Source organism: Triturus cristatus, chromosome 2_2 (assembly GCF_964204655.1).
Source record: "Triturus cristatus chromosome 2_2, aTriCri1.1, whole genome shotgun sequence".
Classification (NCBI taxonomy): domain Eukaryota; kingdom Metazoa; phylum Chordata; class Amphibia; order Caudata; family Salamandridae; genus Triturus; species Triturus cristatus.
The window spans coordinates 550,153,066-551,306,498 of record NC_140582.1 but is presented as its reverse complement, the minus strand read 5'-3'; the positions used below and the strand labels follow the sequence as shown (position 1 = coordinate 551,306,498).

Sequence of the window (1,153,433 nt, the reverse complement as noted above, 5' to 3'; positions counted from 1 at the left end):
TCTGACTAGCGTGTTTGCACGTCAGTGCACTAGCACTACAAGGTACTCGCACTTAGCATCGCGCTATGCGCCTCAATACCGCGCTATCATATTTTAAGCTACCCTTATAACTATTTGTGTTTTTCTTAGTTGTATTTTGCCCTGATTTTAATAGGATTTATTATAACCCCCTCACCTGCACTCTAATCGATTCCTTCACCGCTGTTTTGGCGGGTCCGGTCTCTGGGGTGGGATTGGCTTTGGGCGCCATCTTGGAGTGGTGGTCACTTTGGGCGCCATCTTGGAGTGGTGGTCACTTTGGGCGCCATCTTGGAGTGGTGGTCACTCTGGGTGGGTGTTGCTGACGAGCGGTCTAGCGCTCCGGCTGAGTGGAGGGACGCCTATTTAAGGCGACCTGCCCTGTGGACTGCCCTGAGAAGGTACTCGCGCTTTGCATCGCGCTATTCTCCTCAATACCGCGCTATCATTTTTAAAGCTACCCTTATAACTATTTGTGTTTTTCTTAGTTGTATTTTGCCCTGATTTTAATAGGATTTATTGTAACCCCCTCACCTGCACTCTAATCGGTTCCTTCACCGCTGTTTTGGCGGGTCCGGTCTCTGGGGTGGGATTGGCTTTGGGTGCCATCTTGGAGTGGTGGTCACTTTGGGCGTCATCTTGGAGTGGTGGTCACTTTGGGCGCCATCTTGGAGTGGTGGTCACTTTGGGTGGGTGTTGCTGACGAGCGGTCTAGCGCTCCGGCTGAGTGGAGGGACACCTATTTAAGGCGACCTGCCCTGTGGACTGCCCTGAGAAGGTACTCGCGCTTTGCATCGCGCTATGCGCCTCAATACCGCGCTATCATTTTTAAAGCTACCCTTATAACTATTTGTGTTTTTCTTAGTTGTATTTTGCCCTGATTTTAATAGGATTTATTGTAACCCCCTCACCTGCACTCTAATCGGTTCCTTCACCGCTGTTTTGGCGGGTCCGGTCTCTGGGGTGGGATTGGCTTTGGGCGCCATCCTGGAGTGGTGGTCACTTTGGGCGCCATCTTGGAGTGGTGGTCACTTTGGGCGCCATCTTGGAGTGGTGGTCACTCTGGGTGGGTGTTGCTGACGAGCGGTCTAGCGCGCCGGCTGAGTGGAGGGACGCCTATTTAAGGCGACCTGCCCTGTGGACTGCCCTGAGAAGGTACTCGCGCTTTGCATCGCGCTATGCGCCTCAATACCGCGCTATCATTTTTAAAGCTACCCTTATAACTATTTGTGTTTTTCTTAGTTGTATTTTGCCCTGGTTTTAATAGGATTTATTGTAACCCCCTCACCTGCACTCTAATCGGTTCCTTCACCGCTGTTTTGGCGGGTACGGTCTCTGGGGTGGGATTGGCTTTGGGCACCATCCTGGAGTGGTGGTCACTTTGGGCGCCATCTTGGAGTGGTGGTCTCTTTGGGCGCCATCTTGGAGTGGTGGTCACTCTGGGTGGGTGTTGCTGACGAGCGGTCTAGCGCTCCGGCTGAGTGGAGGGACGCCTATTTAAAGCTCCCTCAAACGCGCAGCGGTTACGCGCAGTGGGCGTGCCTTCGCTGTGCCAGAGTCCTGCTCGTCTGCGCCCGTCCGCGCTAAGGAAGAGCGGCTCGTGGCAGAACTCTGGACCTGGCCATCATGACTATACCTTTGAGAACTTATAGTAGGGCCGATCTACTGGCCCTTCGGGACCGATGTACACGCTGCGAGTTTTCGCCTGTAGTCCCGATGTGTGGCCCATATCATTGTAGGTGTGGTGCTTGGTCATTGGCACCCCCCTCTCTTATACGCTCCTTGGGGCCTGTTATAAAGAGGATAGGACAACGGGACCTGAGTATCTGGAGCTTAAACGTCAGATCTGTGGTAAAGCACCATCAGGAGGTTTACGACCTTCTTATTGATGGTTCGCCGGTTGTGCTTTTTCTGACGGAAACGTGGCTCCAGGACTCTGACTCCTCGATAATTAACCTAGCCTTTCCCCCAGAGTATGCTATTTTCACTTTAAATCGGACAACTAGAGGTGGAGGTATTGCGATGGCCACCAAACGGTGTTACCCCTGCGAGTGGAAAGCCGCTGAACTTTTGGGGTGTGAGGGTGCCCTATTTAAAATAGCGTTTAGTCACCAGTTTACCTTCTCTGGGTAATTAATTTACCGGCCTCCGGGCTGTGACTCTGTTTTTAGGGCTGCTCTTCCTGAGTATATTAGCATAGAGGCACTAGGATGCGCAAATTTTAATGTTGTGGGAGATCTTAATCTCCATTTGGACTGCCCTTCTTTACCCTTTATTAGGAGCTTTCTGGCGGATCTTGAGGCCTTACAGCTCTCGCAGATGATTACTTTCCCCACACATAAAGGTGGGCATATTCTTGACCCGTTCTTCACAAATCTAGAAGGACTCAGAGTTCTTGGTTCCTCCCAGTTGGTCTGTACAGACCACCTTCTGGTGAAAACGGCATGCTCTTTGTCTGACTCTCCTTTTCTATCTCAGGATAGACTTGTTCTTAAACGACACTGGAACAAATTAAGACTGGAGGATTTTTACCATCAGCTCGAGAAGGTTCCTTTAGGTCCGCTCACCGAGGTCGATTGTGGATACGACTCCTTCTGTGAGTGGATATCTGGTGCCCTCGATTCTCTGATTCCTATGTGTTGGTCCAAGTGTCACCGGAGGGAGCCGAGCCCTTGGTATGACACTTCCTTGGCATCTCTTAAGAGGGCCTGTAGACAGGCCGAAAGATTATGGAGGAAGTCGTACGACCCAGATCTGAAAATATGTTATCTGGCCAAGGTCAAGATTTATCACAGGGCAGTGTGTCAAACTCGCGCTTCCTTTTATGCTCAACAGTTTCAGAACTCTGCCAATCCCTCGAAACTTATTTTTAAAGTATTAAAGGACTTGATGGCGAAGAGAGCAACTGCAGTGGAAATATGCTCGGACTCACATTGTGAGGGTTTGGCCTCTTTCTTCCATGAAAAAGTGCAAGCCATCTATCGCACTTTCCCAACGGGTTCCCTGATGCTAGAGCAGGTTGGTCGCACCTTAGGTGAGGGGGAATGCCTTTCCATCTTACCCCCCTTATCTCTGGAGGTGTTTGACTTTCTCAGAGCCAAAATCAAGTCTGGATCTCCGGCAGACCCGCTGAAACCGGCCCAACCCAAGACCCTGGCACCGGTTTGCCGTACCCCGGTGCTGTCCTTGATCAACCTGTCTCTCTCTTCTGGAGTGGTTCCCGTTAGATGGAAGCAGGCAGTAGTCACGCCAATTCTGAAGAAGGCGACCCTTAACCCCCTTAAACTTGAAAGCTACCGCCCTATCTCCCTTCTCCCTTGGGCCACGAAAATAGCGGAGGCCCATGTGAATGCCACTCTTACAGACCATCTTGGTAGGCTTAACATTCTCGACCCTACCCAGAACGGGTTCCGTGCGGATCATAGCACGGAGACGGCCCTTCTCTCGATGGTCGAGCATCTGCGTTCCGTGCTGGATTCTGGTCGGACGGCGGCACTGCTGTTATTAAATCTTAGTGCCGCCTTCGACACGGTCTCGCACGGGATTCTGATTCGGCGTCTTGAGGAGGTGGGCGTTTCTGGCTCCGCCTTGCACTGGTTTCGTTCCTTCCTTACGGATAGGTCATTCCAGGTGGCGATCCCGCCCGGTAAGTCGTCATCCTACCCGCTAGACCAGGGAGTCCCACAGGGGTCTTCACTGAGTCCCACCCTTTTCAATCTGTATGTGAGACTGCTGGCTGCGGTCGTCAAGCGGTGGGGCCTGACCATGGTCTCTTACGCAGAAGACACGCAGCTGGCGGTCACACTGAGTGGGGACTCAGACCTGGAGGCTCCCAGGTTCTGTGATGGTCTGCGGGAAGTGGCTAACTGGATGAATTCCAGCTGTCTCCAGTTAAACACAAAGAAGACGGAGATTATGGTGGTTGGTAAACAGGTGGCTTTGTGGGATGACAAATGGTGGCCTTCGGAGTTGGGTGTGACTCCCCTCCCAGCGGCAGAGATAAAAAACTTGGGGGTGTGGCTTGATCCTTCTCTGAGTTTCATCTGTCATACCAAGAAGGTGGCGGCTTCTTGCTATGGCATCATCAGAGGACTTCGACCCATCCTCAAATTCTTTGATGCACCCACAAGACAGCTGGTGGTCCAAGCATCAGTGCTGTCCAGGCTGGACTATGCCAGCTCCCTACTGGTGGGGATAAACCAGTCAGAATTTCTGCGGCTCCAGCGGGTTCAAAACGCTGCGGCCCGACTGGTGACAGGTCTGCCTAGGCGATGCTCGGTGTCCAATACTCTGCGTTCTCTCCACTGGCTCCCTGTGCAGCAGAGGATTAGATTTAAGGTTCTCTGCTTTGCATTTAAAATCCTAAAGGGTACTCCCCCTCAAATTTTGGAGAAATTGCTGATCCCCTATGTCCCCTCTCGCACTCTTAGATCGCTAGGCCAGAACTTAGCAGTGGTCCCGCGTTTTAAGTTGAGCAGAATTGGTGGCCGCTCCTTTCGAGTCCGGGCAGCGAGTTGGTGGAATTCTCTTCCTCCACAAATCCGGTCCATCGATGAGCTCCTTCAGTTTAGACGGGCTATCAAGACCTTTTTATTTGTTTAGCTTATCTGTTGTGTCTCGTCTCCTTTTGTGCGCTCTTAGTGCTGTGTTGTGTTCACCTTCTCAAAGCGCCAGGACGCCCCTTTGCTGGGGCAGCTGTGTGCGGTACAAATAAAAATAACATAACATAACATAACAAGACCCACAATTTACTCCAATTTACTCCAGTTCAGGGCTTCTTACCCTTAGCGTTCCTGTATACATTATGGATATCGCAGTTGCATGACAGGAGGATGGAGGTGCTCAAATTAAAATCTAGACAATGTAGTTGGTCCGTAGTGCCTACAAAATATCCAGAGTAGGAGGATTTAGAGCCTAGTTAAGTTGGGCTCTTGGTAAGCAAGCCCTTGAGGAACTCAGGTTATATTACACCTACCTCAGTCTGGCATACGGCAAATGTAAATTGCTGAGATATACTCCTATTAGCCTGGAAAATATATTTAATTACTACTGGCCTGCTTAGCATACCGAGGCGTTACCAGCCCGCAGCATTCCTGCATTGTTATTATTGTAGTTGTATCCATGCTTGAGTGATTTTAGTGCACGTTCTCATAGGAGGAATAGTGCTGCTCATTGAATATTATGTACAAATACTGACAGGGTGAGAGCCTGTATGTAACTGTGCACTGTTCACAAAGTGTCTAGTCTGACACTATACCATTTTTGAAATCATTGTATACTTTTAATTCGCAAAAAGAAAATCATCAAATTATCTGGAACATTTCACATTTTAGGTGCGAGACAACAGAAATGTGTTTACAATTTGTTTAAAAAAACAGTTCGTTCAATATTTACATGAAGAACGTGGTTTCATACAAAAATCATATGTAACATAAATTACATGTTATAAGCATATATTAATGCATCAAAATTTCATCACAACAACAGTGTCAATGCCCAATGCATTTCGGAACCAGCCGGTTCCTTCGTCAGGGGCCAATCTGAAAGATATAAGATAAACCATTTTCTAGTGAATGAAGTGTATTGTGGCTCAATCTCTACTAATCTGAAGATGTACAGACGTCACTCTGTGAGTTACCTGTTAGTGTTTTCAATTTGATATGCTCTGAAAAAAACAACATTGTGTAGGTGTCAGCAACAGCTAATGCAGAAGAATGTGAGAAAATAATGGCGATAAGTGTCTGAAGGACTCACGCTTACCTTGGTTAATGGAAACTCGTATTTCTGAAAAAATAATGAAATACCGGGTTGTGTTGAGCAAATGTGAGTAGCAAAACCTTAGCATAATGAGGCTAACGTGAACTTATAAAAAGTACGATAAGACGGGGTAGAACTCTTACCTCTAGAAGGAGGTACGTGTGATGCTAGGGAGAGAAGAAAGCAAAACGAAGTGTAAGTTACGACCGGGATAAAAATGAGGAAATGTCTACAGCGGAAATCCGTGAGAGAACCCTTACCTGAAAAGATGACCGAGGGGGAGAGAAACCGACAAGCTCCACACAGGATAAGCAAGTGAAAGAACACAAGCCGGGGGTACTATTTCAGGCGTGAAACCCGGAAGACAACCGGATAAACTAAACAGAAACAAGAGACTAAAGGAATCCGGATGCTATAGACGAACTAACAAAAGCGCCATTTTGGAATGGTGACATATCAACGTGCAGATAGATATGTAACTGTATAGAGTTTAAAGAATGTTATCATAAGAATAATAAGCAGCCTACCAAAATAGGAAAAAAAACAAAATATACGTAATGTCAGACGATTAGAAGGGGGAAAACGCTGTAGGTAAGGTAAACCGCATGCCCGAAAGCTGTAATTCATGTCGTAGAGGCTGAATAAAATAAAAGAAAATAAACTAATCTCAGCATGGGAGAGAAGAGATCGAGGAGCAAACTATGCGAAAAGAGATTGAATGAACCTCATCAGAGATCGGTGAGAGTCCATGTGGGCATGTGGGTATGTAGGTGCAAACCGATAAATAATGAGGATCAGAAAGATCAAATGGAGAACAGGAGACAATCCGTGCTATAAAGATAGTAAAGAAGATCTCTGGAAGAAACAGTAGTGTGCTAGTGAGCTGTGTGTGCATAACACAATGTGTTGCTCCAGTGGTGCTATAGTGCATGAGATCCCGTCTTTATCTCGGGAGGCCACATGGGGCTCGTGTGCATGGTAAATATGATTGGATTTAAATAAAACATGACTTATCAAGCCTGTCATTGAGACCTTTTGGTGTCATGGTGTCCAGAAGCTTAATCCAATAGACCTCCCTCTGCAGAAGTCTAAGGTGAGTATTAACTCCATGTTGTGGCTCAACGTGTTCAATGATTTGAAATCTGAGCTGGGATATTGAGTGATTTGCTTTGTGCCAATGGGTCGCCAGAGGTGAATTTTTGTTCATGGTTCTAATTCGACTTTTGTGCTCTGTAAGACGGACTTTCATTTTTCGCTCGGTTTTCCCAATATACAGTTTGCCACATGGGCATTTGATCCCATATATCACATTCGTGGTGTTGCAGTCACTAGTATGTCTAAGCAAAACATCCTTGCCCGTGGTTGGGTGTTTTAAGATGTTCCCTGGAATAATGTTATTACAATGTGAACAGTTTTGACATTTCAAGGTGCCTTTTTTGGTGGTTGTCATGTGTGATTTTTTCGTGGGAGCTATTAATTCCCGAAGGTTTTGACCCCTGGTGTAGGCATGCAGAGGCAATTCCCGAAAGATATTGTTGAAGTCAGTCTCATTAGCTAGTAGTTCCCATCGTTTATTGATGATTTTTTTAATGGCAATAGAGCTGGTGGAATATTTGGAGATGAACACTGAGTTTGATTTGTTGGGTTTCTTGATAGGTGTAAGATAAACTAAACAGAAACAAGAGACTAAAGGAAGCCGGATGCTATAGACGAACTAACAAAAGCGTTTCTGTTTAGTTTATCCGGTTGTCTTCCGGGTTTCACGCCTGAAATAGTACCCCCGGCTTGTGTTCTTTCACTTGCTTATCCTGTGTGGAGCTTGTCGGTTTCTCTCCCCCTCGGTCATCTTTTCAGGTAAGGGTTCTCTCACGGATTTCCGCTGTAGACATTTCCTCATTTTTATCCCGGTCGTAACTTACACTTCGTTTTGCTTTCTTCTCTCCCTAGCATCACACGTACCTCCTTCTAGAGGTAAGAGTTCTACCCCGTCTTATCGTACTTTTTATAAGTTCACGTTAGCCTCATTATGCTAAGGTTTTGCTACTCACATTTGCTCAACACAACCCGGCATTTCATTATTTTTTCAGAAATACGAGTTTCCATTAACCAAGGTAAGCGTGAGTCCTTCAGACACTTATCGCCATTATTTTCTCACATTCTTCTGCATTAGCTGTTGCTGACACCTACACAATGTTGTTTTTTTCAGAGCATATCAAATTGAAAACACTAACAGGTAACTCACAGAGTGACGTCTGTACATCTTCAGATTAGTAGAGATTGAGCCACAATACACTTCATTCACTAGAAAATGGTTTATCTTATATCTTTCAGATTGGCCCCTGACGAAGGAACCGGCTGGTTCCGAAATGCATTGGGCATTGACACTGTTGTTGTGATGAAATTTTGATGCATTAATATATGCTTATAACATGTAATTTATGTTACATATGATTTTTGTATGAAACCACAGTCTTCATGTAAATATTGAACGAACTGTTTTTTGAAACAAATTGTAAACACATTTCTGTTGTCTCGCACCTAAAATGTGAAATGTTCCAGATAATTTGATGATTTTCTTTTTGCAAATTAAAAGTATACAATGATTTCAAAAATGGTATAGTGTCAGACTAGACACTTTGTGAACAGTGCACAGTTACATACAGGCTCTCACCCTGTCAGTATTTGTACTTCTACGCAGTAGGAGAGGACAAACTCCTACATAACTGCAGCACCGCTGTTCTAAAACTTCCTCAGAATTTCGCTAAAAATTGGTGTACTACACGTACCGGAGTGCTCTCCCTTCCTAACCGTTTCTCACTAGTTTTTGTCCACCAAGGAGTAGCACCCACGCAAATAAAAATGTCGTTTGAATCCATAACGAACATTACGGACAACAGAGCAACCACTTTGGTCTACACCACAGATCAAGTCTCCGAAATTTATTCATTAATCCAGGAAGTAAAAAACATGGATACGCATAGCGGCTCGATCTCACAACAACTCAAACAGCTTGAATATTTAACCAGACGTCAACTCAATCAACAACTTCATGCCTCCACATTAGTACAGTACCACAAAGCCAAACGGATCCCCAGAGGATTACGACTTTCGATAAGACCGATGCTATTTCGCTTCCACCTCAATCCCACCTTCATGAACAAATGGTTTTCAATTCTCAATAAATGTTCCCTTGATCTCATTTTACTAATTATTGAGGAACTTTCTAAATCTATCAAGGATCTTGAACAATAAATTAACACACTTAAAGGAGAACTTCAGACAAGGTTAGAACACGACACATGGAGAATCAACCTTGAGGGTCTGAACATAAAACTTGATAAATACAGCAGAGAACTACAAGAGGGGAAACTAAGAAAATATAAAAGAGATACTATTGACTATAAATTAAACGAGGTTTATACTTGGGCCGAAATATATGCACGCAAAAGATTTGAACATCGCAAACCGAATACGCATTCATCAGAAGAGAGTTTGGTCTCAGATAAGGACATTTCATCATCTAGAACACCAGTCCAGCCCGGCACATCGGCTTCTAGTCAACAAATTCCTACCATGAATTCCACTGAACAGACTGACAAGACAAGATCGGTATCTTTTTTGTCACAGGCCCCGGACCAAGGCATACCACCAGCCTTACAACCAGAGAAACAAAGTGCAACAGACAGACCAGGCGAGGAAAGGGCAGGAAAATCGCTACGCAGCGGGAAGAACATTCCCTAATCATCAACATCTCATCGGTAAACATTACACCTCACCAAAAAGCAGTTTTAAACAGAGGTTTATCTTTTGTCCCTACAAACCATGCTAACCAATTGGAGATTGATGTTGCCCTATATAAGTTCATGCGGACATTACGCCTTCGACACTTTTTCTCCAACGTCGTGACCCAAGATGTAACTCCAGACAGCGGGACAGTCACGAAATTTAAACCTCGTAGTACCTTCCAAGCTCCAGTGTCCCATAAGATGTTGGACACATTCGAGATTATGGTCAAAAAGGACATACAAAACTTGAACCTTCGTTCAAACAAACACCAAAATCTGACGAAAAAAGAAAGAATCACTCTGAGAATTATTACAAACAACCCTGACATTACTATTCAACCTGCTGACAAGGGAGGAGCAATAGTCATAATGGATACAGGGTTCTACTGTCAACAAGTCAATAATCACGTGAATGACCAATCTATATACTTACCCCTACAAACAGACCCAACATCGCAACTTGAGATCATCTTGCAAGACATCTTGAAAAAAGCTTACGACTTGGGATGGATTGATGAATTGACTAAACAGTTCCTTACTACACCGGATCCTCGCAGACCCCATCTATATATGTTACCCAAAATACACAAGAATCTGCAGCAACCACCTTTCAGACCTATTGTTTCAGGATGTGGGTCCATCTTTGACACCATCGGTAAATATCTGGACCATTACCTTCAGAAGTTCGTGCAAAACTGGTGGTCATACACCAGAGATACCACGGATTTTCTTAAAAAACTTGAGTCAATTCAACCCAATATACAACCATCTTGGTTATTGTCCACCATAGATGTGGTGGCACTTTATACTTCGATTCCACACTCCACAGGTATGGAGGCAGTTGAATGGGCCATCCTACAACGTGAAGACATCGATACAGAAAAAGTCTTTATCTTACAACTATTACATTTTTGCCTTCACCACAGCTATTTCAAATGGAACGAAAAATTCTACGCCCAACTCTCGGGAACCTCTATGGGTTTTCCTGGGGCTCCATCGTACGCCAACATCTTCATGGCAATGTTTGAACAGGAACATATCATGGACATCCCCCAATGGTGGTCAAACATTTACACATATTGTCGCTATATCGACGACATTTTTTTGGTTTGGACCAACTCACAACAACTCCTTGAACAAATGATAACCTCTCTCAACTCACACAATCCCAGGATCCAATTCACTCATAAAATTGACAGACAGTCTATTCAATACCTCGATGTTACCATCAACAAAAATCCAGATGGACATGGATTGACGACAACAGTCTACACTAAACCTACGGATCGCAATAATGCACTACAATACTCCAGTTTCCATCCCAGTAATCTTATCAACAATCTACCTTACTCCCAGTTTATTAGGATCAAACGCATCTGTTCAGAAACACAGGACTGTACAGTAAAAATCAATGAATATAAAGGGAAATACCAGGAGCGCGGTTATCCCCTCGCAATTCTTGATTCATGCGCACAAAGAGCGATGACAAAATCCCGTGGAGAACTTCTTACACCTATCAAGAAACCCAACAAATCAAACTCAGTGTTCATCTCCAAATATTCCACCAGCTCTATTGCCATTAAAAAATCATCAATAAACGATGGGAACTACTAGCTAATGAGACTGACTTCAACAATATCTTTCGGGAATTGCCTCTGCATGCCTACACCAGGGGTCAAAACCTTCGGGAATTAATAGCTCCCACGAAAAAATCACACATGACAACCACCAAAAAAGGCACCTTGAAATGTCAAAACTGTTCACATTGTAATAACATTATTCCAGGGAACATCTTAAAACACCCAACCACGGGCAAGGATGTTTTGCTTAGACATACTAGTGACTGCAACACCACGAATGTGATATATGGGATCAAATGCCCATGTGGCAAACTGTATATTGGGAAAACCGAGCGAAAAATGAAAGTCCGTCTTACAGAGCACAAAAGTCGAATTAGAACCATGAACAAAAATTCACCTCTGGCGACCCATTGGCACGAAGCGAATCACTCAATATCCCAGCTCAGATTTCAAATCATTGAACACGTTGAGCCACAACATGGAGTTAATACTCACCTTAGACTTCTGCAGAGGGAGGTCTATTGGATCAAGCTTCTGGACACCATGACACCAAAAGGTCTCAATGACAGGCTTGATATGTCATGTTTTATTTAAATCCAATCATATTTACCATGCACACGAGCCCCATGTGGCCTCCCGAGATAAAGACGGGATCTCATGCACTATAGCACCACTGGAGCAACACATTGTGTTATGCACACACAGCTCACTAGCACACTACTGTTTCTTCCAGAGATCTTCTTTACTATCTTTATAGCACGGATTGTCTCCTGTTCTCCATTTGATCTTTCTGATCCTCATTATTTATCGGTTTGCACCTACATACCCACATGCCCACATGGACTCTCACCGATCTCTGATGAGGTTCATTCAATCTCTTTTCGCATAGTTTGCTCCTCGATCTCTTCTCTCCCATGCTGAGATTAGTTTATTTTCTTTTATTTTATTCAGCCTCTACGACATGAATTACAGCTTTCGGGCATGCTGTTTACCTTACCTACAGCGTTTTCCCCCTTCTAATCGTCTGACATTACGTATATTTTGTTTTTTTCCTATTTTGGTAGGCTGCTTATTATTCTTATGATAACATTCTTTAAACTCTATACAGTTACATATCTATCTGCACGTTGATATGTCACCATTCCAAAATGGCGCTTTTGTTAGTTCGTCTATAGCATCCGGCTTCCTTTAGTCTCTTGTTTCTGTTTAGTTTATCCGGTTGTCTTCCGGGTTTCACGCCTGAAATAGTACCCCCGGCTTGTGTTCTTTCACTTGCTTATCCTGTGTGGAGCTTGTCGGTTTCTCTCCCCCTCGGTCATCTTTTCAGGTAAGGGTTCTCTCACGGATTTCCGCTGTAGACATTTCCTCATTTTTATCCCGGTCGTAACTTACACTTCGTTTTGCTTTCTTCTCTCCCTAGCATCACACGTACCTCCTTCTAGAGGTAAGAGTTCTACCCCGTCTTATCGTACTTTTTATAAGTTCACGTTAGCCTCATTATGCTAAGGTTTTGCTACTCACATTTGCTCAACACAACCCGGTATTTCATTATTTTTTCAGAAATACGAGTTTCCATTAACCAAGGTAAGCGTGAGTCCTTCAGACACTTATCGCCATTATTTTCTCACATTCTTCTGCATTAGCTGTTGCTGACACCTACACAATGTTGTTTTTTTCAGAGCATATCAAATTGAAAACACTAACAGGTAACTCACAGAGTGACGTCTGTACATCTTCAGATTAGTAGAGATTGAGCCACAATACACTTCATTCACTAGAAAATGGTTTATCTTATATCTTTCAGATTGGCCCCTGACGAAGGAACCGGCTGGTTCCGAAATGCATTGGGCATTGACACTGTTGTTGTGATGAAATTTTGATGCATTAATATATGCTTATAACATGTAATTTATGTTACATATGATTTTTGTATGAAACCACGTTCTTCATGTAAATATTGAACGAACTGTTTTTTGAAACAAATTGTAAACACATTTCTGTTGTCTCGCACCTAAAATGTGAAATGTTCCAGATAATTTGATGATTTTCTTTTTGCGAATTAAAAGTATACAATGATTTCAAAAATGGTATAGTGTCAGACTAGACACTTTGTGAACAGTGCACAGTTACATACAGGCTCTCACCCTGTCAGTATTTGTACTTCTACGCAGTAGGAGAGGACAAACTCCTACATAACTGCAGCACCGCTGTTCTAAAACTTCCTCAGAATTTCGCTAAAAATTGGTGTACTACACGTACCGGAGTGCTCTCCCTTCCTAACCGTTCCTCATTGAATATTATGATCATTCCTATTATCTTATGAATTGTATATTAACTCTCAGGACTGACGCATTGTGCCTGTTTTCTATCTGTCCACCCTATAAACAACATGGTTTTATTTATTCACCTGCATAATATTACTGGTCAGTGGGCACAAAACCTGTATGGCATAGCCTTTTTAGGTCTCGCCTAGAGTAGACTGCGCACACGCGCAGTCTCGCTGGCGAGATGTAACGATTTCGGGTATTTTCTGTAAAGGGCATTAAGCTCCGCCCTTCTTTTCCATTTGCTGGCATCACCATTTATGCTAAACGGTGGCCAGCCATTGGAAAACAGCTGTTCCTGACGTTTTTCTTCGGCTTTTTGAGCCGTCCCACTTGGACGGGCTCGTCTGCCTTCCGGGCGCCTTTCCTTTTGTCCAAAAGGTTTCTTATCTTTATGGGGCCATTTGTTCAAAACACATGGCCTCATAAAGACAAGAGATGCGAGCGCTTGTTGTGTTTACTTATGTCCTGTATTTATTTCTATGATGCAGTTAAACTTCGGTGTCGCACAGTAAGATGCACAGTACGTCTGCCCCTGCCTCTGGTCACGGATTTGGGAAGCCGTGGTGAAGCTCCGCCTAACGACGCCTTTGATTGGCAACTTCTTAGCCAATCGGAGAGCTAGAACTGGTCGCCCTGCACAGGAGCAACAAGCGGCTACAGTGATCCTCCAGCCCGGCTGGGAAGCGAGTGAAGTTCTCAGGAGGTGCCTGGAAGTTCATAAGCGGCGACGTAGTTGTAACGCGGAATAGACAAGGACCAGGACGTAGGCATGGCCGAGTTGCGGCCCACTCCCGCTGCTGGGACCCCTTCGTTACCCTTCAACCCGCTGGTACCCCCTAGCCTCCAGGCCATCTACAGGGAGTGCCGCCGCCTGTACCCTGAGCATCCCAACCCGCTCCAGGTCACCGCCATCATCAAGTACTGGTGAGAAGAGAGAAAGAGGGCTGCACTACCCACAGATCAAGTTTTATCGAGGGGTATATGCCCGGGTGGGAGGGGGCACAGTGTGCTGGGAGGGTGAGTGTGAGTACACTGAAAGTACATGTAACAGGACGTACACATTGTGAGTGATGAGCAGTGTAAAGATGAAGATCTCGAGTGTATGGAGCCTTCCACACTGTTTCCCATATAGGTGTATTCAAGTATAAGGAGATGATATATACTTTTGGATGGGTATGCCCGTAACCCATTAAACAGCTCATTGAGTTTTGTAAGCATTGTGACTAATACTGTCCTGTTGCTTTTAAATGGCAAATGTGTGTATGTTATAAAATGTAATGTATGTCGTAATTAGTTGTTCACTGATATGTTGGTTTAAATGATGAATATATGCCCCTTTGTGTCATAATCCTTAATTTATTTCGTGCTAGCATCCTGTATTACGTATAGAGCGATGTGTTTGAGGGGTCCTTCTTTCCTGAGAGAGATGTCGGGTGAAATTATCAGATAACAAATATTTTCCAGACCGGAGTTTTCCTTTTACAAATTCTTGTCATCTGTTGTGTTTGTCCAGTAGGTTCAATTGATTTGATGCAAGACCACAGCTTTCAACATGTGATTACTTTACAGAAGTTTTGTTTAGAGGGCAACATTTGCTACATTTAATACCTGGGGTGGGATTAGTATGTTGTAACGAGAAGTAATGTTGCTTTTGGCACAAGGGGGATGATTGTCACATGTCAGGCCCCCCCTTTTGCTTTAAGAATCCCTTCTTCTACTTTCTTTCTTTTTCTTTGTTATTCTTTCTTCTTTACAGTTTTGCTAGAGTACATCTGTTGGATGTAATGGAGCTTTCTACCCAAATGTCCGATTAAACGGATTGTGCCTCTGTGAGTCCCTAAGTAAAAGGGCACTAGGCTAATAAAAGAAACCTGCACAAGACAAGATTTTACGTCCAATCCATGAAGGTTTACTTCAGTTTTTAGAATAAGTACAGAAAACGGAAAAGCAACTAGTAAATCAGTTTAAATTATCACCAATGTATATCACATGTCAATAGTCTAAGGGTAGTATCAGCAAGAGGTCTGACATGAATGTTTGCCTCCAAAGAATAAGCAAAAATCTCATGGAAATATTCTAAAGTCAAATCACAATCCGTCATAAGGACTGCTTAGTAAGCATTACAAAACAAATGAGATTGAACGTTGATCTTTAATAATCTGCTCTTAAAGATGCATGCATTTTGGGACAGGAATGTCACCCTGCAGGTTAAATAGGAGTGAACTCCTGCACGCATGAATGTGAAACCTGTATCCTGACTTCTTGTTTACCCTAGCATGTGCGCAGAGTGCTCAATCAATCAGGATTTGTATGGTGTGGCTAATCACCTGAGAAAGTATCTGGGCACTGGGAGTGATGCTGCAGGGGGGCTCAGTCGAACATCCAGGTCTTGGGTGCTTTTGTGAATTCCAGCAGAGAGGGTGTGGTCCGTAGGTGAAGAGGGATGTTGTTTCAGGACTTTACTGCGCGGTAGGAGAAGGAGCGTCCTCCACTGTTAATGTAAGAGGTGTGGGCAAGGCAGAGGGAGGTGAAGCGTAGGTGTCTGGAGGGAAGATGGAAGGTCAGTCGATGGTTGATGTACGCTGGTCCCTGGTTGTTGAGGGCTTTGAAGGTGTGGATCAGCATCTTGAACTGGCATCTCTAATGAATGGGGGGGCCAGTGGAGGCTCTTGAGGCGGGGTGATGTGGGTCTATTTAGAAAGGTCAGGGATTAGTCTAGCTGCTGAATTCTGCATGATCTAAAGGCTCTTCAGGAAGTGTGAGGTGATTCCATCGTAGAGTGTGTTGCTGTAGTCCAGCCTCCTGGTGACTAGGGCTTGAATGATGGTACGTCTGGTGTCGATGGGGATCCACTTAAAGATCTTGCAGAGGGTGAGGAAGCAAGCGTAAGAGACTGACTGCATTGGTCTGTTTTTTTCATGGTGACCTTGCTGCTCAGTATGATGCCAAGGTTGATCCTAGTTCAGGGAGTGCACCAGGGGTCGGCCCATGGAGAGGTTTTTCCGAAGATAAGCACCTCCTTCTTGTCTGTGTGGAGTTGTGGGCAGTTATTTCTCATCCAGTTGGCGATGTCTAGCATGCACCTGTGGAAGTTAGTCTGAGTGTCGAAGGGGTCTCCTGAACATGAGAGGATGAGTTGGGTATCGTCGGCATTGGATATGATGTTCAGTACGTGCAATTTTACAACTTTGGCTGAGTGAGTCATGTAGGTGTTGAACGGGTTAGGACTGAAGGACGAACCTTGAGGAATGCTGCAGATGTTGTTTTTGGGTTCCGAGGTGAAGGGTAGGAGATGTATTATCTGAGTTCTACCAGTGAGAAAAGAGGCGATCCACTTGAGGGCATCTCTTTGGATTCTGATGTGGTGAAGCCTTTTGATGAAGGTATGGTATGAAACTGTTGAATGCTGCTGAGAGGTTAATAAGGATCAGGGCGCCGTTCTTCCTTGCTCAAAGAGGGATCAGATGTTGGCTGTGGCTGCAACCGGAGCGGTTTCAAGGCTGTGGTTGGTGTGGAATCTGGATTGGAAGGTGTCCAGAAGGTTGTTGTTTTCCAGGTGTTCTGTGATTTGGCAGTTGATGGCCTTCTCAAGGACTTTGTTAGGGAAAGGGAGCAGAGAAATGGCCTGCAATTTTTGAGTTTGTTGGAGTCAGAGGACAGCGGAGACCCTTGCCTGTCCATGGTAATGTAAGAAACTGTTCCATGACCTGAAGGGGGCGAACCAAGCATGCCTTTGTGATTGGCATTAAACTACTGTCCATGCTCCAAGTGCATCACATAAACCAGTGGCATGGTAATTGTGTTTTGTGTATCATGTGACCAGTCCTTTATCTCTCTGTCAAGGAGAGGCAAGCCTACTGGCTCCTGACAGTTAAAGTTCTGCTTTATGAGTCACCTAGAATCATCTGCTGATCTATTGAGGACATATATGAGCATTCAGTGTGTAGCAAATGCATTTTGGCAGGACTCTGTGTGTTGTGAGAATCTGAGTACTTAGGGCCAGCGGGACTATTTGGGATGCCCCTGGTTTATCTTGGCACAATATGGAGGAGTACATGGCTTCCCCAGACAGTGGAAGTGTATTCCATGCTATGGCTGGAGTTAGAGATTCAGACACTGAAGTGAGGAGAATGGAGACAGGGTTACATTTCATAAATTCAGCAAGGACTTTTTTATTAAATGTCTGCTCATTAGTTCTTCCTGAGCACTGCTATTTGGAAGATGGGACTGCAGTCCCTGTTCATGAAAAGGACTTTTCTCAGTATTGCCTCCCCTTTTGCCTGTCTGATTACTGCTTCGGAAAGGTTTGATGATAGCCATTTGCAGATATTTCACACTCCATTATAGCCTTGTTTAGGATATTTCTACTTGGAGCGAGCCCTGTTTCTAACTTCAACTAGAGCCATTGTTTGAGCAAAGGCTGTATCTGAAGAACGACCAGAACATTTCATTTGAAGGAGAACCATCCCAAACCAGTTCAGAAACTATAGACAGTGGATCAATACACCCTGCCTAGAAATGTGTATAGAAGTAGTATCCCCACTTTGTTCTAGTGTCACGTTCTTCATGATCAAGGAAGGGAGTGCTCTACAGCATACTCAAAGGACTACAGTATGACCAGGGATGGTTTCTGCATGACACTGGAGAAGTGGATCTGTGTCGCTTCCGCAGGGGGCGGATTGACCCGTAAGGCTGCAATTTCCGATGACACATCAGCTCTAACAAATCAGAACAGAGGCTGCAAGTGCTTTCCATGGATACTAATCTGAACTTAGCAAACACAAGGAGATGATGGACGGAGCGCAGAAACTTTTCAGACACTCACCCCCAGTCACAGATCTGGGTTGAATCCATCATTTTTCTTAAGCTCACTTTGCCACCCCAGTTCAGATCCAGCCATATGCAAATCAGATTTTACCCTGTTCCTCATGGTAACAGTCCCCTAGCATGTGCGCAGAGTGCTCAATCAATCAGGATTTGTATGGTGTGGCTAATCACCTGAGAAAGTATCTGGGCACTGGGAGTGATGCTGCAGGGGGGCTCAGTCGAACATCCAGGTCTTGGGTGCTTTTGTGAATTCCAGCAGAGAGGGTGTGGTCCGTAGGTGAAGAGGGATGTTGTTTCAGGACTTTACTGCGCGGTAGGAGAAGGAGCGTCCTCCACTGTTAATGTAAGAGGTGTGGGCAAGGCAGAGGGAGGTGAAGCGTAGGTGTCTGGAGGGAAGATGGAAGGTCAGTCGATGGTTGATGTACGCTGGTCCCTGGTTGTTGAGGGCTTTGAAGGTGTGGATCAGCATCTTGAACTGGCATCTCTAATGAATGGGGGGGCCAGTGGAGGCTCTTGAGGCGGGGTGATGTGGGTCTATTTAGAAAGGTCAGGGATGAGTCTAGCTGCTGAATTCTGCATGATCTAAAGGCTCTTCAGGAAGTGTGAGGTGATTCCATCGTAGAGTGTGTTGCTGTAGTCCAGCCTCCTGGTGACTAGGGCTTGAATGATGGTACGTCTGGTGTCGATGGGGATCCACTTAAAGATCTTGCAGAGGGTGAGGAAGCAAGCGTAAGAGACTGACTGCATTGATCTGTTTTTTTCATGGTGACCTTGCTGCTCAGTATGATGCCAAGGTTGATCCTAGTTCAGGGAGTGCACCAGGGGTCGGCCCATGGAGAGGTTTTTCCGAAGATAAGCACCTCCTTCTTGTCTGTGTGGAGTTGTGGGCAGTTATTTCTCATCCAGTTGGCGATGTCTAGCATGCACCTGTGGAAGTTAGTCTGAGTGTCGAAGGGGTCTCCTGAACATGAGAGGATGAGTTGGGTATCGTCGGCATTGGATATGATGTTCAGTACGTGCAATTTTACAACTTTGGCTGAGTGAGTCATGTAGGTGTTGAACGGGTTAGGACTGAAGGACGAACCTTGAGGAATACTGCAGATGTTGTTTTTGGGTTCCGAGGTGAAGGGTAGGAGATGTATTATCTGAGTTCTACCAGTGAGAAAAGAGGCGATCCACTTGAGGGCATCTCTTTGGATTCTGATGTGGTGAAGCCTTTTGATGAAGGTATGGTATGAAACTGTTGAATGCTGCTGAGAGGTTAATAAGGATCAGGGCGCCGTTCTTCCTTGCTCAAAGAGGGATCAGATGTTGGCTGTGGCTGCAACCGGAGCGGTTTCAAGGCTGTGGTTGGTGTGGAATCTGGATTGGAAGGTGTCCAGAAGGTTGTTGTTTTCCAGGTGTTCTGTGATTTGGCAGTTGATGGCCTTCTCAAGGACTTTGTTAGGGAAAGGGAGCAGAGAAATGGCCTGCAATTTTTGAGTTTGTTGGAGTCAGAGGACAGCGGAGACCCTTGCCTGTCCATGGTAATGTAAGAAACTGTTCCATGACCTGAAGGGGGCGAACCAAGCATGCCTTTGTGATTGGCATTAAACTACTGTCCATGCTCCAAGTGCATCACATAAACCAGTGGCATGGTAATTGTGTTTTGTGTTTCATGTGACCAGTCCTTTATCTCTCTGTCAAGGAGAGGCAAGCCTACTGGCTCCTGACAGTTAAAGTTCTGCTTTATGAGTCACCTAGAATCATCTGCTGATCTATTGAGGACATATATGAGCATTCAGTGTGTAGCAAATGCATTTTTGCAGGACTCTGTGTGTTGTGAGAATCTGAGTACTTAGGGCCAGCGGGACTATTTGGGATGCCCCTGGTTTATCTTGGCACAATATGGAGGAGTACATGGCTTCCCCAGACAGTGGAAGTGTATTCCATGCTATGGCTGGAGTTAGAGATTCAGACACTGAAGTGAGGAGAATGGAGACAGGGTTACATTTTATAAATTCAGCAAGGACTTTTTTAGTAAATGTCTGCTCATTAGTTCTTCCTGAGCACTGCTATTTGGAAGATGGGACTGCAGTCCCTGTTCATGAAAAGGACTTTTCTCAGTATTGCCTCCCCTTTTGCCTGTCTGATTACTGCTTCGGAAAGGTTTGATGATAGCCATTTGCAGATATTTCACACTCCATTATAGCCTTGTTTAGGATATTTCTACTTGGAGCGAGCCCTGTTTCTAACTTCAACTAGAGCCATTGTTTGAGCAAAGGCTGTATCTGAAGAACGACCAGAACATTTCATTTGAAGGAGAACCATCCCAAACCAGTTCAGAAACTATAGACAGTGGATCAATACACCCTGCCTAGAAATGTGTATAGAAGTAGTATCCCCACTTTGTTCTAGTGTCACGTTCTTCATGATCAAGGAAGGGAGTGCTCTACAGCATACTCAAAGGACTACAGTATGACCAGGGATGGTTTCTGCATGACACTGGAGAAGTGGATCTGTGTCGCTTCCGCAGGGGGCGGATTGACCCGTAAGGCTGCAATTTCCGATGACACATCAGCTCTAACAAATCAGAACAGAGGCTGCAAGTGCTTTCCATGGATACTAATCTGAACTTAGCAAACACAAGGAGATGATGGACGGAGCGCAGAAACTTTTCAGACACTCACCCCCAGTCACAGATCTGGGTTGAATCCATCATTTTTCTTAAGCTCACTTTGCCACCCCAGTTCAGATCCAGCCATATGCAAATCAGATTTTACCCTGTTCCTCATGGTAACAGTCCAGTCCGAACTGCCAAGCCAGGTCTTCCCTGGACCAGAAACACGCCACCATTCCCCCTTTGCCTCTGGATTCAAGTTAGCTTGGCTGATAAGGGGTGTTACCCCAAAACCGGTCCCATGACCCTACTATAGGGAGGGCCGCATCACACCTCCACTCACATAAAACTCTCTGGTCCTCAAGAAGCACCAGGGACTTCTGTCTGAGACCAATAAGGGTGCAAAACATGTTGACCCAATAACTACAAAACATTTTCCACTCATATCCACATTTGAGTACCTAGGATCATTATAACCCACTAGTAGCACCAACCATCTGGTTTTTAATTTTGATAGAGCAATCCACCCATTAAAGTGACCTAGCATTGATACCATTTAGTCAATTTTAGATTCACTCACTTCCCCATGAACACTCCCTCACATGCATCATACGGCGAGAATATAAAAAAGATCTCCGCTAAAGTGACCCTTTGGGGGACCTGTAGGACATTGCAGCTCCGGCCTGATGAGGAGCAACTACCCTATGATGGAGCATGACATCTCTTGAGATGTGTGAGGGCAACAAGCAAGAGTCGCTGACTCTCCTATCTATATCCTAGATCATCCCCCTCCTTTTCCTTCAGAAACAGTGACCCCTCGATTTGGAGAAATAGTTGCTGCCCCAACATGATCAAAAAACTGGCCCAACCAGATTCTATCAATTGACATTTGATGGGATCTTATATTATACTCATCATAGGGACAGGCTGGTTTAGCATTCCACTTCTCTGGTTTAAAGAAAAAAATCCCCTTTTCCCATTTAGTGCCAGTGGAGTGACAAGTTATGGCAGTGTTCTCTTTAATATATATGTAGAAAACATCGGATGTGTATAGTAACCCATTGTAGTCTATATTTAATTTTATGTAAAATTTAGTGTCTGCTCAGGACCATTGTTTTCTACATATATAATTGATACCCGTGGTCCTTAGCCATTTTTCGGGTTCCCTTGTTTGTATAAAATAAGTGTTCTCTTTAAAGCAGACCCGCCTGTGATAACTTCTCTGATTAGGCTACCTTTCTGATTATACCAGACTATGAACTTACCAGCACTCTATCTGTGTCACATCTTTGAATACGCAAAGGCTGTGCATATGTTGAGGCTCTGTTAATGAGTGAGATCTGTTTAGGCCAGCTTTCTGATCATGTTGGGACACGAAATATGACACTACTTTCATTATGCAAGAATCTGATTATAGCAGAGCTCAGAACATATTTCGTTTCTTAGAAAGTGACTTGTGAATTGCACTTGGAAATGTACTTTTTATTTTAGAAGTTTTACTTTTAGGCATTCCTTTGACTTCACAAGTGTTACTGTAAATAAACAAAGATTATAGTTGCCGCCCGTAGCCTAGGTTGTTTACTGTGCATCAACGACACCTTTCACAGTCTAACTGTCTCCACTTGATCTCGTTGTGTAATTCTTGGGCAAATCACTTTGTCTTACTCTGCCTCCCTAGTTGCCATAATTGTGAGCATATACTTGGCACTACATAAGTGAGCATTTTACAATTAGATGACCTTTGGACAGTCAGTGTCAAAATGTTTTGGGTCCGATTCTCAAGGCTATTTAGGTGTTTGCACATGCTCAAATGTTGGTTTTGTGCTCAAAAGATGAAGGCTTTTTTGTATGACCAGACTACTCACATGGACTATAAAAAGGTTGGAGTTGGTAGTTCATAGCTAGAATGCCCTGAAAGTGTGTGCTTAATGACAGACTTGCATACTTGAGGATGGATATTCACCAGTTGCTCTCCGACCTGCCTTGGACAATGTCATTAGTTGACTGCTGACCATGGTAGTAGCAAAACGTTTTCCTGGGTCGGTGTAGAGAAGTGTTTCTCCATCGGAGAAAATATTTGACCCTGAAGAAAAATCTTTTAGCAAGTAAATTTGCTCTTAGTATGCATATTTTCACATGAGTAAACATAGGTTTGTATATTTGCTCATGCAAAAATGGAATTCAGTCCCCGTCCTGACCTATTCCCCCCTCGATATTCCTAAGAATCGGTGGGGGTCCCCCCCCTAGGGGAGCACATGCTGTTGTTTCCGACTGTGGGTTGCCTTGTGGACTTGCTTTTTGTTGTTATTTATATAAAAATGAAACCGTCGTATGGGGTCCGGATGGTGTGGCTGCCAACGCCTCTTTCAACTCCTGTGAATTCCCTTTTGCCGCAGCGTGCGTTCTATTGTCTGTATTACATGCTCCTTCTGTTTGCTAGCGGCCGGCCTGAAGGTTGTAGGCCCATCTTTGTATATTTTTTGGATTCTGTAATAAACGGTTTCAAAAAAAAAAAAAATGGAATTCAGAAATGATTGCTTGGAATTTGCCTGGAAAAATAAGTCTGCTGCATGTTTTCAGACCTACTGTGTATACACTGTTGAATTCTTGGCAGTTGTGAATCTGCACCCTGTGAATTTGAGTCAGTTGTAATTCCTGCAACATTAGGAGGTCCTAGACTTGCAGGTGCCCTTTTGTGATTTTGTTTATGAATATGGTTCCTAACTTATTATTTTTTATATGTTTATATGTTGCCGATAAATGGCTTTACACTTGTTGATTATTATTTTTTAAAATATTGGCAGGGATCATGAATCAAACTTGTTTTATTACAATGATGCTTTAGAGATACCGCAAATAATATTGCACTATAGTTTAGCAAAACTGTCCCCCTTTTTCAAGCTGGAAATACTTTTTAGGAAGATTTTATTTCACAAGTGAACAAATTGCACAACGGTTTAGCACAGGTATCTGCACCCATGATCCATTTTTTTCTCCAAGCTGGGAATAGTTTTGGGTATATTGTGATTGAATACAAACAACAAGTCTCTGTTATCCATGAGCATTCTCCGAGTATTATGAACAGCCACAAATAGCTATATTTTTCAAACATGTTTAAGCGTTTTTACATTATAACCACTTTCAGGAAAGCTAGTTGATCATTCAGTTCACTTTATTTCCTATGAATGCGTAGCCTAGCAGTATAAGGTTTGTGTTTATTCAATAATTTATACACGTATGAACATCTTGCAAATTGAGACACATCTTGCCTTAGAAACCGAATAACAATCCTCTTTCCCACACCATACTGTTGCACTACAAATTGGGAGCCAATGGGTTTGTTCTGTAGAGGGTTGGGAATACGTGTCCAGTGGTCAAAATAATGAGGATCAAAAAGTTTTGTTGTCCTTGACACAAAACCCCATGTCCTTGGCTTTGGATGTTGGGTATTTTCCTGCACCTGTAAAGTATGTAAAAGTAAGTTTATAGAGAGATTGTCTGCATACATTTCCTGCCTTTACTGTGTATAATTTGAGTGAAAATGATTGCACAAGTGTGTAATATTATCTGGCAGTGCATAGAAAAACTTTGCACTGGTGAAGGTGAGCTTAAATGAGTCCATCTTCTAAGGTATGCTGTTGCCAGATTTGATCGTTAAAGTTCGATGTGTGTTCACTGCTCTCTAAACCCAGAATGTATATTCTCAGTCCTTATTTAGCGGTCATCAGAAGGGGTCTTCTGCACCATGAAAGTTTTGTCTGTGTAATGACCATTTTTTAGCTTGTGTTGCTCTAGGCTTATCTCAAATCTGCCAATTGTAGTACTTTTTAAAAAATACCTTTTGGAAGTCTTTGGGCAGTCCCTTGTCTACGATTATCTGTTCTGCTCTTCTGGCTGTTTTGTTATGTAGGCCTGTTAGATTGCATTCAGTTGGCTCTTTGGAAGATTTTGATATTTGGCCTTTGAGCAACAGGGAGTGAGTGGCGCGGGGCTCATATTTTACAGTAAAAATGGTGAGAATGGATTGTGGAGAGGGTTATAGAGGCTACATACATGTGGAAGAGATGAGCCTTGAGAAGTTATTTTCAATATGGCAGTTGTTGAAGCTTCGGTTATTGCATTTCAGTCAAGGGGTGAAATTAAGATTACATGAAAAGGAGCCAGCTGTGAAGAAATAAGGGCGATGTTACTGAGTTGATGCCTCATAAAGAAATTTGAATTGGTTTGGGATGTTTGGTTTTACCGATAGGAGTTACTGGTTGCTGTATGGTTTTTTAAGTCTTACAGAAGTTTGAGATTTGTGAATTTATGGAAAAGAGATTCAAGTCGTGAGGCTGCTGAAATATTGGTTGCAGTGTTCATGGTGAGAGATGCTCAGGAAGAGCACGCGAGCAGATACAAAATCCCTGAACGATGGCAGTGTTGTGAAAAACTAAACTACGTGAACGGACAAGTCCTATATTTGTTGAGCAATATGATTGTTTTGATTGGAGCTCTTCCAACTTTTATATTTTTGATGGCAGTACGTGTCGTGTTTCTAAACTTGCAAACAAACTAGGTGTTCTTATTCGCATTAGGACCATCGTTTTTTGTTATATTCCCATTTACCAATACAATGCATTATAATATGTTAATCCAAAGAGATTTGTTTTGGCTCCAACACTGTGAATTCATTCTTGTAACGTAATAGATTTCAAAATCACAATGCTCAGTCTTTGAAAGTAACAGTGTAACATTTGATTTTCCCTTGTGGTTGTATGTGAACTTGCCAGTGACCTGCAGTAGACCGAAAGTTTTGGGGGATTGACAAGGTGGTCAATTTGTTGATTAAAATAAGGGGTGGCTGTTCCAGTTTTATTAGTTTCATTGAGGCGTGGTGTCCTCCTCGAAAAGTAATACTAAGGATGTGACTTGAATTTGCATTGCTATAGAGAAGTACGGGTTAAAGTTATTGGTTATTGTCAGTGTAGTGCAAGTTTATAACTTGAACCAAGTATTATAAAATGTATACCTAGTGAGCATTTAGTGATGGATCAGAACATGAACATTGTGATTTGCCACTACGCTGGTGCAGTAAAAGGTAAGTATAATTTAACAAGAAGACATGAATCTCCAGTCGTTCTCATTTTGAAGAGTTTTATTTATAGATTTGACAGCAAAGTGGTAATTAACACTTCTGTGAATTTAAATTGACAATTTCAATTAGAACCAGCATTGGCAAAGCCAAATGGTCCTGCCTTGGCACCTATTGGCTTTGCCAATGATTTTTAGAGAAGCTGTCCAGCGTCCCGATTCTGTGCATTATGGTTAAAGAAGAATTTTAAAAAAAGACTATAATGCAGCTGCCCGCGTCATTTTGTATGCGGTCGTGTACACAATGATGGCCATTTTTTCTTTTTATTTACTAATATGAGTTGGATCAGAAAAGAAAAAGGGAAAAAATGTATGTGTTTTTTTAATTTTTAAATGGATGGGGTGGAAGCAACACTGGGTGCTTAGGTGGGGCAGGCAAAACAGGGGCATAGTTGGGGGTAGCAGAGAAAATCAAATGGGTGAGAGGACAAGTGGAGGTGGTAGGGAGAAGAACACGGGTGAGAAACTAAAATGGATGTTAAATTCCTAAGGGCAAGCACATCAGAAGTGGGGACAGTCCTAGGGGTGAAAAAGAGTAACACGGAATGTAGTGGTGGAAAGAAAAGTACAGTAGGGAGACAGTGTGAAAACACATCCAATCTCATGGAGTGGTTAGGAAAAAAGAACAAGCATTACAAATGTAATAGGTCTTGGCTTTCATTAAGTCAAAGCCATTTTCTTTGCTATAATATACCATTAGCAAAGCAAATGACTTTAACTTAATCGAAGGCGAGACCTATTGCATTTTCAATGCTTGTTTATGTTATGGCTGAGGAGAGTTGTAAACAGCACTGATCTCTTTTACTATTTGCAAATTCGCTGCAAGTCCCTGTAATGTTATGAGCAGTCTAGTAGTTGGGTGGGCGGAGTCCTGGGGTGAGGGGAAGAGGAGGAGTGATCAAGGGAAGAGGCAGTTAGAGTAGGGACCTGAAATCATCAAGACGTAAAGTATAAAGCTCTGAAAAAGTATCCATCGTGTCTGTCCTCATTGCGTCCAAGACACGACAGCTGGCGACGAGGGTGGGATGAGCAGTCCGCTATCCCTGAACCCAGAAGGAACAGTGTTCGGTCCCCGGGCATCACGAAGAGGAGGTCGCAGTTGCGACACGTGACCCCCGACGAGACTGCCGTCTGCAGCACAAGACCAGCGGTAATTGTCTGCGCTCCGCGATGTACAGATAGCGTGGAGCCCTGTGGTGATAGCGTGGTCGAGCGCGGAAGAAGAGAATTTTAAAGTGAGCGCTGTTCGCGCCAAAATGCTAAAACGTGCCCCGATTGAACTGAGGGCTGTGTGAGGCTGAGAGAGGAATCGGGAGCCAAACCCCAATCCTGCAGTGCTGATCGGATGCCAGGAAAAGCTGGAAGAAAAGCGGAGACTGTGAAAGCGCTGTGAAGAGGAGCGCTGTCCTGCCGTAATTGAATCTCACCCCGATGCGTGAGGAACAGCACTTGCGCCCGAAGAAGAAGTCGGGAGTGGATCCCGAGCCTACCTGAATGGTGGAGTGGCGAGAATCCAAAGAAAAGACTGAGGGTGAGTCCTCGCCGAAGCCTTGAGTGTGGGAAAGTGTGGGAAAGAGTCGAGGACAGTCAAGCCTCGTGGGATCCAGTCGGGCGGCCATCTTAGAGTCAGGCACCCCCAGAAGGACATTCCTATGAAGTAAATGGGCGGCCATTTTAGAGTCAGGCACCAGTTAGCTTCAGGAGACAATTCTACGGAAAGAAGAGCACGTGCATAAATAGGGAAGCACAAGTCAAGATAAGAAGCGAGTAACAAGCATTGGCAAATGAAAGAGTGCCTCAGCGAACAAGCACAAGTAAGTGCAAGAAGAAAACAAGACAACAAATAAGTACACATAGGAGCAAGAAAGGAACAAGATGTCAAATCACGGCTCACCAGTACGAAGTGAGGCCAAACCCATCTTGATGCGAGTATCACATCTGCGCCCCCCAGAACCCTTGACGCTGTTGGCCGGAGGGAGTATGGATCCCAGATGGGAGGAATGGATTGAGGACTTCGAGGACTACATTAAGGGGTCCAAAGTAACAGAAAATGAAGACCAACTAATTGCACTGCGCAATCTCGTAGGAAAAGACATCAGTAAAATAATCAAAAAGCTCCCTGCGGCGGACACTGGGACTTACGCCAAAGTACGAGAGGCGTTAAACAATAAATTTCTGCACAAGAAAAACGTGGATTATGAAAGGTATATGTTCCAACTGGCTCATCAGGAGAAGGAAGAAATGATGAGCACATACATAACAAGGTTACGCCGTCTTTCACGCCACTGCAATTTCAACACATTTTCAACAGAGGACGCCATCCGCTTACGCATCATTGATGGCTGCCAGTCAGAGACACTCCGGAGGAAGCTGCTGAAGAGGAGTCACAATCTCGATGAAATCAAGGAGATGACGCGGGTGCATGATCAGGCAGAGGAACAGGCCAAGAAAATGGAGGCACGACGCAGTGAAAGGAGAGAGCAAGCCTACCGGGTACAAGCCAGGAGCTCTCGCCGATGGTCGAGAGAGCGACCGCGAAATTCCCGACCGCCTTCGCGCCATCAGTATGTGGTAAATATTTCTCCTTTACCGGGACTGAATTTGATACAGGAACATAATAAAATAGCTCAGTAAAATGAGAGGCAGAATCCGTGATATTAGAGTTTTCAGAATGGGCTTTATTCCAATAAGCGATTATAATCGGATGCTTCAAGTTCCATCACCACGGGAGTTCAGGAAGTGAAGTACATACTTTATTGACAAGCAGTAACTTTTATAATACATACATCATAATGAAGTGAATACAGTAGGCGTAACAATTGATAAGGACATTGACGTTTGGTGTGCGTTGCCGAAAATGGGTGTAATAATGAGTAAAAAGGAACATGATTGGCTATGATGTAATACATAGGTGGATCTATAAGATAATACTTGGCATTGATGCGCGCGCAGCAGTCTGACGTGTAATTGACGTGTAACTAGGGGGTGACGAGGACTTGACATTTAGCTCTACGTGTGGAGACAAGAAGTCTGGGGGGTCAAGTCAACCTAATCCCGAATCATATCTACATCCTATGTTTAAAGAACTATGTTATCCACAAAAGAAGGACTCTCGGACAGAATCTATTCTATACTGACTGTGCGTGCGTGTACAAGCGTCTAGGTGTCTACACTGAATGCGAGGGGGTAGGAATATTCCATGGTAACAGGGCTATGAATTACTCGCATGAGGACAGAGAAGATGGGCCTTTTTGCTTGGTAACTGGAAGAATGTTTACTTAAGCTACTAGGCAGGAATGCATCGGCTGAGGGGGAAGCAGATAATTCGAAGGTGAAATACAGTTCTTGGCAGAGAATAGGCTGATGTCAGGCTTCGTGAGCCGCGCAGAGAATGAGACAAAGTTCATGGTCACAGATGCAGGCTTGAACTGGAGTTTTCAGAGGCAGAAGGCAAAAGGAGTTCGATGACAGAATCAGGGCCTACTTGCCTGGACTGTAAAATGGCATAAGTGAACCATATAAAGCCGGTGGCCTTTCATATTTATAAATGGAATATCCAGCCCATTTATGGCGGATCTGACAGAGGACATGTTGACGGTGGACGCACATGTGTTTGCGTCATCATTACTGGAACTGGAGGGATCATACATGTACTTGCGACATGCACATAGAACCGTTGGGGTCCAAGATAGGGGACATAACTGACCAGAAAAATCCATATTTCCACATTCCCTCCTTGTCCCCTTCTTGCCCTTCAAGAGATATCAATCTTCATCAATCCATTGATCTGTTCATATAGCATCATTTGTTCTTCTTTCTTCTTCCGGAATCTTGAATGAAAATCTTGATGTGAAATGCACGATGTGGCACATAGACCACAAATTGCTGGTCCACATTGTAGACATAGACAGCAACTGAATAGTATGAGAAGGCCAATACCTAGGAAGGATAAAACTCTCCATCCCCAGGCTGATACCGTATTCCAAAACCAACTAGACCAAGTCCAAGTGCCTGGGTTCTGGTGTATCTGGCTTACTATCTTATGAAGGCGAGTGATGGCTTTATATACGGATGGCGAATTTTCTGGTATGAATACGCAGCAGCTTGATCCGATGACCCTACAAGCTCCGCCTCTATCAGCCAGGATGACGTCAAGGACAAGACGATTTTGAAGCACAACAATCCGCATAGCAGACTGTTCTTCTGTTAAATTGCCTAAGGCGGAAATAGTTTCATTCACTACTGCTTCAAGGGTTCTAGTTAATCTACGTATTAGCTTACTATTAGTAACAGTACCTATATAGGGAAAGATGCCTTTATTGAAATCTACATACTTGTCCCATGCCGTCTCAGTGTAATCGACAATGGGGAGATCTCTCCGCTCTCTGTTGTGTACTAAATGAATATTTCTGTAATAATCAGGAGGAGCTAGGAAAACAGGTGGCAAAAGGAATGCTATGTAACAGGTACCATCCCAATCTGGAGGTAGACGCATATATGCAGTCTGACCACATATAAAGTAGGAGTGGCGAGAAGCTCTGAATGAAGATTTGCCTTGATCACTGAATTCTACTGTAATAGTGCATTTACTATGGCCCATATGTATAGAACCAACCTTTCTTACACACAATTCACCTTTCGCTGGGAATACTGACATGGTGGGTAAGACTAGCTCAACTTCGGATACGACATTTAGAATCATGAGATTAGGTGTAAAATTACCTAATCCATATACTTCATTTTCTAGATCAGTTCCTGTTCTTTTGGGGCGACCCTCCTTGTCAGGGTAGCAGACTTTGAGTAAAACTAGGTTCAGGTTTCCCCATACCCAATTGTCTTGATAAACTGCGGAATTCGAATCTAGGGAATTAATCAAACTAAACCATGCTCCACAGGAGCCATTATGTGTAAATGGATGCGGAAAGAAAGGCAGGACTCCTTCATAATTCTGATAGGGAGGGAGTCGGCCACACACCCAACAATTGGTGGCGTTACTAGTCTGATGGGAATGATGTAACATACTAATGAAAGTGTTATTGCGCAGCGCAAGTCTATAAGACAATTCATGCGGAGGTAAGTCACTAAAAGAATGTTCAGCAGCAACATTATAAACATGTCTAGAAATAGGGTAATATATGTGCAACAACATACTTGTAATAATTATTAAAAGACTCAATAAAAACAAAATTAATAATGTCACTATGCAGTGGCTACGCAGTGATTTGCAATACGCCTGTCGTTTCAACATGTTTCCGGTATTTCCTCTACTTAGGTCCAGGGGATACATGTCAGAGACAATTCAACCGCTTCACCTTGGAGAGGACTTAAACAATCAAATTGCTCGACTTGGTGGGCCTAAGCTTTAGTTTGTAAAGTTCGCTTTCAGTTTTTTCCACCAAAGGAAGTTTTGAATCAGTCTGTGAGGGAGTGCAGGGCACAGTGTCTATATCCGAAGGTAGTCCATGAAATTTTTTTATGTGACTTGAATGAATCCAGCCCTTGCGGCCCTCGATCTTCACGGCTGTTCTTGTGGTCAACAGGACCAACTTGGGTGCTTTCCACCTGGGCTCCAGTTGAGTTTTTCTGTCGAAATTTCTCACAAAGACAAGATTACCCGGAACAACGTCATGGGGTTTCACCTCAGTGTTGTCGGGAAAGGCTGCAGCTACCTGTGAACGAGAAGATTGTAGTGCAGACATCAAGGAAGCCAAGTAATCTGTCAGCATATTACAGTCAATATCAGTTATTTTGCGTGGTATAGGCGTCCCCCACATATTCGGTGGTCTACCGAAGATCACCTCATACGGGGATAGCCCTGTTCTAGAGTGTGCTACCATTCTCATGTAAAAGAGTGCAACTGGTAATGCTACTATCCAGTCGACCCCTTTCTCTCTGCATATTTTGGACAGTCTGATTTTCAGTATCTGGTTATGTCTTTCTACGAGGCCTGCTGCCTCGGGATGTCGGACACAGTGGAATTTCCACTGATAACCTAACAGAAGTGAAACGTGTTTCATTAATTCGGATGAGAACGGCTGGCCGTTATCTGAGTAGACAACACGTGGTAGACCGTATCTTGGGAAGAATTCTCGAACCAACTGTTTGGCAGTAGTCGGAGCAGTGTAATCTGAAACCGGGTACGCCTCTGTCCAACGGGACAGAGCGCAGACAACTACGAGAACATATTTGAATCCTCGACATCGTTCCATCTGGATATAATCCATCTGTAGGACTTCAAAAGGGTGATCAGGAGGCTGAAATCCACCCTGTTCTACGGGAACACTTTTTCCTGGGTTGAACTGGCAACAGATCATACAGGTACGGACCTTTTGTTTGGCTGCTGCTCGTAAATGCTTATTAAACCAAATGTGTTGAATGCTATCTAGCATAGCTTTTTCTCCTAGATGTGCTGGACTATGTATAGTGTTAATTACGACTTGGACCATTGAATCAGGGAGGAACCATACAGACTTTTCCTTCATCATCCATCCTTGGTCCGTTTGGATCCCTCCTAATTCAGTCCATTTCTTTATTTCGTCTGGTGTAGCATGTGTCTGTATGTCAATTACGTCAAGAGTAGGATCTTTAACTGTCATACAATGTGTCGGTGTCGGGACTATTGTCTTTGTCATATCGGAGGTTTGAGTTTGAGCAGTCAGTTTAGCTGTTCTGTCGGCTAGATCATTGCCTTGGGAAATGGTATCAGTAGCTTTTGTATGGGCTTTACATTTCATAATTGATATTGCAGTGGGTAGATGTATTGCATCTAATAATGCATGAATGAGGGGACCGTGCTGAATGTGGGCACCGTGAGAAGTTAAATAACCTCTCTCTCGCCACAGCACGCCGAAGTCATGTACAACTCCGAATGCATAACGTGAATCAGTGTATATGTTGACTTTTTTATTCGTGGCTTGAATACAGGCTTGTGTCAGAGCGATGAGCTCTGCGGCTTGAGCTGACAAAGTATTTATACGATTAGTTTCAATGACTTCAGTGTCTGTTGTGACTGCATAAGCGGCTACTAACTCTCCTGTACTTGTTCTCATGCATGAACCATCGACATAAAATGTCAGGTCTGGATCTGACAATGGAACATCGGTCAAGTCTTGTCTGGGTTTTGTCGTTACAGTAATAACTTCAATACAGTCATGGGCTAGTGGGTCTGTTCCGATTACTGGCAAAAGTGTGGCAGGATTCAATGTGTTACAGCGTCTTATTTCTATATGTGGCTGAAACAATGTAAGTTCATACCCTGTAAGTCGTGCTACGGTCAAGTGTTGTGTTTGTGTTCTATTTACAAGAACCTCTACTGCGTGTGGTACTTGAACTGTTAATGGATGTCCTAATACTATGGCATCGCTTTGTCTGATTGCTAAAGCTGTTGCTGCCACTGATTTCAGACATGCAGGCAAAGCCTGAGCTACGGGATCTAATGTACTAGAAAAATAAGCACATGGTTTGTGTGCTCCTGCTTGTTCCTGTGTGAGTACTGACAAAGCAGTACCTTCGCGTTCTGTAACAAAGAGTGTAAACTGTTTTCTGTAACATGGTGTTGCTAGAACTGGTGCTTGACATAAAGCTTTCTTTAGGCTTTCAAAAGCTTGTGTATGTTCCTGAGTCCAAGGGAGAACAGTCGATGTGGCTGCCTCCTGGGTTGTCAACTGAATGAGTGGTTTTGCTAGGAATGCATACTGAGGGATCCACTGTCTACAATATGAAGTGAGGCCTATGAAAGCCCGCACCTCCTTTTGTGTCTTGGGTATTGGCATGTTAGCTATCAACTGAATGCGGTCGGGTGTAAGCTGCCTTCCCTCCTTGTCCAGCGAGTGTCCAAGATAAACAACTCGCTGGACACAGAATTGCAGCTTAGAAGGGGACACCTTGTGCCCTTTTTCGGCTAGAAATTGTAAAACTGTCAGTGATGCTTTCTCACATTCAGGTTCACTTCTTGCGGTGATCAGCAGATCATCGACGTATTGAAACAGAGCCGTGTTAACTGGCATGTGGATACTGTCAAGTTCTCGTTTCAATGCTTGGCTATAGATGCTGGGGCTTTCTGTAAATCCTTGAGGTGCGCGTGAGAATTTAAAGCTACGTCCATTTAAACTAAATCCGAACAAATATTGGCTTTCCGGATCTATTGGGACACTGAAAAAGGCATTCTTGAGATCGATTACAGTGAAGAATGTCGCTTCGGAATCAATAGCTGTCAGTAATGACGAGATATCTGGGACCACAGGGAATTGTGGCACAATGCATTTGTTTAACTCGCGCAGATCAATAACCAATCGATATACTGGCGGGGCCTTCGGATCTGTTCGTTTAAGAATCGGTATTATCGGTGAATTACATATATTGGAGTCTGTTTCCACAACTACTCCTTGGGCAATGAGCTCGTCAATGATTTGTAGTAAAGCCACTACAGCATCTGGTGGTAACTTGTATTGTCGCATTCGTGGTAGCACCACTCCTGCCTTTAGTGTGACTCGATATGGTGTAATATTCATGCAACCAACATCAGTAGGGCCTTGTGCCCATAGATGTGTAGGTAAAGTCTGTAGTCGGGGATCCATGTCTCTAGATACATAGTGACCTTTAAAATCACGTAAAAACAATCTTACTCCTTCCGGAGAACAACATATTATGGCTCCTAGAGCTTTTAACGTTTTTATTCCTAATAAATTTTCTGGACATGATTTAGTAAGCAGTAAATCTGTAGTTCGGGTCAGAGGTCCTATCGTAAGTGGAAGAGGCTGTGACACTTCATTAACAATAGGTTTGCCTGAAAAACCCAGGGAAATATTCTGTGAGCCTGAGAGGGGTGCCCCTGGAACTTCACTACGTTTTATAGTTGTTCGACTTGCCCCTGTATCGAGTAAAAATTTTCTATCTTGACCTAATAATTTACTATGTACATAAGGTCCTTCTTGATCTACAGGAATCTCGATAAGGGGTAAGTCAACTTCCCTCTCTAGGCTAGTTCATGCGTAACGCTGATACTCGGGATATTCATACTGTGCGGTCTGATACATTTGTCGTGTTGTTGTTTGTGTGGCAGCAACAGGCAATGGGGGTGCAGCTGGCACAAACTGTATTGGCTGTTGTGCGGCTGGCATTGCCTGGACATGCTGTATAGCTCCTTGTTCATTCTGGTCTTGTCTGAGTGGCCGTGATCTTTCTTGTGTTTTACCTATGGCGATATTATGTTTTAAAACTGGACAATCGTGTACGTAATGGCCTGGCTTTTTACAATAATTGCATGTCCCTTTTACAGGTCCTGCTGAATCGGAATGTGTCATACCCTTTTTATGTCCTTCAGCTGGAACTGTCTGGGAAACTAGCATTTTCATTTTTGTGTCTTTCATGCGTCTGTGTTCATGTTCTTGTTCCTCTTTAATTCTATTGTGGTGGTACTGTAACATTTGTAACATTTGTGTTGGAGTGTTACCTTGCCAGGTACTTTCGAATTTTAATACTCTATTCTTTACTGGAGGCAGAGCATTTTCTACTAATTTTGTTACAAACAGATGTGGGTATGATTCGCTACTTGCTTTTATGCCACTATTTATACCAAAACATTTTTCAAAACGGGCATAGTAATCACTAGTGTCTTCATCTTGCTTCTGTTTACAGGCTGAAATGGTACCCCAATCTTCCTTCTTCGTAGTTAATAAACGTGGCAGTACCTGTACTAGTAGTCCTGGTAATGCCTTAGTTTTGTCCCCTAGCCCCGAACCTGGACCTCGGGCCCTTTCTTCTGCTTCTAATGCTGACCATTCTATCTTTTGATCACCTACCTCCCACTCTTTTTCTTTGAGTTTCTCATAAATGCCAGCAGGCATCAACACCTTTAATATTGTCATAATGTCGGGGTAGGTATACTCTCCCATGAGTAACATGTCTTTAATTTCTCGGTGAAACCCCGCTGGGTCCTTGTCATGACTGGGTACTACTTTCTTCATTTCTAATAATTCTATTTTCGATATAGGCGTATATACAAATACGCGTTTAAACTCATTGTCCTCACCCTTTATTGGGTGCACTTCTCGTAAGGGATTCTGTCTATCTATGTGATACGTGGTTCTTTCCTTGACGGACAATGGAACATGTTCTGAACATACGAAAAGAATATACTGCTTTCTTGATTCTAGAATTTCTTTAATTAATTCAGTACCTGGACCTCTCCATTTATTCATAAGTAATTCAGTCAGTATGTCAGGCAAGGGACCAGGGTCCGAATGCTGACTCCGATACAGTATAATGAGTTGTTGGATCATATAAATCCCAGCTAACCTTTGTTCATCTGGGGTAAGATTCAAAAATGTGCGTACTACTGTATCATCACTGTATTTTTCGGGACTGTCCACCCAATGGACAGCTGCCCTGGCTAAATCTTGTTCATCCATAGAATCGAGGAAATGATAACCCCTTCGTTCTTGGAGTAGTTTGTCGGCGGTTTGGAACGAATGCTCGTTAGACCTTATATTAATTATAGGTATTTGAAAATTCCTGCTATGGTCTGGACACGTCGGATGCATTGGGTCAGTATGATATCTAGTCTGATTCCTATTACAAGATCTTCCTCTACCTACATAGGCTATGGTGTCTGGCTGTCCTGTGGGCAGTCCTGGCCCTTCTTCCTCGTTTTGTTCGAACTCGTCTGTCTCTAATCTCTCTTCGTGTAGGCGTTCTATTTCTTTACGGATCTTTCGGCACATGGCTATTATACAATTTTGTTTATCATGTCTCCCTTCTGATATATTCTGGCTCCATCTTGTAAGGATTCTCATGGCTTCCGGGTCTACCCCCGGTCGGTCTTGATTTCTGATCACACAGTTTATGAGGAAACGTAACAGTTCCCCCTGTATCTCTACTTTCTGGTATTCCATAGCTCTGTAAATACATTCTGGATCTCGCCCTGTTTGGACAAAATGATATATATTATCTAGATGCGCAGTCATTCCTGGTAACTTCGCTAAATACACTGCGGCTCGTCTGATACGCAATGATGCTAGGGTCATTTCGTCCTCTTTTCCAGGCACCGGGTCATATCTACAATCTATAAGAAGTTCCTTAAGCGCACGGGCACTAAGGAGTTTGGGCGTACGTGAATGCGCTGACTCTTGAAAAGTAAGCTTATTTATTCTGGGTGGCGTAGAAAAGACATTGGTAGCTCCTCCCGCGGCTCCATCTGGGGCGTCGGGTGTAAAAGGATTCGTTGAACGTGACACGGCAACTACAGGTGTGGACACAGCCCTAGAAGTAGCTGTAGGAGCGGATACAGAAACCGATGTGCTTGCCGGAACTTGTGACTCGATTTGTTGCTGTAGGGATACGGGTACTGGATCTTGGCGTTGAACCTCCCTGGTAGGCGGTCTACGTGGGGCGGAATTGACATACTCGGGAGCTGCGTCATCTAAATATGAGGAAAGAAAAACATCTTCTGCGGTTCTAGGGTGCCCCTTAGGATGTACCTTTATGGGGAACAATGGGGTTGGCAAGTCTTTTGACGTTTCCGGAGTAGCCTTAGGTAATCCTTCGGCCAGAAGGGGATACATACCATTCATAAGGGCATTTCTTTGTCTGTCTACTTGTTCTGATTTCACTCGGATACCTTCCTCAATTAATAGATTCTCTCGAACTTTATTGGAACTCTCTTTACTCTTCTCCTCCTGTCTACGTGCTTTTTCTGTTCGTCTATGTGATTCTTTACGCCATAATTCAACGGCGTCTTTCTGTGACTGTCTGACTTTCCTTTTCCATAACTCTTCCTCGACTTTCATGATGCACTCTGCATCCCAGGTCCCCGCTGTGGGCCACCTCTGACTTTCTGGTAATCCCTTGGTATAGTCTACCCATAGATCAAGAAATAATATGGCGTCTAATCCATGTTTATGATACATAAAGTGCCCTGGGGTGTCCCTAGGAGGAATAGGGACGGCTTCTTCGAGAACCCCTTTTCTGGTAGTGATCTGTCTTAATTTCGAAAAGAACGGCATATTGAGAACTGACCTTATACTTGATTTTGACCTGATACTTGAATTTGAACAGACTTAATACAATAAACACGATAATGAACAGTCATTCATACCACGATATACTTAAACACTTCAAACATTTAACATTAAACCTTTAACTGAAACAACAATGATGATCGTCTGCATGACTAATCACCAAGCTTAATTCTCGACAATAACTAGACAATAACTAGACACTTCGGAATACTTGATATACTGCTAAACAGTACAGATACACTGCTAAAACAGTGCAGACCGGATTTGTGTACCCAAACCCGTCTTGACCGGCACAACCTATGTGCACGTCAGAAATGCCTCCCCAGTAATGGTACTCACCGGGTAGCTTCGGAAACGGAAGGCCTCAGTAACTTGAACTTGACTCGGATTTGGACTGGACTCAACTCGACTCGTCGGACACTGGACTTGACGTCGGACTGGTGGGTCTCTGTATACCTCGGATCTTGCTCTCTCAGCTAGGCTCTGGTCGGGATACTTCGCACTTCTCACCGCCTCGTCTGGGTGTTGATTGCAGTCTCAGTCGCCCCCGCTTGACCGGAGGGAGATACAGGAAATCCTGCTGGTACGCGTTATTGTCCGTCCAGCTGTGGCAGGAGACCGGGCCTGCAACGCACCGCCGGCGCGTGAGATGAGAAAGAGTCCCTGTTCGGGCGCCATTATGTGGTAAATATTTCTCCTTTACCGGGACTGAATTTGATACAGGAACATAATAAAATAGCTCAGTAAAATGAGAGGCAGAATCCGTGATATTAGAGTTTTCAGAATGGGCTTTATTCCAATAAGCGATTATAATCGGATGCTTCAAGTTCCATCACCACGGGAGTTCAGGAAGTGAAGTACATACTTTATTGACAAGCAGTAACTTTTATAATACATACATCATAATGAAGTGAATACAGTAGGCGTAACAATTGATAAGGACATTGACGTTTGGTGTGCGTTGCCGAAAATGGGTGTAATAATGAGTAAAAAGGAACATGATTGGCTATGATGTAATACATAGGTGGATCTATAAGATAATACTTGGCATTGATGCGCGCGCAGCAGTCTGACGTGTAATTGACGTGTAACTAGGGGGTGACGAGGACTTGACATTTAGCTCTACGTGTGGAGACAAGAAGTCTGGGGGGTCAAGTCAACCTAATCCCGAATCATATCTACATCCTATGTTTAAAGAACTATGTTATCCACAAAAGAAGGACTCTCGGACAGAATCTATTCTATACTGACTGTGCGTGCGTGTACAAGCGTCTAGGTGTCTACACTGAATGCGAGGGGGTAGGAATATTCCATGGTAACAGGGCTATGAATTACTCGCATGAGGACAGAGAAGATGGGCCTTTTTGCTTGGTAACTGGAAGAATGTTTACTTAAGCTACTAGGCAGGAATGCATCGGCTGAGGGGGAAGCAGATAATTCGAAGGTGAAATACAGTTCTTGGCAGAGAATAGGCTGATGTCAGGCTTCGTGAGCCGCGCAGAGAATGAGACAAAGTTCATGGTCACAGATGCAGGCTTGAACTGGAGTTTTCAGAGGCAGAAGGCAAAAGGAGTTCGATGACAGAATCAGGGCCTACTTGCCTGGACTGTAAAATGGCATAAGTGAACCATATAAAGCCGGTGGCCTTTCATATTTATAAATGGAATATCCAGCCCATTTATGGCGGATCTGACAGAGGACATGTTGACGGTGGACGCACATGTGTTTGCGTCATCATTACTGGAACTGGAGGGATCATACATGTACTTGCGACATGCACATAGAACCGTTGGGGTCCAAGATAGGGGACATAACTGACCAGAAAAATCCATATTTCCACAAGTATTCCGAACGTCGGCGCACGAGTTAGGAAGGCGAGACAAGAAACAGGAACGTCCGAGGAAGTGTTACAGGTGTGGATATGATTTTCCACATACAGATGCGTGTCCAGCCATGGGCCAACAGTGCCGCAAGTGTGGTCGGAGCAACCATTTTGAAGTAATGTGTGGGGAATATCGTCGAGAGAAAAGGAAAGATCCACCCAGGTCGTCTCGAGTGGACACGCGGCGGCATCACGCGAGAGCGGTGCAAGGTCGCCCAAAGTCCTCGTCAGGATCTTCACACTCTAGCAGAGAGTCACAGAGATCTCGATGGTCGAGGAGGTCCCCCTCCAGAGAATCCAGATCAACATCTCATGAACCAGAATACACAGTTGAATACGCGAGTATGGTTGCTGACCCGGACCAACTCAAGAAGTATCCCCGATTGGACATCAGTGTAGGAGAGCATGCAACCAAATTTGTGTTGGACAGTGGGGCGTCACTGAACTACATTCCTGTGACCGAGTACAAAAAAATGAAACCTCCGCCACCACTAAGTCCCGCCTATGCTCGGGTATACACCTGGATGTCCAGGAAGCCACTTCCCTGTCTAGGGAAATTCTCAACAACACTGAGGCACAGAACGACTTCGGTACCCACTTTCATCCACGTCATCGAAGGCCCAGAGGCCGACTGCCTACTCAGTCTGCCGACTGCCGAGCGACTGCGATTAGTGGAAATCCTATATCGTGTCAGTGACGTTCCAGACATCATCCACAAGTTCCCGAAACTGTTCAGGGGCTTGGTAAAATGAATCGGTGTCAAATTCGCTTACACATCAACAAACAAATTCGGCCTGTGGCGCAGCATCCACGGCGAGTGCCGTTCCATCTCCAGCAAGCCGTGGAGGACGAACTTCAGGATCTGTTGGCAACTGACATCATCGAGAGAACGGAAGGTCCCACGCCATGGGTATCGCCAGTAGTCATTGTTCCGAAGAAGGGGACTCCTGGAAAGGTTTGGCTGTGTGTCGATATGCGGCTACCCAACACCGCCATTGAAAGAGAACGACACCCAGGACCCCATCTGAGCGATATGATCTCTGCTTTAAACGGTGCCCGAGTGTTCTCATAGCCGGACCTCAACAAAGGGTATCACCAGCTGGAGCTGCATGAGAGCCCCCGGTACATCACAACCTTTGCAACGCACCTGGGGCTCTACCGATACAAAAGACTGAGTTTTGGCATCTCCTCGGAGGCCGAGATCTTTCAGGAGGCCATACACCAGACTATCCACCACATCCCCAACACGCTGAACTATAGCGATGATATCCTCGTGTATGGGGCCAATGTTCAGGAACACGATACTTCCCTAGACCGAGTGTGCCATGCTTTTCTGGAGGCTAACCTAACTCTTAACAAGGACAAATGTGAATTCCACCAATCTACCCTCAAATTCTTCGGACACATATTTTCGGGAGCTGGAATGAAGCCTGACCCTGAAAAAGTGACCGCCCTAAATGACACCAAGAGCCCCCGAGACGTCAGTGACATTCGGTCATTTTTGGGAATGGCTAGCTACTGCTCTAGATATATCAAGGACTATGCCACCATTAGTCATCCGCTCAGAATCCTGACCAAGCAAGGACAGCCTTTTGTCTGGACTCCTGAGTGTGAGCAAGCTTTTCAGGCGATCAAACAAGCAGTGGAGGCTGCTGACAGTCTAGCATATTTCAGCCCTGACCGCAAGACAGAGATAACAGTGGATGCTAGCCCGGTGGGCTTAGGGGCTATTCTAGCTCAATACAACAATGACACGGATCAGAGACATATCGTAGCATATGCCAGTCGAAGCCTGTCTGACACCGAAAAGGCCTATTCCCAGCCAGAGAAAGAAAGCCTGGCAGTTGTGTGGGCCTGTGAACACTTTCATGTTTTCATATACGGCAAGCACTTCACCATGGTGACCGACCATCAGGCGCTTGTCACCATTTTTGGAAATCCCCGAGCCAAAATGCCACCTCGAATCGAACGCTGGGGCCTGCGCCTGCAAGAGTACACCTATACTATCGTCCACAAGCCGGGAAAGTCGCCCAAAGTCCTCGTCAGGATCTTCACACTCTAGCAGAGAGTCACAGAGATCTCGATGGTCGAGGAGGTCCCCCTCCAGAGAATCCAGATCAACATCTCATGAACCAGAATACACAGTTGAATACGCGAGTATGGTTGCTGACCCGGACCAACTCAAGAAGTATCCCCGATTGGACATCAGTGTAGGAGAGCATGCAACCAAATTTGTGTTGGACAGTGGGGCGTCACTGAACTACAGTCCTGTGACCGAGTACAAAAAAATGAAACCTCCGCCACCACTAAGTCCCGCCTATGTTCGGGTATACACCTGGATGTCCAGGAAGCCACTTCCCTGTCTAGGGAAATTCTCAACAACACTGAGGCACAGAACGACTTCGGTACCCGCTTTCATCCACGTCATCGAAGGCCCAGAGGCCGACTGCCTACTCAGTCTGCCGACTGCCGAGCGACTGCGATCAGTGGAAATCCTATATCGTGTCAGTGACGTTCCAGACATCATCCACAAGTTCCCGAAACTGTTCAGGGGGCTTGGTAAAATGAATCAGTGTCAAATTCGCTTACACATCAACGATCAAATTCGGCCTGTGGCGCAGCATCCACGGCGAGTGCCGTTCCATCTCCAGCAAGCCGTGGAGGACGAACTTCAGGATCTGTTGGCAACTGACATCATCGAGAGAACGGAAGGTCCCACGCCATGGGTATCGCCAGTAGTCATTGTTCCGAAGAAGGGGACTCCTGGAAAGGTTCGGCTGTGTGTCGATATGCGGCTACCCAACACCGCCATTGAAAGAGAACGACACCCAGGACCCCATCTGAGCGATATGATCTCTGCTTTAAACGGTGCCCGAGTGTTCTCAAAGCTGGACCTCAACAAAGGGTATCACCAGCTGGAGCTGCATGAGAGCTCCCGGTACATCACAACCTTTGCAACGCACCTGGGGCTCTACCGATACAAAAGACTGAGTTTTGGCATCTCCTCGGCGGCCGAGATCTTTCAGGAGGCCATTCACCAGACTATCCACCACATCCCCAACACGCTGAACTATAGCGATGATATCCTCGTGTATGGGGCCAATGTTCAGGAACACGATACTGCCCTAGACCGAGTGTGCCATGCTCTTCTGGAGGCTAACCTAACTCTTAACAAGGACAAATGTGAATTCCACCAATCTACCCTCAAATTCTTCGGACACATATTTTTCGGGAGCTGGAATGAAGCCTGACCCTGAAAAAGTGAAGAGTTAAGAACAATGGTTCAAGGATGGCCCAAAAGGGTCCAATAGAAAAGGTGACCCAGGCAGGGTCACTTGTTTTTTAAGATAAGTGAATTCAATTCCGTAGGGAGCAGGAGACAAAGTACGTAAAGGGTCATGTAGGTCAAAAGATAGCAGGTATTTATTTAAACAAAGTCAATTTTAGAATGCTCACAAAATAAGAAAAGCGTGGTGTGAAATAGTGATAGTAGTTTTAAAAAGACATCGCATTGACAACAATATAGTAGTTGAATTCCATAATTGATCTTTACAAGTTATAAGGAATTCATGTTGTGGGGTGGTCGACGGCGTTTCGAACCCAATTATTGGGGTTCATCTTCAGGACAGTGGTGAGCATGTATTTTGAAGTTAAACTGCCCGTAAAGTTCCTAGAGTCTCCAAAGTGGGAGGCAGGGGCTTCAAAGGTTAATTATTTGAAAACAAGCAGCTTGGCAGTACATAGATCCGCCTGGAGAATGTAATTTTCTTTAGAGGGGCGACAGGGCAGTGAATGGGAGCCTGAGGCCGAGCAGTCAGAGACGTCCTGCAGCTGTTGGGGCTGGCTGATGAATGCCACCTCGAATCGAACGCTGGGGCCTGCGCCTGCAAGAGTACACCTATACCATCGTCCACAAGCCGGGAAAGTCAGCCAACCCAGCTGACTACATGTCACAACACCCAAGAGCATCTCAAACATCTGGCTCGTCTGTCGCGGAGGAGTACATCCACTTTGTGGTGGACCAGGCTCGACCACCAGCAGTTCCTTTGGAGGCTATTCAACAGGCAACCCGGCAAGATGTGATGTTGCAGAGGGTGATACGCCGAGTGCAGATCAACAGGTGGAGACAGGAGGGTCCAGAGGAAGAGAGTGATCAGCAGGTACGCCAGGAAATGCAGGCGTTTAGGAATGTGAGCAAAGCGTTGTCCGTCACCGCAGATGGTCTGCTGTTAAGATATCAGAGGATTGTCATCCCCAGTCAATTACGGCAAGGCATCATCAACCTTGCTCATGAGGGCCACCGGGGAGTGGTCGCGACGAAAAGAGCTCTCAGAGAGCGTGTGTGGTTCCCACTCCTCGACCAACTGGTGGAACTCACTTCGCGGGACAGTCCCCAATGTCAACTAGTAAGCCACGGTGATCCTCCAGCCCCGCTGCAGATGACCCCGCTACCGCAGGGAGTGTGGCATGAACTAGCCATGGACTTTTACGGACCACTGCAATCCGGCAAATATGTCCTCGTGATTGTGGACGAATACTCCAGATTTCCCATTGCCCAGTTCGTGCCGTCCACCAGCGCCTGCACCACCATTGCAGTCTTGGATGAAGTATTTGCGGCCTGGGGTGTTCCCAAGAAACTAAAAACGGATGATGGTCCCCCATTCAACGGACATGAATTTAGTGACTTCGCGAAGCACATGAACTTCCAGCATCGCAAAATCACGCTCCTGTGGCCCCAAGCTAATGGCACTGTCGAGAGATTCATGGCCACGCTCAAAAAGACTTTCCAGCAAGCCACCATTGACAAGAGAGACTTGCAAACAGCTCTTAATGAAGTGCTAAGAGCCTATAGAACAACGCCAGACGCTACCACAGGCAAATGCCCGGCTACGCTCATGCTGGGGCGTCCCATTCGAACACGGATACCTACTTGGGAAGGTGCCCTAAGACCAGTATCACCAGTTCGAGTTCATCGAGAAGTAGTGGCTGCTGATCGCGCCGGAAAAGTGAGAATGAAATCTTATGCGGATGGTAGAAGAAGAGCCGGATCTCTTTCCTTTCATGAAGGGGACTGTGTTGTGGTTAAACAAGAACAAAACAAGAAAACTGATTGTCGATTCAGAGCGGAACCACTCACAATCACTCACCAGAAAGGCACCATGCTTACTGCTGAATCTGATAACAGACGTGTCACCCGAAATGTGTCTCACTTTCAAAAATGTACTCCCACCATGAGAGAGACACTCACACCGGGGCTTGCAGCTTCTGAGATCGAACGAAGTGAGAGACCCGGTCAGGTTCCCAGAGATCAGAAACGGGACACCCCTGTGAACGATGAAACTGTGTCGGAAGGCATGTACCTGCGACCAAGAAGAGACCTTTAACGGCCCAGACGGTTGATTGAAGCGCTATGAACAAAGCAAACAAGTTTTGTTAACAAAGGGGGAGATGTAATGTTATGAGCACTTTAGTAGTTGGGTGGGCGGAGTCCTGGGGTGAGGGGAAGAGGAGGAGTGATCAAGGGAAGAGGCAGTTAGAGTAGGGACCTGGAACCATCAAGACGTAAAGAATAATGCTCTGAATAAGTATCCATCGTGTCTGTCCTCATTGCGTCCAAGACACGACAGGCCCTATCCTTGTTACAGTAAACATGGATGAGACAAATTGCACATTTTGTATTTTAAAGTTTTTTAATATAGTCTATGATCTGAGTACATATTATATGGCTTACGTTTCTAATCTGAAAAAATGACTAAATTGAATTGATTTGAAAAAGTGATGCAACCTTCTATCGGAGATCATGCACCACTTAGGGGAAATTAAAGCAATTTTACAGTGGCTGCAGAGGGAGGGACGGGGTGTGGGTAGTTAACTTAGAAGGCATGTTGCTGCTCACACAAGGTCTTACGCTGCCTCTGTTAGTACCCTCTTCCAAAGTCTTAAAAAGGGGGAACCTATTTCGGAAAGTGACGTACAGGCGGTGCCAACCCAAGACAGCCTGCAGTCCCTTTGCTGTCTTTAAAGCACACGAGGATTGAGTCTGCATTGTCCCCAAAAAGGCATGCCATCTAATGGCATGTCCATGAGGGACTGTTGGACGTCACTCAATTCAAGTATGACACCAAAGCACCATGCTGGTCCCACTGCTCTACCCAAGCAGTCGGTAGTGTCCAGCCCCAATCAGATGGAGTACTTCACTGCATCCTGGCTATCTTGGAAATTGTGCCCAATGTCATATAGGACGGTTGGCAAGATATCCACCACCATGTCCCATAAAGCATGCAAGTATCTTCTCAGGAGGCAGCTAGTGTTTACTGATCTGAGAAAGAGGCTGGCTGAGGAGAAATACGTTTCGAGTATGTCTCCATGAGTACTAGACTCCATTTGGGTTTAACCTATTTGGGGAGGGCTGCACCAAAACACTCTCTGTAGTCGGGTGTTGGAGGAGTAAGGCAGCGTCCTCTGGAGCTGGCCTATGCTGCCTTGCAATGTACCTAATGACGGGGGCAAGATTCCGGCTTTGCCCAGGTGTGCAGCAGTGTAGCTGTCAGAGCTTCATTAAACAGCAGGAGAGTCTTCTGAGATGTTTGTTCTGGGTGAAGAACATCTGTGAGGACATTTGTCTTTGCTTCAGTAGTTAGTAGGGTAAGGTCTAGTACCTCTGTTGCTCTCTTTATAACTGTAGCAAAGGAGGAATATTCTTCTGTAGCCGGTGTCAACAGATATATCAAACCCCCTGGCATACTAGAGGTCAAAAAATGTTTTTCTTGTCGTAGATTTGACTTTTGTTATAATGATCATCAAGGTGTTGAATTTCTTATTGGTGTGGTAATGTCTCAGAATCAGAATCGGGATTTTATTGGGGTGGTTGTGATCTTAGTTGAGGCAGTGGTGGCTAGACCTCTAACTCCGAAAGGACAATAGGCTTCCCCTCCAGTGTTGACACGCTGGGTTGTAGCATCAGTCGCGGGGCCATAAATGTTATCAGGCTTGGCCACATGCCTGGAGTTGGGGCAGACTTGAAGACAGGGTCGAGTGGCACAGTCAAGGATGAATCCACCTGTGGTAGACCGACTGGTGGCCGCCTTGGATCCTTAGGGCCCAAAGGCATGCCACAAGGATTTGGTCGGGTACCTAACAATCTACCCATTGTCTCCAAGAATACATAGTTGTTGATGCATCGCTGATGACCCGGTGAATTCAGGGCGTTATCGGGATGAGAGACGGTTCTGATGACGGAGACCAAGTTTGCTGCTTGGAGGTACCCAGGGTGTCTTGTGACTCCTCGTGGTGGGAGTGGCAAGAAGACGGGGAGCCGTACCTTGACTTCTTTGGTTTCTCTGACTTTTTAGACTTTTTTAAACATTTTGACTTCAAAGATGAATGATCTCAAGAGCGGCCTCTGCAGCGAGAGTGCATCCACTTCCTCAACATTGAACGAGACAGGACCATGTCTATTTTTTAACTGTGTTTCACAACATAGAGTTTAGCTTTGTGCTCTTGTATGGCCTTTGAGTTCATCTTCACACACTTGTCGCATGGCATTGAATCATGTTTGGAGCCCAGACACCAGAGACAGACATTGTGGGGGTCCCTCATTGACATATGTTTGTGGCAATATTTGCACAGCTTAAAACCTGTAGTTTTAGGAGGGGACATGTTCCAGGTCCCAGGCCCAGTTCTGGGGTGCTGCTGCATCGCTATTGCTCCTGTCTTCACCTTGCCTTTTCCCCTGTTTTTTTAATGCCTTCTCCTTGCTTTTCCCTTGTTCACACTGTTTTCTCCTGCTTTTGCCCTCGTTTTTCCGTATGCCTTCTCCTTGCTTTTCCCTTGTTCACACTGCTGTCTCCTTGCTTCCCTCCCACCATTTTTGTGTGCCTTCTCCTTGCTTTTACCTCGTTTTCGCTGCTTTCGCCTCTCTTTTTCCCGTTTGTGTGGGCCTTCTTCCTGCTTTTTCCTCATTTTACCTGCTTTCTTCTTGCTTTTTCCCCTGTTCTTTGCATGCCTTTTCCTTACTTTTCCCTTGTTCTCACTGCTTTCTCCTGCTTTTTCCCCCCGTTTTTGTGTGCCTTCTCCTTGCTGTCCCCTCGTTTTCACTGCTTTCTCCTAGCTTTTCCCCTTTTTTGTGCAGTCTCTCCATGCAACTCTGGACCACCACCTCACTTCCGGAATTGGAAAGAGGCGTCAATATCTGGCTGTTCGAATGAGCCTTCGGGATCTGCAAGCACCTGGATACCCTGCCAAGTGATTTACCTCGCTTTACAAACCCTAATTGCACGTTGGAAAAATATTTTGTGAAAAAGTCTGTCAGACCTAACAGAGGGAGAGAGCTCCGTATCTGCGTCAGAAAGCACAGAATGAAAGGAACTGATGTCAGCGTACAAGGGTGTTTGCTCTGTAGGGGTCCTGATGTCACATCCGGGGCAGGACAGACCCGATGCAAAGCTGCACAAGGCCATCTACCGATGCGCAAGGCAATTGCTGAAAAAAAATCCAACTGCAGTCTGATGCCTGGGTCCGTCTGTTCACCAGGTGAGACATCTGTAACTAAAAGTATCCATCAGACTAGGCCATTTAGGGATTCTTTAATGACCCTACAGGAGAGTAGGTAGCTGGTCAAGCTGTAGCATCAAAATATAGACATGCCAACAGAAGCTTGATGAAATTATGGTGAAGATATGGTGGGAACATGCTACGGAGGCATACAGAAGAACAACTTCAGATGCAGAAACGCTTTCACTTTGCTTGATATGTTCTATGAATTTTGGTGGTCAAGGACAGACTCAGCTAGCTGTAGCAGATATGGGAACATGTTACGGAGCCATATGGATACATTTCTAGAGACGCACACCAGATGCAGAAACGCTTTAACTTTTCTTGATTTGTTTTATTTGTGGATGATGCTCTAGCCTGAGTAAGGATTTTTGTACAACTCTCAGGAATTTCTAATTTGTGAGCAGCCGGGGCATGAGGTACCCGATGCAAAGCCGCACAATGCCACTTACTGATGTGCGAGAAAATTTCTGGGAAAATGCTCCTGATCCGTTTTGGTGGCTGGGCATAGTCACAAGGTGAGAAATATGCTGTTAGAAGTATCTATCACACTAGCCCTTTTAGGAATTCTGGTCCTATGGAGTGTAGATAAGATGTGATCAAGCTGTAGCATCAAAATCTAGATATCATGACCGCGTTAAGGTGAAGGCCAGACTCAGCTAGCTGTAGAAAATATGGCAGTAGGTAACAAAGGTATACGAATGAACTTCAGCAGAAGCACACCGGATCAGAAACGCTTTTGGGATGAGAGCCAAAGCCGGTTTCCAGGACAGAGAGCAAGTTTGTGGCTTGAAGGCACCAAGGGCATCTCACAACTTCTCACAGTGGGAGTGACAAAACGAAGGTGAGCCGTGCCTTGAGTTCTTGTGTTGCTTTGACTTTTTAGACTGTACCTGAAGATCTTGACTTCAAAGATGGATGATCGAAAGAGTGACCTCCGGAGCGGGTGTGCGTTCTGTGCCCTGAACGTTGATGGAGACTGGACCTTCTTCCTTTTTAATGATGCTCTGTGACATAGTTTAGCTTCTCACTCTTAAATGGCTTTCGGGTTCATCTTTGCACAGGTATCTCATGATGTTGAATCATGTTTGAGGCCAAAACACAAGAGACAGACCTCATGGGGGCCCATCACCAGCATCTGTTTGTGCCAATCCTTAAACAGCTTAAAACCTGTAGTTTTTGGAGTGAACGTGTTCGTTGCACACTGGAAACAAAATTATGGAAAGAAAACTATCAGGGCAAATAGATTTTGAGGGAGCAACCTCCAGATCACTGTCAGAAAGCGCAGAAAGAAAGTAACTGACATACACTTGCAGTGTTGGCAGCTATGTATGGGCCCTATTGTGACATCGGGGCAGTGTGAACCTGATGAGGAGCTGCACCATGCCACTCACTGATCAGGGGGTAACACAGGCCCCCGCAGCCCCCGCGGTGCGGGGGGGGCCCTAGCTCCAGGGGGCCCCCTCGGCACAGCACTCTGGCTGGAGAGCTCCTGATTGAGCCCAGAGGCCCCCTCAATTTTCGTTAAGCCAGTGTTACCTATGTAGGAGGGAATTACTGAGAAAATTCTCCAGATCCAGTCTGGCACCTGGGCATATTCACAACATAAGGAATCTGCAGTTAGAAGTATACATCATAATAGGAATTCTTTTATGACCCTACTGAAGAGTAGGTAAGTGATCAAGCTGTAGCATAAAAATCTAAATATCACCTACAAATGCTTGATAGAGTTATGGTGAAGGCCAGAGTCAGGTAGCTGTAGAAGATATGGGAGAAAGATAGTGAGGCATATGGATGGACTGTTTCAGATGCACAGCAGATGCATAAACACTCTCACTTTTCTTGATCTGTTCTATTTGTGAATGATGCTTTAGCCTGAGCGAGGATTTTTCTACGGCTGTTCAGAAAATTTACTCTAGGATCCCATACTGCTCTAGAGCCATGCTGTCAAAGCTAGTGAACTCCAATCTAGATGAAGTACTTAACCTGTCTTGCTTGGCAGGAGGAATGCGATCTTTCGTAAGTGAATCAGAGGTGCTTGTGACATTTTCAGATGCTCCGCGTATCAGTACTTTCCCTACAAATCTAGGGGTATGAAAATGATAGTGCACTGGTCTTGTTTGACTTCAACTATCAATGGATTGGAGAGGAAATGGAAAGGTGTAAGCAAAGATTTGGCTACGAGTCATTGAAAATGCATTTCCCTCTCATTCCTGGCTGCCAGTGTCTGCTGGTGAAGTACTAGCATTGATTGTTTTTTTCTTGTCATGAATAGGTTGAGATTCCAATGTCCCCACTGCTGAAATATAGAGTAAAGAGCTTGCTGGTTGAGATCCCATTTGTGGCATTCTCCTCCTTTTCTGCTGAGTGAGTATACCCACTCCTCCATGATTCCAGGTAGAATGTCTACTTTAAGCGATATGTTACTGTGAGTTTCCCATATCCATAGCTGTTGAGCCTCCTGAGAGAGTACCGGTCCTAGGAAGCTTGTTTCCGGTCCAGGGAAGGCATGGCTTGGCAGTTCGGGCAGGACTGTTCCCATGAGGCACAGGGTCAGACTGATTTGCATATGGCCATGTCTGAACTGGGGTGGCAGAGTGGGCTAAAGAACGGTGATGGATCAAACCCAGATCTGTTGACTGGGTGTGAGTGTTTGATTGGTTCTGATGCTCCGTCCATCACCACCCCCTTTTGTACCCCTCCTGAGAGTGGCTGTGACTTGGTCACTTCCTGCTTGTTGATATAGAAGATTAACTGATGAATCCTCAGATAGAATGAGAAAAGTATTTTGTGAATCGCTATGAGCTAGAACACATTTGTGTGGACTAACATCTCTTTTTGGCTTCAAAAGCCAAATTTGCACAACTCCTACCAGTGCGCCCTACCCGACAACCTTCCATGGAGGTATCTTTGTTCATCAAATACAGCAAAGGAATGGAAGGTTACAACAGTACCAGGGTTGTGGCCACCCATTAACGGAGGGAAGACATTGCTCTGTCTGTTACCTTTACACGATCCTCAAGACTGTGTCCACTATGAGTCTCATGAAGAGGTCTCATGAGGAAGTGGCATTTGGTACCAGAGGAAAGCAATAGAATATAATTCTGATCATAGGTTCATTACAGTATGAAGTTTTTGAAACTGCTGTGCACTCATAATAAGGCAAGTGACCCGTTCTGTCGGATAGCTATATTTTTCCAACATGAGTATTTAAATAGGCTCCTAAGAATTCAATTCTAGTTGCTGGCGTCAAGGAGAACTTTGCCTATTGCTGGACAGACCTAGGGTATAAGTAGGGGGTTGTGGCCAGTAACATGGCCGAATAAGTCGTGCTTTTGCCGAGCTCCAGCAGAAAGCACCATCCGACACTGAATCCGGCAACCCGTAGGCCCAGAGAACACTTGCATTTATTCCCTGGGGGACGAGGAATGCTCCGGTGCTGCCGGAGGCCGATTTAGAGATCCCTACCGTTCGCTATCCCTCGAGCGCCGGACTGGATGGCTGGCCGGGACTGCGGCACAAGATGGTGCCCAGGAGGATCTGACTTGGTCCGGGCTCTCTCTAGCTTCGGAGCAGGGACAAGAAGCTGCAGCGACACGGGGACAGGTGTCGGGGGGTGCTTCGCCCTCCGTCCCCCTTCAAGACTGGTTACCACCCGTGCTGCGCAAGACGCCGGCGAGAGACACATCGCGGCCTGCGGTGCCCCTGGGAATCGGGCCCCCCTCCCCCACGAGGGGGTGCCAAAGGATTGCTGGAGGACTGGGCCGCACGGAGCCGAGGCAAGCTGCCCGCGGGCCCCTGGTTTTGTCCGCAGCAACGGCTGTGCTGAGGATCAAGGAGAGGCCTCAGGGGGACTGATATCAGGAGGTACATCGGCCTCCGTCCCCTTGTGAGCTTGATCACCGACCTACGCCCCTCCTCGTGACCGCTAACCCTGTGATCTAAGAAGAAGATACCGCAGCTGTGGGCCGCGCCGAGGCAGTGGGGAGCCCTGGGTGCTGGGGTACGGCGGCGCTGTGCCAGCGTGGGTGCCACGAAGCCCGAGATCTGGGGTGGACAGGGGATTGCTCCGGGAAGTACGTCGACCTTCGCATTCCCCTCCTCTTCCGAAGCAGCCATTGATAGATTGCCGGGGCCGATGAACGGACACCAGAAGACGTTGCCCCTGAAGTTCAGGGAATGCTCCTTAAGTGTGGGGCCCATACGAGGACCGATATCGGGAGGTGCATCGCCCTCCGCCCCCCCCTAGGGCCTGTTAGCGGCCTGCGATGAGGGAGGTGCCCACGAGAGATTCCCTGCCGCTGGAGGCGTCATCTGACTGGGCTGGGAGAGAACTGGAGGCTTGGGCCGCGGTGTGCGGTAAGGTCTAGTACCTCTGTTGCTCTCTTTATAACTGTAGCAAAGGAGGAATATTCTTCTGTAGCCGGTGTCAACAGATATATCAAACCCCCTGGCATACTAGAGGTCAAAAAATGTTTTTCTTGTCGTAGATTTGACTTTTGTTATAATGATCATCAAGGTGTTGAATTTCTTATTGGTGTGGTAATGTCTCAGAATCAGAATCGGGATTTTATTGGGGTGGTTGTGATCTTAGTTGAGGCAGTGGTGGCTAGACCTCTAACTCCGAAAGGACAACAGGCTTCCCCTCCAGTGTTGACACGCTGGGTTGTAGCATCAGTCGCGGGGCCATAAATGTTATCAGGCTTGGCCACATGCCTGGAGTTGGGGCAGACTTGAAGACAGGGTCGAGTGGCACAGTCAAGGATGAATCCACCTGTGGTAGACCGACTGGTGGCTGCCTTGGATCCTTAGGGCCCAAAGGCATGCCACAAGGATTTGGTCGGGTACCTAACAATCTACCCATTGTCTCCAAGAATACATAGTTGTTGATGCATCGCTGATGACCCGGTGAATTCAGGGCGTTATCGGGATGAGAGACGGTTCTGATGACGGAGACCAAGTTTGCTGCTTGGAGGTACCCAGGGTGTCTTGTGACTCCTCGTGGTGGGAGTGGCAAGAAGACGGGGAGCCGTACCTTGACTTCTTTGGTTTCTCTGACTTTTTAGACTTTTTTAAACATTTTGACTTCAAAGATGAATGATCTCAAGAGTGGCCTCTGCAGCGAGAGTGCATCCACTTCCTCAACATTGAACGAGACAGGACCATGTCTATATTTTAACTGTGTTTCACAACATAGAGTTTAGCTTTGTGCTCTTGTATGGCCTTTGAGTTCATCTTCACACACTTGTCGCATGGCATTGAATCATGTTTGGAGCCCAGACACCAGAGACAGACCTTGTGGGGGTCCCTCACTGACATACGTTTGTGGTAATATTTGCACAGCTTAAAACCTGAAGTTTTAGGAGGGGACATGTTCCAGGTCCCAGGCCCAGTTCTGGGGTGCTGCTGCATCGCTATTGCTCCTGTCTTCACCTTGCCTTTTCCCCTGTTTTTTTAATGCCTTCTCCTTGCTTTTCCCTTGTTCACACTGTTTTCTCCTGCTTTTGCCCTCGTTTTTCCGTATGCCTTCTCCTTGCTTTTCCCTTGTTCACACTGCTGTCTCCTTGCTTCCCTCCCCCCATTTTTGTGTGCCTTCTCCTTGCTTTTACCTCGTTTTCGCTGCTTTCTCCTCTCTTTTTCCCGTTTGTGTGGGCCTTCTTCCTGCTTTTTCCTCATTTTAACTGCTGTCTCCTTGCTTTTTCTGGTTTTTTGTGGGCCTTCTCTTTGGTTTTTCTTGGTTTTACCTGCTTTCTTCTTGCTTTTTCCCCTGTTCTTTGCATGCCTTTTCCTTACTTTTCCCTTGTTCTCACTGCTTTCTCCTGCTTTTTCCCCCCGTTTTTGTGTGCCTTCTCCTTGCTGTCCCCTCGTTTTCACTGCTTTCTCCTAGCTTTTCCCCTTTTTTGTGCAGTCTCTCCATGCAACTCTGGACCACCACCTCACTTCCGGAATTGGAAAGAGGCGTCAATATCTGGCTGTTCGAATGAGCCTTCGGGATCTGCAAGCACCTGGATACCCTGCCAAGTGATTTACCTCGCTTTACAAACCCTGATTGCACGTTGGAAAAATATTTTGTGAAAAAGTCTGTCAGACCTAACAGAGGGAGAGAGCTCCGTATCTGCGTCAGAAAGCACAGAATGAAAGGAACTGATGTCAGCGTACAAGGGTGTTTGCTCTGTAGGGGTCCTGATGTCACATCCGGGGCAGGACAGACCCGATGCAAAGCTGCACAAGGCCATCTACCGATGCGCAAGGCAATTGCTGAAAAAAAATCCAACTGCAGTCTGATGCCTGGGTCCGTCTGTTCACCAGGTGAGACATCTGTAACTAAAAGTATCCATCAGACTAGGCCATTTAGGGATTCTTTAATGACCCTACAGGAGAGTAGGTAGCTGGTCAAGCTGTAGCATCAAAATATAAACATGCCAACAGAAGTTTGATGAAATTATGGTGAAGATATGGTGGGAACATGCTACGGAGGCATACAGAAGAACAACTTCAGATGCAGAAACGCTTTCACTTTGCTTGATATGTTCTATGAATTATGGTGGTCGAGGACAGACTCAGCTAGCTGTAGCAGATATGGGAACATGTTACGGAGCCATATGGATACATTTCTACAGACGCACACCAGATGCAGAAACGCTTTAACTTTTCTTGATTTGTTTTATTTGTGGATGATGCTCTAGCCTGAGTAAGGATTTTTGTACAACTCTCAGGAATTTCTAATTTGTGAGCATCCGGGGCATGAGGTACCCGATGCAAAGCCGCACAATGCCACTTACTGATGTGCGAGAAAATTTCTGGGAAAATGCTCCTGATCCGTTTTGGTCACAAGGTGAGAAATATGCTGTTAGAAGTATCTATCACACTAGCCCTTTTAGGAATTCTGGTCCTATGGAGTGTAGATAAGATGTGATCAAGCTGTAGCATCAAAATCTAGATATCATGACCGCGTTAAGGTGAAGGCCAGACTCAGCTAGCTGTAGAAAATATGGCAGTAGGTAACAAAGGTATACGAATGAACTCCAGCAGAAGCACACCAGATCAGAAACGCTTTTGGGATGAGAGCCAAAGCCGGTTTCCAGGACAGAGAGCAAGTTTGTGCCTTGAAGGCACCAGGGGCATCTCACAACTTCTCACAGTGGGAGTGACAAAACGAAGGTGAGCCGTGCCTTGAGTTCTTGTGTTGCTTTGACTTTTTAGACTGTACCTGAAGATCTTGACTTCAAAGATGGATGATCGAAAGAGTGGCCTCCGGAGCGGGTGTGCGTTCTGTGCCCTGAACGTTGATGGAGACTGGACCTTCTTCCTTTTTAATGATGCTCTGTGACATAGTTTAGCTTCTCACTCTTAAATGGCTTTCGGGTTCATCTTTGCACAGGTATCTCATGATGTTGAATCATGTTTGAGGCCAAAACACAAGAGACAGACCTCATGGGGGCCCATCACCAGCATCTGTTTGTGCCAATCCTTAAACAGCTTAAAACCTGTAGTTTTTGGAGTGAACGTGTTCGTTGCACACTGGAAACAAAATTATGGAAAGAAAACTATCAGGGCAAATAGATTTTGAGGGAGCAACCTCCAGATCACTGTCAGAAAGCGCAGAAAGAAAGTAACTGACATACACTTGCAGTGTTGGCAGCTATGTATGGGCCCTATTGTGACATCGGGGCAGTGTGAACCTGATGAGGAGCTGCACCATGCCACTCACTGATCGGGGGTAACACAGGCCCCCGCGGTGCGGGGGGGACCCTAGCTCCAGGGGGCCCCCTCGGCACAGCACTCTGGCTGGAGAGCTCCTGATTGAGCCCAGAGGCCCCCTCAATTTTCGTTAAGCCAGTGTTACCTATGTAGGAGGGAATTACTGAGAAAATTCTCCAGATCCAGTCTGGCACCTGGGCATATTCACAACATAAGGAATCTGCAGTTAGAAGTATACATCATAATAGGAATTCTTTTATGACCCTACTGAAGAGTAGGTAAGTGATCAAGCTGTAGCATAAAAATCTAAATATCACCTACAAATGCTTGATAGAGTTATGGTGAAGGCCAGACTCAGGTAGCTGTAGAAGATATGGGAGAAAGATACTGAGGCATATGGATGGACTGTTTCAGATGCACAGCAGATGCATAAACACTTTCACTTTGCTTGATATGTTCTATTTGTGAATGATGCTTTAGCCTGAGCGAGGATTTTTCTACGGCTGTTCAGAAAATTTACTCTAGGAACCCATACTGCTCTAGAGCCATGCTGTCAAAGCTAGTGAACTCCAATCTAGATGAAGTACTTAACCTGTCTTACTTGGCAGGAGGAATGCGATCTTTCGTAAGTGAATCAGAGGTGCTTGTGACATTTTCAGATGCTCCGCGTATCCGTACTTTCCCTACAAATCTAGGGGTATGAAAATGATAGTGCACTGGTATTGTTTGACTTCAACTATCAATGGATTGGAGAGGAAATGGAAAGGTGTAAGCAAAGATTTGGCTACGAGTCATTGAAAATGCATTTCCCTCTCATTCCTGGCTGCCAGTGTCTGCTGGTGAAGTACTAGCATTGATTGTTTTTTCTTGTCATGAATAGGTTGAGATTCCAATGTCCCCACTGCTGAAATATAGAGTAAAGAGCTCGCTGGTTGAGATCCCATTTGTGGCATTCTCCTCCTTTTCTGCTGAGTGAGTATACCCACTCCTCCATGATTCCAGGTAGAATGTCTACTTTAAGCGATATGTTACTGTGAGTTTTCCATATCCATAGCTGTTGAGCCTCCTGAGAGAGTACCGGTCCTAGGAAGCTTGTTTCCGGTCCAGGGAAGGCATGGCTTGGCAGTTCGGGCAGGACTGTTCCCATGAGGCACAGGGTCAGACTGATTTGCATATGGCCATGTCTGAACTGGGGTGGCAGAGTGGGCTAAAGAACGGTGATGGATCAAACCCAGATCTGTTGACTGGGTGTGAGTGTTTGATTGGTTCTGATGCTCCGTCCATCACCACCCCCTTTTGTACCCCTCCTGAGAGTGCCTGTGACTTGGTCACTTCCTGCTTGTTGATATAGAAGATTAACTGATGAATCCTCAGATAGAATGAGAAACGTATTTTGTGAATCGCTCTGAGCTAGAACACATTTGTGTGGACTAACATCTCTTTTTGGCTTCAAAAGCCAAATTTGCACAACTCCTGCCAGTGCGCCCTACCCGACAACCTTCCATGGAGGTATCTTTGTTCATCAAATACAGCAAAGGAATGGAAGGTTACGACAGTACCAGGGTTGTGGCCACCCATTAACGGAGGGAAGACATTGCTCTGTCTGTTACCTTTACACGATCCTCAAGACTGTGTCCACTATGAGTCTCATGAAGAGGTCTCATGAGGAAGTGGCATTTGGTACCAGAGGAAATCAATAGAATATAATTCTGATCATAGGTTCATTACAGTATGAAGTTTTTGAAACTGCTGTGCACTCATAATAAGGCAAGTGACCCGTTCTGTCGGATAGCTATATTTTTCCAACATGAGTATTTAAATAGGCTCCTAAGAATTCAATTCTAGTTGCTGGCGTCAAGGAGAACTTTGCCTATTGATGGACAGACCTAGGGTATAAGTAGGGGGTTGTGGCCAGTAACATGGCCGAATAAGTCGTGCTTTTGCCGAGCTCCAGCAGAAAGCACCATCCGACACTGAATCCGGCAACCCGTAGGCCCAGAGAACACTTGCATTTATTCCCTGGGGGACGAGGAATGCTCCGGTGCTGCCAGAGGCCGATTTAGAGATCCCTACCGTTCGCTATCCCTCGAGCGCCGGACTGGATGGCTGGCTGGGACTGCGGCACAAGATGGTGCCCAGGAGGATCTGACTTGGTCCGGGCTCTCTCTAGCTTTGGAGCAGGTACAAGAAGCTGCAGCGACACGGGGACAGGTGTCGGGGGGTGCTACGCCCTCCGTCCCCCTTCAAGACTGGTTACCACCCGTGCAGCGCAAGACGCCGGCGAGAGACACATCGCGGCCTGCGGTGCCCCTGGGAATTGGGCCCCCCTCCCCCACGAGGGGGTGCCGAAGGATTGCTGGAGGACTGGGCCACGTGGAGCCGAGGCAAGCTGCCCGCGGGCCCCTGGTTTTGTCCACAGCAACGGCTGTGCTGAGGATCAAGGAGAGGCCTCAGGGGGACTGATATCGGGAGGTACATCGGCCTCCGTCCCCTTGTGAGCTTGATCACCGACCTATGCCCCTGCTCGTGGCCGCTAACCCTGTGATCTAAGAAGAAGATACCACAGCTGTGGGCCGCGCCGAGGCAGTGGGGAGCCCTGGGTGCTGGGGTACGGCGGCGCTGTGCCAGCGTGGGTGCCACGAAGCCCGAGATCTGGGGTGGACAGGGGATTGCTCAGGGAAGTACGTCGACCTTCGCATTCCCCTCCTCTTCCGAAGCAGCCATTGATAGATTGCCGGGGCCGATGAACGGACACCAGAAGACGTTGCCCCTGAAGTTCAGGGACTGCTCCTTAAGTGTGGGGCCCATACGAGGACCGATATCGGGAGGTGCATCGCCTTCCGCCCCCCCTTGGGCCTGTTAGCGGCCTGCGATGAGGGAGGTGCCCACGAGAGATTCCCTGCCGCTGGAGGCGTCATCTGACTGGGCTGGGAGAGAACTGGAGGCTTGGGCCGCGGTGTGCGGTGATCGGACACCCGCGAGCCCCAGATCGTGCCCGCTGACCCTGAGGGTCTAAAGTGTCAAGAATAAGATACTGCGGCGGAGGGTTGCGCCTGAACGGTGGAAAGCCCGAGGGGCTGGGGCACGGTGGCGCTGTGCCGGCGCAGAGGCCACGGGACCTGAGATTTTGAGCAGATTGGGGATTACTCCGGGAGGTACGTCGACCTCTGCATTTCCCCCCACCCTGGCCTGACTTGTCACCCCTGCTGCGGGTGGAAGCCGCACCGGGGTAGAGCGGTGACCGTGTGGCAGCCAATAGTGGAGAGAGGCAAGCGGGGCCTGGAGTGAACGTGAGTGGCGCCTGGGGGCAGACAGACCACGTCTGATGAGCCTCCCGCGGTGACCACCCTGGGGCGCTGACTCCTGTTGTTGAGGACTGGCCTGTAGGGCACCTGTGACATCGACATCTACAGAACGATGAGACTGTGGGGCCAGGGAGGGGCAGGTGACTTATGCAGAGTGACCCCGCCGACAAAGGAAGGGCGCCCCGCCGGGATCAGTATTAATCCGGGCCAGGATTGGCAGTAAGGACTAGGCACCAGATTGCCCGAGCCAGCAGGGCACATCGGCTGGGTCGACATCACCTGGGGGCAAGTGGAAGGCCCTGGAAGGAGTATATCATCCATAGGAGTCGCTCCGGCACCCCCCACGCTCCACATTATTGAACATGAGTAAAGATAAAGAGCTCAAACCCCCCGTGGCAGGGTAAGATGGACCGTTAAACTAAGGTAATTGCCCCCCATCCAGAGGAACGAACGGCCGCCCACTCAGATACAGACACTCTCCTCCAGGCGATCCACTCCTTGACGCTCTTGAGACAGGATCTACGGAACTTGGCGGCTAGGGTCACGGAGACAGAGACTAGGGTGGGAGAGGCGGAAGACACATTGCAAGATCTGTGGAAAGGCATGGCTGACTTGCAATCATCCCACAAAGATCTACAGTGGCGTGTGGACGATGCAGAAAACAGGACACGCCGCAATAACCTCCGCTTCCTGGGCTTTAGAGCGGGAATTGAGGGAACGAACATGCCAGAGTTCCTCCATGCCTCGCTCCTGTGCACCTTCCCAACCGACAAATTCTCTACATTCTTTGTCATAGAAAGAGCCCACAGGGCACTGATGGCCCGACCGCCTGTAGGTGCACAGCCACAGCCTGTCATAGCCCGCTTCTTAAACTTCCAAGACAAAGACATGATCCTTAGAGAAGCTAGGAAACTCTGGGAGATCCGGCATGAAAACACACGTATAATGATCTTCCCTGACTATAGTAGGGAGGTGCAGTAACAGCAATGCACCTTTGATTCAGTGAAGGCAAAACTGCGTGAGCATAAATTCAATATATGTTACTCTTCCCGGCAAAGTTGAAAGTGATGTTCATGGGAAGATCCCATTTCTTCCAGACACTGGAGGAGGCGTGGCACTGGCTAGAGGAGCGACCTGTACTAGACTGGCCGGAGATTTCACCACGTCGCAACCTGTCATCAGTGGGAGGGGTCGGGAGGTCCTCGAGCCCGCAAAGACCTTTGAGACCACGACAGGCTCGCAAGGACCGACTTCAGGAGGCAACCCCATATGCGCCAAGAGACCCCGGAGGCGCAGCAGCTGATCTCTGGACTCTCACCTTTCGACGGGCTCCCGCACTCTCCACCTCTCCGGTCACCCGACCTAATAAAAGAGGCTGAGAACATAGACACAACCTCCGCAGAGGAGGAGGACGAGGAACCTTCTCTACACCTGTTGGTGGCCGAAATAGTGGCAGTGGAAAAAGACGCAGTGCCGGATGCTCTGGCCTCCCAGGGAGACCTACAAGACTCGCATTCGTGAGCAGGGGCTTACGTGGTTGACCGTGGAAACAGACTGAAACCCCGGAGTAGCCATGTTAGCTACTCACCCCCATACCATCTTTGCTGCTCCTCCTGCTGAAACCTGCGGTGTAGTAAGAACTTCACCGGGACGCAGGCGAGTGACTTGGGGAGGTCTCAGATTTGGGCTCCTTGCGGCCCTTCTATCATTTTTCTCTTTTCTTGGTCTTTTTCTTTAGCTGTTAAGCTTCCTTCTTTCTCTTCTGCGCAGGGACTTCTTCTCTCTGGCCCTCTACAGCTAGCAAAGGTTTTTTTCCAGAGAACTTGGGGACCGCCACGAGTGTTGGAACTTGTGGCCTAAGTTGGGTTCGGGAGGGCGTCAGACCTCCACCATCCTGAGGCTCATACCTGAGCAACTGGCGGGGGATGCAACACCGGGGAGGAGGGAGGTGGGGTGGGGGATGGGAAGGGTGGGTTTGCAACAGTTTTTATGGTTTGGTTTATGTTCTTTGGGTGTTTTTCTTTGCATAGCAGTCAACCACACATCAGCGTGTGCAATTGCCCGCCCCCCTGCTTGGGGCATAACATGAACATACATGCTCATGGGTCCAAAAGTTGACTATAGGTGCTTGGAAACTACCAGGAGATTAACCCCTGTGCTGTACTTACCTGGAATGTGATCGGTTTGGGCGACAAAATTAAGAGAGGGTTGGTGGCTGCATACGTAAAGCGGGTTCGCCCAGACGTGGTCCTGTTACAGGAGACCTATCTTAAGGGCACCAAGTGTGGGTTACTAGCGAGGGGCGCATACATAGCTCTGGCGTATGCGGGGTACACCTCGGGCTCACAGGGAGTAGCCATTTTGATTAAGAAGTCGCCCCCCCCTTCAAGGTAACACGCACATGGATAGATCCTCAGGGAACATATGTGGGAGTGACAGGCAAGTGGGGGAGACGGAAGGTTACTATTGTGTCGGTTTATGCCCCCGAGGCTGCAAGCATGGACTCTTCACGGGGTGACTGATATCCTACTGGAGACACCTGGCACTCTACACATTATAGGGGGTGACTTTAATGATGTGATGTCTATTCCCAAGGATCGATCAGAGAACTGCACTGACCCACCCCCGACTACACAGCTAGCTAGATTGGCAGACACCCTTGGTTTGGTGGACGTATGGCAGTGACTGCATCCAGACACAAGACAGTACTCGTACTATTCTGGAGCGCACAGGGTTCACTCCCAACTTGATTACGTCTTTCTCCTGCGAGGAGCTTCTGGAACTGTTTGTGAGGTGGAGTACCTAGCTCGTGGAATTTCGGACCACTCACCCTTGCTGGTAAAGGGAGGAGGTAGGCCCCGGGTGGGACAAGGAAGCTGGAAGCTATCGGCCTAGGACCTACAAAATACAGAGGTGCTGCAGGGACTGCGGGCCGACACCAAAGTTTACTTTGCAGAAAATCAGGGATCAGTACAGTCAGGCGTTATATTGTGGAAGGCCTATAAAACGGTGCTCCTGGGCAAGGCCCATAATCGAATAGCATGGGAAAAGCGGAAAGCGCAGGAGGAGCTAACCACTCTAGAAACTCACATTTTAACGCTAGAACCACAAGTCCTCCGACGGCTGACAGATGCACAACAGCAATATAGGGCCCTGGCTACTGAGGAGGCTAAAACGCAGGCGCAGGCGACACTTCATAGATTATATGATGTAGGGGACAAATCCGGAAAGCTCTTGGCCTGGCTTAGCCGCAAGGAAGTAGAAGCTCGATGGGTGGAGAGAATAGTAGATCAGCAGGGGAAAATGCAGATGGGAGATGCCCAGATAGTACGGACTTTCGCCTCCTACTTTCAGAATTTTTATAAGGCCCGGGAACTGGGTACCCCGGCAGAGATACTAACATACATGGATACTATTCAGACCCCGAGCCTTGAGGATGTTGAGAGGGAGGGACTAGAATCGTACATATCGGTCGACGAACTTAAGGACGCAATAGCTAAATTGCACCCTGGCAAGTCCCCGGGTCCGAACGGACTTCTCGCGGAGTAATATAAGAAAGGAGCAAACCTCATGGCCGTACACCTCTTGGCATTGTTTAAAGACGCGAATACAGACGGAGTACTACCCTTAGATCTCAGGATGGCCACGATCATTCCAATATTTAACTTGGGGAAACCCCCTGAGGACTGCGCTTCATATCGCCCAATCTCTCTCCTCAATATAGAGGTCAAACTCCTGCCGACTGTATTGGCTCACCGACTTCGCCAGGTCATCACCGCCTTGGTGTACCGAGATCATACGGGCTTCCTGCCAAATAGGGCGACCAGACAGAACCTGCGACGAACCCACAATTGGCTCATGGCGGTACAGGATCGAGAAGATCCCCACATGTTTCTATCCTTAGACACGGAAAAAGCGTTTGACGCTGTGCACTGGCCCTTTTTAGAGGCTACATTAGTCAAGTTTGGGATTGGCCCCAAATTCCGTCAATGGATCGACCTTCTCTATGTAGACCCCTGAGCCCGAGTTAAAGTGAATGGAGTATTGTCTGACGACTTTGCCATCCGACGGGGAACCCGGCAGGGATACCCACTATCCCCCCTACTTTTCGCCCTCACAATAGAAATAGTGGCGTGTGAGATCCGACAGAAGGAGGAGATACGGGGGTTCCAAATTACGCCATCAGACACGGGGGAAGAAAAGTTCTCTCTATATGCAGATGATATTTTGTTATATGTTACCCAACCGGACGTCACAATCCCCACCATGTTCGAACTCATGGAAAAATATGGGTCCTTCTCGGGCTATGTCATAAATTGCCACAAGTCGGTTGTATACAGCCCAAAACCCCAGGAGGTCTGGCCATTTCTCCCTGGGGCCCTCCAGTTAGTGCAGACAGGTTTTACATATCTGGGGATTTACCTCACCCCAGATAGAAAGTTTTCCTATCAAAAAAACATCCAGCACGTCATAACGAATTTTGCAGCAGACGCACAGAGGTGGAAAACGCTCCCCATCACGATCCTGGGTCGGGCAGCACTGTTCAAAATGATCACCCTGCCCCGTTTCTTGTATGCCCTCCAAAATGAGTATTTCCCCCTCTCCAGGCAGACATTCCGGGTGTATGACATGGAACTACGCTCTCTGCTGTGGCTTGGGAAGCGTGCATGTATAGCCCTGCGTACGCTCCAGCGGAATCAATACATTGGAGGAATATCACTGCCAGACATTGAGGCCTATTATTGGGTGGAGCACATGACACCGGTGAATGAGTGGATCCACTCCCCGGTTGATCACCCCACATACAGGCTAGATAGGGACATAATGGCGCAGCGTTCATGCTTACACTTCCTCTACAGGGGGTGCGGTAGAGGTCGCCTACTCCCGGCCACACAAGTGATGCTGGAAGTCTGGGACAGGGCGACCAAGGTCATGGGATGGGCTCACAAATGGACGAAACAGACACCGCTCTGGCACTGCACCTGGTTGAAGGAATTACACAAACTGAGGGGCTTTGGGGGCTGGGATGCAATTGGCAATTCCAACATAGGCGATGTAGTGGCTAGAGGAGAACTCAAAACTTTTAAGGCACTAGCAAAGGAATTTGGTCTGCACGCCACCCACATTTTTAAATATGCGCAGCTGAGGCATGCCTGGGCAGCCGAGGACTCACTCTCCTCTCCCCTGCCGGACTACGCCCCACTGGAGAGACGCCTACTGCAGGAGCAGATATCCCGCAAGGCAGTCTCCCTGACATACAGGACCCTGAACAATAATATGCCTGACGGACTAGGGAAGTTAAGGGACACGTGGGAACAGAACCTGGGTGCCTTTGAAACAGTGGATTGGGAGGTGGCCCTGATCCACCTCAGAGAAGTGGCAATTAAATCCCCCGCCTCCGACTTTTCCAATATAAGATATTACACAGAGTGTACTACGATAGGGCCCGGCTTCATCATATGGGCCGGGCCAGTGAACCCCACTGCCTGAGAGCCTGAGATGTAGACAGCCACAGGGGGACTTTTACCATACTATCTGGGACTGCCCCATCATCCACACATACTGGGTATATGTCCTGGGAGAACTGAGTAAAGTACTGGGCGAAACACTACCACTAGAACCCAAATTTGTATTATTGGGTATACCCGGGGATGTCGATTTGGGCCCCCCTCAACTTATTTTCGCACAACTGGCATTGGTGGTAGCTAAACAAGATGTGGCCCGCACCTGGGGGGTGGACGCTGCCTCCTCAGTTGGGGGAATGTAAGAGGGGGATGGACCTGTACATGGCGGCAGAAAGAGTTACATACAGGGCGAGAGGGTGCCCACGGAGGTTTCGTAAGGTGTGGGGAAAATGGAGGACCTATTATGGAATGGATGGAGAGCTGGGAGCCGACTAGCCAATTACAACTTGCGGGCCAGACTGTACTTCCTATAGGGGGACCATTAGGCCTGTCTCTCAGGCAGATGAGGGACATGGGAAAGACTTTGAAGAGGGGGATACTGGTTAGGAAACTGCAGATTTGCTCATACCGAGAGGGGAAGAGGCGATGTATCGTAAGATGTGGTTCATATGTAATTGTTATCGCAAGACTGTGACCAAATGTGACATGCTTATTGCTTTGTTTTGGTTGAAAATGCACATAAAAATAGCTATAAAAAAAAAGATATGGGTATAAATAGTGGCTCATATCTCCTGAGCTAAGTTGTCACTGGTTCCAGACACTGTAAAAGGACACAGAATTGGTAGGGGCAACTTGGAGGAATTTCTGTCTTCAGAAGGGAAAAGTGCTGGTGTATATCTTCCATGGGTGATGTTACTGATTGTTTTTTGGATGAAAGTATGCCATTAGCTCATTGCATCTAGGACCTACTTGTTCCCAGTGATTGCGGAGCACACTTGAGGGAAGGCAGAAACTCTTTCTCCAAAACAAGAGGAAGGAGAGTAATTGATGGCCAGTGCTGGTCTGAAACTGATGTCTCCTTGTTCCTGATGTCTGCTTCTCTTCTTTGATGTAGATGAGCTAGATTGTTGTACCTTTGAGAATGATCTGACTTGTTGCGTTGGATAGTATGATCACCGATCATAAGAGTATTGTTGTGCCTGTTGTGGTTAACAAAACTGATTTGACTCATAGACATCCCTAATGATAGGTATCCTCAGATTCATGAGCTGAAAAGATATCTGTGAGCCTGAAGAGAACTCACTCGTCTTGCTGTGTCAGTCCCCACTTTCAAGTTCAAAGCATCATCCAACATAGCAGCCAATTAATGGTTCATTATTGAATGGCATGTCTAGAATGTGATTTTGCACTTCTGGGTGAAAAGTTGTTCATCTTATCCATCCTTGACATCTCAGCGCTGCAGCACCTGCCAGTTCATGAAATCCAAAGTTATAAATAGCTATAGCTCCACCCAAGGACTTGATAGCCATTTCTAGCACATCTGTAGTGGAACTGTAGTACTACTTTACACTTTTATTTAATTAATTAATTTATTTAAGAGTATTATATAGCACTGGCAAGACCCGAGGGTATCAGAGCGCTTTGTAGTGGTACATGTTCACACAAAACCCAGGTAGAATCAGTACAACTGATTTGAGTGCAATCAAGCGAGTGGTTGAGCACGAAGGGAGAGAAATAGCACAGATGAGGTATATAAAGAACAGGGGTTGGAGAGCCTGTCCCATTGGGATGATCTCCTAGTTAATATGTCTGTTGAGGAGAAGATCTTTTAGCTGTCTCTTAAAGTTCAGGAAGGAGGGGTTCACCCTAATGTATGTTGGTATTGAGTTCCAGATTTAAGGGGCTTTGCTCGAGAACAAGCATATCCGTGTTTTTGGTTCATGGACTTTGGGCAGAATGAGGAGTATGTTGTTTGAGCTTCTTAGGTTACTCGTCTGACTTGCCTTTTTAAGTTTTGAGGCAAGGTAAGCAGGATTCCCCATGTGGAGGGCTTTGTGAGTGAGACATCTTCAGAATCTTCATCCTTCAAAATGTTTACTTGCTCTGAGCTAGATAGGGATGGTACTTGGAACTCTGCCAACCACTCCCTTAAATCTGATACCATATAAAGATGTCCTTTTCAGAATAAAGATCCTCAAACATTTTATAGAGGCAATCCGATATCTCCTACAAGTCTTGTGACACAGTACCATTACAATCTACTATCAGACTTTCAGTATAGTTTTGTCCTCTGTCCACTCTTGCCTTTCAGGCAAGCAGCTTACCACTGCTTTCCTCATACTCAAAATTGCCAAAATTGCTAACAAGCCACCTTGTCCTCACTCTACTCGGGATAATGACATAATCTGCCTGTTTTCTAGTCAGCCTCTCTCTCACAACTTCTGCACCAGCTCCTGAAGGCAAAAAGAGCTCCCTCTCCATTGCACTTAGCTCCTCCTCAAAGCCCCTATCCTCTTCTTGCAATCTTCTCAGCCGAATGAAGCTTTGATTTCACAAACATCCATGGCGACTGCCTGCCATGAATCACAGACTATCCTCCAGGGGGCTGTCCCCAAATGAACACCAAAGTAACACCTGCTCCCCACTCAGAATGCCTGTATTGTTGTGTAGTTCTTATAAAAATATATAAGATCTGGGCGTGTGGACAACATAAACTGTAGGATTGGTGTCAGAATGATTCTATACACCCCCACCGGGTATATTGCCCTGTGTACCAGCTAGGTCATAGTGCCACTATCAACTCCTCCCACCAAGGAGGTAATAGTTCTTGGCAACTATCGAAAATTAAAACACTGATCCCTTAGGACCGTGGAAAAAGTGTACTACTTTTCGCTCAGTCACTCAGGCTCACTTAGTCTCAGAGAGATACACAGAATAAATGGTATGGACATTTTTCAATAAGCATTTATTAAACAGTCGTTATTCTAGTGCAAAATAGGTGTGCTGAAACTCCCACTAGACAGAAACAGATATAAATGATTACAAGCACTAAGAAAGAAAAAGGATGGTAGATTTCTACCATTTTGCTATAACCATGAATACAGGCAAGTAAATAAAATACATGACAATAAAATTTAAACTCCTACGATGCTACCCTAACTAGATGTACCTAAGTGTACCTAGCATGTATGTAGGTGTTAAGCCAAGAATCCCTCTAGGATAAAGTCAACCCCATTACCTGAAGTGAGAGACTGTGAGACCCCGTCTTGGTCTCGAGGTGGACACCCCCGCAAGGGATGTTAGACCACTGCAAGCCGGAGTATCTGCATGCAGGAACCTCAGCGTCTCGCATCAAAGTGTAGGCAGGGAAATCCTGATCTCCTCTGACTATCTCAGCAATATGTGATGTTTATATACCCAAAGGTATCCCCAGGGGTTCTACCTTGCTGTGTCATTGTCGGACTTAGGATGACGTCAGGAATTAACCTTGTACATACTTATTATCCAGAAGATGGTAGTCCTGCTGAGTTTCCAAGAACCCAAGAATCCTCATGCATAATGCATGAGGCTATAGTTCAGGGAAAACCCCACGTTCTGTAAGCAGTACCTTAACTAGGCAAAGGGTCAGTCCTAGCAGCCCGTAATGTATGTAATGTAGGGACGAATATAGGTGAAAGTTTAGGATGTTACCTGAGCCTATACTGGTATACCTATATGGAATATAACAGTATTACGTTCAAATCTGACGATCCACCTAGAGCTAATTTGCACTTTATAGAAACCAATCTCTAACAGGGCTGCTGCATGATCGGAATAATGAACTGGAACAGATTTTATCACTTTGATATTTGAAAATAGGAATTTATTGATTAAAAAGTAATCAATTCTACCAAAGCTCCAGTATTTGCTGCTGTAAAAAATATAGCCTCTCCTAGCCGCTGCCTTTTTCCGCCACACATCGCACAGTTTAAAATGTGTCGTAAGATTCTTCAAGACTTCCTCACCTTAGCATGTCCTGACACTTGTCTCCATGGTGATCTATCTAACACTTCATTCAGACATACATTAAAATCACCTCCAAGCACTATGGATGACAGAAAGCCCAACAAAAGTTCCTCCAAATCCCACAAAGGAATGACTTTATCACAATTTGGGCCATAATAGCGCCTGCAAGTAAACTTATTCTGCCCAAAGGTCATACAACATACAAACCACCTACCTGAGCTAACTGATTTGAAGTCCACTATGTTTACATCAGCATTTTACCTAATAATGAGCTCTACACTTTTAGAACTTGATGAACCCATGGTGAAACACTAAAGAGACATTTCCATTCACTTGCCAAAATGTGCGTTGAGTGCAATGCAATGATGTGAGTCTGACAGTCCTCCAAACATTGATAGATTAGACTCTGTTTTCTTCTACCTCAAAGGCCATTGGCCATGCTATAAGCCCTCTGCCTGCACACATTTTATCAAAGTCACCACAAACTAACCAGCCACATGGCAGTCTGTTCTGCTAATATACTGATATACTTGTCACGGCTGTCCTTACAAAAACCTAAGACTTCCATCGCTCCAACATTTCGAAAGTGGCAATGAAGATAATTTTCACCATTTAACCTTCTTTTGTCTTTTGCCCAATTTTTACCCTCTCCAACCCCCCTCCCTGGGGAACCCTCCCACTATAGATAACAGCATTCCACTATGCCATTTTCAAGTCTCATCTGGGGAGAGAAAAGACAAAACAAGTGTTTCAAAACCCCAAAGGTGCCTAACCCGCCTGAACTAGTCAGGGAAGGCTGCTACAGCGTGCAAACTGTAACGGAAATGGATACCAAAATCTAATACTAATACTGAATATAAAACAGGTGCGAAAGAAGGGACTCCAAAGGGGAGTACAGCAGGGATCTGGACAGGGAGAGTGCCAAGTTAAACCTTAGGGGGAGTCTACATCTTCTTTATGAGGTCTTCAGCCTGCTTAACACTCCTAACATTATTCATTTGGTTATCCCACATAACTTCAAGCATGGCCGGAAACCTAAGCTGGACCTTAGCACCCAGCCTCTCCATCTGCCCCATCTTCTGGCCCAGCTCCCACTGCCATTGCTCTGTGACCCAGCATATATCTGATGAAATGGTATATGTAAACCTGTCAGCTTCCAACTTTACTTGTTTTAATGCTGAGCCAAGATCTGTTCTTTTATGTTATAGGATAGGAAGTTGAGTAAGGTCTTCCTGGGCTTACTTCGACCCACTGATCATTTGAATGGGTCCCTATAGATCCTTTTTATCTCTCTCTCCAGATCCACCTCTAAATTACCTTTGAGGACCCCTTCCCTAAGGAGCTTTATCACTAAACCCTTAACATTTCTCGCCTCAACCATCTCAGGGACTGTGAAACTCCACCAATTATCTTTCCTCAAATGATTTTCAAGGCATTCCAGGTATTCCTGAAGAATTTAGCACTGTGGTTTGAGGGGTATTAAGCCATCTGAGTTTATCTGGACTTCTTGGCCCAACCTCTCACACTGACCTCCAGGACCTTGGTCCTCTCACATACTTCTAGCCTGACCTCAAGGGCATGACAGTCCCCTCTTATCTCTTTTTGATTTATTTACGAAGTAGCAAAGCCTTTCTGCATCTCGTGAGGCAAACCCAGCAAGACTTTTTCAAGCGTTGCTGGAGTAATTGGCCTTTCTGCTTGGGTCACCGAAGTCATCCTTAATGTCTTTGCTTCAGCCTGAGCCTGAGCTTGAGCAGGGACCTGGACCTCAGAGGGCATACCCTGCAGATCCGCTTGGTCCACCTCCTCATTTTCTTCCCAACTTGATACCTGATGCAAGTTAGCAGTTGAGATGGCAAACACCATACCATCTTGAGAGTCTCCCGGAGGAGGGGGATTGAAAGTGAGTACAATGTGCCTCTATTGATGTTCCCACAACTTCTTGCCCAAATTGGATTCTGGGGCCTTTGATACTAGAGACAACCCTCTGATTAGAGCGCCTTTATTTGTTCTTTTATTAGCCTCTTTTGATCTCCCTTTCTTCCTGCCATTATCTTCAAAAACGAGCAAACAGATAGAGTTATCTTTGGGCGTGCGAAATCTAAGTGTTGCTGTTGTTGACTCTAATCGTGCTTATTAACATAAGGTCTCCTAGACCCTCCTCTGACTTTCTCTTTCCCCCTGCTTCCTTCCTCAGAAGCAGTGCCCTTTGGAATGGACCATCTGCTGGCTGCCCCTGTGGCTGATTTTATGGGCCTAATCAGGTAGTAGGCAACCTTAACTACAGTTTCGTCCCACTGACTTGCTTATGGGCGATAACCCTCAAGTAATATGAGATCTTAACTAATACTCCCTCACGCCGCAACTCTCTCCTGTACTACCAGATATGGCATCCATCCACTCTGAGACCTTGCCTACCTGGAACACGCTGACCAGACTAGCCTAGCTGGTAATTCCTGCGTCCTGAGTCACAACACCCCCATCCTTATTGTAACGCAAAGGTCATGGGAGCTCAGCACAGCTCACTTCACTCTCCTTCACTGCAACAACACCAGCTTTCCCAGCAAGCCATCCACAGAAACTGGTGCAGTCTCTGCCTACTCTGACAACAGTGCACTCTATTGTCGGTGCAGCTCATCTGCTGTACACCCCCAGCGTGGTGAAGGTATCCCTGGGAGCATGTATCACCCTCTTCAGCCTACAGCTGCACCAAAACACTAAAAGAAGATTTTATGGGCTCCCACTGTACGCTGGATATCCCGGACCCATCGCAGCTCTTAATCTGCCATCAAAATCCTCGAGTAAGGCACTGATCTGTAAAGCCTCCCCAGCGTGAGCTCGTGACCGGCGTCTAAGCGGTCGCCATGTCCCCCCCCTGGTGGAGGAAATTATTTTGCTAATTAATAATAAATCCCGGAAAGGGAAGGCGATAGGCCCAGATTCCCTTCCCGGGGAGTTTTTTAAAGCAATTAAGGAAATAATAGTTCCAATATGGAAGGTTCTGTTTAACCTTTTAATAGCAGGCTCGCCAGAAATTCCCCCTTCGTGGAATGAGGCCTCAATTGTGCTACTTCTAAAACCACATAAAGATCCACATAAAGATCCTAGAAGAGCTGATTCATACAGGCCCATCTCATTTTTATTATAAGATCTATGCAGGCATCCTAGTAGGTCGGCTTTCCTGGGTTATCAATAAGGTAGTACATCCAGATCAGTAGGATTTTGTCCCAGATCGCCAGTTGTATGACTATACGAATCAACTGATATTGGCAGTAAATCTGGCAACTGCAAACTCAGATCCCCTGCCTATTTTTACTATGGATGCAGTTAGGGCATTTGATAGGGTCCGCTGGGCCAATCTATAGGAGGTGATGGTAGTCTACGGACTTCCCTCTGGCTTCGTGGATGCGGTTAAAGCCTTGCATTCAGCACCCGGATCAGAGATATTGGTGAATGGTGGCCTGACTAAGACAGTCGACATTTTGCAAGGGACATGACAGTGCTACCCATTATCCCTCTTCTTTTTTATATCTATATATATATATATATATATATATATATATATATATATATATATATATATATATTTATATAGATATATATATTTATATGTATATATATCTTGTAAACTCATCTCTGACTTCCAATCATGGAAAAGACGAAGCGAACCCAAAATTGCAGTGCTCTTTTCATTATTGTATGGGGAGGATATGGGAAATGAACCTTTTGAATATCAGGATCAGAAGATTAAGCTGGGTCTCTATGCAAACAAAAAAAGATTGTATATGAAAGACCCACAGAAGACTGGTGGTGCATGGAGGCTATAGCAGAAGCATTTGGGGCCCTCTCTGGTTACTCTATAAACAAGGAGAATACAGAGGTAATGTTGTGGAACCTTCCCAGCACTGGGGTGGGCTGCAAAAAGGAAATCAGATATCTGGGTATCACAGTTACACAGAATTTGGATATGGTACCAGACTGTAATGTGAAGCAGGTAAGAATGGAGATTGAGGTGTGACTGTTGAGTTGGGGGCACCTACCACTAACTCTTTATGGTAGGTGTAAATCTAGTGAAAATTATTACTCTCTAAATCGACCTTCTTGGCTGACAATATTTCCTTTTCTTTCCCTAAGTGCAGTCTGAATAAGATACACGGGCAGATAGGGAGCTTCTAAATGTCCTAGATTGAGCTTGAAAAAGCTGAAAAGAGGGCAGTCTAGCACTCCTGGATGTTTATCCATACTATCCCTCCTTTCAATTAAATAATTGCAGCATGTTATTAGGTTCCCCTACGGATTCTAGTAGAGGTAGAATATATGTGGGCCTGATGAACTTGATGGGGCAGGAAGGCTTTTTGCACACGTTTTGGGCCCAGAATTATTTTAAGAATGTTCAGCTGAAAGTGTTGTGGCCATTTTTGAAGTATCCATTATAAAGAATGGGGTATTCCCAAAAGGTCCCTGGACCTGGGTATCGGTTATTATAAAGAAACTATGATCCTGGACCAATTATTCAAGGAAGAGCTAGATTAACAGAATTAACAACTTATTTGAGTTTACATTAATCAGCTCCCAAACGTCTGTAAATCGTGAAAATAAATGTGCAGAAAAAACCACTAAGTATTATTTCAATATATTTATTTAGTAATTTAAAGGAACAATCATTAGAGGGCCAAGAAGGTAGGAAATTGTTGTAGGGAACATGTAAGAAGGAGTGCTCAAGTGTATATATAGGAGTTAAGAGAGATCAAAGTGTGTAGAAAAGTAAAGGGCATATATTTACAAGACTGTTACAAAACTGATAATCAATAAACAGTTAGATGCAACCTGGCCACATGCAAATTATTCATTTGAATTTGTAAGGAGAGTTTTCTTAAGGCTGTAAACAGGGGTAATGGGGAAGGGAAATTGGTCAATGTGCGGTATGGGGTAGCGTCGACGTTTCGATCCGGCTTATCTGCAAAAGATGGACTTTAATACCTCAGCTATGCGGATCTTCCTCAGGACAAGGGGACGGGTGAAGTTACCCTACAGAATAAAAACAAGGAACTTAGAATCGGGACCTAATAGGTTGCCCAGGCGTGGTGTCTGCACATCAAATGGCGGGAGTAATGTATTAAACCCACCTCATCACTCTTGCAATACTCAATTGGAGTCCAAAACCTGGTTACACCTATGCCTGCAATTCAATAATAATAACAGTTGTTGTCAAGGGTCCATAAGGATTGTACACTAAAGGTACACAAGGACTGTCTATAGCAACTCACCCGTAACGTGGCAAGTGCCAGCTAAGGACAATTCCCGTTATTCAGTAGATATAGACCATGGCGGTGGTGCCCAAACCATCCATGGAACGTAATATTCAGATCCGTATTCGTGGCAAAAGTTGGCTGAATGAATCAGGCAATCCAGGACACAGCGTGATTTTTACAACTAGAAAAAAGGAGGGAATTCTAATTAAAATGTTAACTAAGGAGCGCCAGGCGTTCCTAGGTGGTGGTCGGTTGTTAAAGAGAATTACCTGGAGACGATCTGATCGACGTCCTTACTCCATCAAGGTAGCAGCCAACAGAGCAGCAATCCGCAGGAGCATTTATACTGAAAGAAAGTGGGCGGTGGCCTTGAAAAGGGGCGGTGTCAACCACACACTAGTAAAAAGGGTCGAAAGACTCAATAAGTTCTCAGTTTCTACAGCATTACTGAAGGCCTCAAAGTGCTATGTCACAGTTCTAATATTTGTAAATACATACAATTGTTCAATGTATATTAAAACCGCCATTGTACAATTAAGCAACAAGCCAGCTCCTCTTTTGGTGGTGTCTTCAATGTAATTACAACACGCCTCAAGGTGCAATGTCACCATTCTAATATTCAAGATAGACTCAATCGTTCAATGGGTCTTCCTCAGGACAAGGGGACGGGTGAAGTTACCCTACAGAATAAAAACAAGGAACTTAGAATCGGGACCTAATAGGTTGCCCAGGCGTGGTGTCTGCACATCAAATGGCGGGAGTAATGTATTAAACCCACCTCATCACTCTTGCAATACTCAATTGGAGTCCAAAACCTGGTTACACCTATGCCTGCAATTCAATAATAATAACAGTTGTTGTCAAGGGTCCATAAGGATTGTACACTAAAGGTACACAAGGACTGTCTATAGCAACTCACCCGTAACGTGGCAAGTGCCAGCTAAGGACAATTCCCGTTATTCAGTAGATATAGACCATGGCGGTGGTGCCCAAACCATCCATGGAACGTAATATTCAGATCCGTATTCGTGGCAAAAGTTGGCTGAATGAATCAGGCAATCCAGGACACAGCGTGATTTTTACAACTAGAAAAAAGGAGGGAATTCTAATTAAAATGTTAACTAAGGAGCGCCAGGCGTTCCTAGGTGGTGGTCGGTTGTTAAAGAGAATTACCTGGAAGACGATCTGATCGACGTCCTTACTCCATCAAGGTAGCAGCCAACAGAGCAGCAATCCGCAGGAGCATTTATACTGAAAGAAAGTGGGCGGTGGCCTTGAAAAGGGGCGGTGTCAACCACACACTAGTAAAAAGGGTCGAAAGACTCAATAAGTTCTCAGTTTCTACAGCATTACTGAAGGCCTCAAAGTGCTATGTCACAGTTCTAATATTTGTAAATACATACAATTGTTCAATGTATATTAAAACCGCCATTGTACAATTAAGCAACAAGCCAGCTCCTCTTTTGGTGGTGTCTTCAATGTAATTACACCACGCCTCAAGGTGCAATGTCACCATTCTAATATTCAAGATAGACTCAATCGTTCAATGGGTATTTGAAACTGACAGTGTACAATTAAACACAAGCATTGAAAATGCAATAGGCCTCGCCTTTGATTAAGTTAAAGCCATTTGCTTTCCTAATGGTTTTGTATAGCAAAGCAAATGGCTTTAACTTAATGAAATGCGAGACCTGTTGCATTTTCAATGCTTGTTACCCAGTGTGCCCGACCCCATGCTGACTCCTTAACTGTCTGTGTGTGCCATTTGAAACAGGCTGTTCTGTTCCCATTGGAGTACGTCGAGGGGCAGGGTTTACACACAGGCATTCTGCCAAGCTTTGGCACAAAAAACGAACCCCGACTTCTTCACTGGGCCAACAGTGGCATCACATTATTTTCCAATACACCGGGTCCCTTTACCGGCAGATAAAAGTGATAAACGCCTATTAAGACACCTCGGCAGGTTGGTGCCCCGCTGCAGACATCTCTGTGTAAAGCTACCATGCCACCCCTTTGAGATTTGTCGAGGCTGTTGTGCCTGCTGAAGCGACCTTTCAGCAAACTTGTGAATTTCAGAGAGAGGAATCCACGCAGGCAGTCACAGCCTTTCATCCGCGCGAAGGCGTTAAAATGAGTGCCTCTCCCTTGGGAAATAATAATGAATGTATTTACGGTGCCGGCCTCAAGCGTTAAAAGATGTTAATAGGTAACTGATTTTTTAAAAGAACCCTCCCCCCCCCAAACGGAACAAGCATTGGCATAGCCAATAGGTCTCGCCTTTGGGACCTTATAAGTGTTTAGCCATGCAACAGTTGCATAACTAAATACTTATACTTATAAGGTCCCAAAAGCGAGACCTATTGGCTATGCCAAGCGGCCGTACGGCCGCAAAAGTGAAAGTAATTGCGGCCCACGCACATGTACTGTAGCTCTAGGCTGGCCTGGTAGCACTTTTTGGAGTCCTCTCAATAAGTCTCGCCAGACCAGCGCATTCGCTGGGTCAGGCGAGACCTAAAAAAGTGCAGTCTCACAATCCAGATTTAGGAATCAGTGTGTATAGACAATTAGCGGCCAGTGGTGAAGCTTGGATATATTCACAGACAAAGTACCAACCTAGTGGTACGCAATTATTCACATATGACATCACAATTGCACATCACATTGAACATAAATACAGACATTTAAAAATAGAAAACAAACAGTCAATTATCACATCTAAAGGCATAGGACGCCAATTTTCATTTTCATTGATAGATGTATTCCTTAAGCCTATCTCTGAGAACAACGGTACTTACCTAAGGGATACTATGCAAACAATTCAACTTGTGGAGGATCGCCCATTTGATATGAATTGCAACCTCCTGGTCACCATGGATATCCCTATACACGAACATTCCCCAGGGTGAGGCATTGAGAGTGATGAGAGAAGTTCTGAACAAACGTCCCAGGCCACACAGAGTCCCAACTGAATTTATCATCAAACTCCTTGATGTAGCCATGACTAAAAACTTCTTTAGCTTTCAGGGTGACTTCTACATACAAACGAAGGGAGTTGCTACGGGGGCAAGGTTCGCACCCAACCTAGCAATTATCTTCATGGATGTATATGAACACAACTACATCCTGAGCGAACAAAACCCCTACAGTCAGAGTGAATAGAGCTATGGCGTCTGTACATTGACGATGTACTACTGATCTGGCAAGGGAGTGAAAACCTACTTAAGGAATTTCACTCTTGGTTGAACAACTGCTCCAAGGATATAAATTCTCTTTAGACTATAGCAATTAAACACACTCAATATTTTGGATCTAGCTATAAAAGCAGAAGAAGGTAAACTTTATACCAGCCTTTACAGAAAGGCGAGTGAACGCAACACTCTCCTGCGGTACTCGAGTCACCATCCACGCAACCTTAGGGACAATCGGCCCTTTGGGCAATTCCTAAGGTTGCGGAGGAATTGCTCCAAAAAGGATGACTATTTCTTATAGTCAGCTGAACTTATGTCACATCTGACTGACAGAGGCTACCCGCTCAGACTATTAAAAAAGGCACAAAAACGTGCATGGTTCAACAATAGAGATTCCCTTCTGGAACCCAAAGAGAGAAGGGACTAATGATCAAGACAGGTTAGTTTGTGTGACTACATTCTGCACAAAGAGCAATACCATCAAGAAAATTATAAACAACTATCGGCACCTGGTGACAAATGAACTTGGTGGACTACCACCACCCATGCATGCGTTCCGCAAAGGCATGAATGTAAGGGAACATGTTGTGAAATCCCTATTACCCACAGAATTGAGAACTTCACAGATGACACTATGGAACATCCCGCCCGTGAAGGGACATTTTAAATGTGGTCAATGTAGAGCGTGTCCCATGGCCAATGAATTGAAAACTTTCACACACAACAACTACAAACACACACTTCAAGATCAGACTAACTATAACTCCAGCGGGGTAATATACGTAATTTCCTGTCCATGTGCTTTTGTTTATATAGTACAAACTATACAAAAAGTAATGTCCAGTATATGGTGCCAGGTACAGGGAGCACTCCTCGTGGAACATTTTGCATCATTTGGACACACACCGGAGAGCCTACGTTGGTGTGTAATAGAGAAGGTACACCGAAACCCCAGGGGAGGGGATTTTGGTAGAGTTTTGAGCCTACGCGAGTGTAGATGGATAGATCGCTTTGATACTGTAGCAAGAGGATTAAACGAATACGAGGAGATCACCAGACAGGTGTCCACACTCAGCAATGTTTGTTATCAATAGGCCCTGTATGCATAATCTCATGGCAATCTCCTGTGTAACACATATTGCTGTTTAACCCAATCCTGTTTGCTCCTACTGAAAATTGGCGTCCTATGCCTTTAGATGTGATCATTTACATATATCCAAGCTTCAGCACTGGTCGCTAATTGTCTATACACACTGATTCCTAAATCTGGATCATGAGACTGCACTTTTTGTTTAATTGTACACTGTCAGTTTCACATACTCATTGAATGATTTAGTCTATCTTAAATATTAGAATGGTGACATTGCACCTTGAGGCGTGTTGTAATTACATTGAAGACACCACCAAAAGAGGAGCTGGCTTGTTGCTTAATTGTACATTGGCGGTTTTAATATACATTGAACAATTGTATGTATTTACAAATATTAGAACTGTGACATCGCACTTTGAGGCCTTCAGTATTATATATTTTTCCCCATTTAAAAAAAATGTTGCTGTATTTTGGCTAATTTCTAAGTCCCCTCCAGGGGAATCCACAAACCCTGGGTACCTTTAAAATCCACATGATGTTGGAAAAAAGGGCGCAAATTTGGCATGGATATCTTATGTGGACAAAAAGGTACAGGGGCCTAAGAGCAAACTACCCCAAAAAGCCAAAAAATAGGCTTAGCACAGCGGGGGAAAGGCCTAGCAGCAAAGAGTTAAAATAGTAATGCAGGGTATCTAGTTTCTTCCCATAGGCAGTGTGCCCAGTAGACTGACTGTTTTAAGCATTTAACGTCTGTGTATTGCACTCTCACTCACACTCACATTTCATTACTTTCTCACATCTCATTACCTCTCGCACTCACATTTCATTACTTTCTCACATCTCATTACCTCTCGCACTCACGCCATCAGGACTCTGTCTAGTTTACAGGACTGTTAATAAATTAAAAAACTAAGAATGCTATATTCAAAGGTTTTAATGAAAGGGGGTCACTCACCTACTCATTACTGACTATGGAATTGTAGGGGTGGTCAACCCTGCCAACAGTATAGTACCTTGGGAAACCTTTACAAATGTGCATTACATCAGTTTAATTTGCAGCTATGCATTCTAAGGCAGTGGAAACTTGATTCTTTTAGCATGCTCACCACAATGTTTCTGCACTCTACCTTACATTTAGGTAATGACCTCTATTGTGTGGACATTTAGAGCTTTCATGTGTCCCTGTGGCAAAGGTCTCACTTTAAGTCAAGGCGAGGTGAAATTCAATTGGGTGGTACACATTCCATTCTATAACTACTTTGTAGGAGAAAACAATAGAGGGGTCTACCAACAAGATATTGTAACTGTGATTTTACTTCATTTATGGTTTCCACACCGTGTACTCTGGATAGGATTCAATAACTTTGTTTATAATGACCACACATGAAAAAACAGCATAGCTTAGATCATACATGCATATCAATTGATTTTAACATATTATTTGATAACATTTGTGCCAGCAGCCCCACTCAAGGCTCTTTGTTTCTTGTGATCCATAGGCTGCTTACCATCCTCAACTATGATAATAAATATCATTATAGACCCTGTCTATCTGCATGTGTATATGCAAACACACAACCACACACACACATTATCACTGAAAAAACAAAGGTTAAAGTGGAGCTATACGTAAGTCCAATGATCTTATATTAAACTGTTTTAATCATAGAAAGTCTGTGTAAGATTTTAACTTACGTGAAAAAGAAAACGAAAACATTCACTGAAAAAAGCAAAGGTTAAAGTGGAGATATCTGTAGGTATTTTAATAATAAAGGATATAACATTTAAAAATGATAAAAACACTAAAATTCACCAGTTACATGTAACTGACCTAAGGAGACAATGATACATACAGATACTTTTTACCTGCTGCCAGGCCACCACCCAAACCTCGTGGGCATCAATCCCCTGCCACACACTGCCTTTGTACTGGTATTGGCCGAGGGGCTTGACTTGTGGTCAGGCCTTACCTTCAAACCGCAGCAGACAGCCTACCCCCACTGGCAGATCCCCTTTCCCCTTGTGCACAGCCATGGGCGCCCTCTGGGTCTAACAGTACAGAGATAGCAAATGGAAAAAAAGTCCTCAGTATATTTTTTTATTTTCCAGTCCCGCAAGATTCAATTGGGATTCACAAAGGACAGCCAACCAGATCCCTCTATTTTTTTGTACCTTACTTTCTCAAATACTGCCATACACCAAATCACAAATAGCATAGTTTCTGGGTAAAGATGTAGGGCCCGACTAATAAAGGTAAAGGGAGACGAAAGTCTAACTTTACGACTTTTAGTATTTACACTACTCGTAAATGCCCTTTGTGAATACCAAAAGTCATAAAGTTCAACTTTTAGTATTCACAAAGGGCATTTACGAGTAGTAAATGCCCTTTGTGAATACCAAAAGTCGTAAAGTTAGATTTTCGCCTCACTTTACCTTTGTCAATCAGGCCCGTAGTTTTCTGCCAAATTTCGTGTAATGTCATTCAGCTGTTGTTTCTGTACCTTTGTCTAAAATTTGCATGGTGAACTTGCGTATTGAGACCCCCTCTTTTTTTGCGGGTCCTGATAGATCACCCAGAAAAAATCTAGAAAGGAGCTGAGGTGAAGTTAGGACCAAAACATTTTTTGTTTTGCTAATAACTTTGGGACCACTTGACGAATATTCACAACATTTTCAGAAAACATCCCCTTTGTGGTTCAGCTGCTATGTTGAAAGTTTCTGGATGAATCGTCAGGCAGGGGCTGAGAAAAAAAGGGGGTACCAAAATGATTTCCCTAATGTTATCACTTTGGTGATTTTTTTTTTTACATGATTACAGCCTGAACCGCTGAATAGAACTACACCAAATTTGGCAGAAAGCTAGATGTTGGTCCAGAAAGCGTGCTTTTTGTGATGTGGTATAAATTCGTTCAGTAGATTCAGAGATATTTAAGTTTAAAAAATATAGGTATCTGGGGATGCGAGTCCTTGCAGTGGACTCGCAAATCCTGCTGAATTTTGATTTGCTATCAACACTTCAACCAGGAAGTGTTGGCAGCCATCTTGGGACACAGCTTGAAGCCGAGTCCATCAAAAAAAGATTTAAAAAAAGAATAGGGGCCAGGGTAGGCATGTCCTGAGCCCATGGCCATGGTGCAGGGGTCTCCGAAAGACCCCGCCCCAGCTATAAAGCATAATAATTTTTAAACCTCAGAAAAATCCACGGGTGGATCCGCAAATTTTTCTGAGATTTAAAATTAAAACCTCAGTCTTCCACGGTTTAATTTATTTGGCCCCTGGGTGGGCCAGGTCCCGGGGGCATTAGGGACTGGAAAAGGAGGGGGCACATGGGTCATGCTCAGCAGCTCCCTCTCTGTCAAAGCAATGCAGGCTCCCGTGGGCCCCAACATTTCTAAGTGTGTGTCTAGGGTGGGACCAGGGCACCCACACTAAAGGCCAGGCACCAGGGGATGAGGTCCCAGGCCAATATCAGCCAGGGAGGGGGGGCATGGCCCCATTCCCTTTAATGTAAAATAAAAAGTTTAAAAAGAGGCCAGGCTCTGTGGGATGGGATCCCTGGGTCTGAAATCGTTCTGGGAGGGAGACCTATTTGCCCCCCTCCCTTTTGTTTAAAAATTAAAATTAAAAGGCTGGCCCCTGGGGATAAGGTCCCCAGGGCCAAAACTGGCCCAGGGAAGGGGACCCTTGCGGTACCCTCACCAAAAAAAAAAAACTGACTGTAGGTCGCCGGAGCCCCAGCCCGCTTTCTACACCACTCTGCAAACATGCCTCCTGGTGCACTGCTGGTTGGAGGATGAAGTCAGATTGCCTGCTGAGCATCCTTGGGGGCCAACAAACCCTCCTGTCACCTCCTGTAAGTTCCACACAGCACAACATGTGAGAGGACTTGAGGACATGCCCCCTTTCTCCACTACTCTGCAAACGTGCCTCCTGGGGCACTGCTGGTGAGGGGATGAAGTCCCCTTGGCTTCTGAGGGTCCTTGGGGACCAACTACACCTCCTGTTACCTCCAGTACGTTCCACAGAGCGTGATTGCACATTTCCATGACAAAGAGAGGCGCTGAAGCCAGATTCTGGAAACAAACGGTGAGTTTGTATTTCTTAAGAAGGCACACTTTCGTCCTCCTAACGCATTTCAGCATGTCCATTAAGCCTTGATCACAGGTGAGCAAATGACATGTGCAGTGATCCTGTGCTTTCAAGTCCAACCACACGTGAGGCAACTACCTCCTATGATGCCCAGCATGCACCTGGAATGAGATCACATATTTCCAAAACTACGCTCTACAGTTTTGGAAATATGTGATCTCATAAAAAGGCACAGTTTGTTTCCAGAATCTGGCTTCAGCGCCTCTCTTTGTCATGGAAATGTGTAACAGGATGCTCCGTCACTGTTAATCAGCTGAAGCCGCCCTGAAGGGTTGGGGGCTCCCGTCGATGGAGGTCTTTTGTTTGTATTTAATTGGGGAGCATGACCCACTTGCCCTCCGGCCAGTGAAAGGATCAAACCTAATACTTATGAAGCACGGAGGTGAGGAAGGGAAATGAGAAAGGAATTGTCCTTGTCTCTGTGATTCTGGACACTCTGCGTATGAATAGACATTTGAACAGTTTCCGGTAACACTTTTAGGAGCAAAGACTAAATTAATATGAAAATTGCATTGGGTTCAATTTCAAAACACGTGACGATGTTTGCTTTTATTTTTAGGCAACTGAGCACTGGAAAAATATTGTAATTGTGGAGCAATGACGCTATTACAGCATTACTTGTACTACGCTCTACAGTTTTGGAAATATGTGATCTCAGTCCAGGTGCATGCTGGGCATCGTAGGATGTAGTTGCATCACGTGTGGTTGGACTTAAAAGCACAGGATCACTGCACATGTCATTTGCTTACCTGTGATCAAGGCTTAATGGACAAGCTGAAACGCGTTAGGAGGACGAAAGTGTGCCTTCTTAAGAAATAAAAACGCACCGTTTGTTTCCAGAATCTGGCTTCAGCGCCTCTCTTTGTCATGGAAATGTGTAACAGGATGCTCCGTCCCTGTTAATCAGCTGAAGCCGCCCTGAAGGGTTGGGGGCTCCCGTCGATGGAGGTCTTTTGTTTGTATTTAATTGGGGAGCATGACCCACTTGCCCTCCGGCCAGTGAAAGGATCAAACCTAATACTTCTGAAGCACGGAGGTGAGGAAGGGAAATGGGAAAGGAATTGTCCTTGTCTCTGTGATTCTGGACACTCTGCGTTTGAATAGACATTTGAACAGTTTCCGGTAACACTTTTAGGAGCAAAGACTAAATTAATATGAAAATTGCATTGGGTTCAATTTCAAAACACGTGACGATGTTTGCTTTTATTTTTAGGCAACTGAGCACTGGAAAAATATTGTAATTGTGGAGCAATGACGCTATTACAGCATTACTTGTACTACGCTCTACAGTTTTGGAAATATGTGATCTCATTCCAGGTGCATGCTGGGCATCGTAGGATGTAGTTGCATCACGTGTGGTTGGACTTAAAAGCACAGGATCACTGAACATGTCATTTGCTCACCTGTGATCAAGGCTTAATGGACAAGCTGAAACGCGTTAGGAGGACGAAAGTGTGCCTTCTTAAGAAATAAAAACGCACCGTTTGTTTCCAGAACCTGGCTTCAGCGCCTCTCTTTGTTATTTATTTATATATATATATATATATATATATATATATATATATATATATATATATATATATATATATATATATATTATCTACTGGCGGTCGCCAGTAGATAGTTATAGTTACAACCTAGTTTCCATAGGAAATCTCAAAATTCTATTTTGAATAACTTTAGCGCCGGTTGACGAATCCTCGCGAAATTTTCAAAACTAATGGGGCGCTCCGTTCAGCTCCTACCCTGAAAGTCTCAGGGTGATTCGTCAAGCGGGGGCCGAGAAAAAGGGGGGGTCCCATGCATTTTTCCATAGGACCTTTAGTCGCAGCTACAGCCCGAACGGCTGAACAGAATTACGTGAAATTTGGCAGAGAGGTAGCCATAAGGTCAAGGAAGTGCCTTTTGCAGGTCTGGTGTAAATCTGTTCAGTATTTCCTGAGAAAATAGTATTTAAAAGCATATCAATATCTATACGCGCGCACACTGCCGTGCGCGAGCGCAATTCTGATTGGTTGTTAGATGTCGGTAAACATTCGAATCGGTCTAAACCAGGAAGTGTCGGCCGCCATTTTGTCTCTCGCAGTCTGAGGGGGTGAAAAAAAAAGGTGGAGAACGTGAAAAGGGGGCAGAGTGGACAGTTCCGGACCCCCTACCCTTGGTCATGGGGTCATAGAAGGACCCCCAAGGGCGAAAAAAAAATTTTTTTAAATTCGCGAGGTGCGCGCACTTTGCACGCGCGGCGAACCGTGGGTGCTCGGTGCGCGAAGCACACCGAGTGCCCACAGCGCGCGCACGTTGCGCGCACGGTGAAAAACCTGAAAAAAATAAATAAATAAATACATAAGTTAGCATTTAAAAAACCGTACAAATTCACTGAAAAAAACATAGGTTTCACACACGTTATAGTTACGAATTAGCATTTAAAAAATCTTGCAAATTCACTTAAAAAACCATAGGTTTCACACATGTTATAGTTAGCTGGACATTTCGCTCGTAAAAAACCAATGAAATTCCACCGTTATAGTTAGTGCAGGCAACTATAACTCACGCGACCGCAATCCTCTGCTGATGACGTCAGATATTACATCACTGATGACATATGTGTCTTTATGAAAAATAAATATTTGTAATATATGTATAGCTAAAGATTAATGGAAGAAGACATGGGTAAATAAGTGTCTAAATACAATGATGTAATATCTGACGTCATCAGCAGAGGATTGCGGTCGCGTGAGTTATAGTTGCCTGCACTAACTATAACGGGGGAATTTCATTGATTTTTTACGAGTGAAATGTCCAGCTAACTATAACATGTGTGAAACCTATGGTTTTTTAAGTGAATATATATATATATATATATATATTCAAACGCAAACCAGTCCTTAGAGAGGGGAGCTCCTTTTAGTCGGTGCATGCGGCGAAACAGGGACAAAGTCTCGCTTCCAATATTATCCGAAATAATGAACCACGCAGCACTCCTCTTGGCAGATGCAAATATTTATTTAGTCGTAACTCTCCAGAGTGGTTCATTATTGCGGGTAATATATATATATATATCTCAAAATCGAGTTACTCCTTTTGAAGAATGTAGCCCTTCGAGGGGTGGCGCGATGCCGGCGGAGTGAGCCGGTATTTCAATAAACAAAAACAAACGAAGTCCCAATCGCGCTATCAGAGCAAATCAAATCACCAAATACAAGTTTCATCAAAGAGGGGGTTTATTAATTCATAAACCCGCCGTGACGCGTTTCACCCTCAAGGGGATTGTTCACACAACGGGTACACAGTGTGTAAAGGCTTTACATACATTTCTTCATTAGTCATATGCAAAGAAAGCGGACTGTCGTCCTTCAATCAAAACCATTATACATAGACCAGAATGCACCACACGCGGCACAGAAGACGCACACATAACCATAGTGAGATTTGTTTAACAACATGGGATCTAACCCTACACACGTAGGAAGAGACATTGTGCAAACACGTGGCATCTTAACATGCACTGTGTAGACACATATGTGCCAGGATTGCGCGGTCATACAGATTTAGTTAATTTGCACTCTCCAATATGGCACTTGTATACTGCTTTGTATAATCGTTTTGATTGAAGGACGACAGTCCGCTTTCTTTGCACATGACTGAGAGCACGAGAGTGCGATTGGGACTTTGTTCGCTTTTGTTTTTATATATATATATATATATATAGATAGATAGATATATATAGATATAAATTCACTGAAAAAACCATAGATTTCAGGCACATTATAGTTAGGAATTAGCATTTAAAAAACCTTAGAAATTCACTGAAAAAAACATAGGTTTCAGGAGCGTTATAGTTAGCTGGACATTTCACTCATACAAAACCATTGAAATTCCCCCATTATAGTTAGTTCAGCTAACTATAACTCGCGCGCTCGCAATGCACTGCACTGCACTGCGTCACATATTACATCACTCATGACATGGTCAGTGACATCACTCACGACATCACTGATGACATCTCAAATTACATCACTGATGACATCATCCTTGTGATAGAGTTACATACCTCCTCTCACCCTAAAATAACCTTAGATACACACATTCAAAAATAGAAAGCAAAATTTAAAAAACAATGGACATACCATTACCAGTTACAACAAGCTATTCAGTAATTACAAGATCTACATCCACATCCACTCATTTACCAACAGTCCTATACAGTCACTCATATATGTATTCACTCATCATATGTACTCATACACCTATACATCCTGTTAAACACTGCCACTCATCCATAGAGTTACTCACACACATAGTCACTCATGCTAATAAAGAATCAAACATCCATTTACTTGCATATCCTGTTAAACACACACCACCACACTTACTTCTATAGAAACTTAGACATACTTACTCTTTTAAACAATCACTTATAGAAACACATACTTATTCATACAGGAACTCTTCCAATCTCTCACTCTCATATATACTCACTTATATACAACAATAGACCGCCCATGAAGAAGGGGAACAGCCCGAAACGCGTCGGCGGTGAATTTGAATGTGACCGCGAGTGTGGGATTCCAGCAACGATTGATGCGTGCCTCCACCCAAGGGGAAACTCTCTTTTTGCATCATAGTGACCGATGGCACCCTCACCGAACTTGTGGGTCTGTTGTCGCCATAGATCAAGAGCGGCAATCAGAATGACTGTTGCTGTTATTGTTTTTCCTGCACTTTTGTGAACACTCCAGTGATAGTTTTTGTTTTATTACAGATGGACGTTTGTGGCAGCACCTCATTTGAGGCTCAATTGTATGGAGGAACTACCAGTCCCATAATTCCAGTGATGACCTATTTCAGGATGAATAAAAAGAGATGAGGGAAAACATGTCTTTATAAGTAACTACATATATTTTAAACTAGTATATGTGAGTATTGTTGTAGATCTTGTAATTACTGAATAGGTTGTTGTAACTGGTAATGGTATGTCCATTGTTTTTTAAATTTTGCTTTCTATTTTTGAATGTGTGTATCTAAGGTTATTTTAGGGTGAGAGGAGGTCTGTAACTCTATCACAAGGATGATGTCATCAGTGATGTAATTTGAGATGTCATCAGTGATGTCATGAGTGATGTCACTGACCATGTCATGAGTGATGTAATATGTGACGCAGTGCAGTGCAGTGCATTGCAAGCGCGCGAGTTATAGTTAGCTGAACTAACTATAACGGGGGAATTTCAATGGTTTTGTACGAGTGAAATGTCCAGCTAACTATAACGCCCCTGAAACCTATGGTTTTTCAGTGAATTTCTAAGGTTTTTTAAATGCTAATTCCCAACTATAATGTGCCTGAAACCTATGGTTTTTTCAGTGAATTTCAATGGTTTTTTAAATACTAATTTGTAACTTTAACGTGACTGATACCTATGGTTTTTTGAGGTTTTTTAATGCTAGTTTCTAACTATGCCGACAGAGGTAGGACATGTGAAGACAGAAGAAAAAACGCACAGAGAGGAAAAAAACAGAAATGCAGAAAGAAGCAACAGAAGTCCTCAAAGACGAAGAAAAGTGCAGGAAGAAGGAAAACGTGCAGAAAGAACAAAGAGAGGAGCAGAAAGAATCCTTGTTGCAAAATCATCCCGTACCCTCAAATTACTGGTGGTAACGGAGTCTGACTAACCAGTCCTAGAGACAGTGCTATGTTAAAAGACACTTAGAATACAGTGAAAACGCCTACCTACACTAGGGAACACTATGCGTTGGAGTCCCCCTGGGATTAGCATGACCTCCTCTGTATATAAAAGGGCAGGGGGATTAAAACTACCTCTTAAAAGGTGCCACAGGGTGCGTTTGCACACTGGTGAAGGGAGGGGGCGCCTGAGATCACATGTGTGCAAACACGACCTGTGACGCATTTTAAGTTGGGGAATTAATTCCTCTTCAATCCTGAGGGTCCCTGGGGCCAACTAGCCCACCAGGTATGTCCAGTAAGTGCCCCAGAGTTGCATTGCAGACAGGTGTAAAATGGGGCATGGCCTCGGACCACCTCTCTGCAACGCAGCTCTGTGGTGCTTACTGGTAGCACCTGGTGGACTAGTTGGCCCCCAGGGGCACTCAGGATTGAAGAGGAATTATTTTCCCAACTTAAAACGCGCCACAGGGCGTGTTTTCACACGTCACCTCAGGCCCCATGCCCTCCCTTCACCACTATGTAAACACGCCCTGTGGCCATTTTAAGTTGGGAGATTAAGTTCCCTTGAAGCCTGAGGGTCCCTAGGGTCAAACTAGCCCACTAGGTACCTCCACTAAGCGCTGTTGCAGAGAGGTGTAACAAGGGACACAGCCTGGACCACCTCTCTGCAACGCAGCGCAATGGCGCTTACTGGAAGCACCTTGTGGGCTAGTTGGCCCCCAGGGGCTCTCAGGATTGAAGGGGAATTATTTCCCCAACTTAAAACACGCCAGAGGGCGTGTTTGCACACGTCACCTCAGGCCCCGTCCCCTCCCTTCACCACTGTGTAAACGCGCCCCGTGGCCGTTTTAATTTGGGAGATTAAGTCCCCTTGAATCCTGAAGGTCCCTAGGGTCAAACTAGCGCACTAGGTACCTCCAGTAAGCGCCACAGAGCTGAGTTGCAGAGAGGTGTAAAAAGGGGCATGGCCTCTGAACACCTTTCTGCAACGCAGCTCTCTGGCGCAAACTGGAGGTACCTGGAGCACTATTTGGCCCTCAGGGACCCTCACTATTGAAGGGGAATTAATTCCCCAACTTACAACTAGCCAGGGTGCACGTTTGCACAATAGTGAAGGAAGGGGGCGGGACCTGAGGTGACATGTCTGCAAACACGCCCTGTGGCGCGTTTTAAGTTGGGGAATTAATTCCTCTTCAATCCTGAGGGTCCGTGGGGGCCAACTAGTCCACCAGGTATCTCCAGTATGCGCCAGTGAGCTGCGTTGCAGAGGTGTTCAGAGGCCACGCCCTTTTTACAACACTCTGCAACGCAGCTCCGTTGCGCTTACTAGAGGTACCTTAAACTTAACTTAAAATGCGCCACAGGGTGTGTTTGCACACATGTCAACTCAGGCCCCGCCCCCTCCCTTCTCCACTGTGCAAACGTGCCCCATGGCGCGTTTTAAGTTGGGGGATTAACTCCCCTTGAATCTTGAGGGTCCCTGGGGTGCAACTAGCCCACCAGGTACCTCCATTAAGCGCCACATAGCTGCATTTCAGAGAGGTGTAAAAAGGGGCGTGGCCTCAGAACACCTCTCTGCAATGCAGCTCCCTGGCGCATACTGGAGGTTCCTGGTGGGCTAGTTGGCCCCCAGGGACACCCAGTATTCAAGGGGAATTAGTTCCCCAACTGCAAACACGCCAGGGGGCGTGTTTGCAGAGTGCTGCAAGGAGGGGGCGTGGCCTCTGGCGCGATGCCGGTCTTTTTTTCTTTTTTTTAAGAAGGGGGGCTTTGTGGCCCCCCTTCTTTTCCTAATACTATTGGCCCTGGGGACCCCATCACCCAGGGCCTGCCCCCACATTTTTTTTAAAACCCAAAAATTGGGAAGAGGGCCGCGTGGTCCCCCTCCCGAGGCCATAATCGGCCCCGGGGACCCCATCCCCCAGGGCCGGCCTTTGTTTTTTTTATTTAATTTTTTAATATTTCAGGAGGGGGCCGTGTGGCCCCCCTCTTAGGCCACCCCGGGGACCCCATCCCCTGGGGCTGGCCCTCTCCGTTGGGGACCGTGGGGGGGTCCCCAATCACCCCATGGTCCAGACGGCTTCCTGCGTCCTGTGAGAGGCGGCATTGCTTTTCCACATGGGGAGCTGCTAAGATGCAGCTCCCCATGTAGAAAAGCAATCTGCTTTGATATTTGGAAGAGAGAGCAGGTAGAGCAGGTTTCCTGCTCTCTCTTCCAAATACCAAAGCAGTTTGCTATGGCAGGGCGGGAGCAAACTGCAGTGTCCCGGAGGTGGGCACCCCGGGACACTGCAGGAGCCACACCCCAGGGCCATTACATGCTCCAGGAGGGGGGCCGCGCGACCCCTCTCCCAAGATTACCAAGCCCCGGGGAGGTGGTAGTCCCCGGGGCTGGGGGGTCCATCACGGACCCCCCCAATTTTATTATTTAGAGCCCCGGGGAGGTGGCGGTCCCCGGGCGTGTGCGGGGGCTCATGCCCCCCCACACAGGATATTTTAAAAATGTTTTTTTTAAAACACAAGCCCCAGGGGGTGGCGGTCTCCAGGGCTGCGGGGGGGCCGTGAGCCCCCCGCAAATATTTTCTTAAAGACCTGGGGGTGGTGGTCCCCGGGGCTTGGGGGGCCTTTGAGCCAGCCCACCCATGTTTTTTCTAAGCCCTGGGGGGTGGCGGTCCCCAGGGCTGGGGGGGCTGTGAGCCCCCCGCAAATACTCTCATGCAGTCACGGGGTGGTGTTCCCCAGGGCTTGGGGGGGCCTTTGAGCCCCCCACCCATTTATGTTTAAAGCCCTGGGGGGTGGCGATCCCTGGGGCTGGGGGGGCTGTGAGCCCCCCACACACATTGTTGGAAAGCCCCAGGCATAGAGGTCCCTCTGGGCCCCCCATTACATTAAAAATATTGCTCCCGGGACTTGGCCGCCCTGGGGGCTAAATACTAAAAAAAATTCCCCCGCAGCCGGATCCGCGTATCCCTCGCGGTTTTCCCATTTAAAAAAATAAAACAGCCTTGAGGGTCTGGGGGTTTCTACCCCACCCCCTTTTTGCGTTTTACGCACTTGTATGACTGATTTCTTGTGCCTCGGTTCTACCGAGGCACAAGATGGCTGCCAACACTTCCTGGTTTGGAATGTTGACAGCCAATTAGCATACAGCTCGTGATCGGGAGGGTGTGCGGATCCTCCGCGGCCATAGATATATATGCATTTTTACATTTGATTTTCTCAGCAACTACTGAACGGATTTACACCATTTAACAAAAAGGGTTCTTTCTGAACCAAGGACTACCTCTTTGCCAAATTTGGTGTAATTACGTTCAGCAGTTCAGTCTGTAGCCGTGTCTAAAGTTTCCTATGGAAAATTGCATGGGGAAAACATGTTTTGGGACCCCCCTTTTTTCTCAGCCCCCGCTTGCTGAATCACACCCAAACTTTCAGGATAGGAGCAGACCGGAGTGCTCCACGAGTTTTGAACATTTCACGAAGATTCATCAACCGGCGCCAAAGTTATTGCAAATAGAATGTTGTGGATTTCCTATGGAAAATAGGTCCTAACTATAACTACCTACCGGCAACTGCCAGTAGGTAATATATAGTTAGGACCGTGTTTCCATAGGAAATCCGCAACATTCTATTTGAAATAACTTTGGCGCCGGTTGACGAATCCTTGCGAAATTTTCAAAATAGGTGGGGAGCTCCGTTCCGCTCCTACCCTGAAAGTCTCGAGGGGATTCATCAAGCGGGGGCTGAGAAAAAAGGGGGGTCCCAAAACGCGTTTTCCCCATGCAATTTTCCATAGGGACCTTTAGTCCAAGGTACAGCCCGAACGGCTGAACAGAATTACTTGAAATTTGGCAGAGAGGTAGTCCTCAGCTCAGGGAAGTGCCTTTTGCAGGTCTGGTGTCAATCTGTTCAGTAGTTCCTGAGAAAATCAAATCAAAAGTAAAATCATATATATATGTGGGCGGAGCCTAACCACACATCTCATCCTGAGATCTGATTGGCTGTCAGCACTTCATCCAAGAAGTGTTGGCAGCCATCTTGGGACCAATATACATGATAGCACCTCATTAAAAAGCATTGCAGTTAATAGAAGGTTTTAAGACTTTAGTTACATTATAAATCATTTGTTGATGGTACCATACTCATTTTAGGAATTGTGGTATGTTCTAAGGTGATTTCACCATGTGAAAAAGCCTTCTGCTGGGATATCATGATTGAGAGAAAAATATTTTCTCATGCTTTTCCCACAGAGGTTTGGAAGGTGATCTATAAGCTAAACTGAGAACTTATTTTCTGTAAATTCACATTATCTTTCTCAGTCATGTGAGAATGAAGTCTGACATTCTCAGTAAAACATGTACATCCAACAAGGGCAGAGACTGTCAGTTGATTCCTTTGTGTTCTACTGCAGCTTTCCAGAGTGTTCCAAAGAACAACTAGAGCGCTAACAGTCCTACTTATGATAAACGTATGGCACACCTGAAGCCATCTTGCTTGGATTAAAGTGGTAACTCTTAAAACATTTAATTTAAAATAGAACAAAATGAGGGGGTTCATTTTTCCATAACAAGTATGATTAGTGCTGCAGAAAGAAAAACTAGTGCACATTTTGACTTCTGAAATCCTCTTTTATTTCATTAAAAAATTCTGACATGCAGACTGAAACATGCACTTTCAATACCAGCAGCAGTTTTCCCTGGTGAGCAGTAGCTTTACTACAGTGATCTAATGAGCAAAAAGAGTGCTAACATTCTGAATTTATGGCAAATGTGTGACACATCTGAATGCCTTCTTGATGGAATCAAAGTAAAAAGCTGAAAGTATTTCCTACTGAGGAGACTGCAGTAAATGAGGAAATTAGGAAACTTCATAACAAATAAGTCTCCCAAGATGGCCACCAGAGACAAAAGAGCCCAAATGTAGCCCAAATATCACCCAGATGTAGCCCAAGTATAGCCCAATGACAGAATGTCCCAGTGTTCTTAAAAACAACTAGAGCGCTTACTGTCTTCATTATGACAAAAGTATGGCACACCTGAAGCCATCTTGATTGGAATAAACTGGTAACACTTAAAACATTTAATTTAAAAAGGAACACAATGAGGGGGTTCATTTTGCCATAGAAATTATGATTAATGCTGAAGAAAGAAAATGAGGGCACATTTTGAGTGACTTCTCAAATCCTCTTCTATTTCATTAAAAAATTCTGACATGCAGACTGAAACATGCACTTTTAATACCAGGAGCAGACTTCCATGGTCAACAGTAGTTTTACTACAGTGATCTAATGAGCAACTAGAGTGCTAACTTTCAGAATTTATGGCAAATGTGTGACATATCTGAATACCTTCATGATGGAATCAAAGTAAAAAACTGAAAGCATTTCCTACTGAGGAGACTGCAGTACATGAGGAAATTTGGAAACTTCATAACAAATAAATCTCCCAAGATGGCCACCGGAGACAAAAGAGCCCAAATGTAGCCCAAAATCACCCAGATGTAGCCCAAATATAGCCCAATGACCGAAGTGTGCAAAACACTTATTATTTTGTGTTTTTGCAGTGTTACATAGTGCAGACTTGTCAGGTATTGGAGTGCTTTACATGAGCATTGGTTACATCACACAAGAACAAATTCATTTTGGTTGTAGACATGGGGAGACTAAGTGATTTGACCAGAATCACAGAATGTCGAGCTGAAGCAGAAACTCCAACCTGGTTCCCCAGTTCCAAAGTCTGCAGTTCTGGAAGTAACACCACATCCTCTCCCCTAAGTGCAACATTTAATCAAGTGGTCAACTGGATAAAAAAACATAAAGATAACAAATAATTTAAAAGTGCTTTGTCGCTATTTGAAAACTCAGAAAATATGTCCTTATTTTAGTCTTTTAGAGCACTAACCATAATTTTGATGCCAATAAGACCCTCTCATATATGTAATTTCTAAAGGAAATGCTCTAGGTATTACAGTTTTGATTACATCAAGATGACGTCAGGCGTTCCACACTTTTGTAATAAATATAGAATGTTAGCAATCTAGTTGTTCATTAGGATACTGTTGAGAGGCAGAGGCCAGGGGCACGGACTCTGAAAATTGAAGGCAGGTAGGAGGGTGCAAAGGCAACAATTTAACCACACTGAGCAGGCAGGAATGGCCGTGGCAGCACAACAGACTATGGAGGGCAGTGGAGAGGGGGGCAGGGGCAACAAACCAACAATACAGGACTTGCAAGAGAGGCTGTGGCAATGTAATAGACCATTGTGGGCAGAAGGAAGAGGCAATGGTAGTACAACCATACATGCCAACAGACCCGATTCAGCCAGGAAACGTCCAATGTTTTTAAGCTCAAATGGGCTTTATTTGATCTGTCTCCTGTCTACAATCTCCTCTTTTTCAATGTAACTCAAAGGGGACAATCAATACCCCAGTTTTTTTTCAAAATCTCCCTCTTACCAAGTTCAAAATGTTCGCAAGTATGGTACATTGGATCATGGAAGGAAATGGGGTAGGGACATGGACTTGGATAACAGAGGACAGGAGGGACATGGAGAGGTGCACCAAACTGACCCTGCAGGGCAGGCATCAGGGTTTGCAGCAGCACAATACACCACACAGGGCATGCGGGACGGGAGTGCAGCACAACAATCCATAGAAAGCAAGAGGGAGGGGACAGGACCATGCACATGGACAACAGAGAACAGAGGGGCAAGAGGCAATGGTAGCTAGCTGACCATAATGGACAGACAGGAGAGAAAGCTGCAGCATAACAGACCATAAAGGGCAGGAGGGACGGATCAGGGGCATTACAATGGAACAGACAAGCCAGGAGTGAGAGAGTAGGGGTCTGCACATGTAAACAGAGGGCTGGGGCAAGGGGGCAGGGCAGGAGCAGCAAGATAGCCATGGAGGTCAGGCAGGATGGGCCCTAGAAGCAAGACACACCATGAAGAGCAACAGTGAGACTGTGATGGCATACACACAGACCATGGAGGGAAGGTGGAAGGGGGTCAGGGGCAGCTAACTGACCACACAGGGAAGGTGGGAGGGGCCATGGCAGCACAGAAGACCATGCATGGCAAGTGGGAGGGTTAGTGGCAGCACAATGGCTATGATGGGCAAGAAGGAGGGTGCAGGGGCATGCACAAAGGACGATGGAGGATAGAAGGAAGGGTCAGGACCTGTGCACAGACAAGAAAGTTCAGGGGAAGGGGCCTCACAACAGACCGCACGGGGCAGGCAGGAGGAGCAGTTGCAGCACAACAGACCAGGGAGGGCAGAAGGGTGTGGCAGTACAATGGACCATGTAGGACAGGAGGAAGAGGATAGGGGCATGGCATGTGGACAGGCAGGGTGGAGGTGGCAGGGACAGGTTACAGTCATCTGACAATGCTAGGCAGGTGGGAGGGGAGTGGCAGCTCAACAGAACACTCAGAGTAGATAGGAGTGGCAGGTCCATGGAACATGGTGGGCAAAAAGGATGGAGCAGGGGCATGCACAAAGACATCGGAGGGCAGGGGGAAGGAGAATAGGGGCAGCAAGCTAAGCACAGAGTTTAAGCAGGAGGTCAATGATGGGGCATAGAATTGGGCAATGGAGGGCAGGAGGAGGGGACTGGTACATCATACTAAATTGAGGGCAGTGGCAGCACATCAGACCATGCATGGCAGGAGGGAGGAGGCTAGTCCATGGATTCACACAACAGAGGATAGGGAGGAGGGGGATGGGGCAGCAAGCTAACTGTTCAGAGAAGGCGGGTATTAGGAACTTTATTGTTTTTAAAACATGTGTCTGTGCGAACTACTTAAAATATGAACAAGTATGCAGCATAATCTCACTTTTATTCAGGAAGAAGAGGACGTTTGTGACTGTGACTCTGGGCTCACTTGGCAGAAAGAACCCCTGACCCTCCACCCCCTATCGCAAAATGTAATGCCCGTGAAAAGGGTAGGTGAACACAGTGTTATATAGAACATAGTCCTGAGAGCACGATTGAAAATGAAAACTAGATATAGTGTATGGTATAAACTATGCACCAAAAAGTGTGATATAAGATGAACCAGGCGTGAAATATAATATGCAATACATTGTGCGCAATGACAGATTCATTGGAGAGCGCGAGATAGCACAGGCACTAGCGCGTGCTATGCGATGTGCGCCTTGGAGTGTAATATGCACAGGGCAGTGTTGTGTAACCTAACTAGTCTCTAAAGTTGTAATATAAAATTTGTACTGGGGAATGTAACGTTGCATATGCACTGTGACAAAGATATGGATCCCAGATTGTAATAATGTATGGCATAGCACTGTGCGTTATAACATAGGCATCGAGGACGGCACGTTAGATGGGGCAATATAACCCGTGCGAAGACAAGTGTGGCATGACATATTCACGGGGTGGTGTTACAGTGCATATGGGCTAGAGAGTGTCATAGCATATGCACTAGCTGGTGGAATACAACACAGAGGTGTGTGGCACTCGGCAGGTAATGGTGGGTGTAACACAGCATTGGGCTCTGCCAGGAGCGCGCTGTGACTCTTAAGTGATGTTCGTCCCCTTTCCAGAGAGTAAAATAAAAAGTATTACACATCTGGCAGTGGATGTGTGTTTTATTAACCGTGAGGGGGGTTTCTTACATAGTTTTGGTCTAATTTTTGTCGAATCCCCTTTGAATGGCTTGGTGTGCATGTGTATTAAATGTGCCCGTCAATAGCTACCATGCATGTCAGAGCTTCACTAGTGGTGTAAATACATTCCACGTGGATTCATTGTATGCATAGTCGCCGTTTAATGAATATCACTCAAATCGTCATGGTGATAGGTACGTACGGTTTGTCCAGCATGTCCTAGGTGTGTCTATAAATATATATTTTTTAAAAATAATAAAAAACAGTGGCCGGCCCTGGGGATTGGGGTAAAAAAATATAATTAGGAGACAGGCCCTGGGGGATGGAGTCATCAGGGCCAATAAATTAGAATAAGAAGGGGAACCACACAGCCCCCCTTCTTAAAAAATTTAAATAAATAAAAGACTGGCATCGTGCCGGAGGCCAAGCCCCCTCCTTGCAGCACTCTGCAAACGCGCCCCCTGGCGAGTTGTAAGTTGGGGAATTAATTCCTCTTCAATACTGAGGGTCCCTGAGGGCCAACTAGCCCAACAGGCATCTCCAGTATGCGCCAGGGAGCTGCGCTGCAGACAGGTGTTCTGAGGCCAAGCCCCTTTTTACACCTCTCTGCAACGCAGCTCTGTGGCGCTTATTGGAGGTACCTAGTGGTCTAGTTTGACCCTAGGGACCCTTAGGATTCAAGGGGACTTAATCTCTCAACTTAGAACAGCCACAGGGCGCGTTTACACAGTGGTGAAGGGAGGGGACGGGGCCTGAGGTGACGTGTGCAAACACGCACTATGGCACGTTTTAAATTGGGGATATAATTTCCCTTCAATACTGAGGGCCCCTGGGGGCTAACTAGCCCACCAAGTGCTTCCAGTAAGCGCCACTGAGCTGCATTGCAGAGAGGTGGTCCAGGCTGTGCCACTTTTTACACCTCTCTGCAACGCAGCTCTGTGGCACTTACTGGAGGTACCTAGTGGGCTAGTTGGACCCTAGGGACCCTCAGGATTCAAATGAACTTAATCTCCCAACTAAAAACGGACACAGGGCGTGTTTACACAGTGGTGAAGGGAGTGGACGGGGCCTGAGTTAACGTGTGCAAAAACGCCCTGTGGCCTGTTTTAAGAGGTAGTTTTAATCCCCCTGCCCTATTATATACTAGGGGCTTACAGAGGAGGTCATGCTAATCACAGGGGTACCCCAACGCATAATGTTCCCTAGAGTATGTAGGTATTTTCACTGTATTCTAAGTGTCTTTAAACATAGCACTGGCTCTAGGACTGGTTAGTCAGACTCAGTTACCACCAGTATCCGTCTGAAAAAGTTGAGGGTACAGGATGATTTTGCAACAAGGATTCTTTCTGCTTTTCTTTTTGTTCTTTCTGCACGTTATCCTTCTTCCTGCACTTTTCTTCGTCTTTGAGGACTTCTGTTGCTTCTTTCTGCACTTCTTTTTTTTCTTTCTGTGCATTTTTTCTTCTTTCTTCACATGTCCTATCTCTGTAGGCATAGTTAGAAATTAGCATTTAAAAAACCTTTGAAATTCACAGAAAAAACCATAGGTTTCAGGCACGTTATAGTTAGGAATTAGTATTTAAAAAACCTCAGAAATTCACTGAAAAAACCATAGGTTTCAGGGGTGTTATAGTTAGCTGGACTTTTCACTTGTACAAAACCATTGAAATTCCCCCGTTATAGTTAGTTCAGCTAACTATAACTCGCGCGCCCGCAATGCACTGCTGATGACATTACATATTACATCACTCATGACATGGTCAGTGACTTCACTCATGACATCACTGATGACATCTCAAATGACATCACTGATGGTTCTGTAAGCAGCAACTATGAATCTGATGACAGCAGTACTAATAACCAACTGACAAAACTACCCACTAATTACACACCGTCAGAGGAATTGGGTTTTCTTATAGAGGACTGCCGTCAAACACTTCGTTCTTACAATCCAACGAAGAAAAACGGCGATGTAACAACAACCGCAGAAAACAAAGGTGGAAAATCCAGAGGCAGAGGGGGCAGAGACAAGAAGTGCCCCCAACAATGAATGAGACCGATACACCTGACAAAACAGTGATAAATGTATCTGACGTTGAACTCTCAATTGCTGAACTCCAGCTGCTTTCTTTGGGTCTATCATTCTGTCCTGGCAACAATTTCAAATATGCACAATCACGGGTGGATATATTCAAATTCATTCGAAATCTCAAACTCTTGAAACACTTTAAGTTAAACAAAACCAATGAAACAACAAATACCAACAAACCCACTATGATATCTGCTTATCCTTATGCTTTACTACTACTAAATTGAGAAAAATCCTAATTTTAAGACTTTCGGTATTCACAGAAGGCATTTAGGAGTCCTAAAGTTAGGAGTTCTAACTATACTACTACTAAACTGCGAAAAATCCTAATTTTAAGACTTTCGGTATTCACAGAAGGCATTTAGGAGTCCTAAAGTTAGGACTCCTAACTTCTGTGAATACCGAAATGAGTAAGTGCCTTCTGTGAATACCAAAATAAGTACGTTCCTTCTGTGAATACCAAAATGGTAGTAAGTTTAGGATTTTGTCTTAAGTTAGTTCTGTGAATCGGGCCCTGCATATTCACTCTTACAATGCAGTGGTTTGTTTATCTTTAACGGTTTGTCAGAAAAAGGTGAGGGTACCTGGGAAGTATGGACACCATGCCTGCAAGCCTTACATCTATGACATTTCTTAAAGCCTACACTGCCGCAAAGCCATCTCTCATTTTTTTGTGTTTCAGGGCTGGCTTTTGACCGCTAACGGTTCTCTCAAGATTTTGCTCTGCGAAATGCAATTAGGGGCCAGTCTTGTATACTGGACCCTATCACAGGATCACTCTGAAGAAGATGCCAGTGGTTTCTCAAAATCTGCCTGACTTATTGATGTTTGGTACTCCCTGCATTTAATGAACATTAAGCCCCAGAGAGTTTGTGGTTCCCGGGGCTGGGTGGATCTGAGAGGCCTCCCCATCAACTAAATAAAGAAAACCCAGGGAGGTGGAGGTCCCAGGGCATATTAGCATTCCGGAGGGGGGCCCGGGTGCCCCCCCCATGCTATCTGCATAATGGACCTGGCCCCCTCCCATCTTCTAATTTCTCCCAGGGAGGTGGCATTTCTGGAGCAATGGGGGGCCACGCTGCCCTTCACATTACTTTTTGTCAAAGCCCCAGGCAGGTGGTGGTCCCCAGGGCTGCCGGGGGGTCTGTGTGCCCAATCACATCAATTAGTGTTAAAGCCCCAGGGAGGTGAGAGCCCCCGGGGCTGCAGGGTGGTCCACAAGGTCCCTCCACATCAATTACCATTAAAGCCTCGGGGAGGTGGAGACTCCCGGGGGAGTCTGTGCGGCCTCCCCACATTTAGTAAACATTAGACCCCAGGGAGGTGGCAGTTCCGGGGGCTGGAGGGTTCCGAGAGGTCTCCCCATCAACAAAATAAAGAAAACCTGGGGAGGTGGAGGTCCTGTGGCAGGTTGTATGGTCCTCCCCGCATGTTTTTCGCAATGCAGCCCTGAGAAGGTGGTGGTCCCCGGGGCATATTAAAATGCAGGAGGGGGGCCCAAGTGCCCCCCCCCCTCTTTTATGTGCATAATGCCCATGGGGCCTGGCTCTCCCGGGGGCCAATATTGAACAAAGCGCAGGAGCCCACTTTTATTTTTATTTTTTTTATTTCGGCCGGATCTGCGGATCCCGCTGAAAATGAGAAAGAGAAAATGCTTATTTTGGCCCAGTGGGGTCCCTATTTTGGCCCTGAGGGGTCCCAGTGGGACGCCTACAGAGGCCAAAGGAGTGGTTCTGCCCTGCCCCTTTTCGGTTTTTTACATTTTTTTGAGGGACTCGGTTCAACTGAGTGCCTAAATGGCTGCCAACACTTCCTGGTTGAAGTGTTGGACCAACATTTAGCTTTCTGCCAAATTTGGTGTCATTCTGTTCAATGGTTCGAGCTGTAATTGTGTTAAAGAAATCTCCATAGGCATAACATGGGAAAAATAAGTTTTGGTACCCCCCTTTTATCTTGACGCATCACCCCAAAGCCTTCAACACGGCAGCTGAAACAAATAGGGGAAGCTTTGTGAAGATTTTGTGAAGATTTGTCAAGTGGCCCAAAGTTATTGGTGAAAAAAGAAAATGGTTATCTGGGTCCAACTTCATATTACTTGGAGTTTCCGGAACGCCTTTTAAGTGTTCAGATTGCATTTTACTATGCCAGACTCTTGTGGTTTTCCTTTTTGACTGTCCAGTTAGTTATTACTTCATTCAGCTTTGAAAAAGATGTCTAAGACAAAACACGTGTTGGCTAAACACACAAGTGCGAGCAATGATGGATCTCTGCACCTTCACCAATAAATTCAGACCTGCTGTGATAGCAGACAATCAAAAAACTTTTTGGAGTGCTCTGGTTATATTTTATACATTTGTGTTATTTGAAGGAGATCTCTTTTTCATGTATACTATGCGCTATCATGGTGGCTTAGCGTTTAACCTATAGAGCACACATGACAGTATCATCTCTACATACCCTGTATATTTGGAGGCGTGGAAGATTGTATACCACTGCTACCAATTCTTCTGTTGTAAGCAAAAATGAAAGCAGCTGGTGCGCTCTAGTTCTGCCTGCCTTCGCCTGCTTGCATAGTAATCAGTGCTCAGGGGGACAACGCAGCCCCCTGAGCACTGATTACACCAGGAAAGCTTTTGCTAGAAAGGAAAGAACCCCCCCTTTCTAAAGGTGCTTTTATCTAGTGGATGCCTGTTTGGGGATCGCAGCAGGAGGGCAATCCCTGAGCAGGTATCTACCAACTAAACACAGGTTTTTGGGTAAGCAGTCCCACAGGAATGGCAAATTGCTCCCCTACCAAGGACCTCACCGTCTTTCTTCCCCTCTAGTGCAGAAAGCACCTGTAAACATCAGGAACCATATTCTTTGTATAAAAAGAAGTAGGAGCTGCTCCCGATTGCCTTTGGGCTGCACCCCTCTGCCAGTAACCCATAAAGCTCTTTACCTTCCAGGGAGGTAGTATGGGGAGTTTTGTTTGAACTACATAGCAAGCGGATGGCTGACCCCTATTGAGCCACAACCCCTAAGCTCAGAAGCCCACAAAGTCTTTCTCCAACCCCCCAGTGATGAGAACAGATTCATTTATCACCAACTTGCTACCCAGAGAGTGGCAAACACTGCTAGAACCATTTAGTCTCTACAACCAACTATTGTTTTATGTGCTAGAACTGCAAACAGAAATGTTCTTCAACGATCTATCTATGCAGTTTGTTGCTGGCGGGAAACAGCCATCACATCACATGTGTTACAATGCATGCGATTACAACGCGGTTGTTACAACGGCTGCGTTGTTACATCGCAGTACCATTACAACGCAAGTCGATACAACGCCTTGCTCTAGGGGGTGCTCTAAACTAAGGAATAGTATAATTTACTATTCCAACACCTTCCCTACTGCTGCACACACTGCAGTTGGAATAGTAAATTATACTATTCCTAAGTCCAGCGCGTCCCCTAGAGCAAGTCGTTGTAACGACTTGCGTTATAATGGTACTGCGATGTAACAACGCAGTCGTTGTAATGACCGCGTTGTAAATGCATGCGATGTAAAAGGCTATATTCATTGCTGAGATGAAAAATTTTTTAGAGAAGTGGTCACTCATAGCCAATAGATGCTCCAGAGATCTTATGATACTCATCATTGAAACAGCAAGAGAAGTGGTTGAAAACCTATTTAAAGAAATAGCTGAAATGGAAGAACAACTAAAGAAAAATAATCCAGTGGAAGAAGCCAAAAAGAAACTGGAAGAAATCAATGGTGAGATGAACTCCTTCTGTGAATACCTTATAAAGAAAAAAACGGAGAAACTAAAGAAGGACATTAGATACTTTAGTGAGGAAAGAGTCTATCCTTATTTAACTCCTGGCTATTATAAAAACGAAGTTGACCAATTTTATTCTAATGACCGACAACATTGGTCCAAAAAAAGAGTGATTACATTCTCGGACACCTCAGGGTCAGACACTGATAGTGGCCCCAACACCTTTGGCAACTATGGACAAAGAAGGGCCAATTATCAAGGTCCCAGAAGAAATGCCCATTTTTTAGGCAACAGAGGTGGCCGAATGAGAACGCGCTACCGAAATACAGAAAGAGATACCTACCAACAATCAGAGAGTACTCCACAATTCCTTCAAACCCGAAGGAATCAGTACTGGAGGGAATAGCCAGCGTCTCTGAGAACAGAACCACTCCCGAGTTTACATGCAGTATTTCCCTAGCTCCCAGTACATCCAAGGAAAGTCCACAGATGGAGAACAAAGATGTCCTTATTAATGAAACTTTTAAGGATACTCAAATAATACCGGTCTTTAATCTCTCTAAAACTAACTTGGATGAGCCTGCCAAAGAACTTTTATCTCGAGGCCTTACCTTTGTCCCCACCACTTATCTTGACTGTTTCAAAATGATGACTGACATCCAATCATTTTTTCGCAAGATCCGCCTTAAAAGATTTTTTGAGGAAAGTCCTGCCCAAGTCAATGACAACGGAACCGGACTTAGACCTAAATCTACCTTTACACCCACCTTGGATCAAGTCGGTGCAGAAGTAGAGGTGTTTGAGAAAGTAGTGAGTTCCAAAATTCAAAAACTCCTCTCCTTTGTCCCTAAACCCAAGTACAACTTGAACTACTCTGAATATCAAGCTCTGAAACAACTGGCCAATAACCCTGAGCTAACCATTAAACCTGCCGATAAGGGAGGAGGTATAGTGGTACTAGATAGTTCGGCCTATGTACACCAAATTGAGACAATGCTTAATGTCCCTGAACATTATGCAAAACTTAGGTCATATCCGGAAGAAAGAATTAAAACTGATATCCTGGATATCACCCAAAGGGCACTTGATAGGGGTACTCTGTGCATTCAAGAATTCAACTATCTCAATACAGAACACCATCGAATTGTGGTAAATAATTTAATTACCGGGACTTAATTTGATACAGAAACATAATAAAATAGCTCAGTAAATAAGAGGCAGAATCCGTGGTATTAGAGGTTCGGAATGGGCTTTATTCCAATGGTCGATTATAATCGGTTGCTCCAGGTTCCATCACCACGAAGGTTCAGGAAGTGAAGTACATACATTATTGACAATCAATTACTTTTATACAATAGGCATTACAGTGAAGCAAATACAAGAGGCGTAACAATTGATAGCAAAGATAACATATTCGTGCGTGGCAAAAATAGGCGTAACTGGGAGTGATGAAAGAACGTCATCAGATGTGATGTCATAAGAGGGTGGTTACATGAAAGAATTTCGCAATGTCAGCAGAAATACTTGGCAGGAATGCGCGCGCAGCAGCATGACGTGTGATTGACGTGCAACTAGGGGGTGAAGGGGACTTGACATTTAGCTCTACATGTGGCGACAGAAGTCTGGAGGGTCAAGTCAACCTAATCCCAAATCATATCTAACATCCTATGTTTAAAGAACTAAGTTATCCAAAAGAGAGGTCTCTTCGAGTAGAATCTTATTCTATACTGACTATACTGACTGTTAGTGCGTGTACAAGCGTCTAAGTGTCTACACTAGATGCGAGGGCGGAAATCTTCCATAGTAACAGGGCTATGAATTACTTGCGTAAAGACAGAGAAGCCGGGCCTTTGCTCGGTGGCTGGAAGAATGTTTACTTAAACTACTAGACAGGAATGCATCGGGCAGGGAACGGAGCAGATAACTTCGAAGGTGAAATACAGTTTTTTGGCAGACAGCAGGCTGATGTCAGGCTTCGTGAGCCGCGCAGAGAATGAGACAAAGTTCATGGTCACAGATGCAGGCTCAGACTGGAGCTTTCAGAGGCAGAAGGCAAGAAGAGTTCGATGACAGAATCAGGGCCTACTTGCCTGAACTGTAAAATGGCATAAGTGAACCATATAAAGCCGGTGGCCTTTCATACTTAGGAATGGAATATCCGGCCTATTCATGGCGGATCTGACAGAGGACATGTTGGCGGTGGACGCACATGTGTTTGCGTCTTCATAACTGGAACTGGAGGGAGCATACATGTACTTGTGATTCATACATGGAACCGTTGGGGTCCAAGATAGGGGACATAACTGATCAGAAAAATCCATATTTCCACATTCCCTCCTTGTCCCCTACTTGCCCGTCAAGAGATATCAATCTTCATCAATCCATTGATCTGTTCATATAGCATCATTTGTTCTTCTTTTTTCTTCTGGGACGAATGAGTTCTTGGTAATGGGACACACGATGTGGCACACAGACCACAAATCGCTGGTCCACATTGTAGGCATAGACAGCAACTGAATAGTATGAGAAAGCCAATACCTAGGAAAGATAGGACCTTCCATCCAAAGGTAGATAATACACTCCAAAACCAACCGGACCAAGTCCAGGTGCCTGGATTCTGGTGTATCTGGCTTACAATCTTATGAAGGCGAGTTATGGCTTTATATACAGATGGCGAATTTTCTGGTATGAAAATGCAACAGCTTGATCCGATGACCCTACAAGCTCCGCCCCTATCGGCCAGGATGACGTCAAGGACAAGACGATTTTGAAGCACAACAATCCGCATAGCAGACTGCTCTTCTGTTAAATTGCCTAAGGCGGAAATAGTTTCGTTCACTACTGCTTCAAGGGTTCTGGTTAATCTACGTATCAGCTTACTATTAGTAACGGTACCTATATAGGGAAAGAGACCTTTATTGAAATCTGTGTATTTTTCCCATGCTGTTTCAGTATAATCGACTATCGGGAGATCTCTCCTTACTCTATTATATACTAAATGAGTATTTCTGTGATAATCAGGAGGAGCTAGAAAAACAGGCGGCAAAAGGAATCCAATATAGCAAGTACCATCCCAATCTAGAGGCAAACGTACATATGCCGTCTAAAAACATATGAAATAGGAATGGCGAGAAGCTCTAAATGTAGACTTGCCTTGATCACTAAATTCTACTACAGTGGTGCATCTACTATGGCCCATATGTATGGAACCATTTTTTCTTACACATAGTTCACCCTTTACTGGAAATATTGACATAGCGAGCAAAATTGGAGTAATTTCTGATTCGACATTTAGGATCATAAGATTAAGCGTAAAATTACCTAATCCATACACTTCATTTTCGAGATCAGTTCCTGTTCTCTGGGGAAGTCCCTCCTTGTTAGGATAGCAGACCTTAAGTAAAACTAAATTCAAATTTCCCCATACCCAGTTATCTTGATAAATTGCAGAATTCGAATCTAGGGAATTGATTAAGCTAAACCATGCTCCACAGGAGCCGTTGTGTGTGAACGGGTATGGAAAGAGAGGTAGAATTCCTTTATAATTCTGATAGGGAGGGAGTCGGCCACATATCCAACAATTTGTAGCATTACTAACCTGATGGGAATGATGTAACATACTGATAAACGTGTTATTGCGCAGCGCAAATCTATAAGACAACTCAAGCGGAGGTAATTCACTAAAAGAATGTTCGGCAGTAACATTGTAAACATGTCTAGAAATAGGATAATATATGTGCAACAATATACTTGCAGTAATTATTAAAAGACTTAAGAAAAACAAAATTATTAATGTCACTATGCAATGACTACGCAGTGATTTACAGTACGCCTGTCGTTTCAACATTTTTCGGGTGTTTTCTCTATTCAGGTCCAAGGGATACATGTCAGAGACAATTCAACCGCTTCACCTTGGAGAGGACTTAAACAATCAAATTGCTCGACTGATTGGGCCTGAGCTTTAGTTTATAATATTCGGAATTACTTTTTTCCACAAAAGGACGTTTTGAGTCAATGGGTGAAGACACACGAGGTGTGGTATTCACATCTGCTGGTAGTCCATGAAATTTCTTGATATGACTTGAATGAATCCAGCCTTTTCTGCCCTCGATCTTCACGGCTGTCCTTGTGGTGAGCAACACCAGCTGAGGCAACTTCCACCTAGGTTCCAGCTGAGTCTTTCGATCAAAGTTCCTCACGAGGACCAAGTCTCCCGGAACTACGTCATGGGGTTTCACCTCAGTGTTGTCAGGAAAAGCTGCAGCTACCTGTGAACGACAAGATTGTAGTGCAGACATCAAGGAAGCCAAGTAATCTGTCAGCATATTACAGTCAATATCAGTTATTTTGCGTGGTATAGGCGTCCCCCACATATTTGGTGGTCTGCCGAAGATCACTTCATACGGGGATAGCCCTGTTCGAGAGTGTGCTACCATTCTTGGTGGAGAAGTGTGGCTCACTGGTTAGAGTAGGCAGACCTGGAAGCAGAGGTCAGCCTGGGACCAGGGTTCAATTCCCGGCTCGGCTGGGTCTTGAGTCCATAAATTGTCCATGGACTCGATAATTCTCGCTCCAGTGCATACTTGATTCATGGGTTCACACTCTGCGACTCTGGGCAATAGCTTGCTTAATCTCCACAATGGCCCCTCGCGGCGGGATGCCTGGCTTTCACCTTGTGATATCTCACAGGGGAATACCAGGACGGGTTCCCTAAGCAAGCGCTTAGAGACCGGTTGGTGATTTGCGCTATATAAATATCTGCACATTTACATTTACATTTACATTCTTGTGTAAAAGAGTGCAACTGGTAATGCTACTACCCAGTCGACACCTTTCTCTCTGCATATTTTGGACAATCTTATTTTCAGAGTCTGATTATGTCTTTCTACGAGACCTGCTGCTTCGGGGTGTCGGACACAGTGGAATTTCCACTGATAGCCTAACAAAAGTGAAACGTGTTTCATTAATTCGGATGAGAACGGCTGGCCATTATCTGAGTGAACAACACGTGGTAAACCGTATCGTGGGAAGAATTCTCGAACCAACTGTTTGGCAGTAGTCGGGGCAGTGTAATCTGAAACCGGGTATGCCTCCGTCCAACGGGAAAGAGCACAAACAACTACGAGAACATATTTGAATCCTCGACATCGTTCCATCTGGATATAATCCATCTGGAGGACTTCAAAAGGGTGATCAGGAGGCTGAAATCCACCCTGTTCTACGGGAAAGCTTTTTCCTGGGTTGAACTGGCAACAGATCATACAGGTACGAACTTTTTGTTTGGCTGCAGCTCGTAAATGTTTATTGAACCAAATGTGTTGAATGCTGTCTAGCATAGCTTTTTCTCCTAGATGTGCTGGACTATGTACAGTGTTAATTATAACTTGGACCATTGAATCAGGAAGGAACCACACAGACTTTTCCTTCATCAACCATCCTTGATCCGTTTGGATCCCTCCTAATTCAGTCCATTTCTTTATTTCTTCTGGTGTAGCATGTGTCTGTATATCAATTACGTCAAGAGTAGGATCTTTAACCATCATACAATGTGTTGGCGTCGGGACTATTGTCTGTGTCATGTCGGATGTTTGAGTTTGAGCAGTCTGTTTAGCTGTTCTGTCAGCTAAATCATTGCCTTGAGAAATGATATCAGTAACTTTCGTATGAGCTTTACATTTCATAATTGATATTGCAGTGGGTAGATGTATTGCATCTAATAAAGCATGAATGAGGGGTCCGTGCTGAATGTGGGCACCGTGAGAAGTTAAATAACCTCTCTCTCGCCACAGCACGCCGAAGTCATGTACAACTCCGAATGCATAACGTGAATCAGTGTATATATTGACTTTTTTATTTGTGGCTTGAATACAGGCTTGTGTTAGAGCGACGAGCTCTGCTGCTTGAGCGGACAAGGTATTTATGCAATTTGTTTCAATGATTTCAGTGTCTGTTGTGACTGCATACGCGGCCACTAGTTCTCCTGTACCTTTTCTCATACATGACCCATCTACATACAACGTCAGGTCTGGGTCTGATAATGGGACATCGGTTAAATCTTGTCTGGGTTTCGTCGTGATTGTAATAACTTCAATACAGTCATGGGCTAGTGGGTCTGTTCCGATTACAGGTAAAAGTGTGGCAGGATTCAATGTGTTACAGCGTCTTATTTCTATATGTGGCTGAAACAGTGTTAGTTCGTACCCTGTAAGTCTTGCTATAGTCAAGTGTTGTGTTTGCGTTCGATTCACAAGAACCTCCACTGCATGTGGTACTTGTACTGTCAATGGATGTCCTAACACTATGGCATCGCTTTGTCTGATTGCTAAAGCTGTCGCTGCCACTGATTTCAGGCACGCAGGCAGAGCCTGAGCTACGGGATCTAATGTACTAGAAAAATAAGCACATGGTTTGTGTGCTCCTGCTTGTTCCTGTGTGAGTACTGACAAGGCAGTACCTTCGCGTTCTGTAACAAAGAGTGTAAACTGTTTACTGCAACATGGTGTTGCTAAAACAGGTGCTTGACATAAAGCTTTCTTTAAGCTTTCAAAAGCTTGTGTATGTTCCTGAGTCCAAGGGAGAACAGTCGATGTGGCTGCCTCCTGTGTTGTCAACTGAATGAGTGGTTTTGCTAGAAATGCATACTGAGGGATCCACTGCCTACAATATGAAGTGAGGCCTATAAAAGCCCGCACCTCCTTTTGTGTCTTGGGTATTGGCATGTTAGCTATTAATTGAATGCGGTCGGGTGTAAGCTGCCTTCCCTCCTTGGACAGCGAGTGTCCAAGATAAACAACTCGCTGGACACAGAATTGCAGCTTAGAAGGGGACACCTTGTGCCCCTTTTCGGCTAGAAATTGTAAAACTGTCAGTGATGCTTTCTCACATTCGAGTTCGCTTCTAGCGGTGATCAGCAGATCATCGACATATTGAAGCAGAGCAGTGTTAACTGGCATGCGGATACTGTCGAGTTCTCGTTTCAGTGCTTGGCTATAGATGCTGGGGCTTTCTGTAAATCCTTGAGGTGCGCGTGAGAATTTAAAGCTACGTCCATTTAAACTAAATCCGAACAAATATTGGCTTTCCGGATCTATTGGGACGCTGAAAAAAGCATTCTTGAGATCAATTACAGTAAAGAATGTTGCTTCGGAATCAATAGCTGTCAGTAATGATGAGATATCGGGGACCACAGGGAATTGTGGCACTATGCATTTGTTTAATTCGCGCAAATCAATAACCAATCGATATACTGGCGGGGCCTTCGGATCTGTTCGTTTAAGAATCGGAATTATCGGTGAATTACATACATTGGAGTCTGTTTCCACAACCACTCCTTGGGCAATGAGCTCGTCAATGATTTGTAGCAAAGCCACTACAGCATCTGGTGGTAACTTGTATTGTCGCATTCGTGGTAGCACCACTCCTGCCTTTAGTGTAACTCGATATGGTGTAATATTCATGCAACCAACATCAGTAGGGCCTTGTGCCCATAGATGTGTAGGTAAAGTCTGCAGTCGGGGATCCATGTCTCTAGACACATAATGACCTTTAAAATCACGTAAAAACAATCTTACTCCTTCCGGAGAACAACATATTATAGCTCCTAGAGCTTTCAGTGTTTTTATTCCTAACAGGTTTTCTGGACATGATTTAGTAAGCAATAAATCTGTAGTTCGGGTCAAAGGTCCTATCGTAAGTGGAAGAGGTTGTGACACTTCATTAACAATAGGTTTTCCTGAAAAACCAAGGGAAATATTCTGTGAGCCTGAGAGGGGTGCCCCTGGAACTTCACTACGTTTTATAGTTGTTCGACTTGCCCCTGTATCGAGTAAAAATTTTCTGTCTTGGCCTAATAATTCACTATGTACATAAGGTCCTTCTTGATCTACAGGAATCTCGATAAGGGGTAAGTCAACTTCCCTCTCTAGGCTTGTTCATGCGTATCGTTGATAATCAGGATAGTCATACTGTGCGGTCTGGTACAGTTGTCTTGTCGTCGTTTGTGTGGCAGCAACAGGCAGCGCTGGTGCAGCAGGCACAAACTGTATAGACTGTGGTGGAGCTGGCATGGACTGCGCATGCTGTGGGGCTCCTTGTTCATTCTGATCCTGTCTAGGTGGCCGTGGTCTTTCTTTTGTATTACCTATGGCGATATTATGTTTCAAAACTGGACAATCGTGTACGTAATGACCTGGCTTTTTACAATAGTTGCATATCCCTTTTATAGGTCCTGTTGAATCACCGGAATGTGTCGTACCCTTTTTATGTCCTTCAGCTGGAACTGTCTGGGAGACTAGCATTTTCATTTTCGTGTCTTTCATGCGTCTTTGTTCATGTTCTTGTTCCTCTCTAATTCTATTGTGATGGTACTGTAACATTTGTAACATTTGTGATGGAGTGTTACCTTGCCAGGTACTCTCGAATTTTAATACTCTGTTCTTTACTTGAGGCAAGGCATTTTCTACTAATTTTGTCACAAACAGATGTGGGTATGATTCACTACTTGCTTTTATGCCACTATTTATACCAAAACATTTTTCAAATCGGGCATAGAAATCACTAGTGTCTTCATCTTGCTTCTGTTTACAGGCTGAAATTGTACCCCAATCTTCCTTTTTCGTAGTCAATAAACGTGGCAGTACCTGTACTAGTAAACCTGGTAGTGCTTTAGTTTTGTCCCCAAGCCCCGAACCTGGACCTCGGGCCTTTTCTTCTGCTTCTAATGCTGACCATTCTATCTTTTGGTCGCCTACCTCCCACTCTTTTTCCTTGAGTTTTTCATAAATGCCAGCAGGCATCAATACCTTTAATATGGTCATAATGTCGGGATAGGTATACTCTCCCATGAGTAACATGTCTTTAATTTCTCGGTGGAAACCCGCTGGGTCTTTGTCATGACTGGGTACCACTTTCTTCATTTCCAATAATTCTATTTTTGATATGGGCGTATATACAAATACGCGTTTAAACTCATTGTCCTCGCCTTTTATTGGGTGCACTTCTCGTAAGGGATTCTGTCTGTCCATGTAATACGTGGTTCTTTCCTTGATGGGCAATGAGACATGTTCTGAGCATACAAAAAGAATGTACTGCTTTCTTGATTCTAGTATTTCTTTAATTAGCTTAGTACCTGAACCTCTCCATCTATTCGTGAGTAATTCAGTCAATATATCAGGTAAGGGACCAGGATCTGAATGTTGGCTTTTATATAGTATAAGAAGTTGTTGAATCATATAAATCCCAGCTAAACGCTGTTCATCTGGGGTGAGATTCAAAAATGTGTGTGCTACTGTATCATCACTATACTTCCCGGGACTGTCAACCCAATGGACAGCTGACCTGGCTAATTCTTGTTCATCCGTAGAATCGAGAAAATGATAACCCCTTCGTTCTCGGAGTAATTTGTCAGCTGCTTGGAATGAATGCTCGTTAGACCTTATATTTATTATTGGTGTTTGGAAATTCCTGTTATTATCTGGACATATCGGACGTATCGGGTCAATAAGACATCTAGTACTATTACAAGATCTTCCTCTACCTACATAGGCTATGGTGTCTGACTGTCCTGTGGGCAGTCCTAATCCTTCTTCCTCGCTTTGTTCGAACTGGTCTACCGCTAATCTTTCTTCGTGTAGGCGTTCTATTTCCTTACGGATCTTTCGGCACATGGCTATTATACAATTTTGCTTATCATGTCTCCCTTCTGATATATTCTGGCTCCATCTGGTAAGAATTTGCATTGCTTCCGGGTCTACCCCCGGTCGGTCTTGATTTCTGATCACACAATTTATAAGGAAACGTAACAGTTCCCCCTGTATCTCCACTTTCTGGTATTCCATAGCTCTGTTAATACATTCAGAATCTCGCCCTGTTTGGACAAAATGGTATATATTATCTAGATGCGCAGTCATTCCTGGTAACTTCCCTAAATACACCGCGGCTCGTCTGATACGTAATGATGCTAGGGTCATTTCGTCCTCTTTTCCGGGCACAGGGTCATATCTACAATCTATAAGAAGTTCCTTAAGCGTACGGGCATTTATGAGTTTGGGGGTACGTGAATGTGCAGATTCTTGAAAAGTAAGTTTATTTATTCTGGGTGGCGTAGAAAAAATGTTGGTAGCACCTCCCGTAGCCCCATCTGGGGTATCGGGCGTGAAAGGATTAGTTGAACGTGATACAGCAACTATAGGTGTGGATACAGCTATAGAAGTAGCTGTAGGAACAGATGCAGAAACAGATGTGCTTGCCGGAACTTGTGTCAGAACTTGTTGCTGTAGGGATACGGGTACTGGATCTTGGCGTTGAACCTCCCTGGCAGGCGGTCTATGTGGGGCGGGATTAGCATACTCGGGAGCTGCGTCATCTAAATATGAGGAAAGAAAAACATCTTCTGCGGTTCTAGGATGCCCCTTGGGATGTATCTTTATTGGAAATAATGGGGTTGGCAAGTCTTTTGGTATCCCCGGAGTAGCCTTAGGTAATCCTTCGGCCAGAAGGGGATACATACCCTTCATAAGGGCATGTCTTTGTCTGTCTCCTTGTTCTGATTTCACTCGTGCACCTTCTTCAATTAATAGATTTTCTCGGACTTCATTTGAATTCTCTTTACTCTTCTCTTCCTGTCTACGTGCTTTTTCTGTACGTCTATACGATTCTTTACGCCATAATTCAATGGCGTCTTTCTGTGATTGTCTAGCTTTCTTTTTCCATAATTCTTCCTCTACTTTCACGATGCACTCTGCATCCCAGGTCCCAGCCGCGGGCCACCTCTGACTTTCTGGTAATTCCTTAGTGTAGTCTACCCATAAATCAAGAAATAATATAGCGTCTAAGCCGTGTTTATGATACATGAAGTACCCTGGAGTGTCCCTAGGAGGAATAGGAACAGCTTCTTCGAGTACCCCTTTTCTAGTTGTGATCTGTCTTAATTTCGAAAAGAGCGGCATATTGAGAACTGATCTGATACTTGATCTTGAACAAACTTAATACAGTAATCACAATAATGAACAGTCATTCATACCACAATATGCAGAACGTACTAAAACATTTAACGTTTAACATTTAACTGAGCAACGATGATAATGACGATCTAAGGAAAACTTAATCACTAAACATAATACTCGACTTTAACTGGATTATTCTGAATTTATATACTTGATATACTAGATATACTGCTAAACAGTACAGATACACTGCTGAAACAGTGCAGACCGGATTTGTGTACCCAAACCCGTCTTGACCGGCACAACCTATGTGCACGTCAGAACGCCTCCCCAGTAATGGTACTCACCGGGTAGCTCGGAAACGGAAGGCCTCGGAAACTGAACTGAACTTGAACTTGAACCGGACTGGACTCGACTCGAACACTTCGGACACTGGACTCGACTTGGGACTTCGGAAACTGGTGGGCCTCTGTATACCTCGGATCTTGCTCTCTCAGCTAGGCTCTGGTCGGGATACTTCGCACTTCTCACCGCCTCGTCTGGGTGTTGATCGCAGCCTCAGTCGCCCCCGCTTGACCGGAGGGAGATACAGGAAATCCTGCTGGTACGCGTTATTGTCCGTCCAGCTGTGGCAGGAGACCGGGCCTGCAACGCACCGCCGGCGCGTGAGATGAGAAAGTGTCCCTATTCGGGCGCCATTCATGTGGTAAATAATTTAATTACCGGGACTTAATTTGATACAGAAACATAATAAAATAGCTCAGTAAATAAGAGGCAGAATCCGTGGTATTAGAGGTTCGGAATGGGCTTTATTCCAATGGTCGATTATAATCGGTTGCTCCAGGTTCCATCACCACGAAGGTTCAGGAAGTGAAGTACATACATTATTGACAATCAATTACTTTTATACAATAGGCATTACAGTGAAGCAAATACAAGAGGCGTAACAATTGATAGCAAAGATAACATATTCGTGCGTGGCAAAAATAGGCGTAACTGGGAGTGATGAAAGAACGTCATCAGATGTGATGTCATAAGAGGGTGGTTACATGAAAGAATTTCGCAATGTCAGCAGAAATACTTGGCAGGAATGCGCGCGCAGCAGCATGACGTGTGATTGACGTGCAACTAGGGGGTGAAGGGGACTTGACATTTAGCTCTACATGTGGCGACAGAAGTCTGGAGGGTCAAGTCAACCTAATCCCAAATCATATCTAACATCCTATGTTTAAAGAACTAAGTTATCCAAAAGAGAGGTCTCTTCGAGTAGAATCTTATTCTATACTGACTATACTGACTGTTAGTGCGTGTACAAGCGTCTAAGTGTCTACACTAGATGCGAGGGCGGAAATCTTCCATAGTAACAGGGCTATGAATTACTTGCGTAAAGACAGAGAAGCCGGGCCTTTGCTCGGTGGCTGGAAGAATGTTTACTTAAACTACTAGACAGGAATGCATCGGGCAGGGAACGGAGCAGATAACTTCGAAGGTGAAATACAGTTTTTTGGCAGACAGCAGGCTGATGTCAGGCTTCGTGAGCCGCGCAGAGAATGAGACAAAGTTCATGGTCACAGATGCAGGCTCAGACTGGAGCTTTCAGAGGCAGAAGGCAAGAAGAGTTCGATGACAGAATCAGGGCCTACTTGCCTGAACTGTAAAATGTCATAAGTGAACCATATAAAGCCGGTGGCCTTTCATACTTAGGAATGGAATATCCGGCCTATTCATGGCGGATCTGACAGAGGACATGTTGGCGGTGGACGCACATGTGTTTGCGTCTTCATAACTGGAACTGGAGGGAGCATACATGTACTTGTGATTCATACATGGAACCGTTGGGGTCCAAGATAGGGGACATAACTGATCAGAAAAATCCATATTTCCACAGAATACCCATTCTCTATGGGGTTCCCAAAATACACAAGAACCCTTTGTCTCCTCCCTTTAGACCAATAGTTTCCACTATAGGGTCTTTGACTGAGCCGTTGTCCAAATATGTGGACACTTTCCTTCAACCTTTGGCTTCCAATCTTCGGGGTTACATAAAAGATACAGGACACCTCATTAGTGAAATAGAGGGTACTCCATTTAACAGCCACACTGACTTTCTTGTATCTATGGATATCGAAGCGTTGTATACCAACATCCCGCAACTAGGAGCCCTAGAAGCAGTTAAACATTGTCTGGAGAATAATGAGAACCATGTAGATCGGTTATTTCTACTTGAATGTTTAGCCATAGTACTGAAGGAAAATTACTTTGAATTTAATGGACAAATTTTCAAGCAAATACTTGGAGTAAGCATGGGTGCTGCCTGTGCACCCAATGTAGCTAACATCTACATGGGAGAGTTTGAGAATAAGTTCATCTTTAATGAAATAGCTCCATTTAGCGAAAACATCACCAACTGGCATCGTTTCATCGATGACATCTTTTTCATCTGGAGGGGACCGGAAGAACAGCTCCATGAGTTTATGTTGTGGATTAATCTTTGCGATATCCACCTTAAATTTAGCCCAAACATAAGCAAATCCAAAATTGAATTCCTGGATATCTGGATACAAATCATGGATGAGAAAATAGAGGTTAGCCTCTATACCAAACCCACGGCCAAGAACACCTTACTCCAATATTCTAGTTACCACCCCCGCAGTCAGAAAGATAACATCCCCTTCAGCCAATTCCTACGGCTCCGTAGGAATTGTACCACCATATCAAACTACAATATACATGCTGAAGAGCTGAAATCCAAGTTTGCAAATAGAGGCTATCCCCCAAAACTAATAAAGGATGCCTATAAAAGAGCAAAATACTATGACAGAACAGTATTATTGCAGACAAAGGAAACGAAAATTGAGGAGAAATTGGTCTGTGTAACCACCCATTCCAACATTGACAATAAGATCAGACAGGTCATTAACAAAGAGTGGCATATTTTGAATTCAGATAGCTCCAAAAAAACTATACCTAAGCCCATCTTTGCGTTCAGACGCAATAAAAACCTAAGGAATTCTTTGGTCAAGTCTAAGATATCCTCTGTGAACACTTATGTACAGAAATCTATTACTGGAGCTAGACCCATAAGTGGAACACACAAATGTGGCAACTGCCATGCCTGCCAGTTTGCTATTGTTACTAGTGAATTGATTTGGAATAAACGTACTTTTTCATTTAAAGAAATGACCAACTGCCGCACTCGCAATATAGTCTACCTTATCCTTTGTCCTTGCAACAAAGGATATGTAGGCGAAACCAGCAGAGAATTTCGTGTACGTTTTAGTGAACACAAGTCAGCCATACACAATAAGCGAGAGGGGGCCCCCTTGGTGGCCCACTGGATTGACCAGCAACACACTATCTCTGACCTCAGGTGGCTAATCTTGGAACATATCCACCCATCGAATAAAATCAATGTGGATGCTACTAGACGTAAAAGAGAGGTCTTTTGGATTTATATTCTCCAAACTCAAGAAAAAGGCCTGAACGAATATCTGCCATGGGAAAATGCGATTATATGAGTCTCCTATTTCTGATCTCCTGCTGTTGCTTTTTGGCAGACCCATGTATGCAGTGTGTACCTTTTGATACATTTCGAGTTATTCATCTGTTATGAAGGAGCAGGGCTAGTAGACGGATATTCGCAGATTTTTCCTATTATTGTAGCAGTTGTCGCATGTTTCTATTTTTTCCACCAGTGAGGACATTCGATTCTGCAGTTCTGTCCATACATGTACCCTCCTTTGCACCTTCCAATCGGGTTTTCTCTATTTATGAGAATGATTGGTTATATATCTCTCTACATTAATTACCGATCAACGCCCTTCATGGAATTCTTGTCGATACTTTTGGGTCTATCTGTCAACTATATATAGACTCTCCATTAAACCGATTCTTAGTCCTGCGTCTATTTCCTTGTTCTCAATCGGCAGACTCCGTATATTAGTCCTTTGTTCATTATGCTGTCCCTCTACTTCCGGGTTGCCATATAAGGAAGACGCCAGAACACTCCGTGTTCTAGGCAGGCTATCGGGAGAAACAGGATCCTTCTTGCGCTTATCCGGGTAAGCATTACACTGACACCGTCGGATTACTATGGTACCCATTTTTCGAGTTAGACCCCCGGTATCACTCTTTACGCTTTATAGACCTTGGGTGTATTTATCTTTACAGATTGGATGTGAACTTCGTTCACCCATACCGTATCCCACCCGCTATCTATCACGCTCCTTAGGACTATAGCCTGCCAAAGTGTTTTACGGAAACTTGTAAGGTATTTATACATCTTTTCTATCTAGCCTCCTCAACTCGTGGAACTATACCTAGTTCTCCCTTGCTCCCCCTTAAACTCAGTGTTTATACACTTCTAGGTCCTGAGTAACTTGGAGGTCGCGCAGATGTTACTCATACCATACTCCTGGCGAAATTGAATGACTAACTGGAAATTTCTCTGATCTACTTTTTATATATATCCAGGCTTGGATATTATTTATGTGGATGACGATCTACGCTGTAGGTAAGCTGCCCAGTATAGTACCTACAATATCTACCTTACCCTGATAGAGTATTACTTCCATCGGTATTTCTTGGTTTAGTTTATATATTTCTACCTTTTCAGGTTACTTTTGAATGTGACCATTTCAATTTTACCTATCCAATCAACCCCGGATTTAATAGATGGCATTGTTGAAAGCATCGACCCAAACTGCCTTGTAAATTCTTGCTACCTCGGCAGAGTAAGTAAGTTAGTTAGTGCCGCATTAGCGCCTCTAGTATCATACGCTCGCTGTCATACCTTGCGCAAAGAAATACCAGTAGGCCATTGTCTCTCACACTACTAGATTGTAGAGATATATTTGCATTGACATGTCCTCTAAATTTTCACGCGCTGCTTGAGATATTGTTTGCTTCCATCCCCAATAGGTCCATCTAGGATATAGAATTTTTATACCTAGCACTACCTGTATTATTTCCGCTCTCTTAGTTTAAAAATTCTCCTTACCTGTACATATTAGTATTTACCAATCTTTCAAGAAGAGTTAACATGTGTCTGTCCTTTATGCCATTTCCCCAGTTCCCATGTATTAATTCAACACAAAGAACGAAGTTGCTGTCTTCCTTGTACCCTCTTACTATAAGAGAGCCGATGCAAGACAAGTATGTGCATATATTCTATGTTTATATCCTCTTATGTCTAATATTCAGGTGATGGGTTTTTGGAATCTTACTTCCCTCACTATTTTCTTCCATCTAAGGTGATTGGCTTTCATCACGGGCACACATGAGCCCTTAACGTTTCTATTTTCTTTAAAAGCTCCTCCCACCTTCTCAAAGAAATTAGCTAACTTAAAATCATGACAATATATTCATATAAGTTCTTTTTACCCACAGACCAACGGCTGTTATCATTGATTGTGTGACTATACCTTGCTAGGTTGGACACCTAACTAGGCCCAGAGGCCTTTTGTTGTTTGAAAGACCACCAAAGTACGCCCTGAAGAAGGAGCCCTCTAAAGCAACCCGTGTGCTCCGAAACGCGCGTAGGCGCTGGTCTCATGTGTATAATGCACAACTCATGGTTTTAACTGCTATTATATTGTCGTCTGTGTTAAAAGTGTCTGTTTGTGTTTTTTAGTTGTATTGGTCATAATGTTTCTGATTGTTTTTGAATTTATGTTACATATATGTCTTTTAGATGAATTGTCCGTAGATTGTTAAGGTTAGTCACAATTGTGTTTCTATATTATGATATTTGTTTATGTTGCCAAAAAGAATAATGAAAAAATGAAAAAATTTATCAAAATGAACAAATAAATGAAATAATTTTGTTTTGTACACCGTGGTCTGTGGTTGTTGTTAAAAATTGTGGACATATTGCCCTTTTGAAAGATAAGCGTAGGAAGTTTTGTGTTTCGTGTAGTATATTTATCCCTGTAACCTTCCACGCTCATGAACTTTATCAGGGTCCCTCTTCCGTAGTTCCTTCAGTTTTCCCAGCACTGTGCTGTGAGGGTTTGTTTTACCCTTCTGGTGGTTGGAGCCCATATTGCTTTATTTCTATTCTTTATTTTTCTTTTTATCATAGACTATTCTTTTCTCTGCACTTCACTTTGGTGGCTGTTTGTAACTAAACCCGCTGCAAATCGTATGTCTGGACATCTTTGTGGCAATTTACTGATCCTAACAGACACTGTTGACTCCTATTGAAAGTCTTACCCTATTCCATTCTCATTATGGATAAAATTAAAACCTTTGGGTTTACAGATGAGGACTTTTCTAAACTATTAGGTGCTGGTCCGGTTGCTGACAGACAATTTACTATTGGTAACAACATTAACGATGATTGGTTGAAATTACTTAATCTTAAAAAGAAAACCAGAAGGACTGAGTCCCATGCCGAATTCATGTTAGAGTATCTACGAGCAGGAGTCATCCCAAATGGACTCCGGGTTAAGAATATACCAGGCTTATTTGTAGAGATGAAAAAAATTTTAGAGAAGTGGTCACTCATAGCCAATAGATGCTCCAGAGATCTTATGATACTCATCATTGAAACAGCAAGAGAAGTGGTTGAAAACCTATTTAAAGAAATAGCTGAAATGGAAGAACAACTAAAGAAAAATAATCCAGTGGAAGAAGCCAAAAAGAAACTGGAAGAAATCAATGGTGAGATGAACTCCTTCTGTGAATACCTTATAAAGAAAAAAACGGAGAAACTAAAGAAGGACATTAGATACTTTAGTGAGGAAAGAGTCTATCCTTATTTAACTCCTGGCTATTATAAAAACGAAGTTGACCAATTTTATTCTAATGACCGACAACATTGGTCCAAAAAAAGAGTGATTACATTCTCGGACACCTCAGGGTCAGACACTGATAGTGGCCCCAACACCTTTGGCAACTATGGACAAAGAAGGGCCAATTATCAAGGTCCCAGAAGAAATGCCCATTTTTTAGGCAACAGAGGTGGCCGAATGAGAACGCGCTACCGAAATACAGAAAGAGATACCTACCAACAATCAGAGAGTACTCCACAATTCCTTCAAACCCGAAGGAATCAGTACTGGAGGGAATAGCCAGCGTCTCTGAGAACAGAACCACTCCCGAGTTTACATGCAGTATTTCCCTAGCTCCCAGTACATCCAAGGAAAGTCCACAGATGGAGAACAAAGATGTCCTTATTAATGAAACTTTTAAGGATACTCAAATAATACCGGTCTTTAATCTCTCTAAAACTAACTTGGATGAGCCTGCCAAAGAACTTTTATCTCGAGGCCTTACCTTTGTCCCCACCACTTATCTTGACTGTTTCAAAATGATGACTGACATCCAATCATTTTTTCGCAAGATCCGCCTTAAAAGATTTTTTGAGGAAAGTCCTGCCCAAGTCAATGACAACGGAACCGGACTTAGACCTAAATCTACCTTTACACCCACCTTGGATCAAGTCGGTGCAGAAGTAGAGGTGTTTGAGAAAGTAGTCAGTTCCAAAATTCAAAAACTCCTCTCCTTTGTCCCTAAACCCAAGTACAACTTGAACTACTCTGAATATCAAGCTCTGAAACAACTGGCCAATAACCCTGAGCTAACCATTAAACCTGCCGATAAGGGAGGAGGTATAGTGGTACTAGATAGTTCGGCCTATGTACACCAAATTGAGACAATGCTTAATGTCCCTGAACATTATGCAAAACTTAGGTCATATCCGGAAGAAAGAATTAAAACTGATATCCTGGATATCACCCAAAGGGCACTTGATAGGGGTACTCTGTGCATTCAAGAATTCAACTATCTCAATACAGAACACCATCGAATACCCATTCTCTATGGGGTTCCCAAAATACACAAGAACCCTTTGTCTCCTCCCTTTAGACCAATAGTTTCCACTATAGGGTCTTTGACTGAGCCGTTGTCCAAATATGTGGACACTTTCCTTCAACCTTTGGCTTCCAATCTTCGGGGTTACATAAAAGATACAGGACACCTCATTAGTGAAATAGAGGGTACTCCATTTAACAGCCACACTGACTTTCTTGTATCTATGGATATCGAAGCGTTGTATACCAACATCCCGCAACTAGGAGCCCTAGAAGCAGTTAAACATTGTCTGGAGAATAATGAGAACCATGTAGATCGGTTATTTCTACTTGAATGTTTAGCCATAGTACTGAAGGAAAATTACTTTGAATTTAATGGACAAATTTTCAAGCAAATACTTGGAGTAAGCATGGGTGCTGCCTGTGCACCCAATGTAGCTAACATCTACATGGGAGAGTTTGAGAATAAGTTCATCTTTAATGAAATAGCTCCATTTAGCGAAAACATCACCAACTGGCATCGTTTCATCGATGACATCTTTTTCATCTGGAGGGGACCGGAAGAACAGCTCCATGAGTTTATGTTGTGGATTAATCTTTGCGATATCCACCTTAAATTTAGCCCAAACATAAGCAAATCCAAAATTGAATTCCTGGATATCTGGATACAAATCATGGATGAGAAAATAGAGGTTAGCCTCTATACCAAACCCACGGCCAAGAACACCTTACTCCAATATTCTAGTTACCACCCCCGCAGTCAGAAAGATAACATCCCCTTCAGCCAATTCCTACGGCTCCGTAGGAATTGTACCACCATATCAAACTACAATATACATGCTGAAGAGCTGAAATCCAAGTTTGCAAATAGAGGCTATCCCCCAAAACTAATAAAGGATGCCTATAAAAGAGCAAAATACTATGACAGAACAGTATTATTGCAGACAAAGGAAACGAAAATTGAGGAGAAATTGGTCTGTGTAACCACCCATTCCAACATTGACAATAAGATCAGACAGGTCATTAACAAAGAGTGGCATATTTTGAATTCAGATAGCTCCAAAAAAACTATACCTAAGCCCATCTTTGCGTTCAGACGCAATAAAAACCTAAGGAATTCTTTGGTCAAGTCTAAGATATCCTCTGTGAACACTTATGTACAGAAATCTATTACTGGAGCTAGACCCATAAGTGGAACACACAAATGTGGCAACTGCCATGCCTGCCAGTTTGCTATTGTTACTAGTGAATTGATTTGGAATAAACGCACTTTTTCATTTAAAGAAATGACCAACTGCCGCACTCGCAATATAGTCTACCTTATCCTTTGTCCTTGCAACAAAGGATATGTAGGCGAAACCAGCAGAGAATTTCGTGTACGTTTTAGTGAACACAAGTCAGCCATACACAATAAGCGAGAGGGGGCCCCCTTGGTGGCCCACTGGATTGACCAGCAACACACTATCTCTGACCTCAGGTGGCTAATCTTGGAACATATCCACCCATCGAATAAAATCAATGTGGATGCTACTAGACGTAAAAGAGAGGTCTTTTGGATTTATATTCTCCAAACTCAAGAAAAAGGCCTGAACGAATATCTGCCATGGGAAAATGCGATTATATGAGTCTCCTATTTCTGATCTCCTGCTGTTGCTTTTTGGCAGACCCATGTATGCAGTGTGTACCTTTTGATACATTTCGAGTTATTCATCTGTTATGAAGGAGCAGGGCTAGTAGACGGATATTCGCAGATTTTTCCTATTATTGTAGCAGTTGTCGCATGTTTCTATTTTTTCCACCAGTGAGGACATTCGATTCTGCAGTTCTGTCCATACATGTACCCTCCGTTGCACCTTCCAATCGGGTTTTCTCTATTTATGAGAATGATTGGTTATATATCTCTCTACATTAATTACCGATCAACGCCCTTCATGGAATTCTTGTCGATACTTTTGGGTCTATCTGTCAACTATATATAGACTCTCCATTAAACCGATTCTTAGTCCTGCGTCTATTTCCTTGTTCTCAATCGGCAGACTCCGTATATTAGTCCTTTGTTCATTATGCTGTCCCTCTACTTCCGGGTTGCCATATAAGGAAGACGCCAGAACACTCCGTGTTCTAGGCAGGCTATCGGGAGAAACAGGATCCTTCTTGCGCTTATCCGGGTAAGCATTACACTGACACCGTCGGATTACTATGGTACCCATTTTTCGAGTTAGACCCCCGGTATCACTCTTTACGCTTTATAGACCTTGGGTGTATTTATCTTTACAGATTGGATGTGAACTTCGTTCACCCATACCGTATCCCACCCGCTATCTATCACGCTCCTTAGGACTATAGCCTGCCAAAGTGTTTTACGGAAACTTGTAAGGTATTTATACATCTTTTCTATCTAGCCTCCTCAACTCGTGGAACTATACCTAGTTCTCCCTTGCTCCCCCTTAAACTCAGTGTTTATACACTTCTAGGTCCTGAGTAACTTGGAGGTCGTGCAGATGTTACTCATACCATACTCCTGGCGAAATTGAATGACTAACTGGAAATTTCTCTGATCTACTTTTTATATATATCCAGGCTTGGATATTATTTATGTGGATGACGATCTACGCTGTAGGTAAGCTGCCCAGTATAGTACCTACAATATCTACCTTACCCTGATAGAGTATTACTTCCATCGGTATTTCTTGGTTTAGTTTATATATTTCTACCTTTTCAGGTTACTTTTGAATGTGACCATTTCAATTTTACCTATCCAATCAACCCCGGATTTAATAGATGGCATTGTTGAAAGCATCGACCCAAACTGCCTTGTAAATTCTTGCTACCTCGGCAGAGTAAGTAAGTTAGTTAGTGCCGCATTAGCGCCTCTAGTATCATACGCTCGCTGTCATACCTTGCGCAAAGAAATACCAGTAGGCCATTGTCTCTCACACTACTAGATTGTAGAGATATATTTGCATTGACATGTCCTCTAAATTTTCACGCGCTGCTTGAGATATTGTTTGCTTCCATCCCCAATAGGTCCATCTAGGATATAGAATTTTTATACCTAGCACTACCTGTATTATTTCCGCTCTCTTAGTTTAAAAATTCTCCTTACCTGTACATATTAGTATTTACCAATCTTTCAAGAAGAGTTAACATGTGTCTGTCCTTTATGCCATTTCCCCAGTTCCCATGTATTAATTCAACACAAAGAACGAAGTTGCTGTCTTCCTTGTACCCTCTTACTATAAGAGAGCCGATGCAAGACAAGTATGTGCATATATTCTATGTTTATATCCTCTTATGTCTAATATTCAGGTGATGGGTTTTTGGAATCTTACTTCCCTCACTATTTTCTTCCATCTAAGGTGATTGGCTTTCATCACGGGCACACATGAGCCCTTAACGTTTCTATTTTCTTTAAAAGCTCCTCCCACCTTCTCAAAGAAATTAGCTAACTTAAAATCATGACAATATATTCATATAAGTTCTTTTTACCCACAGACCAACGGCTGTTATCATTGATTGTGTGACTATACCTTGCTAGGTTGGACACCTAACTAGGCCCAGAGGCCTTTTGTTGTTTGAAAGACCACCAAAGTAAGCCCTGAAGAAGGAGCCCTCTAAAGCAACCCGTGTGCTCCGAAACACGCGTAGGCGCTGGTCTCATGTGTATAATGCACAACTCATGGTTTTAACTGCTATTATATTGTCGTCTGTGTTAAAAGTGTCTGTTTGTGTTTTTTAGTTGTATTGGTCATAATGTTTCTGATTGTTTTTGAATTTATGTTACATATATGTCTTTTAGATGAATTGTCCGTACATTGTTAAGGTTAGTCACAATTGTGTTTCTATATTATGATATTTGTTTATGTTGCCAAAAAGAATAATGAAAAAATGAAAAAATTTATCAAAATGAACAAATAAATGAAATAATTTTGTTTTGTACACCGTGGTCTGTGGTTGTTGTTAAAAATTGTGGACATATTGCCCTTTTGAAAGATAAGCGTAGGAAGTTTTGTGTTTCGTGTAGTATATTCATTGCTGACACATGATGGCTAATCTCATTGCCAATAATCTGGCCTCCTTTTAGCACCTTCCAATGGTTTGCTTTATGTTTCTCACATTTCGGGACTTTTTGTTTTTTGTAATGATAAATCTAATTTGTTGGTGGATTCCTGTTCCTCTGTCTTATTTAAATCGTAACACCTCCCTCGTGTTGGATCAAACTTTCTGGATTGCTTCATTCAAAATCTTATTGGGATAGCTCCTCTGTTTGAATTGGGCCAACATTAATCTCTCTTCCTTCTCATAGGGTTCCTGGTTACTACAGTTACTTTTTGCCCGAAGTAATTCTCTACGTGTAATGCTCCATTTCAGATTGCTCAGGTGTTGAGTCTTATAATACAGTATACTGTCACCTGCCTTGTCTTTCCTGATCTCAATGAGTATGTCCAAAAAATATATTACTTCTTATTTATGTAGGAAGTAAATTGTTGGCTCAGGTCATTGATCTGCAGCAGGGCAATACATTTCTCAGCCTCTTTTTTGTTACCATCCCATATGATAAAAAGGCCATCTATATAACTAGCCCACAATTATATGTTTGGTGAGCATGGTGACCCACCTGCTCCTCTCACCAGCCCATGAATAGACTCACATAGACGGGGATAAAGCAGGAGCCAATTGAGATCCCACATATATTTGGCTGAAGTAGCTGTCCTCTAAAATAAAAATATTAATCTCATTACATACCCTACTGCTGTACAAAAGCATAGTAGTATGATCATACATCACAGGCCTACTTCTCAAAAGGAGTTTGCAGGTCTATATGCCCTTTTCATGTCTGATACTGGTTTACAGTGCACTTTCATCCAGTGTCTACATTAGAAAAGTAAACTCCCAATCAATGCTGACAATTTTCTTTAAAAAACATGTCCCTGAATTATGAAGGTAAGCCTTTTACAAAAGGTAGCATGCAATGATTTCAATAGATGATCATATTCACCAGGAGTCCTCCGTTTGAGGCAACACTAGTTCTCCAGTGAGGTATAGTGGGGAGTATGCACACTTTTGGTAATAAAAGTAAGGAATGACAGATTTATCGGTTCTTACAAAAAAGTCTTCATCTTAGTCAAAAAGGCCCTTTTCTTTAGAATCCCACAAACACTTTTAATACAACACCATCATACCTCTGTATGTTGCTATATCAATCCCATCATAGCAACTAGATGACAGCACTTGGTTTGCTTGCTGGCTGAAATCTGATGTATCCAGTGTTACCACATTCACCCCTTTAGCTTCAAGGTAATAATGTTTTGCCTTTAAGCTCTGAATCAATTATGGTTTGTCATCATCTAGTCACTCTTGTGCAATTTTTGTGAATCCGTCATGATCAATTCCTGGAAGGTATCAATATTATCATGCTGCAGAGTGGAATTATATCTAGAGACACTATGGCCAGACTTTTCGATCTGTAGCCCCACCCTCAGCACATGCTATCAATATCTTCATTTTTATTACCCTCCAAACAATACATTGTGACCAAATTATCAATGTCACAAATGCACAAACTGATATTTATGGTTTTGTTACTTTGTTCCATGTTGATCTGTTGTTGGTGTGCAAATTTGCGGGCTTTAGTTTCTGAATAAACAAAAATAAAACAACCCTGCAACTTCAATACTCAAATTCAGCATCTGGGCAAAATGACAGGCCCAATTCCAATGCAGAATCTTCTGCATTCTTTATTATTTGTATATTCTCCTCATATTTGTTAAATCTTTCATATATTTCATCAATTTGTTAATTGCAGTTTTTTTTCATACCTTTCGGGTCATTCTTGATTTTATATGTTTCTTCATAGATTTGTTTTAAGTCCAATTTAGCATGTTTCACCAATAACATCAAAATAGATTTGCAAGTGCATAGCACTAACCATTCCTCGAGGAGTTTAGGCTCAGGATCCTTGTATGTTGGCATCGGAATAATTCCCATGCCCTCAGAACACTCTTCACCTTAGTCCAGTGGGGACACTTCTCACCATTTACTGATTTTCTTTTTGGACAGCTTCTCCAATACGACTAGTGTCTGTTTTACAGTTAAGTTCACATGCACAGTTGTCATTTTGCACCAACCCATCAAACCGTTGTCATGCTGCCTCCTTGTTCACCAGGTTAGCCATGGCTAACATTGTGAGCGCCACAATGGACGTGCTATGTATTTCATGCCACTGATTAGTGTGGTGCACTTGCACTTTGCTTATTAAGCTTCACTCTACTCTTTATAATGGAGGAGCCAGGAGCTTGTGACATATGCAATGGCCTTCGAGACAAGACCCATTACACTTGACCAGCCCCCTATTATCCCTAACAACAATCCAATTAGTTTTTTTGGGTGGCGGGAACAGTCTCTTCATATCAAGTACATGTTCTGCAGACATGCCCCGTTCTACCTCACAGCACTGGTGCCCTGCAACAGCTGCAAATCCTGTTATAAATCATAGTCGGTTTCCAAAAGGGCTCAAGCCGTCATTTCAGGAATGTAATATCCATTTAAGTTAAACTGGTGATTGGTTTCAACCATGAAGACTTTGTCACATTAGTGCATCGTCCCCATCACCCCACAAGGATAGACAAATGCATTCATTGACAGTAAATACAGACTCTCATCGAGTTGTAAAGTAATTCATTCAATTACATATATGCTCTCTGAATTTATTTAAACATAAATATTCTTATTACCTAACTCAACTAATTTAAGAAGTTATGAGATATCATTTGAAATTACAATGAACATGGAAGACATACTTCTCACAATGATGTAATACGCTATGCATGTTTCGAACAGAAATTAATCTTGTTACCTTCCATTATGACCGATATAATGTTACTGTTCCTATATTCATGTGATATACAATGCATAGAAAATCATTACCCTGTTTTAAATCAATTTGGCATCTGAAATCCATTACAATCAGATTATTTCATGTAGATTGGCTTAAGAAGTCTGTGTGATGATTGAGGGTTCCTGGTAAGTGCACTGTATTTAGAGCTAATCCTCTGGTCAAGACCCACACCCAAATCTTCTTATACTCCATCGAGAGTGGACCCAATCTAATGCCACACTGCTTGTGCAGGTTGTATGTGATTATCTCATTGGCTATTTAGGTAAGAATTGTGTTTGTCAGAGCAGGCAGGAAGTCCCAAGGAGGCAGATGTAGTGTTCTCAATTCTAAGTAACTGATGTAACACAAGGCCTCCTTCTTTAACCATAGGCCATGTTCTACCAGAGGTTTCAGATGTTCTCCCCATCCTGATAGTGAGTCATCTGTAACAATCAATTGCGCTAGGGGATTTTGCTAGAAAGTGGTTTCCATGATGCAAGTTCCTAGCTCTGCACCACAAGAAGGATTGTCTTGCTGATGTTGTGAGTTGCAGTTTGTCTTCCCCATTGTTAAGTTTCTGGAATCATTGATCTTCTAGGCATGTTAAAGTGGCATCATATGAAGTATTGCATTTGGGACGATGGAAATACAGGAAGCCATGAAACACTCTTCCCAGGGTGAATATCTAGTATGGATATGATATTATTTGCACTGTTGTTGATGTCAACCTCTGTAAACCAAGACAAACCTGCAGTGATTTTTTGCCACTGAAATTTTGCTGCACTTTGTTGGGACTGTGATCTTTCATATGCCAGTTGTTTATAGACAGACAAATATTCCTTAATGTCAAACGGCATGTAGATACTGCTTTGCATTCTGCAAAGGTGTGAGACACTGACTTCAGACCAGGCCGTACTGCAAACTGATAAGATGTTTCCCCAAAACAAATCTCAGGTCTTTGCTCTACGTTTTGTGGAAAAGAATGTGAAAATAAAATACACGTCTACTGCCCATATTCAGTTGCCTTGTTTATGGTGAGGGAAGATTTGTCAAGAGTTAGCATTCAAAGGTGTTCCTTTTTGATCTTACTTGGTGCTCCATAGATCTAATATTGGTCTGAATAATGTCTCCAGTCCTTTCTTTTGGGTCAGAAAGCATCTGGAATACATTTCTTTCCACTTTGAGGGAGGGATGAACTGGTTTTACTGTTTTCTGTATTAACAAGATGGATGTCTCTTTCTTTAAGTGGAGGAGAAGGAACTCTGATATCATCTTAGTGGAAACAGTGGTGGATTTTGCCATGAACCAAAGAAAGTAACCATGTTTGACAATATTTAGCACCTATATGCTGCCTGTGATTTTGGTCCCACTCTTCCTTGGGGAATGTTACCTCCTCTCCATACTCGAGTGGCGAACGAGGAGCAGGGGGTGTTGGTTAAAGCGCGGGAGACTTGAGATGTCACTGATGGATGTTTGAGAGATGATGCACAGAGGTGTAAGCAGTTGGAGTTTGCACTCTCTAACCTTTGACTCTTATTTATGGTATTGCTATATCTGGCTCACACGGGTGCCCACAGCAGCACCTCCAGGGTATCTGTCAGTGCTTACCCTTCCAGCCACCCAGCCGGCAGACTCCTGCTAGCCACATTTGCATTCCCTCTTGAGATCGCGCTAGTCAACAGCTGCCATGCACGATTCTAGCACAGGACTCACCTGGCGCTGATCCGGATGACAGCGCAGAGGATCTATTTAGCGAGACACTATTTTATTTCCCTTGCCTCTCCCGCCCCCGCTCCCCGCTCTCACTGATTTTATTTGTTGAGGTCTGGATCCTGACCTCATGGGCTTTGGAATAGCTGATCCGCCACTGCGGACGGCACTACATTTTCCAGTAGGCCTTGATCACGTGACCGGACGTAAGTGGCGAACATGTGCAGCGTATCATCCGGAATACGTATTTGAGACGCCAAGAAGAGCGGCTCACCACTCTCGCTAGGCATCTCATCCAGTAAGGGGACCAGAATTCACAAGTAAGTGTGCAGCTACTACTCCGGAGGACTGACCCGTCTCAGGACACCTCTCTTATGCTCTGCCCACCTTCCCTCACGCTCTACTGTGCCGAGGCACTACGAGCGCATCCCTGTGCTTCACTGCAAGGCTACACCAGTAGAGGCTTATTTTGTGTACAGTACACACCGCACCTCGGGAGCGGTGTTTGATGCTCAGGACACCCCTTTATGGCTAGCCCTCTATCTGTACATTTTTTTTCCCCACCGTAGATCATGCCTGTTCGTGCTGAGGCATCACAGGCGCTTCCCAGTGCGGGACCACGCACGCCACACCTTGAGTGGCTTCATTCTCTTTCTGGGCGCGCCTCCCCCCGTGAGCCATGCTTAGACGCTCAGGGCACCACGCACATGCACGCGGCCCCGCAGATCACGCTGACCCACGCTGAGGTACCATGAGCGCGTCCCATCACTTCAGTGGGAGTGCGACACACACATCACCTATATTTAGTCCCAGGGTGGTCTGATCAGGCAGTGTATAGTTTTCCACCACGGGCGTGGTCATTCTTGATTTCACACGGTGATCCCCTTAAGGAATTAGTGACATGTTGCTTCAGGTGGGGCATACTTGACCTATAGGGTCATATGTTAGCCATGCATACCACTGGGACTACAGTTCACCTGGGGACAGTGTCACATGTAAGGCAAAGCCCCACACACATTTCAGTGACCATATTCAGAATTCATGTATGTTATATGCATTTACAGCTGGGCACCAAGAGATGCTACATGAGCTTGGCGAGTGCACCTGAATTTTTTGCACATTAGGTAAGCATTATGTGTATGATTGAATGGAGCACGGGTGCTTTACGTAATGGATGATGAAGCCATGTTTCTTTAACATGCCCATTTCTCCTACAGTTTCACAACCCTGTCTGAAAGGAAGAGGGACGTTGGACAACGGGCCACACAGTTCCAGTGGTGGCTTATATTCTGCTATTATATTTCACTTTTAACCACTATCCGCAGTGACTGAATGTATAGGTCCTGACGAATGCCTGTTGGCAGAAACATGTTGACCTTACAAAACTAGGGTATATCTGTTGAAGCCCTAACTCCTCATTACATTTTAATTATGTCGCTGAGACCACATAATAAACTTTCAGTGGACCCAGACAGACATTTTTAAATCACACTTTTCACGCTCCTTTGCCCCTCACGCACCCATTTCTCTACGCTCATCATCTGAGAAAACACCTCTGCTCCTCCCCTCGGGGAGTCATAGCCCACACTACGATGTGAGGAGGGAACCCAAATGAGTAAGCATGTGCATTGGCACTAGCATTTTTTAATGCAATGGGCACTGTATCACACATTTTCTACCTACTGTGTCAATCATCTTGTTCCCTTTGTCAAGAGGCAAAGAGGTTTCTGAAGCCGAAGCGTGACTTCTTCTGATGGATGAAACTGAGTCTGGTTTCAGAAATGTCTTTGGAATATCTAGATCTTGATGAAGGGGCTTGCACTTCACTATTGCAGATGTTAAAAAAAATTCTGAAAGTGCCAAAAAGCCTGGAACCAATCGGAGAAGAGGTTTCGGTAAAGCTCTTGGTGAATGTGTCAGTGGAGCCTCAAGTGAAATATTCAGTTTAGTAAATGTACAACTTACAAGTATGTCATGAAACATTGCTATATCATCCAATGGTGATACTCTTGCTGGAGATGCAAAAGGGAATATTGAAGTATAAGAGGATGGCAAGTCTTTATCCTGCAAGGAATCTGGCGGAGAATTATGTCTTCTACACCTCTTGGGCATTTGTGGCATGCTCGAAAATTCTTTGGGAGAATTATGATCCTAAGTGGAGACATGTAGTCCTGAAAGCTGTCTAGGTGACACTGACATTCTGATGGATATGGATCAGGACACCATCTGTGGCAGACGAGTAAAGTCAAGAGGCTGAAATGGGCCATCGGCAGGAATTATGAATCTCTAAAGTTCCAAAGTTTGTATGGGTGATACCATTATATAATATAATCTAAGGGCCTGGTTTAGATCTGGTGGGCAGCCCATCATCTGTTAAGGTGGCATAGGTCATCTCCTTCGCTACCCTGGCTCTGACTGTCATCAGCCAAATTAGTAGATCACTGTTGGCTATGTGAGGTCTCTTCACAGAAGTCTATGTCACATTTGCTTCACTAAAGGTACTGAAAGGTTGGCATACATCTGCTGTCTTTGTGTTGATTGCACACCAAATATTTGATGGTCAGAAACAAACTCCCAAAGTCCATGTTTGTTTTTGAAACTCAAAAAACTAAAGTCTCTACACAGTGGCAATTTTTTCCAAGGTGTGAGGGTCATTATTATTTTTTCTGTTTGTGATGAACAGAAAAAAGGACATCAGACGGACCACTCTAAAGAGAACAGGTGTCTGAAACCCTTATTCCGACAGTCCCCACTCCGTCTGAAGGTTTCAGATTACAGAAACAGCAATGGCAGTCCTATCAGAAAACAGATAGCCCACCCAACTCATAGTTGAGAGGGTGGACTGAAGGTTTGGCAGACTGAATACTCCATCACATTTGTCATGGAGAACCCTGTCTGCCAAACCCTACATCTGGTCTTATTTCTATTTGTGCAAATTGGTGAAAATGTCGACATCAAACACCTCAATGTCGACCTAGATGATTTTGAACAGTAGTGCTGATGATGCATTATTGAAGTAAAAAATCGAGCCATTCAACAGTGAGCACTTCAATATTTATATGCTAGATGATGATGCCATGGTTTTCAAAAGCGAACATGCCCATCGCTTGTGAGACCGATGGCAAGGATGTCTCCTCTCACCTTTTTGTGTCTCTGGATCGCCCTTCCCTGGGTTTCTTAGAAAATTATGAAACATTGGCATTGTAACTGAAAGGATCCCGGAGGACTTTTCTGGTCTTTTCTTCTCCTCAGCCCTCAGGTCTTCGAACTTCTCTGTACTGAAAGGTACTTTGGATAATTTTAGGAAAATTCACACTCATTTATGGAATGAGAAGAGGGCAGACAAAACATACACATATTGTATGGGTCAGAGGCAGCTTTCTTCCTCCCACAAGGGACATTTCCGGAAGATAAAATGCATTCTGACTGAATATAATGCTTCAGAATTGCAAGAAAAAGGTTTCAAACTCTAGACAGTTGACAAAGATGTGGTGTAAAAACACCCAGTGGTTGATTCAGAATTTTGCGAGTGGACGGTACTCGATCAATTTGATTGAGGACATTACCCCCACCATTCTGAGGAACCTCTACCCTCCAAGTCAGAGTTGCCTCCTACCACTCCTTCCATTAGGTGGGCAAGCAACTACTATGCAGTCAGTGCTCAGACTGTGTCTAGAGCCCACTCACTCCAGAGATCCATGCCCCATTAGGTGGGCAAGTCCCTATTATGCAGTCTGCGATCAGTGAGCAGACTGTGTGTAGAGCTCTTTTTCTCAAGGAAACCAAGCCCCCTTTAGGTGGGCAAGCCACTACTATGCAAATCATGCACTTTTTCCATGGCTGTTCATTGAGAACCCACTCCCTTCAGACACCCAAGCCCAATTAGGTGGACGACCCACTACTACACAGAGGCTGTGCTCTCTTTGCAGCTCTTCATGAAGAGCTCACTACCTCCACATATCAGGTTTCCTTAAATAGCCAAGTGCCTATTACGTACAGTTAGGTGTGTTTGTAATAATTTACTTTACGTTAACAAAAAACCCTAGAAGTTCACTTTAAAAAAACACAAAGTTTAAAGTCATGTTTTAAATAGGGGTGGTACTAATAAGATACTTCACATAAAACAAAACCTAGAAATTCACAAAAACACTGCATAGTTCATACTATTTGAAATGGCATTTTGACATTACATAATCCTCCGTCATGCAAGCAAATGAAAAGCATGCACAGATGTATATTTAATATTAATACAGCAAAAATATTCTAAAATTCCAAGTTATATATATATTACCTACTGGCGGTCACCAGTAGGTAGTTATAGTTAGGACCTAGTTTCCATAGGATTTTTTTTTGTTGTTTTGCTAATTACTTGAGCGCTATTTGACAAATCTTCCCGAAATGTTAAAAACTAGTTTGCCAGTCACTTCAGCTGGAAAGTTCTGGAGTGATTCATGAAGCGGTGTTATGAAAGGCCTCTGCTAAGGCGGAGGAGCGTTGCCACACTGCTTTTCAGCAGTTTAAGGAAAAATAAAATTATATTAAATGAAAGTTAGTATTATTTTATTTTTCCCTGTTGCAGGCGTGGCAGCTTTACCAGGCGGGACGAGGCTGCTCTGCTGAAAAGAGCAGGGTAGGAGTGGTTTTCATTCCCTAAGTGCGTATGAATGTTTGGCCGGCTCGACAGGGCTGGCCAAACATTCATGCGCACTTAGCATGTTCTTCACCTAGGCTGCATTACAGCGTGGGTGGAGAACATGCCCAGGCTCCCTGCCCCCCTTTGAGCACCGAACCATGGCGTTCAGACCAATTACAAGGCTACATTGCAGCTTTGTCATTGGCTCAGGGGAGCCTCTACCTGGGTGCTTCCTGTTCTGTGCTCCGCCTAGAGGAGAGACAGAATGAGGGGGGCGCGGCAAGGAGGTAAGTTTAATTAAAAAATGTTATTTACCTCTCGTCCTCCCCACCCTTTCCCGCCTCCCTGCCCCGCCACCACAGATGTATGACGGCCTCCACTAAAAAAAAGGTGGGGTCCCAAAATGCATTTTTCTCATGCAGTTTCCCATAGGGATTTTAGACACAATGACAGCCTGAACCCCTGAACGGAATTACACCAAATTTGGCAGAAAGCTAGATCTTGCTCTTGAAAGACTGCTTTTTGTGATTTGGTGTAAACCTGTTCAGTAGTTTTGGATTTATTAAATAACAAATATTTATGTATATCTAAAGATGCGGATTCACCAAGGATCTCATAGGATCTGAAGATCCACGCATCAACAGCAATGCAGTGAGTGGCTGACTGCAACCGGAGAAAAAATTTGCAGCCACCATTTTGTGAATAGGGACACGGTTTGGGGGGGATAACGTTGAAATAGGATATCAAAAGTCAGGAAAGAGGTATCCTGACTCCATGGGACTGAAGGAGAGGACTGTGAGGGACCCCTCATGGTTAAGAAATGGTGGAAAAAATATTGCTTTGCATGCAGTTAAGTCCACAGGTCCACCTTGATGCTCAGCGCGGCCCCCATGTGAATTCATGGCAGACCCCAATTGAAAAAAAACACATACACCCACTCACAGACCCACTCACACACACTCACCCCCCCACAACCACTCCCACTCCCACATCCCTACACAAACCCATAGTCACTAAAGCACCCGCTCACAAACCCATACAGTCACTGATACATCCTGTCAGAGACGCAGAGAACCACTCACAGACCCACACATGCACTCTCACACCCACTCACACGCCCATACAGATACTCACACACCGCCCCGGTGTGAATCCGCACCAGATCTGCAGATCCAGACCCCAATTAAAAAACAAGTTACTTACCTGTACGCTTTGGTTCTCCAGTATTGATATCATATGCATAAGAAATGGGTTGTCTGTCTGCATTTATTTTTAAAAGTGGATAAATACAGAAAACTGGGCTTCTTTCAAGTGACTTTCTGAATTATAGCATAACAGCTGAGTAGATGTACAGCATGGGAATTTAAAAAACAGGATGAAATTTCTTTAAATAATGGCATATGTCAACATACATTTGTGGGATAAAGCTAATATTTACCTGTGGATGTATTGTTATGTAATATTTGGCAGATTAAATAGCTAAAACACGACAGACATCAAAGTATGACTGCATGTCTGAGTTAAATAAATATGGAAATGTACAGTTTTACAACTTCATTTATCTGCAAAACACTAAATAAATGTGGATAAATACAGAAACAATGCCAACAAATATGGATAAATACAGACGGAAATGTTAAACAAATAAATACTATAAAACTGGCAGCCCTAAATATAATCAGTAGGCATTAGTACTAAAACCACATTGAAAACATCCAAAGTTCAACCTATTAGAGCAGAAACCCTGAAGCACTTTTTCCCTGCAGGACCACCATACCTCAGATTTCGAGCATGAGTGTAATACAAGATAAACCTGAGACATTAAAAGGTCAGCCTTAATGGGGAAGAGGGAGGGTTGCATGTCAATCTATGAACAATATCAATACTGGAGAACCACAGTGTGCAGGTAGGTAATTTGTTTTTTTTCTCCGGTATTGAATCATTCATAGATGCACCTGCTTGAATCAGACTAGCAAGCAGTACCACGTGAACAATGGAGACGGGTAGGGCAGGACCATTAAACTCCAAAAAGTGCATCAAACACAGGGATATGAGAAGCATTACCTGACAAAGCCGCAATAAAGGTAGGAGAGAGTGAAAGAGAGAGAGACATCATACACGGTAAGGCAAATGAACAAGGTGCAAGTGATGCATAACTTATGAAAACAGGTGTCTCAGCGCAGCTTGTCCAACTACCACATCCACTTTTCTCCAGGAATCTAAGCAGTAGTTTTTCCTGAAGGTGTGGGCATTAACCCATGTAGCTGCTCTGCATAGAAAGTGCCTTAACCATCGCAGACAGTGGTCTTCCTGCCTTCTCATGGCAGACACCAAAACAGCAATACTTACGTGTGAAAGGACTTGTCCTTTCCTTGGGGAGGTGTCAGAAATCAGGAGCTGGTCCGATTTTTGCAATGTTTTGGTTCTCTTGAGGTAGAGAGCGTCTGACCTCGAGAGAATGCAAGGCTCTCTCCTCTGGCGAAAACGGTTTACTGAAGAATGTCGGTAGAATGATGGGCTCAATTAAGTGGAAGGATGTTTTCACTTTCGGGATGAATGTTGGGTTAGTGTGAAGGATGAGTATCTTCACGAAATTGTAGATAAGGTTCTTGAATTGTGAAGGCTTGGATCTCACGTACTCTTCTTGCAGAAGTGAGGGCCAAAAGAAAAGCTACTTTCCAAGAGAGAAGTTTCAAGTCAGCCTTGTGGATCGGTTCAAATGGAGTTCTCATGAGCTGAGATAAGGCTCTGTAAAGCTGCAAAACCACAGGAGGAGGCTTTATCAAAGGGTGGACCCAAAAAGGTCCTTCATGAACTCGTTAACCAGTCTACTGGACCATAAAGAAAGTTGTCCAGAATGCCTCCTGAATATGGAAATAGCCACCACATGTACTTTAATAGATGAGTGACTGAGTCCTGATTTTGCTAGCTGTAGCAGATAAGGGAGAATCTGCTGTGGAGTAGATGAAAGAGGATGGAGAGACTGAGAGCCACATCAGGAGCAAACCTCTTCTATTTTGCAAGCATTTCGTAGAATTGATTTGCAATCTTCAGAAAGCGTTAAGAGTCCCAAAATCATTGTCATGAGGAGCTAAGCTGACAAGTTGAAAGAATGAATCTGAGGATGTACAACATGCCCCTCATTCATCGACAGAAGATCCTCCGATTGTTCAAATGGGATTTGCGGACACTCTGATAGGTGAAGAAGCTTTGTTAACCAATACTGCTAGGCCACGCTGGGGCTATGAATATGAGACAAGTTTCCCTCTTCACCTCTCTCTTCATCTTGTGAATGACCTTGGGAATGTGCGGGAATGGATGGAACTCATACGCGGACATCCCTGGCCATGCTAAGCAGAATGCATTTCACCAAGAACCCATTTGAGGGTACCTGCTAGAGTATAAGTTGCATTTCTTGTTGTGATGAGTAGCGAAAAGATCCAGATTTGGAGAACCCCAATGCTAAAAATCTGCATTGGCAGATGTTGGTTGAGTCAATACATGAAGCTGTACGGGAAAGAATGAGAGACACTAGGATATAATTTCTTTGTTTATTCACAAAGACATTGCCAACTTCATCTGTGGTGTAAAATCGTGTCTTTGAAGATGTCCTGGCACTTGACCCACTGATTGTCCAGTTGTTCCTGCAATGGCCGCATCTGAAGACAACAGTTCGGAATCTATGGGATGCAGGATGACATCATCCCCAACATGGACCTACAGAAGTGGACCTTTTGTCCAATAGGGATTCTGTGAGAGATTTGAGACGATGAATCCTGTCCTTGGTGGGAAAAGTTTTTGACACTTTTGTATTTAGAATTGCTCCCAGTAACACATCTGATCTGGATGGAATTAGGGATGGTTTCTCTTTGTTCAGTTTGAGGCCTAGAGATTTCAAAAGCCGCAGATAGGCCTGAGTCGATTGCTTTGACAAGTGGAAAGTGGGACCTTTTATTACCCAATTGTCCAGGTATGGGAAATCCTGGATCCTGATCATCTGGGAAAAGCCGCCACTGGAACCAAGAATTCTGTGAAAACTCTGGGAGCCGACCTCAACCCGAAAGGAAGCACTTTGAATTGGAACCCTGCGACCTTGAACAGCAGAAACATTCTGTGCTTTAAGTGGATGGGAATATAGAAATACACATCCAGCAGACTCAGGGAGATCATGTAATCCCCTGTAACTCCTAGCTGCAGAATCTCATTCAGGGATAATATCCTAAAAGGCTGCTTCTTGATGAATTTGTTTAAGAACCTAGGATCCCATTACTTGCCTCTACTTTCCTGACTTCTTTTTGATGAGGAAGAACTTGGAATAAAATCCAGTGTTGTCTTGACATAGCAGGACCTTTTCAATCGCATCTTTGGAGAGAAGCAAACTAATTTACTCCTTTAGCACAGAAAGATGGCAAAGCCATGATCTGTGTGGAGTGAGATAGGAAGGCTTTGAACAAATGCCAGAGTATCACCATGCTGGATTACGTCTAACACCCATTTGTCGAAAGAGATGTTCTTCCACCGATTGTAAAATGTAGGAGGGATTGTTGAATTGCTGGTATGGGACTGTGGTGACTGGTGCCTGAGGTACGTCATTGGCTCCTGGAACCATCCTGTGACTTTCCTCCAGCCAAAGGACGCTGACACACTGACTGCTTAGAGTAGGAGTATCCTGTTTGCTCTGTAAGATTATTGGAAAGAGTAGGAAGCTCAAAAACCTTGTTGTGTGTAGGTTTGATACATACTTTGCTGGAATGGCACTCGAGAAGAAAATTGACCTCTGCTACTGCCACTGCCACGAAAAGACTGAAGCCACTGCTGTTGTAACGTACCCAGTGAACAAGTGGTTTTGTTGTCGATTTGCTGGACTGCAAGGCATTGTCTAAATGCTTTCCAAGTAAGTTTTCCCCATCAAAGACATGTCTAGGATTTTTGCCTGCACCTCTGGGTAAAACGATGTCACTTTCATCCACCTTTGGCGATGCAATACTGCTGCTCCAACCATCTGTCGAAAGGCCTTAGCAGAGATGTCCATGGCCGTGTCCAATTAGTTACTTACCTTCGGAAATGATATATCTGTAAGAAACATTAGTAGTGATAGATTCCTTACCTAAGAATATCCCCAGGCGTCAGACCGGATCCGGATAGTTTTCGTCAGCAGTACCCCTGCGTGTCGGTAGGTGGCGTTGTGCGGCTCCGTGTCCGTCGTCGGCGTCGTGGTCGCCGAGATGACTTCGCGGGCGCTACTTAGACGTCGCCCACGCGCACTGACGTCAGTTCTGTACACAAATTTCCTTGCCAGGAACGCAGAGCCATGCAAGATACTGACCACTGGTGCATTGAAACTAGGGCCCTGAAAGGGATGACCTTAACCCCAGAAATCAGTTCGTAGAACGGGGAGGATGGGTGGTGCGGTAAGGAATCTATCACTTTCTAATGTTTCTTATAGATATATCGTTACCGAAGTAACTTGTTCATCTGAAAGAAACACATTGTGATAGATTCCTTACCTAGAATAGATACCCCAGCAATACCAACTCCGGTGATGGGTCTGCGAACCAAGATCGCACCAGAAAGTCCCGGAGAACAGAACAGCCAAAGAAGCCATCTCTTCGGACTTGGCTGTCAAGGCAGTAATGCTTCGTAAACGTGTGCAACGCGGCCCACGTGGCTGCCCGACAAATGTCTTGCAGGGGGACAGCACGTCCTAGTGCAGGAGTGGCTGCAGTTGCTCTAGTGGAATGCAGCCCCACCGGAGGCTCCTTTTTAGCCAAAGAGTAACAGGCTTTGATGCACAAGACAACCCAGCGGGAGATAGTCCTCTTGTGCACCGCCCGACCTTTTTGATTCCATCGTAGCCAACAAAGAGTTGGTCATCCACCCGGAACTGTTGTATGCGGTTGAGATAGAATGAGAGTGCAAGTTTTGGGTCCAGACAGTGGAGCCTCTCTTCCTCTCTGGAAGGATGCGGAGGCGGAAAGAAGGTGGGCAAGGGACTGCCCAATGTGAAAGGTCGTAACAACTTTTGGCAAAAAGGAAGGACGGGGCCTGAGCACAACCTTGTCCAGATGGACCGACAGAAAGGGAGGCTTACAAGAAAGAGCCTGGAGCTCACTCACTCGCCTAGCGGAGGTGATGGCCACCAGGAAGGCAGTCTTCAAGGTCAAGAGCCGAAGAGGACAGTTGTGAAGGGGCTCAAAGGGAGCGCACATCAAGTATGTAAGAACCAGCTTCAAGTCCCACTGTGGCATCACAAAAGGGATAGGAGGAAAAAGGTGTGTATTGCCTTTACAACAGGGATCTTGAAAAGAGAGGGCTGATCAGGTAGCCTGAGAAAGGCCGGAATAGCAGAAAGGTAGCTCTTGATAGTGCCCAGAGCAGAGCCCACTGGGCCAAAGAAAGAAGGAACAAAAGAACCCCAGAAAGAGGGTCAGAAAGGGGATCCACAGCCTTTGCTGTGCACCATGCCACAAACTTGTTCCACCTGCAGGCGTATACCACCTTCGTGGAGGGACGCCTGGCTGCCAGAATGACATCACAAACTTCAGGAGGCAAGTCGAAAGGAATCAACTGCCGCCGCTCAAACTCCACGCAAAGAGGTGGAGGCTGGACAGGTTTGGGTGGAGCACCATCCCCTGCTGCTGCGACAGAAGATCCCCCCGAAGAGGCATTCAGATTAGGGAATCTATGCTCATATTGAGTAGCTTGGGATACCATACTCTTCGAGCCCATTCCGAGGCCACAAGAATGACTTGTGCCCGGTCGCGCCTGATCTTCTTTGGCACTCTGGGCAGAAGTGGTATAGGCGGAAAGACGTACAACAGACTCCAACTCCACTCGCGATGAAAAGCGTTGCAGAGCGAGTACCGCCTTGGAAATTCCAACACGCAGAATTGATGACATTGCACATTCTCTTCGGTGGCGAATAGATCTAACCAAGGCTCTCCCCATTGCTGAAAGAGACCTGGCACCACCTTAGAGTGAAGACACCATTCGTTATCCATCATGCACCTCTGGCGCATCCGCCCTGGCGTTCAGAGAACCTGCCAGGTGTTGAACCACCAGGAAAATGTCCTGATGTTCCAGCCATGTACAGAGGCGCAGAGCCTCCTCACAAAGGGTCCACGACCCTACCCCGCCTTCATTGTTGCAGTACCACATGGCGGTGGTGTTGTTTGTGAACACCTGCACTACTCTCCCCTTGACAGAGGGAAGGAACGCCTTCAGTGCAAGTCGGATTGCCCGAAGCTCCAGAAGGTTGATATGGAGCTTGGACTCCGCCGGAGACCAGAGGTCTCTGATCTCCGCCTCTCCCATGTGGCCGCCCCATCCCAGGAGGGACGCATCTGTCACCGCTGTGAACTCCGGTTGGGGAAGGGAGAGGAATCTGCCGTCGACCCAATGCCGGTTCGTGAGCCACCACTGCAACTGTCTTGCAGTGCCCTCCGAGATCTGGACGTAATTGGACAGGTTCCCCTGATGCTACGCCCACTGGATCTTCAGGTCCCACTGCAGAGCCCGCATATGCCATCTGGCATGATTGATCAGCAGGATGCAGGAGGCCATGAGGCCCAGCAGCCTCAGGGTCACCCTGACCGAAACCCGGGACAAGAGCTGAAAGATCGGGATCAGAGCCCGAATATCCCGGACTCGCTGTTCGGGAGGATAGACCTGAAACTGCGCCATGTCCAAAACCGCTCGGATGAAGAGGAGCTTCTGAGAGGGAATCAGGTGTGACTTTGGCACATTGATGGAGAACCCCAGCGAATGCAGGTCGGCTGTAGTCTGGAGGTGGGAGACGATTGTCCGGGGCGAGCCCGCCTTCAGTAACCAGTCGTCAAGATAGGGGAAGACTGAAACCCCTGATCTGCGCAGATGAGCTGCGACCACCGCCATCACTTTCGTGAACACCTGAGGGGCGCTGAAAGGGAGCACGGTGAACTGAAAGTGCTCGTGGCCTACCGTGAACCGCAGGTAACGGTGGTGGGCCCGCAGGACGGGGATGTGGAAATACGCATCCTGCAAGTCCAGCACTACCATCTAGTCTTCTGGATCGAGAGCAGACAAGACCTGAGCCAAAGTGAGCATCTTGAACTTCTCTTTGCAGAGGAAGCAATTGACGTTCTGGCGGTCTAGGATAGGACGCAGGCCCTTGTCCTTCTTTGGAACCACGTAGTAGTGGGAATAATAACCACGCCCTACTTCTAGCGTCGGAACGCGGTCGAAGGCCCCCTTGGCAAAGAGGGCTGCAACTTCCTTCTGAAGAAGCACCAAGTGATCCCCCGACATGCGGTGGTACTGAGGTGGCATGGCTGGAGGGATAGTCTTGAAGGGGAGGGAGTAGCCCCTTCGGACTATCTCTAAAACCCACCTGTCCGATGTGATGGTGTGCCAGTGGGGGAGGTGATGGCGAATCCTGCCGCCCAGTGGCATTTGATGGGCCTGAAAGCTCGGACTAGGAAGGTTTGGAGGGAGTAGTGGCCGGGGTGGAGGTGGACTGACCCGCTCGCTGGCCCCTTGGTCCGCCACGGCGGAACCCGCGTCCGAGCTGGGTTTTTTGTTGTGCAGGCTTGTGGCTCTGTTGCGAGCGCTGCGGGGTGCCCCTTCCGGTGCCACAAAAGGAGCGAAAAGCATACGGCGGAGGAGGGTGGACTGCGGAGAGTCCTAATGACTTGGCCGTAGCCCGGGAGTCCTTGAACCTCTCCAACGCGTGGTCTGCTTTATCGCCGAAGAGATGACGGCCATCAAATGGCATGTCCATAAGGGTTGATTGGACATCCCCGAAAATCCAGTTGTCCTCAACCAGGCGTGGTGTCTGATCGCCACCATCGTTGCAATCGATCTGCCCAGTGAGTAGGCGGTGTCTAGGTCACAACGAATCATGAACTTTGCTGCGTCTCTCCCCTCTGCAACAGCCTGGGAGAGAGTTTTCCGGGCCTTTTCCGGACATTAGGGCAGCACGTCTGCCACCTTATCCCACACACAGTGGGAATAACGGCCCAAGAGGCATGCGGTGTTCATAGACCGCAGCGCAGAACTGACGGAAGAAAAAAATATTTTTCGTAAACTGATCCAGTTTCTTGGATTCCCTATCCGGAGGTGTGGAAGGGAAGGCGGTTGGAGAAGCAGAGGCTTGGACAACCAAGCTCTCGGGGGTGGGGTGTCGGGAGAGGAAAATGGGGTCACCCGGATCCGGGAGATGGCGGCGGGCCACGTTCCTATCCACAGGAGCCCCTGTGGTGGGCCTGGACCAGGTGCCCGAAAGAACGTCGGAAAGTGCTTTGTTGAAGAGGAGCAACGGTTCCGCAGAAGTAGCTTCTGGCTGAAGCACTTCTGTCAGGAGGTTAGTCCTGATGGCCACCGTATGGAGCTCGAGGTGTAGGGCCATGGCCGCCCTACGTAACACCAGGGCATAACTAGCGCCCTCCTCCATAGCCACGGTAGGAGGAGACAGCATGACAAGGTCTGGAGAGGTATCCAGACCACTGGCTTCCCCCAACTCCTCTTCCCAGTCCTCTTCATACTCGCAGTCAGCTGCAAGAGGGTCCTCAGACCCCTTCCAGTCCTCCCCTTCTTCCTCAGGCCGTTCTACAGGCCGAAAATAAGGAATAGGGATAGAAATCTCCGAACAGCGTCGAGAACGGCATCGACTGATGCCGCGTCCCCTTTGGGGCTGAAACTGGGGCCAACATCGTCCCAAGGAGCGGGCGATGTCAGAAGTGGTGCCGGTGGGGTCGATGTCGGTGGAGGTGTTATTAGGTCAACCGGCGTCGACCGGGATCCAGGCCTGCATCCACGGGGGTCCTGCGGCGCCGAGGCCGGAGCCGACGGCAGTGCCGGCGCAGACGGCGGTGCCGAAGCTGCCGGCGATGGAACGCGAGGACCCCCAGTTGGGCCCGCGGGGCCAGAAGGGGCATCGGCAGGAGCCGACGGCCCAAAGATTCGAGCCATGGCCGACAGGAACTCTTGTATCTGGGCCAGAGTCACCGACAGACCCGGAAAGGGCGGGTATGCCGCCAGCGACACCACAGGCTCTGCCGGAGCCACGGGGGAGGCACCACCCGCACCCTCAGCCGTGTCGCACGACCGGCGAGGAGAAGTCGGAGAGCGATGGCGCTTCTTCGACTTCTTGTGCTTCGCCTTACCTGACCCAGAGTGTGAAGACTTTGAACCGGAGGACCGATGATGACTCCGCGCACGGTCCCTCGACCTCCCGCAGGACCCCGACCTGGAACGGCGTGAAGCCGACTGCCGGAACACAAGCAGCTTTTGGGACCACTCCCACAAAGACTTCGGCTCTATCGCCCGGCAGTCAGGGCACGACTTGGGGCCGTGGTTGCGCCCCAGGCAGAAAAGACACACTCGGTGCGGGTCCGTCCCCGACATCATGCGGTGACATTCCTCGCAGGACTTAAAACCGGGTATCCTAACTGCACCAGGAGATCGAAGACTCAATGAAAAAATTTAGACAAAAAGCCTCAAAAAGTTAGTCAAAAAATTACTAAGGGTACCTGCTTTTCCCGGATCTGCGCTTGCTGGCGGAAAAAAAAAAAGAACTGACGTCAGCGCGCGTGGGCGGCGTCTAAGTAGCACCCGCGGCGTCATCCCGGCGACCACGACGCCGGACACGGAGCTGCACGACGCCACCTACCGGTGTGCAGGGGTACTGCTGACGAAAACTTTCTGGATCCAGTCTGACGCCTGGGGATATTCTAAGGTAAGGAATCTATCACTATGTGTTCCTTTCAGATTATTATTTCAGAGGAAGCCTTGTCCTCTTCTATCAGATTTTCTTGGACTTGTTTTCTATTGTCCTCAGGGAGATAGTCTAATAATGCTGACATTTCAGACCACATCTGACGATTGTATCTCCCAAGGATGGCCAGCGTGTTAGAAGTAATCCCAGGTAGAACAGGCGTAGTGCCTCTACGCGGAGTTCCAAGGAGTTGGAAAAACACTCCCTGGAACTCTGCTCTGCTCCCTAGCCCCTCCCAAAGTAATTATAGAGTAAGAAAAAGGCACTTACCTGCCGTGGCTGCCCCCTCATCGCCATGGCGCACTCGCAAGACGTACAACGTAGGGGTTATCAGAGAAAAAGGACAATGGTCTATTTGTCTACTCATGTAACATACTCATTTTCACGAAACGTGATGTATGTATGCTTATATTCTTAAATGCCAATAAAAAGAATTTTCAAAAAAAAAAATCAGACAAAAAAGACCACGAGGACGGAGAGTGTCCATGGTGAGGAGGAGGTAGCCACGGCAGGTAAGTGCCTTTTTTCTTACTTTATAATTACTTTGGGAGGGTGGAGGGGCCAGCTAACTACGCTCTGCACAGAGTTGTAGTTTTGCCTAACCTCCACGTTCGCAACGTAACGCTGAGTATGCAAAACTACGTAAATTCCGCTGGCCATAGCCGCAAAGCTCTACCAATGTTGTCCAGTATGTAGCCTTCTCTGTCAGTAGGGGACGTGCAAGATGGAGATGGATTTTTAGCCCGTTGTTGGGCCGCCTGCATTATTACAGTTTGGACAAGGCTGACCTATAAGGCAAGTTGGTGAATTGTCAGGAGCCTGATATTTCTTGTCTAGCTTTGGCACGACCATATCTACTGAAGCAGTTGTTTTCAGCATTTTTAATCCCTCCTGCCAGATGAAGTCAATGATAGGGATAGATCCGATAGTACGCTGAGCAGCACCCTTAACTCGTAAAGAAAGGATTTGGTTTGCTTAGCCAGTAGAGGGAAATCAAGACACCTGGCCACCCTCTCCAAGATATCATGAAAACCACCAATCTCGGCGGTCGGCAAATCTGCCAGAGGTGGGGTTGGCGAAGCAGATAGTGGTGCTACATAGTCGTCCCAATCTGGGTGATCCTCTGCAAAGTCAAAGGGGTTTTCCCCTTCCTCCGACTGTTGGTCACAATCGCTATTGACCAATGAGTCTCTGATTGTAATAGGGGGTAACACCGGTCTTTCCCTTTATTGTAGTTTGATAGGGCTCTTCAGAAGAAGTACTTTCTCTGGGACATAGGGACCCCTTGTAGTTTGCTGCGCCCAATGCTGTTCCTCGTCAGGCTCGTCAAATGGGTAGTGTTCTTGAAAGATGTCATACTTCTGAGCCGATTCCTGGCCTCTGTCACAGAAAGAAAATTCACCCTTGAGGAATGTAGAAGGACCTTGGTCTAGAGCTTTATCCTCAGTCTCTTGACAGTTTCAGGGACCTAAATTTGATAGTGACTTTAAGAAAAAAAGTAACCAACTCTGTTATTGGATTTGGAATATTTTTTTTAAAAGTTATGTGGTAGGGATATGCTTGGAATTACAAAGTCAACCACACCTGCTATAGTTAGTGTAAAGTTAATATGCTGTTAAGAGAAAGTCTTGTAAGCTTTTGACCTACTGGTTGGTAGTGACTATTGTTAAACATGGCTAATATGGAAACGGAGCTAAAAGAGTGTGGTGGAAGGGAACAAAAGAGACTGCAGTGTGAAACTGAAAAGCAGACTGGTGTACAAAAAATGCCCCGTAGGGAGTGTATATCTTGTAATTGAAAATATTTTACAAAATAAAACATAAATGAAAAGCATTAACAGCAGATTGTTCAATGCTTTTAAGGGGTGTTTTGTGGATCTGCGGATCCACTGCAGACTTCACGAGGGGTCCGCACTGAGACCAGCAGTGGATCCGCGGAACTGCAAAAAACTTGCAAAATGTAGCTTCTTTATAGGAAACATGGAAAGGATTAAAAATAGTGACCAATTAGAAGTGGTATAACAAAAATAAAAGATGAAAGGAAGTCTGTGATTTGCTAAGTACATGAGAGTTTCAGTTTAGGTGGTGATTTTAAGGCTAGGCATAAACCAATGCGCATTTCCTCGTGCCTTTTTAGCACAGCTACCGTAGACAACTGCATCTATAATCAGAAAACTTTTGACGCCAGAGGCTTAGAGCTGCTGTCATATGTGGCATCTTACGACCTAGGTAATGTCATCGTCATTGATGCTGACAACTTAGATTCATTGTCAACATATAGGGGCCGGGGATGTGCATCTACAATTGATTATTTTGTTATATCTCCCAATCTGGAGGAATTGCTGCTCTCCAGCAAAGTTATTCCTTCAAATTACGGGATCACAAACAAATTGAGGTTGCATTCACAATGATCCTAAACCTCATTATAATAGAGAATGTGTGCAGCAGGTAATCTTGAATCCTCAACTGATGGCCTAAGATGCAAATGGAGAGCAATTGCACCCGCTCATTTATTCAAGAAAGTGGTCAAGGAGAATTTGGTCTTGGTAATGGCCTGCTTAACTGAACATGACACCACCTATCCAGCTGTCGTAGCATTTATTCAGCTCTGTTCCACTATTAGGAAAGAGCTATTGAGACCTTCACATCCAACAGCTAATAAGCCTAGATGGTTTAGGGCGATAAATATAAAACCCCCCTTTAGCGATTCTCAATTTGCGATTTTTAGCAAATCGCAAGTTGAGAATCGCAAAACGGGATGTAAATAAAAAATCGCAATAAATTAGAGATTCAATACAAATCGCTATTTCATTGCGACATTTCAAATAGCAATTCCTTATCCTAAAAAATCGCAATTTAGCGAAATTCGCAAATTAGAGAATCGGAAACTCAGGTGCAGCGTGATGACATCACAATCAGGAAGTGTGACTACCCATGCTGCACCTGAGTTTCTGAAGCACAGTGAGAGAGAAGGAGTGGAGGTGAGGGAACTCTGCAGTGCAAGAACCAATGGCAGACACTGGAGACATGGCCAGCCAGGACAAACAGCAGCAGGGGGAAACACAGAGGAAGAGAAAACATACGTTTTCTGAAACAGAACTGGAGGTCCTGATACATGAAATGGTGATAAACCACAAACTGCTCTTTGGCAAAAAGTCCCTGCGGGTGCCGGAGACACGCAAGCGGAGGATTTAGCCTGACATCCAGCGCAAAATCAATGCAGTTGGCGTCACCCACAGGAGCGTGGAAGATCTAAGAAAGCGCTGGTATGATATGCGCCAGCGCTCCAAGGAGAAGGTGGCTGCCAGGTTGGAGCTAGCAAAGAAGACTGGTGCTGGGACCTCTACCGCCACTGACTCCACACCACTTGAGGAACTGTTTGAGGGGACCCTGCTACCAGAGAGTGTTATGGGCGTGTCTGACCTGGACAGCTCCGACCCCCCGGCACCAAGACAAGGTAAGAAGCATGCCATCACACCCCTGATACCCCCCAAATACCCCCACACACCCAGTAGCGACCCAAGGGCAGAACAAAACTAAAACTCCAGTGCAGGTACACAAGCACACACAGCAATGCATTATGGGAGATGTAGTCACATGTACATTACAGTGGTGCATTTACACCCAGCCAGTCCCTAACAGCATATGCACATCAGGAAAGGCAAAATACAGACAGACAGGACCCATGTAATTCCAAACAGTGAAATTTAATGCATGACAAGTGCAAGTCAGGACAGAAAATTAATGTGTGCCTTTACGTCCACAGCACCATCAGAAACACAGGAAATAGTCAGAGGAGGAGAGGACGAATCCCCTAACCCAGCGGCACCAGGGCAAGAGGAGGAAACGGAGGAGGAGGACAACCCAGTAATCCCTCCAAAACGCCGCAGGTGGATTGTAGTGCCACCACTGACCCTATTGGAGGATGAAGGCCAGGACACCGATGGCGATGTCCAACCAGTCCCAGCACAGCCAGAGCCACAACACCATGCCTATCCGATCCCGCCAGTTCCATCAAGGCGCATCCACCAGTGCAGCGGCCCCAGGAGAGGACACAATCTTCGGTGGGCTGGAGGGGCACATGTTGGAGGTACAGCGCCTGCAGGCGAAAAACATAAAGTCATTACAGGGGGAGATCAGGGCTGGCTTCATGGGCATGACGGGTGCCCTGGAGCCATTTTGTGCGGAACTGAAGGCAGATCGTGCTGCTAGGCACAGGGAGATGCAGCGCCTAGATCTTTACACACGGGCAGTTAACCGGCTGTCCTCAGCAACAAATGTGCTGTCAAGGCGAAGCATATGTATGCAGCGTGAGGTGGCACACAACAGCCAGGACGTGGCAAGGGCCCTGGTACAGATCACATCTGCTGTGGATGAGCTGCGGGCAGCTCGCACTACTGGACCAGGTGTCCTCACTCCAACAGATGAGGAAGCACAATCAGGCAGGAGCAGCATCACCCCCCGCCCCCCCCCGGGATAGGAGCTGTAGTGGGCGTCACAGTAGGGCTACTGGGACATGTGAGGAGGGCACTGTGCACCCCCTCCCAGGGGCTCCGACACAACAGCGCCGCACTTGAGGTGCACTAACTTGGACCAGGAGATGGGTGCCTCAACCCAGTTTACATGGACACTTGCTTCTGATTGTACATCGCACTGTGATAATAACATGTGCTGTGCATTGGACAATACATTGTGTGGTATACAGGCTGTGTGCCGTCATTTATCCTGAAGTTAAGGAAATAAAACCCAGTCTTACAACTGAAATTTAGCATTGTGTCATATATTCTTACCTAGAAATAGTTGCGTGTAATCTCATCTCACCTCTGGCGCCCAGCAGCTGCACCAATTACACCAGCTGGCATGCGTTCTGGCGCTGGCCCCTTATCATCAGATGAATCCGATTCACTTAGCTCCACTGGGGTGCCTTTCCTGGTGGCGATGTTGTGCAGCATGGCACATGCTACCACTATCTTGCAACAGGTCTGGGGGCTGTATTGTAGTGTCCCTCCACTCTTATGTAGGCATCTGAATCTGCTCTTGAGTATCCCGAAGGTCCGCTCAATGGTACATCTGGTTGCTATGTGGGCACTGTTGTACCTCCGCTCCCCAGCGTTGGCAGGATTCTGGTAGGGAGTCACAATGAAATCACGGACCGCATCCGCACTGTCACCTGTGGGGTGGGAGGAATATGGTTAAACACTGTCCTGCCAATGCTATCCTTTACTAGTGTGTCCTTTGTACAAAAGCATTTACCTAGTAGGTATCCCTCACCAAACTCCCCACTTGTGAGTCGACGGTGTATCCAACTGTGGCAGAAGATGAAAGCATTGTGCGTGCTGCCTGGGTATTTTGAAACAATGTCGGTGACGATGTGCTTGGCATTACACACCACCTGTATGTTCAGGGAATGGTAGGATTTGCGATTCCTGAACACATACTCATTCTGTGAAGGGGGGATATGGCGACATGTGTCCCATCTATGCATCCAATAACGTGGGAAAATTGTGCTATTTGATATAACTCCTGCTTGGTCTGGTCTAGTGCCTGTGGTGTGCTGGGGAAGTGGATGTGGTGATGCAGGCTCTGTAGCATGGCATCAAGGAACGCGTGGAAAAAGCACGACAATGCACTCTGTGAGACCCCTCCTGCTGAGGCTATCACCCCCTGGAAGATACCTGATGCCAAGAGGTGCAGTGAGCACAGGACCTGGATGTGGGTGGGAATGGTGTGTGTCCTGTGTGTGGGGTGTTCAAGGATAGGTTTGAGCTCCTCAATTAAATCAAGGATGCTCTCTTCATCCAGCCTGTAGTTTGTATGGGTCTCCTCCTCAGTCCGCTGGAACAGGGTTATGCGCGCACGAAAGATCCTCTCCTGGCGTCTGAGTCGCAGCCTCCTGGCTACCACATACAGCCCAGCCATTGTGGAAAAATCTGTTGCATTGTGGGCCTCCTTAAATAGTTTGCACCTGGTTAGCACTTGCTCAGACTTGGTGGTAATTGCGATTCTCAAAATTGCGAATTTGGTGAAATCGCAAATTGCGATTTTTTCATACATTTCATTGCGATTTCTGAAAATGCGATTTTTCAAATTGCGATTTTCACAAAATGAAAATCGCAATTGTGGAATTCGCACTATTATTCGCAGATTTATTGGTTCGCAGTATGAGTACTCACTATTTTAGCGATTCCTTATTTTTGTGATGCGAGAATGTCTCATACATAGCGTTTAGCAAATTATAAAGTCACAAACGCTGTTTTTTGCGATTCGCAGCGTTTGCGAGTAAAATTGTGCTTCATACATGTGGCCCTTAGTCACAAGTGCTCTATTGCTGATCGTCAACTGCGTTTGGCCCTTATGGCCAACTCGAGGAATTCCCAAGAGGTGGATCGTTACGTAAAACATACATATATATTATCTACTGGCGGTCGCCAGTAGATAGTTATAGTTAGGACCGAGTTCCCATAGGAAATCTGAAAATTCTATTTTGAATAACTTTGGCGCCGGTTGACTTATCTTCGTGAGATTTTCAAAACTAATGGGGCGCTCCGCTCAGCTCCTACCCTGAAAGTCTCGGGGTGATTCGTCAAGCGGGGGCTGAGAAAAAAGGGGGTCCCAAAACGCGTGTTCCCCATGCATTTTCCCATAGGACCTTTAGTCGAAGGTACAGCCCGAACGGCTGAACAGAATTACTTGAAATTTGGCAAAGAGGTAGTCCTCAGGTCAGGCATGTGCCTTTTGCATATATGGTGTCAATCTGTTCAGTAGTTCCTGAGAAAATTGCAGTTAAAAGTACATAAATATCTATATGCACGCACCAAATGTGCGCTAGCGTAATTCTGATTGGTGGTTAGATGTCAGTCAACATTCGAATCGGTCGAAATCAGGAAGTATCGGATGCCATTTTGTGTGTGACAGTGAAAAAGAAAGGTGGAGAACGTGAAAAGGGGGCAGGGTAGAGAGTTCCTGACCCCCTAGCCTTTGTCAGGGGGTCCCTGAAGGACCCCGAAGGGTGAAAAAAACATTTGATTTTTTTTCAAAAAATCGCGGGGTGCGCGCACGCCCCAGCCGCCATTTTGAGTTTTAGAGGCAGAAGAGAGCTAAAAACACAAGTGGAGAACGTGAAAAGGGGGCAGGGTAGAGAGTCCCTGACCCCCTAGGCCTTCTCAGGGGGACCATGAAAGACCCCTAAGGTCCCAAAAAAAAAAAAAAATTCATAAATATTGCGCGGTGCGCGCACGGCGGCAGAAAAATTGATAAAAAAAATAGATTCAAAAATCAAGTTTAAGTGTTAAGATGTTGGTTGGCTCTAAAAAGAGCCGTTGTGTTCATTGAGTGTTTTTTTGTACCTACAAGTAAGTACCGATGCAGAGTCTAAAGTTCAAGAGGAAGACTCTGTTCTCTTCATCTGTGAAATGAACACCGTCTCCTCTATAAATGCCTTGCATGTTGTAACGCAAGTTGTTGTGGTATATAGAACCCATACCATAGTCTCTGAGGAAAGCAGAAACAGACTTATTGACGTGCTTTTTTGCTTTCTCAAACTGCGGACAATATTGGTTGGACCAGTTCCACTTTTGCCTTTGGCATATATTAGAATATACAAAGGTAGTTTGTGGAAAAAGTGACATCAATTGCACAAATGTGTCCTTAACAAGCATTTCCAGACCTACCCCAGTTAAAGTGCCTAGGTCATTTCCACCACAGTGCACAATTATAAGGTCAGGCTGTGGGAGATGTAGAAAGGATTTCACCAAAGGCATTAATTGGTGCCACTTTAACCCTCTCTGACCAATCCATTTAATGTCTACATTTGGCAAAGCAAGGTCTTTCACAATACCTCTTTTTTCTGCATACTTTTCACTCCAGTAGACATAGCTATGACCTACAATCCACACTGTGAACATCTTTCAAGGAGATCTGGATGCACTCAGAAGGTGTCTTTCAGTAGAATGGCAATATGAAAAGAAAGATAGTTGTAAAATGGAGGCTTACATACTTTTTTTTTATAAAAAGAACTCATTGGCTGTTTCAGACCATTCAACACTAAAAACTAGGCTGTATGTTTGCATTTTTAAAAGCATGTTTTGTATTGGTTCAGAAAAATGTGTTCCCACAGAAGATTACTTTGGATATGCTGTTAGGTTTGAAAAGTCAAGCACTCTTGCTCTTTGGATTAGAAACGTTGTGTGCTGAACTTCTGACCTCTCTGCTCACACCAGTGTTCCATGATCTGTTGCTATGGTAGCAGGCAGAAGTCATGTTGGGGGTAGGAATCATTTGGAAAGGGTTGAAATTTGCAACCAATAGAAATGTGTGTTTCCATTTAAAAAAAATGTGGGAAGCAATGTAATTTGAAGTTAACATGTATATGTGTGAAAAAAGAGGGACATGTTGTCATTTAGTGGTTTTGGTGAGAGGAGTACAGCTCAGAGATTCTGGCTCTGAAAATCTGCTGTGTGAGTGGCACATTTCTTTCTCAACTAACTACTTTTAAAGGTGAGTTATGAATTATGTGGTGTATTTTGATATAAATAATAGAAATGTGTTTCTTCTTTTAAAGTTGTGTTTTACATTTTATGTTTTGGAAGATATTTAACTGCCTTGAACTTGTAAGATATTATGGAGTATGTCTTCACCATAAGTTAAGGTGTACTGGTATCACCCAGGAATACTGTTTTGTGCCTAGAATCACATCATGAGTCTGTGTGCACACAGGAATTTTTGTCAGAGATTTAATTCGTGTTGCTCTTGTTCTGTAAGATTTGCACTCGTAGGAAAGGGGCAGCTTGTTTTCTTGAACTGTGATGGTTAGCATTCAGCACAAATCACTATCTCACAGATGAGAGGCAAAATGTAACACATTTGAAAACAACAGGGTAGATTTTCCTTCCACTCCTGCAATGGGTGAGGTAGTTCCTACATGTTCACAACTCCAATTAACCCTTACCACAGGTGATCTTACATACATCTCTGCAGTCTTCATGCAGTTGTGTAAGCGTCCATGCAGATCTCTCTTGCACCTGACAATACACAGTCTCCAGAAACACACTCTTAGCACACAGGCAGCTGTTTCTCCTGCACTCCCATGCTTACTATTCAGCACTGTGTGGTATTTCAGATAGCAGTGTGTAACGCTAACACATTCAACATCACCAAGGCTCATTTCCTTTGCTCTAGTCTAATCACTCACCCAGGTTCCACATGCTCATGGTCTCAAGTAGCTGTTAGGACATGTGCTCTTTTCTGGCTCTCTAAACTATAAGGAAAATGTGTCAGGCTGTTACAGTAATTATCACTTGCTCTACCACATTAGTAAATGTGCTTTGAAATTGCCAATCAAATATCGTTTTCTGCCTAGAATCACACCATGAGTCTGTGTGCACACAGGAATTGTTGTCAGAGATTTAATTTGTGTTGCTCTTGTTCTGTAAGACTTGCACTCGTAGGAAAGGGGCAGCTTGTTTTCTTGAACTGTGATGGTTAGCATTCAGCACAAATCACTATCTCACAGATGAGAGGTAAATGGTAACACATTTGAAAACAACAGGGTAGATTTTCCTTCCACTCCTGCAATGGGTGAGGTAGTTCCTACATGTTCAAAACTCCAATTAACCCTTACCACAGGTGATCTTACATACATCTCTGCAGTCTTCATGTAGTTGTGCAAGCGTCCATGCAGATCTCTCTTGCACCTGACAATACACAGTCTCCAGAAACACACTCTTAGCACACAGGCAGCTGCTTCTCCTGCATTCCCATGCTTACTATTCAGCACTGTGTGGTATTTCAGATAGCAGTGTGTAACGCTAACACATTCAACATCACCAAGGCTCATTTCCTTTGCTCTAGTCTAATCACTCACCCAGGTTCCACATGCTCATGGTCTCAAGTAGCTGTTAGGACATGTGCTCTTTTCTGCCTCTCTAAACTATAAGGACAATGTGTCAGGCTGTTACAGTAATTATAACTTGCTCTACCACAGTAGTAAATGTGCTTTGAAATTGCCAATCAAATATCGTTTTCTGCCTAGAATCACACCATGAGTCTGTGTGCACACAGGAATTGTTGTCAGAGATTTAATTCGTGTTGCTCTTGTTCTGTAAGACTTGCACTCGTAGGAAAGGGGCAGCTTGTTTTCTTGAACTGGGATGGTTAGCATTCAGCACAAATCACTATCTCACAGATGAGAGGCAAATACTAACACATTTGAAAACAACAGGGTAGATTTTCCTTCCACTCCTGCAATGGGTGAGGTAGTTTCTACATGTTCAAAACTCCAATTAACCCTTACCACAGGTGATCTTACATACATCTCTGCAGTCTTCATGCAGTTGTGTAAGCGTCCATGCAGATCTCTCTTGCACCAGACAATACACAGTCTCCAGAAACACACTATTAGCACACAGGCAGCTGCTTCTCCTGCATTCCCATGCTTACTATTCAGCACTGTGTGGTATTTCAGATAGCAGTGTGTAACGCTAACACATTCAACATCACCAAGGCTCATTTCCTTTGCTCTAGTCTAATCACTCACCCAGGTTCCACATGCTCATGGTCTCAAGTAGCTGTTAGGACATGTGCTCTTTTCTGCCTCTCTAAACTATAAGGAAAATGTGTCAGGCTGTTACAGTAATTATCACTTGCTCTACCACAGTAGTAAATGTGCTTTGAAATTGCCAATCAAATATCGTTTTCTGCCTAGAATCACACCATGAGTCTGTCTGCACACAGGAATTGTTGTCAGGGATTTAATTTGTGTTGCTCTTGTTCTGTAAGACTTGCACTCGTAGGAAAGGGGCAGCTCATATGATTGGATTTGAAAAGCTCAAAAAAAATATAGCAATATATTTAAATTACATAAAGGTATTTTTTTTTTAGTTTCCTTTAGGTATTGCTGAACAACACTGAAATAAATTAAACATGCCTATAAAATCAAGAAAGAGAAAAGAACAGCAAAAATATCTATATTTGAAGACAACTGGACAACAGAAATTAGTGGAAGAACCTCGTGTTGGAAAAAAGAAAAAGTCTTCTGGTAAGCAGACTAAGGATTTTTTTTAAAATATCCTCAAACATAGAAAAAATGTAGAAAGTATATCCACTGCAAATAGTGATTCAAGAAGAAAACAACAAGACAATAGAAAGAAAATACTAAATGCTAATGTACAATCAGAAGCAAGAAAGAATGAATTAAAAAGAAAAAAAGAATTTCAAAACATTCGTAAAGAAATGTTTCAGAGAAGAGTGGTGTTCAATTTGCTAAAGGATGTGAAAAAATATAGGAAGAAAGCAATATTTTATAAGAAAAAGAAACATATTGAATCAATTGTTGCAAAGGCTTTGGAATTAAAAAGAAAACTATTCATTTTAATTTTGAACAGGATCCGTACATTAGATAAAATAGTCAATGTAATGAAGTCAAAAAGCAAAAGGAAAAGAGTAGTGAAAAAAATAACTTTTGTAATGTGTTCTTAGGAGAATGGAAGCATTGTTCAAGTACTGAACCATTTTTTAATGAAGAGAGTTATCTTCAAAGTAATAGTTTGCTGCATGCAGTTGACACCAGTGGCCGAAGTTATGAAGTTAAAGATGGTTGTGTAATGGAAAAGGAGAAAATGGTTCCAAGAAATGAGGAAGAAGTGTTAGCTGATGAGGTTATGGGGAAACGTCCTAAAGCCCCAGTGTACACTTGGAATTGTAGTAGTATTTGTACTGTACGACAAGAATCTATTGATAAATTACGTGACTTTCTAAGACAATATAGTAAAAAAAGTGTTAAACAGAAGATTAAGGTGCTTCAAAGACTAGATCCAGAGTGAGAAAGAATACTGGTTTGCAAGGACATTCTCTGGCTTGTCTTTCTAGGAAAGTTTGTCAAAGTGTTTTTCACCATTTTAGGATGCTGGCAGTACATCATACTGAAATGAGAAAGTTTGTGAGAAGATTGTATTTTGCTAAAAGTCCAGCACTAAAGTTAAATGAGTTGAATAGTGCTCTGTTGCGTGGATCTGTATCAGATGTAGAGAAGGGATGATATTCAGTTTTGTTACTTTGGTCCAGAACAAGAAAGTGCAGGAAATGACACAGTTATTGAGGAAAATGTGGAAGAGAAAGTAGAACCCACTGTTAGTAAAATTTTTGAAGATCAAATGACAAAATTTACTGTCATCTCTAATGAAAGACCAAATATTACTTATATTTGTTGCCGGAGAAGCCATTATAAAACTCAAACAAGGAATGTTGATCTCTATAAAAAAAGTGAAAAAGAAAATAATTATGAGTGGAAGGATTTTGCTACATATTTGTTTCTGGAAAATTGTTTTGATTTGGGTGAAGATCAGCGTATTTGTAAATACTGTTATAACAAGTTAGAAGAAAATAAAATGCCAGCTAGAGCTGTACATAATAATTTAGAATTGGTTGATATTCCTGCAGAACTTAGTGATTTAAATACGTATGAGTCTATACTCATTCAATGTGTCCATCCGTTTCAGACTATAGTTCGTATGGAGCCCAAAACGGGTAAATTACCTCCTTCAGATTTACAAAGAGGTTTAAAAGGAAGAGTTGTCTATTTGCCATTAGATTTGAAAAAAATATTGAAACAATTGATGCAGATAGTTTGGAAACTGAACCATTAGTTATTCTGGTTAATGGTGTACCTACAAAGAATAAGACAATTTGGCAGGAGCTAGTAGATGTACGAAAAGTACAAAGAGCAAATTTATATTTGAAAAGAAATAATAAGTACTATGAATCAATTTATATGGATGAAGATGAAGAGGTTCTACTAGCAGACACAGGAATACCAACTGGGCAAATTGAAAAAGTGGATAAGTCGAAAGAAGAAGAAATTTATGAACATTTCAGCATACATCCTCTTCATTCTAAAGAAGTTATGGTAAACACTATTGATCTGTTTCAGATGAAAAAAGCAAAAGGAACTCCTGTGAATGTATGGGAGGAGAGCTTGGAAGCTCGTTGTTTTCCCCAGCTGTTTCCTACAGGAAAAGGTGGACGATATGATGAACGTCCAGTACAGATTCCTGCTTCTGAGTATCGGACTACAAGATTATGTGCAGAAGATCCAAGATTTCGTCAAAGTATTCCATATTTGTTCCATCTTTTATTTGAAAGTGACTTGTCTGCACTATCTTATGCAGTAAATCACATTTTAAAAACTGGAGTACATCTACATAATGTGTCTGCAAAGGATTTTATGAACAAAGTGCAACAGCGAGATGACCATTTGGAATCTCAATTGATTAATCTGATGGCTTGTCAGCGTGGAATTAATGAATATTGGTACCGACGCCATGGAGAATTGAAATGTATGTTACGGAATTTAGGAACTCCTACATGGTTCCTTACCCTAAGCTGTGCTGAGTACGCTTGGGATGATTTACTGGATTTTCTTCGAGAGGCAAATTCAAATATTGAAAACATCCAATACAAGACAGCAGGAGAATTGTGCTCATTGGATCCGGTTAATGTTTGCAGATAGTTCAATCATAGATTAGAGGCTATGATGTCCTTCATCTGCAATAAAAAAATTCCACCTCTTGGAGAAGTTGTGGATTTCTTTTGGAGAAAAGAGTACCAAGCAAGAGGTGCTCCTCATATTCATCTGCTGTTGTGGATCAAGGATGCCCCAAAACTTGGAACAGATTCTGATGATGCAGTTTTATCTTTCATTGAAGAATATGCAACATGTGCTATACCTAAAAGCACAGAAGAAAAAATCTTAAAAGAGCAAGTTTTACGTTTCCAAAGTCATCGGTGTGGAAAATACTGTCGATTTGGATTTCCACAACCTGTTCTTTCAAAAGGAAGAGTAAACAGTTTTATGTCAGCTGTGCGACATACCATTACAAGAAAATCTCCAAAAAATACCTACAAGCTAAGAAGAAAAGAAGAGTCAAAATATATAAATGGCTACAACCCAGTCATTTTATCCATGTGGAATGCTAACATGGATATTCAGTATGTAGCTGACAATTCTATTGCTGTTGCTCGGTATGTCACATCTTACATCACTAAATCTGAGAAAACGGAATTGAAAGAAATGTGGGAAGAGATTTCTCACGAGGAAACTGTCAGTAAAAAGCTATACAGTTTCAGTTTAAAGATGTTATCGCATCGAGAAATTGGGTCATACGAATGCTCAGATAGGTTATCATCTGCAAGTCTGTACTCCAAATCCAGAAGAATAATTTGGGTAAGTTTAGGCCTTGCAGGAATGCGAAATCGGGTACTGAAATCTATTCGAGAAATTGAATATTTAGCAGAGAACGAACCAGAAAGTACAGACATTTTGAAAACAAATATGTTGGACACATATTACCCAAACAGAAGTCATCATCTTGAGAACATGTGTCTCTATGAAGTGCTGCAGAACTACATTTTTACACGGAATGCCACAGAAGACATCAACAATGGAAAATATAAAGTCATTGGTGAGGAAGGATGTTTGGTGAAACAAACAAAAGGAAGTTTGATTAATCACAGGAAGCTGAGTTGCGACACTACTGACAAAAAGGAATTTTACTACTTAGCACTTTTACAGCTGTTTAAACCATGGCGTTCAGAGGATGAATTACTTGGAGATTTTCAGAGCTATGAAGATTCCTTTAATGCATGTAAAGATAGCATAGAATGCAGTACTTTCACAAATTATGTACAAATGTTAAATGAAGAAATTGAACAAGAAGCTACAATTGCAGCTGAAGTAGCTAGAGACAGTTCTCAAGACAGTCAAAGTTCTGGTAGGCTCAGTCAAGATCCCCTAGGACAACCAATCGTAGAATATGAAGCTGCAATAGCAATGACTGAAGTGGAAACAGCTATGAATCAAGCTCAGAAAGATTTAATAGACTTACCAAATTTGGAACAACAACTGAATGATGAACAACAACAAATTTATGAAGAAGTCACAAAACAAATTGATCATGGATTACTACATGAAAATAAAGAGTGCTCATGCACATAATTTGAACCAATCAGAATGTATGTGAGTGGACAAGCTGGAACTGGAAAAAGTTTCTTAATTAAAGTAATTAGAAGCTACCTACAGAAAAAAACGGATTCAACTTTGTCTTGTGTTGTTACTGCTCCAACTGGGTTAGCAGCATATAACATAAAAGGAATTACCTTACATCGTTTGCTAATGTTACCAGTAGAGCATGAGAACAAAATAGAATACCACAAGCTAACAGGAGAAGCATGTTTTTTTTTTTTTTTTTTTTTTTTTTTGAAAACCTTTATTTCAAAATTCAGGACACAGCTATTCAGCCGACAGCCCGGAGGTTCGGCAGCATTGAGAGTTGGATACAGTGGTGTGTCCCCAATACAGTTCAAAGAGTAATGCAAAGGTCCAATTTTAAGTAAATACAGAAAAAACTCACAACAAACCCCAGCAAGGCAAGGACATTGAAAGCCCATGGCGAAAGCCCCCAGGGGAGGCAGGACCCCACTCGTCTACTAGTTACAAAACTGTGTACGGAGGAAGAAGGGGGACAGCAGAGGCCCAAAACTGTTCCTAGAACCCAACTGTGCTGGAAAGTAGGTCAGGGGGAAAGCTGTTCCTCGGGAGGTTCCAGATCCGGGGCAAGACATATTCCCCCCCTGTATTGGTTCCACCGCCCCCAGATGGCATGCCACTTCCGGGGGCGACCTCTAGAGCAGTAGACTGTCTTCTCCCTAAACATGCTCCAGTCCACGTTCTCCTTCCACGCGGTCAGTGTAGGGGGTCCCGAGGAGCCCCACAATCGCGCGATATCCCTTTTAGCTACCATGTTACCCAGAGTCACCCATTGGGTCTGCGCCTCATCGAGGTCAGTGGGCCCCCAGACGTTCAGGAGGCAACACCGCGCCTCCGGCTGTACCGCAGTGCCCGTCACCTCCCCCATAACTGCATGGACTCTCCTCCAGAACTCCACAATGGCACTACATTCCCAAATGATGTGCAGGAAAGTACCCACCATACCACATCCCCTTCTGCACAGGCCGTCCTCCGAGAATCCCATGTGGACCAGCCTTGGCCCCGTCACGTACACCCGGTGCAGTATTTTAAGCTGCACCAGCCTCAGACGCGACGGGATCGCAACCTCCTTAGGAGAAGAAACCGCTGACTGCCAGTCCTCATTATCCAACTCAAGGCCATCCCTAGTCCACTGTTCTCTCAGCCCCAAAAGCATGTCTGCCCGGACGTTAATCAACTTCTTATATATAAGCGAGATCGTGCTCTCGGGCATATGACCATCAAGGACTCGGTCCTCAAGGGGAGAGGACTCCGGCACCTTCTCACCCTCCACGAGGACTGATCGGAGGGCGTGACGCAGCTGGATATACCTGAAATACTCTGAGGGCCCTAGCTCATACTCAGTCTGCAACTCCTCGAAGGACTTCACCCTCCCCTTATGCAGCACATCTCCCACCTTGGATATACCTATCAGGTCCCACTTATCAAAGCCCTTCGTATGCCAGAGTCTTCCCAATCTCTCCGATTCAAACAATGGGGTAGCGAGGGTGAGCCTACCCTTCCAGCCCAACGAATCAGTCGCCATCTTCCATACACGCACCGCCACACCTGTGGGCCCCGTAAGGGACGAGTCTAAGGACCGCGAATACAACGCCCTGTAGTAGTTGCCGCCACGCAGCAGCCACCTATCCATGGCATACCCAGGGCTGAGGGCAGGGCCATAAAGCCCATGGTTGATTGCGCTCAGCTGCGTGGCCCAGTAGTACCGTCGGATGTCTGGGAGCGCGATGCCCCCATCGTACCATGGGAGCGTCAACTTTGAAATAGCTATTCGCGGCCGCCCATCCCACAGCAACGTCCGTTGGAGGCCTTCGACCTCCCGAAAGTATTTGGCCGGTACCCAGTCCAAGGTGTTCTGGAGGGCGTAAAGGAAGCGGGGAAGAGACATCATTTTGAACAGGGCCGCACGCCCAACAAGGGAGAGCGGCAGCCTCCGCCAACCTTCAACATCTCGCCTCAAGCGCGCCAAGGGGGGGAGCAGATTCCTCTCATAGCGCACAGCAGGATCCATGGATATAAAAATCCCCAAATACACGAAACCCTGCTGGGCAACCTGTATCGAACATGTTCTAGGGATCGGTGGGACCTCGCCACTAAGAACGTACAAGTACGATTTGCCCCAATTAATCACAAGCCCCGAGTTCCTACCGAACGATGCGAGTACGTCACAGACCACTATAAGTGACTTCTTAGGTGAGGCAAGATACAGCAGGATATCATCGGCATAAAGCGAAATACGGTCCTCGTGATCAGGCGACCACCGAAGGCCCCGTATATCGGGGTGCCAACGTATCCACGCAGCCAACGGTTCAAGGGCGAGGGCGAACAACAGAGGCGACAGGGGACAACCCTGTCGAGTACCCCTACCAAGCTGAAACGGAGTAGATGCCCGACCATTCACCACAACATTCGCTAGTGGCCCCTCGTACAGCAACCGAACCCAACTCACAAAACCGCGACCGAAACCAAACTTGGCCAGCACGGCCCATAAGTATGCCCACTCCACCGTGTCAAAGGCCATCGTGGCATCAAGAGATGCCACAATAGCCGGTTCACGCAGCGTGCCCGCCCTGGCGATGACGCCATGAAGACGCCTAAGGTTTAATGCTGTGTTTCGGTGCGGGATGAAGCCAGATTGATCCGGGTGTACCAAATCGCCAAGTACCCTAATCAAACGGGTAGCCAGGAGTTTGGCCAGAATTTTCGGCTCAGCGTTGAGGAGTGAAATGGGCCGATAGGAAGCGCACCTATCTCGGGGTTTACCCTCTTTATGTATGACCACGATCGACGCCAGCCGCTGATCCAACGGAAGGATCCCATCCCCCCGCGCCTCCAAAAACATGGCGCGCAGGTGAGGGGCGACCCTATCCGGGAACAGTTTGTACAGGTCGATCGGCAGTCCATTCGGTCCAGAGGCCTTACCCGAGTTTAAAGCGCGAACCGCCCCCGCCACCTCGTCAACCGTGATGTCACCATCCAAATCGTCCCTATCTATGTCAGAGAGGCAGGGCAACTCGATATCACGGAGGAGATCAGACGAGTCCTCGGGCGGCCTGTCCGACACCGAGGAATAAACCCTACGAAAATACTCCGCGAAACACTTCACAATCCCCTCAGGTTCCACAATCGCCTCTCCCCGCTCTCCCGTCAACTCTGGCACCACTCTATTGACCCGTTCTTTCCTGTCCAACCACGCCAGGAGTTTCCCTGCCTTATCACCAACGTCATACAGGCGGCCCTGTTGTTCCCTACTGAGGGTCTTAGCGGCGTTCGTCACCAGGTCCCTATACTCCGCCTGCTTCAAGCAAAGCTCATGCAGTGAGGACTCTGTAACCTCCTCCTCCATAGCCCCCTCAAGGGCCGCGATCTCCTCCTCCACTTGCCGCACCTCGCCATCCCTCCGATTCTTGGCAGCCACCACCAGGGAGAGGGCTTCCCCCCGAAGGACGGTCTTAAAAGCTTCCCACAGCGACACCGCCGAGTCCACGGTTCCCAGATTGTCCTTAAAGTAATTATCTACCTTCTTTACCAGGGCGCTGCGCATCTTGGGGTCTCGGAAATACCATGGGTTGATGGGGGCCACCCTCCCTCCTCCCTCCCGACCTAGATCCAGCCGGATCCACACTGGCGAATGGTCAGAGATACCGCGTGCCATGTGCCTCGCCTCGGATATCAACGAGGCATGTGCGGCCAGAGTGAGCAGGTAGTCAATCCTGGAGAGGCTACCATGCGCCCCGGAGTGAAACGTGTATTGACTCTGTGTGGGGTGCCGGAGCCTCCAGCAGTCTATCAGACCAAACGTATCCAGGAAGTCTGGAAGCCATTTCTGACCCCCCCTGTGTCCCTGGGCGGGTATCTATCCAACAGTCCGGAGCCCACAGCGTTGAAATCCCCTCCCACCACCAGCATTCCCCCCGGGAGAGTCAGCAAAGCCCTGCCCAGTTCAGCAAATGTGGAGGCCTGCAGGGCCGGCGGGACATAAACCGAAACCAAAACCAAAGTCCTTCCTTCCCACCGCCCCGCCACCGCCACAAACCTCCCCCTATCATCAACAATGGTGGAGTCAGGAGGAGGAGCCTAGCGCGCATCCAAGATGGTCGCGTGAGCACAGGGCTCCCCGGACCCTCTCTGCTCCTCGGAATCTATCCTGAGAATATCCTGACGTGGCTTATGGAATCTGGGAGATAAAGACCAGCTGAGCATATATCTCTTTTCAAAACTCAAATCGGACCTGGGAATCCTGAGTTGTCGCCGTCGGAACTTTTGGGACCCACCCGACGGAGGTGACCGGGGTGAAGGTGACCCGAGGGGCCGGGCTGCAATTGAACAACAGCGGCTTCAGCGCGGTGCCAGTTGCCGATCCACCACTTTCGGTTTCGGTTTTGCACTTCAGGAGACCGGCAGGGGGGTGCGCTCGGGGTGGCGAGGTGCTTCCTGGGCCTCTGAATGAGGTTTTCTTTCACCTGCTACTAGAGTGTCTATCGCCTCGGACCCCCTATACAGACATTTTGTGGTCTTCTTGCTGGTGCCCTTACACCTCTTGATTGGGTGTCCCCTTGAGTGACCGTGTTCACATGGGGGGCAAAGGGGGTCCCGAGGGCCGCAAGACCAAGGCTTCCCTCCGCGGGGGAGCAGTCCAGAGCAATAACATGGACCGATACACCCAGGGCAGGGGGCCCTCTGGCGCTGCTGGCCCCCCCTCGGATACTGCGGAGGGAGGCGCGACCGTCTCTACGGAACTATCCCTGCAGGACATTATGGGCGCCATTGAGGGCATTAGGGAAACCATCGCGACGCAATATGAGGCCCTGGCCCGTAAGATTGACACTGTCGCGATTGATGTCACCCTGATCCGGGCCGACCTCTCCAAAACTAACGAGAGGGTCCAGGCTCTCGACACACGGACCTCCACCCTCGGTGCGGAGGTGTCGGATCTGCGGGCCGCGCTTGGAGACATCAGGGTGGTCAACGATCATATGGCCCGGCGGCTTGAGGACTTCGAGGGACGGCCCGACGCAACAACATCCGCGTCATAGGTGTACCGGAGTCCTCTGACGGCCGCCCGGTTGACCTCGTGGTCGAGGAACTTATCCTGAAACAGTTGTCCCCGGCTGGCCTAAGTAAGTTCTTTGCCGTGGAGCGGGCCCATCGAGTTCCGGGCGGTCGGCCACGGCCGGGGGCCCCCCCGAGGCCTATCGTGGCCAAACTGTTCTACTACAGGGACCGCGACGCTATTCTGCAGGCCTCACGGACCCACGGCCCGGTTCGTCATGAGAACTCGACCATCAATTTTTATCCGGACTTCACGCAACTGGTCCAGAAACAACGGATGGGATTCCAAGGGGTGAAGCGTCGTCTCCGCGAGCTGGGCCTAAAGTATTCGATGCTCTACCCTGCAAAACTCCGAGTGGAACATGGGGATCGGACAGCCTTTTTTGACTCTCCCGTGGCTGCAAGTGACTGGCTGGACTCTCTGCCGGATGGAGGTGGCCGTCCCGGACCCTCTGCGGGCACCGCGGGTGACGGGTCCCCTTTAGAATGACTTTTGGTCCTTGACTTTGCCGTTTTGCACTGTACAGTCGGGTCTTATTTCACTTGCATATTGTGTTTAACCAGGACCAGTGAGGGGGGCGGGCGGGGACGGGTCCCTTACCTCCTCTGGGGTCTTTTCGTAGAATGGGGTTAGAGGGGCGACAGGCACACTGCAAGTTGGGGGGGTTTTTTGGCCCGCAGGGGTGCAGGGTGGGGGGAGTTGGTCCGGGGTGGGGTTGGGGGGGAGGTGGGGTTGTTTTGCTGTGTGTTTTTTGTTTACAGGGCGAGGTACTGATTTTTGTCCACATTTGGGAACTGTGCTGCAGGCTGGGGGACCCTTGATCTATTGGGGGGGATGGGGGGGGACGGGTTGAGGCTTATGTCATGGAACGTCAATGGGTTGGGGGACCGTATCAAGCGGGGTGTAGTACTGCAATATTTGCGTCGTTTGACTCCTGATGTGGTGTTTCTCCAGGAGACGCATCTGGTTGGTAATGTTTGTCATGCAATGAACAGGGGGGGATACCGCCTCGTGGCCCATTCTGGTTTCACAACTGGTTCCAGGGGGGTGGGCATTCTCCTGCGAACCTCACTTCCGGTGGAGATCACTAAGATAGTCTCGGATGACAGAGGGCGCTATGTGTGCTTGACTGGGAGGTGGGAGGGGCAGCCCCTTGCCCTGGTTTCAGTTTACGTCCCCCCGGGCCTCCAGAACTCCACCTTCACTGACTTGGGTCGAATGCTGCTTGACCTTCCGGACAGCCTCCTGCTCATGGGCGGGGACTTTAATTCTGTGGTTTCGGGTGAACTGGATCGTCACCCACCAAGGACCCTCCCCGCTGCCCAGGCATGGCTGGGTGGGATGCTGGATACCTTCGGCCTGGTGGATAGTTGGAGATTAATGCATCCGACCCAATGTCAATTCACCTTTCACTCGGGGGCGCATGGGAGTCTCTCTAGGTTAGACTACTTCCTTATGCCCGCGGCGCAGACTGGTCGGATTCGTGAGGTCAGGCACCTGGCGCGGGGTATCTCCGACCATTCTCCGCTGTGGCTTCTTTTCGACACCGGGCCGCGGTCTGCAGGGCGGATCGCTCCCATTAACCCATGGTACCTGCGAGACCCTACGACTCGTGACAGCCTGGTCAAGGCTATGGACCAATACTTCCTGGATAACGAGGGGTCGGTGTCGTCTGCAATGTCCCTGTGGGAAGCCTTTAAAACCGTGATCCGCGGACACGCTCTTTCCCAGATAGTGGTGGCTAAGAGGGTCAAGAGTGAGGCAGTGGTGAGGCTGGAGACTGACATCGTGGGGCTGGAGTCGGCCTTGGAGGCGAATGTCACTCCGGACGGGCTTCATGCCCTCAGCCTGAAACAGTTTGAGTATAGGTCCCTGGTCACTGACGCGGCCAAAACTATGTATAGGGAGCAGCAGGGTCGACTGTACGATGCCGGGGACAAGGCGGGAAAGTTGATCGCGTGGCTGGACAGGAAGGAGAGAGTGAATCGTGTGGTCCCGGAGTTGCGTGCTGCGGATGGTGTGTGTGTGACGGAGCCTGACGAGATTGTGGAATGTTTTGCCGACCACCTCCGGGCTGTGTACTCCCCAGTGACTGACAGGGATGAGGACGACTCTCGCCTTCTTTTGAGGGATATCGCCTTGCCCGGCCTGTCCGTTGAAGACCGTGAGCGGCTGGACGCCCCCTTGTCGGCGGATGAAATAGCGACCGCGATCCGCTCCCTTCGCTCGGGCAAGGCTATGGGTCCCAACGGTCTGCCCATTGAGCTATATAAATTGCGCCCTGACAAGCTTGCGCCCTTCCTCAGTCGCATGTTCCGTGAGTCTCTGGCGGCGGGTTCCCTCCCGGCCGACCAGCGTTTGGCCACGATAGTCGTTATCCCCAAGGAGGACAAGCCGCGAGACCGCTGTACTTCTTACCGGCCTATTTCACTGCTAAATGCGGAGCCTAAGGTCCTGGCGAAAGTCCTTGCCAATCGTCTGTTGAGCGTCGTGTGCGATCTTATTCATCCGGACCAATGCGGATTCATCCCGCATCGTAACACCGCTCTTAACTTGCGGCGTCTTCACGGCGCCCTTGCCAGGGCGGAGCTCCTCTCCGAACCGGCCGTGCTGGTTTCTCTGGATGCCACGATGGCTTTTGACACCATCGAGTGGCCATTCCTCTGGGCTGTCTTGGCTAAGTTTGGCTTTGGGGAAGGATTTATTGGCTGGGTGAAGCTTCTTTACACGGGACCCATGGCTCAGGTGGTGGTGAATGGGCGGGTCTCTCGGCCCTTTGCCCTCGGCAGGGGCACGAGGCAGGGATGCCCGTTGTCCCCTTTGCTCTTTGCTCTCGCCCTGGAGCCACTCGCGGCTTGGCTCCGCTGGGAGCCCTCGCTTAGAGGGATCCGGTGGGCCCCGGGCTTTGAGGATCGGGTTTCGCTGTATGCGGACGATATTCTCCTATATCTCACCTCACCGCGGCAGTCGCTCAACGTCCTCTTTGACGTTTTGACTTCCTTTGGGAATAATTCGGGTCTCACGATCAATTGGTCTAAATCCTGCGTCTATCCGATCTCCGGTGGTCCTCCTCTCCTGCCGCCTCGGCTTCCGATCCAGGTATCTCTGAGCGGCTTTAAGTACCTGGGGATATACGTTTCGCTGGACCCGGTGGCTCGCTATGAGCAGAATCTCCTGCGTCCGCTTCGGCGATTGCGGGAGGACACGGCCCGGTGGTGCAGGCTGCCCCTGTCCCCGCTGGGTCGGGCCGCGCTGTTCAAAATGATGTCCCTTCCCAGGTTCCTCTATGCACTCCAGAATTCCTTCGACGTCATCCCAGTGGCCTACTTTCGGGAGGTGGAGAGCCTGCAGAGGAGATTGGTGTGGGACGGGCGGGCGCGTATTGCTCTTGCTAAGCTTACTCTCCCCTGGTACGACGGGGGCATCGCGCTTCCCGACATTCGCAGGTATTATTGGGCCGCGCAGCTTTCGGCCATCAACCATGCCACGTATGCGCCTGGCCTGAATCCGGCGTATGAGATGGACAAGTTCCTGCTTCCCGGCGGGGACTATAACAGGGCGCTTTACTCCCGCTCGGCTGGCCGGACCCTTACGGGTCCTACTAAGATTGCGGTGCGGACCTGGAGGGCTGCCACTGCGGCCACGGGCTGGAGTGAGCGACTGACATGTGCTACTCCTTTGTTTGCCTCCGATCGCCTGGGGAGCCTCTGGACTACGAAGGGGTTTGACCAGTGGGATACGATTGGTATCAGCAAAGTGGGAGACCTGTGGCATAAGGGCGCGGTTAAGACTTTCGCGGCTCTTCAGGCCGAATATGAGCTTACGGACAGGGAGTTCTTCCGCTATGCCCAAGTTCGACACGCCCTGCTTTCAGTCTTTGGAGAGGGGACCAAGATCCCGGTTTCTTCGCCCCTCGAGGACCGCATACTTGACGGACATGTCCCTGACAGTACTATTTCTTTAATTTATAAGAAACTGATTAATCATCGGGCTGACCTCTTGGTGCGCCTTCGGGAGGCTTGGACGGGGGATGGGGTGGAATTGGACGACGAGGACTGGCAGTCTGCACTGTCGTCCCCCAAGGAGGTCGCCATTCCGGCCCGTCTCCGGTTGGTACAGCTTAAGATTCTTCACCGGGTGTATGTGACGGGTCCTCGCTTAGTCTCGATGGGATATTCCGATGATGGGCTCTGTAAGCGGGGTTGTGGGCTCAGCGCCACCTTTCTCCATATCCTGTGGGAGTGCCGCGAGGTGGCGGACTACTGGCGCCGGGTACATACGGTTATGGGACAGGTCACTGGGGTTGTGCTGCTGCCGGAGGTGCGTCGCTGTGTCCTGAATGTGTGGGAGCCCAATGATTATAGCGCAGCTCAGACTCGGTGGGCGGCCCTGGGGAACATGATTGCCAAGAGAGATATAGCGCAGCTTTGGGGTGCCCAGCGGCCGCCCACCGTGTCAGTATGGAAGGAGAATATGGACTGGTGTATGTTCAGGGAGAAGACTGTGTATGTTGCCCGTGGTAAGCCGGGGGCATGGGGCAGAATCTGGGGGCAATGGAATGCATATCGCGGGGGTATCTGTACGCCCCCCCTGGTGGACACCGATACCGCCATGTCCCCCTGACCCTTGACGGTTCCGGGCACCTTTTGGAATGACTACATATGGACGTTCGTTTCCCTTGGCCCCCCCCCCCCCCGTCCCCAGCCTCCCGGTACTCCTTCCTTTCGCGTGCTGCTTAATGGTCTGAACTGGAGTTCCCCGGAGGAAGCCTGACCTGCACTGTTTGTCTTTATGCCTCGCCTTTTGTTTTTCTTTTAGTTTTTTGTGTTTGTTGGACTTAAGTCTCCTGTTCCTTTAGAACTATCCGGAGTCACTACGGGGCCGAGCCCCGGGAACCGACTGCAGCTTTGATAAATGTATATTTTATTCTGTACTTAGCGGCCGGCCCTGGTGGTTGTAGGCCCGTGCTTGTAATCGAATTATTGTTCAATAAAAACTTTAAAAAAAAAAAAAAAAAAAAAAAAAAACAATGGTGGAGTCCACCTCAAAAGGCAACGATGCTCTAACGAGGATGCCCACACCCCTAGACCCAGAAGAGAATCCCGAGTGTGCAATGAATTTATACCCCTTCCTATTCAGGGCATAGCACGTATTACCTATGAGATGCGTCTCCTGCAGCAGGACAACATCTGGCATTGAGCGTTTCAAAAATTGCAAAACAATCCCCCTCTTGATGCGATCCCCCAAACCATTAACATTCCAGCTTATAACACTTAAGCCCCTACCCCCCATCCTCAAACGGAAAGAGGCCCACCCCACACCCGAGGAGCCACCATGGAACAGCCCTGAGGATAATCATCATACCGTGCAGAAATAAACCCCCCAACAACAAACTCAAAATCCCCAAAACTCCCCCCACCCTGCACCCCTGCTGCAGCTTACAAAGCCCCCCCAACTTGCAGTGTGCCTGTCGCCCTACAAAAACAAAAAATCTACAAAAAGTACCCTAAGGGAGGAAAAGAGCACCCCTCGTCCTCCCGCAACCCTCCACAGTTACTGCACTCCGTTCAAATCTTCAAGTATGGTCAAATCAAGTCAGGCCGGCTCTGAAATATCAGCCCTGTCCATCCCGGCCACTGTCTCCATGCTCGGCTGTGTCGTCCCCCGTCCGTCGCCGGGGCAAAGCGTCCAGCCATTCGTCGGCCATAACAGGAGAGTCAAAAAAGAATGTCCGATCTTCATGCACCACCCGTAGTCTGGCAGGGAAAAGCATGGCATACTTCAGATCCAGTTCCCGAAGTCTCCGCTTCACCCCCAGGAAGCTCTGTCTCTGTCTCTGCACCTGCTGGGTGAAGTCCGGATAAAAATTCACCGACGCATTCTGGAAGGGGACTGGGCCTGTCACCCTCGAAGCTTGCAGGATAGCGTCCCGATCTCGAAAATGAAAGAGCCGGGCGACAATCGGCCGCGGCGGGGCACCCGCCTTGGGCCGCCCGCCCGGCACCCTATGGGCCCTTTCCACCGCAAAAAACTTTCCAAGGCCCTTAGGCTTCAGATGATTGAGGACCACATCCTCCACCAGCAGGTCCGCCGAGGCCTCATCCGAGGACTCCGGGACCCCGATGACGCGCACGTTGTTGCGCCTGGCCCGGCTCTCGAAGTCCTCCAGCCGGCGGGCGGCGAGGTCACTCTCGGCCCTCAACTTCCGAACCTCGGTCTGCAGATCCGCTACATCATCAGTGAGGCCCGTGGTCTTGTGGTCCAGGTTCTTAACGTGTTCGTTCGTCTTGCCCAGGTCCGAGCGGATCAGATTGACATCTACCAGGATGGCATCCACCTTATGCGCCAGGACCTCGAACTGTCTCCCCATCGAGGACTGCATCCCGTCGAGCGCGCCCATGACATCCTGGAGGGAGAGCTCCGGTGTCCCAGGCGAGTCCTCCTTCTGGGCATCCGGCGCCTGGCTCGATCCACTCGGCGATGCTTTCAGGAGGGCGTAGCGGTCCATACTGTTGACTTGGGAATACGTTCCCCGCCTGGTGGACTTAGTCTTCAGCCGATCCCCTTCTGCTTTGCCCGACATAATGGACTCCAGGCAGTTAAGACTGTTCCCTCTCAGAGAGAGGAATAAGGAGTGAGCAGGTCCGCCTTGTGCCGCCAGAGTAGCCCGCCGAGCGTCCCTGGGGTAATAAAGCCACCCAGAGCTCTACAGTGTCCGGGCAGACAAAGGGAACGAAACCGAAAGTGAAAGAGCGAGGACCTCCGTCTGACAGTTCACACCTCGCCAGGCCGTTGTTGATCAACTAGGAGTCGGGCATCCTGCCAACTCTAGCCCCTGGCATCCCCGGGAGTTAGGCCACAATCTTCCGCCAGTCGTAAGTCCGGTTCCCGATGGGCGATCCGACCGTGGGTAGCATCAATGCCTCCCTGACAACTCAGCAACACGGTGCCATGCATACCATCAGGATTAGAGACAGGATAGTCGACGGAGGGCGCGAGGGTCTCGGGAGCTCTAAGCTCACGCGGCCATCTTGGTCAAGCGCTAGGCTCCTCCCCCCAGGAGAAGCATGTTTTGAAGTTTCAAGAGTGTTGAAGAAAATGAAAGTTCTCATTATTGATGAGGTAAGCATGGTATCAAACTTAATGCTTGCCTTTGTGCATTTAAGAATGCAGCAAATTCTAAAGACAGACTATGACGTGTTATTTGGAGGAAAACATGTTATAGTTTTTAGGGATCTACTGCAGCTCACTCCAGTTAAAGGACAACCAGTATTTAATACTCTTGCACATGAAGACACGAAAAAGTCATTAGGAAGTATAGGTAATGTGAATATTTGGTCATACTTTGAGTACAAAGAACTCATTACCAAGCAAATGATGATGATTATGCAAGTATTCTCAAAGATATCAGAATTGGACTACTCACAGAACATGGCAGAAAAGCTTTACAGAGTCGATTGCTATGTAATTTGTTTTCAACAGAACAAATAGTTCCAGAGAAAATATACAAGAAAATTGCAGAAAAAAATACTGTAATCTGCTTCATGCCAACACTACATGAATGCTCTATATTCAATGAAGAACTTTTGAAATTGGAAAATGAAGAGATTATGAAAATGGAAGTCGTGGATAAAATACAGCATGAAGGAATAACTATTATATTGACAGGCAAATTGAAAACTAAATTGGATTCTCTAGAGAAAAACATATCGAAAACAGCTGGTTTAGAAAAGAATCTTTATGTATGTATGAACTGTCGAGTAATTTTAAGGCGTAATTTGAATGTAGAAAAAGGTTTAGTGAATGGAGCTATGGGTAAAGTTGTGGTTTTTGTTAATTACCAGAAAAAAGATGGAATTGAATTTTTAAAAATAACAATTGATCAGATTGAAGAGGTTAAAGACATTAGTCGTTGCTCAGTTCGTTTTTTGCTTGTGAAAGACTTATATGTACGTAGGAAGCAGTTTCCGTTTTCTCTAGCATATGCTGTAACTATTCACAAATCTCAAGGATTAACTGTAGATAGTGCTTTTGTAAACATTGGATCTAGTGTGTTTAAAGATGGTATGGCATATGTTGCTTTGTCACGAGTGAAAAAATTATCTGGTTTATTCATGATAGACTTTGATGACTCAAAAGTTAGTGCTGATGCAAATTGTGTAAAGGAGTATAATAGATTAAGAAGAAGCTATGCTCCTCATTTAGGTCAGTATCCTGTGTTTGAAAAAGGTGTTGTTTGTCGGAAAAGGAGAATTGAGAATATCTGTAATGAGGATGTACAGAAGAGAAAACAAAAGGAGAGTGATGTGATTGCAAGCAAAAAGAAAAAGGACAATGTTGAAGAGGTTGTTGGTTGTCTTTTTGAAAATAGCTCTGGTGTCAACTGCTACGCTAATGTAGTGCTGAATGTTGTATTTTATCTTGTAAGTTTGCAAGAGCAGATAATACTAAATCATGAAAAAAGATTCTGTTCTCTGCTGAGTTTCCTTTATGAGAAGTTGAGTAATGATAAAACTAAAATAGAAAGTGCTTCTGATGTTAGAAATCTTTTAGATGTATGTTCTGGATGTACACAGTTTACACAAAATGTCCTGCAAGATGCACAGGAATTCTTAATGTATATGCTTATGGCACTGGAAGATGAAGGGGTAGAAATAGAAAATATGTTTGGTCTCTCTTATAAATGGGAACATTGTTGTGAAAACTGTATGAACACATGCAGCACTAATGTTGATTTTGAAAGGTTCATACATTTAACATTACCAGAGAGTAAATCAGTGACTTTTAGTAAATTAGTTAAAGATGCAAATCACAACATGGAATGTTCTCAATGTAAATCAGAAATGTTATCAACGTTATTTTTAAAGAAATATGGACAGTATATAATTTTAATGATGCAACGTTGTAGAGCTGATGGAACAAAATTGGACACTTTAATAAAGAAGTTTGTAGGAAATCAATTATCAATATCAGGAAAGATTTTTGTTGCAGTTGCAATAATTTTCCATGATGGACCTTCTATAACTTCTGGTCATTACACAGTTTATCTAAAATGTGAAAAAGGCTGGACACTGTGTAATGATTCTCAATTGATTTTCATGCAACGTTTGCCTGCAGAATTACCAAATTCCTACTTAATTTTTCTAAAATCAAAATTTTAGATACAAATTGCAGCATCTGAAGAAACCATTATTTCGATTTTATAGGATTACCATTGGATATTTCACCTAAAAATTACCATTTGGCCTCATGGAAAGGTAAATGTTTCTATTGTGGACTTCTTTGACAGATATTATTTTGGTGTATGTGCTTAAGCAACAAGATTTACAGACGTTATTTATTGCAAATATTTATTGTTCTTAGAAGATATTTTTAATATATATGTTACATTTCTATCAAGGTATGTTTTACTGAGGATAGATTCAGGGCTTTTTTAAACAATCTTTCAGATAGTTTATTTTTTTGCCCGCTGTTAAGTGATGAATACAATTGATATCACTATTTTCAGTGAAATTCAATATATTCTGAAAACAGCAAAAAAAGGGCAAAAAATAACTTTGTTAAACATGAAAATATGTGTACTGTATTCTAAAATGTATTGTTAAATATTACTACTTTTTTCTTTTTTTTCAGATCGAGAAAGAAAATTTAGGAAATGTAATCCATTTTTCTTGTAATTAAAAAAACCCATTTATTTCTAATTAAGTTATTTTGTTGGTCAGGTAGGTTTAAAATATCTGTTTTTCTCACCCCTTCACTTTCATGCTCCCTTTTCTTCACTTCTCCACACTCTGCTTTTCTCATTCTCCTTCCCTCTCTCTTCTTCCTTTACTGCTCTTTCGTAACTCCCTCACTCCTTCTCTACTACTCCCCTAGGTTTACTGCCTCCATCACTATTTTTTCAACCATGTTTCTCTCCCTGTCTCCATATGTCTCAGTCATTCTAACTGCCTTACTCCTTCTCAGTTCCTTGCTCTCTGTCTCTCTCCCTTTGTCTGTCTTACCCTTAATATCCTTAACATCTCTGTTTCTACCACTCCTTCTCTCTCCATCACTCATTTTCCATCTATGTTAATTTTTTAACCTTCTCCGTCATTCTCCTTCCCTCACCTTCCCTAACTGTCACTATCCTTTACTCATAGTCACTCCTATTCTACTACTTCACTTCCCCCTGTCTGTATCTCACACCCCTTCATCTTTTTGCATTCTTTGCTTCACTCTCCCTCACTCTCCTTTGCTCATTGAAATCCTGACTCCCTTTCTCTCACTCCAGTTTCTTAAATCCCTCCATCCCCTCACTCCCCATCTCTCACTTTCCCTTACCCCCTTTTCTAATCCTCATACCCCTGATCTCACCATCACTCCACTTCTCTTACTTTCAATCCCTTTACCCTGCTGTACTTCATCCGCTTCATCTGTTACTCCCTTTTCCTATCTCTGTCCCTTACTCCCCTTTTCTCACTCCCCCTCCATCACTCTCCATTACTCACTGCCATTCCCTTACTCATTCACTCTTCTTACCTGTATCCTCTACCCTTAGTCCTTTTGTTGCAGTCAGTCTTTCACTTCCCTTTCATGACTGATCATACTTTCCTTTTCTCACTCATTCTGTCTGTCCTTTCCTCCTCTTCACTCAGTCATTTCATTCATTTCAATCATTCATGTATACACTACACATTCATTCAATAAAATTACAACACAGTATATTAGGAATATAGCTCTTCTTGGAGAAGTGAAGTGAGTTCTGAAAAGAACAGTTTTTTTGTCTTTTTTGTTTTGTATTTTTTTTTTAGTTTTTGAACAATTTTGTATTTTTTTTGATTTTTTTAGAGCACCAAAAAAAACTGGTAATGAAAAACTGTTCAACAGGAACAAAAACAATAAATGAAAAAAATTATGGGCTGGAGCATGTGTGCTGCTGTATTCTGTTTTCAATCAAGTTAATACTGCTCTCACCGTAGCAAAGAACAGCATTGCACACATTACAATGTATGTGCACCTTCTGGAAAAGTGGGCGGATGTCCAGTGGCCTGGTACACGGTGAATCTGCGGCCGCAGATGATGTGCTCGGCTGAGCAGGTGGAGGGTTGTCCTTTAGGGCTCTAGTTGTCTCTCGAGCATAAGGTACAGGATGCACTGTCTTGAAGTGACTCAGCATTGAATAAATACTAAATGAGTATTTCTTGCTGGGATCTCCTCTGGATAAGACAGTTCCACAAAACGTGCATGTCACCTTCGGAGCATTCACCTTCTTTTGGCCCTCTGGAAAGGTGAAGAATTTCCAGATGAAAGAGTCTTTTTGTTTCGTCTTCCTTGGTGGTACCACAAAGGTCTCCTCCTCACTCCCTGAAGTAGACTGCTGTTCTGCCATTTTCCAGTAAAAGTCTACTAGAGTAGCTGTTCAGCTCCTTGTCCCAGGAAATAAGAAGAAATAGTGAGGGGAGTGGGAGTGGTGTTTGAAGATTCTGGAACAGAAACTACTATGAACCAATGAAAAGTGTTGTTTCGTAATCACATGACTTGCCGTGCGCGCACGGTGCGCGCACGTTGCTCGCACACATGCGCGCACGGTGCACGCACGGATCAGAAATGAATTACTTTTAACCCGATTTCTAAAACATGAAAAGGAGGCAGGGAAGACACTCCCTGACCCCCTAGACCTTCTCAGGGGGTCCCTAAAGGACCTCGTAAATAAAAAAAAACCTTTCCTTTAATAAAAAAATTGCCGGTGCGCGCACCGTGAAAACCACTTAAAAAAAACATTTTAAACTGTTTATAGAAGATATTAACTATGCTGTTCAACTTTATCCAAATTTAAAAAAAAAGAGCTGAGCCATTCCATATTACAGGATACAGTCAATCTATAGCTATATACATAGGTACTTTATTGTAAAATAAATATATAAAAAATATAATAATACATACATCAATTAGCATTTAAAAAACCTTACACATTCACTAAAAAACCCATAGGTTTCACACACGTTATAGTTAGAAATTAGCATTTAAAAAACCTTGCAAAGTCACTTAAAAAACCATAGGTTTCACACACGTTATAGTTAGGAATTAGCATTTAAAAAACCTTGCAAATTCACTGAAAAAAACATAGGTTTCACACATGTTATAGTTAGCTGGACATTTCACTCGTACAAAACCATTGAAATTCCCCCGTTATAGTTAGTTCAGCTAACCAGTGACATCACTCATGACATCACTGATGATATCTCAAATGACATCACTGATGACATCATCCTTGTGTAAGAGTGGCAGACCTCCTCTTATCCTAATATAAACTTTGATACACACATTGAAAAATACAAACTAAAGTTTTGAAAACTATAGAGATACCAATATCAGTTAGAACAACCTATTCAGTAATTCCAAAATCTACATACGCATCCACTCATTCATCAACACTTCTATATAGTCACTCATACATGTACTCAGTCATCATATGTACTCATACACCTATACATCCTGTTACACACCTACACTCATACATAGTTACTCACACACATACTCACACATGCAAATAAACATCCATTTACTTGCATATACAGCTATACACACACCACTACACTTACTTCTACAGAAACGTACACATACTTACTCTCTTAAACAATCACTTATAGAAACACATACTTATTTATACAGGAACTCTTCCAATCTCTCACTCTCATATATCCTCACTTATATACATCAATACTCACACATACTAGTTTAAAACATATGTACTTACTCATAAAGACACTATTGAGACAGTCATTTACTCTCTTACTCATCCATACACACACTCATCCACCCATACTGTCCTGCTCACATACTGTCTTCAAAACACATACAAACAGTGAGTCACTCATTCATGCATCTATACGCTAAGTAACATCCCCCACTGAACCATACAGACACTCATACTGATACTCTCAAAACGAACTAATAACCCATATACAAACTCATATAGCTACTCACCAACCCATGCAGCCACTTATACACAAAGTGAGACACTGATACAGATATTTAAATATTTAAACATTACTCACTAATACTTGTATTCACTAAGATACTGTTACTAAGTCAGTTATACAATTAATTTTACAAAAAAAACCCATCCATTTAGACACTTATTTACCCATTTATTCTTCCATTAACCCTTAGATATACATATATAAAAAATATTTATTTTTCAGAAAGACACATATTCACTGGATGATGTCACCAGTGATGTCATCAGTGATGTCATTTGAGATGTCATCAGTGATGTCATGAGTGATGTCACTGACCATGTCATGAGTGATGTAATATGTGACGTCATCAGCAGTGGATTTCGGTCGCGCGAGTTATAGTTAGCTGAACTAACTATAACGGGGGAATTTCAATGGTTTTGTACGAGTGAAATGTCCAGCTAACTATAACGTGTGTGAAACCTATGGTTTTTTCAGTGAATATATATACATATATATACAAACCACCACAGCAAGAAAGAAGGCAGTATTGGACCAACAATGGAGTTTACTAGCTTCAATGGCAAATAAAAAGAATAGTGAACTTTTTTGGTCAGCAGTAAAAGATAGGCAGTAACTCCAATTTGTTGCAACATTTCTAGCGAGGCTTGGGAATTGGATTTTACAAACATTTATGCTCCCATTTCTGCCGAAAGTGAATTCCCTGTCACTCCCACTCATGTGGTAGTGCCCGTGACTTTGGGTGAAGTTGAAGATGTGATAAATCAGAGTAATGGGGGAAAGGCCCGGATGGGGTACCAATAGATCTTTTTAAGCATAACCCTGAGTTCTGGGCTCCATTATTATTTAATGTTTTTAGGAGTCTGACCCATTCCCCTTTACCAAGTACCTAGTTAACTTCTATCATTGTCCCAATATTTAAAAAGGGCGACTGATAGCAGCCCATTTGTTATAGGCCATTTCTCTAATAGACACTACTTTGAAAAATTTGTGAAGAGTCCTATATAATCAGATAAAGCAATGGGCAGAAGAAAAATCCATCTTATAACCTTGCCAGTGTGGTTTTAGTTCTAAGGTAGGCAAAATTGAGCAGTACCTTAACCTTAATCTGCTCATTGGGAAATATACTAGAGCTCAAACCTCCCCATAATATCTGGTATTTATGGATTTGATCTTCGCATTTGATTGCGTTAATCGCTCAAAGCTGTGGTCAAATCTTTTAGCCTATGGGATGGATGAAGCACTGGTGCACATTTGAGCTTATTTGCACAGGGACATGAAGGCTAGAATTAGAATACATAGTCAGAGGGAGGGGTCTAGAGATGTAGGTATTTTACGGGGCATGAGACAAGCATGTGTCTTAGCTCCACTTTTATTCATTTTATATATATTAACCCTTTTTTTTGTACCATTACCCCTGATGTCCCAAACGTGAAGGGCACTCCATTATCATCTTTGTTGTACGTAGACGATGCCGTGCTGATTGCTCGTACTCCCAGGGATCAGCGCCTGTTGGTCCAAGGTTTTGTAAATTTTATAGCCATGTTAGATTTCCGCACTAATTTTGCCAAATCTTATATTATGGACTGTGGCCCGAGAAAGCACAATTTTGCTTTCCTCTCTGCGGGTGAATTTAGTTTAAAATGCACTAGTACTTTTTCGTATTTGGGCCTAATGTTTTCCGACAATGGGTCCTGGATGGCGCATACCACAACCCAGGAGGGATGGTGTTCTCTTACCACTTCTGCAGATTTTTAAAATGCAATGGTTGCATATAGGGCTGATGTCTGGGGTATTATCAAATGTAATACCATTCAGGCGATTATCAAATGTAATACTTTTGAGGCAGGAGAAAATAGAATTTGCCGAACTTGGGGGCACCCATCTCCACTTACTAATGTTATCTGTCACAGTGAATAGAATAGAATATATCTTTTATTGAAGATCACATCAGTACTTGCCCCTCTACATTATGGTTAGCAGTTTGGAGAAACAAGGAGGCAAGTCTTAAGAGATATTATTTTAGATTGCCTCACCTGCCATAAAGGCAAGCGCATTCCTTGGTTGGCAGCGGTGGAATCCCACTTGTATAATGTTGGCTACTAGTATCTCTTTGCGAGTCCTGGGGGTTGCCAAGCCATCAGTAAAAGGCAATTGCAGTTAGCCGTTTAAACTTTTTCAGGACGAATGATTCACTTCGGAGACTAAGAAGCTGACTGTGGCGGCTTACAGGAATATCGGAACAGACAGATTGATTGCAAGGTATTTGATTAAACCACTGGGCCTTTGGGAGCGCAGCCTATTATTTCGCTATAGGACTGGTAATGTTAAATATCTCTAATACTTCCCTTTAGGCTTCTAGGTGACATTATTTACCTTTCCCGTGCAATGGGAGTTCTGGTCAAACCATGCTGCACTTTTTTGTGGCTTCTATTCTCTGTATAGAAAGCATATTTTGCTCCCCCTAATCAAGAGGCATAATCATACTGATTTTAGGGTATCATCTAGCATGCTGCTTCAACTTAATGATGATGAGTCTATTTTTCATATAGCTGCTTTCTTGAAAACTGCTGTCCGAGCTTGCCTTTTGATGAATACTGTCTAGATTTGTACGTATACTTAAACAGCTTTGTCCCTTGTATGGATGTCATGTTTTGGTTGTTAAGTTTTTGATCTTATACTTGTATTTTTATGAAACAAATGTTTTAATTATTTTTGTATTTTTGCACATTGCATGTGCTTTTTATTGGGTTTCTATGGACTTTTGTTGATACTTTTGTGCCCAAATAGAAATTGAATTAAAATATAGGAGTATGAGTGAAAGCACAGTGGGAAAAGTAGCCATTATTGGTACTTTTGTACCACAAGTAGAGGAGGATTGCCATATTTCTGACTTTAGATTTGAAGTGGAAAACAGATCTAAAATAAAAGTTGAACAGCGAAGAGATTTTACAGGTATGTTAATTAGGTTGTACTATAAAAAAGTATATTAAAAAAAAAACTATGAGTGTATATTAGCTGAAAGAAAATGTGTAGCTTCTAGACACTACCAGAAAAGGCAAAATAAGAGGTTAGATGAGAACATTAACTAAAAATATAGTAAGCAGCAAAGGACGAAGAGGAATAGCTATACTGAAAATATAGTTATTTTATTAAGCCAACATGAATTAATGTGTTTGAAATTAGATGTGGGTGGCTGCTTATAGTATGTATTTTAATAGTGTCATCACTCTAACTATATCATCCTAGTAACGTTTGTTTTTTTCAGTGAATCTCTAGGTTTTTTTTTAAACGTAAAGTAATATTTAGTTACCATACAATAATCCTTCAGCCGTGTGCAGCAGGGGGTTGGCCGCAGGGACTGGTCTGCCTTTGGCTGTGTGGGGAATGGTTGGCCACAGGGCCTGGCTGTGGCCAACCCCCCAAAGGCAGCCAACCCGTGAGGAGGCGATGCAGCCCCCCTCCCTGGGCTGATTTCAGCCCCGGGGACACCATTTCCCAGGACTCAGCACATTTTGTGTGGGAGGGGGGCAAGTGTCCCAATCTCTGGCCGATTTTGACCCTGCGGATCCCATCCCTGGCATATTTTTTTTTAGGCGAGGATAGTAAACAGCCCCCCTCCCTGGGCCGATTTTGGCCCTGGGGATCCCATATCCTAGGGCTCCACTATATTGTAAACAGGGAGGGAGCATGCAGCCCCCCCTCCTCTGGCCGATTTTTGCCCTGTGTAACCCTTTCCCCAGGGGCCTAGCACCTTTTGTGAATGAGGAGGAGAGTATGCAGCCCCTCTCCCCGGGTTGATTTCAGTCAGAGGGACCCCATCCCCCAGGACCAGGCCAATGAGTAAAGGGAGCATGTAGCTCTCCTACACAGTCCAATACCGCTTCTGGGAACCCCATCACTGGGGGCCCAAGGAATGATTGAAAGTGGAGATGGATGCACCAGTGATTAAAGGGGGACACAGTCCACTGCCCCGGGGCAATTTTGGCTCCAGGGACCCCATCTCTCATTGCCCGGCCATATTGCAAACAGGGAGGTGGGCACGGAGCCTCCTCACTGGTCCAAAGTACCCTCTTCCCCGGGCCCGGCCAACTAAGGGGAAGTGTCCTGGTGCCCATCCAGGGCACCCGCCATATCCTTGGTGTGGGCCACAGAGGCATCCCCAAGGCCCCTGCCGCCCCAGATAGCTCCCCACATCCAGCAAGAGCCGGCATTGCTCCCACCTGCAGGGAGCAGCTAAAAATGAACAATTGTCAGATATGTCTCCCTGCAAGCAGGGAAACAGATCTGAGGTCCGCTCCCAGCTGGCTGAAGCATTTTTAAAGCTCCTGCAAACTGGGAACTGACTTTGTGTTTGCTCTTGCTTGGCGGGAGCTTCGAAAGTTGGTTTCGGCAGGGAAACTGCTATGTCCCGGGGGTGGGTACCCTGAAACATAGCAGGAGCCAGCCCTGGGAGATAGGGTTCCCACAGCCATTAATTACACCAGGAAGGGGGGCCCCATTGCCTCCCCATCTTTGCATTTGCGATGGGCCCTGGGGGATGGGGTTCCCGGGGCCGAAATCAGCCTGGGAGGGGAGCTCACAGCCTTTCCCCTTTCTACTATTCAGCCGAGTCTCGGGAGAAGGTCGCTAATTTCTCAAATACATTTTACAACAGATTAGTGGATCCTCCGCGAACATATAGGTTTGTGCCAAATTTTGTGTAATTCCGTTCAGCGGTTTGGGCTCCAGGCATGTTCAGAATCCCTTTGAGGAAGTTGCATGGGAAAAATGTGTTTTGCGATTCCCCTTTTTTCTTGGTCCCCGCTTGCCGAATCACCCCGAAACTTTCCAAACAGCAACTGAAGTGAGTGGCACTGAAAATGTTGTGAAGAATGTAAACAAATGTGTGGTATCTTCCAGTGTAGGGGAGCTTATCTCTCCTTTCCCTTCACCCTTCTCTCCTCTCTATTCTGTTTGGTCCCTTCGCCCCATTGTCTGGGGGCCCGTGAATCCCCTGGAATGTTGGGGAGATAAGATTCGATGTGAAGCGCTCAGGCTCTGAGAGAGGAGGGAGACGAGCTGTCGGTGAGGCGTTATTATCTTGTAATAATAAACCCTGGCTTTATTCTACACTCGTTCCTGTGTCGGCTTCTTATTTTACTACACTAGTGACAGAAGTCGAGATGAGATCCGGCTAGGTTTCAGCTCAATACGGAAAACCAGCCTCAACATGCACGTAAAGGGAATTGGTCACCTCGGTTCATCCACAAGGAATGTACTGGGAGTTCATCTGATTGAATGATAAGGCAATCATATTGAAGTATGACTTCAATCATCTTTTTCATTTTAATGCCTTGTGGAGATGCAGGAGTTTACCAGAATTTGCACTCCAGTGTGACTGTTGAATTCCACAGTTTGCCCTCAGGCTTATGACCTTCAAAAGTTTTACTATTGTTCTTTGTCTGCTTTCAGCGCTTACATTTTGAGAGCCTCTCAGTAAAAGCATATTTAAATCTCTGCCAAGCTTGAGGTTTACAGCGTCTTTTTTTAGGCTCATTTTCAGCTGTCAAGTTGTGGAAAGAGTACTTTTAAAATTAGCCTACCGTGTTAGTTGAACTGGACGAGTGCGTCTCTCCACCTATTTCCAGCTTCTCTGGCCAGCTGTTTTTTTCCTTTAATTCAAGGTTAACAGGAACAGGAAGGAAAGTGAGGAGACAAATCTTCGAGAGAGAGATGATTCCTAGGAACTGTATTCCGGCTCATCATTCCACAACGCCATCTGGTGGATAATTTAATTTAGTCATAAATGACTGTCTACAATTTGTTTTTGTTCTCCTCTTCTCATTTTTAATTAACACATGTTCTCCTTACCATACACCAAAGTTGTTTTAAGTTTACTTAGTGCTTAGAGTCTGTTCTCCTTTTTGAAAGGGCTTTTTACGCAAAGAGTTTCTCACTTATTTTGAGCAGTAGTTGTACGGGAGGAGAATTTTCAGGTGGGGAACCTGTTGGAAATTCAATATTATACTAGAGATTTCAATGTGCAGAATGTAACACTGCAACCATTTTTAATGTCAACTACAGGTGATCCACCATTAAAGTGGAATAAATGGAAAAAGGTATTTCAAAACGATGTCATTATATGTGAACCAAACCTGAGGTTAGAGAGGAAAGTAGCATTATTGCAGCACTATCTGGGTGCGGAAGGACAGGAAATACTGGAACACTTACCAGAATTAGAAGCTAATGAAGCTAGAGGGCTGAATGAGTATGAAATTAGTTTGAAGACACTAGATAATCACTTTTTACCAAAGATCAGCACCATAATGGAACACTATCAATTTTGGATTAAGAGGCCAGAAGGGGGAAACAGTGGAATAGTTTGTGTCAGACGTGAGGAAACTGCCAGCAGTTGTAAATTTGGAGGTGCGTGTGAGGAGCGCATTAGAGATTAATTCTTGTTAACATGTAAAATGGAGAATACAGGAAGAGTTGTGGTTGAAGGACGATCCGCCTCTGGGGTAAACGTTGATTGTGGCGAAACAGGCTGAACTCATGATGCATTGCATACGAGAGCTAAAACAAGATGGAGAAGGGAAGACTGGAGTGAGCGAGATTACAAAAGAACTAAGTGAAGTCATGGTAGTCAAAGGATTAAAAAAAGAAGTGAAGGAAAATAAGAGTGTAGGAGGGTTTAAAGGTCATTGTTATAGATGTGGTAGGGCGAAATATCTAGCCAACAACAAAGACTGTCCAGCATTGAGAGCAATGTGCAACAGATGCGGGAAGAAAGGCCACTTCTGGTTATTTTGTAAGAGTGGCACAAATTACTGCAGTAATATAAACTACAACAGGAATAGCAAGAGTGATGCACACACCACGTGACAAAATTGTTCTACAGGTAGATGGAGGGGTGTTGGGTAACCCAAAGGATGTCACTGATACTGAGGCGTAGAATGTTGAAGCGATGTTTGACTTGTGCTCCAACTTGACTATAATTTCTAAGAATGTGTTTGACATGAAATTTGGAAAAAGGAGGAAATTGCACAAAATGAATGTTAAACCTGGGGGTTATGGGGCCAACCTATTTACATGTTGGGATACTTTTGGGGAACAGTAGCTCACAAGGGCAGATACACAGTCACGAAAATGTATGTTTCTCTCAAGGGGAACAACTTGGGATGACTAGCACAAAAGGACCTGGGTATATACCTCGACCCCAATACAGATCCTCAGATTCTAGTTCAAAGTGTGGATCAAACCGTAACTACTATTGAAAAAGAGTTCCCTGAAGTATTCACTGGTGAACTGGGATGTTTAAAGTGTTATGAGCACAGACTAAAGCTAAAAGAAAACTCAACACCAGTAGCAGCCAAATTAAGGAATTTGCCATTATGTATATAGGCGGCAGAAAGAGAGTAACTGGAAAAGTTATGTAGTGTAGGTGTCACTAAACCGGTCAAGGCCACTGAGTGGTTAGCCCCTATTGTTGTAGCTAAAAAGGTTGATGGATCAATTCGATTGAGCATAGATCTGAGGGCACTCAACAAAGAGGTGGTAGTAGACAAATATTCCTTGCCAAATATCATATACATGATGAGTAGGGTGGCGGGTGCAAGTTTTTTTTCAACCTTGGATCTGGTATCTGCATATTATCAAGTCAAGCTTCATCAGGACTCTCAGGATCTGATGGCATTTATCACGCACATGGGGGCATGCAGGTTCATACGCATGCCATTCTGGCTTGTCTCTGCAGCTGCGAACGGTCATGAAAAATATGCTTCAAGGCATAGCAGGTGTATTATGCTACCAAGATGATGTTTTATTATTTGGGGTTGATCATGTCCAACACAATCAAAGATTAAGACAGGTCTTGCAGAGATTTCGGGAGCAGGGCCTGACGGTAAGGCGTGAGAAGTGTAAGTTAGGTGGTTCTGAAATAGAGTTTTTAGTACACAGGATGGTATCTTGCAGAAAACTGAACTTCAGAACACAATAGTGAACATGACACCCCCTACAAACAAGGAAGAGATAAAGTTCTTTATTGGAATGCTTGAGTTCTTTAGCAATTTTTTTTATAATCTTGCTAGTAGAACACGTCACATTTGCTCCTTACTAAAGAATGGGGTACAATGTGCATGGTCGGAAGACTGTCAAAAAAAATTTGCTGATGCCAAGTCAGCATTAGCAAGAGTACCCAATTTGAAGGCTTTCATTCCAGGCAGAAATACTTCTGATAACCACGGATGCTAGCTCAAAAGACTTAGGAGCAGTCTTAACACAAGAGGTAGAGAAAGGCGTAGAGACCATTGCATTCGCCTCTCGCTCATTACGGCATGCTGAATTAAATTACTCAGTGATAGAGAAAAAGGAGGCACCGGCGGCACACAGGGCAATCAGTTAGTTCAGAAATATTGTGTTGGGAACAAGATTTGGGTTGAAGAAAGACCACAAGCCACTTATTGAAGTTTTCACTAAGAGAGGACTGGATTCAATCTCCAGTAGGATCAGGAGGTAGGTGGAGCCTGCAGGACTATACGTTTGGGGTGGAGTATGTGACGGGAGTAAGAAACTATGCTGCATTGTCTTTCACACGTTGTAGGGGGCCAAGGGAGGAGGAACATTTTAGAAACTTACAGTTGGAAGAGAAGGCAGAATTGCAAGATGAGAGTGTCTGTGCCATACCACAAGGAGCAGTTTAGAAAACACAATGGAAGGAAGAATTAAGAAATCGTTCTCTTTTGCAGAGGGTTTGTAGTAAAACACAGGAGGGTTGGACAAGCCAAGACAGTCATGGGGAAATACTTAAGCCATATTGGATGGTGCGAAGGGAATTGTTAGAAGTGGATGGGTGTCTTTTTCGAGGCACGAAACTTATCCCCCCTAAAGCCATAAGAGACAGGTTCCTTGGCTCATTAAGGACATCTCGGGATCACAAAGATCAAGCAGAAACTACGTTTGGACTTTTGGTGGCCCAGAATAGTCTTGGACATTGAGAGAAAAAAACAGGAGTGCATACCCTGCTCCACTAGTGACAAAATACAGCACAAACCGCCCATGCACTGTAGATCACCACCAGAGAGTCCATGGGTGGATTTCACCTTAGATATTGTAGGTACTCTTACAGGAGAAAAAGAGTTTCCATACATAATAGTGCTAGTGGATCTTTTCTCACATTGGACGGAACTAAAGTTTGTCTTGGATATCAGCACCAAGACGGTAATCAATTTCATTCTAGAGGTGTTTATTAGAGAGGGGTTGCCCTGCTCTATTCATACAGATAATGGGGTACAGTTCTGCTCCCAAGGAATCTATACTTTTTAAACTTAAACATCTTTAAAACTACAGAACGGATTTACACCAAATCACAAAAAGCACGCTTTCTGGACCAACATCGAGCTTTTTGCCATATTTGGTGTAATTCCAATCAGTGGTTCGGTCTGTAGTCGTGTTAAAAAAATGAAAAATACCCATAGACATAACATGGGGAAAACACATTTTTGGGACCCTCTTTTTTCTTGGCCCCCGCTTGACGGATCACCCTGGAGCTTTCAACATAGCAGCTGAACCAACAAGCATTGGAAATGCAATAGGTCTCGTCTTTGTTTAAGTTAAAGCCATTTGCTTTGCTAATTGTATTGTATTATAGCTATGTATTATTGAGTGTATGCTCCAAAAAGTACTAACTTGTACGTGTTAATTTATAACTTCTATAAGTAGATATTACCCCAAGCGTTAACACAACATGTACGTCCTCACAGAAATATAATCCCATTATAAAGTAAACAAGTTCATCCCAAATTTAAAAAAACCTACCTTTTGTGCCTATACATCCGTTGCCATGCTAACGTTGCGGACTGCCGAAAAAAAGCTTAAAACACTATGCACACATTCGAAATTCAAAAGCATAACCTGTATGCGTCCCAAACTAAAGACAATTACAATACCGATTACGGTGCTGACTATGGCTAGTTGGGCAGAGTTCGTGCTAAACCAGTTTCAAGGCACTGTGGCCTTTCGGACTCCGTCCATACTGCACCCATCTGGGTCCATGGATGGAATGCCTCGTGCAGCTGCTCTGCATAAGCCATAGTACACAAGTTTACTGTCTGTGGCATAGACTATATATATTACACTAATGGGGAGCCTATGGTGCAGGTACTGGCTGCAGCTGATCGGGCACTAATGCGGGGCGTGCGGTGCCGGTTGAGGCCGGAGTGGGTCAGTCAGGCAAAGACCATCCGAAGTAAGTGTGGGTCTGAAGCTGTGACACTAGTGCTACATGCAGGTGATCGGCCCCAGCCCAAACTGCACCAGTGTTGGCTGTGTATTGCCAGGCCACACACTGCACAACTGTGGGGGGTTTGTGGTGCGTTCCACTGCACACTGAAACCTGCACCAAAAAGAGCTCTCTGCAGCCGGTGCTGGGTGCGGCTGGTCGATGTGAGCTCACACTGCAGCAGCACACAGGCCAGCTGCCACTGAGCCCAAGCTGCGTGCCGTGGAGCAGGCTGTGCCCGTACCCCAGCAGGATAGGCCATCTGCCAGCATGCCGCTGCTAGTGCCTGCTGCATGTAGTGTAGCTCAGCCCCTACTGCAGCCACGTGGGTCAAGGTACTATCATTCGCTTGCTGCTCACTGCCACATGTGGGCCGCCCTACGGTTTTGCAGAGCCAGTTGGATTGGCAGCAAAAAAAAAAGCACGGGAGAGGTTTTAAAGGGAGCGAGCGATATTCAGCTACTTCGATGAGCTTTGAGGAAAGACTGACTATTCACTGATAACACGACGTTTAACCAACCAATATTCGTGTAAAACCCATTTTGCCTGCAATTCTGACGAGATACTGGTGAAATCTTCCAATACGTCACATTAGGGCCATGTGAGGCCGGACAAATAGGTGTCACAACACTAGACAAAAGAAGCTGGCATAACAATGACTCTGCGTCGCTAAGAGAGAGTCTCGACTTCCTACAGGCTGGGGTTCACAATTACCCTAGCCAACAAGCGCAGCCAAAGCGGACGTCGCTGAAAGCGGCGCCATACAAACAAGCGCAGCCAAAGCGGACGGCGCTCGAAATGAAAACAAAATAGTGCTTACTGTCTTTTAAATGACAGCATGTAAAGCCGCCAGTAAAAAATCCAGTCTGGGTGGGCGGGGCCAAAAGAGGACAGGGCGGCAACCAGAAGGGACTAAAGAGCCTCCGATACAATCATCACACTCCATTCAACATAATCCATGATGCAAAATGACGCACAACAATGAAAACTACGGGCGGAGTAGAAACACCACTTCGGAAAGTATATTGAGTTCAAGAAGCCCTCGCAGAGCGAGCAGCGCATGCGCGCTGCAACGCCAGGTGAGACCTAAAAAGGGGACGTTTTAGAAAATTTCAGGAAGATTCGTCAAGCGGCACCAAAGTTATTCGCAAAACAAAAAACACTTTTCCGATGGAAACTTTGGTTCTAACTATAACTACCTACTGGTGACTGCCAGTAGTTAATATATATTTTGAGGCCGAGGGCACGGCAATGCAAAACGAGACAGGGCAAGAGGAAAAGGAAAGGGCAAAGCTACAATAGAACCTCAGGACTAACATCCCTGAGTGGAATGGAAGGGGATGCAAAGAACACTGTTATTAACATCTTTGGTGTTCTCCTTACATTGGGCCAACTGAAGATCTTGAATTATGGCCTAAGCTTTTGCCCCTAGGTAGGACCTGACTTTGTCAATCTCAGGATAGAGGGCTACAAATTTGTCAGAAAGCTGAAATTGTGTAAGCATTTTGCCTTGAAGAACCGCGGAAACACAACCAGTATGAGTGACCCTGACCCCAATACTGCACATTTCTTCATTGGTGACATCCCAGAGATACTAGAAATCAAGTTTGGATATGGAAGGAGATATCGGTGGACCCATATCAGCATCCAATGAAACATATCCCACTACTTGAACGAATGGGGTTCTCAACATGTCATACCATCGATGGTGGGTTGAAACCGGGGAGCAGATTTATGCCACAATTGCCAACTGTTGACTTGGTGGATGTATTTCATGAATTAATAACAGATGACATCAATAAACTGCACGTAGAAAAAGAACACAACAACATCACAGCACAGGATTGGTGTGAGCTAAATGCGCTCACGAATAATAGATTATCCTGAAATCCTCAGACAAAGGCGGCAACGTCATTGTCTTAATATCAGCCAGTAGACCAGATAAATTAATAGGCAACTAAAGGTTAGAGAACACTATTTGGAACTAAAAAGCAATCCCATCTGTGATCACCAAAGGAAATATCATGCCATGCTCAAGGGATGGACTGATCTAGGACTGTTTTCAACTGAAGAATATCTGTATTTAAAGAACGATTATCCCAAAACACCGGTCATCTACTGTCTCTTCTAGGTGCACAAAATTCTTCGAAACCCCCCAGGGTTTAGTATGACGGCGTCTTTATTAGAGGACAGCTTCAGATTTTTAGATCTTTTTTCATGTCACTACGTCATGAGTCTTGCATTGAATATACAGGATATGAATGATATACATCAATCTCCCACGATTATGGCATTGAGGCTTGCCGTTACTTTTTAAGATCAAGATCCCTGGTACTTGCTCAACATACAACGATGCTCCTCAGGATACAACTTTTTTGTCTCACTGACATCCTTCTCTACGAAAGATATATCTCCAAAAGCAAGGCACAGCCATGGGGGCAGCATTTGCCTCTACATATGCCAACATCTATATGGGCTGATGGGAGAAAGAGGTGGCGTGGGCTTACTGTGATGCGCACCACACTAATTAGATCGTAATGTAGGTGCGCTTTATAGATGATTTGTTCATCTGGTGGGATGGAGATGAGACATCGCTGAGTGAGTACACTGCAAGTTTGAACACCAATCCCAATAATATACAGCTGACTGTAAAATAGAGCTTGTGTGAAATTGAGTCTCTGGATGCAAAGTTGCAAGTAGCAGGTGATTCCATTCAAACCACTGTTTTCCAAAAGTAAACTGCCTGTAATTTGAGTTTTCATGTCAACAGTGGTCATCCTCACTCATTGAAATGGAGCATACCCTATAGTGAGCTATTAAGGGCTTGTAGAATAAGTTTAACTAATGACTTAATGGAAGCAGAAGACAGGTCTATGATTGCAAGGTTCTCTGAGAGAGATGTACCTTAGATAGAAATGAGACTGTAGAGACAACTGTTTACACATAGCACTAGCAATTTAATTTGGACATGAAAGATGTCCTTGAGAAATTGCCTATATATATATATACACATTTGCACTTTATATGCACAAAGCCAGAAATGGGATTGTAGAGATAATCACCTATAAACAGCATCTGCACTTTAATCCGGATAGGATACAAGATTTTAAAACGCTGTTTACAAATATGCATTTTCACTTTAGGTGTACTCAGGAAGTGGTGAAGGTATAGATATACCTTTTTACTATTAGCACTTGCACTTTAAGTGGGAAATGTTTGACACCTGTGAGAAATTGATTACAAATATGCATTTGCACTTTAGGTGGATGGTTCAATATTAATTGTATACAACAATAAAGAATGTTAGGTATCAAGCTGATCCTATGCAGAAACTAATGTATATTGTTTGCACTGGCACCTTATTAGGAGACAACAATAGATGTGAGACACATGGACAATTAACTATTTAGAAGTAAGTGCAAGGTTTTGAAAATTGCATGCACTTCATTAGTCTGAGCAAGGTGCTCTATATGTATGTAACAGCACAGCAAATTAGGCATTTTAGCAGAAGTGCACAACACAAAAGTTGGTAAGTTGTGCTGATATGAAGGTACTAAAATAAATATGCATTCGTTTTTTATTGTGATTATCAGCCTTTATAAACTCAAATCCAACTTTAATGTGAAGATATGTACAGAAAAGTGATGATAAGCTATGCAAAAATTATCTCTGGAAATGTGTTTTGAATCCGCAGAACGTGGACTGAAAATGGAATGTACTGCTATCATACTTGGAGATATGTGGCAATTTGTACCTCCAACATGGCTGCCACCTTGAGACATAATTGAGAGGCAGGCAGTCCAGATGCTGTCAACAGGAAATGAGTTAGGATCATGTGATAGTCTTTTAAACACAGTTGTTGTGGGTCATGGGGTTGCCCGGTTGATGTCCTGTGTTGGGTGTTGCTATGAGTTGAAAAATATAAATTTGTTTAACATCTGGATATTGTGGTCACCTTCGTTGGATTTACGGGAAGAGTGTGGCTGGATCGTCAGAAGATGATGGTTGCTGTGGAATAATATATTTACACACACATATATAGTATGTGGGCGGTCTTGCCGGCTGCCAGCACGGCTTCAACATTTCCCCCCAAGAAATGTCTCGCCCAGGAGTCTGACGCCCTGTGGTGACCAGGCATTGCAGAAGCCTACACCAATGCAGTGAGGTTTTATCCGGCATATTTGCAACTTTTCATGCATCGTTCCCCTTCGACCTGGAGTTTTGTGCCTGGTTCATTGTTCACGCCGCCTTGCATTTTAAGACATTGAGACTGTTTCACCCTTAAATAGACTATTCCTTATGGCCCTTACATTATTGGATTTTATTCGGCTTGTTTTTGGGTCCCAGCCATCTGTCTTTAAAGATTCTGACTCCTTATAATGACTATTTGTTTTCCATATTGCCATCTTGCATGCGATCGCCCAGTTGCATTATGGGAGGGGTAGTTCGGCTTTGGACTTGTGCACGTTTTGGGAAACAGGCATTTATGCCTTATATGGCTATAATTGTGTACAGTTTGTTCCCATAGCATGGAAGTCTACATTTTGTCCAAGCACTCTTTCTTTACATTCCTGGAGGCCGCAATGGAGTTCTCTGCATTTCCAGTATGGCTTTGCTTTACATATTTCCAGCAGCAGGCGTCAGAGTTGAATTACCAGATGACTGTTCAATATCGGAATAATATACATTGGATCAGAACTGTTATGGGGTGTAACTATTCAAATCCAAGGATATGCAGCAGCGTGTTTTAATTGAGAAAAGTACTGTTAGATACACAGGTGACACACTAAAGAGCGATTGGTGTCTCATGTTCGTTTTATGCAATTTTCCCACCCAGGCGGACTTAAGTACTTGATATTTTACCCACACCATGAGTTGCAGATTAAGTATGTGCTTTGTGCAACGGTTATTTTACTACATATATTTTAACACTTACGTTTCAGTATATTTGTTTAAAACTGCAGAGGGTTCTAGTTTATCCATATCTTTATTAGTATGTTTTCTATGTTCATCAATGCCTTGTGTGGGTGTAACTATATAATGCAAAGGTGTAACGGCACCAATCAGATTGACAAAGGCTTCATAGAAGCCGAAACGCGCCTGTCTTGTGTCTCGGGGTCGAGGTTGACCTGTTTTAATAAAAAGAAGCCGTATACCGACAGCCTGATGTCAATGCCTTCTTCTGTTGGAGTAGGTGGTTTGTATATATATATATATATATATATATATATATATATATACACCCTTTAGCAAAACTCATTTTTAACTTAGCATTTTAGAATGATAGTTATTAATATAAATATAATACAGTGCAATACATGTATTTTAAAACATTAATTTGTTTTAGATTTTTTAAATGTTACATGCTTTAAATGGACCTAACATACTTTCACACACACACAAATACAAAAACACACACACCTATACAAAACTTCAGGTTAATTACTTTTAAACATTTTTAAAATAGTTACCTGCGAAGTTAAGTACTCAAGATGTAAAGGTAGTAAAACCTAAAAGGCTCCTGATGTACTTACCACAATGTGATGACTCCGGATGTAAAAAAGCAGAAGTAAAAGTAAACCTCACAAATTATATTTCCATTGCAACACAGACTAAAATAATGAATCACTTACCTTATCTATAATTCTTATAACCTCTGGCACACACAATTTCACATTGTACTGCTTACACACGACTCGATCTTATTCTGTGGCCTGCTCAATACTAAATTGGCTTCAAAAGTGGGCTTTGCAACTTACTCTGAACTACACTGTGCAGTAAAAACACCACTTTATAAGGCACTGCAAGAAGTCAAATAAAGTTCAAATAAAAGCCAGCATGTGTTGCATGCACAACTCAGCAAATCCATGGCCATTTAACTTTCACCCATATCCATTACAACGACTGTTCTAGTCAGCAAAATATGATTTCACTTGCATTCTTATCCATTTCAAGGTTTGTTCTATGAACTTGAAAGTGATTCATGGGGCAGAGCTTGGCTTCCGACAACGCTGAAGCCATAGCCCAGTACCATCCTGGGGGACAATGCCACTCTGCACCACTTCTCACCCCACCTCTGGGGGGCGAGTCCTGCTATAGATACTGCCGGGCTGACCTTGGGATGCGGGCCTGGAAGCTGGCCTGATCGTGGCCGCTTTGCCCTGATGTAGGGACCCTCCAGGCTCCCCCCCGTCCTGCCTGAGCTAATCTGGGATGATTGGCGCCAGAGGCACTCCCCCTTGGCCACCTATTCTCATCACGGGGCACCCAGCTCTAACGGTAGGGTTAGCAGGGGCCTGTACGGCCTGAATGGTGAGCGCAACATCGGCCCTCCCTCATGCATGGCACAAGCATGCCTATGTTTATGCTAGGCAGCACACACGGCTTTGGTGTTAGGAGAGAGAAAAAGCGCAACATATCTTGGTAGATTTAGCGCATTTCTACTGTCTCCATTTCATGTAAAGCAGTAGCTTTGCCTGAGGCCCTGCATTGCATGAAACATTGGTATATATGCCATTATGTGCTATTTCAGTAATGACTATATTCAATTCAGTATAGGTCATTCAACAAGAATATGCATTATTCAAATCATGCATCAAGTGGCTATTTATTCTGCTGTGTATCATGTATGTTTTGAAACACTTTAATATTTTATTTGGTGTGTTACATTAATTTTGCTACATGCTATGATGTCAAATGTATACAGCTGTAATTTTGACATTAACTGCTTTCCCCAGTTCAATCCTATGAAGTCATTGTTGCTTAGTTTTTAGTGTGTAAATCTTACCTACGCTGCATACACATACACATTCTAACCTCTTCTTTGTGCAATTTGCTACCTAGTAATACCCGGGCTTCTCAACACAAGCTCTTATTCAGGGAAGACCTGAAGAACTTGCTGCTTTCTAACTGCTATTACCAATCTGAGTCATTTATGTACTAACAATGCTCAGAGGTCATTAATTGTATAACTGAGTTAAAATCACATCCCCAAGTATTACCATTTCAAACCACAAACCAGACAATATATATAATGCCACCATGTATCACACAGTATTGGCATCCACCACAAAAGCACATGCTGAATAAACATTATCACAAAGAAATGTTTTAAATAAAACATCAACCCTTACAAAAAGAGTAGGTTTTTAGCTTGTGATTGAAGTCTGTGTTTTAATCAATTGAAAAGATAATGCATGCTTAATACACAGCTGTTGACACGTTTGCAGCTTCCTAAAGTTTATCAATATATTTTATAATTTTTCTTAACACGCTTCCCTGCTTGGTGTGTTCAGAGCAGTGCAGTGATTCACTTTATAATCATCACTTTCCAGCACCCTGTTACCCTACAATCTTTACCCCTAGACCTCCATGGGGAACTGGGTCACAGGGCAGATATTTTCCCAAAGTAAGCATCTCTTAAACAATAAACACACTGAACAAAAAAATAACATTCTTTAATAGGCAGACCAAATTTAATGACAGCTTTTGAATCCAAGCAGAGTTATTGAACAACACATGATTTCAACAATAAAAACACATCGCAACTTTCCCTATTGTAATACATCTACATATTGTTAATGTAACAAACACTAAATACGTTTAACAGATTAAACTGTGAATAAATGACCAAAAATAAGACATTTTAGTGACTATTTGTAAACTCCATCACATAAATGAACAAAAATAAAGGTAAATAAGCGTGTTCGCCGTCACTTGTCAACAAATATTATTACAGCGCTAGTTTGAAACGTTATGTCTGAAGTACAGCAAAATACTTAAAACAAATAAACCTCCACCACTTGTTTCATAATACATAGAAAGCTAATTTTGCAAACATAACATTTCCTGATAGTAGAAGAAAATAGATATCAATGGTAGTAGATGTTTCGGTTTAAGAAGAAGTAATAGGAAATCAATGGATCTCAATGTTCCCACTCAATTTGATAAAATACATTTTGGTTAAGACAAGAATGAATTGTAGCTACTGCCATTAGCAATGCCAATAGAAAACATATAATGCCTGTTCAACTTTATTATGTGGCAAATTCAGCAAACGCAAGCTTCTTAATAACATGACAATGTCACCATTTACAATAAATATATTTTTTCTTCAAGATCTGCACATTCCATCAAAAAGGTAAAATAAATTACATTTGTGTTATCATTTATAAAGAAACATCAACAGCACTACGTCATTATTATCCAAATCCAACTTTATAGTCAGAAGAAAGAGGCCTGATTGGAAATATATAAGCACTGTCCAAAATGGATGACATTAAACAGAGGTATTGTTGGTGACAAGGGATAAGAGAAAGGTCTTTTTGAGTATGGAAGATCACTTGTTGTCCCAGACTGCTGGCCTGTAGTAACACAAGAAATTATATCCACTGAGTAGTAATCTGAAAGAAAAATGTGTTAGTAAAGCAATTTAACAAAAACCATGCAAGGTCATACATTTATCTTCATTTACACAATATGCAAAAAATATGATATGAAAAAGAATGCTCGTATTTAAAAGTTAACCATTAAAGTGGTTCTTTTAATTGTATACAGTACACAGCCAGTACACAGGAGTTCAGGCCATCAGAATGCAAAATACAGACCACTTTAGGTAGTAAAAAAGGCTTGTAAAAAAGTGCAATACAACATTGTCAAGGCCCAATCTTACACCATGCCTGCTCCTTGGCAGAGTCCCATTCCAGGCTCTTTAAAGAGGATGAATTGGAGACATGTAATGACAATATATCACCTGCAGGAAAGAAGACTTTGGAATACTAGAGAAAAAATGGTGATTCGAATGCACTTAATTACATGCACACATTGAAATTCTCCTGTATTGATATCTTCCACAGATTCACATGGTTGAATCTTCCTCGTCGGTAAGATGGGATTCCCACCATTATTATAATAAGTACTTGAAAGCAAAGCATTCAATAGTAAAGCATAAAAAGTGACATTGGTCATTCGATTAGTCTTTTAATTCACACAGAATTTCATCTGAGCCATCTGGTGACCCTTCCTATGTGTTTGAGGATCTGTTATCTCTAGTGTAAACAGTGCTGGATTACCCTAGATGTGAAGAAATATATAAAATTCAACATGGTCAGGACTAAGGGGGCCACTTAAGAGTTTCAGTGGGCGCGGATCACTGCCATACATTGGCAGTGGTTCTGCTCCCAACTCCCCAACGTGTAGTTCCTATTTACAAGTTAGAGGGAACAGCAGGGTGCTTTGCCATCAGAAACCCTTGACCTTTCGGCCTGTCTGTTTCTTAGCTTTCAGGTCATAGTGATGGATGCCCCACTCTTTTAGTGTGCAGGGAATGTTGTTCATTTTCTCTTCCACGGTCGTCAATGACAGACCCGGGCAGGGAAACCTCAGAATGGCCCCTGCTTGCAAGGAGAAAACTCCTTGCATATCAGAGCGATAGCATTTTTGTTTTAATGACCCAAAGTCAGCTTTTGGAGATTGTTTCAGTAAAACAAAAAGAGTCAAGTGAGCAACAAACACTCAGGCCCATTTACATACTTCGCCTTCAGTTCATCCGTCAAAGTGGTTGATGCACTGAAGACGATGAAGTGAAGACGGAATCTCATAATATGGCAAGTGGTCCTCCACCAGTTGAGCAGAGGTCTGGCCTATTTTATATACCAATTTTGAAGAAATTTAATGACAGGTATGTAACCTTTCCTATCCCCAGATAACTAGTTTGGAGATTCTTGACTCCCATTTGATGGCAAGCTTCTGTTTGACCCTTGTACTCTCAATATTTTGGCCAATTTCCAAAAAGTAACAATTATGGTACATGTTTCTAAAAGACTTTCCCTTGTGGGTTGGGCTCTGGTACATCCCACCCTTACTGGGTTGTACAGTAAAGTCTTTATTGGATTCTCTTGTAGATATTTGAAGCACCAGTCTGTGTCTTTTTCACAATCTGTTTCTGAGCATATTTTCCTGTCTGTAGTTGTTCTGAAATTCCTAGCTTGTTGCTGCACTAAATATTCTGTTCCTGTAACATAAGTTTATTTAGGATCCCAGTTTTTGGTATGAGACCCATTTGTGGACTTCCAATGAGTTATGTTACACTATATTTCCTCTTACTTGGTATCATTATGAGAGCCTTGGTTCAAGCAATTATGAATTGTGATGGCAACTAATTCGACTACTGTCCTGTAACGACTGTTCCTCATGGGCTTGGTATTATCGTAGCAGCTTTATTCCTTTTGGAGTTTCTGCCCTTCAATGGCTTAGAGGTGCCCCCTTTGCCTACAGTGCTGTCAACATGTATCTTCTCCAGTATTGAATCTTTCGTAGATTCACATACTTGAATCGTCCCTGTCATCAAGGTGGGAGTCCCACAGTAATTATAATAAATAGTGTAAAGTAAAACATTGAATAGTAAAACTTACATAAGTGACAATGGTAACCTTTTCAGATCATTTTAATAAGAACCAGACTCCAGCCAATCAGAGAGCAGCTCCTGGATCACTTTTTCCCTCAAGGACCACCGTACCTCAGATTTCTCAGCACTAGTGTAAAAGTAAAACAAATGAGGTAGCCAATGAGGTGAGCTACTTTAATGGGGAGTATGGAGGGTTGAATGAGAATTTATGAAAGATATCAATACTGGAGTGTCAAGAGGGTACAGGTAAGTAACTTATTCTTTCTCCAGTATTGAATATTTCACAGATACACATGAGTGAATCCAAAGAGCAAGCAGTGAAATATTAGACAGCATATGCTACAATGTGCTGGTGGGAAGTGCATAATCATAAACAAAATTAATATTAGATACATAAAGGATAACTCACCTCATTAGAATAGATGGAGAAGAAAAAACTAGTTACTTACCTGTACAATATGGTTCTCCAGTATTATCTTTCATAGATTCCCATGCTTGTATCTTCCCCGTCGTCATGGTGGGAGTCTCACGGTAACAGAATGACCATAGCAGTACTAGAAAAAACTGCATAGCAAAATCCCATAGGGAATCATATTATTTGGTAACCAAACCTCATCATTATTTGGTCCAAAACTCAGCCAATCAGCTGCCAGCCCTGACATCACACTCCCCAGCAGAGCCATCCTACCTCAGATTTCCAGCCCCAAGTGAGAGACAAGGATATATCTAGAGATAAACAGGTTCTACCTGAGAAATGGGGAGGCGGGCGGGCCGCATGTGAATCTATGAAAGATAATACCGGGAGAACCATAGTGTACAGATAAGTAACAATTTTTTTCTCCAGTATTCAATCTTTCATAGATTCACATGCTTGTATCAGAATAGCGAGCAGTACTTATACCAAACTGCGTTTCCAGGATAGAACCCCAAATAGTCTGTGGGCTCTGCTCTTCTGTCTAGAATATTAACATTCATAAAAGTATTCAAAACACTCAAGAAAATAAATAGTTAGGTAGACTTAGATACATTTGCAATATGTATACCAGAACATATATATATATATATATATATATATATATATACATCTTGATAAATACCTTATTGAAATAGATGACGTAGAACTGCCTGTCCCACTGCTGCATCCTCTAGTGTCTAGTGAAGGTGTGCACATTTTTCCACGTCGCTGCTCTGCAAATGTCCGGCAAAGACACTCCTGCAAACAGAGCCGTAGAAGTTGCCATCTTTCTCGTAGAATGCGCGTGCACCTTGGATTGTAGAGGTTTTCCAGCTTTGATATGACACAAGGAAATGGCCGAAGTTATCCACCTTGAAATACTAGATTTGGAGAGCACTAAACCTTTCCTGGGACCAGAGAAAGCTACAAAAAGTTGGTTTGTTTTTCTGAAAGATTTTGTTTTATCAATGTAGAATTTTAAACACCGTTTAATGTCTAAAGAGTGTAGGGCTCTTTCCACAGATGACGAAGGATCTTTAAAGAATGTAGGTAACACTACAGGCTCATTCAGATGAAAATTGGATGGGACCGTAGGAATTAACTTTGGATTCGTTCTAAGGATAACTCTATCCCGTCGGAATTGGAGAAAAGGTTCTGCAATTGAGAAGGCTTGAATTTCGCTGACCCTTCTTGCCGACGTGAGAGCTAATTGTAAAGCCACTTTCCATTAAATGAACTGTAAATCCTCCTTATGTACTGGTTCAAACGGCGGTTTCATGAGCTGCGTAAGAACCATATTAAGCTGCCAAGAGACTATTGGGCGTTGCACCGGGGGAAACATCCTGAAGAGTCCTTTTGAGAAATTCTTTTATCTCTCTTTGAGACCAAAGAGATGGACGGTCAGGATCTCTCGTATACCTTGAGATAGCGGCCAAATGCACTTTTATAGACATATGTGAAAGTCCAGATTTAGCCAAATTTAAAAGATATGGAAGAATTTGCTCTGAGGAGATGTGAAAAGGATGTAGATTTTTAGATGTGCACCATTGACAAAATCTCTTCAATTTAGCCGAATATGTTTTCTTTGTAGAGATTGCCCGAGATCGTGACAGAATATCTTGGCATTCTTGAGAAACATTCAAAGATTGGAATTCATGTTCGTGAGGTTCCATGCTGACAAGTTCAGCGATTTCAAATTTGGATGGAGAATTTGACCGTTGTTCACAGTGATCAGATTCTGCACTAATGGAAACTGTATCCTGGGTGCCACTGATAAATTCAGAAGTTCGGAGAACCAAGCTTGTCTCTGCCATGCCGGGACTACAAGAATCAAATGGCATGGTTCTGATTTCATCTTTCGCAACACTTTCGATATCAGAGGAAAAGGAGGGAATGCATACGCGAACATCCCTGTCCAGCGCATCTGAAGAGCATTGTCCCACGAACCTTTTTGTGAAAACCTGCTTGCAAAGTGTTTGCCTTTTGAGTTGTGGTGATTCGCGAACAGATCCAGCGATGGGGTGCCCCATAGATGAAATACTCTGAGAAGCTAGCTTTGGTCCAATTCCCACTCGTGAGAAACACTGGACGATCTGCTCAGAACATCTGCTCTTGTGTTGTCCACTCCTGGAACGTGCTGGACTCTGTTGTGAAGCAGAAGCCACCTCAAAATTTCCTGCGCTTGTTTAGACAGGAGTTTTGATTTTGTACCCCCTTGTTTTAGAAGGTAAAACATCGATGTTGTGATGTCTGTTTTGACAAGTACTGTTGAATCGCAAATTCTGGGGAGAAACACCTGTATGTAATCCCAAGAAGATAGCTTTTAGCTCCTGGAAGATGTGAAGTTGAGCTTTGCGGTTTGACCAGTGACCCTGAATTTCGAGGTCTTGAAGATGCACTCCCCAACCTTGTAGCGATGCATCTGTCATCATAACATAACTGTGATTCTGCGGTTCGAAAAGCAGATCTTCTGTCAAATGTTCTCTGATCTTCCACCATGACAGAGCCTTTTGGATCTGAGGAGTGATAACTATCTGATCTTCGGAGGACAATTGAGATTGAATCCATTGTTTGTCTAGGAGCTCTTGAAGAGGCCTCATGTGAAGTCTGCAATTGGGATGTAAGGGGATACAGGAAGACATCATCCCCAGCAATGATTTGCAGATTCTCACTGAGACGCAGCCACGGCCCGTATATGGGGCGTGTTAGCGGGGCGGTGACGTGGGGCGGAGGAGGGGCATGGTGGGGGGTTGCAAAATGCAGCATATGGCCGATTTCAGGTAAGGTATGAAAAAATAAAATAAAACGAATTTCCTTGCGCGCACTGCATCGCCAAATGCGATGCAGCGCGCTCAGCGAAAATCGTTTTTTTCCCGTAATTTTTTACCTGAAATCGGCCAAATGCTGTATTTTGCAACCCCCCACATTGCCCCTCCTCTGCCCCACGTCACCGCCCCGCTAACACACCCTATACGGGCCGTGGCTGCTGATACACACTTTTTTATTTGCATATGTGATGCCAGGCTTATGATTTTCTGAATACACTACTCTGAGGGATAAGCTTTTGCTTCCTTTGTGTGAAGCATAGCTCCCAGAAATTGAAGGGACTGAGATGGCATCTAAAAGGTCCAGGGATGCCAAATAATCTCCCTTGCACAGAAGTAGGAGTATTTCCTGCAGGGATAACATTCAAAAAGATTTATTTTTGATGAATTTGTTCAAACCTCTCAGGTCCATTACCTGCCTCCATTTCAATGTGTCTTTTTTCTTTATTAAAAAGAAATGCGAATACAAGCCTTTCCCTCGTTGAAGACGCGGAACCTCTTCTATTGCTTCTTTTTGTAAAAGGGATCAAATTTCCGCCTTGAGGGCTGATAGGTGTTCTTGCTTCCTGTGAATAGGAGGGTGATTTGGAGGCTTCTGTATGAATTCCAGGGTATGGCCTTGTTGAATCACATCTAATACCCATCTGTCTGTTGTTAGCGACAGCCAAGCCTGATAAAAGTGAGAGGTAATGATCCTTGACGTCTGAACATGTGGCGGGCGCTTTGACAGAGTCACTGTCGTCTATTAGATTGTTGCGATTTACCTCTCGCAGAAGACTTCCCTCTGGACTGCTGCCGATATGGGGTGTTTGAGGATCGAAATTGTTGGTTATTTGAAAATTGGTGATAGCCCTGCTGACTGTATGGCTGGTATCTGTTGGATTGGTATGAAGATCTTTGATTATATTGTCCTCTAGTTCCTCTCTTCCGAAAGGACTGGAACCTGCCCTGCTGAAGAGACCCCAACGCTCGCGCAGTGTCTGTGTCAGCTTTGATACTTTGGAGGGCATCATCTATATGTTTTCCAAAGAGATTCTCTCCGTCAAACGGCATGTCCACTAGTTTTGCTTGGACTTCCGGTCTAAAAGAAGTGGCTTTAAGCCATCCTTGCTTTCGGAGGGCCACTGCACCCGCCATTTGCCTGAATGCTACCGAAGACAAATCCATTGCAATATCTATCGATTCAGATGCCGCCCTAGCCCCATCTTGTAAAATGGCGGCCGCATCTTCCTTCTTATCCTCTGGTAGATGGGCCAACAAAGGTGCTATATTTGACCACATCTGCCTATTATATCTACTGATAAGACCTAAAGCATTTGCAGCTTTAATGGAGGCTGTTGCCATCACAGCAAAGCGCTTCCCCGCACCATCCATTTGCCTTCCTTCCTTATCCGGAGGAGCTGCAGAAGTGCAAACTGGGTTTTTGGAGTGTCTTTGAGCGGCTTGCATCACTACAGACTCCGGCCGCGGATGTCCTAATAAACAAGCAGGAGAAGATTCTAGAGCTCGTTATTTTTTCTCTATTCTGGGTACCGAGGCAGCAACTGAAGCCGGATTCTTCATTATTTTTAATCCCTCATCCCAAATGTGATCAATAATTGGAATCGATCTAATGGATTTCGGTGATTCCTCTTTAAAACCGTAGATAAAACACTCAGCTTCTTGTACCGGAAGTGGAAGTTCAAATCTTCTTGAGGCTTTTTCCATAATGTCATGGAAACCTCCAATATCTTGTGGCGGAGAATTTGCCGGCGATGGTGATGGAGACGACGTAGTAGGTAGAATGTACTGATCCCATTCTATCCCAACCGGATTGTCCTGAAGAAGTTCCCCTTCTTCTGGTTGATCTGCATCACTCTCCTCAAAATCATCCCTAATTGTAACAATAGGAGGAGATTGAACTTTTTGTGTTGAAAAATTGGGAGGAGGTTGAGGTGGTTGAATTTGAGTCGGAGCAGATGAAGACTTCGAGGTTTCGGTGTTAGCCTCAGGAAAACGTTGATAATTGTCGTTGATCATGAGACGTAAGTCAGTCACTGGAGAAATTGGCATTAAGATAGTTTCTTCTCTCACATCAGGTTGTGCTTCTTCCTCATCCTCATAATCATATGACTGCTGAAAAGACTCATATCTTTTTGACTCATGCACTGGACGATCTTGGAAAGAGAATACTTCCTGAACCTCTTGATAGTCTTCATCATCCGTTTCTTGACTCTTTATCTGAAGTTGACAAGGACTATATGCTACTCCTGATGACTCTTCATCTTCTGACTGCAATTCTAGCAGATTAGATGGAGGAAGCGGAGAAATCTTTGTCCAGCCGGTAAAATCTGAAGATTTCTTCATCGTCGACGGTGGAATAGACTTTAATGATATCGTTGTCTTTGCTTTGGGAGATTTAAAAGATGTCGTCGACGGAGCTCCCGTCGATGGAGTTCTCGTCGACGAGGAAATACGTATTATCGTCGACGAGGTGGTCGTCGACGAAGTCATCGTCGACGGAGTCGTCGTCGAGGTCACTGACGATGGAGTCGTCGACGAGGTCGTAACCGGCCTTTCTTCAACGACGATGTCTTAGTCGTCGCCGTCAGCGCAGCTATTGTCGTCGAGATTGTAGTCGTCGACGTTTTCATTGAAATCCGTGCCGGCGACACCCCAGTCTTCGTCGACGGAGCTAAAGATACCTCTCTAGACTCTGAGGATTTTTTCAGAGAAGTATGAGGAAGAGAAGACGAAGAAGCCTCTTTGTCTTTGGTTTTCTGCTTTTAAGCTCTACTTTCTCCTCAGAAGCAGAAGAATTCCTCTTTTCCAGATGACTGAGAATTAATTTCCTCTTCAGAGTCAGAATCTGAAGTGACCTTCTTTTTTTGAAGTCACAACAGTAAACGTGCCTCCCTGTCTCGCAGAGTTTTTGCAGAAAAGGTTCTGCAATGCTTGCAGTCCTTAGGCACATGTTTAGGATGAAGACAGTACAAGCAGTCCTTGTGGGGGTCTTCAGAATACAGTCTAGGTTTCCCACAGGATCTGCAGGGCCTGAAGAGCCTCTTTTTAGAGCTTTCAGCCATAGTAGGTAAAATGGGATTTTGCTATGCAGTTTTTTCTAGTACTGCTATGGTCATTCGGTTACCGTGAGACATCCACCATGACGACGGGGAAGATACAAGCATGTGAATCTATGAAAGATTGAATACTGGAGAACCTCCTGACCCACTGTTGCATCCTCCTTAGTTATGGCATCTACACAGTAGGGCCTAGAGAGCGTATGCGTCTGTTTTTGCATGTAGAAGCCCTGCATTTGTCACATTCCTTGCGGAATGTAAGCTAATTTTGGCTGTCAAAGGTCTTCAAACTTTCTCGTGGCATAAAGCTATAGCTGCTAAAACCAAATGGGCTATTCTACTTTTTTTATAGGGCTTGTCCTTTTGGGGCAAGTGCTATATGGACTTGCTCAGATTTTTTTAATGGTTTATTTTTCTCAATGTAGAATCTTAGGCATCTTTTAAAGTCTAAGGTATGAGGAGCTCTTTCTGCCACATTAGTATGGTTTCTGAAGTATGTTTTCAAAATTATTGGTTTATTATGATAAAAGGCAGATTGGCATTTAGGGATAAGGTTAGGATTTGTTCTTAAAATTACTCTGCATATAGGGCTGTTTAATAGTGATGGGCTAGATCTTGATGACCCTCAAGAGAGAGGTTTGGGCCAGTTATAAAGCCATTTTTCAAGAAAGATGTTTCAAATCAGCCTATGGAATGACTTATTTATTGGGCTAAGCTGTGTTCAGTTGCCAATATGTGACTCTTTTAATTGAAGGAAAAGCTCTGAATAATCCGCTTAAAAATGCCTTGATCAATCTTTTATAACATAGTGACTTTTGGCTTATAGAGCTCCAAAGTCTTGGAATTGCTGAAAGGTGGACCTGACTGACTTATGTTAAAAGACAGAATATGCCAGTTTCAGTTGATACAGTAGAATCTGTTCAGTAGACGAGAAAGGATGACTGTTGTTATGAGAACATTATACGTAAAAGCGGGTCCACTTTGCTTTTTATGTTTTGTTAGTAGATTTGGTTTTAGCCTTAGCTAAACTGTCTCCGAATTCCTGAGGAATATTTGAGAGATGAAATTCACTGAACTCAGGAGCCAAGCCGATAAATTAGGAGACTCCTGTGTTAGAAAAACAACTTGACCCTTGTTCATTGTGAGCTTTTCTGGCACTGGTCTGAGAGAAATATGATGTTGGTCCGACATGAGAAAAAAGTTCTGGGTACTGAACTCCCTCAATCATGCTGGGCCACAAGGATGATTTGATGCTGTTCCCTTTTCATCTTTTTCGCCTTACACTAGAGAAAACAGATCCTCAAACACATAGGAAGGGTCACCAGATGGCTCAGAATAAATTGTGTGTGAATTAAAAGACGAATCAACAGATGGTTTGCAGTTTGATGTTCTTTATTTGAGAAAGTTAGCTTTACAAGATTTATTTTGCTTCAGTAGCTAGCAAAAGCACTGTTTTCCACATTATATACTTGATATCATCCAAACAGATTAAAGAGATGACCCCTCAATTTAAGCAAAGTTGTTTTAAGCTATTAATGAGCTACCACGAAACAGGTTCAGGATCTGGAGGAAAAGGTGTACTATGAGATAAAAAGGATGTAGAAACCTGGTGTTTACTGTATCGAGAGCTATAAAATGCACTCAAACGGAAGAATTTATAAGGCCTGAATGAGAAAAATTCAATATGTGGCTGAGAGATAATGGGATACAAGACCTTAATCTTGCACCTGTGACTAAAATTATTGTTTGCACATATTTTCCCGGGGGAACTCACCCTGTGAAGGATTTCCCTGCTATGTTTTGAGATGTTGAGTCTGCACATTCAAAGTAATCATAAACCATAACTTGGGGTTCAACAATGATGAATCAGGGTCCTCTATTTGTTACTCTTTCTTTCTCTACATTGCTCAGTGGGCTTTGAATTGCACAGACCGTCTGAACCTCAAGCTAAAAGGTCAGAGTACAGATTCTATCTCAGCCAAGCATGGGCTTCGAAAATCAACTTTCATGTGTCTAATATCTTGAAGAACAATTTAGGCATTAGGGAAACGAGAGGAAAGGCTTAAAAGTATTTTCTTAAGCATATTTCCAAAACACTGCTTTGTGGGTTTTAGTTGATTTGTTACTGAAGAAATGGCATGTGTCTGTTGTGTATAAAAATGAACAGGTCCAGGGTAGGGGTGGGTGGTAAACCCTGCTCCGCCGGCAGAGCTTTGTTACTCTGCACTCTACTTGGAATGTGGAGGTCAGAAAAAACTCTGCCAACGGAGGGAGTTTAAGGGCATGCTCGCCCCTATTCTCAGCAATCCCGCTGTGGGGGACTTATTTGTGGCAACAATAGGGGGTCTTGGCCCCTTATGGCCCTCAGCAGCCAAGGGGACTTTATTAGGGGTGGCCGAGCAATGCTCTGCCTGCTAACAGAACTCTGCGGCATTTGGAGGAATTTTTTGGCAGCTCGGTGGAATTCTGCAGAGTGAAACTCTGCGAGGTACCCTCAGGCCTAGTTCAGGGATGAAACTAGTTCTTTTGAAACAAATGTGCAACAGCTTTAGGCCCTTTATTAACTGGCAGGTTCTTTTGTCTCTGGGAGAGTGTCTGGCAGGTTATTTCCTGAGAGGTCAATGGATCTGGATATACCAGACAAAATTGCACCAAAGTGTATAACCTAGACCTTGACAGGAAGTACATGCCTTTGTGCCCCTCATTTTATGACAGAAAACATGGATGTCACATTGTGTGTGTGAATCTTTAGTGCGGAATGCCTTATTTAATTGAAAACCTTATTGAAATGTTGCGCAGAACTGCTTATCCCACTACTGAATTGGGTTCTGAATTCACATTCAGGTGGTAATGTCTGATGAAGGTATTCCTGGTTTTCCACATGGCTTCAAGGCAAATGTCTTGTAAAGATGATTCAGCATAGAGTGCAGTTGTTGTTGTCATGCTTCGCCTTGTTATAAGATTATGTGATGCAGGCAGACCAACAAAGAGCAATGTATTGTTTGAACAATGGGTGGCCTCTTCCTCACACATGATTGAACTGAAGAACACAAGCCCTCGATTTTGTCAATTTACAACAATATGCACATAAAGTGTAAGGATGTCGCAGCAGAAGTGGATGGATTGAGGAACAAACATCACAGTATAACAGGTTAATTCAAGTGAAAGTCTGTAGAGACTTTAGCATGAATCTTCGGTTGGTACGTAAAATGCCTTTGCCTTTGGTGAAGCAAAGTTATGACCCAGTTATGGTGAACGTCTGTTATTCTACAACTCTCCCTGCTGAGGTGAGGGCAGGAAGAGTTGTTTTCCAATAGAGGAATTTCAGAACTGCTCTATGGAATAGTTTGAAAAGAGGCAGCATGAGTTGGTTCAATTAAGTGTCTAGCTCCCAGGGAACTGATGGATGCTTCACTGGAGGAAAGGCCCTAAGGAGTCCTTTCGTAAATGGTTTTATAACTCTCTGTTAGAAAAAAAAGATAAGAAAGGGGCCTCTGTCCTACAGAATCTGGAAACTGTGTACAAATGAACCTGGATGGATGAATATTTCAGACCAATTTTGGCTAGCTCTAGCAAATATGGTAGCACCTGATAGGACTCCATACTAGTTGGGTTAAAGCTGTTATCTTTGCGCCATCTGAGGAATATTGGCCACTTAGCATTGTAAGTCTTATTTGTGGATGGTGTGCATGTCTGTGCTAAGATGGCTCTGCAACCTGAAGGAATATCCAGTTGGCCATAATCTAAGTCACTGTGCTAACACAAAAAAAGGTCAGGCTGGGCCAATCGGAATCAGGGAACAAAGATCTATGTGAAGAAGTATCACCATGTCATCAAAAAGACATTGCCTGTGGACTCTGGCAGTTGCAACCTGCTGGCGTAATACTGGCTTTTCTTGCACTTCAAAGCGCTGCTGGATGGCCCCACTTTCAAATAAAGTATTCTGCTTGGCCTTGGTGGGAAAACTAATTGTGGCAATCTGACAAAACAAGAATGAGTGCATCTGCTTGATCGTTCTGGCACCCTGGTAGACATTCCACTGCAATGTCTACCTCACTGATGATGGTCATGTCCCACTGCATCAGTGCCTCTTCCAAAAAGGTAACGAACCACGTTCCTCATTCCTTCGCGATGTATCACATCAAGGCAATGTTTTTTGTCCGCATCAACGGTATGTTTTACTAGCCTCAGAAATTATGCTTGGGGGCCCAATCTGATGGCCTGTAATTCCAGGATGTTTATGTGGAGTTTATTCTCTGCCTCTGATCAAATGTCTCTAGTGGACAGTTCTTGCGGGTGGGCCACCCATCCTTCCAGCAGCAAATCTGTTTTCATGGTTATTCTGTGCAGTGCTTTGTAGTCATCAAAGAGAGATCAACTACCCTATCTTTCTCTGTATACGTTGATCACAAAATGCTCTCTACACCTACTCCTCCCTGCAAGGCACGTCGCAATGTGAGTTCACAGAAGCACGTTCTTGCCTCCGTCCCGGCTTGTTACTCGCACTCGCTCTTGCTTGTCTTGTGAAAGACTTAGATCTCCGCCCAGCAGAGGGTTGGGGTGAGGGTCTAGACACTGGGTGCACTTGTTGCTTGTTCTCATTGAACTTACCTTGCCCTTGTTTGCCACCTTCTGTTGAAGTATAGCTTCTCTCTCTCACCAGTACCCTTGATACCCCTATCGGGCTTGCCACTAGAGGCCTGTGAAAGCCCTTGGTCTCCCCCAGCGGAGAGGGTGGGGGGAGGTGAAGATTTAGGCACGGGCCACAGTGGATGGACAAGGAGAGTGCCGACTGATGGGAAAGCAGTGCCTGGTGTGGCTTGGCTGGAAGTCGAGCCAGGAGCCAAGTGGAGTTATTGATTTCTTGGAAGTGCCAAGATGCCAAGCTGTTGGGACATTGTTTGGTTGAATGGTTGCCACTGCAACTGTTGCACCAGCAGCAGAGAATCCAACAGTTGGATAAGTTACTTACCTGTATTCCTAGTTCTCTTCCAGGGGTATACTCCTCAAAGTCATAAGCACTGAATAATCCCCGTCCAAGTGCGGGACCCCGGAGCATAAACAAAAACACATATATATGTGTATGTTTCGGTAAAAAAGTACAGATGTACCTCCAAACATAGACATATACATGTATACAAAACATGCAGCCCAATATAATTCAAATAGGCTAAAATGCCAAAATTACATGGGTTTTTCAGAAAAAGAAAATAATTTCCCATATAAACACTGCAACAGAGAACATACACTGTAATAGTGTTCCAACACAGCCCTTTATTTTCAGAGAAAAGGGCAAGTAATAGCAGGCAATTAGCTCATAGGCTGCATAGAAGACTAAAACATCGCAGTATCAAAAAACTGGCACCCTGCCTTTAAGGAGTCCAAACAACCTGGCCATCGTGCCTTTAAGACCTCCAGGAGGCCCCTGCTCCCATCATGCACCACAAGTGACAGTTAGGTCAGTTCTTTTTTTACGGTGTACAAACATAAAGGAATCATGGCACAAGATGCAGAAATAATACTATACAGTTAATACTCGTCTGGGGAGGTGGGAGGGTTGCTTATGACTTTGATGAGTATACCCCTGGAAGAGAACTAGGATTACAGGTAAGTAACTTATCCTTCTCTTCCAGGGGATTCTCATCAATAGTCATAAGCACTGAATAGAATAGCAAGCCCATACCCACTTTCCCGTGGACGAGGAACAGTATGAACACAGCACAAATAACATTTCAAGGATGACCAAACACATTTCTTAATGAGGCTTGCCCAAACTGGGCATCCGCCTGTGTGTCGGAGTCTAGACAGTAATGGCGAGTGAAAGTGTGTCCTGATCACCATGTAGCTGCTTTACAAATCCCTGCAATACGTACATTCCTAAGGAGAGCTGTGGTTGATGCTTTCCCCCTGGTAGAATTGGCCTTTGGTTTTCCCGGGAGGGCTATGTTAGCTAGTTGATAGGACAACGATAGATAGGATACTATCCACCTAGAGATAGAGCTTTTGGAGGCTGCAGAACCTGTGTTAATGGAACCATAATGTATTAACAGATGATCTGATTTTCTCAGGGTCTTTGGTTTGTCTAAACAGAACTTCAAAACCCTCTTGAGGTCCAGAGAATGAAGGGACCTTTCCAGGGGATTTGAAGGATTCGGAAAGACTGTGGGAGGTGTGATTGTCTGAATAATGTGAAAATCCAAGATCACTTTAGGTAAAAAACTCAGCTGTGTTCTTAAAAACCACTCTGTTTGCATGAAAGACAATGTAGGGCTCTTTACAACACAACGCCTGGATCTCACTCACTCTGAGAGCCGAAGTGATAGCCACTAAAAAAAGCGGCCTTCCATGTCAAATGTTGTAAAGAAGCTCTGTGGATAGGCTCAAAAGGAGCGCCCATCAGTTTTGTTAGAACAATGTTGCGCACCCAAGGTGGAGAAGGAGCCCTGATTGGTGGATAAACCCTTCTTAATCCCTCAAGAAAATCTTTGACCACAGGAATTTTGAAAAAGAAAGCCTGAGTTGGGGACATTCTATATGCTGTGATAGCTGCAAGATGGACTTTAATAGAGGAAAATTGAAGACCAGATTTTGCCACATGCACTAAGTAAGGTAAAATCACCTGTTCCTGACCCCAGACGAGATCCTGTCCATTGTTCATGCACCATAAGTAAAAACGCTTCCACTTAAAAGCGTATGATTTTCTGGTGGAAGGTCTCTTGGCTTCTTTTAGAATGTTCATACATTCCGAAGACAAGTCTAGATGTCCGTATTGGAGGACTTCAGGAGCCATGCCATCAATCGTAGGGATGAGAGATTGGGATGAAACACCTTCCCTCCGTTCCTGGATAGCAAGCCTGGATGGCGTGGTAACCTCTTGTGTGAGACTTTCAATAGCTGAGGAAGATCCGGGTACCACCACTGATGGGGCTATCAGAAACATTCTGGTATTGGCCCTGTAGAACTTGTTGATCACTGTGGGAATCAACGGAATTGGCTGAAAGGTCTACAGTAATTCCTGAGACCATTTTATCAAAAGGGCATTCCCCCGAGAGCCTGGTTGGTGAAACCTGGATGCGAAGACGGGGCAATTTGCGTTTACCGCGTCTGCAAACAGGTCGATGTCTGGTACTCCCCAATCTCGAAAAATGCTTAGTGACTTTGTCGTTGAGAATCCAGTTGTGAGCTTCGACTAAGTCCCTGCTTAGGGCGTCTGTCTGGAGGTTGAGAGTTCCCGGGAGATGAATTGCCACAATGGTTAAATCTCTTGCTAGAAGCCATTTCCAGATGGTCTCAGACTCTAGAGAGAGAGGTCTTGATCGGGTACCCCCCTTCTTTTTCAAATAATGCATAGTTGTGGTATTGTCCGTTTGAATCAGAAGGGAACGAGACTGGAACGAGGGGTACAGTGATTTGAGAGATAGGTGTACGGCCCTCAGCTCTAAGAGGTTGATATGATAACTTTGTTCTGTCTCCGACCAGAGACCTTGAACTTGAAGGGGACACATGTGAGCACCACATCCTTGGAGTGAAGCTTCCGTGTGTATCGTCTGGGTAGGAGGGTCTAGGTGAAAAGAAACTCCCTTCATTAGATGGGATCGCTTCATCCACCATCTGATGGAATTCTTGTCCAACTTTGAAAGAAGCACATGGTCCTCCCAGCGCCCCAATATCTGCATCCACTGGTCCTCCAGAGATTGCTGCAGAGGACGCATGTTTAACCTGGCGTTTGGTACGATGAAGATGCATGATGCCATTGACCCCAGTAGCGATGACACCTGTCTGACTGTGGGACGTTACGTGTGAAGAAGATTGTGACATTTCTCGTGGATTGAGAATAAACTCTCCTCCGAAGGACACATGCTTGCTTTTGCGGTATCCAGTTAGGCACCCAGGTTGTGAATCCTCTGTGTCGGGTTGAAGACCGATTTTTTGTAGTTGAGATGAAGACCCAACCTGTTCAGTAGTTGCAGACAGTACGAGAGATGACTCTGATGCAGAGCAGGTGACGAGCTCTTCAGAAGCCAGTCGTCTAGGTAAGGATATACGAATATCCTTTGCTTGCAAAGAAAAGCTGCCACCACAGCCATGCATTTCGAAAACATTCGGGGAGCTGACTTGAGCCCGAACGGGAGAACCTTGAATTGGAAATGCTGGAATGACACTTGAAACCTTCAAAATTTGCGACGTTTCTTGGAAATTGGAACATGGAATTATGCGTCCTGTAGATATATAGAACACCCCCCTTGATGAAGTTGAGGGAAGATTTGGTGTAGCGCCAACATCCGAAACATTTTGCGGATGAAATGGTTTAACAGTCTCAAGTTGAGTATTGGTCTGTATTCTCTGGTAGGACCTCTTTTCTGCACCAGAAAATAGCGAGAATAAATCCCTTGCTTTCTTTGAGGAACAGGGACCATTTCTATGGCATCTTTTTGTAGAAGAATGTTCACCTCCGTTTGCAACAAGTGATGGTCTTGGAGACATTTTTCTCACAGAGGAATTGATGGAGGTGGGGATTTGAATCTGAGTAAATAGCCATTCTGCACAATATTCAGAACCCACTTGTCCTTTGTTAGTTTCATCCACTCCTCCAGATGTAACAACACTTCCCCCCACCGGAGTGGTTAACGGGCATGGAGGAAGCCATCCCTCATTGTTTTGCCGGTTGTTTAGGCGCAGTATACTGCTGTCTTTTAGTTCCTCTTCCTCGTCCAGGCCTTTGCGTGGTCCAGTGAGGGGTTTGAGCCCTCTGCTGGAAGGAACGTTGGTCATAGGGACGGAGCCTTAGACGAAATTCTTTACGCTTCTCCAAGCCAACAGCTTTTAAAGTGTCCAATTCTGTTTTCATCTTGGACATTTCGTCGTCGCATGGGAACCGAATAGAGAAGAATCATTGAAGGGAAGGTTTATGATCTTTCTCTGTGCATCCGGTTTCAGCCCCATGAGTCGAAGGCAGGCTGAGTGCATCGAGCAAATACCGTGGGAATAGCCGGGGGCAGCCAAATCTGATGTGTCGTCAGCTGCACTGATAACCTGGTTTGCCACCAAACCGCCTTCCTGTAGGATTTCTTGGAAAACCTGTTGATCCTCTTTCGGTAGCTTTTCTATAAATCTTGCCAGAGTACCAGAGTGACCTATCATACCGACCCAGCAGGGCAGAAGCACCAGCCACTCTCATCACCGATGCAGACGTATTGCACATTCTTCTACTTAGTGAGCCCATATTCTTACTGTCCTCCGGAGGGACATTGGAGGAGGATTTAGCTAAATGTGCCTTTCTCGCTGCCACCACAATGACCGAGCCTGGAGGTGGGTCCACACGAAGAAAGAATGGATCCTGATCAGGGGCCTTCTATTTTTTAGAGATATGCGTGGGAGCTGAGCCCACCGTGGCTGGAGTCAGGAAGGTCTGCATTGCTGACTCTAGCAGATCTGGAACCAAAGGCAGCAGGGGTCTTGCGGAAGACTTATTGTGAAGGGTCTCAAATATGATGGAAGTCGAAACTGGTGATGCAGACATATTGATATTTAGCTTACTGGCACCCCTGCAGAGAACCTCACTGAAAGTTCCAATATCATCAATCGGGGAAACCCTGGATGGCGGTGTCGTAGACAAAGCCTGTGAATAATCCCTAAAGGACGATCTGGTTGACATGGTAGATGATGGTGACCTCCATCTCCTTTTAGGGGTAGGAGAATGGCGAGATCTTGAACGCCCTCCTGATCTTGAGCTCAGTGCTGATGGGGACCTAGATATTTACGGAGACCTGTGTGGAGAGGGCCTTGAGGAGTCAGTAGGAGGAGGTCCCACAGAGACTCTGGATGGAGAGACAGTTCTGGAGAACTCCGAGCCCTGAACTCTGGGTGGAACCTTCCAGTGTTGTATGCTTTCTATCCATCTTGGAGACATGTTAATAGGAGGAGTTTTTTCTCTAGGAGCCGGAGAACCCTATGGGATAATCTGAATAATGTTAATGCCCGGGAAAGAGGAATCTTCCCTCAACGTCGAACGTATGGTTCTCGACATCGACCTTCTCTTTCCAGGTACGTATCCTGAAGGGATGGTGCGGTCTTTCTCCCTTGAAGTCGAGCGATGCCTCGGCGACGACACGGAATGGGCCACCACTGACGTCGACCACTGCTGTGGAGACACACTTGAGGATTCGTGTCTTTGGCAAAGCCCTCTACGTCGGTTTCATTGATATCGAATGTGAAGGAGTTCTCGTCACTACCGTCTGTAGGTATGCGGCGTCTTCGACATTGACTTCCTCGGCGGTGATCGTGCCCTCGACATCAACCGTCTGCGGGTCCGTGAGGGTTTCCTCCTCGTCAATCCTCTCGACGCCGACCTTCATGAAGGAGGCGGAGATCTCGACGCCGACTGGTGTCATGACGTCGACTAAGATCTTTCATGTTCAACATACTTCGGGCCCGAAGTAGTATGCCTCGACGCCGATTCTTGCCATTTCGACGGCGATCTGTCCATCGATGTCGTTGAGTGCCATATATGTCTTTCTGACGTCGATTTCGGCAGGGAGCCATCCGGAATCTGCTTCCTTTTGGAAGCTGGGGAAGCAGATCGACACAGTTTCTTCTGTTTTTCTTGAGAGGAGGGCTTGTTGGAGGCTGGATTACTCTCAAGGCCACTTTTAGTATATCCTTTTCCTCTCTCCATTGAGGCATGAAGCTTGATCTTCTCTCTGTTACGCAGAGTTCTCTTTGAAAATTGCTGGCAGTAGTAGCACTTTTCTGGGTTGTGTGAAGATGGCAAACACACAATACACACAGAGTGAGGGTCAGATTCAGCCATTTTCTTCCACACAGGAAGAGCATTTATTAAATAATGCTAGCATTTCTGAAAAATAATAGTTGTTAAATTGTCAGAAAAAGATTAATAAATAATACCAGCAGTATACAATGTCGCATAGAGTTGAAAGACACCAATTTCTGACTAGAAATAGCCAAATACTGACAAGCTCAAACTCCAGGATCCTCACAGAAGGAGCCGGAAAAAATAACTGACCTAACTGTCACCTGTGGTGCATGATGGGAGCAGGGGGCTCCTGGAGGTCTTAAAGACACGGGGCCCAATTCACAGAACTAACTTAAGACAAAATCCTAAACTTACTACCATTTTAGTATTCACAGAAGGCATTTACAAATTTTGGTATTCACAGAAGGCACTTACTCATCAATAAGTAAGTGCCTTCTATGAATACCAAAATTAGTAAATGGTAGTAAGGTTAGGATTTTGTCTTAAGTTAGTTCTGTGAATCGGGCCCAAGGTGTCCAGGTTGTTGGAATCCTTAAAGGCAGGGTGCCAGTTTTTTGATACTGTGCTGTTTTTTATTCTATGAAGCCTATGAGCTAATTGCCTGCTATTAGTTGCCCTTTTCTCTGAAAATAAAGGGCTGTGTTGGAACACTATTACAGTGTATGTTCTCTGTTGCAGTGTTTATATGGGAGATTATTTTCTCTTTCTGAAAAACCCATGTAATTTTGGCATATTAGCCTATTTGAACTATATGAGGCTTCGTGTTTTTATTTATGTATACATGTATATGTTTATGTTTGGAGGTATTCTGTACTTTTTTACCGAAACATACACATATATATATATGTATTTTTGTATATGCTCTGGGGTCCCGCACGTGGGTGGGGATTATTCAGTGCTTATGACTATTGACGAGTATCACCTGGAAGAGAACCTAACGGACCCTTCCCAACGAAGTTTGCAGAGACCTGCTAGAGCTGCAAAAACGAGTAAAAGCAAAAGTGCATTGAAGGGAGGTAAATTGATTTGGTAGCATGGTACAAACTGAGCTGCCTCTTAATTGTTTAAACAAGTTGTTCAAATTGCACCCTCGTGATTCTGAAGTGTTATATGTTTTTTATTACATGTGTGCTTGGCTGTTAAATTGCTAAATTGTTAAATATACTGTAATCTACTGGAGTTCTTCACAGCTCAAAATTCTGATGTTCCTTAAGTGTGCTAGTTTAGCATCATTGGCATTCTAATATGGATTCCCATAACAGGATGTTTAAGAGGATGATGATGTTCAAACTCCACGCCCAAACATGAATTCTACAAAGGTTAATGAGCATCTATAACCTTCTCATAAGCTACCAAAAGTACTCAATGCACTTAAGAGTATTAAAAATGAAAAAAAGAAATGCCCATGAACCCTCAGAGAGTACGTCTATAATTTTTATAGGACCAGCAGCAAAACCAAAAATGTATCAACATAATCTTTAAAGATAATTATCAATTTTTCATCTGTTGAAGAAAAAGCTAAGATACTTAAAGACAGTTTATAGCTAGTTGCAGATGTCCAAAAGCAGTCACAATTCTTTAGCAAATTTTGCCTAATGCCAGAGAGGGTGTCCACAGGAGCCAACATTAAGATAATACTAAATGCCAGATACACTGGGCCTGATTCACAAAGGTAAACTTTCACTTTTGTGTAAGTTTACGATTGTTTGGTATTCACAAAGGGATTTATGAGTAGTATCTGCAGTCTCCACACATAAAAAGATAAGACTGTCCTATCTTTTTATGTACCGAGACTCCACACGCGTAAAGATACTACTATTAAATCCCTTTGTGAATATCAAACAATCATAAAATTACACAGAAGTGTAAATTACCTTTGTGAATGAGGCCCTATGACAACAAAGAAGCAAATTAACAGTCATGTGAGTGTTTTAGTCAATGTGCAAGCAGTGGAAGCAGGCACATTGCACTGGCAGCTATAAATAACAACGAGACTAGTGTTTCTCCTTTAGCTAGTTCTTCTTTAAGAAGCACTGGCAAAGTCAATAGGTCTCACCTATGCAAAGAGCTATTGGCTTTGCCAATGTGTTTAGACTGGTGTGGAGTGAAGGGGTGTAGAAGGGAGCAGTGAAGAGGGGCACAGAGTGGAAGCGCGTATATTGGCGGGTCGTACAGTGGAGTAGAGTGGAGTGGCATACAGTGTTGTGTAGTGGGGTGGCACAGAGGAGAGTGGAGTAGAATGGAGTGGTGTAGAGTGGAGCAAAGTGGCATGGAATGGCATACAGGGAGTTGCGTATAGTGGAGTAGAGTGTTGTAGATTGGAGTGGCACAGAGTGGAGTAGATTGGAGAGTCGTAGAGAGAAAAGCCGTAGAATAAAGTGCCGGAGAGTGGAGTGTCGTAGAGTGGAGTGCCATAAAGCGGCCTAGAGGGGAGTGGCATAAAGTGTCATAGACTGAAGTGGCATAGAGTAGTGTGTGGCAGAGTGGAGTGGCAAAGAGTGGAGTAGTGTAGAGTGGAGTGGCATGAAGTGGAATGGTGTAGAGCGGAGTGGCATAGAGTGGAGTGGCGTAGAGTAGAGGGGCATAGAATGTCGTGGTTTGTCGGGCGTAGAGTGGTGTAGAGTGGAGTGAGTAGACTGGAGTATGCATGGTGTAGTAGAGCACTGCCTTTACAGACAACACATTTTCAATTGAAATGACCATTACATTTGCACAGAAATACAGTTTTACTGATAAAACTATACATTGCAAAAATAATGTGTGGAAATGGCATCACCTAGTGTATTGATTTGTTTTGAATTATTAAAATATTTGTTTCCAGCTCACTTTAGAATTACAAAAAAATGTGCTTCATTTGTGCTTTCTAATTCTGATATATTCTGAATTATGTGCACAGTTCACTTAGATTTTGTTGTATTCTAGAAAATAGCCCTCCCTTTCACACTACCAAATTGTCAGATAAACCAGCTCCCTCTGAAGTCAGAAAAAGAAAAGTAAACACCAAGCTTCCTCTGAAAACAGAGCCTGACATTTGACCTGTCTTTGAATGCACAGAAAATGTGACAAGATAAGAACAAAATGTTTAGGCCTGTTCACAGAAAGTGAGCACTTGTGGAAGACTATAGTAAACAGGCTAAGCTCCACAGGCAGGTCTAACTCAAGCTGGACAGCCTAAAACAAATAAAGGCAGCAAACAAAAAGCAAGCAACTCTGAGTTACAAAACACAAAGCTAATGAAGGCAATGTCCAGGGAGAGGGAGGTGATGGTGTCCCACATTTCCATGGCGTGTTTGCGAAGGGAGCGCGTATTGAGCAGGATATGTTGGAGTAAGTCTTGGTTGTTCGTATTGCTCTGTGTGGAAGCGGCACAGAGTCTGGTGTGGGCAGGTGGTCCTGTGTTGCATGAGAAAAAGCAGTGGTGGCATATAAAGGGTCCTTTGGTTGATCGTGTGGAGGATGTAAAGCAGTTGCCATTGCAATGTCTAGGTTTAGGGCCAGGAGCTCCTCGGTGGTGTAGCTGCGACTGGTGGCAGGACCAGGGGTCCTGGTGCTGGGCACTGACGAGCTTGCCTTTTGCGCGCCAGCGGGGCACATGCTGGGCATGGCTGCGCAGTGGCCTCCTCGACCTCTGTGCGGCATTTGACACCGACTCACACCACACCCTCATCAACAGACTCCACAGCACAGGCATTAAGTAGAAAACCTTCAAATGGATCGCCTCTTTCCTGACAGGACGCACACAGCATCCGACTGCCTCCCTTCATCTCTGCCCCTCAGGAATGTCATCTGGGGCATCCCCCACGGATCATCACTAAATCTCACCCTCTTCAACATCTACATGACCCCCCTCACAGATGTCGTCAGATTCCACAGACTCAACAAAATCTCTTATGCAGATGACAATTAACTGATCCTCTTGCTATCTGAAGACCCCTGCAATGCCAGAACCAACTGCTGCAGCGCAATGACCAACATAGTCAAATTTGATTAGAGACAACTGACTCAAACTTAACTCGGACAAAACAGAAGTTCTGACCTTCGGGAAGAATACCTGTGCATGGGACTACACCTGGTGGCCAGCAGAACTCGGACCAACACCCACACCGACAGACCATGCGCGCAACCTGGGCATTATCATTAACAGGCAACTGAGCATGAACACCAAGTCAACGCAGCTGCCTCCTCCTGTTTCCGCGCCCACCACAGAATCTTCTGGTGGATCCCACTCAATACCAGAAACACCGCCACTCATCACCAGCCGCCTCGACTACGGCAACTACCTCTACACTGGAATTTCCACCCATCTGTTCAGAAGACTTTAGACCATGCAGAACACAGCAGCTAGGCTCCTCCTGGAGTTTCCCCAATGGACCCATATCACCCCTCCCACCTCAGAAACCTCTACTGGCTCCCCATCCAGAAGTGGTGCCAGTTCAAGTTCCTCTTGCATGCCTACAAAGCCCTACACAACCAGGAACCATCCTACATCAACCACTGACTGAACTTGCATCAGCCCACAAGACACCTATGCCCCACTTCACTCGTCTTCACAACGGGGGCGCTAATTCTTCTACACCATCGCCAAGACTTGGAATGACCTACCCATCACCTCCAAACAGCACCGACTCTGGAAGTCTTCAGGAAGAGAGTCAAGACCTGGCTTTTCAACTGAGCTTCAGCATCCTCAGCACCCAGATAACCTGAGGGGTGACAGCGCAGCGTTTAATAAAAACTGACTGATTGTTAAAGCCAATGATAATCAACGGGCGACATGCTTTCCCAGGGAAGATTTCAGAATGTCCCCAAGAAGTCTTAAGCTCTCTCTTGCAGGCTTCAACATAATTAATCACTATCTCCGTCCATCCAATAACCGGGGCACATTATAATTAAACTACCAATGAACCTCCAGCAGACAAGATGTATGATCCTTTTCGAGCTAGTAAGTCAGCCAGGAAAGAAAGTCTGCAGCCACTTATTGAATAACCCAATTTTTTGAGAGACAATTAATCCATGCACAATTCCCTCAATATAGTAGACAAGGATATAGTAATCTCAAATGCTTTTATGGTCTATACTATTATGGTTCGAGAAATCACTCAGAGGCTCTGAAAACATCTCAGGTTTAATTACCACAATTTTGCAGGTATCGACAAATTCTGGGCAAAGGTATATTCCTGCAATCTAAATCAATCACTTAATCCCCTGAGTTCTAATATCAGGGTTGATATATTGTTAACCGATGAAGATGGGGGTAATATACACCAACTAATGAGGTGACTCAAGATAAACTGTGTTTGGACTTCAAAGCCCCAGCAAGGAGTGTAATAAGGATCACTGTTAAGGCTAATACATCATGTGTACAAGACAGACTAGGCACTGGCAAAGTAAATACTTCTAGCATTGGCTGACAGCCTTGTGGCAATTCTTGTTTTCTTAAGGTTTTTGCAAAACTTTATTGCTTGGGGACATGTCAATCCCTCATCAATCTTAAAAACAAAATAAGTAGTACAGAAAGACACAAAGAAAAAAAGGAAGCAAGAAAAGAGAAAGAAAAAAGAAAAGAAAGAAAGAAGAAAGGAAGGCAGATAAGAAAGAAAGAAGGCAGGCAAGAAAGAATGTCAGACAGAAAGAAAGAGAAAGAAAGGAAGATGGAAGTAAAGTGAAAGAAAGAAAGAGAAGAAGAGAGAAGACAAGAAAAACAGAAGGTAAGAAAGAAAAGAGGCAGAAAGAAAGAAGGAACAAGCATTAAAAATGCAATAGGTCTCGCCTTTGATTAAGTTAAAGCCATTTGCTTTGCTATAGAATACTATTAACAAAGCAAATGGCTTTAACTTAATCAAAGGCGATACATATTGCATTTTCAATGCTTGTTGTTCTTGTCGTTCTAATTCCTCCGGTGCTCAAGTAAAGTGTGCTGCACTTAGAGTGTCACGCATATGCAATAAAATATCACACAAAAACCGTTCATTTAAGTGATACACATGCAGACATGCCAACCCTCCCGATTCAGGCGGGAGACTACCGATTTCAAGGCTAGTCTCCCGCCTCCCGATTCAAGCATCCAGAAACCCGATTCCTCGGGGTTTCAGCTGACAGGGCTTGGTATTGTGTAACGTGCTAATTCTTCCATCAATAGTCAGAGTGGCGATGTGGGAGCTCTAGAAGGGGTGAAAAACCAACAAAGCCTCTTTAACAAGCGAATGGTCTTTAAAAGACCTGTGAAGTACTCGGGAGCGCTGTGTGTGTGCCCGGGAAGCTGTTTTAGCCCGGGCTGCCACACAGGGGGAGGGGGCGTGTTGGTGTATGCACTGCCAGCAACCTGCCAGGCCAGTGCACAACACTTGCATCACCCTCTCTCTGCCTGCCATTTGCGCTCCATGAAGAAAAATACGTGCATTTGCGTTTCAAATGTCCGATCCTGCAGCAGCACACTTCCAAAGCCCATACATGACAGTAACCCGATTCCAGGCACCATTCTTCCGATTTTTTCTTTGCTCTTCTGAAATGTTGGCATGTATGCACATGGGCAGACTGAAAACTCGACAGATAGCACATCATTGCGCACTGCCTCACCTCTTTTCCTGGTGCCCCCATTATCTGTCGTCCCTCTTCCACACTTCTCTTCTCCGCTCGCAATTTCTGGGCCAGTCCCCATGCCCCCGAAACCTCAGTTAGAGCCTCTTCTTGGCCAGCTACAGTGCCTCTCCGGTTCCTACGATTCAAAGCTCGTGCTACTCCTCTGATGGGTGCAGCCATCTTTCATTGACCCCTGACCTTCTGTAGGATATAGGTGGGCGTTAAGGCCATCTTGTATTGGGAACTATGTCCATTCAACAGAGTCTCTGCCGTAACACCATAAACGTTAAACGGAGACTGAAAGACCCTGCTTCAGATTGTCGGCCATTTTTAATTGGGTGAATTCTCATTTTGTTTAAACTGATGGAAAACTTCAAGAGGACTTACTCACCGCTAGGTTGCCATTTTGGGTCTGGAAGCAGATTTATTTTAGTGGTATGCATCAAAGCAGGTAAGATCCTAATGTGGTAAATAGGCCGGTGGCTCCCCGCTACAAACGAAATAACGGCCTGTGCTCACCTCGTGATAACCGTTTCTGCCCAACAGTAAACAGGGCAGGGGCGCTGAGATAATCACTCTCTGCCGCATTGAGCCCTAAATAATGCCAAGCTGGATTCTCCCCGTTTGAAATCTAAAGCCTCCTGGTAAATCTCGTGCTCTAGCAACTCTTCTGGCGCCCAAACAACTTTACCCGGTACGCCAAAGCATTAACCCATGGCTACACTGTGCTCCCGTGACCTACGTTGTTAACCGGAACCTTGCTGTTGTGCTTACCTTCACCACATGATGTCCGGAGACATTGTCTACAACCGTTTTGGGGGCACCAGCGCCCGCACCGACCTACAATGCAGCAGCTGGCCATCCTAAGGTAATGCCGCCATCTTCTACTGAGCACGGCTGTACTCACTGCAGGCGCTGGTAAGTTCCAAGTCGTGAGATCATGAGCCTTCCGTCCATTCATCCTCCCAGATCACATGAAAGGGCCATCCTTCAGGTTCCTCGCCGACACGCATCTCTCCTGAGCTCACCTTCATGCTGCTGCCCGCTACTATTGCTGGCTCTCCTCCTGCCCGCTCTTGCACCCGGACTGGCCTGCGAGCCGTCCCAGTTGGACTGACTCGCATGACTGGTTTCTTATCTTTTGAGGCCATGTGTTTGGCCCCATAAAGATAAGAAAACCTTTTACGCCAGCAGTAAGTTGGGGCAGCCAGTCCAACTGGGATGGCTCTAAAAGCGAAAAGTGTACGTCACGAAACGCTCCTTTCCAATGGCTGGCCACCGTTTACCATAAACGGTGACGCCAGCCAATGGAAAGGAAGGGCGGGGCTTAAAACCCACTAGAGAAATCTAACCTGAAACATTAAATCTCGCCAGCGAGATTGCGCGTGTCTGCGCAGCCTACTCTAGCCGAGACCTAAAAAGGGAAGACAAAAGGGAAGAAGGAAAAAGGTGGAAAAGAAAGAAAAAAAGAATTAAAGAAGCCAAGAATGAAAGAGGGAAAGAGAAAGAAAAAAGAAAGGAAGGAAGGAAAGAAAGAAAGAAAGACAGAAATCAAGGAAGAAAAGAAGGCTGGGAGAAAAGAACGTAGGAAAGAAAGAAGGAGAGAAAGGAAGAATAAAAACATACAAACTCAACGCAGAACAGTTTCAAATGGACACAATATGGTATGCTGTAAAATAGCAGCAGTCAATAAAGCAAAACACTCTATAAGAAATTTACAACAGCATTGACAGGAGATGGAATATGATAAAGATGCAATGTGCATCGGAAACACCCTGCTATCACATCAGACTCTAAACAAGCATTTGCAAAGACAACAGGTCTCATCTATGCGAGACCTATTGTTTTTTTTCAATTTCTTTAGCTATGTTGTACAACAGCACAGCTGCTGTGTGGGATGGCTAAAAGTATTTTTTTTAAGTGCTATGACGTGGTCAATGCTAGCAAATTTATATCATTTTTATTTCACTTTCCACCATGCTGTACAGCCGCCATGCAGCAGCACAACATGACAAAGCCAAACTGCTTCACTATTGGCTTTCAGTGTTTTTATCCATTCTGTACAGCTACGTGGCGGACTAAAGTTTAAAAAAGCTCTTTGATGCAGCCAGAGTTGACTGTTTCATTAACTTTTTTTTTCACTGTTGGCTGTGCTGCACAGCCTATAAATGGCAAGAGTCTGAGGAATATTAAGATGTGAATGTAAGGCTATTCCAGACTGAAAGGGAGCGTGATAAATCCACAGTTTAATGGGTAGGTTTGTATCACTGGATATGGATGTGAGTGGAAGGGGTATTCTGTCACCCAGATCAGGGAAAAGAAATGGCTTGACCGGTATGGGTTAGAATGCAAACTGCTAATGTTACATTAACAACTTGTTGGGATTGGGAGAGCTTCAGTACTAAAGACTGTAAAAATGTATAGTTTGCTTCTTTGGTGCATATGACAGCTCACTGTATGGCACAGTACAGTACACAGAACTGTCTCAGACATTTCATCCTTCTCTAAGCTGTCTCATAAAATGAGTTGGAGTGGAGACCTGCATGCGGCCAGTGAGGTCAGGTGGTGCTGGTCCTTGCCCAGAAACTAATAATAAAAGCAGATTTGTATTTTATTTTACGTCGAAGCCTTGCATACCAGAGGCCTGCAGGGCCTTAAACATTTTCATACCAGTTTCCTGCACAAGCAGTCCTTGTATGAGCACCAATTGACCGAAGACCTGCCCAACTATTCAGACAGCAACGAGAACACCTCATGGTTCGCCATCTCAGTAGCACAGCCATAGGCTATTTAGGCTTATTTTTTAAAACACTGCAACCACGCGCTATAGTGCATAGTCAAAGGTGAATGGGTACTTAGTTCAAGCTTCACACAAGGGACAGGAAACGATGCAGTTAGTGACCTGCTGCATGTACTGCCAAATTAAAAGGTAGCAAAGAAGAGAGATAATGATGCCAACAAATTGTAAATAAGGGATGGTCTAAAAGTTTTTTTTAAAGAACAATAGACTCCCAAGCGACAGCGCATGAGCACTTTCTGCAGGCGAGACCTAACAAAAAGCAACACTAATGTAATTGTAAAGTAAAAACAAAAACACTGGCACTAAAGGGAACTATTTTGTATTCTGACGCACAGTCACTCAATCTGAAGTTAACCAGTGACTTACGTAGGCTGACCCACTGACCCATTCTATATGCTGTAGTGGGAGGAAGCAAACTCTGAATGACACAATAACAAACCAACGGACGTAGAGAGGTGGCTAAAAGTCCTTATATGTAAGTATATAATACATATTGAAGTCAAAGGATCTTGGCTGATACCAGACCTAAAAATAGAGACCACCAGTGTAAAAAAGTTATCATGTGATAATAAACCATGTAAACATGACTTTAAAGATAGTGATGAGAGAAGACCACCTGGAAAGATACTGAAAAGTTAGAACAAGTGTACAATGGAGAACGATCTTGTGTACTCCCTGAAAAACAAACTGCCAGTTTAACACCTAAATTCCAGTCGATAATAGCCACAGTGCATCAAAAAGAGACTGATGTATAAATACAACATATAAACCTCTCTATCAATTATTCTTATGCAAAGAACCAGCTACTTCTGATAATAGCAAGGAAACTGACTCCCACTGCCAATGGGAGTGCAGAAGAGAAATAAAAGGAGGAGTGTTCTTAGGCAGTCAAAGAAAAAAGCTTGTAAAAATAAGATACCATTTCAAGTGACAGTACCACCACCACCTAAGACAATCATTTGTTGGTGTAACCGATTCAGCAATTTTATCTACCACCATAGTAAAAACTGAAGACAAAAACAACTTGATCCAAGTAGGAAATCCGAATACTGTTCTTAATAAGTTGACACTTTCTTGCGGGAGACTGCTAACACACAAACAGGAGCCCATAATAAGGGACCAGATATAGCAAATGAATCTGCACGATTGGACACACTGCTTTTTGGGCTGTGGACTAATTCTGATATCCTCCTTTATGTAGCCCAATGAACAAGTCATGCATACGGATCATATTTTATGCACTACCACCCCCAAGGTTAATACCCTTACATGAACTATAATGTGCCAATCCCTTATCCTGCTCCAAATGTAAGAAAAAGACACCAACAAAGGCGGAACTTTGATCAATTAGTATCCCCAAACTTATCATGGTCAATGTGGACTAACTTTGTGTTATGGCTGCCCACAGTCCCCAAAAACAACCCTGGGAAACAAAATATACAGCAAGAGACAGCCTATGCAATGTCTTAAGGAGAAAACATAATGAAGGTTTATTTAAGACGCCTATAAATATCAGAGAAGAAGCTAGGAACATGACTGTAACAAAGAGGGAAAGTACAAGACCAGTGGAAATATGGCCACTAAGCAGTGAACCCACAATGGAAAATGAGGACGAAAAAGTGGGGACATGGCTACCTTAAATCTTAAAGAGTGCAAAAGGAAACAGACCAAGCGTGCTGTAATGGTCTTTTTAGACTCACAAGAACCCTGTCTCCTGACATCCTTCGAGAGTACAAGTATTAAGTCTGTGAAAGAAGTATCTGTCAATCAGACGGCAATGCTCTCCTGGGACACTGCTGGATTAAAAACCAAGATTGATGATCCCGATTGTCAATCTTTTGTCAAGTTATATGATAGATGCTGTTTTCGTGGGTTGAACCGTGAATGGATACATATTACCTCTAGCAAATGTTTCTGAATTTAGTTGTAGCTAATAAACTCTCAAAACAAAGACCTACGGAGAAGGGACGGTGGTAGCAACATGGGTCTCTATAAAACTTTGCTCCCAAGTACAGCAGCTGCCTATCCCACATGCTCCATTAAATATTTTACATACAAAATTGACAAGTACACATCTGGCCCAAGAAACTAGATATTCTGAACATCTAGATTTCACCAGGCCACAACTTGGAAGGTGTGTAAAAGAAAATGAAATGTACAGCAAGTCCACTAGGACAAAACACACTATAAGTGGTGATTGAAACACCCCACCTCCAATAGTGGTCCGGGAACATGTTAGTATTGAAAACAAAGAAAATAAGTCACTGACCTGTAACTTTAGTTCTCCAGTTCTCCATGCATTCACATGCTTGAATCATTCCCCCCTGTCGACATGAGAGTCCCTGGTATATCAAAACAGCAATATAAATTTAGCATAAACTAGAAAAACAGGCCTAGGCCCATTTCAGTTTTGTAACATATCCATCTCTTTTTGTAAAAGAGACCAAAAGAAGGCTTTAGTCAATCAGAACACCCCATCTTCTAGACCCCCTCCTGGGAGAACCTCAGACCTTCAGATTTTCACAGCACTAGTGCCATAAACCTAACCATAAAGGTCTCAAAAGGTGAGCATCTCAGGGTAGGAGGGTGAATCGCATGTGACTCTATGAAGGATTCCAATACTGGAGAACTGAAGTTACAGGTAAGTAACTTATTTTCTTACTCCAGTATGGAGATTTCATAGATTCACATGGTTTAAACAGAGTAGTTAGCAGTTATCAGCACATTTGTGTTATAATGGTCTTTGCATAAAATATATGCTATGAAGAATAAAAGAAAAAGGCAGATTTTTTAGTGTTAAAATCTTAATTCATGCCTAAACAAAGCATTTAACGATGGTCACCGAAATGCAGATAAATAAATATATAAATACATATTTATAAATAAATATAAAATTACTATATAATCAAAATACACACGTAGTGGAGATGAGAAAGGAAAAATAGAGTATGAAAAATAATATAAAAGAATGTGCGAGGTTTCTAGAAAGTACAGGAAGAAGGGATGAGAAAGAAAGCTCACAGTCATTGAAATAGGTTTCTCAGGACCGCCTGGCCCCCTGCAGTGTCACTGTGCACCGAAAAATCCAAGCAGTAGTGCTTGGTAAAGGTGTGGATGCTCTTGGTAAAGGTGTGGATGCTCTTCCAGGTCGCCGCCCTGCAGATCTCCTCAGTTGGTACCCCAGCAAACAGGGTTGTCGAGGCAGAGACTGCTCTAGTAGAATGTGAACAGACTCTACCCTGGAGGGGCTTTGCAGCTGCCTGATGACAGTCTTGGTTGGCACTAGAAATCCAATGTGCAATGCCTCGTTTGGAGAGGGGATAGCCATCACGAGAAGCACTATAGGCAGCTGGGATGACTTTCGGAAGGCTTTAGTTCTGTGGAGATAGAATTTAAACAGCAATGAATATCTAGAGAATGAAGGGCTCTCTCCGCTGGCATTATAGGTTACGGGAGCAAGGTTTTTAGAACCAGCAGTTTGTTTAAATGAAAATCCGATGGAACTTTAGGGATGACCTTGGGGCAGGCACATAACATCCCTCTGTCATCTTTGAATTGAAGAAACGGCTCCTGGATAGTGACAGCCTGCATTTCACCAGCCCTTATAGCAGAAGTCAAAGCCAGAAGTAGCACCACTTTCCATGACAGAAATGTAATCTCCGCCTTGTGGATAGGTTCGAAGGGATGCTTCATGAATTGAGACAGGATCACATTAAGGTGCCAAAGTAGTGGAGGTGGCTTGACCGGAGGAAAAACCCTAAAAGGTTTGATGATTCACACTGATCATAAAGAGGGGCCTGAAGAGGTTCTCCTAAAACGTGAAATAGCCCCAAGATGACCGTTAATAGATACATGACCTAGACCAGCTTTCACCAATGAAAGAATGTAAGGAAGAATCTCATGAGCCGAAGAAGAGAAAAGATGAACTCCCGATTCCTGACACCAGAGAGAAAACCTCTTCCATGTCATCTGATATGTTTTGTTAGTGCTCTGTGCCCGGGTATGAGAAAGAATGTTTTTACACTCTGTGGACAGATTCAGATGATTGAACTCTCTGTGTTCAGGAGCCATGATGCTAATCAACGCGATTTGGGATCCGGATGTAGCACTTGAACCCAAGGCATCGTCAGTAGCGATGAGAAATGATCCAAGATAATCTGCTGCCTCTCTGAGAGAAGGAGTTCCGTGTACCAATATTGGCCAAGATGGGGCTAGGAGGATCTGCTTTCATCTCCATGAGAAGCCTTGGTAGAAGGGGAATTGGAAGAAAAGCGTAGGCAAAGGCGCCTGACCATGTCAAAGAAAATGCATTCACCCATGGTCCCGGATGGTGATGTCAACTAGCAAAGTACCAGCATTTCCAGTTTTCGTCATCGCAAATAGGTCTATGGATGGCTTGCCCCAGAGCCAAAAAATGTTGTCCAGTGTTTTCTGGTGCAGTTCCCATTCGTGACATGCAGACTAGAGCCTGCTGAGAATATCCACTGTCGCGTTGAGATTTCCTGGAAGACGTTCTGCTCTTAGCGAAACCCCATTCTGGATCACCCACTCCCAGATGCATTGAGCTTCCAGCATTAACAGAGGTGACCTTGTGCCCCCTTGCTTGTTGACATAATGCTTCGCTGTTGTATTGTCCGTCCTGAAGAGAACTGATGAGCTTCTTATCCTTGGAAGGAATGCTTGCAGTGCCAAACCAATTGCTCTTATCTCCATTAAATTTATGTGGAGAAGGTGATGATGCTACTGCCAACGCCCACTGATTTGAAGGTCTTGCAGGAACGCTCCCCATCCCTCCAGAGATACATCTGTGGTTATTACTCGCAGAGCAAGTAATGCCAGAAAAGACAGACATTTTGAAATGTTTTTCTGTTGGGTCCACCAAGATATGGCTTGGAGCATAAGCGGAGTTACCTCGAAAAAACCATTCACCAGGTGCCATTGTAAGTCTAGTTGTTCCTGACGGAACGAATCCGCAAATGCCAGAATGGAATCAGGGGAATGCAGGATGACTGACCCCAGGAGAGAATTGTGACGGCGAACTGAAAGAAACTGAAAGGAAGAGTTGAGCCATAGACATCAGTTTGGTTTGTCTTTCTAGCGATGGGAAGGCTTTGTTCAGAGACGTGTCCAATATGGGCGTAGGTTTAATATCTCCTTTAAGGTACGCCCTACACTTTTGAACAGACCTGTGCAAGCTGTTGTGGAAGCCCGAGCTGCAAGGGACAGAGCTTCTATCAACCAATCATCCAAATAAGGAAACACCTGGTGATGTTGCCTTCTGATGAAAGTCGCCACTGGGATCAGACACTTTGTAAATATCCTTGGCGCCGATCTTAGGCCGAATGGCAGAACCTTGAATTGAAAGTGGCTCCTGGATACAGAAAAGCGAAGATACTTCCGGTGCGATGGGTGAATGGGAATATGGAAATAAGCATTGTGTATCTCTAGAGTGGCCATGAAATCGCCTGAATTTAGAAGCAGTAGTATGTCTTGCAAAGAGACCACACGGAAGGACTGCTTCTTGAGATAGGTGTTGAGAGTCCTCAAGTCTAGGTTGGGCCGCCACTTTTTGAAAGCCTTCCTTACCAAAAAGAAACAGGAGTAGAACCCTTTCCATCTCTGGGATGTCAGAACTGGTTCTATATTCTCCTTTTGGAGCATCAATCAGGGTTCTAGGCGGAGGAGGCGTAGATGCTTTGTCGCTTGTAAGCGAGGCGGAGTGGATGGTGGAATTTGAATAAACTCTAAGGTATGGCCAAGCTGAACAATGTTGAGCACCCATTGATCCGTTGTTATCTTTCGCCAGGTTTGGGTGTATAAAGAGATTCTTCCCCCACGGGCCCCTGAACGTGGGAAGAGAAGAGAGACAGAGCCTGAAAGTTTTCATTGTCGACAAGTGCGATCCTTCCCATGCAGTCTTGCTCTTGCTTAGGGTGCTCATCTGGAATAAGATGTAGACTGAGATTGCCGCTGAGTGTATTTCGGCCGATAAGGTTGTGTAGAGGAGGTGTATGAAGGATACCTGTATTGTCCGTATCCACCTCTACATGAGGGCAAACCTCTTCCCCGAACTCCTCGAAAAGTAATCTTATGGTACTGGAGAGTCCCCAAAGACTTTGCCACTTCAGTGTCCTTCTTTATATCCTGGATAGCCTTATTGATGAGCTCACCAAAAGGGCCTTTCCATCAAAGGGAAGATCCAATATTTTATACTGAACCTCCGGCTGAAAAGATGTTGCTCTGAGCCATCCTTGTCAGCGTAAGATTGCTGATCCTGCCAGAGACCAAAAAGGCATTGTAGCGATGTCCATCACGCAGTCTATAACCTCCGAGAAAGCCTTCCTACCCTCCTGGAGGATTATTTTGCTGTCTGACTTACTTCCATCAGGGAGTTGGTCGATGTAAGGGGCTAGGTCACACCACATCTGGCGATCATAGCAACCTAAGATCGCTAGAGCATTAGCTGCCCTGACCATCAGTCCTGACATCAGAGAATTGTTTGCCTGCGTCTGTCTTCCTTGTCCAGAGGTGTTCTGACTGGAGCAGCCAGGCTCTTGGATTTCCTTTGAGTCGCTTGGGATATTACTGAGTCTGGCTTTGGGTGACCCACTAGGCAAGCCAGACTATCTTCTGGGGCTTTATACTTCTTCTCCAATCTAGGAAGAACAGGAATCACTCAGGCTGGGGTATTGATACCTTTAAGCCCCTCCTTTCATATGTAATCAACAATGGAGATGGCTCACACTGATTTCCTAAAAGGTTATTTGAAGTCATAAAGAAAGCACTCCGTTTGCCAAGTTGGCATTGGCAAATCAAATCTTTTGGTTTCTGTCATAAGATTATGAAAACCAATGATATCTTCAGGTGGAGAATCTATAGGAACAGGTGAGGGTGAAAATGGTGTGGGAATAATATAGTCGTCCTATTCCCTGAGTGGATCTGGAAGTTCACCATCAAACACTTAGAGAATTAGGGTCAAAGGGATATTTTAACGACCTGCCCTAGTTCTTTTCCACAACTGAGATAAGGACCCTCTTTTTATCACCTTCCGTTTTTCAGAGCGGGGCCTCATATTCCTGAGAAAGGTTCCAGGTGAGGTGAGGTCCAGTCCCCGATCATGACGGGTAAGCAGAATATGCATATATGCTCACTGGCATTACCAGACAATTAGCTGGAAAGTCAAGTATGACAAAGAATGTAGAGGCCTGTCGGTCCTTGTATAAGTGAACTAATTAGGAGTATTGGTGATTTTTGTTTTGTTTCATTCAAGTGCCATCTGCATCCCTTGAAGCGGAGGATCTGAATAAGTAAGGTTGTATTGATTCCAACATTTTTTGCGATAACACTTATTTATACATTTTGCTTTTGACATTTTAGAGGATTTTTGTTGGTGTGGCGATGCAGTAGCAAATTTTTGACAAACGTAGGTCCTGAAGAAAGCCTTGGGCATTTTTACCCACATGGCTGAAACATGTCGACCTTAATAGCTAGCAGTTATTTGGTATCACTGCTGTTTGCACTGTTTTGTAATGAGAGTGTGAGGGGATTTTTGGAATAAAATTTGTTTTTCTCCAAACAACTCTATTTTAAATATTGCACTCACTATTTTCTGCATTGCACAAGTTCTTCGTGATCACTAATTATAGAAACAAACGCTCTTCTTCTTCACTGTGTCTGGCTCTCCCTTGTCGACCCAAGTGAGAGAGTGTTTCCCAAGAAGATAGTCTCTATGATCAAGAGGCATATCATTCAATTGGGTGGATGACCAGATGATAATACTGATCACGGAGAGAATTGATGGGAATCCAAGCTCTGCTCAAGGGTTCTTTGTTTTTCACAATACTCCTATTCTTTCACTTTTCTTCTATCTTCTTTTTTGCATTTGGTGGCATTGTTGCGAGACCCCCAGTTCCTTATGTTATTGATATGGATCTGGAAGTTCCCTCTACTCCTGGTTGTCAGCAGACGTGACAGGATGCTGGTCAGAGGGTGGTGTTGATCGTAGAGCAGTCTCTGTGTGTAACGTTATCACCAATTGAGGGGTGGAAGGCCCTGAATTTTGTTTAGGAGGCAACACAGTTCTGGAACAGTAGTGTGGTAAATAATTTAATTACCGGGACTTAATTTGATACAGAAACATAATAAAAATAGCTCAGTAAATAAGAGGCAGAATCCGTGGTATTAGAGGTTCGGAATGGGCTTTATTCCAATGGACGATTCGAATCGGTTGCTCCAAGTTCCATCACCACGAAGGTTCAGGAAGTGAAGTACATACTTTATTGATAATTAATCACTTTTATACAATAGGCATTACAGTGAAGCAAATGCAAGAGGCGTAACAATTGATAGTGTAGATAAGAGATACATACGTAGCAAAAAATAGGCGTAACTGGGTGTGACTAAAGAACGTCATCAGGTGTGATGTCATAATAGGGTGGTTCCATGAAAGAATTTCGCAATGTCAGCAGAAATACTTGGCAGAAATGCGCGCGCAGCAGCATGACGTGTGATTGACGTGCAACTAGGGGGTGAAGGGGACTTGACATTTAGCTCTACATGTGGCGACAGAAGTCTGGAGGGTCAAGTCAACCTAATCCCAAATCATATCTAACATCCTATGTTTAAAGAACTATGTTATCCAAAAGAGAGGTCTCTTAGAGTAGAATCTTATTCTATACTGCCTATACTGACTGTTAGTGCGTGTACAAGCGTCTAAGTGTCTACACTAGATGCGAGGGCAGAAATCTTCCATAATAATAGGGCTATGAATTACTTGCATAAAGACAGAGAAGCCGGGCCTTTGCTCGGTAGCTGGAAGAATGTTTACTTAAACTACTAGACAGGAATGCATTGGGCAGGGAGCGGAGCAGATAATTTCGAAGGTGAAATACAGTTTTTGGCAGGCAACAGGCTGATGTCAGACTTCGTGAGCCGCGCAGGGAATGAGACAAAGTTCATGGTCACAGATGCAGGCTCAGACTGGAGCTTTCAGAGGCAGAAGGCAAGAAAAGCTTGATGACAGAATCAGGGCCTACTTGCCTGGACTGTAAAATGGCATAAGTGAACCATATAAAGCCGGTGGCCTTTCATACTTAGGAATGGAATATCCGGCCTATTCATGGCGGATCTGAAAGGGGACATGTTGACGGTGGACGCACATGTGTTTGCGTCTTCATAACTGGAACTGGAGGGAACATACATGTACTTGTGATTCATACATGAAACCGTTGGGGTCCAAGATAGGGGACATAACTGATCAGAAAAATCCATATTTCCACAGTAGAAGGAGCTGGAAATCTTTTCTTATAGTCCAAAAGCATAAATAGTAGATCAAAAAGCAACAAGGATGGCATACTAACCATCTCTTCCTGCTACTGTTGGTGGTAGTCTTGAGGAGGCACATAATAGTGTTCCTCCGCATAGCCCTCTTCAAAATCGTCCTCCTGGCATTTTCCGTGCAACTCCGATGGACTGTGGGCATATCTAAAGGGGCCATCCTCATCCTCCGAGTCCTCTTCCTCCAGGAGATGTGAAGGAATCAACGGGGCCACCATACTAGGTGATGTGATTTCTGGAGTTAAGTGTTTGATTCTTGATTTCTCTGAAGGAAATTTGTTCCCCTGTCGATGATGATGTCGGTGGAACCACTGTTGCTATCAACAAGGGCGAAGGCAAACTATACATCATCGCAGTTGATGCCCTAGATGGCGGTGTAGCTGTCGCAGAGCCTGCCGTTGTCACTGCCATCGCTGTTGTAACCGCCAACGTGAAAGATGTTGGTCGTACAGTAACCAGTGATGCTTGCAGAGTCTTCAATGACGATCCTGTCGTCGATGCCATCGTTGGAGGATATATCAACAATGACTGTCCCTTAACTGCAGATTCCTAGAAAGCATTGCTCCGCGTCGACGATGATCTCTTCGTTGACATGTCGTTGACGATGATGATTTTGTGGACGGTTTCACCTCAGGAGGAACAGAAGAAGGCTTCTTGAAGGTTTTCCTGCCCTCAGGAGGTATTGAAAGTGGCACAGAACTCGCCTTTTTAACCCTGCTGTCCCCGGTCAGATGTCCTTTCCTGTCCTTTTCACCTCAGTGAGGAGATTTTGTAGAACTAAGCCTGTAAGATCCATGGGTGGTCTTTATTCAGGCTTTACGAGGGCGCTCACCGGATGAGTTAGGTACAGATCTTTCCATTTTGTGAGACCTTTTGGACGACGAGGAAGAAGAGGCCTTATCACAATCCTCACTAGATATAGGCTCCTTTCTTGATTTCAGCTTTTGGAGCCAAATGAGAAGTCGCCCCTCACGATCCCTCAGCGTTTTGGAGGAGAAGGTACAACATACCTTACAATCCTTGACCTTGTGGTCAGGGTACAGGCAGTAGATACAGTCCACATGAAGTATTTTCTTAGAGCAGGTGGCACAGGGTCTATAAAGACCCTTCTTTTCCTTTTACGACATCAGGAACGTAGATTAAATAAGCCCAATAGAGTTCTGATGAAAAAGTTGGGAAAAACCTCGCAAGAGAGTAGATGTAGGAAAAAACTGAGCAGAGCTCAGTGGAGACTCCCTGGCACAACGTGCAGTAGAAAATCTTAAGGTCCGAGGTTCTCTCATGAGGAATCTAAAAGGTGGGTGGTCCTGATTGGCTAAAGCCTTCTTTTGGTCTCTTTTACAAATAGAGATGGATATGTTACACAACTGAAATGGGCCTAGGACTGTTTTCTAGTTTATGCTAAATTTGCATTGCTATTTTGATATATCAAGGACTCGAATCTCGACGGCGGGGAATGATTCAAGCATGTGAATCTATGTAAGTTTCGATACTGGAGTAAATGGTTCTACGAAGAATGAAGAAAAAGGAAGTGAAGGTTGCCAATTGCTTTACCTATGAGACCTCTAGCGATACTATTTTAAGGAACAGAGGAAAAGTTACAAGGCACTGCTTAAAAGAAAAAAAAGAGTAAAAGCCAAGAACTTCTTTGGATTGAGTCAAGATCTGCCACTAATGAAAGAAATTCAAAAAGATTTCAAGACCTTGTCTCTAATTGCTACTATGGCAGAGTAAACAATCAGGATTCTTTCATCATTGCTGATATACGGTGAGGACATTTAATTAAACTTTATCAGCGGGGACGCAGCAAGGCTAATAAGTTCTTAGACACTCATTTTTCATTCCATCGCGAGACCAGTGCCGTAAATATCTACTCTTATAATTTTACACCCTTAGACAGACAGCGCATACTATTCCAGAAGGTGAATAAGGCTCCTGGTCATGACATTAAAGCAGCTGATATGTTTGTGCTGATCCCAAGTGATAGGGGCTCATTCTAACAAAGGTTTATAATCCAGTATTGGTGTCTAATTCTATACCATTATCATGGCATAGAGCAATTTTAGTCCACCTATGCAAAAAGGGAAGTAGAGGGGACCCAGCCAATCATAGACCAAGGCAGCATTAGACAGAGTTGGTAAAATATTTGCCAAAGTATTGCTTAACCGGGTGCAGGGCTGGGTTGAAAAATAATCTATTCTTACAGATGCACAAGCAAGTTTTCACTGGGGACTGTGGACGCGGAAATCCTAATGTACATGACCGGCATAAAATACACAAATAATGAATGAAGTTACTCTATATCTGACATTCATAGATGTAAAATCTTAATTGGACTTGGTCAGCAGATCAAATTTGTGGCACACATTAAACCACCTAAGACTGGATAAGGCATTGCTGTTGGTGGTGAAATGTTTCCACACATAAATGCTCACGTCTGTTATGATGCATTTGGGGAGTGCAGCAACATCTTCTGTATCCCTTGAGATGTGCACCAAGAGTGTGGTTTACCTCTACACTTTTTTAGTCTATTCTTAAATACTGTTGACAACTACGTAGGTAAATTTAATTCCGATGAGTCTAAGTTATGCAATAAGAAATTACCTGCACCTCTATTTGCAGATGATGCTGTTATGCCACCTTTGACTCAAAATGGCATATATAAGTGTCAGAAATGGGTGTCTCTAGTTGACAGTCGCTTGCACCCTGTCAAAGAAGGGACCCTTTTTCTAGTCGGGGTAAGGGAGTTACACACCCAAGATAACTCCTGCTCACCCCCTTGGTAGCCTCGCACGAACAGCCAGGCTTATCTCAAAGGCAAAGTGTAAAGCATCTGTACATACACACACAGTAATCCAGTGATGCGTTGGGTCCTTACTGCCAGGGGAGGTGATACATCCATTACTTACTGCAGCACAGGGGAGGTGATGCATTGATTCCTTTCTACAAGGGGAGTTGATGCGTTGATCTACGGACACACAGCCTCGGTTCCTTACTGCTGGGCCACGTCGACTTGGCGCATAGGTGTGATACATCAAAAATCGGGATGAGCTGGGTTGATACTGTGAAAGAGGCGCTGCGTTAATTTTCAAGCTGCACATCAGGGCCTGAATCGGAGTGGGTGCCGTGGACGTCGGAGACACGGTGCTCAGGACTCCAGAAGTGGCAATCTTTTAGCTGCACATCAGGTGCTGCGTCGATTTTTCAGCCACAACGGAGCAATGCGTTGCTTTCTCAGCCGCACAGCAGTGATGCGTCAGGAAAAACAGGTGCTGAAATTCAATGTGTGGATTTTCAGGCTTCTGTGCAGCAACAGCCGCCTCCAAGGGCCCAGAACTAGAATTGGCACCACTTGGCAGGTCAGAACTGCAACAAGAGGAGTTCAGAGGCTGCAGATGAAGTATTTGATGGCCCTGAGACTTCCTAATAGGAGGCAAGCACACACAAGACCTTGGAGAACCTTGGCAAGCAGGATGTAGAAAGCAATGTTCAATCCTTTCACTGCCCAAGACAGAAGCAGCAAGCCAACACAGCAAAGCACATAGCAAAGTGATAGTCCCTCCTGACAGCTTCTCCAGCTCTTCTTCGTGGCATTATGTCCTCTTAGTCCAGAAGTGTTATGAAGTTATGGTGTCATATTTCCACTACTTATTTGATTTGTTCAGCATTCCAGTCATCATCTGTTCTTTTTTGCAGTTGTTGCCTTAAGTGGGAAGAGTATGACCAAACGTGGGTCCTGTGCTCGCTACGCCACCATATTCAAGCTAGCCTGGTTGATGAGGTGTAATACCCCAAAACTTGTCCAGGATGCTTGTTTCTGGTCCACACTGGACCTGACCTGGCAATTCAAACTGGACTGTTCCCATGAGGAGCAGGGTCAAGACTGATTTGTATATGGCTGGGTCTAAACTAAAATGGTGTGGCATGTAAATTAACGACTGATCTAACCCAGATCTGTGACTGTGGATGAATGTTTGATTTGTTCAGCACTACGTCCATCATCCGTTCTTTTTGCACTTGTCGCACTAAGTGGAAAGGGTATGCTCAGACATGGGTCCCATGCTCGCTACGCCACCAGATTAAAGTTTACCTGGCTGATACCCCGAAACCCATCCCAGGATGCTTGTTTCTGGTTCAGGGAGGAACTGGATTGGCAGTTCGGGCTGGACTGTTCCCATGGGAAGCAGGGTCAAAACTTATTTGCATTTCGCTGGGTCTAAACTGGAATGGAGTGGCATGCAAAAAAATTATGGATTTATCCCAGATCTGTGACTGGGGTTGAATGTTTGATTTGTTCAGCATTCTGTCCACCATCTGTTCTTTTTGCAATTGTTGCCCTAAGTGGGACGGGTATGCCCAGACTTGGATCCCATGCTCGCTACGCCACCAGATTCAAGCTAGCTTGGATGATGAGGGGTGATACCCTAAAACTAGTCCTAGAATGCTTGTTTCTGGTCCAGGGATGACCTGGCCTGGCAGTTCTGGCTCGACTGTTGCCATAAGGAGCAGGGTCAAAACTGATTTGCATTTAGCTGGGTCTAAACTGGAATAGATTGGCAGGCAAAAAAAATGATGGATTTATCCCAGATCTGTGACTGAGGTGAATGTTTGATTTGTTCAGCATTCCATTCGTCATCTTTTCTGTTTGCAATTGCCGCCCTAAGTGGGAAGGGTATGCCCTGACGTGAGTACTGCGCTCGCTAGTCCACCATATTCAAGTTAGCCTGGCTGATGAGGGGTGATACACTGAAACCAAACCCAGAATGCTTGTTTCTGGTCCAGGGAGGACCTGACCTGGAAGCTCTGGCCTGACAGTTCCCATGGGGAGCAGGGTCAAGAGTTATTTGCATTTGGGTGGGTCCAAACTGGAATGGCGCGCAAAACACAATGAGTTTAACCCAGGTCTGTGACTGGGAGGAGAATATTTGATTTGTTCAGCATTCCGTCCATCAACATTTTGCAATTGCTGCCCTAAGTGGCAAGGATATGCCCAGACGTGGGTTCCGTGCTTGCTAAGCCGCCAATTTCAAGCTAGCCTGGATGATATGAGGTGATACCCCAAAATTAGTCCTAGGTTGCTTGTTTCTGTTCCACAGAGGACCTGACCTGGCAGTTCAGACTGGACTGCTCCCAAAGGGAGCAGGGTCAAGACTGATTTGCATATGGCTGGGTCTAAACTGGAATGGTGTGGCGTGCAAAAAAATATGTATTGAACCCAGATATGTGACTGGGCGTGAATGTTTGATTTGTTCAATAATCCGTTCATCATCTGTTCTTTTTGCACCTTCTAAAATGGCATTTCTAAAATAGTAATGTAAAATCCAGCATTCCAACTAAAAAGGATTTCTCCTTTCTGCTCCAAAGATGCGAAACATGATGTAGCCACTCCTTTCTAATCAGGAATTACAGCTTAAACGTGTTTTAAGGAATTCCCAACCCTAGCCTAAGAGAGGAGTAGGCCTCATAGTAGTGAAACACTTATTTAGCTGTATGTCACTATAAGGACATCTAAATCTCACAAGTACATGTCCTACCTTTTACTTACACAGCACCCTGCCCTTAGGGCTACCTAGGGCCTACCTTAGTCACCCACCTATGTGTAATAAAATGGGGGTTTAAGGATTGGCACGTGATTTTGAATGCCAAGTCGAAGTGGCAGTAAACTGCACACACATTCCTTGCAATGGTAGGCCTGAGAGAGGTTTGGAAGGGTACTTGTGTTGGTGGAACAACCAGTGTTGGAGGCCCAATGGTAGCATTTACATTACAGGCCCTGAATATATGGTACACCACTTTACAAGGGACTCCTGAGTAAACTAAATATACTAATCACGTATATACCAATTTTTCATGTTTAGGGGAGAAACACATGCACTTTAACACTGGTCAGCAGTGGTAAAGTACTCAGGGTCCTGAGACCAACACAAAAATACAGTAAAATGAGGAGTTAGCAGGCAAAATGTTGGGAGAAGACCACCCTAAGGATGACAGGTCCAACAATAGAATAGAAGGGGGAGGGAGGGAACTTGAAAAAGTGAATAACCATTCTGAAAAATGTTTGAAACTCATTTGTCTGTTGTTATAAGAAGTCACTCTAACTGACTGACTATAGTGCCCCCCAGTGCAGTGCTTAACAGAGAAGTGGGAACATAAAGAAATGTTTGTAAAAGGCTAACCTGGGGCTGCAGGTTGTTGTTACTGGCCTCCTCTACTCCGGGTGGGCTTAGAAGGGTAGTAAGGGTGCCTCTGGTGTTGTTAGTGATGTGACCAATGAGGTGTTTGATTCCTCTGGGTGAAGTATCATTTATCATAGGGTCTGTATCTTGTTCTGCAGTCCTTCATCTTCTCTAAGTCTACAGCTTTTAATGTGTCCATGTTAGCCTTCATATGAGATATATTATCGTCTGCATGAGAACCAACAAGAGTATTTTCTGAAATTGAAGGTTCAAAATTAATTGTTGTGCTTTTGGATTGAGTCCAACTAGGGTGAGCCACACACTAACTCAAATGTATCTGAAGCTGCACCACTGATTTGGTTGGAGACAAGCATGCCCTCATTAATGTCCTCTATCAAGTCTTGTCTAACCTCATTATGGAGCTTGTCACTAAATGTTTGGAGAGAAACCCAGACATTTGCATTGTATCTCCCCATAAGAGTTGCACGCAATGTCAGAGGCTAAAGTAGTAGGAGTGAGCATTAAAATGTTCAATATTGTTGTTCCTCTACCATGTCATTTAAGATTGTAAGGTCATAATCCGGTGAGAATGTTGCTGGAGGCGTGTCAGGTTAGGTGAGTAGTCTCTTATAGACTAATGGGTGCTGGTTGTCCAGGATGGATATTGCCTTCTGTGGTGAGAGTGTGATCTCCTACTTGATCTTCTACTGGAAGGCTGTACCGCGTATGAGACGATGACCGCCCTCTAGATGTTTTTCGAGATCTACCTCTTGATCTTTTGGATGCAGGATGGCGCCTTCATGGATTCCTAGGTCTTCTATGAGAAGTCAGCAAATGTGGGAGGTTGTGGCAGTAATATTCGAGGCAGAGGAAATGATTGCAGAAGCGTATTGGTTTGAGTGCCTGGTGAGAAACGCTGGGATCTCGAACCCTTAGGCGATGAAGTGCTTAACAGAAGCATTTCAAGGGCCAAGCCTGGAAGGTGAATATGTTCTTGAGTACTCTGAATCACATGCATTCTTCTTTTTTTTCTCATTTGCAGGTCGTGAAGCTACTGCTCTGAAACTTTTGTGGACGTTGATATGCATACGGTTCTTAATGCCGAGCAAGGCTTTGATGGAGTGAGAGTAGTCTTCGACGTTGACAGAGGCTTTGGTGGGGCTTTCGAAGTTGACTGTGATTTCACCATCGAGGGATGCTTTGAGATTGTGGATCTTTTGACATCAAGTGATGTCTCGATGACTTCTTCGAAGGCTTACCTAACGACAGCGAGTAAGTTGCTAAGTTACCTGTTTTCAACGTCATGGTCTTTGATTTCGATCAGGAGCGTCAGCTCTTCCTCTGATGTCTCCTCTCCATGGATCTACCCCTGGGGAGCCTTGGGAGCAGGATGAGGGTGCTTTGCGGGAACAATTACCTTACCCGAAGCCTCTAGACAACCCAGGAGCTGTTTCTTGCCTCCTTCCCTGGAGTCCATGCAGCCTGATCTTCTCCCTGTCCTTAAATGTTCTTCTGGAGTACTTCTAACATTGGCTGCAGCTATCTAGACAATGGTTTTCTGGAAGACAGACAATGCAGACTGAGGGAAGGTCTGACTAGCCATTCTTTTTTCCTTAAGAAGGGCACGCTGCTAAATATTAAGGCATTTTGACGAGAAAATAAATTAATTTGTCAGAAAACGGTTTAAATATTCTCTAAGTCTTAAAAAACATTGAGTTAATATAAGACGCAAAGGTTTTGTAATGCTTTTTAATGATTTTAGAACCGGAGCTCAGTGCCCCAGTGTTCCCAAAAGCCATAAAAATAATCTGTCACCTGTGAGGCATGATGGGATCTTGGTGTATTGTGAGGCCCTTGAAAGCACACAGCCAGTTTATCTTTCCTATACTCTGCATTGCAGCTTATTGGCTAACATTGTCCTTCATTCCCTTTTCTTGTGAAAAAAGGATTGTGAATGATTTTCTATGGTCACTTTTTCTTTTTAGTGACTAGCTTATATAATTGTCTTCTTTCAAAAAAAGAAAAGTATATAAAACAATGTATATATATATATATATGTATAAGAAGAAAATTAACAATACTCTGTGAGGCACTGACACTTGCAATGATCAATTTGCACAAAGAACTAGCACTTTGAGGTTGTATACAGGATTACGGAACAAGACCATCTTTTATTTCCTGTGTTTTTTATAAAATGAAGGAATATTTAGAATATGGTACATGTATATAAATGTGTTTTGAGGTGGATGATGACAAGTAAAAAGTGGTAGACACTAATAACTGTAATCTCATGATATAAACTGGACTAGAAATGCAAGTGGTGAAATACCTCTGTAAAATATATATATGTCCAGAAAGATGAAAATGAAATGTAATAGCAACACATGTGAATATAATAGATTTTGTACTGTTATTACTTTAAGGTAGTTGATATTAATTGGAAATTTCCTAAGAATATATCATTTACCGATGCATGTACTATGTCCATCTAAAGATGGCCGCCACTCTTGACTAAAAGGAGTGTGTGGGCATATGTATGGAAACATTGTTGTTACTCTTTGATAGAGTATTTTAAGCAAAAGTGATGGCGTTTTTAACATCGTGAACAAGGCAGCTGAGACTGCCGAAAGGCGTAGATGTTTTTCATCTAAATAAAAATCCAAATGATTTAATATATATGATTATCAATAAATCCGATAAGGGTGGCAACGTAATTCTATGGCCCAAAGACTTGTACATGCAGGAAGCCCATAGACACCTTGTTGATAACACTTGCTAAAGGCTAGCCAACATGAAGGAAGTGACAGCCAGTGGCAAAGAGCTTAAGAAAAGTTTGAACAATTACAGGATGCAGTGCATCCTCAGTTAAGGTGAGTTCATGTTCCTCAATAATGAATTCCCAGTCCTGCCTGTGCTTTACTTTCTACCTAAAGTCCACAAAGGCACACCCCCAGTACCAGGACGCCCCATCATCTCGGCAAGAAAAAGCCAGTGTGAAAATATCTCCAAATATGTGGACTACTTCCTTCAAGAACTTGTCACAGGTCTACCAACATATTTGAGAGACACTAGTGACTTCCTCCTTAAAATCAAAGATGTTCCCTGGTCTAATGACTGTATTCTGCTGTCACTTGATATCACATCTTTATACACCAGCATATGTCACCATGATGGTCTAGCTGCAAGTCAACACTTTCTGGCTAAAAGACACATTACTTGCTATAAGCACAATTAATTTATTATGTATCTTACTGAATGGTGCCTGCAACATAATTTCTTCATATTTGACTACAAGGTTTACCAACAGCTTAGGGACGTTGCCATGGGGGCCTGCTTCTCTCCAAGCTTCGCATGTTTGCATGTAGGCTGGTGGGAGGAGCGGGTGCTCATGGCAAAGCATGCTGACATTTGGTCTAACAACATCATGTGTTGGCTCCACTACATAGACGATGTCTTCGTGATCTGGAGGGGCACACGTGCCAGAGAGTTCATTTCTGAAATCAACTGTAACAATTTGAATCTGGAGTTCAATGCCAAAATGAGTTGCAATTCTGTTGATTTTCTTGAAGTGAAGCTATATGTAGCAAACAATATATTGAACTCCACTCTCCATAGAAAATCAACTGCGGGTAACTCCACTCTACACGCTTCCAGTTTCCACCCCAGGCACCTTATAGCCAGCATTCCCTACGGTGAAATGCTTTGCCTTTGCAGGATCTGCTGCTCTAGTACTGACCTGTGTCAGAGTGAGGCACACAGAAGATTTAAAGCGCGTGTGTACACCGACAGTGTTATCAGCTCTGCCACCACTAAGGCCAACTCCTTTCCCAGGGATACGCTGTTGCATGGTAGGCCCGCCACCTCCCCAGATAACACTGACGCACAGGCCGATGCATCCACCAAGGGTACTGTCAATACTCGCTTGATCATGACACACAACACTGAGGAGCGCACTATGAGGGCAATCGTTAACAGACACTGGGGGATCATCAAGTCTGATCTCACCCTGGGACCAATGGTAGCTCCATGCCCAGACATTACATACAGGAGAGCTTGCTCTATGCATGATGCACTTGTTAAAAGCAGCCCCGAAATCACTATGCAAACTAACTGGTTATCCAATATCAGGGGGTTCTTTAAGTGTAGCAGCAGTAGGGCGTGTAAATTCGGCATGAATGTGAGTCAGATCATGGTGCAATTCTCCCCTGCACCAATAACCATCAAGCATAGATTGACGTGTAGAACTGAATACGCAGTCTACGTCCTTGATGCAAGTGTGGTCTCAAGTGTGTGGGAAGTACCAAGCAACAGTGACCCCACATACCCAGTCGGGCGACACTTTAAAGAAGTCCACGACAACAACCTAGACCACTTCAAATACTTTGTGGTGGATTGCGTACCGCCACCTACCCAGGGTGGTAACAGAGAAAGACCCCTGCGGCAATTAGAATCAAGATACATTCTGGAGCTCAATACTAAGATCCCTGCTGGGCTCAACATGAGTGAGGACCTTCACAATTTCTTATAAAAGCGCTGTTGGGGCACCCCACTTGTGTATTTTCCCTACTGATATCCCAGTGTGCATATTTATATATTGATATATTTTTGTGTTTGACCTCCATTACTTAGGCTGTGTCATGTGCATTACGATTGATGTTTTTCGATGTACACCATAGCCACCTCCCAATTACCTGTTTGGTTGTCTCACTGGTTCTGTGTTTTTATGTCACTCTTGCACTTGCTCCTCATATGTGTTTTAACTGAGCTCCTAGGAGCTGTAATGTAACCAGACTTCCTGTCCCAAACATGAGCCATGATCTATGCACATAAAGCACTTCAGCGTTCTCACCAAACTTTCTGGCCCACTTTCCCTCTCTCCCTACTTGTATATACACAGTAGTAACTTTCAGGACACACCATGTTTGCGACTGATTCTGTGCATTTTCTGCTATAGCCAGCTGTTTTTAAATTTCTTTTAACTCACTTCGACATGGCACACGCAGCAGACATTACTCTATTTACGCCTTTTTATTCTGCTAGTATCCCTTGGTTAATTACCGGCTCAAATTCAGTCATTGATGGGCCTAGGAATGGCATGCCCTCTCCCCGCGCAGACACTTGTCTCTCATTTCGGCTGTTGTAGATGCGTCCCAGACTCTCTTCTCACGGTTCTCCTCTATGCCCACGCAATACCAGCGTTTAATGTTTTGCATGTTTGACCGTATGCATCTTTGGTCTCCTTTCTCTCTCGCGCCAGTAGGACTCCCTTTTTCACTTTTAGGCGCCCAGGGTTTCCGTCATGTCTTTCACTGCAGTGACATGATCGCTCTGTGATTCTATTAATATATATATATGTATCAAATTGGATTCATGGCAGAACTATCTAAGCTATTACCACAAGTCTATTGCCTATGTCTATTGTTGTTTATTTCACAGCTGTTTGCTTGGCATCGGCCAATGAAACAGTTCTTTTACAGCACATCATAATATCCACTTACAAGCTGTCAATCATAGTAAAGTTACTATCACCTATATAAATTGTGTAGCTTATGGCAGCACGTTCTGTGATCAAGACCGCAAGCCTGCGGTCGAATCGTGTCATCTTGGCATGTTCATGTGAATAAACATCTTCATGTTTGCAACTTCAAAGGAGTCTGTGCACGTGTTTGACCTGGCGTGGTTTTTTTTCGGGATCCTGGTTTTATATATATATATGTGTTTGATGGGTCCTGCGCATGTCTGCCCAGTACCAACCTCGGAAGGTGGAAGCAATCGGATTCAAGCAGGAAGTCTCTTTTGTGGAGGTATCCGATCTCCGATTCCTGCCGCCGGTGTAAAAGAAACTGACCCTGATCTGGTAGCAAGAAAAAGCACCAACTGGGAAGCCGCTTCTGTGGCGTGTCCTGTACCAGAGACAAGCGGCGGCTTGCAGCATACCAGGGAAACGCGCCCGGCGAAGGCATTGAATGTCAGCGACTCCAGGAACTGGCAAGGGGTCCTGTCCACAGCGTAGAATTCACTAGGCGATCAGGGCGGCAGGTTGTTTGTCCTTGGTTCGGCGAACCTGCACTGTTTTTGGGACATTGAGACATTGTAACAGTGTATAAACGTTTCCGAAGAGAAGCACAGCACTACGATTTGACCTGAGAGCGCGAACAGGCAGGAAACACAATACGATGTGTGAGGCCATTCGGAAGCCACTGGGTGTCGCCAGAGACCTGTTCAATGAAGAGGAAGACCTGAGGGGTACTAATACCACAACTGAAACGGCAGGCAACCGCAATGCCAGCAGAGCCTTAAAACAAACACTAGGGACATATGAAGAGCTGTGCAAAAAAGAAATAAACCGCAGTTGGGAAGTAATCTCACTTGACAACGATATAGAAGTGGGAAGAGTCCCCAGGAGGCTGGGCATTTTGATTAAACCGACATACCAGGACCCGCATCCAAAACTTGGAGGAGTGGTCATCGCTGATGGCGTCTACATGTGATTGGTCTGCTTTCAAAGTATGCGGCCATGGAGTTGGAGCAGGTGATGGAAGAAATTAAAAGCATGAAGGAAACACTGGACAAACATCCCCAGCAGGGGGAAGTACAGAACTTTTTTCGAGAAATGGACGGGAGGCATTCAAAGTACGAGGAAGAGATTAAAACCAAAAAGAAGTGGAAATTCACACTGGACAAAATTGACTAGGCGTCAGGTCGTATCCTGACTTTCGGCAGAAGGTTTGATGTTGGAGGAAAGGAGTTAAGGCGCACATATGCTATCAGACAACAGGAGGCAGCAACATATGAATGCAGCTCTGACACTTCTGATCTTGACGAAAGACAAATTGCATCGGGAAGTGGCAAGATTCCTTTTACAACACTGGAGGAATATCGTATTTATGACAGAACTAGGGACCAAGACGAACACCCCCAAAAGACAAAGAAAAAGAAGGAAACAGCGTAAAAGGATAACAAGGAGGGGCCGAGGAGGAAAAAGAAACAGAGAAGCAGCCTGGGAAAGGCGTTCGGCAGATTAAGAGAAACAAATGATGAGTGAGCCGCCTTTAACGGTTATCAATCTATCTCTCTTTTTGCCCTTCCAATGACTTTGATTACTTCCGCACACACATAGACATGTTTCTGTTTGCCAGGAAACTAAAATTGCTCAAAATTCATACTCTGAAAGGGCCAAGGGTTTTACCAGAGGTGTCCATGATGGGGTACAACTCCGCCGACCCCAACACGCCCTCCAAGCTCCTATCCATTGGAGATATTGCTGGTTTAGCTTCTCTTAGGGAGTTGGAATTAGGCAATAGGGATTGGTCCACTGAGAAGGAACTATTGAATCTCCTGGATCTGTAGACTGGCAAGAGAAGCCAAAGCAATTTAAAACAAAAAAAGAGGTTTAATCCCAACACCCCACACAACAACATTGACTCCTTCCACAAAGCTGTGGTACGTGACATTTGCAGATTGGGAGTGAGCAACACGAATCGTGCAGCCATCATTTTAACTAAAGGCCAACAAACAGCACTGATATCCATGAAACAAGCAAGTTCCTTTGTTATTAAACCTTCAGATACAGGGGGTAATGTAGTACTATGGGACATCAAGAAGTATATGGCTGAAGCCAAGAGACAGCTTGACTTTTCCGGCAGCTATACCAAGACTAATATTGGGCAATATGTCGCCACTATTGATTGCTTTCATGATATGCTCTCCAAATGGCACACTTTGGGGCTTTTAAATCAAGAGGAACCTTTATTTTTAACAGTCAAGAAACCAGTTAAGCCCTGCTTTTATATGCTGCTAAAAGTCCATTAGCACAGCACCAACCCACCAGGGAGGCCAATCATCTCAGCTAATGATAGTATCTTGGAGAATGCTTCGATTTATCTTGACCGTTTTTTATTCCCCTATGTCTGCAGCTTACCCTCCTACTGCCGCGACAGTATGGATTTTATATCCAAGGTCTCGGGCATAGCATGGCAGTCCGACTACATCTTCTGTACGTTGGATGTGGTCTCATTATACACCTGCATCTAACATGATCTGGGGATTCAGGCTTGCAAACATTTCTTTAGGGACAGACCCATCGCCACGTATGAGCACACTAACATTCTGCATGAGATGCTCCAGTTTTGCCTGAAAAATAACTATTTCCTGTTCGGCAAGCAATGGTATAGACAACTCATTGGGACTGCCATGGGCAGGTGCCTTGCGCCAAGCTACGCCTGCATGTTCATGGGGGTGGGAATCGGAATGTGTTTGGCCTTTAACAAATACACTAAGCATCTTTGGACCAGATACATCGATGATATTTTTTTCATCTGGGATGGTCCCCAACCCATCTTAGATGAGTTTCTGGATATCATATCTATCAATGGCCTCCAGTATGTGCCACAGGGCTGCGTTGCAGAGAGGTGGTTCGAGGCCCAGCCCCTTTTTACACCTCTCTGCAACGCAGCTGTGTGGTGCTTACTGGCGGTACCTGGTGAGCTAGTTCGACCCCAGGGCCCCCCAGGATTCAAGGGGACTTAATCCCCCAACTTAAAACGCTGCACGGGCGCGTTTGCACAGTGGTGAAGGGAGGGGGCGGGGCCTCCGGCGATTTGCCAGTTCCTTTTTTTCCCTTTTTATTAGTTCCCCTTGAACCCTGGGAGACCCTGGGGGCTATCTAGCCCACCAGGTACCTCCAGTATGGGGCACAGCGCTGCATTGCAGAGAGGTGGTCTGAGGCCACGCCCCTTTTTACACCTCTCTGTGACGCTTACTGGAGGTTCATGGTGGGCTAGTTGGCCGCCAGGGACCCTCAGGATTCAAGAGGACTTAATCCCCCAACTTAAAACACGCCACAGGGCACGTTTGCACGCATGTCACATCAGGCCCCGCTCCCTCCCTGCACCAATGTGCAAACGGGCCCTCTGGCATTGTAAGTTGGGGATTAAGTCCCCTTAAATCCTGAGGGTCCCTTGGGTCCAACTAGCCCACCAGGTACCTTAAGTAAGCGCCCATGAGGTGTGTTGCAGAGAGGTGTAAAAAGGGGCGTGGCCTCAGGACACCTCTCTGCAATGCAGCTCTGTGCCGCTTCTTGGAGGTACCAGGTGGGCTAGTTGGCCCCCAGGGACCCTCAGGATTCAAGGGGACTTAATCCCTAAACTTACAATGTGCTAGGGGGCACATTTGCACAGTGGTGCAGGGAGGGGACGGGGCCTTATGTAACAAGTTAGCAATCTTGCTGTGTGGGACTTACTGGTGGTAATAAAAGGGATAGTTGGCCCCCAAGGTTCACGTTGGGGGCTAACTACTCCTCCTGTTACCTCCAGTTAATATCACACAATGGGATTGCTAAGAGGTGTTTCGTAGGCCACGCTCACCTTTCTCCACCACTCTGGAAACACGACTGGTATGTTATAGTTAGAAATTAGCATTTAAAAAACCTTTGCAATTCACTGAAAAAACCATAGGTTTCAGGGACGTTATAGTTAAAAATTAGCATTTAAAAAAACATTGAAATTCACTGAAAAAACCATAGGTTTCAGGCACGTTATAGTTAGAAATTAGCATTTTAAAAAACCTTAGAAATTCACAAAAAAAAACATAGGTTTCAGGTACGTTATAGTTAATTGGACATTTCTCTCGTACAAAACCATAGAAATTGCCCCATTATAGCTAGTTCAGCTAACTATAACTCGCGCACCTGCAATGCACTTCTGATGACGTCACATATTACATCATTCATGACATATATAGGGGCAGAAGAATCGTATTTTGTTTTTGGCGGCATCTGAGGAGAAATTTTGACGGTACGCATCATGCCATATTGCCAGAATGAAATAAAGAGCTGCTATGCCAAAGGACCCGCGTGTGCTCTGCTTTCTGCTTCAAGCAAGGGTGTGTGTTTTATATATATATATATATATATATATATATTCACTTAAAAAACCATAGGTTTCACACATGTTATAGTTAGGTGGACATTTCACTCGTAAAAAAACAATGAAATTCCCCCGTTATAGTTAGTTGAGATAACTATAACTCGCGCGCCCCCAATCCTCTGCTCATGACGTCACATATTACATCACTCATGACATGGTCAGTGGCATCACTATTGACATCACTGATGACATCATACTTGTGATAGAGTGGCGGTCGCGCGAGTTATAGTTATCTCAACTAACTATAACATGTGTGAAACCTATGGTTTTTAAGCGAATTTGCAATGTTTTTTAAATGCTAATTCCTAACTATAACGTGTGTGAAACCTATGGTTTTTTCAGTGAATTTGTACGGTTTTTTAAATGCTACGTTATGTATTTATTATTATATTTTTTATATATTTATTTTACAATAAACTACGTATTAAAATTGTTAAAATTTTTTTTATGGTTTTTCACCGTGCGCGCACAGTGGGCGCACCCCGCGATTTAAACATTTTTTTTAAATGTTTTTTTCTGCCTTCGGGGTCCTTCAGGGACCCCCTGACAAAGGCTAGGGGGTCAGGAACTCTCTACCCGGCCCCCTTTTCACGTTCGCCACCTTCCTTTTTCACTCTCGCACTCAAAACAAACAAAATGGCGGCCAACACTTCCTGATTTCGACCGATTCGAACGTTGACTGACATGTAACCACCAATCAGAATTACGCACGGTCCTAACTATAACTATCTACTGGCAACCGCCAGTAGATAATATATATGTTATCTACTGGCGGTCGCCAGTAGATAGTTATAGTTAGGACCGTGTTTCCATAGGAAATCTCAAAATTCTATTTTGAATAACTTTGGCGCCGGTTGACGAATCTTCGCGAAATTTTCTAAACTAATGGGGCGCTCCGCTCAGCTCCTACCATGAAATTCTCGGGGGGATTCGTCAAGCGGCGGCCGAGAAAAAAGGGGGGTCCCAAAACGCGTTTTCCCCATGAATTTTCCCATAGGACCTTTAGTCGAAGGTACAGCCCGAACGGCTGAACAGAATTACTTGAAATTTGGCAGAGAGGTAGTCCTCAGGTCAGGGAAGTGCCTTTTGCATATATGGAGTCAATCTGTTCAGTAGTTCCAGAGAAAATTGCAGTAAAAAGCACATACATATCTATAGCCGCGCACCGTGCGTGCACCGTGTGCGCACCGTGCGCGCACCCTAACGTGCGCAAGCGTAATTCTGATTGGTTGTTACATGTCAGTCAACGTTCGAATCGGTCGAAATCAGGAAGTGTTGGCCGCCATTTTGTTTGTTTTCAGTGCGAGAGTGGAAAAGGAAGGTGGCAAACGTGAAAAGGGGGCAGGGTAGAGAGTTCCTGACCCCCTAGCCTTTGTCAGGGGGTCCCTGAAGGACCCCGAAGGCAGAAAAAAACATTTCAATTTATTTTTTTTTTAAATCGCGGGGGTGCGCGCATTAAAAAAACAAAAAAACATAGGTTTCACACACGTTATAGTTAGGAATTAGCATTTAAAAAACCTTGCAAATTCACTTAAAAAACCATAGGTTTCACACATGTTATAGTTAGGTGGATATTTCACTCGTAAAAAACCAATGAAATTCCCCCGTTATAGTTACTTCAGATAACTATAACTTGCGCGACCGCCACTCTATCACAAGGATGATGTCATCAGTGATGCCACTGACCATGTCATGAGTGATGTAATATGTGACGTCATGAGCAGAGGATTGCGGGCGCGCGAGTTATAGTTATCTGAAGTAACTATAACGGGGGAATTTCATTGGTTTTTTACGAGTGAAATATCCACCTAACTATAACATGTGTGAAACCTCTGGTTTTTTAAGTGAATATATATATATATATATCAATAGCCTCACTTTACCACCTGATGTTATTTTAATAACTATGGACATCACAGCGCTATATACTAGCATAGCCCATGACGATGGATTGCGGGTTGTAGAATACTTTCTGGGTGAAAGGAGTATGGAATTTTACAAGCATAATACCATGTTAGTTAATATGATTCGTATCTGCTTAAGTAACAACATGTTCCTATTCAATAATGAGACATTTCAACAACTGAGAGGTGTGGCTATGGGGGCATGCTTCTCTCCCAGCTATGCATGTTTACATGTAGGCTGGTGGGAGAGGCATGTCCTCATGGTCCGCCATGCGGAGCTATGGTCCACCAAGGTTATATCATGGTGGTGGTATATAGACGACATTTTCATCATCTGGAAGGGAACTGAACAAGAGGCGTTGGGTTTTGTGAATGATATAAATGACAATGATTTAAATTTGGAATTTTCTGCTGATATTAGCACCAATGTTGTAAACTTTCTAGATGTAACGGTCAATTTTAAAGATGGTAAATTGGAAACAAGTCTTTATTGCAAGAGTACATCAGGGAACACGGTGTTACACGCAGAAAGTTTCTATCCGAAACACACTATCAATAGTATTCCTTATGGGGAATTTTTACGTATCCACAGAGCGTGCAGTACTATAGCAGCACGTGATGAGCATCAGTTGGATGCCAAAAATAGGCTATTAGCGCGTGGATATGATGAAAAAAGATTAAATAGAGCTATGACTAAAGCTAACCTAAGGAATAGATGTGATCTATTGATATCTAAAAACACTACAAATCAGGAAACCTTGACGCTTACTGATAATATCCCTGACAACGAGTCTAATGAAAGTGAAATGAGACTTATCACTACCTATAGCAGGCAGGCTAAAACTTTTAAGAACATCATTTGTAAGGAATGGCCCATAGTGTTGACAGATCCTACCCTAAAGGCAGTGCTTCCCAAAACCCCAACTATTACATACAGGCGAGCATTTTCTATGCGGGACGAACTGGTTTCCAGTAGTCCGGAAACATCTATCAGTGGCACTTGGCTAGCCCCTGTGAAAGGATTCTTTAAATGCTCTTCCTGTAGAGCGTGCAAATTTGGCATAAATACTAACCAGTTTTAGCGACAGCCCTAGATATCTCAAGGGACACTACACATGTCGCACTGATCATGTAGTATATGTACTGAAATGCACATGTGAACTCAAGTATGTGGGTAGTACAAAACTGCAAGCACATATTAGGATTTTACAGCACTTAAGGGCCATAGTTAACTCAGATCCAACTTACCCGGTAGCGAGGCATTTTAAAACTTGCCACAATAACAATCTGAGCTGCCTGAGCTATTATATTATAGACTCAGTACCGAAATTGAAGAGAGGAGGTAACCGGGAAAAAGCTCTGAGGCAACTGGAATGTAAATATATAGTGGAGTTGGACACACGTATTCCAGGAGGGTTGAACAATATTGAAGATCTACATCACTTTTTATAATTGCCTGAGGCAGTCACAATGTATGTAATTACTTTAGGCATTGTGGAATAAGTACGTACATTAGGTATCATTTCCAACATATTAGAGCATAGGAAGCTAGGTTTATGTTTGAACATCTTCGTCTTTCAGGAACTATATGATATTTTTATGGAGGTCTCTTACATTCCTCTACATCATACTGTATTATATATATATAAGGGTGATTCAGTCACTTGGCTACCTCTGGGCTAATACTCACACAAATATGATTGTTGCACTTAGTCTTTTTTAGCATTTGTGTCATCGAAGTAAGATACCCAGTACATTTTTTAGACATGAATTGGCTGTAGATATATTGTTTACATGTATTTAGATATGTTCTACTTGATTTCCGGACCATTGTTTTAAGATGTTGAATTGGTCTCTTTTTAATGTTTTGCAAGTCTTGCACATTATTTTGTAGGTTTACACATTTTGCTGTATTTGCACAGAAATCTAAAGAAATTTGCTGGATTTGCACATATTTTTGCAAGTTTGCACATTTTTCTGTATTTGTACAGATAACTGATTTTTGCTATATTTGCACAGGATAGGCGTTATTTGCACATAATGGGTGAGGTGAGTTCTCTTATGATTAACTTCTACCCATGGCAATTGCTGTAATTTAATGCAGTGCAGGCAAATTACCCAGATCGCAGCTAAGGACAGAGTGTAGCGCGATACGGTTGACAACCTGGGTTTGAGAAAAACCAATGAATTGTTCAATTTGGACTGGATCTAGCTAACAAGCAAATGTATGCCTTAATAGCTATTATATTTTTATGAACATTGCATTTATGTGTTTAACCCCTTCAGCGCGGCGCGGATTTCCGCGCCACGCTGAAGGTTCCGTGCGCGGGCGGGGCCATGACGGAACGGTTCCGTCATAAGCACAGCCCAACCGACGTGCATGACGGAACCGTTCCGTCATGCGCGTCGAACGGGTTAAATTGATTCCTGTGTGTTTACACAATTGACAAATGCAGCAGAGAGAAAGTATTTTGTTTATGTCTACACGTAGCTGGGGGCGTAGGCACCTTTTAAAAGTCACGTTCAGTTCATGCTAATCATGTGATCAATACATCATTGGAACTCTCCCCCGTGAGGGCTGTCTTCTGTGAATGGGTACGATTACCGACTGGCAGTTTGGAGCTGATTTTGAAGCCGGGAGCACCCCCGCCGTGACTAGCACCGTTCATGTGTGCGTTGGGCTGGTGCAACCAGGGAGCGAAAATATATATATATATAGATATATATATATATATATATATATATATATATATATATATAGATATGTATATATCGAATCCTCCTTCCGAAGTACCAGCCGGTACTGCCAAAAGACACGGACGAACAAATGCTGGTTCAAATTTCACGTGCTCGGTTTATTATTACATAGACAAAGTTTGGTTCAGACGCGTTTCGACCGACACAGCGGTCTTGATCACATGATTAGCATGAACTGAACGTGACTTTTAAAAGGTGCCTACGCCCCCAGCTACGTGTAGACATAAACAAAATACTTTCTCTCTGCTGCATTTGTCAATTGTGTAAACACACAGGAATCAATATATATATATATATATATATATATATATATATATATATATATATATATATATATATATATATATATATATATATTTTCGCTCCCTGGTTGCACCAGCCCAACGCACACATGAACGGTGCTAGTCACGGCGGGGGTGCTCCCGGCTTCAAAATCAGCTCCAAACTGCCAGTCGGTAATCGTACCCATTCACAGAAGACAGCCCTCACGGGGGAGAGTTCCAATGATGTATTTATTTCGGGAACTCTGGGCGCACAACAGACGCGTTTCGGCAGGTCGCCTTTCTCGATGTTTAGCACGAAACGCCGATATCGCCATTGCCTTAAATTCATTATTCACGCTGACAAATTGCAATCAACACAGTGAAAGGACTACTCCGGCAGATCCCCACAATCTGGGTACTAAAATTCCGCCATCTTTGAATATTCAAAGTAGTGACACATCACCGTAAATCGTATATAACGAACTATGTTACAAAATGCATAGATAAATACAATTCATAAATGTCATAACCCATAATTGAGCCCTGGATGGGCATAATTTCATTCGCAAAAATAAAGCGCAAATAAAACCTCTCCGAATTCGTAATGCAATGAACAGGGGCAACTGGACTTCATAAACAACGCAATATATAAATCAGAACAATATTCATGATAATTCGATGGATGAAATCATTACCCCAAACACAGAAAATCAGATAAGCATATACATCAAAAAATGTGTGTATGTGTAATAGACTCATTAGTCACCCAGGTGTACAGCTAATTCTTCACTACTATTTAGACCTTGCGGATTCTTATACTGTAGATCGATTATGTAACGTGACTCAAGACGTCTAAGTCTTTGAATCCTATCACCCCCTCTTGGATTGATGGGTACATGATCCAAACAGAAGTATGACAGTAGGTCTCGATCCCGTTTATGACATTGGTTAAAATGTCGTGCAACCGGGTAGGACATATCCACATTGGAAATGGCCCGCATATGCTCAAGGATCCGAATCTTGGCAGGGTGTATGGTACTCCCGATGTATCGGAGTCCACATGGACATGTCAGACAGTATACTGTGTATGGAGTGGTGCATGTAAGAAATTTGGTAATTTTCCTCGGTGCTGTAAGGCCTGGGATATTATATGACAAGACCCTTTTGCTTTTCTTACAGGCCTTGCATTTACCGCAAGGATAAAATCCATTTAGTACCCCAAAAGGTGATTTTTGAGTCCACAGTATTGTGATAACTGTGTACCAAGGTGTCCCGAAGGGATCTAGCCTTCTTGAATGTGACCAAAGGGTTAGAAGGTAAATCACTACCTATGATGGTATCTGATAGGAGAGTCGACCAGTTCTTTTTCAAAATACGTTTAAGATGACCCGCATCTTTAGAGAATGTGGTAATCATCCTAAATTTTCCTTTGTTATCCTCTTCCCTGGGCTTACTGTGATCACTCAAGAGGTCACTTCTGTTCATGCCTTTGACCTTATTCATAGCTTTAGTCAGTACTTCCTCACTATAGCCTCTTTGTCTAAAACGGCCAATACTTTCTTTGGCTGATAGTTCGAAATCAAGGTCTCTGGTGTTATTTCTCCTTATGCGTAATAGTTCTCCATAAGGAATGCTGTCAATCAGTTTTTTAGGATGGCTACTTGAGGAATGTAAGATGGCATTCCCAGCAGTGGGTTTACGATACAATTTTGTATGCAATTTGCCATCTACTACAAACACACTAAGGTCTAAATAGTGAACTGATTCTGTACTGACTTCCCCTGTGAATTTTAAATTGACATTATTAGCATTCAGAATTTGTATATACTCAAGTGCTAATCGGGGGAACCCTTGAAAAATACAAAAAGGTCATGCCGTGGTGGCATATGGACCGGGCGAAAGATCAGACTTCCGGGTAAGGTGCCGGTGGCACAACGGATCTTATCTGTGGACACTCCATTATCGCAAGAACTAGGGGGAGTAGGGGCGAGTAACTATTGTGACTGTGTTTACAGTATAAAATTCATACAACATGTTCTGTGAAACGGAGCGCCGGGAAGCGGCACAAAATATGTTTCGCAAACGCAATGGAAACAGTACACGCGAGAGCAATGAAGGGTCAGCATTAACGAATCTAACCACCAAATTCACCGCTCTGGAGAGATTATATGAGCGGGAGATTAGAAAATGGTGGGAGGCCACCTCATTACAGAGTTATATCGAGGTCAATCGAGTGCCACGAGGCCTACGAATTTATACTGTCCCCGCGTATGAAAATCCCGATCCTCGCTTACTGGACGAGTGGGCAGAGCATACGGCCTTGTCCTGTAAGGGGATGCTGGTCATACTCGTGAGATTTGCATGGAGTGATCGAGATAAAGCATTGCTAACGATCAAGGAATTAGAGGATGAATTATTAAAAGAACCAGATCAGACTAAGGTGGAAGAGACAAGAGAATCAATGAAGAAACGGTTGAAAATTTACGAACAAAAATCAAGAAACGCAAAGAAGAGAAATTTGATCGCGATGAGCGCGACTATAATCTTGGACGAATATTGACCTTTGCCCATAAATATGATAACTCAAGAAAGGAACTAAAGAAAAAACCGATACAGTTACCAACAGACTCTCGTGATACCACTGAATCAGATATCACAGGGGGTGAGACATCGGGCGAAGATACAGAGAGAGGCCATGGTGTTGAAGTTACCCCTTTTCACGAAGAGTTCAAATTGATCCGCAAGCAACAGCAAAAGGGGGGCAGAGGCAAACCCCCGGAATCCTCGGCAAGAGGAAGAGGAAGACGAGGCGGGGGGGGGGGCGGGGGCCGCAAGAAACGACCACTCGCCACCGGTAACTCGCAGCAAGAAGAGCTTCAACAAGCGGAGGTAGATGAAAACAATCTTACGATCATCAACTTGACACCTAAAATCCTCACAGAAACTGAAATATCGGTTTTGAAACTAGGACTTTCTTTCTGTCCCCAACGTAAAATGGAATTTGCACAAACCAGGATTGATTTGTTTAAGTTCATTCGTAAGTTGAAACTACATAAATATTTCAAGTTGAAACCAACTACGAAAAAGAGTCAATCCATACTTATTGGTGAAACAGAGAAATCTGTTGGGAACCTAACAGGTATTGACCTTGGGATATTACGAACTATGGACAGTCTACTAGAAGCGAATGTGGAGGCTGGCGAGACGACCATCAGCCAAACTCAACTACTGGCGGATCTTGATGTCCCACAGATAGGTGGCAGCAGCCCATTCAAACCAACTTCTGTCTTTCTCCCACAAATGCCCACGGATGCGGTGGACATATTTTCAGATCAGGTCATGAAGGATCTAATGCGCCTTCGTAGTGAAGGAAAATATCGTAGGGGCAATAATAATTTCTCTAGAAAACAACAATTGGCACTTGAAAATCTGTGCAAGGACGACACACTGGTTTGCAAACCTTCGGACAAAGGAGGGAATATTGTTCTGTTGACTCAAGAGCAATATCATCAGGAGGTTTGCCGTCAACTAACTGACACTTCCTACTATGAGAAAACCAATGTGGAACTTTACAATCATGGTATCACAGATTACCATCTCATGATATCTACATGGTATAGGAAGAATTTACTGGACGTGGAAGAACATCTATTTTTGAGATGTTTGAATCCAACGATTCCGACCTTTTACTATCTACCAAAGGTCCATAAGGACATAACAAACCCTCCTGGAAGGCCGGTAGTGGCATCTATGGGCAGTCTAACTGAACACCTGTCCATATACATTGATCACTTTTTATTCCAACAGGTGGTACAATTGAAATCGTATCTGAGGGATACGAAAGATTTTCTTGTGCATATTGAAAAAGTGAAATGGGAAGAAGGTTTTTGTCTAATGGTATTGGATATTGCCAGTCTCTATACCTGTATAGCACATACTGATGGGCTGAGAGCAGTAAAATATTTCCTAGCCAATCGCCCACTATGTTTTACAGATCATAATGCCATGATTGTAGAGTTCATTGATTTTTGCTTGACTCATAACACATTTATTTATCAAAGACAGCTATATAGACAGGTCTCCGGGACGGCGATGGGCACCTGCTTCGCCCCCAGCTACGCGAATCTTTTCGTAGGCTGGTGGGAGGAGCAGGTGGCCTGGGCCGAACCCAACAACATTTGGACAGACAGAGTAGTGGTATGGCATCGATATATCGATGACCTTTTTGTAATTTTCAAGGGTTCCCCCGAATTAGCACTCGAGTATATACAAATTCTGAATGCTAATAATGTCAATTTAAAATTCACAGGGGAAGTCAGTACAGAATCAGTTCACTATTTAGACCTTAGTGTGTTTGTAGTAGATGGCAAATTGCATACAAAATTGTATCGTAAACCCACTGCTGGGAATGCCATCTTACATTCCTCAAGTAGCCATCCTAAAAAACTGATTAACAGCATTCCTTATGGAGAACTATTACGCATAAGGAGAAATAACACCAGAGACCTTGATTTCGAACTATCAGCCAAAGAAAGTATTGGCCGTTTTAGACAAAGAGGCTATAGTGAGGAAGTACTGACTAAAGCTATGAATAAGGTCAAAGGCATGAACAGAAGTGACCTCTTGAGTGATCACAGTAAGCCCAGGGAAGAGGATAACAAAGGAAAATTTAGGATGATTACCACATTCTCTAAAGATGCGGGTCATCTTAAACGTATTTTGAAAAAGAACTGGTCGACTCTCCTATCAGATACCATCATAGGTAGTGATTTACCTTCTAACCCTTTGGTCACATTCAAGAAGGCTAGATCCCTTCGGGACACCTTGGTACACAGTTATCACAATACTGTGGACTCAAAATCACCTTTTGGGGTACTAAATGGATTTTATCCTTGCGGTAAATGCAAGGCCTGTAAGAAAAGCAAAAGGGTCTTGTCATATAATATCCCAGGCCTTACAGCACCGAGGAAAATTACCAAATTTCTTACATGCACCACTCCATACACAGTATACTGTCTGACATGTCCATGTGGACTCCGATACATCGGGAGTACCATACACCCTGCCAAGATTCGGATCCTTGAGCATATGCGGGCCATTTCCAATGTGGATATGTCCTACCCGGTTGCACGACATTTTAACCAATGTCATAAACGGGATCGAGACCTACTGTCATACTTCTGTTTGGATCATGTACCCATCAATCCAAGAGGGGGTGATAGGATTCAAAGACTTAGACGTCTTAAGTCACGTTACATAATCGATCTACAGTGTAAGAATCCGCAAGGTCTAAATAGTAGTGAAGAATTAGCTGTACACCTGGGTGACTAATGAGTCTATTACACATACACACATTTTTTGATGTATATGCTTATCTGATTTTCTGTGTTTGGGGTAATGATTTCATCCATCGAATTATCATGAATATTGTACTGATTTATATATTGCGTTGTTTATGAAGTCCAGTTGCCGCTGTTCATTGAATTACGAATTCGGAGAGGTTTTATTTGCGCTTTATTTTTGCGAATGAAATTATGCCCATCCAGGGCTCAATTATGGGTTATGACATTTATGAATTGTATTTATCTATGCATTTTGTAACATAGTTCGTTATATACGATTTACGGTGATGTGTCACTACTTTAAATATTCAAAGATGGCGGAATTTTAGTACCCAGATTGTGGGGATCTGCCGGAGTAGTCCTTTCACTGTGTTGATTGCAATTTGTCAGCGTGAATAATGAATTTAAGGCAATGGCGATATCGGCGTTTCGTGCTAAACATCGAGAAAGGCGACCTGCCGAAACGCGTCTGTTGTGCGCCCAGAGTTCCCGAAATAAATACATCATTGGAACTCTCCCCCGTGAGTGCTGTCTTCTGTGAATGGGTACGATTACTGACTGGCAGTTTGGAGCTGATATATATATATATATATATCCCACAAAAACAAAACAAAAAAACAAAGGTTAAAGTAAAGTTATAGTTTAGGTGTAATGTTAAGTGACAATGTAATGTTTTAACTTCTAAAAACCACAGAAATTCACCAATTATAGAAATCTCAAGTAAATGTGACTCGTGTCCTAAGGTAACTGTATCTGTGCTCCCTCCATGCACAGTTTTCTTATTCAATAATTTCATTGCAAATGTTGCAGCGATAATATCAAGGATGTCATAGAAGACGCCATGAGTGATTTAATAGGTAGGGTAATTAGCAGTGGATGGTAAAGGCGCGAGTTGTAGTTACCTCAAGACATGAGGTAGAGTTACTTGACATAACTAAAACTATGACTGGGGAATTTCTGTGGTTTTCAGAGATGAAAATTTTGCCTAACTATAACGTTACTTTAACCTTTGCTTTTTTCAGAGAATTACGGAGGTTTCTTTAATGTAAAGTAATATTTTATTACCATACATAAACCCAACCTCTGTAGCGCACTGCCATAGTGGCAATGCCCTGGAGCCAACTCCCGCATGTAGCTAACCCCACGCTACACGCGGCCTTTGGCCCCAAGGCAGCCAACCACACAATGCGCAGGCCTTTGGCTGTGCGCAGCGAAGGGTGGACTACTGGGCCTTGCCTGTGGCTAGTTCCAGTGACCAACTTCACACATGCAGCCAACCCCAAGGTAAGCAGGGAGCTAGCCACAAGGCCTGGCCGCCGCCTCCTAGTAGCCTTAATAGGCCATGGGGACCACATCCCAGGCTGTTAAAGGGAAACTATAAGATTAACAAGTAGTAAAATGTAAGCTCCTATTCTATGGGAAGTGGGCCAGAGAGCAGGCCATTCAGCCGTACCAGGACGGTTGGCATCTTATATAACTGTCTGAATCAGCTGATGAAACTATGTGGCAAGTCAGTTCCAGTCAGGGCAGCAAACAGGAACTCCCACTCCAGTAAGCTGAAAGCCTTCCTGGTGTCCAGAAAAAACGTCACAGTATTGAGCTCTGGGCTCAATTGGCGTATTAGGGCAAACAGGATCGAAGAATGTGAATTGGTCTGGGATAAAGCCTACTTGGTTCAGGAGGACAAGATCTGGCAACAAAAGCAGTAGCCGGTTCAACAGCACTTTTACAACAACTTTGGCAAACACATTGAGGAGGGACAGCAATCGGAATGAGTCACATTGAGTGGGAGGGTTTCAGGAGCGCTATCCAAGTGGCCTTCATAATTGAGGGAGGGATAATTCCCTCCGCCAGAGCCTCATTGTACATCTGTAGAAGCCACGGGGCCAGCAACTGTGAATATGCCTTGTGAAATTCTGAAAAGAAATCCATTGTTCCAAGAAGCTTTACAGATGGGGAGTCCGTAAATCACAGGTGATCTCATCAACAGCAACAGGTGAGTCTAGGATCTGCTGTCGGAAGCCCGCCAGACAAGCCAGGGAAATGCAGTCTATGTATGCGGAATGATCTGTAGAGGTTCCAGCCTACAGGGACGTGTACAATCTAGAATAATAGTTATAAATCCTCCCAACACATCTTCTGTCTCATACGCAGTATTACTACTATCTCCCTCCAGGTAACCAAATTCTAGGATGCCCGTGGACAGTGAAATAATGTGGCCCGTATTTTACTTGGTCTTTCCGCCTCAGCATAGACACTTGCTTTGTCATGTTAGTGTAGGCGTATCAATTTCTGCTCTGATACTTCAGAGAACCACACCAGTTTGGCTTGCAGATCTGCTTGCATGTCAGAAGTGTAATTGTGCAGGTAGTGCTGCTCGAGCGATTTAAGTTCAGATCTAATGTGTCGAGCCTCCCACAGAGGTCTACGGACACCATCTTGTTTGGTGATGCAGATTCTGCGGGTATAATGTTTAAGGGTCTTCCAGGCGATGCCTGTTGGTAATACAGAGGAGTCAGTGGTCTGAAAGTAGTTTATCATGTTAATCTTCATTTCTTCTTAACCATGGTATCTAAGAGGGACAAAGGAGGTAATTACCAATTGAAGGTGAGATGCATGGGTGCTGGAATCTCAATCACCAGCTTTACTGGAGAGTGGGAGATGCTCAATGAACCTTGACAAGGCACACATCGTTTGTGCTAATCCAGTAATTGAGCTGTGCCCAAAAACTATGCACAGTAGACACATAAACCCTCTTTGGTGGAGAGATCTCTCCCTACCGCCATGCATCATCTAGTCCATTAGCCAATATCATATAAGACAGCGCAAGTGTGGCTACATGTGCGTGAGACAAGCTGCTCTGAAACAGTCCATGTGTTTATTAAGGACTACATTAAAATCCCTGCCCCTAATTATTGCTTGTATAGCACATCTGTGCCATCTCTGTCTAAATTCAGGGTTGTCTGTGCTATGGCTATATGCATTGATTAGTATGACACATATACCATTAACAACTATCTGGACCAAGTTATACTGGCCCTGTTGGTCATATACTTCCTTGAGCAGTTGAAAGGGGATACCACACTTAACCAGCAGTGCTTTACCTCTGACATAGGAGAACATATGTGGCTATAGCTATATAAGTGTACATTTTGCTGCCAGATGGGAGCCAGCATTAGCACTAAGGTGTACTTCCTGGAGATAGTCTATGTCAATAATATATCTGTCTAACTATGCAAGTATTTGCCTGGTCTTGGGTGTGGGTAGGTGTTGTGTTCTTATTTCTCAGAGATATAATATATTAGATCCGCCTGGACCAACATATAGACTGGAGTGTTTATGTGTTATTAGCCCTGTGGAAACCTGTCCTTTTGGTGCAATGCCATGGTGTAGTGAGCCCTGCATGCTGCCACCGCTTCCGTTACCAAAATCCTACTCACTCACACTAGCAACCACAACCTGCCAGCAACTGACATCCTCATGCATAACAAGCATATCAAAGATTCTCAAGGGGATTACCCCAAGAGAAAGTCCAGATTGCTGGCCAACCAACACCTCCTTTATCGGGTGTTTGCTGAGTAGCTATAACATGATGGGCATTGGGTGAGCTGCCGGAATCACTCTATGTATATTGTCAAAGCCTGCCCTTTCTTTGCCCCACCAGGGGGGTTTGTATCATGGTTCAACCTGCTGCAGATCTGGAGCGGCCCATCAGTTTATCGACAAACTCTTTATAGACTTTGGGTGGGTACACCATTAATGAGTTGCGGTAAGTCCAAACTTCCATCAACGCAGGCGTAACTGCCTGCCGCCTAGGGACCACCCAGACAGCTGTCTGGTTGCCACCTGCACTGTTGGCAGATATTGGTCAGATGCCACTCGGTGGCTCCCTGCATCACAGCTTTACTCAACCTTGCTTAGGCCCTCAAACACAGTGCGTGAGCCACTAGTCAAGTTAGCTCAATATCAGGCCTCGAAAAATCTACTCATCCACTTGCAATGGCAAGGCAGACTTTATCAGGTTGAGCTACCTTTAGCACCTTCTGGTCCATTCTGGCGGAACAGGTGTTCTATTCATTCATAAATGTAAAGGAGCAATAAAGATGCCTTTAAATCTTGTTTTATCTTGATAAATTTGTTGTCTCTTCAAGGAAAGAGGTCAAATGTCAGTTTGTCTTTTTACTTATTGCTGCTTGGAAAATGGGGTTTATTTTTCTTTCTCTAACTACAGTTAGAGAATTTTTGGCAAGTGAGCTGTCTGACAATCACTGCAAAAGAAAAGGCTGTAAGATGCCAGTTTTCTTTTCAACACAACATTTACATAGTTTTTAAATGAATAGTACAAATATTTCAAAATATCAATAGTATACACAAAAGCACTTTTTTCTGGTAATTTGGAAATGTGACGCAAACAAAGATTTAAATAAGATCAACACAAATCAGAACCCTTCACTTGCTGATGTGCACATGACAAATATTTATAGAAACTCAATTTACCAAAATGATTGTTTGCACACTATATAGTTTTATCAGTAAAACAGCATGTCAGTGGGAAACTTTGAGGTCTATTCAATGTAAAATCTGATGGTTGCAAATGACAGTTTGATACCACTTCATGCTTTAAATATGTTGCTATTAAAAGTGATAGATTTTAGACTTAATTTGAGAAACATGCCTGCACCTGCCATGATGATGATGCTGTTAATGAACTAAGAGGGAAGTCGTGGGTCATGCACATCCTATATGTAGCTAGTTTTGTATTATATATGGAGCAAAGGTTTAGTCTATTAAATCAAACAAAAACGTTTTTTGTACAATAGAGATGCTGTATTCGCATTTTTGTAGGTGGTCTCATATGTAACAATGAAGAAAATGGCGGCTCATTGAATGGTGACCTGTTGCAGTTTATGCTTGAGAGGCAAATACTTCTACTCTCTACTCTTTTTCTGAATGGCAAAGGTAAAAAATGGAAAGAATGAAATGACTACCTTTGTGGGTCAGTGTCTGTTTCTCTTGCGTCTCCCACAATGCCACATCCCGGTCCCTGAAGTGGAAAGATCATGCAATGATTGGGCTGAAGAATGCGAACTGCCCCAAATCTCTGATGGGCACTCCCTGTTAAGGTGGGAGCTGACAGGCTGGCGAGGCTAACAGCAATAGGGCTATGTACGCTTCACCTGATTGCTAGGGCTCTTTGTTGCAGCAGGCCATGCGGCAGAGGCTGGAGAGTCTGGCACTTCTCCACAGTGTAGGGCTCGACAGGCCCCAAGCCCCAGAGATGCAGGACAGCTTGTGTAAATTCCCCCAATTCTTGCCAGTTACTCTCTGGACATACTACAAAGGTGGTGTCACAGCAGATCAACTGCGGAAGGCCACGGCCATCCTGGCCAAGACCTCGATTTGAGCCCAATCTCTTTTATGGGAGCCCCCCTCACCTTGCACTGGGGAAGTAATTCATTATAGTTTCTCCAAAATCCACTTTATAAGCAGGAACATAAGCTAGTATCCCCAATGCATGTGCTCTACACATTCGCTTGGTGAAGGGCTTGCTTTTTTAAATGTCTCTGACCTTTGCGGCAAATTTGGCTGCAAAAATTGAGTGATGCAAACCTTCAAGTTTGCCGTTGTAACCTGATTACAAACTAAGATCAATGCAGACATTTTAGTGGCAACACAAGCAATACTGAGAGGTGAAAAGCCTTCTGATTATTTCCCTTCAAAGTATTCTTATAGTATCACTAAAGACAATGGGCCGATTCGCAAACGTTTTCTGAGACAAAATCGTAACTTTACGACTTTCGGTATTCACAAAGGGCACTTAGGAGTAGTAAAGTTAGGATTTTGGCTCAGTTAAACTGTAGACCAAAACTTAAGTTTAACAGAGCCAAAACCCTAACTTTACTACTCCTAAATGCCTTTTGTGAATACCGAAAGTAGTAATAGAATTTTGTCTCAGATTACTTTTGTGAATGAGGCCCGATATTCCTATGGTTTTATACCAGGGATTGGGGATAGACATGAACCTAATGAGTGAGCTAGACTGGATTTGGTCAGGGAATCTGTAATATAGGACTCACCTTGGCCTAAAACAAACCTTCCTTTTTTTTTTTTTTTGTATTCCTCATATACCAATATGAGCATTCTAGATGGAGAATCCCGCCCACTCTCCTCTTCCCATGATGTTCCGACTCTGTTGTTTGGACCTGAGGAGAGATGGAAGGGAAAAATCCGTCTAGTAGCAACTGTTTTCTTACTCCACTCCATTCCATTCAATCTACATGACCCTTCAAATGTTTGGAGACAAAGAACCAACAGTGCCCAGGTGAAATCATTGGAATACTCTCATCTGTTCCGCCATGCCACAAGGGCCGCCCAGATCCGATCATAGCTTGTACTATCACAGGCCATATCAGATTCACTTATGTATATGAGATGTTTCAGACATTCTGAGAAATTAGGGGCATTCTCATTTTTCCAGACCCTACATATTTCTCGCCTTGCCAGGATGATAACATAAAAAAAAAATTTGGACGCCATATTGTTAAGATGGAGATCTATAGTTAATACAAACAAAATCATCCCGGTAGTAACCACTAATTGTGTATCTAGTACCTCAGCCAGAAAATCTTGTATTTTAAACCAATAATTTTTTAACATTGGGCATTCTACAAACATGTGCAGATCATCGTCGGCCAGCAATTTGCATCTCGGACAATGGTATTCTAGACTTGTGATTTTTACTAATTTTTTGGGTGATATATACACTCTGTACATTGTGAAGAGGTGATTTCTTTTGAGAGGGTCAGACTTAACCACTGTATGGAGCATAGTAAAGGAGTCCGCCCACAGTTCCTTTAAATTGTAAAGTCTGGATCAAAAACATTACCCCACAGCCTTTGGAGTTCAGATTCTGTCACTCCCTCTACCTCAATCAAGGCCCAATACCAAAATGATAGCTCTTTTTTCCATCTGCCCTTTCTACTTACTAGATCGAACTTCGGATTGGAAATATTAAGATCCCATCTAGTAAGTGTTCCACCAGTCAGACTAGAAAGGGATTCCCAATCTAAAAGTGCTGAATCCTTTTGCAAATCGCTCCAATGTATTAATCCTGCTAATTTAAGGGGGCGTGAAAGCTGATCCTTAAGGCAATCTGTTGTCCCCGGGGAATCCCATATAGGGGCCTTGGGGGCATAGTAGGGAATTTCCAGCATTTTCCTAATATACATCCAATTTTTCAGGGCCGTGCCTAAAATTTTTAATCTCACCCTTTTGTAGTACTTAGAATCACCGTATTTAAACAAAAAGTATTCCTGCCCTTGTGGGATACCATGGAGAAGTGCCTGGAACAGTAGACCTAAGGAGGATGCGTCCGTCTTATCTGCCAAGAGTCTAAAGTTTTTGAAATAGAAGGAGTGGCAATATATAAATGAGGCCGGTAAAGCTAACCCTCCAATTTTCAGATTTCTCCTCATTTTCTTCCAGGAAATTCTCGATGTCTTTGTATCCCATATAAAAGAACTAATTTTCCCCTGAACTTTGGCTATATCAGATGGACTGAACATTAGTAGAATAGAATTAAATAAGAAAGTAATTTTAGGTAGAATAATCATCTTAATTAAATTCACTCTCCCAAAGATGTTCAACGGGAGGCCTGACCAGCGTTGCAGAAGGCTACACACATCCTTATAGACTCTATTTAGGTTTACTTTGGGTATCTCTGAGATATCCTGAGCCAAATGTATTCCAAGGTACCTCATGCGTAATTTTACCCCCGGAGCTGCCACCTCCTGATTCCATTGCATGATCTCAGTTTTTTCCTTATTTATCTTGTAACCTGATATTTTCCCAAAAGACTCTGCCTGATCGAATAACCTGGGAATAGCTTCTTCTGGATTAGAGGTGAACATCAGCATATAAAGCAAATTTTAAAGTAAGATCTGCTATGTTGAAGGATTTAATGACAGGGTCTGATCTTAACTGGCAAACCAAAGGTTCAATATATAAATTGAACAATAGCGGGGAAAGAGGACACCCCTGCCTTGTTCCACGCGAAATATGGACCCAGTCTGTAAGGAGGCCATTTATCAGAATTTTTGCCCTAGGAGTGGAATAAAGTAATCTAATTGATGTTATAAAATTTTCTGGGATTCGAAAACCAGACAGTGCCAACCATAGATATATCCAATTGACTTGGTGGAAGGCCTTAGCTGCATCAATGGCTACAATAGTCAAAGGAAGTTTTTTATCGATAGCAACATCTATGGCAGCAATAACCTGAAAAGTTAATTCATTTAACTGCCTACCTGGAATAAAGCCTCTCTGGTCTCTGTGTACTATAGATTTTATAACTTTTGCCAATCTCGCCGCCAGAACTCCAGCAAAGATATTGTAGTCTGTGTTCAGCAGTGAGATTGGCCTATAAGACTCGATTGTTACGGGGTCCTTATCCGGTTTCAGGATCAGGGTAACTGTGGCTTCTGACCAAGTTTGTGGAGTTGTCTCGCCTGACATGTGTATCTTATTAAACAAAGTCGTAAGAACGGGAGCAACTTTATCTAGGCCGATTTGGTAGATCTCTGCAGGGAATCCATCTGGACCAGCTGTCTTCCCTTTTGCCATTTTTTTATCTGGTTATGGACTTCGCCCTCTTGTATTTCTGAGCTCAGGTAGTCTCTATCTGCCTCTGACAGCTGTGGTAGTTCGAGCTGCTTTAACCATTCTTCTGCGCCTTGAATTGGAGGACCTATCTCTTCTGCATAGAGATCCTGCATGAATCGTTTTGCCTCCCCAGAGATCAGGGCATTGTCATGGGAAATGGCACCTGTGTCACGTTTAGTTAAACCCTTGATCAGATTTCTGGCCCTATCAGACCTAAACTTCCAGGCAAGTAGTCGTCTACATTTCTCCCCGTAGGAAAAGTTTTGCAGTTTACTTGCATCCCATCTATCTTTGACTATTTTATCAATATTGGCCTGATATTCGACTCTCAAGGAATCCAGCTCATTCTGTATAGTGGCTAGATTAGCCTGCTGATCTAACGAGGCCTTCTGCAGCTGTTGTTCTTTCTGTTTTATTTTAGTGAGGCGTTCTTCTTCCTCTCTTCTTCTCGCTTTATTTCTCCTGATCATTAAAGAGGTTAAATGCCCTCTCAGACAGGCCTTAAAGGCCTCCCATACCCTTTGATCCGTCACAGTACCACTATTTATCCTGAAGAACTCAGCTACCTCAACCTCTAGGTCCACTTTCACTTCCTCTTTTAAGAGTATTGATCTATCCAGAGTCCACCTTCTTGATTGATCACCTTGCTTAAACTTGATCTTTAATTCCACTATAGAATGGTCCGAAAGTATGGCTGGGATATAGGATACGGTTTCCACCCCAGGAAGTTGTGTTTGGTCTAAAAGAAAAAAGTCTATTCTGGAATGATGTCTATATCTGCGACTATAGAAAGAATAATCTCTGCCGCTGCCATTTCTAACCCTCCAGATGTCAAGCAAGTTAAAATCTTTCATGATATTTTTTAGCTCAATTTGTGATTTACGTGGAGGGATAAATTTGGCCCTGGAAGTACGATCCAAAGTTTCATTAAAGGTCAAGTTGAAGTCCCCTCCTATAATAATAGGTGTTTCCTAGTTCATGAGACTCATTTTTAGACTAAATAAAGCCCCTGGAGAGTCTAGATTAGGCCCGTAGTAAACTGCGCATGTAAATCGCGAGCTGTCTACCGCTAAGGATACAGTCAGCCATCTACCTGAACAATCAGTCTCAAACTTCTCTACCCCAAAACTGCTATTAGCACGGACTATAATTGCCACTCCCCTGGTATTTCCTCTCTGATTGGAGCAGAGGAGGTCCTGAATCCACCTTTGATTCCTGAGTGCTCTCTTACATTCTTGTGGCTCCAAATGGGTTTCTTCGAGGAGACAGATGTCAGCCTTTGATTTATTTAGAAATTCGCAAATTCTAAAGAGTTTCCTACTTTCCCTTAATCCATTGACATTCCAGCTTACAATTTTTATTTTATTAGCTGTACCTGTCATAAAGGAGGATATTCTCAGATAGGAAGCTCGAAGATACCCCAGATCTTTTTTCTACAAAGGAGTTGCGTCATGTTTTTCTCAGCCTTTATGTTACATGAGGAATATTTTTTTTCTTTATTATCTGCACCCCCCCCCCCGCCCTTGAGGAACCCACCCTTACAAGCCTTGGCGATCATGTCGCCCCTTGGGAGCCCTTCCCCCCGACTTGGGATTTGCCTCTGTGTCATGAGTGAATACAATGAAGCGTAGTACTAATTGAACCGCCTACTACCCTTTTTTTTTATGTTTATTTATTTAACTTTTTTTTCTCCTTTTATTCTCTTTTCTTTCCTCCTCTCTTTCCCTTCCCTCTCTCCTTTCCTCCCTTTCTTCCCCCTTTATTTTCCCCCTCTTTCCTTTTCCTAACCTCTAACTACCCTATGTGTTCTATGTGTATTCTATATCCATGGTTAATCTATGACTTCCTATCATGCTGACTACCCCCAATTTTATCTCACTTTCTCCTCTTTCTCTTTTTAAAGAAACAATGGCCAGTAATGAAATAGGTACAGAAAAGGTACAAGATAACCAATATGCAATTCTAGCGTTGGGTCTCCTTCATACTGATTAAGAAAGTATCAACCTCCTGAGGCGAGATAAAATTATATGTTCTGTTTCTCCAAACCACCCTCAATGATGCAGGGAATTTCATTAATACCTGAGCCCCTTGACTTCTTAAATCTGCCTTTCGAGACCCCAACTCCCACTGCCTTTGTGCTGTAACTCTACCTACATCAGAGCGTATGAGGTACTTAGTGGAATCTATCTGCAGAGAAGGATCTACAAGGGCCCTACCCAGTATCAGCTCCTTTATAGCATAGGTATGGAAATTAACCAATATCTTTCTAGGAGCTTTTCTATCAGGGTGCTGTCTAAACGGGTCCCTGTGAGCCCGCTGTATTTCGCTCTCTATATCTATATCTGGTTTGTCTTTTAACACTCCCTCTCTCAGTAATCTACATACCAGGGATTTTACATCTCCATTTTCAGCCCCTTCAGGTATTTTTAAGAATTTTAGATTGTTCCTCCTAGCATGGATCGCTAATCTTTCCATGTCCATTTGAAGTGACCTGTTCTGTTATTTTAGCTCCAATATATCTTTTGATTGGACCTGGGAGACTTGGGCAAGGGCAGCAACTTCCCCTTCCAAGGCCTCTGTTCGTGAACATATATCGTCTTGTTTGTTCTCCAAACTGGTGCACTTCTCATTGATCTCCTTCTGGTTGCTCTCCGAGATTTCAAATTTGGGCAGTAATTTCGAAAGAAGATCTTCACGTAGAGATTGGAGGAGTAACTCAAGCTGGGACTGGTTAGTTTCCTTTTCCTTGTCTTGAGTCTCCCGAGAGACTGATGGAGAATTATCGGAGATGGAACCGGCTTCTAGCATTGGGCTATGCTCCAGCGATATCCGACGTATTGAGCCCTCCTCTTCCACTATCGTAGACTCAGGTTCCTCTGCACATAAGCCTGTTTCTGGCTCAGAGAGCAGTGGGGAATACCTATTGTCAAATATAACCGGAGCCTGAGAGGTTGTGGGGGGGAAAACCTGCTTGCCCGCCTTAGCCACCTTATCTACACTGGCGACATGGGTAGGAGTGATATTAAGGGGGATCTTTTGGGCAGTCATTTTTTCCATTATTTTGAAATAAGACTTCAGTGAGGGAGTGGGCTTAGCTGTGTTTAGGCAGATTTTAGATTTCTTCGCCTCCTCTATCTTGCTTCTCTCTCTCTTCTCTCTCTTTTTCTGCCGTGGAGTTAGGGGGTTAGGCCCCCCCTACCCCACCAGAGGGAGGAAAGAACTGCTCCTTCTCAGGCTGAGAGCGGAGGAGGTATCTATTCCTCGCTACTGGGGGAGCGGTTCGGGCTTGGGCTTGAGATGTCTGTCTCCTACCTACCCTGCCTTCTTTCCTCCCAGTCTCTTCTGTTTTTCTTCCCTGGTGGGTTTCCTGTTCTGCAGGGCACTCTTCAGAGAGGGTTATTTGGGACTGCTCTATCTCAAAGTCCATCCCTCTGCCACTCTCGCCCCCCTCACATCCAAACCTTACAGTAACCTCGAACCGCCCTACGGGTGACCCTCCACTGGGCACACTAATTTCAAAGATGCTACCACCGCTGACACCCGCGGCACCAGCTAAGCAATAAACATCTCTCCCCCAAGCGCCCGGCACCAACCTTGTGTTCGTAGTCAGCGTTCTAAACCGGCTTGCGGCGCAATGCAGAGGTCGAAAGTTGACCCTTGCCACGACCATACGAGTTCTGCGCCAGAACCTTGCTCTTCGTCCACTGTGGGCGCCGGCTCCTAGACCCGCTCCAAGCCCATCCTCCTTTACCGACGTCGGCGTCAGCGTCTCTGCGCCCATCAGCCGCCCCCCCTTCGATCTTCCCCGGGTCTCGCAGGCAGGAATTGCCGAGAAGGAGAGTGGAAAGAAAAAGGAAATATGGGGTAAATTTTCTTATGCTTTTTTTCGCGGCTCAGATTCTCTGCATTCTCACCGCTTCATAACGATTGTGCACCTCAAGGCAAACTCCGACAACAGGGCATCATCCAGTCAGGAACGGAGCTCCCGCAGCCGGCGTCAGCCCGCCGCCTAAAACAAACCTTCCTCATGTATTTGTCAGTGGGTTGCGTGGGTTAACGTCTATTGGGTTCCCTGCCCCATGGTATGTTGACTAATTCTGTGCTGCCAGAGGATCTAGAGAATCCAGTTCTAGGTCTGTATTCTGGAGACATTCTAGAAAACAAATCAAGTTGATTGACTCATTTGAGAACTATTGCAAGAAGAAATATCTCACCATCAATACTGCTCAGACCAAGCTAATGGTAATGAAAATTTTAGAAGACAACCTCCATTTAATGGCTAATGGCTCACACATCAAGAAAAGCCCATAACTGTAATTAGGTTGACAACTAAAGCTGTACTGGAATTCAAATAAGGCTGGAAGCCAATCCATTAGCATTAAGGGTTGCACTAAGACATGAGATCTGCAAATAATCGAAAATGGTTTCTTAAAATCCTAACTTAAGATATGCACTTTATTTACTCTCGATATGGAGACAGGTGTTAAAGCCATGTCTGAAATTATTGCATTATGTCCTGTGTTGTAATGGTTATGACTGAATAGAAATAATTGTTGGTCAACAAATTTAAAATCTATAATGGAGGTGTTTGCCCATAGAAGTGGTACTAACTATTCCTGGGCAGCATATGACAGAAATATTATTAAAGATGTGGGGCTCGGACATTTTTGGAATGCTCCCACTTCGATCTGTTTTAACTACAATCTCTAGGCAAGCTTTACTAACTAGTTATCTCTCAATAAAGCAACAAGCTGGATTCTAGTAATATCTTGATTGTATACAGCCAGAGGCATGCAACACTTACATTTAAGTTCAGAATAGATACTCTTCCAACTGCAGTCTACTTGGTAAAATGGAGAAAGTCTGCTGCAAGCAGTAACCTCTGCAGTTGAGGTTTTGGGAGACGAGTCACAACGTGTCAGTTTATGTTTTTTTGCACAAAGATGCTAGTGGCAGATCGCAAATGGCTTGTTCCAATATTTAAATCCTCCAATATAACATCATGCTTAGATGGACTAACCTTTTGCTACACAACAGATGATCCTATTATACATTTTTCTGGGGCTCATTACATCTGGTCTGCATAGATCATTTTGTGAGTAAGCTAATGTGGATGCCATCTATTGCAACTGGTATATGTACCACATGAGATAATTTGTGTATTACTTATCAGCTGTGATTGTTTTACACTATGGACCCCAATTTTAATGCTTTTATTTAGTACATGAATTTTAGTAGTCTGCAATTAATGCTATTTCAGTCATTGCTAATCATCCATTGTTATGGCTTATGCTGAAAACAATAAAGTATAAACTATGGATTATCCTGTTTGTCGAAGGCTAAAAACTAAGACCTGCTTTGAGGTTTGATACAAACCTCCACCACAGCATGGCATGTTTGAGCCATCTGGAGAGTATCACTGTGTCGCTCCAAGATACAGTTGCCTGATTCCACTAATGATCCCCTTTCTTTGAATAGGTCTCTAGCAAAGACTACTGAAAAAACTCAGGCCGATGCAGGATGACATGAGATTTAGGAGGGATCTGTATATCCTGATAGATGCTGTTTATTTTAAGCAAAATGTCTTTGCTCTGGCCTGGAGTTGTGTTACTCTTTCTTCAGAAAATGCAATCTTATCACAGGGTAGGTGGATGATTTCTTGGTGTTCAAGTTGAGTCCTAGTTCCCAGAACAGACTTAAGCAGGCCACTGTGAAAGCATGAGCCTCTGCACTTGACGGAGCCTTGACAAGCCTGTTGTCCAAGTAGAGATATGGCTGGTCTATATTGTCTTTGGCGGAAGGCAAGGCACTTTGCAAAGTCTGAAGCCCAGACTTCATTCCAAGTGGATGCAACCTGAATTCATAATGCTGTCCCACCACTAAAAATCAGAGGTAATCTCTGTGATTTGGATATATCAGAGGTGGAAAAAAGCATCACGAATATCCAGGTAGGAGAAGCATTCCCCTTCCTGAAGCATTAGAGAGATGTCCTGGAGGGTTACCATTCAGAATGATTGTTTTTTCAGGAATGTTTTCAGTTTTCACGGATGCAATACTGTCCTCCACTGGCATAATTTTTTCTTAATCAGAAAGAATCTGAAGTAGAATCCTTGATTCATTTGGTTCTGTGGGGCCTTTTATTTGGCTCCTTTTAAGAGGATATCTTGCTGTAGCCCCCACAATGGGAAAATTATGTTCTTTTCTGGGAGAAAGGGTGGGTATTTTGTTTAATAAATGCCAGGATATGGCCAGAATGCACTATTTTTAGTTGCTATTTCCCAAGAGGGAGCAGAAGCAGAGATTCTTCCCCCACCAGAGGCAGTAGCATAGGAGGGGGAAAGGGGCTGGTGAAAGTTACGTTTGATTCTGATGTCCTGGGAACGTAGATGAGATTCTCTCTTTATCTTTGCTGACATTCTGCCATAACCTTGTTACTGACCTCTCCCTGAGGAGTAACCTTAATCAGAGCGTTGGGAAAGAGAAGTTGCTACAGCAGACTTGGGATCTCAGTGAGCCATGAAAAAGAGTGGAAGTGGAACATCTGAACTGCAAACCTTATTTGGACAGCGTGTCGTGTCCGCATCTGTCTTGATTTAATACAGGGTGTCATCTACATGCCTTCCAAATAATGCTTGACTACCGAAAGGCATATGCAAAACGTTTGTCTGGACTTAAGAGTGGAAGCGCGTTGACTGAAGCCATCCCTATATGAGCAGACTGCTGCCCCTGCCAGCTGTCAAAGCCTGCGTTGGAAACATCATCACAGCATCAGTAATAGTGTCCGATGAATATGCTCTTTCCTTCATTATGGTCCTAGCCTCTTCTCTTCTGGTCTCTGGGATAAGGTTGTTAAAGATAAAATGCTGTGCTATATCTTGTGATCAAATAATCCCAGGATGGCCAAGGCATTAGCAGTTTATATGGATGTCTCAGCTATACAGCTGACATCTGAGACTGCCATCCCTGTCTAGAGGTGGAAAAATTGGGCTAACAGGGCCTTTTGATCTAAGGTGGGCCGCTGCTACAATGATGGTTTTGGGCTGGTCAAGTATTGTGGTGCCTTCTTTTCCAAGGGGGGTAGGACTGCCTGACCTGTAGCTTGTGTATGCATTGGCTTCAGAGGCCCAAAACTGCCAAATTCCAGGTTTGTTATAGATCTGCTGATTGTTTTCTGAGGTTGTTGCTTGAAGCCATGTAGAAAACTTTGTTACTCAATGCAAGCTTACCTCATTACTGGAGAATCAGTTTGGCCTTGAAAGCTGACATGACCCATGCAATTACTTTATTGTTGCATCAGTAATCGCACCCCATCCAGGTGACTGGGTCCATTACTATTTCACAAATTCCTCTGGACCGCAACAGGGTACAAATCCTTGCTCTAGCAACTATTGCAACACAGTATGCTAGTGTCTTTAACAATCCTGACATGAAATTCTCAATGATGCGCGCTAGATTTTGCTCAATATACTATTGAGAGATAAGCCTTCACTGCATTCCAAGCCCCCAAATGCACACCCTGTGCTCCTCTCCTAAGGTTCGGGGGCCTTCTTTGATGAACAGTAATCATAGCAGAACTCGAACATCCACCTCCATTGTGATGTTTTGTAAAATCCATACACAGAAGTGTTGTCAATTGTGCCCGTCGAGACAACTATTCTTCCTAAAGCACTAACTGGGATCAAAAACACATCCCGAAAAGAGGAAGCGCAGATGCCGGAAATCACGCTTAAATCCATCATAAAAGAACTCTGCAATTGTTTAGGCAATGACCAACTTGGATTTTGCAGACTCATCTATGCAGACGGTCCCGTTCACCGTTACCGTGGCAGTCGGACTTTGTCCGCCCTCCATCGTAATGGGGCCCTAAATATCTAATGATTTTGTCTCATGCTGCCCCACACAAATGAACAGATAAATGTCCACCTCTCCTTGTGACGAGGCAACAAATCCACACAACATCTTTGCTCACTCCATCCTTTCTACGGACATTTAGCTCTAACTGAGCCAAATCGAGTACTGCTTCGGGATGTAGGAGTACAGCTCCACTACATGGGTGGGACTGCGCCACACCATCTTTTCTCTAATGCTTTGCCCTGTGCTTTCACCCACTTCCCATGACAAATACCATTTTCAACTGTTCCAAAATACACTTTGATTCTCCCTGCACACTATGGCTGGAGTCTCTGTTATTGCCTGTTGCAACCTGTCCCCATAGGAGAGTAATGGAGGTGGATCATCAAGTATCTCCTCATATATATAGATAAACACCCAAAAACTACTTGAGGATGGTGAAGTCAAACCGTCCTCTTGTGGTTTTTGACTTGTTAAAGCAGAAGGTCTTCAAAAGATTTTGAGAGGTCTTCTCACCCTTAACCTATCAAGCCATGCATCATCATTTGACGACCTCTCACACTGGAATAGGAGCAATGCCACCCCACCGGACTCAACCGAGGGAAACTATTTTATACCCTGGAAGTTGTTATGAATCTATTTTCAGGCCAATTTCTTGGGTCCTGTTTTTTTTGGCAAGAAGAAATATATAACATATACATTTAGGTATATTCAAACATTTTCTTTACTGGCAAGTACCTCTGGAAAGATTAGAAAACATTAAATGTTGGTCATAAGGTGAAATATAATGAATCACTAGACCTGAAAAAATCCTGTAATTACCAACATGTTTCGACTACTCTATCATCCTATCAAGGTCTCAAGTCTTCTTCAGGGTAAATGAATTACAAGCTATGCTGTCCAGTCAAACAATGCAGATAAGGTAAATATTAAAACAGTCCCTCAATCAAAAAAAGAGAAACCAAAGAGAAAGGTACATAAGGAACAAGGGTAAATATGTGTTTCCAGCTTCCTTACTCTAACCCAGAAAGGTGTTTGACATATATGTTTTCTAAAAACATCCTAGTGCACCATTTTATCATAAACAAAGGGGAAAGAACGAACTAAAACGGCAAAATAACCACTCAATACCGGGTAGGTTATCAACATCTCACTATTCACAGGACCATTAGAGATTGCAACTGAAATAACCCTATTGAACCATCACTAACAGCATATATATATTTCGACAAACAAGAGAAAAGAAAGTTCCTCCTGAGATCGAGCCCATGGGCAGGTGGTGTGCAGAGCTGGAGGAACCGGAGAAGTAAATCCATAAAGAAATCCAGTAATGCGCACAATCGGAATGATGTTTTGCACGTGCAAAAACGTTATTACTCAGTTGCTACGCGTTTCGACAGTAACACTTTCTTGATCACACACCAAGTGCTTGCATGAGAGTGCATTACATAGATTAAGGTAACACAAAGAAAGGACTTCAGGCCCACCATGATCCAACATAGTTGTAAAAAGGTAGTGCAAGACTGGCGGCCATCTTGTAATGTGTACATTACGTAAAACAAACTGTATGAAAATAGTACTCTAGCTCCTCAAAGTCGGTAGCACAATATACGCATACAAAATTCTGGCCAAAATGGATTACAAAGTCAGAACAAAGATAGCCTGAGCTTCAGAAATACTGCTATTGGTGAACTCTCCGTAGTGTCGAAGACAGGCCCTAAACTAATGAGGTGTCAAGGTGGTGCCCTTAGTAAAGTAATGGACCAATGTCCGCCAAAAGGGCAGTGTTCGCGACACGTGTACAGACATATGTCCGTCATGCATGACCATCCGTGACGATGTCAGTCCAACGATGTTCATATATCAGTGAGGTGGGAAATCCCACAGCGTGCACAGCAATGAATACTAGTAGGGCAACGTAATCCTGTACCTAAGACATCAGACCGAGTACCCTGTAGCCCGAAAGGTACCCCCCATCGCGCAATGTAAACGGATGGCGGCCATCCCTCCGCCATCCTAATAGACCACTAAGTGTAAGCTGGAAAAACAATGTCACTCGTGTGACACACCTGAAAAGGGATACTTTATCTGAGGCGGGGGAGGGTTAGCAGGTTTCAATGACTTAATAATGTGACGTCATGTAATGCAAGGTTTTTTCTGTTGCATGCCAGCGATCGTGTTACTCAAAGTTAGAAAGCCACTACGGAATTCTAATTTGAGGCCCCAGGAGGGTTTCCTAACGTTGAGGCCCTACCAGTACCCAGGTGTTGCCAGTCATAATGAGAATGTGCCAATGTAAAACACTCTGTCACTGTGAGCCCCCTAAGCGGGTACACACCTGTAAACGGATACTTCATTTGAGGTGGGGGAGGGTGGCAGGTATTGTTTTTGAATAATGGCCGTAATGTACTGCATGTTTTGACACTATTACGTGCCAGCATTAGTTTACACAGGATTGGAAAGCCACCAGGGAATACTACTTAGAGGCCTCAGGAGGGGTTTGTAACGTTGTGGGCCTTCATGTACCCAGGTGCCGCCACTACTAATGAGTACGTGCAGATGTGAAACACTCAGTACCTGCGAAGCGCCTACGCGGGTAACAGAGCTGAGGAAACATGCTTCGGTCCATGGATTTGTTAATCATCACTTAGTTGGAAGGATTCCGTGTTGATGACACCTAGCGGAGCCCCCTCCACTGCTGTACAGTGGGAAGCGGGATATGCTAACAGACTGTTAAAGTATCTCCAAGTTACCAAGGGCACGTTGGAACTGATGCCTTTCCCTTGCAACAGTTCCCGAAAGAACTACAATGCTAAAGATGGTGGTAGGAAAGCAATTGGAGAATACCAATCTCCATTGCCCTGCTGGAGCCAAACCCTGGACCTTAGGGGAGAAGTATTTTAGTGGTGAGTGAATACTAAAAACGGTGCCTAACCTAGATAAAATTATATCATATTTGACCAAGTTACAGTACATCATGTGAGTTCTAAATTTGCAATCCTCACCAAGTCCACTTATGAACAGCCCTATTTGTTGGATAATGTGATAGAACACTCTCATCGCAATTTCATTTTCAAATTGAAGTGCATATCAGTTTTTTCTTGGGGTTCATACCTAGGTTGTCGGTTTTACCTTTTCTGGTAAAAAGCATATGGTACCCCTACTAAAGTTTACTAATGAGGTCATCATCATCCAAAGTAGGAGTTTGCTAACTGTCAAAAAAATGAAACAAAGGAAGTAACACCCAGTGATATCATATCACTAGTGTGTCTGGCATTATAAACACATACACCACAGTGTAACCAGCCAATTACTTCTTTTCATGATGGAACTGCGTACTCATTCAAGGGATAGCACTATGGCTAAAGTTGTTTCCATTGTACTTCGTCATGAAGGTCCATATTTGAAGTGCTCAATTAAGAAACCCACATTTGTCCTGCTACAGTTTTTTATTGTTGATATCCTTTGATGAAAAGATTGTTCCCTCAAAGTTGTTTTCAGAGTGATTCTTCTCCACAAAGTGTCTCATCAATCTCGCTGTAGGTTTTTTAGCACCTAAAGGTGATACTATGTTCATTATTCCACACTTTTGCATTCCATGTGGTCATACCATGAATTTTTTACCGCAGGTGCATTTGAGAAGATATATGACATTTGTAGAGTCACAATTTGAAAAATCCTTTTGCACCCATTGAGTCCTAAGGCCCAGGTCCAGTTGGTTAGTTCTTTTTGTGAGTGCACACACTTGACAGTGTCTGCAAGGAGTATGGCTAGAGAAAGCCAGTAAGTTCCACGATGTTCACAGATGGCTTTGTGCCATCTGTGGTTTAGGACGGGTGTGAACCAGTTTATCCTTGGTTTAATTTTCTATTCTGAACAAAAATATAGGTTTTTCGAAGTCTAGCGAACTTGATGTCAAAATGTTCCAATGTTTCTTTATGATTTTCGAAACTGTATTTGATCGTAGTCCAAAGGTAGTCACACAAATCAAACGATCTGGAGTAGCTCTTGGAGAAGCTTTGAGTAGGACTTCCCTCAGGGAGTTTGATGCTCTCTTGCAAGTCCAATTATCACCTGTTTAGGATAGTTCTTCGCGCTCAACTTATTGGTGAGACGTTGTGCGAGTTTGTGAAAATCCATCTTATTGGTGCAATTTCACCTCAATCTCAGTCAGGAATTGTCCTATGGGGAGATTGTCCCGTAGTGATGTGGGATGGTGGGGTTATCAAAGTCGAGTCCACCTTTTGTAGCAGGTGGTCAAGCACTCATAGTGACTCCTCCTGTGGAATACTCATATAAACAGCTTCAACATCTAGCATCATAAGTAATTGGTCCTCTTTATTGAACTGGATTTGGCTCAAAACCTTGAGCATGTATTTGGTGTTGTGTGTAAAAGATGGCATTCTTTTCACTAACGGTCACAGGAAATGGTCCACAAATTTTAACAGGGGTTCCAATGCTGAACCTATGTCTGCAAAGTAGGGCGATCTGGTGGAGGTGTCTTGCCTTTATGTATTTTTGGCAAAATATAGAAGTATGGCACAGTTGGTCTTGCTTCTTCCAAGAAATCGGCTTCCGGATCCAATCTTATTCTTTAGCTTGCTTCACCATACTCTTGTATATCCTCCACAAGATCGTTTGTGAGATCTTTGTCAGTTTCTTGTAGTTTCTACCATCACTGAGTAACTTTCGACAGAAAAAAGGTTTTTAACCATATGATGTGAAAAACCTCAGCAATTTCTTTTCTCACGGTGACAATTTCATGCCTTTGAGCTGTAACAAATCTATAATTTTTGCTAAGGACTTTGAATTGTAACTCAGTCAGATTTATCTTGCTCAGATTGACCACTACACTCTGTCCCTGCTTGTCCCTGGTTGTGGGGATTGGGCCCTCTGATCCCGTTGTTCCTCTCCTACCCCAGTGTGAGAGGTTGTCAAATAATGATGCATTCCTTAATACATTAAGAGTGAGACCATCTCTCAAAAATCTTTTGATGATCCTCTGCTTTAACAAGTCAAAACCTGCAAAAGGACAGCTTGACCACCATTCTCTTTTTTTTTACAACCATGTTTTATTGATTTTCAAAGACATCAGCCACAGTCATGAATCTTACGCATTTCCAATCTATTACATAGGACATGTCATTAGCAATCCTTATATATTTATTTAATATTAACCCCCAACAGAACTTTCCCCCCTCCCTTCTTGAGTTGCGCTTATACTTGCATAGTCTGATCCCTGAGTATTCGTGGGTTCCTAGATGCCGATAGTTTTCTTAGCCTCTTACTACACTTGTCAGCCTTATTCTTGATGCTCTTGTCTATCCTGTTCCTCCTTGGGGATTCCCGGTGGTGGGGAGCCGGCCTCATCATTGTCTTGTCCATCCCCTGCTAGTTCACTTACTAGATTCTCCCAAGCTCTGGCCCTATCTATCTTACCTAGCCCTTGGTTAGCCTCCCTAAGTAGTAGTCTACCTTCCGACCCCAATCACTTCTCCAGCTCCCTTTTCCAGGAAGGAATTCTAGGCCCCACAGTGCCTTCCAGTTAATGGCTATCTCTCTTTTGGCCAAAACATAGGCCAGGTCCTGAAATTTCCCAGTTGTTTTTTTTGGGCCGTGTGTGGGAACCACCCTAAGAGGAAATGTTCTGGGGTGTGTGAGAGTTCCTTATCTATGAGGTCCCCCACCACTTGTCTAATCTCCTTCCAGAAGGTTTTTAACGTGGGGCAGTTCCAGAACATGTGGAGGATATGTGCCTCTCTGTCGCCGCATCTCGGACATGCTGCAGTGTCTATGCCTAAGTATCATTTAATGCAGGAGGGTGTCAGATACACCCTATGCAGAGTGTAGAAATTAATCAATTTGAATCGCGCGTTCCTGGACACTTTCGGGGTCCGCTCTAGAATCTTGTCCCATTCTACCTCTGGGAATAGTTTGCCCAGATCTTCCTCCCATTGTAATCGCAAGCGTGCTAGGGGCTTCTGCATATCTTGCCTCATTGCCTTATAAAGGCAGGAGACTGTCTTGATTATTCCTGCTGAGTGCTACATACCTACATCCTGCCAGCGCTCACGGTTCCGTACCGCCTCCACCCCAGTGTTGTCTAATCCTGCTGGTGAGGGCCCCATGCCTAAGGAAGTGGCCTCCCAGCAGATCATATGCAGCCTGGAGATCTTCAAACTGGAGTAGATCTGAATCCTGATAGAGATCCCCTATCTTTGTTAGCCCTGCCGCTTCCCAATCTTCTAACCCCGCCCAAAGAGCTTCTTGTGGCAACCATTGCAGCACTGTGATCGGTATGTCTGGAGAGTAGGGAATCACGACCCCCACCCGTCTCAGGTATTGAGTCCAGCAACGTACCACCACTCTAGTTTCCATGGTATCGTCAGACGCGTTCCGTCGGGCCCTTAGGAAAATCTCTGCTAGGATTGCAGTGTCCGTGACTCGCCACCAACCATTGGATCATCCAGTTCAACTGGGCGGCAATGTAATACCCCTCAAAATCTGGGACCGCCAGTCCCCTTTCTGCTGTCGGGTGCAGCAATGAAGTCAGCGCTACTCTTCTGCGCCCTGATCCCCAGATAAATGACATGACTAAAGAGTCAAGATTTTTTAACATTGCTCTCGGGATCCACACCGGTAGGGTTCCGAAGTAGTACAGAAGGCATCGAGCGCCACCACCTTCAGGACTGCCACCTGCTATGCCAGTGACAGCGGCAGTGTGCTCCAGAATTCCATTGCCGACTTCCCTCTAGTAACTCCGGCCGTTCATGATATATTTCAAATCCCAAGTATTGCAGGCAGCTGGGCTCCCATTTCAGGAGACCAAGATCAAGCGTCGGGAGCCCATTAGGTATCATTGGGTGCAGGCTAGACTTCCTCCAGTTAACCTTAAAGCCAGAGATGGCACCGAACTGGGCTATCATTCTCTGCGCCCCTCTCAGCTCGCCCTCCCTATCACAGAGGAACAGTAGGAGGTCATCCGCGTATAACGCAACAGAATGCTACACCTCCCACACTCTTAAACCATCGTAATCCTGTCCGCTTCGAATCCAGCACGCCACCGGCTCCATGGCCAGTGCAAACAGGAGTGGGGGTAGGAGGCACCCCTGTCTCATACGCCTCTGCCTGGGAGAAAGGGTTCGTCCACTGCGCACTCGGGCTGTGGGCGTAGTATACAGTAACCGTACCCATGCTATGAAACCTCCTCCCAATCCCATCTTAGACAAGACCTCATAGAAGTAAGGCCACTCCAGGCTATCAAAGGCCTTTTCAATATCCACCGCCTCGTGCTTATCATACATAGTGGAATCCATAACGGCCAAAAGTAACCTAATATTTAAGGCCTGTTCTGAACAGGGCTAAACCCCGCTTGGTCCCCATCATGCCCCACAGGTGTCAGTTAGGTCAGGTCATTTTCATGGAAATCAGAGGATCCTGGGTTAATATTGATGAAAGTTGTTGTACTTCTTGACCGGGAATGTAGGGGGATTGCTTATGACTTTGATGAGAATTTCCCTTGAAGAGAACTAGGATCACAAGTGAGTAATGTTTCCTTTTCTCCCAGGAGATCCTCATAAATAGCCATAAGCACTGACTGGAACAGCAAGCCTATACCATAAATAAGCAGCAAGAAATAGAAACAGCTCTCGCAATCACCAGAAAAGGGTCCTCAAAGAAGCCTATTTTCCTTTCATACTTGAGTTTTCGCTCTGATGTCCAAATCCAAACAGTAGTTTCTAGTGAAAATATGAACAGACCTCCAATTAGCGGCCTTACAGATGCCCGTAAAATGTCTGTGCAAACCTGTGGTAATTTTAGATGGCCATATTGCCGGAATTCAGGTGCCAAGCAGCTAAGTTCAGTAATGGAAGTTTAGGGTGCAGGATCTGGCTTCCATGCTTGTACAGGAGATCCTGTCTGCATGGCAGTCTCTTGAGTGGACGCTTGGTTAGGTAAAGGAGATCTGCAAGCCACCACTGACGAAGCCATTCTGGTGCTATCATTATAGTTCTGGTCTTGGACTGGTAAAAATTGATCAGAACTGTCAGTATGAAGGGGAGTTCAGGAAACTATGAGAAAGTGACCTCTTTCTGCATGGTTGCCCCCACTTTTTGCTGAACTGCTGTTTAGTGTGCCCTGGGCTCCTGCCAATCAGGTACCCAGGGTGTCCTTTCCCTAAAACTGCACTGAAAACCAAACCCAATTGGCACTCTCTGGCCACAGGTCAGCCCCTGGTAAATGGTACCACAGGTTCCCAGGGCCTTGTGACCGGGGAAGGCTTCTAAGGGCTGCAGCACTTATTGTGTCACCCTTAGAGGCCCTGTACCTTTACACTCACACACTGCCTTTGCATGCTGCGTGTTTTGGTGCAGAACAAAGTGAAGAGTCGACATGGCCCACATCCCTGTGTGCCATGCCTACAACCCACTGCCCTGAAACAGATCAGCCACCCCTGTAGCTACATGCACTATACCAGTGGTGAGGGTACAGGTGCATGAGCCCTGTACCCCTGCAGTGTCTAAGCCAATTCTTAGACATTGTAAGGGCAGTAATGCCATTAAGAGTATATGCTGCTGGGAGTTTGTCAGTTCGAACTCCACAGTATCATAATGGCTTAACTGAAAACTGAGAAGTTTGGTATCAAGCTTTTCAGCACATTGGATCCACTCTGATGCCAGTGTGGGATTGAAATTGACCTAACACTACTGTCCAGGCTGAGTGGCTGGTCCCCAGCTGCCACCACCAGACATGTTTCTGGACCCCTAGTCGAGAGCCTGCTTCACTCGAGGTCTGAAGCAATGCACATCCTGGGACGAGATGCCAAGTAACCTTCCCCAGGATGGGCAGGGTCCACGAAGGTAAAGCTTCAAAAGCTTGTCGCCTTTGTGAGCTTCCTCAGGCCTTTTGCTGCTTCCAGCAACTTCTCCCCACAGGTTCTGACCCCCACTTTGGGTGGGAAAATCAAGTGAGGAAGGGAGGTGTGCCCACCTCTGCCAACCCCACCCCTCAGGTGGGAGAGGAGAGGTGAAGCACAACTCTCAGGGCGCCACCTTGCAGATGGGGGACCCAGTCAACCAGAGTGAGGCATATGCCCACCTCCCACTGGAGGGTGGCATAATAGGGGGTGCACCCACACCCAGGAAGGGACCCATTGGTCCCAACCTTTTACTTACCTGTAACACCCCTGGGCACCCCTGAATCTTGCCTCCTCAGACAAGAAATGAATAAAAGAAAACGAAGGACTGAACAGCCGTGCCGAAGCTAAGAGGACGATGCCCACTGACTTGGCCCCAGCCCCTACCGGCCTGTCCCCACCTTGAACCTGCAGAAGTAAAACTCCGGAGTGTCCTGCAGCCAGCAACCTCAAAAACCCAGAGGACCTGCGCTGCCTTTCAAAGAAAAGACTTTGTCTCCCGTGAACACCATATTTGTTCACCCACTGACTCCAGCTCCGGAAAAATCTGCGAGTCTGCACCACTTTGCACCCGTCGCCAATGGCCCAACAGCACTAAGAGTTCTCCCTGGCTATCCTGACCTGAGAGCCAGTGATCCCTGACCTGCCACAAGCCTCCAGCCGAAGCCTGCAGGCTATATCCGGAGACTCCCCCTAACCGCGACCAGGAGCTGGTAAGATGATCCGAACCTAAAAGACACCCTTACACCCGACTCCCCACGGCCTGGGTCGCCTAACCAACGGTGTCTATCCAACCCCCAGTATACCAACTTACCTCTCCAAGTAGTGGTCGCACCCAGAAGACCTTCGTCCCCAAGCCTGCAGTGTGTTTGCAAACCAGAAAACCCCCATTGAAAGTGACAGGGCACCCAATTTCAAAACCACGCCCTGCACTCGGCCGCCCTTGTGCCGCTGAGGGTGTACCTTTGGTGCTAACTTGAACCCCCATTAGCCCTGAGCTAAAGTCCAGGAGCTTTGTTACCACAACCCAGTGGCATGCTCATAAGCAGCCACCAACCGGAGGCCCCCTGTCCCCCATTGGATAACATTGGGCCTCAGCACTTTGCACCCAGCCGCCCTAGTGTCGCTGAGGGTGCTTTGAGAGTGCATCCTTGACCCTGGGAGACCCCTGAGTCTAACCCCAGAAAACCAACTCCCACAACAAAGTACTTACCTGTTAAACGATAACTCTATTTCCTCCCATAGGATAACATTGACTGTTTTCTATGAAAAAGTTTCTAAGTGTGGAGTTGGAAAATCTATAAAAGTCTGAAGAACTGTGTACAAATAACCAAAACGCATTTACTTACCTGTTTACAGGAAATGTCCCAGTGCAATATCCACATATACTACACTGTGTAGGAAAAGTAATCTGCAAAGTAATATACATGACGTGCTATTGAAAAGTTATTATAAAGTGTACAATATTTCAAGGTATTGCATTTCCGGTAATTCTACTGTAACCAAACCAAAGTATGTATACAACTGCAATTTAAACTGTATTTTTACTGCAAAGTATAAATCACTTACCTGTGCCAGGCTTGCTTGATTCGGGATAAATAAATATAACTAAATAATATTTTTATACAAAGCAAATTGGTCTGAGTTCAGTCTTTGAGTGTGTGCAATCATTTGCTGATTGAGTGTGTACAACAAATGGTTAACACTACCCTCTGATGAAGCCTTACTGCTCACCCACACTACCACAAACAGAGAGTAAGGGGCTACTTTTACCTCTGCCTACCTTTGGGGTTCTACTGGACTCTGTGCACACTATACCTCATTTTGGTATAGTATATACAGAGCCAGCTTCCTACAGAAACCTATAAGTATAAGTATAAAAGAAGCTTATAAAGTGCTCGAATACCAAACGGCGTCTTGGCGCTGGCGTGTGTATGATCAGCCACAAGGACAGGTTAGTGATGGATCTGAAATAAACAATACTTCAGGGTCTTCCTAAAAAGTGCATGGCTCGGTTGAAGTCGCATCTCCACGGGTAACTGATTCCATAACTTAGCTGCACAGGTGGCAAAGGAACGGCCACCCCATCTAGCTAATCTGAATCTGGAAGTGCAGATAAGGCCTAGATTAGCCGACCGCAGTGCACGGGGAGGAATATAATGCCTAAACCTGTCTATTCCATCGTTAGCACCCCCGACAAAGCGGGCCCGGTGGACCAGACAGAGAGCCTTGAACTCAATTCTCTGCTGCACCGGAAGCCAATGGAGAGATTTTCTGCCCCTAGAGGTAGGACACCCCCTGGGCAGATTCAAAATCACGGACCGCGGCATTCTGCAGAGACTGGATCTTACCGACCTGGATTTTGTCAATACCCAAAAACATGGCATTGCAATAGTCCAGTCTGGACATGAATAAAGCGGCCATCACCGTTTTCTGTAGCGTCCGAGGAATGTATGGGAAGATTTTCCGCAGAGTTTTTAACAAGAGGAAACATGAGGAAGTTAGACTATTGACCTGGGCTGACATATTCAGCTTGTCGTCAAAAATCACTCCCAGGTTCCTCACCTTAGAGACCGGAAGGGGACATTGCCCGGCCTCCGGTGGCCACCATAATGTGTTCCAAACTGAAGGACCTCTACCAAACTCCATCACTTCAGTTTTTTCAGTATTGATTTTTTTAAAAACTCAAACGCATCCATTCCATCACATCTGTAAGACAAGCATGGAAATTGGCTGCTATTTGATCAGGATTGTCCGCAACCGATATCACTAATTGTGAGTCATCCGCGTAGGACACTAACATAAAACCATGCTTCCTGACCAATCTAGCCAGTGGCCTAACATAGATATTGAAAAGAGTCGGGGAAAGAGCAGAACCTTGTGGGACCCCACAGTGTAGGGCGAAGTTAGCTGAGTGTAACCCGGCCCAGTTTAAGCTTTGCCTTCGGTTGTCCAGAAAAGAAGATAGTAAGGCCAAGGCCCGTTCCGCGATCTCTACATCCTTTAGGCGCTGCAACAATACCGCATGATTTACGGTATCAAAAGCAGCAGACAGATCCAGGAGGACAAGGATGGCCCTCCCTCCTCCATCAACTGCAGCTCGAATACCCTCTGCTGTCGTTATAAGGGCAGATTCTGTGGAGTGTTTAGACCGAAAATTATGCTGAGACCTGTCCAGCAGGGCATTCTTATCCAGATAATCAGTCAAACTCCGGTTTATGGCCTTCTCGGTGACCTTAGCCATCAGAGGTAGGCCAGAGATAGGACGATAATTTTTTAACTCAGATGGCTCCAAAGAGGCTTTTTTAAGAAGGGGTTTGACACTTGCCGTTTTCCAGGTGGCTGGATAGGATCCTGCAGCTAGTACCTGATTAATCAGGGACGTGAGACTAGGTGCAATCCTATCAGCCACCAGGTGCATAATGTACGGGGGCAGGGGTCTGAAACTGCACCCGACTTTATAGAACATAACAGCGCCAACATCTCCTCTGTAGATAGGGGATCAATGGCGGTCATGCTGCTCGTTGGTATCTCCTGCTTACAGTGCAGAGTATTTGGTCCTACTGAGTTTAACAATTCGTCATAAATTGTGGACACCTCGTTTTGGAAAAAAACGCCCAACTAGGTACGTTTTACTCTTTGTCTGACCATAATTGTTGGGTCCTTAAATGGTCATGTGCGCCTCCCATCCTTGGAGAGATGTGTCTGTGAATGGAGTTTGTTGTGCGAGAGCCTTATGGAATGAGGCCCCTTTCATTTGATTCTTCGGTCTTGTCCCCCATGCAAGGGAGTTAACAGCCAACTGTGAAAGAATCAGTTTATTTTCCAAGCTGTCTAAGAACAGGTTCCACTGGTCCTCTAGGCGTTGCTGCAAAGGCTTTATGTGAGCCTGGCTTGAGGAACCAGATAAATGCAAGAGGCCATTGATCCCAGCAGGGATATTTGTAGTGCCATTGGATGAGGAGTTCACAATAGATTGTGACATTTCAGTTGGATTGACGATAGTCTCTCCTCTAAAGGATACACTTCTACAGAATGGGTATCTATGATAGATCCAAGGTAGTGAATTCTCTGTGCTGGATGAATTGTGGACTTCCTTAGGTTTAACAAAAGATCCAATTCGGCCAAAGTGTTGAGGCATAATTGAAAATGCTTCGATGTCTCCTTGGAAGATGCTCCTTTTATTAAACAGCAATCTAGGTAAATGTAGACAAAGCTCTTTTTCATCCTTAGGTGTACTGCAATGACAGCCATTCATTATACAATTGTTCGAAGAACTGAGTAAGTCTGAATGGTAGAACTTCGTACCGAAAATGTCTTGTTCCTACAATAAATCTAAGGAACTTTCGATGCTTTGCTATTATCAGAATGCGAAAGCAGGCATCTTGAAGATCTATTGCACACATCCGCTCTCCTTGGTGTAGCTGAGGGTAGATCTTGTGTAATGAAAGCATCCTGAATTTTTCTTTTCTTATGTACTTGTTCAGTACTCTGAGGTCGAGAGTGGGTCTGAATTCTTCTTTTGGTCTTTTTTTTCCAAACCAGCAAGTACTGAGAATAAATTCCCGATCTTTTTTGATAAACAGAAACTTCTTCCGCTGCATTTTTATGCAGTAAGATATTGACTTCATTTTACAATAGGCCTTGTTGAGAGGCCAATGTTTTGGCTGGAGGTACAGATGGTGGAGGGGACTTGAAATAAGAGAATAAAAAAAAAATATTCAAGAACCATTTGTCTCCAGTTATAAGAAGCCACACTGTAAAGCGTGCTACAATGCTTCCCCAAACCAGAGGAGTGATTAACAGTGCTGGGGAAGAAGAGATCCATTGTTGCGTGGGAGGGTTTCCAGAGTTTGTTGGTCGCGGATGTTATACTCCTCACCATTTAGAGTTCTTACATTAGTGGTAAGATTGCCTTTGATGCTGTTATTGCGTTGCTGGTGATGAGCCCAATGAAGGGTTTTAACACTCAGAGGCTAGTAACATCTGTCATAGGGCCTGTATCTCCTTCGAATCACTGACATAATATTGACGACCACAATATCGACATGCAAAAATATCGGCACAAAATTATAGATAACACTATTATCAACTAACAATACTTATTTAAAAAATAACCCCAAATATCAAAACAATATTATCGTCAATAAAAATATTGTAAACAACATTGTGGAAAACACAAATATTGTTAAATAAATTATCGACATTGCGTTAAAAAACATACAAAATGTCCTAAATATCGAATCCTAAAATATAGTCAGCAATTTTATCGAATCTATACAAATATCGACTTTTTAAAAATTACTAAAATGAAGATATCTTGACCCCAAAATGTGTTTTCACAATATAAACACTCACTACGCACATTATAACTAATATATAATCTTATTATAATATATAAAAACATAAAATAATAACAAATCACACTAATAACTATTGAATAAAATATTATTAAACATCACACATACAAAATGTAACATTACAAGCAATGTAAAACCTACATAAGCAAAGAAATATGTTTGAAAAAAAAATAATTAGCACTAACAACTTCCTTATTAGCATTTCCCATATATAGAAAACAACTGCCAGAAACTAAAAAAGAATTAACACCAACGAATGAAAACCTCACACCAATAAAATACACCAATGAAATTAACCGAGCAATTAAACACTATATAAACAACGAAATTTTACATTTAATATAAACTACAACTCTACAGAAAAAAGAAGAGGAGACTGCCGGATTACTTCCAGAGCGCAGATTTACATTTCAGAAAGAAGCTTTGCAACAGCAACAGTAAGTAAAACTCCAGTTACAATAGAACACTACTTATAGGGCCCGATTCACAGAATTAACTTAAGACAAAATCCTAAACTTACTACTTTTGGTATTCACAGAATGCACTTACTACTTTTGGTATTCACAGAATGCACTTACTACTTTTGGTATTCACAGAATGGATTTACGACTACTAACTTTACGTCCGCACTCGGGCCGGAAATTCCGGCCCGGAGGCGGGGTTGTTAAAAAAGTGTCGATGCAGCGTTTCAGTGATTTCTTTATATTTAGCACCTTCTTCAGGACTAACAACATACAACATAAATCTGTGTGGCAAAGAAATTCTTATATTAGTAACCATTCGATAAAGAATTTATAAAACAGTTGCTAATTTGTCTTGCTTCGTTCTCTGGGTTTAATAGGTTTCTGAGGTCAACATATCTACAGTTAAATTTTTCAACATATATTCTTCGTGTATCAATGACTGCTTTAACTCTAATGGGAAACATCAGTTTATTATCTTTCCTTGTTTGTTAGACTTCTAATATTTATGCATAAATCTTCTAATTTTTATGCATAGGCTTGTGTCCAAGCAAATTTAGAGGGCATAACTATTCGCTTATCACTGTTTTAGACTCATTAACAGAACCTCTTAGCAAATACGTAGATAGATTCCTGCAAACTATGGTGACACAACAAAAAGCCTACATAAAGGACACAACGGTTATGATTAAGAAAGTTGAGAACCTAGCATTCAATTGTGAGACACAGTGGTTGGTTACTATGGATATAGAGGCCTTTTATACCGAATGTGGTGTACCCACTATACCTATGTTCAATATTGAACAATGCCCAGTTATAAACCACAAGCGATAACCTTTTAAAGATGGCCGCCGAATTTATTATGTTATTATGACATTTATCAATACTACAAGAAAAAATTCCAATCCTGTACATAATAGAATTTGGAGTTAACAACGTCACTTGATATTTATAAAAACTTCCTTAAAGTAAAGAATAATATATATGTCTACGATAGTAAACACCCAACATGACGCGACCATATATATCGCTACTAACGAGATGGATACCATCTTAAGATGGCCGCCATCCTTTATATAACGGCGACAAAAATTAAACATATGAAATCACACGAGCGAACTAGAAATCAAATCGTAAGAACAATACATTCCTTTTTAAAAAATTATGGGCATAAAGTCGCAAAGGAAGGGATATACAACTTGACTGATTAGATCAGTGACGTAAGGACCGGGTAGACTACAGGATATAAATAGCCCGATGCCCCGGAAGTTCATTACAAGAATATTTCCGGAGATTCGTTTGGAGCAGGGAGGCTGCAGAAACCATATCGGGTAAGTCCACGATAATCTAGTCGATACTAACGAGTAATTGTTCACGGTAGTTTTATGAGTTATACCGCTAGTATAAATACAGCCATGCAAAAGGAATGTCCGAGGGAACGCATTACATCTTGAGTAAAAAACAGGGTAGCTGCTTGAACTAGATTATATGTAGATAGAGGTCTGCAAGCGGCAGCTTTAAGAGCTACAGTATGTTTTTAACCACTAGATGACGGTAGCTTTAGAAGACATACCGCGTGTAAAGACTGCTCGGTGAACAATAAAGTTTCCGGATGTTTAACAACATCCGGAATAAACCGGCAATTAGATTAGGGATAAGAACGAGGGAAAGAAATGAAGTTTTTTTAAATACCCCGTTACCAGAGGGAACATATAGCGAAAGGAATAAACGGACATCTACAACTAAAACATGCTCCAATGAATTTCTAATATAGCCTATAAGGTCAAACAGTAAAGCATAGATGAGGTATCAGGTCTACAGAGACTAATAGAGATGTATAATTAATTTCACAGACAGTATCAAAACGAAATTATCGTCACTTCAAGCGCAAATTGAGAAAGCGCACACAGACAAGAATTCAAACAAGAACCGAGTAGGAATCTTGAAAGAAGAACCGACTCTGGGCTATCTGATCGGTATCCATGGAACTAATGGTAAGGAGTGATAATTCTGGAGAACTGTATAGTAGGCTTACAATATAAGGAAATCCATCTAGCCTCTCCCCGTTTTTTCTGTAATAAACACAGGAACAAAAAATGAAGAGATAAAGGTTAATATATTCAAAAATACAAAACCCATGAACCGAGAGGAAATTAAACGGTGGCTCCTACGAATCCAAACAGAAATCACAGAAATATAAGGTATGAATTCCTACTATATTAAGGAATATCTTATTACTTCTGACCAGAATCTATTAGTAACTAAGCAAATTTTGTATCAATAATAGAGAAAGATATATACAGCGGTGGCGGAGTACAAAGATAATATGGACACGCTACCTCAAATAAGAAAGAAGATCCACAAACAGAGAGGTATGGCGTTTTTTATACAAAACAGTGATAAGCGAATAGTTATGCCCTCTAAATTTGCTTGGACACAAGCCTATGCATAAAAATTAGAAGATTTATGCATAAATATTAGAAGTCTAACAAACAAGGACAGATAATAAACTGATGTTTCCCATTAGAGTTAAAGCAGTCATTGATACACGAAGAATATATGTTGAAAAATTTAACTGTAGATATGTTGACCTCAGAAACCTATTAAACCCAGAGAACGAAGCAAGACAAATTAGCAACTGTTTTATAAATTCTTTATCGAATGGTTACTAATATAAGAATTTCTTTGCCACACAGATTTATGTTGTATGTTGTTAGTCCTGAAGAAGGTGCTAAATATAAAGAAATCACCGAAACGCTGCGTCGACACTTTTTTAACAACCCCACAGACAAGAATAAAAGAACTGTATAACTGTATAGATTTTAATTTTGTGCATTGCATTTGTTTTATTGTTTTTAAACATGTGTATTGACTATATCAAGTAGAAGTACAGTCTGTTTATGTCTAACAAATGATGAAAGGTCAATGAAATTTAGATTGTAACCGATTAAAGGAGGGAGAGGAAGACATCTTCCTAAACATAAAGTGGCCAAAAGTATAAATTGTTATCATCGATTTTGTCAATAAATTTTTAATACCTTTTATAGATTTGGGCTTTTTGCTTGCTTGTTCTCTAACGATATGATTTGAACCAGAGGGTAATACTAGAATCTAAATACAAACTGTACTCTAGGAGCATATTGCTTCCTCCTATATGCTAAAAACCGATAGGGACTTTATTGTTTTTGAATAGTGTCTATTCTTACCCTGTCCCTTTGCTCTGCAATAGGGTAACTCCCCCTTTTTTTGAAAACTTGTGCACAGCTTGTTAGCTGGGAAGACCAATCTTTATCTTTCAATCAAAACCTGACCCAAATAATAGGGTAAGACGAGCATAATTGATTATGGATGCTCTAAAGACATATGGGTTTTCGGAAGAACAATTTAATAAGATTATAGGGGGTACATCAAAAAGTTTTAATACTATTTCCCCCAATAATATCAATGAGGAACAATGGAAAGAACTGTGGAATAACAAAAAGAAGACTATTAGGCAGGGTGTGGTGGTGGAACCTGTGGAGTGGTGGCCTGGGGGATGGAGGACGGAGACTTTGTCGTGGAGCTGCGGGGTGGGGGTGGGGTCTTGCTCTTCCGGCTCCGGGGGGGACTTATGGGTGGGGGCCTCAGTCTGACTGCGCCTGGGGGAGGGTGTCCGGGTGTGAGGGGCACTCCCCTCTGTGTGTGGGGACTTTCTCTTCTCCTTGTAAGCTGGATCTGCTGGGTCGGTGGGGAAGAGGCCAAGGTCACAGAGGAAGAGCTTCTGGGGAGGTGGGGTTGCAGGTGAGGCAAGAGAAGGGAGCTGGGAAGGAGAGGTATCTGAGGACTGTGGAGTGATTGTGGATGACTGTGAGTGTGTTTACAAACCATCCCCTGTGAGTGTGGTATCAGTCCCCTGAGGTAGCTTGTGTGCACGTCTAGCCCTTGGTTTGGGTGTTTGTGTGCTGCCTGTTTCAGTGGGTTTGGGTGAATGTGCTGGTGCGTGTGTTCTTGGGACAGGTAGGGTGCTAGAAATTATGGGTGGGGCAGGGGTAGGAGGGGTGCGGGACTGTTGGAGGAGGGACATTGCTGCCGTCAGGGAGGAGGCTACGGACTGATTAGTCCTCTGTAGGGCAGACATGCCCGATGAAATGCCCTCCATGAACGACACCAGTTGTGTCAACAGACTGGTGTGTGCCTGGAGGACACAGCATTGATGTCTGCCCTACATGGATCTGTCGAAGCAAGTCCACAGCCACCACACTCAGGGCAGCAGGGGACACAGGGGCAGGGGGTGCGGTGCCTGGCACAAAGGAGACATGCTCCCAAACACGGGAGCCTCCAAGGACCTCTGGGATGGGAGCCGATGGGAGGGTGGTGATGGTGGTGGTGGTGGGGACAGCCTCACTAGCTGGGGTTTGGTGGGTGCTGACACCCGCCTCCACAAGGGAGTCTTCCTCCGAGCTGCTGTGGCCCTCAGCTGGGGTGGATGGTGCTGAGGACTCCTCGGTGTGGCTCCACTCGCCCTCCGTGTCACTGGGTCCCACCGACTCCTCGCCTTCTGTCCCAGTCAGGCTCTGTGGCTCCTCCTGGTCCGTAAGCTGTCCCCTCCTGTGGCCGTGGATGTATCTGGATAGAATTAGGAAACAAAGAACAACATCAGTCACCTGCACTGACCGCACACACCACAGTGAGTACAGCACATCACAGGGCAAGCCCTGGCATCATCAGCTGAACAATGCTCAAAGTGCTCACACTGTTTAGAATAATCCAATTGTCAGTCTCACCATAAACCATGGCACCCATATCCCTCCTGGACTTGCGCTCATATGTCTGTTGCATGTTGGATGCAAATACCCCAATATGCAGAGATGCACCACCTACACATTTGTTGGACATGCAAGTGAACATGTAGGAGTATGTCACTATACACACATCACATCTCTTGCCACTGACTCAGTACAGGTGTCAGGATGAAGGGATGGCCAGAGTCTCATTTCACATGCTTGTGATGCACACCAGCAACATACACTATGATGTTCTCATGTCCTGATAGTCAATGCCACAATGGGGTGCATGGAGCACATTTGAGCCCAATACAGGATCACTCATAGCAAGTTAAATGCCATGGCACTGGCATGCCTGGAAAGTCAGTCATCACTGTCTCCTGTTACAGGGGCAGGGCATCCAGACAACAACAGTATGCACTGTGTCACAATCATAGGTCATGGTTAAAGCAAACTCTGCAGCTGACAAGTGCACTTGTCCATCCCCTGCAAACAACATATCCCGGACCCAGATGACCCCACATCATACAAAACACACAACTCCCTGTCCCTGAGTACATCACAGTCTGCTGTGCATGAAACACAGCTGCCTGAAGTTCACAGTTGCATACACCATTGTGCACTGTCAAGTGATCACAAACCTATATGTCACACAGGTCTTGTCTCTCATAGTCACATCTCAGATGTCCTGTTGACCCTCAAACTCATTAACACCCCAGTTGTCCGGAAAAGGAAGCCACACCACAATGACACAGAGGCAGACGCATGTCACTAAGCACAACCTGTAAGTTGATACACAGGAGTGGGATTACTGAGTGTTTCTAAATGCCCTTGAGTAGGCATGACTGCCCAGGTCTATGTGAAACAGTGTATAGCCCTGGATAGTAGTCAGGTGGCTAAGCAAGTGTGACACACTTGATATACATACTCCTGAGGCCCACAAATTGGAGTCCCCTGCTGCAGGGGTGTGTTTGAAATACCCCAGGCACATGTGGCGAGTCAGACCAGCAATTGGAACACATATCAAGGGCACACACAGATCACATGTCAGATCTCAGGCATTGTATAAACAATTGACCCACCCATGAAACCAATAACAGAGTCACGGTAACAGATGCTGTCCGGAACCTGATGAACGGGTAAAAGGCACCTTCAAGGGATTTATTTGGAATACTCTGTTCTATTGCTTTTGATATATATTTTTAACTGCAAGAATTATTGATAAACTCGCCCAGAGAGATATTATTTAAATGTATTTTATCTAAGATATATGTTTGTTCCTTGTGAGGACATAAGAACCAATCACAAAACAATAAATATTCAAAACACGGGTATATATAGAAAAAGGTTTTATCTTTTGAAATTTATCAAGGGTACTACACAGTTATACAAACAATGTAACAAGAGAAAAATAAATACAATTGTATAATCCTTCAATGTCACTATTGTAAACACTGCTCTAGTCCATGAGACCATCTTCAGGACTATCACAAATTTAACAGTTGACCCCTGAATGGTGTTTCCAAAGATTCTAGAATTATAGAATACTTGGACTTGGACTTTGGACGGTGTAATTAAATTTCCAGTCCCCAGCAGCTTCTCAATTGAAGAAGTTTATTCTGTTAAGTTTCAATTGAGAAGCTGCTGGGGACTGGAAATTTAATTACACCGTCCAAAAAGCACCAGAGTTCACTTACCTGTATCTTTTAACGATTATTCACCTTAAACAAAAGCTACAGAACGACGATCGATTTGACATACACGTGTCAATTGTATTCTATAATTCTTGAATCTTTGGAAACACCATTCAGGGGTCAACTGTTAAATTTGTGATAGTCCTGATGATGGTCTCATGGACAAATGCATAGAGACTGAAACGTCAACATTCACACTCTCTTCTGGAAAATAATGTACAATGAGAAGAAGTGTTTACAATAGTGACATTGAAGGATTATACAATTGTATTTATTTTCCTCTTGTTACATTGTTTGTATAACTGTGTAGTACCCTTGATAAATTTCAAAAGATAAAACCTTTTTACATATATACCCATGTTTTTAATATTTATTGTTTTGTGATTGGTTCATTGGTTCTTATGTCCTCACAAGGAACAAACATATTTCTTAGATAAAATACATTTGAATATTATCTCTCTGGCGAGTTTATCAATAATTCTTGCAGTTAAAAATGTATATCAAAAGCAATAGAACAGAGTATTCCAAATAAATCCCTTGAAGGCGCCTTTTACCCGTTCATTTGATTTGCCCAAGCCCTCAAGGGCAGATTGGGTTTCCCATTATATTCAATTGTCCGGAACCTGAAGCATAGCTGACTGCAGGGACACCGTCCCCTAGTGACACAAGCCACAGACTGTAGGGTCCACACCTGTGGATCAGATGAGGAGGGTGCATCACACAATTGAGGGACATGAGTCCTGGACTACAAGACCGACGTAATGTGGAAGTGTGACTAGGCCTAAAGACTGCAAATAGCATGTCAGACATAGTACACAGATTAGGCATGGACTTACTCCCTCCTTGCTGCTGTCTGGCCTTCAGCTGCCCATCCAGGTCCGGGAAGACCACCGCCAGAATCCTGAGCATGTGGGGGGGTCAGTGTCCGGTGCCCGCCCCTCCTGTGAGGGGGCGACAGCTTCAGCTGGACCCATGCGATCCTCCGGGTCTAGCCCCGAAGGTCCTACCACCTCTTCTGGCAGTTGCGGATCCGGCGCTTGTAGACCCCCACCGATCGAACTGCCCGGGCGATGGTCAGCCATATCTCCTACTTCTGGTGGGCATCAACCTGTGAGGATGACAAAGTTAAAAGTCCATTAACACACATGCCTCATTTTTGTGCTGCACACAGTTGGATATACATGTCGTCATCGTAATGGAAAATGAGTTACACAGGTAGTGCACCCATGGAAAAGGATAAATGCCCTGAATGTCTGACATGTTAACAATGCCCGGGAAGTTTAAGCTTGCACAAATGCACTTTAGCTGCAGAACACCTGTTCATTACATGTACCTACACACTTTGGGGGATGAAAGTACTCAGTGACTACGCTTGCCACTGGTGTACACACTGCTAGTACTGCTAGTCAGACAACATGCACAATTATGAAGGCAGTGGACTGCACACTCACCTGCTCCCCTGGTTTCCCATTCAGCTTGCTGTACTGTGGAAGGCGCCCGTCCAGCAGGGCCTGGTTCTCCTCCTCAGTGAAGGCTGGAGCCCTCTCCAGAGTACGTGCCATAGCAGTAGCCAGAGGATGCAGAGACAGCAGCAGTGGTAGCAGAGATGTGGTCCAGTAGCATCTAGTGCAGGCAAGTGAGCTCCCTGGGGGCCAGCCAGCCTTATATCTGTGCTGCAGAGGCAGAATCTGTGCCATGTGTCCCAAGTGATAGGTCCAACACGGTTGCATTCTAAGAACCTGGCCAATCCATGGAAATGTACAACTCGTATACGTCTTCCGCATCGTTCAAATCTTCACCTTCATAAAACCCTAGGAATTGCAACATTGTTGTAGGCATCCAACTGAATTTCCAGCGCACAACTCGTACAAGTTTTGAATCTGCATCCGTCTCCATGACAGTCCAGAGCCAATGGGTGCGCACGGCTCGGTCAACTGACTGTACAATGCGTAGCTTGAAAATACACACGCACCAGTCTCCATACGATTCAATGGCCAAGGCGTACGCACGGCTCGGTCCATGCCTGCACGACACGTATGCATGATAGTCACCTGCATCGGTCCTCATTGAAATCAATGTCTAAGCGTACGCACGGCTAGGTCCTGAACTGTGCAATACGTACGCATGATAGTCACCCGCATCGTTCCTCATTGAAGTCAATGTCTAAGCGTACGCATGGCTCGGTCCTGAACTGTGCAATGCGTATGCATGATAGTCACCCGCATCGGTCCTCAGTGAAGTCAATGTTGAAGCATACGCACGGCTCGGTCCTGAACTGTGCAATGCGTATGCATGATAGTCACCCGCATCGGTTCTCATTGAAGTCAATGGCTAAGCGTACGCACGGCTCGGTTCTGAACTGTGCAATGCGTCTCTGTAGAAGTCACCTGCGCCAGTTGACTTTGGTGTGACTTTTTGACGGCTTCCACACATAATTACTTGCCAGGGATTTAGGTGCACACCTACCACACTAAAGCATGTGCCACACTGTGTCCCATCCCATGGCATGGCAACATTTGGTTTGTTGTGTGGCACTTTTGTGCAGCCACTCCCAGGCTGTGCACGTGTTCATGGGGACAGAATCCTTTGTGTGTTGTGCACATTACCACTGTGATGTGCAACTGTACAGTTATGGGCATGAGTCATGGACACAGTTGTAGGTTGGATATGTTTAGGACATGTCACATAAACCCTGAGTCCTGGGGGTGACGGTATGTACGTCACAGTGAGACCTATAGCCCCAATTCTGATGTACACCCACAGTCTGTGTGCATGTTGAGTCTCAGATGTGGCTGATCAAATGTGCCCAAAGGGAGACAGTCTCCACATACATGTGGTTTGTGCATCAACATTGATGTTGTGTGATTGTCTACGAGACGTACATGTAGGGCCTGCAGAGACAACAGTGGCCACTACCTGTGGGACTCACAGTTGTCTTGTGGCGTGTACATGATACGCCATGTCATGCCAGTGTCCATGTGGCAATACAGGGACACTGGGTATCTGCATGTCAAAGATCTGTGATGCCTGGGAGACATCAGGCCTCGCTTGTCACTATGGTGTGTGTTTGTAACGTGACTGCAGTACATAGGTATTGTGACACAGCCCAATGATTGGCCATTGCACTACATGGGACTTATGTAGACATGTGGACTTGAGATGTGAGGTGATGGGCATGTTGGTGACATATGTGTCCATTCCCAACAGCACACACCTCAGTACATTGTGTATTGTCATGATGTATCATGTGATATTTTGCTTGGTCATAGCCACATGTGTGGACGAATCGACAATCTTCCTTTGTTCATCTCTGTACTGTAGGGCACCAGCTGTCCATAGACCGTTCCCAGACCTTGAAACCATGCAGGAACGCGATTGCATCCGACGGTACCGCTTCACCAGGCCATAGATTGAGGAGTTGGAGGAGCAGTTGGCGCCACATCTGCTACCTTGCCGGACATACCCTACAGCACTGACCCCAGAGGTGAAGGTGATGGTAGCCCTGCACTTCTTTGCTACTAGTACCTTCCAGTACACTGTGGCTACTGCTGGTGGTATGCCGCAAACTATGTTCAGTAGTGTGCTACGCGATGTCTTGGAAGGGATGTTGCATTTCCTTGACCTTTACATCAAGTTTCCTAGCCCAGGTCGACTCACTGAAATAAAAGATGCTTTTTATACACTGGGGAGGATGCCAAACATCATCGGATCTATTGATGGTACACATGTGGCCCTGGTACGACCACAGGCACATGAGCAGGCATACCGGAACACAAAACATTGCCACTCCATCAATGCTCTGGTGGTATGTCTTGCACGTTTCCCTGGTTCTGCGCACACATCATGAGGAGTAGTTGCATTGCAACGCTGATGTCACAGATGCCGAAACAGCGTGCCTGGCTTGTCGGTGCGTACTGACTGTTTACCATTGTGTGTGTTTGGCAATGTTGTATTCCTCCCTCTTTCAAAACTCAGCTAATTATTCAATTGTTTGTATGTAGGTGACTCCGGATACCCCAACATGCTGTGGTTGCTGACAACCCTTAGGAACCCTGTGACACCAGCCGAGATGTGCAACAATGAGGCACATGGTCGGAGCAGGAGGGTGATTGAGCGGACATTTGGTTTCCTGAAAAGCCGCTTCCACTGCCTGGATAAGCCCGGAGGGGCCCTCCCATATGACCCTGCAAAGGTGTGCAAAATTATCCTTGTATGCTGCATGCTACACAATATGGCAGTCCGGAACAAGTTGCCTCTCATCCAGGATGACGATGACCTACCTCCGCCACATGTGGAGGATTCAGGCCTGGGCCACGATGCCAGTGCTGATGATGATGAGGGTCACGTCCGCACATAGCTCATCAACAACTTCTTCATCTGAATGTGAGTTTACAGGGTTGTTATGTCAATGTATTGAGTTAGCCTCAAATGTGTTGGGGCTGCTCTGTTGCTGTTTGAGTGTGTCTGTGTGCCACTTGACTGGATGTGTGCAGTGATGTGTCCTTTCAGGTGGTCTGTACTCCACAATAGTGTCGAACTGCTAACTTGTTTCTGTGTAGGTTTATTTTGACATGTTTTATGCATGTGTATTGCATTTCTCTCCTGTTCTGCTGTGCTTTTGACTGTGTCTTGTGTCTGTCCTTCCCAGGGTACTTTGCCTGTTGTTTGGTCAACACTGACCCCCAACACCCAGAATCCAACACCAGTGTGGAAGTTGTCAATTCCCATCAAGTGATGTGCCACACACCCCTGGACTTCAATTCACCGACACTTTGTGACCGTGTGTCCACTGTAACGTACAATTACCTTGCAACTATTGTGGAATAAACATGTTGATAACGTGTAATGAACCTGTGCTACGCTTTGTTAGGTGCGTTGTCTGTCTTCCCACATCTGACTGACATTTGCTTACCTCACCTGTGGGATTTTTACCACTGACTGTGGATAGGTGTGGTGTCTGTGCATACCAATGTATTTCAGGTCAACATCATTGTGTGGGATGAGTTACATGGACATGGTGAGTATGTGTTGTGGTGCCATAGTGGTGTGTCTCTCTCACATGTGTCACATCACCATGACTCACATAACGGTGATCACATTGTTGTAGTATTTGGCATGAACTGTGTTGTTTAGCAGATCAACATCTCCATGACACATGACAAGTTGGAATCACAACAGAGGCAAGTATAGTGTACTGGTGAGTTTATTTACAAACATGTGTGAGGATAGTGCACAGGATGGTGGGTGCTGTACATTGGGGTTTGAATCCAAAGTTCACAGTAGAGTTGGAAGTGTTGGCAGCTGAAATGTCCAGAGTAAAGTCCACAGTCATCTGCTACATTGGACCAACATGAACCCTCCATGTCATGTAGGCGAGTTGTGTTAGATACGACAAGGTGAACGGGTTGCGCACAAAGAACATTGTCCAGAACAGGTTTAGAGGCCCTGGGGGATGTGCAGGGACAACTGCGTCTCACTTGTCCTTCTTCGGACGACCCCTCTTCTTCTTCGGGGGGGATCCTCAGGTGCAGGCGTCTGCGGTGCAGAGGACTCTCCGCCAGAGTCATCCTCCCTCCCTGTGGCAATGGCAGATGGTGCGGCAACAGATGTTGTGGCCACACAGGGAGGTGTGGACATGTTGGTGCTTTTCTGGTAGAGGCATTGGAGTATGTCCCGATGCACGGCAGTAAGTGCATCCCACTTTGCCTCCATGCGGGCATGATGGGCAGCCTGCTCCTGTTGAATGTCCTTGTGGATCCCCACTACCTGGCCGAATCCTCCGGTGCTATCCTGGTACGCATCTATGATGCGTGCCAGTTGGGGGTCATCATGCCGTCCAGACCCCTCTGCCAGGCGCGCCCTCTGTCTACCACCCCCCCAGCACCCCTATCCACACGGGCAGGACCTGCGGCGGCACGCACAGGTAACACTGGGCCCCCTTGGGTGTTGTTGCTGGTGGTGTTGTCCGTAGCTTCCTGGGGATCCAGTGTCCCTGTGCTGTCGGTACTCTGTGCACTTGGTCTGTCTGTGTTGGCGGGGGTGCCCTGTCTGTTGCCAGATGCTGGAGGCGTGGGTACAGGGGGTGCAGATGTTGGTACTGCTGGTGCTGCATGATGACTCACACCGGAGGTGCCAGGTTGTTCGTCGCCATCCGAAGAGGACAGAGACGGATCCACACCAAAGATCTGAGGGTCCACCAGAGTTTGGGACGGGGACTCCTCTTCATTTGCTGCTGTGTCCCCAGCACCACCTGTGTTTGGAAGAGACACACAATGTAAGTTATGTTTCTACAGGCATCAATGGTTCACATACATGACATTTTTTAATGTACGTCAGGATGCGTGCCTGTACACTGCTTTGTCCAAGGTTGTCACGGACAGAGATTGATATTGTTGTGGCACATTGCCCTGCCAAAATGAAACATTTCAATGTGCATGTCAAATTGTGTGCATGCCCAGCTCATGTATAGATTTGTCTGTACATGGCCATTACTACTCAAGGGCCATCACATTACTGACAAAGGTGTGTCATCCCTGTACACATTTGAGCTTTAAGAAGGACAAACGTGCAATTCCACTGAGGAGATGTTATAAGATTGGGGCATGTGTGGTAGCAGATTTTGCTAGTCTTTGTGTGTCAAATTGGTGTATTGGTATGACATGGTCACAGTCCGGTATGCCTGTGATCTCTTTGGAGAAAGTGTTTTTTTACAGTGTTCCTAGTTCCCATCTCATTTCATACAATTGATGATGTCACCATCGTTAATGAGTCGTGCTGAGTTTTGTACGTGCATATGTGATTTGACTTGTCAATGTTCTCCATGGTGACATGGATTGGGCAAGGTAGCACTCTGGCTTTTCAATGCTCATGGCAGTGAGAGCCGGTGGTGTGTGTGCTGCAGTTTGGCTGCTGTGAGTAGCATGTCTCCTCGAATGCAGTCCAGGTTAGACCTTGTGTCTACAGTGTCTATGTCAGTGAGTGGTGTGTTTTGTGAAGAATGCATATGTTGCAGCACGTTGTATGAGTGGAATGTAGCTCACAACAGCACCAAGTGTGAATGAGACCATGCTATGGTGTTGGTTATATTGGTGTGTCCATTCCATTCACTGTCAGATGTCTCCTGTCAATGATGTATATGTGAGTTCCTGTGTGTTTTGTGCAATGTACTATATATGGTTCTCCACACTTGTCATCTGCCAGACACACCTCCGCAGCCAGGCCAGGGGGCACCCCTGGACACTGCATCCCCAGACAGTGAGTTTGAACATATGGTTGCAATGGCTGCGTGTGCGACCGTGTTTGGTTTGGCCATTGCATATGAGTGATTTTCAACCACATCATTTATCAGGCCCACGTGTCAGACATCTTGCTCGGGCATCATCTTTGTGAGTGACTGGTACCATGTGTGCAATGTGTTTTAGCATAGAAGGTGTGTGTATGGCCAGCATCAGTGTTATTTGTTTTCAAGTCAGGACCTCCTTCTCACCCAGGCTAGTTATCCCATCATGAAGAGTGCCACCACTGCAGTGGGTGCAGGTTAACTTTCAGGATGTCAGTCAGTGCAGTCCTGGTGTTTGTTGTTGCCCAGTTCCCAGCATGGCCTTGTGATCCCCACAACAGAGCCCAGTGTCAGACATCTTGTCAGTCCCTTCCCACTCCCTGTGAGGTGAGCATGGTTCAGTGTGAGCTTGCTGGGCCCATGTGGGTGGGTGTGGAATGTCTGTGACTGCAACTCCCATTATGCTCTTGGCTACACCCCCCTTCCCAGCATGCCCATACTTCCTTCCTCTTGAATCTGCTTCCCTGTGAGGGGCTGTGACAGCAATGGCAAGATGGCTGACTGTGAAATCCTGGTGTTTGTTTGACTACAAGTCCAAAGAGAGCCCCTGTGCTTCACACAGCAGCACCTAGTATGGTGTATCTGTTGCTGATATTTCACTGAGGTGTGGGTCAATGCATTCTACCCGGTGAGTTGTGTGGAGTTTGTGTTGAGGGGTGTGTGTGTCTCCACATGCTGGTAAGTATGGTCAGAGCTGTCAGTCCTCCTTCCCACCCGGCCAGACATCCCACCATGAAACGTGCTTCCAGTGCTTCCATTGGAGGACGTTCAAGTTGTCTTTCAGGATGTCAGTCAGTGGTGTCCTGCTTTTGATTTGCACACAACCCCTACCAGGGCCTTGTAATCCCCACAGCAGGACACAGTGTCAGGCATCTTGTCAGTCATTTTCCACTCCCTGTGATGTGGGTATGTTTCAGAGAGGTCTTGATGGGCTAATTTGGAGGGGGAGCATTATCTGTGACTACAAACCCCATCATGCTTTTGGATGCACTCACTTCACCTGCATACCCAATATTCCTTCCTGTCAGTCAGCTGCACTGTGAGGTAGTGTGTCTGATTGATTGATTGATTGATTGGGGTACTTATAGAGCGCAACTATCACCCTACGGGCATCTTGGCGCTTGCATTGGGAACCCGTCCTGGTTTTTCCCTGTAAGATAACCCGTACTGGGCATCCCCAAGGTGAAAGCCAGGCATCCCGCCGCGGGGGGCCGTTGTGGAGATTAAGCAGGCTTGTTGCCCAGAGCTGCATAGTGTAAACTCGTGCTTAGAGTGGGCACCGAAGCGAGAATTATCGAGTCCGTGGACAATTGGGTTCTGGACCCTGCCGCGTCGGGAATCGAACCCAGGTCCCGGGCCTGATCTCTGCAGTAGTGTGTCTGTGTTGGCAAACTGTCTGACAGTGTTTATTTGGCTTTGTGCCACTGCCTTGCTCTATTTGTTGGTAGGTTTGTACATGTCATGATACAGTTCCAAGTCACTATGAGATAGCAGGTATTGTGTTTGTCTGACTAGCATACACATCTTGGGATGATTATCTAATGGTTACTGTGGCTTTGCTAACGGTGCATAGTTTCACTGTCCCCTTGCCACACAATATTGAGTATGTTGGTTGTGTACTCACCAGGCTCTGGTATGTCTGCTAGACCATGGACGCTCTCTGGTGATAGGATGTCCCGCACCTTCTCCTCCCAGGCCCTGAAGTAGACTGGTTTGGCAGGAGAGCCACCGCCAGTGCAATGACTCAAGGCGTGAGCTTTCTCGATGAGTTTCTTGACCCTCCTGCGCACGTCATACCATCTGTTCTGGATATCGTCCTTTGTGTGCCTTGTTGGTGCTTGTGCGTTCACCTTGTCCACAATACTCGCACACATCTTGGTTTTCTCTGACATGGGGGTCCTTTGGACCAATGTACCAAACAAATGTGGCTCTACTCTGATGATCTCGTCTACCAGCACTTCTAACTCATCATCTGTGAACTTTGGATTCTTCTTTGGGGGCATGGTGATGGGTGATGTGTGTGTGAGGGTGGGTGAGTGTCGGTTTTGCTTGCTGTATGTGTGGGTGCTTTTGGTGAGGAGCTAATGGTGTGAAAGTTGTGTGATGGGTGAGTTGTGAGTGCGTCTGTGGTTGCTGTGTGATGGGGTTTTCTGCTGGCTGTTGTATTCAATTTGCAAAGGATCATGGTAGTGATTGGAGTCCTGTATATAAGTGCAGTTGTGGGTGTGTCTTTGTTCCAAGTTTTTTTTGTGATATTTATTGACTTTGTCATTGCTTGTTTGGTCCTTTTTTTGTATTTTTTCCTTTGGGTTTTCTAGGCAGGAAGGAGACGTTCTTCTGACCGAGACGGACACTGATGTTGGCTCGTGCGGGCTTCTCCGGCTCTTTCACACTGACTTTCTTCTTGGTTTCATACGTGTCGGTCGCGGAGATCTCTATTGCGTCAGGTCCCTGTGTTTTCTGTGCGTGTCAGTCATGCGGCTTGGGCTCCGTGCGAGTCGGTCTGGTTTTACACGCATTGCATCGTACTGTGCGGATTGGACATCGCGGGTACGTGTCGGTCGGGTTCATCCTGGTGCGTGTCGGTCGGTGCTAATCGCGTCCGTTTTCCGGGCAAATCAGTGTTTTCCCTACAGCTCGGTCGTACGGCTTGTATTCCGTACGTGTCAGTTGTAATTCACATGCGTTGCATTGTACTGCTCGGGTCATACGGCACCGGTGCGTGTCGGTCGGTCTCCGTTCCGGGTCCGTGTCGGTCGGTACGTTTTGCGGCCGGAATCGGCCCCAAAATAGAACAAAAATATTAACATTATATTTCTTCTTACTAACAGAAACATATTCAAAATACAAAAATAGAAGTTTGAAAACTAAACAATACTTCACTGAGATCAACAGCAACACTGTAGTATTTGCAACGAAATATATATATGTATTTACCTAAAAAGTGTGTACTGTATTATTTCAATTAATTTTTATAAATATTTTCCTTAGAACTAAAAAGACCACCATAACTGAAGGCGCACAATTTATTACGTCACAAAAAGGGAAAATGTTATTGTGTTATATGGGTTATGTATACACACAAGAAAAACAAAGTAGTTTAACCCCTTGTATGCCCATGACGAGCTGGACTCGTCATGGAGCACAGTCGCGATGTGCCCATGACGAGTAAAGCCCACTAGACACCAGGGAAGTTGCGTAAAAAAATAAATAGGGGTGGGGGCTGCCCAAAACGGGCAGGCCCATGCCCCCCCCTCCAATTACTACAGTCTTTCTGCCCCCCCCCCCGGGGGGCAGATGGGGCATTGGCCCCTAATCTGCCCCTCCGGGGGGGCAGAAAGCCCACTAAACACCAGGGATTAGTTTTTAGTTTTATTTTTAGGGTGGGGGCTGCCCGCAACGGGCAAGCCAATGCCCCCACCCACCACCATTACAGCCTGTCTGCCCCCCCTGGAGGGCAGATGGGGCATCGGTCCCCAATCTGCCCCCCTGGGGGGGCAAAAAGCCCACTAGACACCAGGGAATTGTTAAAAAAAAAAGAATAGGGGTGGGGGCTGCCCAAAACGGGCAGGCCCATACCCCCACCCCACCCCACCCCCCAATTATTACAGTCTTTCTGCCCCCCCCCCGGGGGGCAGATGGGGCATTTGCCCCTAATCTGCCCCTTCGGGGGGGGCAGAAAGCCCACTAAACACCAGGGACTTTTTGGCGCAATTGTTTTTAGGGACTGGGCTGCCCGAAACGGGCATGCCAATGCCCCCACTCTCCCCCCCCACAAAAATGTCAGTCTTTCTGCCCCCCAGGAGGCAGATGGGAGCTGTAGCCCCCAATCTGGCCCCCACTGGGGGCGCAGAATGCCGACTAGAAACCATGGATTTTTTTGTTTTATTAGTGTAGGGGTAGGGGCTCCCCAAAATGGGCATGACAATACCCCACCCCACTCCTAGAGAAATTCCAGTCTTTCTGCCCCCCCGGGAGGGCAGATGGTGGCAGTGGCCCCTGATCTGCCCCCTGGGGGGGCAGAAAGCCCAGTAGGCGCAAGCGAGTATGCAGGCTTTTTTTATGCGTGGGGGCTACCCAAAATGGTCATACCAATGCCCCCACCCCCACAAAAAATAGCCACAGTCTTTCTGCCCCCTTTAGGGGCATATCAGGATGAAACCCCCTTCCCCGATTCCCCCCCAGGGCGGCAGAAAGCCCACTGGGCTCCGATTTTCTTTTTTAGCAATGTGCATACCTGTGGATTTTGGGCCCTAGCGCAGTCGGCACGTAGGCAAACCTAGCAAAACTGTACATTATTTAAAACTAGACACCGAGGTGAATCCTGGATGGGGTGACTTCACTGGCTCTCACCAGGTTCTGTTACCCAGAATCCATTGCAAACCTAAAAATGTGTTCAAAATAACACTTTTTCCTCACATTTCTTTGTCGGAAAGTTCTGGAATCTGCGTGGGTCCACAAAATTCCACCCACCCTGCGTTCCCCAAAGTCTTCAGAGAAAAATGGTACCTCACTTGCGTGGGTAGGCATAGTGCCCGCGTCAGGCAAGGGCCCAAAACCTATTGAGGAGACATCAAAATTACCTATCACAAAACAACCTGGTTTTGCAAAGGGGGTCCTATGAGTTTTTGGCCCCGGGATTGGTGGCCACCTAGGGAAACCTACGAAACCCACACATTTCTGAAAACTAGACACCCGGGGGATTCCAGGGAGGTATGGTTTGCGTGGATCCCCCAACGTTTCCTTACCCAGAATGCCCTGCAAACCTCAAATTTGGCTAAAAAAATAACCTTTTTCACACATTTTTGTGTGGGAAAGTTGTGGCATCACCGGGCTGACACAAATGTCCTACCACCCAGCGTTCCCCCGGGTCTCCCGATAAAAACGGTGCCTCACTCGTGTGGGAGGCCCAAGTACCCGTGACAGGCAAGGTCCCAAAACGTAGTGCGCCTCAACAGGCAAGGGTCCTAAACGTAGTGCGCCTCCTACTACATTTTGGGACCTTGCCTGTCGCGGGTACTTGGGCTTCCCACACGAGTGAGGCACCGTTTTTATCGGGAGACCCGGGGGAACGCTGGGTGGTAGGACATTTGTGTCAGCCCGGTGATGCCACAACGTTCCCACACAAAAATGTGTGAAAAAGGTGATTTTTTCAGCTAAATTTGAGGTTTGCAGGGCATTCTGGGTAAGGAAACGTTGGGGGATCCACGCAAGCCATACCTCCCTGGAATCCCCCGGGTGTCTAGTTTTCAGAAATGTTTGGGTTTGGTAGGTTCCCCTAGGTGGCCGCTGAGCACCGGGCCAAAAACCCAGGTGACCCCCCTTGCAAAACCAGGTCGTTTTGAGGTAGGCAATTTTCATGTCGCCTCAATATGTTTTGGGGCCTTGCCTGTTGCGGGTACTTGGGCCTCCCACACGAGTGAGGCACCGTTTTTATCGGGAGACCCGGGGGAACGCTGGGTGGTAGGAAATTTGTGTCAGCCCGGTGATGCCTCAACTTTCCCACACAAAAATGTGTGAAAAAGGTGATTTTTTCAGCAAAATTTGAGGTTTGCAGGGCAATCTGGGTAAGGAAACGTTGGGGGATCCACGCAAGCCATACCTCCCTGGAATCCCCCGGGTGTCTAGTTTTCAGAAATGTGTGGGTTTGGTAGGTTCCCCTAGGTGGCTGCTGAGCACCGGGCCAAAAACCCAGGTGACCCCCCTTGCAAAACCAGGTCGTTTTGAGGTAGGCAATTTTCATGTCGCCTCAATACGTTTTGGGGCCTTGCCTGTCGCGGGTACTTGGGCCTCCCACACGAGTAAGGCACCGTTTTTATCGGGAGAACCGGGGGAACGCTGGGTGGTTGGAAATTTGTGTCAGCCCGGTGATGCCTCAACTTTCCCACACAAAAATGTGTGAAAAAGGTGATGTTTTCAGCTAAATTTGAGGTTTGCAGGGCATTCTGGGTAAGGAAACGTTGGGGGATCCACGCAAGCCATACCTCCCTGGAATCCCCCGGGTGTCTAGTTTTCAGAAATGTTTGGGTTTGGTAGGTTCCCCTAGGTGGCCGCTGAGCACCGGGCCAAAAACCCAGGTGACCCCCCTTGCAAAACCAGGTCGTTTTGAGGTAGGCAATTTTCATGTCGCCTCAATATGTTTTGGGGCCTTGCCTGTTGCGGGTACTTGGGCCTCCCACACGAGTGAGGCACCGTTTTTATCGGGAGACCCGGGGGAACGCTGGGTGGTAGGAAATTTGTGTCAGCCCGGTGATGCCTCAACTTTCCCACACAAAAATGTGTGAAAAAGGTGATTTTTTCAGCAAAATTTGAGGTTTGCAGGGCAATCTGGGTAAGGAAACGTTGGGGGATCCACGCAAGCCATACCTCCCTGGAATCCCCCGGGTGTCTAGTTTTCAGAAATGTGTGGGTTTGGTAGGTTCCCCTAGGTGGCTGCTGAGCACCGGGCCAAAAACCCAGGTGACCCCCCTTGCAAAACCAGGTCGTTTTGAGGTAGGCAATTTTCATGTCGCCTCAATACGTTTTGGGGCCTTGCCTGTCGCGGGTACTTGGGCCTCCCACACGAGTAAGGCACCGTTTTTATCGGGAGAACCGGGGGAACGCTGGGTGGTTGGAAATTTGTGTCAGCCCGGTGATGCCTCAACTTTCCCACACAAAAATGTGTGAAAAAGGTGATGTTTTCAGCTAAATTTGAGGTTTGCAGGGCATTCTGGGTAAGGAAACGTTGGGGGATTCACGCAAGCCATACCTCCCTGCAATCCCCCGGGTGTCTAGTTTTCAGAAATGTTTGGGTTTGGTAGGTTCCCCTAGGTGGCCGCTGAGCACCGGGCCAAAAACCCAGGTGACCCCCCTTGCAAAACCAGGTCGTTTTGAGGTAGGCAATTTTCATGTCGCCTCAATACGTTTTGGGGCCTTGCCTGTTGCGGGTACTTGGGCCTCCCACACGAGTGAGGCACCGTTTTTATCGGGAGACCCGGGGGAACGCTGGGTGGTTGTAAATTTGTGTCAGCCGGGTGATGCCTCAACTTTCCCACACAAAAATGTGTGAAAAAGGTGATGTTTTCAGCTAAATTTGAGGTTTGCAGGGCATTCTGGGTAAGGAAACGTTAGGGGATCCACGCAAGCCATACCTCCCTGGAATCCCCCGGGTGTCTAGTTTTCAGAAATGTGTGGGTTTGGTAGGTTCCCCTAGGTGGCCGCTGAGCACCGGGCCAAAAACCCAGGTGACCCCCCTTTCAAAACCAGGTCGTTTTGAGGTAGGCAATTTTCATGTCGCCTCAATACGTTTTGGGGCCTTGCCTGTCGCGGGTACTTGGGCCTCCCACACGAGTGAGGCACCGTTTTTATCGGGAGACCCGGGGGAACGCTGGGTGGTAGGAAATTTGTGGAAGCCCGGTGATGCCTCAACTTTCCCACACAAAAATGTGTGAAAAAGGTGATGTTTTCAGCTAAATTTGAGGTTTGCAGGGCATTCTGGGTAAGGAAACGTTGGGGGATCCACGCAAGCCATACCTCCTTGGAATCCCCCGGGTGTCTAGTTTTCAGAAATGTGTGAGTTTGGTAGGTTCCCCTAGGTGGCCGCTGAGCACCGGGGCAAAAACCCACGTGACCCCCCTTGCAAAACCAGGTCGTTTTGAGGTAGGCAATTTTCATGTCGCCTCAATACGTTTTGGGGCCTTGCCTGTCGCGGGTACTTGGGCCTCCCACACGAGTGAGGCACCGTTTTTATCGGGAGACCCGGGGGAACGCTGGGTGGTAGGAAATTTGTGTCAGCCCGGTGATGCCACTACTTTCCCACACAAAAATGTGTGAAAAAGGTGATTTTTTCAGCTAAATTTGAGGTTTGCAAGGCATTCTGGGTAAGGAAACGTTGGGGGATCCACGTAAGCCATACCTCCCTGGAATCCCCCGGGTGCCTAGTTTTCAGAAATGTGTGGGTTTGCTAGGTTTCCCAAGGTGCCCGCAGAGCTAGGGTTCAAAAACTACAGCTAGACATTTTGCCAAAAAAGGGTCATTTTTCACTGCGAAATTGAGGTGTGACCACGTTGCGTTTTGCGCCGTTTCCTGTCGCGGGCACTAGGCCGACCCACATAAGTGAGGTACCGTTTTTCTCGTACGACTTTGGGGAACGCGGGGTGGGTGGAAATTTGTGGATCCACACAGATTCCGGAACTTTCCACCACAGAAATGTGTGGAAAATGTGTTATTTTTGTCAATTTTTTAGGTTTGCAAGGGATTCTGGGTAACAGACCCTGGTGGGAGGCCGTCAAGTCACCTCATCCTGGATTCCCCTGGGTGTCTAGTTTTCAAAAATGTATAGGTTTGCTAGGTTTCCCAAGGTGCCCGCAGAGCTAGGGTTCAAAAACCACAGCTAGACATTTTGCCAAAAAAGGGTCATTTTTCACTGTGAAATTGAGGTGTGACCACGTTGCGTTTTGCGCCGTTTCCTGTTGCGGGCACTAGGCCGACCCACACAAGTGAGGTACCGTTTTTCTCATAAGACTTTGGGGAACTCGGGGTGGGTGGAAATTTGTGGATCCACGCAGATTCCAGAACTTTCCACCACAGAAATGTGGGGAAAATGTGTTTTGTGTGTCAATTTTTTAGGTTTGCAAGGGATTCTGGGTAACAGACCCTGGTGGGAGGCCGTCAAGTCACCCCATCCTGGATTCCCCTGGGTGTCTAGTTTTCAAAAATATATAGGTTTGCTAGGTTTCCCAAGGTGCCCGCAGAGCTAGGGTTCAAAAACTACAGCTAGTCATTTTGCCAAAAAAGGGTCATTTTTCACTGCGAAATTGAGGTGTGACCACGTTGCGTTTTGCGCCGTTTCCTGTCGCGGGCACTAGGCCGACCCACACAAGTGAGGTACAATTTTTATCGGGAGACTTAGGGGTAATTCAGTTTTTTAAAGGAACTGTTATTATCTATTGACTTTCGATGCATTTCTGCATTCCAAATAAAAGATATTGTGTAAAGAAGAAGTCATTCTAAAAAATGACTGATAATTCCCATGCTAGTATGAGTATTCCCAACTTCAGAAATGTGCAAATATCTACTGTTTCTAAACTATATATTTTGTTCCCATTTCAGAAATACATAGGTGTCTTTCATACCGATTTTTCCATGTACACATTTTTACAGAATAATTACTATATAACCGGTACATAATAAAAAACCATTGCAAGTTGCTGCTCAGTTTTTGGCTCTGGGTTCGTCGGGTTCTTGGTGAACCTACAAGTCCTATATATCTCCACAACCAGTAATGTCCAGCGGATGTAATGGTATATTGCTTTCAAAGAGCTGTCATAATTAGAAGAAGTTACAGGTGAAAACATTGACACGAAAGGCTTTTTTTTTTCAACTAATTTTCAATTTATCCTATATTTAACTGTTAGTTTCTATAAAAAAACCTTGATGGATCTACACAAATGACCCCTTGCTGAATTCAGAATTTTGTCTTCTTCTCGAAAATGTATAGCTTTCCAGGATCCATTATTGCTTTTGTACCCATTTCTGCCATTAACTAGAAGGAGGTCAAAAGCACAAAAAATAGCAAAATTAGGCTATGTCCCAGAAAAATGCCAAAGCTGTGTAAAAAATGTTGTAGCATTGTGTATATAGTATTACAAATAGCGCGAGCCCCAAGTAATTCCACGCTCACAAGCTCAGTGCATCCAACATTCATTTAAAAGTAAAGGAGGCATTTCTAATTTCCATGTTATGCCCCAGGTAGCTATGTCTACAGTCATTCCAGCGTGTCCAATTATCGCCCCAACACATGTGAAAGGTCGACATTGCACAGGGCATTAATAAAAGCACTCAGCCACTGATACATTTCTCTCACCGCAACCGCTATCTGGAAGGGCCGTATCTCATCCCCGCTTCACTTTTTTGTTGTGAGGCGGCTACTGATATTCTCAAACTAGGGCCCCGCCCCTCTGTTTCCACCTCACATCTCGGAGTGCAAGCTCTCAACACTTTAGGTCTTTAACCCTGCCACGGCGGCCATCTTAGAATGTCTACAAGTTTCAATGTGCCATCATTAACTCCAGATCTTAAAACACTCAATGGAAGCAGGAAGACGGTAATATCAGTGTATGTGGTCCCGCAGTGTTTCGAGTTTGACACGGGTAGTGCGCTAGCTCTTCACATACCCACAATGTACCCCCTCAATCACTCCAGTCAAGCAACCCTCAATCGATTACCCGCCACGGCGGCCATCTTAAAGTGTGTAATCATTCATTATCAAATCGGGGTGTCAGAGCACCAGAGATAGAGACATCTCTGAACACATTCGATCAGGCGACTGTAGGGTGGGGATATTGTGAATTAGTCCACCCGTCTTTACAACTAATCTGGCGGGGTACCTACAACCTGGGCTTTCCTGCAGTAGAACCCAAACAGTTCTTCGCATTACTATCAAGGGTTCTATTGTCTACTGACTTTGTTCCACTCTATGTGGTCGTTTAGCCCCACTTGGTCCACTTTCTCAGAACTAGGCTGCTAGGACTTGCTCAATACAATCATTGCTGGCCACTACCTTCTCCAGGACCACCCATTTTAAGGCCTGTACATCATGTTTAGATTCGTGAAAATGTTGTACCAGGCGTTTGTTTCCCAGCTTTGATAGTGCTTAGGTGTTCTTGGATCCGAATTTTTATTTTCCTTGTCGTTAGGCCCACATACTGTAACCCACACTGACATGTGAGTCTGTAGATGACGTTTGTGGTGTTACAGTTTGAAAATGTATTCAAATGCCAAATTTTGCCGCTGTTGAGAATTACAGACTTAGTTTTATCCGTCAGGTTACAAACCAAACAACTGCCACAAGGGTAGTGTCCGGCCGGTACCGAGGAACTCCTTTGTGTCACCTGAGATCGTGAGTGTACCAATTTAGCTTTTAAGTTGGTAGCCCGCTTGAACGCAAATCTGGGTTGGGGCATTTTGAAATCAGCGGTGGACAACAATGGCCAATGTCTCCTAATCAACTGTCTTATCTTGGTTGCAATAGTGCAGCTATAAAAATCGGGGAAAGAGTATTCAATACAACCCCGTGCGGTATAGTGGAGGCAGGTACGAATGCCCTCCGCCTCTACATGGTAAATACCCCCATCTGTAATAAGAAATTGATGTGTAAAATGTGCGACTACGAACACATTTGGTTGGTGTGTGTCAATTGATAATGGAACAGAAATTGGCTATTCTGTTTTGTTTTCTCTGTTTTTAACAGCCCTCCCGCAACATAAAAGCATACGTCCAGTGAGGTGCTTGATTGAAACCCTTGTCCTGATGAATTTGCCAGAACAAAGTTAAGTGGCAATGAAACATGTTGGCCTTCTTTACAAAGGTTAGCAACATCGAGTGCTTTTAGTTTGAGTAGACTCACCGGTCTGAATAAAGAGGGTTATTGCAAGTGAGTCTCTAACTCAATTTTAAATATTGCTTGGGACATTTGGTTCTTCGCAATACACGGGTTTCCTTTCTCTGATGGGAACAGTAAATATTTCTCTTTCTTGATCTGTTCCCTCTTTTTCTTTACTGGACTCTAATTTCTTGACTCTTGTGAGTGGGCAACCGATGATGAGAAAACGTGGGCATACTGGCGAGAACCGGCTGGTAGCCTCCCTGGTGTTGCGTACGTGAGGTGCCCACTCACTTTCACCTTCATTTTTTCTTGAGTATTCTTTACTTTTCTCTGTGGAGGTGTTGGATAACGGTGGGCTGTTATTTTGGTTGATTTTGAAATTTGAGGGGATTAGGACTACATTTATCTGGATGCAATACCAGTAGCAGAAGAGAAATAACTATTTCCATGAGCTGTGTAGGTCCTAAAGTAATAATAAAAATGATATCCCCTCCCAGTGCTAAGCCTTGTTTGGTTTAATGCTGAATACAGCACCGCCCGCAACAATGTTAAATTTACAGGATGCGACCGCCATGGTGGCGGTCGCATCCTAATTGGCAAAGCGGGACCGCCGCACCACTGGTGGCCGGTCCCAGCACCACTAGGGTGTCAGGCAGACTGGAGTCCGCCCGCCATCCTATTAGACCCCTTAGAATTGAACAATCTGTGACTCAAATAGGCCCTAATCTCACAAAGCAAACCAAAAAATGTTACGAATTCCTACAAAGTCAGGTAACACTATACCCAACCACAAGAGGCCTAGAATACCTATCACTAATAGCTAAAACAATTCTTTAAATAATTATTCTAAAATAATTTAAAATAGCTTTCTTACAAAACACAAATTGTAACCGTACATATAATTTTTCTTAAGTTTGTAAAATATAAATAATTTGTCATATATATTTAATGTAATTATATAAATATATATTGACATCTTAATTACATTTGAACAAAAATAACACATATATAAAATATTAGACTCAACATACCCTCCCACAATTATAAAATTGATTACTTACGGTTTCTGTAGCTGAAGAAAACGTAATCCAAACATCGTTAATCCATCCAGGTATCTCTCAATCCAACTGAATAATAAAAAAATGTAAAAATACAACTGTTCCAGTGTCGATAAATCCAACGTGTTTAAACCATAACAAACACCGAAAATATTTCTTTAAAAAAAAAAAAAGCTCCTGGAAAACCCCAAAAAATAAGAAAGTGTTAAATAAATATTAGTATTGAATACTAATACACACTTCTTAGTGAAAAAAAAACCGCTATCCGGTCCAAAACGCGATTCCGAAAAACGAAACCTGTATACATAGAAATAAACATACCCCCCCACACAAACATACACATACACTATAATAAATACATTTCTATACATATCTTACCCTCTCTACACTAGGCCTCAAACACAAACTCTCAACATCTCGCTAAAACATAACTAACAACAAAAACACACCAAAAACACAACCACCTAACTACACATACTACCTACGACCTAAAGACATGCAAATACAAGCAAAAAATTAATTTAAATATAGAAAATTAAATTCTTTTTAAAATGTACAAGTGTTATTCTTTTTCTATTCAGTTATTGTCATTAAATATTGTCCTTAAATTCATCCGGATCAAAGCGGCTTCATCCCCCACCGTAATACCGCTCTTAATCTGCGGCGTCTGCACGGTGTCCTAGCTAGGGCGAAATACTTTTCGGAACCAGCCGTATTGGTCTCATTGGACGCCACCATGGCTTTTGATACCATCGAGTGGCCTTTCCTCTGGGCGGTCTTGGAGAAGTTTGGCTTTGGGGAGGGATTTCGGAGCTGGGTGAGGCTTCTTTATGCCGGACCAGTGGCTCAGGTGGTTGTCAATGGGCGGGCTTCCAGGCCCTTTGCTCTCGGGAGGGGCACTAGGCAGGGGTGCCCGTTGTCCCCTCTGCTTTTTGCTCTGGCCTTGGAGCCGCTCGCCGCCTGGCTCCGCTGGGAGCCCTCTATTAGGGGGATCCGGTGGGCTCCGGGCTTCGAGGATCGGGTCTCGCTGTACGCGGATGATATCCTTCTGTACCTCACCTCGCCGCGACAGTCACTCAATGTTCTCTTTGATGTCCTCACCTCCTTTGGGAAAAACTCGGGCTTGACAATTAACTGGTCCAAATCTTGTGTGTACCCTCTCTCCGGTGGCCCTCCCGTCTTGCCGCCTCTACTTCCTGTCCAAATGTCCTCATCCGGCTTTAAGTACCTGGGGGTGTATGTTTCGTTGGACCCGGCGGTCCGCTATGAGCAGAACCTCCTGTCTCCACTCCGACGTTTGAGGGTGGATGTGGCGCGTTGGTGTAGGTTGCCCCTGTCTCCGCTTGGTTGCGCGGCCCTGTTCAAAATGATGTCCCTTCCCAGATTTCTATACGCACTACAGAACTCATTTGATGTCATCCCGGTGGCCTACTTTCGGGAGGTGGAGAGCTTGCAGAGGAGACTGGTCTGGGACGGGCGGGCGCGTATCGCTCTGGCAAAGCTTACTCTCCCCTGGTACGACGGGGGCATCGCGCTTCCTGACATTAGACGGTATTACTGGGCCTCTCAACTGTCGGCAATTAACCATGCCACGTATGCTCCTGGTCTGAACCCGGCGTATGAGATGGATAAATTCCTGCTTCCCGGCGGTAATTACAACAGAGCGCTTTATTCCCGATCTGCTGGTGGTACCCTCACGGGCCCTACCAAGATTGCGGTAAGGGTGTGGAAGGCGGCGAATGTGGCGATGGGGTGGGGTGAGCGTTTAACGTGTGCTACTCCCCTGTTTGCCTCAGACCGCCTGGGGAGCCTCAGGACTACGAAAGGTTTTGAGCACTGGGACACGATCGGTATTAGCAGAGTGGGGGATATGTGGGTCAAGGGCGCGGTCAAGACCTTCGCGGCGCTCCGAAGCGAGTATGATCTTAGTGAGAGGGAGTTTTTTCGCTACGCCCAGGTTCGGCATGCCCTGCTCTCGGTCTTTGGGGAAGGGTCCACGGTCCCTGTTTCTTCGCCCCTCGAGGACCGCGTACTCGATGGTCACGTTCCCGATAGTACTATCTCCTTGATATATAAAAAGTTGATAAACAACCGGGCTGACCTCTTGGTGCGTCTACGGGAGACGTGGACGGGGGATGGAGTTGAGTTGGACGACGAGGACTGGCAGTCCGCGCTGTCATCTCCTAAGGAGGTGGCCATCCCGGCCCGTCTCCGGTTGGTCCAGCTTAAGATCCTCCATCGCGTTTACGTTACGGGCCCCCGTTTGGTCTCAATGGGGTTTTCTGAGGACGGGCTCTGTAAGCGTGGCTGTGGGCACAGTGCCACCTTTCTTCACATCCTGTGGGAGTGCCGCGAGGTGGTGGAATACTGGCGTCAGGTGCATGAGGTTATGGGGAGAGTCACCGGGGTCGCGCTGTTGCCGGAGGTGCGTCGTTGTGTTTTGAATGTGTGGGAGCCCAATGACTATAATGCTGCCCAGACGCGGTGGGGTTCCCTGGGGAACATGATAGCAAAGAGGGACATAGCGCAGCTTTGGGGTTCGCAGCGGGCCCCCACCGTGTCTGTCTGGAAGGAGAACATGGACTGGTGCATGTTTAGGGAAAAGACTGTTTATGTGGCTCGTGGTAAGCCCGGGGCTTGGAACAGAATCTGGGGGCAGTGGAATGTGTATCGGGGAAGTATTTGTGCTCCCCCCCTGATGGAAACGTCTGATGTAGCCATGTCCCCCTGATCCTTGATGGTTCCTTACTTATCTGGCACATGAGTATAGATTTGTATTCCCGTCTCTCCCCCCCCCACCCTACCTCCTGGTTTCCCTGTTTTTTGACTGCCATCGGGTGGTCGGATACGGACGTGCCCCTGCTGTGGCCTGACGCCCATCTTATGTTTTCTGCCTCGCCCTTGTTTTAAGTTGTTATTTATGTTAAAAGGGTGTATCCTGATTTCCTCTATGTGCAGTATGCTCTTCTGTATTATGCGGGTCCCCGGTGGGCCAGTCATTTTTATTGCACTGTGTGATCTCTCACCTACTAGCGGCCGGCCCTGGTGGTTGTAGGCCCGTGATTGTAATTTTCTTTCTGCACAATAAAATTTAAAAAAAAAAAAAAAAAAAAAAGAATGCTGGAACAGTCTGGGCTGAAGTACGTCTTTATTGTACAAAGGTAATTAATGCTCCTATGTGAAGCAGTGGATTTACATAATTATACTGTACTGGTGTGGGTCAATAGGATGTGTAGGAATCAGGCTGAGTCTGAAGGGGGGGGGGGGTATAGAGATTAGTTTAGTTTTTATCAATGGGAGAGACACGGTTCCCTGGAATTGTTTCTCTGGTCAGATATATAACACTGCATGGTCAATTGAGATGTGATCATATTGAACAACATCTGAAAAGCAGTGTAGTGAAGGGGCTACCTTATCTTGTTCTATGACAACTGCTGATTTGTTACATACTTGGGGCAATACTTCTCTATTTGCTTGCAATCATGTTTCTTGTGGGATTTTATATGATGACATGTACAATTACCAGCTAATGTCTCCTGGTTTACTTTTCAATGTAAAATCAATAAAGTATGTTAAAAAAAAAAAAAAAAAAAATATTGTCCTTAAATGTATAATATTTTAATGCAATGCATATATTTTCTAACTAATTTATATCATATCAATATATGTTTATAATAATTTTACTTAGTATTAATTCAGGAAAGGTGCTGGACAGTAAACCTATATAATTTACTATTCCCACTCCAGTTAGTATCAAGTCAGGGAAGGTGCAGGACAGTAAACTTATATAATGTACTATTCCTGCTCCAGTTAGTATTAAGTCAGAGAAGGTGCTGGGCAGTAAACCTATATAATTTACTATTCCCACTCCAGTAAGTATTCATTCTGGGAAGATGCTGGACACTAAAGATATATAATTTACTATTCCCACTCCAGTTAGTGTTAATTAAGGGAATGTGCTGGACACTAAAGATATATAATTTACTATTCCTACTCCAGTTAGTATTAAGTCAGAGAAGGTGCTGGGCATTAACGATATATGAATTACTATTCCCACTCCAGTCAGTATTAATTCAGGGAAGGTGCCAGACAATAAACGTATATAATTTACTATTCCCACTCCAGTTAGTATTCAGTATGGGAAGGTGCAGGACAGTAAACCTATATAATTTACTATTCCCACTCCAGTTACTATTAAGGGGTCGATTCCGATTTCGGCCGCAAAACGTACCGACAGACACGGACCCGGACCCGAGACCGACCGACACGGACCAGCGCCGTACGACCCGTGCAGTACGATGCAATGCATGTGAATTACAACCGACATGTACGGAATACAAGCCGTACGACCGAGTCATAGGGAAAACAGTGATTCGGCCGGAAAACCGACACGAGTTGCACCGACCGACACGTACCGTACCCGCGATGTCCGATCCGCGCAGTACGATGCAATGTGTATAAACCCAGACCGACTCGCACGGAGGCCAAGCCGCATGACCGACACGCACAGAAAACAGGGAGCCCAAGCAATAGAGATCTCCGCAGCCCACTTGTATGAAACACAGAAGAAAGTCAGCGTGAACGAGGCGGAGAACCCTGCACGAGCCAACATCAGTCTCGGTCAGAAGAACGTCTCCTTCATGCCCAGAAAACCCAAAGGAAAAAAGACAAAAAAAGGACCATCCTTCATGCCTAGAAAACCCAAAGGAAAAAAGACAAAAAAAGGACCAAACAAGCAATGACAAAGCCAATAAATATAAAAAAAAAACCTGGGAAAAAGACACACCCACAACTCCACCTATATAAAGGACATCAATCACTATCATGATCCTTTGCAAATAGGAGACAACAGAAGCAGCAAACACCATCACACAGCAACCACAGACACACTCACAACTCACCCATCACACAACTCACACACCATTAGCACCTCACCAAAAGCACCCACACATACAGCTAGCCAAACTAACACTAACCCACCCTCACTTGCACCCTCACACACACATCACTCACCACCATCACCAATCACCATGCCCCCAAAGAAGAATCCAAAGTTCACAGATGATGAGTTAGAGGTGCTGGTAGACGAGATCATCAGAGTAGAGCCACATTTGTTTGGTACATTGGTCCACAGGACCCCCATGTCAGAGAAAACCAAGATGTGGGCGAGTATCGTGGACAAGGTGAACGCACAAGCACCAACAAGGCGCACAAAGGACGATATCCAGAACAGGTGGTATGACGTGCGCAGGAGGGTCAAGAAACTCATCGAGAAAGATCACACCATGAGTCAGTGCACTGGCGGTGGTCCTCCTGTCAAACCAGTCTACTTTAGGACCTGGGAGGAGAAGGTGCGGGACATCCTACCACCAGAGAGCGTCCATGGTCTAGCAGACATATCAGAGCCTGGTGAGTAAACAACCAACATACTCAATATTGTGTGGCAAGGGGCCAGTGAAACCATGCACCGTTAGCAAAGCCACAGTAACCAATAATCATCCCAAGATGTGTATGCTAGTCAGACAAACACAATACCTGCTATCTCATAGTGACTTGGAACTGTATCATGACATGTACAAACCTACCAACAAATAGAGCAAGGCAGTGGCACAAAGCCAAATAAACACTGTCAGACAGTTTGCCAACACAGACACACTACCTCACAGTGCAGCTGACTGACAGGAAGGAATATTAGGTATGCAGGTGAAGTGAGTGTATCCAAAAGCATGATGGGGTTTGTAGTCACAGATAATGCTCCCCCTTCAAATTGGCCCATCAAGACCTCTCTGAAACATGCCCACATCACAGGGAGTGGAAAATAACTGACAAGATGTCTGACACTGTGTCCTGCTGTGGGGAGCACAAGACCCTGGTAGGGGTTGTGCGCAAATCAGAAGCAGGACACCACTGACTGACATCCTGAAAGACAACTTGAACGCCGTCCAATGGAAGCACGTTTCATAGTGGGATGTCTGGCCGGGTGGGAAGGAGGACTGACAGCTCTGACCATACTTACCAGCATGTGGAGACACACACACCCCTCAACACAAACTCCACACAACTCACCGGGTAGAATGCATTGACCCACACCTCAGTGAAATATCAGCAAAAGATACACCATACTGGGTGCCACTGTGTGAAGCACAGGGGCTCTCTTTGGACTTGTAGCCAAACAAACACCAGGATTTCATAGTCAGCCATCTTGCCATTGCTGTCACACACCCTCAAAGGGAAGCATAGTCAAGAGGAAGGAAGAATGGGCACGCTGGGAAGGGGGGTGTAGCCAAGAGCATGATGGGAATTGCAGTCACAGACAATCCCCAGCCACCCACGTGGCCCAGCAAGCTCACACTGAACCATGCACGCCTCACAGGGAGTGGAAAGGGACTGACAGGATGTCTGACACTGGGCTCTGTTGTGGGGAGCACAAGGCCATGCTGGGAACTGGGCACCAACAAACACCAGGACTTCACAGTCAGCCATCTTGCCATTGCTGTAATATCCCCTCACAGGGAAGCAGAGTCAAGAGGAAGTAAGTATGGGCATGCTGGGAAGGGGGGTGTAGCCAAGAGCATGATGGGAGTTGTAGTCACAGACAATCCCCAGCCACCCACATGGCCCAGCAAGCTCACACTGAACCATGCTCGCCTCACAGGGAGTGGGAAGGGACTGACAGGATGTCTGATACTGGGCTCTGTTGTGGGGAGCATAAGGCCATGCTGGGAACTGGGCACCAACTAACACCAGGACTTCACAGTCAGCCATCTTGCCATTGCTATAATACCCCCTCACCGGGAAACAGAGTCAAGAAGAAAGAAGTATGGGCATGCTGGGAAAGGGGGTGTAGCCAAGAGCATGATGGGAGTTGCAGTCACAGACAATCCCCAGCCACCCACATGGCCCAGCAAGCTCGACATGCACACTGAAATGTTTCATTTTGGCTGGGCAATGTGCAACAACAATATCAATCTCTGTCCGTGACAACCCGGAACAAAGCAGTGTACAGGCAGGCATCCATTCGTACAGTAGAAAATGTCATGTTTGTGAACCATTGATGCCTGTAGAAACCTAACTTACATTGTGTGTCTCTTCCAAACACAGGTGGTGCTGGGGACACAGCACCAAATGAAGAGGATTCTCAGTCCCAGACTCTGGTGGACACTGAGCTCTCTGGTTTGAATCTGTCTCTGTCCTCTTCAGATGACGATGAATAACCTGGCACCTCCGGTGTGAGTCATCATGCAGCACCAGCAGGACCAACATCTGCACCCCCTGTACCCACGCCTCCAGCATCTGGAAACAGACATGCCACCCCCGCCAACACGGACAGACCAAGGCCACAGAACACCGACATCACAGGGATACAGGCCCCCCCGGAAGCTACAGCCAACACCACCAGGCAACACCACCCAAGGGGTCCCAGTGTCACCTGTGCGTGCCGCCGCTGGTCCTGCCCGTGTGGATAGGGGTGCAGGGAGGAGTAAGAGGCAGAGGGCGCGCCTTGCAGAGGGGTCTGGACTGCATGATGACCCCCCACTGGCACGCATCATAGATGCGTACCAGGATAGCACTGGAGGATTTGGCCAGGTAGTGGGGATCCTCAAGGACATACAACAGGAGCAGGCTGCCCACCATGCCCGCATGGAGGCAAAGTGGGATGCACTTACTGCGGTGCATCGGGACATACTCCAATGCCTCCGCCAGATCAGCACAAACATGTCCACACCTCCCTGTGTGGGCACAACATCTGTGGCCACACCATCTGCCTGTGCCACAGGGAGGGAGGAAGACTCTGGCGGAGAGTCCCCTGCACCTGAGGATCCCCCCCCCCCCCCCCCCCCAAGAAGAAGAGACGGTCGTCCGAAGAAGGACATGTGAGACGCAGATGTCCCTGCACATCCCCCAGGACATCTAAACCTGTTCTGGATAATGTTCTTTGTGCGCAACCCGTTCACCTTGTCCGATCGGACACAACTCGCCTACATGACATGGAGGGTTCATGTTGGTCCAATGTAGCAGATGACTTTGGACTTTACTCTGGACATTTCATCTACCAACACTTTCAACTCTACTGTGAACTTTGGATTCAAAACCCAATGTACAGCACCCACCATCCTGTGCACTATCCTCACACATGTTCGTAAATAAACTCACCAGTACACCTTGCTTGCCTCTGTTGTGATTCCAACTTGTCATGTGTCATGGAGATGTTGATCTGCTAAACAACACAGTGCATGCCAAATACTACAACAATGTGACCACCGTTATGTGAGTCATGGTGCTGTGACACATGTGAGGGAGACACACCACTATGGCACCACAACACATACTCACTATGGCCATGTTACTCATCCCACACAATGATGTTGACCTGAAACACATTGATATGCACAGATACAACACCTATCCACAGTCAGTGGTAACAAGTCCACAGGTGAGGTAAGCAAATGTCGCTCAGATGTGGGAAGACAGACAACACACCTAACAAAGCATTGCACAGGTTCATTACACATCAGCAACATGTTTATTCTAAAATAGTTGCAAGGCAATTGTACGTTACGGTGGACACACGGTCACAGAGTGTCTGAGAATTGAAGTCCAGGGGTGTGTGGCACATCACTTGATGGGAATTGACTACTCCCACACTGGTGTCGGATTCTGGGTGTTGGGGGTCAGTGTTGACCAAACAACAGGCAAAGTACCCTGGGAAGGACAGACACCAGACACAGTCAAAAGCACAGCAGACCAGGAGAGAAATGCAATACACATGCACAAAACATGTCACAAGAAACCTACACAGAAACAAGTTAGCAGTACTACATTATTGTGGAGTACAGACCACCTGAATGGACACATCACTACACGCATCCAGTCAAGTGGCTAACAGACACACTCAGACAGCAACAGAGCAGCAACAACACATTTCAGGCTAACTCCATTTATTGACATAACAACCCTGTAAACTCACATTCAGGTGAAGAAGTTGTGGATGAGCTGTGTGCGGACGTCACCCTCATCATCATCATCACTGGCATCGTGTCCAAGGCCGGGATCCTCCACAGGTGGCGGAGGTCGGTCATCGTCACCCTGGATGAGAGGCACCTTCTTCCGCACTGCCATGTTGTGTAGCATGCAGCATACAAGGATAATTTTGCACACATTTGCAGGGTCATATGGGAGGGCCCCCCCAGTCTTGTCCAGGCAGCGGAAGCAGCTTTTCAGGAGACCAAATGTCTGCTCAATCACCCTCCCTGCTCCGACCATGTGCCTCATTGTAGCGCATCTCGGCTGGTGTCACTGGGTTCCTGAGGGGTGTCAGCAACGACGGAATGTTGGGGTAGCCGGAGTCACCTACACACAAACAATTGAACAATTAGCAGAGTTTTGTAGGAGGGCGGAATACAACATTGCCAAACACACACAATGGTAAACAGTCAGTGCACACCGACAAGCCAGGCACGCTGGTCTGGCATCTGTGACATCAGCGTTGCAATGCGACTACTCAGGGAAATGTGCACACACATGTGTGATACACATGTCTGCAAGACATACCACCAGAGCATTGATGGAGTGGAAATGTTTCCTGTTCCGGTATGCCTGCTCATGTGCCAGTGGTGGTATCAGGGCGACATGTGTACCATCAATCGATCCGATGACGTTCGGCATCCTCCCCAGTGTATAAAAGGCGTCCTTTATATCAGGGAGTTGAGCTGGGCTAGGGAACTTGATGTACAGGTCAACGAAATGCAACATCCCCTCCAAGACATCGCGTAGCACACGACTAAACATAGTTTGCGACATACCACCAGCAGTAGCCACAGTGTACTGGAAGGTACCAGTAGCAAAGAAGTGCAGGGCTGCCATCACCTTCACCTCTGGGGTCAGTGTTGTAGGGTATGTTCGGCCAGGTAGCAGATGTGGCGCCAACGGCTCCGCCAACTCCTCAATCAGTGGCCTGGTGAAGCGGTACCGTCGGATGCAGTCGCGTTCCTGCATGCTTTTAAGGTCTGGGAACGGTCTATGGACAGCTGGTGCCCTGCAGGACAGAGATGCACCAAGGAAGATTGTCAGTTCATCCACCCATGTGGCCATGACCAAGCAAGATATCACATGATACATCATGACAATACACAATGTGCTGTTGGGCATGGACACATATGTCACCTACATGGACATCACCTCACATCTCAAGTCCACATGTCCACATAAGTCCCATGTAGTGCAATGGCCAATCATTGGGCTGTGTCACCCTACCTATGTACTGCTGTGACGTTACAAACTCACACCACAGTGACAAGTGAGGCCTGATGTCTCCCAGGCATCACAGATCTTTGCCATGCAGATACCCACATCGACACTGGCATGAGATGGCGTATCATGTACATGCCACAAGGCAACCGTGAGTCCCACAGGTAGTGGCCACTGTTGTCTCTGCAGGCCCTACATGTACGTCTCTTAGACACACACACAACATCAAGGTTGCTGCACAAACCACATGGATGTGGAGACTGTCTCCCATTGGGCACATTTGATCAGCCACACCTGAGACACAACATGCACATAGACTGTGGGTGTATATCAGAATTGTGGCTACAGGTCTCACTGTGATTTACATGCCATCACCCCCAGGACTCAGGGTGTATGTGACAAGTCCAAAACATATCCAACCTGCAACTGTGTCCATGACTCATGCCCATAATTGTACAGTTGCACACCACTGTGGTAATGTGCACAACACACAAAGGATTCTGCTCCCATGAACACGTGCACAGCCTGGGAGTGGTTGAACAAAAGTGTCACCCAACAAACCAAATGTTGCCCCCCAACACACAGGGAATGCAGCCTTACATGCCATGGGACACTGTGTGGCCAATGCTGTTGTGTGGTAGGTGTGCACATGAGTCCCTGTCAAGTAATTGTGTGTTGAAGCCATCAAATAGTCACACCAATGAGGTCCGACGCGGGTGACAATGCGTACGCATTGCACGGTTCATGACCGAGCCGTTCGTACATTTTGCCATTGACTGCAATGAGGTCCGACGTGGGTGACAATGCGTACGCATTGCACGGCTCATGACCGAGCCGTGCGTACGCTTTACCATTGACTGCAATGAGGCATGGTCCGAGAGAGGCGTAGCCTTGGCCATTGAATCGTATGGAGACGGGTGCATGTGTATTTTCAAACTACGCGTTGTACAGTCAGTTGACCGAACCGGTCGCACCCATTGGTGTCATGGAGATGGATGCAGATTCAAAACTTGTACGAGTTGTGCGCTGGAAATTCAGTTGGATGCCTACAACAATGTTGCAATTCCTAGGGTTTTATGAAGGTGAAGATTTGAACGATGTGGAAGACGTGTACGGGTCGTACATATCCATGGATTGGCCAGATTCATAGAATGCAACCGTGTTGGACCTATCACTGGGGACACATGGCACAGAGTCTGCCTCTGCAGCACAGATATAAGGCTGCTTGTCCCCCAGGGAGCTCACTTGCCTGCACTACATGCTACTGGACCACATCCCTGCTACCACTGCTGCTGTCTCTGCATCCTCTGGATACTGCTAGGGCACGTACTCTGGAGAGGGCCCCAACCTTCACTGAGGTGGAGAACCAGGCCCTGTTGGACGGGCTACTTCCACAGTACAGCAAGCTGTATGGGAAACCAAGGGAGCAGGTGAGTGTGCTTTCCACTGCCTTCCTAATTATGCATGTTGCCTGACTAGCAGTACTAGCAGTGTGTACACCAGTGGCAAGCATACTCACTGAGTACTTGCATCCCCCAAGGTGTGTAGGTACATGTAATAAACAGGTGTTCTGCAGCTAAAGTGCATTTGTGCAAGCTTAAACTTCCCAGGCATTGTTAATATGTCAGACATGCAGGGCATTTGTCCTTTTCCATGGGTGCACTACCTGTGTCACTCATTTTCCTTTGTGACACAGGTACACACAGGACACAGGTAGCGAACTTTGTCCTGTGCCAAAAACAATGAACTACATCTACCACGATGCTTAGAGGTAATGACGCTGCGATGTGAAGTCAGTGTGCTCCAACGCCCTTTTTCATAATTTAAAGGGCTCCCTCGAGCCGCTTGAGCTGATGAGCTTGGGAGCGCCTGCATGCCCAGAGTGGAATTGTGCCTGAGAAAATTAAGCGGCAGCATGTCCAGCAACCTACCATTTTTTCCCTACTGATGACGGAGAAATCCAGAAACACGTGTCTAGGGATACGCTTTGAAAATTATGGTATTGAGCCAAGAAACTTTTCGAACTTTGTCCTGTGCCCAAAACAATTAACTACATCTACCACGATGCTTAGAGGTAATGACGATGCGATGTGAAGTCAGTGTGCTCCCACCCCCTTTTTCATAATTTAAAAGGGTCCCTCGAGCCGCTTGAGCTGACGAGCTTGGGAGCGCCTGCATGCCCAGAGTGGAATTGTGCCTGAGAAAATTAAGCGGCAGCATGTCCAGCAACCTACTATTTTTTCCCTACTGATGACGGAGAAATCCAGAAACACGTGTCTAGGGATACGCTTTGAAAATTATGGTATTGAGCCAAGAAACTTTTCGAACTTTGTCCTGTGCCAAAAACAATGAACTACATCTACCACGATGCTTAGAGGTGATGACGCTGCGATGTGAAGTCAGTGTGCTCCCACCCCCTTTTTCATAATTTAAAAGGCTCCCTCGAGCCGCTTGAGCTGACGAGCTTGGGAGCGCCTGCATGCCCAGAGTGGAATTGTGCCTGAGAAAATTAAGCGGCAGCATGTCCAGCAACCTACTATTTTTTCCCTACTGATGACGGAGAAATCCAGAAACACGTGTCTAGGGATACGCTTTGAAAATTATGGTATTGAGCCAAGAAACTTTTCGAACTTTGTCCTGTGCCAAAAACAATGAACTACATCTACCACGATGCTTAGAGGTAATGACGCTGATATGTGAAGTCAGTGTGCTCCCACCCCCTTTTTTATAATTTAAAAGGCTCCCTCGAGCCGCTTGAGCTGACGAGCTTGGGAGCGCCTGCATGCCCAGAGTGGAATTGTGCCTGAGAAAATTAAGCGGCAGCATGTCCAGCAACCTACTATTTTTTCCCTACTGATGACGGAGAAATCCAGAAACACGTGTCTAGGGATACGCTTTGAAAATTATGGTATTGAGCCAAGAAATTTTTCGAACTTTGTCCTGTGCCAAAAACAATGAACTACATCTACCACGATGCTTAGAGGTAATGACGCTGCGATGTGAAGTCAGTGTGCTCCCACCCCCTTTTTCATGACTCGCCACATGTGGCTGGGGTATTTCAAACAAAACCATGCAGCAGGGGACTCCAATTTGTGTGCCTCTGGAGTATGTATATCAAGTGTGTCACACTTGCTTAGCCACCTGACTACTGTCCAGGGCTAAACACGGTTTCATGTGGACCTGGGAAGTCATGCCTACTCAAGGGCATTTTGAAACACTATGTAATCCCACTCCTGTGTATCAACTTACAGGTTGTGCTTAGTAACATGTGCATTCAGGTGTCTGCCTCTGTGTCATTGTGGTGTGGCTTCCTGTTACATACAACTGGGGTGTTCATGAGTTTGAGGGTCAGCAGGACATCTGAGATGTGACTATGAGAGACAAGACCAGTGTGACATATAGGTGTGTGATCATTTGACAGTGCACAATGATGTATGCAGCTGTGCACTTCAGGCAGCTGGGTTACATGCACAGCAGACTGTGATGTGCTAATGTACAGGGAGTTGTGTTCGCAGAGACTCATATGTCTGATTTGTATGATGTGGGGTCTTCTGGATCCGGGATATGTTGTTTGCAGGGGATGGGCAAGTGCACTTGTCAGCTGCAGAGTTTGCTTTACCCCTGAGCTATGAATGTGACACAGTGCATACTGTTGTTGTCTGGATGCCCTGCCCCTGTGACAGGAGACAGTGTTGACTGACTTTCCAGGCATGCCAGTGCCATGGCATTTAACTTGCGATGAGTGATCCTGCATTGTGTTCAAGTGTGCTCCATGCACCCCATTGTGGCATTGACTATCAGGTCATGAGAACATCATGTTGCTGGCATGCATCACAAGCATGTGAAATGAGTCTCTGCCCATCCCTTTATCCAGACACCTATGCTGAGTCGGTGGCAAGAGATGTGCTGTGTGTATAGTGACATACTCCTACATGATCACTTGTATGTCCAACAAATGTGTGGGTGGTGCATGTCGGCACATTGGGGTATTAGCATCCAACATGCAACAGACATATGGGTGCAAGTCCAAGAGTGATATGAGTGCCATGGGTGATGGTGAGATTGACAATTGGCTTATTCTAAACAGTGTGACCACTTTGAGCAGTGTTCAGCTGATGATGCCAGGGCTTTCCCTGTGATGTGATGTACTCACTGTGGTGTGTGCAGTCAGTGCAGGTGAATTATGTTGTTCTCTTTTTTCCTATTTCTATGCACTCTTTCCTACTCCCTGCTGACGAGAGGCAACAACCTCGAAACACGTGTCCAGGGATGGCATACGCTATTCACACTTGCACTCACGACACGAGCATAGGTGTACTCGCCGACGCTGACTACAGGGACCACAGTTCTTTGGGGTAACACGCAGGTAGGTCAGCAGTGTGCGACCACTTTGGATTTAGTTATTTAGTGGCTCCTTGAGCCGGGAGAGCCGACGGGCTCTAGGTTACGCACCTGCGTTGCTACGAGAGGTACATACCTGATAATGATTTTAGCAGCCTACACAGCAACCCTGCACTCTTTCCTACTCCCTGCTGACGAGAGGCAACAACCTCGAAACACGTGTCCAGGGATGGCATACGCTATTCACACTTGCACTCACGACACGAGCATAGGTGTACTCGCCGACGCTGACTACAGGGACCACAGTTCTTTGGGGTAACACGCAGGTAGGTCAGCAGTGTGCGACCATTTTGGATTTAGTTATTTAGTGGCTCCTTGAGCCGGGAGAGCCGACGGGCTCTAGGTTACGCACCTGCGTTGCTACGAGAGGTACATACCTGATAATGATTTTAGCAGCCTACACAGCAACCCTGCACTCTTTCCTACTCCCTGCTGACGAGAGACAACAACCTCGAAACACGTGTCCAGGGATGGCATACGCTATTCACACTTGCACTCACGACACGAGCATAGGTGTACTCGCCGACGCTGACTACAGGGACCACAGTTCTTTGGGGTAACACGCAGGTAGGTCAGCAGAGTGTGACCATTTTGGATTTAGTTATTTAGTGGCTCCTTGAGCCGGGAGAGCCGACGGGCTCTAGGTTACGCACCTGCGTTGCTACGAGAGGTACATACCTGATAATGATTTTAGCAGCCTACACAGCAACCCTGCACTCTTTCCTACTCCCTGCTGACGAGAGGCAACAACCTCGAAACACGTGTCCAGGGATGGCATACGCTATTCACACTTGCACTCACGACACGAGCATAGGTGTACTCGCCGACGCTGACTACAGGGACCACAGTTCTTTGGGGTGACACGCAGGTAGGTCAGCAGTGTGCGACCATTTTGGATTTAGTTATTTAGTGGCTCCTTGAGCCGGGAGAGCCGACGGGCTCTAGGTTACGCACCTGCGTTGCTACGAGAGGTACATACCTGATAATGATTTTAGCAGCCTACACAGCAACCCTGCACTCTTTCCTACTCCCTGCTGACGAGAGGCAACAACCTCGAAACACGTGTCCATGGATGGCATACGCTATTCACACTTGCACTCACGACACTAGCATAGGTGTACTCGCCGACGCTGACTACGGGGACCACAGTTCTTTGGGGTAACACGCAGGTAGGTCAGCAGTGTGCGACCATTTTGGATTTAGTTATTTAGTGGCTCCTTGAGCCGGGAGAGCCGACGGGCTCTAGGTTACGCACCTGCGTTGCTACGAGAGGTACATACCTGATAATGATTTTAGCAGCCTACACAGCAACCCTGCACTCTTTCCTACTCCCTGCTGACGAGAGGCAACAACCTCGAAACACGTGTCCAGGGATGGCATACGCTATTCACACTTGCACGCACGACACTAGCATAGGTGTACTCGCCGACGCTGACTACGGGGACCACAGTTCTTTGGGGTAACACGCAGGTAGGTCAGCAGTGTGCGACCATTTTGGATTTAGTTATTTAGTGGCTCCTTGAGCCGGGAGAGCCGACGGGCTCTAGGTTACGCACCTGCGTTGCTACGAGAGGTACATACCTGATAATGATTTTAGCAGCCTACACAGCAACCCTGCCCTCTTTCCTACTCCCTGCTGACGAGAGGCAACAACCTCGAAACACGTGTCCAGGGATGGCATACGCTATTCAGACTTGCACTCACGACACGAGCATAGGTGTACTCGCCGACGCTGACTACAGGGACCACAGTTCTTTGGGGTAACACGCAGGTAGGTCAGCAGTGTGCGACCATTTTGGATTTAGTTATTTAGTGGCTCCTTGAGCCGGGAGAGCCGACGGGCTCTAGGTTACGCACCTGCGTTGCTACGAGAGGTACATACCTGATAATGATTTTAGCAGCCTACACAGCAACCCTGCACTCTTTCCTACTCCCTGCTGACGAGAGGCAACAACCTCGAAACACGTGTCCAGGGATGGCATACGCTATTCACACTTGCACTCACGACACGAGCATAGGTGTACTCGCCGACGCTGACTACAGGGACCACAGTTCTTTGGGGTAACACGCAGGTAGGTCAGCAGTGTGCGACCATTTTGGATTTAGTTATTTAGTGGCTCCTTGAGCCGGGAGAGCCGACGGGCTCTAGGTTACACACCTGCGTTGCTACGAGAGGTACATACCTGATAATGATTTTAGCAGCCTACACAGCAACCCTGCACTCTTTCCTACTCCCTGCTGACGAGAGGCAACAACCTCGAAACACGTGTCCAGGGATGGCATACGCTATTCACACTTGCACTCACGACACGAGCATAGGTGTACTCGCCGACGCTGACTACAGGGACCACAGTTCTTTGGGGTAACACGCAGGTAGGTCAGCAGTGTGCGACCATTTTGGATTTAGTTATTTAGTGGCTCCTTGAGCCGGGAGAGCCGACGGGCTCTAGGTTACGCACCTGCGTTGCTACGAGAGGTACATACCTGATAATGATTTTAGCAGCCTACACAGCAACCCTGCACTCTTTCCTACTCCCTGCTGACGAGAGGCAACAACCTCGAAACACGTGTCCAGGGATGGCATACGCTATTCACACTTGCACTCACGACACGAGCAGAGGTGTACTCGCCGACGCTGACTACAGGGACCACAGTTCTTTGGGGTAACACGCAGGTAGGTCAGCAGTGTGCGACCATTTTGGATTTAGTTATTTAGTGGCTCCTTGAGCCGGGAGAGCCGACGGGCTCTAGGTTACGCACCTGCGTTGCTACGAGAGGTACATACCTGATAATGATTTTAGCAGCCTACACAGCAACCCTGCACTCTTTCCTACTCCATGCTGACGAGAGGCAACAACCTCGAAACACGTGTCCAGGGATGGCATACGCTATTCACACTTCCACTCACGACACGAGCAGAGGTGTACTCGCCGACGCTGACTACAGGGACCACAGTTCTTTGGGGTAACACGCAGGTAGGTCAGCAGTGTGCGACCATTTTGGATTTAGTTATTTAGTGGCTCCTTGAGCCGGGAGAGCCGACGGGCTCTAGGTTACGCACCTGCGTTGCTACAAGAGGTACATACCTGATAATGATTTTAGCAGCCTACACAGCAACCCTGAACTCGTTCCTACTCCCTGCTGACGAGAGGCAACAACCTCGAAACACGTGTCCAGGGATGGCATACGCTATTCACACTTGCACTCACGACACGAGCATAGGTGTACTCGCCGACGCTGACTACAGGGACCACAGTTCTTTGGGGTAACACGCAGGTAGGTCAGCAGTGTGCGACCATTTTGGATTTAGTTATTTAGTGGCTCCTTGAGCCGGGAGAGCCGACGGGCTCTAGGTTACGCACCTGCGTTGCTACGAGAGGTACATACCTGATAATGATTTTAGCAGCCTACACAGCAACCCTGCACTCTTTCCTACTCCCTGCTGACGAGAGGCAACAACCTCGAAACACGTGTCCAGGGATGGCATACGCTATTCACACTTGCACTCACGACACGAGCATAGATGTACTCGCCGACGCTGACTACAGGGACCACAGTTCTTTGGGGTAACACGCAGGTAGGTCAGCAGTGTGCGACCATTTTGGATTTAGTTATTTAGTGGCTCCTTGAGCCGGGAGAGCCGACGGGCTCTAGATTATGCACCTGCGTTGCTACGAGAGGTACATACCTGATAATGATTTTAGCAGCCTACACAGCAACCCTGCACTCTTTCCTACTCCCTGCTGACGAGAGGCAACAACCTCGAAACACGTGTCCAGGGATGGCATACGCTATTCACACTTGCACTCACGACACGAGCATAGGTGTACTCGCCGACGCTGACTACAGGGACCACAGTTCTTTGGGGTAACACGCAGGTAGGTCAGCAGTGTGCGACCATTTTGGATTTAGTTATTTAGTGGCTCCTTGAGCCGGGAGAGCCGACGGGCTCTAGGTTACGCACCTGCGTTGCTACGAGAGGTACATACCTGATAATGATTTTAGCAGCCTACACAGCAACCCTGCACTCTTTCCTACTCCCTGCTGACGAGAGGCAACAACCTCGAAACACGTGTCCAGGGATGGCATATGCTATTCACACTTGCACTCACGACACGAGCATAGGTGTACTCGCCGACGCTGACTACAGGGACCACAGTTCTTTGGGGTAACACGCAGGTAGGTCAGCAGTGTGCGACCATTTTGGATTTAGTTTTCTATCCAGATACATCCACGGCCACAGGAGGGGACAGCTCCACAGACCAGGAGGAACCACAAAGCCTGACTGGGACAGAATGCGAGGAGTTGGGGGGACCCAGTGGCATGGAGGGCGAGTGGAGCCACACCGAGGAGTCCTCAGCACAATCCACCCAGCTGAGGGCCACAGCAGCTCGGAGGATAACTTCCTTGTGGAGGCGGGTGTCAGCAGCCACCAAACCCCAGCTAGTGAGGCTGTCCCCGCCACCGCCCCCACCACCACCATCCCATCGGCTCCCATCCCAGAGGTCCGTGGAGGCTCCCGTGTTCGGGAGCATGTCTCTTTTGTGCCAGGCACCGCATCCATTGCCCCTGTGTCCCCTGCTGTCCTGAGTGAGGAGTCAGTGGACTTGCTTAGACAGATCCATGTAGGGCAGACATCAATGCTGAGTGTCCTCCATGCACACACCAGTCTGTTGACACAACTAGTGTCGTTCATGGAGGGCATTTCTGCCCTACAGAGGACCAATCAGTCCGTAGCCTCCTCCCTGACGGCAGCAGTGTCCCTCCTCCAACAGTCCCGCACCCCTCCTACCCCTGCACCACCCACAATTCCTAGCACCCTACCTGTCCCAAGCACACATACACATTCACATTCTCACAAACCCACAGACACGGGCAGCACACAAACACCCAAACCAAGGTCTAGACGTGCACACAAGCAAGCGCAGGGGACTGATACCACACTCACAGGGGATGGTTTGCAGACACACACACAGTCATCCACAACCACTCCGCAGTCCTCTGATACCTCTCCCTCCCAGCCCCCTTCCCTTGCCTCACCTGCAACCCCATCTCCACCGAAGCTCTTCCTCTGTGACCTTGGCCTCTTCCCCACCGACCCAGCTGATCCATCTTACAAGGGGAAGAGGAAGTCCCCACACACAGAGGGGAGTGCCCCTCACACCCGGACACCCTCCCCCAGGCGCAGTCAGACTGAAGCCCCCACCCGCAAGTCCCCCTGGAGTCGGAAGAGCAAGACCCCACCCCCGCCACGCAGCTTCACGGCGAAGTCTCCGTCCCCCAGGCCACCACTCCAGAGGTTTCCCCGCCACACCCTGCCCCAGGTTCCCCCACCCACAGATACACCATCCCCAAAATGCTGAGGCCCTCCCCCCTACCACTTGCTCTTCCACCCCCGGTCAGACAGTTAGTGCCACTGATGTGGGGACCGTGCCCCCCCGTCCTGCCGACCTCACCTGAACCCCATTCCGCTCACATTGAGTTAGGCACTGCAGTGGAGACCACGACCACCCCGTCTGACTTGGGCACTGCAGTGGGAACCCAGTCCACTTTATCTGATCTGCCCCCTCTAGTTGTGCCGGCACCCACCCCATCTGACTTGTGCCCCACAGTTGTGACTGCACCCACTACTTCAGTCAGCTCCACTGCAGTTGCCAGTGACTCTCCTGCATCCACCACCCCTTCACTGCCTCCTTCTGCTGCGCCCTGATCTTGGCCCTGTGGTGCCTGGCCTGCCCCCATGTATGCCCCTTCGAGGGGATGTCCCCTGTCCTTAACAGTGCAGGCAAGCAACCTGTGACAGTTGTCACTCAAGTTCACTACTTGTCATTTGATAATGGACTGGCCATTGGCCTTTGTTTTGAACGGACTTTTAAATTTTCATCTGCTGAATAAAGCTTTTTTCTTTATCCGTGTGAATTTGATTTAGCTGTACATTATGTTGAAGATGTTCAGCATGAACTTGCAGTTGTAATGCTGTATTTCAAATGTTGAATACTGAGGTGTTGATGTGAGGTACTCCATGTGGTCCATGAAATATGTATCCTATTCTGATCATTATCCATATCATTCTTTGCAGCTAAATGGGTGTGTCATGATTAACAATTAGTGGACACTCTGTAAACATTTCATTTGCATGGTCACATCTGTGGCTTGCACACATGCACATATGTTGTTCTTCCCATTGTCCAATTTGTCTATTTTCCTGACTGTTGGCGCATCTCCACTGGACATGTAAGTGTGAGCATCATTGGTGTAGGAGCAACTGGGTCCTCTGTGCAACTTGATGGACATATGTATTGAGTATGGACAGATGACTTAAGGGAGACTCCCGTACCCAGGCTGTTGTGACCAGAGCCTTCACTGTGTGGTAACTGATGGCTGACTGACCAAGAATTCTGCTGACATGACTGAGACCTGCTGGGGCTATGTTTGGCACAGCTGAGCTTCCACAGGAGTTGAGTCCCCTCAAGTAAGGGTGTTGTTCCGTGACATTGCCAGGGCCCATGTTGTGTGTTGTGTGGGCATGTGTGTGTGTGTCCACATCCCTTTTCATACACAGGCAGTGTTCCCTTGATATGTTCCTGTTGTTGATGCTTGCTGAGTGGTACTGTGTGCATTCCACAACTTTGCCATGGGCTACCAGATGTGTGGGTGCATGACACTACTGTTAATTGGTGTTTCATCATTGGGATGTCAGTTCTGAGTGGTGATGATGTTGTCAGACGCAGATGGGACACAGTCAGGGGTCCCCAAGGCACTTGTTTGTTCGCAATATCATGTAGTTGTCCCTAGGTGGTACCTTTCAGTGATTGAGACATGTGTATGTGTGTGTGACTGATCCCACTTGTCTGGTTCAGGGCTTCAATGTTTGCAGGTGTCAGCATGTGTGCCTTGTGGGTCTGCTTGGCTTCTGCACTATCCTGGGACTGTGGCAGGTATTTCGCAGGTTACGTGAGCTTTGACGTCATGGCCATGTACCGCATACTGTGCAGTATGTCTGTCATTCACCAGGGTTGTAAACTGTCCTTGTGTGATGAGTCTGTGCACCTTAGTTCCTCCCAACATTACTGTGTTTGTCATGGGTGCATGTGCAATGTCACCTGTCCATGTGGGCTTCACAGATGCACATTGGTGCAGTTCAGGGTGTGTGGTGTTGAGGATGGACCTCTAGCTCCCGTTTGTCCATGGATGACGGGCCATGCTGAGTGATTTGTGTTTGTGTAGGGGCGATGTACGTTTGTGGCACAGGACAAATGTCTGGGTTTCACAGTTTGTACGACATCTACCTTTGTCATCACAGTGGAGGTGTCATGCATGCTTGTGTCACCCCAATGTCTGGTCCCTGGGGGTAGTGCTGTTGTGTGTCAGTCTCTTGCTGTGTTAGTTGCTGTTCATTCCAGATTGTATCACATGTGTCTGTTGTGCTCCTTCTCATCTCACAATGCCTGATTGCCCACTAAGGGGGGGGGGCCCATTGATGGATTACTTTTGTATGGCACTGTGTCCACATCTGTCTCACTGTGGTTCAGCCCCCCTCATGTGTTGTGTAGTTGCCTGGGGATACTGAGACACACACACACACATACATCTTGTGTCAGATGTGCAGTGTGAGGTTGCCTGTTTGTGTTTGTGTATCTGCACCAGTGCATTGTTAATGCTGTTGTGGGCCATTGTCTGGATGTTGTTTTAGTGATTTACCCTGCTGTCCCTGCGAGTCATATCACATCATTGTGCACATTCATCCTGGTTGTTAGGTGCCATTGCTGACATGGAATGGGAGTTTGTGACCTGACACCTACAGTCTACACAGGTTGTTTTGATGTGTGTGTCTATTTTCAAGATGTGTGTATGCTTTGTGATGGTCACTTCTGCTTTTGTGTCAATGTACACTGTATGCATTGTCAGCCCCCATGGGTGGCGCTTGTCTGCACATGGCCAAGAGTATGTTAGGTTATCACAGCACTGTTAGCCTCACCACATCTCTGTGGGTATGGAACACAACCACTACTTTGGCCCAAAAGTTTTTCATGTGTTGGGACCAGAAATCATACATGCTGTTTGGCATTTGCAGCTTTGTCCCTGATGACACTTACCTTTTGGTTACTGTGATGAGGGGGGTTTTGGACCCCATCACCACAATGCTCAACATCTGCTGCAGTTTGGAAGCACACACTTAACGTTTGTTCTACACAGTGAGGGGGTGTTATTTTTACATTGCCACAGTGCTAGTGATGCTTGCCTTGTGTAGGCCAGACTCAGTTTTTGGTTACACATGTGAAGGTAGTTATATTGTAAGTTTGAAGTCATGATCACTGTTGTGGGCATTTGTCACAGACTGCACACTGTTGTCATGATGTTAGGGGGGATGTATTTTGCTGACTTACCTAATGTTGGTGTATGATGGATGTGTGGCGCATCACACATCCTATGAGTGGGGGAGGCATTAGTGATGCACAACATAGTCCTTATGGGTGGGGGTGGCAGTAGTGATGGGCAACATAAGCCCTATGGGTGGGGGTGGCAGTAGTGATGGGCAACATAGTCCCTATGGGTGGGGGTGGCAGTAGTGATGGGCAACATAGTCCCTATGGGTGGGGGTGGCAGTAGTGATGGGCAACATAAGCCCAATGGGTGGGGGTGGCAGTAGTGTTGGGCAAAATGTCCACTATGGGTGGAGGTGGCAGTAGTGATGGGCAACAGGTCCACTATGAGTGGGGGTGGCAGTAGTGATGGGCAACATAGTCCCTATGGGTGGGGGTGGCAGTAGTGATGGGCAACATACGCCCTATGGGTGGGGGTGGTAGTAGTGCTGGGCAACAGGTCCACTATGAGTGGGGGTGGCAGGAGTGATGGCCAACATAGTCCCTATGGGTGGGGGTGGCAGGAGTGATGGGCAACATAAGCCCTATGTGTGGGGGTGGCAGTAGTGCTGGGCAACAGGTCCCCTATGGGTGGGGGTGGAAGGAGTGATGGGCAACAGGTCCCCTATGGGTGGGGGTGGCAGGAGTGATGGGCAACATAAGCCCTATGGGTGGGGGTGGCAGTAGTGCTGGGCAACAGGTCCACTATGTGTGGGAATGGCAGTAGTGATGAGCAACATAAGCACTATGGGTGGTGGTGGTAGTGGTGCTTGTCCGGCCGGAAACTGCTATGGATACTGCTTCCGGGCGACTCGGTTGGGAGTTAGGAGTAACGGCTCGGGCGGAGAATGAAGCTTGAATCACAGCCTGCATGTCGGTCGGATTGTTGGCAGTTATGCGCATCGTACTTCATCAACATGATGGACCGGGTACGGGTCGGTCGCAAGGTAAGGCTACGAACAGCTCTCGGAGAGCTGTCCGACCCAGATCGGAATCGACCACTAAGTCAGGGAAGGTGCTGGACACTAAAGATATATAATTTACTATTCCCACTCCAGTTAATATTAATTCAGGGAAGGTGCTGGACACAAAAGATATATAATGTACTATTCCCACTCCAGTTAATATTAATTCAGGGAAGGTGCTGGACAATAAAGATATATAATTTACTATTCCCACTCCAGTTAATATTAATTCAGGGAAGGTGCTGGACACTAAATAAATATAATTTACTATTCCCACTCCAGTTAGTATTAAGGGGCCCATTAGCATGGGGGACAGATCGCCACCGCCCAATCGGCGGTGGCGATCCGCCCGCCAAAACACCCCGCCAGACGGCCTTTTCCCCCTCACTACATTAGCATGTCATGTCATGATTGCCTACTGGGCGGAAAAGGCCTGCAATATAGTGATACATATTATGACGTTGGCGGTTTGATGCCTTTCCATGGCGGAGACTCTGCCATGGAAAGGCATGCGGTGTTTACTTTGGGGGTGGGGGGATGCACATTGGCATACACAAGATGGCAGGCACCGCGCGGTACCTGTCACGTTGTGCATGCCAATGCACAAGATGCATTTACTACATTGTGGCGGGTGCTGCTCACAGCACCGCCCGCCACAATGTTGTATATGCTGGATGCGACTGCCACGGTGGCGTCGCATCCTAATTGGTGGTGCGGGACCGCCGCACCACTGGTGGCCATTCCCAGCACCGCTAGGGTGGCGGTCAAACTGTAGTTCGCCTGCCATGCCAATGGACCCCTAAGTCAGGGAAGGTGCTGGACACTAAAGATATATAATTTACTATTCCCACTCAAGTTAGTATTAATTCAGGGAAGGTGCTGGACACTAAAGATATATAATTTACAATTCCCACTCCAGTTAGTATTAATTCAGGAAATGTGCTGGACACTAAACTTATATAATTTACTATTACCACTCCAGTTTGTATTAAATCAGGGAAGATGCTGGACAGTAAAGATATATAATTTAATATTCCCACTGCAGTTATTAATAATTCAGGTAAGGTGTTTGAAGTTTAAACTTTATATTATATAAATTACATAAAAAATATTTTTTTTACATAGTATTAAACTGAATTACATAGACAAAATATAATGCATTAATACAGATTTAAATTAATTTTTTTAATCAATAGTTATAACATTATTATTACTTAAGCATTTTAAAATATTAACATTTTCAAATAAATTTACAATAAATGTATAATAATTTCTATTAATAAATATAATATTTTTTTAAAAAAAAATTTGTTTAACTTTTTTCTTAAATATTTTTTTTAATGAAATCAAATATATTTTTACATTATATATGTGGTGCCTGCCACATAGTGCATGTTAATGAGGGTGCCCCCCATGTGCACCCCCCAAAACCCTGGGGGCCTGCAATGGGCCCCCAACAGAAGGAACCGCATGCATTTCCATGGCGGCAACGCCGCCATGGAAATACGAATCACCGCCTGCATCACAATATGGATGGCGGTGTCTTGCGGACACCGCCACCATACTGTGCCCGTTTTCCGCCCGGTCGACCGGCGGAAAAGAGGCGGACGGTCGGGGGGACAATCAGACATGGATGATGGGCGGATTGCCCCCACCTGGCCGATGGTGGCTCACGCCGGACCGGCGGGGGCAATCCGCCCGCCATCCTAATGTGCCCCTATATTTAATTTTTTTAATTTATATTACAAAAAATATTTTTTTAATTTTTACATTTAAATCCCCACCATTAACCCCTAAAAAAAATTTGAATGCAAAAAATATATTTTTACATTAAATTAAAATTTTAAATTTCCAATATTAATTTCTAAAATGTTTTAAAACACTCCCTGCCCATATCCCCTAAAAACCCAATATCCCACTCCTAAAACAACATTTCATAATTTTTATAATTGTAATTTACATTTTTTTCAATTATTTTTTAAACACTCCCCTCCTTATCCCCTAAAAACCCAACATCCTGCGCCCTAAACAACATTTCAATTTTTCAATTTTGTAAATTTTTTTTTAAAATTTTACAATATTTTTTTTAAATCACTCCCCACCCTTATCCCCGAAAAATCCAACATCCCGCTCCTAAAACAACATTTCAATTGTTCAATTTTAAATTTCTTTACAATTTAAAAATTTTTAAAAAACAATTTTTAAAACACTCCCCACCCTTATCCCCTAATAACCCCAACATCCTGCTCCTAAAATGTATAATAATTTTATTTTTTTACAATTTACTACAACTATTATTACATAAAAAACAACAATATTTTTATATTAAATAATACTATGACGATATTTAAAAAAAAACGATATTTTCTACATTCTATATTATTTTTTCTCAATATTTTAAACAACACTAACAAATGATATTTTTTCATTACGATATTTTGGAATCGATATTTCATACTTCAATATTTAAAAAAAATAATATATATATATATATATATATTTATAACATCGATATACATAACATCAATATTTTTGTATTATCGATATAATAAATTCGATATTATTGTATATCGATATTAAAAATTCGATATTGTGACCAGTTACCATCTCCTTCAATATTGTTTCCTCTTTTCAAAGCCCATAGCTTTCAATGTTTATAACTCGGTTTTCATATCTGACAATATGCCATCCGTATCTGATCCAAAGAGTGCATTCTGTAAGAATGGTAAGTTCAAGATTCTTTGTTACACTTCAGGTTTAAGAACTGTCAGCCTAAGCCATGAGCGTCTTCTAGCGCAAATACCGTGGCAGTAGTTATGGGCAGCCAGATCTGATCTATTGTTTGAGACAAGCATGCCCTTATTGAAGACCACTTCAAGGTCTTGTTTGTCCTCTTTAGGAAGGCTGTGATGAAACCTTGAAGAGAGTCCCAGAGAGATTGATCATATCTCATCAAAGAGCATTAGCACTGGCAGCTTTTATGGTGGAAGCTGATGTTCCACACATTTTTCTCTCCCTAGAGAACCTATTGGCTTACTTTCTAGTGTGTTGCTTCCTTGCTGAAGCAACAATTATTGAATCCAGTGGAGGGCCAGATCTAATCAACAGATAGTCCTCGTTAGGTGGTTTATGTTTCTTCGAGAGCTTCGATGGAGCAGATGTTATTGCCTCAGGTGCTAGAAATAACTGCACTGCTGGCTCAAGAAGATTAGGAGCTAGAAGGAGGAGAGGTCTTGACGAAGTCCTATGATGCAACGATTCAAAGATGACCAATGCTGATATAGTAAGGTCCTAAACCCATGACAAAGTTGCTGTAGATATGTTTGCCTGAGTTGAACAGCAATCTCTGATGGGTGATATTTATTAAAATGTCCAAGATAGAAGTTAGAAAGTGGGGTTGTTCTGCTAAACCTTCTCTGAGCTCTAGATCTTGAACGATGTTTGGTCTATTTTTCCAACCTATGTGTTGAAAAATGAAAACATGTATTTGTTCATTCCTGTGGCCTTGACGGAACTGAAGTAGATTGTGATGGGGAGATTCTAGCTGAAAGCCTAGGGGATGTTACCAGACCTTGTGAGAATCTGGGTGGTGTCACTCCCCCTGGTGATGGTGTAGCAGACAATACCATTTCAGGAGTGTGATAAGGTGAGCACGTTCAGGAATACCAGACCCTGGAGGGCCAAGTAGTTGCTTTTTCTCAAGTTCTTGTAGACAATCTCAGTGAAAGATGGCGATGGAGATCTTGTTCTGGTTGTCGAAATGGGTTTCGAAGATGTTTATGTCAGCAAAAGTGGTGTGTTTGACATTTACAGCTGTGACTTCAATGGCAGTGGCTTTAACAGAGGCGGCTTTGATGCCAAAGGCAGTGACTTCAACATCGATGGATGTTTTAACGGCGACTACAGGGGTTCTGTCTTGTCGTTGAGTGGTGTCTCGACATTATACCCGATGACACTGAACATGTAGTTAGATTGTCAGTCTCTCACGTCATGTTCTTTAACGTAAGGCTTCTTGATGTCAATCAGGAGTGATGCCTTGTCTTCTGATGTCTTAAATTTTTTCCTTTGACCTACTGGGGGAGTCCTTGAAGCAGGAAAAAGCACTCAGGGAGAAGACGGATAAGGTACTTACCTGTAATCCTAGTTCTCTTCCAGGGGTATCCTCATCAAAGTCATAAGCACTGAACATTCCCGCCCATGTGCGGGAACCCCGGAAATAATCAAAATTATATATGAAAAACATATATATATACAGCTCTATATATATTCAAACCACAAAGTTTGCCTGCAGTGAGGAGCCCACACCGGTAAGTTCCATAGCCAACTTCTTTAATGAAGAAACTGCATAACAGACAGCAAAGCTCCTTCGCCTTATTCCAGTCCTGCCCGACGCGTTTCGTGCGTGAGCACTTCCTCATGGGCTGCGGGCTTTCAATTAGGTACAAGTCACGGCTGTATTCTCAGCATACTTTTAAAGTCAAAAATCTCCGCCCATGTGGGCGTTGCCATCCTGTGGCCTGATGGTAAATGTAGTGCTGTAGATTTTCCTCGAGTGAGTCTCCGTGCAAGGACCCTTAATTTTCAACAGTATTTCCACATGCAGTCTTGTGGTAGTCCTAAATGGCCATACTGGAGGACCTCAGGAGTCAAGCTGCCAAGTTCAGTGTGGGAAGGTTGGGGTGATGAATCCTTCCGTTCATCTTGGACAGCAGGTCCGGCCTGCTTGGCAGCCTCCTGTGAGGGTATTCTGACAGGTGAAGAAGGTCCGGGTACCACTATTGTCTCGGCCAGTCCGGGGCAATCAGGATAATTCTTGTGTGCGAACGGGACAGTTTGGTCGCCACCTTCGGGATGAGAGGAAGGGGTGGAAAGGCGTACACAAATGCCCCATACCAGTTGATCAAAAGGGCATTCCCCTTTGACCCTGGCTGGTAGAACCGCGAGGCAAAGTCTTGGCATTTCGTATTTCCGTCGTCCGCAAAGAGGTCGATGCTGGGACAACCCCAAGCCTGGAAAATGCCTTTGACGACCTCGTCGTTGAGTACCCAGTCTTGTCTGTCTTCGAAGTGTTGACTGAGGGCATCTGCTCTCGCGTTCTGTTCTCCCGGAAGGTGTACAGCTGTGATTGATAGGTTCCGTGCCAGGAGCCAATGCCAGAGAGCTTGAGCTTCCAGAGACAATGTGCGTGAGCGAGTTCCCCCCTGTTTGTTCAGGTAGTACATGGTGGTGGTATTGTCCGTTTGTACTAAGATTGAACTTGCCTGAATCGAAGGGAGGAAAGCCTTGAGTGCCAGGTGAACTGCTCTCAGTTCCAGCATGTTTATGTGATATGAGCGCTCTTTTGATGACCATGGACCTGGCGTCTGGAGAGACCCCATGTGGGCTCCCCTGCCCTGGAGGGAGGCGTCCGTGATCAGTGTTTGTGAGGGAGGTGATTGATGAAAAGGTATCCCTACTTGCATATTCTCCTTCTTCATCCACCATGGGATGGATGGTCTTGCTGCGTTTGAAAGACTTATTTTGTCATCCCTGAGCGCTGTTTGCTGATCCCACTTGTCCTCCAGATCCTGCTGTAGAGGACACATTTGCAGCCTGGCATTGGGGACCAGGAAGATGCAGGATTCCATCGACACTAACAGGGAGGCAATCCGACGAACTGACAGCATTCTGTTGTCCAGAACAAGTTTGCATTTCTGTATGATGGAAAACTGTTTCTCATCCGAAGGAAACACTTTTCCTACCTCGGAGCCTACCAGAGCTCCTAGATAATGGATTCTCTGTGTGGGTTGTTGCGTCGATTTGTCGAAGTTCACATGAAGGCCCACCCGGTGACAAAGCTCTAGGCAGTGCAGGAAATGACTCCTCACGCTGTGGGGGGAGGGACCTGTTGTATTCCACTTTAGGTGTCCGTATAAAGGTTTTCATGATACATGTCCTTATAGAGGCACAATTCGCATTGCCCTTATATAGGCATAAGATCCCAGTCCTTATTTGGGCAATAACCATGCTATCCAAATACAGGCATGGTCACCTACATCCGTCCACCCCAACGTCACAATGAGTTCTTAGAAACCAGACCCTGAAGCTCATGGGAGTTCCCCTAGCACAGGATTATTGATTTCTCCAAGAACTCATTTATTATGCATGAACCGCTATTGCTTAAGGGTTACCAGGTATAAATATACCTTCCCAAGCAAGTAGGAGGAGACCTCGACTTTAGAGGAGCCCGTGTCCCGGCCTGATGCACTGACAAGACGCTGACATCCCTGCTCGCAGAGAATACAGATTCCAGTGTTCTGACTCCCTTCGCGGGGTGTTAGAGTTCGAGACCCAGAAAGAGATTCCCACCTCTCTCATTCTCAAAGTATGGAGGTGACTAGAACCTAGAGGGACTTTTGACATAACAGACTTGGCATACTAAACTTAGCATACCATACTATAGCCTACCATACTATAGAATACATCACCTACTTCTTACCTTATACTACACTTAGGTTAGGTACACTGGGGTAAAATTAGTTAGAGAAGCATTTTTAGCTTATGTTATGTATGTATATGAATATGTGTGTCATAACTAAAAGATAATGCTAGCGCAGTATTTCTTTCTACTGCTTACGCTGTATATAACATATCTTGCATACTGTCTTACGATTGTAACAGCTCTTATCTCTTACACGAGAAACAAGACTGTTCAATAAATCCTTTTATTGAAACGCCCGTCTATTCTTTCTGTGTAACTCTGAAGAAACTAAGCATGCACGATTATCTGAGTGAAACTGTTATCTGTTGTTTCCACGATTCTGAGAGTGTTCTCATTCTAAAGGGAAACAAAGTTGTCATGTTTATACAGTTGCCAGAAACTACTCCCTTCTTGCTTACAAGGAGTTTCTAGTGGCCTCTGAGTTAGCTGGTACAAAATAATTAAGTTTAATATACTCGATAGGGGCATACTGACCTCAGTCCTATGCCAAATCTATAGGGTATATTATTCCAATGCGCAGAGCCTATTAGGGAAATAGGAACTACACTACATGGCGCCCAATGTTTGGTAAAGCACTCATTTAACGTTAGATACTGAGTAACTCAGTCGTGCTTTACTCACATACTCCATAAGACGTCTGGAGTGGGTAGGGTTAAGTATCCACCAAAGCTGAATAGGACAACAATCCTATATATTAGCTGTATGGTTTGTTCAACGTTGAAGGATACAGTGTTCCAAAATATTGTGCACCTTATCTTTGTTTCCTTGAAACTTGTTCTAACCGAGAACGGTGTAGCTGCGGCTGACCCAGTCGTAACAGCTTTTAATTTTTCAGGTTTAAATGAAACCGATGAGGGTGTTATAAACATCCCTCCAAACTTAAGGAGAGCCATCACTCTAAAACGTATAAAACACGGCCTAACACCAAGAGGTGGTAGAGCAGTTTTCGCAATAGAGGCACCCAAATCCTTTCAGACAGAGTTATTCTATTCATTGATTGTATTCCCAGAATAAACTCCAGTAATAAAAGTGTTTCACTTCTTTAAGAAGATGAACCACCTGAGGAATATATTCCTTTCGAGGATATTGAAATTCCACTCACATACCAGGAGCATAATCTCTGGTTTAAAGTCGCCCTAAAACATCACAAAAACATTACCAGGCTCGGTCCACAAGCTAGACCAGGAGCAACATGGCCGATTCTAGCAGGCTACACACCTCATCCTGACATCGAAGAAATGCCAGACGAAGAATTACTTACTCAACTACAGGAGTTAATAAAAATTTACAGACAATTAGTCCAATATGTCATGCGGACTTTCACAGTCCAACCACCAATAACCATTTCAAATCAAACCCCTCAACAAGGGTATACATTAAAAATTACTCCACAGACTTTAAACGCAGTCATGGGTAAAATGCCTACAAAACGTGAACAAATTCCATTCTAGATAGCTCAAAAAATTACTCAAATCGAAGCAGTATTTCCAAATACTAGCCCTTATGAAAAACACAGAATCCTAACAATCTGTTTACCAAGGGGGATCACACAACAACTGGAAGACTGCACCACTTGGGGAACAGTCTTTGCTGCCATCTATACTAAAACACATGGTGTTCCCTCAATTGCAGTAATACCAGATGTCCTGAAACAAATTCAAAACGCATACAGGGTAGAGCCTGCTCTGAATTTAGGTATGAAATTACTAGAAAACTTCAACCAGGTCTCAACAATAATATTATCTAATATTAAAGGAGAGGCAGCATCAGTGGCCAACGCTTAAGGGAATTTGATGTAACAGAACATCAACATGAACTACCCAGAATAATAGAAAAATCTTATGCAGAATTAGGCAGAGACAGTTTGGGTGGAAAACCTTTGAAGCCAAACTGTCTGAAGGTCCAGAGAAGGACTCTATTAATCAAAATCCAACATCTACTAAAAAGAAGTTGGAAACTAATAAATAAAATTCAAAAGAGACACGTTCTCAATCCCGAGGTAGGTCTCCTCAAAGGGAGCCCTCTGAAAGGAGGTATAACCTCAGGAATAGGGATACTTTAAGAAAACCTGACAGGTATCAAGATACTGATACACTTTCTTCTCGTACCTTTCAGATATCGAGACAGATATCAGAAAGAAGAGGACGGTCAGATCACAAAGAAGAACGCGTGAAGTCCAAAGACGATCAACACGTTCAGAAAAATCAATCAAAACCTCAATTCACAAAAAAAGAAGGTAGCAGGTCTGAAGATCAGACATGCTGAAAATACTGACAACACAGCTCAAGAACAGAGAATGGGCTCAGACAATGCTGGACAGTGCAGCAGAAGTAACAATAGCTCGCCAGAACCTGAAGGATCTTCTGGAGATAGTGGACTTGAATGAGTACATCACAGTAGAGACTGTGGACACCAGGGTTAGTACTCTACAAAAGTTATATGAAATAACACTCCGAATGGAGGGAGGCATACCAAGAAAAGTGAAAGCACTCTTTTGGGAGAAACTTTCAAGGGGTTATGATATACTTCTAGCAGAACAGGACTGGCCACCAACTTTTGTCAGGGAGTGCCCACATGGCGAGGACATCATTAAGCCAGCCTTCTCCAACCATATTCCAATTCACATAAAATATACATATGCCAGGAAATGAGCAGCAGCCCAGGACCCAGCATTATACAAAAATCATGTAGGATGGGATGAGGACTCACCTCACCACAAAATACAGCTAAAAAATCAACCTACTGCACAAAGGCAGTACCCAATAAAGCAAGAAGCTAAAAAACAGGTCAGGGAGATCTTAGATCAACTTGAATACCAAGGGGTGATTGAAACATGCACCTCCTCAATGAACAATCCTTTGTTTCCTGCATCCAAACCAGACAATACATATTGTCTAGTTATGGATTACAGACACTTGAACACTTGTTCCAAAACATTTGCAGTGCAAAATACACATAGTACAGCATTAATGAATAACATTGTGCGTAAAAAATACAAAACCATATTGGACATTTCAAATGGTTTCTTTTGTCAAAACATAGCACCTGAAAACAGGTACTTAACAGCTTTCTCAATAATGGGGACCCAGAGTCAATTTTGTCGACTCCCACAAGGGTTCAAAAATAGCCCAGGGTTATTCTCAGCAAGGGTGACAGAGTTACTACAGATTTATGATAACGAGGCATTGTCGTATGTCGATGACATCTATCTGACAGACGATGACCTAGATAGGCACTTGAACAGGATGAATTCCATTATACTGGGCTTCGCCTCTGAGGGCTATAAATTCAACTTTAAAAAATCCAGAATTGCCCATGTCAATGTCCTTTTTCTAGGATATGAGCTTTCAAGTGAAGGCTAAAGCCTGGCAGCTAACTTTTTAGAAAAGTGTGCGCTGCTCCAACCTCCAAAAACACAGAAAAATGTACAATCCATCTTGGGTTTCTTAAATTTTGGAAGAACTTACATTCTAAAATACGCAGAAAGGGTTAAACCTCTCTACGAATTAATAAAACCTGATTTTTCAACAAACCATTGGACACAGGAACACACAGACATCCTGCGTTCACTCCAAGCTAACATGTTAGCAACAAATCACTTACAAACATGCGTAAATAAACGCAATTTAGTGATCCGAATAATTTCGGGTCAATGCGGATTCACCTATTTAACATTTAATGAGGGTGAATAAGTACCAATGGCATACAAATCACATTTGTATACACAAGCAGAAATGTGCTTCACTTCAACAGAAAAGATACTGACAGCAGTTCAAACCGCTTTAGCAAAAGAAAGAGCACTAGCACAAAAACGAGCATCCTAGATGGATACAATGGGTTAATTCTCTTGCTGCAACAGATGTTGAATATGTTTTTGATCCTGATTTAAAAACACAAGCGTTCCTGCAATATGAACATGAATGTACTCTGCCCACTGAAATTCTGCCTTTCGATCAGTACGAAGTTATAATTTATACTGACGGACTAGCACAACCCACTACAGGGAGTAAGCAAGCTTACAGTGCAGCATGCACAATCGTTAAAGGTCGCATGCGAGATGGTATCTTCCGACCAATGGTCACTAAAACTCAATCTCTAGGAGATTCTACAGCTCAGCGAGCTGAACTACAAGCATTCAAACTGGCACTTGAAAGTACAGATCGCGAATTCCCCACACTTATAGTGTGCAATTCTTTTCACTGTGTCCAGTCATATAATGAATATTTACAGAACTGGTTTCAAAATGAATTCAAAGATGCAAAAGGTGGCACAATAAAGCATAAAATGCTTTGGGAACAAGTAGTTCAGTTGAGAAACGAACTACCAAAAGTTCACGTGATACACACGCTGAGCCATCAACGTGATGGCGTTCACGTTGCAGAGAATTCATTGGCTGATGAAGCCGCAAAGTGGGCTGTTCAAACGGCTTCCGAAGCTGCGATCACTCGTTCAAAAACGAGAATAGACAGTGAGATGTTGTTAGCTGTCAATGCTTCAAGCAAAGGCAGTGGCGCAGCGTTATCAAATAAATTTCCACTCAAGTACTCTTATGTAATTGATGCGAACAACATTCCTTTTGCTCGAATCCCTGGAGTGGGGGATAGGGTAATTCCAAACATGGAACGTAGAATAGGACTGATCCTAGCAACACATGAAGGGATAGCCTCTGCCCATGCAGGTGTTTCTGCAATAGTATCTTTACAAAAGCAAAGATATTGGTGGCCTGGCATTAGGAAACAGACCAAAAACTATGTTTTGGAATGTGAAATATGCCAACAGATGAAAGTCTCCACAGTGAAACGTCCTGCACAGACACCCCTGTTAATTTCAGACAAACCATTAGCTTGTGTTTACCTGGACCACTGCGGTACCTTGCAAAGGGACGGTAACTATAAATATATAATGGTCGCAGTTGATTCGGGCTCAAAGTTCCTATGGATGTGGCATCAGTGCTCAGTTGGCGGTCGAACTGTTATAAAAGATTTGCGAGTCTTTATCGGCACATACGCAATTGGCACATTACATTCTGACCAGAGCCCTGCGTTTAGCTCTCGGGCTTACAAAGAAGCCATGGCCAGTTTGGGCGTAGCATTGCAGTACTCCTCCCTGTTTCATCCTGAGGGAAATTCTGTTGTGGAAAGGAAAAACTGGGACATAAAGCAGTCTATAACAACTAGAGTATTAGGTTCGGGTGATGGGTGGGTCAAACATCTTTATGGGGTCCAACGCTCATTAAATAATTTGCCAAGAAGTTCTCTAGGGGGGGTTACTCCATTTGAGGTCCTATTTGGGACAAGAATGTGGGTTCCTGATCTCGAATGTAAAGGCACAGTGGTGGAAAATAAACACGTTTGATATCAAAGATCGTTTGGCTGTTTTACAGGATCTAAATGAACTAAGATCGAAACAAAGCAACGTGTTCCTGAAACCAACCACCGCTGGGGAATAACCGGCAGTACCAGCAACGCCTGTCTGGATCCCAGAAGGTGGGGATCTAGTCAGAGAGAAGATTGCGAACAAGAAGGAATTTGGTCCTTCTTACAGACAACCAGTACCTGTCCTAGCCGTCCACGGAACAAGAACAGTACTTCTGCCGCCCCTTGCTGGAAAAAAGGAGAAAAGATTTGTGTCAATCGACCTCATCCAACCACACTATGTGGCCGATACAAAATAGTAGGCCTTATGGACTCCAACCTAGCAGCAGACGACCTCCTCTCGCTACTATCCAAGAGGTTCAGACTGAAAGACTCATAACCATTAAGAATTCAGCAGTAAGAGATGAAGGACCAAATAACAATGCTATGGAACTCTTCCCTCTTGAAACTCAAGTAACAGTTTGTCCAGATACACCTGTCTACACAAACGTAACAAGTGATCAACTGGTTCCAGCGATTTCAACAAATCCTGATGCAATTCCAATAATTGACCGAACTGCTTCTGGCTGCTTTATTAACTTTGATACGTTTTCTGAGGATCCAAGTGGGCCTGAAACTACGCCAGCCCTAAAAACTTTCAAACAACAAGTCCAAGATTTTTTTCAATTTCTGAAAGAGACTTATCTGGTTTCACCATGGATTGAACTATGGATTATTTCTGAAATATTTTTCTTTCTGCTTTGGCTAGCTTTGATAATGACTCTTAGCGTGCTTATGAATGGCAGATACATTTGTATGGACGCTGAAAGTAAAAATGTGAACTTACTTTTAAAGCCACACAAATCTTCCCATTGTGAAGCAAGAGATTTGTCAGCAGTGAACATCACCACTGTTCCTATACAGGATGGTATAGTTTGGGACAAAATCGAGTTCGACATATTCAGCCCCACGGAACTGCTGAACATTCCACTTTTATTTAAAATGTTATTAAGTGACTTTATTACCTCCAGTACCTATTCTGATGATTGGGACTTTGAGACTGTAAATAACATGATGTCTGATCTAGAAAGGTCTGCTGCGTTCTCTAACAATGAAAACTTAGAGGGATCATCAGACTATGAACAGCTTTTTTGTTACAACCACTATGGTCATCATTTCTTGCATAGATCTGCAACACCTAGAAATGTATTTATGTTTAACCAATGGGAACATTGTCCTACACCACCACAGGGTAGTTCAAAAACGTTTGCAAAGAAGTTTCCATATTTTTCAGGGTACAATACATCTGATCCAGAAACATTTTTCTATAGAAATGTAAACACAACAGGACAGAAAAATATGTTAACTAATACAAAACAGATTTATTCTGCAGCCTTAATTGCCCAACGGTCTAGACAAGGATTTGACTTTTGGAAAGACAAAATCGACACAAAATCTGTCTGGGGTTCTAAAGACTGGCAAGTGCAGGGGATAGAAGCTTTGTTTAGAGCCTGTATCATCCCACAGCAAATAATGTTTTTGAATGTTTTGGCTTGGATTAGCCAAGATCAAAGACATAAACACCAACAAGTAATAGCACTACACATGGAGTGGTCACAGTAGACACAATACTACAAACCAACAGATCAGATCCTGATTGGGAAAAATGGTAGCTCTGGCCCACAGACGCAAATATCTGTCAAGAAAGACTCCTGAATAGAATACAGGGCTTTACTATCCATAGGCCAGACCCACGTTATGTTCAACAACAGCATACGGGGGTAGTAACAACATACAGTGTAGGAAAATTGTACCTCGACTGGTTACAAAAATCTACACTCGAGGATGTGAAACAACACTTATCTTTACTTAACCCCTTCGCTGCCAGGCCTTTTCCCCTCCTGTGCCACGCCCTTTTTGGCTATTTGGGGTAGTGCGCGCTTAGACCCCTGTAACTTTTTGACCACATAAGGTATCAACGCCAAATTTGCGTCCTTTTCTTCCAACATCATGGGATTCTAAAGGTTCTCAGGGTTTGTGGATTCTCCCAGAGGGGTCACAGAAATGAGCCAAAATACAGCAAAATTTTGTTTTTTTTTCGGAAATATTGGGAAAACAGGCTCCAAATGAAAGCATCTGGGTTTTTCCCTACAAATGTTATCAAAAAAGGGTTTGTGGGGTTGAAATCACCATTTTCGCAGCTTTTCGGGAATACCAGACTTTTGTCAGAAACCCAACATTTTTTACACAGTTTTGGCATTTTTCTGGGACATAGCCTAATTTTGCTATTTTTTGTGCTTTTGACCTCCTTCCAGTTAATGGCAGAAATGGGTACAAAAGCAATAATGGATCCTGGAAAGCTATACATTTCCGAGAAGAAGACAAAATTCTGAATTCAGCAAGGGGTCATTTGTGTAGATCCATCAAGGTTTTTTTTATAGAAAATAACAGTTAAATGTAGGATAAATTGAAAATTGTTGAAAAAAAAGCCTTTTGTGTCAACGTTTTCACCTGTAACTTCTTCTAATTATGACAGCTCTTTGAAAGCAATATACCATTACATCCGCTGGACATTACTGGTTGTGGGGATATATAGGACTTGTAGGTTCACCAAGAACCCGACGAACCCAGAGCCAAAAACTGAGCAGCAACTTGCAATGGTTTTTTATTATGTACCGGGTATATAGTAATTATTCTGTAAAAATGTGTACATGGAAAAATCGGTATGAAAGACACCTATGTATTTCTGAAATGGGAACAAAATATAGAGTTTAGAAACAGTAGATATTTGCACATTTCTGAAATTGGGAATACTCATACTAGCATGAGAATTATCAGTCATTTTTTAGAATGACTTCTTTTTTACACAATATCTTTTATTTGGAAGGCAGAAATGAATCGAAAGTCAATAGATAATAACAGTTCCTTTACAGAACTGAATTACCCTAAGTCTCCCGATAAAAAGGGTACCTCACTTGTGTGGGTAGGCATAGTGCCCGCGACAGGAAACGGCGCAAAACGCAACGTGGTCACAACTCAATATCGCAGTGAAAATTTACCCTTCTTTGGCAAAGTGCCTAGCTCTAGTTTTTAAACCCTAGCTCTGCGGGCACCTTGGGGAACCTAGCAAACCTATACATTTTTGAAAACTAGACACCCAGGGGAATCCAGGATGGGGTGACTTGACTGCCTCCCACCAGGGTCTGTTACCCAGAATCCCTTGCAAACCTAAAAAATTGTCAAAAAAAACACATTTTCCACACATTTCTGTGGTGGAAAGTTCGGGAATCTGCGTGGATCCACAAATTTCCACCCAACTTGCGTTCCCCAGTCTTACGAGAAAAACGGTACCTCACTTGTGTGGGTCGGCCTAGTGCCCGCGACAGGAAACGGCGGAAAACGCAACGTGGTCACAATTCAATATCGCAGTGAAAATTTACCCTTTTTTGGCAAAGTGCCTAGCTCTAGTTTTTGAACCCTGCTCTACGGGCACCTTGGGAAACCTAGCAAACCTATACATTTTTTAAAACTAGACACCCAGGGGAATCCAGGATGGGGTGACTTGACGGCCTCCCACCAGGGTCTGTTACCCAGAATCCCTTGCAAACCTAAAAAATTGACAAAAAAAACACATTTTCCACACATTTCTGTGGTGGAAAGTTCCGGAATCTGCGTGGATCCACAAATTTACACCCACCCCGCGTTCCCCAAAGTTTTACGAGAAAAACGGTACCTTACTTGTGTGGGTCGGCCTAGTGCCCGCAACAGGCAAGGGCCCACAACGTATTGAGGCGACATGAAAATTGCCTACCTCAAAACGACCTGGTTTTGCAAGGGGGGTCACCTGGGTTTTTGGCCCGGTGCTCAGCGGCTACCTAGGGGAACCTACCAAACCCACACATTTCTGAAAACTAGACACCCGGGGGATTCCAGGGAGGTATGGCTTGCGTGGATCCCCCAACGTTTCCTTACCCAGAATGCCCTGCAAACCTCATATTTAGCTGAAAACATCACCTTTTTCACACATTTTTGTGTGGGAAAGTTGAGGCATCACCGGGCTGACACAAATTTCCTACCACCCAGCGTTCCCCCGGGTCTCCCGATAAAAACGGTGCCTCACTCGTGTGGGAGGCCCACGTACCCGCGACAGGCAAGGCCCCAAAACGTATTGAGGCGACATGAAAATTGCCTACCTCAAAACGACCTGGTTTTGCAAGGGGGGTCACCTGGGTTTTTGGCCCGGTGCTCAGCGGCCACATAGGGGAACCTACCAAACCCACACATTTCTGAAAACTAGACACCCGGGGGATTCCAGGGAGGTATGGCTTGCGTGGATCCCCCAACGTTTCCTTACCCAGAATGCCCTGCAAACCTCAAATTTAGCTGAAAACATCACCTTTTTCAAACATTTTTGTGTGGGAAAGTTGAGGCATCACCGGGCTGACACAAATTTCCTACCACCCAGCGTTCCCCCGGGTCTCCCGATAAAAACGGTGCCTCACTCGTGTGGGAGCCCCAAGTACCCGCGACAGGCAAGGGCCCAAAACGTATTGAGGCGACATGAAAATTGCCTACCTCAAAACGACCTGGTTTTGCAAGGGGGGTCACCTGGGTTTTTGGCCCGGTGCTCAGCGGCCACCTAGGGGAACCTACCAAACCCACACATTTCTGAAAACTAGACACCCGAGGGATTCCAGGGAGGTATGGCTTGCGTGGATCCCCCAACATTTCCTTACCCAGAATGCCCTGCAAACCTCAAATTTAGCTGAAAACATCACCTTTTTCACACATTTGTGTGTGGGAAAGTTGAGGCATCACCGTGCTGACACAAATTTCCTACCACCCAGCGTTCCCCCGGGTCTCCCGATAAAAACGGTGCCTCACTCGTGCGGGAGGCCCAAGTACCCGCGACAGGCAAAGCCCCAAAACGTATTGAGGCGACATGAATATTGCCTACCTCAAAACGACCTGGTTTCGCAAAGGGGTTCACCTGGGTTTTTGGCCCGGTGCTCAGCGGCCACCTAGGGGAACCTACCAAACCCACACATTTCTGAAAACTAGACACCCGGGGGATTCCAGGGAGGTATGGCTTGCGTGGATCTCCCCCAACGTTTCCTTACCCAGGGGGAACGCTGGGTGTAGGAAATTTGTGTCAGCCCGGTGATGCCTCAACTTTCCCACACAAAAATGTGTGAAAAAGGTGATTTTTTCAGCTAAATTTAAGGTTTGCAGGGCATTCTGGGTAAGGAAACGTTGGGGGATCCACACAAGCCATACCTCCCTGGAATCCCCCGGGTGTCTAGTTTTCAGAAATGTGTGGGTTTGGTAGGTTCCCCTAGGTGGCCGCCGAGCACCGGGCCAAAAACCCAGGTGACCCCCCTTGCAAAACCAGGTCGTTTTGAGGTAGGCAATTTTCATGTCGCCTCAATACGTTTTGGGGCCTTGCCTGTCGCGGGTACTTGGGCCTCCCACACGAGTGAGGCACCGTTTTTATCGGAAGTCCCGGGGGAACGCTGGGTGTAGGAAATTTGTGTCAGCCCGGTGATGCCTCAACTTTCCCACATAAAAATGTGTTATTTTGAACATATTTTTAGGTTTGCAATGGAGCCAGTGAAGTCACCCCATCCAGGATTCCCCTCGGTGTCTAGTTTTAAAGAATGTACAGTTTTGCTAGGTTTGCCTACGTGCCAACTGCGCTAGGGCCCAAAATCCACAGGTATGCACATTGCTAAAAAAAAAAATCAGAGCCCAGTGGGCTTTCTGCCGCCCTGGGGGGGAATCTGGGAAGGGGGTTTCATCCTGATATGCCCCTAAAGGGGCAGAAAGACTGTGGCTATTTTTTGTGGGGGTGGGGGCATTGGTATGACCATTTTGGGTAGCCCCCACCCCCACGCATAAAAAAAGCCTGCATACTCGCTGGCGCCTACTGGGCTTTCTGCCCCCCCCAGGGAGCAGATCAGGGGCCACTGCCACCTCTGGGGGTGGGGTGGGGTATTGTCATGCCCATTTTGGGGAGCCCCTACCCCTACACTAATAAAACAAAAAAATCCATTGTTTCTAGTAGGCATTCAGCGCCCCCATGGGGGGCCAGATTGGGGGCTACAGCTCCCATCTGCCTCCTGGGGGGCAGAAAGACTGACATTTTTGTGGGGGGGGGGGAGTGGGGGCATTGGCGTGCCCGCTTTGGGCAGCCCACACCCTAAAAACAATTGCGCCAAAAAAATCCCTGGTGTTTAGTGGGCTTTCTGTTCCCCCCCGAAGGGGCAGATTAGGGGCCAATGCCCCATCTGCCCCCCGGGGGGGGGGAAGAAAGACTGTAATAATTGGGGGGTGGGGTGGGGGTATGGGCCTGCCCGTTTTGGGCAGCCCCCACCCCTATTTTTTTTTTTAACAATTCCCTGGTGTCTAGTGGGCTTTTTGCCCCCCCCCCCGGGGGGGCAGATTGGGGGCCGATGCCCCATCTGCCCCCCGGGGGGGGCAGAAAGGCTGTAATGGTGGTGGGTGGGGGCATTGGCTTGCCCGTTGCGGGCAGCCCCCACCCTAAAAATAAAACTAAAAACTAATCCCTGGTGTTTAGTGGGCCAATGCCCCATCTGCCCCCTGGGGGATGGGGGGGGGGGCAGAAAGACTGTAGTAATTGGGGGTGGGGGGGGTGGGGGCATGGGCCTGCCCGCTTTGGGCAGCCCCCACCCCTATTTATTTTTTTACACAACTTCCCTGGTGTCTAGTGAGCTTGGGGGGCAAAAAGACTAAAATGCCCAAAAATACACAGGGGGGAGCAAAGGCCCTTGCCCAAGGGGCCGCTCCCCCCTCCCTGGTGTCTAGTGGGTGGATCCCTGCTTGGGGATCGCCCTCCTGTGGCGATCCCCAAGCAGGGATCCACTGGGGAGGGGTACCATTGGAAAGGGGAGATTCTCCCCTTTCCAACGATACCTCTCCCGTCTTTGTACGTGCTCAGGGGGCTGAGAAAGCCCCATGAGCACGTACAAAGTGAAACCTGAAATGAGCCTCTTGGCTCATTTCAGTTTCACTTTCACTGTAATGACGTCGGCGCGGCGTGCGCGCCGATCGTCATTGCAGTGAAAGGGGGGGGGAGGGGCCTCGGGTGCTGGGGAAGCTCTTCCCCAGCTCCCAAGGCTATTTGTGCAAAAAGGGAATCCCTCTGGTGCCCGCACCAGAGGGATTCCCTAGGGTATGCCTCATGACGAGCTGGACTCGTCATGGGCACAGCGCGACTATGCTCCATGACGAGTCCAGCTCGTCATGGGCATACAAGGGGTTAAAGAAGACGCAGACCTTAGGGATTTCTTGCTAGGACTGAGAAAACCGCGTCAAAAACGTTTCATATATGCCGGCATTTATGCTGCTTATAATGAAATATAGAAGGTTTCACAGGCAGAGGCCACAGAAAGAATAAGTGAACTTGATCATATTAACTTAGAGAAATCTCTCACTGTGGTCGACAATGGGTTAACAATTTTGTCATCCAGAATATATTCAATGAACAATATTGTATCCTCTGCTATTGACATACTGGAACAAGATTTAGCCATGTCACAACAAGGCTAATCTAAATTACCTTCTAATATGTTATTAGGCTGAACGCTGCAATCATTGCGTGCAGGTTATGTGCCTTGGCGTTTTATCAACACGTCATCTCTGTTTTCTGAATACAATCTCACAGATAAACAGATCGAACTAGCATAAAGGGGAGCAAAGTATACAGTGCTGAGCATTGAAAAACTGGAAAAATTACCATTTACGGTACCAGACAAACCAGCTACAGAATGGCTTATCCATGGCAAAATAACTCTGCCTGTCACTACTTTTCATTTTCAGTATTGCCTCAACCAAATGCAAGCAGGCAAATATGAAAGGTTGGGTAAAGAATACATTAAGAAATCCTGGGTTTTACCTAACGAATACAGATGTTGGAGTGGGGATCGTGAAGTGTTTCTAAGCGGTACACACTGTGAAAATGCACTGAGCGGATCTCTCATTTGTCAGGACATTTCTTTACACGGGGCTTGTAATGGTTCTGTGGCAAACTTGCCCTGCCACCTGAAGGGTACACCAGCTGCTGTGATTAATCCAACTTTAGGCCAACTTTCTAACAGGAGTTACCTCGTGTTAAATGATCAAAGTTGCTGTGGCATGTTGCCAGGAATCCCATATCTGGTCACGGTTAGCTCCAGGGTTACTTGTTGTATGCAAGTATTGTTCCCCCAAATAGACACAGAGGGAGTAGCCTCTATGGCCTTCACTGAATGTTACTTTTATACGTTTTGATACTTTAAGCAGAACGAAAGCCATGCTTTTGCAAAATACCGTGCCTTTGACCTCGGCCAAAGAAACCTATGATCTACAAATTGCAAGGACTTTGGCTGAGATACAGGCTCTCATAAGTACAAACTGCCCTATACATTTCCTAAAAATGATGGGACGTATCTTAAACATGTCAGATACGAGCGGGGTTGTACATGTATTTAAGAACATATTTTCAGGACTGTGAACACCTTTTCAGGCAGTCCTCGGAATCATTCCAAACTTAATGCATTCGGTGTTTGGTGGTCTGCCATTAGTTCTAGCACTCATTGCAGGAATCCTGTTTCTATTCCTACTGCTACGCTATGGCAAGCCTATCCACCGCCGTCACTCCCAGCAACTTGGACAAAGCTCTCTTAGAACGGAAGTGCCGTGAGTGCATAGTGCAACTTTTGGGCATACCTAGTCTACGGGAACTTAATACAACATGGTTTCTGTCATTTAGACCAATCTGGCAAAATTGCTTCTTACCTGTTCTACGCTGCCTGCTTTGCGGTGAAGAATGTGTTCTAGACATATGTCTAACACTCCCATCAGTCATGCCAACGGATATCGATACTCTGCTGGACCCGATAACGGCCCATGCTCTGTGTTGTCCCCAGAGGCTACCAATACTGATGACGACATTTGTTGAGATCTAACAGATGCTTCCTGCTGCTGCTGAGGTACGAGATGGACCAACAGGAACACAGGTAACAACGGACGCAAACATTGATGCGGCATCCCATGCTGAAGGGGATGCTTCAAATCTCTGTGCAGTTAACCTTCTAAACGATGTGTTCCAACTGTCACCGACATCGGTAGACGATCTTTTGTCTACAAGAGTTGATGATTTCATGTTTTCTCCAGACCCATACACTGACTTTGATTCGACTCACAGTGTACTGAGTAAGCAATGAATTTAGCCTCCATATTTTCATAACAGAACAGAACTTGGAACTCTTCCTAAAATTTACTTTTTTCTAAATTTGAAAATACATGGCAAATCAATCTGCTTACAGTATAACTATTCATATAGAACAGAATTCTTTGAACACTTCCAGGGACACATTGTCACCTTATTTACCACAATTTCATTTGGAACCATATTATAAAATGGCTTTGATTTTTTGAATACTTGATCATTTCATCATATGTATATATTTCTATTAATTCCTATTGCATTTATTTCCGATATATGCTTAGAATAAAAAACTGCTTTAAAATGTACAGAACCTTTGCATTACATGTTTAGCTACAGTTTTTTTAAACTTCTTTTAGTATGCTTCTACAAATGTTTTAGCAACATGTGGTACTCAGTTTAATGTTTAGCATTTTTATGTTTAGCATTTAGTATTATCGTTCATTCGAAAGTGGAGTGGGTGTTGTATTCGACTGAGGGCATCTGCTCTTGCGTTCTGTTCTCCTGGAAGGTGTACCGCTGTGATTGATAGGTTTCGTGCCAGGAGCCAATACCAGAGAGCTTGAGCTTCCAGAGACAATGTGCGTAAGCGAGTTTCCCCCTGTTTGTTCAGGTAGTACATGGTGGTGGTATTGTCCGTTTGTACTAAGATTGAACTTGCCTTGGGTGACCCTAGGCAATATGGTGGCTAAGCGAGATATAGCACGACTGTGGGGCTCTCAGAGCCCGCCTACCCTGGATGCATGGAGGGACAACATGGACTGGAGCATGTTTCGGGAGAAAACGGTGTATAGTGCTCGGGGGAGGCCTAGGAAATGGCATAAGATATGGGGAAGTTGGAACCGGTATAGGGGGGACATATGTCTGCCTCCTGCCACTGAACCATCAGAGGAGCAACTTTCCCCCTAGCCTCACTTCCAACTTGGGTTCTTATGATACAACTCTGCTAGAATGTTAGCGCCTCTGCTTCTCCCTCATCCTCCCGATCGGTGGCTTTGACTTGATGTTGGAAATGGGGCCACGCCCCTGTCGGGAACTGGCACGAACTTCTGGTGTATACTGCCTTGCTTGTTGTGTTCATTGTAGGTAGTTTTCAAAACGAAACCTTTGTCTTTATCCTGTATTGGAGCTATAGACGACTATATGTGTTGATTGATTAGCTGCCGAACCTCCGGGATGTCGGCTGAATAGCTGTGTTTCTGACTTATACGAATAAAGGTTTTTTTAAAAAAACTTGCCTGAATCGAAGGGAGTAAAGCCTTGAGGGCCAGGTGAACTGCTCTCAGTTCCAGCATGTTTATGTGATATGAGCGCTCTTTTGATGACCATGGACCTGGCGTCTGGAGAGACCCCATGTGGGCTCCCCTGCCCTGGAGGGAGGCGTCCGTGATCAGTGTTTGAGAGGGAGGTGACTGATGAAAAGGTATCCCTACTTGCATATTATCCTTCTTCATCGACCATGCGATGGATGCTCTTGCTGCGTTTGAAAGACTTATTTTGTCATCCCAGCGCGCTGTTTGCTGATCCCACTTGTCCTCCAGATCTTGCTGTAAAGGACGCATTCGCAGCCTGGAATTGGGGACCAGGAAGATGCAGGAAGGCATCGACCCTAACAGGGAGGCAATCCGACGAACTGACAGCATTCTGTTGTCCAGAACAAGTTTGCATTTCTGAATGATGGAAAACTGTCTCTCCTCCGAAGGAAACAATTTTCCTATCTTGGAGTCTACCAGAGCTCCTAGATAATGGATTCTCTGTGTGGGTTGTTGCGTCGATTGTCGAAGTTCACATGAAGGCCCATCCGGTGACAAAGCTCTAGGCATTGCAGGAAATGACTCCTCACGCTGTGGGGGGAGGGACCTGTTGTATTCCACTTTATGTGTCCGTATATAGGTTTTCATGATACATGGCCCTGTATAGGAACAATTCGCATTGCCCTTATATAGGCATAAGATCCCAGTCCTTATTTAGGCAATAACCATGCTATCCAAATATAGACATGGTCACCTACATCTGTCCAACCCAACGTCACAACGTGACAACGAGTTCTTAGAAACCAGACCGTTAAGCTCTTGGGAGTTCCCCTAGCACAGGATTACTGATTTCTCCAAGAACTCATTTATTATGCATGAACCGCTATTCCTTAAGGGTTCATTCCTGACGTCTTCCTCTGCCCGACTTTATGTCAATGCTAACAATCCAAGGCACCTACCAGGTATAAATATACCTTCCCTTGCCCAAGCAAGTAGGAGGAGACCTCGACTTTAGAGGAGCCTGTGTCCCGGCCTAACGCACTGACAAGACGCTGTCATCCCTGCTCGCAGAGAATCCAGCTTCCAGTGTTCTGACTCCCTTCGCGGGGTGTTAGAGGGACTCTTGGCATAACAGACTTGGCATACTAAACTTAGCATACCATAATATAGCCTACCATACTATAGAATACATCACCTACTTATTACCTTGTACTACACTTAGGTTAGGTACACTGGGGTAGAACTAGTTAGAGAAGCATCTCATGAGTACTCACATTTTTAGCTTATGGTATTTATGTATATGAATATATGTGTCATAACGAGAAGATAATGCTAACGCAGTATTATTTCGTTCTACTGCTTACGCTGTACATAATATATCTCGCATACTGTCTTACGATTGTAACAGCTCATATCTCTTACACGAGAAACAAGACTGTTCAATAAATCCTTTTATTGAAAAACCTGTCTATTCTTTCAGTGTAACGCTGAAGAAACTAGGCATGCACAATTATCTGAGTGAAACTGTTATCTGTTGTTTCCACGATTCTGAGAGTGTTCCGATTCTAAAGGGAAACAAAGTTGTCATGTTTATGCGGTTGCCAGAAACTACTCCCTTCTTGTTTACAAGGAGTTTCTAGTGGCCTCTGAGTTAGCTGGTACAAAATAATTAAGTTTAATATACTCGCTAGGGGCATACTGACCTCAGTCCTATGCCAAATCTATAGGGTGTATTATTATAATGCGCAGAGCCTATTAGGGAAATAGGAACTACACTACAGACCCTTCAACAGCCAGTCGTCCAGGTACGGGTACACGAAGATCCCTATGCGGCGTAGTGCGGCTGCCACCACTGCCATGCACTTTGTGAATACTCGGGGAGCTGACTTCAACCCGAAAGGTAGTACTTTGAACTGGTAGTGTGAAGATCCTACCAGGAATCTCAGATATTGTCTGTGATGTTCACTGACCGGAACGTGAAAGTAGGCATCTTGTAGATCCAGCGAACACATCCAATCTCACTGTCTGAGATGTGGATATATCTGATGGAGAGACAACATGCGAAACTTCTTCCTGATTCACTTGTTGAGCTTTTGGAGATCCAGAATGGGTCTGTATTCTGCTTTTAGACCCTTCTTCTTAACTAAGAAGTATCTTGAGTAGACCCCTCTCCCTCTTTGAGATACTGGCATCTTCTTGATGGATGATTTCTGCAGAAGGGTGGCAACTTCGTTCTGCAGTACCTTCATCTGATGGCCCGATGATGGAACCGGAGGGATTGAGGAAGGGTGGCGTCGAAAACGTAGACAGTTCCCATTCTGCAGTGTAGCTAACACCCACTGGTCCTTTGTGATAGCTCGCCACTCTTCGAGATGATTTGCATTACTTCCCCCCACTGGAGTGATGAACGGCGACGGGGGAAGTGGGCACTCCTTGTTTGTTCTGTGTCTTTTTTTTTGTACATATTATATAGCGCGAATTCGACCCGAAGGTATTGAAGCGCTTTACATGAGCATCGTATTTACATTACACATTCAGGCACGGAAGATTAAGTGATTTACCCAGAATCACAGGATGTGGACGCGACCCCGAGGCTCGAACCCTAGTTTCCAGCACCAAAGTCGGCAGTCTAGCTGGCGGACCACATCCTCTCCTCTTGGTGGAGGTGTTAGACTGACAATGGTTTCCTCTTCCTCTGAAGGAACGCCTGCCTTGGTATTGGGACCTTTCTTGTACCTGCTGATCCTGGTTTTTCTGCAAATGACGGGTTTGAACCCTCTGTTGGGAGGATCGACGACTGTAAGGCCTGAATCGTCTGCGGAACTCTTTCTTCTTCTCTAGACCCACAGCTTTTAGTGTGTCTAGCTCCGTCTTCATCCGGGACATTTCTTCATCCGTGTGTGCACCGAATAAAGATGAGCCGGAGAAGGGAAGATTGAGGATCCCAGACTGTGCTTCTGGTTTGAGCGCTGAGTCGGAGCCAGGAGGTTCTTCTTGCGCATATCCCATGCTATTAAATCAGCCAAAAAAGATGATTTTGGTAACAGAATAGCTATGGCGAAGCAAAATCAAAAAGAGATATTTGCAATCGTAAAATCCTTTACTGACCCCAAAGCCTTACATTCAGAAATTCCTCCCTCTCAAACTCTCTGCAATGATTTTGCAACATATTTTGAGGACAAGGCAAGATCAAAAATATCAAAAGGATTTTGGAACTTTAAGTTTACAAGAATCTGTCAATGAACATGATTCGACTTTAGGCATGATAGGCCCGTCCTCCACGCTTTTCAAACTGTCACTGTCTCACATACACACGCAGCTATCTTCGCGTGTAAAGCTGGATCGCCATTGGATGCGTGCCCCATGAAAATACTACATCATATCATCGATGTTAGATTTATGAGACTCTACTTGGCACAGGTAGGTACTTGTGACAAGCAGGGACCCTCTCCCTTAGTCAGGATAAGGGGATTACCCTCCTAAAATAACCCCTGCTCACCCTCTAGGTAGCTTGGCGCGAGCAGACAAGACTTATCTCAGAGCGTTATAGGTTAAGCATTTTTGACCATATACAGTAACTCAGTGACAACACCACAAATGGACACCACACTAGATATATATCAAAAATAGTGATCTTTTATGTAAAGACTTAGCACAAGTCCAAATAACGACAAAAATGACATACACAGTTCAAGAATATGTTTTCAAAAAGAGTTCTTAGTTTAGCGACAAAATCAATCACCTTAGCGTCACTTTTAGCCAACAGTACCTGGTGATGCAATAAAAGTTCTTGGCGGCGCTCAGGCGTCGAAATACTAGCAACGGCGTCAGTCCTGAGACCCTGGGGAGACGATGCAACAACCCTGCGGCATGCAGCAGGCGTGGGCAAAAAATCCGATCTGTGTGGAGAGTGAGGCAACACTTGTATGGATTTCAAGGCGTAGCTTTCCCGGTAGAAATGTACTCGTTAAGGCACGATGCAACAAAATTCAGCCCGCTAACGAGCGGGGCGGCAATTTCACCAGCGATGATCTTGGTCGGCTCTGCGACGAAATTCGCAGCAATAAAATTTGGCACGCTAATGAGCGGTGCGATGATATTGGCTGGCTCTGCGACGATTTCACCCAGCGGCGGCAGGCTCTGCGACGATGTTCGCAGTGATAGAATTCTGCCCGCTAACGAGCGGAGCGGGGATCATGGCTGGCTCTGCGACAATGTCCGCAGCGATCAAATTCGGCCCGCTAACGAGCGGGGCGACGATTTCACCAGCGATGATCTGGCTCAGCGGCAGCAGGCTCTGCGACGATGTTCGCAGCGATAAAATTCTGCACGCGAACGAGCGGTGCGAAGGAAATTTACTCGCTTAGCTGGCTGTGCGTGAAAAAGTGGAGATCCTTGGCGTCTTTCTTCTTGGTCAGCTTCCCAACAGCAGGCACAACTTCCAGAGGCCCCACAATTGGATCCAGCACTCTAGGAAGTGCAGGACTCACACAGCAGTGTTCAGGGGGAAGCTGGGGGTGAAGTCCTTTTGTTCCTGGGACTTTTTAACAGGAGGCCAGCTCTACTCAGGCCCTTGGAGATCTTTTAAGCACAAGTTGAAGCAAAGTATTTTGTAGTCTTTCTCCTCTCCTTCAGGAGCAAGGCAACCACTGCAGGCCAATCCCCCAGGTCAGGGACAGTACTCCTCCTTACAGCTTTCCCAGTTCCTTCTCCTCAGACAGAGGTTTCTTCTTGTCAAGCAGGATCTAATTTCTTGGGAGGAGGGTCCCAATACTTATACCCCTAATTCCTTTGTTCCTCCGGGGTAGAGGGGCCTTTGCCCAGCCAGAACCAGTTCCTGAGCACTTTGTTGACATGTCTCTGACTTTCCATTCAGGGTGCAGGGCAGAGACATCAGACGCTCCACAGGAGGTGGAGCCAGCATTGTGGTGGCAGATGACAGCCCTATTCAGAGTCCAGGTGCACTCCTCCCACCCATCTCGATGTAAATCACTCTATTCACCACCAGGCTACCTAGCCCTGCCCTCTGGAATCCCCCAGCCCTGTCACTCACAGAAACCAGACAGCAGATACACATCATAGCAGAGGCGGGCTGAAATGGTTAGGCAAGCAAATACCAGCTTTCTAAAAGTGGTATTTGCAAACACAGAATATTAAAATTAACTTTACTAAAATATGTATTTTATTATTCTGAGTTCAGGCATACTAAACTCGAATTTCTACCATGTTCCCTGGGTCTGTTAGGGTCATAGAATGTAACAATTCTAACAGCCCATTCTGGCCTATGGGAACAGGTAGCCTTGCAATAGTGAAAAACGAAAATGGCTGTAATTCACTATTAGGACATGCCACACACATCAGGGCTTGTCCTACCTTATGCTCACATGAAGTAAAGGGAAGGTTTAGGGACTGGCAAGTGGGACACTTGCCCAGTCAGCATGACAGTACCAGACTGCACGCAGGTTCTGCAATGGCAGACCTTAGACACATTTTACAAAGCTGCTTCTGTGGTTGGCACAACCAGTGCTGCAAGCCCACTAGCAGCATTTGGATTTACAAGCCCTGGGCACTCCTGGTGCACTTTACTGGGTTCTGACAGTAAACCAAATAGGTCAATCATGGAATCCAACCAACACATACATTTTATACAGGGAGCACTGGCACTGTGGCACTGGTTGGCAGTGGCACAGTTCTATGAGCAGCTAACACCAGCAAAACACATGAGGCACAGCAACAAAAAGTGGAAGGGAGACTCACGCCAAGGTGCCAGGTCTAACACGTGTCCCCTCCAGCTGAAATGTGGGGAGAACTACCCTACCCCAGGGAGTTCCTCATCACTAAGACGGAAAAATCTGGACAGACCGTCAGCATTGGCGTGATCTGTACCAGGGCGGTGTTCCACCGTGAAATCCATACCCTGTAGGAAAATGGAACACCTCAACAGCTTTGGATTCTCACCCCTCATCTGCATCAACCATCTGAGGGGCCAGTGGTCTGTCTGAGCCCGGAAGTGAGTCCCAAACAGGTAGGGTCTTAGCTTCTTCAGTGCCAAGACCACAGCAAATGCCTCACACTCAATTGCACTCAACCTCTGTTCCCGTGGAAGTAACCTCCTACTGATGAAGGCTATAGGTTGGTCAAAGCCCTCCTCAGTAATCTGTGAGAGAACAGCTCCTCCACCATGCTCTGAAGCGTCTGTTTGCACAATGAACTGTTTGGAGAAGTTGGGGGCCAGGAGCACGGGCGCCGTGCACATGGCAGTTTTCAGGGCCTCAAAAGCTTTCTGATAGGTGTTAGTCCAAATCAGTTTCCTGGGCTGCTTCTTGGAAGTCAGCTCTGTCAAGGGTGCAACAATGTTGCCATATCCCTTGACAAACCTCCTGTAGTACCCTGTGAGTCCTAAAAAAGTTCTCACCTCTGTCTGGGTTTTGGGGGGTCCCCAAGCCAGGATGGTTTCAATCTTGGGTTGAAGGGGCGCCACCAGGCCGCTCCCAACTTGGTGTCCCAAGTACACCACTTGCTTGCCTTGATCGTGAGGCCTGCCTTTCGCAGTGCCAACAACACTTCCCAGAGGTGTTGCAGATGTTCTTCCCAGGTGACACTGAACACTACAATGTCATCCAGGTAGGCGGCACTGAACTCATCCAGCCCAACCAACACCTGGTTGAACAACCTCTGAAAGGTGGCAGGGGCATTCTTCATCCCAAAGGGCATAATCCGGAACTGGAAATGCCCATCTGGTGTGGAGAATGCTGACCTCTCTTTGGCCCTATCAGTCAAGGCGATCTGCCAGTACCCAGACGTCAAGTCAAACGTGCTGAGGTACCGTGCAGCCCCTAACCGATCAATGAGCTCATCAGCTCTGGGGATGGGGTGCGCGTCAGTCTTTGTGACTGAATTAAGTCCTCTGTAGTCCACACAGAACCGGAGTTCGGGTGTGGCACCCGGCGCTGCAGCCTTCGGGACCAAGACCACTGGGCTGGCCCAAGGACTGCTGGAGGACTCAATCACCCCTAGTGCAAGCATCTTTGAGACTTCCTCTTTGATGCAAGCCCTGACCCTGTCAGTTACTCTGTAAGCCTTGTGCTTCACAGGTAAGCTGTCTCTTGTATCCACATCATGGACGCACCAATCTGTGATACTAGGAACCAGGGAGAACAGATCAGAAAACTGTCCCAGCAACTGGCGGCAGTCATTCTGTTGCTATGGGGTCAGGGTGGAAGAGAGGTTAACTCCATCCACTGACCCATCTTGCTCAGTGCCTGCCAGGAGGTCAGGAAGAGGCTCAGTCTCCTCCTCCATTCCAGCATCTGTTGCCAAGAGCATGCCCACTTCAGACCTCTCCAAGTGGGGCTTATGGCGGTTGACACGCAGGACCCTCAAGGGGTTCCTGGGGGACCGCAAGTCCACCAAATAGGTAACAGGACTCTTGCGCTCCACAACCTCAAAGGGGCCGGTCCACTTATCCTGGAGCGCACAAGGCTCCACTGGCGCCAAGACCCACACCTTCTGTCCAGGCTGAAGCTCTACCAGAGTGGCATTCTGGTCGTACCACCGCTTCATCTCCTCCTGGCTGGCTTCCAGATTTGCCTCAGCAAGTTGCCTGAAACGCCTAGTCTGGTTCCTGAAGGCCAGCATGTAGCTATATACATTCTGGAGAGGTTTCCTGGGAGATTACTCCCAGCCTTCTTTGACCAGACTTAGAGGTCCTCTCACTTGGTGGCCATACAGGAGCTCAAAGGGGCTGAACCCTAGAGACTTCTGCGGCACCTCGCGGTAAGCAAAGAGAAGGCATGGTAAGAGGACGTCCCACTTACACCTCATGGGTTCTTCCAGACCCATTATCATGCCTTTGAGGGTACGGTTGAATCTCTCAACCAACCCATTTCCTTGGGGGTGGTAAGGTGTGGTAAACTTGTAGGTTACACCACACTCTTGCCAAAGGGATTTCATATACTTGGATATGAAATTAGTACCCCGGTCAGACACCACCTCTAGAGGGAATCCCACTCGGGAGAAAATTCCCATCAGTGCACGTCCCACCATGGGGGCCGTCACTGTCCTCAGAGGGATGGCTTCTGGGTACCAGGGTGGCATGGTCCACCAGGACCAGGATAAACCTGTTGCCCATGGCTGTCCTGGGGTCCAGGGGCCCCACAATGTCAATCCCACTCGTTGGAATGGGGTACTGACCACAGGGAATGGCTGGAGAGGAGCCTTCTGCTTCCTCCCACTCTTTCCACTTGCCTGGCAAGTCTGACAGGTCCTGCAATGAGCGTCTGAGCTCTTGCACATTTGGGCCAATAAAAGTGGGTGACAAGCCTTTCAAAGGTCTTGTCCTGCCCCGAATGTCCTGCCAATGGCACATCGTGAGCCAGCCCCAGTAGGAAGGCTCTGAAGCTCTGGGGTACCACCAGCGCACGGGCTGACCCAGGCTCAGCAACCTTAGGCTCTGAATATAGGAGGTCATTCTCCCAGTAAATGAAATGTGTTCCAGACTGATCACCGTTGGCCTGGTCTACAGCCTGCTGCCGCAGACCCACGAGAGAAGGACATTCTTTCTGCCCTCTGCAGAATTCCTCCCCGGAGGGGCCTCCTTCCTGCTGCCAATGGGTCAGCTCAGGCAGGTCCCCCAATTCAGCTATCTGTTCCCTTGTAGGCTCCAGGGCATCCCCCTCAAGGTCTGCTTCCTCCTGGACCATGGGAACGACAGGGGCCGGTTTCCTGCGCCCCCTGCCTCTTCTCTCTAAGGCCGGTCCCTGGGCCTACCTCTCAGGCTCCAGGACCTCTTGAGCACCCATACTGGCTGCCATTGACCGGGTGGTCACGCACGCCCAGTCAGGCAGGCCCACCATCCTCAGGTGAGCACTCTTCTCCACCTTTTCCCAAGGGGAGCTCTCCAAATCGTTCCCCAACAAACAGTCAACAGGCATGGCGGTTCTCACAGCTACTTGAAGAGTACCAGATACCCCCCCCACTCAAAGGGAACCTGAGCCATTGGACACTGACTCTCAGTGTTGTCGGCGTTCACAACTCAGCAAAATGCATGTGGGACAACCTGCTCTTGAGACATCAGGTGACACTTGAAAGCTGTCACACTTGCTCATTTATCTCTAAGAGCCCCCACACCTTGGCCATTGATGGTCACCCACAGCCCATATTTCTTAGTGTTATTGGTCAGTTGGTTCTCAGGGACCACCTCACGGTCTCCTAAAGAGACAAGGGACATTTCTGCGGGACCCCACCCACCTTGGACTTCCCTCTCCTCCCCTAAGGCTACATTAGCCATCTGCCGGGGTGGAGCACCAATGGGTGCTGGTTTACCTAACAGGGGACACTTGGAATCAAGGGCAAAATGACCCAGGTTACTACACTTGTAACACCTTGGGGGCCCTCTTTGAACAGGGGGACCTGTTGGGGCCCCGGTCGGCTTCGGAGGTGGGGGAGGCTGGGAACCTTTCTCTTGGTTCCCTTGGGGATTACTTTGGGGCCTTCTTGGGAACTTCCTCTGTTTACCTTTGTCCCCCCCCACTCTTCTGCTGGGGACCCTGCCCACCTTTGGCGGAGTCTACCACGTGACCCTTGTGGACCCTGGTACTGACCCAGCGGTCTGCCTCCTCAGCAAGCTTCCTAGGGTTAGTCAGCCTACTATCAATCAGGTGCTGGCGTAGCTCAGGAAAACAGTTACTAGACAAGTGCTCCCATGCAATCAAATCAAAGAGACCTTGAAAATCATTAACTTTGCTACCCTTCACCAAACCATCCAGTGCTCTGCACAAAAAAGTTACATACTCAACATACGTACTTCCAGGAATCTTTGTGCAACCCCTGAACCTTTGTCTATACAACTCAGGAGTTAACCCATATCTGGTCATCAAAGCATCCTTCACGTGTGGATAAGAATTATGAACATCTGAGAGCAAATCCAGCAGTATGTCCCGCCCCTCACTCAGGAACCGTCCCCACAATTCCGCTCCCCAATCTTTCTCAGGGACCCGGTGGGAAGACATGGCTACCTCATAGGCCTTGAACCACTGCCCTATGTCATCATTTTTAAAAAATTCTTTCACCACTTCTTTTGGTATGTACACCCTTGATTCTACCTGCACTGGCGATGTGCTGCCACCAGAGGGAGTAAGCTCCAAACTTTTAGCCTTCAGCTCCATCTCCATCAACTTCATTTCATGTTCCATTTGGATTCTTCTCTCTTCCAGAGCCAGCTTTTTGCTTTCCAGCTCCAGCTGCCCATTCAATTTAAGTTTTACCATCTCCATTTCATGTGCTCGGGTTTCTTTCCTGTCTGCCAACTCCTCTGGCGACAGGACTCTGCCAAACCGACTGAGGCTTTCTGCTGGTTCGATTTCCACCACATCCTCAGGTGCCCTTGACTCAATCCAGGCCCTCAGCGCCTTGTGGTATTGGGACTTGTTTCTACATCCAGACTGGGAAACTGCGAACTTTTTGCAGAAGCCCTTCAGCTGGGCTAATGTGTAGTCCTCCAGTCTCTCCTCTTCCCATTCTACTCCTTCAATGTCAGAGACTACAGATGCTGCCCTCTCCCCATTGACTGAACCAGGCATGACTTTCAAAAATGGAGATTCCTTGGCAAACAAAAATCAAAAAGTATGTGGCTGCGTTATGGTCTGAACTCACTAAGTAGTGTTCACCAATCACTGTACATGAATCACAAATGCAAATTCAGGATCCTCACCGCTGACCACCAATGTTAGATTTGGGAGTCTCTGGTAGGTACTTGTGACAAGCAGGGACCCTCTCCTCTATTCAGGATAAGGGGATTATCATCTTAAAATAACCCCTGCTCACCCTCTAGGTAGCATGGCGCGAGCAGACAAGATTTAGCTCAGAGCGTTATAGGTTAAGCATTTGTGACCATATAGAGTAACTCAGTGACAACACCACAAATGGACACCACACTAGATTTATATAAAAAATAGTGATCTTTTATGTAAAGACTTAGCACAAGACCAAATAACGAAAAAATTACATACACAGTTCAAGAATATGGTTTCAAAAAGAGTTCTTAGTTTAGCGACAAAATCATTCACCCTAGCGTCAATTTTAGCCAACAGTACCTGGTGATGCGATAAAAGTTCTTGGCGGCACTCAGGCGTCGAAAAACAAGCAACGGCGTCAGTCCTGAGACCCTGGGGAGGCGATGCGACAACCCTGCGGCGTGCAGCAGGCGTGGGCGACGAATCCGGTCTGTATGGAGAGTGAGGCGATACTTGTATGGATTTCAAGGCGTAGCTTTTCCGGTAGAAATTTACTAGCTACGGCACGATGCGAAAAAATTCGGCCCGCTAACGAGCGGGGCGGCAATTTCACCAGCGATGATCTTGGTTGGCTCTGCGACGATATTAGCAGCGATAAAATTTGGCACGCTAACGAGCGGTGCGATGATCTTGGCTGGCTCTGCGACGATTTCACCCAGCGGCGGCAGGCTCTGCGACGATGTTCTGCCCGCTAACGAGCGGAGCGGGGATCTTGGCTGGCTCTGCGACGATGTCCTCAGCGATCAAATTCGTTTTCACCAGCGATGATCTGGCTCAGCGGCAGCAGGCTCTGCGACGATGTTCGCAGCGATAAAATTCTGCACGCTAACGAGCAGTGCGACGGAAATTTTCTCGCTAAGCCGGCTGTGCATGAAAAAGTGGAGATACTTGGCTTCTTTCTTCTTGGTCAGCTTCCCAACAGCAGGCACAACTTCCAGAGGCCCCACAATTGGATCCAGCACTCTAGGAAGGGCAGAACTCACACAGCAGAGTTCAGGGGGAAGCTGGGGGTGAAGTCCTTTTGTTCCTGGGACTTCTTAACAGGAGGCCAGCTCTACTCAGGCCCTTGGAGATCTTTTAAGCACAAGTTGAAGCAAAGTATTTTTGTAGTCTTTCTCCTCTCCTACAGCAGCAACGCAACCACTGCAGGCCAATCCCCCAGGTCATGGACAGTACTCCTCCTTACAGCTTTCCCAGTTCCTTCTCCTCAGGCAGAGGTTTCTTCTTGTCAAGTAGGATCTAATTTCTTGGGAGCAGGGTACCAATACTTATACCCCTAATTCCTTTGTTCCTCTGGGGTAGAGGGACCTTTGCCCAGCCAGAACCAGTTCCTGAGTACTCTGTTGACATGTCTCTGACTTTCCATTCAGGGTGCAGGGCAGAGATATCAGACACTCCACAGGAGGGGGAGCCAGCATTGTGGTGGCAGAGCACAGCCCTATTCAGAGTCCAGGTGCACTCCTCCCACCCATCTCGATGTAAATCACTCTATTCACCACCAGGCTACCTAGCCCTGCCCTCTGGAATCCCCCAGCCCTGTCACTCACAGAAACCAGACAGCAGATACACATCATAGCAGAGGCGGGCTGAAATGGTTAGGCAAGCAAATACCAGCTTTCTAAAAGTGGTATTTGCAAACACAGAATATTAAAATTAACTTTACTAAAATATGTATTTTATTATTCTGAGTTCAGGCATACTAAACTCGAATTTCTACCATGTTCCCTGGGTCTGTTAGGATCATAGAATGTAACAATTCTAACAGCCCATTCTGGCCTATGGGAACAGGTAGCCTTGCAATAGTGAAAAACGAAAATGGCTGTAATTCACTATTAGGACATGCCACACACATCAGGGCTTGTCCTAACTTATGCTTACAATGCACCCTGCCCTTGGGCCTACCATAGGGGTGACTCACATGAAGTAAAGGGAAGGTTTAGGGACTGGCAAGTGGGTGCACTTGCCCAGTCAGCATGACAGTACCAGACTGCACGCAGGTTCTGCAATGGCAGACCTTAGACACATTTTACAACGCTGCTTCTGTGGGTGGCACAACCAGTGCTGCAAGCCCACTAGCAGCATTTGGAGTTACAAGCCCTGGGCACTCCTGGTGCACTTTACTGGGTTCTGACAGTAAACCAAATAGGTCAATCATGGAATCCAACCAACACATACATTTTATACAGGGAGCACTGGCACTGTGGCACTGGTTGGCAGTGGCACAGTTCTATGAGCAGCTAACACCAGCAAAACACATGAGGCACAGCAACAAAAAGTGGAAGGGAGACTCACGCCAAGGTGCCAGGTCTAACACGTGTCCCCTCCAGCTGAAATGTGGGGAGAACTACCCTACCCCAGGGAGTTCCTCATCACTAAGACGGAAAAATCTGGACAGACCGTCAGCATTGGCGTGATCTGTACCAGGGCGGTGTTCCACCGTGAAATCCATACCCTGTAGGAAAATGGACCACCTCAACAGCTTTGGATTCTCACCCCTCATCTGCATCAACCATCTGAGGGGCCAGTGGTCTGTCTGAGCCCGGAAGTGAGTCCCAAACAGGTAGGGTCTTAGCTTCTTCAGTGCCAAGACCACAGCAAATGCCTCACACTCAATTGCACTCAACCTCTGTTCCCGTGGAAGTAACCTCCTACTGATGAAGGCTATAGGTTGGTCAAAGCCCTCCTCAGTAATCTGTGAGAGAACAGCTCCTCCACCATGCTCTGAAGCGTCTGTTTGCACAATGAACTGTTTGGAGAAGTTGGGGGCCAGGAGCACGGGCGCCGTGCACATGGCAGTTTTCAGGGCCTCAAAAGCTTTCTGATAGGTGTTAGTCCAAATCAGTTTCCTGGGCTGCTTCTTGGAAGTCAGCTCTGTCAAGGGTGCAACAATGTTGCCATATCCCTTGACAAACCTCCTGTAGTACCCTGTGAGTCCTAAAAAAGTTCTCACCTCTGTCTGGGTTTTGGGGGGTCCCCAAGCCAGGATGGTTTCAATCTTGGGTTGAAGGGGCGCCACCAGGCCGCTCCCAACTTGGTGTCCCAAGTACACCACTTGCTTGCCTTGATCGTGAGGCCTGCCTTTCGCAGTGCCAACAACACTTCCCAGAGGTGTTGCAGATGTTCTTCCCAGGTGACACTGAACACTACAATGTCATCCAGGTAGGCGGCACTGAACTCATCCAGCCCAACCAACACCTGGTTGAACAACCTCTGAAAGGTGGCAGGGGCATTCTTCATCCCAAAGGGCATAATCCGGAACTGGAAATGCCCATCTGGTGTGGAGAATGCTGACCTCTCTTTGGCCCTATCAGTCAAGGCGATCTGCCAGTACCCAGACGTCAAGTCAAACGTGCTGAGGTACCGTGCAGCCCCTAACCGATCAATGAGCTCATCAGCTCTGGGGATGGGGTGCGCGTCAGTCTTTGTGACTGAATTAAGTCCTCTGTAGTCCACACAGAACCGGAGTTCGGGTGTGGCACCCGGCGCTGCAGCCTTCGGGACCAAGACCACTGGGCTGGCCCAAGGACTGCTGGAGGACTCAATCACCCCTAGTGCAAGCATCTTTGAGACTTCCTCTTTGATGCAAGCCCTGACCCTGTCAGTTACTCTGTAAGCCTTGTGCTTCACAGGTAAGCTGTCTCTTGTATCCACATCATGGACGCACCAATCTGTGATACTAGGAACCAGGGAGAACAGATCAGAAAACTGTCCCAGCAACTGGCGGCAGTCATTCTGTTGCTATGGGGTCAGGGTGGAAGAGAGGTTAACTCCATCCACTGACCCATCTTGCTCAGTGCCTGCCAGGAGGTCAGGAAGAGGCTCAGTCTCCTCCTCCATTCCAGCATCTGTTGCCAAGAGCATGCCCACTTCAGACCTCTCCAAGTGGGGCTTATGGCGGTTGACACGCAGGACCCTCAAGGGGTTCCTGGGGGACCGCAAGTCCACCAAATAGGTAACAGGACTCTTGCGCTCCACAACCTCAAAGGGGCCGGTCCACTTATCCTGGAGCGCACAAGGCTCCACTGGCGCCAAGACCCACACCTTCTGTCCAGGCTGAAGCTCTACCAGAGTGGCATTCTGGTCGTACCACCGCTTCATCTCCTCCTGGCTGGCTTCCAGATTTGCCTCAGCAAGTTGCCTGAAACGCCTAGTCTGGTTCCTGAAGGCCAGCATGTAGCTATATACATTCTGGAGAGGTTTCCTGGGAGATTACTCCCAGCCTTCTTTGACCAGACTTAGAGGTCCTCTCACTTGGTGGCCATACAGGAGCTCAAAGGGGCTGAACCCTAGAGACTTCTGCGGCACCTCGCGGTAAGCAAAGAGAAGGCATGGTAAGAGGACGTCCCACTTACACCTCATGGGTTCTTCCAGACCCATTATCATGCCTTTGAGGGTACGGTTGAATCTCTCAACCAACCCATTTCCTTGGGGGTGGTAAGGTGTGGTAAACTTGTAGGTTACACCACACTCTTGCCAAAGGGATTTCATATACTTGGATATGAAATTAGTACCCCGGTCAGACACCACCTCTAGAGGGAATCCCACTCGGGAGAAAATTCCCATCAGTGCACGTCCCACCATGGGGGCCGTCACTGTCCTCAGAGGGATGGCTTCTGGGTACCAGGGTGGCATGGTCCACCAGGACCAGGATAAACCTGTTGCCCATGGCTGTCCTGGGGTCCAGGGGCCCCACAATGTCAATCCCACTCGTTGGAATGGGGTACTGACCACAGGGAATGGCTGGAGAGGAGCCTTCTGCTTCCTCCCACTCTTTCCACTTGCCTGGCAAGTCTGACAGGTCCTGCAATGAGCGTCTGAGCTCTTGCGCATTTGGGCCAATAAAAGTGGGTGACAAGCCTTTCAAAGGTCTTGTCCTGCCCCAAATGTCCTGCCAATGGCACATCGTGAGCCAGCCCCAGTAGGAAGGCTCTGAAGCTCTGGGGTACCACCAGCGCACGGGCTGACCCAGGCTCAGCAACCTTAGGCTCTGAATATAGGAGGTCATTCTCCCAGTAAATGAAATGTGTTCCAGACTGATCACCGTTGGCCTGGTCTACAGCCTGCTGCCGCAGACCCACGAGAGAAGGACATTCTTTCTGCCCTCTGCAGAATTCCTCCCCGGAGGGGCCTCCTTCCTGCTGCCAATGGGTCAGCTCAGGCAGGTCCCCCAATTCAGCTATCTGTTCCCTTGTAGGCTCCAGGGCATCCCCCTCAAGGTCTGCTTCCTCCTGGACCATGGGAACGACAGGGGCCGGTTTCCTGCGCCCCCTGCCTCTTCTCTCTAAGGCCGGTCCCTGGGCCTACCTCTCAGGCTCCAGGACCTCTTGAGCACCCATACTGGCTGCCATTGACCGGGTGGTCACGCACGCCCAGTCAGGCAGGCCCACCATCCTCAGGTGAGCACTCTTCTCCACCTTTTCCCAAGGGGAGCTCTCCAAATCGTTCCCCAACAAACAGTCAACAGGCATGGCGGTTCTCACAGCTACTTGAAGAGTACCAGATACCCCCCCCACTCAAAGGGAACCTGAGCCATTGGACACTGACTCTCAGTGTTGTCGGCGTTCACAACTCAGCAAAATGCATGTGGGACAACCTGCTCTTGAGACATCAGGTGACACTTGAAAGCTGTCACACTGGCTCCTTTATCTCTAAGAGCCCCCACACCTTGGCCATTGATGGTCACCCACAGCCCATATTTCTTAGTGTTATTGGTCAGTTGGTTCTCAGGGACCACCTCACGGTCTCCTAAAGAGACAAGGGACATTTCTGCGGGACCCCACCCACCTTGGACTTCCCTCTCCTCCCCTAAGGCTACATTAGCCATCTGCCGGGGTGGAGCACCAATGGGTGCTGGTTTACCTAACAGGGGACACTTGGAATCAAGGGCAAAATGACCCAGGTTACTACACTTGTAACACCTTGGGGGCCCTCTTTGAACAGGGGGACCTGTTGGGGCCCCGGTCGGCTTCGGAGGTGGGGGAGGCTGGGAACCTTTCTCTTGGTTCCCTTGGGGATTACTTTGGGGCCTTCTTGGGAACTTCCTCTGTTTACCTTTGTCCCCCCCCACTCTTCTGCTGGGGACCCTGCCCACCTTTGGCGGAGTCTACCACGTGACCCTTGTGGACCCTGGTACTGACCCAGCGGTCTGCCTCCTCAGCAAGCTTCCTAGGGTTAGTCAGCCTACTATCAATCAGGTGCTGGCGTAGCTCAGGAAAACAGTTACTAGACAAGTGCTCCCATGCAATCAAATCAAAGAGACCTTGAAAATCATTAACTTTGCTACCCTTCACCAAACCATCCAGTGCTCTGCACAAAAAAGTTACATACTCAACATACGTACTTCCAGGAATCTTTGTGCAACCCCTGAACCTTTGTCTATACAACTCAGGAGTTAACCCATATCTGGTCATCAAAGCATCCTTCACGTGTGGATAAGAATTATGAACATCTGAGAGCAAATCCAGCAGTATGTCCCGCCCCTCACTCAGGAACCGTCCCCACAATTCCGCTCCCCAATCTTTCTCAGGGACCCGGTGGGAAGACATGGCTACCTCATAGGCCTTGAACCACTGCCCTATGTCATCATTTTTAAAAAATTCTTTCACCACTTCTTTTGGTATGTACACCCTTGATTCTACCTGCACTGGCGATGTGCTGCCACCAGAGGGAGTAAGCTCCAAACTTTTAGCCTTCAGCTCCATCTCCATCAACTTCATTTCATGTTCCATTTGGATTCTTCTCTCTTCCAGAGCCAGCTTTTTGCTTTCCAGCTCCAGCTGCCCATTCAATTTAAGTTTTACCATCTCCATTTCATGTGCTCGGGTTTCTTTCCTGTCTGCCAACTCCTCTGGCGACAGGACTCTGCCAAACCGACTGAGGCTTTCTGCTGGTTCGATTTCCACCACATCCTCAGGTGCCCTTGACTCAATCCAGGCCCTCAGCGCCTTGTGGTATTGGGACTTGTTTCTACATCCAGACTGGGAAACTGCGAACTTTTTGCAGAAGCCCTTCAGCTGGGCTAATGTGTAGTCCTCCAGTCTCTCCTCTTCCCATTCTACTCCTTCAATGTCAGAGACTACAGATGCTGCCCTCTCCCCATTGACTGAACCAGGCATGACTTTCAAAAATGGAGATTCCTTGGCAAACAAAAATCAAAAAGTATGTGGCTGCGTTATGGTCTGAACTCACTAAGTAGTGTTCACCAATCACTGTACATGAATCACAAATGCAAATTCAGGATCCTCACCGCTGACCACCAATGTTAGATTTGGGAGTCTCTGGTAGGTACTTGTGACAAGCAGGGACCCTCTCCTCTATTCAGGATAAGGGGATTATCATCTTAAAATAACCCCTGCTCACCCTCTAGGTAGCATGGCGCGAGCAGACAAGATTTAGCTCAGAGCGTTATAGGTTAAGCATTTGTGACCATATAGAGTAACTCAGTGACAACACCACAAATGGACACCACACTAGATTTATATAAAAAATAGTGATCTTTTATGTAAAGACTTAGCACAAGACCAAATAACGAAAAAATTACATACACAGTTCAAGAATATGGTTTCAAAAAGAGTTCTTAGTTTAGCGACAAAATCATTCACCCTAGCGTCAATTTTAGCCAACAGTACCTGGTGATGCGATAAAAGTTCTTGGCGGCACTCAGGCGTCGAAAAACAAGCAACGGCGTCAGTCCTGAGACCCTGGGGAGGCGATGCGACAACCCTGCGGCGTGCAGCAGGCGTGGGCGACGAATCCGGTCTGTATGGAGAGTGAGGCGATACTTGTATGGATTTCAAGGCGTAGCTTTTCCGGTAGAAATTTACTAGCTACGGCACGATGCGAAAAAATTCGGCCCGCTAACGAGCGGGGCGGCAATTTCACCAGCGATGATCTTGGTTGGCTCTGCGACGATATTAGCAGCGATAAAATTTGGCACGCTAACGAGCGGTGCGATGATCTTGGCTGGCTCTGCGACGATTTCACCCAGCGGCGGCAGGCTCTGCGACGATGTTCTGCCCGCTAACGAGCGGAGCGGGGATCTTGGCTGGCTCTGCGACGATGTCCTCAGCGATCAAATTCGTTTTCACCAGCGATGATCTGGCTCAGCGGCAGCAGGCTCTGCGACGATGTTCGCAGCGATAAAATTCTGCACGCTAACGAGCAGTGCGACGGAAATTTTCTCGCTAAGCCGGCTGTGCATGAAAAAGTGGAGATACTTGGCTTCTTTCTTCTTGGTCAGCTTCCCAACAGCAGGCACAACTTCCAGAGGCCCCACAATTGGATCCAGCACTCTAGGAAGGGCAGAACTCACACAGCAGAGTTCAGGGGGAAGCTGGGGGTGAAGTCCTTTTGTTCCTGGGACTTCTTAACAGGAGGCCAGCTCTACTCAGGCCCTTGGAGATCTTTTAAGCACAAGTTGAAGCAAAGTATTTTTGTAGTCTTTCTCCTCTCCTACAGCAGCAACGCAACCACTGCAGGCCAATCCCCCAGGTCATGGACAGTACTCCTCCTTACAGCTTTCCCAGTTCCTTCTCCTCAGGCAGAGGTTTCTTCTTGTCAAGTAGGATCTAATTTCTTGGGAGCAGGGTACCAATACTTATACCCCTAATTCCTTTGTTCCTCTGGGGTAGAGGGACCTTTGCCCAGCCAGAACCAGTTCCTGAGTACTCTGTTGACATGTCTCTGACTTTCCATTCAGGGTGCAGGGCAGAGATATCAGACACTCCACAGGAGGGGGAGCCAGCATTGTGGTGGCAGAGCACAGCCCTATTCAGAGTCCAGGTGCACTCCTCCCACCCATCTCGATGTAAATCACTCTATTCACCACCAGGCTACCTAGCCCTGCCCTCTGGAATCCCCCAGCCCTGTCACTCACAGAAACCAGACAGCAGATACACATCATAGCAGAGGCGGGCTGAAATGGTTAGGCAAGCAAATACCAGCTTTCTAAAAGTGGTATTTGCAAACACAGAATATTAAAATTAACTTTACTAAAATATGTATTTTATTATTCTGAGTTCAGGCATACTAAACTCGAATTTCTACCATGTTCCCTGGGTCTGTTAGGATCATAGAATGTAACAATTCTAACAGCCCATTCTGGCCTATGGGAACAGGTAGCCTTGCAATAGTGAAAAACGAAAATGGCTGTAATTCACTATTAGGACATGCCACACACATCAGGGCTTGTCCTAACTTATGCTTACAATGCACCCTGCCCTTGGGCCTACCATAGGGGTGACTCACATGAAGTAAAGGGAAGGTTTAGGGACTGGCAAGTGGGTGCACTTGCCCAGTCAGCATGACAGTACCAGACTGCACGCAGGTTCTGCAATGGCAGACCTTAGACACATTTTACAACGCTGCTTCTGTGGGTGGCACAACCAGTGCTGCAAGCCCACTAGCAGCATTTGGAGTTACAAGCCCTGGGCACTCCTGGTGCACTTTACTGGGGTCTGACAGTAAACCAAATAGGCCAATCATGGAATCCAACCAACATATACATTTTATACAGGGTGCACTGGCACTGTGGCACTGGTTGGCAGTGGCACAGTGCTCTGAGCAGCTAACACCAGCAAAACACATGAGGCACAGCAACAAAAAGTGGAAGGGAGACTCACGCCAAGGTGCCAGGTCTAACAATGCATATAGTAAATCCTGTGATTAATGACATTGTGAATTCCTCTCTTGCTTTGACATGGTGCCCGATGAGTGGAAACGTGCCATAGTGAAGCCACTAAAGAAAAAACAAAATATGGACCCTTCCAACCTTTCCAATCTTAGGCCTATATCCCTACTGCCCATTTTGGGTAAAAATACTGAAAGAATGGTCTATAAGGAACTCTCTAATTTCTTTGAAGCATCAGAGATTTTCCACCTTCGACAATACGGCTTTCGCCCGAAACATTCTACAGAATCTGCACTACTAGAGATATCAGACACTCTGAAATTATCACAGATAATGGCAGGAAGGCAGTGATAATCCTTCTTGATTTGTCTGCCGCCTTTGATACCATCTCTCATTACATACTCTTGGCCAGACTAAAATCTTGCGGCATTTCTGACACTGCACTGGCCTGGATCAAGTCCTTCCTAACCAACCGGAGGCAAGCAGTCTCTCTTGGCCCCTTCCTTTCTTCAGAACGCACCATCACGGCAGGAGTCCCACAGGGCTCTTCACTTAGCCCACTTTTATTTAATATATACATGGCTCCGGTTATTTCTCTTATTTCATCTTATGGGATTGAAGCAACAGCTTATGCTGACGATACACAGCTGATCCTGTCCCTTGATAAAAACTCCAAGGAAGCAGAAGAAATCTTCAAATCCTGTCTTACGGAGGTCATCAAATGGATGAAAAACAATCACCTCCGATATAATACAGATAAGACAGAAATCCTGCCGATAGGAAAAGATAATCCCTTTTAACCCAAGACTTGGTGGCCGGAGGATGCAGCAGGCCCCCCATCCACTGTGGAGGTGTCCAACAATCTAGGAGTGTGGTTTGACTCCTCTCTTTCCTTCAAACCCCATGCACTTAAGGTGGCGCGGACATGCTTCGGCCTAATTAAAACCATGACATTTTTTTTTTATCTGATTCCGCTTTCAGCGAGTAAAACAGTGGCGGTGGCGCTAATTATTTCGCACCTAGACTACTGAAATAGCCTCCTGGTAGGAGTTAATAAATCAACCCTGAAGAGGCTACAGGTAGTGCAGCACGCAGCAGCCAGATTGGTTTTAAAACTTCCCCGTAGGGCCTCAGCCTCAGCAGCGCTGAAAACTCTTCACTGGCTCCCGCCTCACAAGAGAATTTTATTCGAACTCCTTGTCACTACCTTCAGAGCTACCCGCCGACTGGGGCCAGTATATCTCTCTACAAGATTCACAACATATACTACAACAAGGACACTTAGATCTTCGTTTGCAAACCTACTCAAACCACCTGGTTTTAAACTTAAAACGCGGGGAGGGAAATCTGCAACCGTGCTAGGTGCAAAGGCCTGGAATCTTATGCCAAACAAATTGAGATCGATAGAACCTGAAATGCAGTGTAGGATTAAGACCTGGATTTATGGAGCATCTGACGAACTTTGCCTAGCCCTCATATGGGTCTCCACTCTCCATTGCTAAGTTTCTTATCTGTATAGCGCCAGGAGGCTCCTTTCGGAGTGACAGTTTGCGCTTTATAAATATCACATTTCATTTCATAGGCATGAGCCGAAAGAGTAGCTCCATCAGCTGTGGTGCTGATAACTTGGTTCGCTACCAAGCTGCTTCATGCAAGATCTCTTCGAAGTCCTTGCGATCTTCTTGTTGTAACTTTCTCCGTGAATCTTTGCAGAGAGTCCCACAAAGACCTGTCATACCGACCCAAGAGAGCAGATGTACTCGATACCTTGATCATAGAGGCTGATGTGCCACATACCTTCCTTCTCCACGAATCCTGTAGAGGAGGAAGCAACAGCATGAGTCTTTTTTGCCGCAGCTATTATAACAGAATCCGTTGGGGGGTCAGATTTAAGGAAAAGCGGGTCCATTTACCTATAGTATTCACAATGACTGAGACTGAGCTAAGATGGCCGCCCGTTTTTGGACTCAGTGGTCCTTCTTTGTATTACCATCACGAATCACACGTGATACTTACCTCCGCGCACACTGACTACATGACATCAGACAAGGACAAATATGAACGCCGTATTTTCACAGGACTGTATTACTAATTACATTGGGAATATATGAGTTTACACTTGACTCGACCAACAGTCTTAGATGGCCACTTTCCATCCATTTCGCACTATAACATAGACTAGGCCAATCAAATTGAGAATGTATGAGTTTTCACTTGACTCGATCAACAGTTTTAGATGGCTACTATCTATCCATTCCGCACCATAACGAAGACTAGGCCAAGATGGCCGCCGTTATTCACAAAGGTTGCCCTTCTTTGAATTACTGCCATGTATAACATGTGACGCATAGCCCCACCCACCCCATCCCCATTGGAACCGGCACGGTATAACTTGGGACCAGTTTTGACAGCCCATTCCACCCGATTCCGGCGGTGAGGGTAGGTGAGCTTGCATCCAATCTCTGGATTTCCGGTAAGTGTCAACGGGACTCGTCCGCCAGCCCACAGTGTTTGGTGCTATTTTACATTGGCCTTGGGGGGGCTGAGATTTCTAGGTGCTCTCCATGACCGTTGGTGCGCTGACATTTTAGGCAGCACCCGAGGTTTGACTACTCACCGAGCGCCTTGTTGGTTTTGTGTCCCTTGTGAGCTTGCCTATGTGCAGGACACACTGAGGGGGTATTGGCGATCCACCTCGTTATCTCCTCTCCTCCTCCATGTTATAACACTGTTCTCATGTGAGCACCTACGGATGGATACTGATTCATTCACTTACCGATCCCCATTTATCTTTGTTTATATTTTTTTATTTTCTTTCAACAGGACACTAACTGTTGGTGCCCCTTTTATTCCGCCGGAAATTGATGAGGCCATACTATTTAGGCCCTTAGGTGAGCATTTCCACAACAATATGCTTCACTGCTGCTTTGCTCATGTTTTTATGTTGTAATTGGTTTTAAAACACTTAGTGCTTGGTCCTTCCACTATATACAGCACCTAGACACTATAACTGCATGAGACATCAGTTGTATATTCACACCTTCTAATATGTTGTGTGCTATTGTCACTAAGGCGTATAAGGCACATTATGAATGTCGAGTGAACGTACAGCTATTATAATATCTGTCCTTTTCCTGATCTAGGTTCCGTGACATCAGTGGGACATTGCCCACTGTATTACGATGTGGGAGGTAGGTTTTCCCCTTTCATTGTGTGTAGATAGCATTTGATACCCTGGTCCTGATGAATTGCCCATGATCTTACTGACAACAGAGGCAAGAAACAAATGAGAGTAGGACGTGGGCACTACTGGGCCCCTCAACCCCACTGCACCAAACGGCAGGGACAAAAGATCTCCGACAAAGAGCCCCATTTATGGGAGCCTGTCAGGCATTGCAGCGCCGGCCCGACGAGGAGCAAGCCCAGATGATGAAGCATGACACCTAGCTTGATGGGTGTGTGCGGGCTCCAGTTCCGAAGAGGGATCACCCCTTCTCACTTTGAATAATAGGATTTACTTATTGAACCTACATATCGAACCTAGTACTCGCTGAACTTATATGTCTCCTTATAGGAACTGCATACCCATCTTTATACACATTGCCCTGGGCACGTATGCTGGACCTGAAAAAAGCCCTATTGTCCCTCCTCTTGTTGTTACATAGTGATTGCAGGAGTCAGGAAGGTGATCTTCTGGAAGATATACTATATAGACCTTGTGGGGATCTGTCTGTGCCTTTTTCTTCCACAAGAAAGACACTTCACAAAAAGTAAAGATATATTTTACTGGAAAAATAAATTTTTCCTGTCTCTAATTCCAACTCTTTCAAACGACAAAGAGTGAAACCCTAAATATGAAGTTTTGGAAAGATTTCAAAAAGTTTGTAAAAGATTTTCTATTGTCGCTTTTCTATCAGTCACTCATTTTTATATAATTGGCATCTTTTTTTACATGATAATTAAATGAAATTTGGTCATATTTAGCCTTTTTTAGGTAGCAAACATATTGGTAGTCTATTTTTGTACAAACTTTAATATACATTCATGTATAATTTTAAAAGTGCTCCGGACTCCCAACACATGGGCAGAACTAGTCAGTGCTTATGTCTATTAATGGGGATCCCCTGGAAGAGAAACGTTTTAAAGCAGCCTTGTGAATTACCTCTTCTGCGCAGGAGCTGGTACATCAATCAAATGTTACACATAAACACACTGAAACACGGAGATGTCACACTTAAGGAATCAGAAAACTCGGCATCTATGATACTATTCCCCCATCATGAACTCCAATGCTGCGTGGAGTAAAAGCCCGGGTGAACATGAGCAATTTGATCAATTATGTCAAAAGAAAGAAGATTCTGCATTACCTTAATACAAAAGCTTCTGATGCTGCTCTCCCGCTGAGTCCTTAAAACTGAAGAGGGACTGTGGTGGTGGTGGGGGTGGATATGTGGTTAGCAGCAGGCATAAAGTAGACTCACAAATTCTCCACTCCAGTGCAACTGCGTGTTCAAAGCAAAGTGGGGTTGCCCTTCTTAAAGGGAAATCATTACTCCCATTGTTCCTCAGGAAATGGCTGAACCCCAAGACCCAATATGTAGTCATAAAAATATGCCCACTGTACTCCTAAATCCTGTCATCTATGCACATAATGTTCAGAAACTACCGGTTGTCTGTAAAGTATCTAGGATGTTTGCTGAATTTCAATCACCTAGAGAACTGGCTGAAAGAGACTGGAATGTGGCACCTGATCCCTTGTTAGACAAATGTGGTGTACTTGACAGGCATAATGGCACCAATACGCCGATGAACCAATTACAGACCATAACCTAACTGAAATGTGGTATCTATTGCCTTCAGATGCAGTTTAGGGTCCGCAGTAGTCACTACTTTCTGATCAGAGGTGCTCTGTTTCCCTGCAGCCGGAGGACTGGACATCATCATCCTACCAATCAAACAAACAGCTAGCGGGAGGATACAGCGGTCCCTTTAACTGGCAATGCCCTGAGGAGGAGGTCCCTCCCCCTCCCAGTGATGTTGTCCCGCCCGGACCAATAAGAGACTGGAGTTCCCCACCGATGATGTGTGGCGACACCGGAGAGGAGAGAGCAGAAGTTGGAGAAGACGCCAGGAATGAGGAGAAGGTTCGTGCGAGGAGAGAAGACTGGAGCCGTGCTGTCAGGACATTGGATGCCCCGGGAGACTGCATCTCAGACTGGGGAAGTAAACAGCCGTGATTGAGAGCCTTCAGCAACCAGGGTTCATACACCGAGATAGATGCTTCCGCCAGGGAAAAAGGATGACATGAGGCCATGTCAAAGCCAATAGTAAGAATTTCATAAAAGCTGAAGCAAGGCAAAGTCAGAAAAACAAGATGACATGAGGCCATGTCAAAGCCAATAGTAAGCACTTCATACAACACCGAGCACATGTGTGCATCACTGTCCACAACACTGCACTTCGATACCAAAGAATACATTCCACACCTCTCTCTCCCTTTCCTGCTTTCAAATGCACATCCCACGAGCTCTGCTCTTGGCAAGGTTTTTCTACTCCGTTACAGCTCCCACTGAAAGACAGCAAGATTACAAGAAAGAAGAGCAGCAGGCATATGCAGGACCGTCGTACATCCAGTCTAGGATGAAATAACACACTAAAGTCAGTTAAAATAATGATAGTCAAAGGTCATCACGGTCTCAAACCACAAGAGTGCCTCTAGCACTACACTGATCTACACAAAGTGAAGGTACCTTTGTTGGGGCATGATCTCCAGGCTACATTCACAAATTACTTACCTTACAAGAGAGAACTGCAACACAGATCTGGCAATTTGGGAATTAATGGGGTCTTCAGAAACTAGGCCTAGCGCAGGTACGGATTAAGCCCACACCGCAGCCCAGTGGATATTGAATTGAATACACCTGAACATTGCTAAATAGCGGTCTTTGCCCTGGTGCCCTCAGGAGGCTTGTCTTTGGTAAGAATGTAGTAGATTTTGATGCGCAGCACAATCCAATGCAAGACTTTCTGCTTCTGAATCCCCAGCCCTTTTTGGAAAAGTCCTAGCCCGAAAAACAATCCTCATCAATCTGGTACTTGCGGGTCCTGTCAAAACCCACATATAGGGCCCTGTGATGCTTCAATGTGGTACTGTTTCTCCCCTTTGAATGGGATGTGGAGGTGGGTAGAAGTTTAAAAAAGTAATGTACTGACCAGCATGAAATGGAGTAACCATCTTTGGCAGGAAGGTAGCCTTATTCTGAAGAACCAGTTATTTTGGGAAGAATATGTAAAAAGATTATAAACTGAAAAGGTCTGCAGCTTCCTAACACATTGATCCAAGGTTGTGGCAATCAAGAACACAGGCTTCAAGGTAAGCAATTGCAATGGACAACTGTGCAGAAGCTCAAATGATGAACCCAGCAGGAATATAAGAACCAGGTTAAGATTCCGCTAAGGCATGAGAAAGGGAAAACAAACGGGTCAAGCCATTCGAAAAGCGTATAATTAGTATGATTATAGGAGAACTGAATAACAACAGTTGAACCGCCAAGCAAAGAATAGCTTAAAGATGACCTTTAACACTACCCACAGCCAAGTCTTTCTCGGAGAGTGTTAGAAATGGGATCTCTGGTTGGCTAGGGCTTGCGCCAAAGCCAGGCAGAAACCACCACTCTAGTCAGGGCTGGGGAGCTACATGCCAAAGATAACCCCTGCTCACCCCCTTGGTAGCTTGGCACGAGCAGTCAGGCTTATACCGGAGGCGATGTGTAAAGCGTTTGCGCGCGCACCCAGCAACAACACCCAAGGCCCACCACAAAAGAAACTCCACACAAGGTATTATATAAAAATAGCCTTTGTATTATACCAAAACACATTAGATAAAAACACACACTCTACAATGTGCCAACAGGCACGGGCAGAATTTACAAGGGATTATATGTACAGGGGACAGGGCCACATGGACCACTGTCAGGAATTAGCACTTTTAGAACTTAGCACTTAGACATAGGATATAAAATTACTGTAGCACAAAATAACACCTGTAGCACACAACCAGTAACTACTGGTAACAGGTAAGTACCACCTACGCAACCCTAACCACCTTAGGAGAATGTCACGCAGGGAACCAGGACCTCACTAGCACCACCTGTACTAGGGAGAATAACCACCGAAGTATCACAATACCTGTAGGGGTATAAGCACATTACACATGACGCATAAAAACACATTCAGAGGTGTAAACACAAGGCACATGACGCATAAAAACACATTCAGAGGTGCAGGTTTAGGAACAATAGCGCAAAAACTCACATTAGCCACACCTGTGGCAGTCCCTAGGCCAACTGGCCTTGTCGGGGCTAGGACGCCCTGTGTCCCAATGTCAGGGCAAGGTTGCGCAGGCTGCGCAAGCCAAAGCGTGGAGGGGCACAACCTAAACGGTGCAGCTGCCCACTAAGTGCTGGGCAGCTGTAGAAAGGAACTTGGCACCGGCGTGCCTCTGGAGCCCTCTCTGGGCTCTGGAATGCAAATATGCCCTGTGGGCTCTAAACAAACAATGTGCCCCGTCGTTGGAGCCCTCTACTCGGGGCTCTGCACAACACTGCGGCCCGCGTTGGAGCCTTTGGGGCTCTAAAACAAATGTGCCCCCCAAAAGCGTGGGAGCCCCGTGGGCTCTGGATCAAACAATGTCCCCGTTAGAGCGCACTAGCGCTCTGAGCAAACAATGCTGGCCCTAACACAGTACATATCCTTCCCGCCCAGCCGCCTCACTCACTGGCTCGTAGCTGGGGGGAAGGTTCCTTGTGGCGAGGGCGAAGGCAGTCTTGCTCCTGCGGTGCGGGTAGGACGGTGCCCCTCAGCGAGGAGCCCTCTTCACCGGAGCTCGTCGGGGAAGGCTCTCTCTTCGGCCGGCAGCACTTCTGGGTCGCGGGAGCGCGGGGTAGGCAACCGCCCGCTCCCGCTTGCACCTCCTTTCGGCGGCGTTCCTCTTTCCGGCGCGGGGCTTCCCTCGACCTAACGGGAGCCCCGCGTCAGTCAGTACGGACTTCCGCCTTTAGTGCAGGAGCGCGGGGTAGGCTCCCGTCCGCTTCCTGCTTTCAGTCACGCCCACGTCCCAACACCCGGTGCCTGACTTCCTGGGGCCTCCGGCGGTGACTCTAAACTTCGGCAATAAGAGGGCTAGGCTCCCTCGTTATAGTGGATGTACGGCGGGGTGGGCACCCGCCGTGAAATAAACAAATAAGCGGGGTGGGCACCTGCCAACGAGCACACAATGCGGGGTGGGCACACGCTTCAACTCTCGGCAACACGAGGGGGATCCCTACGCCGGGGATTCCCTCGTTAAGGAAGAACAGTTCGGTGCTGCAGAGGCGTCACAGAAGCGCTCTTCAAGCGCTGGGGTCCAAATAAAGCGCTCCTAGCGCTATAAGGCAAATAAAAGCGCTCCCAGGCGCTTAGGGATACAAATAAAAACAAGGTCCAGCAAAGTTTCCCTCGGTATCCAGGAAGGTAGGCAGGGGGGCAAGGCTGGGCCAGGGGCCAGCTCACTGGGCCCTCCAGGCAGGAAGGCAGTCCTAAGTGGCGGTTCCTCCTGGCCTCCAGCAGCAGCAGCCCCCTCAGATAGGATCCTGGAAGAGAACAAATTGTAAGGGGACACAGCCCCTTCTTATACACCTTTTCCCTTTGTTGTTGCTCAGGGTGAGGGGAAAAACCAGTCGCAGCTGGTTGGGGAGCACCCTTGATGTGCTCAGCCCCTCACTCTATTCACTGGCAGGGCTAGGGTCATCAGTCGCACCACAGGGGGCGGAGCCAGCATTGTGTAGGGAAAGCCCTGCCCTATTCAGGACCAAGGTGCACTCCTCCCCAGCCATCAGCATGCTAATCTCATACTCACCACTGGGGCAGACCCACCCAGACTCCTGGAGCCAGGCTCACCAGCCAGCTCCAGCCAATCACACGCCAGACACATTTTACACTAATATGCCAACTCCTAGAAGTGGCACTTCCGCACATGACATAATCACGCATTATACATCATTGCGAAGCATTCGATCACACGAGTCCGCACATACCAAACTCGAGCGTGCACACCCCACGCATCAGGAACTACCAGGGACACATACATTCCCCATGCATTCCTATGGGAGGGCAGGCCTATCTCACCACATGCACTCAGAGTACGCACGCACTTTACTCTGGGACACAGGGAAAGTGCGCAGAAACCAAAAATCACTACCACCAGGTCACCAGTAAAAGCAAAAAGTTCAGGGGTGAACCTGCCAGAAGGGCCAAGTCCAACAGAGAGGAAACAGCAAAGGGCAACACATTGAAGAAACCCGCTTTGACACAATTAAATTGCTCCTCCATGAACCATGCAACAAAAAAAACAATATACAGTATAAACAGATGTGATACAGGGGTGATGAGGTGACAAGATGATGCCCATCACCGAGCAGGCAGGTCAAAGGAGCTCAGATTGATGCGCTTGATCTCCAGGTACGAAGGTGGTGCCTCTCAAGGTTTGTTGCAGAATCTGCTCTCCTATTGTGAAAGGATTTACACCCTGAGCAAAAGCAGAAGAGGAGGACACAGGTACTGGTCGAGCAAATTTGAGTACTGCACACTGTATGGCCAGTCCAGTGCAATCAAGTTAATTTGCACTAGGTTCTGGCACAGCTCCCCGAGACCTGAGGAATCAATGGGATGAGAGTGACTGCATAGTGAAGATAGAAGCTCCACTCCAGCTGGACTGCATCACCTTGAGCTTTCTGCAAAAGAAACTGCAGAGCGCAGAACTGCAGACAGTCTGTGTTCTTGAGAGTAGCAGAGATGGCCCTCTAGAGGGCTATTTCCATAGACAATGATGGACTGAAATACCACCAGCTGAAGATATCACTTGTGATCAACAAGATAGTGCCAACTGAGATCGTTGGCCTCCAAGGCTGGGTCCAGCCAGACATCATGAGTCTGAACCTAAGACCACAGTCGCTGCACTTCCAGGAACAGGATACATAAGCATACACCACCTTGTTTTTTAATGTACAACACTGCAGCTGTGTTTTCTGTCACAACCTGATGTCAATAGAAGACAGAAATGCCTTGATGGGCAGGCATTCTAGGGTGTCTTGGGAACTTCCCCTCCTACTCTGCGTCGTTCCTCAAAACAATGTTCTGTTTCCTGCTTCAAGAGTCCTCAAACAACTGGGAGAGTGTCTATATTATTTCTATTATTTTTTGCCTCCTTCAATCTGTCTCTTCTGTTTCTCTTATTCCTATTCCTATGCTCTTTCTGTTTCTTTTACTTCTGTTTACAAGGGACCTCTTATAGTGGTGACAAAGCAGGAGCAGGATTACAGTTAAGTGTCCTTTACCAGCCCTAGAATTTTATTGCACAATTAATTAAAATTATTGCAATCATGAATACTGAAATACAGAATAAAGTGCATAAGCTTCAATTTAAAAATGTTTTGGCATTCGCATTAAAAAGATAATGGTTGAATGAGCTTTTCGGAGGCCAAAATGTCTTTTGCAGCCATCAGACATTTCATAAAGCATGCCGACAACTGTGCTGAGTCACCCTTCAAACATTCCTACAGGACGTCCTGGCATGTCCAAATGTTTAAAATGCGCCAGATGGGTCGAAGCCAATAGGTTCTCAAAGGGCACTGTGGCTCGCAGATACATAATATATGAGTTAACGTTTCTTCTTCTGCTGTTAAAGCCCAGCTTCCGTGCTTAAGGTTTTTTAAGCTTGTTGCATCATTGAGCTCTGACATTATTTTTGCCTGTTTTATTAAGAGTTTTGCTGCTGCTGTTACGGGTATGGGGGCGGCAAATATTTCACAGGCTTCCAGTGTTTCAACAGAGTGTGTAAGAAAAATGTGCCAGGTTGACCCGGGTTTATTTTTCATTAGCCAGATGTGATTTTTTAATGAGTTTTCCCGTGCTTGTTTGGCCTTTAGACAGAATGCTATGAATCGTTCTTTAAGTATCAACTTTTGAGACGTCAAGTTGAATTCCTTACGGATTTGCAAATGCGAAGTGGAAGAGGGCAAAAGAAAAACTTTACGAAAGCAGGCAGATTGAGCTCTATCCAGCCGCAATGACATCTTATCTTTAAAGACAATAACGCCATGGGAAATGGACTGTAGGAATTTTACCCCCATTGCTTGGATTAAAGGGGTGAGGTCAAGTGAGCACATAGATTTCCTTGCGCTGCAGAATCCAAGGATTGTGCCAGGTCGTGCATTGCTGTGATGTGTGTGGACTGCCTTCCTTTATGGTCGATCCATACACCAAGGTACTTATAAGTCGAGACTGTCTCGATGGATTTACCGTCGACTTGCCATAAACCTCTTCTCTTCGTTTGGAGATTATTATCATCTTTCTTTTTCTCGTGTTTATTTTCAATTTGTTTGCTTTGCAGTATGACGACAATGCAGTTAGAAGTCGCTGTAGACCAAGCCCTAAGTCTGACTAACTCCTGTGTTCTTTGCCTATTGTTAACGTTGGGAGAACATGGTTTTCGCAGTGGAAAAGCTACAGCTTTCTCCATCATTGGGGAATCCACTGTACTGACTGGATGACAGTGGACCACCACCTTCACTACTGTCTCCCTTGTTCTAAGTCTATGTGCCAACCATGGGTGAAGTGAACAAAAATCCAAAAATATTATCCAGGCACTGGGAAAACCCCCAGCATGCCAGGGACATTATTTTTCTCTATAAGACAGAATCCAAATTTAGGGGTTCCCCACAAATTCTCCCGCTGTTAAATCAAGCAGGGAATCCATTTTGGCAAGGGCCCCATGAATGCCAATAGTTGAATGACCCCTTAGGAGGCAAAGTGAAATCACAGATCTTCTGGAGGGTATGCTAAATATGGAATATTCTTGGACAGCTGAATTTCTTTAACCAGAGGATGTGACTTAATGGCTAGATCGGTCAACCTCGAAGCTGGACAACTAGGTTTGAGTCCCGGCAGGAATGCTCAACATCTTGTGATTCTCGGCAAATCACTTAATCTCCCTGTATAAATAAATGTGTCTGTCTACAAAGCAAACTGGTGCTCATGCAAAGCACTCTGATACCTTTGGATGAAGTTTGCACTATATAAAACTCTCAAAAAATAAAATAAAATACTATCCTCATGATGGGGGTAATTCAGCTAGTGGATTCTTCTCCTTATGTGGCATTTCCTCCAGATAGAAAAATGAAGTCAATACAAAGGAAAGTACATACTGCACTTAGATATCTTTCCCATTCTTAACTAGTGGGTAGGATGTACAGCAAATTGTCAATAGGAAAGGGGGCTAGTGAAAGGAGGAGAACTTGTGAAGGGGTGTATCTGATCTACCTACACAGCGACTTGGGAGTTTTCTGTAATGTGTTGCTGGCTGGAACTCTTAGCAGTCTTTGAAAAGTAGAACAGCATGTCCCCACCATATTACGTTCACAACAGGGATGAATTGATTGGGTTAGGCTTTAATAGATCATCACTGGTGCTGACCTTAGTGTTCCACCATATGGAGTTTCAGGAAGCCTCTGTGGAGCGTGTTATTGAGTGTCACAAACTCTGCACAACTCCTATAGTCTCAGAAACATCTGGAACTGACAGCACATCACAGTCTTTTCTGTCATAAAGCGATCATCTGTCTAGGAAATTTACATCACCCTCTCTGAAGAAGAGAAGCTATTTGTTTGCCCGGAGTCCGGAATTACTGCTATGAACTGAATCATTTGGAGGTAAACAAGATGGATTTGATTTAGATCACTAAGAAGTTGTTGCATTTTGTTTCCAATGGATACTAATTAAGTTATTATGTGTGTTTCACTACTGGCAACACAGTTTTTTGCAAGGGGTCCCAATCCTTCCCAAAATACCCACTTTACCTTGCTCTCTGTTCTACCTTTCATAAACATCACTCTCCTACCTTCTTTATCTTCCCAGCAAGAACACAGAGAAGTGTCAGGAAGTAGTTCTTGACACGTTCAGCTCACTCAAAGGGCTGAGGTACAGAAAATGTTAAAACAGTCCCCAGTTCTAATATGTGTCTTTCTTCTCATTCGTTCTTCACACAGGCACATACACTGGCATGATGGGTAAGTTACTTACCTGTAATCCTAGTTCTCTTCCAGGGGTATCCTCATCAAAGTCATAAGCACTGAATATTCCCGCCCATGTGCGGGGACCCCGCAAATAAAATCATATATGTAAAAAACATACATATATACAGCTCTGTATATGTATAAACATATAATATTTTTTCCCAAGCAAATGCAGCCCCTAAAAAAGAAGGCTAGGCAATGTATAAATACACATCCAATAATACATATAGGTATAATAAAACACCTAAATCTCTTTTTTTAATGAGGTACACACTCATGAGAAAGCAAAAAAGAGAAAACTGTGGGAAACACAGATCTACAACACATTGCTAGCCTGCAGGCTGCATTGCAATACAATACCATAGAGACTGAAAAGCCCTGTATAGGTAAAAACTGGCACTGTGCCTTTAAGGCAGCCCTGGCTTCCATATCCCATCATGCCTCAGGGGTGACAGTTAGGTCAGTTGTTCTTTGCGGGACCGTAGTCCTAAACACAAAGATATATCCTTTCCATAATGAATAATACACTTCTTCTCATTTGCCTGGGGAGGTGGGTGGGTTGCTTATGACTTTGATGAGGATACCCCTGGAAGAGAACTAGGATTACAGGTAAGTAACTTACCCTTCTCTTCCAGGGGATCTTCATCAATAGTCATAAGCACTGAATAGAGTAGCAAGCTCACCTTCCACCTGCAGGCAAATGAAAAAAAAGATTGTACCACACATGGAATAAGAAGATCATGAAACTGATTATGTATGGAACAGATTCCTCAAGGAGGCTTGTCCTACTTGAGTGTCTGCTCTGGTGTCCGAATCCAGACAATAGTGTCTGGTAAAGGTGTGGACAGATCTCCAAGTGGCTGCCTTGCAGATCTCGGAGAGTGGGACATTATTGAGAAAAGCAGCGGTAGCCGCTTTTCCTCTTGTAGAGTGCGCTCTAGGGCGCGCCCCCAATGGTTTCTGAGCCAGTTGGTAGGCCAATGTAATACTTGAAACAATCCACCTAGCAATGGAACGTTTGGAAGCAGCAAAGCCCATACGGACAACCCCGTAGTTCACAAACAGTTGATCAGATTTCCTAACATTCTTAGTCCTATCTAGATAGAATTTTAGGACCCTTTTGACATCTAAAGAATGCAACGCCCTCTCTGCCGGAGAGGAGGGGTTGGGAAAAAAGGTTGGCAAGGAGATGGCTTGATTTACATGAAAGTCCGATACCACCTTAGGCAGGAATGAAGGATGAGTCCTCATCACTACCCTATTGAGATGAAACGTAGTGTAGGGTTCTTTAGAACAGAGGGCCTGTATCTCACTGACCCTCCGTGCTGAAGTGATGGCTATTAAAAAGGCTGTCTTCCATGTGAGGTGCTGTAGGCTAGCCTTATGAATAGGCTCAAAGGGAGAACCCATGAGCCTTGATAGAACCAAGTTTAGCTCCCAAGAAGGAGAGGGAGGTCTAACAGGGGGATAGACTTTCTTGAGACCTTGCAAGAAATCCTTCACCACCTGTAACTTAAAAAATGACTGCTGCGATGGCGAACGCCTGTATGCTGTTATGGCTGCTAGGTGAACCTTTATGGATGAAAATTTCAACCCTGCCCTCGCTAAATGAAGAAGATAGGGCAAAATTACATCCTCCTGGCATTTTGTTGGATCATAATGATGCTGAACACACCAAATGTAAAATCTTTTCCACTTACAAAAGTAGGAATGTCTTGTCGAAGGCCTCCTGGCTTCCTTAAGTATGGACATACACTCTTGAGGGAGGTTCAGATGTCCATACTGGAGGACTTCAGGAGCCATGCTGTTAAGCTCTGCGAGGGAAGGCTGGGATGGTAAATCTTCCCCGGCATCTTGGATAACAAGTCCGGCCTGCACGGCAGCCGTTTGTGGGGGCGGATCGACATGTGCAGGAGATCCGTGTACCACCACTGCCTCGGCCAGTCCGGTGCTATGAGGATCATCTTGGCAGATGAATTCTGCAGCTTGGTCACCACCTTGGGGATTAGTGGGAGAGGCGGAAAAGCGTACACAAATGTCATTGACCAATTGATCAAAAGGGCATTCCCTAGGGATCCTGGTCGATGGAATCTTGAGGCGAAGCCTCGGCATTTTGTGTTGTGCTCGTCCGCGAAGAGGTCCACTTGCGGACGCCCCCATTCCCCGAAGATGTCTTCTAACACCTCGTCGTTTATTACCCAGTCCTCTGGTTCTTGAAAATGACGACTGAGCAAGTCCGCTTGCACGTTGAGTTCTCCTGGTAGATGCACCGCTTTCAATGAGATGTTCCTTGCTAGGATCCAGTGCCACAGGGACTGAGCTTCCAGCGAGAGCGTCCTGGATCGAGTACCCCCCTGCTTGTTCAGGTAGTACATTGTGGTGGTATTGTCCGTCTGTACTAGAATGGTACTCGTCGTGATCGCAGGCAGGAACGCTTTGAGGGCTAGGTGGACTGCCCTGAGCTCCAGCATGTTGATGTGGTACAACTGCTCGCTAATGGACCACCGTCCCTGAGTTTGCAGAGACCCGAAATGCGCACCCCAGCCTTGAAGGGATGCGTCCGTGATTAAGGTCTGAGTTGGGGGTTCTTGATGGAAGGGGATCCCCACTTGTAGATTCAGTGGCTTCAGCCACCACTTGACTGACTGCCTGGCCGCTGAGGAAAGGCAAACTTTTTCTTCCCACAGGGAGTTCCTTTGATCCCATTTGTCCTCGAGATCTTGCTGTAGAGGACGCATCCTTAGCCTGGCATTGGGCACTAGGAAAATGCAGGATGCCATGGCCCCTAGCAGAGATGAGATTTGTCTTGCCGACGACAGATTGTTGGATAGAATCTGCCTGCCTTTGAGGATAATAGATGACTGTCTTTCCTCCGAAGGAAACACTTTTCCTACTACGGAGTCTATAGTTGCACCCAGGTAGTCGATCCTCTGTGTTGGTGAAAAATTGGACTTTTTGGCATTCACTCTGAGACCCAACTTGCGACATAAGTTCAGGCAAAGCGACAGCTGCGATCGAACACTCTGAGGCGATGGACCCTTTATTAGCCAGTCGTCTAGGTAGGGGTAGACGAAGACTCCTGCCCGCCTCAGAGCAGCCGCTACTACTGCCACGCATTTTGTGAATACTCGAGGAGCTGACTTCAGGCCAAATGGAAGAACCTTGAACTGATAGTGAGAGTTCCCCACCGCAAACCTGAGAAATTTCCGATGATTCCGTTGGATGGGAATATGGAAATATGCGTCCTGAAGGTCCAGCGAACACATCCAATCGCCCAACCGGAGATGAGGATATATTTGGTGGAGCGCCAGCATGCGAAATTTTTCCTTTCTTATGTGTTTGTTCAGTATCCGTAGGTCCAAAATGGGTCTGAACTCTACCTTCGCACTCCTTTTTTGAATCAGAAAGTATCTGGAGTAAACTCCCTTTCCTCTTTGGTGTTTGGGTACTTTTTCTATTGCAGATTTGAGCAGAAGAGTCGCCACCTCTTCTCTGAGCTGCGTTAGATGCTGGGCCGAATGAACAGGAGGAATCGATGGAGGGTGGCTTCGGAAACGAAGCGAGTACCCATGCCGCAGTATATTCAGAACCCACTTGTCCTTTGTGATGGATTGCCACTCTGGAAGATGATGCACAACACTTCCTCCCACCGGAGCGGTGGACAGCATCGGAGGAAGCGGTTCCTCATTGCTTCCCTGGAGCCTTGTTTCCAGCGTTTGACTGCCTGTTGTTACCGCGTCCCCTGGATGGTCTGCGGGACTGGTACTGCTGCTTCTTTTGACCTTGCTGGTCCTGGTTCTTCTGCCACTGAGGGGTTTGAACCCTCTGCTGGTAGTTACGCCTGTCATTTCCCCTGCGGCGTCGAAACTCTTTCCTCTTTTCAAGCCCCACGGCTTTCATGGTCTCCAGTTCTGCTTTCATACGGGCCATTTCTTCGTCCGCATGAGACCCAAAAAGTGAATTGCCCGAGAAAGGCAGATTTAGTATTCTCGCCTGCGCTTCCGGCTTCAAGGCCGTCAATCTGAGCCAAGATGATCTTCTGGCTGTGATTCCATGGGCATATGAATGTGCTGCTAGTGTTGCCCCATCTGCCGCTGCACTTATGACCTGGTTAGAAACCAGACTCCCCTCGTGCAAAATTTCTTCAAAGTCCCGTCTATCCTCTGATGGAACTTTTTCAATGAACCTCTGGAGAGAGTCCCACAAAGATCTATCATAGCGCCCCAGAAGCGCTGAGGCGCTGGCCACCTTTAGGCTAGAAGATGCCGAACCGCAAACTCTCCTCCCCCAAGAGTCTTGCGTCTTACTGTCTTTATCTGGGGCACCGTTGAAGACCCCCCTACTGCATGCGTCTTTCTGGCAGCAGCGGTGATGACAGAGTCCGGTGGAGGATCTGATCTTAGGAACAGAGGATCTTCTGGAGCCGGACGGTACTTCTTTAGAATCCGCGCCGGTGCAGATTTGGTGGTCGCTGGCGTGAGAAAAATATCCATTACTGGTTGCAGCAAACCAGGGACTAACGGCAACAGTGGACGTGACACTGCTCGTTCATGAAGAGTTTCAAAGATTATGGAGGAGGTGATCTCCTGAACCGGCATAGGGATATTTAATTTTGTAGCTCCTCTACACAACACTTCCTGAAAAGTAGAGATATCATCCACCGGAGATACCCTGGAGGGTGGTGTCTCCAAGAGTGTCGGCGAATAATCCCTTCTGGATGATCTAGATGACGGGGAGGAAGAAGGGGTCCTACGGCGCCTTTTCTCCGATCTGGTCGACTCTCTCCTGTGGGAGGAGGATCTGGATCGCCTCCTTGGTGTTCGAGAGCGACGTCGAGAATCTCTTCCCCGAGAACGTGATCTGACCGGTCTCGCTGGGAAGTCCATGTCTCTTAACCTTGTTAGTGAGGCCTTGACTGCGTGAGACATAGCCGAGTCCTGAGGTATCTCTCTTGCGGGACTTTGAGGTACAGCATGTCCCTCTTCCAGCGGACTAATTTCTCTTGCAGGCACTGGAGATTGATTCACAATTTCCGGTGACTCGGACCTTGAACTCGAGCCCTCTGATCCTGAAGGCGAGATAGATATAAGACGTGGTGAATCATGTTCCGAAGTTGTATATACCAGTCTATGAGGAGATTTGAGCCTTGAAACTGGCCGGATCGTAAGGCGAACATGCGACACCTCCTGAGTACCCTCTGCAGAGGAGCGCCTCGAATGCGATAGGCCTATCACCGGAGACCTGGGACTTGACTCCTCGAGGATCAATGGAGATTTTTCTTGCCTCGACGTCGAGAACCTTATCGTCGACGGAGGACTTGGTCTGAACGGAGGTCTAGACCCCGACGGGGAATCTCGCCTCGACGTTATGGACTTCTCCAAAGCCTTGGAGACCTGCAAGGACGGAGGCACCTGCCTCGACGTCGACTCCGACGGAGGCACCTGCCTCGACGTCGACTCCGACGAAGGCTCCTGCCTCGACGTCGGTCTTGACGGAGGCGCCTGCCTCGACGTCGAATGCTCCGACGACGAATGCCTCGACGTCGCCATTCTCTTCGCCGACGATCGATCTTTCCTCGACGGCGAACTTGGTCTTGACGGTGATCTTGGTCTCGACGTCGACGTAGACTTCGGAGTCGAACGCCTACGAACCTCTTGTGACGTCGACTGATCTCTCACATTCCTCGACGCCGAATGATGTCCTTCCTTCGACGTCGAACGATGTCTCTGTTTCGACGTCGATCGATCTTCCCTTGACGTCGAAAAATGCCTTTTAGACGTCGACCAGTTACGCCGATCCTTCGACGCCGATTTCTTTGACGTCGAAGTCGTTGACGACGAACGCATCCGCTTAGCCGCTGTATCTAAAGTCGACGACGATTTTCTTTTTGCAGCATGACTACCCCTGGACTCCTCACCTCTCAGCGACGATTCCGCCGCTGGAGTCTTCGACGCCGAGCCCGACGCCGATGGGGAGCAAACAGGGACCAGCTGCCTCGACGTCGACCGTTCTGACAAGCCGTAGAGTCTAATCCTCTCTCTCTCCTTTAAAGTCCTTTTAGAAAAGTCTTTACAATGATGACATGTTGCTGGAGAGTGAGAATCCGGCAGGCAGACAATACACACGTCATGTGTGTCTGAAGAGGCCTTCTTTTTTCCACAAGATAGACATGGGATAAATAAAGAAGGCATTTTTCTGACAAAAATAGCAGAAAAGCAGTCAGAAAAATACAGGATACTGACTTCTTCCCAGATATTAATAAGAGGAAGTCCAAAAAATCACTATAATGCAAATAATTTTTGACTAAAAAGTCAAAAAGAAGAGAGCTGAATTCCAGGGTCCTGACTGAAGGAGCCGGAAAGAACAACTGACCTAACTGTCACCCCTGAGGCATGATGGGATATGGAAGCCAGGGCTGCCTTAAAGGCACGGTGCCAGTTTTTACCTATACAGGGCTTTTCAGTCTCTATGGTATTGTATTGCAATGCAGCCTGCAGGCTAGCAATGTGTTGTAGATCTGTGTTTCCCACAGTTTTCTCTTTTTTGCTTTCTCATGAGTGTTTATCTCATTAAAAAAAAAAAAAAAAGAGATTTAGGTGTTTTATTATACCTATATGTATTATTGGATTTGTATTTATACATTGCCTAGCCTTCTTTTTTAGGGGCTGCATTTGCTTGGGAAAAAATAATATATGTTTATACATATACAGAGCTGTATATATGTATGTTTTTTACATATATGATTTTATTATTTCCGGGGTCCCTGCACATGGGCGGGAATATTCAGTGCTTATGACTATTGATGAGGATCCCCTGGAAGAGAACTATACTTCCTAAGAGCGATGGCAAGGAAACTAGTGTTTAGTTAAAGGGGCTAAAATCCTACATAAACCTGACTTTTTGATATGGTGGAAGAGTGAATATTCTATGACTTTTTCTACTGAATCATTTAGCGCTGCTTCAAAGGTGGCTACAAGCCCTGACAGGAATGATTTTGTTTTTTTTAAGATGTTTCTAATGATTTTAAACTTCAAATAATCACATATAGTGTTATGCATACATTTCAATTTGATTATAGCAGTTACCTACAGCATAACAGTGCACAGTGAATCAGTAAATCACTACAAGTGAGTGTCCATCATTTCTCAACATTTCCATCTCCACGGTTGGGGAGATACATCATTCCCCTCTATGCGTATTCCACCTGCTGCATTTTTTATCCATTTCTTAGGACATCCCCTAGATTAGTACACTTCTTTTTCTGCAATCATACACGTATCCATTTCAGCTGCCTAAACCTTAATCGATGGTCTTTCCGCTGCCCCCCACTTCATTGCAATTGCTCTTTAACTAAAGTGTAACCCAGGGTGGCTAGTTGCTGTTCCACTTCTGTAAGATCGGTAGCCTACCAAATGTTAAGAAGCCCCTTTGGCAATGTTTGAGTTATTTGTTTTCCTAGTACGTCCTGCATTTGCGTTGTTGCCCTGTCCCACATGAGTCATATTTGTGGACAGTCCCATATAGTGTGATAGAAGGCTGCCTCTTGGTGACATCCGCGCAAACAGTGCGTGTCCTGTCTTGTTCCCATTTTGGATAAAGTAACCCCGGTAGGGTACGTTCTATATAGGATTTTTAATTCGATCAGTCGGAAATGAAGAGTATTAGCCGCTTCCCTTGGGGACATCAGTGATGTTTGCCAGTCATCATCTTCAATGTGTCCAATATCAGCTTGCCATTTATCTCGGAGAGTTCGAAAGGGATCTGGCAGGTTTTTGCGATATCTTAGCAATATGGTTTTGTCTGGGATGGGCTCAGAAAGCAACCGGTCTTCCAAGGGGGATGATTCTGGCAAATTTCCTATGTCTGTAAGTGCCACTGTAAGTGCATGGCGGATCTGCAGATAGCGAAAAATCTCTCCTTGCGCCAATTCACATTTCTCTTGTAGTTCACTGAATGTAAGGATTTTGTCCTTCTTGACTAGATGTCCTACAGTGGACAGTCAAATTGTGTCGCACTTATCAAATCCTAATTGATGACACAGTAGCCCTATTTTTTGAGAGGACCACTGGGGTGTGGACTGAGTCAGCACTCCGGTCCAACCCAGACATTTAGTCGCCTGATGCCAAATTTCCATGACAGGAATGTTTTGACTTTGTGGTTGTTACTTTACGTCCGCACTCGGGCCGGAAATTCCGGCCCGGAGGTGGAGATTTTGGCCATGGCTAAATCTCCGCCACTGGCCGGAATCCCCACCTCCGGGCCGAAAGCTCTGCCTCCGGCCCGGAAGCCCCGCATCCGGCCCGGAAGCTCCGCCTCCGAGTGCAGACATAAAGTTAGTAGTCGTAAATCCATTCTGTGAATACCAAAAGTAGTAAGTGCATTCTGTGAATACCAAAAGTAGTAAGTGCATTCTGTGAATACCAAAAGTAGTAAGTTTAGGATTTTGTCTTAAGTTAATTCTGTGAATCGGGCCCCCTGTGATCACAAGATCCAGGCACAGATATTACTCTTACAGAGCCCAGGCACACAAACCCTAGTCACAGAGCCAAGGCAGCATCTTGTGCTCAGGGGACTCAAACACAAAAAATCTGGGACACATCATTTGCTCACAGGGCATAGGTACACACCCTGTATTTACAGTGCCCATGCACACAGCCTACACACACAGGGTATAGACAAACACTCCACATTCACGGCACTTTGTCTTAGGGAAGCTCACATTGCTCCTGCCCATGCTATACCTCATTTGTGTGCTATATATGTTTGATATAAACCGTTTAAATATACAAAAGATAAAGAGATGGGACTGTCCATGTGTGTTGCTTTGCAAGATGTGAATAAGAGTGAGCCATCCGAAAAACACAAAAACAGGGTTTTATTGTTCCCAAATAGTTCCAAACTGTGTAACACCATCAATCAGTCCTCGACGTTTAGCAAGCACCATCTTGGATTTCTGCCTTATTAAGCTCATACTTCAAATAAGAAAAGCAAAACTACATGTTCAGGAAGGTGAAGCAATGATAGGTAAAACTCAATAACTAGCTGATGAGCTAAAGATTTTGGGCCCGATTCACAGAACTAACTTAAGACAAAATCCTAAACTTACTACCATTTTGGTATTCACAGAAGGCACTTACTCATTTTGGTATTCACAGAAGGCACTTACTCATTTCGGTATTCACAGAAGTTAGGAGTCCTAACTTTAGGACTCCTAAATGCCTTCTGTGAATACCGAAAGTCTTAAAATTAGGATTTTTCTCAGTTTAGTAGTAGTATAGTTAGGACTCCTAACTTTAGGACTCCTAAATGCCTTCTGTGAATACCGAAAGTCTTAAAATTAGGATTTTTCTCAATTTAGTAGTCCTAAGTTTAGGACTCCTAAGTTTAGGACTCCTAAATGCCTTCTGTGAATACCGAAAGCCTTGAAATTAGGATTTCTCTCAGTTTAGGAGTCCTAAGGTTAGGACTCCTAACTTTACAACTACTAAACTGAGAAAAATCCTAATTTTAAGGCTTTCGGTATTCACAGAAGGCATTTAGGAGTCCTAAAGTTAGGAGTCCTAACTTCTGTGAATACCGAAATGAGTAAGTGCCTTCTGTGAATACCAAAATGAGTAAGTGCCTTCTGTGAATACCAAAATGGTAGTAAGTTTAGGATTTTGTCTTAAGGTAGTTCTGTGAATCGGGCCCTCACTGTTTGCCATTGAATATGAAACTAGAAATCATCATTTTTTAAATAGACAAAACCACCCTGTAAAAGGAAAAGAACAATAAAAAAGTTTGTTTTTGAATTTCTGCCCTTTTTTGGGGGCAATGAAAGATTAATCAGCCAAGTGAGGTGGGAGAGTTAAGTGTAGATGCATGTGTTGTACGAATGGGCTAACATTTATGCTCATCAAAAATGGGGCATTCTAAAAAATTCTGCATTACCTGTTAATACTGCCCATCTTTTGGAAACAAAGCTGGAGTGAGCTGAGCATAATTTAGACAAGGGACTTGTTTGGTACCTTCTTCCTAAAGGGCACACTACAGTGTGCATCCTTTCTAATGGTAAGCGTGTGGCCATGCTGAAGCTCAGTTTTCAGCCCTGCTGCTGATCTTGCCCTACTTGGCTGTCTCAAATCATCCAAAGGTTTCCTGCACCACTGACTGCCATCCAAAGTATGAACATTGTCACCAAATCTTTAGCTCCCCTACCCCCCAATTTATGTTTCAAAAGACAAGATACTGCAAGACAAATGATGTACAGTACCCTATGCATAACAATTGTAAGTTTGGCCTCTTAAATTCACATTTGGATTACCTGAAAACATTAACATGGCTGTCCCTTGGGTGACCGCCAAACTTTCCTAGATCATAGCAATGGTCTAACCACATACTCCCATATTTATTGTACTTTGGGACACTATTCTTGGACTGGTTTTGAGTCTGGCATACAGACGTCCATCAGGATGGGGGACGTAATGTCCTTATAGACCATGACTGATGGAAACTCAAGTTTAGGCCCAGAGTAGATTCCCTGTCAGATGTTTAGACAAAACTGCTACCAGAGTGGTCAGGCCATGCAAGGACTCTCTTAGGCATGGAAAAGCTGGGTGGTCACCAAGGGCCACAACAATCTGCAGGCACATTGAGGGGCATCCATGGTGCCACAAAGCATGCCATGTTTTCCATTGAATGAGTAAGGGCTGGCATTAATGATTTAAGAAACAACAGCTGAGCTAAGGGCGGCTAAAGCTTTCTATCATCCACGCAACAAGGGACCCTGCTGTTGGAAAGATCACAGTCCATTGACTCTAAAGACAGCATGCATACCATCATTTCGGTGGGCAGGGTACTCAAATCTGTTTGTGATGGAGTACCCCTCCATGAAAAACAAAGGTCCTGAGTTAGAGTTCTGCAGAATGGTTACTCTGTCACAACATGACGCATATCCTGTCCACTTTATTACAAATGCCATAGGACATAATGTACTTCTAATAAGGTGGACGGAATATCTGTCACAATGTGATAGAGTAACCCTTCCACCAAACATGAAACCAGGCACAGAGTATTGTACTTAATGGCACTGCAGAAGGACTGATGTCTTTCACCAAAAGATAAATATTATTGGGTAATACTACTATATCAGAACAATGTATATTGAGTAAACTTCACATAACATCTCAAAATGTTTAATAACAAATTGTGAAGCTTGCCATTACACGTTTATTAACAGAATACATTTTTTGTTTCTTTATCTTTGTCTGTGTATATCAGCCCCCATCAGAAGAAAAACTAGCATGCTACTGCAAATAGAGTGGTCCAACAGAGTTCAAAGGGTGGCACAGCATCCACTGTCGAAAATATTGGATTGACCCTCAGCGGTGGACCTGCCTTATCACTTTGAATCACCTGGTAAAATCCTCCGAGCAGTAAAATCAGGTGAGACAAAGGCTGCACCCCATGAAGTGGTGCATCCTGGCAGAGGCCCATCCTGACTTGGATGGGGAGCTGAAGGCCATTGAGCAACGATAAAGAGGTACATTTCATCAGCTTAGTAATACTAATGTTGCACATAAATCTTTTTTGTGGCTTGAGGCCGGAATACTACACCACAAATGTGACAGGTATGTGTACAACTGGATATAAAATATTTATAAGTCAGCAAATGGTATATCCGTCACATTAGTTACCGAGTAACCGGGACACCGACTAGTAGAGGAGACCCTAATTGTCTCCACAATGGTTTCTGTGTCAATACAAATAATGCTTTCCTGTTTTTCCACCTCTAGTTGTGCATGTTAACATGTTACAATGTTAACAAACAAATGTATGCATAGGCTAACTAACAAGCCTGACCTTAAAAACAAAAATGTTTTGTTAGATAGCTTTCGGGTTGGGATTTGAAAGATATGTTTGCTGAATTACCAGAATCATAGTTAATAATGCAGTTGTAACATGGAAGATGAGATATCTGCACTATTAGCGACAGAACATTGCATCCACCATACATGAAACTAGGCTTTTAATTAAATGTCTCATGAGGCTCAAACTCCTGTGGAGCACGTAAAGCGTGTTGGGCATGCTCCGATCTCTAATAAACAGGATATGTAGGCACTACTGTGTCTTAATAAAACTACTTTGTGACATGCATAGTATCCCTTGGCTATTATTTAAAAGGACATGGTAGCGGAAATCCAGGTCCTGGGCATGTGTGTGACCAGACTACTGTTGTGGTGACAGGCTAGGCGTCCACCCACGCACAGGTTTTGAATGAGGTTAGGTCCCTATAGTGCTGTCTAACTGACGTCAAATAGGACAGCCGGACCTTCAAAGCAGCAGATGGTTGAACAGACAGTTTTTGACTGCTCGGCCACATCTGACAAACTCCTAATCTGGCACAAGGTATTGGTTGACTGCTAGTGGATCTGAAGTTTCTGTTTTCAAGAGAGCCAAGTGGCCTCAGGAATTACCCAATTCAGAGAACACAGACTGATAATTAGTAATGTGATTAGTGGTATCATATAATGCACTTTAGGTAGTGTAATCAATTAAAGCAAATATTCAGAACTAAAGATGAGTTAATCAAGCTATTTTGTTTCACCTCTTAAATTACCTCGACTAAACTCAAAATGAATGAACCTAAAGCTAAAAAGGCATACATTTGATTATAATAATATGAAATGAACACAGAACCTATCAATAACCACATAAAAAAGCTTGAAATAAAAGGTTTTCCAGTATGTTGTTGTACACTGCTCAGTGGATCAAATACAAGGTGGTATGACTAAAGGTATTTCAGGGAAGCAGATATTCAAAACTGTGCACAAAAGTGAAGCAGCTAAATATACAATGTGAAAAAATATATCACTTTAGAAGAAATGGGTCCAGTCAGTACCATCACTCATCCCATCCGGGCTTGAAGACTGTAAAATCAAGATCCATCTTGCCTCTTTCTGCTGATGAAACCTTATTCCGGTCACCATTCCTTGGTAATGCCATAACATTGTCAATTCCTAAAAATGTGCAAAACAGTAAGATTATTATTCGAATCGATAGTGCAATCCTTAACAAGTGCAGAGGAAAGACTGTGTTTCTTAGGGTTAACAGATGCTCAAAAGAGCAAGTCACTTACCAAGTAGAGACAGATCTTCCCCAATAAAAACATTCTCCTTAGATTCACATTTAGCTCTGCTACGCTGAATTGTCATGCCTACACACTCTCAACCAATGACTCCTGTAACATCTGCATGACACCTACTTTTAAGCATTTCTGACTGAAAAATATACACCAACTCCTCCTTCGATATGGATGATCAACAGATCCTTCTCAAAACATGTACACCCTGCTCAAAAGGACATCTCGGGAACAGTGGTCAACTTACTTACCACCAACAATGATTCTGATTTTAAGTTCCGCAAGGCAGATGAAGGTTAAGTCCATCAGGATGGTGGAAGATTTACCTCTGCTACCCATAGGGACTTGCATCTGCCATATTTGGAGGGGTCAACAAGGCTTTGCATGTCTTAAATTGCTGTGGAAACTGCTTGACAAGGGTCAAAGTACTTACAGAGAGCTTTGCAGGTTTTCAATTGCTGTGGAAACTGCTTGACAAAGGTCAAAGAACCTAAGGAATGCTTTGCTTTCCTTAAGTCGTCCCAATAGAGTCTGCCTCCTCACCAAAAAAAGAGTGACCAATCAAAGGGCATTAAGACAATCCTGTGGAGTGCATCTGGGTGTACTGATGAAGACAAACCTGCTGCCAGCTATCCTCCCCTGGCAATCACGAGAACCAAGACCAGCATTGATAACATATTGGCATGCGTCCTGGCCATCATTAATTATTTGAGCCAAAGACACTCAAAGGTCTTATGGGACTGCCTGCAAGATATCACAGCCCATGTCACAGAGCATATCCATAACAACCCAGTAAGCAGGAATGGGGATTTATCTGCAAGGGAGGCAAAGCAATGTCTGTTAACACCCACTTTAAACTGATACAATATAATTATGGACATGTGAAGTATTTAACCTCACTTAAACTAGCTAAAATATATCCCAGGCGTAGTTCAGGATGCCCTGGTTGTCACACTGAAGAAAGCAGACTTTATCCATGTTACCTGGGCCTGCCGTATTATGCAAAATGAATGGAGGGAGGTAATGAGTATACATTGGGGGGCACTAATAAGGTGATACCACCCAATATGAGCTATTGCTTGTTGGGAATACTCCATCAGAAGAAAAAGCGGTGGTTTTGCAGTAAGTTTGTGCTGTTGGGACTTGTCCGGGCTAAGAGATGATTTGCTATCCACAAGCTAAATACAAGACCCCTGAAGCTTTGTAGTTGGGTTACAAACATGGTGGAATGGGCAATAGCCGAACAGGTAGATATTCTCACTGAAAGGCAACTGCAGATAGACAACACCACAAGAAGGAAAGGGGACATCAGTACACTGGCCTCACTGATGTATCGGTAGGAAGTGGTTTGCTGCTGTTGTTGTTTTTTTTGTTTTGCTACAGCTCCACATGGATGGCACGGTAGAGGGACCTTCCAGCTGCACTGCTCGAGGACGAAGTATAGATGAATTTCTATGGTTTGTAATGGGAGGGGGGATGATTGGGAGAACAAGGCAGACCAATGTGAGGATATTAGCAATGTTCAGAGTAAAGGTTTTCAATTAATAACGGATGGATATATGCTGGTGAAAGTTACTTTAGATAACTCGCTGAATATAAGCGCAATTGCCAGAAGGATGCTAGACATGTGATATCTGTACAATCTACTTGTTTGAAACTATTAAACACACTAAAAAAACACAACAACCCAGTAAGCAAACAGTATTAACCGACAACAATGCGAGACTGGTGAAGGAAAACATGCTTGACAAAAGCCTCAATTCACTTTGATTCCCTACCGAAAGACTTGTGGTGAATAAATTGGTATTCATTCTTCTGGTTAAGGCTTGTACCACAAGGTTCTCTGGGTGTTTGGTAGAAAAATCCGGATCGCCTGAGCCGGTCTGTGACGCCTGGCCACCAGCTTTTTTACCAGTGGGCAGAAACAGAGCTTTGACCAAGTAGCCATTAATGTATCAGTAAAGGCCTTGCTAAAACGAACCAAGCACTCAACCGCAACCAGACTGGGTGCCCTTGCAGTTCCTTGAACCCCAAATGTGCATCAGATATAACCAGAAGCATACCAAAAAATCTACAGCATGGCATCTTTGAAGGTTCACTCTAATATGGTGTCATTGATGGCCTGGGAATATCAGGAAACTAGGGAACACCAGGATCAGCTGAGGCATCAGCTCCATTACCGAAGACCTCAAAGGTAAATGACTCACATCATGATGCCCTCATGTCTTCTCCTTGGGTTCTGAGAGGCAGGACGAGGTCAAGTCCCACTTTCCTTTTTTAATGTTTGTGCTTTGATTCTGAATTTCTGGAGGACTTTTGAGCACGACACGTACCATTCATGAGAATGGCCTTGGGAGCAGGACCAAGTCTGCCCTGCGACATGGAGCAGGAGCGTAACTTAGGCAAAGGTCGCAACTTCTTCCTTTGTTCGGTGATGTACATCTTCACCTTCTGTGCCCAGATGGCCTTCAGGTGCATGATGGCACATTTAATACACTACGCTGAGTTGCAGTTCAAGCCCAGAAACCAGAGACACCCTTTGTGCAGGTCTGACCGTCATGTGTTTCCAGCAGTTGCGTCATGGTTTGAAACCTGTAGTTTTGGATGGGGATATTGTTCCTTAGCACACTGGAATGTTTTTTAGAAGTCACAGGAAGGCCAGCAAAATTGGGAATGGGGCTCTAAATCTGTGTAGGAAGGCAAAGGAACAAACAACATTGACAGCAGCGTGCAGGGGTGGCACTCTATATGTTGAACTACTCCAAGTTAATATCATTCATGTACATAATAAGTAATAATTCATAGAATATCTACTGTTCAAATTACCAATTATTGAACATGCAGACAGAATCCATTTCGTTTACATTGCTGGTTCCTTAAACCATGTATTGTTTATGCTTAACATCTATTGTTAAAGGCTACCAAATATAACTTTCAAACAGAAAACTGATTCACTTCAAGTGTTCATGTCAACATATAAGTCAATACATTATGCCACATTGTCAATACCAATACGAGCCTCATTCACATTCTAGCTACGAAAAAGTCCAAACCACCTGTCGCTTACTTTTCAGGTACTTTTGTGATCTTGTACTCATTTGTTTACCCTTCTAGTGGTCATGCCCACGTAATGTCTATTACAGGGACAAGTAATCGGATGTATAAAAACGTTATTTACCTGTACCTGCAGTTCTCATAGCATTAATATCTTTCACACATTTGCATGTTTAAATCATTCCCAGTTCTCACAGTGGTATTCCCAAGATAACTTTACAATAGTAGTACAAGGCACAAACAACCTGAAAGACTTTAGAACAATGCCCCTGTGTTAGCACATCCTCCTCACTAGAAAAGACTCCAACCTTAGCGAATGAGGTGAGAATGCCATCAACCTCTCCCCTCCTAGAGGCCACCTCACCTCAGATTTCTAACACAAGTATGAAGAATGTAACTAAGAACAAAGTAAAAGAGGGGAGCATCTATTTGGTGGGTGTGCACCATGTGAATCTATGAAGGATACAAACACTGGAGAACTGCAGTAACGAACAAGTTACTTACCTTCGGTAACGCTTTTTCTGGTGGATACAATATCTGCCTGTGGATTCCTCACCTTGTCAATATCCCCTGCGCCAGCAACATTCGGAAACTTTTGTAGCAGTCCACGCCGATGGGGTCGAAGATGACGTCACAGAGACACGGCTCCGCTCGCGACTCCGCTGACGTCACCGGCTCCATAAGAAGACCTCGTCGGCGTGATGACGTCAGTTCCGCCCCTTTTTTCCGTGCCTTCGAGGCACACGGACGGACTGACAGCAATATATATACACAGTATACACAGTACACAATATGCATATCAACACACTCAGTGTGGAAAATAAATAACAAAGCACAAGAAATAACATAATGCTTTTGACAGTGATAAACACATTTGAAACCCATCAATAGAATTACAGGCATAGAAATACCGGTATAGAATGATGGACAACGGGGAGGCGGGTGGGTCAGTGAGGAATCCACAGGCAGATAGTGTATCCACCAGAAAAAGCGTTACCGAAGGTAAGTAACTTGTTCTTCTGATGGATACATCTGCCAGTGGATTCCTCACCTTGTGAATAGATTCCACAGCAGTCCCCACTCCCGGAGGAGGGTGTCCACCCTTCTATACCAGAAAATCCTGAAGAACGGAACGAGCAAAGTGTCCGTCCCTCCTCACCTCGGTGTCCAAGCAATAATGCTTTGCGAAGGTGTGGAGGGAGGCCCAAGTTGCCGCCCTACAAATGTCCTCCACAGGAACACCCCTAGATAAGGCAGATGTAGAAGACTTTGCCCTGGTAGAATGAGCCCTCAAACCCTCCGGAGGCTCCTTACCAGCTAGGGAGTAGCAGATCTTGATGCATAGTACAATCCATCTGGAAAGGGTGCGCTTGCACAACCCTTTCTGCAGCCAGCAAAGCCCACAAACAGCTGGTCATCAATCCTGTAGTCTTTTGTCCTGTCCAGGTAAAAGCTCACCGCCCTCTTAGGGTCCAAGCGGTGAAGCCTCTCCTCCTCCTTGGAAGGGTGTGGGGGAGGATAAAAGGAAGGAAGGGTAATGGACTGCCCCAGATGGAAGGGAGTTACCACCTTAGGCAACAACGCAGCCCTGGTCCTGAGTACCATTCGTTTAGCATGAATGGTCAAGAATGGGGGCTTCGAACTTAGAGCTTGAAGCTCACTTACCCTCCTTGCCGAGGTAATTGCAACGAGGAATACCGTCTTAAAAGACAAGAGCCTCAGGGGACACTTGTGTAAGGGCTCGAAGGGAGAACCCATGAGATAGGTTAAGACAAGGTTTAAGTCCCATTGAGGCACAATAAATGGAGTAGGAGGAAATTTGTTTGTAAGGCCCTTTATAAAACGAAGAACAATAGGAGACTTAAACAGCGACGGCTGATCCGGCAAACAAAGGAAAGCCGATAGAACCGATAAATATCCTTTCACAGTAGCCACAGCAAAGCCTTGCTGGGCAAGAGAAAGAGCAAACTGTAGAATATTAGACAGACGAGCCTTTAAGGGATCAATGGACCTCTCTCCACACCAGAGAACAAATTTAGACCCCCTATATGAATAAATAGATTTGGTGGAGTGTCGCCTGGCCGATAAAATAACATCCACCACATCCGGCGGGAGAGAGAAAGAACTCAGGTTGCCCCGTTCAATCTCCAGGCATGAAGGTGTAAGCTCTGGAGGTGGGGGTGTAAAACCTGCCCCTCCGACTGCGAGAGGAGGTCTGCCCTCAGAGGGAGACGGAGCGGAGGGCACGAGGAGAGGTGGAGAAGATCTGTGTACCACACCCTTCTTGGCCAATCCGGGGCGATCAATATGACTTGGGCCCAGTCTTGGCGAATCTTCCTCAGAACCCGAGGAATCAAGGGTATGGGAGGAAACGCGTAAAGGAGTCGCGAGCCCCAACTCAGCTGAAACGCGTCCCCCAACGCTCCCTGCATTGGATACTGGAGACTGCAGAACAACGGACAGTGCGCGTTCTCGCGAGTGGCAAACAGGTCCACCTGAGGGGTTCCCCACGTCCGAAAGACGTGACGAACCACCTCCGGATGGAGCCTCCACTCGTGGTCGGCGGAGAACTGCCGACTGAGACTGTCCGCACGCACGTTCAGAACTCCGGCCAGATGATTTGCCATCAGACAAATCTGATGGTCCTGAGCCCAGGACCATAGACGCAGGGCCTCCCTGCAAAGACAAAGAGACCCCACTCCTCCCTGTTTGTTTATATACCACATCGCGGTAGTGTTGTCCGTCAGGACTTGAACAGACTGAACGCGAAGGGAAGGGAGGAAGGCCTTGAGCGCCAAGCGTATCGCCCGCAATTCCAGAAGGTTGATGTGAAGCAACCTTTCCTCTGGAGACCAAAGACCCTTGATCTCCAGATCCCCCAGATGAGCACCCCACCCTAAGGTGGATACATCCGTTATCACTGTGGCCACCGATGGAGGTAAATGAAAGGGCTTTCCTTGGGACAGATTGCCCTCCACACTCCACCATGATAGATCCGCTGCAGCTTCTCCGGAGATCCTCACAGACTCCCTGAGATCTCTCTTACGCTGATACCACTGCTTGCGGAGCCACCACTGGAGCGCCCTCATGCGCCAGCGTGCATGGCTGACCAACAGAATGCAGGAAGCGAACAGACCGAGCAGGCGAAGGACCTTCAGAACTGGAACAACCGCTCCGTTGTAAAATAAAGGAATCATTTCCTGTATTTCGAGAATCCTTTGAGGAGGAGGGAATGCCCGACACACAGTAGTGTCCAGTACCGCACCTATGAACAGGTTGCGCTGAGAGGGCACCAGGTGAGATTTGGGCACATTGATCGAAAAACCCAATCTGTACAACAGCCGAGTTGTATCCTGCAGATGACACAGCACCTTCTTCGACGACTCCGCCTTGATCAGCCAGTCGTCCAAATAAGGGAAAACTGAAATCCCCGACCTTCTGAGATGGGCTGCTACCACTGCCATCACCTTTGTGAAGACTCGAGGTGCCGAAGTAAGACCAAACGGGAGGATCGCAAACTGATAATGTTGCGACCCTACCGTAAACTGGAGGTACTTCCTGTGCGACTTCAGAATGGGGATGCGGAAATACGCATCCTGCAAGTCGAGCGACACCATCCAATCCTCCTGATTCAGCGCCTGCAGAACCTGCGCAAGAGTGAGCATCTTGAACTTCTCCTGTTTCAGGTAAAAGTTCAAGATTCTGAGGTCCAATATTGGACGCAATCTGCCGTCCTTTTTCGGAATCAGAAAATACCGGGAGTAGCATCCCCGACCCCTCTCCTGCTCCGGAACCATCTCTATTGCACCTTTTTGAAACAACTTCAGGACTTCCTCCTGCAGGAGAAGACGGTGGTCCTCCGAGCAAGCTCCCTGGCAAGGAGGGTAATTTGGAGGGAACTCCAGAAAGGGAAGGGCGTACCCATTTTCTACAAGATCTAGAACCCAGAGATCCGTAGTTACAGACTCCCAATCTTGTAGAAAATGGGTAAGCCGGCCCCCCACAGGACCAGCATGATCCGGAATGTCGGATCTAGGGCTGCTTTGCGGTGGTGGGAGGGGCTGAGGAAGAGGAAGAGGAGGAGGAGAGTTGACGGCCACGTGAGCGACCCCTGATCCTTCCTCTGTATCCCCTGGACGAAGAACCTTGCTGTTGCTGCTGCTGCTGGGTTGGTCTATAAGTGCGAAAAGTCGCCCTTCCAAAACCTCTATACCTTTTGAAAGCTCCTCTCGGCTGGGATTGACGGCCCAACGACCTAGCCGTAGCCTTACTTTCTTTAAAGCGTTCGAGAGCAGCATCTGCCTTCTTCCCGAACAAACCTGACCCATCAAAAGGTAAGTCCAATAAAGTCGACTGCACATCAGAAGAGAATTCAGAAGACTTCAGCCACGCACCCCTCCTGGTGGCAACCGAAGACCCCATGACTCTGGCAAATGAGTCAGCTGTGTCCAGACCACTTTGGATAACTTGGCGAGCAGCCGCCTGGGCATCAGATAACACCTAATTGAAGCCGGCCCTATCCTCTTCTGACAGCTTCGGTGCCAACTTCTTTGCCGAGTCCATAAGCGCGTGTATATAACGCCCCAACAAACACGTTGCATTTGATGACTTTAGAGCCATACTGGCCGATGAAAAAACCTTTTTGGCCAATTGGTCCACCTTCTTGGCCTCCCTGTCTCCTGGAACCTGAGGAAATGCCCCTTTTGATCGCCCCGAACAAGCCGCCTGAACCACCAGGCTCTCAGGCGAAGGGTGCGAAGTTAAAAATTCAGGATCCCCTGGAGCCACTATATATCTCCTTGCGACTGCCCCGGAGACTGCAGGAGCAGAAAAAGGTTTGCGCCATACCTCTAGCACAGGTTCCATAATAGCTTTGTTAAAAGGCAACAAAGGCTCCGAGACAGCAGCAGGTGAATGCAACACCTCAGTAAGAATATTAGATTTACATTCCGTAGTCGGCAATTGGAGATCCAACAATTCCGCAGCTTTTCTAATCACCGCATGATATGGTGCGGCTTCTTTAGAGGGCTCATCCGATGGTGGAGTGATCTCCCACTCTGGAGACAATTCCAGTCCACTTGCCTCCTTTAATTCATCAAACACATCGTCAGAGTCAGCCAACTCACCCTCTTCAGCCTCTTCCACCAGAAAGCGTCTTTCATCCACCACTCTCTGTGGGGAACAACCTTTACAACGCAACTTTTACAACGCACTACACTTACAACGCATTTTTTACAACGCACAATCCATTACAACGCATGACATTACAACGCATGACACCACAACGCATTTTTAAAAACTACCTTTACAACGCATTCCATTACAACGCATACTACCATTACAACGCATACCATTACAACGCATAATATAGTAATTTTTACCCCTATACTATCCAACACTTACCATACTGTTGCACCCCCTGGAGTTAGAATAGTAATTTTTACCCCTATACTATCCAACACTTACTCTACTGTTGCACCCCCTGGAGTTAGAATAGTAATTTTTACCCCTATACTATCCAACACTTACCCTACTGTTGCACCCCCTGGAGTTAGAATAGTAATTTTTACCCCTATACAATCCAACACTTACCCTACTGTTGCACCCCCTGGAGTTAGAATAGTAATTTTTACCCCTATACTATCCAACACTTACTCTACTGTTGCACCCCCTGGAGTTAGAATAGTAATTTTTACCCCTATACTATCCAACACTTACCCTACTGTTGCACCCCCTGGAGTTAGAATAGTAATTTTTACCCCTATACTATCCAACACTTACCCTACTGTTGCACCCCCTGGAGTTAGAATAGTAATTTTTACCCCTATACTATCCAACACTTACCCTACTGTTGCACCCCCTGGAGTTAGAATAGTAATTTTTACCCCTATACTATCCAACACTTTCCCTACTGTTGCACCCCCTGGAGTTAGAATAGTAATTTTTAACCCTATATTATCCAACACTTACCCTACTGTTGCACCCCCTGGAGTTAGAATAGTAATTTTTACCCCTATACTATCTAATACTTACCTTAAATGCAATTTAATATTATGCGTTGTAATGGTATGCGTTGTAAAGGTAGTATGCGTTGTAATGGAAATGCGTTGTAAAGGTAGTTTTTAAAAATGCGTTGTAGTGTCCTGCGTTGTAATGTCATGCGTTGTAATGGATTGTGCGTTGTAAAAAATGCGTTGTAAGTGCATGCGTTGTAAAAGTGTGCGTTGTAACGACATACATCCATCTCTGTGCTTCCCTTCTTGAACGAATCCGAACCTGCGGCGTCGGCGGCGCCGTGATCGAATCCGACGGCGCTGGCAGTGGCGTCGAACGCGGATCAGCCGGAGCAGCCGGCGTCGAACGAAGTCGAGCCGGCGCCGGTGAAGAGGGAAGCGGTGTCGATGTCCTCGGCGCCGGTAGCTGCCAAGACGGCGTCGCTGGATAGAAGGGCATAAACGGAGCTTGAGGGTAAACCTGCGGCACTCCCAAATTGTAAGCCATTGGACCCATCGGACCCATAGGTGCACCAGGGGCATACATGGCCCTTGAAAATACCCCGTACATTACATTCAGATAATGCGTAGGGTCTTGACCTGGACCAGGAAAAGCAGGATACTGGTCAGGTAACACCGGACTCGGGCCTGCCGGCGCCGACGGTGGAACAAGCGGCGTCACTGTCTCACCCGGAGCCTGACGATCATCATCCGGGACCGGAGACGGAGCCGGAGGACTTGCTGGAGCCGGAGATGGAACCGGCGTCGGGGATGACACCAGCACCGGATATTCAGCCGGAGCCGGCGAAGCCACTGGAGAAGGAGCCGGAGGTGAAGCCGGGACCGGAGAAGGAGACACCGACTCTCTCCGACGTCGAGCAGGCGACTTCGACTTCGGAGCCGAACCTTTATCTGAATGATGACGCGAGGAATGCCTCCTCTTCTTCTTATGCTTCTTACTCTTTGAAGCATGCCCCGAAGTCGACTTGGACGCCGACCTCGACCTCGATCTGGATCCAGACCTCCTTCTTCCTCTTTTCTCCTTCTTCTTCATTCTGGTGATGAAGAGCTTCGCCTCTCTTTCTTTAAGCGCCTTCGAGCTCATCTTTCTACAACTCGAGCAGCCTTCCACATCGTGGTCTGAAGACAAACACCAAACACAATTGTCGTGCGGGTCGGTGATAGACATGTGCTTGCCACATTCACGACAAGGCTTGAACCCAGACTTTCTCGTCGACATTTTTCAAAGAGGAACAGAGAAAATCAGAATAAACACAAAGTAACAAGTGAAGCTACTAGCAACGATTCCCGAAATCCGTTGGCGTCGTCGGCGCGGAAAAAAGGGAACTGACTTCATCACGCCGACGAGGTCTTCTTATGGAGCCGGTGACGTCAGCGGAGTCGCGAGCGGAGCCGTGTCTCTGTGACGTCATCTTGGACCCCATCGGCGTGCACTGCTACAAAAGTTTCCGAATGTTGCTGGCGCAGGGGATATTCCCAAGGTGAGGAATCCACTGGCAGATGTATCCATCAGAAATGTAACTTTTTAACTTTTTTCTACTCCAACATTGAATCTTTCATAGATTCACTTTTTGAAACAGATTAACAAGTAGTATTGACAATTTATATATATATGATTACAAGGCGGAAGGTGGGATGAGATAAATAGGCTCACCTTTTTTAAGGAGATAGCACAGAAAAGCTTGTTCCATCGCTGTGTCTGTCTGCTACCAGTTCCCAACAAAAGTGATTTGTGAAGTTATGTCTGTTCCCCCATGCTGCTGCACAGCAGATATCACCCAGGCACCACAGCATTGTGTACTGATTAAATTGTTGTGCGTCTTGTAGAGGGGGGCATGACTGTCCTTATCAGCGGTCTTTCCGCTCCCACACGGCAGAATGCGATTGTTGCAGCCACCAATCTGAAAATTCCCTGTTTTGAGACTGGGAACCCTTTACAAGGATTTGAAAAGAAAGCTAGAAATTAATTTGAGTTTCTAAACTGTTTTGTTCCATCTGGATAGAACATGGAGCTCTCTTTACATCAAGTGAAAGTAAAGCCCTCTCTGCTGCATTAGAGTGGTTTTGGGAAAAGGCTTTTAAAACTATAGGTTCATAGAGAAAAACTTATATGAGAAAGTTTGATATACATTTTGGGCTAGTCCTTAATACAACTTTATTGTTGGTAAACCGCAGGTCAAGTTCAGTAGTTGTAAATGTTTTAATCTCACATACTTTCCTTGTGGAAGTTGCAGCCAATACGGTACTCTTTTCCAAGTCAGATACTGTATGTGCACCTTGTGAATTGTTTGGGATAACACTGCGCTCAGTTCTCATTTTGTTAGAGAAGTTTATGATGGTGAAAAGACTCAAAAAGAACTTACAGGAATTCATTAATAATTCTCTGCAACCCTGAAGATAGTTCTTTTGGATATCATCTGTATCTTGATATGGCTGCAAGGTGGACTTTATTTAATGCATGTTTCCACCCAGACCGAGCAAGCACTAACACACAGGATAAAATCTTATGGGCTTGGATAAAAAAATTTAAGTAATTGTTTTCAACAGCACCAGACACAGAATCCCTTTCATTTGGAGTCATAGGCTTTGTTGCAGGGAATGCTCTGGCTTGCCCTAAAATATTTCTTCAATCCTTCAGGATGTCAACGTTGTGAAATAAATTCACAAAATTCAGGAGCCAGGCCAACATTCTAGGATAGCTCTCAAGGGAGTGTGACTTAAATCTTGAGGGCCCTGCGCCTTCTCTTTGAAATCAGAGTGGCGAGATGAGATTGAGTCCACTACCATATGGTATCTATTTCTCCTTACATGGATATGGGAGATGAACTGCTCAGGGTCCCACAATTAGATTTTTCATCTATAGCATCCAAATACCAGAGATTTATTTTCACTAGATTAAGCCATTTTTACCACCTACTATCCTTCCCTCTATGTAATAACTGGCCTATACATATGTCTTCTTGCCCCTGCAATACCATATCTAAGCAGAGTACCCTACTTCTGCTGTTGTTATGTTGATTTTGTTCACTTCCACATTCACACTTTATCAAACAACTTGTGAGGAAAAAAGGCATTAGAAAATTATGTACCTGCACTGCACTTTTTGTGAAGGCTAGAGACAGCGCCTGCCTGTCTTTCTGTCTATACTTTCATACATGACGTAATCAGCATCAGAAGGCATATCATTCCCAGTATTGAGTTAGATTCATGATCGCTTTTAATGTTTTTCAAAATGTATTCTAACTGTATATTGCATTATTACATTGCATTAGATGAATTCCTAAGTGTTGGCTAGAGTATGTACATTAATTAGTGATGGCGTTTGCATTGCTTTTTTAATGAACTTTTATGATTTTAAATGAAACCGAATAAAGTATGAACTGACTGACTGAGTCTACTTTGCTTTCTTATGCTTGGACTCACCCCAAGATTTGAAGTGAGTTGTGTGAAAGTCACAGTCACAGCTCTGTGACCAGGCCCATGACTTGGGTAGGGAATGGGGGATACGTGAAGACTGCAACTTCTTTTTATATTCGTTAACATGCAACTTGAATCATCTACAGGTGCATAATAGTGCATTTACCACACAACTTCAAGTCGTGTGTTAATATTGATAAATGCGATGTCGATGTACACCTTGCTATATGTACGTATAATAACAAACACGCATCTCTCTTATTGAATTCGCCCGATATGACCTCCCCCTCAACCCTGAGCCAGAAATAAGTGGTCAGACAGGCCCTGCGACCTAGGCCTAAAGCAACTGATTGACAGATCACAGATGAGAGGGACATGTAACCTTAGAAGAGCAAGCAAACAGAAAAACTCAGATTGACCCCACAGATAGGCAGTATACCACGATGATCTCAGGAGATTGGCCCCAATAAAACCAGTTTGACCAGAGTGGTGCGCATTCCCGAAAACACCTTCAAGTCTGATGCTACACTAAGTTAGGAGTACACAGATAATCAGAACACCGCATACACACTACACACAGTGATCACGTGCTCCCCATGCAGGACATCTGGACATTTATCCACTGGCCCTGCATTGTGTCCAGACAAAGTCGAGGGACACCTGCGACTCTTATCAAATGACCTGATTAATGACCCCGTGATAAGGCCCAGATTCCTGTCTCCAAAAGAATGTATAAATCGTTTTATGGTGCTTCATGTACTGTATAAAATGACGGCCAAAACCAATGTGCTTTGAGACAGTCTTCAGACCCTGACTCTGTTTGCCTGTTCTACAGGTCGCTTCGTTTAATTAAACAAACTGTTCCTGTTTTGCCAAACGCCTCTTGTCTTTCTTTTTTTCCAAGGTAAACCCACCATCGAGCAACATTTTGGCGAGCCAGCCAGGAAAGATATGTTCTTCAAGCCCAACTGCAGACAAAGGAACAGGACTCCACCCATATGGATTCACATCTGAGCAACAAGAACGGTGAGCAGAAGCCACAGTTTGTTGGTGGTTCTGCTCAATACGTGGAGCGGAGGTCAGTCCTGAAGCAGCCGTCAGGGGGTAAGAGACTACTTCTGATCTTAAGTCCCAAAATCTGGCGCATGGCAAACTGGGGAAGGTGAAGGTTGTTTTGACCCTTGGACCACTGGGTGTGACACAGAAAGTACACTTGTGTCTGGGTTAGATAAAGGGACCGCTGGGCAAGACTCAGAAGGTACGCTTGTCTCTTGGTGTGGTACAGGGACCACTGAGCGAGACACAGAGGGTATGCTTGATCCCTTGGTGAGATACAGGGGTGGGGCCGCTGGGCGTGACCGACAGGCTCTGGGTGTGATATAGAGCCAGCATCTTGATCTTATTATTTAGTCTAAAGCAGTTTTCTTAGTGATGTTGGTTACTTATTGCTGGTAGTATCTGAAAGAAGTGAGAGGTGTTATTCACTTGGAACACTGGGTGTGACACAGCATGACCCTTGGATGGACGTACGGATGGGGTCGGACGCTGCGACAACACCGACCTGGACATGCGTGCCGAAAGGAGTTTCATCCGGCGCTCCCATCGGGACTTTGCCTTCATTTGCTGACACGCCTCGCAGTCTGTGGAGTCGTGGTGCTCCCCCAAACAACACATACAGATGAGGTGAGGATCCGTCGCCGACATCAGGCACGCGCAAGACGAACATGTCTTGAAGCTCGAAGGCATTCGCACACTGAACCCAGATAAAACGCTAAGCGCAAAAAGAAGGCATGAAACAGGCCAGGACACGATCCAGGTCTGCGTTGTACGTGGAAAAGAACAAAACTGACGTCAGCGCGCCGGGGTGGGGCTTATGTGGCCTCGCTGACGTCACGCCCACGGAGGACTTCAGGGCGGAGTTGCGAGGTGCCACCCCCCGGCGTGCAGAGATGCAGGGCAAGAACGTTTTCCGGGTCCAGTCTCACTCCTGGGGATAATTCTACGTTAAGGAATCTGCGGCTAGTAGTCTCTATCAAATATAGGGTGCCGTTCGGATGACAGGGGAAAATGTGGACCTTAGAGAGTAAGGTGCGGCTTGTGCTTGCTAAGGAGGGCTAGGAGTTGTCGAGTTGCTCCTTCTCCACATAAATTGTTGCTATCTTTGTCCCCAACCCGATATTGACAGAATAACGGGCTTACTTAGTTCCGTGCACTGCGCAGAGCCTCCCCATAGCAACGGGCAGCATGCACTAGGTGCAGGCTAAGATCTTTTGGGCAAAGTCATCATTTTTTCTTCTCTGTTGTTTTTCTATTTTACTTCTATTTTTAAAGTAATTTTCAATTGATGCAGTTTTTGATGTTGTGGTAGTGATAGATTAATGCAACTGTGTTTTATGTTGAATGTTATGCCCTGGTAATGGTTCTATTCCACTGCAAAATTCATAATGTTTTGAGTTAGCCAATGCACTTTCTTACATGATTTTATTTTTCATGTGTCGTTTTATATACTAAGTTTGTTTGATGCTTTTTTGTCCTAAGCTGAGCTCATAGTAAAGTAGTTGTTGCCTGCATAATTTCTTGCACATATTTCTCCCCAAAATCAGAGTAGAGCTTAGGATTTTCTAAAAGCCTTGAGATGTTAGAAGTGTACTAGTCCCTTAAAAGGTTCTTAACCCATCATGAAGTTGCCTTTAAACCACAGGCAAACTAATTTCCACAGGCTAAAAAACGAGACAGATTTTGCTCTGAATGGCACGTAGACACCAACACACATGCGTTCCTCTGGCCATAGGAGAGAACCTTCGACACCAACATCAGAGAACACAGAAGAACACACATTCAGACTAAGTATGTAGGGCAGAAAAAGGCTAGAAGAGAGGCACTGTTAGAACTATGGGCCATCTTCGAGGTGGCCCTGATGTTCAATCCTGTTCCAGAATCCGCAAACAAGGCGTTCGCACCTCACCCACCATACACAGGTACAGAGGTGCTCTTTCTAATGCCTGCAATCCCTGCCGTTCCTGCACTAGGTTACACCAATCGTCCAGTTGAAGGGCCGAAGGGCTCTCACTGGGAAGCGATCCCTAGATGTAAGGCAGGTAGGGTGCAGGATCGGCAAACCCAGACAATTCAGGCCTCAACCGAGTTCGGTGGCAGGATTCCCCAAAGTTCAACCGCCCAGGACGCTGGGAGCCTGTGCTCCAGTGCGTCCGGAAGAACGCTCTCAGGTAACTGGGAGGTTCATTGCATATCTGGAGAGTGACACCACTAGTGGGGGGGAAGAAAGAGTTCCCAGCCCTCCGGAGTCAAGAAGGGAGAACAGAACCACGTACCCTCCCCCAGAGAGCGGAACTAGGTCCTGGGCCCCACACGGAGAGGAGCCCGAGGTAGGACCTGAAGGGAGGCCCTTAGCAGGAAGAGGAACACCACCAGATTGTCAACGTCAGAAAGGGGCCGACCAAGATATAAGAGATCAGGCTAGCCTGGCCCAAACTCAATCAAGACAAAGGAGAAGCAAAATGGCACCTCTGTGAGCGCACGAGGAGTGCAGCAATGAGGACGACTGCCGCTCACTGCGAACACAACGGTAAAACAAGCTGACCTTAGAAAGACAGTGTTGAGAGAAGAAGGCGAGGACTCTGCGCAACCATTCTGCTACATGCTGGCCCGCTGGACCGAAAAGGCTGACCAGTATGAAAGAGGGATCCTTCAAACCAGAGGGCATGACCATTGCGGAAGACTGCTTCAGGAATGCAGGAGGAGATCCCAGTAGAAATTCCCCTACATGCAGAAATGCCTGAGAAGATGGGAGCGCTACGTTGGTTGGAGAAAAGCCGGCGGCACGGCTCCAATCCAAAATAGGCCTGTTGTTACAGAAAGGCTAGTCAGGGACCATCTATGTGCATGGTCTCAGAAGGGCTCAGGACTAAACTGCCCCTATTGATGGATGGGGCGGGAAAATGGATCTCCTGTTTTGAGAAAAACACATTGTGGGTAAACCTAGCAATTGGCGATGTCAATAGCCTGCTCAGCAGCCTCTTCAGGGAACGGACCAACACAGTGTTTTTCTGAGCTCCCATCCCGAAAGTCACATTGACTAACTGAGCATGACGCATCCCATTCAATTAAATTAGCCACCAGATCTGGACAGCCTTGAGGGAAATGTTCCCAAACAGCCCAGACATAGGAGAACTGATGGCAGAGAGCATGAAAACTGGGGAAACCGTGACTGACTTTCTAGACAGATTGAGGTTATGGTGTGGCCAAGGAACAGGACAATTGAATGTTGAGACTGGTCAGCGCACTCAAGCTTATAAACAAAAAGCATCAAATGTTGAGACAAAAGAATTCAGTCATTTAAACTTGTTGTACAAAATATGGCGTGCAAACCAGATAAAAGGTAGCCAACCTATGATACAAAAGAAGAGACAGGTGGACTACCACCCGTATTCTGGATGCACAGCACTCAGCAATATTATTTTTATAAACATACACATTACTTGAGTGAAATAGAATCCAAATGCATCAGAACTCGTGCTAGTTAACAATGTTCATATTGTTTTGATTATTGAATAATGAAATTCATAGAAAGATTGTTCACACATGACAATTAGACTTGTTTACATGAAAAAGACCATTACTTCAGCAATTTTGCATATTTCATGAAAACATCAGCAACAAACATAAATAACGAAAATTATTGTCAGTGTTACAAATCCTGCCCAATGCATTTCGGGATTACCAAGAATCCCTTCTTCAGGGACGTCTGCAGAAAAAATGAGAAAAACAGCAATTTATGTTGACATGCTGTAATCTAATGAACTCAATGTAACAAGACAGATGCAACGTACATTGCCAAAGTGGTTAAATCATTCCTGTACATGTGTAACTCAGACAATTATCTATCTAAGTGAAGAGAAAAATAGAAGAATCAGTGCGAAAAAACTTGTAACTAACCAAGTGTGTGAGTAAGACAGGCAAAAGAAATGATAAGCATGCTAAATAGACAAGAACTGTTGCCCCAAACCAGAACGAGAAAGTAAGGTGACCTACAAATGCTGGTGCTGAGGGTGCTGAGGGTGCAGCACTTACTTGTAAACCAAGATCCTTAATAGTGTTACTGATGGAAGATTTATTCAACAAAAAGCCTTATCAGCTGTGATTCTGTGAACATTAAAGAAAACTGAGATTATAATGTGACTACTGCGAAAAGGAAAGAAAAACGAACACTGTGCACTCAGTATACTCACATTGAATTGCGACGAAATATGCATCGTCGTCAACAAAAACTGCCAAAACAAACGAAGGCATTATGAAGACTAAGGTAAGTTGAAGTACTCTCAATAGAGAGAAACAAGTATCTCGTAAGTACCTGAATGAAATAAACAACCGCTTGTGAGAGGCTTAATGTCACGGTGAAGTTGAGAACGGACGAATTGTATGAACACACTCGAACAAAGGTGTGTTATAAAAACACACAAACCTACGAGAAAAAAGAAAACAAACACCGCGCTGGTAAGTAGAGCGTCGGTGGACCTACTTGCAAAACCTATTTAAACCCAATTGCTGCGCAAAATAAATTGTAGACCTACTTACCACTTCTACTTGAAGAAGTGATTGACGCCGTTGCCGGTGAGAACACGGTCTCTGCGAAAGTGTGCTGACAAGAAGCTGAAGGAACACCGGTGGTTAATAAACGCTGCCTGCTCCGTATGACGCGCGACCACGTTATGAAAAGCGCTCAACAGAAAAGTGGGACTGAATAGAAAACAAAGTGTAAGCGCCATCTTGAATGAAGACTACAATTCAAGCTCAAGGGTGCATGCTCCAACACAAATAAAAATAAAAATAAACCTGTGTGTCTGATTCCGTTTACAAGCCTCTGTGAAGCACTGAAATAGGAAACTGAAAATGATAAACAACGCTGTAACTGCCACTACGTACCAGTGCAATATTTAAATAAAATAACAGTACACTGCCAATCCATAGATGCCATGAATGTATGTGTCCTTGCCAACAAACTCAATCACAACGACACTGTTTAATGAGTAACTGACCTATGAGAAACGATTGCTATTGACACAAAATTAAAAGACATTAACGCAGTTTGATGGATACCCTACCTGTGAGCAACCAATACTCCTAATACGAATGGAAAAAAATGGAAAGGAAAAAAAGACTTAAAACACAAATACTGTTGAGCAAAACATAGAACTCGCTCGAACTCTATCAGAAATGCAAAGAAAGCAATGAACAATACCTGTTGAATTGTTGAAAAATAAATGCTACTGATAAAACCAAAGACTGTGACTGGAATGAGTTGAATGAGAAATGTAGGCGTGAAGTAAATAATTGTCTGAGAACAAACATGCTTACAATCTAGATGGATTACAGTAAACATTGCATTTCAAGTTCGTCATTAAGCCCCGCGGGCAATAAAGTGTGAAGGTATTTAGTCCACCAACCCTCTCTTTGGGCTAATATTTTGGTAGTGTCCATTCCGGGTTGTTTTGTAATTATTTCGAGTATCATGAATTTAAGCTGAGCAATGGAATGTTGATGTTGTAACCAGTGCGTCACGAGGTGTGATTTGAAACTTTTTGTACGAATAGAGCTTTTATGTTCTGAAATTCTAATCTTGAGTTTACGTGATGTTTTACCAACATACAGTAATCCACATGGACATTTGATGGTATAAATTACATTACTGCTGTTGCAATCTCCGTTGTATTTAAGTGAAACTGCTTTGCCTGAGTGAGGGTGGTTAATTATATTGCCTGATATTACATTGTGGCAATTGACGCAATTGAAACATATACGTATACCAGTGAATTGTTGATTAACTGTGTGGGTTTGTTTCAATAAGTCCTTGATGTTTTCACTACGTGTATACGCAAAGAGCGGTTCCTGAGCGAATATGCCATTGAAATCAGGTTCATGTTGTAAAAGTTCCCACCTAGATTTTATAATTTTTCTGATATTCACCGAGGTGGTAGAAAATTTAGAGACAATGTAGGTAAATTACATTTACCGATTCTTAAATACCGATTCGGTAATTATGAATCGGTAAATGTAATGTAGGTAAATAATTACCGATTCGGTATATGTCGGTATTTTAGAATCGGTATTTACCGATTCGGTAATGGCAACTGGCTTCCCATTCATTCCTATGGGCCTGGAGGCCCATATGAATGAATGGGAAGCCAGTTGCCATTACCGAATCGGTAAATACCGAATCGGTAATGGGGGAGGCATCATCATGGGTGGCAGGGTGTCACATTGACACCCTGTTGCACCCCTGATTCGTCCATGTGTGCACATGTGGCGCACATACATGCCCTAAGGGCATGTATGTCTGCCACATTGCACACTTCAAATGGTAAAAAAATGCTTTTTTACAGGTATTCGTCATTTACCATCAACTTTTAGTTGGTGGTAAATAACGAATCCCCACACCAACGACACACTCCCCCTACATATCATTTCAGGATTCGGTATTTACCGAATCGGTAAAATTACCGATTCGGTAATTTTACCGATTTGGTAAATTACCGAATCCTGAAATATGCCCCCTACATACCAAAAGCCTAAATACTGGTCGGTAACGGGATATTTACCGAAAATCAGCCGTTACCGACCGGTATTAGGCTTCCTACATATGGCCCAAAGACTTGGCGGTTTTGACTGGTTTTCAGTTGAGGGGAAAGTAATACTGTGCGCACTATTTTGCTTGTTTTTGCCAAAGCTAAATCTAACACTTGTTCCGGATATCCACGCTCCCTGAATTTGTCACACTGCTCAGATAAAGCTTTTTTTAGCTGATGTTGATCTGATACTATCCTTTTAGTCCATAACAACTGGAAGTAAGGCAAATTTCGTAACAGTGATGGCGAATGAAAACTAGAATACAGCAATAAGTTGTTCCTGTCAGTAGGTTTGGAGTACACAGAAGTCACTAAAGAATGGTTGGTTTTAGTTATAAGTACATCTAAAAATGACAGAGACTCTTCACTGATGTTATGTGTGAACTTGATGCGAGCATTTCTAGTGTTCAATTCACTAATACATGTTTCCAGTGATAGCTGTGAACTTTTCCAGATAAGAAAAATATCGTCAATGAATCTGACATAAAATGCCAAGTTCATGCTCCACTGGTTGTTAGCGAAAATGTAATCCTGCTCAAACTTGGACATGAACATATTAGCATAGACCGGAGCCTCGGAAAAACCCATGGAGGGACCGCTTATTTGTAAATAAAAGTCTTCTTGCCACTGAAAATAACTGTGCTGCAAACAGAATGTAAATAGTTCTAAGATGAACACTTTGTCAACACCAATTTCAGGTAGTTGCAATCAGGCCCATTCACATGCCTCTATGCCTTCTTTCAACGGTATGGATGTATATAGCAATGTAACGTCTATAGTACAAAGTAGCCATGAGGGAGAAAATTGATCAATGATATTGTTCAGAAGATTTAAAAAATGAGTAGTATCCTTGACATAACTCCTCCATGTCTGGACAAATTTCTGTAAAAAATGATCTCTGAATTGACCTAGTGGGGTGAAGATAGAATCACAACCCAAAACTATTGGCCGGAAAGGGGGGTCTTGCAAATTTTTATGAACTTTAGGCAGCATGTATAGTTTGGGTCTTCTAGGATGAGACACCATTAAAAAACTGCAAATTTTGGAAGTAATCCATGCCATTTCTTCAGCATGTTCCAAAATCTGCTGAAGTGTTTCTGTTATCATGGAAGTTGGATCCTGGTCTAATTTGATGTACATGGTAGTGTCTTGTAAATATGAGAACACTTTCTGTTCATAAAGAAATCTGTCCATGATAACAAGGGCACCACCCTTGTCTGCTAATTGAAATGTGAGTCTGTCATCACTGGCAAGTTGCCTAATAATTGCAGCCTCATACTTTTTAAAATTGGTGTGAGTGGATGTATGTAATTTGAGTTTTGACAAATCATTGCGAATCAATGTTTCAAAAATATCTAAAGTTTTGTGTGAGACTGGTGGCATGAACGCGCTTTTTGGTTTGAAACTGCTCAATTCAGACTGGGAATCACTGTGTGTTGAAACTTCTGCTTCTTGGCCGGGGACCACGTTGGAAAAAAAATGTTTTAACCGCAAATTCCTCATGAATTTAAAGATAGCAATTTCCAACTCGAAGGCATTAGTGTGATACACTGGTACAAAAGATGTACCCTTATTGAGAACCTGTTGTTGAGCTAAAGACAATGTTACTGATGAAATATTGATTACAAGACCCTGCCCTTGCTTCTCAAACTGCGGGCTTCTGATTCTTTTTCTTTTGCTCCGCCTGATTGTTTAGGTTCTGGTGGTCGGCCTGAAGTTGGGCCGCTGGCTAAAAAAAGTTGAGATTGAGACTGTGGAACTGTAGCTGTTGACACTGACTGCTAGGTGGAACTAGCTGGTTCTGATTGAGTTGTAAGTGGCACACGAGCCGGATTTAATTTACGGTCAGAAACTACTGACTCTTGAGATGAGGTATTTAGTTTTTGATAGGGTCGCCTGCGAGCATAGACCTCTACCCATGTGTACACTTCATTAAGCTTGTAATCTATGGTGTCACGACAAAATCTGCGAAGTTTTCTTTCCTGAATCTCCTTGCCATATATTTCAAGTTTGTTATTAAGATCGTCTAGGGTAAGTTTCCAATAGTCAGACTCACAACGAATTGACAAGTCTGAATTAATGGCGTCTATTTCTTCCTCTAGTTCCCTGATGGTGCGCGACAGTTCTTCTATCAATAAAAGAATCAGATCAAGTGAGCATTTATTTAAAACTGCGTGCCTTTCTCCATAAATGCTTTATCGAATTGGAATTTATACAAAAGAGGTTTGATGGGTAAACGTAAACCACGTGGAATACGTTGAACCTTATGATATTGAATTAAAGTTGAAGCATGTAGCCGTTGGCTTAAAGCCCTGCGTGCTATAAATTCAAGTTGACGAATCTGTTGTGAAATTGAACCACTCTGGGCATTGAAGGATGGTGCATCTTTAATTAGACCATATATATCATTAACTTGGGTGGATGAATATGTGAGGGTGTCTGCTCTGTTATCAGTGAGATTTGAAATCCTTTCAAAAGACATCTTTAAACATAGAAACAAGGGGTGCTGCTGGCTACGAAGTAGGCTATGCAAGACAATTAAATGTTGAGACTAGACAGCGCACTCAAGCTTATAAACAAAAAGCATCAAATGTTGAGACAAAAGAATTCAGTCATTTAAACTTGTTGTACAAAATATGGCGTGCAAACTAGATAAAAGGTAGCCAACCTAGGATACAAAAGAAGAGACAGGTGGACTACCCCCCGTATTCTGGATGCACAGCACTCAGCAATATTATTTTTATAAACATACACATTACTTGAGTGAAATAGAAACCAAAAGCATCAGAACTCGTGCTAGTTAACAATGTTTATATTGTTTTGATTATTGAATCATTAAGAAATAATGAAATTCATAGAAAGATTGTTCACACATGACAATTAGACTTGTGTGCATGAAAAAGAACATAACTTCAGCAATTTTACGTATTTCATGAAAACATCAGCAACAAACATAAATAACGAAAATTATTGTCATTGTTACAAATCCTGCCCAATGCATTTCGGGATTACCAAGAATCCCTTCTTCAGGGGCGTCTGCAGAAAAAATGAGAAAAACAACAACTTATGTTGACACGCTGTAATCTAATGAACTCAATGTAACAAGGCAGATGCAACATACATTGCCAAAGTGGTTAAATCATTCCTGTACATGTGTAACTCAGACAATTATCTATCCAAGTGAAGAGAAAAATAGAAGAATCAGTGGGAAAAAACTTGTAACTAACCAAGTGTGTGAGTAAGACAGGCAAAAGAAATGATAAGCATGCTAAATAGACAAGAACTGTTGCCCCAAACCAGAATGAGAAAGTAAGGTGACCTACAAATGTTACTAGGTGCTGAGGGTGCAGCACTTACTTGTAAACCAAGTTCTTCAACAGTGTTACTGATGTAAGATTTATTCAACAACAAAAAGCCTTATCGGCTGTGATTCTGTGAACATTAAAGAAAACTGAGATTATAACGTGACTACTGCGAAAAGGAAAGAAAAACGAACACTGTGTACTCAGTATAGTCACATTGAATTGCGACAAAACATGTATCGTCGTCAACAAAAACTGCGAAACAAACGAAGGCATTATGAAGACTAAGGTAAGGTGAAGTACTCTCAATAGAGAGAAACAAGTATCTCTTAAGTACCTGAATGAAATAAACAACCGCTTGTGAGATGCTTAATGTCACGGTGAAGTTGAGAACGGACGAATTGTATGGACACACTCGAACAAACGTGTGTTATAAAAACACACGAACCTACGAGAAAAAAGAAAACAAACACCGCACTGGTAAGTAGCGCGTTGGTGGACCTACTTGCAAAACCTATTTGAACCCAATTGCTGCGCAAAAGAAATTGTGGACCTACTTACCACTTCTACTTGAAGAAGTGATTGACGCCGTTGCCGGTGAGAACACGGTCTCTGCGAAAGTGTGCTGACAAGAAGCTGAAGGAACACCGGTGGTTAATAAACGCTGCCTGCTCTGTATGATGCGCGACCACGTTATGAAAAGCGCTCAACAGAGAAGAGGGACTGAATAGAAAACAAAGTATAAGCGCCATCTTGAATGAAGAATACAATTCATGCTCAAGGGTGCATGCTCCAACACAAATAAAAATAAAAATAAACCTGTGTGTCTGATTCCGTTTACAAGCCCCTGTGAAGGAACAGGACAGCCATGGACTGATACAGGCCCCCAGGTTGCATTCTTCTACAACATCCTCAAAAAACGGACATCCACCAAGATACAGAGTGGGCTGGACAACATAGTAGGATTAGACACCAAAACTTAGCGGGAAATAGAGGCACAAATATTACATTACCACAGAAAGAAACAGGAAAAGGCCAGGGAAAACAGGAGCAAGGCGAAAGAGACACTGCTAAGCTGGTCCAAAATAAGTTAAAAATGACCGCTCTCAAGGGTGCCGCGTTAGGCGCAAAACTACAAATAGCACCAGTCTCGAAAGGAGCTCTGCCGCGGAAACCCCATAGGGTTATCACCCAGCCCTAGCGGAGGGCCGCGAGGCTGGCAGTAGCCTGACCACAGAGAGTGCTACTTCTGTCAACGAATGGGCCACATGGCCAACCGATGCTGCCCGAAAGCTTATTATAAGCAAAGATCGATAGGCCTGGGCCAGACTCCGCAAAATCCACATCCAGGCCCAGATTAACCCGAGTGAGCAGCACATTCAACCACAAGGAAATCAGTCAGTAAACACACTACTGCAAAAAGGACCGAGTGGTTGGCCAAACACATGGCAACAGCAGTAGGCAGGGAACCCAACCCACCGGGCCACAACCACAGCAGGGAGGGGTGACTGTCTGGGGAGGCAATGCCTTCACGCAATCGCCCAAAACAAATACACAGCAAATACAGACACCCAATATGACCCATCCACTTCATACCCATTTCAGGAGAATCACGACAACAATAAAGACTAGTATCACAGCAGCAGGAGAAAAACTCAGGGTTGTCGTATGGTCATCCGATCAGACATCGTCACTAAAATCTGCCATTTTGGGTGCCCGCAGGAGCTTAGTCCCCACTCTGCTGCTAGTCCCCCAGGGCAGGGTTGGCTGGCCACGCTCGGGGGTGGGGGTCAGTCTGACGAGGGAGCAGGACGGACCCCGACAAATGCATAAAAGTAGGCACCCAGGTCCCTCCATCCAAGTCGGATGGAACGGGCTCCTATCACATGATCAAAAGTACCTCATTTAGGCCTCCAGCTAGTGGAGGCCCACTTTCAGTTCCAAAACGAGGCGACAGTCCAAGTGCCAGAAGCCAGGCTTTCCCGCTCAGGCAGATTGTTGAGCTGCCCCATAGAACTCTGTAGTCTACGCACAAAGAAGCAACAATTTGACACCTAATTAGTAGGGAATGCACCAGGGCAATCAGCCATCTCAGTTTGTTACTTACATCACAACAAGTCCCATCTGTGCACCTGACAACCATCGAAAGCAAGGTATTTGCGCTTCCTCTCCCCTAATGCTTCCAAATATCCAGGGTCTGCTAATCGACAAATGTTCCTCCAAAACAGAAGGAGTAGAGTGTCACCGGGCAAGAAGTCCCTGATTCCCACCGAGGGCGGTAGACCCAAAGCATCCGGGATCCAGGGGAGAGGGGTGCCGGGAGGGAGAGGGGTCCTGTTGATGCCCATCGCAGCCCCCGCACAAGGTGCATGGAAAGCTTCACCATCGCACACTGTGGTTCCAATAAAATACACAGGGCCACACAAACATCGTCCGAGGGAGCAATAGCCCTGATCCCATTCATTGCCACATTCAAATCACTCTGGGGTCACAGAGCAACTTCTTAACCCCATCGGCATGTTACAATAAGACATACACTACATGAGACCTTAGGAAGGGGCCACATGACCTGCAGGAAGCCAACCAAAAGTAACCCAAAACCGAAAGCTTTCAGAAAAATGGTGTAGTCCAAACATCCATTCACTCATTGCACAGCACGTGCAGGGACCATCACGTGACCATACATGTGTCATCAGGACATGCTCCAATTACACACAACCCCCAAATTATGACACCCCCTTCCCTTCCAAAGCACATCATGCATGTGTAGGTCAAAAGGTACCATCCACATAAATAGAAATACTCACAAATGTTAGAGAAAGTAGAGTAATAAAGGGCAGACAATGCCCATAAAACTATAGGAAAAAAGAGTCATTCACACACCTACAAAGCCCACTAAAACCCTCACCTCTGTCATGGCGAATGGGGAGGACCAAATGACCCACAAAAATAAAACTCAGGTGCTCCATGACTAAATGTTCACTGTCTCCTATAATGACTCCCCAACTGCGGCCACTTTCCAGTACCCCACTAAAATATTTGCACAAAATGGAAAAACTGAATATTCTCCCAACAAAACAGGCACTTCCAAGACCAAATAACGATGTATGTTGTTCTAAAAGCTAGCCTATAACCCACAGCTCTTATCCAACAGGTCCGCAATAGAGCCTTACAGGCACCACCTTTCCTGTGGGCCGCCATCTCTTCAGTAGCAACATCATAAAAACCCAACAAGGCCTGCGGGTTCAAGCCAAAAAGACCACAGACTACTTTTTACGGACATTTTTTACAAATAGACTCTTTACACTGTAACAAGCAAAGACACCCCCAGGACATCAGAAAGCTGCAGACAAGCCCTTCAGACACAACTCCAAGACCGGCAATGTTCTAAAAGTGATGTATTATTTGCACCTTTGTACACCAGCTGCTTAGTATGGGCGTGGTCACATCCATTCATATAGAGAAATCTGCCTAGTCACATGGTGCCTACCTCAACATTTCTACAGTACTTGCGTTGGGACCTCTCCCACCTCACTTACACTAAATCAAACACTAGCAAAGAATGTCTACATATAGTGAAGCAGGGTGGTGGGTAAAAAGGATCAGGGGCTCCCTCTCTTTCTTTTTTTGAGTCATCCACTCCTCCTCCTGGGGATAAGCTTTTGAGTACCATACCAAAGTACTCACTTAAAGGGTATAGGGGCAGAGGGGTATGGGTGGGTCAACCCTTTTGGCGCGTGACGAGTAGGGCTTTTAAAGGGGGGGCTGTGTGTTTCACTTTGGTGTATTGGTCAGGGGGTTAAAATAGAAAAATTGCAGTTAGTAAAAATATTGTTTACTGTTTCTGAAAACATTTTGAAATCATTAAGGTAAAAAAATATTTTGAATTTAATTTTTGGGGCACAACTAAAAATCCATATGACTACACAAAAAATAATTAGACTGGCTTCATGCAAAATCAATGGGGCTAACAACCAGGATAAATTGAAAGCTACGGTTAGTCTCTGCACAAATTCAGATTATTTTACTTCAGGAGACACATTTAAGAGGAGATACATTCTCCTGTAAGCTTACGAGCTATATTTCCCAGGCTTTTTTTGCTTCTGCAGGGGCAGCTGTCAGGGGGGAAGAAATCTTCTTTACACATCACTGTGCTGGAGAAATTTTACATATTCAAAAAGATCCTAACACTAGATGGATTATTGTGAGCAGGAAGATGAGTAATTAAATCTTCCAGATAGTTAGTTTTTATGGTCCATTTGTCGATGAAACAATTGCACTGGAGGGCCTCCAAGACGCTCTTTCTCAACTTCCATGCCATATTATTATAGGGGTCGATTTCAGCTTAATTAAGGCTCAAAATAAACCTAAAATAGCTAGATGTGTCGCCACTCTTATACAGGAATTTGCTCTTTTAGATCCCTGGCGAATCCAGCATCCTCAGGCACGTGAATATACTTGTTTTTCAAAAGGTATAACTCCACTTTGAGAATTGATTTTTGTTTTATCTCACATTACTGAAAATGAGGTTAGAGCTTTGTTCTTGCAAATCCATTTTCAGATCACTCTGTTCCGGTAATAGAAATTAAGGTTAACTTAGTTAGATGTGAGCATCCTCACTGGACTTTAGAAAATACTCTTTTAACCAAGAAAGAATGGGTCACGAGTATGCAAATAAAAATTAAGGAGTTTCTAGAGAAAAACACAGGGTCTGCTCCCCTTATCTTTGTTTGGAAACATTGTAAAGCCTATGCTAAAGCAACAATTAAAACTATCTTCTATGAAAATAGAAACCAAGTAGTAGACCAAATGGCAGATATTGGAACAGTTTTTCTTTCACATTATAGGAAAATGAAGAAAAATGAAGTCATGTTCATCCTCAACACCTTCCTCCTCCATAGAAGAGTATCTTTATCCTATACAATTACCTAAAATTAACGATTTTTAGCAAACACGTATAATAGCTCCAATTACATTTGAAGAAGTTCAGGAGGCGATCAGGGGTCCGCTAATGGAAAGCATGCGGCTGTGATGGTTTTCCATCTGAATTCTTTAAGATCTTTCTGCCCCAATTAACCCCTTCGATGCTCATGACGGAACGGTTCCGTCATGAGCATCGGTTAAGCTGTGCTCATGACGGAACCGTTCCGTCATGACCACGCCCGCGCTAGAACCCTTCAGCACCGCGGGGGAATCCGCGCAGCGCTGAAGGGGTTTACAGAAATTTTAGTTGAACTTTTCAATACAATTTTAAAAAGAAACTACCTTCTGAAATCGTTTTCCGAGGCAGTTATTATAAGTCATCAAAAAAGGAAAACCACCTAACAATCCCGGTTTCGTATCGTCTGATCAACTTAATAAACACTGATTATAAATTGTTTACCAAAATAATGGCACTAAGAATGACTACTGCTGCCCAATCGGTGGTCCATAAAGATCAGTCAGGGTTTTTTCCTGGTAGAATGCTGGCAAGCAATACCAACTTTCTGGTCCAGGCAATCGATTATTATACACAAAAAGACATAGAGGCTACAATAATTATGATAGATGCTGAAAAAGCTTTTGATTTAGTTGCTTGGGAAATCTTGTTTGCAATTTTAGGAAAATTTTATTTCCCCTTAGAGCTCGTAAAACTATTAAATAATCTCTATAATAACACCGAAGCAAAGATTATAATAAACTCTCAAACTGTGGGAACATTAAAAATCAAACAAGGTACTCGGCAAGGGTGCCCAATGTCTCCAGTGCTCTTTGCGCTGTTTATAGAGCCTCTAGCGTCTTTACTACGGCTGGACCAGCAAATCAGACCACGCTTCAAAACTAAAACTTTTTGCAGATTACCTAATTCTTTACCTGTCTGCGGAGCAACATAACATTTTGAAAGCCTTTAAAAAAATGTAATTGTTCTCCGACCTGGGTGGATATAAAATCAATCATTCCAAATCTGAAATTTTGCTCTTTAACTGCTCTGACAAGGTTCTTCCATTAGAAATGCGGAATCAGGTTCGGTCTTCCGGTACAATTAGATATTTAGGGATACATGTCTTTCAGGATCCTTCCCAGCTATATCAGCTTAATTATGAAAGCCAGAAATCTTTTAAAACGGTGGCAGAACTTACCACTCTCATTGATAGTGACAATTGCGGTTGTCAAAATAATGATTCTCCCTTTGTTCCTTCTTGTTTTTTCAAATCTAATAATTAAATTCCCTCAAAAACAATTTTCATGAGGTAGATCAAATAGTTCGAGATTTTGTCTGGTCTGGTAGGAAACCTCGTACGAAATTAGAGACTCTACAATTACCAATTGTAGAGGGTGGACTTGCACTACCTCATTTAAAAAATATTATCAAGCGGCATTTTTTGATTGGTGTATAAGGTCACTTACCAGACGTGATCTGGACTGCAATTTTTATCTGGAGCAAATGGTCTGGGAATCTGGTTCCCACCCCGTTCCTTTTATTAAAATTCCAAGGCTTCCAAAGCGAAGTAGATATAAGATACTCCAAATCATTTCTGATAGGTTTCTTCAGTTCACGCAGAAATATTGGTTTACCGCTTTCCATCCAGAAATGCTAATCTCTCAAAGTAGAGTAATAGGTCTTCAAATAAGTTTAAGAAACATACCAGCCTGGAAGAGATTAGGAGTAATTAGTTTTAAGGATCTCTTTGTAGGAGATCAAATTAAATCTTGGAATCAAATTAAACAATCCCATCCAGGACTTCCACCTTCACAAATGTTTTCATTATTCAGTTTAGGAATTTTTTAGGAAGCTTTCAACCTTTCACAGATCCTCAAGCAGTTCTGATAAGTTTTAATTTTTATGTAAAAGAAACCCAAGGGATAGGCAATTGGCACACAATTTTACTTAGCTACATTCAGACTAAAACCGCGCCGAAAGCTTTACTAATGATCCAAAACTCCAATGGTTGTAGGCTGGATATGCAAACATGGAGAGCTTATAACACCTGGGCTCATAAAGCTATAAGGGGTGCTAATTGTAAGAGTATGGCTTTTCTTTCCAAATGGAACCTTTACTATACTCATTTTAAACTGTCTAAAATGTATTCTTCTATTTCAGGAGCATGTTTTAGATGGACACATCCTATTGGGGACTGGCTCCATATTTGTTTTGCATGTCCAGTTCTAGTAAAATTTTGGAACCAGATGTATCAGTAGCTTAGTAACAAGCTTGAAATAAATCTAGTGCCCAAACCAAGTAATGTTCTTTTAGGAATGACTAATACACTAGCTTTACCAATACGACAACAACAGCATGTTTTTATTGCATAATTTGTTGCCTAGGTTACTGATCTTGCAAAGGGATCTCTGACATATTATCGACAGACACATTATCGAACTACACAAATATCGCATCAAATATATCGACATCAAAAATATCGACATTGTATACTTATTTAAAAAACTACACTAATATCGACACTACAATATCGTAATACAATTATATCGATCACACAAAAATCGCACACATAAATATGGCAATACTAAATATCGACATGAGTAAATAAATATGACACATGTCACAAATATCGATAACCAAAATATAGACATCAATAATATCGTTTTTTTTAAATATATCGACAATTCTAATACTAATAAAACCAATACTTTAAACAACATAAAGACAATATTTTCCGAAAACATACATTTTCAAATGAGATTCTACTTAAACATAAACATAACATTTATAACGATCTCAATATTTAACAACATAATAAAAAAACACTGAAATAATTATCACATTGGCATTTCGAACACATTTAAAGAAAATTACAACACATTATAAACAATCTTTTTATATATAATTATTTAAAACTCTCCTCCTTTAAAACTAAATATACTCTTACTTAGCATTTTCCATACAAGGAAACCAATTAACTAAAAAAAATTCAAACCATCCAATAGAAAGGCCACATACAGAAAACAACCAATAACATTCAAGAAACAATTTAAAACCACTATATAAACCAATTAAAACAAGTCTTCTACTGTGCCTTAAACCAAAGCATTGAACGAAGAAGAAACTCTGCTAAACAGAAGAAACCTACATCCTACTACTATTCTAAAAACGTAAGTAAATATTCTTTTCTAACTAAACTGCCAAATTAAACTAAAACACTAATTTATCTTTACTCAAATAAATAACTAACTGATATATTCCATCTCTTTATGTTTCCACTACAGATATTACTCCAAACAGCTAAAGAAAATATTGAAGATTGCCAGAAAAGACTCACTAAAAAGTAAGTATACTATCAAAATACTTTATAAAATATTAATTAAATCCTACTCAAACCCCAAAACATCCTAAACCCCTAAACAAATCCATGTTCTCTTTTTTAAGTTTTAAAAAACCTGTATAAATTAACACCTATAGTCTATACCACTGGGCATGAGGGAAGGCTCTGTTTGCTTAGGGAGAGGTTGGGCTACTGCATCTTATTTATTAGGGAGGAGGGGCACATAGTAAGAGGGGTAGGGGACGGGGGTACATTGACATGTGGTGGGGGAGGGGGGGGGGTAGAGAACTGGGTGGGAAGGTTGTTCCTTCTCCTGAATAATTGGTCTTGATGATAAATGTGTGATACTTCCGGGACAGGTGAAGGCGGGGGAATGTTTGTTACGTTGTTGATTTGTAAAACAATAAAATACGTTTCAACAAAAAAAATATAGTCTATACCAAACAGCAATACCACCCCACTTAAAAAACTAAACCAACCAAAACAATATATGTTCTTTAACTTTCAGAGACTACATCAACTAAACAGCATTTTGTCTACAAACAACATCTTCATTCAAATACAACCAAAAAAACTTGGTAAGTATATATAAAAAAGTAGTTTGTTTCCTATTTTTATAGAAATATATAAAGTACTATTGCATATATTTTCATATACATTTTTTCCAGATTTCTAACACATCACGATGACAGAAGAAGCCCAATTTATAACTTCGCAGAAAGGAAAATTCCTATTGTGTTACATGGGTTACACATACACCCAAGAAAAGCAGACGGACCGAAAAGTGAACTGGAAGTGTTCTAAATATTATTCGAACAAATGCTACGGACGAGCAACAACAAGAGAAACAACTGTACTATATACAAGAGAGCATAACCATCCACCCAATCTCTCTGAAATAGAAGTCAGATCAACCCTCAAAAATATCAAAGAATTAAGCACTGGTTCACAAACTGCTACAAGTGTAATCCTAAAAGAACTATTACCTAGAGTGCCCAAAGAAGCAAGAGGCCAATTACCATCAATTGCTTCTATAAAAAGAACTATTGCTAGGACCAAAAAAGCAACCACGACAACTATACCATCCCCTAAAACTTTTCAAGATATCATCATTCCACCAGAATTAACTATCACCCACAATAATGAACCTTTTATTTTTTTTGATAACAAAAGCACAGAAAAAAGAATCATAATGTTTGCTACTGCAAACAATATAACTAAACTCCAACAATGCCAAACATGGATGATGGATGGCACCTTTACAATATGCCCAAAACCATTCTACCAGCTTTACACAATACACGGTCAATATCACAACACTTCCATACCTTTAATTTATGCACTATTACCTAACAAACAAAACACAACATATAATGAAATGCTAGGAAAACTAAAACAAGAATCAAATGATTTTTACCCTCAAAGAATTATCATAGACTTTGAGCAAGCCATGATAAATTGCATTTTAAAACTGTACCCCCAATGTATATGGAGACATTTACAAAAATCTTCACTAAGTGTAGAATATGCCACTAACATAAGTTTTGCACATCAAATAAAAACTCTAACAGCCCTAGCTTATGTACCAACCACAGATGTTGCAGAACATTACAATCTTTTATTAGAAAGTCCATTCTACAAACAAAATGAAGTAAAGTTATCTCCCCTATTAGATTATTTTGAAGATACCTGGGTGGGGAGACTACACAGATCAGGCCATAGACGTCAGCCCAAGTTCCAAATACCTTGGTGGAATGTATATGTAAGTACACTCAACCAACAAGCCAAAACTAACAACGCCATCGAGGGCTGGCATAATGCATTCCTAACTTCTACTGGGAGAACAACTCCAACACTACAAAAACTACTAATTGCCATACAAAAGGAACAAAGTTTCCAAGAATTAAGAATGCAACAATCTGTCCTACAATTAAAACCAAAACAATCTAGACAAACTACTCAAATGTATAATTACCTACAACAACAGGTACAGCTATACCCATCCACAAGAGGACTTGAGTACTTAAATATAATAGCTCAAACTCTCTTCTAAACCCTTTCCTAAATATTAACCCACAATTCTACTAAAACAACTATCACAACATAAATAAACCACTTTATTATATCACATATTTAATTATGTGGTCTAAAATATATAAATCAATTATATCGACATATATTTAGACAACATAATTAAACAAACCAAGTACACAACAACAATATTAAATATATAAGGTTTGGCCACCAACAATTAAAATATTTAAATGAACTTACCTGTGTAGTTGCTCCAATGGGATAATAACATTCCTTCCAAATAAATCCAGGTAGTTCAAAATCCATAGGTATCAAAAAAAAATCCAAATAAAATGTAAAAATACAACTGTTTATCGAAAACAACGTCTACGCAAAAAAACGACTATCCATTAACCATAAAAATCCCGAAAAATATTAAAAAGGTAAATAACCGCTCCTGGAAACCCGAACAATAAAGGAAGTGTAAAATAAAGATTAGTAAACACAACTAATACACACTTCCTTAAAAAAAACATAAGGGTGCCGATCACGATCCGGCAAAAAATTCCCCCGTGCGACTCGTATCGGGTCTTTTTACCGTACGAATCGTACAAATGCCGTACGAACTGGCAATCACGATTCGCATGGTAAAAAGTCCATACGACCCGCACCGGGAATCATTCCCCACACGTCCTCGGGTCGGAAAATGTGTCCGACACGTCCTCGGACGATTTACCTTACAAACGTAAAAATCCAAGTCCGACCGAGGAATCACGATCCATCCCGTGCGTCCGAGCCTACAACCGTATGGAAAAAACACTGTCCGCACCGAACACCAATAGCAACCATGGAGACATGTGCCCGCATACGCGCCCAACACTCCCCCCAGCCCCCGTACGTCCGACACGTACCCCCCGTATATGTATACCCCCACCCGTCTATGTACACCCCAGTACGTTCCAGTCGTACCCCCACCCCAGTACGTGTCGTACCACCGTCAATGTAAACCCCCCCACCCCTGTACGTGTCGTACCACCGTCTATGTACACCCCAGTACGTTCCAGTTGCACCCCCACCCCAGTACGTGTCGTACCCCCCGTGTACCTACACCCCAGTACGTTCGAGCCACACCCCCACCCCAGTACGTGTCACAGCCCCGTCTACCTACACCCCAGTACGTTCCAGTCGTACCCCCACCCCAGTACGTGTCGTACCACCGTCAATGTACACCCCCCCACCCCTGTACGTGTCGTACCACCGTCAATGTACACCCCCCCACCCCTGTACGTGTCGTACCACCGTCCATGTACACCCCAGTACGTTCCAGTCGTACCCCCACCCCAGTACGTGTCGTACCACCGTCAATGTACACCCCCCCACCCCTGTACGTGTCGTACCACCGTCAATGTACACCCCCCACCCCTGTACGTGTCGTACCACCGTCCATGTAAACCCCCCCACCCCTGTACGTGTCGTACCACCGTCAATGTAAACCCCCCCACCCCTGTACATGTCGTACCACCGTCAATGTACACCCCCCCACCCCTGTACGTGTCGTACCACCGTCAATGTACACCCCCCCACCCCTGTACGTGTCGTACCACCGTCAATGTACACCCCCCCACCCCTGTACGTGTCGTACCACCGTCCATGTACACCCCAGTACGTTCCAGTCGTACCCCCACCCCAGTACGTGTCGTACCACCGTCAATGTACACCCCCCCACCCCTGTACGTGTCGTACCACCGTCAATGTACACCCCCCCACCCCTGTACGTGTCGTACCACCGTCCATGTACACCCCAGTACGTTCCAGTCGTACCCCCACCCCAGTACGTGTCGTACCACCGTCAATGTACACCCCCCCACCCCTGTACGTGTCGTACCACCGTCCATGTACACCCCAGTACGTTCCAGTCGTACCCCCACCCCAGTACGTGTCGTACCACCGTCAATGTACACCCCCCCACCCCTGTACGTGTCGTACCACCGTCAATGTACACCCCCCCACCCCTGTACGTGTCGTACCACCGTCAATGTAAACCCCCCCACCCCTGTACGTGTCGTACCACCGTCTATGTAAACCCCCCCACCCCTGTATGTGTCGTACCACCGTCAATGTACACCCCCCCACCCCTGTACGTGTCGTACCACCGTCAATGTACACCCCCCCACCCCTGTACGTGTCGTACCACCGTCCATGTACACCCCAGTACGTTCCAGTCGTACCCCCACCCCAGTACGTGTCGTACCACCGTCAATGTACACCCCCCCACCCCTGTACGTGTCGTACCACCGTCAATGTACACCCCCCCACCCCTGTACGTGTCGTACCACCGTCAATGTAAACCCCCCCACCCCTGTACGTGTCGTACCACCGTCTATGTAAACCCCCCCACCCCTGTATGTGTCGTACCACCGTCAATGTACACCCCCCCACCCCTGTACGTGTCGTACCACCGTCAATGTACACCCCCCCACCCCTGTACGTGTCGTACCACCGTCCATGTACACCCCAGTACGTTCCAGTCGTACCCCCACCCCAGTACGTGTCGTACCACCGTCAATGTACACCCCCCCACCCCTGTACGTGTCGTACCACCGTCTATGTACACCCCCCCACCCCTGTACGTGTCGTACCACCGTCAATGTACACCCCCCCACCCCTGTACGTGTCGTACCACCGTCCATGTACACCCCAGTACGTTCCAGTCGTACCCCCACCCCAGTACGTGTCGTACCACCGTCAATGTACACCCCCCCACCCCTGTACGTGTCGTACCACCGTCTATGTACACCCCCCCACCCCTGTACGTGTCGTACCACCGTCAATGTACACCCCCCCACCCCTGTACGTGTCGTACCACCGTCCATGTACACCCCAGTACGTTCCCTGCTGGTCACTGGCTGACCAATGTTGACAAAGACTGTGGCATGGACTCTGAGGATTTCCAATGGCAAGGACACCAACTCCCCTACTGAACTTTGGATTCCCTAATCCCGGAAAGGCCCTCACTTGGCCCCCCCCCCCCAATAATAAATCACACTATTAAGAGTAGATGCCTGCTGGTAGCATTATTACCTAACATGTGTCTTGTACAGTCTAAACATGCCTGAGTCATCTGTTCACTTCAACCATCCACACCCTGGGGCCTGAGTCTGGCACAGGACACATGGGTCACAGTTTTCTAGGCAAGACAGACATGGAGCACCATACACACCCGTGATGGTCAGAACCAGCTGAGGGGGTGGCCGAACAACCGTGCTGACAGACACATTGAGTACAGCAACAGTCATGCGCAGAGGTCAGGGATCCTGGCCCGTGTCCTGGGGGGCACCCAGGTACGTGTAGACAGGTGGCAGAACCATGTCCTGCAAGCTTGAGTCCGGTGGATGCAGAGAATGGGGTCATGGATAACGTTGGATGCATGGGGATGGCACATGTCACAATACCCACACAGTCATGGACATCATGCCCATTACACAGTCTCAGCACACACACACAGCTTGCATCTTGCCACTCGACACATTGACACATAGCCACAATCAGGGAATACCATGCCAGACATGCAGGATGCACCGTGCCAACACACCAGCATTGACTGAGAAGAGGCACCTTGGAGGCATAGGGACACCTTTAATAGTCATGTGTTTGGGATTGCAGAGGCAACTTGAAGTACACATGAACACATCATGTGGAGTAACATGTGGCTCCAACACTGGCACCCCCCTTCTGCAGCACAAATGCGTGATAGCCATGGAACTGGCACACAAGTGTCGGATAATAGCTAAATACCCACAGCTGCTCACGGAGAGCCTGCCATACACCATACATCCGCTGATGTGGAAGTCCCACGCCATGTCAAGACAATGTTAACCGGATGTGTCCGAGGGCAGTGTCACACACATTGATGCCTTCATCACAATCCACCATCCCATCACTGATGACTGACAACCAGGCAGCCCATCTATTCAGGTGTACCCAGCTGCATGTCGTGTCCCATGGGGATGCCACATGTCTGCAGAGGACCCAAACCCCGACCGGGGCAGTGTGCACACATCGTGAACAACTGCCACACCCAATACACCCCAGATGCATCCCTTACCCCATGGAGACTTCCAAACGTGTCCGTGCCTGTAACGCTGAGTCAGCCCACGATGCCATGTCCATGAGGAATAGCAGTGCCACAACAATGCAACCAGCAAACGGCATGCGCAGGTACCTGGGGAAGAGAGACACACAAGAAGTCAGCCACAAGAAGCACAGCCACTTGCATGTGCATGTACTCGACACATGTATGTATGACAACATGCTATGTCACAATTATGTCTGGGGAAATACTACCATCACTGCCACCATCACTCCAGTGACACACCCACACACACCTCTGACCCACGTGCCATACATGCAGGTGGAGACACACATCACAACGCATGCCACACGGGGACCAATGCGTGCACACTCAGACCCTGGTACTCACCACTAAGCAAAGAAGTCGCGTATGAGCCGAGTCCGGATGTCCTCTTGCGGCTCCACATCCTCCACATCACTAGCCCCATTGCCAAGCCCTTCGTCCTCCACGGGTGGATGGTCCTCGTCATCTTGATCCAGGATGAGGGGCACAGCTCTTTCAACTGCCATGTTGTGCAGCATGCAGCAGACCATGAAGATCTTGCAGACCTTCGCCGGGGCATATGGGAGTGCGCCGCCGGTCTTGTGGAGGCACCGGAATCGGCTCTTCAGCATGCCAAACGTCCTCTCTATCACTCGCCTTGTCCGGCCATGGGCGGTGTTGTAGCGGAGCTGGGCCGGCGTGATGGGGTTGCGGAGAGGTGTCAGCAGCCAAGGCATGTTGGGATAGCCAGCGTCCCCTAAATGGAAAGCACATGGATATCGTTAGAACAGGCGAAGCGGTAGTGCTGCTCGGCCAAACAGAATACAGGACAGACAGACTGTACCCACCAACAACACATGCACGTTCGTTGCGCAGCTGCATCATCATATCAGGCATCCCGCTACGCCTCATGATGTAGGCATCGTGTGCTGATCCTGGAAAACGAGCACAGACATGTGAAATCACCATGTTGGACAGACACACCACAAGGGCATTGATGGAGTGGTAGTGCTTCCGATTGCGGTACGCCACCTCCCGTGCGTGTGGTGGTACCAAACCTACATGTGTCCCATCTATGGACCCAATGACATGGGGCATCCCTCCCAGGGCATAGAATCCACGCTTGACCTCAGTCATCTGTTCAGGGGTTGGGAACTTGATGAAGTCATCCAGGTGAATCAACATGGCCTCCAAGAAATCATGCAGCACACCGCTGAACATGCTCTGGGACATGCCACCAACATGAGCTATGGTATATTGGAAGGTACCCGTGGCAAGGAAATGTAGGGCAGCCATTACCTTCAGCTGGGGTGTCAGTGCCGTAGGATACCTGTGCTGCGGTTGCAGGTGTGGTGCCAGTCTCGCCGTCAGCTCCAGAATCAACGGTTGGGTGAAGCGGTAGAGCCGGATCCTGTCATTCTCCTGCATGGTGGCCAAGTCTGGAATTCTTCGGGCAACAGGAGGCGCTCTGCAGTAATTTGGAAGTGACAAGGAAGAGTGAGTGCACTACGAGAACAACGCATGTCTACTGAGCACATGTAAATCTGCCAATACACACATGCCACATAGGGAGTCAGGCATGTGCTACATGCCCAGGACACGTATGGATGCAAGGTGACACTCCTTCCAAGACCCAGCCACACACGGTGATTGAGAACCTCCCCATGCCACGCCATGGGAATAGCTGTGTCCCAGTGCAAGTGAACAGCCCGACGCAAGACAGAAGTGACATACACCCACACATCAGCAGAAGTAGGATGCCGATTGTAGAGACTGGTAGCGGAACACCGGAGCCACAGGTCACATGACATTACACTAGGCCTGCCCACACACCTTGCCATGAAGGTGCACATGTCATGACTCACCACACATTCCTTGTGAGGATGCTGACATGGCCTTGTCACGCTACTCCGTGTCCCATGCATACATGTGCACCTCACATCAGATACCACATGTGGCATGGTGTGCGGAACAGTGTGCAATGATAATCTACACACAGACACATGTTGGTTGCTGCAACGGCTGCAGCTTTTGAGGGTGCTACAACATCAACCTGATGTAAATCCCGGACACATAAATGACATAGTCACATTGTGCACTGTGGGTAGTGACAAGTCAGGTTTCATGACCCCTGTACCGGCCATCATGGGACACTTCCGTGTGTTGGTGTCCGTGCCATGCCAGTGACGCTCACCCCAAGTGCGCAGTACGACATGCACACATGTCAAAGGAGTCAAGGGCATGCCTGGCACACATTGCACCCTCACACAGTACACCTGTACACATCTCATCATACATCTGGTGCCTTCTCCACTCAGGAGGCATGTTCCACATCACAGCCTGTCACACCTGTGCCCCACACATGTAGTAATGCACAGACGATGCCTTGATGTCCATTCCTGGACAAGTATGTCCATCCATGGACAAGTATGTCCGCCCTATTCCTACCTGTGTGTCGACTATCACCACAGTGATGTGTACAAACCGGCGTACTGCTGCTAAGAGGGCCTGTGTATGTTCCCCAATCACTGTGGGAGTGCTGCCGTATGTGTACCCATCGTGATGGCGAGTGTACAGGCATTTGTACGGTCCGTACCACAACGAGTACGCATACGCGTGCAGACCCATAGTGATAGTGAGCGTACATGCGAGTGTACGGCCCTCTCACTATGGGTCTGCACGCGTATGCGTACTCGTTGTGGTACGGACCGTACAAATGCCTGTACGCTCACTATCACTATGGTTCTGCACGCGTATGCGTACACGTAGTGGTACGGACCGTACACTCGCATCTACGCTCACTATCACTATGGGTCTGCACGCGTATGCGTACACGTAGTGGTACGGACCGTACACTCGCATGTACGCTCACTATCACTACGGGTACACAGACCCATAGTGATAGTGAGCGTACAGGCATTTGTACGGTCCGTACCACAACGAGTACGCATACGCGTGCAGACCCATAGTGATAGTGAGCGTACAGGCATTTGTACGGTCCGTACCACAACGAGTACGCATACGCGTGCAGACCCATAGTGATAGTGAGCGTACAGGCATTTGTACGGTCCGTACCACAACGAGTACGCATACGCGTGCAGACCCATAGTGATAGTGAGCGTACATGCGTGTGTACGGTCCGTACCACTACGTGTACGCATACGCGTGCAGACCCATAGTGATAGTGAGCGTACATGCGTGTGTACGGTCCGTACCACTACGTGTACGCATACGCGTGCAGACCCATAGTGATTTTGAACGTAGGCATGCATGTACGGGCCGTTGCCATGCTTTTGGGGTGCCCTAGGGCCCGGAAACGCACCGTACCTGTGTGTGATTCTCCTAATTACATAGGGGACAAGTATTAAGGCCTACATGCATGCTGGTTGTCATGGCGACCAGGTTCAAATTTCGATTTTGTTCTGGAAGGTGCACAGCAGAAGTCAGTTGGAATTCTTCTACTTTGTTGCAATGTGTTTGTGGGGCTGACATCATGCAGGAGAATGAAACCGATAGAGAACCCACAGACTGCTAGGTTTGAAGGGATTGGTGGAAACATAGGATGCAAATGTGAGTGACCAATCACTCTGTACTCCTGTGCATGAGACTGGGCAGAAGGCCACATATAAGGCAGCCAGGTCCCATGAGGGATTACTTGCCTGCACATCTTTGCATTTGTCGACCAAGCTGCTGCTACTGATTCCCTGGAAACATGTCAAGGGCTGTGGAGAGGACACAGCCATTCACCCTGGAGGAGAACATGGCTCTGCTGGATGTGATCCTCCCACAGTACCCCATGCTGTATGGGCGACCAGGGTATCAGGTGAGTGCATAGGCCACTGCCACAGACTGTCCCTATGTTGTGACTGTGTCTTCAGGCATTGTGACCCGGTGTGACACACATGCCATGTACTGTCGGGGGGGTACCAGGGGGGGGGTGCCTGATGTCTCCCAGCAGTGCCCTGAGACAGGAGGGGTGTGTGCAGAGTCCTCCCAGCAGTGCCCTGAGAAAGGAGGTGTGTGTGCAGAGTCCACCCAGCAGTGCCCTGAGACAGGAGGGGTGGGGGCCTATAACTCACAGCAGTGCCCTGAGACAGGAGGGGTGGGTGTGGAGTCCTTCCAGCAGTGCCCTGAGACAGGAGGGGTGTGTGCAGAGTCCTCCCAGCAGTGCCCTGAGACAGGAGGTGTGTGTGCAGAGTCCACCCAGCAGTGCCCTGAGACAGGAGGGGTGGGGGCCTATACCTCACAGCAGTGCCCTGAGACAGGAGGGGTGGGTGTGGAGTCCTTCCAGCAGTGCCCTGAGACAGGAGGGGTGGGTATGGAGTCCTCCCAGCAGTGCCCTGAGACAGGAGGGGTGGGGACCTATCACTAACAGCAGTGCCCTGAGACAGGAGGGGTGGGTGTGGAGTCCTCCCAGCAGTGCCCTGAGACAGGAGGGGTGGGTGTGATGCACAGTGTGAGCCTTGATCATTGATTGTGACATTGCCATCATTCCACCTGAGTACCCACTATGGCACGTACTGCCTTTTCCCTCACCAGAGGATGATGTCCCTATGACAGAGGTGCAATGCGTTGGCTGCATTACATGCCATGTAGTAACCAGCTATTATGTTCACATATGTCTCTCTGTGACATGTGGCTGGTGTATTGATGTGGTGTCACTTGTACTTCCTCACAGGTAGGCGCCTCTGCCAAGGAGCAGATCTGGCTGACCGCCGTCAGTGCCGTGAGGCGTGTGGATGGTCGGAGGCGGAGCCTGTCCCAGGTGAGGAAACGCTGGCAGGATATCCGGTGCTGGACGCGGAGGATTGCACGGCTCCTGCTGGGGGACTCACCTGAGAGCCACAAGAACCGCGGCCGCCGCCGTCTGACCCACCTCCACAGGCGTGTGCTGCCGGTGGTCTTTCCAGACCTGGAGAGGCGCTTACAGGCGATGCAGCAGGCGGAAGGGGGTAGGTACATGTGCGTTTGTTGTGTGTCACCGGCATTTGTAAGGGCACAGTGGCATTAATTCACTGGCAGGGTTTAAAGGTGCTGTGCCCATCCAGTTTGCCCAAGTGTAGCGCTGCGCCCCTGCCACCCTTCCCCTCCTTGCAATGTGTTCCCTGGTCTGTGTGTAGTCACTCCTTCACAAGGTAATGTAGGCTGGCGCTTTGTCCACGAGAACAATGACTGTAGCATCATGGGTGGTAGTGGTGGGTAACAGGTTGTGGGACCTTGCCTGTGAACTGTCAAGTTCACTGCATGTGGGTTCCATGTCAGTTGGCACTGATGCTGGCTCCAGACATGGGAGTTGGTCTCTCATGTGTCATGCCTTACAGCGCGCATGTCCTATGTAGTGGCCTGTGACATGATGTGCATGAGTGTGCGCTACGCATAGTGCAGGGATGGTGACGTGTGTAGCAGTCATTCCCATTCAGCCATTCAGTAGCATGTAGTTGCGTGCCCAATACTGTCCCCTGGGGCACCTTATCCTCAGTGTTGTTTGTGTCATCATCAACGTGGACACTCTCACTGTCTACAGCGTAGGTTGTGCTCTGTGCCATTGTCCCCTGTCACCATGTATATAGACGTGCTATTATGTACAGGTGTCCACTGTGCAGCCTGACCTGATTGTCCCTCTTCATACTCACAGTTGCCAGTGCCTGTGTGTCTTGTTATACTCATCTGAGGATGGGCACTGGTACCTCATTATTTGTACAGGCGCACCTTTGCTGATTTGCGTCCAATCTTGCCTTTTGCCTGCCACTGTGTTTATCACCCAGACTATGAGATGTTGGTGCCACCTGTGTCTCAGCAATTAGCATCGTGTGGGGGTTGCTTGGGGCGGGCAATGCCTATGTGTCAAATCCTGATTCCTAATTGCTGGGTCTGGACAGTGTGTGATGTTACTGGACACACACGCAAGGTGCAGTGACCGAGTTATGTTGGGCATGTTTGCAGCATTACCTATGCAGCATGTGTCTCAAGTTCATGGATATTGTCCCTGGTCATAGGTATTTTCACAAACGCTGTGTGGTGCAGAGGCAGTGCAGGATTGTCCCCAGGGCCTGGGTGCTATGTCAGACTCCGTTTCCTGTCATCAGCTATTGTCTCATGCTCTCCATGGTATTTCAGTGGCATGGTGGCTCAACCAACTGTGTTTCATGCCCTACATCGGTACCTTGTTTTGCAGATGTTAGGGATCTGCCTCTTCAGGCTATGCAATGTTGACTATGTAGATTGGACTCATGTGACAGATGTGTACAGGTGTCTGATTAATTTCTGTCTCTCCACCCTGCCCACAGCATCGTCGGGGGACACAGAGGGAGACATGGACACGGACCAGGCGGAGGGACCGAGCACCAGTGGCAGCCGTGACATCGGGGCTGGCACATCGAGTGGGACAGAGGCGGAGGATAGTGTGGCCGAGGACCTGTCGACTGGCACATCAGACTACGAAGCTGACAGGTCCGAGGAGGATGTCTCAGGGTTGGCGGAGGCTGCACCAGCAGCTGACAGTGGAACAACACCTGCCACCGCCCCCTCAGTTCCCACCAACCGCCTCCCACTTGCTCGTGTCCCTTCCCAGCGTGCCCGGTCACCGCATGTCTCCTTCCTGCCAGGCACCGCACCCCCTGCCCCTGTCTCCACTGCTGCCGCCAATGCTGAGTCTATGGACATCCAGCGGCAAATGCAGGTTGGTCAGGCTGCGATCCTGAATGTCCTCCATTCCCACGGGAAAACCCTCACCAACATCGAGGCATTCTTGGAGGGCATTCATTCTTTGCAGGCTGACCAACGCAACTTGCTGAGGTCCCTAGACTCCACACTGACTGCAGCAGTGGGTCTCCTGCAGCGCGACCTCCCCCCACCTACCCCTGCCCCATCCACACTTCCCACTTCCATGCCTGTCCCACGTACACCCAGACGTCGGCATGCACCCACCACAACAGACACAGGCACCACACCAGCAGGGAAGGTCCACCGCACTCCTCCTGACACGCACACACAGGGTGAGATAGGCACACCCACTGGGTCGGGGGGCAAACGTGTGACACGCAGCCAGAGTGGGAGTCCGCATTCCACACAATCCACTCCCTCCAAATCCCCTCCCCTCAGCTCTCCTGGCCACATCTCCCCCAAGGACTCCTTCATGGCCGCTCTGTCCCTGAGCCCCACAGTTACGCCACCACGCAAGCGGTCAAGGAAGTCCTCGGTCAGGGTGGTTGAGTCTCCCCCCCTGTCTCCACCCTCCCCCGGTGGCGCTGCAACCCATCCCTCTGAACCCCCCCCCTCCTTGGGGCCTGAGGTCACTTCGGGTGCAGGGGACTCCCTGGAGGACCTTGCTAAGGTGTGTAGTGCCATCCTGGCCTCCGCCTTTGGCCATGACACACCCCCTGTGGTTGAGTCCTCCATCCCTGCACCCACAACGCCGCCCCTTTGCCCTGATGTCCCTGCGGTGCCTGTTGCTTCCCCCCCCCTGATGCCCTCACCAGTATGGAAGACGATGGCATTTGACTGTGCAGGCAAGGTAGGGGACACACATCCCACTGTGTCCCCCATGCAGCTGGGAATAATTGACTGCCCTATGGCCTTTGTTGACTTTGAACTGCCGTTGATCCACGGACATTGTGCTCATGCTGATTAAAGCTTTATTTTTTTTTTCATTATCACACTCCTGCTATGGTGGTATTGGTGTTGGTGGGGCTGCTACATTGTTTTGGGTGGTGTTTAAGGCTTTGGGTGTGTGGGATTTGTAGTAGTGTTCTGCTCTTTGGGGCCACCCTAGGATCTGTGTGCCATCACAAGGTGTTGGCTAACTTCCTTAGGTCATGTCAGCAGTTACTGCATGGTTCAATTGTCCCAGGGTGTATTCCTTCCTCTGTGTACCCAGTTTCTTCCCTGCAGGGTGTTCCCAATGTTTAGCGCAGAGCTGTGTCTACATGAGCTGTGTGTGTGACGGAGCCCTTCTACTTTGGCCATGCATGCATGGCCATGTCTCCACCTGCAACAATCGTGGCATCCTTGGTGATCACTGTACTTGTGTGTGGAGTCAGTTGACATGAGTTCATGGGGACATGTTCCCTTGTAGGCAGTATGGATGTGGGTAATTGTGGCATCACACACATGTGTTACACCCCTCCTGGGTGTGGACACTGCTGGGAGGACTCTGCACCCACCCCTCCTGGGTCTGGACACTGCTGGGAGGACTCTGCACCCACCCCTCCTGTGTCAGGGCACTGCTGGGAGGACTCTGCACCCACCCCTCCTGTCTCAGGGCACTGCTGGGAGGACTCCACACCCACCCCTCCTGTCTCAGGGCACTGCTGGGAGGACTCTGCACACACCCCTCCTGTCTCTGGGCACTGCTGGGAGTGATGGGCACCCACCCCTCCTGTCTCAGGGCACTGCTGGGTGGAGTCTGCACACACACCTCCGATTTCTGGATATGTGCGCTTGGCACATACACGGTGGGGTTACGCACACTGCATTAGAGGTGAGGGTACGAGTCTACTGACACTGGTGTGGTGGGGGTACGCTCCGTACGTCCGCGGGTGGGGGTACGGGTCGTACTTACACTGTTGGGCTGGGGGTACGCTCCGTGCGTCCGCGGGTGGGGGTACGGGTCGTACTTACACTGTTGGGCTGGGGGTACGCTCCGTGCGTCCGCGGGTGGGGGTACGGGTCGTACTTACACTGTTGGGCTGGGGGTACGCTCCGTACGTCCGCGGGTGGGGGTACGGGTCGTACTTACACTGTTGGGCTGGGGGTACGCTCCGTGCGTCCGCGGGTGGGGGTACGGGTCGTACTTACACTGTTGGGCTGGGGGTACGCTCCGTACGTCCGCGGGTGGGGGTACGGGTCGTACTTACACTGTTGGGCTGGGGGTACGCTCCGTGCGTCCGCGGGTGGGGGTACGGGTCGTACTTACACTGTTGGGCTGGGGGTACGCTCCGTGCGTCCGCGGGTGGGGGTACGGGTCGTACTTACACTGTTGGGCTGGGGGTACGCTCCGTGCGTCCGCGGGTGGGGGTACGGGTCGTACTTACACTGTTGGGCTGGGGGTACGCTCCGTACGTCCGCGGGTGGGGGTACGGGTCGTACTTACACTGTTGGGCTGGGGGTACGCTCCGTGCGTCCGCGGGTGGGGGTACGGGTCGTACTTACACTGTTGGGCTGGGGGTACGCTCCGTACGTCCGCGGGTGGGGGTACGGGTCGTACTTACACTGTTGGGCTGGGGGTACGCTCCGTGCGTCCGCGGGTGGGGGTACGGGTCGTACTTACACTGTTGGGCTGGGGGTACGCTCCGTGCGTCCGCGGGTGGGGGTACGGGTCGTACTTACACTGTTGGGCTGGGGGTACGCTCCGTGCGTCCGCGGGTGGGGGTACGGGTCGTACTTACACTGTTGGGCTGGGGGTACGCTCCGTACGTCCGCGGGTGGGGGTACGGGTCGTACTTACACTGTTGGGCTGGGGGTACGCTCCGTGCGTCCGCGGGTGGGGGTACGGGTCGTACTTACACTGTTGGGCTGGGGGTACGCTCCGTACGTCCGCGGGTGGGGGTACGGGTCGTACTTGCACTGTTGGGCTGGGGGGTACGCTCCTTGCATACGGGGTGGGGGTAGGGTCCGTACATATCCGTCCCCATGCTATGTGATGTTTGTGCGGCCCGTACCCAGGCCTTTGCCACGTGGGTGCGATCCGTCCCGCCATTGTTGGGGTGACGTGTGTGGGCGTGGTCCGACTCGTACCCACGCTCTTCAGGCGTGGGTACGGGACGTACCTGTCTGGTTGTGTTGCCGGTTCGCGTGGTGACGGACTTCCGTTGTGGCGGTCGCTGGCTTATCAGGACACGCCCCCACCCCCTCGTGGTGACCAGGGCATGGGAGTCAGGTATGTCCAGGCCATGTGTAGTGTGTCACTCATGTGGTTGTTTTGTGGCCTGCCCTGGTCGTGCCACCCCCACCCCACCCCACTTTCCCCCCTCCCTTAGTTATTCTGACCTTCTGCGGCGTCTGCGTCGTAACCTGTAGAGGAGGTGTACTGCTATGAGGGCAGGGATGACTCGTAGGTTCGGGTCCATGTCTGTCCGTCGCGTACTGGTACTCCTTGCTCGCGTCGTCCTGTCGCGTACGGGTCCTCCTTGATCGCGTCGTCCTGTCGCGTACGGGTCCTCCTTGGTGGCGTCGTCCTGTGTGTCCGTCACGTACTGGTCCTCCTTGTTCGCGTCGCCGTCTGTCCGTCGCGTACTGGTGGTCCTTGTTCGCGTCGTCCTGATTTCCCGGCAGTTTTTGGCTGCCGCAAAATATTCACCGTGCGGGGTGACGTCGGTGCGAATCGTGATTCCTGGGTCGTGAATGGCTGGCTGCGTGCGTCCCGACGTCAGGTCGGCGCTTTCCCGGATCGCATTGGTAGGTGTTTTTTGTTCGGTCGGTCTTTTTTACGATTCGTACGGTAATGGTGTACCCGTGCGAATCGTAATTCCATGTTTGTATATTTTGACGACCGGGTACGCGTCGGACGGAGAATATGCTCCGTCCGACGGTTCGTACCCGGTTTTTGCCGGATCGTGATCGGCACCAAGGTGTTTGAAACCGACGAAAATATCTTCTCCGTAAAACCTACAAAAGAGAAACAAACATTCCCACCCACACACAAACACACATAAGGCACCTAAAAACATCACTACAAACATTATTCAAACACTATAAAACTTTAACACACCGAAATAACAAAACACTAACAAAGCCACAAACAGGGAACACAACGTAAATTATAAAACCGTATACAAATTATTACTAACACCCTAACTTCTAAAACATCAATCCATACACACTTATTACAACATTACTACTTCCACAAAACACTTAAAACTATTTAATAATAAAGAAAATAACTCTTACCTTCTCAAACGCGAAACAGCTCCCGACCGCGACCTGGATTCGACCAAAATAACCCAAAACAACAGCGAGCGGTTACAAAATAAAAGACCCAAACAAACATAACAACTAAAAAAATACCAATAAATGCCCTAACTATTTATTTAACATTACACATTACTTTAAAAATTAGTAAAACATTAGAATAAAATACTCAAAAAGAATACCTATTTTTTTTATCTATGTGAAAATTATTTAACGTATAAAAATAAATATAATAAATAAAATATATTTATTAATATAATAATAAAACTGTATATATTACCAAAATAAATTGATGAACATGATATAATTAATATATTGTATCTACAACATACCAAAAATAAAAATAAAAATACATATTCTAAAATGTAAACAATTTCAATATTAATTATCTAATATAAATATTAATAATTAAAATATATTTATCATATATTTCAAAACATACAATTTCTTATAAATTCAAATAAAGTCTAAAAATATTGAGAGTACACAATATATTATAAATTTAAAAATATTAAACAGCTATAAAAATCAAATGTTTTTATTTTTAATTATTTTGTATGTTCATATATTCATGTCCAAAATATACATTAAACAAATATATATCCATTATAAAAAAATTATGACAATAATACAAATGTTAAATATTAATTATTTTATTACATGTTTATTTCAATGATTTAATTATTAGAATATGCGTAATAATAAACAATATTTTCTCTCTAATGAATATACATTCCAACAACTATAAAACATCTTATTTTCCTTTCTACTATTTTATAAAAAAATTGGGAATTTGCATTCTGATATAACTTCTATCTTTTATCCAACCAAAACTAAAATCTACAGATTTTTTGTAAATTAAAACAAATTAATTTAACTGTTCCTATTCAACTCTATATTTAATTCTAATATTTGCTATTTACCAAACTTAATTAACATACTACTCCCACTACAGACTGAACTTAATTAATTTACTATTCTCACTCCAACCTATATTAAATTATAGTAGGTGCTGGGCACTGAACTAAATTAATTTACTATTCCCACTCCAGTCTATATTTAATTAAGATAAGTGCTGGACACTGAACTTAATTAATTTACTATTCTCACTCCAACCTATATTAAATTAGAGTAGCTGCTGGACACTGAACTTAATTAATTTACTATTCCCACTCCAGTCTATATTAAATTAAGATAAGTGCTGGACACTGAACTTAATAAATTTACTATTCTCACTCCAACCTATATTTAATTAGAGTATGTGCTGGACCCTGAACTGAATTAATTTACTATTCCCACTCCAGTCTATATTTAATTAAGATAAGTGCTGGACACTGAACTTAATTAATTTACTATTCTCACTCCAACCTATATTACATTAGAGTAGGTGCTGGACACTGAACTTAATTAATTAACTATTCCCACTCCAGTCTATATTTAATTAAGATAATTGCTGGACACTGAACTTAATTAATTTACTATTCTCACTCCAACCTATATTTAATTAGAGTATGTGCTGGACACTGAACTTAATTAATTTACTATTCCCACTCCAATCTATATTTAATTAAGATAAGTGCTGGACACTGAACTTAATTAATTTACTATTCTCACTCCAATTTATATTTAATTAGGGTAGTTGCTGGACACTGAACTTAATTAATTTACTATTCCCACTCCAGTCTATATTTAATTAAAATAAGTGCAGGACACTGAACATAATTAATTAACTATTCTCACTCCAACCTATATTAAATTAGAGTAGGTGCTGGACACTTAACTTAATAAATTTACTATTCTCACTCCAACCTATATAAAATTAGAATAGCTGCTAGACACTGAACTTAATTAATTTACTATTCCCACTCCAGTCTATATTTAATTAAGATAAGTGCTGGACACTGAACTTAATTAATTTACTATTCTCACTCCAACCTATATAAAATTAGGGTAGCTGCTGGACACTGAACTAAATTTATTTACTATTCCCACTCCAGTCTATATTTAATTAAGATAAGTGCTGGACACTGAACTTAATTAATTTACTATTCTCATTCCAACCTATATTTAATTAGAGTATGTGCTGGACACTGAACTTAATTAATTTACTATTCCCACTCCAATATATATTTAATTAAGATAAGTGCTGGACACTGAACTTAATTAATTTACTATTCTCACTCCAATTTATATTTAATTAGGGTAGTTGCTAGACACTGAACTTAATTAATTTACTATTCCCACTCCAGTCTATATTTAATTAAAATAAGTGCAGGACACTGAACATAATTAATTAACTATTCTCACTCCAACCTATCTATATTAAATTAGAGTAGGTGCTGGACACTTAACTTAATACATTTACTATTCTCACTCCAACCTATATAAAATTAGAATATCTGCTAGACACTGAACTTAATTGATTTACTATTCCCACTCCAGCCTATATTTAATTAAGATAAGTGCTGGACACTAAACTTAATTAATTTACTATTCTCACTCCAACCTATATTACATTAGAGTAGGTGCTGGACACTGAACTTAATTAATTAACTATTCCCACTCCAGTCTATATTTAATTAAGATAAGTGCTGGACACTGAACTTAATTAATTTACTATTCTCACTCCAACCTATATTTAATTAGAGTATGTGCTGGACACAGAACTTAATTAATTTACTATTCCCACTCCAATCTATATTTAATTAAGATAAGTGCTGGACACTGAACTTAATTAATTTACTATTCTCACTCCAATCTATATTTAATTAGGGTAGATGCTGGACACTGAACTTAATTAATTTACTATTCCCACTCTAGTCTATATTTAATTAAGATAAGTGCTGGACACTGAACTTAATTAATTTACTATTCTCACTCCAACCTATATTAAATTAGGGTAGGTGCTGGACACTGAACTACATTAATTTACTATTCCCACTCCAGTCTATATTAAATTAAAATAAGTGCTGGACACTGAACTTAATTAATTTCCTATTCTCACTCCAACCTATATTTAATTATAGTATGTGCTGGACACTGAACTGAATTAATTTACTATTCCCACTCCAGTCTATATTTAATTAAGTTAAGTGCTGCACACTGAACTTAATTAATTTACTATTCTCACTCCAAACTATATTAAATTACAGTAGGTGCTGGACAATGAACGTAATTAATTTACTATTCCCACTCCAGTCTATATTTAATTAAGATAAGTGCTGGACACTGAACTTAATTAATTTACTATTGTGACTCAAATCTATATTTAATTATGTGATTTGTAAAATTCTAAATTATATTTAAATTTTCTAAATAATTATTTTTTTAAATTAAAAAATATATAAACATTTGTAATTAACTTCCCACCCTTATCCCCAATAACCCAACATCCCGCTCCTTAAATTATTTGTAAAATTCTAAATTTAATTTACAATTTCTAAATAATTTTTATAAAAAATTAACAAATATATAAACATTTTTAAAACACTTCCCACCCTTATCCCCTATAAACCAACATCCCGCTCCTAAAATTATTTGTAAAATTCGAAATTTAATTTACAATTTCTAAATACATTTTTTTAAAAATTAAACAATATATAAACATTTTTAAAACACTTCCCACCCTTATCCCCTATAAACCAACATCCCGCTCCTAAAAATATTTGTAAAATTCGAAATTTAATTTACAATTTCTAAATAAATTTTTTAAAAAATTAAACAATATATAAACATTTTTAAAACACTTCCCACCCTTATCCCCTATAAACCAACATCCCGCTCCTAAAAATATTTGTAAAATTCTAAATTTAATTTACAATTTCTAAATAATTTTTTTTTTAAATTAACAAATATATAAACATTTTTAAAACAGTTCCCACCCTTATCCCCTATAAACCAACATCCCGCTCCTAAAATTATTTGTAAAATTCTAAATTTAATTTACAATTTCTAAATTTTTTTTTTTTAAATTAAACAATATATAAACATTTTTAAAACACTTCCCACCCTTATCCCCTATAAACCAACATCCCGCTCCTAAAATTATTTGTAAAATTCTAAATTTAATTTACAATTTCTAAATTTTTTTTTTTTTAAATTAAACAATATATAAACATTTTTAAAACACTTCCCACCCTTATCCCCTATAAACCAACATCCCGCTCCTAAAATTAAATATACATTTCAAATTTTAAATAAAATTTACTAATTACATTTTACAATATATTAAAAAAATAATTTAACTTTTTTAAAACACTCCCCACCCTTATCCCTTATAACCCAACATCCCGCCCCTAAAACAATATAAATATTTCTCATATTATATACATTTTAACTATTTATACAAACAACTTCAAAATATTTACTAAACACACAATAACGATATTTTCACATGTCGATATTATTACTAACGATATTACTTACATCGACATATAAGTAAAAAAAAAAAACGATATTTTTCACATCGATATTATCTATTTCGATATTTTGTACATTCGATATTTTTGACTCGATATTTATGTCCCTCGATATTAAAAAGTCGATATATAGACTGCTCACCCTTGCAAAGATGGAAGGAGGCTGACCCTCCAACATTTTCACAATGGCTGGCTAAGATGTCTCGTATCAAGTAGAAAGAAAAGCTATATTCGCAAAGAATAGGAGCCTTAAGGAAATGTTATGAAATATGGGGTGGGAACTAGGTCTATGCACACCCTTATACACGCAAAGTCAGCTTTCATATACATAAGTATAGATTTTTATGTATGTTAATTAACAAGCATTGATCATGTGCATTAATGCTAATTTTATTTGAATGATTTGTTTATTAATGTTTGTATTTACTAGCTGCAAATGAAGAAATTTAAAAACAAAAAAATCAAACACTAGCATTCCACAGCACACACTTACACAACACATAGGTGCCAATTACGATCCGGTAAAAAAAATTCCCGTACGACTCGTATCCGGTCTTTTTACCGTACGAATCGTACAAGTGCCGTACAAACTGGCAATCACGATTCGCATGGTAAAAAGACCATACGAACCGCCTTGGGAATTATTCCCCACATGTCCTCGGGTCGGAAAATGTGTCCGATACTTCCTCGGACGATTTACCGTACAAAGGTGAAAAGCGAAGTCCGACCGGGGAATCACGATCCGTCCCGGGCGTCCGAATGTACAACCGTATGGTTAAAAGACCGTCCGCACCGAACTCCTATAGCAAACAATGCAGACGTCCAAACAGGTGCCCTGTACGCGCCGAACCCCCCCCTGGCCCCCGTACCTTCGAGTCGACCCCCCCCCCAGCCCCCGTATGTATGCGCCGAACCCCCCCCCGGCCCCCGTACGTTCGAGTCGACCCCCCCGGCCCCCGCATGTACGCGCCGTACCCCCCAGCCCCCGTGTTTATGTACACCCGAGTACGTGTCGAACCCCCCCGTGTATGTACACCCGAGTACGTGTCGAACCCCCCGTGTATGTACACCCGAGTACGTGTCGAACCCCCGTGTATGTACACCCGAGTACGTGTCGAACCCCCCGTGTATTTTCACCCGAGTACGTGTCGAACCCCCCCCCGTGTATGTACACCCGAGTACGTGTCGAACCCCCCCGTGTATGTACACCCGTGTACGTTCGAGTCGTACCCCCACCCGTGTATACACGGGTATGCCTCTATTTGCAAAGATGGTGTTAGGTCTGGCCGAGTACACTAATCCCTGTCTGGTTTTTCTAATCCCCGTCTCAACTATCTGTTGGTTCACACTATTCTTTTCTGACTTTATCTTATTTTTTATTATTATTTTTTTTGTCCTCATTTGCCGTATCCCACATTCTCTGCGTACACCGACCACCTAGCGTGCCCTCCGGTAGAAGACATGATTAATTCCTCAACCGAGCCTAAGCACGATGACATAATGGTGGATGATGATCAGCCAGAAAAAGAGACACATCCCGACTGGATTTAAATAGGATCTAAATGGAGAAAAAAACGAAGGTTAGAGACCCTAGATCCTTGGAGTTTATTTCGGCATAATCATTGGACCCGGAGAAAGAAAAAAAAAAAAAAAAAAACCCCGGCGCCCTATCTACGATGAATCAAAAAGACCCAAAATGCTCGATTGCCTTTGTTACCTGGCCTGGCTAAGTCCACCCTTGATGTCTCAATCAAGGACGTCAGCCAGCCAGCATGCTGAGGCACAGATGAGTCAACCCACACTTTACAAATCTGTCATCTGGCCAGAAGTATTGCGTAGAATAAAAGAGTCTGGCCTGGCCCGTAATATTGGAGTCTAAGCCAAAAACTATTAATGGCAAGGTAAGAATCAGGTTGGCCTCTAGAATGGAATTCAGCGATGTTATTACTTCATCCCAGAACCGGGCGATAGAGGGGCAATCTTTGAACATATGAATATCCGATGCATTGGGAAGATTGCATTTATTGCACTTTTTATTTTGCTGGTACTTTGACAACCTTAACGGGGAGAGGTAGGCCCGATGTACTGTGAAAAGATGGTTCCGTCTAAACCATGCAGGTTTCACAATTTTATATAGTATAGAAAAAGATTTAATCCAGTCCTCTTTGCAGTTATAGTCCAGATCTTCTCCCCAAAGTTCTCCAGGGAGGGTGAATTCGCCATCGATATCGTCGAGCAAACTCCAGTACCACAAAGCAACTTCTTTACCCCCCCTTTGCCGCTCTACCAGTAGTTGTTCCAAGTTACTAACAATCCCCAAAGGAGCCCCTTTTTCGCCAAGAGCCCTGGCCCAGCTTACAAGTTGTATATACTTAAATCTTGCCAATCCTGATCCGACCTTACCCTGCAAATCGTCCCAAGATATAATGTCACCTTCTAACAGAAGTTCCCCCCACCTTACAATTCCTGCTTCCCTCAAAGGTGTGGCCAATTGGTCTTTCAGCCAGGCCGGTAGACCTGGGGAGTCCCAAATTGGTGCGTAGTTGGAATAATAAGAGAGCCCCAGGTTCTTCCTGACCGATGCCCAGGCCTTGGCCAAAGATTTTAAGATTTTTAATTTCACCTTTTTGAAGAATGTTTGGTCTCCATATTTGAACAAAAATCCATCTAATGGTAGGTCCGCACCAACTAGCATTGCGTTGTACATTAACCCCAATGAAATATTAGATGGAGACTTTAAAAGCATCCTTGAATATGAAAACATGAAGGCCCATGCGTAATATTCTAGGTCAGGGAGTGCCAACCCCCCCTTCTCTCTTCTCCTCCTCAACTTTTTCCATGCAAGCCTAGTGAGTCTATAGTTCCAAATAAAAGAATTTATCTCTTTCTGACATCTATTCAAAATTTTAGAGTCAAAAACCAAAGGGATAGTATTAAAGAGGAATATGTATTTGGGCAGAATAGACATTTTGACGAGGTTTACCCTCCCAATGATAGAAAGTTGGAGATGGGCCCATGACTTTAAGAGCTTCCGACAATCCTTAAATACCCGGTCTATGTTGCTTTGTGCAATATTTTCGATATCTTGTGTTATCCAAATACCAAGGTATCTCATAGAGGAAGTCGTCTTCAGATGTTCACTAGCGATGTTCCATGCCATAATTTCTGTTTTTCCAGGATTGATTTCATACCCAGAAAAACGGCCAAATTCCTCAGCCCTTTTAATAACCGTTGGGAATGCTAGACCCGGGTCAGATGTTTAAATAAGAATATCATCTGCGTACAAAGCAACCCTCCTCTCCCACCCCTCGAATCTAAATGATGGGATATTCTCGTCAGTTCTCAGCACCTGCGCAAAAGGTTCTATATACAAATCGAAGAGTAAGGGAGAGAGAGGGCAACCCTGCCTAGTTCCTCTCATGATAGTAAAAGGCTCTGTCAAGACTCCATTAATTAATAATCTAGCTGATGGTGCTCCGTACAACAGAGAGATAGTACGGCAAAAATGATAACCAAAATTAAATTTCTTCAGAACCGCATTCAGGTAGCTCCAATTAACCCTGTCAAACGCTTTAGTAGCATCCAACGTAAGGGTTGCCAAGGGGATGGAGAAAGCGGTAGCGATATCAATTGCGCCAACCAGCTCCCTTGTCAATTCAGCCAATTGTCGCCCCTTAATGAATCCCTTCTGATCTTGGTGTATAACAGATCCAATTACACTCCCTAATCTTGCTGACAAGATGGTTGCAAAGATTTTGTAATCACTATTGAGGAGTGAGATTGGCCGATATGAACCACACTTACACGGATTTTTACCTGGCTTAAGTATCAGCACAATGATTGCCTCGTTCCATGACTTAGGAGGAGTCTTGCCCTTGATCAAGATCTCATTAAAAAGGACCGTAAGCGTTGAAACCAAGGTTGGTAAAAGCACCCGGAAAATCTCACCAGGTAAGCCATCGGGACCTACTGCCTTCCCCTTTTTAAGTAAATCTATTGCTGTGATGACTTCAGCCTCTGAGATTTCCTTCTCCAAGTATTTGCTTTGAGTCTCGGTGAAATTTGGCAGAGGTATTTTCCCCAGCCAAAGATCTCTTGCAACTTGGTCCTCAACGATGTCCTCTTTATAAATATCTCTAAAAAATTTCAGGAAAGCATTGCCTATATCAAAATTAGAGGATCTAGGGTCTGTTTCGCCTTCCACTTTTATCTCTCTAATATAGTTTTTAGCCTGATCTGCTTTCACTTTCCAGGCCAGCAACTTTCCTGCAACTTCCCCTAACTCAAACTGGGCAAGTTTGCTCACCTCCCACCTCCTTGTAACTCTCTCTTGAAGGATAGATTCCATCTGACTTTTAAGATCCATAAGCATATCTTGCTCAGCAACTGAGCCCATAGAGAGGCCGAGATTTTGTTCTATTACCTTCATCTCAGATTCTAAAGCTGTAAGCTTCTCCCTATATATCTTACGCCTATAAGAGGCTCTGTTAGTAATGACGCCTCTAAGAAATGCTTTCAGGAGGAGGAGCCTAGCGCGCATCCAAGATGGTCGCGTGAGCACAGGGCTCCCCGGACCCTTGCTGCTCCTCGGAATTTATCCTGAGAATATCCTGATGTGGTTTATGGAATCTGGCAGATGACGACCGGCTGAGCACGTATCTCTTTTCAGAACTCGAATCGGACCTGGGAATCCTGAGTTGTCGTTGTTCGAACTTTTGGGACCCACCCGACGGAGGTGCCCGGGGCGAAGGTGAACCGTGGAGCCGTGTCGTAATTGAACAACAGCGGCTGCAGTGCGGTGCCAGTGGCCGCTCTACCACTTTCGGTTTCACTTTCGGACTTCAGGGGGCTGGCCGGCGAACGCACTTGCTGTGGCGGGGTGTTTCCTTGGCCTCTGCGCGAGGCTTTGTCTCCACCTGCCACTAGTGTGCCCATCGCCTTGGGTCCCCCCGCACCGCTATATTGTGGTCTCTGGTGAGGCGCTGGTCTGCGGTGCCGGTGCCCCTACGACCCTTGATCGGCGGTCCCCTTCGGTGTCCGTGACCACATGGGGGGCAAGGGGGGCCCCGAGGGGCGTAAGACTAAGGCCTCCCTCCGCGGGGGACCGGTCCAGGTCAACAACATGGACCGCTACACTCTGGGCAGAGGGTCCCCTGGAGCGACCGGCCCCCCCCCGGACGCCGCCGGTGGTGGCACGACCGTCTCTCCGGAGCTTTCCCTGCAGGACATCATGGGCGCCATTGATGGCATCAGGGAAACCATCGCCACGCAATACGAGGCCCTGGCCCGTAAAATCGACACGGTGGCAATCGATGTCACCTTAATTCGGGCAGATCTCTCCAAAACTAACGAGAGGGTTCAGGCTCTCGATGCGCGGACCTCCACCCTTGGTGCGGATGTGTCGGACCTGCAGGCCGCGCTTGGTGACATCAAGGTGGTCAACGATCAGATGGCCCGGCGGCTGGAGGACTTCGAGGGACGGGCCCGACGCAACAACATCCGTGTCATAGGCGTACCGGAGTCCTCCGACAGCCGCCCGGTTGACCTCCTGGTCGAAGAACTCATCCTCCAACAGTTGGCCCCTGCAGGCCTAAGTAAGTTCTTTGCCGTGGAGCGGGCCCATCGAGTTCCGGGCGGTCGGCCACGGCCGGGGGCCCCCCCGAGGCCTATCGTGGCCAAACTGTTCCACTATAGAGATCGAGATGCTATTCTGCAGGCCTCACGGGTCCACGGCCCGGTTCGTCATGAGAACTCATCCATTAACTTTTATCCGGACTTTACCCAACTTGTCCAGAAACAGCGGATGGGATTCCAGGGGGTGAAGCGTCGTCTCCGTGAACTGGGCCTAAAGTACTCTATGCTCTACCCTGCAAAACTCCGAGTGGAACATGAGGATCGGACTGCCTTTTTTGACTCTCCTGTGGCCGTGAGTGACTGGCTGGACTCGCTGCCGGACAAAGGTGGCCGTCCCGGGCCCTCTGCAGGCGCCGAAGGTGGCGGGTCCCCTTTGGAGTGACTTTTGGTCCTTGATTTTGCCATTTTGCACTGTTCAGCTGGGTTTTATTTCTTTTGTTCATTTTGTCTCACTAGGACCTGTGTGGGGGCGGGCGGGGACGGGTCCCTTTCCTCCTCCGGGGTCTTTTCGTAGAATGGGGTTAGTAGGGCGACAGGCACACTGCAAGTTGGGGGGGTTTTTTGGCCCGCAGGGGTGCAGGGTGGGGGGAGTTGGATTTGGGGGGGGGGTTGGGGGGAAGGAGGGGTTGTTTTGCTGTGAGTTTTCTGTTTGCATGGCGAGGTATTGATTTTTGTCCAGATTCGGGAACTGTGCTACTGACTGGGGGGCCTTTGATCTATTGGAGGGGATGGGGGGGGGGGGGGGTTGAGGCTGATGTCATGGAACGTCAATGGGTTGGGGGACCGTATCAAACGGGGTGTAGTACTGCAGTATTTGCGTCGTCTGACTCCTGATGTGGTGTTTATCCAGGAGACACATCTGGTTGGTAATGTTTGTCATGCAATGAACAGGGGGGGATACCGCCTCGTGGCCCATTCTGGTTTCACAACTGGCTCCAGGGGGGTGGGCATTCTCCTGCGATCCTCACTTCCGTTGGATATCACTAGGGTAGTCTCGGATGACAGAGGGCGCTATGTGTGTCTGACTGGGAGGTGGGAGGGGCAGCCCCTTTCCCTGGTCTCAGTTTACGTCCCCCCGGGCCTCCAGAACTCCACCTTCGCGGACTTGGGTCGAATGCTGCTAGAACTTCCGGATAGTCTTTTGCTTATGGGCGGGGACTTTAATTCGGTGGTTTCGGGTGACCTGGATCGTCACCCACCCAGGGCCCTCCCCGCTGCCCAGGCATGGCTTGGTGGACTGTTGGAGACCTTCGGCCTGGTAGATAGTTGGAGATTAATGCATCCGACCCAATGTCAGTACACCTTTCACTCTGGGGCGCATGGGAGTCTTTCTAGGTTAGACTACTTCCTTATGCCCGCGGCGCAGACTGGTCGGATTCGAGAGGTTAGGCACCTGGCGCGGGGTATCTCCGATCATTCCCCGCTGTGGCTGCTCTTTGACACCGAGTCGCGGTATGCAGGGCGGATTGCTCCCATTAACCCGTGGTACCTGCGAGACCCTACGACTCGCGACAGCCTGGTTAAGGCTATGGACCAATACTTCCTTGAAAACGAGGGGTCGGTGTCGTCCGCAATGTCCCTGTGGGAAGCCTTTAAAACCGTAATCCGCGGACACGCCCTCTCCCAGATAGTGGTGGCTAAGAAGCTCAAGAGTGAGGCAGTGGTGAAGTTGGAGACTGACATCTCGGGGCTGGAGTCGGCCTTGGAGACGGGTGTCACTCCGGACGGGCTCCATGCCCTCAGCCTGAAACAGTTTGAATACAGGTCTCTTGTCACTGACGCTGCCAAAACGATGTACAGGGAGCAGCAGGGACGATTGTATGATGCCGGGGACAAGGCGGGAAAGTTGATTGCGTGGCTGGATAAGAAGGAGAGAGTGAATCGTGTGGTCCCGGAGCTGCGTGTCTCGGATGGAGTGTGTGTGACTGAGCCTGGTGAGATTGTGGAATGTTTCGCTGACCACCTCCGGGCCGTGTACTCCCCGGTGACTGATAGGGATGAAGAAGACTCTTGCCTTCTGCTGAGGGATATTGCTTTGCCCTGCCTGTCCGTCGAAGACCGTGAGCAGCTGGACGCCCCCTTGTCTGTAGATGAAATAGCAACTGCGATTCGGTCCCTTCGTTCGGGCAAGGCGATGAGTCCCAACGGTCTGCCTATTGAATTATACAAGTTGCGCCCGGATAAACTCGCGCCCTTCCTCCGTCGTATGTTTCAGGAGTCCCTTGAGGCGGGTTCCCTTCCTGACGACCAGCGTCTGGCTACGATAGTCGTGATTCCCAAGGACGGTAAGCCACGTGACCGCTGTGCCTCCTACAGGCCTATTTCACTGCTAAACGCAGAGCCTAAAATCCTGGCTAAAGTCCTTGCCAATCGTTTGTTGAGCGTCATCTGCGACCTGATTCATCCTGATCAATGCGGCTTCATCCCTCATCGTAACACCGCTCTTAACTTGCGGCGTCTTCACGGCGCCCTCGCCAGGGCGGAGTACCTCTCCGAACCAGCCGTGCTGGTTTCTTTAGACGCCACGATGGCCTTTGACACCATCGAGTGGCCATTCCTCTGGGCTGTCTTGACCAAATTCGGCTTTGGGGAGGGATTTCTTGGTTGGGTGAAGCTTCTTTACACGGGACCCATGGCTCAGGTGGTGGTTAATGGGCGGGTCTCTCGGCCCTTCGCTCTCGGTAGGGGTACGAGGCAGGGGTGCCCGTTGTCCCCTCTGCTCTTTGCTCTTGCCCTGGAGCCGCTCGCTGCCTGGCTCCGCTGGGAGCCCTCGATCAGAGGGATCCGGTGGGCCCCGGGCTTCGAGGATCGGGTCTCGTTGTACGCGGACGACATTCTCCTGTATCTCACCTCGCCGCGGCAGTCGCTTAATGTTCTCTTTGATGTTCTGACTTCCTATGGGAGAAATTCGGGTCTAACGATCAACTGGTCTAAATCCTGTGTCTATCCTATCTCCGGTGACCCTCCTCTCTTGCCGCCTCGGCTTCCGATCCAATTATCTCTGTCCGGCTTTAAATACCTGGGGATATACGTCTCGTTGGACCCGGTGGCTCGCTATGAACAGAATCTCCTGCTTCCACTTCGGCGTTTGAGGGAGGACACGGCTCGGTGGTGTAAGCTGCCCTTGTCCCCGCTGGGTCGGGCAGCACTGTTTAAAATGATGTCCCTTCCCAGGTTCCTCTATGCACTTCAGAACTCCTTCGATGTCATTCCTGTGTCCTACTTTCGGGAGGTGGAGAGCCTGCAGAGGAGACTAGTGTGGGACGGACGGGCGCGTATCGCTCTGGCAAAGCTTACTCTCCCCTGGTACGACGGGGGCATTGCGCTTCCCGACATTCGCAGGTATTATTGGGCCTCACAGCTATCGGCCATTAACCATGCCACGTATGCGCCTGGCTTGAATCCGGCGTATGAGATGGATAAATTCCTGCTTCCCGGCGGAAACTATAACAGGGCACTTTACTCCAGCTCGGCTGGACGGACCCTTACGGGCCCTACTAAGATTGCGGTACGGATCTGGAAGGCGGCCAATGTAGCCATGGGCTGGAGTGAGCGATTAACATGTGCTACTCCTCTGTTTGCCTCCGACCGACTGGGAAGCCTCTGGACAACGAAGGGGTTTGAACGTTGGGACACGATTGGTATTAGTAGAGTGGGAGACTTATGGATTAAGGGTGCGGTTAAAACATTCGCGGCGCTCCAGAGCGAATACGAACTTACGGAAAGGGAGTTCTTCCGCTACGCCCAGGTTCGGCATGCCCTGCTCTCTGTTTTTGGGGAGGGGACCAAGATCCCGGCTTCATCGCCCCTCGAGGACCGCATACTCGATGGTCATGTCCCCGACAGTACTATCTCTTTAATTTATAAAAAACTTATCAATAATCGGGCTGACCTCTTGGTGCGCCTTCGGGAGGCGTGGACGGGGGATGGGGTGGAACTGGACGACGAGGACTGGCAGTCCGCACTGTCGTCCCCCAAGGAAGTGGCCATTCCAGCCCGTCTCCGCCTGGTCCAGCTTAAGATTCTCCACCGGGTGTATGTGACGGGTCCCCGTTTGGTCTCGATGGGATTTTCTGAAGACGGGCTCTGTAAGCGGGGATGTGGGCTCAGTGCCACCTTTCTCCATATCCTTTGGGAGTGCCGCGAGGTGGCGGAATACTGGCGCCGTGTTCATGTGGTCATGGGACAAGTAACCGGGGTTGCGCTGCTGCCGGAGGTGCGTCGCTGTGTCCTGAATGTGTGGGAGCCCAATGATTATAACGCGGCTCAGACTCGGTGGGCGGCCCTGGGGAACATGATTGCCAAGAGAGATATAGCGCAGCTTTGGGGTTCCCAGCGGCCTCCCACCGTGTCCGTATGGAAGGAGAACATGGACTGGTGCATGTTCAGGGAGAAGACTGTGTATGTGGCTCGTGGTAAACCGGGGGCATGGGGTAGAATCTGGGGGCAATGGAACGCGTATCGTGGGCGTATCTGTACTCCCCCCCCTAGTGGACACCGATATTGCTTTGTCCCCCTGACCCTTGATGGTTCCTTGCGACTTCTGGAACAACCGAATATAGACGTTCCTCTCCCGTGACCCCCCCCTGACATATCAGTACTCCTTCCTCTTGATAGCTATTTGAAGGTCTGACGTAGAGTCCCCCGGACGTAGCCTGACCCACACTTTTTGCCCTTATACCTCGCCTTTTGTTTTTAGTTGTTATTTATGTTAAACCTATGTATCCTGCTTCCTTAGGACTATCCGGAGCCATGTACGGGGCTGGGCCCCGGGAGTCGACTACTGCCTTAACAACTGTGTGATCCTTTCTGCATCTAGCGGCCGGCCCTGGTGGTTGTAGGCCCATGCTTGTAATTGATTCATTGTTTAATAAAATTTTCAAAAAAAAAAAAAAAAGAAATGCTTTCAGTGCCTCCCACACCGTAGTTATTACAGCAGACTCCAGATTTATCTCCAAAAAAATGTTACTTTCATCTGCTAAATGCTTGATTTCATCATCATCTAATAATATCGTACGGTCGAAGGACCACGTAGCATATCTAGGCTGCTGATCGCCTCTTAAAGAAAATGGAAGAGCCGAATGATCAGACAGGTGAGACGGGAGATAATCAATTGAAATCAACGAATCATTAAGAGAAAAACTAAATAATGCGTAGTCTATCCTGGATTTATGCTTATATTTAAAGTTCCGAAAGGAGACCCCCAGTTTGTTCCCCGATCGCCCTCTCCAAATATCAGCTATCCCCAACTGTATCATAATTGAGATCAATGTTTGTCTAGAGTTAGACAAAACTTGAGCTCTGGAGCTGCTTGATTTATCTAGTTTGGTGTTAATGACGATATTGAAATCTCCCATCCATATTATGGGGTCCTGATATGTAACCAGATGATTTCTTATACAATCTAGATAATAGGGATCATCTTGATTGGGCCCATAATATCCTACTAGTATGTAAACCTGCCCATGTACCAAGATTCGAGCTATAATCCACCTACCACTTTGGTCTTCTTTATGACCCAAAATTTGCACTTTCACTGATTTTTTAAAGATGATAATAATCCCTCGTATGTTTGCATTATGATCCGTGGATATAAATTTATCGATCCATCTCTGTTTTCCCAAAATTTCTGAGGCTTCAGTCCTAAGAAGATGTGATTCCTGAATGACAATAATCTGCGTGGGGGAATCTCTCAAATACTGGAAAATACGATCTCTTCTGCTCCTCACGCGCAGACCATTAACATTCCAGGATAAATACTGTAGAACAGTCATAACCACTAGTAACTACCCACAACCACCCAAGCACTCTAACCATCCCTTCCATGTCACTTGCTGTGCACGATTGAGGATTATTTGAGATTTCAGCCAAATTTGGGGACATCTTAGTCTTAAAAAGAAATGACGAATGAGGATTTTTAATTTGCTCCCATCACCAACCCCCCCTTCCCACCACCCCCCCCTGGAAAACCCTCCCTTACTTTCTCTGACCTGTTGAACTGTCAGATTTATCTTATTGTCTGGCCTTCACTGTCCTCTGCTAGCATTCTCTCGTTTCACAACTGTCCTCCAACACACACAAACGTATCTCGCCACCTGCAAGTTAGTTACGAATCCGTTAATGAATTAGTTTAAGGGAGGGGTGACAAACAAAGTTGGAGGAGAGGTTTCTTCGAGTCATTTGACACTTTGTTTTCAAACCTTTCCTATTGGTTCTGTCCGGTTTTTCAACTTTTCTTATTGGCTCTATCTTGTATAATCTGGGTGTGTATTTGGTTAATGTATATGTTACTTATATGGTATAAAAGATTGTGTGCCATGGAGTGAAGTGGCAGTCTCCTAAGAACCTACCTTGTGTACTTCTGGGATAACTGTACTAGCTGCAGCTAATAAATCTGATCTTCTAACGCCTAACAGAGTGTCCCGTGTCTCTGTGTAGCTGAGCAGGAGAACCCAGGAGATTAAGGCGTACCCTGCGCCGCCAGGCCCAAAAGGTTCTGGTTCTTCAACTGGCGCCCAACGTGGGGCGGCTTCAGTGGTACCGGTTCTGCCTGAAGGTCGCGAGGAACCCCGCAAGAAAATTCCGGAGGATTCGCGAGCCACGTCAAGCGACCCCTGTATGTCGAAAGTGGTCCGAAGGTCTTTTGCAGCGCGGTTACTCCTTCCTGACGGCTACTGACGACTGCTGCCCTGACTGCCGCCCTGCCTTGGCCCTTCCTTTGGTGATGTATGGTAAGGCGAGACGATAGACGGGCCTCTGTTGGCGTGAGAAGACATCCTTAGTTAAGTATTTGGTGGGTAGCTCCCACAATTTTGTTTCTTAGTTGTTCCCTCTTGGTCCTTAGATTCGACTATTGCAATAGCCGAAGCCGAGGGGTAAGTGCATTTGTGCTGCGTAAACTGAGTTTTACCCCCTTGAAGTTTGTGAACAGTCCGGTGATATCACGAGATGCCTGGTCTGACTAAGTTTGGAAAACTTTGTTGCTTTGGATGTAATAGGGATTCCCGGCTTCAGGACTCTTGTCCGATTACTTCGGTTGGAACTCCCACATATGAGCTCTATTCAAAACATGGTATTAGCCCCATTGCCTTTAACGAGGCATGGACCCGATACACGAAGAAAGATGGTGTTCTAAAATGGCCAGAAAATGGTAGCTTTGAGCCTGAAGTGCTAGATAATTTAGAAGCAGTTCTATTCAAAAGAAAAGCCCGGCCGGCAATGTTTGACTCTTTGCGCCTTTGGCGTAAGGAAGCCAAACAGAAAGAAATTAAGCAAGCAAAACGAGATAGAAGAGCACAGGGTATGACAATTATACAGGCTGTCCAACAATTTAAGGATGATGAAATTGATAATGCAACTGAAATTTCAGAGAGACAGCATCGTATGGCGATAGATAAATGCTATCCGGTGTTGCCTGTTTCCCCTTCCGAAAATAAGAAAGATTTAGAAGACGATCCCCTAATGTCTCACTTATTGAGATTGCCTCTGCCCTATGCACAAGGTGCCAATGCACCCCAGTTTTTACAGCCTGTTCAGCCACCAGCGATACCTCCGCCTGTTCCGGCTCTTCCGCATTTGCCTCCTCCAGCATTACCGCCTTTGCCAGTTTTACCATTAGCTTCAACTTCTTTGCCCTCATCTCCTGATCTTCGATCTCCTTTGCCTTCTGCACCTCCTGCAATTATCGGTTCTCCGTCTGTTAGTTCACCTAATACTTTGTCTCCAATTCTCATGTCCAATTCTCCGTCCATGTGTAAGCGACTTACGGACACTGTCACTGGTATTCTATCTCCTTTCTTTGAAGCTTTAAATGTGTCTCCGGCTTTTGCTCGAAGACAATCTTGTAGTCAGTTCCCAGATTCTGAAGAACGAGAGAGATTGGAATCTCTCGCATATAGATGGATCAAAAAGGGTCCCCAATACAGTGTACTTGATATCATGCCTACCTTCTCACAATGGAATGCACCCACAAAAAGATATGTTTTCGATGTAATGTGTGATACTCTCATTAAAGAATGGGAGGATGTGAATTTAAATTCGGTTCCTCAGGGTCTGTCAGATGTTCAGGCTGACTTTGATAAAGGACTTATAGTGGGTTCCAAAGTTGAAAATGCTGTAAAGACACTTATTTCCTTTAGAAACTTATTAACCTCTCAGACTTTCCTTGATTCCGATCCATCGGTTAGGCTGACACTGAAAAATTATCCCATGAGAGAGGTTCCTCCAGTATGGAAGGAAGAGGTTGCAGCAGCAGGTGCTAATCCAGCTATTCCCGCTCATTTTCAGCGTATATGGGTACATGTCCCCTGGAAGAGATCTGAAGTTTTGGCCCTTAAACAGACTCTACCGGATCCTCGCAAAAATCCTGCGGGTTATTATAAAGAATTATCACAGACAGATGACGCTTGCATCATGAATTTAGCTGATATCGACATGTTGATGGGAAATGTAGTCCCACAGACAATATGGGCTAAGATTCATAAAGAGAATCACGCACAGGAATTAAGTGCTAATTGGGATGTTATAATTGCCACAGATAGAGACCAAGTGGGTGGTGCAAAGCCTGATGCTTTGATTTCAGAACTCCCTGGTAGGATTATTACATTAATGAAAACGATGATGCCTGCATTGAGAGTTAATTGGGATAAACTAGCGGCATGCAAACAAAAGAAAGATGAAAGTGTCTCTGATTTCTTTACTCGTTTCGAGGAGACATTTATTGATCACAGTGGTCAAGATATGGCTACAGAGGGCGGACAGCGATTATTTGTGGACAAATTCGTATTTAATTTGCTTCCCGAGCTGTCACACAAATTGAAAGATTCTGAAAGTTCATGGGCTGTCTCTTCTACTGCCCAGATATTGGCTACTGCACAATATTACGAAAACAGAGATAAAGAAGAAAAAGAAAAGCAAGAGAAAAAGACGAAAGAATTAAAAACGAAGGTTCTCTTGCAACAAGCTTATCCTCCTCGTCATGCTCAGCCTCAATTTCAACAGCCTCCGCAGTTTCAGAGGTTGTATCAAAAACCTGAGCCATACATTCCACGACCTTTGTTAGGACCAGATCAATGTGCCTATTGTAAAGAAGAAGGTCATTTTAAGAATAGTTGTCCGGTTTTATTGCAGCGCAATGGAGCATTATCTGCTCCACGAGGTCGTGCTGGCCTCCAGTCAGCAAACAGAGGTAGAGGTCGAGGTGTGTTGACTCAAGAACAGCGTGCCCTTCCTTCTCCCAATTCTATGAACTACTTTGATCAGCAAAATGTTAGGTCTACTCAGTACTACAATGAAGATCATTATATTGGAAGCGGAATTGAAAGTCTTCATGCTAACTAGGACAGCCATGGACAAAGTAAGGGAGTTGTGTCGATTCCAGTAGACCAGAGTGGACCTTATGTTAACGTCACTACAATGGGTGTTTTAGAGCCATTTCTTCTAGATACTGGGGCGATGAGAAGTTCTATCATTTATTCTAAACTCCCTGGGTCACCTTTGTCTGGCTTAACGAACATATCTGTAGGATTTTCTGGCGCCCCTGTTCGCAATCCGGTTTCTTACCCTTTGCCTATTTCAATTGGCCCTTATGATTTGGAAGCTCCACTTCTTTTGACGAATGGTTGCGGTGAGAATCTGTTGGGTTTGGACCTATTGAAAAGAATGCATGCTACAATATATTGTTCTCCTTCTGGTGTACATCTTACTTTAGGACAGAAACTGATTTCTCCAATGTATTTGTCCAAAGATCAGTTTCCACCTGAATTGCTTTCTCTTCCAGCAACGCTTTGGGCCACGGGTCCGAATGATGTGGGCTGTCTTGAAATTCCACCTTATGTTGTCACTCTCAAGCCTAATGTTTAATTGCCGCGTATTCCACAGTATAGAATTTCCACTGAAGGTGAAAAAGCGCTTTTGGAAATCATTCATGATTTGATTCAGAAGGGTGTGGTTGAGGAAACGAGAGGAAACACATGTAATAGTCCTATTCTTCCTGTTCTTAAACGCACTGATCCTTCTCAGCCACCTGTATATCGTTTCGTAATTGATCTTCGGGAGGTAAACAAAATTGTTGTACCACAATTTCCTGTTGTTCCAGATATCACTGCTCTGTTGACAATAATACCTTCCACAGCGACTTGGTTCTCTGTTATTGATCTAAAGAATGCTTTCTTTAGTATTCCTATTGCAGAAGAGAGTAGGGTCATTTTTGGCTTCTCTCTTGGAGGCCGAAGCTTCCGGTTTACACGCGCACCTCAGGGCTATTGTGAAAGTCCCTCCATTTACAGCCAAGCTTTAAAATGTCATCTTGATACTTTTCATTTGCCGTCTGGTGCTGCTCTTATACAATACATGGATGACTTGTTAATCGCTGCTGATTCCGAAAATATTTGTAAAAATGTGACTGTTGCATTGTTACGCCATTTGTTTAATCTGAATCATAAGGTTTCACCTTCCAAACTACAATGGTGCCGATTAGGATCCTGGAAAAAATTTCCCCAACCGAATTGAATCTGGACTTTTTTCCGTACAAATGGTAAAAGCGCCGTACAAACTGCCAATTACGATTCGTATGGGAAAAAGTCCATACAAATCGCATTGGGAAAATTCCCCCACACGTCCTCGGGTCGGGAAAAGTCTCCGACACGTCCCCGGACATTTTTACGTACAAATGGGAAAACTGAAGTCCCAATGCGCAATTACGATCCGTCCCATCCGTCCGATTGTACAACTGTATGGAAAAAAGACCGTCCGGAGCGAACTCTCATAGCAACCATGGAGATGTCCAAACAAGTGCCTGGTACGCGCCGTACCCCCCCCCCCCCCCCCGCCCCCGTATGTTCGCGCCGTACCCCCAGCCCCCCCCGCGGATGGGCGCGCCGTACCCCCAGCCCCCTGTATGTACGGAGCGTACCCCCCAGCCCCCGTATGTACGGAGCGTACCCCCACCCCCATATGTACGGTGCGGACCCCCAGCGCGGCGCGTAGCGCTGGGGGTCCGCACCGTACATATGGGGGTGGGGGTACGCTCCGTACATACGGGGGGCTGGGGGGTACGCTCCGTACATAGGCTGGGGGGTATGGGGGTACGCTCCGTACATACGGGGGGCTGGGGGGTACGCTCCGTACATATGGGGGTGGGGGTACGCTCCGTACATACGGGGGGCTGGGGGGTACGCTCCGTACATACGGGGGGCTGGGGGGTACGGGGGTACGCTCCGTACATACGGGGGGCTGGGGGGTACGCTCCGTACATATGGGGCTGGGGGGTACGCTCCGTACATATGGGGTGGGGGTACGCTCCGTACATACGGGGGGCTGGGGTGTACGCTCCGTACATATGGGGCTGGGGGGTACGCTCCGTACATACGGGGGGCTGGGAGGTACGGGGGTACGCTCCGTACATACGGGGGGCTGGGGGGTACGCTCCGTACATATGGGGGTGGGGGTACGCTCCGTACATACGGGGGGCTGGGGGGGGGGTACGGCACGTACCGGGCCCCCTAATCAGCTCGCATCGCTGCGTACTTAGCTTTTCCGGCACTTTTTAGGTGCCGTAAAAATTTTCCCATCCGGACTGCAGTCGGTGCGAATCGTAATTGCTGGTACGTAAAAACATGCCTAACTCCGTCCGGACGTCACGTCCGCGGTGTCCCAGATCACATTTGTATGTATTTTTCTGTCGGTTGGTCTTTTTTCCGAATCGTACGGGAATGGTGTTTCCGAACGAATCGTAATTGCATGTTTGTAAAGTTTTACAACCCGGTACGAGTCGGACGGAGAAAAAGCTCCGACCCACGGTTTGTACCGGGTTTTTCCAGGATCGTAATCGGCCCCAATATGTCCGTCGAGAGGTTACCTGCTTGGGTCATCTCCTATCAAAAGAGGGACGACGATTAACACCAGAACGAATTCAGGCGATTACGCAAATGTCAGTGCCATCCACACAAAGGGAGGTACGTGCCTTTCTGGGTATTACTTCTTACTGTAGGCAGTGGATCCCTAACTTCTCTCTGTTGGCCAAGCCTCTGTTCGCACTCACTTTGAAAGATACGCCTCAGCCCCTTCCTTGGACTGACGAGTGCCAAAGGAGTTTTACTGATCTACGTACTGCTCTGTGTTCTGCTCCTGTATTGGGTACTCCTGATTACAGTAAACCTTTCACTCTCTATGTTCATGAGAGAGAGGGTTGTGCGTTGTCAGTTTTAACACAGCAATTTGGAGACAAACAGCGGCCATGTGCCTATTTTTCGGCTACATTAGACCCAGTAGCTAAAGCACTGCCTAGTTGTCTCAAAGCGACTGCAGCAGCAGCAATTTCTATTCGACAGTCCGCTGGAGTAGTGTTGGATAACACTCTCATTGTCATGGTGCCGCATGCAGTGGATACCTTACTAAACAGAACGAAAATGCAGCATCTTACGAGTGCTTGTCTAACTGGATACGAGCTGACGCTTTTGTCTAGTCACATACACATCAAACTATGTAATACCTTAAATCCAGCTACTCTGTTGCCCCTTCCAGATGAGAAAAGTGTTGAGGAGCAACATGATTGTTTCTTTCGTACTGAGGAAGAGACAAAAGGAAGAATTGACTTGAAAGACACACAACTAGAGAATCCGGATGAAACTCTATGGGTAGATGGTCCTTGCTTTAAAATGCCTAATGGAGATACAGTTTCAGCCTATGCTGTAACTACTTTACATACAGTTGTGGAAACCGCACGTATCAGACACAGTTCAGCTCAAGCAGCAGAACTGATAGCTTTAACAAGAGCATGTATATTGTCAAAAGGGGAAAAGAGTGAACGTGTACACCGACAGTCAATATGCCTTTGGTGTAGCGTTCAATTTTGGGCGTCTTTGGAAGAAAAGGGGATTCCTCACTTCACATGACACTAAAATACAACATGGTCAGTTGATGACTGATCTTTTTGAGTCACTTGCCTTGCCCACCCAAATAGCAATTGTGAAGTGTAGTGCGCACAAGAAGATTACAGATGATGTTGGCCGAGGAAATGCGTTTGCAGATGAAGTAGCGAAAAAGACAGCGAGAGACGCTACAAGTCGAATATATGTGGCGGGTCCTGCGAATTGGGTCAGAGAGAGAGGAATGTATGAGAATACAGTAGAAAGTGTAAAATCGATTCAGAAAGAGGCTACAAAGAAGGAATTAAGTAGGTGGAAAGAAAGTACGGGAATGTTAGATGAGATGGGTTGTTGGGTAGAATTATCTGAACACCAACGTTGGCTGTTACCAGATGCCTATGTACTCCCAGTGGTTACTATGGCTCATGGTCCAGCCCACTTAAGTGCGAAAGGTATATGCAAGCTTCTGGCTCCAGTGTGGCAAAATGAAGGAATCCCAAAATGCGCAGACAATGTAGTGAAACATTGTATTGTTTGTTTAATGTACAATCCGGGAAAGGGAACCCCAACTCCAGCAGGTCACTTTGCTCCTCCGACATATCCTTTTGAGGTGTTGCAGATCGATTACATTCACATGGAACGATGCAACAACCTCAAATACGTTCTGGTGGTAGTATGCGCCTTTTCAAGATGGATAGAAGCATATCCTTTAAAAGACAACACAGACTTATCCACAGCTAAAGCTTTACTAAAAGAATTTTTCCCCAGGTTTGGTTTGCCGCGCATTGTCTGGAGTGACAATGGGAGCGAATTTGTGGGCCAAGTCATGCAAAAAGTTTGTGCGGGTCTTGGTATCAAGCAAAAGTTCCATGCGGCAAATCTTCCACAGTCAGCGGGTTTAGTAGAATGCTACAACGGTACACTGAAGTTAAAACTAGCGAAAATTCAGGCTAGTACAGGACTCAATTGGCCCGATGCTTTACCATTGGCTCTGCTGTCCACCAGAACTGCAGTACACTCTCGTTTGGGATCATGGTCAAAAGGCATAGTCAGAGGGTTTAAACTTTAATAGAACACATGTTTCAAAATTGTAAATCATGTCATATTCCTAGTGTAGTGCTCAAACAAGGGGAATATCAATAGTTACAATATCCATAATGTTATCCCTAGTGGCATTCTTATTCTCCCTATGCAGATCAAACGAGAAGAGTAAGGCTAAAAGTGTACCCAAAGATGGCGACCTAAGTTGCACCTTACCGCTATGGTTTCTTTACGTCACTTCCGTGATCACGGAACAGGTACACAGGTGTTTTGAGTTCTAATTAACGGGTGATACTATTTAAACATGGAAGCCATACTGCTTTCGTTTACGGATTCCCGACAGGGGTGGTCTCCGTTACTTGAACGAGGAAGATGCGGAATCGGGTAGGCTTTGGATCAGGTTTTTCCCACATGATTTGGTGTGCTGTAGCCAGGATTTTCTTGAAAGTTTAATTTTTTCTATGTTGGGTGTTGCTATAGGGTGTGCTAATGGAACCCTATTATATTTTAAGATTGCTATTTTTATTTTTAAATTTCTTAGACTATGCGGCTGATTAGGTGTATTGTCATTTAACTTGTCTGACAGGATTAATATCATTGGGATAGGTGTATTCGTATGCAATAATGGAATACTCACGTTCTGATCGGTGGTATATTTTCACCCTTTGTCTTTTCTCTTACGCTTCTTGAACGAGGGAAATGCGGAATTGAGTTGTTCTGGTTTTAAAACCTCCTAGACTTTGCAGCCGATTAGGTATATTATCACCTAACCTATCTGACAGGATTAACATCATTGATATATGTGCATTAAATGCAGGTTCTAAGGGAATTGGAATTGGCCTTTGTGGCTCTTTTCCCTTATCCATATACAATTATGGAGCATTCTCGGTTTGATTGGTGTCATGTTCTCACCCTTCTCCTTTTCCCTTATATGTTGTTTTTTTATTTATTTCAGCATTTTACTTTTTCTCCTTTATGGCATAACGTATTTGATTATATTTCAATGATTTAATTATAGGCATCCTAAGGACTGCTTTCTCTGTCCGTATTATTGGACGGGTCTCTGTATGTACCATACTGGAATCTTGTGACATTACTGAAGCTATGTAACGGACCTTCTTTTTTCTTCTACTCAACACATTTACCTTGTGAATGTAAGTACAAAACATCGTCTTGAAGAAACGCTTACTGTGTTCTGCTATTGAAGCCCTTTATCTCACACTCCCACTTTTATTAATTAATAATTGGGAGAAAGATACTAGTAGATTTCCCATGGATGCATGGATGTTATATTAAATGATTACCTCGACAGATGATTTAGTCATACACATTTTAAATACTTTTTTATACTTTCCTCTATTGTTTTGATCTCTCTAGGGTGTATGAATGATGTTCTGGAAATCATTACCACTTCAAATATATATTGGTGTATTACAGTTCACGGTGGGTACACTTTTAGCCTTACTCTTCTCGTTTGATCTGCATAGGGAGAATAAGAATGCCACTGGGGATAACATTATGGATATTGTAACTATTGATATTCCCCTTGTTTGAGCACTACACTAGGAATATGACATGATTTACAATTTGGAAACGTGTTCTATTAAAGTTTAAACCCTCTGACTATGCCTTATGACCATGATCATACACTCTAATTGGGTTCTCTTCCTGTGGAGGTCATGGACAATGTTTTAACAAATAATACGGCCCTTTAATATGAGTGGAGGCTATTTATCAAATTTCACATTGGGATTACTTTCCTATGTGTTTCCTATGTGTTAAATGATTGAGCCATTTTGATACGCCTAGTTGACTTGTAATTCTAACTAGTAAATGTGCATATAATAGGTGTCAATTACATGCATAAAAACTTTTTCTTGTAAATAATTCTAGATGATCACTGATATAAATGTTTCTGTAGTTAGTTTGTATTTGTCCTGAAATTGTTCAGTGGTGTCTTTTGTAAATCTCTAGGAGATTTGAATTATTGTTAAATCGCTTTATTCTTATATGTATTTGGGTTATGCTATTTAATATTTTAGAATGCTGTCTGTCAAAATGTCGTTATATGTGTTATTTATATGTACTGTCTTATGAACTTTTGCAGCCCTGAAGAAGTCCCAAGTTGGACGAAACGCGTCGGCTGCTTTGGCTGCTTTTCATTGTATATATAACAAATGAATAATAAAGAAGAATTTTTGTAAAGAAAAGACATCGAGGATATGGACTAATTTCAAAATATACTTTGTCTTTTTGAGGTGGTGCACCTTTTGCTGTTTGTGTATGTATGCTCCAGAGGCTGGAACAGCATTGTGCTGACGGGTGCTAATCAAGAGTGCACACTTAGGGTGAATTTGAAATATCACCAACTAATATGATGGGGTAATAAGAAATCCGGTGCTGTCTTAGAGGGATACCGTTAGCCTTGTTCCTTAATGTTTAAACCTCACCCCAGTAAGCACGGATTTTAGCCCTTTTAAATTTTTTAGGGAATACTAGATCGATTTAGAATATACTAGATTCTAAAATCGCAGTTTTCAGGATGGAGATGGCTCAATTCAAGGATAGAAGACATGAGTTAGCACAGGACCTCTTTGCGAATAGTTCAAGGGCGACATGCTTGGTAACAGCAACCCCCAATTCTGAGGGGCTCAAAAGTAAGTTCCAAAAATTTGAGAGACTTAAAAAAGTTGAAATGGCACGATGGTGGGATGGAACTACCCTCGAAAAATATATGGAGAATGACAAGATCCCTAGAGGACTGAGAATCCTCATTTTTCCCACGTTTGAGAACCTAGAAATCGATGACCTTAAGGATTGGGAGAAGAATTTACATGATGCTTCGTTTGTGATGATGAGAATTCTCGTCAAAAATGCTGAGGGAAAAGGGAAAAAGTTACAGCAGGAAATCAATGACTTAGAGGCGGATATAGCATCAATTGATTTGAAGGAGGCAATCAGAAAAAACTATGAGATTCTTGATAAAATTCTTGACGATCACCAAATCTACCTTAAAGAGAAGAAGGTAAAGAAAATACGTAGGGATGATAAAGATTACAGGGATGGCAGGGTATATACATTTGCCCGCAAATATGATAACATCAAGGTTACGGGTGACGGAAAGAGACAACGTGAGGACACAATGGGATCATCACTTGCGGACAGTGTGTCCTCAGTTTCCTCCTCCGTCAGCTCTGTACCCCCGGAAGATATAACTCCCAAACCGGTGAATAATACCCAATCTTCATCTTTTTTATTGGAAATGGAGAAAGTAAGAGTAGGTGGAAGAACGGAACCAAAGGACCAAAGACAAGAAGGGGTGGTAGGAGATGGCAGGAACAGCGAGAAAAACAAAAACACGCTAAACGAGGTCTCAGACAGAACAACCAGATCCAGGAAGGGAGGGAACAGGAATTAAATAACAGGGAGGTGAATACGATTGAGGAATTGAAAATTGTTAATTTATCCCAAAAGGACCTGTCTGATTGTGAAATTTCTGTCCTTAGTAAGGGCTTGGGTTTTTGCCCAACTCAATCAGGCAATGATGTTGATATTTTTGTTGACCTTCACAATGTGGCAGGGTTGGATGGGGATGAAGGAAGATGGCGCTCAGACGTGTGCACTGTGAGTTTCCACTTAGAAAGAGTAGGTGTGGTGCTGTCAGGTCAGGGGTACCAACCCAAGGAATCGCCTGCAATTAAGTGGGACAAACCCACTCAAGAGAACAAAAGACAAAGTCCTGCGCACACAATCAGGATAAAGCTTAATAGTAGCATCTGTCAGAGGAATGAGCAAGAATCAGAATCTGAAGGATTTGAAGAGAGAATGTCGACATCAGCAGAATTTTGAGAAAAGTATTCTTTATGTATGTCAATGTCTGACCAATGCATAGCACACAAATACTCAGCCGACACGTGTTTCGTCACACTATGTAAAGATGTGACTCTTCAGGGCTGATGCTGTAGATGAGCGTGGACCTCGGATGTGGGAATCATTCCCACATCCTGGAATCGGTGGATCCACAACCCGCGATCCACAAGCGCACCCGGGTGTACAGCCAATCACCCAAGTGGCTGGTACACATCGCCGCCTACCTCACCACTTCGGGTGTCCGGTCCTTTCGTACCGCACCCTCACCTTGCCATTTTTTACATTCCGAGGTCCACGCTCATCTACAGCATCAGCCCTGAAGAGTCACATCTTTACATAGTGTGACGAAACACGTGTCGGCTGAGTATTTGTGTGCTATGCATTGGTCAGACATTGACATACATAAAGAATACTTTTCTCAAAATTCTGCTGATGTCGACATTCTCTTTTCAAATCCTTCAGATTCTGATTCTTGCTCATTCCTCTGACAGATGCTACTATTAAGCTTTAACCTGATTGTGTGCGCAGGACTTTGTCTTTTATTTTTGTTGACCTGTTTAGATTTGTGCGGCAAATAAAATTGAAAGATCATTTCTCACGTGTTTTTCCTGTTTGTACTGATAAACAACCTGACCGTGCCCGTCCACAACAAACTGTCTCAGAATTTAACGCTTTTAAATCTATGTTATCCATAGAATTAGAGACTGAAATGGACACACACTCTCTACGTATGGAATTGGATATCGTGGAGGATTTAGATATAAGTAGTGGCTTGAAAGTAAAATCTAAATTCATTCCAACAGGGACGCACCCAAATATTGATCTTTTTTGGGAGAAGGTGAGCCAAGACTTTTACAAACTACAAGCATCACACACTAGAACCCGTAACACGACATTTAACCTCTCTGTGGCCGAAAATCGGGCCCTGAGTGAGTTAAGATCAAATCCCACATTGGTTATCCGTGAGGCGGATAAAGGGGGAAATGTTGTTGTTATGGACAAAGTGGATTATATGGGGAAAATAGAAAGACAATTAGCTGATACTACCTGCTATATTAAATTGACCAACAATCCCATTAAACCACTTTGTAAATTCATTAATGGTAAACTGATAGAATGGCGGGAAATTGGACTTTTGGATAGTAAAGAATACGATTATTTGTCCATTAGGGAACCTACCTTCCCGTGTATTTACATCTTACCCAAAGTTCTTAAGGGAGGCCGTTTTCCACCTGGCCGACCTATTATCTCTGGCATTAACTTCCCCACAGAGAGATTATCAGAATACGTGGATGGCTTTTTACAGCCATTGGTACAGAATTTGCCCGCGTATGTGAGGGAGAGTAAGGACATCCTATCAAAACTTGAAGGCTTAGAATGGTCGGAAACGATGGTATTCACTACCCTTGATGTGACTAGTCTCTATACCAGCATCAAAAAGGAGTTTGGTGTTAGGGCAATGGAATTTTTATTGGGACAAAGTTCGGCTGACCATTTGTCCTATAATGAGATGTTAATGGAGATGATGGACATAATATTGTCAAAAAATTATTTCCTCCATGATAATGAATGGTTCCAACAGATACAAGGCACGGTGATGGGCTCCAGGTTTGCGCCCGCCTACGCCGGCCTATTTATGGGCTGGTTTGAGCGGGTGCATGCCTGGGGCCGACACGCCTCTGCATGGATGGAGCATATACTGTTCTGGGGCAGGTACATCGATGATGTTATCATTATCTGGAATGGACCTGTCCCGGAGTTGCTGAGTTACCATCATTTTCTTAATGACAATCCGTATAATATGGGATTCACGATAAACTGGAGAAGGGAGACGATTGACTTCCTGGATATTCAGTTTTTTGTACAGGATAACTTAGTACAGAGTATAGTCCATCGGAAAAGTACTACCCGTAACAGTGTTCTGCACTATGATAGTGGCCATCCCCGACATGTAGTTAATAACATCCCCTTTGGGGAGATGGTAAGAATGAGAAGGATTTGCAGCACTCAGGAGGGTTTTTCCCAAAATGTGATGGAAACTAAAAAGAGATTCATTGCTAGGGGCTACCCATTGCCCCTGATGAATAAAATTGAGAGGAGGGCCTTGAATGTGAAAAGAGAAAGCACATTGGAGGAGAGAATACCACGAATCAGGAGAAAACAACGTCCTGTTACTGCCTTTGTGACAAGCTTTAATAAGGATAGTGGCAGGATTTTCAATGTCCTAAGAAAACATTGGAGATTACTTGGTGAAGTACCAGGTCTAAAGGATGAAATAACTAGGACACCTAAGGTCAACTATAGACGTGGTCAAAATTTGAAGAATATGTTGTGTCCTAGTTTTGTGACATATCCAAAAGTCACTAATTGGATGACGGAGGGACAGGGTGGCTTTTTTACATGTATGAAATGCAGTGTATGCAAAATGGGGAGAAACAGGACACGCACGTTCCAATTTAATACTGGGAAGACACACAAGATCAAACACATTATTACATGCAAAACTAAGTTTGTCACATACATATTGGGCTGCCCGTGTAATATTATATATGTGGGCAGTACCAAAAGGGAACTCAAGGTTAGAATACAAGAACATCTGAGAGCAGCTGAGAATGGGGACCCTAAATATCCCCTTGCAACACATATCCAGATTAAACAACATAAACCAAATGACTTGTGGTTTTTTGGGATAGATCACATACCAATATCACCTCGAGGGGGAAATAGAGAACTGGAACTGAGAAGAAATGAGGCTAGCTGGATATGTAGACTTCGATGTGTTGAAATGGGACACAATATTGAATCCGAAATGCATTACTTTCTTTAAAAACAGAAATATAATGATGCTTTATATATGGTGATTCAGGAATATTATATCCATCCTAAAAATTCCTGTACTTAATTGTCACCCTGCCCATAGCTTGGGCCAACAATTGACATATTTGTATTGATAACCATTTCATACATCCATACAGTGATGCTTTATATAAATGAAGAACGTTCCTTATTTAGTTACCTTTCCTCCAATATCCCTAACTCTTAAGTGGCATTCTTAAATCTATGAATCTCACCTCAATTATCACCGAACATCTATAATATTCAAATGGGGGATACAAATATAGAATGCTCATTTATCTTCGAGGTTTTTAATTTTCAAGTGGCATTCTGAAAACTATGAATCCCACCCTGTTTGTGAAAACAGATTAGCTCAATTCATTTTATGAACCATCCCTTGAGGAATATGCTCAGACGTTTGGAAATGGCCGACGACTTGTGTACGTAGCTCTATTGTAGAATTACGATTTACATTACCATCTTAAGATGGCTGCCATCCATGTTACTTCCCCTCCTTCATTGGTTCCTGAATAAAGAGAATGCTCCCATAATGTGACTTGCACCCGGCCGTCTACTAATCACATGATCTGTTTTTGACAACGACTTCCCATACTTCTTTACTGGTATTGATTTATTTATTTGGAAAATACTATTGGGTAATTCCTTATTACTGCTCTTTCTCTATGTTATACGAATTGTATTTATATTATCTTATGACGTTTTACATTAAAAACCTTCAGGCACCCCTTGTTTGAGTACTATATTAGGAGTATGATATGATTTTCAATTTGGAAACATGCGATTTCAGCTACCAATTGATATATGGTTTTTTTACCCTTAAAAGATGGCGACCTACTTTATGTTATCTCTGTTTGACTGACCCGTTCCTATGTTATACGTATTGTATTTACATATTTCTATGACGCTCATTGACGTGCAACATAAAAACCCCCATGGAATTGCATGTTAAATCATAAATATGATTTTACATGCCAATTGATTTATGGTTTTTTCACCCTTCAAAGATGGCGACCTAAGTTGCACCTTACCGCTATGGTTTCTTTACGTCACCGATCACGGAACAGGTACACAGGTGATTTGAGTTCTAATTAACGGGTGATACTATTTAAACATGGAAGCCATACTGCTTTCGTTTACGGATTCCCGACAGGGGTGGTCTCCGTTACTTGAACGAGGAAGATGCGGAATCGGGTAGGCTTTGGATCAGGTTTTTCCCACATGATTTGGTGTGCTGTAGCCAGGATTTTCTTGAAAGTTTAATTTTTTCTATGTTGGGTGTTGCTATAGGGTGTGCTAATGGAACCCTATTATATGTTAAGATTGCTATTTTTATTTTTATATTTAAATTCCTTAGACTATGCGGCTGATTAGGTGTATTGTCATTTAACTTGTCTGACAGGATTAATATCATTGGGATAGGTGTATTCGTATGCAATAATGGAATACTCACGTTCTGATCGGTGGTATATTTTCACCCTTTGTCTTTTCTCTTACGCTACTTGAATGAGGGAAATGCGGAATTGAGTTGTTCTGGTTTTAAAACCTCCTAGACTATGCGGCCGATTAGGTATATTATCACCTAACCTATCTGACAGGATTAACATCATTGATATATGTGCATTAAATGCAGGTTCTAAGGGAATTGGAATTGGCCTTTGTGGCTCTTTTCCCTTATCCATATACAATTATGGAGCATTCTCGGTTTGATTGGTGTCATGTTCTCACCCTTCTCCTTTTCCCTTATATGTTGTTTTTTTATTTATTTCAGCATTTTACATTTTCTCCTTTGTGGCATAACGTATTTGATTATATTTCAATGATTTAATTATAGGCATCCTAAGGACTGCTTTCTCTGTCCATATCATTGGACGGGTCTCTGTATGTACCATAATGGAATCTTGTGACATTACTGAAGCTATTTAACGGACCTTCTTTTTTCTTCTACTCGACACATTTACCTTGTGAATGTAAGTACAAAACATCGTCTTGAAGAAACGCTTACTGTGTTCTGCTATTGAAGCCCTTTATCTCACACTCCCACTTTTATTAATTTATAATTGGGAGAAAGATACTAGTAGATTTTCCGTGGATGCATGGATGTTATATTAAATGATTACCTCGACAGATGATTTAGTCATACACATTTTAAATACTTTTTTATACTTTCCTCTATTTTTTTGATCTCTCTAGGGTTTATGAATGATGTTCTGGAAATCATTACCACTTCAAATATATATTGGTGTATCACAGTTCACGGTGGGTACACTTTTAGCCTTACTCTTCTCGTTTGATCTGCATAGGGAGAATAAGAATGCCACTAGGGATAACATTATTCATATTGTAACTATTGATATTCCCCTTGTTTGAGCACTACACTAGGAATATGACATGATTTACAATTTGGAAACATGTGTTCTATTAAAGTTTAAACCCTCTGACTATGCCTTATGACCATGATCATACACTCTAATTGGGTTCTCTTCCTGTGGAGGTCATGGACAATGTTTTAACAAATAATACGGCCCTTTAATATGAGAGGAGGCTATTTATCAAATTTCACATTGGGATTACTTTCCTATGTGTTTCCTATGTGTTAAATGATTGAGCCATTTTGATACGCCTAGTTGACTTGTAATTCTAATTAGTAAATGTGCATATAATAGGTGTCAATTACATGCATAAAAACTTTTTCTTGTAAATATTTCTAGATGATCACTGATATAAATGTTTCTGTAGTTAGTTTGTATTTGTCCTGAAATTGTTCAGTGGTGTCTTTTGTAAATCTCTAGGAGATTTGAATTATTGTTAAATCGCTTTATTCTTATATGTATTTGGATTATGCTATTTAATATTTTAGAATGCTGTCTGTCAAAATGTCGTTATATGTGTTATTTATATGTACTGTCTTATGAACTTTTGCAGCCCTGAAGAAGTCCCAAGTTGGACGAAACGCGTCGGCTGCTTTGGCTGCTTTTCATTGTATATATAAAAAATGAATAATAAAGAAGAATTTTTGTAAAGAAAAGACATCGAGGATATGGACTAATTTCAAAATATACTTTGTCTTTTTGAGGTGGTGCACCTTTTGCTGTTTGTGTATGTATGCTCCAGAGGCTGGAACAGCATTGTGCTGACGGGTGCTAATCAAGAGTGCACACTTAGGGTGAATTTGAAATATCACCAACTAATGTGATGGGGTAATAAGAAATCCGGTGCTGTCTTAGAGGGATACCGTTAGCCTTGTTCCTTAGTGTTTACACTCTCGTTTGGGACTTAGCCCTTACGAAGTGGTTTTTGGACGCCCGGCTAATGTATGGGGAGTCCCTCACCCTAAGAAATACTCAGACTTGCCATATCCAATGTTGATTGACTACTTGCATGATCTTACGACTAAATTGCGTGTTCTCCATCAACAGGTTCAGAGTGCTTTACCAGAGGCTTCCACAGATCCAGGTCATTCCATCCGACCAGGTGACTGGGTCTGCACCAAGAATTTCCAAAGGACGAGAAATTTGAAGCCCAGGTGGAGGGAGCCTCGTTTGGTGCTTTTGACAACGAGAACAGCAGTCAAAGTCGAAGAAAAGAAAAATTGGATTCACGGCGTGCATTGCAAGAAAGTGCCTTTGCCTTTACCTTACCATCTATGGGTGCGTAGGGGCATTGGTGACTCTGAGAGTGAGAAGGTTCCACGATTCGTGCCCTTTAGTGATGCACGCCTGAATGGGACACTGTCTGAGAAAGAGGACGACGACATTCTGCAGGAAGCGATAATACCACATCGTCGCTTGGATACGACAACTCCACGAATATTGTTCCGAGACCAGACTGTACCAAATAAAGAACATTATAATTTGAGACCTAGACCAAAGAACACTTAAGATTTTTTTTTCTTTCTTGTGTAGTATTCTGTCCCAGTTGCAGGGTCACGGTAGGAGTCTTGATTGTGACCTGAGTAGTGGCAATAGGCCTGAAGGACTTGCAGTGTTATAGGACGGCAGATAATCATAATTGAGTGATCGAGGAAGATTGCCGTGAGCATCCATTAGAAAGATGGAAACTACGCTAGGCAAAAGAGAGAGAAGGGATGAAATGAAGAAAGAATCCTGTAAATTAATGTATAGTCGTTTCCATATAACATTATGTATTATTATATTATTGTGTATCCTTTTGGCGTTTATAGGTTGGATTATTTATGCTCTGCAGCAAAAAGTTGTCTCTCCTTCTTCCTCTTCGTCTTCTTCTACTGTCTCTCCACATCTATTTCATACCCTTCCTCAACATGAACTCATTAGAAGAACTGAATATTATAACAATTCCTTTGTCCAGTTATTACATCAACATCAATTAGTGGTCAATACGACTGATTGTTGGGTGTGTGGACTTATGCCACATACCACAGAGAAAGGAATGCCATATTTAGTACTTCCGTTTTCTTATGAGGGTTCTGCTTGGGCTTATTTTGTCATTTTCTCCAATGCCTACCTAAGCAAGTTCAAATCCGTTAGTTCATATATTGGTGGTCCGGATTTTAGTCATAGCTCATTAATTAAGGGAATGGTAGCTATGGCTAAAATCATGGAAATTAGTAAGATTTCCATTGACGAAAATAAAGCGTATACAAACTGGAACGTCACCCAATATGTAACTAGCCTTAGTGATAAGGTCAAACAAAGAAAATCTCCATCAATTTGGACTATTCCTCATCAGGGAAATTTCTGTCTGCAAATAAATGGTCAGTCTTCTGACACCATGCAAAGAAACAACTGTTCCCACACATACGTTTACTCCTCTCAGAACTCGCCTCCTCTAGTGCCATCCCAAGGCACGTATTTTATCTGCCACAATAGGGCTTACACGTGGTTGCCAACGAGTTTTTCTGGTACCTGCTATATGGACTGTTACCGGGACTCATTGACCCCCCCACCCCCCTCCCCTTCCTCAGGACACACACCAACGAACAGCCCCACCAGGTCCGCCGGTTGCCCCAACCCTGCTGGTTCCGGCATAGACCCAGGAGAGCAGTGAGTACTGGGTCTTGGGTGGACGAGTAATCACTGCAGCCACTACGTACACCTGTGAGGGTCCCGGTGGGTTCTTGTTTGTGCCCCTGTGCGACCAGCTGCCCACACAGTCTTTGATAGATGTTCCTGTGCTGGCCCTACTACCCCCTGCGGTGAATGCACGCGGTTAATGGTGAGATACAGAGGAGAAGACTCAGCAGCGCAATTAACAGGGACTTACCGAAGTGACAAGGCACTGACACGCCATGTACATCTCTCTTAACTTCATCATGGCTACATTGAAAGACAAGAGAGAGCACTCTGTTAACATCATGCTCACCTGCTCCACTCCAGCTGCCTCTAAGGAGCCCACATCAGAATCGCAATAGCTAGTTCCGATTAATTCAAGGGAGGAGATGGGCCAGGACCAGGCACTAGTGACCTGGCCCTTTCCAGCTTTCCTGTTTGATTCCCTCAAGGCAGACTAGACCTCAAGAGGGATCCCTCCAAAGAAATGAGGGAAGTTTAGTAAGACCTGAGGTCTACGGGGGAGAGGGTATCCTCGATGGAGGATAACGAAATGGCCAGGGGTTAAGAGGTTAGGATGCCGAGGCAGGAGGTTCTTTGCATGCATAAACGACAGGCAGACCTTCAGGCCCACGCAGTTCTGTCCCAGCACCCACCCACGGGAGAAGCGCTGATGGTGCTTGGTTGGCGTTGTGCGTAGACTGACAGTGCACATGAACTGGCGCTTGGCAGCCGGTGTGTGTAGACTTGACTGGTGGTGTGCGTTGACTGATTAAGTGTTAGTGGCTGGTAGCCAGTATGTGTATTGGCTTGCTTGAGGTGTGTTTGTCAGTTGTCTGATGTTTGGGTGCTTGGTGTTGTGATTGGTGTGTTAGTACTGTTGGCGTATGAAGGTGATGGACCCTTGAATGGCGATGTTTGTAAATTTAAGTGTTGTATTATGTTGGCCCGCAGCTGGCAGTGTGAATGGTTTTCTGTGTCTAGCGCATGAAAGGCGTGTGGATTGACTTTAAAGCGGATAGGGCCTTGAGGCAGCTTTACAGTTCACAAGCTGAAAGTTAGTGGCTCTTTGATATGATGGTGAAATAATGACAATGACTTTTGTGGATTCTATTTCCTAAACTCACTGTTGAATAAAGTTTTTTTAAGAACCATTGACTTACCCGTGTGTCAAATCCAACCACTATGCCAGTGATTGATAGTGGATGGGTGTGCAATAATGTTTTGGTATTTGTTTGCTTTTTACCGTCAATGCATACTGTCTCTGTAGTAAACACCTTCTGCCCTCACATTTTTAGGGAAACTGGTTTAATTATACAGAAGCCCTAGTAAATCTGATTAATTGACAAAAACATATTGTTTCCTCACATTTCTGTGTGGGAAAGTTGTGGGATTAATGGGCCGGCACAAATTTCCTAGCACCCAGAGTTCCCCCAGGTCTCCAGATAAAAATTATACCTCACTTGTGTGGTTGGGCCATCTGCCCGCAACAGGGAAGAGCCCAAAACGTATTGTTGAGGCATTCAAATTATTTATGGCAAAGCAAATTGATTTTCAAGGGGGTGACCTGCGTTTTTGGTCGTGGGCTCAGCGCCATCTAGGGAAACCTACCAAACCTAGACATTTCTGAAAACCACCCACCTGACGGAGTACAGGGAGGTGTGGCCTACATGGATCCCCGAATTTTTTCTCACACGGAATCCCCTTGAAACCTTGTCAAGAATTCCTGTCATGCGAGGGGAGGAAAACGGTAACCAGCGAAAACGGACTACATCTCCCAGGATGCTTAGCGGTTGAGAGGTTATGTAAACAGGAGAGCTGTTACATAACTCAAGGAAAACACGCCCTTATGTAAACAGGAGAGCTGTTACATAACTCAAGGAAAACACGCCCTTATGTAAACAGGAGAGCTGTTACATAACTCAAGGAAAACACGCCCTATAAAGGGAGGAACCGGGAGGTACAACGCTGTCGGATATTGTGTTTACACCGACGTACCTGCTTAGTGAAGAGCAGTGTTCTGGAGTGGTGCTCCAGTAAGGCAAGAACGGAGGTAGGTCGAGTCGTTACTCCCTGGGCCGTGTCTTGCCCCATCGTCACCTGTGAAGGACCCGGAAGCTCTACCGGATAACCATTGAGCTTCGCCTTTTGACTCGGCTGAGTCAAAGCGCAGTGGCGCTTTTGCTGGTTGGAGTCGTAACTCCCAGCCCGACCAGAGATACAGGGACTGCCAGCTGTAACGCACACCAGGAGGTGTTTGCCGCGTTACAGACTCGGAAGTCCACGGGATCGATCGAGCGGCTGCTCTCGGTTCAGTCTTCGTTGCTTGTGATTGGGGTATCGGTGACGCATCACCAGGAGGTGACTCCGCGTCCCGGTGCAGTCTGAGGAAGAGGTTGAGCGGCTGCTCCCTTCAGGTAGAGACCCCGGCTGGGTGTTCCCTGACTCCTCGATTCTCCCCAACACTCTTCGTGCCCCTCACAGCCTACCGATTGGCATTGTCGGCCATTTCATTTCTGCCCTCTGTTGGCATACGCCGGGATCGGCGTATATGCAGAGGACGGTTAGGACCATCCGTGCTGTGGGCTGGTAACGTACTTAGCCTGGAGGATTCCAGTGACTATAACCTTTGTTTATTCCTTGTATTATTTTTGCCTTCATTAAAATAACTAAACCTTCACAAGTGGTTGCGTTCTCATTATCGTGTCTGTTAAACGATCCTGAGACGTTCAGGGCGTTACAAAATATCCGACCTTAATAACACTAACTGTCTCCCGGTCGATAACAGACATGGCAACACTTGATGATGTGCTGGCTGCTTTAGCGACCGTGCAACTTGAATTGGCTACCTCCAGGCAAGAAACGGCCGATGTAAAAGCCAGACTGGATGCTATCCAATTGGACTCGCTCACGCCCAGCACCTCCCTCACGAACCAGACCCCTGCGGTAGTAGTGGAAATGCCGGTAGCCGTCCCCTTGGCAACACCAGAGAGGTACAGTGGGGATCCTAACACAGTGCAGGTATTCCTCACACAAGTGGCGTTACATTTATCGTGCAAACCAAGGGCGTTTCCCACGAGTCAGGCTCGTGTGGCTTTCCTTATATCCTATTTGGCTGGAAACGCGGCACAATGGGCCGTACCTCTGGTGAGCAGGGACGACCCCATCTTATGTGATTGGGGTGCTTTTCGCGAGGAATTCCTGAAGGTCTTCGACAGAAGGGCTGACTCGTACACGGCGGACCGTGAAATGCTTGAGTTGAGACAGGGATCCAACGACCTGGTGCAGTATCTCAACGCGTTCCGAAGGCTGGTTGCGGAAACCAAGTGGCCTGTTGCTAAACAGACGGCGCTCTTCCATCACGGGCTGTGCGATGAGCTCAAGGACGCCGTGGCTCATATTGACCCACAACCCAAGACATGTGAGGGCCTTATCAACCTGGTATTACGGCTGGAACATAGGCTAAGTGAAAGAAAGGGGGATCATGGGAGAAAAGGAAAATCCCTTCCATCCTATGTGACAGTGGGAAGTCCTGAAACTGCCACCGCATCCAAGGGAGAACCCATGGACATCGGCGCAATACGAGCGAGCCTCACAGCCACAGAGAAAGAGTCACGCCGTAAACAAGGATTGTGCCTATATTGTGGCAAAAAAGGCCACTACGTACGTGAATGCCCTGCCAAACCGAAGACGTCACGTTATCGGGCCAACCGGTCGGTAACAGCCGTGGTGGACGTACCGGCGGAAAACGAGAGGACTCCCAGACCAAAGAAGGGGCATCTCGGAGTCACTCATCCATCCCTTCACTTTCCAACTCGGTCACTAAGGGACAACGACACCTGTTTCTCACGGTGCACGTGGGAGTGCATGACCAGTGGATACCCGTTGTGGCCATGGTGGATTCAGGGGCCACTGGCATGTTTATGGACCACAACGAGGCATGCAGGCTAGGGCTAGTGCTTCTTCCCAAAGCTGTACCCGAAGACGTCTATGCTGTAGACGGAAGGCGATTGGTGACGGGGCCCATCGGGCAGCACACGGGGGTCCTTCCGATGAGATGTGGGAGGAACCATTTGGAACAAATCGATTTTAACATCATCCGAGCGCCCCAATATGGCGTCATATTGGGATTGCCGTGGCTACAGAAACACAACCCCTCTGTGGATTGGCAAACACATCGCATCGAACTGACGTCACCGTATTGCATCCTGCATTGTGGAATAAGAACGGAATCCCTTGACGCAGATGAGAGCGGGAGTCAGACGGTGGCTACAGCGGCAGAAAAAGATGTGGCTCTCCCCCAGGCTTATCACAGTTTTGAGGATGTATTTGATGAGGTGAAGGCGGAAGTGCTACCACCACATAGACAGTTTGACTGCCAGATCGACCTGGTGCCAGGGGCCAGCGTTCCCAGCGGCAGGCTGTATGCCCTGACGGAGCCTGAAAACGTGCATCTCCGGGGGTACCTGGATAAACTCCTCAAGCTAGGATTCATCCGCCCGTCCAAGTCTCCGGCCGCCTCGCCACTCTTCTTCATCCCGAAGGCTAATGGGGAGCTGAGAGCCTGTGTGGACTTTAGGGCATTGAATGCGATAACCGTAAAGAATCGGTACCCCTTGCCTCTCATCAGTGTACTTCTGGAACAGGTCAAGAAAGCTCGTATCTACACCAAGTTGGATTTGAAAGGGGCATACCATCTGGTGCGCATGAGGGACGGAGACGAGTGGAAGACCGCCTTTAAGACCAGGTTCGGCCTTTTTGAGTACCTCGTCATGCCGTTCGGTCTGTGCAACGCCCCGGCAGCCTTTCAGTACTTTTTGAATGAGGTATTCAGAGAGGAGTTGGATATCTACGTGGTCGTATATATCGACGACATCCTCATCTATTCGTCCAGTGTGGAGGAGCACGTACACCACGTCAAAGCTGTGCTCCAAAAGCTGAGGGAAAACATGCTGTTTTGTAAACTCAGCAAGTGTGACTTCCACGTCACATCCGTGGAATTCCTCGGAGTGATGCTGAGTCCAGAGGGACAGGAGATGGCAGAACGAAAGATCAAGGCGGTGAAAGAATGGCCGGTGCCCCAAAGCGTGAATGACGTCCAAAGTTTCATTGGCTTCGCCAACTTTTACAGGCGGTTTATAGATGGATTTTCAGGATTGGTGGCCCCAATCACACAGCTACTGAGGAAGTCCAAGGAGTTTGTCTGGTCCCCTGAAGCGAACACAGCCTTTGAGGCCCTGAAAAGCGCCTTTGGTAAGGCGCCGGTGTTGGCTCACCCCGATCCGGATCTCCCCTACGTGGTGGAAGCGGACGCATCGGATGTGGCGCTGGGGGCTATCTTGTCCCAACGCAACCACGACACAGGGGTGCTTCATCCCGTTGCGTACATGTCCCGCAAACTCAACGACGCCGAACGCAACTACCATATTGCGGGGAAGGAGCTTCTCGCAATCAAGGACGCCTTCACCGAATGGAGGCATTGGTTGATGGGGGCAAGACATGTGGTATCGGTGTACACGGACCATCGGAACCTACAGTTCATGACAGCCACAAGACACCTTTCTCCCAGACAGCTGCGGTGGATGATCTTCTTTGCGGGGTTCAACTTCCGCATCACATATCGGCCGGGGACGGAAAACCGGAAGGCGGACGCCCTGTCCCGTCAATCTGCAGTTAAGGAACCATTGCCTGCGACCGAGCATTCCATCATTTCCCCGAGGATGGTATTGGGGGTTATCCAACCGGATACTTTCCTGAGGGGAATAAAGAGAGGGATCAGGTCATTCGCATGGCGGAGGTGGCTCCTCAGTCACAGAGAATGGCAGCTGAAGGACGGGATACCCCTGAAGGGCAGGTGCCTATTGATACCCACGCCTAGGCTAAGGAAACAAGCATTCATCTGGTGCCATGACTCTCCATGCGCAGGTCATTTGGGCTTTGAAAAAACGGTGGCTAGCATGGGACGGCATTTCTGGTGGCCAACCATGAGAGTGGATGTCAGGAGGTGGGGACAGGAGTGTCCTACGTGTGCTACCATGAAGGCCGACCATGGCCGAACCCAAGGGCTCTTACATCCACTTCCGACCCCGGATAGACCATGGGATAGCATATCACTGGACTTCGTGGTGGGCCTACCGGTAGACCAGGGGATGACGGCAATACTGGTGGTGGTGGATTACTTGACGAAAATGGGGCACTTCATCCCCTGCAAGAGAGTCCCTACGGCCGGAGAATTGGCGTCACTACTCCTAAAGAATGTGGTACGACTGCATGGATTACCTGGGGTGATCGTGTCGGACCGGGGGTCGCAGTTTACTGCGCAATTCTGGAAGACTTGGTGCACTGCGCTGCATGTTAAAACTGCCCTGTCCACCAGCTACCACCCTCAAACGGACGGCCAAACCGAGCGCCTGAACCAAACGCTCAAACAGTATCTGCGATGTTTTGTGGACCAGGGCAGGGAAGAATGGGTCGACTTGCTATGGGTTGCAGAGATAGCCTATAACAACGCCACTCACAGCTCCACACAGTCATCTCCGTTCTATAGCAACTATGGCCAACATCCCAGGTTCTTGCCATTTCTACATCCGTTCAGAGAGGACAGGATTCCCGCCACAGCGGACAGGGTGGCACACATAAAAGACACGTTGATGCGCTCAAGGGCTGTCCTAATAGAGGCCAAGAGAAGATACAAGGCTGCGGCAGACAGGAAGAGAAGGCCCGGGCCACTGTACCGCACTGGAGACTACGTCTGGATATCCACAAGAAACATGAGGTTTCGAAAGAACAGTGTGTTCCATCCCAAATACATGGGCCCCTATCGAATTACCAAGTGTATGGGTCCCGTGAACGTGAAGGTGTGCTTGCCCCAGTCATTGCGGATACACCCTGTCTTTCATGTATCATTGCTCAAACCAGCACCCTCCAAGCCGTCTGGGACACCTAGGCCGGTATGCGTGGAGTCGGAGGTGGAGTATGAAGTGTCGGGCATACGGGCGTCCAAATGGCGCAGGGGGAAGCTGTGGTACTTGGTTGCGTGGAAAGGCTATGGCCCGGAGGAGCAGTCATGGGAACCGGCTGAAGGGGTTCATGCTCCGCGCTTGGTCTCCTTGTTCCATAGGCGTTTTCCTGCCAGCGCTGGACCCGTGGGGAGCCGCTGAGAGGGAGGATGTACTGTCAAGAATTCCTGTCATGCGAGGGGAGGAAAACGGTAACCAGCGAAAACGGACTACATCTCCCAGGATGCTTAGCGGTTGAGAGGTTATGTAAACAGGAGAGCTGTTACATAACTCAAGGAAAACACGCCCTTATGTAAACAGGAGAGCTGTTACATAACTCAAGGAAAACACGCCCTTATGTAAACAGGAGAGCTGTTACATAACTCAAGGAAAACACGCCCTTATGTAAACAGGAGAGCTGTTACATAACTCAAGGAAAACACGCCCTATAAAGGGAGGAACCGGGAGGTACAACGCTGTCGGATATTGTGTTTACACCGACGTACCTGCTTAGTGAAGAGCAGTGTTCTGGAGTGGTGCTCCAGTAAGGCAAGAACGGAGGTAGGTCGAGTCGTTACTCCCTGGGCCGTGTCTTGCCCCATCGTCACCTGTGAAGGACCCGGAAGCTCTACCGGATAACCATTGAGCTTCGCCTTTTGACTCGGCTGAGTCAAAGCGCAGTGGCGCTTTTGCTGGTTGGAGTCGTAACTCCCAGCCCGACCAGAGATACAGGGACTGCCAGCTGTAACGCACACCAGGAGGTGTTTGCCGCGTTACAGACTCGGAAGTCCACGGGATCGATCGAGCGGCTGCTCTCGGTTCAGTCTTCGTTGCTTGTGATTGGGGTATCGGTGACGCATCACCAGGAGGTGACTCCGCGTCCCGGTGCAGTCTGAGGAAGAGGTTGAGCGGCTGCTCCCTTCAGGTAGAGACCCCGGCTGGGTGTTCCCTGACTCCTCGATTCTCCCCAACACTCTTCGTGCCCCTCACAGCCTACCGATTGGCATTGTCGGCCATTTCATTTCTGCCCTCTGTTGGCATACGCCGGGATCGGCGTATATGCAGAGGACGGTTAGGACCATCCGTGCTGTGGGCTGGTAACGTACTTAGCCTGGAGGATTCCAGTGACTATAACCTTTGTTTATTCCTTGTATTATTTTTGCCTTCATTAAAATAACTAAACCTTCACAAGTGGTTGCGTTCTCATTATCGTGTCTGTTAAACGATCCTGAGACGTTCAGGGCGTTACAAACCTAAAACTTAGATAAACAAATCACATATTTGTCATACTTTTGTGTGGGAAAATTGTGAAATCACTGGGCCGGCACACATTTCCTACCACCCAGTGTTCCCCCAGGTCTTCCGATAAAAATGCTACTTCACTTGTAAGAGTGGGCCAAGTGCACAGGACAGGGAATGACCCAAAACATATTGTGGAGGTATCAAAATTATCGATGACAAAACAGCCTGTTTTTTTAAGGGCCTCACCTTCTGTTTTTAATCCCGGGCTTGGCGGCCATCTAGGGAAACCTACCAAATCCAGACATTTCTGAAAACTAGAGCCACGTGGGAGTCCAGGGAGGTGTAGCTGATTGATAATTTTGATGCCTTCACAATACGTGTTGGGCACTGTTGCGGGCACTTGGCCCACCCACTCACACAAGTGAGGTAGCATTTTTGTCAGAAGACCAAAGAGAATGCTGGGTGGTAGGAAATGTATGCCGGACCGGTGATCTCTGCATGGTAGGAAATTTGTGCCAGCCCATTAATTTCCACAACTTTCCCACATAGAAATGTGAGCAAAACATTTTTGTGTAGCTAAATTTGAAGTTTGCAGGGGATTCTGGGTAAGAAAACGTTGGAGGATGCACTCAAGATACACCTCCCTGGACTCCCCTGGGTGTCTAGTTTTCAGAAAGGTCTGTGTTTGGTACGTTTCTCTAGATGGCCGCTGAGCCCAGGACCAAAAACGCAGGCTACCCCCTTGCAAAACCAGGTCTTTTTTCTTTAGATAGTTTTTTGATCTCCCCGCAATAAGTTATGAGCCGTTTCCTGTCGTGGGCACCAGGCCTAACCACACATGTGAGTTACCATTTTTATCAGAAGACTTAGGGGAACACAGAATAGTAGAACAAGTGTTATTACCAATTGTCTTTCTCTGCAATTGCGCCATCCAAATGTAAGACAGTGTGTAAGAAAGAAGTAATTTTGAGAAATGCCTTCAAAATCACATGCTAGTATGGGTACCCACAAATTCAAAGATGTGCAAATAACCACTGCACCTAAACTCCATATCTGGTGCCATACCAGAAATACATAGGTTTCCTTGATACCTGTTTTTCACTCGTTATATTTTGCCAAAGGAATTGCCCGGTTCACAATAAAAAAACATTGCAAGGTGCAGCTTGGTTACTGGCTCTGCGTACCTCGGGTTCTTGGTGAACCTACAAGCCCTATATATCCCTGCAACCAGAAGAGTCTAGCGGACGTAACGGTATATTGTTTTTGAAAATCTGCCATAGTTAGAAGAAGTTACAGGTGAAAACTAATTTACAAATGGCTTTTTTTTCAACTCAATTCCAATATTTTTTTGATTTCAACTGTTACTTTTTATAGGAAAACCTTGAAGGATCTACACAAATGACCCCTTCCTGAATTCTGTCTAGTTTTCAGAAATGTGTAGCTTTCCAGGATCCACTATGGGTTTCATACCCATTTCCACCACTAACTGGCAGGTTAAAAGCACAAAAAATAGAAAACATGGTCTATCTCCCAGTAAAATGTCAAAACTGTACTGAAAAATGTGATTTTATGATTCAAGTCTGCCTGTTCCTGAAAGCTGAAAAGATGGTGTTTTCGCACTGCAACCCTTTGTTGATGCCATTTGCAGGGAAAAAATAGATGCTTTCTTTTACAGCACTTTTTTCCCATTTTGTCCGAAACCCCCTAAATTGAGCTGAAGTTCGCCAAATTTCTCGGTCCTCTCCAGCAAAATTCACAAACCCTGAGAACCTTTGGAATCAAAGGGATGTTAGGAAAAAAACGGCACGATCACGATCCGGTAAAAAATTACCCCGTGCGACTCGTATCCGGTCTTTTTACCGTACGAATCGTACAAGTGCCGTACGAACTGGCAATCACGATTCGCATGGTAAAAAGTCCATACGAACCGCATTGGGAATCATTCCCCACACGTCCTCGGGTCGGAAAATGTGTCCGACACGTCCTCGGACGATTTACCGTACAAACGTGAAAAGTCAAGTCCGACCGAGGAATCACGATCCATCCCGTGCGTCCGAGGTTACAACCGTATGGAAAAAACACCGTCCGCACCGAACACCTATAGCAACCATGGAGACATGTGCCCGCATACGCGCCCAACACTCCCCCCAGCCCCCGTACGTCCGACACGTACCCCCCGTGTATGTACACCCCCACCCGTCTATGTACACCCCAGTACGTTCGAGTCGTACCCCCACCCCAGTACGTGTCGTACCACCGTCAATGTACACCCCCCCACCCCTGTACGTGTCGTACCACCGTCAATGTACACCCCTGTACGTTCGAGTCGTACCCCCACCCCTGTACGTGTCGTACCACCGTCCATGTACCCCCCCCACCCCTGTACGTGTCGTACCACCGTCAATGTACACCCCCCACCCCTGTACGTGTCGTACCACCGTCTATGTACACCCCCCCACCCCTGTACGTGTCGTACCACCGTCAATGTACACCCCCCCACCCCTGTACGTGTCGTACCACCGTCTATGTACCCCCCCCACCCCTGTACGTGTCGTACCACCGTCAATGTACACCCCCCACCCCTGTACGTGTCGTACCACCGTCTCTGTACCCCCCCACCCCTGTACGTGTCGTACCACCGTCAATGTACACCCCCCCACCCCTGTACGTGTCGTACCACCGTCTATGTACCCCCCCACCCCTGTACGTGTCGTACCACCGTCAATGTACACCCCTGTACGTTCGAGTCCTACCCCCACCCCTGTACGTGTCGCACCACCGTGTACCCAGTACGTTCCAGTCGTACCCCCACCCCTGTACGTGTCATACCCCCGTGTACCTACACCCCAGTACATTCGAGTCCTACCCCCACCCCTGTACGTTCGAGTCGTCCCCCACCCCCGTACGTGTCGCACCACCGTCCATGTACCCCCCCCACCCCTGTACGTGTCGTACCACCGTCAATGTACACCCCCCCACCCCTGTACGTGTCGTACCACCGTCTATGTACACCCCCCCACCCCTGTACGTGTCGTACCACCGTCAATGTACACCCCCCCACCCCTGTACGTGTCGTACCACCGTCTATGTACCCCCCACCCCTGTACGTGTCGTACCACCGTCAATGTACACCCCCCCACCCATGTACGTGTCGTACCACCGTCTATGTACCCCCCCCACCCCTGTACGTGTCGTACCACCGTCAATGTACACCCCTGTACGTTCGAGTCCTACCCCCACCCCTGTACGTGTCGCACCACCGTGTACCCAGTACGTTCCAGTCGTACCCCCACCCCTGTACGTGTCATACCCCCGTGTACCTACACCCCAGTACGTTCGAGTCCTACCCCCACCCCTGTACGTTCGAGTCGTACCCCCACCCCCGTACGTGTCGCACCACTGTCCATGTACCCCCCCCACCCCTGTACGTGTCGTACCACCGTCAATGTACACCCCCCCACCCCTGTACGTGTCGTACCACCGTCAATGTACACCCCTGTACGTTCGAGTCCTACCCCCACCCCTGTACGTGTCGCACCACCGTGTACCCAGTACGTTCCAGTCGTACCCCCACCCCTGTACGTGTCATACCCCCGTGTACCTACACCCCAGTACGTTCGAGTCCTACCCCCACCCCTGTACGTTCGAGTCGTACCCCCACCCCCGTACGTGTCGCACCACCGTCCATGTACCCCCCCCACCCCTGTACGTGTCGTACCACCGTCAATGTACACCCCCCCACCCCTGTACGTGTCGTACCACCGTCTATGTACACCCCAGTAGTTCCTGGCGCACCCCCAACACAACCTCCTAAGTACGGAGCGCACCCCATGCCCCAACATCACAACCGCATGTACGAGTCGTACAAAGCCACACACAAGGACATCACCGTACAACCAAATGGCCCATGTACACACCGTACACACGCTCAAAACGCACGTACACAACCAGGACAAAACAAAACAACACAAGAATACACCATTCGAAAGGCACAAAGCCACTAAACATGGCCAACAACCACTAAAATAACACAATCACTGACCTGCAACTGCCAAAAACAGAGGCCCAATACACCACCACTCCTTATAACACACCCACCCAAACTTCAAACACTGCCACACCCACCCATGGACCAATAAAAAGGGCCCACACACACAAACCATGAGCCTTTGCAACAGACTCACTGCTGCCAGACACCACAGAACCAGACTACAAGCTACACCACACCTTCCACTTGCACACCTTCACACGACCACCCTCACAAACACCCTCTCATCACATTCACACACACACACAACCATCCACACCCCCCCCAACATCCACACACCCCCCACACCCACACCATCCCCACCCACACCCCTCACCATGCCCACTACCCAGAATCCAAAGTTCAGTCACCGAGAGTTGGAGGTCCTTGTTGATCAAATCCTCAGAGTCGAGCCACAGATCTTTGGAACATTGGTCAGAAGAACCAGCCTGGCAGCCAAAACAGCCATGTGGCAGACCATCGTCGATGCTGTGAATGCTGTTGCGGACACCAGGAGGACCAAGCAGGAATGCCAGAACAGGTGGTACGATCTGCGGAGGAGGGTCAGAGCCAAGAGGCAGGAGGAACACGACCAGGCCAACGCCACCGGAGGAGGGCCCTCCCGCAGACCCGTACAGTACCATCCCTGGGAGGAGAGGGTGATGGCCATACTGCCGGTGGAGGCAGTCAAAGGATTAGAAGGACTCCGAGACCCGGGTGAGTACACAAACAACGCACCTCACATGGGGGAACTGCAACCACAACCAAAATCACTAACAGGCACGCAACCACCACAAGCCATCGCATGACTCAACCACACTCCATGAGCAGGCACATGCCACTGCTGCCACCATGCCCCATGCACCCAGCTGGACAATGTCAAGTCACAGGCCACAGAAGACAACAACACATGACACGGTAACCCGGATGGCGGGAGGCTGGGCACCAAAAATCACATAGTGCGACTCCAAAGCAGACAACAATGCCCTCTGCCCATATGGCCTAGGTCACAGCCAGACAAACAGTGTGTCCCAACACAGGAATGACTTGCCAGCAAATGCCGGACGCCTTGCATCAACACATGGGGGTGAAGGCACTGGTTTGCACATGACGGCAGCTAATGAACAGCCAACATTGTGAAAGAGTGGCAGCACACACCACCACAGCAGCAGCGCACAGACACACATCACACCAAATGGGTGCCTGGAGATCAGAAACAAACTCACATCAACAAGCCAAGGGCCACTCAAAGATCTGCTAACAGTGTGTGCCCAGGAAGCTGGGCCGAGGTGACAGAGGGTGACACACGGAGGGAGGGAGAGGGGGACACAGAGGGAGGGAGAGGGGGACAGAGAGGGAGGGAGAGGGGGACAGATATGGAGGGAGAGGGGGACAGAGATGGAGGGAGACGGACAGAGGGAGGAGGCTGACACACGGAGGGAGGGAGAGGGGGACACAGAGGGAGGGAGAGGGGGACAGAGAGGGACAGTTATGGAGGGAGAGGGGGACAGAGATGGAGGGAGACGGACAGAGGGAGGAGGCTGACACACGGAGGGAGGGAGAGGGGGACACAGAGGGAGGGAGAGGGGGACAGAGAGGGAGGGAGAGGGGGACAGATATGGAGGGAGAGGGGGACAGAGATGGAGGGAGACGGACAGAGGGAGGAGGCTGACACACGGAGGGAGGGAGAGGGGGACACAGAGGGAGGGAGAGGGGGACAGAGAGGGAGGGAGAGGGGGACAGATATGGAGGGAGAGGGGGACAGAGATGGAGGGAGACGGACAGAGGGAGGAGGCTGACACACGGAGGGAGGGAGAGGGGGACACAGAGGGAGGGAGAGGGGGACTGAGAGGGAGGGAGAGGGGGACAGAGATGGAGTGAGACACAGGGAGAGCAAATCAGCCGTGTGGCGTGTGCGAATGGCTGCTCGTCAGCAGGTAGACTGCGTGCATGTAGACAAGGGTGGCCAGTGCCAGAACTCCCCCTCTTCACCATGCCAAAACGCAGGGCCATGTCACAACCTGTACACGAGCACAAGGACAGCTACCTGGATCATATAAGTGTGTGGATCCACTCCATGTGCACATGTACGGTGCTACAAGGAAGGCGCAAATGCATGGCTCGCCACACCTGCACACTCCACTGCTGACTGCAGTCACACTTGACGCAGCAAGTAAGACTGTGCCACACATAGTTAAAGGGGCCAAAGTGGTGGCCAAGGGACACACCCATGCACAAGTGCACTGTGAGTGGAATGCAAGACAGATCCTAATTCCAAGAGGAAATGTGTCAACTTTGAAAATGATGAAACATGGATGTTGCATGGACCAAAATTAACATTGTCTCTCTCACACACAGGTCAACGTCGTGGTGCACCCCCCAACACTGGGGGGGAACACTCACAGGACCTGGATCTGCAGGAGCCCGATCCCACTGGCAGCGACCACTCTCACCACTCTGCGGACGACCCCGACCGACCTGGCCCCTCTGGTGTCCAACCACCTGCAGCACCTGCGTCAGGTACAACTGTGCCAACCACCACCCTCACTCCTGCCACATCCCAGGAGACACCCAGGATCCCTGCCCCAACACCACAATGCAGCCAGGCTCGCCAGGAGGGACACGGTGTCCCGGGCACCCAGGAGGAGGCAGGCGACAACGCCAATGCCACCCCTCAGGGGTCCCGGAGACCCCATGTGCCCACAAGGGCAGGCCAGGCGCAAGTGGGCAGGGGTGGTGGGAGTGGAGGACGGCGGAGGCGCGAGCCTGACCAGTTGGCTGGGGATCCGGCATTGTCCCATGTCCGTAACATCCTGGACACATACCGGGAGGACACCACGGGCATGGCCCAGGTTGTGTCCGTCCTCGAGGGGATCAAGGCACAGCAGGCCCAGCAACATGCCTGTCTACTGGAACACCAACGGAGGATGGAGGACAGACAGGCTGAGCAAGTGACGGCATTCGAGGGGATTCACGCTACACTCCGTCGGATGGCCGACATCATGGCCGACCCTCCCTGTGCCAGAAGGCGGAGAACATCACCACCCACAGGGAGGGTCCAGGAGGAGGAGGAGGAAACATCCGACGGAGCATCCCAGACGTCGTCACGGGCTGCTGCTGAGGTTCCCCGCAGGAGGCCGGGTCGTCCACGGAAAGGACCGTGAGGGTCGGCGCTACATCACCATCTCCCAGGACACCTGGCCTGGCACCTGGCCCACTGGAGCAACAGCATCACAGCATGAAGAGACATTCTCTGCCACATGGCCCTGCTGGTCACTGGCTGACCAATGTTGACAAAGACTGTGGCATAGACTCTGAGGATTTCCAATGGCAAGGACACCAACTCCCCTATTCCCTAATCCCGGAAAGCCCCTCACTTTGTCCCCCCCCCCCCCCCAATAATAAATCACACTATTAAGAGTAGATGCCTGCTGGTAGCATTATTACCTAACATGTGTGTTGTAAAGTCTAAACATGCCTGAGTCATCTTTTCTCTTCAACCATCCACACCCTGGGGCCTGAGTCTGGCACAGGACACATGGGTCACAGTTTATTAGGCAAGACAGACATGGAGCACCATACACACCCGTGATGGGCACAACCAGCTGAGGGGGTGGCCGAACAACCGTGCTGACACACACATTGAGTACACCAACAGTCATGCGCACAGGTCAGGGATCCAGTCCAGTGTCCTGGGGGGCACCCAGGTATGTCTAGACAGGTGGCAGAACCATGTCCTGCAAGCTTGAGTCCGGTGGATGCAGAGAATGGGGGCCTGGCCAACGTTGGATGCATGGGGATGGCACATGTCACAATACCCACGCAGTCATGGACATCATGCCCAATACACAGTCTCAGGCCACACACACAGCGTGCATCTTGCCACTCGACACATTGACACATAGCCACAATCAGGGAATACCATGCCAGACATGCAGGATGCACCGTGCCAACACACCAACATTGACTGAGAAGAGGCACCTTGGAGGCATAGGGACACCTTTATTAGTCATGTATTCGGGTTTGCAGAGCCAACTCGAAGTACAGATGAACACATCATGTGGAGTGACATGTGGGTCCAACACTGGCACCCCCCTTCTGCAGCACAAATGCGTGATAGCCATGGTACTGGCACACAAGCGTCGGCTAACAGCTAAATACCCACAGCTGCACACGGAGAGCCTGCCATACACCATAGATCCGCTGATGTGGAAGTCCCACGCCATGTCAAGCCAATGCTAACCGTATGTGTCCGAGGGCAGTGTCACACACATTGATGCCATCATCACAATCCACTATCCCATCACTGATGACTGTCAACCAGGCAGACCATCTATTCAGGTGTACCCAGCTGCATGTCGTGTCCCATGGGGATGCGACATGTCTGCAGAGGAACCAAACCCCGACAGGGGCAGTGTGCACACATCGTGAACAACTGCCACACCCAATACACCCCAGATGCATCCCTTACCCCATGGAGACTTCCAAACGTGTCCGTGCCTGTAACGCTGAGTCAGCCCACGATGCCATGTCCATGAGGAATAGCAGTGCCACAACAATGCTACCAGCAGAAGGCATGCGCAGGTACCTGGGGAAGAGAGACACACAAGAAGTCAGCCACAAAAAGCACAGCCACTTGCATGTGCATTTACTCGACACATGTATGGATGACAACATGCTAGGTCACAATTATGACTGGGGAAATACTACCATCACTGCCACCATCACTCCAGTGACACACCCACACACACCTCTGACTCACGTGCCATACATGCAGGTGGAGACACACATCACAACACATGCCACACGGGGACCAAGGCGTGCACACTCAGACACTGGTACTCACCACTAAGCAAAGAAGTCGCGTATGAGCCGAGTCCGGATGTCCTCTTGCGGCTCCACATCCTCCACATCACTAGCCCCATTGCCAAGCCCTTCGTCCTCCACGGGTGGATGGTCCTCGTCATGTTGATTCAGGATGAGTGGCACAGCTCTTTCAACTGCCATGTTGTGCAGCATGCAGCAGACCATGAAGATCTTGCAAACCTTCACCGGGGCATATGGGAGTGCGCCGCCGGTCTTGTGGAGGCACCGGAATCGGCTCTTCAGCATGCCAAACGTCCTCTCTATCACTCGCCTTGTCCGGCCATGGGCGGTGTTGTAGCGGAGCTGGGCCGGCGTGATGGGGTTGCGGAGAGGTGTGAGCAGCCAAGGCATGTTGGGATAGCCAGCGTCCCCTACATGGAAAGCACATGGATATCGTTAGAACTGGCGAAGCGGTCGTGCTGGTCGGCTATACAGAATACAGGACAGACAGACTGTACCCACCAACAACACATGCCCGTTCGTTGCGCAGCTGCATCATCATATCAGGCATCCCGCTACGCCTCATGATGTAGGCATCGTGTGCTGATCCTGGGAAACGAGCACAGACATGTGAAATCACCATGTTGGACAGACACACCACAAGGGCATTGATGGAGTGGTAGTGCTTCCGATTGCGGTACGCCACCTCCCGTGCGTGTGGTGGTACCAAACCTACATGTGTCCCATCTATGGACCCAATGACATGGGGCATCCCTCCCAGGGCATAGAATCCACGCTTGACCTCAGTCATCTGTTCAGGGGTTGGGAACTTAATGAAGTCATCCAGGTGAATCAACATGGCCTCCAAGAAATCATGCAGCACACCACTGAACATGCTCTGGGACATGCCACCAACATGAGCTATGGTATTTTGGAAGGTACCCGTGGCAAGAAAATGTAGGGCAGCCATTACCTTCAGCTGTGGTGTCAGTGCCGTAGGATACCTGTGCTGCGGTTGCAGGTGTGGTGCCAGTCTCGCCGTCAGCTCCAGAATCAACGGTTGGGTGAAGCGGTAGAGCCGGATCCTGTCATTCTCCTGCATGGCAGCCAAGTCTGGAATTATTCGGGCAAGAGGCGGCGCTCTGCAGTAATTTGGAAGTGACAAGGAAGAGTGAGTGCACTTCGACAACAACTCATGTCTACTGAGCACATGTAAATCTGGCAAAACACACATGCCACATAGGGAGTCAGGTATGTGCTACATGCCCAGGACACGTATGGCTGCCAGGTGACCCTCCTACCAAGACCCAGCTACACACAGAGATTGAGAACCTCCCCATGCCACGCCATGGGAATAGCTGTGTCCCAGTGCAATTGAACAGCCAGACGCAAGACAGGAGTGACATACGCCCACACATCAGCAGCAGTAGGATGCCGATTGCAGAGACTGGTAGCGAAACACTGGAGCCACAGGTCACATGACATAACACTAGTCCAGCCCACACACCTTGCCATGAAGGTGCACATGTCATGACTCACCACACATTCCTTGTGAGGATGCTGACATGGCCTTGTCACGCTACTCCGTGTCCCATGCATACATGTGCACCTCACATCCGATAACACATGTGGCATGGTGTGCGGAACAGTGTGCAATGACAATCTACACACAGACACATGTTGGTTGCTGCAACGGCTGCAGCTTTTGAGGGTGCTACAACATCAACCTGATGAAAATCCCGGACACATAAATGACATAGTCACATTGTGCACTGTGGGTAGTGACAAGTCATGTGTCATGACCCCTGTACCGGGCATCATGGGACACTTCCGTGTGTTGGTGTCCGTGCCATGCCAGTGACGCTCACCCCAAGTGCGCAGTACGACATGCACACATGTCAAAGGAGTCAAGGGCATGCCTGGCACACATTGCACCGTCACACAGTACACCTATACACATCTCATCATACATCTGGTGCCTTCTCCACTCAGGAGTCATGTTCCACATCACAGCCTGTCACACCTGTGCCCCACACATGTAGTAATGCACAGACGATGCCTTGATGTCCATTCCTGGACAAGTATGTCCATCCATGGACAAGTATGTCCATCCATGGACAAGTATGTCCGCCCTATTCCTACCTGTGTGTCGCCTATCACCACTGTGATGTGTAAAAACCGCCGTACTGCTGCTAAGAGGGCCTGTGTATGTTCCCAAATCACTGTGGGAGTGCTGCCGTATGTGTACCCATCGTGATGGCGAGCGTACAGGCATTTGTACGGTCCGTACCACTACGGGTACGCATACGCGTGCAGGCCCATAGTGATAGTGAGCGTAGATGCGTGTGTACGGCCCTATCACTATGGGTCTGCACGCGTATGCGTACCCGTAGTGGTACGGACCGTACATATGCCTGTACGCTCACTATCACTATGGGTCTGCACGCGTATGCGTACCCGTAGTGGTACGGACCGTACAAATGCCTGTACGCTCACTATCACTATGGGTCTGCACGCGTATGCGTACCCGTAGTGGTACGGACCGTACAAATGCCTGTACGCTCACTATCACTATGGGTCTGCACGCGTATGCGTACCCGTAGTGGTACGGACCGTACAAATGCCTGTACGCTCACTATCACTATGGGTCTGCACGCGTATGCGTACCCGTAGTGGTACGGACCGTACACACGCATCTACGCTCACTATCACTATGGGTCTGCACGCGTATGCGTACTCGTAGTGATAGTGAGCGTACATGCGAGTGTACGGCCCGTACCACTACGAGTACGCATACGCGTGCAGACCCATAGTGATAGTGAGCGTACATGCGAGTGTACGGCCCGTACCACTACGAGTACGCATACGCGTGCAGACCCATAGTGATAGTGAGCGTACATGCGAGTGTACGGCCCGTACCACTACGAGTACGCATACGCGTGCAGACCCATAGTGATAGTGAGCGTACATGCGAGTGTACGGCCCGTACCACTACGAGTACGCATACGCGTGCAGACCCATAGTGATTGTGAACGTAGGCATGCATGTACGGGCCGTTGCCATGCATTTGGGGTGCCCTAGGGCCCCGAAACGCACCGTACCTGTGTGTGATGCTCCAAATTACATAGGGGACAAGTATTAAGGCCTACATGCATGCTGGTTGTCATGGAGACCAAGTTCAAATTTCGAAATTGTTCTGGAAGGTGCACAGCAGAAGTCAGTTGGAATTCTTCTACTTTGTTGCAATGTGTTTGTAGGGCTGACATCATGCAGGAGAATGAAACCGATAGAGAACCCACAGACTGCTAGGTTTGAAGGGATTGGTGGAAACATAGGATGCAAATGTGAGTGACCAATCACTCTGTACTCCTGTGCATGAGACTGGGCAGAAGGGCACATATAAGGCAGCCAGGTCCCAAGAGGGAGTACTTGCCTGCACATCTTTGCATTCGTCGACCCAGCTGCTGCAACTGATTCCCTGGAACCATGTCAAGGGCTGTGGAGAGGACACAGCCATTCACCCTGGAGGAGAACATGGCTCTGCTGGATGTGATCCTCCCACAGTACTCCATGCTGTACGGCCGACCAGGGTATCAGGTGAGTGCATAGGCCACTGCCACAGACTCTCCCTATGTTGTGACTGTGACTTCAGGCATTGTGTCCTGGTGTGACACACATGCCATGTACTGTCGGGGGGGTACCAGGGGGGGGGGGGTGCCTGATGTCTCCCAGCAGTGCCCTGAGACAGGAGGGGTGGGGCCCTATCACTCACAGCAGTGCCCTGAGACAGGAGGGGTGGGGGCCTATCACTGACAGCAGTGCCCTGAGACAGGAGGGGTGGGTGTGGAGTCCTCCCAGCAGTGCCCTGAGACAGGAGGGGTGGGGCCCTATCACTAACAGCAGTGCCCTGAGACAGGAGGGGTGGGGGCCTATCACTAACAGCAGTGCCCTGAGACAGGAGGGGTGGGTGTGGAGTCCTTCCAGCAGTGCCCTGAGACAGGAGGGGTGGGTGTGATGCACAGTGTGAGCCTTGATCATTGATTGTGACATTGCCATCATTCCACCTGTGTACCCACTATGGCACGTACTGCTTTTTCCCTCACCAGGGCATGATGTCCCTATGACAAAGGTGCAATGCGTTGACTGCATGACATGCCTTGTTGTATCCAGCTAATTTGTACTCATATGTCTCTCTGTGACATGTGGCTGGTGTATTGATGTGGTGTCACTTGTTCTTCCTCACAGGTAGGCGCCACTGCCAAGGAGCAGATCTGGCTGACCGCCGTCAGTGCCGTGAGGGGTGTGGATGGTCGGAGGCGGAGCCTGTCCCAGGTGAGGAAACGCTGGCAGGATATCCGGTGCTGGACGCGGAGGATTGCACGGCTCCTGCTGGGGGACTCATTTGAGAGCCACAAGAACCGCGGCCGCCGCCGTCTGAACCACCTCCACAGGCGTGTGCTGCCGGTGGTCTTTCCAGACCTGGAGAGGCGCCTACAGGCGAAGCAGCAGCCGGAAGGGGGTAGGTACATGTGTGTTTGTTGTGTGTCACCGGCATTTGGAAGGGCACAGTAGCATGAATTCACTGGCAGGGTTTAAAGGTGCTGTGCAGATCCTGTTTGCCCCAGTATAGCGCTGCGCCCCTGCCACCCTTCCCCTCCTTGCAATGTGTTCCCTGGTCTGTGTGTAGTCACTCCTTCACAAGGTAATGTAGGCTGGCGCTTTGTCCACGAGAACAATGACTGTAGCATCATGTCTGGGGGTGGTGTGTAACAGGTTGTGGGACCTTGCCTGTGCACTGTCAAGTTCACTGCATGTGGGTTCCATGTCAGTTGGCACTGATGCTGACTCCAGACATGGGAGTTGGTCTCTCATGTGTCATGCCTTACAGCGCGCATGTCCTATGTAGTGGCCTGTGACATGATGTGCATGAGTGTGCGATACGCATAGTGCAGGGATGGTGACGTGTGTTGCAGTCATTACCATTCAGTAGCATGTAGTTGCGTGCCCACTACTGTCCCCTGGGGCACCTTTTCCTCAGTGTTGTATGTGTCATCATAAACGTGGACACTCTCACTGTCTACAGCGTAGGTTGTGCTCTGTGCCATTGTCCCCTGTCACCATGTATATAGACGTGCTATTATGTACAGGTGTCCACTGTGCAGCCTGACCTGATTGTCCTTCTTCATACTCACAGTTGCCAGTGCCTGTGTGTCTTGTTATACTCATCTGAGGATGGGCACTGGTACCTCATTATTTGTACAGGCGCACCTTGGCTGTTTGGCGTCCAATCTTGCTTTTTGCCTGCCCCTGTGTTTATCACCCAGACTATGAGATGTTGGTGCCACCTGTGTCTCAACAATTTGCCTCGTGTAGGGGTTTGTTGGGGCGGGCAATGCCTATGTGTCAAATCCGGATTTCTACTTGCTGGGTCTGGGCAGTGTGTGATGTTTCTGGACACACACGCAAGGTGCAGTGACCGAGTCATGTTGGGCATGTTTGCAGCATTACCTATGCCGCATGTGTCTCAAGTTCATGGATATGGTCCCTGGTCATCGGTATTTTCGCCAACGCTGTGTGGTGCAGATGCATGCTGGATTGTCCCCAGGGCCTGGGTGCTATGTCAGACTCCGTTTCCTGTCTTTAGCTATTGTCTCATGCTCTCCATGGTATTTCAGTGGCATGGTGGCTCAACCAACTGTGTGTTTCATGCCCTACATCGGTACCTTGTTTTGAAGATGTTAGGGATCTTCCTTTTCAGGCTATGCAATGTTACCTATGTCGATTGGACTCATGTGACTGATGTGTACAGCTGTCTGATTAATTTATGTCTCTCCACCCTGCCCACAGCATCGTCGGGGGACACAGAGGGAGACATGGACACAGGCAAGGCGGAGGGACCGAGCACCAGTGCCAGCCGTGACATCGGGGCTGGTACATCGAGTGGGACAGAGGTGGAGGATAGTGCTGCCGAGGACCTGTCGACTGGCACGTCAGAATACGAAGCTGACAGGTCCGAGGAGGAGTTCTCCGAGTGGGCGGTGGCTGCACCAGCAGCTGACAGCGGAACAACACCTTGCACCGCCCCCTCAGTTCCCATCAGCCGCCTCCCACTTGCTCGTGTCCCTTCCCAGCGTGCCCGGTCACCGCATGTCTCCTTCCGGCCAGGCACCGCACCCCCTGCCCCTGTCTCCACTGCTGCCGCCAATGCTGAGTCTGTGAACATCCAGCGGCAACTGCAGGTTGGTCAGGCTGCGATCCTTAATGTCCTCCATGCCCACGGGAAAACCCTCACCAACATCGAGGCATTCTTGGAGGGCATTCATTCTTCGCAGGCTGACCAACGCAACTTGCTGAGGTCCATAGACTCCACACTGACTGCAGCAGTGGGTCTCCTGCAGCGCGACCTCCCCCCACCTACCCCTGCCCCATCCACACTTCCCACTTCCATGCCTGTCCCACGTACACCCAGACGTCGGCATGCACCCACCACAACAGACACAGGCACCACACCAGCAGGGAAGGTCCACCGCACTCCTCCTGACACGCACACACAAGGTGAGGTAGGCACACCCACTGGGTCGGGGGGCAAACGTGTGACACGCAGCCAGAGTGGGAGTCCGCATTCCACACAATCCACTCCCTCCAAATCCCCTCCCCTCAGCTCTCCTGGCCACATCTCCCCCAAGGACTCCTTCATGGCCGCTCTGTCCCTGAGCCCCACAGTTCCACCACCACGCAAGCGGTCAAGGAAGTCCTCGGTCAGGGTGGTTGAGTCTCCCCCCCTGTCTCCACCCTCCCCCGGTGGCGCTGCAACCCATCCCTCTGACCCCCCCCCCCTCCTTGGGGCCTGAGGTCACTTCGGGTGCAGGGGAGTCCCTGGAGGACCTTGCTAAGGTGTGTAGTGCCATCCTGGCCTCCGCCTTTGGCCATGACACACCCCCTGTGGTTGAGTCCTCCATCCCTGCACCCACAACGCCGCCCCTTTGCCCTGATGTCCCTGCGGTGCCTGTTGCTTCCCCCCCCCCCTGATGCCCTCACCAGTATGGAAGACGATGCCATTTGACTGTGCAGGCAAGGTAGGGGACACACATCCCACTGTGTCCCCCATCCAGCTGGGAATCATTGACTGCCCTATGGGCTTTGTTAAAATTGAACTGCCTGCGATCCACGGACATTGTGCTCATGCTGAATAAAGCTTAATTTTGTTTTCATTTTCACACTACTGCTATGGTGGTATTGGTGTTGGTGGGGCTGCTACATGGTTTTGGGTGGTGTTTAAGGCTTTGGGTGTGTGGGATTTGTAGTAGTGTTCTGCTCATTGGGGGGACCCTGGGATCTGTGTGCCATCACAAGGTGTTGGCTAACTTCCTTAGGTCATGTCAGCAGTTACTGCATGGTGCAATTGTTCCAGGGTGTATTCCTTCCTCTGTGTACCCAGATTTCTTCCCTGCAGGGTGTTCCCAATGTTTAGCGCAGAGCAGTGTCTACATGAGCTGTGTGTGTGACGGAGCCCTTCTACTTTGGCCATGCATGCATGGCCATGTCTCCACCTGCAACAATCGTGGCATCCTTGGTGATCACTGTACTTGTGTGTGGAGTCTGTTGACATGAGTTCATGGGGACATGTTCCCTTGTAGGCAGTATGGATGTGGGTAATTCCGGCCTCACACACATGTGTTACACCCCTCCTGTCTCTGGGCACTGCTGGGGAGGACTCTGCACCCACCCCTCCTGTGTCTGGGCACTGCTGGGAGTACTCTGCACCCACCCCTCCTGTCTCTGGGCACTGCTGGGGAGGACTCTGCACCCACCCCTCCTGTCTCTGGGCACTGCTGGGAGGACTCTGCACCCACCCCTCCTGTCTCAGGGCACTGCTGGGTGGACTCTGCACACACACCTCCTGTCTCTGGGCACTGCTGGGTGGACTCTGCACACACACCTCCTGTCTCTGGGCACTGCTGGGTGGACTCTGCACACAACCCTCCTGTGTCTGGGCACTGCTGGGAGTGATAGGCACCCACCCCTCCTGTCTCAGGGCACTGCTGGGAGGACTCTGCACACACCCCTCCTGTCTCAGGGCACTGCTGGGAGTGATAGGCCCCCACCCCTCCTGTCTCAGGGCACTACTGTGAGTGATAGGGCCCCACCCCTCCTGTCTCAGGGCACTGCTGGGAGGACTCCACACCCACCCCTCCTGTCTCAGGGCACTGCTGTTAGTGATAGGCCCCCACCCCTCCTGTCTCAGGGCACTGCTGTGAGTGATAGGGCCCCACCCCTCCTGTCTCTGGGCACTGCTGGGAGGACTCTGCACACACCCCTCCTGTCTCTGGGCACTGCTGGGAGGACTCTGCACACACCCCTCCTGTCTCAGGGCACTGCTGGGAGTGATAGGCCCCCACCCCTCCTGTCTCATGGCACTGCTGGGAGTGATAGGCCCCCACCCCTCCTGTCTCAGGGCACTGCTGGGAGGACTCTGCACACACCCCTCCTGTCTCAGGGCACTGCTGGGAGTGATAGGCCCCACCACTCCTGTCTCAGGGCACTGCTGGGTGGACTCTGCACACACACCTCCTATTTCTGGATATGTACGCTTGGAACATACACGGTGTGGGTGCGCTCCATGCATTCGAGGTGAGGGTACGGGTCTAGTTACACTGGTGTGGTGGGGGTACGGTCCGTGAGTCCGCGGTTGGGGGTACGGGTCGCACTTACACTGTTGGGGTGGGGGGTACGCTCCTTGCATACGCGGGTGAGGGTACGGGTCGTACTTACACTGTTGGGGTGGGGGGTACGCTCCTTGCATACGCGGGTGAGGGTACAGGTCGTACTTACACTGTTGGGGTGGGGGTACGGTCCGTGAGTCCGCGGGTGGGGGTACGGGTCGTACTTACACTGTTGGGGTGGGGGGTACGCTCCTTGCATACGCGGGTGAGGGTACGGGTCGTACTTACACTGTTGGGGTGGGGGTACGGTCCGTGAGTCCGCGGGTGGGGGTACGGGTCGTACTTACACTGTTGGGGTGGGGGGTACGCTCCTTGCATACGCGGGTGAGGGTACGGGTCGTACTTACACTGTTGGGGTGGGGGTACAGTCCGTGAGTCCGCGGGTGAGGGTACGGGTCGTACTTACACTGTTGGGGTGGGGGGTACGCTCCTTGTATACGCGGGTGGGGGTACGGGTCGTACTTACACTGTTGGGGTGGGGGGTACGCTCCTTGCATACGCGGGTGGGGGTACGGGTCGTACTTACACTGTTGGGGTGGGGGGTACGCTCCTTGCATACGCGGGTGGGGGTACGGGTCGTACTTACACTGTTGGGGTGGGGGGTACGCTCCTTGCATACGCGGGTGAGGGTACGGGTCGTACTTACACTGTTGGGTTGGGGGTACGGTCCGTGAGTCCGCGGGTGGGGGTACGGGTCGTACTTACACTGTTGGGGTGGGGGGTACGCTCCTTGCATACGCGGGTGGGGGTACGGGTCGTACTTACACTGTTGGGGTGGGGGGTACGCTCCTTGCATACGCGGGTGGGGGTACGGGTCGTACTTACACTGTTGGGGTGGGGGTACGCTCCATGCATACGGGGTGGGGGTAGGGTCCGTACATATCCGTCCCCACGCTATGTGATGCTTGTGCGGGCCGTACCCAGGCCTTTGCCACGTGGGTACGATCCGTCCCGCCATTGTTGGGGTGACGTGTGTGTGGGCGTGGTACGACTCGTACCCACGCTCTTCAGGCGTGGGTACGGGACGTACCTGTCTGGTTGTGTTGCCGGTTCGCGTGGTGACGGACTTCCGTTGTGGCGGTCGCTGGCTTATCAGGACACGCCCCCACCCCCTCGTGGTGACCAGGGCATGGGAGTCAGGTATGTCCAGGCCATGTGTGGTGTGTGACTTATGTGGTTGTTTTGTGGCCTGCCCTGGTCGTGCCACCCCCACCCCACCCCACTTTCCCCCCTCCCTTAGTTATTCTGACCTTCTGCGGCGTCTGCGTCGTAACCTGTAGAGGAGGTGTACTGCTATGAGGGCAGGGATGACTCGTAGGTTGGGTCCATGTCTGTCCGTCGCGTACTGGTACTCCTTGATCGCGTCGTCCTGTCGCGTACGGGTCCTCCTTGATCGCGTCGTCCTGTCGCGTACGGGTCCTCCTTGGTCGCGTCGTCCTGTGTGTCCGTCACGTACTGGTCCTCCTAGTTCGCGTCGTCGTCTGTCCGTCTCGTACTGGTGGTCCTTGTTCGCGTCGTCCTGATTTCCCGGCAGTTTTTGGCTGCCGCAAAATATTCACCGTGCGGGGTGACGTCGGTGCGAATCGTGATTCCTGGGTCGTGAATGGCTGGCTGCGAGCGTCCCGACGTCAGGTCGGCGCTTTCCCGGATCGCATTGGTAGGTGTTTTTTTGTTCGGTCGGGCTTTTTTACGATTCGTACGGTAATGGTGTACCCGTGCGAATCGTAATTCCTTGTTTGTAAAAATTGACGACCGGGTACGCGTCGGGCGGAGATTATGCTCCGTCCGACGGTTCGTACCCGGTTTTTGCCGGATCGTGATCGGCACCCTAGCGTAGATACCTTATGTGAACAAAATGTTATGGGGGCCGAATCGTGAACTAAGGGGTCAAAGGCCTCATGTAAAGTCTGGCATGTGGAATCAGAAAAATGCCAAAAGCCATCAACCTCAGTAGAGATTAAATCTGTCATGACGCTGGATGAAGAGTGTGCAAGGGATTGTGATACTTCAGACGGATTGATAATAACCTCTCTTCTCCGAAGGATACACTTTTGTGGACTGTGCATCTTGTATCGCTCCAGAGTATTGTACTTGTTTGCACTGGATATGTCTTAGAATTCCAGAGGCTCACCTGAAGACCCAACTTGGTAAATGATTGGAGGCATATTTGATCTAATGATGTGCCATTTATTAACAGTCATTTAGGCAAGGACAGACAAAGATTTCTTGTTTCCTTAGATGAGATGCGTTGACGGCCATACATTTTGTTAATGTTGGAGGGGCTGATTTTAGTCTGAAAGGTAAGATTTTGCCTTGAAAATGTTTGGAGCCTACTATAAATCAGAGAAACTTTCAATGCTTTGTTAGTATTGGAATGTGGAAGAAAGCATCTTCAAGGCTATTGCACACACCCAGTCTCCTTGATGTAGTTGAGGATAGATATGGTTTAATGCCAACATCCTGATTTTTTCTTTCTTTATGTTAGAAAAGGTAGACGGCCGGGAGGGCCGGCCGGGGTCAGGGGGAGAGGTCTCCGGGGAGAGCCGTCTCCAGCGATCGTACAGACAAGTAACTTCCCCCCCCCCACAGACAGGAATCACACACGGATAAGGTTCAGTGTTCTTTATAGGTACTTAGTTATGATACGGTAGAATGGTACAAGGAGGTCTGGACGCCGGGGTCCCCTCGATTAGAGTCTCGTAAGGTAGGGAAGGGGGTAGCGGGTCAGTCTATTTACCAATCAGGTAGTTCGGATGAGATGATGATGAGCTCACAATCCTCGAGCTTGGTGTTTAGGTGGCACGGTCCGCGGCAGTGCCAGCAGGTCCCGGTAAGGATGGTTGATACAACGGGCCGCGGCAGCGCCAGCAGGTCCCCGGAAGATGTACGGTCCGCGGCAGCGCCAGCAGGTCCCGGTGAGGATGGTCGTTACAACGGGCCGCGGCAGCGCCAGCAGGTCCCAGGAAGATGACGGTCCGCGGCAGCGCCAGCAGGTCCCGGAGAGGATGGTCGTTACAACGGGCCGCGGCAGCGCCAGCAGGTCCCAGGAAGATGAAGGTAGCAGGAGGCCGCGGCAGCGCCAGCGGGCAGGACGATGGTTCACAAGAGCGGGCTACGGCAGCGCCAGTAGACCGTCAGGGTTGAGTTCACTCGGTGTCTCTCGACTCCAGGATACAACTGCCTTCCTGCTCCGGAGCTGTCTTAGTTATAGGGCTGGTGCCCTTTGATGTCCGTACTCTCGCACTTGGAGGTCGGAGGGCCCGGGATGAAGGTGTCCAGACACCCAGCGGGGGGTGGAGCCAGCGCCTGGGGGCTGCTGGAGGCGATCGGCACCTGGCGGGGGAAGAGCTCTTGACGCTTCGGTCTCCCATTGACCTGCCAAGTGGTCCGCTCACCTCCTGGGTGGATGGTGGTGCCGGGATGTCGGGGCCGGCCAGGCCCGGGGTTAGGGTCGAGGGGAGGCCACGCGGCCGCGTGGTGCAGGGCCCAAGATGGCGGCTTGACCCGGCCGGGGAAGCCGGTGGGGCTGGACCCCGTGATGAGTAGGGGTCCGAGGGCAGAGGGTCCGTCGGGAGACGGAGTACAGGGCTTGTCACGGGGGTATGCCGGGTGGCCCGGAGCTCGGGCCCTGTCGTGCGGGGGGGGAGCAAGCCCTCTGGGTGGCCTGTCCAACATGCGTCCCCCCCAGCTGAAGGCGGGGAGAGTCACCCATCTCCTTGGGGACTCTCTTCGTCGAGGCGGAAAAAGCGGGACAGGCCGTCCGCGTTGGCGTGGTCTTGGCCTGGCCGGTGCTCCACAGTGAAGTCCATGCCCTGCAGGGAAATGGACCAGCGCAAGAGTTTTGGGTTCTCCCCCCGCATCTGCATCAGCCATTGCAGGGGTCGATGGTCGGTTTGTACCCGGAAGTGGGTACCGAAGAGATAGGGTCGGAGCTTTTTGAGGGCCCACACTACTGCAAATGCCTCCCTCTCGATTGTGCTCCAACGCTGTTCTCGGGCCAGGAGACGTCGACTGATGAAGGCCACCGGCTGGTCATGACCTTCGGGGTTCAGCTGAGAGAGGACGGCCCCGATGCCGTGGTCGGAGGCGTCGGTCTGCACTACAAATTCCCGACTGTAATCGGGGGCCTGGAGCACCGGGGCGGTGCACAGGGCGGCCTTCAGCTCCTCGAAGGCCGCTTGACAATCAGGAGTCCAGTGGACCCGCTTCGGTTGATTCTTGGATGTGAGACCCGTGAGGGGCCCCACGATGCTGCCGTAGTCCTTCACGAACCGCCGGTAGTAGCCGGTGAGCCCCAAGAAGGCTCGGACCTCGGTCTGGGTGACGGGGGGCTGCCAGGACTGGATGGCAGCAATCTTAAGTTGTAGTGGGGCCACCAGCCCGCTTCCCACTTGGTGCCCAAGGTAGGTCACAGACCCTTGGCCAATTTGGCACTTGCCGGCTTTAATGGTGAGGCCGGCCCGCTGGAGGGCTTGGAGGACCTCTTGGAGGTGACGGAGGTGGTCGGACCAGTGGCGGCTGTATACAGCGATATCGTCCAGGTAGGCAGCGCTGAATTCTTCGAGCCCTGCCAAGACCTGGTTCACAAGACGTTGGAATGTGGCGGGGGCATTCTTCATGCCAAAGGGCATGACCTTAAATTGATAGTGGCCATCGGGGGTGGAGAAGGCTGACCGTTCCTGAGCCCTGGGTGTGAGGCCGATCTGCCAGTAGCCCGCCGTTAGGTCGAAGATACTAAGGTAGCGGGCGGCCCCCAGCCGGTCGATCAGCTCGTCTGCTCGGGGGATGGGATGAGCGTCGGTCCGGGTGACAGCGTTCAAGCCCCGGTAGTCGACGCAGAATCTCAGTTCAGGGGCGGTGCCGGGGGCAGCGGCCTTGGGAACTAATACAACCGGACTGGCCCAGGGACTGTCCGAGGGCTCGATGACCCCGATCGTGAGCATCTTGGCCACTTCCTCCTGTATGCAGGCCCGTACCCGATCTGGTACGCGGTAGGCCCGGTGCCGGACAGGGGGACTGTCCCCGGTGTCTACGTCGTGCAAACACCACGGGGTGACCCCGGGGGTGAGGGAGAACAGGGCAGCGAACTGCAGCAGGAGGTCCTGGCAGTCCTGGCGTTGCTCCGAAGTGAGGGCGTCGGAGAGCCGGACCCCATCCACGGAGCCGTCCTTCTCCTGAGTCTTTAAGAGATCCGGGAGGGGCTCGGAGTCTTCTTCTGTACCACTGTCGGTCGCCATCAGGAGGCTTAGTTCGGAGCGCACAAAGTGTGGTTTGAGCCGGTTGGTGTGGAGGACCCGCAGGGGGTTCCGGGTGGACCCCATGTCGATGAGGTAAGTGACGGGGCTTTTACGCTCGACCACTTTGAAGGGCCCCGTCCACTTGTCTTGCAGGGCACATGGTTCGGTGGGGGACATCACCCATACTTGCCGCCCAGGCTCGAACTCAACGGAGGAGGCATTGTGATCATACCACCTTTTCATGTCCTCCTGACTGGCCTCGAGGTTCGCCTTGGCCATCTCCCTGAAGCGCCGGGTCTGGTTTCGTAGGGCCAGGATGTATTTGAAGACGTCGGGAGGGGTCGTTAAGGGGGCCATCTCCCAACCTTCCTTGACTAGGCTGAGGGGCCCTCGCACAGGGTGCCCGTACAAGAGTTCGAAAGGGCTAAAGCCGAGGGACTTCTGGGGGACTTCTCGGTAGGCGAAGAGGAGGCATGGGAGCAGCACATCCCACTGGCGACGGAGAGGCTCTTCCAATCCCCCAATCATCCCCTTGAGAGTGCGGTTAAAACGCTCCACTAGTCCGTTCCCTTGGGGGTGATAGGGGGTCGTGAATCTGTAGGTGACACCGCATTGTTGCCAGAGGGACTTCATGTATTTAGATATGAAATTCGTACCTCGGTCGCTGACGACTTCTCGGGGGAAGCCTACCCTGGAGAAGATCCCCATCAGGGCCCGGCCAACCACCGGGGCTGTCACTGTCCATAGGGGCACCGCCTCGGGGTAGCGGGTGGCATGGTCCACTAGTACCAAGATGAACCTGTGTCCTTGTGCCGTGCGGGGGTCCAGAGGCCCCACAATGTCTATCCCCACCCTCTCGAACGGGGTGGTGACCACCGGGAAGGGTTGCAGAGGGGCCTTCAGCTTCCGACCACTCTTCCCGCTGGCTTGGCACGTGGGGCAAGATCGGCAGTGGTTCAGGACGTCATTCCTCATTTTTGGCCAGAAAAAGTGGGTCACCAGGCGACTGTATGTTTTGTCCTGGCCCAGGTGTCCAGCCAGGGGGACATCGTGGGCCAGGTTGAGCAGAAAGTCTCGGAAGCGGAGCGGTACCACCAGAACTCGCCCGGCCCCCAGCTCGGCGATTCTTTGCTCGCTGTAGAGCAGGTCGTTGTCCCAGTAGACCCAGTGGGTTCCGGTGGTGTCCCCTGCGTTTTGGGTATCGGCTTGTTGGCGGAGTCCCTCGAGGGAGGGACAGGTCTTTTGTTCCTGGCGGAACTGTTCTTGGGTGGGCCCCCCCTCTTGACGCCACTGAGCCAGATCCGGAAGGTCCTGGTGTTGTGCGTCTGCTTCGATAGTCGGGTCCGGGAGGTCGGCCTCGCTGTTGTCCTCGACGGGGGCAACCGAGGGCGGAGGTGCCGGCCATTCGGTTTCTTCTGATCGGGGGGTGGCCCGGGCGGCCATGGATCGGGTGGTTATGCAGGCCCAGTCCGGGAGGCCCAGCATCCCCAGGTGCTCTCTTTTCTCGACGGTGGCCCACGGGGAACTCTCGAGGTCATTCCCCAGGAGGCAGTCCACGGGGGCATCGTCCCGGACCGTCACCTTCAGTAGGCCGGAGACCCCTCCCCATTCAAACGGGACGCAGGCCATCTTACACATGCTTTCAGAGTTATCTGCCGAGCGGACGGGGCAGAGAATGTTCGGCAGGATCTGCTCGGGCTTCACCAGATGACAGCGGACGGCCGTCACGCTGGCGCCGGTGTCACGCAAGGCCTCGGCTCTCTGTCCATTAATGGTCACCCACTGACCGTATTTTCTGGTGTTGGCGGGTAGGGGAGCCCGCGGAACCATGTCTCTTCCCCCTAGGCATGCCAGGACCATGGCGGCCGGTTCCCACCCTTGCTGGGCCGGCTCGTACTCTTCGGGTCCCTCCGAGGATTGCTCTTCCCCTAGGGCAGCGGCCGCTACCTGGCGGGGCTTGGGTGTTTGATTTAGCAGGCAGTTCGGGTCATTGGCGTAGTGGCCTAGTCGCTGGCACCGGTGGCACGTGACGTTGGCTCGGTACCCAGGCCGCAACGGGGGGTTGCCCCGGCCGGCCGGAGGCGGGGTGCTGGCCACGGGTGTTGTTGGTAAGGCGTCTCTCCCTCGCCCCTGGCCCCCTCCTCCTCCCCGAGGACGGTGCTGGCCTTGGTTGCCTCTGTTCTGGTCGTGGGGCCCTCTCCGGCCCACTCGGGTGCTTTCCCACCGGTCAGCTTCGGCGGCGAGCTGCCGGGGGTCGGTCAGCTTACTGTCGAGTAGGTGCTGCCGGAGCTCGACGAAACAGTTGTTTGACAGGTGCTCCCATACCATAAGGTTGAAGAGTTGTTCGTAAGTGGTGACCTGACTTCCCTTGATCCACCCTTCGAATGCCCGGCTGAAATAGTTCACGTATTCTACCCACGTTGTACCTGGGATCCGGGTGCAATCTCTGAACCTCTGGCGGTACATCTCGGGCGTGAGGCCGTAGCGGGTGAGGAGGGCAGCCTTCATGTGGTCGTAGGACGACATTTGGTGATCGGGGAGCTGCAGCAGGGCATCGCGACCCTCGTTGATAAATCTCCCCCAAAGTCCGGCTCCCCAATCACTCCGGTCGATTCGGTGGGAGGTCATTGCGATCTCATAGGCTTTAAACCACTGTTGTATGTCGTCTTCTCGGACATATTCGCGGACAACATCCTTGGGGATGTGAACTTTTTTCTCACTTGGCCCCGGGGTGTGTGGTCGCTCAGGCACCCCCAGTTCCTTATTCTGTTTGCGCAGTTCTATTTCCGCTAGTCGGCGCTCATGCTCGAGTGTTATTTTTTTCTCTTCCAGCTCTCTCTGTCTCTGCTTTTCTTCTCGTTCCTCTCGAAGCCGCATATGCTCGAGGTTAAGTTTCTGTTCAGCTAACTTGAGTTCCCCATCCATCTTGAGTCGTGCCATCTCCAACTCGTGTAATCTGACTCTGTCTCTTTCTCGGATCTCCTCTTGCGGAAGGCCCGTTCCCCGCTCCTCGGGAGCCGTGGCGTTCCCCTCTGGTGTGATGCTGGTTTGGTCTGGGGTGACGCTGCTTTGGTCGGGGGGTCCTGTGACCCCCGTTTCTGTCCATGACTCCAGAGCGCGCTTTAGATCATCCTTGGTACTCAGGCCGGTGGTAGCAATGCCAAGTTCTATGCAAAATTGTCTCAGTTCGCGGTGGTTGTATTCTTCTAATTTCTCCATTTGGAACTTCTCGGTGGAGCTGCTATCTTTGGTCGACATCGTGTTTTTGTCGTGGGGTGAGCTACTCTCTGTACGCTTACGCGTTGATTCGGATCGCGCCGCTGGCCACCAATGTTAGAAAAGGTAGACGGCCGGGAGGGCCGGCCAGGGTCAGGGGGAGAGGTCTCCGGGGAGAGCCGTCTCCAGCGATCGTACAGACAAGTAACTTCCCCCCCCCACAGACAGGAATCACACACGGATAAGGTTCAGTGTTCTTTATAGGTACTTAGTTATGATACGGTAGAATGGTACAAGGAGGTCTGGACGCCGGGGTCCCCTCGATTAGAGTCTCGTAAGGTAGGGAAGGGGGTAGCGGGTCAGTCTATTTACCAATCAGGTAGTTCGGATGAGATGATGATGAGCTCACAATCCTCGAGCTTGGTGTTTAGGTGGCACGGTCCGCGGCAGTGCCAGCAGGTCCCGGTAAGGATGGTTGATACAACGGGCCGCGGCAGCGCCAGCAGGTCCCCGGAAGATGTACGGTCCGCGGCAGCGCCAGCAGGTCCCGGTGAGGATGGTCGTTACAACGGGCCGCGGCAGCGCCAGCAGGTCCCAGGAAGATGACGGTCCGCGGCAGCGCCAGCAGGTCCCGGAGAGGATGGTCGTTACAACGGGCCGCGGCAGCGCCAGCAGGTCCCAGGAAGATGAAGGTAGCAGGAGGCCGCGGCAGCGCCAGCGGGCAGGACGATGGTTCACAAGAGCGGGCTACGGCAGCGCCAGTAGACCGTCAGGGTTGAGTTCACTCGGTGTCTCTCGACTCCAGGATACAACTGCCTTCCTGCTCCGGAGCTGTCTTAGTTATAGGGCTGGTGCCCTTTGATGTCCGGACCCTCGCACTTGGAGGTCGGAGGGCCCGGGATGAAGGTGTCCAGACACCCAGCGGGGGGTGGAGCCAGCGCCTGGGGGCTGCTGGAGGCGATCGGCACCTGGCGGGGGAAGAGCTCTTGACGCTTCGGTCTCCCATTGACCTGCCAAGTGGTCCGCTCACCTCCTGGGTGGATGGTGGTGCCGGGATGTCGGGGCCGGCCAGGCCCGGGGTTAGGGTCGAGGGGAGGCCACGCGGCCGCGTGGTGCAGGGCCCAAGATGGCGGCTTGACCCGGCCGGGGAAGCCGGTGGGGCTGGACCCCGTGATGAGTAGGGGTCCGAGGGCAGAGGGTCCGTCGGGAGACGGAGTACAGGGCTTGTCACGGGGGTATGCCGGGTGGCCCGGAGCTCGGGCCCTGTCGTGCGGGGGGGGAGCAAGCCCTCTGGGTGGCCTGTCCAACACTTTATGTATTTTTTTAAGACTCGAAGATCGAGATTGGGTCTAAACTCTTTCAGTCTATAATTCGAACCATGAAGTATGGCGAGTAAGTTCCAAAAAAATCCTCTTAGGTGATGAGAAACCTCCTCTACAGCTTTTCTGCAACAGACTGTCTATTTCCTTCTGCATCAGATCTTTCTGACAAGCTAATGTTCCTGCTGGTGAAAAAGAAGGAGGAGGGGACTTGAAACAAACAGAGTAACTATTCTGAACAATATCCAAGAACCATTTGTTTGTTGTTATGAAACACCACTCTTCCAGATGCATCACAATAGTTCTCCACCGAGGAGTGACTGACGGAGAAGGGGGAAGTAGTGAATCACTCATTGGCCAGAGGCTTTTCTGCATTCATAGATTGTTGTGTTGACTCCCCCTGCCTCTGGAGGATTTTACGAGGGTGATATGGCTGTCTCTGTAGATGCTGTTAGTGGTTGGACCAGTGAGTGGTTTGAACCCTCTGAAGAAAATATCTTGTCACAGGGCCTGTACCTCCTACAGTATTCTTCTAGACAAACAGCATTCAAAGGGTCTATTTCGGTCTTCATGCAAGGCATGTTGTCGTCTGCATCAGATCCAAAGAGAGTGTTCGCCGGAAATTGGAAAATTCAGCATACGATGTTGAGCTTCTGGATTGAGTCCAGTCAGCCTGAACCAAGAATTTCTTCTTACACAAATTCCATGAGAATAGCCATGAGCAGTTAAGTCTCATGTGTCAGCTGCTGAACATATTATTTGGTTTGGTACCAGGCTGTCCTCATTAGGCTTTACTTGGATGTCTTGTTTGTCTTCTTAGGGGAGTTTTTCCATAAGTCTTTGTTGGAATCCCACAGAGACCTATTATATCTTCCTATCAGGGAGCCAGCACTGGCATTCACTATAGATGTCGATGTTTCACACATCTTTTTCCTCAGCAAATCTATTTGCTAGTCTCTTAATCCAGTGGTAAAGACGAAGGAGCAATAGCATGAGACTTCCTTGCTGTGGCTACAATCAACAAATCTGAGAGAGGGCCTGTCCGAAGGTGGCCTGGTCAAGTGGTTTATATTTTTTGAGAAATCTAGATGGAACAGACTTCTCTGATGCAAGCATGAGGAATGGCTGAATCGCAGGCTCCAACAGACCAAAGACTAGAAAAGTAAAGATACCGGTGTTGCTCTGTGATGTAAGATTTCAAATATAACACAGGCTGATGTAGTAGGACTATGCATGATGATGTTTAACTTTGTTGCTCCTCTTACCAACACAGCATTGAATGTTAGTAGATCATCTACTGGAGAGACTCTTGTCTTATTTGACCCCGCTGGCCAACATCTTCAGAGCTCATGTTCTCAACTTAATATCTTACGCAGATGAAACTTAACTCATCCTCTCACTAACTGATGACCCTACCACACCCTCCGACCACGCCAGAAACCTTGGAATCATTATTGACAGCACGCTCACCTTAAAATCACAGATCAAAGTTGTCTCCTCCACCTGTTCCCTCACTCTGCGCATACCATGTAAGATCTTCAAGTGGCTACCCCTGCACATGAGACGCACCGTGACACAGGCCCTTATCACCAGCCGACTGGACTAAGGCAAAGATTTCTGTGTAGGAATCACTGCACACCTCCTACAGAAACTTAAAACCATTCAGGACGCTGCAGCCAGACTCATCCATCACCCCGCCCTCAGACAACTCCAGTGGCTCCTTGTACAAAAGAGATGCTAATTAAAGCTGCTGACCCACAACACAAGGCCCTACACAACCAAGGACCCACCTACATCAACCACAGCTAGAATTTCCACCAGCCATCGAGAAGATTACGCTCCACCTCCCTTTCACTTGCTTACTTTCCGAAGTCCGTAGGGCCCTCATGACCTGGCTGTTCGAATGAGCTCCCAGGACCTGCAAGCACCTGGATACCCTTTCGGTTGATTAGCTGCACTTTATAAATCCTGATTGATTGATTTATTGATTGGAGATATATCTGACAGAGTAGAAAAATAATCTCTAACCAATGAGCTAGTAGTGGCAGTCCAGGTTGGAAATTGCTTTCTGTGTCGAGACTGTGATCTCTTAGTTTATCTTCTGAAATATCTGGATGTTGCCCTGTTTTTAGAAATTCTCATCTATATCTGGAAAGATGGTGCCTTTTTGGACTTGTAGGTCTTTGTGGAGATCTAGGTGGAGAAGTACTCAGTTGTGGGCTACAGAGGGGTCTTACTGAAGCAGAAGGAGGCATCTATAGGGCACTGTATTAGGTGGAGTGAGTGGAGAGAAATTAACAGATGTTGATCCTGCGATGGTGTGCTTGAAAGCTGGCTCTCAGGTGTGCCCCACAATGGAGAATTAATGGTATAGGAATAATCTGAAGCTGATGTTTGCGGCACACTCTTTTGTAGTAAACTTTGAAGTCACTGTAGTGAAATGTTTAAGGTAGTTTGAGATCTAGCTCTAGATGTGGAGCGAGGTCTAAATTATGTGGTTGATGGAGGCTTTAGTAATGACGGCGTTGAAATATGCTTCAAATTCGAAATGTGCTTTGATGGTAAATGTTGTGATTCTTTCAACGTCGTTGTTGTCTTCGGAGGCAACATTCACTTTGATGGCGAGCTTCCATAGACTTTTGACAGTGACTTTGACATCAATTGGTGTCTCGATGATATATTCAACAGCATACCTGTCGACTGTGAACACATGGGTAGCTTTTCCCCGTCTCAAAGTCAAACAAGGGTGTAGGAAAGTAGGATCTTTCTGGCATTGATACCCCCACTTTTTGCCTGGTGTCAGTGTGTTTTGACTGTCGCTCACTGGGGTCCTGCTGATCAGGACCAATTTTTAGGGGGAACTAATTATAAGATATGCAGTGGACACTGGCAAGTCGAAGTGTCCAATTACCTAATGGCTGCCCGAACCATGTCATGTTTGGTACCAAACATGTTGGAATAATGCAACTACACCAATACCAGTGTTAGTTGCATGATCCAATGTACTGTGGGGCTCCTTAGAGGACCCTCCAAAACCTACCAGTGGCTGTGCGCTCTTCTCTAAATTATTTCTGGTAAGTACTTGGTACCTCCAACCACTGGCATACTGGGGTACCATTATAAGTCCCTGGTATATGGGACTGAAGTACCCAGAGCATTGGTACACCAGGGCACTCCTATGGGCTGCAACATATATTATGCCACGCATTGGAGCCCATGCAAACCGTGTCTGCACAACCACCATTGCAGTCTGTGAGAAATGTTGTCTGCACCTTTCACTTTGGAAATAAGGTTTCCCTTATATCCCGGACACTGCATTTTTAACCTACAAGTCACCCTTAAGTTAGGCCCTTCAGTCCAAGGGCAGGGTGCATTGTTCTAAGTGTGTAGGTACACCTGCACAAGTAGAGGTACCCCTATAAACCCTGGACTCTATTCTCTGGGCTTTGTAAGTGTGGGACAGCCATTATGTTATGTTATTTTATTATATCTTATAAAGCGCACGATTACCTTTCGGTATCCTGGCGCTGAGCACTTCCAACGTAACAATAACAGGGAACTAGAACTGGGGGAAAAAACAAGTCTTGAGATGTTTTCTAAAAAAGCAAAACTCAGAGGAGCTCCTTAGCATAAAAGGGAGTTCATTCCAGATCTTGGAAGCACTATATACAAAACTTCTGCCTCCCCAATTGGCTTTTTTAAACTGGGGTGTTTGTACTAGTTTGGCCTCAGTGGATCTAAGAGTTCTACTAGGAACGTACCAAAAGAACTTTTGTCTTAAAAACTCCGGACCAATCCCGTTCAAAGCCCTAAACACTATGCACGCAGCCTTGAAGCGTGCTCTCAGACGAATAGGGAGCCAGTGCAGCTTCTGTAATTCGCCCTTGACTGACACAGTCCTGGGAGTCCGAGTCAGCAGTCTGTTGGCAGCGTTTTGAATAACCTGCAGACAATTTAGATGTTGTATCTGCATATTAACATACAGACTATTACAATAATCAAGACGTGATAGTATAAGTGCCGTCACCACAGTTCTGAGGCATCCCTCCGAAATATATGGTCTGATTTTCCTGATCATTCTGAGGACCAAGGAGCATCCCGACGTCACCTTGCTCACCTGGTCCCCCAACATAAGTTTGTCATCCACCATCACACCCAAGTTTTTAACTTTTCTGCAGGGTGTGGGACATAGACCAAGCATGTCTGGCCACCAGTCGGGTGTCCACATCAGAGGGTTATTGCCAAATCTCATAACCTCTGTTTTGGCTGAGTTTAATTTGAGGCAGTTTGCCGACATCCACCTAGAAATGGATCTCATACAGTCCGAAAAGCGAACCCCTGTTTCCTTTTCAGTTCCCTCCATCACAGACAGCACAATTTGAGTGTCGTCAGCGTAGGAGGTAAGCTGAAACCCAAAGGATCTGATGATACCCGCCAGGGGTGCCACATAGATATTAAATAATGTAGGGCTGAGGGAGGAGCCCTGCGGCACCCCGCATGATAGGGAAAAGGGTTCGGAGATATCTCCATTGAGTTCGACAGTTTGGGATCTGTCCTTCAGAAAAGAGTGCAGCAGATTCCATGCCTGACCACCTATCCCGATCTCAGAGAGCCTATTCATCAATACCTTATGGTGAACGGTATCAAAGGCCGCAGACAGAACTAATAGAATCAGCATCGCACTTCCTCCTTTGTCCATCACCTCTCTGATCTCCTCTGTGGATTTGAGAAGAGCCAGCTCCGTGCTGTGATGAGCTCTAAAACCAAACTGAGAATGGTCCAGGGAGTTTTTGACCTGAAGGAAATCGCTAAGTTGCCTATTCATGGCTTTTTCTACCATTTTGGCAGGGAGGGGAAGTCTGGAGATAGGGCGATAGTTGGTTGGATCCTTAGGATCCAAGGACTGTTTTTTTAGAAGTGGAAGTACTGACGCTCTTTTCCAGGAGCTGGGAAAAGTTCCAGTACGAAACATATCATTAAACAGGGGAGTTAAAGCACTGCAGATAGTATCCGCGATCTGCTTGATAATCCAAGTGGGACAAGGATCAGAAGGAGCGCCTGATTTGATATTCGTCATAAGTGTGTTAGTGTTCTCAGAATTCAAAGGCGAGAAGTGATCAAAGGTGCTATCTGAAGGGTAAGAGATTTTGGAACTTGGGTTGTAGTTAGTTTTGTCTATCTGTTCTGAGAGTGAAAGAAAAATATTTTCAACTTTTGACTGGAAAAAAGTAGCTATTGTCTTGCAAAAATCTGGGGCAACGGGAACATTAGGCGTCCTGGGGTTGGACAATCTGATTACTGTTTTGAAAAGTTCTTTAGTGTCTGATTTAGCTTTTGTGATTTGCGAAGAAAAATATTCCTTCTTGGCTAACAGGAGGGGTTGTTTGTAGCTGGAAATGGTAAGTTTGTATTCTGATCTGTCGTCCGAATCATAGTTCTTCCGCCATATTTTTTCGGCCCGTTTGCAAAGTAATTTTTTGTCCCTAAGTTCACCAGAATACCAAGGGGCAGTAGGTAGTGCCCTTTTAGGTACCCATTTTTAGGGGGAACTAATTATAAGATATGCAGTGGACACTGGCAAGTCGAGGTGTTCAATTACCTAATGGCTGCCCGAACCATGTCATGTTTGGTACCAAACATGTTGGAATAATGCAACTACAACAATACCAGTGTTAGTTGCATGATCCAATGTACTGTGGGGCTCCTTAGAGGACCCCCCAAAACCTACCTGTGTAGCCTTACAGAGTCTGCCTGCCAGCCCATGTTGCTGCCGATCCTAGACAGTGTTCTGCCTCCCTGCTGAGGAGCTTAACTTGGGCAGGGGAAGCTGAACAAAGGATTTCCTGCAAAGGAGAGGTGCGACCACCTCTCCTTTAGAACAAGGTAGAACAGGGTGCTTCCGAGCACCACCAGACTGCATTGAAGGGCACATTTGGTGCCCTCCGTGCATAAACCAGTTTTGCCCAGTTCAGGAGCCCTTGGCTCCCGTTCTGGCATGAAACCACACAAAGGACAGGGGGGTGTCCACTCCCTGTCTAGCCCCTCCCTAGGGAAGTGCTCCTCCAGGTGGCCACTTGATTCTGCCATGATGAATTTAGGCCCCTTGGGGCATCTAACTAGCTAGGACAGCTGAGTGGTGTCCCAGACCCCCTCTGATAGATGGGTAACCAGAGAAGAGGGCCTTCCCTTTTTCAGGGTTACTTAAGGGCTCCCCTGAGGATGGGGTCCTTAGATTCGTCCTGACAACAACTTCAAGATCTAACTGCCTGTTATCTGAAGACTGTCCAAAGTCTCTTCTGTTAGTGGACAATGTAACTTAGCTGTTCTTTAAGCCAGGACCAAAGATAAGACTGCTTTTGGTGAGAAGATTCCAGCTGCATCTTCGCCCCTGTGTATCATCAAATTCTGCAACTCTGTGGCCGTGCATCCTCTGAGTGACTAAGGACTCAGCCTGCATCCCCGCCAGAAGGACTCTCACTGCAGTGAAGGAGTCAATTTCCTGCCACCTCTACGTCAACGACCGGTTTGCTGATCTTGTTGTCCCATGGACATCGCCTGACTCTGCAACAGAGGTAGTGGTTTGTTGATTCTCCAGAGGCCTGACCAGTCTTCCCTGCAACTTGGGCGACTGTAATCCCTCTCCAGCCGGCGTGAACCGCCTCCCTGTGCACTGCGTCTGTTTGCCGTTACCAAGCATTGTTGGCTCTCCTCACGAAATATCTTTAAGCTCCTAGAGGCCCCAGCCTCCAGCACTGCACAGCACCAAGGATGAGTTCCTTTCTGCATTCTTTGCATCATGGGCCTTTATCTCCTGTGTGCTGTTGGGGCTTCCCTGTGACTCCCTGTGCCTGTTGCCAGAGGATCTACAGGGGGCTTCACTGAATCCTGCTGGCTCCCCTGCGTGCTGAAGATTGGCCCTGACTTACCCTTGCTGGGTTAGTCCCACAGACATTACGGGTTTGCAACACAGAAACTACTCCTGTGAACTGTTGTTTGCGTTTTCCAAGGTCTGATTGGCGAGGGACAGTTCGTGGACGGCTCATGTGCTCCTGCATCGTCGCCTGGGCTCCACAGCTGCTGCTACAACCTCACCGTGCTAAAGCAAGAACCTCCAGCCAGGGCTGGTATTGTGCTCCTGTTCCTCCTGGTCACCTCTGGGTGGTTCGGACTCTGTTGCCTCTGCTTTGAGGTTCTTCTAGCCTGGATTCCACGTCCTGGTTCTACCGACCTGGTCCACAAGAGGCTGTAGCTGCTGATCCCACGCCACGCCCACAAAGACACACACAGCCCTCATGACGGGCTATTTAGGCAATTGCACAGCACGTCTGCACAGCCAGTGATTCAAGGTTCGTTCGCTCACACTTTTATTTTCCTTGAATGCACCACAGTGCTTCTTTTGGAGGTGCCTGGCTCCCTGTGTGAGGCCACCATATTTGAATCTGTTTGTGAGTTCGTTCACCTGTTTGCTTAAAATTTTACTTACGTTACCAGTATCCTCCAAACCCGGGGGAGCCTGCAGCTGGAGGGTGGGATTGCTGCACCCTTGTTAAGTTTTATTTCACCAACTGTTTTACTTCGATCTCGCTGGCAAGCGATGGACCGAAGCCACGCCCACAAAGACACGCCCCGTCCTCATTATGGGCTATATAGGCAATTGGCAAGCCCGTTTGCGCCCGGACAGCGCCCAGGGCCCTTCCCCCTGTTAGCACCCCAATCAAGGCCCTGCAAGGTCTACACAAGAAGGGAGATGCTCGCCTTAAATCCCGATAAGCATGGTAAGTGTACTACCTTGGATAAATCTATTAGCTGCCAGGACTGTAAACTTAGATGCCTTAACCACATGATAGGTCACGTCGACCACACCAGTATTGATGGATGGAAGGAAATCATTCTCAAGTGGCAATCCAAATACAGAGAATGTCAAATGTGCTCTTATTTACTGCGAGGTTGCTTGTTAAACACGCTTTTGAGGTCTCAGAGCTTATTGACAGCCTGCAGCTTGATCTGATCTTCATTACGGAGACATGGGCAGACCAAACGTCGGGTCCAAATATGGTAACAGCTACACCAAAGGGGTCTGCCATTTTAAGACAGGATAGGCAATTAAAAAGAGGTGGCGGCTTGACGGTGATTTACCGCACATCATTCAGTCTCATTTTCTCCCCTCGATAGTAATTCATGCGAGGCACTGAGTTTTGGCGTAGAAATCACTAAGACTCGTTATTTTAACGTTCTTCTAATCTACCGCCCCACTGCTCCCAGATCAAATTTTAATAATGAAATTAGTGTATTTTTAGAGTCCTTCTCTTTGAAGTCAGATTTTACAGTATTAGGGGATTTGAATTTCTATCTTGAGAATGAATTAGACAGGGACACAGCAGCATTGATGGATAATATGGCTAGCTTCAAACTAACCCAGAAAATAATAGTGCCTACCCATTAACGCAGGGCACACCTTGGATGGTAATATTAGGAATTACGCCCATGTGGACTAAACAGATAACAAAGCTCAGATTTGCTCTGATCATAAAGATATCAGCTTTGAACTAGGGCCTATGACAATTGTCTCTGCTGCAAACTTGAATGGTAAATTGCCATCTATGGCATAAAATTACCGCGGTAGCTCTAAATGATTCCTTAGCCAGAACAGTGCCGGAAAGTTCCAATGATCCAGAATCATTATCAGCTGTATATGAAAACTGGATACAGTCAGCTATGAATATTCTAGATCCCATTAAAAATAAAAGCAAAACAAAAATTTATAAATTCTCTGTGCCTTGGTTTAATGATACCCTAAGAGACGCTAAACAAAGCTGCCAGACAAGAACGAGTCAGGAGGAAGGACTATATGGAAGAGGAAAAAATTAAGTACAGGAAGTGTATTATAGATTACAAAAAACAAATAGAGAAAGAAAAAGCATCTTTTTACACCAAACAAAATGAGTCCTCTAAAAACTCTATTAAGGAACTTTTCCAGAATGTGACTAAATTGACTTCTACTCCAATGCCAGATTCAGTGGTAGGAAGCCACGAACTCTCTGAATCCCTGCCTTCCATCCTCCAGAATAAAGTCAGGGAAATCTTCGATAAATTTGACGCTAATGCTTAGATACAAGCATGGCCATCAGAGGACGGTCAATCGCCTGTTTTGGGCACTTGTCCATCGAGAAGATCGGCCACATGATTGCCTCGACAAAATCCGGGTCCCCATCATATCATTGTCCACCGCACATTATGCATCTTGCTCCAGACACTATTGCAATTTTTTTGACTAATGTTATTAGCTCTATGTTTACCACAGGGGTGTTCCAAAAATCATGGAAAAAGGCTATGGTTCTCCCCTTACAAAAAAAGCTAATTTGGACCCAAATGATCTCTTGAATTATCGACCAATATCTAGGCTCCCCTTTCCAGCCAAGGTGGCTGAGAAAACTATGAATATTCAACTAACTGCTTATATAGAGACTAACCATCACCTTGATAAAACACGGTTTGGATTTAGAAGTAGTTATAGTACTGAATCCGCACTTATTGTCGCTACAGAAGAGATTTGATCCTCTCTTGATTCTGGGGGCAGAGCAGTTCTGATCTTATTGGACCTGTCCGCAGGGTTCGACAAGGTCACTCATAGCTGTCTGATGGATCGGTTACAAGCTGTTGGGGTAAAAGACAGGGCTTTTGCCCTTATTTATTCTTTTTTGAGTGATAGATCCCAATCTGTAGCTTTTAAAGGTTTCATATTACTGCCCTTCACGCTGCCATGTGGGGTCCCTCAGGGCTCATCTTTGAGCCCGACCCTGTTTAATGTTACTGCTTCTTCCCTGGCCATATTAATACGATCGTTTGGTTTCTCACTGGTTCCTTACACAGATGACACCCAGATTATAGTGTCAGTTACCAATGACATCCAAACCAAGGCTGAGAAATTCAACAACTGTTTGAGGGAGGTCAGTGACTAGATGAGCAAGAACTGCCTAAAGTTAAATTCTACCAAAACAGAGGGAACAATGCTTCGTTTTGGTCTCCCATCTGGTGGCCATAAGCCTAAGCCGAAAAGTAAGGTGAGAAATTTAGGTGTGATGATAGACGACAAATTACTTTTCAAAGAACAAGTTAATTGTGTGGTCTCAACCTCCTTTTATATTTTAAAAACAATCAAGAAGCTTGTTCATCTGTACTCCTTCGATCTGTTTAAAACGGTGGTTGCAGCGTTAGTACTGGCCCGATTAGATTATTGTAATGGTCTCCTGCAAGGCCTCCAAAAACGGTTCTTGAAAAAACTACAGACAGTGCAAAACACAGCAGCAAGGATACTTTTCAACACCTCTAGGCTAGAATCTGCGTCTCCAGCCATAAAGAAACTACATTGGCTTCCTATAGAAAAGCGTATTACTTTTAAAGCACTGTGTCTTGTGCAAATCTATTACTGAGCTCTTAGCTTGTAGGAAGATGTTAAAAACCTGGCTTTTCACCAACTAAACCACTTATCACTTGGATCACAGCCAGCACCAAGATGCCTCTGGGTATATGCTGCGCTTTATAAATACATTCAATATCAATATCTTCAAAGAACCTCCACTGGTGTCAACAGGTGGTTCCGACACCACTTCATCCCTATGCACCTGGGGTCCCTGGTGTAGGTATCCTGGTTCCTGGGGTATCCACGAGTGGGGTGGCTCTCCAGCCTTCCTTGATCCTTCGGGGTCCTTTGGGAAGGGTCCTAGAACTGTAAAATTCCAACCAGGACTTACCCGGTGTTGTCCTATGGACGTCTGACCCAGTGTAACCACTTTGCACCAGGGCACTGGCTACTTACCTTGGGTGGTTCTGTGTTTCCCTTGGGGCCGTCCATCCTTGGGTACTAGTCCCGTTTTGGTACTTACTTCATATTCCGCTATTATAGTACATGCCCACCCCCCCCCCCCCCCCCCACAAGTTGGACCCTATGTGTTTTCCTTTGCTACTTGCCTTCTTCTAAAGTTTCTATTGTGTGTAATTGATATCTCCAAGCAGGAAAGTGTTTACTGTCTGCTAAAAAATAAGTATTTTTATACCCACCTAGTGAGGTTCTTTCTTGTGTGAAAAGCTTACTGACTGACTATAGTGGTAAATACACTTGCTTTACACACCTCATGAATAAGCCTTAGCTGCTTGCCACAGCTACCCATTGAGTTATCTGGTTTTCAGGGACCTAAACACTATTACGGAGGGTTGCCTGGACTCAGTGCACAGTGCCTCACCATAGGTGGACACTATATACTGAGCCAGCCTCCTATACGCAGCATCTCCTCTTCTTTGGATGGTGTTCCTCCCTGGAGAGCTCCCTCTATAGGAGTCCTTGGAGCGGGAAGTGGGTACTAAGTAAGAAGGATTAACTTCCCCAAAGATTCTTTCATGACGCAGCTGCTATTTCTTGCCTCCTTTCCAGGAGGCCATGCAGCCTGATCTTCTCTCTGTCATTGAGGGTCCTTCTGCAGAATTTTTGACAGTGGGTATAGGTCTCTGGATAATGGCTGTCCAGAAGGGAAACAATGCAGACAGAGTGTGGATCTGTCTGGGTCCCCCACCCCCCATGCCTCCATCCACAAGAAGAGCATTTCACAAAAACTGACATTATTTTGACAAGAAAATATTTGATTTTCTGTCAAGAAAATGTATAACTATATTAGCTCCATGCCCCAGGATCCTGCCCACAGTAGCAGTAAAAAAGGGACTGATGCAACTGTCATGTGTGGGGCATGATGGGATGCAGGTTGTTTTGTGAGGTTCTTAAAGGCACAATACCAGTTTTTCTCTTCTATACTATACATTGCAGGCTATTAGCTAACAATGCCACACGTTCCCTTTCCTTTTAAAAAATGATTATGAAAGTCTTTCTATGGTCACTTTTCTACCAGTGACTAAGTTCATGTAACTGACTCCTTTTTTTGAATGAAAATTAAATGAAATTTGACAATTTGTAGCCTTTATTTAGGCTGTAAACATATATGTACTCTACTGTTGTACTTACATATACATATATGTATAATTTTTAAAGTGGTCCGGGATCTCCGCACTTAAGTGGGACTATTTTTAGCCTTTATTTAGGCTGTCAACATATATGTATAGTGCTCTGGGATCCTCGCACGTAAGTTGGACTATTTAGTACTTATGACTAGTGATGAGGATCCCCTAGAAGAGAAAGAGTGTTACCTTAGGTAGGTAACTTGTTCTTCTGATGGACATTTCTAACTGCAGACTCCTTATCTTCAGAACAGACACCACAGCAGTGAGTCTCAAAGGTGTAGAGTAAAAGAAGTAAACTCAGATCAGGAATACTTGCAAAAATGAGGGGGCAAAATTGTCCCTTGTAGGAGTCAGGAGTATTTCATGAACATGTGGACCGACGCCCAGATCGAAGCCTGGGAGTATTTCACGAACATGTGGACCGACGCCCATATTGAAGCTTGGTAGATGTCCTGAATCGACACCACCCTTTTTCAGTGCTGTAGTAGCGGCCTTAGCCCTCATAAATTGAGCCTTCAGGTGTTGCTTCATGCCAGCACCGTAGAAACCCATAGCAGCTGATCATTTCATGATGTTCCTGTGCGCGGTCAATGTAGAAACTAAAATCCCTTTCAGGGCTCAGTTAATGGAGCCTCTCCTCCTCTTTCAAAGGGTGAGGTCTTGGAAAAAATACTGGCAGAGTGAGATAGGCCAATGTGAAAAGGTGTCATAACTTTGGGTAAGAAGGTCACTCTGGGCCTTAGCAATAATTTATCTCAGGATATAGTGATTCACAACTGCTGCACTGAGAGTACCTGCAGTTCACTCTTGCAGGTCAAGGAGGTTATAAGGAAACTGTTTGAAGAGACAGTAGTCGTGGTGAGCAGCTGTGCATTACAAACATTTTCTGGGGAAACGCACAAGTAAGACCTTTAATAAAAAGCATGAGAACGTGTGATTTAAATATAAAGGGCCCGATTCACAGAACTAACTTAAGACAAAATCCTAAACTTACTACCATTTTGGTATTCACAGAAGGCACTTACTCATTTTGGTATTCACAGAAGGCACTTACTCATTTCGGTATTCACAGAAGTTAGGAGTCCTAACTTTAGGACTCCTAAATGCCTTCTGTGAATACCGAAAGTCTTAAAATTAGGATTTTTCTCAGTTTAGTAGTAGTATAGTTAGGACTCCTGACTTTAGGACTCCTAAATGCCTTCTGTGAATACCGAAAGTCTTAAAATTAGGATTTTTCTCAATTCAGTAGTCCTTACTACTAAATTGAGAAAAATCCTAATTTTAAGACTTTCGGTATTCACAGAAGGCATTTAGGAGTCCTAAAGTCAGGAGTCCTAACTATACTACTACTAAACTGAGAAAAATCCTAATTTTAAGACTTTCGGTATTCACAGAAGGCATTTAGGAGTCCTAAAGTTAGGACTCCTAACTTCTGTGAATACCGAAAGGAGTAAGTGCCTTCTGTGAATACCAAAATGAGTAAGTGCCTTCTGTGAATACCAAAATGGTAGTAAGTTTAGGATTTTGTCTTAAGTTAGTTCTGTGAATCGGGCCCAAAGAGCTTATCAGGTAAACACAAAAAGGCAGGCAGTGCTGACAGACAAACAGACACCCCTACACCACCGCGATCCTGTCCGGTGTGCTACAAGACACTTCGCGACGCTCCGCCCCCTAAGACAGCATTTTTAAATTCTAAAACAGGCTCCCCGATTAACCACCCTGATATTACTATTAAAGCCGCCCTACTAAATTGCAGATCCCTCCCTAGGCATGCGGATGATATCTGGCTGCTACTAGAGGACTCCGATTGGGACGCCCTATTTCTTACAGAAACATGGCTGTCTGTGGATAGTGTAGCTTCTATCTCACTGGCTGTCCCACCAGGCTACAAAATGAGTGTCTCAAACAGAGAAAATGATAAAAAGGGCGGTGGGGTAGCGATTATTTTTAAAGAAAAATATACACTGTCATCCTCAACGCCTACCTCCATCCCAGGCATTGAGGGGCTTCATTTCTGCTTTCAAATTAACCCCCATTTGTCCCTAGCCGGCCTGATTATCTATCGGCCTCCGGATTGCCATACCAACTATACCGCCGAACTGATGGACCTTATAGTCCAAAGCTCAATAGTTCACCCCCATTTTATTGCTGTTGGCGATTTTAATGTTCACATTGACAGTCCAGACTGCCCCCTAGCCACCCAACTTATTTCTACACTGGAAGCGGCGAACCTATTCCAAATTATCTCGGAACCAACGCACAAGGCAGGCCACACGTTGGACCTGATATTCTCCAATATCCCAGACTGTTCAGCTAAAACCGCACAACCATTGCTTTGGACGGATCACTTTTTAATCCCTTTCTCTTTCTCCCTCCCCTCCCACCACCAGACAAAAGGGAGACGATCCTATGTTCGCAGAAACTGGGCTAATATATCAGCAGAGACTCTCTGCCCTGCTCTTTCAGCTACTACTCCAACTCTGTCATTAGATGTGAACACGGACGCTGTGGCTCTAAATCTTTGGATAGGTAATACGTTGGATACCATCGCGCCTGCAAAAATCGCTACATCACGCAGAGAATCCCCTTCGGCCCCATGGTTCTCGACTGAGCTATTGGCTGAAAAAAGTTATTGCAAAAAACTAGAGCGTCTCTGGCGGATAAACTATTCCATATCAGCAAAAATTTGCTACAAAGAAGCCTTGCGTGTTTTCCACAAATCCATAAAAAAAGCTAAACAATTGTTCTATGTGTCCTCCATTCAGCAAGCTGAGCAATCTAGCAAAGAAGTTTTTAAAATTGTTCAATCCTTTTTTAAACCTCGGGCAATTGAAACTGAAGTGATTCCGTCGGAGAAACTCTGCGAGGACATCTCGGTCTTTTTTGATAAAAAGATCGAGAAAGTCTACGACACCTTCACCAGTCCCGAGCCCACAATCATGTCCGACACAAATGATAATGTGGCATCCCGCCCCGCCTTGGCTCAATTTCATCCTATTTCCCTCGCCGAGGCCAAAAGGGAACTACAAAAATGTAAATCAGGGGCTCCTGATGACCCATGCCCGCCCAAGCTCTGGAAAATGATGTCGGACTCAATTACCACCTCACTGTTACATATCTGGAACACATCCATTGCAACAGGTCTATTCCCCGATTGCTGGAAACATGCCACACTCCTGCCTCTAAAAAAGAAACCAAATGGTGCCCCGGATGATCTTGGCAATCTCCGGCCAATCTCCCTGTTGGCAGCCCCCGGCAAAATGCTTGAAAAACTGATACAACGCCAACTAAACAGGTTCATAGAAGAAAGAGACATACTGCATGAAACCCAGTCAGGTTTCAGGGCGGGCTTTAGCACCGAGACCGCTCTGATAGAAGTGGCTGAGTCGATCAGGTGGTCTTTAGATTCAGGAGCATCGGCTATGTTGGTGCTCCTGGATCTATCTGCCGCTTTTGACACTGTGGATCACGGGAGGCTACTGCTAAGGCTAAAAAATTCAGGCCTGGAAGATAAGGCTCTGGGCTGGCTACAATCTTATCTCACTGATCGCACCCAGAAAGTAGCCTTGGGCCCCCTTTCTTCTAAACCCAAACCCCTCTGGTGTGGTGTCCCTCAGGGCTCGGCCCTCAGTCCATTACTTTTTAATATTTATCTGGCTCCACTCTTTTCTCTTATTGCTAAATGGGGCGTCAAGGCGATTTCATACGCCGATGACACACAACTAATTTTCCCCTTCTCGGATGTTTCAGAGGCAGCCTTCAGCAATATGAAGGGATGCTTGCGAGATGTTGCCAATTGGATGAATACAAACAAACTCAAACTGAATGCGAGTAAGACGGAGGTCATCTTCTTTGGCAAACATACTCGGCCCCCCCCTAGCCTGTGGTGGCCCTCCGAAATGGGTTTCCCTCCTCTACCCAGCACCAATGCGAAAAATCTGGGAGTAAGATGGGATGAGAGTCTTTCCTTCTCTCCACACATACAGCAGGTCTCTGCGTGCTGTCTCCATAAACTAAGAAACCTACGCAAATTTCTGTCCCTTCTGCCTGAAGACTGTCGCAAGACGGTGGTCCATGCTACAGTCACTTCCAGACTGGATTACGCAAACGGCCTCTACCTTGGCCTACCCAAATATCTGGTGCAACGATTGCAGATCGTGCAGAACGCGGCTGCGAGACTGCTAAAAAACATCCCTTTTAAACAGCATGTCTCTCCGCACTTGCGCGATCTGCATTGGCTCCCTGTAGCCTGCAGAATCAAGTTTAAAGCTCTAACTCTGGCGTTTAGAGCCCAAAAGGGGACCTGTCCTAACTATTTAAAGCTTAGACTCCCCAGATACTATCAGGAGAGATGTTTGCGCTCTAATTCACGACACCAGCTTTCTATCCCCCGCGCCAGGAGAGCCAGACTCGGAGGCAGATCCTTCTCTGCCTGCACGGCGACACTCTGGAATGCTCTACCGGCCAACATCCAATTGGCTCCAACGGAAGCCAGTTTTAAGAGGCAGCTAAAGACTTGGCTCTTTTTCCCAGAATAACTAAACACTCCCTCCCCTTTTCTCCGCCCATCTTTTGCCTGGAAAAAAATGATTACTCAGCGCCGGGACACCTCCTTGCGAGGTAGCTGTTCGCGCTATATAAATATCGGTATTATTATTATTATTATTATCAACTGCAAGGCCTTTCTGGGTTAACGACAGGGGCGGCCTTAGGCATGTGCAAGCTGTGCACCTGCACAGGGCCACCAAACCCCAGGGGCCACCACGAGGAATCGGATACAATACATATTCGTGGTGGCCCCTGGCAGGGATTTGGCGCATGAACGACTGAGGCGTGCTAAATCCAATGTGATGCACGCTGAATGGTTGTACTTATACGCTTTTCCTTTCTAACCCAGTCTCGTCTTTGTGTGGGGTCGGCCTTGTTTCGGGATCTTCTGGTAGGTCTTGTGCTTGTTTAGAACTTTTTTTCCAGGAGAATCGAGCTTGTTTTAATAGTCCAGATCTGGCACCTCCGGACGCTCGCATGCGCGCGCATGCGCAGTGCCCGCGAGTCCTGCAGCGAAGGGGTTACAGAAGCACCACGCATCACTGGCGGCAGGAGGGGTGGCAGCACCCGTGCCCAGCGAGCAGCACCGAGACCGGCCGAGGCCATGCACCGGCGCGCCTAGAGACCCTGGGCAAGAAAGGCCGCCTTGCAGAGGATAGCATGCCAGTGTGCAACCTTTGGTGCCAGCTGCGAGGTGAGCAGCCCGAGGGTCAGGGCATGGTGAGGGGGAGTGAGGAGGTCAGCGTGTGCCACTGCAGAGTGAACCCGAGGGAAGGTGAGCCATTGGACAAGGGTGTGGGGAGCTCTGGGGAGGAGGGCAGATCAGGCGTAGGAATGTATCCCAGGCCGTGGGGGTGAGGAGCCGGGGGCGTGGGGAAGGTTGGGTGAGGATGTTATTGTAGATGGTGTGTGCTTTGGGTCTGGGTGGAGGTAAGCCATGTGAGGTGGCGAGCTGGAGGTATTCTGGTGGTCATGGGAAGGGAGGGCATGATGAATCGTGAGAGAGAGCCTCTCTCTCACGATTCATCTCTGAGAGGGCGCGGGTCGGAGAGGTGGTCACCGTGCACCAGGTGTAGGGAGTGGTACAGATCGGCGCTGTATGTTAAGGGAAGAGTGAGTCAGGAGTGCAGGGGCGGTGTTTACTTGTGGCTGAGGGGAGGCATGGTGACTTTTGGAGGTGTAACTTGGGAGGCACGGTCGTATTGGGGGGAAGAGGAGAGCAGGGTACGAGGTGTTAGACGTATTGTTAAGGATCCATTAAAATGATTACAATTACTTATCAACAATCATGAAAACAGAGTATGAAGCTGATACTTGTGATCTAATGAGTGGATCTGCCTGCACAAATCTTTTAAAACATAGAGTGTTCGAATGTACTTGGCATTTGGTTATGTCTGTTTATATGGTGTTGAGGCAGACATGAAATGCAAGCACCTATGGATGGACGCCTGGAATAGGATGGCAGTGCCTACCCATGTTAACTCAATCTAATGCCCTTTTGCAGAGACCTTGGAAGGAGACTGGCTTCTTGATCATTTCTTTAATTACATTCCAGTGCTTGTCATGTGACTAGCAGAGAAAACTAGTTTAACAAGTCCTCAGTTTGCAATTTGTGAAGCAGCCTTCTCTGTCCATACTAGGGGCATAGTTACCATTGGTTCAGCAAGTACAGTGGTACTGAGACCCAAAACCCTCAGGGGCCCATTGAACCCTGATAATTGCTATATTTTACTTCCTGAGCAGCAGCCAAAGGGGCCATTTTCCTTGCTTATGCCACGGCCCATGGGGTCGTTGGTACGCTGTGCTAGTGATTCGTACGTCTGCTTGAAAGTTGTCTCCTGACTGGATGTTCCTTGCACATTAATTTTGCTTCAGTGAACCTCTAGTGCCTTTTCATAGCCTTAGGACTCACTGTAATTAATCCTTGTTTAATAGGTGCTCTGAAAGCGAGCAGAACTGGTTGCTGGAATATGGCACTATACAAGAAACCTTAATTAAATATATTGTATTTTGTCTTTTGACAATGTGGTAAAGTGGACGAGTCTTTGGTTACCTGTAGGCTGTCTTCAGGATCAGTTAGTGACGTACTGAGACAGGTCTCTGTGTGCCATGATTTCAATGTAGCTTACTCTCTTCCTGCTAAGGTCACTTCCCAAATAGATCATGAACTATTCTCCAGGCTCTACTGTTCTCAGTGGACTGAGAAAACAGACCTTGTATGCCAAGTCACATGATCTACCCTATAGTTTTATAACACTCTTCAAATAAACCTTCCATATGTGGCTAGTCCTCATAATGTGTCATACATGTAGTGGGAAGGGTAATTACTATCAATCAGTCAGGGTTTGTAAAGCTCAGCTGCTTCACACATAAGGGTCTCGAGGCGGTGTGGGATTCATACTGCTGGATCATGCTGCTTGTTGGTTGAACAGCGAGGTCTTGTGGTCCTTCCTGAACTGCTGGAGCGATGGTGAGGCTCTGAGGTGCAGGGGGAGGGTTTTCAGGTCTTCACTGCCAGGTGGGAGAAGTAGCGGCCTCCACTGTTTTATCAGCGGCTGCATTGGGTGGCTGCTAGGGAGATGGTTTTGGAACATATTTTCATGGTAGGTTGGTGGAAATTCACTTGTTCATTAAGGTATGCTGGTCCTTCATTGTGTAGTCCAGGGAAGACATGGCTTGGCAGTTCGGGCTGGACTGTTCCCATGAGGCACAGGGTCAAGGCTGATTTGCATATGGCCATGTCTGAACTGGGGTGGTGTGGTGAGCAAAAAAACAATGGATTTAGGCCCAGATCTCTGTACTGGGGTGAATGTATGACATTGTTCTGCATTCTGTCCATCAACTGTTGTTTTTGCAAGAAAATAAAATTGACACATCAAAATCTTTCAGCAGCCGCCACTGCTGATTGTCTTCTTTCTTTCTCTACCCACTGCTAGCCTCGCCCGCTGCATTGCAAGCAAAATGAAGAGAATTCGAGTACACAAATCTGGTTATTCGAAACGAAAGAGAATGGTGGCTCAGCAGGCTTTCGTAGTGTCACAGGAAGGAGCAATCCTGAACTTTATCACCCAAGGGAAACCTAAAGATGGAGAATCCTCAGGCCAGAGTACTGCTGATGCACTAGGTAAAACAGGCGCTGACGACCATAAAGAAGAACAAAAAAATGATGATATTCATGAGCAGAATGATACTCATGAGCAGACCAATGAAAATGAACAAGGTGACTCTGAAATTGATACAAACATGCAGCAATTACCAACTCAGGATGAGGATTATTACAAAAGACCCTCAGACAGAGAAACTGAAACATCATTCATCGGTCTATCAACATCTGGCATTCTGAAGGAGGTTCAGAGTTTACAGACGGATGATGCTGGTATTGAAAAGAAAGCCAAAGAGCAAGACCATGTTACAGACCCGTGTTCTGAATATGATTTATGTGATTGGAGGGATCCTACTTTGTGGCCGAACTCTCTTACGGATGCGCAACATGTTTTTCTTGTTGAAAGGGGTCCCTCCAGAGACCCAGATTCTAAAACAAAGTATCCAAGTGATGAGCACTCAAAAAGTAAACGTTGTTTTTCTGTTACCATGTTACTGGTCCTCTAACGCCTTTTCTGGACGTTTTATTAAAACACCTTCCTGAGCTCTGCCCCGCCCGGACCCCCTCTTCCGGGGCCCCCTACCTGCGCTCCCTGCACAGGGCCACCATGAGCCTAGAGCCGCCCCTGTTAACGATAATGAATCCAAAAGTTTGACCTGCAGAGGGTTGGTATGATGAGTACCCCACTAGGCAATACATTTCTTCCAGCACCTAGAAAAGAATGAATTTGTCGAAGGGAATAAGTCTGCCAGGATCATATTGATTGCTGCGGCCAGCAGACTGAATACATTTAACTGCTGCCACTAATTTTCCATGCATGGAGGTTTACATTGCGGGGACTCAGTGCAGGACCATCCATTGTTGCTGAGAAAGGAGTCATTCTGAAGTGGCATCTGGATTAAAGGGCAAATGTTCATGCTCAGGAGCTCTAGGTAACTTACTCTCCTAGCCCGGTCTAGAGTTTTAAAAATGACGAAGGTCCAGGTAAGTTCCAACTTTCATCAGGACTCGACAGATGAGAGGTAGTGGCTGGAATGTGTACAGCTATTAGAGTGGGTCTCCCAGTGACTTTCCTGGAGGAAACTCTAGTGCACAGTAGTTCTGACACCTAACATTCTCAACTGTGGCTAACAGATCTTACCAGGGCAAACCATATTGATTGAAGTTGTCCCTTGCCACTTCAGGAATGAGATGCTACTCTAAAATCAGAAGCCTGTATCTGTTCAGCTCATCTGCTCTGGCATTCTACTAGATAGTAGGCTACCAGAAAGATGTTCTGCTGGTCTAACCGCCTCCAGAGACCTACTGCCTCCTCGCACAAGATGCAGAACCCCACTTAGACCTACTTGTTGCAGTACGAAATGGCGGTTGTGTTGTCCGTGAGGACGTTTACCAGCCTCCCCTTGATAGATGGAAGCAAGGCTTTCAGGGCCAGATGGAGCACCCGAAGCTCCATGAGAGGGATATGGAACTGGCTCTTCACTAAAGACCAGAGACCTATGACCTCCATCACCCTCAGGTGACCTCACCCTGAAATCAGCATTGATGCATCTGCATCAGAGAGGCAACCCTGATGTTAGAGGCAATGGCATCTGAGCTTCTACCTCTGGACTTGCATATGCCATCTAGCATTCAAATAAGGAGGATGCATAATGCTAGCAATTTAATGCTTCGGATTTACTGTGGAGGTGGAAAGGCCTTAAATGTCACTATGTTTAGGAGAACTTCAATAAAGGAAATCCTCTACATGGGATCCACGTGAGACTTCCACCCATTAATGGAAATCCCCAAAGATGTCAGGAGTTTGACTGTTGTCTGGAGCCGGTCTACGACTGACTGTGACAACCCTATCTTGAGAAGCCTGTTATTGAGGTACACAAATATATACGTCCCCTACCTCAATAAGTGGAATGTGACTACAGCCACCACGTTTGCGGGCAATTCAGGTGCTGTGGTAAGGCCGAAAGGGATCACAGACAATTGGAAGTGTTGCAGCCCCACTGTGTACTGCATATGAAACCTGTGGAACTACCAGATGGGCATATGGAAATACACATCCTGTAAGTCCAGGGACACTATAAAGTCTCCTAGGTCCATAGCAGAAAGAATCTGAGAATGAGAATTTGAATCTGTATTTCTGCATAAAAGTACTCAGTGGGTGGAGGACCAATATAGGTATAGGAAAGTAGTGCAGATACCACCCTTCTCTTCTAGCTGAAGCCGGCATCCACTTGATGACACCCTGGACCGACAAAAGGTCGATTTCTAGCAGAAAGCCCATGGAACGGTTCATTGACAGTTACTCTGTTGTGGGAGAAAAACGGAGTTGGTACAAAAGAAATGGCAGGGCATAGCTCCTTTGAATGGTTTGCAAGACCCATCTGTCTGATGTGATATTTGTCCAGCTACAGAAGAAACATATCTTGCTGCCTACTGGCTGATTAAAGGCCTGTGAAGAAAAGTTATAGCAGTTTGGCAGTCGATGAAGCAGAGGAGGAAGCTGTCTCTGTTAGCGTGATTTGCTTCTGACACCACAACAAAATGGCTGGGTCTGCTGCATAGGTTGGAGGACTGATGTTGTCTGTAAGCAAGCCTCCTGGAATAATCCCCTAAACTTCCTGTACTGTTGGTGGACTGCTGGACAGGAGACAAGAGTCCCAAAGATTGTGCTCTTCCTCAACTGTCCTTATATTTTTGGAGATCCAAATCAGCCTTCTCTCTAAACAATCTAGAGTCATGAAAGGGCATGTCCATCATAGGCGATTGGCTCTCTACTTGAAAACCCATATGATTTTAATCAAGCCTGCCTTCAAGCTATAACTGGTGCCAATAGCTCTGCCATCACAGTCTATGGTGTCCAACCAAGCATGTAAGGCATAATTCACCCCATCATGTCTATCTTGTATCGTATGAGCCAGCTAGGCACTCAGGTCTTCCGGGATTGCTGGCAAGGTCTTGCTGGCTATGTCCTATAAAGCATGTGTGTACCTGCTCAGAATGCACACTGTGTTCAAGAACCTTAAGGCTAAAGTAGCCAAAGAGAACATTCTCTTTATAAAAGCATCATTAAGTTTCGACTCTCTATCCGGAGGATTGAGTGGAAAGGCATTAGAAATTACTTTACATGTCGAAGCCAGGATGTCAGACATAGGATGGTGTGCTAAAACTCCTGGATCACCAGGGGCCCGTGTATGTCACTTGGACACAGGTTGACTGACTGGGGGCCCGCACATGACTCAGACCAGGTGGCCACAGGGGTGCCTGTTAGGGCTCAGAAGAGTTAGAACTTGGTTGAAGGACTAACAAGGTTAGCTTAGTTTCAGCAGTAGACCGCTGTAAATCTAGAGCTTCTGCTGCCCTTACCACTACCACTGCAAAATATGCATTTCTCTCAGTTGCTGGCCCATGTGGCAAGTCCAGCTCAGTCTCTAGCTCACTGACATTTTGTAAATCCAGGTATAAATGGTTATCAGTACGAGGGGAAAGTAACTTGTCTGCCTCCTCATCATCAGTTTGTGGGAAATATTCGTCTGCACACCCTGAACAAGGTCGGGTCAAAATAAGACATCTACCTGTAAAAGTACTGGTATTAGCTCAGAGGATAAGGATTAGAGTCTGGTTGCAAGCTGATTGGTTACGCTTTAGTAATAGACTGTAGTCGGATTAAGATCCGGCGCATGTAGAGCATGCACTGGCAAGGCACACACAGGACTTGCATGTACCCAAGGGGCAGTATGAGAGTGTCAATCAGCATTGGACCGGGACCAGGAACAGGTCTCATGATGTCAGTTGATGCTGAGGGAGGGCCCACTGGTGGAAGTCCAACTGAAGCCCCTTGCAGCTTCGTGGTGCCCAAAGGCATTCAAGAGGAAGCAAGGAGTGTATGAAAGAGCTGCAGCATGGCCATTTTGAAGGCCACTATTTGCTGCAGGGTCAATAATCGTTACAACAAACAAATGATGGACGGAATGCTGACAATGCAGACATTCTCCCCCAGTCAAGAGATCTGGGTTAAATCCATCGTTCTTTTGCCCACTACGCCACCCCAGTTCAGACATGGCCATATGCAAATCAGTCTTGACCCTGTGCCTCATGGGAACAGTCCAGCCCGAACTGCCAAGCCATGTCTTCCCTGGACCGGAATCAAGCATCCTAGGACCGGTTTCTGGCTATCAGCCGTCATCAGCCAGGATAGCTTGACTCCAGTGGCGTAGTGAGCACGGGTCCCACGTCTGGGAATACCCATCCCACTTAGGGCGAAAAGCGTTACAACAAACAAATGATGGACGGAATGCTGACAATGCAGACATTCTCCCCCAGTCAAGAGATCTGGGTTAAATCCATCGTTCTTTTGCCCACTACGCCACCCCAGTTCAGACATGGCCATATGCAAATCAGTCTTGACCCTGTGCCTCATGGGAACAGTCCAGCCCGAACTGCCAAGCCATGTCTTCCCTGGACCGGAATCAAGCATCCTAGGACCGGTTTCTGGCTATCAGCCGTCATCAGCCAGGATAGCTTGACTCCAGTGGCGTAGTGAGCACGGGTCCCACGTCTGGGAATACCCATCCCACTTAGGGCGAAAAGCGTTACAACAAACAAATGATGGACGGAATGCTGACAATGCAGACATTCTCCCCCAGTCAAGAGATCTGGGTTAAATCCATCGTTCTTTTGCCCACTACGCCACCCCAGTTCAGACATGGCCATATGCAAATCAGTCTTGACCCTGTGCCTCATGGGAACAGTCCAGCCCGAACTGCCAAGCCATGTCTTCCCTGGACCGGAATCAAGCATCCTAGGACCGGTTTCTGGCTATCAGCCGTCATCAGCCAGGATAGCTTGACTCCAGTGGCGTAGTGAGCACGGGTCCCACGTCTGGGAATACCCATCCCACTTAGGGCGAAAAGCGTTACAACAAACAAATGATGGACGGAATGCTGACAATGCAGACATTCTCCCCCAGTCAAGAGATCTGGGTTAAATCCATCGTTCTTTTGCCCACTACGCCACCCCAGTTCAGACATGGCCATATGCAAATCAGTCTTGACCCTGTGCCTCATGGGAACAGTCCAGCCCGAACTGCCAAGCCATGTCTTCCCTGGACCGGAATCAAGCATCCTAGGACCGGTTTCTGGCTATCAGCCGTCATCAGCCAGGATAGCTTGACTCCAGTGGCGTAGTGAGCACGGGTCCCACGTCTGGGAATACCCATCCCACTTAGGGCGAAAAGCGTTACAACAAACAAATGATGGACGGAATGCTGACAATGCAGACATTCTCCCCCAGTCAAGAGATCTGGGTTAAATCCATCGTTCTTTTGCCCACTACGCCACCCCAGTTCAGACATGGCCATATGCAAATCAGTCTTGACCCTGTGCCTCATGGGAACAGTCCAGCCCGAACTGCCAAGCCATGTCTTTCCTGGACCGGAATCAAGCATCCTAGGACCGGTTTCTGGCTATCAGCCGTCATCAGCCAGGATAGCTTGACTCCAGTGGCGTAGTTAGCACGGGTCCCACGTCTGGGAATACCCATCCCACTTAGGGCGAAAAGCGTTACAACAAACAAATGATGGACGGAATGCTTCCAATGCAGACATTCTCCCCCAGTCAAGAGATCTGGGTTAAATCCATCGTTCTTTTGCCCACTACGCCACCCCAGTTCAGACATGGCCATATGCAAATCAGTCTTGACCCTGTGCCTCATGGGAACAGTCCAGCCCGAACTGCCAAGCCATGTCTTCCCTGGACCGGAATCAAGCATCCTAGGACCGGTTTCTGGCTATCAGCCGTCATCAGCCAGGATAGCTTGACTCCAGTGGCGTAGTGAGCACGGGTCCCACGTCTGGGAATACCCATCCCGCTTAGGGCGAAAAGCGTTACAACAAACAAATGATGGACGGAATGCTGACAATGCAGACATTCTCCCCCAGTCAAGAGATCTGGGTTAAATCCATCGTTCTTTTGCCCACTACGCCACCCCAGTTCAGACATGGCCATATGCAAATCAGTCTTGACCCTGTGCCTCATGGGAAGAGTCCAGCCCGAACTGCCAAGCCATGTCTTCCCTGGACCGGAATCAAGCATCCTAGGACCGGTTTCTGGCTATCAGCCGTCATCAGCCAGGATAGCTTGACTCCAGTGGCGTAGTGAGCACGGGTCCCACGTCTGGGAATACCCATCCCACTTAGGGCGAAAAGCGTTACAACAAACAAATGATGGACGGAATGCTGACAATGCAGACATTCTCCCCCAGTCAAGAGATCTGGGTTAAATCCATCGTTCTTTTGCCCACTACGCCACCCCAGTTCAGACATGGCCATATGCAAATCAGTCTTGACCCTGTGCCTCATGGGAACAGTCCAGCCCGAACTGCCAAGCCATGTCTTCCCTGGACCGGAATCAAGCATCCTAGGACCGGTTTCTGGCTATCAGCCGTCATCAGCCAGGATAGCTTGACTCCAGTGGCGTAGTGAGCACGGGTCCCACGTCTGGGAATACCCATCCCACTTAGGGCGAAAAGCGTTACAACAAACAAATGATGGACGGAATGCTGACAATGCAGACATTCTCCCCCAGTCAAGAGATCTGGGTTAAATCCATCGTTCTTTTGCCCACTACGCCACCCCAGTTCAGACATGGCCATATGCAAATCAGTCTTGACCCTGTGCCTCATGGGACCAGTCCAGCCCGAACTGCCAAGCCATGTCTTCCCTGGACCGGAATCAAGCATCCTAGGACCGGTTTCTGGCTATCAGCCGTCATCAGCCAGGATAGCTTGACTCCAGTGGCGTAGTGAGCACGGGTCCCACGTCTGGGAATACCCATCCCACTTAGGGCGAAAAGCGTTACAACAAACAAATGATGGACGGAATGCTGACAATGCAGACATTCTCCCCCAGTCAAGAGATCTGGGTTAAATCCATCGTTCTTTTGCCCACTACGCCACCCCAGTTCAGACATGGCCATATGCAAATCAGTCTTGACCCTGTGCCTCATGGGAACAGTCCAGCCCGAACTGCCAAGCCATGTCTTCCCTGGACCGGAATCAAGCGTCCTAGGACCGGTTTCTGGCTATCAGCCGTCATCAGCCAGGATAGCTTGACTCCAGTGGCGTAGTGAGCACGGGTCCCACGTCTGGGAATACCTTTCCCACTTAGGGCGAAAAGCGTTACAACAAACAAATGATGGACGGAATGCTGACAATGCAGGGTCAATAATAGCCTCAGGAATTTGGGGTGTGCCTAGACCAGTTGTGGGTCCAAATCTGAGATAGCAAAGACTTGTGTGGTCCGATCTTGTGATTGACGCTGTTGTACCTTCTTATCTGATTTCGAGCTGCGGGGTGGAGTCGAGTTCTGCTCAGCTTTCTTGTGCTTATAGACCATCTTCAAGTTTGACTTACTGGAAGAATATGAGAGGGGACAGGACTTCACTTGGGACCGGCCCCTTGAACATGATTTTGAGTGGCCTGCAACTTTGAGCCGAATGGTACTTATATTTCAACTGTGACGTAAGGTTTTGCCTCCCACTCCCAGATCACCTTTGTGTGCCTTAGAGCACTTTTATTACACAACTTCAAGCCATGACCGGAGCCAAAGCACCCATTTTCAGGGGAGACAACATCCATGGTACAATGAAGTAAATTCTGAACTTGTCAGAAGCCCGTAAAGTTTGGGAGTGAAGCTCTGGATCTGTGTTGCAGCATGTAGAAAGAGAGTAACATGTCATCAAGCAGAGGAGGCGCTTAAATGTAGGTCCTCTGCCATTTATGGAACCACTTGCGTCCCCTATTGGCGCATGAAAGCACTGATACAAAGTTCTCTGTATTCAATCAGGCACCGGGCTAATTTCTAAAGGTGAGGGATCTGCGGTTATAAGCATCCATCAGAAGTAGATTTCGGCAACAGCCAGGGCACAATTATTGCATGTGGTAGATCTGTACCTGCATTCTTTATTCATGCAGATTTACAAACAGAATGTAACGTCGATATTGTTTCATTCGTATGGGTTGGTGTAATGAGGAATGTGGACCAGCAGTGTCTTCACCGGATCAACATATCTTTCATCTATTCTCCTTATGGGGAACAGTGTGACCAGCCTGCAGTATCACTAGTTCCCTGTAAAGTGAGTTAGTAAAGACACTTTAGCAGAGCCTTCACATATTAGAAAGTGAAAAACAATGTCTGCTGTGGGTTGGAAACAATAACATTTACTTATAAACATACTATGAATTCCGCGTAGAATTAAATACACAAACATTTGACACAGATTTCATTTCTGTTTGCCGTTTTTAGATGAGGGTGAGAAAGAGAAAAGCTCTCCTATTTTAATCTAAAAGCAGAGCCTTTCAAATCTGAGGCCCATATATGGTCTTTGTTTCTTCAGAATTACATGTTGACATAGTGTAAACTGCATACTCCCCTGCATGGCAAGGACTTGGTGTTCTTACATTAGGAGACACAAATTCTTCTGTTGCTGGGCTTAACTTTAATTGGTGTATTGCTTCGGTCTTCATTCTGCAGATGTTTTTTAATAGCACTGTTACCCTGCCTCAGACTGAAGCTTCTCAATTTTTTGTGCGTTATGCTCATCTTTCTGATGCAGGTGGGAGGAGACCTAGGAACTGAGATGAGAGGAGTGGGAAAAAACCCTCTATAAGATAATTGATTAGGAATTTTGCTTGCAAGGAGCTACTGATCAGTTTTGCTGAAGACTCCCATTTGGTGGACAGTAGGAGAGAGGGATGGGACTGCAGACTCTGTTGTGCAAGTAAACCATTTGAAGAGATCTGCCTTTTTTTTCTTTTCTCTGATACTCCTTCAGTTTGGTTGATGTCAGCCAGGTACAGAAACCTTCTGCCTTGTGGAATTACTTTGCTGCGAGAAGCAGTCTGGGGAGCAGCTTTGTAGGACATTTGAAAGGAGAATCACATCAAACTGGCTCTACAGGTGCAGACAGTGAATACAAATCCCCTTTCTGATTTTGGTGTATAAATATAAGACCCCCCCCCCCTGAAATTGTTGCTCTAGTTTCAAGCCCTCAATGGCTAAGGAAAGAAGTGCTCTGCAGAGAACTCAGCGGACATATGTGCAATCAGCACCGGTGTCTGCCTAACAGCCAGTTTTCCAGAGGTGAGGTGACATCCTGTGAGTCTAGATCTCTTTCTGATAAAGTATTGTTCCTGTTCTAACTATTCTGAACTGCAGAGAAGCATGCCTGCCTACCTACAGAGAGCAGCAGGGAAGGGGCCTGCCAATCCTGCAGAATTGAGGTGCTGGGTGTCCCAGGAGTCTGTTGTGCACCTAGATGAGAGGACAGAGAAGAATGATCTGCTGGTCTGCACAGTTGGCAGCCCCATAGTCTCTTTGCACTGGTTGGGCCCACAAGCCTGTCTCCACAATTACTGAGGCCTGGTTAGTGCTATGACTGTGTCTCATTTGGCTTGTGTGAAGCTGCAACTCCCAGGTGAAAATTCGGCCCCAGTGTTGTGAATGGCTTGTGCGTAATCGCGACTGCCCGGAGCGAGCAGCCCATGCAGGGGCTGCAACTACCCATCATATGCAGGGTTGCATTTGTTGAAGTTGTGACCAGCCAGAAGAGACAGCACCTTCTGGCCCAATAGGAGCCCCAATAAGGTGGCTCTGGCAGGGGCCTGTTATTAAGACGCCAACTTAAAAGATACTGACAGTGAGTCGATCCATGACCACGTTAAGACAGGAATGCTACCTATGCTTCTGCTAGGCCCACTATCGAGTGCATGGTCAGCAAATGAAGAGGGAAACCCAGGAGAGCTGCAAGCTGGCATGCAACCTATCCCACAATAGGGTGTGAGCATGGCTGAGAGCTGGGCAACACAGCAGATCTAGCATAACTATTCTACTGTTGAGTGGTAAGACTGTAAACTGTGAAAAACTGAGAAGACATGTTTAGGATTGACAGAGATTGCACTGGAGTTTTATTCACACTACTACATTATACCCCATGATGGGAGGGCACCCACATTAACTAGACCCTGTAGGTAAGGGGGAACCTGGATGTGGTGGAAGGTATTGAAATAGAAGGGAGAGGCACAGCACTCCCGGAATAGTGCCTAGAGTCACTAATTTGCATCCGAATTGAGTTCTGTGCAATACTACCTTCTTGAGTGCATTAATTATAAATATTCACTATGTTGGACATTCTCTTATTGAGTTGTTATATAACTGTTGAACTCTGAGTGCAAGAACATCTACACTACCTCCATGAGAAGCATGTGACTGTTCGCAATCGCTATCACTGAGAGTCACTTCTGAAACGGGTTGTATTTTGTCCAGTTTGCACAGCCATACTAGGATGGACCAAGGTACATCAGAGGCAAACACCCTTAACCCACAAGATGGAGGCCTAGTAGCCCCTACTTGCCCCAGACTCCCTATTCCCTCCCTACAAAATGGGATCTGACAATTAGCAGTAAGTGTTGCGAGATCTTGCAATAAACAGTTCCAACTTTCAGCAAAAAAAACAATGAGTCCAGCTTGTGCACATTAGTACCTGCACTGTACCGCGGCCAATACAGGGTTAGCAGGTGTATAGCTTGACACCTTACCTTTCGAATAGCACAAGGATTTATGTTTGGATAGAGGCTAGAAGGCTCCCAGGAACAAAGACAGGGAGGCCATTGTGTGTTTTATAAGGATTAGTTAGAGAAACTGGGCGGGAGGGAAAAAAGGATAAGTTACTTACCTGTAATCCTAGTTCTGTTTCAGGGGTATACTCATCAAAGTCATAAGCACTGAATAGTCCTGACCACGTGCGGGGACCGCGAGGCAATAACAAATTATATGTGTGTGTGTGTGTATATATATATATATTCACAGAAAAAACCATAGGTTTCAGGCACGTTATAGTTAGGAATTAGCATTTAAAAAACCTCAGAAATTCACTGAAAAAACCATAGGTTTCAGGGGTGTTATAGTTAGCTGGACTTTTCACTTGTACAAAACCATTGAAATTCCCCCGTTATAGTTAGTTCAGCTAACTATAACTCGCGCGCCCGCAATGCACTGCTGATGACGTCACATATTACATCACTCATGACATGGTCAGTGACATCACTCATGACATCACTGATGACATCTCAAATGACATCACTGATGACATCACTGATGACATCATCCAGTGAATGTGTGTTTTTCTGAAAATTAAATATGTTTTATATATGTATATCTCAAGGTCGATGGAAGAATAAATGGGTATATAAGTGTCTAAATGGTTTATTTGTTTTTGAAAAATTAATTGTGTAACTGACTGATTAAGTGTATCATAGTGAATACATGGCTTAGTGAGTAATGTTTAAATATGTAAATATCTGTATCAGTCTCTCACTTTGTGTATAAGTGGCTGCATGGGTTGGTGAGTAGCTACATGGGTGTCTATATAGGTTATTAGTTGTTTTTTTGATTATCAGTCTGAGTGTCTGCATGATTCGGTGGGGGGTGTTACGTAGTGCATAGGTGCATGAATGAGTGACTCACTGTTTGTATGTGTTGAAGACAGCATGTGTGCAGGACTGTATGGGTGGATGAGTGTGTGTATGGGTGTGTTAGTGAGTAAATGACTGTCTCAATAGTGTCTTTATGAGTAACTACATATGTTTTAAACTAGTATATGTGACTATTGGTGTATATAAGTGAGTATATGTGAGAGTGAGAGATTGAAAGAGTTCCTGTATGAATAAGTATGTGTTTCTATAAGTGATTGTTTAAAAGACTAAGTATGTGTAAGTTTCCGTAGAAGTAAGTGTGGTGGTGTGTGTATAACTGTATATGCAAGTAAATGTATGTTTGATTCTTTATTAGCATGAGTGACTATGTGTGTGAGTAACTCTATGGATGAGTGGCATTGTGTAACAAGATGTATAGGTGTATGAGTACATAGGATGAGTGAGTACATGTATGAGTGACTGAATAGGACTGTTGGTGAATGAGTGGATGTGTATGTGGATCTTAGAATTACTGAAGAGGTTGTTGTAACTGGTATTGGTATGTCCATTGTTTTGAAAATGTTAGTCTCTATTTTTGAATGTGTGTATCAAAGGTTATATTAGGGTGAGAGGAGGTCTGTCACTCTAGCACAAGGATGATGTCATCAGTGATGTCATTTGAGATGTCATCAGTGATGTCATGAGTGATGTCACTGACCATGTCATGAGTGATGTAATATGTGACGTCATCAGCAGTGCATTGCGGGCGCGCGAGTTATAGTTAGCTGAACTAACTATAACGGGGGAATTTCAATGGTTTTGTACAAGTGAAAAGTCCAGCTAACTACAACACCCCTGAAACCTATGGTTTTTTCAGTGAATTTCTGAGGTTTTTTAAATGCTAATTCCTAACTATAACGTGCCTGAAACCTATGGTTTTTTCTGTGAATTTCAAAGGTTTTTTAAATGCTAATTTCTAACTATGCCTACAGAGATAGGACATGTGAAGAAAGAAGAAAAAATGGACAGAAAGAAAAAAAAGAAGTGCAGAAAAAAGCAACAGAAGTCCTCAAAGACGAAGAAAAGTGCAGGAAGAAGGATAATGTGCAGAAAGAACAAAAAGAAGAGCAGAAAGAAGCCTTGTTGCAAAATCATCCTGTACCCTCAACTTTTTCAGACGGATACTGGTGGTAACTGAGTCTGACTAACCAGTCCTAGAGCCAGTGCTATGTTAAAAGACACTTAGAATACAGTGAAAACACCTACATACACTAGGGAACATTATGCGTTGGGGTACCCCTGTGATTAGCATGACCTCCTCTGTAAGCCCCTAGTATATAATAGGGCAGGGGGATTAAAACTACCTCTTAAAACAGGCCACAGGGCGTTTTTGCACACGTTAACTTAGGCCCCGTCCCCTCCCTTCACCACTGTGTAAACACGCCCTGTGTCCGTTTTTAGTTGGGAGATTAAGTTCATTTGAATCCTGAGGGTCCCTAGGGTCCAACTAGCCCACTAGGTACCTCCAGTAAGTGCCACAGAGCTGCGTTGCAGAGAGGTGTAAAAAGTGGCACGGCCTGGACCACCAGTCTGCAATGCAGCTCAGTGGGGCTTACTGGAAGCACTTGGTGGGCTACTTAGCCCCCAGGTGCCCTCAGTATTGAAGGGAAATTACATCCCCAATTTAAAACGTGCCATAGTGCGTGTTTGCACACGTCACCTCAGGCCCCGTCCCCTCCCTTCACCACTGTGTAAACGCGCCCTGTGGCTGTTCTAAGTTGAGAGATTAAGTCCCCTTGAATCCTAAGGGTCCCTAGGGTCAAACTAGACCACTAGGTACCTTCAGTAAGCGACACAAAGCAGCGTTGCAGAGAGGTGTAAAAAGGGGCTTGGCCTCAGAACACCTGTCTGCAGCGCAGCTCCCTGGCGCATACTGGAGATGCCCGTTGGGCTAGTTGGCCCTGAGGGACCCTCAGTATTGACGAGGAATTAATTCCCCAACTTACAACTCGCCAGGGGGCGCGTTTGCAGAGTGCTGCAAGGAGGGGGCGTGGCCTCCGGCACGATGCCAGTCTTTTATTTATTTTAATTTTTTAAGAAGGGGGGCTGTGTGGTTCCCCTTCTCATTCTAATTTATTGGCCCTGATGACCCCATCCCCCAGGGCCTGTCTCCTAATTATATTTTTTTGACCCCAATCCCCAGGGCCGGCCACTGTTTTTTATTATTTTTAAAAAATATATATTTAAAGACACACCTAGGACATGCTGGACAAACCGTACGTACCTATCACCATGACGATTTGCGTGATATTCATTAAAAGGCGACTATGCATACAATGAATCCACGTGGAATGTATTTACACCACTAGTGAAGCTCTGACATGTCTGATGCCCTACCGTGCTTAATCCCGGTAGACACCCTTGTCGTTTATTTATACAAACATGGGTAGCTAATGACGGGCACATTTAATACACATGTACACCAAGCCATTCAAAGGGGATTCGACAAAAATTCAACCAAAACTATGCAAGAAACCCCCCTCACAGTTAATAAAACACACATCCACTGCCAGATGTGTAATACTTTTTATTTTACTCTCTGGAAAGGGGACGAACATCACTTGAGAGTCACAGCGCGCTCCTGGCAGAGCCCAATGCTGTGTTACACCCATCATTGCCTGCTGAGTGCCACACACCACTGTGTTGTATTCCACTAGGTAGTGCATATGCTATGACACTCTCTAGCCCATGTGCACTGTAACACCACCCCGTGAATATGTCATGCCACACTTGTCTTCGCACAGGTTATATTGCCCCATCTAACGTGCCTTCCTCGATGCCTATGTTAAAACGCACAGTGCTATGCCATACATATTACAATCTGGGATCCATATCTTTGTCACAGTGCATATGCAACGTTACACTCCCCAGCACATATTTTATATTACAACTTTAGAGACTAGTTAGGTTACACAACACTGCCCTTTCCATATTACACTCCAAGGCGCATATCGCATAGCACGCGCTAGAGCCTGTGCTATCTCGCGCTCTCCAATGAATCTGTCATTGCGCACAATGTATTGCATATTATATTGCACGCCCAGTTCATCTTATATCACACTTTTTGGTGCATAGTTTATACCATACACTATATCTAGTTTTCATTTTCAATCGTGCTCTCAGGACTATGTTCTATATAACACTGTGTTCACCTACCCTTTTCACGGGCATTACATTTTGCGATAGGGGGTGGAGGGTCAGGGGGTGTTTCTGCCAAGTGAGCCCAGAGTCACAGTCACAAACGTCCTCTTCTTCCTGAATAAAAGTGAGATTATGCTGCATACTTGTTCATATTTTAAGTAGTTTGCACAGACACACGTTTTAAAAACAATAAAGTTCCTAATACCCGCCTTCTCTGAACAGTTAGCTTGCTGCCCCATCCCCCTCCTCCCTATCCTCTGTTGTGTGAATCCATGGACTAGCCTCCTCCCTCCTGCCATGCATGGTCTGATGTGCTGCCACTGCCCTCAATTTAGTATGATGTACCAGTCCACTCCTCCTTCCCTCCATTGCCCAATTCTATACCCCATCATTGACCTCCTGCTTAAACTCTGTGCTTAGCTTGCTGCCCCTATTCTCCTTCCCCCTGCCCTCCGATGTCTTTGTGCATGCCCCTGTTCCATCCTTTTTGCCCACCATGTTCCATGGACCTGCCACTCCTATCTACTCTGAGTGTTCTGTTGAGCTGCCACTCCCCTCCCACCTGCCTAGCATTGTCAGATGACTGTAACCTGTCCCTGCCACCTCCACCCTGCCTGTCCACATGACATGCCCCTATCCTCTTCCTCCTGTCCTACATGGTCCATTGTACTGCCACACCCTTCTGCCCTCCCTGGTCTGTTGTGCTGCAACTGCTCCTCCTGCCTGCCCCGTGCGGTCTGTTGTGAGGCCCCTTCCCCTGAACTTTCTTGTCTGTGCACAGGTCCTGACCCTCCCTTCTATCCTCCATCGTCCTTTGTGCATGCCCCTGCACCCTCCTTCTTGCCCATCATAGCCATTGTGCTGCCACTAACCCTCCCACTTGCCATGCATGGTCTTCTGTGCTGCCATGGCCCCTCCCACCTTCCCTGTGTGGTCAGTTAGCTGCCCCTGACCCACTCCCACCTTCCCTCCATGGTCTGTGTGTATGCCATCACAGTCTCACTGTTGCTCTTCATGGTGTGTCTTGCTTCTAGTGCCCATCCTGCCTGACCTCCATGGCTATCTTGCTGCTCCTGCCCTGCCCCCTTGCCCCCAGCCCTCTGTTTACATGTGCAGACCCCTACTCCCTCCCTCCTGGCTTGTCTGTTCCATTGTAATGCTCCTGATCCGTCCCTCCTGCCCTTTATGGTCTGTTATGCTGCAGCTTTCTCTCCTGGCTGTCCATTATGGTCAGCTAGCTACCATTGCCTCTTGCCCCTCTGTTCTCTGTTGTCCATGTGCATGGTCCTGTCCCCTCCCTCTTGCTTTCTATGGATTGTTGTGCTGCACTCCTGTCCCACATGCCCTGTGTGGTGGATTGTGCTGCTGCAAACCCTGATGCCTGCCCTGCAGGGTCAGTTTGGTGCACCTCTCCATGTCCCTCCTGTCCTCTGTTATCCAAGTCCATGTCCCTACCCCATTTCCTTCCATGATCCAATGTACCATACTTGCGAACATTTTGAACTTGGTAAGAGGGAGATTTTGAAAAAAAACTGGGGTATTGATTTTCCCCTTTGAGTTACATTGAAAAAGAGGAGATTGTAGACAGGAAACAGATCAAATAAAGCCCATTTGAGCTTAAAAACATTGGACGTTTCCTGGCTGAATCGGGTCTGTTGGCATGTATGGTTGTACTACCATTGCCTCTTCCTTCTGCCCACAATGGTCTATTACATTGCCACAGCCTCTCTTGCAAGTCCTGTATTGTTGGTTTGTTGCCCCTGCCCCCCTTTCCACTGCCCTCCATAGTCTGTTGTGCTGCCACGGCCCTTCCTGCCTGCTCAGTGTGGTTAAATTGTTGCCTTTGCACCCTCCTACCTGCCTTCAATTTTCAGAGTCCGTGCCCCTGGCCTCTGCCTCTCAACAGTATCCTAATGAACAACTAGATTGCTAACATTCTATATTTATTACAAAAGTGTGGAACGCCTGACGTCATCTTGATGTAATCAAAACTGTAATACCTAGAGCATTTCCTTTAGAAATTACATATATGAGAGGGTCTTATTGGCATCAAAATTATGGTTAGTGCTCTAAAAGACTAAAATAAGGACATATTTTCTTAGTTTTCAAATAGCGACAAAGCACTTTTAAATTATTTGTTATCTTTATGTTTTTTTATCCCGTTGACCACTTGATTAAATGTTGCACTTAGGGGAGAGGATGTGGTGTTACTTCCAGAACTGCAGACTTTGCAACTGGGGAACCAGGTTGGAGTTTCTGCTTCAGCTCGACATTCTGTGATTCTGGTCAAATCACTTAGTCTCCCCATGTCTACAACCAAAATGAATTTGTTTTTGTGTGATGTAACCAATGCTCATGTAAAGCACTCCAATACCTGACAAGTCTGCACTATATAACACTGCAAAAACACAAACTAATAAGTGTTTTGCACACTTCTGTCATTGGGCTATATTTGGGCTACATCTGGATGATTTTGGGCTACATTTGGGCTCTTTTGTCTCCGGTGGCCATCTTGGGAGATTTATTTGTTATGAAGTTTCCTAATTTCCTCATGTACTGCAGTCTCCTCAGTAGGAAATGCTTTCAGTTTTTTACTTTGATTCCATCATGAAGATATTCAGATATGTCACACATTTGCCATAAATTCTGAATGTTAGCCCTCTAGTTGCTCATTAGATCACTGTAGTAAAACTACTGTTCACCATGGAAGTCTGCTCCTGGTATTAAAAGTGCATGTTTCAGTCTGCATGTCAGAATTTTTTAATGAAATAGAAGAGGATTTGAGAAGTCACTCAAAATGTGCCCTCATTTTCTTTCTTCAGCATTAATCATCATTTCTATGGCAAAATGAACCCCCTCATTGTGTTCCTTTTTAAATTAAATGTTTTAAGTGTTACCAGTTTATTCCAATCAAGATGGCTTCAGGTGTGCCATACTTTTGTCATAATGAAGACAGTAAGCGCTCTAGTTGTTTTTAAGAACATTCTGGGACATTCTGTCATTGGGCTATACTTGGGCTACATCTGGGTGATATTTGGGCTACATTTGGGCTCTTTTGTCTCTGGTGGCCATCTTGGGAGACTTATTTGTTATGAAGTTTCCTAATTTCCTCATTTACTGCAGTCTCCTCAGTAGGAAATACTTTCAGTTTTTTACTTTGATTCCATCAAGAAGGCATTCAGATGTGTCACACATTTGCCATAAATTCAGAATGTTAGCACTCTTTTTGCTCATTAGATCACTGTAGTAAAGCTACTGTTCACCAGGGAAAACTGCTGCTGGTATTGAAAGTGCATGTTTCAGTCTGCATGTCAGAATTTTTTAATGAAATAGAAGAGGATTTGAGAAGTCACTCAAAATGTGCCCTAATTTTTCTTTCTGCAGCACTAATCATACTTTTTATGGAAAAATGAACCCCCTCATTTTGTTCCTTTTTAAATTAAATGTTTTAAGAGTTACCACTTTAATCCAAGCAAGATGGCTTCAGGTGTGCCATACGTTTATCATAAGTAGGACTGTTAGCGCTCTAGTTGTTCTTTGGAACACTCTGGGAAGCTGCAGTAGAACACAAAGGAATCAACTGACAGTCTCTGCCCTTGTTGGATGTACATGTTTTACTGAGAATGTCAGACTTCATTCTCACATGACTGAGAAAGATAATGTGAATTTACAGAAAATAAGCTCTCAGTTTAGCTTATAGATCACCTTCCAAACCTATGTGGGAAAAGCATGAGAAAATATTTTTCTCTCAATCATGATATCCCAGCAGAAGGCTTTTTCACATGGTGAAATCACCTTAGAACATACCACAATTCCTAAAATGAGTATGGTACCATCAACAAATGATTTATAATGTAACTAAAGTCTTAAAACCTTCTATTAACTGCAATGCTTTTTTAATGAGGTGCTATCATGTATATTGGTCCCAAGATGGCTGCCAACACTTCTTGGATGAAGTGCTGACAGCCAATCAGATCTCAGGATGAGATGTGTGGTTAGGCTCCGCCCACATATATATATGATTTTACTTTTGATTTTCTCAGGAACTACTGAACAGATTGACACCAGACCTGCAAAAGGCACTTCCCTGACCTGAGGACTACCTCTCTGCCAAATTTCAAGTAATTCTGTTCAGCCGTTCAGGCTGTACCTTGGACTAAAGGTCCCTATGGAAAATTGCATGGGGAAAACGCGTTTTGGGACCCCCCTTTTTTCTCAGCCCCCACTTGACGAATCCCCCCGAGACTTTCAGGGTAGGAGCGGAGCGGAGCGCCCCACCTATTTCGAAAATTTCGCGAGGATTCATCAACCGGCGCCAGTTATTCCAAATAGAATGTTGCGGATTTCCTATGGAAACACGGTCCTAACTATAACTATCTACTGGCGAGAAGTCTCGGGGTGATTCGTCAAGCGGGGGCCGAGCAAAAAGGGGGGGGGGGGGGGGTCCCAAAACGCGTTTTCCCCATGGATTTTTCCATAGGGACTTTAGTCGCAGCTACAGCCCGAACGGCTGAACAGAATTACGTGAAATTTGGCAGTGAGGTAGCCATAAGGTCCATGAAGTGCCTTTTGCAGGTTTGGTGTAAATCTGTTCAGTATTTCCAGAGAAAATAGCATTTAAATCAATATATATATCTGTACGCGCGCAGCGTGCGCGCTGGGTGCGCGCACCTTGCCGTGCGCGAGCGCATTTCTGATTGGTTGTTAGATCTTAGTAAACATTCGAATCGGTCGAAACCAGGAAGTGTCGGCCGCTATTTTGTCTCTCGCACTCTGAGGGGGTGAAAAACAAATGTGGAGAACGTGAAAAGGGGGCAGGGTGGACAGTTCCTGACCCCCTAGCCGTGGTCAGGGGGTCCCAGAAGGCCCCCCCAAGGGCCAAAAAACAATTTATTTTTTTTTCGAAAAATCGCCGAGTGCGTGCACCCTGCGCGCACCACCCAAACGGAAAAAATTCTGCGAAGTTCGCGCAGCGTGCGCGGACTCCGCGATTTAGCGAAAAAAAAAAATGTATTTGGCCCTTGGGGGCGAAGCACTCCGTGCGCGCACGGCACGAACTTTGTAAAGTGGCCGGGCGGTGCGCGAAGCGCACCGTGTGCCCACCGCGCGCGCACGGTCCGCGAAGCGCTCCGCGCGCGCACGGCACGAACTGCGTAAAGTGGGCGCGCGCCATGAAAAAGTTTTGTTTAAAAAAATATATTAATAAATACATAACTTAGCATTTAAAAAACCGTACAAATTCACTGAAAAAAACATTGGTTTCACACACGTTATAGTTAGGAATTAGCATTTAAAAAACCTTGCAAATTCACTTAAAAAACCATAGGTTTCACACATGTTATAGTTAGCTGGGCATTTCCCTCGTAAAAAACCAATGAAATTCCCCCGTTATAGTTAGTGCAGGCAACTATAACTCACGCGACCGCAATCCTCCGCTGATGACGTCAGATATTACATCACTGATGACATATGTGTCTTTCTGAAAAAAAAAATTTAATATATGTATAGCTAAAGATGAATGGAAGAAGACATCGGTAAATAAGTGTCTAAATACAGTGATGTAATATCTGACGTCATCAGCAGAGGATTGCGGTCGGGGGAGTTATAGTTGCCTGCACTAACTATAACGGGGGAATTTCATTGGTTTTTTACGAGGGAAATGCCCAGCTAACTATAACATGTGTGAAACCTATGGTTTTTTAAGTGAATTTGCAAGGTTTTTTAAATGCTAATTCCTAACTATAACGTGTGTGAAACCTATGGTTTTTTCAGTGAATATATATATATATATATTTATATCGTACAATCCAGTTCAAGACAGTGATTGAAAAGGCGCTGACTCCGTGGGTTATGACATCAAAGAAAATCTTTATTCTTCTCAAAAGGCTAGACGCGTTTCGACGGTCTTGCCGCCTTGGTCACTAACACAGGTATGTAGCCATTGCCGTAATTTAAATGCACTTCCAAACGCTACCATTGTTGTCATGGCTACCAATTCACTTTTCATTGACATAGAAAGGGTCACATTACAAAGACAAAATCTAAACGAGCAAACAAATATTATTTTTAAATTTGCAATTTGTACATATAAGTAAATGACAAATAAATGATGCCATGAATCATACTTAATGTGTAATTAAGGATCACAGAAAAACCCGTTGTATACGGACCCTGTTATTGATGTGTCAAAGGACTAACAATACTACCCCAGTGGGTAAATTCTGTAAGCATAGAGAAAAGTTTGGAAAGTGAGAATACCTAGTGGCTGTACCTGTGAACTGTCGGAGTGGGTGAAAAATGGTTTAGGAATCTCTAATTTATTCTTGAAATAAAATTTCCTCATTGCAAATGGACGCTTAAGGCTTCATCAGCGTTCAGTCCGTTCGGAATTTTGCTGTCCAGCATAATTATATATCTGGATTCAAGTTTACGCAAAGACAGTTGTCTGTTACCTCCCCTGTTGTTTTTGGGGACACTGTCTATTACAAAAAAGGAAAGATCCTCACTTCTACCACTGTGGATAGAGTTTATATGTCTCGCAACTGGGTACGTAGGAACATCATTGTTTATGGCACGGAGGTGTTGCAAGATCCTAATATGTACCGGGTGAATGGTACTACCCACGTATAGTTTACTGTAAGTGCACCGTAGGACATAAACAGCATAATCCGTTTTACACGAATAATTACTACGGATCTCAAAGGGGGTGTTTCTGAATGGTATTGAAAGGCTACGGACATTGGTACCATATTTACATGCCTTGCATTTTGCACATTTAAAAAATCCCTTTTGCGGTTTAAGCCACTCAGTTCTAACATTCAACGTGGGTGAATTGCATACTAGTTCTTGGCGCATGGATTTAGTGCGTCTGTATGTAATTAGAGGAGGTTTCTTGCATATCTCCCCTATTACCGGGTCACTACGTACCAACGGCCAGTGCCTCATTAATATTCTGCACAAATTACTGTGGTAGAGGTTGTATCCCGTGATTAATCTGGGTGGTGTGTTTGTCTCTGTATTTGCAGTCAAATGTGATGTTTTGATCTTACTGTGTAGCAGTTCTGCTCTCTTAATTCCTACACATTTACTTTCTGCCTTAAGCAAAATTTGTTCATTGTACCCTCCGTTTGTGAGTCTGTGAAAAAGGCCATTTTTGGCCTCATTGAAACTATTGACTGTACTACAGTTGCGCTTCATCCTTAAGCATTCATCATATGGAATGCTATCAATCAGTTTGTTTCGGTGAAAGCTACTCGCATGAAGGATGGTGTTCCCAGATGTAATTTTTCTGAAAGTCCTAGTTTCTATTCTTCCATTTTCGATGTGCAATTCTAAGTCTAAGAATTGAATTACCTCTCTACTAGTGGTACCCGTAAACTTGAGGTTCAAACTGTTGTCATTAATGTCACTAACAAATTTTGTGGCTGTTTCATCAGTACCTTGCCATAGAATGAAAACATCGTCTATTTATATATATATATCTATATACACAAATCCCAACGTACAAAAATGGTTCCTGTTGATATATCTATCAATGAGGTTAATACTTTGATTGGCCTAATAGAATTGGAATGTGATAATCTGACTCCATGTCTATAGATGCTTTCTAGTTGGGGTATAAAGTCAATTAGACTTGTCCAAATGACTTTAAACCAAAATTTACCTTTAACCCCACGAGTCCCCCTTGTGGCATTGATATTTTTGAAACTTTGGTTACTAATGATTTGAAATTGCTAGCCAGGAAAAATAACTGGCACCATAATAACTTGAGCAAAGATGAGAGATTGGCTGTAAAAGTGTTACAATCTGATCAAAGTATAGTCATCTGCCAGTTGGACAAGTACAGGAAGGTACTCAACAACTTGAGAGCTTTGCGTGTTACGAAAAGATCCTTAAAGATGACATAGAGAATGCTAATGGTGTTTAGCATGGTATGTTGAAAGCATGGCATAACCAGGGAATTTTGGAATGGGATAAGTTTTCCTATCTTTTGAATCGCTCTCCTAAGATACCTATCTTATACTTACTTCCCAAATTACATAAGGATCCACTTAGACCACCGGGGAGGCCTATTGTGTCATCTATGGATTCATTATTGGAGAAAACATCTAAATATATTGATTATGTCCTACGACCCTATGTAGAGACACTCCTGTCCTATATTCAGGACAGTAAAGATTTCCTTAATAAAATCAGGGACCTGGTTTGGCAAGAGTAAATCTTACTGTTAACAATGGATGTTTGCAGCCTGTACACATCAATCAGGCATGTTGATGGTGTCCAGGCATGCAAACATTTTTTTAAATCACGCTCTCTCTCTTTCTTGCAACATAATGAAATGATTTTGTTGATGATCAAGTTTTGTCTGGAAAATAATTTTGTCATCGTTAATGAGAACTTCTATAGACAGAAACAAGGGACTGCAATGGGCATGAGCTTTGCTCCCAGTTACGCCAACAGGTGCCCAAAGCCTACAAACAATATAACGACCACATTATATTGTGGTTACGTTATATTGATGACCTTTTTAATATTTGGCGAGGCAGTCAGGAACAAGCTAGTGACCTTGTCTCCTTTCTTTTTTTTTTTTAAAACAGTTTTTATTAAAAACAAAGCTGCAGCAATAATGACATTACATAAACATCTCAGCTGGAGATACAAGCATTTTAGCATTACGATGTGACTTGCAATCCATCGGGAGCACCTAAAAGTATGCAGAGGAAAAGGCTGAACAATAAAAGGAGGGTTACACTTACACCTTCGGGTCTGGGAACCACTTACACACAATTATCTCGGTGGCTTGGATTCTCAGGACATCATGTCTGCACTTGCCTCCTCCAGTATTGCAAGTCTCTCCCATCTAAGTTCCACCGTGGGCGAAATACAAATGTCCCCCCTGTATTTATTCCAGCGTCCCCACGTTTGATCCCATTTCCGCGGGCAACCTCTACTCTTATATACAGTTTTCTCCGCTACCATAGCGTGGTTGATGTCCTTAGCCCAATCCCGTAAATGGGGCACAGTGTCTATCCCCCACGTCTGGGCAATATTTTGTTTCGCTATGCTCCAACCCATGGTGGCCCACGATTGTTCAGCTTGGGTGAGGTCAGTTGCCTCCCAGATGTTGAGGAGGCACAATATGGAGATGGGTGTATGGGTTTGTAACAGGACCTTGACAGTTGTCCGGTAACTTCTGTCCAGTATTGGTGTATATTGGAGCATTCCCACAGGATATGTATGAATGTCCCAGTTTGATTGCAGTTTCTAAGACAGAGTGCATATGGTCTCCTACCTAGTTTAAATAATAATTTAACATCAAAGTACACCCAATGGAGAATCTTAAGCTGGACTAGACTGAGTCGCATCGGGATCGCCACCTCTCCGGGGGAAGCAAGTGACTCCACCCAGTCGTCATCAGCCACTGCCCCCAGATCTACCTCCCAACTAGCACGCCGCCTAAGCAGTGGGTCGGATCGGTTGTTGATCAATTTCTTTTACGTGAGGGAGATGGCTTTACGGTCCATTGGATCCAGAAGTAATCGATCCTCGAGAGGGGAGGAGTCTGGAAGTGGGGTGTCTTTAGGGAGGGCACAGTCTACGGCATGGCTGATTTGGAGATAGCGAAAGTTCTCTGACGACGCCAGCTGATATTTTAGTTGAAGATCCGCGAAGGATGCTTTCTTGCCCTTGATCCACATATCCCCCACAGTGGAAATTCCAATCGTGTCCCACTTGTCAAACCCTGCACTGGCACTCAGACGTCCCAGGATATCGTGAGGCGCCTTCGCCATCCCAACCGCTGCTGGACATCATGCCATACTTCAACAGTTCGGGCCGTGGGGCCAGTCAACGGTAGTTTCTTGTGGTTTGTGTATAACACTCTGGAGTAGCCTCACTTCCCCATTAACCACAGGTCGGTGCGGAAACTGGGGTCGTCGTGGGGCCCAAACACCCATTTATTGATGGTGATTAATTGCGACGCCTGGTAATAGAGACGCATGTCCGGCAGCCCGATACCCCCATCGTACCAGTCCATAGTGAGCTTACTTATAGCTATCTGAGGCGGCCTATTTTCCCACAGTAGGTCTCTAACTGCTGCCTCAATCTGAAAAAAATAGGTTTCAGGGACCGGTATGGGAGAATTCTGCAGGGCGTAAAGAAAACGTGGCAGAGCAAGCATATTAAATAAAGACGCACGTCCCAGAATGGTAAGGGGTAATGCTTTCCAGTGAATAACATCAGATTTAAACCTCTGTAACGGTCCTAGTAGATTCTTTTTATAGAACACTGCTGCGTCAATCGTTATAAAGATGCCAAGGTACCGGAAACCCCGGGTCGCTACTGGAATGGTATCTCCGCGAGGACTTTGCGGAGGGTCACCCCAGAGGGAGTACATCTGAGATTTGAATCAGTTTATCTGCTAACCAGAATGGGCCCCAAATATGTGAAAAATATGGAGAACACAGCAGAGTTAGCGCGCCGGTGAGGCAAGATAAAGTAGAATGTCATCTGCATATAAAGATATGCGGTCCTCATGTTCGTCCGTCCATTTAAGGCCTCTAATACCGGGGCCCCCCCTGATCCATACAGATAAAGGTTCAAGGACCAGGGCAAAGAGGAGCTGCGACAATGGCCAGCCCTGTCTCGTACCCCGACAAAGGGGAAAAGAGTCTGAGCGATGGTTGTTCACTGAGACGTGGGCAGTGGGAAGCGTATATAAAAGTCTGATCCACCCAATAAGCTTGGACCCGATCCCTATGCAAGTCAAAACCGCAAACAAGTAGTCCCATGCCACGGAGTCAAATGCCATTTTTGCATCAAGCGCGAGCAAGATCACATCTTCCTCTATTGTCTCAACCCTGCCCAGTGCACCGTGGACTCGACGTAAATCACGCTCCATGTTCCGACCCGGCATAAATCCCGATTGGTCCGGGTGAATCAAGTCAGCGAGTAAAAGGGAGCAGACGGTTAGCTAACAGCTTGGCCAAGATTTTGGCCTCCACAGTTATCAGAGAGATGGGTCGGTACGATGTGCACTCGTCCGCTGGTTTTCCAAGCTTGTGAATGACCACAATGGTGGCCGCGCAGATATCCGTCGGTAGGAGGCCAATCTCATAACATTCATTTTATAGATTCAATAAGTGGGGGGTGAGCGTCAAAGCCATGGGCTTCAGCAGTTCAATCGGATGCCCATAAGGGCCAATCGCCTTCCCTGCACGGATGTCTTGAATAGCTTTCTGGACCTCCTCGGCCAAGATATCAGCATCTAAAACCTCTCTATCCTGTTTGGAAATACTTGTTATCTCAATAGTAGCTAGGAGATCTGTCGCCCATTTGTCTAATTTCTTAACAGAAATGAAGTAAATCTCAGATTTGAATGGAACATAAGCAAAACTTGTATTGAATTTTTGGATCTGCAGATAGAGGTGGTGAATGGTCAAGTTATATCTAGACTTTTTCGTAGGAAAACTGCAGGGAACACCCTCCTGCATGCAGAGAGTGGACACTCTAGGGTATTGATCCAAAGTATACCATATGGTGAGTTCCTCCGGGCTCGGAGGTACTGTAGTTCTGACATTGATTTTGTAAAGGAATGTGAATGCATGACTACTAGATTTCTCAATAGAGGCTATACAGCTAGGTCTGTCAGGGTTGCACAAAAGAAAGCCGCTAATCTTGAAAGTAATGAGCTGTTAGCTCCCAAAAATAATGCTAGTAAGGGAAATGATAACATCATAAGATATGTTACCACTTATAACTCTGGCTCACATGAACTAAAGAAATGTCTTAAAAAACAGTGGAAAATTCTGAAAACCGAATTCACTTTGGAAGGAGTGCTGAAAGATTCTCCTAATATTTCATTTAGGAAAGCTAACTCTCTCAAAGATAAACTTTGCAGTAATGAAATTACACTGATAAGGCCTATTAGTCTGATATCCAAGGTTGTTTTACCTGCATGTCATGCAAAGCATGCAAATTTAGTTCCAATGTCAAAAAGTTTCTGTACCCAATAACGAATACAGAAAGACTTATAGACAAACATTTGACTTGTAACTCTGACCACAGTGTGTACGTATTGAAATGTCCGTGTTCTAAACAGTATGTAGGAAGCACTATGTTTCCTGCAAAGAAACGGGTATGCGAGCAATTTAAAATAAAGATAAGGGGTACCCAGTGGCACGCGACTTTGAAGACTCGCATAAAAGTAATCGCAATTTATTGCGTTTCTTTGTCATTGACCAAGTGCCTGCTAACATTTGGGGAGGTGATAGGATCTGTCGGCTTCGCCAGTGAGAATCAAAGTATATCTTGGAGCTAGACACCAAAATTCCACGAGGTTTGAATTCTAAGGAGGTATTGTATTGGTTTCTGGGTGACTGATATTTACTGGCGTACTGTGAAGTAACAGGAATTGTTTTACTTTACAGAGGAACTAATTTTAGATCCCCCTCTCTTTTGTTGGACTCTTTCAGTATTTTTGTCCATTTGTTATTTGACCTCTAGAAAACTGCTGCTAATTGCCATCTGTATCCGATAACATTTTAAAGTATTTTAACTGCACTGTTTGATTAATCATTATTGTACTGTTCACTTTGTCTATGCGCAACACCTTAGTAAGGAAAAGGCAATGGCAATGCCATTTGAATTCCTGTCTTTATAGGTGGTGAGACAATATTAACATGCGAACAGTATGAAGATATTCCTGTTTTATAACCAAATTGAGAAATTGAACATTAAACTAGAACTGTCAAACGTTTATGCATGGTAATAGTATGAGTGTTAATAGCAAGGATATATTTTTAGCAGCTGTATGTAATCAGCCAATATGCCCATTTGGGTGGTATAAAGCTATTGTTCGCCTTGTGGTTTTGACTTTTGTTTTGATGACCTGTGGATTAACCCACTTGGGATTAATCTATTTGCCATTCTTCTTCATGTTGTTTATACACCACATTGGAGTTAAACACGTCTCTCACTCTACACTTATCATGGTTTTTAGTACGGTAACAGACAAAGTACTATTGAGAGGTTCTGATATTTATTAAAAATTAATACTGTTTAATATTCGGCCACTTGGCTGCTCAGTTCTGTATTTAGTCTCACATCGCCTAATAGGTACTACACTCATGACAGGTCAGCAACTGTAGTATAAGCGGCATTACATAGAATTTGGAAATGATGTCACCAATTGCAAAAACTGTATGAATTTTCTTATTGTTTATGCGCAGTAGAAAATGTTTTATGTTTGTTTAATTATGTGAAATCATTTATGTGTTTAGATTGATTACTCTTATTCACAGCATTGGTACTTTGGGAGATGGGAACATGAGGCTATAGCACTTGAGTTTTGCCAATATTGTTTGAAAACATACTACAAAATGACCGACCTCTAACGAACATTGATGTTGCGCTTTCACTTGTTGTCCACTGTTTATGTTGACTATTAACTCAAGATGTACGTGAATTGGTGTGTATTTATATACAGAATAAAAGTAATGAATTTACCCGTGAGCAAGGGGTGTTGAAGCCGAAACGCGTTGGGTTTTTTCCGGCTTGGTACCGTAAATAAAAAACCATGCCCAAGCACTTTTGAATCTGTGCTTAATTATCAATGGAATGAGTGCCCGTGTACATTTTTGTACGTGGTGATTTGTAAATCGAGACAGGGCTGCCTTGGACCCTGGCGTGCGCCGCTGCATCAGTGTCCCAGCTAACCCGAGGAGGTGGAAAGGATATATATATATATATATATATATATATATATATATATATATATATATATATATATATATATATATATATATATATATATATATATTCACTGAAAAAACCATAGGTTTCACACATGTTATAGTTAGCGGAAATTTTACTGATAAAAAACCAATGAAATTCCCCCGTTATAGTTAGTGCAGGCAACTATAACTCACGCGACCGCAATCCTCTGCTGATGCTAATACTGTATTTAGACACTTATTTGCCCATGTCTTCTTCCATACATTTTTAGCTATACATATATTACAAATATTTTTTTTTCATAAAGACACATATGTCATCAGCAGAAGATTGCGGTCGCGTGAGTTATAGTTGCCTGCACTAACTATAACGGGGGAATTTCATTGGTTTTTTATCAGTAAAATTTCCGCTAACTATAACATGTGTGAAACCTATGGTTTTTTCAGTGAATTTGCAAGGTTTTTTAAATGCTAATTCCTAACTATAACGTGTGTGAAACCTATGGTTTTTTCAGTGAATTTATACGGTTTTTTAAATGCTAAGTTACTTTACGCCATTCATGGCGTGCGCGCCCACTTAACGCAGTTCGTAACGTGCGCGCACGGTGCGCTTCGCGCACCGTGCGCGCACAGTGAGCACGCGGTGCGCTTCGCGCACCCACTTTACGCAGTTAGTGCCGTGCACGCACGGTGGGCACGCGGTGCGATGACAAAGCAAGAAAGCACGTCAACAAATCTGTTTCTGCTTTCCTCCGTGACTATGGTATGGGTGCCATTTACCACAACAACTTGCGTTATGACATGCAAGACATTTATAGAGGAGATGGTGTGCACTTCAATGATGAAGGGAACAGAGTCCTTAGACTCTGCATCGGTACTTACTTGTAGGTACCACTAAAAAATCATTTCATAAACACAACGGCTCTTTTTAGAGCCCCCTAATATCTAAACACTTAAATCTGAATTTCATTTTTTTTTTTTTCTACCGTACGCTTACCGTACGCGTACCCCGTGATTTTTTTTAAAATCAATAAATGTTTTCTTTGTACTTTACAGTCCTTCTTTGACCCCCTCACAAATGTAAGGGGGTCTGTAACTCTCCTCATTGCCCCCTTTTCTTGTTTTCACTCTTTTTTTTCTGAGTGAAACACACAAAATGGCGGCCGCCGCTTCCTGGTTTCGGCCGATTCGAATGTTTACTAAGATCTAACAGCCAATCAGAATCGCGCTCGCGCACGCCACCGTACGCGTACCGTAAGCTTACCGTAAGCGTACGGTAAGCGTACCGTAAGCGGGCTCAGATATATATATTGATTTAAAGGCTATTTTCTCAGAATCTACTGAACAGATTTACACCAAACCTACAAAAGGCACTTCCTTGACCTAGGGACTACCTCTCTGCCAAATTTCTAGTAATTCTGTTCAGCCGTTCGGGCTGTAGCTCGTTCTAAAGGTCCTATGGAAAAATGCATGGGAAAAACGCGTTTTGGGACCCCCCTTTTATCTCAGCCCCCGCTTGACGTATCCCCCCGAGACTTTCAGGGTAGGAGCGGAGCGTAGCGCCCCACCTATTTTGAGAAATTCGCGAGGATTCATCGACCGGCGCCAAAGTTATTCAAAATAGAATGTTGCGGATTTCCTATGGAAAAGGGGTCCTAACTATAACTACCTACTGGCGACCGCCAGTAGGTAATATATATATATATATATATATATATATATATATATATATATATATATATATATATATATATATATATATATATATATATATACACACACACACACACACTCATTTAAAGGTAATATGCATATGTATACATATGCAGCCTAAAAAACATATTGCTAGGCTCAAATATGCCCAAAATTGCATTGTAAATTTGTTTGCATTTTAAATAATAAAGAAACATACACCATGATATTTTCATGATACAGAGAAGAAAACTGCTTTCAGTTTGCTTGGAAATCATAGCCTTTATTTTCAAAGGTAAAAAGGCAAGATCATAGAGGCAGATTAGCCTAGAAAGGCTGCATATAGAACAGTTGGAAAAAACTGGTGCCGTGCCTTTAAGACCTCCAGGCTACCATCATGCCCCACAGGTGACAGTTAGGTCAGTTCTTTTGGAAGGCGTATAACAGTGTAAGCACAGCGTGGGTAACAGATACATATTTATGGACCTGGTATTCTTCCAGGGAGGAGGGAGCGTTGCTTATGATTTTGATGAGTATACCCCTGGAAGAGAACTAGGATTACAGGTAAGTAACTTATCCTTCTCTTCCAGTGGATACTCATCATTAGTCATAAGCACTGAATAGTGTAGCAAGCCCATCCCCATACCCTGCGGACAAGTACCAGCCTATCATAACCTGTTAACAAAACATATATTACCCAAACAAGTTTCTCAAGGATGCTTGTCCAAACCGAACATCTGCTTGAGTGTCAGAATCAAGGCAGTAATGGCGTGCGAAAGTGTGAACCGAACGCCTTGTGGCTGCTTTACATATTTCCTGAATAGGTACATTACTAAGCATCACCCCTTGTAGAATGAGCTCTCGGCTTGCCAGGGAGCTGCTTGTGTGCCAGCTGATAGGATAACATGATACATGACACTATCCATCTAGCAATGGACCTTTTAGAGGCAGGAAAACCAGTGTTCAATGTACCATAATTAACAAAAAGCCGGTCCGCCCTTCGTACACTCTTTGTTTTATCTAGATACAATTTTAAAACTCTTTTCAGATCTAGAGAGTGCAAAGCTCTCTCAGCAGGAGTGACAGGGTTCGCAAAGAAAATAGGAAGAGTGATTGACGGCTTGATTTCATACTCCGAGGCTACCATAGGAAGGATCCTTGGGAGAGTTTTTTTTACCAACACTCTGTTCGCATGGAAAACAAGATAAGGCTCTGAAGAGCACAAGGCTTGTATCTTGCTCACCCTGCGAGCAGATGTGATTGCCACGAGAAATGCAGTCTTCCACGAAAGCTGTTGAAGAGAGGCTTTGTGGATAGGTTTGAATGTGGGACCCACTAACTAAGAGAGGACCACATTAAGCTCCCAGGAAGGAAATGGAGACCTAACGGCTGGGTAGACCTTTTTTAGACCCTCCAGGAAGCCCTTAACAACTGGCATCTGAAAGAAAGAGGCCTGAGTGGGGGACTTTCTATATGCTGTAATCGCTGCCAGGTGAACCTTTATGGAGTAATATTGCAAACCTGCTTTGGCCAAATACAGTAAGTAGGCTAACAGTACCTGTTCCTGACCTCGAATAGGGTCATGACCCTCAGCTGTATACCACATGATAAAGCGCTTCCACTTAAAAGTGTAAGACTTTTTCATAGAAGCTCTCCGTGCCACCTTCAAGATCTGCATGCAGTCTTGATGGAGACCTAAATGTCCATATTGGAGGAACTCAGGAGCATGCTCCTAACCTCAGGGACGGCAGGTTGGGATGGAACACCTTGCCGCCCGCCTTGGTCAGCTGATCCGGATGACATGGTAACCTCCTGTGTGGTACTTTGGACAGATGAAGACGGTCCGGGTACCACCACTGGCGAGGCCACTCTGGAGCAAACAGGATCATCTCTGTCTTGGATTCGTACAGTTTCCTGATCACCAGGGGAATGAGGGGGACTGGTGGAAAAGCGTAGAGTAATGTCTCTGACCAGTCTATGAACTATTCCCCTCGGAGCCTGGTTGCGGGTATCTGGAGACAAAGATGCTGCATTTTGCGTTTTCTGCGTCCACAAAGAGATCTATGTCTGGTGTTCCCCAGCCGCGAAAAATGTCTTACGCAACTTGTTTTAGCACCCAATTGTGTGCTTCTGCGAAATACCTGCTTAGGTCATCCGCTTGGACATTGAGGACGCCTGGTAGGTGAATGGCGGAAATCTTCATGTCTCATGCTAGATGCCACTTCCAAATCGCTTGGGCTTCCAGAGAAAGGAGCCTGGACCTGGTGCCCCCCCCTGCTTGTTCAGGTAATACATTGTTGTTGTATTGTCCGTCTGAACAAGCAAAGCTGTCCACTTGATGGAAGGAAAGAACGCCTTAAGAGCCAGATGCACCGCTCTGAGCTCCAGCATGTTTATGTGGTATAGCTGTTCTCTTTCTGACCACATTCCTTGTATCTGTAGGGACCCCATGTGAGCGCCCCATCCTTGATGGGACATGTCCGTCACCAGAGTCTGCCTGGGAAGCTCCTCGTGAAAGGGGACTCCTATCAGAAGATGAGGCCGCCGCATCAAACATCTGATGGAGAGCCGGACAGATAGAGGCAGGGTTACAGTGTCCTCCCAGCGATTGGAGATTTGAGACCATTGATCCTCTAGAGTTTGATGCAGAGGTCTCATGTGAAGTCTGGCATTTGGGACCAGAAAAATGCACGAGGCCATCAAACCCAGTAGAGATGAAACCTGCCTGGCCATGGGATGAGTTATCTTCAGGAGGGTCTGACATTGTGGAGAATGGATTATAGTCTCTCCGACGAAGGATACGCTCTTGCGTTTACTGTATCCAGAGTTGCGCCCAGGTAATGTATCCTCTGAGTTGGATTGAGGATGGATCTTTTTTAATTGATGTGCAGACCTAACTGATGCAGTAGCTGAGTGCAACAAGTGAGGTGTTTCTGCAGAGGAGTCGGAGACGCACTCTTGAGAAGCCAATCGTCTAGGTAAGGGTAGACAAAGATTTGTTTCCTCCTCAAAAACACAGCTACTACTGCCATGCACTTTGAGAATGTGCGAGGGGCCGACTTCAGCCCGAAAGGCAGGACCGTAAACTGGAAAAGGTCTGACTGAATCTGAAATCTTAGAAACTTCCGATTCCTTCGAGAGATTGGGATGTGGAAATAGGCATCTTGAAGATCTATAGAACACATCCAATCCCCTTGATGTAAGTGCGGAATTATTTGATGTAACGCCAGCATTCTGAACCTCTCTCTCAGAATGAACTTCTTGAGAAGCCTGAGATCTAGTATAGGCCTGAACTCCTTGTTTGGACCTTTCTTTGGGGCCAAGAAGTATCAGGAATAGAGTCCCTGTCGACGTTGGTGCCATGGGACATCTTTGATGGCCTCCTTTAGGAGTAGAGCGGATATCTCTTCTCTCAAAAGATTTATGCGATGGATGACAGTTTTTCGAGGAGGAATAGAAGGTGGAGGGGACTTGAACCTGATGGAGTACCCATTCCTCACAATATTAAGCACCCACTTGTCTAGTGTGATTTTGGTCCACTCTTCCAAATAAAAACGGATACTTCCCCCACCGCAGTGGGTAACGGAGCAGGGGAAGCAAGCACTCACTGCTTCTGTAGCTGCTTGGCAGCAGGTGTGGACTGTCTGGAGATTCCTCCTCCTCCTCTACCGGGGCGATGCTGATTTGAATGGGATCTTCCCTGATGTTGCTGGGAAGACCACTGAGGGGTTTGAACCCTCTGGTGGTATTGTAGTCGGTCATAGGGACGATAGCGTTGTCTGAAGTCTTTCCTCTTTTCCAGACCAACTGCCTTCACGGTGTCTAGTTCGGTCTTCATTCTAGACATATCGTCATCAGCATGAGCGCCGAACAGCGATGTCCCATTGAAGGGGAGATTGAGGATTCGATGTGGGACCTCTGGCTTCAAACCCGTCAGTCTCAGCCAGGAAGAGCGACGGGCACAGATCCCATGTGAATATCCATGGGCAGCGAGATCAGAGGCATCCGTTGCCGCACTGATGACCTGAATGGCCACCAGACCCCCCTCCTGGAGGATCTCCTGGAAGTCCTGCCTGTCTTCCTTCGGTAGCTTCTCTGTGAAGCCTGAGCGAGAGTACCATAGAGAACGGTCATATCGACCCAGTAATGCTGAGGCGCTGGCCACTTTCATATAGGATGCTGATGTATTACACATTCACTTGCTGATGGAGTCCATGGCCTTACTGTCTTTGTCTGGAGGTACTGCAGATGGTGGTTCTTCCGTGCTGCTGACATGATGACCGAGTCAGGAGGAGGGTCAGCTCTCAGAAAGAATGGATCCTGCTCAGGAGCCTTGTACTTTTTGGTGGTCCGCGACGGAGCTGCTCCCACAGACGCTGGAGTCAGGAACTTCTGAAGAGCAGGCCCTAGCAGACCCGGGACCAGGGGAAGCAGAGGCCTAGATTAAGACCTGTGGTGAAGGGTCTCGAAGATGACCGATGTGGAAGGGACAGAGACAGGCATCTCGATATTAAGTTTTGCAGCCCCCCTACACAAGACCTCGTTGAAGGTCACAATGTCATCAATGGGCAATACCCTACTCGGTGGTGAAGAAGAGAGAGTTGGAGAGTTGTCTGCTTTTGAAGGTCTGAAGTCTGAGGACCACGAAGAACATCTGTGCCTTCGCCTTCTAGGACAGCGGTGGCGAGTTCTTGAAGATTGACTTCTAGGAGATCTTGATCTACACCTTCTCAAAGCTGGCGAACTTTGAGGGGTGGTACGCCGCTCGCGTCCCACAGACGAGTAAACAGATTGTATGATCGGAGACCTGGACCTGCTAGGTTAGGTATGCCCAGACGTGGGTTCTGGGCTCACTGTGCCACTGGAATCAAGCTATCCTGGCTGAAGAGGGATGAAACCCCGAAACCGGCCCTAGGATGCTTATTTCCGGTCCAGGGAGGACCTGGCTTGGCAGTTCGGGCTCGACTGTTCCCATGAGGCACAGGGTCAAGACTGATTTGCATATGGCCCGCTCTAAACTGGGGTGGCATGGTGAGCAAAAGAATGATGGATTTAACCCAGATCTCTTGACTGGGGGTGAATGTTTTGATTTGTTCTGCATTCCGTCCATCAATTGTGTGTCTTTTGCTTTCTCGCCCTAAGTGCGCCAGGTATGCCCAGACGTGGGTCCTGGGCTCACTGTGCCACTGGAATCAAGCTATCCTGGCTGAAGAGGGATGAAACCCCGAAACCGGTCCTAGGATGCTTGTTTACGGTCCAGGGAGGACCTGGCTCGGCATTTCGGGCTGGACTGTTCCCATGAGGCACAGGGTCAAGACTGATTTGCATATGGCCAGGTCTAAACTGGGGAGGCATGGTGAGCAAAAGAATGATGGATTTAACCCAGATCTCTTGACTGGGGGTGAATGTTTTGATTTGTTCTGCATTCAGTCCATCAATTGTGTGTCTTTTGCTTTCTCGCCCTATGTGCGCCAGGTATGCCCAGACGTGGGTCCTGGGCTCACTGTGCCACTGGAATCAAGCTATCCTGGCTGAAGAGGGATGAAACCCCGAAACCGGTCCTAGGATACTTGTTTCCGGTCCAGGGAGGACCTGGCTCGGCAGTTCGGCCTGGACTGTTCCCATGAGGCACAGGGTCAAGACTGATTTGCATATGGCCAGGTCTAAACTGGGGTGGCATGGTGAGCAAAAGAATGATGGATTTAACCCAGATCTCTTGACTGGGGGTGAATGTTTAGATTTGTTCTGCATTCCGTCGATCAATTGTGTGTCTTTTGCTTTCTCGCCCTAAGTGCGCCAGGTATGCCCAGACTTGGGTCCTGGGCTCACTGTGCCACTGGAATCAAGCTATCCTGGCTGAAGAGGGATGAAACCCTGAAACCGGTCCTAGGATGCTTGTTTCCGGTCCAGGGAGGACCTGGCTCGGCAGTTCGGGCTGGACTGTTCCCATGAGGCACAGGGTCAAGACTGATTTGCTTATGGCCAGGTCTAAACTGGGGTGGCATGGTGGGCAAAAGAATGATGGATTTAACCCAGATCTCTTGACTGGGGGTGAATGTTTTGATTTGTTCTGCATTCCGTCCATCAATTGTGTGTCTTTTGCTTTCTCGCCCTAAGTGCGCCAGGTATGCCCAGACGTGGGTCCTGGGCTCACTGTGCCACTGGAATCAAGCTATCCTGGCTGAAGAGGGATGAAACCCCGAAACCGGTCCTAGGATGCTTGTTTCCGGTCCAGGGAGGACCTGGCTCGGCAGTTTGGGTTGGACTGTTCCCATGAGGCACAGGATCAAGACTGATTTGCATATGGCCAGGTCTAAACTGGGGTGGCATGGTGAGCAAAAGAATGATGGATTTAACCCAGATCTCTTGACTGGGGGTGAATGTTTTGATTTGTTCTGCATTCCGTCCATCAATTGTGTGTCTTTTGCTTTCTCGCCCTAAGTGCGCCAGGTATGGAAGCATGCGGTAGTAATGCCCATTTTGAAAAAACCATCTCTCGACCCTACAAAATCGGAGAACTACCGCCCGATTTCACTTCTCCCGTGGCCAGCCAAACTCGCGGAGGCGCATGTCAACACCGCCCTCTCTGGTCATCTGTTGCGTGCCAACATTCTGGACGACACCCAGAATGGTTTTCGGGCTGGCCACAGTACGGAGACAGCACTGTTATCTATGGTCGAGCACCTTCGGGTAGTTCTGGATGCAGGTCAAACGGCGGCGCTTGTTTTGTTAGACCTAAGCGCCGCCTTTGACACGGTCTCCCATGACATTCTCCTGCAACGTCTTGAGGAGATAGGGGTTATCGGCACTGCACACCAGTGGTTCCGTTCGTTTCTCAGGGATCGTTCCTTCTGTGTGGCGTCCCCGCCCTACCAGTCCAAATGCCATCCTCTGTCTCTTGGGGTCCCACAGGGTTCCTCACTGAGCCCCACGTTGTTTAACATCTACGTGAGGCCGCTGGCTGAGGTTGTGAAGCTCTGTGGTATGACCATGGTGTCGTACGCAGATGACACCCAGCTAGCGGTCACGATCAGCGGGGACTCTGGGGTGGATGCCCCAAGATTCAGAGAAGGACTCAGGGCGGTGGCTGGTTGGATGACGTCCAACTGTCTCCAACTAAACGCCAAAAAAACGGAGGTGATGATCTTTGGGAAGCGGACGGACCTATGGGGAGATACTTGGTGGCCCTCTGAGCTGGGGCCGACCCCCACTCCGGTTGCGGAGATCAAAAATCTTGGTGTTTGGCTGGACCCTTCCCTCAACTTTGTTGGCCACACCAAAAGGACGGCGGCTTGCTGCTTCGGCATCCTGCGCAATTTGCGCCCTGCCCTTAAATACTTCGATGCCGCAACTCGTCAATTGGTGGTGCAAGCAACGGTTTTGGCACGGTTGGACTATGCCAGCTCCCTTTTTATAGGATTAAACCAGGCTGAGTTAACCCGACTTCAAAGAGTGCAGAACGCTGCGGCCAGAGCGATCATAGGTCTTCCTAGGTTTTGCTCGGCCGGTCAATCTTTGCGAGCCTTGCATTGGTTACCCGTTAGGCAGCGGATCCACTTTAAAGTTTTGTGCCTCTCCTTCAAAATTCTGAAGGGCCTATCACCTCCCTTACTGCACCAACTCTTGTGCCCTTACATCCCGGGCCGCACTCTGCGCTCGCTAGACCAAGAATTAGCGGTAGCCCCTCGGTTCAAACTCAGTCGGGTGGGGGGTCGCTCTTTTAAGGTGCGGGCAGCCGCACTCTGGAACGCTCTCCCTTTGAAACTCCGGACCTTTGGTGACCTGCTCTCCTTCCGCAAGGCCGCTAAAACTCATTTATTTTCTGAGCTTTGTTAAATCCTTCACTCCCCAATTTCTTAATAATCATTTCTGTTCCCCAGTTGTGTTGTGTTCGCCACCTTGTCGGTGCGCCGGGACGCTCCTTCGCTGGAGCAGCCGTGCGCAATACAAATAGCACTAACATAACATAACATAACGTATGCCCAGACGTGGGTCCTGGGCTCACTGTGCCACTGGAATCAAGCTATCCTGGCTGAAGAGGGATGAAACCCCGAAACATGTCCTAGGATGCTTGTTTCCGGTCCAGGGAGGACCTGGCTCGGCAGTTCGGGCTGGACTGTTCCCATGAGGCACAGGGTCAAGACTGATTTGCATATGGCCAGGTCTAAACTGGGGTGGCATGGTGAGCAAAAGAATGATGGATTTAACCCAGATCTCTTGATTGGGGGTGAATGTTTTGATTTGTTCTGCATTCCGTCCATCAATTGTGTGTCTTAGGATTATGATCTCGGAGGGATGTTAGTTGGAGGGGCTGTAGCTGTTGGCGAGGTTTCAGGAGTGACTTGCACTATCCGGAGTTCCTGGGAAGAAGAAACACTCCTGGAGGTTACCACCTGGACATCACTCGGTGTCGATTTGTCCCTCGACGTCACTCTAGGTCTCTTGGCAGGAGGGGACCTGTGACTGGACTGCGACATTCCTCGACGTCGATCTGGACTGCGATGTTCTCCGCGGTGACCGTCTAGGCCCCGAGGGTGATCCGCGTGGTCTCGACCTCGACCTCCTCGGCGATCGATGCTTCGACGTCGACCTCCTTGGTGACGGATGCCTCGACGTCGACCTTCTCAGTGACAAATGCTTCGACGCCGAGTGGCTCAGCGGCGACTTCCTCGTCGGCAACGTCAACCTCCTCAACGGCGATTGCCTGCTATGACGCTCAGTTGGAGAATGACTGCGCCTTACCAGCGTCGAGCCCCTCGGTGCCCAGCTCGAAGTCGATGCTTGTGCCACTTTCGACATCGGCAGTGTCTTCGATGTCGTCACAGGTCCTCTCGGAGGCCGGCTGTTCTGTCGACGTTGATATGTCGACATCGAACGACTGCCACCCACTATCGTAGGCGAGCCAGAACTGGACCGATTATGAGATGGTGTGAACGTGGGCCTGTGATGAGACTTCATACCTGAAGTCGTTCGCTTTTCCGGCGAATGGGTCCTCAAAGTCGACTTCGACGCTGAAGGGGAGCACAAGGGTACTTTCGACATCGATCTGTCCCCCGAAGGTGTATGAGACCGGTGTATTCTCTTCTCACCCTTGTCTTTGCGCTCAAACCTTTTTTGAGAGGAGGGCTTCCTCGAGAGATGTTCTTCTCGGCCACTTTCTGATTCCTTTCCTCTCTCCTGCATAGCATGCATTTTGATTTTCTCCCTTTCTCTAAGAGTTCTTCTAGTATTATTTTCGCAGTGGTAGCACTCATCTGGTCTGTGAGAAGAAGGTAGACAAGCAATACAGACCGAGTGCGGATCTGATTTAGCCATCTTTTTTCCACAGGCCGGGCACTTATTATATAAGGCCGGCATTTTGACAGGAAAAAATTGACCAAATTCAGAAAAACAGAAGGATTTAGTATCCCAAGTACTAAGGACATCGAGTGAAAGTCAAAAATTCACTTTAGATCAACAGTTAGTGAGAAAAATCCACTAACTGACAAGCTCAATGCTCCAGGATCCTCACAGAAGGAGCTGGAAAAAAGAACTGACCTAACTGTCACCTGTGGGGCATGATGGCAGCCTGGAGGTTTCTGAAGGTCTTTAAGGCAAGGCGCCAATTTTTTCCAACTGTTCTATATGCAGCCTCTCTAGGCTAATCTGCCTCTATGATCTTGCCTTTTCACCTTTGAAAATAAAGGCTATGATTTCAAAGCAAACTGAAAGCAGTTTTCTTCTCTGTATCATTAAAATATCATGATGTATGTTTTTTTATTATTTCAAATGTAAACAAATTTACAATGCAATTTTGGGCATATTTGAGCCTAGTAATATGTTTTTTAGGCTGCATATGTATGTATATGCATATTACCTTTATATGAATGGTCGCCAGTAGATAGTTATAGGTAGGACCTAGTTTCCATAGGAAAAGCGTTTTTTGTTTCCCCAATAACTTTGGCGCCGGATAACGAATCTTTGTGAAATTTTTCAAACTTGTGGGGCATTCCGGTCAGCTCCTATCCTTAAAGTTTCGGGGTGATTCGCCAAGCGAGAAAAAAGGGGAGTCCCAATACGTCTTTTCTCCATGTTAATTCCCATAGGAAACTTTAGACACAGCTACACCTCTAACTGCTGAATGGAATTACACCAAATTTGGCAAAAAGGTAGCCCTTGTTTCTGAAAGAGACCTTTTTTTTAAATGGAGTACATCCGTTCAGTAGTTCCTGAGAAATTAAAAAAATAGAGGTCGGAAAATCAATTTCCTATAGGAAACTTTAGACACAGTTACAGCTAAAACTGCTGAACGCAATTACACCAAATTTGGCAAAAAAAGTAGCCCTTGGTTCAGAAAGAGACCTTTTTTTAAATGGTGTAAATCCGTTCAGTAGTTTTTGAGATATTAAAGGAAAAATGTGCTTATATATCTGGGCGGGACCTAACAACAAAAGCTTGGCTCTAATTGGCTGACAACACTTCAATCCAGTAAGTGTTGGCAGCCATCTTGGTGCAATGCTTTTAGGTCTTGCCTAGCCACGCAGCGCATGCGCTGAACACTTGGCGAGATCTATTGTTGTCGATCTACCCAAACACCACTGCCCTAACCTAAACCCTAAAACACAACCCCCAGCACGACCCCCTACACTACACAAACACCACTGCACTACCCTAAACCGTAAAACACTACTCCCAGCACGACCCCCTACACTACCCAAAAACCACTGCACTACCCTAAACCCTAGAACCCGACCCCCTACACTACACAAACACCACTGCACTACCCTAAACCCTAAAACACTACCCCAGCACGACTCCCTACACTACACAAATACCACTGCACAACCCTAAACCCTAAAACACTACCCCCAGCACGACCAGCTACACTACACAAACACCTCTGCACTGCCCTAAAACACTACCCCCTGAACGACCCCCTACACTACCCAAACATCACTGCACTGCCCTAAACCCTAACAACACTACCCCCAGCACGACTCCCTATACTACCCAAACACCACTGCACTACACTAAACCCTAAATCTACCCCCAGCATGACCTCCCACACTACACAAACACCACTGCACTACCCTAAACCCTAAAACACTACCCCAGTACGTCCCCCTACACTACCCAAACACCACTGCACTACCCTAATCCCTAAAATACTAACCCCAGCATGACCCCCTACACTTCCCAAACACCACTGCACTACCCTAAACCCTAAAACACTACCCCAGCACGTCCCCCTACACTACCCAAACACCACTGCACTACCCTAATCCCTAAAATACTAACCCCAGCATGACCCCCTACACTTCCCAAACACCACTGCACTATCCTATACCCTAAAACATGACCCCTACACTACCCAAACACAACTGTACTACCCTAAACCCTAACACACTACCCACAGCATGACCCCCTACACTGCACAACCACTGCACTACCCTAAACCACTACCCCCTACACTACACAAACACCACTGCACTACCCTAAACCCTAAAACACTACACCCAGCATGACCCCCTACACTAAACAAACACCACTGCTCTACCCTAAACCCTAAAACACTACCCCCAGCATGACCTCCTTCACTACCCAAACACCAATGCCCTATCCAAAACCCTAAAACACTACCCCCAGCATGACCCCCTACACTATACAAACACCACTGCACTACTCTATACCCTAAAACACTACCCCCAGCATGACCCCCTCACAACACAAACAGCACTGCACAAAACTAAACCCTAAATCTACCCCCACCACGACCCCCTACACTACCCAAACACCACTGCACAACCCTAAACCCTAAAACACTACCCCCAGCGCTACCCCCTACACTACACAAACACCACTGCACTACCCTAAACCCTAAAACACTACCCCAGCACTACCACCAACACTACCCAAACACCACTGCACTACCATAATCCCTAAAACACTACCCCCGGAACAACCCCCTACACTATACAAACACCACTGCACTACCCTAAAACACTACCCCCAGCATGACTCCTTACACTACCCAAACACCACTGCACAACCCTAAACCCTAAATCTACCCCCACCATGACCCCCTACACTACCCAAACACCACTGCACTACCCTAAACCCTAAACCACTACCCCCAGCATGACCCCCTACACTACCCAAACACCACTGCACTACCCTAAACCCTAAAACAATACCCCCAGCACTACCCCCTACACTACACAAACACCACTGCACTACCCTAAACCCTAAAACACTACCCCAGCACTACCACCTACACTACCCAAACACCACTGCACTACCACAATCCCTAAAACACAACCCCCGGCACAACCCCCTACACTATACAAACACCACTGCACTACCCTAAAACACTACCCCCAGCACGACTCCTTACACTACCCAAACACCACTGCACTGCCCGAAACCCTAAATCTACCCCCACCATGACCCCCTACACTACCCAAACACCACTGCACTACCCTAAACCCTAAAACACTACCCCCAGCATGACCCCCTACACTACCCAAACACCACTGCACTACCCTAAACCCTAAAACACTACCCCCAGCACTATCCCCTACACTACACAAACACCACTGCACTACCCTAAACCCTAAAACACTACCCCAGCACTACCACCTACACTACCCAAACACCACTGCACTATCATAATCCCTAAAACACTACCCCCGGCACAACCCCCTACACTATACAAACACCACTGCAGTACCCTAAAACACTACCCCCAGCACGACTCCTTACAATACCCAAACACCCCTGCACTTCCCTAAACCCTAAATCTACCAGAGCACGACCACCTACACTACCCAAACACCACTGCACTACCCTAAACCCTAAAACACTACCCCTAGCACAAGCCCCTACACTACACAAACACCACTGCACTACCCTAAACCCTAAAACACTACCCCCAGCATGACCCCCTACACTACCCAAACACCACTGCACTACCCTAAACCCTAAAACACTACCCCAGCATGACCCCCTACACTACCCATACACCACTGCACTACCCTAAACCCTAAAACAATACCCCCAGCACAACCCCCTACACTACTGCACTACCCTAAACCCTAAAACACTACCCCAGCATGACCCCCTACACTACCTAAACACCAACGTATTACCCTAAACCCTAAAACACTACCCCCAGCATGACCCCCTACACTACCCAAACACCACTGCACTACCCTAAACCCTAGAAAAGAAATCCCATGCCCAATCCCCCTTACCTCTCACTCCTCGTGGTTCCTCTGTCCTCGTGGTTCCTGCTTCACGTCGTCTCTGAGGAGCGGTGCACGTCGTTGTGAGGAAACGGAACAGTCTCTGTTTCCTTACAACGACGTGGATCGTCTACATGTTTTTTAGAACGCATGGTCATTTACCATACGTACCTTTACAACGAAATTTGTTGTAAAGGCAAGCATGGTAAATGACCATGAGTTCTAAAAAAAATGTGTAGTAATGACTTTGCGATGTACAACGCATGCGTGGTAATGCATGCGTTGGGAAAATAGGTCCTAACTATAACTACCGCCAGTAGGTAATATATATGTGTGTGTGTGTGTGTGTGTGTATATATATATATATATATATATATATATATATATATATATATATATATATATATATATATATATATATATATATATATATGTAGGATTGAGGTACATTAGACTTACACATTTTCATTTAAAAAACCTCAGTGATCGTCATCAGTAATGTCATTTGACATGTCATCAGTGATATCATCAGTGATGTCACTGACCATGTCATGAATGATGTAATATGTAACGTCATCAGCAGTGCATTGCGGGGGGCGCGAGTTATAGTTAGCTGAACTAACTATAACGCCAGAATTTCTATGGTTTTATACAAGTGAAATGTCCAACTAACTATAACGTTCCTGAAACCTATGTTTTTTTCAGTGAATTTCTATGGTTTTTTAAATGCTAATTTCTAACTCTAACGTGCCTGAAACCTATGGTTTTTTCAGTGAATTTCTATGGTTTTTTAAATGCAAATTTCTAACTATAACGTGCCTGAAGAACAAGTTACTTACCTTCGGTAACGCTTTTTCTGGTGGATACAGTATCTGCCTGTGGATTCCTCACCTAGTGAATATCCCCTGCGCCAGCATTCCACAGTACATTTTTCCCCAGCTCTCTACGCCGACGTGGACGTCATAATACCTCGGCTCCGCTCGCGATTCCGCATGACGTCACCGGAGCCACAAGAGAGCCACGTCGGCGTGATGACGTCAGTTCCACCCATTTTTTCCGTGCCTCTGAGGCAAACAGGTGGACCAACAACAGATTCGAAGCATACACAGTATACAACTGTGAGAAGTTGGCCTGATATATGATGTCACTAATTCTAGTGTACACCTTGTATCAGTCCAAACAACCCTTATGGTGATTGGTTGTAAAGTCAACCTTATAGACCAGCTATCCTAGTGGTAGCATGGACAAGAGCAGTCTTAGGCTAAACTCTGAATGGCATGTGAAGCAAGCTGTGATACCATTTGTAACCCCTTGAATACCAAATGAAAGGACACCACAACAGATATATATAAAGTGTATTTATTCTAGTCAAACCCTCAGCACTCTTTATGAGATTCGAGGTAAGTACAACACAGTCTTATTCAAGCATACATTAAGTCACACAGGTAAGTAATACAGTTAGGCCCTAGGGGCCACGCAAACCATATACTAAGTTAGTGGTATAAGGACCACTGTCACGGAAATAGGATAGGCCTAGGCCTAGGGAATCGCTGGGGCTACACTACCCTACCAACAGTGAGGAAGTGGGAGGCCCACGGGATTCAGGTGCAGAGTGGAAACACTCACGCGTAATGCGTATAATCGATAGAAATAGTACAGTTTAGAATTAATAAGATTTAGGACACTTCTGGAGTAGCTAGGAAGTCGAGACTTGAGAACTAGACACTAGGATAGTCAATACCCTGATGAGCACCGGAGTACCCAAGTTACCTAGCCCACGGGCTGCGGGTGCATAGGTGTGAACTTGCGTCGGGTTTCGTCGTCGACTCCTATGGATGCCTGAAGGAAAGATGCTGACAGGCAGTCAGTGAAGAGTGTCCGGTGGATCCCAAGGCCGGGATCAAGAAGGAAGGATACCTGCAAGAAGAAGGGACAGAGTCTGGGTCACTAGCCAGTGACCACGTGGAACCAGGAAGGAACCAGGCGATGTCGGGAGATTGCAGGTGAAGAGGTGAAGCTTGTCGCAGCAGCCACGGGTACTAGGAGACGTCGAGGACGACCAGGACCAGGAGGCGAGCTGTCCTAAGAAGGCTCGTGCTGTCGACGGCGTCGAAGTCGAACTAGGACTCACCAAGCCTTGGCAAGCGGAACCCACCTTGCTTCTGGTGCAGACCAGGAAGGTCTAGGGTGCTTCTCTTTTACAGAGGAGCAGTAGCCAGTCTGGAGGAGTCAAACCAGCAGTGGAAACTTGAAGGTGTGTCGTCGCAAAGGTTGCTAGCCAACGGGCAAGCAACCGGACAGACGCGGCAAGCAGGAAAATGCAGAAGGGCCCCACGCAGGACTCGTGGAGTGTGGGGGGCTGATCTTCGGTGCAGATGGTGCTTGGTGTTGGGGCTTCTCAATCCCCGGTGCACAACTTCGAGGGTGCCTCAGAAGCTGCGCTGGAAGATACTCGCCACTTTTCCCAGGTAGCCGGTCCCACGTCTCTCGTCGCCTCCACGGATCTCAGCTCGGCTGTGGATGTGGATCAGGGTCGGAGAAGTCTGTAAGTCAAGGCCCTGGTTGGGCTCTGCAGTCGGTCCCTCGTAGAACTTTAGCAAAGTAAAGGGTATGTCTCTTGATGGTGCCTGTTCGCACACGGTGGCCACTCCTTGGCCACAAGGGAGATTCTTCAGTCTTCTTCTTTCGTCGAATGTCGAAGGTCCAGAGTTTCTGTTTAAGTTGCAGGTTCAGGATAATCTAATCTTCTGGGGCCCAGTTACCACACTTATACTAATCTGGGGAGCTGGGTTGCCTGCTAGGTCACGCCTTATGGGTGGGACCTGGGAGGGGGTAGATACACCCCCTTCCCTTTGTCCATTTTCGCGCCAGGACTGGGGCTGGCGTGCCCCAGCACCGGTTTGAACTGGACTATGCATGGGACACCTTGTGTGCCCTAGGCAGTGTCTAGTTTCTTTAATCCCTCCCTGCCCCAATACACTAAGGCCTGTCTGGGGTGGTGCTTGCACCAGCCCAGGTAGGAAACCTATTGTCCAGGCCTCCCTGGCTGGGAGGGCTCCCAGCAGCAGGAGGTCAGACTTGTGTCTGTGGCAGCAGCATCCATTTTGTGATGCTGAGGCTTTGGTGAGAGTTAAACAGCAAAGTAGGATTTTAACATGTCTCTCCCTCTAGAAGGGAGGCATAATATCCTCATCACCAGAAATGGTATGGGGGTATTATTCCTAAGTGTTAGACACCTTACACGACATGTTTTGATAAAGCCAAACCATAGTTACCAAGTATATGGTAGGCTATATCATAGAACAGCTATAAGGACATGGTTCCAAAAGCTGCAGACAGGCTCAGCTCATGCTAGAGCACCATCTCACATGTTACCAAGCACTCTGCCTCCAGGATTGTTAAGGCCTGCCATAGGAGTGGCTGATAGGTACACATGTGTCTATATATAAGGTAGGTATAGGAATACTACACCTAAGCAAGGGGTGATTACACGACCTTGCCCCAGCTGATCAGCCAGTTGTGTCTGATTGGAAGGCCAGACCAGGGGTGGCATAATACATGCTGCAGCCCCTGGGAGGCCTAGGGTACACCTATGCCCTGGGTACCTAGGGTACACTGTACAGGGTCCAATAAGGTGATCCTTACCAATTGGGTATGTACCTAGGGTACATGGAGTCCATTTTAAAGAGAGAGCAGACAGCCTGAGACCCTGAATGGCAGGATCTCAGGCCAACTAAGTCGAAAAACCAGCTAGACACTAGGCAAAAAGTTGGGGGTAACCATAGTCAAATATCCACCTTCCTACAACAACATTCGATCACATATACATAGTACATATACAAAAGGAAAGCTAAAGAACATAAGCAATTCCTACCAATGTACCAGATAGAAAGAATCTACAAAGTATAACAACAACTCAAGCAAGACATCCTTTAAGGTATACAAAGGTGGACAAAGGGGAGGCGGGTGGGCCAGTGAGGAATCCACAGGCAGATACTGTATCCACCAGAAAAAGCATTACCGAAGGTAAGTAACTTGTTCTTCTGATGGATACATCTGCCAGTGGATTCCTCACCTTGTGAATAGATTCCCACAGCAGTCCCACTCCCGGAAGAGGGTGTCCACCTTCTTATACCAAAAAGTCTTGCAAGACAGAGCGCGCAAAGTGTCCCTCCCTCCTCATCTCAGAGTCTAAGCAATAATGCTTTGCGAAAGTATGGAGGGAGGCCCAAGTCGCGGCTTTACAAATGTCTGCCACAGGAACACCCCTGGCCAAAGCAGAAGTAGAAGACAGCTCGAGTAGAATGAGCTCTAATCCCCTCAAGAGGAACCTTACCAGCAAGGGCGTAGCAGATCTTGATGGCTAGGATGATCCACCTGGACAGAGTGCGCTTGTGCACAGCTTTTCCTTTAGATTGTCCAACATAGCCCACAAAGAGCTGATCGTCCAAACGAAAGTCTTTCGTTCTGTCCAAGTAAAAGCTCACAGCTCTTTTTGGGTCCAGTCGATGAAGTCTCTCCTCCTCCTTGGAAGGATGAGGAGGCGGACAAAACACAGGGTATAACAGACTGCCCCAGATGAAAGGGAGTAACTACCTTAGGAAGGAAAGCAGCCCTGGTCCTAAGAACCATCCTCTCAGCATGTAAGGTTAAAAACGGGGGTTTAGAACTAAGAGCTTGAAGCTCAATCACCCTCCTTGCCAAGGTTATGGCTACAAGAAAGACCATCTTATAAGACAATAGCCTTAAAGGACAACTATGAAGGGGCTCGAAAGATTAAGGTCCCACTGTGGCATTACAAAAGGAGTAGGTGGAAACCTATTAGTCAGACCTTTGATAAATCTTAATACAATAGGAGATTTAAATAATGACCCCTGATCTGGAAGACACAGAAAAGCCGATAAGGCCGATAGATAGCCCTTGAACGTGGCCACAGCACAGCCCTGCAGAGCCAAGGAAAGAGCAAACTGAAGCACATTAGAAAGATGGGCTTTTAAAGGATCAACGGATCTCTCGCCACACCATTTAACAAACTTAGACCACCGATACGAGTAAATGGACTTGGTGGAGTGTCGCCTGGCCGATAAAATAACATCCACCACATCAGGCGGGAGAGAGAAGGAACTCAGGTTGCCCCGTTCAATCTCCAGGCATGAAGGTGCAGGCTCTGGAGGTGGGGGTGTAGAACCTGCCCCTCCGATTGCATGAGGAGATCTGCCCTGAGAGGAGACGGAGCGGAGGGTGCGATGAGAGGTGAAGTAGATCTGTGTACCACACCCTTCTTGGCCAATCCGGAGCGACCAAAATAACTTGGGGCCGGTCTTGGCGAATCTTCCTCAGAACCCGAAGAATCATGGGTATTCTTTAAAGGAATTGTGAGCTCCAATTCAACTGAAACGTGTCCCCCAACGCCCCCTGCAATGGAAACTGGAGACTGCAGAATGACGGACAATGCGCTTTCTCGCGGGTGGCGAATAGGTCTATCCGAGGAGTCCCCCACGTCCGAAAATCGTGACGAACCACCTCCGGATGGAGCCTCCACTCGTGGTCGGTCGAGAACTGCCGACTGAGACTGTCCGCACGTACTCTCAGCACCCCGGCCAGATGATTCGCCATCAAGCACATCTGATGATCCTGAGCCCTGGACCAGAGCCTTAACGCCTCCCTGCAGAGACGATACGACCCTACTCTTCCCTGCTTGTTGACATACCACATCGCGGTAGTGTTGTCCGTCAGGACTTGAACCGACTGACCGCGAAGGGAAGGGAGAAAGGCCTTGAGCACCAAACGTATAGCCCGTAATTCCAGAAGGTTGATGTGAAGCAACCTTTCCTCTGGAGACCAAAGACCCTTGATCTCCAGATCCCCCAGATGAGCACCCCACCTCAGGGTGGAGGCATCCGTTATCACTGTGGCCACCGATGGAGGAAGATGAAAGGGCTTTCCTTGAGACAGATTGCCCTTCACGCTCCACCAAGACAGATCCGCTGCAGCTTCTCTCGAGATCCTCACAGACTCCCTGAGATCTCCGTTGTGCTGATACCACTGCCTGCGGAGGCACCACTGGAGTGCCCTAATGTGCCAGCGTGAATGGTTGACCAACAGAATGCAGGAGGCGAACAGACCGAGCAGTCGAAGGACCTTCAGAACTGGAACAGCCGCTCCACTGTGGAATAAAGGAATCATCTCCTGAATGTCGAGAATTCTTTGAGGAGGAGGAAATGCTCGACACACAGTAGTGTCCAGTACCACCCCTATGAACAGGTTGCGTTGAGAGGGCACCAGGTGAGATTTGAGCACATAGATTGAAAAACCCAAGTCGAATAACAGCTGAGATGTTACCTGCAGATGATGTAGCACCATCTCTGGGGACTCTGCTTTCAGAAGCCAGTCGTCCAGGTAGGGAAATACTGGAATCCCCGACCTCCTGAGATGAGCAGCCACCACTGCCATCACCTTCGTGAAGACTCGAGGTGCGGTAGTAAGACCAAACGGGAGGACCGCAAACTGGCAGTGTTGCGACCCAACCGTAAAACGGAGATACTTCCTGTGCGACTTCAGGATTGGGACGTGGAAATATGCATCCTGCAAGTCGATCGACACCATCCAGTCTCCTTGCTGCAAGGCTTGAAGAACCTGTGCAAGGGTCAGCATCTTGAATTTCTCCTGTTTCAGGTACAAATTCAAGACTCTGAGGTCCAGGATCGGACGCAATCTGCCGTCCTTCTTGGGAATCAGGAAATACCGGGAGTAGCATCCCTGACCCCTTTCCTGCTCCGGAACCACCTCTATTGCACCTTTTTGTAGTAAAGCAAGGATCTCCTTCTGCAGAAGAAGCAGATGGTCTTCCGAGCAGAAACCCTGGCAAGGAGGGTAAGGGGGAGGAAACTCCCAAAAGGGAAGGGCGTACCCATTCTCCACGAGGTTTAAAACCCAAAGGTCGGTCGTGACAGATTTCCAACCTCACAAAAAGTGGGACACCCGACCCCCCACCGGTCTCACATGATCTAGGGTGGGGGATCTAGGGCTGCTTCCCTGAAGCCTGATTGGGAGCAGAGGAGGCTGAAGATGAAGATGGGTTGCGGCCAGAACCTCTCCTACCCCTTTGTTTTCCTCTATACGACCTACAGAGGGGATTCTGCTGCTGCTGTTGTTGCTGCTGCTGAGGTTGCCGGAAGGAACGAAATGAGGACCTCCCAAATCCTCTAAATTTCCTGAGTCCAAATCCCTTAGCAGGAGTCTGTAAACCCAAAGACTTCGCAGTAACCCTGCTATCTTTAAACCTTTGCAAGGCGAAATCAGCCTTCTCGCCAAACAGCTTCTCCCCGTCAAAAGGCAAGTCGACCGGGGTGGCCTGAACATCCGCTGAAAAGCCGGAAGAACGAAGCCAAACTTGCCTCCTAGTGGCTATCGAAGACCCCATTATTCTAGCCACAGAATCAGCAGAGTCTAGGCCCGACTGAATAACCTGCCCTGCAGCAGCCTGAGTGTCCGTGACAACCTCCATAAAAGAGGATTTCTCTTCTTCTGGCAGCTTAGGAGCTAATAATTTCATAGAGTCCATCAGCGCATGAACATAACGCCCCAATAAACAAGTGGCATTGGTTGATTTAAGCTCCATGCTTCCTGAAGAAAAGACCTTTTTGGCTGTCTGATCAGTCTTTTTAGAATCCCTATCCGCAGGTGTTTTAGGGCAGGCGCCTGAAGAATGCTTCGAGCATGAAGCTTGCACCACAAGGCTTTCTGGAGAAGGGTGGGAAGAAAGAAAGCTTGGATTCCCCGGAGCCACCCTATACCTCCTTGCCACTTGCCTGGAGACTGCAGGCAAAGAAAGTGGCTTGCGTCAAACGTCCATCACAGGCTCTAAAATAGCCTCATTAAAGAGCAACAAGGGCTCAACAATCGAAGATGGTGAATGCAGGACTTCAGTTAGGAGGTTCGGCTTATACTCTGCAGAGGGCAACTGTAAGTCCAGCAACTCTGCAGCCTTCTTGATGACTGAATGATAAGGGGCCACTTCTTGTGGTGGTGAAGACCTAGTAGAAGAATGCTCCCACTCTGGAGTAGTATCAAGATCACTAGAATCCTGAATGCCTTCAAAGTCATCAGAGGATCCATCAACCTCACCTTCTTCCACTTCCTCCGTATAACGCTCCTCTTCCAAAACCCTCTGGGCCTCTCTTCTAGAACAGATCCGAGGAATCGGCGTCGCCGTACGCAGAGTCGGAGGAACCGAACGTGGAGTCGGAGGAACCGAACGTGGAGTCGGCGGAGCCGCAGTCGGCGGCGCCGGGCGTGGAGCCGAAGGAGTCGGCAACGGTGTTGAGGAAGGCTCCGAAGAAGGCCTATCCAGACGAAGCCGGGATGGATCACCAGACGGCGCCGGAAACTGCCACGAAGGAGCCATCGGCAAAAAGGGCATAAAGGGAGCCTGAGCATAATGCTGCGGCACTCCCAAAGTGTATGCGATAGGACCCACGGGACCAGATGGTGCGCCGGATGGGAAGGCAGCCCTTTGAAAAATCCCATACATCGCATTGAGGAAATGCGTTGAATCTGCACCCGGAGTCAGGAACTGCGGATATAGGATTGGCCCTGGATCCGGTCGAGGAGTACCAGGCACCGGAGCCGAAGTGTCCTCAACTGGCACCGCAGGCTCAGCTGGTCCTGGAGAAGGCTCTTCCTCCTGATCCGGTTAGGCGTCAGAAGCTGGAGACTTCACTGGCGCCGGTGACTGCGCCGGGGACTGCACCGGGGACCGCGCCGGAGTCCGCTTCGGCGAAGGTGACCTCTCTGGAGACATTCGAGAAGGAGATGGAGATATAACATCCTTGCTTCGACGCCGAGGCGACGGCGACCTCGAAGCCTTACTCCTCGAAGACCGGCGCCGACAGCTATGTTTCCTCTTCTTATGATGTTTCTTTGAATTCGAAGAGTGCGAAGTCGACGACTCCGGCCTCGATTTCTCCTTCTTCCTACCTCTTCTTTCCTTCTTCGCCTTGGCCATGAAGAGTTTCGCCTCCCTCTCCTTCAGGGCCTTGGGGTTCATCTTTCTGCAGCTGGAGGAGTCATCCACATCATGGTCCGACGAAAGGCACCATAAACAATCCTCATGGGGGTCAGTCATGGACATGTGGCCCCCACATTCCCTACAAGGTTTAAAACCCGACTTCCTTGTCGCAGACATCACTTCTACAAAAACAGTAACCCACTACAAGACTACAAAGTAGCAGGAGAGTGCTGGAAAACCGTTACGCGTCGACGGCGCGGGAAAAAGGAACTGACGTCATCATGCCGACGTGTTTCTCTTGTGGCTCCGGTGACGTCATGCGGAGTCGCGAGCGGAGCCAAGGTATTATGACGTCCACGTCGGCGTAGAGAGCTGGGGAAAAAAGTTCAGTGGAATGCTGGCACAGGGGATATTCACAAGGTGAGGAATCCACTGGCAGATGTATCCATCAGAAACCTATGGTTATTTAAGTGAATATATATAGGTATATGCATATAATTTGTTATTGCTCCTGGGTCCCCGCATGTGGGCGGGACTATTCAGTGCTTATGACTATTGATGAGTATCCTCTGGAAGAGAACTGTGAAAGATTGAGGGTAAGGTACTATGACAGGATCCCAGGGAGGGAATTCTATAGCATCAGGCTCTTTCAGCCCACAGGTTTTCCCATTCACATCTGTATATTTTCCTAAATTTGTTTGCCAATTTTTCTCCAAAGCAGTCACTGCCACCAAGTTCAAGGGTAACGTTTTCATCGACTCCAGAGTTATTCCCTTAGGTGGTCAAGTCTAGGTGAAACCCTGAACTTGCAGTTGGCCCTTCAGAAGGGGAAGAATGAGAAAGAGGAGAAGGCCAGAGAGTTTGAGAAGGAGCTGTTAAGATAAGCTCACTAGTAACAAGAAGAAATTCAGAAAGCGAGGCAAGAAGAATGGACTCATGAATAGAGAAAAAAGGAAAATGAGAAGCAGGAAAGACAGGAAAAGGAGCGAGTACTGGAGCGATAGAGGAACGATCTGGAGAGAGAAGCTCAGCTTGGCAGCAGAGACAGCTACATCAGTGAAAGCAATTTCACCACCGGTGTACCTACAGAGATACCAGAACATTTTGAGGGCATTTATGTGGATGGCAAAGACATTTTGGAATGTCCGGTAAGTTTGAGCTTGCTTGGGGAACGCAGGTGTTAGAATGATGTCTCTTGCCAATAGAAGGCACAGAAAACATTAGAAGTATGTGTGATGTTGCGCTGATGAACTGCTATGAGTGAATAAATGAAGGAAGGCAATCAGACATTTTAGCTGATGCCTGCTCAGTAGCTTCAGAGGCTTAAAGAAAGCAAGACAGTGGATTGTGTACTATTTGAAATATGGATTAATAGTGTGCTGCATAACTGGAATGCGCGACTGAGAGGGATTGAGAACAAGAATGCTAATGCCCTTAACCAGTTGATTGTGAAAGAGCAAATCCTTTTTGAGTTGCTCTACCTCCAAGTCAAAGGGAAAGAGGAACTCTCTGCAGATAGCTTCCAAACCAGAAGGTAAAGGCCTATGACAATTCCCAAATGTGGTTCAAAACCAGAAGGTAAGGGCCAATGCCAATTCCCAAGTGTCCAAGGGAATCTATAAGCATGAAGTAAACTGAAACAGACGATCTGCGGGCAGGAAGTTTTTTCCAAGCCCGCAGTGAACAGTGTTCATAAGTGTCACAACCAGGGACATTACACAAGAGACAGTCAGGTGAAAGGCCATGTAGCCGCTGCAGTCATGATAGTCATAATAGAGACTATGGGCCCGTTTCACAAAGGTAAACTTAAATGATTGGTCAGAACTTAGAACAAATGTTTAAATCTACAACTTTGGGAATTCACACTGAGTACTATCTTTATGTCCGCACTCGAGGCAGAGATCTGGCCCGAGTGCGGATATAAATATAGTACTTGGAAATGCCCTTTGTGAATACCCAGTCGTATACTTATACGTTTGGCATAAGTTGAGACCAAGCATCTAAGTTTACCTTTGTGAAACAGGTCCTATGGGTGTAGGTAACAAAGAGGGTTCTGTTGCGCTCCACCCAATAGCAATTAGCAGTTGAGCAAGGGACACAGATGCCTTTAAGGATATACATCCAAATGCAATAGGATTGAAGATTGTGTTGAAAAGTTCAATGAGAGAAGGATTCCTGCTACGACAGATACAGGTGCAGATGCTTACAGGACTATGACAAAAAGGGGAAGCATCTCAAACCCTAGGAGACATGGCGTGCCCGATTGTCCAAGTTGAGGTAGAGATCAGTGACAAGTTGGCCAGATTTGATGTAGGGGTGGGAGAGAAACAAAGTGCTAGATGTCTCTTGAGCAATATCCTGATTGCCCTACGTTTAGTACCAGGACCAGAAGCTTACATGGCTTGGACCAAGTCAGCTGTGAAGCCAGAGCATAAGCTGCACATCAGTTCAGGAGGAGAATAGGACCATCCCAGATTTGGCTAGACAAGGATCGATCAATCAATCAGGGAATTGTAAGCACACTACTCACCCGTGAGGGTCTCAAGGCGCAGGTGAAAGTAAGAAGCACTAGGGCAGATGCAGGGAAGGCACAGGCTGTGGCATTTTTTGCCCCTCCTCCAGAAGGAGAGGAGGACTGAACAGCTTCGTTCAGTCGGAAAGCCAGGTAAGATAGTAAGAAGAACTGTGGTAGACGCAGGGAAGGCAAAGGCTGTGGCATCTATCGCCCCTCCTCCAGAAGGAGAGGAGGATGAAATACTCAATGTAGACCAGGCGTTGGAGTCATTAAAAGATCCTTACAAAGTTCATTTGAGACAACAACCTAATATGATTTAAAAATGAATGTCACTTTATAACGGTTTTCCAAACATAAACAACGCACCCCAATGTTAGGTCTTAAAAATCTTTTAAAACCCGATAAATAAAGTCTAGTAAGCCAATATATTTAATCAATCAAACATTAGATTTTCTGAGCACCTCGTCACCCATGAGGGTATCCAGTCACTGGCACAGTCTAGTTGATCAACTGAATAGCCAGGTCTTCAGGGAGTTTCAGAACTTTGAAAGAGATGGGGAGGTCCGTATATTAAAGGGTAGCTCGTTCCATGCTAGGTAGTGGAAGAAGCGAGCGCCTTATCTGTTACATCAGATGAGAGGGGGTGAGGGTTGGAGAAAGGGACGCGGAGCTGATGTGTCTGGTGGGCTGAAGGAAGTTCAGGTGGTGGATCAAGTAGGCGGGTCCGCAGTTGTGTAGGGCCTTGTAGGCATGAGTCAGGATCTTGAACTGGCATCTTTTCTGTACAGGGAGCCAGTGGAGTTCCATGAGGTAGGGGGTGATGTGGTTTCATCTAGGAAGATTCAGGACGAGTCTGGCAGGGCTTCTGTATAGTCTGTAGTAATCAGAGGATGCGAGCTGCAATACCTCCATAGAGCACGTTGCCATAATCCAGTCGGCTGGAGATGAGGGCCTGGATGATGGTGAGTCTTGAGTTTTGGGGTAGCCATTCAAATATGTTACGAAGCATGTGGAGAATGAAGAAGCAGGAGGAGGTGACAGAGTTCACCTGAGTTATCATGGTTAGCTAGTTGTCGTCAAGATGGTCGTAGAGATGGAAGTTGAGATAACTGAGGAAAATGTCGTTGTTGGAGTCTATGGCGAGAGGGGTGATGATGTCGGCGATGAAGTTGCAGAAGGCTGAACATGGTCCTGAAGGATGGTAGGCGAGGGCATCCTTGATGGTAGTTTTGCTATCTGTTTGAAGTTGGAAGTTGAGGTGTTCCATGACTGGGGTGATGTAATTTGCGGTGGTGCATTGAATGGATTCATTGTGTATGATGGTGATATCTGCTTCAGGCTTGTTGATGTGGTTGTGGTGGGTGATCTTGTATCCTTCGGGTATTGTGGTGGCGATGTCGGGCATGGAAGTGGGTTTCTGCCAGGTCTCAGTGAGGAAGAGGATGTCGGGTGTAAGGGTGGAGAGAGGTTTCAAGTCTTGGTGGTGTGCTTGCATAGTGAGTGTGTTGTCAAAGGCGCATGTGAGTTGGTGTTTTCTGTGGTGTGTTTGCGATGGAGCTGGTCGTTTGACTTGTGTATGTGCTGTGAAAGGTGAAGTGGTAGTCGGTGCAGGTTAAAAGTCCTATTTGGGAGCCTAGGTCAGCGCAGTGGCAGGGTTGCGACGTCTGAGGCCGAGAGTGTAGAGCTCGGCGATGGTGTATATGCCGGGGAAGAAAGGCCAGGAGTCACGGACATGGGCGTGGTCCTGCGTGGACAGGCTTGCCCTTGTGTGTCCGCTGCACGATCGCGCTGCGCTCTGAAGTGCTTCATTTTGTAAAATAATAAGTGCCAGGGCCCTGACCAGGAGGTCAATGTTTGCACCACGCGTAGCCCCTGTCATCGCGGCCAAAACAACTACTAACCATCTCTCTCACCAGCAAGTGCGACATTTCAGACTATTCCAGGTCTCCAAAGCTAAAGGAATGGCTGGGGAGGCAGGTATTAGTAATTGTTAATGTATATTGTATTTATAAACAACCGTTGTTCTAACCATCTCTAAATTAGATGAGCAGAGCCACCATGTGGCAGACTGTCATCAGTGGGCTGTCTACCAAATAAAGACAACTGCAAATTATGTGCTTTAATTACTCATTATAGAAACTACATCGTTTGCAACATATGCAATTCTGGAACTAACGCACTCAGACCGTATTTCCGGGAGGCGAGTTTAACAACAAGGAATCTTTACCTCATAAACTTGTTTGTGACCTTATGTTTCACATACATCTCCACGTAAGGCTGAACTGCCGGAGACATATAAGTTTGCAAGAGTTATGAGCCATGTGATAGCTTTCTGAGGTCAATCATATTTCTATTATAGGAATCCACAAAAGTTGTCATCCTGGCAATAGTCTCGAAAGCATCATATTGTAGCGAGGTGGTGCAAGGTTTCTTTCAGCAGTGGGGAGAGCCTTGGTTAGATCTGTTCACCACCTACGAGAAGGCGCAATGTCAGAAGTTCTGTAAACTGGTGATTCCAAGGTGACTCTCGCTCGGAGATGCTTTTTGTCTCGAGGGGAGCTTAGGCCTACTGTACGCCTTTCCACCCATGCCACTCCTTCTCAGGATTAGGAACGACCGAGCCCAAGTTATACTTGTGGCTCCAGACTGGGGTCAGAGAGTCTGGAGCCCAAGCTGTTCAGTATGGTAACGGTCCTCCATCGGTCTGCTCCTTCGGGAGGATCTTCTGTAGCACCTGGGGAGGGTTCTCCACCTGAACCTGTCAAGGCTTCACCTTCTTGCATGAAGATTGAGCGGCAACAGAGCACAGCTTTTGACCTGTCTCCCGAAGTCTGTAACATTATCTTGGCAGCCAGGCGTCCCTCCAAGATGGCATCCGCCTGCCGTTGGAGAAAATGTGTGGCATGGTGTACAGAAAAACAAATCAATCCTTTTTCTGCCCGCCTTTCTCAAGTTTTCCTTTTCCTCCTTTCTCTTGCCGAGCACTCTGAAGGGCTATCTCTCTGCTATTTCAGCTTTTCTGCAGTTGCCATCCCTCTTCAAATCCCCAATTGTAAATAGGTTTCTGAAAGGTTTACAACATTTGTTCCCACCTTCTCCCTTTATTATGCCACAGTGAGACCTCAAGCTCGTCCTCACTTTCCTCATGTACGCTCCCTTTGAGCCCCTGCACAATTGTCTACTCAGGCTTCTTACCATAATGACGGCCTTTCTCGTGGCTATTACATCTACTTAGACCAACTGGTGATCAGTACCAGAGCTTCCTTTCTACCACAAGTAATCACTCCTTTCACTTAGGCCAATCCATCACTTTGCCTACTATTTATGCTCTGCCACATCCATCCAAGTAAAAGGAACAACTTCAACGACTGGTCCAATAAAGAACATTGTTGTTCCACCTTGACTGCACATGAGAGTTATGGGTAGACAACGGACTTTTCATGGGGTATGTGGGACCAAAGAGAGGACGGGTCGCACAGAAGAGGACAATTTCACGATGGGATCATGTTCTGTATCAAACTCTGCTATGCACTGTTTGGGAAGCAACATTCTGAGGATGTGCATGCTCATATCACCAGAGCTAACACTGCAACCGGTACGTTAGCATGCGGAGTTCCAGTCCTGTATATATGTGTATTTACACATTTTTACAGGATAAGCTTCCAGCCTGTGATGATATTCTTTTGATAATTACAACAATTTGTCAGCTCAGAGGAGCCAACATTACATCGGGACTCTATTTATCTCTTTAAGCTATTCAGCATGTGATCTCCACTTGAGTCTCATCTTTTTCAGATTGCTTTCAATATGCACAATTTCTTTCTGCGCACTTGGGTGTCTATTATTCAACAAGAGGGTTTTGGTATTTTCTTCTTTATCATGTGCAACTGTATGTGGTACACAACTGATGGATGACTGTTGCATCATTTGGTTTTATTATTTTGTATATAGGTATATCAAGCATAGGCAGTGGGCACTAAAATCTAGGTCTGTTGTTTTTTGTTTTTTCAGTATTTACTGTGACGGAACCCTGACAAAGCCTTCGCCGAAACACACGCAGTACCAACATACAGCCAGTAGTTTTTACTGTACCATGACATTGTGACTATATAACACATCAGTAATGGATGTCAAATTTGTTTAATATGTACTAAAAGTTACAAATGAATTATCAAAACAATGTCAGGATCAATATATGCAATCTGTACTCACTAAAATGTTGTAACAGCAGGTATAACATTTGATGTATATTTGTGTACATCTCTGACATAAGTCATTTTTTTTGTAAAAATATGTATTATCGAATAATGTTCTCTCTTTTCTATGAAAAAAATATAAAGACAAAAATATATTTAATAAATAAAAGTAATAATATCAAGATGACTGTATGCTAATTCACTTGGTGGTCATCATTTCGTCTAGCCTAGTCTCTCCTTTTTCATTGCTATCTGCCAGGCTGCAACATGAGCTTCCCTGCACACGTTTGCAAAGTACCACTGCCTTGACAGTCAGGTCAGGTCCGTAGTCAGGTCCGTAGAGATGGGCATTTTGCCCATTTGGTGCTGCAGGACTACCTTATGTGCAATTGGTCTGCAGACCCACCTCAAAGGAGGTATTGATTGGGTATCTAATCTAAGGTAAGGAATCTGCTGATTTCTAAGAACAGGGCTTTCCCCTTTCAGGTTCCCAGCATTCCATTCCAGTGGTCAGTGTACTTTGTGGTGCTGCACTTCTGGCATGGAAAGTCACAAAAAGTAACTGTCGTCAGAGACCTGGGGTGGTACACAGGCATTGCGCGCATCACTTCCAGCGCGGATGACGGCGCCACGCAGAGCCAAACGACACTATCAACACGCACGGAGGGGTACCGGTCAAGAAAAATTTCCAGATCCAGTCTGATGCCTGGGTATGATCCTAAGGTAAGGAATCAGCGGTTAGATAGAGTCTCTACCAGATAAGGCATTACCAAGTTAAGTAACTTGTTCATTAACCTTGTTCTTTTTCATTTTCAATCATAAAGTCACTCAGCCCAAAAAGACATAGCTAGGCAGGTGCCCTCTCTTGACATACAGAAGAAACAGCTATGCCATCTTACCTTCCATGTTTATTTTCAAGCATCGCTAGGCAGCCAAACTGTTGTATTTTCTGAAATGAGTTAACCCCTTCGGTGCTCATGACGGAATGGTTCCGTCATGACCCACGGTTGAGCTGTGCTCATGACGGAACCATTCCGTCATGACCACGCCCGCGCAAGATTCCGCCAGCACAGCGGCGGAATCTGCGCAGCATCGAAGGGGTTAAACAGTAGCATCAAACTACTGTTGCCAAACAGTGAGTGAAGGAACCACATAAAAGGACCCTAAAACAATTATGTATATCAAAACTAAGTGCTTTCCAAACAGCTCTATCCAGCAACAAATGATGATGTGATGCTATGATTCTCCAGCAGCTTAACATGATGGTTAAAGAAATTGCAAGATACCATTCATCTGTATTTTTGGAGGCCACATTTAGAACAATTAGTATGAGAATATGTTCAACAATTCTCAGGGTGTGCTCAAGCGAAGGCCTCCCACAATCCTTAAATCGGATTGCTTTAGCCCTTACCATCTCCTATTCATCCATGTGTCATGATTGCAATTGATGTTTTTGTAAGAATACGTCATACCAATGGTCACACTAAACTGTGGATAGTGGTGGACTAAGGTGGGATATTTCATCCCTGTCAAAAAGTTACTCACTGCTATACAGTTAGAAGGAATGTTCACATTTCCACATCTTGCATGTGCATGGGCCTCCAGACACCATCATCACAGACAGAGAAGAACAAGTTACTTACCTTTGGTAACAATATATCTGTAAGAGGCATAGATTAGTTATAGATTCCTTGCCTTAGAATTACCCCCAGGCGTCACACTGGATCCAGATAATTTTTCGTAAGCAGTACCCCTGCGCTTCGAAAGGTGGCGTTGGTCGGCTCCGCGTTCGTCATTGGCATCATGGCCGCCAGGATGACGTAGCGGTAGCTACTTAGACGCTGCCCTTGCACGCTCAAGTCAGTTCTTTACACGACATTCCACGCCAGAAGCTCAGGGCCACGCAAGACACTGACCACTGGTGCACAAAACTATGGCCCTGAAAGGGATTCCCTGACCCTAGAAGTCAGTTCGCAGAACGTGGAGGATGGGTGGGGTAGTAAGGAATCTATAACTATTCTGTCTCTTACAGATATATCGTTACCGAAGGTAAGTAACTTGTTCATCTGAAAGAGACAATTAGTTATAGATTCCTTACCTTAGAATAGATACCCCAGCAATACCAACCCCCTCAGGTGGGTCTGCAAACCAAGTTCACACCAGAAAGTCCTGGAGAACAGAACGGTCAAAGAAGCCGTCTCTCAGGACTTGGCTGTCGAGGCAGTAGTGTTTAGTGAACGTGTGCAGAGATGCCCACATAGCTGCCTGACAGATGTCATTGAGTGGGACTCCCCGTCCCAATGCAGTGGTAGCTGCTGTCGCCCTGGTAGAATCGGTGCACAGTCCCACTGGAGGCCCCTTCTTTGCCAAGGAGTAGCAAGCTTTGATGGACAAAACGATCCACCGGGAGATGGTCCGTTTGTGCACGGCCCGATCTTTTTTGGCGCTCACGCAGCCAACAAAGAGCTGGTCATCCACCCGGAATTGCTTTGTGCGATTCCAATAAAATGAAAGCGCACGTTTTGGATCCATACGGCGGAGCCTCTCTTCCTTTTTAGAAGTATGCGGAGGCGGAAAGAAGGTGGGCAAAGTGATGGTTTGACCAATGTGGCAAGAAGTAACCACATTGGGAAGAAAGGAACGATGGTTCAGAGGACAACCGTATCCAGATGAACACCCAGAAAACGAGGCTTTGAAGAAAGACCTTGTAGCTCACTCACCCTGCGAGCAGAGGTGATGGCAACCAGAAAAGCAGTCTTTAGAGTAAGAAGTGTAAGAGGACAGTTATGAAGCGGCTCAAAGGAAGGGCACATAAGGTAAGTAAGAACCAAGTTCAAGTCTCACTGAGGCATTACGAAAGGAACAGGAGGAAAAAGATGAGTAATGCCCTTAAGGAAGCGATTTACAACAGGGGTCTTGAAAAGAGAAGGCTGATCAGGAAGCCTAAGAAAGGCTGTAATGGCCGAGAGATAGCCCTTAAGAGTGCCCAGAGCGGAGGCATGGCTACGCTGCATAGCGCGATGGCCGCTTGATAGGGTAGCTCCGTCTTACCTCTCCCATCCCCGCTAATCAGTCACACAGCTCCGGTACCCATGGTTAACGATCGATGGCAGAGTGTCTGCTGACTCCGCCGAGACATAAATCGCTGCCCAAGACAGAGTTCTCGCCAACGACAATCTGTGGCCTGGATGGAGGGTGCACCTGGGTGGTGTAGTGCCCACAGCTGCCGCCGACGTAACGGCGCACGGCCGGAAGCATTAGGCGCACAACCAGGAGTTGAACCGGAGCCGTTGATGGCCTTGTTGCGGTGACTGCAGAGGCGGAAACAGTGAGGAGTGGCAGAAAGACCCCACAGGGGTGTGCCCGGCACGCAGCAGAGAGAGGACCGGCGAGAGGAAGCTGCACACATCAAACACCCCGACACCGGGCGCTGAGCCGCGACCCCCAGGAACGACCAGACCGCCCCGCATACACTACCCGAAGGACTCGCCCGGTTCCAGGTGGTAGAGCGCCGCAATGGGTGGAGCCCCCCCCTCCCCAGAGCGACGCAGTCACCATCTCCGCTACCGAGGTGAGGAGGCGGATCACCTCTGGGCATGGGCTCCGTCGGGCCTGCATCGACCTGCATCGGGAGGGTCCTGTTCCCCTTGTGAACCCTCTGGTCGATCGTCCACTCGGCGATCACTCTCTCTTCCCCCCCCACACGCCCTCCACCTAAGAGATACCGTTTCTCTCACAGCCCCAGCAACCTTTAAGGCCTTCATACAGCGGCCCGGACACAGCCTGCCTGGAGCATACTGACTGCACCTGGGGGATATAAACTCTTTGACGCAAGTCCTGAGAAGGGATCCGCCTCGGCGTCGCCGATTGCACCTTGTATAGGGGGGGGCCCGCAGGTGCACACCACCCAGATCCCTGTCATTAAAACTTTTGGCAATAAAGGTTGGGCTGCCTCCTGGCCGCCGCGAGTGGGTAATGAATTCTGAAGGTCTGCAAAAGACGGCGCAACCTAGCGTAGGAAAGGCACGAATGTCTGGGACAAAAGGGTCCAAGGTGGTCCAACAAAGCTTTGCGATTCCAAACACAACGCCTCAGGACCCGTCAGCAAGAGACAGGATGGTGGGTGGAGCGGAGGAGAGTCCCTCCGAGCTGACACTTAAGGATGTCATGGAGGACATTTCAGGGGTCCGGTCCTCTCTGGAGCAAAGGATGGGCACGATCTCCGCAGAGGTGACACTCATCAGGGCGGACCTCCATAAAATTAGTGAAAAGGTCAAACAACTGGAGGTCACAACGGGGAGCCTGGTGGAGAACACTTCACAACTTCAGAGTGAAGTCCAAGAGCTTCATAACTTCAGGAAATTGGCAGAAAGTAAGCTGGACGACTACGAAGGCCGAACACGCCGCAACAACGTAAGACTCCTGGGGGTGCTGGAACGGGCGGAGGGACAAACTACGGACCTTTTCGTAGAAGACCTTATCCTTAAACAGCTGCAGCCTAAGTGTCTGTCTAACTTCTTTGTGATCGAGAGGGCACATAGAGTCCCTGGGGGGGTACCCGAAGCCCGGGGCTCCCCCACGACCGCTGCTCGCGCGGGTACTGAACTTCTGAGATAGAGACGTGATTCTGCAAAACGCCAGAGTGGGCCCGCCACTCCAACTTGAGAATGCTGAAATTTCCTTTTTCCCAAATTTTACACAGACAGTTCAGAAGCAGCGTAGATCCTTCCTAGCCGTTAAAATGTTTCTACGCGATAATGGAGTTTTTTCCAGCACGGCTCCGGGTGGAGAATGAGGGGAGGGCCTGGTTTTTTGACACTCCGGAGGCTGCGGCGGAATGGCTGGACGGCTGGCGGGAAACTAGAGATCATAACCCCGCTGAGTCAACAGGAAGCCCCTATCGGCGAGAAAATGTGGCCCCCCTGCCGAGACGCAGTGAGGCCCACCTGCCTGGCGATCGTTTGGTAGGACTCAGAGACTGCTGCAGGTACCGGAGCACGAATACAACTGCTGGCTTACTGGGCCTACAAATGACTGTTGAGGACACAACTCTTGAGACATGGTACATATGTAAGGGACTGTAAATGATTGCCTGCACGGGGGAGGAGGGGAGGGTGGGACACCTATCTTAACCCAGCAGTCCTACTTTTAGTTCACGTTTGGGCGACAGGCACTCTGCATGGTTGCGTTTATGGGCTGTTTATTGCCCAGAGTGCAGGGGAGCAGGGAAAGGGGTTGTTGGGATGGGGTTTTGAAGGTTTGTTCTGTTTTTGTCGAATCAGCACACAAAGATGTAGTAACGTGGGAGGAACCATTAACTCACTTAATCGACTATGGGAGAGCACGGAGGTAGCAGCATTAAACAATTGAGCTGGAATGTTAACAGGTTGGGGGACAAGGTCAAACGATGTGTGATTTTGCAATATATCGGAAGACACGCTCCGGATGTGGTCCTCCTCCAGGAAACACACTTGATTGGGAACACCTGCACGGCACTGAGTAGGTGGGGGTACAAATTGATTGCACACACAGGATTCACTACTGGCTCACGGGGAGTGGGGATCATGACACAAAACTCCTTTCCTTTGCGGTCCATTCTACATGGTCAGATGACCTGGGGAGGTATATTGGCATCACGGGGCAGTGGGAGGGACGCACACTCACTTGTATGTCCTTTTAATTGCCACCGGGTTTACAGAGCCGCACGTTCAGGGACCTGTGGAGCATACTGCTCTCTCTCCAGAGGGATTACTGATGATAGGAGAGGACTTTAATGTAGTAGTCTCCGGGACACAAGACCGGCATCACCCCCGAGATAGTGGGGCATCGACCAGATGGCTGCCTGATTTCCTGGAGGCTCTGGGCCTCGCGGACGCCTAGAGGACATACCACCCGGACACTATCCGGCACACGTTTTATTCTGGGGCACACAATAGCCTTTCTCGCATAGACTACCTAATTGTCCCCGCCTCCCAGGTCACACACATCCAAGAGGTTAGGCACATGGCGAGAGGCATCTCTGATCAATCCCCGATATGCGCTCATCTGGCAATGGGGCGGGGTGGGACGGGCAAAGTGGCCCCTATTAATCCATGACATCTTCGCGACCCGAAAGTACGTAAGGCCCTGCTTCAGGCTATAAACCTATACTTTCAGGAAAATTAGGGCACAGTGGACTCCTCCCTAACATTATAGGAAGCCTTCAAAGTTGTCATACAGGGACAGGCGCTCTCCCTGATAGCTGGCGCTCGAAAGGAGAAAATGAAAGAACTAGTTGAGGTTTAAGAGGCGGTTCTCAAATTGGAAGTGGAATTAGGAGAGGAAGTCACGCAAGAAAAGCTCCACCTGTTCCAACTCAAAAGGGACGAATATAATGCCATAGCAACAGACAGGGCTAAATCCATGGGGAGAGAGACGGCGGGTAGGGTGTACGACCTGGGAGATAAGGCCTGGAAACTCATAGCGTGGCTGGACAAAAAAGAACTAACGTCCCGACTGGTGCCAGAGCTGATAAGACGGAGACGGGCAATCCATAACAGATCCCCAAGCTATTGTTGACACATTTGCAAACTACTTTAGTGACATCAATCGCACACACATTTCCTATACTGAAGCAGACTTGCACTCCCTACTTAGAGACATTGCCCTTCCGGTCCTGTCGGATCCGGACAGAGACTTCCTAGACAGTTACTTTACAAATGACGAAATCGCGTTGGCTGTTTGATGCCTCCGGTCGGGCAAGGCGCTAGGCCATAATTGCCTACCAATCGAGCTTTATAAACTAGCCCCGGACAAGCTAGCCCCATACCTGCCAACCATGTTCGCAGACAGTAAGAAGCAGGGAAAGCTTCCTCTGGATCAGAGGGTGGTCACACTCATCACCATACATAAAGAGGGTAAGCCCAAGACAAATTGTGCCTCTTACAGGCCTATCTCCCTCCATGATGCAGAACCCAAAATTCTTGCTTAGCTCCTGGCTCACCGCCTAGTCAAAGTGATCAGTGGCATCGTACACCCCGACCAGTCGGGCTTCATGCCTCAGCGTAATACAGCATTGAATCTCCGGAGGGTACATGGGGTAATGGGACGATTGGTGACGATACAAGAGCCGGCGGTCATAGTTTCCCTAGATGAATCAATGGCATTGGTTTCAGACCCAAATTCATTGTCTGGGTTAGGCTTTTATACTCCGAGCCCCTGGCACAAGTCATAGTGAACAACAAGAAGTCAGAGGTGTTTGAACCAGGTCAAGGGACCCGCCAGGGTTGCCCGCTGTCCCCCCTCCTAGTCGCTCTTGCATTGGTTTTACACTCCATCTATCGGCGTCCCAGACCTGTACCGGAATTCTCCTCTATAGACCCCCTGGACCCATCGGGTCCTTTTTCGAGGACCTACAGTCGGCCTTATCAGTACCTTGCATGCGTTCTGCGCACTTATTAGGCGACTTAAATTTGCACATGGACTGTCTAACCGATGCTGAAGCTACCAAACTCCGTGATATCACGGCGATGTTAGGGCTAGCCCCTTTTATCCACAGCCCCACTCACGTGAAAGGCCACACATTAGATGTGATCTTTTCCTCCAAGCCTATTGAGGTGTCCCCTCCACTCCCGGTCCTCTGGTCAGATCATTATCTGATAAACTTTGCCTTAGTGTTTGAATCTAAGCTTAGCCAAAGGGCTCGGAAGGAAGGGTCCCGGCAATCTAGAGCCTACCACCTAGTGACAGCAGATATGCTCTCCGATGCTCTCTGCCAATACCCGTGTCAACTGACAGGGGTTCTGGAAACCGACCTAATCCTGGTCCAGAACTGGATGCAGGCAAGATTCGAGGAGCTGGCCCCATTGAAGCCTGCTAGAACAGCACCTCATCTTAATTCTGCTCCTTGGTTCTCTTCCACTTTACGTACAATGCGACAAGACTGCAAAAAGTTGGAAAGGCGGTGGCGGCGCAAGTACGATCTTGTGGAGCTAACGAAATACCGCGACGCGATAAAGTCTTACTATAAACAGATTGCCGCAGCCAAAAAGAACTATCTTGAGCAGAGAATTGACAAAGCCGATAATACGAGCCGGGAACTCTTTAGGATTGTGAAGGAGTTTGTCAACCCTGTAGTAGGGACCCCGGTCCATTCACACACGGAAGAATGGATCAAACAGCTCGCCGACTTTTTTGTGACTAAAATCTTAAAGATTCAGGACACTTTTCCATCTGTGGATTCCCGAACGGCTGACGCTGTGTTAGGGGATAAGTCGACCTATTTAGCTCCCTCACAGGCTGAATCTGGGCCTTTACTATCTGTCTTTCCCCAGCTGTCCTGTGAGACATCGCTTGAGCTGTTATCCCGGCTGCAATCTGGCTCGCCTCTGGATGCTTGTCCGGCGAAATGCTTGGGCAAGGTGGCCTCAGCGTTGAACAGCTTGCTGAACCCCCTGCTTAATCTATCATTGAGTTCAGGGGTGGTTCCACGACAATGGAAACACGCACTCATTCTGCCGCTGGTTAAGAAGCCTCTGCTCGACCCCCTGCAATGCGCTAACTATAGACCAATCTCCCTCCTCCCTGCTCTGGCGAAGGTGTTGGAGAAACATGTTCAGCATACTCTGACCACCTTTATTGAGAACAACAAACTGCTGCATGACTCCCAGTCCGGCTTTCGTGCGAATTACAGCACGGAGACTGCTCTGGTAGAGGTTACCGACGCCATCAGGGAGACGCTCGATCATGGGGGAAAGGCTATGCTAGTCATGTTGGACCTATCGGCGGCGTTCGACACCGTCCCACACGCAGGTCTCCTCTCAAGACTCAGGGAGATTGGTCTGCGAGGGACGGTGCTGGACTGGTTTCAATCCTTTCTTGCCGACCGCCGACAGGTGATCTGGGCTCCGCCGTTCTCGGCCGAAATGCTTTCGCTGGAGGTGGGGGTGCCTCAAGGTTCCATCCTGAGCCCCACCATTTTCAACATATACATGGCCCCTCTAGCGGAGGTAGCGGAGGCGTTTGGGGCCCGGGTCATCTCATACGCTGATGACACCCAGCTCTTGTTCACCTGCAGGAAGGGAGAGGCCTTTAACGGCGGCAGAATCAAGGACTGTCTGAGCGCAGTCTTTGCGTGGTTTCAGCGGCACAGCCTGAAATGCAACTCAGACAAATCTGAGCTGCTCTTTTTCGGCTGTGCCCCTGATCCGGGCTGGAAGACATGGTGGCCCCAGGACATGTTCCCCCCAGAGAAACCATCTTCTCAGGTAAAAAATCTCGGAGTGGTGTTTGACGATGATCTATCCTTCCGTCCACACATCCTGGGATTAGCAGGGAAATGTTTCAGCATCCTCAAGATGCTTAGGAAATTTCTTCCTCTGCTCTCACTGCAGTACCGTAGGAATGTAGTCCAGGCGCTTGTGGGCTCCCGCCTGGACTATGCTAATGCACTCTTTGCAGGCCTACCTAAGTATCTGTTATCCAGACTGCAGATTGTCCAGAATTCGGCGGCCAGAGCCATCTCTGGGCTGCCCAGGAGAGCTAGCGCCTCTGCGCTCCTGACTAGGCTGCACTGGCTGCCAATTTCGGGGAGAATCAGATTTAAGCTCCTCACTCTGGCATTTAAAGCCCTCCATGCGATTGGCCCTAACTATCTGAGGAAGCGTATTGCTTTCTATGTGCCGCGGAGGTTGCTGAGGTCGGCGGACCTGGCTAAAATGGAGGTGCCTGTGGTCAAACGTGTTCGGATGGGAGGTCGTTCCTTCCAATACGTGACAGCCTGCTTGTGGAACGAGCTCCCACTTTCCCTTCGGAAAGCGAACAACCTCCTGGCTTTCAGGAAGGAGTTGAAGACTCTGCTCTTTACCAAGTAATCCGCTGTGACTGTAGTAGGTTTGCCTTTGGTTTCCTGTTTCTCTGGGCCTCTTTGCTAAAGCGCCGGGACACCCTTTTGGGGTAGCCGTGCACTCAAAAAGTTCGGCTTAACATTAACAACATTAACATTAACATTGGAGCCACTTGCGGCTTGGTTCCGGAGAGACCCAGTCATACGAGGCTTACGCTGGGCGGAATTATGGGAGAACCGAATTTCGCTATATGCGGATGATATCCTTCTATTTCTTGACTCCCCCCGAGTATCATTGATAGCGGTGTTTGACATATTCGCAAGCTTTGGTAGATTCTCAGGGTATTCCATAAATTGGGGTAAGAATTTTTATGCTGGGCCAAAGAAAGGAGGAACAAGAGAACCTCAGAAAGAGGGGCAGAAAGGGGATCCACAGCCTTTGTTGTGCACCATGCCACAAATTTGTCCCATCTGCAGGTGTATACCGTTTTGGTGGAGGGACGCCTGGCTGCCAAGATAACATCACAGACTTCGGGAGGAAGGTCAAAGGCTGTCAACTGTTGCTGCTCAATCTCCACACAAAAGGTGGAGGCTGGGCAGATTCGGGTGGAGGACCGTCCTCTGTTGCTGTGACAGAAGATCCTCCCGACGAGGCAGTCGGATCGGAGGTTTGATGGCCATGTGTAACAGCTCGAGATACCAGACTCTTCGTGCTCAATCCGGAGCCACAAGGATGACTTGGGCCCGGTCGCGCTGCATCTTCCTCAGCACTCTGGGCAGAAGTGGTATAGGCAGAAAGGCGTAAAGAAGGCCGGAACTCCACTCGCAATGAAACGTGCCGCCTAGCGAGTGCCGCCTTGGAAATTCCAACCCGCAGAATTGCGAACATTGACCATTCTCTCCGGTGGCGAACAGATCTAACCAAGGCTCTCCCAACTGCTGAAAGAGACCTTGCGCCACCTCCGAGTGAAAACGCCATTCGTGATCCATCATGCACCTGCAGCTGAGTTCGTCTGCACTGGCGTTGAGTGAAACTGCCAAGTGTTGAACCACCAGGGATATGCCCTGCGGAGGGCCTCTTGACATAGGGTCCACAACCCCACCCGCCCTGTTTGTTGCAGTACAACATGGCGGTGGTGTTGTCTGTGAACACCTGCACTACTCCTCCTTTGGCAGAAGGAAGGAATGCCTTCAGTGCAAGACGGATCGCCCAAACCTCCAGAACGCTGATGTGGAGCCCGGACTCCGACGGAGACCAGAGGCCTCTGATCTCCGCCTCTCCCATGTGGCCGCCCCACCCTAGAAGTGATGCATCCGTCACCACCATGTACTCCGGTTGCGGAAGGGAGAAGGATCTGCCGTTGACCCAATCCTGGTTGTTAGCCACCACTGCAATTGACGTGCAGTGCCCTCCGAGATCTGAAAGCAATCGGACAGTTTCCCCTGATGCTGTGCACACTGGGACTTCAGGTCCCATTGTAGAGCCTGCATATGCCACCTGGCATGATCTACCAGCAGAATACAGGAGGCCATGAGGCCCAGCAGCCTTAGGGTCATTCTGACCGAAACCTGGGAGAAAGGCTGAAAGATCGGAATCATAGCCCGAATAGCCTGTACTCGCTGCTTGGAAGGATAAACAACTGCGTCGTGTCCAGAACCGCTCCAATGAAAAGGAGCTTCTGAGAGGGAATCAGGTGTGACTTTGGCACATTCAAAGTGAACCCCAGCGAGTGCAGAAGGTCCGCTGTAATCGGGAGGTGGGAGACGACAGCCTGGGGCGAGCGCGCCTTCAATAGCCAGTCGTCGAGATAGGGGAAGACTGGAACCCCTGATCTGCGCAGATTAGCTGCGACCACCGCCAACACTTTCGTGAACACCCGAGGGAGGCTGGTAAGGCCAAAGGGTAGCCCGGTGAACTGAAAGTGCTCGTGGCCTACCGTAAACCACAGGTAACGCCGGTGGGCCGGCAGGACAGGGATGTGAAGAACAAGTTACTCACCTTTGGTAACGCTTTTTCTGGTGGATACAGTATCTGCTAGTGGATTCCTCACCTTATGAATATCCCCTGCGCCAGCATTCGGCGGAAACTTTTTCCTAGCTCTCCATGCCGTTGAGGTTGTCACAATGCTATGGCTCCACACGCGGCACCGCATGACGTCACTGGAGCCATAAGAGAGCCACGTCGGCATGATGACGTCAGTTCCACCCATTTTTCCCATGCCTTCGAGGCGAACGGGCAAACCGACCATAGAGACAATGCATACATAGTACACAGTATTCACACAAATACACACAGTGTAAAGTGAAAAAGGAAAGCATAAGAAAGCAAGCATATCCTATAAGCCTACACAAAGGCAAACAGAGGCAATACAAAATGACAATATGAAACAACCATATTAACCAATACCTCTCTTAAGGTATAAAAGGGTGGACAACGCGGAGGCGGGTGGCTCAGTGAGGAATCCACAGGCAGATACTGTATCCACCAGAAAAAGCGTTATCAAAGGTAAGTAACTTGTTCTTCTGATGGATACATCTGCCTGTGGATTCCTCACCTTATGAATAGAATCCCACAGCAGTCCAACCCCCGGGGGAGAGTGTCCACCCTTCTATACAAAAAAGTCTTGCAAAACAGAGCTCGCAAAATGGCCGTCCCTCCTCACCTAAGCAGTAATGCTTCGCGAAAGTGTGGAGGGAGGCCCAAGTTGCGGCCTTACAGATGTCCAACACAGGAACACCTCTGGACAAGGCAGAAGTAGATGATTTAGCCCTGGTGGAATGAGCTCTAATGCCTTCAGGAGGCTCCTTACCAGCCAGAGCGTAGCAGATCTTGATGCACAAGATGATCCACCTGAATAGCGTGCGCTTGTGCACCGCCTTGCCCTTCATGCATCCAACGTAGCCCACAAAGAGCTGATCGTCCGATCACAGGTTCTTCGATCTATCCAGTTAGAAACTAACCGCCCTCTTAGGGTCCAAGCGGTGAAGCCTCTCCTCCTCCTTGGAAGGGGAGGATAGAAAGTAGGGAGGGTAATAGACTGCCCTAGATGGAAGGGAGTTACCACCTTAGGCAGAAAAGCAGCCCTGGTCCTGAGAACCATCCTTTCAGCATGAATATTCAGAAACGGAGGCTTTGAACTCAAAGCCTGAAGCTCACTCACCCTCCTGGCTGAGGTTATAGCCACAAGGAAGACCGTTTTGAATGACAGCAGTCTCAAAGGACAACTATGCATAGGTTCAAATGGGGAACCCATTAAGAAAGTTAAAACTAGATTTAAATCCTACTGGGGCATAATGAAGGGAGTAGGCAGAAACATAATATTAAGGCCCTTAATAAACCTTAAAACAATCAGAGATTTAAAAAGAGACGGCTGATCAGGCATACAAAGAAATGCAGATAAAGCCGACAAATAACCTAAAACAGTGGCCACAACACAACCCTGCTGGGCCAAATGCGGCGAAAAACAAAGAACATCAGAAAGATGAGCTTTTAAGGGATCAATAGACCTCTCTCCACACCATTTAACAAATCTTGACCACCTGTAGGAGTAAATGGACTTGGTGGAGTGTAGCCTGGCCGATAAAATAACATCCACCACGTCAGGCAGGAGAGAGAAAGAATTCAGGTTGACCCGTTTAATCTCCAGGCATGAAGGTGCAGGCTCTGGAGGTGGGCGTGTAGAACCTGCCCCTGCGACTGCGAGTGGAGGTCTACCCTCAGAGGGAGAAGGAGCGGAGGGTGCAACGAGAGGTAAAGAAGGTTCGCGTACCACACCCTTCTTAGCCAATCCGGGGCGATCAAAATAACTTGGGCCCGGTCTTGGCGAATCTTCCTCAGAACCTGAGGAATCAAGGGTATGGGAGGAAAGGCATAAAGGCGTTGTGAGCTCCAACTCAACTGAAACACGTCCCTCAACGCCCCCTGCATCGGAAACTGGAGACTGCAGAATGACGGGCAGTGCGCGTTCTCTAGGATGGTAAACAGGTCTACCCGAGGAGTCCCCCACGTCCGGAAGATGTGTCGAACTACCTCCGGAAGAAGCCTCCACTTGTGGCCAGTGGAGAACTGCCGATTGAGACCGTCCGCACGCACGTTCAGCACCCCAGCCAGATTATTTGCCATCCAGCAAATCCAATGGTCCTGAGCCCAGGACCAAAGCCACAACGCCTCCCTGCAGAGACAGTACGACCCTACTCCTCCCTGTCTATTGACGTACCACATTGCGGCAGTGTTGTCCGTCAGGACTTGAACCGACTGACGGCGAAGGGAAGGGAGAAAGGCCTTGAGCGCCAAACGTATCGCCCGCAATTACAGAAGATTGATATGAAGCAATCTTTCCTCTGGAGACCAAAGACCCTTGATCTCCAGATCCCCCAGATGAGCACCCCACCCTGGGGTAGAGGCATCCATTATCACTGTGGCCACCGATGGAGGAAGATGAAAGGGCTTTCCTTGAGACAGATTGCCCTGCACGCTCCACCAAGACAGATCCGCTGCAGCTTCTCTATAGATCCTGACTGACTTTCTGAGATCTCCGCTGTGCTGATACCACTGCCTGCGGAGTCACCACTAGAGTGCCCTCATGTGCAAGCGTGCATGGTTGACCAACAGAATGCAGGAAGCGAACAGACCAAGCAGGTGAAGGAACTTCAGAACTGGAACAACCGCTCCATTGTGAAACAAAGGGATCATTTCCTGAATGTCGAGAATCCTTTGCAGAGGAGGAAAAGCTCGACACACAGTGGTATCCAGTACTGCCCCTATGAACAGGTTGCGCTGAGAGGGCACTAGGTGAGATTAGGGCACATTTATCGAAAAACCCAATTTGAAAAACAGCTGAGTTGTTACCTGCAGATGACGATGCACCATCTCTGGCGACTCTGCCTTCAGAAGCCAGTCGTCCAGGTAGGGGAAAACCGGGATCCCCGACCTCCTGAGATGGGCAGCCACCAACGCCATCACCTTGGTGAAGACTCGAGGTGCAGTAGTAAGACCAAACGGAAGGACCGCAAACTGTTAATGTTGCGAACCAACCGTAAACCGGAGATACTTCCTGTGCGACTTCAGGATTGGGATGTGAAAATACGCATCCTGCAAATCGATGGACACCATCCAGTCCTCTTGCTGCAGCGCCTGAAGAACCTGCGCTAGGGTAAGCATCTTGAACCTCTCCTGCTTGAGAAACAGATTCAAGATTCTGAGATCCAGGATGGGTCATAACCTGCCATCCTTCTTGGGAATCAGGAAATACCGGGAGTAGCATCCCTGACCCCTTTCGTGCTCCTGAACCACCTCTATCGCACCTTTTTGTAACAGGACAAGAACCTCCTCCTGAAGAAGAAGTAAATGATCCTCCGTGCAAAACCCTTGGCAAGGGGGATACGGAGGAGGGAATTCCCTGAAGGGAAGGGTGTACCCGTTTTCTACCAGATCTAAAACCCAAAGGTCTGAAGTGACCAATTTCCAATCCTGTAGAAAATGGGTAAGCCAGCCCCCCACAGGACCTGCATGATCCAGGATGGCGGATCTAGGGCTGCTTTCCTGCATTACCAGGAGGGGTTGGGGAGGTAGAGGAGGAGGAGGAGGAGGAAGAAGGCTGACGACCCGCTCCACGAAGGCGACCTCTGCCTTTACCCCTGTAGGACTTGTACAAGGGGTTTTGTTGCTGTTGCTGCTGCTGTGGCTGACGGAAACCACGAAAGGAAGACTTTCCAAAGCCACAGTATCTTCTATAGCCATAACCCTTTGCCTGAGACTGTAGACCCAAAGATTTTGCTGTGGCCTTGCTGTCTTTGAACCTTTGCAGAGCAGAATCAGCTATTTCTCCAAAAAGCCTAGATCCGTCAAAAGGAAGATCGAGAAGGGCAGCCTGTACATCAGGAGGAAATCCAGAAGACCTTCGCCATGCATGCCTTCTCGTAGCAATGGATGAGCCCATCACCCTGGCAACCGAATCTGCCGTGTCCAGGCCAGACTGGATGACTTGGCAAGCCGCAGCCAGTGAGTCTGCCAGTACCTCACTGAAATTTCCCCGATCTTCCTCAGTTAATTTTGGAAGAAGCTGTTTGGCAGAATCCAGTAGGGCATGAATGTATCTACCCAACAAACAGATAGCGTTGGTGGACTTCAAAGCCATACTCGCTGAAGAGAAGACCTTCTCTGCAGATTGTTCCAGTTTCTTGGAATCCTTGTCAGCAGGAGCCTTCGGAAAGGCACCCGTGGACTGCTTAGAGCATGATGCCTGCACCACCAAACTCTCAGGCGAAGGATGAGACGAAAGGAACACAGGATCCCCTGTAGCAGGCCTGTACCTTCTGGACACCGACGTTGAAACTGCAGGAGCAGAAAGAGGATTGCGCCACACCTCAAGGATTGGCTCAGTTAAGGCATCATTGAACGGCAAGAGTGGTTCAACCACAGAGGACGGAGAATGAAGCATGTCTGTGAGCAAATTAGGACTCAGCCATATGGACCTGCAGATCAAAGAGGTCTGCAGCCTTGCTTATCACAGTATGGAAGCTTTCTGTGAAGCAAAGTCCCACTCCGGAAGGTGTCAAGTCCACTTGCCTCACATAGACTCTCGAACATATCCTCAGACTTATACATTTCACCTTCCTCCATTTCTTCAGCCTGGTACTGTTCCTCCTCTATCAACCTCTGCGCTTCTGTCCTCGAGCGCATCTTCGGTTGAGGCGTCGGCGGCGCCACACGCGGCGTCAATGGTTCCGGGAGCAGCGTCGAAGGAGGATCCGCAGCAGCAACTGGCGCCGAACGAATTCGAGAAGAAGGTTCGCCGGATGGAGCCGGGGACAGCAAATATGGCGACGACATCCTCGGATCCGGATACTGCCAGGACGGCATCGTTGGCATGAATGGCACGATGGGTGCCTGAGGATATTGGTGAGGCACACCTAATTTAAATGCCTGAGGACCCACGGGACCAGAAGGTGCACTAGAAGGGTATGAGGCCCTGGCAAATACGCCATACATCGCTTTAAAAAGATGCGAGTGATCCGAACCCGGCGCCGAAAATTGAGGATACTGAGCCAGTTCGAGATCCAATCGAGGCACCTCCGGAGTCAGAACCACTGGGGCCACAGGCGGAGCCACATGAGCTGAAGGAGCCTCAGCATCAGCCGGATTCGACAAACCTTCCGGAGTCGGAGAAAATCTCGGCGTCGGTGACTGCGCCAGAGTCCCCTTGTACGAAGGAGAATGGGTCGGAGTCTCTTGAGGAGACACTGAGGGTGAAGGAGAGACGAAGCCCTTAACATGACGTCGAGGAGCCGGAGAAGGAGACCTCGAAACCACAGCCTTCGACTATCGGCGCCGAGATCCATGCCTCTTCTTCTTGTGCTTCCTCTTCGAGTCATGTGACGTCAACGACCTCGACTTCGAACATTGTCGACCCCTTTTTTATTTTCTCACTTTAGCCATGTACAGTTTGGCTTCCCATTCCTTCAAGGCCTTCGGGTTAATTTTTCTACAGCAAGAACAGCCCTCGACGTCGTGATCTGATGATAAGCACCAAAGACGGTCCTCATGGGGGTCAGTGATCGACATATGACCCCCGCACTCTTTACAGGGCTTGAAACCCAACTTCCTCAGATCAGACATGGCTAAACCACTGAAGGAAATAAGCCAAAATACAAAGTATCTACAGAAATTATGGAGAGTCTGAGAAAAAACGTTAGCGTCGACAGCGCAGAAAAAAGGAACTGACGTTATCACGCCGACGAGGCCCTCTTATGGCTCCAGTGACGTCATGCAGAGCCGTGTGCGGAGCCATAGCATTGTAACGACCTCGTCGGCGTGGAGAGCTAGGAAAAAGTTTCCGCGGAATGCTGGTGCAGGGGATATTCATAAGGTGAGGAATCCACAGGCAGATGTATCCATCAGAAAGTTAGTGTCCTGCAAGTCCAACGCTACCATCCAGTCTCCAGGGTCGAGGGCAGACAGGACCTGAGCTAGCATCAACATTTTGAACTTCTCCTTCCGGAGGAAGTGGTTGACATTCCTGAGATCCAAGATACGACGCAGGCCTTTGTCCTTCATGGGCACCAGAAAGTAGTGGGAATAGCAACCACGACCTACTTCTGTTGAAGGAACTCGCTTGATGGCTCCCTTTGCCAACAGAGCCGAAACTTCCTGTTGGAGAAGGGCCAGATGATCCTCCGACATGGGATGGTGCTGAGGTGGAATGGATGGAGGGGTAGTCTTGAAGGGGAGGGAGAAGCCCCTTCGGACTACCTGCAAAACCCACCTGTCCAACATGATGGTGCACCAGTGGGGCAGTTGATTGCGAATCCTGCAGCCCACTGGTGATTGGTGGCCCTGAACCGCCGGACTAGGAGATTTTGGAGGCTGCTGCAGTGGGGGCTGTGGTGGACTGGCAGGCGCGCTGGCCCCCAGACCCATGGCGGTGGTTCCCACGTCCCCGGTAGCGCTGGGGCTGAACAGCTTGAGCCGGCCTGTGGCAGGGCACCCCTTCCGTAGCCACAAAAGGGATAAAAAGCAGACTGCACAGGGTGGGTGATGGAGAGGCCCAAGGACTTGGCCGTAGCCCGAGAGTCCTCAAAGCGCCCCAGTGCGATGTCTGCCTTGTCGCCGAACAGGCGACGGCCATCAAAGGGCATGTCCATAAGAGTAGATTGGACATCCCCTGAAAAAAACTGTTGACCTCAGCCAGGCGTAGCGTCGAAGGGCTACCAACGTGGTGTCCAGTCCACAGCGAATGGTAAACTTTGCATCCCTGACATGCAACAGCAGTCGAAGACTCAAAAACGACGTTAACAAAAGTCGGCAAAAAGTCAGTCAAACAGTGACTGGAGATACCGCTCTCTCCGGATCTGCGCTAGCTGGCGTGGAAAAAGAAAGAACTGACGTCAGCGCGCGAGGTCGGCGTCTGAGTAGCTACAGCGACGTCATCCCGGCGACCTCGACGAACGCGGAGCAGACCGACGCCACCTTTTGACGCGCAGGGGTACTGCTGATGAAAAATTCTCTGGATCTAGTCTGACGCCTGGGGGTAATTCTAAGGTAAGGAATCTATAACTAATTGTCTCTTTCAGATGCACATTTCACAACTCTTGCCTGGAAGGAACTTTTGAAAGGAGGAGACATCAAGTGTGTCAAATCCATGAGTTACCTTACAGATGTAAATACAGTATGCCTGAACAATACCTATGATTTGTCTTTATGAACCATCAGAATGCTTGCCAAAAATAAATCATCATTCACTGCAAAGTCACCTTTTATTGCACAAATGGTTTTCAGCTTCACAAGTGTCCGGTCAGAATAACAACATGTGTCATCACTTCAACTACGAGCCTCCAGCAACATATCCAGACCACACAAGAAGCAGTGTGGAAGCGAAAGCTAAATATAAACATTTTGTAGATGATCACAGAAGTGCAGCACTGGGATTCCAAAAAATAGATATGATGTGGATGTCCACTAAACATCTGATAGTTCTTGTGCAAAGTTCACACCATGTTTTTTAAGGCTTAGTGTAGTCGGCCATATTTTCATTTCATTTCAAGCTGAAAACAGCACTTCTAGCATGCTCCCCCTAGTGCGGATAGAAGATATGAGGTGCGAAACTATTGTTGACTCCGGGAAACTCAGGGGTCAGTCAACGTATTTCCACTAAATGAAAGGGGTAGGTTATTTCCAGATGTTTTTGTGAACCTGCAGATTTTGTTCGCATACCCATCTGGAGCAGAGGTTTCACACTTAAACCCTGTCTAGCAGCTTGTTCCTGGGGCATGAATTCTTTGGGGGTGATAGTGTTAGAATTTGCACACTACCTAGACATCGGTGTTTGTATGGCTGGAAAAGCATGAAGACTGTTAAGCCTTGGGCAATAAAGACTGGCCACACTGGGGCACCTAATTACTTCCAGGGCAGACGCAGCTGAGCTACTACTTACGGTCGTTCATTGCAGGATGGAGAGACAACATGCCATTTACGCCAGATTTTGAGTCCCACACCTTATTTTCTTCCACTGCGTGTCCCTGGGATTAAGGTGATTCCTTGTTGTTTCTCCTATTGATGCTTTACTGTACTCCTCGGTACTTTTGGTATCCTATTTACTGCTTGCCTCCTTATTTTGTGACCAGCCTATCTTCTAGCATCCTGGATTACTCACTTGTTATCATTATCCGTCATGAGCTCATCTCTGTCCCATCTGCCATTTATTGCCTCATAACAGGGTTGAACTTTTTAAAGTTATTTACTTTAAAGATGGTCCTGAGCGCCATGAAGACCAATGACTATAGATGGTTGTTAAAAACCCACCCTGAGGCCAAATCCAGTCCTGTATTCCTCTCCAATTTATTGCCCTGTTTAGATGATTTAGGAGAAAGTACAAAATAATTACGAGCAATCGCTCCAACGTGAAAATCAGCTGAAAGAAAGGTTTTTCAGAGGATCAACAAGATGTTCATGGGACCATTGGCTCAGACCCTGGAATAAGCCATGATCTCAGCAAAATGTCATGGGGTAAAAATCCCAAACTTGCGGAACAGAGCAAATGTTTTAGTATGGTTTACTGAGCTTTGGCTAAGACTTTCTCATCAGTCATTTGATTTGTCAGTGTCAACTATGTTTATTCAAGGAAAGGTTCATTTATGGTGTACAATCACAACAGTAGCTCTAACACGTCGCCTGGTGGGGATGGCACTGCTTGTGCTTATTTTGTTGGGCACCACAAAATCAGGCAGGGAAGTTTATGAAGACTCTGATGGACTGCGAATAGGTTCACTGGGCGAGGTAGAGAGGATGTACTTATATCCACATATTAGAGTATGCATGCATGAGTAAACCGACTTTCAGAATAAGTGGAAATTAGTTTAATCAGTTTAGTAGAGGTGGCTGCTGTCACCAGTAATTTTATACATGGAACCCATTGTGACCGATAAATTGCTGAACATTAATACGTTACTTACTGCTGGCAACTAGGTGTTGCTGGTTTGAGCACCTAAAAAAAAGTGGCAAAGGATGCAAAATTGTAACCTTTTCCATCACTATAAGGTCTGCCCCTTGGAATCCAATGCAAATTGGGCACTTACTAATTACTGCATGCTGAGGTAATAATAAAACTAGTGCTCAATTTGTACTCTTATTTTGTGCATGAGTTGTAATACAACAAAAGGTGGTGAGCTATAATGCAGAATAGGAAAAGGGAAAAAGTTATGTATTTGTAACTTTTAAGTATGTTAAATATATTCTTCTAATTTCTGTGTTAAGGATTACATTTTGTATTTTAAAATATGGACAGTTGGGCTGTGATTTACACCTTTTTTAGCTTTATTCAACTTCAGGACCAGTCACAAGCCAGTTTTAAATTTGATGTGCACTTCTATTTGTAAATTGTAATTCAATAAATAATGCCAAATGATAAAACAAAATGTAACTGGATCATCACAGCACATGTGTTTGCCCACCAAGTAATGGGAGCCAAACCTCTCTGCTTCAGCAAACCTGGCATATTGGAAGGGGAGAGGCACACATGTAAAGTGGTTCTTGTGCCAGTCCTGAAATAGTGCATCTAGTTATTACAGAGATTAGACCAATTATAAACGTATATGTATTATTCTCAAACATGTCTAAGGGACATTAGTTTTGTACTTGCAGTTTCATCTGTAGCTACAAGAAACCATGAACAGCACCAATGTTTCTGAGACTTGAGGGTATATGGCCAAATTATGATTTTAGCTTAGAATATTGTGCTGCTTATAGGTGGTAACAGGTAATGGAAGCCCTCTTTGATGTTTCCTTAGAAAAGAAGCCAAACGTTCATCTTTGATGTTTCCTTGGAAAAGACGCCAAATGTTTTCTTGTTGATGTTTAAGAGACATAAACTGAAAATAAATTAAAAGTGGAGATCCAGTGAACGATGCAACACAGGGACTCGAAGTTTTTCTCTGGAGCCAGTGATGATGGCCAACTTTGACCCTCTGAGGGACAGAGGTCTTGCTTGGAATGATAATGGCAGGCTTCACTGGATCTTTTAATAGTCTGCGGCTAGGTAACTCTCATCATGAGTTCGTTTCTGTAAGAGACATATGTAGTTATAGATTTCTTACCTTCAGAATTACCCCCAGGCGTCAGACTGGATCCAGAGAATTTTTTTGTAGCAGTACCCTTGCATCTCGTTAGGTGGCGTTGGTCGACTCCGTGTCCGTCGTCGGCATTGTGGTTGTTGGGATGACGTTGCGGTGTCTACTTAGACATAGCACCCGCGCGCAGACAGTTCTGACACGACTTTCCATGCCAGAAGTGCAGACCCATGCAAGACACTGACCACTGGTGCACATAACTAGGGCCCTAGAAGGGAGTCCCTATCCCTAGAAGTCAGTTTGCAGAACAGGGAGGATGGGTGGGGCGGTAAAGAATCTATAACTACATATGTCTCTTACAGATACATTGTTACGGAAGGTAAGCAACTTGTTCATCTGAAAGAGACTGTAGTTATAAATTCCCTACCTTTAGAATAGATACCCCAGCAATGCCAACCTCGGAGGTGGGTCTGCGAACTAAGTTCACACCAGGAAGTCCTGGAGAACAGAACGGCCTAAAAAACTATCTCTCCAGACTTGGCTATACAGGCGGTAATGTTTTGTGAACGTGTGCAGGGATGCCCACGTGGCTGCCTGGCAGATATCAATCAGCGGAACTCCACGCCCCAAAGCAGTAGTGGCGGCCATCGCCCTGGTAGAGTGGGCGCGTAGTCCTACTGGAGCTTCCTTTTTTGCCAAAGAATAGCAGATTTTGATGAATAGCCAACCAATCGAGAGATGGTACATTTGTTAGATCAAGATCCCACTCAACAGATGGCTATTACTTTAGATACCATACTTGATCAAGCTACTGAGATGTGTTGGATCACTCAGAACACTAAAAATTATTTGACAGTCACCAACCCCAAGAGACCTGGACTACACATGTTACCTAAAATTCATAAAAATTTACAAAATCCACCTTTAAGACCGATCGTTACAGGGTGTGGGACGATCTTTGAACCTATAGGACAATATATAGACCATTTCCTGCAGACTTTTGTTCAGAACTGGTTATCCTATGTAAAAGACACCACACATTTTTTACAAAAACTTCGTTCGGTCATACTGGATAAAGAGATTCTTCTATGTACCTTGGATGTAAAAACACTGTATACTTCCATCCCCCATAGGGGTGATATGGAGGCCGTTGAATGGGCCCTCTTAAGACAATCCAAAATAGGAGCCGATAAAGTGTTTGTTCTTGAGATGTTACACTTCTGTCTCCATCACAGCTATTTTAAATGAAACAACAAATACTACCTGCAATTAAAAGGTACTTCGATGGGCTTTGCTGGGGCCCCAGCATATGCTAATACCTATATGGCCATGTTGGAGGACAGGTTCATACATTCTGACAAAGAATGGACAGAAATCAAAATTGCACAATTAAATCGGTATGATGAACACATAGAATTCACGAGTACGATTGATAAGAAATCATTACCATATCTGGATGTTTTGGTTACAGTTGGCGAAAAAAACATACTCACGGAGGTGTACCACAAACCCACTGACAAGAATAATGCCTTACTATTTAATAGTTTTCACTCCCAGAACCTCATTCATAATCTTCCATACTCTCAGTTTCTCAGAGCTAAGAGGATTTGTTCAGAAGAGAGTTCAATTAAAAAAAACGTCAATATTCTCAAAGAAAGATATTTGTCTAAGGGTTATGCCGAAAATATTTTAAATCAAGCCATTTCTAAGATGACAACTAAATCCCGGGACACGCTCCTAGAACATTGACCAAACAAGTTTTTGTTTCGACATTTTCTACCTGTTCAAGTCAATTAAAAAGGATCATAAATAAAAGATGGGTAATAATAGAACATGAAAGCGACTTCAAAGATCTATTTGTGAATAAACCTATTTTCGCATATAGGAGATCTACAAACCCGAAAGAAATGCTCAAATACCAGCCTACAGCATCTACAAAGAGTTCAAAGGAATGCGAAGATGCCAAATTTGTATACATTGTAATAATGTCAAAAATGGAAATACCATACAACATCCTCATACCGGAGAAACCATTAAAGTCAGTCTTAATGCAGATTGTAATAAAAAAAATATAATCTACGGTATTAAATGTCTGTGTGGATCATTATACACAGGGAAAACGGAGCGTAAAATAAAAACACGTATTTCAGAACACAAAAGTACTATCCGCATTAAGAACACCAAAAGTAGTTTAGCAGTACACTGGATGAAATTTCGACACACAATAGCCCAGTTAAAATTCCAGGTAATAGAAAGGATCGAGCCCACACCAGGTAGAGATCTCACAAAAACTTTACTCCAAAGAGAGATATTTTGGATTAGAAGACTAGAAACCCAGGATCCTAAAGGGATCAATGATAAAGTAGACCTAGGCTGCTTTTTGTAATGAACTACATGTTCAAGTAGTGAGGTGTTCAACTAAATTAGAAACTTGAGTTTACTAATAACAGCACAGATTTTCATGGTTCACTATGTTATCATAGAATGGAGTATTGTGCACAATATCATTTGTTTAGACAAATTCTTATGTTTTAATTCTTCATTTCATTGTTTCTGGTATCCAGCACTAGCGCTTTCACGTGTCTACTTATTATTTTTTTCACTTCACTTTTTCACCTTATTGTCACCATAATCTAGCATAAACGCTATTGGTTCGTGTGGTTTTCGTGGAAAGAGAAATCTTTTTGATATTAATCATCTCCAATGTAAGAGAAACTTAAGGATTTTCATTTAGAAAAGGGTTTTCATTTAGATTACAGTTCATTTTAGCTAACATGTTCATCTTGTAGCTTCGTATCGCACCATTTCAATATGGTCCCCAAAAGCACCACTTTCAGTAGTGCATTTTCTTTCTTTTTGTATACCGCGTTTTAATTTTTATGTAAAGGGTAGCTGTTTAGTAATCCTTATTGTTAGAGAAATCTAAGGGTTTTTGTTTTAGGCTACGGCTATTTTGGGAAGAAGTTTTACAACTTCGCACTGTACCAATTCAACATGGCCCCCATAACTATCGTAAGTAGTCCTTCTTTGCTTGCATACCGCGATTACGTTCTTAAGATGCCTTCTCGGCGTATTGTGGACAAAACTTCTTCGAAACCGTGCCAGGTCGGGCTGAGATGCTACGGACCATATCAGTAGAAATATTTTCTAAAGTAACTGACGGTAAAAAAGAATCGGGTCTCGGACTCATGGTCTTGTTTTAGGTTTAGCGTTAAGGTAGTGCATGGCGTCCTTTTGTTTATTTCAGGATTTTAAGTTGAGGCGATTGAGCTACGTTCATTTAGCAAGCCGGCTTTTATACAAGAAGTTCGGTGAGATGAGTTTTCGTTTATTTGTATTTCAATAGGGTGATACTTGGCTCTTCTTGAGTAGTGTGAAGTCTTCACGGAGATTATGATCACTGGGTGTCAGTGAGTAAATGGTGTTGGTTTACCTATTACTATCTTCATGGTCACGATTAGTTTCTCGCTCTCATTTCTCTTTTGTTACATTGTCAATTGAAAAAACAGTTCATAACCCAGCAAATTATTTTTCTGATAAAAGAAGCACTGTGTTGTCATGTATTATCTGTAGGTTTATTAATAATAAGAATTGTAATGTATACTTTTTTGTTCCCCTGCGCATTAACATTGAAACAATATATTAAAACACTTTATTGCTTGTATGATTTAAAGACTGTAGCCCCTGAGGAAGTGCCGAAGGGGACAGAAATGCATTGGGCATGCTATTACAAGTGCAGTTCAAGAAATGGATTTCATGGACATTATGTATTGATGCAAAGATATTGTGCCTCAAGAAAGCATCCATGGTTACAACGGATTAAAAACTACAATATGAAGCAATCATCGAACACTGCTTGTGTTGTATTAAGTCTAATGTTATGAAGATTTTGATTTATATGTGTGTCACTCAGTAATGCACTTATATTTTTGGTTAAAAATGATATAGCAATAGCTACAAGGATATAGTGCGCAGAGGTCAAGTTGAAATACTTGGAAGTATCTTTTGTCGATGAATGACTTGTTTAGGCAGCACGTCAGCCTCTGCAGCACGCCATAGTTAAAAGATAAAAAAGCAGACAAGAGTTTGCTTAGGAGTGCTTCTCTCTCAACCAATTACATTTGTGCACGGCCCAGCCTTTCTTGGCGCCCACATAACCCACGAAGAGTTGCTCGTCCAAATGGAAATCTTTAGTGCGGTCAAGATAGAAGGACATCGCATGTTTTGGGTCAAGACAGTGGAGTCCCTCCTCCTCTTTGGAAGGGTGTGGAGGCGGAAAGAAGATGTCAATGTGATGGTCTGACCTATGTGGAAAGAGGTAACCACTTTGGGCAGAAAAGAAGGCCTAGTGCGAAGGACCACTTTGTTCAGATGAAAAGCAAGAAAAGGAGGCTTGAAGGACAGAGCCTGAAGCTCACTCACCCCGTGGGTAGAGGTGATGGCGAGCAGGAAAGCAGTAGTTAAAGTAAGAAGATGAAGAGGACATTTATGTAGTGGCTCGAAGGGAGAACACATAAGATAAGTAAGGACACAAGTCAAGTCCCATTGGGGCATTACGATAGGAGAAGGAGGAAAGAGACGAGTAATGCCCTTCAGGAATCTATTTACAATAGGGAACTTGAAAAGAGAAGGCTGATCAGAAAGGCGAAGAAATGTCTGAAAGATAGCCTTTAAGGGTACCCACAGCAGAGCCCTGCTGGGCAAAGATAGAATGAAGAGGAGAACCTCTGAAAGAGGGGCAGAAAGGAGATCCACAGCCTTTGGCACGCACCATGCCACAAATTTGTTCCATCAACAGGCGTATACCGTTTTAGTTGAGGGACGCCTGGCTGCCAAGATGACTTTACAGACTTCAGGAGGAAGGTCGAAAGCTGTCAACTCTAGCCGCTCAATCTCCATGCAAGGAGGTGGAGGCTGGACAGGTTCGGGTCGAGGACCGTCCCCTGCTACTGCGAGAGAAGATCCTCCCGAAGAGGCAGTCTGATTGGAGGATTGATGGCGATCCTCAAGAGCTCAGGGTACCAGACACTTCGTGCCCAGTCCAGGGCCACAAGATTGACTTGGGCCTGGTCGCGCTTGATCTTCTTCAGAACTCTGGGTAGACATGGTACAGGTGGGAAGGCGTACAGAAGGCCGCAACTCCACTCGCGACGAAAAGCGTCGCCTAGCGAGTGCCGCCTTGAAAAGTCCAACCCGCAGAACTGCTCACATTGCTCGTTCTTTTTGCTGGCGAGCAGATCTAACCGAGGCTCTCCCCACTGCTGAAAGAGACCTTGCACCGCCCACAAGTGAAGACGCCATTTGTGATCCATCATGTACTGGCAGCTGAGTTGGTCTGCCCTGGTGTTCAAGGAACCTGCCAGGTGTTGGACCACCAGGGATATCTCCTGATGTTCCAGCCATTCCCAAAGGTGAAGCGCCTCTTGACATAGGGTCCACGACCCCCCCCCCCCCCTCCGTGAACAGCTGCACTACTCCTTATTTGGTGGAAGGAAGGAATGCCTTTAGTGCAAGACGAATCGCCCTTAGCTCTAGAAGGATGATGTGGAGCTTGGATTCCGCCGGAGACCAGAGACCCCTGATCTCCGCCTCTCCCATGTGGCCGTCCAATCCCAGGAGTGACACGTCTGTCACCAGTGTGAACTCTGGTTGGGGATGAGAGGGCTCTGCCGCTGACCCAATCCTGGTTTGTGAGCCACCACTGCAGCTGACGTGCAGTCCCCTCCGAGATCGGGACAAAATCAGGAAGATTCCCCATATGCTGGGCCCACTGGAACTTCAGGTCCCAGTGCAGAGCCTGTATGTGCCATCTGGCATGATCCACCATCAGGATGCAGGAGGCCCTGAGGCCCAGCAGCCTCAGGGTCATTCTCACCGAATATCGGGATAGAGGCTGAAACATCGGTATCATGGCCCGAATATCTCGCTGCTTGGGAGGATAAGTGTGAAACTGCGCTGTATCCAGAAATGCTCCAATGAAAAGGAGGTTCTGAGAGGGAATCAGGTGCGACTTTGGCACGTTGATAGTGAACCCCAGAGAATGCAGGAGGTCCGCCGCAGTCTGGAGGTGGGAGACGACAGCCTGGGGCGAGCCCGCCTTTAACAGCCAGTCGTCGAGACAGGGGAGGACTGGAACCCCTGATCTGTGCAGATGAGCTGCGACCACACCCATCACTTTCATGAACACCCGAGGGGCACTGGTAAGGCCAAGGGGAGCACGGTAAATTGAAAATGGGCGTGGCCTTCCTTGAACCACAGGTAACGCCTGTGGCCTGCAGGATGGGGATGTGGAAATAGGCGTCCTGCAAGTCCATCGCTACCATCCAGTCTCCGGGATCGAGGGCACAGAGGGCCTGATCCAACGTGAGCATTTTGAACTTCTCCTTCCAGAGGAAGCGGTTGAGGGCCCTGAGGTCTAAGATAGGACGCAGGCCTTTGTCCTTCTTTGGTACCAGAAAGTAGTGGGAATTGCAACCATGACCTACTTCTGGCACATTTGATTGCTCCCTTGGCCAAGAGAGCCATAACTTCCTGGAGGAGAAGGGCCAAGTGATCCTCCGACATGCAATGGAGTACTGGTGGCATGGAGGGAGGGGTAGTCTCGAAGGGGAGGGAGTAGCACTTTCGGACTATCTGCAAAACCCACCTGTCCGACATAATGTTGTGCCAGTGGGGGAGGTTATGGCGAATCCTGGCGCCCACTGGCCTATGGTGGCCTTGAAAAGTCGGATTAGGAAGGTTTGGAGGCTGCTGCAGGGAGGGTATGGGTGGACTGGCCCGCCCGCTGGAGCCCAGACCCACGTCACTGGGTCCCACGTCCGCAGCCACATATAGACTGGGTAGCTTGTGTGGCCCTGTGGCTTGATTGAGTCCACCTTGTCACCAAACAGGGGACGGCCATCAAAGGGCTTGTCCAAAAGGGTGGATTTGACATCCCTCGAAAAACCTGACATCCTCAACCAGGCATAAAGCCTCAGGGCAACTGACGTGGGAACCGTTCTACCCCGAGAGTTGGCGGTATCCAGCCCACAACTGATGGTGAACTTAGCTGTGTCTCGTCCCTCGACAACTGCACGTGTGAGCACGGCCCGGGCCTCCTCCGGGCACTGTGGCAGCACTTTCACAACCGTATCCAACACCATATGGGTATAATGGCCCAAGAGGCATATGGCGTTCACCAACTGCAACCCTAAGCTGGCGGAAGAAAGCATCTTCTTCCCAAAGTGGTCCAGCTTCTTGGATTTCCTATATAGGGGAGCAGTAGGGAATGCGCCTTTAGAGGACGAGGCTCGGACCACCAAGCTCTCGGGGGTTAAATGTTGGGAGAGGAAAAGTGGGCCAGGGAGTAGCATCGGGCAACTATCCTGTCCACAGGAGCCCCTGTGCTGGGCTTGGACCAAGTGCCCAGAAGGACGTCTGTGAGGGCTTCATTAAAATTCAACAGGGGCTCCAAAGAGGCCGCTGCCAGCTGAAGCACCTCCAAGACCTCAGTCACTCCACACGACACCACTGCGTAGGAAGCTCCCTCCTCCGTAGCCACGGTGGGGGGGAGAGCATGTCAAGGGATGGGGAGGTATCCCAACCACTGACATCACCCAACTCTTCTTGCCAGTACGACTCTTCAAGCTGGTCAGCTAAAGGGTCAATGGACCCCTCCCAGTCCTCCTCACCCTCCTCTGGCTGCTACTCAGGGTGATAAAGAACGCCAGGGATGAGCAGCGGTACAAAAGTTACCTCCGGCATCAGTACGGACGTCGGGCAACTTCGATCCGGCACTGGGTCCAAGTGGGGGGTGAGACGGGGGTCGATGCCGGTTGGGGGCTCAGCTGGCGTCGGGGGCGTCGTCACTGAAATCGGCACCATGGAAGGTACAGTGAGGGCGACCGGCACCGATCTGGATCCACACCTGGATCCTCGGGCACCCTCCGGTGCCAGGTCCGGAGCCACGGGCGTCAAAGGCCCAGGGCCCCCAGCCGAGTCCGTGGGGCCCAGAGGTGCGCCTGCGGAGTCGGGCTGCCCAAAAATGCTGTGAAGTGCTTCGTAAAAAGCTCGAAGCTGGGCTGGGGCCGCTCCGGGAAAGGGAGGGAAGCGTGGATCTGTCCCGTGGGGGACTCTGAAGATGGAGCAGGAGAGCGACGACGCTCTGGATCCCGCGTTGCGTTGGCCGACTGACAGGGAGAAGGTGAAGAACGACGATGCTTTTTCGCCTTCTTGTTATGCTTCGACTTACCCGATGAGTGTGAAGATGTCAAAGACGAGTGCTGGTGGCTCTGCAACCGGTCCCGAGACCTTCCTCTCAACCGGGATCGCGAACGACATGGAGCGGACTGCTGAACCTCCAAGAGCTTTCAGGACCGCTCTAGCAAAAACTTCGGATTCATCGCCCGGCAGTCGGAGCATGACTTCAGGTTGTGGTCGTGCTCCAGGCACCAGGGGCACCAGAGGCACACGAGGTGTGGATCAGCTTGTGACAGGAGTCACAAAGCTTGAAGCCGATCCGACGATGGGACATCCCTCGTGCATCAGGAGTCAAAGACTCAAAAAAGCTGTCAACAGAAGTCGAAAAAGTGTAGTCAAAAAATGATTAAGGGGCACTCTCTCTCCAAAATCAGCGCTGGCTGGCCCGGAAAAAGAAAGAACTGACGTCATCACGCAGGGGCAGCCTCTAAGTAGACACCGCAACGTCATCCCGGCGACCAAGACAACAGACGCGGAGTCGACGGGCGCCACCTACCGACGCGCTGGGGTACAGCTACGAACAAATTCTCTGTACCCAGTCTGATGCCTGGGGGTAATTCTAAAGGTAAGAAATCTATAACTACAGTCTCTTTCAGATTCTGCTGTTGACAGACAGGTGCCCTGTAAGACAGCTAAAGCCATGGGACCTGTGAAGTGTGGCAGGGAGGAAATTCTGTTGACAGATTGTGGCGGGGATGGTGAAGTGGCCCCAGGCGAAGATAGGAACCAGAAGCCTAGACAAAGAAAAGGCTCTGCGAGAAGCAGCAGGAAAATGGAGCTGAAAGAATGCAATCCCAATATAAAGATCAGAAGAAAAAATCCTGGTGGCTACAGCTTGCCACAAGGAAAGGAAGGATACCTTCCAAATCGAACTTCACCCTATGGGACTGGAGAAAACCTTGCCCGCTGTTCTGTTTCCCAGGGGGTAAGGGACTCGAGCGCATAGCACACCACCAAAATTGCTCACAATACCCCTGTGAATGGCCAAGCCCCAACGGATCAACACATTTTTCCTTAATAAACTTTTTAAGAGGAGGAAGCATGTGTGGGTCCACATCCTGAGATCTGTCTGTGGTGACCCCATCTCCCCAGGACAAGAGCAATGCAGGAGTGCCGTCATGCTCTATGGATGGTGTGTGCCACCACCCCTCCTGTGGCTGGAGGGAGCAGGGAGTACACAATTGACATCTCCCCAACTGCAGAATGGAGCCAGCTCCCACGTGCTGCAAGAGGAGTGCAGTCCTGAGTAGGGCCAAGGCACCCAAAACTAAAATAAGATGGAAAAGCACAAAGTAAAAGAAACCCTCCATTAGATAACCATCACTAGGGCCAAGGAGGTGACATCTGCTAATTATGTTGCCTTGTGGTGCCAAAGACTAGGTAACCAATGGCTTCAAAATGTGTTTAGGGTGCCGCAGTCCCTCCAAAAGTTGTGCCCATAGGTCACCTTAAGTCTCCCAGGTGCTGTTATATTAATGCCTGTGGAAATGTTTTCAATGTTTTTTTCGGAGGGTGGCAATCCCTGTTATTTGGTCCTACAGTTATAGTAGCAGCACAGTAAAAAAACAGAAGACACATAATATTATTGACAATGATGTGATTTTCAATGAAAGGTTATATAGTTTATTAAATACTATTAAATGCTGGTACCATTCCCATTGATGTTGATGGTGTTGCATTTCTTGTTTCTAATATGCTTTTTCCTTTTTATTATTGCCACCCTGACAAAGCCAGTAGTCCTGCCATTTTGATAATGTGAAAATGACTCCACTTTATATTGTGTTTAATATAGGATGGAATATTGAGATTATAGAGTTCGGCACTTGCTCGGGGTTGGAACTGTTTAGAAGATGTCATCAAAGGTATTTCCATCCACCTAAATGTACATATTAGTAAATTAATCTGTTTTATTTAGTGTTGTCTTTTTGTAAGAAACAACACTGGTTGGACAATGATTTATTGAGTTTGTTGTTGTGTACCAGTGAGCTGAGGGTTCTAGGCCACACCAGCTCCCTGAATAGGCCTTGGAATACTCTGCTTCGCTACCTTGAGAGAGTCAAGCGCTACAATGGGTTCTTGGTTTCCAGTAAATGGGGAGTTATAGACTTATTACTTGGGAAAACAGCTAAAAACCCAGTTTCATACAACATCTTTGATCACATCATCTAAGGATTGAGACAGTGTCCCACCGGATTTATGGACTTAAAGTATTTCGACAACCTACACATATGCTCAATTTTCTTTCACCAATCAAGTGATTATGGACATATCTTTTTGCCACATGCTGGACACATTGTGTATCCATCAACTCATTGACATTTGGTGGATATTATCCTTTTTAGGGGCCGATTCCGATCTGGGTCGGAAAGCTCTCCGACCGAGCCAGATCCGGAGTGTTTTCCGACCGAGCCGCAGTCCTGCAGTCCGAACGAGCGAGTACGATGCGGCCGTATGCTGCCGGACTCGGTTCGGTCGGACTCCCATAGAAGTCAATGGGAGCCGGTCGTACAACGCGTACATGGGCTCCCATTGACTGAATGGGTACGTCTCTCACAAGGGCACCCCCTACAGTGGGTACGCGTCGGTGCCATCCGCACGGTACATGCCTGTATTGGGGGGACCATTGGGTCTTCCCCTGTGTCCGAGTCGTAGGGCTGCGGGTGACAGGGGGTCCGACGCGGACCCCCAAAGGCAACTTCCCTGACGTTTTGCGAGCCGGACACTCCGGCTCGCACCGGCTGTCCGACGCGTGCATCGTACTGGCTCGGTCATAAATCGCATCCATTGCACGCCACGGTTAGCTTACGGCTGAGACGTACGGAGCAGTTTGGACCCGAAAATGACTCAGTCGGTGAATTTCACGTAGCTCGCATCGTACTTGCTCGCTAGTACAGCTGTACGAGTCGGGTGGAAAACACGCGTATGGCTCGTTGTTTTTCCGGCTGGATCGCGTTCGGTGCCCTTCCGACCCGGATCGGAATCGGCCCCTAAGTGATATACACACTCCTAACAAACAAACTCCCCTCATAGTAGGAACGTACACTTTTAAAACATAAAAACCCTCCAAAAAAGAGTGTGTTCTCTATTCACCCTAAGAGGATCACCCTCTTAAACATTTCAAATGAGCTCCAAGTTTATGTGAAGGGGCTGACAGTTATGTATCAGCCACTGATAAGACACCTTGAGCCAGGCCAAATGGAGAACCCTCCATAGTTTAGTAAAGCAAACTACACACATTCCTGAGATCAGCACAATTGCTTGAAACCCTAGAGCCATGCTTAAAACCACAATGTGACTTAAACCATCTTCAAGTGGGTCACCCCTACACTATACATTATTCAATGCTCTGCAATGCCTTACATTCTTAAGTGAAGCTCTGGAAATAAACAATAAACATCCACAGCTTATAAAAGTTCTAGAAAATGTCTATAGCATGTATGTGTGTGTATATATATATATATATATATATATATATATATATATATATATATATATATATATGTGTGTGTGAGCAAGGCCTTCTCAGGCCGACACCCATCATGGAGGTGGTATAAGGGCTCCAATAAATCCTTCATTTGCACCAGAAAATGGGTTTGCATTCGTTTGTTCCCCAGGAGAGAGCGGATGTATCACAAGCGAAGTATGGAGTGATATAATATATATATAATATATATATATATATATATATAATATATGTATATATATTATATATATATATATATATATATATATATTATATATATATATATTATATATATATATATATAATATATATATAATATATATATATCTCCATATCGCAAACCTAGCCAAAAGGCAGTGCAGTGGTGTAGATCTTTAAAAACAAGCATAAGGTCAATGAGTAATAGGAGAGGATGCTAAGTTGTGGACGATTAATGTATTGTGATGTAGAGATATTTAAAGAGGTGAGTCAAATTAGAGCATTGTTGTGGTAGTTCTGGTACATTCTGGGATGTTATTTCAGATCCAGGGGGCATAGATGGAAATGTCTTTTGTCTTGTTTTTCTTTTTTTACATTTCTTGGTCTAGGGTCTCATGGTGTCCTTATTGCAGGTACGTAGAGAACCACCAGAGATGGCGAGCTTGTCTGCAAGATAAGCGGGCATGCTGGTCCAGATGGTTTTTTAAATTTTGCAGCTGGCTATGAAGAAGGAGTGGGTCTGCAAGGGCAGCCAATGGACATGTTACATTAGGATGGATTGGTGTGTTCAAATTTCTTTAGGCCTTGATTGAAACATGCTGCGCCGTGTAGGATGCCCATTGTGAGTGACACTGGAGCGTCTGGGAAACCATGGAGAAGTACTAGAGCTTGAAGAGATCTGAACTAGCTTTCTGGACAAAAAGAGTCAACTTTCTCTTCAGGATACCAGGCCGTGTTTGTTTGTTAATGTGCTTCTTGTGGGTAAGGCTGGTATCCAAGGTGAATCCAAGTGACTTGGCATTTAGTGACAGTTAGGGTTTGAAGCTGTCAATGCTCAGATCAATGACCCAGGTTGTACTGTTTTTGTTGTTGTTGTTCTTGAAAAATAAACAAATTCTGTCTTGGTTGGATTGAGCTTCAGGGAGGGGCTGGAGATACGTGTATGGACGACGCAAACAGTGTTTGTGGCATTGGTTGATTGAAGTATAACAACTTTTTACCATGGGCTAGTGTATAGACATCCACTGGGGAATGATCTATTGTTAAAATAAGCTTTTCCAACACGCTTGAGTTTTAAGCCAGAACCTACCTTGAAACATGTCTCTGCAGCCCACATCATGTCTGTTCAACCTTTACGTTGTTTAACATAGAGTACTGCTTGCACCTGAAGATTTATTGGTTGGTGAATCTTGCACATATAACTTTCACCATACATAGCCATACTTGCCTCCAGGGCATACCTTATTTCCATTCTATGCACACATGTGCACAGTAAGAAACAAGTTACTTACCGGTAAAAATAGTTCACCAGTATTGGAAGCTTTCATAGATTCACATGCTTGAATCATTAACCGTCGTCATGATGGGAGTCACCGGTATTTAAGATAGTAGTATTAGTAGACTTAGTAGAAGTAATAGTACACTGATATATACTAGAAAGCCCTACGCCTCTCAATTTATTAGACTATCATGGTCATTACTAAAAAAAGAACCAAAGTTCTGCCTCAACCAATCAGCATCAATCACCCTCTAGTTCCCTCCAGAGAGAATTCCCTCCAGAGAGAAGGCCAGCACCACAGATTTTCGAGCACAAGTGCTAACACAATTTTGGGGAGGAGGGTGGGTCGCTTCATTCATCATTAATACAAAACAAAATTCTTGTAAACTGCAGCATAGTAAACAGTTAGGCATGTGGAAATGTGATACAGAAGAAGAGGTAGGAGGGTAGACAGGGGTGGCTCACCTTAGTGAAACATATGACAGAGTACTGCTTGGCTCACTGCTGTGTCATTTAGTATTGCTGAATCCAGGCTGTAGCGTCAGGTGAATATGTGTCTACTCTTCCACGTTGCAGCCCGGCAAATCTCTGGAAACGACACACCTGCAAATAAAGCTGCAGACGTCGACATCACCCTCGTGGAATGGGCTCGGACCCTTTCAGACAGAGGTCTTCCTGCTTTGTGATGACAAAATGTATGGCATTTGCAATCCATCTATACTCTGTTTGGAGAGTGGGAAACCTTGTAATTGAGATGACTTGCGGAAAGGTTGTGTGTTATGTAGATAAAATATTAAGCAACGCCTGACAACCAGTGAATGCAGAGTCCTCTCTGCCGATGTCGTTGGATTCGGGAAGAAAGTTTTTAGTACCACCAGTTCGTTTAGGTGGAAGTTAGAGGGAACCTTGGGGATGAACTTCAGATTTGTGTGTAGCAGAACCCCATCCGTTTTGAATTATAAAAAAGGGTCCTCTATTACAAAGGCCTGAATCACACTGACTCTTCTGGCAGATGTCAAGGCCAGGAGTAAAGCCAATTTACAAGACAGGAACTTTATATCTGCTTTGTGAATTGGTTCGAATGGGATTTCATTAACTGCAAGAGGACAGTGTTCAACTACCATGTTGGAAACATTCGAAACAGTCCTTTTAAGAAATTCTCCTATAAATCTGGAGGACCACAGAGGTGAAGAAGAAGGTGATCTTCTATTTCGGAAAATGGCCTCTAAATGAACCTTTATCGAACTATGAGCCAAGCCCGATTTTGCTAGTTGTAAGAGGTAAGGTAAGACTTGTTCCGGAGAGGAGGATAGTGGGTGTATGCTCTCTTGATGACACCAGATGCAGAAGTGCTTCCATTTGAGGTGGTAAGTCTTGTTGGTACTCTCCGCCACGCCTTGGCTAGTACATCTCTAAACTCACTAGAAATGTTCATGTGTTGGAACTCACTTGTATTCAAGAGTCATGCCGACAAATGTAAGTTCTTGAGATCTGGGTGAAGGATCTGGCCCTGATTCATGGTCAGGGGATTGGGGAATGCTGGAACTTGAAGGTGTGGAACCTGCGAAAGAAGAAGCAGTTCTGTATACTAGTGCTGACATGGCCACGCCCAAGCGATAAGTGTCAGCTTGCATGGTTCGGTTCTTGTCTTCCTCAGAACTCTTAGAAGAAGAATGGGAGGAAAGTTGTAGGCAAAGATGCCGGACCATGCAATCGAAAAGGCATTCCCCCATGACCCCTGTTGAGGATGCCAACTTGCGTAGTACCGGCATCTGCGGTTGTAGTGAGTTGCGAACAGATTCAAGTCTGGTCTGCCCCAGATCTGAAATATGTCCTGCAGAGTTTGGTAGTGAATCTCCCATTCGTGACATAATGTTGTCAACCTGCTTAAGAGTGTCTGCAATCGTGTTCTGACGTCCCGGGACATGCTCTGCTCGTAAGCAGATTCTGTGAGCTATGGACTTTTCCCACAAGACCTAAGCCTCACTGGAGAGATGGCAAGACTTTGTGCTGCCTTGCTTGTTTATATAGTGCATCGTAGTGGTATTGTCCATTTGTACTAACACAGATGAGTTGCGATTTCTGGGAAGAAATGCCTATAAGGCTAAATGCACCGCTTTCAGTTCCAGCACTTTTCTGTGGGATTAAGTTTGAGTTTGATTCCACTTGCCGCTTACTTGGAGTTCTTGGAGATAAGCTCCCCATCCGTCTAAGGACGCATCCATCGTAACCAGTGCACAGACATAATATCGAGTTTTTATTTTGGGAGTACAAAAATATTGTGTTGGAAATATCAAAGGAACAGAATATAGACACCAAGAATATTGCTGACCAGAATATCGACATGAAGGTAAGAAATATCATTTTTGTTAATATCAGTACTATCATTTGTAAATATATCGTTGTTAATAATATCGATATATATATTAGTGTGATGTATTTTAGTATGTATTTTAAATGTATGTGTTCTATATTTTTTGTTAAGTATTGTATTTTAAAAAAATATATGTATTCCATTTTTAGAAGTTATTAATTGTTTTTAAAGTACATTTTGCATTTTAGTTCCGTAGCGGGTTGTGGGTTTATAGGGGAATAGGGTGGGAAGTAATTTAATTCTAGCAAATTTAATAATCATTTTTATAAAACTATAATTATTTTTAATTAATTTTTGCGTTTTAGTTCTGCAGCGGGTTGTGGGTTTATAGGGGAATAGGGTGGGATGTAATTTAATTATAATAAAATAATTATTCATTTTTATGTATTGTTATTGATCATTAATTTATTGTTAATTCATGATTAATTGGAAACTAATCTTAGTTAATTGATAATTATATTAATTGTGTTAATTTCTTTTAGGAGCGGGTTGTGGGTTTATAGTGAAATAGGGTGGGAAGTAATTTAATTTTAATAAAGTAAATATTATTTTTTATTTATTGGCATTGATAAATAATGTATTTAAATTAATTATTAATTGTTAATTTATCTTTATTAGTTGATTAAATGTTAATAATATTAATAGTGTTAATTTTTTTAGGAGCGGGTTGTGGGTTTCTAGGGGAATAGGGTGGGAAGTAATTGAATTTTAATAAAGTAATTATTAATTTGTATTTATTGGTATAGATAATGAATTTATTGTTAATTATCTATTAATTGGTAATTAATGTTTATTAATTGATACATATATTAATTGTGTTATTTTTTTAGGAGCAGGGTGTGGGTTTATACCGGAATAGAGTGGGAAGTAATTTAATTATAATGAAGTAATTATTAATTTTCTTTTTGTTATTATTTATACGTAATTTATTTTTAATTAATTATTAATTGATTATTTAGTTAAAACATTATTTAATTGATAAGTATGCTAATTTTAACCCTCTACTATCCAACACTTTCCCTAGAGTGACACTCGCTGGAGTGAAAAAACTAATTTTTACCCTTACGCTAGCCAACACTTTCCCTACTGTTGCACTCTCTGGAGTGGGAATATTTATTTTTATCCCTACGCTATCCAACACTTTCCCTACTGTTGCACACTCTGGAGTGGGAATAGTTATTTTTACTCCTACGCTATCCAACACTTTCCCTACTGTTGCACTCACTGGAGTGGGAATAGTAATTTCTACCCCTTCGCTATCCAACACTTTCCCTGCTGTTGCATTCTCTGGAGTGGGAATAGTAATTTTTACCCCTACGCTAGCCAACACTTTCACTGCTGTTGCACTCTCTGGAGTGGGAATAGTAATTTTTACCCCTTCGCTAGCCAACACTTTCCCTACTGTTGCACACACTGGAGTGGGAATAGTAACTTTTACCCCTTCGCTACAACACTTTCCCTGTAGAACATTGCGGAGAACATGGTGCCTGCTAGCTGAGTAGTGCGTGCGCCTGGAAAAACTCACCCCTATCCCTTGTGGAATATCGAATAATGTTACCTGTCATGGACTGAGACTCTTTCAGAGAGTCTTCGGGAAGCTATTTCGGCCATTTCTCTTCAGCTACGGTGAATCCGTGAGCCGGGAGGCTGAATGTGTATTGAATCCCCCAGCGTTTTTCGCCCGCTCCACCTTCCACGTTGGTACGGAGCCGCCCTGGAGTTGAGGCGAGGTCGCAGAACGGCAGCCCGCAGATTCCTCTGGGTCGGCAGCCGCAGCGCCAGCATCAGCCGGTTCTTCGAGACGGCGGCTGATGGTGGTGCCGGGGAGGTAATCAGATCTGCCCCGGAGGAATCTTCAGATCTGCGTGTTTCCTTCTTCTGTTACCTCGAGGAAGACTTCAGACGGTAAGAGAGTTGTGCCTTCCACGCAAGGCGAAGAATCCCTGGTCTCCTCTAACATATCCAGGAGAAAACACGAGCACCCAGGATGTAAAGCATTGCCTTATAACTTAGAGAGCTGGGTGACAGCCGAGATTAAACGAGGAGGAAAAAAAGGTAGGAAACGAGGGGAGAGCGCGCCTGGCCATAGAAAAGCGAATACTAAGGAGAAGGAAAGGGGAATAATAGAGTCACAGCTAGAAGAGGGCCGGGTCTTGGAAGACGCCAGTGATAGGAGCATCACTATCCCCAACGAAGGTACAGCCTTTCAAAATTATCAGGTTAAGGAAAGGAGCATAAAAGGAGGGAGGAATAAAAGTGTTTCCTTACATAATAAAGTAACAGTTACCCCCTCATTGCGGTCCTTTTTCCGGGTACAACCTGAGGTCCTTACCATCTCAATACAAGGGGAGGATTCCAGGGGTGACTCTGATACTTACTCCATTAGCTCTGCGGCTGGTGTCTGTCAAGACAATATGGATCCTAAGGGGACCCCTCTCAGTCAGAGTGTTATACCTACAGCAGTCTCTGAAATTCTGCCTGACCAGCTGTTGGGAGACGAGGTAAAGTCAGCTGCTCGGAATCAAGCGGATGCCGTTAGTCACCCCTCAGTCGTTTCGATGGAAGCCCTGTTTGCCTCATTAAAAGAGGACATAACAAAAGGCTTTGCAGTATAAGCAACTAATCAAAGTGAGATAAGGAGCTCATGTGAGATCCTAGAGAGGAAGGTCGAGCTCTTAAATTCCAGGACTGCGTCCCTAGAGGGCTCTGTGGAGGAACTCAAGACTAATCTGGGGACAGCAGAGACAAAAATTCAAGACCTTAAAAGAGGTGAAGCTGCTCTTTGCGATAGAATGGAGACGCTCGAAAATAATTCTCGTAGAAATAACCTACGGGTTATGAATGTTCCAGAAGTAAAAGAAGGGGCGGATCTCAAGACTTTTATGATTTTGTTGCTCAAGGAGGCCCTATCACTCGAAGAGTTAACAGAGCTCTTAGAAAGAGACATTCAAAGAATTCACAGGGATCCATTTCGTCACAACCCTAAAAGGGCAAAGCCTAGCAAAATCCTTATCTATTTTCTCACCTATTCGGTAAAAGAAAAAAACCTGAATTTGGCTCTAAAAGCAAAGACGCTAAAGAGTAGGGACTTCTCCTTTGAAGTTCGTTCGGCTCTTTCTAAAGCTACACTAGAAAGGCAGTGGGAACTTGGCAGGAGAATGGACAATTTTAAGAAGATCGGTGCAGTAGTAAAACTTAAATTCCCGGCCTTCCTAAAAGTCATGTACAGCAACAAGATGCACAACATCAGATCAGCCCAAGAGGCAGACAAACTGCTTGATACAATTAGCAAGGAGGTCCCATAAGCCCCTAGAGGTAGGCCTTTTTCTTTGCTCTGATAGAGGGTCAGGTTAGAGGAGCTTAGTGCCTGGGTGAATAGAGCTTTTTTTCCCTCCATTTTTGTCTATTCTCACTCCCTGATGTGGCAGATGGCTGGGGAATATTTGGTATAACAAGGTCAGAGAGGAAGAAATAAGAACATAGTTTATAGTACCTGTCTAGTTTTCCTTCTTTACGTAAAAAAGAGGGGGGAAGGAGAAGAAGGGGAAGGAAAAAAAGAAAAAAATACAAGAAAAGGAAAGAAACAAAGAAAAAAAGGGAAGTACTCTTTCTCTCTATGGGTAGGGTAACACACAGTCACAATAGAAATGGGGGGGGAGAAGTACACGGACGCTACACCTGGACAACACCGGTCCAGACAAATGGGAGAGGGTTCTCCAAGGGGGGGGGGGGGCGGGGGGGGGGGGGGGATGGGAGGGGGGAAGTGGAGCACAGGGGGATAAAAAATAAAATAACCTAATTCGTCTCAATGCCGCCAGACTCAGAAATCTTAGCAAGGGTGGATCCAGTTAGAAAACAAAGAGTTGGAAGTTGCCTCTGTTCCTGCTCAGTAAGGGCTGGATATGCTAATGTTAAAATAACATGACAATACTCCAGATATTGTCCTGGAATGACAATGGCCTGCGCGTGAGGGCATGAAGAGCTAGAATCCTACAGTATCTGAGAGATTCCCCAGCGCAGGTCATTGTCATTCAGGAGACCCACCTTCTCAAGACAGAGACAAAAGAAATACTTAAAACTAAGAAATGGGTGGATTCTTTTATATGCACCGACCAGACGGCTAAAATTAGAGGAGTGCTGAATTTTTTCAAAAAGCAAGCTAAAGCTCAGATCCTCCAACATAGGGAAGATCCAAGTGGTAGGTGGCTGATATTCAAGATCACCTTAATGGGTATCATTTTTACTTTAATTGGATAATATGGTCCTAACCAGGACGATCCCTCTTGTCTCAAATCTATTTGTTCACATCTCCTGGATTTTCCAGAACCAGTGATATGGGCAGGAGATTTTAATATCGTCCTTGACCCTAAACTGGATAAATCCCCAAATAGTAGAGCAGTAGTCCCCTCAAGATCCATGACGTCTCTCCTGACATTGATGGCTCAATTGGGACTCTGTGACATATGGAGGGAGAGATCAGGTGAGCAACTAGGAGTATCATTTAGAAATTTTAAATATAAACACAAGTCAAGAATTGACTATATTCTGCTCAGCTATAACTTAAGGGATAGAGTCAAAGATATAAACTACCTGCCATCACATCTTTCGGACCACTCAGAAATTTTATTAGCCATTGATTGTATACAGCCACAGTATATAAGAGCATGGTCACTTGATCGATCATTACTACTTGAAAAGGAAGAGACAGCTTTCCTTTCTAGCGAAACGAAACAATTCTTAAGAGAACAACTTAGTTACAGCCAACATAACTAAAGTCTGGGACACTCACAAAGCTTTCCTGAGGGCGATTATTACCAATAGATCAAGCTATAGAAGAAAAAACTATAGGGAAGTGACTTCAGCTTTGGAGGCTGAAATGAGGGCAGTCGAATAAAAAATGAATAGCCAGGCCGGCATCGGCTTGAATGAAGATCTGGATAAATTTAATCAACTAAAGGAACAGTTGGAGAGCACCCTTCAAAGGAGGCTTATGCGTAGATGGGAGGCAAGTAAGATCGCCCATTTTGAGTATGGTGAAGGGGCAGGAAAGTTACTTGCTTGGAAAATCAAAGCAGACCAGCTCCGAAACCATATAAAATAAATATTTGTGGATAATGATGCACCCTCCTTATCCTCGGATAAAGAAATTGGTGTGGCTTTCTGGGAATATTTCCAAGATATATATTCATGAGACATGTATATAGAGCAAAAGTAAAGCTGTGGTTGGATGGGACTACATTACCTTCTATTAGTTCCAAGCTACAGACAGACTTGGAGCGTGCCATTACAGAAGAGGAGGTGAGGAAGGTGATGGCTGGATGTAAAAGAGGGAAAGCTGCCGGGCCTGACGGGCTACCAGCCGAATTATATCGATCTTTGGGGGAGGCTATATTCCCAATTCTAACTCAACTGTATAACAAGATATTATATGAGGGAATTAGCCCCCCTCATTCTTGGGATGATGCTACTGTAGTCCTGATTTTGAAACCCGACAAAAATCCAGCCAGCTGCGGTTCATATCGACCGGTATCGCTCTTAAACATAGATTATAAAATCTTCTCTTCTATTCTAGCAACCAGGCTGGGGATGGTGGCAAATGACATCCTTCACCCAGATCAAAAAGGGTTCGTGAAAGGGAGACAATTAGCAGACTTCACATACGATCTGGTCGGTGCAATTGATATTGCTTCCAATTATTCACTTCCTCTAGCAGCCCTAACTCTGGATGCCACCAAGGCTTTCGGCAGGGTGAACTGGGGTTACCTGCCGGAAGTCATGGCAAGATTTAACTTGGGAGACAAGTTTTACCGCACCATTCAGCTGCTATACCAAGCACCGTCAGCCAGGTTGCTGGTCAACGGTAGTCTGACGGAGGCATTCAAGATAACTAGGGGAACTCGACAGGGCTGCCCCCTCTCTCCCCTGCTCTTTGATATGTATATAGAGCCTTTTGCGCAGAGACTCAGAATAACCCCAACATCATCTCCTTTAAATATGGGGACTGGGAGAGGAGGGTGGCCTTGTATGCGGATGACATTCTGATACTTTCATCAGAGCTGGACACATCCTTTCCGGCAGTCATAAGACTGGCAGAGGAATTTGGACAGGTTTCTTGGTACGAAGTAAATGCTGGGAAAACTGAGATCATGACCTGGAATATTAGGGAAACTCAATACCAGGTTTGTCCCAGCATGCGGTACTTGGAGGTCAGAATTGTTCAAGATATAGATAAAATTGCAGAAATAAATCTAGCGTGAGTCCTTAGGGAATGTCAGAAACAGATGAAGTCATGGGCCCATCTCCCTTTATCCATCTTGGGGAGGGTAAATTTGGTCAAAATGACGATTCTACCTAAGATCACGTTTCTCTTTAATACAACCCTTTGCACTTTGACAAACGCTCAATAGATACATTTCAGCAGGAAGTGAACTCCTTTATCTGGAGATATAGAACGACCAGAATAGCCTGGAAAAAACTAAGGCGAAGGAGAGAGAAAGGAGGCCTTGCGCTACCCGACCTACAGTACTATGCCTGGGCTTTTCAGCTCTCACACTCCCGAATATTATTAAAAATGCCTGTTAGCACGGGGGAGGAGACATGTTTCGGGCCATGTTAAGAGGCGCTTGTTTACCGGAAGAAGGCTTCATGTTCAAATTTGGGGACCAAAAATTCTTTAAAAAGGTCAAACTCAAGGTCCTCCAGGCATTCGCTAAAATATGAGCCAGATTAAAAACTCTGGTGGATCTTAATTACTTTTCAAACCTAGCGCCACTTTGGATGCTGGATTAAAAGTATGGGGAGATTTGATCAGTGAGGATACACTTATCTCATGGGAAGATCTAAGAAAGAGAGTAGGTACTGGTCTCTCAAGATTTAAGTATATCCAGCTACAAAGCTGGGTACAATCCCAGTTAAAACAGAAAAAAACAATTGGTGGGGGTAACAGTCTGGAGCAACAGTTAGTCGAGAGGCCAGTAGGGGAGAAGGAGGTCTCACTATGGTATTGGGCTATAGAAGAGGCAGTGGATGGTGAATTTAAGCTTGCAAATGAGTTTGGAGCGAGCAAATTCCAAATGCTCAGTGTGACTTCATATGGCAGGATTCGTTTAGAACTCTCTTTAGTTTAGTTAAACCTGCTTGGCTAAAGAGGAATCACCTGTTCACTGCCCATAGAGCATACCTATCTCCCTTCAGACTATCTACATTTTTGACTGGGACTCAAGTCATATGTAAAAAGTGTGGGCTGGCCGAAGCATCAGATATACACATGTTTAAGTATTGCCCTCCATCGTCTTTTTTTGGGAAGAAGTGTGGAAAATGTTGGAGAGTATCTTGAGAGTACCAATCTATAAAGATCTGATCCTGATAATCTTCGGCCTTAATAGCCACATTGTAGGCCCAGCCAGATCTTTTCTATTTTATTCAATACTACTGGCCAGGAGACAAATTTGCAAGCAGTGGGTAGATCCAGCCCCCCCAAGCATTCAGACTGGCTGACTTCACTATATGAAGTATCCAAGATGGACTTGTCTAGAGTTTGCAGTAAGAAAAAAATTGCATACTGGGACCTGCTACTTCAATGGAAGTAAGCTAAGAATGAATTTATTTTTATTTATTTTTGCCGGGTCCTATGATTATGCCTTTTTGATACTCCTTGGACCATGTCGCGCCTCTCCAGGCTATCGAAAGTGTCCATCAGGTTCTTAAGGACCTAGTTGGAGTGAACCCCATCCCCTTCTTGCGGGGAAAGAACTTTACAGCCTGATAATGTACCCTTACAGGCTGAAGGCATCAAAAGATTCCATCCAAAAAGCCAAAGCTATCCCAGGCCGTTGAGTAAGGGTACGAACAAGCGGTTGGTTTAAGGTGGTTGAAGGCGAATGAGGAAAAAAAAAAAAAGAATTTGAGGGAAAAAAAACAAAAAAAACAACAACACTTTCCCTGCTGTTGCACTCACTGGAGTGGGAATAGTAATTTTTACCCCTACGCTATCCAACACTTTCCCTACTGTTGCACTCACTGGAGTGGGAAAAGTAATTTTTACCCCTACGCTATCCAACACTTTCCCTACTGTTGCACTCTCTGGAGTAGGAATAGTAGTTCTATCCCCTCCGCTATCCAATATTTTCTCTACTGTTTTTGTTAATATAGTGTATAATGTATTTTAAAAAGATTAAAAATATTCAACTTTTTAAATTTGTTATATATATTTTTTATGTTTTTATTTATAATATTGGTGTATGTGCATATATCTATATATATATGTATTTATAACTTTTAATATTTTTTTAAAGAATGTATAAGTTATGAATATAATTATTTATAACTATTATTAAGTAAGTATATATATTATATTTTATACATATATATGTTTCATTTATTTTTACATTATATATATATTAGTTATAATTTTAAACATTTAAAAATAATTTTAACAATGTTTCTTTTATATATGTATTATTTACTTTATTTTACATTCTTTTTTAAACATTAAAAAAAACGATATTTTTAACAAAGATGTTTTTGACACCGATATTTTTGGGGGGCTATTTTTGTACTTACCTTTATGTAGATAGGACTCCGATATTCTGGACATCGATATTTTTGTGTCAATATTTTTGTACCTCGATATTCTGTCTGTCGATATTCTGTCAGTGATCCATCGTAACCACTAGTGGAGCAGCTACTTGTTGCAAGAAAAGCCCCACTGTCAGATTGTTCTTGTCTATTCACCACCCCAGGGCTGACAATTACGTTGAATTACGCTGACAATGTCGTCGAATGATCCTCTTGATTGGACCCACTGCTTGTCCAGCTCTTCTTGAATTGGGTGCATCTTGAGACGGCAGAAAGGAACCAGTGGTAAAGTCGGATCCGAAAGAGACTTTTTTCTTCTGATGGAATTTGCCAGATTGAGAAGTTGCTGTCGACATTTTTTCTGCAGGACTCGCCTTTAAGGAGACTGTGTCTAAATAAGCTCCTAGGAAGACAATTTTTTGAGACGGAATTCGATTGGATTTTTGTAGGTTGATCATAAGACCCAATCTCTTGAAGAGAGTAGTGCATGCTTTTGTGGACTTTATTGCTGCTGTCTCGGACGGAGCCTTGATCAGCCAGTCGTCCAGATATGGAAAGACTTGATCTTGCTGTTGTCTGAGGAACACTGCGACTGGAGCCAGGTACTTGGTAAAAATACTGGGAGATGAATTTTAGGCCAAAGGAAGTACTCTGAATTGGTAGTGGCATCCGGCTACCACAAATCAGAGATATTTTCTGTGTTTTGGATAAATAGGGATGTGAAAACAGGCATCTTGGAGGTCTAAAGTTGTCATAAAATCTCGTTGATTTAGGAGCTTCAGCACTTCCTGCAGTGTTATCATACGGAACGATTGCTTCCTCAAGTATAGAGTTAGGCTTCGGAAGTCCAAAATCGGTCTCATTTGCTTTAACTTCTTTCTGACCAAGAAGAAATAGGAATAGAAACCTGTGCCCCTGCTGGATAATGGGACCTTTTCTATTGCTCCTTTTAGAAGCATGTTTCTGACCTCCTTCTGAAGTGTGTTGAGCTGCATGTGGGCGGAAGCTTGAAGGGGTTGTAGGTGGTTTCTGGATAAATTCTAGTGTGTGTCCGAATTGTACTAGGCGAAGGACCCACTGGTCCGTAGTGATGGACTGCCATTGGTGAAGGTAATGGGAGATATTGCCTGCTAGGCGGGTAGGATGAGTTGGACATAAATGTGAGGAAGGAAGAGATGGAGCCAGAGCTTGTGATATATCATTGCCGACAGCTAGTATCCTTGCCAGCTCGTGGCATTTTTCCCCTATTTGGTCTGATGTAGGATGATTGAGGTGGCTGCCTCTGTTGGTTCTGAGGCCGGTATGATTGAGATGTCAAAGAATATGCTGGGTAGCGGTATTGCTGATATCCCCCTCTATAGGATGCCTGTCCTCTTCACCTAGAACCTCGAAAAGGAACTTTTCTGAATTGCAGCGTACCCAATGACTTGGCAGTATCTGTGTCTGCCTTGATAGTTTTGAGGGCCTTTTCTACATGACTACCGAAAAGAGCTTCCCCATCATATGGAAGGTCCAGTATTTTATTTTGAACCTCTGGACGGAATGAGGTGGCTTTGAGCCATCCCTGTCTGCGCAACACTGCAGCACCAGCCAGTTGCCTAAATCCTGTCACAGCGACATCCACAGCTGGATCAAATATCTCATTGGATGCCCTCTCTCCTTGATGCATAATCTTTTTTGCTTCTTCCTTCACATCTTCTGGCAGCTGGCCGATATATGAAGCAATGGTCGACCACATAGCGCCCTAGAACCGTCACCGAATTTGCAGCCTTAACCGTTAATGCAGCCATCACTGAGAACCTTTTGCCAAAGGAATCCAGACGTGTGCCTTCTCTGTCCGGGGATGCAGATAAAGGCACCGCAGGATTTTTGGAGCGTCTTTGGATGGCCTGCATTACCACCAAGTCTGGTTTTGGGTGACCATGAGGCACTCTGGGGCGTCATCACTGGTTTTATACTTTTTATCAAGACGTGGCAGTACTGCTGGCACCGAAGATGGGTTTTTCATGATCCCAATACCTTCATCCCAGATATAATCTATTATGGGAAAAGCTCTGACTGATTTTTGAAAAGGTTCTTTAAAATCGTATAAAAAGCAGTCAGCTTGTTTGGATGGCTTAGGTATAGCTAATCTTTTCACGGCATGCTCCAACAAGTAGTCGAATCCCCCAATATCCTCTGGTGGGGAATCTACCGGAGGGGTGTTGGTGAGGCAGGCGATGACATTCTGTAATCCTCCCATTCTGAGGCCGTGTCATGCAATTCCCCCTCCTCGTCTGAAGAGGCTGGTTCCTGGAGAGGAACAGTTTGTGGAGTACTCGAGTCTTACAGGTTAAGTCATCTGAGATGGCGAAGGTCTATTGGCTGGCCCTGATGGTGGAAAGCGTTGCCTGTAATCTTGTAGCATGAACTGCAAATCAGATAACCATGTAGAGGGCATCATAACCATTTCTTCATGAGGCTGGTGTCCTTGTGCAGGCTGCTTAAAATAGGCTCGGTCATAATATTGTTGATCATGCTCCTCCTCATCATATGTCTGACACTTAAAGTATAATTTCAAGAGGCTATAAGTGTCGCCAAATGGGCCACTATCTTGTTCGGAATCTTCATCATCCCTTTCCAATAGATGAGTTGGTAATAGAGGTGTAACTCTACTGGGCGAAGTGTGCTCTGGTGTAATTTCCACTTCCTTTTTTTTTTTTTTTTTTTCTTGCAAGCAAAACAGAAAAAAAAAATCATAGCAGATCATTATTGACAATTAGCGGCAAATTTTAACAGAGCATTTCACCGAAAGAGAACATATATGAAAACAAAATCATCCTATCCAATCCATAGTAGGGGCCCAGATTTTCTGGCCAATCTCGCGCCTTCTTCGACCTTTTAGTCTGTATACTGCTGATTCCATATTATATATGGCCAGTAATCGGACCCTCCAGTTTGTGAATGTGGGTGGGTCAGGGCAGATCCATTAAGAAGTAATACCCACTCTGAATACAGACATAGCAATAAGCAAAAAACATACTTCAGCTTTACTCCGTCCTGCCGAACTTTGCATCTGATCGACCCCCAGGATCACTAATATGGATGTTATAGTCAGGGGTTTACCGGTAATCTGGACAAGAAAGGATTCAACATCTTGAATATATTGGGCCAGTTTAGTGCATGAATAGAACATGTGGATCGTGTCAGCAGCAAAGGAACCACATCTGCCACATTCCCCCGATTGCTAGACCATTTAGAGATTTTCCCGGGAGTGTAATATAGGTCAAATATTGACATGTAGTGTTGGGCCCTAAGACTACCAGTTATTAAAGTCTGGCTAGCTAGGTCAAGAGAAATTGCCAGATCTGTACCTTCTTGTCCAAATTTCCTGTCCCACTTGTCACTCCCGAAATTCCTATACTTATTTAGGACCATCCCAATCTAGTTCCCAGGGCAATTCATTTCTAGTGCAAAAAGGGCTTGTCTAAGATTTTTTTGGGGCTATCACAAAGCCAGAAGGGCCTCCAAATGGCTGGGGCTTACCTTCTTTAATGTTATATAACTGGTCCGCACTTTTACAGCAAATGGGACCATTAATATCAGGGGGTAAGGCAATGGTGCCTGAATTTGCTAGACCAACAATTTTTGAAATGTTACTTGGGGAGGATGATTGTAATTGTTAGTAAGAAAAATTGAACCAAGTTTCTATAAGAAAACTAAATTTCAAGTTATGCAATCAATGTATTCTGTTTGGAAAAAGGTTCGACGACGGTCTGGCATACCTAATATTAATGCACATACCCTCCTTCTGTCATACGGTCTACTGCCCTCAATCTTTCTGGACTCAATCACTTTTGGGTGGGCTAATCTAGGGATTAATGTACTGGGCGATCTCTTCTCTGAGGGTCAATGTGTCTCTTTCTCTGATCTTCAAAACAAATATGAGCTCCCTACTAGGCATTTCTTTAAGTTCCTACAAATCAGGAGCTATCTGTTGAAGATAGCAACCTTAGGAGTTGTAAAGTTCGAGAAAATTTCTCTTGTAGGGCTTATAGAGAAAAGATCAAGGATTGGGCTGATCTATCAAACACTTATCTCTGACCTGCCTGACGATCTGAGTACCCAAAATGGTAATTTCCACTTCCTGTGTCTTTTCCGGTGATTTTGTCTTCATAGATACAATTATCGTTGATGACAGCGTCGACGATGATGTCTTCGGTTCCAAAGTTTCCGCCTCAGTCGTCGACGACGATGACTTCATGCTTTATCGACGGTCATGACTTCGACAACAGTTGTGGTTTAGTCGACGGTAAAGATCTCGTTGACGCCGGTAATTGCTCCTTTGTCGGAAGCTTCTTAGACAATAACATCGTCGACGGTGGCATGCTCAATGACGATTACTGCCTCAACGACTGCTGTAGCTTTGTCAACGTCTCTATTGGCGACGACGACTTCGTCAATGGTATTTTACTCAACGGTGCCAACATCGGTTTCGTCACCGACGAGTGTTTCATAGACTATGTCTTCTCCTCAGTTATCAAGGAATGGTCGACGAAATTGGACCCTGCGTCGACGATGTCAAGTACGTAGTTGACGATAAGAGAGCCATAGAACAAGTTGTCGACGTGCCCGCAATGCAGACTCTCTTCGACAAAATGGTTGAAACACACTCCTTCAGAAGAGAACTCACTGAAGGTTTATCAGAAGAGGGTCTCTTGGATGTCAATTTAAGTTGGGCTGGAGGTGTATCTGGCTCAGAAACAGTCTTAGGTATCTGCTTTTTTGCGTGAAAGCCCTACTCAGAGGAAGATTCGTTACTTCTAGGCGTATTTCTTGACTGGGTCCTTATCTGACTGAGAAGAATCCCTGGCTTTTTTTGAAGAGATTTTAGAAGTTTTAGAGAAGGTTGACTGCTCACTTTCTGAATCTGATACAGGATCAGACCTAGTTTTAAATTTTCAAAGCCAGATTAAAAGACATCCTTCTCGATCCCTCAGGGTTTTGTTTGGAAATGTATGACACATTTCGCAGTCTGTATCCTTATGAGAAGGGTACAAACAATTAATGCAGTCTTTATGAAGGTCCTTTACATAAAGTCTTTACTTCAAACAAGTGGCACGTTCTCTAAAGAGAGCCTTCTTAGCCTTATCAGCCATAGTTCAGTCAGATTTAGAACCAACAAATAAGCAAATCCACTCTATTAATATCAATATAATGAAATTAAAATACTTTCCTGACAGGAAATCCTGAAAATGTCATTTAGAAGAGAAAACTGAGCAGAGCTCAGAGGAGACTCCCTTAGCACAACATGCGGTAGAAAACCTGAGGTGCTGACCTTCTCTCTGGAGGGTTCTATAGGGTGATTTATGATGATTGGTTAAGGCAGAACTTTTGTTCTTTTTTAATAATGACCATGATAGGCTAATACACAGAGAGGCCTAGGCCTTTCTAGTCCATACCTATCAGTGTCTATTACTCATACTAAGTCTACTAATACTACTAATTTAAATACCGGGGACTCCCATGATGACAACGGGGAATGATTCAAGCATGTGAATCTATGAAAGTTCCAATACTGGAGTAATTATATGCTGTATATGACTATAGGCTCTCTACTAACAACTTTCTTTTTTAATGATGGAAGGGTTGATGGAGTAATGTGAACTGCAGTGTCATGGATGATTTCATCAGGAATGTCATCACTGATGTAATTTAATATGTCATCAGTTGGTGTGATTAAACATGTCATCATGGGTGAAAAGCAGGGCAAGACAGGGGAACAAGCTATAGTTAGTTCACTAAACTATAACTGGTGAATGTCAGAGTTTTTGGTTTTTAAATTAAATTTGTATCAGATTTCAGTACCTAACAATAAAGTCACTTTGATCTTTTTATGTAGTAAATTTCAGTTTTTTTTAAAAGTATGTTAAGCTCCTATTACCATACTTAACTTTAATCTTTGTTTTTTACCACATTCTAGGTTGAGCATGCCCCCAATCTCCCACAGAGGGCCAGCGCCAGCCAAAGGTTGTGCCAGCAGGGGAGGCTTGGTGAGATGGTCTGTTTTTTGTGGTAGTGATTAATCTTCTGCAGAGTTTATTACTGCTTTCAGGAGAGTTAAGACTTGCTTTTTGAAGTCCGGTGAGAGAGGCAGTTCACTAGTCCAATATGCGGTTAACTAGGGAGTGAACAAGAGTCTGCCTATCATGTTATGTAATTAACTGCTTCAGGTTATGAATGGTTTGGAATTATTATTGATCATTGTCACCAATGCTGTTAATGTGTCCTTGTAGTGAGCGTTTGCTGCCAATCACAAAGTCCATGGGCTTGGCTTTGTATACAATAATTTTTTGAGTCATAATGGACTGAAGTACAGTACGATATTTTAGGCAGCAGTAAAGTCATTAGGTGAAAAGAGAAGGAACATAGTATTACCGGCACTGAGCTTTTCAAAGTGTCTGCATAGCAATGACAGTAATTAAAGGCTTTTCTTTAAGTTTACAGCATCTTGTTCAGCGCCAATTTATAGATACATTTGAGTCTTATCAGTATGCTGATGGATGTTCAGGCCCAGTTATTACATTTCTTTCATGAAGGGTTCAACATACAGGTTGCAGAGTGTAGGGGTCAATAAGGACCCTTGAGGAACTCCATGAAGTGAAGGAAATAAATCTAGATCAGAGAAGTTCCCCATTCGTTTAAAGATACTAAAATTCAATACTGTCGTCTTTTGGAAGAATCACTAAGGTTGAGAAGCACTATGGCAACACCACTGCCCTTTTGTATAGTAAACTTAATGTATCACTTATGGTTGAAGGAGCGATCTCAGAACCCTGACAGGTTTGCAGCAAGTAACTTGTTCCGAATACAAATTTCTTGTTGCATGTTGACCACAATCTCTAAAACTTTACCTAGACAAGGTAGATTCTATTACCATCCTGGTGCTCTTATAGGTTTGCAGAAAGCTTTCTATTTTTAAACATTTAATAGAGTGTTAAATACAACATCCAGAACCAAGGTACATATATATCTCCGGAACAAACAGGCTACTTACCTTCAGTAAAGCTCTTTCTAGCAGACTCTATCTAACCACAGATTCATAACTTTTTGAATATTCCCTAGACATCCGACTGGATCCGGAAACGTTTGAGCAATGCGTCTGTGTGCCTGTAGGTGGCATTTACAGCTCCACACTGGCAATGTTTCACTCTGGAAATTACATGCAGGGCCAAAGTAGGTATCACTCCCATATGCTGACATCAGTTCCTTTCAAGGTTGTCCGTGCCCCCAGACACAGAGCCCTAAGAGCAAACTGGCTTGAGTAGTGTGAGAATTCCTAGACTCAGGGTCTTGATAATGACAAGAGTCCAATACACAGAACGGGGAAGAGGGGAGGGTCTGTGAGGAATCTGCAGTCTCTACCAGAAAGGGTGTCATCAGAGGTATGTAACTTCTGATAGAGACTTATAACTGCAGATTCTTCACCTTCTGAATAGACACCAAAGCAGTTCTATTTGGAGTTGGGTATATGAATGGACTCAAACCAAAAAGCCTGTAGGACCGAGCGGCTAGTAACGCTCCGTGAACGTATAGAGTGACGCCTATGTAATTGCCCAGCCGCTAGCCAGGACAGGACCTCCAGGTGCTAATTCCGTGGTAGTAGCATTGGCCCAGGTGGAATGAGCTTGCAGTCCTCCAGAGGGGGCTTTTTGGCATGATCTAGTGGGAGTTTGTCCTTTCTGCACTGCTTTGCCTTTTACCTATCCTGCGATCCCCACAAAGAGGTGATAGTCCACCCGGTGTTCTCTGGTACAATCAATATAAAAGCTCATTGCTCATTTGGGGACCAAGCTATGGAGTCTCACCTTCTCCTTAGAGGGGTGAGGAGGAAAAAAAGAATGTTGGTAGGGTGATATGTTGACCGACTTGGAAAAATGTCACAATATTTGGCAAGAATGATGATCATGTCCTCAGAGCCAGCTTGTCTGGGAAGAAGGTATACAGTGGTGCCACAAAGAGGACTTTAAGTTCGCTCACTCGTCAAGTCAATGTTATGGCGAAGAGGAACACTGTCTGGAAAGTAAAAAACAGCAAAGGACAGTTGTGAAGCAGCTCAAACGGCGTGCACATCAAATATGTGAGGACCAAGTTAGGGTCGAAGTGTGGTATGACAAAGGGAGAGGGGGGAAGACAGATTTCGTAGACCTTTAAAAAATGCATCAAAGCAGGTTATCTGAATGAGAACAAGTCTGGCGACCTGAAAAAGGCCAGAAGAGCAGAAAGGTACTCTTTAACTATACTTAGAGAAGAGCCTTGCCTGGTCACGGAGAAAGATAACAACAAAAAGTCAGATAACTTTATCTGGAGGGGGTCAATCTGTAATGTGCAGCACCATGTCACAAATTTGTCCCAACAACACGCATATACTGTCTTTGTCAAGGGACGCCTTGCTTCCAAGATGATATCAACCACCTCTGGGGGTAGGTCGAAGGTATTCAGCTGTCACTGTTCAATCTCCAAGCATGTTGCTGGAGACTGTGAAGGCCAGGGTGCAAAGCCCTGCCCCGTTGCTGCAACAGAAAAGATTATCATGTCCAGGAGTTTTGGATGCAATACTCTCTGTGCCCTATTAAAGGCTAAAGGATGACTTGGGCTCGGTCAACCCAGATCTTCTTCAGAATTTGAGTCAGAAGATGTACTGGACGGAAAGCTTACAGGAATCCAGAGTCCCATCCTAAGTGGAGCGCGACTTCTAGCGAGGGATGTCTTGGAAACTTCAATGTGCAGAACTGTTGACTCTAAGCATGCTCAAGCATAACAAACAGATCGACCCAAAAAATTCTCCATTTGTGGGGCAGATCTAGTGCCACCACCAGGTTGTAACTGCCACTCGTGCTACACTAGGTGTCAATGGCTGAGCTCATCTGCACTAACATTTAAAGATCCTGCCAGGTGGTTCATCACCAGGGAAATTCCTGATGGTCTGGCCATTTCAAGTGGTGCAATGCCTCCTGGGCCAGGGTCCATGACCCCACCATGCTATGTTTGCTGCAATACAACATGGCAGTTGTGCTGTCCTTAATTACCTGTACCAGCTTACACTTAATGGATGGAAGGAATGCTTTCAACGCCAAGAGGATTGACCTCAGCTCCAAAAAGATAATATGGAGTTGGGTCTCTGCCAGAGAACACAGGCCTCTGATCTCGAACCTCTCATAGGTGGATGCCACAACCCAGAAGTAAGGCATTGGTCACCACTGGCAGCTCTAGGTGGGGTATGGAGAGGGGTGATGCCACTGACCCAATTGCGGTCAATTAACAGATGCGTTTCAGTCTCCTCTGAAATCCAAACATAGACGTGGAGGTCGCCTTGATGTTGGGCTCACTGAGAAGTCAGATGTCAACTGCACAGCCTGCATACACAACCTGGCGTGCTATACCAGCAGGATGCACAAGGCTACCAGTCCAAGAAGTCTCGGAATAGACTTCGCTGAAATCCAGGGCTGAGACTGAAATATCTGGATCACAGCCGGAATGTCCTAGACTTTCCTTTCCAGGGGAAAGGCACGAAACCAAACAGTGTCCAGAAGGGCTCCAATGAAGGGGAGCGTCTGAGAAGGAAAGATCTCCAGATACAACAGGAGGTTTGCAGGAGTCTGGTGGTGTTTGGAGCAGGTTGACAAGTGCCTGGGGTGCAGTTCCTGACCAGGGGGTCTGTGGGTGCCATGGGCTAGGCCGCGATTCTGCTGGGCTCTTGGCCCACGTAAGCCCAAGAGGTGTGCTGCGGCCATGCTCTTTGTACCACTCCAGAGCACAAACTGCTTCGTCCCCTAAAAGGCGAGTTTGGTATAAAAGCATGTCTATAAGGGACGACTGAAAACCGCTTAAAAAACCTGTTGACTGCAAGCTGGCAAGGCGTTCAATGGCTAAACTAGTGTCAGTGGCTCACCTGATAGAATTCGTAGTATACAGGTCCCAACAAATCATGAATTTGGCAGCATCACAGCTCTTCTGTATGGCTTGCTTAGAACAGATCGAAGATCTTCAAGGACACTCTGGAGGACTTGTGCAACCACATTCCTAAGAGCATGGGAATAGCAGCTCAGCAGGTGACTGCCATTGACTGAGCTGAGGGCCAAAGTATTGGAAGGAAATATCTTCTTCCCAAAGGCCTCCACTCTCTTGGACTCCCTATCTGGGTTTGTCTGCCCAACAATCTCTCAGGATGGGGATTTCTGAGGCAAAAATACAGGGTTTACACAGGCAAGTTGGTGGTGCCTTGCAATACGACGACTGACAGGATGGTAAGAGCAGGGTTTGATCCAGGCCCCCAGGAGGGTATCAGTGAATTCCTTGTGAAAAGGTAGTAGGCGCCGTGGGTAAACCCAGCAGTGGAATACCAGAAGGAGGGCTTCTCAGTTCCTTGGGGCCCTCAAGCGCAAGAGAGGGAGCCAGAGGGGATCCGAAGAGTCAGAACATGACCATGTCGAACTTATGGATCTGCCTTGGTCGCACAGATGGCCCCAGACACCTGGGTTGTGTTGGAAAAAGTTGCAGAATGGGCTCCGACATCAACGAGAGCAAGATCGACAGGCACAAGGAAGATTTTTTTCTATGTTTTTTTCTTCAACTTACCCGTCGATTTGGAGTGTGACGACTATCAACTTCAGGATTGACTCTTATGACTTCTGAAATGGGAACGGGACTGAGAAGGACCCTTGGACATAGACTGATCTCGATGTGGAGTCTCTGGGTGACGTAGAAGTTCTCCCTGCAGTCCCATAGGGCCTTCAGGTTCATCAATGTGCAGTCACTCCATGCCTTAAAATTGTCACTGGACCCATGGCACCACAGACAAACCTGATGTAGATCTGTCACAGACATTTGCTTATGACAGTCCTTATAAGGTTTACAACCTGTTATTTTGGAAAGTACAATTTCCTGTGCACTCTATGAACTTTTGAGGTAAATAGGTCTTGAAAGAGATAAGAGGTAGCTCTGGATCCCCAGAAAAAAAGAAACTCAAGTGAGTGCATGTAAGTGGGTACTATATTGTGCCTGCACGTCATTTCTGGAGTGGAACGGGGTCAGTGCGCAACTGCAAGCAGCCACCTACTGGTGCGCAAAGGTGCTGTTCAAACATTTCCGGACCCAGTATGATGCCTGAGGAATATGCAAAAGGACAGGAATCCGCAGTTAGTCTCTATCAGAAACAATAGCCATTACATCAAAACTGATATTAAACGAATTAGGAGAAAGGAGAGTCACGTAGGACATCACGTCTAATGTAAACACCAGAGAAAAGAAGGATTAAGATACAAATAGCTATGTGTTAACTGTATAGGGGCCCTGATTAGCCAAAAGGAGATAGGCAGTAAAGTATATTAACTGAAATTGTAAATAAGTTCCACCAAGTTCATTCATATAAAACATATCATATAGCTAGCATGAGTATCCTCTAACTGTGACTCTTATACAGCCCATAGCGTTACGCCTCTTAGCTGTGCTCGACGCAGAACACAAAAACACCTTTGAGGGAGTACTACATGTTAAAGAAACTCAGTAATAAGATGGCAGGCTCAGATTGGATGCCTTGAGGAGCCTTCTCTAGAAGCCTATGATGAATAGCCTGACAGAAACCGAAAAAAGGGACAAGGTTCAGGACAAGTGTAAGAAGCTTTTCCAGAATGCTAATGTCTAGGACAACTTTCAGGAACAGACGGACCTATCTTACAAAGGAGTGCTGGGGTAAAATAGGCCTGGTGTATGAATGTGAATCCAGTTATTTATACTTAAGAGTTAAGCGAGGCATTTTTAGTTTGAAGACATGCCTGTTGTGTATCAGTAAGTGTGTCTTCAAAGAGCCAGATGTGCAAAGCATTTTTGAGGTTGCAAATGGCCTGATTTGTGATGGGGCATGTTTAGGGCGTTCCTTCCAAATACTGATTTGCAATAGTATTAATGTTTTGCGACCTAATTACGGCTGCGAAACATTTTTTACCAACTACAGAAAGGTAGTGGTAAACATTTGCAAATGTTCCCTTTGAGAATGTTTTAAAAAAAAACTTTTTAAGACAACGGACCCCAGCCTACTCTTAAAAAATGAAACTTAAACATGTCATTTTATATTTCTTCAATTGACCTTCAAGGCTGTCTTTTAAAGAAGAAAAGATTGGTTTATTTAAAAGCAATCACAGACATGGTGGTCTGAAGAACCCAGCAGGCCAAAATGCCACCTACTTATATAAATATTCACGAGGTAGGTAAATTTACGACCCATAAGGAATCGCCATTTCAAAAATAAAAAATTCATACATTAGGAATAGTGATTCACAGAAAATCGCAATTAGGATATCGCTATTCCTAATGTAGTGCATTTGGCCCAAAGCCTTCCTCCCACTTAGCCCATGAGGCTCTGCAGAACATTTTTAGGTCTCGCCTAGAGCGGAGCGCGTAAGCGCTTCTCTAGGAGAGGGCTCTTGGAAGCACTTCAGACTTCCAAGAGCCTTCTCCGTGTGAGTCTGCCTCCTTCCACACATCCCACTGGCCTTTGCGTGAGGCTTTCAATAATTAAAAGCACACAAATGGCCAAAGACAGGTGCATGTCCCACCTTTCCTCAAAACTTTAACTCCCATGGCCTAGGGGTCTCGGGAGCGTGCAGGGTGCCATCTGTTCGGCATCAGGTTTCCAGTTAACTTTCACTTTTGCAGCGGTGGGCATGATGGCAGCTGCATTCCGGGCTTGTTATTGTGTATTTCCTCCCCCTCTCAATCAGTCAGCTGGCTTCAGCCTGCCTCTCGGCAAAGCCAGGCAGATGGAGAGAGAGGGCTGTGTTGCAGGCTGCCTCAGAGCAGGGGCACGCAGGCTTATTTTACCTTTTTATTAACTTTTATATTTTACCTTGTTTCCAGATGCAGCTTTAATGCACAACGTTGCAGTCTAGATTTAATACGGACCTAAGGGTTTTTCCAGGCCTACTAACCATTGTTCAGTGATTTAACACTTTGTAACCAGTTGGTGCTTTCATATTATTGTTATTTTTTTGAGCAATAATCATAATTTAACACAAATAAAGTGTTGCAAGTACGCTCAAGACAGTAAGAATCATAAACTGTTATTTTGAAGCTCGTGCATTTCTAGAGCGGCACTCGCTAGAGATGCCCGTTCGTTTCGCTGTCTGTTGTTTCAGGTGACAGAAGAGTAGACGCGACTGCTACATATTCAGAAGACAATGCCCTGCCCAGACTTCCCAGTTCTACTTAGATGTGATTGGAATTGCTAATAAATGTCATGCACTAGGATACTTTGTGTAGGGATTCTGCCCTTACTTGCTCTGATAGAAAATTAGACCCGTTCTTCGTTTAGGCTGTACTTTGGTACTGTTCATTTACTTCGCCATACCTGCCAAACGTGCTCTCGCCTGTTTAACTCTTTTTGATTATTGGATAACTCTTTTTGATTAATGGATGAGCGATAGCTAGACATCGATGCACATTTAGTTTACATTTTACATCGCGCACATTCAGCGTAACATACTGTATGAATACTGCACATTTCCTATTGGAAAAGTTAGCACCATTGTTAAAGTTCATATTTTAAGTTACGCATATCTCGTGGAAAGATATTTAAACGTGTTTAACATGCTGAAGAGCATTAGCACTTGAACATCTAAATTGTTTAGACCTACACAGGTTTGACTTCTGTTAATTTTCCACGAAACAAGGTAGTTTATTTGTGTGGCTTGACTGCACAGTTGTATGTGAAATACGGTTTCCATTGCTTTAAAGTATATATAACCGTGGGCAGTGACTTCTCTCAGAGAAGTATTACTTTCTCACCCCATACAGTCTACAGTTAGTGTATTAATCTCTCTCCCAAGGAAGTCTTGGATTGTAATGCACAAGGGATTATTTTACGTCTCAAAAGTACATCGATTAATCACACATTACATTATTTTTCTCACAGATTAACTGTATACTTACAGAAAGTGTTTTTTGTTTTTCACTGCAGAAGGCTTTTTAATCTTTTAGTGAAAACTCGATGCAAGCTAGTCCAATTGGTTATACTAATGCTTGCTTATTCAAGGAAAAGAGGTGGGCATACAGATCACATAAGCAGGATTTATTCCTTTCTTTCAAGACAAATCATTTTCGTCTTCCGTTAGTCTGTTGCTGTGTGTTTACACACCAGCCTACACTAATTTACACACCAGCCTACACTAAAACAAATCAAAGGCAAATTAGCAATGTGCCTTATGTCCTAAATTTATAAATGGTAAGTGGAAACGTGTTTCTTGCTCATTGCCACATAATTACACTACTCAATGCAACATAAATACACTCCATATAATAACATTCAGTACCACATAATTACACGTCACATAATTACACTCTTTAATGCCACATAAATACACTCCACATAATACCACTGTCCCAAATAATTACGCTCCACATAATACCACTCTGTGCCACATAATTACACGCAACATGATTACACTCTACTCAATGCAACATAAATACACTCCACACAATACCACTCAGTACCACATAATTATGCTACATAATTATACTGCACTCAATGCAACATACACTCCAAATACTACCACTCAGTGCCACATACTTACACGCCACTTAATTACACTCTACTGAATGCAACATACTCAACATAATACCACTCAGTGCCACATAATTACACTCTACTCAATGCAACATAAATACACTCCACATAATACCACTCATTACCACATAATTACTGTGAGAAGTTGGCCTGATGTATGATGTCACTAGTTCTAGTGTACACCTTATATCAGTCCAAATACCCTTATGGTGATTGGTTGTAAAGTCAACCTTATAGACCAGCTATCCTAGTGGTAGCATGGACAAGAGCAGTCTTAGGCTAAACTCTGAATGGCATGTGAAGCCAGCTGTGATACCATATATAATCCCTTGAATACCAAAGAACAAGTTACTTACCTTCGGTAACGCTTTTTCTGGTGGATACAGTATCTGCCTGTGGATTCCTCACCTTGTGAATATCCCCTGCGCCAGCATTCCACGGAACTTTTCTTCCCCAGCATTCCACGTCGACGTGGGCGACGTCACAATACATCGGCTCCGCACGCGACTCCGTACGACGTCATCGGAGTCATAAGAAGCCCACGTCGGCGTGATGACGTCAGTTCCACCCATTTTTTCCGTGCCTTCGAGGCGAACAGGTGAACCAACGACAACTCCAAGTATACACAGTATACAGAATACCAATACATATACATAGCATACAAAAACAAAGGAATGCTAATCAAACAAGCATTTCCTACCAATGTACAAGAGAATATACAAACATTTCAAACAAGACCTATTCCATGGTATACAAAGGTGGACAACGGGGAGGCGGGTGGGTCAGTGAGGAATCCACAGGCAGATACTGTATCCACCAGAAAAAGCGTTACCGAAGGTAAGTAACTTGTTCTTCTGATGGATACATCTGCCAGTGGATTCCTCACCTTGTGAATAGATTCCCACAGCAGTCCCCACTCCCGGAGGAGGGTGTCCACCTTTCTATACCAGAAAGTCTTGCAAGACAGAACGCGCAAAGTGGCCCTCCCTCCTCATCTCAGAGTCCAAGCAATAATGCTTTGCGAAAGTATGGAGGGAGGCCCAAGTCGCGGCCTTACAAATATCTGCCACAGGAACACCCCGGGCCAGAGCAGATGTTGAAGACTTAGCTCTAGTAGAGTGAGCACGAATACCCTCAGGAGGAGTCTTACCAGCCAAGGCGTAGCAGATCTTGATGGTCAGTATAATCCATCTTGACAGCGTGCGCTTGTGCACCGCTTTACCTTTAGAACGACCAACGTAGCCAATAAAAAGCTGGTCATCAATACGAAAGTCCTTGGTCCTGTCCAAATAAAAACTCATAGCCCTCTTCGGGTCAAGGCGATGGAGTCTTTCTTCTTCTTTGGAAGGATGAGGGGGTGGATAAAAAACAGGGAGGGTAATAGACTGCCCCAAATGGAAAGGAGTAACAACTTTTGGCAGGAAAGCAGCCCTGGTCCTGAGAACCATCCTTTCAGCATGTAAGGTAAGAAAAGGAGGTTTGGAACTAAGAGCTTGAAGCTCACTCACCCTCCTTGCCGAGGTTATGGCTACAAGAAAAACCACCTTAAAGGACAACAGCCTCAAAGGACAATTATGAAGAGGCTCAAATGGGGACCCCATTAAAAAGGTTAAGACAAGATTAAGGTCCCACTGAGGCATTACAAATGGAGTAGGAGGAAACATGTTTGTAAGGCCCTTGATGAACCTCAGAACAACCGGAGATTTAAACAACGAAGGTTGATCTGGAAGGCACAGAAATGCCGATAAGGCCGAAAGGTAGCCCTTGACCGTGGCCACAGCACAGCCCTGCTGAGCCAAGGAAAGAGCAAACTGAAGCACATCAGAAAGATGAGCCTTTAAAGGGTCAATGGATCTCTCTCCACACCACTTTACAAACTTAGACCACCTGTAGGAGTATATGGACTTGGTGGAGTGTCGCCTGGCCGATAAAATAACGTCCACCACATCAGGTGGGAGAGAGAAGGAACTCAGGTTGCCCCGTTCAATCTCCAGGCATGAAGGTGTAAGCTCTGGAGGTGGGGGTGTAGAACCTGCCCCTCCGACTGCGAGAGGAGGTCTGCCCTCAAAGGGAGACGGAGCGGAGGGCACGAGGAGAGGTGGAGAAGATCTGTGTACCACACCCTTCTTGGCCAATCCGGGGCGACCAAAATGACTTGGGCCCGGTCTTGGCGAATCTTCCTCAGAACCCGAGGAATCAAGGGTATGGGAGGAAACGCGTAAAGGAGTCGTGAGCCCCAACTCAACTGAAACGCGTCCCCCAACGCCCCCTGCATCGGATATTGGAGACTGCAGAATGACGGGCAGTGCGCGTTCTCTCGGGTGGCAAACAGGTCCACCCGAGGTGTCCCCCACGTCCGAAAGACGCGACGAACCACCTCCGGATGGAGCCTCCACTCGTGGTCGGCGGAAAACTGCCGACTGAGACTGTCCGCACGCACGTTCAGCACCCCGGCCAGATGATTTGCCATCAGACAAATCTGATGGACCTGAGCCCAGGACCATAGTCGTAAGGCCTCTCTGCAGAGACAAAGAGACCCTACCCCTCCCTGTTTGTTTATATACCACATCGCGGTCGTGTTGTCCGTCAGGACTTGAACTGACTGACCGCGAAGGGAAGGGAGGAAGGCCTTGAGTGCCAAACGAATCGCCCGCAATTCCAGAAGGTTGATATGAAACAACCTCTCCTCTGGAGACCAAAGACCCTTGATCTCCAGATCCCCCAGATGAGCTCCCCACCCTAGGGTGGAGGCATCCGTTATCACTGTGGCCACCGATGGAGGTAGATGGAAAGGCTTTCCCTGGGACAGATTGCCCTCCACGCTCCACCAAGACAGATCCGCTGCAGCTTCTCCGGAGATCTTGATCGACTCCCCGAGATCCCCGTTGTGCTGATACCACTGCTTGCGGAGGCACCACTGGAGCGCCCTCATGTGCCAGCGTGCATGGTTGACCAACAGAATGCAGGAAGCGAACAGACCGAGCAGGCGAAGGACCTTCAGAACTGGAACAACCGCTCCACTGTGGAATAAAGGGACCATCTCCTAAATGTCGAGAATCCTTTGAGGAGGAGGGAATGCTCGACACACAGTAGTGTCCAGTACTGCCCCTATAAACAGGTTGCGTTGAGAGGGCACCAGGTGAGATTTGGGCACATTGATTGAAAAACCCAAGTCGAACAACAGCTGAGCTGTCACCTGCAGATGACGCTGCACCATCTCCGGGGACTCTGCCTTCAGAAGCCAGTCGTCCAGGTAGGGAAAAACCGGAATCCCCGACCTTCTGAGATGAGCAGCCACCACTGCCATCACCTTTGTGAAGACTCGAGGTGCAGTAGTAAGACCAAACGGGAGGACCGCAAACTGATAATGTTCATTTTGTAATCACTCTACCTGCCAAGGAAGGATCACGGAACGCTGCCCTCGGAGGGCGCATTGCGATTTGTTCTGATTACGAAGGGTCGTGCCGCTGGTGGGAGCTTCCCCGCATTCGGCGGACAGCCTGCACGCTCCCAGCGTGCACTAGTCTCCAGGGCTACCTGTTGGCTTCACCGGGGGACTGCGAGGACCAGCAGCACCTACATCCAACAGCTGGTGCCTCTTCCCCCGGAGGCCACGCCCCCCTCAGACGCCTACTTACTTTTCGCGACACCCGCTTCGCGGGTGCCGCTCATTTTGTAATCACTCTACCTGCCAAGGAAGGATCACGGAACGCTGCCCTCGGAGGGCGCATTGCGATTTGTTCTGATTACGAAGGGTCGTGCCGCTGGTGGGAGCTTCCCCGCATTCGGCGGACAGCCTGCACGCTCCCAGCGTGCACTAGTCTCCAGGGCTACCTGTTGGCTTCACCGGGGGACTGCGAGGACCAGCAGCACCTACATCCAACAGCTGGTGCCTCTTCCCCCGGAGGCCACGCCCCCCTCAGACGCCTACTTACTTTTCGCGACACCCGCTTCGCGGGTGCCGCTCATTTTGTAATCACTCTACCTGCCAAGGAAGGATCACGGAACGCTGCCCTCGGAGGGCGCATTGCGATTTGTTCTGATTACGAAGGGTCGTGCCGCTGGTGGGAGCTTCCCCGCATTCGGCGGACAGCCTGCACGCTCCCAGCGTGCACTAGTCTCCAGGGCTACCTGTTGGCTTCACCGGGGGACTGCGAGGACCAGCAGCACCTACATCCAACAGCTGGTGCCTCTTCCCCCGGAGGCCACGCCCCCCTCAGACGCCTACTTACTTTTCGCGACACCCGCTTCGCGGGTGCCGCTCATTTTGTAATCACTCTACCTGCCAAGGAAGGATCACGGAACGCTGCCCTCGGAGGGCGCATTGCGATTTGTTCTGATTACGAAGGGTCGTGCCGCTGGTGGGAGCTTCCCCGCATTCGGCGGACAGCCTGCACGCTCCCAGCGTGCACTAGTCTCCAGGGCTACCTGTTGGCTTCACCGGGGGACTGCGAGGACCAGCAGCACCTACATCCAACAGCTGGTGCCTCTTCCCCCGGAGGCTACGCCCCCTAATTGTCTTATTATAAACTGACCAGCCCCAAACGCAACGCGGGACGCGCGCGGGGATAAGCGCGGGCGAAGCCCGGGCCAAGGGCGGGCCCGTTTAAGCCCGTTCAAGACCGGGCAGGACTGGACTGGGCCACCCCATTTGCAGTTCGTGTTTTAATATCCTGCCATTTTCATTACACATTAACTTTTTACTATTGGCTTGAGAATATTCATTGTTCCTCACTATCGTAATAATTTTCTCGGTACAATGTCCCCGAGAACCACTAGGAACACAGTTAAAAAGCAGGCTCAATCCGCTGGCGAGGTCATTGGCCCAATTGATCAATTTATAACTAAAGCCAACGATGCTATTGAGCAGGGCATTATCTTACTGGATCGGAGGATTTCACAGGACCTGATGATTGCCAGACGCTCTTCGATGGGCCTACTGGCTACTGCAAAATCCCCCTTACGTCCTGTTGATCTACCTCCTCCAGTGACAGTGCATGCAGAAACGCACACTGTTCCTTGCACAGTGGACCTTTCTGCATCTTTGGACTTGTCTGATTCCCATCTATTCCTGGAAAAATCTCCTGCTATTTTTGTTACTCAACTAGATAACACCCCCTCTTCCTCAACGGCTAGGGGTATACGAGAAGGAGCTATCCCTAAAAAACCAAAGAGGAAGACAACCACTAAACTCCCCCATTCCACCATTCCTCCTGTCACAACCATCCCTGCAACTCTTCTTGCCTCTAATTTTCCCCCGCAAAGCCCTAACCTTTCATCCCTCCATCATTCTCCTTCACTGTCAAATGTTCAAACAGTGGATTCTATTCCTGCTGATCTGAACATCAGCTGCACCAGCTCAAGTAGCAATTACAGCGGAGGAGATATGGTGAATGGTAATCTTACAATCAATGCACGTACCAACGACAGCCTACTGCTCACCAGAATTGGCGATTTATTTAAATTTCACTTGGAACCCATAGAAAAGGCCTTACACATGGTTCAGTCTCAACTTACCCAACTGTCCCTTGCACTATCCCAAAGTACAGGAAACAAGAAGGATCCTAATATGGCGAAAGGCAGGCCCATTACTTCAAAAACTCCAAACGCCAAAGCGCTAAAACCTGGAACCTTCGCGCAGAACCCCAATTCTAATAAACAAAAAGTCCCTGAGAAGCCTACTCAAAATTATTCCCTAGTATCTACAAACAAGCCGCAACCACCTCCTAAATCCTCTAATCCTCTACCACCCCGCCCCGTAACCAATCCTAAACCAACAGCACTTTCCCTACCAAACCCTCCTTCTTCCCTTCTCACCTCTACTGCCCCCACTTCCGCTCCTGTCCAATCCAATAATGCTACTGGATTCAACACCATTCCCAATAATCGTAAGAGAAGGATTCCCCCTATCCATCTCCCACCTGAGGCCTCTCCATATGTAGTAATAATGACTGGGGTTCCGGAACTCCCCCCAAACCAAGATGAACCGGTTTGGTCCCTAAAAAATAAAGTAATCTTCTGGTTGTCCAACAATAGACCGCTTCCAATCTTTATGGACAACAGAGTTACTACAGTGCGTAGAGTGCCTTGGTTAGGCAACCTACCAAAAAACACACAGGGCGACTGTATTATAGTAAATTTTGAAGATCCAAATACAGTCGAGAATATTTGCTCCTGGGGTGATCAAATCTCTACTGAAGGGATAGCTACCCATAATTTGTCGTATTTCTATCCCCCTAATACACGACGTAACGCAGGTCCTCCGTGGTCCTGGACGAGGGTAGGAAACTGGGGCGGAATCAGAGACCGAAACCAGTGGTCGGGGTATGGCTTTAGCAACCCACCACCAGGCCACTTTAGCAATTGGAGAGGTCCACTACTATCCAATCGATATGATTGCCTGGATATGGTGGACTGACTACCATCTCCACCCATGACAGACAGCAGTTACAACAGCGTCTTTCCTAACCCAAAAGACCCCTGTAAGAGCATTTGGGCGGTTGGCTCCTTCTCGTCATCTTTGTATGGTACCCAGTTTGAGTCTTCCCCTCCCCAGTACACCCTGACCCAACAGCAGTCATCTTCTCCTCACCAGGTCGCGTGTTACACCATGTCAGCTACCCCCGCAGACCCGTTCCCCAATCTACAATCTACTACTCCCCAACCCAGTGAGCCTAAACCCAACCCTCCTCTTTCTGCTATAACCACTCAGTCTCCGTTCCAACTCCCAGATTCCTCTGCTGAACCTCAGCCTCCAAATTCTACCTTTTCATCAACCCAGGACCTTCCAATTTTATTCTGGAACGTAGCTGGCTTAAGATCGAAAATCCATCTTCAGTCTTGGGTGGAAGTAACTAACAAATTTAAGTTAATCTGCCTAGAAGAAACTTGGGCAATTGACCCTATTCATATTCAGGGTTTTAAAACATTTCACCTCCCTTCCTTACCGTCCACTCATGGTAGATCCAAGGGCGGCTTAGCCATCTATGTTTCCAACTTAATTCCCTTTACGATCACGGAAGTTCCGTTAGTCTCGTCAATTTTTCAAATCCTTAAAATAGTTCCAGACAATAACTCCTGTTATTATCTCATCAATATGTATAATAACTCTTCACCCAGCGACTGTGTAAAATCTCTGTCGGAAATTACCCTGTATTTACAAGACCAAAAAGCTATGAGTCAAGAGTTAAATTGTCATATTGTGTGGGGTGGGGATTTTAATGTGTATTTGTGTAACAATCATAGCAAAGGTATTTGTGGGCTTTTAGACGAGCATGATGTCCCCCTGGCCCACTTCACCCACAGTACAGTGGGTCACGCACTAAATACCTGTATTTTCGCACTAGAACTTGAATTCGCGAACATTTTAGTATGTCCTGCTGTAGAGTTCAAGACGACTTTTCATGGTAGAGGTGCTACTACAACCATCGATTTTATTTTATGCTCTCAATCTCTAAACAACCGATTGAAGCAATTTACAACTGGCACAGACCCCTCAAGCGACCACTACTCAAATAGCATAACCATAGCATTAAATACTCCATCCTCAGCCTGCCCAAAAACAAGCCTCTTAGCGCAGCACTCTCTGGAGATGAATAAAATTAACGGTTACACTGTTAAGTGGACGATGACCAACCCAACAGAGATCACTAGTAAGATTATCCAAAAAACCCTTCCTTTAATCCACCACTGTCTGGAGATGTCATCTTCCCCCCAGCTGATTCTCTCCAGCTTTATCAAGATATTAGAAGTCATCAGACAAGAGCTTACCCGTCCCCATAGGACTCACGACAATGCTAAGGACTCAAGAGGGTGGTTTGATTCTCGTTGCCGTAAAGCGCAGCGTGCACTGAAAAATGCTCTACACAATCAGATTAGGGACCAGCCACAAATCGCCTCCTTAAGGAAAAACTACAAGATGGCACAGCAATCCCGTAAACGGGAAATAAAAAATAATCTCTGGGCCCAACTACACCAGAGCACTCTAACCAAGGACTCCACCATGTTTTGGAGAACAGTTAAGGCCCCTTTCCTAGCTGATGAAACTGCGATACAACATCTAGATGTGGCAGTACCCGCCGATAAATGGGTAGCACACTATTCGCAGATCTTCGGGGACAACCCCTTGACAACCGAGGCTCCCAGACCAGAGGCGGAAGCTTCCACTAGCAATAACATCTTCCCTATTGACCTCCACTTCGATCTAGAGGAGATAATCACAGCACTGACTGCCTCAAAGACCGGTAAGGCGCCCGGTCCAGACGGGGTCCCCCTAGACATATTTGTGAGCAACATAGATCTTTGGTCTCCAATTGTCACACAGGTCATGTCTGCGGTTACCCAGATCGGCCTTATTGACTCTTGGTCTACTTCTGTGCTCCTGCCCATTTTTAAAAAGGGAGATCGGGACAACCCAGCCTGTTATAGGCCCATCTCCCTTTTGGATTCCCTAGGCAAGGTTGCTGGCAGACTAATTCTGGAGCGATTAAGGGACTGGGCCACAGAGAATAAGATCTTAACTGACTTACAGTTTGGGTTCCAGGAGGGCCTGGGCACTGTGGAACAGGCCTTAAATCTGACTTTACTCATAGGCAAATACGCTGGGGCCAAAGGCGGTAAACTTCATCTAGTCTATGTGGACTTGAGTTCCGCATTTGATTGCGTAATTCATTCCAAGCTATGGGCGATCCTGAAAAATCTGGGCATAGATCTTGCACTGCTGAATTTTCTCCGAGAGCTATACTCGGATGCAAAAGCTTGTGTGAGATACGGTATCAAAGGGGAGCTTACTGAATCCTTTAACATCGAAAAAGGCGTAAGGCAGGGATGCGTCCTTGCTCCATTCCTATTTAGCATCTATACTAATGGACTGGAGCAAGCGATGTTAGCTGATAGCAAAGATCTCCCCTGCATAAGCTCCCGCCCTATCCCTGCATTACTGTATGCAGACGATTCAGTTATCCTAGCAAGGACACCTAATCAACTTCAGATCCAACTAGAAAAATACTGCGAATTTATGTCTTCTCTTGGTCTCAAAGTCAATAAGTCCAAGACTTTCGTTATGAATATCGGGAAGAGAGCCCAAAAATGTAAATCTCTCTTTATTGAGAAGACCAGATTAGAAACTGCCATTACCTACCCCTATCTAGGTATCCTTATTGATAACCACCTGTCCTGGAAACCTGCCATATCCAGCAAAAAACTGCAGTTTCAACGCACAACATCCGCACTGACTTCGTTCTCTAGGAAACTGGGTAAGCCCGCTCCTACTGTGCTTTTGAAGATCTACCAAGCTAAATGCATGAGTGTGGCTACATACGGCGCCGGAGTCTGGGGCTATGTGTCCGCAGACGAGCTACAAATTATAGAAAATTACTTTCTGAAATACATATTAGCCCTCCCCCGTAGTGCTCCTACTTTCGGCACCCATGTGGAACTCGGTTGGGAGTATCTGACTGACATCATTAGTTACCAGCAGATTCTACTATGGCACCGTATATGGACTCAGGAGCAATGCCATCTAACTAGGTCACTAATATCTGACTGTCTCACTTTGTCCCACTGGAAAAAGATTCCTTGGCTCTTATATGTTTCAAAATTTTTGACAGATTTGAATCACCCTGCTTATTTCACTGACCCTGAATCTCTATTGGGTATATCCAGAAAATCTTTGAAAAAGCTATGTGCTGACCACTTAAGCGATCTTCGTTTGAGTTCTGAACTTGTCAAAAAGTCAAATGTTCATTTAACGATGGTCCAATCTTCTTATGGCATTCAACCTTATTTGTCATTTTTTCTGTCAAATTATGAGAGGTATGTTTTAACCAGATTTCGGTTTGATGTATTTTTTCGCCTTGTCTCACTGCCTGTGCCCTTAGACTGGTCACGGGAACTAACAAACTGTCCCTGTGACGGTCTTACTCGCCAGTCAACCCTGCACGTAACCTTTTTCTGCGGTTTCTATAAATCTCTGCGGAAACGATGGCTGGTTCCATTGCTCCGACACTTAGGACTGAGAAGATGCAGACCGGCCCTTTTGGCACTTCAATACTTAGACACCCCGTACGTTGCCAAAACCGTAGCCTGCTTTCTCAAAGCCTGCTTGAAAACTCATTCTCAACTATTGGCAACTGTTTCCTAAGATTTTACTGACTATTGTGCTATTATTCTTGTATATAGAGTGTTAGTGTTTACTTTTAAAATGTCTGCCTTCCTTAACAGTCAATGAGCAAACCGAATTTTTGCTGACTACTGTGTTATTATTCTTGTATTTAGAGTGTTAGTGTTTACATGTAAAATGCCTGCCTTTCTTAGCAGTCAATGAGCAAACTGAATTTTTATAATGTTGTAATGTTTTAAATGTACTTTTTATGATTGTAAATTAAATCGAAATAAAGTTAAAAGTAAAAGTAAAGATAATGTTGCGACCCAACCGTAAAACGGAGATACTTCCTGTGCGACTTCAGGATTGGGACATGGAAGTACGCGTCCTGCAAGTCGAGCGACACCATCCAGTCTCCTTGCTGCAACGCTTGAAGAACCTGCGCAAGGGTCAGCATCTTGAACTTCTCCTGTTTCAGGTAAAAATTCAAGATTCTGAGGTCCAGAATCGGACGCAATCTGCCGTCCTTCTTGGGGATCAGGAAATACCGGGAGTAGCATCCCTGACCTCTTTCCTGCTCCGGAACCACCTCTATTGCGCCCTTCTGAAACAAGGCTTGAACTTCTTTCTGCAGGAGAAGCAGGTGGTCCTCCGAGCAATAACCTTGGCAAGGAGGGTAAGGGGGAGGAAACTCCCGAAAGGGAAGGGCGTACCCAGTCTCTACGAGGTTCAAAACCCAAAGGTCGATTGTAACAGATTTCCAACCCCGTAGAAAGTAGGACACCCGACCCCCCCACAGGCCTTACATGATCCAGGATGGGGGATCTAGGGCTGCTTCCCTGAAGCCTCATTTGGAGCAGAGGAGGAGGAGAAAGAAGAGGGGTTACGACCAGAACCTCTCCGACCCCTTTGCTTCCCTCTATAGGAGCGATAGAGGGGATTCTGCTGCTGTTGTTGCTGCTGCTGTTGTGGCTGTCGGAAGGAGCGAAAGGATGATCTTCCGAATCCCCTAGCCTTACGGAAAGTTGAACCTCTAGCAGGAACCTGCAGACCCAAGGACTTCGCCGTCAACCTACTGTCCTTAAAACGTTGAAGGGCAGAATCTGCCTTCTCCCCAAACAACTTTTGTCCATCAAAGGGCAGATCCACCAGCGTGGCCTGGACATCTGCAGAAAACCCTGAGGAACGGAGCCAAGCCTGTCTCCTTGCGGCAATGGACGACCCCATAATCCTCGCCACAGAGTCCGCCGTATCCAGCCCAGACTGGATCACCTGCCTGGCAGCTGCCTGAGTGTCCGCCACAACCTCCATGAAGGACGACTTATCCCCCTCAGGTAACTTAGGGGCCAAAGTTTTTATAGAGTCCATCAGGGAATGAACATAACGCCCCAACAAGCATGTGGCATTTGATGACTTCAACGCCATACTTCCTGAGGAGAAAGTCTTTTTGGCCGCCTGATCAACTTTCTTTGACTCCCTATCAGCAGGAGATTGGGGGAAAGCACCCGAAGCATGTTTAGAACATGAAGCCTGCACCACTAGGCTCTCCGGAGAAGGATGCGTGGATAAAAAATCCGGGTCTCCTGGCGCAACCCTGTATCTCCTTGCCACCTGCCTGCAAACTGCCGGAGCTGATAGAGGCTTCTTCCACACCTCCAACACTGGTTCCAAGAGAGCCTCATTGAAAGGTAACAAAGGCTCCGAAGCCGACGTCGGAGAGTGCAACACCTCTGTAAGCAGATTGGACTTGTATTCCACAGAGGGCAGCTGCAGATCTAACAACTCCGCGGCCTTCTTGATCACAACATGGTAGGGCGCCAATTCCTGTGGTGGAGAAGACCTTGCAGAAGCATGCTCCCACTCCGGGGTGGTATCCAAACCACTTGCCACCTCTATACCTCCAAACTCATCCGAAGAAGAGTCGACTTCACCTTCTTCCACCTCAGCCCGATATCTATCCTCCTCCAAAACCCTTTGGGCCTCCCGCCTCGATCGGATCCGGGGAGCTGGCGTCGACGACGTCGTGCGCGGCGTCGGTGGAGCCAAAGGCACAGGCGTCGGAGGCGCCACAGGTGGAGTCGGCGGCGCCGGATGCGGCGTCGATGGAGTCGGCCTCGGCGTCAGAGAAGGCTCCGAAGATTGATGATCCATCCGAGGTCGAGCCGGATTCCCAACCGGCGCCGGAAACTGCCAAGAAGGCGCCATCGGCATAAAAGGCAGAAAAGGAGCCTGAGCGTATTGCTGCGGCACTCCCAGAGAAAACGCCATCGGACCCACGGGACCTGCTGGTGCTCCGGATGGGAAGGATGCTCTCTGAAAAATGCCATACATGGCATTCAGAAATCCCGAAGGATCCGTACCTGGAGCCGGGAATTGGGGATAAGGAACTGCCCCTGTATCCTCCTGTGGAGTCACAGGCGTCGGCTCCTCAGAATCCTCCACCGGAGCCGCGGAGTCACCAGGCACCGGAACAGACTCTTCCTGCTCCTGCTCCACATCAGATTCCACCCGACCCGGAGTCGAAGCCTTGGACGGCGCCGGCGACGGCGTCGGGGAACGAGCTGGAGTCCGCTTCGGAGAGGGAGACTTCGAAGACTTATCAGGAGAAGGCGAAGGAGACAAGACCTTGCTCTGACGTCGACGAGGCGAAGCCGACCTCGACCTCTTAGACTTCGAGGACCGACGCCGAGAAGAATGCTTCCTCTTCTTATGGTGCTTCTTCGACTTCGACGACCTCGAAGTCGAAGACTCCCGCCTGGACTTCTCCTTTTTCCTCCCTCTCTTCTCCTCACCGATCTTCTTCATGAAGAGTTTGGTCTTCCTCTCCTTCAGCGCTTTAGGATTCATGCTCCTACAGCACCCGCACTCATCCACGTCATGATCAGAGGAGAGACACCATAAACAGTTCTGATGCGGATCCGTCATGGACATCAGGCCTCCGCACTCCCTACAGGGCTTAAAGCCCGACTTCCTCGTCGAAGACATACCGATTTTAACAAAAATACACCACTAGATTACAAAGTATCTAGAGAGCACTGGGAAAAAACCGTTGCGCGTCGACGGCGCGGAAAAAAGGGAACTGACGTCATCACGCCGACGTGGGCTTCTTATGGCTCCGATGACGTCGTACGGAGTCGCGTGCGGAGCCGATGTATTGTGACGTCGCCCACGTCGACGTGGAATGCTGGGGAAGAAAAGTTCCGTGGAATGCTGGCGCAGGGGATATTCACAAGGTGAGGAATCCACTGGCAGATGTATCCATCAGAATGAAAGGACACCACAACAGATATATATATAAAATAAAGTGTATTTATTCTAGTCAAACCCTCAGCACTCTTTATGAGATTAGAGGTAAGTACAACACAGTCTTATTTAAGCATACATTAAGTCACACAGGTAAGTAATACAGTTAGGCCCTAGGGGCCACGCAAACCATATACTAAGTAAGTGGTATAAGAACCACTGTCACGGAAATAGAATAGGCCTAGGCCTAGGGAATCGCTGGGGCTACACTACACTAGCCTTAGTTAGGAAGTGGGAGGCCCACGGGATTCGTGTGCAGAGTGGAAACACTCACGCGTAATGCGTAAAAGTCAATAGCAATAGTACAGTTTAGAAAACGGTAGATTTAGGACACTTCCGGAGTAGCTAGGAAGTTGAGACTTGAAAACTAGACACTAGGATAGTCACTATCCTGATGAGCACCGGAGTACCCAAGTTACCTAGCCCACAGGCTGCGGGTGCATAGGGGTGAAGATGCGTCGTTTTCGTCGTCGACTCCTATGGATGCCTGAAGAAAGATGCTGACAGGCAGTCAGTGAAGAGTGTCCGGTGGATCCCAAGGCTGGGATCAAGAAGAGAGGAAACCTGCAAGCAGAAGGGACAGAGTCAAGGTCACTAGCCAGTGACCACGTGGAACCAGGAAGGAACCAGGTGATGTCGTGAAGATTGCAGGTGAAGGTGAAGCTTGTCGCTGCAGCCAAGAGGACCAGGAAGCGTCGAGGACGACCAGGACCAGGAGGCGAGCTGTCCCACGAAGGCTCTTGCTGTCGGCGGCGTCGAAGTTGGACTAGGACTCACCAAGCCTTGGCAAGCGGAACCCACGAAGAACGGAGGACTTGCTTCTGGTGCAGACCAGGAAGGTCTGGGGTGCTTCTTCTTTGCAGAGAAGCGGGAGCCAGCCTGGAGGAGCCAAACCAGCGCAGAAGATTTCAGGGTGCGTCGTCACAAAGGCCACTAGCCAGCGGGCAAGCAACCGGACAGACGCGGCAAGCAGGAAAATGCAGAAGGGCCCCACGCAGGACTCGTGGAGTGTGGGGGGCTGATCTTCGGTGCAGATGGTGCTTGGGGTTGGGGCTTCTCAATCCCCGGTGCACAACTTCGAGGGTACCTCAGAAGCTGCGCTTTAAGTTACTAGCCACTTTTTCCAGGTAGCCGGTCCCACGTCGCTCGTCGCCTCCACGGATCTCAGCTTTGCTGTGGATGTGGATCAGGGTCGGAGAAGTCTGGAAGTCAAGGCTCTGGTCGGGCTCTGCAGTCGGTTCCTCGTAGAACGTGGGCAAAGCAAAGGGTAGTCTCTTGATGGTGCCTGTTTGCACAGGGTAGCCACTCCTTGGCTACAAGGGAGATTCTTCAGTCTTCTTCTTTCGTCGAATGTCGAAGGTCCAGAGTTTCTGTTCAAGTTTGCAGGTTCAGGATAATCTAAAGTCTTGAGGCCCAACTCCCACTCTTATACTAATCTGGGGGGCTGGGATACCTGCTAGGTCACGCCTTATGGGTGGGACCTGGGAGGGGGTGGTTACACCCACTTCCCTTTGTCCAGTTTCGCGCCAGAGCTGGGGCTGGAGTGCCCCAGCGCCGGTTTGAACTGGACTATGCAAGGAACACCTTGTGTGCCCCAGGCATGTCTCATTCCTTTCAGCCCACCCTGCCCCAATACACTAAAGGCTGTCTGGGGAGGTGCTAGCACCTCCCCAAGCAGGAAACCTATTGTCCAGGCCTCCCTGGCTGGGATCACTCCCAGCTGCAGGAGGTCAGACTTGTGTCGTGGCAGCAGCATCCATTTTGTGATGCTGAGGCTTTGGTTAGAGTTAAACAGCAAAGTAGGATTTTAACATGTCTCTCCCTCTAGAAGGGGGGAATAATACCCTCATCACCAGAAATGGTATGGGGGTATTATTCCAAAGTGTTAGACACCTTACACGACATGTTTTGATAAAGCCAAACCATAGTTACCATAACCGTTTAAGATTATAAGGCACTTTAAGAGTATATGGTAGGCTATATCATAGAACAGCTATAAGGACATGGTTCCGAAAGCTGCAGACAGGCTCAGCTCATGCTAGAGCACCATCTCACATGTTACCAAGCACTCTGCCTCCAGGATTGTTAAGGCCTGCCATAGGAGTGACTGATAGGTACACATGTGTCTATATATAAGGGTAGATATAGGCATACTATATCTAAGCAAGGGGTGATTACACTACCTTGCCCCAGCTGAGTGATCAGCCAGTTGTGTCTGATTGGAAGGCCAGACCAGGGGTGGCATAATACATGCTGCAGCCCCTGGGAGGCCTAGGGTACACCTATGCCCTGTGTACCTAGGGTACACTGTACAGGGTCCAATAAGGTGATCCTTACCAATTGGTTATGTACCTAGGGTACATGGAGTCCATTTTAAAGAGAGAGCAGACAGCCTGAGACCCTGAATGGCAGGATCTCAGGCCAACTAAGTCGAAAAACCAGCTAGACACTAGGCAAAAAGTTGGGGGTAACCATAGTCAGATATCCACCTTCCTACAATTACACGTCACAAAATTACACTCCATTCAATGCAACATAAATACACTCCACATAATAACATTGTGCCACATAATTACACACCACATAATTACTCTACTCAATGCAACATAAATACACTCTACATAATAACACTGTGCCACATAATTACACACCACATAATTACTTTACTCAATGCAACATAAATACACCCCACAAAATACCACTCAGTGTGACATAGTTACATGCCACAAAATGACACTCTACTCAATGCAACATAAAAACACCCCACATACCATATACTTACAAGCCACATAATTACACTCCACTCAATGCAATATAAATACACTCCACATAATACCACTCAGTACCACATAATTACACGTCACATAATTGCACTATTCAATGCCACATAAATACACTACCCATACCACTGTGCCACATAATTACATGCCACATAATTACACTCTACTTAATGCAACATAAATACACTGCACAAAATACTACTCAGTGCGACATAATTACACACCACATAATTATACTCTACTCAATGCACTATAAATACACTCCACATACCACTCAGTACCACATAATTACACGCCACATAATTACACTCTACTCAATGCAACATAAATACACTCCACATAATACCGCTCAGTGCCATATAATAACACACCACATAATTGCACTCTACTCAATGCAACATAAATACACTCCACATAAATGCACTCTTTGCCACATACCACCAATCAACATAAATGCACTCCACACCATGACACAATTTCACTAGGCATAATTTCACTCAACACCACAGTTCCAGGCCACACAATTCAACTCCACACATTTCCAATACGCACCACATAATTATACACCAAACAACATATTTCAACTCCACATTCCACAACGTACCTCCAATCCACACCATATAGTGGTACCACCTGAGAACCAAACATCACTCACCACCACCATTTTGCATCAGCGCACCACCTAAGCATCACCTAAACATCAACTAAGCATCACGTCAGTCTGCCCTCGAAATCTGGCATCTGTTGATTCTCCCCTAGTGTCAGTACGCTGCTTGTGTTCTAATTAAATTACTGTTTTCCAACCTCCACTCCCCCGTTATTTATGTCCCGCTCCCACAAAGCAAAAAAAAAGTATAACAAACAAGCATGAGAACAGGCAGGAAGAATTTGCCAGCAGTGCAACTACAAAAAAACTAGAAGACATTTTTTCTGTTAAAATCTTTTTTTAATCAGGTTGTTCAGTTGTATATAATGTCGTCTTGGTTTGTATAAAGGTAACAAAAATGCTTAACACTTTTTATTATAACTTTTCAACATGATACACAGCAGCCACAATGCCCTACAACATAGCCAAACGTTCTGGCTAAACACATAAGGTCTGAAAGGCGAGACCTATTGGCTATGCCAATGCTTGTTTGAATATGGATTCAACTTTTTTTATTTTTTTATTTAGAAAGTAAAGGAATATTTCCACTTCTAAGTACCAGTGGATGAATTTGGTAACTGTGAAGAGAAATGGTTTTGGCAAAGGTTTTGGTTCAGGAGACTTGAATGAGGTCTTTTGTTTTTTCCAGGATATTTGTTGAGACAGGTTCAAATGATTCTTAAATAGTCCTGTATTTCGGGGGCGTGGCTTGGAGAGTCAAGATGGCTGACGTACTCTAAGAGTGCTTGGGACCCCTCCGTCATACGCTCAGCCATCCGCCTATATCCCTGCCGCTAACTGTGATCCGCTACCTGGTGATGCCTGCTGGACTAGCCCCAACTGTCCTGCAGGGCTGTACTGTCGCTGGAGGGGGGAGAAAACTGACCTGGTGAGACGGAGCGGACAGCCTTCGCATGATGGCGACGGGGCATGCGGTATAACCCCTCGAGAGTAGTGAGCGGGGATGGGTGTCCCTGCCGCCGGATTTGGTGCAAGTCCCCTTGGTGCTGTGGCTCGCCACCGACGGATCAGAGGCGGGTGCGGAGCCGCGGCCGCCACAGAGGGGAGCAGGGCCCATCACGGCGCTCTTGCCAAGTGACGCTGTGAGGCTGCTGGCGCTGAGCTTGGCCCCGCCCGCATCCAGGCCGGGGACCGTTGACCTACTGTTGCAGGGCTAGGAGGCGGCCTGACATGCGGCTTCTCCGAAGTGCACTTTCCCCATGCTGTCCTACTGCCTTCTGCACCTTACTCAGGGTAATCCCTAACGGAGCCAGCTTCCGACTCCTGGAGCGTTGTGTGCCATGTTGGCGGTGGAGGGAAGCCCGATCCTGTGGAGATGATCCTGAGTCTTGCTGCGGCTGGCTCCCCACAGTGGTAGGTGCTGCGCGTGCCGACCTGAGCTCGGCGCTGCGGTTGCACCCAACGGCCTGACCCTGCCTGTACCCTGGTGCATGTGGGAATGGCAGTCCCGAGAGTGAGTGCCCTGCTGTCTGCTGCGGGCGAGCCTGCTGGCCAAGTGTTTGTGACGGTCTGCTGGATCGCTGGGAGAGGCCGACTCAACCCCCCCTCTTAGGACCGGGAGGGCGCCGTTGTGGCCGGCTTCTCCTTCATTGATGACCCGGAAAGCTGTCAAGGGATCCCGGGCCTGCTTTCATGGGTTCTGCCTGGTTGACTGCGGTTCCCCTTCCAGTGGCGCCCCTCTGGGCCTCCTTGACTCCCCGTGGCCAAAGACATCCGCCCAGGGCCTCCTCCCGCGTTGCGCCCAGTCATTCCGGTGCTAGGCAGTGGAGGCAGCACCGAAAGGAGGTCAATTCAGCCTAAAGCCAACTGTAGCCTGCCGAAGCCCCCGGTGGGTGCCTTGAGTGGCGATGCGGGCGTGAAGACCTGGCATGTGCAGTTTCCCAGAAAGCAGTGACACTGAGACGCCATCGCAGCGGGGTGGTGGGGTCTGATCCGGCTACACTGATCGAGGAGCTCCAGAAGAGGGGCTCCCCTACCATCCCCACCGTCTGCTCCCACGTGGGCCCTCCTGGACATTGGCAACTCTGACTGTCGCCCGACCTGGGGGGGACACCATTTACCCACGACAAATCTCTGTGTTGCTGCACTCTGTCTAACAGCTGAGGAGCTCAGGTGTCCAGGACCCCGGGAGGCCCCCCTGGGACATCGCCAGAAAACTCGCTGCCCACTGGGTGGGGGCCCCGCTCCCCCGCCTTGACTTTGGTGCTCGAGTGCCCACCGCCCCGAGCAGCCGTTGCCCCCTTCCCGACGCCAGGATGGGGAAAGACTGCGTCTCTAAGACATCCGCTACACAGACTCAAACCAAAATGGATCGAAACACTACAACTGATTGGAGCCCGGTGGGGGGAGGCCCCTCCCTCCTGGGGGGAGAACTATCGACCATCATACAGGCCAGTGGTGCTTCCCAGGCCTCAGTGGAGAAGAAGATCGGCTAGGTCCGGGTGGATATGGCCCTCATTCGCCAGGATTTGCGCAACGCCACAGCAAGGATTTCTGAAGCGGAATCCCACATCTCCACGGTAGAGGACGAAATTGGTCAGCTGAAGGAGCAGGCAGCCCACCTGCAGACACGCACCAATGAGCTAAGCCGTAGGGCCAAAGATGCAGAGAAGCTATCGCGTCGGAACAATTTGAGCCTGCTGGGATTCCCGGTGGGAGCTGAGCAGGGTCATGCGGACACCTTCGTGCAGGCCTGGCTGAAGTCTTGGATGCCCACGGATGCTCTTTCCACATGGTTTGCGATGGAGTGCAGCCATCGTTCCCTGGCCCTTAAGCCACCTCCTGGTGCCTCACACTGCCCAATCATCGTGAGGCTCCTAAACTTTAGGGACAGAGACACCATCCTGAACGCTGCCCGGGTTCAAGGTCCGCTGAATTTCCAGAACCACACCATAATGCTCTTTCAGGACTACATAAGAGAGGTCCAGGCCCAACGTCGCGCCTACCCAAAGGTCAAGCAAAAACTCTGTGGCCTGGTCCAGCGATATGGGCTCCTCTTCCCAGCTCGGCTGCAGGTCGTCTTCCAGGGCACGATGCTCTTCTTCGACACCCCACAGTCTGCATGGACCTGGCTGACTGAGGAGCAGCCCCTGCGGGTCCGCTCTGCATCCTTATCTGAACCGTCTGGTTCTCAGAAGACTGGCCCGCCCCCTCCTAAGTAACAAAGGAGGCGCACGCGGTCCCGCAGGGGTCGGGGTGGAAAGGCTTCCGCGTCACCTGGCCCGGGGATTCGGGGGCCCAATACCAATGCAGCTCCTTCAACCCCCCGTGTCCAGAGCCGAGAAAGCTCTGCAGATGAACTACATAGTGGCCCAGACCCATTCAGTGCTCTGAATCCCGCGGCTTCAGACTCCGATCTTTCCAGAAGTCCTGTGATCTAGGGACCCAGTGGGGGCTGCAGGTGCATGAACCACAGTGATCCTGACTGCTCTGGGAGGGAAGTTATACCCCATGTACAATGCAAATTCAGAGACATGCCAATTACACTATCATATCCGCTAGTGTGGAGGGGTCCACCACTATCACGTAGTGCCCGGCTAAGCATTTCAGTTTAGCTCATTGTTATTTTTAACTTCTTTTCTCTTTTTCAGGGAGACAGATGCTTCGGTTCCGGAAGTACATGGGGGGACCGTTGTCCTCAGAGTTGTTCTAGGTCTGACCCCGTTATGGTCACCTTTCTCTGTTGCCTACAGCACCTTGACATTTGTCACTGTACAGATAGTGCAGAACAGTATAACACACAGCTCGAGCCACGCATGCACGTCCACGTGGAAGTGTATCGACCCCCTTGGGACCCAGAGCCCTTTGGCCCACTCCTTTTATACTCCACTCATGACCCAGATGCCCGCGAAAGGTAGGTCCCTCCACGTTCTGTCCTGGAACGTGAACGGACTACTTGATCGCATCAAGCGTACGGCGGTCCTTAAGTACGCCCAACGCCATGCGCCTGATATACTCCTGCTTCAGGAAACCCACATCTTGGGAGCTCACTGTCCCTTTCTTGCACCGTATGGGTTCAACAGAGTGTGGCATTCTGGCTTTGAACGGGGCTCACGAGGGGCTGCAATCCTATTACGCCGAGGGCTCCCCTTTACCCCATATCATATCGCGACAGACCCGCAGGGTAGGTATGTGACTGTGTCTGGGAAACTTGAAGGGAGTGCCCTGAACCTAGCTTCCATATGTCTCACCTGCAACACTTACCTCTACCCTCCAGCGCCACACTGATATAATCTCCTCCGTGCCCCGGGGCCAGACTACAATCGGGGGCGACTTCAATGCAGTTAAGCAGCCAACACTTGACGCGACTGCAATAGAAATGATGGCAGTGGTAACTACAGCAACAGTCAGCTCCTCTGTTGAGTTTAACAAGTGTTTGGAATAGCTTGTCTTATTGCGTGCTCAATGTTACGACACTGTGCCATCCACTGTGCCCCTCTGTGCAGAATCAAAGCCTCTAAGCACATACAATCTATTACAATAAGCAACAGAGCACAGCACCAAAAATCATTTCCTTTCTGGTGAAATCAGGTCGGACTTATGTGTTAATGTCCAATATACAACATAACATGTTCAAAACGAAATAGCAAGAATTTGTGCAGCAGATATTTGTGAGAAGAAGTTGACACGACGTTGTTGAAACTCCACAACCGACACGTGTTTCGTCGCAAAAGCAACTTTTTCAAGGCTGTTAAGAAAACAAATATATCTGTCTGTCTAGATTGTATATACAAGGATTTTAAGAGGAAAAAATCTCTAAAACTCAATCATTTATGGAATGACTCAAAGGACTAAACCAGTAATATATCTCCAACCATTCTGATAAAGGAGTGCCATCACCCAAAGGAAAAGAGTCGTGCTCTACACAGGTAAGGGTTCAGGGAAAAAAAAAAAAAGAATTATTTATAGGCTCATGTGAGCATGCACACACAATGTGATAACGAAGAATACATAATCACAGAAAGGATCCTTCACCGTGCTTGTCTCCAAAAAGAACAAAACGAAAACCCACACACCATGTGTTAACGGAAAGCCAGTATATAATAGGTATAAACAAGAGACCACCTAAATATCTGTACCTTAATAAGATAGGACCGTATGAATAAATGTATTCTCAAAAGGTCATAAAACGTTCTTTATCTTTGTCACAGCTAAGTCACAGAATCTGACAAGTAGAAAGAATACAACAGTAAACTTCTTAAAACAAGGCAAGATGCACAAACTGAGGAGCCAATTGAATTAGCAGCAACCTGATGTTTAGCAAAGTCTAGTCTTGGTTAGGCTTTATTTATTTAGCTCAAAACAGCATACCTTAAAAAGTATTAGATAGTCGGGATCTCCAAGGCTGCTCTCAACAAAGTTCTCTCTTTGTTAATTCATTCATGAGAGGCGTGGCTAGAGAAAATCGGTGAAACACGGTAATCAAAGAAAGTTTGTTCAATACATATAAAAAACCCACGTGTCTAAACACAACCAAAACGTCAGGAAACAACGCAATTAGATGGAGCCCATTGTCAAAAAGTAATGTACAGAGCTAATCTTTATATCTATACGCTTAATGTGTCAAGAACCACAGCAGTCCCAGGGTATAGCCACCTATCCGATATACCCATATATACTACAGAGTTATACTAAATCCTAATATTAGCATCAGTATTAGAGCATCTCACTTTTTAATATTTCCGAAAGACGTCGACACGATATCCGAAGTCCTATGTAGTTCATCACAAACTGTTATCCGAAATTCCTAAGTATGGAACATTAAATCCATTGCCCCATGCCTATAAGGAAACAAGTCATGCACATTACAACCGGTAAGCCTTTACTCATACTATACGTGATGAGTCTAACCGCGATAATCCTTTAAGCCAGAACTCCACACTCCTCAAGTAATACGATCACTTAGCAAAATGCTCTAACTCTCATAAGAGCACAATACCCTTCCCGAACCATTACAGTAACACTTAGGCTATTTCCCGAGTTGTGGAGTTCTTACTCACCCGATTTAGGTGCCACGCTGATCCCGACGTGTTCCTGGACGGTAAAGCCGTCCATCGAAATGCCTGTACTTATACGTAAGCAACGTTACCAATCAACGCAGCTTATCGGCGTACCGACGCATGTGTAGCGTCATTGTGTCTGCGCCCTATGCGTGCGGCCATCTTAGTAGTTTTAATACCGAACTATCATTTGTGCAAATTGACCGAGTGAAAAAAACAGAAAGAATCTAGCTAATTAAACTACTGATTTGTCATATCGCCAATGTCAATAAACAGTGAGATAAACTCGCACTAGCAAACAAAAGCCCGCACCCAAGCACCAATTACTAGGTAACACATGAAACGTGTCAAGAATGAGGGAAGCAGGCACAGAACATTCCAATTGTGCTTCAAAAGAAAACACAGAGAAGCCACAGCAATCCTAGTCTAATATATACATGGTCGGCATTCCCTGATATGCAGTGCTCGAGATGGTATAGGTCAGCATGTAACCAAGCTTAGTCTATGCTCTATGTTATCGCAAATATTTCTTGTTTAGAGAAATGAAATTAATTAAGAACACAACATATAAATGTGGAAAATAGTAGTGCCCCAGTGATTAGGATAGGTGTATAGAATGTATTACCATCACCAATTCACATCCAAAAAGAGGTTGATCTAGCTTTAGCAAAAAACCTGGTCCTAGTATATACTAAAAACTGGAAGCTTTATGTTATTTAAGAAAACGAATAAAGCAGTACACTAACAGTGGCTACCAAGGTACAGGCTTAAGTCCTACTATAATGATCTGAAACTCATAGTTAGAAATTAGACAGACATCAGTATAAACAGCTGAATGTCATGATTACAATATCAAATGTTAGTTAGATAACAGTAATCTTGCATAGTCACACAAATAGTACAAATCTAGTCCTGGTCAAAGAATGTAACAATAGTGAGAACAGTGATTGACATATACACGGTAACCCACATTACTTGTAACAAACAGTAGTAAATCGTTAACCCAAACAAGTATATGTGAATAATTACTGAACCATATATCACATACCACAGTATCCTAATACATAGTTCATATACAATCATCTGGTAACCCTTGAATGACAGTAGTTGAAACTCTGAACATTCTAATCTCTGAGGAACACATACATCTCTCTATCTGTGTTTAATCCCTGGTCAAAAGATCTCAGTTTACAAATCCAAGAGGTTTCTAGTTTGCGTAGTTGTTGCACTTTGTCTCCCCCTCTAGGATTGTCCGAGACAGTTTCTAACCCATGGAATCGTACATTAGGCAGTTCAGCTGGGCCATGCATTGTATTAAAATGCACCGCTAGTGGGTAGCTCTTTATTGCCATTTCTGATCGCCCGGAGATGTTCGTGTATCCTTTCTTTTACAGGTCGTATTGTACTGTCCACGTAAATGCTTTTCAAACACAGATGATACAGTAAACCATGAATTTTGTATTACAATTCATGAAAGTATTGATCCTGTGTTTTATTGGTGTATTATATTGAAAGTTATTGATTTTATCCAGAGTGTGGAGGCAAACGGAACAGTGTCCACATTTGTGAAAACCGGATGGAGGTGTACCTAGCCAGGTAACACCCTTCTTTTTCTGCTTGGGACAGTAGAAGCTAGGGCTTAAGATGTTTCTCAATGGCTGCCCTTGTTTGTAAATAATACTGGGCCTCTAAGTAGTTACCTTGTTTATATCTGAATCCAACCTCAATACATGCCAATGTTTACGTATGATCTTGTAAAACTGATTGCTGGTTGAGTTATATGAGGTAATTAGAGACATCCTCTCTTTGAATTTATCTTTAGATTTTACCTTTCGTTTATGGGCCAAAAGGTGGCTTTTGTTAAGACCCAGTGCCCTTCTTCCTGCTTTTTCTAGTACCTTCCCATCGTAGCCTCTAAGCTTGAATCTATTGATAGCCTCATGTAGTTATTTTTTGTATACTGTATCCTCACTACAATTTAGTCTCAGGCGTGTAAACTCCCCAAAGGGTATTGAATTAACTTGCGATTTTGGATGCGACGTACCCGCATGTAAAAAGGAGTTACACTCCGTTGGTTGTCTATATAGAGCAGAGAGGATAGAGCTACCTTTTGTGTACAGCCTGAAGTCAAGGAAGCTAATCTCCTCTTTGTGTAGATGGTACGTAAACTGAATATTGAATGTGTTCGAATTCACAAAAGATCAAAACTCATGTAGAGAAGAGGTATCCCCTGGCCAAATTAACAGGACGTCGTCAATGTAACGACCCGAATAAATTACATAGTTCATCAGTATGGACGGGCATTTGGACCTGATGGAAAACTTTTCCATCCATCCTACAAACAGATTACCGAAAGAAGGAGAACATTTTGATCCCATGGCCACCCCTCGATGTTGTCTAAACCATGTTCCGTTATGAAGGAAAACATTATTTTCTAGTACTAGGGTGATCATGTCTAATAATATTGCCATATGCTCCCAAAGAGCCGCATCTCTCTTTGCCAGAAAGTATTTTATTGCCTCCATACCCAAGGTCATGGGAATAGATGTATAAAGGGAGCATATATCTAAAGTTACAAACCAACAATCTTTAGTCCAATTAAAATCACTAAGCTAATTTAGCAGATCTTTAGTAACCAGAATGAACGATGGTAGGTTTCTGACAAAGGGTTGTAAAAACGGATCTATGTACTCTATGTACTCAGATATGTGTTCTGTAGCAGACCCAATCCCCAAAATTATCGGTCTCCCTGGTGGAAAGTTGCCTGGCTTGTGAATTTTTGGTAGTGTATATATACACACGGTGCCACCGGGTTAGGAATGTAAAGATAGTTAAACTCCTATTCATTTATCAAGCCAAGTTCCCTCCATTGTTTAAGTTTACTTTCTAATAAGGAGGTGATGGACTTCATTGGGTTAGAAGTAAGGGCGATGTAGGCATTGGTGTCAGATAACTGTCTATCAATCTCTGCGAGATAGTCTGGGGTATTCATCAGGACTAAGTTGCCCCCCTTCACTGCTTCCTTCAGAATCACTCCTGGAAGTTGTACAAGATTACGCAAGCCATGTCTTTCCCCACTTGTAAGGTTATCATTTGTTACTCGTTTTTTGAAGTCAAATGCATCTTCCCATACATAAAGATCAGTTGTCACTAATCTGAGGAAAGTCTCCATCATATTGTCACTACCAATACTAGGTTGAAAAATTGATTTGGGCTTAAAACCACTGTCTATACTTAAATCTGAAGGGATATCTAATTCTACCAACAGTTCTAGTATGGTAGGTGTAGTTACTTCGTCTTCATTGATAGATATTAGCGTTTGTATGTCCAAAATGTCCTGAGTGGTCCTTTCACTTGAGGTACTATGTATGTTTGGACAAGCAGTTCTCACTTTGGGATTTAAAGCAAAGAATTTTTAATTCGCACAAACTTAAAAACATCTATGTGCATTTGATTAAAATCTGGTTTAGCAGCCGGACAAAAACTCAGGCCCTTTGACAGAAGTTTTATTTCATTTGCACTCAACACATGATTACAATACCAATTTTGAGCTAAATAAATAAGGCCTAACCAAGACTAGACTTTGCTAAACATCAGGTTGCTGCTAATTCAATTGGCTCCTCAGTTTGTGCATCTTGCCTTGTTTTAAGAAGTTTACTCTTGTATTCTTTCTACTTGTCAGATTTTGTGACTTAGCTGTGACAAAGATAAAGAACGTCCCATGACCTTTTGAGAATACATTTATTCATACGGTCCTATCTTATTAAGGTGCAGATATTTAGGTAATCTCTTGTTTATTTCTATTCTATACTGGCTTTCCGTTAACATATGGTGTGTGGATTTTCGTTTTGTTCTTTTTGGAGACAAGCACGGTGAAGGATCCTTTCTGTGATTATGTATTCTTCGTTATCACATTGTGTGTGCATGCTCTCATGAGCCTATAAATAATTCTTTGTTTTTTCTGCCTGAACCCTTACCCGTGTAGAGCATGTCTCTTTTCCTTTGGGTGATGGCACTACTGTATCAGAATGGTTGGAGATATATTACTGGTTTAGTCCTTTGAGTCATTCCAGAAATGATTGAGTTTTAGAGATTTTTCCCTCTTAAAATCCATGTATATACAATCTAGACAGACAGATATATTTGTTTTCTTAACAGCCTTGAAAAAGTTGCTTTTTGCAACGAAACACGTGTCGGCTGTGGAGTTTCAACAATGTCGTGTCAACTTCATCTCAGAAATATCTGCTGCACAAATTCTTGCTATTTCGTTTTGAACATGTTATGTTGTATATGGGACATTAAAACATAAGTCCGACTTGATTTGACCATAAAGGAAATGATTTTTGGTGCTGTGCTCTGTTGCTTATTGTAATAACTTGACGTGACTGGTTCGCCTTCTCCGACAAGACTTGCCCACGCTAAGAAGTTAACTGACTGGTCAGCCGCCCTAGGTTTATGCGATGTCTGGGGGGTGTGGAATCCTCGAGGTACTCAGTACACCCATACCTCAGCAGCCCACCACACTCTCTCTCTTATTGACCTGCTCCTTCTGCCTGCCCTCGATTGTCACACGGTTTCCAATATTTCCATCCTCCCTTGGGGTATCTCGGATCACTCAGCCCTGTCTCTTCACCTGGGCGGAACGTCAGACAAGCCTCGGATGGTATGGAGAATGAACGCTTGGTTTTTACAAGACAAAGAGGTCAAGAAAGAGATAGAGGTGGAACTACATTACTATTTCCTTACTAACCAGTTCCATCCCCGAGTACACTCTGAGAGGCCAGTAAAGCCACTATCCGGGGAGTGGCCAGAGGCCAGGTGCACACAAAGCGGGCAGCGCGGAACGATCGCCTGACCCTGTCTGAGGCTTAAGCAACACGGTTGGTAACAGCCCTTTCTGGGGCCCCTGATGCTCATCAGGACAGACAGCTTGCGGCTATTCAAGAGGAAATCAGGCAGATCTCCCTTGACTCGGCCATGATGCTATGGCATTCCTCCGTGGCCCAAGTATACGGATGGGGCAATAAATATGGGAAGTTGCTGCATAACTAGATTCTCTACCCTCTAGCTAACAGGATAATGCCTTAAGTCCGGGACGCCTCGGGTAACAGTCAAAACACATTTCCCGCAATCGCACAGGCGTTTGCTGATTATTACGCTCAGTTATACTCTGCTTGTGAACCAGAGGCTACTCTCTCGGACATGCTAGACCAGGCGAAGACCCAACTCTCTTGCCTCACTGAGGCGGAAACGGCGGAGCTAGACCTCCCCTTCACCCCAGAGGAGATACACTGTGCCACTTCCCTCCTGAAGTTCGGGAAAATGCCAGGGCCAGATGGCTTTACACATGAATACTATGCGGCTTACCTGTTTGTTCCTCATCTCATAGAACTCCAGCATGTCGCCGAAGTGGGCTTCTTTCCCCCCCGAGACCGATGTGGCAAGTATGTTCGTAATCCCCAAGACCCAGCCGCCCTCTTTCGTTTGCGCGGACTACAGCCCGATCTCTCTAATCAATGCTGAAATGAAAATATACATCACAGTCTTAGCCCAGCGTCTCCGCCCCCTTTTACACAAGCTGGTCCACCCGGGCCAGTGTGGCTTCATGCCAACGCGTGGCACCAAACATTGCCTGAGGCGCCTCAACCTTGCCTTAGCCCATCGCCAGCTTCTAACACCGTACCTGACGCTCCTACTTGTCGATTTCGAAAAAGCTTTTGATACAGTGGACTGCGGGTACCTGAATAACGTCCTTCAGATGATGGGCTTTGGCTATCAATTCTGAGGCCTTGTCCAAGTCCTTTACTCCAATCTCAGAGCCAGAGTACTTACTAACGGAGTCCTCTCGAAGGCATTCCCAATCCAGAGAGGCACGCGACAGGGGTGCCCCCTCTCACCCCGGCGATGGAACACCTGGCCTGCCTCATTCGGAACGACCACCAGGTCCAGGGATGGGCTTGGGGAAGCCACCATGTTGACAATATTGCCCTATATGCGGACAATGTCCTGCTCTTCCTGGCAGACCCAGCCTGCTCTGGTCCTAGATGCCTCCTGATACTCCAAGCCTTCGAAAATGTCTCAGGCCTTCGACTCATCCTGGCTAAATCCACCCTTGTCCATCTTCATCCCTCTGGGCTGGGGTCTTCAATCTGTGGGGCGCGACCCCCAGGGAGGGCGTGGAGTCCTAGAAAGGGGGTTGCGCATTCCTTTCACACTTTTGTCTGGAACTGCCTGAAGCTGCAATTCAAAACGTTCGCTCTTCGTTTTGGATTCCGAATAGTGGCATCTGCAGGCGCTCTCTGATTGGAGGACATCGTGAAAGCATACAGCGTCATCGGTGATTGTCCTCCAATCAGAGAAATTGCAGATTTAACATTAGGAAATGCCGGGAACTGGGGCCATAAGTATGCTCTGGCGAAGCGTCTGGAGTGCTTCAATGTTTGTTGTTGCTGCTGCCTTGCACTCCTGCTGCATTTCCTGGACTTCCTCGTTGTCCTTGCTGCTGCTGTGTTTTTCCAGCAGCTGGTGTCCTTTTCGTGCTTCTTCTTCGTGGCTGCCTTTGAAATATGATCCCGTGGCTGTTTCCTGCGGCAACCTGAACTTCGTGTTCGATAATAGGATTTTCTTTAGAGAACAATGTTTCGCTTTCACATTTATTTGATTTGGAGGCACTAACAAACAGGCTTTATATGGCACGTACACTACCAGTAGTTACAGAAAAACCTTGAAAAATACATAACTAATGAGAGCAGATGTTTTAGTGAGATCGGGTGCCTCACAAGCAAGCAACGCTGCCAGTGTTTTTAGATCACATTTCGTGTCCTTTGCTATTAAATAGTTTCTCTCTCCCCTAAATGAAGTCCATTCTTACTTTCTCTCCCCGTTCTTGTTTCCATCTAATATCTTTCTTCATTACTCCTTGTATTTCAATTTTTTCTAGTATTAACCGCAAAGATATTTTAGGCCCAAGTGTTTATATGAATGAAAGAGTGGGAGGAAGAGAAACAGAGAGAAAGAGAGAGCGAGACTGAAGGTGAGAGGAAACAGGGAGGTTAATCAAGACAATGAAAGACAAAACCAGGGATTGAGAGAGGATACAGGAGGCGTGATAAGGACATGGATAGAGAGGGATAGCGGAAGAGAAACGTGAGCAGTGGGCGAAGGTGCAGAGTGCATGAGGTGGAGGATAGGTGGCAGGCATGTTTGTAGAATGGCAGGGAAGGACGCAGTGTGAGATAGAATAGCTTGGGGGGGGTGGAGGAGAAAATGGTCCAGTGAAAAGGCCAAGGTCGAGAATAATGGGGTACATTTGGAGGGAAGGTTGGGACAAAGAGGAGGAAATGGGCAGAAAAGTCAAATAAGGAATTGCCATTTCTCTGCATGCACTGGAAACTCTGAAAACCTATTCTCCTCTTCTGTATTTGGTCCTGTACAAAATGTATTTAAAAGGCCACCTTCCAAATGTAACAAAGAAAGCCATTATCTTCTCTTTCACAAAATGAATCCATGTGCTGACTCTCAAATAATGAAAAAGTGGAGAGAGTGCGTAGATTATTTCACACAGGTATCCCTGAATTATTTCTTTCTGAGTACCTCTAGAGCAGGGGTCTTCAATCTATGGGGCACAACCCCCAGGGGGGGCGTGGAGTCCTAGAAAGGGGGTCGCGCATTCCCATCGCACTTTTGCCTGGAACTGCCTGAAGCTGCTATCCCAAACGTTTGGTCTTCGCTTTGGATTCCGAATAGTGGCATCTTCAGGCACTCTCGGATTGGAGGACATCGTGAAAGCGTACAGCGTCATCGGTGATTGTCCTCCAATCAGAGAAATTGCAGATTTAACATCAGGAAATGCCGGGAACTGGGGCCATAACTATGCTCTGGCGAAGAGTCTGGAGTGCTTCAATGTTTTTGTTGTTGCTGCTGCCTTGCACTCCTGCTGCATTTCCTGGACTTCCTCGTTGTCCTTGCTGCTGCTGTGTTTTTCCAGCAGCTGGTGTCCTTTTCGTGCTTCTTCTTCGTGGCTGCCTTTGAAAAACGATCCCGTGGCTGTTTCCTGGTTTCCGCTGCAACCGGAACTTCGTGGAAATTGTAAGTAGGCTGTCTCTGCCCCACCTCCTCCACCATGCCTGGCTTTTTACCCCTCAGACCCACACACAAGCATACACGCACGCACACACACACATTCTTAACTCCAAAAATTCACGCCCACCCTTTCCCCACTGCTGTCTTTTGGATTACTCTGCTAAAGTAAGTCACACAACAATAACACGAGGTTGGAATAGTAAACGCAGGCTGGAGAGCATTTCTCATAGGTACAGCCAGGCACGTGCTGACATGCCTTGGCTGTGCTTTCAGATCTTTTATACTTTGCTTGATATCACCAAAAACTCTGCACTGTGTTTTATGACTATTTAAACATTCTCTAAATATGTTGTTAGTACATGAGCTGATACTGTGTTTCTGTGTTAAAGTACAATTTTCAAACATTCCCATTCTCTTCCATACTCTGCTTGAAACCTCCTCTCTCCTCCCACACATCTTTATCTTTAATTCTCATTTCTTTTCTTTCACTTTTGTCCTGCTGCTGAAGTCACCCATATAATGTTGTCAAATGTGCAGCTTCCACCATAGAAAGCCCAGGTGGTCCCTTCGCTGTATTTCTGTTTGGAAGATTGTCCATGGCAGGGGTGTGGGGGGTGTATTACACCCTCACCTCCTTGTCAAACTTCCTGTCTCTCTTCCTATCTCCTCTCCCTTAAAATCCTTCAGGTGGCTTCTTCACGTCCGTTTTTGTTTTCTCTACACCTGTCCTCCCACTCCCCCCTGCTGCCATCATTTCCAGGGCAGGCATGGCTCTCTGTTTCGCTATATAAGTGCATTTCCCACCATCAGGATCATGTGGGTCCTGTCCCCTCATCTCTCCAGTGGTCAAGACCTAGCTCTGTCTTAGACAAGGTCTATCCTTCTGTTCTGAGTAAGGAGTGTCTCTCCCACACTGGGGCTTTCTCAGGTGGGTTCTGCCCTCTACCTCCTCCAGTGGCTCTGCCAGGGCTTAACTCTCTATTCCACAAGGTCTCCCTCTGGTGCCTTCCACAGTTGGGGTCTCTCGGTGGGTCCTGTCCTCTCATCCTCCATCTGGCATGGCAAGGCCTTGCGCTTTGTGCCACAAGGTCTTCCTCTGTTGTGAGTAAGGAGTGTCTCTCCCACACTGGGGCTCTCTTGGGTGAGTGCTGCCCTCTCACCCCTCCAGTGGGACTGCCATGCCCTGGCTCTGTTCTACAAGGTCTCCCTTCCATTATTATCCAACATATTAACCAGGGAAACTATGTTTTGACATTAATGGTTTTCTGGAGAACAGGTGGAATGAACAATTTTTTAATTTGCCTCAAACTTCCTGTAGAACCTGGTCTCTCTGTAGAGAGGAACACTCTTTCCTGTTCTGCCTGTTTATTTGAACAAAGTATTGCTTTCTGGGAATTTTAGACCTCCAATGTTTAAGATCAGTTGGATTGCTGCACCTGATAACAATAATTTGTAAAAATGAAAGCCTGAGAGTGGATGCATGAACCCTCTTTTACTAATGTTTTGTAAGGGCGCTTGCACTCTGAAAGGCTACACAAAAGTTAGTGTCAATCTACTTACTTTTTAAAGGCCTATATAATTTATTGCATTGTGTTATGCACCCGCCAATGCATACTTTAGTAAATAAATGCCATGGTGTTTGGCCTTCATTCTGAGATCTAGATCCATAGTGACCTGGTAGCATAGTGTAATTTAGCATCCCTATGCCAACTAGGGTTCTTTGCGGCGCTCTAAGGCTGGCTTCAGAGCCTGGCCTCTCGGTAAAGAGGGATGCAATGTGGTTCCCTGGAAAAGGTAAGTAAGGTGTGACCCTGAAGAGGCAGGACAGGGTGGTCTGCTCCATAGCACCCCCTGGTAGTATGGAGGTTGTCCATGAGGAATAAGTAGCTGGTGGTTTGCGTCCCAATTTTATTGATGGGGCAGAATGAAACCTGGGGAGGGCAAGAAGCAGTGGCAGTTGGCATGGACCCTGAGAAACAGAGATGGGTAGGTGAGTCTATCCTAGATACTGCATTGTCTGTGGTTGACTTCTGGGCTGTGGCCCAGGTCCTGATCTCTGAGGGTAGCAACCCTGAGACAGAGAAAGTAAGGAGTAGGAGGCAGGTTTCACCTGCAGCAGTGAGGCTAAAGGAGGGTAGTAGGAGAGTGGGCCCTGCTTAAAAAGAATTGCTGAGAAACATTTTCTACTCAAACCAGTCTCTTGCTGTCTGTATTTATTCATATTTTTTTATCCATATTTATTTTGTTTTGTGAATAGATGATCTGATAATTCGTATATTTCCACATTTACTTAACAGATAGATGTGCACTCATGCTTTGAAGCCTGTCGCGTTTTTGCAAATTACACTGCCAAAATAATATAATACACGCATCAAACAATTGGCATGATAGCACAAATACCTGTTGAGAAATGCAACAATTAATTTAATCAAATCTCAGTGAGCTTTATAACTCCCTATGCTGGCAATATGTACAGCTACTGGCCTGAAAGTCAATAAACTCAGCATAGAGTCACCCAAAAGAAGCCAATTATCTGCATTTTTCCACTTTTAAAAGTAGATACAGACAGGATATACAATGTTTTCTGTCTGTAGTTATCTGTAAAAACAGAAAACAGGGAGCACCAATTACGAGGAGTACTAAGTTCTCATCATCATCAAAATCTTTATTTCGGTCACTATGGACCATAAAAGAATACGACATGAATACAATTGTAATTGTGACATAAAAGAGTAAAATTAGATGATAGAAAGAACCATAAAACATTCAAATAAAAAGCATTTTTCACTTAACATGTAGTATTATTAGACATAATAAGTCGGTTACGGATAAACCACATTGCTGTTAAAAATTTAGCGACTGCAAAAACAGTTGGGGCGGATAAATCTGACTTTTAAATTCTATATGCAGGGTAATATTTCCTAAAGCCTAAGTTTCTAAGGAGTGGGACAAGCCAATATTTACGGGGTGTGTTATATGCTGGGCAAAAAAAAAAAAATATGTAGTTAATTTTCTCGCAAGAGTGGGCATGCTTGACAGTTCACTTTGGAGTGAGTTTTAGACCAGTGTTCAGTATGTGCCCTCAAGGGAAGAGTTCCATAACACCACTGCATATACAACTTCCTTGTTATTGGTGGGCCTACATCATCAAAGACTAGTTCCAAATAATAATGATCTTTAATATCAAGGAAGTGTTTAGATAAGGATTCCTGGCGTAGCGACTCAGTTATAACCCGCAGCTTGTGCTCGTAGTATAGCTTTGCTAAGGATCTGCGAGAGATCCTGGTACAAGCATTTTCCGGGTTAAACCACAAATCCGGTCTACCCATCATTTCAAAAGTGTGCTTGATGTATTTGAGCCAAGGTATTTGTATCAATTTAGTAAGATGCAACATTTCTGCACGTTCGGCTCTATAACTAGATAGCTCCAGCGAGCTCCATATTCTGCGCCAAAAGGTCAGAGGCTTAAGTCCCAGCTCCTCAGTAATTGGTCTTAGGCCAAGGTCAAATCTTAACGGGAGAAGTGGGGTACTAGATGGTAGTACAGCCAATTGTCTGATGAAATTATTCTCAGTTATCTGTAGTTTCTGGCTCACTATATGCCTTCATATCTCGCCCCCGTATATTACTGCCCCTCTTGCCTGGGTTTTGTAAATGTGGAGGGGTGGGCCAAAGGGTTTGTAAGACGACCCGGATATCATCCTGCATATACCGCCCGTTAGCTGGGCGAGTTTCAAGTTCGCCTTGGTTATGTGCGAATCCCAGGTCATAGATTGATTAAGGGTCACCCCCAAGTATTCAAAAGTGGAAACCCGATCTAATCTGACCGGCCCTATCATGGGGTTTGGACGGGATGAGAGGGGTGGATTGAAAACCATGAACTTGGTCTTAGTCGCATTGATTTCCAGTCCACGCCCCTCACAAAAGTTCGTAAACCCGTCCAACACCCGTTGTAGGCCCATAGGGGATTTGGAGAGCAGCAGGGTGTCATCAGCAAACATAATTGCAGGCACCCTGCTGCCATTCAACTTCGGAGCATCAGTATTACTTAACCCTGTCAAAAAATCTATGACCCCGTCCACGAAGAGGCAGAACAGGGTCGGTGCGAGCACACAACCCTGTCTGACCCCCGTGTCTACGGGGAAGCCTTCAGAAAGGGCTCCCCCTCTGCTGCACCGGACCTTGGCAAAATTGCCCTGGTGCAGTCTCATCAGCATTGATAGGATATCAGCCGGGACGCCTAGATCATTTAATACTATCCATAGTTTGTCCTTTGGTACCAGGTCGAATGCCGCTCGTCGAAGACCGTATACAAAGTACCGCCCTCAATTAGGGCGGTCTTCCAATATAAAAGGTTGAAGCGGAAGATCTGATCTATAGTTGACACACCCTCTCTGAACCCGGCTTGGTACGGGCTCAGTATCTCCCGCTCTGCAATCCAAGCCTGAAGGCGATTTAATAACAGTCTACCAAAGAGTTTTTGAGGAACGTCGATTAGACTGATAGGTCTATAATTGGAAGGGAGCAGTGGAGATCCCTTTTTAAATATTGGGACGATCTCTGCGCCCAACCATGTATTTGGGACCTCCATACCACCCAGAATAGAATTAAATAGGGTCAATAGGTATGGAGCCCAAACAAAAGGTTCCTGTTTAAATAGGTCACCAGGCATACCATCCAAACCGGGTGCCTTACCTGATGCCAGCCTGCCTATTGCCTCTTGGACCTCAGTTAGTGTGAATGGAGGCCCTTTTAATTCGTTTCTGACAAGAATGGTTGGGTTACTAAGTTCTAGAAATGTTTGTAAGGAGGGGGTCCTCATGTCTGAAAATTTTTGACAGGGGGGTCTCGGCATCCAAAAGTTTGAAGACCTCTGCTCTAGGGAGTGTTTCCATTGGCAATCGACCATCCCCATCAGAAGACAATCGTTCAAATATCTAGGGATTTGGATGGCTCTGCTCTCGGAGCTGGAGTGGGCCTTAAATATCACCCCATTGGTCAAGAAAGCTAAGGATGACCTCAAACGCTGGCAAACTCTACCACTCAACCCACTTGGGAGAGTGGCATTGTTCAAAATGATGATCCTCCCCCGCTTCTTATATATCATTCAAAATACCACCTTCCATTTTCTGTGCAGCTGGTTTAGGGAGTTGGATGGGGTGATCAAGAGGTTTCTATAGGGAGGGGGGGAGACCACGTGTCGCTCTCGCCCGAGGCAGGATCCCACCCTTTGACGGAGGCATGGGTATGACCGATCTCCACCTATACTACCACCAGGCTCCTAGTCATTCACGACTGGTTCACCGGGGACTGGTCTGACCCGGCCTACAAAACGGAGCTCAGGGATCTGGACTACCCTCAAATCCAATCATACTTATATGGGGCCCCAATACCCAAAGCAACACCACTGATAACCAGAGCGGTCCTGGTGGCCTGGCGCACAGCAAGGCTTATGGTTAAGGGAAGTGACAACCCTCGCGGGCTTCCGACAATGGGACCATATAGGGATATCTCTACTACGAGAAGTTTGGGTGGAGGATCACATTAGGGCATTCCCCGACTTACAGAAACGCTACACCCTCCACACCTCTCAATTTTATAAGTATTTGCAACTCCGCCATGCCCTCGACGCTCACATCTCAGCGGGCACGTCACTCCCTGAATTAAGCCAGTTGGAAGTGAAAATCATGGTGGGGAATTTGGGGAGGGTAGGGGAGGGGTTTGGGTGTCTCAGATATACTGCACCTTGGTCAACAACGGCCCAACGACTCTTGACCCGCTCCCTGCCCGCTGGGAGGGATGGCTAGGTCCCCTGGAAGAGGAGGATTGGTGTGACGCCCTTATTGCCCCCAAAACTACTATGACCTCTGCCAAACTCTGCCTCATTCAGCTCTACTACCAGCATACAGTTTATCTCACCCCGGCACGCCTGCATAAAGCAGGATTGCGTCCCTCCCTAGATTGTACACGCTGTGGCCAAGCACCGGCAGATTTTTATCAAGTGGTTTGGTCATGCCCCAACCTTGCCCCGTACTGGTCAGCGATAGAGTTCAAACTCATACAGATCCTGGGCTGGCAGGTCCCCCACAACCCCTTACTTCTTATTCTTGGGGTGATGGACGGCCTGGATGGCTCGAGAGCGGACAAAATATTTCTTGGGACGACAGTTGCGGTGGCCAAGCGAACTGTTGCAGCGGCCTGGCCACAGGTCAAGCTCCCAAGCATAGCAAAATGGCGCCCGGGGGTGGATTGGTGTGCCGCTCAGGAAGAACCCTTATTTGAGGCCCGTGGATGCCCAGCCAAATTCAACAGGGTCTGGGGCAAATGACTAAGGGCCATATGTAGGTAAAACGTGTTTTGCGATTCTCTATTTGCAATTTTTAGGGAATCGCAATTAGAGAATTGCAAAACGGAATGTAGGTAGGATTAGCAAAATATTTTGCGATTCCCACCTATTCCTTATTTTCGAATCCCAAATAGAGGTTCGCAAATAAGGAATACCTTGCCATTCATTCCTATGGGCTAGAAGGCCCATAGGAATGAATAGGAAGACATTCTCAATTTGCGATTCTCAATTAGAGAATCGCAAATTGAGAATGCAATTTCAAGGTTGCAAGGGTGTCAATAGGACACCCTTTTGAACCCCTGAAATAAACATGTGTGCACATGTGGCGCACATATATGCGCTAAGGGCATGTATGTGCGCCACATGGCACTTTGAAAAATGCAAAAAAGTGCATTTTTCAAAGAAATCGCAAATTACCAACAACCTGAGGTTGGTGGTAATATGCGATTCCTTAAGCCAAAATCGCACAACTTGGGTGCTTCCTACATTGCATTTAAGGAATCGCAATTTGGGATTCCTTAAATGCATTAGCAAAATAAGGAATCGCAAATTTTGCGATTCCTTATTTTGCGTGTGGGTTTTTGTGTGCTACATAGCACACTGCCCAAATTGCGATCGCAAACGCCGAAATTCGGCGAATTTCAGCATTTGCGATCGCAATTTGGCTTCCTACATATGGCCCCTTATCAATTGGACTAAATGTATCACCCTTGCACTTCTGTATATGTGTAAAATGCTCTCCTGTCTTGGTGGCTCGCTCATCCATTGATATATCTGTATTCCAAACTACCTTCTGCGGAATTTACTTATATCACCTTGAAATGTCTTGTGCTGATTTTCCGTTTGTCTTTAAAACAATAAAAAGGTATTATAAATAATGAAGAGTCCTGTATTTCAATTGAATTTTTGACTGGGTGGCATTAATCTTAGCTATTGTTTACTTTTCTGTATCTTTGTCATTTTTGCTTTTAATTGTATCTGCAATGGAAGGTTCTGTTGGTTTAATGATTTTGTTTGCCATAGTTTTTCTTGCCTATTTTTCACTTATTTCAATTACTTTTTGAAAGAAAGAGGTCTAGCTTGATTTACGTTGTCTCCAAACCCATTTTACGTCTGAGTTAACAGAGCAGCTGTCCCCAGACATAATGTGATCAAACTAAATAAAGAACTTTGAGGAGTACTACAGAAAGGAGCTTTGACTTCGCCCCCAGATTAGTAGCCAGGGGTACATGTTTTAATTGGGCAGATGCTGTGTGCTTCACTGAAAAGCGTATTTCCCCTTCAGGCAGCCATGATTATTTTATTTAAGCAGATAGCTAAGCTTGTACTTTGCGGGGCATGCAGCTAGCATTCTAATACTATTAAAGTGTCTTAGATAACTAGATAATGGATTGTGTTTGTATTTCCCTAGCAGCAGCACAAATAAGAGGGCAGTCATGAGGAATTTACTGGAGTCCAGCACCTTACCCATCTATCATTAACTTTATAGTTCAGAGTGCAATATTGGGTTTGAGAGCAATATGGTATGCCCAGGGCTAAATTAATCTACAAGGACTTCTAGGTCTGGCTTCACAGAGCAGTCGTCGTCTAACGTTACAGGAACAAAAAGAGCTTTCAGACTACTGCTGAGAGAGGCCCTTAGGCACCACCCACATGTTGGCTTCCTTGACTACAGGATCTGACTAGGCCGAATTTCTGTACTTCCATAAAAAATACTTTGTTTGCATTTTTGGCTTGTGGAACAACCTATAGTTGATACAACAAGACTGAGTTTGGTCTGGTGGTGAGCCAGTAATCAAGGCTCTAGGCATGATCTGGGTATTATGAAATGTTATGAGAAAGGAACTAGACCTGACATATTTATTGTGAAAAGCATATATTGAAGTCAATAAGCATTTAAGTCTGGATTGCTATTACTCTATAGTAAAGTCTACGGATAGGTATATTGTTACATGGAATCTCACAATTACAATAGTAGGCAAGGGTTTTGCGGCTGGTTACCACTTGTGACAAACCAATAATTAAGAAAGCTTGCTCTGTGAGAATCTTTATTAGGAGGGCTTAAAAGAGGTAGCATTTGTGTGTGCCTAAAAGTTGCCCTGTCGGAAAAGCTTACACTCAAAACTGTAGGCCTGAGTTGAGTACAGTGACAAGCTATAGGCCTAATTGTTGCACTGGGAAAAGTTATATCCGATGTCATATGTCTGGTCAGCTTATTATAAAACATTATGACAAAGGCAGCTGGTCTAGCTTATTTGCTGAGAATATCATTTGCTGAAGGCAGTAAACCTTTAATGGTTCTTATCACATTGCGTAGCTGGTTATAGATAGGTATTTTGTTACATGTAATATCACAGAATACTTTATTGGGCAAGGGATTTGGCATTGGCCACCCACTGAAATAAACCTTGGGGGTTTTCACTGTGATGATTCTGATTAGGCGCTATTGAGATGGGTTGTATGTTGTTGTGCAAGCTACATTTTGTTCATATTTGTAATTTTATAACTGTATGCATGATGGTTTCTTATAAGAACTTGAAAGGCCAGTAGTTGGGTAAGGTGCAAAGCTAATGGTAAAGCGTACATGCTTTACTGTAAAAATCATGCCAGATTTCATAGGGTTGATTTGTTTATTATGAAACATTATGACAAAGCCAGCAGGCCTAACCTAATTATTGTTGAAAGTATGTGTTAAAGACCCTAGGGGGCCGATTCACAAAGGTAATCTGAGACAACAGTTTAACTTTACGACTTTTGGTATTCACAGAAGTCATTTACGAGTCGTATCTTTACGTCCTCAGTCAGGCCGGAATTTCCACACCCGGACGGTACTCTCCGCACCCGGACCGTACTCTCCGTGTAATCAATGGTCTGGAATGCAATTTTTAACAAAAATGAACATTAGGAATGTGTGATAAATGGTAGAGGAGGTTATGAAAAACAGTTTGGACCGGGAAAAGGGTATGGCCAGACACTACATCATAACCCAGAAAAGTGTGCTCCTTTGTATCATGGTACAATTAGCGCTCTCCGCAGTGTTAATTGCGGTGTCAACACTACAGTCAATACTAAGGGCGCTCCCTTTAATGTTGACGGTAGTGTTGACACTAGAGTCAACATTCAGGGAAGTGCAAATTGTGAACTGCATGTACCATGAGGCAAAGGAGAAACATTTTCTGAGATATAATGTAGTGTCTGGCCATACCCTTTTCCCTTCCCAAACTGTTTTTCATGACCTCCTCTACCATTTATCACACATTCCTAATGTTCCTTTGGCTTGTGGGAACCCTTAAGCTTAGTGCAGGATGTCTAAATAGGTTATGGTGACAATCCAATGTTAACAGCTGGAGGCCTAATAGGTTCACTAGACAAAAATGTTTCAGATACCATAGGTCTGATCTGTTTGTTATGAAATGTTATGATAAATGAAGTAGGCCTGATAAATTGATTGTGAAAAGCATATGTTAAAGTCATAAGGCACTTACAGATGGATTATTTCTCTGTATTAAAGCGTGCAGATAGGCGTTTTGGTACATGATATAGGGAAAGATTTTGATATCGGTTACTGCCTCTGACAAACCCTAGGTGTAGAAGATTCTGCACTGTTATCTAGCTAGAATCTCGTTAGTTGTATGCCAAGTTCTTGTAATAAAAAAAGAATGAAATAATATAAACTGAAGGACTTTGGACCACCTGTTCTGCCATTGAACTGTCTGACTTTCATTTACACTCGCCTTCCATCATGACAGTGTACTGCATGGGCTAATGGTCCATTTAACATCAGTCACTGGTTCACTTCCCCTTGGACATCCACCTAATGAGAGCACTTCAATGTCATCAGGGGTGGATGGCCAGTCCTTTTATTTTCAATTTTCACCTTTTATAGGTCCCATGTCATTTTTTGCTTCACTTCTTATTTTAATGTTTCTTAAGAGAATACTACAGTGCTCAAGGCAGCTAACAGGTCAGTTACGTGCCACTCTTTTAATCTGCAGTGAGCCACATCCCATGTTGCCACTTCCTTTAAACCAGGAGACCATTATGGAATGCTGTTGTCCACTGTGTATCATTTATTGTCATTCCAAGATGGCCAACGTGTTGATTCTAAAAGCGATGGCCATGCCGGAAATTTCGAACAACAACAGACAATACCTCTGCAAGACAGACATCCGCTATGTTTAGTTTTATTATTGAAGCATATCCTTGCTGTGTTTAGATGGCAAAATGTTTTCTGTTTTCTATTTGCATTCTTTTAATTTATCTTGCATATGTTGTAGAGTTTGTATGTGTTTCATTTTGGTTGACGTAGAGGGTTAACGCAAGAATGAGTTAGTGGATATATGAATGGATGTATGAGTGCAAAGATGAGGCATAAAGTACATGTGATGGCTTATTGAGTTCCAAACCCATCAATGACATGAAGGGCACTTTTACTGATAAGTCACACCTACTGGCATTGCCAATGCTTGATTATTTTTTTCACCACCATCATCTCTTCCTTGAAGTGGTAAAAGGATCATGCTGCTGACTTTTTTTTTACATATAGGGCAATTGGTGATAGTTCATCACGAGCTGCATCATCTCTTCATAGAAGTGGTAAAAGGATCATACTGCTGACTTTTTATTTTATACCTAGGACAATTGGTGCAAGTTCATCACGAGCTGCAGTGTGATGCTGTGGTCTGTTCGTCAATGGTCCGTCCACCTCTTTATTATCCTGCTGAGACTAAAATATTTACGATTTCCTTGTCTAGTGTCTTTTGGTCAATGTTCCTTATGTTTCTTGTTATAGGGCACATGGCTTGCGTTTTAAGGCAGAATAAGATAATGGGATTGCAAATGGGGTCTATAGATCGCCAAAACAGTCTACCAACATAGGCTTTGGTGGTAATGAAAAATGTCCTAGCTATCCTAAAAGAAAGTTTAATTTCTATTAAGAACATGGAGAAGAGGATTTTGCTTAACTTTCTTCACTTTTATTCACAGGCAGCCTTTAACATGATGGGATTTCAAAAATACAACCTAATTTCCCATAAGTCCTTGAGAAAGGAAGAAAAACAGTCCATCGAATCATGGATCTGCACTTCCATATAATAATCCCTGGAAACTCTCTATACTCCTTTTTCTTCCTGCGAATGCAGCTGTCTCTTCCGAATTTTACTTTTGCTTATTGCTTTCCTCTTCTGAGAAAGAAATAATAGAGTAAGATGTCTGTTTTTAATTAATCAGGATTCAATTCTTAATCAGCAGAGTGGAAATATCAACTAAAACATGTCTAACAAGATAAACAATAACAAAACATCATGTGCATGAATTACATACATTTAGATGACCCCAACATACTAAAAGTCTCATATTTCATCGGGTGGGACTGCTAACCATGTTAGAAGAGTGGGTGGGCTAATCCTCGCCTCCGTGTCCTTAATAGAATTGAAACTCTCCATTACGATAGCACGGACATTTTTCATTCTATGTCAGAACTCAGAGGCGAGGATTAGGCTAGTTTAAAGCTTTTCCACCACTAGAGTTGTCAGATTTGAGACTGGTTTAATGTAAAATCTCTTGTAAATTGAGTCTGATGACCAGTCTGCTGCATTGAGGATATCCTCTAGTCTAGTTCCCAATGAAAAGGCTTCTCACCGAGAGAGCCCCAAACTGTGAGATTTTAATACCAGCCTCTAGCATTGTCCATTTGACCCATCTGGCAATAGTAAGGGAAGAAACTGCTTTACGAGATTTAGTGAGAGCGATCAACAATTGTCTTTCTCCGTGAGGACGAAGGCCTTCTGTCATAGCCTTATACACCTTTATAGTATTAACAATGCATAGTTTTGGAACATCTGGAAATGCTGGATATGACACAATCTACTTACTCCTTCGAGCAATATGAATAGTCACCTCTTCTAGGGAGAATACTCTACCTGTTATATCCAACTCTCGTATATCCAAAACCCTTCAACAGGAAATCAAGCGTAATAAGGTGGCTAACTTTGCTGACAGTTGTTTCCTCGACAGGTACTTATTCGAAGGCCATGATTTGAGGTGATCCAGAACCTTACTTAAGTCCCATAAGGTGGAATATCCAGGCTCAAGAGGGACCGATAACCAAAAACCCCTCAGGAGCTTGTAGACCAAAGGGTACTCCCCAACTGGATGACCATCTACTGGCAAATGGCCTGCTGAAATAGCCAATCGAAATCCATTTATTGACCTGTAGGCCAAACCTTCTGAGGACAGAGCTGACAGGATATTCAAGATATGGACAACGTCCATTCTGAAGGGATCCACTTGGCAATGGAAATACCAACCGGACCATCAAGACCAGGCAGAACAGAAGCTTTTATTAGTGCCATCTGCCTAGGCTTTGGCGAGTAAAGGCAGCTTCTCGTGAAATGTGTGGGACTTTCCAGAATTGCTGGTACTCCTCCAGGCCACGAGACAAATGAGCCAGCTGGGACCAGGTGAAGAGGGTTGCCCTGCAGATCCCAGATGAGATCCGGAAACCGTGCAGAGGGATTGGAAAATCCTAAGAAAGTTTCATCAGAGCTGAAAACCAGACTTGAGACCTTCAGACCCGGGTGATCACCACCAGATTCGCCCGTTGTCTTCAAACTCGTGTGGATAACCTCATTATCATCGCAAACTGTGGAAACGCATACCCAGTCTCCGTGCGTCCGTTGACACCACATTGGGATCCGGTCTACAACTGCAATATCTGTCCAGTTGGAAATCCAGCCGAGAGGCAAACAAATCTATGGAGAAGGGACCAGTTAGCACAGGCTGTCATCATTTTAATGCCGTGACTGCTAGTTTTCCACTTGACTCGACCTCCCTGGGAGGTGTTCTGCTAACACTGAGATCTAATGGCTAGACAGTATTTCCACAATGATTGAGCCAGGTCCAACAGAGTTTTCAACCTCGTTCCCCCAGATGGTTGATGTAGCGCACTGCAACCATATTGTCCATTTTGAGAAGGCCAGAACATTGAACCTTATCCTTGGTCCTGCATTTGACTGCAAAAGAACCTGCCATTAATTCCAGGCGGTTTAAGAAGAGGGTTTGTTCTGCGGAAGACCATTTTTCACCGGTGGCACATTCTCCACAGTGAGAACACATTGGTAAACATAAGACCCCATTGAAGATGGGGAGTCTTCCAATGCTGAAGTGTCTGATAGTGGAGGGAGCTTGGGAAGATGGTCTGCATGGAAAATGAGGGAAGTCTCACAATTCGTGCTAACTGACATAGCGATATCTGTAGTCTGGACAGCGTTTTCCTAGTTTGTATTTTATCTTGGTCAATTTTCAAGATGGGAGACTGAGGGTAGCCTTCACAAAGTCTATTATGAACCCCAGGAATTGCAAAGATTGAGATGGGGAGAGTGAGGATTTCCTCTCCTTAACCACGAATCTAAGAGATTCCAGTAGGTCGATAGTCATCAGCAAATGTTCAGTCGGGAGTACCCGGCATTGGCTCATGATCAGGATGTCATCCAGGTAGATGATCAATCGCACTCCACGAGTTCTCAAGTATTCAAACACCGGTTTCAATACCTTGGTGAAACACCATGGAGTGGAAGATAGGCTGCACTGTGCACCAGAGCCTGGCAATCAGAAGCGGCCGCGTAAGAGCAAGAGCATTCCCGTAGCCACTCTGTGGAGAGAAAACCGTTTAATTGTACATAAAGGCGATTTGAAAAACACACTGGCGTGAAACTCAGCGGCTTCCTATGTTCCTCGCTCAATATCGCCGCAAGTAGTAGCATGCTAAAGAAGAAATACTATAGAATGTCAAAGGCACTTATCTGTAAGCTGCCAGAGCAGCGAAGAAAGAGGGGGATAGAGGGTCTTCAGGGATTAATTTATGGAAGTGCAGCGCCCTGATTGGATGGACTGTTTTTCTTCTTTTCCTAAGGACTTGTGAGAAATGTTGTTTTACTTTTGAAATCCTATGACGTTAAAGGCTGCAGGGGAATAAAAGTGAAGAAAGTTAAGCCTAATCCTCGCCTCCGGATCCTAACACTGAATCTAAATTTTCTTAGTGATGATCAAGTCTATGGTGGACCGTTTGTTATGTGTAGTGCACACTGAGTATTGGGTGACATTTTCTACAGGTAAAGCTGTCAGTGATTTAGCGGAGGCAATCAACTTCTCTTTTTTGGTGAGAAGAAACAGTGGTTTGATTTCATAATGATTCAAATTCATAAACGTAGTAGTGCAGCCTTTTGTCCTTTCTTCATGTATGTGAAAAAGCTGCCTACTGGCTCTGTCGATACTGACCCTTGAAGACATTTCCTGCTGGTCTCACCGCTTTTACATGATGATCAGTGTAAAAACACAATTGATAATTTTACACATAAGTGAATCTTCAAAATATATTAAATAAATCATTGCCCACTGGAATTTAAGGCACAACTGAACCTGACTAATGAATGATGTTAATTTGAACCTACAAAGGATTTCCTGTGTGGCTGCTGTGATTGTTTTACAATGTGTACCAAATTATTAAAAAATACATTGGATACTAGACAGTGATGAGGAATAAAGATTCAGCTGCACAGGCCTAATCATGCTGGTTATTTTACTTACAAAATAATATGGCTGTGCAGTATGCTTTTATGGAGACCCCAACACATTAAACAATTTGTGGAACAGGGATTTGCATTTAGGAACATACAAAGGGATGTAGTCTAGGCTATACATGTATTCTTTAAGAAAAAAAGGTTGCATCTAAAAGGTCAAGAAAGTGCACTTACCTAAATGCAGCAGTGTAAATTGGGCAGCCAACTCCTTTGCGTCTTCCAACGTCGTACACAGTTTGTCTGGCATGAAATAACTGTGTGTGCTATTTGCAATGGCTGGAACAACCACTTTAAAGACAAGAAGTATTTTTCCATCTTGGCTCGTAGTTGAATACAAATAATATTCAGGAGGTGTCCAGTTGTTCTTATTACAATAATAGTCTAAATGCATTACTGCAGAATGAAAATGATTAGATTTCAATGAATACATATTAATTGGAGTTAGTTTTGTGCCTGGAAAAAAAGGATACGTGCATCTTTCTAATTCACACGAGGCTGGGCTATGCTGACCATTAAGTCGAGCTGGAAGACTTGGAGATCGACCGAGTGATTTTTGGTTTAAATCTTCTTTATTGGCAAAAGCTAAAATATTTTCCGAATTAGGGCTAAATTGACCATTCAAGTGTTGTCTCCAGCTACCTTCCTTTGTTACTGGTTTTGCCAAGGTCACTTCTATGCTTGCTCCATCAATGCATTTCCCGTTCATTACTGACATTGCAGAAACGGCATCTTCTCTGTTGAAAAAGTGCACAAATGCATAATCTCTAAGCTTTTTGACACGTTCAACGGCTCCAGCTTTAAATTTATTAAATTCAGCTTTTATTGTTTCTTCTGTAGTTGAAATCATCAAATTTCTCACATACAATACTTTAACTCGTTGCATTGTTTCTTCATCAACCTCTTTTTCGGGGTCAGCCCAATCAACTTGAATAGTGTGGCCCCAAAGCTGGAATGTACCTAGAACAAAAAGGATAAAAAGTCGCTTTTGTTAGTGACTCTGTTAATGTTAGTTCGAAATCTCTTTCCCATAATCAACAAGTGAGAACCTAGTCAGCAAGTGATGCAAATGCAAACTGCCTCATTCCCATATCCCAGTCCAATACCAGGTCGGTGTGGAGGAGGTTGCAGTCTGGGGTGTTACAGCGCTAGTAACTGGGGCGAGGTAGCAAGTGAGCCCGGTGTAATGTACATGGTAGGGGGCAATAGCAGCTGTGGAGAACATTCTTGTTTAAAAAAGTTAACATTGGTTCTGTAATCCACCTATTGTGGGATTCCAATCCAGTTCGCATCTAGATATTAGGGCCATCATGTTTTATTTGAAAAGGTAAGGATAACAGGTGATGGAACAAGGCATTGTATAAACTTGAAACTAAAAGGGATTAGAATTAAAATAGCTACAATGAAACTGGATTAGGAAGCAAGGGGCCTTGCGCTCCTAGATCTGGAACTTTATTATATAAAGAGCCAATTTAAGAAAGCAACTAAATGGTGTATGAGAACACAACTGGGAGAAAAGCTAATTGGAGGGTTCCTACTAGCATGAACCCCTCACAATACTCCTTATGAGAGGAGGGCGTATACCATTTTAGCACAAATATTTAGTACATCAATTTGGAATCATCTGGGGAGCAGCAGTAAAATGAATACTCCTACGCTGAAACGATGGCAAGGTGGCTGTAACAACCTGGGAGACTTATTCCCAAGCAACACATTTATCACTTTCACTGAGGGACTAGAGGTCTTCAGGGTAAGATCTACCTAATTCATCCAATATGCCACACTGGCAGGGAATTCCAGAGAAATTGGGACAGAGTTCCTCAGAACTCTTCAAGTGTTCCAGACCCAAGAGGCTATATTAAACCAGGGATAAGAACATAGACGAACAAGTTACTTACCTTCGGTAACGATATATCTGTAAGAAACATTAGTTAGTTAGATTCCTCCCCTTAGAATATCCCCAGACGTCAGGCTGGATCCGGAAACATTTTTCGTCAGCAATACCCTTGCGCGTCGCTAGGCGTCGTCTGTGGCTCCGCGTCTGTCGTCGCGTGCTGACGTCAGTTCTTGTACATAGCTTTCCGCGCCAGGAACGCAGAGCCATGCAAGAGACCGACACTGGTGCCAAAAAATTCTAGGGTCCTGAAAGGAATTACTTCAACCCTAGATATCGGTTCGCAGAACGGGGAGGATGGGTGGGTCGGTGAGGAATCTAACTAACTAATGTTTCTTACAGATATATCGTTACCGAAGGTAAGTAACTTGTTCATCTGAAAGAAACACGTTAGTTAGATTCCTCACCTTAGAATAGATACCCCAGCAATACCAACCTCGGTGGTGGGTCTGCGAACCAAGATCACACCAGAAAGTCCTGGAGAACAGAACGGCCAAAGAAGCCGTCTCTCCGGACTTGGCTGTCCAGGCAATAATGTTTAGCAAACGTGTGCAGCGAAGCCCACGTTGCTGCCTGACAGATGTCCTGCAAGGGGACTCCCCGGCCCAAGGTAGTTGTCGCCGCTGTGCCCCTATTAGAATTGGCCCTCAGCCCTACAGGAGGTCCCTTTTTAGCTAAGGAGTAACAAGCTTTAATACACAAACCGACCCACCGAGAGATGGTTCGCTTGTGCACCGCCCGCCCCTTCTTAGCGCCCACGTAGCCAACAAAGAGTTGGTCGGCCACCCGGAACTGCTTGGTGCGGTCCAAATAAAAGGACAGCGCCCGTTTTGGGTCCAGACGGTGGAGACTCTCTTCCTCTTTCAAAGGATGCGAAGGCGGAAAGAAGGTGGGCAGGGTAACAGACTGCCCGATGTGAAAGGCAGTCACCACCTTAGGAAGAAAGGAAGGACGAGTCCTGAGAACAACTTTGTCCGGATGGACAGAAAGGAAAGGAGGCTTAGAAGAGAGAGCCTGGAGCTCACTCACCCGTCTAGCCGAGGTGATGGCTACCAGGAAAGCAGTCTTAAGCGTCAATAGACGAAGGGGACAATTATGAAGGGGCTCAAAGGGAGCGCACATCAGATATGTCAATACAAGAGGCATTACGAAAGGGACAGGAGGAAACATGTGAGTAATGCCCTTATAGAAGCGAGAAACAACAGGGGATGTGAAAAGAGAAGGCTGATCAGGGAGCCATAGTAAAGCAGAGATAGCAGAAAGATAACCTTTTAGAGTGCCCAGAGCAGAGCCCTGCTGGGCCAGGGAAAGAAGAAAGAGGAGAACCTCATAAAGAGGGGCGGAAAGGGGATCCACAGCCTTTGCTGTGCACCATGCCACAAATTTGTTCCACCTGCAGGCGTATACCGATTTTGTGGAGGGACGCCTGGCTGCCAGAATAACATCACAGACTTCAGGAGGCAAGTCAAATGGCATCAACTGTCGCCGCTCAATCTCCACGCATGGAGGTGGAGACTGGACAGGTTCGGGTGGAGGACAGTCCCCTGCTGCTGCGACAGAAGATCCTCCTGAAGAGGCAGTCGTACCGGGGGATCGATCAACAGACTGAGTACCTCGGGATACCAGTATCTTCGTGCCCAATCCGGAGCCACCAAGATGACTTCGGCCCGGTCGCGCCTGATCTTCTTCAGCACTCTGGGCAGAAGTGGTATAGGCGGAAAGGTGTACAACAGACTGCAACTCCACTCGCGACGAAAGGTGTCCCCGAGCGAGTGCCGCCTTGGAAACTCTGCTGACATTGCACATTCTCTTCGGTGGCGAATAGATCTAACCAAGGCCCTCCCCACTGCTGAAAGAGGCCTTGTGCCACATCCGAGTTGAGACGCCATTCGTGAGCCATCATGCACCAGCGGCTGAGTTTGTCTTGTCTGGCGTTCAGAGAGCCCGCCAGTTGTTGAACCACCAGGGTGATGCCCTGATGTTCCAGCCATGTCCAGAGGCACAGAGCCTCCTGACAAAGGGTCCACGACCCCACCCCGCCTTGTTTGTTGCAATACCACATGGCGGTGGTGTTGTCCGTGAACACCTGCACTACACTTCCCCGGACAGAGGGAAGGAATGCCTTCAGTGCAAGTCAGATCGCTCGCAGCTCCAAAAGGTTGATATGGAGCCGAGACTCCGCCGGAGACCAGAGTCCTCTGATCTCCGCCTCTCTCATGTGGCCCCCCCATCCCAGGAGGGACGCACAGTCACCACTATATGCTCCAGTTGGGGTAGGGAGAGGGATCTGCCACTGACCCAATCGCGGTCCGTGAGCCACCACTGCAACTGACTTGCAGTGCCCTCCGAGATCAAGACATGGTCGGACAGGTTACCCCGATGCTGGGCCCACTGAAACTTCAGGTCCCACTGCAGAGCCCGCATCCGCCACCGGGCGTGATGTACCAGCAGGATTCAGGAGGCCATCAGACCCAGAAGCCGCAGCACCAACCTGACCGAAACCCGGGATAGAGGCCGGAAGATGGAAATCAGAGCCTGAATATCCCGGACCCGCTGTTCCAGAGGACAGGCCCGGGACTGCGCCGAGTCCAGAACCGCTCCGATGAAGAGGAGCTTCTGGGAGGGACTCAGATGCGACTTCGGCACATTGATGGAGAACCCCAGCAAATGCAGGAGGTCGGCCGTAGTCTGGAGGTGGGAGACGACTGCCTGGGGCGAGCCCGTCTTCAACAACCAGTCGTCGAGATAGGGGAAGACTGGAACCCCCAATCTGCGCAGATGAACTGCGACCACCGCCATCACTTTCGTGAACACCCGAGGGGCACTGGTGAGGCCGAAGGGGAGCACGGTAAACTGAAAATGCTCCTGGCCCACCGTGAGCCGCAGATAACGCCGGTGGGCCGGCAGGACGGGGATGTGGAAATAAGCGTCCTGCAAGTCCAACGCTACCATCCAGTCTCCAGGGTCTAGGGCAGCCAGAACCTGAGCTAAGGTGAGCATCTTGAACCTCTCCTTCCGGAGGAAGGCGTTGACGCTCCTGAGGTCCAAGATAGGGCGTAGGCCCCCTTTGCCCTTCTTGGGAACCAGAAAGTAGTGGGAATAACAACCACAACCTACTTCTGGGCCAGGAACGCGCTCGATGGCCCCTTTGGCCAAGAGGGCCGTAACTTCCTCCTGTAGAAGATTCAAGTGATCCCCTAACATGTGGTGGTACTGCCTTGGCATGGCTGGAGGGGTCGCCTCGAAGGAGAGGGAGTAGCCCCTTCGGACGATTTGCAGCACCCACCTGTCCGACGTGATGGAACGCCAGTGGAGCAGGTGATGGCGAACTCTGCCTCCCACTGGCGTGGAATGGGCCTGAAAGCACGGACTAGGAGGGCTTTGAGGCAGATGCTGCTGGGGTAGATGTGGATGGACCGGCACGTTGTCCCCCTGTACTGCCTCGGCGGAATCCACGTCCGCGTGGAGGTTGGTTCTGCGGCCTGTGGCTAGGCGGACGTGAGGGGCGCCCCTTCCTTGGCCACAAAAGGGACGAAAAGCGGAAGCTTGAGGGCGCGGGCCGAGAGGCCCAAGGACTTGGCCATAGCCCGGGAGTCCTTAAAGCGCTCCAGCGCACTATCCGCTTTGTCGCCAAAAAGGTGACTGCCATCGAAGGGCATGTCCATGTGGGTGCTCTGGACATCCCCAGAAAAACTCGTGGGCAGCACGTCCTCCACCGTATCCCACAGGGAGTGGGAGTAACGGTCCAAGAGACAAGCGGTGTTAATAGACCGCAATCCCAAACTAAGGGAGGAGAACAGCTTCTTACCAAACTGGTCTAGTCTCTTGGATTCCCGATCCGGGGGAGCGGACGGGAAGGAGGTCTGGGAAGTAGAGGCCTGGATAACCAGGCTCTCAGGCGTGAGGTGCATAGACAGAAAACTGGGGTCTCCCGGAGCAGGGCGGTGGCGCTGGGCCACATTCCGGTCCACAGGAGGTACTGTGGAGGGCTTGGACCAGGTGCCCTTCAGAACGTCCACTAGTGCTTCATTAAACTGCAGCAGAGGCTCCGAGGAGCTTGCTGACGGTTGAAGCACTTCTGTGAGGAGGTTAGTCCTCACGGCCACAGCAGGTAGCTCTAGCCCAAGGGCTTTGGCAGCCTTGCGCAGCACCACAGAAAATGCAGCACCCTCCTCCGAAGCCACTGTCAGAGGAGAGATGAAGCCAGTGTCATGGGAGGTGTCAAGACCACTGACATCCCCCAGTTCGTCTGCCCAGTCCTGTGATAACTGGCCCTGCCGGGTCAGAGGGTCATCAGACCCCTCCCAGTCGTCACTGTCATCCGATTCCTGGTAGACAGGTGGAATGATAGGAGCCGGGCGGAAGATGAAATTGCCACCCATGGGCGTCGCATGCGGCGCCGAACGGCGCCGCTCCGACGCCGTGCCCGGACCGGCACTGAACCGGGAAACGGCGTTGTCCGAAGGCTGGGGCGGGGGTTGGCACCGGAGTCGGCGGCGGCGGCGGAGGGGTCGTGAGGTCGACCGGCCGGGGCCGGAGCCGCCGGCTCGCTAGACCTCCCAGTCGAGCCCGCGGGTCCCGAAGGCACGCCGGCAGTCGTCGACGGTGGAGCCAGGCCTCTCATGGCCGAGAGGAAGGCACTGATCTCCGCCGGAGTCGCGTCAGTCCCAGGGACCGGCGGGTATGGGGACGGACGTGACTCCTGCGGCTCCGATGGAGCCGCGTGGGTTGTACCACCCGAACCCTCAGCCGAGTCGCGCGACCGGCAAGGGGAGCCCGCAGAGCGATGTCGCCTCTTGGACTTCTTACTATGCTTCGATTTACCCGAAGACTTGGAACCGGACGAGTGGTGATGGCTGCGACCAGTCCCTCGACCTCCGCCTCTACCAGGACCGCGAACGGCACGGAGCCGACTGCCGGAGCTCGAGGAGCTTGCGGGACCGCTCTCGCCTAGCCTTCGAAGTCAAGGCCCGGCAGTCGAGGCACGACTCGGCATCGTGGTCGGCCCCAAGGCAGTAAAGGCACCGGCGGTGGTGGTCCGTAACCGACATCAGTCGGTGACAGCAGTCAAAAGGTTTAAAACCAGGCATCCTACCGGCACCAGAGTCGAGTCGACGAGAATAGACCAAAGAGTCCAAAAAGTTTAGTCAGAAAATGACTAAAAGGGTATGCTCTTCCCGGATCGGCGCTGTCTGGCACGGAAAAAAGAAGAACTGATGTCAGCGCGCGAGGGCGGCGTCTAAGTACTCCGACGACGTCATCCCGGCGCACAACGCCGACGACGGACGCGGAGCCGCAGACGACGCCTAGCGATGCGCAAGGGTATTGCAGACAAAAAATCTTTCTGGATCCAGCCTGACGCCTGGGGATATTCTAAGGTGAGGAATCTTACTAACGTGATTCTGTCAGATAGGTTCAATTAATTCAAAGAGCACTAAAAGCAGACAAAAAACACAAATACCCCTGAGGGTGAAATAACACTGGAAAAGTGCTTCAAATTAATTCATCATCTAATTAAAATGAGAAAAAAACATGCTCACAGTCGAAAGAGGTCTCAAACAATGCCAGACTTAAATTAGTGCACTTTCACTTCCTGCAAAACATTTATATGGATCCATTTCCCATAAAGGTCATCACCCTGTTCCAGATGTGGCGCAATAGAAGACATATTCATGCACAATTTGGTAATGCAGAGAATTAAATAACGACTGAGGGCTGCGACAAAGTTATGCTCTGAAACAGCCCTGCAAATAGGGAGCTCCCCTAAACAATGCTTTCTAAATATAGTCCCTAAGTCGGAAAAACATACTATAAGACACAAGTCTGCAGAACCAGGATTAGTAGTTTCTAATGGAGAGCCATAGTACACCACTGGCTACAACCCGCAGGTCCAACAGTAAAATTGGGGGAGAAAGGGTGTGGTTTCAGGATATCGAGGAGGAAATATCGGCACCAAAATATTCACAGGTATATCTGACTCTACATATATGTACCTTGACGCTATATATATATATATATATATATATATATATATATATATCACTTAAAAAACCTTAGGTTTCACACATGTTATAGTTAGCTGTACATTTCACTCGTAAAAAACCAATGAAATTCCACGTTATAGTTAGATCAGGTAACTATAACTTGCGCGCCCACAATAAACTGCTGATGACGTCACATATTACATCACTCATGACATGGTCAGTGACATCACTCATCACATCAATGATGACATCTGAAATGACACATTGTGGATTGCGGTCGCGCAAGTTATAGTTACCTGATCTAACTATAACATGGAATTTCATTGTTTTTTTACGAGTGACATGTACAGCTAACTATAACATGTGTGAAACCTATGGTTTTTTAAGTGAATTTGCAAGGTTTTTTAAATGCTAATTCCTAACTATAACGTGTGTGAAACCTATGGTTTTTTCAGTGAATTTGTACGGTTTTTTAAATGCTAAGTTATGTATTTATTTTTTTTTTTTTTTTCTGATTTTTCACCGTGTGCACACCCTGCGCGCACGGTGCGCTTCGCACACCGTGCGCGCGCTGTGGGCACTCGGTGCGCTTCGCGCACCGAGCACCCACGTTGCGCAGTTCATACCGTGCGCGCCTCGCCTTTTATTACACAGTAACAATTTTTTTTTCTCCCTTGCGGGTCCTTCAATTTATTTAATAAATGTGATTGTTATTTCGTTTTTTTTTTTTTTTTGCCGTGCGCGTACGGTAAGCTTACCGTACGCGCACTCCGCGATTTTTTTTAAAAATTATTAAATGTATTTTTCGTACTTTTTGGTCCTTCGTGGACCCACTGACAAACGCTAGGGGGTCTGCAACTCTCTTCGTTGCCCCCTTTTCACGTTATCCACCTTTGTTTTTCAGTGCGAGAGACAGAAAATGGCGGCCGACACTTTCTGATTTCGACCGATTCGAATGTTTACAGTCATGTAACCACCAATCAGAATTGAGCTCGCGCACGGCACCGTACGCGAACTGTAAGCTTACCGTAAGCGCACGGAGCGAGCTTACAGATATATATATTGATTTAAATGCTATTTTCTCAGGACCTACTGAACAGATTTACACCAGACCTGCAAAAGGCACATCTCTGACCTGAGGACTACCTCTCTGCCAAATTTCAAGTAATTCTGTTCAGCCGTTCGGGCTGTAGCTCGGACTAAAGGTCCTATGGGAAAATGCATGGGGAAAACGCGTTTTGGGACCCCCCTTTTTTCTCAGCCCCCGCTTGACGAATCCCCCCGAGACTTTCAGGGTAGGAGCGGAGCGCCCCACCTATTTTGAAAATTTCGCGAGGATTCGTCAACCGGCGCCAAAGTTATTCCAAATAGAATGTTGCGGATTTCCTATGGAAACACGGTCCTAACTATAACTATCTACTGGCGACCGCCAGTAGATTATATATATATATATATATATATATATATATATATATATATATATATATATATATATATATATATATATATATATATATATATATATATATATATATATATATATATATATATATATATATATATATATATATATATATATATATATATATTTTCACTGGCAAGACCATAGGTTTCAGGCACGTTATAGTTAGGAATTAGCAGTTAATAAACCTTAGAAATTCACTGAAAAAACCCTAGGTTTCAGGGGCGTTATAGTTAGCTGGACTTTTCACTCGTACAAAACCATTGAAATTCCCCCGTTATAGTTAGTTCAGCTAACCATAACTCGCGCGCCCGCAATGCACTGCTGATGACGTCACATATTACATCACTCATGACATGGTCAGTGACATCACTCATGACATCACTGATGACATCTCAAATGACATCACTGATGACATCACTGATGACAACATCCAGTGTGTTTTTCGGAAAATTACTTATGTTTTATATATGTATATCTCAAGGTCGATGGAAGAATGAATATGCTACTTACCAGTATGCATCTGTTCTTGGCATGTAGGGCTGCTGACATTCATATCTGTGCATAGATCGCCGCCTAGTGTTGGGTCCGGATGTTTGCACGTTGTTGTCCTGGAAGAGTCTTCGAAGTATCCTTGGATAGGTGACTCCTCCCTTGGACTACAGTGCGCATGGGCATCCTCTCCATCCTCAGATTGTTTTTCGCCATTGTGGCAGTGATGGAGTAGATACAGAAAGTGATGACCATGCTATACAGTAATTCTGAGAGCTGCAGCTGCTACAGGCGCCGGGGAGGAGGGAGGGCGATATGAATGTCAGCAGCCCTACATGCCAAGAACAGATGCATACTGGTAAGTAGCATATTCAGTTCGAGGCATGTGGGCTGCTGAATTCATATCTGTGCATAGAATACATAGCAGTGCCCTCTATTAGCGGCGGCTACCAGTGCCAGCTGCAGCGGTCTGAAAAAGTGTTTTGAGAACAGCCTGTCCTACAGCTGCCTGCTGTTTTGACTGCACGTCTACACAATAGTGTTTTGTAAATGTGTGTGTAGTGGACCATGTGGCTGCTCTGCATATATCATGCAGGGGAATATTTCCTAGAAAAGCCATGGAAGCCCCCAACTTGCGTGTTGAGTGGGCTCGTGGTAGAATAGTTAATGTGCGTTTTGCCTTTTGATAACAGATTTGAATACACTTAACTATCCATCTGGCTATCCCTGCTTTGGAGATGGCGTTACCTTTGTGGTGTGGGGCAAAGGCAACGAACAGTTGTTTTGTCTTCCTGAAGGGTTTAGTCCTGTCGATGTAGTACATGAGGGCCCTCCGTACATCTAGTGTATGTAGTGCCCTTTCTGCGACAGTTTGTGGGTTTTGGAAGAAAACGGGCAGTTCAATAGTTTGATTCATGTGGAACTGCGATATTACTTTGGGCATGAATTTGGGGTTGGTACGTAGTACGACCCTGTTGGCGTGAACTTGTATAAATGGCTCTTGAACTGTTAGTGCCTGGAGTTCACTAACTCTTCTTAAGGAAGTGATCGCTACCAGGAAGGCTACTTTCCAGGTAAGGAATTGAATCTCGCATGAGTGTAGAGGTTCAAAGGGTGGACCCATCAGGCGTGTGAGGACCAAGTTGAGATCCACATTGGAGCCGGTGGGTGGCTTGGTGGAATGACTCGTTTGAGTCCCTCCAAGAATGCTTTGATGGCAGGCACTCTGAATAGTGAGAGGTGCTGCCTGGTCTGCAGATAGGCTGATATTGCGGTCAAATGGACACGTATAGAGGTGTACGCCAGATTGCATCGGTATAGGTGTAAGAGGTAACAGATGATGTTTTGGATGGATGCGTCCAGCGGGTTAATGTCATTATTACCGCAATAAATGACGAACCTTTTCCATTTGGCTGCATAGCAAGCCCTTGTAGTGGGTCTCCTGGCCTCCTTGATGATGTCCATACAGTCAGGTGGCAGGTTGAGATAGCCAAACTCTAGGACTTCAGGAGCCAGATCGCCAGGTTCAGCTGTTGCGGATCTGGGTGCTGAATCTCTCCATGGTTCTGCGTCAAATGCGCGGGTTTGATCCGCAGCCTTTGATGCGGCACCACGGAAAGTTCGAGGAAGGTGGTGTACCACGGCTGGCGTGCCCACGTGGGAGCAACTAGGACGAGTGTCAGGGAGTGTTGTCTGAGTTTGCGGGCCACCAGCGGTATTAACGGCGCTGGGGGAAAAGCGTACGCAAATCTGCCGGACCAGTTCATCCATATCGCATTGCCCTGCGACTGCGGATGTGGGAACCTGGCGGCGAAGCTTTGGCATTTTGCGTTTTCGCTTGTCGCGAATAGGTCTATCTCCGGATGACCCCACTGCTGGAAGTACGGTTGGAGTACTGATGGGTGTAACTCCCACTCGTGCATCTGGTGGCTGTGTCTGCTGAGCAGATCCGCCATCTGGTTGTCCTTGCCAGGGAGGTGTTCCGCCATGAGGAACATGTTCCTCTGAATGGCCCACTTCCACATGCTCTGAGCCAGATGAGACAACTGTGGAGAGTGTGTTCCTCCCTGCTTCTGTATGTAGTACATTGCGGTCATGTTGTCCGTCCGGATCAACACGACCTGGTTGCATAGATGTACTTTGAATGCCTTCATGGCCAGGAAGATTGCCATCAGTTCCAGAAGGTTGATGTGCATCTTCTTTTGTTGTGTCGTCCATAGTCCCTGCACTGTGTAGTGGAGTACATGAGCTCCTCATCCCTGGAGAGACGCGTCCGCTGTCAGTACTATCTGTGGGACAGGCTCTTGGAATGGTCGGCCCTTGCAAAGGTTTTGTGGATTCCACCAATGCAGAGAGTTGTATGCCCGACCGCTCACCAACACTAGGTCTTTCAACTGTCCTTGAGCCTGATTCCACTGACGTGCTAGGCACTCCTGAAGCGGGCGCATATGTAATCTCGCGTGCGGGACTATGAAGATGCAGGAGGCCATCATGCCTATTAACTGCATAAACACTCTCGCTGGAAGTGAGTGATTGGGTTTGAACTTGGAGATCAGCAGTTGTATGCTGTTGATCCTCACTAAATTTGGCTGAGCTGTGGCCGCCTGAGTGTCTATAGTCGCACCTAGGTACTGTTGTACGTGTGCGGGCTGGAGATGGGACTTTGGGTAATTTAGTGAGAATCCCAGACTGTGAAGAAGGTGAATGGTGCGGGACATGTGGCTGGCACATTGCTGGGCTGACTTCGCTTGAACGAGCCAGTCGTCTAGGTAGGGGTAGACGTGTATATGCTGCCTCCGTAGATGTGCTGCCACCGTAGCTAGGCACTTCGTGAAAACCCTGGGCGCTGTTGTCACGCCGAAGGGAAGGACTTTGAATTGATAGTGCTGCCCCTGAACAGTGAACCTGAGGTATTTTTTGTGTGAGGGGTGGATGGGTATGTGGAAATACGCATCCTTGAGGTCCAGTGTGGCTAGGAAGTCTCCCTGCTTGAGAAGCGGAAGGACTTGCTGTAGAGTGAGCATGTGAAAGTGCTCTGAAAGAATGTACTGGTTCAGGGGTCTCAGGTCTAATATGGGTCTGAGTGACCCGTCCTTTTTTGGAATTAGGAAGTAGAGGGAGTACACCCCCGTACCCTGCTCGTGGATGGGTACGACCTCTATAGCGCCTTTTAGAAGCATACTTTGCACCTCTTTTTGTAAGAGCGTTAAGTGCTCTGAGGGCATAGGACGGTTTCTTGGTGGTATTGTGGGTGGAGTGGAGGTTAACTCCAGACAGTAACCGTATTTTACAATATCTTTGACCCACCTGTCCGTGGTGATGGAGTTCCACGTGGACAGGAACCTTTGTAGCCTTCCCCCGACAGGTGTTATGTGGTCGGGAGGAAGGGAGAGGGCGTCACTGCTTGTTCTTGGGGGAGGACCTGGTGTTGCCGTAGCCGCGTCCTCTGCCCTTTGTACTGGAGCCACGATATCCACCCCGGGTGTTTTTATCGTAGGTGGTCTGTGTATTGCCTTTGTTATATGTTTGTTGTGACCCCTGTCCTCTACCTGCTCCCTTGTTTCCGGGGCGACGAAAGGAGCCGCTCCGAAAGGACTGAGTTTGGAGAGCGCCCATGGACTTTGCAGTGTCCGTGTCCTTTTTTATCTTCTCAAGGGTGGTGTCAACCTCTGGCCCGAATAAATAGTCGGGGTTGACAGGCTGGTTGAGTATATTGTTTTGTACCTCAGGCTTGAATCCTGAGATTCGTAACCAGGCATGTCGTCGCAGCATGACGCTTGTGTTTATGGCTCTGGCAGCCGTGTCTGCAGCATCTAGTGCACACTTGATGGAAGCATTCGTGAGTAGCTGTCCTTCTCTGATGAGCATTTCTGCGCCTTCCTTGAACTGGTCAGGGAGATGTTGGAATAGTTGCTCCAGTGTGTCATAGTGCGTTCTATCATAGCGCGCAAGGAGCGCTTGAGTGTTGGCTATGCGCCATATGTTGGCAGCTTGTGCGGCAACTCGCTTGCCAGAGGTCTCTAACACCTTGGACTCTTTGTCCGGGGGAGGGGCGTCACCTGTCGTTTGCGAGTGTGCCCTCTTGCGAGCATTCGCTACGACAATGGAGTCTAGTGGTAATTGGCCTCTGATGTAAGTAGGGTCCCCAGGTGCTGATCGGTATTTCTTATCAATCCTGGGGTTTATCACTCGTGCCCTGGTGGGTTCCTTGAAAATGTCCTTGGCTGGTTTGAGGACTCCTTTCAACATAGGCAGAGTCTTTACATGCCGTTCTGAGGATGCGAAAGTGTCCATAAGAAAGTCATCTTCGACGGTGTCAGAGTGAAGCTGCACCCCATGGTTATTGGCAGCACGTTCAATAAGAGCGTTGAAGGCTGCAGTGTCCTCTGTGGGAGATGTTTTTGCCCCATAGAGTTGTGGGTCCTGTGCATCGAGAGGTGCACCTGGGTCTACAGGGTCGCCCCAAGTGTGATCAGGGTCCTGCTGGTCATCAGGGTCTGTGTCTCCATGGTAGGGGACTTGGTCATCCATGTAGTCCTCCAACGCATCCGTGTCGGAACGTGTGGGGGAGAATAGTTGTGGATCCTGGTAGGATGAGTGGAAAGGTTCATAAAGGAGAGGTTCTGATTCTACAGGTAGCTTCCTTTTTAGTGGGATCCTGAAAGGGTCCAACGGTGGTTCCGAAGTTATCCTTCGCTCGTGGAGAATCATCCTGCCAGTGTTGGCGTCGATGACACGTGACGGAGACGTCTCAGCAGGTGTAATCGTAGTCTGGGTGACCCGTGTCCTGAGTTGGAACATTTTCGGGATTGTTGACGGAGGCAAGCCAAAGGTAATGTTGGCTGGCACCGAAGAGGCTGCTGGAGCTTCGATCGGACCGGAACCCGACGGGTCCTGGAGGGCAGCCTTGGTTTTGGTGCTTTGTGTCGCACCAGGTCGTCCTTGGAGCGCCTTTGAGGCTTTGGCACCGACCAGGTTCGTAGAGGCGGCCGTGGACTTTTTCGGCGCCGGTGGTTCATCGAGTCGAGGTGCGGAGATGACCGTCGACGTCTTCGATGCGTGAGGCTTTGGTGTCGTCGAGGGAGCGATGCGAGACGCAGCAGGCGGTGCAGCCCTCGGTGTCAGTGGCGTCGGTGCCGGGAGCCGAGCAGGTTTGTCGGCGCCGAAGGCCTTTTTCCGTTTGTCGACTCCGACGTCGCCCGCTTCAAGTTCGGCACCGAAGTCTCTCTTGGTGCGGTCGGTGTCGACGCGTCGCGCTGGCGTCGAAGGCCTCGATCCGACCAGCGCCACTTTCGGTTTCGGTTTCGTTGGAACCGGAGCAGCTTTCGGTTTCGGTTTTATGGAAGGGAAACCAGCTGGTTTAAGCGGTAATGGCTGCCGCTGAATTTCCGAGGCCGGGCCCGAGGGCGGGGCCGAAGAACTGCGGGATGGGTCTCGGGTAAGGCCCGAAGGCGATCCCTCGACCGGAGCCATAGGCCATGGAACGGGGCCTTCTTCGGTCTGAACAGGTAGGCCTTGTTCATCATTGGAGCTACTCTCTTCGGCCCCTAAGGCCTCCTCGTCGTCTCCTACCTCGGTGTCGTCTTCACCTCTGTGGAAGAGTGATTCGTCGACTTCGTCCGATCCGGATCCGTGTTCGGAAACGGGACTGGAGGGTAAGACTTCCAATTCTTCTACGTCTTCGGTTTCGTTGAAGATGTCTGCTGGGGCCGGTGCCGCGTGCTGCGCCTCGAGTCTCGCCGCTCGTCGATTCCGTAGAGTCTTTTTTGAACGGAACCGGGCACAGGCCATGCATGTCGATTCGTCGTGGTCCGGCGAAAGGCATTTGTTGCACACCGGATGAACGTCGATGTGTGGGTACTTCGCATTGCATACCGGACACCTCTTGAATGGCGTCCTCGATTCCATCGTCTAAGTAGTCGATGAACAGGTAAATGCGAAAAAAGTCGGTGCTGAAAGTTAGTAAACTAACAAGGTTGTATCGAAAACCGATCGATAAACAGTACCGACGCGAACTAAAGGCCTTTTGGCCTCGACAAAATATTTTCCTAACTTGAGCTAAGATAGCACATCCGAACCCAATGGCGGAAAAAAACAATCTGAGGATGGAGAGGATGCCCATGCGCACTGTAGTCCAGGGGAGGAGTCACCTATCCAAGGATACTTCGAAGACTCTTCCAGGACAACAACGTGCAAACATCCGGACCCAACACTAGGCGGCGATCTATGCACAGATATGAATTCAGCAGCCCACATGCCTCGAACTAAATGGGTATATAAGTGTCTAAATGGATGATTTCTTTTTGAAAAATTGATTGTATAACTGACTGATTAAGTGTATCTTAGTGAATACATGGCTTAGTGAGTAATGTTTAAAAATGTAAATATCTGTATCAGTCTTTCACTTTGTGTATAAGTGGCTGCATGGGTTGGTGAGTAGCTACATGAGTGTCTATATAGGTCACTAGTTGGTTTTTTGAGTATCAGTATGAGTGTCTGAGTGTCTGTATGGTTCGGTGGGGGTATTACGTAGTGCATAGGTGCATGAATGAGTGACTCACTGTTTGTATGTGTTGAAGACAGCATGTGCCGGACTGTATGGGTGGATGAGTGTGTGCATGGGTGTGTTAGTGAGTGAATGACTGTCTCAATAGTGTCTTTATGAGTAACTACATATGTTTTAAACTAGTATATGTGACTATTGGTGTATATAAGTGAGTATATGTGAGACTGAGAGATTGAAAGAGTTCCTGTATGAATAAGTATGTGTTTCTATAAGTGATTGCTTAAAAGACTAAGTATGTGTAAGTTTCTGTAGAAGTATGGTGGTGTGTGTATAACTGCATATGCAAGTAAATGGATGTTTGATTCTTTATTAGCATGAGTGACTATGTGTGTGAGTAACTCTATGGATGAGTGGCGTTGTGTAACAGGATGTATAGGTGTATGAGTAAATATGAGTGAGTACATGTATGAGTGACTGTATAGGACTGTTGGTGAATGAGTGTTTGTGTATGTGGATCTTAAAATTACTGAATAGGTTGTTGTAACTGGTATTGGTATGTCCATTGTTTTGAAAATGTTAGTTTCTATTTTTGAATGTGTGTATCAAAGGTTATATTAGGGGGAGAGGAGGTCTGCCACTCTATCACAAGGATGATGTCATCAGTGATGTCATTTGAGATGTCATCAGTGTTGTCATGAGTGATGTCACTGACCATGTCATGAGTGATGTAATATGTGACGTCATCAGCAGTGCATTGCGGGCGCGAGAGTTATAGTTAGCTGAACTAACTATAACGGGGGAATTTCAATGGTTTTGTACGAGTGAAAAGTCCAGTTAACTATAACGCCCCTGAAACCTATGGTTTTTTCAGTGAATTTCTAAGGTTTTTTAAATGCTAATTCCTAACTATAATTTGCCTGAAACCTATGGTTTTTTCAGTGCATTTCAAAGGTTTTTTAAATGCTAATTTCTAACTATGCCTACAGAGATAGGACATGTGAAGAAAGAAGAAAAAACGCACAGAAAGAAAAAAAAGAAATTCAGAAAGAAGCAACAGAAGTCCGCAAAGACGAAGAAAAGTGCAGGAAGAAGGATAACGTGCAGAAAGAACAAACAGAGGAGCAGAAAGAAGCCTTGTTGCAAAATCATCCTGTACCCTCAACTTTTTCAGACGGATACTGGTGGTAACTGAGTCTGACTAACCAGTCCTAGAGCCAGTGCTATGTTAAAAGACACTCAGAATACAGTGAAGACACCTACATACACTAGGGAACACTATGCGTTGGGGTCCCCCTGTGATTAGCATGAGCTCCTCTGTAAGCCCCTAATATAGAATAGGGCAGGGGATTAAAACTACCTCTTAAAACGTGCCACAGGGCGTGTTTGCACACGTCACCTCAGGCCCCGTCCCCTCCCTTCCCCACTGTGTAAACACGCCCTGTGGCCGTTTTAAGTTGGGAGATTAAGCCCCTGGAATCCTGAGGGTCCCTAGGGTCCAACTAGACCACTAGGTACCTCCAGTAAGCGCCACAGAGCTGCGTTGCAGAGAGATGTAAAAGGGGCACGGCCTAGACCACCACTCTGCAACGCAGCGCAGTGGCGCTTACTGGAAGCACCTGGTGGGCTAGTTAGCCCCCAGGGCAGCTCAGGATTGAAGGGGAATTATTTCCCCAACTTAAAACGTGCCATAGGGCGTGTTTGCACATGTCACCTCAGGCCCGTCCTCTTCCTTCCCCACTGTGTAAACACGCCCTGTGGCCATTTTTTAAGTTGGGAGATTAAGTCTCCTTGAATCCTAAGGGTCCCTAGGGGCAAAATAGCCCACTAGGTACGTCCAGTAAGCGCCATTGCAGAGAGGTGTAAAAATGGGCACGGCCTGCACGACCTCTCTGCAACGCAGAGCAGTGGCGCTTACTGGAAGCACCTGGTGGGCTATTTGGCCCCCAGGGTCCCTCAGGATTGAAAGGGAATTATTTGCCCAACTTAAAACGCACCACAGGGCTTGTTTGCACACGTTAACTCAGGCCCCGTCCCCTCCCTTCACCACTGTGTAAACACGCCCTGCGGCCATTTTTAGTTGGGAGATTAAGTACATTTGAATCCTGAGGGTCCCTAGGGGCAAAATAGCCCACTAGGTACGTCCAGTAAGCGCCATTACAGAGAGGTGTAAAAAGGGGCACGGCCTGCACCACCTCTCTGCAACGCAGAGCAGTGGCGCTTACTGGAAGCACCTCGTGGGCTAGTTAGCCCCCAGGGTCCCTCAGGATTGAAAAGGAATTATTTCCCCAACTTAAAACGCGCCACAGGCCGTGTTTGCACACGTCACCTCAGGCCCCGTCCCCTCCCTTCACCACTGTGTAAACGTGCCCTGTGGCCGTTTTAAGTTAAGTCCCCTTGAATCCTAAGGGTCCCTAGGGTCAAACTAGCCCACTAGGTACCTCCAGTAAGCGCCACAGAGCTGCGTTGCATAGAGGTGTAAAAAAGGGGCGTGGCCTCAGAACACCTGTCTGCAACGCAGCTCCCTGGCGCATACTGGAGACACCTGTTGGGCTAGTTCGCCCTCAGGGACCCTCAGTATTGAAGGGGAATTAATTCCCCAACTTACAACTGGCCAGGGGGCGCGTTTGCAGAGTGCTGCAAGGAGGGGGCGTGGCCTCCGGCGCGATGCCGGTCGTTAATTTATTTTATTTTTTCAAGAAGGAGGGCTGTGTGGCCCCCCTTCTTTTTCTAATTTATTGGCCCTGGGGACCCCATCCCCCAGGGCCTGCACCCTAATTTGTTTTGTTGAAAAAAATAAATTTGGCCCTCCCAAGGCCTTAATCGGCCCCGGGGACCCCAACCCCTGGGTCATGGCCTTTTTTTATTTTTTATTCTTTAGGAGGGGGGCTGCGTTGCCCCCCTCCTCAGGCCACTTATGGCCCCGGGGACCCCATCCCCCGGGGCCAGCCTTTGTGCTTTTTATTATTTTAAAAAAAATATATATTTATAGAAACACCTAGGACATGCTGGACAAACCGTATGTACCTATCACCATGACGATTTGTGTGATATTCATTAAAAGGCGACTATGCATACAATGAATCCACGTGGAATGTATTTACACCGCTAATGAAGCTCTGACGTGTCTGACGCCCTACCGTGCCTAATCCCGGCGCCCCCGCCGGTGGGTACTCTCCAAGTAGACACCCTTGTCGTTTATTTATACAAACATGGGTAGCTATTGATGGCCACATTTAATACAAACTATGCAAGAAACCCTCCTCATGGTTAATAAAACACACATCCATCGCCGGATGTGTAATACTTTTTATTTTACTCTCTGGAAAGGAGACAAACCTCACTTGAGAGTCACAGCGTGCTCCTGGCTGAACCCAATGCTGTGTTAAACCCACCAGTGCCCGCCGAGTGCCACACACCTGTGTTGTATTCCACCAGCAAGTGCGAATGCTATGACACTCTCTAGCCCATGTGCACTGTAACACCACCCCGTGAATATGTCATGCCACACTTGCCTTTGCACGGGTTATATTGCCCCATCTAACGTGCCTTCCTCGATGCCTATGTTATAAAGCACAGCGCTATGCCATACATATTGCAATCTGGGATCCATATCTTTGTCACAGTGCATATGCAACGTTACACTCCCCAGCACATATTTTATATTACAACTTTAGAGACTAGTTAGGTTACACAACACTGCCCTGTGCATATTACACTCCAAGGCGCATATCGCATACCACGCGCTAGTGCCTGTGCTATCTCGCGTTCTCCAATGAATCTGTCATTGCGCACAATGTATTGCATATTATATTTCACGCCCCGGTTCATCTTATATCACACTTTTTGGTGCATAGTTTATACCATATACTATATCTAGTTTTCATTTTCAATCGTGCTCTCAGGACTATGTTCTATAGAACACTGCGTCCACCTACCCTTTTCACAGGCATTACATTTTGCGATGGGGGGTCAGGGGGTGTTTCTGCCAAGTGAGCCCGGAGTCACAGTCACAAACATCCTCTTCTTCCTGAATAAAAGTGAGATTATGCTGCATACTTGTTCATATTTTAAGTAGTTCGCACAGACACACATTTAAAAAAAAAAAAAAAAGTTCCTATTACCCACCTTCTCTGAACAGTTAGCTTTCTGCCCCATCCACCTCCTCCCTATCCTCTGTTGTCTGAATCCATGGACTAGCCTCCTTCCTCCTGCCATGCATGGTCTGATGTGCTGTCACTGCCCTCCATTTAGCATGATGTACCAGTCCACTCCTCCTGCCCTCCATTGCCCAATTCTATGGCCCATCATTGACCTCCTGTTTAGCCTCTGTGCTTAGCTTGCTGCCCCTATTCTCCTTCCCTCTGCCCTCCGATGTCTTTGTGCATGCCCCTGCTCCATCCTTTTTGCCCACCATGTTCCATGGACCTGCCACACCTATCTACTCTGAGTGTTCTGTTGAGCTGCCACTCCCCTCCCACCTGCCTAGCATTGTCAGATGACTGTAACCTGTCCCTGCCACCTCCACCCTGCCTGTCCACATGCCATGCCCCTATCTCCTTCCTCCTGTCCTCCATGGTCCATTTTACTGCCACACCCTTCTCTCCTCCCTGGCCTGTTGTGCTGCAACTGCTCCTCCTGCCTGCCCCGCGCGGTCTGTTGTGAGGCCCCTTCCCCTGAACTCTCTTGTCTGTGCCCAGGTACTGACCCTCCCTTCTATCCTCCATGGTCCTTTGTGCATGCCCCTGCACCCTCCTTCTTGCCCATCATAGCCATTGTGCTGCCACTAACCCTCCCGCTTGCCATGCATGGTCTTCTGTGCTGCCATGGCCCCTCCCACCTTCCCTGTGTGGTCAGTTAGCTGCCCCTGACCCCCTTCCACCTTCCCTCCATGGTCTGTGTGTATGCCATCATAGTCTCATTGTTGCTCTCCATGGTGTGTCTTGTTTCTAGTGCCCATCCTGCCTGACCTCCATGGTCATCTTGCTGCTCCTGCCCTGCCCCCTTGCCCCCAGCCCTCTGTTTCCATGTGCAGACCCTTATTCCCTCCCTCCTGGCTTGTCTGTTCCATTGTAATGCCCCTGATCCGTCCCTCCCACCCTTTATGGTCTGTTATGCTGCAGCTTTCTCTCCTGTCTGTCCATTATGGTCAGCTAGCTACCATTGCCTCTTTCCCCTCTGTTCTCTGTTGTCCATGTGCATGGTCCTGTCCCCTCCCTATTGCTTTCTATTGATTGTTGTGCTGCACTCCTGTCCCGCATGCCCTGTGTGGTGTATTGTGCTGCTGTAAACCCTGATGACTGCCCTAAAGGGTCAGTTTGGTGCACCTCTCCATGTCCCTCCTGTCCTCTGTTATCCGAGTCCATGTCCCTACCCCAATTCCTCCTGCCTACCATGATCCAATGTACCATACTTGCGAACATTTTGAACTTGGTAAGAGGGAGATTTTGAAAAAAAACTGAGGTATTGATTTTCCCCTTTGAGTTACATTGACAAAGAGGAGATTGTAGACAGGAGACAGATCAAATAAAGCCCATTTGAGATTAAAAACATTGGACGTTTCCTGGCTGAAACGGGTCTGTTGGCATGTATGGTTGTACTACCACTGCCTCTTCCTTCTGCCCACAATGGTCTATTATATTGCCACAGCCTCTCTTGCCAGTCCTGTATTGTTGGTTTGTTGCCCCTGCCCCCCTTTCCACTGCCCTCCATAGTCTGTTGTGCTGCCACTGCCCTTCCTGCCTGCCCAGTGTGGGCAAATTGTTGCCTCTGCACTCTCCTACCTGCCTTCAATGTTCAGAGTCCATGCCCCTGGCCTCTGCCACTCAACAGTATCCCAATGAACAACTAGATTGCTAACATTCTATATTTATTACAAAAGTGTGGAACGCCTGACGTCATCTTGATGTAATCAAAACTGTAATACCTAGAGCATTTCCTTTAGAAATTACATATATGAGAGGGTCTTAACTGTATCAAAATTATGGTTAGTGCTCTAAAAAACTAAAATGAGGACATATTTTCTGAGTTTTCAAATAGCGACAAAGAACTTTTACATTATTTGTAATCTTTATGTTTTTTTATCCCGTTGACCACTTGATTAAATGTTGCACCTAGGGGAGAGGATGTGGTGTTAATTCCAGAGCTGCAGACTTTGCAACTGGGGAACCAGGTTGGAGTTTCTGCTGCAGCTCAACATTCTGTGATTCTGGTCAAATCACTTAATCTCCCCATGTCTACAACCAAAATGAATTTGATCTTGTGTGATGTAACCAATGCTCATGTAAAGCACTCCAATACCTGACAAGTCTGCACTATATAAAACTGCAAATACACAAAAAATAAGTGTTTTGCACACTTCTGTCATTGGGCTACATGTGGGCCACATGGATTAGTTACTTACCTGTAATCCTAGTTCTCATCCAGGGGTATACTCATCAAAGTCATAATCTATGAATAATCCCCGCCCATGTGCGGGATCCCGGAGCATATAGAAAATACATATATATAAATATATATATATATACATATGTGAAAACATATAAATGCAGCCTAATAATGTTCAAAACATGGCAATGCTGTAAATTACATATTTTTGCATAGTAGTGCCCCCGTAACCCGTAAGGAAAAAAGGAAGCATCAGGCAAATTATAACACAGCACTGCTTTATTGCCATAAAGCAACATGTAATTGTAGGCATTCGCCAGTAGGCTGCAGTAGAGTATCAAGAATCCAAGAAAACTGACACCTTGCCTTTAAGGCATTAGAGTAGGGGGACCGTGCCTTTAAGGCCTGCCCGTGACCCCCTGCTCCCATGATGCACTACAGGTGACAGTTGGGCCAGTTCTTTTTGGCGGTGCCTCCGCACCTGAGTAGATCTGCCTTCCATACATCACTTATTTAAAGAGAAAACATTGCTCGTCCGGGGAGGTGGGTGGGTCGCTTATGACTTTGATGAGTATACCCCTGGATGAGAACTAGGATTACAGGTAAGTAACTAATCCTTCTCATCCAGGGGATACTCATCAATAGTCATAATCTATGAATAGAGTAGCAAGCCCATACCCAAAGTCTCGCGGACGAGCAACAAAACAGTTAAAACATACATTAAAAGACACATCTTGCATTACAGTTATGCAAATAGGTTCCTCAAAGAGGCCTGCCCCACCTGGGCGTCGGCCTGTGCGTCTGAATCTAGGCAATAATGGCGCGTGAAATTATGGACTGAGCGCCATGTAGCCGCTTTACAGATCTCAGACATGGGAACGTTGCGAAGGAGTGCTACCGTAGAAGCCTTCCCCCGAGTAGAGTGTGCTCTAGGTTTGCCCTGCAGAACTTTGTGGGACAGTTGGTAAGCCAAAGCTATACAAGAGACAATCCATCTAGAGATAGATCTCTTGGCCGCAGCCAGCCCGGTATTAGTGGGTCCATAGTTAACAAAGAGCCTGTCTGACTTTCTAAGAGTAAGGGTCTTAGCTAGATAGAATTTCAAAACCCTCCGGAGGTCAAGAGAGTGTAGAGCTCTCTCCGGGGGTGTGGTCGGCTGAGGAAAGAAGGTGGGCAACGTGATCACCTGATTAATATGGAAGTCCGAAACCACCTTGGGCAGGAAGCTCGGATGAGTACGGAGCACCACCCTATTAGCATGAAACACCGTGTAAGGTTCCTTGCAGCAGAGGGCCTGAATTTCACTAACCCTACGGGCCGAAGTGATGGCTACTAAGAAGGCAGCCTTCCAGGTCAAATGTTGCAAGGAGGCCTTATGAATCGGCTCAAAAGGACCTCCCATCAGTTTAGAGAGAACGATGTTCAGTTCCCAGGAAGGGGAAGGAGACCTCACAGGTGGGTAAACTTTCTTAAGCCCTTCTAAGAAATCCTTTACCACTGGCATCTGAAAGAATGAGGTCTGGGTAGGAGACTTCCTATAGGCTGTAATAGCAGCTAAGTGTACTCTGATGGAAGAGTACTTTAACCCAGACTTCGCCAAGTACAGTAAGTAGGGGAGAATAACCTGTTCTTGACCCCGGATCGGATCAAGGGTGTTATCTCTACACCAGAAGCAGAATCTTTTCCATTTAAAGCCATACGACTTCCTCGTGGAGGGCCTCTTTGCCTCCCGAAGAATGCTCATACAGTCCGGTGGAAGATCTAGATGTCCGTACTGGATGAATTCAGGAGCCATGCCGTCAAGCGGAGGGAGGGGAGATTGGGGTGGAACACTCTCCCCTTGTCCTTGGTCAGCAAGTTCGGCAGGCATGGCAACCTCCTCTGTGGTACCTCCGACAGCTGGAGTAGATCCGGGTACCACCACTGCCGGGGCCACTCCGGTGCTATTAGGATCATCCGAGTTCTGGCCCTGTAGAACTTCTGAATCACAGCCGGGATGAGAGGGAGAGGAGGAAAAGCGTAAAGCAATGTCCTCGACCAGCTGATCAAAAGCGCGTTCCCCTGCGACCCCCGTTGAGGGAACCTGGAGGCGAAGACGGGGCATTTTTTGTTGTCCGCGTCTGCGAACAGATCGATGTCTGGTATGCCCCACAAGCGGAAGATGTCTTGAGCGACGCCTTCGTTGAGCACCCAGTCGTGCGCTTCGACGAAGTCTCTGCTGAGGCCGTCCGCCTGCACGTTCAGGGTCCCTGGCAGGTGAACAGCGACGATCGTCAGGTTTCTCGCCAGAAGCCATTTCCAGATTGACTGGGCCTCCAGAGACAGGACCCGTGATCTGGTCCCTCCTTGCTTGTTCAGATAGAACATAGTTGTGGTGTTGTCCGTCTGAACCTGAACATAGTCGGTCTGCAGGGATGGGTACAGGGACTTGAGAGCGAGATGGACTGCTCGTAGCTCCAAGAAGTTGATGTGATAGCTCTGCTCGGTAGCGGACCAGAGACCTTGTACTTGAAGCCGGCCCATATGAGCCCCCCAGCCCTGCATGGAGGCGTCTGTGACCACCGTCTGTGTCGGAGGCGCCTGATGGAATGGGACGCCGTGAAGCAGATGGGAGCGCTTCATCCACCACCGGATGGAATCTTTGGCGGCTTGATGAAGGGTAATGTGATCTTCCCAGCGGCCGGTCCTCTGCGACCACTGATCCTCTAGGTCTTGTTGCAGAGGACGCATGTGCAGACGTGCGTTGGGCACGATGTAGATGCACGAGGCCATGGATCCCAGGAGAGATGACACTTGTCTGGCTGTGGGATATTCCGTGCTGAGAAGCGTGCGGCTTTTTTGCAGCATGGAGGATAACCTCTCCTCCGAAGGACACACGCTTGCGCTTGAGGAGTCTAGAGAGGCGCCCAGGTAGTGGATCCGCTGAGTTGGATTGAGGATCGACTTCCGGTAGTTGACCTGAAGGCCCAACGAGTGTAGAAGGTTTAGGCAGAACGAGAGATGACTCTGGAGTTGAACCGGGGTGGAACTTTTTAAGAGCCAGTCGTCTAGATATGGGTAGACGAATATCTTCCGTTTGCGGAGAAATGCAGCCACCACCGCCATGCACTTTGAGAACGTTCGTGGCGCGGACTTGAGGCCGAATGGCAGGACCTTGTATTGATAATGTTGGTGAAAGATGCGAAATCTGAGAAACTTCCGATGTTTCGCTGAGACAGGAATGTGGAAGTATGCATCCTGTAAATCGATGGCACACATCCAGTCCCCTTGGTGTAGATGTGGGAAGATCTGGTGCAGTGCTAGCATCCTGAATTTTTCCCTTCTGAGAAATCTGTTGAGTAGGCGGAGATCGAGGATGGGTCTGTAGTCTCCGATCGCTCCTCTTTTCTGAACAAGAAAATACCGGGAGTACACTCCCCGATTTCTCTGCCTGTTTGGAACTTCCTCTATGGCGTTTTTGGAGAGGAGAGTGGCAACTTCGTCCTTTAAAAGCTTGTTCTGGCTGAGAGGGAGTGGCTGTTTCCGTGGGGGTACCTGCGGAGGGGGAGATTTGAACCTCAGCAAGTAGCCACGCTCTACAATACTCAGCACCCATTTGTCGTTTGTAATTGTATTCCACTCTGCCAGGTGAGCGGTAACACTTCCTCCCACCGGAGTGGCGAACGAGTGCGGAGGAAGTAAGTTTTCACTGCTTGGGAGGTTGCTTGTTAGAGGACTGCTGCTGTTTAGCATTTCCTCTTCCTCTGCCCCGGCCCCTTTGCTGAAACTGGGACCTCTGTTGGTTTTGAGAGGACCATTGGGGCGTTTGAACGCGCTGGTGAAAGGCACGTTTGTCGCCCTGGCGAAAGCGCTTGCGGAACTCTTTGCGTTTTTCCAGTCCCACAGCCTTTACAGTGTCCAATTCCGTTTTCATCTTGCTCATTTGGTCGTCCGCATGAGCTCCAAATAGCGATGATCCATTAAACGGCAGGTTAAGAATCCTTTTCTGCGCATCTGGTTTGAGGGCTGTTAATCTGAGCCAGGCCGAACGGCGGGAGCAGATGCCATGGGAGTAGCCATGCGCGGCTAGGTCTGATGCATCCGCCGCTGCGCTTATTACTTGGTTGGCCACCAGTCCGCCTTCATGTAGGATCTCCGTGAAGTCCTGCCTGTCCTCCCTAGGCAATTTCTCCACGAATCTGGCCAGGGAATCCCATAGGGAACGATCATACCTCCCTAGCAGGGCTGAAGCGCTAGCGACCTTCATGTGCGCGGCAGATGTGTTGCACATTCTCCTGCCGTAGGAGTCCATAAGCTTGCTGTCCTTCTCAGGGGGGACAGAAGCAGATATTGAGGCTGCGTGAGACTTCATGGCCGCCGCCACTATCACCGAATCCGCTGGCGGGTCCGCCCTCAAGAATAAAGGGTCCTCGGCCGGAGCCTTGTACTTCTTTGCTATTCTCGAGGGGACCGAGCCCGCTGTAGCCGGTGTAAGGAACGTGGCCATCGCTGGTTCTAACAATCCTGGCACCAACGGGAGCAGAGGTCTGGGAGCTGACCGATGGTGTAAAGTGTCAAAGATCACAGAAGTGGGTGCCTGAGGGGCGTGCAGTGCGATGTTCAACTTTTGCGCCCCTCTACCCAGGACGTCCGAGAACGTTATAATGTCATCCACCGGGGACACTCGCGATGGAGGCGTGGATGAAAAAGTAGGGGAGTAGTCCCGGACTGAGGATCTTGTGGATGCAGTCCCAGTGGACGACCTGGTGCGTCGCCTCTTGTGGGAGCGTTCGCTTTGGTGAGCCCTTGATCCTGATCTGCGCTTGGACGGAGATCTTGGACGTTTTGGCGCGGTGCGACGGTCCCTGGAACGAGACCGGCGTGGTGAAATTGGCCGTGGATCCCTCGGAGGCGATTTACTCCTGCGCGGTGGGGAATACATGCGGGAGTAGTCCGATCCCGGACTCCGACATGCGGCAGCGCCCACATCTCGTAACCAGCGCGGTGACAGTCCAAACCGCTCTGGAGCCTCGGGTGATCTTTCTGGAGATATTTGCACGATGTGCAGTCCCGGAGATGATGACTGTTCTCCTGGGGACCTCTCCGCGGGCGGTCCAGCCTTCGCCCTCGACGTCGAATCCCTTGACGTCGACGACGTCTGCGTCACCATCGGCAAGTGTGAGGTATGCCGTTCTGGTCTCGACGCCGGTCGTGGAGACCTCGATGTCGATCTCCTCTTCTCTGGCACCTGACGTCGGCTAGATGACCTCGACGTCGGCCGTGTCTTCGACGTCGACCTCTCTCGCCGTCGACTGGGCGACTTCGACGTCGACCTCTCTCGCCGTCGACTGGGCGACTTCGACGTCGACCTCTCTCGACGTCGACCGGGCGACTTCGACGTCGACCTCTCTCGACGTCGACTGGGCACCTTCGACGTCGACCTCTCTCGACGTCGACGTGGTGATCTTGACGGCGACCTCTCTCGACGTCGACTTCTTGACGTCGATGTTCCTCTCGACGTCGACCTTCTATGTCGCCGAGTGGGGGTAACCATCGACGGCGACCGGCCCACTCGCGGCGGAATGTACGTCGCCGCATCTCTCGACGTCGACCCCCTCGAGGGTGGCGGAGAGTGTCTCGACGTCGACGGAAGCCTCGACGTCGACGGAGACAGTTCAGATGTCACCAGACTAGCAGCCTTCGAGCCCGAAGGGCCGCCTCTCGACGCCGACTTACTTTTGCGCGGCGGAGACTCTTGATGGTGGGATGAATCCCTTGACGCCGAAGTTCTCTGCCTCTTCGCCGGCATCCTCGACGTCGACGGCGAACCTCTTGGACTCCTGGTCTTCTTGGAGCCCGGGGAGCTGGTATGTCGCCGTTTCTGTACTTGCGTAGCTGAAGAAGGTGGTCTTGATGAGGAATGCTCGCCTTCACGACGGCTTCGTTCCTTCTCCAGTCTTGCATGCAGTTTAATGCGCTCTCTGTCCCTCAGAGTGCGCTTTGAGAACTTCTGGCAGTGGGGACACTGGTCAGGATCGTGTTTTGATGGTAAACACACAATACACACCGAGTGTGGATCCAACAGTGCCATTTTATTACCACAAGAAGGGCATTTCCTAAATAAAGGAGACATTCTGACTGGAAAAAAATTGGAAAATTCACTGGAACCAGCAGAATTAGCCCTTATAAGCCAGAAAACGTCGAAAAAAGCTAGAAAAAGCTGTAATTCAAAATTTCAGTCAAAAAACTGAAGAGCTCAAGCTCCAGGATCCTCACAGAAGGAGCCGGAAAAAAGAACTGGCCCAACTGTCACCTGTAGTGCATCATGGGAGCAGGGGGTCACGGGCAGGCCTTAAAGGCACGGTCCCCCTACTCTAATGCCTTAAAGGCAAGGTGTCAGTTTTCTTGGATTCTTGATACTCTACTGCAGCCTACTGGCGAATGCCTACAATTACATGTTGCTTTATGGCAATAAAGCAGTGCTGTGTTATAATTTGCCTGATGCTTCCTTTTTTCCTTACGGGTTACGGGGGCACTACTATGCAAAAATATGTAATTTACAGCATTGCCATGTTTTGAACATTATTAGGCTGCATTTATATGTTTTCACATATGTATATATATATATATTTATATATATGTATTTTCTATATGCTCCGGGATCCCGCACATGGGCGGGGATTATTCATAGATTATGACTATTGATGAGTATCCCCTGGATGAGAACTGGGTGATATTTGTGCTGCATTTGGGCTCTTTTGTCTCTGGTGGCCATCTTGGGAGATATATTTGTTATGAAGTCTCCTCAGAAGAAAATGCTTTCATTTTTTTACTTTGATTCCATCAAGAAGGTATTCAGATGTGTCACACATTAGCCAAAAATTCTGAATCTTAGCACTCTAGTTGCTCATTGGATCACTGTAGTAAAGCTACTGCTCACCACGGAAGTCTGCTGCTGGTATTAAAAGTGCATGTTTCAGTCTGCATATCAGAATTTTTAAATGAAATGGAAGAGGATTTGAGATGTCACTCAAAATTAGGCCTAATTTTTCTTTCTTCAGCACTAATCATAATTTCTATGGCAAAATGAACCCCCTCATTGTGTTCCTTTTTACATTAAATGTTTGAAGTGTTACCAGTTTATTCCAATCAAGATGGCTTCAGGTGTGCCATACCTTTATTATAAGTAAGACAGTAAGCGCTCTAGTTGTTCTTAAGAACACTCTGGGACATTCTGTCATTGGGCTATACTTGGGCTACATCTGGGTGATATTTGAGCTACATTTGGGCTCTTTTGTCGCTGGTGGCCATCTCGGGAGATTTATTTGTTATGAAGTTTCCTAATTTTCTCATTTACTACAGTCTCCTCAGTAGGAAATACTTTCAGCTTTTTATTTTGGTTCCATCAAGAAGGCATTCAGATGTGTTACACATTTGCCATAAATTCTGAATGTTAGCACTCTAGTTGCTCATTAGATCACTGTATTAAAGCTACTGCTCACCAGGGAAGTCTGCTGGTGGTATTCAAAGTGCATGTTTCAGTCTGCATGTCAGAATTTTTTTATGAAATAGAAGAGGATTTGAGAAGTCAAAATGTGCCCTAATTTTTCTTTCTGCAGCACTAATCCTAATTTCTACGGCAAAATGAACCCCCTCATTTTGTTCCTTTGTAAATTAAATGTTTTAAGTGTTACCACTTTATTCCAATCAAGATGGCTTCAGGTGTGCCATACTTTTGTCATAAGTAAGACTGTTAGCGCTCTAGTAGTTCGTTAGAACACTCTGAGACATTCTGTCATTGGGCTATACTTGGGCTACATCTGGGTGGTATTTGGGCTACATTTGGGCTCTTTTGTCTCTGGTGGCCCTCTTGGGAGATTTATTTGTTCTGAAGTTTCCTAATTTCCTCATTTACTGCAGTCTCCTCAGTAGGAAATACTTTCAGTTTTTTACTTTGGTTCCATCAAGAAGGCATTCAGATGTGTCACACATTTGCCATAAATTCTGAATGTTAGCACTCTAGTTGCTCATTAGGTCACTGTAGTAAAGCTACTGCTCACCAGGGAAGTCTGCTGCTGGTATTCAAAGTGCATGTTTCAGTCTGCATGTCAGAATTTTTTTATGAAATAGAAGAGGATTTGAGAAGTCACTCAAAATGTGCCCTAATTTTTCTTTCTGCAGCACTAATCATACTTTGTATGGCAAAATGAACCCCCTCATGTTGTTACTTTTTAAATTAAATGATTTAAGAGTTACCACTTTATTCCAATCAAGATGGCTTCAGGTGTGCAATACGTTTGTCATAAGTAGGACTGTTAGCGCTCTAGTTGTTCTTTAGAACACTCTGGGAAGCTGCAGAAGAACACAAAGGAATCAACTGACAGTGTCTGCCCTTGTTGGATGTACATGTTTTACTGAGAATGTCAGACTTCATTCTCACATGACTAAGAAAGATAATGTGAATTTACAGAAAATATGCTCTCAGTTTAGCTTATAGATCACCTTCCAAACCTCTGTGGGAAAAGCATGACAAAATAGTTTTCTTTCAAACATGATTCATGATATCGCAGCAGAAGGCTTTTTCACATGGTAAAATCACCTTAGAACACACCACAATTCCTAAAATGAGTATGGTACCATCAACAAATGATTTATAATGTAACTAAAGTTTAAAAACTTCTATTAACTGCAATGCTTTTTAATGAGGTGCTATCATGTATATTGGTCCCAAGATGACTGCCAACACTTTTTGGATGAAGTACTGACAGCCAATCAGATCTCACTATGAGATGTGTGGTTAGACTCCGCCCAGATATATCTATCTTTTTAACTCTAATTTTCTCAGGAACTACTGAACAGATTTACACCATTTAAGCAAAGGCACGAGTCTGAACTCAGGACTACCTCTTGGCCAAATTTGGTGTAATTCCGTTCAGCAGTTCGGGCTGTAGCTGCGTCAACAGGTCGTATGGGAAAATGCATGGGGAAAACGTGTTTTGGGACCCCCCTTTTTTCTCGTCCCCCCGCTTGACGAATCACTGTGAAATTTTCAGGATCGGACCGGAGCTGGCCAAAAGTTTGGAAAATTTCGCGAAGATTCGTCAATCGGCGCCAACGTTATTCCAAATAGAATGTTGCGGATTTCCTATGGAAAATAGGTCCTAACTATAACTACCTACTGGCGCCTGCCAGTAGGTAATATATATATATATATATATATATATATATATATATATATATATATATATATATATATATATATATATATATATATATATATATATACACGAAAAACAACACCGCCCCTCTCCTCTGCTCTCAGCAGTACGGGTGCGCCGATTGCGCGGGCGATAGCGCAACCAATTATTCCCAAACACCACGCCTCAAAAAGAACGTGCGGCGCACTTGGGCTCAATTGCAAGAAATCTGGTTTATTAGTTCTTCTCCGTGAAGACTAACATCAAGGTTGACACACGCGTTCCGGCACCCTGGCCTTCGTCAGTGTCAGTTTGCCATGTTCGAAACAAACACATATAAATAACAAAGTCAAACATTGGTTTACAGGGCTGTCAAGCAACATCGACAAAGGACTTCGCATTTGGTTAAATCAAATTCAAATTCATCGTAACCACAGTGGCCATATTGTCATTGCCACATAGACGCAAAAAATAAACATAATGCAATATGTTGAACCGTTCAGTCAAACCTAATTCATGCATGAATATGCTATTTATAAAACAGAACATAGTTCCAACCATACACTAATAATATTGGCTGCGTTAGTGGCAGAAACTATATTGCTCTATAGTACATGAAGTTCAAAATTACGCCCACCAATGGGCGGAGCTTTTGGCAGTTGTGGTAAACATGATGTTGGCCTAAATGCGATGCGCTAAAAATCCATACGGAAATATGAAGTCCCACTTGAATAGAGACAAAGAAAACAAGAAAAAGTGAAGGGCATTCACTCGATTTACAACAATTAAGTACATCCATGACAGTGCATCAAACGCAAAATGGAGCCCTCCAATGGGCATAATCATCAGTCCAAATCAATAAAAGGGAGTGAAAAGTCTAAACACTAAATCATAGGCATTTCATGTTGTTGTAACTGCATTAGATCACAGAAAACAGAATGAGAACTCTAAGACACGTGAGAAACTCAACCAATAAAGGACCATAATTCTTCCTCCATATTTAGGCCCCCAGGGGTACGTGTCTGTAATTCAATGATAAAACGTGCCTCTAATTTGCGCAGCTCTCTTACCCTGTCCCCTCCCCTTTCAGTAACCGGGACATGGTCTAAACAGAAATACCTGAGTTTGTCACTCCGGGATTCGTGTTTGTCTGCAAAATGCCTGGCGACAGGGTAAGTTGTGTCATAATATATATATATATATTCTTTTTTTTTTTTCACTGAAAAAACCATAGGTTTCAGGCACGTTATATTTAGAAATTAGCATTTAAAAAACATTAGAAATTCACTGAAAAAACCATAGGTTTTAGGAAAAGTTATAGTTAGTTGGACATTTCACTCGTACAAAACCATAGAAATTCCCCCGTTATAGTTAGTTCAGCTAACTATAACTCGCGCCCACGCAATGCACTGTGATGACGTCACATATTACATCACTCATGACACGGTCAGTGACATCACTGATGACATCACTGATGACATCTCAAATGACATCACTGAGGCATCACTGATGACATCATCCCGTGACTGTGTGGTTCTGTAAAGTTTAACTATGCTTAATATATATAGGGAAAGGCGTATTGAAGAACGAGTGGGTGTATAAGTGTTTGAATGTATGATTCATTTAGTGGGTGCGTAACTGAGTCTATAAGTGAGTGATTAAACGTATCTTACTGAATGCATGGGTTGGTGAGTAAACTGTGTGAATGTCTGTATTCATATGTCTGTTGGTGTGTAAGCGGCTGCATGGGTTAGTGAATAGCTACATGAGTGTCTATATGAGTTATTGATTGGTTGTCTGAGTATCTGTATGGGTGGCTGAGTGTTTCTGTGGGTGGGGTGTGTGTGACTCTTTGCATAGATGTGTGAGTGGGTGATTCACTGGGTGCATGGTTTCAAGAGTACATCTGTGATGAACTGCATGGGTGGGTGAGTGTGTGTATGGGTGTGTTAGTGAGTGAATGTATATCTCAGTGGTACATGTGCGAGTAACTACATATTTAAAAGGCAGTATATGTGTTAGAGTATTTAAATGGCTATACGTGAGAGTGTGTGATTGTGAGAGTGGCTGTATGGATGAGTGTGTGGTTGAATAAGTGATTGTATAAGAGCGTAAGAATGTTCTAGTATTTGTATGAGTAAGTGAGCAGGTATGTGTATAACTATATAGGTGAGTAAATGGATGTGTGATTATTTATTTGCATAACTGACTAGATGTGTGAGTACCTCTATGGATGAGTGGCGGTGTGTGAGTGTCTATATGGGTGTATGAGTGCATATGATAGTCCTGTACTGAGTGACCATAAGTATGAGTGACTGTACGGATGAGTGAGTGGATGTGTGTGTAGACCTAAGAATCAGCGAGTGGGTATGTAGGTATTGGTGCTGGAGTGTCAATGGTTTTGAGAATGGCCGTCTGTAATTTAGAGTGAGTGTATCAAAGGTTATATTAAGGTGTGAGAAGATGCATCAATTTATCACATGGATGATGTCATCAGTGATGTCATCAGTGATGTCACTGACCATGTCATGAGTGATGTAATATGTGACATCATCAGCAGTGCATTGTGGGGGCGCGAGTTATAGTTAGCTGAACTAACTATAACGGGGGAATTTCTATGGTTTTGTACGAGTGAAATGTCTAACTAACTATAACTTTCCCTAAAACCTATGGTTTAGTAAGTGAATTTCTAAGGATTTTTAAATGCTAATTTCTAACTATAATGTGCCTGAAACCTATGTTTTTTTCAGTGAATTTCAAAGGTTTTTTAAATGCTAATTTCTAACTATAACGTGCCTGAAACCTATGGTTTTTTCAGTAAATTTCAAAGGTTTTTTAAATGCTAATTTCTAACTATAACGTGCCTGAAACCTATGGTTTTTTCAGTGAATTTCTAAGGTTTTTTAAATGCTAGTTTCTAACTATGTCTACAGAGGAAGGACATGTGAAGAAAGAAGAAAAACGCACGGAAAGAAGCAAAAGAAATGCAGAAAGAAGCAACAGAAGTCCTCAAAGACGAAGAAAAGTGCAGGAAGAAACAAGACATGTGCAGAAAGAACCAACAGAAGAGCAGAAAGAGGCCTTGTTACAAAATCATCCTGTGCCCACAACTTTTTCAGACGGGTACTGCTGTTAACTGACTCTGACTAACCAGGCCTAGAGCCAGTGGTATGCTAAAAGACACTTAGAATACAGTGAAAACACCTACATACACTATGGAACACTATGCGTTGGGGTACCCCTGTGATTAGCATGACCTCCTCTGTAATAGGGCAGGGGGATTAAAACTACCTCTTAAAACGCGCCACGGGGTGCGTTTGCACACTGGTGAAGAGAGGGGGGAAGCCTGAGGTGATGTGTGCAAACACGCCCTGTGGGCGTTTTAAGTTGGGGAAAAAGTCCCCTTGAATCCTGAGGGTCCCTGGGGTCCAACTATCCCACTAGGTACCTCCAGTAAGCGCCACAGAGCTGCGTTGTTGAGAGGTATAAAAAGGGGCACGGCCTGGACCACCTCTCGCAACGCAGCGCAGTGGCGCTTACTGGAAGCTCCTGGTGGGCTAGTTGGCCCCCAGGGGCCCTCAGGATTGAAGGGGAATTATTTCCCCAACTGAAAACGCGCCACAGGACGTGTGTGCACACGTCACCTCAGGCCCCGTCCCCGTCCCCTCCCTTCACCACTGTGTAAACACGCCCTGTGGCCATTTTAAGTTGGGAGATTAAGACCCCTTGAATCCTGAGGGGCTATTTTGCCCCCAGGGGACCTCAGGATTGAAGAGGAATCAATTCCCCAACTTAAAACGCGCCGCAGGGCGTGTTTGCACACATGTCACCCCAGGCCCCGCCCTTTCCCTTCACCACTGTGCAAACACGGCCCGTGGCGCGTTTAAAGTTGGGGGATTGAGTCCCCTTAAATCCTGAAGGTCCCTGGGGTGCAACTAACCTACCAGGTACCTCCATTAAGCGCCACAGAGCTGTGTTGCAGAGAGATGCAAAAAGGGGCGTGGCCTCTGAACACCTCTCTGCAACGCAGCTCCCTGGCGCATACTGGAGGTACCTGGTGGGCTAGTTGGCCCCCAGGCACCCCCAGTATTCAAGGTGAATTAGTTCCTGGCGCGTTTGCAGAGTACTGCAGGGATGGGGCGGGGCCTCCGGCGCAATGTCGGTCTTTTATTTTATTTTTAAGAAGGGGGCTCTGTGGCCCCCCTTCTTTTCCTATTCTATTGGCCATGGGGACCCCATCCCCCAGGGCCTGACCCCCCCTTTTTTTTTATATTGGAAGGGGGCCGCGTGGCCCCCCTCCCGGGCCACTTATGGCCCCGGGGACCCCATCCCCCAGGGCAGGCCCTATCCTTTGGGGACCGTGGGGGGTCCCCAATCTCCCCACGGTCCCGCCGGCTCCCGGCATCCTGCGGGAGCCGGCATTGCTTTTCCACACAGGGAGCTGCTAAGATGCAGCTCCCCCTGTGGAAAAGCAATCGGCTTTTGTTTTTGGAAGAGAGAGCAGGTTTCCTGCTCTCTCTTCCAAAACCAAAGCAGTTTGCTATGGCAGGGCGGGAGCAGCGAGGCTCCCGCCCTGCCATAGCTAACAGCAGTGTCCCAGGGATGGGCACCCTGGGACACTGCAGGAGCTGGCCCTGGGGGGGTTGCGGGCCCCAGGGCCATCACAGTGCTCCAGGAGGGGGGCCGCGCGGCCCACCTCCCAACATGTGCAAAGCCCCGGGGAGGTGGTGGTCCCCGAGGCGTGTGGGGGGGTTCGAGCCCTCCCCCACACAGGTAGCTAATTTTTTTTTCAAACAAGCCCCGGGGCAGCGGGGAGGCCATGTGACCCCGCCAAAATTTAATGAAAGCCCCAGGGGTTGGCGGTCCCCGGGGATTGGGGGGCCTTTGAGCCATCCCACCCATTTACAATTGAAGCCCCTGGGGGTGGGGGTCCCCGTGTTTGCGGGGAGGCCGTGTGCCCCCGCGAATACTTTTGAAAAGCCCCGGAAGTGGCGGTCCCCAGGGCCCCTTTGGACCCCTTTGGACCCCCCATTATAATGTAAACATTGCCCCGGTTCTTCGGCCTAAACACGAAGCGCGGGAGCCCGCTCTTCGTTTTTTTTCATTTTCGCGGCCGGATCCACGGATCCTCCGCGCATCTTGCGTTTAAAAAAAAAATGCTTTTTTTGGCCCTGGGGGTCCTTTTGGGACCCCCCTGAGCAGGCCTAGGGGGTCAGGGTGTTTATACCCTGCCCCCTTTTCGTGTTTTGCACGTTTGTTTTTCGCTTTTCTTGTGCCTCGGTTCTACCGAGGCACAAGATAGCTGCCAACACTTCCTGGTTTGAAGTGTTGACAGCCAATTAGCAAGAAGCTTGTGATCGGGAGGGTGCGGATCCTCCGCGCCTCTAAATATCACTATCTTTATCTTTTAATTTCTCAAAAACTACTGAACGGATTTACACCATTTTTTAAAAGGTCGCTTTCTGAGCCAAGCCGTACCTTTTTGCCGTTCAGCATTTTTTGCAATAACTGTGTCTAAAGTTTCCTATGGGAAAATGACTTTTTCACCACTATTTTTAGAATTTCTCAGGAACTGCTGAACGGATTTACACCATTTTAAAAAAGGGTGCTTTCTGAACCAAGGGCTACCAAGTGCTACCTTTTCGCAAAATTTGGTGTAATTCCGTTCAGCAGTTCGGGCTGTAGGCGTGTCTATAATTTCCTATGGGAAATAACATGGGAAAAGCACGTTTTGGGACCCCCCTTTTTTCTTGCCCCCCCGCTTGACGAATCACTCCCAAACTTTCAGGATAGGAGCTGACCGGAACGGGCCCTTAGTTTTGAAAATGTCACGAAGATTCGTCAACCGGCGCCAAAGTTATTGGGAATAGAATGCTATGATTTTCCTATGGATAATAGGTCCTAATATATCTACCTACTGGCGACCGCCAGTAGGTAATATCTATATATATATACCAGCTGCATCATTTCACCGGGATATGCGCTCGAGGTGCCAGCTTTCAATCATGAGCAGCGAAGGTGAGCAGGACTTTCATCAACCCACTGGGGATTTTATCAATATTGAACAAACTGCACTTTACCGAGCACTCACTTGAGGATAGTTTATTCCTACACTACCAGGTCCAGAATGCCAAAGGTTTTGGCTCCGCCCACTGGGGCTGTCCTGGGATTTAAATGCGTGTAGGAACAGCTGAGTTTTGTTTGCAGAATCGAGCCACTGAGGAAGGGAACAAGGGTTCCTGAAACGCGTATGGCGATGAACTTTGTATGAAATTAATGCCCTGTGTCTGCCTAAGCTGGTACCAATAAAGATTCGAGAAAGTATCGCATCTGCGGCCTTACTCTTGGGGGCAACTCTTTCGGATTGGATATTAGCGGCTGTGCCCAGCCGCGAGTAAGGTCCACCGCATGGAAGCTGGCTCGGGATGTGGCCCTAACCAGCTGCATCATTTCACCGGGATATGCGCTCGAGGTGCCAGCTTTCAATCATGAGCAGCGGAGGTGAGCAGGACTTTCATCAACCCACTGGGGATTTTATCAATATTGAAGAAACTGCACTTTACCGAGCACTCACTTGAGGATAATTTATTCCTACACTACCAGGTCCAGAATGCCAAAGGTTTTGGCTCCGCCCACTGGGGCTGTCCTGGGATTTAAATGCGTGTAGGAACAGCTGAGTTTTGTTTGCAGAATCGAGCCACTGAGGAAGGGAACAAGGGTTCCTGAAACGCGTATGGCGATGAACTTTGTATGAAATTAATGCCCTGTGTCTGCCTATGCTGGTACCAATAAAGATTCGAGAAAGTATCGCATCTGCGGCCTTACTCTTGGGGGCAACTCTTTCGGATAGGATATTAGCGGCTGTGCCCAGCCGCGAGTAAGGTCCACCGCATGGAAGCTGGCTCGGGATGTGGCCCTAACCAGCTGCATCATTTCACCGGGATATGCGCTCGAGGTGCCAGCTTTCAATCATGAGCAGCGGAGGTGAGCAGGACTTTCATCAACCCACTGGGGATTTTATCAATATTGAACAAACTGCACTTTACCGAGCACTCACTTGAGGATAATTTATTCCTACACTACCAGGTCCAGAATGCCAAAGGTTTTGGCTCCGCCCACTGGGGCTGTCCTGGGATTTAAATGCGTGTAGGAACAGCTGAGTTTTGTTTGCAGAATCGAGCCACTGAGGAAGGGAACAAGGGTTCCTGAAACGCGTATGGCGATGAACTTTGTATGAAATTAATGCCCTGTGTCTGCCTAAGCTGGTACCAATAAAGATTCGAGAAAGTATCGCATCTGCGGCCTTACTCTTGGGGGCAACTCTTTCTGATTGGATATTAGCGGCTGTGCCCAGCCGCGAGTAAGGTCCACCGCATGGAAGCTGGCTCGGGATGTGGCCCTAACCAGCTGCATCATTTCACCAGGATATGCGCTCGAGGTGCCAGCTTTCAATCATGAGCAGCGGAGGTGAGCAGGACTTTCATCAACCCACTGGGGATTTTATCAATATTGAACAAACTGCACTTTACCGAGCACTCACTTGAGGATAATTTATTCCTACACTACCAGGTCCAGAATGCCAAAGGTTTTGGCTCTGCCCACTGGGGCTGTCCTGGGATTTAAATGCGTGTAGGAACAGCTGAGTTTTGTTTGCAGAATCGAGCCACTGAGGAAGGGAACAAGGGTTCCTGAAACGCGTATGGCGATGAACTTTGTATGAAATGAATGCCCTGTGTCTGCCTAAGCTGGTACCAATAAAGATTCGAGAAAGTATCGCATCTGCGGCCTTACTCTTGGGGGCAACTCTTTCGGATTGGATATTAGCGGCTGTGCCCAGCCGCGAGTAAGGTCCACCGCATGGAAGCTGGCTCGGGATGTGGCCCTAACCAGCTGCATCATTTCACCGGGATATGCGCTCGAGGTGCCAGCTTTCAATCATGAGCAGCGGAGGTGAGCAGGACTTTCATCAACCCACTGGGGATTTTATCAATATTGAACAAACTGCACTTTACCGAGCACTCACTTGAGGATAATTTATTCCTACACTACCAGGTCTAGAATGCCAAAGGTTTTGGCTCCGCCCACTGGGGCTGTCCTGGGATTTAAATGCGTGTAGGAACAGCTGAGTTTTGTTTGCAGAATCGAGCCACTGAGGAAGGGAACAAGGGTTCCTGAAACGCGTATGGCGATGAACTTTGTATGAAATTAATGCCCTGTGTCTGCCTAAGCTGGTACCAATAAAGATTCGAGAAAGTATCGCATCTGCGGCCTTACTCTTGGGGGCAACTCTTTCGGATTGGATATATATATATATATATATATATATATATATATATATATATATATATATATATATATATATATATATATATATATATATATTTGTTTACGAAGTCACTCTTTCTGAAGTTCAAGCCCCAAGAGGGGTGGCGCGAACCGGCAGAGACGACCGGTAATTACTATCAACGAAAATTGGAGTCCCAACGCGCTCTCGGAGACAAACAGAATCACCAGGGAAACGAAGGTCACTTAGACACAGGTAGGTTTGTGAACAAGCCCGTTCGCGGGTGAAACGCGTTGCAGCAGGTTTATGATGCTAATAAACCTACCTGTGTCTAAGTGACCTTCGTTTCCCTGGTGATTCTGTTTGTCTCCGAGAGCGCGTTGGGACTCCAATTTTCGTTGATATATATATATATATATATATTTGGAGTTAGACATAGTAAAGCTGAACCTCCCTAAAGAATTAACCTCATTCATATTTTGGTCTTCGATATTCTGATCAAGAGATAGTGTTACCTCCATATTCCCTCCTAAATATGTTATATTACATTCGATGAAAGATATGATAGAATGGTTCGTGGCTGAAGAGATCTGATTGAGAAATGTAAGAAATGATGAGAGCACCAGAACATGTAGCCAGCTGGAAATTATGATCAACAAGTCCCAGGACCCATGACTGAGGACCAAGGCACAAGGATTCAGGACCCAGGCCCCAGGATCCGGGGCCCAGGCACCAGGTCCCAGGACTCAGGAACCAGTACCCCAGACTCAGGCACCAAGACTCAGGTCCCAGGAACCGGGCCAGGACCTGGCCCCCAGGACCCAAACCCAGAGACTGAGGACCCGGAACCTGGGACCCAGGCACCAGGTTCCAGGCCCACGGACCCAAGACCAAGGAACCAGGACCAAGGCCACGGAACCCAAGCCTCAGGATTTAGGACAGAGGCCCAAGGACTCAAGACCCAGGTCCAGGACCTGGGCACCGGGACCCAGGCGCTCTGCCTTGCAGAAGGCCTAAGGACCGAAATCAGGATGGGGGACCCCCACCCCAGGCGTTACAGACCTGGGCCATCTAGTCACTGGCTGAGAACCACCAGACCACAAGGGGGTCCAGAGTACCCTGTCCCTAGTAATAAGGAGGAAGGCTACCCCCTTTTCCCGTTATCCGTGGACACCGAGTGACAGAGGGAACCAAAAGTGCGAATGCAATCGACCTCTTGGAGGACTGACTGTGTTCAAAGAAGTAAATGAGCCCTCATCTGGACTTCCAGGGCAGATGAGGGCAGATGGTTGTCCCAGAGGAAAGCATGGCGTGCAACCAAATAGGCAGGCTCAGGGAGCCCTGCAGTCTGGGTGCTCGGAGCCCCAGCTAAGCCTAAGGCATGGGCTGTGAGGGGGGCCCTGACGCATCTCTGACCTGGGGCCCGCAGACACCTTTTCATGCATGCGAAGCAGGAGAGGCCTTCCTGGGACAGGAAGAATCCCGTCTCAGGCCCTTGGCGGTGCAGCAGGCTGGAGGATTGAGCCCAGGGTGAGAAGGCCCACCCTGGGGTCTGGGGAGACCCTGGAGCCCAGCCGGAGATCCTTGACCCAGACAAGAAGGGGAAGTTTCCTGGGTCCTATGGACACCTGTCGAAGGCCCTTGGCCGTGCAGCATGCTGGAGAACAGAGCCCAGGACAGAAGCACCCACCCCGGGGCCCAGTCAGAGCTCCTAGACAAGGCCATGCAGAGGAGGCCACCATGAGCCTATGGGTACCTGCCCCAGGATGGGGGGGGCTCCCACCCCAGGGCCCCGGCCAGAGCTTTTGAACCTGTACAGGCCCAGGGAAGCCTTCCTGGGCCTGATGGACCCCCGTTCCGGGCCCTTGGTGGTGCAGCAGGCCATAGGAAGAAGCCCGGATATGAGAGCCCTTCCCCAGGGCTTGGCGGGCCCTTTGGCCCAGTTGCAGCTCCTGAACCCGGCCACGCAGGAGCTGCCTCCCTGGACCCTGAAAATTAATATTAAAACTTGTTCTACCATTTTTGTTCCCTTAGATTTTAGACCCTAGCTCAGCCAGTACCCAGGGAAACCTAGCCAAACTAGGGCAATCCAGGGTGGGCTGACTTGCTTGGAACTCATCACGTTCTATTACCCAGTATCCCTTGAAATCTCAAACTTTGTCTACAAAAAACACATTTTCCTCACATTTCTGTGATGTTAAAGTTATGGAATCTGCAGGGAGCCACAAACTTCCTTACACCCGGCATTCCCCCAAGTCTCCCGATACAAATGATTCCTCACTAGTGTGGGTGGACATAGTGCCGCGACAAGGAAATGGCCCAAAACGCAACATGGAAGAAAACAAGTTACTTACCTGTAACTACAGTTATCCAGTATTGGTATCTTTCATAGATTCACATGCCTGAATCATTCCCCGTCGCCGAGGCGGGAGTCCCACGGTAAATACAAAAGTAGTGCCAAGAGTAAATAATAGTAGTAGGCTAAAAGAAAAAGCCTAAGGCCTAAGTCTTAGTAGCCTATCTACATCATTATAGTGAGAAGAACCAAAGATTGGTCCCAGCCAATCAGCTGCTAGCACCCTCTAGAACCTTCTTAGCACAGGCAGTTCTCCTCAGATTTTCCTAGCACGAGTGAGAAGTAAGTATCCCAGATATAGAGAACTGATTATCCAGTATTGGGGTATCTTTCATAGATTCACATGCCTGAATCAGAGTAGCAAGCAGTATAACCATATACTGTCGTTTGCAGATGGTGGGAGACACAGGTTCATAAACTTCCAAATAGCATTCTCAGTGTTTGAAAAACATCTTTTTTTTTTTTTAAATGGAGAAGTCTTAAAGAAAGCAAAGCTATTTACAAGTATTATATAATATATATATATATACAAATATTTAAAATCTTGCAGACATATAAATCTGTACATTTGCATGAATATTAAAGAATGGAATAATACATAAAAGGCCAAAAGTACCGGAGTCTGATCTTAATGAAAGAGATGGCGTAGAACAGCCTGTCCAACCGCTGCATCTTCTTATTGCGAAGATTGAAGACAGTAATGCTTCCTAAACGTGTGGACAGTTTTCCATGTCGCAGCACGACTTATTTTCCAGAGTTACTCCAGCAAACAAAGCTGTCGACGTTGATACTGCTCTTGTCGAACGAGCTTTGACTTTCCTTTGCAAAGGTTTGTTAGCCTTGTCATGGCAGAAATGAATAGCAGATGCCAGCCATCTTGCTATTGTTGCCTTTGTTACAGCATTTCCAAAAGTTGCTTGACCATAGGCCACGAACAGCTGGTTGGATCGTCTGATATCCTTAGTTTTCTGTAGGTAGAATTTTAAACAGCGTTTAACATCCAGCGAGTGTAATGCTCTTTCAGCTGGAGTGGATGGATCCGGAAATAATGTTTTTAATCTTACTGGTGCGTTCAAGTGAAATTGTGTTGGTACCTTAGGAATGAACCTGGGATTTGTTCGAAGGGTTACGTAATCCCGAGTAAAATGTAAAAAGGGTTCCTTTATAGTGAAAGCTTGGATTTCACTAACCCTTCTTCCCGAGGTAAGGGCCAGTAAATGGGCAACCTTCCAAGTGAGGAATTTGAGATTAGCTTTATGGATCGGCTCAAATGGACGCTTCATTAACTGTGCTAGCACGGTGTTGAGTTCTCGCACTGGAGGGAAGGCTCGGAAAAGTCCTTTCATAAATTGTTTAACAAGTGAAGAAGAGCAGCAAGAAGGGAGTTTTGAGCATTTCCTGAATCTGGAAAGAGCAGCAAGATGTACTTTGACCGATGAAAAAGTAAGCCCAGACTTGGCTAGAGAAAGCAGATAAGGGAGAACTTGTTCTGCAGGAGCTTGAATTGGGTGAATATTATTCGCCTCACACCAACAGCAAAATTGCTTCCATTTGAGGCGACAAGTCTTGATTGTGCTTTGGACATGAGATTTGGCCAATATTTCACGACAGTCCTGTGAAATGTTGAGGTCCTTGAACTCTAAGAAATCAGGAGCCATGCGTGCAAGTGCAGGGACTGTGGGTCCGGATGAACCACTTAGCCTCCGTCCCTTGACAAGATCGTAGGCGTCAGCAGTAGGCGAATAGGCTTGTCTTGAGACAATAGTAGAAGTTACTGGAACCAAAATTGTCTTGGCCAACGGGGTGCAATCAGAATTAGACTGCAACCTTCCAGCTTCATCTTGCGGAGCACCTTCAGAATCAATGGTATTGGGGGAAAAGCGTACGCACAAATCCCTGACCATCACATGGACAGGGCATTCCCTCTTGAGGGAACCTGCTGGCATAATATCGGCATTTCTTGTTTTCTGTCATTGCGAATAGATCCAGTGCTGATTTGCCCCAAGCTTGGAACACTGTTTGTCTGTTCCTGTTCCAGCTTCTACTCGTGACAGTCCGACTGAGACGTGCTCAGCGTGTCCGCCAGGGTATTGTGGAGACCCCCGACGTGTTCGGCTCTCAGGGCGTCTTGTGGAATGTGACCCATTCCCACAAATCCTGAGCCTCGTGCGAGGACGTGGTTGATTTTGTTCCTCCTTGTTTGTTGATATAATACATGTTGATGGTATTGTCGGTCCGAACTAGCACAGAGGAACCCGCAATCCACGGGAGGAATGCTTGGAGAGACAGAAAAATGGCGCGGAGCTCCAGCCTGTTGATCTGCTGTTTTTTTTGTCTTCGAGACCATCTTCCTTGAATCTGCAAATCCTGCAGATGACCTCCCCATCCTTCCATGGAGGCATCGGTCGTTAAAACGAAATCTGGAATGGTCTGTTGGAACGTGAGACCCTGGGTTAGATTCTCAGTCTGCGACCACTAATGTAGAGAATTTATCATGCGCGGCATGACCTTGATGGTATCATCGAACGAACCCATGGCTTGTTGCCATTGAAGTTGCAGTTCCTCCTGAAGAGGTCTCATTTTGAGCCGTGCCAAGGGTATGAGATGTATCGCTGAAGAGCACATCCTCAGGAGCGAAGCAAACATTCGGACTGATACTGACCTTCTTTTGAAATTAACTTTGCCAATTTTTGAAGACGCAGCTGGAGGCCGTGTGACAAGAATGCTTTGCACTGGACCGTGTCTAACCTTGCTCCCAGAAAAAACATTACTTTTTTTTTTAAACAGATTTTATTAAATTTTCAATTTTCATCCCGGCAATCACCACATATTACAGTCATACACAATGTCGTGATACATTGAGGTCATCGTACGGTGTACATGCATTATCATCAACAATAAGTGTATGGCACAGTATTACAACTATCCCATCCCTCCCTCCCTCCCCTTACTTCATCTGGCGCCAACCTCTCCTAGCATATATGTTAAGATGTTCCCACAGCTACTCCCAACTGCATGCAAATATTCAAATGGGTATGTGCGCACCCCATAGTGCAGGAGTCACAAACAATGGAATCCCCTAAACGCGGAAACTGGAAAACAGGGGCTAGGTAATAAAACAGTTATTATGTCCGAGCTATCGGCACAGGTGGCGGGGCCAAGGCCCTGAAGGCTTCCAGGATACTGTCCCAGTCCAAAGAGATAACCCTTTTGCGCAACCCCCGAGCCTCCTCCCGAAGGATGGCTGCACTCTCCGCCCCACCCCATCTCACTACTTCTCCATGCCAGCCGGAAAGTTGGGGGGAGGGGGGGGGGGGGTGTGTGTGGTCGACTTCCACCGCATCGTAATAGAGCGTTTAGCCAGAAGCAAAAACAGGTCCACAAAGCGAAGTTGCACTTTCTGTGCCTTAGGGCGTCTTATCAGCCCCAAAAGGCATACTGCAGGCGTGTCTGGGACTGGGATCCCAGCCGCAGTTGTGAGCGAGGACAGTACCTCGGACCAATAAGGGGTAAGCACAGGGCACTGCCATAGCATGTGTAGTAAATCAGCACCCTCTAATTTGCATCTCAGACAGCAGTGTTGTGTGGCCGTAAAAATATGTTGTAAGCGGTGTGGGGTAAGATACGCCCTGTGCAAGACTATGTATTGTATGAATTTGAATTTGGCGTTCCGTGGAATTTTCCTGGGGTATTCTAAGGCTTTGTCCCAGTCCCTATCTGACATGTCTGTCCCCTGGTCTGCAGCCCATTTATGGTGTAGACCCGTCAGTGAGATTCTGGTGTGGGTGGTAATGCCTTTGTAGAGCCATTTGGTAAGGTGGCGGCTGTTTCCCATCAGGTAGGTCGTAAAGACCATTTCGTGGCGTGGGGGCTCCTACCTGTGTGGGGCCCAATGTTTCTTCACATACTGCATGAGTGTGGCATGCAATAGGTACAATGCATCCGTGACCCCATGATGCCGTGCAAAATTACCATGGTCCATTAATGTGCCATCATCAAATAGGTCACCCACTGTGGTCCCCCCACCCTCCGCCCAAGGAAGCAATCGTCGTGTAGTGAGCAGTCCAGTGGGGGTAGGGATCCCAAGGAGTGGAGTAGTGTTGGAATAGGGAAGGCAACTACGTGTGTAATGAGTGGCTTTTTTCCAATAAATGAGCGCCGTGCGCAAGAGCAACGTGGCATCCGCCGGTATCCTAGCCTGCGGGAGCAGCAGTGTGTGGAGCCGCCCCCGGTCTACGTCAGCCGGGGAAAAATCTATTTCCTGTAAGTTGCGCCCTGCCAGCCAATACCACAGCCATTGCAATTGGCTTGCATAGCAGTATGCTCGGAAGTCTGCGGCACCCAGCACGCCCTTATCCGTGTCCAATTGTAACTTGGTCAGCCCAACCCTACGGCGGCCATTACCCCAGATCAAAGCGGCAAGTGTAGAGTTCAGGGAGTTGAGTATCGGGTCGGGATCACAACCAGTAGGTTGGTGAAGAAATATAAAAGCCGGGGCAGGACCACCATTTTCGAGATCGCCACTCGGCCCATCACCGAGAGTGGTAGGGAGGACCAAAAACTGACCTGGGAGCGGAGCGATCGTACAGCTTTGCCCAGATTGCCCTCAATTAGATCTGGCGCTGATCGGTAAATCTGAATGCCTAAATATCGAAAAGTGTGTGCGGCGACAGTTAGGGAACGGGAGCCAAACTGCACCGTCTCTGGGCGATCCCCCTGTCGGAAAAAGAAGGCATATGACTTATTGCCGTTGATGGTAAGGCCCGAAAGCCGCGCAAAAGAATCAAAAATGCTCGGGAGGGGTGAGAGAGAGGCCAGATTATCAGCGTACAGGATTATGTCATCCGCATATGCGGAAATTACATGTGTCGTCTGCCCCAGGCAGAGGCCCTGTTGCGTCGCTGATAGCTGCACCCTAAGGGCCAAAGGCTCCAGGGCCAGCACAAAAAGCAAGGGGGATAGGGGGCATCCCTGGCGGGTGCCTTTACCCACCGGGTACTCCCGTGAAATATGCCGTCCCGTGCGGGCCCGTGCTGTGGGGTCCGTGTATAAAAGTCGCACTCACTTTAAATAATCCGGGGTATACCAAACCGTTCTAGCGCTCGGAACATGTAATCCCACCAGAGCGTATCGAATGCTTATCGCAAATCTAGGGTGACACATCCAGTGTCAGCTCTCTCTCCTCGGGGGTGGTTGCCATAACATGATACAACCTCCTGATATTTAGCGAGTTGAACCACGCCGGCACGAAGCCGCATTGGTCTGGGTGTATGAGCTTGTGAACATATGGTAGCAGGCGGCTAGCTAGCACCTTACTCAATATTTTATATTCGGTATTGAGAAGGGACAATGGTCTGTATCCAGACAGGTCCGTCGACGGACGTCCCGGTTTAGGGAGAGAGACTACCAGTGCCTGCCTAGTGGAGTGAGGCAGGGACCCTGAAGACAGCGCGGCTTTCTACCAGCTCTCTAGTTGTGGCACCAGAGTGTCTGAAAAAGTGGCATAGAATTCAGCCGGAAGGCCGTCCAAACCTGAGGCCTTATTCCGGGGTAAGGCCCTGATGGCCGCCTTAATTTCGGTCCTTGTAATAGGGCCGGAGAGGGCATCCTGCCCTGATTTGTCCAATTGCGGAAACTGTACCTCAGCTAAAAAGGTATCTAGAGCCTTTTCCTGATAGTAGTCACAGAAGGCCGCATTAATGGCCTGTTGCGTATGTACTGTGTCCCCGCTGCTAGTGATAATCCCATGAATCGGGGAATGTGGGGGGTCATCCCTGAGTATACGTGCTAGTAGCGGGTTCGCCTTCTCTGCGTCAGCATGACTTGCGTGCGTATAGGCAGTATAATCTATTTGCCTAAGCGTCTCCAGCAATTCAGCATGTTGTACTCGGGAGTCTTGTAGAAGCATGAGAAAAAACATTACTTGGAGAGGACGTAACTGTGATTTGCTGTCGTTGAGAGTGAGCCCCAGAGAAGAGAAGAGATGGATACATTCTGCTGTGGCAATCTTGGTTTCGTGTTCTGAAGGACCTTTGAGCAGCCAATTGTCTAGATAAGGGAATACTTGTATTCCTCGAGATCTCAATGCTGCTGCCACTGGTGCCAAGCACTTCGTGAAGATTCTTGGTGCCGATTTCAGCCCAAACGGGAGCACTTTGAACTGATAATGGGCGCCAGCCACTTGAAAGCGGAGATATTTGCGATGTTTGGGGTGGATAGGTATGTGGAAATACCTGTCTTCCATATCCACAGAAGCCATAAAATCTCCTTTGTTTAAACAACTCAAAATCTCGTGAAGAAGAGGGGGAGGGGGACCCCTGGGCGGAGTAGTAGGTGGCTGTTTGATGAATTCCAGGGTGTGGCCTTTGGTTACTAGGTCTAGAACCCATTGGTCTGATGTAATTTCCTGCCACTTGTGAACAAAAGCTGAAATCTTGGCGCCCACGGGTAAGGAGGGTAAAAGGGTTGGCGCCCTGTGGAGATCACTGCTTCCTGTTAGTGTCTTGGCCTTGATACTGTGATCTCTTTCGACCACCCTGATGGGAGAAACTAGTCGTAGACTATTGATGGTATGATGTCTGGCTGTAAGGCTATCTATACTGGGATTGATACTGACTATTCTGTTGGTTTTGGTATCCTCCTCTTAACGAAAAACCTTGTCCTCTCACTCCTCTGGAAGATCCGCACCCATATTGAAGGGTGCCTAATGATCGTGCGGTATCCGTGTCAGTTTTTATAGCTAAGAGGGCCTCATCAATATGTTTACCAAACAAAGACTCTCCCATCATAGGCTATGTCTAGAATCTTTGTTTGCCCCTCAGGTCTGAAAGTTGTGGCTTTAAGCCATCCCTGGCGTCTAAGCATTGCAGCCCCTGACGGACGTTGGTGTTCACGATGTCCAAGGCGCAGTCTATAGTTTCCAATGTGGCACGTTCTCCTTCCAACAGAATTTTGCTTGCTTCCTGCCTTCGGTCCTTAGGAATGAGGTCAATGCGACTCGCCATGTCTGACCACATTTGACGGTCATAACAGCCGATTATGGCAAGAGAATTGGCAGCTCTAATAGAGGCCATTTCCATGGTAGAGAATTTTTTGCCTATAAGGTCCAGACGACGTCCTTCCTTGTCAGGCGGTGTGGTGATAGGCGTTGCGGGATTTTTAGATCGCTGTTGGGCGGCCTGTGAAATTACTGAATCTGGCCGAGGGTGGCCAATCAGATAGGATGGGCTGTTAGCAGGTGCACGGTATTTCTTTTCTATGCACGAAAGCACTGCTGGAATTGATGTAGTCTATTATAGGTACCGCTATTGTGATCTTCCTGGACTCTTCCTTGAAATCATGAAGGAAACATTCTGTCTGTTCGACTGTGACTGGCAGTTAAAATCTAGCTGCAGCCCGCTGCATGTACAGGATGCAGTCATAGATGAGGCCATCGTAGACGATATCATCGTAAACTAGGCTGTCGTAGACATGGTTATGTAGGCGAGGTTCTCGCAGACGAGGCCGTCATCATAGATGACCGTCATGAACAACCATTATAGATGAGGCTGTCGTAGACGACCGTCAAAGAAAATACCATCATAGATGAGGCAATCATAGATGAGGCAATCCTATGATGGCCATCCGAGGATGAGGTCATTTGTGGATGAGACCATTCGTAGATGAGGCCATTCGTAGATGGGGCCATTCGCAGATGGGGCCATTCGTAGATGAGGCCATACATAGATGATGAGGCTGTCGTAGACGACCGTCATAGACAATACCATCATAGACAATACCATCATAGATGAGGCAATCGTATGATGGCCATCCGTGGATGAGGCCATTAGTAGATGGGGCCATTTGTGGATGAGGCCATTCGTAGTTGAGGCCATTCGTTCATGAGGCCATACATAGATGAGGCCATACGTAGATGAGGCCTCATTTTTAAGGCTATCATAGACGACCATCGTAGACGACTATCGTAGATGACCATTGTAGATGAGGTTGTCGTCGAGATGAGGCTGTTCTAGGCAATGCCATTGTAGATGAGGCCATCGCAGATGAGGCCATTCGTGGGTGAGGCCATCATAGACGAGGCTGTTGTAGACGAACATCGTAGATGAGGCCGTCGTCGACGACCGTTGTAGAAGAGGCCGTCGACGACGACTGTCGTAGATGAGGCCGTCATCAACGACCGTCATAGATGAGGCCGTCGTCGACGACCGTCGTAGATGAGGCAGTCGTCGACGACCGTCGTAGATGAGGCCGTCAACGACGACCGTCGTAGATGAGGCCGCCGACAAAGACTGTCGTAGATGAGGCAGTCATCGACGACCGTCATAGATGAGGCTGTCGTAGACTACCATCGTAGACGACCGTCATAGGAGACCATCGTAGACGAGGCCATCGTAGATGAGGTCAATATTGGTGAGGCAGTAATAGTAGGCATGGAGTTTTGTTATCGACTCCTTATTGTCAGGTTATGAGGATTTACCTGATGTAGTGTCGGAGATGAAAAGGGAGTTGTAGGATCTGACACTGAGGAAGTTTTTTCCAATTGCCTCTCTCTGTGAGAAGTGCCTATCAAGACTCAAGGTAAGTCTTTTTATGGCTTTTTTGTGCGCCCTCTGGAGACTCCTTGCGCGACCTCTCCCATTGACCTCTCCTATGAGGTGAAGGAATCCTCGTTGTCCTCATCAGAAGTGACAGAGTTAAGTCTCTGTAGTCCCAATAATAGCCCCATCTCTCAGAACGTGAGTGCTTTTGAGAAAAAGGTTAGACATATTTCGTAGTCTATTACCTTGTTTTCTGCCACTCTGCCATATTACTGCCTTATAGTGCCAGGGTCGGAGAAATGAAGTATAATCTTGGACGATCCAAAAAGAAGTAACAGCTGAAGAAACTGAGTAGAGCTCAGGGAGACTCCCTTCACACACGACGTGCAGTGAAAATCTGAGGAGAACTGCCTGTGCTGAGAAGGTTCTAGAGGGTGCTAGCAGCTGATTGGCTGGGACCAATCTTTGGTTCTTTTTACTATAATGATGTAGATAGGCTACTAAGTCTTCGGCCTCAGTCTTTTTCTTTTAGCCTACTACTATTATTTACTCTTGGCACTACTTTTGAATTTATCGTGGGACTCCCGCCTCGGCAACGGGGAATGATTCAGGCATGTGAATCTATGAAAGATACCCCAATACTGGATAAGCAGAGCATTTTTCCACTGAAAATTTACCATTTTTTCTTAATAAGCCAATCGGCTCACTTCTCTTTCAAGCCGATCGTCACTACACAAAACAAAAAAATACCTCTGGAGGGAGGGGAAGCTCTTCCCCTGCTCCTGAGTCTGAATAAAAAAATAAAAATAAAAAAATAAAATCCCTCTGTAGTGTAAGATGTCAAAGTTTGATATATATATATGCTGCTTATAAACAGCAGGCGATTTCCAGGGCGGTTGCGGAGGACGTAACTGTTTCATCCTTGGCACAGAATGGATCACAAACCTTCTGGATATTTTGGTGCAGAATACACAATAATGCAATTGTGGCTGTCAGGAAGGCATAACAACCATATAGTATGGAAGGCATAACAACCATATAGTATATCTTATGTAATTTTTCCACACTGGGTATTTTACAAAAACTGAAGGTATCTTCATGGCACAAACATGATAAAACAAGTAAAGCATGGCAAAAACTGAAAAAAAAAGTTGCAGAGATTCTTCAAAAGCCATAATGCCTTGCAATCAACATTTTTGTCAAAATTGGTAAAGCCCTGTGTTTAGGGATCTTGACCTGAAGTGTTTTAAAAGATTAACTGGAATGCAACAGCCACAAGTGTTTTATAGGATATCTGGGCCAGCCTGCAGTCTTAAAGGCACAGTACAGTTTGTTTTTCACCTTACATTAGCTTAAAGGCTCTCTATGCTTATTCAGCTGTTTTTAATTTTTCCTCTATCAATTAAGAAAATAATATTTTTCATTATAGATAGGTAGGCTTTTTAGGATGGTTAGGCATTTTTCAGTCCACAGTACTTGGGATTTGTTTAGGATTTGATCATTTTTTAAGATAGTGAGATTTCTGGTCCATAAAATGTTTCTGAGATCGTACAAGGAGGTACAAATATCCATTGTTCATGGACCTAGGCATAAACAGTATAAAATATTTCTTAAGCACAACATAAGACCTTTCAATCTACAACACACAGGCATACTATTGCATTATACCTAGCTGCATTTGTATATGAGAAACAAAACGTTTATTTTTAGTGCCAACATGTATTCACAGTTGACGGCTCCAGCTTGCAGACATTGCTTGCTCCAACCTGCGCCAACAACTTATCCATGGGTAGTAGGAGCAAACAACAGCATATTCATATGGGTCTGTGAAACTGCTGACCTGTTTTTAATCCATGACTAGGAAAGAAATTGTAACATTGATTATCTAGACGTTTGAACTTCAAAAAACATAACACGTGTATAGGGGCATCTTTGCACTGCATATCAGGTGTAGATTGCTGCCTGTCTTTATGTGTGCTGCATTCTCCGGGCCTCATTTATGGGTTTTTTGCCGTAGGGCAGGAATGCGCCATATCTATTAGATACGGCGCATTCCTGGCCTTTTTCCCTGCGCCGGCGCACAATGGGCTGCAGTGTGCCAACGCAGGCACCTTTGCATCATGGTGAAAGAGTGCCTGCGTTGCGAAGATGATTATTTATGTGCAGGAAGGTTTCCCTTCCTGCACAAAAACAATCACAAGAGGCTTTTTCCTCTTTCTATATGTGTTGCAGAATGCATCACACATAGAAAGAGGAAACATAAGAAATAATTATATCGCTACAGCAGCTTTTCCTAACTTTTTGACTAACCAGCAGAAGTACAGTGAAGGCTACGAGGACCTCATGGGGCAGCCTTCTGTGTCTGGCAGCAAGGAGGCACCTTCACCGGGCCGGTCAGGGGGCTCTGTATCTGGTAGGTGCACCTGCTTCAGGGAGCAATGCCCTGCAGCCTGAGTCTCTGTACTTCTCACTGAGACACAAGGGGAAAGGACTGCTTTGACTTCTAAGAGTAGCAAGTGTGAAAGGTGGGGTAATGCGGGAATCCAGCTGTTCCATTTACTAGGAAAAAAATACAAGCAGCTTCTGAAAGGCTAGACTCGCAAAAGTATGCACGCACCCCGTGCACTTCACAATGGGTATATGTGGACCGGACATAAAGCGCACTGGAGCACAATCAAAGTCGCCCTGGGAAAGTTCAGGACTCCCCTCGCTGTCTATAGCGCACTTTAAAGTCCTGTTTGTCTGTTTGAAGTGCTGTAGTGCTCCCTGCCTCTGATACTCTCAGCATGCATGACTAAGTGCCGAGATAGCTCGAACATTATATCAGGACCGGAATAAATATAAATTCCGACCACAAGGAACTCCAGAGAATATAGCAGAGTTTTTACGTAACTTTGCAGAACTCCGCGAAGTACAGCACTTTATGTCCACCCCTAATGTAGATTGTCTTCTGTCAACTAGAGTAGAAATTAAAAAGAGATCTCTTCCCCCTTGTCAGTCATGATAATAGCTGGTGGCAGGGAAAGGCCCAAGTCATCTATAAAGTTTTGACTTTTCCACAAAGGTCCACTAAAACAACTTACAGCACACTGAAAGCTGAAGTTAGGTCTGGTTCAAGTCCAGGGAAGACCAGGAAAAATATCAGAATAGGGTCACAGACAGGTTAGAGCAGAGCTCTTATCTGAGATTCCCTCCCACATGACATGCATGAAAAATGTTCCAAGGTGGCCTCTAAGAGGAGCAGAGAGCTCAGCACTTCCACCTCATTTGCTGAAGTATGTGTTGTTTCAAATTAGATGGATGTGCTAATAAACAAACATTCCTATTTATCCCTATGGCCATTTTAACATTGTTTACTGCTATATTTAAAGTTGCAGATGATTCCTAATCTTGACAATGCAGAATGATTCACACATTTGAATAATGGCAGGAAGCATTTAAGAGACCCTTTTATTGGAGGTATCAGAGGCAACATATTAAAGACACAGGAAAGAGTCAAACCCCCTGAAATATTCTTGATGTGCCCACAACAGTATAGAAACCAGTGCCACTGGTAATTGAAATGCTGGATACATTTTTGCCTCAGAAGCCATGAGCAAGAAAAGTCAACCCATATATTATACAGAGAAAATGTGCCAAGTGTAAATTTATCACTGGAAAAATATTTCAAACTGCCTACTCTATCCTACTTTGTTTATTTTCCAGCAAGAATACAGGGCCTCCTTTGACAGTGGAAGAAAATAAGTTACTTACCTGTTGTTGGAAACCGGGCAACCGGGTTAGCAGTCACCAGGTTCCCAGCACAATGGTAGCTTGGCTCGAGCGGTTGGGGGTCAGGCACCGTGTTAAGCGTACGTCACACCCTCACAATAACCATGCGTTCATCCGTTCCAAAAACGACACTACACCGTAAAAATTATGAAAGAAAGTAGTTTGTCTTTATCTTATTTTCTCTTAGTTGCAGGTTTCAAAACATCCATACAATACCATAAGACTTTTCTTGAAAATAGCAGGTCAAATAAATAATACCACAGTGGGGTTTCAATAAATAGGATCAGGTCATAAATAAACACGGAATAAATATAGGTGCAATAAATACAGATGGCAAATAAATACAGTCAGGCAATAAATACAGTGCAGGAATAAATTAGTGGAAGACAATAAATAAAGCACCCTCAATAACTTAAATAACACCATCAATGACAATTACAGTTCACAACCCTTTCACGAGGTAGTTTGGTTTTACTTTGCCCAAGTACAGCTTGTGGTCATTTGGATGACATGGGGGGTGTCCCACCTAGGATGGTCAAGGCTGGGCCTGAACTGAGGTAGAATAGGGGTAACCTAAGGATCTGGCTCTCCCAAAATACACAACCCCTCACAGAGGTCACTGCACCAGTCTCAGTTCACCCCTGGCACTCCCAGGCTGGTTCTAACACCCCTCTAGTCCCTAGAATGGTCTTTTAGGGCTCCACGGGGCCTCAGACGCCCCCTCTACCACTTACTGCCCTTTTCACGATGATCGGCTCCGCTCGGCGCCGGGTCGACGTCACTGGGCGGCTCCGGTTCGATGTCGCTGGGCGGCCTCGGTTCGGTGTCGCTGGGCGGCCTCGGCTCGATGTCGCTGGGCGGCCTCGGTTCGGTGTCGCTGGGCGGCCTCAGCTCGATGTCGCTGGGTGGCCTCGGCTCGATGTCGCTGGGCGGCCTCGGCTCGATGTCGCTGGGCTGCTCCGGCTCGATGTCGCCTTCCGGCGTCGCAGGGTCACAGTCTCCCCGCTTCCGGGTGTCTCCGGAGTGCGACCTCCACTCCCGACCTCCGGCGCACTTCACCTCAGATTCCGGCGTCTCCGGAGTGCGATCTCCACTCCCGACCTCCGGCGCGCTTCATCTCGATCTCCGGCGACTCCGGAGTGCGATCTCCACTCCCGACCTCCGGCGCGCTTCACCTCGACCTCAGGTGACTCCTTACTCGACCTCCGGTGCCTCTCCACGACCTCCGTCGGCGCCCTCTATCGACCTCTGACGGCTCCGGGTACGACGTCTGCTTTCTGTCAGCGCCGCTTCTCCACCTCAGGCCTCAGGTCTCCAGGCTTCTCGACGTCAGGGCTCCAGGAGGACACCGCTAAACAGGTCAGGAGCTTGCTGGTCTTCTTCTTTAAGGCCTCTTCACAATATTTAGGTCCTTAAGATGGTTTTTCTGGTCTTGGTCCCACACAGGGCTCTAGGCTGGGCTTGGTCAGTAGGGACTAGCATCAAGGGTGGGTTTCTGGACCCCACTCCAAGCACTGGTTTCCACCCCTGCTGCCTTACTCCGACCTCCTTCTGAACTGGTCCTCTCTCCTCTCTAGTCAGATGCCAACTGCCACACTGAGATGGCCTCCCAACATTCTAAACTGCCTCTCACTGTCACAGGGTTCCAGAATGTTACGGAAGGTTCTAGAAATCTCCAGTGGGTTCTGATGATGTCACAGGTGACAATGGGTGGCCACCATTTTGTGTCTCAGGCCCTCAGACAGAAGTTCCAGGGGTAGGGAAAATGGCTCCCTGATCCTGCATCAACACTAAAAAGTCTGGTGGTTCCCAAAAAGGAAAAATTATAACAGGGTTTGAGGCCAAAGTGGGACAAAATAAATAATGATGAGGAGGGACCACCCAAAGGGCTGACAGGTCTAACACCTGTAAACTGTGGTTCTCCAGTATTGGTATCTTTCATAGATTCACAAGCTTGAATCATTACCCATCGTCAAAATGGGAGTCCCACGGTAAATAAAATAGCAATAAGGGAATAGGTAATCACTCTTATATTAAAGTTAATAGAGGAAAAAACCGTAATCTCTTCTATAACTCCTAGTCATTAGATATGGTCCAAACTCCAGACATTCAGGCGACAGTACCCTCTAGAACCCTCTCCACAAATGCTCCAGGCTCTCAGATTTTCGAGCACAAGTGAAGTATAACCGTACAATAAAACAGGGGAGCCACTATGGGGAGGTGGGTGGTTCGCATGTGAATCTATGAAAGATACCAATACTGGAGAACCACAGTTTACAGGTAAGTAACTTATTTTCTTCTCCTGTATTGGGGTATCTTTCATAGATTCACATGCGTGAATCAGAGTAGATAGCAGTATAACCAGGTATGAAATTGTCATACAGAAATAATTATCCTAAACAGGGTACGATAGAAAGACACTGTATGATATCCAATAAGACATACTAAGAATCACTTATTTATCTCTCTCTCTATATATAACAATATACATATATATATATATATATTCACTGAAAAAACCATAGGTTTCACACATGTTATAGTTAGCTTGACATTTCACTCGTAAAAAAACAATGAAATTCCCCCGTTATAGTTAGTTCAGCTAACTATAACTCGCGCGCCCGCAATCCACTGCTTATGACGTCATATATTACATCACTCATGACATGGTCAGTGACATCACTCATGACATCACTGATGACATCTCAAATGACATCACTGATGACATCACTGATGACGTCATCCATGTGATAAATTACCACATCTTCTCACACCCTAATATAACCTTTGTTACACCGACACCACAAAATGATTCTGTGATTGGAGGCAGTATGCCAGACAGACCCAGTATAACATACCGCAGAAACAAGAATATCAGGGATTTGCTCGTCCACAGCGACGTCACCATATACCCACCCACAAACATACAAGGTCTTGAGGGGTTTTATCCTTGCGGTCACTGCAGGGCTTGCAACAACAGTGTATCACAAAAAAAAGTATCGTACAACGGGAGTAACAAAAACATCACCCAATTCTTGACATGCAGTTCCGTGTATGTCATATATGCCATCGAATGCACTTGCAAACTGTGGTATATTGGCAGCACCACCTGCATGGCCAAAAAACGTATACTGGAGCACTGCAGAGCCATCACCAATTTTGACCAGAAATACCCTGTGGCACGACATTTATGGGAGAGACACTCTTCTAATACCAACGAACTACGTTTCATCCTCCTAGAACAGGTAGAGAAAAACCCCAGAGGGGGCAACAGAGTTTTAAAATTGAGACAACGAGAATCAAAACTAATAATTGACTTTCAGACTAAGACCACGGGTGGGTTAAATCAGGAAGAAGAATTGTCCGTACATCTCAAGGAATGAATTGTATATCATAACTCAATGATGGCTTTGATGCTCTTCTTCTTTTTGCATTATATACATGTAAATATCCTCCAAATTCATGTCTGTACAGTTATAGTGTTCGTAATTTGTATATAAGAAGCATACACTGCTGTTGTTTGTTGGTTCTCTTGATTCCTGAGAGCGTACTTACTGGAACAGGTTAAAATTACAATATATATATATATATATATATATATATTACCTACTGGCGGTCGCCAGTAGGTAGTTATAGTTAGGACCACGTTTCCATAGGAAAACCTCAACATTCTATTTTGAATAACTTTGGCGCCGGTCGACGAATCCTCGCGAATTTCTCAAAATAGGTGGGGCGCTACGCTCCGCTCCTACCCTGAAAGTCTCGGGGGGATTCGTCAAGCGGGGGCTGAGATAAAAGGGGGGTCCCAAAACGCGTTTTTCCCATGCATTTTTCCATAGGACCTTTAGAACGAGCTACAGCCCGAACGGCTGAACAGAATTACTAGAAATTTGGCAGAGAGGTAGTCCCTAGGTCAAGGAAGTGCCTTTTGTAGGTTTGGTGTAAATCTGTTCAGTAGATTCTGAGAAAATAGCCTTTAAATCAATATATATATCTGAGCCCGCTTACGGTACGCTTACCGTACGCTTACGGTAAGCGTACGGTGGCGTGCGCGAGCGCGATTCTGATTGGCTCTTAGATCTTAGTAAACATTCGAATCGGCAGAAACCAGGAAGCGGCGTCCGCCATTTTGTCTACCGCACTGAGTGTTATGTATCAAACATGATGGCCAAAAACATGTTACGGGGATGTTTTGACAACTCCCTCTCACATAGTCATGTTGAGGGAGTCCCCAAACATCCCCCAAGAGCAAAAACGGCATTATTTTTTTTTCGGCAATTTCGCGGGGTACGCTTACCGTACGCTTACCGTAAGCGTACGGTAAAAAAATAAAAATAAAAAAAACACTATCCACACTTTCTCCACCCCTTGTGCAAATGGTGGCCGAAGGCCACCATTTGTGCATGGCTTATCAGAGCACAGAAAATTTTCCCAAAAAATTTCAACAGATTACCTATCACAAGGAAGCGCATAATATGTCCTCCATGTGCGCACGGTGCGCGAAGCGCATCGTGCGTACATGGCCCATCTAGCGTAACGTGGGCACGGCACTAACTGCGTAAAGTGGGTGCGCGGTGCGCGAAGCGCACCGCGTGCTCACTGTGCGCGCACGGTGCGCGAAGCGCACCGTGCGCGCACGGAACGAACTGCGTTAAGTGGGCGCGCACGCCACGAATGGCGTAAAGTCACTTAGCATTTAAAAAACCGTACAAATTCACTGAAAAAACCATAGGTTTCACACACGTTATAGTTAGGAATTAGCATTTAAAAAACCTTGCAAATTCACTGAAAAAACCATAGGTTTCACACATGTTATAGTTAGCGGAAATTTTACTGATAAAAAACCAATGAAATTGCCCCGTTATAGTTAGTGCTGGCAACTATAACTCACGCGACCGCAATCTTCTGCTGATGACATATGTGTCTTTATGAAAAAAAAATATTTGTAATATATGTATAGCTAAAAATGTATGGAAGAAGACATGGGCAAATAAGTGTCTAAATACAGTATTAGCATCAGCAGAGGATTGCGGTCGCGTGAGTTATAGTTGCCAGCACTAACTATAACGGGGCAATTTCATTGGTTTTTTATCAGTAAAATTTCCGCTAACTATAACATGTGTGAAACCTATGGTTTTTTCAGTGAATATATATATATATATATACTTTCCAAGTCCCGCCCCAGTGGGCGTGTCCCAAGGTATGCTGGTACTTGTGGTTCCCTTAGTATATCTCGAGTGAGTGCTGCTGTGCCTTTCAAATTAAATCATTGTTTTTACCCCAGTGGGCTGGAGGGGTGAGCGGCCTGCCCGGTCGCGAAGACGCCCCCCTGCCTTCTTGGCAGATCCTGCGTTTGGTAAACACCAAGCGCGTTTAAGGAACGAGGAGGTCCGTGTGAGTGGACATTATCACTAACAGTTCGAGCAGTGGTTCTCACCCCTCCAGCCCACTGGGGTAAAAACAATGATTTAATTTGAAAGGCACAGCAGCACTCACTCGAGATATACTAAGGGAACCACAAGTACCAGCATACCTTGGGACACGCCCACTGGGGCGGGACTTGGAAAGTTTATTAGGAGTTCCCTGATGCTGCTGTTTGCAGTTCTTCAAGCCCGTGAACAAGGACACAGTGGTGTTTGAAACGCGTTGGGCGATTTTACTTATGGAATGGTGTTCTTTGCTGCCCTGCTGAAGTCCTCCATTAAAGGAAGCAAACCTCCTCGTGAGTCGGCGTCTTCTTTTGGGGCAACCTTTACGTTGGAATGTTAGCGGCCTGCCGGTCGCGAAGACGCCCCCCTGCCTTCTTGGCAGATCCTGCGTTTGGTAAACACCAAGCGCGTTTAAGGAACGAGGAGGTCCGTGTGAGTGGACATTATCACTAACAGTTCGAGCAGTGGTTCTCACCCCTCCAGCCCACTGGGGTAAAAACAATGATTTAATTTGAAAGGCACAGCAGCACTCACTCGAGATATACTAAGGGAACCACAAGTACCAGCATACACCTTGGGACACGCCCACTGGGGCAGGACTTCGAAAGTTTATTAGGAGTTCCCTGATGCTGCTGTTTGCAGTTCTTCAAGCCCGTGAACAAGGACACAGTGGTGTTTGAAACGCGTTGGGCGATTTTACTTTTCTTTGCTGCCCAGCTGAAGTCCTCCATTAAAGGAAGCAAACCTCCTCGTGAGTCGGCGTCTTCTTTTGGGGCAACCTTTACGTTGGAAAATATATATATATATATATATATATATATATATATATATATATATATATATGAAATTGACAAATACAAGGAAGAGAAACTAGTGATAGAATTTCTGAAGGCATTGAAAGGACGATTGAAAATCTATGAGGATAGCATCAAAGTCAAAAAACATCGAAAATTTCTTCGAGACAAAAAAGACTATGCCGAGGGCAGAATTCAAACGTATGCCAAACGGTTTGATTGGGTGGGAAAAGATAGACAACTTCTCTTGAGAGAAAAACCGGATACGGTGTCAACAGACACGAGCTCCGAATTAAGCTCGGACATTGAACATCAAACTACCCCGACCCCTTTGGGAACAAGACCACTCACTTTTTTACACGAGTTCCAAATCCTCAAGCAACAGAAGGACCAAGCGAGCCCCCTCGAGGGAGAGAGAAGAGGAAGAGGCCGTGGAAGGGCAAGAGGAAGACCAAAAACCAGAAAATAAGAATAACAAGAAGGGGTGGTCGCAAAAAATTCTGGTATAAGAACACAGCTTACATGGATACCTGTGAGAAAACCATTATCAACCTATCAGCACGCACTTTAACATCTGACGAAGAAACACTTCTCAAATTGGGTCTCTCTTTTTGTCCCACGAGTGATTGGAACTATGTAGACACCAGAATTGATCTCTTCTTGTATATACGCAAACTAAAACTTTATGAAATTACATCTCTTAGCCAAACGGAACAAGGAACGTACAACCAATATAATAGGCATACTACAGTCATTCGCAAACTTTACAATGAATGATATTGGCGACATCTTGGAACTTCATGCCCTGGAGACCAACAATCCATCTCCTAGTGACGAATCAGAAGAAGTCCGATTACAATCGTTGGGATTCTCGATAGAAACCAAACGCAGGAGCGGATTTAGAGTGAAATCCAAATTTAATCCTAATACTGCACACGATAACATCGAATCCTTCCACTCAGTACTGATGCATGAACTTACGAAAATGAGGGACAATCAGGACTATCGCATCCGGGACAATCTCACCAAAGGTCAAAGACTAGCATTAAAGAATCTGCTGCAAGATCCCACCATAACCATTAAACCTTCAGACAAAGGTGGAAATGTTGTCCTAATGAACACCGAGGATTACAAAAATGAGGCCTTGCGCCAGCTAAATGACAAAGATTGTTATCAAATCATCAGCTGGAAGTACTATGATGAAACAGTAATAAGATATCACAATCTTCTCATGATCTGGTGGCAACAGGATCTCCTGGATGACGATGAATATAAATTTCTCAAAAAGGACAATCCAAAGGTACCATGTTTATATCTACTGCCGAAGGTACATAAAAGCCTGAAAAAACCACCGGGAAGGCCTATTGTGTCTTCTAATGATGGCCTACTTGAAAATACATTTCTAGGAAGTTTGTTTCCAGTCCAGGGAAGGCATGGCTTGGCAGTTCGGGCTGGACTGTTCCCATGAGGCACAGGGTCAGACTGATTTGCATATGGCCATGTCTGAACTGGGGTGGCAGAGTGGGCTAAAGAACGGTGATGGATTAAACCCAGATCTCTTGACTGGGTGTGAGTGTTTGATTGGTTCTGATGCTCCGTCCACCACCACCCCCTTTTGTACCGCTTTGTTCGCCATAAGTTGGCAGGGTATGCTCAGACGTTGAGTCCCTTGCTCACTTTGCCACTGAATTCAAGCAAGCCTGGCTGAAGACGGCTGAAATGCCAGAAACCGGTCCTAGGGAGTTTGTTTCCGGTCCAGGGAAGGCATGGCTTGGCAGTTCGGGCTGGACTGTTCCCATGAGGCACAGGGTCAGACTGATTTGCATATGGCCATGTCTGAACTGGGGTGGCAGAGTGGGCTAAAGAACGGTGATGGATTAAACCCAGATCTCTTGACTGGGTGTGAGTGTTTGATTGGTTCTGATGCTCCGTCCACCACCACCCCCTTTTGTACCGCTTTGTTCGCCATAAGTTGGCAGGGTATGCTCAGACGTTGAGTCCCTTGCTCACTTTGCCACTGAATTCAAGCAAGCCTGGCTGAAGACGGCTGAAATGCCAGAAACCGGTCCTAGGAAGTTTGTTTCCGGTCCAGGGAAGGCATGGCTTGGCAGTTCGGGCTGGACTGTTCCCATGAGGCACAGGGTCAGACTGATTTGCATATGGCCATGTCTGAACTGGGGTGGCAGAGTGGGCTAAAGAACGGTGATGGATTAAACCCAGATCTCTTGACTGGGTGTGAGTGTTTGATTGGTTCTGATGCTCCGTCCACCACCACCCCCTTTTGTACCGCTTTGTTCGCCATAAGTTGGCAGGGTATGCTCAGACGTTGAGTCCCTTGCTCACTTTGCCACTGAATTCAAGCAAGCCTGGCTGAAGACGGCTGAAATGCCAGAAACCGGTCCTAGGAAGTTTGTTTCCGGTCCAGGGAAGGCATGGCTTGGCAGTTCGGGCTGGACTGTTCCCATGAGGCACAGGGTCAGACTGATTTGCATATGGCCATGTCTGAACTGGGGTGGCAGAGTGGGCTAAAGAACGGTGATGGATTAAACCCAGATCTCTTGACTGGGTGTGAGTGTTTGATTGGTTCTGATGCTCCGTCCACCACCACCCCCTTTTGTACCTACTTGAAAATACATCAATATTCTTGGACCATTTTCTAGCTGCATTCGTTAGAGATCTTAGATCTTATTGCAAAGACACCACTGCCTTTCTGAAACGTATTCATGATGTCAGGTGGGAGGAGGGCTTTGTTATGATCTCTCTTGATGTATGTTCATTATATACATGTATTGATCAATTGAAGGGAGTCCAAGCTTGCATGTACTACCTGCAACGCCAACCTTTGGAGATGTTGAATCATTCCTTAATGTTAAGAGAGATGATGCTTTTCTGTTTACAGGAAAATATCTTTATATTTGACACCACACTGTATAGACAAAGAACAGGTACTGCCATGGGCACTTGCTTTGCCCCTAGCCTGGCTAATCTTTTCCTGGGGTGGTGGGAGGAGAAGGTGGTCTGGAGCGAGACATTTGAGTAATTCACAAACCATGTTCCCTTATGGCTAAGGTACATAGACGACATTTTTATCATCTGGGACGGAGGTGTAGACCTAGCCAAGGAGTTTATTGAGGCACTATCTGCAAATGATTTAAATCTAAGTTTCACTCATTCCATCAGTGAAACCTCATGTGATTTCTTGGATGTAAGAATAACCATTGATAACATCAATAACAGACTCACTACTGCTTTTTTCAGGAAGGAAACATCAGGGAATGCATTATTACATGCCCGTAGTCATCATCCCCCCTCGTTAATCAGTAGTATCCCTTATGGAGAGATCCTAAGAGCCCGTAGAAACTGTAACACAGATGAAGGGTTCAATAGGGAGAAAAACACTATGATAACGAGATTCAAGCAACGGGGATATAAAGACAAAATTCTGAAACAAGCTACTGACAAATTGGCAAATACCAAACATAGTGAGGTTCTCTTTGGTGATAAACAAACGAGCAAAGAGGAAACTATGGATGATCCTCGTATGATAACCACATACAGCGTGAAATCTGGGAAATTAAAATCCCTTTTGACTCAGCACTGGGGTCTCATAAAGGCCGATCCAGTGATTGGAGATAAAGTGGGACAAGCTCCATCAATGGCCTATAGGCGACCCCCATCACTCAGGGACAAATTGGTAAGAAGTTACCAGTCTATGGAACCTAATCAAACCTGGCTACATGCCAGGGATGGCTTCCATAAATGCAACTCCTGCAAAGCTTGTAAGAATTCTGTTAGCTGCAGAAGCTACAAGACGCAAGACAGCAAGGAGAAACCCATTAGGAAATTTATCACTTGTACTTCAGATTACGTGGTATATCTTTTGGAATGTCCGTGCAATATGCGCTACGTTGGTAGCACCAAACTCCAACTAAAAAAACGCATCCTTGAACACTTAAGGGCTATAACCAATCTAGATTTTAACTATCCCATAGCCAGACATTTTCATATTGCACACAATAGTAACAATACACTTCTGAAGTTCTGTGGAATAGACAAAGTACTGAAGCATATACGTGGAGGGGACAGAGAGAAACATCTACGTATCTTGGAATCAAGATACATAATTGACCTAAACACCAGGGCCCCATATGGATTGAACAGGGAAGAGGAACTCAATACACACATTGGTCATTAATCTAACTAAACTTCTGCAAACCATCATATGTCCTTTGTGCATTTTTTCCTTCTTTCCATCACATTTTTTCAGTGACTACAATGATAGATACAATAAGATATATTGTACCTTGTATATACATTGATTTATATATAATTTTTCACATTTTATATTAATTTTGGGAGATATACGCACATGATTGTGACTAGTCACGTGGTTAGGTTGGTACAGATATTGATCTGTGGTTGATACATATTTTAAGAATTTTCTGATATGCTCATTGTGACCGCAATTGGTCTCTGTGACAGTAGATCCTTGGGCACTTGTCCTAAATTTCAGGGTGATTCCTTATATTCCCTCTATATCCCAATTTTGGGTTAATTGACTTTGTATTCACATTTGTCTTCTCACGGATCAACAATGAGACCTGATATGAAAAGAAGTATATACACAACCGATACCTTCCCCGCATACTAGTCCTCTCTTTCTTGAATTACACAACCCACTATTTATAGCAATTCAGCGTGTCCTCAATGCTATCTTGAATGGAGAAATCTTTACAGTATTATGCTGTTTCGCATTGCTATCTTGTATGGAGAAATCTTTACAGTATTATGCTACCTTGCATTTTAACACGAATTATGAAATGGTTATCATATAATTGATTAGTCCTTTATTTTTGGGCAAAAATTCATGCAGGATTGTTTGAGAGAAAATAATGTCGTTATGATGTGCCTCCGTCTCTCTTCTATTTTCATGAAACGTTTTCACTCGAAGCACATGAAAAAAGCATCAACTGTTATTGATTTTCTCTCAATTTTGATTTCTTTTTGCTTCACATTTCTCTCATCTAATTTATTTCAGAATTGATGAATTATACTTGGGATTCACAGAGTATTTCTTCTATGTTTATCATGACGTTGTTTGTTTTAAAAATTGGCATTGTGGAACGCACAGGCAACTTGACAAAGGCCGTTTTGCGGCTGAAACGCGTTGTTGTTTGTGAGCGATTAAATATACCTTGAACACCAGTGCCGCCTCTTTCCCATTGTGGATCGAACCGTACTCATATATATATATATATATATTCACTGAAAAAACCATAGGTTTCACACATGTTATAGTTAGCTGGACATTTTACTGATAAAAAACCAATGAAATTCCCCCGTTATAGTTACTGCAGGCAACTATAACTCACGCGACCGCAATCCTCTGCTGATGCTAATACTGTATTTAGACACTTATTTGCCCATGTCTTCTTCCATTAAATTTTAGCTTTACATATCTCACAAATATTTTTTTTTCATAAAGACACATATGTCATCAGCAGAAGATTGCGGTTGCGTGAGTTATAGTTGCCTGCAGTAACTATAACGGGGGAATTTCATTGGTTTTTTATCAGTAAAATGTCCAGCTAACTATAACATGTGTGAAACCTATGGTTTTTTCAGTGAATTTGCAAGGTTTTTTAAATGCTAAGTTACTTTACGCCATTCGTGGCGTGCGCGCCCAGTTAACGCAGTTCGTTCCGTGCGCGCACGAAGCGCTTCACGCACCGTGCGCGCACAGTGAGCACGCGGTGCGCTTCGCGCACCGCGCGCCCACTTTACGCAGTTAGTGCCGTGCACGCACAGTGGTCACGCGGTGCGCTGCACGCACCGCGTGCCCACGTTAAGCGGGATGGGCCATGTACGCACGATGCGCTTCGCTTTTTTTTTTTTGGGCTTGGGGGTGGTTTGGGGACCCGCGTATAAATGCTGGGTGGTTAGGATCTCATGAAACTGCCTCTTTACATATATTTGGGGTACGTTTTTGCTGCCCAACTCAGGAAGCGAGAGAGAAAATGGCGGCCGCCGCTTCCTGGTTTCGACCGACTCGAATGTTTACTAAGATCTAAGAGCCAATCAGAATCGCGCTCGCGCACGCCACCGTACGCGTACGGTAAGCGCACGGTAAGCGCACGGTAAGCGCACCGTAAGCTGCCACAGATATATATATTGATTTAAAGGCTATTTTCTCAGAATCTACTGAACAGATTTACACCAAACCTACAAAAGGCACTTCCTTGACCTGGGGACTACCTCTCTGCCAAATTTCATTAAATTCTGTTCAGCCGTTCGGGCTGTAGCCCTGTCTAAAGGTCCTATGGAAAAATGCATGGGAAAAACGTGTTTTGGGACCCCCCTTTTATCTCAGCCCCCACTTGACGAATCCCCCCGAGACTTTCAGGGTAGGAGCGGAGCGTAGCGCCCCACCTATTTTGAAAAATTCGCGAGGATTCGTCGACCGGCGCCAAAGTTATTCAAAATAGAATGTTGCGGATTTCCTATGGAAACGTGGTCCTAACTATAACTACCTACTGGCGACCGCCAGTAGGTAATATACATATATATATATATATATATATATCAACACATACATATATATATATACATATCAAAAGGAATCACGACATATCATCAACTTTAGAAGCATGACACCGTTTGGTCTGAACCAGTCGGAAGAATTATATATACATCTTTAGACAGCAATATAAATATATTGACTTTTCCAATAACATTGTTACCAACTTGAACACATGGTTATTCTGTGTAACTAACTTTTGAAATTTACAATGAATATGATGGTTTAAATCTATAGCCCTGGTCTCAAGATGTAGGCCCACTAGAGGGCACACCGCAATGTCGACCCACTAGAGGGTATTCATTTATAATGCGATTGTGACTTCGAAACATGGGTTTTTGACGAACCATGAAAATTGTTTAATTATGAATCAACATAATCGGCATTGCAATTATTATTATGTTGATATCTAGCCCTTCGTTTTAAAATCCAGATGAATACACAAGTATACATTGGTTAATTAACGGGACTACATTTCCCAGAAATCCGGGGAATCTTAACCACCCCGCGCATGACAGGAAAGGAGGGTTTGTCAATTTCCTGTCCTTTTTTGTTTAAAAATACTTGATTTGAATGAGTGAATTAACCGTGAGCAAGTCAGCGGACGCTGACGAAACGCGTTGGTTTCTCTTGTGCATCTCGGAACCTGTGGATGATTTGTGAATAAAATATCAAGGATTATCACAACTCGCTGGAGTGCGACCCTGTCTTTTCTTTCAAACTGAGGGAAAAATTGTTGGCATAATAGCGGCGGTCCAAGCCGCAAGGGCGCCGCACCTTCAATTTGAGCGCCACTTAATCCGGAACCGTTGGACGCCTTTGGACAATATATATATATATATATATATATATATATATATATATATATATATATATATATATATATATATATATATATATATATACTTAAATCTGTTACTAAAAATTTTAAAACAGAAAAGGAGGTGGGAATAATAGAGGCTCACCTTACATAAAGAGATTACCCACTGCTGTATCCGCATTACTTGCAGTAATGTTTGGTAAAAGTGTGCCTGCTGGACCAAGTTGCTGCTCTGCAAATTTGCTGAATAGGCACACCGGCAAACAGAGCTATAGATGAAGAGACTGCTCTCGTAGAATGCGTTTTTACTGTTGCATGCAGAGGCTTACCTGCTTTCTGATGGCAAAATTGAATCGAACAGGAAATCCAACGCGCAATTGTTTGCTTAGTCACTGGATGTCCTTTTCTTATCTTTCCATAGGCTACAAAAAGCTGATCAGCTTTACGGATACAGGCTGTTTTCTTTAAATAACATTTTAAACATCTCTTAACATCCAGAGAATGTAAGGCCTTTTCCACTGGTGACTGTGGATAAGGGAAGAAAGTCTTCAAAATGACTGGCTCATTTAGGTGAAAATCCGACGGTACCTTAGAAATAAAGGCAGGATTTGTTTCAAGCACCACAGAGTCCTTAGTAAATTGGAGGAAGGGGTGTTGAGTAGTGTAAACATGTATGCCCCTTACTCGCCTTCCATGAAATGACTTTAAGATCCGCCCTATGAATAGGCTCAAACGGGGCTTTCGTGAGTTGAGCTAATACAATATTAAGATGCCAAGGCAAAGCTGGACGTTTAATTAGAAGGAATATTCTAAATAATCCTTTGAGAAATTGTTTCATAATTCTTGAAGACCAAAGAGACTGTGATCCATTTTGCCGTCGAAATCTGGAAATTGCAGCCAGAAATACCTAAATAGTAGAATGAGACAGGTCAGATTTTGCTAATTGGAGGGAAAAAGGCAGCAATTGTTCTGGTGGAGAATGAACAGGGTGTACTTTGGAGACTTCACACCAAAGACAGAATCTCTTCCACTTGAGTTTATAAGTTTATAAGTGGAAGGCGCTCTGGCATTAGCTAGAACTTCCAGACAATCAACAGGTATAACTAGGTCGGCAAACTCATAGTATTCAGGAGCCAGGCTGCTAATCGCAGAGATGTTGGATCTGGATGGCAGGCTTGGCTGCAGTTCATTGTCAACAAGTTGTGTAATGGGTGCAATACCATGGGCTTGCACTCCCACAGGAGTAGTAGCTCTGTAAACCACAATTGGCGAGGCCACCTGGGGGCTATGAGAAGTATTTGGCAAGGTTCCTTCCTCATCTTCCGAAGCACCCTTGGGACTAAAGGAATCAGAGGAAAAGCGTAAGCATACATTTTTGAAAAATTTATCGAAAAAGCATTCCCGCACGATCCCTCTTGTGGTAGTCAACTTGCGAAGAATTGGCATTTTCGGTTCAGATTGGTTGCAAGTAGATTCAAACTAAGTTTGCCACACAACCGAAAGATGTGATCTAACGTTGGTCGGTGAAATTCCCATTCGTGGTTGGATGTAAATGACCTGCTCAGAGAATCCGCTAGAATGTTGGCCACTCCTGGAACATTTACCGCTATCAGTGTTATCTGTTTCTGTATAGCCCAATCCCAAATTTGCTGGGCTTGAAGAAACAGCATAGTTGATTTTGTTCCTCCCTGTTTGTTCAAATAATGCATGCTTGTTGTGATGTGTGTCCGAATTAACACTGAAGCTCCCTTTATTATGGAACGAAAGGATTTCAGAGCCAGGAATATTGCCAACAACTCTAAGAGATTTATGTGCAATGTTCTTTGGTGACTGTTCCATTTTCCTTTCATTGTCAGTGTAGGAGAGTAGGGTCTGCAATCCTATGATCACCCAGATTTTTTGCTTTTGCTTCATTGGTTTACGACTTTCCCTGGCTGCGGGCCTGCCAATCAGACCCACAGGCTAGCTGTTCTCTCTCGAAATTAACACACATGGGGGAGGAGCCTAGCGCGCAACCAAGATGGCCGCGTAGGTGCGAGGCTCCCGAGGACCTCCGCGACCTCCTGCATAAATCCTGACAGAATCCTGTCCCAGATGAGGGGACTGTATTTGTGAGCCCGAGCAGAGGTGACGCCCGTTTTCCGTTTTTAAATCGGACCTCGGACACCGGCAGGAGCATCGATTGAGGTTTGCGGCCTTCTCCACGCCGGCCCCCCGTATTGGAGTTGTGGGGCGATCCGGACACAAAGTGAACAACAGCGGCGGGCGAGGCTGGGTGGCTCGCGTGCCCCGCACTTTCACTTTCGCTTTTGCGCCCTCCTCGCTGCCAGGCGAGGTTGGGTTGCGGGGCGGTGTGCGGTGCTGTGGCCTCGTTGGGCTGCCCTGCCGGCCCGCCGGCTGCGAACCGTCCTGAGGAGCGGTGGTCGCCCCCCCCCAGCGCCCTTGAACGGGATTGTCTGCCCCCTTTTTGAGGAGATTGGCTCGATTTGGGGATTGCGACCATGGCCACAAAACAAGATGGCGACCGGGCCAAGGTGAAGTCGACCCGTCGTGGCACGGCCCAACAATCCAATAACATGGACCGCTACACCCTCCAGAAGGGATCTCCAGAGGTGCTGCGTAGGTCCCCCACGGGCCCGACTGATGCTCCTGTTCCGCCCACGGACCTGACCCTCCGGGACGTCATGGGCGCCATCGCCGAGATGAAGGCCTCGGTGGACCAGCGCTTTGACACTCTGGCGCAGAAGATCGACTCGGTCCTCGTGGACGTGGGCCTCGTGAGAGCCGATCTGTCTAAAACGAATGACCGGGTCGATTCTTTGGCCCACTCTACCTCGGGCCTCACAACTGACGTGGCGGCCCTCCAACAGGAGGTGCGCAGGCTTGGCCAGGCGAGCGCCCTGATGAATCGTCGACTGGAGGATTCCGAGGGTCGGGCCCGGAGAAACAACGTCCGCATTATCGGGGTGCCAGAGGGACGAGAGGCGGAGGCAGCGGATCTGTTCGTGGAGGACCTGGTCCTCACCCACCTACAGCCTCGGGGGCTGAGCAAATTCTTTGCAGTGGAGCGGGCCCATAGGGTCCCCGGGGGTAGGCCTAAGATCGGCGCCCCTCCGAGGCCTCTCATCGCCCGGATCTTCAATTTTAGGGACAGAGACGCTATCCTGCAGACTTCTAGGCTCCAAGGGCCAGTCAGACTTGACAACATGGATATTAATTTCTATCCTGACTTTACCCCGGCGGTCCAAAAGCAGAGACTAAGCTTTCTGGGTGTCAAACGTCGCCTACGAGACCTGAATCTCAAATATTCGATGCTTTTTCCAGCTAAGCTGAGGGTGGAGGTAGATGGCCGCACGCACTTTTTTGATCGTCCCGAGGCGGCCGGGGACTGGCTGGACACTTTGCCCGGGGATCGGGGCCGGGGGGGCGGGGGGGGGGTGCGGTTGGTGGGGAGGGCCCGCCGGGTCAGGCCTAAGGGACTAATGGTAGGCCTTGCTCCGGGCTGTGTTATTGTCACCATTGTCACCATTGACTGTTAGGGTAAGTTCCCCTCCTGTGGAGGTCGTGCGGGGTCTGTTGGGGGATCTCCCTCCTCCTCTGGGGGACTAGTTAGTTTTCTTTCTATGGGGCGACAGGCACACTGCACTTTGGGGGGGCTGTTTGGGCTCATGCAGGGGTGCAGGGTGGGGGGAGTTCTGTTGGGATGGGTGGGTTGGGGTGGGGTGTGGTTCGTTTCTACCGCAAGGCAAGCCCTTTATTGTACTGGTGTTTTTGAGTTGCTCTCGGGGGGACAAATGATGGCATCTGTATGTGATGGGGGGTAGGGACCTGACTTTGTTGTCCTGGAACGTTAACGGGCTGGGGGATAGGATTAAGCGGGGTGTGGTCCTGCAATATCTGAAACGGATTTCGCCTGATGTGGTCTTTCTGCAGGAGACACACCTTATTGGTAACTCCTTTTGTGCCATGAATCGACGTGGTTATCGTTTGGTGGCCCACTCGGGCTTTACGTCAGGCTCACGAGGGGTGGGCATTATGGTCAAGACCTCGCTCCCGCTAGAAATAGACGAGGTGCGCCATGATGAGAGGGGACGCTACACTGTTTTGGTGGGGAGAATGGAGGGCAAAGTAGTCGTCTTTGTCTCAGTGTACGTCCCACCGGGGTTACAGTCCACCACCTTTGCGGACCTGGGACGCCTCCTTCTTGACCTTCCGGGGGGGCTTCTGGTGGTCGGGGGGGACTTCAACGCGGTGGTTTCTGGGACTATGGATCGTTATCCCCCTAGGGACCTCCCCCGGGCACAGGCGTGGCTGTCGGGCCTTTTGGACACACTGGGATTGGTGGACTGCTGGCGTTTAAAGCATACCACTCAGCTGCAGTACACCTTCCATTCGGGTGCCCATGGTAGCCTTTCGCGGCTTGATCATATCCTTGTCCCTGCGGCCTATGCCGGGAGGGTGGGGGAGGTGCGCCATTTGGCGAGGGGCATTTCAGATCACTCCCCGCTCCTGTTGCACTTTGATGTCTTCCCGAGGGGGGAGGGCAGGGTAGCTCCAATCAACGCTTGGTACCTGCGCGACCCCACTATTCGCGCTGACTTGATTAAATCCTTGCAACGGTATTTCGAGGAGAATGTGGGGTCAGTCCTATCGGCTATCTCCCTGTGGGAGGCTTTCAAGACAGTGCTGAGAGGGGAGGCCCTCTCCTTCATTTCCCATGCCCGGAGGCGCGCACAGGAGGAGGTGACCCGGATGGAGGCCGAAATTACTGAATTGGAGGGTGATTTGGGGAGTGGGGTGACTGACGCTGCGCTCCACGTTCTGCACCTTAAGCAGGCGGCCTATAGGGCCCTTGTCACGGAGGCGGCCAGGGGCCTCAGCAGAGAGCAACAGGGGCGATTGTATGATGTGGGTGATAAGGCGGGCAAGTTGATTGCGTGGCTGGATAAGAAGGAGAGAGCGAGTCGTGTGGTCCCGCTGATTGAGAAGACGGATGGTGTGCGTGTCATTAAGCCGGAAGGCATTGTTTCTTGCTTCGCGGATTATTTTCGCGAGGTATATTCCCCGGTTTCTCCCTGCTCGGAGGAGGATTCCCATGCCCTGCTGCGTGACATCGCGCTCCCCTCCCTTTCTGTGGAGGACAGGGAGTTGCTGGATGCCGCCCCCACCTCGGACGAAATCGCCCTCGCCATCCGCTCGGTCGCTTCTGGCAAGGCCATGGGCCCGAACGGCATTCCCATCGAGTTATACAAGCTGCGACCGGATGTACTGGCACCCCACCTCCGCGCAATGTTCCTTGCGGCCCACTCGCGGGGCTCCCTCCCACCGGACCAGCGTCTGGCTACCATCGTGGTCATCCACAAGGAGGGGAGACCTCGAGATCGGGTCACATCCTATCGGCCTATCTCGCTCTTGAATGCGGAACCTAAAATCCTCGCCAAGGTGCTCGCCAACCGGCTGGTCGGCGTGGTGGGCGACCTGGTCCACCAAGACCAGTCCGGCTTTATCCCCCACCGCAATACGGCTCTTAATCTGCGACGCCTGCACGGCGTGCTAGCGCGTGTTCCGTTCGTGCGGGAGCCGGCCATCTTGGCGTCTTTGGACGCCACTATGGCGTTCGACACACTCGAGTGGCCGTACATCTGGGCGATGCTGGCGAAATTTGGCTTTGGGCCGGGTTTCATCAGCTGGGTCAAATTGTTGTACTCGGACCCACTTGCACAGGTGGTGGTAAATGGTCGAGTCTCGGCCCCATTCGGGCTGGGACGGGGCACGCGACAGGGTTGCCCCCTGTCGCCGCTCCTGTTCGCACTAGCCTTGGAGCCCCTGGCGGAGTGGCTGCGGTGGCACCCTTCTATCCGAGGTCTCCGTTGGACCCCTGAGTATGAGGACCGAGTGTCTCTCTATGCAGACGACATCCTTTTGTACTTGGCCTCCCCGCGCAAATCACTGATTGTCCTGGTTGATGTTCTGCACTCTTTTGGCCGCAATTCAGGCCTTGTCATCAACTGGGCCAAATCCTGTGTCTATGTGCTTTCCGGGGAGGCTCCTGTCCTCCCGCGGGGCTGTCCGATCCAGATTGCCTCGGAGGGATTTCGATACTTGGGTGTCTACATTACGCGGGACCCGGTGGCCCGCTACGAGCGAAATTTGCTTCCCCCCCTCCGGCGCTTGAAGGAGGATGTCGCGCGCTGGAGGCGCTTGCCACTCTCGCCGCTCGGCCGGGCGGCGTTGTTCAAGATGATGTCACTGCCGCGCTTCCTGTACGCTCTCCAGAACACTATGGACTTGGTCCCAGCGCGCTACTTCCGTGAAGTGGAAGGTTTACAGCGCCGCCTGTTCTGGGATGGGAGGCCGCGTATAGCCTTGGCAAAGTTGACGCTCCCGTGGTACGACGGAGGGATTGCCCTCCCGGATATTAAACGGTATTACTGGGCCTCCCAGTTAGCTGCAATTAATCAGGGCCTCTATGGGCCCGCCCTAAACCCGGCATTTGAAATGGACAAGATGCTCCTACCCGGTGGAGACTACAATCGAGCGCTCTACGCTAGTGTGCCCGATTCCCGCTTGACGGGACCCACGCGGGTCATGGTGCGAGTATGGCACGCGGCTAATGCAGCTATGGGTTGGAAGGACCGTTTGACCCGGGCGTCACCGCTGTATGCGTCTGAGAGGTTGGGCTCTCTGTGGACCTCGAAGGGCTTTGAGCAGTGGGACACTATAGGCATCAGTACAGTGGGGGATCTCTGGACGAGGGGAGGATTTAAAACATTCGAGACGTTGCAGGCGGAGTTTCAGCTGCGGGGCAGTGAATACTTTCGGTACCTGCAGGTCCGTCACGCGCTGGGCTCCGTCTTACCAGACGTGGCCTCCATCCCGGAGTCCTCCCCCCTGGAGGATCGAGTGCTAGATGGCCATGTTCCGGACAGCACGATCTCCCTCATTTACAAGAAATTGATAAATGATCGTTTGGGCTTACTGACTGGCCTCCGCGAGGCCTGGGTTGCCGATGGGCTGGAGTTGGACGACGAGGACTGGATTTCCGCGGTGGCCTCTCCGAAGGAGGTGGCCATCCCGGCTCGCCTTCGTTTCGTCCAGCTTAAGATACTCCACCGGGTGTACATGACGGGGCCAAGGCTTCTGCGTATGGGCTATGCCGAGGACGGATTGTGTAAGCGTGGGTGTGGTGCTTCAGCGACCTTTTTGCACATTTTGTGGGAATGCCCGAGGGTGGAGCGATTCTGGCGTGGTGTGCATGAGGTCCTGCGAGCGGTTACGCATGTCGCGCTGTTGCCTGAAGCGAGGAGATGTTTGCTGAATGTGTGGGAACCGACCGATTACTCGGTTCCGCAGACGCGATGGGTGACTCTGGGCTATATGGTGGCTAAACGGGACGTTGCACAGCTGTGGGGATCCCAGAGGTCCCCGGCGGTGTCGGCCTGGAAAGAACACATGGATTGGTGCATGTTCCGAGAAAAGGTGGTGTATGTGGCGCGGGGTAAGCCTGGGGCATGGCCTAAGATATGGGGCCCCTGGAACGCCTACCGCGGGGATATCTGCGAGCCGCCGTTGTTGCCTCCCGCTTCACCAGCTCCATCCCCCTAGTTTGCTCCCTCCCTCAGTTCCGAGCACAGTATTCTCCCGGTCCCAGACCTGTTTCCCTTCCCCTCTCGGGGGTTTTCAGTGGTTGGTTTGGGGTCCCCCATTTGAGGAGCACGTGCTGCCACTTTCGATCGTGGGTTGCCTTGCGGGTGTGTGTTTATTTATGTTGTTGTGTTGTATAAAATGAAACCGTATTGTGGGCTCAGAGCCACATGGCCCGCGTTGTGGATACCTCCTGCCTTAGTGTCTATGTAAAGCTAAGTGCCTCACTGTATGTATGTCATTTGTTATCGTCACTTTAGCGGCCGGCCAGAAGGTTGTAGGCCCCTACCTGTATATATTTGAGATTGCAATAAACGGTTTCAAAAAAAAAAAAAAAAAAAAGAAATTAACACACATGTACATTAGGTGCATCCACTAATTGGAACTGGGCCGCCTTATCAGTCCCTGTATCAGCATACCACAGGTATCCAGGGCATCGGTGTACACAGGGCCTACCAGGGGCTGCAGCATGTATTGTGCCACCCCTGGATGGCCGCCCAAATCTGACACAACTGGCTGCACGACAGCTGGGGCAAGGTGGTGTAATCACCCGTTGCTGCAGGTGTAGTATTCCTATACCTAACCCTAAAATGGACGCATGGATTCCTGTCAGTCACTCCTATGGCAGGCCTTATCAATCCTGAAGGCAGAGTGCTGCGAATCATGTGAGATGGTGCTCTGGCGCGAGCTGAGCCCGTCGACGGCTTGCGGAACCAAATCCTAATAGCCGTTCCATGGTGACGCGGGCCAACTACCTTAAAGTGCATTATAATCCTCGCGGTTGTTTGCTAACTTTGGCATCGCGTCACCCAAACATGTCGAGTAAGGTGTCATACGAATTGGAATACGAACCCCTCGCCAGTTCTGGCGACGGGGTTAGCATTCCACCCTTCTAGAGGGACACGACATGGAAGTAACCTTGAACCCCGGTTAAAAGTTGACTCAAGCCTCAGCATCACAAAATGGATGCTGCCACCAGACACAAGTCTGACCCCCTGCTGCTGGGAGACCTTCCAGCGAGGGGAGCTTGGACAAAGGGTTCCTGCCAAGGGCGGTGTTAGCACCATCCCAGACAGGGTTTGTGTATCCCAGGTAGGCAGGGCTGAAAGGAAGGTGATTGCAAGTGGCACCCCGGTGCTCACTGTGCATAGCCCGGCTCAAACCAGTTTCGGGGGCACACCAGCCCCTGAGCTGGGGCGAAGCCGGACAAAGGATAGGGGTGTAACCACCCCCCTCCTGGTCCCACCCATAGGTAGGACCTAGTCACGGGCCAGCCCCTTTTTCCTAGAATAAAGGTGGGAGCGGGTCCCCTTCCCAAATGGGATAATTCTGAATCTTGAACTACTTTCCACGAAAGGAACTCTTGACTATTTCTGAAGACTCTCCCTTGTGGCTAAGGAGTAGCCACCCTGCACCAGCAGGCACCACCTAAGCGCTTGCGGTTTGCTGCACGTCTCTCCCACGGATCAAGACTGCCCAGCTCGAGGAGACCCGGGTTCCCTGCCATCTCTGACCTCTACCTACATCATCAGCTCAGCTGAGATTCGTAGGTGTGACGAGACCTGCGGGGCCGGCCATCTTCAGAACCTGCACGACGCTTATCTAGCACGCCCACCGAGGGACCCTCGAGTGAGTGCACCTAGGGTTTGAGAAGCCCTAACCCTGAGCGGCTCCAGCACCGAAGTCTGCCTCCCCAGCATCCACGAGATCTGCGTGGGGGCCCTTCTGCTCCTTACTGCTCACCGCGTTGTCCGACCACTCGCCGACCGGCTTGTGGCCCTCTTCACGACGCACCACGACAGACTTTCATCACTGGTCTGGTTGCTCCAGACTGGCTCTTGCTCCCCTTCAAGAGAGGAGTACCTCGGACCCTCCTGGCCCACTCCCGACGCCATCTTGACTCCACCGCGTGGGTTTGCCACTGCCAAGACCTGCTGCCCCATTCCTGGGCCCAGCATCATCGACAGCAGACACCTTCGTGGGACAGCTCGCCCTCCCTCCGGGTCGCCGCCGCGCCTCCTGGTCCAAGGAACAGCCGAGTCCGACGTCATCCACACACCTGGTCGAGGTGACTTCAGCCGGTACCTTCCTGGTACCCACACGATCGCTGGCTAGCGGTTGAGAACTGAGTCCCCTCTGCTTTCAGGTTTCCTTCATCACCGATCCAGGCTTGGATCTCTCTGAACATCGACACTGGTCGCCTGCCAGCAACTTCTTCTTTCAGGCTCCTGAGACTACAACGAGGACTCCCGACATCTTGCTGAACCCCACACAGTCGCAGCCTCTGGGCTAGGTAACTCGAGCATCTCGGTGCTCCACCGTAGGTTCACTCTACAAGTGTCCAGCTCCTTTTTCGTTTAGTCCCATTGATCGGAATCCTCCGGAATCAGTCACTTTAAACTTTCTAACCTCTCCCATTCCACTTGCAGTGGAATGGTTTCGTGCCCTTCGGGCATTTGTGTAAATTGTGCAACCAGAAGTATTTTCATAAGGGTTTTGTAGTGTGCTTAGCTCCCTGACTCATAAAGAGCCAGGGTAGTCTTGTTATAAATAAATATCCTTTATTTTCATAACAGCTTGTGTGGTGTCCTTTCACTTGGTGTTCAAGGGGTATATGTGATGGTGAACAGCTGGCTTAACACGCCCTCTAGAGTTTAGCCTAAAGACTGCTCGTATCCACGCTACTAGGATAGCTGGTCTATAAGGTTGACTTACAACCAATCATCAATAAGGGTCGTTTGGAATGATACATAGTGATCACTAGAATGGTGAGCACTACATATCAGGCCAACTTCTCACATTGGTGAGCAGCGGTTGGGATTTTAGCTTGCTGTTGGTTACCACACACGTATCCTAAGAATATCAAAGTGAAAGATCACATAAGTACCCAGGTACATATAACTTAACTTAGAATACTCTGAGTTCTACTGAACCAGCTCTTATAGTGTAACAGGGCTTAGCACACCCTGACTACAACTCTTAGCAAGGGATCAGTAGGTAAACAAATAGTGTAGGTAGGTGCATCACTTACACCTCACTAGAAAGCATGTCGGTCCACGGAGAGTCTGCAGAGACTCCCTTAGTGGTCAGTGACCCTCCACAGGTCGTGTCACGATATGCAGCTCTTAGCTTCAAGGAGATGAGACAACTGTGTGCCTCCAGGAAGCTAAACCAGGGTTCTAACCCTACCATCGCATTTCTGATAGGTCTCTTAGAGACATACGATGCTAGGAGGTCCTCTAACACAGGTCCCCCCAATGCTGATGGGAACATGCCTCCCTTAGAGGGAACCCTTGGTGACCCGGACCTCGACCTCCATACAGAGGAGGAAGACGAGGAGGAGTTATCAGGAGACGAGGCAAACAAGGGTCCAGTGGTAGTCGGCAGGCTTACGAGGACCAACTTAAGCAGGCATGAGAATGGAACCGGGGGAGCCCCGGCCCCACGCTCAAGCAGGCCTAACGTTGGGAACGGACGAGCTAGGTCTCTCTCCAGAGGCTCTAACAGATCTGTTCGTACACATGTCTCTCAGGCATCTTCTCAGAGAGGAATGACGTCCCCTCAGAGAAGGGAGCATGAAGCGAAGATGAGGGAGGTCAATCTGAGGATCGAGCGGGAAGAACTTGCCCTCGCCAAAGAAAGACTTGCCTTAGCCCGAGAGCAGAAATTGAGTGGGTTAGATCCCACTGGTGGCAGCATTCTCATTAGAGAGAAAGACAGGGGTATAGATACTAGACACCTGAGTAAAATAGTGCCCCCCTTTAAACAAGGGGACGACATCCACAAGTGGATAACTGCTTTGGAGAGGGCCTGCACTGTCCAGTGCGTCCCCCAAAGTCAGTGGGCAGCTATACTGTGGCTCTCCTTTGAGGGTAAAGGACGAGACAAGCTCCTCACTACTAGAGCTGAGAATGCGAACAACTACCAAGTCCTGAAGAATACACTGATTGATGGGTTCGGCTTAACCACCGAGCAGTACCGGGTGCTGTTCAGGGACACCCAGAAAATTCAGTCTCAGGATTGGACTGACTTTGTCGATTGTGCCACTAAGGCTTTGGAGGGCTGGTTGCTGGGTAGCAAGGTTACTGACTACACAGGATTGTACAATCTTATCATGAGAGAACAGATTTTAAACAACTGTCAGAACCAATTGTTGCATCAGCACCTTGTCGACTCGGATCTGACCTCTCCCCAAGAATTGGGAAAGAAGGCAGACAGATGGGTCAGAACAAGGGTCAAGCAGAACCAGACTCAGAACCAGGGTGGTCAGAAGAAAGCAGACCAAAAGGGTAGTAACAAGAACGAACAAAATGACCAGAAGTCTTCGACAGGTCCCCAACAAACTAAAGAGGGTGGGGGTCAGGCTTCACAGAAGAAGAAGACTCAAGAAGGCCAGTCAAAAAGGTGGTGCCAATACTGTAAAAGTAAGACTCACTGGTTTAGTGAGTGCACCAAGAAAGGAGGGCAAACTCCTGCCACTGCAGCCCCTAAGGCACCTGCACCCCCTAGTACAGTCAGCAGTGGTAGTGCGTGTGAGAAGTTGGCCTGATGTATGATGTCACTAGTTATAGTGTACACCTTATATCAGTCCAAATACCCTTATGGTGATTGGTTGTAAAGTCAACCTTATAGACCAGCTATCCTAGTGGTAGCATGGACAAGAGCAGTCTTAGGCTAAACTCTGAATGTCATGTGAAGCCAGCTGTGATACCATATATAATCCCTTGAATACCAAATGAAAGGACACCACAACAGATATATATATAAAATAAAGTGTATTTATTCTAAGCAAACCCTCAGCACTCTTTATGAGTTTAGAGGTAAGTACAACACAGTCTTATTAATGCATACAGTAAGTCACACAGGTAAGTAATACAGTTAGGCCCTAGGGGCCACGCAAACCATATACTAAATAAGTGGTATAAGAACCACTGTCACGGAAATAGAATAGACCTAGGCCTAGGGAATCGCTGGGGCTACACTACACTAGCGTTAGTTAGGAAGTGGGAGGCCCACGGGATTCGTGTGCAGAGTGGAAACACTCACGCGTAATGCGTAAAAGTCAATAGCAATGTTACAGTTTAGAAATAGATAGATTTAGGACACTTCCGGAGTAGCTAGGAAGTTGAGACTTGAAAACTAGACACTAGGATAGTCACTATCCTGATGAGCACCGGAGTACCCAAGTTACCTAGCCCACAGGCTGCGGGTGCATAGGGCTGAAGATGCGTCGTTTTCGTCGTCGACTCCTATGGATGCCTGAAGAAAGATGCTGACAGGCAGTCAGTGAAGAGTGTCCGGTGGATCCCAAGGCTGGGATCAAGAAGAGAAGAAACCTGCAAGCAGAAGGGACAGAGTCAAGGTCACTAGCCAGTGACCACGTGGAACCAGGAAGGAACCAGGCGATGTCGTGAAGAGTTGCAGGTGAAGGTGAAGCTTGTCGCTGCAGCCAGGAGGACCAGGAAGCGTCGAGGACGACCAGGACCAGGAGGCGAGCTGTCCCACGAAGGCTCTTGCTGTCGGCGGCGTCGAAGTTGGACTAGGACTCACCAAGCCTTGGCAAGCGGAACCCACGAAGAACAAGGGACTTGCTTCTGGTGCAGACCAGGAAGGTCTGGGGTGCTTCTTCTTTGCAGAGAAGCGGGAGCCAGTCTGGAGGAGCCAAACCAGCGCAGAAGATTTCAGGGAGCGTCGTCACAGAGGCCACTAGCCAGCGGGCAAGCAACCGGACAGACGCGGCAAGCAGGAAAATGCTGAAGGGCCCCACGCAGGACTTGTGGAGTGTGGGGGGCTGATCTTCGGTGCAGTTGGTGCTTGGGGCTTCTCAATCCCCGGTGCACAACTTCGAGGGTACCTCAGAAGCTGCGCTGTAAGTTACTAGCCACTTTTCCCAGGTAGCCGGTCCCACGTCGCTCGTCGCCTCCACGGATCTCAGCTCTGCTGCAGATGTGGATGAGGGTCGGAGAAGTCTGGAAATCAAGGCTCTGGTCGGGCTCTGCAGTCGGTTCCTCGTTGAACGTTTCGCAAAGCAAAGGGTAGTCTCTTGATGGTGCCTGTTTGCACAGGGTAGCCACTCCTTGGCTACAAGGGAGATTCTTCAGTCTTCTTCTTTCGTCGAATGTCGAAGGTCCAGAGTTTCTGTTCAGTTTTGCAGGTTCAGGATAATCCAAAGTCTTGAGGCCCAACTCCCACTCTTATACTAATCTGGGGGGCTGGGATACCTGCTAGGTCACGCCTTATGGGTGGGACCTGGGAGGGGGTGGTTACACCCACTTCCCTTTGTCCAGTTTCGCGCCAGAGCTGGGGCTGGAGTGCCCCAGCGCCGGTTTGAACTGGACTATGCAAGGAACACCTTGTGTGCCCCAGGCATGTCTCATTCCTTTCAGCCCACCCTGCCCCAATACACAAAAGGCTGTCTGGGGAGGTGCTAGCACCTCCCCAAGCAGGAAACCTATTGTCCAGGCCTCCCTGGCTGGGATCACTCCCAGCAGCAGGAGGTCAGACTTGTGTCTGTGGCAGCAGCATCCATTTTGTGATGCTGAGGCTTTGGTTAGAGATAAACAGCAAAGTAGGATTTTAACATGTCTCTCCCTCTAGAAGGGAGGAATAATATCCTCATCACCAGAAATGGTATGGGGGTATTATTCCAAAGTGTTAGACACCTTACACGACATGTTTTGATAAAGCCAAACCATAGTTACCATAACCGTTTAAGATTATAAGGCACTTTAAGAGTATATGGTAGGCTATATCATAGAACAGCTATAAGGACATGGTTCCGAAAGCTGCAGACAGGCTCAGCTCATGCTAGAGCACCATCTCACATGTTACCAAGCACTCTGCCTCCAGGATTGTTAAGGCCTGCCATAGGAGTGACTGATAGGTACACATGTGTCTATATATAAGGTAGGTATAGGGATACTACACCTAAGCAAGGGGTGATTACACGACCTTGCCCCAGCTGAGTGATCAGCCAGTTGTGTCTGATTGGAAGGCCAGACCAGGGGTGGCATAATACATGCTGCAGCCCCTGGGAGGCCTAGGGTACACCTATGCCCTGGGTACCTAGGGTACACTGTACAGGGTCCAATAAGGTGATCCTTACCAATTGATTATGTACCTAGGGTACATGGAGTCCATTTTACAGAGAGAGCAGACAGCCTGAGACCCTGAATGGCAGGATCTCAGGCCAACTAAGTCGAAAAACCAGCTAGACACTAGGCAAAAAGTTGGGGGTAACCATAGTCAGATATCCACCTTCCTACAGTGCGCCTCCCAAGGCATTAGTTGGGTTAACCTTGGGAACCGAGGGGAGTGACGACTTAGTCGGCACGCTCACTCAGGCCGTCCTTGTCTGTACAGGGGATATGGATATGTCCCCTGGTGCCAGTCGCAATACTTTGGGCAAATACAGACAGACACCTTTGATCAATGGAAAAGTGGCTCAGGCCTACAGGGACACTTGTGCCAGTGTCACCATGGTGACGCCTAACTTTGTGAACCCTGGACAGATCATGCTAGGTACCGACTACCTAGTGACCAATGCCAGCAATGTCACTACCAATCACAGTATGGCAGTTGTTGATTTCTCCTGGGGAGGGGTAAGTGGCCCGAAAAAGGTTGTGGTTAGTTCAGACCTCCCCGTAGAATGTCTGTTGGGCAATGATTTGGAAACGTCACAATGGTCAGAAGTGGAGCAGAGGACTCACATGGAAATGTTAGGCTTGCCAGCACATGTCCTTGCTGTGACCAGGTCACAGGCCAAAAGATGCCCCACTGAACAGGTGCTGGATCCTGGAAGAACGGACCAGACACCTTCCAAGAAAAGGAGCAGTAAGGGTAAGGCTTCGCCTTCCCCCTTGCCCCAGGTCGTGGATCAAGTCTCCGAGGAGGCTGACCTTAAAGAACTGAGGGAAACTGAGCCGAAAGAGCTTGAACCTGGTCAGGTTGAGTTTCTGGGCTCAGGGGGACCCTCCAGGTAAGACCTGGGGAAGGCACAGTTAGACTGCCCCTCACTTGAACCCCTCAGACAGCAGGCTGCTGCTGAGGCTGCAGGGAACGCCACAGGTATCCACAAAGTGTACTGGGACGATGGACTCCTGTACTCCGAGGCAAGAGACCCCAAGCCTGGCGCGACCAGGAGGCTGGTCGTCCCCTTGTCTCTGAGAGGTTTCCTCCTTACCTTGGCCCACGAGATTCCCCTTGCAGGTCACTTAGGCCAGAATAAGACATGGGACAGAATTGTTCCACACTTTCACTGGCCCCACATGTCCGAAGATACGAAGGAGTTTTGCCGCTCCTGTGTCACTTGCCAAGCCAGCGGTAAGTCAGGTGGCACGACAAAGGCCCCCCTTATACCACTACCGGTGGTGGGGGTACCCTTTGAACGAGTGGGGATCGACATTGTCGGGCCAATGGAACCCCAGACAGCATCAGGGCACAAGTTTATACTGGTGGTGGTGGACCACGCCACCAGGTATCCTGAAGCTATTCCCCTTAGGACCACTACAGCACCTGTTGTGGCACGAGCCCTAGTTGGAGTGTTCTCCAGAGTGGGCTTCCCTAAGGAGGTTGTCTCAGACAGAGGTGCAAACTTCATGTCGGGATATCTGACTGCTATGTGGAAGGAGTGTGGTGTCAACTACAAATTCACCACACCCTATCACCCACAATGCAATGGGCTTGTTGAGAGATTCAACAGGACCCTCAAAGGGATGATTCCTGGACTACCTGAAAAGCTTCGGCGGAGATGGGATGTCCTGATACCCTGCCTCTTGTTCTCCTACAGAGAGGTCCCGCAGAAGGGGGTTGGCTACAGCCCTTTTGAACTTCTGTTCGGACACCCTGTAAGGGGACCCCTGTGTTTGGTAAAGGAAGGATGGGAGAGACCTCTCAAAAAGCCGGCATCAAACATTGTGGACTATGTGCTCGGTCTCCGCTCGCGGATGGCTGAGTACATGGAAAAGGCATCTAAAAACCTTGAGGCGAGCCAAGAATTACAAAAAGCTTGGCACGACCAAAAGGCTGTCCTGACTGTGTATCAGCCTGGGCAGAAGGTGTGGGTGCTGGAGCCAGTGGCTCCAGCAGCACTCAAAGACAAATGGTCTGGGCCCCACACGATCATTGAGCAAAAGGGAGAGGTCACCTACTTGGTAGACCTGGGAACTCCCCGAGCCCCCACAGGGTGCTCCATGTAAACAGGCTCAAGGCATATGTCGACAGGGAGGGCATGGGCTTGCTCATGGCCACAGATGAGGGACAGGAGGAGGAGAGTGACCCTCTCCCGGACCTGCTCTCTCAGAACCCTGACGATGGATCAGTAGATGGTGTTGTCTTTTGTGGCAGCCTCTCTGGACATCAACAAAAGGATTGTAAACAGGTTCTTCAATCCTTTCGACATATGTTCTCTCTGACACCCAGTCAGACCAATTGGTGTACCCATGAGGTCGACACTGGGGACAGTCTGCCCGTAAAGAGTAAAATCTATCGACAGCCTGATCATGTCAGAGACTGCATCAAGACAGAGGTGCAGAAAATGTTGGAGCTGGGAGTCATTGAGCCCTCGGACAGCCCCTGGGCTAGTCCCGTAGTTCTCGTGCCGAAACCTCACACCCAGGGCGGTAAGAAAGAGATGAGGTTTTGCGTGGACTACAGAGGCCTCAATGCAGTCACTAAGACTGACGCCCACCCGATACCGAGAGCAGACGAACTTATAGACTGGTTGGCTTCGGCCAACTACTTAAGTACGTTTGACCTGACAGCTGGGTATTGGCAAATCAGGTTAGCTGAGGAGGCCAAGCCCAAAACAGCATTTTCTACCCCGGGTGGGCATTATTAGTTCGTGGTAATGCCCTTTGGTTTGAAAAATGCACCTGCCACCTTCCAAAGGCTGGTGAATCGAGTTCTCACTGGGTTGGACGACTTCTGTGCGGCGTATCTGGACGATATCGCTGTCTTTAGCTCCACCTGGGAGGATCACCTGGTCCACCTGAGGAAAGTGTTAGAGGCCCTGCAAAAGGCAGGCCTCACTATCAAGGCCACTAAGTGCCAGATAGGGCAGACACAGGTTGTATACCTGGGCCACCTTGTAGGTGGAGGCCAGGTTCAGCCATTGGAGAGCAAAATACAGGCCATACAGGACTGGGCTCCTCCAACCACCCAGACTCAGGTTCGAGCTTTCTTGGGCCTGACTGGTTATTACCGGAAATTTGTCAGAAATTATGGATCCATTGTGACCCGCTAAACGATCTGACAAGTAAAAAGATGCCAAAAAAAGTTCAGTGGACAGCCAGCTGTCAAAAGGCATTCGATGACCTAAAGCAGGCCATGTGCACAGCGCCTATCCTAAAGAGTCCAGACTACTCCAAAACATTCATTGTCCAAACAGACGCTTCGGAGTTGGGTGTGGGAGCTGTTCTATCTCAGCTGAATTTTGATGGTCATGACCAGCCCATAGCTTTCATTAGCAGGAGGCTGACCCCCAGAGAGAAGAATTGGTCAGCTATTGAGAGGGAGGCCTTTGCTGTGGTTTGGGCCCTGAAGAAGTTGAGGCCATACTTGTTTGGCACTCACTTCAAGATTCAGACCGACCATAAGCCCCTCTTGTGGCTAAATCAAATGAAGGGTGAAAACCCCAAACTACTTAGGTGGTCCATTTCCCTACAGGGGATGGACTTCACAGTGGAGCATAGACCTGGCACTGATCATGGCAATGCAGATGGGCTCTCCAGGTATTTCCACTTAGAGCAAGAAGACTCACCTGGTCAAGGTTAGCTTATTGTCCCAAAGTTTGGGGGGGGGGGGTCATGTAGGAGAGTAGGGTCTGCAATCCTATGATCACCCAGATTTTTTGCTTTTGCTTCATTGGTTTACGACTTTCCCTGGCTGCGGGCCTGCCAATCAGACCCACAGGCTAGCTGTTCTCTCTCGAAATTAACACACATGTACATTAGGTGCATCCACTAATTGGAACTGGGCCGCCTTATCAGTCCCTGTATCAGCATACCACAGGTATCCAGGGCATCGGTGTACACAGGGCCTACCAGGGGCTGCAGCATGTATTGTGCCACCCCTGGATGGCCGCCCAAATCTGACACAACTGGCTGCACGACAGCTGGGGCAAGGTGGTGTAATCACCCGTTGCTGTAGGTGTAGTATTCCTATACCTAACCCTAAAATGGACGCATGGATTCCTGTCAGTCACTCCTATGGCAGGCCTTATCAATCCTGAAGGCAGAGTGCTGCGAATCATGTGAGATGGTGCTCTGGCGCGAGCTGAGCCCGTCGACGGCTTGCGGAACCAAATCCTAATAGCCGTTCCATGGTGACGCGGGCCAACTACCTTAAAGTGCATTATAATCCTCGCGGTTGTTTGCTAACTTTGGCATCGCGTCACCCAAACATGTCGAGTAAGGTGTCATACGAATTGGAATACGAACCCCTCGCCAGTTCTGGCGACGGGGTTAGCATTCCACCCTTCTAGAGGGACACGACATGGAAGTAACCTTGAACCCCGGTTAAAAGTTGACTCAAGCCTCAGCATCACAAAATGGATGCTGCCACCAGACACAAGTCTGACCCCCTGCTGCTGGGAGACCTTCCAGCGAGGGGAGCTTGGACAAAGGGTTCCTGCCAAGGGCGGTGTTAGCACCATCCCAGACAGGGTTTGTGTATCCCAGGTAGGCAGGGCTGAAAGGAAGGTGATTGCAAGTGGCACCCCGGTGCTCACTGTGCATAGCCCGGCTCAAACCAGTTTCGGGGGCACACCAGCCCCTGAGCTGGGGCGAAGCCGGACAAAGGATAGGGGTGTAACCACCCCCCTCCTGGTCCCACCCATAGGTAGGACCTAGTCACGGGCCAGCCCCTTTTTCCTAGAATAAAGGTGGGAGCGGGTCCCCTTCCCAAATGGGATAATTCTGAATCTTGAACTACTTTCCACGAAAGGAACTCTTGACTATTTCTGAAGACTCTCCCTTGTGGCTAAGGAGTAGCCACCCTGCACCAGCAGGCACCACCTAAGCGCTTGCGGTTTGCTGCACGTCTCTCCCACGGATCAAGACTGCCCAGCTCGACGAGACCCGGGTTCCCTGCCATCTCTGACCTCTACCTACATCATCAGCTCAGCTGAGATTCGTAGGTGTGACGAGACCTGCGGGGCCGGCCATCTTCAGAACCTGCACGACGCTTATCTAGCACGCCCACCGAGGGACCCTCGAGTGAGTGCACCTAGGGTTTGAGAAGCCCTAACCCTGAGCGGCTCCAGCACCGAAGTCTGCCTCCCCAGCATCCACGAGATCTGCGTGGGGGCCCTTCTGCTCCTTACTGCTCACCGCGTTGTCCGACCACTCGCCGACCGGCTTGTGGCCCTCTTCACGACGCACCACGACAGACTTTCATCACTGGTCTGGTTGCTCCATACTGGCTCTTTCTCCCCTTCAAGAGAGGAGTACCTCGGACCCTCCTGGCCCACTCCCGACGCCATCTGCCAAGACCTGCTGCCCCATTCCTGGGCCCAGCATCATCGACAGCAGACACCTTCGTGGGACAGCTCGCCCTCCCTCCGGGTCGCCGCCGCGCCTCCTGGTCCAAGAAACAGCCGAGTCCGACGTCATCCACTCACCTGGTCGAGGTGACTTCAGCCGGTACCTTCCTGGTACCCACACGATCGCTGGCTAGCGGTTGAGAACTGAGTCCCCTCTGCTTTCAGGTTTCCTTCATCACCGATCCAGGCTTGGATCTCTCTGAACATCGACACTGGTCGCCTGCCAGCAACTTCTTCTTTCAGGCTCCTGAGACTACAACGAGGACTCCCGACATCTTGCTGAACCCCACGCAGTCGCAGCCTCTGGGCTAGGTAACTTGAGCATCTCGGTGCTCCACCGTAGGTTCACTCTACAAGTGTCCAGCTCCTTTTTCGTTTAGTCCCATTGATCGGATTCCTCCGGAATCAGTCACTTTAAACTTTCTAACCTCTCCCATTCCACTTGCAGTGGAATGGTTTCGTGCCCTTCGGGCATTTGTGTAAATTGTGCAACCAGAAGTATTTTCATAAGGGTTTTGTAGTGTGCTTAGCTCCCTGACTCATAAAGAGCCAGGGTAGTCTTGTTATAAATAAATATCCTTTATTTTCATAACAGCTTGTGTGGTGTCCTTTCACTTGGTGTTCAAGGGGTATATGTGATGGTGAACAGCTGGCTTAACACGCCCTCTAGAGTTTAGCCTAAAGACTGCTCGTATCCACGCTACTAGGATAGCTGGTCTATAAGGTTGACTTACAACCAATCATCAATAAGGGTCGTTTGGAATGATACATAGTGATCACTAGAATAGTGAGCACTACATATCAGGCCAACTTCTCACAGTTAGTCCCTGTAGATGTGCTCCCCAGCCCTCGAGGGATGCATCGGTTGTTATTATGAAACTTGGTGTGTCCACTCTAAACGATAGACCTGCTGCTATGTTTGGGATGTGAATCCACCATAATAGCGCCTTTTTCATTTGAAATGTTATTCTGATAATATCGTCGAAGTGCCCTGCGACCTGTAACCATTGTTTGTCCAGCTCCTCTTGCAAGGGTCTCATTCGCAGGCAACAGTTGGGAATCAGGGGAATGCCAGAGGACAACATTCTCAAAAGCGATTTGAACTTGCGGACAGAAATTGACTTTTTTGTGAGTAGTAGAGCTGCTAAGTTGTAAATTCTTTGTAGCCTTTCTAGTGAGACAAAGGTCTTTGCTTGGTGAGTGTCTAAGGTTGCCCCTAAGAAAGTCTTTACCTTTGAAGGGGTTAACTGAGATTTTGTTAGATTTATAGAGAGACCCAAAAACAGGAAGAGAGAAAGGCATCTTCGAGTATGACTGCTTGCAACTGAAAACGTTTTCGCCTTTATGAGGCAGTCGACCAGATAAGGGAAGATTTCGACTTCACCCTGACGAAGATGAGCTGCCACCGGTGCAAAGACTTTGGTGAACACTCGGGAAGCTGAACGAAGGCCAAAGGGTAGGACCTTGAATTGGAATTCTCTGCCAGCCACTCAGAAGCCTAGGAATTTTCTGTGTCTGGGAAGGATAGGGACATGAAAATAAGCATCCTGAAGATTCAGGGTTGTCAGAAATCTTCTTGATTTATCAATTGAAGCACCTCCTGAAGAGATAACATTCGGAAGGATTGCTTCTCCAAGAATTTGTTGAGGGAACGAAGGTCCAGAATGGGACGCCACTCTCCCGGTTTCTTCTTTATGAGGAAAAATCTCGAATAGAACCCTGTTCCTTTCTGTATATTTGGTACCACTTTAATCGCTCCTTTCTTTAAAATTATTTTTATTTGGGACAAAATCTCCTTTATATGAGCCGGAGGAGCACCTCAGGGAGGATAATTTGGAGGAATCTTCACAAATTCCAAGGTGTGCCCTCTGGAAACTATGTCCAAAACCCATCTGTCCGTTGTTATTGCAGACAATTTGGAGAAGAAATGGGAGATTCTTCCTCCACTTTTATCGGATTGATGGGAAAAGTGGTTGGCAGTTGTCAATCAATCAATCAATCAATCATGGAATTTATATCGCGCACTACTCACCCGGAAGGCGCTAGGGGGAGGGGGTCTGCTACTTCTCGAACAGCCAGGTCTTGAGCTGTTTCCTGAAGGCGAGGTGGTCCTGGGTTAGCCGCAGGCGGACGGGCAGGGAGTTCCATGTCTTAGCCGCCAGGTAGGAGAAGGATCTTCCTCCGGCGGTGGCTCTCTGGATGCGAGGGGCGAGGGCGAGGTTCGCGGATCGTAGCAGGCGGGTGGGCGTGTAGAAGGTCAGGCGGTCGTTGAGGTACTTTGGGCCTAGGTCGTGGAGGGATTTGTGTGCGTGGGTGAGGAGTCTGAACGTGATCCTCTTGTTGACAGGGAACCAGTGCAGGTCTCTCAGGTGGCTCGAGATGTGGCTGCGACGGGGGACGTCCAGGATGAGTTGGGCGGAGGCGTTCTGGATACGCTGAAGTCTTTTCTGTAGCTTGGCTGTTGTACCGGCGTAGAGGGTGTTTCCGTAGTCTAGTCTGCTGGTGACGAGGGCCTGGGTGACAGTCTTCCTGGTCTCGGTCGGGATCCATCGGAAGATCTTGCGGAGCATGCAGAGGTTGTGGAAGCAGGATGAGGAGACGGCGTTGACTTGTCTAGTCATCGAAAGGGAGGAGTCCAGGATGACGCCCAAGTTGCGTGCGTGGTACGTTGGCTTGGGTGCAGTGCCTAGGGCCGGGGGCCACCAGGAGTCGTCCCATGCGGAGGGCGACGGTCCCAGGATGAGGACTTCTGTCTTGTCCGTGTTCAACTTCAGGCGGCTGATGTTCATCCACTCGGCGACGTCTTTCATCCCTTCGTGTAGGCTGGCTTTGGCGGTGTCGGGGTCTCTGGTGAGGGAGAGAATCAGCTGGGTGTCATCGGCGTAGGAAATGATGTTGAGGTTGTGTTGGCGTGCGATGGCAGCGAGGGGTTTCATGTAGATGTTGAAGAGAGTAGGGCTTAGCGACGATCCTTGCGGGACGCCGCAGATGACTTTGGTGGCCTCAGATCGGAACGGGGGGAGGCGTACTCTCTGTGATCTGCCGGAAAGGTATGAGATGATCCATTCCAGAGCCTTCCCCTGGATGCCGGTGTCGTTGAGGCGTTGGACTAGGGTGCGGTGGCAAACAGTGTCAAATGCTGCGGAGAGGTCAAGGAGGTTGAGTGCCGCTGTTTCACCGTTGTCGAGCAGGGCTCGGATGTCGTCGGTGGCTGCGATGAGGGCGGTCTCGGTGCTGTGGTTGGCTCTGAATCCGGACTGCAATGGGTCGAGGGATCCGTTCGTCTCGAGGAAGGCGGCCAGTTGCTTGTTGACGATCTTCTCGATGACTTTGGCAGGGAAGGGAAGGAGCGAGATGGGGCGGAAGTTCTTGAGGTCGGTCGGGTCCGCTGTTGGTTTCCTCAGTAGTGCGCTGAGCTCGGCGTGCTTCCAGCTCTCCGGGAAGGTGGCTGTGTCGAAGGAGGTGTTGATGATGTCTCGGAGGTGGGGGGCGATGGTAGAGGCGGCCTTGTTGAAGACATGGTGGGGGCATGGGTCGGTCGGAGATCCGGAGTGGATGGTGTTCATCATGCGTGTCGTGTCTTCGGGGGTCACTTCGGTCCATGTCTGGAGGATGGCGGCGGGGTGTGTAGGTTCGGTCGATGGGTGCGGGGGTGGAACGCCGAAGCTGTTGTGGATGTCGGCGATCTTGCGGTGGAAGTACGAGGCGAGGGAGTCGCAGAGGTCCTGCGAGGGAGTGATGTCGTTGTTGCCGGTGCTGGCGTTGGAGAACTCCTTGACGATGTTGAAGAGCTCCTTGCTGTCATGGGCGTTCTTGTCCAGTCGTTCCTTCAGAGATTTCTTCTTGGTGGTGCGGATGAGCTGGTGATGTCTGCGGGTGGCGAGTTTGAGGGCGGTCATGTTGTCGGTGGTCTTGTCGAGGAGCCAGGCCTTCTCGAGGGTGCGGCAGGCCTTCTTGGAGTCCTTGAGTTCGTCGGTGAACTAGGGGGCCTTCTTACTTCTGGGCCTGGTGAGTGGGTTCTTCAGTTGGGCGAGGTCGTCGGCGCAGGAGGTCAGCCATTACGTGAGGTCGAGGGCTGCTGTGTTAGGGTCCGTTGTCCTGATAGGTGGGTTCTGGCTGAGGGAGGTGGTGAGCTGGTCGACGGTGATCTTGCTCCAGTTTCTGTGGGGAACCTGCTTCGGGTGGTGGTGGACTGTGTTCTTTTTGAAGCTGAAGTGGACGCAGCTGTGGTCAGTCCAGTGGAGTCCGGTGCAGTGGCTGAAGGTGACGTGCTTGCTGGATGAGAAGAGAGGGTCGAGCGTGTGGCCGGCGTAGTGGGTGGGGGAGTAGACCAGTTGCTTGAGTCCGAGGCTGGCGAGGTTGTCCAGCAGGGCGGTGGTGTTGCGATCGTTGTTGTTCTCCAGGTGGAAGTTGAGGTCCCCGAGGAGGATGTAGTCGGCGGAGGGGAGGGCGTGAGGGCTGATGAAGTCTGTGATGTCTTCGCTGAACTGTGCGCGTGGTCCCGGGGGTCTGTAGATGAGGGTGCCTCTGAGGGTAGTCTTGGGGTCGGTGTGGATCTGGAAGTGCAGGTATTCGGCGGCGTTGAATGCGTCGATGCAGTCAGTCGAGATGCGAATGGTGCTTTTGTGAACGATGGCGATGCCCCCTCCGGTCTGGTTGATGCGATCCTTCCTGATGATCTTGTAGCCGTCCGGGATGGCTATGGCGATGTCGGGGGCTGAGGAGGCGTTCATCCAGGTTTCCGTGAGGAAGGCGACGTCTGGAGATGCGGTGTCGAGGAGGTTCCAGAGTTCCACGGCGTGTCTGTGGACGGAGCGGGTGTTGACCAGGATGCACTTGAGGTGGTTGCTGTTGTCCGTCTTGGTGTTATCTCTGCCCCTGTAGGTAGTCTTCCCTCTGTAATGCGTTTAAGAGGCGGTCGGAAGTTGTCTAAATGACTGTTGTTGCTGTGAAGATGTGTACCTCTGTTGTTCTGAGTATGATTGGTATTTTCTATATTGTTAGTATCCTCCTCGAAAGGATGACGAACCACTACCTCTTGCTCCACGAAAGGGCTGTTTTCTAAATTGTAGAGTACCGAGAGCGTTTGCAGTATCCGTATCTTTCTTTATGGCCTGTAGAGCTTCGTCAATATGCTGGCCAAATAAGGATTTACCATCATAAGCCATGTTGATCACCTTTGTTTGCACTTCTTGCCTAACAGAAGTAGCCCTCAGCCAGTCCTGACGCCTCAGGACTGCAGCCCCAGCCAGTTGGCAGAATCATGTGGAAGGGACATCCACTGCACAGTCAATTATCTCAGCCGAGATCCTTTCTCCCTCCTGCAAACTTTTTAGTGCTTCGGCCTTGGATTCCTCCGACAATGGCTCTATAAAGGGCAACATATTCGACGACATTTGTCTGTCGTATCTGCCTAAGATAGCGAGTGAATTGGCCGCTCTGACAGTTGTTGCCGCCATGGTGGAAAATGTCTTGCCTATGGAGTCGAGACGTCTTCCATCTCTATCAGGAGGGGACGATAATGGAGATGAAGGATTTCTGGCACAACGTTGTGCCGCCTGAGATATTACTGGTTCAGGTTTAGTTTGCCCTATAAGATAGTACAGCTTGAGATATTACCAAGTCAGGTTTAGGTTGCCCTATAAGACAGGCAGGAGAGTTATCCGGAGCCTTGTATTTCTTTTCTAGTTTAGGCAAGACTTCAGGAATAGAGGCCGGGGTCTTCATGACCTTTAGGCCCTCCTGCCAGATGAAGTCTATAATCGGGATGGCACGGACTTGTCTCTTCATTTGCTCCTTAAAATCATATAGGAAACAGTCAGCTTGCTTGGTGACCATAGGAAGCTGAAACCTTTTTGCCGCTCTTTCCATGAGAGTATGGAAACCACCTATATCTTTAGGTGGTGAATCTATAGGAGGTAGAGTGGAAGGCGATGGTGTCTGGATCTGGTAGCCATCCCATTCGTTAGGAAGGGATACATCATCCAACTGTCCCTCTTCTCTTTCTTCATCAATAGTAGGAGTCTCTTCCTGATGTTCAGCCACTGTGGGTACAGGAGAAACTTGAGGGGGAGATCTGATGAGCAAGGAAGGTTGTGGAATAGGTGTCTGAGGAACAGAAGATGCCGGCTCCGAGGGTGGAAATCTGCGTTAGTAATCCTCTACCATATGTTGCAAGTTTGAAACAAGAGCCATTGGCATTTGAACTGTTTGAATTGCTTGTCCTTCCTGATTAGGAACCTCTGGGTAAAAGACGTAATCGTCATCCTCCTGACACTTTATGAAATAATTTTTATTGGCATTTTCTTTAATTAAGTACATCACATCAGTATTGGTGGCATTGACATAAAAAGATATATCACATACATTTTACACCTTGACATGAGGCCGAATAACATCGTGGTCTCCCGTACAGTCCCAGAATTGGTAATATTTCTAAGGAGCGAGTGGTGAGGCAGTATCAGCATTCATGCAAGGCAGTCTGTGTTGTGTGTTGGGATGTGAGGCGTACTCTCTCTATTAGCACTATATCGTAGGGGTTGTTTCGTGCCAGGACTAATATGAACTTAAACGAACCCGGGAGGTAGAACTGGGATACACTGTGTCGTATATTGCTCCATTCGGTGGTAGCCGCCTGAGTGTTGCAGTATGGTATGGTGGCTAGTTAGGCATGCGCAGGTGAGGGGGGGGGTTTCGGGGTCGCACACGCGGTAGTATATCTATGACCCGCTCGTGGTTGCCAGTTGTGACCCGCCGGGCATCTGGCCCCTCCGAGAGTCACCTTGAGTTGCCGCAGGGGTCGTGTGTGCCATAGGAGAACTGGTAGTTTGAGACCCCGGCGTCGTCAGTGTTTCCTGTATGAAGGAATGGAGTATCATGGCCCATGGCATAGAAATTGGGTGCTTACGGGTTCCCTTAACCTCCTCTGTACGGAGCACTTCCTCCTCTGGTGTGCACCATTTCTTGACTGCTCCCACCCATGCCGCTAGAGGGGGACCTCCGGTGCTTTCCAATGCATAGTTATGCATCGCTTAGCCAGTAGGAGTGCCCAAGACGCAAAGCGTGTTTCCACCTTCATGTTTTTGCGGCGTTTGCAGATTCCAAGAGCACTAGCCTCCCATGTGTGTAGGTCTGGGATTCCCGTGACTGTCCTGAGAGTGGTATAAACTGTGTCCCAGTAGCTGCGGAGCGTTGGACAATCCCAAAGCATGTGCTGGAATGAGGCATTGGGCTCTGGGCATCTGGGACAGGTGAAGGATCTATCGGGGAAGTACTTCTGTAGCTTTTCGAGAGTAAGGTATGCCTGCTGCAGAATGTGCAGCTGTATGTTTTTAAAACGATAGTTACGGGACACTTTTTGGGGAAATTCCAAGGCACGAGCCCATTCCTTATCGTGAAGCAGCCTGCGGAAGTCCGTTTCCCATTTCTCCCGGAGGGGTGCAAGGGTGGGCTGTTTAAGGGTCCGTATGGCTTTAAATATCCAAGTGACTAAATGGCGCCCTGGACCCATCTGCAGTAACACATGAATTAACGGGTGTGTGGGAGATTTGGTATCTATTGTTTGCCACATTTTACGGCAGTCTTCCATTAATCATCCTGACACTTTATAAGGAGTTCGGAAGGGCCTCGAGCAGCACGAAACCTGTCATCATCATCTGACTCCTCTTCATCAGTTCTTCTGTAGGACAAGGATAAACCTTACTTGGAGAGGTATGAACAGGTAACAGAAGCTCTTGAGAATTCTTTCTTTTTGGCAGTCTCAAATCCTCTCCAGAAGTAGCCAAAACCGCCGATGGGACATGCATCGACGAAGATGTCAAGCCCACTACAGGTAAAGTTGAAGATTTCATCAGTGAATCTTCCGTCGACGGTCTGGACATCGACAAACGTGTCTACGAGGATCTGTTTCTGAAATCTTCTGCTCCGTCGACGAGGCTACTGTCGACGAGGCTACCGTCGACGAGGCAGCCATCGACGGGGCTGACGTTGACGTGGGAGATTTATTCTCTGGAGCAGTCGACAGTCTCAGCGGCGACGGGGCTTCCGTCGACAAAGGTCCTGACAAGGGCCGCTTCTTTTGTGTCGACGACGACGATAAGGACGATGTAGACATGACAGAAGGCCTCACCTTCACTGATACTAACGTCAACAGAGATGATGCAGACGACATAACTAACTTGGTCTGAGGAGAAGAGAAAGTCGATGTTGTCGTTGTGACGATGGATATTCTCGTCTTTGAAGGAGTCATCGACGTCATCAACGGAACGTCTTTTTTGTGAGGTAAAAGTATCTCAGGCAGAGATCTTGACGCCTGCTTTGATTTTGAAGATGATTTCGGAGGTGTAGAGGACACAGATTGACCCTTAAGAGGGACAGATGCCTTTTTAGAAGATGAAGGCCCATCATCCTGTTTAGAGATGTGAGGATGTTTCTTCAACACCTTAGCAGCCTTAGGAGAAACCAGCTCCGCCTCACTAACTCTCTTTTTAGAAGCTGTTGTCTTTAGAGAAGAGTCACTCTCTTCAGCCGATAAGGGATTGTCCTTTGCCTTGAGCTTCTGTAGCCACAGAAGAAGACGTCCTTCCCTGTCTCTTAACGTTGTCTGAGAAAATGTTCTACAGATCTTGCAATTTCTCACCTGATGGTCTGGGTGAAGACAGTAGATACATTTCTTGTGGGAATAATCTGAGTGAAGTCTTAGTTTTCCACAAGACTCACAATGTCTAAAGAACAAGTTACTTACCTTCGGTAATGCTTTTTCTGGTGGATACAGTATCTGCCTGTGGATTCCTCACCTTGTGAATATCCCCTGAGCCAGCATTTCACTGAACTTTTTTCCCCAGCTCTCTACGCCGTTGTGGACGTCATAATGCTTCGGCTCCGCTCGCGACTCCGTATGACGTCACCGGAGCCATAAGAGAGCCACGTCGGCGTGATGACGTCAGTTCCACCCATTTTTTCCGTGCCTCCGAGGCGAACAGGTGGACCGACAACAGATTCAAAGTATACACAGTATACAACATTCGAACAAATATACATAGTACATATACAAAAAGGAAAGCTAAGGAACAACAGCATTTCCTATAAGTGTACCAGACAAAACAACATGTCAAGCAAGGCATCCTTTAAGGTATACAAAGGTGGACAACGGGGAGGCGGGTGGGCCAGTGAGGAATCCACAGGCAGTTACTGTATCCACCAGAAAAAGCGTTACCGAAGGTAAGTAACTTGTTCTTCTGATGGATACATCTGCCAGTGGATTCCTCACCTTGTGAATAGAATCCCACAGCAGTCCTACTCCCGGAGGAGGGTGTCCACCTTCCTATACCAAAAAGTCCTGCAAAACAGAGCGCGCAAAGTGGCCCTCCCTCCTCATCTCAGAGTCCAAGCAATAATGCTTTGCGAAAGTATGGAGGGAGGACCAAGTCGCGGCCTTACAAATATCTGCCACAGGAACACCCATGGCCAAAGCAGAGGTGGAAGACTTAGCTCTAGTTGAATGAGCTCTAATACCCTCAGGAGGAACCTTACCAGCCAGGGCATAGCAGATCTTGATGGCAAGGATGATCCATCTTGATAGAGAGCGCTTGTGCACAGCTTTTCCTTTAGAATGTCCAACATATCCCACGAAAAGCTGATCGTCCAAACGAAAGTCTTTTGTTCTGTCCAAGTAAAAGTTCACAACTCTTTTTGGGTCCAGACGATGAAGCCTTTCCTCCTCTTTGGAGGGATGAGGAGGCGGATAAAAAACAGGGAGAGTAATAGACTGCCCCAAATGAAACAGAGTAACTACTTTAGGCAGGAAAGCAGCCCTGGTCCTGAGTACCATCCTTTCAGCATGTAATGTTAAAATCGGGGGTTTAGAACTAAGAGCTTGAAGCTCACTCACCCTCCTTGCCGAGGTTATGGCTACAAGAAAGACCGTCTTAAAGGACAACAGCCTCAAAGGACAACTATGAAGAGGCTCAAATGGAGACCCCATCAGAAAAGTTAAGACAAGATTAAGGTCCCACTGTGGCATTACAAAAGGAGTAGGTGGAAACCTGTTTGTAAGTCCTTTGATAAACCTTAGTACAATAGGAGATTTAAATAATGACGGTTGATCAGGAAGACATAGAAAGGCCGATAGATAGCCCTTGACCGTGGCCACAGCACAGCCCTGCTGAGCCGGGGAAAGAGCAAACTGAAGCACATCAGAAAGATGGGCTTTTAAAGGGTCAATGGATCTCTCTCCACACCATTTAACAAACTTAGACCACCTATATGAGTAAATGGACTGGGTGGAGTGTCGCCTGGCCGATAAAATAACATCCACTACATCAGGCGGGAGAGAGAAGGAATTCAGGTTGCCCCGTTCAATCTCCAGGCATGAAGGTGTAAGCTCTGGAGGTGGGGGGGTGTAGAACCTGCCCCTCCGACTGCGAGAGGAGGTCTGCCCTCAGAGGGAGACGGAGCGGAGGGCACGAGGAGAGGTGGAGAATATCTGTGTACCACACCCTTCTTGGCCAATCCGGGGCGACCAAAATAACTTGGGCCCGGTCTTGGCGAATCTTCCTCAGAACCCGAGGAATCAAGGGTATGGGAGGAAACGCGTAAAGGAGTTGTGAGCCCCAACTCTACTGAAACGCGTCCCCCAACGCTCCCTGCATAGGCTACTGGAGACTGCAAAATGACGGGCAGTGCGCGTTCTCGCGGGTGGCGAATAGGTCCATCCGAAGAGTTCCCCACGTCCGAAAAACGTGACAAACCACCTCCGGATGGAGCCTCCACTCGTGGTCGGCGGAGAACTGCCGACTGAGACTGTCCGCACGTACGTTCAGCACCCCGGCCAGATTATTTGCCATTAGACGAATCTGATGGTCCTGAGCCCACGACCATAGACGCAGAGCCTCTCTGCAGAGACAACGCAACCCCACTCCTCCCTGCTTGTTGACATACCACATCGCGGTAGTGTTGTCCGTCAGGACTTGAACAGACTGACCGCGAAGGGAAGGGAGGAAGGCCTTGAGTGCCAAACGAATCGCCCGCAATTCCAGAAGGTTGATGTGAAGCAACCTTTTCTCTGGAGACCAAATAGTCCTTTGATCTCCAGATCCCCCAGATGCGCACCCCACCCTAGGGTGAAGGCATCTGTTATTACTGTAGCCACCGATGGAGGCAGATGGAAGGGCTTTCCTTGAGACAATTTGCCCCCCACGCTCCACCAAGACAGATCCGCCGCAGTTTCTCTGGAGATCTTGATCGACTCCCTGAGATCCCCTTTGTGCTGATACCACTGCCTGCGGAGGCACCACTGGAGTGCCCTCATGTGCCAGCGTGCATGGTCGACCAACAGAATGCAGGAAGCGAACAGACCGAGCAGACGAAGGACCTTCAGAACTGAAACAACCGCTCCATTGAGGAATAAAGGGATCATCTCCTGAATGTCGAGAATTCTTTGAGGAGGAGGAAATGCTCGAGACACAGTAGTGTCCAGTACCGCCCCTATGAACAGGTTGCGTTTAGGGGCAGAGAAACAAGGGGGGGAGTAGAGAGGTTCCACTCAACGAGTGGTGGAGGTGGATACTTCCTCCCAACCAAGCGTACTTAAACAAAGGGATCCACCCGCATGTATAACATACCAAGAGATTCCCATTCATACCATGTGTGTCCCACGGTCGTGGAGAATACACATCTGTTGTTAAAATACCCCTCACACACCAAAAGGGCCCTTGGTGTCATGCTTCATCATAGGGGTCTTCCCGCCCCTCTACGGGACGGGGCGTGCTACGACCAGCGTGTACGTGGGAGCACTGTTCTTGGTAGGACTACTATGTGTAGTGCAGGGGTGTGCAAGGAAGGGTCAGGAGTGAGTGGAGAGTGATGTTAAAAAATACCTGGCTTACTGGACTAGGAAAAATTTTTTATTCTGCCATCTAAGCTGGTATTAGTAAAAATGTGGGGATGGAGGGTGTATGCCTCAATGAGCTTGACCTCCTGATGTCGACATGTTTCGAAGCTTACCCCAAGCTTCTTCGTCAGGACCTAAGAAGATCCCTTCCAACAATGCACTGTGATGTGGTGAGAAATAGTGGGTGTAAAAATAAACATAGGAGGTAAATAGCCTCCAAAAGTTGGTACCGCCCCACTGGGTCTTACGTACTCCTTGTGACCTAAATGGAGAAAATGGTATGATATGAGAGACATACAGGACATTACTGTTATAAGGACAGACGCTCATTCCGTGGTGTCTAAAACAGTGATCTGAAAAGGAAGTGAGCAATGATCGTCTTCTAGCCTTATCACGTGATCTGTGATAAAAAACATAGTGTGACATACTACATTTAAAATACACAATAACAAAACAACAGAAAACACACACTCTACTCATAAAGGAAACGAAGTTCCTGTAGGGCGAAAATGTCATTTGTGGTTGTTTGCATGCCCAACAAAGCAGAGAAATGAACACATACTTGCTGCAAAAAGGATAATTTCCTCATGAGCTCATTTACCGGGTGGTTGAAGTGCCAAAATAGGCTACCTAAATAGCGAGAGAGAGGAAAATGTACTCCCATTGTCATTTTTAGAAGGTTGACCTTCCACCTGCCGGCTGTGCCGTACTTACGCCTCCTAGGATCAATGTCCTGCTGGAAAAACCACCCCGGTCGGCTCCGTCGATAAATTAAGATCGGAGTAAATGTACTTTAAATACCCCCTCCAATCAGGGAATGAGTGTCAGAAAACGCCCCGTATGGCGGACCAATAGACGGTCCCTGCTAGTAGAGTAACCTAAAGCGCGCAGGCGCTGCTGCACGAGACCCGGAGCCGGAAGGTAGAGGCAGACGGGTCATTGCAATGAGACTGTAAGGACCCCCAGGGAGGTGTCTAAGTAGGTGCCTGATGGAGCGCCTTACATAAACTCATAATTAAAAGAGTAAAAGAGGCTATGGGGTGTGTGTAAAGGATAATCTACATAACACAAAATCGAGTGTAATGGGACCTAGCAAAATAAATGAACTATGGAAGATATCATTATTAAGAAAATAATTAGGTGTCCAAATACTTTGCCTGTAACATACGGATTAACAGATATTGATCTGGAAGGTTGATATAAAAATAAATCTAAACATATGTAACAGGTAGGAAAAATGCCCCAACCAAGCCTAGTGAAGACACACAGCTGGTGTATGGCTGCATCAAGAGGTATGTGTATGTATCGGATAGCTACTACAGGGGGGCTTCGGCTGTGGTCAGGGGGCAAATGACAAGTACATGTAAAAACGAAAAGAGATAACCCAGTGGTCCTGGAGTGGTACCATGCTGGTTCTAGGCAGATACGAGGGGCAAAAGAGAAGGAAAGAAGGCAGACTTGAAGGGGTATCTCTAGTCAGGTAGATAACCGGTAGTTGAACAGTGCTTAGTTAAGTATGATGACGGTGGTTATACTCGGAACTGATTCCATGGTATATCCTCATTTAGTCCATGGATGTGTGTTTTGAGACGGAACACCCAACGTTGTTCCTTCTCTAGGAGGCTGTGTTCGTTACTCAATTGTTCTATCACTGTCCACTGTAAATCATCTATACAGTGGCTTTTGGAAATATAGTGATTGGACATCTTGGTAGTGCTCCTACCACATCTGACATTGCTGCGATGTTCGCCAATACGTACCTTGATTGGTCTGGATGTCATACCCACATACTCAAGGCCACACGGACAAGTAATTAGATACACAACATTTTTGCTGTTGCAATTCGTGAAGCTCCTCTGATCCCACTTATCGCCATTCCGGAATGTAATGTGTGTACTTTTTCTCGTCAGATGACAAGTGCTGCAGTTCCCACAGGGATGATGCCCCTGTACTGGGGGTAGTAGACCAACAGGTCTTGGTCGAGATATGTTCTTAGGTCTTGTATGAACAAGCATGTCTCTTAAGTTGCGTCCCCGCTTGTGGGCAAACATAGGTTTCGTTATGTTTAATCCGCAGGAATTGAGTAGACGCCAGTGTTTATTCACTATCTTAGTGATCTGGTTAGAATGTGTATTGTAAGTTGTTACACATATCGGTCTCTCATCGATCTGGTTTGCCACTTTGTCTTCCAAAAGAGCCTCTCTGTTATTATTCCTTGCTCTTTTTAAGGCTTTGTCAACGATTTTCTTAGGGTAATTGCGTTTCATCAGTTTGGTACGTAGTTCAGATGCTTGTTGTTTGAAGTCACTGAGTTCAGTACAGTTTCTCCGCAGACGCAGGAACTGGCCGTACGGTAAGTTTTCCCTCAGGTGACGGGGGTGAAAACTGTCAAACAGAAGTAAACAGTTCTTAGCTGTTGCTTTAAAGTGTGTCGTGGTTTTGAGTTTCCCCTGTTCAGGGTAGATATTCAGGTCCAAGAATACCAGGTTTTCCGCTGACACACTGTGTGTAAATTTCAGAAAAGCATTCTGTTGGTTAAGCCACAGCATGAATGCCTCTGTTGATTCCATGTCGCCCTCCCACACGACCAAGACATCGTCAATGTACCTTTTCCATACTTTGATGTGAGCAAGGTATGGGTTCGTCGTGTGTAGGATCTTGTTGGTTTCCAGATGGTGTACATAGAGCCCGGCTAGACTTGGAGCAAAGGTACTCCCCATGCTGGTACCGTGACGTTGTTCATATATGTTGTCAGCATACATAAAGAAATTGCGGGTGAGAGCCAATGAAACACATTCCATCACCAGACTACAAGGTGTCTGGTACTCCCAGGGAGTAGAGAATAGAACCTCCTCAATGATTAGCAGTGTTTCGTCGTGTGGGAGACTGGTATATAGGCTCTCCACGTCTAATCCCATGAGTAAATTTTTGGTGGGGTCAAAATCAATATCCCGCAGAATTTGTAGGACGTTCTTGGTATCACGTAAGTATGTACTGGTGCTTTGAACCAACGGTCGAAGGAACGCATCTGCGAATCTAGACAGAGGTTCCAAAATGGAATTCACACCAGAGACGATGGGTCTACCAGGTGGTGAGACCAGGTTCTTATGGATTTTAGGTATGGTGTAGAAATAGGGGATCCTGGGATTGGTATTAACCAGGAATTCAGCCTCCTTCTTGGAGATCCAGTCGTTGGCTAGGGCCTCCTCTACCATTGTGACAATCCTGACCCTTATCGACTCAGTGGGATCAGTCAGCAGGATTCCATAGTTCCTGCGGTCATCCAGCAGTTTCCTACATTCAATGTCATAGTTGACAGTGGTTTGTAAAACAATGGCTCCCCCTTTATCTGCAGGTTTGATGGTGATATCCTGGTTTGTTGATAGTTCATGTATAGCCACCTTCTCCTCCCTTGATGTATTGTGAAAGGTGTTACCACAACCTGTAGTGATGTCTTGGATTTCACCCATCACCGCTTTCTCAAAAGCAAGCAACTCTACCGGTAGGGTGGAGTTAGGGGGAACAAAAGTGGATTTGTTACGGAGGCCAGTATCTTGTCTAACCCCCTCAGTGGTAGATGGATTGTTCTCAAAGAAAACCTTCAATTTCAATTTACGTATGAATTCGGTAATCTCAGTGAGGATCTTAAATTTATCCAACCGATTAGTGGGTACAAAACCCAATCCTCTCTCAAGGACCTTCTTTTGTGTTGGTGTAAGAACCACATCGGTGAGATTAACCACCAGATTTACTTCCGGCTCGTTGATGGTTGAGGAGGTATGTTGTTGGTCATACTCCTGGTTGACATCCGTGGGGTCTCGGTCTCGGGTGCAGACCAATGGACGTTGTGTCCTCCTCTGTTGCGGGCCCTCCGTGGGCCCTGGCGTGCCCCTAAAAAAGGTTGTGGGTTGTAATTGTATTCGTACTCTTGAGGAGGAGGTATCCATTGTGGAAAAGGTCCCATCATAGGTGGACCATAAGCGTATGGGGGATACATCGGGGGGCCTTGATAACCATCCCATCTCCCTCCCCTCTGGTACGGAGGGCGCTGGTTGTAGTTGCCTCTCCCTCTATAGAAACGTTTACCACTGCCCCTGCTGGAGTTAGAGTTATCTGAACCAGTGTCAGAGGAGTCACCATCCTCACTCTGTTCCTGGTTCTTGGGAACATAGTCATCTCGTATATAGGGATATACTCGTTCGTGACTGAACCGTGAAGTGTCCTTCTTTAGTTTGTTATATTTGCTTTGTTTTAAAGTCATTTCGAACTCAGTCATCTCTTGATTGAGTTCCTCTAAACGTTTCTTGAGTACACTGGGGGATATATAGGCTTTCAAACGGACTTCTAGATTGACAATCTCGACTTTGAGTTCTTGTGTGAGTCTGGTGGCTGTTTTTATAATTAGGACTAGCCAGTCCCGGGTGCAATGCCACGAGATTAGTGACCAATCACGTTTGAAAGTCTTATCCTGTTGGAAAATGAAAGGCTCATTGCGGACAATTAAACCTTGGGGGGCTGCATTGGCCCGCAGGTATTCCGTCATTAATAGACCATGCAGGGCAGTTCTGATCTGGTTTCTCCTTAAGTTAGCTAGCTCATCCCAATCAGCATGATTTGGACCTGGATCGGTATTGCTCAGTCCTTCAAAAGGGTTGATAGCTGCCAGGATCCTTTCTACTTCGTCGTCAGCGAAGGTTAGACCCATGTTGTCTGCCATCTTGGTGAACCGGAGGTGTAAGTATAGTGATACTTGATAGAGTGTGTGTGTCGACTGGGAAAAGTTATGTGAAGGAGGTTAGTAGTATGGTAGTCTACAAAAAAGTATGTGTAGCAGAGGTAAATAGCCTTTGCTCTTAGATGAAAATGGGATATATAGTGCTAATATTAATAGCACTGATATCACAGTACCCAGAATTTGGGTGAAAACAAAAAACTCCCACAGCTGTACGCTGTCTATCATGGAAAGAGAAACAAGGGGGGGAGTAGAGAGGTTCCACTCAACGAGTGGTGGAGGTGGATACTTCCTCCCAACCAAGCGTACTTAAACAAAGGGATCCACCCGCATGTATAACATACCAAGAGATTCCCATTCATACCATGTGTGTCCCACGGTCGTGGAGAATACACATCTGTTGTTAAAATACCCCTCACACACCAAAAGGGCCCTTGGTGTCATGCTTCATCATAGGGGTCTTCCCGCCCCTCTACGGGACGGGGCGTGCTACGACCAGCGTGTACGTGGGAGCACTGTTCTTGGTAGGACTACTATGTGTAGTGCAGGGGTGTGCAAGGAAGGGTCAGGAGTGAGTGGAGAGTGATGTTAAAAAATACCTGGCTTACTGGACTAGGAAAAAATTTTTATTCTGCCATCTAAGCTGGTATTAGTAAAAATGTGGGGATGGAGGGTGTATGCCTCAATGAGCTTGACCTCCTGATGTCGACATGTTTCGAAGCTTACCCCAAGCTTCTTCGTCAGGACCTAAGAAGATCCCTTCCAACAATGCACTGTGATGTGGTGAGAAATAGTGGGTGTAAAAATAAACATAGGAGGTAAATAGCCTCCAAAAGTTGGTACCGCCCCACTGGGTCTTACGTACTCCTTGTGACCTAAATGGAGAAAATGGTATGATATGAGAGACATACAGGACATTACTGTTATAAGGACAGACGCTCATTCCGTGGTGTCTAAAACAGTGATCTGAAAAGGAAGTGAGCAATGATCGTCTTCTAGCCTTATCACGTGATCTGTGATAAAAAACATAGTGTGACATACTACATTTAAAATACACAATAACAAAACAACAGAAAACACACACTCTACTCATAAAGGAAACGAAGTTCCTGTAGGGCGAAAATGTCATTTGTGGTTGTTTGCATGCCCAACAAAGCAGAGAAATGAACACATACTTGCTGCAAAAAGGATAATTTCCTCATGAGCTCATTTACCGGGTGGTTGAAGTGCCAAAATAGGCTACCTAAATAGCGAGAGAGAGGAAAATGTACTCCCATTGTCATTTTTAGAAGGTTGACCTTCCACCTGCCGGCTGTGCCGTACTTACGCCTCCTAGGATCAATGTCCTGCTGGAAAAACCACCCCGGTCGGCTCCGTCGATAAATTAAGATCGGAGTAAATGTACTTTAAATACCCCCTCCAATCAGGGAATGAGTGTCAGAAAACGCCCCGTATGGCGGACCAATAGACGGTCCCTGCTAGTAGAGTAACCTAAAGCGCGCAGGCGCTGCTGCACGAGACCCGGAGCCGGAAGGTAGAGGCAGACGGGTCATTGCAATGAGACTGTAAGGACCCCCAGGGAGGTGTCTAAGTAGGTGCCTGATGGAGCGCCTTACATAAACTCATAATTAAAAGAGTAAAAGAGGCTATGGGGTGTGTGTAAAGGATAATCTACATAACACAAAATCGAGTGTAATGGGACCTAGCAAAATAAATGAACTATGGAAGATATCATTATTAAGAAAATAATTTGGTGTCCAAATACTTTGCCTGTAACATACGGATTAACAGATATTGATCTGGAAGGTTGATATAAAAATAAATCTAAACATATGTAACAGGTAGGAAAAATGCCCCAACCAAGCCTAGTGAAGACACACAGCTGGTGTATGGCTGCATCAAGAGGTATGTGTATGTATCGGATAGCTACTACAGGGGGGCTTCGGCTGTGGTCAGGGGGCAAATGACAAGTACATGTAAAAACGAAAAGAGATAACCCAGTGGTCCTGGAGTGGTACCATGCTGGTTCTAGGCAGATACGAGGGGCAAAAGAGAAGGAAAGAAGGCAGACTTGAAGGGGTATCTCTAGTCAGGTAGATAACCGGTAGTTGAACAGTGCTTAGTTAAGTATGATGACGGTGGTTATACTCGGAACTGATTCCATGGTATATCCTCATTTAGTCCATGGATGTGTGTTTTGAGACGGAACACCCAACGTTGTTCCTTCTCTAGGAGGCTGTGTTCGTTACTCAATTGTTCTATCACTGTCCACTGTAAATCATCTATACAGTGGCTTTTGGAAATATAGTGATTGGACATCTTGGTAGTGCTCCTACCACATCTGACATTGCTGCGATGTTCGCCAATACGTACCTTGATTGGTCTGGATGTCATACCCACATACTCAAGGCCACACGGACAAGTAATTAGATACACAACATTTTTGCTGTTGCAATTCGTGAAGCTCCTCTGATCCCACTTATCGCCATTCCGGAATGTAATGTGTGTACTTTTTCTCGTCAGATGACAAGTGCTGCAGTTCCCACAGGGATGATGCCCCTGTACTGGGGGTAGTAGACCAACAGGTCTTGGTCGAGATATGTTCTTAGGTCTTGTATGAACAAGCATGTCTCTTAAGTTGCGTCCCCGCTTGTGGGCAAACATAGGTTTCGTTATGTTTAATCCGCAGGAATTGAGTAGACGCCAGTGTTTATTCACTATCTTAGTGATCTGGTTAGAATGTGTATTGTAAGTTGTCACACATATCGGTCTCTCATCGATCTGGTTTGCCACTTTGTCTTCCAAAAGAGCCTCTCTGTTATTATTCCTTGCTCTTTTTAAGGCTTTGTCAACGATTTTCTTAGGGTAATTGCGTTTCATCAGTTTGGTACGTAGTTCAGATGCTTGTTGTTTGAAGTCACTGAGTTCAGTACAGTTTCTCCGCAGACGCAGGAACTGGCCGTACGGTAAGTTTTCCCTCAGGTGACGGGGGTGAAAACTGTCAAACAGAAGTAAACAGTTCTTAGCTGTTGCTTTAAAGTGTGTCGTGGTTTTGAGTTTCCCCTGTTCAGGGTAGATATTCAGGTCCAAGAATACCAGGTTTTCCGCTGACACACTGTGTGTAAATTTCAGAAAAGCATTCTGTTGGTTAAGCCACAGCATGAATGCCTCTGTTGATTCCATGTCGCCCTCCCACACGACCAAGACATCGTCAATGTACCTTTTCCATACTTTGATGTGAGCAAGGTATGGGTTCGTCGTGTGTAGGATCTTGTTGGTTTCCAGATGGTGTACATAGAGCCCGGCTAGACTTGGAGCAAAGGTACTCCCCATGCTGGTACCGTGACGTTGTTCATATATGTTGTCAGCATACATAAAGAAATTGCGGGTGAGAGCCAATGAAACACATTCCATCACCAGACTACAAGGTGTCTGGTACTCCCAGGGAGTAGAGAATAGAACCTCCTCAATGATTAGCAGTGTTTCGTCGTGTGGGAGACTGGTATATAGGCTCTCCACGTCTAATCCCATGAGTAAATTTTTGGTGGGGTCAAAATCAATATCCCGCAGAATTTGTAGGACGTTCTTGGTATCACGTAAGTATGTACTGGTGCTTTGAACCAACGGTCGAAGGAACGCATCTGCGAATCTAGACAGAGGTTCCAAAATGGAATTCACACCAGAGACGATGGGTCTACCAGGTGGTGAGACCAGGTTCTTATGGATTTTAGGTATGGTGTAGAAATAGGGGATCCTGGGATTGGTATTAACCAGGAATTCAGCCTCCTTCTTGGAGATCCAGTCGTTGGCTAGGGCCTCCTCTACCATTGTGACAATCCTGACCCTTATCGACTCAGTGGGATCAGTCAGCAGGATTCCATAGTTCCTGCGGTCATCCAGCAGTTTCCTACATTCAATGTCATAGTTGACAGTGGTTTGTAAAACAATGGCTCCCCCTTTATCTGCAGGTTTGATGGTGATATCCTGGTTTGTTGATAGTTCATGTATAGCCACCTTCTCCTCCCTTGATGTATTGTGAAAGGTGTTACCACAACCTGTAGTGATGTCTTGGATTTCACCCATCACCGCTTTCTCAAAAGCAAGCAACTCTACCGGTAGGGTGGAGTTAGGGGGAACAAAAGTGGATTTGTTACGGAGGCCAGTATCTTGTCTAACCCCCTCAGTGGTAGATGGATTGTTCTCAAAGAAAACCTTCAATTTCAATTTACGTATGAATTCGGTAATCTCAGTGAGGATCTTAAATTTATCCAACCGATTAGTGGGTACAAAACCCAATCCTCTCTCAAGGACCTTCTTTTGTGTTGGTGTAAGAACCACATCGGTGAGATTAACCACCAGATTTACTTCCGGCTCGTTGATGGTTGAGGAGGTATGTTGTTGGTCATACTCCTGGTTGACATCCGTGGGGTCTCGGTCTCGGGTGCAGACCAATGGACGTTGTGTCCTCCTCTGTTGCGGGCCCTCCGTGGGCCCTGGCGTGCCCCTAAAAAAGGTTGTGGGTTGTAATTGTATTCGTACTCTTGAGGAGGAGGTATCCATTGTGGAAAAGGTCCCATCATAGGTGGACCATAAGCGTATGGGGGATACATCGGGGGGCCTTGATAACCATCCCATCTCCCTCCCCTCTGGTACGGAGGGCGCTGGTTGTAGTTGCCTCTCCCTCTATAGAAACGTTTACCACTGCCCCTGCTGGAGTTAGAGTTATCTGAACCAGTGTCAGAGGAGTCACCATCCTCACTCTGTTCCTGGTTCTTGGGAACATAGTCATCTCGTATATAGGGATATACTCGTTCGTGACTGAACCGTGAAGTGTCCTTCTTTAGTTTGTTATATTTGCTTTGTTTTAAAGTCATTTCGAACTCAGTCATCTCTTGATTGAGTTCCTCTAAACGTTTCTTGAGTACACTGGGGGATATATAGGCTTTCAAACGGACTTCTAGATTGACAATCTCGACTTTGAGTTCTTGTGTGAGTCTGGTGGCTGTTTTTATAATTAGGACTAGCCAGTCCCGGGTGCAATGCCACGAGATTAGTGACCAATCACGTTTGAAAGTCTTATCCTGTTGGAAAATGAAAGGCTCATTGCGGACAATTAAACCTTGGGGGGCTGCATTGGCCCGCAGGTATTCCGTCATTAATAGACCATGCAGGGCAGTTCTGATCTGGTTTCTCCTTAAGTTAGCTAGCTCATCCCAATCAGCATGATTTGGACCTGGATCGGTATTGCTCAGTCCTTCAAAAGGGTTGATAGCTGCCAGGATCCTTTCTACTTCGTCGTCAGCGAAGGTTAGACCCATGTTGTCTGCCATCTTGGTGAACCGGAGGTGTAAGTATAGTGATACTTGATAGAGTGTGTGTGTCGACTGGGAAAAGTTATGTGAAGGAGGTTAGTAGTATGGTAGTCTACAAAAAAGTATGTGTAGCAGAGGTAAATAGCCTTTGCTCTTAGATGAAAATGGGATATATAGTGCTAATATTAATAGCACTGATATCACAGTACCCAGAATTTGGGTGAAAACAAAAAACTCCCACAGCTGTACGCTGTCTATCATGGAAAGAGAAACAAGGGGGGGAGTAGAGAGGTTCCACTCAACGAGTGGTGGAGGTGGATACTTCCTCCCAACCAAGCGTACTTAAACAAAGGGATCCACCCGCATGTATAACATACCAAGAGATTCCCATTCATACCATGTGTGTCCCACGGTCGTGGAGAATACACATCTGTTGTTAAAATACCCCTCACACACCAAAAGGGCCCTTGGTGTCATGCTTCATCATAGGGGTCTTCCCGCCCCTCTACGGGACGGGGCGTGCTACGACCAGCGTGTACGTGGGAGCACTGTTCTTGGTAGGACTACTATGTGTAGTGCAGGGGTGTGCAAGGAAGGGTCAGGAGTGAGTGGAGAGTGATGTTAAAAAATACCTGGCTTACTGGACTAGGAAAAAATTTTTATTCTGCCATCTAAGCTGGTATTAGTAAAAATGTGGGGATGGAGGGTGTATGCCTCAATGAGCTTGACCTCCTGATGTCGACATGTTTCGAAGCTTACCCCAAGCTTCTTCGTCAGGACCTAAGAAGATCCCTTCCAACAATGCACTGTGATGTGGTGAGAAATAGTGGGTGTAAAAATAAACATAGGAGGTAAATAGCCTCCAAAAGTTGGTACCGCCCCACTGGGTCTTACGTACTCCTTGTGACCTAAATGGAGAAAATGGTATGATATGAGAGACATACAGGACATTACTGTTATAAGGACAGACGCTCATTCCGTGGTGTCTAAAACAGTGATCTGAAAAGGAAGTGAGCAATGATCGTCTTCTAGCCTTATCACGTGATCTGTGATAAAAAACATAGTGTGACATACTACATTTAAAATACACAATAACAAAACAACAGAAAACACACACTCTACTCATAAAGGAAACGAAGTTCCTGTAGGGCGAAAATGTCATTTGTGGTTGTTTGCATGCCCAACAAAGCAGAGAAATGAACACATACTTGCTGCAAAAAGGATAATTTCCTCATGAGCTCATTTACCGGGTGGTTGAAGTGCCAAAATAGGCTACCTAAATAGCGAGAGAGAGGAAAATGTACTCCCATTGTCATTTTTAGAAGGTTGACCTTCCACCTGCCGGCTGTGCCGTACTTACGCCTCCTAGGATCAATGTCCTGCTGGAAAAACCACCCCGGTCGGCTCCGTCGATAAATTAAGATCGGAGTAAATGTACTTTAAATACCCCCTCCAATCAGGGAATGAGTGTCAGAGCCGGAAGGTAGAGGCAGACCTAATTATTTTCTTAATAATGATATCTTCCATAGTTCATTTATTTTGCTAGGTCCCATTACACTCGATTTTGTGTTATGTAGATTATCCTTTACACACACCCCATAGCCTCTTTTACTCTTTTAATTATGAGTTTATGTAAGGCGCTCCATCAGGCACCTACTTAGACACCTCCCTGGGGGTCCTTACAGTCTCATTGCAATGACCCGTCTGCCTCTACCTTCCGGCTCCGGGTCTCGTGCAGCAGCGCCTGCGCGCTTTAGGTTACTCTACTAGCAGGGACCGTCTATTGGTCCGCCATACGGGGCGTTTTCTGACACTCATTCCCTGATTGGAGGGGGTATTTAAAGTACATTTACTCCGATCTTAATTTATCGACGGAGCCGACCGGGGTGGTTTTTCCAGCAGGACATTGATCCTAGGAGGCGTAAGTACGGCACAGCCGGCAGGTGGAAGGTCAACCTTCTAAAAATGACAATGGGAGTACATTTTCCTCTCTCTCGCTATTTAGGTAGCCTATTTTGGCACTTCAACCACCCGGTAAATGAGCTCATGAGGAAATTATCCTTTTTGCAGCAAGTATGTGTTCATTTCTCTGCTTTGTTGGGCATGCAAACAACCACAAATGACATTTTCGCCCTACAGGAACTTCGTTTCCTTTATGAGTAGAGTGTGTGTTTTCTGTTGTTTTGTTATTGTGTATTTTAAATGTAGTATGTCACACTATGTTTTTTATCACAGATCACGTGATAAGGCTAGAAGACGATCATTGCTCACTTCCTTTTCAGATCACTGTTTTAGACACCACGGAATGAGCGTCTGTCCTTATAACAGTAATGTCCTGTATGTCTCTCATATCATACCATTTTCTCCATTTAGGTCACAAGGAGTACGTAAGACCCAGTGGGGCGGTACCAACTTTTGGAGGCTATTTACCTCCTATGTTTATTTTTACACCCACTATTTCTCACCACATCACAGTGCATTGTTGGAAGGGATCTTCTTAGGTCCTGACGAAGAAGCTTGGGGTAAGCTTCGAAACATGTCGACATCAGGAGGTCAAGCTCATTGAGGCATACACCCTCCATCCCCACATTTTTACTAATACCAGCTTAGATGGCAGAATAAAAATTTTTTCCTAGTCCAGTAAGCCAGGTATTTTTTAACATCACTCTCCACTCACTCCTGACCCTTCCTTGCACACCCCTGCACTACACATAGTAGTCCTACCAAGAACAGTGCTCCCACGTACACGCTGGTCGTAGCACGCCCCGTCCCGTAGAGGGGCGGGAAGACCCCTATGATGAAGCATGACACCAAGGGCCCTTTTGGTGTGTGAGGGGTATTTTAACAACAGATGTGTATTCTCCACGACCGTGGGACACACATGGTATGAATGGGAATCTCTTGGTATGTTATACATGCGGGTGGATCCCTTTGTTTAAGTGCGTTTAGGGGCACCAGGTGAGATTTGGGCACATTGATCGAAAGACAGTCGAATAACAGCTGAGATGTTACCTGCAGATGATGACGCACCATCTCTGGGGACTCTGCCTTCAGAGGCCAGTCGTCCAGGTAGGGGAAAACCGGAATCCCCGACCTCCTGAGATGAGCAGCCACCACTGCCATCACCTTCGTGAAGACTCGAGGTGCGGTAGTAAGACCAAACGGGAGGACCGCAAACTGGTAATGTTGCGACCGAACCGTAAAACAAAGATACTTCCTGTGAGACTTCAGGATTGGGACATGGAAGTACGCGTCCTGCAAGTCGATCGACACCATCCAGTCTCCTAGCTGCAACGCTTGAAGAACCTGCGCAAGGGTCAGCATCTTGAATTTCTCCTGTTTCAGGTAAAAGTTCAAGACTCTGAGGTTCAAGACTTCTTCGGAATCAGGAAATACCGGGAGTAGCATCCCTGACCCCTTTCCTGCTCTGGAACCACCTCTATCGCACCCTTTTGAAGCAAAGCTAGAACCTCCTTCTGCAGAAGAAGCAGATGGTCTTCCGAGCAGTAACCCTGGCAAGGAAGGTAAGGGGGAGGAAAATCCCGAAAGGGAAGGGCGTACCCAGTCTCCACGAGGTTTAAAACCCAAAGGTCGGTTGTAACAGATTTCCAACCTTGCAGAAAGTGGGATACCCGACCCCCCACAGGTCTCACATGATCTAGGATGGGGGATCTAGGGCTGCTTCCCTTAAGTTTCATTGGGAGCAGAGGAGGCAGAAGATGAAGATGGGTTGCGGCCAGAACCTCCCCGTCCCCTTTGCCTTCCTCAATACGACCTATAGAGGGGATTCTGCTGCTGAGGCTGCTGGAAGGAACTAAATGAGGATCTCCCAAAGCCTCTGAATTTCCTAAGACCAAATCCCTTAGCAGGAGTCTGTAATCCTAAAGATTTCGCCGTTACCCTGCTCTCTTTAAATCTTTGCAAGGCGGTATCAGCCTTTTCGCCAACAAGTTTCTCTCTGTCAAAAGGCAAATCTACCAAAGTGGCTTGAACATCAGTAGAGAAGCCAGAAGAACAAAGCCACGCTTGCCTCCTAGTGGCTATCGAGGATCCCATTATCCTTGCCACAGAATCAGCCGTGTCAAGTCCCGACTGAATTACCTGCCTTGCAGCAGCCTGAGTGTCAGTGACCACCTCCATAAAAGAAACTTTATCTCCTTCTGGCAGCTTAGGGGCTAATGATTTCATAGAGTCCATCAGAGCATGAACGTAGCGCCCTAGTAAACAGGTGGCATTAGTAGATTTAAGCGCCATGCTCCCTGAAGAATAGTTTTTTTTAGCTGCTTGATCAGTCTTTTTAGACTCCCTATCCGCAGGAGTCTGAGGGAAGGCGCCTGAAGAATGCTTCGAACATGAAGCTTGCACCACCAGGCTTTCTGGAGAAGGGTGGGAAGAAAGAAAACTTGGATCCCCAGGAGCAACCCCATATCTCCTTGCCACCTGTCTGGAGACTGCCGGCGAAGAGAGTGGCTTACGCCTGACGTCCATAACTGGCTCCAAGATAGCCTCATTAAACGGCAACAAGGGTTCAACAGTTGAAGTTGGCGAATGTAGTACTTCAGTTAGAAGGTTTGGCTTATATTCAGCAGAGGGTAACTGCAAGTCCAGCAACTCTGCGGCCTTCTTAATAACTAAATGATAGGGAGCCAGTTCTTGCGGTGGCGAGGATCTAGTAGAAGAATGCTCCCACTCCGGAGTTGTATCAAGACCACTAGCATCTTGAATGCCTTTAAAGTCGTCAGAAGATGTATCCCCCTCACCTTCTTCCACTTCCTCCCTATAACGCTCCTCTTCCAAGACTCTCTGGGCCTCTCTCCTTGAACGGATCCGAGGAACCGAACGTGGAGTCGGCGGAGTCAGAGTCGGCGGCGCCGGATTCGGCGGCGCCGGACGTGGAGCCGAGGGAGTCGGCAACGGCGTCGAGGAGGGCTCCGAAGAAGGCCGATCCAAACGAAGCCGAGATGGATCACCAGACGGCGCCGGAAACTGCCACGAAGGAGCCATCGGCAAAAAAGGGCATAAATGGGGCCTGAGCATAATGCTGCGGCACTCCCAAGGTGTATGCCATAGGACCCACGGGACCAGATGGTGCGCCGGATGGGAAGGCAGCCCGTTAAAAAATCCATACATCGCATTAAGAAAATGCGTCGAATCCGCACCTGGAGTCGGGAACTGCGGATAAGGGATTGATCCTGAATCCGGCTGAGGAGTACCTGGAACCGGAGCCGAAATGTCCTCAACAGGAGCCGCAGGATCAGCCAGCTCTGAAGAAAGCTCTTTCTCTTGTTCCTGCTCGACGTCAAAAGCAGAAGACTCCACTGGCGCCGGAGACTGCACCGGTGACTGCGCCGGGGACCGCGCCGGAGTCCGCTTCGGTGAAGGTAACCTCTCTGGAGACTTCCTAGGAGATGGAGAAGGAGATACAACATCCTTACTTCGACGTCGAGGCGACGGCGATCTCGAAGTCTTACTCTTCGAAGACCGGCGCCGAGAACTATGCTTTCTTTTCTTGTGATGCTTCTTCGACTTCGAAGAGTGTGAAGTCGACGACTCCGGCCTCGATCTCTCCTTCTTCCTACCCCTCTTTTCCTTCTTCGCCTTGGCCATGAAGAGTTTCGCCTCTCTCTCCTTCAAGGCCTTGGGGTTCATTCTTCTGCAGCTGGAACAGTCCTCCACGTCGTGGTCAGAAGAAAGGCACCACAAACAATCTTTATGGGGGTCAATCATTGACATGTGGCCCCCACATTCCATACAAAGTTTGAAACCTGACTTCCTAGTCGAAGACATGGTGAATTCACAAACAGTAACCCACTACAAAGTAGCAGGAGAGTGCTGGAAAACCGTTACGCGTCGACGGCGTGGAAAAAAGGGAACTGACGTCATCACGCCGACGTGGCTCTCTTATGGCTCCGGTGACGTCATACGGAGTCGCGAGCGGAGCCGAAGCATTATGACGTCCACGTCGGCGTAGAGAGCTGGGGAACAAAGTTCTGCGGAATGCTGGCGCAGGGGCTATTCACAAGGTGAGGAAGCCACTGGCAGATGTATCCATCAGAATAAAGATCTTTTAGAAGAAGACATGTTCAGAAAGTAAAATCTGAAGAACCCTGAAGATAAAGTTGAAGTACTGAGCAGAGCTCAGGGAGACTCCCTTCACACGACGTGTGGTAGAAAATCTGAGAGCCTGGAGCCTCTGTGGAGAGGGTTCTAGAGGGTGCTGTCGCCTGATTGGCTGGAGATTCGACCATATCTAATGACTAGGACGAGTTATTAAAGTGAATGGTTTTTTCCTCTATTAACTGTAATATAAGAGTGATTACCTATTCCCTTATTGCTATTTTATGTACCGTGGGACTCCCACTTCGACGACGGGGAATGATTCAAGCATGTGAATCCATGAAAGATACCCCAATACTGATGAAACCAAAATTACGTGTCAGAAAGGTTTTGAATTACAGCCTAAACATCTAAAATGTTGTATGATGAAAGGTAGCAAAGGACAGAACCTTTAAGGTTGGTGTTCTGTCCGTAGAACAGAAAGTGAATCTGAAAAGTTCAACTGTCACTTTCTGGCATTCAATGCTGTGAAGTTGCTGGGCTCTTTTAAAGAGGACGTGCAGTTTTATTTATTTTCTTCTGTGTATGGATTTATTTCCTATTCTAAAAGCTAAAACATGCTCCCCTTAACAGGCAATGCCTTTATATTTGAATTGTGGTTTGTCTCTCTTATAAAGGTGATCAGGAACCTGCACGTGTCTGGAGATCTTCAATGTTTAAGAATATAAATTAATATCTCATGATGTAGAAAAAGAAAAGATATGTGTGAGAAGTTGGCCTGATATATGATGTCACCAATTCTAGTGTACACCCTTTATCAGTCCAAACAACCCTTATGGTGATTGGTTGTAAAGTCAACCTTATAGACCAGCTATCCTAGTGGTAGCATGGACAAGAGCAGTCTTAGGCTAAACTCTGTATGGCATGTGAAGCCAGCTGTTATACCATTTGTAATCCCTTGAATACCAAATGAAAGGACACCACAACAGATATATATAAAAATAGAATGTATTTATTCTAGTCAAAATACCCTCAGCACTCTTTATGAGATTTGAGGTAAGTACAACACAGTCTTATTTAAGCATACATTAAGTCACACAGGTAAGTAATACAGTTAGACCCTAGGGGCCACGCAAACCATATACTAAGTAAATGGTATAAGAACCACTGTCACGAACACAGGATAAGCCTAGGGAATCGCTGGGGCTACACTATACTACCAAAGGTTAGGAAGTGGGAGGCCCACGGGATTCAGGTGCAGAGTGGAAACACTCACGCGTAATGCGTAAAAGTCAATAGAAATAGTAGTTATTAGAAATTAACAGTTTTAGGACACTTCTGGAATAGCTAGGAGTTCAAGACTTGGAAACTAGACCCTAGGATAGTCAATACCCTTGTGAGCACCGGAGTACTCAAGTTACCTAGCCCACGGGCTGCGGGTGCATAGGTGTGAACTTGCGTCAGGTTTCGTCGTTGACTCCAATGGATGCCTGAAGGAAAGTTGCTGACAGGCAGTCAGTGAAGAGTGTCCGGTGGATCCCAAGGATGGAATCAAGAAGGAAGGATACCTGCAAGCAGAAGGGACAGAGTCTAGGTCACCAGCCAGGAGCCGGGAAGGAACAAGGCGATGTCGTGCAGATGCAGGTGAAGAGGTGAAGCTTGTCGCAGCAGCCACGGGTACCAGGAGACGTCGAGGACAACCAGGACCAGGAGGCGAGCTGTCCCACGAAGGCTCTTGCTGTCGGCGGCGTCGATGTCGAGTTAGGACCCAACAAGCCTTGGCAAGCGGAACCCACGCAGGATGGAGGACTTGCTTCTGGTGCAGACCAGGAAGGTCTGGGGTGCTTCTCTTTCACAGAGGAGTGAGTGCCAGTCTGGAGGAGCCGGACCAGCAAGATGAAATCAAAGGGTCGTCGTCGCAGAGGTCACTAGCCAACGGGCCAGCAACCGGACAACACGTCGAGCAACTCAGGTGCAGAAGGGCCCCACGCAGAACATGTGAAGTGTGGGGAGCTGATCTTCTTTGCAGATAGTGCTCGGGATGGGGGTTTCTCAATTCCCCAAGCACAGCCTCGAGGAAGCCTCAGAAGTCGCGCTAGTCAGTTACTAGCCACTTTTCCCAACTCGCCGGTCCCACGTCCCTCGTCGCCTTCCACGGGTCTCAGCTTTGCTGCAGATGTGGATCTGGGTCAGAGGTGTCTGGAAGTCTCGCCGCTGGTCAGTCTCTGCAGTTGTCCCTCGTAGGATCAGTCGCAAAGCAAGCAGCGGTCGCTGGATGGTGCCTGGTTGCCCAGGGTGGTCACTCCTTGGCCACAAGAGAGATTCTTCAGTCTTCTTCCTGAGGTTGAATGTCGAAGGTCCAGAGTTTCTGTTCAAGTTGCAGATTCAGGATAATCTAATTTGCAGGGCTCAGCTACCTACTGATATACTGGGCTAGTGGGCTGGGCTACCTGCAAGGTCCCTCCTATGGGTGGGACCAGGAAGGGGGGTGGCTACACCCCCTTTCCTTTGTCCAGTTTCGCGCCAGAGCTGGGGCTGGAGTGCCCCAGCACCGGTTTGAACTGGACTATGCATGGAGCACCTTGTGTGCCGCAGGCATGTCTCATTCCTTTCAGCCCTCCCTGCCCCAAAACACTAAAGTCTGTCTGGGGAGGTGCTAGCACCTCCCCAAGCAGGAATTGTCCAGGCCTCCCTGGCTGGGAGGACTCCCAGCTGCAGGAGGTCAGACTCGTGTCTGTGGCAGCAGCATCCATTTTGTGATGCTGAGGCTTTGGTCAGAGTTAAACAACAAAGTAGGATTTTAACATGTCTCTCCCTCTAGAAGGGAGGAATAATATCCTCATCACCAGAAATGGTATGGGGGTATTATTCCACAGTGTTAGACACCTTACACGACATGTTTTGATAAAGCCACACCATAGTTACCATAACCGTTTAAGATTATAAGGCACTTTAAGAGTATATGGTAGGCGATATCATAGAACAGCTATAAGGACATGGTTCCGAAAGCTGCAGACGGGCTCAGCTCATGCTAGAGCACCATCTCACATGTTAACAAGCCCTCTGCCTCCAGGATTGTTAAGGCCTGCCATAGGAGTGGCTCACAGGTACACATGTTTCTATTTTAAGGGTAGATATAGGTATACAATATCTAAGCAAGGGGTGATTACACGACCTTGCCCCAGCTGAGTGATCAGCCAGTTGTGTCTGATTGTAAGGCCAGGCCAGGGGTGGCATAATACATGCTGCAGCCCCTGGTAGGCCTAGGGTACACCTATGCCCTGGGTACCTAGGGTACACTGTACAGGGTCCAATAAGGATTAGTTACTTACCTGTAATCCTAGTTCTCATCCAGGGGTATACTCATCAAAGTCATAATCTATGAATAATCCCCGCCCATGTGCGGGACCCCGGAGCATATAGAAAATACATATATATGCATATGTGAAAACATATACATGCAGCCTAAAAATGTTACAAACATGGCAAAGCTGTAAATTACATAGGTATGCATTGCAGTACCCCCTAACCCATAAGGAAAAGGAAGCACCAAGCCAATTGTTACACAACAATGCTTTATTGCCATAAAGCAAACCTGTAATTGCAGGCATTTGCCTGTAGGCTGCAGTAGAGTATCAAGAAACAAAGAAAACTGACACCTTGCCTTTAAGGCATTAGAGTAGGGGGACCGTGCCTTTAAGACCTGCAGGAGACCCCGGCTCCCAGGATGCACTACAGGTGGCAGTTGGGCCAGTTCTTTTTGACGGTGCACTTGCACCTGAGTAGATCTGTAACAACAAGTTAATGAGAAAAAATGCTCGTCCGGGGAGGTGGGTGGGTCGCTTATGACTTTGATGAGTATACCCCTGGATGAGAACTAGGATTACAGGTAAGTAACTAATCCTTCTCATCCAGGTGATACTCATCAATAGTCATAATCTATGAACAGAGTAGCAAGCCCATACCCAAAGTCTCACGGACGAGCAGTTTAGCATTTAGAACATGCATTAATATCACATTAGCATAGCAGTTATGCAAACAAATTCCTCAAAGAGGCCTGCCCCACCTGGGCGTCGGCCTGTGCGTCTGAATCTAGGCAATAATGGCGCGTAAAAGTATGTACTGAGTGCCATGTAGACGCTTTGCCAATTTCAGACATGGGAACGTTGCGAAGGAGAGCTACAGTTGAAGCTTTCCCTCGAGTAGAGTGTGCTTTTGGTCTACCCTGCAGAAGCTTGTGAGGCAGTTGATAAGACAAGGCTATACATGAGACAATCCATCTAGAAATGGACCTCTTGGAGGCAGCCAGCCCGGTATTCGTTGGACCGTAATTGACAAAGAGCCTGTCAGACTTTCTATGCGACAGGGTCCTAGCAAGATAAAACTTCAATACCCTCTGGAGGTCAAGAGAATGTAAAGCTCTCTCTGGGGGAGTGGTTGGCTGAGGAAAAAAGGTGGGCAACGTGATCACCTGGTTAATGTGGAAGTCCGAGACCACCTTGGGCAGGAAGCTCGGATGAGTACGCAGCACCACTCTATTAGCATGGAAAACAGTGTAAGGTTCCTTGCAGCAGAGGGCCTGAATTGCACTCACCCTGCGGGCAGAAGTGATGGCTACTAAGAAGGCAGTGTAGGAGAGTAGGGTCTGCTTTCTATGTTCACCCCCACTTTTTGCTTTTGCTTTACTGGTTTTCGACTTAGATGTAGCTGTGGGCCTGCTAATCAGACCCACAGCCCTGCTGTTCTCTCTCTAAATTAATACTATGTACTTTAGGTGCATAACCCATTTGGAGAGGATCACCTTATTGGCCCCTGTACAGTGTACCTTAGGTACCCAGGGCATAGGTGTATCCTAGGCCTACCAAGGGCTGCAGCATGTATTATGCCACCCCTGGCCTGGCCTTTCATTATGACACAACTGGCTGATCACTCAGCTGGGGCAAGCTCGTGTAATCACCCCTTGCTTAGGTGTAGTATTCCTATACCTATCTTACATATAGGCACATGTGCACCTATCAGCCACTCCTATGGCAGGCCTTAACAATCCTGGAGGCAGAGTGCTTAGTAACATGTGAGATGGTGCTCTAGCCTGAGCTGAGCCTGTCTGCAGCTTTCGGAACCATGTCCTTATAGCTGTTCTATGATATAGCCTACCATATACTCTTAAAGTGCCTTATAATCTTAAACGGTTATGGTAACTATGGTTTGGCTTTATCAAAACATGCCGTGTAAGGTGTCTAACACTTTGGAATAATACCCCCATCCCATATCTGGGGATGAGGATATTATCCCTCCCTTCTAGAGGGAGAAGACATGTTGAAACCTACTTACCCGGTTAAAGTTAACCAGAGCCCCAGCATCACAAAATGGATGCTGCAGCCACGACACAAGTCTGACCTCCTGGTGCTGGGAGTGATCCCGGCAAGGGAGGCTTGGACAATAGGTTTCCTGCCTTGGGAGGTGCGAGCATCACCCCAGACAGGCCTTAGTGTATTGGGGCAGGAAGGGATGAAAGAAACGAGACACTGCCTGGGGCACACAAGGTGTCCCATGCATAGTCCAGTTCAAACCGGTGCTGGGGCACTCCAGCCCCAGTCCTGGCGCGAAACTGGACAAAGGGAAGGGGGTGTAACCACCCCCCTCCCAGGTCCCACCCATAAGGCGTGACCTAGCAGGCAACCCAGCCCCCCAGATTAGTATAAGAGTGGTAGCTGGGCCTCAGGAGATTAGATTATCCTGAACCTGCAACTTGAACAGAAACTCTGGATCTTCGACATTCGACGAAAGAAGAAGACTGAAGAATCTCCCTTGTGGCCAAGGAGTGGCTACCCTGTGCAAACAGGCACCATGAAGAGACTTACCCTTTGCTTTGCTGAAGTTCTAGGAGGGACCGACTGCAGAGCCCGACCAGAGCCTTGACTTCCAGACTTCTCCGACCCTGATCCACATCCACAGCCGAGCTGAGATCCGTGGAGGCGACGTGGGACCGGCTACCTGGGAAAAGTGGCGAGTATCTTCCAGCGCAGCTTCTGAGGTACCCTCGAAGTTGTGCACCGGGGATTGAGAAGCCCCCACCCCAAGCACCATCTGCACTGAAGATCAGCTCCCCACACTCCACGAGTCCTGCGTGGGGCCCTTCTGCATTTTTCTGCTTGCCGCGTCTGTCCGGTTGCTTGCCCGTTGGCTAGCGGCCTTTGCGACGACACACCTTTAAATCTTCACTGCTGGTTTGGCTCCTCCAGACTGGCTCCCGCTCCTCTGCAAAAGAGAAGCACCCCAGACCTTCCTGGTCTGCACCAGAAGCAAGTCCTCCATTCTTCGTGGGTTCCGCTTGCCAAGGCTTGGTGAGTCCTAGTTCGACTTCGACGCCGCCGACAGCAAGAGCCTTCGTGGGACAGCTCGCCTCCTGGTCCTGGTCGTCCTCGACGTCTCCTGGTACCCGTGGCTGCTGCGACAAGCTTCACCACTTCACCTGCAATCTTCAAGACATCGCCTGGTTCCTTCCTGGTTCCACGTGGTCACTGGCTAGTGACCTTGACTCTGTCCCTTCTGCTTGCAGGTACCCTTCCTTCTTGATCCCGGCCTCGGGATCCACCGGACACTCTGCACTGACTGCCTGCCAGCAACTTTCCTTCAGGCATCCATAGAAGTCCACGACGAAACCCGACGCAAGTTCACACCTATGCACCCGCAGCCCGTGGGCTAGGTAACTTGGGCACTTCGGTGCTCACAAGGGTATTGACTATCCTAGGGTCTAGTTTCCGAGTCTCGACTTTCTAGCTAATCCAGAAGTGTCCTAAAACTGCTTATTTCAAAACTGTACTATTTCTATCGATTATACGCATTACGCGTGAGTGTTTCCACTCTGCACCTGAATCCCGTGGGCCTCCCACTTCCTAACTGTTGGTAGTGTAGTGTAGCCCCAGCGATTCCCTAGGCCTAGGCCTATTCTATTTCCGTGACAGTGGTCCTTATACCACTTCTTTAGTATATGGTTTGCGTGGCCCCTAGGGCCTAACTGTATTACTTACCTGTGTGACTTAATGTATGCTTAAATAAGACTGTGTTGTACTTACCTCGAATCTCATAAAGAGTGCTGAGGGTTTGACTAGAATAAATACACTTTATTTTATATATATATCTGTTGTGGTGTCCTTTCATTTGGTATTCAAGGGATTATATATGGTATCACAGCTGGCTTCACATGCCATTCAGAGTTTAGCCTAAGACTGCTCTTGTCCATGCTACCACTAGGATAGCTGGTCTATAAGGTTGACTTTACAACCAATCACCATAAGGGTTGTTTGGACTGATATAAGGTGTACACTAGAACTAGTGACATCATACATCAGGCCAACTTCTCACATTGGTGAGCAGCAGTTGGGATCTGAGCTTGCTGTTGTAATACCATTGTAATCTTGAGATACTAAATTGAAAGATCACACAGATATTGCTTAGGTACATATAACATAGATTATAATACTTAAGTCCTACTGGACTTGTTGTTGTAGGTTGAAGGGATTAACACACCCTGACTACAACTAATAGAGAGGTTTAGTAGAAACAACTAGTGTAGGTAGGTGCACACACCACACCCTCACTAGATCATGTCTCTGGGAGGAGATCAAGGAGATTCTCTCACAGGAGGGGCAGGTCTGAGAAAGATCCCCTCTAGATATGATACCCTAACTTTTCAGGCCCAGTCCCAGTCCCAGTCCTGGCGCGAAACTGGACAAAGGGAAGGGGGTGTAACCACCCCCCTCCCAGGTCCCACTCATAAGGCGTGACCTAGCAGGCAACCCAGCCCCCCAGATTAGTATAAGAGTGGTAGCTGGGCCCCAGGAGATTAGAGTATCCTGAACCTGCAACTTGAACAGAAACTCTGGACCTTCGACATTCGACGAAAGAAGAAGACTGAAGAATCTCCCTTGTGGCCAAGGAGTGGCTACCCTGTGTAAACAGGCACCATCAAGAGACTTACCCTTTGCTTTGCTGAAGTTTTACGAGGGACTGACTGCAGAGCCCGACCAGAGCCTTGACTTCCAGACTTCTCCGACCCTGATCCACATCCACAGCCGAGCTGAGATCCGTGGAGGTGACGAGAGACGTGGGACCGGCTTCCTGGGAAAAGTGGCGAGTATCTTCCAGCGCAGCTTCTGAGGTACCCTCGAAGTTGTGCACCGGGGATTGAGAAGCCCCCACCCCAAGCACCATCTGCACTGAAGGTCAGCCCCCCACACTCCACGAGTCCTGCGTGGGGCCCTTCTGCATTTTCCTGCTTGCCGCGTCTGTCCGGTTGCTTGCCCGTTGGCTAGCGGCCTTTGCGACGACACACCTTTAAATCTTCACTGCTAGAACTAGTGACATCATACATCAGGCCAACTTCTCACAGGCAGCCTTCCAGGTCAGATGCTGCAAGGAGGCCTTATGAATCAGTTCAAAAGGGGCTCCTATCAACTTAGAGAGAACAATGTTGAGTTCCCAGGAAGGGGAAGGAGATCTCACTGGTGGAAATACTTTCTTAAGCCCTTCTAAGAAATCTTTGACTACCGGCATCTGGAAGAATGAGACCTGGGTAGGAGATTTCCTATAAGCTGTGATAGCAGCTAAGTGGACTCTGATGGAAGCGTACTTCAACCCAGACTTTGCCAAGTACAACAAGTAGGGGAGAATAACCTGTTCTTGACCCCGGATAGGATCAAGGGCGTTATCACTGCACCAAATGCAGAACCTCTTCCACTTGAAGGCATAAGACTTCCTCGTGGAGGGTCTTTTAGCCTCCCGGAGGATGTTCATACAGTCCGCTGGAAGATCTAAGTGTCCGTACTGGATGAATTCAGGAGCCATGCCGTCAAGCGAAGAGAGGGGAGGTTGGGATGGAACACTCTCCTCTGGTCCTTGGTCAGCAAGTTCGGTAGGCAAGGCAACCTCCAGTGTGGCACCTACGACAGTTGGAGTAGATCCGGATACCACCACTGACGGGGCCACTCCGGAGCAATGAGGATCATCCGAGCTTTGGTCCTGTAGAATTTCTGGATTACAGCTGGGATGAGAGGGAGAGGAGGAAAAGCGTACAGAAATTTCCGTGACCAGCTGATCAAAAGTGCGTTCCCCTGAGATCCCCGTTGGGGAAACCTGGAGGCGAAGACGGGGCATTTTTTGTTTGCCGCGTCTGCGAAGAGATCTATGTCCGGTACTCCCCACAACTGGAAGATCTCTTGAGCGACCTCTTCGTTGAGAACCCAGTCGTGCGCTTCGACGAAGTCTCTGCTGAGGCCGTCTGCCTGCACGTTCAGGGTCCCTGGCAGGTGAACAGCAATGATGGACAGGTTCCTCGCCAGAAGCCATCGCCAGATGGACTGAGATTCCAGGGACAGGACTCGTGATCTGGTGCCTCCTTGCTTGTTCAGATAGAACATCGTTGTTGTGTTGTCTGTCTGAATCTACACGTGGTTGGTTTGGAGGGACGGATACATGGATTTGAGAGCTAGATGGACTGCTCGCAGCTCCAAGAAGTTGATGTGATAACGCTGTTCGGTATTGGACCAGAGACCTTGTACTTGAAGCTGGCCCATATGAGCCCCCCAGCCCTGCATGGAGGCATCTGTGACCACTGTCTGTGTCGGAGGCGCCTGATGGAAGGGAACGCCGTTAAGTAGATGGGAGCGTTTCATCCACCATCTGATGGAGTCTTTGGCAGCTTGGTGAAGACAAATGCGATCCTCCCAGTGGCCTGACCTCTGCGACCATTGATCCTCTAGTTCTTGTTGCAGAGGTCGCATGTGAAGACGTGCATTGGGTACAATGTAAATGCACGAAGCCTTCGACCCCAGAAGTGAAGACACTTGCCTGGCTGTGGGAAATGCAGCGGTGAGAAGCGTGTGACATTTCTGAAGCATGGATGATAACCTCTCCTCCGAAGGACACACGCTTGCCTTTGCGGAGTCCAGAGAGGCGCCCAGGTAGTGAATCCGCTGAGTGGGATTGAGGACCGACTTCTTGTAATTGACCTGTAATCCCAGCGAGTAGGAGATGGAGGCAAAACAAGAGATGGCTCTGGAGTAGAGTGGGAGTGGAACTCTTGAGGAGCCAGTCGTCTAGATAAGGGTAGACGAATATCTTCCGTTTGCGGAGGAAGGCAGCTACCACCGCCATACACTTTGAGAACGTCCGTGGGGCAGATTTGAGCCCGAATGGCAGAACTCTGTTCTGATAGTGCCGACGAGAGATCTGAAACCTGAGAAATTTTCGGTGTTTCACTGAGACAGGAATATGGAAGTTGGCATCCTGTAGATCGATTGCACACATCCAGTCCCCTTGGTGAAGATGTGGGAAGATCTGATGGAGAGACAGCATCCTGAACTTTTCTCTTTTGACAAATCCGTTGAGCATACGGAGGTCGAGGATGGGTCTGTACTCGTTGACCACTCCTCGTTTTTGAACAAGAAAGTACCGGGAGTACACTCCTTGATTTCTCTGCCGGAGTGAAACCTCCTCTATGGCCTTTTTGGAGAGGAGAGTGGCTAGATTTGAGGAAGGTACTGCCTCCGTGGGGATACCTGCGGAGGGGGAGACTTGAACCTCAGCAAGTAGCCATGCTGTACAATATTCAGCACCCATCTGTCTTTTGTAATAGCTTCCCACTCTGCCAGGTGAACACTGATACTTCCTCCTACCGGAGTGGCGAACGAGCACGGAGGAAGTAAGATCTCACTGCTTTGAGGGCTGTTTGGTGGAGGACTGTTGCTGCTTTGCACCACCTCTTCCTCTGCCCCGGCCCCGTTGCTGAAACTGGGACCTCTGTTGATTTTGAGAGGACCATTGAGGTGTTTGAACGCGCTGATGAAAGGCACGCTTGTCGCCCTGCCGAAAGCGCTTGCGGTATTCCTTGCGCTTTTCCAGCCCCACAGCTTTAACGGTGTCCAAATCCGCCTTCATTTTGGTCATTTGATCATCCGCGTGAGCCCCAAACAAGGATGACCCATTAAATGGCAGATTAAGGATCTTTTTCTGCACATCAGGTTTGAGGCCCGTCAGCCTTAGCCAGGCAGAGCGTCGAGAGCATATGCCATGTGAATAGCCATGTGCGGCGAGATCGGAAGCATCAGCAGCCGCACTGATGATTTGATTGGCTACAAGCCCACCTTCCTGGAGCATTTCCGTAAAATCCTGCCTGTCTTCTCTTGGCAGTTTTTCGACAAATCTGGAGTGGGAGTCCCACAGGGAACGATCATACCGCCCTATCAGGGCTGAAGCACTAGCCACTTTCATGTGGGAGGCGGAAGTGCTGCACATCCTTCTGCCATACGAGTCAATTTGCTTGCTGTCCTTCTCCGGGGGAACAGAAGACGACACGGATGCAGAATGGGACTTCATGGCAGCGGCCACGATCACTGAGTCCGCTGACGGGTCCGCCCTCAGAAAGAAAGGGTCCTCAGCCGGAGCCTTATACTTTTTGGCTATTCTTGAGGGCACAGAGCCCACCGTAGCAGGGGTGAGAAATGTGGCCATAGCTGGCTCCAACAATCCTGGCACCAAGGGTAGCAAAGGTCTGGGTGCTGACCGGTGATGCAATGTATCAAAAATGATTGAAGTGGGTGCCAGAGGGGTGTGCAGCGTGATATTCAGTTTCTGCGCACCTCTACCCAGAACGTCAGAGAAAGTAGTGATGTCATCAACTGGGGACACTCGTGACGGCGGTGTAGAAGAGAAGGTCGGAGAGTAGTCCCGGACCGAAGACCTTGTGGAGGAAGACCGAGTGGGAGATCTGGTGCGTCGCCTCTTGTGGGGGCGGTCGCTGTGGCGAGCCCTGGACCCTGATCTGTGCTTTGACGGAGATCTGGGCCTTCTGCGCGAAGATGAGCGGTCCCTGGATCGAGACCGGCGTGGAGAAGGAGGCCTTCGAGTACCCTGAGGAGACTTGCTCCTGTGTGGAGAGATCCTGGAGGGAGAGTACGTGCGGGGAAAGTCCGAGCCCGGACTTCTGCAGTCACCTGGACCCACACCCTCCAACCAGCGAGGAGAAAGTCCAAACTTCTCTGGTGCCTTAGTGGAGCCTTCCGGAGAGATCTGCACGATATGCAGGCCTGGAGATGATGATCGATCCCCAGAAGATCTAGATCTGACTCTTCTCTTCGTGGCCACTTCAGCTGGATCCTTCGACGTCGAACCCCTCGACGTCGATGACGTTTGCGTCACCATCGGTGTCAATTGCTGAGACTGGCGTTCAGTCCTCGACGGTGGTCTCGACGCCGAACGCCTACGGCGTTGCGGAGACATAGAAGTCGACCTCCGTCGCCGAACAGGTGCCTGAGGTCGCCCTGATGACTTCGAAGTTGACCTCTCACGACGGCGGCCTGGCGATCTCGACGTCGATCTCTCCCGACGTCGCACTGGCGACTTCGACGTCGACCGTCCACGACGTCGACCTGGTGACCTCGAGTGGGGGTTTGTCTTGACGTTGAATGACCCACTCGCGGCGAGACGTATGTCGCCGCATCTCTCGACGCCGACCCCCTCGAGGGAGGCGGAGAGTGTCTCGACGTCGACGGAAGCCTCGACGTCGACAGTCCAGATCTCACCGGACTAACAGCCTTCGAGCCCGAAGGGCTGCGCCTCGACGCGGACTTACTTCTTCACGGCGGAGAATCTTGACTTCGAGATGAATCCCTCGACGCAGAAGTCGTCCTCTGCTTCTTCGACGGTACCTTCGACTACGACGGCGAATCTCCTCGAACCTTGGTCTTCCTGGAGTCAGGAGAGGTGGTATGTCGCCGTTTTTGAGATTGAGAAGCTGAAGAAGGTGGTCTTGAGGATGAATGGTCGCCTTCACGACGGCTCCTCTCCTTCTCCAGCTGTGCATGTAGCTTAATGCGCTCTCTATCTCGCAGAGTGCGCTTGGAAAACTTCTGGCAGTGGGGGCACCGATCAGGCTTGTGTGAAGTTGGCAAACACACAATACACACCGAGTGTGGATCTACCAGTGCCATCTTATTGCCACAGGAAGGGCATTTCCTGAATAAAGCAGGCATTCTGCTGGAAAAAATTAGGAATTTCTTCAGGAAATCAGCAGAATACACCTTCAGGAGCCAGAAAATGTCGAACAATCAGAAAAAATCTGAATGACCAAACTTTCAGTCAAAAAACTGAAGAGCTCAAGCTCCAGGATCCTCACAGAAGGAGCCGGAAAAAAGAACTGGCCCAACTGCCCACCTGTAGTGCATCATGGGAGCTGGGGGTCTCCTGCAGGTCTTAAAGGCACGGTCCCCCTACTCTAATGCCTTAAAGGCAAGGTGTCAGTTTTCTTTGTTTCTTGATACTCTACTGCAGCCTACAGGCAAATGCCTGCAATTACAGGTTTGCTTTATGACAATAAAGCATTGTTGTGTAACAATTGGCTTGGTGCTTCCTTTTCCTTATGGGTTAGGGGGTACTGCAATGCAAACCTATGTAATTTACAGTGTTGCCATGTTTGAAACATTTTTAGGCTGAATGTATATGTTTTCACATATGCATATATATGTATATATATGTATTTTCTATATGCTCCGGGATCCCGCACATGGGTGGGGATTATTCATAGATTATGACTATTGATGAGTATCCCCTGGATGATAAGGTGATCCTTACCAATTGTGTATGTACCTAGGGTACATGGAGTCCATTTTAAAGAGAGAGCAGACAGCCTGAGACCCTGAATGGCAGGATCTCAGGCCAACTAAGTCGAAAAACCAGCTAGACACTAGGCAAAAAGTTGGGGGTAAACATAGTCAGATATCCACCTTCCTACACAACCCCCCCCCCCCCCCCCCCAAACGAAAGGAGATAAGGCTGTCCTTGACCAGGTAAGCCTATATTGCCTAAGTGGCCATATAAGGAAGAACCAGCACTGGCATGGTTACCCCCGTCTCATGGTCCACTAAGCAATCCCTCACCCTAAAGGTATCATAGGGTCTCCACCATAGGGAATCTCTACCTTTGGTGTGTTTTTGCAAAGTAAAAGGCTGGTGTTGAGATGGAGTACTGAAGTGAGTGTCCTCAAAGTGAGGCCTCAGCTCCCTCCAATCATCCTCCACCATGGATGCCTTTCTTTCTTTAACTGAGTTGCACTGTGCTCTCAGGGTCAGCCTCTGGCTACCTAAAGCTGGAGGCTGGGCCCCTTTTGTGGGCTTACTGGAGGGACAGGTCAGGTTTGGGGCCCTAAGATCCCATGTTTGCCTGTGCCCAACAGAATCCCTCTGGGGGAGGTCCCTAACTACCTGTAAAGGAGATCCCTCAGGAATGTTTTAACCATCACCTGGCTAGGGCTACTAGCCAGGCAATCCTCATTCTTTTGATGGGGGGGGGGGGTACTTGTGGACAGGGGCCCCCTTGGGGTCCACTGGCCTCCCTGACCTCTGCAGCCCTGGGCTGACTGAGGCAGGGTAGATAGAGGCAGGCTACCTGCACCAGACTGGGTCCCACCTTGGAAGGGTCCACTGACATCAGAGGCTCTGCCAGACCAGGCCTGGCTACCTCTGGGGCAGTTCCTTCACAAGGGGTGAGGTCAGATCCCTGAGGAGGCTGACCTTTTCCTAATGTCTGGGGAGAGGGAGACTCTTCTTCCTCTCCACTACTCTGTTTGTGTGGAGTAATCCATAGTTTCAGGCTTCACTACACCTATGTCAGTCTGAGTATGGGCTGAGACCATTACAGCCTTGCCGACCTTTCCAGGGAGGCACTCAGTTTGGGTTTGAGCTGTGACTGTCACAGCTCTGCCAATCTCTACAGGGAAGTCTGTCTTTGCCTGGGCTGTGGCTACCACTGCCCTTCCAACCTTTTCAGGGAGGAAATCTACTTGGACAGGGGTTGTGGCTGGCACAACCCCACTACCCTTTTGTGAAAGGCCTACCATTTTAAAATGGGTGTCTTGTTCAACTCCAGCCCAAGCTGAGAGTTCCAAGTCATTCCCCAGTAAGCAGTCTACAGGCAAGGTTGGGGACACTGCCACCCTCTTAGGGCCAGTGACACCTCCCCAGCTGAGACATACCTCTGCCATGGGATGACTGTTCTGTTTGCCATCAATGTTAGTTACCTGGTATGAGAAACCAGGCAAGAGCTGCTCAGAGGGAACTAGTCTGTGAGTCTCCATAGTGATGCTAGCTCCAGTGTCTCTGTAGGCCTCAGCTTTTCTACCATTGATGTAGGGTTCCTGTCTGTACCTACCAGGCAGTGAAGTTGGCAAACCCCATGCCACCATCACAGACAAGAGTAGCTGCTGCAGGGGACTTGGCTAAGCCAGGGTCCACCTGTGTTCCCCAAGAAAACCCAGCCAAATTTTTGGGGGAACTCCCACCACCTGGGGGATTACTGCTGACAGTAATAGGTGGTGTTACAGGAGTAACTGGAGGAACAGTTTTGTTTTTAGCCTTTGGGCAACTGCTGTCAGTTTTCCAATGCCCAGGAACTTTACATTCATGGCAGTAAGGCTTTTTAACTGTGGTAGAGGAGGGAGCTTGGGACCCACCACCCTGTGTGGAGTTTTGGGGCCCTGAGGAAGATTTCTCTTTTGTTTTATCCCCACCCTTCTCTTGAGGCTTGGTGGTATCTTTCTTTTGGTCACCACCCTGATTTGTAGGCCTAATCCTGGTCCTGACCCATTTATCTGCCCTCTTTCCCAATTCTTGGGGAGAGGTCAAATCTGAGTCTACCAGGTGTTGATGGAGAAGCTGGTTTTGACAATTATTAAGGATCTGCTCCCTCATAATCAAGTTGTACAATCCTGTATAGTCCTGCACCTTGCTGCCATTTAACCAACCTTCCAAAGCCTTAGTGGCACAATCCACAAAATCAGAGCAGTCCTGTGTCTGTGTCTTCTGGGTGTCTCTGAACAACAACCTATATTGCTCAGTGGTTAAGCCAAACCCATCTATCAGAGCACTCTTCAGGACTTTGTAATTGTCAGCATCCTCATCACTAACTGTGAGGAGCTTGTCTCTACCTTTGTCAGAAAAGGAGAGCCACAAGATAGCTGCCCACTGACTCTGGGGTACCTGCTGTACTTTGCAGGCCCTCTCCAAAGCAGTCATCCAATTGTGGATGTCATCCCCATTCTGATATGGGGGGACTATCTTGCTTAGGTTTCTATGGTCATAAGACCTATCCCTATCTTTAGGAATGTTGCTGCCACCAGTGGGTCCTAGCCCACTTAACTTTTGCTCTCTGGCCAGAGCAAGCCTCTCCTTGGCAAGGGCAAGTTCTTCCCTTTCAATCCTCAGATTGGCTTCCCTCATTCTGGCCTGATGCTCTTTTCTCTCTGAAGAAGTCATTCCCCTGTGAGAAGAGGCATTGGAGCTATTAGAGACATGGGAGTGGATAGATTCCCTTGAAGGGGATCTTCCTCTCCTGCTTCTCTGGTTAAGTCTACTTGAGGGTCTGAATGGGGGGACCCCAGTCAGACTCCCATGTAGGCTTAAGTTAGCCTGGCTAAGTCTCCCAACTTGGACCTGGCTGTCTACATCATCTTCTAAAGTCCCTTCTGACTCATCTGTAGAGGGTAGACCCTCACCTGTACCTGGGGTACTAACCTGGGAGGCTCTCTGAGCATCATACTCTTCTAAGATCTCCACTAGTTGAATGAGGGTAGGGGTTGAACCCTGTTTTAACTTTCTGGAGGTACACAATTGTCTCATCTCCTGAGAAGTTAGGGTATCATATCTAGAGGGTATCTTTTTAGGATCTACCCCTCCTGAGAGAGAATCAACTTGATCTCCTCTCAGAGACATGATCTAGTGAGGGTGTGGTGTGTGCACCTACCTACACTAGTTGTATCTACTAAACCTCTCTAGTAGTTGTAGTCAGGGTGTGCTAGGCCCTTCAACCTACAACAACTAAGTCCAGTAAGACTTAAGTATTTATAATCTATGTTATATGTACCTAACAATATCTGTGTGATCTTTCAAATTAGTATCTCAAGATTACAATGGTATTAACAACAGCAAGCTCAGATCCCACCGCTGCCACCAATGGGAGAAGTTGGCCTGATATATGATGTCACTAATTCTAGTGTACACCCTGTATCAGTCCAAACAACCCTTATAGTGATTGGTTGTAAAGTCAACCTTATAGACCAGCTACCCTAGTGGTAGTATGGACAAGAGCAGTCTTAGGCCAAACTCTGTATGGCATGTGAAGCCAGCTGTTATACCATTTGTAATCCATTGAATACCAAATGAAAGGACACCACAACAGATATATATAAAAATAGAATGTATTTATTCTAGTCAAAATACCCTCAGCACTCGTTATGAGATTCGAGGTAAGTACAACACAGTCTTATTTAGGCATACATTATGTCACACAGGTAAGTAATACAGTTAGGCCCTAGGGGCCACGCAAACCATATACTAAGTAAGTGGTATAAGAACCACTGTCACGAACACAGGATAGGCCTAGGCCTAGGGAATCGCTGGGGCTACACTATACCACCAAAGGTTAGGAAGTGGGAGGCCCACGGGATTCAGGTGCAGAGTGGAAACACTCACGCGTAATGCGTAAAAGTCAATAGAAATAGTAGTTATTAGGAATTAACAGTTTTAGGACACTTCTGGAATAGCTAGGAGTTCGAGACTTGGAAACTAGACCCTAGGATAGTCAATACCCTTGTGAGCACCGGAGTACTCAAGTTACCTAGCCCACGGGCTGCGGGTGCATAGGTGTGAACTTGCGTCAGGTTTCGTCGTTGACTCCTATGGATGCCTGAAGGAAAGTTGCTGACAGGCAGTCAGTGAAGAGTGTCCGGTGGATCCCAAGGATGGAATCAAGAAGGAAAGATACCTGCAAGCAGAAGGGACAGAGTCTAGGTCACCAGCAAGGAGCCGGGAAGGAACCAGGAAGGAACCAGGCGATGTCGTGCAGATGCAGGGGAAGAGGTGAAGCTTGTCGCAGCAGCCACGGGTACCAGGAAACGTCGAGGACGACCAGGACCAGGAGGCGAGCTGTCCCACGAAAGCTCTTGCAGTCGGCGGCGTCGATGTCGAGTTAGAACCCAACAAGCCTTGGGAAGCGGAACCCACGCAGGATGGAGGACTTGCTTCTGGTGCAGACCAGGAAGGTCTGGCGTGCTTCTCTTTCACAGAGGAGCGAGTGCCAGTCTGGAGGAGCCGGACCAGCAAGATGAAATCAAAGGGTCGTCGTCGCAGAGGTCACTAGCCAACGGGCCAGCAACCGGACAACACGTCGAGCAACTCAGGTGCAGAAGGGCCCCACGCAGAACACGTGAAGTGTGGGGAGCTGATCTTCTTTGCAGATGGTGCTCGGGATGGGGGCTTCTCAATTCCCCAAGCACAGCCTCGAGGAAGCCTCAGAAGTCAGTTACTAGCCACTTTTCCCAAGTCGCTGGTCCCACGTCCCTCGTCACCTCCACGGGTCTCAGCTTTGCTGCAGATGTGGATCTGGGTCAGAGGTGTCTGGAAGTCTCGGCGCTGGTCAGTCTCTGCAGTTGTCCCTCGTAGGATCAGTGGCAAAGCAAGCAGCGGTCGCTGGATGGTGCCTGGTTGCCCAGGGTGGTCACTCCTTGGCCACAAGGGAGATTCTTCAGTCTTCTTCCTGAGGTCGAATGTCGAAGGTCCAGAGTTTCTGTTCAAGTTGCAGATTCAGGATAATCTAATTTTCAGGGCTCAGCTACCTACTGATATACTGGGCTAGTGGTCGGGCTACCTGCAAGGTCCCTCCTATGGGTGGGACCAGGAAGGGGGGTGGCTACACCCCCTTTCCTTTGTCCAGTTTCGCGCCAGAGCTGGGGCTGGAGTGCCCCAGCACCGGTTTGAACTGGACTATGCATGGAGCACCTTGTGTGCCCCAGGCATGTCTCATTCCTTTCAGCCCTCCCTGCCCCAATACACTAAAGTCTGTCTGGGGAGGTGCTAGCACCTCCCCAAGCAGGAAACCTATTGTCCAGACTTTCCTGGCTGGGAGGGCTCCCAGCTGCAGGAGGTCAGACTTGTGTCTGTGGCAGCAGCATCCATTTTGTGATGCTGAGGCTTTGGTCAGAGTTAAACAACAAAGTAGGATTTTAACATGTCTCTCTCTCTAGAAGGGAGGAATATCCTCATCACCAGTAATGATATGGGGGTATTATTCCACAGTGTTAGACACCTTACACGACATGTTTTGATAAAGCCAAACCATAGTTACCATAACCGTTTAAGATTATAAGGCACTTTAAGAGTATATGGTAGGCGATATCATAGAACAGCTATAAGGACATGGTTCCGAAAGCTGCAGACAGGCTCAGCTCATGCTAGAGCACCATCTCACATGTTACCAAGCACTCTGCCTCCAGGATTGTTAAGGCCTGCCATAGGAGTGGCTCACAGGTACACATGTGTCTATTTTAAGGGTAGATATAGGTATACTATATCTAAGCAAGGGGTGATTACACGACCTTGCCCCAACTGAGTGATCAGCCAGTTGTGTCTGATTGTAAGGCCAGGCCAGGGGTGGCATAATACATGCTGCAGCCCCTGGTAGGCCTAGGGTACACCTATGCCCTGGGTACCTAGGGTACACTGTACAGGGTCCAATAAGGTGATCCTTACCAATTACAGGTTTGCTTTATGGCAATAAGGCATTGTTGTGTAACAATTGGCTTGGTGCTTCCTTTTCCTTATGGGTTAGGGGGTACTGCAATGCAAACCTATGTAATTTACAGTGTTGCCATGTTTGAAACATTTTTAGGCTGAATGTATATGTTTTCACATATGCATATATATGTATATATATGTATTTTCTATATGCTCCGGGATCCCGCACATGGGTGGGGATTATTCATAGATTATGACTGTTGATGAGTATCCCCTGGATGATAAGGTGATCCTTACCAATTGTGTATGTACCTAGGGTACATGGAGTCCATTTTAAAGAGAAAGCAGACAGCCTGAGACCCTGAATGGCAGGATCTCAGGCCAACTAAGTCGAAAAACCAGCTAGACACTAGGCAAAAAGTTGGGGGTAAACATAGTCAGATATCCACCTTCCTACAATATGGATGAAGGGTCAGCTTCCAAAGAAGTTATTCTTTAGCAGAAAAGGAAAGTTAAGCTTCCAATGTGGATGGAATGGGATATGTGAAATCAGGAACGTCCAAAATATCACACAGACAACCTGGACATGTTTAGATATGCTCCAGACAGCATACACTGCCAGGCTGCAAATAACGAATTTTCGACACTTAACAAGTTCTCAGACTAGATAGCTAAAGCAGAATTAAGATTATATATTTAACTATGAAAATGGCACACAGAGACATCAGCATACTTGGTTTCACACGCAAGCTGTGCTTTTTTATAAACATTTGAACTGATGAATTTGTGTATGAAAATAACTCTGAAATGTTAGCAGATAGCACGTTAGTCTGATATTTCTAACTGTAATTACAAAAATGCAAGGGTACTACCAATTGATAAACATTTATGCTATAGTTAATTACAACTTGTCCACACAGAAATGATTATATTAAGAACAGGGAATTCCTTAAAACGTACCTGGAATTAATTTCCTTCTAGCCATGGCAGCGGCTCTGTGAGACTCGTACTCTACAAAAGCAAAACCTCGATTTTTTGTTTTGTCGGTGGCACTCGGATAGACTATGACATCAACAACTCCTTCGGTAACTTTTTTCATTTCATCAAATATTTCTTCTTTTTTCTTTTCTTTTGGAATTGCTCCAATAAACAACCGACAATTGTCCAAGCTTACACAAACACCAATAAATTTACCAGGCCGTATCTCGTAATTATTAAGCATTCTGATGGCGAGTTGAGCTTCTTCCTTGTTTGTGTACATCACAAATGCATATCCCCGGTTCTCCCCGCTGAACTCCATCATGAGTCTGAACTCGTAAATCTTTCCAGCCCTTTCAAAAACTGGAACAAGTTCATCTTCATACATGTCACGAGGAATCTTACCCACAAAAACCTCACAGCCACGAGGGGGCGGAGGGCCATCCCACCCTAAAATAAAAATTTAAAAAAGAAACATAATAGTATAAGTTGATCATCTCAAATTACACTTCTCGTATGCATGCATTCTTCTACAAGATACAACATTTTGAATTTCAGTAAGTGCTGCTCAGAATGCGTGCACGCCTGTAAAATGAGTTAATGGAGTGCTTAGGCAAAGACTTGTATAAACGATGCTCACTGTCGACAAGTCAACCTTATTCTTCTGAAAAACAACCAATCAAGAGGCAATAACCAGTTTCAATGAACATAACGGCTCAACAGTTCGGATAAGCGGGAAGGAACGGAACAGGAGTGATTGGCTTTAGACAAATGCATAAATGAGACAGCTATTGTTATACATATAATTACTTGTTTTCTCCTGTATGTTATCTTAAATAGGTTCTCACACTGAGAATACATTGCATAATAATGTCATACTAGAGACTGAAAAAAAATAAAGTTACTTATCAGCAGATCCATTCATTCTAAAAAACTGTACAAGTGGAAATAGCACTACTGTGTAGCCAACACTTGAAGCTAGCCAACACAACCTAGAGCAAGCAAAGGTAAGGAGTTCACATTTCCCAAGTCTTCCCTAGATACACCATTACCTAATGTTCCCCAGAGAGACATTTTCCATCATAATCCTTCAGTCCCTCCAATAATGGTATGGGATAGATCTCCAGTAAGAATCGGGCTATTGGGGCTTAAGTAGGACTCTTGGGGCTGAGGTTTGCTCTCTAGCTCTAGTTTTGGGCGATTCTGGGTATCCCACCCTCTTGAAGGAGGAGGCCATCGGTGGTTTAGTGTCTGATGTGCTGCCCACAACGTCACATTTTAGGGGATTCAGCTAAGCATCCGCTACAGCTTCAAATGCAGGTGCGTCTGCACCGTCAGCTTCTTAGAAGCGCCGGACATGCTGCCCGTTTTGGGGCCCCGTATCAAATACACATGGGAGGAACCAGGTGAATATTAATTGTGGGAGGAGGAGCAACTTTACAAAAGCAGATACAGATATGGTAGGGAGGATGTTTAAACACAATATCAGGTTTAAAATATCGGAAGGCATAAATATCTGAAATTAAATATAGTGACACACAAATATCAAAATGCAAAAATATTATTGACAAGAAGAAAACAAGTTACTTACCTGTAACTTTGGTTCCCCAGTATTGGTAACTTTCATAGATTCTCATGCTTTGTATCATTCCCCGTCGTCGGAATGGGAGCCTCGGTAAACAAAATATATATATATATATATATCATAACCATAAAAACAAAAGAGAAAAATAGGCCTAGGCCTCATCTCATTTTGTAGTATATCACCCTCTTTGTGTAAAAGAGTCCAAACTTTTGCCAGGACCAATCAGCACAGCCTCACCCTCTGGAACCTTCCTGAGAGAGCTCAGAGCCTCAGATTTTCGTAGCCGTTGTGCCAACAGCCACTACCTCAGTAAACCGGCAGAGCTTTCCCAGGGGAGGTGGGTGGGCGCATGAGAATCTATGAAAGTTACCAATACTGGGGAACCAAAGTTACAGGTAAGTAACTTGTTTTCTTACCCCAGTATTGGAACTTTCATAGATTCTCATGCTTTGTATCAGAATAGTAAGCAGTACATCAGAAAAGCACATTTGGAAGACACATGGCGTTACACAACCACCTCAGTGTACATGAAAAAACAATCATTACTGAAACCAAATGTGCTTACCAGGATGGCGAGATTGTAGGGAAAGCTCACCTCTCATTGAAAAAGATTCCGGAGGACTGCTTGACCAACAGCAGCTTCATCTCGTCCCACCGATTCCAGGCAGTAGTGCTTCGTGAAGGTGTGTACACTGCTCCACGTTGCTGCTCTGCAAATGTCCTTGATCGCAACTCCAGCAAAGAGAGCTACTGAAGACGCCATCGCTCTCGTAGAATGAGCCCGGGCCCTTTTATCCAAAGGTTTGCCCGCAGCCTGATGACAGTATTGAATTGCACTGGAGATCCAGCGGGAAATGCCACTCTTGGCGAGCGGCAACCCCTTCCGTGGTGCACTGTAGGCAATAAATAGCTGAGTAGACTTTCTGAAAGAGCGTGTGTAGAATTTCAGACATCTCTGGACATCCAAAGAATGCAATGTTCGTTCCGCCTGGGTGGAAGGACGCGGAAAAAAGGAGTTCAAAATTAAGGGTTCATTCAGATAAAACTCTGAAGGCACCTTCGGGATGAATTTTGGGTTGGTTCTCAAAATCAGCACATCCCTCTTGAACTGCAGAAAAGGCTCCACTATAGAGAGAGCCTGGAGTTCACTAACCCTCCTAGCCGAAGTTAATGCCAAGAGAAGGGCTAGTTTCCACGACAGGAACTTCAAGTCCGCCTTGTGAATTGGCTCAAAGGGCGCTTTCATCAGTTGAGCCAGTACTAGGTTAAGCTGCCAGATAGGAGGGGGTGATCGAACCAGAGGAAACATCCGAAATAACCCCTTAAGGAACTGCTTAACAATCCTTGCGGACCATAGAGATGGCCCCGATGTCTTCCGTCGAAAACGGGATATGGCAGCCTGATGTACCTTGACCGAAGAGTGAGCCAGACCTGATTTAGCCAGAGACAGGATGTAAGGCAAAACCTGATGTGGCCGGGACTTATAAGGATGGAGTTTATTCCTGTTGCACCATAGACAAAATCTCTTCCATTTTGCTCTATATGTCTTATTAGTGCTTGGCGCCCGCGCCTGAGATAAAACATCCCTGCACTCCCTGGAGAGATTCAGATGACGGAATTCTCTGTGTTCAGGAGCCACGCTGTCAAGTGAAGTGACTTCGGATCCGGATGGAGCACCTGCCCCTGATCTCGCGACAACAGAGATGGAATCAGTGGCAAGCGAATCGGGCGATCCTGGGAGAGAAGCAGGAGTTCTGTGAACCAGAACTGACGCGCCCATGCTGGAGCAATGAGAATCATCTTGCATGGTTCCGCCCTGACCTTCCTGAGAACTCGAGGAATGAGGGGAATGGGAGGAAAGGCGTAGCAAAATGCGCCGAACCAAGCAATCGAAAGGGCATTCCCCAGAGACCCTTGATGGGGAACCTTGCTTGCGTAAAACTGGCACTTGGCGTTCTCCGGGGACGCAAAGAGGTCTATGGTCGGAGTACCCCATCTCTTGAACACTGCCTCCAGCGTGGCCTGATGTAACTCCCACTCGTGAGTCACTTCCGTCTGACGACTTAGAGCATCCGCTGTGATGTTGAGACACCCTGCTAGGTGCTCGGCTTGCAGAGTGATCTTGTGAGAGATCGCAAAATCCCAGATCGTCTGAGCTTCCTTGGACAGAGTCCGCGACCTTGTTCCCCCTTGCTTGTTGATATAGTGCATAGCCGTCGTGTTGTCTGTCCGGACCAGCACTGCACGATTCTGAAGTCTGGCAAGGAACGCCAGCAAGGCTAAGTGAATGGCCCTCAGCTCCAAGAGATTGATGTGGCGTAGTCTGTCTGCTGGACTCCAGTGACCGCTGACCTGAAGCTCCTGGAGAACAGCCCCCCATCCTTCTAAGGAAGCATCTGTGGTCACCACCATAGGAGAACGAGGGATCCGAAACGTTAATCCTCCTGCGATGTTCTCCTTCACCAGCCACCATTCGCAGGCTTTGCGCATAGCAGGTGTTATCCACACCTTGTTGTTGAACGACCCTTCTGCCTGGCGCCATTGTTTGTCCAACTCCTCCTGCAGAGGACGCATATGAAGCCTGCAATGCGGTATTAACGGGATGAGATCGATCCGAGTAAGGACTTGTACCGTCGAACCGATACTTATCTCCTATGCAGCATTTGACGAGCGGAGGTGGTCAGTTTGCCTTGACGCTCCTCCGACGGACGAGCCGTGCATAGGTTCGTGTCCAGAATAGCCCCAAGGAACTTTCGTGACCTGGAGGGTATCAGTACCGATTTGGACCTGTTGAGCTGAAGACCCAAATGGGCGAACAACCGTATGCAAGTTGACACGGCCTGAGACGGTGCCTTGAACAACGGAGCCTTGACGAGCCAGTCGTCCAAGTATGGGAACACTTCCAAGGACTGCTTCCTTAGAAAAGCAGCGACTGGTGCCAGCATCTTCGTGAATATTCGAGGTGCCGACCGAAGGCCAAACGGAAGCACCTTGAACTGGAAATGGCTCTTGCCTACTGTGAAGCGTAGATATTGCCTGTGAGCTGGGTGGATCGGAACGTGGAAGTATGCATCCTCCAAATCCAGGGACGCCAAAAAATCTCCCGGATTCAGTAGTCGTAGAATATCTTGGAGAGTGACCATCCTGAAAGAGAGTTTGATGAGATAGGTGTTGAGCTCCCTTAGGTCTAGTATAGGACGCCATGTATCTTCCGTCTTCCGAACCAGGAGGAACCTGGAATAAAACCCGTTGCCCCTTTGCGAAAGAGGTACGGGCTCTATCGCCCCCTTGATGAAAAGTTGGTGGGCTTCGAGATGCAACAGTCGGAGATGTTTTGATGGACGGGCGTCCAGAGCTCTTGTTGGAGGAAGATCTTGGAACTCCAACGTATGGCCACTCTGAACAATATTTAAGACCCACCGGTCCGATGTTAAAAGAACCCAGCTGTCCAGACAAAAAGAGATCCTGCCCCCAACCGGTGTTCTTGGTAGGGGAGGAACAGTAGCCAGAGCCAGGAGGCCGCTATTGCCTCTTGGCGTTGTCTCGTCCCTGACGATTCTGACGTCCTCTCTGGGACTGACGAGAGAAAGAAGCCGAATGACCTTGGCGTTGGCTGGAGTATTGACCTTTATAGGACTGTCCTGATTGTGTGGAATATTGACGTTGGTTTCCTCTGCAATTAGAAAACCCTCGACCACGTGCTCCTCTGAATAGTACCTTGCGATAGTTCAAAGACCCCAAGGACTTAGCTGTGTCCGTGTCCTTTTTTATGCTTTGGAGGGCGTCATCCACATGCTTACCAAAAAGCATCTCTCCGTCGAAGGGAAGGTCCAAGATCTTATTCTGGACCTCCTGGCGAAACCAGGTCGCCTTCAACCAGCCTTGACGGCGCAAGACCACCGACCCTGCCAAAGCCCTGAAAGCAGTAGAGGCTATGTCCATCGCACAGTCAATGACTTCCGAAGAGCATCTTTCCCCTTCCATCAGGACCTGCTTGGCTTCCTCCTGACTTGACTCTGGAAGCTGGTCCATAAACGGCTCCATGTCGCACCACATCTGGCGGTCGTACCTGCCTAGAATAGCCAGAGAATTAGCCGCACGCACCAACAAGCTGGCCATGGTGGAGAATCTTTTTCCCACATTGTCCAGCCTCCTGCCTTCTTTATCCGGAGGCGTGGTTAACGGAGTGGACGGATTCTTTGACTTGCTCTGTGCGGCCTGAGATATTACGGAATCCGGCTTAGGCTGTCCTAGGAGACATGCAGGACTGCTCTCAGGGGCCTTATATTTCTTCTCCAGCCGGGGAAGAACCGGGATGACCGTCGCAGGATTCTGCATCGTCTTAATTCCCTCATCCCAGACATGTTCTATGATGGGAATTGATCTGACCGACTTCCTATATTGTGCTTTGAAGTCATATAGGAAACAGTCGGACTGCTCCACTGTAAGAGGCAGACCAAACCTCTTGGATGCCCGTTCCATCAAATTATGGAAACCACCAATATCTGCTGGAGGCGATATATTTGTCTCCCGGCCCACAGCATCCGGATCCTGCATACCAGTGTCATCAGGGTCCCCATCAGGGTCCCCTGGATCAGTAAGGGGGATCACATGCCCCTCATCGTCCTCATCTGTATCCAAATCTTGTGTGTCCTGATTGGTAGGTTCCGAATATGGCTGAGGAACCCCTAACGGTACCACCGTTGAAGGGGTACGAGGTATGTCCTTAGGCAGAGGTGGCAAATCCATTGCTATGTCTCGTGGCACCACAGACGTAGAAGGACGCACCGGTGTGAGGTCTGGTAATGACGGAAAACGAGCTTTATAGTCTTGCAGCATCATTTGCAAATCCGTCACTAAAGCCACTGGCAAGGCTATCATATCCTGCCTCAGAGAGCGGGGTTGTATTTCCTGTGAAAAACTTTGTCGCCCCTCCTGCACCTCTGGACCATAAAAGTCCTCAGTATCCGTGTCCTGCTGTTTCACGTTCAGGTCTGAAGGGCTGTAGGCGTCCCCATACTGCCCATCCTCTTCCTCCTCCTCCGAGTCATCGAAAAGCATGGATGGTGGCAAAGGCGTGACCCGCCTAGGGGAAGTCATGTCCGGCGTAATTTTTAACCTCTGGGTGGCAAATCCCGAATTCTTCGTCGTCGACGGTCCTGTCGACGGTCCCGTCGACGGAGTCGTTGGCAAAGGGATTCCATGCGTCGACGAACTCGACGACGACATCGTCGACTGAAGGGCAACTGTCGTCGACGGGGCGAGAATTGTCGTCGACGATGAGGATGTCGACGATACTGGAATCGTCGGCGACGGCAAGGTCGGCGACGGAGCCTTCTTCTTCGTCGACGGAGCATGTTTCATCGTCGACGGGACAACCGTCGACGGTCTCGTCGACGAACTCGTCGTCATCAACATCGACGAACTCGTTGTCGTCATCGTCGATGTGGTCATCGTCGTAGACACCGCCGTCGAAGACGAGAAAGAAGCCGTCGTAGACGATGAAGTAGATATCGTCGATGGTCCCGTCGACGACCCCATGGAAACAGTCTTAACTATGGAGATCGTCGTCGACGTACCTGCTTTAGCCAGCCTCGACCGGCGCTGTTTCTTCACTGGAACTGTCTGAGGAGTTCCTGCAGCATGTTTCTTCACAGGTTTCTCCTTTTGGGACGGAGGAGAAGATGTTGTAACCTCCTTCTTGTCCCTAAGGGCTACGTCCACACCAGCAGCCCGTCCCTGCCTCTCCTTTACACTTCCGTGAGGAGATTTCATGGGACCAGCCTCCTCAGACCTTTCAGAGATCCCGTGAGGGGCTTTGAGAGGGGGTTCCGCAGAGGTGGAGGGAGATGACCTACCCCTCTTCCTAGATCTCCTGGAGGAGGTACCAGAGATTGAATCCTCCTCGTCCGAAGAGAGAACCTCCGTCCTGGTCTTTAACTTCTGCAGCCACGTCAGCAACCGACCCTCTCTGTCTCTCAAGGTTTTGGTAGAGAAGGTCCGACAAATTTTACAATCTGTGGCCTTGTGCTCCGGGTATAGGCAGTATATGCAGTTTTCATGCTTATCTTCCACAAACAGTCTCTTCTTCCCACAAGAAGCACAAGATCTGAATAAGGCTTTCTTCTCCTTTTCTGACATTATGTCACAAAAGATGGCAAATAAAGATGTCCAATAGTAAAGTTCTGAGAAACTGAGCAGAGCTCAGTGGAGACTCCCTAGCACAACGTGCGGTAGAAAAATCTGAGGCTCTGAGCTCTCTCAGGAAGGTTCCAGAGGGTGAGGCTGTGCTGATTGGTCCTGGCAAAAGTTTGGACTCTTTTACACAAAGAGGGTGATATACTACAAAATGAGATGAGGCCTAGGCCTATTTTTCTCTTTTGTTTTTATGGTTATGATATATATATATATATTTTTTTTTTGTTTACCGAGGTTCCCATTCCGACGACGGGGAATGATACAAAGCATGAGAATCTATGAAAGTTCCAATACTGGGGTAATATCGTTTTTTGAGGTAAGTAATATTGTTTTATAGAATATCCATGGTTTAATTTCATTTTCAGTAATATAGTTGTTACAAGTATTACGTTTTATTGATGATTTTAATGTGTTTTAGTTTATATATTAATTTTATGTTACTATTGTTCATATAAATGTTATAAATTTTCATGCTAATGAATAACTTTTATTTTAAGAGTTTAAAAACATTTCTACATTCAAGGGGTTACTCGTATATGTAATGTGTTTGAAGTTAAGTACTTTCCCTATTCTTGCTTGGACTACAGTAGGAACAGTTAAATTAACCTCTTCCAAGTTCAACACTTTCCTTACTGTTGGGCTGCTTGGAGTGGGAATAGTAAATTTCACCAGTCGGAAATCCATCACTTTTATTACTGTTGCACAGACTGGAGTGGGAATAGTACATTTTACCCCTTCAAAGTACAACACTTCCCTACTGTTGCACTGTTTGGAGTGGGAATAGCACATTTTATTCCTTCAAAGTCCAACACTTTCCCTAATGTTGCACAGTTTGGAGTGCAAACAGTAAATTAAATCCCTCTGAAGTCCATCACTTCCCCAATTGCTGTTTAGACTGAAGTGGGAATAGTACATTTCGTCCCTCTGAACTCCAACGCTATCCCCACTGTTGCCTAGACTGGCGGGGAATAGTAAATTTAACCCCTCAGAAGTCCAACACTTTTGCTATTGTTGCACTCACTGGAGTAGGAATAAGAAATCTACCCCTATGAAGTCCAAAATTTCCCTACTGCTGCAGAAGCTAGCTTGGGTATAGTATATTTAATATTCTTAGACTCCAATAGTTTTCATGATATTGGATAACTAGCTTTTATAGTGTTAATTGTTGTTTAAAAAATATTTTAGGATATATGTTTTAATTTCAAATTTTATTTTAAAGTTTATAATATTTTTAGTAAATGTGTTTTTGGGGTTACATTAGTAGTAATTTATTTATTACCTAAAATTATATATATTTTGTTTTTGCATTGTTTATATTTTGTATGGTTTTGTTGTGTATGTATTTTATATAGTTATGTGTGTGTGTGTATTTTCAAAGTAATACAATTTAAAATATAAAAAAATATAATGTAAAATAAATGTGGTTAATTAAGCTAACTATATATATATTACCTACTGGCGGTCGCCAGTAGGTAGTTATAGTTAGGACCCCTTTTCCATAGGAAAACCTCAACATTCTATTTTGAATAACTTTGGCGCCGGTCGACGAATCCTCGCGAATTTCTCAAAATAGGTGGGGCGCTACGCTCCGCTCCTACCCTGAAAGTCTCGGGGGGGATTCGTCAAGCGGGGGCTGAGATAAAAGGGGGGTCCCAAAACGCGTTTTTCCCATGCATTTTTCCATAGGACCTTTAGAACGAGCTACAGCCAGAACGGCTGAACAGAATTACTAGAAATTTGGCAGAGAGGTAGTCCCTAGGTCAAGGAAGTGCCTTTTGTAGGTTTGGTGTAAATCTGTTCAGTAGATTCTGAGAAAATAGCCTTTAAATCAATATATATATCTGAGCCCGCTTACGGTACGCTTACCGTACGCTTACCGTACGCTTACCGTAAGCGTACGGTGGCGTGCGCGAGCGCGATTCTGATTGGCTCTTAGATCTTAGTAAACATTCGAATCGGCCGAAACCAGGAAGCGGCGTCCGCCATTTTGTCTCTCGCACTGAGTGTTGTTTATCAAACATGATGGCCAAAAACATGTTACGGGGCTGTTTTGACAACTCCCTCCCACATAGTCATGTTGAGGGAGTCCCCAAACATCCCCCAAGAGCAAAAACGGTTTTATTTTTTTTTCGGCAATTTCGCGGGGTACGCTTACCGTACGCTTACCGTACGCTTACGGTAAAAAAATAAAAATAAAAAAAACACTATCCACACTTACCCCACCCCCTGTGCTTTTGGTGGCCGCAGGCCACCAAATGTGCAGGGCTTATTAATAGAGAAAAAAAACGTAATTTTGGCAACATGAAATTATAAAATCGAAATAAAAAAAACACTATCCACATTGACCTCACCCCCTGTGCTTTTGGTGGCCGAAGGCCACCAAATGTACAGGGCTTATTAAAGTTGATAAAAACCGTGCACGGAACGAACTGCGTTAAGTGGGCGCGCACGCCACAAATGGCGTAAAGTAACTTAGCATTTAAAAAACCGTACAAATTCACTGAAAAAACCATAGGTTTCACACACGTTATAGTTAGGAAATAGCATTTAAAAAACCTTGCTAATTCACTGAAAAAACCATAGGTTTCACACATGTTATAGTTAGCTGGACATTTTACTGATAAAAAACCAATGAAATTCCCCCGTTATAGTTACTGTAGGCAACTATAACTCACGCGACCGTAATCCTCTGCTGATGACATATGTGTCTTTATGAAAAAAAAATATTTGTAATATATGTATAGCTAAAATTTAATGGAAGAAGACATGGGCAAATAAGTGTCTAAATACAGTATTAGCATCAGCAGAGGATTACGGTCGCGTGAGTTATAGTTGCCTACAGTAACTATAACGGGGGAATTTCATTGGTTTTTTATCAGTAAAATGTCCAGCTAACTATAACATGTGTGAAACCTATGGTTTTTTCAGTGATATAAATATACATATATGTATATATATATATATAAAATAAGAATATTAGTAAAATGTAACTCATTTATATTATATTACATTTATATATTAAAACATTTAACATTTACTAATGGACAAGTTACTTACCTTCGGTAACGATATACCTGTAAGAAACATTAGAAGTGATAGATTCCTTACCTTAGAATATCCCCAGGCGTCAGACTGGATCCGGAAAGTTTTTGTTTGCAGCACCCCTGTGCATCTGTATGTGGCATCGTGCGGCTCCGCGTCCGTCGTCGGCGTTGTGGTCGCGTCGCGGGCGCTACTTAGATGCTGCCCACGCGCGCTGACGTCAGTTCTGTACACGACTTCCCGCGCCAGGAACGCAGAGTCATGCAAGATACTGATCACTGGTGCATTGAAACTAGGGCCCTGAAAAGGATCACCTTAACCCTAGAAATCAGTTAGCAGAACGGGGACGATGGGTGGTGCGGTAAGGAATCTATCACTACTAATGTTTCTTATAGATATATCGTTACCGAAGGTAAGTAACACATAGTGATAGATTCCTTACCTTAGAATAGATAGCCCAGCAATACCAACCCCGGAGGTGGGTCTGTGAACCAAGATCACACCAGAAAGTCCCGGAGAACAGAACAGCCAAAGAAGCCGTTTGTCCGGACTTGGCTGTCAAGGCAGTAATGCTTCGTAAACGTGTGCAACGAGGCCCACGTGACTGCCTGATAAATGTCTTGCAGGGGGACACCACGTCCCAGTGCAATAGTGGCTGCAGTTGCTCTAGTAGAAAGAGCACGCAGCCCCACCGGAGGCTCCTTTTTGGCCAAAGAGTAACAGGCTTTGATGCACAACACAACCCAGTGGGAGATAGTCCTCTTGTGCACCGTCCGACTTTTCTTTGTGCCAAAGTAGCCAACAAATAGTTGGTCATGCACCTGGAACTGTTGTGTGCGGTTGAGATAGAATGAAAGCGCACGTTTTGGGTCCAGACGGAGGAGCCTCTCTTCCTCTCTGGAAGGATGCGGAGGCGGAAAGAAGGTGGGCAAGGTAATGGACTGCCCAACGTGAACGGACGTAACAACTTTTGGCAGAATGGAAGGACGGGGCCTGAGCACAACCTTGTCTTAATGGACCGACAGAAAGGGAGGCTTACAAGAAAGAGCCTGGAGCTCACTCACTCGCCTAGTGGAGGTGATGGCCACCAGGAAGGCAGACTTCAAGGTCAAGAGCCGAAGAGGACAGTTGTGAAGGAGCTCAAAGGGAGCGCACATCCAGTTTGTAAGAACCAGATTCAAGTCCCACTGTGGCAGCACAAAAGGAATAGGAGGAAAAAGGTGTGTAATGCCTTTGAAAAATGTATTTACAACAGGGGACTTGAAAAGAGAGGGCTGATCAGGGAGCCTGAGAAAGGCCGAAATAGCAGAAAGGTAGCCCTTGAGAGTGCCCAGAGCAGAGCCCTGCTGGACCAAAGAAAGAAGGAACAAAATAGCCTCAGAAGGAGGGGCAGAAAGGGGATCCACAGCCTTTGCTGTGCACCATGCCACAAACTTGTTCCACCTGCAGGCGTATACCACCTTAGTGGAGGGACGCCTGGCTGCCAGAATGACATCACAAACTTCAGGAGGCAAGTCGAAAGGAATCAACTGCCGTTGCTTAATCTACATGCAAAGAGGTGGAGGCTGGACGGTTTCGGGTGGAGGACCATCCCCTGCTGCTGCGACAGAAGATCCTCCAAAAGAGGCAGCCGGATCGGGTGATCTATGCTCATACTGAGTAGCTCAGGATACCATACTCTTCTGGCCCAGTCTGAGGCTACAAGAATGAATTGTGCCCGGTCGCGCCTGATCTTCTTCAGCACTCTGGGCAGAAGTGGTATAGGCGGAAAGGAGTACAACAGACCGCAACTCCACTCGCGACGAAAAGCGTCGGCGAGCGAGTGCTGTGAGAAGTTGGCCTGATATATGATGTCACTAGTTCTAGTGTACACCTTGTATCAGTCCAAACAACCCTTATGGTGATGGGTTGTAAAGTCAACCTTATAGACCAGCTATCCTAGTGGTAGCATGGACAAGAGCAGTCTTAGGCTAAACTCTGTATGGCATGTGAAGCCAGCTGTTATACCATTTGCAACCCCTTGAATACCAAATGAAAGGACACCACAACAGATATATTATAAAAATAGAATGTATTTATTCTAGTCAAAACACCCTCAGCACTCTTTATGAGATTCGAGGTAAGTACAACACAGTCTTATTTAAGCATACATAAGTCACACAGGTAAGTAATACAGTTAGGCCATAGGGGCCACGCAAACCATATACTAAGTAAGTGGTATAAGAACCACTGTCACGAACACAGGATAGGCCTAGGGCTAGGGAATCGCTGGGGCTACACTATCCTATCAGTTGCTAGGCAGTGGGAGGCCCACGGGATTCAGGTGCAGAGTGGAAACACTCACGCGTAATGCGTTAAAGTCGATAGAAATAGTAGTATTTAGAAATTAAGAGTTTTAGGACACTTCGGAAGGAACTAGGAGTTAGAGACTTGGAAACTAGACACTTGGATAGTCAATACCCTTGTGAGCACCGGAGTACTCAAGTTACCTAGCCCACGGGCTGCGGGTGCATAGGTGTGAACTTGCGTCGGGTTTCGTCGTCGACTCCTATGGATGCCTGAAGAAAGTTGCTGACAGGCAGCCAGTTAAGAGGGTCCGGTGGATTCCAAGGATGGAATCAGGAAGGAGGATACCTGCAAGCAGACGGGACAGAGTCTAGGTCACCAGCCAGGAGCCGGGAAGGAACGAGGCGATGTCGTGAAGATGCAGGTGAAGAGGTGAAGCTTGTCGCAGCAGCCACGGGTACCAGGAGGCGTCGAGGACGACCAAAACCAGGAGGCGAGCTGTCCCACGAAGGCTCTTGCTGTTGGCGGCGTCGATGTCGAGTTAGGACCCAACAAGCCTTGGGTAGCGTAACCCACGCAGGATGGAGGACTCCCTTCTGTCGCAGACCAGGAAGGTCTGGGGTGCTTCCCTTTCACAGGGGAGCGGGTGCCAGTCTGGAGGAGCCGGACCAGCAAGGCATAATTGAAGGTTCGTCATCACAGAGGTCACTAGCCAACAGGCCAGCAACCGGACAACACGTCAAGCAACTCAGGTGCAGAAGGGCCCCACACAGAACACGTGAAGTGTGGGGAGCTGATCTTCTTTGCAGATGGTGCTCGGGATCGGGGCTTCTCAATTCCCCAAGCACAGCCTCGAGGAAGCCTCAGAAGTCGCGCTAGTCAGTTACTAGCCACTTTTCCCAAGTCGCCGGTCCCACGTCCCTCGTTGCCTCCACGGGTCTCAGCTTTGCTGTAGATGTGGATCTGGTTCAGAGGTGTCTAGAACTCACGGCGCTGGTCAGTCTCTGCAGTCGTCCCTCGTAGGATCAGTCGAAAAGCAAGCAGTGGTCGCTGGATGGTGCCTGGTTGCCCAGGGTGGTCACTCCTTGGCCACAAGGGAGATTCTTCAGTCTTCTTCCGTAGTAGAGTGTCGAAGGTCCAGAGTTTCTGTTCAAGATGCATGTTCAGGATAATCTAAAGTCTTAGGGACTCAGCTCCCACTCTTATACTAATCTGGGCGACTAGGTTACCTGCTAGGTCCCTCCTATGGGAGGGACCAGGGAGGGGGGTGGTTACACCCCCTTCCCTTTGTCCAATTTCGCGCCAGGACTGGGGCTGGAGTGCCCCAGCACCGGTTTGAACTGGACTATGCATGGGACACCTTGTGTGCCCCAGGCAGTGTCTCGTTTCATTCATCCCTCCCTGCCCCAATACACTAAGGCCTGTCTAGGGTGGAGCTAGCACCTCCCAAGGCAGGAAACCTATTGTCCAAGCCTCCCTCGCTGGAAGGTCTCCCAGCAGCAGGAGGTCAGACTTGTGTCTGTGGCAGCAGCGTCCATTTTGTGACGCTGGGGCTCTGGTTAACTTTAACCGGGTAGTAGGTCTTCAACATGTCTTCTCCCTCTAGAAGGGAGGAATACTATCCTTACCGCCAGAAATGGTGTGGGGGTAGTATTCCAAAGTGTTAGACACCTTACACGACATGTTTTGATAAAGCCAAATCATAGTTACCATAACCGCGAGGATTATAAGGCACTTTAAGAGTATATGGTAGGCGATATCATAGAACAGCTATAAGGACATGCTTCCGAAACCTGCAGACAGGCTCAGCTCATGCTAGAGCACCATCTCACATGTTACCAAGCACTCTGCCTTCAGGATTGTTAAGGCCTGCCATAGGAGTGACTGATAGGTTGCCCATGTGTCTATATATAAGGTGGGTATAGGAATACTACACCTAAGCAAGGGGCGAGTACACGACCTTGCCCCAGCTGAGTGATAAGCCAGTTGTGTCATAATGGAAGGCCAGCCAGGGGTGGCATAATACATGCTGCAGCCCCTGGTAGGCCTAGGGTACACCTATGCCCTGGGTACCTAAGGTACACTGTACAGTGTCCAAAAAGGTGATCCTTACCAATTGGGTTATGCACCTAAAGTGCATAGTGAATTTAGAGAGAGAACAGCTGGGCTGTGGGTCTCATTAGCAGGCCCACAGCCACATCTAAGTCGAAAACCAGTGAAGCAAAAAGTGGGGGTGAAAATAGAAAGCAGACCCTACTCTCCTACACAACCCCCCCCCCCCAAACTTAGGGACATTAAACTAACCTTGACCAGTTGAGTCTTAATGTTCTAAGTGGAAATATCTGGAGAGTCCATCTGCATTGGCATGGTCAGTCCCAGGTCTATGTTCCACTGTGAAGTCCATCCCCTGTAGGGAAATTGACCACCTAAGAAGTTTGGGATTTTCACCCTTCATCTGATTTAGCCACAAGAGGGGCTTATGGTCTGTCTGAATCTTGAAGTGAGTGCCAAACAGGTATGGCCTCAGCTTCTTCAGGGCCCAAACCACAGCAAAGGCCTCCCTCTCAATAGCTGACCAACGTTTCTCTCTAGGGGTCAGCCTTCTACTAATAAAAGCAATGGGCTGGTCTTGACCATCTACATTCAGTTGTGAAAGAACAGCTCCCACACCCAACTCAGAAGCATCTGTCTGGACAATGAACTCTTTGGAGTAGTCTGGACTTTTCAGAATAGGTGCAGTGCACATGGCCTGCTTCAGGTCATCAAATGCTTTCTGACAGCTTACTGTCCACTGAACTTTCTTTGGCATCTTCTTAGAGGTCAAGTCATTAAGTGGTGTCACAATGGACCCATAGTTCTTAACAAACTTTCTGTAGTACCCAGTCAGGCCCAGGAAAGCTCTGACCTGAGTCTGGGTAATTGGAGGAGTCCAGTTCTTTATGGCCTGGATCTTGCTCTCCAGTGGTTGAACCTGACCCCCACCTACTAGGTGGCCCAGATACACAACCTTCCTCTGACCTATCTGGCACTTAGTGGCCTTGATAGTGAGGCCTGCCTTTTGCAGGGCCTCTAAAACATTCCTCAGGTGGACCAGGTGATCCTCCCAGGTGGAGCTAAAGACAGCAATATCATCAAGATAAGCTGCACAGTAGTCATCCAGACCTGTAAGGACTTGATTCACCAACCTTTGGAAAGTGGCAGGTGCATTCTTCAAACGAAAGGGCATTACCACAAATTGATAATGTCCTTCTGGGGTCGAGAAAGCAGTTTTGGCCTTTGCATTCTAAGCTAGTCTGATTTGCAAGTAGCCTGCTATCAGGTCAAATGTACTCAAAAACTTGTCAGCTTGTGGACGCGTCTCGGTTCCTCTTTATCGAAGCTGCCGAACCTCCGGGTTGTCGGCTGAATAGCTGTGTCCAGACTTTTGAAAATAAAGGTTTTTATTAAAAAAAAAAAAAAAAAAAAAAAAACTTGGCAGCTGCCAATCTGTCAATGAGCTCATCTGCCCTAGGTATTGGGTGGGCATCTGTCCTAGTGACAGCATTGAGACCTCTGTAATCCACGCAAAACCTCATCTCTCTCTTACCATCTTGGGTTTGAGGTTTTGGCACAAGAACTACAGGACTAGCCCAGGGGCTCTCTGAAGGTTCAATGACTCCCAGCTCCAACATCTTTTGGAAATCAATCTTTATGCAGTCCCTGACATGGTCAGGTTGCCTGTAGATTTTACTCTTCACAGGCAGACTGTCACCAGTGTCCACCTCATGGGTGCACCAGTTTGTCTGACTTGGGGTCAGAGAGAACATATGTCTGTAGGCCTGCAGAACTTGTCTGCAGTTCTGTTGCTGATGGTCAGTGAGGCTGTCAGAAAAGACCACACCATCAACTGAACCATCATCAGGGTTCTGAGTCAGCAGGTCTGGGAGAGGGTCACTCTCTTCCTCCTGCCCCTCATCTGTAGCCATGAGTAAGCCCATGTCTGCCCTTTCAACATACGCCTTTAACCTGTTGACATGAAGCACCCTGTGGGGGCTTCTGGGAGTCCCAAGGTCCACCAAGTAGGTGACTTCTCCCTTCTGTTCATCAATAGTGTTGGGGCCAGACCATTTGTCCTGGAGTGCTGCTGGGGCCACTGGCTCCAACACCCACACTTTCTGTCCTGGCTGGTACACAGTCAGCACAGCTTTTTGGTCATGCCAAGCTTTTTGGAGTTCTTGGCTTGCCTCAAGGTTTTTAGAAGCCTTCTTCATATACTCTGCCATCCTGGAGCGAACGCCAAGTACATAATCCACTATGTCCAGTTTGGGTTGTCTGAGAGGTCTCTCCCATCCTTCCCTTACTAAGCACAGGGGTCCCCTTACAGGATGCCCAAACAAAAGCTCAAAAGGGCTGTAGCCAACCCCCTTTTGTGGGACCTCTCTGTAAGCAAACAGAAGGCAGGGTAAAAGGATGTCCCATCTTCGCCTAAGCTTATCTGGTAAACCTTTTATCATCCCTTTTAGGGTCTTGTTGAATCTCTCCACAAGCCCACTGCACTGTGGGTGATAGGGTGTAGTGAATTTGTAGTTCACACCACACTCCTTCCACATTGCAGTCAAATATCCTGACATGAAGTTGGCACCTCTGTCAGAAATAACCTCCTTTGGAAAGCCCACTCTGGAGAATACTCCAAGTAGGGCCCTTGCCACAACAGGAGCTGTTGTGGTCCTTAGGGGGTATAGCTTCTGGATACCTGGTGGCATGGTCCACTATCACCAGTATGAATCTGTGCCCAGAGGCTGTTTGGGGGTCCATTGGTCCTACAATGTCTATACCCACTCTCTCAAAGGGAACCCCCACCACAGGTAGTTGTATGAGGGGGGCCTTTGTGTTGCCACCTGATTTGCCACTGGCTTGGTAGGTGACACAGGAGCGACAAAACTCCTTGGTATCTTCTGACATGTGAGGCCAGTGAAAGTGAGGGACAAGTCTGTCCCAGGTCTTATTCTGGCCTAAGTGTCCTGCAAGGGGAATATCATGGGCCAAGGTAAGAAGGAAACCTCTGAAACTCAATGGTATGACCAACCTCCTGGATGCACCAGGCTTGGGGTCTCTAGCCTCTGAGTACAGTAGCCCTTCATCCCAATACACTCTATGGGTACCTTGAGCATTCCCTGCAGCCTCAGAAGCAGCCTGCTGTCTGAGGGGTTCAAGAGAAGGACAGTCTCATTGTGCCTGCCTCAGATCTGCCCTTGAAGGTCCCCCTGTCCCAAGAAACTCAACCTGGTCAGGTTCCAGTTCTTCTAGAACAGTTCCTTCAGGGCTCTCAGAATCATCCTCCTGTGAGGGCTGACTCTCTACCTGAGGCAGGGGGGAAGGCACAGCCTTAACCCTACTGCTCTTTCTCTTGGGTTGTGTCTGGTCCATTGTCCCAGGATCCAGCACTTGTTCAGTGTTGCACTTTTTGGCCTGTGACCTGGTCACAGCAAGGGCATGTGCATCTATTCCCAGCATTTCTGCATGGGTCCTATACTCCACTTCAGCCCACACTGAAGTTTCAAGGTCATTTCCCAACAGACATTCTACAGGGAGATCTGAACTCACCACAACTTTCTTGAGGCCAGTTACCCCTCCCCAGGAGAAGTTAACAATTGCCACACTCTGGGAGGTAGTGGCATTGCTAGCGTTGGTCACTAGGTAGTTCTCACCTAGCATGATCTGTCCAGGGTCCACAAAGGCGGTGCACCATTGTGACACTAGCACCTGTGCCCCTTTAGGCCTGATTCATTCTTTGGTTGATCAAAGGAGTCTGTCTGTACTTGCCCAGGTTACTGGGACCCACAGTAGAGGACAAAGCTATGTCCCCATCACAGATCAGAACAGCCTGTGTGGGTATTCTGACTAGGCCAGAATCCACTTCAGTTCCCAGGGTTAACCCTATTACACCCTTTTGCTGGGAACCACCACTTACAGCTGGACTAGGGGGTACAGTTGCCTTAGGGGCAATGGTGGTTGGGGGCTTGTCCTTTTTGGTGCACTCACTAAACCAATGTGAATTAGACTTACAATAGTTACACCAAGGTTTCTTTTGGCCATCTTTCTTTTTATCCTTTTTGGGACCACCCTCCCCCTGAGCCTTTTGGGGGCCTGGTGAAGACTTCTGGTCTTTTGATTTCTGCTCATTACCCTTCTGGTCTGCCTTTTTCTGATCACCGCCCTGGTTCTGTTTTTTCTGCTTAACTCTAGTCCTGACCCACCTATCTGCCTTCTTTCCCAATTCCTGGGGAGAAGTTAGGTCAGAGTCAATCAAGTGTTGATGCAGCAGCTGATTTTCACAGTTGTTAAGTATTTGTTCTCTCATGATCAAATTATACAATCCTGTATAGTCCTTAACCTTACTACCCAATAACCAGCCTTCCAAAGCCTTAGTGGCACAATCTACAAAGTCAGTACAGTCCTGAGTCTGTGTCTTCTGGGTATCCCTGAACAACAACCTGTATTGTTCAGTGGTTAGGCCAAACACATCAATCAGAGCACTCTTCAGGACAGTGTAATTGTCAGCATCCTCATCACTAACTGTGAGGAGCTTGTCTCTACCTTTCTCAGAGAAGGAGAGCCACAAGATAGCTGCCCACTGACTTTGGGGTACCTGCTGTACTTTGCAAGCTCTCTCCAAAGCAGTTATCCATTTGTGGATGTCATCCCCACACTTGTAGGGAGGGACAATCTTGCTCAGGTTTCTATTATCATAGGCCCTGTCTTTATCCTTAGGGATATTGCTGCCACCAGTGGGTCCTAGCCCACTTAACTTTTGCTCTCTGGCCAGAGCAAGTCTCTCTTTGGCAAGGGCAAGTTCTTCCCTTTCAATCCTCAGATTGACTTCCCTCATTCCGGCCTGATGCTCTTTTCTCTGTGGAGAAGTCATTCCCCTGTGAGAAGAGGCATTAGAGCTATTAGAGACATGGGAGTGGATAGATTCCCTTGAAGGGGATCTTCGTCTCCTGCTTCTCTGGTTAAGTCCACTTGAGGGTCTGAATAGGGGGACCCCAGTCAGACTCCCATGTAGGCTTAAGTTAGCCTGGCTAAGTCTCCTAACTGGTACCTGGCTGTCTACCTCATCTTCTGAAGTCCCTGCTGACTCTTCTTGATCAGTATTGTGAGGGGAATCTTCTGCAGAGGGCAGGCCCTCATTGGTACCTAAGGCACCATCCTGGGAGGCTCTCTGAGCATCATACTCTTCTAAGATCTCCACTAGATAAATGAGTTTAGGGTTTGAACCCTGTTTTAACTTTCTGGAGGTACACAATTGTCTCATCTCCTGAAAAGGTAGGGTATCATATCTAGAGGGTATCTTTCTAGGATATCCCACTCCTGAGAGAGAATCAACTTGATCTCCTCTCAGAGACATGATCTAGTGAGGGTGTGGTGTGTGCACCTACCTACACTAGTTGTACCTACTAAACCTCTCTAGTAGTTGTAGTCAGGGTGTGCTAGGCCCTTCAACCTACAACAAGTAAGTTCAGTAGAACTTAAGTATTTATAAGCTATGTTATATGTACCTTACAGATATCTTTGTGATCTTTCAATTTGATATCTCAAGATTGCAATGGTATTATAACAGCAAGCTCAGATCCCAACCGCTGCTCACCAATCTGAGAAGTTGGCCTTATATATGATGTCACTAGTTCTAGTGTACACCTTGTATCAGTCCAAACAACCCTTATGGTGATTGGTTGTAATGTCAACCTTATAGACCAGCTATCCTAGTGGTAGCATGGACAAGAGCAGTCTTAGGCTAAACTCTGGTTGGCATGTGAAGCCAGCTGTTATACCATTTGCAACCCCTTGAATACCAAATGAAAGGACACCACAACAGATATATTATAAAAATAGAATGTATTTATTCTAGTCAAAACACCCTCAGCACTCTTTATGAGATTCGAGGTAAGTACAAAACAGTCTTATTTAAGCATACATAAGTCACACAGGTAAGTAATACAGTTAGGCCCTAGGGGCCACGCAAACCATATACTAAGTAAGTGGTATAAGAACCACTGTCACGAACACAGGATAGGCCTAGGCCTAGGGAATCGCTGGGGCTACCTTATCCTATCAGTTGCTAGGCAGTAGGAGGCCCACGCGATTCAGGTGCAGAGTGGAAACACTCACGCGTAATGCGTTAAAGTCGATAGAAATAGTAGTATTTAGAAATTAAGAGTTTTAGGACACTTCGGAAGGAACTAGGAGTTAGAGACTTGGAAACTAGACACTTGGATAGTCAATACCCTTGTGAGCACCGGAGCACTCAAGTTACCTAGCCCACGGGCTGCGGGTGCATAGGTGTGAACTTGCGTCGGGTTTCGTCGTCAACTCCTATGGATGCCTGAAGAAAGTTGCTGACAGGCAGTCAGTGAAGAGTGTCCGGTGGATTCCAAGGATGGAATCAGGAAGGAGGATACCTGCAAGCAGAGGGGACAGAGTCTAAGTCACCAGCCAGGAGCCGGGAAGGAACCAGGAAGGAACCAGGCGATGTCGTGAAGATGCAGGTGAATATGTGAAGCTTGTCGCAGCAGCCACGGGTACCAGGAGGCGTCGAGGATGACCAAAACCAGGAGCCGAGCTGTCCCACGAAGGCTCTTGCTGTCGGCGGCGTCGATGTCGAGTTAGGACACAACAAGCCTTGGCAAGCGTAACCCACACACGATGGAGGACTTGCTTCTGTCGCAGACCAGGAAGGTCTGGGGTGCTTCCCTTTCACAGGGGAGCGGGTGCCAGTCTGGAGGAGCCGGACCAGCAAGGCAAAATTGAAGGTTCGTCGTCACAGAGGTCACTAGCCAACGGGCCAGCAACCGGACAACACGTCGAGCAACTCAGGTGCAGAAGGGCCCCACGCAGAACACGTGAAGTGTGGGGAGCTGATCTTCTTTGCAGATGGTGCTCGGGATTGGGGCTTCTCAATTCCCCAAGCACAGCCTCGAGGAAGCCTCAGAAGTCGCGCTAGTCAGTTACTAGCCACTTTTCCCAAGTCGCCGGTCCCACGTCCCTCGTTGCCTCGCGGAAAAAGAAAGAACTGACGTCAGCGCTCCTGGGCGGCGTATAAGTAGCACCCGTGACGTCATCCCGGCGACCACGACGCCGGACGCGGAGCCGCACGACGCCACCTACTGACGCGCGGTACTGCTGACGAAAACTTTCCGGATCCAGTCTGACGCCTGGGGATACTCTAACGTAAGGAATCTCTCACTTAGGGCCTCATGTAGGTAAATACATTTTACCGGTTCTTAAATACCGAGCCGTACCGAATCGGTAAATTAGAATCGGTAAGTTATATGTAGGTAAAAATTCGGTAACAGTTACCGATTCGGTAACATTCGGTAAATACGAATCGGAATTCACCGATTCGGTAAATACCGAGGTGATAATTACCGAATCGGAAAATACCGAGGTGGTATCTACCGATTCGGAAAATACCGAGGTGGTATCTACCGAATCGGAAAATACCGAATCGGTATGTACGGATTCGGTAAATAACATCACATGACTTGACGAAACAGCTAATCCTGTGCAACGACAGCCCACCCAACCAGGAACTGCCCACACCCAGGCAGGTGTACACAATTAGCCGAAGTGGCCACACCCAGGCAGGTGTACATAATTAGCCGACCCTGGAGAGGCTTGGAGTGCAGAGGAGAGGCAGGGAGCAGTTGCATGTGCGAGCGGGAAACGAACAGCATGTCCAGCCAGAGAACACAGAAAGACGGAGGGGAAAGGAGGAGGAAGCTCAAATTCAGCCCCAAGGAACTCCAGGTGCTGGTGGAGGAGGTGGTGAAGCAGCACCAGAAGCTGTTTGGGAGGCAATCCCTGCAAGTGCCTGAGGCCGAAAAGCGCAACATATGGCTGGCCATCCAGGCGCAGGTCAATGCTGTGGGAGTGACCCACAGGGACATTGAGGTCCTCAAAAAGCGCTGGTATGACCTGAGGATTGTGACCAAGAGGAAGATGGGCGACATCCAGAAGGAGGCCAGCCAGACCGGAGGTGGAACCAACAGGGCACCTGCCCTCACCGAACTGGAGGAGCTGGTGGCGGCCACAATCGAGCAAGAGAGCGTCGTGGGTCTTGGGGACGCCGACAGCTCTGCCAGAGCCGCAACACACCAAGGTAAGACGAAAGCACAGCAATGTAGCCTCCCCTACCCCTATCCCACATCCCCCATTGTGAAACGAGAATCACACTGCAGTCCACACGTGTCAGTGCAGACAGGCAATGCATTCCGGGAGATGTAGTCAGGGCAACACTAACCATGACGTAAATGTTACAGGGCAACAAGGCATGTCACGCACTCGAGGCACAAGGAGACAGAGGACAGATTGGAATGTGAAATGATTTATTGTGACGCTTGCAATGCAGCCCTTCGGGGACACTGAGCCAATGTTGTTTTTCTGTCCACAGATGTGACATCATGCAGTACAGGGCATGCTGCAGGGGAGACGGCACACCGGCCACAAAAATCACCTCTAGCCAGCACGAGTTCAGACCAGGGAGCAGGCCCACTGGCAGCCGCACCACCAACACAGCCAGCCTCGCCGCACACAGAGCCAGCATCACCTCACCGAGAGCCAGCATCACCACAACCAGAGCCAGCATCGCCACTCATGTTCGAATCACCGGCCACATCTCCGCTTGCAGGTGTGAGAATGAGGAGGCGTCCAGCAGCCAGGCTACGAGCCTTCGACACCTCGTCAGACGACAGCATGGGCCCAGAAGATCGCACCGGGCCCCAGGAAGGGAGCCATCCCACTGTGCCCCACACCTCACAGGCAGCACAGACGGGAGCAAGAGGGCGCCGCAGGTCGCGTGTCCAGAGTCCACCAGCACCCACTGACGGCCATGGTGTCTTCTTGGGGCTCGAGGGCCAAATGTTGAAGCAACAGCGCCTGCAATCAAAGGCAGTTATGTCAGTCCAGAGGCACATGCGGGTGATGAAGACGAGCTTAGTCAACATGGATACAAACATTGGCGGCATGGCTGCGGGCATTCGGGACATGTCCCAGTCAATCCAGCAGTTGTGCAGCAAATTAGATGCTGACATCGAAGCACGGCGCCGGGAACGCCAGAGAAGGGACACTACCAGCAGGGCACTCAACCGTCTGGCAACTGCGACTTCCCTACTTTGCCGGCGCTCTGTGACGATGCAGGAGGGCCTAACACAGTGCTGCAGCGACCTGTCTCGGGGGATGGTGCAGGTGACAAGTGCACTAGGGGTGCTATTGACTAGTCAGGCGTCGACAACTGCTGCAGGGGATGCTGCGGAGAGCATCGACACCAGCAGCAGCATCACACCCCCCGTCCCCGAAGCACGCAGGAGCAGCAGGCGGCTTGGGGTTGGCTCTAGTGAGGATGCACAGGCCGTGCAATCCACCACTGCAGCGCGTATGCGCAAACATTGATGTGGCCCTGCTTAGCCACTTCCCATTGGGTGACGTAACCCTGGACATACTCCTTGTATAGATGGTATATTGCCAGATTGGCCTGTTCATGTGTTCATGGCGTGGTGCCACATTAAACTACGTCATGACTTCTCACAACTCGCTGTGTCCCCTCACTTACTCAGAAATAGTTGCATGTGATCTCTGCCCGTCTCTCTCTCCCATCGATTGCAGTTGGCACTCTAGCTGCGCTGCCCTCTGGCTGGCCTGACTCATCCTCGTTGTCCTCAAAATATGTTAGTTCCACATCTGTACCTTTTTTCGTGGCAAGGTTGTGCAGCATTGCACAAGTGGCAATAATCTTGCAGCAGGTGATGGGTTTGTACTGGCGTGCGCCTCCGCTCTTGTGGAGGCAGCGGAACCTGCTCTTCAGTAGTCCAAACGTGCGCTCCACCACATTGCGTGTTGTTTTGTGGGCCACGTTGTATCGTCTCTCACTCTGGGTTGCTGGGTGTAGGTAGGGAGTGAGGATGAATGAACGGCATGCATATGCACTGTCGCCTGGATGAGTAAAAGGGAACCATCAGTTACATGCCTCTATACACTCTGATTTGCAGGTTTCAAGGGGCGTCACTGTTACTAACCCAGCAGGTATCCCTCTCCGAATTCGCCGGCACTCAGTCGTGTGTAGATCCCACTATTCTGGAAGATGTAAGAGTCGTGGGTGCTCCCAGGAAACTTTGCAACAATATCTGTGATGATGTTCCCTGCATCACAGATCACCTGCACATTGATGGAGTGGGTGGACTTCCTGTTCCTGTAGATGTGCTCTGTATCAGCTGGTGGACAGATTGGGATGTGTGTACCATGAATACAGCCGATGACATGGGGGAACTGTGCCATGTGATAAAAGTCTGTTTTTGTTTTCTGCAGTGCAGCCTGTGTGTTTGGGAAGCTTATGTAGTGGTGCATTCTCTGCATCATGGCATCCAGGAACTTCCTGAAGAAACGGGACAGGCAACTCTGGGATACACCACCCACCGCAGCTATCACCACCTGATAACTGCCGGATGCCAGTAGATGTAGGCTGCAGAGCACCTGCACATGTGGTGGTATGGCGTGCGCCCTTCTTGTTGGCTGGTCCAGGAGTGGGTGCAGGTCCCTTATCAGGTCCATGATGGTTTCGGGGTGTAGCCTGTACCTCTCATGTATCTCTGCATCAGTCAGCTGTAATAGTGTGATGCGCTGTCTGTAGATTTGTTCCTCCCGTCGCCACACCCTCAGTCCTGCTGCCTGTAGACGTAGGCGCCTTGCAATGACGTACATGGCGGCCATGTTGTCCACGCTGTTGCATTTTGGGATTGCTTATGTGCATTGTTGATGGTTACCACCTGCTTTCAATCCGTGTTAATTACCGACTCTTATTTACCGATTTTCCTGGATTTCTTAATTACCGACTGCTCCTACATGTCATTTTAAATTTTTACCACTTCATATTTACCACTTCATATTTACCGATTCGTTAATTATGTATTCGGTAAATATGAATCGGTATTTTAGAATTCGGTAACTATGAATCGGTATTTACCGCCTCATATTTACCGAAAAGTGGTTTTTGGACTCCTACATCTCACTTGTCTGAATACCGGTCGGTAACGGCATATTTACCGAAAATCGGCCGTTACCGACCGGTATTTCGCTACCTACATGAGGCCCTTAGTCTTTCATTCAGATTTACACTCTTTAGATTAAAAAATTGATCTTTTGGTATATTTATGGATTATATTATAGTCAACTATATTTTTTCCCCGATTATTTGATGCTTACCATTATATGAATAGGAACACAATATTATGTAAAGTATATTTTTGACACAATATTTTTGTCAACAATATTGTTTACCATGATATTGTGTCAGAGATCCGGTAAAAAAAGTAATCTATATGCCAGAAAGAATAACTATAGCCTAAAATTTAGGGCATACTGCTTAGCTGCCGATTTTTAAACAAACATGTGGAGGAGATTGCTCTCCTTTCGGAGTCAGAGAAGCTGTGTTTATTATGCCTCGCTGAAACTTGATAAAAGAACTGTTCTGGTCCGGATCTAAAAGATGCAGTTCCAAAGAGATACAAGCTGATTCGACAAGATAGCGAAAAGGGGATGGGGGTGGGTTAGTTATAATTTTTAAATAACATTTACAAATCACTAAAGGGGATGACAATAATTTTGATCAGGTTGAAACTGCTTTTTACAATCAAACACTGACAAATACAATGAGGTGTGTTTTGTATTATATCAGCCACCTATCGTGCCGATTTCAAAGCAAGTGTAAAAGAGGTTATTACCCCTTAGCTATTAAAGTCTTCAATTTTTTTATGATGGGGGTATTTATATATGATGCGATATAGCGAACAACTGTGATATCCAGGTTTTTCTATTTTGTCATGACAGCAGTGAATTTAGAGCAACAAGTATTTTTACTAATTCTATAGCAGTTGCAACGGCTGTTGATTTGCCATGGTCGGATCACTAAAATATACCTTTTCAAATAGATAGAAATGTAAAAAATAATTTAGATAGTGCTGCAGGGCGTGGCTCAGCCAGACGGTTATGGTTAAAGGTCGCACAGGCCACATTTAACAAGTTCCTGGGGGATCTCCCAACGCCAGGTAGAGATAGCAATGGAAAGATAACACAGTCTGTGGCGAGTTGATGAATGGATCATAGATGCACTACATTAGATGGCGCCAGTGAAAGCGAAATAAAAAAAAAGGAAGCACCTTTCTACTCCTTGGTATTCACCAGAATGAATACCTGTAAAAAGGCGGTGCAAAAAAATCTGAACATAAATTGCAAACTACATATGCTGAGGAAAATGGAAAGGTCAATAAATCCGAATTTAAAACTGTAAAAAATAAAAACTCTGAAGGCTGACAAAAACAGTTTATTATTTTAATAAAATCTTTAAGGCAGAGAAGTCAGACCAAGAGATCTTCCAAGTAGTGAATTTTTTGTTATTTTCCCACCTTCTCTAAAAGGGAGGTTGAGGCTTCTATAGTGCTTTGTGTTACCTGTGCATCATTCTTTTACAATAAGTAAAGACTTATTACACAAAACCTATCCAGTGACAACATTGGGACTGAGGCATCTTCGGATGGCTGTCTTATGTCACACTCAATATCATCATGCCTGGAACCACTAGAGGTTAATACAGTGAAAGCCTTAATATAGCAATAACATCAGTGGTCTCCATTGGACCCTTGCACAGCCTTTTACTATCATCTGGCAGTGGATTCTCTGGCACCTATTATTACAGATTTGGGTAACCTTTCTATCAGATTTGAGTAATCTGTCTATCAGCTCAGCTGTATGCCGTAGATAGTGGAAGAGTGCTCAAAATCTACCAATTTTATAGAAATCATCAGCAGACCCACTACAACTGTTGAATTATGGGCCTATCGCAAGATTATCATTTGTGGAAAAAATATTAGAAAAATATATTGATAGACAGGTGTCAGCTTCCTGTTGCTTATATTCATGGGTGGTGTTTAAAGTACTCTCAATGCTTCGTAAACAGACTCATAAAATGGTAGTCCAAGCTACCATTATATTGCACTTGAAGTAGTGTCATTCTCAGCATTTGGGGCTATGAATGAAGGCAGTAGCACGTTTACAGAAAGTAGAAAATTAGGCCCTCTAGTTTTTTGGCAGGTGTTAAGCATAATGAGCCAGCTGCACCTATTTTGAAGACTGTGAATTGGCTACCTGTTGATAAAAGGATCCAATTCAAAATTGCTTGCATGTCTCATAGGGCCTACTATAAGATAGGTTCTAAAATTCTAATAGATACGTTTCAGATCTAGTCTCCTGGCCGGCCTTTATGGTCTGCAAATGCTTTCCAATTCACAGTCCCCCGAATAAGCTTGCCCTTAAAGGTGGGCGAACTTGCTCCTGTTTTGAATCCCTCCCCCTTCATTTGAGAGGTGAAGGAAATCACTTGAAGTTTTGTAAAGGTTTGAAGACATTGTTCTTTCAGTAAATGGATTGCTGTATTTGGTCTGGTAGCACTAGGACACCCTTGTTATGATAATTGTTGTGTTCTATAAAAACACTTCATCATCATTAGTAAAGGTAGGGCCAAAATGATCTGCTGGAGCCTCTTGGAACAAATGTGCATATCAGTATGTTTACCTGGGACTATCTACCCTCTTCAAATACCGTCACACTCGGCAGCCACTTCAGATCGTGCTTTCTGATCACGTATAAATAGAAAAGTCAATACAATGATTAAAATGCACTATCGTCCTCAAAACCTACTTGCTTTCAATGTATTAGCTTTGGATGTTAAGGAGAACAGCCACCCTATGTAACTTTATTTTTTTTTGATATCCCCAATTTTGAATCTTGCTTCCAAAATACAAAATGAAGGCCATATGATGGTAAGTTTCTAAAAGAATAAAAAAAAATCGCAATTTTATTGTACCCAAGTAACTTTTTAATCAGGTGTTTTAGTCATCTTTTCCACACTCCCTAGCTGTGATGGATCTCTCATAGTGCCTCACCTTAAATGGACCCTGTTGCTGCCTACGTCCTCATCAAGGTTACTTGGAGGTGTTCGTGTCCTCCCGTGGACGCACCAGGTATCAGGTGGGCTCTCATCCAAATATGCCTGATGATTTCCTGCAACCACTAGCTGCCTGCATCACCATGCACAGAGACCTGGAGACACGCAACGGGCTGGCACCTGGCCTAAGCAGAAGAGCACTCAACATAATGCTTTCTACATAGAGGGCACACATGACCCAGATCAGCAAAAAACAGACTGAACTGAAGTTCTGTCCAAAAGCCTGCTAGCATCCGCTATTAACAAAGGCACATTTTTACATTCATTGCTATTAAAGCATCGTCTGGGACCCACAGACTGGGTTGCAACATTAGCAAGGACAAACTGGACACAACCAGGGGGCAAGCCACCATTTATAAATTCACCAAAACACACAACACCAGCAGACTCCTGCTCAGGCTAGGACGAACAGAGGCAGGCGACAGATGACATAACATCAGTGATCCTGCAAGCCACAAGAGACGCTTGCTTCTCGCTAGAAACCAAGATTAGCGAGGTTAGTATGGACCTTACTCTCCTCTGTCAAGACCTCTAAATGTAGTTGATAGTGTGACAAGGAGTGGGCAGGATATCCAGAGCAGACGCTACCATATGCACACTCCAAAGCCAGATTACCCAACACCTGTGAACTACTAGCAAACTTGAACATCAAGTGGAAGATACTTAAGGGCGCTCTCTCTGCAATTATGACCAGGTTGTTGGAATACCAGAAGAGAAGTAGGGACTCTATCCTACTCAAGTTATCACTACATGACCACTAAAGTTACCCCGTAAGCCCCTTACGCTTCCTGCCAAGACCAATCATAGTTTGCTTTCTCAGTTACAAAGATTGCAACACTTTCCTCCAGGAAGCCAGAAAGAAGGGTGTTCCACCTTTTGATGCAAATACCACTATGATTTGCATCTTGGACTCTTGGACATTTCCACCCATCTAGAGATAATAGTACTTGCTCCACCCCATTGAGAGGTGCTGCACGAACAGGAAGACATGGATCCCGCCATGGTGGGCACACTATGAGATTGGGGCACCAAGAAGGGAGGACGGCAGGGGAGCACCCCCTCACAACTTGCAGGACCCTGTGGACACATCGCTGGCAAAGCCAAACCTGATCATAGACACTTACTGAACTGAATTAGATATTATCCACTTGGACACCCCTCAAATTTCCGTACTCACATGCTCCCCTGCTGAACATAGGCAACCTATCAACTAATTTACATAGAAAAATATTTAAATAGTGAGGCATAAATAAGACTGTTGTGAGAAAGACTGGTAATCACACCGTAACAATCAATATTAATGCAACTACCATTAAGGGTTGGGGCTCCGGGCTAAATTAGCCACACATACTGCTCGTTAACCCCATGTTTGAACTGTAAACAGAATTATATAGCACGGGTTGACCCCTGGTTTATGGCTGCCAGATACTTCTGAGGTAGAGGTATGGGGAAGAGAGAGAGCTGTGGGGATGTGGGGTTAAGTTTGGGTTTTCTTCAGGGTGAGGGTTATTTTCTACAGTTCACAATAGGCTAAACAATATTATACTTTATTATATAGAGTTATTTAATGGCTAATCTAATTGGCATCTGATGCACCAATAAGATTAAGATTATATGTCAGGACCGAAGGTGAGGATTATGCTCATCTTTCTTTATTTTCCATTCTCAGCAACTTCAACTTAATTATAACAAACTTCAAGTTCCATGAGATCTGCAGTTCAGGGGTCATGCACAGTCCACCAATCAGCAGTTCCTATGGGTCATGAGGGCGTGCTGCTCCCAACACCTTTCCTGTTTCTTTCCTGCTCTCAGCAAAGATAAGTCTTGTTTTCCTCTCGCTCGTCAGGGCGAGTAGAATTTTACCGTTATTGTACACTATTTTTACTTCTTTAACCCCTTCAGCGCGGCGCGGATTTCCGCGCCACGCTGAAGGTTCTGAGCGCGGGCGGGGCCATGACGGAACGGTTCCGTCATAAGCACAGCCCAACCGACGTGCATGACGGAACCGTTCCGTCATGGGCGTCGAAGGGGTTAAGGGCCTTATGTAGGTAGCCTAACATTTACCACTTCATAAATACCGAATTTTACCGATTCGGTATTTATGAAGTGGTAAATGCTATGTAGGTAATCAGTCGGTAAAAATTACCGAATCGGAATTGGTCGGTAATTTAGAATCGGTATTTACCGATTCGGTAATGGTAACTGGCTTCCCATTGATTCCTATGGGCCAGGAGGCCCATAGGAATCAATGGGAAGCCAGTTACCATTACCGAATCGGTAAATACCGATTCGGTAATGGGGGAAGCACAATCAAGGGTGGCAGGGTGTCACAGTGACACCCTGTTGCACCCCTGATTCCTGCATGTGTGCACATGTGGCACACATACATGCCCTAAGGGCATGTATGTGCACACTTCTAAGTGCCAAAAAATGCATTTTCTAAGCCATTCGTCATTTACCACCAACACCCACACACTCCCCCTACATCTCATTTCAGGATTCGGTATTTACCGAATCTGTAAAATTACCGATTCGGTAATTTTACCGATTCGGTAAATTACCGAATCCTGAAATGTCCCCCCTACATACCAAAAGCCTGAATACCGGTCGGTAACGGGATTTTTACCGAAAATCGGCCGTTACCGACCGGTATTAGGCTACCTACATATGGCCCTAAGTCTTTTAGGCGTTGCACTTTGCTACGTGTTGTATTGATGTGCGCAAGCGCTTGGCTATATCTTTAAACACTGTTGTTAGGTCTCGCCTGACCCAGCGCATGCGCTGGTCTGGCGAGACTTATTGAGAGGGCTCCAAAAAGTGCTACCAGGCCAGCCTAGAGCTACAGTGCAGGTGCGCGGGCGCGCGCGCTGCGCTTTACCGCGATTACTTTCACTTTAGCGGCCGCTTTGATGTTTGAGTGTGATCGCGATCACTTTCACTTTCGCATCCGCACGGCCGCTTGGTATAGCCAATAGGTCTCGCTTTTGGGACCTTATAAGTATTTAGTTATGCACTTATAAGGTCCCAAAGGCGAGACCTATTGGCTATGCCAATGCTTGTTTTTCTTGTCAACTCCGGGCCACGGGAGCTTTTCCCGCTCCACTCGCGGCCCCGCTTGATGTGAGAGGTGCGATACTCACTTTCCTGACAGGGGGCGTCTGTCCGTCTCATTGGTTCGCGTCGTGCATTTACGCGTCGGAACCACCGAGAGCTGGATGAACACCATCGATACCTCCAGGCTGCCTTGGAGCTCTTGGAAGCCCTGACGCAAGTGGGTCTTCCCTGACGCCCGTTTTTAAGCAGGTCTGTAGTGAACGCTATGAGGCGAAATTGGCATTTTTTTGTGACTGCTGTGGGGAGAGCTTATCGGGGCGGGCCCCTGGGAACCCTAATAAGTCCAGAAAAAGGCATACTTGGGGTGCCCAAAACTAGTGATTCTTTACTCACCCCAAAAACCTTAACCTCCAGAAAATAGCACACCTGGGGTACCAAAGCCAGTGATTGTTTATTCACACCAAAATTTCTTACCTCCCCCACACCCCAAAGTCTTGTGACACCACTGCAAGCGCTTAGAGCGCCTGGGGTAATTTACCAACCCGACAGCCTATCACTCATTCTCGTCATGGAAGAGGAATACACTGAAGAGAAGTCTCTTAAGGTTATTCCGCTTGATGACAAATTTTGCGTCTCAGCTGCCATGGGACCTTTTGAACGTCGCATCATGCAGGTTGCTTATGCATGCCAGTCTCAGTGCCCTCAGTAGTGCAAGAACACATCAGGCATGGATTAAGGTGCCTTTGACCGCCTCAAAAAGGTGTTTCTTGCCAGATAGGGGATTCCAGAGTACTCTCCCCGAGGTCCCAAAGCCCTCTGTTTTTCAGGAGAAAGAGGAGGAATCCGAGGAGGAAACCACGGACGAGGCAGGCCCATCCAGACCTTGTCGCCCTGTAGAGTCCCCATCCACTGACACCACCAAGGAGGAAGACTCTGACATGTTGGTCCCGGAGGACTTAGTTCACCCCCACTCCTCCGAGTGGACCCCTTCACCCAAAGTTTCGGTGTTTTGGATGCCTGCGTAAACCTCTAGAAAAAGAGGTTACAGCTTGCCTCAGGGCGGAGTGCCCGCGCCCTGCCCTACCGGGCAATGTGGCGATGACCCCCGAGGTTGACCCCAGGATGGCAACCTTTTTGCAAAAGTACTTCAGCGACCTGAAACAAAGGGATTGACCGATCCTGGAAATCGTGTCAGGATAAGTTACTTGACATAGCGGGTCCCATCACCAAGGACCTAGATTTAGCGGAGGAGGCCAAGCTGACAGGTACCCCACTTTCCCAAGAAAGGATTTCAAATTGGGCCCAGCGCACGATTGTCTTTCTAGGCAATGCTAATTGCGCCCTTTCTACTGAAAGGAGGCACTCTTTCCTTCTGAAAGTCGACCCCAAGTTGGAAGACCTCTCCTCTTCTGAGGCAGGCACGGTGGCGCAAGGAGGTCTCTTTGGAGACCCGTTCATTAAAGAACTTACTAAGTTTGTCGCCACGTTCACATTATTAGATAAGGCGCAGTCCTCCATAAAAAAGGTCTTCCACCCGAGAGTTTTTGTCGGGGCCGGTCGCGCTAGAGGGTGTTCGACCGGCCTCTTCTACACCCAAGGCCCTCAGCAAGGTACCGGCAAAAAAGCCCAGGATCCAGGCTGTCAAGAATTCTTTCAGTCCCAAAGGGGCTACAGAGGCGGCAGCAGCAGAGGAGCACCCAGAGGCCAATGTATGCCTAACTCAGGTGAGCCTTTTTCCCCTTCCACATCTCACGGTGGGTGAGAGGTTGGCGGTTTTCGTGCACAATTTGAGAACTATTACCTCAGATGCATGGGTGCTACAGACCGTAGATGGGTTCCATATAGAGTTCTAGGGTTCCCCCGTACATGAATTACGCCCTCGGCCGCTGGTTTTTGCACTGGATCAGGCAGACCTCATAGATCAGGAGGGAGCAGATCTGTTGCAAAAAGGAGCGGTGGTCCCCAAGCATCTTCACCCAAGAGGATTGCTCAGCAATGTCTTCATAGTGGACAAGACGGACGGAGGCCAACGCCCAGTCGCAAATCAAAGGAGTTCAATCAATGGTTGATTTACCGCCATTTCAAAATGGAGGGCATACATTTGCTCAGGGATCTCCTTCAACCAGACGATTGGATGGCTAGACTAGATCTAAAGGATGCGTACTTGGTGGTCCCCATTTTTCCACCTTACCGTAGTTTCCTACAGTGTCTGTGGAAAGACCAGGTCTTCGAGTTCGCCTCGCTCCCTTTCGGGCTGTCCTCGGCCCCATGGTGTTTCACCTAAGTCCACAAACCAGTGGTGGAAACGTTACAAGCAAAAGGCTTTCGCCTTATTATCTATCTGGACGACATCCTACTCTTGGAGCAATTTCCTCACTGTCTCCCCCACAATTGCTAGAGACCTCCTCTAAAACCTGGGTTTCATAATCAATTCCAAAAATTTGCTCCTAACTCCGTCCAAACAGATAACCTTCCTGGGTTCATCGACTCGGTTTCCCGTACTTGAGTCTTCCTGCAAAGAAGATGACCAAGATTCGCAGGGAACTGAGACGAGTCTTGGCTCGTTCCTCATCCTAACTAAGACAGATCGCCCGTCTGGTTGGCTTTCTAGCCTCCTCGGTTCAGGCAATTTTCCCAGGCCCGCTCCACTACAGGGCGTTGCAGTGCCTAAAGCCTCACATCTCCAAAGAAGTCTACAATACTCCGATCAAGTACCCCTGACAGAGGAAGTGCGCATGGAGTTGAAGTGGTTGCTGGACCATATGGACGCCTGGAACGGCAAGGCCATATTCGGTTGCAAACCGGATTTAGTGAGAGTCCGACGCCAGCAAGTCAGACTGGGGGGCTCGGTGCGGGGAAACCTTTACTAAAGGAAAGTGGTCGGCAGATGAAGGTCAGCTCCACATCAATTGCCTGGAACTAATGGTGGGGTCTTTTACAATCCAGTGTTGAACGAAGGAAAAAGTGTCTTGCAGTGTGCTCTTGAAGATGGACAACGCATCGGCAGTCCGATACATCAACCATCTCGGGGGAATAGAGTCCAAGGCCTTGGAGACCTAGCCAAAGATTTCTGGACGTTCTGCCTATCCCACAATGTCTCGGTGACAGCGGAGTACCTTCCAGGAGCTTCAAAAGTAATAGTGGATTGGTGCTCCAGGAGTTGGGTGGACATGAGCCTACGGCAGTTACACCCGCCGCTTTTTCGGAGACTCCACGACATGTGGGGCACGTTCTCGGTGGATCTCTTCGCGTCCAGGCTGGATCATCAGTTTCCGCGTTTTTTCAGCAGGAAACCGGATCCTCTGGCGACAGCAACGGTCTCTTTCCTCCAAGACTGGTCCAAGAAAACGGGGTATGCTTTCCCCCCGTTCGCCATGATAATGAAGCTCACGACGCAGGTCCGCTGACAACAGACAAATGTTGTTTTGATCACCCCGTATTGGAGGTCTCAAGTGTGGTTTCCAGTTCTTCTGGAACTTTCTTGGGATTCTCCAATCCTTCTACCCCTAGATCCTTTCCTTCTGAGGGCTCCCCAGGGCGGTCTACACCCTCTACTCCAGCAAGGCCGGATGCCCTTAGTAGCTTGGCGGATTTCGGGCTTCGATGGAGAGTCTCAGGCCAATCGGCAGATGCTCAAACGCTACTGGGAGCAGCTTGGGCCAACAGCACTAACAAACGCTATAAGGCAGCATGGACCAGATGGGTCAGTTGGTGTGGACCAGATAGGTCGGTTGGTGTGTTCAGAACGACCAGGATACCATGGGGTGAGAAGTGGTAGCCATTATGAATTTCTTGGCCTCTTTGGCGACTCAAGGCCTGGCATATCGAACTATCAACTCCTACAGATCGGCAATCTCAGCTGGACATCTCCCGGTCTCGGGGAACACCAATTGGTTTGGAAATTAATGCGAGGGATTCGCCTTTCCCTCCCTCCGGAGCCGCAGCATTCTTCGTTATAGGATGTTAATAGGGTCTTACACCTGTTCCAATCTTGGCAACCCAATAAATATCTATCCCGCAAGGAGCTTTCGGCCAAACTAGGTATGCTTTTATGCTTGGGGTCTTGCCGTCGACTGTGCGATGTCCGAACGCTGGACATTTCGGGTAGAGATTTCACCCCCAATGGGGTCACCGTTCACATTACGCGCCGGACTAAGTCTGATTCTAGATTTGTGTCCTACCCAGCTTTCGATAACTCCCCGAAGCTGTGCGTAGTTCGATGTCTCAAAGAATACTAAAGTATGACGGAGGAGACTCGCCCTCCTGGGGAGTGTCAGTTATTAATTTCCTTACGGAAACCTTTCAAAGCGGTTTCGCCACCAACCATAGCCCGTTGGATCAGATGGGTGATGCAAGAAGCGGGTATTAATACTTCGCAATTTGGTGCACACTCAGGGCCCGATTCACAGAACAAACTTAAGACAAAATCCTAAACTTAGTACCATTTAGGTATTCACAGAATGCACTTACTACTTCTGGTATTCACAGAAAGAACTTACTACTTTTGCGATTCACAGAATAAACTTACTACTTTTGCTATTCACAGAATGGATTTAAGACTACTAACTTTACGTCCGCACTCGGGCCGGAAATTCCGGCCCGGAGGCGGGGCTTCCGGGCCGGAGGCGGGGCTTCCGGGCCGGAGGCGGAGCTTCCGGGCCAGAGGCGGAGCTTCCGGGCCAGAGGTGGAGATTTTAAATCTCCACCACTGGCCGGAATCCCCACCTCGGGGCCGGAAGCTCCGCCTCCGGCCCGGAAGCTCCGCCTCCGGGCCGGAATTTCCGGCCCGAATGCGGACGTAAAGTTAGTAGTCTTAAATCCATTCTGTGAATAGAAAAAGTAGTAAGTTTATTCTGTGAATCGCAAAAGTAGTAAGTTCATTCTGTGAATACCAGAAGTAGTAAGTGCATTCTGTGAATACCAAAATGGTACTAAGTTTAGGATTTTGTCTTAAGTTTGTTCTGTGAATCGGGCCCTCAGTGAGGGGAGCAATGGATTCTAAAGCCTTTTCACTGGGCGCCAGACTAGAGGACATCTTAAACGCCGTAGACTGGTCTTCAGACTCGATGTTTAAGATTCTATGTTAAACCAGTCGTAAATATGGCGTTATTGGTGGTAGATAAGCTTTAAACGAGCATAATCCTCACCGCTGGTCTTAACATAGAATGAAAAATTTCCTAGTAATTATGACGGAAAGTTTCAATTCTATTAAGGACGCGGAGGTGAGGATTGTTCCCGACCGAGGCTCAAGGAGACCTGTACCCGCCCGAATTATAGAGTTATATAAGATTCATCAAGGTATTCTTTGCAGATTCGGCCACAATGTCAGGAACGAAAGGCCACTGTTCATGTGCGCAAGATGAAGGTGAGGCCTCTGGAGCAAGAAGCCATCAAATCAAAGGCTCTACCCTTACTCCGACAGCTAGAAATCTTTAAAGCTCAACTGAGGGATGCCATGTTGAAAACAGCCAGAAAGGTATGGATGGCCTCCCAAAGTGGCCTATATGAATTTGTAAATAAGTCTAGCAAGCTTTTTTTTGACACCCTACAAGCTAACCATACGAAACTCCTATGGGCAGATGGAAAGAGTTTTGATGGCCAAATGCAAACAGTTGTCATGACAGATGTCCAGTAATACTTTTGGGCTGCACATATTTCAGTAATTAATGACTGGACAGTTGACACAGCATATCGGCTGGAGCTGGATTTATTCCAAAACTGCCCCTTAGATACTCCCTACTTGATCAATGCCCTGGCCCACCTCCCTGCATCCACTACATCAACACTAACCAAATGGCACAGAGCCATAAAGAGCATTGTACAGCACATTGGAACACAATCCAATTCTTGTCAAAACTTCTGGGAAACGAAATTCACAGAATCCTTCTTGCATAAATAGGAAGCCTGCTAACATTTGGTAAGCTGCTTAAGCAAACATCACATATGTACAGAATAATGCGTAACTTAGAAAAGCGTAAAAAGGCCTGACAGACTTCAACCATGAAAAAGGAGAAACACCTATATAAGTTGAAATTGTTTACTTAATGTTATGCAATGAAGTAGTGGTGTAACTGAAAATAAATACAATAGCATCTACAAATAATGGACTTTCAGTTTCTTCATGTGCTGCATTAACCTTAATGTGTGGAACTCTTTGTTAAAACGGCATCAGGTTAAAAGGACATGTATGTGCAAAACAGCTAAGAGTAACGCTGTCGGGAAGAACAGGAGACTTGTAGTGCTGTAACTAATTCTACTAGATAATGTTAGTTTGAAAAGCTCTGTTCTCTGATTATCAGTGGTTGTGGATATGGGCAAAAATCCAGAGCAGCCTCTTAATCTTACATGGAAACTTACAATAATTATACTAGATAAAGTCAATTCAGATAAACGTTGTCCCCTTGTTTTGACTGGTTGAGGATGAGGGCAGAAATACAGGGGAGCCACCCACTCAAGACATACATCATTTGCTTGATAGCAAAGAAAAAGGAACACTGACAATTAGACAGTTTTCATTGAAACACAGGCAACGTTTTGTCAATTGTTCTGCACAACGAACACCACAGAATGTGAAGGTGCTTCTCATGGATCCAGAAGCAAGTGAGAGGAAACTGAGCGAGTCGTATGGGAAGGCTGGCCAGAGAGCTTGTCTCTATGAAGAGCACACCAGGTTCTCAGCCCTCTAAAACAGCAAAACTGAAATAGATTTGTTGAACAAAATTATCAGTCTGTGTCCAAGGACTGGGCTCATTCCTGATCAAATGTATCCTCACTAATGGTAAAATAAGGCTTTTAAGGACTTTTCCTTATAAACACAATTTAAAGAGGAAAGCTCAGAACTGTGACAGAAGCCAAGTCAAAAGGGGGAAAGAACACCCAAATAAACTTGCTGTCCAGATAGAGAAGGCTCTGCTTGTGCTGAGTTTGAGTAGCCTTGGCAGAATAGTACATTGACTCATAGAGGCTGGTGTCAACTCAGAGTAGAATTTAGCCAAAGACACAGAACCTTGCAATAATAATTCACTCTCCTATCTGCAAGCTTTAGACATTTGCGATGGGAATGCAAGGCAGTTTTGTAGACTGTCACGTAGGTTATAAAGGGCATCAGGATCAATTGCCTAATCTTCTCTTTAAGCAACAGTGGTAAAGTAGATGAAGAACTAAAAATGTCTACAATCCTCTTATTTTTCATACACCATGATAAATCTGAGATAGAAGGAAAAGTTATGTACTTACGATTCTAGGTCTTTGCTGTGTTCTCACACTGAATTCATAAAACGAAGAACAATTTCTACAATAATGTGAGAACACTTTTTTTTTCCTCCACGTTTTCACATTCAATCAAATAACAAGTATTAGCAAAGCCAATAGGTCTCGCCTTTGGAACCTATTGGATTGGCGCATCTACAAAATGGCAAAGGCGCCTTTTTTATTTATCGATCAGTGATGGATCAGTAAATAGAAAAAATTAAAATAGGTAAAGTGGAAGAGCCATTTTAAGGTTGAGGGGCAGCAACAATATGCCTGCTCTTTTCCAAGAAAATAAATAAATAAAAATAAAAGATTGTAGGAGTGGGTGGAGAAACAAAGGAGTGGGTAGTGGGGAAGTGGAGTGGGCAGTGCAAGGAGAAGAAGCACACAAGCAACACAAAGCATGGGGGAGGGAGCTTGGTAGGGAAGAAGCACAAGAGACAGCTTGCAACATTACGGAGACAGCAATACAGAACATGGGTAAGGGGGTGGGTATTTGGCAAGGGGGAGACAAACGTAACATTATAGTTAGGGAAATGTTCAGGAATAGCATAACGTTTCATACTCTAAAAATCACAGAAATTCACCAGTTATGGGTATCTCAGTTATCTCACATAATTATAACTCGTGCCTTAAGGTAACAAAAGCTCGCGCCCTCGGCATGCACAGTTTTTCCATCAATAATATCATTGGAAATGTTGCATATTATCAATAATGTCACAAAAGATGTCATGAGTAATGTAATGTATGGGATAATTAGCAGTGTAAGGCAAGGGCGCAAGCTACAGTTATCTTAGGGCACGAGTTATAGTTACTTAAGATAATTGTAACTGGTGAATTTCTGTGTTTTTAGAGTTTAAAATGTCACATTGTTACAGAACATTTCACCTAACTATAACATTACTTTACTTTAACCATTGTTTTTTCAGTGCAGTTCTAGTTTTTTTTTTTACATAAAGTAATATTTTATTACCATACATAAAGCCAACCCCCAACGCGCAAAAATCCTGTGGCCGACCTCAAGCAGGCAGCACACCATGCACCGTATGTAGCAGGGCGTTGGTCACAGGGCCACTCACCTGGCGGCAACCAACCTCATGCTAAAAAAGGGCCGGTCCCCCTCTGCGAGCCTCATTAGGCCCCAGGGACCCAATCCCCCAAGGCTGCATGACACAAAGGAGGGCAAAGTCACTTGGTCCCCCTCCTGAATCCTTATTAGGCCCCTGGGACCACATCCACCAGGGCTGTACCTTTTTTCAAGGGACAGGGGGCACCACCCCCCTCTCCAAGCCTATTTTTGCCCCAGGGACCCCATACCCTGGATCTCACATCAATTATAGGTGGGTGCCACAGTGTCCACACAGAGCATCCACCAACCAAAACATTGGGGACCGCAGGGGAGCCCCTTGCATGGTGAGGGAGCCAGCACGGCCGAGGATGCAGATGCTTTCAGCATGCTTCCTCCGTGTAGGAGCAATATGTGATTTGTTTCCCTGCCCGCAGATGTGTGGGGCAGGGAAACGGACCACAAGTATGCTCCCAGACGGCGGGAGCAGCTTTAGATCTCTCGCAAGCTGGGAGCAGACTTAGGGCCTGATTTAGATCTTGGCTGGCAGGTTACTCCGTCACAGCGGTGACGGATGTCACATCCGCCAAAATATTACCCCATTATGATCTATGGGATTTATAGTTCCGTGGACGGGATATCCGTTACTGTTATGATGGAGTAACCCATCCGCCAAGATCTAAATCCGGCCCTTCGTGTTTGCTCCCGTTTGGCAGGAGATTTAAAAATTATCCCACGGGCAGGGAAACTACTGTGTCCCACTGGTGGGTTCCACAGCACACAGTAAGAGAGCCAGCGCCGAGGGATGGGGCAGCGTGGCCCCTCCCCTTTTTTACATTTTGGCCCCGGGGATTGGAGTCCCCAGGGCATAAGAAGGCTCAGGGAAGGGAGCTGCGTGCCACCCTCCCTTTCTGTAATTTCGCAGCCCCGGTCGATAGGTTCCTCGGACCTTTTTAGGCTCAGGGACAGGGTCCACTCATCCCCGTCCCCATGATTATAATGGCTCCCCTTAAATAATATCTGTGCCGCCCCCGGGCCCTGGTCCACTCTGCGTTCTTTTTTTTGGGCCATGCTTAGGAGTCCATGCTTTAAATTCTTTTTTTTTGCCTCCAATTTCCAGATCGTCCCTGAATCTGCAGCAATTTTTTTGCATTTTAATTTTAGGCCCCAGGGGAGGTCCCACCAGGCCTAGGGGGTCAGGGTATCCCTACCCTGCCCTCTTGTCTTTTTATTTTTGATTTTTTCCTTCCTTCCTTGTTGATCTGGTGGCAGCCAATCAGATCTCAGCAGAAGATCTGTTAGATCTACAGAGACTCTGAATCCCTAGATATACAATTGTTTTGAGCACTAATTGCTACTACTACTGCTACTGAAAGGATTTACACCAAATCACAAAAAACACTTTTTTTGGACCACGATCTAGCTTTTTGCCAAATTTGGTGTAAATGTAATCAGTGGTTTGCAATGTAGCTGTGTTTAAAATTCCTATGGAAAAATGAATGGGGAAATGAATTTGGGGACCTCCCTTTTTTCTAATGGATTACCCCAAAACTTACCATGCGGAAACTAGCAAAAAAATTGTACTTTTTTGGGAAAGTTTTGCAGAGATCAGTCAAATGGTGCCAAAGTTAATAGCAACACAAAAGAACAATTGTTACTTACCTGTAAACAGGTGGTTCTCCAGTATTGGTGTCTTTCATAGATTCACATGCTTGAATATTCCCCGTCGTCGGAGTGGGAGTCCCACGGTAAATAAAATAGCAATATATATAGTCATAATATACCTAAATAATACCATAAATAGAGCTATGTAGGTGTAAAAACACCAAGAATGTACCTATATGAAATCTCCATAGGGATACATGGAGAGAGAAAAAAGACATTTGCAGTCTATCTCTGTCATTATCTTGGTCCAAACTACAGCCAATCAGGCGTCAGCACCTCTCCAGAACCTTCTCCTCAGAGTTCCTGACCTCAGATTTTCGTAGCACCAAAGTGTATGCATAGTTTATGAGGAGGAAAAAGCCTCTGAAGGGAGGAGGGAGGGTCGCATGTGAATCTATGAAAGACACCAATACTGGAGAACCACCTGTTTACAGGTAAGTAACAATTGTTCTTCTCCAGTATTGGGGTGTCTTTCATAGATTCACATGCTTGAATATGAATAGAAAGCAGTAACCATATTATTGTTTCCATAATGACATCAACATGAGATCGCAATGATCTTAAAAACATCACATATATATATATATAGATACATATATCTGTTGACATACAGCATGTATATAAATGCAATGAATAATATTGAACAGTAAATGGAAACAATATGGATGCGGGAGAAAGAGTCTCACCTTATTTAAAAAGATTACGCAGCACTGCCTGTCCCACTGCAGCATCCTCCTCGCTTAAAGCCGCCAAGCAGTAGTGCTTAGTAAACGTGTGTCTGGTCGACCACGTAGCTGCTCTGCAGATGTGTTGCAAAGGTACTCCAGCAAATAAGGCGGTAGATGATGATACTGTCCTAGTGGAGTGTGCTCTCACTGAAGACTGCAGTGGTTTGTTTGCCTTTTGATGGCAGAAGACAATAGCCGTCGAAATCCAGCGTGCAATCGTCGGTTTAGTAACCTGACGTCCTTTATGACAGCGTCCATATGCTATAAAAAGCTGATCGGATTTTCAAAACGAAGCTGTCCTGCTGATGTAGAACTTCAAACATCGTTTCACTTCCAAAGAATGCAACCTTTGCTCCGCAGGTGTCTGAGGATTAGCAAAGAAAGTCTTTAATATGACTGGATCGTTAATATGAAAATCAGAAGGCACCTTGGGTAGGAATGATGGATTGGTACGCAACACTACAGCATCCGGTTTGAACTGCAGGAAAGGAGGTTTGATGGTAAAAGCATGGATGTCACTGACACGACGTGAAGACGTTAGTGCCAGAAGTAGGGCCACCTTCCAAGTTAGATGTTTTAAGTCGGCCTTGTGAATGGGCTCGAACGGTGGTCTCATCAATTGCGCTAACACAACGTTAAGATGCCACAACGGAGGAGGACGCCGAACTGGCGGAAATTTTCGGAATAAGCCTTTAAAGAATTGGCGGATTATTCTTGAGGAACAAAGGGAATTTGAGCCATCCTGTCGGAAACGGGAAATCGCTGCTAGGAAAACCCGTAAAGTTGCATGGGATAGTCCGGAACTAGCCAAGTGCAAGAAGAAAGGTAGTAATTGGTGTGCCGTGGAATGTATTGGGTGGATTCCGTTAGAAGCACACCAGTGGCAGAATCTTTTCCATTTCAACTTGTACGTCTTGACTGTAGAGGGTGCTCTTGCCTGGGCCAAAATGTCCCTACAATCCTGCGGGATGTCTAGATGGGCGAACTCATGGTGTTCAGGTTCCATGCCGATAAACTCAGTGAGGAAGGATTCGGATGACAAATTCTCCCTTCGCTCATCGTGAGCAGATCTGTCCGAGACTGCAGGAGGATTGGTTGGCATTGGGACAGCAGGAGCAGTTCTGAGAACCATGCCTGTCGGGGCCAACGTGGGGCTATTAGAATCAGGTGGCAAGGTTGTCTCTTCATCTTCCAAAGGACCCGAGGGGAATTGGAGGAAAGGCGTACGCAAATAGATTGCACCAGTTCATCAAAAGAGCATTTCCCTGTGACCCTTTGTGGGGATGCCAGCTTGCATAATCTCGGCATTTTCGGTTCTCCGGCGTAGCAAAGAGATCCAGCCGTGGACGACCCCATTGTTGGAATATCCTTTCCAGAGTTGGTTGGTGTAATTCCCATTCGTGGGTCGATGAGGAGGACCTGCTCAGGGAATCCGCTAGGACATTGGATATTCCTGGTAGATGAACTGCTGTAATCATGATGCGATGACTGAGAGACTAGTCCCAAATTGATTGAGCTAACCTGGACAGATTCGGGGATTTCGTTCCGCCCTGTTTGTTCACATAGTGCATACAGGTTTTGTTGTCTGTCTGTATTAGCACTGATTCTCCTTGGATTAAGGGTAGAAATGATTTTAGAGCCAGAAAAATCGCCATAAGCTCCAACCTGTTGATGTGCCAAGTTCTTTGATGTGTTGACCATCTTCCTTTTACAGAAAGATCTTCCAAATGAGCGCCCCATCCCTCTAATGAGGCGTCTGTCGTGATTGTCCTGTCCGGTGTCACCGACAGAAATGAATTGCCTTCTGCTAAGTTGGCTGGAATTGTCCGCCATTCGAGTGCTGACCTCATTTGATCTGTGACACATACCATGTCGTTGAAAGATCCCGACACTTGACGCCATTGAGCATCCAGTGCTTCCTGGATAGGACGTGTCCTTAGCCTGCAGTGAGGAATCAAGGCAATGGACGATGATGCCATCCCCAGAAATGATTTTAACAGTCTTACAGAAACTGACTTTTTTTACCTGATCAAAGTTACCAGCCGTAATATCTTTTGTAGACGCTCCTGGGATAGAAACGCTTTGGCTGATATCGTTTCCAGAGTGGCTCCCAGAAAGTCCTTTTGTTGCGAAGGATGAAGCTGGGATTTCGCTGCATTTATGGAGAGACCTAATGAGCGAAACATCTCCTGGCATAGAAGCGTGTGTTGTCGCAGGCGAGCGCTTGACTGTGATTTTAGAAGACAATCGTCTAGGTATGGAAATATTTGCACACCTTGGAACCGCAGAAACGCTATCACTGGAGCTAGTACCTTTGTAAACACTCGAGGGGCCGAGCGCAGACCAAACGGTAACACTTTGAATTGGAAATCGTGTTGACCCACTCGAAAACGCAGGAACTTCCGATGACGTTGTAGTATAGGGATATGAAAATAGGCATCCTGGAGATCTATCGTTGCCATGAAATCTTCCTGCGAGAGTAAACGCAAGATCTCTACTAGCGTCATCATACGAAAGGATTGGCTCTTTATTTGTTGAGCGCCCTCAGATCGAGGATGGACCTCCATTCTCCGTTCTTCTTTGTGATAAGAAAGAACCGGGAATAAAATCCTTTCCCCCTTTGAGATATTGGTACCAACTCTATAGCTCCTTTTTGCCTTAGAAGTCGAACTTGATGTAAAAGTTCCTTGATGTGAGCTGGTGGTGGTCCGGTGGGTGGTGTGGACGGAGGGAATTTCGTGAACTCTAAAGCGTGCCCCTTTTTCACAATGTCCAAAACCCAACGGTCCTTTGTAATTGAGGACCATTGGGAAAAGAACAGAGAGATTCGACCTCCAACATTGCTTGTCTGGTAAGAGTCATTGTCTTTTTGACGCGTTTCCTCTGTATGAGGATTTCCCTCTATACGACTTGGAGGCCTGCTGTCGTGATGATTGTTGGTGCTGGCTATATGAATAGCGGTTCGATCCTTGATTATTGGGTCTATATTGATTATTTCCCCTTCGAAAATTTGAGGAGGTGCCGCGTCCGCGTGCACCACGAAAATTTTGTCTTTGAAATTGTAAATTTCCGAGAGATTTAGCCGTCTCAGTATCCTTCTTTCCACAAGGAGACGGACATAGAGGTCACATTCCTAGGCAGAAAAGCCCACGTTCGCCGCAATGATCGCCCTGGCAAGACCCTTTCAAATCTTCTCAGACAGCCGCATGCATCTTCTTATATCACGGCACTGTGCGATGAGGCAGCGGGAAGGACTACCTCCCCCACAGACATAATCGCTAGGATTTCTGCTTTTTACTCTCACCAGTACACTGTAGGGGCAGCTGCACCATGGGAGATCCTGGATCAATATTTTGACCCAATTGAGCTGCTGCGGCTCGGCAATGGTCGCCGAGAATACATGGACGAACCATTTACCCATGAGAAAATCACTAAAGTCATTGCGGGGCTACCGGGAGATAAAGCTCCTGTCTCAGGTGGGCTCACCCCTGTATTTTACAAAGAGTATGCACCTCTTCTCGTCCCACAACTGGCTGAAATGCACAACAAATCTTTTGAATTGGGCAGATTTTCCCCATCTCTTCGGGAGGCCATGATTACCCTCCTCCTGAAGCCGGACAAATCGCCCGAGAGCTGCGATTCTTATCGCCCTTTATCGCTAATTAATACTGACAATAAAATGCATGCTAAACTGCTGGCCAATTGTCTCCTCCCACTCATGCCATTAATAGCTCGCCCTGACCAGTCGCAGTTTATCCCGGGCCACACCACCTCGCACAATCTGCGCACCATCTTCTCTGTTATTTATCTGATCAATCCTACTTTGCCTGCAGTGGCCGCCCCCTTGGACGCCACTTAGTCTTTTGATACATAAGAGTGGCCTTTTCTCTTTTATCTCCTTCCCCATTTGGGTTTCAGCCTAAACTTCGTGTAAAAGATTCAATTGCTCTATACACTCCCGACGGCACGCATCAAGGTTGACGGACAGGTTACCGGCCCTATTGGCATTTTGAGGGGCACTAGGCAGGGATGCCCCCTGTTCTCCATGTTATTCGCCATCGCTATGGAACCTCTGACCACACGCTTACGACAGCATCATAACCAGCGGGGTAAATGGCTTCTCAGCTTGTGCCCTGGTTACCTCTATGTATGCAGATGACGTCCCGATATATATCCGCGAACCTCAGAAGAATCTCGCGCCCATGACCAGGAAGGTTATCTGTTTCAGCTGCCTATCCGGGCTTGAGGTCTGATGCCACTAAACCATTCACAACAGACTATCTATTTATTTGGGCGACTGGCCCCACCAGATACCTGGGCATTTGGCTGATCAAAGATATAGATGAGTTATGGAGGTCAAACTTTGACAAAGCAATGGACTGGCTTGACACTACGATACACTGGTGGCAAAAACTCCCCCTATCATTATCTGGGCGTATAGCCATTGTAAAGATGACCGTGCTCCCAAAATTTCTATACCTATTTTTAAATATCCCCATTCCAATCACATCACAATTTTTCCAAAAACGACCCTGTAATATTTTCACATTGATTTGGGCAGGACGCCAGCCCCGAATCACCTATGATGTCCTCACACTGCCCTTAGTTAGTGGTGGAATGGGGGCTGATCTCAGATTCTATACGTTGTGTGCCCAAGCCAGTTTTCTTCATTTCTGGATTCACCCAACGCCTTTCCAGCCTCATGTGGAGGTCTAGGCGGACCTGGCCTCTCCCTGGCCAGTACAGACAGCACTATTTATACCACACAAAAACCCCACGAGGCGAGGTTGACACAGTGGAAGGCGAGCGTTGGGCCTGGGATGGGCTACGCAGATACACTTGCACTAAAGCAATTCTTGCGCTGTCAATGCAGCTTGTCAGCAACCCCTCATTCCCCCCGCTGCAAACAGCAGGCATGGCTCGACGCAACGCAGATTTGGGCATCCGCACCAACGCTGACATTTATCTCAACAACAGCTTTTTCACACTTCCTGATGACGCAGCTCCACCTGACAAGCTGCTCTACTATCAGATAAGGGCCACATGTAAAAGTGATAATCCTGCCTTTCCACTTGCTCCCCAGCCCAACACTGCGCTCGAACATGTCCACTACTCCACTTCCCCGCGCAAAATGGTCAAAAGGTTATACGCGCTCACGATGGCGGCCTCCCCCTTAGACACGGAGCTCGCCCGCAACAAGTGGGTTGCGGACCTGGAAGGTGGTCTCTCCCTCGTGCAATGGCAATACTGCTGCAGCCAAACCAAGCGTCTCTCCCCCAACTATCGGTTGCTGCTCATTCATTTTAAATATTTACATCGACTCTACGGTAACCCTGTAACGCTGCACAAGATGGGGCTGATGTAAAGTGACAGATGCGCATGCTGCTCGGCTCCTGGTGCAGGCTTTGTGCTCCTGGCCTGGTCATGCCTCAAGGTTTACGATTTCTCTCTGGAAGTGTGCTCCATAATCAGCAATAATACACTAAAGCGTATCACCCCCGACCCCCTACTATGCCTCCTGGGCCATGTTAAGGACATCTCAGACACTAATCGCAAGCTCACTGTGATGCTACTGGTGCTCACCAAGCACCGAGTAGCAATTCATTGGGGCCGTAAACCGGCTCCGCAGGCTAGACACTGGTTAGATGACGCAGCTCACTGCCAGATGCTCCTTGGCGAATTCTGAGACCTGACGCCTGAGGCAAATAGATCCCCGGATATATGGGGCCCTCTCATTTCCTTTCTCTGCCGACAGACCAACCCAGATGATCCTACTGCAGATTACCCCTCATTACCGACGCCCAGATTGCTGATGATGGTCCTGACAAGACTGCCCCTTGATGCCCGACAGACTACCTACACCCTCCACTGATGTAACAGCCACAGCTCCCTTTCTGATATGTTGTGCCATGGTACATCCCGTTCAAAATGTATCTAGCAGTGTCAACTATAGCTGCAAATGTAACAGTTGTTATGCTACCTGATGGAGTGGTAACCTGTATAATGCTGTTTAATAAACGTCTTTGGGGAAAAAAAAGAACTATGAAGGGGCTCAAACACAGCACCCATAAGAAAGGTTAACACCAAATTAAGATCCGACTGAGGCATGATAAAAGGAGTGGGAGGGAACTTGTAAGTAAGTCCCTTAGTAAACCTTAACACTATAGGGGTCTTAAAAAGGGAAGGTTGGTCTGGTAAGCAGAGGAATGGTGAAAGGGCAGATAAATACCCCTTAACCATTGCAGATGAACAACCTTGCTCTGCAAGGCACAGCGCAAAACGTAAAATGTCGGCTAAATGAGCTTTTAAAGGGTAAATGGAATTTTCTTCACACCAATTTACAAATGTTCCCCATCTGCCAGCATAAACCAACTTGGTGGAGTGTCTTCTGACAGATAGTATAACATCCAACACATCAGAAGGAAGAGAAAAATAACACATGTTGCCCCATTCAATGTCCATGCATGTAGGTGCAGGCTCTGGAGGTGGGGGTGTAGAACCTGCCTCTGCGAATGGAAGAGAAGGTCTGCCTTGTGAGGGAGACGGAGCGGAGGGCACAGAGAATGGTGAAGAATACCAAACCCTTCACGGCCAATAAGGGGTATTAATATGAATTGAATCCGGTCTTGGCGATTCTTCCTCAGAACCCAAAGAATCAAGGGTATGGGGGAAATGCGTACAACAGCTGGGAGCCCTAGTCCAATTGAAACACGTCCCCCTGTGCTCCCAGCAATGGATACTGAAGGCTGCAGAACGACAGGCAGTTTGCGTTCTCTTGAGTGGCAAATCGGTCTGTCTGAGCCAGAAAATATGTTGTATCACTTACAGGTAGAGATGCCACTGATGATTGGCTGAAAAATGCCAACTGAGTCTGTCCACATGCACGTTCAGAACTCCGGCCAAGATTTTCCAAGATGAAAATCTGATGGTCCAGAGTCCCAGGGCCTCTCTCCTCAGAGGATATGACCCTACTCCTCCCTGTTTATTTGTGTGCCACAGTGCAGTAGTATTGTCTGTTAAGACTTGAATTGACTGACCGCGAACGGAAGGGAGGAAGGTCTTGAGAGCCCAACGTATCACCCACAATTCCAGAAGATTGATATCCACAATCTTTCCTCTGGAGACCAAAGACCTTTGATCTCCAGATCCCCCAGATGAGCTCACCACTCTAAAGTGGAGGCATCCGTTATTACTGTGGCTACCTGAGTTGGAGGGTAAAATGGCTTCCCTTGAGACTGATTGTAGGACACAACCCACCACTGTAGATCCACTGGAGTTTCTCTGGAGGTCTTGACCGACTCTTTGAGATCCCCATCGTGTTGAAACCATTGCATGCAGAGGCACCATTGGAGGGCCCTCATGTGCCAGTGTCCAAGGGTGACCAACAGAATGCAGGAGGCCATCAGACCTATGAAGCTTAGACCTTTAGGACTGGAACCATAGCTCCATTGTGAAACATCTGAATCATAGCCTGAATGTCCAGAATCCTCTGAGGAGGGGGAGTAGGCTCAATTCACTGAAGTGCTGCCTCGCCGCTGCTGGAGCAAAGTCACCGAAGACCAGCTGTCCACCACCCTCGCCCGGAGCCCACCCGCTGACCAGACCGGCCCGCCGCCGCCGCCCGCAACCTCAGACAGTGGATCGACGACTGCGCCAACACCCTTGCCCCGCTCAAGAAACCCTCCAACAACCACACCAGCAAGAAAGCCAGCTGGTTCACTGAAGACCTCCAGGCCTCCAAGCAAACCTGCCGAAAGCTACAGAAGAACTGGCTCCGTGAACAAACTCCGGAAAGCTACGCAGCCCACAAGAACGCCACCCGCAGACACCATCACCTCATCAGATCCGCCAAAATGGCCTCCTTCAAAGATTTTGAAAATGCAGGACATGATAATGTAATATTAGTGGCTGCATAGCATGAGCAATTACTGGAGCCAGCACTCGCGATTGCGAAGAAAACTGCTGTTTCCAGCGCGAGCCCAAGTCAACAAGATAGCGGCATAGCGAATTTGCCATAGGCCGGGACACGGAGTTAGATGGGGGACGGAGGCTGCAACCAGCGACAGGGGGCGGGAGACCGCGGCGACATCCGTTGAGCCCCTGTGTCCGTCGACAGCCGGTGAGTGCGCGGCAGACGGGAGGGCAACACTGCCCGGCCCGCGGGACCACTGCATATCCCAGCTTGAGACGGGCCATAGACGGAGGGGATCGGAGGGGGTGCGACTCTGCCCGGGGCGCTGGAGTGGTACTCCGACGAACCTACTGCATCCTATGGCGCTGCCGCCGGAGTGAGGATTGTTGGCCGAGAGCCAGAGTGCGGTGAGGGTCGGCGGGAGTTGCCGTCTCCACTGGCGGCTGCGTTCAGACCTTACCACAGCCGTGCCCATCACTTGCTGGGTTGCCAGTAGTGACACACTGCGTGCGTCGGGACCCCAGTGCTGTGCATATCGTTAATGCTGCGGTGCACTTGGGGAGGAGCCTAGCGCGCAACCAAGATGGCCGCGTAGGTGCGAGGCTCCCGAGGACCACCACGACCTCCTGAATTAATCCTGGCTATATCCTGTCCTTGTTGCGGGGACTGCATCGGTGAACCCGAGCTGAGGCGCCATCCGTTTTTCCTTTTCGAATCGGACCCCGGACACCGGTGGGAGCACCGATTGAAGGTTGCGGCCTTCTCCGCGCTGGCCCCCCGGATTGGAGTAGTGGGGCGATCCGGGGACAAAGCGAACAACAGCGGCGGGCAGGGCTGGGCGACTCGCGTACCCCGTGCTTTCACTTTCGCTTTTGTGCTCTCCTTGCCCTCAAGCGAGGTAGGGTTGCGGAGCGGGGTGCGGTGGTGTGGCCTTGTCCAGGTGCCCGGCTGACCCGCCGGCCGCGAGTCGTCCCGCGGCCCAGTGGTCGCCCTCCCCCCCCCCGGAACCCGTGAACTGGTTTATCGGCCCTTTCGAGGAGATTGGCACGACGGTGGGAGAGCAGGCATGTCCACCAAACAAGATGGCGACCGGGCGAAGGTGAAGACGACCCGCCGCGGCCCGGCGCCTCAATCCAACAGTATGGACCGCTACACCCTCCAGAAGGGATCTCCGGAGACATCGCGCACATCCCCGGCGGGCCCGACGGAGGCATCTGCTCAACCGGTGGATCTGACCCTCCGGGACGTCATGGGCGCCATCGCAGAGATGAAGGCCTCGGTGGACCAGCGCTTCGACACCCTAGCGCAAAAGATAGACTCGGTCCTGGTGGATGTTAGCCTCGTGAGGGCTGACCTGTCCAAAACCAACGACCGGGTCGATTCCCTGGCCCACACCACAACGAGCCTCACGACGGACGTGGTGGCCCTCCAAAAGGAGGTGCGCCGGCTTGGCCAGGCGAGCGCCCTGATGGACCGGCGACTGGAGGATTCCGAGGGTCGGGCCCGGAGGAATAACGTTCGTATTGTGGGAGTGCCGGAGGGACGAGAGGCGGAGGCGGCAGATCTTTTTGTGGAAGAATTGATCCTTACCCATCTCCAGCCCCGGGGGCTGAGTAAGCTTTTTGCGGTGGAACGTGCTCACCGGGTCCCTGGGGGCAGACCTAAGGCCGGTGCCCCGCTGCGGCCTCTCATTGCCCGGATTTTTAATTTTCGGGACAGAGACGCTATCCTGCAGACCTCCAGGCAACAGGGTCCGGTCTAGCTTGATAACATGGATGTGCATTTCTACCCAGACGGTCCAAAAACTGAGATTGAGTTTTCTCGGAGTTAAACGTCGCCTACGGGACCTGAACCTTAAGTATTCAATGCTTTTTCCAGCTAAGCTAAGGGTGGAGGTGGATGGACGCACGCACTTTTTTGACCAACCCGAGGCGGCTGGGGACTGGTTGGACACTCTACCTGGAGATCGGGGCCGAGGGGGTGGGGGGGGTGCGGTTGGCGGGGAGGGCCCGCCGGATCAGAACTGAGGGGTGAAGAATAGGCCTTGCTCTGGACAACATTCCTTTACCATTTACTGATCGTTTAGGTTCCCCTCCGATGGAGGTCGTGTGGGGTCTGTTGGGGGCTTCCCTCCTCCTCTGGGGGACTAGTTAGTTTTCATCTATGGGGCGACAGGCACACTGCACTTTGGGGGGGCTGTCTGGGCTCATGCAGGGGTGCAGGGAGGGGGGAGTTCTGTTGGGATGGGGGGGTGGGGGGGGTGTGTTGTTTGTTTGTACCGCAAGGCAAGCCCTTTACTGTATTGTTGCTCTCGAGAGGCTCTGTGGGGGACGACTGATTGCTTCTACGTATGATGGGGGGTAGGGATTTGACTGTGTTGTCATGGAATGTTAACGGCCTGGGGGACAGGATTAAGCGTGGTGTGGTCCTGCAGTACCTGAAACGTATCTCACCAGATGTTATCTTCCTGCAGGAGACACACCTTATAGGTAACTCCTTCCATGCCATGAATCGGCGAGGCTATCGTTTGGTGGCCCACTCGGGCTTCACCTCGGGCTCGCGGGGGGTGGGTATCATGATTAAGAACTCGCTCCCGTTGGAGATTGATGAGGTGCGCCATGATGAGAGGGGACGCTACACTGTTCTGGTGGGTAGAATGGAGGGTAGAGTGTTTGTTTTTATATCAGTGTACGTCCCGCCTGGGTTACAATCTACTACATTTGCGGATTTGGGGCGCCTCCTCCTGGACCTCCCGGGTGGCCTGCTGGTGGTGGGGGGGGGACTTTAATGCGGTAGTTTCTGGGTCCATGGATCGCCATCCCCCTAGGGACCTCCCCCGGGCACAGGCCTGGCTGTCCGGCCTTTTAGATACTTTGGGCCTGGTGGATTGCTGGCGACTAAAGCATCCCGCACAGCGGCAATACACCTTCCACTCGGGTGCCCATGGTAGCCTCTCGCGGCTTGATTATATCCTTGTCCCGGCGGCCTATGCTGGGAGGGTGGGAGAGGTGTGCCATCTGGCGCGGGGCATTTCAGATCACTCCCCAGTACTGTTACACTTCGATGTCTTCCCTAGGGGGGAGGGCAGGGTGGCTCCAATCAATGCTTGGTACTTGCGTGACCCCACTATTCGTGCCGACTTGATCAAATCCTTACAGCGATATTTTGATGAGAATGTGGGGTCTGTCCCTTCGGCCATCTCCCTGTGGGAGGCTTTTAAGGTAGTTCTCAGAGGGGAGGCCCTCTCCTCTATCTCCCACGCCCGGAGGCGCGAGCGGGTGGAGGCCGAGATTGCGGAGCTGGAGGGTGACCTGGGGAGCGGGGTAACAGACGCCAAGTTGCATGTTCTGCACCTCAAGCAGGCGGCCTATAGGGCCCTCGTCACGGAGGCGGCCAGGGGCCTCAGTAGAGAGCAACAGGGGCGACTGTATGATGTGGGTGATAAGGCTGGTAAATTGATTGCGTGGTTGGACAAGAGGGAGAGAGCGAGTCGTGTGGTTCCTTTGATTGAGGGGATGGATGGTGTGCCTGTCACCGAGCCGGAAGCCATTGTCTCCTGCTTCGCGGATTACTTCCGCGAAGTGTACTCCCCGGTTTCTCCCTGCTCGGAGGAAGATTCCCATGCCCTGCTTCGGGACATCGCGCTGCCCTCCCTTACGGTGGAGGACAGGGATTTGTTGGACGCTCCTCCCACCTCGGACGAAATTGCCCTGGCTATTCGCTCGGTCGCATCCGGCAAGGCCATGGGCCCCAATGGTATCCCCATCGAGCTTTACAAGCTGCGACCGGATGTACTGGCGCCCCACCTGCGCGCCATGTTCCTGGCGGCCCACTCGCAGGGTTCCCTCCCGCCGGACCAGCGTCTGGCTACCATCGTGGTGATCCACAAGGAGGGGAGACCCAGTAGAGCGGGTTACATCCTATAGGCCTATCTCGCTCTTGAACGCGGAACCCAAAATCCTCGCCAAGGTACTGGCCAACCGGCTGGTTGGCGTGGTGGGGGATTTGGTCCACCAAGACCAATCTGGCTTTATACCCCATCGCAACACGGCTCTTAATTTGCGACGCTTGCATGGGGTGATCGCGCGTGTCCCGTTTGTGCGGGAGCCGGCCATCTTGGCGTCCTTGGACGCCACTATGGAGTTTGACACGCTTGAATGGCCATACATCTGGGCGATGCTGGCGAAATTTGGATTTGGACCGGGATTCATTAGCTGGGTCAAATTGTTGTATTCGGGCCCATTGGCGCAGGTGGTGGTGAATGGGCGAGTCTCGGCCCCCTTTGCGCTGGGGCGGGGCACGCGTCAGGGTTGCCCCTTGTCACCGCTCCTGTTTGCATTGGCCTTGGAGCCCTTGGCGGAGTGGCTGCGGTGGCACCCCTCCATCCGTGGTCTCCGCTGGACCCCCGAGCATGAGGACCGCGTGTCCCTCTACGCCGATGATATCCTTTTGTATCTCGCCTCCCCGCGTAACTCGCTGATTGTCCTGGTTGATGTTTTGCGCTCCTTCGGTCGTAACTCGGGCCTTGTCATCAACTGGGCGAAATCCTGCGTGTATGTGCTCTCCGGGGAGGCTCCGGCCCTACCGCGGGACTGCCCGATCCAGATTGCCTCCCAGGGGTTCCGGTACCTGGGTATATATATTACTCTAGATCCGGAGGCCCGCTACGAGCGGAACTTGCTGCCCCCCCTCCAGCGCTTGCGGGAGGACGTTGCGCGCTGGCGGCGTCTTCCGCTTTCGCCGCTTGGCCGAGCGGCCTTGTTTAAGATGATGTCCTTGCCGCGCTTCCTGTATGCGCTTCAGAACACTATGGACTTGGTTCCGGCGCGCTACTTCCGTGAGGTGGAGAGCCTGCAGCGGCGCCTGTTCTGGGACGGGAGGCCGCGTATTGCTCTGGCTAAATTGACGCTTCCGTGGTACGATGGGGGGGTTGCCCTCCCGGACATTAAACGGTATTACTGGGCCTCCCAGCTAGCTGCGATTAATCATGGCCTTTACGGGCCCGCCCTGAACCCGGCATTTGAAATGGACAAGATGCTCCTGCCCGGTGGCGACTACAATCGAGCGCTCTACTCTGGCGCGCCCGACTCCCGGCTGACGGGACCGACGCGTGTCATGGTGCGTGTCTGGCACGCGGCTAATGCAGCGATGGGGTGGAAGGACCGTTTGACCCGGGCGACACCGCTATATGCGTCTGAGAGGTTGGGCTCCCTGTGGACATCGAAGGGCTTCGAGAAGTGGGACACGATCGGAATCAGCACAGTGGGAGACCTCTGGACAAGGGGTGGATTTAAAACTTTTGAGACGCTGCGGACGGAATTTCAGCTGCAAGGCAGTGAGTACTTTCGGTACTTACAAGTCCGCCACGCGCTGGGCTCCGTCTTCCCTGATGTCGCGTCCATTCCGGAGTCTTCCCCCCTGGAGGACAGAGTGCTGGATGGCCATGTCCCAGACAGCACGATCTCCCTTATATATAAAAAACTGATCAACGACAGATCGTGCCTGCTGACTAGTCTCCGCGAGGCCTGGGTTGCCGACGGGCTGGAACTGGACGACGAGGACTGGATTTCCGCGGTGGCCTCTCCGAAGGAGGTGGCCATCCCGGCTCGCCTTCGCTTCGTCCAGCTTAAGATCCTCCACCGGGTTTACGTGACGGGCCAAGGCTTCTACGTATGGGCTTTGATGGTGACGGATTGTGTAAGCGTGGCTGTGGTGCCTTGGCAACTTTCATGCATATTCTGTGGGAATGCCCGCAGGTGGAGCGATTCTGGCGTGGTGTGCATGAGGTCCTGCGTGTGGTGACGCGTGTTGCGCTGTTGCCTGAAGCGAGGAGATGCTTGCTGAATGTGTGGGAGCCCAATGACTATTCGGTCCCGCAGACGCGGTGGGTGACTCTGGGATACATGATAGCTAAGCGTGACATTGCTCAATTGTGGGGATCCCAGAGACCCCCGGCGGTGTCGGCCTGGAAAGAACACATGGATTGGTGTATGTTTCGTGAAAAGGTGGTGTATGTTGCGAGGGGTAAGCCTGGGGCGTGGGTGAAAATCTGGGGCCCCTGGAACGCCTATCGCGGGGGTATTTGTGAGCCGCCGCTGCCACCGGCCGCCTCACCGGCTCCGTCCCCTTAGCCGACCCCCTCCCCCAGCCGCGGGCATGTGGTTCCCCTGTCCCTGATCTATTCCCATTCCCCTCTTCAGAGTTTGGCTGCTGGTTGGGATCCCCCACTTAAGGAGCACGTGCTGTCACATTGGATGGCGGGTTGCCTTGCGGGTGTGGTTTTTTTGTGTTGTTCTGTCTGGAAAAAGGAAACCGTATTGTGGGCTTGGAGTTATGGGGCCTGCGCTATTGATATCTCCTGATTTACCGCTCTGCACCGCCAAGAGACTCTTACTGTAGGTATGTCATATGCTTCTGTTACTCTAGCGGCCGGCCGGATGGTTGTAGGCCCATACTTGTAACCTTTTTAACATGTAATAAACGGTTTCAAAAAAAAAAAAAAATGCTGCGGTGCACTTGAAAAGAGAGATCGGCACCCTATCACTACATCGTCGCCGCTGTTTGGCCGCACTGGGCCCCATTGGTCAGACCTCCGGTAAGATTGAAGTCTACTGGGTGGACCGGATGTGCTGCTGTGGGAAATAGTGAGGCCCCGGTGAGTGCTACGTGGCTGTACACCTGCCTCCTCTCATACAGTGACTTTGTGGCTATGCTGAGTTCCAGCACCCCCCCCCCCCCCCATGGTGACAATGTGCTGGTGGTGTGTTCATCAATCTGATGCATTGCATTGAGGCCCGGACCTGAGGGGCGTGGTTGTGACACGGAGGAGGAACGCTGGTATTGCGGTACCTTGTTGGATCCTCAGACCTTGCACTGGGGGCTACCAGGAATACAGGAATCGCCAACTTTATGCGTGGTGAGACGCTGCGTTGAGGAGTTGGGGGTCCTAGGCCTCGCATGACGGTTCTGGCGCATGCAGCGTCATTGGATACCGCAGTTGAGATATAGTTAATGCTGCCTTGCTGCCACCCACTCAGTCGGCGACCCAGACTGATCTTAACAAGCGCAGATAACCCCGAAAACGTAGAATTACCACTCTCCTGGTTGGGAGGCAGACTCTTCCAGAACCAGCCGACTGTCTACAGCCACTATGGGTAAAACTGAATGCAGTCAGTCTCGTCTCACATTTGTCCCCCGGAAAACTGGCAGATTGCAGCTTTATGCCACCTCCGATTCGGAGAAGACCCTCCAGGCTGTGCAGTCCAGTTTACAGTCTATTGATGGGAAAGTAGACAATTTAAATCCAAGAATGGACAATATGTGGGGAGCGCTAGGTGGCGCACTGACGGAATGGCCGCGCTGTAGCGAGGCTCTCGTTTCCCGGAGGGAATATCCTGATATAATCCTTCCCCAACGCCGAGGACATCGCCGGCCCCGGTGCCCCTGGACTCACAGAGGTATGGGGCACACTCGCTATTGATTTGGTGAAGATCGGATTTCGAGTGCCTGAGAAATCCGACGGTGAAAGTGCGACCGGACGGAGGCAGCGGATCAGGGCGATAGTCGGAGGCGGCTGCCCCGACTAAGCGAGAGCGCGGCTCGCCACGAGACACCAGGCCATAGACTGCGGCCGAAATCGGAGGGGGGAGCGTCCCCAACGGACATCGGAAGGCTGCTTGAGGAGCCCGGCTAGAACCCCAAACACAGAGAGGACAGCGGCTGGAGTGGTGTAGGGTCGGCCTGAGCAGCAACGGGAAGGCCATTGGCGGCAGCAGCAAGGTGGAGCACTGGGGGTGAGAAGCGCCCGAGGAGCTGACGGCGCCTACGGTGAGTCGTGGACAGCGCGGGGGAGCGGCGGGGAGACTTCGCAGCCCCCCCCCCCCCTGAGTGGCCTGGGATCGGTCTAGACAGTGGAGCCCACTGGCGACTTCTTCATGTTGGGATCTGTGGTGAGACTCTGTATGGCGCTGGGAGCGCGCACACACTGGGCCATGTAACGGACAGCAATTGCCGCGGGGGAACACCACCGAGACCGAGACCCACTAGGGAGGAAGGCAGGAAGCGGCCCACAGGGCATTGACCGGGAGGCCGGCCAGGGCAGTGCGTGGAGGTCAAGGCGCTATCTCTTCACCCCCCTGATATCGTCGGACGCAGTGGTCGGAGTTACACGGCGGTGGGATAGGTGGGCAGCTGCTGCCGGCCAGGAAACAAGAGGCGGATCGCTTCAGGGGTCTGCAGTGACCGGCTGAGTTTGGAGCATGTAAGCCACCCCCCAGGGAGAAGCGAGGAGAAAGCGGATACAGTAAGAAGTGGGGGTCCACTGGGGAGGAGGCTGACGGAGAACTGGAAAGCAGTGCTTGGTGGTCGCGGTGAGGGCGCAATTGAGTCAAGTACGCCGGAGGTGCAGAGAGTGAGGTGATTTTCCCCAACCGCAGAGCTTTGCTAGTGGCGATATGGGCAAAACGGACACTAAGCAATCGAAATTGAGTTTCGAGACGCCGAAACGCGGTGGCCCACCAGGTCAGTCCGGTCAACCCCCGAGGAGTCAGCAGGAGGGGCAAGAGAATGGCACAATCCCGACTGCGGATACTCAGAGCATACTGCAGGAGATCAGGCAAGGGTTTGCCACTGTGGTGGAGAAAGTGGAACATATGTCGTCTAGGATGGATAACATAGTTCACAAGTTGGAGGGGCACGAGACCAGACTCCAGGAGGCCGAGCAGCGCATTTCTACGACGGAAGATACTACTGCAAAGCATAGCACACAACTCGCTCGCATGGACAACCTACTGCGCGTCATTGCGGCGAAGAACGAGGACTTAGAAGCGCGAAGTCGGCGCAATAATATCCGCATTTTAGGTATTCCGGAGTCCACCAACACAGGGAAGATGGAACTATATGTTGAACGGATGTTGCTGGCCACTATAGGAGAAGATGCGCTGTCGAGACAATTTATAGTGGAGAGAGCCCACCGGTCATTGGGGCCCAGACCACAGCCGGGGGGGAGGCCCCGCACTATCATAGCGAGACTGCTCAATTACAGAGACAGAGACGCGGCCTTGAGAGTAGCGAGGGGGAAGCACTCCCTGTCATATGAAGGCAACTCCTTTACGATATACCCCGACTTCACACCACTGGTGCAGGAGGAACGTCGCAAGTTTATGGACATTAAGGCCAAGCTTCGGAGAGCGCAAATTGACTATGCACTGTTGTATCCTGCGAAGCTCCGAATCACTCATCAGGGCAAGCAACATTTCTTCACATCGCCTGCTCAGGTGGAGGACTTCCTCAAGAAGGTGAAGACTTCGGGGCGTGGAGGAGAAGGTCGGGGTCCCACGCAGCATGGAGAGGCGAACAGGCGCAGCGACGACGAGGCATGACCTACATCCTGAGGACTTGGCGAGCTGTGGGGACTGAACACTGCACCAATGCTGATACAATAAGGTTCTGGGGCTGGGGCGGGATGGGGTGCGGGGATGTCTGACGGAGGGTTGAGGTTCGTTATCTGACTCCTCCGGGAACCTCTGGCTCCTTTGGGTCCTGCCGTTGGGCGGGGGACTTGGGAGGGGTAGGAGGGGATTGTGTGACCACCTATTGCGATCCCCAGCGGGCATTACCCCAGGTTACACTTCCACGCGTAGCGCGGGAGTACTGCACTAACACTGGTTAAGTTGGGGAGGATGGGCGGGACAGGGAGGGTACAATTTGCTGGCAAGTTGGGGGTGCTCCAGTGGGTGGGGGGAGGGCTAGTTACGGGGGTTGTGAAGTTATGCAGGTTCTACTCTCTTATTGGTGAGGAGGGGCATGCTAATGGTACGAATAGGGTGCAGTATAAATGGAAACATCCGCAGGTATGCAGGACACTCAGCGCAATTAGAAGTGGGATGGTAGACTACACTGGGAACACGCACCACTGCGAGGTATGGCTGAGGGAGGTGCTAATAATTTGAATATGCTTACATGGAATGTTAGGGGCCTGGGAGATACGCGCAAGAGGAGGCAAGTGCTAGCCTACTTGGACAGGCACCACACACACATTGCTATGTTGCAGGAAACACATTTCTCCCCCCTGGGTCAGGGCCGATTCGCTAACGCATGGGCGGCTCACAGTCTTCTCCTCATATGCACGAGGCACAGCCATATTAATAAAGAAACAAGTGCCTTTTCAGGTCAGGGGGCAGCTGGTGGATCCACAGGGCCGCTTTTGTCTCGTGTGGGGACGATTGGGTTCCACCTCGCTGACTCTGGCATGCTGTTATGGGCCTAATGTAGATGACCCCGTTTTTTTCTCTTCCTTATGGGCTAAGATTTTGGAAGTAGACTCCCAGCACATAATATGGGGGGGGGATTTCAATGTCACATATTGCCCGAGCGCAGACAGATCCCACCCAGCTCCGCACCATTTTACCAGAGCGGCCGGAATAATTGGGGACACCATGAAAACTTACCAACTTTTGGACGCCTGGCGACATTTGCACCCCACATCGCGTGAGGGGTCGCACTTCACTTCCCGCGCGAACTCTTGGTCGCGTATAGATTACTGGTTGGTATCTAGGAGCTTGGGGCCATCCGGGTTTTACAGCAGCCGTGCAAGCCGCAGGAAAAGAATATCAACTTGCAAAGAGACTCCTGATGGCTGAAACAGTCCCCTATGCAATGCTATACCCGCCGCGGTTGACCATTGATTTGAATGGCAAATCGAAAACTTCACCACTCCAAAATCTGCAATGGACTATTCCAAGACTATCAAGCGCAGACACCGGGAGACTTCAAGTGCAGCAGACGGCGACCACAACGACTCCTCACATGAGGCTGCTGCCTGAAACGCTGTCTGTGCCAATGGTTGCTCAGAGTTCTGGGGAACTTGTTTGGTTTCCTAACGTGCAGGCTGGGCACAGGCGATTACAGCCTAATCACACTTGCAGCTGCGTTTTGAAATGTCGACTGGAACTGTTGCCGCTCAGGTAAGATTGCTGTTATTATTTACGCAAATGTCATTTATTGTTTCTTTCTGATTTGCGCAGCTATTCGGGCATGAACTTTTATTCTTGCTCTTTGGCCGCCTCCCTTTACATACGGGAGGTTGCTTGTGCTCCAGTGCTCCCCTATGGGTGTTCCCCACAGCTGATGTCAGCTATGTTTCTTTTTTGGGTGCTGTTCTGGGTAGGTCGGGATGGCTTTAGCAAGTTAGGGATGCTGAAGTGGATGGGGGGTGTTGTTGGGAGGGGGGATTGGGTGGACTGTTAATGTGGCTAAATATTACTCGGGTATTGCAGTGTCTGCTGGGCAAGAGTTACACACTGAAAACTGGTCATATATGCTGTACAGACTGGTTAAATGCCTCAAATAGACCGTGAAGCATTCATGTGCCTGACTTGGAATTTGAGGGGGCTTAATTCGGCCAAGATGATACGGCAGGTACTGACATATTTAGATCACCAAGAGGTAAAAATTGCCCTCATTCAGGAAACACATCTGACACGACATAATGAGACGCACATTGGGGCACAAAGGCCCGGTTACAGATTGGCCTCTTCGTATTCAGCTTACGCCAGAGGGGTGCTCACGCTTATCAAGACAAATCTTCATTTCACCATGAGCAAAAGCTGCAGTGACGACGCTGGCTGCTATGCTATGTCACTTGGCAAATTCGCAGGGACTCTGGTAACTCTAGTAAATGTCTATGGTCCCAACATAGACGATCCTGGGTTCTTCGACCGCATAATATCTATACGGCGTGACTGGCCAGATGCGACAATCATATGGGGTGGGGATCTCAACACCCATCTAGATCCCAGTAAAGACAAGTCGAGTGGGACGTGAGGCCACTCACCCAAAGTGGGCAGAATTATTAATGAAGGGATGGCAGAGCTCAGCCTGACTGATGTGTGGCGTCTGCACAATGCAGAGAGATTAGAGGGAACGCACATTTCCACTGCACGTGGTAGGTGGTCGCGTTTAGATTATTGGATACTGAGTGAAGGAGCATGGGTCTTGGTCTCCGACATAGAGGGACTGCCAAGAACGTTATCTGACCATAACCCAGTCAAACTTAAATTACACATCCCACAAACTATCAGTCTGCAATTCACCTGGCGTTTTTGCTCTGAGGCATTGCTAGACCCACTTTATACTCACACGATCTGAGAGGACATAGTACATTATTTCGCGCAGAACAGGGGGTCAGTTGATAGTGCAGCAATCCTGTGGGACGCCTTCAAGGCCACAATACAGGGCAAATGCATTAGCACGACAGCGAGGATATTGAAAGACATCCGGGGTCAAGTGACCAAAGCTAAAAAAAAAACACCTTGATAAGGCTTGAAAGGGAGTATGAGAGATCCCCTAGCACATTGCTTCTCGCATATTATTAGAAAATAATGACCAGGCGGTAGACAAAACCCGGTACTCGTCCAAGTGAAATGTGGCCCGTGCATATAGAGAGGGGCCAGACCAGGACATAATCTAGCTGTTAAAATCAGGACCCGAGAGTGCAGGCACACTATCACCAAGATAACTGATCTGTTCGGTGTGGATCACAAAACTACACAGGGTATTACAACGCAGTTCAGAAATACCTATGCAAATCGTTACACCTCAGAGACTAGGACTGATGTCCAGGATTAGACGACTACCTATCAGGCGTTGCTCTGGCGTGGCTGTCGGACAAAAAAGCCTAAGGTCCCGACGGCCTCACCTGCGAATTTTATAAGGAATTCGCAGTGGAACTGACACCCCATTTACTCAAAATGTATGCAGAAGCCTTCAAGGTGGGCAGGTTGCCTCCAACGCTCAGGGAAGCACTAATCATTACTCTACTTAAAAAAAGACAAGCCACCTTCCCGCTGTGACTCTTATCGACCGCTGTCACTTATAAACATAGATGCGAAAATCCTTGCGACCAGACTCACACCTCTGATGCCGAATTTGGTCCTTCACGATCAATCCGGTTTCATCCCTGATAGGTCTACCTCGCACAATTTACGCACAAGCTTTGCCATGTTTCACATACTGAATCCTGATTTAAGGGCTGCGGCCGTAATGCTTGATGCGGCCAAAGCCTTTGATTCTATTGAATGGGGTTATTTATTTCATATACTCCAGCAAATGGGGTTTCCTCTCAAATTCATCACCTGGGTACGGTTACTGTACACCGATCCTACCACACAAATTCGGGTGGAGGGCAACACTTCGGACCCCATACAAATCAGACGAAGTACTAGGCAGGGCTGCCCCCTATCGCCGCTTCTGTTTGCGGTAATGCTGGAGCCATTGGCTTGCATTATTAGACAGAGACATAGAGCGGCAGTGTTATGTTTTGACCATCGCCCTGTGAGCTTATCACTCTATGCGGATGATATGTTGTTATTCATTAGGGAGCCACACACCTTTATGGTGCCAGTCTTGACGGAATATATCTGATTTGGACGTTTTTCAGGCCTTACAATTAATTGGTCCAAATCAGTGGTGGTACCGCTGACTGAGACCACCGCTCCCCATGACCTAGAATTTCCTCTGATATGATCTGCGCAGCCCTTAAAATATCTGGGGGTATGGGTCCATCGCGGTCCCGACATAGTCATACGCGAAAATTATGGCACAGCACGCACGATGTTGGAGCAACAAGTAGATAGGTGGGTAAGACTGCCTCTGTCACTAGCTGACCGCATGGCCCTCATTAATATGGTTGTGTTGCCCAAATTTCTCTACCTCTTTATTAATATACCTATATCTCTGCCCAGCGTTTTTTTTCAAAACAATACCGTTGTTGCTACTCAGGCAGATATGGGGCGGTAAACAAGCTTGGGTGAGCTGCACGACCCTCACATTGGATTATAATAAAGGGGGCTTTAGCGGACCAGATTTGTATCTCTACTATCTTTGCGCTCAAGCATAGTATGCCCACTATTGATACAACAATCACGATTTTATCCCACACGTCGTAGTAGAAGATGGTGATGCGCATCCTATCCCCTTGGGATCCATACTAACTCACACTCATAGAGGCACGCCGAAAACTGAAATTAACTCAATTGATACTATGATTGCAGCCTGGCAGGCACTAGGCTGTGTGGCGACGAAACTGCCACTTTACTTCCACTTGTTGCCTCTTGCATATCACGCTAACGCATCGGTCACACAGGAGCCGGGTGTTATGCAAATCTTGGCACAATCTGGGATTGATAAAATGCAAGACATTTTTCCCAATGGCGAATTTCTTACGGAAGATGATTTAAGCTACGTGCAAAATAAAGAGCCACTTTTCACTTTCACCATTCACAGATTGAAGAGAGCGCTACAGGCACACTACCCCACATTTCTAACTGAACCTCCAACGCTGCAGACTTTGTAAGCTCTGCTTGTTAGCCCCACAGGACATAAAATGGTCACTAAGCTATCCAGAACTGCTAGAGACGAGAAGCCACAGCCTCACAACAAGAGTATGGAGAAGTGGAATGCGAAACTTACTCCACAGATCACACAGAAGGAATGGGAACACTGCTGCCAACTCACTAGTGCACTCACATCTAATGGAAACTTGAGAATAATTCACTTCAAATATATACACCAGGTTTATTACATGCCGCACAAATTATATAAATGTGGTCTTAGAGACAGTGACACATGTACACGGTGTGGGTGCACAGGTGCAGACTTCTGGCATCTAGCCTCGGAATGCGGGCAGGTGGCTATGTTCTGGGCTGATGTAATTTATATACTGCAAGATATGACCTACACTGAGCTACAATGTTCCCCGCAAGTATGTTTGCTGAGCCTGGTACCGTCCCTGAAGGGTAGCAGGGGTAAACTGGTGAGAATAGCGCTTGTATTAGCTAAGCGACGGGTGGCAATGACCTGGGAGAGTAGAGCTGGCACCTCCACAAAGTGATACGACTCTAGATGCTGTGTATGTAACATGTATAAAAACTAATTTAAAAAAGACCCTAGTTGGTGAAGTAAGTGAATAGTGGTTTGAGTGTGTTGGAGACACATTTGGTGGGTTCTGGCTTTGATGATCCAGTCATCCAGGCATGGGAAGACTTGGAATTGTTGTCTCCTCAGATGTGCTGCAACTACTGCCACACATTTGGTAAATACTCTGGTAGCAGTGGTGACCCCAAACGGTAGTACTTTTAATTGGTAATGATGACCCGCTATGATGAATCTGAGGTATTTGTGATGAGGGGGATGAATTGGAATGTGGAAATATGCGGCATTTAAGTCTAGAGTAGACATAAAATCGCCCTGCTGTCAAAGTGGGAGCACTTGTTGAAGTGTTACCATGTGGAAATGCTCTGACAGTATGTGTAGGAGAGTAGGGTCTGCTTTCTATGTTCACCCCCACTTTTTGCTTTTGCTTTACTGGTTTTCGACTTAGATGTGGCTGTGGGCCTGCTAATCAGACCCACAGCCCTGCTGTTCTCTCTCTAAATTAATACTATGTACTTTAGGTGCATAACCCATTTGGATAGGATCACCTTATTGGCCCCTGTACAGTGTACCTTAGGTACCCAGGGCATAGGTGTACCCTAGGCCTACCAGGGGCTGCAGCTTGTATTATGCCACCCCTGGCCTGGCCTGGCCTTCCATTATGACCCAACTGGCTGATCACTCAGCAGGGGCAAGGACGTGTAATCACCACTTGCTTAGGTGTAGTATTCCTATACCTATCTTACATATAGGCACATGTGTACCTATCAGCCACTCCTATGGCAGGCCTTAACAATCCTGGAGGCAGAGTGCTTGGTAACATGTGAGATGGTGCTCTAGCATGAGCTGAACCTGGCTGCAGCTTTCGGAACCATGTCCTTATAGCTGTTCTATGATATAGCCTACCATATACTCTTAAAGTGCCTTATAATCTTAAACGGTTATGGTAACTATGGTTTGGCTTTATCAAAACATGTCGTGTAAGGTGTCCAACACTTTGGAATAATACCCCCATCCCAGTTCTGGGGATGAGGATATTATCCCTCCCTTCTAGAGGGAGAAGACATGTTGAAACCTACTTACCCGCTTAAAGTTAACCAGAGCCCCAGCATCACAAAATGGATGCTGCTGCCACAACACAAGTCTGACCTCATGCTGCTGGGAGTGATCCCGGCAAGGGAGGCTTGGACAACAGGTTTCCTGCCTTGGCAGGTGCGAGCACCACCCCAGACAGGCCTTAGTGTATTGGGACAGGGAGGGATGAATGAAACAAGACACTGCCTGGGGCACACAAGGTGTCCCATGCATAGTCCAGTTCAAACCGGTGCTGGGGCACACCAGCCCCAGTCCTGGCGCGAAACTGGGCAAAGGGAAGGGGGTGTAACCACCCCCCTCCCAGGTCCCACCCATAAGGCGTGACCTAGCAGGCAACCCAGCCCCCCAGATTAGTATAAGAGTGGTAGCTGGGCCCCAGGAGATTAGATTTTCCTGAACCTGCAACTTGAACAGAAACTCTGGACCTTCGACATTCGACGAAAGAAGAAGACTGAAGAATCTCCCTTGTGGCCAAGGAGTGGCTACCCTGTGCAAACAGGCCCCATCAAGAGACTTACCCTTTGCTTTGCTGAAGTTCTACGAGGGACCGACTGCAGAGCCCGACCAGAGCCTTGACTTCCAGACTTCTCCGACCCTGATCCACATCCACAGCCGAGCTGAGATCCGTGGAGGGGACGAGAGACGTGGGACCGGCTACCTGGGAAAAGTGGCGAGTATCTTCCAGCGCAGCTTCTGAGGTACCCTCGAAGTTGTGCACCGGGGATTGAGAAGCCCCAAGCACCATCTGCACCGAAGATCAGCCCCCCACACTCCACGAGTCCTGCGTGGGGCCCTTCTGCATTTTCCTGTTTGCCGCGTCTGTCCGGTTGCTTGCCCGTTGGCTAGCGGCCTTTGCGACGACACACCTTTGAATCTTCACTGCTGGTTTGGCTCCTCCAGACTGGCTCCCGCTTCTTTGCAAAAGAGAAGCACCCCAGACCTTCCTGGTCTGCACCAGAAGCAAGTCCTCCGTTCTTCGTGGGTTCCACTTGCCAAGGCTTGGTGAGTCCTAGTTCGACTTCGACGCCGCCGACAGCAAGAGCCTTCGTGGGACAGCTCGCCTCCTGGTCCTGGTAGTCCTCGACGTCTCCTGGTACCCGTGGCTGCTGCGACAAGCTTCACCCTTCACCTGCAATCTTCACGACATCGCCTGGTTCCTTCCTGGTTCCACGTGGTCACTGGCTAGTGACCTTGACTCTGTCCCTTCTGCTTGCAGGTACCCTTCCTTCTTGATCCCGGCCTTGGGATCCACCGGACACTCTGCACTGACTGTCTGTCAGCAACTTTCCTTCAGGCATCCATAGAAGTCCACGACGAAACCCGACGCAAGTTCACACCTATGCACCCGCAGCCTGTGGGCTAGGTAACTTGGGTACTTCGGTGCTCACAAGGGTAGTGACTATCCTAGGGTCTAGTTTCCGAGTCTCGACTTTCTAGCTACTCTAGAAGTGTCCTAAAACTGTTTATTTCCAAACTGTACTATTTCTATCGATTATATGCATTACGCGTGAGTGTTTCCACTCTGCACCTGAATCCCGTGGGCCTCTCACTTCCTAACTGTTGGTAGTGTAGTGAAGCCCCAGCGATTCCCTAGGCCTAGGCCTATTCTATTTCCGTGACAGTGGTTCTTATACCACTTCTTTAGTATATGGTTTGCGTGGCCCCTAGGGCCTAACTGTATTACTTACCTGTGTGACTTAATGTATGCTTAAATAAGACTGTGTTGTACTTACCTCGAATCTCATAAAGAGTGCTGAGGGTTTGACTAGAATAAATACACTTTATTTTATATATATATCTGTTGTGGTGTCCTTTCATTTGGTATTCAAGGGATTATATATGGTATCACAGCTGGCTTCACATGCCATTCAGAGTTTAGCCTAAGACTGCTCTTGTCCATGCTACCACTAGGATAGCTGGTCTATAAGGTTGACTTTACAACCAATCACCATAAGGGTTGTTTGGACTGATATAAGGTGTACACTAGAACTAGTGACATCATACATCAGGCCAACTTCTCACATTGGTGAGCAGCGGTTGGGATCTGAGCTTGCTGTTGTAATACCATTGTAATCTTGAGATACTAAATTGAAAGATCACACAGATATTGTTTAGGTACATATAACATAGATTATAATACTTAAGTCCTACTGAACTTAGTTGTTGTAGGTTGAAGGCACTAACACACCCTGACTACAACTACTAGAGAGGTTTAGCAGAAACAACTAGTGTAGGTAGGTGCACACACCACACCCTCACTAGATCATGTCTCTGGGAGGAGATCAAGGAGATTCTCTCTCAGGAGGGGCAGGTCTGAGAAAAGATCCCCTCTAGATATGATACCCTAACTTTTCTGGAGATGAGACAATTGTGTACCTGAAAGTTAAAACAGGGTGCAAACCCTGCCCTCCTTCAGCTAGTGCAGATCCTGGAGGAATATGATGCTCTTAGGGCCTCACAGGCTGGTACCCTAGGTACAGGGGAGGGTCTACCCACTACAGATGAGTCAGATGGGACTTCAGATGAGGAGGTAGAGAGCCAGGGCCAAGTAGGAAGACTTAGCCAGGCTAACCTAAGCTTACATGGGAGTTTGCATGGGGTCCCCCCATACAGACCCCCAAGTGGGCTTAACCAGAGAAGCAGGAGAGACAGATCCCCTTCAAGGGAATCCATCCACTCCCATGTCTCTACCATCTCTAATGCCTCTTCTCACAGGGGAATGACTTCCCCCCAGAGAAAAGAGCATGAAGCCAGAATGAGGGAAGCTAATCTAAGGATTGAGAGGGAAGAACTTGCCCTTGCCAAGGAGAAGCTTGCTCTGGCTAGAGAGCAAAAGTTAAGTGGGTTAGAACCCACTGGTGGCAGCAATATCCCTAAGGATAGAGACAAGCACTATGATAATAGAAACCTGAGCAAGATTGTCCCTCCCTACAAGTGTGGGGATGACATCCACAAATGGATAACTGCTTTGGAGAGGGCTTGCAAAGTACAGCAGGTACCCCAAAGTCAGTGGGCAGCTATCCTGTGGCTCTCCTTCTCTGAGAAAGGTAGAGACAAGCTCCTCACAGTTAGTGATGAGGATGCTGACAATTACACTGTCCTGAAGAGTGCTCTGATTGATGGGTTTGGCCTAACCACTGAACAATACAGGTTGTTGTTCAGGGATACCCAGAAGACACAGACTCAGGACTGGACTGACTTTGTAGATTGTGCCACTAAGGCTCTGGAAGGCTGGCTAGTGGGAAGTAAGGTTAAGGACTATACAGGATTGTATAATTTGATCATGAGAGAACAAATCCTTAACAACTGTCAAAACCAGCTACTGCATCAACACCTGATTGATTCTGGTCTGACTTCTCCCCAAGAATTGGGAAAGAAGGCAGATAGATGGGTCAGGACTAGAGTTAAGCAGAAAAACAAGAACCGGGGGGGTTATCAGAAAAAGGCAGACCAGAAGGGTAATGATCAGAAACAAAAAGACCAGAAGTCTTCACCAGGCCCCCAAAAGGCTCAGGGGGAGGGTGGTCCCAAAAAGGATAAAAAGAAAGATGGCCAAAAGAAACCATGGTGCAACTATTGTAAGTCCAACTCACATTGGTTTAGTGAGTGCACCAAAAAGGATAAGCCCCCAGCCACCATTGCCCCTAAGGCAACTGTACCCCCTAGTTCAGCTGTAAGTGGTGGTTCCCAGCAAAAGGGTGTAGTAGGGTTAACCCTGGGAACTGAGGAGGATTCTGGCCTAGTCAGGATACCTACTCAGGCTGTTCTGATCTGTGATGGGGACTTAGCTTTGTCCTCTACTGTAGGCCCCAGTAACCTGGGCAAGAACAGACAGACTCCTTTTATCAACAAAAAAATGGCTCAGGCCTACAGGGACACTGGGGCTAGTGTCACAATGGTGACACCTGCCTTTGTGGACCCTGGACAGATCATACTAGGTGAGAACTACCTAGTGACCAACGCTAGCAATGCCACTACCTCCCATAGTGTGGCTATTGTTAACTTCTCCTGGGGAGGGGTAACTGGCCTCAAGAAAGTTGTTGTTAGTTCAGACCTTCCTGTGGAGTGTTTACTGGGCAATGATCTTGAATCTTCAGTTTGGTCTGAAATGGAGTATAGGACCCATGCAGAAATGCTAGGGATAGATGCACATGACCTTGCTGTGACCAGGTCACAGGCCAAAAAGTGCACCATTGAACAAGTGCTGGATCCTGAAACTATGGACCAGTCACAAACCAAGAGAAAGAGCAGTAGGGTAAAGACTGTGCCTTCCCCCCTGCCTCAGGCACTGGATCAGCCCTCACAGGAGGATGATTCTGAGAGCCCTGAAGGAACTGTCCTAGAAGAACTTGAACTTGATCAGGTTGAGTTTCTTGGGACAGGGGGACCTTTAAGGGCAGATCTGAGGCAGGCTCAATTAGACTGCCCCTATCTTAAACCCCTCAGACAGCAGGCTGCTGCTGAGGCTGCAGGGAATGCTCAAGGTACCCATAGAGTGTATTGGGATGAAGGGCTGCTGTATTCAGAGGCTAGAGACCCCAAGCCAGGTGCATCCAGGAGGTTGGTCATACCACTGAAGTTCAGAGGCTTCCCTCTTACCTTGGCCGATGATATTCCCCTTGCAGGACACTTAGGCCAGAACAAGACTTGGGACAGGCTTGCCCCTCACTTTCACTGGCCCCATATGTCAGAAGATACCAAGGAGTTTTGTCGCTCCTGTGTCACCTGCCAAGCCAGTGGCAAATCAGGTGGCACCACAAAGGCCCCCCTCATACCATTACCTGTGGTGGGGGTTCCTTTTGAAAGAGTTGGCATAGATATTGTAGGACCAATGGACCCACAAACAGCATCTGGGCACAGATTTATACTGGTGATACTGGACCATGCCACCAGGTATCCAGAAGCTATTCCCCTGAGGACCACAACAGCTCCTGTTGTGGCAAGGGCCCTGCTTGGAGTATTCTCCAGAGTGGGCTTTCCAAAGGAGGTCATTTCTGACAGAGGTGCCAACTTCATGTCAGGATACTTGACTGCAATGTGGAAGGAGTGTGGTGTGAACTACAAGTTCACCACACCCTATCACCCACAGTGCAATGGGCTTGTGGAGAGATTCAACAAGACCCTAAAGGGAATGATAAAAGGTTTACCAGACAAGCTTAGGCGAAGATGGGACATCCTATTACCCTGCCTTCTGTTTGCTTACAGAGAGGTCCCACATAAGGGGGTTGGCTACAGCCCTTTTGAGCTTTTGTTTGGGCATCCTGTAAGAGGACCCCTATGTTTAGTCGGGGAAGGATGGGAGAGACCTCTCAGACAACCCAAACTTGACATAGTGGATTATGTACTTGGTCTCCGCTCCAGGATGGCAGAGTATATGAAGAAGGCTTCTAAAAACCTTGAGGCAAGCCAAGAACTCCAAAAAGCTTGTCATGACCAAAAGGCTGTGCTGACTGTTTACCAGCCAGGACAGAAAGTGTGGGTGTTGGAGCCAGTGGCCCCAGCAGCACTCCAAGACAAATGGTCTGGACCCCACACTATTGTTGAGAAAAAGGGAGAAGTCACCTACTTGGTGGACCTTGGGACTCCCAAAAGCCCCCACAGGGTGCTTCATGTCAACAGATTGAAGGCATATGTTGACAGGGCAGACATGGGCTTACTCATGGCTACAGATGAGGGGCAGGAGGAAGAGAGTGACCCTCTCCCAGACCTGTTGACTCAGAACCCTGATGATGGCTCAGTTGATGGTGTGGTCTTTTCTGACAGCCTCACTGTCCATCAGCAACAGGACTGCAGACAAGTTCTGCAATCCTACAGACATATGTTCTCTCTGACCCCAAGTCAGACAAACTGGTGCACCCATGAGGTGGACACTGGTGACAGTCTGCCTGTGAAGAGTAAAATCTACAGGCAACCTGACCATGTCAGGGACTGCATAAAAGTTGAGGTACAAAAGATGTTGGAGCTGGGAGTCATTAAACCTTCAGAGAGCCCTTGGGCTAGTCCTGTAGTTCTTGTGCCAAAACCTCACACCCAAGATGGTAAGAGAGAGATGAGGTTTTGCGTGGATTACAGAGGTCTCAATGCTGTCACTAGGACAGATGCCCACCCAATACCTAGGGCAGATGAGCTCATTGACAGACTGGCAGCTGCTACGTTTTTGAGCCCATTTGACCTGACAGCAGGCTACTGGCAAATCAGACTAGCTGAGAATGCAAAGGCCAAAACTGCTCTCTCGACCCCAGGAGGACATTATCAATTTGTGGTAATGCCCTTTGGTTTGAAGAATGCACCTGCCACTTTCCAAAGGTTGGTGAATCAAGTCCTTACTGGGTTGGATGATTACTGTGCAGCTTATCTTGATGATATTGCTGTCTTTAGCTCCACCTGGGAGGATCACCTGGTCCACCTGAGGAATGTTTTAGAGGCCCTGCAAAAGGCAGGCCTCACTTTCAAGGCCACTAAGTGCCAGATAGGGCAGAGCAAGGTTGTATACCTGGGCCACCTAGTTGGTGGGGGTCTGGTTCAACCACTGGAGAGCAAGATCCAGACCATAAAGGACTGGACTCCTCCAACTACCCAGACTCAGGTCAGAGCTTTCTTGGGCCTGACTGGGTACTACAGGGAGTTTGTTAAGAACTATGGGTCCATTGTGACACCACTTAATGACTTGACCTCCAAGAAAATGCCAAAGAAAGTTCAGTGGACAGTAAGCTGTCAAAAAGCATTTGATGACCCGAAGCAGGCCATGTGCAGTGCACCTATTCTGAAAAGTTCAGACTACTCCAAAGAGTTCATTGTCCAGACAGATGCTTCTGAGTTGGGTGTGGGAGCTGTTCTTTCACAACTTAATATAGATGGTCAAGACCAGCCCATTGCTTTTATAAGTAGAAGGCTGACCCCTAGAGAGAAACGTTGGTCAGCTATTGAGAGGGAGGCCTTTGCTGTGGTTTGGGCCCTGAAGAAGCTGAGGCCATACTTGTTTGGCACTCACTTCAAGATTCAGACAGACCATAAGCCCCTCTTGTGGCTAAATCAGATGAAGGGTGAAAATCCCAAACTTCTTAGGTGGTCCATTTCCCTACAGGGGATGGACTTCGCAGTGGAACATAGACCTGGGACTGACCATGCCAATGCAGATGGACTCTCCAGATATTTCCACTTAGAACATGAAGACTCAACTGGTCAAGGTTAGTTTAATGTCCCTAAGTTTTGGGGGGGGGGGTTGTGTAGGAGAGTAGGGTCTGCTTTCTATGTTCACCCCCACTTTTTGCTTTTGCTTTACTGGTTTTCGACTTAGATGTGGCTGTGGGCCTGCTAATCAGACCCACAGCCCTGCTGTTTTCTCTCTAAATTAATACTATGTACTTGAGGTGCATAAACCATTTGGATAGGATCACCTTATTGGCCCCTGTACAGTGTACCTTAGGTACCCAGGGCATAGGTGTACCCTAGGCCTACCAGGGGCTGCAGCATGTATTATGACACCCCTGGCCTGGCCTTCCATTATGACACAACTGGCTGATCACTCAGCTGGGGCAAGGTCGTGTAATCACCCCTTGCTTAGGTGTAGTATTCCTATACCTATCTTACATATAGGCACATGTGTACCTATCAGCCACTCCTATGGCAGGCCTTAACAATCCTGGAGGCAGAGTGCTTAGTAACATGTGAGATGGTGCTCTAGCCTGAGCTGAGCCTGTCTGCAGCTTTCGGAACCATGTCCTTATAGCTGTTCTATGATATAGCCTACCATATACTCTTAAAGTGCCTTATAATCTTAAACGGTTATGGTAACTATGGTTTGGCTTTATCAAATCATGTCGTGTAAGGTGTCTAACACTTTGGAATAATACCCCCATCCCATTTCTGGGGATGAGGATATTATCCCTCCCTTCTAGAGGGAGAAGACATGTTGAAACCTACTTACCCGGTTAAAGTTAACCAGAGCCCCAGCATCACAAAATGGATGCTGCTGCCACGACACAAGTCTGACCTCCTGCTGCTCGGAGTGATCCCGGCAAGGGAGGCTTGGACAATAGGTTTCCTGCCTTGGGAGGTGCGAGCACCACCCCAGACAGGCCTTAGTGTATTGGGGCAGGGAGGGATGAATGAAACGAGACACTGCCTGGGGCACACAAGGTGTCCCATGCATAGTCCAGTTCAAACCGGTGCTGGGGCACACCAGCCCCAGTCCTGGCGCGAAACTGGACAAAGGGAAGGGGGTGTAACCACCCCCCTCCCAGGTCCCACCCATAAGGCGTGACCTAGCAGGCAACCCAGCCCCCCAGATTAGTATAAGAGTGGTAGCTGGGCCCCAGGAGATTAGATTATCCTGAACCTGCAACTTGAACAGAAACTCTGGACCTTCGACATTCGACAAAAGAAGAAGACTGAAGAATCTCCCTTGTGGCCAAGGAGTGGCTACCCTGTGCAAACAGGCACCATCAAGAGACTTACCCTTTGCTTTGCTGAAGTTCTACGAGGGACCGACTGCAGAGCCCGACCAGAGCCTTGACTTCCAGACTTCTCCGACCCTGATCCACATCCACAGCCGAGCTGATATCCGTGGAGGCGACGAGAGACGTGGGACCGACTACCTGGGAAAAGTGGCGAGTATCTTCCAGCGCAGCTTCTGAGGTACCCTCGAAGTTGTGCACCGGGGATTGAGAAGCCCCAACCCCAAGCACCATCTGCACCGAAGATCAGCCCCCCACACTCCACGAGTCCTTCGTGGGGCCCTTCTGCATTTTCCTGCTTGCCGCGTCTGTCCGGTTGCTTGCCCGTTGGCTAGCGGCCTTTGCAACGACACACCTTCGAATCTTCACTGCTGGTTTCGCTCCTCCAGACTGGCTCCCGCTTCTTTGCAAAAGAGAAGCACCCCAGACCTTCCTGGTCTGCACCAGAAGCAAGTCCTCCGTTCTTCGTGGGTTCCGCTTGCCAAGGCTTGGTGAGTCCTAGTTCGACTTCGACGCCGCCGACAGCAAGAGCCTTCGTGGGACACCTCGCCTCCTGGTCCTGGTCGTCCTCGACGTCTCCTGGTCTCCGTGGCTGCTGCGACAAGCTTCACCCTTCACCTGCAATCTTCACGACATCGCCTGGTTCCTTCCTGGTTACACGTGGTCACTGGCTAGTGACCTTGACTCTGTCCCTTCTGCTTGCAGGTATCCTTCCTTCTTGATCCCAGCCTTGGGATCCACCGGACACTCTTCACTGACTGTCTGTCAGCATCTTTCCTTCAGGCATCCATAGGAGTCGATGACGAAACCCGACGCAAGTTCACACCTATGCACCCGCAGCCCGTGGGCTAGGTAACTTGGGTACTCCGGTGCTCATCAGGGTATTGACTATCCTAGTGTCTAGTTCTCAAGACTCGACTTCCTAGTTACTCCAGAAGTGACCTAAATCTTATTATTTCCAAACTGTACTATTTCTATCGATTATACACATTACACGCAAACCATATACTAAGAAAGTGGTGTAAGGACCACTGTCATGGAAATAGAATAGGCCTAGGCCTAGGGAATCGCTGGGGCTACACTACACTAGCAACAGTTAGGAAGTGGGAGGCCCACGGGATTCAGGTGCAGAGTGGAAACACTCACGCGTAATGCGTAAAAGTCGATAGAATTACTAGCAGTTAGAAATTAACAGTTTAAGGACACTTCTGAAGCAGCTAGAGAGTCGAGACTCGGAAACTAGACCCTAGGATAGTCACTACCCTTGTGAGCACCGAAGTACCCAAGTTACCTAGCCCACGGGCTGCGGGTGCATAGGTGTGAACTTGCGTCTGGTTTCGTCGTGGACTTCTATGGATGCCTGAAGGAAAGTTGCTGACAGGCGGTCAGTGAAGAGTGTCCGGTGGATCCCAAGGCTGGGATCAAGAAGAGAGGATACCTGCAAGCAGAAGGGACAGAGTCAAGGTCACTAGCCAGTGACCACGTGGAACCAGGAAGGAACTAGGCGATGTCGTGAAGATTGCAGGTAAAAGGTGAAGCTTGTCGCTGCAGCCACGGGTACCAGGAGACGTCGAGGACGACCAGGACCAGGAGGCGAGCTGTCCCACGAAGGCTCTTGCTGTCGGCGGCGTCGAAGTCGAACTAGGACTCACCAAGCCTTGGCAAGCGGAACCCACGAAGAACGGAGGACTTGCTTCTGGTGCAGACCAGGAAGGTCTGGGGTGCTTCTCTTTTGCAAAGAAGCGGGAGCCAGTCTGGAGGAGCCAAACCAGCAGTGAAGATTTCAGGGAGCGTCGTCACAAAGGCCACTAGCCAACGGTCAAGCAACCGGACAGACGCAGCAAGCAGGAAAATGCAGAAGGGCCCCACGAAGGACTCGTGGAGTGTGGGGGGCTGATCTTCGGTGCAGATGGTGCTTGGGGTTGGGGCTTCTCAATCCCCGGTGCACAACTTCGAGGGTGCCTCAGAAGCTGCGCTGGAAGATACTTGCCACTTTTCCCAGGTAGCCGGTCCCACGTCTCTCGTCGCCTCCACGGATCACAGCTCGGCTGTGGATGTGGATCAGGGTCGGAGAAGTCTGGAAGTCAAGGCTCTGGTCGGGCTCTGCAGTCGGTCCCTCGTAAAACTTCAGCAAAGGAAGGGGTAGTCTCTTGATGGTGCCTGTTTGCACAGGGTAGCCACTCCTTGGCCACAAGGGAGATTCTTCAGTCTTCTTCTTTCGTCGAATGTCGAAGGTCCAGAGTTTCTGTTCAAGTTGCAGGTTCAGGATAATCTAATCTCCTGGGGCCTAGCTACCACACTTATACTAATCTGGGGGGCTGGGTTACCTGCTAGGTCACGCCTTATGGGTGGGACATGGGAGGGGGGTGGTTACTACCCCTTCCCTTTGTCCAGTTTCGCGCCAGGACTGGGGCTGGTGTGCCCCAGCACCGGTTTGAACTGGACTATGCATGGGACACCTTGTGTGCCCCAGGCATGTCTCATTCCTTTCAGCCCTCCCTGCCCCAATACACTAAAGTCTGTCTGGGGAGGTGCTAGCATCTCCCCAAGCAGGAAACCTATTGTCCAAGCCTCCCTGGCTGGGAGGGCTCCCAGCAGCAGGAGGTCAGACTCATGTCTGTGGCAGCAGCATCCATTTTGTGATGCTGAGGCTTTGGTTAGAGTTAAACAGCAAAGTAGGATTTTAACATGTCTCTCCCTCTAGAAGGGGGGAATAATATCCTCATCACCAGAAATGGTATGGGGGTATTATTCCAAAGTGTTAGACACCTTACACAACATGTTTTGATAAAGCCAAACCATAGTTACCATAACCGTTTAAGATTATAAGGCACTTTAAGAGTATATGGTAGGCTATATCATAGAACAGCTATAAGGACATGGTTCCGAAAGCCGTAGACAGGCTCAGCTCATGCTAGAGCACCATCTCACATGTAACCAAGCACTCTGCCTCCAGGATTGTTAAGGCCTGCCATAGGAGTGGCTGATAGGTACACATGTGTCTATATTAAGGGTAGATATAGGTATACTATATTTAAGCAAGGGGTGATTACCCGACCTTGCCCCAGCTGAGTGATCAGCCAGTTGTGTCTGATTGGAAGGCCAGACCAGGGGTGGCATAATACATGCTGCAGCCCCTGGGAGGCCTAGGGTACACCTATGCCCTGGGTACCTAGGGTACACTGTAAAGGGTCCAATAAGGTGATCCTTACCAATTGTGTATGTACCTAGGGCCCATGGAGTCCATTTTAAAGAGAGAGCAGACAGCCTGAGACCCTGAATGGCAGGATCTCAGGCCAACTAAGTCGAAAAACCAGCTAGACACTAGGCAAAAAGTTGGGGGTAACCATAGTCAGATATCCACCTTCCTACACAACCCCCCCCCCCCCACACAAACGAAAGGAGATAAGGCTGGCCTTGACAAGGTAAGCCTCTATTGCCTAAGTGGCCATATAAGAAAGAACCAGCATTGGCATGGTTACCCCCTGTCTCATGGTCCACTAAGCAATCCCTCACCCTAAAGGTATCATAGGGTCTCCACCATAGGGAATCTCTACCTTTGGTGTGTCTTTGCAAAGTAAAAGGCTGGTGTTGAAATGGGGTACTGAAGTGAGTGTCTTCAAAGTGAGGCCTCAGCTTCCTCCAATCATCCTCCACCATGGATGCCTTTCTTTCTTTCACTGAGTTGCACTGTGCTCTCAGGGTCAGCCTCTGGCTACCTAAAGCTGGAGGCTGGGTCCCTTTTGTGGGCTTACTGGAGGGACAGGTCAGGTTTGGGGCCCTAAGGTCCCATGTTTACCTGTGCCCAACAGAATCCCTCTGGGGGAGGTCCCTAACTACCTGTAAAGGAGATCCCTCAGGAATGTTTTTAACCATCACCTGGCTAGGGCTACTAGCCAGGCAATCCTCATTCTTTTGATGGGGGGGTCCTTGTGGACAGGGGCCCTCTTGGGGTCCACTGGCCTCCCTGACCTCTGCAGCCCTGGGCTGACTGAGGCAGGGTAGAGAGAGGCAGGCTACCTGCACCAGACTGGGTCCCACCTTGGAAGGGGCCACTGACATCAGAGGCTCTGCCAGGCCAGGCCTGGCTACCTCTGGGGCTGTTCCTTCACAAGGGGTGAGGTCAGATCCCTGAGGAGGCTGACCTTTTCCTAATGTCTGGGAAGAGGGAGACTTTTCTTCCTCCCCACTACTCTCTGTTTGTGTGGAGTGATCCATAGTTTCAGGCTTCACTACACCTATGTCAGTCTGAGTATGGGATGAGACCATTACAGCCTTGCAAACCTTTTCAGGGAGGCACTCAGTTTGGTTTTGAGCTGTGACTGTCACATCTCTGCCAATCTCTACAGGGAAGTCTGTCTTTTCCTGGGCTGTGGCTACCACTGCCCTTCCAACCTTTTCAGGGAGGAAATCTACTTGGACAGGGGTTGTGGCTGGCACAACCCCACTGCCCTTTTGTGAAAGGCCTACCATTTTAGAATGGGTGTCTTGTTCAACTCCAGCCCAAGCTGAGAGTTCTAAGTCATTCCCAAGTAAGCAGTCCACAGGCAAGGTTGGAGACACTGCCACCCTTTTAGGGCCAGTGACACCTCCCCAGCTGAGACATACCTCTGCCATGGGATGACTGTTCTGTTTGCCATCAATGTTAGTTACCTGGTATGAGAAACCAGGCAAAAGCTGCTCAGAGGGAACTAGCCTATGGGCCACCATAGTGATGCTAGCTCCAGTGTCTCTGTAGGCCTCAGCTTTTCTACCATTGATGTAGGGCTCCTGTCTGTACCTACCCAAAGTGTTGGGACAGGCAGTGAAGTTGGCAAACCCCATGCCACCATCACAGACAAGAGTAGCTGCTGTAGGGGAATTGGCTAAGCCAGGGTCCCCCTGTGTTCCCCAAGAAAACCCAACCAAATTTTTGGGGGCACTCCCACCACCTGGAGGATTAGTGCTGACAGTAATAGGTGGTGTGACAGGAGTAGTTGGAGGAACAGTTTTATTTTTAGCCTTTGAGCAACTGCTGTCAGTTTTCCAATGCCCAGGAGTTTTACACTCATGGCAGTAAGGCTTTTTAACTATGGTAGAGGAGGGAGCTTGGGACCCACCACCCTGTGTGGAGTTTTGGGGCCCTGAGGAAGATTTCTCTTTTGTTTTATCCCCACCCTTCTCTTGAGGCTTGGTGGTATCTTTCTTTTGGTCACCACCCTGATTTTTAGGCCTAATCCTGGTCCTGAACAATTTATCTGCCCTCTTTCCCAATTCTTGGGGAGAGGTCAAATCTGAGTCTACCAGGTGTTGATGGAGAAGCTGGTTCTGACAATTACTAAGGATCTGCTCCCTCATAATCAAGTTGTACAATCCTGTATAGTCCTGCACCTTGCTGCCAGTTAACCAACCTTCCAAAGCCTTAGTGGCACAATCCACAAAATCAGACCAGTCCTATGTCTGTGTCTTCTGGGTGTCTCTGAACAACAACCTATATTGCTCAGTGGTTAAGCCAAACCCATCTATCAGAGCACTCTTCAGGACTTTGTAATTGTTAGCATCCTCATCACTGACTGTGAGGAGCTTGTCTCTACCTTTGTCAGAAAAGGAGAGCCACAAGATAGCTGCCCACTGACTCTGGGGTACCTGCTGTACTTTGCAGGCCCTCTCCAAAGCAGTCATCCACTTGTGGATGGCATCCCCATTCTGATATGGGGGGACTATCTTGCTTAGGTTTCTATGGTCATAAGACCTATCCCTATCTCTAGGAATGTTGCTGCCACCAGTGGGTTCTGACCCACACAATTTTTGCTCTCTAGCCAGAGCAAGCTTCTCCTTAGCAAAGGGCAAGTTCTTCCCTCTGAATCCTCAGAGTAGCTTCCCTCATTCTGGCTTCATGCTCCTTTCTCTCAGGTGAAGTCATTCCCCTGTGAGAAGAGGCATTAGAGATGCTAGAGACATGGGAGTGGATGGATTCCCTTGAAGGGGATCTGTCTCTCCTGCTTCTCTGGTTAAGCCCACTTTGGGGTCTGTATGGGGGGATCCCATGCAAACTCCCATGTAAGCTTAGGTTAGCCTGGCTAAGTCTTCCTACTTGGCCCTGGCTGTCTACCTCTTCATCTGAAGTCCCATCTGACTCATCTGTGGTGGGTAGACCCTCCTTTGTACCTAGGGTACTGGCCTGTGAGGCCCTAAGAGTATCATACTCCTCTAGGAGTTGCACTAGCTGAAGGAGGGTAGGGTTTGCACCCTGTTTTAACTTTCTGGAGGTACACAATTGTCTCATCTCCTGAAAAGTTAGGGTATCATATCTAGAGGGGGTCTTTTTCAGACCTGCCCGTCCTGAGAGAGCATCTACTTGATCTCCTCCCAGAGACATGATCTAGTGAGGGTGTGGTGTGTGCACCTACCTACACTAGTTGTTTCTACTAAACCTCTCTAGTAGTTGTAGTCAGGGTGTGTTACTCCCTTCAACCTACAACCACTAAGTCCAGTAGGACTTAAGTATTATAATCTATGTTATATGTACCTAAATAATATCTGTGTGATCTTTCAATTTAGTATCTCAAGATTACAATCGTATTACAACAGCAAGCTCAGATCCCAACCGCTGCTCACCAATGTGAGAAGTTGGCCTGATGTATGATGTCACTAGTTCTAGTGTACACCTTATATCAGTCCAAACAACCCTTATGGTGATTGGTTGTAAAGTCAACCTTATAGACCAGCTATCCTAGTGGAAGCATGGACAAGAGCAGTCTTAGGCTAAACTCTGAATGGCATGTGAAGCCAGCTGTGATACCATATATAATCCCTTGAATACCAAATGAAAGGACACCACAACAGATATATATATATATATAAAATAAAGTGTATTTAATCTAGTCAAACCCTCAGCACTCTTTATGAGATTAGAGGTAAGTACAACAGTCTTATTCAAGCATACATTAAGTCACACAGGTAAGTAATACAGTTAGGCCCTAGGGGCCACGCAAACCATATACTAAGAAAGTGGTATAAGGACCACTGTCACGGAAATAGAATAGGCCTAGGCCTAGGGAATCGCTGGGGCTACACTACACTAGCAACAGTTAGGAAGTGGGAGGCCCACGGGATTCAGGTGCAGAGTGGAAACACTCACGCGTAATGCGTAAAAGTCGATAGAATTACTAGCAGTTAGAAATTAACAGTTTAAGGACACTTCTGAAGCAGCTAGAGAGTCGAGACTCGGAAACTAGACCCTAGGATAGTCACTACCCTTGTGAGCACCGAAGTACCCAAGTTACCTAGCCCACGGGCTGCAGGTGCATAGGTGTGAACTTGCGTCGGGTTTCGTCGTGGACTTCTATGGATGCCTGAAGGAAAGTTGCTGACAGGCGGTCAGTGAAGAGTGTCCGGTGGATCCCAAGGCTGGGATCAAGAAGAGAGGATACCTGCAAGCAGAAGGGACAGAGTCAAGGTCACTAGCCAGTGACCATGTGGAACCAGGAAGGAACCAGGCGATGTCGTGAAGATTGCAGGAAAAAGGTGAAGCTTGTCGCTGCAGCCATGGGTACCAGGAGACGTCGAGGATGACCAGGACCAGGAGGCGAGCTGTCCCACGAAGGCTCTTGCTGTCGGCGGCGTCGAAGTCGAACTAGGACTCACCAAGCCTTGGCAAGCGGAACCGACGAAGAACGGAGGACTTGCTTCTGGTGCAGACCAGGAAGGTCTGGGGTGCTTCTCTTTTGCAAAGAAGCGGGAGCCAGTCTGGAGGAGCCAAACCAGCAGTGAAGATTTCAGGGAGCGTCGTCACAAAGGCCACTAGCCAACGGGCAAGCAACCGGACAGACGCGGCAAGCAGGAAAATGCAGAAGGGCCCCACGCAGGACTCGTGGAGTGTGGGGGGCTGATCTTCGGTGCAGATGGTGCTTGGGGTTGGGGCTTCTCAATCCCGGTGCACAACTTCGAGGGTGCCTCAGAAGCTGCGCTGGAAGATACTAGCCACTTTTCCCAGGTAGCCGGTCCCACGTCTCTGGTCGCCTCCACGGATCTCAGCTCGGCTGTGGATGTGGATCAGGGTCGGAGAAGTCTGGAAGTCAAGGCTCTGGTCGGGCTCTGCAGTCGGTCCCTCGTAGAACTTCAGCAAAGCAAGGGGTAGTCTCTTGATGGTGCCTGTTTGCACAGGGTAGCCACTCCTTGGCCACAAGGGAGATTCTTCAGTCTTCTTCTTTCGTCGAATGTCGAAGGTCCAGAGTTTCTGTTCAAGCTGCAGGTTCAGGATAATCTAATCTCCTGGGGCCCAGCTACCACACTTATACTAATCTGGGGGGCTGGGTTACCTGCTAGGTCACGCCTTATGGGTGGGACCTGGGAGGGTGGTGGTTACACCCCCTTCCCTTTGTCCAGTTTCACGCCAGGACTGGGGCTGGTGTGCCCCAGCACCGGTTTGAACTGGACTATGCATGGGACACCTTGTGTGCCCCAGGCATGTCTCATTCCTTTCAGCCCTCCCTGCCCCAATACACTAAAGTCTGTCTGGGGAGGTGCTAGCACCTCCCCAAGCAGAAAACCTACTGTCCAAGCCTCCCTGGCTGGGAGGGCTCCCAGCAGCAGGAGGCCAGACTCGTGTCTGTGGCAGCAGCATCCATTTTGTGATGCTGAGGCTTTGGTTAGACAGCAAAGTAGGATTTTAACATGTCTCTCCCTCTAGAAGGGGGGAATAATATCCTCATCACCAGAAATGGTATGGGGGTATTATTCCAAAGTGTTAGACACCTTACACGACATGTTTTGATAAAGCCAAACCATAGTTACCATAACCGTTTAAGATTATAAGGCACTTTAAGAGTATATGGTAGGCTATATCATAGAACAGCTATAAGGACATGGTTCCGAAAGCTGTAGACAGGCTCAGCTCATGCTAGAGCACCATCTCACATGTGACCAAGCACTCTGCCTCCAGGATTGTTAAGGCCTGCCATAGGAGTGGCTGATAGGTACACATGTGTCTATATTAAGGGTAGATATAGGTATACTATATCTAAGCAAGGGGTGATTACACGACCTTGCCACAGCTGAGTGATCAGCCAGTTGTGTCTGATTGGAAGGCCAGACCAGGGGTGGCATAATACATGCTGCAGCCCCTGGGAGGCCTAGGGTACACCTATGCCCTGGGTACCTAGGGTACACTGTACAGGGTCCAATAAGGTGATCCTTACCAATTGTGTATGTACCTAGGGCACATGGAGTCCATTTTAAAGAGAGAGCAGACAGCCTGAGACCCTGAATGGCAGGATCTCAGGCCAACTAAGTCGAAAAACCAGCTAGACACTAGGCAAAAAGTTGGGGGTAACCATAGTCAGATATCAACCTTCCTACAACCTTCAAGGCTAGAAGAATGACCCGCAGCTCCAGAAGACTGATGCTGAAACCAGCACCATACTATAGACCACATTTTGTAGCAATGGCACCAGGAGTGAGGAAGGGAGGAGAGACAAGGCGGGTTGGGTATCCAGAGGATGGAACGCGTTACTTACCTGTAACTGCGGTTATCCAGTATTGGTATCTTTCATAGATTCACATGCCTGAATAATTCCCCTTCGTCGGGATGGGAGTCACCGGTAAATAACAAAGCAATGTCTAGAAGACATATAGAGTAACAGGCCCCAAAGGGCCCTAGCTTAGAAAGCTATCCACGTCCTTATGTAAAAAGGACCAAAGTTTGGCCAGTAGCCAATCAGCTAGCACCACCTTCTAGAACCCTTCTGGAAGGAGCCCTAGTCCCTCAGATTTTCGTAAGCACAGTGCTAAGTAGTTGTATCACTGAGAGATCCAAGAGAGCCCTTCCAGGGGAGGTGGGTGGGTTGCATGTGAATCTATGAAAGATACCAATACTGGATAACCGCAGTTACAGGTAAGTAACGCGTTCCTTATCCAGTATTAGGGTATCTTTCATAGATTCACATGCCTGAATCAGAATAGTAAGCAATACAAAGCACATTTCGGCAGGCACAGTAAATATACAGTCACTAGATAATAACATATCCATGTGAAAGATAAAGTATCAAAGAACCATAACCCAGGTAATGCCAACATAACAGTGTGAAATGTGCGTAAAGAGACCAGGATGGTGGGATGAAAAAGGAAAGGGCTCACCTCTATTGAAATAGATGACGGAGTACAGCTTGCCCCACTGCAGCATCCTTCATGATCTCCGTGTCCAGGCAGTAATGCCTGGTGAATGTATGCGGCGTCTTCCATGTGGCCGCTCTACAAATATCCACCATGGACACTCCTGCAAACAGTGCCATGGAAGTAGACATCGCCCTTGTAGAATGGGCACGAACTGCTGATTGCAGTGGACGTCCTGCCTGTTGGTGACAGAAGGTTATGGCTGAAGAGATCCAGCGGGAAATACATTGTTTGGTGAGCGGTAGTCCTTTTCTAGGCCTACTGTATGCCACAAAAAGTTGATTAGACTTCCGAAATGTTTTAGTCCTTTCAATGTAAAACTTGAGGCAACGCTTAACATCTAATGAATGAAGAGCCTTTTCTGCCCCTGTGTGTGGATTCGGGAAGAATGAACGTAGTATGATAGGTTCATTGAGGTGGAACTGAGTCGGAACCTTAGGGATAAACTTCGGATTCGTCCAAAGAATGACCCTGTCCCGTTTGAACTGAATGAAAGGGTCCTGGATTGAGAAAGCCTGTAGTTCTCCAACCCGTCTTGCCGAGGTAAGGGCCAGCAGGAGTGCAAGCTTCCAGGAGACATACTTAAGATCTGCTCTGTGGATTGGCTCAAACGGGTGTTTCATGAGCTGAGCCAAAACCGTGTTAAGATGCCAAGCCGGTGGTACAGGCTTCACTGGAGGAAAAGTTCGAAACAGCCCTTTAAGAAATTGTTTGATAAGCCTGTGAGACCACAAAGATGGACCTGTAGAGGACCTCCGAAAGCGAGATATCGCCGCTAGGTGTACTTTGATGGAGGCATGAGCTAGACCGGATTTTGCGAGATGCAGGAGATACGGTAAAATCTGCTCCGGGGTTGAAGAAAGAGGGTGCAACCCGTTTGTTTTGCACCATATGCAGAATCGTTTCCATTTCAGTGAATATGTCTTGTTGGTGCTATCCGCTCGAGCTAGCATTTGTCTGCAATCCGGAGGAATGTCTAAGCCCTGGAATTCTCTGTACTCAGGAGCCATGCCGATAACCTGAGAGACGCTGGATCCGGATGCTGAACCTGTTGATTGTGCAGCGTTAGCAGAGATGGAAACGGGTGCAGTTTGATTGGAGGTTCCAGGGAGAGGATGTGAAGCTCCGTGAACCAGTGCTGCCGTGGCCAAGCTGGGGCTATCAATATCAGAGTGCAGGGCTCCACTTTCATCTTCCGTAACACCCTGGGAATTAGGGGAAACGGCGGAAAGGCGTACGCAAAGACGTTGCACCATGCTATCGAAAAGGCATTCCCCAGAGACCCTTGTTGGGGATGCCAGCTTGCAAAGTGTTGGCATTTGGCGTTGATCTGGGTGGCGAATAGGTCCAGAGAAGGGGTGCCCCATTGATCGAAGATGCTGTTGAGGACTTGTTGGTCCAGTTCCCAATCGTGGCAAGTTGACTGCCGTCTGCTGAGGGAATCTGCCAACACGTTGTGGACGCCTGGCACATAATCTGCTCGCAGAGAGATGTTGTGAGTGAGTAGCCAACTCCAGATTTTTTGTGATTCTCGAGAGAGCGTCAGCGAGCGTGTTCCTCCCTGCTTGTTCAAATAGTGCATTGTCGTTGTGTTGTCTGTTCTGACAAGCACCATGGAGTTCTTGATTCTTGGGAGGAAAGCCACCAGAGCCAGGTAGACGGCGCGTAGCTCCAGGAGGTTGATATGAAGTGCCCTCTCTGTAGGGGACCATTTCCCGCTTATCTGAAGCTCCTGAAGGAAGGCTCCTCAGCCCTCCAGGGAAGCGTCCGTGGTGATTATGTGGGGTGCTGCAGGAAGCAAGAAAGGCAAGCCTTTTGAAAGGTTCTGGGGAGACACCCACCATCGTAAGGCCTTCCTGATCACGAGTGTGACTTGGATGACGTCGTCGAAGGATCCTGTACACTGTACCCATTGATCCGACAGTTCTTCTTGAAGGGATCGCATATGGAGACGACAATGCGGGACCAAGAGAATGCAAGAAGACATCATCCCGAGAAGGGATTTGAAGAGACGCACCGACAGCGTCCTTTCGGACATTATCCTGAGAGCTAAAGCCTGCAGCTTGTCCTTCCGTTCCTTCGATGGAAAAGCTTTCCGTAGTACAGTGTCCAGAGTAGCGCCCAGAAAGTTCATGCGCTGCGACGGCTGAAGGACGGACTTCTCTCGATTGAGCGTTAGGCCTAGTGAATCGAAGAGCGTTAGACAGGCGTTTGAAGACCTGGACGCGCCCTGAAGAGATGGAGACTTGACTAGCCAGTCGTCTAGATAGGGAAAGACCTGATGATGGTGATGGCGTAGGTAGGCCGCCACTGGAGCTAGACATTTGGTAAAAATGCGGGGTGCCGATTTGAGGCCAAACGGCAGCACCCGGAACTGATAATGTCTGCCGGCCACCACGAATCGTAGGAATTTCTTGTGGTTGCGATGTATTGGGATATGGAAATAGGCGTCTTGCAGGTCTAACGACACCATATAGTCGTTCGCATTGAGCAGATGTAATACCTCCTGAATGGTGACCATACGAAACGACTGCTGTTTCAGATAGTTGTTCAGATTCCGTAAATCCAATATCGGCCTCCATTTCTTCTCCTTTTTCCTGATAAGGAAGAAGCGGGAGTAGAACCCTTTTCCCCGTTGATTTGCGGGAACTCGCTCTATAGCTCCTTTTTGGAGCATAGTCTTCACCTCCAAGAGTAACAGACGTAGGTTTTTGTGAAGTGTTGGGCGGGGAGGGGTGGGAGGAGGGATTTGTATAAATTCCAGGGAATGGCCGAATTGTACTAATTGTAGGACCCAGCAGTCCGTAGTTATTCTTCGCCAATTTTGGAGAAAGTGGGAAATTTTGCCGCCAATCTTGGAGGGTGGCGAGAAGGTGGAGGGCGGCTTTAGTTGTAAGTCATTGGCGTCTGGAGGTTCCCTTTTGCCTTCCACCTTTACCACGAAAGGAGGACTTTGTGTATGTGGATTGTTGCCGCTGTTGATATTGCGGCCGGTATTGCTGGGAGGAGGAGAATGAAGAACGTTGGTGGAATTCTCCCCTACCAGAGGATTGACCTCTTCCCTTGGGGCCCCGAAAGGAAGGGTTCCGGAATTGCAAAGCACCCAACGCTCTGGCAGTATCCGTGTCTTTTTTAATCCCCTGTAACGCCTCATCAATGTGGGTGCCAAAAAGCAGTTGGCCATCGTAAGGCATGTCCAACACCTTAGTCTGGACCTCCGGTCTGAAGGAGGTTGCCTTTAGCCAAGCCTGGCGTCGGAGAACTGCTGCGCCCGCTAATTGCCGGAAGCCAGTAGAAGCAATATCCATTGCACAGTCAATTATTTCCGAGGCCGATCTTTCTCCCTCAAGCAAGATCTTTTTTGCATCTTCCTTGGACTCCTCTGGCAGGTCTGCCATGTATGGTGCAATGTCTGCCCACATTTGGCGATTGTAACGCCCCAAAAGAGCCAGGGCGTTAGAGGCCCTCACCGTCAAGGCCGACATGGAGGAGAACCGCTTGCCAATGGTGTCTAAGCGCCTCCCCTCCTTTTCAGGAGGAGCCGTCAATAGAGCAGCCGGGTTTCTTGACCTCCTCTGTGCGGCCTGCGTAATGACCGAATCTGGCTTCGGGTGGCCCGTGAGACAGACCGGAGCTGTGTCCGGCGCTTTATATTTCTTGTCCAGGCGTGGTAACACTGGGGGAACAGAGGAAGGATGTTGCATAATTTTAACTCCCTGTTCCCAAATGTAGTCTATCATTGGTATTGCTCGCAAGGGCTTCTTAAAGGGTTCCTTAAAGTCATAAAGGAAGCAGTCTTGCTGATGCGAGGGCATCGGAATTTGAAAACGCTGGGCCGCTCTCTCTATAATGTTATGGAAGCCGCCAATATCCTCTGGAGGCGAGTCGGCCGTGGTGGGGGCAGGAGAAGTCGGACAGGGAAGGATATAATCATCCCATTCGTCCTGGGGAGAATGGATCTCCTGAAGTTCTCCCTCTTCGGGCTCGTCCTCTTCTTCCTCATCTGTTGTGGGAGGAAGTGGCATTGCAATAGGCTCTGATTGCAGCACTAATGGTGGCGGTCTTGCCCTTGGTGTTGGTGGCGCAACTGGTGTTGGAGGCGCCGGCGTCGGAAACCTCTGTTTGTAGTCCGTGATCAGGAATTGGAGGTCCGTGACCAGTGATGCAGGCAGACAAACCATAGAAGGTGGTGGCTGCACATATTGTGGAGGTGGAACCGGTTGGTAATCCTGGTCCAAGTCCTCATAGTCAGATGTATCTTGGTATTTGACATGTAGCTGTGAAGGGCTTGTCGCAGCTGGGAACATACTGTCCTCCTCTGAATTTTCCTCCTCGAAAAGCTGAGCAGGTGGCAAAGTAGGGACCCGACTGGGTGATGTACGGGCCGGTGTTAGTGCCCGTTTGGTGATTTTGAGGTGCACAAATGTATTTGGCGTCTCAGAGTCAATAACTGTCGACGGGCCCGTCGACAGTAGAGGTGTAGGCGGTGTAATAGGCCTATGAGACAGCGTCGACGAGGACAGCGATGGCGGTGTCGTCGTCACTGAGGAAGACGAGAGTTGTTTCTTCGACGACGACGGCGTCGACGACGGCGTCGACGACACTGGTCTCGCCGACGGTGTTCTTGTCGTCGTCGTCGACGACGACGGCGGCCTCGTCGACGGAGTCTTCGTCGACGTGGGTGTCGACGATGGCGCTGTCGTCGACGATCCTGCTGTCGACGATGTCGTCGTCGGCTTAGCTGACGACGACGACTTTTTTATTTTCAGCGTCGACGAGATCATTTTACCAGCCGTCGACGATGGTGTTGTCGTCGTCGACGTGGTCATTGAATGGGATATGACCGTAGATATCGTCGCCGTCGACGAAGTTACAACAACTGCCGTCGATGGATGTCTTTTCGTCGATGAAGCCACCGTCGACAAGGTGGTCGTCGGCGACGGGGCAGAAACTGGCTTCTTAAAAGTAACCTGGACATCTGGAGGAGAGGTGATTCCTGGCATAGACGAGTCCAGAACCTCGGAAGACCTTTTGTGTGGCTTCTTAGGAGGTGGCTGCGACGAAGGGCCCGGAGAGGATGCCCTTGGTCGCTTGCGTGAGGAGTGAGAAGATATAATAGAACTCTCACTCTCCTCAGAGGACACCACAGAGTCCTTGTCCTTCAGCCTTTGTAGCCAGATTAAAAGGCGCCCTTCTCTGTCCTTCAGGGTCTTGGATGAAAAGGTACGACGTACCTTGCAATCCTTGGCACTGTGGCTGGGGTACAGACAATAAAGGCAGTCCTTATGCTGATTGTGAGAAGTTGGCCTGATGTATGATGTCACTAGTTATAGTGTACACCTTATATCAGTCCAAATACCCTTATGGTGATTGGTTGTAAAGTCAACCTTATAGACCAGCTATCCTAGTGGTAGCATGGACAAGAGCAGTCTTAGGCTAAACTCTGAATGGCATGTGAAGCCAGCTGTGATACCATATATAATCCCTTGAATACCAAATGAAAGGACACCACAACAGATATATATATAAAATAAAGTCTATTTATTCTAAGCAAACCCTCAGCACTCTTTATGAGTTTAGAGGTAAGTACAACACAGTCTTATTAATGCATACAGTAAGTCACACAGGTAAGTAATACAGTTAGGCCCTAGGGGCCACGCAAACCATATACTAAGTAAGTGGTATAAGAACCACTGTCACGGAAATAGAATAGGCCTAGGCCTAGGGAATCGCTGGGGCTACACTACACTAGCGTTAGTTAGGAAGTGGGAGGCCCACGGGATTCGTGTGCAGAGTGGAAACACTCACGCGTAATGCGTAAAAGTCAATAGCAATGTTACAGTTTAGAAATAGATAGATTTAGGACACTTCCGGAGTAGCTAGGAAGTTGAGACTTGAAAACTAGACACTAGGATAGTCACTATCCTGATGAGCACCGGAGTACCCAAGTTACCTAGCCCACAGGCTGCGGGTGCATAGGGGTGAAGATGCGTCGTTTTCGTCGTCGACTCCTATGGATGCCTGAAGAAAGATGCTGACAGGCAGTCAGGGGAGAGTGTCCGGTGGATCCCAAGGCTGGGATCAAGAAGAGAAGAAACCTGCAAGCAGAAGGGACAGAGTCAAGGTCACTAGCCAGTGACCACGTGGAACCAGGAAGGAACCAGGCGATGTCGTGAAGAGTTGCAGGTGAAGGTGAAGCTTGTCGCTGCAGCCAGGAGGACCAGGAAGCGTCGAGGACGACCAGGACCAGGAGGCGAGCTGTCCCACGAAGGCTCTTGCTGTCGGCGGCGTCGAAGTTGGACTAGGACTCACCAAGCCTTGGCAAGCGGAACCCACGAAGAACAAAGGACTTGCTTCTGGTGCAGACCAGGAAGGTCTGGGGTGCTTCTTCTTTGCAGAGAAGCGGGAGCCAGTCTGGAGGAGCCAAACCAGCGCAGAAGATTTCAGGGAGCGTCGTCACAAAGGCCACTAGCCAGCGGGCAAGCAACCGGACAGACGCGGCAAGCAGGAAAATGCTGAAGGGCCCCACGCAGGACTCGTGGAGTGTGGGGGGCTGATCTTCGGGGCAGATGGTGCTTGGGGTTGGGGCTTCTCAATCCCCGGTGCACAACTTCGAGGGTACCTCAGAAGCTGCGCTGTAAGTTACTAGCCACTTTTCCCAGGTAGCCGGTCCCACGTCGCTCGTCGCCTCCACGGATCTCAGCTCTGCTGCAGATGTGGATGAGGGTCGGAGAAGTCTGGAAGTCAAGGCTCTGGTCGGGCTCTGCAGTCGGTTCCTCGTAGAACGGTCGCAAAGCAAAGGGTAGTCTCTTGATGGTGCCTGTTTGCACAGGGTAGCCACTCCTTGGCTACAAGGGAGATTCTTCAGTCTTCTTCTTTCGTCGAATGTCGAAGGTCCAGAGTTTCTGTTCAAGTTTGCAGGTTCAGGATAATCTAAAGTCTTGAGGCCCAACTCCCACTCTTATACTAATCTGGGGGGCTGGGATACCTGCTAGGTCACGCCTTATGGGTGGGACCTGGGAGGGGGTGGTTACACCCACTTCCCTTTGTCCAGTTTCGCGCCAGAGCTGGGGCTGGAGTGCCCCAGCGCCGGTTTGAACTGGACTATGCAAGGAACACCTTGTGTGCCCCAGGCATGTCTCATTCCTTTCAGCCCACCCTGCCCCAATACACTAAAGGCTGTCTGGGGAGGTGCTAGCACCTCCCCAAGCAGGAAACCTATTGTCCAGGCCTCCCTGGCTGGGATCACTCCCAGCTGCAGGAGGTCAGACTTGTGTCGTGGCAGCAGCATCCATTTTGTGATGCTGAGGCTTTGGTCAGAGGCTAACAGTTGAAGTATGATTTTAACATGTCTTTCCCTCTAGAAGGGGGGAATAATATTCTCATGTCCAGAAATGGCTTGGGGGTATTATTCCCGAGTGTTAGACACCTTACACGACATGTTTTGATAAAGCCAAACCATAGTTACCATAACCGTCTAAGATTATAAGGCACTTTAAGAGTATATGGTAGGCTATATCATAGAACAGCTATAAGGACAAGGTTCCGAAAGCTGCAGACAGGCTCAGCTCATGCTAGAGCCCCATCTCACATGTTACCAAGCACTCTGCCTCCAGGATTGTCAAGGCCTGCCATAGGAGTGACTGATAGGTACACATGTGTCTATATGTAAGTTAGGTATAGGAATACTACACCTAAGCAAGGGGTGATTACACGACCTTGCCCCAGCTGAGTGATCAGCCAGTTGTGTCAAAATGGAAGGCCAGGCCAGGGGTGGCACAATACATGCTGCAGCCCCTGGTAGGCCTAGGGTACACCTATGCCCTGGGTACCTAGGGTACACTGTACAGGGGCCAATAAGGTGATCCTATCCAAATGGGTTATGCACCTAAAGTACATAGTATTAATTTAGAGAGAGAACAGCAGGGCTGTGGGTCTGATTAGCAGGCCCACAGCCACATCTAAGTCGAAAACCAGTAAAGCAAAAGCAAAAAGTGGGGGTGAACATAGAAAGCAGACCCTACTCTCCTACACAACCCCCCCCCAAACTTAGGGACATTAAACTAACCTTGACCAGTTGAGTCTTCATGTTCTAAGTGGAAATATCTGGAGAGTCCATCTGCATTGGCATGGTCAGTCCCAGGTCTATGTTCCACTGTGAAGTCCATCCCCTGTAGGGAAATGGACCACCTAAGAAGTTTGGGATTTTCACCCTTCATCTGATTTAGCCACAAGAGGGGCTTATGGTCTGTCTGAATCTTGAAGTGAGTGCCAAACAAGTATGGTCTCAGCTTCTTCAGGGCCCAAACCACAGCAAAGGCCTCCCTCTCAATAGCTGACCAACGTTTCTCTCTAGGGGTCAGCCTTCTACTTATAAAAGCAATGGGCTGGTCTTGACCATCTACATTCAGTTGTGAAAGAACAGCTCCCACACCTAACTCAGAAGCATCTGTCTGGACAATGAACTCTTTGGAGTAGTCTGGACTTTTCAGAATAGGTGCACTGCACATGGCCTGATTCAGGTCATCAAATGCTTTTTGACAGCTTACTGTCCACTGAACTTTCTTTGGCATCTTCTTGGAGGTCAAGTCATTAAGTGGTGTCACTATGGACCCATAGTTCTTAACAAACTTTCTGTAGTACCCAGACAGGCCCAAGAAAGCTCTGACCTGAGTCTGGGTAGTTGGAGGAGCCCAGTCCTTTATGGTCTGGATCTTGCTCTCCAGTGGTTGAACCTGACCCCCACCAACTAGGTGGCCCAGGTATACAACCTTGCTCTGCCCTATCTGGCACTTAGTGGCCTTGATAGTGAGGCCTGCCTTTTGCAGGGCCTCTAAAACATTCCTCAGGTGGACCAGGTGATCCTCCCAGGTGGAGCTAAAGACAGCAATATCATCAAGATAAGCTGCACAATAATCATCCAACCCAGTAAGGACTTGATTCACCAGCCTTTGGAAAGTGGCAGGTGCATTCTTCAAACCAAAGGGCATTACCACAAATTGATAATGTCCTCCTGGGGTCGAGAAAGCAGTTTTGGCCTTTGCACTCTCAGCTAGTCTGATTTGCCAGTAGCCTGCGGTTAGGTCAAATGTGCTCAAAAACTTAGCAGCTGCCAGTCTGTCAATGAGCTCATCTGCCCTAGGTATTGGGTGGGCATCTGTCCTAGTGACAGCATTGAGACCTCTGTAATCCACGCAAAACCTCATCTCTCTCTTACCATGTTGGGTGTGAGGTTTTGGCACAAGGACTACAGGACTAGCCCAAGGGCTCTCTGAAGGTTCAATGACTCCCAGCTCCAACATCTTTTGTACCTCAACTTTTATGCAGTCCCTGACATGGTCAGGTTGCCTGTAGATTTTACTCTTCACAGGCAGACTGTCACCAGTGTCCACCTCATGGGTGCACCAGTTTGTCTGACTTGGGGTCAGAGAGAACATATGTCTGTAGGCCTGCAGAACTTGTCTGCAGTCCTGTTGCTGATGGACAGTGAGGCTGTCAGAAAAGACCACACCATCAACTGAGCCATCATCAGGGTTCTGAGTCAACAGGTCTGGGAGAGGGTCACTCTCTTCCTCCTGCCCCTCATCTGTAGCCATGAGTAGCCCCATGTCTGCCCTGTCAACATATGCCTTCAGTCTGTTGACATGAAGCACCCTGTGGGGGCTTCTGGGAGTCCCAAGGTCCACCAAGTAGGTGACTTCTCCCTTTTTCTCAACAATAGTGTGGGGTCCAGACCATTTGTCTTGGAGTGCTGCTGGGGCCACTGGCTCCAACACCCACACTTTCTGTCCTGGCTGGTAAACAGTCAGTACAGCCTTTTGGTCATGCCAAGCTTTTTGGAGTTCTTGGCTTGCCTCAAGGTTTTTAGAAGCCTTCTTCATATACTCTGCCATCCTGGAGCGGAGACCAAGTACATAATCCACTATGTCTAGTTTGGGTTGTCTGAGAGGTCTCTCCCATCCTTCCTTCACCAAACACAGGGGTCCTCTTACAGGATGCCCAAACAAAAGCTCAAAAGGGCTGTAGCCAACCCCCTTTTGTGGGACCTCTCTGTAAGCAAACAGAAGGCAGGGTAAAAGGATGTCCCATCTTCGCCTAAGCTTGTCTGGTAATCCTTTTATCATTCCCTTTAGGGTCTTGTTGAATCTCTCAACAAGCCCATTGCACTGTGGGTGATAGCCTCTTGCAGGTCAACAAAGAGGTTTCTGCAATCGTATAACTATGAGGCGTCATTACTGTCATCATCTTGGGTCAGAGAATCTATAATTCTGGGGAAGCATGTCTGAATCAGATTAAGGTTGTGGCAGAGGTCGAAGTGGACGCAATTTCAGCCAAGGTCGCGTTCGAGTCACTTCTGAGTCTGAAAGGACTCTCGGCTCTTCCTATATCATTGGCGAGACACTGCTGGAGTTGATATACAGGGCCCCGGCACAGGGATCAGTGCGTAGTGGAAGTCAAAGCAGGTGTGGTCCCTGGAGTCAGGGCAGGCCCTGGAACAGGGTTGCGGGTCACAGTCGGGATGGATCTGTCAGAAGCAAGCCAACCGGAGGGCTCCTCCAGTCACCCTTCCTCATCCAGGTTCCAGAACTCAGATTTCGTAGCACAGATGATTGTAAATTTAGGGCTGGATGTATGAAGGCCCTGTTTTGCGATTTCCTAATTGCGAAGCTTTGCAATTCGCTTTTAGGAAATCGCAAAACGAAATGCATGAAAGTGTGTTTAACACTTTTAGCGAATCCTAGGGGATACCAAATGACCTACCTCATGAATATTAATGAGGTAGGTAGCAATTAGCGACCCCCTAGGAATCGCAAAAATCACAGGGATGGTTGCCTGCTGGCCTCAGCAGACCATTATGGCTTTGAGTGCTTTTAAATAAAGCACATTTTTTTTAATGCAGCCCGCTTTCTTTAAAGGAAAATGGGATGCGTTTCAAAGACAAAAATGAAATGTTTTCATTGAATTTTTTAAGTGCAGGCAGTGATCCGTGGGACAACTGCCTGCTCTTAAAAAATCATTTTACTACCATTCACATCCCTTGGGGACACCTTCCCATCTGCGAATGGGTTACCACCTACATGAAGTAGGTGATAAAATGTGAATGTTTTGCGACCGCATTCACGGTCACAAAACATTCATGCATACCGTTAGGATTCGCTATTTGGAAGGGACGCCCTAAACACGTCACTTCCAAATAGCGAATCGCAAACCCATTTAGCGATTCGGTAACAGGTTACCGAATTGCAAAATTGGGTTTTCTGCATCAGAAATGCATTTTTTGCGATCGCAGAATTGGCCCGTTTGCGAGGAGCAAAATGCAAGATGCATCTGGCCCTTATGTAATATATATAAGTCTAAAATGCGGAGGAGAGACAGTTGCATGTGAATCTATGAAAGACACCAATACTGAAGAACTACAGTTACCGATAAGTAGCTTTTTCTTTCTCCAATGCTGGATCGTCCATAGATTGAAATGCTTGAATCTAAGTAGGAAGGAAGACTATATCAACAAGGCAAAGACCTTGTTAGAGAAATTGGTGGAAAGAAACTATCCGAGAAAACTACTGAAGCGAGCCCTGAAGCGGGCGTGATTTACCTTCAGAGAGACGTTGCTGACACCAAAGGAATTTAAGAAAGACATGCTGTTGGTCTGAGTTACCACCTTTTCGGGAATCACAAACGAAGTCAAAAAAATAATTAAGAGGAACTGGAACACTGGGAAAGGCCTGGAAGAACTTAAATACCAGTATTCGCTCTTAAAAGGAACAAAAACATTAAAGATAAACTGGTACGTGCAAATACCAAAGTGAAAAGACCCTAAGTATCGATACAAACCATGTTAGCTCTACCTCCCATCAAAGGTCACCGAAGTTGTGGAAACTGCAATTCGTGCGCGAGTACCATCGAAGATGAAAAATTTGAGTATAGAGGCAAAAGTATCTTGCATGAAGAATTCACGAACTGTAACACCACAAACGTAATTTATTGCGTATTGTGCCCTTGTGAACTGGCGTATGTCGGGAAAACCAACCAAGCCATAAAAAAGAGGATCACCCAACACAGATCAAGAATCAAGTGTAAAGTACCGAACGCCCCCATGGTCCAACACTGTGTGGAAAAAGGCCATGGGCCACAGGATATGAAATGGACAGTCTTCAAGCATAACTTTAGGCAGAAGTTCTGATGCCATGCTCTCCAAGTTTGAAGCATAAACCATTCTACGACTGGGGACTACTGACTATAGACTTAACGAGATGAGTGAGATCATGCACTGCACGTGAGGAGGCTTCCACTCACATTCCCTATTACCTGGGCGATCCATTTTGAATGCAAGTTGCAGCAGCTCCATGATAGCAATCCTCATGCCTTGCCAATACCTCAAACAAAGTGGAGTTGACTCAACCATACATGCGGGCACACAGGTGCAAAATTAGGGTTCACACAACTTAGACGGGATCAAGACTCGCCCGGAAACCAGGATATAATGCCACTCCCGCAACCATGGACAGTTTACCCATAATAATCACAACAAAGTATTAGACATAGACCGGTATGTGCAAAGTATAGGAACAGTAACTGCACTTACACAGTTTCTTGTAGAAGCTCCCACAATTAACATCACCTTGTCCCTTAAATGTATTTAGTGTCCTACAAGAGCATATCCTGCCCTGAGGAAGACCTTCCATCTAAACTACATCTAGGTCCAACCCGAAGGTCAAAATACGTCTTCACATTTTAAATTGAGGCCAAGAGTTACCATGACCGATCGTTGGAAATAAGTAGCAAATGTCTAAGGATAATTAAGATAGCTTAGCCATGAACCATCTCACTAACACTCTGGCCTCCACTGGACCTTCCATTACCTTAAAAGGGGTTGAGGACATAAGGGCAACAGGTCCCGATGTTTACTTCTAGTAGTGCATACAAGGATTAACACACACAATAATACATAAGATTCACAATGCCTATGTTTGATGTGTACAATATAGGTAGTCACGTTTCAGTATACATGTAATGTCTATTATGTTTATTTGTAAAATGTACTGGTATTATTCGTTCCACTTTTGGTTTCAATCTGATTTATGTATTGTTTCAAGCAACGTAATGTCACGGTCTTAAGTGTAAATATGTATGTTACTGTCATCATTTACTGTTACCTTCAAAGATAAATATTTGACAATAGGTAACCACCTGGCACACAAGTACTTATTTGATACAACCAATTTGGTTGTTCATTCTAAATAAAACCAGAGAAACGCTAGTAATTTTTTTTTTTAAAGTTAAACAAAGCAAGGAGCGTTCAATAACTAAACAAAAAGTAGAGAGACCTTTTGTGTTCTTTACTTATGAAATAAAACATGATGAACAAGTTACTTACCTTCGGTAACAATGTATCTGTAAGAAACATTAGTTAGTTAGATTCCTCACCTTAGAATATCCCCAGGCGTCAGACTGGATCCGGAAGATTTTTCGTCAGCAATACCCCTTGCGCGTCGCTAGGCGTCGTCTGCGGCTCCGCATCCGTCGTCGGAGTACTTGGACACCGCCCTCGCGCGCTGACGTCAGTTCTTGTACATAGCTTTCCGCGCCAGGAACGCAGAGCCATGCAAAGACCGACACTGGTGCCAAAAATAAAATCTAGGGGCCTGAAAAGGATAACCTTAACCCTAGATGTCAGTTCGCAGAACGGGGAGGATGGGTGGGTCGGTGAGGAATCTAACTAACTAATGTTTCTTACAGATACATCGTTACCGAAGGTAAGTAACTTGTTCATCTGAAAGAAACACGTTAGTTAGATTCCTCACCTTAGAATAGATACCCAAGCAATACCATCCCCGGTGGTGGGTCTGCGAACCAAGATCACACCAGAAAGTCCTGGAGGACAGAACGGCCAAAGAAGCCATCCCTCCGGACTTGGCTGTCAAGGCAATAATGCCTGGCAAACGTGTGTAACGAAGCCCACGTCGCCGCCTGACAGATGTCCTGCAAAGGGACACCCCGTCCCAAAGCAGTAGTAGCCGCTGTGGCCCGAGTAGAATGGGCGCGCAGCCCAACAGGAGGGTCCTTTTTTGCCAAGGAATAACAAATTTTGATGCACAAAACGACCCACCGAGAGATGGTCACAGCTTTCCCCTTCTTAGCACCCACGTATCCAACGAAAAGTTGGTCGTCCACCCGGAACTGCTTTGTGCGGTCCAGATAAAAGGAGAGCGCACGTTTTGGGTCCAGACGGTGGAGCCTCTCTTCCTCTTTGGAAGGATGCGGAGGCGGAAAGAAGGTGGGCAAGGTGACAGACTGCCCAAGATGAAAGGGAGTCACCACTTTCGGAAGAAAGGAGGGACGAGGCCGAAGGACAACCTTGTCCGGATGAACAGAGAGAAAAGGAGGCTTTGTGGATAAAGCCTGGGGCTCACTCACCCGTCTAGCCGAGGTGATGGCTACCAGAAAAGCAGTCTTAAGCGTCAGCAGACGAAGAGGACAATTATGAAGAGGCTCAAAGGGAGCGCACATTAGAAATGTGAGAACAAGATTCAAGTCCCACTGAGGCATTACAAAAGGGACAGGAGGGGACGTGTGAGTAATGCCTTTTAGAAAGCGTGTAACTACAGGGGACTTGAAAAGAGAAGGCTGATCAGGAAGCCGCAAGAAGGCAGAGATGGCAGCAAGATAACCTTTCAAGGTGCCCAGGGCAGAGCCCTGCCGGGCCAAAGAAAGAAGAAAGAGCAGAACCTCAGAAAGAGGGGCGGAAAGGGGATCCACAGCCTTTGCTGTGCACCATGCCACAAATTTGTTCCACCGGCAGGCGTATACCGTCTTTGTGGAGGGACGCCTGGCTGCCAGAATGATATCACAGACTTCAGGAGGCAAGTCAAATGGCATCAACTGCCGCCGCTCAATCTCCACGCATGGAGGTGGAGGCTGGACAGGTTCAGGTGGAGGACCGTCCCCTGCTGCTGCGACAGAAGATCCTCCCGAAGGGGCAGACGTATCGGAGGATCGGTCAACATACTGAATAGCTCGGGATACCAGTACCTTCATGCCCAATCCGGAGCCACCAAGATGACTTGGGCCCGGTCGTGCCTGATCTTCTTCAGCACTCTGGGCAGAAGTGGTATAGGCGGAAAGGCGTACAACAGACCGCAACTCCACTCGTGACGAAAAGCGTCGCCGAGCGAGTGCCGCCTTGGAAATTCCAACGCGCAGAACTGCTGACATTGCGCTTTCTCTTCGGTGGCGAATAGATCTAACCAAGGCTCTCCCCACTGCTGAAAGAGACCTTGCGCCACTTCGGAGTTCAGACACCATTCGTGATCCATCATGCACCGGCGGCTGAGTTCGTCTACTCTGGCGTTCAGAGAGCCCGCCAGATGTTGAACCACTAGGGTGACGCCCTGGTGTTCCAGCCATGTCCAGAGGCGCAGAGCCTCCTGACAAAGGGTCCACGACCCCACCCCGCCCTGTTTGTTGCAATACCACATGGCGGTGGTGTTGTCCGTGAACACCTGCACGACACTTCCCCTGACAGAGGGAAGGAAGGCTTTCAGTGCAAGTCGGATCGCTCTCAACTCCAACAGGTTGATGTGGAGACGAGACTCCGCCGGAGACCAGAGGCCTCTGATCTCCGCCTCTCCCATATGGCCACCCCATCCCAGGAGGGACGCATCCGTCACTACGACATGCTCCGGTTGGGGAAGGGAGAGGCTCTTGCCCGTGACCCAATCGCGGTCCGTGAGCCACCACTGCAACTGCTGTGCAGTGCCCTCGAGATCAAGACATGGTCGGACAGGTTGCCGTGATGCTGGGCCCACTGAAACTTCAGGTCCCACTGCAGAGCCCGCATGCGCCGCCTGGCGTGATGCACTAGTAGGATGCAGGAGGCCATCAGCCCCAGAAGCCGCAACACTAGCCTGACCGAAACCAAGGATAGAGGCCGAAAGATGGGAATCAGGGCCTGAATATCCCGGACCCGCTGTTCCGGCGGATAGACCCGGAACTGCGCCGAATCAAGAACCGCTCCGATGAAGAGGAGCTTCTGAGAGGGACTCAGGTGTGACTTTGGCACGTTGATGGAAAACCCCAGCAAATGCAGGAGATCCACCGTAGTCTGGAGGTGGGAGACGACTGCCTGGGGCGAGCCCGCCTTCAACAACCAGTCGTCGAGATAGGGGAAGACTGGAACCCCTGATCTGCGCAGATGAGCTGCGACCACCGCCATCACTTTCGTGAACACCCGAGGGGCACTGGTCAGGCCGAAGGGGAGCACGGTAAACTGAAAGTGCTCTTCACCCACCGTGAACCGCAGGTAACGCCGGTGGGCCGGCAGGACGGGGATGTGGAAATATGCGTCCTGCAAGTCCAACGCTGCCATCCAGTCTCCAGGGTCGAGGGCAGCTAGAACCTAAGCCAAAGTTAACATCTTGAACCTCTCCTTCCGGAGGAAGGCATTGACGTTCCGGAGGTCCAAGATAGGGCGTAGGCCCCCTTTGCCCTTCTTGGGAACCAGAAAGTAGTGGGAATAACAACCACGACCTACTTCTGGGCTCGGAACGCGCTCGACGGCCCCCTTGGCCAAGAGGGCCGAAACTTCCTCGTGGAGAAGATTCAAATGATCCCCCGAGATACGGTGGTGCTGCGGTGGCATGGCTGGAGGGGTCGTCTCGAAGGGGAGGGAGTAGCCCCTTCGGACGATTTGCAGCACCCACCTGTCCGATGTGATGGACCGCCAGTGGAGCAGGTGATGGCGAACTCTGCCGCCCACTGGCGTGGAATGGGCCTGAAAGCTCGGACTAGGAAGGCTTTGAGGCGGATGCTGCCGGGGTGGATGTGGGCTAACCGCGTCGTCCTCCAGAACCGCCTCGGCGGAAACCACGTCCGCGACCGCGCGCAGGTTGGTTCTGCGGCTGGTGGCTAGGCGTACGTGAGGAGGCACCCATTCCTTGGCCACGAAAGGGGCGAAAGGCGGAAGTTTGCGACCGCGGGGCCGAGAGGCCCAAGGACTTGGCCGTAGCCCGGGAGTCCTTAAAGCGATTCAGCGCACTGTCCGCTTTCTCACCAAAAAGGCGAGTGCCATCAAAGGGCATGTCCATGAGAGTGCTCTGGACATCACCCGAAAAGGACGTGGACCGCAGCCAGGCGTGACGTCTAAGCGCCACCGTGGTAGAAATCGCCCTACCCAGCGAGTCCGTAGTGTCAAGCCCACATCGGATAGCATGTCGCGCTGCATCCCTCCCATCGGCCAGAGCCTGGGTAATTCGTGTCTGGACCTCCTCCGGACACAGGGGCAGCACGTCCTCCACCGTATCCCACAGAGAGTGGGAATAACGGTCCAAGAGACAGGCGGTGTTCAAGGACCGCAGGCCCAAACTAAGGGAGGAGAACAGCTTTTTGCCAAACTGTTCCAGTCTCTTGGAATCCCGGTACGGCGGAGCGGTCGGGAAGGAGGATTGGGAGGTAGAAGCCTGGATAACCAGGCTCTCGGGGGTAGGGTGTTGGGACAGAAAACTGGGGTCGCCCGGAGCAGGGCGTTGGCGCCTGGCGACGTTCCTGTCCACAGGAGGAACTGTGGAGGGCTTGGACCAGGTGCCCTGCAGAACGTCAATGAGGGCCTCATTGAATTGCAGCAGAGGCTCAGTGGAGCTTGCTGCAGACTGAAGCACCTCAGTGAGGACGTTAGTCCTCACAGCCACGGCAGGTAGCACGAGCCCAAGGGCTGCGGCCGCCTTGCGCAGCACCACAGAGAAAGCAGCACCCTCCTCCGAAGCCACAGTCGGAGGAGAGATGAATCCAGTGTCTGGAGAGGTATCCAGACCACTGGCCTCCCCCAGTTCATCTGCCCAGTCCTGTGACAACTGAGCCTGAACGGCCATAGGATCCTCGGATCCCTCCCATTCGCCCCCGTCATCCGATTCCTGGTATGCAGGAGGAAGGATCGGAGCCGGACGATAGACATAATGTGTCTCCAGCGGCGCCGAACGCGGCGTCCATCGACGCCGTAACGGCGCCGGGCCCGGAGCGGGGCTGAACTGGGGTTCGACGCCGAGCGGAGCCGGCGTCGGAGGTGGTACCGGTGTCGACGCCGGCGGAGGAGGCGTGACGAGGTCGACCGGCGTCGGCGGGGACTCGGGAACGGGTCCCTCGGGCACTTGCGGCGTCGAGGCCGGAGCCGTCGACGGCGCCGGGGCCGGAGCCGCCGGCAGGCAAGGTTGCCCAGTCGGGTCCGCGGGGCCCGAAGGCGCGCCAGCGGGCGTCGACGGCGGAGCCAGGTTCCTCATGGCCGAGAGGAAGGCACTGACTTCCGCCGGCGTCGCGTCAGTCCCAGGGACCGGCGGGTATGGGGACTTGCGCGGCGCCTGCGGCTCCGCTGGAGCCGCGGGGGTGGAACCACCCTGACCCTCGGCCGAGTCGCGCGACCGGCGAGGGGAGTCCGAAGAGCGGTGTCGCCTCTTGGACTTCTTGGAGTGCTTCGACTTACCCGAAGACTTGAAGCCAGACGATCGATGATGACGTCGGCTGCGGCTCCGCGACCGATCCTTGGACCTCCTCCTGGACCGGGATCGAGAGGGGCGCGGAGCCGAGTGGCGAAGCTCGAGAAGCTTACGGGACCGCTCCCGTCTAGCCTTCGAGGTCAGGGCCTTGCAGTCCGAACACGACTCCGCGTCGTGGTCGAGGCCCAAACAGTAAAGGCACCGGCGGTGATGGTCCGTAACCGACATCAAGCGTTGCAGTCAGCACAGGCTTTAAAACCAGGCATCCTACCGGCACTGGAGTCGAGACAAGATCAAAAAGGATCAAAAAACGTAGTCAAAAAAGACTAAAAGGGGTAGCTCTCCCGGATCTGCGCTTACTGGCGCGGAAAAAAGAAGAACTGACGTCAGCGCGCGAGGGCGGCGTCTAAGTACTCCGACGACGTCATTCCGGCGCACGACGCCGACGACGGACGCGGAGCCGCAGACGACGCCTAGCGACGCGCAAGGGGTATTGCTGACGAAAAACCTTCCGGATCCAGTCTGACGCCTGGGGATATTCTAAGGTGATGAATCTAACTAACGTGTTTCTTTCAGATTTATGGTCTGGGAGGCATTGTTTTGCAGTAACTGAATCTAAGTAGTAAGCAGGTATTTATAACTAATATATAAATAATAGTGGAAGGTAGGAAAAACAAAGGAGGAAAGGACACTCACCTTAATGAAAAATATAACGTAGCACTGCTTGTCCCCCTGCTGCGTCTCTACGGGCCCGATTCACAGAACTAACTTAAGACAAAATCCTAAACTTACTACCATGTTGGTATTCACAGAAGGCACTTACTCATTTTGGTATTCACAGAAGGCACCTACTCATTTCGGTATTCACAGAAGTTAGGAGTCCTAACTTTAGGACTCCTAAATGCCTTCTGTGAATACCGAAAGTCTTAAAGTTAGGATTTTTCTCAGTTTAGTAGTAGTATAGTTAGGACTCCTAACTTTAGGACTCCTAAATGCCTTCTGTGAATACCGAAAGTCTTAAAATTAGGATTTTTCTCAATTTAGTAGTAGTAAAGTTAGGACTCCTAACTTTAGGACTCCTAAATGCCTTCTGTGAATACCGAAAGCCTTAGAATTAGGATTTTTCTCAGTTTAGTAGTAGTAAAGTTAGGAGTCCTAACTTTAGAACTCCTAAACTGAGAAAAATCCTAACTTTAAGACTTTCGGTATTCACAGAAGGCATTTAGGAGTCCTAAAGTTAGGACTCCTAACTTCTGTGAATACCGAAATGAGTAAGTGTCTTCTGTGAATACCAAAATGAGTAAGTGCCTTCTGTGAATACGAAAATGGTAATAAGTTTAGGATTTTGTCTTAAGTTAGTTCTGTGAATCGGGCCCTACGTGTTCAGCCTAGAGAGTAATTTGGAGTAAAAGTGTGCCTGTTCTTCAATGTGGCTGCTCTGCAAAAGTCTACTATTGGAACTCCAGCAAATAAGGCTGTAGATGGACACAAGCTTCTTGTGGAATGTGCTTTGACTTCACAAGCTTCTTGTGGAATGTGCTTTGACTTGGCGCCGATATCCCACCTTATATGGCAGTAGGTTACGGCTGCGGACACCCATCCCTAGTTTTGACAGTGGTTGTCTGCTTTGCGGAGAGCCATAGGACACTAATAATTGATCAAATTGTTAAAAAGATTTAGGGCCAGATGCATCAAGCATTTTTCTCCTTGCAAACGGGCCAATTTGCAGAATCGCCTCATTTGCACTTGCAAAAAATGCTTTTACGATGCATCAAACTCAATTTTGCGATTCAGTAACCTGTTATCAAATCGCAAAATGGGTTTGCAATTCAGTATTTGGAAGGGGAGTGTTTAGGGCATCCCTTCCTAATACTGAATCGCATAGGTATGCATAAATGTTTTGTGACCGTGAATGCGGTCGCAAAACATTCGCATTTTACTACCTACTTCAAGTAGGTGGTAAGACATTCGCAAATGGGAAGGAGTTCCCAAGGGACCCCTTCCCCTTTGTGAATGTTGGTAAAAGCATTTTTAAGAGCAGGTGGTGGTCCCTCGGACCACTGGCTGCTCTTAAAAAATGAAAAGAAAACTTTTTCTTTTTGCAAAGCATCTCGTTTTCCTTTAAGGATAACGGGCTGCTTTACAAAAAACAATAGCTTTATTTAAAAGCAATCACAGCTGATCTCAGCAGGCCACCATCCCTGTGATTTTTGCGATTCCTAGGGGGTCGCAAATTGTGACCTACCTCATTAATATTCATGAGGTAGGTCATTTGCGACCCCTTAGGAATCGCAGAAAGTGTACTGCACACTTTCATTCATGCCGTTTTGTGATTCCCTAATTGCGAATCGCAAAGATTCGCAATTAGGGAATCACAAAACATTTTTTGGATGCTTCTGGCCCTTAGTTCTGTCAATATCAAATTTTAGACCCTGTTTAACATGCAAGGCGTGAAGTGCTCTTTACGCTGCATTGGTTGGATTCTAGAAATACATTTTTTATATAATCAGTTTGTTCAAATGGAACTCAGTGGGCACCTTAGGTATAAAACCAGGATTAGTTCTTAGAATCACTTCATAATCTTTAAACTGCAGAAAAGGCTCTTTAATTTTAAAGACCTGAATTTTGCAAAATCTCCTGGCAGAAGTAAGTGCTAATAAAAGTGCCACTTTCCACAAAAGACACTTTTAATTCTGCTTTGTGGATTGGTTCACAAGGAGTCTTCCTTAGTTGGGCTAAAATGTCATTCAAATGCCACTGGAATGGTGGATAAAGTCTAAAATGCCAGGTAGGGTTCTTTATGGTGGATAAAGTCTAAAAAGGTCTTTCAGTAATTCCTTAATTATTTTTTCAGACCATCGTGGTCGATTGAGTGTTCTTCTGTAGCAAGAAATGGACAATCGAGGAACTTTGATCAATGAGTGACTCAAACTTGACCAAGACAGGTGCAATAGATATGGCAAAATTTGGTGTGGTAAGGATGATATCGGGTGTAAATTGTGATCAGAGCGCCATGAGCAAAAATATCTCCTTTTGGCTCGAAAAGATTTTTTTGTTCCAGCACTAGCACTGGATAATATTCTCCTGAAATCTTCTGGTATATCTAGAAGGTGGAATTCATTAACTTCAGGAGCCAAGCTTCAGGTCTGGATAAAATATTTGGCCAATGTGTCGTGTCAATAGGTTCTGTGATAGTTTTAACGGAATTCTGGTTTAGTTGACGAATAAATTGTTTTGGATTTGGAAGCTGACCCTTGTAGTAGATGGCTTAGGCGATGGTTTGTGGACAGATTTCAAATGGATTTTTTTCTGTCAGAATTGCAACATCAGGAAAAACTTCACTGTGTTTTATCAGAATTTTTTGAGACTTTCTTGGAGGTTCCTCAAAAGTTGAGAATTGTGACTGAAAATAAGGTTTTGAAGAGAGTTTAGAAGAAGGATGTTCCCTTTTATGCACATTACCTGATGATTTTGAGGTACACTCATACCCTTCATCTGAGGTATAGGTTTCTCCTGGTATGCTTTTCTGGAACCATATTAAATGTCTACCCTCACAAACTTTCGGGGTTTTTGTGGAAAAGGTTTGGCATATTTTGCAGTCTTTTGCCTTCTGGAGAGGGTATAAGCAATATATGCAGTGTTAGTGGGCGCCTTCTGAACAAAGTCTTTTCCTGCCACAAAATCCATATGGCCTAAACAGAACCTTTTTTTCGGAAGATTCAGTCACTATAGATTAAGGAGAAAGAATTTCCTCTCAGAATTTCAGAAGAAAAACTGAAACAATTTTTACTTATCTGACTGACTGAGCAGAGCTCAAAGGGACTGCCTTCACACAAGAGGTGCAGTAGAAATCTGAGACTGGGAATTTGGGTGATAAATGATGAAGCGTACGCTGTTTCGCTGAGCTTTGGATCATTTTAAATTTATGTGAATAGCCTACTTGTATGACTATGTCGAAGTTTTCTGCCAACAGGTAACAATGTCTAGCTCTCTATATATACAGTGGGACTCTCAACTCAACGACGGAGATGATCAAACATGTGAATCTATGAAAGATCCAATATTGGAGAATGTTGACTTTTCCTTTGGTCTGTGAGACATTCTTTGTTATTTGTCTCCCACGCAATGCCTCCTGTGCTCATTCCACTCAGGCTGATGGTTGCGAGTAATGGTATCACTGCAGCAGTTTTGACGATCTGGGTGCTTTGACAAGCCACACCAAATGCAACTGAGGTGCTCTCATGGTTCCCCCAAAGCTCTGCAACAGAGACAAGATGCACCAGTTCAAGATGGGCACCAGTGGAGGCGCTGGGGCAGGATCACTGGTGTTGGTGCTCCACTTCTAAGCTAAGAACTCGCTGCTAACTCCTGAGGCGAAAAGCCGGGAGGTGTTCTATCGATTTTAAACCTGTGATTGTGTATTTGTTTTTAAGAAAAACTTGCCGATTTGCACACTCTCCTGATTCCCAGAACAGCTGATTACTAGCTGTTGGGAAGCAGAATCTACTCGTTTCTTGGCGCCATTGACCGCCGAAGGGAGACGATAGCCACGCCCATCTATTGCTGGCCACGACCCCTCCTACGCCACCTGCTGTTACTATAAATCATGTGTCAATACCGGAAGTGCAGCGGACGAGTGCAGCGGGCACGCCGATTGCGCGCCGAAGGCGCGCTCAAGGCAAGCTCGTCTGCGCTCGTCCGCGACGAGGACGCGCCTAGCGCCACAAACCCTGCCCAACACAGCCCGCTTTCCCCCTGCTATTCCCGGGATGCACTGCTTAATCTCCGAGGGTATGCACACGAAGGTAAGCTCACCTTCGAAGAGACTGCTTCCCCCTTAACTGACTTCACCCACAAGGGCCTAATTGTAGGAGGCCTCTTGAACGTCAGGTCTTTACCGAGGCATGCCACTGAAATTAATCTCCTTATAGACTCACATCATCTTGATGTACTTTTTCTAACTGAGACTTGGACACATGCCAACTGTGAGACCGATTTAGCCTCTGCTTGCCCTCTAAATTTTAACATTCGTCATCTCCCTAGACCCAAAGGCCGCGGTGGCGGTGTCGGTGTCATCTTCCGAGCCTCGTGGCAAATGAACACCATTGATATAGATCCAGTACCCGGAATCGAGCTTTTCGGTCTGACAATAAATTGCCACCTAGGAGTCACCTTCACGGTAATCATCTGCTACCGACCACCTGGGGCCTTCTCCCTCTCGCAACAGCAAGCGCTCCTCACAATTATCACAAATTTGGCAACCTCCCACAATAAACTTATTATTTTAGGAGACTTCAATCTCTGGCCAAACGGCAGCCTAGACGCAGGTTTAGACAATATTCTGCTGTCTTGTGACAGTGTGGGGCTTCACCAACTAATAAAGGACCCCACCCATTCCGCTGGCAACCGCCTTGACCTCATCTTTTCGAGTTCGGGTCTAACTCAAGTAGGCGACATCCTGCCTATGAGCTGGACAGACCACTCTCTTATTAAACTTTACATCAACAACGCCACAATAAGAAAGCCCAAGACCCACTCGTCACCACAATTCTCTTACCGCAACTGGAAAGCTTTAGAAAAACTCAGCATCTCCGCCAAAGTCTTCGAGGTGGAGGATAGTTTCTCCTCTTCCAACTCAGTGGAATACAACTATAGATCCTTTAGCGCAAAAATCACCTCCATTGCGGACTCGGCCGCCCCCCAAAAACTCTGCAAACCCAAAGGTAGAGCACCTGCTCCCTGGTACAACGACTCCCTGAAAACCCTCAAATCAGCCTGTAAACAGGCTGAGAGACAGTGGAGACACGGATACTGCAATAACAATAAAGCCCTCTGGAAAAAGGCACTCCGTGACTATAAATCCGCCATCGCAGAGAGTAAAGCGAATTACTACTGCTCCACTATAGCTAATGTGGCCAATAGTCCTAAAAGCATATTTCAGATCCTGGACAATATTCTACATCCTGATTGCACCAAAAACCCTATTCCCCCATCTCAGACCCTTTGTGATAGCCTTGCTCAGTTTTTCACCGACAAAATTGAGACTATCATCAACAATCTAGCCACGCCCCCGTCACATATCCATCCTACCCTTCCCGAAGTCAGTCCCATCAATTCTGACTCTCCGAAGTCAGCCTGCCCTCCCATGAACAGGCTCCGGGCTTTCCCCCTTATCTCTCAAACAGAATTTGATAAAGTGGCACAAGGCATCACCTCAGGATCTCCCCTTGACCCTTTGCCTCCAAAAATTTGGAAAGCATGTGGGCACGAACTATTTCATACTCTCCGGATGATTTGTAATCAATCCCTCAGCTGTGGCTTCGTCCCCACTCCCTGGAAGCAAGCGCTCATCACCCCGCTACTAAAGAAACCTACGCTGAATCCAGAATGCCTGTCCAATTTCCGCCCCATATCACTTCTGCCCTTCCCGGTGAAGGTGCTTGAACGTTGGGTCAGTAACTGCCTCTCAGCCCACCTCGAGCAGCACCACATTCTGGACGAATTCCAATTTGGTTTTCGCCCAGCCCATGGCACTGAAACCGCTGTGCTCACTGCCATGGAGGAGCTTCGAATGCGTGCAGACAGGGGTCAAGCCGCGGCCTTGATTTTATTAGACCTGTCTGCCGCATTCGATACTGTCAACCATGGGATCCTGCTCGAGCGGTTGAGAGAGGCAGGGATCGACGGCACGGCCCTGATCTGGTTCCACTCTTACCTCAGTGACAGAAAACAGGCTGTATCCCTTCCCCCTTTCCAATCGGCCTTCTCCTCTGTCCCTCACGGTGTTCCCCAGGGCTCCTCTATCAGCCCGATTCTATTTAATGTTTACTTGAAACCTCTGGTCACTCTAATTAAATCACACAATATGACCACAGTAAACTATGCGGACGACACTCAGCTCCTCTTCTCTTGGGAGGGCGAAGACTCCATCTCCTTAGAAGCTTTCCATAACTGTCTAAGAGACACCGCAAGCTGGCTGCACAGAAACTCCCTCCAGTTTAATTCCTCGAAAACCGAGGTTCTGTTCTGCCCTACGAGCCGCATACCCCGCCCTCTGCCTGCCGAGTTTTGGCCCCCGGAAAACTCTAACAACCCGCCACCGGTCACCAGTGTTCGCAACCTGGGCGTCATGCTAAACCACCAACTAAGCATGGAAACGCAGGTCTCAAGAACAGTCGCTACCTGCTCAGGCCTTATGCGCTCATTGCGCAAAGTCCTGCCTCTATTACCACCTTCTGCCCGAGCATTGATAGTCAGGTGCACTATTCTTAGTCGCCTAGACTATTGTAATGCCCTGCTATTTGAATCCCCTGCGACACTACTGGACAGACTCCAACGAGTCCAGTCGGCAGCAGCCAAACTGGCTCTTGGCTGGACCAGGAGATCCTCAGCCACCGCAGCATTGGCCGAGCTGCATTGGCTGCCGTTGAAGCAACGCATTGCTTTTAAAGCCCTTTGCCTGGTCTTTAAGGCACTACACGGTGCCGGACCCAGACCTCTCCATCGTCTGTTCTCGTGGTACACTCCCACCAGAACACTTAGGTCTACAACCGCCTGCCTTGTGAAAGTGCCCAGATATAAGAAGGCCAGGACTGGGGGAAGATCGTTCAGAGTAGCTGCAGCTAAGCTGTGGAACAGTCTGCCTGTCGATATTCGCCAAATCCCTCATCTCCTTCCCTTCAGGAAACGAATTAAAACATGGCTCTTTCCTCCTCCCCTTTAAATCCCCTGCCATAGTTCAACCCCCGTTTAAGAACCCCAGGAGTAGCTAACAGCGCCAGGATACCAGCCAGGTGACAGTCGCGCTCTATAAATATTTTAAATTAAATAAATAAGAAGAGATATAGAGCTCATCTTGGTAGCCCCTTCTGGTACACCAGAGACCGAGAATGTATTACGTTATTCCGCAGCCTTTTATCCCGCAGGGAATCACAACACGGTTGTTACAACGACCGCATTGTGATTCCGCATACCAGTAATCCGCAAGTTGGAACAACGACTTGCGGAGGGGGGCGCTGGATGTTGGAATAGTATAATTTACTATTCCAACTCCAGTCTGTGCGGACACTGGGGAAGGTGTTGGATTTTAAAACCAACACATCCCCCCCCCCCGCAAGTCGTTGTTCCGACTTGCGGAGTAATGGTATGCGGAATCACAACGCGGTCGTTTTAACAACCGTGTTGTGATTTCCTGCGTTTAAAAGGTTTCGAGGTAAATGTCGTTTACCGAGACCGATTCATCAGTGTTCAGAGAAGAGTCCCCAAAAAGGAGATAGCAGAGAATAGCAGAGCTAGAGAGAGAGATGCCACCATATGATAGCAACACATAGTGAGAGCAGAGTGTTTGCGCACCACGCTGGACTTAAGACAAAAGATAGCAACTCACTGAGTCCAATTCACAAAGATAAACTACATGTGTAAATTTACTCATGCATAAATCTACTTCTGCAGATGGGTGTACCTACCAACTTTTTGCTATTCACCATTTCCGGTGATTTACATCCAGGAGTCGATGAACATGTCTTTATTCCCTCCAATAAAGGGGGGAGCATCCATATGGGAAATAAACTTTAAGAATTAAAAAATGGAGGGGGGTGTGGCTAGCAGCCGAAGAGTATGGCCGCTGCCTGAAAGTGCTCTCTCATCCCCGCAATATATCCTGCGGTATCCTGAGCCATCCGAACTTAAAAACCGGCTAAAAAAGTGCCAACAGACGTACCCCACAGGTGGTGAAGATTTGACTGAATTTGGAGACTCGGAAGTGAGTTTTCGAGCCCGGAGACGGCGTCTCTGTAATGGCGGCTTCCTAGACTCCGATGCTGGCGATCAGTGCCCCGTGACACTGGAGAAGCTACTGCCTTACAGTGACCAGCTGACGTGCAGAGTGCTGGCCCATGAGGGCGAAGGGCTGGGCCGATACGACGCAGACGCTTGGAAGTGAGCAGGCAACGGACCAAGGCCGGTGAGGTGAGCGTGCCCGCAGCCACAACCCCAGACTGGGGCCCTGGCCTGGCGGGCCTGCTGGGCCCGGGCGCGACCCGGCTGAACCTGGCGTAAGATGGAGGCTGTGGTGGGGAAAAGAGGCTAGCCTGGAGGCATAAGGACTGTCCCGAAGCAGCAGGGAGACGAAGTGAGGAGCGGTGGTCGGCCCCGCGCGGGGCGTGAGACCCGGCGTTAGGCGGCTGCTACCTGGAGGTGAGGCGGCGGGTGTGCAGCGAAGCGATACACAACTCGAGCCCCCGGTCTGGAGGGCCTGCTAGGCCTAGGGCTGACCTGGCTACGATCAAGAAGAGGCAACAGCGGTTGTGGGCAGAGGAGGGGCCTGACACCACCAGGGGACACCAGTGTGGGCACGGCTGGCTGCGCAGTTGGCGCCTTTACGCGGAGGTGGCGTACTGCCTATGTCTACTGGAGGATTGTGTGGCATAGACATTTGGATCAGGGGTGCTTCACCCATATGTGTATCCAGCTGCGAGAGGGGGTCGCGGAGTCCCAAGAGTATATTGGTTGTGCCTAACCAGCGCGGGAATAACTCTGACTGGGCAAAAGCGGATGCATCGGCATTTGATAAGTTAATAGTGGCTGAGACGACTCGAATACAGATAAAAGGCCCTGAAAAGCCGAAGGTTCTGAGGGGCGCAGATGTGAGAGTACCGACCCCAATGCTGGCAGTAGTGCCTGTATTCCCGTAGAGTGATTCCTTCGCCCCCTACTTCCATCGGTGGCCCTAACAATCCTCAAAGGACAGCGAGATCCACCCATACACAAGTCGGTGGGAGATACAGTTTGAGCTGTGTGTGCAGTGGCTGGGGCGCGTCGACTGGCCCATCGAAAAAGGATAGGAACGGGCAATTAAAATAGCAGCCCCGGGCCTTCGACTGCCGCAGAAAGATTGCGCTCGACGGCAGCCTTCTAACAAAACGCGGTGATATCTAGGAAGCATAAGTGAGGCAGTCTCAAGGGAAACCCGACAGGCCGACGGTGAGATCACTATACTCGCTGGGTAGGCGGCGGGAAATACCCAGGACCGTCCCGGACTTGTCCATAAACCCCCGAGACGCTACAGTGCACATAAGGTAACGGACCTCAGACGACAGAGGGACACGGTTGGAGGAGAGATCTCCCCTGTAGTACTTGAACTCACGTATGCAACGAAGTGGTGGCAGCTTCAGGGGGGACGCATCGGAGCACTGCTATACTCATTAAACGGCAGACGGTAAACCCAAGTGTTGACCCAGCTTTCCACCTGATACGTGTGCCGTCGGCCCGTATACATGGCGACTGGAGGAAGGGGTCCAAAGGCTAACACTCAGCAGCAACTAGCCAAATTTGCCTGGTCTAAGGCGGGAGACAAAAGTGAATTGCCACAGATGGAGAAAGACGGGGTAACTACTGCCCCTAAACAGGCAACGGAGCCCACCCTACATGATGTTATGGCAGCGATTAATGGAGTGCGTACCTCACTGGACTCAGTGACGGTGGAAGTTTCCCTCATCAGGGCGGACTTCCGGAAGATGGACGAGAAAGTTAAAGAGCTCAAGATAGTCACCAGCGCTCTGCAAATGGATACGTCAGAGCTACAAACACAGATGGTCGAATTGCAAAAGAAACAGGAGCGGATGGCACAACAGCTTGATGACTACGAAGGCCGCGCGCGCCGTAACAATATCCGCATCTTAGGGGTACCGGAAAGGGCCCAAGGGCCGGCGGCGGATTTGTATGTGGAGGAACTCATCACCAAGCACCTCAAACCCAAGACTTTGTCCAGCTACTTCTCAATTGGAATTGGACGGTAAAACATGTTTTTTTGAGTCACCTGAGGAAGTGTGGGACTGGATGGAGGGGTGGAACCGAGTGGGAATCCAAAGAAGAGATCGAACTGGTAGGTCTAGCCAACACAGAGGTGGCCGTACAGAAACTCCAGGCAGTGGCTCTGCTGAGGGAGATGGTCAGGCGAAGGAGCTGGAATAACGACCCCTTGAGGACGTCATCGAGGGCTGATGCCCAGCGGAAAGTGCAAGTATGGGGAGGGAGAGATGAGGTTTCTGATAATCCTTTATGCAAGACACTGCAGTTGGGACCTGGTTACTGGGCCATGACATGTGGTACTAAATGATGTGGCTTTAGCCGGGACTAGAACAACCACAAATAGTGGATGGCTAAATTTAAACGATTGTGATATGTACATGCAGGGATGGGAGTTGACTAACCCCGTGCATCTGCAGCGTTTCAGGGAGGGAGAGAGTCACTCTGCCATGTGTGGGAGTGGGTAGTTCTAAATCCACAGGCAGGGGGGCAGGGAGGGGGGGTAGAGGGTGGTGTTCAGTTGTTCATTGTTTTATTGGTATGCAAGGTAGTACTATGATCCTTCTGCGCCGAGCGGCCATGCCGAAGAGTAGACACACACAGATTAGTTGGCTATTGCAAGCTTCTTCTCCAGTCGAACTGATCCGTATATTTAGGAGTTGTGTTAAGGAATGCTATGGGGGGTGGATAGAGATAGAGTACTTTCTGTCCTAACCTGGAACGTCAATGGTATGGGTGACAAGATTAAGAGGGGTATAGTGCAACAACATCTACAGCGACATTCCCCTTACGTAGTTCTGTTGCAAGAAATTCACCTTGTGGGGCAGAAGACTAAGGCCCTCACCAGGTCGGGGTACAAACTCCTGGTTCATGCAGATTATACCACGGGTTCGAGGGGGACGGCAATCCTGGTAAAGAAAAGCATACCCCTTATTGTTCACAAAACCTGGACCGACCCAGCGGGCAGGTTCACAGGGGCGGAGGCTCAATGGGAAGGTAGGGACATTAACATAGTCTCAGTTTATCTACCTCACGCTCTGGAAAAGGCAGCACTGGCGAACCTTGGACGTAAGCTGACAGGACTTTAAGAAGGCCCATTGATTATGGGGGGAGACTATAATATGACATTAGATGACACGAGTGACCAACACCCACCGAGATCAAGAACGAACTCGACTGGGCTGATGGCTGAATTTACGAAGGCACTTGACCTTACTGATGTTGGTCGAGGGCTCCAACCCACTGACAAATCATTCACGTACTTTTCCAATGTGCACCAAAGTTTATCTCATATTGACTATTTCCGTACGCAATCGACCTCAATAGGGAGTTTTGCCCAGTTCCGAGTTTTGCCTAGAGGCATATCGGATCACTCCCCAGTTTGGGTAGGCTACACACACTGGGAGCGGCAGGCACGCACGACTATCGTCCTGAACCCATGGCTCCTATCCATACCTGACATAAGGGAGGAACTCCGTACGCAAACAGAGCATTATTTCACAGTAAACGTGGGCTCTGGGGACTCCGCGCAAACAATTTGGGAAGCCTACAAGGTAGTTTTGAAAGGGCAAGCTCTAAGGATACGTCACCAATAAACATGAGCTTCTGGTTCAGGTAGAGACACTAGTCATAGACTCATAATAAAGCAAGATGAATATAGCATGATGGCTAAATATCGCAGCACCCAGCACAGAATTTATGAAATGGGAGATAGGGCTGGCAGGACTCTAGCGTGGTTGGAAAGGCAAGAACAGGGAATGCGGTGGGTACACAGACTGACAAGGTCAGGGGGTGAAAGTGTGACACATCCTCAGGATATAGCAGAGGAACAGGTGTACTCCCCCTCTGCCCGATACGCGGCTGACAAATCACGTCAGCTCCTCCGAGACAACAACGTGCCGGTCCTCTCAGACGCGGAGAGAGACACTCTAGACGAGGATCTGTCTACTGCGGAGATTAGTAAGGCCATAGGACAGATTAAATCTGGGAAGGTGATGGGGCCTGACGGCATACCGGTTGAGCTTCTAAAAGCTACTGCCTCTCACACTGTGCAGCATTTACGTGCCATGTACGAGGAAAGCCTGGAGGCGGGTAGGCTACCAGTGGATCAATGATTGGCTACCATCGTCGTTATTCATAAGCCAGAGAAACCAGCGGATAGTTGTGGCTCTTATAGGCCAATCTCACTGCTTAATGTGGAAGCGAAGATATTGGCAAAAGTCCTGGCTAATAGGCTGGTGACGGTCATCGCTTCAATGATCCATCCGGATCAATCAGGATTTATGCCAGGAAGAAATACGGCCCTTAATATACAACGCCTACACAATGTGATGGCCCGACGGGAATATATTGAAGAGGACGCGGCGGTGTTGTCTCTCGATGCTTCAATGGTATTCGACTCAATAGAATGGGCGTATCTGTTCGCAGTCCTGGAAAAGGTAGGATTAGGCCCTAAATGTATAGCCTGGGTGAAGCTACTGTACACTGATGTGTTGGGGCAAGTAAGGGTCAGCAGCTACACGTCGCGGACATTTAAGTTAAAATGCGGTACCAGACAGGGGTGTCCATTGTCCCAGCTGATATTCTCTCTCCTGTTGGAACCCCTAGCGGCGTGGGTGCGCCGAGATGTTATGGTGCGGGGGTTGCGATGGGCAGATGATCTGGAGGATCGTATATCCCTGTATGCCGATGATTTACTGTTATATCTAGCTTCCCCGCACAAGTCTATATGCGTAGTGCTCGACATCTTCACAAGCTTTGGGAAATACTCTGGCTATACGATTAATTGGCATAAGTCCGTGTTGTTCATGCTGCGGGGTCAGGTCCCCCGACTTCCGGTTAACTGCACCATAGCGGTGGCGGAGGAAGGGTTTCGATATTTGGGGTCTTTGTCACATCGAATCCGGTCATTTTTATAGCTCCAATTTAGCTCCCCCACTGGCTAGACTACGCGCCAACGTGAAGCACTGGAGGTCCCTACCTCTTTCACTTTTGGGTCGAGCTGCCCTCTTTAAAATGTTATCTCTTACCCGTTTTCTATACATTCTCCATAATTGCCCGCACAGAGTCCCGGACTCCTATTTTAAAGGAGTAGAGGGCGAAATTCGCACGTCACTGTGGGATGGTAAGGCCCCCAGGGAGGCTATGAAGAAACTAACTAAAGGCTGGTACAATGGAGGCATAGCACTTCCTGACCTGCAACTTTATTATTGGGCGGCGCAGCTGGTGACTGTTAATCATTGGCTATATCACCCCCCCCTAATGACCCGGCTTACGCTCTCGATAGGTATCCAATGGATCGCTCTGGGTATCTGGGGGCCCTATACTCCAGTGACACGAACAATAAAAATAAATTCTTTGGTGCCACCCGACATATGCTGGAAATATGGCACATAGCAAATTCTCGTCTGGGGTGGGTGGGTGTCCTTTCAAGAGGAACGCCGTTATGGTATACACAAAAGCTGGGCATGCTGTGCTATCAGCCTGGGTTCGACAAATGGGACCTCATAGGTATCTCAGCAGTAAAAAACCCGGTTAAAAAGAGTTCAATACTTACATTTGGAGACTTACGGAGCCACTATCACCTGGCCCAGGGAGAAGTATATAGATATTTGCAAATAAGGTACGCACTTCAGGCTGCGTCTCCGACCCTTAAAGACATACCGGAGTCGTCCCCACTGGAAGATCGTTTGCTGGATGGGCCCCTCCTCTCCAAAGCGATATCTCTCTCATATAAAAAGTTGAGTAATAATCTGCCAGAGGCCTTTCCTAAGCTTAAAGAGCGATGGCAAGATGACATAGGACCGATAAGTGATGAGGATTGGCAATTGGCTCTCATGTCCCCTAGGGAGGCGGCTACTACACTTAAATTTAGGCTTATACAGTTGAGGATACTTCACCGGTCATACATGACAGGGAAAACCTTGGCGAAAATAGGGTCTAGACTTGATGACCTTTGTTTGAGAGGGTGCGGACAGCAAGCCACCTTCTACTATACTCTATGGAGCTGCCTGGCCATACGTATTTTCTGGGAGTGTGCTTCGGATCATATGCAGACGGCCTTGGGAAAGGAGTTAGTATTGACACCACAATTGGACTGCTGAACATATGGGATGCGACTGACCTCACCGAAGTCGAACAGCAATTCACAATACTGGGGTACACGTTGATCAAACGGGAACTGGCGAGAGGGTGGGGGGGAGCGAACCCGCCATCCACTTCCTTCTGGGCAAAGGAGCTAGACAGGTGCATGGTGGCAGAGAGGGAAGTCTTCGTAGCTAGGGGATGCCCCAAAAAATGGGATCGGAAGTGGTCAAAGTGGAATGATTATCGTGGTGATATTTGTGTGTCCCCTACGGTAGAACTGGAAATGCGCAGGAATGCAGAGAGGGATGTAAATGGTTGATATACACCCAATTCACCATATGCACATGTACTATACTGAATGACTTGACAAATGTGGTCTAACTATTTCTGTATGGCTGTTTCTAAAACCAATAAACATATTAAAAAAAAAAAAAAAAGAATTAAAAAATATTTTAATGTAAAATATTGTAATGTAAAATATGAATATAAAATAATTTAAAACAATTAATATAAATCTGTAATTAATAAAAATTAAAATTCATACCTCATTAACTCATCACTCAATTTCTCACTCCTCACTTTAAATATGTATTTAATGTATAAGTATATTTAGTGTGTAAGTATCATTTTTTAAGCAAAAGATTAAAAATATAACTACCCCCTTCGGTAAATTTTTTATTTAATTCTTAGTAAACTTGATAAAAACCATGGGACTGATTCACAAAGGTAAACTTACACTTTTTGTTTTTACTAAAGTAATTTCACAATTGCAAACACTGCACTCGTGACAGAGACTCCGCACATAAAAAGATAGACATGTCCTACATTTTTGTGAGGAATTCTTCGCCTGCAGAGTCACTGCAGTCGTAAAATTACTATTAGTAAAATGAATGATGTCATTTGTCATCAGTGACGTCATAAATTATGTCATAGAACATGTAATGAGTAATGTAAATGAGTGATGTAATATGTGAGACTATAAGCAGTGCATGGCGGGGCACAAGTTATAGTTAGCTCTGCTAAGTATAACTGGCGAATTTCGCAGTTTTTTTAAGTTCAAAACGTTAATGTTGTCAATCACACATTCATCTAACGATATAGTTACTTTACTCTAACCTTTGCTTTTTTCAGAAAATTTCAAAGTTGATTTTATTTTCCAAACAAAAAAAACAATCTTATCACACCTAACTATAACGTTACTTTAACCTTAGGTTTTCACAGTGAATAAATATCTATCTATATGTGGTGTGATATAGCGGCATTTGGGTAAACTGCAGGACTAATTCAACGCAGTGCGAGGCTGCAGTGAGCAAGACAGTCTATGGTACGTCGGAAATACCGCCGGAAAACATCGCTCGGCAGAGTGGGTGTGAGACGGGTATCGGACGGCGAAGCATGGCTGTTGGAGCTCATTGCTGTAAATCCTTAAGGTATGCAATTCCATTAACACCACACGGGTCGAGAGGTGTGTTTCTCTCCTCAGCCCAGGACTGTATTTAGCGTCAGGAGGGCTGAAATAGAGGGGACTGGTTAGATCAAAGAAAGTCAGGATGTCTGCCAACACGCTCAGAAACCGAGAACTTGCTGCAGAGGAAATGTTCTCAGATGCTATAGGGGAAAATGCAAATGCCAACAATGGGGGAAATGAGGAGCCTAATGCGAATGCCAGTACTAATGGATTAAAAGAAAGAAATGCGTTACTTACCTGTAACTGCAGTTACCCAGTATTGGTATCTTTCTTAGATTCACATGCCTGAATCATACATTCCACGTCATCGGGATGGGAGTCCCCGGTACATAAGAAAAGTAATGTCTCACTAGACATATAGAGAGATAGGCCAAAGGCCTCACATTAGTAACATATCCAGGTCCTTTTGTAATGAGGACCAAATTCTAGAGAACAACCAATGAGCTATCACCATCCTCTGGAACCTTCCTGGAAGGAGCTCTAGTCCCTCAGATTTTCGTAAGCACAGTCCTAAGTAGATGTATCACTGAGAGAACTAGGTGAGCCCTTCCAGGGGAGGTGGGTGGGTTGCATGTGAATCTATGAAAGATACCAATACTGGATAACTGCAGTTACAGGTAAAAAACGCATTTCTTATCCAGTATTAGGGTATCTTTCATAGATTCACATGCCTGAATCAGAGTAGTAAGCAATGATAGGCACATTTCGGATGGAACAGAATGTACAAGTTCACCAGATAATAACATATCAATGTGAAAATAGAAAGTAACAAATTGCAATCAAAGGAAAATAGTCGAGAACACAATGGAGAAATGTGCGCGTAAAAAGAAAGGACGGTGGGATGAAAAGAAGGCTCACCTCTAGTGAAATAGATGACGTAACACCGCCTGTCCCACTGCAGCATTCCTTCATGAGTTCTGTATCCAAGCAGTAATGCTTGGTAAATGTATCCAGCGTCTTCCATGTTGCCGCTCTGCAAATGTCTGTGATAGGCACACCTGCAAAGAGTGCCATGGAGGTAGAAATCGCCCTAGTGGAATGGGCATGAACCGTTGTGTGCAAGGGTTGGCATGCTTGCTGGTGACAGAAAGTAATAGCGCCAGAGATCCACCGAGAATACGTTTAAGATCCAGTGAATGCAGAGCTCCTTCTGCCGCCGTTTGAGGGTTTGGAAAAAAGGTTCGTAAGACTATAGGCTCATTAAGGTGAAAGTCCGACGGGACTTGGGTACAAACTTGGGATTAGTCCGAAGTATAACACTATCATGTTTGAATTGGAGAAAAGGGTCTTAAATTGAGAATGCATGAAGCTCACTTGCTCGCCTTGCAGATGTAAGGGCTAGAAGGAGTGCTGTCTTCCAAGAGAGGGAGGTTGGCTCTGTATATCGGCTCAAAAGGGTGTTTCATAAGCGGAGCAAGAACGATGTTGAGTTGCCGAGTTGGAGGTGTGAGCAAGACCTGAAGTCGCCAGATGGAGAAGGTAAGGCAATATTTGCTCTGGAGAAGAAGTGAAAGGGTGTACATTTGCAGACTTACACCAGATGCAGAATCTTTTCCATTTCAAGGAATATGTCTTGTGTGTACTGTCGGCTCAAGCCCGAGCCAGAACTGTCCTGCAGTCTGGAGGCCATGGAACTCTCGGAACTCAGGATCCAAGCCGATAATTTGAGAGATGCTGTATCCGGATGTCGGACTTGTTCCCGGTCCATTGTGAGGAGGGAGGAAAAAGGTTTCAATGGAATTGCGGTTCCAGGGAGAGAAGATGGAGCTCCCTGAACCAATGCTTGCGAGGTCACGCTGGCGCGATCAGGATTAGTGTGCAGGGTTCTGCCTTCAACTTCCTGAGGACCCTGGGAATCAGGGGAATCGGTGGAAAAGCGTAAGCAAAGACGTTGAACCATGCTATCAAAAATGCATTTCCTAGAGATCCCCGTTGGGGATGCCAGCTTGTGAAGTTTTGGCATTTGGCGTTGTGCTGGGTGGCAAATAGATCCAAGAGAGGTGTGCCCCATTGAGAGAATATGCCGTTGAGAGTCTGCTGGTTTAACTCCCATTCGTGACATGTTGTTTGTTGCCTGCTTAGTGAATCGGCCAGCACATTGTCTGTTCCTGGAACATATTCCGCTCTTAGGGAAATGTTGTGTTGAAGTAACCAGTTCCAGATCTTTTGAGATTCGTGTGAGAGTGGCAATGAACGAGTACCCCCCTGCTTGTTTAGGTAGTGCATTGTCGTAGTATTGTCCGTCTGGACAAGCACCAGAGAACCTTTGATCCTGGGAAAGAACGCCAGGAGGGCCAGATAAACAGCTCGTAGTTCGAGGAGGTTTATGTGAAGCTTCCATTCGGAAGGAGACCACTTTCCGCTGATCCGGAGTTCCTGGAGGAGAGCTCCCCAACCCTCCAGGGACGCATCCATTGTGATTATGTGTGGAGGTTTGAAGTAAGAAGGCCAGGCCTTGAGAAAGATTCCGTGGACGAGTCCACCACTGTAGAGCAGTGACCATCTGAGGGGTCACCTGAACAACATCGTCGAAGGATCCTTCGGCTTGAATCCACTGAGTGGAGAGTGATTCCTGGAGAGGACGCATGTGGAGGCGACAGTAGGGAACTAGCAGAATACAGGATGACATCATCCCGAGAAGAGATTTGAACAGGCGCACTGAGAGAAACTTCCTGGATCTTATGCAGTTCGCCAAGTGAAGAAGTTTGCACTGTCGCTCTTGTGACGGGAAAGCTTTCTTCTGGTTTGTATCGAGAATAGCACCCAGAAAACTTATCCGCTGAGAAGGTTGTAGAATGGATTTGTCTGGATTGAGAGTGAGCCCCAGACGACTGAAAAGCTGTAGACAGGCGTTGGAAGATCTGTTCGCTCCGTCTAGAGAAGGTGCCTTGACGAGCCAGTCGTCGAGATAGGGAAAAACTTGGCGACGTTGCTGCCTGAGGTATGCAGCCACTGGAGAAAGGCATTTTGTGAAAATGCGAGGGGCTGACTTGAGTCCGAAGGGCAGGACTCGGAATTGGTAATGTCTGCCTGCCACAGCGAACCTCAGACATTTTTTGTGATTCCTGTGGATAGGGATATGAAAGTAGGCATCTTGAATATCCAAAGATACCATGTAGTCGTTTGCATTGAGAAGTTGCAGTATTTCTTGAATGGTGACCATGCGAAACCATTGTTTCTTTAAGAACTTGTTGAGACTTCTCAAATCTAGGATTGGTGTCCATTTCGTCTCCTTTTAGCGCACCAAGAAAAAACGGGACTAAAAACCTTTCCCCCGCTGACGAAGAGGAACCCGCTCTATAGCACCTTTCTGGATCATTATTGAGATTTCCAGGAGTAAAAGGCGCAGATTCTTGTGAAGCATAGGTCGGGGAGGTGTTGTTATTTGTTTCCGATTGTGTAAAAAGTGGGAAATTCTTCCCCCTAATTTGGAGGGCAGAGAGGAAATGGAGACCGGCGGTAGAGAAAAGTCATTGACGCCGGGCAGAATCCTTCTGTCGTCTGCCCTTTCCGCGAAAGGAGGACTTATTGTATGAAGATTGCTGCTGTTGGCGTTGTTGAAATTGTGGCTGATAGTGCTGGTTGGAGGAGGAATAGGAAGACCGATATTGTTGGTAGTTTCCTCTAGTGGAAGATTGTCCTCTACCCCGTGAGCCTCGAAAAGGGGGGGTTTTTAAATCGAAGGGTACCCAAAGCCCTGGCCGTGTCCGTATCCTTTTTTATGCCTTGAAGGGCTTCATCAATATGAGTGCCAAAAAGAAGTTGACCATCATAAGGCATGTCAAGAATCTTCGTCTGGATTTCCGGCCGGAATGTTGTCGCCTTAAGCCAACCTTGGCGTCGGAGGACCGCAGCCCCAGCCAGTTGGCGGAAACCAGTACAGGCGATGTCCATCGCACAATTGATGATTTCGGAAGCCGAATGTTCGCCCTCTAAAAAAAAAATCTTTGCCTCCTCTTTCGAGTCGTCCGGCAGGGCCTCCAAGTATGGTGCAATGTCTGCCCACATCTGCCTGTTGTAGCGCCCCAATAATGCTAAAGAATTAGACGCACGCACCGTTAATGCAGACATGGAAGAAAAACGCTTCCCAATATTGTCTAGGCGTCTGCCCTCCCTATCTGGAGGGGCTGAAAGCAGAGCAGAAGGGTTTTTAGACTTCCGCTGAGCTGCCTGTGGGATGACGGGATCAGGCTTGGGATGTCCGGTAAGACAGGCTGGAGCGGTGTCTGGAGCTCTGTACTTCTTGTCCAGACGAGGCAACACTTGGGGATCCGTAGAAGGATTTTGCATGATTTTAATGCCTTGATCCCAGATGTAGTCTATGATAGGCACAGATCTCACTGATTTCTTAAAAGGTTCCTTAAAGTCGTAAAGGAAACAGTCTTGCTGATGAGAAGGCATAGGAATTTGGAAACGCTGTGCAGTCCTTTCTGAAACATTATGGAAACCCCCAATATCCTCAGGAGGCGAATCTGCTTGAGAAGGCACCGGAGACGCTGGAAAAGGGATAACGTAGTCGTCCCACTCATCATGAGTTGATTGGGAATCATGAACCTCTCCGTCTTCCTGTTGTTCCTCCTCCTCATCATCTGTGGAAGGGGGAGGTGGTATTGTGACAGGCACCGACTGTGGAGGCTGAGGCGGAACCTGTAACCTTGGTAGCGGAGAGAGAACTGGGGCAGAAGACGAAGCAGAAGTGGGGAATCTCTCCATGTAGTCGGAAATTAAAAATTGGAGGAAACCAAAGACGCAGGGAGACAAACTATGGGAGGTTGGCGAAGATGGCTGTGGTCTGGGAAAAATGCCTGATCTTCTGCGTCTTGTTGGTCATAGTCTGAATCCTCCTGGTACTTGACATGAAGTTCAGAGGGACTTGTTGCAGCCCTGAACATGCTGCCCTCATCTGAATCCTCCTCCTCGTCCAAAAGGTGAGACAGAGGCAATGGCTGGACCCTGGTAGGTGATGTAAGGGAAGGAGTCAGCGTGCGTTTAGTGATCTTGAGGTGAACATATGCACTGTCCACTTTTGACTTTGATGTCACCGACAAGGCCGTCGTCGGTGTAGTCGTCGTCGACGAGGAAACACCAACGGACACAACCAATGGTAATGTCGACGAAGCCCACGTCGACGGAGCCGTCGTCGACAATGGGAGAGACGTCATCGGAACACTCCTCGTCGACGTACTCGTCGATGTGCTCGTCGTCGAGCTTGGCGTAGACACTGTCTTGGACGTCGATGACGATTTTTTAATCTTGATCGTCGACGATAATGGCATAACAGCCGTCGACGATGACTTCGTCGACGAGTTCGATGCTGAGGACGCCAAAAGTGTAGAGACTGTCATCGTCGACGAGGTTACTCCCACAGCTGCAGAAGGAGATTTAGTCGTCGTCGAGGCCACCGTCGACAAGGTGGTCGTCGACAGGGCTGAATCCGGCTTTTTAAAGGTGTGTAAAATCCTTGGCGGAGGATCCTTGGTTGGTAAAGCCTGAAGTTTTGCCTCTGAAGACTTTTTCTGCGTCTTCTTTAGAGGGGGCTGCGAAGAAGGACCTGGAGAAGCATCTCTGGACCTTTTCTGTGAGGTTTTTGAAGACTTTGTTGAGCCCTCATTCTCCTCAGAGGACAAGGGGTATTCTTTGTCCTTAAGCCTCTGCGGCCAAATTAAAAGCCTTCCCTCACGGTCTTTAAGAGTCTTTGATGAAAAGGTACGACATACCTTACAGTCCTTGGAGGAAAGGTCCGGATAAAGACAGTAGAGGCAGTCTTTATGCTGGTTGTCGACATGTAGCCTCTTCTTATTGCAGGAAGCACAGGGCCTAAAAAGACCTTTCTTATGAGTGTCTGACATGAAGACAGAGAAGACTTCACTCAGAAGAAGTAATTCTGATGAACAAAACCACTTAAATTCCAGAAACAAGGAAAAGCTGAGCAGAGCTCAGTGGAGACTCCCTTAGCACGACGTGCGGTAGAAAATCTGAGGGACTAGAGCTCCTTCCAGGAAGGTTACAGAGGGTGGTGATAGCTGATTGGTTGTTCTCTGGAGTTTGGTCCTCATTACAAAAGGACCTGGATATGTTACTAATGTAAGGCCTTTGGCCTATCTCTCTATATGTCTAGTGAGACATTACTTTTCTTATGTACCGGGGACTCCCATCCCGACGACGGGGAATGATTCAGGCATGTGAATCTATGACACATACCCTAATACTGGATAATGTCCAGTTCTTGTTGGAAGGGACTCATTCGGAGCCTGCAAAAGGGTAGAAGCCCTATGTACGAGAACATCAGGCCCAGCAAAGATTTTTCCTGACAGTTACTGACTGCCCAGTTGAGAGGCTCTTTGCCATGACCTGAAGCTTCATCAATGTTTCTGGAGAGGGAAATGCCTTTCCCATTTACCTGCCCTCTATCGCTGCCAAGAACTGAAATTTCCTGTGTGGTTTCAAAGAGGTTTTTAGAGTGCGGCCTAACCAGTGAAAGAGAGTGATGCAGGCAGCCATTGAATCCTTCACATCTTCCCTTAATAGAGCTTTGCCAAGCCAGTGGTGATTAAAACACCTTATGGAAGAACACACATGTAAGGCTGTCTACCAGCCGATGGGCATAAGATCAAATGAAAGAGAATAAAGTGCTTGTTGGCATAAATCATAGCAAATGTCCCACCCCTTTTACCGCCTGTTAGAAATTACTGTGCTACACAAATTAAGGTTATTACTAAAATGTGTATGCTACTCAAATACAATGGTAAATGTTACACAGATTCTCACCTGGTGGAGGGCCACCAAATTTACGCTGGCCATTTTCTTGAACCATGTTGTAACCAGTAGTTTCCATCAAAGCCAGCAAAGCAGCTTCATTCTGAGTTCCAGTTCGACCTTTACTGCCTCCATTTGTTCCATCTGCATTGTCATCATTCATGGTCTCGGTTATTTCAGATATATGCTAGCAAAATCAAAACATTAAAGTGCTAACATTAATGGAAAAAATTATATTTAAAGAGAGAATATACAGGTATCATTTAATGTACATTTGCACACCAAATAGAATAGAAAATACTTACCAATATGTGTTGTTCTCTAGTATTGACATCTCCATAGAGTCACTGATTAAGGGCCTGGTTTAGAGTTTGGCGAATGGGTATACCATCACAAAAGTGATAGATATGCTGTCAAGCCTTATTACAAGTGCATTATATCCTAATCCACTTGTAATAAAGCAGACTATATGTATGACTGCCTTCTAACAAGTGCATTAGGATATTGTGGATTTGTAGATTTCCATTATGTTTGGAATAGAGTACCCATCTCCCAACCCCCAAGCCAGGCCATTGGTTTGCCCTTTACCATGCTAAGAATACCTTAACCTCTTGAGTGCCCATGACGAGCTGGTCTCGTCATGGGCCGAGGTTGCGCTGTGCCCATGACGAGACCAGCTCGTCATAAACCCCGCCCGCTAATGAAACGCCCGGCACAGGGCGGGGAAAGGGGCGGGCACTCAAGGGGTTAAATGCATTTTACAGTGTTATGGAAGTATGTCCACCCCATTTAGGACTAATCTTGAGGGCTTGAGTACCTTAATGTCTATTCTCAGGAAATCTATAGCTTTACAGCACATGACGCAAGTAGATGCTTCATCCACTTATAATGACACTGCGTGAATCGTCCCACTCACCTAAATCCGCAAAGCATTCCGCACCTGGCACACTCTACATGGCACAGGTTCCACAGCCAAGGCAAACAGTAGGGAGGACAATGGACAACCCTGCCGTGTACCCCTTTTCAATAGCAACTCCTTAGACACAAGGGGCCCGATTCACAGAACTAACTTAAGACAAAATCCTAAACTTACTACCATTTTGGTATTCACAGAAGGCACTTACTCATTTTGGTATTCACAGAAGGCACTTACTCATTTTGGTATTCACAGAAGGCACTTACTCATTTCGGTATTCACAGAAGTTAGGAGTCCTAACTTTAGGACTCCTAAATGCCTTCTGTGAATACCGAAAGCCTTAAAATTAGGATTTTTCTCAGTTTAGTAGTAGTATAGTTAGGACTCCTAACTTTAGGACTCCTAAATGCCTTCTGTGAATACCGAAAGTCTTAAAATAAGGATTTTTCTCAATTTAGTAGTCCTAAAGTTAGGACTCCAAACTTTAGGACTCCTAAATGCCTTCTGTGACTCCCGAAAGCCTTAAAATTAGTATTTTTCTCAGTTTAGTAGTAGTATAGTTAGGACTCCTAACTTTAGGACTCCTAAATGCCTTCTGTGAATACCGAAAGTCTTAAAATAAGGATTTTTCTCAATTTAGTAGTCCTAAAGTTAGGACTCCTAAATGACTTCTGTGACTCCCGAAAGCCTTAAAATTAGGATTTTTCTCAGTTTAGTAGTAGTAAAGTTAGGAGTCCTAACTTTAGGACTCCTAAACTGAGAAAAATCCTAATTTTAAGACTTTCGGTATTCACAGAAGGCATTTAGGAGTCCTAAAGTTAGGACTCCTAACTTCTGTGAATACCGAAGTGAGTAAGTGTCTTCTGTGAATACCAAAATGAGTAAGTGCCTTCTGTGAATACGAAAATGGTAGTAAGTTTAGGATTTTGTCTTAAGTTAGTTCTGTGAATCGGGCCCTACATTCCCTGTCTGCACATGTGCTGCTGGTGTTGTGTACGGAAACTTTATCCAGGCATCAAACTTGGACCCCAGCCACACTCTTTCCATTACTTGTCATATATATTCCCAGCACACAGAATCAAATGCCTGCTCTATGACTTGGAAGGCTAAGGCATAATAGTCCTATTGCAAGCAGGCAGATGAATAACGTGCGCCAAGCATTGCAGATTACATAGTGTGTTTCTGAGGGGATAAACCCCGACTGGTCCTGGTGACCCAGTTTCGGGAGGTAGCGAAGCAGTTGCGCTGCCAGTACATGGCCGAGAATGCTTTGGTCTACATTTAACAAGGAAAGGGGGCGATAAGAAGCCTCATCCAGCGAGTCGTTCCCTGGCCTTGGGACCAGCATAACGAGGGCCTCTTTCATGAAATCAGGAAGCTCCCCCTGCTCCAGTGCCTTTATATACCGGCAATAGCTATTGGCCAAAATCTTAGGGAAAGTCTTACACAGTTAGGCTATCCCTTCAGGGGCCTTAGCTGACTTAAGGGAGTCTTTGGCCAGGAGTATCTCCTGCTTTGTCAGGGGGCTCTCAAGGTCTGACCCTTTCTCACCATCGAGATGCGCCAACGGAAGCACGTCCAGGTAGGCCGTGACCAGGGGTCTCGTGGCACCAAGGGGCGGAATAAACACCCTCCAGAGATGCTCCTCAAATGTCTCATTGATGGCCTGTTACTTGGATACCTCCCGCCCAAAGAGATCCCTAATAGCTAGTATGGGTTCTGTGCACTTCTATTGCTTGATCATCCTGGCCATCATACGCCCTGTCCTGTCTCCCTCCATATGTAAACGGTGCCTGTAGGAGAGTCTCACACGCTTCTCAAGTCTATCCCATAAGGAGTAAGTCTGAATCTTGGCTTCGCCCCACTCTGGGCACACCTCTTGATCATGTGGGAGGGCTATTACCAATGCTGCCAGTTTTTCTTCCTGCACAGCGAAATCTCTATTCAACTTTTGTCGGATGCCTGTGGTATCTGCCATACCTACCCCTCTGAGCACTGCTTTCATCGCATCCTATTCTGTCGCCCTTCTCTGAGTACTCTCCCAGTTATGTGTAAAGTAATCTGGCACGGCATCCACGATCACCCTCTTGTAAATGGAGTCAGTTAGGGACTCTGCTTTCATCCGCCACAGTGGCACTCGAGATATGGGTCTAGTCAAGCAGTAGGTCAGTAGCATGGCCAGCAGATACCTGGCCAGGTATGCGGTGTCAGTCACTATCAGAATCATGCTGTCAGACTTGGCTTTTTTACGGGTTAACCCCTAAACATTTTGCTTTTTGGCCTCCTGTTTAAGACCTCGTTTAGTTGGTTTAAGGACTCTGGGCACTTTACCACGTCTATTCAGTGCTAAAGTGCGTATGCTCCCCATGTAAATTGTGTATTATTGGTTTTCCATGATTGGGATATTTTATTTACTAGTAAGTCACTAGTACCATACACTGTGTGTGCCTAGAGCCTTTAAATCAAATGCTACTTGAGTGCTTGCAGCACTGGGTGTGCCACCCACACAACTAGCTTTTCAAAGGTGTCTCAGATCTGCAAATGCAGTGTCTGCGCGCAGTTTTTACTGCCATATCGACCTGGCAAGTGCATCCACTTGCTAGGCCCAAGCCTTACCTTTTCTTACATGTAAGGCACCCTCCAGATATGCCTAAAGTACCCCCATGGGCAGGGAGCAGCATCTGTGAAAGATAGGACATGTACTGTTGTGTTTTACATGTCCTGATAGTGAAATATTGTGTATTTCGTTTTTCACTATGGAAAGGCTGTCTGTCCCATAGGCTATCATGGGAGCTGCACTGTAACATTTGACAAGCGTAACTTTCCATTGGGAAAAGATGGAGAAATTGAGTTTAATATGCCTGAAATCAGGATTTAAAAATACATCTTTAGTAAATATAATTTTTTCATTGTGCTTTTGAAAATACCACTTTAGAAAGTGGATATTTCCTTGTCTAACCATCCATGCACCTCTGACTATTTTGAATATAAGCTGTCTGGGCATTTGACCAACAGGGTCTGGTTTGTGCATTCACACTAAACAGACACAAGGGGGGGTTGAGGTGTGCCTTGCCTTTCCTGGGTGACTCATAGCCAGGCAAAATAGACCTGGCTGCATTTAGAGTAGTGGAAGGAGTTGTCGCTTGCACCTGAATTGACTGTGGCTGCCTCTCACAAAGCTGTCTCCAGATCCTATGCTGAACCTGGCCTGAGCCAGGTTGAACTGGTTTATGTGTGCCACAGGAACTTTGCTTGTACCAACTTCAAAGGAAAATGTGGTATAAATATTGGGGAATTGACCCCCGAACTTTAGATTACTGCTGGACTAAGGAACCTGCAAGGAAGAAGAGCCGGAACAGCTGTGAGGAGAGACTACCACTTTGCTGTGTGCTTTGCTGGGTCGGCCTGCAGTTGCTGCTTCTGTCTTGGGCAGGGAAAGTACTGGACTGTGCTTTCTGCATCCTAAGTACCTCCAAGGGATTGATGAAGAGCTTGCCTCCTATTGTAGGTCTCAGGGAAATCAAAGACTTCAACATCTTCTGGGTACCGGCTTTTGGAACTGGATGTTTCAGCTGTCACACACGAAAAAAGGTAACGACACCCGTCAACGACGCCGCTGCAGAGGACACCGCCACACTTTGCACCACAACCCTGGTCTCAGCGACGATGACAATGTCCGCCGCCTCCACTGAGCTGCTGCTTGCACCGTGACCTGTGGGCACTGCACTCCGCACACCTCGCATCACACTGCCGCCCTGGTATCCCCGTCGATGCCCGACGACGTCACCGATGCCGATGCGTGCACCGTGACCTGGGGGCCCTGCTCTTGGAGAACACAGGGCACCGCCCCACTTTTTCGCGCATCCCTGGTCTCACCGACAATGCCGCTCCAAGCTGACATCGATGCCGCTGCCTGCCCAGTGGTTTGGGGGCACCGCTTGTGGGTTATTTGACGCACCACCAATTCTCACACCACAGTCTTAACCCACCGACGCCAGTACCATCAACACTAGATCATCAGCCAATATCGCTGCTTGCACCGCTACCTGTGGGCCCCGTACAACGCATTGCCCCCTCTGGCACTGCAGCCTTTGGTCTATACCGACGATCGTGCTTCAGCAAAGAGGACGACTCTGCTTGCACCGTGACCTGTCAGCACCATAACGAGCACCACAGCACTTCGCACCACAGCCCTGGTCTCACCGACGCCGCTGGATGACCATACACAAGCCGCTGCCTGAACTGCTACCTTAGGGCACTGCACATCGCACTGCTCTGCTTTACACCGCAGACCCGACGCCTGTCCACGATCCTGACCGCAAACGTATAAAGTTCAACCTGCAACGCGTGTGACTTCAAGGGCCCGACAACTCTTGCACCGATGTCCGGAACTGACGCCGCTCCTCCGGAGTTCACTGCAATGTCCGACGCCCTGCATCTCCAAAGGTACTGTTTTACTTGTCTCCCCGACACCGTAGCTGGCCCGTGACACCAGCACCGGCCGGAACTGTTGGATTTGTTTTTCATGACGCTATGATAGCCCTGGACGGAGCTATCGACTTCAAGGAACTGTATATAAAGTCTATTTTTGCTTTATTCATATTTTGATCACTGTATGTTGGATTTTTATAGTTTTGGTCTTGTTTTACACAGATAAATATTGGATATTTTTCTAAAACTGGTGTAGTGTCATTTTCCAGTGTTTTCACTGTATTACTGTTGGTTATGTGCAAATGCTTTACACACTGCCTCTAGGGTAAGTAAGCCTGACTGCTCGTGTCAAGCTACCAAGGGTGTGAGCAGGAGTATTTTTGATGTGTAATCCCCTTATCCTGACTAGAGTGGTGTATTCTGCTTGCTTAGGTGCATACCTTAGCCAACCAGAAAACCCATTTCTAACACACGCCAACTGTATCAGGAAACAGTTTAATCTACTGTACACAGGGCCGGACAGGCTACCGGGCGTTTTGGTGTGCTGCCAAGCTGGGGGCTGATTTCGTTGATGGGAAGCTGCGTGTGCTTAAAAGCATTAGTTTTGCTTTCTTTATTCAGGAGCACACGCAGGTCCCCATCAACGAAATCAGACCCCACCGCAGTGAAATCAGCCCCCAGCTCAGCAGCACACCAAAACACCCGGTAGCCAGTCCGGCCCTGACTATACATGTCGGCTGCCGGCATATAGCAGGAATATGTACATGCCCGTGGGTGCTGGGCCCACCACATATCCACCAATCTCACTCCTGTCATCATCTGCTTGAGGGTTTCAGTCATCTATGGATTTGTGCCCTGACGTGGGGGGGGGGGGGGGGGGGGGGGGATCTGTCTACATCTGCATCTTGAACATAGATGAAATCCCCAGCTTTTATATTCTCAGCAGTCATGAACCCCTGTGGTGCCATCCTCACCTCCCCAAAGTATTCTGCGCTATCCACCTTGGGTGCGTAAACATTTCCTAGGCAGATTTTGTGATTGTCCAGGGTCTCATACAGTATCATGTTCCTCCCTTCTAGGGTCCCCACACAGCTGCAACTTCCTAAACAGGACTCCAGGTCCCAGCGTTCCCACAGGTCTCCCAACAAAAATGATACCTCACTCGCGTGGGTGGGTCAAGTACCCGCGACAGGCAAGGGCCCAAAACGTATTGAGGAGACATCAAAATTACCTATCACAAAACAACCTGGTTTTGCAAGGGGGGGGTCACCTGGGTTTTTGGCCCCGGGCTCTGCGGCCATCATGGGAAACTACCAAACCCACACATTTCTGAAATTTAGACACCAGGGGGAGTCCAGCGAGGTATGGCTTGCATGGATCCCGCAACGTTTTCCTACCCAGAATGCCCTGCGAACCTCAAATTTAGCTGAAAGAAAAACACCTTTTCCTCAAATTTCTGTGTGGGAAAGTTCTGAAATCTACGTGGATCCACAAATTTCCTACAACCCAGCGTTCCCACAGGACTCCCGATAAAAATGATACCTCACTCGCATGGGTGGGTCAAGTACCCGCGACAGGCAAGTGCCCAAAACCTCTTGAGGAGACATCAAAATTACCTATCGCAAAACAACCTGGTTTTGCAAGGGGGGGCCACCTGGATTTTTGGCCCCCGGGCTCGGCGACCATCTTGGGCAACTACAAAACCCACACATTTCTGAAAACTAGACACCCGGGGGAGTCCAGCAAGGTACGCCTTGCGTGGATCCCCCAACGTTTTCCTACCCAGAATGTATGTATGTGTGTTCTTATATAGCGCTCGACTTACCCTTGGGCATCTCGGCGCTTGCATTGGGAACCCGTCCTGGCTTTTCCCTGTGAGATAACCCGTACTGGGCATCCCCAAGGTGAAAGCCATTTTCCACATATTTTTGGGTGGAATCACTGTGCGGGCACAAATGTCCTACCCCAGCGCGTTCTCCTTAGTGGGGGAGGAGGTGGGGGGGGCAGAAAGACTGTGGCATTTTTAGGGGGAGGTGTAGGCATTGGCAAGCCCATTCTGGGCTGACCTCACCCCTGAATTAAAAAGAAATATTTCCTGAGGCCTAATGGGCTTTCTGCCCCTCCCCCCGGGGGGCAGATAAGGGGCTATTGCCCGAATATGCCTCCCGGGGGGCAGAAAATCTGTGGTAATTATTCTGGGCAGCCACCACCCCTACTTCATAAAAACAAAAATAAATCCCTGGTGCCTAGTGGGCTTTCTGCCCCCCTAGAGGCAGGTTAGGGGCTACTGCCCCCATCTGCCCCTGGGGGGAGCAGAAAGAATGTTCTGTTTGTTTGGAGGGGCATTGGCCTGCCCATCTTGGGCAGCCCCCATCCCTACATCAATAAAAAAAATCCCTGGGTTCTAGTGGGCTTCCGAGGGGAAGAAAGACTGGAATTTCACAGAGGGTGGGGGCATTGTCATGCCCATTTTGGGCAGCCCCAACCCCAACAAAAATAAAATCCCTGGTGTATAGTGGGCTTTCTGCCCCCCTGGGTGGGCAGATTGGGGGCTACTGCCCCCATCTGCCACCCAGGTGGGGCAGAAAGTCTGATTATGCCCAAAACAAATGGGGGGAGCAAAGGGGCCACTCCCCCCTCCCTGGTGCCTAGTGGGTGGATCCCTGCTTGGGTATCGCCCTTCTGAGGCGATCCCCAAGCAGGGATCCACTGGGGAGGGATACCATTGGAAAGGGGAGATCCTCTCCCGTCTTTCTACGTGCTCAGGGGGCTGAGATAGCCCCCTGAGCACATAGAAAGTGAAACTGAAATGAGCCTCTTGGCTTATTTCAGTTTTGGTTTCACTGAAATAACGCCAGCGCAACGTGCACTCTGATCGTAATTTCTGTGAACCCATGGGGGGGTGGGCCTCGGGAGCTGGGGAAGCTCTTCCCCAGCTCCCGAGGCTCTTGGGGGGTAAAGGGAATCCCTCTGGTGCCCGCACCAGAGGGATTCCCTGTGCCATGGTGTGGGAGGCACGGGCGCCGTCAGACGCACATGAGCACTTTTGTGTCGGACGGTTCCCGCTCGTCCGACGCATAGAAGGGGTTATACCACGAATGTATGTTGACATATGCCGTTAATTTTAGAAATTTCATCCTGTTTTTTTAACTTCCCATGTTGTCCTACTGCTCAGCTGTTGGTCTATAATTCATGAAAAACAGCACAGACAGTCACTTAAAAGAAGCCCAGTTTTCTGTATTTATCCACTTTTAAAAATAAATGCAGACAGAAAACACATTGCTTTCTCTCTGTATTTATCTGTAAAAATCCATAACAACGGAAAACCGGGAGCCTTACTCATTATGTTTGACACTAGTCTGATTTGTGAAAAAGCATTTGTCCAATGATCCCAGCACTTCCGACCTCAAAGTTCCATCCCGGCACACCAGGATTTAGTCTCTGTCATGAGTCTCTTGTCCCCAAGTAGTCCCCGACGGTGGAAATGGAACCAAACCTTCCCACTAACATGCAGGTTTAATGTTAAAACTATATAGTGTACAAACAATAATTTGTAGAAAGTGGGTTTCAGAAAAAATATTGATAATTTGCACAAATATTTATCATTTGCAAATTAGTAAAGTGTTCTGATTTGATCCTGTTAAAAACTTTTTTTCATCAGTTACAAAAAAAATGTGTTTCCACAACTAATGAAACATATTTTGAAATGTTTCTACAGTTCATTTTAAGCTATTAAAATATGTTTACAAAACGTGACCTCTTACAGCCTTTCAATTCACATTCTTTATACAGCACCACTGCTGTCAGACAGTTCACTTTACAAAATCCTAACTCTGCTGTCAGAGAAAGGAAACACCAACCTCGAGGATAATATAAGCAGAATATTGAATTGTAAAAAGACATAAGTGGATATTTGACCTCTGACTCTGAACTAGAGCAAATGTGACTAGATTTAAAGGCACATTCACTCTCTAAATGAACAGTACACCTGCTCTTTGTCAGCTCATCAGAACGGGTCAAAGGGCTCTAAAAATATAGCTCACCTTGACCAAATCTGACTCACCATTGCGAGTGGGCGAGTAGATCTCTCAACCTTCTCAGACACTAAACGGTAAATTTTTACTTGTTCTCAATGAATCGTTAGCATGTATTAAATGTATTAAAGCAGCCCAATGTTATCCTATGAGAGAGGTAAGTCTCAGTAGTTAAAAAACAAATTTAGCAGCTTTTCACTACCAGGATATGTAAATCGTAAAAGTAAATGCTTTTTAATTAAAATGCACTCTGCACTAAGGTCTACCTACGGCCTACCTTTGGGGTGACATAAATGCAATAAAAGGAGAGTTTAAGGCTTGGCAAGGGGAATACTGATTGGGATGATTGTGCCCTGGGTGGAAATGGCGCTCACTCTTATCGGTGTATAAATTGCTACTATACTATGGCATATGGTGCCCAGGGAGGGGGTAATCACCCAACACCCCACGATTCAGATCCACGGATCTGTACAATAATTCATATCAAGCCCTAGCACACATACAAACAGTGTTTAAAGTTAATAACTTATAGTGAGGAAACAAGCATGGCATATATGGGTAGTTTTAATGTTTTCTTGTTGAGGTTCCAGCCAACACGTGTTCCGGCGATCGGGACAAGAGACCCGCGACCTCCTCAGGGCTTTATGTATACGAGAAAAACTTTTGAGCCTTCTGGCTGGTTATAATTCCGTCCCAGCCTTTATATGGCTGGGAAAATTCCACGAGTAGTAGTGCTGAGGTCAGATGCCACTACGACGCTGCCACACTCAGTGCATTGCTGGCTGCCTAAATACGCAGTCTAATATTGACGCACGGACACAACACTGAATGGTGTGTGTTGGAAATTGCTAGGGCAGAAGCTACTACTACTCTTGGCAAGGTGATTATAGTGTCAAGTCGAGTTGGCAATTTAAAACTGCATTCAGGTTGCAAAGGCAGACCTGGAACATGTTTTAATGGGCTACTTAAGTGGGTGGTATAAGAAGTGTTGCAGGCTGTAGGAAAGTAGCTCTTTTGGGCATGGTTAGCCTCCACTTTTTGCCTGGAATATTATGTAGTTTCAACTGAAAGTGCACAGGGTCCCTGCCAACCAGGTCCCCTGTGACAGATCTCCTTACCAAAACTGTACCTTTTGTTTCCACAACTGACACCCCTTTAGCTCACATAAAAGTCCCGCATAAAAGGTACCACAGGCCTTGTGTTTAAAGAGGGTCCCTAAGAGCTGCAACACGAATTGCCCCACCCTAAGGGACCCCTCAGCAAGCAGAGCCTATGGAGCTTGGTGCAGACATGCCAGTAGACACTACAGGAGATATGAGTAGGACACCCCTCTAGCAGGCCTTATCCCTAAGGCCCGGTGCACTATTACTCCTGTGAGGGTATAGCTGCATGAGCAAATATGCCCTGCAATATCCTTATTGGTTCCTGGATTGTAAGGGACCAGGGAAGTCATAATAAGTACATGGGCTGGATTCTCGTCATTACGAGTTCCCCACCCCAATGATGGTTCCACTGCAATATTGGATGTTTGGTACCAAACATCTCAACTTAATAAACCTGCACTGGTTCCAGTGTCAGATTTATTAAAAAGTGCACACAGAGGACCCTTAAGAGGGTGTCCCCTGAAACCTACCAATTCTTAGTGTGGTCACCGACTGACCTAAGCCAGCCTGCTACCACCAGTGTTCTGACCTCATGGGGAGATTGCCTATGCACTTCGAGACTGAGAACGATACCTTTCCTGGGTGGAGGTGTTCACACCTCCCCCTTGTCGGGAAAAGCCTTTTGTGGCGGGGAGCTTCAAAGGCGTTGCTGTCTTTGTATTTCGACCTATCCACTTCTGTTAGAAGGAGCAGGTCCCCTTCCTGTCCTTAACACCATTTTGGCGGGAAAACTTAGAAAGAATTGGAGGTGTGCACCCTCTGCCAAATCCACCCCTAAGGTGCTGGAGGCAAGGTGAAGTACAATTTTCAGTGCCTGTCATCTACAAGATGGTAGGACATATCCATTCAGGACTAGATCTATCTTCCCTTCCCACAGGAGGTGGGCATATTACAGTGCGTAGACACCCCAGGTTAGGGGCTCATTGGCCACTACCTGTCCCTCGCTTGTAAAGCCACTAACTATAGTATTCAGATGGCATCCCCAGACCCTGAACTTCAGTTCCTGATGATCTAAGAAGAGCTGGACACTATAGAGTCGCACCAACAGAGAAGACTGCAGACACCAACTGACTTGTCCTCAGCCCTACCGGCCTGTCTGCAGCCCTCGACAATACTGCGCCTTCGAAACCCAGGGAAGACTGACTGCCTTCAATAAAGATCAAGACTCCAGAGAATAGCGGACCTGTTCCCCAAGCAACCATCTTTAAATTGAGGACACTGTGACCTGACGATCCGCGAAACCTGCCCTCGTTCCACCTCCAGTCCAAGTGGCCAACTGGTTCCAGCAAGGTTCCCCAGCGCCCCAGAGCCTGACTCCACCATAAGCTGACCTCACCTGGACTACTGAACGTCGCCTGCAGCCTCTGCATGGAGACCCACATAGTCGTGACCTGCTCCGATAAGGCTTTTCCAACAACAAAAGGCACCCCTGCACCCTGCCACTCTCTGCCTTGGTGAAGAGGACCAAAGGTGTCCCTACGTCTCCACACATCGCAACTTACCTGCCCAGCTGTTAGTTTCCTTCAAACGACCTCCTGGCCTGAGCCTGTAGCCCTTGTTCAATTTGGCTGTTCTCCATTGCCTTGCATTGGACTCCCAATCCTGTGCTGGCACCCTGCGCCGGGCCGCCCCTGTGCCACTGGTGGTGTAGTATTTAACTAGTTATGAAGACCAATATTTGTAATTCTGTGGTGAAAAATAATATTTTTATAGGATCAAAACAAATTAGAACACTTTACTTGGTGATGTGCAAATTTTAAATATTTTTGCTGAAACCCAATTTCCAAAAATCGTTTATGCGCTATTATCAGTAAACAAAGTAAGTGGGGAAGTTTTGTGGCCATTTCAATGGAAAACATGGTATCTGTAAATGACAATGCACTATCACATCATGCATTGGTAATATATTTATGAAAAGTGAGTTTTTAAACATGAACTGGGAATTACTACGGCTCTTACTTAGATGACAATGTTATTATTGAACTAAGAGGAAGAAATAGTGAACTTGCATATTTGAAGGTGCTCTCTTATGTGATAATAAAGAAAAATGCGGCTCCATAAGACAAAATATTTGCCTAGGATCACACAATGTGAGACCAGTTCACGGGTTAAGTACATTACACTTAGGTCGAGTAGGTTATTAAAGTATTAAAGTTACTAGACCTGCAGATCTAGTAAACTTTTTTATGATTTTTCAAGCCCTACTGTAGGCCACTGGGACAACGAACTGGAGACTCTGGCTGTAAAAAACAGGAAAAATGCCTCTAGTCTACCTGCAGTAAATGCAATGGCCAATCTTCTGACGGTATCTAAGGAGAGCGCTGACCATGTCAGAGAGCTCACTGAGGCGACTCTAGTAGGGGATGTGGACTTAGCCACCATAGCTGTCTGGCCCACTAACAAGCAAAAATACAGACAGCATCCAGTTACTAATGGGGTTAGGGTGGATGCCTTGAGAGACACTGGTGCCAGCATCACTATGGTGACTGAGCAGTTGGTGTCTTCAAAAGAGTATCTGCCTGGAAGGACCTATCCATTCCCCAATGCTGACAGTGTGACAAAAATCCATCCCATGTTGATGGTGTCCTTTGACTGGGTAGGCTGCTGGAAAGAAAGAGGTAGCAGTCTCTTCATCAATACCAGTTGATTGTTTGTGTGGCAATGATTTGGAGTCCTCAGCCTGGGCTGAGGCAGAAATGCTGGGAACCCCACACTGGATGAGTGTGAAAACCAGAGCGCAGAGCCCAGGGTGAAAAAGAGGTGGTGGAGTCTGAAATGGACCAGCCCTCTTGAGAAAAGACAGGCAAACTGGGGAGCCAGCTTCCAATCAGACACCAGACCCTTCTTCTCAGGAAGAAGAAGAGTCAGCCTCAGAGGAAACTGAGCTTCAGGACCTGGAGTGTTACCAGGCTAAGCGTTTAGGCCCAGTGGGGCCCTCTAGGGAAGAGCTGTGCCCGGAGCAGAAAACCTGTCCCACTCTTGAAGGCCTGCAACAGTAAGGAAGGAGGTGATGTCAGTGGTTCCCACAGGACCTATTGGGAGAGGAGGGAATCCTTTACACTGTGGCCAGAGACCCCAAATCTGGTGCCACTAGGAGAGTGGTCGTGCCTCAAGCGTTTAGGGAATTCCTCTCAACTTTGGCCCAGGGCATCCCCCTAGCTGGTCACCTTGGCCAGACCAAAACTTGGAGTAGGCTAGTAAGCCATTTTTACTGGTCAGGGATGCACCAGAATGTTAAAGAGTTTTTTAACTCCTGTCTCACCTGTCAAGCCAGTGGCAAGACAGGTGGGCACACAAAAGCCCCCTTAATCCCACTTCCAGTGGCTGGAGTTCCCTTTGAAAGGGTAGGGATCGGCATTGTTGGTCCCCTTCACCCTCCTACAGCATCGAGAACAGATATATTCTGGTGGTAGTGTATCATACCACCAGGTATCCTGAGGCTATTCCCCTTAGGACTACCACTGCCCCTGCTGTGAGTAGGGCCCGCATTGATATCTTTACCATGGTTTGCTTCCCTAAGGAGATGGTGTCAGATAGAGGTACAAACTACCTGAAACACATGTGGAAGGAGTGTGGAATGGCCTACCGATTCACTACCCCCTGCCACCCACAGTGTTATGGCCTTATTGAAAAATTCAATAAGACTATGAGAAGCATGATTGGTGGAATCCCTGAAAACTCAAAAGGAGATGGGAAGTCTTATGTACATGCTTGTTTTTTGCCCACGGGGAAGTGCAACGAAGGGAGTAGGGCTTTCCGCATTTAAACTTCTGTTTAGTCATCTTGTCAGGGGACCACTGTGCCTTGTGAAGGAAGGATGGGAGGAATCTCTTGTTGAATCTAAGCAGAAAATAGTGGACTATGTGTTTGGCCTCCGCTCCAAGATGGCCGAATACATGGAAAAAGCAAATAAAAACCTTGAGGTAAGCCAGGAGCTCTAGAAGCAGTGTTATGACCAAAAGGCTGCTATGGTTGAATTGCAGCCAGGGCAGAAGGTGTGGGATTTGAAGCCTAGGGCTCTTCAAGATAAGTGGAGTGGGCCCTACCCTATCCTAGAATGAAAGGAGAACGTCACCTATTTGGTGGACCTTGGCTCTGACAAGAACCCCAAAAGAGTCCTCCATGACAACCGCCTAAAACCCTGCTATGACAGGGTAGATGTGACCCTGCTCATGGTTACAGATGAGGATCAGGAAGCGAAGAGGGAACCTCTCCTTGACCTGTCCCACAATCCAAAAGATGGTTTAGTGGAAGGAGTGGTTTTGTCCGACACCCTCACTGTCCACCAGCAGACTGGTTGCAGGCAGGTTCTAAATAAGTTTGCTGAGCTCTTCTCTTTGACCCCTGGTCAGACTACCTGGTGTACCCATGATGTGGTCACTGGTGAAAGACTATCTATCAAGAATAAAATATACAGGCAGTCTGATCATGTGAAAGAGAGCATCAAAACTGAAATAAGGGCGGGAGGAGCCTAGCGCGCAACCAAGATGGCCGCGTAGGTGCGAGGCTCCCGAGGACCTCCGTGACCTCCTACATAAATCCTGAAAATATCCTGTCCTAGATGAGGGGATTGTGTTGGTGAGCCCGAGCTGAGGTGTCACCCGTTTTCCGCTTCCAAATTGGACCTCGGACACCGGCGGGAGCACCGATTGAGGTTTGCGGCCTTCTCCACGCCGGCCCCCCGGATTGGAGTTGCGGGGCGATCCGGAGACAAAGTGATCAACAGCGGCGGGCAGGGCTGGGCGACTCGCGTACCCCGCACTTTCACTTTCGCTTTTGCACCCTCCTTGCTGCGTAGGCGAGGTTGGGTTGCGGGGCGGTGTGCGGTGGTGTGGCCTCGTTGGGGTGCCCTGCTGGCCCGCCGGCTGTGATCCGTCCTGCGGACCTGTGGTTGCCCCCCCCCCGGAGCCCGTGAACTGGTTCGTCGGCCTTTTCCGAGGTGCTTGGCACGATTTGGGGACTGAAACCATGTCCACAAAACAAGATGGCGACCGGGCAAAGGTGAAATCGACCCGCCGTGGCGCAGCCCATCAGTCCAACAGCATGGACCGCTACACCCTCCAGAAGGGATCTCCCGAGGTGCCGCGTAGGTCCCCTGAGGGCCCGACTGATGCTCCTGCGCTGCCCGCGGATCTGACCCTGCGAGATGTCATGGGCGCTATCGCCGAGATGAAGGCCTCGGTGGACCAGCGCTTTGACACACTGGCGCAAAAGATTGACTCGGTCCACGTGGATGTTGGCCTGGTGAGGGCCGATTTATCCAAGACCAATGACCGGGTCGATTCTTTGGCCCACACCACCTCGGGCCTTACAGCAGACGTGGCGGCCCTCCAAAAGGAGGTGCGCCGGCTTGGCCAGGCGAGCGCCCTGATGGATCGTCGACTGGAGGATTCCGAGGGTCGGGCCCGGAGGAACAATGTCCGCATTGTCGGGGTGCCGGAGGGACGTGAGGAGGCGGCGGCGGACCTGTTTGTGGAGGACCTGATTCTCACCCATCTCCAGCCCCGGGGGCTGAGTAAATTCTTTGCGGTGGAACGTGCCCACAGGGTTCCTGGAGGAAGACCTAAGGCCGGAGCCCCTCCGAGGCCTCTCATTGCCCGGATTTTCAACTTTCGGGACAGAGACGCTATCCTTCAGACTTCTAGGCAACAAGGACCGGTCAAACTTGACAATATGGACGTAAACTTCTATCCTGATTTCACCCCAGCGGTCCAGAAGCAGAGGCTGAGCTTTCTCGGAGTCAAACGTCGTCTACGGGACCTGAACCTCAAGTATGCAATGCTTTTTCCAGCTAAGTTGCGGGTGGAGGTGGATGGCCGCACGCACTTTTTTGATCGTCCCGAGGCGGCCGGGGACTGGTTGGACTCCTTGCCCGGGGATCGGGGCTGGGGGGGTGGGGCGGGCGCGGTTGGAGGGGAGGGCTCGCCGGATCAGGACTGAGGGACTAATAGTAGGCCTCGCTCTGGACAACATTGTCGTCATTTTTGACTGTTCTTTAAGTCTCCCTCCTGTGGAGGTGGTACGGGGTCTCTTGGGGGCTCTCCCTCCTCCTCTGGGGGACTAGTTAGTTTAATCATTCATGGGGCGACAGGCACACTGCACTTTGGGGGGGCTGTTTGGGCTCATGCAGGGGTGCAGGGAGGGGGGAGTTCTGTTGGGATGGGTGGGTTGGGGTGGGGTGTTGTTCGTTTTTACCGCAAGGCAAACCCTTTATTGTATTGGTGTTTTTAAGGTGCTCTCGGGGGGACGAATGATGGCTTCTGTATGTGATGGGGGGTAGGGACCTGACTTTATTGTCCTGGAACGTTAACGGACTGGGGGATAGGATTAAGCGAGGTGTGGTCCTGCAGTATTTGAAACGACTTTCGCCAGATGTGGTCTTTCTGCAGGAGACACACCTTATTGGTAATTCCTTTTGTGCCATGAATCGGCGTGGCTATCGCTTGGTGGCCCACTCGGGCTTCACGTTGGGCTCACAGGGGGTGGGCATCATGGTGAAGAACTCGCTCCCGTTGGAAATAGACGAGGTGCGCCATGATGAGAGGGGACGCTACACTGTCTTAGTGGGGAGAATGGAGGGTAAAGTAGTTGTCTTTGTATCAGTGTACGTCCCACCGGGGTTACAGTCTACGACATTTGCAGACCTAGGGCGCCTCCTCCTTGACCTTCCGGGGGGGCTTCTGGTGGTTGGGGGGGACTTCAATGCGGTGGTTTCTGGGACCGTGGATCGTCACCCCCCTAGGGACCTCCCCCGGGCGCAGGCGTGGCTGTCCGGCTTCTTAGATACACTGGGATTGGTGGACTGCTGGCGCTTAAAACATCCCACGCAGCTGCAGTACACTTTCCACTCGGGTGCCCATGGTAGCCTCTCACGGCTTGATTATGTCCTTGTCCCTGCGGCCTATGTTGGGAGGGTAGGAGAGGTGCGCCATTTGGCGCGGGGTATTTCAGATCACTCCCCGCTCCTGTTGCACGTTGATGTCTTCCCGAGGGGGGAGGGCAGGGTAGCTCCAATCAATGCCTGGTACCTGCGCGACCCCACCATTCGCGCTGATTTGATTAAATCCTTGCAGCGGTACTTCGATGAGAATGTGGGGTCCGTCCCTTCGGCTATCTCCCTGTGGGAAGCCTTCAAAACAGTTCTTAGAGGGGAGGCCCTCTCCTTTATTTCCCATGCCCGGAGGCGCGAGCAGGAGGAGGTGACCCGGGTGGAGGCTGAAATCGCTGAATTGGAGGGTGATCTAGAGGGTGGGGTGACGGATGCTGCACTACATGTCCTACAACTTAAGCAGGCGGCCTACAGGGCCCTCGTCACGGAGGCGGCCAGGGGCCTCTATAGAGAGCAACAGGGGCGACTGTATGATGTGGGTGATAAGGCTGGTAAACTGCTTGCATGGTTGGATAAAAAGGAGAGAGCGAGTCGTGTGGTCCCGCTGATTGAGAGGATGGATGGTGTGCGTGTCACCGAGCCAGAAGACATTGTCTCTTGTTTCGCGGATTATTTCCGCGAGGTGTATTCCCCGGTTTCTCCCTGCTCGGAGGAGGATTCCCATGCCCTGCTTAGGGATATCGCGCTGCCTTCCCTTTCGGTGGAGGACAGGGTGTCGTTAGATGCCGCTCCTACCTCCGACGAAATTGCCCTCGCCATACGCTCGGTCGCATCCGGCAAGGCCATGGGCCCGAACGGCATCCCTATCGAGTTGTATAAGCTGCGACCGGATGTACTGGCACCCCACCTCCGTGCGATGTTCCTGGCGGCCCACTCGCTGGGCTCCCTCCCGCCGGACCAACGTCTGGCTACAATCGTGGTGATCCACAAGGAAGGGAGACCTCGAGACCGGGTTACATCCTACCGGCCTATCTCGCTCTTGAATGCGGAGCCCAAAATCCTCGCCAAGGTGCTGGCCAACCGGCTGGTCGGCGTGGTGGGCGATCTGGTCCACCAAGACCAGTCCGGCTTTATTCCCCATCGCAACACGGCCCTTAATCTGCGGCGCTTGCACGGGGTGCTCGCGCGTGTCCCGTTTGTGCGGGAGCCGGCCATATTGGCGTCCTTAGACGCCACCATGGCGTTTGACACGCTCGAGTGGCCATACATCTGGGCTATGCTGGCGAAGTTTGGATTTGGCCCGGGGTTCATCAGCTGGGTCAAATTGTTGTATTCGGGCCCATTGGCGCAGGTGGTGGTGAATGGAAGAGTATCGGTCCCATTCGAGCTGGGACGGGGCACGCGACAGGGCTGTCCCTTGTCGCCGCTCCTGTTCGCGCTGGCCTTGGAACCCCTGGCGGAGTGGCTGCGGTGGCACCCTTCCATCCGTGGTCTCCGTTGGACCCCCGAGTATGACGACCGCGTGTCCCTATACGCTGACGATATCCTTTTGTACCTAGCCTCCCCGCGTAAATCACTGATTGTCCTGGTTGATGTTTTGCGCTCATTCGGCCGCAACTCAGGCCTTGTCATCAACTGGGCTAAATCATGTGTGTATGTGCTTTCCGGGGAGGCTCCCGTCCTCCCGCGGGGCTGTCCGATCCAGATTGCCTCACAGAGGTTTCGGTACCTGGGGGTTTACATTACTCTGGACCCGGAGGCCCGCTACGAGCGGAATTTGCTTCCCCCCCTCCAGCGCTTGAAGGAGGACGTCGCGCGCTGGCGGCGCCTGCCGCTTTCGCCGCTCGGCCGGGCGGCATTGTTTAAGATGATGTCGTTGCCACGCTTCCTGTACGCTCTCCAGAATACTATGGATTTAGTCCCGGCGCGCTACTTCCGTGAGGTGGAGAGTCTACAGCGCCGCCTGTTCTGGGATGGGAGGCCGCGTATTGCCCTGGCGAAGTTGACGCTCCCATGGTACGACGGGGGGATTGCCCTCCCGGATATTAAACGGTATTACTGGGCCTCCCAGCTAGCTGCAATTAATCATGGCCTTTACGGGCACGCCTTAAACCCGGCATTTGAAATGGACAAGATGCTCCTGCCTGGTGGCGACTATAATCGAGCGCTCTACTCTGGCGCGCCCGGCCCCCGCCTGACGGGACCTACGCGTGTCATGGTACGAGTATGGCACGCGGCTAACGCAGCTATGGGGTGGAAGGACCGTTTGACCCGGGCATCACCGCTGTACGCGTCTGAGAGATTGGGCTCCCTGTGGACCTCGAAGGGCTTCGAGAAGTGGGACACGATCGGCATCAGTAAAGTGGGGGACCTCTGGACGAGGGGGGGATTTAAAACATTCGAGACGCTGCAGACGGAGTTTCAGCTGCAGGGCAGTGAATACTTTCGGTACTTGCAGGTCCGTCACGCGCTGGGCTCAGTCTTCCCAGACGTCGCCTCCATCCCTGAGTCTTCCCCCCTGGAGGATAGAGTGCTGGATGGCCACGTTCCGGACAGCACGATCTCCCTTATTTACAAAAAACTGATTAATGACCGCTCGGGCTTGCTGACTGGCCTCCGCGAGGCTTGGGTTGCCGACGGGCTGGAGTTGGACGACGAAGACTGGATTTCCGCGGGGGCCTCTCCGAAGGAGGTGGCCATACCGGCTCGACTTCGCTTCGTCCAGCTTAAGATACTCCATCGGGTTTTTCATGACGGGGCCAAGGCTTCTGCGTATGGGCTATGCTGAGGATGGGTTGTGTAAGCGTGGGTGTGGTGCTTTGGCGACTTTTTTGCATATTTTGTGGGAATGCCCGAAGGTGGAGCGATTCTGGCGTGGTGTGCATGAGGTCCTGCGAGTGGTTACGCATGTCGCGCTGCTGCCTGAAGCGAGGAGATGCCTGCTGAATGTGTGGGAACCAACTGACTACTCGGTTCCGCAGACGCGGTGGGTGACTCTGGGATATATGATAGCTAAGCGTGACATTGCTCAACTGTGGGGATCCCAGAGGCCCCCGGCGGTGTCGGCCTGGAAAGAACACATGGATTGGTGCATGTTCCGAGAAAAGGTGGTGTATGTGGCGAGGGGTAAGCCTGGGGCATGGGTGAAAGTATGGGGCCCCTGGAACGCCTACCGCGGGGGTATCTGCGCGCCACCACTGCTGCCTGCGGCCTCACCAGTCCCGTCCCCTTAGTTGACTCCTTTCCCTAGCCCCGAGCACGGAGTTCCCCCAGTCCTCGATCTGTTCCCCTTCCCCTCTTTAGACTCCTGTGGATGGCTGGGGTCCCCCATTCGGGGAGCACGTGCTGTTACTTTCGATTGCGGGTTGCCTTGCGGGTGTGGTTTTTGTGTTGTTTGTATAAAATGAAACCGTATTGTGGGGTCAGAGTGATGTGGCCCACGACGCTGATACCTCCTGATTTTGCTTCTCTGCAACGCCAAGTGTTTTTGTACGTATGTCATGTTTTTGTACGTATGTCATATGCTCCTGTCATTCTAGCGGCCGGCCGGAAGGTTGTGGGCCCATACTTGTATATTCTTGAGATTGCAATAAACGGTTTCAAAAAAAAAAAAAAAACTGAAATAAGCAAGACGCTGGAACTGGGAGTCATGGAGCCGTCTGAGAGCCCCGGCGCCTACCCAGTTGTCTTAGTCCCAAAACCTCACACCCATGGTAGTATGAAACAAATGAGGTTTTATGTGAACTATAGGGATCTCAATGCGGTGTCCAAAACTAATGCACACCCAATTCCAAGGGCAGATGAACCTATTGACAGGTTGGGAGCAGTCAAATATCTGAGTGCCTTTGATCTCACATCAGGCTCCTGGAAGATAGGTCAAACACCAGGAGCAAAAGAAAGGTCCGCTTTTCAACACCAGATGGCCATTATCAGTTCACTGTGATGTCCTTTGGTTTCAAAATACATCTACCACTTTTCAAAGGCTGGTGAACAAAGTCATTGCTGGATTGGAATCCTTTAGTGCAGAATATCTAGATAATATTTTTGTCTTTAGCTCCACCTGGCAGGATCACCTGATCCAACTTGGGAAAGTAGTAGTGGCTCTGAGAAGTGCAGGCCTCACTATCAAGGAACGTAAGTGCCAGATAGGGCAGAGAAAGGTTGTACCTTTTTGGTGGAGGCCAAATTTCAGCCATTGCAGCTCAAGATCCAGATCATTTTAGACTGTGTGGCTCCAACTACCCAGACTCAACTCAGGGCCTTCCATAGCTTAGCTGGGTATTATAGGAGGTTTGTGAGGGGTTATGGCACCATTGCAGCACCTTTCACAGAACTGACCTCAAATGCCCAAAGAGGTGAACTGGACAGCAGGGGTTTGGAATGTAATACAATATCTACTTGTTCAAGGGGCAGGTTGCATCATAAATCTACTTATCTTGTAACAAAATCCACTTGCCCTTTTGGTGACTTGTAGTGCAGTGACAAATTATGGCAGCAATCTCATTATATAAGAGCACTGATATAGCCTCTCTGATTATGCCAGGGCTCATAACATAGTAGAGATTGATTACTTGTAATCCCCTTATGTTGCCACGTTTCGGCAGATCTTCATACTGAGACTGAAGGTAGTGGTAAGCATTTGTTCCAGGGGGGTTAGAATGCCCTTTTGAGTCTGTCCAAACCTACTAATTTGCATGTTTTAAGGGTTTCAACAACTCTTCTCTAATCTTTTCACATACTGAGAAATGTTGGAACTTTGCTCCTGACAATGACAGACATACAACTTCTTCCAGAGTTGGGAGAAAAGTGGTTGGTGGGATAGTGAACTTGCAAAAACTGAGATTTCCGCATGAGCAAATCTACACATGCATATTTGTTCATGCTAAATTGCAGTTCATAAATATTTTTTATGAGTACTAATTCTTGACCTACTTCTGTAAGTTCTTGGGAATCCACGAAGGCCATATAGCTGCACTTAATACAAGGGCATATACCATGGGTGCACTTTTGAGACTTTCTATAATATTGGGCCCCTAATTTGGTATGGCATTGACAGTGAACTTTTGTGTTTATTAAAATTCTGTCTCTCTCTCTGTATCAGCTGGCCTTACTGTAAGTGACAGCATTCTGCTCTTTCACAAGGAGCATATCTGCACAAAGTAGTTTTGTTCAGTGCCAGTAACTACTGGGGCAGTATGTTTTTTTGAGACCAAAAAAACTATTTTTGCTTTTGCCAATGTTTGTTATACTGGAGGGCCCGGCAGCTCCCACGTCAATAAGATTTTACAAAAACTATGCCATAACAAGTCACACATTGATAAAACTAAAAAGCTGTCCACCAATTTCAGACCTACTGGCTTTGCCAATGCTTGTTTCTTTTTGTTTCTCATAATCTTATTGAAACTGGTTACACTGATCTTCCATTATGAATATTTTTGGTAAATACTCGCATGCATTAACACGTTACTAAATGATGCTGCAAAGAAATGGTACCTGAAATTTTACAGCAGACTAGCAAAATGTTTTTTTCCTGCTTTTATTGTTTTATGAACGTTTTATTTTAAAAGCAAAGAATCATTACTCCTGCTTTGAAGCTTCTGCAAATATCTGCATCCAATCAGAGAACATTCTGGGAGCATTATATATAGCCTCATATTGCTGAACTTTGAAAACATGTGTGCACATTTTTATACTGGAACCACTGTCAGTAGTGCAGTCAGAGCTACAACATTTACTTGAAGCGCTCACCCTGATAATAAAGGCTTTCAATTAATGAACCAAAAATTCAAGTTTGAACAGCGTTAACATATGGGCAAACAAATTACCTTAACTGCAGACAGTGCCCTTCCCTGATCCATAAAGTGGTACTGCAAACTGGCAGCCAAAGGGTTTGTGCTGCAGGGGTTTGGGCCTACTTGTCCATAGGACAAAATACAGATGAAAACTTGTTTCCCTTGACCCCAAACAATATGTCCTGGGTGTCGGGCTATTGGAATTCCACATCCCTGGGACAGTGAGCTGTCAAAAGGCTTTTGACAGTCTGAAGGAAGTAAAGTGCTCTGGGCCTGTTCTGAAAGCTCCAGATTAGCCAAGCAATTCATTGTGCAGACTGATGCCTATGAACACGGATTTGGAGTGGTCCTATCTCAAACAAATGACCACGGTCAAGATCAGCCAGTGGCTTTCTTTGGTAGAAGGCTACTCCCCAGGAAACAGCATTGGAGTGCCATTGAGAGGGAAGCCATTGCTGTGGTTTCCCTCCTGAAGAACTTGAGGCCATACCTGTTTGGCTCTCGCTTCCGTGTTCAAACCGACCACAGGCCTTTCAGATGGTTAATGCAAATGAAAGGGGAAAATCTCAAACTGCTAAGGTGGTCCATGTCTCTACAGAGAATGGACTTTGGAGTGGAACCTAGACCTGGGGCTGCCTATGCCAATGCAGATGGCCTTTCCAGGTTAATCCACTTAGATGATGTGGACTCTCTAGTGGAAGGTTAGTCTCATTCTCTTTCACTTGGGGGCGGGGGACATGTAGGGAAGTGCCTCTTTTGGACATGGTTAGCCCTGACTTTTTGCCTGAAAAATAATGTAGTTTTGACTGGAAGTGTATAGGGTCCCTGCCAACTAGATCCCTTGTGCTAGATCTCCTCCCCTAAACTGTACCTTTTGTTTCCACAAATGGCACCTCTTTAGCTCACATTTAAGTCCCTCATAAAGGTACCCCTGGTACCAAGGATCTTGTGGTTAAAGAGGGACCCTAAGCAGGCGACTGTACACGGCTAAGGGGACGGGTCCCCGGCACCTTCTTGGGGAGTTTATGGCTTCCATCCGTTTGCCCGTGGCCTCCAGGGAACACAACGTAGCGCTTGGTGGGCCCTTCTCCCTGGAGGAAATTGGGGAGGCGATACAATCAATGGCGTCGGGAAAAACGCTGGGGCCGGACGGATTGCCTGCGGACTATTATAAGGCATACCGTGAGTCCCTAGTGCCGCTGCTGCGAGCGCTCTACAACAAAGCGCTAGAGGACGGGTCGCTTCCCACCTCCATGCGGGAGGCGTTCCTGGTTTCCCTGCCTAAACCGGATCGTGACCGCACGTCCCTGGGCTCATACCGACCCCTGGCGATGCTCAACGTGGATTACAAAACCCTAGCGAAGACGCTGGCGGACCGGTTGGCGCCAGTGGTCCCTCATTTGGTACATTCAGACCAAAACGGGTTTGTCCCTGCGAGGTCCACGTCGTTGAACCTTAGGAGATACTTCAGGGTGGCCGGCGAGGCCGTGCACAGGTGGCCCAGAGCGGGGTGCCTTCTCCTTGATTTGGAGAAGGCGTTTGATTGCCTGGAATGGGGCTACCTGTCCACGGTATTGTTGCAGTACGGGTTGGACGGGGAATTCCTCAGAATGGTCGACCTGCTCTACAGGAACCCCATGGTCCGTGTCAGGCTGGGCCCCTATCTCTCGGAGGCGGTGCCGGTGGGCCGGGGCACCCGGCAGGGATGCCCTCTGTCCCCGTTGCTGTTCGCCCTGGCGATGGAGCCCCTGGCGGCGGCCGTGCGGACGACCCTGGGAGATGGTATACCGCTGGGGGACGCTGTTCACCAGGTGTCGCTCTATGCCGACGTCCTGTTAGTATACGTCAAGGATGTGGGATGCATCCCGGAGCAGCTGGCCCAGCTGTTGCAGTCCTTCGCCACTATTTCGGGGCTCCGCGTAAATGCAGGTAAATCTTGTCTGTACGCTTTTAGCGCAGGGACGGAGGACCCAGGTTATCACCTGAATGGCACGCCGGTTCAATGGAGGGAGGGCACCTTTCGATACCTGGGGCTGCAAATATACCGCTGCCCGACTGACTTATTTGATGGCAACCTGGGAAGGGCGGTCACGGCGCTCAGGTCACAGGTGCACTTTTGGAGCACGCTCCCACTGACGACCACGGGCAGGGTGGCGCTCGCCAAAATGGTCATGCTCCCCCACCTCTTGTACTACTTTGTTAATTTACCGACGTATGTCCCCCCGCCTTTTTTGGTAGGCTCACTAGGATGCTGCGGGATTTTGTTTGGGGAACCGCCAGACACAGGCTGGCGCTCGCAAAACTATACCTGCCAACAGACAGGGGTGGTCTGGCGGCCCCTTGTTTTGAACACTACTACCTGGCCGCTCAGCTACAATGGGTCGCCCGCTGGTTGGCTGATAGAGGCAGGGACGACACAGCCACGGCAGAGGCACCCTATTCGCTGGAACGTGTGACCGGACTCTTTCACCCCCTAGCTACGGTCACGGGACCGCTGCCGCTCCTCCTAGCTGTGGCACATAGGTGCTTCCGGAGGGCTCTGTACCTCACTCGCGCGGTTGTTCCATACGCGCCGGCAATACCCCTGGAGGGCTCCCCCGGAGGCGGAGGGGTGCTTGCGGCCCCTGCACTGACGGGCTGGTGGGAGGAAGATGTGCACACGCTGGGGGACCTATACAGAGACGGTGAGCTTATACCGTATGAGACCTTAGTGTCGGAGGACGGGCTCCCGCCCGGCGGGTTCCTTACGCATCGCTCACTCCTGGCAAGATTGACCGCCAAATGGGGAAACATGACTATGGAGCCTTGCCAGCACCTAACCATGCAATACCTGCACGTCATGGGGAGGGGCGGGCACCTGGTCCGCTGGTTCGCGGCTTCGTTGCGGGAGCACACGGCGGTTAGTCTGAGCCCGCTCCGCGTCCAGTGGGAGCAGGATCTGGGGAGGCCACTCGCAGACAAGGAGTGGGAGAGGATCTTAAAGGCCTAGTGTGTGTCCCCAGAAATGTGCGGTTCCGCCAAATCCAGCTGTTCATAGTACACAGGGCCTACCTCACTCCTGAGTTGATCAACAGGTACTTTCACCGCAACGACGCACTCATGCTGTGGAGCTGCCCTGGGTTGAGCGTCTATTGGAGAGAGGTCAATGGGCTGCTGCAGGGGAGTGTGGGTCGCAACATCCCATTTGACTGGCCCAAACACATTTTACACCACTTTAAAAGATCGCCCAAAGACAAGGTAACGTCACGATTCATGAACCTTGGGCTCGTAGTAGTAAAGCGCCTCATCACCAGGAGATGGAAGGCACATGACTCACCACACACATGGGCATGGAGCTCCTCATTCCAGTCATGGGCTAGAGCGGAGGGGACGCCCATCCGCAGGGAGGAAACCCTGGGGCTGCGGAAGGAACCTATGGCGGATCGCTAGGAGCAGTTGCTTGTTGAGCTCCGGCGCTTGGAGGGGGAGGGTCACACGGGCCACGTGGGGATGGTTGGAAATGCGACGGCGTGCTACCGGCTGCCCCGTAGATGGGATAGCATAGCCCCTGCTGCCTCTGACCCGCAGATAGGGGCATCTGCGAACACATGGTGACGGCTGCAATCATGGGGGTTGGGGGAGGCAATTCCGGGGATGAACAGGGGGGGGGGGTCGTGGGTAGGGCGGGGGGGGAGCACTCTGTGTACAACTGTTCATGCTGCCATTGTTCTGAGTTTTCGTTTTGACTTGTTTGTGACACATCTGTTCTCAACGCCTAAGTTGTATGGGCGACATAAGTTTGCATGTAGGGCTAAGTGGCTGGTATATGGTGGCTGCTGCCCCTCTTTAAGAGACAACACCAGAACTTATGAGGTAGACGCAGCCGGCTCCTGGGCGGGTGGCGGTTGGCACATTACTAGACTGCAGGGGATATTCAGCTGGCTAGGCCGGGCACGGATCAGCAACCTGCATATGTTCATGTACTTCTGTGTGTAATGTATCCTGCCGAACCATGTACTTTTCTTTACTACACCTAAAAAGCAATAAAAACAGATTTGCAAAAAAAAATAAGAGGGACCCTAAGGCCTGCAGCACTAATTGTGCCACCCTAAGGGGACCCTCATCACGTAAATGCACACTGCCACTGCAACCTGTGTGTCTTGGTGCAGACAAAACTGAAGAGTCGACATGGCACACATCCCTGTGGTAATGTAATATATTTCAAGTAAATGTGTACCTGAATCCTGGTGCACACGGCGTAATATATTTAACTTACACATTAAACTTAAGTTCATATAACACTTATTAACACTTATTAGCATGAACTGAATTAAGTATTCTTAGAAAAACACACTTATTTTTTGTTATATCATTATTCAATTTTTCACATGTGTACCAACAATGAATACAGTAAACAAATTTATCAAAACATAAATTGTTATCTAAATCATTCTTGCATCTGTGGATTCCATTACATAATAATGTTGCCCTATGTATTTCGGGATACAAACATTCCTTCCTCTGGGGCCTGTATGTGCAAAAATAGAAGAAAAATATTTCTGTCAAAATTAAAACGTACTCTCCAAGCTTGGTCAGTAGCTAACTTCAGTGGATAACATGAATATTACCCCTATCAGATACATATATTAGCTTTACCACTACTTGTTCCTCCCTTGTAAGGCCTCTAAATCTAGTATTTAGATGGCATCCCCAGACAAAGAGGAGCTGGATGCCACAAAATCACATCAGCAGAGAAGACTGCAGATACCAACTGACTTGGCTCGAGCCCAATTGGCCTGTCTGCAGCCCTCGACAATCCTGCTCCAAACGACGACCCGTCCTGAAGTCCAGCGTCATTCAAAACCCTGGGAGGACTGACTGCCTTCAATAAAGATCAAGACTTCCGAGATCAGCAGACCTGCTCACCAAGTAACCATTGTAGGAGAGTAGGGTCTGCAATCCTATGATCACCCAGATTTTTTGCTTTTGCTTCATTGGTTTACGACTTTCTCCGGCTGTGGGCCTGCCAATCAGACCCACAGCCTAGCTGTTCTCTCTCGAAATTAACACACATGTACGTTAGGTGCATCCACTAATTGGAACTGGGCCACCTTGTCAGTCCCTGTCTCAGCATACCACAGGTATCCAGGGCATCGGTGTACCCAGGGCCTACCAGGGGCTGAAGCATGTATTATGCCACCCCTGGAATGGCCGCCCAAATCTGACACAACTGGCTGCACGACAGCTGGGGCCACGTGGTGTAATCACCCGTTGCTGTAGGTGTAGTATTCCTACACCTAACCCTAAAATGGACACATGGATTCCTATCAGTCACTCCTATAGCAGGCCTTATCAATCCTGAAGGCAGAGTGCAGGGAATCATGTGGGACGGTGCTCTGGCGCGTGCTGAGCCCGTCGACGGCTTGCGGAACCAAGCCCTAATAGCCGTTCCATGGTGACGCGGGCCAACTACTTTTAAGGCATTATAATCCTTGCGGTTATTTGCTAACTTTGGCATCGCATCACCTATACATGTCGAGTAAGGTGTCATACGAATGGGAATACGAACCCCTCGCCAGTCCTGGTGACGGGGTTAGCATTCCCCCCTTTTAGAGGGACACGACATGGAAGTAACCTTGAACCCCGGTTAAAGTTGACTCAAGCCTCAGCATCACAAAATGGATGCTGCCACCAGACACAAGTCTGACCTCCTGCTGCTGGGGGACCTTCCAGCAAGGGGAGCTTGGACAAAGGGTTTCCTGTCGAGGGCGGTGTTAGCACCGTCCCAGACAGGGTTTGTGTATCCCAGGTAGGCAGGGCTGAAAGGAAGGTGACTGCAAGTGGCACCCCGGTGCTCACTGTGCATAGCCCGGCTCAAACCAGTTTCGGGGGCACACCAGCCCCTGAGCTGGCGCGAAGCCGGACAAAGGATAGGGGTGTAACCACCCCCCTCCTGGCTCCACCCATAGGTAGAACCTAGTCACGGGCCAGCCCCTTTCTCTTAGAATAAAGGTAGGAGCGAGTCCCCTTCCCAAATTGGATAATCAGATAATCGGATAACTCCGAATCACGAACTACTTTCCACGAAAGGAACTCTTGACTATTTCTGAAGACTCTCCCTTGTGGCTAAGGAGTAGCCACCCTGCACCAGCAGGCACCATCTAAGCGCTTGCGGTTTGCTGTAAGTCTCTCCTACGGATCAAGACTGCCCAGCTCGACGAGACCCGAGTTCCCTGCCATCTCTGACCTTTTACCTCCCTCATCAGCTCAGCTGAGAGTCGTAGGTGTGACGAGACCTGCGGGACCGGCTATCTTCAGAACCTGCACGACGCTTATCTAGCACGCCCACCGAGGGACCCTCGAGTGAGTGCACCTAGGGTTTGAGAAGCCCTAACCCTGAGCAGCTCCAGCATCGAAGTCTGCCTCCCCAGCATCCCCGAGATCTGCGTGGGGGCCCTTCCGCTCCTTGTTGTTCACCGCGTTGTTCGACCACTTGCCGACCGGCTTGTGGCCCTCTTCACGACGCACCACGATTGTTTCATCACTAGTCTGGTTGCTCCAGACTGGCTCTTGCTCCCCTTCAACAGAGGAGTACCACGGACCCTCCTGGTCCACTCCCGACGCCATCTTGACTCCCCCGCCTGGGTGGCCACTGCCAAGATCCGCTGCCCCTTCCTGGGCCCAGCCTCATCGACAGCAGACACCTTCGTGGGACAGCTCGCCCTCCATCCTGGTCGCCGCCGCGCCTCCTGGTCCGAGGAACAGCCGAGTCCGACGTCACCCACTCACCTGGTCGAGGTGACTTCAGCCGGTACCCTCCTGGTACCCACACGATCGCTGGCTAGCGGTTGAGAACTGAGTCCCCTCTGCTTTCAGGTTTTCCTTCACCACCGATCCAGGCTTGGATCGCTCTGAACATCGTCACTGGTCGCCTGCCAGCAACTTCTTCTTTCAGGCTCCTGAGACTACACGAGGACTCCCGACATCTTGACGAACTTCACGCAGCCGCAGCCTCCGGGCTAGGTAACTCGAGCATCTCGGTGCTCCATCGCAGGTTCGCTCTACAAGTGTCCAGTTCCTTTTTCGTTTAGTCCCACTGATCGGATCACTCCGGAATCAGTATCTCCAGACTCTAACCATTCGCATTTCACTGTTAGTGTAGATGGTTTCTCGTGCCCCTCGGGCATTTGTGTAAATTGTGCAACTGAAGTATTTTCCTAAGAGTTTTGTAGTGTGCTTAGCTCCCTGACTCATAAAGAGCCAGGGTAGTCTTGTCATAAATAAATATCCTTTTATTTTCATAACAACTTGTGTGGTGTCCTTTCACTTGGTGTTCAAGGGGTATATGTGATGGTAAACAGCTGGCTTAACACGCCCTCTAGAGTTTAGCCTAAGACTGCTCGTATCCACGCTACTAGGATAGCTGGTCTAAAAGGTTGACTTACAACCAATCATCAATAAGGGTCGTTTGGAATGATACACAGTGATCACTAGAATAGTGAGCACTACATATCAGGCCAACTTCTCACATTGGTGAGCAGCGGTTGGGATTTGAGCTTGCTGTTGTTTTACCACACACGTATCCTAAGAATATCGCAGTGAAAGATCACATAAGTACCCAGGTACATATAACTTAACTTAGAATACTCCGAGTTCTACTGAACCGGCTGTTGTAGTGTAACAGGGCTTAGCACACCCTGACTACAACTCTTAGCAAGGGATCAGTAGGTAAACCCATAGTGTAGGTAGGTGCAACACTTACACCTCACTAGAAAAGCATGTCGGTCCACGGAGAGTCTGCAGGGACTCCCTTAGTGGTCAGTGACCCTCCACAGGTCGTGTCACGATATGCAACTCTTAGCTTCAAGGAGATGAGACAACTGTGTGCCTCCCGGAAGCTAAACCAGGGTTCTAACCCTACCATCGCAATACTGATAGGTCTCTTAGAGGCGTACGATGCTAGGAGGTCCTCTAACCCAGGTCCCCCAGTGCAGATGGGAACATGCCTCCCTTAGAGGGAACCCTCGGTGACCCAGACCTCGACCTCCACACAGAGGAGGAGGACGAGGACGAGTTATCGGGAGACGAGGCAGACAAAGGTCCAGTGGTAGTCGGCAGGCTTACAAGGACCAACTTAAGCAGGCATGAGAATGGAACTGGGGGAGCCCCGGGCCCACGCTCAAGCAGGCTTAACCTTGGGAACGGACGAGCTAGGTCTCTCTCCAGAGGCTCTGGCAGATCGGTTCATACACATGTCTCTCAGGCACCTTCTCAGAGAGGAATGACTTCCCCTCAGAGGAGGGAGCATGAAGCGAAGATGCGGGAGGTCAATCTGAGGATCGAGCGGGAAGAACTTGCCCTCGCCAAAGAAAGACTTGCCTTAGCCCGAGAGCAGAAATTAAGTGGGTTAGATCCCACTGGTGGCAGCGTTCTCAATAGAGAGAAAGACAGGGGTATAGACACTAGACACCTGAGTAAAATAGTGCCCCCCTTTAAACAAGGGGACGACATCCACAAGTGGATAACTGCCTTGGAGAGGGCCTGCACTGTCCAGTGCGTCCCCCCAAGTCAGTGGGCAGCTATACTGTGGCTTTCCTTTGAAGGTAAAGGAAGGGACAAGCTCCTCACTACAAGAGCTGAGGATGCTAACAACTACCAAGTCCTGAAGAACACACTGATTGATGGGTTCGGCTTAACCACGGAACAGTACCGGGTGCTGTTCCGAGACACCCAGAAAATTCAGTCTCAGGATTGGGCTGACTTTGTCGATTGTGCCACTAAGGCTTTGGAAGGCTGGTTGCTGGGTAGCAAGGTTACTGATTACACAGGATTGTACAATCTTATCATGCGAGAACAGATTTTAAACAACTGTCAGAACCAATTGTTGCATCAGCACCTTGTCGACTCGGATCTGACCTCTCCCCAAGAATTGGGAAAGAAGGCAGACAGATGGGTCAGAACAAGGGTCAAGCAGAACCAGAATCAGAACCAGGGTGGTCAGAAGAAAGCAGACCAAAAGGGTAACAAGAACGAACAAAATGACCAGAAGTCTTCGACAGGTCCCCAACAAACCAAAGAGGGTGGGGGTCAGGCTTCACAGAAGAAGAAGACTCAAGAAGGCCAGTCAAAAAGGTGGTGCCAATACTGTAAAAGTAAGACTCACTGGTTTAGTGAGTGCACCAAGAAAGGAGGGCAAACTCCTACCACTGCAGCCCCTAAGGCACCTGCACCCCCTAGTACAGTCAGCAGTGGTAGTGCGCCTCCCAAGGCATTAGTTGGGTTAACCTTGGGAACCGAGGGGAGTGACGACTTAGTCGGCACGCTCACTCAGGCCGTCCTTGTCTGTACAGGGGATATGGATATGTCCCCTGATGCCAGTCCCAATACTTTGGGCAAATACAGGCAGACACCTTTGATAAATGTAAGAGTGGCTCAGGCCTACAGGGACACGTGTGCCAGTGTCACCATGGTGACGCCTAACTTCGTGGACCCTGGACAGATCATGCTAGGTACCAGTTACCTAGTGACCAATGCCAGCAACGTCACTACCAATCACAGTATGGCAGTTGTTGATTTCTCCTGGGGAGGTGTAAGTGGCCCGAAAAAGGTTGTGGTTAGTTCAGACCTCCCCGTAGAATGTCTGTTGGGCAATGATTTGGAAACGTCACAATGGTCAGAAGTGGAGCAGAGGACTCACATGGAAATGTTAGGTTTGCCAGCACATGTCCTTGCTGTGACCAGGTCACAGGCCAAAAGATGCCCCACTGAACAGGTGCTGGATCCTGGAAGAACGGACCAGACACCGTCCAAGAAAAGGAGCAGTAAGGGTAAGGCTTCGCCTTCCCCCAGGTCATGGATCAAGTCTCCGAGGAGGCTGACCTTAAAGAACTGAGGGAAACTGAGCCGCAAGAGCTTGAACCTGGTCAGGTTGAGTTTCTGGGCTCAGGGGGACCCTCCAGGGAAGACCTGGGGAAGGCACAGTTAGACTGCCCCTCACTTGAACCCCTCAGACAGCAGGCCGCTGCTGAGGCTGCAGGGAACGCCACGGGTACCCACAAAGTGTACTGGGACGATGGACTCCTGTACTCTGAGGCAAGAGACCCCAAACCTGGTGCGACCAGGAGGCTGGTCATCCCCTTGTCTCTGAGAGGTTTCCTTCTCACCTTGGCCCACGAGATTCCCCTTGCAGGTCACTTAGGCCAGAATAAGACTTGGGACAGAATTGTTCCACACTTTCACTGGCCCCACATGTCCGAAGATACGAAGGAGTTTTGCCGCTCCTGTGTCACTTGCCAAGCCAGTGGTAAGTCAGGTGGCACGACAAAGGCCCCCCTCATACCACTACCAGTGGTGGGGGTACCCTTTGAACGAGTGGGGATCGACATTGTCGGACCAATGGAACCCCAGACAGCATCAGGGCACAAGTTTATACTGGTGGTGGTGGACCACGCCACCAGGTATCCTGAAGCTATTCCCCTTAGGACCACTACGGCACCTGTGGTGGCACGGGCCCTACTTGGAGTGTTCTCCAGAGTGGGCTTCCCTAAGGAGGTCGTCTCAGACAGAGGTGCAAACTTCATGTCGGGATATCTGACTGCTATGTGGAAGGAATGTGGTGTCAACTACAAGTTCACCACACCCTATCACCCACAATGCAATGGGCTGGTTGAGAGATTCAACCGGACCCTAAAAGGGATGATTCACGGACTACCTGAAAAGCTTCGGCGGAGATGGGATGTCCTGATACCCTGCCTCTTGTTCGCCTACAGAGAGGTCCCGCAGAAGGGGGTTGGCTACAGCCCTTTTGAGCTTCTGTTCGGACATCCTGTAAGGGGACCCCTTTGTTTGGTAAAGGAAGGATGGGAGAGACCTCTCAGAAAGCCGGCATCAAACATTGTGGACTATGTGCTCGGTCTCCGCTCGCGGATGGCGGAGTACATGGAAAAGGCGTCTAAAAACCTTGAGGCGAGCCAAGAATTACAGAAAGCTTGGCACGACCAAAAGGCTGTCCTGACGGTGTATCAGCCTGGACAGAAGGTGTGGGTGCTGGAGCCAGTGGCCCCAGCAGCACTCAAAGACAAATGGTCTGGGCCCCACACGATCATTGAGCAAAAGGGAGAGGTCACCTACCTGGTAGACCTGGGAACTCCCCGGAGCCCCCACAGGGTGCTCCACGTAAACAGGCTCAAGGCGTATGTCGACAGGGAGGGCATGGGCTTGCTCATGGCCACAGATGAGGGACAGGAGGAGGAGAGTGACCCTCTCCCGGACCTGCTCTCTCAGAACCCTGACGATGGATCAGTAGATGGTGTTGTCTTTTGTGGCAGCCTCTCTGGGCATCAACAAGAGGATTGTAAACAGGTTCTTCAATCCTTTCGACATATGTTCTCTCTGACACCCAGTCAGACCAAGTGGTGTACCCACGAGGTCGACACTGGGGACAGTCTGCCCGTAAAGAGTAAAATCTATCGGCAACCTGATCATGTCAGAGACTGCATCAAGACAGAGGTGCAGAAAATGTTGGAGCTGGGAGTCATTGAACCCTCGGACAGCCCCTGGGCTAGTCCCGTAGTGCTCGTGCCGAAACCTCACACCCAGGGCGGTAAGAAAGAGATGAGGTTTTGCGTGGACTACAGAGGTCTCAATGCGGTCACTAAGACCGACGCCCACCCGATACCAAGAGCAGACGAACTTATCGACCGGTTGGCCTCGGCCAACTACTTAAGTACGTTTGACCTGACAGCTGGGTATTGGCAAATCAGGTTAGCTGAGGAGGCCAAGCCCAAAACAGCATTTTCTACCCCGGGTGGGCATTATCAGTTCGTGGTAATGCCCTTTGGTTTGAAAAATGCACCTGCCACCTTCCAAAGGCTGGTGAATCGAGTTCTCACTGGGTTGGACGACTTCTGTGCGGCGTATCTGGACGATATCGCTGTCTTTAGCTCCACCTGGGAGGATCACCTGGTCCACCTGAGGAAAGTGTTAGAGGCCCTGCAGAAGGCAGGCCTCACTATCAAGGCCACCAAGTGCCAGATAGGGCAGACACAGGTTGTATACCTGGGCCACCTTGTAGGTGGAGGCCAGGTTCAACCATTGGAGAGCAAAATACAGGCCATCCAGGACTGGGCTCCTCCAACCACCCAGACTCAGGTTCGAGCTTTCTTGGGCCTGACTGGTTATTACCGGAAATTTGTCAGAAATTATGGATCCATTGTGACCCCGCTAAACGACCTGACAAGTAAAAAGATGCCAAAAAAAGTTCAGTGGACAGCAAGCTGTCAGAAGGCATTCGATGACCTAAAGCAGGCCATGTGCACAGCACCTATCCTAAAGAGTCCAGACTACTCCAAACCATTCATTGTCCAAACAGACGCTTCGGAGCTGGGTGTGGGAGCTGTTCTATCGCAACTGAATTTTGATGGTCATGACCAGCCCATAGCTTTTATTAGCAGGAGGCTGACCCCCAGAGAGAAGAATTGGTCAGCTATTGAGAGGGAGGCCTTTGCTGTGGTTTGGGCCCTGAAGAAGTTGAGGCCATACTTGTTTGGCACTCACTTCAAGATTCAGACCGACCATAAGCCCCTCTTGTGGCTAAATCAAATGAAGGGTGAAAACCCCAAACTACTTAGGTGGTCCATTTCCCTACAGGGGATGGACTTCACAGTGGAGCATAGACCTGGCACTGATCATGGCAATGCAGATGGGCTCTCCAGGTATTTCCACTTAGAGCAAGAAGACTCACCTGGTCAAGGTTAGCTTATTGTCCCAAAGTTTGGGGGGGGGTCATGTAGGAGAGTAGGGTCTGCAATCCTATGATCACCCAGATTTTTTGCTTTTGCTTCATTGGTTTACGACTTTCTCCGGCTGTGGGCCTGCCAATCAGACCCACAGCCTAGCTGTTCTCTCTCGAAATTAACACACATGTACGTTAGGTGCATCCACTAATTGGAACTGGGCCACCTTGTCAGTCCCTGTCTCAGCATACCACAGGTATCCAGGGCATCGGTGTACCCAGGGCCTACCAGGGGCTGAAGCATGTATTATGCCACCCCTGGAATGGCCGCCCAAATCTGACACAACTGGCTGCACGACAGCTGGGGCCACGTGGTGTAATCACCCGTTGCTGTAGGTGTAGTATTCCTACACCTAACCTTAAAATGGACACATGGATTCCTATCAGTCACTCCTATAGCAGGCCTTATCAATCCTGAAGGCAGAGTGCAGGGAATCATGTGGGACGGTGCTCTGGCGCGAGCTGAGCCCGTCGACGGCTTGCGGAACCAAGCCCTAATAGCCGTTCCATGGTGACGCGGGCCAACTACTTTTAAGGCATTATAATCCTTGCGGTTATTTGCTAACTTTGGCATCGCATCACCTATACATGTCGAGTAAGGTGTCATACGAATGGGAATACGAACCCCTCGCCAGTCCTGGTGACGGGGTTAGCATTCCCCCCTTTTAGAGGGACACGACATGGAAGTAACCTTGAACCCCGGTTAAAGTTGACTCAAGCCTCAGCATCACAAAATGGATGCTGCCACCAGACACAAGTCTGACCTCCTGCTGCTGGGGGACCTTCCAGCAAGGGGAGCTTGGACAAAGGGTTTCCTGTCGAGGGCGGTGTTAGCACCGTCCCAGACAGGGTTTGTGTATCCCAGGTAGGCAGGGCTGAAAGGAAGGTGACTGCAAGTGGCACCCCGGTGCTCACTGTGCATAGCCCGGCTCAAACCAGTTTCGGGGGCACACCAGCCCCTGAGCTGGCGCGAAGCCGGACAAAGGATAGGGGTGTAACCACCCCCCTCCTGGCTCCACCCATAGGTAGAACCTAGTCACGGGCCAGCCCCTTTCTCTTAGAATAAAGGTAGGAGCGAGTCCCCTTCCCAAATTGGATAATCAGATAATCGGATAACTCCGAATCACGAACTACTTTCCACGAAAGGAACTCTTGACTATTTCTGAAGACTCTCCCTTGTGGCTAAGGAGTAGCCACCCTGCACCAGCAGGCACCATCTAAGCGCTTGCGGTTTGCTGTAAGTCTCTCCTACGGATCAAGACTGCCCAGCTCGACGAGACCCGAGTTCCCTGCCATCTCTGACCTTTTACCTCCCTCATCAGCTCAGCTGAGAGTCGTAGGTGTGACGAGACCTGCGGGACCGGCTATCTTCAGAACCTGCACGACGCTTATCTAGCACGCCCACCGAGGGACCCTCGAGTGAGTGCACCTAGGGTTTGAGAAGCCCTAACCCTGAGCAGCTCCAGCATCGAAGTCTGCCTCCCCAGCATCCCCGAGATCTGCGTGGGGGCCCTTCCGCTCCTTGTTGTTCACCGCGTTGTTCGACCACTTGCCGACCGGCTTGTGGCCCTCTTCACGACGCACCACGATTGTTTCATCACTAGTCTGGTTGCTCCAGACTGGCTCTTGCTCCCCTTCAACAGAGGAGTACCACGGACCCTCCTGGTCCACTCCCGACGCCATCTTGACTCCCCCGCCTGGGTGGCCACTGCCAAGATCCGCTGCCCCTTCCTGGGCCCAGCCTCATCGACAGCAGACACCTTCGTGGGACAGCTCGCCCTCCATCCTGGTCGCCGCCGCGCCTCCTGGTCCGAGGAACAGCCGAGTCCGACGTCACCCACTCACCTGGTCGAGGTGACTTCAGCCGGTACCCTCCTGGTACCCACACGATCGCTGGCTAGCGGTTGAGAACTGAGTCCCCTCTGCTTTCAGGTTTTCCTTCACCACCGATCCAGGCTTGGATCGCTCTGAACATCGTCACTGGTCGCCTGCCAGCAACTTCTTCTTTCAGGCTCCTGAGACTACACGAGGACTCCCGACATCTTGACGAACTTCACGCAGCCGCAGCCTCCGGGCTAGGTAACTCGAGCATCTCGGTGCTCCATCGCAGGTTCGCTCTACAAGTGTCCAGTTCCTTTTTCGTTTAGTCCCACTGATCGGATCACTCCGGAATCAGTATCTCCAGACTCTAACCATTCGCATTTCACTGTTAGTGTAGATGGTTTCTCGTGCCCCTCGGGCATTTGTGTAAATTGTGCAACTGAAGTATTTTCCTAAGAGTTTTGTAGTGTGCTTAGCTCCCTGACTCATAAAGAGCCAGGGTAGTCTTGTCATAAATAAATATCCTTTTATTTTCATAACAACTTGTGTGGTGTCCTTTCACTTGGTGTTCAAGGGGTATATGTGATGGTAAACAGCTGGCTTAACACGCCCTCTAGAGTTTAGCCTAAGACTGCTCGTATCCACGCTACTAGGATAGCTGGTCTAAAAGGTTGACTTACAACCAATCATCAATAAGGGTCGTTTGGAATGATACACAGTGATCACTAGAATAGTGAGCACTACATATCAGGCCAACTTCTCACAACCATCTTTAAAGTACAGACTTTGGGGGTGTGGCCAAGATGCAGGCGAGATAATACGTCTCTCGCAGCCTCTCCTCCGCCCGCTGATTTATAGCACCGGCCTATGGCCCTGACCGCACAGAAGGCGGTTAAATCATCATCCCCAGCACCCAGGCACAATCGGCAACCCCCCGGGAGTGGCATCGGGTGATCTCGAGGCAGTGCTCGGTGTTTCTGATCCCAGGTCGGAATCAGGTGGCGGAGCTACGGAGTGAGCATCCGGGCGGCGCTGACGAGGCAGGGATGATTGGAGCCAGTGCCATTAACTGCACGGCAGCAACGATGTGCTGAGGCCGCCTGCCGTAGCCTGAGGCTCTCCCCGTCGCACCAGACCGATCCGCAGGGATAGCGGCAGTCGGAGCGGTGGGCGCCATCTTGAGTGAAGCGGCGGCCTCTGTGGTTGTGGGCCTGAATAGTTGGCGATCACGCACCCATGCCCGGAGCACAGCGGAGTGTGGGCCGGCCTCCAGGAGCAGCACTCGTCCTTCGGACTGCGGACCAGAGGGCCACTGTGGTGAGTCCCAATCACCCCTTACCTTTTTGCTGAAGCTTCGACCCACCCGGGGCTCACTTAGAGACGCCAAGGCCGCACCCAGCCACGCAGCGGTTCTCTCCCAATCCCTGGATACCAGCTACGAGCCCCATCATGTGCCCCACGAGAGAGGGATCTTGCCTCGACTTACTTTGGTGGATCCCTCGTTATTGGTTCTTTGGCGCAGCCGGCGTACTGCTGCGTCTGGTGCCGTCCAGCCATTTCTGGTGCAGGACTAGCAGTGGTAGGCGTTGTGTGGTGGAGGGGGTTCTGCTCCTGGAGGTCGCCGCTGCATCCCCGCATTTGCTCAGACCCAGATCCTCGCCTCCGTGCACCCCCACTGTCCCACGGGGCACGGACATGCACTGGTGGCGGGCCGCCGGCCCAGTTACGCCGCATTTTTCTGGCACTCACTGCGGCGTGACTTGATGTACATTGGGCCTGGTTAGCAAGGACGCTCTGGACGCGCCGTCAGGTGCTCTACGGAAAGCAGGTCGACACTCCGCATTGGCACGCAACGGGAGAGGACAGGAGTTGGTGACTGCACGGTCGGCCCCCAGTGAGGTGGTGTGGGAACGTTGACGCAGGCCACACTGTACCGCTGCGAGCTATCGCCAACCCAGGCTTGTGGTCGTTGGTGCCGGCGGGGTGGGTGTAAGTTGAGCATGACTTCCAACCGGGGCAGAAAGGATAAATCAGCCACACGAGAAAAATCCCTGAAAGAACCTTTTGCCCGGGCACAGGGCGGGGAGTCAGCGGACTCTGGGCGGCCTGACGCAGCAACACAGATGGCCGTCCCTACGGAGGAGCCGGTGACGCGGGTATTCCTGGAGTCCTTGTTTGCAGCCTTAAGAGATGACCTCCAGATGGCAAAACGTGATCTCACTGCGGAGATCAAGGACATCTGCAAAGATGTGGACGATATAGGGGAGAGAGTGGCATCCCTTGAGGACAAGAGTGACACCTGGGAAACTGAACTGGCTGCCATGCAACAGGAAGTGCTCCGTATACATGAGCAGTAGGTGGACGTCAAATCACACTTGGAGGACCTTGAAAACCGCTCACGTCATCACAACATCAGGATCCCGGGGATGAGCACCAATGAACAGGCGGGCAACATTTTCAAATACGAATGAGAGCTCTTCAATCATATATTGGGCAATCCACTGGACACTGGCCTTAAGCTGGATCGAGCACACAGAGTGGGCTCACCCAGAGCGGCGACTTCCCCTCCGGCAGACATTTTAGTCTGCGTTCAGGACTTTCAGACTAAGGAGGAGATTTTGCGCAAAGCCAGATCGCTTCACTTGATCACCTACCGAAACCAGTCACCCATCCTCTACCAAGACTTGACTGCTATTACACTCCAGAAACGTAAGGCCTTCCGGCCCATCACGGAAGCTCTGCGCCAACGCAACATCTCTTATTCCTGGGGGCACCCGTTCCGCCTCATCCTCCAGCATGACGGCAGGCTGTATCAACTTCATTCTCTGTCAGAAGCAAGTGAACTACTGGGGATCACGATACCGGATGACACAGATGATGGAGAACGCTCGGATCAGGGGTCTGGTGATGGCCGTCCGAGGTGGAGGCAGCAGCGATGACAACGGCGCAGTCATCGCCCGGACCCAATGGCTGTTAAGAGAGAGCAACAAACCGCCCTTGAGACTCTACCAGAAGTCTTGGCCAAGGCGTCCACCATGTGACTGAGCCTGGTTATCATGGCGTATCCTTTTTTTTTTTTTATTGGCATTTTTTTATTGGCATTTCAATAGCAACATTACATACAATTACAAAGAAAACAGCCAGTCTATTGCTTATAAAGAGAGGGTAACCGTTCCGTAACAAAGTCATGTGTACTCTGGTCACATTGATATACATACTCGCTCTGATGCATAATCCCACTTAAATGGCACGTATAGTTAGCATAAGAGACGCAGCAGCGCCTGCAACACAAGAAGTCAAATCAGGGTACGATGCATCCAAAATTATAAAATACAAAATGCATATAATATAGGTAGGCTGATTTACATTGTCGCCATATCTCTAGACTGCAGTTCACATTTTCCCTCAGACCCCCTTCAAAATGATTCTTGCGATCCCACGGCATCGACGGTCCCTTGATGTTCATGGGCCCACACCACAAAAGGCTCCCATATATCCTTGGATCCAGATGTGGAGGGCACGAGTTCCCAAAAAGTGGTCAATTGCGAGTGTCCAAATGTTATGTCTGTTATCCAATCAGTTTTGGATGAAACCCTTTTACTTTCCCAATGCATAGCAACTTATCATGGCGTATCCTTCCTTTGATGCTCGAGGTGGTGAGGGGGAGGGGGTTGGGGCTACTGTTGGCCACACGATAACCCAATGGACTCTACTTCTGTTCATCCTTGGATGACGAACTGATGGTTGAACTTAAAACTGCTTCCGGCACCTGTTGTGCTCCTTCTTCTCTTCTACCTGTTGTGGGTCCCTTCTTTTGCCTTTCTTTCTACTTGCCTTTTTCTCTCTTCTCTTTTTTCAGGTGGGGCCCTCGGTCCATGGGGTTCAGCGGCTTCTCCGTTCTCGCGCTAGCGCTGCGGGTCTATTCTCGTAGGCCTTACCTGGGGTTCATGCTCCTCAGGTGCTTATGATCGGCGACACCTCCACCTCTGGGATTTAGATGCCACCGTCCTCAGTTAAGATTCTCACACTTAATGTGAGAGGGCTTAACAACCCCATCAAACGGAGAGCACTCCTCTCCTATCTGGAGAGCACAGGGGCGGACTATTGCCTTCTACAGGAGACACACTTGCTCCCTAAAGCTTGTTACCGGCTTCGGTCCCGCACCTTCCCGCTACAATTTTTCTCTTCCAGCCCCGCCAAGACCACTGGGGTGGCGATTTTGGTTTCACGGGCCTTTCAAGGGAAAGTGCTGCAGAAAGAGGTTGAGATAAGGGGTAGACTTCTCACATATCAATTCACCATAGGGGGATGCACTCTGATTGTGGGTTCTATCTATGCACCTAAGGAGGGCCAGGAAAGATTTTTGCACGAGGCCCTTGCTGCGGAGACAGCAACTCAGGAGCGCCATATATTGATAGGGGGGACCTCAATTTGGTGTTTGACAATGAATTAGACAGATCTGCGCAGCGCACAAGCCAGGTTGATGCCCTCTCACATGCGGGGCTTGCTAGGCTACACAATCTCGGTCTTACGGACCTGTGGAGGCGGCGTTACCCTCAGTCACGAGAAGTCTCATTCTACTCCAACGCGCATAAAACCTATGCCAGGCTAGATTATTTAGGCTCAAAGGCAATTTGCAATGTCACACTCTCAGCTGACATACTGGTAGAGACCCTGTCCGGTCACGCTCCAGTAGTGGTTACACTGGCCCTTCCACAGATTGAGCGACCGACCAGGCATTGGCGCTTTCGCAACACTCTCCTACATCGACCGGACACAGTGGCTCAGATACAGCGCACACTGGATGATTATTTGCTACACAACGATAGTCCAAACACGACTCTTTCCACCCGATGGGAGGCCCTTAAGGCAGTTGTCAGGGGGGAAATCATCGCCATCTCATCCGCGGACCGTAAGAGGACGAGGGCCGACCTCATGCAAAAAGTGCAAGAGTTGGAACAGATGCACCACCGCACCGGGGCCCCGCGAATTTGGCGACAGCTGACCGCAGCTGGGGCACAACTGGCCACCACTGACCATGACAAAGCTGAATACGCTGCACCTGCATCACTCCTTCTACGTGGGTGGAGACAAGTGTGGGCGACTGCTAGCGCGTAAGCTCAGGGAGGTTCGACAGCGCGAGGGAGTGCAAGAGATCAGGGACCATACAGGAGCGCTACACTCGGACGACGCGGCTATCGCTGAGACCTTCCACAATTTTTATGCCCAACTTTACAACACACAGCCTCTAGAGAGGGCAGACATAGACACCTACCTAGCTGGAAAACGCCTTCCCGCCAGAACAGGCGGCTCATATAGAGAGGGAGATAAGACCAGAGGAAGTTATAGCCGCCATTGCTTGCTTGAAGTTAGGTAAATCACCGGGCCCCGATGGCTAAACGGCGGCTTTCTATAAGCAATTTTGCTCAATGCTTACTACCCTGCTCACTCGGCTATTTTGCTCCTGGACGTTGATCTGAAGCTGTACACTTGAATATTAGCTACCAGGCTTGCACCTTATATGCCGGGGCTTGTGGACCCTGATCAGGCCGGATTTGTTTCACAGAGGCAAACGAGTGACAATACGAAACGAGTTACGCACCTCATAGAATAGGCCTCCCACATCCCAGGGAACTACATGCTCCTGACCATAGCTGCGGAGAAGGCCTTTGATCGGGTCCACTGGCCCTACCTTGAGCAGGAAATGGTCCACATTGGCATAGGAGACACACATTCTTAACTGCTACCGTTTCCCCACAGCCACAGTGTGGATCAACGGACACACGTCTGCCCCCTTCCCTATTAGTAGAGGCACGAGGCAGGGGTGCCCCTTGTCACCCTTACTCTTTGCCCTCTATATGGAACCTATGGTGCAAAGAGTCAGGGACCACCCTCAAATCACGGGCATCCGCTTTGGAGGGGACACGCACACTATTAGTCTATATACTGATGACGTACTGGTCACCTTAGCGAACCACGAGACTGTTCTGGGGGCCCTCCTGGAGGAATTGGATTCTTTCGCGGGCGCTTCCGGGTTTAAGGTCAATCTCACGAAATCCACAGCGCTGAATCTTTCCCTGATGCTTCACGCACGAGCAGCTCTCCAGGCCCGGTATCTCCTGCAGTGGTCTGACGATGTTGTCCCCTACTTGGGTATACAACTGGCCCCGACCTTGCAGGACATGAGGATGGCCAACTACTCCCAACTCCACACGCAAATCTGCACCGAGCTGCAAAGATAGAAACACTATCCGATTTCATGGCTGGGGCACATCGCGGACGTAATGATGGCGATCCGCCCCCAAATGGTATACCTCTTTCAGACGCTTCCCTTGCAGCACCCTGGGGGCTGGCTAAATAGGATGCAGTCAGAACTTTCTCTTTTCATTTGGCAAGGGCGCAAATCGAGAATGAAACGGTTAGTCAGCTTCCTCCCACCCAACGAAGGGAGCCTTGGGATTCCAGATCTCACGCTTTATTACAACTCTCCGCAGCTTCGACACTTGGTCGAATAGAGCCGAGCTGAATCCGAGAAACACTTGCTCTTCCAGGACCGCGCGGTCGCTGGTACGTCTCTCATGAAGATTCCCTTTCTCCGGAAATCCCAATGTCCGCCCAATTTATACGCTTCACATGTAACACGCACCACTCTTAGGGTCTGGGATCAGACCAATACGCGCCACGGGCTCCCAACCTTCCCTTCTCTGCTTACATCTCTTTTTGATAACACTCACTTTAGCCCTGGGATGGGCACGCAGTCCTTCTCGCTGTGGAAGGCCAGGTGCCAAGCCTTGGGCCTCTTATTCGACAAAGGGGACATCATCCCCTTTTTGCAACTCGGGCCAATTACAGCCTCCCAGAATCCGAACGGCTGCACTACTGACAGGTGCGACATTGGGCTATGCATCCTGACAACCGAGCGCAGGCGACTAGGCTTCTCACCCGTATGAGCGGTGGCTCATCACCTGTTCTTCGGACAAGAAATTGATTGCGGACTTGTATAAGATGCTCCAGTCTTGCTTTACTCACACTTACCATGCTGGGAGAGGGACCTTGGTCGTAGCCTTAGTTCCACAGAGTGGGAGGGGGCCTGCTATAGGGCGCGTCACACAGCAACGCATATAGACCTGACTGAAACATTTACCAAGCTTGTATATTATTGGTACTATACCCTGGAGAGACTCCACCAAGCTGACACTACACAGAGTCCTGACTGTTGGCAAGGATGTGGGATGAGGGGCACGCTGGTTCACCTTCTGTGGGACTGCGAATACCTACGGACTTACTGGACGCAAATACTCGATGACGTCGACAAGCAACTTGACAAGGAGCTCCCCAGACTTCCGGCGTATGTCCTGCTGGGGGTACCAAACCCGCTTACCTATTCTTTGAAATCTAGACGAGGGAAGCAGATTGCAATAGCGCTAGGCACAGCCATCCAGAACATATTGATACACTGAAGATCTCCTCAAACTCCTACACACACAGGGTGGCTTCAGCGATTGTGGCACGTTCTGGGCATGGAAAAGATCTCTCTCACCCTGGCAGGGAAAGGCTCCGCCTTTAGCGATCTCTGGCAGCCATTCCTCACCCTGCTTACTCAAGATTTCCGGGAGCTGACTTGCCCCAGGTATTTACGCCTCCTGCATTTAACTACACCGTACCCTTCTCCACAGAATGGCCTGGTTCCACGAACGACACCCAGTTCTGCACAGCGCCACATAGAAGGTAATGGACCCGCGGGGGGAGAGTGTGGTGGGTGGTTCTCTTTACGGTTTCTTCTTCTTCCCTTCAATTTCCTTCTCTCTGGGTGGTGGGTGGGACTGTATTTGTTCTTATTTGTTGTCTCTCATAATATCACTGCATTTATTAGTACCGATAGTGGGTTCTGCGTGGCCCGTTCTGATGCACTTTGGATTATTGCATTGCTTAATAAAAAGATTTAAACCATAAAGTAAGGATTTTGTGGCCTGAAGAACCACGAAACCTTCCCCGGTTCCACCTCTGCACCCGACGGCTCCAGCCCGAGTCCAAGTGGCCCACCAGTTCCAGCAAGGTTGCCCAGTGCCCGAGTGCACCGTGAGCTGACCTCTTCTATACTCCTCGACTTCACTTGCAGCCTCTGCACTGAGACCCCCCCCAAGTGCGACCTGCTCCGGTAAGCCATTTCTGACACCAAAAGGCACTCCTGCAATTGCCCCCCCTGGGCCTTGGTGAAGAGGTCCAACGGTGTCCCTATGTCCCCGAGCTTCGCAACTTACCTGACCTGCTGTTGGTTTCCTTTGATCAGCCTCCTGGCCGGAGACTGGAGTGCTTGTTCGATTTGGCTGTTCCCCACTGCCTTGGGCACCAGACGCTGTGTTAGCACCCTGCACTGGGCCGCCCCTGTGCCACTGCTAGTGTAGTGCTGGTGCTGCCTTGGGGCCCCGTCCAGTGTTTGCTTCAACCCCTGAAGACAGACCTCCCCCCAAGCTGCTGCTACTTACCTGTAAGCAGCCTCTGTCCGATTGCCCCCAATCCCCATTGATTTGTAGAGGGGGCCGACCTCGAATTTGCACCCTGCCACCCCGGTGCCGCTGGTGGTGCACTGTTGGTGCTGAAAAGAACCTTGCCCAATACTGACCTTAACTTTGGAAGACTGGTCTTGTAAGTCGATGTTATCCCTAGGTATGCTGAATGTTTTTTTTCCTCCCATAGGTTAACATTGTAAAGTCTGAAAATTGCACTAAGCATCCATTTTTTAAACTGAAATGTATTTTCATCGAAAAACGTATTTACCTATGACGAAGTTCTGTGGTTCTTCATAATATATATATATTATTGGTCTGGGATTTATTCATTTAGTGTGTGTCTCATTTACTGTCACTGTGGGTAAACAAATGCTTAACACTGCCCTCTGATAAGCCTAACTGCTCGCCCACACTACCACAAAAAAGAGCATTAGTATTATCTACTTTAGCCTCTGTGAAACCTCTGGGTATCTACTGGACTCTCTGCACACTACACCTCATTTTGGTATAGTACATAAGAGTGCCAGCTTCCTACACAGACCAACTAGTAGCATTTAATTTACAGCCCATGGGTATATAGTATACCATGTTACAAGGGACTTAGAGGTAAATTAAATATGTCAAACAGGTGTAACATAATTTGACCATGTTTAGGGAATGAGCACAAGCATGTTAGCACTGGTGAGCAGTGGTAAAGTGCAGAGTCCTAAGGCCAACAAAAACGAATTTAGGAAAATTAGGAGGGGTGAAGGTACAAGATTTAGGGGTGGCCCTACATAGATTGCCAAGTCCAAAGCTGGCCCATCTAGAGTCTCCCTTTTAAAGGAAAGAGTTCATTCATATGAGAAACACTGTCCAGGCATGAAGCCCCTTTCTCTGACTGATCACTCCTCCCAACACATCTCTGTTAAGCCCATATCCAAATTTCCTCTTTCTTCCTAGATAGTCTGGCAAACTCTCTCATTAGTTACTTGGTACATAACATGACTTCACCACCGGTGACAGCAAACCTTCACACTGCAATTGAATGTAGCAGTGAGTCCTGGGCAAGGAAGGACCCTTCATCTTTTTCTTGACCCCTCACAAATATGAGTTCACATATTAGCCCCCCTTTCCTCGCACCTCAGACAAAAAGGCCGTGTCACATATTATTATAGCATGAGGGCATTTTAAAGTGGCATAATTATAAATAGGCCCAAAGTACTTGTGAGATTTGTCTTGGCATCCAAAGTCTGTCAGTGGTTATTAGGCAGCAGTCTGTGTCAACAAAATTATTTACCACTGGTGTCCACGGGCCACCACTGCTGGTGCACTCCAACTGGATAACCAGGTGTACAGGAGTACTTAGCCCACTTTGTTCCCACATTCATCGGCTGTCTGTCTACCACTGTGCAGCTCTGGTTGTTTCAGCACCAATAACAGCACTGGGTTGTGATCATCAGCATTTTCTCCTGCAATCATTAAAATTCATCAGGGAGTTTTGCTCCCAGACTCCAGAGTCTTGAACTCCACTACAAGGAGGCAGGAAGAGCAGCACCAGCCAGCGGCCATTAATGCTCCATCAGGCAATGGTCCAATTCTGTCCTCTGACCCCAAGACATGTCGAGCTCTCAGAGACACACATGGGGTCCCAACTAGGACCCAAACACACATACATGATCCTCCAACCCAGGAAGAGCTGAGGCCAGCTGGCCAGGCAGGCCCATGCGGGCTGGAGTGGTCAGCACCAGAATTGAGACTAATGGAAAAAATTATCCTGCCCAAAGGACAGTAAGTAACAAGATGTGACAGTGTGCAAGATGTTCAAGTGAGCAGCATAAGTGAAGAAAGTGCATGAGAGAGATGTTCTCATGAAAACTTTATGGATGGAAACACTACTACAAGGGTCTTTTGTGCAGAAAATCCTGGTCACTGGGAAACGAGCCTCGGTCAACCGTCATCAAGGCTGGGGCCAATCTTACTTGGCACACCATCATACTGTAAAGAACAATGGGAGAGCTAGGGAAAACAAGGGGGGTTGTGTCCGTATCCCCTGGATTTAGATAAGCTTTGTCAAAGGTGGACAAACCCAATGTAGTGTGGTACGGTCAAAATGAAGCAATGTTTGGGAACCCACCAAGTGGGTTAAAAGGCCCCTCACACACCAACCTGGTTGGTGTCATGCTTCATCATTGGGGCCCCAACCGGGTGGCCGAATGCCCCCCGGTTGTGCTGCGACGCCTGACTACAGCGGAGCTGGTGTGGTGCAAAAATGTGATGTGGTGATGATTAAAAAATACCGCTGAGAATCCTTGCCATTAGAAGATTTATTATTGGCGGCTCAGGATATTGATTAAAAAGATATGTGATGCAACTAAATGGAGAAATAATTATCTGTTAGTTGGCTATGTGGTGGGTCTACATGTTTCAGCTCACGAATAAAAGTAGTAAGGAGCTTTCGTCAGGACCAGTGTATAGTGAGTGGCAAAAGGTGATGTGCCACGTGGTGAAAAAAATTAATAATATTAGTTACCTACACACTCGCTAAGGTGTGTGGACACAGTGTCAACACAATAGCGGACACTGCGGCGCAAACCTGTGGGAGAAAACAAGACAGCACACAAGACACATAAGAGATTTACATTGGTGCCCTGGATTGCAGGCAACATTCAAATAGATTTTAAGTGCTGTGAATAATCAAACCTGTCTTCAGAGAACGTACCGTAGGTGACACACATACATATGAGGTGTATCATGCTGCTATGCGAAAAGGCGGAGGCAAGACCATTAGAAATGCTAGGTAAGACGCAAAGCGCTATGTGAACTAAGGGTGCCAAGTGGTAAATATTACGGCACTACAATGGACTAATGGTGAATTACACATCACATTTTTGCACCACACCAGCTCCGCTGTAGTCAGGCGTCGCAGCACAACCGGGGGGCATTCGGCCACCCGGTTGGGGCCCCAATGATGAAGCATGACACCAACCAGGTTGGTGTGTGAGGGGCCTTTTAACCCACTTGGTGGGTTCCCAAACATTGCTCCATTTTGACCGTACCACACTACATTGGGTTTGTCCACCTTTGACAAAGCTTACACCATCATACTGCCCAGCTGCACATAACTGGTGCAATCTGCGAGTCACGGTGGCTATACAATGAGAACTTTGGTGATTCTGCAATGACAGAGTCTGAAAAGGTGCGCTTATGTCACATACAGGTGCACTTGGTTAAGCATAACATCAAACGGAAATGATTGTACCTATTGCAACTATGTAATACATATACATGTATACATACAATTATATATAAAACATGCTTGAGTACTTTAATTGCACAAAATACAATGGTAAAAAACCTTGCATTTCATAAGGAATCATGAAATATGGGACACGTCTCAAAGTTCCCTATGAAATATGAGGTCCATCATCATAATAACAGCCCTGGCCCCAATCTGCAGAGTTAGAATTATGACTACGGTTATCTAAATTATGCTGCAAAAAAAGCAAATTAAGCAGCACACTATCTGGAAGTACCATTTGCATCCATTTGAGCTAGAAACAACGTTTTTGGTAAACTCATTGTATAGCAATCTATGTGACAAATACAGTAATTCCATGTCCATGTGGTAAATGCTGCAGACTTAGAATCGCATACATCCACTGTTCTTTACCAATGTCCACTATTTTTTCAATAATTTTATTCCCGAAAGGTAAACCTAAACATTCTAATTTCAATCCATGCCAAGTGTTGGGATTCAAAAAAACTTTTTTCAAACTTCCCAAGAATAAATATGTAAACACAAAGGATGATGCAGGGTCGCAGCCCAGGGCCTGCGTCCAATGCTCTTCTGTGCACAGCCAAGGGTCGAGCATTTGGTACTGGTTGCCGCTGAGGGGTTGTGCAGGGCCTGGCAAGGCTGAAGCTGTGTGCAGCCTGGGTTGGCTACCTACAGAGTGCCATGCTCAATGGGAGCTTGGCAACCTGCAGATGGCTGGTCACACAGAACTCTTGGATGTGGTATATAATCAAAAATAAAAAGACAAAAATGAACTGAAATAAAACAGGATAAAGTTATGGGTATTAGGTTATAATAACCTAGTATAAAAAAAACGCAGGAATGTACCTAAAAAAATAGTTAAAGTGCAGCCACTGTTACAAATTGAAATTGGAAAACACTGAAATTAACAGGTTATGGTTAGGACGGCAATCAATAGCTCGCACAATAGCCATAAACAACATAACGCCTACCAACTGCGATGTTTTACACAATTAATAAAATGAGGTTGATGGGAAACTCAAAGATATATCCACCGAGATGCTGCACTGCACATGTGTAACTAGGAAACTTGAGCTCAAATCCCAGATCATTTCCAGACTAAATTATGTCATGAACGCAAATCTTAATTCACAGAACTTTATTTTACTTTAGTGACCAATTTGAGTGCACTGCGAAGTAACTCAATTCAGAATGCGAGTTATAAAAAACGTCACTCATGTTTTTTTAATTCTATTATAAAAGGTTTTTGAGTTTGTTGCATGATATATATGCCACATCTCGTAAACGTCTGTCCTTCGGCTATTATGGCCGAGCCAGAACACTGCCTTATCTGCTTGCATACCCACCGGTAGTGCTTTCCGCGAAAATACTTTTACTTTGGAAATAACACTCCAGTCATGCATGTCAACACAACGAAACGCTAAAAAGTATATTTAGAAGAGGGGATATTGCATTTTCCGATGTATATCCGCTGGGTGATGGAAGGATAAACTGCAAGACAGGGCAAACATGTTGAGATCTGTTGTACACAACCGGAAGTAGGCAACCTACGAAGATAAAATCGTTGAGCGTAAGGAAATACAATTGTGTGAATTAGTACGTAATATATTTGGGCGAAAAACCGTGATACTTATGTGAGAGGGCGTCAGAGTCGACGTTCTCTGCCAGCCGATGTTACTATACAAGAAAGACACAAGGGCGGTGTAGGCGACGCTTTACTCATATTGGAGAAACTACTCAGGTAAAAAAAGTTTACACATGGGAATACGGGCAGGACACCCATCAAGGCTCGGCCGTGATCAAACATTTGCCGCCTGTGCCCGATAAGGCCCGCCAAATTTCCCCCAGTCTCACCAATGCTCGTCCAAACGCGCTCTCTCCCTTCTTTATTCGCCAACCGTCGTCGGTGGAGGCAGGGACAGGCCCGAATCAGGCGCGCGTTGCCGCTCGTGCTCACGCTCGCGCTCTGCCAGTCCTCCTGAAACGTACACGGTATGAACTGGAAACCGTTTCACCACCACGGAACTACGGGAAGCTTGTGATAAGTGACAAGCGCCGTGAGGTAGGCGAAAATACGGGACTGAAGGGGCACGCGGGTCAGGGGGAGGGGCCAAGGTCTTCTTTATATGAGTTCATGTCACCAGAATATCTTTCGCAAAGTGCACTGGGAGAGGAGGGGGATGGTCGAAAAATAATTAATATCATATTCTAATATTCTTTGTGAGTTGAACCCAGTCTGCGAAGGTCTGACGTGCCAACATTTTAGAATAGGAAATTGGAAGATTTGGACAAAAAAATAGGGACATTTATTTTCCCTATTGATTTCTATTGAATCAGTAGCAATTTCAGGTGGGAGACAGCTGAAATAAAGTACTTTTTGGCATAATCGAGCATTTTCCTCTTGAATCCGGCCTATTGGCATGTAAGGAAGGCGAATTCCGTTTATGCTTTAGAACGTCTAGTTAGCCAGGACGTTTTGTAGCGGGCAGTACAGGAAGTCAAGTGGAACTCGTTTCCGTTTGAATTCTCTCTACCTAATCAAAAGTTTGCATCTACTTCTTCTAGTAAAACTAAATAGCAATTTTGTGCTGTATTTAAACTGGTTTCTAACGATCAGGGCGAGGTACAGATTTATTAGTGCTAGGGGCTTTCTCCAGTGGGTGTTAATTTCCTCAATTTCCGTACTCCTCTTTCCCTTAGTTTACCTCTGTCACTGTCACCCGGTAACTTATGCTTTTCATTACCTTATTAATCCTACTCTGTCCCAGCCTTTTCTTGAATGAGTTGAACATACTACCCCAGTCCAGTACTTGAAATGGAAATCTAAGTAATGCTGTTACTCACTTTCCCAGAGTATCTATTCGATGCTGAGAACTGAGATACTTCCTCATTAAAAGTACTTTAGCTGTATTTTGAAGTGCAGGGATTTGCACTTTCAAATTAAAGAAGTGCAGGTACTGAGTACCTGGGCATCTGAAGTGCTTCCCCAGACGGCACATGAGTTGTTTTACACAAATAAACTCGGCACTCATTTAATTCCTCCTATAGACTCCCCTTTCCCTATTCCCCTCCTAGACTCCAGCCTATTATCTGTCATCAAAAGTAGGAGACTGCATCTCTTCTAGTTTTGTTTTGTCTGCTTCACCAAAATCTTATTTTACCATTGAGTCTGGCGGAGCAGGTCCTTTCCTTTTGTAACAATCCTGGGTTGTGGAGTGTCTGTGGAATTCCTTCTGGGGCTTTGCCATTAGCTAATGTATCGATTTCTTTACTCCCAAACGAGAGGCACAGAAGCAGCACTCACTGAAGATTGATGTGTTTTATTTCCGTCCCGGGATTAGGGTACATAAGGCTCTTCTAGTTGGTCTACTTCTCATGGGCACAATGTGTGCAGAAGCCGCTCTTTGCGTCTTTCCAGCTTTTATTAAATAGACAGGAGAGTGGCTCTCTGCCTCAAAAAACAACCTGGGCACGAAAATAAAAGTGACACTCATTTATGAGCTAGGTAGTGAAAAGAGGCAGCACACATTTGTAAATCAAAGCAACTCTAGACGTTTTTTAAATTTAGATGTGCTAACTGGGTAGTCTTTGAAGCATGGGGTATTGGTTTCTCTTCACATCACTGGCAAACATAACACTCTGCATAAAATACAGCACCTGGCATATGACTATTAACTTATCTTTATTGATCCTCAGCTCTTATAGTGATGTGAAGCTACTCTCCACATATCCTCTTCTCTCTACTTTCCATGATGTAGTGAGAGGGAAAACCATTGCTTCCTGTCTCCTCCCAGGAAGTTCCTGGAATCTCACTTCCACGGGCCAGCTAGATCGCTGTTAGATAACAATGTCCTTTCCTAGAGGACATGACATCCCCTCACCCCCCCACACTTACACAGAAATTCAGTCAATCTCTTCAGTGCATCCTTTGGGCACTCTAGTTGGTTTCTTTGCTCTGTGAATGTTGAGAGTGGGTCTGCAGATGTCAAGAGTGATATCTGTTGCGGGGTGCGTTAATTGGTGAGGTGAGCATTCTTTGGGCTGCTTGATTGGTTTGTTCGCTCTGGATGTTGAGAGTAGTTTCTGTTGCGAACTGCGTTTGTTGGTGGGGTGATTTTTGTTCCCTCTCCAACACTTGGCGAGAGTAGGGGTCTGCTCTTAAACCTGTTTACTGGTCTTTTTGGCCTCACCCACTCCCAGTCGCCTATGGGATTTTTGAAGTCTTTGACAATCCGTGCATCTGCATGTTCCTTTTTCATCCCCTTTCCTTGAGAATGACATGTCTCTGCCAACACATGCTGGCCTTTCTTACGGAGTGATGAGCCAACATTTCCCCCACATTTCTTGGTCATTTCCCATGTTATTTTCTTATTCTGCATGTTTTTTTGAGTCAGCCAGCCTGCCCCCATCACAGGTGAAGGTATAATGTGTATGTCTTGATGTGAATATAGCTGACATGACAGGTTGTGTTGTGGGGTAAGAGATTGTCCTGAGTCATCGGCATGTGATGTGTTGCTCTGAACGGGGAGAAAGTTCTCTGATTCCACTGTGCATTTGGGTGATTGACAGCATGGGCCGGATGATTCCTTTGACCTGAGTGATTGTGCTTACACGCTTTCTGAATCACACAAGTCTTCTGGTGATTTCCTTCGAGGAAGTTCTTTTGGGTGTGGTCTGACTGGTGAGTCTCTTGAGCCGATCATTGTGATGAACTGCTCCTTCAGTCTGAGACATCTTTAGGATGTTTCTTTGGGTTAATCTCTTGAAGTGTCTTATGTGCTCTTGCACGGGTGCGTCATTTGATAGCTGAGTGTTTCTTTCTTTTGTTTGGCCCCAGTACGTTTTGTCTCTGCTCCTCTTGTGATTTTAACTGTTGGCTCTCAGTTTCCTCCTTATTGACATAGGCTTCTCGAGTGTGTTTGTATATCGGTTTCCAGAGTCTGGGTGAATTTCTCATTCTGTGGTTTGTCTCTTCTTCTCGCCTGTTGGGCATGCTGTCATCTGTGCCACATGTGTGATTTCTCCCACTGCTTGATGCTTCTTCGGAAAAGTCTAAGAAGTTCGATGAATGGTGGGTGTCTCGGTTATGTTTGTATACCGGTTTCCGAAGTTAGGGTGAATTGCCCAATCTTCTGTAGTTTGTTTCTTCTTGCTTGTTAGGCACGCTGTCATCTGTGCCATTTATGTGATCTGTACCTCTGCTTGATGTTTCTTTGGAATAGTCTGGGAAGTTTGATGAATGGATCCTTGAAGTTATTTCAGCTTGGCTGTCAAAATCGATGATTGTCCAGTTTTTTCGTTTGCCATCCTCCTCTGCCGAGTGTATTGTATCTGAGTATTTTGTGTCTCGTCGTCTATTGTGATATCTTGTCTCTGGTCTGTTTTTGCTCTTGCTCTTTCCATCTCTTACAGTCTCTTGAGCTTTGCTCACAACATGAGAAACATCTAATTTCTCTTGTCCTCCTTTCTTGTATTGAGGTGCAGTACTCTTGCTTTGGCCCGCTTTCCCGCTTCAGCCTTCCTGATGATTACCTTTAGTGCGTTTCATGTCTGGTGTTGAACAGCCCTGAATTACCCTGAGTCGAATTGCATCCTCATTTGTGAATGCATTGAAATCTCAGTATTGTACCAGACTTTGTAACCTTGTAATGAAATTTGTTCATGATTCACCTGGTTCCTGGCATGTTGAGTTGAAGATGAGGTGCTCTTGATCCACATCTTTCTATGTGTTGAAAGGGCACATAGTGTCTCTTTGAGTTCTTCATAAGTCTCTGCATACTTTGTTGAAACGGTCCTTGTTAGATTTGGGGGTCCCTAGTTGGCAGAGGTAGGTACCTGTGACAAATAGGGACCCTTGCGTCTAGTCAGGGTATGGGGTACACTCCTAAAATAACCCCTACTCACCCCCTTGGTAGCTTGGCATGAGCAGACAGGCTTATCTCAGAGGCAGTGTGTAAAGCATTTGTGAACACATACAGTAACCAAGTGACAACACTACAGATGGACACCACGCAAGTTTTATATTAAAAATAAGTATTCTTTATATAGATTTAGCACAAGACCACTAACGACAAAAAACCTCAATACTGTACTTAAAATGGTACATTTAGCTTAGTTCTCTTAAGATGGTAAATGCGACACTCAGAGTTCAATGTACCTTAAGATGCGTAACGCAAGACAACAAAAGTGTTGCAAGGACGGTGAAGCGTTGAAGATCTGGTGCAAAGAAACAAAGATGGCGCTTTCTTCTTGATGCAACACGCTTCCCGGTGATGCAACAGCATCTGCTGCGACGTCGATCCTCTTCTCCGGCGATGCGAGATGCTTCCACACAATGCGAGCCGCGACAGGCCCTGCGACACGCTTCCCAGTGATGCAGCGGCATCTGCTGCAACGTCGATCCTGTCCCCTGGCGATGCGAGTTGCTTCCACAACGATGCGAGCCGCGTCAGGCCTTGCAACACTCTTCCCGGTGATGAGGCGGCGTCTGCGGCGACGTCGATCCTCTTCTCCGGCGATGAGCCGCGACAGGCCCTGCGACACGCTTCCCAGTGATGCGGCAGCATCTGCTGCGGCATCGATCCTCTCCCCAGGCGATGTGAGGCGCTTCGGTGGACCTGCGATGACTCAACAATTCTTCTGCGAGTCGCTTCCCGGTGATGCGGCGGCATCTGCTGCGATGTCGATCCTCTTCTCTGGTGCTGCGAGGCGCTTTTGCGTTGTGAAGCGACAGCGGCAGTTCGGCGACACGCTTCTTGTTCATGAGTCGCGCTTCCAGCTCCTTTCTGTGAGAAGTTGGCCTGATGTATGATGTCACTAGTTCTAGTGTACACCTTATATCAGTCCAAACAACCCTTATGGTGATTGGTTGTAAAGTCAACCTTATATACCAGCTATCCTAGTGGTAGCATGGACAAGAGCAGTCTTAAGCTAAACTCTGAATGGCATGTGAAGCCAGCTGTTATACCATTTGTAACCCCTTGAATACCAAATGAAAGGACACCATAACAGATATATATATAAAATAAAGTGTATTTATTCTAGTCAAACCCTCAGCACTCTTTATGAGATTCGAGGTAAGTACAACACAGTCTTATTCAAGCATACATTAAGTCACACAGGTAAGTAATACAGTTAGGCCCTAGGGGCCACGCAACCCATATACTAAGTAAGTGGTATAAGGACCACTGTCACGGGAATAGGATAGGCCTAGGCCTAGGGAATCGCTGGGGCTACACTATACTACCCACGGTTAGGAAGTGGGAGGCCCACGGGATTCAGGTGCAGAGTGGAAAAACACACGCGTAATGCTTAAAAGTCGATAGAATCACTAGCAGTTAGAAATAAGCAGTTTTAGGACACTTCTGGTATGGCTAGAAAGTCGAGACTCGGAAACTAGACCCTAGGATAGTCAATACCCTTGTGAGCACCGGAGTACCCAGCCTGTATTGTTCAGTGGTTAGGCCAAACCCATCAATCAGAGCACTCTTCAGGACAGTGTAATTGTCAGCATCCTCATCACTAACTGTGAGGAGCTTGTCTCTACCTTTCTCAGAGAAGGAGAGCCACAAGATAGCTGCCCACTGACTTTGGGGTACCTGCTGTACTTTGCAAGCCCTCTCCAAAGCAGTTATCCATTTGTGGATGTCATCCCCACACTTGTAGGGAGGGACAATCTTGCTCAGGTTTCTATTATCATAGGTCCTGTCTCTATCCTTAGGGATATTGCTGCCACCAGTGGGTTCTAACCCACTTAACCTCTGCTCTCTAGCCAGAGCAAGCTTCTCCTTGGCAAGGGCAAGTTCTTCCCTCTCAATCCTTAGATTAGCTTTCCTCATTCTGGCTTCATGCTCTTTTCTCTGGGGGGAAGTCATTCCCCTGTGAGAAGAGGCATTAGAGATGCTAGAGACGTGGGAGTGGATGGATTCCCTTGAAGGGGATCTGTCCCTCCTGTTTCTCTGGTTAAGCCCACTTGGGGGTCTGAATGGGGGAAGCCCATGCAGACTCCCATGTAAGCTTAAGTTAGCCTGGCTAAGTCTCCCTACTTTGACCTGGCTGTCTACTTCTTCATCTGAAGTCCCATCTGACTCATCTGTAGCGGGTAGACCCTCCCCTGTACCTAGGGTACCAGCCTGGGAGGCCCTAAGGGCATCATACTCCTCTAGGATCTCTACTAGCTGAAGGAGGGTAGGGTTTGCACCCTGTCTTAACTTTCTGGAGGTACACAATTGTCTCATCTCCTGAAAAGTTAGGGTATCATATCTAGATGGGATCTTTCTAAGACCTGCCCCTCCTGAGAGAGAGTCTACTAGATCTACTCCCAGAGACATGATCTAGTGAGGGTGTGGTGTGTCCACCTACCTACACTAGTTGTATCTACTAAACCTCTCTAGTAGTTGTAGTCAGGGTGTGCTAGGCCCTTCAACCTACAACAACTAAGTCCAGTAGGACTTAAGTATTTATAATCTATGTTATATGTACCTAAACAATATCTGTGTGATCTTTCAATTTAGTATCTCAAGATTACAATGGAATTACAACAGTAAGCTCAGATCCCAACCGCTGCTCACCAATGTGAGAAGTTGGCCTGATGTATGATGTCACTAGTTCTAGTGTACACCTTATATCAGTCCAAACAACCCTTATGGTGATTGGTTGTAAAGTCAACCTTATAGACCAGCTATCCTAGTGGTAGCATGGACAAGAGCAGTCTTAGGCTAAACTCTGAATGGCATGTGAAGCCAGCTGTTATACCATTTGTAACCCCTTGAATACCAAATGACAGGACACCACAACAGATATATATATAAAATAAAGTGTATTTATTCTAGTCAAACCCTCAGCACTCTTTATGAGATTCGAGGTAAGTACAACACAGTCTTATTCAAGCATACATTAAGTCACACAGGTAAGTAATACAGTTAGGCCCTAGGGGCCACGCAACCCATATACTAAGTAAGTGGTATAAGGACCACTGTCACGGGAATAGGATAGGCCTAGGCCTAGGGAATCGCTGGGGCTACACTATACTACCCAAAGTTAGGAAGTGGGAGGCCCACGGGATTCAGGTGCAGAGTGGAAACACTCACGCGTAATGCGTAAAAGTCGATAGAATCACTAGCAGTTAGAAATAAGCAGTTTTAGGACACTTCTGGTATGGCTAGAAAGTCGAGACTCGGAAACTAGACCCTAGGATAGTCAATACCCTTGTGAGCAGCGGAGTACCCAAGTTACCTAGCCCACGGGCTGCGGGTGCATAGGTGTGAACTTGCGTCGGGTTTCGTCGTGGACTTCTATGGATGCCTGAAGGAAAGTTGCTGACATGCAGTCAGTGAAGAGTGTCCGGTGGACCCCAAGGCCGGGATCAAGAAGGAAGGATACCTGCAAGCAGAAGGGACAGAGTCTGGGTCACTTGCCAGTGACCACGTGGAACCAGGAAGGAACCAGGCGATGTCGGGAGATTGCAGGTGAAGAGGTGAAGCTTGTCCCAGCAGCCACGGGTACCAGGAGACGTCGAGGACGACCAGGACCAGGAAGTGAGCTGTCCCACGAAGGCTCGTGCTGTCGGCGGCGTCGAAGTCGAACTAGGACTCACCAAGCCTTGGCAGCGGAACCCACGAAGAATGGAGGACTTGCTTCTGGTGCAGACCAGGAAGGTCTGGGGTGCTTCTCGTTTGCAGAGGAGCAGGAGCCAGTCTGAAGGAGCCAAACCAGCAGTGGAAAATCAAAGGTGTGTCGTCGCAAAGGTCGCTAGCCAACGGGCAAGCAACCGGACAGACGCGGCAAGCAGGAAAATGCAGAAGGGCCCCACGCAGGACTCGTGGAGTGTGGGGGGCTGATCTTCGGTGCAGATGGTGCTTGGGGCTTCTCAATCCCCGGTGCACAACTTCGAGGGTGCCTCAGAAGCTGCGCTGGAAGATACTCGCCACTTTTCCCAGGTAGCCGGTCCCACGTCTCTCGTCGCCTCCACGGATCTCAGCTCGGCTGTGGATGTGGATCAGGGTCGGAGAAGTCTGGAAGTCAAGGCTCAGGTCGGGCTCTGCAGTCGGTTCCTCGTAGAACTTCAGCAAAGCAAAGGGTAAGTCTCTTGATGGTGCCTGTTCACACAGGGTGACCACTCCTTGGCCACAAGGGAGATTCTTCAGTCTTCTTCTTTCGTCGAATGTCGAAGGTCCAGAGTTTCTGTTCAAGTTGCAGGTTCAGGATAATCTAATCTCCTGGGGCCCAGCTACCACACTTATACCAATCTGGGGGGCTGGGTTGCCTGCTAGGTCACGCCTTATGGGTGGGACCTGGGAGGGGGGTGGTTACACCCCCTTCCCTTTGTCCAGTTTCGCGCCAGGACTGGGGCTGGAGTGCCCCAGCACCGGTTTGAACTGGACTATGCATGGGACACCTTGTGTGCCCCAGGCAGTGTCTCGTTTCTCTAGAAGGGAGGGATAATATCCTCATCTCCAGAAATGGGATGGGGGTATTATTCCAAAGTGTTAGACACCTTACACGACATGTTTTGATAAAGCCAAACCATAGTTACCATAACCGTTTAAGATTATAAGGCACTTTAAGAGTATATGGTAGGCTATATCATAGAACAGCTATAAGGACATGCTTCCGAAAGCTGCAGACAGGCTCAGCTCATGCTAGAGCACTATCTCACATGTTACCAAGCACTCTGCCTCCAGGATTGTTAAGGCCTGCCATAGGAGTGGCTGATAGGTACACATGTGTCAATATATATAAGGTAGGTATAGGAATACTACACCTAAGCAAGGGGTGATTACACGACCTTGCCCCAGCTGAGTGATCAGCCAGTTGTGTCATAATGGAAGGCCAGGCCAGGGGTGGCATAATATATGCTGCAGCCCCTGGTAGGCCTAGGGTACACCTATGCCCTGGTGTACCTAAGGTACACTGTACAGGGGCCAATAAGGTGATCCTATCCAATTGGGTTATGCACCTATAGTACATAGTATTAATTTAGAGAGAGAACAGTAGGGCTGTGGGTCTGGTTAGCAGGCCCACAGCCACATCTAAGTCGAAAACCACGAAAGCAAAAGCAAAAGTGTGGGTGAACATAGAAAGCAGACCCTACTCTCCTACACAACCCCCCCCCAAACTTAGGGACATTAAACTAACCTTGACCAGTTGAGTCTTCATGTTCTAAGTGGAAATATCTGGAGAGTCCATCTGCATTGGCATGGTCAGTCCCAGGTCTATGTTCCACTGTGAAGTCCATCCCCTGTAGGGAAATGGACCACCTACGAAGTTTGGGATTTAGCCACAAGAGGGGCTTATGGTCTGTCTGAATCTTGAAGTGAGTGCCAAACAAGTATGGCCTCAGCTTCTTCAGGGTCCAAACCACAGCAAAGGCCTCCCTCTCAATAGCTGACCAACGTTTCTCTCTAGGGGTCAGCCTTCTACTTATAAAAGCAATGGGTTGGTCTTGACCATCTACATTCAGTTGTGAAAGAACAGCTCCCACACCCAACTCCGAAGCATCTGTCTGGACAATAAACTCTTTGGAGTAGTCTGGACTTTTCAGAATAGGTGCACTGCACATGGCCTGCTTCATGTCATCAAATGCTTTTTGACAGCTTACTGTCCACTGAACTTTCTTTGGCATTTTCTTGGAGGTCAAGTCATTAAGTGGTGTCACAATGGACCCAAAGTTCTTAACAAACTTTCTGTAGTACCCAGTCAGGCCCAAGAAAGCTCTGACCTGAATCTGGGTAGTTGGAGGAGTCCATTCCATTATGGTCTGGATCTTGCTCTCCAGTGGTTGAACCTGACCCCCACCGACTAGGTGGCCCAGGTACACAACCTTGCTCTGCCCTATCTGGCACTTAGTGGCCTTGATAGTGAGGCCTGCCTTTTGCAGGGCCTCTAAAAAATTCCTCAGGTGGACCAGGTGATCCTCCCAGGTGGAGCTAAAGACAGCAATATCATCAAGATAAGCTGCACAGTAGTCATCCAACCCAGTAAGGACTTGATTCACCAGCCTTTGGAAAGTGGCAGGTGCATTATTCAAACCAAAGGGCATTACCACAAATTGATAATGTCCTCCTGGGGTCGAGAAAGCAGTTTTGGCCTTTGCATTCTCAGCTAGTCTGATTTGCCAGTAGCCTGCTGTCAGGTCAAATGTGCTCAAAAACTTAGCAGCTGCCAGTCTGTCAATGAGCTCATCTGCCCTAGGTATTGGGTGGGCATCTTTCCTAGTGACAGCATTGAGACCTCTGTAGTCCACGCAAAACCTCATCTCTCTCTTACCATCTTGGGTGTGAGGTTTTGGCACAAGAACTACAGGACTAGCCCAAGGGCTCTCTGAAGGTTCAATGACTCCCAGCTCCAACATCTTTTGTACCTCAACTTTTATGCAGTCCCTGACATGGTCAGGTTGCCTGTAGATTTTACTCTTCACAGGCAGACTGTCACCAGTGTCCATCTCATGGGTGCACCAGTTTGTCTGACTTGGGGTCAGAGAGAACATATGTCTGTAGGATTGCAGAACTTGTCTGCAGTCCTGTTGCTGATGGACAGTGAGGCTGTCAGAAAAGACCACACCATCAACTGAGCCATCATCAGGGTTCTGAGTCAACAGGTCTGGGAGAGGGTCACTCTCTTCCTCCTGCCCCTCATCTGTAGCCATGAGTAAGCCCATGTCTGCCCTGTCAACATATGCCTTCAATCTGTTGACATGAAGCACCCTGTGGGGGCTTCTGGGAGTCCCAAGGTCCACCAAATAGGTGACTACTCCCTTTTTCTCAACAATAGTGTAGGGTCCAGACCATTTGTCTTGGAGTGCTGCTGGGGCCACTGGCTCCAACACCCACACTTTCTGCCCTGGCTGGTAAACAGTCAGCACAGCCTTTTGGTCATGCCAAGCCTTTTGGAGTTCTTGGCTTGCCTCAAGGTTTTTAGAAGCCTTCTTCATATACTCGGCCATCCTGGAGCGGAGACCAAGTACATAATCCACTATATCAAGTTTGGGTTGTCTGAGAGGTCTCTCCCATCCTTCCCTTACTAAACATAGGGGTCCTCTTACAGGATGCCCAAACAAAAGCTCAAAAGGGCTGTAGCCAACCCCCTTTTGTGGGACCTCTCTGTAAGCAAACAGAAGGCAGGGTAAAAGGATGTCCCATCTTCGCCTAAGCTTGTCTGGTAAACCTTTTATCATTCCCTTTAGGGTCTTGTTGAATCTCTCCACAAGCCCATTGCACTGTGGGTGATAGGGTGTGGTGAACTTGTAGTTCACACCACACTCCTTCCACATTGCAGTCAAATATCCTGACATGAAGTTGGCACCTCTGTCAGAAATGACCTCCTTTGGAAGGCCCACTCTGGAGAGTACTCCAAGTAGGGCCCTTGCCACAACAGGAGCTGTTGTGGTCCTTAGGGGAATAGCTTCTGGATACCTGGTGGCATGGTCCACTATCACCAGTATGAATCTGTGCCCAGATGCTGTTTGTGGGTCCATTGGTCCTACAATATCTATGCCCACTCTTTCAAAGGGAACCCCCACCACAGGTAGTGGTATGAGGGGGGCCTTTGTGGTGCCACCTGATTTGCCACTGGCTTGGCAGGTGACACAGGAGCGACAAAACTCCTTGGTGTCTTCTGACATATGAGGCCAGTGAAAGTGAGGGACAAACCTGTCCCAAGTCTTGTTCTGGCCTAAGTGTCCTGCAAGGGGAATATCATGGGCCAAGGTAAGAAGGAAGCCTCTGAACTTCAGTGGTATGACCAACCTCCTGGATGCACCAGGCTTGGGGTCTCTAGCCTCTGAATACAGCAGCCCTTCATCCCAATACACTCTATGGGTACCTTGAGCATTCCCTGCAGCGTCAGCAGCAGCCTGCTGTCTGAGGGGTTCAAGAGACGGGCAGTCTAATTGTGCCTGCCTCAGATCTGCCCTTGAAGGTCCCCCTGTCCCAAGAAACCCAACCTGATCAGGTTCAAGTTCTTCTAGGACAGTTCCTTCAGGGCTCTCAGAATCATCCTCCTGTGAGGACTGATCCACTACCTGAGGCAGGGGGAAAGGCACAGCCTTTACCCTACTGCTCTTTCTCTTGGGTTGTGACTGGTCCATAGTTCCAGGATCCAGCACGTGTTCAGTGTTGCACTTTTTGGCCTGTGACCTGGTCACAACAAGGACATGTGCATCTATCCCCAGCATTTCTGCATGGGTCCTATACTCCACTTCAGACCAAACTGAAGTTTCAAGATCATTGCCCAGTAAACACTCCACAGGAAGGTCTGAACTAACAACAACTTTCTTGAGGCCAGTTACCCCTCCCCAGGAGAAGTTAACAATTGCCACACTATGGGAGGTAGTGGCATTGCTAGCGTTGGCCACTAGGTAGTTCTCACCTAGTATGATCTGTCCAGGGTCCACAAAGGCAGGTGTCACCATTGTGACACTAGCCCCAGTGTCCCTGTAGACCTGAGCCATCCTATCATTGATAAAAGGAGTCTGTCTGTACTTGCCCAGGTTACTGGGGCCTATAGTAGAGGACAAAGCTATGTCCCCATCACAGATCAGAACAGCCTGAGTAGGTATCCTGACTAGGCCAGAATCCTCCTCAGTTCCCAAGGTTAACCCTACTACACCCTTTTGCTGGGAACCACCACTTACAGCTGAACTAGGGGGTACAGTTGCCTTAGGGGCAATGGTGGCTGGGGGCTTATCCTTTTTGGTGCACTCACTAAACCAATGTGAGTTGGACTTACAATAGTTGCACCATGGTTTCTTTTGGCCATCTTTCTTCTTATCCTTTTTGGGACCACCCTCCCCCTGAGCCTTTTGGGGGCCTGGTGAAGACTTCTGGTCTTTTTGTTTCTGATCATTACCCTTCTGGTCTGCCTTTTTCTGATCACCGCCCTGGTTCTGGTTTTTCTGCTTAACTCTAGTCCTCACCCATCTATCTGCCTTCTTTCCCAATTCTTGGGGAGAAGTCAGATCAGAATCAATCAGGTGTTGATGCAGTAGCTGGTTTTGACAGTTGTTAAGGATTTGTTCTCTCATGATCAAATTATACAATCCTGTATAGTCCTTAACCTTACTTCCCAATAGCCAGCCTTCCAAAGCCTTAGTGGCACAATCTACAAAGTCAGTCCAGTCCTGAGTCTGTGTCTTCTGGGTATCCCTGAACAACAACCTGTATTGTTCAGTGGTTAGGCCAAACCCATCAATCAGAGCACTCTTCAGGACAGTGTAATTGTCAGCATCCTCATCACTAACTGTGAGGAGCTTGTCTCTACCTTTCTCAGAGAAGGAGAGCCACAGGATAGCTGCCCACTGACTTTGGGGTACCTTCTGTACTTTGCAAGCCCTCTCCAAAGCAGTTATCCATTTGTGGATGTCATCCCCACACTTGTAGGGAGGGACAATCTTGCTCAGGTTTCTATTATCATAGGTCCTGTCTCTATCCTTAGGGATATTGCTGCCACCAGTGGGTTCTAACCCACTTAACCTCTGCTCTCTAGCCAGAGCAAGCTTCTCCTTGGCAAGGGCAAGTTCTTCCCTCTCAATCCTTAGATTAGCTTCCCTCATTCTGGCTTCATGCTCTTTTCTCTGGTGGGAAGTCATTCCCCTGTGAGAAGAGGCATTAGAGATGCTAGAGACATGGGAGTGGATGGATTCGCTTGAAGGGGATCTGTCCCTCCTGTTTCTCTGGTTAAGCCCACTTGGGGGTCTGAATGGGGGAAGCCCATGCAGACTCCCATGTAAGCTTAAGTTAGCCTGGCTAAGTCTTCCTACTTTGACCTGGCTGTCTACCTCTTCATCTGAAGTCCCATCTGACTCATCTGTAGCGGGTAGACCCTCCCCTGTACCTAGGGTACCAGCCTGGGAGGCCCTAAGGGCATCATACTCCTCTAGGATCTCTACTAGCTGAAGGAGGGTAGGGTTTGCACCCTGTTTTAACTTTCTGGAGGTACACAATTGTCTCATCTCCTGAAAAGTTAGGGTATCATATCTAGAAGGGATCTTTCTAAGACATGCCCCTCCTGAGAGAGAGTCTACTAGATCTCCTCCCAGAGACATGATCTAGTGAGGGTGTGGTGTGTGCACCTACCTACACTAGTTGTATCTACTAAACCTCTCTAGTAGTTGTAGTCAGGGTGTGCTAGGCCCTTCAACCTACAACAACTAAGTCCAGTAGGACGTAAGTATTTATAATCTATGTTATATGTACCTAAACAATATCTGTGTGATCTTTCAATTTAGTATCTCAAGATTACAATGGAATTACAACAGCAAGCTCAGATCCCAACCGCTGCTCACCAATGTGAGAAGTTGGCCTGATGTATGATGTCACTAGTTCTAGTGTACACCTTATATCAGTCCAAACAACCCTTATGGTGATTGGTTGTAAAGTCAACCCTATAGACCAGCTATCCTAGTGGTAGCATGGACAAGAGCAGTCTTAGGCTAAACTCTGAATGGCATGTGAAGCCAGCTGTTATACCATTTGTAACCCCTTGAATACCAAATGAAAGGACACCACAACAGATATATATATAAAATAAAGTGTATTTATTCTAGTCAAACCCTCAGCACTCTTTATGAGATTCGAGGTAAGTACAACACAGTCTTATTCAAACATACATTAAGTCACACAGGTAAGTAATACAGTTAGGCCCTAAGGGCCACGCAACCCATATACTAAGTGGTATAAGGACCACTGTCACGGGAATAGGATAGGCCTAGGCCTAGGGAATCGGTGGGGCTACACTATACTACCCAAGGTTAGGAAGTGGGAGGCCCACGGGATTCAGGTGCAGAGTGGAAACACTCACGCGTAATGCGTAAAAGTCGATAGAATCACTTGCAGTTAGAAATAAGCAGTTTTAGGTCACTTCTGGTATGGCTAGAAAGTCGAGACTCGGAAACTAGAGCCTAGGATAGTCAATACCCTTGTGAGCAGCGGAGTACCCAACTTACCTAGCCCACGGGCTGCGGGTGCATAGGTGTGAACTTGCGTCGGGTTTCGTCGTGGACTTCTATGGATGCCTGAAGGAAAGTTGCTGACATGCAGTCAGTGAAGAGTGTCCGGTGGATCCCAAGGCCGGGATCAAGAAGGAAGGATACCTGCAAGCAGAAGGGACAGAGTCTGGGTCACTAGCCAGTGACCACGTGGAACCAGGAAGGAACCAGGCGATGTCGGGAGATTGCAGGTGAAGAGGTGAAGCTTGTCGCAGCAGCCACGGGTACCAGGAGACGTCGAGGACGACCAGGACCAGGAGGCGAGCTGTCCCACGAAGGCTCGTGCTGTCGGCGGCGTCAAAGTCGAACTAGGACTCACCAAGTCTTGGCAGCGGAACCCACGAAGAATGGAGGACTTGCTTCTGGTGCAGACCCGGAAGGTCTGGGGTGCTTCTCGTTTGCAGAGTAGCAGGAGCCAGTCTGGAGGAGCCACACCAGCAGTGGAAAATCAAAGGTGTGTCGTCGCAAAGGTCGCTAGCCAACGGGCAAGCAACCGGACAGACGCGGCAAGCAGGAAAATGCAGAAGGGCCCCACGCAGGACTCGTGAAGTGTGGGGGGCTGATCTTCGGTGCAGATGGTGCTTGGGGTTGGGGCTTCTCAATCCCCGGTGCACAACTTTGAGGGTGCCTCAGAAGCTGCGCTGGAAGATACTCGCCACTTTTCCCAGGTAGCCGGTCCCACGTCTCTCGTCGCCTCCATGGATCTCAGCTCGGCTGTGGATGTGGATCAGGGTCGGAGAAGTCTGGAAGTCAAGGCTCTGGTCGGGCTCTGCAGTCGGTTCCTAGTAGAACTTCAGCAAAGCAAAGGGTAAGTCTCTTGATGGTGCCTGTTCGCACAGGGTGACCACTCCTTGGCCACAAGGGAGATTCTTCAGTCTTCTTCTTTCGTCGAATGTCGAAGGTTCAGAGTTTCTGTTCAAGTGGCAGGTTCAGGATAATCTAATCTCCTGGGGCCCAGCTACCACACTTATACCAATCGGGGGGGCTGGGTTGCCTGCTAGGTCACGCCTTATGGGTGGGACCTGGGAGGGGGGTGGTTACACCCCCTTCCCTTTGTCCAGTTGCGCGCCAGGACTGGGGCTGGAGTGCCCCAGCACCGGTTTGAACTGGACTATGCATGGGACACCTTGTGTGCCCCAGGCAGTGTCTCGTTTCTTTCATCCCTCCCTGCCCCAATACACTAAGGCCTGTCTGGGGTGGTGCTCGCACCTCCCAAGGCAGAAAACCTATTGTCCAAGCCTCCCGTGCCGGGATCACTCCCAGCAGCAGGAGGTCAGACTTGTGTCGTGGCAGCAGCATCCATTTTGTGATGCTGGGGCTCTGGTTAACTCTAACCGGGTAAGTAGGTTTCAACATGTCTTCTCCCTCTAGAAGGGAGGGATAATATCCTCATCCCCAGAAATGGGATGGGGGTATTATTCCAATGTGTTAGACACCTTACACGACATGTTTTGATAAAGCCAAACCATAGTTACCATAACCGTTTAAGATTATAAGGCACTTTAAGAGTATATGGTAGGCTATATCATAGAACAGCTATAAGGACATGGTTCCGAAAGCTGCAGACAGGCTCAGCTCATGCTAGAGCACTATCTCACAAGTTACCAAGCACTATGCCTCCAGGATTGTTAAGGCCTGCCATGGGAGTGGCTGATAGGTACACATGTGTCTATATATAAGGTAGGTATAGGAATACTACACCTAAGCAAGGGGTGCTTACACGACCTTGCCCCAGCTGAGTGATCAGCCAGTTGTGTCATAATGGAAGGCCAGGCCAGGGGTGGCATAATACATGCTGCAGCCCCTGGTAGGCCTAGGGTACACCTATGCCCTGGGTACCTAAGGTACACTGTACAGGGGCCAATAAGGTGATCCTATCCAATTGGGTTATGCACCTATAGTACATAGTATTAATTTAGAGAGAGAACAGCAGGGCTGTGGGTCTGGTTAGCAGGCCCACAGCCACATCTAAGTCGAAAACCAGTAAAGCAAAAGCAAAAAGTGGGGGTGAACATAGAAAGCAGACCCTACTCTCCTACACTTGCGACACGCAGTCCCTCAGAAAGACTTGCAAAACAGTAGGCACTTCCAAAGAACTCTTGGGGAGCTGGCGGTTGAAGTCTGTTGTCCCTGAGACTTCAGCAGGAGGCAAGCTCTCTTCCAAGCCCTTGGAGATCCTTTACAAGTTGAATAAAGTGCACACAAGGTCCTTTATCCTTTCTTTGGCAGTCAGTCAACCACTGCAGGCCAATCCCCCAAGCAGCACTTCAGTTTAGGGATAGTCTCTCTTCAGTTTCTTCTGATTCCTCTCCTCAGCAAAGGTTTCTTCTTGTTTCCCAAAGTGATCTAAAGTTCTTGGGTGGGTCCCAATATTTATACCCAGTTTCTCTTTGTTCTCTGAAAGCAGAGAGGCCTTTGCCTAGTCCAAACCAGTTCTGGTCAGCCCTGGAGTACTTTGTTGACATGACTCCTTCTTTCCTTTCACAGTGCAGGGCAGAGACATCAGACGCACCACAGGAGGTGGAGCCAGCATTGTGGAGGGAAAGCACAGCCCTATTCAGGTCCCAGGTGTAACTCCTCCCACCCATCTGCATGGAGATCTCTCTATTCAGCCCTGTGCTGACTCACCCTGTCGGGAATTCCCCAGCCCCCTGGGATTCTCCAGCCCCTGTCACTCAAACTCCAGACAAGGAATACACAACCTAGCAGAGGCAGGTTTGGATGGTTAGACAAGAAAATACCTACTTTCTAAAAGTGGTATTTTCAAACACAGAATGTTAAAGCCAACCTCACTAAAAGACGTATTTTATCATTCTGAGTTCAGGCATACTAAACTCGAATTTCTACCATGTTCCCTGAGTCAGTTAAGATTAAAGGATGTAATAATCAAACTGCCTATTCTGGCCTATGGGGAACAGGTAGCCTTGCAATAGTGAAAAACGAAAATGGCTGTAATTCACTACTAGGACATGCCACACACACCAGGGCATGTCCTACCTTATACTTACAATGCTCCCTGCCCTTGGGCCTACCATAGGGGTGTCTGATATAAAGAAAAGGGTAGGCTTAGGGACTGGCAAGTGGGTGCACTTGCCCAGTCAGCATGGCAGTACTAGACTGCACACAGGCTCTGCAATGGCAAACCTTAGACACACTTTAACAGGCTGCTTCTGTGGGTGGCACAACCAGTGCTGCAAGCCCACCAGCAGCATTTGGTTTACAAGCCCTGGGCACACTAGTGCACTGTACTAGGGTCTGATCAGTAAACCAAATCAGCCAATCATGGAATCACTAATCCATACATCAATTTATCATAGGGAGAGCATATGCACTGATCAGCATTAGTAAAGTGCATAGAGTCATAAAACCAACAAAAACAGGTCAGAGAAAATACAGGAGAAAGGCAAAAAGTTCAGGGATGACCCTACAAATAGTGCTAAGTCCAACACAACCGCCTTTCAGCCAAAACGCAGGGTAGACCAATCACTACCTTGATGGGCTTCCCTGCTTTGGGCGATAGAACCTGGACCTGGCCCGCAACTTCAGGGGCATATTCCAGTTCTTCGCCAATCTGAACCCATTTCAATCACTCTGTCCATACTCTCAGGGCCCACCAAGTTAACCCATGTCGAACTCTTCTCCTCACCTGTGGACACCATCTGTGCAGCACCTAACCGTAGCCAGCTCACAGGTGTGTCCCAACAGACAGACAGTAAGCCGCAGTGGCCACTGACCGTAGTCAGTGATGAGACCCAGGCCTTATGCCTCTCAGGGCTCTCAAACCTCTGTGGCATCAGAGAGCGGGGGGCAGCAGGCCCAGGTGCTTGGCACCCTTTGTCCATTCTCCCTCCTGTCAGGTGAGGTATGACATCCTGGCACGGACCCACCATTCCCAGGCCTGTACCCGGCGGCTGTACCAGAGACTGGGGTGGCCTCTCCCACACCCGGTCCTTCTCCTTGGGGCTCTGTACCCTCCCACCTGGAGCGGTACCCCCTTGCAGAATTGTCAGGGTGCCTATAGCAGGTATCCTGCACAATTCACCCACCAGTTCAGGGGTTCTATCCTGCAACTGGGCTTCCAGGTCAGGGGGGACACCCTGAACCTGGCCCTCCAACCTAGGGTCTAAACCCTCCAGTTGAACTGGGGTCAGAGGCGAGGACTCCCTCCCTCTACACCCCCTTCAAGAGTACTGCATCCTCCCATCAGGAGTGGTACCCTCAGAAGACAAACCAGTAAGGACACTGTTTACAGCTGTCCCTCCCACCCGGTCAGACAACACCTGAACCTGGCTTCCCGTCCCAGGGACCAACCCCTGCGGTTGAACAATTGCCTGGCGCACCAGGACTTCCTTGGGAGCACGCATGCCCCCCTGAGGGTAACACATAACTCATGTGTTGTGTGATAGTCTGCCTGGCGCAGATCTCCCGACCCCTGTCCATCTGACAGTGCGCGAAGATCCCCCTGGACAGAAGTGGTGTCACCATGGTCATTTACTGGTGACGCAGCCCTTCTGGCTGGCCCCTGACCCACTGGTTCTTTCACTGGGGACTCTTTCCCCCTCTCACCCCTCAGTCTGTACTTCTGCACCTTCCACTTAGGAGTGCTACTGCCAGACACCAGAACTGATGGAGGCCTGCTTACAGACACTCCCAGTTCACCAGACACTGGGGGATCCTCCTTAACGGGCGGCCCATCAGGACAGCCTAGGCTCCCTACCTGGTGTTCCCTTAAAGAACCATCCAGGCCCTGAGACTCGGTTTCGGGCACCTTGGGACACACAGCCCCACACTCACTCCTTCTCCACTGAGACAGGACATGAGTCCCTACACCCCTCCCACTACAACAGGACCTAGCTGGGCTACTCTGAACCACTTCCACCACTCTGGGTTGGAAGATACCTGGGCCACTCCCCAATGCCTCTCCAGACCCTCTGGAATACACCAAAAGGTCTGCCTCCAATGTGAGCTCCCTGGGGTCAGAGAACTCACTCTCCAACAAGTGTTGGCATAGCTCTGGAAAACAGGGACTTACAATATGCTCTCCCACAATTGGATCACACAGTCCCCTACAAGGGTTAACCAAACTATCCTTCACCTCTCCATCCAGTGCCTTGCACACGTACTCCATACCCTTCATGTTAGACTTGGGGGTCTCTGGTTGGCGCAAGGATGCCCTTGTGTCAAGCAGGGACCCTCTCCTCTAGGTCAGGGCGCAGGATAACCCCTTTGGAATGACCCTTGCTCACCCTCTAGGTGCGTGGCGTGAGCAGCCAAGGCTATTCTCCAGGCGTTAGTTAGTTAAGCATTTGTAACCATACACACAGTAAATACATCAATCCCCTCACAAATGGACACCAGGCTTGGATATGGAAAAATACGCTTCTTTATGTAAAAATATAGGTCTATATATCAGCATACTTATCACAAGACCAATAACGTTTTTCTCTATGCCACCAGATTATAAAGCAGGCAAATGTTCTTGGTTGCAGTTTCAAACGGATACTCTTTTAGTCTCTTAAAACAACGTTACTTTGGGGCTTCAGTCACTTTTAGGGGATTTGGGCCAGTCCTAGCCCTTCGGTGCGCTTCGCCGCGCTTCCCTCTTTCTGCTGTCAAGGATCGGCCCGGACCCTATCGCGGCTCACGCATCGGGCGTGAGCACGCCTGCGCCGCGTACGGCTCTTCCCAGCGGCTCGGAGGCAGAACTGGATGCGAGACGGGCTTGCGGTGCGGTGGGGGCTACGGGGAGCAGGGCGCCTGTCAGAGGGCTCGAGGTCCCAGGAATGACGGCGGGGATATACACTCGCTCTCACTCACCCGGGGAGATTCTGCAGACAGCACAGCCCTCTGGCCCGATCGGCTCCGGATGACGGGGAAATAAGGCGTTGCGGGCCCCGAGCCCGATGCTGGAAGTTTAAGGAACGTTGTAGTTGCTTTGGGAGTCGGCACGGGACAGTGCGACTCAGTGATGATGGGGGCACCTTTGGATCCTACGTCAGCGGGTGCATGCACTCAGGCAGGCGCGGCCCACAACCTTCAGCACGGCGGTGCGGGGGTCTCCACAGCGGGGGCGGCGCGGCCTGGTCCCAGTCCGGGATAGCGAAGCGGGGTCACAGGGCACGGTCCGTGCGGCTGATGACCCGGCGGGGATCACAATCGTCGGGGAGGAATTCCGGCGGGAGGGGCGATAGCGCTTCAGCGCGCTCCAGTAGCGGACGGTGGCAGAGGAGCAGGTAGCCTAGCCCGGGGGCAGAGAGCGACTCCGGTCGGAGCGAGGCTCTCACGGGAACAAAGGCAGGCAAGCTCCCGAGTGTCACGGCCCTAGGAGGGGGCGATGAGGGGCGCAGTCTTTCTCTAGCTGGATGCACACACGGCTCGAGTTTCAGGACGAGCAAAGGCACAAAGAACCCACTGGTCCTGGGGTTCAGTTCAGGGGGCAAGCTCAGATCAAGCCCTTGGAGAATGTTTAAAGCACAAAGCAGCAAAGTCTTTTCAGCAAGTCTCTTCCTCTCCTTTCTCAGCAAGGCAAGCAGCAGGCCAGTCCTTCCAGCGTCTTCTTCTCCTTCTAGTCGGGCAGAGGTTCTTTGTGGTAAAAAAGGATTCTGATTTCTTAGGAGCCAGGCTCCTAAATTATACAGTGATTCTTTTGTTCTTTAGCGCCAGGGGGCCTGGGCCTGGCTCCGTCCAGTTCTGGAGCACTTTGTTATGGTGACTCTGCTCTTTCCTTTCAGCAGCAGGGCAGAGACATCAGCCGCTCCACAGGGGGCGGAGCCGGCTTTGTGGTGGCAGAGCACAGGTCTATTCAAGAGTCAAGGTGTACTCCTCCCACCCATCCTGGTGTAATCTCTCTACCCACCACCTGGCAGCCAGCCTGTCTTTGGGGATTCCCCAACCCTGCTCCTTACTGTTGCTAGGCAGAACACACACACACAGCAGAGCGGACTGAAATGGCCAGGTCAGTAAATACGAACTTTCTAAAAGTAGTATTTACAAACGCAGGATATTAAAATAAACTTTACTAAAAGAAGTATTTTATTATTCTGAGTTCAGGCATACTAAACTTGACATTCTACCATGCTCTATGAGTCCACTGTGGTCACAGCGTGTAGTGACTCCAGCAGCCCATTCTGGCCTATGGAGAGCAGGTAGCCTTCAATAGTGAAAAACGAAAATGGCGGTAATTCACTATTAGGACATGCCACACACTCAGGGCTTGTCCTACCTTACACCTACAATGCACCCTGCCTGTGGGCCTACCATAGGGGTGACTAACATGAGGCAAAGGGAAGGTTTGGAGGCTGGCAAGTGTGTGCACTTGCCCAGCCAGCATGACAGTACCAGACTGCACGCAGGTTCTGCAGTGGCAGACCTTAGACACATTTTACTAGGCCGCTTCTGTGGGTGGCACAACCAGTGCTGCAAGCCCACCAGCAGCATTCGTATTTACAAGCCCTGGCACTCCTGGTGCACTTTACTAGGGGCTGATAGTAAACCGAATAAGCCAAACATGGACACCAATCAATGTATACATTTTACCATAGGTAGAGCATATGCACCTTAGCACTGATCAGCAGTGGTAAGATGCCCAGAGTCATAAAACATCCAACAACAGGTCAGAAAAAATACTGGAGGAAGGCAAAAAGTTTAGGGATGACCCTGCAAAAAGGGCCAAGTCCAACACAACCCCCTTCCAGCCAAAACGCAGGGTAGACCAATCACCACCGTGATGGTCTTCCCAGCTTGGGGCGATAGAACAAGGACCTGGCCCGCAACTGCAGGGGCAGACTCCATTTCTACGCCAATCTGAACCTATCGGACTCCCTCTGTCCATACTCTCAGGGCCCACCAAGCCAATCCATGGGGAACCCTTCTCCTCACCTGTGGACACCACCTGTGCAGCACCTAACCTTAACTGGCCCACAGGTGTGTCCCAACAGACAGACAGCAAAATGCTACAGTGGCCACTGACAGTAGTCAGGGATGAGACCCAGGCCGTATGCCTCTCAGGGCTCTCAATCCTCTGTGGCGCCAGGGAGCGGGGGGCAGTAGCCCCAGGTGCTTGGCACCCTTTGTCCATTCTCCCCCTTGTCAGGTCAGGTATGACATCCTGGCACTGACCCACCAGCCCCGGGACTGTACCCGGCGGCTGGACCAAAGACTGGGGTGGCCTCTCCCACACCTGGTCCTCCTCCTTGGGGCTCTGTACCCTCCCACCTGGAGTGGTACCCCCTTCCAGAATTGCCAGGGCACCTGGGGCAGGTGTCCCGCACAATTCGCCCACCAGTTCAGGGGTTCTATCCTGCAACTGGGTGTCCAGGTCAGGGGGGACACCCTGAACCTGGCCCTCCAACCTGGGGTCTAAACCCTTCAGTTGAGCCGGGGTCAAAGGCGAGGACTCCCTCCCTCTGCACCCCCTTCCAGAGTACTGCCCACTCCCAACTGGCGTGGTACCCCCAGAAGAAACATGGGTCAGGACACTGATTACAGTAGTCCCACCCTCCAGGTCAGACAACACCTGAACCTGGTTTCCCAACCCTGGGACCAACCCATGCGGTTGAACGCTCGCCTGGCGCACCAGGACTTCCCGGGGAGCACGTATGCCCCCCTGAGGGTGACACATAACTCATGTGTAGTGTGACAGTCTGCCTGGCGCTGATCACCCGACCCCTGTCCATCTGACAGTGCCTGACGATCCCCCAGGACAGAAGTGGTGTCACCATGGTCACTCACGGGGGACGCAGCCCTTCTGGCTAGCCCCTGACCCACTGGTTCTTCCACTGGGGACTCTTTCCCCCTCTCACCCCTCAATCTGGACCTCTGCACCCTCCCAACTGGAGCAGTACTGCCAGACACCAGAACTGATGGAGGCCTGCTTACAGACACTCCCAGCTCACCAGACTCAACGGGCGGCCCATCAGGACAGCCTAGGCTCCCCGCCTGGTGTTCCCTTAAAGAACCATCCAGGCTCTGAGACTGGGTTTCGGGCACCTGGGGGCACGCAGCCCCACACTCACTCCTTCTCCACTGAGACAGGACGTGAGCCCCTACACCCCTCCCACTATCATGGGACCTAGCTGGGCTACTCTGCACCACTTCCACCACTCTGGGTTGGAAGATACCTGAGCCACTCCCCACAGGGTCACTCCCCAATGCCTCTCCAGACCCTCTGGAATCCACCAAAAGGTCTGCCTCCAATGTGAGTTCTCTGCGGTCAGAGAACTCACTCTCCAACAGGTGTTGACATAGGTCTGGAAAACAGGGACTTAAAATATGCTCTCCCACAATTGGATCACACAGCCCCCTAGCAGGGTTAACCAAACTATCCTTCACCTTACCATCCAGTGCCTCACACACGTACTCCACACCACTCTCCTGAGACTGGCAAGACAGTATCTGACTGTCTCTGTCCCACAACCCACACTCCTCTGGGCGGTCTTCACACTCACCCACCAGGACTTCAATTTTGGGGGAACCCCTCTCCCTGTACCTCTCAGCTAGAGTCAGTAGAGTGTCCCTCCCTCCACTAGGACTATGAACCCCTGCGCCAGTTACCCTATTCCCTTCAGGGATACTGCGCACTACTGGAGCTACCTCATGCCCTTGAACCTCCTGGTGTATGTTAACCCCCTCCTTCAAGTCAGGCGCCACATCTCTGGGTGTGCGTACTACTCTCTCAGCACTGTAAAACTCAATATTGCTGCCACCAGAGGGAGAGCGGTCTAAACTCTTGATCTTGAGATCCAACTCCCTCATTTTTAGATCATGATCCATTTGGCGTTGTTGTGCCTCCCAGGCCAACTTCTGCTTCTCCATTTCCATTTGTCCTGCCAACTTTGCCATCTCCATTGCATGCGCCCTGTCTGCTGCCCTGTCCGCCAGCTCCTCTGGGGACAGGACTCTGCTGGGCTCCACAAGTTTGTCGGGTGGGACGATGTCCCCCGCATTCTGTGGGTCTCTTGACTCTTTCCAGGCTCTCAGCGCCTTGAGGTACTGGTTCTTCTTCTTGAATCCAGTATGGGGAACTCTGAATTTTACACTGTAGCCTTTCAGTTGCTCTTGGGTGTAGCCTTCCAGTCTCTCCCAACCCACCTCATCCATTCCAGAAATCACAGAGAGTGCTCTTCCAGCAGGGAGTGAGCCAGGCATGGTTGCAATAATGGCAGATGTCTCAACAAAGTTCAAAAATGAAAACCTGCGGCTGCGTTACTTGGTCTGCTCTCACTATGTGATGATTAATAATTCACTGTATGCAAATTACAAATGCAAATTTGAAATCCCAGCCGCTGCCAACAATGTTAGACTTGGGGGTCTCTGGTTACCATACATTTCAATGGTCTGTCCCTCAACCTGCCTGACTTCTAAATGGCCGCTGCTCACCTGGCACCTGCACGATTCCTGCTTTTTTAACGCTGGTGCTAGCTGCAGGTAATTTGTGCTTCCTCAGCACTGGTACTTTCTTGTGTTACTTGCCTCCTTTATCTGCAGGCATCATCTTTGACCCCCCCTCGTCGACAGGTGTCCTGTTCTGGATTTGTTTCTCTTCACAGCACTGGCAAGCATAACACTCTGCTTAAAAGATAGCATCTGGCATATGGCTATTAATTCATATTTATTAATTCCTCAGCTCTTATGCAAGGCCTACTGATGTGAAGCCACTCTCCACAAGTCCTCTTCTCTTTGCTTCCCTCGATGTAGTAAGACCGAAAACCAGTGCTTCCTGTCTCCTCCGAGGAAGTTCCTGGCATCTAACTTCTGTACGGGCCAGCTAGACTGCTTACTGTTGTAATCTCGTGCACGTTTGTTCCATGTTGGAACAGATGCTCGCTATGGGTGTTGTGGTACCCATGGGGATGTTGTGGGCGACAGTTGGATGGGCGAACACGGAGGGGAAACAACCATTTGCTTGTTGGTGGTGCTGTACACAATAAACTACATTTTTGTGCACATGAAGCGGTTTCCAGCCTATTTAACACTGGCGACGATCGAGAGCTGGAGCACCACCGACGCTTAAAGAACCCACGAAGAATTGCTGGAAGAATTTTCAAGAGTTGACAGCGTTTGCACGAAAGCGGTCGGACTGTATTCTATATATATTCTGCCCAATTGAATTTTCCCCTCAAGGACTAGCGGAGTGTGAAATACCGCTTTTGGGACTGTGTTTGTTCGAGTTGCTGAGTTCGAGTTGCTGGGTCCTCGACAGGAAAAAAAAAGAAGAGCAAATGAAAAAGAAAGCGTGTCTTGGAACAGGCAAGTCGGTTCGGGGGAACCGTCAGATGTTTTTGAAATGTCCATGAAGATGCTTGAAAATTACTTTGGACCTCGCATAAATGTTGTGTTAGAACGCCATAAGTTTTTCATGAGAATTCAGGAACCAAAAGAGAAAGTTGGGAACTACGTAGCATCTTTGAAGACTTTAGCCAGAACATGTGAATTTGGAGATTTAACTGAATCACTGATCCGCGATCAGTTAGTCAGATGTACAAACAGTCCTAGAGTCCAAGAAAAACTTTTATCCAAAAACCCTTCTCTACGTGAAGCTATTGCCATTGTAGAAGGCATGGAAAATACGTCAGGTTGGGTGAAGGAAATGAAGGAACATAAAACCTCCGCAGACTGCACCTCTACCCCTAGTAGTATTCATGAGGTTACAACAGTGGTTCAGCAAACTGTTGCAGAAGACAATATTGGCAAAGTTACTCAGATTCCTAAGACGAAGTTTCAAATTGATCGTAGCAAGATTTAGGTGCCGATTCTGGAGAAACAGGGTACGAACCGTCGGTCGGAGCGTTTTCTCCGTCCGACTCGTACCCGGGAAATAAACATTACAAACATGCAAGTATGATTCCCACGGAAACACCATTTCCGTACGAATCGTACCAAACACCGACCGACGAAAATATACATACGAATGTGATCCGGGAATGCTTCGACGTGACGTCTGGACGCATTCAGGCTGCGGTTCACGAACCAGGAAGTACGATCCGCACCGACGTCACCCCGCACAGATTATATTTTCCGGCTGCCAAAAACTGCCGGGAAATCAGGACGACGCGCACAAGGAGCACCTGTACGCGACGGACATCCATGGACCCGAACCTACGTGTCATCCCAGCCCTCATAGCAGTCCACCTGCTCTACAGGCACCGAAGCAGACGCCGCAGAAGGTCAGAATAACACCCAGGGGCAAAGGGGAGGGGCAGGACACATAACCCCCACACAAGTCCCAAATTACACATGCCCTGGACATACCTGACCTGCAGGACCTGGTCACCTCGAGGGGGTGGGGGCGTGTCCAGCAACGCAAGCGTCCGCCACAACGGAAGTGGATGTTGACGCGAACCGGCAACACAACAATACCGGTACGTACCGTCCCCAGGCCTTTAGAGCGTGGGTACGGGCCGTACCACGCCCACCACTACGTCACCCCAACAACGGCGGTACGGCCCGTACCCACGTAATAAAGGCCTGGGGACGGGCCGTACCAGCATTGTTGGGGTGATGTAGGGGTACGCGTGGTACGACCCGTACCCACGCTCTGAAGGGCTGGGGACGGTGCGTACCCCTACGGCACCCCATTCGGGGTCTGCACCGTACCCAGGCCCTCAGAGCGTTGGTATGGGTCGTACCACGCGTACCCCCACATCACCCCAACAATGCTGGTACGGCCCGTACCCAGGCCATTAGAACGTGGGTACGGGCCGTACCGCCATTGTCGGGGTGACGTAGTGGTGGGCGTGGTACGGCCCGTACCCACGCTCTTAAGGCCTGGGGACGGTACGTACCCAGGCCTGCAAACCGTGGGTACGGGAATGTGTATGTACGGTCCGTACCCCCACCCCACCAGTGTATGTACGGAGCGTACCCACACACCACCAGTGTATGTACGGAGCATACCCACACCCGTGTATGAATGAAGCGTACCCCCACCCGTGTATGAATGGAGCGTACCCTCACCCCACCAGTGTATGTACATACCATACCCCCACCCCACCATTGTATGAACGGAGCGTACCCCCACCCGTGTATGCATGCAGCGTACCAACTCCCCACCCGTGTATGTACGGACCGTACCCCCACCCCACCAGTGTATGTACGGAGCGTACCCACACCCGTGTATGAATGGAGCGTACCCACACCCGTGTATGTCCCGACCGTACATGCCCAGACATAGGAGGGGTGTGTGCCTATCACTCCCAGCAGTGCCCAGACATAGGAGGAGTGGGTGCAGAGTCCTCCCAGCAGTGCCCAGACATAGGAGGGGTGTGTGCCTATCACTCCCAGCAGTGCCAAGACATAGGAGGGGTATGTGCAGAGTCCTCCCAGCAGTGCCCAGACACAGGAGGGGTGTGTGCAGAGTCCTCCCAGCAGTGCCCAGACATAGGAGGGGTGTGTGCCTATCACTCCCAGCAGTGCCCAGACATAGGAGTGGTGGGTGCAGAGTCCTCCCAGCAGTGCCCAGACATAGGAGGGGTGTGTGCCTATCACTCCCAGCAGTGCCCAGACATAGGAGGGGTGTGTGCAGAGTCCTCCCAGCAGTGCCCAGACACAGGAGGGGTGTGTGCAGAGTCCTCCCAGCAGTGCCCAGACACAGGAGGGGTGTGTGCAGAGTCCTCCCAGCAGTGCCCAGACATAGGAGGGGTGTGTGCCTATCACTCCCAGCAGTGCCCAGACACAGGAGGGGTGTGTGCAGAGTCCCCCCAGCTGTGCCCATGGAAAGAAAGGGGTTGAGTACACACAGATACAATGGCCACAATTGTCAGTCAGGTGCTCAAACACCCAGCAGAACACGAAACACATGTGTGCGAGGCTGGGAGTACACACATGCATAGTGCGGAAAAGGGAACATGTACACATGAAGTCCTGTCAATATACTCCACTCACAAGTACAGTGACCCCCAAGGATGACACAAATGATGCAGGTGGAGACCTTGGCCAGCATGCATGGCCAAAGTTGAAGGGGTCTGTCACACACCCAGCAAATGTAGACACAGCACTGCACAAATGTCTTCACAACACCCTGCAGGGAAGATGTCAGGGTCCACAGAGGAAGGTACACACCTTGGGACAATGTCACCATGCAGTAACAGCTTACATGAGCAAAGTTTGATAGCAAATACCGTGTGATGGCACACAGATAACAGGGTCCACCCCACGAACAGCACACTACAACATATCCCAGACACCTAACACATTATCGCCACCCCCAAATCATGGAGCAGCACCACCAACAGCAATGCCAGAAAAGCAGTAGTGTGCCAAGGAAAATAAAATAGCTTTATTCAGCAATGTTCTAAAATGAATTGTACGAAGAGTTCAAAATGCACAAGGCCCATAGGGCAGTCCATAGTTCCAATCCAGGTGGGGGACACATTGGGATGTGTGTCCCCTAGCTTGCCTGCACAGTTCAGACTACCTTGTCATCCACAGGGGGGGGGACATCATGTGGGGGGGAAGGACCAGGCACCGCAGGGACAGGAGGGGCAAGGGTAGGTGTTGTGGGTGCAGGGACGGACGACTCCAACACAGAGGGTGGGCAGCGCCAAAGGTGGATTGGAGCACGGCGCTGCACACTACTGCCAGGTCGCCCAGCATCTCCCCTGCACCCGAAGGAACCACAGGCCCCAAGGAGGGGGGGGGGGTCGAAGGGATGGGTTGCAGCGCTACCCGGGGAGGGTGTGGACTCCTTTGACCGCTTGCGGGGTGGTGTCACTTTGGGGCTCAGGGACAGAGCGGCCATGAAGGAGTCTTTGGTGGAATCCTGGCCAGGAGAGCTGAGGGGAGTGGATTTGGAGGGTGGTGGTCGTGAGGAATGTGGACTCCCACTCTGACTGCGTGTCTTCCGTTTCCCCCCCGGCCCAGTGGGTGTGCCTACTTCACCCTGTGTGTGCGTGCCAGGAGGTGTGCGCTTTGCCTTCCCTGGTGGTGTGGTGCCTGTGTCTGGTGGTGTGCGTGCATGGCTACGTCTGGGTGTGCTTTGGACAGGCGTGGGAAGTGTGGATGCTGCAGGGGTGGGGGGGGACGTAGCGCTGCAGGAGACCCAATGCTGCAGTCAGTGTCGAGTCTATGGACCTCAGCAAGTTGCGTTGGTCAGACTGCGCAGCTGAAATGCCCTCCATGTATGCCTCCATCTGGTTGAGCACTTGGCTGTGGCCATGGAGGACATTAGGCATCGCAGTCTGACCAACCTGCAACTGCCGCAGGATGTCCACAGACTCGGCATTGGTGGCAGCAGTGGAGACAGGGGCAGGGGGTGCGGTGCCTGGCAAGAAGGAGACACGTGGTGACCTAGCACAGCGGGAAGGGACACGAGCAAGTGGGAGGCCGGTGATCGGAATGGAGGGGGCGGGTAGTGATGGAGTGCTGGTGTTAGCTGTGGGAGCAGCCTCCGCCCCCTCGGAGTGCTCAGCCTCGGACCCGTCTGCGTCATAGTCGGTGGTGGTTTGACTGGACAGGTCCTCCGCTGCACTCCCGTCGGCCTCCGTGCCACTCGATGTGCCAGACAACTCTGCACTGCTGGCACTGGTGCTCGCTCCCTCCTCACGGTCCGTGCCAGTGTCTCCCTCGTAGTCCCCCGACGATGCTGTGGGCAAGGTGAAGAGACAGGAGAAATCAGACACCTGTATACATATGTCACATGAGTCAACTCTACATAGGTCACAGTGCATAGCCTGAAAAGCTACAAGAGTAACATCTACAATACAAGGTACATATGTAGTCCCTGCAACACACAGTTTGTTGACCCACCATGCCACTGTTAAAATATGGAGAGCATGACACAATAGCAAATAACTTGATATCAAATTGTACAGAGGAGCCAGGCTCTGGGGACAATCTAGCACAGCATCAGCGACACACAGCGTAGCCAAGAAAGGGATGAGCAGGAACCATGTCTAGCAACTCTTGGGACATGCTGCAAAGGTAATACTGAAAACCATGGCCAACATGACTGGGGCACTGCACCTTGAGTGTTTGGCCACACAAACATCACACACTGGCCAGACCGAGCAAGGAGACTTCAGGTTTGGACATGTAGGCCTTGCCCGCACCAACCCCCCGCCCCCTACCTGAGACAATGTGATTGAGACAGAGGAAGTACTTACACCTCTTAGTCTGGGATGAAAACACATGGCCTGCAATTAATCCTGATCGCACACAAACTACCCCTGGTGCGCCTGTCCACATATATCACTGACAAACAACCATCATCAGATAGTTGTACCAAGACACACAGGCACTGGCCCCTGTGAGTATGCACCAGCTAATTTAGGTCACCCTGTACAGTGGACACATGTAGCACAGTATACGTGAATACAAATGAGGCCATGGTACTATGCCACAGGGCCCAAACTATGCTGAAGACACAGAGAATGTCCACATTGTCTGATGACACACATGATACCTAGGAAAAGGTTCCCCAGGGGACTGTAGTGGCCACACTACTCCATGGCCCTGGATGGATATGACTGGAACACAAGCCACCATCCCTGCACTATGCACATCTCACACTCAAGCACATCATGTCAGAGGGCACAACATTCGACATGCAGGCAGTAAGGCAGTACACATGAAACACACACTCCCATGTCGGGACTCAGCATCAGTGCCAACTAACATGGACCCCACAATGACAGAACTGGCCAGGGCACAGGCAACGTGCAAAAACCTGTTACACACCACCCCCACACATGATGCTGCAAGCATTGGGCACTTGGAGTAACTGCCAGCCTAGATAACCTTGTGTAAGAGTGACTACACACAGACCAGGGAACACATGGCAAGGAGGGGAAGGGAGGAAGAACAGCACCGCTTTACTTTGGGGAACAGGATATGCACTGCACATTTAAACCCTGGCAGTGTATCCATGCAACTGCGCACTTCCAAAAGCTGGTCACACACAACAAACACACATGTACCTACCCCCTTCCTGCCGCTGCTTCTCCGCTAGGCGCCTATCCAAGTCAGGGAAGACCACCGCCAGCACACGCTTATGGATGTGGGTCAGACGGCGGCGCCCACGGTTTTTGTGGCTCACAGGTGAGTCCCCCAGCAGGACCCGTGCGATCCTCCGCGTCCAGCACCGGATGTCCTGCCAGTGTTTCCTCACCTGGGCTAGGCGCCGCTTCCGACCCTCCGTCCTCCTCACGGCACTGACGGCTGGCTTCCAGATCTCCCCCTTGGCACAGACGCCTACCTGTGAGGATGCAAAAGTGACAATACATCAATCCACCTTATCAATGATACAGAGACACACATTACAAATCATGCATGTTTGAACTGGCCATAGTATGCAGCCAACTCATTGCACCTTTGTCATAGTGACATCATCCTCCTGGGAATGGGCAAATGCAGTAGGTGCCATTGAAAGTACACAGGTGGCATGAGGGGTGCAACACAATCAATGATGCAGGCTCACACTGTGCATCCCAAGCTACAACAGGAATCTGAACAGTACCCCTAAGCAGTCACATGCCCCAGCCCACTTACGCCACCTCAGCAGAGTACACAGACACACACAGGCACTGAACAATCACCTGGCATTGGCAACTGCCGCTACAAACCTCACTCTGCACATGTGCCACTAGACTGGGGGTGTCACAGATGTGGGGCTGTCTCAGCACGGCAGACATCCAGCACAGCTCCCTGCTCACATCAGATGGGCAGGGTGTATCCATCCCACATGCAGCTGGGGTGCAACACTCCACATATGCACACACCCACATGACAGGGGACTCACACACACACACCAATGTCCAGGGGACGGACACATAATTTGGACACTCTCACCACAGGTACACTGAACAGACACACATCTGTGGGTCCTGGCACCTGTCACCCTGGGGGGAGCACAGACTCACATCAGGACTGTAGGAACAACATTTCCAGGAGGATTAGGCAGTCCGAAAGCGGCATGCACCATGCAGTGATCGTCACAGTAAGCACCATGCTAGTGCGTTGTGCACAAAGGAACTACAGCATGCTCTGCATGGGAGACATGAGCCCTCCCTCCCCCTCTGGGAACCACTATGAAGAACCCTGCATGTCTGTCACACCTGGACACAATGCCAGAAGTCACAGTAAAAATAAGGGGCACAGTTTAAGCTAGTGGGGTCTGCACTCACCTGCTCCCCTGGTCGACCATACAGCATGGTGTACTGTGGGAGGATCACATCCACCAACGCCATATTCTCCTCCATGGTGAATGGCTGGGCCCTCTCCACAGACCTGGACATGGTGCCAGAGGAATGACAAGCAGCAGCAGTGTTGTGAAATGAAGGGATGTGCAGGCAAGTGCGCTCTCAAGGGACCTGGCTGCCTTATATCTTCCTTGCTGGCCTGTTTCATTTACAGGAGTACAGAGTGATTGGCTCAGTTACATTTGCATCCTACGTGTCCTCCAATCAATTTAAAACTACCCCAGTGACAGGCTATGCATGGTTTTAAAATTGAGCATGATTTAATGTCAACAACCACAATGCAACAAAGTAAATTGTCTCCAACCGACTTCTGCTGGCCACATGATGCAAAATTCAAACCTGAAACTCGGTCTCCATGACAACCAGCATGCATTTAGGCCCCTATACTTGTCCCTCATGTGTCCCCTATGGCAATCCTATGTCACAACACAGGTACGGTGCGTCCCACAGCCCTAGGGCACCCCAAATGCATTGCAACGGACCGTACACGCGTGTGTACGGTCCCTATCACTATGGGGGTGCTCGTGTACGTGTACGCCTTAGTAGTCCGGACCGTACACACGCGTGTGTACTGTCCCTATCACTATGGGGGTGCTCGCGTACGTGTACGCCTTAGTAGTCCGGACCGTACACACGCGTGTGTACGGTCCCTATCACTATGGGGGTGCTCGCGTACGTGTACGCCTTAGTAGTCCGGACCGTACACACGCGTGTGTACGGTGAACAACCTTTACAACGCAACTTTTACACCGCACTACCATTACAACGAAACTATTACAACGCGAAATCTGTTACAACGCATGCCATTACAACGCATGCTATTACAACGAAATGCACTAGATGGCGTGCTAACATTAGAAATAGTGTAGTTTTACTATCCAAACACCTTCCCTACTGCAACGTGGACTGGAGTTAGAATAGTAAATTATACATTTCTAATGTCAGCACTCCATCTAGTGTACGTCGTTGTAAAAGCATGCGTTGTAAAGGCTGGCGTTGTAACAGATCTTGCGGTGTAAAAAATGCGTTGTAACGGCATGCGGTGTAAAAGCATGCGTTGTAACGTCATACATCCGTGTGTACGGTCCCTATCACTATGGGGGTGCTCGCGTACGTGTACGCCATAGTAGTCCGGACCGTACACACGCGTGTACGGTCCGTATCACTATGGCGTACGCATACGCCAGCACCACTATAGTGATAGGGACCGTACACACGCATGTACGGTCCGTATCACTATGGCGTACGCATACGCCAGCACCACCATAGTGATAGGGACCCCACACACGCCCTCGGAGCGTATGTACGGTGGGATTCACACCTGACAGTGGTGACAGCCGGCACACAGGAATGAATTGAGCTGTCATTCATGGCCAAGGCTGGACATCAAGGCATCGTCTGTGCAGTACTACATGTGTCGGGCACAGGTGGGTCAGGCTGTGATGTGGCACCATACTCCTGAGGTGTGAAGCTAATTACAGTATGATGGGCTGTGTACACATGTCACGTGTGATGGTGCCCTATGTGCCACACATCTCCTTCACTCCTTTGACATGTGTGCATTTAGTACTGACTTGGTAAGCCATGCGTCACTGGCATGGCACAGTCACCGACACCCGCAAATGTCCCCTGATGCCAGGTACACGGAATGTTACCCCTGACAAGTGAATGCCCGCGTTGCACGCTGTAGCTATGTCATGTGTGTGTCATGTGTTCCCATAGGTTTGCTGTAGGTGTTTGGTCAAATGCATCTGCTGTTGCTGCAACCAACATGTGTCTGTGTGTAGATGGGCATGGCACACTGTTACGCACACCAGCACACGTGTAATCCGACGTTAGGTGTGTATGTATGCATCGATACGGAGTTCCAAAACACGGACATATCTGCATACTCACAATGTATGTGTGATCAGTCTTGACATGTAATCCTTCATGGCAAGGTGTGTGGTGTGTCCTTATTCTATGACATGTGACCTGTGCCTCTAGTGTTCCGCAACCTGTCTGTACAATAAACATCCTTCTTCTGCACATATTTGGATGTCTGTAACTCCTGTAATGCGTCTGCCTGCTCACTTACACTGGCCCACAGCTAGTTTCATGGCATGGCATATTGAGGTTGAGAATCAACGTTTGTAGCTGGCTCTTGGTAGGAGTGTCACATGCCTGGCATACGTGTCCAGGGCATATTGCACAGACCTGACTCTGTATGTAGCATATGTGTATTGCCTGTTGAGCATGTGCTCTGTACATTGACATTGGTGGTGTACTGTACTCACTCTTCGTTGTCCCTTCTAATTCACTGCAGGGCTCCGCCTCTCCTTCGACCAATTCCGGACTTGGCTGACATGCGGGAAAATGACTGTATACGCCGCTACCGCTTCCCCCAACGCTTGATTGAGGACCTGACGACACGGCTGGCACCACACCTCCAACCGCTACACAGGTATCCTACTGCACTGACACCCAAGATGAAGGTGATGGCAGCCCTACATTTCTTGGCCACGGGTACCTTTCAACATACCATTGCCCATGTCGGTGGGATGTCCCAAACCATGTTCAGCCGTGTTCTGCATGATTTTTTAGAGGCCATGTTGGAGCACCTGGATGAGTTCATTAAATTCCCAACTCCTGAGCAGTTGACAGCTGTCAAGCGTGAGTTCTATGCCCTGGGAGGGATGCCCCATGTCATTGGGTCCATAGATGGAACACATGTGGCTTTGGTACCACCACAGGCACAGGAGGTAGCCTTCCGTAACCGCAAGCATTACCACTCCATTAATGCCCTTGCGGTGTGTCTTGCCAACATGGTGATTTCACATGTCTGTGCTCGTTTTCCAGGATCAGCACACGATGCGTACATCATGAGGTGTAGCAGGGTGCCTGAAATGATGCTGCAGCTGCGCAACGAACGAGCATGTATTGTTGGTGGGTATACTCTGGCAGTCCTGTATTTAACGTCATCTTCCTGTCTTACTGCTCCTCCTGACCCACTCTTGTCTATGATGTTTCCATGTAGGGGACGCTGGCTATCCCAACATGCCATGGCTGATCACGCCTCTCCGCAACCCCAGCACGGCTGCCGATCACCGCTACAACAACGCCCATGGGCGGACCAGGCGAGTGATAGAGAGGACGTTTGGCCTCCTGAAGAGCCGATTCCGTTGCCTCCACAAGACCGGTGGCGCACTACCATATGCACCGGTGAAGGTCTGCAAGCTATTCCTCGTGTGCTGCATGTCGCACAACATGGCAGTGGAGAAAGCTGTGCCACTCATCCTGGATCCAGATGAGCAGGACCATCCACCCGTGGAGGATGAAGGGCTTGGGCACGAGGCAAGTGATGTGGAGGAGGAGGAGGCAGTAGAGGACATGCGGAGTCGGCTCATACGCGACTTCTTTGCTTAGTGGTGAGTTCCAGTGTCTGAGTGTGCACGCATTGGGCTGTGTGTGGCATGTGTTGCAATGTGTGTGTGTCCATCTGCATGTCTTCCAAGTGAGTCAGAGGTGTGTTTGGATGTGTCACTCGAGTGATGGTGCAATAGAAGAATGTTTTTCCAGAGTCATCATTGTCACCTAGCATGTTGACAACCTAATACGTGTCGAGTACATGCACATGCATGCGGATGTGCTTCTTTTGTCTGACTTCTGGTGTGTCTCCCATCCACAGGTACTTGCGCATGCTGTCTGCTGGTGGCATTGTTGTGCTCCTGCTATTCCTCATGAACATAGCAACATGTACTGAATCAGCGTTACATGCACGGACAAGTTCGAAAATCTCCTTCGGGTAAGGGATGCAGCACGGCTTTTTGGGAGTGGTATTTGTTTTGAATGTGTGTGCACTGCTCCTGTTCATGTTTGGATACTTTACATTCATGTAGAATCACCATGGGGCACATGACCTGGAGCAGAATTCACCTGAATTGATGGTCAGACTTGGTGACAGTCATCTGTAATGGGATTGTGATGGAGCCATCAATGTGTGTAACACTGGCCTCGGAAACATACGGGTTGCACCGGGTTGACATGGTGTGTGAATTCCCCATTAGGGGCTCAATGGTGTATAGCAGGCTCTCCGTGAGCAGCAGGGGGTGTTTAGCTGTAACCCGTCACTTGTGTGCCAGTGCCATGGATTTCCAGCATCTGTGGTGGTAAGGGGGTTGCCAGTGTTGGTCCCACGTGTTCATCCACATGACCTGTGTATGTGTTGACAGAGTTGCATTAGCATTCCGACACACATGAGTAATAAAGGTGTCCCTCTGCCTCCAAGGTGCCTCATCTCTGTCAATGGTGGTCTGTTGCCACTGCATGCGGCATGTCTGGCATTGTTCTCAGAGATGGTGCATATGAGTCTATGTGTAGAGTAGCAAGATGCAAGCTGTTTGTCAGGGATTAGATTCTGTATTGTGCATGATGTCCATGGCTTTGTAGGTATTGTGGTATGTCAGTCTCCACGACGGCCACTGTGCTGCATGTGAATCCATTGTGTGTGTGTGTGCCATGTTGAACCAGACATTCCTTCCTTGACATACACCTTTTGCATAGTTCCTTCCTGAGATCCTTGTCTTTGTGTGCTATTTGTGGCATTGTTTCCTTGACATGGCGCATGCTGCTGCAGGCCCTGTAGCAAGGGCACCCAGTGTCCACGCAAACGAGCTGGTGTTCATCATGGATTGCTTGCTGACGTGTGCTATGCTGATCAGCAGCATCTGTGCCTCATGCGGCAGCACACTCTGCATTATGCACAAGATCCCCAGTTCCATCCACCTCAAGGCAAGAGGGAGACCATCCCCCAGGTAAACTACGACATCCGTGTCTAATCCTACCCTGCACTCTACGGACATGTGCGTTAGAAATCCCATGATACTTGTCCACATCCAGGGTGCATCTGCACAGCTCTGCTACTACATCCGGCGACCAGGCCACATCAACGTCCAACAGAGATGGGGGGAGTGGATCACTGCCAGCTGCAGGATGACCGTCTCAATCCACGCACACACTCAGGATGCAGCCCACAACCACAACACAACCTTGTGGCACTGTGATCCAACACCCAATTGTGCCATCTCCATGCATCCAACCTTGGCTGGCCCACCATTCTCCACATCCACCTGACTCAAGCATGCAGGACATGGTTCTGCCATGTGTCTACACATACCTGGAACTCCCACCCCAGGACACTCCACATGATCCCTGACCTCTGCGCATGACTGTTGCTCTTCTAAATAGGTCTGTAAGCACAGTTGTGCGGGCACCCCCTCAGCTGGTTGGGCCCATCACGGGTGAGTATGGTGCTCCATGTCTGTCTTGGATGGTACGTTGTGACCCATGTGTGTCCTGTGCCAGACTCAGACCCCAGGGTATGGATGTTTGGAGTTAATTCAGAAATCAGGCATGGTTTAACTTTACAACACACACATGTAGTGGAATAATGCAAAATGACGGCATCATCTTGTGATTGTGATGAATTTTATTAGTGCTGGGGTACGTGTTTGGGGGGGTGACAAGAGGTGCTTGGCGGGAGTGTAGAATCCAAAGTTCACAGGGGGAGTTGGTGTCCTTGCCATTGAAAGTCATCAGAGTCTGTGCCACAGTCTTTGTCAACATTGGTCAGATAGTGACCAGCAAGGCCATGTGGCAGAGAATGTCCTTTGCTGCTGTGCTGCTGTTGGGCCAGAGGGCCAGGTGCCAGGCCAGGTGACCTGGGAGATGGTGATGTTCCGCTGTCTCTCACGGTCTTTTTCGTGGACGACCCACCTTCCTGCGGGGACCCTCAGAAGCCTGCCTTGACGATGCAAGGGACGCTCCGTCAGATGAATCCTCCTCCTCCTCCCTCCCTGTTTCTGGTGCTGCTCTACGCCTGGTGGCACAGGGAGGGTTTGCCAGGCTTTGGGCGATCTGACGGAGGGATTGGCTCACGTCCCTGTGCACCGCCAGGAGCTCTGCCAGTCTTGCCTCCATCCTGGCATGATGCTCAACCTGCAGGGTCTTCATCTCATTGAGGGTCCCCACTACCTGGGCGATGCCTCTGGAGTCACGCCGGTATGCATCCAGGATGTTTCTGACGTGTGCCATAGCCGGGTCCTGAGCCAACTGGGCAGGTTCGCGCCTCCGCCGTCTTCCACTCCCACCACCCCTGCCCACTTGCGCCTGGCCTGCCGTTGTGGGCACATCGGGTCTCCGGGACCCCTGAGGGATGGCATTTGCGGTGTCACCTGCCTCCTCCTGGGTGCCCAGAGAATCTTGTCCCTCCTGGACAGACTGGCTGTGTTGTTGTGTGCGGGCAGGGCTCCTGGGTGTCTCCTGGGATGTGGCAGGAATGGGGGTGGTGGGTGGCACAGTTGTACCTGACGCAGGTGCTGCAGGTGGTTGGACACCAGAGGGGCCAGGTTGGTCTGGGTCATCCACGGAGTGGTGAGAGTCGTCGCTGCCGGTGGGGTCCTCTTCAAGCAGAGCCTGGTCCTGTGAGTCTTCCCCCCCAGTGTTGGGGGGAGATCGACGACATTGACCTGTGTGTGAGAGAGACAGTGTTAATTGTGTTACATGCGACATCCATGTTTCATTCATTTTTGATTTGGCACAGTTCCTCTGGGTAGTTGGATGTGGCTAGCATTCCTCTCACAGTGCACTTGTGCATGGGTATGTCCCTTGGCCACAGCTTTCGACACTTTACCTATGTGTGACACAATCTTAGTTGATGCATCTTTTGGGAACGCAGTCAGCAGTGTAGTGAGCGGGCGTAGCAAGCCATGCAGAGCCGCCTTACGTGTTGCACTGTACGTGGCCAAATGTTGTTTTTTCCATGCTATTTGAGAATGCAGGTAGGTAACTTAACAATTTGTGACAGGGTTCTGACTAACACAGTGGGTGGGTATACTGGGTGTAAGGTTCTGTTTGTGCCTGCAGCACGGATGTACTCGTGCACAGATTGACACATGGCCCAGTGTTTATCCAAGGTTGAAGGGGGGTTCACTCACTGCCAAACCTTGTCTACATGCACACAGTCCACCTGCTGACGAGCGGACATGGCCACACCACCCAAGGGTGATTTGGTCTCCCTCTGTCTCCCTTTCTCCCTCCCTCTGTCAGCCTCCTCCCTCTGTCCGTCTCCCTTTTTTCCCTCCCTCTGTCAGCCTCCTCCCTCTGTCCGTATCCCTTTCTCCCTCCCTCTGTCAGCCTCCTCCCTCTGTCCGTCTCCCTCTAACTCCCTTTCTCCCTCCCTCTATCAGCCTCCTCCCTCTGTCCGTCTCCCCTTCTCCCTCCCTCTGTCAGCCTCCTACCTCCCTCTGTCTGTCTCCCTGTGTCCACCTCTGTCTCTGTCCCTCTCTCTGCCCCACTCCCTCCCTCTGTGTGTCACCCTCTGTCACCTCAGCCCAGCTTCCTGGGCACACACAGTTTGCAGGTCTTTCAAAGGCCATTGGTTTGTTCATGTGAGTTTGTTTCTTCTCTGCCGGCACCCATTGGGCGGAGTGTCTGAGTCTGCGCTGCTGCTGTAGCGGTGTGTGCTGACACTCTTTCAGTGTGCTGCGTCTTCATTAGCTGCTGTTATGTGCAAATTGTGCCTTCATACCCATGTCGTCCTGCAATGCGGCCACCATTAGCAGGCAAAACAGTACTGTGTGGGGACACAATGTTTGTATGGCTGTGCCCTAAGCCATATGGGCTGAGGGCATTGTTGTGTGCTTCAGAGTTGCTCTATGTTAGTTTTGAGGCCTACCCTCCCGGCATCGGGGACATCCTGTCTTGTGTTGGTGTTTTGTGTGGCCTGTGACTTGGCATGGCCTTGCTTGGGGCATGGGGCATGGAGGCGCTAGTGGCATGTGTGTGTTTTTGGAGTGTGGTTGTGTCCGGTGCTGGCTTTGGGGGGGTTGCGTGCATGATTGGTATTTGGGTTGTGTATGGCGTTCCCCCCATGTGAGGTGAGTTGTTTGTGTACTCACCAGGCTCTCGGACTCCTTCTAGTCCGTCTACTCCCAACGGCGGCAGCGTGACCATCACCTTCTCCTCCCAGGGATGGTAGTGTACCGGTCTGCGGGCCGGACCTCCTCCAGTGATGTTGGCCTGGTTGTGCTCGTCCGTCATTTTGCGGCGGACCGTCCTCCGCAGATCGTACCACCTGGCTTGGCACTCATGCCTGGTCCTTCTGGTTGCCCCAACAGCATTCACGGAATTGACTATCCTCTCCCACATGGCAGTTTTTTCTGATATGCTGGTCCGTCTGACCAATGTTCCAAAGAGCTGTGGCTCGACTCTGATGATTTCGCCGACAAGGGACTCCAGCTCGTCCTTTGTGAACTTTGGATTCTTGTTGGTGGGCATGGTGTGGGGTGTGGGTGTGGATGGTTGTGGGGGTGGGGGGGTGGATGGGTGTGGTTGTGGATGGTTGTGGGTGTGCAGGTGTGTGTGTGTGAATGTGATGAAGGTGTGTTTGTGATGGTGGTTGTGTGAAGGAGTGCAAGTGTAAGGTGTATTGAAGGTTGAAGTATGGTGCAGTGCGTTGTCTCTGGGGTCTGGCAGCAGTGGATCTGTTGCAAAGGATCATGGTTTGTGTGTGTTGGGCCTTTTTATTGGTCCATTTGTGGGTGTGGGTGTGGCTGTGTTTGAACTTTGGGTGGGTGTGTTATAAGGAGTGGTAGTGGTTTGGGCCTCTGTTTATCTGTTTGTCAGTTGCAGGTCAGTGTATAGGATGTATTTGGCCTTGTTGGATATGTTTTGTGGTCTTGTGTGCCTCAAATTGACTCTCTGTGTGATTTTTTTGTTTGTCCTGGTTCAGTAGGAGTGTTTTTTGCGTCTGTACGGTGCGTACATGGGCCATGTTGTTGTACAGTGCTGTCCTTTGCTTTGGCTTAGTACGACTCGTACATGCCCGCTGTTGGGTGAGGGTGCTGGTGTGTGGGCCTGGGGTAGGGTGCGTACGAACACGGGCAGGGTGTCGGTCCGCACCGTCCATCGGTGGTGGTGTTTCGTACCGTACATACAGGGGGGGCTGGGTGTAGGGTCCGTACATACACGGGTGGGGAGTTGGTACGCTCCATGCATACACGGGTGGGGGTACGGTCCGTACATACACTGGTGGGGTGGGGGTACGGTCTGTACATACACGGGTGGGGTGGGGGTACGGTCCGTACATACACGGGTGGGGAGTTGGTACGCTCCATGCATACACGGGTGGGGGTACGGTCTGTACATACACGGGTGGGGTGGGGGTACAGTTCGTACATACACGGGTGGGGGTACGGTCCGTACATACATGGGTGGGGTGGGGGTACGGTCCGTACATACACTGGTGGGGTGGGGGTACGGTCCGTACATACACGGGTGGGCTGGGGGTACGGTCCGTATATACACTGGTGGGGTGGGGGTATGGTCCGTACATACACTGATGGGGTGGGGGTACGGTCCGTACATACACGGGTGGGGTGGGGGTACGGTCTGTACATAAACGGGTGGGGAGTTGGTACGCTCCATGCATACACGGGTGGGGGTATGGTCCGTACATACACGGGTGGGGAGTTGGTACGCTCCATGCATACATGGGTGGGGATACGCTCCATGCATACACTGTTGGGGGTTCGGCGCGTACATCCGCGGCTGGGGGGCGTTTTGCGCGTACATGCGAGGTCTGTGGTGGGGTGTTCGGCGCGTGTGCGGGCACGTGTCTCCATGCTTGCTATGGGAGTTCGGTCCGTACGGTGTTATTTCCATACAGTTGTGAAATCGAAAGGACGGGAGTGATCGTACTTGCGCGGTCGGACTTCATTTTTGCGATTCGTACGGTAAATCGTCCGGGGATGTGTCGGACACAATTTCCGACCCGAGGACGTGTGGGGAAATTTTCCGGATGTGATTCGTATGGAGTTTTTCCCATGTGAATCGTACTTGGCAGTTTGTACGCTACTTGTACGATTCGGACGGAAAAAAGTCCAGATTCAATTCGGACGGGGGAAATATTTCCAGGATCCGAATCGGCACCTAAGGGAAAGGTATTGGTGGCCGTACATGGATCATCAAGTGGAAGCAGTAGTTAAGGATTGTCATCTATGTTCGTCTAATGATAAGTCCAAAGTTGTGAACAGTGCTCCTTTGTCTCCGGTTGAAGTTCCTAGTCAGCCGTGGACAAAGTTTGGATCTTATGGGTCCATTTGATTTACTTGCGCCGTCTGAAAGATTTGTTATTCTCTTGGTGGATTACACTTCCAAGTGGGTATCTACCAAATGTGTGAGTAATGTCAACACAAGAGTTATTGTGGAATTCTTGAAGGATGAATTTGCCGGTGAGGGTTTTCCGAAGTATCTCATCACTGACAATGGTGTGCAATTTGTATCTTCTGAGATGGAGGAATTTTTGGATGACCTCGGTATCATTCATCTTAAGACAGCTCTTTATTCTCCTCAGGCCAATGGTCTTGCTGAGCGTATGAATCGTGTTGTCAAAGGGTGTGTACAAACAGCGTTAGATACAAAAACACCCCTTAAAGATGTTTTGCGTGACACTTGGTGGGCTCATCGCACCACGGTCAACCATGTCATATGTAACTCGCCTTTCTTCCTTCTGCGTGGCAGACATGCCAAATCTAAGTTGAATCCTACTTGGTTTCCTCCTAATGATTTGACCCCTTTTGATGGGAAGGAGGTGGAAAATAGGATCAATTCATATCAAACAGAATATAAAAAACGTTTTAATTTCAAGAATGCTGTTAGGTCCAAATTATGGAGTGTTGATGAGTGGGTTTTGATTAAGAAACCCAGGTTTTCAAAAAAAGGTGTTTCGGAATTTATGGGTCCTTTCATGATTTCTTCAATTCATAAGAATGTTGTTACGATGCAAAATGGTTGCAAGTGGAGTATGTCAAGGCTTGTGAAATACACGGGGCCTGATCCTTCTTTGGGTTCTAGTCCTTGTGATATTTCACATTCTGATCAGTCCAGTTCTTTTTCTTTCCCAAGTTCTGATAATTTTCCTAGTACCTCAACTCCTCCAGTTCCTGGGCATGTACAACCCAGGAGTTTCCCTCTCGAAGACTGCGTCGCACCCCTGCAAGGTTTAATGATTTATTTTTAAATACTTTTTAATTGATTGTAATTTTATTTGGCTTGTATTTCTGTTGTTATGTGTTCTCTGCATTATTGTGTAAAGGGGATGTGTTGTAATCTCGTGCACGTTTGTTCCATGTTGGAACAGATGCTCGCTATGGGTGTTCTGGTAGGTGAGCAGCCAAAATATCGAAAATAAAATATCGAGATACACTAATATAGAGTTTTAAATATCGAAGGGACACAATATCGATGTCAAGAATATCGATGGACAGAATATCGACCCTAAGGTAAGTAATATCGATTTTTTTTTATATCGATGTTAGTAATATCGAAGTTAGTAATATCGATATCAAATATATCGATGTTACTAATATCGATGTCACTAATATCGATATTTATAATATTGCTATGTATTTTATTATGTATTTAATATGTATGTGTTAATTATTTTTTGTTAAGTGTTCTATTGGTTTTAAAATATATGTATACAATTTTCATATGTTAATAATGGTTTTTTAAAGTTAATTTTGTGTTTTAGTACCGTAGCGGGTTGTGGGTTTATAGGGGAATAGGGTGGGAAGTAATTTAATTATATGAATTTAATTATACATTTTTGGGAATTATAAATTAATTTAAAATAATTTTTGCGTTTAAATTCTGTAGCGGGTTGTGGGTTTATATGGGAACAGGGTGGGAAGTAATTTAATTATATAAAATTAATTATAAAATTGTAGGAATTAAAAATTAATTTTAAATAATTTTTCCGTTTAAATTCTGTAGCGGGTTGTGGGTTTATAGGGGAACAGGGTGGGAAGTAATTTAATTATATAAAATTAATTATAAAATTTTAGGAATTAAAAATTAATTTTAAATAATTTTTCCGTTTAAATTCTGTAGCGGGTTGTGGGTTTATAGGGGATTAGGGTGGGAAGTAATTTAATTATATGAAATTAATTATACATTTTTAGGAATTATAAAATTATTTTAAATACATTTTGCGTTTAAATTATGTAGCGGGTTGTGGGTTTATAGGGGAATAGGGTGGGAAGTAATTCAATTGTAATTAAGTAATAATTGTAATTATTTATTGGTATTGATAATTATATTATTGTTAATTAAATATTAATTGGTAATTAATTTTTATTAATTGGTAATTAGTTTTTATTAATTGATTAATTGATAATTATGTCAACTGTATTATTTTATTATTTGAGTGTTTTGTGCGTTTATAGGGGAATAGTGTTGGAAGTAATTGAAATCTAATTAAGTAATTATTACATTTGTTGTTGGGTATTGATAATTCATTAATTGGAGGATAATTATTTATTGGTAAATATTTTAAATTATAATATTTTGGTAATGAATTTTTTTTAATTGTTGATTAATAATCAATTGGTAATTAAATATGTTTAAATATTATTTATTGATATTTCTAATTAATATAGTAATAAGTAATTATTAATTGGTAATTAATGTATAATAATTATTATTTTGGTTATAAAAAATATGTAATTGTTTAATATTTTTTAATTGGTAATTAATGTTTGATAAATATTTTTTTGTATAAAATATGTAATTGTTGAGCGCTAGGTGGCGCACTAGCGGATGGAAGCCTTTGTGTAGGGCTCCCGCTGTCCGGTGGTAATAATCCGCACAATTATCCTTAAATGGCACACCTGGGTGTCGTGGGCGCGATCGGATCCTCAGCGCAGTGCCTGGAGTGGGCTGTCCGACTTTGACTGCTCGCGGTGGCGTGGGGACGGAGACAGACGCTCCGGAGTTTGCAGCGGAGGTGGCAGCCGGAGACGCTGGACCGCGTCGCTGGGTCGGGAAGGCAGTGGAGGCCGGGGCTGCTATAACGGCTGAAGGCCGCTGACCCCGGAGATTGGAGCGACACACCGAGGGACATCTTTCAGCGGCGGTAATCGACGTGAGGTGCAAACCGGCGAGCTGTTGGTGGGGGATGTGACGGGGGCTCCATCGACTCCCCCCCCCCCTCGCTCTGGATGACATTGTGGAGGCTCGACGTTTAGCTGCTCCCCGGGTGAGACAAGGCCCTGGATTGTATCGGGGAGTAGTGAGCCCGGGAGATTGTGCTGCTTCCAGCGTTACGGAGCTGGAGGGCGGGTCGGCGGCCCTACATACTCCTGCACCCACGACAGCGAAGTGTCACTGAGGTCCCCCATGTGCTGGGAGGTGCGGAGCCTAATGCATTGGTGAAGGAGGGCATTGATGCCGGGCTGAGACATTGGGACTGCCATGCTTGGACCTGCTGGAGCCCAAAAGGGGTGAACATGAGACGACACTTAGGCGGTGGAGGTAAATACTGCGGCGGTGGCCACCCCACTTGCGGATGCTGAGGAGGTGTGCTAGAAGGTGCGTATGAGCCGGATCTACAGGTTGCAGCTAGGTGGCTGAACATCGTAGACTGCGAACGGCAGCTGACGGTGTCGCTTGCGGCGAGAAGAAAGTTACCTTGAGCTACCCTGCCCTGGGCACTTGGGTCGGCCAGTTGGAGTCGAGTAGCAGATCAGGAGCGGACGGGGGGTGGACTTACGCCACTGTTGGTCGGTAGGAGGTCGCGGCCTTCGAGTCCCTTGCTGTTGTCGACAGAGTGCTCAGACCAGAGATGGGAAGGACGGACATGAGGCAGCCCAAACTCACGTTTGAGGCTAGTATGAAGACGACTAAGCCTGCTGAGGCGGTTCACAGCCCGGCGGAATCATCAGGAGCGATGGGAGGCTCGGCGGACACGGAGACGAATCTGCAGGATGTATTACGTGAGATGCGCCAAGGGTTTGCGACGATCGCGGATAAAGTGGACAGGATGTCGTCTCGTATGGATGCGGTGGTACATAAGTTAGACGCTCATGAGGAAAGGTTGAAGGCGGCGGAACAGCGGATATCGGACTCCGAGGACATATTGACGCAAAACACAACACAGTTATCCAGAATGGACAACCTGCTGCGTATTATCACGGCTAAAAACAAGGATTTGGAAGCGAGAAGTAGGCGTAATAATGTACACATCGTAGGTATTCCGGAGACGACCAATGTGGGTAAAATGGAGGAGTATATAGAGAAGATGTTGTTGGCGGCGATTGGCTCGGACGCCTTCTCTCCGCAATTTATGGTGGAGAGGGCGCATCGGACTCTGGGCCCCAGACCAAAGCCGGGAGCGGCGCCCAGGCCGATCATAGCCCGGATGCTAAATTATCGAGATCGGGATGCGGCCTTAAGGAGCAAGCAATCATTATCCTATGAGGGAAACTCCTTCACGATGTATCCAGACTTCACTCCGATAGTCCAAGAGCAACGTAGGAAATTTCTGGCAGTAAAGGCAAAGCTGCGAAACCTGCAACTGGACTATGCATTGCTCTACCCGGCGAAATTGCGTGTCACGTATCAGGAGAGACAGAAATTCTTCGCGAATCCTCAACAGGTGGAGGATTTTATCAAACATTATAAGCGTGCTCACAAGCCGGTGGGCGAAGAGGAGGACGACCTGGACCCCCAGCGGGTGGAGCTGGTTGATGGTGAACCGTGAGTGGGGAGAACTTTGTTCATACATTGTGATGATGGTAGAGGCGATAGAACTGCTCAGGGGGTGTGTTTGGGGCTCCTGGCTGAGAGACATTACATCTGACTTTGCAACGGGGTTGTGAAACCGGGGTTGAGAGGTTGGGGAGATGACTATGTGTTTTATGGGGTCGTTATATTATTGGGAACTTCACCGGGTGCATTGGTTGTGTTTTATTTTTTGCTAGCTAGTGATGGTCCTGGTTGCCGCTTATGGCCCTAGGGTGCCTCGGCTTATAGCGCCGGACGTCCCTCGGTATCGCTGGGCCAAACTGCACATCGTGTGGTTGGGCTGGCGGTCATGAGGGGTATTAGTGGTGCCACCTAGATTAGCTTCCCGACGGGAAATACCCTTGTACATGTTCGTAGGTTGGGGAGAGTATCTGCCCTTGTTTTTTGGGGCGATTATGGGAGGGAAGGGGCGGGGACAGGACTGGCAGGTTGGGGTCGGCTTCAGTGGGAGGGGGGCGGGTACAGGGGAGTCAGTTATGGTTTGGATGTTTGGAGTTCATGTATGGGGGGAGAGATTCGAGATGGTGGTGGGGTGTTTGTCCACGGAGCGGGTGGTTGGCGGAAGTGCAATGCGCTAATGACATACATAATTATTAAAACCCAGGTTTGTGTGGGCAATGGGATCCACAGCTTTGTATTCGGGGTCCTGGGACAGAGGCTGCATTACGGATTGGGTGGATATGCACATCCAGTATGGTTGACGAGCGATGGCTGAACATGTACGTATGTCAAGGATCACGATCGTAACTTGGAATGTCAGAGGGTTAAATGATGCGAGGAAATGTAGGAAGGTGGTGGCCTATTTGGAGCAGCATCAGGTGCAAATCGCATTGTTACAGGAAACGCACCTTGGCCCCCGAGCCACTTATACTTTCGCGAGCAAATGGGCGGCGGTGCGGAGCTTCTCATCCTATTCAGGGTACGCCAGGGGCGTAACATACGCATAATCCCAAAACAAGTCCCGAGCACTTGATTTATATGGGTCTTCAAGGATAAAGAATTGTCAATCGTGATGCCTAGGTTACGGACTGCGGACTTGGGAGAGGGACAGGTGCCCAATTCTAATGGCCACCAAGCGCTGGTCCAGAGCTGTTCGGCTTTCCCAAATAAGATAACTTCAGTCTTCCCGCCGTTCAGTTGGAGCTTATTTAGACTCATCCATTCATTTACACGAATCAAGCAGCTCTTAAAACGGGTTTGAACATCAGACTGGTCGGGGTCACAAGTCACTAGCAGCTGGGTATCATCGGCATAGGATAGTGTGTCAAAACCATATGACCTGATGATATCAGCTAAAGGTGTTAAATAAACATTAAACAGCATAGGGCTAAGAATGGAGCCCTGCGGGACCCCCACTGTTACAGGATATGAGCAGGAGACGATCCCATCCACGGAAACTGCAGTGAATCGGTCTGCCAGATAGCTATCGAACCAGTCAAGGGCCCTCCCTCTGACGCCAATCTCCCACAGACGATGTTTGAGAATACTGTGGGAGATGGTGTCGAATGCTGCAGATAAATCCAAAAGGACCAGAATTGCGGATTCTCGATGGTCCAAAGCCAATCTGATGTCTGATGTGATATAGGAAGAGTGACGCATTTGCCGAGGTCCTACTCGGATCATTGTCCGGTACTGGTGCAGGTAGCGGTACCAGGTTATGGGAGGGCTGCAACAGCATGGCGTATGCAACCCACGGCACTGTTGGATCCACTGTTTAAGACAGAACTAGGAGAGGAGATAGAGGAGTTTTTTCCCCGCAATAAGGGTTCGGTAGATAGCGTTGAGACCTATCTGGGAGTCGTTTAAGGTGACGGTAAGGGGGTATTACATCTCAAAGAGTTTTGGGGTGCTGAAAGCCATACGTGGCTCACTCACCAAATTAGAGTCCGAACTTAAGGAACTAGAAACCAGGATGGCTCGGGAGTCAATGGGTCCCATTCATCAGGAATTTAGGGAAAAGCTTACGCAATATGAACAGGAAGCTGATAGAGAGTCTAAATTCAGGGGCAAATATTGGCAAGCCCGTAGATATTGTGAGGGAGAGAGACCGGGTCGCGCCTTAGCGGAGATAACCAAGCACTCGCGAGGTAATACGCACATATTAGAAATACGCTCACCGAAAGATGTCATACATCAAGATACGAAGGGAATTTTAGGTCAATTCACTGAGCATTATGCAGAGTTATATGCTACCCGCGACTGCGGGGAGGTCATGTATGGTGACTTCTTGGATAAGGTGGCATTATGTTGGTTGAGCGACGACCATAAGAAGTTTCTTGGCGCTCCATTCGAACTTGATGAAATACGTGAAACGATCATGTCTCTGAGTAATGGTAAGGCGTCCGGTTTGGATGGGCGCCCAGCGGAATTTTATAAATGCTATATAGATGTCATGGCCCCAGTACTTCGGGAGGTGTATGAGGAATCACTGGAAGTAGGAGTGTTGCCGGGGTCAATGAGGGAGGTGGTTATTACCTCCCTGCTGAAACCAGGTAAGGACCCGACGTACTGCGATTCATATAGGCCGGTATCTCTGATAAATTGCGATGCCAAGATATTGGCGAAGGTGCGGGCCACTAGACTCTCCCTGCTCATGACTAAGATTGCCCTTCCAGACCAGGCGGGGTTTATTTCGGGGAGATCTACCGCTAGTAATTTGCGAACCCTATTCTCTTTGATTCACACGATAGCGCCGGAACTACCTGTCGCAGCCGTATTTCTTGATGCTACTAAAGCATTCGACTCGGTCGAGTGGAGGTACTTGTTTGCTGTCCTTTACAGGATGGGGTTTCCCAAGATCTCCGTTGCTTGGATAAAACTGCTCTACACTGACCCGAAAGCGAGAGTGCTAGTTAATGGTGAGTTGTCAGGTCCGATCCCACTGACCAGGGGAACCAGACAGGGATGCCCTCTATCCCCATTGTTATTCGCTATAGCGATCGAGCCACTGGCATGCCATATCCGACAGTTGCACAAGCAGAGTGCCTTTAAATGTTTCAGACGTCAGATAGATGTGTCCCTATATGCTGATGATTTAACGCTGTATGTTGTGGATCCGCAGAATAACCTTAACCCTCTACTCCGAGAATTTTTAATATTTGGGCGTTTATCTGGAATTCAAATAAATTGGAAGAAGTCGCAGTTTTTTCCCCTGACGCCTGCGGTGGGCAGCTTCTCATTGGACTACCCGCTCGAATGGTGTGAGTCGGACCTTCGATATTTAGGGATTCAGATCTCAAAGGATCGTGATGAGACGTTGCGTTTGAATTATGGTACTGCCATCACTAAGTTGGCAGAGGATGTAACTCAATGGATATCTTTACCATTCACCATGGCCGGTAGGGCTTCGTTGATTAAAATGGTGGTGTTACCTTGTTTTTTATACTTCTTCCAGAACATTCCGTACTATCCAGGTGCGTTCTTTTTTCGAACATTACGCTCCGAGTTACTGCGCCTGTTCTGGGCTGGTAAGCAGCCCCATCTGGCGTGGTCGATTCTTACCCGACCATATAGTAGAGGGGGATTTGATATTCCTGACTTTCTAGCGTATTACCATTGGTTTGCACCTACGCCATTCATGCCGCAGCTGGCGGTAGAGGATTGGATAGTTCGACCTCTGCCACTGGAAGGCGTTATACAAGGCCCTGTAAATATAATTGAAACACCATTTACGACGGTTACATGCACGTTAGATGCATGGCAGCGAGTCCTACGCAGGATGGCACTCAGTTTCTTGTATACACCAACTTTGCCGCTAGTTTATCACCCAGCCTTGTCTTTGTTGCAGGAAGGAGGGTTCCAGGGGTTATGTACTAAGATAAAAGTCAGACGTTTGGGCGACCTTTTTGTGAATGGTCAGTTCAAAACGAGAGAGCAGCTGTTCCAGGGGTATCAACCTACCCCGCTGGATGTATTTTATTATGTCCGGTTGCGGCAGGGGCTTAGGGCGGTATTACCGCAAGTTCCGACAGAACCCGAAATAGTGAAGCCTTTGCAAGTTCTGCTTACTTCTACAGATGGTAGGCACTTAGTCTCTCAACTGTACAGTAGTATCCGAGAGCACAGTGGGATAGTAGAATGTACAGCGCTCAAGCGGTGAGGTGCTGATCTGGGCAGGGACAAAACGGAGGCGCAATGGTCATATTGCTGTGAGCTCACTTCCCAGATATCTTCCAGCTGCAGATTGCGGATTATTCACTACAAGTTTTTGCAGAGAATGTACTGCACACCTGTTAGAAAGTTTAAATTTCACCTATCGGACAATGATAAATGTGAGAGATGCCACTCGGTAGGGGCTGATTTTTTACACCTTGCTTGGATGTGCCCAGGTATTGCTGATTACTGGACACAAGTACACAATGCGCTGACGACTATGTTGGGTGATTCGATTGAGAGGGATCCGCTCATGATGTTACTGGGCTACACTATGACGATCCCTAAGATACATCGGAAATTGGGAAACATAGCACTGTTGCTAGCAAAACGGAGGGTTGCATGTAGGTGGGGTAGTCGAGCACCGAAATTTAAGGAATGGATAGCCGATTTACTATACTGTCAGGAACAGAACACAATATACGCTGACACACAACCAGTGAATAGTAGGGCTAAGGACATATGGGATCGTTCAGAACGTACTTGGCAACGCGCTCCACCTCTGCTGGAGGGGAGAGACAGATAGCTGCGTGTGCAGGACCGATAGATGTGGCGACCGGTTAGGAAGTCTCATCGAGGCATGGCAGTGGTGTGAGAGCGATGGGCCGAGGTGGATACTGTGGCACTGAAATGTTCTGCCAGTGGGGGGACTTCAGGCAGTGGCGTTACTTACATGGGGACGGAGGGGCTGGTTGTTGGTTTCTGCCAAGCTCGGAGGCTGACAGGAGAGTAGAAGAGGTACATGGATCTGGAATAAACTGCTCCTTATGGGACACGTGAGACAGGCCGCATAGGCAGGTAATGTGGAAGTAAGCCATGCAGGCATTGAATTGTGGCACATTGTGGGCTGGTACTCTGCTGCCGCCTGCTCTCGAGGAGACTGATGGGAGGGCGGCTCAGGGATGTATGGCTCTACTGCCTCGGGGACCCGAAATAGTTGGTGTTACGACTGATTGCCCATATTGACCACGACATGTATAAAATTCAGTAGATTAATGAGCTTCTTGACACCCACACCCCAAGATCGAGTTTACTACTGGCACGCAAAGTAGAGGTGCCTATCAGACAAGTTACTCATCTTGTAGCCCTGGATTGCAGTGCATTACGCAGATACGATATCAGAAATGTTAAGTAGATACTTGCCGCCGGACCTCCGGGTTGTCGGCTAATTGGCTGTGTATAGCGTGGATAGAGCCATCAGCGAAGAATTATTTGTAGCCGGCCCGTGAGGTTGTAGGCGCGAGGCTGGCAGATGTTATAATGCTGCAATAAAGGTTTTGGAAAAAAAATATATATATGTAATTGTTCAATAATTTTTAATTGGTAATTAATAATCATTAATTATTACTTATTGGTATTTATTAATAATTTATTGCTAATTAATTATTTATTGGTAGTTATGTTTTTAATAAATATTGGTCTTTGTAAGTAATTTTGAGTTATTTAATAATTAAATTATTAATTATTTTAAAGAATTATTTTATTTATAAGTATGTTATTTTTAACTTCTAAGATATCCAACACTTTCCTTACTGTTGCACTCTCTGGAGTTAGAATAGTAATTTTTACCCCTACGCAATCCAACACTTTCCCTACTGTTGCACTCTCTGGAGTGGGAATAGTAATTTTTACCACTACGCTATCCAACACTTTCCCTACTGTTGCACTCTCTGGAGTTGGAATAGTAATTTTTACCCCTACTCTATCCAACACTTTCCCTACTGTTGCACTCTCTGGATTTGAAATAGTAATTTTTACCCCTACGCTATCCAACACTTTCCCTACTGTTGCACTCTCTGGAGTTGGAATAGTATTTTTTACCCCTACGCTATCCAACACTTTCCCTACTGTTGCACTCCCTGGAGTTGGAATAGTAATTTTTACCTTTACGTTATCCAACACTTTCCCTACTGTTGCACTGTATGGAGTGGGAATTGTAATTTTTACCCCTACGCCATCCAACATTTTCCCTACGGTTGCACTGCCTGGAGTGGGAATACTAATTTTTACCTCTACGCTATCCAACACTTTCCCTACTGTTGCACTCTCTGGAGTTGGAATAGTAATTTTTAACTCTACGCTATCCAACATTTTCCCTACTGTTGCACTGTCTGGAGTGGGAATAGTAATTTTTACCCTGACGCTATCCAACACTTTCCATACTGTTGCACTCTCTGGAGTGGGAATAGTAATTTTTACCCCTACGCTATCCAACACTTTCCCTACTGTTGCACTGTTTGGAGTTGGAATAGTTATTTTTACCCCTACGCTATCCAACACTTTCCTTACTGTTGCAGTCCCTGGAGTCGGAATAGTAATTTATATCTCTACGTTATCCAAAACTTTCTCTACTGTTGCACTATCTGGAGTGGATATAGTAATTTTTTGACATCCGCTATCCAACATTTTCCTTTCTGTTTTTTTTTGGGGCACTGGAGTAGTAGTTTTATTCTATCTGCTATTTAATATTTTTTTTATTATTTTAGCTAATGTAGTATATAATTAATTTTATCAATATTTAAATTAAATGTAATTATTTAGGGGCCGATTCGGATCCTGGAAAAATTTCCCCCGTCCGAATTGAATCTGGACTTTTTTCCGTCCGAATCGTACAAGTAGCTTACAAACTGCCAAGTACGATTCGCATGGGAAAAACTCCATACGAATCACATCCGGAAAAGTTCCCCACACGTCCTCGGGTCGGAAATTGTGTCCGACACATCCCCGGACGATTTACCGTACGAATCGGAAAAATGAAGTCCGACCGCGCAAGTACGATCACTCCCGTCCTTTCGATTTCACAACTGTACGGAAAAAACACAGTACGGACCGAACTCCCATAGCAACCATGGAGACACGTGCCCGCATACGCGCCGAACACCCCACCACAGACCCCGCATGTACGCGCAAGATGCCCCCCGGCCGCGGATGTACGCGCCGAACCCCCACCAGTGTATGCATGGAGCGTACCCCCACCCGTGTATGTACGGACTGTACCCCCACCCCACCCGTGTATGTACGGACCGTACCCCCACCCCACCAGTGTATGTACGGACCATACCAACTCCCCACCCGTGTATGTACGGACCGTACCCCCACCCCACCAGTGTATGTACGGACTGTACCCCCACCCGTGTATGCATGCAGCGTACCAACTCCCCACCCGTGGATGTACGGACCGTACCCCCACCCCACCCGTGTATGTACGGACCGTACCCCCACCCGTGTATGCATGCAGCGTACCAACTCCCCACCCGTGTATGTATGGACCGTACCCCCACCCCACCCGTGTATGTACGGACCGTACCCCCACCCCAGCCGTGTATGTACGGACCGTACCCCCACCCCACCAGTGTATGTACGGACCGTATCCCCACCCCACCAGTGTATGTATGGACCGTACCCCCACTCGTGTATGTACGGACCGTACCCCCACCCCACCAGTGTATGAACGGACCGTACCCCCACCTGTGTATGCATGGAGCGTACCAACTCCCCACCCGTGTATGTACGGACCCTACACCCAGCCCACCAGTGTATGTACGGACCGTACCCCCACTCGTGTATGTACGGACCGTACCCCCACCCCACCAATGTATGTACGAACCGTACCCCCACCCGTGTATGCATGGAGCGTACCAACTCCCCACCCGTGTATGTACGGACCCTACACCCAGCCCCCCCTGTATGTACGGTGCGAAACACCACCACCGATGGATGGTGCGGACCAACACCCTGCCCGTGTTCGTATGCACCCTACCCCAGGCCCACACACCAGCACCCTCACCCAACATCGGGCATGTACGAGTCGTACTAAGCCATAGCAAAGGACAGCACTGTACAACAACATGGCCCATGTACGCACCGTACAGAGGCTAAAAACACTCCTACTGAACCAGGACTAACCAAAAAAACACAAGGACAGTCAATCCAAGGCACACAACACCACAAAACATATCCAACAAGGTCAAATACATCCTATACACTGACCTGCAACTGACAAACAGCTAAACAGAGGCCCAAACCACTACCACTCATTATAACACACCCACCCAAAGTTCAAACACAGCCACACCCACAAAAGGACCAATAAAAAGGCCCAATACACACAAACCATGATCCTTTGCAACAGATCCACTGCTGCCAGACCCCAGAGACAACGCACTGCATCATACTTCAACCATCAATACACCTTACACTTGCACTCCTTCACACAACCACCATCACAAACACACCCTCATCACATTCACACACACACACCCACACACCCACAACCATCCACACCCCCACCCCCACAACCATCCACACCCACACCCCACACCATGCCCACCAACAAGAATCCAAAGTTCACAAAGGTCGAGCTGGAGTCCCTTGTTGACGAAATCATCAGAGTCGAGCCACAGCTCTTTGGAACATTGGTCAGACGGACCAGCATATCAGAAAAAACTGCCATGTGGGAGAGGATAGTCAATTCCGTGAATGCTGTTGGGGCCACCAGAAGGACCAGGCATGAGTGCCAAGCCAGGTGGTACGATCTGCCGCAAAATGACGGACGAGCACAACCAGGCCAACATCACTGGAGGAGGGCTGCCCCGCAGACCGGTACACTACCATCCCTGGGAGGAGAAGGTGATGGCCACGCTGCCGCCGTTGGTAGTAGACGGACTAGAAGGAGTCCGAGAGCCTGGTGAGTACACAAACAACTCACCTCACATGGGGGGAACGCCATATACAACCCAAATACCAATCATGCACGCAACCCCCCCAAAGCCAGCACCGGACACAACCACACTCCAAAAACACACACATGCCACTAGCGCCTCCATGCCCCATGCCCCAAGCAAGGCCATGCCAAGTCACAGGCCACACAAAACACCAACACAAGACAGGATGTCCCTGATGCCGGGAGGGTGGGCCTCAAAACTAACATAGAGCAACTCTGAAGCACACAACAATGCCCTCAGCCCATATGGCTTAGGGCACAGCCATACCAACAGTGTGTCCCCACACAGTACTGTTTTGCCTGCTAATGGTGGCCGCGTTGCAGGACGACATGGGTATGAAGGCACAATTTGCACATAACAGCAGCCAATGAAGACGCAGCACACTGAAAGAGTGTCAGCACACACCGCCACAGCAGCAGCGCAGACTCAGACACTCCGCCCAATGGGTGCCCGCAGAGAAGAAACAAACCCACATGAACAAGCCAATGGCCTTTGCAAGACCTGCAAACTGTGTGTGCCCAGGAAGCTGGGCTGAGGTGACAGAGGGTGACACACAGAGGGAGGGAGAGGGGCAGAGAGAAGGACAGAGACAGAGGTGGACACAGGGAGACAGAGGGAGGGAGGAGTCTGACAGAGGGAGGGAGAAAGGGAGACGGACAGAGGGAGGAGGCTGACAGAGGGAGGGAGAAAGGGAGACGGACAGAGGGAGGAGGCTGACAGAGGGAGGGAGAAGGGGAGACAGAGGGAGACGGACAGAGGCTGGAGGCTGACAGAGGGAGGGAGAAAGGGAGACGGACAGAGGGAGGAGGCTGACAGAGGGAGGGAGAAGGGGAGACAGAGGGAGACGGACAGAAGGAGGAGGCTGATGGAGGGAGAAAGGGAGACGGACAGAGGGAGCAGGCTGACAGAGGGAGGGAGAAGGGGAGACAGAGGGAGACGGACAGAGGGAGGAGGCTGACAGAGGGAGGGAGAAAGGGAGACGGACAGAGGGAGGAGGCTGACAGAGGGAGGGAGAAAGGGAGACGGGCAGAGGGAGGGGGCTGACAGAGGGAGGGAGAAAGGGAGACGGACAGAGGGAGGAGGCTGACAGAGGGAGGGAGAAGGGGAGACGGACAGAGGGAGGAGGCTGACAGAGGGAGGGAGAAAGGGAGACGGACAGAGGGAGGAGGCTGACAGAGGGAGGGAGAAGGGGAGACAGAGGGAGGAGACTGACAGAGGGAGGGAGAAGGGTAGACAGAGGGAGACGGACAGAGGGAGGAGGCTGACAGAGGGAGGGAGAAGGGGAGACAAAGGGAGACGGACAGAGGGAGGAGGCTGACAGAGGGAGGGAGAAAGGGAGACGGACAGAGGGAGGAGGCTGACAGAGGGAGGGAGAAAGGGAGACGGACAGAGGGAGGAGGCTGATTGAGGGAGTGAGAAAGCGAGACGGACAGAGGGAGGAGGCTGACAGAGGAAGGGAGAAAGGGAGACAGAGGGAGACCAAATCACCCTTGGGTGGTGTGGCCATGTCCGCTCGTCAGCAGGTGGACTGTGTGCATGTAGACAAGGATTGGCAGTGCCTTAACCCCCCCTTCAACCTTTGATGAACACTAGGCCATGTGTCAATCTGTGCACAAGCACATCCGTGCTGCAGGCACAAACAGAACCTTACACCCAGTATACCTACCCACTGTGTTCGTCAGAACCCGGTCACAAATTGTTAAGTTACCTACCTGCATTCTCAAATAGCATGGAATAAACACCATTTGGCCACGTACAGTGCAACACGTAAGGCCGCTCTGCATGGCTTGCTACGCCCGCTCACTACACTGCTGACTGCGTTCCCAAAATATGCATCAACTAAGATTGTGTCACAGATAGGTAAAGTGTCGAAACCTGTGGCCAAGGAACATAGCCATGCACAAGTGCACTGTGTGAGGAATGCTAGCCAAATCCAACCACCCAGAGGAACTGTGCCAAATCAAAAAAGAATGAAACATGGATGTCGCATGTAACACAATTAACACTGTCTCTCTCACACACAGGTCAACGTCATCGATCTCCCCCCAACACTGGGGGGGAAGACTCACAGGACCAGGCTCTGCGTGAAGAGGACCCCACCAGCAGCGACGACTCTCACCACTCTGTGGATGACCCAGACCAACCTGGCCCCTCTGGTGTCCAACCACCTGCAGCACCTGCGTCAGGTACAACTGTGCCAACCACCACCCCCATTCATGCCACATCCCAGGAGACACCCAGGAGCCCTGCCCGCACACAACAACACAGCCAGTCTGTCCAGGAGGGACAAGGTTCTCCGGGCACCCAGGAGGAGGCAGGCGACACCGCAAATGCCATCCCTCAGGGGTCCCGGAGACCCGATGTGCCCACAACGGCAGGCCAGGCGCAAGTGGGCAGGGGTGGTGGGAGTGGAGCACGGCGGAGGCGCGAACCTGCCCAGTTGGCTCAGGACCCGGCTATGCAACACGTCAGAACCATCCTGGACGCATAACGGCGTGACTCCAGAGGCATCGCCCAGGTAGTGGGGACCAACAATGAGATGAAGACCCTGCAGGTTGAGCATCATGCCAGGATGGAGGCAAGACTGGCAGAGCTCTTGGCGGTGCACAGGGACGTGAGCCAATCCCTCCGTCAGATCGCCCAAAGCCTGGCAAACCCTCCCTGTGCCACCAGGCGTAGAGCAGCACCAGACACAGGGAGGGAGGAGGAGGAGGATTCATCTGACGGAGTGTCCCTTGCATCATCAAGGCAGGCGTCTGAGGGTCCCCGCAGGAAGGTGGGTCGTCCACGAAAAAGACCGTGAGAGTCAGCGGAACATCACCATCTCCCAGGTCACCTGGCCTGGCACCTGGCACTCTGGCCCAACAGCAGCACAGCAGCAAAGGACATTCTCTGCCACATGGCCTTGCTGGTCACTGTCTGACCAATGTTGACAAAGACTGTGGCACAGACTCTGATGACTGTCAATGGCAAGGACACCAACTCCCTCTGTGAACTTTGGATTCTACACTCCCGCCAAGCACCTCTTGTCACGCCCCCAAACACGTACCCCAGCACTAATAAAATTCATCACAATCACAAGATGATGCCGTCATTTTGCATTATTCCACTACATGTGTGCGTTGTAAAGTCAAACCATGCCTGATTTCTGAATTAACTCCAAACCTCCATACCCTGGGGTCTGAGTCTGGCACAGGACACACATGGGTCACAACGTACCATCCAAGACAGACATGGAGCACCATACTCACCCGTGATGGGCCCAACCAGCTGAGGGGGTTCCCGCACAACTGTGCCTACAGACCTATTTAGAAGAGCAACAGTCATGCGCAGAGGCCAGGGATCATGTGGAGTGTCCTGGGGTGGGAGTCCCAGGTATGTGTAGACACGTGGCAGAACCATGTCCTGCATGCTTGAGTCAGGTGGATGTGGAGAATGGTGGGCCAGCCAAGGTTGGATGCATGGAGATGGCACAATTGGGTGTTGGATCACAGTGCCACAAGGTTGTGTTGTGGTTGTGGGCTGCATCCTGAGTGTGTGCGTGGATTGAGAAGGTCATCCTGCAGCTAGCAGTGATCCACTCCCCCCATCTCTGTTGGACGTTGATGTGGCCTGGTCGCCGGATGTAGTAGCAGAGCTGTGCAGATGCACCCTGGATGTGGACAAGTATCATGGGATTTCTAACGCACATGTCCGTAGAGTGCAGGGTAGGATGAGACACGGATGTCGTAGTTGACCTGGGGGATGGTCTCCCTCTTGCCTTGAGGTGGATGGAACTGGGGATCTTGTGCATAATGCAGAGTGTGCTGCCGCATGACGCACAGATGCTGCTGATCAGCAAGGCACATGTGAGCAAGCAATCCATGATGAACACCAGCTCGTTTGCGTGGACACTGGGTGCTCTTGCAGCAGGGCCTGCAGCAGCATGCGCCATGTCAAGGAAACAATGCCACAAGTAGCACACAAAGACAAGGATCTCAGGAAGGAACCATGCAAAAGGTGTATGTCACGGAAGGAATGTCTGGTTCAACATGGCACACACACACACAATGGTTTACATGCAGCACAGTGGCCGTAGTGGAGACTGACATGCCACAATACCTACACAGCCATGGACATCATGCACAATACAGAATCTAATCCCTGACAAACAGCTTGCATCATGCTACTCTACACATAGACTCATATGCACCATCTCTGAGAACAATGCCAGACATGCCGCATGCACAGTGGCAACAGACCAACATTGACAGAGATGAGGCACCTTGGAGGCAGAGGGACACCTTTATTACTCATGTGTGTCGGAATGCTAATGCAACTCTGTCAACACATACACAGGTCATGTGGATGAACACGTCGCACCAACACTGGCACCCCCCCTTACCACCACAGATGCTGGAAATCCATGGCACTGGCACACAAGTGACGGGTTACAGCTAAACACCCCCTGCTGCTCACGGAGAGCCTGCTATACACCATTGAGCCTGTTAGACCCGGCCATCGCACCATAGCTAGACCCGACCCCTGCACCTCACACAGCCCCCAAACCCACGGCCTAGCCGATCCTCCCCACCAGAACTCACACGCACCCAACCCGGACATCCCCGTCCATGGCCTTCCTCCCTTCGGCCACACCGGGCCCGCGTGCCCACTTCATGCACCAAGATGGCTGCCCGGCCCCAGCGCGACCCTGGCCTAGAGGCGCCACTCCGGCTGGAGCACATCGCGCCCCCCTTGGGATGAGAGAGGGAGGAGCAGTTTCTATCACACCTCTGCGCTTCCCTGAAATGGTGGGTTTCGATCGACCTGCCGGCCTCCCCGAGGGCTGGCTCCACGCCTGCTGGGTGTCTGGGACTCCTCCCGACCCGGCCCTGGAAGGATCAAAAGACAATAGCAGGAAACCCCAACAAGCAACCCCCCAGGTGACAAGACCCCTGCCTGCACAGACTCCGGACATCAAAGAGGGGTCGCCCTATAACAAGGGGCGCTCGGGGACCGTCCGGCAGATTCGCCTTGGAACACCTGAGCCCTGCTGAGTGACTCGCGGCTCCCTGAAGATCGTAAGACCTCCGAACTTGTGCTTGAGCCCTGCTGAGTGACTCGCGGCTCCCTGAAGATCGTAAGACCTCCGAACTTGTGCTTGAGCCCTGCTGAGTGACTCGCGGCTCCCTGAAGATCGTAAGACCTCCGAACTTGTGCTTGAGCCCTGCTGAGTGACTCGCGGCTCCTCGAAGATCGTAAGACCACCGAACTGGTATCTGAGCCTAGCTGAGTGACTCGCGGCTCCTGCAGACTCTCTTGGTCCCGCCGGACCCCACGACGACAAGTGTATCCCCCAGCTCGAGGATTGTTAGCTGTGTGCCGGGTACGCTCCTGCATTTGATCCATATCCCCAAAGACTGTCCCGCTACACCCCTCCAAGACTCTGAGAGCCCACGCTCTGCTTGTACATATTTGCCGTGCAGATCATAAAGATCCTACTACTCTAACTTGATAAAGATTTGCTCGTAAGAACTCCTTGTGTGGTGTCCCTCTGTCGTGTGGTGCCGAGTGTGCGATCCTAGATACGAAGTTCCTCCCGGAGGAATCTCTCACCAGTGCCCGGCTACGATAGTTCGAGGGTGGGTCTCAGGGCAGTCAGGGCCCCCTCCGGGCCCCTCTGAGGTCGCCTTCTAACATTGGTGGCAAGTGTCGGGATTCGGGCCCATAATCTAGAGATCGTACCGTGAACGGCTGACGCACTACCGACAAAGATGGCAGAAGGAAACGCTGTGGTTCTCGCAGAAGACGACGCCAGTGCCGTGTTCCAGGTGGAACAGCTGGAAGAGTACACTCACAAAGAACTAAAACAATTCTGTAATGAACTCCGAATCGCTACCACTGGTCTCAACACCAAAGAAGATATGCAAAAGGCACTGAAAGCTTGGGTGGATTCAGGGGCCTCCCGGCCAGAAGGAGCGGGGGAACCCCGCGACGAAGCTGGGCCGTCCCAAGGAGAACGCAGCAACAACCAGGTGCGAGGCTTCGTACCCGACGGGGGCCTATCCCCGGAGGAACTCGCAGACAGAGAAAAGAGTCGCCATCACGAGTTCGAATTAGCGAAACTCAAAATTGAGGGCGAGCTGAAATTAGCAGAGAAAAAGCTAGCAGTAGAACAGTTGCGAGTACAAGGAGAGCTGGAGGAGAAGAAACTCCAACGAGAACACGAGGGAAAGAAACTTCAACTGGAGCATGAACGCAGCCTGAAGGAAATAGAACTGAAAGCCAGGAGCGAAGAAGCGCGGCCCCCGGGGAACCGGGAGGCAGCCGCCCCGACGGAACAAAAGATCCACATCCCCAAGGATGTGGTCAAAGAATATTATAAAAATGATGACATTCAGCAGTGGTTTCGGGCCTACGAGGTCGCCATGGCCTCCCATCGGGTCCCACAGAAAGATTGGGGGGCTGGGTTATGGGGACGATTCCTGAGCGAAGGGAGAGACACCCTGCTCGACCTACCCACCTCCATGCAAACGTCCTATGAACACATGAAAGCGGCCCTCCTCACAAGGTACGGCCTCACCCCGGAGATGTACCGCCAGCGGTTCCGGGACTGCCGGAAGATCCCGGGTACCACCTGGGTGGAATATGTGCATTTCTTCAGCCGCGCCTTCGATGGTTGGATTAAGGGCAGCAAGGTAACCACCCTGGAAGAACTAACCGACCTTATGCTGTGGGAACACCTGGCGGCCAACTGCTTTGTAGAACTACGCCAACATCTGCTCGACAGCAAGCTCACGGACCCGAGAAAGCTGGCTGTCGAGGCGGATCGCTGGACCAACACCCGGGTCTCCCGGGGCCCTGTAGGAGAGTACCCCCGAGCCAGTCAGGGACCACCCCGCCAGAGAGGGGGGGGAAACCAGGGAGGGCAGAGAGAGTCCCAAGCTAGTCCCCCGAAGTCCCAATCTCCACCCTTCCCGGCACCCCCACCTGCTGTATCCGCCCCCCCCCTTAGACGGGGGCACCGGGTAAACATCACTTGTTTCCGTTGCCAGAAACCCGGGCATTACGCCAACGACCCTGAATGCCCCATGGCCCCACGCACCACCCAGGCAGCACCCCCTGCTAGACAGATCGCCAATGTAGCCCTGGGGGAGGAGGTTGAGGAGGCCGAGGAGTGGGAACACGCCGCTATGGCACTAGTATCCTTAGGAGATAGAGAGATGGTCCCTGGGAGCCTCCTACCCCCTAACACAAAGAAATATGGGCAGCTCGTAACGATCAATGGCCACCAAGTAGAAGCCCTCCGTGACACCGGGGCCAGCATCACCGGGGTCCTTAGCCATTTAGTACACGAAGACCAGGTCCTCCCCAACGTCTTTTGCCCTGTCATCTCAGCCGACAATACAGAAAGCCTATGTAAAGTAGCCCTGGTGCCCTTTGAGTGGGGAGGGGTGGTCGGTAAACTGAAGGTCGCAGTGAGAACCTCCCAGCCCGTCGACTGTCTCCTGGGGAACGACCTGGAAAGTTCCCCCTGGAGACAGGTTGAGCGCAAGACCCATCTAGGGATGATGGGCCTCCCTGAGTGGGTGTGCGCCGCCACTCGATCCATGGCGGCCCGACTGACCACCCTGAGGGAAGTCGAAGGCGCCCCGACCCCTGAAGATAGGATGGTCCCAGCAGAGGGTCCCCCCATTACCCCACCAGAGGGGTCGATCGCCAGTGACGAACCCCAGCCTTCCGACTCCACCCCAGTCACCGAGTTCGGCGATCTGCCCGAATTAGCCCAGTGGCGCCACGAGGGGGGCCCCTCCCGAGAAGAGTTCTGCCGAGAGCAGGCTTCCTGTCGCTCCCTGGACGGGCCCCGGCAACAGGCAGAGGCCCAGGCCCCGGGCGACCAGGCGGGGACACACCGGATGTACTGGGAGAATGGCCTCCTGTACAGTGAACAGAAGTCGGTGGAGCTAGGGTCCGGCCGAGTGCTGGTGGTACCCCTACGCTTCCGAAACCTCCTCCTGGGCTTGGCCCACGATGTCCCCCTCGCAGGCCACTTGGGCCAGGACAAAACGTACAGTCGCCTCGTGACCCACTTTTACTGGCCCCGGATGAGAGCCGAGGTAGGAGCCCACTGCAAGTCCTGTCCCACGTGCCAGGCCAGTGGGAAGAGCGGAGGGAAGAGCAAGGCTCCCCTCCAACCCTTCCCTGTCGTCAGTACCCCTTTTGAGCGGGTTGGGATCGACATTGTAGGGCCCCTGGACCCCCCAACTTCCCAAGGGCACCGGTTCATCCTCGTCCTGGTGGACCATGCCACCCGTTACCCTGAGGCCATCCCCCTGCGCACCGTCACGGCCCCCGTGGTGGGCCGGGCGTTGATGGGAATCTTCTCCCGCATGGGTTTCCCCCGCGAGGTCGTGAGCGATCGCGGTACCAACTTTATATCCCGATACATGAAGTCTTTATGGCAACAATGCGGGGTGTCCTATAAATTCACCACCCCGTACCACCCCCAGGGAAACGGCCTGGTAGAGCGGTTTAACCGGACTCTGAAGGGGATGATCGCGGGCCTGGAAGAGCCCCTCCGGCGTAAGTGGGACACCCTGCTCCCCTGCCTCCTATTCGCCTACCGCGAAGTTCCCCAGAAGTCCTTGGGGTTCAGCCCCTTTGAGTTACTCTACGGGCACCCCGTCAGGGGGCCCCTCAGCCTGGTCAAGGAAGGCTGGGAGGCGGCGCCTCCAGGCCCCCCCCCCGAGATGTGTTCCGGTATGTCCTGACCCTCCGAAATCAGACTCGAAGGTTCCGAGAGATGGCCGAGGCCAACCTGGAGGCGAGTCAGGAAGAGATGAAGCGCTGGTACGACCAGAACGCCACTCTGGTCGAATTTCAGCCGGGCCAGCTGGTATGGGTCATGGCCCCAGTGAAACCCTGCACCCTCCAGGATAAATGGACAGGGCCCTTCAAAGTGGTTGAGCGGAAGAGCCAGGTCACGTACTTAGTGGACGTCCAGTCCCCCCGGGACCCCCTCCGGGTCCTTCACGTGAACCGCCTCAAGCCCCACTTTGTGCGGACAGAGCTGAGTCTGCTGCTGGCCACCGATGACGGGGCCGAGGAGGAGTCCGATCCTCTCCCCGATCTCCTGTGTACCAAAGAGAAGGACGGCTCCGTAGAAGGAGTGAACCTCTCCCCGTCTCTCACTCCCCAGCAACGGGAAGATTGCCGCCAGCTCCTAGGGCAGTTTTCGGACCTCTTCTCCCTGGTCCCTAGGGTCACCGACTGGTGTGTCCATGACGTGGATACCGGGGACAGTCCGCCAGTGAGACACCGGGCCTACCGAGTCCCTGATCGGGTCCGGTCCTGTATCCAGGCCGAAGTCTCGAAAATGTTGACCCTAGGCGTAATCGAGCCCTCAGATAGCCCCTGGGCCAGCCCCGTGGTCCTGGTCCCCAAAGCAGCCGCCCCCGGGGTCGCGCCAGAACTCCGCTTCTGCGTGGACTACCGGGGACTCAATGAAGTCACCCGAACCGATGCCCACCCCATTCCCCGAGCCGACGAGCTCATTGACCGGCTCGGGGCTGCTCGATTCCTCAGTACCTTCGATCTCACCTGTGGCTACTGGCAAATTGCGCTCACAGAAGGAGCCAAGGAGCGGTCCGCCTTCTCCACCCCGGATGGGCACTATCGCTTTCGCGTGATGCCGTTCGGGATGAAAAATGCCCCGGCCACCTTTCAGCGGCTGGTAAATAGAGTCCTGGCCGGGCTGGAAAAATTCAGTGCTGCATATCTCGACGATATCGCAGTTTTTAGTTCTGAGTGGAGTGAGCACCTCCAGCACCTTCGGAGTGTACTGACCGCCCTGCGCCAGGCAGGCCTCACCGTGAAAGCCAGCAAGTGCCAGATTGGGCAAGGTTCAGTAACCTACCTGGGACACCAGGTCGGAAGCGGCCAGGTCGCCCCCCTACAGCCCAAAATCGACGCCATCCTAGCCTGGGAACCACCCACTACCCAAACGGAGGCTCGGGCCTTCCTGGGCCTCACGGGCTATTACCGGAGATTCATCAGGAATTACGGCAGCCTGGTCGGTCCCCTCACGGGACTCACGTCCAAAAAACAGCGCAAGGAGGTGCACTGGTCCCCTGCCTGCCAAGAGGCGTTCGAGGCCCTGAAAGCGGCCATGTGTACTGCCCCCGTCCTCCAGGCCCCCGACTACTCTAAGGAATTTGTGGTACAGACTGATGCCTCCGAGCACGGCATCGGGGCAGTCCTCTCCCAGGTGAATGACCAAGGTCTAGACCAGCCCGTGGCCTTCCTAAGCCGAAGGCTATTGCCCAGGGAACAAAGATGGAGCACCATCGAGCGAGAGGCATTCGCCGTAGTCTGGGCCCTGAAAAAACTACGCCCTTACCTGTTCGGCACCCATTTCAAGGTCCAAACCGACCATCGCCCCTTGCGATGGCTCATGCAGATGCGAGGAGAAAACCCCAAGCTACTGCGGTGGTCAATCTCCCTCCAGGGGATGGATTTCATCGTCGAACATCGCCCTGGGAATGACCACACCAACGCCGATGGCCTCTCCCGGTTCTTCTGCCTCAGCGAAGAGAACCCCCAAGAAGATGGGTAGTTCTCTCCGGCTTTCAGCTGGGGGGGACGCATGTTAGACCCGGCCATCGCACCATAGCTAGACCCGACCCCTGCACCTCACACAGCCCCCAAACCCACGGCCTAGCCGATCCTCCCCACCAGAACTCACACGCACCCAACCCGGACATCCCCGTCCATGGCCTTCCTCCCTTCGGCCACACCGGGCCCGCGTGCCCACTTCATGCACCAATATGGCTGCCCGGCCCCAGCGCGACACTGGCCTAGAGGCGCCACTCCGGCTGGAGCACATCGCGCCCCCCTTGGGATGAGAGAGGGAGGAGCAGTTTCTATCACACCTCTGCGCTTCCCTGGAACGGTGGGTTTCGATCGACCTGCCGGCCTCCCCGAGGGCTGGCTCCACGCCTGCTGGGTGTCTGGGACTCCTCCCGACCCGGCCCTGGAAGGATCAAAAGACAATAGCAGGAAACCCCAACAAGCAACCCCCCAGGTGACAAGACCCCTGCCTGCACAGACTCCGGACATCAAAGAGGGGTCGCCCTATAACAAGGGGCGCTCGGGGACAGTCCGGCAGATTCGCCTTGGAACACCTGAGCCCTGCTGAGTGACTCGCGGCTCCCTGAAGATCGTAAGACCTCCGAACTTGTGCTTGAGCCCTGCTGAGTGACTCGCGGCTCCCTGAAGATCGTAAGACCTCCGAACTTGTGCTTGAGCCCTGCTGAGTGACTCGCGGCTCCCTGAAGATCGTAAGACCTCCGAACTTGTGCTTGAGCCCTGCTGAGTGACTCGCGGCTCCTCGAAGATCGTAAGACCACCGAACTGGTATCTGAGCCTAGCTGAGTGACTCGCGGCTCCTGCAGACTCTCTTGGTCCCGCCGGACCCCACGACGACAAGTGTATCCCCCAGCTCGAGGATTGTGAGCTGTGCGCCGGGTACGCTCCTGTATTTGATCCATATCCCCAAAGACTGTCCCGCTACCCCCCTCCAAGACTCTGAGAGCCCACGCTCTGCTTGTACATATTTGCCGTGCAGATCATAAAGATCCTACTACTCTAACTTGATAAAGATTTGCTCGTAAGAACTCCTTGTGTGGTGTCCCTCTGTCGTGTGGTGCCGAGTGTGCGATCCTAGATACGAAGTTCCTCCCGGAGGAATCTCTCACCAGTGCCCGGCTACGATACTTCGAGGGTGGGTCTCAGGGCAGTCAGGGCCCCCTCCGGGCCCCTCTGAGGTCGCCTTCTAACAGAGCCCCTAATGGGGAATTCACACACCATGTCAACCCGGTGCAACCCGTATGTTTCCGAGGCCAGTGTTACACACATTGATGGCTCCATCACAATCCCATTACAGATGACTGTCACCAAGTCTGACCATCAATTCAGGTGAATTCTGCTCCAGGTCATGTGCCCCATGGTGAATCTACATGTATGTAAAGTATCCAAACATGAACAGGAGCAGTGCACACACATTCAAAACAAATACCACTCCCAAAAAGCCGTGCTGCATCCCTTACCCGAAGGAGATTTTCGAACTTGTCCGTGCATGTAACGCTGATTCAGCACATGTTGCTGTGTTCATGAGGAATAGCAGGAGCACAACAATGCCACCAGCAGACAGCATGCGCAAGTACCTGTGGATGAGAGACACACCAGAAGTCAGCCAAAAGAAGCACATCCGCATGCATGGGCATGTACTCGACACGTATAAGGTTGTCAACATGCGAGGTGACAATGATGACTCTGGAAAAACATTCTTCTATTGCACCATCACTCGAGTGACACATCCAAACACACCTCTGACTCACTTGGAAGACATGCAGATGGACACACACATTGCAACACATGCCACACACAGCCAAATGTGTGCACACTCAGACACTGGAACTCACCACTAAGCAAAGAAGTTGCGTATGAGCCGACTCCGCATGTCCTCTACCGCCTCCTCCTCCTCCACATCACTTGCCTCGTGCCCAAGCCCTTCATCCTCCACGGGTGGATGGTCCTGCTCATCTGGATCCAGGATGAGTGGCACAGCTTTCTCCACTGCCATGTTGTGCAGCATGCAGCACACGAGGAATATCTTGCAGACCTTCACCGGTGCATATGGGAGTGCGCCACCGGTCTTGTGGAGGCAACGGAATCGGCTCTTCAGGAGGCCAAACGTCCTCTATCACTCGCCTGGTCCGCCCATGGGCGTTGTTGTAGCGGTGATCGGCAGCCGTGCTGGAGTTGCGGAGAGGCGTGATCAGCCATGGCATGTTGGGATAGCCAGCGTCCCCTACATGGAAACATCATGGACAAGAGTGGGTCAGGAGGAGCAGTAAGACAGGAAGATGATGTTAAATACAGGACTGCCAGAGTATACCCACCAACAATACATGCGCGTTCGTTGCGCAGCTGCAGCATCATTTCAGGCACCCTGCTACGCCTCATGATGTACGCATCGTGTGCTGATCCTGGAAAACGAGCACAGACATGTGAAATCACCATGTTGGCAAGACACACCGCAAGGGCATTAATGGAGTGGTAATGCTTGCGGTTATGGAAGGCTACCTCCTGTGCCTGTGGTGGTACCAAAGCCACATGTGTCCCATCTATGGATCCAATGACATGGGGCATCCCTTCCAGGTCATAGAACTCACGCTTGACAGCTGTCAACTGCTCAGGAGTTGGGAATTGAATGAACTCATCAAGGTGCTCCAACATGGCCTCTAAAAAATCATGCAGAACACGGCTGAACATGGTTTGGGACATCCCACCGACATGGGCTATGGTATGTTGAAAGGTACCCGTGGCCAAGAAATGTAGGGCTGCCATCACCTTCATCTTGGGTGTCAGTGCACCAGGATACCTGTGTAGCGGTTGGAGGTGTGCTGCCAGCCGTGTCGTCAAGTCCTCAATCAAAGGCTGGGGGAAGCGGTAGCGGCGTATACAGTCATTTTCCCGCATGTCAGCCAAGTCCGGAATTGGTCAAAGGAGAGGTGGAGCCCTGCAGTGAATTAGAAGGGACAACGAAGAGTGAGTACAGTACACCACCAATGTCAATGTACAGAGCACATGCTCAATAGGCAATACACATATGCCACATACAGAGTCAGGTCTGTGCAATATGCCCTGGACATGTATGCCAGGCATGTGACACTCCTACCAAGAGCCAGCTACAAACGTTGATTCTCAACCTCATTATGCCATGCCATGAAACTAGCTGTGGGCCAGTGTAAGTGAGCAGGCAGACGCATTACAGGAGTTACAGACATCCAAATATGTGCAGAAGAAGGATGTTTATTGTACAGACAGGTTGCGGAACACTAGAGGCACAGGTCACATGTAATAGAAAAAGGAAAGACCACACACCTTGCCATGAAGGATTACATGTCAAGACTGATCACACATACATTGAGAGTATGCAGATATGTCCTTGTTTTGAAACTCCGTGTCGATGCAAACATACACACCTTACGTCGGATTACACATGTGTGCTGGTGTGCGTAACAGTGTGCCATGCCCATCTACACACAGACACATGTTGGTTGCAGCAACAGCAGATGCATTTGACCAAACACCTACAGCAAACCTATGGGAACACATGACACACACATGACATAGCTACAGCGTGCAACGCGGGCATTCACTTGTCAGGGGTAACATTCCGTGTACCTGGCATCAGGGGACATTTGCGGGTGTCGGTGACTGTGCATGCCAGTGACGCATGGCCCACCAAGTCAGTACTACATGCACACATGTCAAAGGAGTGAAGGGGATGTGTGGCACATAGGGCACCATCACACGTGACATGTGTACACAGCCCATCATACTGTAATTAGCTTCACACCTCAGGAGTATGGTGCCACATCACAGCCTGACCCACCTGTGCCCGACACATGTAGTACTGCACAGACGATGCCTTGATGTCCAGCCTTGGCCATGTATAACAGCTCAATTCATTCCTGTGTGCCGTCTGTCACCACTGTCAGGTGTGAATCCCACCGTACATACGCTCCGAGGGCGTGTGTGGGGTCCCTATCACTATGGTGGTGCTGGCGTATGCGTACGCCATAGTGATACGGACCGTACACACGCGTGCACGGTCCCTATCGCTATGGCGTACGCATACGCCAGCACCACCATAGTGATACGGACCGTACACACGCGTGTGTACGGTCCGAACTACTATGGCATACACGTACGCGAGCACCCCCATAGTGATAGGGACCGTACACGCGTGTGTACGGTCCGGACTACTATGGCGTACACGTACGCGAGCACCCCCATAGTAGTCCGGACCGTACACACGCGTGTGTAAGGTCCGGACTACTATGGCATACACGTACGCGAGCACCCACACGCGTGTGTACGGTCCGGACTACTATGGCGTACACGTACGCGAGCACCCCCATAGTGATAGGGACCGTACACGCGTGTGTACGGTCCGGACTACTATGGCGTACACGTACGCGAGCACCCCCATAGTGATAGGGACCGTACACACGTGTGTGTACGGTCCGGACTACTAAGGCGTACGCATACGCCAGCACCACCATAGTGATTGGTACCGTACACACGCATGTACGGTCCGTTGCAATGCATTTGGGGTGCCCTAGGGCTGTGGGACACACCGTACCTGTGTTGTGACATAGGATTGCCATAGGGGACACATGAGGGACAAGTATAGGGGCCTAAATGCATGCTGGTTGTCATGGAGACCGAGTTTCAGGTTTGAATTTAGCATCATGTGGCCAGCAGAAGTCGGTTGGAGACAATTAACTTTGTTGCAATGTGGTTGTTGACATTACATCATGCTCAATTTTAAAACCATGCATAGCCTGTCACTGGGGTAGTTTTAAATTGATTGGAGGACATGTAGGATGCAAATGTGACTGAGCCAATCACTCTGTACTCCTGTAAATGAAACAGGCCAGCAAGGAAGATATAAGGCAGCCAGGTCCCTTGAGAGAGCACTTGCCTGCACATCCCTTCATTACACAACACTGCTGCTGCTTGTCATTCCTCTGGCACCATGTCCAGGTCTGTGGAGAGGGCCCAGCCATTCACCATGGAGGAGAATATGGCGTTGCTGGATGTGATCCTCCCACAGTACACCATGCTGTATGGTCGACCAGGGGAGCAGGTGAGTGCAGACCCCACTAGCTTAAACTGTGCCCCTCATTTTTACTGTGACTTCTGGCATTGTGTCCAGGTGTGACAGACATGCAGGGTTCTTCATAGTGGTTCCAAGGGGGGGGGGAGGGGCTCATGTCTCCCATGCAGAGCATGCTGTAGTTCCTGTGTGCACAACGCACAGGCATGGTGCTTACTGTGACGATCAATGCATGGTGCATGCCGCTTTCGGACTGCCTAATCCTCCTGGAAATGTTGTTCCTACAGTCCTGATGTGAGTCTGTGCTCCCCCCAGGGTGACAGGTGCCAGGACCCACAGATGTGTGTCTGTTCAGTGTACCTGTGGTGAGAGTGTCCAAATGATGTGTCCGTCCCCTGGACATTGGTGTGTGTTTGTGTGAGTCCCATGTCATGTGGGTGTGTGCATATGTGGAGTGTTGCACCCCAGCTGCATGTGGGATGGATACACCCTGGCCATCTGATGTGAGCAGGGAGCTGTGCTGGATGTCTGCCGTGCTGAGACAGCCCCACATCTGTGACACCCCCAGTCTAGTGGCACATGTGCAGAGTGAGGTTTGTAGTGGCAGTTGCCAATGCCAGGTGATTGTTCAGTGCCTGTGTGTGTCTGTGTACTCTGCTGAGGTTGCATGGATACACTGCCAGGGTTTAAATGTGCAGTGCATATCCTGTTCCCCAAAGTGAAGCGGTGCTGTTCTTCCTCCCTTCCCCTCCTTGCCATGTGTTCCCTGGTCTGTGTGTAGTCACTCTTGCACAAGGTCATCTAGGCTGGCAGTAACTCCAAGTGCCCAATGCTTGCAGAATCATGTGTGGGGGTGGTGTGTAACAGGTTTTTGCACGTTGCCTGTGCCCTGTCATTGTGGGGTCCATGTTAGTTGGCACTGATGCTGAGTCACGACATGGGAGTATGTGTTTCATGTGTACTGCCTTACTGCCTGCATGTCGAAAGTTGTGCCCTCTGACATGATGTGCTTGAGTGTGAGATGTGCATAGTGCAGGGATGGTGGCTTGTGTTCCAGTCATATCCATCCAGGGCCATGGAGCAGTGTGGCCACTACAGTCCCCTGGGGCACCTTTTCCTAGGTATCATGTGTGTCATCAGACAATGTGGACATTCTCTGTGTCTTCAGCATAGTTTGGGCCCTGTGGCATAGTACCATGGCCTCATTAGTATTCACGTATACTGTGCTACATGTGTCCACTGTACAGGGTGACCGAAATTAGCTGGTGCATACTCACAGGGGCCCTTGCCTGTGTGTCTTGGTACAACTATCTGATGATGGTTGTTTGTCAGTGATATGTGTGGACAGGCGCACCAGGGGTAGTTTGTGTGCGATCAGGATTAATTGCAGGCCATGTGTTTTCATCCCAGACTAAGAGGTGTAAGTACTTCCTCTGTCTCAATCACATTGTCTCAGGTAGGGGGGGGGTGGTGGTGTGGGCAAGGCCTACATGTCCAAACCTGAAGTCTCCTTGCTCGGTCTGGCCAGTGTGTGATGTTTGTGTGGCCAAACACTCAAGGTGCAGTGCCCCAGTCATGTTGGCCATGGTTTTCAGTATTACCTTTGCAGCATGTCCCAAGAGTTGCTAGACATGGTTCCTGCTCATCCCTTTCTTGGCTACGCTGTGTGTCGCTGATGCTGTGCTAGATTGTCCCCAGAGCCTGGCTCCTCTGTACAATTTGATATCAAGTTATTTGCTATTGTGTCATGCTCTCCATATTTTAACAGTGGCATGCTGGATCAACAAACTGTGTGTTGCAGGGACTACATATGTACCTTGTATTGTAGATGTTACTCTTGTAGATTTTCAGGCTATGCACTGTGACCTATGTAGAGTTGACTCATGTGACATATGTATACAGGTGTCTGATTTCTCCTGTCTCTTCACCTTGCCCACAGCATCGTCGGGGGACTACGAGGGAGACACTGGCACGGACCGTGAGGAGGGAGCGAGCACCAGTGCCAGCAGTGCAGAGTTGTCTGGCACATCGAGTGGCACCGAGGCCGACGGGAGTGCAAAGGAGGACCTGTCCAGTCAAACCACCACCGACTATGATGCAGACGGGTCCGAGGCTGAGCACTCCGAGGGGGCGGAGGCTGCTCCCACAGCTGACACCTGCACTCCATCGCTACCCGCCCCCTCCATTCCGCTCACTGGCCTCCCACTTGCTCGTGTCCCTTCCCGCCGTGCTAGGTCACCACGTGTCTCCTTCTTGCCAGGCACCGCACCCCCTGCCCTTGTCTCCACTGCTGCCACCAATGCCGAGTCTGTGGACATCCTGCAGCAGTTGCAGGTTGGTCAGACTGCGATGCTTAATGTCCTCCATGGCCACAGCCAAGTGATCAACCAGATGGAGGCATACATGGAGGGCATTTCAGCTGCGCAGTCTGACCAACGCAACTTGCTGAGGTCCATAGACTCGACACTGACTGCAGCATTGGGTCTCCTGCAGCGCTACGTCCCCCCCTACCCCTGCAGCATCCACACTTCCCACTCCCATGCCTGTCCACAGCACACCCAGACGTAGCCATGCACGCACACCACCAGACACAGGCACCACACCACCAGGGAAGGCAAAGCGCACACCTCCTGGCACGCACACACAGGGTGAAGTAGGCACACCCACTGGGTCGGGGGGGAAACGGAAGACACGCAGCCAGAGTGGGAGTCCACATTCCTCACGACCACCACCCTCTAAATCCACTCCCCTCAGCTCTCTTGGCCAGGATTCCACCAAAGACTCCTTCATGGCCACTCTGTTCCTGAGCCCCACAGTGACACCACCCCGCAAGCGGTCAAAGGAGTACCCGGTCAGGGTGGTTGACTCCCCCCCCTGTCCACACCCTCCCCGGGTGGCGCTGCGACCCATCCCTGCGACCCCCCCCCCCTCCTTGGGGCTTGTGGTTCCTTCGGGTGCAGGGGAGATGCTGGGCGACCTGGCAGTAGTGTGCAGCGCCGTGCTCCAATCCACCTTTGGCGCTGCCCCACCCCCTGTGTTGGAGTCGTCCGTCCCTGCACCCACAACACCTACCCTTGCCCCTCCTGTCCCTGCGGTGCCTGGTCCTTCCCTCCCACATGATGCCTCCCCCTGTGGATGACAAGGTAGTCTGAACTGTGCAGGCAAGCTAGGGGACACGCATCCCAATGTGTCCCCCACCTGGATTGGAACTTTGGACTGCCCTATGGGCCTTGTGCATTTTGAACTCTTCGTACAATTAATTTTACAACATTGCTGAATAAAGCTATTTTATTTTCCTTGGCACACTACTGCTTTTCTGGCATTGCTGTTGGTGGTGCTGCTCCATGATTTGGGGTGGCGATAATGTGTTAGGTGTCTGGGATATGTTGTAGTGTGCTGTTCGTGGGGTGGACCATGTTATCTGTGTGCCATCACACGGTATTTGCTATCAAACTTTGCTCATGTTAGCTGTTACTGCATGGTGACATTGTCCCAAGGTGTGTACCTTCCTCTGTGGACCCTGACATCTTCCCTGCAGGGTGTTGTGAAGACATTTGTGCAGTGCTGTGTCTACATTTGCTGGGTGTGTGACGGATCCCTTCAACTTTGGCCATGCATGCTGGCCAAGGTCTCCACCTGCATCATTTGTGTCATCCTTGGGGGTCACTGTACTTGTGACTGGAGTATATTGACAGGACTTCATGTGTACATGTTCCCTTTTCCGCAGTATGCATGTGTGTACTCCCAGCCTCGCACACATGTGTTTCGTGTTCTGCTGGGTCTTTGAGCACCTGACTGACAATTGTGGGCATTGTATCTGTGTGTACTCAACCCCTTTCTTTCCATGGGCACAGCTGGGGGGACTCTGCACACACCCCTCCTGTGTCTGGGCACTGCTGGGAGTGATAGGCACACACCCCTCCTATGTGTGGGCACTGCTGGGAGGACTCTGCACACACCCCTCCTGTGTCTGGGCACTGCTGGGAGGACTCTGCACTCACCCCTCCTGTGTCTGGGCACTGCTGGGTGTACTCTGGGTACGCTCCATTCATACACGGGTGGGGGTACGCTCCGTACATTCCCGTACCCACAGTCTGCAGGCCTGGGTACGTACCGTCCCCAGGCCTTAAGAGCGTGGGTACGGGCCATACCACGCCCACCACTACGTCACCCCGACAATGGCGGTACGGCCCGTACCCACGTTCGAATGGCCTGGGTACGGGCCGTACCAGCATTGTTGGGGTGATGTGGGTGTACGCGTGGTACGACCCGTACCCACGCTCTGAGGGCCTGGGTACGGTGCAGACCCCCAATGGGGTGCCGTAGGGGTACGCACCGTCCCCAGCCCTTCAGAGCGTGGGTACGGGTCATACCACGCGTACCCCTACATCACCCCAACAATGCTGGTACGGCCCGTCCCCAGGCCTTTAGTACGTGGGTACGGGCCGTACCGCCATTGTTGGGGTGACGTAGTGGGGGTCGTGGTACGGGCCGTACCCACGCTCTTAAGGCCTGGGGACGGTACGTACCGGTATTGTTGTGTTGCCGGTTCGCATCACCATCCACTTCCGTTGTGGCGGACGCTTGCGTTGCTGGCCCCCCCCCACCCCCTCGAGGTGACCAGGTCCTGCAGGTCAGGTATGTCCAGGGCATGTGTGATTTGTGACTTGTGTGGGGGTTATGTGTCCTGCCCCCCCCTTTGCCCCTGGGTGTTATTCTGACCTTCTGCGGCGTTTGCGTTGGTGCCTGTAGAGCAGGTGGACTGCTATGAGGGCTGGGATGACACGTAGGTTCGGGTCCATGGCTGTCCGTCGCGTACAGGTGCTCCTTGTGCGCGTCGTCCTGATTTCCCGGCAGTTTTTGGCAGCCGGAAAATATAATCCGTGCGGGGTGACGTCGGTGCGGATCGTACTTCCTGGTTCGTGAACCGCAGCCTGAATGCGTCCCGACGTCACGTCGGAGCATTCCCGGATCACATTCCTATGTATATTTTCGTCGGTCGGTGTGTGGTACGATTCGTACGGAAATGGTGTTTCCGTGGGAATCGTACTTCCATGTTTGTAATGTTTATTTCCCGGGTACGAGTCGGATGGAGAAAACGCTCCGACCGACGGTTCGTACCCGGTTTCTCCAGGATCCGAATCGGCACCTTAATTTGTTATACATAATTATTTAATTTTTATTTATGTTATTGTTTTATGTGTGTAATGTATTTGCAATTTTTAATATTTTTATATAATTTATAATTTATTAAAATAATTATTAAAACATTATTAAGTAAGTATATATATTATATATTATATGTATATGTATAATTAATTTTTTATTAAATTATATTTATTAATTATTAATTTTTAACATTATGAAATATATTTAATTATGTTTATTTTATTTATAAGTATTATTATGTTTATTATACATATATTATTAGACTACAAAAAAACGATATTTATTACTAACGATATTTTTGACATCGATATTTAATTATCGATATTTTTGTACTTACCATGTTGTAGATAGGATGTCGATATTCTTGACATCGATATTTTTGTTCCGATATTTTTGTAGGTCGATATTGTGACCCTCGATATTTAGTCAGTGATCCGTTCTGGTATCCATGGGGATGTTGTGGGCAACAGTTGGATGGGCGAACACAGAGAGGAAACAACCATTTGCTTGTTGGTGGTGCTGTACACAATAAACTAAATTTTTGTGCACATGAAGCGGTTTCCAGCCTATTTAACACTGACCTACTTATATAACAATGTCCTTTGCTAGAGCACATGATGCTGGCATTGCCAGATTGCCCCATAGGTCAGTCCAACCCTGCTCTGTCTCTCAGCTGGGCAGACTGCATCTCAAAGAAGTGTAGCCTAGCTGCTATGAAGTGCCTCATCTTTCCTTGTTAGCTCCTATTGAAGTGACAGGAGCAGGGCTCCCAGCTTTTGAGCCAGGCGGAGGCTTTTGACACCAGGCTTGGGTAAGTATGGCAAGGTAGTTGGGCCCATTGCATATTTAAGCCAGATACCAGCTGTTTTCTTTCCTTGGAAGTCAAGGTGGGTGTTCCGAGCCATGAGTCCTCCTATTGCCAAAGCTATGAAAGATGGCCTGAAACAACAGGTGGAAATATAGCTGGTTCACATGGTAGAAGATGCCCCGATTTTTTGCAATGTAGGGCTTTTTGCAAGGTATAGAAGGTCCCAAGGTTAGTTATGCCTGATTACATGAGGGAATCTGTGTACCCTTTGTTTTGGGCCTCATATATTTTCCTAATGATAAAGGCACTATAGTGATCACAAAATGGTTCTTATACCTCTATATTTAAGGTGGGCACATTTCAGATGCCTCATCTCAATATTTGGAGACAAGATTGAGCACAAAAAGTCATTCTTCTAGAAAGCGCCATTTAGAAAAAAAGGAACTTTCTTCCAGAAAGCTTCACCCAACTGATCTTCATGTGTTGATTTCAGTGCCATTATGGCAGGTACAGGATCTTGTCATCTCTCTTCCTGAGATCTTTAAAAAAGTTACGGAAGGTTCCATGAGAAGAGCATATGCCAAATGATATCCATGCTTCTTCATCTTTTTCTTAGGCTTCTGTTGCATCATGGCTATGCCCTGAGTATCAAAAAGACTGTCTTGAATATGAGCCTAAACCCATTCCTATTTGCAAAATTGTTCAACTATCAGAGTTGTCTACAGTCACCTATGTGTCATGATCCATGTCTGTATTGGGGTGGCGGAGTGAGCTAAAGAATGATGATGGATTAAACCCAGATCAGTTGACTGGGTGTGAGTGCTTGCAATGTTCAACACTCCGTCCATCATCCCCTTTGGTTTTGCTTTGTTCGCCCTAAGTTGGCAGGGTATGCCCAGATGTGGGCCCCTTGCTCACTTTGCCACTGGATTCAAGCTAGCCTAGCTGATGATGGCTGATTAGCCAGAAACCGGTCCCAGGATGCTTGTTTCCGGTCTAGGGAAGACATGGCTTGGCAGTTCAGGCTGGACTGTTCCCATGAGGCACATGGCCAGACTGATTTGCATATGGCCATGTCTGAACTGGGGTGGCGGAGTGAGCTAAAGAATGATGATGGATTAAACCCAGATCAGTTGACTGGGTGTGAGTGCTTGCAATGTTCAACACTCCGTCCATTATCCCTTTTGGTTTTGCTTTGTTTGCCCTAAGTTGGCAGGGTATGCCCAGACGTGGGTCCCTTGCTCACTTTGCCACTGGATTCAATCTAGCCTAGCTGATGACGGCTCATTAGCCAGAAACCGGTCCCAGGATTTCCAGTCTAGGAAAGACATGGCTTGGCAGTTCGGGCAGGACTGTTCCCATGAGGCACAGGGTCAGACTGATTTGCATATGGCCATGTCTGAACTGGGGTGGCGGAATGAGCTAAAGAATGATGATGGATTAAACCCAGATCAGTTGACTGGGTGTGAGTGCTTGCAATGTTCAACACTCCGTCCATCATCCCCTTTGGTTTTGCTTTGTTCGCCCTAAGTTTGCAGGGTATGCCCAGACGTGGGTCCCTTGCTCACTTTGCCACTGGATTCAAGCTAGCCTGGCTGATGACGGCTGATTAGTCAGAAACTGGTCCCAGGATGCTTGTTTCCGGTCTAGGGAAGACATGGCTTGGCAGTTCAGGCTGGACTGTTCCCATGAGGCACAGGGTCAGACTGATTTTCATATGGCCATGTCTGAACTGGGGTGGCGGAGTGAGCTAAAGAATGATGATGGATTAAACCCAGATCAGTTGACTGGGTGTGAGTGCTTGCAATGTTCAACACTCCGTCCATCATCCCCTTTGGTTTTGCTATGATCCATGTTGAGCAGTATGAATGGGTGGGGAGTAGTAAATGTAAATGTACATATATTTATATAGCGCAAATCACCAACCGGTCTCTAAGCGCTTGCTTAGGGAACCCGTCCTGGTATTCCCCTATGAGATAACCCAGCAGGGCATCCACAAGGTGAAAGCCAGGCATCCCACCACGAGGGGCCATTGTGGAGATTAAGCAAGCTATTGCCCAGAATCGCAGAGTGTGAACCCATGAATCGAGTATGCACTGGAGCGAGAATTATCGATTCCATGGACAATTTATGGACTCAAGACCCAGCCGAGCCGGGAATTGAACCCTGGTCCAGGGCTGACCTCTGCTTCCAGGTCTGCCTACTCTAACCAGTGAGCCACACTTCTCCACAGTAGTGAGGTGCTGGTACTACAGTCTACTATATGCAAGTACTGCTCGTCTGGGGTCGTTCTGGGTATCAGTCAGTATGCCTGAAGTTGGTTGGTTTTATTGTTTAAAAGTTCAGAGATCTCGCACACTTGCATGTAAACAGCAATTCCTATTTTGATATTACATGATTGATCAGCCTACCATGCAATACGGAATCAGCATTCACACTACGGATTAACAGAACAACACATGCCTAACCGCAATGTGCTTTCATTCTTTCTGCCGCATTGAAGAATATGGGACTGCTGAAGCTAAGCTGAATTGAGAAGATAAACTACATATCTTAACTGGTCTATGTATTAAGTTATTGTACCACTGTCTCAACAATCTAAGTCACTTGTACGACTCTATTGTGGTTAACCCTTGTAATGGGGTACTGTAACACCCCTTAGTCAGTTCCACATCCATATATATATGCTGTATCTAAGTATTCTCTTTTTCTTTGCCTGTGAAAATCAATAAACAGATCAAACCAAAATAAAATCTGAGTTGTCTACAGTCATCAAGTGTTTGATGGAAAACCTTCAGATGAGCTTTGAAGATCTTCCCAGTACAAGTTTCTGCTATGTTTCAACAGTTACAGGTTCATCCACCTCCCAATGTTCCAGTAAATTTGGAGATCCATGCCCTTCTAATGAAATGGAAGGATCCTAAAAAGGCTGACCTATTCAGGTTTTTGGCACAGCTTTATCCTTTGTCCATAGTTGAATACGACCTTCCCACAGCAGTCAAGCTAGATCCCATGTTATCCAATCTGGACGTCAGATCATGTGTGATCTGAGAAGTTAGAAGGTGGACGATGCCCTTAAAGAAGCTATGCTGGTTTTAACCTGACTACCAAACCAGAGATTTATTCAATCTCTGCTGCCCAGTCACTTGTTAAATATTTTCAGGCTATTGCTGCTACTGCTCAGACTGGAACTGGTCTAACTTAACAGCAGATATCGAGTGGCAAGCACATTTTTTGTCAGATGTGACTAGTGATATTCTGAAAGCTTCTGCTTTGTCTTCTGCTTACAGAATTTTAGTGTAATGTCAAACATAATAAAGAGACTGGAAGACTGAGTGAGTACAAAAGGGTGGTTATTATACCTGCAGTTTAAGAGTTCTCAGCTTTTTCAGAAACCAACTGGAAGATCTCCTGTGATGAGCATTTGAAAATCAGAAACATGTTCAAGGCTGAAAATATCAATCCAAACCTATCAAATCTTTTCAACGTTCCTTTCAAAAGTACGCTCGAAACGTCCTGAGGCCCAGTTGTTAAAAGAAAATACCAGCCCTCAACCCTTCAAAGCCAGGGAAATTAATGATCCCGATCCTACTGTTCTAAACCCAGGCAGCAGTCATGCCTGTGCCACTGCCCACCTCAATGCTCCATTAGAAGGTCCTCTCTCTATAATATACCATATATTCGTATAATCCATTTCAGATGCTCGGGTGTTGAAGGTGTTCATCGAGGCTCTACTATGGACTTTTTGAAGACCCCACCAAATTCTGGAATTAAATTAAAAGGTTGGCCCAGGGATCCAGTCCACCAGCATTCTCTGACACAAGGGGTTTCAGAGCATGCTGAGAAATGAGCCATTGTCACAGCTCCCTTGTATAAAAGGTAAAGGAGTTTATTTTTCAACTTTCTTGATGTTGAAGCTTTGAGGGGACTTCAGATTGATCATCAAACTCAAAGGGCTGAATCAGTTCATAAGGAAGACTCATTTCAAAATGAAGACCATACAGCTAATCATTACCCCAATATCTCCAGGAGAATGGATGGCCGCCATAGAGCTTCAGAGCGCATATATCCAGGTTTTGTGTTCAAAGTTTCCATTGACATTTCCAGGTTCTGCCTTTCGTACTAACATCAGATTCAACAATATTCACCAAGGTACTATTCATGCAGGCTCATGCATCAAAAGAAAAACCGGTCGCAAACGAGCAGATTCTCAAAATCTGCCCCTTTGCAACCGGTATTTTTGCATTTGGGATGCATCATCCCAAATGCAAAAATCTCAATTCAAATAATCTCTAAATTGCGATTACTTAAATTTTGATTGCATTTAAGGAATCGCAAATTGAGATTCCTTTAATGCAATGCATTAAAGTAAAATAATTTGCGATTCCGCTGATAGGGGGCGCAAATTACCATGAAGTTGAACTTCCTAGTAATTTGTAAAAACTTTGAAAAATGCACTTTTGTGCATTTTTCAAAGTTTCATGTTGCGCACACACATGCCCTTAGGACATGTGTGTGCGCAACATATATGCACAGATCAATTTTGGGGGTGAAACAGGGTGTCCTTTTGACACCCTTGCACCCTGAAATTGCATGCGCAATTTGCGAGGACCTATTGGTACTCTCAAATTGTGCATGCAATTTCCCATTCATTCCTATGGGCCTCTGTGCAGTACACAATCAGGGTCTGTCAATGTCTGCTACAGTATGGGGTTATCATCACTGTCCGTTAGATGTGTGGCCAAGCACTCACCTGAAAACCAGGATCATCTGCAGGGGCGATGAATAGTTCTCCAACCCTACCGGAACACCTCTCAGTGCTGCTGGAAGAACAGAAGCCCTGGTCGGTATCCCGGGGGGAAGGGGAATAGACCGACAAAACAAAGAAACAGAAGATACTGCTCCGCTCCGCCACCTTGACCAGCCAAGATCTTGTTCAATTCAATTGTGATAAAGTATCAGCCTTTTGTTGTTCCTCACCAGGCCTATATGCAATCACAAAATCCAACTTGTTGAAGAATAAAAGCCTACGTAGTTGACGCGGTGTGAATGCTTTCACATTCTGAAAAAACTGCAAATTACGATGGGCAGAGTAAATAGTGACTGTATGATGAGTTCCTAACAAGTAGTGTCTCCATTCCTGAAAAGGAAGCTTAATGGCTAATAACTCATGCTCGGCCACGGTGTAATTTTGTTCAGCCGGCAGAAGCTCCTTTGAGAAATAGGCTACTGGATGTATGTGACCGGATTCAGGATCTCGTTGGGAAAGAATTCCTCCCGCAGCTACCTGGGATGCATCGGCCACAACATAGAATGGTTGGCTAGGATCAGGATGGTGTAAAGTGGGTGCTTTGGTAAAGGCCTGTTTTAATTGTTGAAATGCACTATCAGCTGCTGCTGACCAAAGGAATTTAACTCCTTTTTTCAAGAGATCTGTAATGGGAGAGACAACATTAGAGAAATGAGGGATAAATCGCCAATAGAAATTGGCAAACCCCAAAATCTTCTGAATATCTTTAACAGACTTTGGAATTTCCCACCTTAGAATTGCCTGAACTTTAGATTGATCCATGGAGATCCCATCAGGTGAGATGACATAACCCAGGAACTCAATATTGGAGGTATGGAAGGCACATTTGTCCAGTTTGGCAAAGAGTTGATGTTCTCGTAGGCGTTGCAGGACAGCCCGAACATGACCTATTTGTTCCTCAGTGGAAGATGAAAAAATGAGGATATCATCTATGTAAATTATTACACAGATGTCCAAGAACTCCTGCAGCTCATTGTTGATAACAATTTGGAATGCTGCAGGAGCATTGCATAGTCCAAAGGGCATGACAGTGTATTCATATAGGCCAAATTTAATCCTGAACGCTATCTTCCATTCATCCCCCTCCTTGACTCTGATCAAGTGGTATGCTCCCCTAAGGTCTAATTTTGTGAAGACAGTAGAATTACGTACTTGATCGAGTAAGACTGGGTAAGGGGGAGAGGATGCCTGTTTTTAATTGTGGCCTTATTGACCGCACGGTAGTCTATGCAGGCCCTGAGTTCATGGTTTTTCTTCGAGACAAAAAAGAGAGGAGAACTGACGGGAGAGATGGAATGGCGAATGAAACCCTTCCATAAGAGATCATACAAATATTCCTGTAAGTAGTGCGTCTCGGGTTCACACAGAGCATGCACTCGACTACAAGGCAAGGACGCACCAGGCAACAAATCCATCCTGCAGTCATAAGACCCATGTGGTGGTAACTGAGTAGCTTGTTGTTCCGAAAAAACATCCTGAAAGTCTTTATATTGTTTGGGTAAGGAGATCAACTCTACGTCATTAGCAGGATTCTCAAGAATAGAGGAGCAATGTATTAGTATTAGAGGTTGTTGTTTGTAATTGTAACAGGTGTCTCAACAATGGTTAGAGTCTAAAAGGAGACTACGTTTCACCCAATCTATCATCGGATTGTGCAATTGAAACCACAGAATGCCCAAAATATCTCCAAACACAGATGTGTCATTAAGATCAAATTGAAGATGTTCTGAATGGCCGTCAGCACAGATCATAGTTAACAGAGTGGTTTGATGAAGAATCAGTCCAGAAGATAATTCTGATCCGTCCACAGATCAGACAGGTTCTGGAGTTTCTTTCTTTACAGTAGGGATGTTCAGAGTACTATCTAGATGAATATCCATAAGGTTTCCAGTAGCCCCTGAATCTAATAATATGGGAATGACCATACGGATTTGTGAGGCAAAGAGTAGCGTCACAATTAAAGTTAAATGACGTGAATTTGGTGTAACTGTGTTTGCCAGAAGGTGAGATGAGGTCATTGCTTTGGATGGGCTCGATATGGAGACCTCTGTCCCTACCGAGCGTAGGAGTTTTCCGACTGATCAGTATTCTCAGCTGGGATGTCTGCCAGTCCTACTGTTTTTCGAGGGTGGGTTTCAAGGAACAGTCATGGGCAAGATGGCCAGAACGACCACAGTACAAACATAAATTCAGACGACGTTTGCGATCTTTTTCGTCCTTCGAAAGCGGCCCTCGCACACTGCCAAGCTGCATCTGCTCTGGGACATCGGAAGATGTACCAGAAGATGCAGGTTCTTTCTTTTCATGTTTCATGAGAACAACCCGGGTGGATTCTCCTCGCCCTTTCTCCCCTTATTCTTCACCTAAATGATGATCAACTCTTACTACCATGTCTATGAATTCAGCACAATCGTTTGGGAAATCAACAATTTGTGCCAATACATCTTTGAGCTCATCCCGGAGTCCACGGTAAAATAATGATGTTCTTTTTTCATCAGGCTATTATGTCTCTGCTATTAGTCTGTTAACTGAACTAATGTAGGATATTAGATCTCTATTTCCCTATCGCAAATGCAGGAGCTCATTATCGCTTGCCTGAACAAACTGGTGTTTGGCAAATAACTTTCTCATTGTGTCTTTAAAACGAACAAAATCATGCAAAATAGGATCATTTCTGTTTAAGGAATTGACCAAGTGGCTGCAGTACCACCAAGATAAGACAAGATAAAAGCGATTTTTGTAGAATCATCTGGAAAACAGGCTGGGCGACAAAGGAAGTGCAATTGGCACTGATTCATGAAAATAGAATATTTAGCGTGGTCTCCAAAGAACCATTCCGGGAGAGCTAAAGGAACAGGCATAGGGGAGGTAACAGGGACGTATATTGGTTGTGCACCTTCACTCAGTGGGATTTGAGGAAAACTGAAAACAAGGAGGTTGAAAAATAGGCTTCGGTTTAAAGGTTACATTATCCCAGGGATTTTCTTGGGGTTTGTAACGATGTAATTCGCCTTGGAGTGAACAATTCTCTTGCTTTAAGGCTATTACTTCTTGTTGCAGACTCTCAAGAGCCTTAGTATGGTCTTGCAGGGAAACAGTCGCAGTTCCAGGGGATTCCATCGCTCAGGTTGACTTAATTGTTGGGCTTGACTTTATGTTAGATGTGTGGCCAAGCACTCACCTGAAAACCAGGATTATCTGCAGGGGTGATGAATAGTTCTCCAACCCTACCGGAACACCTCTCAGTGCTGCTGGAAGAACAGAAGCCCTGGCAGGTGTCCCAGGGGGGGGATGGGGATTAGACAGAGGAAACAAAGTAACAGAATATACTGCTGCGCTCCACCACCTGGACCAGCCAAGATCTTGTTCTGAACTTGCAGAGTCTCTGTTATCTTCGTTACCTCTAAACTGAATCGTAATTCACCGTTGATTTTGAAAAGAGTATAAACGTGTTTCTTCCCTCAAAGGTCTTTAGTGTAATAAGATACTTACAACAGGTTCGATAAATATGCTGTATTTATATATGACAATTGCTGGGTTAACTCTATGTACTTATACTGCTTAAGCGCTTATTCCAACAGGAAACAATAACAATTGACAAATGGTCCAAATCGCACATTCACAATATGTTGTATCTTCAACACATTTCCAGTTATGAAGAAATCATATCAGGTTCCAGATGCGCAAATGCTTATTTATAATTTAAAAAAAGGAAAATAATAAGGGTTTTTAAAGTCACCATAGGAGAAAATAACCGCTAAGCATAAAACGTTTACTTAGCTGACTCAGCGCTAAGAATGTCCTCTGTAACGCAGTCGCTTGCGTTGGAGCCGGCTCGACAACTTGAAGATGAGCGTGGACTTGTATGCTGCAAAATTCCAGCTGAGATGAATCACTCGAGCTGTTAACGATGGGCGTGACGTGGCCAGGAACAGGAACCAAAGTCAAGCGCCGTGTCAGAGGGGTGTGGCTATTTATAGCCAATGAGCAGAGCTTTGTCCAGGGCGTTGTCTCGGTGTCAGTAGAAATGTGTCCTGATGTATGACAACGTGATCGAAAACCTCTGCCAAGCCGTTCGTAGACAGAACTGGTTTCCCTGACAACAAGAAGCCAAGCAAAGCCGATGCGAAACTTAAACTGCATCGGCTTGGTTACAGATGTTATATTTTCACACAACAACACTTAGGGCACAATATTAGTAGTGCGACCAATCCAAGGTACAAGGGCTCAAAAAGCATAGGCAACTGCAAGAGTGCATCATGATTGTAGGGACAAAGACAAGAGAATACCACAATCAATTCAAGTGGTTGCATCATGATTTAAGGGACAATGATAGGAGAATATACTGCAACAAGATTTACATAAGTACCATGGGGATGATGACAAATCAAGCAAAACATTACACCTATAGGGCAGTTCTTGACAGTCCTGACACTGTCCATCCCAAGTCCTGGAATGATAGGAGAATCCTGGAATGATAGGAGAATATACTGCAACATGATTTATATAAGTACCATGGGGATGATGACAAATCAAGCAAAACATTACACCTGTAGGGCAGTTCTTGACAGTCTTGACACTGTCCATCCCAAGTCCTGGAATTCATCAGGCTGGGTTCCACACCTAAACAGGATTTGTTTTTCTCCCTAATATGAGAGCAGCAAAGTTGAGGCGTTGACTATCAAATCTTCTAGCCCAGTTCAGTGCTGTAGCCAAGGAATGACTTTGAGTGCAGGGAGACACGGTAAGTCCCATTTTGGAAGAGTCCTAGCTCAGGAAACCTTTCCCTAGCTGGGATCTGACCAGTTTTCCATTTTCTCTCCTTTTTGTAGGCCTCTTGTGTATTTGTTATGTATTTGTGGTTCCCTGAGCCTGCTATACATGAGTCTACTAGTCACATACCTTCTCCAGTTATGGCTTCCAGCCTATCAGAACTACAACATGGCAATTGCAGTATTTTCTTCAGCAACGGACAGTCTTCAATAGTGGCTAAATCCTGCAAACCTCAATAAAGGAGTCTTTCTGACCCTTCCTGTTCCTTTAATTATCATAGCGGATGCCAGAAAGATAGTCTGTTGAGTAACTTTGGGATCCTTTTCAACTCAGGGCAGTGGCCTCTCCAATGCGAGCTAGTTTACCTCAATCCTGCTAATTAGGGAGTCTTTCTAATATGGACCTCCTAGGGAATTAGCTTCTGAAATGTTTTTCTCTTTAGCACCCTTCTCTCAGGCCACTTGTGCGCTCCGTGCATTTAACCTTGGTTCCGAGCACTTTTCAACTTTCTCTTTTTGACCTTCAAAAGGAAATTTTCCTACATTTTCTGACCTACAAAGTTTTCTTGCTAATGGGCATTACCATAGCACAAAGGTTGGGTATATCTTCATCTTTTTCCTAACAGTTTTGTTTTTCCTTTGGGTTGAGGTTTCTGACTCAAAGTTCATTACTTTTCCTCTTTTTTTTCTTTCTTCTTAATTCCTCCTTGGCTGAGAAAGATGCATGGCATCTTCTGGATGTCACCCAAGCAGTGAAAATATATGGCTCTCATTCCACTGTAATTAAAGTATGTAGTAGTCCCTTTGTACAATGTATTCCCTGTACAAGGTTGTAAGCTCTCCACTTCTTCCATTATTCGTTGGATTAAAACTGTTATCCCTCTGTTTTTTTTTATTCTCTAGGAACATCTTTGCATGACTCAGGTCAATAGTTCTAAACGCAGACTATTGGCATCTTAGGCAAAGGCAGGAGGTTTCTCTATTAATGGCATTTGTCTTGCATTAACCTGGGCAGTGCCTTCACCTTTTGTAATACACTACAATTTGGATTTAATGAATCAGAAAGCTTTTAACTATAGGACTAAAGTTCTAAAAGCTGTCCTGTAAAATGATTTTTTCTTTAATGCTATTCATCCTTTTTTGATTAAATCTAGATGTACTTGCATTACATTGAAGCATTACTTTGGAATTTGTTTGTTTATATTTTATGTTGCAGTCTTATTGCTTGGGTATTGCTTCATTCATATATGGGCTGGGATGAGATAGGTTGTAGGAAGTAATGTACTGATTACTTACTGGTAATCTTCATCACTCCTATTATCCTTCTTTGCCTCTCTACTTATTATCAACCCTCCAACCCGTCATGGTGACATTGATTCCTCTTTGATTTGGAATGACAGGAATTGGCTGTCTTCTTCCCCATTTAACCCCAGGTAACATGGGGGTATGTGAGTAGAAAGGGGAGGCTATGAGAGGAATTACATGTGCCTGGAGTTTATTCGTTTTTTAAAAGCTTAGTCATATGGTGCCTGGGACAGGTGTGTTCATCACATTCAAGTAAGTACTGGGACGAGGAATGTTAATTGGAGTAAAGAAGATTACTGGTAAGTAATAGACAAACTTTGTTTCTCTCTGTTACTCAATACAAAATAATTGTGAAACCACCACACATATTAAAAGTGAAAAATGCTACTCATAGTTCCTTCAATTGCACTTATAATTCTCAAAATAATGCAGAAATATTTGAATTATTCCAACACTGTCACCTTACTCTTTGTGTTAGTTGAGAAATAGATAAATATTCCTTCATGGTCAATGACTAGTCTTGTAGGAAGTTCTTATGTAACCAATACATGCCAACTTTAGAAAAAGAGAAGAGCAGGATTTAGAAAAAAAATAATGGACCCTAATTTACCCATTGAATTACATATAATTTCAAGATTTTCTAAGATTTTCCATATTTGCCTTGAAAAATCAACATGTTACTTGTAAATTGGCATATATGGTAATCCTTTGTCATGAATTCAGTCCTGTTTTGCCTCCTGCCTAACTCTTCCCATTCCCTTTTACAAAGAAGAGTTGTAACCATCATAACCCTAGCTGTATCTTTGGATAGGATAACTCCTTCGTTTTAGGCTCCAGACTGCATCTCCTGCTGTTCCTGCTTTACCCCATTGACAGTTCAACAGTCAAAAACAAGCAAACTCATCCACATCTACTAAGGCTTTTTAACTGGCAATCCCTCTTAACACCCAACCAATAAGCGAAACCTTTCCCTCACTTCTCTTGCTGTTAATACTTCTGAGCAATTTTGAGCAGCTGTTTGTACGTCTACCAGTGAACGCCCTGCCAGCTGGGGCAGCCAAGGCAGGACACAGAACATCCCTTTATTGAACTATTCACTGTTGTAGAACTCCTTGTGGTTATAACCATGATGTATTAAAGCTGGAAGCAGGTAATTCGGTCTAATAATGTAGTGGTTGTTCAGAAAATCAAGAACCACTAGGTTTCCTGGCCTTCAGTTCTTTACTTGTTGGACAAACTAGTGCATGTATGCCTAATCATGAACTCCAAGGTATGGGTAAAGCACAAGCAGTGCTCTGTACACAGTGACTGACACTCGCCCCTGTTTCCAGAGTTCTGAGCAGAGAGTCCTGTGGTGGACACTGTGCTGCCACCAGTAAACAAGTTTTGGCAAACCCAATGGGTCTAGCGTCGCCTGCCTGCCTTTTGGCAATTCTTGTTTTGTCATGGTTTTTGCAAAACTGTATTGTTTGGGAAGCTGCTGAGAGTTTGTTGATCTAAAAAAAAAACATTGACTAAAGTTGCTGTAACTTATAGTGAAGTCAGCCAATGACTGAAGTATAGTGATACATTGCCTCTTGATGCATGCTTAAATGGGTTGGAAACCACCACAGACAAATGGATAAAAGGTAGCTGAAAACCCATTTGAGTAACTATATAAAAACTAATATTTTTCATAAAATGAAACGGTCTTGGCTAACACTGACCACAAAAGTCAATTATTGTGCCATTGGATGTCAGCCTCTTGGTATTGAGGAAGAAAAAATGAAAGATAGAAGACTAGAAGGTAAGAAGGAAGGAAAGAAGGCAAGAAAGAAAGAAGGATAGGAAAAGACAGAAAGTAGGAAGTAAAGAAGGATAGAAAGACAGAAAGCAATAAAGAAGTAAAGAAGGCATTAAAGCAAGCAAGAAGGAAAGACGGAATGAAAACAGGCGAGAAAGAACAAAGAAAGAGTAAGAAAGATAAAAAAGAAAGAAGGAAGGAAGAAAAGAGAGAAGGAAGAGAAGAAGAAAAACAAGAAACAAGGAATGAAAGCAAGAAAGAAGTCAAGAGAAAGATAGGAAGAAGGCAAGAGAGAAAGAAAGCAAGAAAGAAGGAATTAAAGAAAAAGAAAGCAAGAAATAAGGAAAGAATGAAAAAAAGGAAAGCAAGAAAGAAAGACAGAAGAAATGAAAGAATGAAAGAAAAAGGAAAGGAAGAAGGAATGAATGAATGAAAGAAAAAAGAAAGAAGGAAAGACACACAAGGAATGAACAAAGAGCAATAAAAACATAAAAGGAAAGAAAGAAGGAATGAAATAAATAAAAAAGGAATGAAAGAAACAACGAAAGAAAGAAGGAAAAAGAGGGCATGAAACAAAATTGTTACAAGTGCTGCAAATTAAACACGATAAAGGCTGGATTTCTTCCTAGGCAAAAATTATTAAAGACCCATTGGAGAAACTGAGTCCAGAATAAATGTGTTCTGAAGAATTATTCTCTTATGAATTCACATCTATACTATTGAAGTTTTCGATAACCTAATACAGAAGAGATTCAAATTGGACGCAGTCTATTATGCTGTGAAATGCCAACAGTCCATCAGTAAACAAAGGACACTCCAAAACGAATTTACAACAGCGTTGTCAGGAGTTAGGAACTGATAAAGCATGGAATGTGGCTTGTGCCCACATCTGGATTAACCTGCTGTCACATCAGACCCTAAACACAAAGGCAACATCAAAACATTGGCACAGAAGGGAACTAGTTTGTGTGCGAATGTGCTCCATGTGAAAGAGCAAAATGCATTTTTATTTTTTAGTTTTACATAGCACAAACTCGACCCAAAGATATCAGGTATCAGAGCGCTTTTACATGAGCACCAGTTTCATTACAGATGGACAGATTCAAGTGTTTTTTGTTAGGCGCGAGGAGATGAAGTGATTTGCCCAGAATCACATGATGTTGAGCTTCCCTGTTGAGTCTCACACCCGGTACCCCAGCTTCATGGTCCACCCCTCCAGCCGTAAGGCTACATCCTCTCCGTATTCATGCGAAGTGAAGTTATCCAGTGGCTGAAGTGGACCTACCCCATGCTATATGCTGTAGTGGGCGGAAAAAAACGTGAATGACATACCAACAGACCAATGGATTAAGAAAGTTGGCTGAGAACGGAGGAGCCCCCAGGATATCGATGAGGAAGCTTGCCAAGGGGTGGTACGATGGTGGTATAGCCCTGCCGGACCTGAAATTGTATTATTGGGCCTCGCAGTTGGAAGTGGTAAACCATTGGATATACTGACCCCCCCCCACGACCCGGCGTTCATATTAGATAAATACCAAACGGGACGTGCAGGGTATCTGGGAGCGCTCTATTCCAAGGGCAGGAAACAGACATTTATCGGCCCAATGGCCCATACAGTTGGCGCCGAGCGAACTCTCACCTGGGATGGGCAAATACCCTCACTAAAGCGGCGCCATTTTGGCAAACCCAAGGACTCGGTACCCTTTGTTTCCAGCCAGGGTTCGACAAATGGGACCTGATTGGCATCTCAAAGGTCGGTGATCTGATACAAAAAGGTGCCATCCTCAGCTTTGAGGAACTTAAGAGAACCTACCATATGGCGCAAAGCGAGCTATTTCGCTGCCTTCAGGTTCGGCATGCCCACCAGATGGCGTTTACTAACTTCCATACGATTCCAGACGTTTCGCCCCTGGACGACAGACTCTCAGATGGCCAACTGCAATTGAAGGCCATCTCCCTGACATATAAAAAGCTTTGCAATAACCTCCCTGATACATTCGAGGGGCTTCGAGAGAAGTGGCAACAGGACATAGGACCCCTTGAGGAAGAGGACTGGAGGGAAGCATTGATGTCTCCTAGACGAGCGGCGATTACCCTCAGATACCGATTGATCCAACTACGGATTCTCCACAGGTCCTATATGACAGGGGTGGTCCTAGCACGAATAGGGGCCAGGGAAGATTCACTGTGTAGCAGGGGATGTCGGCAGGAGGCCACGTTCTTTCATATGGTCTGGGTATGCCCTGCGATCAAACCGATATGGGAGGGGGTTGCGACTAAGCTTCAAACCGCGCTGGGGAAAACGTTGACCCTCACGCCTCAGGTAGGCCTACTTAATATATGGGAGGCTACGGACCTCACCGAGATCGAGCAGCAGATGGTAACGCTGGGCTTGACTTTAATCAAGCGAGAGATAGCACGCCACTGGGGGGCTGCTGGAACACCATACATACGAGTGTGGGTACAGGAGCTCGACAGATGCATGATAGCTGAAAAAGAAGTGTTCATCATTAGAGGGTGCCCTAGAAAGTGGGAAACAAAATGGAAGGCGTGGAATAGCTATAGAGGATCCCTATGTACATCCCCGCTAGTAGACCTGACATTAAGACGGAAAGAACTCAGAGAAGTGTTAACATTGTGAATGCAATCTTATTTATGTTATTCATACTGGTGTTCTATGGTGCTGCGGACATAAATGTGAATATATCTGTGTATTTGCAAAATCAATAAAATGTTATTCCAAAAAAAAAAAGAAAGTTGGCTGAAAACCCCTTTATATAAGCATATTGTTCAGATATTTTTTAAAAAAATCTGAAGTTCTTGACTAACACCAGACTTGAAAATGAGCTGTTGAACATGGTACAACAGACCAGACACTACATGAAAAAACACAGAACTAGTTGTTCTGGTGTGATTCCCAAGTGATTCCTGGCAGCAGTGCTTACTGCTGCTTCTAATTACCATTCTTTCTCTGGGATGTCATGGCTGTGAAAGGCACACTTTTCCGGTTCTGGCCTTGCCCTCACGTTATGGCGTTTTCAGACATGGACGTGGAGAGAAACTATGTGCTGCTGGAGGGTTTTTGAGGCTGTCCTCCTCCAGCATGATCTGCTAATGGAGCCGCATGGAGGCTACTGAAGGTGTGTGGTTTGCACCAGCTACAGTATTGTGTAGATGGCCCATTTGTAACCCTAGCCATAAAATTCCCGAAGTATGAAGCCCCCTCAAGACATCGGCTTTGAGGTTGCAGGAGAGTGTGTTAGAATACCGTTAAAGGTACACATTCAAATCACTGCAGTTCTTTAAGTAGGTGGTGTGCTAAACTTTTGGACTGCTCTTTTGTTTTTGTTTTTTGTCGCTTACTGCCCTGATTTTACACTTTGGTGCACTCCTACGCAAGGCTACCTCTTGCTTGGTCTGGTTTTTAGGTCTCGCCTGAGCCAGTGCATGCACTGCTCTGTGAGACATTTAGAAAGCGGGTTTTCAAAGTGCTACCACAGGCATTTTGGTGGCCTCAAGCTTGCGTGCACGCACGCAGCCGCCATCTGTCTTTCCTCCTGTCACGGGTCATTAAGTGCATCGCGATGCACTTTCACTTTCGTGGCACGCGCGCGCATACAACTCCAAATGCCGGCGTGAAATTGGATTTGGTCGCTTTCCTCTGTCTCACCGGTAAACACACAAAATATCGATTCCAAAATATCGACTGCCCAGAATATCGAAGTTAAAATATAGAGTGGACAGAATATCGACTCATCAAAATATAGATAGGTCAGAATATCGAAATTGAGGTACAAAATATTGATTACCAAAATATAGACCTTAACAATATCGAATACCATAATATCGAATTTTAAAATATAGATTACCATAATATCGAATTTTTTGTGTGTGTTATGTATGGTAGTATATGTGTTAAAATGATGTATTATTTTTGTAATGTATGTTTAATTTATTTCAACAAATGAATGTTATGTAATTTAATTATTGCGTAATTTAATTCCGTAGCGGGTTGTGGGTTTATAGGGGAATAGGGTGGGAAGTAATTTAATTATGGTTAATTAAATGTTAATTATATTTATATGTTTTGATAATTAATTAATTGATAATTAATTATTAATTGGTAATTAATTTTTATTAATTGGTAATTAATTTATATTAATTGATAATTATGTTAATTGTATTTGTTATTATTAGGAGCGGGTTGTGGGTTTGTAGGGGAATTGGGTGGGAAGTAAATTAATTGTAATAAAGTAAATAATTAATTTTTTATTTATGTGTATTGATAATTAATTGATAATTAATTAATAATTGGTAATTAATTTGTATTAATGGGTAAATAATTTGTATGAGTCGCTAAATAATTTTTATTATTTGCAAAATTATTTTTATTAATTGATTAATTGATAATGTTAATTGTATTTTTTATTATTGGGAGTGGGTTGTGGGTGTATAGGGGAATTGGGTGGGAAGTAAATGAATTGTAATAAAGTAAATATTTTTTTTTTTATTTATGTGTATTGATAATTGATAATTAATTTTTAATTGGTAATTAATTATTATTAATTGGTAATACATTTTTATCAATTGATAATTAATATTTTTAAATGGTAATTAATTGGTAATTATTTTTAATTAACTTTTTATCGGTATTGATAATTAATGTAATCTTATTTTAAATTTAAATCATTACTTTCCCTACTTTTGCACTCTCAGTAGTGGGAATAGTATTTTTTACCCTCTGCTATCCAACTCTTTCCCTACTGGTGCACTCATTGGAGTGGGAATAGTAATTTTTACCCTCCTGCTATGCAACGCTTTCCCTACTGTTGCACTCTTTGGAGTGGGAATAGCAATTTTTACCCTCCCGCTATCCAACGCTTTCCCTACTGTTGCACTCACTGGAGTGGGAATAGTAATTTTTACCCCTGCGCTATCCAACGCTTTCCCTAGTGTTGCACTCTCTGGAGTGGGAATAGTAATTGTTACCCTCCCGCTATCCAACGCTTTCCCTACTGTTGCACTCTCTGGAGTGGGAATAGTAATTTTTACCCTCCCTGTCGATTTTTTGTGTAGGCGATATTTTGTCCCTCGATATTTAGTCACTGAACCGCAACGCCCTGCTTCTGTCTTTCTGAAGAGCTCACGCGGCTTCAGCAGACATCAATTACCTCCTACCTGAAGTTAATCAGGCTTGGAATAAACAAAGGGGAACATTAGCATTTAATTAGGCAATGGGTTTAAAAAAAAACGAAAACAAAAGGCAGAAGAGTGGATGCAGCCAGTACTGGTCGGCAGCCCAAAGGCTCATAGGCTGCATTTGTTGTAGGCGGTCTAGTGTGCCTTGTAAATCCCGCCAAGTAATCTCATATGCTATTTTATCTCGTTTCTTTCCTGCTTGCTGTTCTACTTCATAAAACAATGGCTTCTTAAAACCAATTTACTTGCAGCCCAAGGCGCGCTTGTCTTTTTCTGGTGAACAGTGCATGCTTACTGTATGTGCCGGTGGTCTCAGAGCTCCGGTACGAGCGTGTAAACCTCATTACAGCATATGAAGCTTACTGTAAATCGGGACGACGTACTCCACATGTATTGAAAACCTGCGCGATCTCTGTGAGCACTGAAAAACAGCTTGGGGGGGTCTCTTGACGGATCTCGCATCGTACCTCCCACAAAGCAGCTTATCGCCTCAAAATTTCATAGTGTGGGCTTCAAAAGCTTTACTTTAGCACGAGAACGTTTTATGGGAAAACACAAAAAAAGTGTAGCATTTCTGTGATTGGGTCTGCTTTCATTTTCCTCAACGTACCTGTTATCCACCTCCAGGAGCGTGCCATAACCTCCGACGAAATGCTGAATGTCATTCTCCTGTACCTGCTGTCTGAAGTCTACATTTAATTTAATTCTCTCGGAACATTCTCTCTGTCATGATAGCCTTAGATCTTTCGAGGCTGGGATGGGAACTCGCTCTCTCTGTAGTGTGCGTTCTAGTTCTCGCACGCAGCGTGGTTACGCAACGCGCGAGAGCAGAACGCGCTAGAGGGCAATGCGCATGCGTGAGTGAGCGGAGCCGCGGCACGGAGCAGGGTGTGTTGGCCCGGCGCTCTTGCGTGTGTAAGCTACAAATAAAGATATACAGTGTTCCTACTTCCCTGAATTGCGTGTTCCTTGTAGAGGATATACATACGACATTACAGTGGTGATGAAGGTGGGATATCTGCAAGTACAGACAGCAGGAGAGTCCTGACCCACTGACTGGGAGCACAGGCCAGAGCAGCAGTAACCAGCCAAGGGAGAACACAGGAAGAAGAGTAATCCCTGAAAAAAACCACACGAAGAGCGTGGCAGAGGCAGTAAATAAAAGGTACAGGCCACGTGCAGAGGCCGATAGAAGGCGCGCAACCGCAAGAAGCACACGTGAGGCCTAGTCATAGTGAACCTGGCGGAAGCGGCAGCACGCACGACGGGGGGTCGGAAGAGGAGCGACAGCAGGAGCAGGCGCAACCAGAGGGGAGACACGCCAGATAGTCCGAGAGGCCCAGGAGCAGCGCCAGGAAGGAGGGGAGAGATGAGCACCCAAGGATCTTCACTGATGGCGCTAATACCGTTTCTGCCAAGACCAGGAGAACCCCAAATGAAGTGGGAGGATTGGCGGGAATATTTTAAGAACTACCTAGTGGCCCTCGAATATGAAAACGGAGAAGAGTTCTCCAGCGCGAGGAAGAAAAGATTACTCCTGAACAATCTAGGCCCGGAAGGCATAAGGGTCTACCAGAATCTAGTGCCGCAACTCCGGCAAAACGCGGACAATGACGTATTTAAACACGCCATGGAGGACCTCGATGCCCACTACCGCCCAGCGGGGAGTGTCTCGATAGATAGGTACAACTTCCAACAGAGGAAACAAGAGCCTGGAGAAACCATCAACGAATACGTAGCGGCATTGAAGAAACTGGCGGTGACATGCAAATACGGAGCTCTGCACGACGAGTTCATCAAGGACCAAATCGTCATGCATACTACGAACAAAAGTGTACAAGACAAACTGTGCGCGAATAGTGAGGTGCCACTAAAAGAAGTGATTGCGATGGTGAAGAAAGCGGAGTTGACTAAACGGTGCGCGGAGGCGGCAAAACGAGAAGTGGTCCCCAAGACCATGGTGAACAAAGTGGATGACGCAGAAGCACAGGGAAGAAGCAAACAACCGGCCCAGGAGAGCAGAGGACCCCCCAAATGGAATGGGAAAACTGGACAAACGTGGAAGCCGATAAGAGACAACAATGGAGCTTGCTACAGATGCGGTAGCCCTGCACATACAGCTCAGGACAAGAGATGCCCAGCGTTCTGTGCGAAGTGTATGTTCTGCGGCATAATGGGCCACAATGAGAAAGTCTGCCGAAGGAAGACGAAGAGGCCCGTGGTGAAGTACGTGGAACAAGAGCAACGGGAAGAAGAAGAAGAGCAGGAGGAAGACGTGGAGGTCCTGTGTGTCGATAATCAAGTGCTGGGGATAGACGGGAAGAGAACCCGCAAACCCCAATGCGACATGAAGATTGGAGGGGTGAACATTCAAATAGTAATAGACTCGGGATCCCCGTACACCATCATCCAGAAAGCAGTATGGAAGGAGCAGTTTGAACCCACGTTGGGAACAAGGATGGAACCACCAGACATTCGCCCGGTATCGTATACAGGGGAACCGATACCCATGGTGGGGTACAGGAAACTGACCTTTCAATTCCGAGGAAGACAAGCCGAGTGCAAATTGTACATAGCGGAGAAAGGCCCCTCCGTACTGGGATGGATGGACCAAGGGGATCTGGGGATCAAACTAGACCCGGGAGGCGACACACAAGTCCTCATGACAGCGCCAGGGAGCTGGCCGGTACTGGAAGCGATGAAGCACAAATTCCCGAAAGCGTTTGGAGGAAAGGTGGGGAAGCTGGAGAAATGTACACACAAGATAGTACTCAAAGAAAACTCCAGTCCAGTGTCCCACAAAGTCAGAAATATACCCCTAGCGGTGAAAGACGCGGTGCAGACGGAGCTACACCGATTGGAGAAGGAGGGGATAATAGAGCCGATCGACAGTGCGGAATGGCTCGCCCCCTTGGTAGTGGCGATGAAACCAAATGGGAAAGTCCGTCTGTGTGTGGACCTTCGGGAACTGAACAAGTGTCTCATAGTAGAGAAATTCCCATTACCTCGCATCGAAGAAATGCTAGCCAAGACCAAAGGGGTAAAGTGGTTCTCCACCATCGACCTAACGTCCGCCTATCACCAGATAGACTTACACCCGTCAAGCCGGAAGTTGACATCGTTTATCACACCCTTCGGGCGCCACCAATTCCGGAGAATGCCATTTGGCCTCGCCTCCGCAGCGGCGGTGTTCCAAAAACTGATGCATCGTCTGTTTCAGGACATCGAGGGCTTCCAGTATTTTCAGGACGATATACTCGTGATGGGAACAGATAGAAGAGACCACGATGAGAGACTGGAGAAGGTACTCAGAGTACTAGAAGACAAAGGCCTGACTGCGGAATGGGAAAAGTGCAGGCTGGGGATGACATCAGTCACGTATCTAGGGCACGAGATAGGAGGACACGGCATCACCCCTAAAAGAGCGAATGTGGAGGCGATATGCAAGGCGACAGCACCCAACAACAAAGAAGAAGTAAGGTCCTTCTTAGGGATGGCAGAGTATTACAGCAAATTCGTACCACACTTCGCCACCAAGACACATCACCTCCGCCAACTAACGAGGGACAAAACGACTTACAAATGGACGGAGGACACACAAAAGACAATCACAAGCAAATGGTCTCCGGCGGTAGTACAACACAACCTGGAGAAGGCCCAGAGAGTGTACACGGAGTACTACAACCAGAGACAGAAGGTCAAAAACGCCACTCTGGAGAAAGGGGAGTGGGTGAGAGTCAAGTTAGCGGTACGAAGGAAGAAGGGAGACAGCAAGTACAGCCCACCTCTACAAGTGGAGGAGGTATATGAGAGAGCCGCCCTACTCAGCGATGGGAACGTGTGGTCCCACGACCGCATGGCGAAATGCAATAAGATCTTAAAATGGCCAGAGGAAGAGAACGAGAAATTATCCCAAGAGACCTACACAAAGGACAATGAAGGAAGCAAACTCCCTGAAGGAAGAGGCATACCAGAGAGAGAGTACAGTGAGGAGCAGGGAGACCAGGGTACGATGGAAGTGGAAGAGCTACCGACGGAGGAAGGCCACAGCCCGGACAGAGCGGGCGAGGTGACCCCCGAGGCATGGAGGGGAGCCCTGCCGTAAGCAATGATCCTGGAAATCCTGGCAGCCCGGTAAGACGTACCCGAGCTGGCAGAGTGATTGTGAGGCCTAGCCGCTTCAAAGACTTTGAACTAGATGGAGGGTGTATACCCTAGAGACTGTGAGGAATACATGTTATCAGGGCCATGGAAAAGGAGGGAGATATGTAGTGTGCGTTCTAGTTCTCGCACGCTGCGTGGTTACGCAGCGCGCAAGAGCAGAACGCGCTAGAGGGCAATGCGCATGCGCGAGTAGCGGAGCGCGAGTGAGCGGAGCCGCGGCACGGAGCAGGGTGTGTTCGCCCGGCGCTCTTGCGTGTGTAAGCTACAAATAAAGATATACAGTGTTCCTACTTCCCTGAATTGCGTGTTCCTTGCAGAGGATATACATACGACATTACACTCTCCATCTCTCTAAAACTAAAATCTTTTTTTTCTCCCCACTCTCTGGTTTTGAAACCCCCGTCCTTCATCCATTCTCCTTTTCCCCGCATTCCTTCCTGTCTTCTGTCCAAAATCTTAGAGTGATAGCAGATTCTGTTTTCTTTCTTCCTTTGCTTTTGTTTTCAGCATTCTACTGTCTGCACAATCTGGCCTTTTCTCGCTTTCCATGCTTCAAAAATAGATACAGCAGTTATTTTCATCCGTCTGCAATGTTGCTCTTCTCTCTGGACTTCCTGCTTGTTGTAATTTGGAACGAGGCAGTTCAGAAAATAAAATGTTGTACCAGCCGCACATCAGGAGAGATCATTTATTCCTGTTATTTTAGCTTCATAACATTTCATCCTTTACTGTCACTCTCCGTTACCTCCCTCAGCTCTAACCCCACCACTGCCTGTCCCTGTCTCTGCTCTCTGCCCTCTCCTGCTCTCACCCCATGCCTCTGGTGCCATGCTCACTCTCCGTTACCTCCCTCAGATCTAACCCCACCGCTGCCCGTCCCTGTCTCTGTTCTCACCCCATGCTTCAAGTGCCCTCTGCCTGTCCCGCTCTATGCCACAGCACCCTGCTCCCTGTCTCTACTCTCTGCCCCCCCACCCCCCGCTCTCACCCCATATTTCCAATACATTATGCCTGCTTAGCTCTGCCACAGCACCCTGCCTCTACTCTCTGTGCCTCCCCGCTCTCACTTTTTAGTTATGTTTTATATTATTGTATGTGAAAGTTTTAACACTTTTATTAGAACTTTCACATACAATAATATAAAACATAACTAAAAACGTATAAAATCCAGAAAGCAAGACCTATTGCTTGTTATGCTTTCCACTTGGGGGAAACTTGGCATTGTTGGGTTCTATGGAGCATTTGTGGATGTCTATAGTGTGGGGGGCCAACAGAGGGACCACAAGCACCAGCCTGCCTTGTGCCAGGAGGCACCAACACCTTGCAACACTGTGCATAAAAGCGCTTTGAAAGCCCGCAGCGCTGGAGGCGGACACTGTGTGGGGGCCAGCAGAGGAACCACACGTCCTAGCCTTCCTTGCACAAGGAGGTACCAGCAGCTTGTGACACAACGCATAAAAGCGCTTTGACAGCCTGCAGCGCGGGAAGCCGACACTGTGTGGGGGCCAACAGAGGGACCACAAGCACCAGCCTGCCTTGTGCCAGGAGGCACCAACACCTTGCAACACTGTGCATAAAAGCGCTTTGAAAGCCTGCAGCGCTGGAGGCGGACACTGTGTGGGGGCCCGCAGAGGGACCACACGTCCTAGCCTGCCTTGCACAAGGAGGTACCAGCAGCTTGTGACACAACGCATAAAAGTGATTTGAAAGCCCGCAGTGCGGGACACGCGTGGGACCTTCCCGGGCACATCTGGCCCGGCCACGCCCATCAGATCCCAGAGGAGGCTGGTTTAGGCCACCCCCTAACATCAGTCTGTGGAACTCATTTTGTATCTTTTATCTTAGTTTTCAGTGGTATAGACTAACTGTTTTTTAGGTCTCGCCTAGCTCTTGCGTTTACGCAATCGCAATGCGAGACTCTAGTAAGAGGGGCATTTCAAAGTGCTCCCAAAAGTGGATTGCATGGCGAGCATGCGCACAATCACATGCATCGTGCCGCCATGCAATCCGTTTGGGGAAGCGCTTCAGCCCACTGGCACGTGCACGTGTAGCCACAGCCTCGGCATCATACTTCAAAGGGTCCGCTCCCCCGCCTGGAATGCGCTTCCCCGCCCCCGCCACAGCATGCTGAGAGATTGTTTCCTCATGGCGCCTCTCACAACTGTCCCTCCCCCACCACAGGGCTAGTCTCACGGACGCATTGCCATCCATCGATTTCACTTTCATGCCCGTGTTCTCTTTGCCTTTCTATACACAGTCCGTCCTCCCCCCTCCGTGTTTTCTTGCAGCTTTGCCCAGATCTGAGTCTCAAACAACCAAAATAATAAGTTTGCCCTGCACGCTTTCTGCGCTTACAAAGTTAACATATGCCGCGCTCATTCCCTTTTTATCCTTCTAAGGTCGATAACATTAGCTCCATTAATTCTGCGTCTAAGGATTTAAATAACCATATGTTTTCTTGCAACTTTAGGCACTTCACACACACAGCCCCACTGCTTACACACACAGGCATCAAGGCAGCAACAGAATGCTCTGAGCCCCACCAGTGTTTGCCACACACACATGCCTCTCGCATCTCATGTTTTCTTCCAGCTTTGGCCCGTGTTCTCTTTGCCTTTCAGCACTCAGCTTACCCGTAACCACCATTTAACTAACATCCTGACACACTCATTCCATTTTCATCCTCGCTTTCACTTTCATGCCCGTGTTCTCTTTGCCTTTCAGCACACAGCTTCTCCGTAGCCACCATTTAACGACCATCCTGCCACACTCATTCCATTTTCATCCTCGCTTTCACTTTCATGCCCGTGTTCTCTTTGCCTTCCAGCACACAGCTTCTCCGTAGCCACCATTTAACGACCATCCTGCCCGTAAACACCATTTAACTAACATCCTTTTAGTTAAAATAAAAGAATTGCCTCTAAGGGTTTAAGGAACCATAGAAATACAAGGCTAGGCAGCAACAGAACGCTCTGAGCCCCACCAGTGTTTGCCACACACACATGCCTCTCGCCTATCTCTCCCCCGCCCTCCCCCCTCCGTGTTTTCTTGCAGCTTTGCCCAGATCTGAGTCTCAAACAACCAAAATGATAAGTTTGCCCTGCACGCTTTCTGCGCTTACAAAGTTAACATATGCCGCGCTCATTCCCTTTTCATCCTTCTAAGGTTGATAACATTAGCTCCATTAATTCTGGGTCTAAGGATTTAAATAACCATATGTTTTCTTGCAACTTTAGGCACTTCACACACACAGCCCCACTGCTCACACACACAGGCACTGATCACACGCACCCCTGCGTCTCAAACAACCCAAAAAAATAGATTACCCTGCACGCTTTCTGCGTTTACAAACTTAACATAGGCCGCGCTCATTCCCTTTTCATCCTTCCAAGGTCGATAACATGAGCTCCATTAATTCTGCGTCTAAGTATTTAAGTTACCATATGTTTTTTTGCAGCTTTGCCCAGATCTCTATGTCACGCGCCCCAACAGTGTTTGCCACACACACATGCCTCTCGCCTATCTCTTAACCGCCCTCCCCCCGCCGTGTTTTCTTGCAGCTTTGCCCAGATCTGAGTCTCAAACAACCAAAATAATAAGTTTACCCTGCACGCTTTCTGCGCTTACAAACTTAACATATGCCGCGCTCATTCACTTTTCATCCTTCTAAGGTCGATAACATGAGCTCCATTAATTCTGCGTCTAAGGATTTAAGTAACCATATGTTTTTTTGCAGCTTTGCCCAGATCTATATGTCACGCGCCCCAACAGTGTTTGCCACACTCACATGCCTCTCGCCTATCTCTCCCCCACCGTGTTTTCTTACAGGCTTCAGCACAACAGGCTGCATACCCCCTCACCCCCAATCACTTCATCTGCGCCCACTTCACACGCGCTCTGTAGGTCATAAACAGGACCATCTAGTCCACTCTAGGCACTGCATGACCTTCTTCAAAGCCAGCTTGTAACATGCACTGCTGCCCTCAGACGTTCCAGCCAGAACTTTTTTTAACTACACTGCTAGATAAATAAAATGTGGTGTGTTAACAACACATACATTGGGCAGTCTTTTAAAGGAGTTTCTACGTTACCTGCATTGCTAAATAACATCTCCTGCCTCTAAACATGGAATTCAAAACAAATAATTTTATTCGCCTAAATACTCAATTAACATTTTAAACATGTTAGCGAAAAAATAAAGAAGGAAACAACAACGTACATAGACACCGCCTTCTTAATTGATGTTTCCTGTGACATTCAAACCCCCCAAACCACCGACTGCAGTCTGCCTAGTTTTGACCATGTGCAATAAGTTGCTTTAAACTTACACGTTGGGAATGGGAAACCCTACTGCAGTCTGCCTATTTGCGCCCAGGTACCACATAATTACACTACACTCAATGCCACATGCACTCCAAATAACACTCAGTGCCAATTAATTACAATGCAAACAATGCAAGATACACTCACAATAACACTCAATGCCACATAATTACACGCCACTAAAATCAACATACACTCCTCACAAAACCACTCAGTGCCACATAATTATATTCTACATAATTACACTCTATCTATCTATCGCCCTCTATCTATCTATCTATCTATCTATCTATCTATCTATCTATCTATCTATCTATCTATCTATCTATCTATCTATCTATCTATCTATCTATCTATCTATCTATCTATCTATCTATCCATCCATCCATCCATCCATCCATCCATCCATCCATCCATCCATCCATCCATCCATCCATCCATCCATCCATCCATCCATCCATCCATCCATCCATCTATCTATCTATCTATCTATCTATCTATCTATCTATCTATCTATCTATCTATCTATCTATCTATCTATCGCATCACCACAGCATCACTTAGCACCACCACAGCATCACTCAAGGGCACCACTACAATACTATGCGCTACCACAGCATCAATTAACGCCACAGCATCACTCGACACCACCACAACATCACTCACCGCCACCACAGTATCAATCTGTACAACCATTCAACAACAACTGGCTCTAATATGTTCTCTCAATATTTAGGCTTTATTACAAATGGCACAAAAAAATGATAATATTTAACTTCTGTTCTTTGATTTTAGGCGCAATTAAATACACTAAACATAATCTTCACAAGAGTTATTAACAAAAGTTTAAAAGATTGCCAATATAATTTACATTAACTTTCATTTGAGTATTAATTATTAGCAAAAATTAAAAGCCATTGTTATTTGTAATACCAATACATCTAAGTCACGTAAATACAACACATATTGCATTACAAATGCTATAGGTGTCACATTTGCACCAGTTAAAACTATTGACATTGTGGGGCCGATTCCGATCCTGGAAAAATTTTCTCCGTACGAATCGCATCCGGATTTTTTCCGTCCGAATCGTACAAGTACCGTACAAACTGGCAAGTACGATTCGCATGGGAAAAAATACATACGAATCGCATTGGGAAAATTCCCCCACGCGTCCTCGGGTCGGAAAATGTGTCCGACACGTCCCCGGACGATTTTACGTACGAAACGGAAAAATGAAGTCCGAACGCGCAAGTACGATCCATCCCGTCCGTCCGATTGTACAACCGTATGGAAAAAACACCGCACGGAGTGAACCTCAATAGCAACCATGGAGACATGTGCCCGCATACGCGCCGTCCCCCCCCAGCCCCCCGTATGTACGCGCCGTCCCCCCCAAACCCCCCGTATGTACGCGCCGTCCCCCCCAGCCCCCCGTATGTACGCTCTGTCCACCCCAGCCCCACCCGCGGATGTACGTGCCGTCCCCCCCAGCCCCACCCGTGGATGTACGCGCCGTCGCCCCCCCGCAGATGGACGCGCCATACCCCCAGCCCCCTCTGTGCATGTCCGGTGCGGACCCCCACCCCACCCCCCGAATGTACGGAGCGTACCCCCACCCCCGTATGTACGGTGCAGACCCCCACCCCCGAATGTACGGAGCGTACCCCCACCCCCGAATGTACGGAGCGTACCCCCATCCCCGAATGTACAGAGCGTACCCCCACCCCCGTATGTACGGTGCGGACCCCCACCCCACCCCCCGAATGTACGGAGCGTACCCCCACCCCCGTATGTACGGTGCGGACCCCCACCCCACCCCCCAAAATGTACAGAGCGTACCCCCACCCCCGAATGTACGGAGCGTACCCCCACCCCCGAATGTACGGAGCGTACCCCCACCCCTGTATGTACGGTGCGGACCCCCACCTCACCCCCCGAATGTACGGAGCGTACCCCACCCCGTATGTACAGTGCGGACCCCCAGCTACGCGCTGGGGGTCCGCACCATACATACGGGGGTGGGGGTACGCTTCGTACATTCGGGGGGTGGGGTGGGGTTCCGCACTGTATATACGGGGGTGGGGGTACGCTCATATTACTTTATTCCTATATTACCAATTTTATACGTACAATATAATACAAACATATGTCATTATTTACACTATATACACATCGGAGCATAGGAACAGGTCATATGACCAAAAAATTACATTCCATGAGAAATACTGAAGTGGCGGGCCAAAACCAAATTTGAGTGAGATAAACAAAAACCTCATAGTGAACTAACACCACTGTGTACCGTTTCTATCTAGTCTTAACGGTGATAAATGTATATTATGCACATTCCCCTGACGATATACATATGTATATAAGGCCTATCTATCAACTGAATAGTATACAGCCTTGTGATATATATTAACTTTTGTCAAAGCGCTTTTGGTAAAGCGTACTGTTTCTCAAGGCTATTTAAAGGGGTCCCATTTCTTCAATCACTTGGTCTGGGAACGCTGTAATCATCTAAATATCCAATAAACTGAAGCCTAATCGAGCATACATGACCACATTAATTCAATATTCTAGACTTACTAGTAGAGGTCGTTCTGTCGAGATATCTTGTCATAAATTCGTAATCTTTTCCTCCAAATCTCTTTCCAATGTTTTTTACGACTGCAAAACAAACCAACCGATGGCTAAACGTTAACTGCCTCAACAAATTTATTCTACCTACATCAAAAAATCATGGATGATACTTAATATTTCCTACCTTGAAAAATCTTTAATTTTTCAAATTTAAATGCCTCAATTAGTCGCACGAAACCATGAGTTCAAACGGATGACCGTAGACGCCGCCTCTGTGGGGATAGCGAGACACAGAAATCTGCTAAGAGCCCACTCTTATAATTGGAATACCTTATAAATTTACAGGGCGGATTATTTAGTAACTCTCACCTTAGTCTGTTCGTACTTGTTTTTTAAGAATCGTCTAGATACCTCGCGCTTCTGGCATCAGGAATCACGTGATGCGGAAGCGAGTATATATCCGGAATAAGGGGTCATGAAGCTAAAAAACGGACTGTATTCCTCAGCAGATGGAACCCGAAGACAGACTAATCACTATATCAGAGGGGCCTGTAGTCATCATACTCGGAGGGACCTGTAGTCATCATACTGATCTGTTACTTCTACATAAAACCATAACTGATAGTGCCTAATAACCCAATTTTGAACAAATCAAAATTAAAATAAAAATAAAAAATGAAAGGGGGATAATAGTAACAACACCTTATAGCCCAGTGTATTTCCGCCACTCCTTACAATCTTCGCACCCAAGATGAATTTTTATTAGAGCTTTTCAGAAACCTGTATTTGCAAAGTCACACCAAACAAATCACATACTTGGTACATTTCATGGTCATAACATTTGTTCTAATGCAGTAAAGACCATATTTCATCTTTGTCGTTAAGTCCCAAAACTGTAGTGTGGTATTTTTCAATTAATCTAGCTTCCAATCTGTTTAATCTTGTCTGGAGTTGCATTTTTTCCAAGTTGCCAGCTAAACAAAGTACTGACCATTTCAGATCGTTTTCCGAATGGTTTAAAGTCTGAAAATGTTGTACTAAAGGGGCTCCTTGGACTTTGCATTTTATCCTCGATTTGTGTTGTAATATTAGTTTTTTCATCGGTTGTATAGTCTGTCCTATGTAATATTTGTTACACGGGCATTTTATGCAATAAATTGCATTTTTTGAGTTACAATTTGAAAAAACTTTTTGGTAATGTATTTGGTCGTTAATGTTCAATTGTTTGGAATCCTCTGTTAAATTGCATGCCAAACAATTCTGGCATCGGAAATGGCCCACCACAGGTGGTAGATTCAAGAGATTTCTGAGGTCTTTTTTAGGGATTACAGTTTGTCTTGTTGCTTTAACCAGTTGTTGCCGAATGTTTTTACCTTTTTTAAAGGCAAAAAGAGGTTTAGGAATTCCTAAGGTTTCAATTAGTTTCCAATTCTTTTGGATAATCTTTTTTATTTTGTTTGCTTTAGGGTCATATGTCAGGACACATGTCAAAGGAGTATTTACATCTTTTACTTTTGGTATTAGTAATACCTCTCTTGGGGTGTACCACGCTCTTTTAAGCGCACCTTTAACAAGTTTTTTTGGACACCCTCGTAATATAAGTTTGTCTTTGAGGATCTCCGCATTCAGATTTTCCGCGGACACTAAAGGAAAATCTGCCGTATGGGCAATTCCTCCGTGTAAGGAGAAACTGCACCAATAAATCAGATTACTTTATGAATGCGGAGATCCTCAAAGACAAACTTATATTACGAGGGTATCCAAAAAAACTTGTTAAAGGTGCGCTTAAAAGAGCGTGGTACACCCCAAGAGAGGTATTACTAATACCAAAAGTAAAAGATGTAAATACTCCTTTGACATGTGTCCTGACATATGACCCTAAAGCGAACAAAATAAAAATGATTATCCAAAAGAATTGGAAACTAATTGAAACCTTAGGAATTCCTAAACCTCTTTTTGCCTTTAAAAAAGGTAAAAACATTCGGCAACAACTGGTTAAAGCAACAAGACAAACTGTAATCCCTAAAAAAGACCTCAGAAATCTCTTGAATCTACCACCTGTGGTGGGCCATTTCCGATGCCAGAATTGTTTGGCATGCAATTTAACAGAGGATTCCAAACAATTGAACATTAACGACCAAATACATTACCAAAAAGTTTTTTCAAATTGTAACTCAAAAAATGCAATTAATTGCATAAAATGCCCGTGTAACAAATATTACATAGGACAGACTATACAACCGATGAAAAAACGAATATTACAACACAAATCGAGGATAAAATGCAAAGTCCAAGGAGCCCCTTTAGTACAACATTTTCAGACTTTAAACCATTCGGAAAACGATCTGAAATGGTCAGTACTTTGTTTAGCTGGCAACTTGGAAAAAACGCAACTCCAGACAAGATTAAACAGATTGGAAGCTAGATTAATTGAAAAATACCACACTACAGTTTTGGGACTTAACGACAAAGATGAAATATGGTCTTTACTGCATTAGAACAAATGTTATGACCATGAAATGTACCAAGTATGTGATTTGTTTGGTGTGACTTTGCAAATACAGGTTTCTGAAAAGCTCTAATAAAAATTCATCTTGGGTGCGAAGATTGTAAGGAGTGGCGGAAATACACTGGGCTATAAGGTGTTGTTACTATTATCCCCCTTTTATTTTTTATTTTTATTTTAATTTTGATTTGTTCAAAATTGGGTTATTAGGCACTATCAGTTATGGTTTTATGTAGAAGTAACAGATCAGTATGATGACTACAGGTCCCTCCGAGTATGATGACTACAGGCCCCTCTGATATAGTGATTAGTCTGTCTTCGGGTTCCATCTGCTGAGGAATACAGTCCGTTTTTTAGCTTCATGACCCCTTATTCCGTATATATACTCGCTTCCGCATCACGTGATTCCTGATGCCAGAAGCGCGAGGTATCTAGACGATTCTTAAAAAACAAGTACGAACAGACTAAGGTGAGAGTTACTAAATAATCCGCCCTGTAAATTTATAAGGTATTCCAATTATAAGAGTGGGCTCTTAGCTGATTTCTCCGTCTCGCTATCCCCACAGAGGCGGCGTCTACGGTCATCCGTTTGAACTCATGTTTTCGTGCGACTAATTGAAATATTTAAATTCGAAAAATTAAAGATTTTTCAAGGTAGGAAATATTAAGTATCATCCATGATTTTTTGATGTAGGTAGAATAAATTTGTTGAGGCAGTTAACGTTTAGCCATCGGTTGGTTTGTTTTGCAGTCGTAAAAAACATTGGAAAGAGATTTGGAGGAAAAGATTACGAATATATGACAAGATATCTCGACAGAACGACCTCTACTAGTAAGTCTAGAATATTGAATTAATGTGGTCATGTATGCTCGATTAGGCTTCCGTTTATTGGATATTTAGATGATTACAGCGTTCCCAGACCAAGTGATTGAAGAAATGGGACCCCTTTAAATAGCTTTGAGAAACAGTACGCTTTACCAAAAGCGCTTTGACAAAAGGTAATATATATCACAAGGCTGTATACTATTCAGTTGATAGATAGGCCTTATATACATATGTATATCGTCAGGGGAATGTGCATAATATACATTTATCACCGTTAAGACTAGATAGAACCGGTACACAGTGGTGTTAGTTCACTATGAGGTTTTTGTTTATCTCACTCAAATTTGGTTTTGGCCCGCCACTTCAGTATTTCTCATGGAATGTAATTTTTTGGTCATATGACCTGTTCCTATGCTCCGATGTGTATATAGTGTAAATAATGACATATGTTTGTATTATATTGTACGTATAAAATTGGTAATATAGGAATATTGAATTTGTATCTATAGGTGGAATTCGATGAAATTATATATACATGTGCCCTAGTCCTGATGAGGCCTTAAGATATTTGTGGCTGAAACGCGTCAACAACGATTTGGAAGACACCCATTTGAATTGTTGATTATTTTGGATTTACTTTAAAAGAGTACTTTAATGAATGTAGAGATCATAAGGAAAAAGATCTCAAAAGTTCTCGAGTAGGTTTGATCTTCATTAGAAAGGAATGCTTTAGTAAATTAATCCTATAGGCATCCTAATTGATATATAGGGTTTCGTTGATGTATATGTTCATTGATTTCTGAGTTTTTGAAAGTCAAGATTGTAAATATTATAAATGTTTTTGTATATATGTCTGAAAGATTGATCTCTTTATATATTGATGCTGAAACACAAAATAATAAATATACTTAGACGCAGATCTAAGGAAATATATATTCATTGTTGGGTTGGAATTACCGTGTATGACCATCAAAAATAATGACAACATAGTTCACATTGAGGATAGAACAACTCAAGGGAGGAGATAATTAATTTATCTCGTCACCAGAACATAGAAACTTCATTAATCCCTAGGCGTTATTTTTTTCTGTACAATTTTGATCTTAGAGCAGCAAATGGAAGGTCCCTATCAGATAGAAATGGAAAGTTTATCTATAATTGAATAGGTCTCTCCACTAGAATCGATTACTTCCTCATAAAGTTCAGTCTTTGGCCATTCCTAAAGGATATGGAAGTAGTTGAGAGGAAGGACAGTGACCATAATGCACTCTCCCTAACATCGGAAGGCAGCATGGTGAGTAAACACCCAAGTATTGTTTGCCCGGACCTGGGGTAGGCCTCGTATTCCAACAAAGGCAAATCAATCAGATGTCGTTGGGTAGCTAGGAACCCCGATGTGCTTGAGGGAGTCATAGTAAAGATCAAGGAGGTAGTAGAGAATCTGAATCGCTGTGCTGCTGAAGACAGAATTAAGGCATTTCAGGAAGAGCATGATCAGCTGTACACTAAGAACAGAGGATTACTGAGAGGAGTACTGAGAAAAAAAGAACCAAAGGAGGTATCTTGGTATAATAAATCATGTAGGGATGCCAAAGCTAAGCTCCTCAAAGCAGCCAAGACTAACTGCAGAGACTTCCTTGTGAAGTGCAGGGGGGAACTGTAGAAGGCAAAAAGAGATTGGGAGAGCTCCTTGTGGGCTAACCTCCGGGACGCTCTGTCAACCAAGTACAATAAAACCTTTTGGAAAACTGCTGCAGTATGCAAGAGGGGCACCAACAGGAACCTAGAATTTTGTGTACAACCCCAACATTGGGTCACTAATTTTAGTAAGGATAGTAGGAACCAGGCCCACAAAGGTTTAGAGCGGCCTCCAGAGCAGGATTACACTACGATTAGTGATGCCAATACCTTGGAACTGGGGTTAAAAGAAACTATGAAGCCATTAATTCCTGCCTAGTGGCAAGAGCCCCATGGCCTGACATGATCCCTAATGACTTATACTTGGTTGATGTGGAAGTTTGGGGATTGTCCATCAACCTTTTGTCCAATGCTATCTTGTCAGGTATCAAGATCCCCCACTATTGGTAATTGGCAGAGATAATCCCAATATATAAACAAGCATTTGCAGTGCAATGGGCCTTGCATTTACGAGAGTTCGAGCTATTGGTATTGTGCTAGAAATGGGGGTCTCTAGTTTACAGAGGTAGGCACCTTTGTCCAAATAGGGACCCTTGCTTCTAGTCAGGGTAAGGGGGATACACACTTTAGATAACCCCTGCTCACCCCCTTGGTAGCTTGGCACGAGCAGACAGGCTTATCCCAAAGGCAATGTGTAAAGTATTTGTACCAACACTCACAGTAACATAGTGAAAACTCCACAAATTGACACCACACCAGTTTAGAAAAATAAAATATCTCTCTCTAAACTTAACAAGAGCAAAACGACAAAAATCCAACATAGACAGTTAAAAATATGACTTTCAAAAGCCGCAGAGTGAAGATGCGTCGAAAACAAAGTAATGCGTCAGTTCCTGAGACCTTGGGGAGGCGATGCAACAGTTCTGCTACACGCAGGAGAAGCGATGCGTCGAATCCGGTCTGTAGGGGGAAGCGATGCGTCGATTCTTCATGACGGTTCCAGTCCACAGGTGCACCGTCGGGAAAACATGTAGTACAGGTGCATGCATGGAAATCCGGGATGCGTTGCTGATTAATGCGGCGGCGGCGGCGAGCAGGCGCTGCGTCGGTTTTCTTCAGCCGGTACCCCTCAATGCTTTGATTCTTGCAGAGGCGACAGGGGCTGTGTCAGTTTTTGTAGCAATGTGTGGAAATTATTATTGCGCTGTGTAGATGCATCAGTAAAACGGCCAAAAGAAGAGCGATGCGTTGTTTTTGTAGTTCTTCAAGTTCCTTCTCTCTTCCAGCTCCCAAACAGCAGCAAAAACCTCCAGGGGTCCAATACTGACGCAGGCACCTCCTGGCAGGTCAGAACTCACAGCAGCAGAGTTCAGGGGAGCTGGGGGTGAAGTCTTTGTGTCCCTGAGACTTCAGAACAGGAGGCCAGCACACACAGGCCCTTGGAGATCTCCTTCAAGCAGGGGGCACAGCACCCAGCAAAGTCCTGCTCCATTCCTTGGCAGAAACAGCAGCTGCAGGCCAACCCCACACAGCACAAAGCAAAGGGGCAGTACTTCTCCTCGGTATCTCCAGCTCTTATCCTTGGCAAAGGCTCCTCTTGAACTCCAGGGATGATGTAAAAGTGTGGGATCTGGGCCCCTCTTTTTATACAGTAAATCTCTTTGTACCCTCCTGGCCGAGGGCTCTGAGCCTAGTCCAAAGCAGTTCTGGGGGCACTTAATAATCTCCTTACTGTGCACAATACTCCCCATTGTAAGTGTAAGCCCTGACCCCAGACACACCACAGGGGGGTGGAGCCATCATTGTGGAAGGCAGGCACAGCCCTATTCAGGTGCAGGTGCTACTCCTCCCACTACTCAAAATGCAGACCAGGCCTATTCAGCCTAGCGCTGACTCATCCAGACTCTCTGGAGCCAATGCACCTCCCCAGCCCCTGTCACTCCAAAGCCAGACAGTCAATACACAACCCAGCAGAGGCACACAGACATTGTTCCCTGGAAGCTGCGCGCACGCGCGCACACAGTCTATCAAAGCATGCACGTCTCAGCTTCACAAGGGATTTAAACCATTCACCAGCCACGGCCTTTTAAATAGGAGCGTTGCGAAAAGTACAGTCTTTTTCTTTGGTGGTGAAGTGCAGTGTGCATCTAAATTGCAAGGTGGAGCAGCAGGTTTGCATTTTCAGGTTTGGGCCTGTGGAATGCCATAAAGTCTTGGGCAGGCAGCAGTTATACGTTCCGCTTTTGCTTTTTGTGTCAGAGGGGTGGGGGTCTGGACGCATTCACCAGAAATGTTTATTTTCATTTCATTTCAGTGAGTCTGCTCGGTTTGTAGCATCCGCACAGCACGCACATATTACAAGGAACAATAATTTCTTATTTCATGTTGATTTGGTTTGGTATGCTGGTAAGCTCTTGTCAAACTACAGCTGTTCGCACTGTAGAATAGGAGCTGCTTTGCACATTCATTGTTATAACATGAACTGTAAACAACATACTGGTCCCTATAGTACAGGCCATGTTTTCTCGCTCCCCGTGTTCATCTCCCCACCTCCCCCACCTGCTATACATTTATACAATCAGGCTTAGACAGGCCCCTGGTCGAGTTTGCTCAAATTAAATAATGAAACTGCTGTGCTTTAGGTACAGACTTTGAGCCGGGTAAATATGTTTTGACTCCTTTTTTAATGTTTTGTTTTAGTTTTGTTTCAAATGATGACTCATGATGGACATCTCTGATTTTTTTTATGACATTGCTCTTTTGCTGTGTGGCTTTAGCACTTGGTGCAGTCATACCTGGCAATGACCTTGTGGGGTGGGGGTGCTGTGTTAACTTTATGGTTTAAAAGAAGGTGCTACAGATTTCCTTTAGGGTCCAGCAGTTACATGCAACAATAAAAGTGTTAAGACAACTCTGGTGATTAATGCTCCTGCTGGAGAGAGAGCAGAGATTGTCTAGTGGCAGGGTCAGCCTATCCTAAAGTAGAGCAAAGGGTTAATGTGCCTGCTACAAAGGTATAACATGCAGATCACAGAACTGAGTATGAGTGAACAATGAGTTAGTTTATTCCCAAACTTCTCTGTCAGTTTTAAAATGACCATTACAAAAGCCTGCCCCAGTTTAGGTGGGTGTCGATGGTTACTTTGGAAAAAGCCCAAAGGTGTTCACCTAACACTACGTAGCACAACACCACAAATAATGTAATTCCGTTAAAATAAGTTTCCCATTTTATTACAGACAAAAGCTTGCTGCAAGTGAATGTTGAGCTGCCAAACCAAAAGTGAATACTCACCGTTTACTTCAGGAATTAAGACCTGCATTACTTTGAAAGGCCTACTGAGTGCAATGAATGTGGATCTAACATTGGGCCGGGAACAGGCTAATGACATGTAAGCAATGGACCAACATGTGAGTAGGTGATTTGTGCTTCATACTTGAATCAGTGGTCCTTAACCAATGATTAATAAATCTGAGACATAATAGTTCGCTTAGTCAATTAATTCGCTAATCATGAGCCTAAACGAAATTTTCTTTAAGAACAAAGGCTCGCAATATTCAATAAGTAATTCAATCCAACAAAGGACAACATCCAAAACACTGAGAGCTGGTATACATACGTTTTATTTTTAGCAATTTTTGCAATATTCATAGGACAGAACAGGGTTGCTCCAAGAAGAGACGTGCATCAAAGGAAAGTGATTGAAAAGTGTGTGAATAGGACAAGGAATGGAAGATACATAGTAGTAGGAGTATTTAATCAATTTCAGGCAAAGAGGATCGGTTGTAATTCACCGTCCAGAAGCCAAGTAACCTGGTCACATTCATTGGATACAAAATTAGTATAATTCAGAAAATGACCCCATTGATGGTCTTGCACGAGAGACTGAAAATGTGTCCCAGGTAGTAAAGAGTGGGCGTCGACGTTTCGACCCGTCTTGATGGCCTTGGGAATTTTAAGCCTTGGCCTTGCGGGTCTTCATCAGGACCAAATAGGGGGCAACCTGACTGGAAGGTGATCTTAACTGAACCACCTGAAACATTAAAACAAGGGGGTGTAAGGAGGTTGTCCTGATTAAAACCATTTAAAAATATATGGTATGTTAGAATTGTTCACATACCTAGTGGATTAATTCCACTGGGAGAATTGCCGGAGTGGAGGGCTTGCTATGACAGATCAGGTAATTCGTGTCTAATTGAAGGAATAATAAGATAAATTCAAAATTGGACAAAGTCATAAACCAAAACAGTTGATCCAAAAACATCGTGAGAATTGCTATGATAGCCAAGAGCTAAGTGGAACTGATAAGGCTGTGGCTATCTTGCAGGCCCTTAATGAACAGTAAAAAACCCCAAAACATCTTACCGCTTCAAGAAACTGATAGCGATGTATCCGCTGTCTGTTCAGGGATAGCCGATGCGTAGAATTCAATCAAGGCTAAAATCAAGGAAGGGGCATAATTACTTAAAGCTACGTCTGAGTAAGTGAATAATCTACAATGCGTAGATATTGGCAATGGAATGGCTTACCATGCGAACACAAAGGATGTGCAGGAAAAAACCCGGGAGCGTCCGTCTCCGTTCAAGCCCCAGCGCAGTGTGAGCTCGTCCGCTGCTCCGTGCGGTTACCAAGGTAACCGTATGTGAGTTTATGACGAAAGACTCGGAAATAGTAAAAGGACTAGTGTAATTGTTTTAGTCCCGATCGAATCAACATAAAAAACCAAATGTGACAGGGCGGGGGGGGGTGTTAAATCGCATGTCTGAGGTGTAGGGAGCGTACAGTCCTCCTCATCCACTCGATACCGGAGCGTAAGTCTCCGTACTTGATCAAAGTGAAAAACGAGAGCCCAAGTGTTTGCCGTGTTGTTGCTATTGGCAACCGTATACAAGTCTATAAGCAGTGTGGAAAGACTAGTGTACATTGAGGGGTTCCCATAGTTACACGAAATAGGGAAAGAAATCAAATTGGAACATGATGAAGTCAATCAACATATTTGAAAACTTATGAGGCACAGTAGGGATACTTCAATACCTTACAGACACTGCATAGAACAACAATTTCAGTTCACAGATCATGTATCTGGAGAAAGGTTACATTAACAAACTAGAACATGACTACTTGAATAATAAACATCCCAGACTACCCACTATCTATACCCTCCCCAAAATACATAAACGGATGCAAAATCCCCCAGGGAGGCCAATCGTGTCTGGCTGTGGCTCAATCCTAGAACCTCTATGTAAATACATCGATGTATTTCTAAAACCCATCGCGGAACAGACTCCCACCTACTTAAGGGATACCATGCAAACTATACAACTCTTGGATGAATATCCATATGACCCGGACACTCACTTATTAGTTACTATGGACATAACTGCCCTTTATACTAACATCCCACAGTTGGCAGCCCTCCAATGCATTGAATTAGTACTGAATGCCAGACCTGCACCACACTTGGTTCCCACAGAATTCATTGTGTCATTACTTAAAATTGCCATGACCCAAAATTATTTCACCTTCTTGGGTCAATTTTACGTACAGACTAAAGGCGTGGCGATGGGGGCAAGCTTTGCCCCAAATCTGGCCATCATTTACATGAGTGAGTTTGAACATCAATATGTCCTCAACCAGGTAAACCAATATCGTGAGTGTATAGAACTATGGCGTCGATACATCGACGATATTATATTCGTTTGGCGAGGTGAGGAAGAGGATCTCAAAAAATTCCATCTTTGGTTGAACACATGTTCAACTGATATCCAATTCACGATGAACTACAGTAGAGAAAAAATTGATTTCCTTGACATCACAATCAAATCAGACCCAGAATCAGGTAAACTATACACTACACTATTTAGGAAAAGTAGCAAAAGAAATACACTACTACGTTACTCAAGCCACCGTCCCCGCAACCTACGTGATAACTTACCTTTTGGACAGTTTTTACGGATTCGGCGAAATTGTTCAAAAAAAGAGAATTTCCTGGAAGAGTCCGCAGGTTTATTGTCCAGATTGAAAGACCGTGGCTACCCAATCAGGCTTCTGAAAAAAGCGCGGAAACGTGCATGGTATAACCACAGGGAACTCTTGCTAACACCCAAAATTAAAGATAAGATCCAAGAGGAACGGTTGGTTTGTGTAACCACGTTCAACACCAAAAGTAATGCCATCAAGAAGGCCATCAACCAGCACTGGCATCTAGTGGCTGACGAATTAGGTAACATGCCCACTCCACTTCACGCTTTCAGAAAAGGTAAAAATATTAGAGATTACCTGATCAAATCTCTACTACCTACTAGTCAGACGGTAGGACAGATTACCCTATGGGGCACCCCGGTCATGGGTCATTACCAATGTGGCTCATGCAAAGCATGCGCTCTAACCAGAACCATCAAAGAGTTCACACATAACAACCACACCTACACACTAAGGGAGCACAGCAACTGTAACACATCTGGAGTGATTTATGTTATCACCTGCCCATGTAACTTTCTATACGTGGGTCAAACCATCCAGAAGGTTAAGTGCCGGATACTGCAACACTGTAGCCGTATCCGATGCAAGACACCTGGTGCCCCGCTGGTAGAGCACTTCACCAATTTTGAACATACAGCAGACAGCCTGAGATGGTGGGTTTTGGAAAAAGTTAAACCTAACCCAAGAGGTGGTGACTTTACTGAAATACTGAATAAGCGGGAGTATAGATGGATTCATTCTTTGGACACTGTCACCAGGGGTTTGAACGAACTTGAAGAAACCAACAAACAAGTTTCTACTATGAATCAAAGATAGAGTGTATCTCTTCCCCGTCAGTCCCAACTCAATCTGCGGTTAAAGGGATCTTTAATCAGCACCATGCATTGAATTGGAATAGAGGGTGACTTTCATCTGGACACCCGTTTACTGTAGAATTACATTACTGTATAATTGTGTTTTATTATTGTGTTTTATAATTTGTCAATACGTGTGGACACATGTTTTGTGAATTTATATTATTGTTTTTTGTATTGTCAATAGTTGTGGATACATGATCTGTGAACTGAAATTGTTGTTCTATGCAGTGTCTGTAAGGTATTGAAGTGTCCCTACTGTGCCTCATAAGTTTTCAAATATGTTGATTGACTTCATCATGTTCCAATTTGATTTCTTTCCCTATTTCGTGTAACTATGGGAACCCCTCAATGTACACTAGTCTTTCCACACTGCTTATAGACTTGTATACGGTTGCCAATAGCAACAACACGGCAAACACTTGGGCTCTCGTGTTTCACTTTGATAAAGTACGGAGACTTACGCTCCGGTATCGAGTGGATGAGGAGGACTGTACGCTCCCTACACCTCAGACATGCGATTTAACACCCCCCCACCCTGTCACATTTGGTTTTTTATGTTGATTCGATCGGGACTAAAACAATTACACTAGTCCTTTTACTATTTCCGAGTCTTTCGTCATAAACTCACATACGGTTACCTTGGTAACCGCACGGAGCCGCGGACGAGCTCACACTGCGCTGGGGCTTGAACGGAGACGGACGCTCCCGGGTTTTTTCCTGCACATCCTTTGTGTTCGCATGGTAAGCCATTCCATTGCCAATATCTACGCATTGTAGATTATTCACTTACTCAGACGTAGCTTTAAGTAATTATGCCCCTTCCTTGATTTTAGCCTTGATTGAATTCTACGCATCGGCTATCCCTGAACAGACAGCGGATACATCGCTATCAGTTTCTTGAAGCGGTAAGATGTTTTGGGGTTTTTTACTGTTCATTAAGGGCCTGCAAGATAGCCACAGCCTTATCAGTTCCACTTAGCTCTTGGCTATCATAGCAATTCTCACGATGTTTTTGGATCAACTGTTTTGGTTTATGACTTTGTCCAATTTTGAATTTATCTTATTATTCCTTCAATTAGACACGAATTACCTGATCTGTCATAGCAAGCCCTCCACTCCGGCAATTCTCCCAGTGGAATTAATCCACTAGGTATGTGAACCATTCTAACATACCATATATTTTTAAATGGTTTTAATCAGGACAACCTCCTTACACCCCCTTGTTTTAATGTTTCAGGTGGTTCAGTTAAGATCACCTTCCAGTCAGGTTGCCCCCTATTTGGTCCTGATGAAGACCCGCAAGGCCAAGGCTTAAAATTCCCAAGGCCATCAAGACGGGTCGAAACGTCGACGCCCACTCTTTACTACCTGGGACACATTTTCAGTCTCTCGTGCAAGACCATCAATGGGGTCATTTTCTGAATTATACTAATTTTGTATCCAATGAATGTGACCAGGTTACTTGGCTTCTGGACGGTGAATTACAACCGATCCTCTTTGCCTGAAATTGATTAAATACTCCTACTACTATGTATCTTCCATTCCTTGTCCTATTCACGCACTTTTCAATCACTTTCCTTTGATGCACGTCTCTTGGAGCAACCCTGTTCTGTCCTATGAATATTGCAAAAATTGCTAAAAATAAAACGTATGTATACC

General features: G+C 47.2%; 1 protein-coding gene across 2 annotated transcripts; it reads right to left on the bottom strand.

The window, feature by feature from the left end:
• Positions 1–196,429: 196,429 nt before the first annotated feature.
• On the bottom strand, positions 196,430–1,032,734 carry RBM46 (RNA binding motif protein 46). 2 transcript variants are annotated; one of them, XM_085643272.1, is made up of 6 exons: positions 1,032,557–1,032,734; positions 981,188–981,362; positions 854,106–854,573; positions 717,120–717,902; positions 411,587–411,652; positions 196,430–197,169 (listed from the first exon to the last, which is right to left on the bottom strand). In XM_085643272.1, the coding sequence occupies exons 2-6, from the start codon at positions 981,336–981,338 to the stop codon at positions 196,991–196,993; spliced, it is 1,647 nt and encodes a 548-aa protein (XP_085499398.1). In that variant the 5' UTR covers positions 981,339–981,362; positions 1,032,557–1,032,734; the 3' UTR covers positions 196,430–196,990. The 2 variants fall into 2 exon arrangements, with proteins under 2 accessions (XP_085499398.1, XP_085499397.1); XM_085643271.1 differs by having other exon boundaries at positions 197,067–197,169; positions 411,535–411,652.
• Between the last annotated feature and the right edge of the window lie 120,699 nt (positions 1,032,735–1,153,433).

Coding starts and splice junctions, on each gene's coding strand:
- RBM46 (XM_085643272.1), bottom strand. CDS start 981,338: ATGAATGATGACAATGCAGATGGAACAAATGGAGGCAGTAAAGGTCGA. Junction 854,574..981,187: donor ATTTGGTGGCCCTCCACCAG/GTGAGAATCTGT, acceptor TTTTTATTTTAG/GGTGGGATGGCCCTCCGCCC. Junction 197,170..411,586: donor GGTTTCATCAGCAGAAAGAG/GCAAGATGGATC, acceptor TTTTTCTTTCAG/ATTACTACTCAGTGGATATA.